Source organism: Muntiacus reevesi, chromosome 8 (genome assembly GCF_963930625.1).
Source record: "Muntiacus reevesi chromosome 8, mMunRee1.1, whole genome shotgun sequence".
In the NCBI taxonomy this organism is placed as follows: domain Eukaryota; kingdom Metazoa; phylum Chordata; class Mammalia; order Artiodactyla; family Cervidae; genus Muntiacus; species Muntiacus reevesi.
The window spans coordinates 39,302,142-40,455,574 of NC_089256.1; the positions used below are offsets into that span (position 1 = coordinate 39,302,142).

At 38.9% G+C, this 1,153,433-nt stretch overlaps 2 protein-coding genes and 1 pseudogene across 2 annotated transcripts; 2 read left to right on the top strand and 1 right to left on the bottom strand.

Annotated features, from left to right (window-relative positions):
* Positions 1–9,299: 9,299 nt before the first annotated feature.
* GAP43 (growth associated protein 43) lies at positions 9,300–106,869 on the top strand. Its single transcript, XM_065943170.1, has 3 exons — positions 9,300–9,424; positions 67,280–67,889; positions 106,247–106,869. The coding sequence occupies exons 1-3, from the start codon at positions 9,395–9,397 to the stop codon at positions 106,333–106,335; spliced, it is 729 nt and encodes a 242-aa protein (XP_065799242.1). The 5' UTR covers positions 9,300–9,394; the 3' UTR covers positions 106,336–106,869.
* Positions 106,870–177,639: 70,770 nt separating this feature from the next.
* On the bottom strand, positions 177,640–841,835 carry LSAMP (limbic system associated membrane protein). The gene is made up of 7 exons (XM_065942930.1): positions 841,216–841,835; positions 479,988–480,220; positions 402,504–402,629; positions 224,201–224,335; positions 213,204–213,324; positions 212,424–212,572; positions 177,640–177,864 (listed from the first exon to the last, which is right to left on the bottom strand). The coding sequence occupies exons 1-7, from the start codon at positions 841,368–841,370 to the stop codon at positions 177,767–177,769; spliced, it is 1,017 nt and encodes a 338-aa protein (XP_065799002.1). The 5' UTR covers positions 841,371–841,835; the 3' UTR covers positions 177,640–177,766.
* Positions 841,836–866,657: 24,822 nt separating this feature from the next.
* Positions 866,658–871,102, top strand: LOC136172943 (small ubiquitin-related modifier 2-like; annotated as a pseudogene).
* Positions 871,103–1,153,433: the final 282,331 nt, after the last annotated feature.

A 1,153,433-nucleotide genomic window follows, 5' to 3' on the forward strand; every position in this document is an offset into this window, starting at 1 on the left:
GAACTCAGGCAGCCTGGAGAATGAGAATACAAAGTTCGTACGTGTGGAGGTCCAGAACGGGATCTGGAATTGTAAGGGGAAGTGATGAGTCAGTTCTGAAAGTTCTCATTTTATGGAAGCATCAAAAAGTCCAAGTACAAAAATAAATAAATAAATAAAAAGTTCAAGTGCAACCCAAGACCAGATTGTAAGAGTAAGACTCAGAAGTTGTCTGAGCCTGCCAAAGTCTTCCAAGCAGACATGCTCCATCCGGTTCCAAGGAAAGGCAAGCAAGCCTCTGTGATGTAATGTCATCACATTAATTAAGCTGAGAGCATTTCCGTGTAGCCTCATTGCCAGAATTCATCCTGCTTTCTGCAGGCAGATGAGAGTTTGAAGCCAAGACCTGGATCATTTTTAGGACCCTCTAAATCTTTGTCCATCTTTCCAGACTTGTCGCCAATCCTTTCAGACTGTCTCCTTCCGGCATGCTCTGTAGGCCATCTGAGTATCTGAGTAGCCAATATCCCAGAACAAGGGTATCTCAGGGAGGGAACCATGTACTGGAAGCAGAGGAAGAGAAGATGAAAGGCATGTAGCCTGTAAGCTAGGACTCAGTAGCTACACAGTGACCAGGGAAGTCTGAGATTGCCTGCATGAGCAAATTGAACTCAGTGACTTACTGAGGGCTTTAATAAGCTGATGTGAAAAATTCCATAACTTACACAAACTTCTGCTACCAAAACACCATAAGAGACTGAAATTAGAGCATTTTGTCTAACTGATGAAATTGGTCATTGAAGGAATCACAGAACTTTACACACAACTCTCTTCAATCCCATTCAAGTATTGAAGCAGTTCACTTAGCAGCTTACCTCCTAACTGGAATGCACATTTCTACATTGCAAATGCCATTTCCTAATTTTTTTTAAAATGCATTCTGGTATTTCCTGCAGGGGCATAGATGGATTTTATGAGACTTAAAGCTTATATGATTTGGGGGATCTTTATTTAAGAAGACGAATACAAGTTCAACATGAAAGTGAATATTTATTTGGATAAGAAATCACAAGTTACATACTTCAAAAATCGGGATGTACCATCAGTTCAGTACTGTTCAGTTGCTCAGTTGTGTACAACTCTTTGAGACCCCATGAACTGCAGCACACGAGGCTTCCCTGTCCATCCTCAACTCCTGGAGCTTAATCTAACTCATGTCCATCGAGTCGATGATGCCTTCCAACCATCTTATCTTCTGTCTTCCTCTTCTCCTCCCACTTTCAGTCTTAACCAGCATCAGGGTCTTCTCAAATGAGTCAGTTCTCATCAAGTGGCCAAAGTATTGGAGTTTCAGCCTCAAAATCAGTCCTTCTAATGAATATTCAGGGCTGATTTCATTTAGGATAGACTGGTTTGATCTCCTTGCAGTCTAAGGGACTCTTAAGAGTCTTCTCCAACACCACAGTTCAAAATGTTCAATTCTTCAGCACTCAGTTTTCTTTATAGTCCAACTCTCACATGCATATATGACTACTAGAAAAACCATAGCCTTGACTAGATGGATGTTTGGCAAAGCAATGACTCTGCTTTTTAATATGCCATCTAGGTTGGACATAACTTTTCTTCCATAGAGTAAGTGTCTTTTAATTTCATGGCTACAGTCAGCATCTACAGTGATTTTGGAGCCACCCAAAATAAAGTCCATCACTGTTTCGACTGTTTCCCCATCTATTTGCCATGAAGTGATGGGACCAGATGCCATAATCATCTTTTTATGAATGTTGAGTTTTAAGCCAACTTTTTAACTCTCCTCTTTCATTTTCATCAAGAGGCTATTTAGTTCTTTGCTTTCTGCCATAAGGGTGGTGTCATCTGCTTATCTGAGGTTATTGATATTTCTCCCAGCAATCTTGATTCCAGCTTGTGCTTCATCTGGCTCAGCATTTCTCATATTGTACTCCTCATATAAGTTAAATAAGCAGGGTGACAATATACAGCCTTAATGAACTCCTTTTCCTATTTGGAACCAGTGTGCTGTTCCATGTCCAGTTCTAACAGTTGCTTCCTGACCTGCATACAGGTTTCTCAAGAGGCAGGTCAGGTAGTCTGGTATTCCCATCTCTTTCAGAATTTTCCACAGTTTGTGGTGATCCACACAGTCAAAGGTTTTGGCATAGTCAATCAAGCAGAAACAGATGGTTTTCTGGAACTCTCTTACTTTTTCAACGATCCAGTGGATGTTGGAAATTTGATCTCTGGTTCCTCCGCCTTTTCTAAAACCAACTGAACATCAGGAAGTTCATGGTTCTTGTATTGCTGAAGCCTGGCTTGGAGAATTTTAAGCATCACTTTACTAGCGTGTGAGATGAGTGGAACTGTGCAGTAGTTTGAACATTCTTTGGCATTGCCTTTCTTTGGAATTGGAATGAAAACTGACCTTTTCCAGTCCTGTGGCCACTGCTGAGTTTTCCAAATTTGCTGGCATATTGAGTGCAGCACTTTCACAGCATCATCTTTTAGGATTGGGAAAAGCTCAACTGGAATTCCATCACCTCCACTAGCTTTGTTCAGAGTGATGCTTCCCAAGGTCCACTTGACTTCACATTCCAGGGTGTCTAGCTCTAGGTGAGGGATCACACCATCCTGATTATCTGGGTCATGAAGATCTTTTATGTATAGCTCTTCTGTGTATTCTTGCCATCTCTTCTTAGTATCTTCTGCTTCTGTTAGGTCTATACCAGCTCTGTCCTTTATGGAGCCCATCTTTAGGCAGGAAATGTTCCCTTGGTATCTCTAATTTTCATGAAGAGACTCTAGTCTTTCCCATTCTACTGTTTTCCTCTATTTCTTTGTGCTGATCACTGAGGAAGGCTTTCTTATCCTCCTTGCTATTCTCTGGAACTCTGCATTCAAATGGGTATATCTTTCCTTTTCTCCTTTGCTTTTTGCTTCTCTTCCTTTCACAGCTATTTGTAAGGCCTCCTAGGACAACCATTTTGCCTTTTTGCATTTCTTTTCCATGGGGATGGTCTTGATCCCTGTCTCCTGTACAATGTCACAAACCCCCATCCATAGTTCATCAGGCAATCAGTCTATCAGATCTAGTCCCTTAAATCTATTTCTCACTTCCACTGTATAATCATAAGGGATTTGATTTAGGTCATACCTGAATGGTCTAGTGGTTTTCCCTACTTTCTTCAACTTAAGCCTGAATTTGGCAATAAAGAGCTCATGATCTGAGCCACAGTCAGCTCCCGGTCTTGTTTTTGCTGACTGTATAGAGCTTCTCCATCTTTGGCTGCAAAGAATATAATCAATCTGATTTCAGTATTGACCCCATCTGGTGATGTCCATGTGTAGAGTCTTCTCTTGTGTTGTTGGAAGAGGGTGTTTGCTATAACCAGTGTGTTCTCTTGGCAAAACTCTGTTAGAATTTGCCTTGCTTCATTCCGTACCCCAAGGCCAAATTTGCCTGTTACTCCAGGTGTTTCTTGAGTTCCTGCTTTTGCATTCCAGTCCCCTATAAGGAAAAGGACATCTGTTTTGGGTGTTATTTCTAAAAGGTCTTGCAGGTCTTCATAGAGCCATTCAACTTCAGCTTCTTCAGCATTACTGGTCAGGGCATAGGCTTGGATTACCGTGATATTGAATTGTTTGCCTTGGAAAAGAACAGAGATCATTCTGTCATTTTTTGAGATTGCATCCAGGAACTGCATTTTGAAATCTTTTGTTGACTATGATGTCTACTGCATGTCTTCTAAGGAATCCCTGACCACAATAGTAGATATAATGGTCATCTGTGTTAAATTCACCCATTCCAGTCCATTTTAGTTTGCTAATTCCTGGAATGCTGATGTTAACTCTTGCCATCTCCTGTTTGACCACTTCCAATTTGCCTTGATTCGTAGACCTGACATTCCAGGTTCCTATGCAATATTGCTCTTTACAGCATCAAACTTTACTTCCATGACCAGTCCCATCCACAACAGGGTGTTGTTTTTGCTTTGGCTCTGTCTCTTTATTCTTTCTGAAGTTATTTCTCCTTTGATCTCCAGCAGCATATTGGGCACCTACCGACCTGGTGAGTTCATCTTCCAGTGTCCCATCTTTTTGCGTTTTCATACTGTTCATGGGTTTCTCAAGGCATGAATACTGAAGTGGTTTTCCATTCTCTTCTCCAGTGGACCACATTTTGTCAGACTCCCCACCATGACCCGTCTGTCATGGGTGGCCCCACACAGCATGGCTCATAGTTTCATTGAGTTAGACAAGGCCGTGGTCCATGTGGTCAGAATGGTTACTTTTCTGTGATTGTGGTTTCAGTCTGTCTGCCCTCTGATGTCCTCTCTCAGCATCTATCATCTACTTGGGCTTCTCTTACCTTGTACATGGGGTATCTCTTCACAGCTGCTCCACCAAAGGGCAGCTGCTGCTCCTTACCTTGTACGTGGGGTATCTCCTCACGGCTGCTGCTCCTGACCTTGGATGGGAAAGGAAGGTTAAACAAGTTTATATGAGTGGGCTCTAATCCAATTGACTAATGTCCTTTAATAAGGAGAAGTTTGGATACAGGGGGACACCAGGAGTGCAAGTGTACAGAAGGACCTCCTCGTGAAGAGGTAGTGAGAGGGCAGTCATCTGCAAGTCCAGGAGAGAGGCCTGGAATAGACCCTTCTCTCATGGCCCACAGGGGGAAGCAACCCTGCAAGAACCTTGGTCTTCTAGCCTCTAGAAATGTGAGCAAATAAAATTCTGTTTGTTAAGCCACCTAGTTTGTGGCATTTTGTTACAGTAATCACAGCACACTACTACAACAGGTAAAAGGTTGACTAAAAGTTAAAAAAAAAAAAAGAATTACTGCAAAGGGAAGAGAAAAGATGAAGATATTCTCTGCCTGATTGGACAATGTTCTTTTCTCAAGTAGCAATCATAAAATGGTAGACTATCTGACAGAGCCATTAGTAAAGCCTAGCAACTCCTGGGTTTGTTATGAAAACCAACATCACTTCAGTATGAAATTCAAAGAGGTCTGAGAAAGGAACTGGGACCTGGCCTTCATCGCTCTTCACCTTCTTCTAGAATGATGGTATTGCCTAATCTATAGTCAGGAAGTTACCTGATAGTCTCGTGAATTAATCGCTAGTCGAAAATTGTTTTAAGAGTTTACATTTAAGGGTTTTCTGGGATTATTTACAAGTGTATACAGCTTGGTGGATCCACTGAAGAGTTGGCTGGTGGGGATCAGACAATAATAGTTATTTAACTTGTTTATATATATATATATATATATTTTTTTTTTTTTTTTCCCCAAGATCCTATCAGTGTGTGCTTTTTTCCCTATTCATTCTTTCTGCCATCCTATAACCTCCATTCAGCTTTACTAGTGGCTCAGATGGTAAAAAGTCCTCCTGCAATTCAGGAGACCTGAGTTCGATCCCGGGTCATGAAGATCCCCTGGAGAAGGGAATGGCAACCCACTCCAGTATTCTTGCCTGGAGAATTCCATGGACAGAGGAGCCTAGTGGGCTAGAGTCCATGGGGTTGTGAAGAGTCAGACACGACTGAGTGACTAACATTTGAACCTCCCTTGCTTAAAGGAAAAGTAATGCATTAGAATTTATTCCATATTATTCAGATTAAATTTAGAATCTTGATCTCCCTTCTGGGATGTAATTTTTAGAAGCTCACTGACAGAATGTACTATGTCCAGAGGGAGACATTCAAAACTGTGAGGACTGTAAATGCTGAGGCACCTGAGGATAGTTGAATATATACAGAGGACATATATATATATATACACATTGGTTGAATATATACTGAGGTTGGATATATACTGAGGACTTGCTATTGGATGCAGGTATCAATGTGCTCTTCATGGCTCTTGAGGGTAAGGGCAGGCTAATAGGTGAACCTTTCAGAATGCTGATTTCATTTCAACACAAAAGCTTCCACTACATGGTCTAAACTCCTAAGGATCAGAAGTAGTGAGGTGTAGAAGCCCATTGAGTGTTGCTGTATTTTAGTGGTTAACGGGGTCTGGAGTTGTGGCTTTACCTTTTGTTACCTGTGTGTCCTAGTCTAGGTACTTAATTTATTAGCTTAAATAGTCCCATCAACATGAAATGAATGATTGTATCTATCTCATTTTGAATATTAGGTGAAATAATGCATGTAAACTGCTGAGAAAACTGGGGTTAACAAAGGTGGTTTAACATACTAAGTCACATAGTTCATCCAGGCCTGTGCCTGATTTTGAACTCTAGACTCTGATTTAATCATGCCATGTTGTTTCCAAGTTTCCTCCCCACAAATAAAAGGGTAAAAAAGATATAAATGGGAGAGCTGAGGAGTCTATTGAAAGGGAAAGGAGTTGGCCCCTTTCCATAGCCAACTGTGGTCCTTGTTAGGCCACAGTGTTGATGCAATGATCTTATCTATGAATCTGTTTAAATACCCAATTAAGCTTTCTTTTTTCTCGCTCTCTATTGCTCTCAGTTCTCATCCCTCTGCTTCCTCCTTTTATCACCCTCCAGCCCTCAGCGGGCTAAGTAGGCAGACACTAATCCCAACAGGAATGACTCTGATGAAGCTGTTTCTTATCCATTGTTTACCTCTTCTATCACTTAAATATATAGATGGTTGTTTTTGAAAACTTGGCTTTGACTGGTCTCATTACAATATTAAAAAAAATATTAAACTTAGAACCTAATTTTTTTTTATCATTAAATATGAAAACTAAGAAGCAAACTGAGAGGAGTAAAAGACCAAGAAAGACTGGATCTGAAGCAGGTCATATTCAAGAAGTCCTCTGGGAATAATTTATAACCATTACCCTACTGGGAATCTCTCTGAGATAGTCCATTCTAAGGTGAGTGTACCTTGAATTTTGTCAAAATGTACTGAGCACCTATTAAGCCTAGTGATCTTGATAACAGGTATGATAATAAGTTGTCTGGTTGACAAGTATCAAACAGGCTCATGTCGGGGATGGACTAGAAAGAATATGAGCTATTTAATTGGGTTTCCCTGGCAGCTCAGATGGTAAAGAATCTGCCTGCAGTGCAGGAGACCTGGGTTGGATCCCTGGGTTGGGAAGATCCTGTGGAGAAGGGAGTGGCAGCCCATCCAATATTCTTGCCTCGAAAATTCCACGAACAGAGAAGCCTGGCAGGCTATAGTCAATGGAATAGCAGAGTTGGACACGACTGAGTGACTAACACTTTAGTTACTTTAATTGGGAATGCTTATCATCACTAATGAACAACAAGAAAGAGTTTGAAAAGTTCTTCAAGATATTTACTTGAAAACATCACCAAAATTTCAGAAAAGTACAGTATTTGAGGTAAAGCTACTATGTACTGAGAATGACTTTCTTGTGCTTTGCATGAATTATATTATTTGGTCCTCACAACATGTTGACAAGGTTGACATTATTATCCCCATTTTACCAATTGAAAAACTAGGTGCAGGCACTTCCCTAGTGGCCCAGTGGCTAAGACTCTGAGCTCCCAATGCAAGAAACCAGGGTTCAATCCCTGGTCAGGGAACTAGATCCCCCAAGCTGCAGCTAAAGATCCTGCATGCCACAAGGAAGATTGAAGATCCCATGTGCTGCAACTCTGACCTGGCACAGCCAGGTCAGAAAACTAGGTGCAGAGAGGTTCAGTAACATTCCCAAGATCACACAGCACTATATATATCTAAAACCTATGTCATGTATACTTTCTTTAAAGTCATATTTTCCTCCACCCAAATTATGAAAAACCATAGATGAAATTGAAGAAAGAGCCTTCATGATATACTTTCTCTTCTCATGACAGATGGATTTACTTTTATTCTTCTTGTCCAAACTGTAAAATATCATTCTGGGCTTGCCAAACAAAGAATGTCACTAACAATCTAGCTCTGTAAGGGTTATATCATTAGCCCTGCTGTCACTGACCTTTAATACACCCTGAAAGTTCAGGGTAGAGATCAGGAATGAAGCACTCTGTGCTCTGAGAAAACTGGCAGAATTGGCCTTCCGATGGATATGTTTAGGAAAAATTTTTAAAGAACATGGATTGTTGCGCCTTTCCATTCTTAGAAAAGCTCTAAAACCATTAACCAAGATAAAAGCACTAAAACAATTAATCAAGTATCTGTTCCTTGTGTCTAGCAGTAACCTTATACCAAGACAAACCAAGCATATGTCACCAAGATCACCTGTGTGCTGACCTTCCCACCTGCCTCAGCAGCTCCTCAGAATTCTCTGAGAGCCTGTCTCCCAGGCTATAGTCCTTATCAAATCCCCAGTTTTGTAAAATGGAAACTCAGTGCTCTCACATTGTGTTTTTACTTCAGTCAATAGACACTATTCATATTACACAGATATATTGTTCAAATATGCTCAGCTTTTTCAGTAAAATTAGAAGAAACTCCAATTTTCAAACAGGTGTATGTGCATTAAGAAAAAAAATTACCATGTGATTTTTTATATATGAATGCTAAATCCTAAACATTAGTTAATATTTCTGAACTTGAGTGCTTAGAATGTTTAAAGTGCAGTATATTCATGTGGGTTTTTCAAGGCTTTTGGAGCATGTATGAGATATGTTTGTGCATGTCTAAATTTATACACATGTATTTAAGTTATATGAGTACTGAGTACAGTGTTTACAGGGTATGATATTCACATGTTCATTTTGGGGGGAGAACTTAAGCCTCACAATGATTGACTGTGCATAAAACTAAATAGCATATATAACTTACTGTATAGGTCTGACTACTCTTTCAGAATAGCTGTTCTTTGCTTTCACAGTATTGGGAAGAGAAAAGAATGAGTAAAGAAATATTAGCATTCCTCAAGCTCCTCTTCTCTAAAACATATTCCGTAAAATCTCTTGAACAGGCTGGAATACCCTTCTATGCCCCCACCCCACCATCCTCTCAATGCAGTGGGAAAGTCGGTGGGTAATTGGGTCCAGATTGGAGATGTTTAAATATTCATGAGGCTGGCAGGGGACTGGGAGGGGGTGACTGTCTAGAATGTGGGTGGGGGCTGGGGGAAGTGATTAGTCATTGAAAGCTAGAGAACAATTCTGAGAAAGAGATCCAGAGACAGGGAAGAAAAAGAGAGATAGGCAGAGAGTGGGTGGGGAGATGAGAAAAGAGGAAGAGAGGCAAGAGAGGAGAGTGAGAGCCAGAGAGGGAGAGCGAGCATGTGCGGTGAGCAATAGCTGTGGACCTTACAGTTGCTTGCTAACTGCCCTGGTGTGTGGAGGGAGAGAGAGAGGGAGGGAGGGAGAGAGCGCGCGCTAGCGCGAGAGAGAGAGCGAGTGAGCTAGCGAGCAGAAAAGAGGTGGAGAGGGGGGGAGTAAGAAAGAGAGAGGAGGAAAGGAGAGAAGGCAGGAAGAAGGCGAGGGACGATACAACCATGCTGTGCTGTATGCGAAGAACCAAACAGGTAGACCTAAAGATTTTTACTTCTTGTTGTGAAATTACCAGTGTGCAATATTTCCCTGTGAAGGTAGAAAAAATATATTAACCGCTTCTGCTCTGGCCGTGGTGCTCCCGTTTCCTTAGCATATGGCAACTGATGCTTGCATCCAAGCTTTCATTCTGTTCTTTCATGGTCTGGTTTTGGAATGCTGCTACTAATTAGGAGAAGGTTAGAAAAAAAAAATACGCCTGTTTGGCTAGAAAAAAGGTGTTTTTTGTTGGGTTTCTTTTTCTTTCTTTCTTTTTTTTTTTTTTTTTTTGCCCTTAGTAAATGTTCAGCGTTTTAGGTGTCTGGTTTTGCCGGTGTGGATATGAAGAGGGGTGTGGGGGAGAAAATGTTGGCTCTACCTACAAGATGGGGAGGCAATCCTTTATATTATTCGCAAAAAAAACGGGAGGTTGAAAGAATCATATTCAGTAATGAGTATTGCTTGTTCTATCGAACAATTTTCTCACATGTGCTGAGGAAGAAGCCGTATTTCCCACATGCATGAGCTTCACATTGGCGCAGGTATTAATGGGAAAACATGTGAAGGTTGAATTAATTTAATTATTTTTCAATGAATGAATGAAACTGTAATGTGGGAGATTTTAAAAAGAGAATCCAGAGACTACCGGAGCTGGGAAAGAAATTGACCATGTAGAAGGGGAAAATTCAGTCGATTGTGCACCAGCTGGTCCGAGGAGAGGGTGGACCACGCCCCTAGGAGCTTTGAGCACCGACGGGATGGGAAAGACGAGCGGAGGATTACCTGTTGGAAATCAGGTCTCTTCTCCCCTTTTCATCTTTCCCTGGAATTGTAGTGACCAAAGACGGACTAACATTCCGAATTATAAGCATGGTGACTCATTTTCATCAGGAAAAGGGAGACATAGAAGATTAGCAAGAAGCAGAGTCCCCTCCCACTCTCTCCCACTGCTCCCACTGCTCCCACTGCTCAGGTTTTCCTTCCATTTTCAAATTGCTCACTTATTTCGTGAGAGATATTTTAGAAACTTGATTGGGGTAAGGGTGGGAAGGAATGACTAGGACGGTATTCCGCAGCAACCGACAGTGCCGCGGCATCCGCCAAACGACGCTTTCCAACATTGGTGGGAACACCTCTGAAGGATTTTGGCGAAGGTTAAGGAGGAAAATGGATGTGGGATTTGGGTGAGTGTGTGCTTGTACGTGTGTGTGCGTCTTCCTGGGAGGGGAGGCTGTCTTGGGCAAAAACGCCCTTTGCACATTGACTGCCTTAGGGGTGGGGTGCAAGATACAGGATTTAGGCATTATTTCTGTGCAGGTATTGGATGGGGGGGGGGGGGCAATTTGTAATATACCTGGCGAATCCGAAGAGAGTGGAGGGCTGGGGAAGAACCTGGTTGCCAGCTTTGCACTTTTAGCCAGCGCCCAGGACGGGGGGCGCGGTGGGGAGGGGCGAGGTAGTGAGGATGAAGGAGAAGGAAGAGGAAGGGGAAGAGAGACTGTAGAAGAATCTCAGAGCAGTGGGTGCAGAGGGTGGGGAGGCCGGGGGCAAAACTAAATAAATAAATAACTAGGTGGATAGGTATTAATAGACAGATGATAGATAAAGTAGCAGGCACCTGTGGTTTTGCGTGTGGTTTGTGTAAGGGTGTTTGGGAAAGGCGAGGAGTCTTACATGTGCCACTTCGCTAAACTGCTCTAGGATTCCAGAGACTGATGCTTCCGTTCGCTCATTTTTCAAACCTGCACGTTTCCTCTCCTTATCTTCCTTCATTCTAATACATAAATGCAGTAGATACAGGTGGCTGGGCTAAGCACCCTGTCAAGAAAATGTTCTGAAGTTGCCTTCCTGATGAGCTGCAGAAATAAAATTTAAGAAGGCAGAGCCTTAAGGAAACCAATGCTAGTCATTAAAAAAAAAAAAAGCTTTAATTTGGGGAAAGAAAAAATATGCTGGTTTACAACTTTTTGCCACCTTATGTATACACATACAAGTGTATATACACATCCCCCCTCTGACAAAGGAAACCAGGCATGATATTTTGAAAGGGAATTGAGGCTAAAGAAATTCCCTTCCCCAAAGCGGACAGTTGCCTTCACATGGGTCCTCTCACTGACAGCCCCAAGCGTTCACTAGGATGTGTGCAAAGTGATGAAGCTGAAATAGTGTGTTTAGGGAGTTGTAGAAATTCATATGTAAATGTGTACAGTATCCACATACTTCATGTAGGGCAGTCATGCATGTACTCTGTATGGTTTCCATATGCCGGCATGTGTTTTAGCATAATTCATATTCAAGAGAGAAAATTGAAAGGTATAGAAATAGTCCTCTTTTGCCCATACGTTTTATACATGTGTACTTCTGTGTGAAATGGTCCTGTCCCCTACTGACCATTGCTATGTATCATTCACATAAGTCAGTATTTAGGATGCCATTAAATCAGATGGAAGGAAATGGTGTATTCAGGGCGTGGGCTCACACTGCACTGACTGGCATTTCTATAGCCTGAGTACTTAGTCCCACACACGTTTTATGCTTGAGGGTGAAATGATCCTATATCATTTATGACAGACTCTGATTGTGTTTATCTTTCTTTAGCCATCTATTTACCATCCTAGTGCTTAAAAGGGAATAAAACAAGGGCAAAATCCTGCAAAGGTCTAAACTCTGCCACACCCATGAAATCCAGCAGAAACGTGGGAGGGGGCTGGGGGCTGCACTTCCTTCCTCTTCCACTTGAGCTGCATAAAGAAGCGGTCCTGGATTTCCGAGTTGTAATGCATTGCCTATGGCTGCGAAGAAAGCATAAATGATCTTTATTAGCCACTAATTACCACTATAGATTATTATAGCAGGAAGAAGAGAATGAGAGTGGGGTGGAGAAAAGTAGACGATAAAGGAGTGGCTAAAAGAGAAATAAAATTAAAGGATCCCTGAAATTTTATTGGCTTATGATTTTCAAATGTCTTGGGGCTAACTTTAAATAGCTTAATTACCATGCATTCTGCAGATGATGAAAAACTTGCAAGATGTGATCTGTGTCCACAAAGCAATAGAACAGCGAGGTGTTTCTTTTGTTGAAAAATAAAGACTTTAATTTGTAACTGAAGTATAAAGAATACCAATGCAAGCAAGAAGCCCTCTAGCCCCACCCCTCAACACCACCAACATCTGCATTTTTCTGCATATGACAGATAGTTCTTAGTGTGATCTGTGGTTCAGAATTCCAGCCTGGCTGGGTCTTTCCCTTGTAATGCTGGAAAGGTGTGGAAGGATGCTGCCTGGCTGCTTGGTGCAGAAGATTCCTTCTAGTGATAAACTGAATTCCTCCTAAATTTCACCGAGCCACACCCAGTGTCACCAGGGACTAAGAAGATTAATTAAATGGAGACATTCTACTTAATATAGTTGAAACTGTTCAGTTACTTTTTTTTAATGGTGATTTCTACCACACATTTCCAAATTTAAACAGAAGAAGAATCATTTAATGGGCATTTTTTTTCTACCAAATTTTTGAGACTTGCAGAGAATCTTAGAGAATTAATGGTGAATCTAGAAATACATTAATATCTGGTGAATCTATAATTCCTTCTAACCTACGCCAGGGTGCAGATACAATGATCCCTGCTCTCTCATGCTGACAGTCTATAACCCTGGTACTCTCTTTCTCAACCCATGTTGAGGCAATTGGGTTAAGAAAATGTAGGGTTAATTTTCTCTCTTGCTGAGCTGGCATAACACAGAAACCTTTCATGTTTTATGCTAAAGGGCAGCACTCCTGTTCACTGAGAAGGAGAGTGGCTCCGGGTCTCCTTTTCCTCCATCATAGTGACATTGTCAGTGTTAATCCTGGGGCTGATTAATCTACATACTTCGGTTTTACCTGGCGCCATAAGGAAAAGGACTGGGGTGTCCTTGCATCAGTGGTAGGCAGATATATCAACCAAATGTTCTCCTTGTTTATACTGGTAAAATAAGAAAAGTCTGGAACTTCCTCTAATATTAAAGGGACATTTCAAAGGGTGCACATACTTAGGTCATCTCAAGAGAAGATACAGTATTTAAATAATTACTTCCCTTTTAGCTGTCATAGAGGCATTCAGGCAACCAAGTGTGTCTGTTGTCAATCAAAGAAGTGATTGTGGGCAGGAATTCTCTTTTCTGAATTTCTGAAGTGTGGTCTGGTTGCCCCTTCACCATTGTACCGATTTTCAGAACATTCCCTTTAGTGTTGGGAAGAGCACTGTGCTGAGGGTCCCCAGTTTATACCACTTGCTGATTCTGTGGTCTTGAATGAATCATATAATCTTTGACTTCAACTTCCTCCTGTAGGATGGAGACTAAAAACCAAGAAATGAAAACAAACAACCCAAAAATCCTTCCATGCTTACTTTGAAAGTTTCTGTGAGGATCAAGCAAAATTGATATGAAAATAAAGATCTATACAAATATAAGGAACTTTTCTCTCTGAGGTTTGCAACATGAGTCTTGGCTTAGAAATTGCCAGCCTTTCAGGACTGTCAAGTGCCTGCTACACTTCCATTTCCTGCTGGAGAGTAGTTCCTTCTGTTCATCCTTGATTCCTCCTCTTCATCACTCCCCATTCACTATCCCATTTTTTAATAGAGGGCTTCTGTTCCCGTATTCCACTGGAACGTGTTCTGAAAGAGATACCATATCCAGTGACTGTCTTTTAGTTTGCATCTCATTTGCTGTCTCTTTGGTATTTTATATTGCTGTCCGTCCCTCTTCCTGAAACTGTCTCCTCATTTGGGCCTATCATAACCTTCCTCTTTCTCCTCCCTCTCAGATAGGTCCTTTTCCACTCTTTGCTGGCTTTGTTCATTCTCTCCTTCACCAAATATCAATTATCTGCTAATTATTTATCTTGATCTCTTTCTCTTATTCTACACAGTAAACTCTAGGTGGTTTTACTCACTTCCAGAGTTGTAAACACCTGTGTGATTTCCAAATCTGTAAACTAGATCTCTCTCCTGAGCTCTGATCCATAGACATCTCTGTCTGGATATGTCAGAGATGCCTCTGCTCATAATGAATAAAGTCAAACTCAGTGTCTCCCATTTTGTACCACTTAGTCTTCCTCCAAATTCCCACCCTTATTGCTGTAACACCATCTATCTATCCAGCTTCCAAACTCTAGAAAAATGGTATTGATTCTAAAAGTATTATTTTCTTTCAGTCCCCAAATCTAGTTATGAAATTCTTAGATCCTCGTTAAAAAGATTTTGAATTCATCCTCTGCTTTTTCACTGCACTACAAATAACCTAGTTCTAACTTTCATTACCTCCTATCTGGACAAAGACAATAACTTCTTACCTGGACTCCCTACCTCCTCCATCTTGCTCTCCTTCCATTCTTGCAAATAACACTGCTCTTATCTTTACCTAACACAAATCTGATCAGATTATTTCCTTCCTGACAATCTTCTAATGGCTCTGTATTAATGGTAAGCTAAATACAAGCTCTTTGGTGCTGATGGAATGATCTAGTCTTGACTATCTTTCCAGTACTGTCTTCAAATACCTCTTCTCTCAACTGATGATACCACATCAATATTTCAGGCCTTGGTGTCCTTGCTCTATGCCTAGAAAATTTCACTTCCCTCCGAGTCTAGAAAATTTCCATTCCCTCTACAAGAGTTAGGTTTTCTAAGCCATTCTTGACCTCCCTTGTATTGTTTTCTTCTACCTTCTTTGTGACCATACTATAGTTTGTATAGTCACTATTATACCCCTTGTTACACTATATAGCATTGTTTTTTTCCACATACTGGTGTCCATACTGTGAGCTGCTTAAAGGAAATAGTGAAACCTTGATCATTTTTCTATCTCCAGTGCCTACCACAATGCTTGGCAAATAATGTAATGGATTTTAACCATGGATAATCTGCTTGTTAAATGAATATAGAACTAGTTTTACAGTCTTTCTGTGAGTTGTGGTGTATATAAATGGATGGAACCTCTACTAGATTTTTTAAAGACCTATTGACACCAAATTTTGAAGTGGAGCTAAACATTATTGATTCTTGTTAATAATCAACAGACATGAATACCATTGCTTTTTAATGAAAGCAGAGAGAATGCAAAATGAGTTCATGTAGACCATGTTTCTCCCAACTATCATAACTGGTACCATCGGCCAACTGCGCTTTGATGTCTCCTCCCCACCACTCAGCACACTAGCCCCACCCTCTGAGGTTAACAGAGTCCCAGGTTATGCACACACTTATCATTATCTTGGATCTTCTTGGGCCCTTCCTTTTGGGCCCCAGTTGCTTTGTTGCTTTGCTCCACAACTATTCCAAATAGACCATGACTCAATCCCTCACTACCCTTCATTATTTCATTGATCACACAAACTTAAAAAAAAATGTGTGTACTTTGGCCTCTGCTCAGAGGCCCACATCCAAGAATTAATTTTAGTTTCATTTGGGTTTGTTTTCTTCCCATTGAACTAACCACATAATAATATTCCACAAAGAGAAATCTTGCATGAAGGTAGAGGGAGATTGAATGGTAAGTAGTCCCTCAAATGTCCCTTGAATTAATGAGAATCAGATAAATTTTATCTTTCTTAGCTTGGAATAGGGTATAGGAATTTGGATTCTGTGGCAGGCCTATGGTGGCCAGGATGAGGCACATTGTGAATACAGCTTTACCTGGAAATACTCTTTGCCAGACCATCAGTAGTGGATTTTTTTTTTACTTAATTAGCATGGCCTTGAGAACAGTAAGACCAGATGATTTATCAGTGAAGTTGAATAGTGTTTCCCAGTCTCCATACCCTCTTGCTCATGGCTCTCAATGTTTTTCTTTCAGCTTTCCTTTTTTCCCTCTCCTCCCCTCACGTTCAATTTTTTCTAATTGAGTAATGCCAGCTCACATTTAGTGGACAAGGCCAAAATATGAGAGTTTTAAGAAAAAGTATGTCTCTTCCAACTTTCCAAATAGGTGTTTTAGACAACACAGGTACATTAAGCTATGTCTGGCACATAATAGGTTATCAATAAAAAAATATTTATTGAGGGAATAAAAGTAGGGAAGGAGAGATCCTCATGATGGGCCATGAAGGGATATGTTATGATACAGAAGACCATAGCCTATGTACCTATTGATAACTGGCTGTGTGTATATGCACACTCAGTTCTTCTGATCCTCCTCTCAAGGTGTGTATGTGTGTGTGCTTAGTCATCCAGTCATCTGACTCTTTGCACTGTTTGGATGGTAGTCCATCAGGTTACTCTGTCCATGGGATTTTTCAGGCAAGAATATTGGACTGGGTTGCCGTTTTCCTCCTCCAGGGAGCTTCCTGATCCAGGGATTGAACCTGCATTTCCTGTGTCTCCTGCATTGGTAGGCAGATTATTTATCAGCTGAGCCATCAGGGAAGCCCTGCCCTCAAGGTGGTGGTGGTCAAAGTTACAATTCTGTTTCTGTCCTGCTCAGAATAGAGGGACACCCTTGCAGTGAGTTTAGATTGTACAGTGGGAACATGACCCTCTAGATTCCCTATCTTTAGTTATTTACAGATCTTATTTTCTTAGATGTTGTGTGTTTAATGTCCTGTTTCATGTCTTTGTAGTGGAATAAACCCTACCCTGGGTTCTAGGCCGACTCTGCCAATTGCTTGTCCTGTGACCTTGGGTAAGTAACATCTTCTTTCTGAGCCTCAGTTTATCCATCTGCATAAATGGGCATGTAAAAAGAATACTCCAAATCCAGACTTGCCTTTTTCTACTAAGTTGGTGTGAGGCTCAAATAAAGTCATAAAAATAAAAGTGTTTCATAAACAATGTGTTTTTCAAGTGCAAAGTATTATTAATTGAGGAATTCCACATACTGAAACCTAAAGTACTCATGGTTCTATGTAAAGGAGTACTCTTACTCTCTATAGAATATACATACATTTTGAGTTTCCACTCCTCCTCTCCTGTTCTCTAAAGAGTAAGCATACCATGCTAATGGGTGGGAGCATGTGCTTCCATGCTAAGTCACTTCAGTTGTGTCCAACTCTTTGGGACCCTATGGACCCATAGGCCCTGTAGCCCACCAGGCTCCTCTGTCCACGGGATTCTGCAGGCAAGAATACTGGAGTGAGTTGCTATGGTCTCCGTCAGGGGAATCTTCCCAACTGAGGGATCGAACCCACATGTCTTATGTCTCCTGCATTGGCAGGTCGATTCTTTACCACTGGCGCCACCTGGAAAGCCCTCGGGTGGGTGGGAACATAGCATATTTCTGCCATTTCCTTTGAAAACTTCAGTGAGAGAAGTTAAATAAGCAGATGTTCAAATTGTCATGCACCACCAAGGATCAGTTCAAAGACATTTTTCTTTTTATCCTCTATTTTTCTTTTTATCTTTTTCTGTTTTAGTCTGTTCTTCACATTTAGATTTCTTGTCTCCATTTGCTAAACTGGCTGCTTCTCCCCATCCTCATCCCCACCCCCACATCACTTCCAAACTGTGTTCTCAGCACTAAGATTACCAGGCATGCTGTGCTCACATCAATCACTGGAGGGCCCAGTCAGGCAGAAGAGTGGAGAGGAAATGTGGGGCTGATTGGGAGACTAAAAATGAGGATGGAGGCTGGTTGGGGACAGCACTGTGGAAAGGTGATCACCTGAGCACAGTCTTCATACAACCTCAGGGTACCTCAGCATCAGGAATTAACCTTGATCAGAAGTGATGCACAATCCTTGAACCTTTGCCAACTCATCTCTAATACCATAAATAATCCAAACTCTCAGGACCTCTACAAAGGATCCTTCAGTTCTCCTGTGTCCCTGGTTAATTGGGACAAGTTACCTATTTAAATAATACAAAATTTATCCAATTCAGATACAAGCAATAAACTTTTACAACCCAAAGGATCTGATTTCTTAATGTATGGCTAATATTTTAAAAATATTTTTAAGTATAACGATTGGATCAAGTTTGTCCAAGAGATTTGTTTGTCCTAGAAGTCAAAAGTTTAAGCCAAAAGTTTAGAAAAATTAATATCATGGATATTTTGAAAAATATTTTAATAAAGGGAGCTTATTTAGAGTTTAGAAAGATATATTAATTAGAAATTTTGGGAAAAGCAGGGCTTCCCTTGTGGATCAGACGGTAAAGAATCTGCCTGCAATGTGGGAGACCTGGGTTTGATCTGTGGGTCGGGAAGATCCCCTGGAGAAGGAAATGGCAGCCCACTCCAGTAATCTTGCTAGAAGAATCCCCATGAACAGAGAAGCCTGGCAAGCTACAGTCCATGGAGTTGCAAAGAGTTGGACATGACTGAGCGGCTAAGCACAGAGGGAAGCATTTTTTTTTTCTTAATTTGGAGTATATTTATATTTGGTTAATGATCACCTTTAATCTTTCACTCTACCTTCCTTTCTCTGTCCTCTCTCTGTCTCTGTGTATATGTGTGTGAGTGTGTATGTGTTTTTTTCTCTCTCTCTCCCTGTCCCACACACTCACACATATGTACTTGTATTATTTATATATCCTTTGATTGGGTATAAGTAACAGACACCAACTTTAGTGGTCTAGAAAAGGAATCTATTGAAAGGAAACTAGATATCACAGTTAAGAAAGTTTAAAAGCCAAGCTTATGGGAACCAAAGTAGATCTGGAAACCTCAATGTAAGGAATTAATAGACTTTCTTTCTGGAGCCCTGCATTTAAAAGAATTGGTTACTAATAACCCCAGCTTCTCTGCCTTTCAATTAAAAATTTTAGCTGAGAGATAGAAATATATGTCTGTACATACACATATACAAAGAGTGATAAAAGGGAGATAGAGAATATGAGAGAAAGAATGAGACTGAATAAACCTGATTGGTCCTTCTCAGTTCAGCTAGTTACCAATAGACCATTCATCTCTGACTGGAGAAAGAGCTAGATCATGTGGTTTAGACAATTTCTGGAAATTCATAACTGTGGATCTAGGGAGAGACTAAATCGGCTGAGAAAGAGTCTCCTGCATATATATATATATGTCCATAAAGGGAAGCTCAGCCAATTCGGAGTGATTTACCTCAAAAGTGGTAGATCACTATTTTTCCTTTGGCTGTTTTAATTTTGCCTATATTATATTCTTATAATTGGTAGGGTTATCATCACTGATGACTCTGAAAGGAAGCAGTAACCACACAAATAACTGATCTCAAGAGCTCTCATACCTAACAGAGAAAGGTTAGGGCACATCTCCATACCTAGAGTTGACAAGCACTAGGCCTTCTCTCTTTTCCAGAAGTTAAACTCTGGCAGGTACCCCCTGACTAAAAGGAATATCAGCTACCATATATTCTTGCTAATTTGGCATGGTGGAACTTTGATCTATGTTTCCCCTTGGGTTTGTGGGATTCATTTCTGTGAAAGGATTGGGCAATAATTAGTATAAAACATCTCCCTTGAATTTATGTCAAAGAAATGCTACTCCTTGATATTAGTCATTTCATTTTGAATGTCCTTGAATTAATTCCAGCTGTAATCATTATATTTATCTATTTTTAGCAAATTGACACTTTCTAAAATATTGAGCTGTTGCCTCCATATGAACCAGTTTTCTCTAAATGGAGAATTTTGGTAATTAACTTTCATCCATTATTTGTAATCCCAGTTCCAATTACTATTCAGAATGTTATTTTTCAATGAAAATTTGAAAGACCCGAATGTCTTCCCATTAATGACCATATATAAGGGCTAGATGAGGCAAAGAAAAAATAAACAAAATGATCTCCAAAGGTTATGCAAACTCAGGAATTGGCTGCTTTTCTAAATGACTTCAGAACCTCTTAGTCAGCACAACCAACCTAGGAACTAGCTTAAACTAGGGCTGTTAACATGCAAATCCTCTTCCCACTCCTACTTTGCATTTTGTTCAAAAACCAATTTACCAGTTTGGAGTATAAACTGAGAAATAAAAGCTCTTCTTAATCACCAAACTGGATCCTCAACAGCTATTCCAAGAGAGGCATTCCACAGTTCTACTCAAACTTCAATAGAGGTGATTGTCTCTGATATGCACCCTCCCTGCCCCCCCCCCAAAAAAAAATTAAGGCAGACTCTCTTTAAAGAGAAATTATTAGCTTCTAAATAATTAACTTGCAATTAGATTTCTAGATACATATTGCATTGAGGGCAACCCACTTTGGCTATCCAGACTCTTACAGAGCTCTAATGGGGGATGGGAAATAAGTATTGAGTATATTTACCAGGGGCTTCCCTGGTAGCTCAGTGGTATAGAATCTATTTGCAATACAGGAGATCTCAGTTCAGTCCCTGGGTCAAGTAGATCCCCTGGAGGAGGAAATGGCAATCCACTCCAATATTCTTGCCTGGGAAATCCCATGGACAGAGGAGCCTGGCAGTCTATGTTCCATGGTATCGCAAAAGAGTGAGACAAAACATAGCGACTAAACAACAACAATGTTTAGGGTGAACATTGCATTTCAAAGCTGTTTTTCTTGAAATTTTTATTTGAGAGATGTAAAGGAATAGTGATACTTTATAATTGATCTGTCGTAAACATCCTGCATTTCATCTTCAGCTAGGCATTTGGGCAATTTATCTTCCACAGCTTTATTGGATTAATATTTCTAAAAATTTCTAAGATTTTCAAAAGGAAGGAGAGAATATTATCTCATTTTAAAAGTACTGGCATTTCTTTAGACAAATCTGATGGGGGGGTTGAGTTATTCAAATTTTTTTTTCTTAAGAGTAAGCACCATTTCCAATCTTCCCTTAATGATTGCATCTCAAGGACTTATTTACTTCAATGAAAGAGAAAGTTATTCTGTTTTCTCTATCATCCTGGAAAGCTACTCTGGAGAAATCAGGTTGGTATTTAGGAGTCATTTGAATAAATCATTCATGCTAATTTAAAACCTGTGCTCCTCATGACTTTGATTGCCTTTGATTGAGAACACAGAGTGATACCTTTTGATCCCTCAGTCAGATTTGTGCTTCGTACTGATGGACAGCTAACTGGAAAGCTGTATAGAAAACAGCAACAAGATCTAGTTTGTTGCATAGTTTCTTCCATCTTGAACTTCATACATTACCCCTTTGGAGCAAAACCAGGATAGAAGAGGAAATGCAGAGGACTCTTCTTAAAAAGGGAAGAGGAGTTACAAAATAGAGTTACTGTTTGGAATTGGCCCATTGCCCTATAGTGAAAACTGTCAAGGGAACATTAAAGGCCATAGATGGCTCAGACTTCACTTCTGAACATCATATGGAAGATATAGTGAATCCAAGAATAAGAGTATTTAGGAAAGAATCCAAGAAGTTTGGACACTAGTATACTTAAGTATACTTGAGCAACAAATTCAGTTTTTATCTTCACTTAAGTGAAAAGAAACTTAATTCTTAGCTTAAAAAAAAAAAAGACTGTTATCTTTCCTATAGGCTCTATAATTCTTTGTTCTCATTCTAGTGTCACTAGAAACTGATTGAATCATATATATATAAAATGAAGCTTGTTTTACTGAATAGGTCTTATCAAAATTGTTATTTTTACCATACTTAGATATATTATAAAAATCCATTCATAAAGGACCAAAATTATTGAGAACCACAGGAAAGTCAATAAAAAAATTAAATTTGCCATAATCTAAGATTTCCAGATACTAAAAACATTATTATTTTTCTTTATCTTTTTGTTATTACCTCAGAAAGTGTCTTGTTAAGCTAATTATCTTCTCCCTAGACTAGGCCTCTGACTCCCCTACTCTTGCAATATCTTTTTGGAGAGACACCAGACATATGAGTCAGTTATCCAACTCATAATATGGAAGTAACTGATTACTCTTCCTTCCCTCATAAAAGCCGCACTATCAGTTACCAAATTCTATTTGCATTATTTTTATACATCTGTCTTTTCCTTCTTCTGCCAGCCTTTCTCAACCAGCGTTCTAGAATAGAACCAAGCCTTAACACCCCTTAATGCCCTAGAGTCCCTAATTGTACATAATGAATTAATCTCCTTCCAATACATCTAGACCCATGCTAGTTACACACCATCCTTGGCAGAATGGAGAAAACACTCAAATAATTTTTTATGTGTCTGTAGTTCAGATGAGAAACCCCAGGTAAGAAAGGCTGGATAATCACCAAAATTTCTTGCTTTTTCACCATCACCTTTGCATACTCTCTGCTGGTTAATCTTACTTTTTACTCCCCTTTTTCTCAAAATTTCAATGGTTGTTCTTTGTTTAGAGCATTAATACTAATTTATTTATTTATGTTTGTTTTTCATAGCTTCTCAGAATCTGGTGCCAATCTTCTAATCTTGCCTTACCTCCTACTGGCTCTGCCATTGACTTGGATTATGAATTTAAACAAATTTTAATGTCTCTGGGCTATCATTTTCCTCTACATAAAATAAGAATATTGAACAAAATTGTCTCTAAGGCTTTCCAGCTCATGAAATAACAAGTTCTATAGCAAAGCTCCTCCTCCACTTTGGCACTTTGTCTCAGCTGGCCAGACTGAGTATGAATGTAAATATTCGTGTCCCTATACTTTAGTTCATTATAATTTCCTCAACTTGAAATATCCCCTTTGTGCCTAGGTCAATTTTACCCACCCTTTGAGGCCTAAGTAAAGAGTTTTCTCATTTGTGAAGGCTTCTTTGATGTCCAGTGACTTCTTCCCCTCCTAGATCTTCAGTACTACCTATCACATACTACCTATCCTGTTTTTTCAGCATTCATTAAACAAAGTCCTACTTGATTATCCATTAGTATGTACCTGGTCTTCCCACACTAACCTGCAAACTCTTTGAAAATAAGGTATGGAGTTCAGAACCTGGCTCAAGATACACATTTGAGTGTTTCTGGGGGAGTGTACAAGACAAAGTGATGAATCTGTAAGCTTTCAGAAAGATAAGCAGAGCTATCTTGTATGACTTCTCTGGGACATTTAAAACCATGAAACATGCCTTCTCTCTATTTTCTTGGCTTCCATACTACTTATTTCTGCTGTGTTTTCTCTTCTCTATCCTTAGTTTCACATTCTTTTGTTTTCCCCTTGGCTCCTCCTCTATCAGCCCTTGAAATGTTGCTGTTATGCAGGTTTTGTCCTTCTCCTTGGGCTTCCCTGGTGGCTCAACAGTAAAGACTCTGCCTATAATTCAGGAAACCTGGTTCGATCCGTGGGTCAGAAAGATCCCTGGAGGAGGGCATGGCAACACACTCTAGTACTCTTGCCTAGAGAATCCCGTGGACAGAGGAGCCTGGCAGGCTGTAGTCCATAGGGTCGCACAGAGTTGTGCATGACTGAAGCAACTAAGCAGCAGCACCAGCAGCAGTCCTTCTTGCATGTTCTCATTAGACAGAAGCTCCAAGAATAATCCATGCCCACAACTCCTACATGACTAACGGGTCTCCAATTCTCCAGGCTCTCTAGCCACATCTACTTCTTGGGCTTTAGAGCTTTGTACCTAACTGTCCACTAGAAATCTTATTCTGTTGACCATTAGGAGCCCAGTCTCCACATATCCTAAAAATAAGTCTTCATCTTTTGTTCCCAAATCTCTTCCCCATTCTCATTCAGTCATCAAAATGGAAATGGAATCCTGACTCATTCCCCAAATCTCCCTTTTATGGTTAGATGCTACTATTTTTTTCTAGTTTTCACAGGTAAAAAAAAACAACAACAAAATAGCTGTTCGTTCTTCCTTTGCCATTGCCCTCTACCTCAAAACACATCTTATCTCTATTTCCTTTTTTCATTTCTACTATCACCTCTAATCCAGTTGTCATTCATGAAAACTAACACAAAGCCTCCCCTTCTAACCTGCTATCTTTCATCCTTAACCCCTTATAATCATTCTCTCCTCAGTAGAAAGAGTGGTATTTTAAAAAGAGTTTATCAGATTACATGTTTCCACAATTTAAAAATCTTTAATACTTCCTATTCCACACAGAACCAAACCCAAACTCATTACCAAGGCCTATGAAAGTCTACACGATCCAGGACCTCCTCCTCCCCTGAATTCTTCTTATAAACATACCCTTCTTGCTTACCAAGTCTACTGGCCTCCTTTTAGTTTTTAAAATCCACCAAGCACATTCCCTCTTCAAAGTCTTTGCATGTGTTACTCTCTCTACCCAGAAAGCTCTTCCTCTGACTCTTGAGAGACCTTTTGTGACAAATCCATCTGAATGGTGTCCAGGTCACTTTCTAATACATTGCCCCACTTCTATTTTCTTTAAGGATTGTGTTCAACCTGTTTTTTAAAAAATTTTCTGGCTAATTTTCTGGTCCCTGTCCATCTCCTCAAACTTCAAAATCTATTCCTCTTCATATCCCACACCAGGTCTTCCCTGGTGGCCCAGTCAGTGAAGAGTCTGCCTGCAGTGCAGGAGACCTGGGTCAGGATAATTCCCTGGAGAAGGAAATAGCAACCCACTCCAGTATTTTTGCCTGGAAAGTCCCATGGATAGAGGAGCCTGGTGGGCTACAGTCCATGGGATTACAGAGAATCAGACACGACTGAGTGACTAACACTCATATCCCACATTCCATTGCAATTGTTCAGTTTCATGGAACAACCCATGTTGCTTCATTCTTTCTTCCTCTCTAAACACTATTCCTTTTTGCTAGAATGTCTTGCTTTCCTTTTTTTCTACATGCCACATTTCTCGTGTATTTCCACAATGTGGCTAGAGTCATTACCTTCTTTGTGGAGACTCCTTGATCCTCCAAGTAGATGTGTTGCCATTGTTGTATCTAGTACCTGCCTATACTACACCATTCTACAGACTTTATTATAAGTATTCACTTATGTGTCAGTTTCTTTTGCTATACTAGAAGCTCCACATTATAAGCTCCCATTAAATAGAAATTGAGTCAATGAAACCCACGCAAAGGACCAAATATCAGTGTCTAATGAGTCAAAATTTGGTTAGTCCAAGGCAAACATTGCCCACTTCCCACCAATTAATCATGGAACGTGCCCACTCTGGCACACTTTATAATTAGGCACCTGATAGAGATCTCACACAGAGCTAAGATCGCACAGAGTTGGATTTCACCCAAGTGGTGCCAGCTGGTTGCTTCAGCAAATAACAGTCCTCATGTTGTGGAGAGATACTTCAACATGGAAAGATAGCCATACTGGATGCTATAAACTTCTTATGATTCGAGCTAAGGATGAGTAGCTGTTTTTAACCAATTAATATGCCTTCTTCCAAGCTTGCCTTATATATTCAACCTTTTCATAATATCTAAAACTGGAGACCTCTGAAACCCCTCCCAGAAGAATCCTGGTAAAATTTCACATCTTTCCCCTTTGTTAATGATATGACTCGTAGTCTGCATGCATATACTCTTTTTCCTTTTACTTTCTTTAATTCCAAGTTAGAAAAAAATGTGCCCTATGATGTTTAATTGTTGTTTTGTCTGGTGCCTGTCTATGTGCTATGGAAGCATCCATCTGTCCGATGTTGTTGTATCTATCCACAAACTGATAAACAAAAGGAAAGATTTTCCTACAGAGGAATGAAACAAATGGCCAGGTGATCACTGAGTTAACAACACCTAACATATGTCTCTTACACACAAAATTTATGATTCTGGCTGGGGAATGGAGCTGAGGAAGAATGAGAATAATCTCCAATGTACTCTGTTTCCTTAAGAAAATAGATGAGAATCAAGAAAGGAGAAGAATGATTCATGGTCATTAGGCAGCTAGGTCCCTTTGAACTAAATCTATATAACACGGAGATTAAAAATACTTTTTTTGTCTGGCTGGAAACTTAAAAGCTCTTTTAAATTTTTTTCTTCAGGAAATGATATTCTAAGTTTCAAGTTGCTAACTTGTAAAACAAACTTTGGAAACACGTCTCATTTATAGGTTGGGGTAATGCTTATTCCAAAATCAAATTTGGGGAGGACCAAAAGAATATAATTTTCCTGTTTAGGGAATGGATGAGCATAAGGAAGGCAAGCTGAAGCAGACTTCAGCTGAAAAAAAAATGAGTCACTTTTCTCAGTTGTACATTTTTTATTTCGGTAATTATGTGGGAGGTAAAGAAGATACATGAGTAGTTTGGGTTGCTGAGAAAGTAGATGGGAGAAGCAAATATTCAATGTTGGAGAAGTTGGATTGATGAGATATGATAGAACTCTGAAAAATGTACCATACATGGATGGAACCCTTGGAGCCACTTCTAGAAGAAAATTCACTTCACATTCCGCTAATTTAGCCAAACATTGTTTTGCTACCACTTTCCAGACTTTTGGGCTTCCCTTGTGACTCAGCTGGTAAAGGATCCGCCTGCAGTGTGGGAGGCCTGGGTTCGATCCCTGAGATGGGAAGATCCCGTGGAGAAGGGAAAGGCTACCCACTCCAGTATTCTGCCCTGGAGAATTCCATGGACTCTATAGCCCGCCCATGGAGTCGCAAAGAGTTGGATACGACAGAAAGACTTTCACTTCACTTCACTTCTAGACTTTTCCATAGGCTGTTTTCTCAATAGACCTTTTAAAGAGTGGAAAACCATTTTCACAGAAAGGTTCTACCTTTTCAATTGTTACATACCCAGAGATGCCACAGTGTCAGGCCAATGTAAATTTTAAGTTGCCAATAACCTTATCATACTCCAGGAATAGTCAACAAATCTGGGTTGTTTTGATTAAACAAAATTTCAGCCAAATTCTCTGAAACTAAGAAAATTTTCCTTGGATTTCAGTAGAGGTTCAACGAGTCAGGGCTAAGTTGGTTCAAAAAGATTAGAGAATGGGCTAATTAAACTAAGGGATAACAAGATCTAGTAGGCATTATACATATAAGCTGTGTCCTGTACTCAGTCATTCAGTTGTGTCCGACTCTGCAATCCCGTAGACTGCAGCCCACCAGCCTCCTCTGTCCCTGGGATTCTCCAGGCAAGAATACTAGAGTGGGTTGCCATACCCTCCTCCAGTGGATCTTCCCAACCCAGGGATCGAACCCAGGTCTCCTGCATTGCAGGTGGATTCTTTACTGACTGAACCACCAGGAAAGCCTAAGAATACTGGAGTGGGTAGGCTAACCCTTCTCCAGGGGATCTTCCCGACCCAGAAATCAAACTGGCATCTCCTAATTCTTTACCACCTGAACTACCAGGGAAGCCCCATACAAGCTATACATATAAGCTTTTATTACCTCCTAACATTAAGTGGTGTTCTCCACCTGAAATGCTTTCTATCCTCCATCTGCCAAACTATATTCTGAATTCAAAAATTCTGTTGAAAAATCACCTTTTTGATAAAATCATGCCAGACATTTCCTCATTCTCCCATCTGAATCCATGCTGTAATCACTGCAGTAACCTCCCTAGTAACTCTTCCTACCCCGTATTATCTACCTGTATGTGTATATGTTGCACATATATATGTATATGCACACACACACACACACACAGAGAAAAAGAGAAAGAGAGAGAGCATTTATATGTTTTGTACTTGCTGTCCTTTCCTATTTCCCTGGACACTGCTTAAGTTTTGTTCCTGGGTTCACCACTATTTTAGATTTCACAAAACACTCTACACGGCTTGCCACTAACTACCCTTTTATTTACTCTCCCAAGGAAAAGTTGTCATCCTCACACTGTATGCCTGATGGTAATAATTATCACTGATTAGCAGGGCTAAGGGATCTTTGTTGTTTAGTTGTTTAGTCATGTCTAACCTCTTCTGCAACTCCATGAACTATAGCCTGCCTGGCTCCTCTGTCCTTGGGGTTCTCCAGACAAGAATACTGGAGTGGGTTGCCATTTCCTTCTCCAGGGGATCTTCCCAATCCAGGGATCGAACCCAAGTCTCCTGCTTTGGCAGGTGGATTCTTTACCACTGACCCAGGGAAGCCCTGAAGAAATCTTACAGATTATCTAGTTTGCTTTTTTTTAATTTCTTTTGAGCCACAGAACTTTTTGTTCCAGATATTTCTCAAAAACTAATACATAAAATAGATAAAAGGTGCTGTTTGGCTAGAGCCGAGTTTGGTGGCCCAGACTTCTGTGTTGTCAGTCCCCTCCTGTCTTCCCTGATCCCCTCTGAGGAAGCCTAGGGAGCAGTTTGGGAAACACTGATCTACATTCAATCCTCATGGTGCAGATGTTGGGAAATTAAGATCATTCAGCTCAGAAAAGGCTGAGATGGAATTTCTTCCTGTGCCAGTGCCACTTTTTTCAGAGGGCTAAAAGAAGATTGTCCTTCAGTTTCTGGATGTATGAGGCCCTAAACATTCTAAATTTGTGCAATCAGCATTTATGTTGTTGGTAAATGGACAGGATTCTTTAACAAATGGAGACTGACAACTTTTCTTTTTCTAACTTTTGATTACTTTATTTTTCCATTAGTCTTTTTCATCAGTATTATTTTAGGAGACAATATTTTTCTCAAAAGTTATGGTGGTGGTGGTGGTGGTTAGTCGCTAAGCTGTGTCCAACTCGTGTGACCCCATGAACTGCTGCCCGCCAGGCTTCTCTGTCCAAGGGATTTCCCAGCAAGAATACTGGAGTAGGGTGCCATTTCCTTCTCCAGGGCATCTTCCCGACCCAGGAATCGAACCTATGTACTGCATTGCAGGCAGGTTCTTTACTCCTGGACCACAGGAAAGCCCTTCAAATGTTATATAGAAGCCATATATTCATTCAAGAAACATTTTTTTAGCCATCTACTGAGTCAGGAATTATGCGGAGTACTGAAAAATGCCGAAATAATTTTCGTTAAAAAAAGCACACACTCGCTACCCTTAAGCTAATGTGGTAGACTTATATCAAAGTATGTACTCTAGACTGTGCTCTGGATAATTTTATTAATCTTAGACATATTTTCCTAATGTTCAGAGCTGTTTTTCACTATAGGAACATACCAGTCTTTCTTCTCATGTAGATATTACAGTCTCCCTTGGAGGCCTGAAGAGTGAGTTTTGTGAATAAGAGAACATTCATAGGTATTAAGACTTAAATGCCACAATGCCAAAGGGTTTTAAGGATTAAATGCACTAATATACATAGAATATTTAGAACTATACCTGGCAAATAGTGAGCACTTAATGTTAGCTGTTACTTGTTATTGTTGATGTTGTTGCTGATAATGGTGTGGGGTCTCTGTTTAATGAATCATAAGTCTAAGTATCTTTTGGTAGGAATTCTTCAAGGACTAGTTTCTGAATTTTGATTAGTGTGTGTGTGTGTGTGTGTGTGTGTACATGTGTACAAACATGCCTGAGGTTTATTGAAAATACAATTGGTTAACTGGGAAATGAGATAATAACGTCACTGGTTTAAATTTTGCATACCTTGTGCTCTCAATGGTTATATATATATGTATATATATACATATATTATGGGCTTCCCTGTTGGTTCAGATAGTAAAGGATCCGCCTGCAATGCAGGAGACCCAGGTTAGGTTCCTGGGTTGAGAAGATCCCATGGAGAAGGGAATGGCTACTCACTCGAGTTTTCTTACCTGGATAATTCCACAGACAAAAGAGCCTGGAGTCCATGGGGTTGCAAGTCAGACATGATTGAGCAACTAACACACACACACACACACACACACACATGCATACATATATATGTATGTATTGGTTTGGAGTCTGGAACTCAGAATTATAATTATCTTACCTTACAGATGTGGCCAATAATATAAGAATAGAAATTTTAGCCGGCTTCACACTTAGAAGGAGGAGAGGCTTATCACTTCCAGGCAACTGGAATGTGAGCATCTCAAGACCTAGACTCAGCCACTCTGAATCTTGATGGAATGATACAAAGATGCAAAGGCAATGATAAATTATCCTCAGTGATAGTGATATCTGGGGTCTGGTATCTATGGTGCCTGCAAACTGATGTCCTAACCAGTCAGCTGTTTTGCCTTGACTGCATCCGGCTTGCTTTCCTTAGTTCCTGCCTATATTTTGAGCCTTGTTCTTTGGCCTTCCCATCAATAATGTAAGCTTTGATATTATCTAAATCCAATCTAGCATGCAAGAATCAGATTGGCACAATTCTGCTCTCAAGAAATCAGACCAAAGATATGAATATTTTTCCTTGTACTATGGCAGCAGTCTCAGAGCTTTTGCACCCCTTGTTCCTTCAGCCTGAAACGCTTTGTTCATGCCTCTTCTTGTGACTTGCTCCCTCATCTCCTCAGGACTCTGCTCAGATCTCACCTGTGTAAGTCTCAAGGAGGCTTTCTCACATCATCCTGTATAAAGAAGAACCCACCCAACACTCTCTTTCTCTCCCATTTTATTTTCTTTCATTTTTCTCTTTAACCCTTGCATCCACCCAAGATATTTATACTGTATTATTTTCTGACACCAGTGGCATGTAAACTTCGTGAGGGCTCCCTAACTCATTTAGTTACTGATATTTCCTGGCGCCTAGCTCAGTGGCTGGTACATTAAGATGATCAATAAGCATTTCTTGAATAAATAAATGAATTTAAGTTCTGCTCAGATGTAATAACAACAATAAGCTAACAATGTGCTATGGGTTTTTCAGGCGGCACTAGTGGTAAAGAAACTGCTTGCCAAAGCAGGAGACATAAGAGACTCCAGTTCAACCTCTGGTCAGGAAGAACCCCTGGAGGAGGGCATGGCAACCCATTCCAGTACTCTCGCCTGGAGAATCCCATGGACAGAGGAGCCTGGTGGGCTACAGTTTATAGGGTTGCAAAGAGTCAGACACAACTGAAGCTACTTAGCACACACACACACAGATGTGCTATAGCTAATACATTCACTCCACCTTCTGCCATGTTCTTCTTGATTCCTGCCACTTAATCCTGACCTTCAATAGCCCATATATTTCCACCTATCTGTTAGCCCAATGTATGTGATAGAGTGGATTTCCTGAGAGCAATGAAAGCAGAATTTGGTCCTGCCTACCACTACAAAATGCTTATTTATCTCTCCTTTTACCTTTTAATTATTTAAATATTTGGGAAGGATTTTCCTGCTGTGGTAAATTTATACTCATTAAATTGTCAAACATGATCGTATTATTTATTTATTTCTGCAGGCACTGTAGGGGGAAATGCTTGCTGTTGCCACTGGCACCATCTGGCTTTGATTGATGATTGTATTTCACCTGATAGTCTTTGGACAGGACTATCAGGGTGATGAATGGATGAGAGTGGGAGGAGTTCAAACACTGGTTGAGAAAGGATAACAAACCTGTAGCAATAAGTCAGACACCAGGAGGCATTCTAAACACCAAATAAGGTAGAACATCCATCGCACGTCCTGTTTGCATTCCAGGTTAATCTTCAGAAAGTCGACATGGCAAAAACACTCCAAGATAAAGATTCTAGAAAATATTTAAGTTGCTAGGCAAAAAGAAAAATCCTTTAGGTGGTTACTGAGTTTACCATGATTCCACATGATTGTGACCGAAGCTATAATTCTTCATATATCTTTTCTCAGCAACAGTAACTTAAAGTCTTCAGTTCAGTTCAGTCCAGTCGCTCAGTCGTGTCCAACTCTTTGCGACCTCATGAATCCCAGCATGCCAGGCCTCCCTATCCATCACAAACTCCCGGAGTTTACTCAAACTCATGCCCATCGAGTCGGTGATGCCATCCAGCCATCTCATCCTCTGTCGTCCCCTTCTCCTCCTGCTCCCAATCCCTCCCAGCATCAGAGTCTTTTTCAATGAGTCATCTCTTCGCATGAAGTGGCCAAAGTATTGGAGTTTCAGCTTCAGCATCAGTCCTTCCAATGAACACCCAGGATTTATCTCCTTCAGGATGGACTGGTTGGATCTCCTTGCAGTCCAAGGGACTCTCAAGAGTCTTCTTCAACACCACAGTTCAAAAGCATCCATTTTTCGGCGCTCAGCTTTCTTCACAGTCCAACTCTCACATCCATACATGACCACTGGAAAAACCATAGCCTTGACCAAATGGACCTTTGTTAGCAAAGTAATGTCTCTGCTTTTTAATATGCTATCTAGGTTGGTCATAACTTTCCTTCCAAGGAATAAGTGTCTTTTAATTTCATGGCTGCAGTCACCATCTGCAGTGATTTTGGAGCCCCCCAAAAATAAAGCCTCTCACTGTTTCCACTGTCTCCCCATCTATTTCCCATGAGGTGATGGGACCAGATGCCATGATCTTAATTTTCTGAATGTTGAGCTTTAAGCCAACTTTTTCACTCTCCTCTTTCACTTTCATGAAGAGGCTTTTTAGTTCCTCTTCACTTTCTACCATAAGGGTGGTGTCATCCGCATATCAGAGGTTATTGGTATTTCTCCCAGCAATCTTAATTCTAGTTTGTGCTTCATCCAGCCCAGCGTTTCTCATGATGTACTCTGCATATAAGTTAAATAAGCAGGGTGACAATATACAGCCTTGACGTACTCCTTTTCCTATTTGGAACCAGTCTGTTGTTCCATGTCCAGTTCTAACAGTCGCTTCCTGACCTGCATACAGGTTTCTCAAGAGGCAGGTCAGGTGGTCTGGTATTTCCATCTCCTTCAGAATTTTCCAGTTTATTGTGATCCACACAGTCGAAGACTTTGGCGTAGTCAATAAAGCAGAAATAGATGTTTTTTTGGAACTCTCTTGCTTTTTTGATGATCCAGCAGATATTGGCAATTTGATCTCTGGTTCCTCTTCCTTTTCTAAAACCAGCTTGAACATCTGGAAGTTCTCGGTTCACATATTGCTGAAGTCTGGCTTGGAGAATTTTGAGCATTACTTGAGGTTTAAATAAAAATAAACCTTTTCAAGACATTCCAACATTCTAAAAGATAATTTGATTTGTGGGAATTAAAGAATAGAATGGGTTTCGCTGGTGGCTCAGATGGTAAAGAATCTGCCTGCAATGAGGGAGACCTGGGTTTGATCCCTGGGTTGGGAAGATCCTCTAGAGAAGGAATGGAATGTACAATATCGAATGGTGGTATAATGGCCAGGCACTGGGTTCTGGGGTGATAACTTGATCTTGAACCAAAACCCAACCTGCCTGGCATTCTCAAAGCCTGATCCTCATCAGAAGTTTTATTCCAGACAGAAATGAAGTGATAGCTTTGCCAATGTGGGGCATCCTCAGCATGCCTGGATCCATCTGACTGTCTCGTTGAGGCAAGGGGCCTAAAGAAGTTATTATTCAATCATTCATCTTTCCCTGGAGAGAGACATCTTTAAGGTACATGGATTATTTTGGTTTATCAGTAGATCACCTATCACTTTCATAGTATCTTCCAGTTAGAAGTGGTTTTAGAAGTCATCTTGTCTATGAAATCATTCATTTATTAATCTTTGCTATTGTCTATTCATGTCATGTCTGACTCTTTGCAACCCCATAAACTGCAGCACGCCAGCCTTCTCTGTCCTTCACTAACTCCCTGAGTTTGTTCAAATTCATGTCTATTGAGTTGGTGATGCCATCCAACCATCTCATCTTCTGTCGTCCCCTTCTCCTCTTGCCTTCAATCTTTCCCAGCATCAAGGTCTTTTCCAATGAGTCAGTACTTCACATCACGTGGCCAAATTATTGGAGTTTCAGCTTCAGCATCAGTCCTTCCAATAAATTTCCTTTATGAATGGACTGGTTTGATCTCCTTGTTGCCTGAGGCACTCTCAAGAGTCCAGCACCACAATTCAAAAGTATCAATTCTTTGGATGCTCAGCTTTCTTTATGGTCCAACTCTCACATCTGTACTTGACTACTGGAAAAATCATAGCTTTGACTATATAGACCTTTGTCAGCAAAATGATGTCTCTGCTTTTTAACATGCTGTCTAGGTTTGTCATAGTTTTAATCCCAAGGAGTAAGCGTCTTTTAATTTCATGGCTGCAGACACTGTCTGCAGTGATTTTGGAGCCCAAGAAAATAAAATCGGGCACTGTTTCCATTTTTTCCCTTTCTATTCACCATGAAGTGATGGGACCAGATGCTATGATCTTAGTTTTTTGAATGTTGAGTTGAGTTGAGAAAAAGTTTATTTAAAACTTTTTCACTCTCCTCTTTTACTCTCATCAAGAGGCTCTTTAGTTCCTCTTCAATTTCTGCCATTAGAGTGGTATCATCTGCATTTCTGACATGCAGGTTGCTGACATTTCTCCCAGCAATCTTGAAACCAACTTGCAATTTATCATTTGTTCATTAGAAAATATTTATTAAGTGTCTACTATAAATTAAAGGATGCTGAACTGAGAAAATGAATCACATATGGTGGTCCCCTCTATAGGATACATGAATTTCTCTTCATGACATCATCATTAGCTTGGAGTTCAGCCTTCGCTGGAGTATCTCTGACAATTTGGGTGATGGTATTATTCATTTACAGCACTCCTCAAATGAGAGAAGGTAGGTTAACCTCACTTAAAAGGGTAGAAGGGCCCAACCAAAACTTTGCTTACCCTTATCATTCAAAAAGTCAGATACGGAATCTTTGAAGTCAAAGTTACATACTTGAATCTCTGAACAGTTAATTTAGTGAACTGTTTCCCCATGTCTTCTTATCTTGACCTCTGTCAAACTTCACTGTGCCTGGCCGTTTTTCATGCTCACCCACAGGTGGGAGCTGAATACCAAATTTGGATATTTGTAACCAATGAGTTTTAGAATCTTGTTGCCAGAAAAAGAATCCCCAAACCTTTTAGTGTATTTCAGAACTTTCTCTCTTCTTAATGAATGAAATTTCATCAGCTCAGTTTAGTTTTGTTTGCACAGAAAAATCAAGCTTTGGAATAAGTCTAGGGTGTTAAAATTCCTACAATTGTCCAAAGCTTTGAAATATCTCAAGCAAAAAACACTTATTGAGATTTTTTAGAATTTGGCCTTGGCAAGAATTTAGGTGTTAAGAGTTCCCCACAAAATGAAAAATAAAATGACATGCAAATATATACATATATACACAAAACCCAAACTGTGGATTGGGGTTTTTAGAGATTTCTGAGATTTGTAGTTTGGGTCTAATGTGATGGTCAATTGTAATTTGTCATAACTTTGGTTTAATAATAATTTTAAGAAATTAAACAGTAGACTTGTTCAGTTGCTAAGTCATGTCCAACTCTTTGTGCTCCAATGTCCTCCAGTATCTCCCTGAGTTTGCTCAATTCGTGTCCACTGAGTCAGTGATGCTATCTACCCATCTCATCCTCTGCTACCCCCTTCTCCTTTTGGACTAACTTAAGAGATTTTTTAACATGCTACTGAAACTAAAACATACTAGATTATGCCTTGTTGATAGCATTTTTCTTAAACCATGATTTCAGATTCTCCTAATATTCCCTCACTGTCAGGGTCCAGAAACTCAGGACCAAGGGTAATTCAGCCTTAGATAAACAGATTGTCTGGCCTAGGCCACCAATCTGTCCAGCATTTGTGACCTACAAAGATTTTTTCCTGCAAGCATCTTTGCTTATGCCAACTGTTTATATGCACAGTGGAAACTTCCAAAGCTGTCACTCCCAGGTTAGCTTTGCTTACACAACTAACTGGTACTGTGCTGGGGCATTCTTTTTTCTTGCTTTCTTTTTCTCTTTATTTCAAAGCCAAGAAAGGCTCAATTAACCCATGAGTTTGGTCAAGAAAAGAAGCTATAGGACAAGACCTGAAAATCACAGCATTTAAACTTTGCAGAGTGTCTTGATGATGGAGCAGGGGCTAAGAGATGACTACTATAAGTGGAGATACAGAAAGAGTCTAACGAAAGAGCACAGTGGAGATTACACATACACTTTAAATCATTCTGAAGAAATTGAAGAAAACAGAAATAAGCTAGAGACAAAGGAGGCGAAGCTCTGCAGCTATTCTGAATTAAGCACAAATCCTCAGAAATAATTGCAGTGCCCTAATGAGAAGATTACCATTTCTTATGAAGAAGATATAATCAGGAAAGATCTCAACCATTGAGAATTACTTGCAATTTGGTGCTATATTGTATGTCAAAAACCCTTTTCCTCATCCTCTTTTATATGCTATGGATCTCTTTCCAGGAAACTAAACAACCATCTCATGTTTCCTGAATTCTGAGTGTGGACCTAACTCTGTTACTAAAATGTACTATAGGATGCATTATAATGGACAGGGCAATATAAACCCCACCATTAAGAAGGAGAAAGAAGACTGATGTCTAAGAAACATGTACAAACTAAAGAATAACACTCATGAAAATAACAAAACAAGGTAGTCTGTTATTAAGGATATGGGTGCTGTAAGAGATCAGTGAGGGGTCACTGGATGAGGCAGAGGGACAGGAAGCTTTAAGGATGGGAAAAGTAGGAGAGTGTTTAAGATGAGAGAGAAGAGACAGTATTCCAGCTAAGTGGGATGACATAGTGCCTTGTGGAACCTTGAGGAGACCATTCTGAAGAACATGAAGAGTGTCTGATTGTAAGAGTTAGGAGGTGAAATATGAGTGTAGACTTGTCTTAGCCACACACACACATTAAAAAAACAAAACAAAACAAAAAAAACCCTGCTGTGGTAAGAAATTGTAACATGAGCAGCTTTTGACTAAGGGAGTGACGTGATGAAAGAGGTATTTATGGTACCTGGGTATGCAAGATTGCGTGGGGAGGCCGGAGACAGGAAAGCAAGTTACAAGATTATTTTTAAAGAAAATAAGAAAGAGCAGATGAAGCCTTGAACTAAGGTGTTCATAACTGGAATTGAAATGTAAAACTAATTGTGGACCTTTTGAGAAAAAGGGACCATTTTTAGTTCCTGTGGGATATGAAGACATGTCTCTATCAATACATGTGGTCTGTGACCAGTCTAACTTTTTCAGACCAAGTGACATGTGGTATAGGCAGTATCACAAGGCTAGTTGTAGAAGCCTTCTTTGTCTTATACAATTACTATGGACTCTTCTGCAGATTTATTTGTTCTTCATTTTCATTTCCCTAGTTCTTGGATTGCTAGCTCTATATACCACTTTATTTTCTGTTTCTGATCCCCTCAGGTAGACCCTATCAAATATTCTTTCTTGGTCTCTGAGATTGGGGATTCCCTGGGCACTATACTCCCAGTCCTGATGTCTTCTCTAGACTTGGACATCTTCTAAATGCAGATATTTGCCAGAACAAGGTCTTATTCTTTCTTATCTCTTATCTCTAATTTTCATTAGAAATCTTATCCAACTTTATAACTTCAAGTATCACCTCTCCATAAATATATCTCTCAGGTTGACACTTCCCATCCTAAAATGCTTCTTATATCTCCAGTTGGATTCCACCTTCTAAATGTTTGAAGCTGAGCCCATTGCCTTTCTCCAAAATCCATCTTACTCTTTGAATTCTCAATTTTCTGTTAATTCTTCCAATCTCAGTGATGATTTTTCTCATCATAATTTCTAAAGCACATATTAGCTGTACCAGTCATTTAATTTTGGATTTATGCTACTTTATTTAATTTTATTTCTTGTTACCATACATAATTATATATATTTGATGGCAAGAACTGCATTTGTTACATCTCTGTATTTTTTATTCCTACCTAGTATTCAGTAAATGATTTTAATTGTTAATGTATCTAATATGCTGCATATTGCTTTCTCATTTTGTCCATTTTTGAGTGCTGACAGATTTTGATGAAATTAGTAGATATGAAGATTTAACTGTGGTTCAGGCCAGCATTTTGAGACAAAATGGTAGCTAATAAACTTACTGATAAGAGATTTTTCTCTAACATTATTAACAGTGGGTTCTGTACAATTTTATAAGTGTTTACACTGAATAAGTCCTACTATTCAGAACCTCTAATAGAGCGAGCTATCAGTCAAAACTTTTTGAGTTGAAGGATCTAGAGTTAGGTTAGGTTATGCAGATACACAATGAGAGTTAAGGCTGAGCTAAACATCAAAAACTGGAGGCCTACACTTTATTTGAGAAAATACTGACAGCAGGGACTACTCATTTTCTCAATTTGTATTGATCAAAACACAAGACAGTTTTTTCAGCATCAAAAAAGGTTAGAAAAAGACTTAAGGAATAGTTTCTGCTCTCACTTTGTGTTTTAGGCCATTAGTTTACCTAGGGTAACCTCTGCTTTTTAAACTTTTGTGTCTCCCAGAACTGGGTTTACGGATGCTTAGAATTAATGAACTAGAAAGAACTTTATTACCTAGTTTATCTCTTGTTTAAAGATATGCTACTTGCCTCCTCTATGCCTTATCCCTGAAGCCCTGACCTTGTATTGACCCCAGAGTTTGGATGGTGGTGGTGGTGGTGGTGATTAGTTGCTAAGTCGTGTCCAACTCCTAAGACTCCATGGACTGTAGCCCACCAGGCTCCTCTGTCCATGGGATTTTCCAGGCAAGAATACTGGATTGAATTGCCATTTCCTTCTTCAGGGGATCTTCCCGACTCAGGAATAGAACAGAGGTCTCCTGCACTGCAGGCAGATTCTTTACCAACTGAGCTATGAGGGAAGCCCATAGAGTTTGGGTAATTCCATCCAAATGGAAATGCTGCTATTATAAAATACCATTTTTTGCCTAGTTTATATTTAATAAATTTTTCCATCAAAAGCTAGATTCACTTTTCACTTTTTAGACACTTTTCCATGAAAAAATAGACCGATCTCTCACTTTTTAGGTACTAAATATTTGAAATTTAAAAATTGGTCCTAAAGAAGAGTTTTCAAAAAATGTAGAACACTAGTAGAAAGGAAACATCACTTTCCATCTCTCTCCTGCCCATTCCTCCCTCTACCACAAATCCACTGTATATAAGATTTATGCATTGCTTCCACAATAATTGTACCATTCTTAAGTCCGGAAAATCAGTTCAGTTGACTCTCATTAGCTTGAAGCTATTTTATCTGATGCAAAATAGTCTGTATTCCATGTATTCAGTTGTTTTAGTTTATCAGTTAGCCACTATGTGTACAAAACAAAGTTGTTGCTGACAGCAAAATACTGTAGAAAGTCTTTCGAACATTGAGTATTACACCCTTTTTTTGGTATGACCTTTGCGTGTGTGCTCACTTAGTCGTGTCTGACTCTGTGCAACACCATGGATTGTAGCCTATTAGGCTGCTCTGTCCATGGGATTTCCCAAGCAAGAATACTGGAGTAGGTTGCCCACCTCCAGGGGATCTTACTGACCTAGGGATTGAACCCACATCTCCTGCATTGGTGGGCAGATTCTTATCCACTTATCCACCTACTGTGGATGAAGCAGCAAATTGCAAGAGTTTATCTGAAAAGTTCTTCTCCGGAGAAAGAGACTTAGGAAATATAAACTCTCCTTACTGAAGAGCCCAGCAACTCTTCCCAGGACGATCTGAGAAAAAGACAGGCAAACCCAATACTACTTCAGCACACCTCTCTCACAGTCTTTTTAAAAATAATCCCTATTTTATTTGAACACTAAGTTCCTGAGCCAAAAGAGTACTTCAGCCAAATCTTCCTTCCTGGGGGCAAAAGCAATCTCACAGTGTTATACTCTCAGAAAGGCAGATACTGCTGAATGTTAACTGGACAAAAGATGGCTTTCTTTTTCCTCCAGCAAAAATTGCTCCAATTACTTGAGAAAGAGACACAATGTGATGTTTACTCCTGTTTACAGATGTTTAACCAGTGCCCCTTCAGAGGGTCATGTGTCTACAAACAGCATCATGGTAATTATATTCATTGCTGTAAAGAACAGATGTGGAAATTGGTGGTTTCTTGGGGGAAGATAATACCAAGTCCACTTTCTAGAAACGTATCCAGTGCAACACAGCTGTAACATTCTGTGTGGTGGTCTCTTTAGTGTCTGTAACTGCATGTATTTACTTTCAAAGAATATGGGAGTTCAGCGGGTCACCCAGCAGAAAAGCCTAGGGGCACCTCAAAAAAGATGCAGATCTTTTGACATATTTGAAAATTCCTAGTGATACTGGGCACATCTCCATAGACAAAGAAGGTAAATCTTTGATTCTAAAGTTTTCCAATCAGGAAATATGTACTGAAAAGAGAGTAGAATGAAGAAACCTCTGATGTTCCACACACTTCTGAGGTCTGTGCATCCTAGCTATAGCAAGACTTTTGTGAGGCTAGACTGCTTCAGAGTGATCATCCTTTGACCTGTGAATACCGCAGTATTCTTAAACTCATCACTGCAGGGTCTGGCAGGGATCAGGGGTCTCTGGTTGTCTCCTGAAAACTAGAATTCAGTGGTTCCTTATTTTAAATGTCTATGTTATCTTGGACATAAAAAGAAGAATTAGATGGAATCTAATCTGTCATATATTGTGTGCAGAATGTCATACAGAGATCCAGTGTGTGCCTAAAGGATGAGATTTCTCCTGAGTCAAGGCTATCTGTGCCTTCACATGTACGAAAGAGATGTGCAGAAGACAATATGTATCCTATAAATTAGTAATCATGATGAAACATTAGAAGTTAATTTGCATTTACATTGCATACAATGATATGAAAGCCATTATGCTTAATTTAGGGATTTTGCTTCTGGGGCAAAAAAGTGTAATCTTCTTCTTCCAGGCTATACTTTTCTGCTTTTCATGGTTCCACATAAACTACCCAACAGCACCAAATCAGGTATTTATGATTGAAATGTAATAGAGGAGCCATCTAGTCTGCTAATCTGGATCTTTCAGGCCGAGAATGCAAGGATAATATAGAGACCTGCCAAGTGCCTTAGACCAGAGCATGCCTTTTGACACTAATGATCCAATTCAGCTATCTACTTTGTTCCAGTTTCAGCCTTCTCATTCTCTGTGGCTCTAGGGACTCAAAGGGATAAGGAGGCCTAGCCCCAGCTCTCTCACTGGTTGCCTCACTCTCTGTCTAGGTCTAGGCCTATGGAAGGACATGGTTTAATGATCTCGTGTTGGAGCATATGTGTAGATATGTTTAGCCTATCTACACATGTTAGAATTTAAGACAGGAATTCTTGATCATAAGTATGGCGTGCGTATTTGCTAAGTCACTTCAGTAGTGTCCAACTCTTTGTGATCCTGTGGATTGTAACCCACCAAGCTCCTCTGTCCTTGGGATTCTCCAGGCAAGAATACTGGAATCGGTTGCTGTGCCCTCCTTCAGGGGATCTTCCTGTCCCAGGGATCGAACCTGCGTCTCCTGCATCTCCTGTACTGCAGGTGGATTCTTTATCACTGAGCCACCCAGCAAGCCCTCATATGTGTGGGATAACTCCCTAATTGTCCCTAAAATCTGGAGGCAATATGGTAGGAATAGAAAATTCTGACTGTTGCTTGAAATAAGCATTTTCAGTAAAATCAAGGAGGCTATTTCCAAATGGGAATATGGCTTCAGTTTATCATCCTCATCGTGGTCTGAGCCCACTGGGATAGGGTCCCCAGTCCCCGGGCCCAGAACCTGTGCCGGTCCACAGGCAGTTAGGAACCCAGGCCGCACAGCAGGAAGTAAGTGGTGGCAAGTGCGAAAGCTTCATCTACTGCTCACCATTGCTCCCTGCGGCTCATATGACACCTAAACCACCCCCCAACACTGCTACCCGCAATCCATGAAAAAATTTGTCTTCCATGAAACTGGCCCTTGGTGCCAAAAAGGTTGGGGACCCCTGCCCCAGGGTACTTATTAAAATGCATTTCAGGCCTCCTGCAGTGCTCCTCAAGACCCCCTCAGCCAGCACCGGGGTAATCTGCTTTATGGAAGCAGGCTAGTGGTAAGATACATACACTAAGATTGGAAACCCTCCGTCTGGGTGAATGAGCACTTCTTCTGCTCATCTATAAGTTGACTGAGAGAAAATCATTAGTCTACTCTAAACTTCAGTTTTGTAATAATGAAAACCATATCTATCTTTCCCGTTTCCCAGAAAATGTTAATATCTTAGGAAACAGCTTCTCAGAAGAGCAAGCAATTTTTAGTTACAAATGGCTTATTTTTCAAAAATAAAGGATGATAAAAATGCTTTTGCTACAGAAATAACTTTAAATGGTGTTAATGTTTCCAGGCGTGGCTATAAAATTCAGGTTGATCCAAAATGTAGCTGAAATGCTATACATTTGCAGTGAAAACATAGGAGAAAACAATAATGCTATTGGGTTTGGGAAAGTAATAGAACCAGTTCTTCATATCTAATTCCATACACACACCCCTAAAACTTCCTTTTTCTGATCTAGAGGTGTTATACTAGCCCCATTCAACAGTAGCCAGAATGGAAATTATAGTAAAACTCTTGTTTACTAGGTAACTTTGAATCACGATGGGATTCTAAAGAGGAATAAGAAGAGGGGTGAATAAAAAGGAAATTTCTCATGTTGACTGAGCAACAGAAGAAATATCATTGCAGGGAGGTGAACTTAGGGTTGGGGGTAAACAGAGAAAAGGACATTAAAGAGGAAATGAATGGTTTGGTGAAGACCTGATTGGAAGTGTAGGAGAGGTTAGTTGCTTAGGTCTAAAGAGAGCTTGTCGGATGAATGGCTGTTCCCCAACTCCCTGGCCCTGCCCATCACTCTAGGCAGAAGAAAGGAACAAGGGGTAAGAGATTTTGTCAATTACCAATAGTTACCACCAGATGGCGAAACTGATCCCAGGCCTCTTGCTACTGGTCAGTTTATTGGGAAAAAGGGAGAAGAATCTGTATATTGCTTGGTAATTCATTCATTTATTCTACAAATATTTAATGAGTGTCCACTATGTCTGATGAACTATGCCAAGAACTGACTGATATTGAAACAGGAGGGAAGGGAGCAGGGCACAACCTTTAAAAGAGTGACAATAGCCCAAGGACACAACGTATCAGAACCAAATAGGTCCAACATGGCAGACAAGTAAACTTCCACTAGACCTTGAGCTTCAGTACACACTCACTGTAACACACAGCGAAATGACACATCCACAGGCACCTTGGAAGTTCCAAGGCTGACCATCAAAGACTGAAAGGAGATAATGGCCCCATTCCTGGGAATCTCCACCCCTTCCCCAAAATATTTAGAATAATCTTCCCACTCATTATCCTCTGAAATTACCCAGCCCATAAAAGCTAACCACACCACATTTTGTCTCTGCACTTGCCCCTATGATAGCCCACATGCTTGTCTATAGAGTGAGTTTCCCTTTAAATAAATTCACTCATAACCTATCACTTTGTGAATTCTTTCTGCAATGAGACATCAAACCTCAACTTCATTAGGTCTTAAAACCAGGTGTGTGATCTCAGTTGAAAGACCATGGGTTTTGTCCAGGTTCGAGTTCCAGCACATGGATTCAAGTCCCACACTGAGGTGCACAGCTTCAGTATGTCCAGCCTAACAAAGTCCCTGCCCTCAATGAACTTACAGTTGTGTGGTGAGCTAAACTGGCACAAGAACTTTGTTGTTGTTCAGTCACTCAGTCATGTCCAACTCTTTGTGATCCGTTGGATTCCAGCAGGCCAGACTTCCCTGTCCTTCACCATCTCCCAAAGCTTGCTCGAACTGATGTCCATTGAGTCAGTGATGCCATCCAACCATCTTGTCCTCTGTTGTTCCCTTTTCCTCCTGCCTTCAACCTTTCCCAGCATTAGGGTCTTTTCCAGTGAGTTAGCTCTTTGCATTAGGTGGCCAAAGTATTGGAGCTTCGGCTTCAGCATCAGTTCTTCCAGTGAACATTCAGGATTGATTTTCTTTAGGATTGACTGGTTTGATATCCTTGCAGTCCAGGGGACTCTCAAGAGTCTTCTCCAACACCACAGTTCAAAAGCATCAATTCTTTGGTGCTCAGAGTTCTTTATGGTCCAACTCTCACATCCATCCATAACTACTGGAATAAACCATAACTTTGACTTACATGGACCTTTGTTGGCAAAGTAATGTCTCTGTTCTTTAATATGCTATCTAGGTTTGTCATAGCTTTTCTTCCAAGGAGCAAGCATCTTTTAGTTTCATGGCACAAGAATGGCCCTAGAATATTAGCTAATATTCTTCTTGGGTAGTGAAATACAGGCTTTCTCCTCTGGTTATTTGCCCCAATGTCAGCTCAGACAAAACCAAAGATAGACAAAGCCAGTACTTCTTTTTCTCCAGGAACCTACCCATACCTGAAGACTGCCCCCTAGTTTCTCTTCCACCCCACCTGTTGGTCTTCTATGAGCCAACCTTCATTTTTTCCTCAAGTAAAAATGTACTGGCCTTTGGCCTCTTGCTTTCAAAATGTTTGTCTTCACTAAGTGAACTATATTAATCTGATTAACCTAGAGAGGTGTTACAGAATTCCTCACCTTTGATATCATTTGCATTTCAGGTAGACTTACTACTGAGTTTTCAGTGTCTATTTGTTTGCTTGTTTTGCTTCTTTTTCACGGTGCTTCCAAAGCCTAGTAACATTTCACCTTTTTCTGGGTATTGGATACCTCTGACATTTTGAGAAAAGCTATAGGGAACCAACTGCAAAATAATCATATAAACAAAGTACAAGGCATGTTACTTCACAATCAGGGACATCCTGAAGTCCAATCTTAGACCATATCAGAATTAAAAAAAAAAAAAATTATCTATCATCTCATTCAAAGAATTGACACAAACCATGGGAGCGTGTGGCACAACACTCTGAAAAGCAGCTGAAGAGGTTTAAGGAAACCTTCTAATTTTCCCTAAGCAGAGCAGGGCCTGATTTGTGTCTCTCCTGGGTTTCTGTCGAGCACAGACAGCTGACAGCTAGGTCTCTCTTCTAAGAACCACTCAGCCTTTGTCTCCCAGCCCCTCCTTCCCCCTGCATTTCGACTCCGGTTTCCGTCCCACAGTCACTCTTCCCGTCTCATTTTTTCCTCCCTTAGGCGTTTCCTCCGGCCTCTCTTTAGGGTGACCTCATCCCTTTGTTTCTCTCCATCAGCCCCTCCCTACATCCTCATCCTTGGCTGCGGGCGTGGCCGGGCCGATGGCACCCTGGGGACCTCAGGGCGTGGCTCCGACCCCCTCCTCCAACACCCCAAACCTCGGGAGAGAATTCCAGCGCCCCCGGGAGATTGGGGAGTTTTGTTTTATCTTAAGGAGAATTTGGTGATGGACAGGGAGCCTTGGCGTGCTGCGATTCGTGGGGTCGCAAAGAGTCGGACGCGACTGAGCGACTGAACTGAACTGAACTGAACGAGCATTCACAAACTCTCCCGGGGAAATAATCGCGTCTTTCAGCCGCTGAGATGACAAAAGCGTCAGCCGGCGCCCCAGGCTCTTTGGTGGCTGGGCAGCGCGAGGGGCGCTGCGCCGGCTCGGCTCCTCCTTTGCCCTTGTCAGTCTGCCGGCAGCAGCACAGCCGCCCAGCTTACCAGGGACAGAGCCCCGTCACATCTAGGTTACACAGCTTGTGAGCAAGGCAGAAGAGAGAAAGCTGGGTCAATTGCAAGTCTCACTCCTGTCCCTCCCGGTTTTCCCTAGTTTGGGGGCTGCAAGGAGCAGGTTAGAACTGCTCTGGCTCTTGGCACCTGTTTCTTTCCACATTTCCTCACTTGAGCGTTCCATTTCCCAGGATGAAACACAAGCTCCACAGACAACTGCAAATGAGTTACTTTTGGGTGGGGATGGGGATGGGGACGGGGGAAGGATGGTAAATGGAGCAGGTGGGAAGAAGTGAGACACTTTCTCTAGATGTGGCAAAATTTATACTATGAGATTGTCTCTTACTCTGGAATCATGGCACCAGCATGCATTTTTCATTCATTAAATATTTTTTAAATGACTTTAAAAGACAATTAAGGTGATATAAATGAACTTTATTCAACACTTCAGGAGAAAAAAAAAAAAAACACTTCATGAGGCCAGCAGTCTCTGGTCTCAAGGGTCCAGGCATCTGCAAAATGGGGCAGAAGTCAGGATGCTTTTATACGATAAAAAATAAGAAAGAAAGAAGTATAGAGCTGGTTACACTGTGTTTCTGGTCACATGGATCATTTACAGGGACACAAAAATTATCTTAAGTTTCAGTTTGCTGACCTAGCACCCTGGGCAGGCGTGGCTTCATCTTGACCTGGGAGGATGGATGAGCTGCAGAGGAAGGAAAATCAACTCCATTTGCAAGTGATGAGGGCCTGAAGCTGAGGGGAGTTAGAGCTTTCTCTCCCTGTGTTCTGACCTCTTTTTCATGTTTAAATAGGTTGAAGCCAACTGCGGCAGTGGATGAGTATTTTGCATATCTTGTTTATTTATTTTTAGCAGTCTTGGATTTCTTTTTCCCCAACTAGGACAGTAGATTTCATTCAGATTTTCCATACAGATGGACAAGTTGGCTTTAAAAATTGTCAAGTAAGGCGTTCCTTTAGAAGGCTTTGCTCTCTCGCACAAAGGCCTTTGGGGAAGGTGCAGCTTTTTCAGTTCAATCGCTCAGTCATGTCTGACTCTTTGCTACCCCATGGGCTGCAGCAAGCCAGGCCTCCTTGTCCATCACCAACTCCTGGAGTTCGCTCAAATTCATGTCCATTGAGTCAGTGATGCCATCCAACCACCTCCCTCTGTCGTCCCCTTCTCCTCCTGCCTTCAATCTTTCCCAGCATCCGAGCCTTTTCTAATGAGTCAGTTCTTCACATCAGGTGGCCAAATTATTGGAGTTTCAGCTTCAGCATAAGTCCTTCCAATGAATATTCAGGACTGATTTCCTTTAGGATGGACTGGTTGGATCTCCTTGCAGTCCAAGGGACTCTCAAGAGTCTTCTCCAACACCACAGTTCAAAGCATCAATTCTTTGGTGCTCAACATTTTGCTGACTGATAAAAGATGTGTTCTTGCACTCTGAGAGAGTTTGAATTAGGTGCTAAAAGGAAGATGGTGTCTGTTTTCCAAATGAGGGAGGTCATTTGCTTATCCACAGAGCATGCAAGTAAAGGCATCTTGAAATGTGTTAGAATCAAGAGTCTCGGCACATGGGGTCCTGGCCAGTGGACAAATTCTGTGCTCATTCACTTTGATGATTCTCTCTGGGGACTGGTACTTTTCAAAATTATCTGTCTCATGATATGTTCAATGTACTACGTAACTCATTTTAAAAGGTAAGTGACAGTTGATGTTAATGTGTATGGGGGAGATCCTGTCCATTTCAGAGTAAGATTAGATCACAGGAAACTTCTCTGAGGCTTTCTTTTTTAGGAAAATAGAAAAAAATGGAACACATATACATTTGCACACATGTGATGCTAAAAGCTCACTTCTCTATACACTGGTGCCAAATCAAATCTTGGAGACAGACAGATTGTGGGTAAAGAAGAAAAGAATAGCTTTATCACTTTGCCAGGCAAAGGGGGAAACAGCAGGCCCATGCCCTAAAACCATGTGTCCCCACTTGGGGAAGATAGTGACAAGTTTTATAGTAATGGTTCAAAGATGGCTTGGTCAGCTTGTGGACATTCTTCTGTTGGGTTGGTGATAAGGCAAGTAGAAGTCAATATCATCAGCCTTCAGGTTCAGCTGGTCTGGGGTCTACATGCTTGTGGGCAGCATATCATCTTTAATCATTAACTTCTCCCACCTGGAGTGGGCTTTAGTATCTGCAAAATAGCTCAAAGATCCTGTTGTGTTTATCCCTTGACTAGGTCTTCTCAGGTGGCTCAGTGGTAAAGAATCCCCCTGTCAAGCAGGAGACCTGGGTTCTATCCTTGGGTTGGGAAGATCCCCTTGAAAAGGAAATGGCAACCTACTCCTGTATTCTTGCCTGGGAAATCCCATGAACAGAGGAGCCTGGCGGGCTACAGTCCATAGGGTTGCAAAGAGTTGGACATGACTTAGCAACTGAAGGACAACAATCCCTTGATGGGGCAACAGGACGTTACCCCAGGGCTGCGCTTGACTTGTTTTCTCCCTGATTTTGCATCCCTCCCCTTCTCTAATTAACAAGTGCTTGAATCTGCCCAGTGGGACTCAGGGAAGGTCATGGAAGCTGAAGGAAGGCTGTTTCCTATAATCTGAGAAATAGGGGACACAGAAAGGCCCTGTGCCCTGGTGCTCCACAAGGCCCTGAGTGGTATCACAATTAGGACTTTGATACTTTGACTGTTTGAGTCTTGACTCTCCTAGTCAACCCCCTCAGCGTACAGACACAGAAACCGAGGCCCAGAGAAACAGAAACTTCTATGGGGTTACAGTGGAATGGGACATGTCAGATTTACACACTGGTCTCCGGTTGCAAATTCATGGCTTTAGCTAATTTATCTGCTGCTTCTTATTTCTCTGAATTCCATAACAGAGGCATCTCTGAAATTGTACTTTTCATTTGAAGAAATTTTCAAAAGGAACTGTGGCTCTTCCAGGACAGGTGTGTTTAGTCTGAGCACCATAGGCCAGTACCTTTTACAAGGTGATGTGCAAAAGATTCATGAGAATGCAGATCCTGATGAATAGATCTTGCGGGGGGTGGGGGGACGGCGGGAGGGGGAACCTAGCTCTTGGAATCGTGGACGCGGTCACTCCATGTATTGAGCGGCAGAACAGCAGCCAGCATCTTTCCTCCTTGCCTTTCCTTTCTCACTGATAGAACAGCCCTGGGGATTTCAGGAGCCCTTGTTTTTCCTGTTACCAGGTCACTGTGCTCCCTCAGCTGATCAGGATGCTTTTCACTGCTCTGTCCTCACCCAGACCTGAGACTGTTAGAAAGAGCCCCTAGAGACAGGGACTTGAGCTAGAGGGTGTGATCTTTTGTCTAGTGACTTAGCACCATCTAAGTTGCTTCCACAAAACCTCTTACACATAAGCAACGGGCTCAATTCTGATGGTTTTAAAAAAAAGTCTTTTTTTCTCTCGCACAAGTGGCCTCCCAGCTGCAGCGCATTTCTCTCCTTCTGGGTGTAAGGCATAGTTCCGGCGAGGCAGAAAAGGAAAGATGATCTCAACAGAAGTAGGTTACCTTTATTCAGGCAAGAAGGGGTGACAATCGGCCTAACGACCAGGCTGAGCGCCTAAAGGGATCAGGGAGGCTTCATACTTATAGGGAGGTTTGTGGAAGCGATAAGGGAAACGTCAATCAGGCGGGATATTTTGAGTATTCTTTTGTTGAGATGACACTTGTAGTTGGGCGGGGGTGATAAGTCTTCTGGGTGGGTGTAGGGGGTAGTAGGTTTCCGGACAGGGGGTGATAAGTCCCAGATAGATGCAACTGGCCTGGAACATCAGGATGGAACTAAAGTTATGCTTTGTTTTCTCTGAAGTTAGATGATTCAGCAAGGGACCTTTGAGACTGTTGTTCTCTTTTCTAGGCCCCAAAGACTCCTTCACTGGGAATGCAGCTGGCGTCCTGCAAGCTCACAGGCCTGACCCTAACCCTGGAGCTCAGCAGGTCTCTTTGTGCATTTCCCCAGAGATCGCTTCTACCTTGCATTTCTCGAGCTGTCGTACCCAGATTCAGGTCTGCCTGCCTCTGTGCACCCTCTGAGCTGAGCAAACAGCTGAGCAATGACAGGGCAGGACTCTTTGAAGGTAGGCAAGCTTAGGACTTTACTAGTGGTCCAGTGGTTAAGACCTCATGCTTCCAAAGCAAGGGGTACTGGATTTGATCCCTGGTAGGGGGATTAAGATCCCACATGCCTTGCAGTGTGGCAAAAATAAAAAACATATAATAATAAAGCAGTTCAGCTACAGTGGCACCCACTTGTCATGTCTCCATTCTATGAAGCTTACCTGCCTCTGACGTCCTCTGCTGTGGCTCTTTAAGTTGCTCTGTCAGTTTTTTCAGTCTTCCTTATTATCATCTATTCTCAGGAAATAGAAATTTAATCCAAACTACAACACACATTCACCAGACTTTTATTAAGGCCTTACTATGTGAAACAGGGGTAGAGTGGTAGAGAGGATGAGCTCTGGAGTCTGACTGCCTAAATAATCAAATCAGAGCACTATACTTATTAAATATGGAACCTCCCCAAGTATAGTTTTGTCATCTGTAAAAAATATCACTTATCTCATACATTATAATTATCATAATACCTGCCTCATGCATTTGTTACAAGATTTTCCATGCAAAACCTTTAGCTCAGTGCCTTAGCAAAGTGATCAATAAATGTCAGCCTCTAAAATTAGGGTCCTGAACCCAATTCCAATGTGGCAGTGGAGGGGGTGTCCCACACCAACAGCCATTCCCCAGATGCCAGCTGTGTATCCTACAATCAATTCAATTCCACCACCATCTACCCAGAGACAGCAGATTCCACTGGTAAATGCTCAGTCCTGAAAGACACTCTCCACCTCAGATACCAGTCGCAAGCCCTGGTTGTTGCCTGAGCTTCTGACTGATTGGCTACTTAATCAGAGGTTCCATCAACCCTTCGACTCAGCATCCAATTGCAAGTCCATGTTATTACCTATACCTCTTACAGACTGGCTATAAATTGAGGTTCCCATGACCCTCTCCTTGGATTTGATTAATTTTCTAGAGCAGCTTCCCAGGTGGGTGCTCTGCTGTGCTTAGTCATTCAGTTATGTTTGACTTTTTGCAACCCCATGGGCTACAGCCCACTAGGCTCCTCTGTCCATGGGAATTCTCCAGGCAAGAATACTGGAGTGGATTGCCATGCCCTCTGCCAGGGGATCTTCCCAACCCAGGGATTAAACCCAGGTCTCCCTCATTACGGGCAGATTCTTTACCATCTGAGCCACTAGGAAAGCCCAAGAATACTGGAGTGGGTAGCCTATACCTTCTCCAGGGGAACTTCCCTGTTCTGGGACTGCAGCTGGCGTGCTGCGAGCTCACAGGCCTGCCCCTGCCTGGGTTGATTCTGACCCAGGAATCGAACCCAGGTGTCCTGCATTGCAGGCAGATTCTCTACCAGCTGAGCTAGGGAAGCCCAGGTAGGTGCAGTGGTAAAGAATCCTAGCCCACTGCCAATGCAGGAGACAGAGGAGACCCAGATTCGATCCCTGAGTCAGGAAGAACCCCTAGAGAAGGGAAAGGCAACCCACTTCAGTATTCTTGCCTGGGAAATCCCATGGACAGAGGAGCTTATTGGGCTATAGTCCATGGAGCTGCAAAGAGTCAGACATAACTGAGCACACACGCACACACATGGCTTCCAGGACTCAGGAAGCTCCTTTACTCACTAGTTCACCAGTTTATTATAACAGAATATATAACTCAAGAACAGCCTGACGGGAGAGAGGCCTAAGGCAAGGCATAGGAAAGGACACAGAGCATGCCATTCTCCTTAAGTCTCCGCAGGTGGTGAACCACGCCCTGTTTTGAGTTTTTTATGGAAGCTTCATGACACAGACATAATTGATGAAATCACTGGCCATTGTTGACTGATTCAACCTCCAGACCTTCTAGCCTCTCAGCTGGTCAGAGGGTGGGACAAAAACCCCAACCGTCAAATCATGTGGCTGGGTTTGATGGCAACCAGTCTCCCCCAGACCCTCAAGCAGTCACTTCATTAATACAACAAAAGACACCTTTATTGCTCTAATCACAGGAAATTCCTAAAGGTTTTTGGAGCTCTGTGTCCAAAATGGGGATGAAGATCAATATTTTTTTTTTACCATAAATCCCAATATCTATTGAGTAGCCTTAATGGAGTAGCCTCTATTATTAAGATAATATTCCTGTCCTCAGAGAGTTTACATAGTAATGGAGAGTTTGAAGAATAAGTACATCGACTACTACAATGAAAAAATGATAGATGGATACATAGATATGCAGACAGATATTTGATGAGGGCCAAATTGTGAGTGAAGTCACAGATCTCAGGGAGGAAGGAGCGATTTTTAGTGAGAAGCCCTGTTGAGTTTAACATAAAGGTAAGCCCTGCCCCAGAAATTAGCAAACAAACCTTCAAGCTAAGAATGATTTCTACATTTTTTAATGGTTGACAGAAAATAAAGAACAATGATATTTCACGTGCATGGTAAGTCATTTCAATCTGTCCAACCCTTTGCAACTCCACAGACTGTAGGCTGATCTTCCCAACTCAGGGACTGAACCCAAGTCTTCTGTGTTTTCTGCATTCGCAGATGGGTTCTTTACCACTAGCACCACCTGGGAGGGGATATATCATGATCCCTTACAATGATGTAAAGTCCAAATTTCACTGTCCGTAAATAAAGTTTTATTGGAACACAACCATGCTCATTGATTTAGGTAGCAGCTATAGCTGCTATACGACAGAATTGTGACAAAATTGAGTGATTGTGACAAAAACCTCACGTCTCAGAGAGCCAAAAATATTTACTACCTGGCCCTTTGCAGAAAAAATTTTTGCTGGCCTCTGAACTGCCCATCTAGGAAGGTGCAAGAAAACTCTTCAGTCAAGGTGAGTATTGGACTGAATTTTGACAGGTGTTTGGAGTTTCAAAAGACACATAAGGTAGATATCTGTGGAAAGTCACATTATTAGTGAGCTCATAGAATTATGGGGGTGAGGAGCATGTTCAGTGAGCCGCACGTGGACCTACTTGGCTACAGTAAACGGTGTGCTTGTGAGAGAAGCAGGTAGGGCAGACTGGGTCCATTCCATGAATTTCTCAAATGCTAAAGCAATACATATCTTCTTGCTTGCTAAGTAATGGGAATATCTAAAGAATTGTATGTTGGGGGGCATGTAATGATGAAACCATAACTCTATTTTAGCTTAATCTCATAAAATATGTAGCACAGTGTGGAAAACAGAACAATTAAGAAAGTTTCTACAGTGTTTGCTTTTAGTGTCTGTTTTAAAACTTAAAATAAGAGAATAATGCTCAAAGGTGGAATTTCAGACATTGATAAAAAGAGAACTTTTGTCTTTGTCTTTCCTGTACACCCACTCCGCTACTTCCACCAACTATGCCATTATTACCTCAGTTCTCCACGGTAATTTAAACTTTCTGTTGTATATTTCTGGGGTGCACAGCCAGGCTGATTTGCACTCACTTACTAGAGGCTATGGAGGTACCAGGCAAGTACCAGGTTTTGCTTTTACTATGCCTTTGGTTTTTGGAGAAACTAGGGGATTATTCTAACTTAGAGCCATTGAGTTGCCCCAGACATGGGGAGAGATAGCTAATGAATTGCCCTGGGAATCTTTTATTCGTAGTCTTGGGTCCAGTCCTGAGCTGACATGGAGTATCATTGATTTCTGATGAGTAAATCAGAATTGTGGGAAGAGTGGTTGCATCATCCTACCTTCCTGGAATTCTGGAGTTCAGGACAGTCTCCAAGGCTTCCCCACATTAGGACATGTCTGTAAAACTCCCTGTTTTTTAGAGTTTCACAGTGCTAGACATGAACCTGGGGTCCTGTGTGACACTTTGGGTTACAACAGAAGGTTATGCAACATTTCATGGTTGTCTCTGCATCAAGAAGAGAAAGTAATTTTCATTACTTCAAGACCTCAGAATCAGACTTAATACCTCCTTAGTAGTAATAGAAGTGTTAGTTGCTAAGTTGTGTCTGACTCTTTGTGAGTTTATGGGCTGCAGCCTACCAGGTTCCTCTGTCCATGGAATTTTCCAGGCAAGAATACTGGAATGGGTTGCCATTCCTTTCTCCAGGGGATCTTCCTGATCCAGGAATTGAACCCTGGTCTCCTGCATTGCAGGCAGATTCTTTTCCCTCTAAGCCACCAGGAAAGCCCCACCACCTCCTTAATTTTACTCAGTTATCCAGCCTAATTGTTATGGCTCAAAGATCAGGTTATCATAAATCTTTGGAAGGTAGGTTCATCTAGTTTAATCTAGAAGTTGGAGAATTTGCTTACCTAGTTTCAAAAACAAAAGAGGGAATTTTCTCTTTGATGACTTCAAAGGGTGCGGTGTTTTCTTCTTGTAGAACCACAAAGCTAATTCTTTGTGCCATGATGAGCATTGTCACTAAACTCTTCTTCCAAGAAGTTGTGTGGCATAAATAGTATGATATTTTTTTGAGAATGTAATCAGAGCAACAAGTATGATGTCCATGGAATAGTTCTAGATTTCTCTATCTGCCTCAGTACAATTGTGAGTCAAGTAACAGGAATAGTTGGTTCAAGAAAAAGGTAATGTTTAATTCAGGAACTCTGGATTTAAATCCTCAGACTTTGGAATAAATCTTTCCCACCCTCTCAGCCCCTTTCCTCTGATAAGTATAAGAGTGACTCCAGTTTATTCATCTGCTTTTTTCATTTAATTAAATAGACCTGATTCCTGACCTAAGGCCCTCCCCTCACACTTCCCCCAAGATTGCTTCCTCTGTTCTGGTGTTTTCTCTCTCTTGCTTTCAGAATTAATAGGAAACCTGGTCTCTGAGCTGTTCTCAGCATCGTTAAGTGTGAACCTTCCCTGTCAAAATCTTCACAAGGAAAATGAGTCACAGCATCACCAGGGTGATGAGGTCACGATACCGCAGCCCCTGCTTTAAAAATGTATTTGTACTTTTCTGTTGTAAATCGATTTTACGAGAACTATGCAATTGGGGTGACAGCTCTGAAGCCTGTTCTTTTAGACTTTGGTAACTGGCTCAGCCTTGGCAGGCACTAGCCATGACCACGTCATGCTCTGGGTTCTCCCATCAAGCACTCCACTTTTCACCTCGCCTGGGAGGCTGGAGACAGTGATTGCAGCGAGTGCTGGTGTCTTCCTGGGGTCATTTTACCTCCCATGCAACTGTGCAAAGTTTTGAGTTCAAACCCTGACTCTGTTACTTACTAGATTGTGATTTTGAGCAGGTTATTTAATGTCCCTGTGCCTAAGCTCCTTCACCTATAAAATTAAATTTAATAACTATTTTTATATTTACAACATATAATAAAGTGCCTAGAAGAGTAGTTGGCACATGATACTATATAATTCTTCAATTTATTATTAGAATAAAGTACCCTCAGAGGGTATTTTATAGTACGTTTAAAGAGGCTTTTTGAGAGAAGCATTTGTTATTTTTATGAAATATGCATAACCCTAAAAAATTCCTCCATAATCGATCAGAGACAGAAAACTATAATGCACCTAATCCTTAGTCTCCAGAAAGTAGCAACTTTCACTTCACTTGTATTGTCTTCTTCCAGGCAATTATTTATTGAGTTTTTAAATACCAGACATTTTACAAATACTGTTTTCTTTCTTCCTCAAGAAAGTCTGCACAGTAAATGTTAGTATCTATATGGTGGTTGTAGAAGCTAAATTCTGAAGAAATTAAGTCATTTATTGCAGGTCATATATTTAAACCATGGCTAAACCAGGATTTGAACATGAATTGTTTGAGCCAAAAGCCATGCCAGGGAATATTTAATCAGTGAATTCAGTGCCTGGTGACCTAAAGAGAATTTGATGTCTAAAAACAAAGGGAGGGGCAAGTTAAGAAGAGTGACAAGAATAACAACATTAGCAAATTTAGATTCAGTTATGATTTATGGATTTTTCTAGAGTCTTGTATGTTTGGCCTTACACTATCCAACAGCTTGGGGATATAATTTCAGTTAAAATGGAAATAAGTCTATTTGTTTTGAAACTGTATGCCATTGAACTGACATCCCCACCCCTCCTCACCAAAAATATTCATTTGTTTTTTCCACACATGAAAGAATACAACATATCTTCTAGAATCATAAAGAAAGCATGTTGTTCTTTTTTATTTTTCTTTAGATTTCTCAGGTGCTGTTCTAAATGGGCAATCACATACCTGTGATTGATATAGACTATTTAGGCATGTGCAAATAACAGATAGCAATGTGCCTGCAAAATCATCCCACTAGTCACCTTATAGAAATAAGCATACTGTACAAAGCAGTATGCTTGCTGTGCAGGTGCAGTTTCAAGAAAAATCACCCACTTCCCCCTTTCAAACATGTTCCTGCTCCTAATCCCTCCTATACAGAAATTCTGGAACCATCTGTTATAAGACCTAAAATGTAGACCAGTTCTGTTCATTATAAAATACTTCAAGTAGTCTTAGTGCTGATATTAGCATTGCTACTGTAGCAATAGTAGCATTGCTATTATTCAATGACTCTTCTTTTTCAGAGTATTTTGTATTGAATTCTTAGATTGAATTCTGTTAGGTTCCTTAAAATGCAAGGAGATTGAAAACCTAGGTTCAAGATCTGTTCTAATATTTGTTGGGTTTTTCACCAATCTGTGTTTCAGTTGCTTCTGTTTATGAAGCGGAAAGCACCCTTGCTTAGCCTACTTCATTGTAATTCCTCAAGGAATAGTTTTATGAGGTGGAAAGTACTTCATAACCTGAAATATATAAATTCAATTTACTGTCATTTTTTTTAAAAGCAAATAGCATCTCAGGTTCGTTTCCATACTTTGTCAACTATGTTTCATAATGACGTGCACCCTAATGACACATGTTAGATGTGTACTAGGTACAATGACACTTGGAGAAGCTTCACTAATATCCAACGGGCACGCACTGGATCAAGTTGGAAGCCCCAAATCTTGATCTCCCTCTCCTTAGGACCACATGCTCCTAAGCTAACCTCCCACAAAGTTTATGGCAGCTGCATTCACAGCTTTCACCAAGGATGAGTAAACAGAGGAGCTCTCAGAACCTACAGGGCAACTGTTTTCCTGATGTGGAAGAGCTATAGGCAAATAGTGAGATAGAGATGTGAAATAGGAGCTGTATTAGATTTTTTCTGTTGTTGGATGGGGGTAGGGGTGTCAGGTAAAAGGTCTATTTTGAGAATGAACACACTTCTAGTTTAAGTGAATTTCCGTCACAAAGACGCTGGATTGTGTGGTGGTTTAGACACAGGTAAAGTTAAAGAGGATTGGTGTGTGTGAGGAGAGAGGGATTGTGATTTACCCTTGACAATATAAACAGATTGTCCCCTTTCCAAGGATAGGAAAGAACTAGATTGAGTTTTATGGCATACTTTAGATGATTTTTGTTTCTCCCTCTGAGTATAGATAGTACTATAGACTTAAGGATCTGGACTCTCTCCTCCCTGGGTGGGGATACCAGCAGTGATGGACTCAGTCTAATGGTAATATAGAAATTACATTGAGATGAGAGTGATGATGACAATGACGATGATGTGAAAATTAATTTTCCCTTTTTGAGAATGTACAATATAACAGGGACTGTGCCAAGTACTTTATATATATTAACTCATATAATGCTCACAGCAACCCAGTGAGATAACCCTGTTATTCCTCCATCTTACCTGGTGGCTCAGCTGATAAAGAATCCGCCTGCAATGCAAGACGCCTGGGTTTGATCCCTGGGTTGGGAAGAACCCCTAGAGAAAGGAATGGCTACCCATTCCAGTATTCTGGCCTGGAGAATTCCATGGACTGTACAGTCTATGAGGTCGCAAAGAGTCAGACATGACTGAGTGACTTTCACTTTCACAGGTGAGGAAGCTGAGGTTAACTTGCCCAAGATGAGGAGCTGGTAATTAAGTGGCAGAGCCAAGATTTTAACCTATGCATATCTAACTGTATAGCCTATGCTCTTACCACCAGGGAATATTGGCTTCCTACAGTCTATTTTAAAAAGCATTAAATAGGGCTTCCTTGGTAGCTCAGTGGTAAAGAATCCACCTGCCAAAGCAGAAGACACAGATTTGATTCCTGGTCTGGGAAGATCCCACATGTCATGGAGCAACTAAGCCCGTGCACCATAACTACTGAGCCTAGAACAAGCGCTAGAGCAAGCGCTCCACAGCCAGAGGAGCCACTGCAGTGAGAAGCCTGTTCACCACTCTAGTTTAGAGTGGTCCCTGCTGTCCGCAACTAGAGAAAAGCCCATGCAGCAACAAAGACCCAGAACAGCCAAAAATAAATAAATAAAATAATCTGTTAAAAGACAGTTGTTTTTTTTTAAAGCACTGAACAAAGACAAGGATTGAGAGCAAGCCCAGGCTTTAGACGTTGGATAATAGCTTTCTGTTTCCCCATTTACCTTGATTATAAAGCAGACACAGTGATGTATTCCTCACAGGATTTTGATGAGAACTGAATTTAAATACTAACTATATATGTGGTATGCTCCCTATAAATTAAGAGGAGAGAGAGCTATGGCTGCTGGGGAGTAGTTTGACAAAACCCCAAGCATTAGTTTTCCAGAGAGAAGCAATGACACCCAGTCAGTTATCTGGGTGCTGCCCATTTACATGTGTGATCACCAACACAGCATGGCACGTAGTCACTCAACAACAACCACAAATAAATATTTTGGGGGCATCAACCATGTGCCAGCCCTGTGTTACCTACCAAGGCTTTGAGGATTATACAAAACTGACAAGCCCTGCTTCCAGAGGCTTTATAGTCCAGGGGACAATTCAGTTAATAATGAGATAAAAATATATGTCAGGTGCATATAAGCACAAAGAAGGAAAAACCAGGTAAGTAAACCAACAGTGACACTATTTGGGGAAGGACATATAGCAGAGTGAATGAGGAGTGTCTCTCTCACTCATCTGTTCACTGGAAAAAATTTATCCAGTACTACTGACTTAGAATGTAGTAAATTACATTTCATAATGAAAGAAGTTTAATTAAGAAAAGAATAAATCAGTCATCACTAGTCAGTATAGTAGGAAGAATATGGCAATTTAATTGAATATTTATCTCATCGTGTTTTAATTTCCTGAACCAGAGACATTTTGCAGAATCTTACCTGATAGGAAAGCAGAGCTTTTGGTCAAGTTCACTGGGCTCTGGGGCTTCTTTGCCTTCTGGTTGGCTCTGGGAACCTTCTCCAGCAACTTGGGGTGTGGTCTGCCCTTGGGAATGCTCAACTGGGTGGAATTCACCTGCAATGGTGGTACAAGGGACTGTCTGCCAGTCAGGCTTGTCTGTCTTTTCCCAGATGTATTGGCTGCCATCTGCTCTCCTCTTTCGTCACTTGTTGGCAGAGGAAGCCTCACAGTCCCACTCGTCATCTGGTGTGTGAGTTCAGCCACTTCAGCAGCCTGATAAGGAGTCCCTCTATTGTATTCCCAGCTCATTGGCCATTGTAGGCACAGAGACTTCTCCTAGAGCAGGGTTTGGTATCTCCTCACCTTGTCCACCTCTCCTTCCTTCCAGTGTGCCACTTAAGAGGTAGTGATCACTTGTAGAGGTGGTTGTTGTTGTTGTTTAGTCGCTAAGTCATGTCTGACTCTTTTGTGACCCCATGAACTGTAATCTGCCAAGCTCCTTCTGTCCATGTGATTTCCCAGGAAAGAATACTGGAGTATGTTGCCGTTGCCATTTCCTTCTCCAGGGGATTTTTCTGACCCAGGGATTGAACCCAAATTTCTTACATTGGCAGGCAAAATCCTTACCATTGAGTCACCTGGGAAGCCAAGGTAGAGAACTGCAATCAGCAGCTTTCATCAGAGACTGCTTCTGCTGCTCAAGCATGGAGCCCTTTCCTTTCAGAGTTGACTCTCAGCTGGCATTTGCTTGAGAATCACTGACTTTGACCCTTGATTCAGTTAGCTCACTTATACCTCTTTCACCATACCCAAAGAGTACTCTTTTTCTGAAAGAGTTTAGTCAAATTATTCTGTCTAGCATGGGCCCTTAGAGATTTGTTATTCAGTTGCCAAGTCATGTCCAGCTCTTTGCAACCCCGTGGACTGAGCACACCAGGCTTCACTGTCCTTCACTATCTCCTGAAGTTTGCTCAGACTCAAGTCCATTGAAATGGAGATGCCATCCAACTATCTCATTCTCTGTCATCCATCTCTCCTCCTGCCCTCAATCTTTCTCAGCATCAGGGTCTTTTCCAATGAGCTGGCTCTTCGCATCACGTGGCCAAAGTATTGGAGCTTCAGCATCAGTCCTTCCAATGAGTATTCAAGGTTGATTTCCTTTAGGATTGACAGGTTTGATCTCTTTGCTGTCCAAGAGACTCTCAAGAGTCTCCTCTAGGACTGTAATTCAAAAGCATTAATTTTATAGACCAGCAGAAGTATATGCCTTGTCTTAACCCTGGCCTCTTCCCAGTGCCCATTTGAAGAAGGGGGCTTCCTTCCTTGAATATCTAAGGGACCAGTCATCTCTAGCCTACAACCTTAGGCCATGGGACTGGCTCATTATACAGATTAAGTCTTAACAGGGAAGGCTAGAGTCTCCAACAACCTTCTCGGAATATTTTCATCTGTTTAACTTATAAAGAGGTGAGATATATATTTGAAAAATAATTTGATTGATATGATTCCAGATAACCTGTGGGCAAGATGAATATGTTTGTCTTTTTTTCTAGATTTGTTTCCCTTTCTAAGTGTTTTTTAAATTTCTATAGTTTTGTGACTTGTCTGATTCCTGCTTTCATTTCTATAATTGGATTCTTTGTTCAACCTCACTGCAAAAAGTCAGTTATTCAGTTAGGTGTTGGGCAAACATATACTTGTCTTAGCCAGATGCTCTTGAAGTCCATCACTGGGAAATGATTAAAAATTGACCAAAAAAATTAATCCCAGATTAGTTTGCTTATCATCATCTTTCTGAAATGGCAATAATTGAGTTTCAAATTTTAAATTCATCCAACAAATATTAACTGAGCATCTACTATATGCTAGACACCATTCTAGAAACTGGAGATTCATCTGTAAGCAAAAAAAGCCTTTTGTATGCTGACTTTTGTCTGTTAGAAGGTGCCAATTATAGTATGCTCTTTGTTTCATCTCCATCTGTCTTTGTGGGACAAATAGAGTTATACATACACAAAATAAAACATAACTCTTTTGAATGGAAACTGAGTTCTTCACCAGTAGTACTTTATACTGTGTTGAATATGCCACTTCATATTCTTTAGGAAGTTGCTGGGCTGCACATGTTAAATAAATAATATATGAAAGTGAGTGAAGACCCATATCTTCATCAGTATCCATTATCTGAAAAGTTCACATTATTATTTCAGTTTCCATTGTGAGATTATTTGCTTTTTCACATAGTCAGTCAATCACTGAGCATTTCTTACCCACTTATTACCACTCTGGAACTGCAGTGCTATGCTGCATGCTTCACCTGAAAAGGAAAAGAGAATTCCCTCACTACCACTGTGCCAGGATTTGCAAAGTAGCTCTTTGTCTTTTTTTTTAAAGGGGGCAGATATACTCTTAGTGTATTTCTCTCTCTCTTTTATAAAATAATTTTATTCTGTTTACTTTTTAATGTGCTGGGACTTCATTACTGCTCTGGCTTTTCTCTAGTTAACGGCAAATGGAGGCTACTTTCTAGTTGCACTGCATGAACTTCTCACTGCAGGAGCTTCTCTTATTCCCAGCACAGGCTATAGGGTGTGCAGTAGTCACGGCATGTGGGCTCAGTATCTGTACTTCCTGGGTTCTAGAGCTCAGACTCAATAGTTGTGGTGCACAGGCTTAATTGATCCACGGCATGTGGCATCTTCCCAAATCAAACCCTCATCTCCTGCACTGGTAGGCAGATTCTTCACCACTGAGCCACCAGGGAAGCCTGCAAAGTCGATCTTGATGTCTCACGTTCCCCCAGAGAATTGCCCAGTTTTCATATGTCTGGGCCCCCAACTGTCTAGGAACTAAGAGAATTCTTCATTGCACTGAAGATCATAGTTCAAAAAAAATGATGGCCATTGTTGGCTGGAGCACAACAGTTTCATTGCACTTATTTACATCCTGTTCGCCATCCCCTCACACCCTTAGTAAGACTTTCAAACCAGATTGAATGTTAAGAGACCCTCATATCTGAGCTATCTTCTAAATGACATCTTCTTTCCTAGAACTGCCTGAAAACCTGAAGACATTTCCTCTACAAAACTTAACAAGGTTGGCCCATCCTGCTTTCGCTCTTCCATGAGGGGTGATCCTCTGGATTTCTGATCTTTGACTATATTCAGTGCAAGTACAGAAACTCCACTGGGGATTTCTTTAATACTTGGACATGTCTCCTAAAGTATATGCTATCAACTATGCTCAAAGCCAACGAAATAGAAAAACAGAGTGAAATTTTCTTATGTGAATTTTCCCTCAATAAATTATTAACAAAAATAGAGTGAGCCATAAGTAGATATTTATTAGATTTGTACAGATCATTCACACTTTACTCTGGTTCTGATCTCTCTGGCCCTTCAATTTGGCTTCTCGGAAATATCTTTCACTCAATCAAATTGAAAACATTTTGGTTTACTAAAGATATTCTTAGAAATAAGAACTGATGCACATCAATAACTTTTTAAAAGCATTTGAAATTCAATCCTGTTTCAAAGATAATGTAAAATATTATCACTGTAGTATTAAGAGCTAGCAGAAGTTGATACAGGACCACATTTTTCTGTATTTGGAAGGCTGAAGTATTCCTGTGATAACTGCAAAAAGCTAAATGAATTGAAATGTCCCAGTTGAATGGCTGATGTTATTTTAGTTCTGAAAATTAAGCATTTATAGGTTTTTGCCTAAAGCTCTTGTAACATAATAAATGCAAAGGTTTGGACATCTTAGACTGAATCCTAATTTGTCCACTCCCTCTCCCCCCAGAGAAAAAGGAAATTATTAACCATAGCTTATTATTGGGTATGAAATATCTGTTTCTTTTATCTGGTTTTCTTATTTGTGATTCTTAAATGGTGATGAAAAGTATTGCCTTTTCACCCAATGGACCTTAAAATTTGACTAGATCCCAACAAATGAGTAGGCTACCCTGGTGGCTCAGTGGTAAAGAATCCATTGGGTTTGATCCTTGGGTCAAGAAAATCCCCTGGAGAATGAAATGGCGACCCTCTCCAGGCAAGAGCCTGGGAGATCCCATGGACAGAGGAGCCTGACAGGCTATCGTCCATGGGGTCGCAAAAGAGTCAGACATGACTTAGTAACTAAACCAACAACAACAAAAACAGCAAGTTAGTGAAATGGTTCCCTTCATCTCCTTCAAACCAATATTCATCCAAGACTTTAGCCTTCATTGAGAAGTAAACATTTTCCATACCTTGGTTTCCTTTAAGATCTCACAAATTACAGTGCTCCCAAAGAACTTTTCAGTACAAATTCTCAGCTATAACAATGAAGATTTCTGAAAAAATCATGGTGACTCATCATGACCCTCTTCCTACATGTAAGGAACTGCATTGGCAGGTCCCCATTCATTAATCCATGGATAGCAACATCTCCATGTAAAAATGAGAGGATTTCATCAGAGCTCAGCACAAAGCTTATTTGTGGCCAAGCTGAGTTTAAGAAATAAATATTTTAATAAAACTTTAAACTGACTTTCTTTTTAGCCATTAAATACCAGACTCTCCTTTTATCTGAACCTCCTCCATCTGTAACTGACATATTTAGACTATTGGCCTTACTTTATGGGCTTCCCAGTGGCGGTGCTAGTGGTAAAGAACTCTCTTCCCAATGCAGGAGAGGCAAGAGACTTTTGATCCCTGGGTTGGGAAGATCCGCTGGAGGAGGGCATGGCAACTTACTCCAGTATTCTTGCATGGAAAATTCAATGGACAGAGAAGCCTAGCGGGCTACAGTCCATGGAGCTGCAAAGAGTTGGACATGGCTGAGCACATACACTCTATCATCCTTACCTTACAGACGGGTGAAAGTTCAGATGTCTCCTTGAATTCCTGGGAAATTACTGATTGCTAAATACTATGAGGTTATTTTTTAGAAGTATATTTTTAAAAGAGTCCTGTGTGGACAGACACAGTTTCTGTCTGCTCACTAGTATGTCTGTGGTGCCCAGCATAGGCACTCAGTGTTGTTAAATGAATAGATGAACCAGGATGTTGACATGACACTTTATGGACAGTCTGCTACAAGAAAGACTAAGTTATTCGAGGTCACTGATGCAATAAAATTGGACTTGGAGTTGGGTAGGAAGGGAGAGGACCTAAGTTCAAATACAAATGAGACCACTGACTGATTCACTCATGGTATCAACTAAAGCAAATTTTCAGGGCACAGCTTTCCCCATTAGAAGCTGAAAGGGTTGTGCTAAAAGTCCTGAGTGATCTCTGGTTTCCTGGGCTGACATGTTCCTTGTTGGGGGCAAGCTCTTCTATTTCCAGTTGAGCAAAGTTCTATGTGGTCTGATGCTCTGCAGCTTCCCCCACAGCCAGTCTTGGGAAACTTTCTCTCCTTGTCTCCTCTCTCAGCAAAATACACTACAAATGCTATTACCTCTAGGACTGTGAAAGGAAATTTACCAGAAAATAACCTGGGGTTTGTCATATTTATGGAATTAATTATAAGCACCAAAGAAATTTGCACACTTTGGAATTTTCTGGCTTAAGATCCAGTTTGTATTTAAAGTATTTTTATTTCTGGATGCCTCTGTACAGTCATTTAAGTCTGACCTCATCTTATGCTGGTTTTCCTTCCCCACCTTCCTCCCCATTCCCCTACTCTTCTTCCTTCCCTTGTCTTTCCATTCCCTTTCGCTTCCTTCCTTGTCTTTGTCTCTTTCCCTCTATCTGTACAATTTGTATTAGTTGTCTATTCCTACTTAATTCCTAAAATCCAACTCCCCTAAATCTCTAATGATATTAAGGGGCCCAGCAGTTCCTCCTGGAGAAGCTGCATGTCTGTTGTACTTTGGGCACTTCCTTGGGTGTATCTACCTCCTGGGTTCCCAGCTCTTATAGGGTTGTCTCACTTCTCTGCTAACCATGTTTTTTTTCCACATTCTCTCCCTTCCTGCCCACCCCTTCCTGTCTTGTGCCCCTTCCACTCCTGGACTGTTCAGGTGAGCCTGATCCCACAATCTTCACACCCACGTCTAGTTCAAACCTTTCTAAATAGTCATTTCAACACAAAGGCTGTACACAGAAGCTTAAGTCCTCATGTTTGGAAAGTTAAAGTGACAGATGATTTGATAAATTGAGACAAAGAGACAAACACAGATTGGGGATGAAGGTGAAAAGAACTTAGAGGGACTCTTCCTTCATCCTTATAGAGTAACCTTCTTTATATCATTCAGACACTCAGCTTCCTTGTAAAGTATCTTCTTTTTATCATTCAGACTTAACTTCCTTCTTTTTATATTTTCCAAAGTTTTAAGAGTTTATCCCTTTTCTTTTATGTTGTTAAAGAGTAAAGGGTGATGCAGTTTTCTTGAGTCACCAGAGGGTCTTTTATCCCCACGTGCCTACTCAAATATTTGGCTTGTTTACTTTCACGAGTACCAGTACTTGTATTAAAGAACCACTTGGCATCAAGGCCCAAGTGCAGATGTCCTATCACATAAGATGGTGCCTCATTCAGAAAATTCAAGATAGAGTAAAATAAATTAACAACATCTTGGCTGCATGCTCCATTCACAACTGTTAATTTAACAGGGTTATGCTTCCATCTCTGAGCAGAGGGCTCCTGGCAGGGACAGCTGCTCCCGTGCCCCAGATTGTGCTGTGTGTGCCCCAGTAGGAGTCCTCAAGAGCAGCAGGAGAGCGGGAAGGTGGTAGTGCATCTGAGCACCGAGCAGTGTGGCAGCATGGCACTGGGAGGAGGAAGCAGAGGAGGCCCCTGCAAAGAGCTGTCGTGCACACCTTCATTCTCTGTGTGAATCCATGTGCAGTTAATTGAAGAAAAAGAAAAACTTGCCTTGAGTTTTACTGGAAACTTATCCATCCTGCTTTTACCCTCAGAGGCAGTTTATTTTCAAAACTACCTTTGTATACTCATGAGCATGTTGATGGACCTAAGCAATACAGGCCCATATGCTTGTCTGAAGAATGTCAGGTCTGCATCATGATGAACAGGATCTGGGTCACTGGGACAGAACTGGTATGACAGGTGGAAAATATGCATCATGTTGGCCTGCTGTGATTTGCATCCTAAACTGGAGCAAAGGCCAAGGTCAGGCCAAGGTCGAGATTGGGACCAAGCAGAGGACTTGGTACATGATAAGCATTCTCTAATTAGTGGTCTTTTGCTGCATTGTTCACTGCTGTATTTCCCCATTGCCTAAGAGAGTATTCACAAAAGTTAACTTATTGTGGTGATTATTTTGCAATATATACAAATACTGAATCACTATGTTGTACACCTGAAACTATTAGAATGGTTATATGGGAACTAAAAGTAACCACACTGGGACAGCATGGTGGGCAATGACACTATAGAGAATTCTGAGTACTCACTTGTTAGGCGTTTCTTTTCATGACTATACCTTTTATTCCTCTCCTCTGATTCAATTTCCATGTGGAAAAAAGTTATTTGCAGCCTATGTTATGCTTTAACCTGATCAAGTGGTAAAAAGTTCACTTTCTAGTCTCTTGCCTTCAGTACTAAGATGACTCTATTGATGATAATATAAAACTAATTTTAAGTTTAAATTGCTTTGAGAATAAGAAATTGTGATTTAGTGAATATATGCCACTGTTTCAAAAGTGGAAGCTGTGTTTTCTACGCTTTCTTTTTAAAAAGAACTCAAGATTAATGACAATTTTCTGAATTCAAACCTTGAAGGCCTGGTATGTTCATTACTGATGCTGGACCACACACAGAAGGAAGTGGATGTTATTTTGTGACTAGCATTTTGAATTCTCAAATCCTGAACAAACCTCACAGAGCCCTGGAACTCATCTGCATTTTGCATAAGAGCCTCATGGAATTTCCTGTTTAAACCTTTAACATACTCTTTGCCCCAAACCTACTGGTTTCCTGACCAAGCTTGAAATATTGAGGAAACAAATAGACTCCCACAATACTTTTTTAAATCATAAAGTTTTTCACAGAGTCTCTCACAAAAACCTGAAAAATCAACATCTTTCAGAGTTCTTTGATGAAAACCTAGGGTGGGTGTGACTTGAATTTCCAAAGTACATCTACAAAAAGGCTGATTTAAGTTTGGCCAAGGGGAGACACTGAGTTGGGAAAAGAACGACAGATAAAATAATACCAATGATTCTGGAAGGCCTAAAGGACACTAATTTTTCTATAAAATAATGTGTTCTCTCCTAAGTTCTTTACCAGAGAAAGAAAGGAGGCATGGTTTGAATTTCCAGAGTACTGCTGATTTCTTAACTCCAAGTATGGTGCCTAGCACAAAATAAGTCATTCAATAAATATGTGTTGAATGCTGTGATTTGAAGGAAAAGAACATTGCTCCATCTCTTTTTTTCCCCCCTTTTCTCTGTAAAGGTTGAAAAAAATGATGAGGACCAAAAGATTGAACAAGATGGCATCAAACCAGAAGATAAAGCTCATAAGGCCGCAACCAAAATTCAGGCTAGCTTCCGTGGACACATAACGAGGAAAAAGCTCAAAGGAGAGAAGAAGGGTGATGCCCCAACCGCCGAGGCGGAGGCAAATGAGAAGGATGAAGCCGCCGTCGCCGAAGGCACGGAGAAGAAGGAAGGAGAAGGCTCCACTCCCGCGGAAGCGGCCCCAGGCGCCGGCCCCAAGCCCGAGGAGAAGACAGGCAAAGCCGGCGAAACTCCTTCCGAGGAGAAGAAGGGGGAGGGCGCCCCCGCTGCTTCCACAGAGCAGGCAGACCCCCAGGCTCCTGCCCCCTCGGAGGAGAAGGCCGGCTCTGCTGAGACAGAAAGTGCCACTAAAGCTTCCACTGACAACTCGCCGTCCTCCAAGGCCGAAGATGCGCCGGCCAAGGAGGAGCCTAAACAAGCCGACGTGCCTGCTGCTGTCACTGCTGCTGCCGCCACCACCCCTGCTGCAGAGGATGCTGCTGCCATGGCAACAGCCCAGCCTCCAACGGAGACTGCGGAGAGCAGCCAAGCCGAGGAGAAGATAGGTGAGCGACCTCCAGGGTCAGACGCCAAGGTGGGCGGGGATGGCAGGACGCGGGCAGGCGGCCGATCCGGAAAGCCAGGCCACCTGTGCCATCGGGGGGGGGGGGGGGGGGGGGGGAGAAGATTCTAGAAGGTTTTTTCAGGAAACCAAAGGAAGCTGCGCTGAATTCCCCAAAGTGACAAGACTGAGAGCTAACTCTGGCCACTTACGTTCCCGAGTATCTCCAAGCCTGAGGGAGAACTCAGGCAGGTCTGTGTAGCAGCCGGTACTAGACAGTCTGGCAGTTGCCTTGTTAATTGAATTGGCATAAAGAGTAAAGCTAGGTAATCCTGGTTGGGGGGGTGGGGAACAATACAACAACATTCTGTGTATAGGGTAGACTTCGTTTAATAAGTTATTACTGAGACTACACATATTTTATGGATGGGAATTAGCTAATGTGATTATCTGGCTCTAGGAAATGCCTGGTATAAATGCAGCCAACTCCCTATTGATTCAGATGATGTAGTTTGTGAATTGCCGGCAGCAAAAACATAATCTCAGACCACCTTTCCCTGTCCCACAATATGTTTCTGGGCATTCTCCCCACCATCAATTGGTGAATAGTGTGCATATGTGTATGCATGCTCAGAGAATGTTAATCGTAACATTAATCGGGGTCAAACTAATTAGGAAAATAAGTCTGTTGATCTTGCCAAAAACAAAAGAAAACTCCCAAATATAGAACATGTTGTAAAGTCAAACATAAATTATCATTTTATTATTGAAGATACTACTTTCTAATATACGCATGCATGATTGAGGGTTGACTCTGCTTATAAAAAGGTACTAGATTCTCTTTGGTTTGGAGCTCTAACTTGGAGTTTTTTCACTATTACTGCCCAAAGAGCCTGTGAAGTACTGGAATAGGGCTTTCCCAGTGCAAGATAAATTTAAGGGAACTTCACCCCTCAACATGACCTCCCCCTCACCCCAGCACATCCACAGTGGTGAAGGAGGTCAACAGTTTCCGAAGTCTTTCTCTGGCCTGGTATGACACATAAATATCTTTCAGTCCCAAATCTTAAAGATAAACTTACTTCTGTGCCTGTTGAAAAAGTTGAGTTTACTCTTTTAAGATTTAGTGATTTAATGCATGTTGTGTCTAAGAACCCAGATTTGGACTGGACCACAGTGTACCTTTGGGAAAGGACCTAGTCCACGAAGATGCTCTCGGAAGTGTCTTGCCATCTGACCAAGTAATCATTGGACATTTGCCATGATATCCACTTCTCCACATTAGATACTGCAGGATGGCGCAAGATTATTCTAGATATTTTCAGTTCTATGTCTTTTATCTTACTCCCTAAATTCTGTGAGTAAGAACCCAGAGTGTATTAACCATTATTGTTATTAGCATCCTCTAACTTCAGATAAAATGCACATCTCTTTCTACCAGTGACTCATTTTAAATCTCTATTCTAACTACATATCTGCCCCAGGGGCCACACCTTGAGGTTAAGAAGATGGGAATATTTCCCTGGAAAAGGTAAGGCATGTGATAATGATGGTTTTGGTTTTAATTTACTCAGCAAGACAAACCTTGTTAACTATTCTTCTTGAGATGTAAGTTCCAACCTTAGACATGATGACTGGAAGTCACGTTGCATATGATAGGCTATCTGTTAGGTAATTTTCATACATCTTAGAAATTGATTACGATTTAAATATAGAAAATATTTGACACTGCTCAGATCATATTTTTAAACTGGGTTTTCTGAAGTTGTAAGTAAAGACAGAAGCATATAATGTGATTAGGTAAATGCTCATGATTTGGATTAATAGAAAGGAGAATTGCTTGAATCAATGAAAAGTCTAAAGATAGTATATTTTAAGGGAAGTTCAGTTTTATTATTTTTCAAGTTAGAATAATTCCAGTGAATTAATAAAATATTTTAAATAGTTACATGGTCAATACATGTCAAATGAATGAAAACTGGACAGCATCAGTTCATAACTGGACAATTCAATTCATAATTGTTTACGCATTCATATAGTCTTCCTACAACCTTTCTTATGCCATTCATTTATTTTATTAAAAGTGTATCTGGTCAGTGAAAGCAAGTAGAGATCATGCACTGTCCTAAATTTTACAATTTCTGACTGAAATATGTCTGTTAGTCTGAGTTTCATATGTACACTGAAAGGTAATTGATAAGTATAGATGAAGTTCAATTTGAAGCTAGTCATAAATGGCAATTTATTTTACATTGTCTCTGAGCTTCGGTAGGTATTGTCCTCTTGGTTAGATCTTCAAATGCTGCCTGTAATTTCTTCCTGGACTGATGTATCTATTAGCCTTGCCTGCTATAGGTGACAAGCACAGATTACCCTGATATAGCAAGTCTCATGGAGTTGTAGAAACTAGAGGTGACAAAGAGATCCATCACATCCAGCCCAGATTCCCATGGGCCCTGCACCACATTCTCCTCTGTATCTTATTGGATTTCATTCTAATTCAGGATAAAAGAACAATATTCCTAATTGATCTCTACTGTCTAGGAATGGATGGCTACCCTGGGTTGCTTTAGGATTCTGTGACTGCCTGAAGGGGTGGAGAGAGCAATCTGAGAAGGTTGAGTGGGATTGGGGGCAGAACAAGCCACAAGAGAGAGTCAAGATAAAAATTGCTGTTAGTGAAAGGGTCAAAATTTTGGATCAGTTTGATCACTACTTTAATACAAATGGAAATTCTTTCTAAATTATAAATGTTTGGTTTATTTTACTACCTTTATATTAGTGAGTTTATAACAGATCGATCTCATTTGCGGTAGGACTTTCAGAATTTTTTAAATCCTCCAGTCATATCTTCTTGTCTCTGCTTTGCCACTCTGCCGGCACATCCTCTGTATATCTAAGGAGAAAAATTTTCTGTGCATTTCTGATGATGATTCTTTTATTGGAGGAGTGTTTATGTTATCTTTATGGCACTGTCCCCCTTCAGCCATGAGGAGAGAACCTTCAATCCTCTTTTAATGACAGTGTCTCTGGTGTCTTTTTGCTGGATAGAATCACTTGTGCTCAGTGATTCTCAGGGAAAGAATTGTCTGCTGTGTCTCTTCTTCTCCCTGATAACTTGCTGACTTTCCCTGATAGAAGACACCAACATTTCTTCTCTGACTATTCTAAGTGATGTCGTACTACTAACAGAACACATCCAGGAAGCTAGAAATTGAGATGTTGACTGAGTAACCACCACAGGGTACTTGACTGTGGGAAGTAGGATGTATTACTCTAGGTTATGCGGATGACACCACCCTTATGGCAGAAAATGAAGAGGAACTAAAAAGCCTCTTGATGAAAGTGAAAGAGGAGAGTGAAAAAGTTGGCTTAAAGCTCAACATTCAGAAAACTAAGATCATGGCATCTGGTCCCATCACTTCATGGCAAATAGATGTGGAAACAGTGGAAACAGTGTCAGACTTTATTTTAGGGGGCTCCAAAATCACTGCAGATGGTGACTGCAGTCATGAAATTTAAAGACGCTTACCCCTTGGGAGGAAAGTTATGACCAACCTAGACAGCATGTTAAAAAGCAGAGACATTACTTTGCCAACAAAGGTCTGTCTAGTCAAGGCTATGGTTTTTCCAGTGGTCATGTATGGATGTGAGAGTTGGACTGTGAAGAAAGCTGAGTGTCGAAGAATTGATACTTTTGAACTGTGGTGTTGGAGAAGACTCTTGAGAGTCCCTTGGACTGCAAGTAGATCTAACCAGACCATCCAAAAGGAGGTCAGTCCTGGGTGTTCACTGGAAGGACCAATGCTGAAGCTGAAACTTCAGTACTTTGGCCCCCTCATGCGAAGAGTTGACTTATTGGAAAAGACCCTGATGCTGGGAGGGATTGGGGACAGGAGGAGAAGGGGACGACAGAGGATGAGATGGTTGGATGGCATCACTGACTCAATGGACATGAGTTTGAGTAAACTCCAGGAGTTGGTAATAGACAGGGAGGCCTGGCATGCTGCGATTCATGGGGTCACAAAGAGTCGGACACGACTGAGCGACTGAACTCAACTGAACTGATGCTACATTTTCTGTATGTTGAATTTGGCTGCATTTTGTTGTCATGGTCTCTTTACCTTTCTAATTGGGGTCATCAATAATGATGTAGGAGAGAGAGGAGTTCTATTTATCATCCCTCAATAGAAATTCAGTGTCTTCCTACCTCTCATCTTCCTTTTTCTGCCTCCTTCTTCCTTCCTTCCCTCCCTCTTTTCCTCTCTCTTTTTGTTCTTTCCTTTTTGCTTTTCATTTATATGAACTTTCTACCATGCCAGGCTTTAGGGTCACAAAGATGAATTAGCTATGGTTGCTGATCTTAAGGAGTTCTCATTCAGTAATGGAATGGGATGAAATTGAAGCAGGAATGTTGAAAACAATCACAGTAATAATCTCAACTCAATTGAACTCTACAAAAATATGTGGAGTACCTTTATATGCCAGTGCACTGTGGGACAAAATATGGATGAGACAGCACTTCATACAGTTGGGCTACTTGCTAAAAAGATTTTTAGTAATATATGTCTCTATAACCAAATTGTTAGAAAAAGAATAGCTACAAATGTTACAGTTTCTGAAATGATAATTATGTGTTAAAAAAATGAAACGCCCAACTCATTTATAGAATTGGAGACATTTTTTACATTCCCCAGAACAAAATGTTCTAAGGCCCAAGGTATCCATCCATAATAGTCTTAGCTCCCCAAAGGATAGACCCACTTCCGCAGCACTGTGGGTTACATGTGAGATTTCCCAAGGATATTTACACTTACTTGGCAGGGTGCCTCAGAAGCAGTTTTGATTTGATATGTTGTTTCAACCACTTCCTAAATTTACACACAACTCATAAAGAGTCAAAATTTGGGTTGTGAAAGTTCATAAATGCTGTCTATAAAACATGGGCGCCCTGTCAGCTACTCAGTGAAACGCTGCTTAAATACTGTTGATTATTAAGCTTTCATGGCACACTTTTATATTGCTAGAGTAATCATTTTTATTGGCTTTTCTTGACAACAATCCAGGGGCATTTGATAATGTTTTTCTTTAGGCTTTTACATTCTGAAGATAGGAGCAAAGTAAATGGCTATATTGCTCATAGACACAGTGACAAAATAAGGGTCAAATTGATAGACCCCCTAATCCTAACCTAGCCTTGCAGTTCTTTACCTCTTTTATGTATTATCTCAATTCCTGCATCTTCTCATTATCTTAGCAGTTATGACAGTTTCTTTACTAATCAGACATGAATTAGTCTGATACTAAGCAAGTCATTGCTTCTCTCTGGGCTTCAGTTGTCTCATATTTTAGAGAAGGGGCTAGGAGAGTTGGTTTCTTAAGGTTTTTTCAAGGTTTAAACAAATAAGTGTCAGACCCTATTCCATTTAATCATCAGAACCATTCTGTAATATAAGTGTTGTCATTTCCAATTCCCCTTTTGCAGTTGTGAAAACTGAAGTTTAGACATATTGAGGCACTTAATCATCATCAACAGATGGCAAGAAGCTAAACCAAGAGCTGAATTCACTCTGACAGCCAGATTGCAGAGGTTACTTATTGAATCCTGACACCAAGGGAGGAATGAAGACGAGAGGAGTGTCTAAGAACCTTAGCTTCGTGTCCTAATCTAAAACCATCTCATCATTTGTATAATGGGATGCTCCAACCTCTTGTCTGAGAATCATTACTGATTGTATTTATAGATGGGTACCCAATAACTAACCACACTCCTTGGTCACAACTTCCTCACTGCTCCATCACCCCAGAATTGCTAGGAATATTACACTGGTTTTGAATCTTGAGTTCTTAGTTTAAAAATTCATCAAGTACTGTTTGATTAGGCCTCAGAAAGCTATAAGATCAGTTAAAAATTGACTGTTCTTAATGGGAATACTGCTTACTCTATTAAATATTCCAGGAGAGCTGAAATTTAGAAATTGAAGTTTTTGGAACTCAATCAGTTTGAAAGTAATTTTATCTATTCTGGACAGTTCCTGCCCTGAATTTGAAGTGAAGTGAAGTCACTTAGTTGTATCTGATTCTTTGCGACCCCATGGACTGTAGCCCACCACGCTCCTCAGTCCATGGGATTTTCCAGGCATGAATACTGGCGTGGTTTGCCATTTCCTTCTCCAGGGTATCTTCCCGACCCAGGGATTGAACCCAGGTCTCCTGCATTGTAGGCAGACACTTTACCGTCTGAGCCACCAGGGCTTATCAGAATTAATATCTTTTAAAATTATTGTTTATATCTTGTTCCTCCCTTTTGGCAAGTTCATTTCCAAAGGACCCTGATATTTATAACCAAAAAAGTGTAAAGAACTTAATAATTACGACTGATCAGAGAACAATCACTATATCTTCAAACAAAAATTTAAGGTAAAAGATAAGAAGAGATATATTTTAGAGTCAAGGAAATCATATTGTGATATCTTTTATTTGTTGTCCAGTCTTTCATAGTTCATATTTAATAACCACTATCACCTTATAAAAGAAGCCAATAAACAGAAAAGCATGTATGTAACTCATCCCAGTTTTAAATTGCTGAAAACTATATTTGGAACTGAAAATCAGTATTTCTTAAAACATAGAATATTTTTCAAATACTAATGCATATTCATCAAACCTTTTTATCTCCACATACACACATGCACACACACATATACATTCAATTCCAAAGGAATTACAAGGAAAAGGAGGAAGAACCAAGAACAGGAAGAGTTGCCTAGTCGGTCCGTTTGGCTAAACACAGAGAGAGAACGAGTATCCATTTTAATGGACTAGGAAGCATTGAGTGGATCATTACTCTTGTTTTATTCTCACAATTATAGCTTCATTAAATGAAGAATGAAAAGCTTTTTATAATCAGACTTCAAAGCGAGGGAAGAAGGAAACTGGTAGTGCTTCTTAAAGCTACAAGATCGGAGCCCTTGAAGGTCTCCCAAGACATATGGTTTACAGCATGCACAAAGAAGAAGGAAAGGTTTGAAAGGATGTGGAAATTTTGCCAACCCTTAGTTGTGTTTGAATTTTGTACCATAAGAAAATAACTTAATCAGGTGCTGAATCTCAGACCAATTCATATCATCAAGAGCATTTGAATCATTGCCTTCTTCAAAAACATCTCCAGCCAGTTATTAATCTCATAGCAATAAAGCTTGGGTCTTTAAGTAACTAATTTATTTTGAGGCTTGTTTAAAAGAATTGCCCATAAATTTTTTTCACAAGGATGATGAATAGCATCAGGTTTTTTAATAGATCCAGTATCTTGTAAGAAGTATATAGCATTTTTTTCACAAGGATGATGAATAGCATCAGGTTTTTAATAGATCCAGTATCTTGTAGGAAGTATATAATATTTTTTTTTTGCAAGAATGATGAATAGCATCAGGTTTTTAATAGATCCAGTATCTTGTAGGAAGTATATAGTACAAGTGCTCTGTATTTTCAGCACAAGAGACTAAACACAATCTAAAATTAAGAGAACTGGATTCTTGTTCAGATCCTATTGATTGCAAGCCAGGTTGTCTGCCCTCTGAGCCTAGGTCTAACACCTACAAAGTAAATGCTTTCAGCTAGGTCTTTGCCTTCTAACTTCAAAAGGCCAAGTGTGCAGTGGTAGACTAAAGAGGCATCTGGAAGAGTAAGTAGCAAGTGGTTTCTAACTCAACCATTCTCACTTCCCTGTAGGGCCTTGTTTTCTTAACTATTAGATAGTGGGTTTAGGGGGCAGGGCAGTTAATAGAGAAGTCTGGATAGATGGGCAAAAATTTCAAGAAGAGATAGATGTAAGAAAATTTATGGTTACCCTGGAGGCCCAGGAGACTGCAAGGAGATTTCAATGGAGTTTTCTAACCCACCTTACACTTAAGGTTGAAAATGAAGAGTTGACGGTGATGTTTTCAGATATGGTTAGACTCTTGCTTTTAAGCTCCCTGAGATGGAAAACTACAGTTCAAGTGGCTCTAATTTATTTTCAATAGTTTCACTTTCATCTGAGACTTAATTTATTATTAATATTTTAATACCCATCTTATTTTGTTAAAGTAATTAAAACAGCTTCAAGGGTGTATAAAACTTTGAATTCTTATGGAGAGCAATGGATGCATTTGACAGGCAATTGTGGTTGTTAGCTTTTTAAAGATTTTTGTCAGTAGATTGTCATTAAAACTTAAGAATTATATGAGTAAGGCTAATAAACTTTCCTCCAATCCTTCTATTCACTCTTCAGTCACAATAATTGGATCTTTGACCATCAGTGAAATTGGCTAACAGGCCCAAGTGTTTGGAATTGGGCTATTGTTCATCCCAAGAAAAGATAGTATAGATGATACACAAGTTAGATATGGTTACTCAGCAGTTGTCATGTGTATTTTGAATTTTTGAATCACAAATTATAAGATTGTGGAAGATAAAATATTTTGGTTTGATCATCTCACATCATTCTATTTGGAATGAAAACTGCAATATCTTCAGGGATAAAGGAAGTACCCTAGGAGGGCTATTTGCCTTTCCTTATGAATCAGGTTCAGTACTAATGTTCTTTTCTGTAGGCATATATGTAGTCAAGTAAGTCCTGAGGCTAGTTCTTGGTTTTTATTCTTTCTAGTATAAGTTGGTAGAATCTTTCGGATTTCAGAATAGAAATCAGAAACCATTAGCCTAAATGATCCCTTCTGTGTGTGTCTCTTAGAGTGAAGATGAACATTTTTATAGCCCTGCTAGAATATTCTCTTTGGGGTATGAAAAAGTGAAGAATATAATTTAGATATACTTTAGCACTGTCTCCATGCCTGTAGCAAATTCTTCTGCCAACTCACAAGCACATATGTACACATACAAAGACACGCACACATACACATAGATTCAGTATGTAGGAAAGGTCTCCTAAGAGTCCCATTGGAGAAAATCTAGAAGAACAATGAACTACGTATTTTTTCACTCTTCAGGCCAGCGAGAAGTGGGGAATGACTCCAGGCACATCTCTCTTATCTCTAGGAAGTGGTGTGTACAGAGTGAAGTTCTGTTCCATGCTGGTTGTGTTATTGAGATGTGTTTGTGAGTCTATATTGAGATGGGAAGAGTTAGGCATTAGTGCTAAGGCTCCCTATTATGAAATTATTGTGGGTGAAAGTTAAAGTCCTGCTTAAGCTGATTAGGCTTACCTGGTGGCTCAGATGGTAAAGCTTCTGCCTACAATGTGGGAGACCTGGGTTTGATCCCTGGGTCGGGAAGATCCCCTGCAGAAGGAAATAGCAACCGACTCCAGTACTCTTGCCTGGAAAATTCCATGGATGAAGGAGTCTGGTAGGCTACAGTCCATGGGGTTGCAACGAGTCGGACACGACTGAGCGACTTCACTTTCTTTAAGCTGATTAGGGAGAGATGGTTCCGGAAGACTTCTTGGTGTAGAGTTTCCACTGCTGGATCTTAAAGGACAAGATGTATCTAATAAAAAGGGATACTTTTATTTTTAAAAACTTGAGAAACCACCTTTCATTCAAATTGACACAAAAATACAAATAATTTTATTTAAGTCATAATTTAGCAGTCGCTTTTGAAGATTAACCCTCAGTGGAAAAAGTAGCTCCATCATCTGTATTGATTATTGTTGAATCTCTTGCACTTATGGAAAGTGTCAGTTGCTCAGTCATGCCTGACTCTTTGCAACCACATGGACTGTAGCCCACCAGGCTCCTCTGTCTTGGGAATTCTCCAGGCAAGAATACTAGAGTGGGTTGCCATTTCCTTCTCTAGGGGATCTTCCCTACTCAGGGATCAAACTCAGGTCTCCTGCATTGCAGACATATTCTTCACCATCTGAGTCACCAGGAAAGCCCATCTTGCATATATAGCAATAGGAAATAGAAGGTAACCGATAAGTATTTGATGAATGAGTTAAGAATGAATGAACAGTGTTATCACAGTAAAGTCCTAAACTGACCTAAAAGACTGGTTTCTAACCTTAACCCAATTCTAACTTTAAGTGCACATATAAATTGCCTAAAACTGTTGGACAGAGTGCTTCCAAATCATTACCATTTCTAAAATAGCTTGACGGTGCCTGTAATGATACATCATAACTTATTTGCAGATTCTAAGTGACAAAGGGAGGCAGACACTTGCTCAAACAGAAAGCTGTGCTGCTGTCCACCTATCTTTTATTTTGGAAGCTGAATACACAGACTCCCTGGAAAGTTTTGTTGTTATTCAGGGGAGTACGTCATCCTCAAGGTAGCCAGAATTCATACCACTTAGGGCTTTAGAGACCAATGTGAGCATTTTGCATTATGTTCAGGAACATATTGAAAACTAGAGGAAACCAAAGCTGCTCCCTCCTGAAAGCAGTTGATTAATTTCATTCCAGCCCCATGAGTGACCTGTGTGTGGCTCTTGCCAGTGTGTGACAGGTACACCCAGGGAAAGAATGATTTGCCAGGTCCCTTGGCTTCTTTTCCTCATCTGACATGTTTAAGTAATCTTTGCAAGGTGTTAAGAGTCTACCGGACCTGCTGTGCCCCCGCTATAGGCTAAATTGTTAAATATGTTCCCAAACCAACAGTGTTGGGACAGAGACCAGAAAATCGGCTTTCCCATTCCTGTTACTGATTCTCCTTTTCCAGAGGAGTGTAAACATAATTTGCCTACAGCTCATAAGCCGTTCAGACTGCATACCACAAAGAGGTTGGACTGGGAGGCAGAATAGATTTGCCTTTGCATGTAACTTGCAGCAACTCTCGTGTATTTGATAAAAAGAAAGGGCTTGTCTTTGTGAAACTGTCTCTTATTCATTTTAAAGGACTGAGAAAGACCAGGGTTTAGCAGTATGGTTGCAGTATTCTCAGATCCTTTCAGAAAGAAAAGCAGGTGGATTCTTTACCACTGAGCCACCTGGAAAGCCCTGGAACAATATCAATTCCCCAAAAAATGTCTTGGTATAAAAACACATAAATATCAACTAATAACTCTCACATACTTGTATACATATGTAAGTAAGGCCTTGAGAACTAAATTTAATATGTGCAGTGATTTCTGTTATGGATTGTGCACTTATTATAAAGGTTAAGAAAAATGATAAAGTTTAGAATTATAATAATAACTGCTGAAGAGATGGATGGATATATTGTTCTCAAAAGTGTGATATGAATTGAAAGACCTTTATCTTTTTAGAGATGAGTTCAGCATTTGGGTTAAATTGTGACCTTGGTTAACTTTTCTAACTTCTAATATAGAGGAATGGTTGCCTCCTTCCTTTCCTCAAATTTCTAGTGCAAATGATGCTTTTAATTCTAGGCAGAGCATTGTAAAACAATGAATTCATAGACAGTAGGAGCAGAATAGAGAGTCATTTTTGAAAAGTGAAGCTTTCAAAATTCTTAGCTGGGCATCATTTGTTCAGATAAGTTTCATATATATAGATATATATACATACATATATATGCATCAGTTCAGTTCGATTCAGTCGCTCAGTCATGTCCGACTCTTTGCAACCCCATGAACTGCAGCATGCCAGGCCTCCCTGTCCATCACCAACTCCTGGAGTCCACCTAGACCCATGTCCATTGAGTCGGTGATGCCATCCAACCATCTCATCCTCTGTCGTCCCCTTCTCCTCCCGCCTTCAATCTTTCCCAGCATCAGGGTCTTTTCAAATGAGTCAGCTCTTCGCATCAGGTGGCCCAAGTATTGGAGCTTCAGCTTCAACATCAGTCCTTCCAATGAATATTCAGGACTGATATCCTTTAGGATGGACTGGTTGGATCTCCTTGCAGTCCAAGGGACTCTCAAGAGTCTTCTCCAACACCACAGTTCAAAAGCATCAATTCTCTGGCACTCAGTTTTCTTCACAGTCCAACTCTCATATCCATACTTGACCACTGGAAAAACAATAGCCTTGACTAGACAGACCTTTGTTGGCAAAGTAATGTCTCTGCTTTTTAATATGCTATCTAGATTGGTCATAACTTTCCTTCCAACGAGTAAGCGTTTTTTAATTTCATGGCTGCAGTCACCATCTGCAGTGATTTTGGAGCCCCCAAAATAAAGTCAGCCACTGTTTCCCCTGTTTCCCCATCTATTTGCCATGAAGTGATGGGACTGGATGCCATGATCTTAGTTTTCTGAATGTTGAGCTTTAAGCCAACTTTTTCACTCTCCTCTTTCACTTTCATCAAGAGGCTCTTTAGTTCTTCTTCGCTTTCTACCATAAGGGTGGTGTCATCTGTATATCTGAGGTTATTGATATTTCTCCCGACAGTCTTGATTCCAGCTTGTGCTTCCTCCAGCCCAGCGCTTCTCATGATGTATTCTGCATATAAGTTAAATAAGCAGGGTGACACTATATAGCCTTGATGTACTCCTTTTCCTATTTGGAACCAGTCTGTTGTTCCATGTCCAGTTCTAACTGTTGCTTCCTGACCTGCATACAGGTTTCTCAAGAGGCAGGTCAGGTGGTCTGGTATTCCCATCTCTTTCAAAATTTTCCACAGTTTATTGTGATCCACACAGTGAAAGGCTTTGGCATAGTCAATAAAGCAGAAATAGACGTTTTTCTGGAACTCTCTTGCTTTTTCGATGATCCAACGGATATTGGCAATTTGATCTCTGGTTCCTCTTCCTTTTCTAAAACCAGCTTGAACATCTGGAAGAATACTAACCCCTCTCCCCCAGTTAGGGCTAATCTGGTTGAGGATGGTAGGGGGAATGGTGATGGCAGGAGAGATGCAGAGCCCCTCTTCTGCTTCTGTTCCTCCCCTCTAAATGAACCTTCTCTGGCCTCTGAAGTATAGTTTGTAAAATACAAATTTAAGGAATTTCTCTGGTATTAACTTTCTACACATGGACAGCAAAATGGTCAAGTGAGATCTGAGCCTGTCAGTCTCACTGTCATGGTCTTTGCAATGAGTATGAATAACTGCAGCTACACTAATTAGGTAGTAGATTATGTGTATTATTTAGAAGGTGAACAGAAACTCCCCCAGTGTTGTAGTCCAATTGTTTAGTCGTAGATAGGATTGGTCTGTGTAACCTCCAGGCATGATGTTAGGTACATTAAACTACATTCTATTTTAGTTCCAAATTTATTTAAAAAATAAGAAACCCAAGTTTTCTTTTCTAAAGTCTTGTTTTAAAACCCTAAACCAATGAATTTTGAATTCTTTCCCTTGGAGCCCTGAAATTCCAGGGAGTAGGACCTCAGAGTGGTATCTGGGAATTAGGTTGTTTCACAGTGGCCAGGTTGGTGGGCACTGGGTCCTCCACCATCCCACAATTGTCTGTTCTTCCATTAATTCTGGATCTTAGTAAAAGTTTGGCATTTTAATTAATAATAACTGAAAATTATTATAGTAAACTTAAAGCTAATTTCAAAAGTCCTTGAGTTTTGGCATGATTAAAAATCAACTGCACATAATTCAGAACTCATTTTTCATTCAGGCATCCACTCTATACTCAGCTTCAATTGTTTGTTTTACAAGCAAATGATCTTCCCAGATATAGGACTTGTTCAAATTCTAAATGTTTGCATTCAAATAGGAATTGTTCAAATTCTATAAAAATTTGTTTCTTATGCAAATTGTTAAAAAATGGAAGTTGGATGACTCACCCAAGGTTACTAACCAAGACTAAATAAAATTTCTACATCCGTAGCTTCCGAGTCTTTAACAAAAAGAAACAAACTAACAATGCAATAGTATTTTTTAATTCTACTCCAATTTTCAACATAATTGTTTAAACAAAGCATTTTCTCTAATGAGATACCACTTAAGGAATTCTATCCATGTAATTTTGAAATATTCACAAAAATAAGATTACTAGAAAGCCAAAGCCCAAAATCTGTCTCAAGAATTCTAAAGAATCTGTCACTTTTCTTTCTTCCATTCCTCATCCCAGTGAATAATAGCTGTCTGTGCCTCTGTCTAAAAGGATGCCAAAAAGGAAGCACCCATGTGCAACAGGGTCAGTTCTTATTTAACTCCGGAAATGAGCATCCTAAATGTCATTTGAATGCTTCAAGTCATGTGGTGAAACAGCCCAGCTGGCTAAAGAGGAGTAGATCAGTAATGGAAAGATAGGTTTAGGGTTGAATGGGCTTTGACTTCTTATAATTTCTAACATGACTTGAAGATCACTCATATAAAACTACAAACTTATATCTTATATCTCATATTTGTCCAAACAAATACCTTACATTATACCTTCCAGTGCTTACCTCTGGAATGAAATCTAAATTATAACCATGACCTGCAAGGCCCCATATGATTTGACTTCTGCATCTGCCTCTGATCATATGTCCTAGTTTGCCCTTCTTCACTCTTCTCCAACCATCCCACATTCCCTAGTGTCTCTTGAACACACTCAGTTTGTTCCTATCTTAGGGCCACTGCATTTGCTTTCTCCCTCAATCTTCCCATTGCTTCCTCTTCACCTTGAAGTCTCTGTTTGGATATCACTTGATCAAAGAATACTATCCGACCTTTTGACCAGAATAGCACCTCCTCTGCCAGCCCCATCAGTTCTACCCAATTTGTGTTCTTCCTCTCACTCTCAGTGCCTGGAATTAATGATTTATCTATTTCTCACTACACTTTCCATTCCCTGAAGGCAGGGACATGGCATTCTTCAGCATAGCATCCCCAGTGCTCAGAATGGACCGCTGCACATAGATAGCCCTCAATGGATGTCATTGATCAACTTTTTAAAAAAATATTTATTTTATTGTTTATTTATTTAAATGGCTGTGTCAAGTCAGTTGCAGCGTTGTGCATGTGCACTGTTCACACTTCTCTTTACTTGTAGCACATGGGCTCAATTGCCCTGTATTATGTGGGACCTTAGTTCCCTGACCAGGACTCAAACCCATGCCCCCTGCATTGGAAGACAGATTCTTAACCACTGGAACACAAGGGAAATCTCTTGGTTGATTATTAATAGGAATATTTCCTATGGAAAGACTTATCCTTATAAGCAGCTTTAGAGAGGGAAAAGCATCATTTTATTTTTCAAATTCAAAGACCCACCAAAAACTAAGGATTTTTTAGACAAGGGTCCAACTTTCTTGCTTACAGAGAAACTCTCATAGACTTTCTAAATCAACATCCTCTATTCCATGACCTGTCATCCAGGCATCAGCCAGTCTGCATCTGGAGGAGAGTGTTTGGCTCAGAAGGGAAATTGGTCTGAATATAAAAAGAAGTCGAGACCCCTAGGAAGAGAACCAGGTGAGGTGTGGTGGGGACTGCACATTTGAAGAGAGAGCAAGGAGGAAGTAGCAGGGAGGATGAATGAGGCAGACAATGGGAGAGGAAAGAAGGAGAAGAAAACTACTGATAGAAGAGTTCCAGAAGTGGAAATATCAGAGGCTTCAGCAAGAGTAAGAAAGGAAGTAGAGAAAGGAGAGAAGGTAGAAGTGAAAAAAGGAAAGCAGGAGGCATGGGAGAAGCATGCAGGAGGGGCAGTGATGGGCCAGCAGAGGAGAGGCTTGAGAGCTGTGGATGCCCTCCAGCCTTGCTGCTAGCACACCTTCCGCAGTGGATGGTGCCATTTACCTTCCTCTCTGGTAAAAGAATGTGTTTTCGAAGGTGCCTTCCCTCTCTAGCACTCTCTCTTCTCCACTTCACAAATCGGTCAGTCTGTTCAGTCACTCAGTCGTGTTCAATTCTTTGTGACCCCATGGACTTAAGCACACCAGGCTTCCCTGTCCATCACCAGCCTCCGGAGCCTACTCAAACTCATGTCCATTGCATCAGTGATGCCATCCAACCATCTCATCCTCTGTCGCCCCCTTCTCCTCCCGCCTTCAGTCTTTCCCAGCATCAGGGTCTTTTCCAATGAGTTGGTTCTTCGCATCAGGTATTTCACATTGGCTTTTCAGCTTCAGCATCAGTCCTCCCAATGAATATTCAAGACTGATTTCCTTTAGGATTGACAGGCCCTAAAGGCCTGTTTCACAAATAGCAGGCCCTAAAAGGACCCCCTGGCAAATGGATTTTCTGTCTCCAAGCAGATCTAAGTGGCAGATGGGGCCCAGCTCCCCAAGGAGAGAGCCATTCCCCTCCCCTCCCTCAAGGCTCACTATTGTTCAGTCCTTCAACATCATCAGTCCCCAGCCAGCATAGCCTCAGCAAGGGGAGAGGGGCCGCCCCAGCCTGCTTCTAGGCAGGAAAAGGAAAGGGGGGGTGAGCTTTACTGCCACACGAGTTTAAATGGAGATCTTTCATCCTAATACATTCTGGATTCCAAGCATTTTTTCAAAAATAGTTTTTACTTAGAACGCCTCATAGGGAAACAGTTTTGGAATTGTATCACCCTGGGTTCTCACTCCGTGGCTTTCATAATGTGTTTATGAAACACGTCCAATCTCTTTATGTCTAGTTTATGTCCAGTCTCTTTATTTACAAGATGGAGATAACAACACCACCCTCAAGCAGAGGATGTGAGGATTTAAAAATATAACTGTGTTAAAGAATCTATTACAGAATAAGTTTTCAAAGAACGTTATTTTGCTTCATCTTTTTTTCTGATAATCTGAAATAAGTAGTTCTCATACTCCCCTCTCCTCATATGGAAATTCTCTGGGCAGATCTTCAACTTGGAGATGGCAAAAACAAGGATCTTCTATCATCTTTTCATTCATAAAATTGTTGGTGGAAGGGATTCTTTCATCTAGTAAATGAAGAACCACCACCTTTTTTCTTTTCATTTTGGTGACCCAAAGTAAAATATTTCAAAGAGTATAAAATACCACAAAATGAGAATGCATTACCTGATGGATACTGTAGCAGTAGACAGAATTACCACAGCAATGGATGTAGCCGCCTCTCTTCCTTAGAGGATTGCCATTCAAGGGAAGGATCACAGGTGTTGGAATTGGACCTACTTACGTTTGAATGAGGAGGCTTCCCTGGTGTCTCAGTTGGTAAAGAATCTGCCTGTGATGCGGGAGACCTGAGTTCAATCCCTAGGTCAGGAAGATCTCCTTGAGAAGGGAATGGCTACCCACTCCAATATTCTTGCCTGGAGAATCCCATGGACAGAGGAGCCTGACAGGCTACATACAGTCCATGGAGTCACAATGAGTGGGACGCCACTGAGTGACTAACACTTTCACTTTTCAAATGTTTGAATTAAAGGCCTGACCTCTAACCAGCTTTATGTCACCAGCTCAACATCAGTTTTGGTATCTATAAGATAATACAATATCTTCGTTCTGAACTTAGTAGTTGCTAGTACTAAATCGATCACATGTAAGGACCTACTGTGGTGTTTTATTGGACACATAGTGTCTAATAGAAAGTCATCATTGCTTATGGTTAAGGGCCTACTATGGCATTTTACTGAACACATGTGCATGCTAAGTTGCTTCAATCATGTCTGACTCTGTGTGACCCTTCAGTAGCGTCAGTCCCCAGTCAGCACAGCCTCAGCAGAGGGAGAGGGGCTGCCCCAGCCTGTCCTCTGTCCATGGGATTCTCCAGGCAAGAATACTGGAGTGGGTTGCCATGCCTTTCCAACCCAGCGGTTGAACCCACCTCTCTTACATCTCCTGTGTTTGCCGGTGGGTTCTATACCACTAGTGCCACCTGAGACGCTTTGGTGTCTATAAAATAATATGATATCTTAGCTGTTGGACTTGGTAGTTGCTAGTACTACATAGATCACATGTAAAGGGCCCACTACGGTGTTTTACTGAACATATAGTAAGTGTCTAATAGAAAGTCATCATTGCTTCTGGTTCTTTTCAACTGAAGGTATTGAGAAACTTTGTTTTGTTCCTTGGCTGTACTACTGACTTTATAAAGGAAATTAATGAGCAAATAGGATGTGTATTACGGCCAACAAGAGAGACACATAATGATCTGCAGTCTCTTCTGGGAGTCAGAGACTATTCTATTTGGCCTACCTTGTAGCTCAGCAAAATTACCAAGTCCTTACATTATCAGCAATGATGGAGCTGGGAAGTCAGCCAAGGCCACCAGGTAGTGATGTTAGGATTAATTTAGGCTCCATATAATTGGTCCCTGGGAAACTGCAGTCTAGGGATTCAATAGAAGATGGTGGAGTCCCTTAAGGGAAATAATTCATACACTCTTTCTAGGTAGATGCCAACTATAAACTGTCACATCTTGGATTTCAGTCTTACAAACTTAGACCTATAGGGTAACTTGAAAATCGAAATATGAGGACTGGGTAAACTTCAGCAGGTTCCTTCAATCCCCTGAAATTATTTGCAATGTATTATACTGGATGTGAATATGCATGATATTCTGGTATCCTCCTCTTTCATCAGATATTCAGCTGGGACCATGACACAAAAAGATTAAGATCCACCATACACAGACACCCTCCAGGAGATGTTATATTGTTGTGTGTTTTAATGAAAACTGAAACATGCTCCAGAATCCAGCTTGCATGGTCTGTCCATGGTCTCACACTGAGTTCAAATTAGAATAGAGGAGATAAACCCAGAAGTCCCAAAGACTTTATTATTTATTAATATTCATAATTTCAACACCACACAAGGCACTATGTGGTGCATAAAAGTGAATATCTGTTATCATGGAAGTTATAATCTGGCTGAGAAAGAAAAGTGATCTTAAAAGGGTAAAAATTCAGGGCTAGTCAAGAACACTGTAAGTGCGTGCCAGCTTGTGGGCTGCAGTCTGTAATTGCAAAGAAAGGAATTCCAAGGTTGGGATGATGGGTAGTGTCTGAAGGAAAGAAACAAAGATCACTGTGGCATACCAGTGAAGATGCTGGCCCAACACTTCCTGTCAGTGTGCAGAAGGTAGGGTGTGCTGAACCTGCTTATTATTAGAAGCCTGAAAGTCGCTAGAGGATTTCACTCATAATATGGAAGGTGAGTAGAGGGTGGTTGAAGTTTTTACTTTATTATATTATTTTTGCTCCAAGAATGACTCTAATGCTTCTATAAGGTTTACACACAAATACAGTCTACACTTACTAATAATTTGAGCTTATTCGTTAAAGTGGCTTCAATGAACAGTCTTGAGACTGCGCTTTTAATCATTTCAGAAGGACTGAGTAACAAAAAGTAATTTCAGGACAACTTAAAAATAGAACCCAGTCACAATAGGCTGTTCCAACCATGAGGCATCGCTCTATCACTTGCCTGCAGTCCTTTCTTCCTGGAGAGCGATTTCAGTCTGATTTCCACCCAGGCTCCCAGGCTGGGAACCGAATTACGCTGGTGCCCTCTGCTGGGAGGAGATAGGAAGTTCAGCAAGAAACAATGGTATCCTGGTCTTTGTGCAGTAGGGCCTGAGTGGGTGATTCAGCCTGCAGACTGGATTCATTCAGTGCTGTTTACAGGCCCCCCATTCAGGTATGCTCTGACATCATGCCCAAATTCATTTTCAAGGATTAATTCGATTTTTATTGTAAGGAGATTGTCAGCTAATTAAAAAAAAAAAATAGTCCAAGGAAACTGTCCCCCTTTACCCTGACAATTTGAGAACTGGAGCCTCCTTTCACTGAACACAGTACCGTGACTTATGGTGGTAGGTGGCCGTCTTGCTACTCAACACTATCTCTTGGGAGGCCAGTGAGAGACTCTAAGGCCATTTTTTAACCGTGTTCAATTATTGTTTTCTTTTAGAGGCAGGGAAAGCACATTGATATTCATCGCTGATTTCTTGGCTCAGCTCATCAGAATTAATGCCATGGTGTTAAATTAGATTTAGAGTGTCTACTCTGGTGTTCCTTTGGTACACTGCTCAGCTGATTTTTTGCTAGAGGTGAAAAAAACATTCAATTGTAATTAGGAACTGGATAGGGGAGTGCTGAGAAGGAACCCAAAAGTGAGAAGAGTTTTGAATTCCCCTGTGTGCAAATTGGTGGTGAACTTCTAAAATAAAATGATGGGTGTGGGGGAGGAGAGGATAGTTTGAAATGATTGTTTCCAACATTCCACTTTATTTTATTTTTTTTAGGATCAATAGCACGGACATGGAGGTCTGCCTGTGGTTTCCATAACAACATGGCTTATTGAAAGACGGCAGGCTCCACAAATCCCCAATTATCAGCCTTGCAGGGCTTATTAATGGAGCTGAGGATCCCAGTGAGGCAGGCAGCTCATTGCTGGCACGTGCCTGGTGGCCTGGCAGGAGGGTGGAGGAGATGGGAAAGGGAGATGCGTGGTGAGACAGCAGCCATTTGTCCCCCTGTCACTTTGGGGCTGCGGCCATACAGGGGGCTGTGTGAGCGTGCCTGGAAGCCTTGAGTGGTGGTGGCTGCCGTTGCAGAAATCGAAGTGGAGATTGTTCTTTCCAGCCCCGCCCAAAAAGCCATCCATCTGGAATAAATCCATATGAATATATCACACGCCCTGTATGTTTATTGAGCTCCTATAATTAATTGAGGCTTCCTCACAAAGACAATGGTGACTCTGTATTACTAATATTAACTCAAGCCTTAATTAACTTGTGAAGCCAACCTAATGCATATTAGGTAGCTTTGAATTATTCAGGCTTTGGTCTGGTGTTCGCTTATTAAGTCCTCACCATAGAGTAACTGCAATAGCAATAGTAATACTGATGATGATAACAATATAAATAACACTTACTTGTCAGGCTCTCTACTAAATGCTCTATGTGGAGTTTCTTGTTTAAGCCTCATAAGGACCCTACAATGAGCAGTATCATTGTCCCTTTTACTGAAGTCAGAGAACTTAAAAGACATCTTAGGTCACATGGTTAGTGAGTGTGAAGACATCAGGGTCTCATTTCTGTTGCACATAATTATTTTTATTCTCCCCTTTTATTTAACTTGTGTGTCCTCAAGACAAAAAGGGAACAGTTTATAGTAACAGTTTACAGTAAATTCTGTGTTCCCTAGTGTGATTGGGGAATGGAACATTCTGGCTAATCAAATGTTTTGATTAATAATTGCTGTCATGTCATTATTGGATTTTCAATTGGAAAAGGTTTGGGATATAGTAAAACATATACAACAGTAAAAGTATAGTAATCATGGTCATAAAATGCTTCAGGATCACTATTACAAATGCCAATTTTTACTGCAATGCCAAAGCGTTAGTTGATAAAGATGTCTGTTTGACAGCATGCCAGATGAGCTGTTTTTGTAACATAGAGTTATCAATGTCTTAACACTGAATTTTATATATTTCAAAATACTTTATGTAAACTACCACTAAAGTTCTATGTGATCAGAAAAAAATATTTTGGAGTCTTTCAGAATTAAATAATATTGGCACTTGGAAAACCTCAAACTCATCAAATACTCTGGATCCGTAGACTGTTTTTATTAAATCATAATCTTACACTATGTGGAAAATGAACTATGACACTCCATTGAGGTGGTTTGATCCAAATCTGCCATAGAGCACCGTGAGAATAGATCAAGGTTGGCAGAGTTCATTATATTTGCTCAAACAATTTTTTATGCTTTTAGTCTCCAGAACCAGTAATAAAACTTGCTCACAAGTACCATGTTTTATGAAGGATTAAAAGAAGTGATGATAAGATCTGTTCATGTTAATAACTTACTGAGCACATCAACTAAACATTTCATATGTCTCATACTTTAAAACAACCCTGTGAGGTAGATACTATCCCCCCATTCTGTAGATGAAGAAATCAAGGTACAGAGAGGTTATATAATGTGTTCAAATATCACATTTGGGAAGTAGTGGATTCTCAGTTCAAACTCAGACCATCTAGCTCCTGAGTCTTCATAATCACACCTACCTCCCACCCTTCACTGAAACAACTTTTGCCAAAGTCGCAGATAACTTCCTCATTGCTAAAATCCAGTGGTCAATTCCATGACTTAGTCTTTGACTTACTGATAGGATTTCATAGTTGATCACTTTCTACTCTTTGAAATACTGGGAGAGATCACCAAAGAAGTAAATGTAATGAGAGAAGAGAAGGTTCAAGACTGAGCGATGAGAGATTCCAAAGATTAGAAACAAGAAGATGAAGAAACAAGGACAAAGGGAGCTGTTTCTCTCACCACTCAGTCTTGAACCTTCTCTTCTCTCCTTACATTTACTTCTTTGGTGATCTCTCCCAGTTCATGGCTTCAAATATCGCAAACAGATACTACCTGACAAATCCCAATTGTCCATCTGTAGCCCAAACCTTTCTCCCCACTCCAGACAACCAGTCACTCAGCTTGTGTATATAATAGATACCTTAAACCAAACATTTTCAAAAACAATACTCCTGTCTTTTCTCCCTGAACCTGCTCCTTCTCAAGTTTCCCCAACTCCAGAAATAGGAAGCCCATCTTTTCCTGAAACTCAGGCCACATATCTTGGAATTATCCCTGACTCTTTTGTCTTTTCTTGTATTAAATCTGTCAGCAAATCTTGTTGGCTCCACTTTCAAAATATATCTAGGATCTGAGCACAATTTTATTTTCTTTTGCTTCCATTTCATTTCAACAAAAGCCAAGGTCTTAAAATGGTCTCCATGCCCTGCATGATTAACATCCTGCAAAGGTCACCACTTGGAGTTCATCTTCTCTGTTCTCTCTCTCCTACTCCCTTCTAGCAACTCTAATATCTGTGCTAAAACTCCAGTGACCACATGTGCTCACAACCAGGGCATTGCACTACTGATCCCTCTGCCTGAAAACCGCCCCTGTTTAGATGGTCACTGAGTTACTGTCTATCTTCTTCAGCTTCTGTCCACATGTCACCTTCTCAAAGAGACTTCCTCTCTGATACTGTCATGCCACCTTCGTTCCATCACTCTCTATTCTCCTTCACAGCATTATGTTTTCATAGCTTTTACCACCACTTGACATGCTATATAGTTTACCTGCTTATTTATAGAATAATATAAGCTCCACAAACTGTGTTTTTTTTTTATTATTATGTTACACACTGCTGTATCCCCAGCAGCTAGAAGAGGTACAGAATGTTCAATAGATGTTTGAGAAGGTAGATACCTCCTTAGTCAAACAGAGCAGTTGAATCAGCCCTGATGATCAATGCATAGATGGCAAAACTGATCCAAGGTCACTGTCACATTCAGTTGGTTTACTCCTTATCACCACTGAAGTAACTTCTCCTCTGCCATCTGGACAGACATTCCCCCATCTTGTGCCCTTGCAAGTTCCTTGGAGACTCCTCTAATTCTTACAAGTAATAACATCCCTCCTAGTGATTGAAAGATGTTGGCAGTGGCTCTGATTGGGATATCAGTGGCACCGGAAGGTCAGAGCTGTGTCCTAGTCTCACTGCATTATAGTCACTCCCTACATGGAACACAATCATAAAGAGAGTGCTTTCATCTCCCCATGCAAGGATACATCTATGAAAGAGAGCCATTTTATTAATAGCAATTCCAAACCACTAGGAATTCTGCTCTGACAAAAAATAGATGACACAGACACATTTTTGCTTAGGGAGATCTGCCTTTCTCTCAGGTTATGTCATCAGATCAAAGCCATGGAAGCTTTAAAGTCTAATGAAGAGTCTCTGGTGGATTAAAGCATTCTACTTAACACAAACGATAGTTATAGCTAACTCAGTATTTACCTGTTAGTAGCCCTTTTTGAGTATGTTGAATTTGCCTCCATGTTGATTATAGCTCAAGATGACTGGAACATGTTTTCATACAGGAATATTTCTTCAGAGAAACCACTGCATAAAAATTTACAGATACTCTCTCTCTCTTTCTCTCATCAGTTGGAGTCCAAGTGTTAATTCTCATATCTTCTATTAGATTGCACAATTAGAAAACAGTTTTATGAACCAGGAAACAGCCATAAAATCAGAGGTCTTGTTAGACTCCAAAGATGATAGATAAGATTGCCCAAGTGAAGGCAAGATACTGTGAAACAGACAATAAAGGTAGTCCGTGTCAGTTCAGTTCAGTCGCTCAATCGTGTCCAACTCTTTGTGACCCCGTGAACTGCAGCATGCCAGGCCTCCCTGTCCATCACCAACTCCCGGAGTTTACCCAAACTCATATCCATTGTGTCCGTGATGCCATCTAACCATCTCATCCTCTGTCATCCCCTTCTCCTCCCACCTTCAATCTTTCCCAGCATCAGGGTCTTTTCCAGTGAGTCAGCTCTTCGCATCAGGTGTCCAAAATATTGGAATTTCAGCTTCAACATCAGTCCTTCCAATGAACACCTAGGACTGATTCCCTTTAGGATGGACTGGTTGGATCTCTTTGCAGTCAAAGGGACTCTCAAGAGTCTTCTCCAATACCACAGTTCAAAAGCATCAATTCTTCGGTGCTCAGCTTTCTTTATAGTCCAACTCTCACATCCATACATGACCACTGGAAAAACCATAGGCTTGACTAGACGGACCTTTGTTGACAAAGTAATGTCTCTGTTTTTTAATATGCTGTCTAGGTTGGTCATAACTTTCCTTCAAAGGAGTAAGCGTCTTTTAATTTCATGGCTGCAATCACCATCTGCAGTGATTTTGGAGCCCCCCAAAATAAGGTCTGTCACTGTTTCCACATCTATTTGTCATGAAGTGATGGGACCGGATGCCATGATCTTAGTTTTCTGAATGTTGAGTGTTAATCCACCTTTTTCACTCTCCTACTTAACTTTCATCAAGAGACTCTACTTCTTCTTCACTTTCTGTCATAAGGGTGGTCTCATCTGCATATCTGAGGTTATTGATATTTCTCCAGACAGTCTTGATTCCAGCTTGTGCTTCATCCAGCCCAGCATTTCTCATGATGTACTCTGCATATAAGTTAAATAAGGGTGACACTATTTAGCCTTGATGTACTCCTTTTCCTATTTGGAACCAGTCTGTTGTTCCATGTCCAGTTCTAACTGTTGCTTCCTCACCTACATACAGATTTCTTAAGAGGCAAGTCAGGTGGTCTGATATTCCCATCTCTTTCAGAATTTTCCACAGTTTATTGTGATCCACACAGTCAAAGGCTTTGGCATAGTCTGTGTAGCTGTAGACAAACTTTAGTGAGAAAGGGCTGCTCTCCATCACCAAAGGGCCTGGAGGTCCCAGCAAGGAGAGTGGGGATGGGGGCATGTTTGTATGTGGTGGTACTTGGTCAAGGAAGTGGAGTGGAGAGATGGGGGTAGGGAGTGGGAATGGGCACAAAATTAGGTGATGAGAAGGGTGGGAGTTGGAGGGGGCAGTGCTACCTAAAAATTCCCATCCAACAGGAATGTGTGGTATAAAGGGACCAAGGTTACAGGAAGCAACTGAAAAGCTTGAAAATCTGTGGATTGGAAACCTCTGATGATAGGCATCTCTCTATGAAGAAGAGAGCAAAATATGTTTATTATGATAGATGATTTGACCCTAAACTGGTATCTCTTCATTTCTTACTCATTCCCTCAACAATCCCACCACCAACCTCGTTTATCTAACGGTAGCCCAGACCTTTCCTAGGACGAAGGATAATGAGTGCAGCAGTAAGGGTGGACACTTCAGGTAGAAGCAGTGAGTAACCTTCCTCTCTGAGAGCTTGTGAAAGAGGCAGCCATTCTTGAGGACCAGAACTTCCAACACCCGAGGCTTCCTCGGGGAATTGTTGATCACGTCTGTTTACTGTGGAAAGCCTTGGTTTACTGAGGCACTACTTTGGCCCTGGCAGGAGGTTGATGGGAATATAATCATTCCAGCTCAGCTATTCATCTTTAGCAACCTGTGTCCTGACACCTGCCGGTATTGCAGATTTGTACCTTGTCACTGCATGTAGAGTGTGCCTGAGAAAAATGGGAACAAGGTCAATGCGCCCGTTTCACAGAGAGCTGTTTCAACTTGTTCTCCCCCCATTACTCTTAACACTCTCTGTGCCATTATTCCAAACCTTCCTCTCTCCCCACCACCAAGCTCCCAACAGAATCTCCTGAGAGTCGTTACGCCTCAGCCCATCAGCCAAAGTTGTGGGTTTCCATGGTAACCAGGCAGCTGGTGTCTAGACACTCTGAGAGATGCCTTGCAATTGAGCTGTGGATCCAGCTTCTATCCCCCAACCCCCTCCCCTCCCACCTCCTCTTTCCTCCCATTTCCTCTTATTTACAGCAGGCACTAATGCCAACACAGGATGGAATTTCCTTTTGACAGGCCATTAAAGGAAGGAGGGGAAGAGAGAGAGATGAAGAACCCAAAGTTGTTCATCATATCAGTGAAGTGAGAAAACAACCGAAGTGACAGACCCAATGTGGTTCTCTCTTTCTTCCTCAGGAAGGATTTTATTTAATTAAAATATGTTAAATTAGGAAGAAGTGCCACTAGTCCATTGGGAGCCATCAGCGTCTTTAAAAGCCAGTAAAAGCCTTTCAGGATACGGTTTCAGCTGATGACACAGCGCTGAGGTAGAACATTTTCACTATTTCTTAACAATCAATTTAATTTCTTTCTGTGCTCAGGGAACTCACACATCCATAAGGATTCCGAGAGGGAGAACTCTGGAGGGAGACACAGGCAGTTACAAGGGAGGACCTTAACAGAGACACCTCAGATCTAGAAAAGTCAAGTTTAGCCTCTCGACTGTTTCTTCCAAGAAGAAGAAAAGCAGAACCTGACAACCAGGAGCTGGCCTGGTCACCACAGGAGAGCCCTAGTCTTCTCCCATTAACATGCACAGTTTCAGAGAACACAATGGCGGAGGACTTGTGTGATGGTCCCAGACAAAGTAAGACCTGTAATCATGTCTGCACACAGATTAAGTATGGACGGTGTCTAAAGCATGCAGTGGCCAAATCTTTCCCTAGCCTGGCTGTATGGATGATGATACTGACCTCACTCTTCCTTCTAGATATTTATGGGGAGGCCAACCATCAAATGACACTTGTGATAGCATCCAATAAAGAGCAAAGCTCTGCTTCCTTGAATCCATCTCCAAATCTCTTCCCACAAGCTCAAATCAGTCCTTCCTACCCCCTTCTTACTGCCATGCTTCCTGATTCCCCTGGTGTATGCTGTCCCTAGCTGTGCTCTGTCAATAGACCAAGTTTTGTTCAACTGTGGGTGTGTTCCTGGTAATCTTTTGGTAGACTTTACCACATAAAATTTCTCTCTGCATAAATGTGGTGGTTACCTGAATATGGGGTCAGGATTGAAGTTGTTAGAATGAGTTGTTTGATGCAGAGCTGGTGAAGAGAAGGTAGAATTGAATCTTGGATTGTGTCTTGTTAGGGGATAGGAAGTAAACACTAGACCCAGAGTGGAAAGAAAAGCTAGGAAATAGCAAACATAAATCGAGAACTTTGTCTTCACTGAAGTTAAGAAAAAGGGGATATTTAAGAAGATGCCCGAAACAAAAATACACCAACAATGAAGGAGCTAGTTTTGTTCAGTCTGTTACAATAGGGACCCTCAACTCCCAACATAGTGTCTTGGAAGGATGGCTTTCCCTTAGCTTTTGTAGGAGGAGTAGGTAAGTTCTAGGTGGGCAGCTTACAACTGAATTTTTTTTGCAATCAGGGAGAGTCTAGTCAGTTAGCGGAAACAGATTTGTTTATTTCTATGTCTACCTTGTGTCAGGGGGACAAACAATTCTGATCTAAGCTAGTCATTCATGAAACAAAGAGTAGAAAGTTCAGGGGTCTGGCTTTGTCAGGTTCAGGCAAAGGAGAAATGACCTGTCTTTGGTTTTGTTATGGGTAAACAAGGGAATCACCCATGAGCCTTCTGGAGTCATGAGAGAGAGAGTAGACAGCAGATCACTTGGGGAAGAAGCCATTTCCTAGCGTGTAAAAACAGTGAGGAGACTTCAGAAAAAAAAAAATTATGAGAGTTTCTTAACTTCTGCTATTTTCTAGAACATAAATCTCAAGTAAAGGTCAACACTTTCAAAAGGAGTTGTCAGAAGAAGATCAAGAGTAGTAGTAAATGAGAAAAGTCCATCTGATTTGGATAAAATTGGAGAGGGTGAATTTGAGGAGAGCACTGTTAAAGTCAGCTCCAAAAAAACTAAGAGTTGAGACAAAGAAAAGGTGGCATAATTAAAAAAAAATTTTTTTCACTAACTTTGTTGATTGAAGAGGGGAAAAAAAACAGGTAGGTAAAATTTTTGAAGACAGAGGCTGTTATCTTTGCATTTTTGGACCATCTTCTACAAAAGAAAACATATTGAGGATATGTTTTGTTTTGGTGTTATTCTAGAGGAAAGAACTGCACGAAAACTTAGAGGGGGTAGATGTTAGTTGACTCTCAGGAATAATGTACAGTTAGAGCTGGAGTGGTCTGTTGAAGAGGAAGCTATCCATTTGCTGGGAGGATTCTTCTATTAGGTGAGTTAGCGGCAGGTCTCCAGCAAGTCTTTCTATTCTAAGATTTCTGTGTGTTGCTTTCAAATAAACAGGATTTTGAAGAAAGAAAGGGAGTTGGAGGTAGATTCTAGAAATAAGGTGTGTCTTAGAAAATAGTTTTATTAGAGAAAAAACTCGGGGTGGAGAAAAGAGAGAAAGCCTTCCTAGAATGACCTTCCCCAGGGCAGTGCTGTGTGATGAGCAGGACATGTATGAGTCCATGGTTTTATCTCACATAAGCTACAGACTGACCATGAATCTCATTCTTTAACTGATTATTGTCCCAATGTCTCCAAATAGCCAGGCATCTCTAAATAGAAGAGCTTTGAGATCTTTACCGAAAAGAGAGAAACCAGCACAAATATAAATATCACTTTTTTGATACAGTTCTGGTTATGTTCCAGTGAGTGCTATTGATTCTTAAAGCAATTTTTCATTCAAAGGCAATGCTGTAATTTGACAGGCCCCAGGAAACCAACACACACAATGCTGAATGAATTGTCCCAGTGAGAGATGGGGATTGCATCTATTTACCCACACGCAAGCATATAACACAAACACCTTTTATAGGGCTTTCTTGTTACAATAATCTTTTTAAAAACTAATTTCAAAATTGAGTTAACCTTCTCAGTCAGCTTTTGAACAATTTGTTTTCATTGGGAAGCAGAGGGAGTGACAGATGGGGAATGTTATACACTTTTATGTCTTCTTCTCTGGATCTAGTACTGATCTCTTACAGATTCCTGTATCTGTAGTCATTTCAGCTACTTCTGGACTTTCATTACCCAGTAACTCTTCAATTGGTTTCACTATCCAGTAACTCTTCAATCATTTCCCTGGTGGCTCAGATGGTAAAAAATCTGCCCACAATTCGGGAGCCCGGGGTTCAATCCCTGGGTCAGGAAGATCCCCTGGAGAAGGGAATGGCAGCTTATTCCAGTATTCTTGCCTGGAGAATCCCATTGCCAGAGGAGCCTAGTGGGCCATAGTCCATGGGGTCACAAAGAGTCGGACACAACTGAGCAACTAAAACTTTCTCTCCTTCAATCACTGAGTGATTATGAAGCCTACCATAATCAATGATAACTATTTAGCCTAAGCCACTAATTGCAGAGGTCCCCATTTTTTGTCCCCTCTCTACTTAGAATATTCACGTCACCTCTCACCATCTGTGCATAATGTTTTGAAGTTTGATAAAACAGCAGTCCTCAGCCCTGGTTGGGCAAGCCTCCAGCGCATCTAATATTACTTCTGGTAGCTCTTAAGGTAAAATTCTATTGAGTTTATCTTTTATTTCATAAAGGAGAAAAGAAATGGAGGGAGGGAAGAAGAGTGATGAGGAAAGGGAAAGGGAGGGTGGAGAGGGAAGGAGTGGGGAGGAACAGACTTACACAGTGCATTTAGGACTAATAAGGAGAGATTCAAGTTAAAATCAAACAGTGGAATTCATCATCCCCAAAGAGACATTATGGCATTACAGGAGGACTGCTGAATTTTAATTAGCTGTGAGACTGGGGTAAGTCACAGAAACTCTCTACCTTCAGTTTTTCTTGGAGTGAGGGGCTGAGATCAGATAATCTCTAAGATCTTCAGCTTTCATTCTTCTGTAATTTTACAATTTCACAATTATGAGCTCACTTCATGACAACACATACAGATTTTGTATTTTTGTCCTGAATTATGTGGTTTATCCACTTGCAGTGATAAAATTAGCAAGACAACTGCCAAGTCTTTAGTTTTCTTTGTTCTGTGTAGATACAGCCATAAGGGGAAATTAAACAACACAGATAAATAATTGTCTAGCTACTCTCAATCACTACCCAAACACATCATGGTGAGACATGGCAAAGCATGAACTGAATATGACTCATAAATATAGTGCTTCTATTATAAAATTTAAATGTTATCCAAGCAATAGATATTTATATGTAGGAAAAAAATTTAGACAGCTGTAGTCACTCTTGGAGTGACCCTTGTAGAGTAAGAATTGTTTCTAGTTTGGGCTTATGCATTTTAGCTGTGGAGTCAGATAATCAAATCATGTAATCAAATATCAGATCTTGAGATCTGGTATATCTAGATCTGCTTTTGCTTTTAAAGACAAATGTTGAAAATATTTGTAACTTTTATAATAAAGCATACTAACTCAAATATGTTAAAACATTAAAAATCATTTGTTGAATTTTTAAATTGAAACCAGTATAATCTAGAAAATAGCTCACTAACTTTCTCTAGGTCTGACAGACACAAATTACTACACTTTTGATCACAAGATAAGACTTAGGATAACTCACTGTTGAAAGCAATGAGTATAATGGAAATACCTTAGGAAATATAGTAATTTGAAATAATTGGTACAATACCTAAGCAGCCTGATTCAATCAATGTAAAAAACTTCAAGAAAGAATAGCTAAGAGTAAATTCAATGAAAAATGAGCAACAGACACAATTAACCTGTTTGACATTTTCTTATCTCTTAAGTATGGACCTAAATAATTAACATCAACTATATGAGGTTTGATTTTATAGAAAGTTATTAACTTTCTATGAAATGCAGGAAGAGGAAGTATAGATAATCTTTTGGTGAGGAGGAGGAATGCTAACTTCAATCATGTTTGGTCAAGAGTCCAAAAGAAGTATGGCATTTCTTTGCCTGGAATTCTTTGAAGAAAGTGACCACTTCTCCTCCATCTTTGATCTCTTTATTCTTCACGATATGTTGGGATTCCCTGCTTGAGAAATCTAAGAACTGAGAGAGCATGTGCATAGGCAGAAGGAATAACCCTTCAGAGCAGTCTTCCATGAGGCCCCAGGGATTTCTCCCCACAAACATGCCTTGTCCACAGATGACTGAAAGCCTTCCAGGAAATGAAAAGTTCATTCTTATAATAAAGCTGGAAAATCTCAGTTTGATCATTTTCCTTGAGACTAAGGGACAAGATGTCCTGGGTTTATTTCTCAAGACTTGGATTCAATAATTATTATTGAATCAGAGAATTTTTCTTAAAATTGGATGTACTGTCTTAAGCCTGGAGAATTGCCATCCCCACTGTAACTTGCCTACTGGACACAAGGTTTACTGTATATCTGAGGGCAGGAGGTTCCTTGGTTCTTGCTCATCCAATATAGTAAATGTATTTTTGCTACAACCTGGAGGGAATCAAATGGAGCTAAGGCCAGGGATAAGGTGGTTACCTACAGACTGCCATGTAGGTATGAAATAGAGAAGATTGTCTTCTTCTTAAGTAAAAGCAGTTGCAGAGAAGTTCCTGCCTTTTGAGACATTACTATTTAGCATCTTGGTTCTTGCATCAGAGAATCACACCTCTCAAGTTTGGCCAACAGTTAGCTTTACCCTGGTGATTAATTTTGGACCTTAGACCTTGACTTCAAAGCTGTTTTTTCAAAGAATTATTATTATTTTTACTCTACAAGCAAAAGCTTTATAATGCACAGACTTCTCTCTCCCTTTCTTGGGATACTTTAAGAAAGTTTATCTTTGGCTGTGGGCTAAGAGTAGATGAAAGTGGAAGTGAAAGTCTGTCAGTCATGTCCAGCTCTTTGTGACCCCATGGACTGTACAGTTCGTGGAATTCTTCAGGCCAGAATACTGGAGTGGGTAGCCTTTCCCTTCTCCAGAGGGTCTTCCCAACCCAGGTATCCTGGGTCTCCTGCATTACAGGTGGATTCTTCACCAGCTGAGCCACAAGGAGAGCCCAAAAATACTGGAGTGGGTAGCCTTTCCCTTCACCAGGGGATCTTCCCGACCCAGGAATTGAACCCAGGTCTCCTTCATTGCAGGCAGATTCTTTACCAACTGAGCTATGAGGGCTTCCCTTGTGGGTCAGCTGGTAAAGAATCTCCCGACTTTACTGACAAAGGAATAGCAAAGCAAGGGAAATATATCAATATATTGAATACCAATATGTGAAAGCACTTAGCACCTGGCTTGGCACATAGTAAACATTAAACCAATGTTAGTTCCCTTCCAATTATTTAATAATAACATTTACTGAGCAGTTTACTAAAACATGCCATTTCTTATTAAGTACTTCAAATAATTAACACTTTTGAGTGTTTTAACAACCACATGAAGTGGGTACCAATATTAAAACCAGCTATAGATAAGGAGAGTGAGACAATAGAGGTTGAGTAAATTACTCCAAGTCATGGTAAGTGTCAAAGATGAAATTTTAAAGGAACTTAAAATGTAAATATAGTAAAAATAAAAAGCAAAAAAAGAGCAAAATATGACCACCCAAAGTCATGATCCCCAGGCTCCAGGCTGACATCTGGTACCCAGCTCAAGAGGAAGACCATGTAAGTAACAAAAGGACACATGTGAGTTTGCTACTGAAATTTTTTATTACTTTCCTCTGGGCCTTTGAGGAGATGATATTTAATATTCAAGAAAAGTGAAAATCAGAAGGAAAGGAAGCACACGCCCCAGCCCAGTGGTGATTGGTAGAGTAATTGTGGGCATAGCCCCAGGATGATAGCAGCTTCTATTTAATAAATGTTGACAAGGCTGCGGAGAGCTGGGCAGGTCCCAAGAGATAATGTTTTACTGGGAAATCCACTCAACCTAATTTCAGTAATGTAGGGCTGTGGAGGGACCTGGACCAGTGCCAGTAAACAGGGCCATTAGAGCGAAGTGTAGGCACTGGCAGCTGGGAGCGCCGCCATCCCTCCTTAGCCCTGCAGCCGGTGCCTGGCTGAGCACACGAGCAGCGGCTGCTGCATATGCTCCCGGTATTTGCTCACCAACAGAACTTGCAGACGTGCTCTTCTCACCCTTTCCAGGAAATGAATGGAATGCACAAAGGCAAGAGCTGCTTCCGGAAACTATTTTCAGCAAGAATCAGAGAGCCAGTTAGACATACCTATTTCAAGGACCACTGTGAAAACATCCACGTGGGTCTCCTTACTCGTTTAAGGCAACCACCACCCAGTTCCAGATGGATGTAGAAATGACTTTGATTTTTATTGCTGTCTTAATGAGGTCTTGATCTTTCTTAGGACTGGTAGTTGTGGGTCAAGAATATGAAAACTGTTAGAGTTTAACATATTTCAAAATTTATGATATTGTTTAGAGATATTCACCTTTGCAAGTTCAGGAGAAGTGGCCTAAGAGAAAATATGTCTTTTTAGGCTGCTCTTGTCTAGATATTACTTTTCCCTTTACCAGCCCTTCTCCCACAAACAAAGTACATGAAAATAATTACTAGCATATGATTTCCAAGAAGGCAGATTTTTGCTTGGTATTTTAGTTGCTGTATCACCATTGCCATGCATTGCATTTGAAATGCATGGCACAGTGTGTGGTGTGTAATAAAGGCCCAGGACATTTTATTGAATAAATAAATGAATGCATGAACACATTTTTTTCTTCCCTTTTGAAGCACCTTTCAACTCTAGAACATGAAGAATACATGGCTTTACTGTCTATAATGTTAAATTTCTCTTTTTAAAGTAACACAGAAATGATAAAATTCATGAGGCTGCTAGTGAACATGGTGATTTCTGAGAGGGTCAGTGCTGGACATGGGACATTCAAAGTTGACCATTAGATACTGTCGTTACCCTTGAAGATCTTAAAGGTCCCTCTCACTGCCAACATCCTATGATTATGAATTTCATTGCCTATTAATGGTAGTAATACTAAAGTCTTAAACAAGAACAGGATATTTTCTGGTTTTCTCACTTTTCTTCTTAATAGTTGGAAGAATGTCTGGCACATCGCAGTGTTCAAAACCAGTTTATTGGACAACCAAATTAATAATTATATTTCAAATACTTTGAAGCACTTAAGAGAAATGATATGTAGATACTGAGGCTCTTTTAATAGAGAACAGACAGCAGTGACTTCCTGTCACAATAAACAGATGCATGTCCAGCTTAACCTTTTCTCCTGGACCCAGGCAAAGGATAACAAGAGAAAGTGAGGGAATGTGGAAAGATTTAACCTGATTCTACCTCCATTGAAAGTTTGGCTGCTTCTCAGAATTATCTGGATATTTGTTCTGATTTCCCCTTTTGAATTGTGTTCTCTTATTCCACAAATATACCTCTGTTCTCACCTATCCTACTTACTTTCTTGTCTTTTGAGTTCCTTAACCTCCTTCAAATCATATATAAAAGCTCCCAAGTTTTTGAGTAAGAGAGGTTTGAAGTCTTCTCTTGCTCCTACAGTCACTCTTTTATGTACTTCTAGACAGTTCAAATCAATATTCTCTTTCTTTGCAGTTTGGAGAAGGCATTAAATATGTTGTTTCTTGGAACTGGTAAGAACGGTAAAGCACTGTAGGCATACCTATAGTCTCCAAAGGTTTGGGCAGGGCTAGGGAACTAAATCCCACTCCAGTATTCTTGCCTAGAGAATCCTGTGGACAGAGGAGCCTGGTAGGCTGCTGTCTATAGGGTCGCACAGAGTCGGACACCACTGAGGCGACTTGGCATGCATGCATGCATTGGAGAAGGAAATGGCAACCTACTCCAGTATTCTTGCCTGGAGAATCCCAGGGAAAGAGGAGCCTGGTGGGCTGCCATCTATGGGGTTGCACAGAGTCGGACACGACTGAAGTGACTTAGCAGCAGCAGCAGCAGGGAACTAAATAAATTATCTGAAAGAATTGCAAATTGCTATAAAAAGATCTAACAAATGAATCTGAAAGCTTTCTTCTGGTAGAAAATTAAGTGATCCATTAGAGCATTGAAGTTCTGTGATCCATTAGGCACACTGCTGGTACATAGAGTATTATGAAGGTCAGAATTGAGTTAGTTTTCACCCAAAACTTTTGATTGGAAAATGTAATCAGTGTACTGGTTCTTCAAGAGTTGATAATGGTCACCTTGGAGGGATATAGCCTTAAAAAATCTTTATGAGTATTTGCAGATAGACTTACTAGCATAACTACATTTTAACTCACAGTCAGTTGCAAACCCCACAAAATAGATCAGACTTTAAAACTTTGATTAAAAACAAATCATAAGATAAAATGACCTATCATAGTTTCTGTTTGCCAGACCTGGAATTTATTCTTAAAACACACACAGAGATACAGACACACACACACACACACATTTATTTTCAAAAAGATAAGCATTTTCTCCTACTGAAGAGATTTAAAAGAATTTATTAGATAGGTGTTCTAAAGAAGAAATTCCAAAAACTATGTTTAGCAGCAATGGTCTTGTTTGGATATAAATGTTCAGCTTTATCAGAATATAAATATGTAGCTGACTGATTTCAAAGAAACATTTTATGAGCTCTTCTAATAGTCTCCTAAAAGTTTCCCATTTCTCTAGTCTCAGCATCTCTCAATTCTAAGAAATATTTGTTTGAAAAATTGACTCCTTGGCTAGTATCTGGGAACTTGAATTTTGAGAGGGTTCTCACCACTTCCTAACTAAGAGTGTTCACCGTGCCTAAACTCTTTGTGCCAACAATATGGTTTATGCTGGACATCTGTTTTCCTCTAGGAGTCTGTATTTGGTGTATGCTAGGTAGAGGGTGCCTACGTGACTAGCCTTCAATAAAAACCATGGGCTTGTAAGCTCAAGAGAGTTTCCCTAGGCTATGACATTTCACACATGTCATAATTCACTGCTGATGAGGAATTAAGCACATATTGTATGACTCCATGGGGGCTCATGGAAACTTGTGCCTGGGTTCCTCCAAACTTTGCCCCATACAACTTTTCCCTTTGTTTTTTTGAAAAAATTTATTAGGATATAGTTGCTTTACAATGCTTTAGTTTCTGCTTCATAACAAAGTGAATCAGCTATATGTATACATATATTCCATCTGTCTTGAATCTCCCCCTACCATCCCACCCTTCTAGGTCACCACAGAACACCGAGCTGAGCTCTCTGCGGTATACAGCAGGGGTTCCCCCTAGCTATTTATTTTACTCATGGTAATGTATATATGTCAATCCAATCTCCCAATTCATCCCACCCCCTTAACCTGCCTTGCCATGTCCACATATCCATTTTCTATGTCTGAGTATCTATTCTTGCCCTGCAAATAGGCTCATCTGTACCATTTTCCTGGGCTCCGGTTTTATGCATTAATATGTGATATTTGTTTTTCTCTTTCTGACTTACTGTATGACAGACTCTAGGTCTATCTGCATCTCTACAAATGGCCCAATTTATTCCTGTTATGGCTGAGTAACATTCCATTGTTTATATGTACCACATCTTTATCTATTCATTTGCCAGAGGATATTTAGGTTGCTTCCATGACCTGGCTATTATAAATAGTGCTGCAATGAATATTGGGGTACATGTGCTGCCTTTTTTCCTCTTCATATCCTTTCATTTAGTAAACAGTAGCCATGAGTAAGGAGAAGGTAATGGCAACCCACTCCAGTACTCTTGCCTGGAAAATCCCATGGACGGAGGAGCCTGGTAGGCTGCAGTCCATGGGGTCTCGAAGAGTCGGACATGACTGAGTGACTTCACTTTCACTTTTCACTTCCATGCACTGGAGAAGGAAACGGCAACCCACTCCAGTGTTCTTGCCTGGAGAATCCCAGGGACGGGGGAACCTGGTGGGCTGCCGTTTATGGGGTCACACAGAGTAGGACACGACTGAAGTGACTTAGCAGCAGCAGCAGCAGCAGCAGCCACGAGTAAGACTATATGCTGAATCTTGTGAGTCCTTTAGCACATCTCTGAACCTGAGCAGAGTCTAGGGGATCCCAACACATGGAGTTTAATGTAATAACAGATGTGACGTCAGGGTGAATGGATTCTCTTTCCATTAGGTGGCATATTAGTAAGCTGTCTATAATATGAAATCTGTGAGTTCTGTCAGAATACCACGCAGACAAGTTATTAGAAAATCAACTCTTCCCTAAGGAAAAAATGATCCTTTATAAAGGCACAAAGTATTTCTTATTTAGCAGAACACTCTTGCCTTATGGATAAGTATAGTCATCTGGAATATTTTTGACTGCAAAACACTAAAAACTACTACAGTGGCTTAAAGAGGTTAGTTACTTGTCTCACATGAATAAGAACAAGTCTAAGGAAAAGTGTCCCAGAAGTACTATGGTCGATCACAAGTAGATTTTCTTCTGCTTTTCTGCTTCATCATGCTTGTGTGCGTAGTGTTTCCCAGGTGGTGCAGTGGTACAGAATCGCTGCTGATTCAGGATACGTGGGCTCGATCCCTGCGTCAGGAAGATCCCCAGGAGAAGCGTTCCTGCCTAGAAAACCCCATGGGCAGAGGAGTCTGGCAGGCCAGAGTCCACCGGGTCACAAAGAGTCGGACACGACTCAGCACACACATCCTTAGTGTCTAGTTTTTGTCTTCATGGTCTCAGGCTGGCTGCTATAGCACCAGGTATTGTTTGATGTCACAGTCAGCAGGAATAGGAGGAAACAAAGGGCAAACACCTCTTCTAGAGTCCTCCCAGGGAAACCTGTCTCTAAGTGACCATCACTGTGAGACATGAACATCCCTACGTCCAAGGGGAATGTACAAAGACGAGTATTGTACTTTCCAACCTTTATAATTTTAGAAATAAGGAGTGAGAGGTTTGAAATGCATGTTGAATGATCCAAATAGTATCTGGTAAGTCTGACATTGATACAAAAGAAATACAAGGTCAAGGACTTGTCTGGTAGTCCTGTGGTTGAGACTCCGTGCTTTCAATGCAGGGAGAACAGGTTCGATCCCTGACTGGGGAACTAAGATCCCACAAGCCATGCAGCAAAAAGGAAAAGAAATATAAGGTCGTTGTGGACCCTCTATGTGTGGACACACTGATTGTATGGCTGAGAGATTACAGACGATGGTAATTTCTGTTTAGTGGACTCCTTGCCCACAATATCATGGTTTGATTCCTCAGCTCTTTCCCATGCATCACTGAGCAACTTCTTGGGGGTAACCTCTTCTGAACCTGGAAATTGCATTACTGAGATAGCAATAGTCTCTTTATATCTGAAATCTTTTATGAAACAGTACGAAAAGAAGAAATCCATCGCACTGTCATCTGAGCATATGAGACAAAATACTAACTCTCCTTCTCTCACCCTTCGGCCCTCTGTTCTCTTCCTCAGAAGCTGTAGATGAAACCAAACCTAAGGAAAGTGCCCGGCAGGATGAGGATAAAGGAGAAGAACATGAAGCGGACCAAGAACATGCCTGAACTTTAAGAAATGGCTTTCCACGTCCCCACTCTCCCCTCTCCTGAACCCTGTCTCTCCCCACCCTCTTCTTAACTCCACTCTGAAGTTTCCCTTCCTGTCCTGCTCACATCTGTGAGTCTGTCCTCTCCCACCCACTAGCCCTCTTTCTCTCTGTGTGGCAAACATTTAAAAAAAAAAAAAAAAAAGCAGGAACGATCCCAAGTCAAACAGTGTGGCTTAAACATTTTTGTTTCTTGGTGTTGTTATGGCGAGTTTTTGGTAATGATGATCCAATCATTTGGGAAATTCTTGCACTGTATCCAAGTTTTTTGATCTGGTGCGTGTGGCCCTGTGGGAGTCCACTTTCCTCTCTATTTCTCTCTGTTCCAAGTGTGTGTGCAATGTTCCATTCATCTGAGGAGTCCAAAATATCAAGTGAATTCAAAACCATTTTTCTTTTCCTCCTTTTCAATGTGATGGAATGAACAAAAAGGAAAAAAAATTCAAAAAACCCAGTTTGTTTTGAAAATAAATAAATAAAGCAAATGTGCCAATTAGCGTAACTTGCGGCTCTACGGCTCCTTTTTCAATCTGACTATTAATAAACCATGAGAGTAATCAAACTCCAATGGCTCTGTGTTTCTCTACCACCTTCTTGTGAGTTGGGTTGACACGCTGAAGTTCTTACATTTTATCTTTTTTTTCTGGCCTCCCAGTCTGATACCAACAACCCTGACAAAGAAAAGATGGATGAAGCCATAAGACTTCAGTTAAAACAAATGGCGTAGGTCCTTAATGAGCCTGTTGGGCACCATATTATTTTTGTAGGACTGCTGTAACAAAGTACCACAGACTGGGTGGCTTAAACAAGGACATTTATTTTCTAACAGTTCTGGAGGCTTGAAGTCCAAAATCAAGGTGTTGTTGGCAAGGTTGAGTCCTTCTCAGGGCTGTGAGGGAAGAATCTGTCCCATTTTATAAATGACGGCCTCCTCCCTGCATAACTCTTAGAAACCCCCAGGCTTTGGTTTAGATAATTTATTTTTAACCCAAGTATTGACCTGTCTATTTGATTACTTTTTCAATTTATTAACTTCTGTTAGACTCATCCCTACACAATGCAACTGATAGACTCTTGATTAGTCATAATCATTGTTCCTGCCAGTAGTGATAGTATACAAAGAGAAGGTACATTTAGCACATTCACCTTTTTCCAATATCCTTCCAGTTTCTGTTTTTTAATATCCTCTGCTAGGAAGTAAGCAGTTCCCTTCAGAAACAAAGCAATGTCCCTAAACCTTGAAGCATCTGATGCTGTACTTTTTCCGTCTAATTTCCCTAAGGCAATTCTGATACAAGTTCTTTTTTTTTTTTTTTATTAGTTGGAGGCTAATTACTTCACAACATTGCAGTGGGTTTTGTCATACATTGACATGAATCAGCCATAGAGTTACATGTATTCCCCATCCCGATCCCCCCTCCCACCTCCCTCTCCACCCGATTCCTCTGGGTCTTCCCAGTGCACCAGGCCCGAGCACTTGTCTCATGCATCCCACCTGGGCTGGTGATCTGTTTCACCATAGATAATATACATGCTGTTCTTTCGAAACATCCCACCCTCACCTTCTCCCACTTCTGGGTATACACACTGAGGAAACCAGATCTGATACAAGTTCTTAACATGTCATACTTCGTCCTGACCCTGATTCGTATAGACAAACAATGCCAGTGGACCCCCTTCAGCTTCCTACATTCATCTGCACATAGAATTTCCCAGCAAGGAAGAGAAAATTGTGTCAAAGCCTTAAAATTAATGAAGATCATGGAGATAAGTGATCTCAGGAGATACAGCCTACAGCTTGGTAGTTCTTCTCAGCTTTGTGTGAAGCTAGTGCCCAGTTAATGCTCTAAAGAAGGCTGATGTCATGTGAAGGATGAGTGCTTACTGGTTCAAGGGGTCTTTCCTCATCACTGACAGTAAGTGGAAGAAGCACAAGGAAAAAGGTCTGTAAGAAAAAGCACAGCGACTTCCCTGGTGGTCCAGTGGTTCAGCACTAAGCTTTCACTGCAGGGCCATGGGTTCAGCCCCTGGCTGGGGAACTAAGATCTCAGATGCCAAGAGATTAAAAAAAAAAAAAAAGCATAAAAAGGTCAAAAGGGAAGCATCAATAACTTATTAAAATAATTTAAGAGTTTTTAATTTATTCTGAGTTTGTGTGATTTCCACAGAGGACTTTGCAAGTATCTTGAATTAAACCTTGATCTGATTATGGTCTCATCAAATGTGAGAAAAGGTTTTTAAAAAGGTCTTCCGTGGGTTGGAGCCTTAGTGGCAGGATATTACTTTAGGAATTGTTTTACCCCAAAGTTTTTTTGATAGGATAAATGCTTTAATTTCTTTCCCAAATCTATACTTCAAAGCAGCATTCCTCTGACCTGGCACAATCCACCTTCTTCAAAGTATAATTCTAAACTTCGTTCACTGAATCTATAGTTATACTGAAAACAATAGCATATGACCTTTTAAGTCTATATTAACATTCACTGTTCAGCAGTATTACTAGTTGTGTTGAGTTGGAATTTTGTTTTTACTTATTTTTAATAGGTTTTAAAAATCTTGTCCCCTTCCTTAACAGAAATTTTAGAATAGGGGAAGACACATCAGAGAGGCTTGTAATGATCCTGAAAGACGTGCCAAGGATAACTGCAGCTGTTACAATAACACAAAACAATGTGGCTCAAATATGCACACAGCACACACAAAATCAGCTGATCCTGGGAAACTCAGACTGTTCAACACGCAAAGACAAATAGATTCTAAATTCTGTTCAGAATTTGGTGATCCTAAAACATCTACATCTGGATTACTGCTTAAAAAATAAAAGCTAGGTTGAGGACAAGTTAAAAAGGCCTCAGTGTTGACAAGTGAATCTTTCAGGTGGTAATAAGCTCATATTCTGGGCACCAGGCCAGATTGATAGCAAAACCATGTCATGTCTGCATGAAATAAATTCTTCTGACAGAGCTATATTATTTAAGTCTAAAATGTTCCAGCATGACGTAATACATTTGATCTCTTTGAAGATGAAGAGGTTTCTAAAATAGAACCTTTTATTCCCCTCACCCAGCTCACACTTTGCTCATCTTTCAGTCTTTTCCACCATCATCCACCCAGTGGTTTAGTTCAAAAATCTAAAAAGCAGCCTGATTCCTCTTTTTCTCATGTAACATTTAATTCATGAACAAGCCTTCTGATGTGGATTCCAGAAAAGAATGAGGATAAACCTTGCACCTGCAGTTCTGACCAAACCTACACATTTCATAGTTACCTTGAGGGGATCTAAGGGCTTTTTTGGTTTGTTTTGGTAGGGGGAAGGGGAGGTTGTTTTGTTTTCTTTTAATAGTAGTCTCTTCCCATATTCAGCTCAGAAGAGACAGGGAGGATTACTAAAATCTCTATCTCAACTCCCTAGGGAAAGGCACGCTGGAGCTCTCAAAAATACATTATTTCCAACATGAGCCAGACCCAGGAAAGCTAGTTCTGCAATTGGCATGGAATCCTGAGCAATAGGAAAATCAGATTAATGAATGATTTCCACAGAGCATTGTTAAAATCATCACAAATTCCATTAACGTTTTTTTGACCTTCCATAAGTTGTCTGTTGTCATGGAAACACAGCTTCTGCTAAGCTGCCTATAAAAATAATTTAATGATAGGTGACCCTTCTAGCTAAATGCTAGCTAATGAACATTAAAAATGTGGGCTTTTTATATTTTTTAAAAAAACTACTTTTTCCCCCTAGGGGATTAAAACTTATCCTGCCTATCATGCAGGAAAAGCCTGCATCCACGCTGACCACCTTTTTCAGTCACATATTGACTTGTATATAATTGCACTTTTATCCTTCCTTCCTAGAAGGAAATTCCCAGTCATAGGGAAAGAGGGCTAGATTATAGCTATGAGAATGATGAGTCATTAAGAGTTCTTGGGGAATCTTATTAAATTGGCAAGGACATTTTGAGTGTATATTTTCTAACAGATTGGTTACCTGATTTTTTTTTAAAACAGTATGCATCCTTGTTGGTAATTATAGCATATTTAGTGTCACAGACAGTACCTTACTAAATATATTTTTGCTGAAGTGAGATGGCTCCATACGAAGAAAATTATTGCCAGCTAACATGGCAATGAAAGCACATGGGATTGTCGTAAGAACCTTAAAATAATTTTATTGCTTAATTTCTCAAATAATATGCTTTCAATGTAGAAAAGTAAAAAATATAAATAAAAAAGAAGGCAAAAATTATCTACAGTTTACCACCCAGAATTGAGTATGTTAACATTTAGAGATACAGCTTCACATAGCCTGTCTGCCTGCTTATCTGCCTTTCTCCCTTCCCACATATTCTTCACTTATCTATTAAGCTATATTCATATGTTTGCATAGACATATATTTAAGGCTGAAATAGGCTCATGCTGTACATATTATTTTGTAAACTGTTTTCCACACCACAGATGCTTTTATTCAGACTGCTAAATAAGAGAGGACCTTAAAGTCCACAGTTCCCATCGCTGATTCCCTGTGCATTAGTGAAGCCTGAGCTAAAATGAAAAATGTGCATTTCTGTATATACTCATTAAAATATCAGTCTGTATTCTGTAGTTTGAACCAAATGGGAATGTTAATAAAATCTCTATAATAAAACACATAACTATACATATATATTATAGAAAGTCCCAAGTTACCCCTACAGTTGGCACACAATCAGCCCTCAAACCCACCTGCTAGTGGACGAGGGGCACAATACCAGGCCAGGGAGCTGAGGGCTGATGAGGAAGGGCTGGCCCCAGTGTGCAATAACACAGGGTCCTAAAACATACAAGCAGCAAAAGCAAACAGAACTTTTTATTGAAATTTTAATATCTGTTTATCATAGACATTTTAACATCAATTTTGATTTTTAAACTATTGCATTAAATGCGTATGTGTGCTCAGTTGTGTTCAACTCTTTGCAACCCTGTGGACTGTATCTAGCCCACCAGGCTCCTCTGTCCATGGAATTCTTCAGGCAATAATACTGGATTGGGTTGCCATTTCTTCTTCCAGGGGATCTTCCCGAACCAGGGATGGAAAATGTGATTCCTGTGTCTCCTGCATTGCCGAGGATTCTTTACCGCTGAGCCATTGGGGAAACCCTTGCATTGAGTATTATTTATCTTTTCACTGATTTTTGTATGCACCTCACCCTATCCCTGGCCCTGCCTCTCCCAGAGGGATTGCTAGAATGTGTTCTCTAGATGAACACTTTCTAATGACAGTTGGGCAGCTGTGATTATGTGAGTTCTCAGTGATACCCAGAGACTGCAAGGCTTGAGAGTGGGTTGGCCCCTAAGGACCTGGGAATTAAATGTCTAATATTCCCAGGAGTTTCCTTGAGAGATACAGACACGATGGAGTGGTTCCAAGCTGATCAGGGCTGGGATGAACTAAAGAATTCATAACCTACCTAAACATTCTGAAAAAAAAATCAAAAAGTAAACAAGAATAGTAACTCTGGGCTGCCAAACCAAACCACCAATGTGTGATACCTGTTGGGCTTTCACCACCCTTTCCAGCTGTATCAATCCCGGTGCCAGGGAGAGCACATTCTAAAGCTAGATTCAGTCACTTCAAAACTCATGTTCATGAAGGGCTCACTGATTGTACACAATGGGTACAAATTTATTTTTAAACCATAGATAAGAAGGTGATAGATATTTCATTTCATGCGTTGGAGTAAAAACAAGTTTATATCACTCTCTCAGAATTTTTATTTTAAAGCCTGGAGTGAAGAATTATGCTTTTTAAAATTTCCTCTTCCCGTTACATTAGGGAAAGAAAAATGCAGAGTAGAAACAAAAGCAAGAGTTTTGTGCCTTTTTCTGTTTTTCTGCCTTCATGGCCTTTCCTCCTCTTCCTTTATGTCAGCTACAATTGGCACTTGCTAAGAGCATTTGCCAGCAACTGAACAACAACAAGGATCTTTGCCATCTGCCTGTGCTGTTGCAGCTACTGACCTTCGACACTCCCTAAAGAGAATTCAAGGTGGAGAGTGGGGCACTCTGTACTTCGGGGATACAGGTGGAACAGACCTTTAGATAGCTAGACATTTTCAAGAACTGATTTCTTGATCCCAATCCTTGAATCTCCTCATATCTAGAAAAGCACTAAATCCCTTCATGGTGACATCCATTCCTCCTGACTAGCAGAAAACCTTTTGTAAAATAAGTGCCTGATTGCACTGAACTCCCCCTTCATCAAAGTCTTATATACTGACCTTCCCCCACTGCCACTTTGGAACCATTCCTCAGAGCTATCTGAGGCAGTGTCTCCCAGCCTGCAGTTCTCATTTTGCCCCAAATAAAACTGAATTCACAACTCTCATGTTGTGCATCTGTTTAGCTAATGTTTATTAAGTAGAGCGAGGACAAAGCCTGGAAACCCAGAAGTGTTCATTAAGCAAGGAGGGGCTGAGGAGCACCAGGTGAGGAAAGCAGCCCATGGGTCCCAGTTTTTACAGCACCAATGTAAAATGGTGATGTTGGGAAGCCTCCCAGCATCACTCCACCCAGGAAGGGAGGCAACTTCACCTCTGTACTGGGGTCACCAACCCTGACAGTGACTCTGCAGAGCTGCCCTTGCACACCTAGACCTAGGAATCCTGCCTTCCTCTCCCTGACATAGCCCAGCCCGTCTGCCTAAATAACTCCTGGCAGACTGCAGACTGCTTAGCTATGGGATTTTTGTCCAGTTTAGTCTTGTATTCTCGTTACACAAGTATCTGAAACTAGCAGGCAGATACTGCAAGCCACGCTTCAAGAATGCATGAATGGATGAATGAATAAATGAATGAAAGGGCTTTGATTCCCACCAGTCACTCTCTACCTCATTTCTCCTTCCTTCAGTTTTGGAAGCTTCTCTTGGGAGCTCCAAGTTGCAACTCAGGCTTCTTGTCCAAGAAGAGGGAGGAGTATTTCCCTGAGAACCTAGCACTCTCACATACCAGACCCAGTGATGAACTTGGGGTAGCAGTGGCCACATAACTCTCAGAAGTCTTGATTCAGGTACTCAGTAGCGGCTGAGAAACTCCAGCCACAGGGGCCACCTCATTGTGCATGCTTACACCATTCCTGACGTTGCCACTTCTGCCCTCTCTGTTCCCTCTGCTTGAAAGTCTCTGCCTGAGATATTCACGTGGCTCTTTCAAGTCTTCCCTGAAATAGCACCTTCTCATCAGAGCTTCCCATGAGCAGGTTGCTCAATGATTTCTATCACTCTTTCCTGTGAAAATATTTTAAGCAGAGATAAGTGTTATCTCAGTTAAAATGCTATATCCTTTATTCAGTTGCTTTATTTACTTCTTTTCAGTCACTAGACAATAAACTTCCCAAAGTTAAGAACTCACTCTGTTTTGTTTCTGTGTCTAGCTCTTAAGACACTGCTGGTTGTTTAATAGAATCTCAATAAATGGAAATGAATGCACTTATCTCAAAACTGTAATCTAGAGTAGCATTGACATATATACACTACCATGTGTAAAATACTAGCCTGAAGCTGCTGCATAGCACAGGGTGCTCTGTGGATGGAGAGTGGGATGGAAGGGAGGGAGGATCGAGAGAGGGAATATATGTATACATGTAGCTGATTCATGTTTTATAGGAAAAACTAACACAATATTGTAAAGCAATTATATTCCAATTAAAATTTTTTTTTAATTAGAAAAATTTACTTTAAGTGTTTTACCTAAATTTGGCACATACTTTTTCACCTTCTCACTTATAAAACAATAGAGTTATCCATGAACCACTGTCTCATAACTTTACTTAGCAGAGGACCTCTTTTGTTCTTGCTCACCAGCATCCTTTCCAGCCCTCTGGCAATAGACTGCCTCTTTTTTCTGTTGAATCTATGCAGTTTAGTTTAATGGAGCTGACTCTGAACCTTGTCCTTTCCTCCTCAACGTAGAAAAATACAAGAACCAGGCCTGGCCAATCAGATCATACATCTCCTGGGCACAGGGATTGGTTTAATCACAGGCATGTAACTTAAGCCAGTTCTCCCATGGGATTTTCTGCCAAAAGCTCTTTTTCTAGGTAGGATTTCTAGACAAGTGAATGCATTTCACAAATGATGACTGTTTTCTCACCACATGGAAAGAGCCTGCCCCCAAGATGGAAAGAGAGTCCTGGTAACATTGTTTTGTTGCCTAGTTCTAACAATGACTGAAGCAAGTACTATTCTTGGACTTTTCAGTTATAGGTGTTAATATCACTTTTTTTTTTTTTTTTTTTTTTTTTTTGGTTAAGTGAGTTTGAATGGTACTTCTGCCATGTACAATTTAAAAGCTTCCTGATATATCAGTCCCTCCATAGTTGCCCGAGCCCCAGTAACTTCCCACCCAGGTGTTCATGGTTTCTTGATCCCTGGACATTTTCACACTATCTGTAGCATAAGCATGGTGATTTGCTGTCCAGGGTATATAGTGAATCCTCATTCTTCCCCTCAACGTGTTCATTTGATGTTTTCAAGATTTAATGCATGTGTCCATGCTCAATCATGTCCAAATTTTTGCAACTCTATGGGCTACTCTATGTAGCCTGCCAGACTCATCTGTTCCATGGAATTTTCCTTGCATTGAAGGTGGATTATTTACCACTGAGCCATGGGGGAAAGCCCCTGAAAATACTAAGAGAGGATGTCATTACGTCTACTGAGGAGGAAAACATTATAATATATAGCTAGGGTTGATAGCGAATTTCAGGGATACCAATGACACTTTCCCAATCCCTAAGCTCTGAGCAAAAGGCATAAAGCATATTGTGTGTTTAGAAGAATGGGGTATTGGATGTGATCTACTTTTTAAACCATAGGTATCACCTTCAAAAATCGAAACTTATTCTGCATCAGAATAGCATATGGTATGAAAGTAATTATACATCTTAATGAACACAAATCCTTTCCTTTTAGCAAACTATGTTGAGCAAATATTTTTAAATATTTACTCTGGGTATGTTACTGTTATGCTACAATGAGTGGTATTTAATGATATAAAAATTAGTATAATATTTTTTGCCTAGAGTAGCAAATACTATACATACACACACACACATATATATATACTATATATATGGGCTTCCCTGGTGACTGAGTAGTAAAGAATCTACCTGCAATGCAGGAGACTTGAGTTCAATCTCTGGATCAGGAAGATCCCTGGAGAAAGGAATGACAACCCACTCCAGTATTCTTGCCTGGAGAATTCCATGTACAGAGGAGCCTGATGGGTTACAGTCCGTGGGGCCGCAAAGAGGCAGACATGACTTAGATGCTGGACAACAATAGCACACTGCATATATACACATAAGTATACACATACTGTATATATACACGTAATACACCACATATATGTATATCTGAGTATATATGCATGTGTATATGTATATAGACATGTTTAATGTGTGTATGGTATGTGTGTATATATACATTTGTTGTTGTTGTTCAGTCGCTAATTTGTGTCCAACTCTTTGTGACCCCATGGACTGTAGCACACCAGTTTCCTCTGCCATCCACTATTTCTTGGAGTTAGCTAAAATTCATACCATATATATATAATTTGATAAGGTATAGAAAGTAAGATAAGAAATTTTTGGAATTGTAAATAAAAACAAAAACACTGGAGCCTCACCGCACCAGCTGTAACAAAGTCAATTGTCACTAATAACGATCCTGGAATTTTTTCCCGAAGGAATTAAGATGTAGGAAGAACTCATTTAACCAAGGTATCACTTAAAATAGGGATGATTAGCCACCGCGCCCCTCCCCAGGCCTACTGTGAAAAGGGACTTGTATTCCTGAACAGGCCAAGTCATGTTGTTTTTTCCTCTCCTGGTTGCTAGCCTTTTCTTCTATATCGTGCTGTGTATTATTAAGTTCATATGCTCATCTGCTACTTTAAAATCATTATCAGGACCACTTTTCTTGTTTATACTTACTCAATCTCTGTTTTCTGACCACTCCACTGGAGCCTAGAAGCTACTACAGTTTCAGGACATCAATTGATTCTACAGAAATTTATCAAACCCTTGCACTTCCCTAGCCACGGGAAATAGCATAAGAAATAAGACACAACCCACACGTTAAATGATAATGGCATGAAACAAGGGAAGTGAAGGGTTATGAAGGCTGCTATAGAGGAATAAACAGTTTTGTGAGAACCAGGTAGAGGCATACCTAAACCATGCAGAGAATAATAAAGGCTTCCTGGAGGAGAAGACAAAGTCAGAAATACTTAATTGATAAAGAAGCCTGTTGGGTGAAGTAGAAGAAAGATACTTCAGTCAGAGAGACCACCCTTAGACTTAAAAGACACAAAACAATTTGATAGAATTGGACATGGCATGAGGTCCGTATGTCTGGGGACTAGATTACAAGAGGACATATGGTTTTGTGGATAGAAGAGGCTGGAAAAAAGTTCTGGAGATATTTATAAATCACTTAAAAAATGAACTAAGGAGTTTTGAGTTTATTGTAAAAAAAATTGGTATATAGGGACTCAACTACTAGAATCCATCTGAAATAGAATTCAAGGGGTTTGTGAACTTAGATGGGAAATAAAATACATCTTTATTTTTACTCATTGTTATGTGGAATATAGTGTTTCCTTCGGTCTTTTTCTCCTTGGGCTGCTGAAACAAAATACATAGACTGAATGGCTTAAAAAACAGATGCTTATTTCTCACAGATTTGGAGGCTGGGTAGTCCAAGATCAAGATGACAGCAGATTTGATTCTTTTTTTTTTCCCCAGGGAAAAAGATACTTTATTGAGAATTAGGAAGGAAGAAACATCAAAGACTTTGGATTACTTTTTAAAATTAATTTATTTTAAAAATGTTAAAGGAGGATAATTGCTTTACAATGATGTGTTGGTTTCTGCTGTACCACAGTGTGAATCAGCCATAAATATGCATAATAGTATTTCCCCCCTCGTGAGCCTCCCTCTCACACTCATCTCCCAGATTTGACTCTTGATGAAGACACTCTTTCTGGCTTACAGATTGCCACCTTCTTGCTTTATTCTCACACAGCACAGAAAGAGCTCTGGTGTCATTCTCATCTCATAATGGCACTAATTCCATCATAGGGTCTCCACCTCATCACCTTCAGAAGTCAATTCCTAGGCAGGTTGATAAGAAGTCTGGGGTCCCCAAGGATCTGGGGCTCTCGAAGTGGAGACAGTTCAGTTCAGTTCAGTCACTCAGTCGTGTCCGACTCTTTGCGACCCCATGAATTGCAGCACGCCAGGCCTCCCTGTCCATCACCAGCTCCAGGAGTTGACTCAAACTCATGCCCATCAAGTCGCTGATGCCATCCAGCCATCTCATACTCTGTCATCCCCTTATCCTCCTGCCTCCAATCCCTCCCAGCATCATTGTCTTTTCCAATGAGTCAACTCTTCGCATCAGGTGGCCAAAGTATTGGAGTTTCAGCTTCAGCATCAGTCTTTCCAATGAACACCCAGGACTGATCTCCTTTAGGATGGACTGGTTGGATCTCCTTGCAGTCCAAGGGACTCTCAAGAGTCTTCTCCAACACCACAGTTCAAAAGCATCAATTCTTCAGCGCTCAGCTTTCTTCACAGTCCAACTCTCACATCCATACAAGACCACTGAAAAAACCACAGTCTTGACTAGATGAACTTCTGTTGGCAAAATAATGTCTCTGCTTTTTAATATGCTGTCTAGGTTGGTCATAACTTTCCTTCCAACAAGTAAGCGTCTTTTAATTTCATGGCTGCAATCACCATCTGCAGTGATTTTGGAGCCCAAAAAAATGAAGTCTGACACTGTTTCCACTGTCTCCCTATCTATTTCCCATGAGGTGATGGGACCAGATGCCATGATCTTAGTTTTCTGAATGTTGAGCTTTAAGCCAATTTTTTCACTCTCCTCTTTCACTTTCATAGAAGAGGCTTTTTAGTTCCTCTTCACTCTCTGCCATAAGGGTGGTGTCATCTGCATATCAGAGGTTATTGATATTTCTCCCAGCAATCTTGATTCCAGCTTGTGCTTCTTCCAGCCCAGCATTTCTCATGATGTACTCTGCGTATAAGTTAAATAAGCAGGGTGACAATATACAGCTTTGACGTACTCCTTTTCCTATTTGGAACCAGTCTGTTGTTCCATGCCCAGTTCTAACTGTTGCTTCCTGACCTGCATACAGGTTTCTCAAGAGGCAGGTCAGGTGGTCTGGTATTCCCATCTCTTTCAGAATTTTCCACAGTTTATTGTGATCCACAGAGTCTAAGGCTTTGGCGTAGTTAATAAAGCAGAAATAGATGTTTTTCTGGAACTGCTTGAGGACAGTTTCTCCTTCCTGAAAATCTTCTGGCTAATTCTGTTATCCTAAAATGTAAATTGTTGGAGTGAGTCTTTTAAAATTTTCACAAACTTGAGACATTCTTTTGATTTATTGCAAAACTAATTTTAAAAACTATATAACTTCCTTGCTAACACTATCGAGGGGAGCCCTCTCTGCCCCCCTTCTGATGTCTATGTCAGAAGTTTTCTCTGTCCCTTTTCTTACTTTAATAAAACTCTGCTACACAAAAGCTCTTGAGTGATCAAGCCTGGTCCCTGGTCCCGAAGCTAAATCTTCTACTTCAGAGATCACGAATCTGACATTGTTCACGGTAAGCTATCAATCTCATCCAAATCTCTTTGCCTCCTAAAGGCCTCACGCTTGGATATCATAATGTTGAGAGTCAGGGCTCCAGTCCATGCATTTTGTGGGGAAGAGAAACATTAAGTCATAACAATTTCAATTATGAATGTAGCTAACAAAATACAGTGGTACTAGCAATACCAGTCACCCTATTCTCAAAAGAAATTGGGTATTTTTATTTCATATTTCAGTTGTTACAGACACCTTAAAATGTTTATGCTAATCACATCTTCAAAATTTTGGTAATGTGATCCACAGTTACATCTTGTTATTAGCAAAGAAGCACATTGATAACTATCACAAATTTCTGAAAAAATCAGTAACATATTTCACAATAATTTGTGCTATAATTGTATGCAAGTTGTTTGATTATTTTCAGACAACATTCTGGAAAGAGAATAATAAGTGCTGATATTTGGTCAGCTGCCAAATGTTCTGTGGCACAAAGAAGGTTAATAATTTTGTATTAGAGATATTTTAGAGCCTAGATTTGTGGTTTCTAAAACTGACAATACTGCAGAGTACAAAAATGGTGTGAAGATGAAGGCTCTCAGGAGGAGGCTAAAGTTACTGTTTAGATGAGACATGATGGGGAATGAACAGGAACACTGGCAATAAAGAGTGAGAAGAAGGGAGCTGTGGGAAGAAATGAGGAGGAGAAGATGGGGCAGTGGAAATAGCACACACAAAGCCCTACAGTGGGCAAGAGCTGGCTGTGTTCTAGGAGAGAAAAGCAGAGGAATCTGGCTAGAGGTGATGATTAGAGAGGAATGTGGGATGGTGTGAGACTGTCAGGGTAGAAGGGTGGGGTCATACGATCATGGTGGCCTTGATAAGGAGATTGCACCTCACCCTAAGTAGAACAGGAAGCTGCTTAGGAGGTCAGAGGCGTCAATATAGTTTTATTTATCTTATAAAAAGTAAACTCTGACTGTGAGGATTGCAGACAAAAATGAATGGGAGTGGGACACTGAGAGATGATGGTGCTGGAACAGGGGAAAATGGTGGTAGAGAAGGAAAGGAGGGGAGAAGGTAAATATGGTGTGATGGTTAATTTTATGTGTCAACTTGACTGGACTATGGTTCCCAGCTAATTGATGAAACATCATTTTAAGTTTTGCATGAGGGTGTTTTAGGATGTGATTCAGTTCAATTTAGTTCAGTTCCTCAGTTGAGTCTGAACCTTTGCAACCCCATGGACTGCAGCACACCAGGCTTCTCTGTCCATCACCAACTTCCAGAGTTTACTCAAACTCAGGTCTGTTGAGTCGGTGATGCCATCCAACTAGTTCATCCTCTGTCATCCCCTTCTCCTTCTGCCTTCAACCTTTCCCAACATCAGGGTCTTTTCAAATGAGTCAGCTCTTCATATCAGGTGTCCAAAGTATTGGAGTTTCAGCTTCAACATCAGTCCTTCCAATGAATATTAATATGAGATTAGTATTTATTTATTTATTTTCACACAATGGGATATGGAATATAACTCAGCCATTAAAAGGAACAGAATTGGTTCATTTGTGGAGATGTGGATGGACCTACAGAGTTTCATACAGAAAGAGAAAAACAAATATTGTATGTTAACTCCTATGTGTAGAATCTAGAATAATGGTATAGATGATCTTACTTGCAAAGCAGAAATAGAAACACAGGAATAGAGAACAGATACATGAACACCAAGCAGGAAGTGTGTGTGGCGGGGTGAGGAATTGGGAGGTTGGGATTGATATATATATACTGTTGATACTATCTATAAAGTCGGTACGAATTGAGAGCATGCTGTACAGCGCAGGGAACTGTACTTAACACACTGTGATGACCTGAATGTGAAGGACGTTCAAAAGGGAGGGGACACATGTAAATACGCGGCTGATTCATTGTGCTTTAGTGTCAAAACTAACACGTTACAAGGCAACTGTACTCCAATAAAAATTAATTTTAAAAAAGAGATTAAAATTTAAATTGCAGGACTTTGAGTAAAGCATATCACTTTTAAGTATGTGGTTGAACCTCACCCAATCAGTTGAAGACCTGAATAAAATAAGATTGACCCTTCCCCAAGTAAGAGAGCATTCTCCAGTAGATAGACTGAACTCAGACTGGAACATTAGCCCTTCTGGTTCTCCAGTCTGCCAACCCATTCTGCAGATTTTGGACTTGTTAGCCTCCATAATTATGTGGGCCAATCCTTATAAAAATCTCTTTTTTCTCTGTGTACATGTTCTACTGGCTCAGTTTTTCTAGGGAACACTAATACATATGGTATGGCTAGTAAATGTATAAAGGAACATCATAACATTAGGTATATACATTTCTTAAAGAGGTATCTCATTTTAGAAATATTAACTAACATATGAAAAATCTACATTTTAGGAATCAGGAAACATAATATGTTCATGCTCAACTTCAAATTGTCTACCTTCCAGGTTGTGACTATCCTAGCACTCCAGGACTGACCACCTCTCAGTTCAAAGCCATTTTCTAGGTTTACTTCAACTACTTATATTCAGTTTAAAATGAAGTTGCTTAGAAAATTTGAGTAAATATAATGCTACCTGCAAAATGGTGCCTCTCTTCACAACTTTGGCATCCTGTTGGCTAAACCTTCCTTACCATGGATAAGCCCTTACCTGAGAGCAATTTCAAGTTATATAAAGTAATAGCAAACTGAATCATGCATCACTGACAAAATTTCCAGATCATTTCTAATTGCTTGGTCTTTGTATTATAATTCATCAACAAGTAAAAGAAAGAGTAGCTGGATTTTCTGCTGATGGTAAAATTTATAATGCTGATGACTGGAAAAAAGAAAAGAATGCGTTCTGATTGGTATGACCAGTTGAATAGTTAAGGGAGGGAGAAGAACATAAATCCAGAGTCCTCAAAATCTATGTTAATACTCTACGCTTATTCTTTTTTCATCTCTCTCATATTGAGTTGGCCCATTTAGCAAATGAAAATGGAACTTTTTTAAAAGACGAAGATCTTCCCTTGTGTTTCTGTAAGGAGCTGAAAGAGGGAAATATCTGCAGGACAGTGCTGAATCACCGTTATTATAAGCCAGGCTCCCTTTAAGCTTCAGCTTATACCTTCAGAAATAAGCATTCTCCCTGCACGAAAGAGAGTTAAACTGGCAGTTGCTGAATTTGGGTGAGAAAAGTCGCTTTGTCCTACTCCTACTACATTGACCTCAGCTCTGGTGACAATGGGGAGACAGGTCTATTTCAGTGACTCGAGCAGATTGGAAGTCCATGATGACACCAGGCAACATTCCTCTCTTCCAGGAAACCATCTTCTTTGGGATTTGATCATGTAGTGAACTCCTGAGAAATAACACAGGGAAGAATTTATCACAAGTTGGGATGTAAAGGGTGAAAAAGAGAGAAAAATTGAAGGTGGCTGTTTGGTTGTGAGTCTGAGAATTTAGAAGGATGCTGGTGGCAAGGAAGACAGATGGAATTGTGTGATCGCAGGGACATTTGACATTAGATAAACAACTTGGCTGTTTGCCTCTTTAAGCCCCATTTATTACTACTTAGACTGAATTGATTTTTGCATGGCAAATATTGACTCATCTTTCAAAAGTCCCAGATAAAATGTCACCTCTGTAGAAAAGCCTTTCAGACAATCCCTAGGCATTTAGTTGCCTCTCCAGAGCCCAGAGTGCACAGTGCATGCACTGTTCATGCTGCTATATTTCCCGTGCTGTAAATTGCTTCTCACACATTTTGTCTCTGTGACCAATGAGTCAGCATAACATGGTGAAAAGAGCTCTGCTTTGGTATAGACAGACTTGGTTCCAGTCACAGCTCTGTCACCATAGCATAGAGAACTCAGAGGTAATTGGTTACATGTAACATGGGGACACTAGCAATTCTGTGGGACTGTGGTGAAGATTAAACTAGAAACATACCCCAGAGATTAGCACAAAGGTGGCACTTAATTCATGCTCTTCCTCCCTCTTTCTTTATCTTGTTACAATCATGTGCCACAGTTAAGTGCAAGATTGATGGATCACCCAACCTCAAAACCCAGAATGACCCTGACAAGTGTTTAGGATGAGTTGCATTCAAGATCACCATACATGCACAATAGGAGTTAGGATATCTCCACAGAGTACATGTTGTATCATCTGTCTTCATTTTAGAACAGTCATACCTGCCATTCCAGAATATGAAACTGTCTTGCAGGAAGGTGGAGTGGTACATGGCACTGGGGTAACAACACAATGCACTTGCAGATCATAGTGTTCCAAGTCCTTCGGAGTTAACTGCCTTTTGAACCATGCCCAGTCACAAGACAGGGACTGTGAACACCTGATTCTCAACATGTAGGATGGGAGTCTTGTTTAATTTTTACGTGACTTAATTGCCAAGTGTTTAAAGCTTAATGTACTGTGCTATATAAACATTTTGTAGATTTAACACTGGTTAGCTGTCATTTTGATGCCAGCAAAGTTTTAAAGGATAAAATGGTACCTGACCAACATCAAATAACTTTTTGACTGCAAGAAATTCAGCGTGTGGAAAAGTTCTGTATGTGAGGAGGAAAAAGGAAAATAAAAGTGGATTTGAAAGGTTTAAAAAAAGGCAGGAAATGGGTTCTTGAGATCCTTGGTTCCCAGCACAGTATAGATCCCCAGTAAATGTTTTTTGAAAGAGTAAATTGGTCCACTGTGTCTCTACGCTCTTTGAAGTCACCTTTTCTTATAGTCACTGTGCAGTCTTTATGTGTCCATCTTTTTCACATTGCGAAATACTCAAATACAGTAGACCATTATTATTTGGACCAACAGAATCTTCCTGCTACTCACCAACCCTTCATGGCCCTCTGCCTTCTGGCCACTTGCTGGGATGGACTTCTTGTTCTCCTTGTGGCTGTTTCTGAGTCATGTGACTAGTTCTAGTCATAGAATTATAAGTAGCAGTAGTTTCCTAACATAAGTAAATATGTACCCATGTGAGAACTCAAGTTCTTTCTTTCATCATTGCAATTGGTAATACTCAAGATGGTCAGTGGCTTGTGTCCTTGAGAGAATACAGAACAGAGCTCCCATCTCCCACCTACAATCTAAGAGGGATAAGTTAAGTAGTTAAGAATATACCTTAGCTGATTTAAGCTACTAAGATATGGTGGATGTTCATTATTGTAGCCTAATCTTACCTGTCCTGACTGATAGAGGCAACAATGGTTATAAATGTCCAGCACTATATTCAATAAAAGGCAATTAACAGAAGGTATGTTAAATAAATCAGATTTATAGTATTTTGCTATTTAAGAAGAGTTTCAGAAGTATTCTGTCATTAGCATTTCATAATCCCATGACATGGCCAAGAGAGGGATGTGATTGCTGTCTTATAGATGGGGCAACTAAAACTGGCAATCGATATCCCTGAGAACTTTAGCAAGTCCTACAAAATTGTTCAGAGTAAGGAGGAGAATCCATGGGTTTTGCCTTCCAGATAGTTGACCTTTGAAAAAAGTACACAGGAAATAGTAGAAATATATAATTCACATTGATAAAAATCCTAGTCTTGAGAAGCTTACAATTTCACAGGAAGCAAAATAAATCGAAATAGTTGTAAAGCAGCATTGAAAGCTTTGGCTTTGTTTAAGTTCTAAATTATAGGTTTAAGGGAATGAACTATAGAAGATCAAAACCAAGTAAGATTAATTTGAAATACAAGAGTCAGGCAGAATTCTTCATAAAAAGATGAGATTTGAGATCAGAGATATAGTATTTAATCTGAGAGAATTTGCTGTAATGAAACTACAAATTATATATTGTATTAGACAATTGGTTAATTTTTACTCATATTTCAAGACAGCTCAGATGCCAGCACTGGCTGAGAGATCTTTCCTGACTGTCCCCATCTGCTTAGAGACCCCTCTTGCTGTGGCACTTAACTTCTTCTGCTAGCACTCCCTTGCACTGTCATTGCTGCTCAGTTGCTCAGTTGTGTCCAACTCTTTGAGACACCATGGACTGCAGCACGCCAGGCTTCTCTGTCCTTCACCATCTCCCAGAACTTGCTCAAGCTCACGTTCATTGAGTTGATGATGTCATCCAAACATCTCATTCTCTATGGTCGCCTTCTCCTCCCACCTTCAATCTTTTCCAACATCAGGGTCTTTTCTAATGAGCCAGCTCTTCTCATCAGGTGCCCAAAGTATTGGAGCTTCAGTTTCAGCATCAGTCCTTCCGCTGCAATAAAATTACCCATTTAATTGTCTACCAGTGAGTTGCTGATTAGATCCTAAATTCAGTTGTCTATTAGACCCTAAGATTCTAAGGGCAGGGAACAAGTGTTTTTTGCACACCCAGCATCTAATACTGAGGTTGACAGCTCAGTTGTTATTTAGTTACTAAGTCCACCAGGCTCCTCTGTCCATAGGATTTCCCAGACAAGAATATTAGAGTGGGTTGCCATTTCCTTCTCCAGGGGATCTTCCTGACCCAGGGATCAAACCCACATCTCTTGCATTGGCAGACAGATTCTTTACCACTGAACTACCAGATTTGGTAGTCATACAATAATATTTGCAAAATGGAATGATTGTGTCTCCCCAAAGCTTTTATGTTGAAGCCTAATCCCTGATGTGATGGTATTAGGAGGTGGAACTTTTGAACAGTGCTTACATCATGAGGGCTGAGCCCTCAAGAATGGGATTCGTGTCTTTATGAAAAAGGGCCCCACAGAACTCCCTGTCTTTCCACTGAACAGGGAGAAGTCAGCAGCCTGTCATCCAGATGAGGGTCTTCCCCAGAACCTAACCAAGCTGGCATCGTGATCTTAAACTTTTAGCCTCCAGAAATGTGAGAGAGAAATTCCCATTGTTTATAAGCAGTTTATGATGTCCTCTTACAGCAGCCTGAACTGACGAGGACAGTTTGTGAGTAGAAATTGCAGTATTTTTCAATGGCCCAGAGAAAATTCTGTTAACATTGAGAATACTTTGCCGATTAACTGATCCCAAAACATCTTGGTCAGTGCCTACACCACCTCTGCCCTTGAGTAATTTACACAAAGCTTGTCAGTGGGAGAACAGAAACACTCCAGCACTGCCAGAGTTAGAAAGAGACACCCATTTGGGCTCTGAGTTGATAATGACACACACATATGGTCTGACAACTCAGAAGTGATTTTTACATTGTGTGGAGGTGGCTAAAGAGAGACCAGGGAAAGAGGCATATTTCCCCACCAGACCAGAGAGCAGAAGGTATCCCCTATTATACACCTACTGACCAAACTGGTCCTGACAGTGCAGGGGCCATTAATAAAGGTTCTCTAGCCTGTCACATGCTTGTGTGGGCTTAAAAGCCCTGTTCCCCCAGGGCCATTAGGAAAAGGACTGGATCTGCTACAACACATGCATCTGTCAGGCAGACGCTGGCTGCTTGCCACTGGAAATGCTGGCCTGGCTGCTGACTTGACGATGGGGCAGAAGCTGTGCACAGCTATGGTTTGGAAAGAAGTTGGGAGAGGAAGATAGTTCCTTAGAGCATAGGAAAAAAGTGTGGAACAGGACAACATCATAATAATTAAAAAACAAACTTTTAATAAGTGATTCATCTGTGCTCTGCAAAAGCATGTGTTTTGCCATGTATAATGCTCATCACTTCATTTTAAAGTGAGTGCTGTATCTCTCTCCCTGATCCTCAATTTCTTCATCTTGATAAGGAATAAAATGCCTTTCAAGGTAATGCCAGTCAATGTGAGAACTCAGGATTCTTGGATGAGAAAGGCTAATCTTTAACCACTTGCTCTTTGACCTCCTGTGCCTTTTTGTGGTGATGGCACAAATCTGAAAGAACTGGCCAAGAGAAACTAGAAGGAAGAAGGCTAGAGAGAGAGTGGAGATTTTGTCTTGGTAAGAAGCATTTTATTTCGTCTCTGCCTGTTTTGCTCTGAAATCATCTTAGTACCTCCGAACATTTCATTATTCAGCTCTTTCTGAATTTACAGAAGAGTATACAAGGTTAATGGAGTCCCTTGGTTTTTCCCTTTGAAATATTTACGGGTCTTTAGCAGTTTCTTTCATGTTCACCTTTTCCTCCATCAGTGAAGAGACCTTGGAGGAGACAGCTGAGAGGAGGTAGTGCAGGAGATGTATGTGTGTGACAGGGACTTGCTCCCAGTTCCAGGAGCAGAAAGAAAGTCCTCACCCCTCAAGGAGCTTGCCTGCCTCCACCAGATCTGAAAGAAAGGCAGTGAGGAATGGTACATTCTGGGAAGTGGATTCTGACTATGTCATTTCTCTACCTAGGTCTGCCCCTCTCCCCCACCCCTCCACTAGACAGGAGTCACCAGGGATCAGATAATGAGAATCTGCCTCCATGAAAGAGCTTAGTGAAGAGCCAGCAGACAAGATAAAACATGAATGGGTCTCATGCTTCTCAAAATGGCATCTTTGCATCACCACCTTGGGGCTCCTGTTCCACCCTCAGACCCCCTCACCCAGCTCCATATTCTACTCGCATCCATCTATTGCCTCTCAGTCATAGGAGTTACATAGCATCACATAGTGACACAGCAGGCCCCCTTCATGGTTTTAATCTTGGTTTACTGAAGTGAAAACAAGAAAAAAAAAATATATATATATATATATTGTTCAGTCGGTAAGTCCTGTCCAACTCTTTGCCAACCCATAGACTACAGCATGCCAAGCTTCCCTGTCCTTCAGTATCTCCCAGAGTTTGCTCAAATTCATGCCCATCGAGTTGGTGATGTTATTTAACCATCTTATCCTCTGTGGCCCTCTTTTCCCTTTGCCTTCAGTCTTTCCCAGCATAAGGGTCTTTTCCAATGAGTCAGCTCTTCGCATCAGGTGTTCAAAATATTTGCGCTTCAGCTTCAGCATCAGTTCATCTAGTGAGTACTCAGGGTTAATTTCCCTTAGAAATGACTGGTTTAATCTCCTTGCAGCCCAAAGGGCTCTCAAGAGTATTCTCCAGCACCACAGTTCAAAAGCATCAATCCTTTCTTTGGCGTTCAACATTTTATATGGTTCAGCTCTCACATCTGTACACGACTGCTCGAAAAACCACAGCTTTAACTATATGGACCTTTGTCAACAAAGTGATGTCTTTACTTTTTAATACAGTGTCTAGGCTTGTCATGGCTTTCCTTCCAAAGAGCAAGTATCTTTTGATTGCATGGTTGCAGTTACCGTCCGTGTGATTTTGGAGCCCAAGAAAATAAAATCTGCCACTCTTTGCACTTTTTCCTCTTCTATTTGCCATGAAGTGATGGGACTGGATGCTATAGTCTTCATTTTTTGAATGCAGAGTTTTAAGCCAGCTTTTAAACTCTCCTCTTTCACCCTTATCAAGAGGCTCTTCAGTTCCCCTTTGGGCCATTAGAAGTGGTATCATCTTCATATCTGAAGCTGCTGATGTTTCTCCCAGCAATCTTGATTCCATCTTGTGATTCATCTACCCCAGCATTTCACATGACATACTCTGCATATAAGTTAAATAAACAGGGTGACAATATACAACCCTGTCATACTCCTTTTCCAATTTTAAAAGTCAATTTTTACTTGTAATGTTCTAAGTGTTGCTTCTTGACCTGTACACATATTTCTCAGGATACAGGTAAGGTGGTCAGGTATTCCCATCTCTTTAAGAATTTTCTACAGTTTGTTGTGATCCACACAGTCAAAGGTTTTAGCATAGTCAATGAAGCAGAAATAGCTGTTTTTCTTGAATTCCTTTGCTTTCTCTATGATCCAACAAATTTGACAATTTGACCTGTAGTTCCTCTGCCTTTTCTAGCTTTTACCATCTGGAAGTTCTCAGCTCATGTACTGCTGAAGCCTAGCTTGAAGGATTTTGAGCATAACCTTACTAACATGTGAAATGTAATACTACTGCCTGCCTATCAAACATGAATCCTTTTCTAGAGCAAAGTCTAGCTCTTTTAATAGCTGTCCTTTTCAGAGTACTTATTATGTTTCAGGTACCATAACTATCTTCTCAAACAAATTCTCTTTGAGAGAGGAGGAATTTGAGGATGAGTGAGATCAAGCAACTTCAAAATTCTCTTGGATGAGCTAAGATTTGAACCCCACTCTAATTCCAAAACCCAAGCCTTCTTCATTTTTCTGCCTCTCTTGCTAAAAGTAGTTTAAGAGCTCAAACCCTGAATATTATTAAAACAAACAAATGTTTTTCAAGCAGAATATAGATACCTTAACTTTAAGCTTGGAGGATTCATGAATAACTCCAATTAAATAAGTTAAATATAAAGAGCATAAATTAAATAAAAACCATAATAATTTCTCATTGTAAGCTTATATAAATATCATATAATCAGATATAAGTCATGTTAAATGGAGAAATCCCTATGGGAAGGAATTATGAAACTGTATTTATATGCATAAAAGAAAAGCTACATAAGACTTAGAAATGCAATAATATGCAAGATAAGAAAACACTGTCTAGAAAAAATAGGTTATTTATTAATACTGTTTTTTAGACCTTAAAATTGTCCTCCCTTTTCCTAGGAATTCTCCATTTAACATAATCTATAATCAGGTTACATGATATATAACATCTCTGTGTATTCACTGAGCATTTATTGAGCAATGGTAACTAATATTTATTAAGTACTTATTTGGTTTCAGCACTGATCTAAGTATTTTTTATTTATTGCCCCATTTAACCCTCACAATGATATAAAGCCCACATTACTTTTATTCCCATATATAGAAAAGCACAGAAAGGCACAAAGGTTTTGAAACTTGCCCAAGGTCTGTCAGCACATGGCAGAAACAGAAATCAAACACAGGAAGTCTGTTTCCATACTACAAAAGATACATCTCCTAACATTTCCTCACACATTCACAGATGTTTCTTTTTGTAGTAAATGCATTTCTAGGCCTCAACCTCTAATCCAGTATCCTTCACTACTTCTCAGGTGTCAGGCACTGAACTAGGCCATTAGATGACAGAGGTACACACAACTCTCTCTTAAGGATCGCATAGTCTCAAAGGAAACAAAAACATGGAATCAGACTTCTCACCCATGACCTCTGACCCAAGCCCTCCAGATATCCCGCATTCTGTTGAGATTTCAGTGAAGGCAGGCCCCAGAAACCCAGAAAAAATACATCCACTCCCTAAAAAGAAGCTAATGTTGAACTGTTACAGAATTGTGTAAGAGATGCAAAATCAGTATCAAAGAGCATTAGAGTATTTTACACTATTCCCCTATAACACACCTCCTGACGTAGAAAAGTAAAAATTGACATGCGGTCTAAAACTGAACTTTGATTTTATCTGAGAAACCATTTGGCCTGCTTGTCCCAATATGCTGAAAAAGCAGTTCTGCCTGGCCATGTAAAAATATAACTTTCCCCCAACTCAGTTCTGTAGGGAGCGGGTAGGACTCCTGCTTTAACTACTGAGATAAGAGAAGCAGAAGTGAGAAATGAAACAGCAGGTTAGATGGAATTGGTGCAGGGCCAGAGGCAAAGTCCCTGTCCCTCGTTGCTACGAATTTTTTCCCCTTTACAGAAGTTAAGGTTCTTTTCAGGGGCTTTAAAGCATAAAATGATATTACATAATCATCCCAGCTGGGATAGAGATTTGATAGTCTTCCTTGCCACCTCAATTAAGTAGATCATCAGGCAATTTCTCTGCAAAGGTCAAATGAGTAGAACCCTCCAGTTTCCCCATCTCTAAGGCCTGAGATGGAGCTGAACATAAGCATCAAGCATCCTCTGCATATGCCCCACTGTGTCAGAATCTGATAAAATACAACAGGATTAGGGTCCAAAAGAGGGCCATGAGAGTGAAGCAAAACTGAATCCAGAATGCCAACTTCTTCCATAAAATATCTCCATCTCACAAAATCAGCACATTTATGCTTCAATACAGTCTCACTGACAAACTGGTAATGACCTCATTTTCTGCTCTCACTTAAGTTAAAATATTTATTGGAAATTGTACCTGTAGCCTGTCCCTATATATCATTTGCAACCATTTTATATCCTCTGGATCTCTCTGGTCCTTTGTTTTCAGTGAAATGTAGCTAATACTATATACTTCCTTAGATTATTGTGACAATAACATGAAATAGTATGTGTAAAAATGTTAACAACATAGTGACCTGGATGTGGTTGGTCTACTGCAAAAATGGTTACAGTTTTCGAGTCCCTTATGTGCCTGTGTCCTTTGTAATATGACTTTGGAGCTTCTTCCCATAAGAGGTGGAGGTTATTTCCCAATCTGGGCATCTGGACTGGCTATGTACTTGCTTTGGCTAATAGAATGTAACAGAAGAGATGAAGCATCTTGTAGGCTTTTGTTCTCTTTATTGTCCCCTGGCTTTTGCTGTAAATAAGCCTGGGTGACCCTGCTGGAGGGATGTCACAAAGACATGGAGAAGAACCAATGCTGTCTTAAACCACACAAGAGAGAGTCTACAGCCAGTCCCCAATCTTGAGGGAATCCATCCAACTTCAGGAGAGCCTTTATCCAGATGACTGCAGATGCATGACTGAACCCAGTTTAGACCAGAGGAAGCACCCATAGGCTCCAGGGCAATAATAAATGCTTGCTGGACTTCCCTGATGGTCCAGTGGTTAAGATTCCTCACTTCCACTGCAGGAGACTCAGGTTCGATTCCTGGTTGGAGAACTAAGATCCTGGATGCTGCGCAGCACAGCCAAAATAAATAAATAAATGGTTGCTGTTTTAAGCCATTAGGTTTGGGGATGATTTATTATGAAGCAGGAGATTAGCAATATCCTAAGCCTTACCTTGATCCTCTGGGTCAGAAGACACAGGAGTGAAGCCCAGGCTTCTGCAACTTCATAATATCCCAGTTTCACACCTGGGATGTTAGTCTAAAAAATGTACTTTTCTAGGATCTATCTCAGTTTTAAATCAGAAATTAGAAGTAAAGGGACATGAGATTTGCATGTTTAACAAGCTCCTCAGATGACTCTTAGTCACCAGTAAGAACAAATGCTCTAAGACAGCCCTTTTCCCTCTTGAAAAGTACATGCCACACTTTTAATAGACTTTTCTCTGTCTATCTGAAGTCATAGACCTGTAACTTCAAATTTAACATCTCTTTCAACTGAGTTATGGAGGAAAACCTTTAAAACTATGCAATAGTTTACAAACACACACCTTTACACACAAAATTTCATGAACCAGACTTTGGCAAGAGTGAGTGGCAAGGTTCAAAGGCCCTGTTGTAAAGCTTGGTTGCATTTTGGAATCACCCCAGGGAAACTTAAAAACTGAGCTGAGTCTCAGCCTCAGAAATTCTAGTTTCATTGGTATATATATGGTATGGACTGGTCACTGGAATTTTTTAAACATCATCAGATAACTCTAATGTGCAGCCAAGTTTGAGAACCACAACTCTCAATTCTGCTATGCAGCACCATTTCCAATTAAATAAGAAAAAATTCTAATAAATCAAACAAAACAGGTGTGTGTCTCATGGCCATTAACATTCCCTGTGATGGTCCAAATTACCTACTCTTCAGGAAGCCTTGTAGCTCAGTTGACATCATTTATCAGCAACCTGGAAGAAATCATGGGACGTGGAAATCTGGCCAGACCCTTCTTAAATTGCTAACACATTAAATTCTCCCATGGGGTTGGATGATTTGGCCATTGATATTCAACATATTTTTTTTTTTCTTACAAATATGCACATATTCTAAGAGTATTTCTCCCAGTACATTAAGTGTATTGTCAAGTACTGTAACTGGAGCACATATTTGGTGAGGAATCTTAGTTTGAACAAACAGCAATCCTTTCATAGCCTTGGATGGTTTTAGTCTTGGTTGACAATGGCCAACTCTACAAACATCATCATGGGTAGATGCCTTGTTTAATTAAAGTGTCAATACTATCATTAATGTAGGATACTAATGTGATGTACAGTCCCATGCCACCCCTTTCCTTATTACTTAAAATCCAGATTAATATAATTTCTTAAAATAAGTAAGGATGGGAGGAGAAAAAACATGGCACATGGGTTGATGCTTAAAATTTATGTTGATTTGTTGTCTGGTAACTAAGCACTTTTAAAGCTATGACTTTAATTACTCAATCAAGCACAGCCTGAAACAGCTCTTCTACTGGACTGGTTTTTCCTGCTGAGTCTTGATTGTGAAATAAGAATTTAAAGAAATCAGTGTTCATAATTGTCTTACCTGTGATGATTATGTCAATACAACAACCAACAAATACAAGCATTGAGCACTTAGTATATTCTAGAGATTGTATTAAGGTCTTTATAAGCATTGGCTTTTTTATTTAATTCTTAGAGTTGCCTTGTAAGGTAGGAGCTATTATTATTATCATTACCTGTGTTAAGGGAACTTTATGGAGATTATTTAAATTTTTTGTTCTTTAGCTTCTTTGTATTTTATATAAGAAGAAGCTAAAGAATAAAAAAGCTAAATAATCTCTACAAAGGTCCCTCAATGAGTAAGTAAATAAATGCAGTGAAGTCAAGACTGGATCTTTGGCTGACAGACTCAACCACTAGACTGTATTGTTACATGTGGCCTGCAATGCATTGTTGCATGTAATGTATTGTAATGACACCAGAATCAGTGTGTGAAGAGTTGGGTGTAAACTTAGAGAAATTTCCAAATCCTCTGTTTTATTTCATGGTTGAAAAATAAAATCTCAGGAAGATAAAGTGATTTGTTTCAGGTCATGGTGCAAGTTTCTGGCAGCAATAAGATTAGAATCCATGATTCCTCAGAAAATGTTCTTATACCTTCACATTAAAAAAAATCTTAAAATTTGAATTATTATGCATAAAACACAAGTTCCAGGAATGTTTTCATATGCTAACATATATGTGAAATGATTAGCTCAGTTCCTTGTACACAGTGTGTACTCAAAAATACTAATACTCCCTTTGACATTTTCACTAAGATGCTTTCTCTCTTTTTTAATTATTCAGAAGAATTTAAAAAATACATTTGACCTATATGCTACACACCCTCTTAAAATTCACTCTTCTTATCTTCTCCCGATTACTCTCCACCTCTGAAAAGATCACTTTCAGTCTTCTTTAAGTCTTATTTTCCTTCACCTGATCCTTAATGTTAATGTTTTCAGATTTTGTCTCCATTCTCATCTCTTCCCAGTCTATACATCCTCCCTAGCAACTTGTTCCTTGTCTATTGCTTCATCTACTTCCTGCGTGCCAATGATATTTTTTAAAAAAAATATACCTTTCCTGAGCTACAGTCTTACAGTTTAAACTGCCTACTGTATACCTAGATGTCATCCTCTCTGAGGTTTAGGGATATATGAGTCAATGTAGAACATTTGAGGGGATGGTGATGATTGCAGATACTGAAGTTCCACCCCAGTTGTCTGAAATGGATCACTGCTCTCCCTGCCTTTAACAGCAAAGCAGACTAATTCAAGACTTCAGAGATGCCCAGTGGCTTAGCCTGCCCCTCTTACCAGTAGAATCCAGAACACATCACTTCAAAGTTTTATTTTAGAACCTCTATTTTAGGATATGAGAGTCTTTTCTTTGTTCATTTTTTTCCCTAGGCAAACTATATATTTATCTGAATGCAGAAGTATGTATTTATACATACAGATATACATGCATATACATTTATATACATAATAAACATTCATATACACATACATATACATAAATAAACATTATCTCCTTCTCATAGCATGATTGAAAGGTAGTTGGGTGGGGTGCGAGTAGAGGCCACAACATCAACATATTTATTCATAGCATGAAAATATTCATCCAACCGCCTACTCACTTTCCAAGAATGAAATGTTTATCAAAATGTTCACAGACTGTGCCATGCTGCTATGAAATCATCCTAAAGTGCCCAGAATCATTCCAATTACCAGGTATTCATAACCTCCCACAGATCTTCCTACAGGGGTACGGCACTGAGTGAGGAGTCTGTCTGCCTGCCTTCCCAGACGCAGAGCCATCCAGAAGCCGCCTGTTTGAAGCAGCTGTCTAGAGATGGTGGAGAGCAGGCAGAAGGCTGTACTTTCCTGGTAGAGATCAGAGTAAACACCCACTGCTGCCACAGTGCTTTAGTCCACGGGGATGGAAATGTTCACTTCCAGGTGGAGTTTAGCACATAGATTTACTTTTATATTTTATGAGGGTATTAATTCTGAGTCAGACTTTCATTTTTACTCTGTGGAGGTGCATATTCCTAAATTCAATTTCCTATAGGTATAAAATATATTAACTTGGTTTTACTCTAAATATGGAAAAACATATAAAGGAGAGGGACAATTTTCACTTCTACTTCCCACTTCAATTTATCAAGCCAACCTTCCTACCCTAAAATGGAATTGTCTTAATATTAGTATTATTTAAAATTCCCCCTGAACATGGATCATTGCCTATACAACTGAAGGCTTAATTAGTACTATTATTTTATAAAATTCAGAAACATGCATGTATGAATTCTATAATTAAAGATCTCCATGAATTTGCATTTGTTATATGTATATAATTAAAACTTATCTCTTCACCAGGCTTTCAATTGCTACCTATAAAATTTTACTTTAATTTTAAAAACTTGAAATCAGTGTAGCATAGTAGAAAGAGTAAGAGGCACACAATGCTTGGAATTTTACATTTCTTTTGCATTTAGTTACTGTGTGACCTTGGTCAAGTTACTTACCATCTTTTTGGCTTTCAATTTCATATCTGTACATTGGGAATAACAGTGTCTATGTCTCAGGATTAAACACCTTCTAGAGGTTAATTCTGAGTCCCTTCCCTCCTCTAGGACACGGGAGGGAGGGTGACATGAATCTTCATCCTGTTTGGTGTGGCTAGACTATGAGGGAAAGAGATGGCTTTCATGCAGATGAAGCAGGAACTCTGTGAGTAACAGTCATTGGATTCAGCCTGGGTTCTTCAGGTCCTGGGCTTCCCCAGTAGCTCAGAGGTAAAGAATCTGTCTGCAATGCAGGAGACACAGAAGACTCGGATTCGATCCCTGAGTCAGGAAGATTCCCCTGGAGGAGGAAATGGCAACCCACTCCAGTGTTCTTGCCTGGAAAATCCCATGGACAGAGGAGTCCGGTGGCCTATAGACCATGGGGCTGCAAAGAGTTGGACACAACTGATCATGTACACATACATACATATCTCAGGTCCTAGCAGTGCTCAGAATCTCTCCTCTGCCAGTCTCTGAAGCTCTCCCAAGCACTGACCCCTCCAACACTGCAGCTGCCCCCTCCTCTCTGACCCCAGTAGATTACTCATTTTAAAGCATCATTTTGGATGAAGGTGAAGCGGCAACTTTTTACCTTCTCCAGGTATCCCCCACAGCAGGAGACAAAGATGACGCAGATAAAACCAATTTGTAAGAAACTCACCAAAGCATTGGGGTTGTTTTGTTGCAAAAGGGTGTTATTAACTGGACACATTGAAAGCAAACCCTCTCTAGACTGTAGCCAGAAGAGAGGAACAGCAGGTGTGTCCTCAGCCATGAATTTAGCTGTGAATTAATAATTGAAAAGCTGTCCTACAGAGAAGGAGGCATCCAATCCCAGCTCTGGGAGTCAACCTCTCTCAGGTTTTGTCCTTGGACAGGGCTGGAGGATGATTTTCATGGTAGTAAGACTAAAGAAGTATAAGTATATGGCTATGGCTTAGCTCACCTTCCTCCTTGACTACAGGGCACAAAAATGACCAATTCTTCAATGATTTAGAAGGCCCAGAGAAGGAAAAACCTCCAAAGGAAATTCTTCTGAAATAATGTAAAAAGATATATGTCTCTATCTACAAAATTGATTAACTGTGATTTAAAATGTCTCTGTAGCACAAGGCTTTTGTTTTGGATGAAGTGGGCTATAGAGAAGGTGACAGATGACTCATGCATGCTGACAAACTGAGCTGATGACTCGCTATCCTGAAGTAAACCAGAAAAGATCAAAAGATGAGGAAGGTAAAGTCACATTACTACACTGCAGGATGGAGGGGGCCAAGATCTCAGAGGATTCTTTTTCTCACAATCACCACTTGTACCCTCCCTGAGCCCCAAGACCAAGGAGCAGGCAGATTAGAAAAGAGCTTTCTCATCCCACTCTATGCAGCATTAATGGCATAAAATCCCATTAGTGCACTCTGGGGGTTCATTTCAAGACAGACAATGGCCTCTGAATCAGTCTGCCATGCATAATCATTTGGCAATAGGGAAGTTACACAATCAAAAATTTAGCGAAGCTCCATGAAAGGCAGCTATATGAGGTCATACCTATTCCTTCTTTTGTGCGGATGAGAGGAAACACTTTAAGGCCAGCCAAATAGTATTTACTTCCCAGCTGAATTTTTATGATCGAGTCTGGAAAGAGATTCTATATTCTTTTAGAAGATAATGTAAGAGGAAGTAGTTTGACAATTATTTTATAAGCAGATAAAAATAATTCTACCTGCCCCCCACCACCTTAGGTGCTCTTGTAACCAACCCTTTTAAAGGGAACCCTCCCACATTCCAAATTTCTGTTACACTCAAGTATGGAAGAATAGTCCTTTGTCCCTGTCTTCCCTCTGTACTTGCTTCTCAGCTGGCTAGCCCTGCTTTTCCAGTAGTTTGTCAGACTTTATCACACAAATTTCCTTCAAATGCATGTCTGATAGTAAAATATCATCATCATGTATTTCATCCTTTATTTTCAGATACATTTACTGTTCCATTTATACAGTTCCTTTCTGTTCTTCATGTGAATTCATATAATAGATTATCTCAATTCCTATAACTGGGCTGTAACAAATTCTATCAGGGTTCTCTTAAATCCTTCTTTCTCTTTCTATTCCCACTGCCATCACCCAGTTTAAAAATCTTATTATGCCAAGAGAAGGTTATTGCCATCTTTATTCTGGGTTTTGTATCTTCAGTTATTTTTTTCTTCAATTTCCCCTGCTGCTAGAGTAATCTTATAATAACAATTTCTGGTTTAACTCCCTTTTGCTTAAATAGCTTAAATGATTGGCTTAAATAAAAGAATAAAATTATTTGTCATATAAAAAAGCCCTTCAGCCCAGCATTTATAGCCCTCCATGTAAAAGGCCCAAATTACCTTTTTTTTAAAAAAAAAAAAAAAAAAAAAAAAAAAACCTTTGCTTTATCCATCTTTTCCCACCTGCCTCTGGAAAATTCCTTCTGGAAAAGTTTTTTGAAGAGTTCACTAGGTCAGATTTTCCTGAGTAACCCTGTGGCTGCACCCATCTGGCTACATATGATTGAACAAGGGGTAGACAGCTTGACCCAACTAGACCAATCAGATTCTCTCTTCAAGGAATTTGGATTTAGGATGCCACAGCTCAGCTGGTTATGTAATATTACTGGGCTTTTATTATGTAATATTACTGGGCTTAGATGGAAAAGTGGATGTGGGAGTGAGTGGCTGTCATTTTGCCACAACTATTTGGAGCCTATGGGATGATAAGAACTGAATGAGAGCACTCTGCAGAGAAAAGCACGTAAATGGAGCCAAAATCCAGAAAACAGCAAAAATAAGAGGCCCTGAAAGAGAGTTATTAAAAAGTAGATGCGTCAGTTCTTGAAGATGTATCTGCTTTTAGTTCTATACAAATATGAGGTTTGACTGGTCTTCCTGCCCTTGGGTTCCATGAAGTACTCTACTACTTAGAATAAAGCCTCATTAATTTAAGCTAGTTTGAGTGAATTTCTACTTCTTGTAACTAAACAGCCCCTGACTAATAAATATTCCCCAGGGACAACCAGATTAGCCTTCCTGCCAGGTCTGAATTACATCTTGCCATTTCTCACACCATCTGTCAGAAAGGCCCTCAATTTTCATTTTCTTACACTGTTGAGCATTTATTTCAATGCCATTTCTTTTGTCTTTCATGATCACCCTCATCTCAAAGATAGAACAACTTGCAGCAATTCTGCAATCTCAAAGTGTCAAGAGAATTTCAGGAAGCAACTTCTGATCTATTGGATCTTTGGGCAAATAGTTCAAGAGAGAGAAAAAGTAGGACAGTCTTCTGTTTTGTTTCAGAAGGAAACATCTATGTCTCACTTCTGCTTAGGGACAAACCAGTTCAATGAATTAAAAGACATTTGGGGCACTGAGTTAAAACTTCCATTTTCAGTGCCCATTTGGCCAGTGCCTTGACCTTACCCCCCTGCCTCTCTACCAAGAAACAATTTTTGTCTTATTTTAATGATGCAGTCCCATGACCTTGGGTTAATGGTGGGTGATGTAACCTCCCTAGGTGCACTAAAGGGGCCACCCTGTTCCCTTTCCTCATGTGTCGTGTAGCCCAAACTGGCCACTTCTGACTGCCATCTGACACTGAATTTGCCACTCACAGTCCCTCAAGGTCTCTCTCATTAGCATTAGTGTTCCATGGGCTCCTTTGCATTGAGTGTATAGTGCTTTGGCTCTTTTCCCCAGTGATTCACACTGAAACTCATCTTCCCCCTGTTATCATGGATTCTGTTTTGTACTATACTGCAGAATATTTTTTTCTCTTATCTTGTGTTTTAGAGGAGCCTGATGAATTATGGGCTTCAAGCGTTTGGTCCTGACTTTGCCCTGACGACTTTGCAGCTAAAATGTGCACTGGTTGTTGTGATAATTTCTCCTTCATCAGAGGTCTCCATTGATGAAGTCTCATTTGATAGCAAAGATTATTTGAATTCTAAGAGTCACTATATTTGGAACTTACTTTAAAAAAATCACTCACACATTTGTTAATTCAAGTTTTAATTTTTTCAGTCTCTTCAAGGTAAGTTTTAATTCTGTGGAAATCATATTAAAGATTTCTGATATGATTCCACCACTTGTTCTATTGGGGAGCTCTTTCCAGCCCTCATAGACCCTGACATTTGCCAGTTAGCTAATATGTCATCCCTAAACACCTCTCCTTGACTTTCTGGACTTGGGAACCTGTCTTTCTAGTCGCATGTCACCTGCTAGTCTCTGTTCTTTATCAGCGCTCCCTTTTATGCTTCTTTCTAATCATCTTGTTCCTGAAATTTCCTGTGCTGTTATAACCAAATTCTTTTCTGAAAAATAATTGTGTAATACATACATTAGTCACACCTAAGTAGACCTTTCTTCTGTAGTATTCTGGTAGCCAGATTTCTATGATATGGCCTTGCTCCCTTCACTGTAGCTGGACATTCAATCCAAGCTCAACCATTCATGCTTTTTTCTTTTGGAGGCTTGAACAGAAGTAGAAGCATCATGTTTCAATGCCTATAGGAACAATTTAATGGAGAGCAAACATTTGATAAATTAGTAGAGAGATAAGGCAACTAGTTGGATCAATGTCTTTGAGCAGACAAGAATCAATGGAATCTAGTTCACAAATGGAGAAATTAGTTTTGGATAAAAGTACGGGAATCATCTATCATAACAGGAGGGAATAGATATACATAGTTACAGATGCTGGTAGATGATAGTGTAGTTGGTTATTTTCTACTGACTGTTTCAACTTCAAGGAAAGTGGGAAATAAATCATAAGGTGAGGCAAGGAGTTGTTGGAGGTTAGAAAAGAAAAAAAATCTGAATAGTTGTGAATGGTTGTAGAGGAGGTAGGGAGAGGGAAGTGAAAGACACAGATTGATTGCTTACTAGTGGTGAGAGCTCTCTTGGGAGTCAAGATCATAAATTTGAAGTTAGTGTTGTTGTGTATTTTTCTTCAATTATGTTCAATGGCACAGGTGCAGTTTGAAGCAAAGACAGATTCCAGCATGAAATTTAACTAAGCACGTACAAGAAAGGAAAAAAAAAGAGTTAAGAAAGTGATTTAAATGACTGAAGAACTTAGATGGGTAAAGAGAAGAGTGCAGGTACCAAGGGGGTAGGAAAAAATAACAGAATGGTAGGATCCAAAATTTGGAGATTCACCTAGCATCAAAGTATTGTACAGATTGGGATACTAGAGGGTATTGAGCTAGAAATTGAGAAAGTGATGGGCTGAGAATGGAAGGCAAGAAGATACAATTCTAGAGGATCTGCAGCTACTGGGGATGAAAAATAATGTGAGAGTAAGTGACTGAGGTTGGGGAAGAACAAGATACCTGCAGAGAAAGAGTTTTAAAAAACTGAGAGGTGAAGGTACTGGAAGGACCATCTCAGTGCACATAAAAGTCATGAAGAATAAAGGTAATCATATTATTAGATGAGCCAAAAGTGCGAAGTCAAGAAAAGAAGGGAGAGCAATTCCATGGTGGTCCAGTGGTTAAGAATCCACCTTTCAATGCAGTCCCTGGTCAGGGAATTAAGATTCCACATGCCGTGGGGCAACTAAAGTGACACACTGCAGCAGATGTCCTGCATACCAAACTAAGACCTGATGTGGCAAAATAAATAAATAAATATTTTTTAAAAGAAAGAAAGAAGGGGGAAAATGGCTTAGGTCTTGGTAGATGTAAAGGGTCATATAGGCTATAATCTAATGTCATGGGATTCAAAATTGAGGGAGTTTTAGGGAGAAGGAACAGAGAATGATCTAAAAGTAGTGATGGGGAACAGCAGCTCAAAATGATTAGACAACCAGAGCTTATTGTGCTTATTAATTGCTGGAATATGTGCTGAGTTGCTCAATTGTGTCCAACTCTTTGTGAATCTCTGGACTGTTAGTCCCTCATGCTCTTTAGGCTGTGGGAGTCTCCAGGCAAGAATACTGAAGTGGGTTGCCATTTCCTCCTGCAGGGGATATTCCTGGCCCAGGGATCAAACCTGCATCTCTGGAATCTCCTGCATTGGCAGGCAGATTCTTCACCACAGAGTCACCCGGGAAGCCATGCAAAAATCACTGGGCTCAGTCTTAAGACACTAATACATTTCAACTCATTTAATCTTTAACTATTCAATGAAGTAAATACTATTATACCCTTGTTTTAAAGACCCTGATGCTGGGAAAGATTGAAGGCAAAAGGAGGAGAATGGGGCGACAGGGATGAGATCGTTGGGTGGCATCACCAACTTAATGGACATGAGTCTGAACAAGCTCCAGGAGATGGTAAAGGACAGGAAATCCTGGTGTGCTGCAGTCCCTGAGGTTCCAAAGAATCAGACACAACTTTGCAATTGAGCAACAACAATAAGGATGAGAAAATCAAGACCTAGAACTGTAACATGCCCAAGGTCACACAGGTAGATTGGCTCCAGGGGGTGTGCTCTTTTTTCTGAAAAATTTTTCAAAAACCTTTTCATTTATAAATAATTTTAGAATTACAGAGAGGAGGCAGAAATAGTACAGTGAGTTTCCATAGTCTCTTAACTCAGCTTACTCTAATGTTAAAATCTTGCATAACCAGAACACTCCTAAGAACTAGGACATGAATGTCGATACAAAACTATTAACTAAACTACAGACTTTATTAGAATTTAAGCAATGTTCACATCAATGTCCTTTTCCTGGTCCAGGATGAATCCAGGATCACATTATTGCCTTTAGTTTTGGTGTTTCTTTAGTTTTCTCTAATCTGTGACAGATCCTCATTATTCCCTTTTCTTTCATAAACTTGATGCTTTTGAAGAATCCTGGTCAGTTATCTCATAGAAAATTTCTTAATTTTTGTCTGTCTAGTGTTTTCTCACAGTTAAATTCATGTTGTGGCTTTGGGCATGAATATCACAGAAGTGATGGTGTGTCCATCTCAGTACATCATTTCAGGGGGTACAAAGATACATATATGTTATGACTGGTGATGTTGCTCTTGAGCACTTGGCTAAAGTGGTGTTTGTTAGACTTCCTTACCATAAAACTGTTGCTTCCTGACCCGCATAAAGATTTCTAAAGAGGCAGGTCTGGTGGTCTGTATTCCCATCTCTTTCAGAATTTTCCACAGTTTATTGTGATCCACACAGTCAAAGGCTTTGGCATAGTCAATAAAGCAAGATTAGATGTTTTTCTGCAACTCTCTTGGTTTTTCCATGATCCAGCAAAAGTTGACAATTTGATCTCTGGTTCCTCTGCCTTTTCTAAAACCAGCTTCAACATCTGGAAGCTCACAGTTGATGAAGCCTGGCTTGGAGAATTGTGAGCATTACTTTACTAGTGTGTGAGATGAGTGCAATTGTGCGATAGTTTGAACATTCTTTGGCATTGCCTTTCTTTGGGATTGGAAAGAAAACTGACCTTTTCCAGTCCTGTGGCCACTGCTGAGTTTTCTAAATTTGCTGGCATATTGTGTGCAGCACTTTCACAGCATCATTTTTTAGGATTTGAACTGGCTCAACTGGAATTCCATCACCTCCACTAGCTTTATTCATTGTGATGCTTTCTAAGGTCCTTTTGACTTCACAGTCCAGGATGTCTGTCGCTAGGTGAGTGATCATACTATCATGATTATCTGGGTCGTGAAGATCTCTTTTGTACAGTTCTTCTATGTATTCTTGCCACCTCTTCTTAATATTTTCTGATTCTGTTAGGTCCATACCATTTTTGTCCTTTATTGAGCCCATCTCTGCATGAAATGTTCCCTTGGTATCTCTAATTTTCTTAAAGAGATCTCTAGTCTTTCCCATTCTATTGTTTTCCTCTACTTCTTTGCACTGATCACTGAGGAAGGCTTTCTTATCTCTCTTGCTATTCTTTGGAACTCTGCATTCAAATGGGTATATCTTTCATTTTCTCCTTTGCTTTTCGCTTCTCTTCTTTCACAGCTATTTGTAGGGCCTCCTCTGACAGTCATTTTGCTTTTTTGCATTTCTTTTTCTTGGGGATGGTCTTGATCCCTGTCTCCTGTACAATGTCACGAACCTCCGTCCACAGTTCATCAGGCAGTCTATCAGATCTAGTACCTTAAATCTAATTCTCACTTCCACTGTATAATCATTAGGGATTTGATTTAGGTAATGCCTGAATGATCTAGGGATTTTCCCTACTTTCCTCAATTTAAGTCTGAATTTGACAATAAGAAGTTCATGACCTGCCTCTTGCGAAATCTGTATGCAGGCCAGGAAGCAACAGTTAGAACTGGACATGGAACAACAGACTAGTTCCAAATAGGAAAAGAAGTAAGTCAAGTCTGTATATTGTTACCCTGCTTATTTAACTTATATGCAGAGTACATCATGAGAAATGCTGGGCTGGATGAAGCACAAACTGGAATCAAGATTGCCGGGAGAAATATCAATAACCTCAGATATGCAGATGACACCACCTTTATGGCAGAAAGTGAAGAAGAGCTAAAGAGCCTCTTGATGAAAGTGAAAGAGGAGAGTGAAAAAGTTGGCTTAAAGCTCAACATTCAGAAAACTAAGATCATGGCATCTGGTCCCATCAATTTTTGGCAAATACATGGGAAAACAGTGGAAACAGTGGCTGACTTTATTTTGGGGGGGCTCCAAAATCACTGCAGATGGTGACTGCAGCCATGAAATTAAAAGACGCTTACTCCTTGGAAGAAAAGCTATGAGCAACCTAGCAGCATTTTAAAAAGCAAAGACATTGCTTTGTCAACAAAGGTCCTTCTAGTCAAGGCTATGGTTTTTCCAGTAGTCATGTATGGATGTGAGAGTTGGACTATAAAGAAAGCTGAGCACCGAAGAATCTATGCTTTTGAACTGTGGTATTGTAGAAGACTGTTGAGAGTCCCTTGGACTTCAAGGAGATCCAACCAGTGTATCCTAAAGGAAATCAGTCCTGAATATTCATTGGAAGGACTGATGATGAAGCTGAAACTCCAACATTTTGGCCACCTGATGCGAAGAGCTGACTCATTTGAAAATACCCTGATGCTGGGAAAGATTGAAGGTGAAAGGAGAAGGGGACAACAGAGAATGAGATGGTTGGATGGCATCACTGACTCAATGGGCATGAGTCTAAGTAAACTCCAGGAGTTGGTGATTGACAGGGAGACCTGGCGTGCTGCAGTGCCTGGTGTCGCAAAGAGTCGGACATGACTGAGTGACTGAACTGAACTGAAGCATTAAACTACTGTGTTTTTTTTCTTTTGTAATCGATAGATACCTTGGGAAATATACTTCAAGGCTATGTAAATATGTTTTTTCCTCTCAACAAAGAGTCTGCTCATAACTACCATTCTATATTTCCCCTAATCAAAGTAATTTTATTGGGGAATTAGGAAAGCATTAATAGAAAAGAGGGCATTTGATTTTAATCAGAAGCTAGATTTTCATAGCAGAAATAAAAGGGAAGAGTGTTCCTGGCTGAAGGGGTAGAATCAGCAATGGCTCAGATGTCTGAATGTGCATGTTGCAGACAGTGAGACTAGTGTGTAGGCTGTATGAGGTAAAGCTTAGAAATGAGACTTAAAAGATACCAGAGCATAGATCATCTATGCCTTGAATTCTCTGACAAAGAATTTGGACCACTTTCCAAGTACTTCATTTTCTTCAGTTTCCAAGAAACTGCAATTTTGGTGGTGAGGAGGGTGAGGGGAAGTCCTACTTTTTAGAGTCTGTATCTTTATCTATAAAAGGACCTCAGACAATCTCTAAGGCACCTCTCACTCATGAAGTTTTATGATTCCATGAATTGGTAACATTTGATTCTTTCCATGGGCTTCCCTGGTGGCTCAACTGGTAAAGAATCCACCTGCAATGTGAGAGACCTGAGTTTGATCCCTGGGTTGGGAAGATTCCCTGGAGGAGGACATGGCAACCCATTCCAGTATTTTGGCCTGGAGAATTCCATGTACAGAGGGGCCTGGCAGGCTATAGTCCATGGGGTCGCAAAGAGTCAGACACGATTGAGTGACTTTGGCTTTCACTTTCACTTTCTGATTCTTTCCATGCCATTGTATACATAGTGTGAAGTGAAGTGAAGTGAAGTCGCTCAGTCGTTATCCGACTCTTCGCGACCCCATGGACAGTAGCCCGCACCAGGCTCCTCCAGCATGGGATTTTCTAGGCAAGAGTACTGGAGTGGGTTGCCATTTCCTACATAGCTTAGTGGCTTTCAAAAAAAAATCTATCCCATGAGGTCACTTTCTCTTTTCCTCTTGTGAAGTCTTACTCATAATCTGAGTTGTTTCAGTTGAAGAGGATGCAGGAACTTATTAGCCAGACTCTCCCTCCCTTCCCCCGACCATTACCTCCAATCAAAAAAAAGGAAAAAAAAAGGAAAGGGTTGATCAGGGAGAACGATGAATTCAAGTTTGAACATATTTATACTGATGAGATAATAGGATTTTTTAAAATCAGATAGAAAATGTAGGGGTAACTGTGAGGATCCCCTTGCTTTACTGTACAGTCTTCCATGGGTAGGTGGCAATACAATTAGAGACCAAGAACTGTTCCTTCTCCTGGAATCACGAATTTAAAAAATTCTGAGATGGCAGTGGGGGCTTCCCTGGTGACTCAGAGGGAAAAGAGTCTGCCTGCAATGCGGGAGACTGGGTTCGATCCCTGGGTCAGGAAGATTGCCTGGAGAAAGGAAAGGCTTATCCCCTCTAGTACTCTTGCATGGAGAATTCCATGGACAGAGGAGCCTGGCAGGCTACAGTCCATGGGGTCACAAAGAGTCAGGTATGACTGCACACACACACACACACACACACACGAGAGTGGTAGATGGAAAAGAGGAGAAAAATGACAAAGGATAATTGAAAAAGCAGGGCAGGATGTCAATAAATTGGCAGGAAATGTAAAAAGCACTGGTCCTACTGTGAATTTAGAGACCCACCAGGAAGACCACCTTGATTCTTCCCTTAGGCATTGGGGAAGAAAAAGAAAGGGGTACTCAGATCAGCAGTTAACAGGGTTTCCTAAATTCATTCAATTCTATTAGAAAATGTGGCTATGTAGCCAGGCTATATTGATAAAAATAATTTTACATTGCCTCCTTTTTATCACTGAATGCTGTTATGCTTTATAAGAGAGCCCCAGACTGATCTTAAAATTCCAGATCAATGAGAGACAAACTATGATGAATCACCACTAGGTTCCTGACATTCTCCGTGAGCTTATTCTGTAATGACTCTCTGTGTACTGGGTGGTGTCTTTGATGGCTCCCTGGTGTAGACATATACAGCAATTTTGAAACCTGGCCACTTTGCTGGACTTGTTACCTTAAATCACTTGTCTTTTTAAAAAACTAGCTAATAGTCTGTGTGAGTATAACCGTTCTAATTTGTTCAAGTATATTATCACAAATAACATCACAGTTTTTGCCTTCTGGGTTATCAGTATCAGGGATATTTTGTTTTACAACTGCATTACTCCAGGAAAGATTTAAGATGGCTTCAAGGGTACATGCCATATATCAAGATAATATAAATTAGAAACAAATGAGAAAGAGAAAAGTTAAACATCAGGTCAGGGAGTAAATTGGAATCAGAAATGAAACTAATGCAAAACCAGATTTCCATTCTAAGCTTTCTAGCGTCCATTTATATAAATTCTAAGACTATAAGGGCTTAAGAAACAAGTCTGTCTCGGCGAGGAATAGACTTACTTCTTAGACTCTAAAACCATTTCTTTTGAGGATTTTTATGAAAATATGCCACATTATCAGGAACAAATTCTTCAACAACATTCTTATGTTTAAGGCAATGCATATTGTAGGGCTGCTTCTTTAAAAAAAAATCCCTCAAAAAAAGAAAATGTTCATGGTATCAAACTGAAATAGCTATTCTAGAAGTCTTGGAAAGGGGTTGGTAATACAAAATCCATCAAGTTAGCAGTTCTGCTGGCTTAATTTAATCCAGAGGCAGAGTTTTACAGTATGTGGAGATATGAATGTACTGCATACTATCAGGTTTTACCTGTTCTCTCAGCTAAGCTCATGAGGGCTACTGGGCAACTATCATGCTACAGTCAGGGACATGGTTAGTTGGAGGGAACAGAAACCCACATCATTAGCACACGAAAAGGGTATAGGTATACAGAGAGGGCTCCCACAATTTAAATGAGAAGTAAAGTACAGCTGGGTTTTATGGGAAATGTATCCGGAAACTGCAAAGAAAAAAAGGCGGCTGATTGACCTGTTTCTTTCTCTGGGTTTACCCTTTCATCTCCACCATTTTGTATCTGCTGTTTTCTTCTCACTAGAGAGGTTTTCCACCGTAGCCCAAAGCATCTGCTTTAGCTCTCAGAATTAATAATTCAGCATCCACGGATGATAAACATCATTCGCTTGAATTGCCCAAACCCAAATTCCCAGGAAAGCAACCTGACTCAGCTCTTCTTTTTGACCACCATAGGCAGCTGTCGAGCATTAGAGAAACGACCTTTGATCAAGTGTTTCTTGGTCCAAAATGTGTGTGTAGAGGCGTGGGGACACTTGGTACAGATCTTAGACACTTCCAGGACAAGAGTTGTAAGTGAGGACAGGACCATCACTCAATGTGGCGAGCCACCCGGCTAGCCACACTTCTTAAGAAAACAGTCTATTGCTTGGTCGTGCAGGATGGGATATTTTCTAGACAAGGCAAGCTGGTCCAAATCAATTCAGAGAAACCTGTTGGGGGGAAGAAAAGAGAGAGAATCATCTGCTGGATCCTTTCTATATTGTTTCTCCTTAATCAGAATTGGCCCCATAAAGTAGTAGCTCCTGCGTGCTTCCAGTTTAGGTCACTCAGGTGCTCCCATGCTCTACAGCTTCATTTTGGTCCAAAAGCAGTGGGAGGAACCACAGTCCTAACTGACACACGTTTTTATCATAAGCTCATCCTTAGCCCATTTATCCAAACTAGATGCCCTATTCATTGTCTGGTTATGTAAAAAGTGCCTAATAACCAAAGGAAATTTGTGTACTGTCTTCACACATCTTACCCTTTTTGCTCTCCTTTCCCTCTGTATTACCTGGGTTCAATCCCTGGGTTGGGAAGATCCCCCAGAGAAGGAACAGGCTACCCACTCCAGTATTCTGGCCTGGAAAATTCCATGGACTCTATAGTCCATAGGGTCACCAAAAGAAGTCAGACACAACCAAGCAACTTTCCCTTTCCCATTCCCTCTGTATTAACTGGGGTGTGCATAATAGAGGTGGGGGGGGGACAAAGGTCACAGATCACTGCTCCTTTCTCATCCCTTTTCCTTGATCAAACTCAAATCCAAGAGGAGCTACTTGCTTAACTGCACATTTTCTAGAATTTAGGATTAAGCTTTCTATCTATTAAAATATTTTAAGACAGATAGGTCTATTCAGTTAATCAGTGGTCTATGAAGTAGCATGTGTACAAGATGAATCAACAGAATGCAAAAAGAAAATATTAGACTTGCTATTTATTTTTATTTCACCCTTTAAAAAGATTTATTATTCTTGTATGTTTTAAATCACATACAAAACATTAGTATAGAAATGCAGCTACCTACTTTATAAAAATATACATATTTGAGGGTATATGCTCAAAATTATTTTTTCCAGATTGAGTACATGAACTAAAATTTGGAGCCTACTGGCATCAAATTCTCAATGAATGGACCTTACAGTATGGTTTTTATATCTAGATAAAGATGAATAGTTCCCATTTTGGGCCTGTGGCCCCATCTGGCTCTAAGGTCCTCACAAGGACTGGACCCATAGCACATTACATTATTCAACGTATTAGGCTTTCAAACCGCTCACCATTTATTTAAATGTTTATTTGTTATGAAACTGTTTATTTTGTATGAAACACAGATTGGGTTATGGTCATTTATTTATGTGTTTAATTTTGAATTAGAAAGTTTGAAACAAATAGTCCATGATTAATACAGAGTGAGGACCAGCCTCTGAGTATCAGCTTTCCTCAATTTACAGGGTTCCTTGGGATCCTTGTTAGAACAGTGAAGTTTTAAACAGGGAACCAGAAAGTTAGGCATCTGTTTTTGTGTGAGTGTGTGTGTGACCACTCCATTAGCATTAATATATGCCTTATGTCCTACAATCAAACATATAGTCCCTCCACATGTATTACAATTCCTACTATATGTAGATAGTCAATGATTGCTTAACTGAGTGGGGCTGAGATCTGAGAGGACTCAAGGATCACTATTTCAGTGGTGAACAAGGGAACAAAGACAGAAGGCTCTGGGTGTAGGAAGAATGGACAGGCCCTAACGCTTAGGTGGGCACTCTCCTTACAAAATCCTGTAAAATTAGTGTCATTGTCATTAAAAAAGTTGCTCCTTTCCTAAGAGCCTCAGGCTTCTCACTGAGATAATATTACCTTGCAAGTCAGTGGTAGTGTTAAGATTTGAACCCATAACTCTCTGCTGTGGCACCTTTCCTCTCAGTAATCTAGATCTGCTCCAGAAACCTCATGTTGACACCCAGGATCATAGTAATAAATATAGATATTAAAAACTTAATACTTAGGAGACGTTTGGAAGTGGCACAGACTGTGAAGGGTTAGAGTGAAGGATGGAATTAAAAGTACAAGTTTTAACATACTAAATATCACCCAGCATCACTGTTTGTGGCTCACCTTTTCTGAATTTTCTACTTGTGCCAGACAGGTGAGAACAGGCAATTTTTCTTCTTTTTTTTTTGTAATTCTTGATATCCTGTTTATCTTGTAAGACCATAGTGAATTCTCCTTGTCTTAATTTCTGTTGAAAGGTCTGGGCTGTGTGATTCTATCTGAGTTGATGTGTCTTCTCCTCTGGAGTTCATATGCTAAAATCATTTATAGCACTTTCCTCTTTGCTGATCTTTCTCGCACTGAATCTCTACAGCCCCCAAATCGGTGGTGCTAGTGGTAAAGAATCCAACTGCCAATGCAGGAGATGTAAGAGACACGAGTTTGATCCCTGAATTGGGAAGATCCCCTGGAGAAGGAAATGGCAACATACTTCAATATTCTTGCCTGGAAAATCCCATGGACAGAGGAGCCTAGCGGTCTATAGTCCATGAGGTCACAAAGAGTCAGAGACAGACGAGTGACTGAGCACACATACCCCCCCACACACAGCCCCCAGGTTAGGAAAGTAATCTTATGAGTACCTAGAAAGAATATTTCTGGGGCCCATAGATCTGTGATTTACTTTTGAATATTCAAAATACATTGGTTTCTCCCAAGTAGTAAATACAGTGACCTTTATGCTACAATCATAAAGATGTCTATATATATATATGGTGGCTTTATGCTATGTCTGCTTGGCTAAGATGGAACCGTACTGCCCAGAATTCTTTGTTTCCAGGCTACGGCCGGCCACAAGAGATTCTGTATGAGATCTGGAAGGCAGGAGAAGCACAGCTATCCTTCTTCCTTGAAGGGAAGCACAGGTCAGTTGTGGTTACAGCTCACACAGGTTGCTGCTGATTCACTGGCTCATGCATGTGGCTCTCATGCCTGCATAGCAGAAATCGTATGCCTTGCATGAATGATTTCTTAGTCCTTAAAAAACAACAGAGGCCACCTTTATAGTAGTCTAGTGCTTTAAATAGTGTCTTATTGCCCATTTCATTCAATAATTTTCCATTCAACAACAATCATTGAATACTTACAGTGCATCCAGATCTACGAGTTTCTATGAGGGATTCAAAAGAAATATAAGACACAGTTCCTAGTCTCAAAAAATTTATAATCCAATAGTTTTATTTTTATGCTTAATATGAATTTTTTATTTTTCATCAATTGTAAGTTTCTAGAAAACTTGAGTTTAGTACAAAGCTATTTCTTTCCTCTGAACCAATAGAAAATGTTAGCAATATAATGCTTCATAATCCCTGAGTCCTTTATTGTGTGTATATATATATATATATATATATGTATATATATATATATATATATGTCTTCTATGCAACTTCACTATAACCATCAAATCAAAAATTAACGTTGATACTTTGCTCTTATCCTATCTTCAGATCCCATTCAAGTTTCACCAATTATCCTAACAATAGTTTTTATAACAAAAAGAGGACATGAGTTGCATTTAGTGGTTACGTCTTTTCAAGTTTTCTTCAATCTGGAATAGTTCCTCAGTTTTTCCTGATTCATAATCTTGATAATTTTGAAGACTGAAGGCAAATTATTTTGTAGAATACCCCTCAGTTTGGGCTTATCTACATTTTCTCATGGTTATGCTCATCGCAGAAGTGATGCTGTGCTCCTTCACTGCATCCTATCAGGAGCCCATGATTACAGATGATGTCCACTTCAATTCCTTAATTAAAGCAGCGTCTTCTAGACTTTACTACTACACGGTTTCTCTTTTCCCTTTGTAATTAGTGAGTACTCATGGTGTGTGTGTGTGTGTGTGTGTGTGTGTGTGTGTGTGAGACAGGAGTGGGATGGGGCTTACCCTGAAAATATGTAAATATCTCATTCCTCATTAGATTTTTAACTTATTCATTAATTTATTTATGTCAGTGTGATTCACCTATTTTATTCAATGATTTGTAATCTGTTGCTCTCATACTTTAATGTTCAAATTATCCCAGATTTTTCCAGTGACAATTCATTCAAGCTTCTATTCTTTTCCTATACTTCTCTTATTCTCAGAGCTTTTTTTTTTTTTTTTTTTTGGCTATGCTAGATCTTAGTTGCTGCATGGCTTTTCTCTAGTTGTGGAGATCAGGGGTCACTGGTTATGGGCGTCTCATTGTGGTGGCTTCACTTGTTGCAGAGCATGGGCACTAGGGTCTGCAGGCTTCCGTACTTGCAGCTCCTGGGCTCTAGAGCACAGGCTCAATAGTTGTGGCACACGGGCTTAATTGCTCCAAGGCATGCGGGAGCTTCCTGGATTGGAGATCGAACCCATGTCTCTTGCACTGGCAGACAGATTCTTTAACACCGAGTCACCAGAAAACCCCTTGCGTAGCATTTAAAAAAAGCAAACAAAAAAACTTTTTGACACAGTAAAGTGCTCCAGGTTTATTTTATATTTTCTCTGCTGTCAGGCAATGTTTGACGGGAGGATTCCTACATGCTGTCTCTCATGAGTCCTTTGTCCCTCTTCAAGCGGAACAGCACGCTGCTCCCAGGGACTGAGGTCATTGTGTGAGGCAAGCATGAGTCTCCTTTAGTAAACATTCTCCTTAGGACAAAACTGCTTAGCCTCGCTCCCCTTTCTTGAGATATGGATTGTGTCCTGACCTTGTGACTAACATTACCCCTTGTTCCCTTGGTAACGGTTGCTGTACATTTGGTTTTCTGATCTCTATCATTCCCGAAAGAAGTTTCTTATACTGCAGCCTATATATACTCATAGAAAAATCATTAAAGCACCTTTGCTCCATCAGAGCTTAGGTCCCCGGGTCTTTTTTGTCTCTCTCTCTCTTTCTCTCTCTCTCTTTTTCTGGCTGACTCTCTGGAGCGTAGAGACCCGTCGTGCTCACTTTTCTGCCTGGGCTTCTAAGACCCCCTCGAGAGGGTGCCTGGTGCCTTCGTGAGCGATGCAAGTCCTGTGTCAAGGACTTTATTGGTCCTCTGCATAAACCAAGGGATATCAGCCTCTTTCTCTCTTTCATTTTCTTATCGTCGACTCCGTACCACCAGGTTCCGGTCCATTAAAGGACCTCAACACTCTGCTCCGACCCAGGATTCAGCCAAGAGACTTGGTTCCTTTTATTGAAGATTGGTATTTAGTAAGCAGGTTCCAAAAACTGAGCTCATTACTTTGGGGTGTTACTGCTTTTAAGGGACAGTGCTAGGATTATGTCTGTGTGCACACAGGTACATGGTATACATTTAAACCTACGGTTATCTACTCTAACCTATCTGGTATCATCTATCATCTCTATTTATATCTGCCTCTGTAAAAAAAAAAAAGTAAGTTCACACCAGTACCTCTGATTCCATCCTACCACAATAGAGTCCATTCTATTTTCACTATCCCCACTTTCTTCTATGACAATGAGAAACATAGCTTCCATCATCCTCAATAACTTAATTTTTTTAGTCAATTACCCTCATTGTTACTACTTTCCCACAGCCAAGGCCATACCGTGACACTAAGCTTCAGGGCATCTCATGCCCGTGCCAGCACACCTAGGAAAGCTGGGGTTCTAGCACCTTCCTGATGGGAAGGGAAAGTCAGGTCATAATCAGCACAGTTTTGCATATAAGCATTTTTGGTAAATTGCCTGAAAATATCTCAGAAGAAAACAACCTGATTGTGGACTGCTTCTATTATTTGTTGGGATTCTTTTTTCATTCTGAGTCAACATTTACTTTTAGTAGCTAGTTTTTTAAGCAATATTTTTTTTGTCCTGAGATAGGGTCTTCTAAATTGAATATGATTAGCCACCCCAAATTCTAAATATTTACTTTCAGCAGCTTCTTTAGTAAAAATTTATTATTCATTCTCTTAGCTAGCTTCTCTAAACTGAATGAAGTTTAGAAACCCCAAATTCTGGACTTGCCTGTTGATACTATGTATTTCTGGTGCATTTTCTTATTTAAAGCCAGGCCCTTAGTTAAGCTTTGAGGCAAACATTGGAACTGTCAAATAAAAACACTGAACCTCTGCCAACTTAGGTCATTTGCTCAAAATCACATAACTTGGAATTTGAAGCCAGCTTTCTGACGTCAAGTCCACTGCTCTTTCTAATATATCATACTCCCTCATGGGTTACAGCCTTGATGTAATGATGGCTTGGGGTTGAAGAGCTAGTCCTTCAGGGAGCACAGTTTTTCTCTCTTGTTGAAATGTGAGTAGGGAAAACGTCTTTGCTTTTTCTCCAGTAGGCAGGCAGGAAGTGCCTGCAAAGTGTACAGATTAGTATAGACCCTAGGGAGGACTTGACAAACTATAGCCCATAGCCAAATCCAGTCTGCTAACTGCTTTCCTTCCCCTGTCTGTTTGTGTACAGCCTGAGAGGTAAGCTAAGAATGGGTTTTGCATCTTTTAACTGTTGAAGAAACTTTAAGAGTAATATTTTATGGCAAGTAGAAATTCATATTCGAGAGCTCATAAACAAAGTTTTATTAGGACACAGATATGCTCATTCATTTATATATTATTTCATTCAATAATAGAGTAGTTGCAACAGAGATTATATGGCCACAAACTCTATAAGATATCTACTATCTGACCCACGCTGGGAAAATTTGCTGACTCCTGGACGAGAGTCACACACTCACCTGCATTTAAGACTTGGCACCACCTCTTACTAGTTGTATGACTGTGCTCATTTTATCTAATTTCCCATGTCTTATTTTCCTCACACAGAAAGTGGGAATAACAATGATGTCCACTTCAATGGGTTACTATAAGAATCAAATGTAGCATAAGAAGCCCTCTGTAAATGTTTTTTTGTTGTTTAGTCCCTCAGTCATGCCTGACTCTTTTGGGACCCTATGGACTATAGCCCACAAGGCTCCTCTGTCCATGGGGATTCTCCAGGCAAGAATACTAGAGTGGGTCGCCATTTCCAGGCGATCTTCCCAACCCAGGGATCAAACCCACATCTCCTGCTTTGGCAGGAAGATTCTTTATCACTAAGCCACCAGGGAAGAGGCCTGTAAATCTTAGTGTTACAAATATATGGAGAGCTGAAAAAAATTACATCTCCTTATTTGTCTAAGATAAATAATGGCCCAGCTCTCACATATCAAGATTGACAGGTAAACTTACCTCCATCATTTTTTAGAGGGGATCCTTTCCACCTCCACTAGGATCATACAAGAATCCTGGGGGCTCAAGAGTATTCCTGAAGAGGTCACTTGTAGGTGATCCCTGTTGTTTCTTTGATCTAGCTCACCAGGCCTGGCCCCAGGCAGGGAGCTCTGATAGTGAGTCCTCATCCATCACTAGTACAAGAGACCATGGAACCTTCCCCATAGCTCCCACACCTGGGGCCTTATGACAACACTCTTCCCTCCCGAGCTTTGACCACCTCCAGGCACTGTGCGGAAGTAGAGTTCTGATCCATTGTGACACCCTTTATGGGGCCATTTTTCCCAGGCTCCTGAATCCAACTCTGTCCTCAGATCAGCCATTCCCTTCTCTTTGTGGAGAAAGGAGCCTCCACATGGAGCCTCCTTCTCGATAGCTCAGTTCTCCACCGCTATAAGCCCTGAGTATACCAGGAATCATCTATTCAGATGCCTTACAAGGCCATGCAGATGAAAAAGCTGAGTGTAAGACAAGAGGGGGAGGCGAATGCTGTGGCAAACTTGCCTCTGCTCCTCAGTTCCGACCCATCATCACCATTTAGGGCCAGCATCTCCAGATGTTCTGTTTGTTCAAGGGAAGCTATGAATCTGGGTAGTTATGTGAAAATTCCCAAAAACTCTCTGCAGGCTGAATCTTGCCTAAAGTTAGCCAGAAACCCTAGCTTCTCTAAAAGTAAATAAATATAAGGCTGTTAACTCCTCTAGAAGTGGAAAGACCCCAGACCTAGCTGCCTTCTTGACAGGGAAAAATACCTCTCCTGCTCTCAACCTGAAACCATGGAAATATTGATAAGCTAGAATTAAATTCTCAATTAACATTATTTTGGCATATTGCTATTAGTTATTATTTTACTACCGTTTATGTAAAAACAGTTCATGCCTGGCACAGTTAGTTCTCAATAAATGTTCATTATTACTATTTTATTAATGGCATTACCCCCATTTTAGAATATTTTAGAAGGAGTGGAACGCCAGTGGGGCACCAGGAATATGTGTGTGTATGTGTGTGTCTGGGGGCTGACCTATTACAAACACAGCTACAGAGCTCCAATTCCAGCCAGAGCCAGCAGGTTGACAGGTGCCGTTACCGCCACCTGCCGTCCAGGTCGCAGAACTATCACGGTTCACAGACGAGCCCGCAGGGCTGGGATGCTCCCTGGGCTGGCCCTTTGAGGCTGCAAATCCATCTTCCCCTGCAACACACACACACACACACACACACACACACACACACACACACACACACACACACACACACACGGCAGGCAGATTGAGGCTGCAAATCCATCACACACACTCTGTAGGTTGTCTACACACACACACACACACACACACACACACACACACACACACACACACACACACACTCTGTAGGTTGTCTACACACACACACACACACACACACACACACACACACACACACACACACACACGGCAGGCAGATTGAGGCTGCAAATCCATCACACACACTCTGTAGGTTGTCTACACACACACACACACACACACACACACACACACACACACACACACACACACACACACACACACACACACAGCAGGCAGACTCCGTCCCTGCCTGCCTGGCCCCAACCCCCAAGGTGGCCAAACATAGAACTCCTCTTTTTGGATTTCTCCTGACCTGGCAACACGGGTGACCGGTCCAGCTACCAGGAGCGGGGGAGTAGGAGAAGCGCCTGCGGGCACCGGGACCCCAGGGACCCAGACTGAGAGGAGCAAAAAGGAACGTCGGGGAGACGCACGGCTGCGGTGGGACCCAGCGGACTCGCCCAGCTCCGCCTCTTTTCCTTCCCTAATCAGAGGCAGCATGACTCACTCCTTTGTTTCTGGATAAGAGGTATCTGTACTAGCCAGAGGCGGAATTCACCCCTCCCGCACTCATTAGGAATCGCTTGCTTATTCGCTGGGCCCAGCCGTGCTCGCCCGAGACGCGGGCAGAATTCTTACGCGGGCTGAATTCTTACGCGGGCTGACAGACGCAGTGATGGGTGACACCGAACCAGCGACCCTCCGAGCCCGCCTCCCAGGCAATCCCGGGCGTGCCTGGCGGTGGAACTCGCCGGTCGACGCTCACCTCTGCCCCCTGGTGGCTGATGTGAGCATCGCAGCAGCGCCCACCCCACAGCCCACCTGCAGCTCCCCGCAGCGTCACCTCTGGGTGTTTTTCAAAGGGAGCATTTTTACAGTTCATTCAGCTGCTGCAGATAGGAGATGTGGTTCTCAGATTACTTAATAGTGAATGAGAAGGTTGTGTGTGTGTGTGTGTGTGTGTGTGTGTGTGTGTGTGCAGAAGAGAGAGAAACTCTAAGCGTATTTGTGACCGGATAATGGAGAGGAGAGACAGGAGTAGGAAAAAGGAAGAAAACTAAGAAGCGAGAGAGGCAAAGTGACAGTGATGAGGGAATGGAATGACAGCAAAGGATGCGTAAAGAATATGGGGAGCAACAGTTTGATGGGAAATGGGAGGGGACTTACTCATGAAAAAGGGGTGAGGATTTGACATCTGTGAGAGGGAAAGTTTCATTTCGGTGAAGTGAACCTTGTGAACATTTCAATATACCGCTCCCTTATTTTACATTCCATTTTGTTTGGCAGCTGCTCGAAATGAGTTTCCATTTTTCTGTCTTGTTTTAATATTCTTATATCTCCCACATCACTAGATCATTAGAGACAGAAACAATTATGCCATACATTCCTGTCTGACAGAACCCAGGGTGCACACAGACTTATTAACGCCTGGCCTTGCCCAGCCGCTACCAGCCACATCTGCTTTTGTTGTCTGATTCAGATTTCATGCTCACTCTCTCTCCACTGACCTCTATGGGCTAGCTTGTCCTTTGGGAAATAGACCAGTAGCTGCTCAGAATCAAAATGTACATGACGATCAGGCTCACAAAGGCTTTTGCCACCTAGTTTTCCACCAACAAACCAAGCAAAACCCACCAGCAACATAGAACTTCAAAAATGAGTTCTTTTGAATCACATCTGTAGCTTCTGACCTAATCCTTTTCATCTTCTGTAGAAGTACAACAGAAGGAGAGAGGTTTTGCAAGGTCTCTGCTAGCTGCAGCTCATACAAGCCCTGAGAAGGTTGAAAGGGATTTTCCCTGTCCCAGTCTCTGTTACTATTTTGTCAACATTACCCAGTCTGGTTCCAGATTTGAGGGAGGAGGGTCACATTTAGAAAGCCTGGATAGGATGATAAAAACTGTTTTGGCAGGAGATAAATCAATGCATATGGGCGTGGGCAGTGATGCCCAAACTCATTCACCACAACAAATGGTCTCATGAAAATGTTTTGGTCAATACAGCTAATTTTGCTACATGAGGAGCAGTTGCCTATCTGCATGAGTGAATGGGGGTGGGATGGGCATCTCAGGAGTCACTTGGAGGGGGCTCGCTCTCAGCAGAGTGGTCATCTTGGTGTTTGACCCTTATTCTGGAACACTCTGGGATATTCTAGGAATGCAGTTTGGAGATAAAATATTTCTCATTGAGGTGAATGGATTGTGATGCAGATAAGAAATAGGAAGAGAAAAACATGTTGGGCCCTCAAAATGCAAAGCCTTTTTATAATATGGTTTCTATTATCAAGTGGGGAGACACATTATTCTTGTCAGTGTGTGAGAGTCAAAAGATGCTCCCCAGGGCCAGAGCAGGACAACACTATGGAGGAGAAGTATAGGATTTTGCCATAGGCTTTTCAGAAACATTCAACAATCTAAATTCCCATTGTTAAATATTTGTTTAATTATCTTCCTAATGTTTGAACATTTACATTTCACTTCCTCTTTTTTGACAGCTCTTTCTGCTTGAATCTGCTTAGTGCATTTTCTTTTTTTTATTTTTAAAATTAATTTATTTATATCAATTGAAGGCTAATTACTTTACAATATTGTGGTGGTTTTTGCCATACATTGATGTGAATCAGCCATGGGTGTACATGTGTCCCCCATCCCAAAACCCCTTCCCACCTCGCACCAGCTTTGAGTGCCCTGTTTCATGCATTGAGCTTGGACTGGTCACCTGTTTCACATATGGTAATATACATGTTTCAATGCTATTCTCTCAAATCATCTCTCCCAGAGTCTAAAAGTCTGTTCTTTACATCTGTCTCTTTTGTTGTCTCGCATATAGGGTCATCGTTACCATCTTTCTAAATTCCATATATATGCCTTTAATATACTATATTGGTGTTTACCTTTCTCACTTACTTCACTCTGTATAATGTACTCCAGTTTTATCCACCTCTTTCAATTCTCGTTTCCTCATTGTGTAAGCCCAGTAGCGGGATTGCTGGGTCATAAGGCAGTTCTATTTCCAGTTTTTTTTAAAGAATCTCCACACTGTTCTCCATAGTGGCTCCATTAGTTTGCGTTCCCACCAACAGTGTAAGAGAGTTCCATTTCTCCACACCCTCTCCCTCATTTATTGTTTGTAGACTTTTTGATAGCAGCCATTCTGACTGGCGTGAGATGGTACCTCACTGTGGTTTTGATTTGCATTTCTCTGATAATGAGTGTCGTTGAGCATCTTTTCATGTGTTTGTTAGCCATCTGTATGTCTTCTTTGGAGAAATGTCTGTTTAGTTCTTTGGCTCATTTTTTGATTGGGCATTTGTTTCTCTGGTATTGAGCTAAATGAGTTGCTTATATATTTTTGAGATTAATTCTTTGTAAGTTGCTTCATTTGCTATTATTTTCTCCCATTCTGAAGGATATCTTTTTACCTGGCTTATAGTTTCCTTCATTGTGCAAAAGCTTTTAAGTTGGGACTTCCTTGATGGTCTAGTGGTTAAGACTCTGTGCTTCCAGTGCATGGGGGGTGCAGGTTCAATCCCTGTTTGGAAAACTAAAATCCCATATGCCATGAGGCACAGCCAAAACAAAAGCTTTTAAGTTTAGTTAGGTCCCATTTGTTTATTTTTGCTTTTATTTCCATTACTCTGGGAGGTGGGTCATAGAGGATCTTGCTGTGATTTATGTCAGAGAGTATTTTGCTTATGTTTTCTTCTAGGAGTTTTATAGTTTCTGGTCTTACATTTAGATCTTTAATTCATTTCAAGTTTATTTTTGTGCATGGTGTTAGAAAGTGTTTTAGTTTCATTCTTTTACATATAGTTGACCAATTTTCCCAGCACCACTTGTTAAAGAGATTGTCTTTTCTCCTCTGTATATTTTTGCCTCCTTTGTCAAAGATAAGGTGTCCATAAGTGCATGGATTTATCTCTGGGCTTTCTGTTTTGTTCCATTGATTTATATTTCTATCTTTGTGCCAAACTGTCTTGATGACTGTAGCTTTGTAGTATAATCTCAAGCAGGTTGATTCCTCCAGTTCCATTCTTCTTTCACAAGATTGCTTTGGCTATTTGAGGTTTTTTGTGTTTCCATACAGCTTGTGAAATTATTTGTTCTAGTTCTGTGAAAAATACCATTGGTAGCTTGATAGTGATTGCATTGAATCTATTGATTACTTTGGATAGTATGCTCATTTTCACTATATTGATTCTTCTGATTCATGGACATGGTATATTTCTCCATCTATTTATGTCATTTTTGGTTTCTTTCATCAGTGTTTTATAGTTTTCTATATATAGGTCTTTTGTTTCTTTAGGTAGATTTATTCCTAAGTATTTTATTCTTTTCATTGCAATGGTGAATGGGATTGTTTCCTTAATTTCTCTTTCTGTTTCCTCATTGTTAGTGTATAGGAATGCAAGGGATTTCTGTGAACTAATTTTATATCCTGAAACTTTACTATATTCATTGACTAGCTCTAGTAATTTTCTGGTGGTGTCCTTAGGGTTTTCTGTGTAGAGGATTATGTCATCTGCAAACAGTGAGAGTTTTACTTCTTCTTTTCCAATCTGGATTCCTTTTATTTCTTTTTCTTCTCTGATTGCTGTGGCTAAAACTTCTAAAACTATGTTGAATAGTAGTGGTGAGAGTGGGCATGCCTGTCTTGTTCCTGAGTTTAGGGGAAATACATTTTCTTACCATCCTCCATCAGAGGTTCAGCCATGGAAACCATACTTTAGTTGGGTTTCATTGAAGCTGTGACAGGCTGAATCTATTGACAATTTACTGAGTGGTCAGTGAGTGCTTCTCAGTTCCATGCCCAGTGCTGGGCCGTGATGGGAGCTTTTCTCACAGAATTCAGATGAATCAGTGGATCTATGCTGTGGAGCTGGGGTGGGACACTCTCTTAACTATAGTCTGTAGAGAGTGGAAATGTGGTGTGTGTGTGTGTGTGTGTGTGTGTGTAGTCTCACAATATGTTTATTAACCACCCTTCCCTAGTGGCTCAGACAGTAAAGAATCTGCCTGCAATATGGAAGACCTGGGTTCGATCCCTGGGTTGGGAAGATCCTCTGGAGGAGGGCATGGCAACCCAGTGCAGTATTCTTGCCTGGAGAATACTGATGGGCAGAGCAACCTGGCAGGCTACAGTTCTTGGCATTGCAAAGAGTCAGACATGATAGCGACACAGCACACAGCAGCTCACACACACACATGCATACTAATATTTCTTCTTTTTTTAATTTTTATTGAAGCATAGTTGCTTTACAATAGCGTATTAGTTTGTGCTCTACAGAAAAATGAATCTGTTTTACTTATACCTTTATCTTCTCTTTTTTGGATTTCCTTCCTATTTTGGTCACCACAGAGCATTGAGTAGCATTCTCTGTGCTACACAGTATTCTCTCAGTTATCTATTTTATACACAGTATCAATAGTGTATATATGTCAATCCCAATCTCCTGATTCATCCTATCTCCCCATTCTCCCCTTGGTGTCCATACATTTGTTTGTTCTCTACTTCTGTGTCTCTATTTCTTCTTTGCAAATAGGTTCATTTGTACAATTTTTCTAGATTCTACACATATGGATTCTCCTGCAAATGTAGAAGACATAAGAGATGTGGATCAGATCCCTGGTTCGGGAAGATCCCCTGGAGGAGGGCATGGCAGCCCACTCCAGTATTCTTGCCTGGGGAATCTCATGGACAGAGAAGCTTGGCAGGCTATAGTTCATGGGACTACAGAGAGTTTGACATGATTAAAGTGACTTAGCACACATAGTAATTGTCACCCTAGGGTTGAAATGTAAAAACATTTAGCAAAAATCTCACATGGATGAGTAAGCCTGCTTTCTGTACTAGATTGCTGAGACTACTGAAACAAAATCCCGCAGACTGGGTGACTTAATCAACAAAAATTAATTTTCTTGTAGTTCTGGAGGCTGGAAGTCTAAGATCAAAGTGCCAGCTGGGTTGGTTTCTCCTAAGGACTTTCTGTGGCTCTCAAATGGCCACATACTTGCTTTGTCCTCATATGGGCTTTTTCCTGTGTGTTTGCATCCCTGCAGTCTCTCTTTTTTTTAAATAAGGAAACCATTCATATTGGATTCAGGCCCCACACTTATGACCCCAGTTAAATTTGATTGTCTCTTTAAAGGCCCTATCACCAAATACAGTCATATTCCAAGGTCCTGGGGGTAGTGGGGGGGTGTGTGTGTGGTGTGTGTTTAGAGCTTCAACTGTGAATTTTGAGGGGACACTATTCAGCCCATAACTCCCTCCAAGCAGATTCACATGGGCTAGTAAAGCAGGCCATTAACTGTTCTCTTCCAGGTTCCACAGGGAGAAAGGTCTAATATTAGACCAAAAGGCATAGAGACCAGGACGTGGGGTACCACTGTTCTGCCAGCTCTGTGATGTTGGCCAGGCAGTTAATTTTCTGAGGCTTGGTTTCCTTATCTATGAAACATGTACTAACTCTTATTATCCCACCTTTAATTATTATTGCATTATTACTATTTGATGCCCTGAGATAATTATGTAAAGAAATTCTGTGAAATGACATGTGCTGCTTCAATATATGGTATTTTATAGTGACTCTTCCGAATGGTAACTTTCCCTTGTGCTCAGAGATAATATTGTGGTTAAAGAGCAGTGCCTGCGGAGGTGTACAATCTGAGTTTGGATTCCAATCTATTCACTGCCTTTAGGTTATCATTTAGCTTTGAAAGATTCAGTTTCTTTCTACATACCATGAAAATAGTCATATAGAATTCATAGTGAACAGTCATATAGAATTCATAGGACAATTCAAGAAAATAATGTATATAAAATGTGTGGGCTTGAAAATGGTTTATTTATCACCACTGTCGGCAGTGTATTTCCTTAAAATCTTTCCCTTTCCCACACTATGTTCACCTCCAAATGGAATTCAGTCCTATTCTTGATTGGGGGTTCCTGAATAATCTTTATGACACCCTTCTGTGCCAATGATAGCTATTTATTCTTCAGTAAGATCTCTCTCCTTTACCTCCTTTTCCCTAACCAGCTTTCAGTGGGATGAAGTTCTGCGCCTTTGTAAAGATGGAAAAAACACTCAAGAAATTTCCTTTCAGACAACATCATCTCCAGTTCCTTAAAGCAATCTCATGTCACATCCCGCATGAGTGTTGTATGCAGTTCTTCTGCTATGCAATGCTGATTTACAGACACAATGGCATCTCACTTAGCATCTTTCAAAACATCTCTCTCAACCTGAACCTGAAGCTTGAGGAAGCAGCTGGAGATGAGGATTTAAAAAAATAAACAACAGTATTCCTCTTCACTCACAAGGGCCTTCCAGTACCTAGCAGAGCACTCAGCAAGTAGTGAGAGCCAACAAATACTTGGGTAATGAATGATTACACAAATGGTGTGTTGACAAGAGAGTACCCAAAACTCTAAACCTGTCTTTTCAGTGACAGATAATAAATGGGGAAAGTTCCAGAGGGGATGATGATGGAGGGCAGCATGAAGCTTAGAGTTAAGGAAACGTTGTGTATATATGAAAGAGGGAATGGAGCAGGAAGTATAGTTCAGAATCAAATAGTCTTTTTTTTTAATTGAATGAACGATTTTTATAATTTACAATGTTTTACAACATTTCACACACATGATTTCATGTAATCCTTTAACAACCCATTTCTTCTCCTACCCATACACTGCCCCTCCCCTTCCCTCTCTCTAAGAATCAAATAGTTTAAAAGGAAAAGGAAGAATCAGGACACAGCACATGATAAAGAGTTCTGAAGAGCTGCATCTTCTCTTCATAAACCACGTTCACAGCCCCATCTCTTACGGATCCCAGTTTAACTTGAACCCAGCTCTAGGCATTCATAGTCTGTCCTGACAGCAGGACTCTGAAAGGGTCATTAAAATGGCATATCTGCATCATGAAAGAATTGACTTATAAACCATTGTCAAATATCTGTCTTTCCAGCCAGATTTGAACTCCAGTCGATCCAAGCTTGCCTTTAGGAACAAGTGACTAACTGAGCATGGTGCCCAGTCCACTACAGCCTTTTCATGAAGAACAAAGACCACAGTGGTTGGTATCTTTGTATTTCTCCAGAGTGGTCTTCGTGTTTCTCCAGAGTGTTTTTCCACCACTCTCACTGAACCACTTGTTAATTACTAAGCAGTAAACTTGCACCTGCAGCTGCCACATTCTTCTGCACGAGCCTCCCTTTCCAGGTTGAATTTTGCACCATGTCGACAAATGGTGGTTTTCTCTCTCTGCCTCGACTGGCCATGGATGTCTTCAGCTTTCCTTCCTTCTCCCCACTACGTGTTGATCTCCAGTTAGTTCTTTTGTTGTTTATGTGATGATATTTTAGGGTGTATTCATTTCAAAAAGGATGTACTTAGCAAATGTTATATATGCAGGAGGTTTTAAGTGGGACTAAATGTAGCAATTAATGCTAATGAGTCTGCTGTTAGCATGTAATATTCTTGGTTTTATAATCATGCATTACCGGATGTTGAGCCTCAGTTTGTTCAACAGATGCCGATCTTAATGGCTACATTCTCTTCCCATGGATAAGTTAGCTTTAGTTAAATGTACCATTTAAAATAACCATTTAAAATGCTAATGAAAACAGAGACTGTATCTATCAGGAATTTTGTTTTGACCTCTGGTTTTACTACTTCTTGTTTTCAAAAGGACTTTGGGAAGAGGAGAAGCCTTTTGTCTACTTAAGATGCTTTAAACAAAAAAAGAAAAGTTCAGTTCATTGCAGTTCACATGTAGTGTCTGTAGGCAAAGTCAAGAAAAAGGGATTCACAGTGAAGGTCAGTGTCACTGCAGCTCAGGGACTGCAAGCCTGCCTTGTTAACCTGACCATACTTGGAAACTGACTCTCCTGTGGTTGGCATCTCTTGCTTCTTTTCAGTGTTCATTTAGGATGTGAGTCAAAATTGAGCAGTTTGAGCAGTTTGAGTTAAATTAATTGAGCAAAACTGAGCAGTTTGAGTTATTGGTAGTTCAACTGGTTAATATCCAAATATGGTCTTTGTGAAAGTACTCTTATTCTATCACAGATTAGGATCAAAGAGGGAAAAATACCAGGATGTTGCTACTTAGGAATGAATACCTGATCCTTCCTAAACATCGAGAGGCCTAGTTTGGGCTTTCCCATGGGGAGATGGAGTTTGTCTAATGAAGGATTAATAGATGCCCAGGGAGAGCTCTGTATCTTTCTTTCCTGCACCTAAAACATATTCTCCAGGTCTCTGAATGTGGCTGCATGGTAACCAGGATAGGGTCAAGGGATGTCTGTGTGTTGGGAGGGCCCATGTGTATTTAATGGTTATGACCCAGGCCTCCTATACCTTCTAGTTTCTTGGCTGAGCTATATACCTCTCCAGGATAAATCAGTTCAGAGCAGGGTAGCTAGTACATGCTGGGAAGAGCTATATGGGGAGGGATTAGCCAGATGCAGTAAGCATGTTTATAAGGAGCTTTTACAAGTGTGCAATCTAACTCTCTTGTTTGTAGGAAGTGACTCCATCCAGTAGGAATTCTCATTCCTTCCCCTGGTGAGTCCTCTTGGTTCTGGGAGCTTTTGTTTTCTCTTTTTCTTTCAGAATTTACTAAAATAATAATGTATCTGGGGGAGAACCGATGCTACTTGAAGGCAATGTAATCTCAGGATTGTTGGTTCAGAGCTTGGGAGCTTATATATTAAAGTAAAAACTCAGTAGAGCAAGTTAGGCTAATTATCTGGTAGCCAGAAAATAAAGGAAGGACAGAAAGGCATGTTCATAGTCTGAGGATTTGGAGTCAAAGTGTTTACAGAATAGAGGTCTATGGATGGAGACTGTGGTTGCTGCCACATTTTTTCATTGACAGTTGCCCAGGAGTTTTGAAGGCTTTTAAGATGGAGCTGCTTGGAGCTACAACTGCACCATTTCTCTTAACCAGACCAGCATCCTTTCTGATTTTGAGGTTTTTGTTCATGTCCACCTCTGGATTTGCTCCCATTAGTAGGAACATCTTCTCCTCGCATGCAGAACCTGAGGTAGAGGTTCCTTGGGAAATAGGAACCTTTGCTACCTGATCAGTGGATGTCTAGTCTGATTTGGGAGATTCAATAGGGCAGGGTGAGCAGATAGAATGATACAAAGTAAAGATAACATGGCCAGTGAAAATTTCACACTATCTTATGGAGTGAAAACTTAATGTCTTGTTTTAAAATGCATGCCAAATCAGCTAGCACCTTCTCACTGAGAATTGTTGGGTCTATGAGAGATTGTTCAGTTAGATGGTGCATTGTTTCCATGCATGTTCTCACATACAGCTCCCAGGGTTCACTATACCTCCTCAATAGTTTGAGATTGTTTGGTCAGGAAATAGCTTTGACTGATGGAAATCTACCCTAACTGTTCAGTTGCCAGTCTAGGGAGTAGAAGAGAACAACTTAGGTAGGAAGTAGAAAGAAGACCTTTTCCTCTTCACAACAAAGACCATTTCAACTTCAGTCTTGGGTCTCTAGGCAGCCAAGTTTCCGTATTTGTGTAACAATTTTTGTGTATGTGTAAGGGAGGGATCTGCCTTTTGTTCCCAAGTTTTAAATTCAGGCATCTTCCACAGCTGTGGTGAGGTTATAGTGATTGGTAAAAAAGAATTCCATATGGACTAAATTTGTTGGTTGCATTGAACATGCTTCAGTTCTATTTTGACAAATGTTTGCTAAGCCACTGGGGCCTTTTACCATGCCAGGTCTGAAAGAATCACAAGAGTGGAAAAGACATGATCCTTTCCTTAAGAGATCAGAGACTCACCTTTTCCCCAATCTCACCTACAGCTTTAAATATATTTTTAAATAGATGGGTATAAAGGGGGTAGAAAATGGGAGTGTATAAGAAGGAATTTCTTCTGGGTTACTAAGAAACTTTTGATCTGATAGCAAAGCCTTCAGCTGGTGTTAACCTTTTAACATGAAACTTCTGTGACTTAAAGGAAATAGAATAGAACTGAAAGGAAATCAGCTGGGGGACAATGCTTATTGAGACACAAGTGGTTTTTCACAAGTTCAGTAAAGGGAGGTGTATAATAAAGACTTAGCTAAACTTTGTCCCTAGTTCCTGGGAGGTAACCTCTAAATCCTTGGAATTTTTCTAAGCTATAGGTGTTTCTTTGTCAGTTCCTGTTGGGCTCTCTTGGACCACACGTGATAGTTTTTGTTGATGAGGGGATTCATGGTGGGATCCCAGATGGTTTATGCTAACAAGATGACTCAAGGTGGGGTTGGCTGTGCCAGAAAGACCCACCCACTACATGATTAGAGCACTGGGGCAGGAGAGGGGACCTGGAAGACTGAGGTCAACTGTGTAGCCAGTGAATCAATCAATCATGACTAAAAGCAATGAAAGTCCAGTAAAAACTGGGCACCTCAGCTTGGGAGAACTTCAGCTGGCAACACTGTGCATTGTCACCCATCAACGTGCTGGGACAATGGACTCATGCTTGGGGCTTTCTCAGACTTCGCCCTGCACATCTCTCCCTTTGTCTGATTCTTTTCTTTTTGTAAACATTTTTACTGTGACAAATGTTCAGACAATATATTCCTAGTGGTCATCAAATACTTTTTCTTGGCCACATGGCATTTAGGGTTTTAGTTCCCCACCAGGGATTGAACCATGCACCCTGCACTGGGAGCTCAGAGTCTTAACCACTGGACTGCCAGGGAAGTGGCTGACTCTGATTTGTATCCTTCTGTATAATAAAACTGTGATCATAACACTTTCCTGAGTTCTCTGTTATTCTAGAAATTATCAGAGGCTAATGAGAACCCCTGAAATTATATAGTCAGCCTGAGGATGCTGAATTTGTGTTTGACACCTGCTGTGAGGGCAATCTTTCTTGATAATTGTCTTGAGTTTGGCAAACTCATCGAAGAAAGGCATTATAAGGAGTTTTACATAAAATTCAGATTGGGCCAATGAGCCCATAAACTGTCTCTTTGAACTGGAGGGGAGCAGAGGTTTTGCTTCTGTGTGAGACCCTCTGCTGATTGTTGAAAGCAATCATTAGTGCTCAACTCCTTCACCCCAGCCACCCACCCCAATTTGGGATCAGTTCTTTCGTTTTTTTTTTTTTTTTTTTTACCCAATTTGGCACGTTAGGGTCAAACCTCAGACCCTCCAGATCGCTTCTGATGCACAATTAATCAGCCTCACCTGTTCGGATTGCTCATTTCTCATTTTCTGCCACCATCTCCTGTCTGTCCTGTGCAATGCTGCTGGGGCTCTATGGAGATTCTGAAGACATTTTGTGAAGGTAATAACAGCTCTCACCAAGAAGAGAGAGCAGCTTATTTCATAAGTTAAAAAAAAAAATGACTTTAGAAGATAATTTATTTCCTCCTACTGCTATCAGGTTAGATCTTATTAAAACCAAACCTTAAAGGATGACCTTTATTATGGAGATTTTAAAGGCGTATACCACCTAATGATTTTTGGTATCATATCCAAAGGTCTCACTCAAGTTTAAAACTCATAGAGTCTTAATGCTTTATCTGTAGCTTCCCAATGGTAATTTCTCCTTATTTCTTATTATCCCTTAAGGGAGGAAAAGAAAAACTTTCAGAAACTCTCTTTGCTGAGATGAAGACAATTACTGTAAATACCACATTCCCTTCTGTGACAGAAAAGACACAGATAGAGGGCCTTCAAGTGATTCTTCAGTGTCTGGTCTATCCCTTCTTCACGTGTTTTTCATTATCATTGGCTTCATTTCCTGTCTTATTCATGAAAAACTTCCAAGAAGCAGTGCAGTCAATCACAAGATCACTGACTCAGGTCAATGAAGACACATCTCCTTTTCACGTTTATTTCATTTTGTTTTAAGATCACAGAAGAACAGAGCATTCATACATGTAAAGTAACAGAAGAGAGAAACTGAATTCAAATACATTTAAAAAGAAAAGGAAAAAAGCTTTTTTAATTTTAATTTTTTTTAAACACACACTTGCGCTTTTTATTTTCCTTCACAGAGCTAGTATCCAGGGAAACCGCCCCCCCCAATAAACAAATATTAAAAAAACCCAAAAACCTTGAATAACAAAAAACCCAAACAAAAAATGGCCATGAGTTTTTGTCATCAAGGAAAAGTTTTGCTTATGTCTACAGGGATGAAAAAAGGAATATATTCATATATATATATATATTTATATGTATATAACACTGTTAATAAGGAGAATTCTAACCAACAGTAGGATTTATACACCCTTCAATAGAGCAGTGAGAAGGAAGGGGTGAACCAGTGCCGGGGGAGGAAGTTGGAGGTTTTCTCCCATGCTTCTCTCCTTCTGTAATTTCCACTTCACCCTTCTCCCACTCCCAGTAAATACTTAGGGAACAGAACTTGGTGGTAAATCACCAGGATGAACCTTTAACATTCTCTAGTGAAGAACAAAGACTAAATAAGGGAGTTTTTGTTTTTTGTAAAGGTTCCAAATAGCTTAGAATTACTGCCGCGTGCCAGAAAGCTAGTGGTCCCAAGCGTTTTCTTTGTTTGCAAGAAACAGATTTTCACTCTGTGCCTGGATTTACATAGAGAAAGCTTATGCAGAGAAGAACATAGCTGTAGGAGTTGGTCCAGGAACATCACTCAAACACACCTCTGAAATCACCCTGGAAGTGGGGAGTTGTCCATGGGCAGTTCACTTTCCCACTTAATGAGAGTTTCACACCTACTCTAAGCACATTGCAAATTATCATCTATATAAAGTGATACTAATGCTGGGAAGTTATGAATAACCCTTGCTTTTCAGTGCACTGGAGACTTACATTATTTCTGTTCTCTTAAGCAATGCATGAAAAGCTACCATTGGACAGATGCTAAATTGAGTATCCAGGATAGTGTGGTGCTATACTTTGATGGGTCAAGACAAGTGCACCTGGGCTCAGGCCATCCAGAACATGGTGCATGATGGTAATTCCTCATTAACCGCCTAAGAAACCATCCTATTTACCCTCTGCTTGGAGTATTTAACTTTCACATTTGATTTTGACCTTCACAACTCGTATTACATTCAGCTCTGTAACCTGCTAAAATGTGTTTATTCTTGTCCTGTTTTCAACTTGTTTCTTTAAAATTGTATTGACTTGTATTTTGCGAACATGAGGTTTGTTTTCTCTCCATCCATTTACTTGACTACATAGCCTATAAGTCAAATTTAGAGAAACTTATGCCATTAGATGTTTCTTCCAAAACAGTGTCTTATCTTGCTCATTTCTCCTAGAATAGACTTTTGAACCTACCTGGGATCACTTGCTTATGGCCACCTGCACAAGCAAAGAGGTTTCAAGGACAAATTTACTATCATGAGGCACTTGGCCCAGGAGAAGATTGATGTTTCCTTTCCCGTCACATGAACAACTTCCTCACTAGTTATGTGACCAATACCTAGTCTGGCTATTTTCTCCCTATGAAAGATTTTTAGAATGTAGTCCAACAGTTAGATTTTATAACATTTCAATTAAAGAAACAACTCCAGCTCTCTCAATGCCATCAGTATAATTTGAATGTGGCCCTTCTCTATGTTACTAAGAAATTTTGATCAGGAGAGAATTATAGAACCAGTTCAGGGACCTTGTATGCTAGAAAGTTTTGGATTTTGACATGGAGATGATGGAAGGATGTTCCAAGAAGTGAAGATCAAACTAAATCAAAGAGATCAAACCAGAAATGACAAATAGCTGCTTAGAATGATAAGCTGGGCATGGTGCTACATAATGATTCAATTCTTATTCAGAATCAGAGAGTTTGGAGATGGCAGAGGTTTTAGAGAAACCATTCAAATTTCTCACTTTCAGGGTGAGAAAACCGAAACTCAGAAAGTTTAACTAATTTGCCTAAGGTCGTATGACTTGCTCATAGGCCAGACCTGGGGCTAGAACTCATTTCTCTTGACTCCCAATCTGCTTTCCACCTACTTTGCTTTATAAAGTTGTCATTTGTCTTGGGTAGAGGAGTATACTTTAAGCATAATATTAATTTGACCCAAATTTCTTTCAATAACAATCTTTGCAGAAAATTCATGTGGTCCCTGAAGAGATCTCTTTGATGATTCCTTATGTACCAGCTGTTCTGATCACAGAAGACTTATATATGTCATTCTGCTAAACACATCAGACACTTCAAAAAGACTTCAAGAGAACACGCTGAGAGAGATACTCCCAATGAAAATGATTCTGTCCTCATTTGCAATAGTCAGTATAGAAATATAGGAAATAGATCCACCAGATTAAGCAAGAATAATTCTTTCCTAGAGTGATTTAGCAAGATATTTCTCAAGAATGTAACATTTTTCAATATCCTTTAATTTCTTAGGATTGAAATGATAAAGAAACTATCCCAATGTTTCTGTTGAATGGAAAATAAAGACTGAGTAATACTGTGCTCATCAAGGTGACTTATTTCCATGGAGCTATTGAAATGAGACTTTTTAGGTTGTAAGTAAGAAGTAACAACAACAAAAAAACACTTGACAGTTGATGTAACAAACACATGAGCCCTTCAAACTCTGTCCTCCCTGTCTCTTCATTTCCCTTGCTCTGGGGTCAGGTGGGACAGCTGTGGTAAGTGTTGGACAGAAGTCCTGACTTCCTAAGCCCTAAGTCAGCACTTAAGTCCTGAAGGAACAAAGAGGTGACCTCTTGGGAACAGAGTAGGATTCGAGCCTATAACAGTTCTGTGGGTCTGCTTCCTTTTGCTGAGACAACCTTATGTTTGGGCCATTAGTCATGTTTCATCCCATTCTGACCTGTGACAGGCTTTGGTTTTTATTTATTTTTATTTGATTTTTTTCCTTTCAGATTCATATGTTTAGTTGAACTTGGGCATTGCATGAAAAATGAAGTTTACATAGTTTATATTATGTACATAAACTACTGATTTACATTGATTTACACATGATTGGTGCCTAATTTATTAATCAGCACACAGAATGTAAATGCGTTGAAAGGAAATCAAGGTTTTAAAATAAGTTTTCCATAATATCCATAAACATTTACGCTGGTGTAAATGTTAAACCAACACCTAACGTTAACACCAGCTTGCTTGTCAACGGGTTAGTTATGCACTGGTTGCTGGGTGAAGATAAATTCTTTCTTGCATATCACTTGGCCACATTTAACAACATATCTGCAAACGAGAACAGTTTACTTCTCTTCCACTGTATGCACATAAATGTAAACTTCACTTTGCATTTAGTGAGACATTTACAGATATTATGTTAGTTGCTATAGAAAATTTACTCCACTAGAGCAAATGCACTAGAGAATAAATATTTTAAGCGTTTAAGAAAGAAGGAGACTTCCTAAATTGGATTTACATTTTTTAACTCAGGGTCTTAGCTAACTGTTTCAGTAGTATATTTAATATTTGTCTTCAAAATATTAATTGTAGGTCAGATAGAGCATTGCACTTCTGTATCTATAAAAATGATACTTATTAGAAATCAAGACTAAATACAGGTTGAATAGTTATGAAGTCAAAGAGCTAAAATAAGGTCATGGTTATTCCCATGGAACATGATCCATAAGCAAATTCCTTTCAAACAAATCATTACAGTGTGGAAAAATGGGGTTCCACATCTTTCAAAATGAAGTATAACTCTTTTTAAAAACCAAATTCAGTATACTTTTCTTCCTTTTAAGTTTAAATCATTATTCTAGATTTGCTTTATAATACATACAATATTGCAAATATAGCATCTGTAAAGATAAGGTTTAAAAAAAATACATACACACACATATATATATATTTCCACAAATAATTCAAGACCTGCAAAAAACAAAATGGGAAATTCTGGGATGCAAGCCAATAGACACATTCAAACCACAACCAACCTGGGGATGGAATCTGTGATTCTGGAACAGTTAAGAAGCTAATAACTCAGTAGGTAATAACTCAGAAATATTTTCATGCTGAGGAGTTTAGTTTTTGTGTGCAAAGGAGGTAAGTCCACTTTTGGAGGAGAAACAGATTTTTGTTTCTGTCCTCCAAGAACATGAAAATCACGAGTACTTTTACAAGGTCTCTATGAATAGCCCAAATTGTCTGAAGGTGTAGTAAAAAAAAAAAAAAAGGCCCAGGGCAAGGGTGATGTCTGACTTGGAAGAGAAGGCAAAGGTCAGTGGGACAATTCTTCCCAACAGAAAAAGCAAGGACCTCTCCCTAAGCCTTAGTTCTTTCAGGGCAGAGGGATGTTTTGTGTCCAAACTAGAAGGCTGTTCCTCCAACAGGGCAAAACCTTCTGATGAACAACTGCACAGAGGAAAGAATTCTGCAGTTGTAAAACCTAGGATAGTTTTCATTCTTCAGGAAGTACCCTTCATCAAGGTCATTTCTGCTTTGGTTAACTGTAATTCATGTCTGAGGATTTTATTTTATGAAGAGTGGAGTTTCAGTATGCATACAGAGGACATTAAATGTGTTAGCCATTCAGATTAATTGATGTATTTCACTCCTCTCAGTATATTGTTTCCAGCCAGTTGATTCTTTTCATTGCAGGGTTTCATGCTTTGATTACCAATGGACAAACGTCTTGAAGAGAGCTATCGCATTGTGATGAACTAAATTCCAAGAAGTCCCATGTTTAAACTTATTATCTCGATGTCAGTACTCTGGCTTCTACCTTTTACCTGACCCTTTTCCAAACTATGTTCTCTTCCATTTTTCACATTGCTTAAAAACATCCTCAAACCTATGAAATTTCTGGGGTCAATGATGGCTCTGAAATGGGAGACAGGACAAAATTCCCAGATCCTACCGGAGATATATGCAAACACCACAATATGCACAATATGCAATATATGTTTAATTATGTTTAATATACGGACCATTTTAATAAAACTCAGGGAACAAATGGTGCTGACAGGCAAAGACATTCCTTTCCTGGAAGGAAAATCTCCTTCCATAAAGCCAAGGCCTTGTCCTTAGGATAGGGTAGAGGCAGTAAGAAATCTAGGTGTGTGATGAGAAATCTGTGACATGCCATGGGGCTCTGTTTCTGAAATTGATACTAAACTGAATTAACTCCTATTACTTTTCTTTTCTTATGTATCTTTAAATTAGCATGCACTCCACTAAAGCTTCCACTTAAGGATGTGGTTGACTCTTCAATATATGGGAAATATTGATCATCAAGGATGATAAGCTTTTATTCCTGTACTAAGAAGACTAGATTGTTAGAGAAATCCCTGATTGTCAATAAATTGACGCTGCCTAGGAATAAGGCTCACCTTCCCTATGTTTAAGTAGCTACCATCTTGGATAAGAATTTTGGTCCTATGCCAGGATCTGCCACAAATACTTTTACCCACTCCCAAGTCCAATTTGTCCTTCTGTTTCATGTCTAAACTGCAAAATCATAAAAGAAGTCTGGTGATAGGCTTTTAAAACAATAGAATCCCCTAGAAGAGATTACAAGTACAACTCATCAGGAGATCATTACCTTTAAAGATAAGACCCATTGCAAAGAGCCTTCAATTAATAAAATCTATCAAGATAAATTTCAGATTTATTATTTTCCTTCCTTCTCCTCACTCTCCTTCTGTACTCCTTTCCTTTCTTCCTATTTCTCTTCCTCACTCCCTTTCTTTCTAGTCCTTCCTCCCTTCCTTCTTTCTTCCCTTCCTTCCTTTTCTGATTTGCAGTTATGAAGTTTCCTGTTTTACATCATATAGCAGCCATTTTCCAGGTTCTAAGACTTGGTGAGGTACCATATTTGGCTCTGCTGCAATACATTCCATTATGACCTCAATAACAATCCTATGTCTTCTCACTAATGAGCCATTTCCAATGCCTATTAGTCTAAGTAAAAGCAACAGCTGGTTTCCTGACAAAGATATCTACACACGGGGAGCTCTCTCTGTAAGGCTTTTCCTAAGAAAATCCTTCTGGTGTGGAGGTGATGTCAAGTTTTGTGGCACATATATAGTTTTTGCCTAAATGATTACAAGTTTCTCAGCTCCTTTGGTTGAGAACTAACTCATATTTCAGTGTTAACAATGTCTCTTGTATATGTAAACTTAAACATCATATCTCCCACTGTATCTTTTTCAGGAGACTAGAAGCCAAGAGTAGGAAAGATGGAATACAGTGCTGTCACTAGTGGCCTGGTGTAGGATAAGGATGGAGTACTATCAACAGCAGTGCTACAAACACCATCCGTGGATGAGAAGGGAGATGACGTGGGCAATCAAATCAAGTCTTAGCCTAGAACACCAGGACAGAGTTGCAAAGAGCACAAGGAATAGATGTCCCCTCTGTTATGGTCAAGGCTTTGTATTGGGGCCGTCACAGTATTTCTACCACATGAGTAGGGACCTGGGTATCTGTACTTCTCTTGCCTTGCTCACAGCTCACTGTATTTTATCTGAAATATGGAAAAATCTCTGCTCAGGGAAATCCATGGGAGCAAAATGCAGTGTTAACTGAAGATTGGAGAGGGGGCAAAACAGGGCTGCTAAGGATCTCCGCGTGGCTCAGCATCCTTTCACTAGGACTTAACCCTCGGAGACCTTCCCACTTCTGGGGATTTGCTCCATACCTGCTACTCCTGCGGCAGAGCAGAACCAAGTCTGCAAAAAGCTGGGAAACACATGAATCCTTCAGACTCACTCGTGAAACAAGAGTGAAATCAGAAACTTCTGTCCTGGGTCACCTCATCCGCATCACTGATTCTTTCTACTGTTTGCTCACCCCATCAATAGTAGGCACTTTCATTGACAGTGATAATCTGAGTGACTCTGGACTGGGTTCTGATGACTGGACTGGGAGAAAGATGAGGTTCTGCCCATAGGTGGGGTACAGCTTGGTCTGAAATACACGCTGAGGTCCAGCGACAGCCATGGATGAGGGAGCGGCTCTGCTCCTGGCCTCCTTCCCCTCCCATGGCCCCCAGCACCTCGTCACAGCCGCATCTCAAGATTACAATGAGGGACAGTATCTACAGCACAATGAGTCTATGTACACTTGGCCCATTCCCTCGGCATGCTTTAGAGAGAGGCTCACACGCCCACACACGTACATCCACGTTGAGAGAGAGAGAGAGAGAGAGAGAGAAAGCACGCGCGCACAGTGGAGAGATTTAAAATGGCACTTTCTAGCATCTGCGGCATGACGAGTGCTGGGAGGTGGGGGTTAGGGGCTGGGAGTGAAGGGAGGCGACCAAGGTGAGCATAAAGAGCAGATATCCCGCTCGGATGCGGGGGAGATGGAGCACGGAGATGGTCTTAAAAGTTGGAGGGAGGGTGGAGGCAGGAAAGCCAGATAAAGAGTCAGGGTAGGACTCCAGCATGGATTCCATTGATAGTCTGAATGGCTATGCGTCAGTTCAAATTAAAAAACAGAATAAAATGATGTTGGAAGTATAAACACCAAGGCAAGACCGTATTTTTTTCTTTCCCCGCAGATGAAAAAGGATGAAGGAAGGATAAAGTGTGTGTGTGTGTGTGTGTGTGTGTGTGTGCGCATGTGGTGGGGGGTTAATACCCATCTGGTACTTCTTCACTTGTCATTTTTTTATAAATCAAATCTCCTTACATGATGGAGTCTTTACACAGTCTACATTTGCTTAGATATACACATTTCTTGGTAGAACTTTTCCCACCTGGAATTATACTTCAATTTTTATTGATGGACTTTAAAATTGTTTTAAATGTTGTATTTTCTTCTTCATTTTCTTATTTTCCCCTTCATTTATAAACACACAAAGATGTGAAAGAAACAGTCTCCCCCCATTTCGCTCTCTCTCTCGCTCTGTATCCTGTGTAACGCATTTTTGTGTGTTTTTTTTAATTATTTTTAAACTTTTATTCTATTAACATTTGCTGAGAAGGCAGAGCAGAGATGCTGCCAGCAGCCACAGTGGTACGGCCAGACTGATGGATCCATTTATTCCTCTCACCGACCCAGGTCCTGCAGTGCAAAAGAGAGAAAAGAAAGTAATTAATACATCCCTCGGTCCACTCTATGTCACAACTGACAGCTCTTTATCTCAAAGGTAAAAGCTCTTTATCTCTTTATCTCATGGCCCCAAACTGGGCCATGTACCAGCATCTCAAAGTCAGGGAGGGCACTTATATACAGTCTAAGAAGGACTCACCATCTTTTCTAAATCCTTCTGGTTGAGCTCTAAGTATCTTAAGGGGTGTCTTTTGTGATGCTGGATCAGTCTCCTCTCCGCCCAAGTTTATCCTGCACTCTCTGCTCTGCAGAGCAGTAAGATGTCAGCACCCATTGAGATTCCAAGCATTGCTGAGGGTCCTAGAGCAGCCAGACCAGGGCTCCTCCAGCTGACTCACCACAGCATCTCCATCAATAAACCGTGGAACCAGTCTGTGACGCTCTCTTCTCAAGGGGGCGGGGGAGGGGTGGTGGTGCTAGCAGTAGCTATTTATTTGTTAATGGAGAGAGGAATTGTTTTAAACTAACGTTTTTGGCTGGGTGGCACCTTAGCTGCAAGGCAGAAAATAAGTCAACTCGTGGTGGGATTTTAAGCAGCAGCAGGGGGTCATCTGGTCCAAACCCTTCATTTGACACTTTAAAAACTAATGATGACAATAAAAACAAACAAACCTAGCCAGGCAGGTCCAAACTGGAGCAGAGCTGAGACTTGCACTTGCCCAGAATTCATCCTGAGGGGCTATCTGTGGGTTTCCCACTGCCAACCTGAGTTTTCCCAATATAGACAGAATTGGGGGGATGTGGGTGTGCAAATGGAGAAGAGAGTGGGTAAGTGATTTGTGTATTTACACAGAAAGAATTGAGGCAGTGAGTGTAGGTCTAGAGCTTGCCTCCTATGCTTTGCTTGTTGCATTTTTTCCTGTTGTATAATTCTGTTCATTTAAATTCATTACAAGAGGAAAACAATTTTTCACAACAGAGACTTTTGGATTTAAGACTGTATGATTAGACATGACATTCAAAAGGAAAAAATGGTGTCATTGTAACTATGGGTCACTTGGAAGTTTTGAGGGCACTTGAGGAAATCAGTATGTGTGAATGAGTGTGTATGTGAGTGTGGGTGTTTGTACTTGTGCAAGTGCAATGGAGGCATCCTCTGGCACATGAACATTTCCAAGATTGTCTACCAACATACCAGGTCAGATATAAAATAACTGGGAAAATGTTGAATATAAAAATATTCTCCCATCTATGTTTCACATATCAATAAAAATAATATTATAGGAAAACAGCAACCAAAGACAACCAAGAAACAACTACATAGCACTTACTACAAGTCCTGTTAAAAATGCTTCACAAATATAAGCACACAACCATGTTACAAGGCAGGTCCTCTAGTGAACCCTGCTTTCCAGGGAGATAAGGGAGCCACAGAGAGGTTTTCACCACGGAGTTTACACAGTAAGCAGAGAGCTGGGCTTTCCCCAGCGACCGACTCTGGAGTCTGTGCCTGCCACTGCTGCTCCGTGCGGTTATGTAGTGAAGCGGTGCCCTGAGTCTCCTGCCAAACATTTGGCAAATGAAGTCTGGGTTTGTTGAAAATAGTAGCCCCGAACAAACAAAGCAACAGGAAGGTATCCATTATCTTTGAAAAAATGATTTTCAATAGATCTTTTTTTTTTTAACTGAAATGTCTTATTGAGAATATTAAAAATGCTACTTAATTTATAATCTATATATAAAGTTTGAATAGCATAGTTACAGTATAAAGTGAGTGTTTGAGTGTTATTATGTGTTGAGCTATGGAAACACAGAATAAACGATTTAAATATCCATTCAATTCTTTAAGTTTTCTAAATGACTTTAAGATTATATGAATAAGACACTTTAGCTACTTTCAGGTTCATGCCTTACATGAGGAATTAAGGTTCAAGAAGATTATGCATTCTGCATAAAGCACCTGATTAGTAATGGTGACCAGGCACTAGAATCTAGGTATTAAGTCAATGTTTTTCCTAATTCACCGCCCCCCACACACACGCCATTCTTTTTGGGCTTTGGGGACCTTTAAGCTCCCGTAATGGCCCCTCCCCAGGGCCTCCAGCCTGATGGCAATGCAATTCCCTATCATTTTAATTTCTCTCTAAGCTTTAGATGTCATGAGTTCTGTGGCACATTTGTTTGGATTAGTGTGTCAGTGATGCTTCCCAAACAGAGAAAGACTACACACAAATTGAGGCCAGACGGGGTTAAGCAAGGATGATTTTTGTTTTGCTCCAGGGATCCTTTGAAAACCGGTTTTCAGACTCAATTCTGCCTATTTCCTTAATCTCATTTTTAGTGCTGGGACAGGTTGGACTATCTTTCAGACATCTTGGAGTTGAGTGGTACCTGGGGGAACCTAAAAAGTCTAGTCTTAAACCATTTTACTTGAAGGATAGTAAATATTTGAAAAAACAAAAATGCCATCACTGAAAAATATGATATATGCATATATGAACCTAGATACACATGTTCACATATAACATTCTTGCTAATGTATGTACGCATATATATGGAGATACCAAGAGAAGTATATTTGTTATATGCATACTCATAGACATATATGATATATACACGTTAAAGTTCTTTTAACACACAAAATTGACAATTAGCTATTACTCTTACATGCTATTCTATGTTATACATAGGGAATTTTAGTATGACTCTTTTAATAATCTTTAATTTTATCTCTAATATAATCATTATTACATATTTGAAATATATTTTGTGGCTCTCTGAAAGATATTTTCATCTCTATCAATTATTATTTATTAAGTGCATTAAGTACTCTCATATAGCTATTTGATGTGCTTATATGACTTGCTCTTTTAATAATTGGTTTTGAGAGTAAATAAATAGGCTTGAAAAAATACAACAGTAAACGGGTGGTAGTTGGGGAATCAACACAAATGTGTATAAAAGTACAGATACATGTATATATGACTGCATAGGAGACTACTTCAGTTAATGGCTATTTCATGGAAGAATCATCAGCAAAATCATTAATTATATTTTAGTTCATACTTATGAAATTTCTGCTTATTTGTGGAAATGCAAATGATAAATCTTATTTCCCACACCAGATGGCCACACTCAGCAAGTGCTTTTATACACTGACAGATATAATGAAAGCAAGAGTCTGCAAACATAAATTAGCCTTAAGAATAGATGGGCAAATAGAACCACAATTCAAAAATTGCTACATGTTTTTCACATAACAGAAAAAAATCATATTTTGGTATTTAGTCACATCCTATATATATATATGTATATATATGTATGTGTTTTTATCTAGTAAACATTTAATAAGAGGTAGCAACAGAGGATTAGATGGTTGTATGGCATCACCGACTCAATGGATATGAGTTTGAGCGAAGTTTGGGAGACAGGGAAGCGTAGCTTGCTATAGTCCAAAGAGTCAGACATGACTTAGTGACTGAACAACAGCAACAAGATTGTCATTATTGTCATTAACTCTGGAAGTCTGTGTTATAGGATGGCATGAAATACCTCTGGATCAAAGACACTGGTTTGTGAACTGGGTCAAGGCTTTTAATGTTTGACATGAAAAGTGCAAACTTTAGCTGCAGCGGGAGTGGGAATCTTGAGTCACCACTCCAGGTCAAGGTTTTCAACTCCAAAGATGGTTGAGATTCTGTATTACGGTGGACACTGGACAGCGCTCTGCCAGGACAATGCTTATCCAAGGGAATTGGTTATTAAGGGCAAGATTGATAGAGCATCCTGAAATTTTGAGATCTGAGTATTTGGGGGCATGTTTCTACACTACAAATCAGATGCATGATGCTAAGCCGATTGATTTGTCTTTCAGCAAAATCTCAACAAAAGGACAAGGTGATTGTTCAGCCCCTGCTTTAAAGAGTGTGTCCTTGGAGACACTTTGTGATTCAATGTGGCCAACACATTTCTGTTGTTTCTGCTGAGTACTTCAGACTCTTTTGCAGGATTTGGGATCAGATTTATTCAAAATAATAATTAATCACACCCTCAGCAATCCTTGAGAATTCCTTCTAGTCATTAAGGAATCCAGATCATTTATCATTTTATTCTTATACATAGTTCAGCCATACAAGAAAAGAAGGGCCAGGTGAATTTAAGCTCAAACTCTTCTTAGAATTAATAAGGATTGACAAAATGACTAAAATAAAAACCTAAACAATATGCAAAGCAATTGTTAAACAAAGGAGAAAAATAATCTACTAAATGTCTCCTAGATATTATCTAGATGCCCAGACTGAGGCCCCCTCAGTGGCCTGGAGCCAGATTTAAAAGGGAAAAAGACTGACTTTGGTGCCACCTCCTGACCATTTTCTGCCAGTACAGCTTCCTCTGTGAAGGAATCTGCTGGAGAGGAGAGCCTGTAATTTCCAGGCTGGAGCAAATTGTAAGAGGTGGGTATACTGATGTTTTCTTTGAGTAGTGTGTCTTGGAAATAAATTTGGGTTCCATCTCCATAATTCTTTATGCATTATCTCCCCTTTCTGTAAAGACAGTCTTGGGTAAGTCTGAAGTATTCTCACAATGAAGTTGGAATTATCACACCTTTTCCATCAAAACATCAAATATTTTGACTTGCAAAATCTTGAAACTTTAGGCCATTAGTTTCCTTTGAGTGACACTAGGAATTTTCTCGTTGATCTTTGAAATTAAAAAAAAAAATCACGTGCTCTATTTTCCCCTCCATTCCAAAGCTCTGTGGTATCATTGTGTTCTAACAACACCAGTTACTTAAGATTCAAATATAATGGACAATCGTGGCATGCAGAGAGAAGAAGGTATGAAGAGGACAGCAGTTTACACTTCTTGTCCCAAATAATCTTGATCCTATATACATATTTCTGGTCACGTCTTCCCTGCTTCATTCTGTGAGGGCTTGCTAGCACTGGTCATAAACTAGGTGCTGGCCCTTTCCCGGGTATAACCAACAAAGCTGGTCCACCATCTCTGAGGCTCATTGGCTGGTTGGGTCTAAGGACCATAAGAATAGGTTTTAACTCTTGAGAGTTATCTTGATAGCCTCAGCCCCTTTGACACTCAGACAAGAAGATATTTTCATAGGAGACACTTATCAATCCAAGTGGGTGGCCATGAAAATTTATGCAGGGTGGTGCTGCCACACAGATTTTTCTATGACTCTGGTATGTGAACAGACACTGTTAGGGATTTCTGTTGGTCTTGTAAAGATAACACATCAGAATTGGTAATTGTTTGAATCTTAGGGTCCATGTCATGAAGTGTTGACCTGACTATACTGTCTTTGTAGGGGAAAGTGTGTGAATCACATGCCACGTGGCTGACAGAGCTACATGAGGCAGTTTGACGGCACAAAAAGGCAGTTGCCAGATGTCCCTGCAGCCTGGGTATAGGGTGGTAGGGTGAAGGTATATGAAGACCTGGGAGAAGGTTCTGGCAGGAAGGAATAGGGGATGCTCAAGAGCTTCATTGTTGGAGCCCCTACTCTATCTCCTTGAGCAATATATCTGCTTCAACAGCCAACGAGGGGTGGTGAAGTAGACTCTCTGTCTCAACTGAGAGTCCTGTCACTGGGAAGTGGACATTTCCAAAAGTGCAGCTCTGCAGGAATTAACCAAGGGAACTTAAGGACAATGAGAGAGGGAATAACTTGCTCAGTTCCAGAGATTCAAAAATGAATAAGTCAAAAACAATAGAGGGGTCTTTGTTGGATCAGAGACTTTTTGTAAATGAGAAAGTTCACAGTTTGGGAAAAATAGTGGCAAATGTGTCGTGGAAATTATTATCACAAATTATCAATAGGGAATAATCGTGTGCAGATAGCTCCAATGTGTTGCTGTGGACTCTTAATTTTAACATACAGAAGGGAATCGAAATAAGAACCATACCTTTTTGCTTGACGTGCACGGTGGTGCCAATTTCTAAAAAGGAAACATTTAGCAAAACAAAAACAAGTAAAAAATTCTGAATCAATTGAGAGTAAGCACAAAGGTAGTCTGGTACTCTCCACTGAAAGGAGAATGAGAGGAAAGGTGAGAAGAACACGCTCATAGGAACATATACTGGTAGAGATTGAAAGAAACATACATAGAAAGAGACTGCCTTGTTGGAACAAATGTGCAGTTGGAGGTGGCAAAACCAATTTGCAGCTTCAGATACTTGATGTAACATGTGATGAGCGCAGACAAGTACGAGAACTCTGAGTGTGGCAGATGAAAGGACCCTTGACTGCAATGTAGCCAAGGAGAGGTTGTGTCTGCCTCCCCACCCTCAACCCCATTCTACTGTTTTGCATCTGGTCTGCTCTACTCACACCGATTACCTTTCTTCCTTTTCCTTTCTACCTTTTTATTTTCTAATACACTAAATCCCTTCCAACATTACAACCTTTACCCTCACACCTGCTTGGAATATCCCTCCCCAGGCCTCTGCCTGGCCAGTTCAGTCACTTCATTCAGATTTCTGCTGAAATGTCAGGAAGGATTTCCCCCATCATCTTCTCAAAAATGGTATCCTCTGTGACTTCCTGTTATTTTACCCTGGTTTGCTAATATTAATAGTCCTGATCCCTCCTTTTCACCATGTTACACAATTACTCACTTGCTTGTTCAGTTTCTCTCCTCCATGAAGGCAGTCACAGTGCATATCTTGTCAACCATGGTACCCTGGTGCCTAGATCAGAGCCCAGCATGTAGCAGGTATACAATAAACACTTGTTGAGTGTATTAATAACTCTCAGTGTTGGGAGAGCTTCTATAGGTAAAATGCTTGGATTCCCTTTTAAGTATCTTGATTAATTAAAGCACAGCACTCCTCGGTATTTAGAAGTAAATACGGAAAATTTCCATAGGATACTTTGAATCTCAGGACCAACTGGATGACTGATCAGATATAGAGCCCGAACCATGGGAGCTGGACATAGGTTTTCTTCCCTGTGAGGATCAGGACGCAGCCCTGCATCCCTGAGTGGCATGCTTTCACTAAGGGCATAAAGTGACCTGGACTCTGAAGTGAAAAAGAAGCTTCGGATTTGGAACCCAGTCACTTCACCGTCCTGCTTGAAACTGGCTTATGCTTTCTCATGACTTCCAGAATAAAGACCAGAATACCTAGCATGACATCCATGGCTCTGCCCTTTCACCTTTCCAGCCTCATCTCATGTGGAGATGTTTATTATCTCTGCATCCCAGCCCACAAACCTTCCTGATGCTCCATGGTACCCCGTTTTCTTTGCCGTGGGGTCTATGGCCTGATGATATCTCTACTAGGAATCCCACTCACCCATCAAAATTTAGTTACAAATTCCACACAGAAGTCTTCCTTTGTCTCCTTGGTCCCTCTCTTATAAGCTCTGTTCTCCTTCACAACAGTCATCTCAGTTTTAATTTCAAATTATATTGTTTATAATATAGATATTATAAACAATATAATTTAATATATATATATTATATATATATTTATAAAAATATATATATTTAATTTCAAAATGTATTTGTCTGGTGTTTTGAGGAATGCTTATTTCACTATTGGACTATTAGTTCCATGGAAGCAGGAACTGTGTCTGTTACTGCTTCCTTGTTGGCACAGCAAGTGAATGACGGCATTCTAAGTACACAATGGACCAGAGCAGAATGGGCCAAATCACTGAAATATGAGAAGAATAAAGATATGCCAGGCATCCTCCTAACAGAGGAGCTGAGACTCTGTTAAAACAACAGAGAATCTGAGTAGCTAAAATCATCATCCTCTGATTTAGCACAAAGGGGTAGAGCTTCAGAAGCAGGTCTGCAAAGTTTTTGAGGTTCAGTGCAACCTATGAATCCTCTCTCTCACAGATTTTCCTTTTGCTTTTATGATCTAAGGAGATCACAAGGAGAAATCTCAAACAGCCTGATGTTTTCTAGCATTCTCATGATGGCTATAAGAAGGGCACCATTGCCCTAGCATCCAAAGTCTTGAAAATGGCTACTATTCAGCATTTGCTGGGCTGTTCATAGAGCAAACTGTGTCCACAAGTGAGGACAGATGTGGGGCGGGGCAGGTGGGGTATGTGAATGTTCTTTTATGCCATGATTGCTGGTGCACTTCTGAAGACACTCAAAGCCATCAGCACCTGCCTTTCTGTCCTTGAAGAGCTAGTCCATTACTTGCAGAAGGATGGAGGTCCATTCAGAAGGTTGGAGCATGATTTCTGCTCCTCTTCTAGCAGAAGTCAGCTACTGAGGTCACTGTCACCTTAGAAGTGAAGTCAGATTCTATTAAGACTTAAATGCTGGTGTCCACCTGTTGACCACACAGATCACCTGACCGGCAATGTTTCATTTGTGTATTAAACATGCTGGCACTAGTTTTCTTTCATAATACCTGTTCTCACAACTTTTCTTTAACATCAGCATATTGCCTTCAAATATTGCCCAAAGTCTCTGTAGAGAATTGCTCATCAAAATATGAGGAAGCTGAGGCCCAGACAGGTTAATCAGTTCCCCAAGGTCACACAGACAGCAAGAGGCAGAGCTGAGACTGAAATTCAGGGCTCCACTTCTCCAGGCAGAACTCTGTCCATTATTCATAATACCCCTCTGGAATTTTTATGATAGCAAGGCTGAGTAAGTATAGCTTACATAACTCTAGGGTTATCACTAAGACATTCATATGATTCAATATTGACTGGGGAAAGTTTGGCTCTGCTCCTGTGCAAAGTACAACTTCTCCTCTTTCTTTACTCAAATTCTTTGGTTTATCATTCTTTAGAATTTATAAGGGCCTCTCAAGGTTCCAAGTGGTGCAGTGGTAAAGAATACAACTGCCAATGAAGGAGACGCAAAAGATGTAACTTTGGTCTCTTCTCCCCTGGAGAAGGAAATGACAACCCACTCCAGTATTCTTGCCTGGGAAATCCCATGGACAGAGGAGCCTGGTGGGTTACATAGCCCATGGGGTTGCAAGAGTCAGACATGACTGAACACAGCAGCTGCAGTAGATCAGGGTCACAGAGTGATGCTCTTCACCCTAAGGGGTTTAGATTCCCTGATGGGATCATCTTCATGTAAAGAACCCCTGAGGTTTCCCATGGTCCATCCCAGGTCTCATAGAATAATTTCAAGCAATTGTTCAAGAACTTGGGCAGGCAGGGAAACCAACAGTTCTGCTTAACTAGAAATTATCACTTCATTTCTTTTTGCCTCAGTTTCATCAACTGTAAAGTAAGTTTAATTAAATACTTCCTCTAAGTTTGTTCTGGGGCTTCCCTGGTGGCTCAATGATAAAGAATCTGTATTTAAGATTCAATCCCTGGGTTGGCAAGATACCCTGGAGAAGAAAATGGCAACTCACTCCAGTATTCTTGCCTGGGAAATCCCATGGACAGAGGAGCCTGTCAGGTTACAGTCCATGGAGTAGAAAAAGAGATCAACAAGATTTAGTGACTAAACAACAACAGCTTTGTTAGATCACTTAGATAGTTATCATACTCTGCTTGGAATGCTGCCAGACACATGCTAATTGCTTAATAAATAAGAGTTGTTGTTGTCAGATTTATGGTAAAAATCCCTTACAGAGGACACTGTCAGGAAAAGTTTTGTGGAAAAAGAGAAAAACAGATCTTCAAAGTCAGCCATGGCAGTACTGTTTCAAAAAAGTTTTTTTAAAAAAATCGACAGTACTACAGATGAACAAAACAAGATGCTAGCACACTGAAGTGATAGTCTGTTAGGGAGCATTTTGGTCAGGAGAAAACTAGCAATAGGTTAACCAGTAAAGGGAACAGACTTGAGCAAAAGTCTGAGTGTCCTAAATGGGAACAGACACTGCCTTAAACAGACACACAGATTAAAAATAATTTAACAAAAGAATTTAAAAACATTGCTCAAACTTTACACTCTATGAAGAAACTATTTTTAAAAATCAGATAAAAAATATACTCTTGTTTAAATTATCTTTAAAAAGCAAACTGCCAGTTAAAGTTTAGGAAGTCTTCCCTATGGCAATGAATGACGTAGTTTGTGAAATACCAACGATCTTAAGACTTGGAATTCCACTTGTATTTAGAAAAAAGAGAACGGAATTTTAATTTTGTATTACTATGTCTTATTCGTCCACTTCTGTTGGAATAGACCGTTCTCTTTTGAGGAGCAAAATTCTGAATACTTTTGAGGAGGACTCTTTGAAAAGTTGGTTGTGTGCTGCCATCTGGTGGGAATACTAAGACATCTTCCTCTGCGCTGTCTAAAGTAATTACCTTTGTCCGACAGGTGGCAGTAGTGAAAAAAGTTATTTTGTTATTTTCAAAAGGAGTCTTTCCTATTACAGACCAAAAAAAAAAAAAAAAAAGTTTTGGTCCTTAACAACTGACAATAATTCTTTCTTTTCCAACATGAAGACGCTCTCAAGTTCTTGAGTAAAATTTCCTTGCCAGGGACACCAATTCTGTAGGGATTCCTGGATATACTCATTAGAATACACTTGACACCTACCATTTTTATGCCTCTCCTGAAGACTTCTCTCCACACGTCAATTTTGCTTCAGCAAATAGACTTAACAAGTAAGCATGGTAGTGCCAGTCTAAACAATGAAATAAAAGGATAAATCTACAGCAGCAGTACAATGGACAAAACTTTAGGGGGTTCAAGTACAAAGAAAGTTCTAAAATTCTGTGAATGCATTATTGTCATATGCTTAGATTTCAGCTCCTGATGAGGATGTAGGAGGCAGCAATGGGGAAAAGAATTTAATACTAGAAAAGGTGAGTGCCTTGATAAATTTATTTATGCCAATATGTCTTTGATTTCCAACTTTTAGATTCTTTGCAACCAGCCGTGTTAGACAAATGTCCCAGGTGGTACTAATCATGAAGAACCTGCCTGCCAATTCAGGAGACAAGAGAGACACAGGTTCAGTTCCTGGGTGGGGAAGATCCCCTGGAGGAGGGCATGGCAACCCATTCCAGTACTCTTGCCTGGAGAATCTCATGGACAGAGGAGCCTGGCGGGCGATGATCCATAGGGTCACACAGAGTCGGACACGACTGAAGCGACTTAGCACACAGCACACGCAGCATCAAAAAGAGCTGAGTGGGCCTTGCTCATTGGCAGGACGTCTTCCTTGTTCACTACCGTAGCCTCCACCTCACTATTTCTTCAGTACAGAGTCTGTATTCAATAGATTGGGTGAATAAGTGTCTAAATACATAAATGAATAAATGAATGAGTAACTGAGTGAATTAATCCATCAATACCTTAAGAACTTCCCTCTCTAAAATTCTAGGTAGGTGGAAATATTATTCTTTGAAACCACCATGCCTTAACACAAAGGCAAAATGACTGTTGGGAATTCACAGTCATTTGAAGAATAATAAGGGGCTAGGAGGTTCTTGGGAGAAGGCAATGGCACCCCACTCCAGTACTCTTGCCTGGAAAATCCCATGGACAGAGGAGCCTGGTGGGCTGCAGTCCATGAGGTCACTAAGAGTCGGACACGACTGAGCGACTCCACTTTCACTTTTATGCATTGGAGAAGGAAATGGCAACCCACTCCAGTGTTCTTGCCTGGAGAATCCCAGGGACGGGGGAGCCTGGTGGGCTGCCGTCTATGGGGTCGCACAGTCAGACACGACTGAAGTGACTTAGCAGCAGCAGGAGGTTCTTTCGTTAGTCTCCAAATCCCTGGCAGGTGGAACATTTTCTGGAGAACTGAGCTTTATTATGAATATCCTCATGAAATTTAAACCCTAGAAAATAAACACCCAAGCTTTTTTTTTTTTGGTTTGTTTCAAAGTCCAGAAGATTTCTTCTTACCTTTCATCTGTCACTATGTGGTATGACTAGGCCTCTTGCCATTAAAGTGAGTGTTGTGAAGGCAAGAGATGCTTCATGGAAGCTCTAGAGTTTACAGTTTGGTAACTCCCTCACTGCTGCTGCTGCTGCTGCTAAGTCACTTCAGTCGTGTCCGACTCTGTGCGACCCCATAGACGGCAGCCCACCAGGCTCCCCCGTCCCTGGGATTCTCCAGGCAAGAACACTGGAGTGGGCTGCCATTTCCTTCTCCAATGCATGAAAGTGAAAAGTGAAAGTGAAGTCGCTCAGTCGTGTTCGACTCCCTCATTACCTGAGGAAATTTCTGTATCTATATTTATGAAGAATTACCGCATTTTGCCTTCTTTGAATTCTATCTGGGAGAGGAGGTGAGGGTACAACAAACCCATGAGGAGAAGAATTGATTTTTAGTTCTCTGACAACTTCCCTCTGATCGTCTGCTTATAAGCATTCATTCCAGTTCACGGGTAGGATATATAGAGTTTGAGGGTTTATACTGTTTGCGCAGTTGTTCTAATTCCAGGGTATTTACTTGAACATAAACGGCTCACTTTTCAACCTGCCACAGTTATTGGAACAACGCAACATTCTCTGTTGCATTATGGCACAACTCTTTTTAAGCTTTCTGATGAGCCCGGGATTTTGAAAATAACATATTAGTGGATTTAACTAACTGGACTTTTTTTGTTTGTTTGTTTCCTATATCAAAATGAATAAGAATGTATGTTCAGCAGAAAGGGAAGGTCCAAATTCAACAGGAGTTTTATCCTCCAATTGTCTGGTAAAAGTGAGAGAGGGATGGGGTTAAAATCACTAAGAAGTTTAATAAAATAAACATATAAGAATATTCCCTGTGCCACTTCTTCCTTCACTGATGCTGAGGACCTGAAGCATAACATTGCAAGTGTCCTCCATGGAAATTTACGTGTTTTTGTGCTCTTTATTTTTTTTTTGCCAAGATTTTGAAAAATAAAACCTTTCCTATTCTATTGGCTTAAAAGGGGGATATTTTTACTAATTCAATTTTCAAAGCCACACTCTGAAAGTTGTTAATTTCTTTCTCAATGGTTTCTCCGCTCCACTTGGAGGCTTTAGGGATTAGCAACTTCTACTTACAAGAATTTTATTATTTTTCCTTTTGTCAGAGAAAAAAACATGCCTGTGATTTCTATTTGGATTGTTAGAGTTTTAATTTTCTCTCTTGTACAATATCCATGTTGGGTAAACTCTAATGCCTAATATTTATAGAGTAATGTTCTCTGAGAATCTCAGTGATCATTCTGGGTCTGGTTCTGCGGGAAAAGCCAACATAGAGAAATAGGATAGGTCTAATCCTCAACCTTAAGGTTATAGCAGTTTTCTTACCTAGTTAATAGGCCAATCGCTATCCTGACTACTAGGGAAATATGTCAAACTGGCTGGGGAAACTAAATAAGTCTTAGCTCAGCATGTCATCAATATTTGAGAAGGCAAGTTGACCTCCCCCTTAGCTAGATTTGGGTCAGAAAGGACTCCTACACTTTACTTTCAAATACTCCTAGGGGCTTCTGATCATTGACCATGGCCAGGAATGAACTTCATATAGTTTGATGCTGTTTCAAAGTGAGTCAGAGACATGAATGATGTATCAAGCTTTTTGCCACCTTGGATATTCTAGTGATAATCCAGTGTTGAATGAATGAGTATATCCAAATCAAAATGAATGTTGATATAATGTCTCATTATATAATAAAATAATTGAGAATCATTCCTTATTCTCATCAATTAGTGGACCAACCCTCTACTATGTTATATACTAGAGAGAATCAGAGAAAATATTTTTAAAATAAAAGTTCATTTCATTAAAAAGAAGACAACTTTGTCTTATACCCCAATTTAGAGAGAGAAAGTAGGAGGTTCAGTAAGGGGGACTCTTACTGGAAACCCTGGAGGTGACTCAATGGAAATGTCTTATAGGGTAAGTTAGGTTTGACTCAGGACCTGGAAGAGGGAAGGGTGTGCTGGTCCCTGTGGAGCAGGCAGGGGCCTGGGGGCAGGACTCCAGGACCTGACTGTTCTGTGACCTTGAGCAAGACACAGGGCTAGGCCAGCCTCAGAGGGGCAGAACGCAGAGAACGGGTCAGGTGTTTTCACTCGAATATGTTATAACACAACAACAACTCAAAGATTCAGACAAAACATCTGTTTCTATCATATTAATGGTGTTATCTCTGAGGAGAGAGATTATATACAATCTTTATTTTCTTCTTTATAGTTTCATATATTTTCAAATTCTTCCATAATGAAAACACATAACATTTATTATCAGAATGGAAAGCTATTTATAAAAACAAATCTGGGGTAAAGAAAATAATCCCCTAAATCTGGGGAAAAGAAAATAATAATTTTCTGATTCTTTAGTTTGAGTTGACATCATTACAAGGAAACTGAATTCCCCCGCCCGCCCCCCCCCCCCCTACTTTTTAGTTGGCTAGTATTATACAGTGAAACTAAAGAGAAGCTAAGATAGGTGAGGTCTAATTTCTATAAGGAACATTGTCTTTACAGCATGAAATGACAATGTAATAAAATATGTATTATATGGGTTTATGAGGTCCTTCTGACTGCACGCTTGAAGTAATTGCCCTGTGGAGTAAGCACAGGTACCTGAATTGACTTTAAGTGCGACAGGCTCTGCTCAATGGTGATACGGACTGTTCCAGAAAGCACAGGCTCACTAAGCACTCCCAGCATAAAGAGAGGGTTTCATTAAGTCTCTTACAGCAAGCCAGCCTGCTCAAATCCTGCAGGGTTCTTATTTAGCCTGAGAGGTTTAATTTTTAATAATCAGTGAATTAAAATGTTAGAGAATGCCCAATGGGGTAAGTTTAATAAAGGAATTTCCCTGAGCCACTCCACCTAAAAATACATATAAGATAGAAAAACTCCAGAAGTAAATTTTTTTGAATCAGTAAGTTATTAGGGCTAGACACGAACTCTTTGCCTTAAAGAAGAAACAAATGCCTATGCTCCTGTGCCCATAACACACCGATTGCACCTGTGGGTAAAATCCTGGTATTTGGCCCTCATTGGAATGAAAGAACAGTCATCTAATTTCATAAAGAGCTACTTCCTAGCCCTGAATCTACTTATTGTTGGGGTAAAGTAGATTATAGTTGAAAAAACATAATTTTATGTATATTTTGAAGCCTTCTGTGCCTTCATGTATTTGACTTGCTAAAAAAGGATTTAAAAAGTACAGGTTTGTGTAGGTCTCTAGAGATTTGCCTCCTGTCTGGTTTTCTTCCTCTGTTTCCATGCTCTAAATTGTGAATTGCAGATCCGTTTCAGAATACATTTTAGATTTAAATTCTAAGGGATTCAAGACTGTCCTTAATCTGTGTAATATGTGTTTTCATTTCATATGTTTTGAAACTAAATCATTCAAATACCATGAAACAAGGTAACTCGCTGTGGAATTTGAATGCAGAAATAAGTGAATTTGTGAGGTTTCCTGGGATTTTAAGGCTCTCACAAATAAGAAGAAAAGGGATTAAAAAACAGTGGTATGCTCAGAGTTACCCTGGAGCCTGCGTCTATAGCACTGACCGCCGCAGGGCAGAGAGCTTGGTAAGGGCGGTTCTGCTTTGGGACCTTGGCAGTGACTGTACTCCTGGGAGAGCCAGGACCCCTCAGGGGTTTATGTGTAATTCCTGCTGTGTCACTGACCTGAAACATCATATACCTCCAGGTTCTAGAGCAAGCAGCTCCTGGAAAACACAGATGGCTCCAACTGACCTGACCATCCCTACAACTAACTTAAAAGCCTACCGTCAAACCTCCTTGTTGAGAGGCTGAAAGCTTTTTCTAGATGCTCTGATAGAGAATGGCTCTCAGCATCTTCCAGAAAACTCACCTCTGTAACACCTACCACATAGTATACACTATCCACACACGTCTGTAGTCAAGTTCACAGCTGCTCTTTCTTATCTTAAATGTGTAACAGGTAGTAATGCCCATCTCTTCTCTTTTAACCCCACTGGTTTATCACATTTCTTTTGTTTTTAAACAGGCTAGATGCAAATGAAGAAAAGTAAGAAACTATTAGGAAAAAAATGTGGGTTTTCCCCCCATATTTTTGAGCTGTCTCTGGATTCTAATCCTCTGCAATCCTGGGATGTTCTGCTCCTTTCTCTCTTCTCTTCTTTCTGCCTTAATTTTAAACTTGCCTTTCACTGGTCAGAGAACTGACTGGTCCAGGTTAGCTAAGGTGTCCCTGTGCTGAGTTCTCCGTAGACCACACAGGTCTCCTCAACTTAGCATAGTTTCTCATAACTGCTCATCAATAACTACTGCCCTGGCAGGTCTGTAAGGTCTATTATTGTGGAGGTCGTGTCTGGCTTCTTTTCACAGCCCTTCCCAAGTACTTAGCTCAGAGCTAGAGCTTGACACATAGAAAATACTAGGATGGTACTTTTTTTTTTTGAGAGAATGAATAGTGTAACCAAAATACTGTGTATTGTCAAATAAACTTCGTCTGGGCCAGAAACTAGTTTTCACTGTCCATCGAAAATGAAGTTTCTTTCTGGTGTTCCTAATGGTTGAAAATCAGATGAAAAGAAAACATCAACAGAAAAAAAAAAGGAACTTTACAGAGCAAAGGCAAGTGGAGAGTACATTTAATAGAAAGGGAAGGTTGATCCTTAAAGAAGACCAACCTGCAGTGGGTGAGAGCATGCCGTCTGTTTCAGCACTGTGACATGAAGTAAACAATCTTCCACAACGAACTTACCTGTGTTCAGGAACTCCAGGTACAAGAACACATCTCCCAAGTTACTCTCTAAGTTGTGATTCAACAAAGAGAAGTGAAAGCTACTGCTTTTTTTGCTTTCCTTTTTTTCCTTAGTCATTTCTGCCCTCCAAACATTCACATGTACAGTTAAGTAAGCACTTTAGAATAGCCAAGCAACTTTCCAACATAGCACATGGGTGGGGATGCTCAGTATCCTGAGGGCTAAAGAGGATGGGATGGTACACAGGATGGGTACTCAGTCAAGGCACAGTTATCCGTTTTGTTTTGTTTTTTTAAAACCACAGGATGCTACTGTTGCCCCAAGCAAGATTCTCTTAAGTAGTTAAAAAAGAAAAGTCATACTGGAACTACAAGGTTTGGAAGGTAAGTGGTTAAAATAGAATCTCCAGGGTGAGTATGGGGCAGATAAAGTAGAGTGGACTGATAGCTGTGATTTATAGCAAAGATACTCTGTTAGTGGTAATGTCTAGGTATTAAAACGTACATATGTGTTACAGAAATGTGGGAAGCGTTTTCTTTTACAACCAGCATTGTGATGAGTAAAATAGTGCAATAAACTATGGCAGTGCTCAGTTCCCCAGGGTCCAATTAGGAAGCATGATAAATGACTTGTAAGGTCTCTCCTCCTACTGATTTGCAGTGGATATAAGCTGACGATTCTCGGTGGAGTCCTAGTGAGTGGTCTGCCTACTCCCATCATATATCTGGGTACAAATGAACACCTTAAATTGGAATTCCAAACTCATTATGCCACGCTGTGTCCTGACTTGGCAGGTGTGTTTCTTCACAGCAGTGTACAAGGGGAGATGTAAGGTGGGACTCCTTAAGCTGGGGTTTTTCCCCACTATGGCAGTGCTTGTTTAATTTAATGCCTACAAATGACTTGTGATGATTAAAGACCATTGTGGGGACAGAGTGTCTGTATAAGGGAGGTTGTTGTGAAGGTTCATTTGTATCTAGCCTCTCCAGATAAATGGGATAATGGCTTTGTGGTGCTTCCCTAGGTGGTATCCAGTGTTTAGACCTGAATACTAACACCATCAAAACCTTTTCTTTCATTTTGTTTGAAGGATGTCAAAGAGAGAGTGCATACAAAATACAAGGTGAATATGGTGGAAAATGTAGAAAAAAAGAAGATCAAGAAATACAGATAACAAAAATAAGAATTTCAGGTGAAAAAGAAAGAGAGGGAGCCAAGGGGCAGACTGAAATGAGAGATTATAGTTTTGCAGGGCTATACTATGAAATTTGTCAGGAGCCAAGACTGCACTGATGATTGAATTCTTGGAAGACTATGTGTTCTTTCTTGACATTTTTTCCTTTGAAACTTTCTACTTCCTTTTTTTTTCATTTTTATTGTTGCATAGTTGCTTTGCAATGCTGTGTTTATATTGTACAATGGAATCAATTATACATATACATACATCTTTTTGACTCTTAAATAGTGCCACTTCCTTTAAGGACTCTTGATCTTTTCTCTGAACCTAGAGCAAAACTTCCAAAGAAAGGACCATCTTCTTGGCTACACTCAGCAACTCTCCTCAGAGTACATGGCTATTTAACATTCAACTGAGGGATTGAACCCAGGTCTCCTACATTGCAGGCAAATTCATTATTGTCTGAGCTACCTTTTGGCAGTGATGTACTGGAAGTTTCCAGTACATCGCTACCCCCCTGCTAAATGTCACACTTGATGCAAACACCAGGGTGAGCACCCCTGAGGGTGCTCTCCAAAGACCAAAGGGATCTGTATGAGCATTTTCTGTCCATTCAAGATCCTGGTCTTGTCACACTTTGGGGCAGCAAGCCAGTATTTTCTGCTCCAAATCTCTTTGAGCTCTTCTTAGGCAGCTTTATTCCTTTTAATTAAAAAGACAAGACTGTCAATTACTTAAACTTAATCCCCACATGTAATTGTTACTTTGAAAGATATTTTTTCTCATAAAGCTCATAGAAGAGAAATATTTCCATCTAATTAAAATTTAGTGGGAGCTTGCATTTTCAAAAAATATATATATTCATCTTTAAGTCCCTGCTGGCTATAGAAATCTAAATAGCACAGCAAAGTTTATGTATGGGGATCACCATGAAAGGCTGCCTGATACAGGCAGATCCAGACTAAGAAAACAGGAAAAAGCATTAGGAAAGAGTCCAAGGACTAAAAATTCTCCTACCTTTAAATTGATGCTATAGAATTTTTAGCCATTTCACTTGAAGCTAAATGTAAATTCTAAGAGAGGTTAAGATTTCCAAGCTTCTTTTGGACATTTAAATAAGAGTATGAATAAATTTCAGAATTATTCTGGCTAGAAAACTTTAACGGGGAGAGAATAAGAACTGCTTAGGAAACAAGGCAAAAGGAAGAAAGAAAAGGTAGAAGAGCAAAAGAAGAAGTGGATTCAACAGAGAGAAGTGCTTGTTACAACTGGGTCCAGATTGGTAGTGTGGCCCACCTGTTACAGTTGAGTCTAAATCATTGAACTGGTGGGTGAAGTATTGATTCCAGGTGAAGTATAGGCCCAACTATCCCCCTTGAGATAAACCAGGAGGAAGTTAGACTTTTGTTCCCATGAAAGGAGTCAGGGGATGGTTGTCAGATATTCATGTCAACTCTCAGTTATCTTCATGTGAATTAATCAGGGCTCATGATTCTACTGTAAATTTGTGTTGACATGGCTACCTAAGTTCTGTCAATAAAATCAAGGCCCTTATTTCCATTGGCTAGTGGGAAAGGAGCAATGCACTTAAACACTGAAGCTTTTCCTAGGACATGCTTTACACCTTTGACCAGGAAAAAATGGGCAGGTTTTTTAGATTGATCATTATAGACTAGTCTGACAGGTGCTAATGCCCAATCAGGCATCCACTGCAAGTGTGTGCCTCACAGTAGTAGCCGTGGCTCCTCTAAAGTGGAGCATTACGACAGTGGCGAAAAATAATGAAAAGTATACTTTGTTTGGCCTTAGGATACTTCTGTATTTAAATTGTTAACAGTGTGGGTATTTCAGACACCCCTAGAATCCAAAATACAGCCATCTATAACAAAGCCAAGGGTTTCCCTGGTGGCTCAGATGGTAAAGAATCCTGTAATGAAGTAGACCCAGGGTCAATCCCTGAGTCAGGTAGATCCCCTGGAGAAGAGAATGGCTGCCCACTCCAGGATTCTTGCCTGGAGAATCCCATGAACAGAGGAGCCTGGCGGGCTACAGTCCATGGAATTGCAAAGAGTTGGACACAATTGAGTGACTATGCACAAGCACATAATGAAGCCAAACCAAATTTTTATCAAATTAATATCTAGGCAACATAATACTCGATACAAGTATATCTTTAAAAATTATAAGACAAATGTGTATCTGAATAGGATTACTTTGAATTCAATAAGCATTCTTTTGAGGAACTTCAAGCTCTCTTTTACATATTATTTAAAACACCACTTTGAGTTTGTAGGCATGAAAAATATAATTTCTTTCCCATTTCACAGTTGGAAAAACTGAATTAAAGAGAACAATGCTAGTAATTATCCATGATTAATAGAGGTGTGTATGTAAATCAGCCTGAATAAGTGTGTGAAATTAGATGTCCTGATGCCAGATAGCTCTGCTCATGTTTTTTAAAGATGAAGCTTTCAAATCTCTGTGTGTTGAGTGGGTCTGGAAATGAACTTTGTAAAGGTGTATGGATATTAAGGCAACTGTATTGTTTATTATAAGCATTATAATACATAAAATAAATTAAATGAGTATTTAAAATTCATTAGACAGATATATTTAATACATATCTAATGAACACGAAGGCATATGTAATGGCTATTTATAATGTGTTAGAGTTTATATATGTGCCTGGGTGCAACAAGGAATAGACTGAAATTTGGGTGGAATTTGATGGTTAAAAGTGTGGGAGAAGGTGCATGTAAGTTTCTTAGGGGTGTGGGGATTAATTGGATTAGTACATGCAAAAGCTCTTAGAACTCTATTGTTACATGAGAAATCCACTATCTATGTTAATGATTATTATTATTACTGTTATTACTAGACAAGGTGACACTGCTATTATAATAAGGAGCTGAAAAGAAACATTCTCTCTTCAATACCTGGGAAAATATCCTACAGAAAATAAATGAAGCTGTAGGGGTGGTCCAGGCACCCTCACAGCCTGGGATCACTCCCCATTCCTGGGAGTGCCAGGTGAGGGTAGGTCCGTCTCTTCCTCTTTCTGGATATAGAATCTGGCTGTTCTGATGCCAGGCCTGCCCTTAGCAACACCGGTCTCCCTTGTGGGAGGAAGCAGGCCAGGTGGACTGCAGATTTCTACAAGCCTGGTTTGTTTGTGGGCAGGATTTTAAATTTTTTTAAACTTTAATTTGGGAGGGGGGGTTGTTTTGTTTTCAGAGCGAGCTTTAGACAGCTGTATTAATCATGCAAACCCAGCCATGTGCAATGTGTTTTATCAATGGAAAAACAGGAACGGAATGGCAAGCAGCTGTGAACAAACCCAATGCAGTGCCTGAACTTGGAAGATAATCTCAATATTTCCCAAACCCACTCGCCACATGGGGTTAGTGAATGGAAAGGCTGTTCACTTGGGATAAATAATCAGATGGGAGGCAAACAGAGGAGACAGATTCTAGGGTTAATTTTTTTTTTTTTTTTTAAGTGGCAGCGATTGCGACCAGAGAGCCTTGAGCTCATGGGAATTCTTCACTTGAGGGTGATAAACACACAACAATGGTGGTTTGTCCTTGTACTTTTCTCTTCTTTCCCTTTATTTTTAACTTCCCGAGGCTGGTTTCCTCACCTCACTCTGCACCTGCGGTCCTTCTAAAGGTGAGAGCCTTGCATGTCCGTCATGAGGGGCTGTGCACAAGCAAGTTGATGGGGAGGAGATGGGAGCACTGTTACCATGTCTCAGTATTCACAGCCCTCAGGAAATGATTTGAGACTAACAAAGTGAGAAAAGCTCCCTCAGATATTTTGAGTTGGCTCTTTCCTCATTTTACAATTCAGTGGATTTTCTGCAGTGATATAGTCAAGGATAGTTATGCAAATATATGCAATTCAGGACTCATTTCAGAATAAATAAACCTAAATTAAAATTAATGGGAAAAACACCTATCAGAAACAGATAAAAAATGGAACACTATTTATTTATTTATATGTGTCTCTTAAATTAAGGGGCAGGGAAGCACCCTGATTTTGGGGGGTTTTATTTTGTTTCTGGTATAAGAGGAAAGGAAATTTGAAAATTTCTAATTGGCTGCAGACAATACAAATTATTCTTTGGTGTAATTCCAGTATTATTATTATCACTGCAGAAAATCAAGTAATATGATGAAGGGAACCCAAGGGAAATACATTTGATTTATTGAGCCTTGTTTTTGTTTAATCACAGCTTGAAGGGGTTTAGGACTGCATTCCTGCTGTGACTCTGCTGTTCATCCCCAGTCAGCTTGATGAGCCATGTAGAGTGGGGGTAAGGAGGGGAGACCCTCCAATGAGAGATATTAACAATGAAGCAGCTGAAATTAAACATATGTTTCTGTTACTGGAAAGTAGAAGGGAAAGTTCTCTCTTTTTTATCATGGGAGGACAGAAAAGAAGCTTTGGGACTTTCTCCTACTTTCAAAACACCTTAAGGAAACTAATTGGCTCAAAATCCTTCAAGCCATTTGCATCAACCATCTGCTTCAAGACATCTTCACACTTTAGGGTGGAAAGGTAGGATTCCACATAGATGATGACAACATAGGATATTTAATGAAATGAAGGTGTCTTGTCCTAGAGCTATGACCACAGTGAAGTAGTCATCTTTTCTTAGAGACTTCAGTATTCAAGGGGCACTATAAAAAAGATTAAGGATCCTGTGTGTTAGTATTTTTTTTCCATAGGAAACTGCATTTCACGTGGGCCGCCATCTTGATTGGAAAAAGGAGGGGGAAACAGATTTGATTCTAGAAAGTAAAAGTCCTTGTAAGAAATAGGAAACTTAAGAGGGTACTTTCTATAACCACCTCTCACACGAGCTACCCCAAGTCTCCATGAACAGCTTTTCAATTTCTACCAGCAGAAGCCCTAAGTATTAGTAGTAAGAGAAACTATATTCTCTAAAACTATTGGATCTAAAGAAGCTATTATCTACGGTCTATCTACAACGTAAAATCAAACTAGGGTCATTCTCCAATCAGCAATTCTGTTTGTGGGTAAATATCAAGTTCAACAAAATCCCACAAGCTCCATCCTTGTCCAGACTGTTTTTCAATATCAAAGACTGTTCCTTTGTGAACAGTGTTTGGCTTCATTTTGTTCAATGTTATATGTATCATAAAGAGTAATCAGATTAAATATTTGGCTTTGGGGCTGCAGAACTGTTCTCATAAAGGATACCTTGAGTCTTAGTGACACTGTACAAAGCTCGTCTCGGATGGAGCATGACCTCTTTGAGAATGTTGTCCACTGGGACAAATGTGTATGTACATGTTTGTCACATCAAGATACTTGCAAGATGGCAACACGATAAAATGGTGTCAATCTCTGCAGCAACAGTAGAAGATAAATGTCTTAAAATAATTGCGGCATGTCAGGAATTCAAAATGGGATACTTCCCATGAACACTAAGTCTCATGTCATGTCTAAAAAAACAGGCACATTTTAACAGTCTTATTTTTAGTGGCTGGGAAAAAAAACGGATTTCATCAATGTTTTATGGAAGAATCTTATTCAACAAAATTCTTCTAAAAATATTTTGGACCTTACTTGAAATTTAAGAATAATTCTTTTATTAAGTTGTCTAGTTGATACCTGAAACCTTGCGATTCTCATTTCTAATATAATTAAAATAAGTTTGTCTATATGTGAATATATGCATATGCAACAAATTGCATTATTGACACTCTACATATCTACACTCATTTCTGGCCTAATTTTTAGTTTAGACAAGTGTTAATGAAACATGATCCATCTTCAAACTTAGAAAACAGCAGCTTCCAACCTTTAATTCTGAGCACATTTCCTTTAGAGTGTATATAATAATCTTGTTTAATTGGATTTATTTTCTCCACACTGAGGCCTTGCATGGCCTACTTTCCTTCTTTTTTCCCCAGGTCTTTGAGTGTTATTTGCAAATCACTTTTCTGGAATTTAATTTCAATGGTAGGTTGGTTTCATTTCAGATTTTTGTATTGTTTTAATTTTATTTGCCAATTTGCCTTTAAATAGCCTTAAGCTAGAAGGTTGGGGCTGTAACTTGAATCTAAATGTGATATAGGGAGCAAAATTTAATTTGAGTATATAGAAAGTTCTGTGAAAAAAAATACCAAATGACTATCTTGTTTTCTAAATTAGTTGTGTTTAAAAGGAAAAGTCCCCAAATTAGCCACAATTTTAAGAGAAGGAAATGTCCTCATAATATGGTTGAGTTCAACCTTTGGTGACCTAGATAAATTCATTTTAACAAGTGATACAAATGATTTCAGATTTGGATTGTATAAGGTGGTCAGTTAGAAGATTCATATTTTTATGAGCTACAGAATTTAACTAGGTGTGTTCCAAATATGTAAGTTTATAGTTACCTGCAATATGTATTAACTGAACAAAAAATCACTTTCTTATCTTAGTACTATCTCCCCAGTTACTGACCAACTTGAAGTATAGACCAATTTTCTACCTTTCAATTAATGTGAGGACAATTGACTGACTTTTCAAAAGGCTCCTATTTGTATGTGTATGTGAATTTTGTGAATGTATTTATCCCTTTTTGTGTTTTGAACATTACAGATGATGGAGAATGACCCAGCAATAGAGCTATGATGATAAAAACCATACTGACCTTGAAGGGGGTGGGGGATTGTGGGTGAAACACGCTCTAAAGGGGAAAAAATAGTAAGCATCATGGAGAATTTATATGGATAGATAAATAGATATAGATATATCTTACTCACTCACGTTTAGCTACTTGGACAATTATAAAACAGAATAATTTTCATACTTAGGGGATCATATCTCTCAAACAGCATTTGTCTGTCCTTCCTGCCAATGCTAAATGATCAGAGAGCTGTTAGTAAAATTTAAAATCCAAAGCCTTTAAAAAATTAGCTAGAGTAGAGGATAACACCCTATTGTGGTAACCTTACAAATAGAATCCTACCCTTCTCTGGAGAACCCACCAAGATTACAGACTTTTTGGAGTGTTTAAATTAGTAGTGATCAGACTGAGGGCATGTATCTTGGTCCTGGTGCTGAGCTGTTTAACTTCTGATGGATAAAGCTGTGGTAACTAAGAGCTCCTTTCCTCCCTCTAAGCCCTCCAGTTCATATCAGCTTTAGCCAAGCATCTGGAAAATTTATTTTGGTAAATACTAATTCAGATTTTCCTTAAAATTTTTCCTTCCACATTACTGAAACCAGGACAAGAGTTATGCCATGACATAAGCTTCTTGCCATGATACAATTTGATTCTTAGTCTTTTCCCTAATCCCACCCACTTATGATAACACAATCTCATCTGAAGTTTGAAGTCAAATGTGCTTGATGACACGTACTGGTGAGTAGTAAGACATGCTTTCTTTTAAACATGAGGGTCTCAGCTTATGAGTTTCTCAGAGTTCCATCCCAAAGCTACTAACCATAAACGGAACATGCTGAAACAGCTCAGACTTTAAGGTATTGTCTATCTGACTCATTAAAACCCAGGTTTAATTAAACTCTTCTCTGAGGTTCTTTCAGAGAGAGAGAATGTTGTATTAAAGATAAGATGCTTTACTTGGTACCCCCAAGCCCTATAATGTAAGTATAATCATAATGCTTTTCTACATTCCTCCTAGCAGCTTGGTTAGATAAAGACCATGGATAAATGAAAATTAACAACAGTCTAAACCATAAAAAAGAAAACATATTTACATATTCACATCTGATCTGCTTGTCATCTTGTATCATAAGCTCAGAAATTCTGACTAGATTTTTGCCTGAAATGGGCACTCAGTACATATGGACACTAAGAAAACCCAGTCTCCTTGCAGAGTGAGCTTTCCTCTAACTTTGATGAAAGTTGTGATTTAATGCCAAAGTTCTGTAAGTGCATTAAGATGGAACAGGTCAATAATAGCACAGTGAACAAGTGTGTCTTAGTTCCACAAGTGTCGAGGAGAAAAATGCTTTAAACCTCCACTGGTTACTTGGTATTAAAGTTTCCAGCTTTGAAAATAAATAGCTAAACTGCTTTCAGCGTTTATAGAGCAGTTGGAGACTACTGTTCCATATTATATTCTATACATCCTATCTTATTTTTATTATTACAATTATTATTCAGCCTGTTTAAATGATTCAGCTTAATATTTTCTCATCACACTGTTCACAGCTGGATAAATACACTCTGTTCTCATTTCGACAAGACCATTTATATTGCTAAACCATCTCATCCACCCTCCTCTTCACCTCTTCAACAGTTTCCCAGCTTGTCATTATCATCTTAGCTCCACCCTGTTATCATCATCTTAGCCCCATCATGGCCCATTAGTTATTCTCATTCTCTTAATTCTCTACTGACTTGTCTTTCCTTAGATCCTTCCCCATCCCAGCTTTTTAATCCTTATTCTTCCAACATCATTTCACTTTCATTTCATCCAAGAGTAGCTGGTTGAGAGGCTTTGCCAAGTCTTATCTAGCATCATCAAGTGCTGTATACTTAAAGGCTGAGCCCCAGAGATAGTAAAATGGCTTAGAAAGAAGCAGGGAGGCTCTCATTTAAAGGGTTCCTTCCAGGGCTGGGTTGCTTAGGTGGTACTTGAAATTTAATCAAGCATAGGTTACTGATATTTTTAATTAAAAAGAGAATTTTAAAACTTCCATACATTGATGTGGTACTGGCTCAATGTAGATTTCTTTGTATTTTTATTCTTTTATACTCAGTAGTCTCAAAATATCTTACTAATCCATGTATTTCTCTAAAATAGAAGGTAATTGATCAGTAGAATTGTCTTTCTTTAAACTGTTGAATACTCCTTTCCTAATGGTCAAAAGCTAAGCACAAGGCTGGACTCTCTGCTCAAAATCTCAAGTTACCAAAGACAAGCCAACTAGTGTAGCAAACCCTCTTCGGAGAGTTAATGGAAACAGAAGTGGGAGGTGTTGGAAGCATTGCCCCTGGGTGAGAAGAAAAAAAAACAGTGTTTAGTCAGTGAAAAGACATCATTAGTGAAAAAGGGAGGAAGAAGTTAGATGCCATTTTACCTCTGAACTAAAAAAGATGCACCTAATATTTTTCCCTACATCAGTTCAGTTCAGTTCAGTCCCTCAGTCTTGTCTGACTCTTTGCGACCCCATGGACTGCAGCATGCTAGGCTTCCTTGTCCATCACCAGCTCCTGGAGCTTGCTCAAACTCATGTCCATGGAGTCGGTGATGCTATCCAACCATCTCATCCTCTGTCGTCCCCTTCTCCTCCTGCCTTCAGTCTTGCACAGCATCAGGGTCTTTTCTAATGAGTCAGTTCTTCACATCAGGTGGTCAAAGTATGGGAGTTTCAGCTTCAGTATCAGTCCTTCTAATGAATATTCTGCACTGATTTCCTTTAGGATTGACTGGTTTGATTTCCCTTGCAGTCCAAAGGACTCTCAAGAGTCTTCTCCAACACCACAGTTCAAAAGCATCAATTCTTCATCACTCAGCTTTCTTATAGTCCAACTCTTACATCCATACATGACCACTGGAAAAACAATACCTTTGACTAGACAGACCTTTGTCAGCAAAGTAATGTCTCTCCTTTTTAATATGCTGTCTAGGTTTGTCATAGCTTTTCTTCCAAGGAGCAAGCATCTTTTAATTTCATGGCAGCAGTCACCATCTGCAATGATTTTGGAGCCCCCAAACATAAAGTCTGCCACTGTTTCCATTGTTTCTTCATCTATTTGCCATGAAGTGATGGAACTGGATGCCATGATCTTAGTTTTCTGAATGTTGAATTTTAAGCCAACTTTCAACAAGAGGGTCTTAAGTTCTTCTTTACTTTCTCTCATTAGGGTGGTGTCATCTGTGTATCTGAGGTTATTAATATTTCTCCCAGCAACCTTGATTCCAGCTTGCACTTCATCCAGCCCAGAATTTTGCATGATGTGCTCTGCATATAAATTAAATAAGCAGGGTGACAATATACAGCCTTGACATACTCCTTTCTTGATTTGGAACCAGTCTGTTTTTCCATGTCCAGTTCTAACTGTTGCTTCTTGACCTGGATACAGATTTCTCAGGAGGCAGTTCAGGTGGTCTGGTATTCCCATCTCTTTAAGAATTTTCCATAGTTTGTTGTGATCCACATAGTCAAAGGCTTTGGCATAGTCAATAAAGCAGAATTAAATGTTTTTCTGGAATTCTCTTGCTTTCTTGATGATCCAATGGATGTTGGCAATTTAATCTCTGGTTCCTCTGCCTTTTCTAAATCCAGCTTGAATATCTGGAAGTTCTTGCTTCATGTACTGTTGAAGCCTGGCTTGGAGAATTCTGAGCATTACTTTGCAAGTGTGTGAGATGAATGCAATTGTGCAGTAGTTGGAACATTCTTTGGCATTGCCTTTCTTTGGGACTGGAATGAAAACTCACCTTTTCCAGTCCTGTGGCCACTGCTGAGTTTTCCAAATTTGCTGGCATATTGAATGCAGCACTTTCACAACACCATCTTCTAGGATTTGAAAGAGCTCAACTACAATTCCATCACCTCCACTAGCTTTGTTCATAGTGATGCTTCCTAAGACTCACTTGACTTCACATTCCAGGATGCCTGGTTCTATGTGAGTGATACACACCATCGTGGTTATCTGGGTCATGAAGATCTTTTTTTATAGTTCTTTTGTGTATTCTTGCCACCTCTTCTTAATATCTTCTGCTTCTGTTAGGTCCCTACCATTCTGTCCTTTAATGTGCCCATCTTTGAATGAAATATTTCCTTGGTATCTCTGATTTCCTTAAAGAGGTCTCGAGTCTTTCCCTTTGTATTGTTTTCCTCTATTTCTTTGCATTGATCACTGAGGAAGGCTTTCTCATCTCTCTGTGCTATTATTCTTTGGAACTCTGCATTCAGATGCTTGTATCTTTCCTTTTCTCCTTTGCCTTTAGCTTCTCTTCTTTTCTCAGCTATTTGTAAGGCTTCCTCAAACAACTATTTAGTCTTTCTTTCTCTTGGAGATGGTCTTGATCACTGCCTCCTGTACAATGTCATGAACCTCCATCCATAGTTCTTCAGGCACTGTATCAGATTTAATCCCTTGAATCTATTTGTCACTTACACTGTATAATCATGAGGGATTTGATTTAGGTCATACCTGAGTGGTCTAGAGGTGTTCCTTATTTTCTTCAATTTCAGTCTGAATTGTCAACAAGGAGTTCATGATCTGAGCCACAGTCAGTTCCCAGTCTTGTTTTTGCTGACTGTGTAGAATTTCTCCATCTTTGAGTGCAAAGAATATAATCAGTCTGATTTTGGTATTAACCATCTGGTGATGTCCACGTGTAGAGTCTTCTCTTGTGTTGTTGGAAGAGGTTGTTTGCTATGACCAGTGCATTCTCTTCACAAAACTCTTTTAGCCTTTGCTCTGCTTCATTTTGTACTCCAAGGCCAAATTTGCCTGATACTCCAGGTATCTCTTGACTTCCTTCTTTTGCATTCCAGTATCATATAATGAAAAGGACGTCTTTTTTTGTGTTAGTTCTAGAAGGCCTTGTAGGTTTTCCTAGAACCATTAACTTCAGGTTCTTCAGCTTTACTGGTTGGGGCATGAATTTGGATTACTTTGATACTGAATGATTTGCCTTGAAAATGAACAGAGATCATTCTTTTATTTTTGAGATTGCATCTAAGTACTGCATTTCAGACTCTTTTGTTGAGTATGAGGGCAACTCCATTTCTTCTAATGGTCATCTGAGTTAAATTTGCCCATTCTGGTCCATTTTAGTTCACTGACTCTTGCTATCCTCTGTTTGACCACGTCCAATTTACCTTGACTCATGGACCTAACATTCCAGGTTCCTGTGCAATATTGTTCATTACAGCATCGGACTTTACTTCCATCACCAGTCACATCTACAACTGGCCATTGCTTTTGCTTTGACCCTGTCTCTTCATTCTTTCTGGAGTTATTTCTCCACTCTTCTCCAGTAGCATATTGGGCACCTACCGATCTGGGGAGTTCATCTGTCAGTGTCCTATCTTTTTGCCTTTTCATTCTGTTCATGGGGTTCTCAAGGCAAGAATACTCTAGTGGTTTGCCATTCTCAACTCTAGTGGACCACGTTTTGTCAGAGCTCTCCACCATGACCTGTCTGTCTTGGGTGGCTCTGCACAGCATGGCTTATTGTTTCATTGAGTTAGAGAAGGCTGTGGTCCATGGGATCAGTGTGATTAGTTTTCTGTGATTGTGGTTTTCATTCTGTCTGCCTTCTGTGGGATAAGGATAAGAGGCTTATGGAAGCTTCCTGATGGGAGAGACTGACTGTGGGGGAAACTGGGTCTTGTTCTGATGTGCAGGGCTATGCTTAGTAAATCTTTAATCCAATTTTCTGTTGATGGGCAGGGCTGTGTTCCCTCCCTGTTGTTGACCTGAGACCAAACTATGGTGGAGGTAATGAAGATAATGGTGACATTCTTCAAAAGGTCCTGTGCATGCATTGCCTCACTCAGTGCCCCCAGCAGTAGGCCATCACTGACCCACGCCTCCACCAGAGACTCCTGGACACTCCTGGCAAGTCTGGGTCAGTCTCTTGTGGGGTCACTGCTCCTTTCTCCTGGGTCCTGGAGTGCACAGGTTTTGTTTGTGCCCTCCAAGAGTCTGTCTCCCCATTCCTGTGAAAATTCTGGTGGCTCTGTGGTGGGGTTAATGGCAGTCTCCTCCAAGAGGGCTTATGCCACACCCAGGTCTGCTGCACCCAGAGCCCCTGACCCTGTGGCAGGCCACTGCTGGCCCCCAGGATTCACTCAAACACTCAAAGGCAGGTCTGGCTCAGTCTCTGTGAGGTCTCCTCATGTGCACAAGGTTTTGTTTGAGCCCTCTGAGCATCTACATATACACATCTAGACAATGTTTTAGTCTGGAGCCTGGACTCTGGAAGGAGGTTCAGTTCAGTTGCTCAGTCATGTCTGACTCTTTGCGACCCCATGAATCACAGCACGCCAGGCCTCCCTGTCCATCACCAATTCCCAGAGTTTAGGTTACCTGAGTTTAAATCCCATAAGTCTTATTTAATTGCACTAATTATTTGACTTCTTTGTGGACTGGAGGAATGTGAGCACCTGGTAAAGTAAATCATCTTTCCTGATGATTAAGCGAGATAACATGTTAAGTGTTTGGCACCTGCAATATGTCATATGTACTCACTTGATAAGAAGTCATTATATCATGGATAGAATCACCTCTCTTATTCTTCCTCCCTATTTATTTCTTTAAAAATAACTCCATCTAAGCACTGAAACAAGATAGTTTCCCTTTGTGGGTATCTTGCAGTCACAAGTTTGGATACATGGGATCTGTTATTTTACATATGCTGACAATAGAATATCTCTTGGCATCACCAGACCCAATCTTTACCCATATGATGCATATTCCTACATCTAACAAAAGCTAAGGAGCTGAATCCTTGTCCACCCATGTTGTAATGCTGGATTAATGTGTTCAGAAAAGTGATACAATGTAACATTTTGCCCAGGATGAAGACAAAGCTATCAAAGGCATTACTTGGCTAAATAGACTAAGGTATTATGGATCCTTTATAAACAAGAAGACTAGAATGAATGGAGGGCAAGACAAATGAGAAAGGAATGACTCCATTGGCTTAGAAAAAATTACTATGAATACAATGTATTCTTGCCCTCTCGTTCAATTATTTTGACCCCTTTGGAGGTCAGTATTTGAATAGAGTGTGAAGAAGTGTATGTCTGTGTGTGGTGGATATATCAGTGACCGCAAACTGACACTGTATACACAGTCAGCATACGTCACTGTGGTAGACATGGAAAATATGCTGATGCACCTGTAAAGGTGGATAATTGTGAACTCTTCAGGGGTTCTGGCACGAGATTTACCTGCCGCTGCCTCTGGCTGGCCGCAGCTCACCAGCTGCCTAGTCTGCTCTGGACTGGCTGGGTCAGCAGAGCACCCTGCTGCCCACATAATGCTGTCTGTCACACGGGGCTGGCTGCAGCCACCCTCCCAAGCATCTCTCTCCTCCTGACCTTGTTCTGTGAGAAAGTACTGCTAACAGCAGTGCCTTCCTTCTTCCCAATCAACCCGTAAATTACTTTGAATCCAAGTAATGGGCAATATGTTCACCCACGTACTTTCTTTTTTCCTTGTCTTCTTTTCCTTGCGTGCTCTCTTCCTCCACCCCCACCTTTCTTTCGCCTGTGCAAACTGGCTACAATAGAGTCATGTTCCCAAAATACCCAGCTATGAAGGCTTTAACAACACATCTCCAAAACCCAAATTGGGGTGGCAGGGCGGGCATGGTGGATTTGCTATTCCTCCTATAAGAAGCAGAGCTCTCCCCTTAAAATATTCACACTTGGGCCTTGGGCCAAAAAACAGGACTGTAAATTCACTAATGTTTGGCAATTTTAAGAACTTCTTTTCACCTCAAAACTCAGTGACCTTTTGCATCTGTTCTTCCGTAAGGATTACACCTCCTAACATTCCCATCAGATGGGAAATCAATTCCAGGTCGAATGCTGAGACAGGTGTCTGTGTGCAGAGCGGGTGCCTGTGTGGGCGGCCCTGTAGAGGGTCCCCCGGAAGTGGCACATTAATCACAGCCCTGTGCACTTCTCAGATGTATAATGAGGGTGACTTCTGCAAAACCATCAAGGACGATATGACCATGATACACTTGCCTGATTTCTTGATTCTTAGTTAACAAGCAGAAATTCTGTGAGATTCTTGATATTTCTTTATCTTACTGGGTGGAGTCCTTTACGTGGACTTTTGTGAACAGAACCATAGTATTTTAGAGATTGAGATGACCTTTCATTACCACCAGCAGTATCTCTATTATCTTTGACCTAGCCTGTGCTCTTTCTCTCCTCTTCAAATGATTCTTTTCACCTTCTTCCTCTCTTTCTTTCATACATGTGTAAAATAGGTTACCATGGAGCTTACACCATCTTTCTATCCTTCTTGCCCTTCCTCTTTCTCAGTCTATAGGTATCATTGTATTTATTATTTGAAATGTATCATTAGCACAGTCCTGAGTGGGAGAAGAAGATACTTTTATGCCAGCTTATAATTGCTCACTTTCTCTAACTAATCCAATTATACCACTTTCTCTTTTCCACTCCCCCTAAAAACCTCTTGTTAACTGTATGTTGTTCTACTTAATCAGCTCCCCTTAGATTTGTCAGAATCTCAAGTTTCAGAGTTGAGGCTGTTTTCCCCTCTGTTTATGGAATCCCTAATGTCAGGAATGAAACAGGTAAGTACATTTCTTAATAAATGTCTTTTCAAATGTTTTGAGATATCAATGTCTCCAGCTTAAGTCAAAAACACTGATGTTTGGTCTTTGGAGACAAGTAGACAAGGATATGAATTTTTTTTTTTTTTTTTTTTTTTTTTAGGGATATGAATTTTAAACTTCATTTTGACACAACATTTGTAGCACAGCTGTATCCCATCAAACTTACAGAATGAAGTCAATGGGAGTTATGAATGAGAAACTGAAGGTCAAATTCAGAAGAGTTTGTGGTGGTGTTTTGCTTGTTTGTTTTTTAGCAAGTGGAGTTGGATCTTGAGCAGTTTTAAAATGAGTTTAATACTATGTTTCAAGGGAACTCTTAAATTGATTTTTCTCTTAAAAATCTTTTCCTTGAAGGCTAATCTAAACTGAATAAAGCAAGATGAAGACATTTCTCCTGGACCTAGTGTTTCTAAATTTTCCAATTTAGCCTGTGAAGGGAGCAACAACAACAACAAAGCGTCTAATAGCTTGTTATTTCAAAATAATAATATTAAATTTGTTGGACTTTGTCTGGCCAAATGAACTCTCTGGTTCAGCATATGCTAACTCTTTGGTTTTACTTTTTCTGGTAAACGTTTTCCTATCCTAATTGTCCTCATTTTCCCTGATCTCATGGATCATACTTCTATTTTTCAGGAGGCATCTGATTCTATGCTCATATGCTCATATCTGCCAGGCCAACAAGTCAGGGGGCAGGTATATAACTATAACATGCTGTTCAAGGGAAAGGCTAGAAGGTGGGCTTTCCTATGAGATTACTGTTTCCAGTAACTTAAAACAAATTGTCCTTCCTTAGTCTGCCTTGAGGATCTTCTTTGGTCTTCAGAAGAAACTTTGTTTATCTCTCTCATCATCCTATTTCTCTTCCAAAAACTCTATAAGACAAATAATGTTTCTTGCTGTCACACTGAAACCTTTCTGCAACCATTTCTACTTCTTTAGATTTATATTATGTTTTAATCATTCATTCTACTCTACCTCTTGTGTTGTTAAAAGTACACTTTCTTTTTCCAGCCTCTCCCTTCTCCCAGTACCTTATCCATCCTCCCTGAATACTGCTTCTTCAATCACTCCCATGCCTGCCATTTTTAAAGAGCCATCCACTTTCCAGGATCTTACATCATCTAGGCTCCTTAAAGAGACCATCACCAGAGAGATTTTTGTTCAATGAATATTCTTACAGTTTAACCAACCAGGAAAAGAAAAACTAAAAAAATCAGACAGAGAAACAAGGCAGTTATCACAGTAAGTCAGGGACTAGAGAGGGCAGGTATTCCATTTGTAAATTTTGTCTCATGATAGGGATTGAGAACTTGTGGTTTTGTTTCAGTGGTGATACTTTGATTTTGCATAAGCTTATATTTAGTAGTAAGGGAATGATTTTCAAATTTTCCATGGGAGAAGCTTCGACTTGGTTCTCCTACGTGGGCTCCCTCTCTGGCATACTTACTGAAAAGGACGAGGCTGGCGTTGGTCATCCCCAGATTGTTGGCAGCCACGCATGTATAGTTGCCATAGTGCTCCTCAGTGACGTTGGTCACTGTCAGGGAAGACTGGCCCTCCGTGCTCTTAATCTCAAGGCCATTGGCACTATTTATCCTAAGGGTTCAAAGACAGAAGAGTAAACAGAAACAACTATGAAGATTTGGTGTAGTTATTTCTTTTTCATCTTTAATTTGAAGAAAAGGGAGTGAAAGGAAGTAGTTAGAGCCTGTTGATTCTGCTCAATTCCCCCTGGTGGCTCAGATGGTAAAGCGGCTGCCTACAAGTGTGGGAGACCCAGGTTTGATCCCTGGTTTGGGAAGATCCTCTGGAGAAGGAAATGGCAACCCACTCCAGTACTCTTGCCTGGAAAATTGCATGGATGGAAGAGCATGGTAGGCTACAGTCCATGGGGTCGCAAAGACCCCTTTCACTTTCACCAAAGTATCAGAATGAAAGTCTACTGATGGAGACAACTCAGGAATGGATGGGTTTCACTGAGCTTTGGTTTCTGCTCCAGGCTAGAAAGACATCCAGGTGGAAACTACCCACTCTGTGCACATAACCTGCGTGCTTTGAGAGTCCAAGAGCTACAGTCCCAAAGCACCAGGTAAAAAGCCTTGGAAAAGGAAGAGTCTAATCGGAAAGACCTATGTAATCACGGCTGGGGTGGGTTTTTCATCAGGGCTTCTGGTTTCCCTCGATGAGCAGGTGAGACCCAGGGGGGCGCAGCAGATTGGGAACAAACCTGGTGTCATCTCGGTACCACTCAAAGTCAGGCGCAGGCACTGCGGAGGCCTCACATTTGAGGGAAGCTTTTCGGCCGGTGGTGGCTTCATTGCTCTTAGATTCCGTGATAGTGGGAGGATCTATAGGAAGGACAGACACACAGTTTAGTTTACATGAGCTTTGGATGATGCTCCAGAATTTCCACGCCAGGAGGAATTAGAAAGAATAGTGTGACTGCAGAGGAGCAGGACAAAAACAGTCTTAAAGCTCCATTTATGTGAATGATGTGATTGGCTGAATGGGATTGATCACTAGAAAACTAAATGAAAATAAGAAATTAATGAAACTATAGACTTGGTTTATTTAAATGGGACACTGAAAAGGGTTTTATGGGAATGAAATCTAGGATTTCTTTTTCTCTTCCAATAGATCATCTGTTATTCCAATCACAGGTTATCATATTTACATTTTTTTTCTTTTTGTATATTAAAAAGAAAAAGTGGTATATTAAGTGGTGATACTAAAGGACTTGGGATTTGAAATGTGTAATCTGAGCTTTTTTCTTTTTCACCTTCATCAGCATCATTATTATTATTGTTACCTTCAGAGATGGTAGTAAGAAATCTGATGAAAATCATAGAGCACTAAAGTCATTTTAGCTCAGGCTTAGCCTGATACCATTGCAAGAATTCAGGAAAACAAAGTGATGTTAAATAATTGCTATACTGTTTTCCCTCATCTGTGTTCCCTTGTTTCCATTCTCCAGGTCAGTTTTGCTTTTATGAGTGAGAGTGCAGTTTGAAGTCTATCATGGTACATGAATATCTTCCTGGGGTTCCATCTTCTTCTCTCTCTGGCTGTTGTGCACTTTTTTTCTGCTTAGTACTGGGCCTACAAAACTGTGACAGCCTTAAAATGAGCTCAGAAATACATTCTAATTTGCCACAATTCTTTCAAGCAATGCCATGGAAAGTGGAACAAGGATTTACAGGATCACAGGACTCAGCCACAAGGGTAAACTTGAGCTCTAGGCTTGAGGATACTGTGTTTGTGTAACTTATGGACTTTTCAAGGAGAAAAAGACTTCTGTCCAAAGGTAATTTGGCAGAAAATGGCAACTTGACTGTGTGTACATGGATAAAATAGACCCAAACCACCTGTTTATATTTTACAGATGAAAAACCTTATTTAGGTAAATTAGTGAACTTTAGTGGAGAAGGCAATGGGACCCCACTCCGGTAATTCTTGCCTGGAAAATCACATGGACGGAGGAACCTGGTAGGCTGCAGTCCATGGGGTCACTAAGAGTCAGACACGACTGAGCAACTTCACTTTCATTTTTCACTTTAATGCATTGGAGAAGGAAATGGCAACCCACTCCAGTGTTCTTGCCTGGAGAATCCCAGGGATGGGGGAGCCTGGTGGGCTGCCGTCTATGGGGTCGCACAGAGTCGGACACGACTGAAGTGACTTAGCAGCAGTGAACTTTAGTATAAAAAAATCATTGAATTCATCTCTGCTCTTTAGTGCCTGGTTCAGCTCACTTTTTTCAGAGTTTTATCTTCATAATCAAAAACAATTTTCCAAGTTTTCTGCCTCTAGAAGATCTAGATTCTCTTAGTTTAAAAAGATGTACAAAAGCATCAGGTTAGTCTGCAATTTTCTCCCCCATTTCATTTTCACATGAGCTTGGATGTCTTTAAATCACTGTCAGAGAGAGGAGGAGTTAAAGCACACCTGGAGAGCATGTCCAGCCCATGGATAAACATGTGCCAGAGTGGGAGGGGTTGTGTTCTATTTTAGATTTATCTCATTTCTGTAGAGACACAGAAAGGCAACATGGAGAGTGGAAAGAACCCTGGACTAGAACCTAGGTTTCCTGGAATTTAGTCTGTTTGGTTGTGTGGACTTCCCATCACACACTGTATCTTTTTGAGTCTTGGTTTTATTATTTATAAAATGAAAAAACAACACATTAGAGATTTATAGAGTATCCCTTCAACTTGGGGGGAAAAAAAAGGCCAATTCTAACCAAAACAGCCCATTCATCACAAATGGGTAGCATGAGGACCCAAGTGTTATGTTCATGTCTTTAATCCTTAAATTGCTAATTTCAAAATTGTAACTCATTTATCTAATATTGGTTGGGGGGTCAGGATTAGCAACCAGAAATATAAACTGGAGGTCTGATTTTTACTCTTAACCAGAACTGTGGCCTGGTCAAGTGTCTGTACCACTTCAAGCTTTCTCTTTCTCATATTTTCAAATAAGAAATTAGTTTAAAATGATCACCAAGGTTCCTTTTAAAATTCTTTCATTCTATAATTGGTTATGTGGATTGTTAGAGCACATGAGTTCAGAGGTTAATGTAATGATTAGAGGTAGTGGTATGAGGGAGATATTTGTACAGAGATGGGGCATTGAGTAAAAATCAAGAGCTTGGATTTAAAGTTTGATGGACCTGAGCTCAAATTTAGTCTCTGTCCTTCACCATTAAGAGAGCTCATTACTTTGTCTAGAGTCCCATTGTTGCAATATTGTCATCCATAACATGCTGGAACCAGAGGTAGGGAGGATCATTTGGAGATTGCTGAAGGAACCCAGAGATAGCCTGCACTAGGTTTGTGATAAAGGGGATGGAAAGGAATGAACAGGACAGATTTGAGATGGAGAGATATGGGCTGCTAAGAACAGACACGATTAGATGTGAATGGTGAGGGAGGAGTATCAAAGATAACACCCAAGTGTCCAACCTGAGTATCTATGTGATGCCATCCATTGAATAATGTTAATTTCCCATCTTCACCTCCTTGCTGTATTAGGTTAGGCTCTTACACTGCTAATAACCCTATAATCTGTAGAATGTTGAGTGGAGGGATGATCTTGTTTGTGAGTCTATTGGTTTCTTTAACTTCTCAATTTGTAAAATGGGTTTTCACCAGTGTTTGTGAGTTTCTGGAACCACATGGTTAAGAGTGTGATGAACAGCCCCAACCTGGGCCAGACTCCATGTTTTCCATTGCCTCTACCCTGGAGCTCATAGTTGGAGCACCCAACATATTAATAGTCCATGGTAGAGGTCTTCCAGCCCCTCCATCATGGGACCAGTCATACAAGTCCTAGCTGTACAGTTTTATGGAAGCGTTCTTCCTCACTCTGGATGTTTCCTTCTGTGTGGTGGGTGGGAGCTTACTTAGTAAACCTCCTTGCTCTGGAACCCAGGGGGTGATTTTTCTACCAGAAAAATTAGGGAAGAACAAACTCGGTTTGTTTGCTTCATCTCTCTTCTTTCTTTCTTCTGGGACCAAACTTCTGATGGGGATCAGAGGTTCTCTGCTTCTCCAGACTGATGGCTTACATAGGCTCTCTCCTTCCTGCTTTCATGTGGGCAGGCCTGCCCTGGTCCAGGGCTGCCATGTCTGGGGAGGGAGGTGGGGCATACTAAGTTACTACGTCTAACCATGTTGATTTCTCACAATAGGGGCAATTGGGCCTCCTGTATGTCTCTTTTACTCAATTCTCAGAACCTGAATAGCTAAGTAGTAAGCTATTTATTGGGATTCCCAGGTGGGCTAGTGGTAAAGAACCTGCCTGCCAATGCTGGAGATGTGAGACACAGGTTCAGTCCCTGGGTCGGGAAAATCCCCTGGAGAAGGGAGTGATAACCCACTCCAGTATTCTTACCTGGAGAATCTCATGGACAGAGCACCCTGGCAAGCTACAGTCCATAGGATCGCATAGAATCAGACACAACTGAAGTGACGTAGCGCGCGCGTGCGCACGCGCGCGCGCACACACATACACACACACACACACACACACACACACACACACACACACACTGTTTATTAGCTACTCAGAGATGCCGGCATGGTGAGAGTGGTGGTGAACTAGGCTTGAGTACTTTTGAATGAATTGACCTTGGGACAGGATGAACTAGTCAGTTATAAAGGCCAAACACTTGTTCTTCTCCTTGAACATCTAGGAAATTTCTCACACCAAGGTGTAGTCACAGAGGATGATAAATGTATGAATAGTTCATTACTTCTAGTATTTCTCAAATGACACAATGGTGCAGGCCTGTTCCGTTCCATAGCTTATTGGAATGAACATTTCAAAATTCATTTGTAATGAACTCTGTATAGGTGAGGCTAAGAAAGTTACTACAAATCATATCATGGCATGTCTAGTATGGTTAACATAATAGATGTCCTCACTCAAAATACAGTTATAATTAAAATGTGGCTTAATAAAAATGCTGCACAGAGGTCCATTGTTATTTTTTACATGACTTTGCAATAGCTTATAATTGTCAGAGGACTCTTCTGGTTATTACTTTAAAATTTGGGTTCTGAAAATATTAATAAGGGCTTTCTTCTTATATCACCATCAACAAGACTCTTTCAATTAGAATGAACATGATAACAATGATAGTGGCCTAACAAACAGAATATCATTCATTTAATCTTCCCAGTGTTTGGAATAATAGTATAAAGGAGCAAAATTCTTAATAAAAGATTCAATTTATAGACATATACCATGTGTCAGCACTCCCCTAGGCTTTATTTATTCTTTTCATTTAAATAGTAGCCCTAGAAATAAGGATTATTAACCCTATATTATGAATGAGAAGGCAGGTCTGCAGAGGGTTAGTTAACTGTGAAAACTCACACAGCCAGCATTTGATGGAGTCCATATTTGAACTCATGTTCTGAAGCCCATGCTCTGAACTTCTCTGTATTTCCATTTGAAGGAGTTCCTTTGGAGAGAAATTAACTCCTAATATGGAAGAACACCATTTTGGAGAGCATGCTGGTAGCTTAAAAGGTAAATGTTACATATTTCAGCTATTATAAGGCACCCAATGGCACAACATACACTGGCCCTGTGGATATAAACCCACGTTAGAAATCAGGATTTGTGGGCTCAATTGCGGCCTCTGCCACTTAGGTTGTCACCTCTTGAGGGTGACACATTAACTTCTTAGAGTATCTCACCTTTGAATGTAGATAATAAGACCTTCCTACCTGTCAAGGCTATGGTTTTTCCAGTGGTCATGTATGGATGTGAGAGTTGAACTGTGAAGAAAGCTGAGTGCTGAAAAACTGATGCTCTTGAACTATGGTATTGGAGAAGACTCTTGAGAGTCCCTTGGACTGCAAGGAGATCCAACCAGTCCATCATCAAGGAGATCAGTCCTGGGTGTTCATTGAAAGGACTGATGCTGAAGCTGAAACTCCAATACTTTGGCCACCTCATGAGAAGAGTTGACTCCATTGGAAAAGATCGTGATGCTAAGAGGGATTGGGGGCAGGAGGCGAAGGGGACGACAGAGGATGAGATGGCTGGATGGCATCACTGACTCGATGGGCATGAGTTTGAGTAAACTCCGGGAATTTGTGACAGACAGGGAGGCCTGGTGTGCTGCGATTCATGAGGTCGCAAAGAGTTGGACATGACTAAGCGACTGAACTGAACTGAACCTGTCTCACAGTCTCGATGAAAAGACCAAATGAAGTCTCATATATCAGAGCACATTTATCACCTGAAGTGATTACATTTATTATTATTATTATTATTTTTACTATTTCTCACATGATGTCTAGGAAGGAGAGAGAGCTTTAGAGTTAGACCTGGGCAGAGTCCTCTCTCTATCACTCACAGGTTCTTTGGTCTTGTGGCAGACAATGCTTACATTTTCTGAGCTCTGTTTTTGTCCTCTGCATTGGATGATTTGATTATCCCCCAGGTTAATGTGTTACGGTGGGCCAGCCAGGTCGGGGGCAGAGAACATCAGCAATAAGAAAGTCATTGTTTTCAGAGAATTTAAAAACAATGAAACTAACAGAAGTTGTCTTTTTTTTTTTTTTTAAAGATCACCATGTACCAGCAATACTAAACCAAACATACCAAAAACTGTCAGTGATAAAGTAGGTCAATACTCCCTTTATTGAAACAGGCCAGGTCCCATACACTCTTTCCTTGGTTGACCACTGTTGGTGAGGTGATTACAGTGAATCATACAAAATCTCCAATAGAGTCTTGGTACTCTGGAGGTATGCAGGAAATGATGGTTATTGCTCACATTGCAAAGTTACAGTAGAAAACTGCAGTACTCTGGATTCTTACTGAATAGTTCATCTGACAATCCCATAATAGATTCACAGACATTAGGATGTGTCTTTACTGATATCATCCCCAACACAACAGTAAACTGCAGGTTGTCATGGAGAATAGAGAGGTGTAGCCATGAACTGTTAGAGAAGGTAACCAAACCAGTCTGGTTCCATATTGAGCAGTTATTTTCCTCAACTTTTATCATTAGGTGATGAAGCAAGGTATTGAAGAGTCCAGTTAAAATACAGATACATAATCTGGAGACAACGGATATCCCCAGTCACAGTTGTAGAAAATATGGTAGGTAACCTCGATTCCTTTAAAACAAGGCTATCAAATGTAAGGGTGAGCTTTAGAAATGCCAAGGTCCCATGTCTCATAGCACCTATGTTGGGTTGGTTAGCTCTGGACACCAGAGTGGAGGTAGAACTGAGTTCAAAGGGAGAAAAGAAGAAGAAAATAAAAGTAACAGAGTGACAGTGTGACTGTAGTTGGAGAGGTAGCTGTGGAAAAGCTGAAGGCAGGAATATTAGCTGCTCAGTGGGTTCAGCAGCAGACCTGACAGCTGGGGGCAGATTTTGAGAAAAAGTTCTCCAAGAATAGGAAAAGCATCCAGTATAAGAAGAGTCCAAATAAAATTCAGTCCTCTGTCAGTCCACTCCATTGTTCTTGCCTGGAGAATCCCAGGGACAGGAAAGCCTGGTGGGCTGCCATCTATGAGGTCACACAGAGTCGGACACGACTGAAGTGACTTAGCAGCAGCACTTACTGAACACTTACTATGCACTAGACATTATCCTTGGGATACTGGGCACTAAGATAAGGCAAATCCATGAGTAGCTACTTTTAACTTTCTGTGAGAACTGAAATTGAGGAATTACACTTAGAACCTATAAATGGAAGGACAGTTGTCCCTAGGGTTGGTATCTAGATGAAATTGGTAGCTAAATTCTAAGATATGAGAAAGTAGAAGTCTTGCCTATTGAATAAAATTTTACTAAGTTTATTTAGTTGAAGAGATTTCAGGCCAATAATTTAGCTTCTGTAAATTCCAGGACCTCCTACCACTTAGAAAATAGATTTTGCATGTCTAATGCAAATGGCTAGGCACAGCGCTGTAGACCAACTGTGGAGAAGGATTACCCAAGAGGAATAAAAAGGTGAGACTGTAAGATCCAGCTTGTGAACTAAACAGAGGAACTGTTTTGTCTCTCTTGTTTACTGCTCTAGCTTTCAGTGCCCTGCAACAAATATCTAAGTAAATGAATCAATGAGATGCAAGTAGGAAAAAAATTACCAGCACTGGGATTTATTTTTTTTAAGTGGTACTCTGAATCACTTTCATTATGATGATCTATTCAGCCATTAATTCTCTTAGCCATTCTGATCCCCTGACCTAATTGCAAATCTTGTGCCTTGAAAAGGAAGAGGAATCAGCTTAAATAATAGGCCATTTTCACAGGACAACAACTACTCATGCTCAGTCGTGGCCAACTCTTTGGGACCCCATGGACTATGCCCACCAGGCTCCTCTGTCCTTGAGATTCTCTAGGCAAGAATGTTGGAGTGGGTTGCCATTTCCTCCTCCAGGAGATCTTCCTGACCCAAGGATCGAATCTGCATCTCCTGCATTGGGAAGCGGATTCTTTTACCACCAAGCCACCTGGGTAAGCCTGCTTATATGAGGTGATGAAGGCAATGCTGGAAATTTGTCAGTTTGCATGAATTTTGCTAACCCAACCTCAAACTGTCATTTCATCTTGGAGACTTCATCTTCTTAATACAACTGCATTTAAGTAGGGTGAATTGTTTAAACAGGACAACAGGTGCAGTGCCTAGTTGTTTCAATATAATATAAACACAGCTTAAGGAAGTGCTGGTAATAAGGTGTTTCCAAAGGACATTGACTTAGAATATGCTTCTTGATTTGTGACCAATATCAACTTGCAAAGTCTGGAGAAATGTTAAGAGAGTAGAATTTACCTGTGAGCATGTGGGTCACCTATTCATTCAGTAAACATTTACTGAGCAATTTTTATAAAGCATGTGCTAGGTGCTGCTGTTTAGGATGAACTGGCTGACTAAGCTCATTTTAGTTTTCTGTGTAATTTCTTATGACATGTCTTTTTAGCATCTTGAGGCTCTGTACATATTCTTCTGTGGTTCACTCGTCACTTGGAAAAGCTCACATTTTCATAAAAGACTTTTCTTGAAAATTATCAGTATTTTCTTCTGTTCTAAGTTACACTTCAGGGACAGTCAAGAAGGAGCAGTGTCAGACTAATTGCACTAATAATAATAGGACCCAGGCGGCTGGCTTTGATCTAGGGAACCATCTGCAACGCCGACCGCTTTGATGTTTCACACAATGGAAGCATAAATATTTTCAATGTACTCCATGATTGGACTTTCAGAAATCTAATTAAGATGAAGGTCAATTAAGAGAAAATAAAATCTTAACTCCGAAAGTCAGAGAAGAGGTGGAAGAGGACGGCATGGCTGTGTGTACATAAAAGAAGCTAGCTAACCTAATTATAAACTTATATCAACACCAGAGAAATTGCCTTTCATGTGAAAAAAAGGTCCTAAAGCATTTTATAACATTGAGATCATTAATGTGCCTTTGAAACACACCCAGGACTGGAAAAGAATAGTAATACTGGCATTTCAAATCTCTATTATTTAAAAAATAATCACAGACAATGACAGGATAAAAACACTCAGTTTAGTTCAGTTCAGTAGCTCAGTCATGTCCGACTCTTTGTGACCCCATGAACCGCAGTGTCAGGCCTTCCTGTCCATCACCAACTTCTGGAGTTTACTAAAACTCATGTCCATTGAGTTGGTGATGCCATCTAACCATCTCATCCTCTGTCGTCCCCTTCTCCTCCTGCCTTTACTCTTTCCCAACATCAGGGTCTTTTCAAAACAGTCAGCTCTTCACATCAGGTGGCCAAAGTATTGGAGTTTCGGCTTCAACATCAGTACTGACAATGAACACCCAGGACTGATTTCCATTAGGATGGACTGATTGGATCTCCTTGCAGTCCAAGGGACTCTCAAGAGTATTCTCCAACACCACAGTTCAAAAGCATCAATTCTTCTGCACTCAGCTTTCTTTATAGTCCAACTCTCACAACCATACATGACTACTGGAAAAACCATAGCCTTGACTAGATGGACCTTTGTTGACAAAGTAATGCTTTTTAATATGCTGTCTAGGTTGGTCATAACTTTCCTTCCAAGGAGTAGGTGTCTTTTTATTTCATGGTTGCAGTCATCATCTGCAGTGATTTTGGAGCCCCAAAAAATAAAGTCAGTCACTGTTTCCACTTTGGATCTTATCAGACACAGCCCCTTGCTTCTTGGAAATGAGTGCCATAGATGCTACAGCAGTGTTGTATCTGTAGATTCATCGAAATCTGGTGTGAAGGGGATTTTGCTTTCTGTTTCAGAAGGCTGCCAGGCTGGAGCAAGGCCATGGGAAAGAGTGCAGCCCAGAAGAGACCAGGTCACCTAAGGCAAGTTTTCTTGGTTCTTTATGCCTCTGTTTCCAAATTTTTAAAATCAGACTAAGCATGAGCAAACTCCTATGAGTTTGCATGAAGATTAAAGCTCAAATATAAATTCCTTAGTACATACCAAGAGTTGAAAATGCCTGTTCCCCTTTCTCCTAAGGAAGGGCACAGGCTTTAGAATCACAGACTGGACTCTGAATCCCTTTTCTCACCCTTGCTTTCTGTGTCACTTTGGAGAGGCAATTATACCTCCTTGGACTTTAGTGTTTCAAACCCTGAAAAAGAGTCAATGGTATCTACCTGTCTAGGCACTTTAAACAGAACCAGCAGCACCTAGGTCAATTGCATGGAAGGCTTAAGATGGTGGAAAGTACCTTATCACTGTCCGAAGCGTATTTTAAAATATGGGTTAAGATGTCTACGCATGTGTGTCTGTGCGCTTTTGGGCATGTATGTATATATGTCATCTATGCATATGTGTTAGTGTGGAGTATGTACTTGTGTGTGTGTGTGTGTGTGTGTGTGTGTGTGTGTGTGTGTGTGTGTTAAACACACAGGAGAGAAGAACTGTCAGGACACACTTTTGTCCCTGTCACTAGCCACAATTATGTGATGTGGGACTTGAATGACATGGAAAGTCACTCCTCACTGAACAGGATAAACGAATTCTCTTTATTCCTGTGCTGGGTGACACACATCATATGGATCTGCCCCTGCCTCCCCCTCTTCTCTTTTGAACTACATCTAAGGATCCTTTCATCTGAGAAGTTCAAAGTATGCCCACTTACCTATGCATCTTACTGAAATCTTCTTTTCTAATCTGCCCATACTTGGGGACAAATACATAACCAATATTAACCCATCAGGTATCCCCTGTCGCCGTCAGGGACACATGGTATCTGACCACGGTGGCGTAAGTTTGTTCCCAAGGCCAATTAGCTCAATGGCAGAGGATAAAATATGATCTTGAATTATTCTCTTCTGACAAACAATCCATTAAGATGGAAATTCCAGCTAAAGCAGATACAAATGGTTGTTATTTCCAAAGTGGTATGACCTTGGTCTTCACAAAGACCAGAAGAGTGATTGCCTGAACTGCTAGTGATGTCTGATTATGTTTTCTTAATTCTATAGTCTGAGTAAAAGATAGAGTGTATTGTTAAATGCATTATGGGTTATATTTAGAATTGGTACAGTTGATTTATCAAATTCAAAGGCCAAGTCCTGCCCTTGGATATGTTCAATGTACAAATGTGCATCCCTGACCAGAGGAGCATCTGCTTGGAATGCAATGTTCTCTTGCTAACAGGATCTGTAGAGCTCACGGGAGGTGGAGGTGGGCCCTGGGCACATGGCATCTGTCGGCTCCTGCCATACTCACAGTTCACAGTGACCTTGACTTGTTTGACATCCGCCGAGGAGACCTCATTGGCAGCTTTGCACTCGTATTTGCCTGACTGCTCCCTGGTGATGCCGAGGATCTCCAGATATTCTTCTTCTCCTTCAAATTCTCTTCCTGAAAAACAGAGGTTTGCATGATTTTTTTAAGTTTAAAATATGCAGCAGATTACCTTTTTTTTTTCTTTTTATAAGCAATAAATCCACATGGCTTTTCAATAATTTGATAGTGTTCTTTGTCTGAGGTCAGGGTCTATGGATGCAGACCCCAAGACAAAAAGTATATGTGAAAATGATCAAGAAGGCAGTGTTCTCAGGAAAAACTGGTAGAGCAGTGGGAAAATGGGATCTGGGAGAGAAAGGAGCCAAGCTAGGGAGCAATGCCAATGTCAAGTCTTGTGTCACAGCGGGCAACCTGGCTCAGCCCGTCAGGGAGCTCTGGGCACAGCATGGAGCCCAGTTCCAAGTTGTCCCCACCAAGAGTCAAGAAACTGGAATATTTATACATCACATTCATCAGTCACTGGTTAAAGCCTTAGAGCAAAGTGGGAGTTGTGGGGAGGGGCATGCCAGTTGTAAAGGACTCAGAGGGACAGTCCCTGAAGGGCTGAATCATCCATTAGACCACATTGCAAATCACACTTTCCACTGAAGTTGTTATTAGGACAAGCTGCTTCCTTTTGAGAAGCTGTCACTCTTCTCTCCCAGCTTACGTGGAGTTCTATTCATGAAGGTCATGTCCGAAACCCTATGTTGTAGTTATGGCTTCCTTCTTCAGTACCAAACTACATCATCCATGAGACTTTCATGGCATGGGCCAGCCAGATCCATGAGAATGTGCTGCTGACGGTTCATTTCGTCACATGGTGGAGTGGGGAGGGCTAGGGAGCTAAATATCATTGGCCTAATTCATTGGAACCAGAGGTCTGGAGGCCCATTTTGGAAAGCTGCACAAAGCTGCATATGTTCATTTTTATAAAGAAATCTCAAGATAGGCAGGTTTATTGATTAAATGACTTTCTTTCTTCAGGTGCAGGGGCGAGACATGGAGGGGGAGAAAGAGAAAAAGGGGAGAGAGAAGGTGAAGAGGAATGGGGATTGAGCAGGGAAGAGTTTGGCCAGAAAGTCCTACAGACTAGAGCTAAATTCAACTTCCATACCCCTCAAGTTACCAAGGCCACTGCTGTTGCCTTAGAACAGAGTAGCTGGGAGGATGCTAGAGGACACAGTCCTGCCACTGTGAGGAAAACCTGCTCCTGGTCCTTCTACACTAAACGGTACCAAATAATAGTTCTGTTCAGATACTACAAGCTGCTTTCCTTTTCTGGAAATTCTCTGAAGGCCAAATCAACATAACAGCCAGCCAGCAGAGAGACAAATTCGCTGTCTGAATATGTCAGCTAACTCTGTTAACTAGCTTCCCAGTAGAAGCTAGTGCCTCTTTGATAACATCCTTTAACACAGCTGTCGGGAGTACTCTTAAGCTTCACGTCTTCTGTTAATTGTCACTATCACTAGTTTTGAGGAAACTTTGCAATCCCAGCAACAAAAAGGCAATAGTTATAATAATTTGGTTTGGAGTCCTGCACATTATCAAGTACATGCTTCTACTGAACATTTTATAGAATTAGTCTCTAAGTGCCTAACTGCATATGGGCTTCCCTGGTGGCTCAGTGGCAAAGTATCCACCTGCCAATGCAGGAGACATGAGTTCCATCCCTGGGTGGGAAGATCCTTTGGAAAAACATATAGCAACCCACTCCAATATTCTTACCTGAGAAATCCAAGGGACAGGGGAGCTTGGCGGGCTACAGTCCATGGGGTTGAAAAGAGTCACACAACTTAGTGGCTAAATGACAACATGTAGCTGCATATTACAGTATGCATATGAACAAGTTCCATTCCAAGAGCATGTTCCTAAGGCCAATTTGTCCATAAATTCAACAAAGTTAGCCTAGGTACCCAACTAACATAATCAGCTATATAATAATGTAATGTATTATGTTTATAATACTTTTCACACAAATAATACATAAAAACAAACATAAATAAAGAAAACATTTTTAATCTTATAGTACAGTATCTTGAAATGTACAGTTCTACAGTACAACAGTTGGCATACGTCTGTGTACAGGCAAGAAGAGTTACTGACTGGAAGAGGAAGAGAAGATGGGAGATAGGAGTTGAAGAGTCATCAGCAATAGGAGATGAAGGGCAAGCTGCAATTTCACTCATGCCTTCTGTGACTGGACATGCGAGGGCACATTCACATCTCTGAAAGTTTGCAACTTGAAGGTTTGCATATAAGGGACTTACTGCATTTATAAAACACTGCTTTTTTTTCTTCCTTTTGTTTTCACCTTTTTTCTTCTCCACACTCATGCATGTAGTGAGATCTGACTTCTCACGCCACAGAAATTGAATGTGGTAAGAAAGAAAACAGAAATCTTGGAAAGGGTAACAGTCTACTTTACTGGGTTAGCTGGGAAGAATTTGGGCTTGGAGGAGATAAAAAGATCTTTCCAGCTTCCTTACAACCATGAACTTAGAGTCATGCCAACTAAGTGATGCTAAGAATCTTCAAGCTAAATATAAATACCCTGAAGACAAATGGCAACATTGACAACTGAAGACCAAAATAGGACAAAGCTCATTAAAAATCTGGAGTGCAAAAGTGGGATTTACAGTAAAGACAGCATTATTGATTTTGAGAATAATGGTGGATTATAAAGAAAAAAGAATTAAAGATGAGTTCAGAATAGTTTGGGATTTCTGCCCCGCTCTGCTTCCACATCCATCAGCTTTATTTCCAGGTACAGAATTGTTAGTAGAAGAAAGAGGACTAGAGTTTTCTTATAAATGGCCAACAACACTGAATTCTTTTCCCATCCCATAAAATAACTAGAAATGCTGAGTAATGAATCCCTATCTTGCTTTTTTTTTTTTTTCCAGTAGTCATGTATGGATGTGAGAGTTGGACTATAAAGAAAGCTGAGTGCCAGATAATTGATGCTTTTGAACTGAGGTGTTGGAGAAGATTCTTGAGAGTCCCTTGGACTGCAAGGAGATCCAACCAGTTCATCCTAAAGGAAATCAGTCCTGAATGTTCATTGGAAGGACTGATGTTGAAGCTGAAACTCCAATACTTTGGCCACCTGATGTGAAGAACTGACTCATTTGAAAAGACCCTGATGCAGGGGAAGATTGAAGGTGGGAGGAGAAGGGGATGACAGAGCATGAGATGGTTGGATGGCATCACCAACTCAATGGACATGAGTTTGAGTGAACTCCGGGAGTTGGTGATGGACAGTGAGGCCTGGCGTTCTCCAGTCCATGGGGTCGCAAAGAGTCAGACACAACTGAACGACTGAACTGATCTTGCATTTTGAATTTCTGAAAGGTATAAACCAGTTCCAGGCATGAGAAAGATGATTTTTAGCAACAACCAAGGTCCTTTCCATTTGGGAAGTGGCACCTGTGAGAGTAAACATTGAGATGAATTAGAAAAAAGTAAAGTAACATTTATTGGGTTTTACATCTGAGATTCTCACATGAATACCAATGTAGGTATTCATCATCTCATTTTTTCCTGATAGTGTGTTAGTCACTCAGTCATGTCTGACTCTTTGCAACTCCATGGACGGTAGCCTGCCAAGCTTCTCTGTCTATAGAATTCTCCAAGCAAGAATACCGGAGTGGGTTGTCATTTCCTTCTCCAGGGGATCTTCCTGACTCAGGGACTGAACCTACATCTCCCACACTGCAGGCAGATTCTTTACCATTTGAGCTACCTGAGAAGCCATGATAAGCAGATAATAAATCTTCATGGGATGAATTTTCAATCTGATGTGTTTAAGAAGAATTCACCCAATCCTACCTCGGGATAAAGGGGGAGTTTTCCTTTAAATGTCCTACCCATAAGACAGAAAGGTCATTTTGTTTCTCCCATGCTAGCTCTCCTACGCTCTGAAGGCCACCTGTCTCTCCAGCAAACAATGTGCACAGTTGGTCCATCAGAGCAGGGGATTCTCAAGACGCTAACCAAATATAGTTAAGAGAAACTAGATGGTCTTCCCTCATTCAACAATCTTGATAAAAATTTAAAATATTAAACAATATCTCTGGGCCCTTCTTGTCATTCTTCCTTTATCTCTTGGATCCTTCAGTGGGACCTCTTATCCTGCCAGTTCTTGCTAGTCTGTTTTTCTTGTACCCACAGGACACTATGCCTACAACACACAATCTCTCACTTGATCTTTTCTCATTAATCCACTGTGATTTGAGAGGAAATGGGCTTTTCTTCAGTTGCTAGAAAGTCAAAGAACCAGACTTTAAATTCCCTGGAGACTGTGTCTTGCAATATCCCCATGCACAGCAGAGGGTCTAACACAGACTAGTTACTCAATAAACATTTGTTGAGTTAACTTAACTGAAAGAGGAAACAACAGCAGAAACTAGGGTCAGATTCAACACATCATCTGCTTAAGGGAACCAAGTATTGGAAGGTAATTTCCATACCTTCTGTTCTTTCTGTGACAGAAGCTGGTGTATAGATTTGCTCCCTTTTAATGATACTAACAAAGAACAATTTCACTGGGGAAGGATGGGTGTGCTGAGTACTCTGCTGTTGAAACGCTGGATGGAGCATCTCTGGCAGTGTCCTAAGGATATATCTGCTGTGGGTATTTATTATTTCAGGAGAAAGTGCACAGCAAGGCCCCAGGTGGAAATGGGCACAAGGCCGTATTTTTAATCTGACCAACTGCAGTTTCTTGTTTCAAGGCACGGACTACAACACGTTTATCTTAAGTTGCAGAATTTTAAAATGCACTCAGATCTTTTTGTTCCCCTCCCCTGGCCCCCATGTGTCTGTACCCCTCAGGGCACCTATTTTCCCATTCTTTCAGTTTCGGCAGACTAGCTGCTCTCAACCCAGGGGCCCTGTCACCATCTCCCTCTCTCAAAAGAAGACTCTGAGAGCAGAGTCTGCCACTCCACCTGTTGGTAAATTCTCTGGTGGAATATGGGCCCTTCTCATATTAGCCATAATGCGGCTAATATGGGCCTTTCTCTTGTTCCTATCATTTCTGCCCTTGTATAAATGTTTACTTGAAATGCAAATTTCAGTATTTTGGTATTTTAAACATCTCAACCTATTTCCACAAGTTTGCTCACGTTGCCGAGTGTTATATTTATTCTGGGATCTGGCGTTTAGTTTAAATCTCCCTTTGCTTGCTGTGCTTTTGTGTCTCCTGGCAATATGCAGCTACGAGACTAAATAACTTCTCATCCTCCTCAGTGAATGTGCCTTTCAAACTCTTCACATAATTAGCATATTGCCCCTTAGCCACTGTTTACTCAAGTTGCGCATATTAGTTCTTTTAATATTTCTTCATAAGTCAGAGAGAGGGGCCTCGAGCTAATAGCAGGAGGAAAATGTTCTCTTCTGTGTTTCCTGATGTAGAGGCAAATCAGTCAGGAATAACGCCAATTAAACTACACCAGGTGCTACCTTCTGAGTACAGTACCTTCAGAGGGTGGTGCTTTGGTAAAATCTGTAGAGCTCACATACAAGATGTTGATTCATTTATATTTCCAAGGTCAACCAGGCATTTGGAAGCAAGCAGCCATTTGAAATTAAACACATGGCCTTGGTGTTTCTCTATTTCCCCTTTTTCCGTCTTCCCCTCTCTCCTCTACCGCCTTCCCCTTCAATATGCATACATACAAAGGGCTATGTATTTACATATAACCATTTAAATTTTAGGAAATAGCATGCAAATTCACTAACACCCAAATATTTGCTCACTAAACACAGCAAGCCTATTGAAAATTCTCCATGGTATGACATCCAATACCCTATTTAAAATTTTAAAAAAAAGATTGCTACCCTAATAATCATTTTGATATCTTTCTTTTACCTTTATCTGAGATACAGGAAGTAAAATTTAGAAAACTTGTTAAATTTGAGTGTTTTATGACTTTAATATAACATTCCAAGGATTTGCACATGTTAGGAAATGGATGAAACATTTTTCCCCACTATTCTGAGTCATATGTATCACATCTTTGTAGATCATTCTTTTACAGAAGGGAAGATGGGTTTTAAATGGGGTTGCCATTCCCATTATTAACCTAAATTGGAATATTTTCTAAGTAAGTGACTGTAAACACAATGGCAGTAAATACAAACACGTATACATAGATTAATGAAAGTCAAAGAAGTGGCACTCGTCTTTCAGGTATATATGTATATATGTATGTATGTATGTATGTGGGTGTTTGTGTGAGTCTGTGGTCAGAAAGGGGGGCAGTGAAGAGGGTGAGCAAAACTCAGCTATGAACTTCTACCTCTAAAAAGAAAAGAAAAAAAGGATCATGAATCAGTAATGCCATTTGAAGTTTCCTGTGGTAACTTCAAATGCTGTAACAAGTTTCTGTTCTACAGTACATTTCATGTTTTCATTTTTTTTATCCTAAGGACGTACCTGTTCCTGTTTTTGCTTCTTCCTTTTTTTTTTTAATGCACATTACTTTCTGTACAGACATGCTAAAAAAAAAAAAAAAAAAAAGGAAGAGAGAAACACAAGAAATCTAGAAAAAAATGCTTGTGATGGGTTCTGTTTATATTTCCAGCCATGTCTCTAGATCCTTTGAAGTTTTTGTTTCTCTGCTTCACATTCTACCTGAGAGACCATTCAGTATTTGACAACATTTCTGTCCAAAGGTGGAAACAGCTTCTCATTCCCACTTCTCATCACCCATCAAGGGAGGGGTGAAGAGTGGTAACTGATCCATGATTGAAAGAAGACAGTGTAGGTGGCAGACACAGCTGCCAGAGCAGCAATCATAAGAGAATAAGGTGTCACAGGGAAGAACAATGTATTGAAGGGAATGAATGTGGTGGAGGGGGTGGGGGGGGGGTGGGATGGAGAGAACTGATACAAGGAGGATGATTATAAGGAATAGTTAGAAGAATAGAAATGAAAGAATAGAGAATTCTCCAGAGACAGAGGTATCTGACTATTAAGATATTGCGCCTACATAGGAGGGAAGGAGTTCATTACTCTGCTGTAGAAATGCTCCCTCTCTGAATAGTAAGACACAGCAGGGTGCATATTGTGCAAATTGGCCCCATGCCTTCTGTGGCCCCAAAGGGTGTAGTTAGTACCCAGAAATCAGAGGCAAGCACAATGCCTGGAAAAATTCACAACCGGCTTTGACTCTATGAATGAGCATAGGTCACATGAAGAAGTAAACCCTGGCATTATATTTCCTGGCATCCAGAGAGATCCAATTCATTACGGTTTGTGTTTTTGTTTTCATATACAAAAAATCAGCTAGCTGACATAGTCTGAGCTCAGCATCCAACCAGAAGCTGCCTTCCACACATCCTTTTCAGGGGCATGTCATTTTGTTATTGTGCTCACACTTAACCATTACCTCCTACTTGGTATCAGTTTACAGAAACCATTCAGCCTTTCTAAATGCTAGGCTTGGAATCAAGATCCTCTGTGTTTAGTCCTCTGATGGGGAATTGTATTGGTGACAGCTAATCTTCCACTGTAGGGACCATGTCTGGCTTTGCTCATCATTGTCCCCCTAGTGAACAGCTGGATGCAAGAATGCTCAAGAAATATTGCAGAGAGACTGTGGAAGGAGCTACCACTTAATAAACACACGTTAGATACTTTGTTATGTGATTCAGACATGATCATATTTAATTCATAGTGGTGGCTCAGAGGGTAAAGAAGCTGCCTGCAATGCAAGAAACCTAGGTTCCATCCCTGGGTTGGGACGATCCCCTGGAGAAGAGAATGGCAACACACTCCAGTATTCTTGCCTGGAGAATTCCATGAACAGAGGAGCTTGGTGGGTTACAGTCCATGGGGTTGCAAAGAGTCAGACACAACTGAGCTACTTTCACACTCACACCATTAAGATGAGGAATTCAGGTTTAGAGTGTACCTTTAAGGAAATTTCCAGAGTTTGTAATGATATTAAGGAAGAATGCAGGTTTGAACTAGGTCTGTGGACATTTGGAGACCGTTTTCCTATCTAGGCATGACTATTTTTATCAGTAAAGATTCTCATTAGCTGAATTCTTAGCTCTCGGAATCTGCTCTAGTTCTGTCTTCTGAATATAACTATGAGGTTGAGAACGGGACACTTGGGGAATTTCCAAAACAGTGGAGCTCAGTTATAGATAAAGAAAATAAAAAGACAGTCTTCAGTTTCTTCAAAGTTTCTCTACTTACTCATCAAGAGAATCAAGTAAAGCAATCAATGAGAAAAAAGCTGGTATTTAAAAGTTTATATGCACTCATTTACAGAAGTCCTTCCAAAAGCAATATAAAGCCATTGTCGCACACAAATGCCAGCAGACAGCAAAGGAGCTGCAGGGACAGTGCAGAATGCACTGATATTAGGAAAGACTTACTGGGAGAAGTGAGTTTTCAAGAAGTTGAAAAACACAAGTGGACAGAAACAGAGCCAGTGAATTGTAAAAGGGTGTGGCAATCTGGTTATCCTGCCTGAAATAGAGCTCTCCACACAGGAGAAATGAGCAGCGTGATATGACAGCAATACATAGGCAGGGGTGTGAAGGGTGGTGTGAAGACTCTGGACTCGCCATGTTCAGGATCTCTGCATCTCAATGAAGGCACAGTGGAGCCTTCTGGCTCCCATAAGGCACTGAGTAAAATGACATTAAAAAAATGATTTATTTTAAACTTTCTTTCTTCCATTTTTCCTTCCTTTCTTTCTTGAGAAAACAGGGTATGTACTCGGGGAACATCATGGAAATTTTACTTGCCTGAAGTCTTTTGTATAACAACACCACGTACTCTCAGTGCCAATTTCTTGGTGTACTGAGTATCAAAATGTATAGTAGTAAGCTGCCCTGTGAACTGCTGTGAAAGTAGAGATGTTTCTTTAAGGTTGTCATATAGCCATCATCAACCCTGACAAACTGACAGTGGCTCAATACTGGGGAGGATGCTGAGGCAGAGTCTAGACTCAGTGGGAAAGAGTGGAGATGTCTGTGAGGGCAGGAGAAGGGAATGCGTCATCCATCCTCGGAACCTCACCTGCTCTGGGGTCTCCTGTGGTCCACTTGAGTTTCCTAGGGTGTGAAGAAATATATTCTAAACACAGCATGTTTTCATAGATTGAAAGCTAGTGACTTCCTGGGCTTAAAGGCAGTTAGTACCATTCAGGAAAGTAGGAAAGGATGCATATTTTGGGGTGAAAATAATGAGCTCCATTCTTGACACAGTTGGTATCAGGTTGGACTATCCTGGGGATTACATTTCACAGGCACTCAGAAATATATAGAACTGCTCAGAAACTAGGGCTAAATGTAGTTAAACATGTAATATATATACTGGTAGTAATTCAAACTTTGGTAGAAGAGACTATAGTACATTTGTATGATGTAGCATTATGTCATAAAGCAGGGAATCACCGTCTTACATCTTTTTTTATTATTCCGGGATGAGGGGAAGAAGAGGCAAAGAGTTAAAACTGGAAAAAAAAAAAAAAAAGCAAACACACACTTAGAATCCTTCTTTGGAATAAAATAGACATAAAAATTTCTGCAGGTGTTGATTGCGTTTTAGACTATTTCCAAAGAAGGGGGCGAGGCAGAGATTAGAGCTGCGGGTCAGAGGCAGCAACAACCAAGATCCTCCCACCATTGTCATCAGAACTGTAGGGGGTCTTCCATGACCTGTCATTAGTGACTCTGCCAAGGCTGAGGATTAAATATCAAGAGAGATGAGAGCAGTGGCTGCTGCTTTTAAGAGTCACATAAATCAACTGGCATTTTGTAAGTGAATGTGTTAAACTCAGCAGGGCAACTGCACTGTGGAAGGATTACTGGGGATAATTTTGTGGCTGCCGAGAAGTCTTTGAAAGGTAATTAAAACAAAGGAGGCCTTGGCCTCATCTGGTCCTTGGTCCTGTCATCCCAGGCCCCGACGTTGCAGTGACATTACTGGGGCTCAACCCCAAAATCTCAGTCTCCCTTCTCAATCTAGCCTCACTGCTAAATGAGCCCTTCTAGCCAATTTAGGAAAGTATTCTTGCTTAGAGTCTATAAGCAAGTAATGAAGAGGAAAGTAGAGAGTAGGGATGGGGGGAGGCCAGAAAAGAAAATGGTTAAACAGACAATAGAGAACAGACTGGTGGTTGCCAAGGGGGAGGGAGAGTAGGGGAGGATAGACTGTTTGGAGTAAGCAGATATAAACTATTATATATGGAATGGATAAACAACAAGGTCCTGCTGTATAGCACAGGGAACTATATCCAATATCCTGTGCTAAATCACAGTGGAAAAGAGTGTAAAAAAGGATGTATGTCTGTATAACTTAATCACTTAGCTGAACAGCAGAAATTAACACACCATGGTAAATCAAGCATATTTCAATTAAAAAAATAAATAATTGAAAACCCAGTGACTAAGAAGAAAGTTTAAAAAAAAAAGACAAAAGTAGTTTAAAAGCAGGTAAGAAGTCTGGAAATTTGCTCCTTGCCTTTAGATCAAAGTGAATGAATGAGGAATTACCCCATCAACATTCAGTTTGTGTTGCTGCCCTCTGTGGACCAATACCCCTCAGTCTTGGGGTTTTTGAGCCTCTGTGAGGCAGACGGATTGTAGTGGAAGTGAGGGTCGTGGCGGCAGAGTTGGGGCTACACTGGAGAGGTGGAGTGGGAGAGACATGGAGACAGCTCATGCCTTCTCTGGACAGCAGTCGCCCTCCCAGGGTGGGCCCAAGCGAGGCTATGAGGCCAGTGGGCCAACACTTAATAAGAAAACAGCAGCGATTTGTCTCCACTGCTATTTATGTTTCAAGTGCATGACAGGCTGTCGGTGCAAGTGAGGGTCGCTAAATTTACTGCCTTTCAGATTACTGCCACAGTCTCTGACTTGACAAGTTACTTCATTTAAAAGGCACTGCGTGAGGATGTTTCCTCCACCTCTTTTTAAATAAAAACAAAGGGAGAGGAAAAGGCCACCACAGAGGTTTAAATGATTGAAATGAAGGAAGCCCCCAAGACTGCCTTCGCCTGATGGGAGGGCACTGCTTTCACACACTCCACTCTAATTAAAGTGGCAAGTGAGGGAAAGGGGTGGCCCCGAAGTTCTCCATTTGACTGACTTGTGGACTGGATGATATTTTTATGCAGCTGGGGTGGAGGTGTGTGTGTGTCATAAAATGAGTTTTCATACCTTAAACATTCAAGTGGGGATTCCTTTTAAACAGCTGGATATTGCTGTTTAAGCAGCTGGATGTTGTTGTTTAAACAGCTGTTGTTTAGTTGCTAAGTTGTGTGTGACTCTTTTGTGATCCCATGGACTACTGGCCTACCAGGCTTCTCTGTCCATGGTACTCTTCTTTAGGCAAGAATACTGGGGTGGGTTGTCATGCCCTTCTCCATGGGATCTTCCCAACCCAGGGATTAAACCCATGTCTCTTTCTTTGGCAGGCAGATTCTTTACCACTGAGCCACCAGGGAAGTCCAAATAATTGGATATAGGTGAAAAATAAAACTACTTATTTTTTAATTCTTCACTTTTATATCTGTTCATTTATTTTCTGAGCTCTTTATAAACAGAAGAAGATAACTACAGCCAAAAAGAAGGAATTAATCATCAATGGGGTAAACGGAATAGAGATAGGGTGACTTCCAATGCTGAATAAGAGTAACAATTCAAAATATAAAGTTTTGGTATAATAAGACCTAAATACTTAAAAATACATATGCTAGTGGATTCTGATCTGCATAGTAGAGCATGGTTTCTGAGTACAATTACAATCATTTGACAAATATCTATTTCTACCTTGTGAGGTCAATATTTAAACCAGAATTACAAGAATTTGAGGAAGTAGAAGAAATATATTATTCCTAACTCTATGGAACTCATACACTTATCAAAGATAGATACAGTTAAATACCCCTGGAAGGCCCTGATTTTATTTCTTATCAGTGGTGGTGGTTTAGTCACTAAGTCCTGTCCTACTCTTGAGACCACATGGACCCCTGCCAGGCTCCTCTGTCCATGAAATTCTCCAGGTAAGAATACTGGAGTGGGTTGCCATTTCTTTCTCCAGGGGATCTTCTTGACCCAGGAATTGAACCTTCATCAACAAAGTTAATACATAAATATTAAGACTAAAAATGTATTTAAAATACATATGACGTAAAAGGGGCTACAAGCTCAGTCGGTAAAGAATCTGCCTGCAAGGCAGGAGACCTGGGTTTGATTCCTGAGTCAGGAAGATCCCCTAGAGAAGGAAACAGCAACCCACTCCAGTATTCTTGCTGGTGTAATCCCACAGACAGAGGAGCCTGGGAGGTTACAGTTCATGGGGTTGCAAGAGTCAGACATGACTGAGTGACTAAGCACACATGACATAAAATAGTGGCTTCCAGCTGACTCTAGTGGTAAAGAATCTGCCTACCATTGCAGGAGGCACCAGAGACAAGGGTTCAATCCCTGAGTTGGAAAGATCCCCTGGAGGAGGGTATGGCAACCCACTCCAGTATTCTTGCCCAGAGAATCCCATGGACAGAGGAGCCTGGCCAGTTACAGTCCATGGAGATGCCAAGAGGCAGGCATTGCTGAGCAATCGAGCACACGTGCACACACATGACATAAAAGGGTCAAACTCCTTAAAAAGTTGAATTTTCAAAGTCAGCAGGCTAGACTGACTATTTGGGAGACAGTTTGACAATATCTACTAAAGCTGAGGACATGAAGTGATCCAACAATTCCACTACCATGTGCAGAGATGTTCACAGCAGCACTGGAAGCACCCACATTGTGAAGAGATTAAATAGATTGTGGCATATTCATATAACAGAATCCTAGACAGCAAAGAAAATGAAAAGATGACGGCTCTATATAGCATGTGGGCAATCTCCAAAACAATATTGTGTGAAATAAACAAAACAATCAATATAGTATAAATGCCCTCCTATGAAAATTACAGATAAGCAAAACCTATTGTTTTTCCCATGAATGCTGTACAGTTGTAAAATTACAAAGCAAACCAATGAAAAGTTCATCACAAAGTATTTTTCACTGTTTTTTTTTTGTGTGTATATGTGTGTGTGTGCTTAGTCATTTAGTCATGTCCAACTCTTTGTGACCCCATGGACTGTAGCTCACCAGCGCCTCTGTCCATGAAATTCTCCAGGCAAGAATACTGGAGTGGGTAGTCATTCCCTTCTCCAGGGGATCTTCCCAACCCAGGGATCAAATCCAGGTCTCTGCATTACAGGTTTATTCTTTAATGTCTGAGCCACCAGAAAGCCTTCACTGTTTTATCTAGTATCTATTATGTGCTTTTCATACAAATGCATTCACTTAAGAAAGTTTCATTCACATACTATAACTCTATCCAGTCATAAAAAGATTGTTGGTTATAAAATACTATGTATATCTGTTTTGTGTTTATATATATACATAAATGCATATATTCATATGTATACTTTTTAACACATTTGCTTATATATACACAGTATCTACACAATATTACTTGCAGTCTGACTTACGGATTATGGAATCAGGAGAGGCAGAAGCATGTGATCAGGAAATTTCTCTTCATTTTATGCTCCCTCTACTGCTTGAATTTTTGACATAGATCATGTATTACTTTTATATTAAAAGTTTCTTAAAAATGGAATTGGATTTAGTAATTTCAGTCTGGGGGAAAGACTTACCCACCCTTGTGGCTGTTATCCTCAGGGCAGGTTTTTCATAATGAAAAAGAAAATCTCTGAGATTTTTCTATTTCTAGCATAAGGCAAGAAGAATTAATGGGAAAATAAGATGCCATTATCAAATGACAGGAGGAATGGTAGCAAGGAAGTTGATACCACATAAAATCAGAGCAATTCTCTAATTAGCATGCATTAAGGAATTTTATTACTACGTGGGCATTGTCTGCTTCAGTCTACCTCCTGTATTGTGTCTATTAAAAAATTGTGACCTGCAGGCCCACCCTGCCCTGAATCAGTGAGACTCAAGCATGGCCAATTGTTAGAAGCTCTTCACCCACTATTGAGAGGGGTTTGGACTTCCGTGCTTACCCAGAATGTGGCAGGTACCTGTATGCAGTTGGACACTTTTTCTCTTCCTGTTCTCCACCCTGTTGACCAGTTTGCTTGGCTGTTCTTTGGTTCATGTTGCTGGCACTCATATTTCACTGCAGTGCCCAGCTGGGGCTAGACTACGAACTTGACCCATCATCTAGTTGTCAATAACTCCATTCTTCTGAGGCTGGAGGCTTGTAAGTCCTCTCCTTTCTATCACTGAGTAATAGCCTACTAGCCTTGATGCGGCACCACTACACAGGAATCTCTGTACCCTATTATCATCATAGCCACAGGACCTGCATATTCTGAGAACAGTCTCAACTTGATTTTCTGTAATGATATGAACCAAGAGCCTTTCAGAAAAGGGGAGGAGGTCGGAGGTGTAGGTAGAAAGAATCCATCCTTTCTTTCTAGTGTTTTTCTTTTATATTCCTTCAGCCCAAGCAAAACCCAACTTATCTTTCCCCTGCGCCCCGCCGGGGGGACTTCTAAATTCACTAGTGGCTTAGGCCCCCTAGGGCCTAACATGCAAGAATCATGAAATTACTTCCTTAAAAGTATACAATTTATAGGATCTATATAGAGAACTTTTATGGATGGAGAGAGCAGGTACTAAATAATACCTGTCATTCAAAAATATTAGGCTCAGTTTTTTTTTCCCACAGTATATAGAACAGAACTTTGTATCTCAACCAAGCATATAAATGTACTCAATCATTTGTTTATATCAGACAACTTCCCAGGTCAGTGTTGAAGCCATTTTGTCTTACTCTAGGAAGCTGATCAATCTGCTTAGAAGGTTTTTCCTTCTCATTCTTACCTTACTTCTCATTCTTACCTTATAAGGATCTCACTGCAACTATAAAAATAACTGAATATATAGAGATTCAGTTGCTAATAGACTTCAATCTGTGCTGTGTGCTGTGCTTAGTCAATCAGTCATGTCCGACTTTGTAACTCCATGGACTGTAGCCTGCCAGACGCCTCTGTCCACGGGGATTCTCCAGGCAGGAATACTGGAGTGAGTTGCCATGTCCTACTCCAGGGGATCTTCCTAACACAGGATTAAACGCAGGTCTCCCACATTGCAGGCAGATTCTTTACCGTCTGAGCCACCAGGAAAGATTTCAGTCTAGGACTTGTCAAATGCTTGTTGAAGACACTTGAGAATTGCAAAGCATATTGCTATAGACTGAATATTTGTGTTCTCCCAAAGTTTTTATGTTGAAATCCATCACCCTCACTGTGATGGTACTAGGATGTAGGGCCTTTTGGAAGATGCTGAGTCCCTGAGGGTGGAGTTCTCATGAATGGGAGTAGTGCCCTTATAAAAGAGGTCCCAAGGAGCTCTGGCCCCTTCAGTCATGTGGGGACACAGGAAGGAGACTGCTGTATATGAACCAAGAAGAGAGTTCTCACTGGATACTGAATCTGCCGGCACCTTGATCTTGGATATCTTAGCCTCCAGAACTGTGTGATGTAAGTATTTGTTGTTTAAACCATCCAATCTATGATGCTTTGGTATAGCAATCTGAACTGACTAAGATAATCTCTCTATTGAGTATGCTGTGTGTATGTGTGTTAGTTGCTCAGTAGGTCCAACTCTTTGCAAAGGTATGGACTACAGCTCAAAAGTTCCCCTGTTTATGAAGATTTCCGGGCAAGAATACTGGAGAGGGTGGCCATGCCCTCTTCCAGGGAATCTTCCCAACCCAGGGATTGAACCCAGCTCTCCCGCATTGCAGATGGATTCTTTACCATCTGAGCCACCAGGGAAGCCCATTATCCATTTATTTAAGAGTCTCTGAAGTAGATCCAAGGACTGCATATTTAGAAAGCAGGCAACTTGGACTGTAATTATTTATGCATGTCCTAGAAATGGCTTCACTGAAGTGAGACCACAGACTTTTCTGTAAGGACTATTAAAAATCACCATTTTGAGTACATTTTCTGTGCAAGTTGATAAACTGTGCAACTGAAATTGATAAACTTCAGTCAAATATGCTGTCAAATACATTACTCTATACCCTTTACAAATGGCCTCCATGCATCAGATATTTGAGGATCTCGTCACCTGAAATGAATTTTAAAACTTGCTGCTGTTTTTGAAATAAAAGGTAGCTGCATGAATCAGTGTTTCTTCCCTTTTGTTTTCACTTTAGAAAAATTACGTAAATATTGTGCCTAGGCATAGTGATCAGCTTATTTCAGGTTCCTGCCAGCATCTATTCAAGTGCCGATCACACTGTGACCCATAGATGACATGTGTAAGAACCATACTGGGAGCTTCTTATACAAGCAGATCACTGGGCTCTTCAACAGACTTACTGAGTCAGAACTGCCTGAGGTAAGACCCAGGCATCTGTATGTTTATACAGATCACTACGACTTGAGCATATCTACACTTGGTACTCATGCAGCTGATCTCAGTAGTCGGAGATTCAGAGGCACATCTCCTTTCTTCTCTCTAACTGCAGTTGACAGGTTTAACCTTCACCTGGGATTGGGGACCAACCCAGTTTTTAGGTTGGGGGAGATTGAAAGAGAAAAGTTAAATTATCAAGAGAAGAATCAATGTTCTGCGTTGAACTTGACACTCAAGTCCCATCACTGAACTAACAATTCCTCTGTTTGTTAGTACCACTTTGTAACATTCAGGCTTCTTACATACACTAGTTCATCTACCTGCACAGGCTTATTCTTTTCTCTTTATTTAAAAACGAAGCTACTTAAGTTTAGTAAAATTAAGAAACTTGCCCAACATGACACAGAAAATAAATAGCAGAACCAAGATGTCTGTGTGACCTTATTCCTGGGATTAATCTCCATCTTGCCTACCAGTACTAGATACCACAACAGCCAATGCTGACTACCTGCTGACCTGCCTGGAACGCTAAACAAAGCTTGGGTCTCAGTTCCTAATTGTTTACTGTCCTTTACTTTCCTTTCTCTCTCTTGTTCCTGTAGTTCACTGTGTTTTGCCTGACATGATTGCTAGATTTTTATACTGTAAAAATCACCAAGAACAATTCATTTACATGAAAAGTTGGAAAAAAAACACAAACTGCTTATCCTACCTCCATTATGCATGAATTTTGGAATAAAAGCACCTTTGATCAGTGGATAAGCTATCTGTGAACTTGAAGAATGACAGATGGATGGCTGCTGACCTTCTCAAGAATTAGAAGATTTTCTAAGAGTAAATTAATTTGTAAACAGATAGATTTAACTTCCTTGGATCATGTTACATAGGATTCTGAGCTATCCTACCTCATACTCTCGCAGTGTGACTGTAGAGTTTACATGGAAATTACATGTGGCCAATATGAGGTGTAAGCAGATACAGTGATACAAAGCAGAGGCTGCCTGTGTGGTGAGATTTGACAGGTTGCCAGACAGGATGAGGGTGGTGGGTATGGTTGCTAAGTCGTGTACTACTCTTGTGACCCCATAGACTGTAGCCCCCCAGGCTCCTCTGTCCATGGGATTTCCCACAAGAACACTGGAGTGGGTTGCCATTTCCTTCCCCAGGGGATCTTCCCAACCCAGGGATCAAACCCGAGTCTCCTGCACTGTAGGTGGATTCTTTACCACTGATCCACATAAACTGCCTCAAAGATATCAAACTTTAAAGCTTAATTATTTTCCCATTAAGACTTCTTTAACAATGCAAATATTACTGCATGTGGTTACACCTCTTATCAGCTAATGTCTTAATTCTCAGTGAGCACCTAAGGGATTTGTCAGCCTGCAGGCAATCAGAACAGAAAGCTATGGGAAGAGGTTCTGAGGAACTCAAGGACTGGACTGGAAGAAGAAGGCACTGTTGGAAAAGAGTGGTCACAGCTCAATACCACACTGAACACACACCTAAATGTTGGTGCTAACATTGAGACAGGAAATAATTCTCACTAATATCTAAGTTGTGGGTGTGAAATTAGTTACAGATAGGGATGAAAAGGTCATAGCTTATGACATTTATAAATAAGTCAGTCTTGGAATAGGTATAAAACACACTAAAAGTCTTTGGGTTCATTTGAGGTCATGGTAGGGGTCTTTTAAACTTGCTGATCCATGTCTTGATAAGAGCAATAATGTCCAGGTTTTCAGAAGACAATTGGGTAAACTCTGAGCAGGATGTCTTGGAATGTATTCAAATCAATAGACTCTCAAATATCTTCAGCCTTCTACTATTCTAAAATATTGTTGGTTTCCAGAATATGAAAGTTGATTATATCAATATCTCACCATAACATGTCCTGATGACCTTTTAGATTCCTAGTCTAACAACCTTGCTTTTTCAAGGCGAATAAAGTTAAGCACCTCAGATCACTACCTTTGGACAGATGGTTCCACCTGAAGGCAAACTTAGCAGTGCCTCTTGGACAACAACACTGTCCGACCTGCTGTGTTCAAGGGTGGAGGAGATCACAGGGAAGATGTGAAAGCAGGAAAGCATCGGGGGGAAACCATGAAGAAAACAAGAAGGCAGTGAAGTGGGGCACATGGAGATCATAGGAAGAAATCTAGCAAATCAGACCATGGAGAAGAAAAAGAGCCTACAGTAGATTCACAGATACCTGCAGAATCAGCCTGTTGGCAGTCAGGGCAGACAGTTTCATTTTGGTTGGTTGAATCTAAGCCTAGTCACAAAAATAGTTCCTTTGTATGACATATAATCACCATACTAAGAAGCAGCTATCTGTCCTACAATCTGAAAGTAAATGAATAGATGAGCATATGATGGCAAAAGTGGCGAAAAGCTTAAGGGTCACAAAAGTTTGGAGTGGTCATTCCTGTCAACATAGTGATAACCTTTAGGCTTCTTTAAAAGACTGGAGGCTCAAACAATTTTTTTTTTAACCAACATCCCTGGTCTTGATATAGTTCCAGGTGATCTAAGGGCAGGTTATCAAAGTACTCTCTGCACATCAGGGATAAGGATAAAGTTTTGTCCTTATGTTCAACATTTATTTAATGAAATCTACCCAAGGAACTGTTGAGTGCTGTCATGCATGAGAGCCATCAGTCACTGGCACAAGAAATGGGGGTGCTATAAATTTTCCAAATTATAATCCAGGACATAGGTTCTCAAAAATTTTCAGGTAGCAGAGCACTGGACAATCATGGTGAGAGGGTAACAAGTAGGAAGGCCAGGGGTCTCCAAACAGGAAATAGGCTGCAACTGTCATATTTTTTATCTCTCCCTTAAGTGGCAGGAGAAATCAAACTACAAGTGTCAGATTTTTTTTCCTTTTCTATACAAAATTAAAAGGAAGTTTCTCTTAAAATTCTGTGTCGCCATGACAACACCTGGTTCCATCTGAACTTAACTTTTCTCAAACCTTGAGCTAACCAATGCATTTTTCTTGTGGAAATGTTTTTCTTAAGCTAAGTTAGTGAAACAATGCATTTGCTTTGGAATTTGACTTTCTTCAAAATGGTTCCACCTAAGACTAATTTTTTCTTTTCTCAAACTTTGGGCTCAACAAACCAGTATTCATATCAACTGTTTTATGGCTGGGGGATGACACATCTCATGCCATCCTGTCTCAAAAATGCATAGGTGGGAGAGGGGCCTGGTGAAACTCCCTCAGCCTTGAGCTGTCCCTCTTATCTGATTAACAGCTTTCTAACAGACATAAAACAGCTTGCTAAAACTAGCAAGGGGGACACTCTTTCTGCCCCCTTCTGATGTCTATGTCTATTTCTTTTACACCTTAATAAAACTTTATTACACAAACTCTCTGCGTGATCAAGCCTTGCCACTGGCGCCAGATTGAATTCCTCTTCTCCAGAGGCCAAGAATCCTAGTGTCCTTCACAGCTCAGCAACAGCCTTTCAATAGTACTGTTTGTCTAACAATACACTCAAATACAAGAAGCTAAATATTTGACTGTGTGATTTTGTTCATCCTATACCTGCATTGGATTGTTTAATTCAGAAAAAAAAATGGTATAGACATTAAAAAATTTGAGAATGCTTTATGGGACAACCTTCAATCAATAAAATCCTATGTTATTCAGTAATGTTTTCCTTCTGTGTATCAGTAAAAGGATGTCAATGTTTGATTTTAGCAGCAGAACCCTAAATTTAGTTCCTTAGCATGTAGTTTGAAAACCATTGAAAAGTTTTTAAAGAACAAATCAGTGCAATCACACTCATGAGATAAATTAAAATCAAGTGATATAAAGGGATGGTAGATCAACCACCAAGCTCAAATTTTGATAGACATAAGTGGAAAGGTAAATGCAATCAGGTGATTGACATCCTTGGTTTCTTCACAAAGCTGAACTCTCTATCTCATGCTACTAAGAGAGAGAGAGAGAGTCTACAAACACAGGAAGGGTGGCTCCCCTTTGTAATGAGTCCCAGCTCCTTATAATAAAAAGTATAGTAGAGAATTTAATCTGACAGCTGTTATGTTGTGAAGATAAAAACAAAGCATAAGGAGACAATATTAAAATGTAAAAGAATATGTTACTATTTACTGCTACTGCTAAGTCACTTCAGTGGTGTCCGACTCTGTGCGACCACATACCTGGGATTCTCCAGGCAAGAACACTGGAGTGGGTTGCCATTTCCTTCTCCAATGCATAAAAGTGAAAAGTGAAAGTGAAGTCGCTCAGTCATGTCTGACTCTTCGCGACCCCATGGACTGCAGCCTACCAGGCTCCTCTGTCCATGGGATTTTCCAGGCAAGAGTACTGGAGTGGAGTGCCATTGTCTTCTCCAATGTTACTACTTTGTTACTACTTAGGAAATCATTATATTAATAAAAATTAATTAATAATAAAATTGCTTTAACTGTCAATATTCATTACTTTTGAATATTCTGCATGCATGCGAAGTTGCTAAAGTTGTGTTTGACTCACCACGCTCCTCTGTCCATGGGATACTCTAGGCAAGAATATTGGAGTGGGTTGCCTTATCCTCCTCCACGGATCTTCCTGACCCAGGGGTTGACCCTGCATCTCTTATATCTCTTGCATTGTAGGTGGCTTCTTTACCACTAGCATCACCTGAGAAGCCCTTTAAATATTCTGGTATCTTTCTTTTGAATCTAATGAACACAACATAACCTGCCTGATAACTGGTGAACCACTTTTAAAATGTAAGATTGGAGATTTAACACAGATGTCTTTCCTGATTGAAAATCTTTCATTGATGGCATGTATCTAGAAATCTATATCTATCCTATTATTTTATTGATAATCAAGAATGTTCTTGAAAAGCATATTTCCTGAAATTGAGCTTTATTTTTTTTTCCCAAGTTTGTTTTAAGTTGGAACCAATACAGGTGCAGAGATGGAGTTAGCAAACTATACCTCATGGGCCAAATGTGACCAGAATAGCCCATAAGTAGGAGTGGTTTTTGCACTTTAGAGAAATTTTTAAAAATTAAAACAAGAAAAATATCTTGTGGCACATGAAAGTATATGGAATTCAAATTATGGTGTTCATAAAGTTTTACTGAAATTCAGCCATGTCCATATATTTACTTGCTATCTATGACTACTGTCAGTGATAAGAGCAGACAGAGTTTAGTTGCAACAAAGACCGTATGACCTGCAAAATTTAAAATATTTACTGCTGGTCCTTTATGGAAAATATCTGGCAATCTCTGGGCTAAAGGAACAAATTCTAACATGTAAGCCTGGAAAATTGCATTTTTCCTTGGGCTGTTGTGTTTCCTACTTTAAAAAAATTTAGGGAATACAGTGGATAACAACAAAATAATATTTCAGAAATGTTCTATGATCTATAAGCTAAGCAACTATTTTCAAATAATTACAGTATCAACATGTATGAGTACACTTTCCTTTGTAGGTCACTTTAAAAATCCTTCTAAAGCAGAGGTTCTCAAACTAGAAAAAAATCATATGGGAAACATATTAAAAGAGGAAGTACTAGGCCCAGCTCCAGAAGTTCTAGACCAGTAGGTCTGCGGCGAGCCCCAAGAATCTGTATTTTAACACTATGGGGATGATTCAGGGGTACATTCTCACTGCAAAAGCTTCACAAAAGCCCCTTGGTTCACTGGTCCCCTTTGCCCTGGACTCAGCAAACTGGCCATGATATGAAAAAAGTGTTCAAAGCTCTGGCCGCAGGTCTGAACTGTAATATTTTAGTTTTCATCCTGAGACTTTCTACAGAAGAGAGTTCTGCACTGGCCACGGTGTGACTCCCAGGTGAAATACAGTAAAAGTTAGAATCAGATGAACAGCCTTATACTTGTTTCTTGCCAAAAAAACCAAAGGCCCCAGGCATTGCTTTTGCCTGCTGGAGAGACAGTGATCACAAACCCACAAGGCGCACAGCATTTGGGTTCTCACAGCAGAGAAAAGCCATTATATGAAATCACACACAAACGCCCAGCAACAAGATGGGAGAGAGATGCTCAAGAATTGGTCATGGAGCTTTCAAATTATGAAACGAGAAATTATATTTCCAAGAGTTGAAAAGTTTTCCCCACTGAGAATTGTATTATCCCAAGTACACAATAAACCTCTTTCTCATTTTATGCTGCCTGGGAGTTCTTAAAATTGATGGACCATAGAAGAAATGGCATGACATTCTCATAAGGACTGGCCGCCTGGAATGGCTAAATGGTTTAGACTCTGTAATGTAGAAATATTCATTCCCCTTTCCCCCTTTTAAATTGTCCTCCTTGTCCTGAGTCAAGGCTCAAGACTAAGTCTATAGAGCAGAGACAGAGAAAGAATAGCCACAGGAAATCAGAAGACAATCAGCCTTAGAAAAATGCAGCCCTGGGAAATCAACCTTACCATAGAAGATTCCAAAGTCCCTAGAAGCTCTCGGAAAAGGCAGTGAGTTAAAAGGAAAAATGTTAGTAGTATAGTGATGAAATAAAGTGTAAAGAAAGGACAACCCTGTTAAAATTATTTCAACGTACAAACAGCAACTGAAATTGCTTTGCACATTATTTTAAGGTACAAAGAAAACCAACCTGAAAGTAACGTGTGTGTGTGTGTGTGTGTGTGTGTGTGTGTGTGTGTGTGTGTGTGTGTGTGTGTGTGTGTGTGTGTATGAGACAAAGAGACAGAAAGAAAGTGTCTCCAATTGCCTACTCCTTTACATTTTCCCCTCTTTGTCCCACCTGAAGGTGCCCTGATTTTCCTGGGATACTGTTGACACTTTGTAAATTCTAGGAAGAAATAAACATTTAAGTGAATAAGCAAAGCAGGAAACAGCATTTGCTCTATACAGCTGGAAAAAGTATGATGTACACTGTCAATCCTTTTGCATCAAGACATAAAGCAGTCACCAGCTGGACTCAGAAACATACTCAGAAACATGTAGCAGAGGGCCTTGTGAGAAAGAGTTATAAGTGTGCAGCTTGGCTGATACAGTTAAGAGGATGCTAGTTCTCAAAGTATTAAAATGTTCATGACTAGTTGTTGTTTATATCTCAGCATCTCCTTTTTTATGTCCTTTTTTTGTTTCTTCTCAGATTCTATTGGTTTACACACTTTAGTTCTGAAGTCATGAAAACAAGAGAAGAAAAACTAAATATAAATGCAAAGATAAAAGGACTTACAGAAATGAGTAAGGAAGTGATCACATTCGTATTTCTTGAGTAGACTCGTATGTGTGTGTGTGTACTTGCAAATACGGAAGGAGCTGACGATTCTCATTGTTCAATAAATTTGTTGTCTTCATTCTCCCAAATCAGAGACATCTAAATCATTTATTCTTCAGTGCTTAGAACAGCTTGAAAAATCCTCTGGACAGGTGGGATTTCTCCCTCAGCCACCTTTAGGCATCACCTGGTCTCTACTTGAGCTCTTGAAGAGTTGGCAAAGGTGAGTGGAAAGGCATCATGGATTAAGAAGGGGAATAACAGAAGAGTGTAAGGTAGAAAGTAGGAAGTAGAAATATGAAAAGAGGAGAGTCAACAGTGCCAGGAGAAGGACTACAATAGAAGCTAAAAAAGAATTGAGATCCTTGAGAATTGATAAATAAAGTTTTAAATGGTGTGCAGAATGAAAATACTAAAAGGAAGAGGAAAAATCATAAGTATTTATTGAGTGAAAACTATGTGCTAAGGACATGAATTCTATTACTCAACCTTCTTGAAAACTTTAACACAAGTACTCTTATATCTATAGATGGGGAAACTGAAGCTCTGAGTTATTAAGTATCTGACCTAAAATCATAAAGATAGTGGGGAAGGAGAAGAGAACTAATACTGGTTCTTTAAACAAATATGTATTGAGAGCTTACTGTGACCCAGGCATGTGCTAAGCAATTCCACACATACCAGTTTATTAATTCAGGAAGTATAACATCCATAGATAACATTTATAGTGTGTATATATATATTATTCATACATACTATATATAACATATATAATACATAACATACGCATATATTTTGAGATGTGGTAAGACACAGAGAGACATCAGAATTTGTGTTTCAAGATTATAAAAATAAGTGACAGAATCAGGATTTGAATTCAACTCTCTAGCTCTGAAGTCCATGCTTTTTAAATAAAAAAAATTATTGGCGTATACTTGCTTTATAATGCTGTCTCAGCTTACGCCACACAGCAGCGTGAATCAGCCAGACTGTGTGTCCCTCTCCCTCGGACTGCCTTCCCGTCTAGGTCACCACAGAACACAGAGTAGAGTTTCATGTGCTACGCAGTAGGTTCTCATCAGTTATCTGTCTTATACATAATAGTGGATATATGTCAATCCCAATCTCCCAATCCATCCCATTCCTCCTTCTGTTTGTTCTCTATGTCTGAGTCTCTATTTTTGCTTTGCAAATAAGTTCATCTATACCACTTTTCTAGATTCCACATATATGCATTAATATATGATATTTGTTTTTCTCTTTCTGGCTTACTTCATGCTGTATGACAGTCTCTATGTCCATTCGCATGTCTGTAAATGGCACAGTTTCATTCTTTTTTATGGCTAGGTAATGTTCCATTGTATATATGTACCATATCATCTTCACCCATTCTTCTGCTAATGGACATTTAGGTTGCTTCCATGTCTTGGCTGGTGTAAACAGTGCTGCAGTGAACACTGTGTTGCATGTCTCTTTTTGAATTATGGCTTTCTCGGAGTATATGTCCAGGAGTGGGATTTGAAGTCTGTGTTTTTAACTAGAGCAAAAATTATATCTTAGAAACTGGACAAAGGAACTAGACTGAAAAAAGATATATAGCTTGAGAGAGAAGAAATTCAGAAATAAAGAAAAGAGAGAGACATGTATTCTAAGATAGGAGATATTTAGTGAATAGATCAAATATGGTTAGATCAGATTTTAAAACTTTCTGATATAGCAAGAGAGTCAGAAAATTTACTTTAACATTTTCATTGGATTTTTCTTGTCATTCTACCTTATTTTACCTGCTTTGTTTCATTTTGTTTTACAAAATAAGTAAGCCTGTGTAGTATAACCGAATCTTGGAACTGAATTTAGGGATCCTGAGTTTATAGCTTTGCCATTAACTTTGAGCAAGTCATTGACAGTCTCCAAAGTTCACTTTCCTCATCTGTAAAATAGGGGTTATAATACCTTTCTTGATGACCTTATAAGATGGCTATGAAGTTCAAAAAAGGTAATACATGCAAATTATCAACTGCTATACATTTATAAGTAAATGCACACAGTTAAATTTCATAGCATTCCTGTCCTAGGCTATTGGGGAACCTCCAGCTTGCTCTTCTTTTGTCCCCTCTGTGGATTATCCCAGGATTCGACCTTCCATGCAGGAATCAGTCCTTAAAACTGCGTGCCCAAAGGAGCTGGCCACTACTCATTTGCATGGGCCAGAGTCTGCATGTTCTTAGAAATACTTTACACTCTGAGCTCTGCCATCTTATAGGTTTATTCTTCCCTCTTGGAGCTATTCCAGAATTTTTTACTGCATGTTTAAATCTAATCAAGCCTTGACTATTGCCTTTGACTACTGCAAAACATACGCTTGTTTTGTTTGCAATAATGGAGTTGGAACTTTAGATTTCAGCATACAGATTAATGCAAACAAAACATGCCATCCCTCTTCCTCCAGAAAAACATTCCTCTCCTCTCTCTCTGGGCTTTTTTTCCTAAGTCATCCTTCAAGAATCTGCCCACATAACAGCTCCTTTATGAAGCCTTTCTCAGCATCTTCCCTTCTGCCCCCTCCTCCTACTCAAAATTACCCCTGTTCTCAGCCTAAGCTCTTTTTGGTCTCCCTATAATCGCCAGTAATTTTCTTCACGCAATCATGGCAGACTTGATCAGGTTGTTCTGATACAGTTTGTATATATTTCTGTCTCTCTGACTAGATGATGAAATTCCTAAGGTGAGATCTCCAGGTCTATTTATTTTATATCCCTGCCACCCCATTTGTTCATTGATATCCATTTATTTATATTGCCAGCTAAATATGCTATTGAGTGCCTGTTACAAGTCAGACCTTGTGCTAGATGTTAAAGACAGGGAGGGGAATAAAAGCAACCCATTTTCATGTTCGGGAAGCTTGCTTCTCAAATGTGTGTGTGTGTATATGTGCGTGATTATTTGATTAAGTCTAAGTTACAATCCTGTTCTGTCCTGAGAAGGCAATATCACCTAAGAAAAAGTCACTTAAATTGTTATCTCAAGACTAAGTGCTTTATTAAAAAGTAAGGCGTTCACAGAACATAGCAGATGATTAAACAAACAAACAAACAAATGGGGGACTCCTCAAATAAAACATACATTTGATGGAAATAATTGTTATTTTTAAGTCTATCTACATGTATCTATATTATCTCAGGTAACTCTTGTAACAACCATATGAGAGAATACTATTGCTTTTCTTTCATTCTATAACAACTTCATAATGGATAGGTTAGAAGTAACAGTGAAACAAATGTAACACAGACTGTCTATGTTTAGTCCAAATCACAAATTATTCTGGAGATCCTCTCCCAAATATTTTTCTCAGAAGAGATATTATCCTGTTCCTTTCTATCAGAGAAAACCAGCCAAGTAATCTTAATCTATCATTTGAATTTATTTTTTCCAATTGTATTTTTTATCTTCACTTCCCAAATAAGATGACTTCATATCCTCACTAAACTGTACTGAAATACTTAATTGAGTGAGAGATGAAGGTAGGGGCTTTAGAAGTGGCTGCAGTATTCCATTTTAACAAACTTGTTAAGTCGTAGCCATATCTCTATAAATAGACATTTATTACTAGAGAGTGCTAAATAATTTAATATTATCCCAAATATCACTATGCCTGTCACTTAGTAGATACTCAATAAATGATGACTTGATGATGATGAATCAGATGATTTGTCTTTGACAAGCCATTGCTGTTATGACTGAATATTTATTTGAGAGTTCACTGCCAGGGTTAAAGACTGTGGTTAGAGGACAAAGTAAAGCTTGCCAGGTTATGGAAACTGTGCTTGTTGTTCTGACCTCATCAGCATCAGTCCCAGGGGTCTTGGACCTAATACCAAAAATAAGTCATACGACTGCATTAAGGAAAATTATAGTTCCTCTATATAGGATCACATCCAAGGAAAAGCAAAAATATGCATATATTTTGAAGTAACCTTACAAAATGTGACCCCGGCTGAGCTGTATACAACAATGTTGTTCTGAAGTTTAGGGACACTACTGCTAATGCTGATGGTATATTTCTATAAAGGTAAAATCCTTCCCCTAACTTCCACACACACGTGGGTTGATTTTTTTCCCCCTTCTTTCATTAGAAAGAGCACTGAGGAATTCCTTTCTGTTCCAAACTATAATGAGGACTGTGTTTGGGAGATTTGTGTCTGTAGCTAATCTTTTATGCTAATCAGTCCTACGATTATCTCCACCATCACACCCCTACTGTTTCAGATCTTTTGCATGAATTATCTGTCTTAGCCTTATAGAGGATTTTAAACTTAGTAATGTCTTGAGCTCCTTATTCGCTTCTGCTCAAAGAAATAGTTCTGATAAAGAAAGCTAATTGTTTTTTGAAGCAACAAATGATATTCAGAGTTTCATAGTACTCATTCACTTTTACCTTGAGGAAAGTTGAATTTCCATCAGTTTAATTTCTGTACTGACCAGTATAATGTATTCAGACTCACCAAACAGTGTACTGCTAAGAAATGAGCATGTGTTGGAAGTGTGTTACTACAAGGGGGCCCAGAAAATGCTTTCTGCCACAGAGTATGAAGCTACTATTGATTTCTCCCTTATTCCTTTGCTCCATTGATCTGATTTCTGTTGCAATCCTGCCATAGGTCCATTCTCTGAACCAAGACCCCTTCACCACAACGCGGTGCAGTGACTTCGCCTGTGTCCCCGTCATCATGATCTCACTCTCGGGGTCTCACCCAGGACTTCCCTGTTATCCTGTACCACTTATTTCAACCACCCCCAAAAGTTTTACTTATCCCTTTTCCATTCTCTTGTTCTCTTCCTTTATGCTTTTTTCCTCTGTTGTGATCATAAACGTGTGAGGAACAACAGGCTGGGATTTCATAAAATCCCTGAGTTATGAACTGAGAAGACATGGATAGTTCCCCATTATCAGGAGAGCAGTTTTAATTAGCTTTTTCTTCTTAGAGTTCCTCCTCATTTGGTCCACCCTCTTTCCCCTCCCTAACTCACCCCTTCCTTTCTGGAAGCTTTCCACCAATAAAGCAGAAGGAGGCAGTCTGAGAAAGGTTAGGCAAACAACAATATTACTAGAATAAGTAACATATTGCTCATTAAACATTTAAAATCAACAGTTGCTCGCTCGATCTGCCAATATTTTGAGAAATGCCAGTTTTTACTGCTAGGTGCCACTTGGCTTGAGCTGCTTAATTCATGATTTGTGAACTGACATCCAGGATAACAAAACCATATTCCAGTTAGGATTTTTTGCCGTCAAGAGGAAAGCTGAAATATCACAACACAAATCTCCCTGACTGTCCCGCCTCTCCTTCCTGCCTCCCTCCCTCCCTCCCTCCTGCCTCTGCCTTCATTCCAGAAACAAATGGATGTGCTAAAACAGTGAAATGTGTTTGTGGAAGATAAATAGTTTATCTTAAATATACTGTTGTAGTGTCAAACCGAGTCTCAAATACATGTACATATTTTATTCACAGGCATAACATTTCAAAATAAGTAGCGTTTTTTTTCTTTTTCAAACATTTATACAAGAGTGGAGGCCTACAACAAATAAGAAAGGAACGACAGTGTACCTCAGATCCTATCAGTATTATGTGCCGATCTCATCAAGAACATGAGCCCAGAGTGCAGTATTTTGTTCCACAAAAGGCAGCCCTTCCCAAGTGGCGGCCCAGAGAGAAGTCTCTAGATTTTTAACACATCTCTTTTCTTCCATCCATTGTGAAGTTTTGCTGTTAACTGTGTCACTTCGTGGCTAAGGCTTTCAATCCTATGTTCGCACTCTATGTATACTTCAGCAAGGAAATCCTTCAGTCAGTTGGATGATTAGTAACTATGTCCCAGGCCTTGTACTCTCTGAGGGAAGGGAGTTGCAACAATAAATAGAATGTGTGCTCCCCTACCCTTAGGCAGATCAGATGTTACTGGAGAGATAGCTAAGCAAATGGATGATGTTGACATGCTATACACATGCTAGAGCTGAGGTGTTTTGATCTTCGACTACAACTCAGGCTTTCAAGGCAACGGGGTAGGGTGTGTGCCATCAGGCCAATGAGCTCCACCTCCCTGAACCATGCCCATTTTCCATCACAAGTGGGTGCCATTTTCCATCACAAGTATGAAGTGTGTGGCTGCCCAGGCTGAAATGTATTAAGTGTACTAAAATGCAACTCTCCATATCCACAATGTCATGGGCTTCCCTGGTGACTCAGTGGTAAAGAATCTGCCTGCAAATTTAAGAGACAAGGGTTTGATCCCTGAGTTAGGAAGATCCCCTGCAGAAGGAAATGGCAATCCATTCCAGCATTGTTGCCTGTGAAATCCCACGGGCAGAGAAGTCTGGTAGTCTATTCCATGGTGTTGCAAGAGTCAAACGTGACTTGGCAAATAAACTACAACAACAGAGCCAGCAGGGGTGGCCATGAGTAGGAGAGAGAATGTCACAGGGAAGTGGGACACTTCATGAATTTCCTCTCAGAACACTGGTGTGTCTCAGCTTGAGATTATCTAAAATGAAAGGGGAGCAAGGAAAAGATGATGGAGGGCACTCTGAACAAGCCTGATAACATAGGTCATGGGACACAACTGTGTTGTTTAAAAAAAGTGGGGGCAGGGGGCTTCTCTGTTGGCTCAGATGGTAATGAATTTGCCTGCAATGCGGGAGACCTGGGTTCAATCCCTCAGTTGGGAAGATTCCCCTGGAGAAAGGAAGGGCTACCCACTCCAGTATTCTTGCCTGGACAATTAATCAATTTTGGTTAACAAAAGAGAAGCAAAAGAATAAATTCTCCTTATTCATTCAGTTCAGTTCAGTTCAGTCGCTCAGTCATGTCTGACTCTTTGTGACCCCATGAGCTGCAGCATGCCAGGCCTCCCTGTCCATCACCAACTCCCAGAGTTTACCCAAACTCATGTCCATTGAGTCAGTGATGCCATCCAACCATCTCATCCTCTGTTGTCCCCTTCTCCTCCTGCCCTCAATCTTTTCCAGCATCAGGGTCTTTTCAAATGAGTCAGCTCTTTGCATCAGGTGGCCAAAGTATTGGAGTTCAGCTTCAACATCAGTCCTTCCAATGAACACCCCAGGACTAATCTGCTTTATGATGGACTAGTTGGATCTCCTTGCAGTCCAAGGGACTCTCAAGAGTCTTCTCCAACACCACAGTTATTAATAACTGATAAAAAAATTTACTCTATATTTTGAGAACACGTTCTTCTATGATAGAATTGTAATAATAATAATAATGATGATGGTGGCACAGGTCAACAGGTCCAGAAGTAAGAGAGAATTACTTGGGAGTGAATCTACAAGTATGACAGCTAAAAAGGATTTGGGGACTCCAGAGAGTTTTGGTGAATTACAGGGTCAAATTGAGTAGTAGAGACTGATGCTCTGTATTTGCACTATCCACAGGATGAATACATTATTCCAAAACTGTAGTTCCCATATCTTAAAATTTTGATGAAAGTTACATGACAGTGTATTTATGACAGGCCTTAAATAACCACTCTCATGCATTTGGGACTGCAAGTTCAGTCAAGTTCGCATCATTATTACTATTCCTTGGGCTTACAGAGGGCAAATTTTATGATCCAAGAAGTACTGTCCAGCCAAGCAGGTAAGTGGGTTCAGATTTATTGTGAAGATACACTATTGTACCCTTTTCTGTAGCCTATGATACAGGTCTAGAAGTGTGTGCATTTAATAAAATTAATGGAAATTGTCAATTTCAAATTACCCAAGCCATTGGATGCTCAGAGTATCATAAATGAGTAAATGAAACCCAAAGATAAAAGTCAAACTTTATACTGCTAAAAAATTTCAACTTCCACCTCCATCACTGAAGCATTTATTAGCTATTATCAGGTAGAAAATCTGACCAATATGGGTTTTATATGCCTTTTTAGAACATGTACACACTAGTTTCTATTGCTGATAATAAATAAAAGCTGATGTTATAAAGTAAGAAGAGGAGTTGTAGTCACTCATTTACTGACTCATTCAACAAACATATCATTAGTGCATGTAATATGCTCCATTAAGCATAGGACTATACAGATGGAGGGCAGTGTTCCTGCCCTGCCAGGGCTCACATTTGAGTGAGAGTTTTAAGGCTAGACAGGAAGCCCTGAGCAACTGAGAATTGGTTGATTGGCTAAACTAACATGTAAATGTGAAATAATATCGTCTTATTGAGAAAGAGGTCAACTTTTCAAAAACAAAGCCCCAATAAAACTAAGAGTCATTGCTATGAGCACTGGCTACCCCAAATACAGTCTTTCTTTTCTGATCCTTCATTAAAGAAGTCTTATGGCAACCCCTATATCACAGATCAAATGCTTAATTTGACTTTAAGATACGAGTATTAAACATAATCTTGGTAACTATGAATTTAAATTTATTTAATTTTACATTTTTTGAAACATCCTAACTAAGTGTAAACATTTAGGCCCATTAAAGAAACACATAAATAAAAATAAATTTAAAAGCTTTTACAGATCTGAACACATTGATGACCACAGATAGCAAGGGACAGACTCTACTGCTTAAGCCAATAGAGACTGGATGGCTGCCTGGACATCAGTGACTTTTCTGGTGACCATTTCTGTGTCACCAGCCTCTGGATAGGCTGACTGATCCCAGGGTGAGTAATGACTTAGGCTAGACTAACAAACTCTTCTAGAAATGCAAAACTTGTGTGGAGAGTCTTAGAATGATATGTTTCATTGATGGCATGATGCTACAGAGAAAATCCCCAAACATCTCCTGCTTTAGGGTCATTTTATTTTTGCCTTATCAAGGATATATTTTCATCCTTTCCTTCAAGTCTAGATCGGCTCCTGAAAATTCCTAATAAATTCTGTTTTGCCCTGTTAGGTCAGTTAGTTTCTGTTGCTGATCACCGAAGAACAGCAACAGAGATAAATACTCAAAACCAACTCTTTCTCTTGAGATACGCAGAGTCTCTACAAAATACAGGGCCAAACTTAAAATTCTGTTTACTTACCAAAACCTCATTAGGATAATCTAAGCTCAGAATTATGAGTAAAATGTATATTATCATTTAGCAGAAAACACAGAATATTTTTTTATGTTAGAAAATTACATTAAAAGATTATGGTCAGACTGAAGCCTAAACATTTGCTATCTGCTGTGTTATAATAGTGTACATGGCGCTTAATGTGCCATTTCCAGTGAGGTTGTATCACCCTTACACCCAAAGTTATCAATGCCATACTTGAACCTGTAACCTTTTAATAACAGTCTTACCATTTTCATTCATGTATCCCCAGGTGGTGCTAGTGGTAAAGAACCCACCTGCCAAAGCAGGAGACCTGAGTTTGATCCCTGGGTCAGGAAGATCCCCTGGAGAAGGAAATGGCAACATACTACAGTATTCTTACCTGGAGAAGCCATGGACAGAGGAGCCTGGTGGGCTACAGTCCATAGGGTTGCAAAGAGTCAGACACGACTGAAGCAACTTAGCACTCATTTTCATTCACAGATGTTGCTCCTAAAGGTGGCTGTACACCTGTGTTCAGGTAAAGACTTAACACATAACCCTCGTTCTCGGTCAGTCTAGGCCCTCCTTCTCTGTCAATCTAGGCATCCTTGAAAACTTTCCTAGAGTCAATAAGTTGTCATGTCTGTGCCTTCTTCCATTTGAGGCCCTGCATCAGGTATACTTAAAAAGAGCAATCCATACACCCAAGTGATTTGGGTGTCACTTGCCTATCCTTCATTTCCAAGTATTCTTTTCGCCCAGAATTAGAGCCTTTCTGCATGGTCTAGGACGTTGCTTTACTGTGTTCTGCTAGGATGTCTTCCACTCACCTTGATGATCTCACCTATCTAGCTGCTTATTAGTCTTGTTCTCTTTACCTTGCCAACGAGAACTATCTCAAGAGCAAACATACTTCTTTTACTGCTTCTTGACTTGTTGTGTTCTTAGACTCAGTACTTGTTTATATTCACTTGCTACTTAGATGTGGGTTCTATAATGCCACTGATTAAGCCAGGTGGGATGTGTGTAATAGGCTGAATGAGATTAATGACCACAAAGAAAAATTGGAAAAATATTAGGTTCCCGTAAAATGTGCAGTTAGAGTCAGATTGAGCCATGCTCATCTCTTCACTCACCTAATAAATATTTATTGATTACTGCAGTCTGTGCTTTGAGGAGCTAGTCCTGATTCCCTTTGCTAAGGGCGTACCCGTTTCCTAGCTGCTGTGAGGACTATGGTCAGCAGCTTATAGCTGTGGCCTTCTCTGAAGAATTTTTGGTGGATGGGAACTGATATGTCCAGAAATGCTGGGGTTCCAACTTGCCTGCTCCCAGGTGATTACTGACATACTGATTCAGGATTAAGCCTAGCCCTTCTGTCTCAAGGTAGGACAGCACTGCAGTACTATTTACAATCCAAAGCCTCCCCATGGATCAGGATAAGGTACTAGCTTCCTTGAAGCGCTATTCTTTTGGGATATTTCACCTTCTGAATCTCATTTCTCTTTTGCTTACAGGTGTTCTTCTGAGGAATCAGTTTAGTTCAGTTGCTCAGTCGTGTCCAACTCTTTGCGACCCCATGAATCGCAGCATGCCAGGCCTCCCTGTCCATCACCAACTCTCGGAGTTTACTCAAACTCATGTCCATCGAGTCGGTGATGCCATCCAGCCATCTCATCCTCTGTCGTCCCCTTCTCCTCCTGCCCCCAATCCCTCCCAGCATCACAATCTTTTCCAATGAGTCAACTCTTCACATGAGGTGGCCTAAGTATTGGAGTTTCAGCTTCAGCATCAGTCCTTCCAATGAACACCCAGGACTGATCTCCTTGATGATGGACTGGTTGGATCTCCTTGCAGTCCAAGGGACTCTCAAGAGTCTTCTCCAACACCACAGTTCAAAAGCATCAATTCTTCGGTGCTCAGCTTTCTTCACAGTCCAGCTCTCACATCCATACATAACATCTACTCCTCAGTAAATCACACAACCCTAAACCCCTGTCACAGTCTCTATGCCTAAGGAATCTGACCTAGGGCAATCACCTACTTTGTGCTAGGTACTAGGACTAAATATTTGAATAAGACATCGTCTCTTACCCCTAAGTGCTAAGTTTATTTCTGTTCTGGATTCCTCTAGGCACATTTTCTTCCAATAATTGCTGATCTAATAAATGATTTTCTTGATTACAATTTTCTGTTTTTTGGAATCCATAGCTTCTTGATACACTTTAGCTTAATCAAGACCCATGTTCCTAGAACATCATGTAATAGACTTTCTGTAAATAGAATCATATTTGAAGTGGCATGAGGAGTATGCAAATAAAAGTGTTACTGTCAATCCCTTTAGAATTGAATAATCATGAAATTATTCTACTTTGAAATTTCCTTACAGCACATTAATATAAAGAATGTACTGATTTCTTGGGTAATGTATTAATGTCAGAAGAATTTACTACTGGCTTCTCCTCTCCCACCCCATTCCCACTCCCCATTCTTACATTTGGACTCCCATTCCTGCCTTAATGGTTTTGATATTTTGGCCCCAATCTTTCCTTCCTGCTAAGTTTACCTTATGCTGATCAAATCCTGTTATTTTCCCATATTCTTTATGCCCAGCATGTGGGTGGAATGGCTATAAGCAAGAGTTTGTGCATGGTGTAGGCAGAATAAGGCAGAGAGACTGAACAAGGAGTAGAACTGAAGTTAATGCCTATTCCACTAAATTCCTAAGGATTACTCACATTTTTTCAGTTTTTAAAATGCTCTTTCATCAATTGCTAGTGGAAACAAGAAGACCACTGGCTGGGGCTTGGGAATATCTTGATTAAACAGAAGATTTTGTTATACTGCAGTCTATTGGAACAAATTTGGATAAAAGAATAGAAAAGTGACCCAAAAGGATGATAAGTAAGAAGGTCAGGAGGCAAGAGGATAAGTAGAAAGATAAAGAAAAAGAAAAAGTAGTGGGGAGAAGAGAGTCATGGTGTGACTGTATATTTATGGAAGCAGGGCTGGGAAATAATCATTACATTATGTGGGTACCCCATGCGGAGCTGATTGGCATATGACTAGACCTATAGTGGATGGCATAGGCAGTGTATGTGGATAGTATATGCATAGAAGTCAGGTCCCTAGTGTAGCTGATAGGATTTCTAAGCAAGCACTGAGTCCATTTCTTGGGATATGTAGAAATATTGGATCTGAATCAAATATGGGGCAGTAATCCTGGCTATTCTCTTATTTACTCACTATTAAAGCCCCTGTTTACATAAAGAAATGCTGCTGCTGCTGCTGCTAAGTCGCTCAGTCGTGTCCAACTTTGTGCGACCCCATAGACAGCAGCCCACCAGGCTCCCCTGTCCCTGGGATTCTCCAGGCAAGAACACTGGAGTGGGTTGCCATTTCCTTCTCTACAGAAATGCTAGGGTATTGCAAATTAGAAGAGAGAAAAAAAAAAAAAAAAAAAGAACACCAGAAAAGGAGAACAAGTCAGGGTTGGCATAAATGGTTAAAGCTAAAATGAAGTATTTTTAAAACACCATACAACAATGGAGAAAATAACATGAATGAAATCAAAGAAAAATGAGGGACATGACATTTATGATAAGTTCAAATGGCTAAGAGACTCAAATAATTTCTTAAATATTGTTTTAATAAGAAAACAAATACTGTACATGATTAGGACATAATTAAGTTTCTGCAAAAACAGGTCCTAAAAGCAGAGAATGGAGTAATTGGAAAATCTGGACCTTAACAAATCAGTGACACTAGGCATACGATACCTACAATTGACTTGATAGTTGAGTGTCACAGTGACTGAATTGGATTTTGCAAAGGTATGAAGAAAAGAGAGAGCGCTATGTATGTCCAAAAGATGTGGTAATAACGGATGAATGCGAATAATTTTCATAATGGGTAAAGAGAATGATTTTGGAGGCTGACTTCAGCAGTTTTTAAAAGGAACAGGTGTTCATAGAGAACAATCTTAAACATCAAGATGACAGGTAAGCAGTATCATCTTGAGAAGAATAAATGGTGGACATCATTTCTGATAGCTTTATGGTGATGGAATCATAAGCAAGTAAAAAAAAGTCAACACAGGACAACTCATATAGTTGAAATTCAATAAATGTGAAATAGAGAGTAAGATTTTAATTCAGCTCAAATTCAATTCTAATTTAATGCTATTAATTTGTCACTTAGAGATTCCAAGGGAACATTTAATGCAAAGATGACCACAATAAAGGACAGAAACTGTTTGGACCTAACAGAAGAAGAAGGTATTAAGAAAAGGTGGCAAGAATACACAGAACTATACAAAAAAGGTCTTAATGATCCAGATAATCATGGTCGTGTGATCACTCACCTAGAGCCAGACATCTTGGAGTGTGAAGTCAAGTGGACCTTAGGAAGAATCACTATGAACAAAACTAGTGGAGGTGATAGAACTCCAGCTGAGTGATTTCAAACCCTAAAAGATAATGCTGTTAAAATGTTGCATTCAATATGCCAGCAAATATGGAAAACTCAGCAGTGACCACAATACTAGAAAAGGTCAGTTTTCATTCCAATCCCAAAGAAGAGAAATGTCAAAGAATGTTCAGACTACTGCACAATTGCACTCATTTCACATGCTAGCAAAGTAATTCTCAAAATTCTCCAAGCTAGGCTTCAACAGTACATGAACCAAGAACTTCCAGATTTTCAAGCTGGATTTAGAAAAGGCAGAGGAACCCAAGATCAAATTGTCAACATTCATTGGATCATAGAAATAGCAAGAGAATTCCAGAAAAACATCTACTTCTGCTTCATTGACTACACTAAAACTTTGACTGTGTAGATCACAACAAACTCTGGAACGTTTTTAAAGATATGGGAATACCAGACCACCTCACTTGCCTCCTGAGAAATCTGTGTGCAGGCCAAGAAGCAACAGGTAGAACTGGACACGGAACAGACTGGTTCTAAATTAGGAAAAGAGTATGTCAAGGCTGTATATTGTCACACTGTTTATTTAACTTATATGCAGAGTACATAACGTGAAATGCCAGGCTGGATGAAGCACAAGCAGGAATCAAGATTGCTGGGAGGGAGAAATATTGATAACCTCAGATATGCAGATAACACCACCCTTATGGCAGAAAGCAAAGAGGAACTAAATAGCCTCTTGTTAAATGTGAAAGAGAAGAGTGTAAAGCTGGCTTACAACTCAACATTCAAAAAACTAAAATAATGGCAACCAGTCCCATCACTTCATGGCAAATAGATGGGGAAACAGTGAAGCAGTGAGAGACTTTATTTTCTTAAGACTCCAAAATCACTGCAGATGGTGACTGAGCCATGAAATTAAAAGACACTTGCTCCTTGGAAGAAAAGCTATGATCAATTTAGCATATTAAAAAGCAGAGACATTACTTTGCCCACAAAGGTCTGTCTAGTCAAGGCTATGATTTTTCCAGTAGTCATGTTTGGATGTGAGAGTTGGACCATAAGGAAGGCTGAACACCACAGAATTGATGCTTTTGAAATGTGGTGTTGGAGAAGACTCTTGAGAGTGCCTTGGACTGCAAGGAGATCAAATCAGTCAATCCTAAAGGAATCAATCCTGAATATTCACTAGAAGGACTGATGCTGAAACTGAGCTCCAATACTTATGCCACGTGAAGGGAAAAACTGACTCATTAGAGAAGATGTTGATCTTGGAAAATATTAAAGGTGGGAGGAGAAGGGGATGACAGAGGATACAATGGTTGGATGGCGTCACCAATTCAAAGGACATGAATTTGAGCAAGCTCTGGGAGATGGTGAAGGATAGGGAAGCCTGGTGTGCTGCAGTCCATGGGGTCACAAAGAGTTGGACATGATTGAGTGACTGAACAACAACAAGTTTGTCAATTAGTAAAGATTTATCATAAATGGCCAGAGATCTGATTCTGATGACCTCTTTAGAGGCAGTATTATGTGGTTCATTGGGGCTTTCCTGGTGACTCAGATGGTAAACAATCTGTTTGCAATGCAGAAGACCCAGGTTCAATCCCTGGGTTGGGGAAGATCCCCTGGAGAAGGGAATGGCTACTCACTCCAATACTCTTGCCTGGAGAATTTCATGGACAGAAGAACCTGACACGACTGAAAGACTACAGTTGTTGCTGTTTATAAGGTAATCATTGTATACAAGAATGACTATGGAGACATTGCAGATAACATAGATTTAAAGATATTGCAGATGTCAGAGAACATAAAATAATGCAAGGAATGTTAACTCACTTACAAATATAAACAGAAAGCATCTAAAATAAGATTGAGTTTGGAAAAAATAAATGTTTTAGCAGAGGGAAAAAACAATCTAACAGACACATATATTCAATTAGAAGATAAACCTGGAAATCAGCAACATTGAACAAAGAACAAGTATGAATGATTATAAGAAACACAAGTATATTCTGAGTACAGAAAATATAAACAAAGAGTTGCTCTTTTAGATGCTCAGCATAAGGAAGCACTCTTCAAAGGTCAGAGAAGTGCTTGTAGATACAACACAGGGAAATTGAATTTAAAAAATGTTATTTAACACTTAGGATGTGCAAAATACTAAGTAAGGTTCAAATTAATGTATACGAAACTTGCAAAACTGAATATCTTTATGACACAAATATTTAAAAAAAGAGAAAATTTACAGAAGAAAAGAGCAAAGCCTGAGATGGAGATGCTGTAAGAATGCTGCAAACTTAACTTGAATAAGAATGCAAATTTAACACCTGCAATGTGCAGTGCAATGTCTTGGTGTTCTGAAACAAACAAACAAATACAGCAGAATTTGTATTCATCTATTGCTGTTCTGCAGTCTTTTAATTTTCTTTGGGAAAGAGATTTATCCATAACATAACTTGCCATATTCAAGAACTTTAAGAGCTGTAAATATGGAATAATGAAAAGGAGTAGTGAGCAGAGATCCAAGATCCATTATGATTATGAGATTAAGTGGTTGGGTGAGATAATCTCAAATCGCTTCTCTATTTTACAATTCCACGGTTTTCAGTTCTAAATAAAAGATTAGAAGATGAGAGGGGGAATGAAGCTGTATCAACCAAGGAAGTAAAAAGAGTGAATTGAAGAAGATAGGTTTAATATCAGCTATAGGCATGAGCAGCTGGTCAAAATCAAGGCTGTACTCATAAATGATTTATGCTATAACTAGCACAAGCCAAGTTTGAAAGGTAAAACAACAGTTGAGGGGAGGGTACTGTTTGCCATATAATGCAAGATACTCCTTTATCTCAAAGGATATTGGAAGGATTGTCCAAAGAACATACCAAACAGGATATTGGAAGCAATTTAGAAAAGCAAAGTCAAAGTTAGAACCAAGAATCATGCAGGTTGATGCTGCCAGGATCTGAAGCCCTACCATGGAGAGCTCCCACTAAACCTGAGGGTCTGAAGACAAGGTTGCTTTGTCATTCCATAAAATTCCCCATCCACAAAGGGAGCGCTTGAGCTCATAAATTACCCAATGAAGAGTAACTTTGGAGTTTTCATCTGTAACAGGGCTTTGTCTGCCCAAATATGGCTTCCAAAGGAGTACTGGTTTCTCTAAGTTTTTGGCAGAGATTTATTCTCCATGTCTTTTAGTCTCTAATAGAAAATTGCTTTTTTTTTTTTGAGAGCACAGATCCTAAGTCTTCTCCTTTGACTCACTCTCTCTTGGTAAAGGCATTATTTAAAAGAGCACAAAGGAGTTACTGGTGAACATGAATATCAGGGTGAATATGCAATATCTCCCATTCCTTCCTCATTTTTATTGGATATTTTATAATATTACTATGCCCATATATTAAAATATTATTAAAATGAAAACTATAAGATAGCTTATCAATTTCTACCTTATAACACAAAATAAATGGTAAGGAAGAATCTTAAACATCAGGCAAAATATTCATAATTCAGATATGTACTATTTATGATATGTTTTGTAACATCTTGCAGGCATCATTTTAAAAGGTTAGTATAGGTAAATGAATGAAGAAAAGTTAAGGTGAAATATTACAAAAACATACTCAAAAGTCAAAAGCATATTCAATAGAATCATAGAATGTTAATTATAGAAAGGACTTCAGGGATTTAAGTCCTTATTGTACATTTGAGATAAATGAGACCAGGAAGATGAAGTTAGTAGTTGACAGTAGCTCCAATTAAAATTTAAATCTTCAGATACCTATTGCTTTGCAGTCTTTCTCTTAAACTACATGCTAATCATCACTATTATTCAAAATATAATTCACGAATTTCTTATACTGGTTCACCAGGTAAGTATACTTATTCAAAAATTTACTCTCAATTTCTATATTTATCTCATAAATATATATATTTTGTATAAGTATAATGTATATTCATAGACAGTTAACATTTTACCAGCTGGCACTGGTTGGTGGACCATACGTTGAACAGGAGTGATGTAAATGACAACATGCACCCATTTGAAATTAGAACAGCCAAAGATGATTACAGAGTGGAAAGATGCTATGTCCAAGTAAATGAAGGTCCAAAATTCAACTCTAAACTCTCCATTTTTTCCCTCTCACTTGAAATACTAGTGGAATTGTGTTCCTGTATTTACTCCAAACAAAATTGCTAATGCTGCTTTTAGTTTTGACTTTCTATGTGTCCAGTTAATCTATTCCTGGTTGTCAGAAACAAAGTGAGCAAGTGGCACTGGCTGAATGGGCTAAAACCTCATCTCCACTAGCATGCTTCACTTATGACCCAGGATGTCTTGAAGTGGGGGGTGTCGTTTGCAGGTTAACAATGTGTTATCCTTTTGTATGTATTTTGGAAATTGGAAATCACTTTTAGATAGTAAGTCAACTTTTTTGGGCTCAAATTGCTGAATATTCCATTGCTGCCTATGTAAGCAGAGTTCAGCAATAATATTCCCTTGAAAAAATATGCTCAACTTTCATCGTTTTTAAAAAACCATTCTCCCGTGACAGAGGCTATAATACATATGCCAAAAAAGCATCAGCAATAATTAACATACAAGGAATTTTATATGTTCTTGCTATTAGAACAACAAGTTTCCTTTGAACCATTTGACTTTAAAACATGGGACAAAGTAATAGCCTATGCAGACAGGAATGGCCTTCATTAGAACCCAAATCATTTTTTATCAAATTTTTTATCAGCAAATTCAATTAGTTTTTGAAGTAGCTGTTAATACTTTCTAACATTGAAACATACTCTATGGTAGAACTGACTAGGGTTTAGTGTGGTGACTCTATGCAGCTGTCTTTCTCCTTTCCATTAAATCAGTATAATTTTATTATGTCTGTATATGTATACAAGTATCAGAAAGTCTAAGAACAGCTTATTGATTTTTATCTTAGAGTATAAATAAAGATAAGTTTCATTTTAATAAATAGCATAAAGCAAGGGTCTGCATATATTAAGGCCACTTCACTGCTCTTGATAAAATGAATGAGGTGCTTTAATAAATATCAGCCATCTAATAATTTCATTAGGGGTTTCACTGGTGACTCAGTGGTAAAGAACCCACCTGCCAATGCAGGAGATGGAGGAGATGTGTGTTGTTTTTTTTTTTTTTTTTTCATTTATTAGTTGGAGGCTAATTACTTTACAATATTGTAGTGGTTTTTGCCATACATTGACATGAATCAGCCATGGATTTACAAGTGTTCCCCATCCCGATCCCCCCTCCCACCTCCCTCCCCATCCCATCCCCCTGGGTCTTCCCAGTGCACCAGCCCGAGCACTTGTCTCATGCATCCAACCTGGACAGGCGATCTGTTTCACACTTGATAATATACATGTTTCGATGCTATTCTCTCAGATCATCCCACCCTCACTTTCCCCCATGGAGTCCAAAAGTCTGTTCTATACATCTGTGTCTCTTTTACTGTTTTGCATATAGGGTTATCATTACCATCTTTCTAAATTCCATATATATGTGTTAGTATACTGTATTGGTGTTTATCTTTCTGGCTTACTTCACTCTGTATAATGGACTCCAGTTTTATCCATCTCATTAGAACTGATTCAAATGTATTCTTTTTAATGGCTGAGTAATATTCCATTGTGTATATGCACCACGGCTTTCTTATCCATTCGTCTGCTGATGGGCATCTAGGTTGCTTCCATGTCCTGGCTATTATAAACAGTGCTGCAATGAACATTGGGGTGCACGTGTCTCTTTCAGATCTGGTTTCCTTGGAGTGTATGCCCAGGAGTGGGATTGCTGGGTCATATGGCAGTTCTATTTCCAGTTTTTTAAGGAATCTCCACACTGTTCTCCATAGTGGCTGTACTAGTTTGCATTCCCACCAACAGTGTAAGAGGGTTCCCTTTTCTCCACACCCTCTCCAGCATTTATTGCTTGTAGACTTTTGGATAGCAGCCATTCTGACTGGCGTGTAATGGTACCTCATTGTGGTTTTGATTTGCATTTCTCTGATAATGAGTGATGAGCATCTTTTCATGTGTTTGTTAGCCATCTGTATGTCTTCTTTGGAGAAATGTCTGTTTAGTTCTTTGGCCCATTTTTTGATTGGATCATTTATTTTTCTGGAATTGAGCTTCAGGAGTTGCTTGTACATTTTTGAGATTAATCCTTTGTTGCTTCATTTGCTATTATTTTCTCCAGGAGATGTGTGTTTGATTCCTGGATTGGGAAGATCTGTTGGAGGAGGAAATGGCAACCCACTCCAGTATTCTTGCCTGGAGAATCATAGGGGGTCACAAAGGGTTGGACACAACTGAGCAACTGAGCACGCATGCACACAATAATTTTATTTAACTCAGATGTGCTCTTCTGGTTTTTCATTAGGTAGAAAAATTATATTAAAAAATTCATGTAGGAAGATAAATATTTCAAACATTTTTAGCCTATGTCTCCAAACCACAGTCAATTTTGAGGGGTAGGGATAGGATGTGTTGTTTTTCAAAGCCAGGGATAAAAGCTGAGGCCACTGTCACTTAATGAATCATCAATTCATAAAGTGTTCGGTATATATACATATTCACAGTATTTTCAGGGATGAAAGAGACAATGGCGAGAAATAGGTAGTAACTTAGGGTAGGTGAACTCAGAAAGATTGGTAGATTATGTATCCTGCTTTGTGAATTGCAGGTGAACTAAGAAGTGTTTCACCTGGCTATGGTTAGCTTAATCGTGCTAAAAAAAAAAGAAGAAAAAACAACACAGAGTGAAGTACTACCTGATATTTACCAGGTAGTAAGCACCATAAGATACTCTTTTTTCACTGAATCTAAAATATTGCCCTATTTAATGGGCAATAAGTAAGAGAAGCCACATCCCCCACATCTCAAGGGTCTTCACTCTAGATGGAAGAGATATACCTGAAGCCTTAAGGTCCCATAGGTCAGAATTTATCTGGCATCCTTTTTGCTAGCAGCTGCAGTCATTTGATGCTGAGGGGGGCTGTGGTGAGGTGAAAGATGCTGACTGTTCTTCATTGTCACATATTTTATCTTAGGCAAAGGGCCATGAATCCTCATGATCTATAAGGTGACTGCACCAAACCCAGAGAAAATCATGAGAGCAGGTTGGAAATTAGAATGTGACCATTAGGTAGTTCAGTGAATAAAAAAAAAATCTATACCATATTTAGGTTAAAAAGTAGCAATATGAAGAACATACAGCCAATCCTATTAAGAATTTAATGGTAAGTACCAAATGTTTATTACTTATAAAGAGTACACAGGTGTACTTCAGAGATATTGTGGGTTCAGTTCCATACCACTGCAGTAAAGCAAATACAATAAATGTTACATGATTTTTTTGTGCATATGAAGTTATTTAAGTGCATATAAAGGTTATTTTTACAATATACCATAGCCCATTAATTGTGCAATAACATTATGTCTAAAAAAGCAATGGACATACTTTAATTTAAAAAAATACTTTATTGCTAAAATTTGCTAGCCATCCTCTGAGGCTTCAGTGAGTTGTAATCTTTTGGCAATAGTAACATCAAAAATCATTGATGACAGATCACCATAACAAATATAATAAAAATGAAAATGTTTTAAATATTGTGGGAATTACCAAAATGTGACACAGAGACACGAAGTAATAAGAAAATGTTGTTGGAACCATGGTGCTGAAAGACTTGCTCAAAGTAGGGTTACCGCAAACTTTCAGTTTGTAAAAAATGCAATAAAGCAAAGCACAATAAACCAGGTATGCCTGTATTTATGCTTGTAAAGACTTCTTGCTCTGCTTAACGTCCTCTCAGCACCATTCTTCATGTAGTCTTCACGTATTTCAGCTCAGTCTCCTGGCATCCTCCCACTTGCCCTGAGAATATGTCTTGTTCTTGAAGCCTGAGCTCCAGCAAAAGCATATATAAAGTTGACCTGAACCCAAACAGCAGGAGGAAGTCAAGCCCATCTGACTTGCAGCCTGATGCATATTCATATAGCTGAGCCTCATCTAGCTCGATTGTGTGTATATGTGTTGGTAGCCTAGCTGCGTCTGACTCTTTGTGACCCCACGGACTGTAGCTGGCCAGGCTCCTCTGTCCATGGAACTCTCCAGGCAAGAATACTGGAGTGGGTTGCCATTTCCTTGTCCAGAGGAAATCAGTTGAGACATAGACCAGTTGAGACATTGTTAACCTGAAAACCTATGAATAGAAGTGTGTGTGCTTAGTCACTATGTCATGTCTGACTCTTTGCAATCCCATGGACTGTAGCCTGCCAGGCTCCTCTGTCCATTGTGATTCTCCAGGCAAGAATACTGGAGTGGGTTGCCATTTCCTCCTCCAGGGGATCTTCCCAAACCAGGGATCAAACCCAAGTCTTCCAAAAAGCAGACGGATCATTCACCATCTGAGCCACCAGGGAAGCATGAATAGGTGAGTGAATGCCTATTTTTGAAAATTCAGAGTTTGAAGACTGTTTGTTACACAACATTATTGTGCCAAGAACTAACTGACATAAGTATCAAGCCTGAATTAAGGGAAGTGATCACTGGCTAAATGGTAGACATTGTCTTAGGAAAGTACAGTGACATTCATCTCATCATTTGATTGAATTTAGATTGGGCACTGATGAATAAGAGAGAAAAAAAATCTATCCTTTCACGTGTGCATGCTAAGTTGCTTCAGACATGCTCGACTCTGTGCGGTCCTATGGACTATAACCTGCCAGTTTCCTCTGTCCATGGGATTCTCCAGGCAAGAACACTGGAGTGAGGTGTCATGCCCTCTTCCAAGGGATCTTCCCCACCCAGGGATTGAAACTGCCTCACTTGTGCCTCCGGCACTGGCAGGCAGGTTCTTTACCACTAGTGCCACCTCAAAATACATGTATGTGTGTGTGTGTGGGGGGTGCATATAGCTCTTTATACAAGCAATCCTGTTGATTTAGAAAGCAGCAGCATAAGAATCCTTATTCCATTTTTTTCTCATACACCATGAAATACCACAGCAAGACTTAAAAGAAATAAAAGCTCTTAAGTGCCAATTAATTATCTTCTCATTGACTTAGCTGTGCTAAGAGCTACTTCTCTTAGTACATTTGTATTTGTTTTCCTATTACCTCCCCAGGCCTTTTCTGAAGCTTCTAGTCCCATCTGTTCCAAAACCTAGCTTTTATTTAGACTATCGTTGTTAATTAACATCTTTCTGCTACCTCACACAACATCTGACCCTATGCCAGTATCTCAGTGTCGTTTGGTATAAATCCCTTTTGCCGTTCAGAGTTCCACATCTCCCCATTTTCTCTCTAAAATCAATAGCTCCCTTACACCTTTACAGTGAAGTGGGAAATATACTCAAATTGATCTTCATGCACTCTTCAGTCCCTGGTCCACTGTTTCACTGAAACCTTGCTCTGCTTGACAGCCAGACTTCCACGCTTACTGCCTAGTCTCTTGAAGCTCATCATCTTTCTTTTTGATGTTTTAAAAAGTTCAAGCAAAAAATGCACAGGTTAAACAGATTTCTATTTTCTTCACAGTCCCTTCTTTACCACACTTATCTCAGACTGTTGGGAAGGATAAGTTTAGAAAAGAGGAGAGTCAACTTTGTGGCACAATGGGATTGTTGAGGTTATTTGGAATGGAAGCCTTGTCTGTCCTCTTTGGCTGGAAGGAGTGAATGTGGAAAAACAAGAGATGGCCACTCCATACTAGTTTTCTAAGCAATACAGATGTCAGTTTGTCTCAGGGCTAGGTTATGTCTTCCAGAACACAGAGCAAATAAACAGGTCCTCCTCTCCACTCTGCCTCTAGTAAGAGGAATTAAAAGCTTGTTCCTGAGGATGGGCAACATTCTCTGTGTTGAAAACTAGAATGCAATTAGCTGTTATTCTACTTAGTGGAAATCATGCTTTTTTGAAATTAAATATAAAATATGAGGTTGAACAGCTGTAAAATCTAAATATCCTTAATGTTGTGTTAGAGAATTTTCACAGCTCTATGCACTGCTAGGCATGTGTGTGTGTGTATGTGTATGTGTGTGTGTGTGTGTGTGTGTGTGTGTGTGTGTGTGGTGGTGGTGGTGGTGGTGGTTTCTAAGGAATAAAACTTGGATTCTGGTGCTCAAACTGGGGTTATATTTGGATGAGGTCTAGGAACTTCAGAAGGAGTCCAACTATAAAGTCTGGGTATAGATCCAAGTGCTGGAAAAACTGAGATTTCTCATATGAACATCATTGAATTAAGTCTCAGAAAGCCTGATTTTCAGCTCTGGTTTGGCCTCCTATTAAGCGTAACTCATAAATGGATAAGGTGGCATTCACGTATCAATGAAATAATCCTGGAGAGCAAAATGAGAATGAAAACTGACAATGGGCTTATAGATTAATATTCTATAACTCTACATGATAGTCCTGTAAGAATAATTTATTATATCTGAACTCTCTATAGATGATATAATACCAGCAATTCTGTTTAGGCATCTCTACCAGGCTATTGCCTAAGATACAGTCTTAAAAAATGAATAGCATGAGAGAATCCCTGTCCATGTCTCCATTACTACTAAAAGAATGTGAAAAACACACAAATCATATTAAGAGCATCTTATATTGCATTTAAAATATAGTTACAGTGGAAAAGATAATTCTAGGAACACCCTCAGAACTGGCAAGTACATCCTCTTTCACATCTCTCTCGTTTGTTATTGTTTGCAGACATAGTATGTACTTAACACTTATTTTATGTAAACAAATGAAAAACCTCAATAAACAGTATATCCCTTCATACTTTGTGACAGTAAACTTCTATTTTAATGAGATTTGGATTCAATAAAATGATTCAGATTTCTCTTCGAGTTGGTTAAGATAAGATTCTATCTGAATTCCTAAATCTTAAAAGCATCCATAGTCCTCAGACAGACCCAATGCAGAAAATGTTAATGCACTCTCTTTCTGGGTCATTCTGCAAATAATTCCCTGAACTTGTAGACAGGGTATGGAATATCAACCCATAATCTCCATAATTATTAATGACTTTACAGGTTAATAGTAAAATAACTCTACTTGGTAATCCAACAAGAATAATTTACTTTCCTACTATATCTAAACTCTGTGAAACAATATGGCATGAGTAGTTCAGGTTAGACATCTCTTTTAGGATATATTAATAGTTTGGCATGAGGATATTTTTGACTGTTCCAATAAAGGTTAAGATGTCCCAGGTAGAGGCAGTTGAATCCAAATTATGATGGTATTTGCTTTTTAAGTCCTCTCTCTTCTTTACTGTTTATTTTTTTTTAATTTATTTTTTATTTTTTTGCCGCATCACATAGTTTGTGGGATCTTAATTCTCCAATCAGGGATTGAACCCAGACCCTCATCAGTAAAAGCATGGAGTCCTAACTATTGGATTGCCAGGGTTTCCCTCTATTGTTTCTTTTCTATATTTCCAGAGCAGATCTCCTGCTCTGGCCTGTGTAAAGCCTTTTGTAAGTTTATCTTTTCTTTTACCCACACAACAAAATGAATGAAAGTGAAATTTCAGTAAAAGAGAGTGACTAAGCCTTTATATATTCATATGTAAATGACTGATGACCCTTATAGTATTACATCCCCCCACAGAGACACTTCCCTATGAAAAGAGTTTCACACACCACAGGGGTAAGTATGCAGTGGGGAAAGCCTGAGCAGTCTGTCTTCTCATTCATTAAGTCCTTCTCAACTAGTGTGCTGGATCATACAAATGTGATAGGAACTGGTTTCAGGTATGCAGAGATATTGTTCTCCTTAGTCCTTGGAGAACTCACCGAACTCCCCCCTCATCATGAGAAGCCCAGTTGAGTAAGCTGGAAAGATATCATCATTTTCCATGCATTTCTTGATGTGAAGCGTTTGTGGGCAGCTCGGTTAGGACAAAGGCAGACATCTGGATGGGGAAGGGTATTTCCTTGTGACACAAATTATACCACAGTGAGCCCTCTGTATCCATTTCTCACCCTACCCTGACTTACTCCTAAAGACACTCCCAGTTGTATGCAGAGGGAAGGCCAGGGACCAGAGGTGGATTTACTAGATACCTATTTGTCATGGAATGGTGGCAGGAATAAGCCCAATATTCCCCCTTTTATTTATCCACACTTACTGCTATGTTGCTATAAACTTTTGTAGGCCCCTTCCATTTCTGACTCTAGGCTCAGCCAGATGACTTGCTTTGACCATTGAAATTTAGCAACCATGATGCATACTAAGGCCTGTTCTACTCATGGCTTTTGCTACTGCCATGAGAAGAAACAAGCTTAGCTGACCTGATGAAATTTGAGGGGCATGAGAAGAGCTGAGTGATCCCAAGTGATGCAGTCAAAGCCTTCTTAGAGCAGTTGACACCCTCAACATACAAGTAATCTCAGCCAAGATGAGCAGAGCCGCTTTGCCAATTACCCCACACACGTGAGCAAAATATGCTTATTGTTGAATGTCACTGAGTTGTAGCTGTTTGTTGTATGATAGTACTCAACAGATAATGGATAGGCTAATGAAGCTTAAGCTTCAGGGTCTCTTACTTGTCAAGGTCTCTTTTGAAGCCCATGGGAGAGTCCTTGGCCATTTGTTCAATTTGGCCAGATATTTTGTAAAATTTGCAGAAATATAATCTAAGTACAGCAGGTTACAACTGTTGCTTCCTTTCACCCCTCATTAAGACAGTATGGTACTGCCACAAAAACAGAAATATAGACCAATGGAATGAAAGCTCAGAGATAAACCCATGCACCTATGGGCAACATATCTATGACAAAGGAGGCAAAAACATACAATGGAAAAAAGACAGCCTCTTCAAAAAGTAGTGCTGGGAAAACTGGACAGCTACATGCAAAAGGATGAAGCCATGATACTTCTGATTAAGGCTAAGTAAGGACAAAATCCCTCCTCCCCTTGGGAAGGTGAGAGTTGAGATGAGAATCAGGAAATACAACTCCAAACTCCTCCCTCTTTAATGAATATTCCACCCATTCATTTTCACACTGCATATGACCAACTTATCAAAGAAACTCAGGGCAGCCATACACCTGAATCTGGCCCCTCTCCCCCTGAGAGTGTACTATTGCTTAATACATCCTTGATTTGCTCTCTTGATCTCTATGCCTTATTTTTTTATGTAAACTGAAGGCATTTATTAGCAATCTTCTTTTTAGGAAAGTAGTCTTTCACATTACTAGAAATACTGGGTGTGGTGGTGTAGGAAGTTGTAAAATCCCACTGTATCACTGAATCAAGCAATATTTAAATTTCTTGTCAATTTTGCATAAAACATTAAAACCAACAAAGATAACATAAAATGTTTAGTTTGCCACCAGAATGAAAACACTGGTCAACAGAGTCAACTCAAAGAATATTTGAATAGTTACTGTATGAGAAATCTTGAAATGCCCTTATTTGACAGCTCAAAGACAAGAGGATCCCAATGGAGGTTTCCTTTTCCCCAAACTGACAACATTCCAAAACATGTACATGTTACTGCCAATAACAGATGTGAAATTGAAAGGAATTTTTTAAATTATCAATACTATAATACATCTTTGAACATTCGTAGCAAAGAAGAAATTAAATTGTCTTTCTACATATTCTATAGAAAATATTGTAAAAATGTAATCTTATAAAGAAGCCATCAAAATATATATATACAACCAAATAATGGAGGGATAAAAGTATTAGATGTATATCAGCAGTTACTTAATAAAATGATGATAATCTCTTGATTTTGTTGTATTTCAGTATGTACCAATTTTTAAAGTCTTTAATTTATTGCAATATCTATTTTTACTGTAAGTAAAAATTGACTTTTATACCCAAAATGTATTCTTGTTTTTCAAGAGGATGCCTAAATTATGGAAGTTTTAAGCCTTAAGGAACCTGGAGGCCCACGTTGGGAATCACCAGGCATACTTCACAGTTGTCTCCTGCCAGGCAGGATGTCATTGCTTCACAGTCCCTTCCACCTTCTAACTCCTTCTATGCCATAGTTCAGTCAAGCCTTATTTTCTGCTTTCCTACTTTCACTTTCTGGTCTCTCTCACTCTTAATTTAGATGGCCCCATTATGCACTATAATCAGAATTAAAGTATGTATGGATACCTCTTTATTGCACCAGTCCTAGCCCAAGAATTTAGATGTCTCTCTTCTAGTGTAGAAGGGGAAAAAGTGGAAGCAGTGACAGATTACATTTTGTTGGGCGCCAAAATCACTGCAGATGGGAACTGCAGCCATGAAATTAAAAGATACTTGCTCCTTGAAAGGAGCAAGCTATGATGAAGCTAGTGAAAGTGAAAGTTGCTCAATTGTGTCCAACTCTTTGTGAGCCCATGGACTGTATATTGGCCAGAATATACATGGACTCCAGGTCAGAATATTGGAGTGGGTAGCCTTTCCCTTCTCCAGGAGATCTTCCCAACCCAGGAATTGAACCCAGGTCTCCTGCATTGCAGGCAAATTCTTTACCAGTTGAGCCACAATGGAAGCCCCATGATAAAGCTAGACAGCATGTTAAAAAGCAGAGATAACACTTTGCTGATAAAGGTCCATATAGTCAAAGGTTTTTCCAGTAGTCATGTATGGATGTAAGAGTTGGACCAAAGAAGGCTGAGATCCAGAGAATCAATGTTTTTGAATTGCAGTGCTGGAAAAGACTCTTGAGAGTCCCTTGAACCACAAGGAGATCAACCCAGTCATCCTAAAGGTAATCAACCTTGAATACTCTTTGGAAGGACTGATGCTGAAGCTCCTATACTTTGGTCACCTGATGCAAAAAGCTGACTCACTGGAAAAGAGCTGACTCATTTCCCTGATGCTGGGAAAGATGGAGGATAGGAGAAGAGGGCAACAGAGGATGAGATGGTTGGATGATATCACTGACTCAACAGACATGAATCTGAGCAAACTCTGGGAGACAGTGAAAGGCAGAGGAGCCTGGCGTGCTGCAGTCCATGAGATCACAAAGAGTTGGACGCGACTTAGTGGATGAACAACAACCTCTAGTGCAATCAGAGAAAGGTCTGTGATGCACCTGCTTCATGTAGGGCAATCATATCCAGATATCTGATTCATCCAGCTGAGCCCTAACATTTTCCTCAGCACCTACAATTCCTTGCTTCTGGCCACAGTCTATACCCTAATATTCCCTTCTGTACTTCCACTTTGTCCCTATTTACATGCTGCACCTAAAAATAAAAGGTGAGAAGCTGGGAAATAAAGTATGGGCTAACTATACATGAGTTTATCCAAGACCCTTTGGATGAAAGAATATCCTCACATTGAAATGCTATATGATATAAAGTGAGGAGAATAAGCTTATTCTGAACTTTCTATGTTTAGGCTATTATTTGGAGAGACAGAGAACACAATGCAGGAAAAAGTGAGGGCTTCGTGGCAGACCATCTTATTTTATTTTATTTTTTTGTTTGGTTTGTTTTTCATTTATTTATATTAGTTGGAAGCTAATTACTTTACAATATTGTAGTGGTTTTTGCCTTACATTGATATGAATCAGCCATGGATTTACCATCTTATTTAAAATACCATCTTCTGAGTTAGGATCACTAACTCAGCATTCAGATTTAATTCACTGTTCCTGAAAAATGAAAACCATTGATACATATTTTTTTCCCACAAGGAGTTCAGAAAAAAGGCTCAAGTCACTGAAAGAAGGATTAATTTGCCTGTAATGAATCTGACACGCAGGAAAAATTTTAAATCAATCTCAGGCTTAAAAGTAGAACAACACTGACAGTACCTCCATATTTTCTCCCTCTTCCTACTGCTAGCTTGTTACCAGTGAACACATATTATGCATATTACCCACCAATCTTTCCTCTATTTAAATTAAAAAAAGAAACACCATGTTTTTAATCTATCTATTTGCACTTGGCTGTCAAAACTCACAAAAGCACTCTGATTTCCCTTCATTATTCTCAATAGAACCAAATGCAGATGAATAAAAAAGAATGAAAAGGAGAGCAAATCAAGGGTTAACACATCTTGCTAAATGCAGGAAAATGTAAAAAAAAAAAAAAAGAAAAAAGGAGAACTGAATCTATTCATGGCCTTTAAAAATCTGTGTTAGGCTTTTTCCAATGACAATTACCAGAATCATCAGGTATAAATACAGGCTTTGATTCTTTAACTATCAGATTGTTGTTCTATGATCCTTTTTTCTATTTCACAATGGCTCTTGACATCAAAGCAGTCCAATTTCTTGACTGGACTTATAGGGTCTTAAAGGCCAGAAAGGACCATCCCCAAGAACTCTAGGGATGTATCATTTTGATGTTGCTGGTCAAAGATCTTGGACAGCCAAGAGACTAAATGCTCATCAAAGGATCACAGAGGTGAAGTTGGATGACTCCTAGTAAGTTCTGGGTCCTGGGGACGAGGTGTCTCCACAGGAACAGCACAATCTCCGCTAGTTACAGAAATCAGCTGATCATTAGACCTTCATGAGTGCAGCTTACAGACTCAGCAAAGAAAAATAAAAGGCTGCCCAGCTAAATCTCAATTTCAGATTAATAACATCAATTTTTTTTAATGGCAGTGTTTCTTTATTTTCCCCCCCCTTTTTTTTTCTTGCAAGATATTTACTTTACAATACTGGGCTGGTTTTCTGCCATACATCAACATCAATCACATCAATTTTTAATATAAAACCCCGGATCTTCCCTGGGGGTCCAGTGGTTGAGAATCCACCTGCGATAGAGGGGACACTAGTTCGATCCCTGCTCCGGGAAAATCCCACATGCTGGAGAGCAACTAAACCCACAACTACTGAAGCCTGCATGCCCTAGAGCCCATGCTCCACGACAAGGCACCGCAACTGGAGAGTAGCCCTCACTCTGCAACTAGAGAAAGCCTGTGTGCAGCAATGAAGACCCAGCACAGCCAAAAATAAATAAATACACAAATCTAAAAAAAAAAACAAACCTTTTCTGGGAGTGGATCAAGGGGCTATATATGTTATTCAGTATGCATCTATGGAATGTGGGAGGAGCAGGTAGGTGGAAATAGCATGAGAAGGGATGTGTGTGTTTAATACATAATAAGGACATATGACAAATTTGTAATTCCCTTTCAGTATATTTATTCCTGGCAGAATAAAATCTATCTGTGAGACCATATTTATCTAAGACTCTTTGGAAATGATTCCTTCTGGAGAGCCAAGTTTTTTGTTTGTTTGTTTCTTAATAGCTGGGGAGTTCCATCTTTAGGAAGTAAGACATTTTACATTTTAGCTTCTTTGGTTGGAAATCTTCCTTAAATGTGTCACACATATATTCCTGCCATTTTAAACAGGAAACACTGCTATTAAGTAAATTTCTGGGACTTTTCTGGTGGTCCAGTGGTTGAGACTTCATCCTTCAATACAGAGGGTGTAGGTTCAATATCTGGTCAGGGAGCCAAGATCCCAAATGCCTTGTGGCCAAGAAACAAATACAGAAAATGAAGCAATATTGTACCAAATTCAATAAAGACTTTAAAAGAATGGTCCACATCAGAAAAATCTTCAAAAAATTCATCTTCTTTCCTTGAAGAGTCAGGGTTATAATCATGAGCATCTATTACTACAATAGATTTTGATATCTTTAAAATTCATTGAAGGATCTGTTGAACTATTGGCTCTTTCACTAAATATCATCTCTATTCTGCTCTGAGTTTTAAATATTCATATCTGCTTTTGTTTTTCCTGTCTTCTCCTAGTCAGGCTATTAACTGTTATCCTTCCTCTTTTCTAATTTTTCAAAATTCTTTTCTCCCTTCAATTTGTTTCTCCTTATCTCCTAAGGTTTAAAAATAAGACAGCAAGGCACTAAATTTTGCGCTTAAAATTGTATGAAATTTGAAAGACCCCATGCTGCTGCTGCTGCTGCCAAGTCGCTTCAGTCGTGTCCGACTCTGTGCGACCCCATAGACGGCAGCCCACCAGGCTCCTTTGTCCCTGGGATTCTCCAGGCAAAAAGACCCCATATTAAGATCCTAATGGAGTCTCCTATGAAGAAAGCACATTAAGGGGTAAAAAGTGACCATAAGCTGTCTAAATGTTTGCAACATAGACATTCTACTCAAATTGATTGCTAGCTAGTACCAGGTAGGTATTGTTATAAAGTGGGCACTATATATCCCAGGTAGAAAAGTAAGATGTAATATGCTGCCTCTGGATATATACAGAGTGGTAGCTGAGGTAAAAATAATCATGGAGAAAAGAGGGTAGAAAAAGATGAGACCAGTAGCCTATAGGGTTGGTGAGTCTTGGTCCAACAGACAGTAGACACCAGGGCCATCAGAAACAAGAGACCATCTGGTCTGCCATGCCCTAGCTTATGTGAAACTTTAGCATTCATTTAATCACCTTGTACCATGGTTTTCTCATCTGTAAAATGATGTTGATAGTTAATACCACTCTTGGGAAGTAAGGAATACTTCCTGCTGTTGTCATTTTTCTAAACTGCTCCTAAGGGATACACTGTCTACTATTTTTCCATGTGGTTAGCCTCAGTGCAAGGACTTGCTAACGGGACAGAACCCCAGTCCTTACGGTCATGATTTACAAGTGCAGAGTTTCTATGTCTTGAAGGTGGCACTTCTGTGCTTATGCATGGGCTGATCTCTCGTATTCCCTAGAAAACAAATCTTGAGCGAGGCCTGCCATTCGGTTTTGGAACTCCATTTCTGCTTCTATTCCCACTCTTTGCCTCTGACACTGATTGGGTTAATGAAGACCTAGACTTTTAGATGTGTGTGTGTTGGGGGGAGGGTAGGGTGGCAAGTGAATAAACAAGAAGCCTTACTTATGACTCCAAGTTTAAGTTTCCTATTGGTGCCTCTTACCTGAGAGAGCTTGAACTGCATAGGGTTGGGCTATGGTGTTTGTGGGCAGAAGAGGGGGTGGTGGAGGGACATTCCTTAGGTGTTTGTCCAGCTATTCATAAAGCCAATAATTTATTCCCTTATTTGGTTGGTGTCACTGTTGCATACAATTTTCTCTACAGCAGACTTGGAGGGAAGAGGGCCGAGCAGCATGAATCTAACTCAGCCTCATCCAGAAATCTTCTCACTCCTAGGGATTATGGTGATTACGTGATATGAAAGCTTGACACACAGTAGGCCCTGTGTAAGAGGAAGGGAACAGAGTAGGGGAGGATAAAATGGTAGAAGTGGTAAATCACTACCTGGTAGGCAGTGTTCTACCTAACAGGGAGGCTGTGAGGAATAACTGATGAATGATTGTAAAGCTTTTTGGAAAGATAAAAGCTATAGAAATGCAAAATAATAATACCAGGGAAGTAGAGGTGTCAGTTGAATATAAAAGAGACAGCTTTTATTCCCATACAAATATCTTGGTCACTATCAGCAGCAGTGAAGAAGAAAACAGAAGAGTACGTGACAGTTTAATAGCGTTTTGTTAAAAATAGAACACGTTTTAAGACTGTCTGGACTTTCTTTAAAATGAAAAGAAGAGACCTGACTCACTGCCTGATGGAATAGATTCAGAAGTGCCTCTGGCAAAAATCACTGGCTTTCCCACCTCTGATTTCTTACATTAATTAAATTGGAAGGGCAAATTTGGTTTATGAGAGGAACAACGCCAGGAAGTCACGCTGGTAGGCAAAGTATCACTTCACATGGGGGCAGTTTGTGAGTGTCCAACTCTGAACAGCTCCGTCTTCCACCCTAGATTTAAATCTAACTTGAGCTTCAAATCTCTGGCCCATCATATTCCTCCTGAGGATGTCCTAGGGGTTTGAATAAATTGAAAAAACCCCCACCAGCTTAAGGATTTACATTAAGGAACCTGGGGTGAGGGGGAGCTCTTAGCTCTTTCTATGAGTGCTCTGCTATGCAAAAAGTAGTTCATCTGGCAGAATGACTTTGGGAAACACTGGATTAAAAAATACCAGCTTATTTTTAAATGTAAAAGTCCCTACCACATTTAAAATGTTATATGTATTGTGAATTTCCAAAAGATAAAGGCAGTGTATTCCTCAAATGTATCTGACCATGAAACTGCTTTCCAGAGCGTTTAATAGAATAAGGCACAAGGCACCCTTCAGGGAATTCTGTTCTGGGGCCACCTACGGAATTTTCTTTTCGGCTTATGCTTCCTAAGTATTTTCCAGAGAGAGCTGAATTTCCAGAAGAGCCAAGGAAATGGAGTTGAGGATTCCATTTCAGTCTAACAAACTATTTCGGTTGCATCTCAGACCACTTTAGTAGCAAAATATGATTCTCTAAATTTGTTCTAGAGCTTGAAGTTTGTTGCATACGTTCAGGCGCCCAGAAGAGAGTTCTCTGAGCTTAACAAGATATAATCAGATGGAGATCCATCTGGTGACCAGCCAGCGGTCCATCCTCCTTCAATGTGCCTGAAATCAGGCAGACATCACGTAGAAGAAAGCCCAAGATTTGGGCAGCACGATGCTTTCTTATCTGAAGATTGTGAGAACTCTTCGGTTATGACCACCTCACTGAATAGCCATAAAGGGAGCTCCAACAAGGCAAGAGAGGAACTAGTGTGTGTAAAGTTCTCTTTGGTCACTCTGAGTGCACTTTGAGTGTGGGTTACAAAGGCCAATGGGCTATAATTTGAAGCCATGCATCAACATGTAGACAGCCATGGGCATCTCAGATGACACCACAGTATAAATGTAGACAAATTAGTTCAGTATCTAGAACCTAAGGATACAGTTGTGCTGAAGTCACGGAAAAGAATAAAAGAAGCCTCATTTTAACGTTAAACACACACGCATGTAACTAAGGCGGCCAATCTGAAGCCAAAGCAGATGAATTCAGGGTACAAAGAAGAACATTTTTAGCTAGCTCGGCTTCCTTTCAAACAGTCTTTCTCAACAGTGAAAGCTTTCTGAGAACTGCATTTATATAGGTACAAAGCATGTGTCTACGTGACAGCAGGAGTCTTTATTTGCATCAGATTTACTTCAACACCTGTTTGTTTCAGAGGGCAGAGCCTTCCTAGGAAATCCTCCAGAAATGGGATTACATAAGGGAAGGATGCCTCACTTTGCAAAGAAGAGGCGGAGCACAGCATTCACAGTTACTATAAGTCATTGGGCCTACATTCCTTGGTGAATAATAGAAAGGTACTTAAAAAAATTATTATTAGGAGAGCTGCGATTACCCTTGTGTGCATAACTGCCTGATGGCCATTTTTAAACCACATTCTAGGAACACATAAGTATTCATCAGAAGGTGGAGAGTGAATTATCTCAATAACTCAATCATACATATCCACTAAATCTTATTTGTCAAATTGCCATGAAATCTAAATGTGATGCTATTTTATTCTGTTGATTAGAATGATCTGGTATCTGTCTCTATACATAGTCCAAACATCAACTTTGCACAGTCATCAACACACTAGATTCTTAAGCATCCTGAGAAGGGCACATGGCATCTGGCCCCGCTTACTATTGACAATAAAATTCTCTAAAAATGGCACTGCAGTCTATATTTATTCACATCTAATTTATTGCAGAGGGACAGACCTAGTTTCCAAACTGAAATATGGTCTTCCTGATGACCATTAGGAATGTCCTGCTTTCTTAAGACATGAATGGCAGAAAGACAATGAAGGATCACTATAGATTATAATCCTTTTCTTCCTCACAGTGGCTCTCTAAGTATGATAAATAATTTGGATGTGAAATTACACTTAACTATTTACCCTTGGGATGTCTATTTCATGACAAGACTTCCCTAAGCTTGACAGACTAGAGAATTTCAGTGTGGATTGTGATCTTGCAGATGCTACTTTCTAAACCCAAATTCTACAGATGAAAAAGTTGAAGCAGGACAAGAATAAGAGCTTCTTCTTAACTCAAATTGCTCTTGGATATCAGAGCTGGCATTTTCTACAAACTCTGAATCTCAAAGACAGGTATTTGAGTATCATCTACATTTATCAGTTTTCTGCATAATGATAAGTTGGAAGATAAGTTGGAAGGTAAAAGAGCAGATGTATAACCAAAGGGAGAGAAGTTGGCTGTTGGAAAACTGAAAATAAAATAAAAATGGCGAACTAGAAAAAACAATTGTATTCTCTTGTTAGGTGCTTCATGGGTCCATGGCCCTAATACAGTAGATTCTGCATCAGATGAAAACAAGTGATGTTGGCTTATGGCTATAGATCCTACAGTCAAAAATGTCTAATGTAGTATAAACTATTTTCTTGTTTATTTGTTAAAATTCTTCTTTACTGAAATTTTTACCTTTTTCTCTCCAGATTTTGACAAGGTCAAAAAAAATTTCTATATCTCCAACCCACACACATTCTCCTCATCCCTCTGTGTTCAGCTTTGCCCTGGTCATGAGTAGCAGGCTCCTCTTTAAAGCTTAGTGAGAAAACTAAAGCAGCAAGAGTACATTTATGGACTGCCATCAGCTTCTCTGAACAAATCTTTGGAGTCTCTGCCACAAGAAACATTCTGGGTCTGAGAGTCTGAATTTAAACTGTCAGTGATGGCAACTAAGAGCAACTTACATAATCACTGCCTTTTGCCAATTTAGCAGTAAAATACTAGCTGGAAGGCATATGAAGAAGGCATATGTATAATAATACATTTTTATAGGTTTCAAAGTGTATCCTTGGCTGCCTTCTCTTCTCATTCTACTTACTTAACTTAGGCTGCAATTACCCCCTTGATGTGGATACCTCCCAAAATAGTGTTTTAAGGCCAAATCTCTCTGCTGAGCTACAGATACGTTATTTTCAACTATTTTCTACATATATTAACCACAACGTCACACCAGAATTTCAAAAGTAACACGTCAAAAGTCAATTTTCCATCCTATCGTCACAAACCAGCTTATCCCCTTGCATTTCCTCTCTCCACGTGCTCAGTTGCTCAGTTGTTTCTGACTCTGCAGCCTCATGGACTATAGCCCACCAGGCTCCTCTGTCCATGGGACTCTCCAGGCAAGAATACTGGAGTGGGTTGCCATTTCCTCCTCCAGGTGATCTTCTTGACTTAGGGATCGAACCCGCATCTTTTGCATCAGCAGGCGAGTTCTTTACCACAAGTACCACCTGGGCAAGCTAATATACGGCATCTAAATCCCCTTAGTAACCTAAGTCAGAGTATTGTTAAATCATCTTAAAATTTCAACTTCCATAATATCAACATCCAATTAATGAAGTTAGCTCCAATATATCTTCTTCCTTTCTCCATCACCATGGCCTTAGTTGGACACATTATCTTAACTCATTAAGGCAACTAATTTCTAGGCATATTCAGAGTATCGTATCTAACAAGTAGAGAATACAAATTGTCCTAAATACATATGGATCATTTACATTAATTGGTCACATTCAGGAATAAAAAAGCAAGTCTCAACAAACAGGACTGGTATTTACAGATCACAATCTCTGGCCAAAATGCAATTAAAATTATAAGCTGGTGATAAAAGTTAACTAGAAAACCAAATCCTGTCCATTTAGAAATTATAGATAAACTCAGGAGCAATGGTGTAAATCATAATAGAATAAGAATGAACAATAAAATAAATACTGCAAACTATCTCTTCTGGGTTTCAGTTCTCAGAGAGTGACCTATGACATTAAGTGTTTACATTATGAAGAAAAAGATGTTGAAGATTAATGAGCTCAGCATATACTTTAAGTTACTAAAACAACAACATAATAAACTCATAGGAACTAGAAGAAAATGACAACATAGATAAGAACCTAACTTATTTTTTATTTATTTTTTTTTCCTTTTTTTTTTTTTTTTAATTTTATTTTATTAGTTGGAGGCCAATTACTTCACAACATTTCAGTGGGTTTTGTCATACATTGACACGAATCAGCCATTGAGTTACACGTATTCCCCATCCCGATCCCCCCTCCCACCTCCCTCTCCACCCGACTCCTCTGGGTCCTCCCAGTGCACCAGGCCCGAGCACTCGTCTCATGCATCCCACCTGGGCTAGTGATCTGATTCACCATAGATAATATACATGCTGTTCTTTTGAAACATCCCACCCTCACCTTCTCCCACGGAGTTCAAAAGTCTGTTCTGTACTTCTGTGTTTCTTTTTCTGTTTTGCATATAGGGTTATCGTTACCATCTTTCTAAATTCCGTATATATGTGTTAGTATGCTGTAATGTTCTTTATCTTTCTGGCTTACTTCACTCTGTATAATGGGCTCCAGTTTCGTCCATCTCATTAGAACTGATTCAAATGAATTCTTTTTAACGGCTGAGTAATATTCCATGGTGTATATGTACCACAGCTTCCTTATCCATTCATCTGCGGATGGGCATCTAGGCTGCTTCCATGTCCTGGCTATTATAAACAGTGCTGCGATGAACATTGGGGTGCACGTGTCTCTTTCAGATCTGGTTTCCTCGGTGTGTATGCCCAGAAGTGGTATTGCTGGGTCATATGGCAGTTCTATTTCCAGTTTTTTAAGAAATCTCCACACTGTTTTCCATAGTGGCTGTACTAGTTTGCATTCCCACCAACAGTGTAAGAGGGTTCCCTTTTCTCCACACCCTCTCCAGCATTTATTGCTTGTAGACTTTTGGATAGCAGCCATCCTGACTGGCGTGTAATGGTACCTCATTGTGGTTTTGATTTGCATTTCTCTAATAATGAGTGATGTTGAGCATCTTTTCATGTGTTTGTTAGCCATCTGTATGTCTTCTTTGGAGAAATGTCTGTTTAGTTCTTTGGCCCATTTTTTGATTGGGTCATTTATTTTTCTGGAATTGAGCTTCAGGAGTTGTTTGTATATTTTTGAGATTAATCCTTTGTCTGTTTCTTCATTTGCTATTATTTTCTCCCAATCTGAGGGCTGTCTTTTCACCTTACTTATAGTTTCCTTTGTAGTGCAAAAGCTTTTAAGTTTCATTAGGTCCCATTTGTTTAGTTTTGCTTTTATTTCCAATATTCTGGGAGGTGGGTCATAGAGGATCCTGCTGAGATTTATGTCAGAGAGTGTTTTGCCTATGTTCTCCTCTAGGAGTTTTATAGTTTCTGGTCTAGAACCTAACTTATTGTAAAATGGAACAATATGACAAAAACATGGAAGAAAATGAACAAAATTATGTTTGTCCTTTAAAAAATTAAAAATTATCAAGCCTCTGTCGAGAGTGGTCAAAAAAAAAAAAAACAAAGGAGAAAAGATACAAGTAAATATTAGGAGTTTAAAAAGTATCTAGAAGTGTAGATGTTAGTCAAAAATTGAATATCAGTAGCTGAAAAAGACAAGAAACTATCATGCATATTTTCAGAATTATTTATTGTGAAATTAAAAATATTATGTCAAATGCTTTAAAAATTTAGATGAAACAATTGTATATCCAAACAATATAACTTATCAAAACTGATCCAAGAAGAAATCTTAAAAGCTTACAGTTTTATACTCATTTTAGAAGTTTATTTTCTAGATTCAAATTCCCCCGTCCCTCAAACACACAAAAAACAGACTCACATAAAACTGTAGGAGACAAATTAGAACAACAGTTCAAATTTATCTTATCACCCCTGCATTTGTAAACATAGGAAAATGTTACTTCATTTTATTAGGCTAGCAAAACTGCAATTATTTCTAAATCTGTGTCCTAGTCTCCTCTCTCAATTCTCCCAGATCTACCCTTCATTCTTAGCATGATTTTCCTAAAATGCAGATCTGATCGTGCCAACTTTGGGGGGGATACTCTTTTAATCATTTCTTATTGCTACCAGGATAAACCATCAAAGTTCCTTCCTCTGGTACCCCGTCTCCTCCTTCATCTCATCTCTTGCCTGCCTTTCCAGCTTCATCATTCTTCATTCCCCATGCACCTCTATTGCACTTTCCCAAAGATACTGTGCTTTTGGACTTCTCTGCTTCTTTACTCCAACACTCTCTGACTTTACATTCTTTACTTTAAAAACTAGATTTAGTTGTTCCCTCCTTTGGACCCCAGGGCACTTTTGCATGTCTTCTTCACAGCACCTATCTCACCATATTGAACCCTGCTCTCAAAAACAGTTTGTATTTTTTCACAATAATATGAGTTTCCTTAGGGAATTTGTTTGTGGGTCTTCATGATTCAGCACATGACTGGCACTTGGCGGTTATATAGTATATTTCAGTGTATCAAGGATGAAATGATTTTCTGTATGCTTGTCTTGTAATTTAATCATCAAGTAGAATCTTATTTCTGTGGGAAATATGTACAAAGGGTACAGAGAACAACCAAAAATGCACTTTTGAAATACACTCCATTTGTAGGTTAGGATTGTCTCTGTTATGAAAAGTTTCTCCAAAGTGTGGAATATGGGGAGACAATAAGAGCATCACCTTTCTCTCCTAAGTACTTCAAAGGGCAGGAAGCTCATAGGTGCTCTAATAGGGGATACTGATGAGACTGGGAAGCATTCTTTAGTGCACAGACACATGACATCCTGAAAAAAAATCAATGTTTTACCTTCCTCCCTGCTGGGTTTCATTTCACAATACAGAGCTATTATTACAAGCTTCCAAAATATATCTGTTCAGTTTTTCATCTGTGAGCAACATTGCACTGATTTCAATTAGATTTCAAAATAGGTACTCTAGAGTCCTGTCTAGAATTTTTAATATTTGGCCTTTAATATAAATTGATCCTTTTCGAGTGAGTCAGTAACACAAAACCAGGAAAAGGCTTTGAGAGTTATTAAAGTCACAGGCTGCGCAGCTGTATGGGGCTTACTTGGGAACATGTACTATAGAAAATTCAGCTCTGCATAGAGAAGTCACATGTTTACAATACACCAAAGGTCTGGCATGAGAACCCAGCAGGAGACACCAAGATGCTCATTGCCCTCAGCTGCACTGGCACTTGCAGTTCTCGGCAAAAAAGGAGGCTTCATGTCGACTGCCCCTCAGGAGCATCTCCCATCTTAGAGTGTCAGCAAGTCAAGAGCCTATAGAATATTTGTGAGGGGATTCTGGGAGTGAGAAAATACTGGGCACTCCTGTTTTGCAAAATGCTGGGGAGGTGAGATGAGGTCAGCCAGAATTCCCAGGTCATGGGCCTCTGGCAGAACTGGAAATAGCAAAAATGACTTTTGGCACTCTGTCTGTTCATCTGACCACTGGACCATGGGAACAGGTGCTGAAACCTTATGGAGAGTAATTAGAGCTCCCATCCAGACTATAGGCTTTTGCCAATGTCAAAAGGAAAAAAGAGCTGAAGAGGTTACCAGCCCAGGGAATTTCACTCTGCCGCTCTCGCCTTCAGTATTATGCCAGAAAAGCATTCAGTGATGGAGTTCTGCCATTTATAACATGTGTCCCTTTCTCTTTGAGAGATCAGAGGTAACTAACAAAGTTACTTTTATTCACTCTGTTTCGTCTATCTGAGATCAGTATTTATTAGGAATGGTATTGAGACTACACTTGATTTCCCCTCAGTTTTCTTGAATTGTTTTTCATATAAGTCTTGAGGAAAATAATACTGCTCTGGAGAGTAAATGACTTAAATGAATCAGATGTGGTCTGGGTGTAGGTACTGCCATGAGAACCACTTTGCTATCATAGTTATTGCAACATGTAGCCATCTGCAAAGTAAACTTCAAAGAGCAAGCAGGTCACAGCTCCGTAATCCAAAGAGGGAGACAGTATGGAAGAGCATAAAGATCTTTAACTTGGGAATTCCAATTCTCTCTCCTCCTAGCTGCATATCCAGGGGCAAGTCACTTCAACCATCAAAGGCTTAATTTATTCATCTGTAAAGTAAAGCTAATAGCTTTGTTTGCTGAAGGCTTTAAATAAATTACTATGTATAAAGAGTTTGGCACAGTTTTTGGCACACAGCAGGTGCTCCTTGGATGTTAAGTCCTGTTTCTTATTTTAGACATGCTTTTCTGAGAGAGCTCAGAGATGAGATGTGGTCCAATAATCAGGTATTACATATTAAACTGAATTAGAGTTGGCTAATTATATCTTTGCTAGTTTGATTTCAAAGAATGAGCAAAATAACTTTTGGGGAACTGATTTGAATTCTTAGTCGGGTTCTACATAGAGAAACCCAAGTAAAGAGGTAAACAGTAACCCTAATAATTTGATGTTATCAAATTATGTTACCAATTATATCAAAAATGTTACCAAATCAGAATAATTGGGATATGGAAAACAAACTTCCTTTCCTTCAACAACTGCACAAGTGGGTTGGTTTCCCATCTCCGTCCTGAACTGTCAAACAGCCAACACACCCAGTGGAATTCGCTACAGTTGCCTTCAAGTCTTCTTTCCTGCTTCCAGCTTGCTCCCACTTGGATCAATTTACTGCTCAGTTTATGACCTTAGTTCTAACTCCCATTCCTTCTTCTCTAACTTATTCATCTTCTGAGTTTCTGCTCTCCTTCAAGCTCACTGTAGGCTATGTCCCCAGTCAGATCTGCCTGACTCCACATGAAAGAAAACTCACAGGGAAGAGTAAGATAACAAAAGGTAGTTCCCAAATAATTGGGTACTTGTTTGTGAGCATAATATAAACTTAACCATAAAAAAAAAAAATTGTTTTCAATGAAATGGTTTAACTTGTAATCAAAGCGAAATTACAGATTTGTATCTGAAGCATTTTGCGGAAGCAAAGGAAAGGCTGCTGCTATTGGATAAGATGCCCAACTGCTGTTGGATAAAATGGGACACCTTGGGAGGTACTCAAAGTCTTCTTATCCTGAAGATCACCACGACACTTGCTGAGCAGTTTCCACTCAGACAGCATAGTTTATCTCATGTCACTGCTGACTTCAACAGTCTGCAGATGGATCTTTCATGTTAAAAGAGTGCTAGTGACCTATACTTAATTCATGGAGAGATTTGAAGCCAGTTGGTGAAGTTCTGCTGCTTAACCAAAAGGGGACAATAAGAAAACTTTCCCTATATTTTCTTAAGAAAAAGAACCAACACTGGAAACCTCTCTCTCAACATCTGATCTAATGATTTTAGGTTACTCCACACCTTAGAAAATTGCTGTACCAAATTTAATCAATTACAGACTTATCCCTTATCTTACTGCTAATATGGATTCTCTAATGTAATCTGTCCATCTGTAAGGATCAGAATAGAACATTGCTGATGGGAAGATTTGCAGATCTCAAACATGGGAACTGATCTTGGTATTTAACTAAGTGAAGGATGAGATGAATTCCTATTTAAATCTTCCACGAGCCCAACTTTGACGCTCATAGCTTGCCCTTTTCTCATATATTCTTCATATATTCAGCCTGTGATATTTATATAGAACTTATTTCTACTATGACCAGAACACAAAAGAGAAATAGGAAAATAAAAGGATGAAACAGCATTACTGTGTGATTGCTGTTAATATACCCCTTTTAGTGCAAAAAAAAAAAATTATTTTTGAGTCCTAAATCTACATCAGAGACTTCAGTTTCCTTCCTGAAGTCCTCTCCACTTACAGCATGCCTGTCTTCACCACCAACCTACCTAGAAGATCAGTCTGACCCCAAGCACTGAATCCCTCCTGCCCTCTGTCAAGAGAGACATAAGGTGCTCTGATTCACTTCTAGGGTGCCAAACCAGATCATCCTAGATGTTTGTTTTGTCTCCCATGACCTTATACTTGAATTTAAATAGTATAACTTTTATCTATTTCTGGAAGTCTCACTTTAGATGCTAATTCTGGTGAAACCTGGATTCCAGTGTTGTTTGATATATTAATATATACACTTTCCTTATCTTAATGGCTGTGTAGATTCAGTATCTAGGACTGGGGAGTGACCTGATTTTAGGCAGTCTTGTTGCCTCATCCCTCTTAGCCTTGATTTCCCTTTTGCTATCACAGTAACAACAGGTTTCTGATGTCAACTGCATTCTGGAATTCCAAGTGTTTGGGGTCTAGATTTCTGACTCTCTACTCACTTACCAGATCTCATATTTCTACTAGTTCCTGTCTGGCTTCTCTGAGTCTGCATAATCATGAAAATGGTCCCTTTTGGCTTGTTTCTTTATACTCTTGTTTTTACACTCATGACATATGAGTGAAAATCAGTTGAAAGATCTCCAAATGAATGATTCAAGTGTCAAATGCCCAGGTGTTTATTTCTGTTCTCTTGGTATAGTCATTCACTTAGCTTACAGTAGTACTTGTTTTTATTTCAAGAGAAATATAAGATTTCAACCACTCTCATTGTCTACAAACACACTTTGGCTTGGAAACTCCTATTTCTAGGTGCTGACTCAATCTATATGTTTATATTTCCTAACTTTTTCTTTAAAATTAAGGAATATATCACTTCTTAGGATGAGCAGTATCTGTTTGATAGGTTGAAGGCCTCTCTCTGTTTGATTTTGGGGCAATGGTACCCAAGGATACAACTTGAAATGTTCTAAACACCTACAGAGACATCATCTGTACTCCATCAATTGTGGGTCAAAAGTAGCAAGAAACTAGTCAAGATAAATATACTTTCATGAGAAATTTGTTATATTAGAGAGGAGGTAATTTTGCATTCATTTAGCTCATTCTATATAAAATTTCTATTCTATAAAAAATTCTATATAAATTTACCCTTCTAAAAAGCCAACACGAATATATTTATCCTCCTCTTTATTATGTTTAGCTTAGTTATTTTTTGCTTGTAAAGACACATCTAAATTCTTGATTCTGTGTGCTCATATTAGTGTTTGTCTTAATAATAACAATACTTTTCATGTTATATACATGTTCTCTCAATCGATCTTATTATAACCCTGGGAAGAAAGTAAGAAAACATTTTTAGTATACTTAGTTTACAGATGCACAGAGAAATTAGGTAAAATATTTAAGGCCCTAGGGCTAGTAAAAAGTAAAATCCAGGTATTTCTCTAAATCTTCCTTCTTTCCATCCAGCAGTTCTCAAGACTTTTCACTTAAGAAAACTGGGAAACAGAGTCAAGCAGATTCTTGTTTCTAGAGATCTACAATATAGTTTCAAAAGTCTACTGCAAATGTAATATGTTTTTGATGTTTCATGTTTTCTAAAAATTCAGGTAAAATTTGCGTTTTCTCTGTATTATATCAGTGTGTATTTCATGTAAGCAATGCCTACTCTAGCTTCTCCACCCCTCTTTTGATTTTTTTGATGCATCTTTTTTATTTTGTCTCACTATTACCTAAGTTAAAATTAATACTAAGCAAAACTATATTTCATTGTACTTAATTCTGTGTATATAGAAGTTAAAAATAGAAACTTTTAAACATCATTTTTTAAAATTAATTAATTAATTAATTTTACTTTACAATATTGTATTGGTTTAAACATCCTTTTTAAAAGAAATTCTGAATGTAGGGTCACGATATTTACCTTAGGCTGTTTTGATTTTTGTTTTTATTTTTTTAACTGGAGTGTAATCGCTTTACAATGTCATGCTGGTTTCCGCTGTACCACGGCATGAATCAGCTAGGCGAATCTTGAACCTCCCTTTCAGCCCTCTAGGTCATCACAGAGTACTGGGCTGAGTTCCCTGTGCTATAAAGCAGCTTCCCAGGGATTTTTTTAAACTTTAAAATTTTGATTTAGCTGTAAATTCACATGTAGTTGTAAAAAATAATGCAGAAATCCCTGTGAATTCCCTGCCTAGTTTCCCCATGGTAAAAATATGGCACAATACCACAATCAGGATGTTGCCATTGACTAGTTACAGATATTAACATTCCATCAACACAAGGATCCCTCACATTCCTCTTTTATAGCCACAATACTGCCTACCTGTCTCCATCTCTTCCTTATCCCGAAAAACACTAGGATGTTCTTCATTTCTATAACATTTTTCCTTTCCAGTGTTATAAAAGTGAAGTTGTAGAGTACATAACTTCTGGTGTTAGCTTTTTCCAGTCAATGTAATTTACTGAAGAATCACATGGGTTTCTGGGAATATCCATAGTTTATTCCTTTTTATAGCTGAGTTATGTCCCATGGAATTGATATACCACAGTTTAACTTTCACTGGACATTTGGGTTGTTTCTCCTTTGGGGCTATTATAAATAAAGTTGCTATAAACATTTGTGTACAGGCTTTTGTGTGAACATAACTTTTCATTTCTCTAGGATAAATGTCTGGGAGTATGGTCACCGGAACATATGATAGTTGTATGTTTAATTTTTAAAGAAAATGCCAAACTTTCTTCCAGAGTGGCTGTACCATTTTACATTCCCATAGTAATATATGAGTAATTCAGTTTCTCCACATCCACACCATCATTTGGTGTTGCAATATTTTTTTATTTTTAGCCATTTTGAGAGATAAATAGTGGTACCTCATTGTGGCTTTAATTTGCATTGAAAGTGAAAGAGGAGAGTGAAAAAGTTGGCTTAAAGCTTAACATTCACAAAACTAAGATCATGGCATCTGGTCCCATCACCTCATGGGAAATAGATGGGGAGACAGTGGAAACAGTGTCAGACTTTATTTTTGGGGGCTCCAAAATCAAAGCAGATGGTGACTGCAGCCATGAAATTAAAAGACACTTACTCCTTGGAAGGAAAGTTATGACCAACCTAGATAGCATATTAAAAAGCAGAGACATTACTTTGCAACAAATGTCCATCTGGTCAAGGCTATTGCTTTTCCAGTGGTCATGTATGGATGTGAGAGTTGGACTGTGAAGAAAGCTGAGTGTCGAAGAATTGATGCTTTTGAACTGTGGTGTTGGAGAAGACTCTTGAGAGTCCCTTGGACTGCAAGGAGATCCAACCAGTCCATCCTAAAGGAGCTCAGTCCTGGGTGTTCATTGGAAGGACCGATGCTGAAGTTGAAACTCCAGTATTTTGGCCACCTGATGCAAAGAGTTGACTCATTGGAAAAGACCCTGATGCTGGGAGGGGTTGGGGGCAGGAGGAGAAGGGGACAACAGAGGATGAGATGGCTGGATGGCATCACGGACTCGATGGACATGAATTTGAGTAAACTCCGGGAGTTGGTGATGGACAGGGAGGCCTGGCGTGCTGGGATTCATGGGGTCGCAAAGAGTCGGACACGACTGAGCGACTGAACTGAACTGAACTGAACTGAATAGTTAATAATGTTGAAAATCTTTTCATCCTTGTTTGCCATCTATATATCCTCTTCAGTGAAATGTGTGTTCATTTGTTCTGTTCATTTTCTGAGTTGTTTTTGTCTTTTACTACTGAGTGTTGAGAGTCTCATATATTCTAGACGTTAGTCCTTTGTCAAATAAGTAGCTTACCCCACTTTCTAATTTATTTCACTTTTTTCAGCGGTTTTTTCAGGGCATAAGTTTTTAATTTTGATGAAGTCAAAATCATTTTTTTTCTTTTCATGGATTATGTGTTTGGTGTCAAGCGTAAGAAAACTCTAACACCTAGGTTGATTTTTTTTTCTCTAAAATTTTATAGTTTCATATTTTATACTCAAGCCCCTTTGTCGGTCCTTTGGTTAGAGAGAGCAAGTTTTTGTTGAGGCTTTTTGGTCTACATTTATTGGCATTTCCAGGTTGCCAGTTTCTACAACTCTAAGTCTGGGATTTATAAACAAAAGAAAACAAAACCATAGGGAAGTTACAGCCAAGTTGTTCCTTGCATCCCAAGGACCTGACCTAGTTTGTCTCTTCTCTCCAACTTTTAGACTCTTCTATGTTTGTTTTAAACGAATCGTGTAGGTTTTGTAAATTTATTTTTCTGGAGAAATAAGGATAAATAAGTTTACTCTGTCTTTCCATAAGTGGATGTTCCCCAATTTAACTTTTAAGTAGAATCTGATGGTTTAGAAAATGTGTCATGTTTATTCTGGCAGGTGAATTATATGATTTTAATATGTTCTTCAAAGTCCATAGCACAAGACTATGGGGGGGGGGGTGCAGATACTTCAATAAATTGCAGGATTTTCCTGCTGATGATTTAAAAATGAGAGAGAAAAACTGATCTTCATCAGTTAATCACCTCTAGGGGAGAGCGTATAACTGATACTATTTTTTCTTTCTGACTTTACTTTCCTCTAGACTTAAATGGCTTTCCTCTAGACTTAAATGGCAACCCACTCCAGTGTTCTTGCCTTGAGAATCCCAGGGATGGGGTAGCCTGGTGGGCTGCCGTCTATGGGGTCGCACAGGGTCGGACACAACTGAAGTGACTTAGCAGCAACAAACTTAAAGCAACTCATTTTCCAGTGTTTTTACTCCATCCCACTCAACTGGTTGTATTGACATCTCCAGTTCACCAGCTGCATGACAAATCTACATCCTTACTGACCTACAGGCTTCTGTCAGTCCACAAATGTTTATTGAATGCCCCCTGGGGCAGAGACCTGTGCTGGGTGCTCAGCAAGCTAGCAGCAGCCAGCGTCCTTTGGCCTTCAGCTTCCACAGAGCAAGGACTGTCAGACAGCTGAAGAGTGCACAGGTGTTTTAGGTTAAAAAAATCTGCCCTAGAAATGCCTTTCTTCAACAAAGCTCTTTTGAAGCTGTCTGAGTGTTATCTTCAAAAAAAGGTGGGGGATACGTAAACTCCCCTTTCCACTGATGAGGGATCTTTGACATGGAAATTGAGGAGAAAAGTGAGTGATACATCATTAATATGGGGTTCTTCCATGAAACATTAGTTTTTCCATAAGGACAGTGTCTTATTCATGCATGTCTCTTAGCATGGTCCCTGGCACAAAGTAAAGGCTAAAATCTACATCACATTGAGCCACAATCATGTGAAAGCTATGTAAAGCCACCTTGAGAAGGTAATGTCCAGGGAACTAAACTGCATAAATCACTATGGCAGTTTTGCCAGAATCCTTCTACCCTGATCACCCTCAATAGCTGATTAAATTCCTTATCCCCCACTATGCCACCCTTGATATCTGATCATGCTGGCCTGCCTTTAGCAAGGATCCAGCTAGGTCCATTGCAAGGTTAAGAAATTCCTCTTAAACTTGGATATTTCCTCCTATAGTAATTTTGACCAGCTAGCCTCCACCCTCCCAACCCCGACCCCCTGCCCTAACTTAGGCCTTGGCTATAAATTCCTACATGTTCTTGCTGTTTTGGGAGTTAAGCTTGATCTCTGGGCCCTACTGGAGTAGTCTTCATTTTTTCACAAGTCCTGAACAATGCCTTCCTTACCATTTTGACAATGTTAGAATAAGTTTTCCTTTAACAATCTCCAAATCTAGGGGAGAACTTGAGAGATAGCTTCTTTTCTCTTCCTTTCTCTAAACATATTTCTTTCTATTATACCTAAGAGTTAGATAAACTGAAGAGATAAGCATCTCTCTTCACCTATCCCTAGATCTATGCTTTTTAGCCACATACCATATAAAATCTGACCTAGTGTCAGGAAGAATGGGGCCTTAAGTGCTCTAAGGCACAGAGACACAAAACTTATCCATTCTTCCTAACCTCTCAGGATTTTTCTGCATTGATGATAAATTGGAACTAGGAAGTTTATTTTTATCCTTGAAAGGGCTGTATCCTGGGTTTAACTTGAAAGGGGTGAGGCAACAATCACCTTGAAAGGGGCAAGGTGGAGGAGAGGTGCAGAAGGTAGGGACTGTTTATTTCTTTTATTTACCAAGAAGCCAGAAAGCAGTGAGAGGCTGATGTCTTGCTGTGATATAGAGACTGTCTGAAAAGGGTTGTCATCTCCCCCTTTTCCTGCTCTTATGTAAGTGAAGCTGGAATTGGGACACCCAGGATTTGCTGCACCTTTCTACTGTCTAGTTCTTTTCAACTGTGACCAAACACCTGAGTGAAAGTCTGACATCGCTAACTTGGCTGAGACAACTCCCACGCTATTAAATATGGCTAAATCAGCTCCCTTCTATTGGGCAAAGTTTCATGACAACTCAAGTGATAAATTTAGAAGTGGAGAAATGAGATGGGGCTTTCTCAAGTGTCTGCTTGCCTACTTCTAAGTGGTTTGGCTGACTACAGAATTTTGCTGCTGGAAAAGACCTTTGAGATCAACTAGGTCAACTCCTCCCTTATTTTATGCATGAGGACATGAAGTTTAGAAAGGTGAAACAACATGACTTAGATCCTGCAGCTAATTAACGGCAGGGGTGGATCTTGAATCTAAGTTTTCTCACTCCCAGCTTTTTCTTCTCCATCACTGAATGAAAAACTTCTGCGGTCACCTTGCTACAGCCTTTAAATGTTAGTTTCAGGAAGTTAGAAGTTAGAAGTTAGAAGTTTCAGGAAGTTAGATCTGGTCATGGGATGACCTTGTGCTAGATACAATCCCTAGAATATTATGTGAACTCTGACCCAGAAGGGAGGGTAATTAACATAAAAGTCACCAGAAATACCTTGGGAAGACAGCTGTATTTCCAGTCATTCTCATTTGACAGAGAAAGAATGAGATGTGGGCTTGAGGGCTTGTTCTTACTTTACAGATGAATGAAGCACATCCTAAATGTAGAATATTAAAGCTTAAGGTCCCCACCAATCATCCAACAGTGAAGCAGATGCAAGAAAATGCAAGAGGCGTAGAGGATGCTTGACCCTGCTTATAGTTATGCCTCCCACCTGTTTTTTCTCTTCAGAACATACTGCTGGGGCCTGAACTGTAAGGGATTCAGAATGCAAAAGATATGGGGAGCTTTAAGGGGCTCAACAGTCATGAGACAAAGTAGACAGATGTTCTCAATATGGAAGCCAAAACATCTTAAATACACAATAAGCACTATTAGCTTTATATAACACGTTTGGCAAATACCACCACTTCCTCTCAAGTATAAATTCCTATCATCTAACAGACCTTTAATTGTTCAGATCAAGAGCACAAAGACCATTCAATCATTCATGACATTGATGTATAAGATGTATCAAGCTAGGGAAAATCTCTATAGTGTTTAATGGTAGTCTTTTTTACCTTCTCTTACAATAATTTTATTTTCAATGTATGTTTTTTGTCCAGCTTTATTGAGATATAACTGACATACAATATTTTGTAATACATTGTGATAGTTTGATACATACATATATTGTGAAAAAGACAAAATGATCTTGGTTTGTTTCCAAGGCAAACCATTCAACATCACAGTCATCCAAGTCTATGCCCCAATGCTGAAGAAACTGAAGTTGAACAGTTCTATGAAGACCTACAAGATCTTCTAACATCAAAAAAAGATGTCCTTTTCATCATAGGGGATTGGAATGCAAAAGTAGGAAGTCAAGAGACACCTGGAATAACAAGCAAGTTTGGTCTCAGAGTACAAAATGAAGTAGGGCAAAGGTGAACCGAGTTTTGCCAAGAGAACACACTGTTCATAGCAAACACCCTCTTGTAACAACACAAGAGACAACTCTACACATGGACATTACCAGATGGTCAATACTGAAATCAGATTGATTATATTCTTTGCAGCCAAAGATGGAGAGCTCTATACAGTCAGCAAAAACAAAATCTGGAGCTGATTGTGGCTCAGATCATCAGCTCCTTATTGCAAAATTCAGGCTTAAATTGAAGAAAGTAGGGAAAACCACTAGGCCATTCAAGTATGACCTAAATCAAATCCCTTACAATTGTATAGTGGAGGTGACCAATAGATTCAATGGATTAGATCTTGTAGATAGATCTTGCCTGAAGAACTATGGACAGAGGTTCATAATATTGTACAGGAGGTGGTGACCAAAGCCATCCCAAAGAAAAAGAAATGCAAGAAAGCAAATTGATTGTCTGAGGAGGGCTTACGAATAGCTGAGAAAAGAAAGTGGAAGGGCAAGGAGAATGGGAAAGATATAGCTAACTGAATGCAGAGTTCCAGAGAATAGCAAGAAGAGATAAGAAAGCCTTCCTGAGGGAATAATGCAAAGAAATAGAGGAAAACAATGGAATGGTTTAGACTAGAGATCTCTTCAAGAAAATCAGAGATACCAAGGGGACATTTCATGCAAAGATGGGCACAATAAAGGACAGAAATGGCAAGGACCTAACAGAAGCAGAAGATATTAAGAAGAGGTGGCAAGAATACACAGAAGAACTGTACAAAAAAGATCTTAATGACCTGGATAACCACGATGATGTGGTCACCCACCTAAAGCCAGACATCCTGGAGTGTGAGGTCAAGTGGGCCTTAGGAAGTGTTACTAAGAACAAAGCCAGTGAAGATGATGGAATTCCAGCTGTGTGATTTCAAATCCTAAAAGATGATGCTATTAAAGTGCTGTACTCAATATGTCAGCAAATATGGAAAACTCAACAGTGGCTACAAGACTGGAAAAGGTCAGTTTTCATTCCAGTCCTAAAGAAGGGTAATGCCAAAGAATGTTCAAACTACTGCACAATGGCACTCATTTCACATGCTAGCAAGGTAATGCTCAATGATTCTTCAAGCTGGGCTTCAACAGTACATAACCGAGAACTTCCAGATGTACAAGTGGGTTTAAAAAAGGCAGAGGAACCTGAGATCAAATCGGAGAAGACTCTTGAGAGTGCTTTGAACAAGATCAAACCAGTCTGTCATAAAGGAAATCAACCCTGAATATTCATTGGAAGGACTGATGCAGAAGTTCCAATATTTGGCCACTTGGTCCTAAGGGTTGACTCATTGGAAAAGACCCTGATGCTGGGAAAGACTGAGGGTGGGAGGAGAAAGGGGTGACAGAGGATGAATGAGATGGTTGAATGACATCACTGACTCAATGGATATGAGTTTGAGCACACTCTGGGGGATAGTGAAGGACAGGGAAACCTGGTGTGCTGCAGTCCATGGGGTTGCAAAGAGGCAGACATGACTTAGCAATTGAACAACAATATATTGTGAAATGATTGCCACAATAGGTTAGGTAACACATCATTCACCTCACTAGTTACCAGTTTGTTGTTATATGGAGAAAACATTTAAGATTTATACTTTTAGTGATTTTCATTCTTTTACATTAATTTCATTCATTCATTTCTTTAAAATCCAATTTTCAAGGTATTTTAGGTAATTTAAAAATGCTTCTAAAAAAAAAAAAAAAAAAAAAATGCTTCTAGGATGAGGTAATGATTGAATATAATTTGATTTATTTCCCATGACAATAATCTGATGAAATAGTTACTATTTTCATACTGTAGGTGGGAAAACTAGAGCTCTGAGATTGTAATTTACTTGTCCAAGGACAGAAGCTACATTCAGGTCTGTCTGTCATCAATTAATTATATACCTTGCATATATACCTTTATATTTCTGGAGACCTGGGGAGGATAAGTATAGCAAGCAGAGAGATAGGAAAAATAGTGGTAATATTTGCCTTATAAATGGTAGCTTCATTTTTCTATGAATGAGATCCCCAATGTGTATATTATTAAAAACTCTAAGTAAGAGACTCATAGTTCTGCAAAATATAGAATAGAGGAACAAGGGGCTTTGTTAATGATATCCTGAAACTTGCCTCAGGCTTGCAGCTGGGAAGAAGGAAATGATTGCATCCCAAGGCACACAGTAACTTACTGTGGATGGTTTCAGATATTTCTCAGGTTGAGAAACATAAGGGAAAAATAAAATATTAAGGTAAGGGTTGAACTAGGACATTAAAAAATGGTCAGTAGCTCTGAGCAATCCCTGGATACTTGCTTCCATATTTCCAACTTGCAACCAAACCTTTGGTTCCACCTCTTTAGCTGATTGTTTATTACTCACCTTTGCTCATATATTGTTGCTCCCTCCTGAAATAAAACACTTCAAACTCGGGAATCACAGCAACAGGACAAGTCTCTCAGTGATTTCTTCTTCATCACTTTTCTGGAGGTAGCTCCCATGTTGTGTTATCACCACCCTCTCTTCCTTCCTGATACTTCTAAAACATATTTCCAGTTTATTTTTTCCATCTTCAGAAACTACATAACCCATGTTTCTTTGTTGGGCACTATTAATAAAGGTCACTATATATTTTTCACATTCTCATCATTTTTTTCTAATCTTCCTCATTCTACTAAACACTCTTGAAGAACACATTTTTCAACTTCATCATAACTACTAAATATCTGAAAGCTTGCTTTGTTTAAGAATAGTATCCCCAGTAGGAAGAAGGGTTAATTTGGTATTTATTGGATATTCAAAATGGAATGAAATTTTCTTCACTTTTCCCATTTTTACAATTTGCCTGAACATTTATAAAACTATTTATTTTATTAGGTACAGTACATTAACCTTGCAAACATGCTAATGACTGAAAATCTGCTGCCTCGGCAACTTCTCTGAATAGAAAAATTATCTCTCTTTATCAGAGAGATTTTAATTATATATTATTATTTCCTAAGAGCACCTCCTGTTCCAAACTGACACAGTCTTCAAAATGCAAGGACTGCTGAGTGAAAACTGCATGAGAAACAAAGTAGAACCTGCAGCTAACACTGTGGCTGCAGGCAGAGGTTATGTTTGGCTGCACACTTCTGCCTGCTGACCTTTCCAGCTCCCTGACTGTACAGGTCGGTGGTCCCTGACTGTGAGCAGAGGACAAAGAAGCGCTTTTATCCTTTAGCGCCGTTAAGACCCCAGGTCTGCTGGTGGATTCTTATGTAGGGATATCACCAGCACAGATCTAGGATAAGATCATGCTATTCCAAGCAATGCAAAGTTTAGGATTATTCTTCCTAGCCATGGCAAAAAAAAGAAAACACCAAGTGAAATCAAATGCTCACAGATTTCTCTTGAAGCTGAGAAATGAATGCTGTTATTAGGTATGACATTATGTGTTCCTTCAGTAAAACAAATCCCAGTTTAGTCATTCAAGGGACCCTTTCTGAGGTTATGATAACCTCTTAGGATAGCCTGCTTAAACTTGAGGTGTGGGGGAAGGCTTTTTATGTTGTGTCTGGCAGAGACTTTCACCTACATTAGTCTCCTACTGGCATAGCTGTGATGAAGAGCATGGGAATAGCCCACAGTTGGAGCAATTATTTTGGCCCTGACTATGGCTTTGGCAAGGTGATGATGAACTGCCACTCTCAGTGGCTGCTTTGCTCAGAATAAATCCCCAGATGGCTTTATTTTTAGATTTGGGATGAGATTCCAAAAGATAGCATTTTGTCCCTATTTCTATGGTGCTTATGTCTCAAAGAGATGGGAGGGGAGTATTCTTAACTGCCTCAAAAGTCATTTTGAATGAGTTAAATTTGACCAGATTAGATAAGAGCTACCAATCATTTAGTGCTTTCTACATGTCAATCATTGTGTTAAACTCTTTACATGTATTATCTAATTTAGTCTCACAAACTTAACACAATCTACAGTGTCTCCCAGGATAGGTGAAAAGAGGTGAATTATCTGCCCCAGAAGAGTTGATGCTTCCTTATTTCCTTTAGGACAGGCCATTCAGTACTGTAAAATTTCTGCTATTTTTTCCCCAACTGTCCTGTTCGATGCTGGGCTGTCAATAGGACATTCTATATTTAGCTTTCTGAATCTACAAATTAAATGCCGACACATCCATTCAGAGTCGTGTTTCTATACACCTGGGTTTATTTAGCCTTGAGGGAAAAAGTTGCAGGTGACCTTCCTTTATCGTGCTTTCCAGACTCAAAATACATATAGTTAAAGTAGCTTGACCAGATCAGCTCAGAAAGACAGATACAACTGCCTCATAACAGGCCAGATTTATGTTGGCCAACATTTTGTTTTCCACTACAATTCTAGAGGGCCGTTTTCAGTTAAGTGTGCACATGAGAGGTGTGTGTTTGTGTGTGTGTGCACATGTGTGTGTACCCACTGATGTATGTGAAGTATGTCTGTGAATGAGTGTGAATGGGGTGTCTGAGATATGAATGTTGTTAACATCTCCTTTGTTGACTTCTTTCTTTTCTGCATCTGAAAATGCTACAAAACAGGTTTTATTATTTCTTCCATTCATTCACTTTCCACAGAAATCTCAGGTTGCAAGCGGTAGGTTCTGATACAGATTGAAGTTGGTGAATTCTCTGTAGTGGTCAAATATGGGATGAAGAAGTTGAATGTACTATAATAATTTATCTATGAAAAATAAAAATGTCTCTTCATATGCATATTATGCATAATGTTCTCTCTCTGAATACACATGCATATACACATACACATATTACATATACATCAGTTAAGTTTGCTTCAACCTGAAGAGTCAATAATTCTGGAAAAATGCAAATTCTTTACTGAGGTATAGGAAAGGATTTATAATACAGGTTTTAAGAATCACTTAAAGGAAAGAGAAAAGAATAGCATGGTGGTCTAAAGCATCCTGGAGACTTAACTGGCTTTAGATCCCAACTTCATCACTTGCTAGCTATGAGATCCTGTAAAAATGTTGCCTAAGCCTCAGAATTCTCATCTGCAATGGCAGAGACAGTAAAAGTTGTTTACAGGGTCATTGTAAGTCTTTTTGGAGTAGTGTTAACTATAAGCACACTGTCATATAGCAGCTCTCTAGAACATTTTCATCTTGCATGACTGAAACTACATTCACTGAAAACTAACACTCTCCTTCCTCCTTCCCCAAGCCACTGGCAAGCACTGTTCTCCAGCTGACCCTAGAACAACTAAGGTTTGAATAGCGTGGGTCTATATATAAGGACTTTCTTCAACAGTAAATACTATAGTATTACTTGGGCTTCCCCTGTGGTGCAGTGGTAAAGAATCTGCTTGCCAATACAGGAGATGCAGGAGACATCTGGGTTCAATCTCTGGGTCAGGAAGACCCCTGGGAGGAGGAAATGGCAACCCACTCCAGTATTCTCACCTGTGTAATTCTATGGACAGAAGAGTGTGGTGGGCTACAGTCCATAAGTTCACAAAGAGGCGGACATGACTGAGCATGCACATACGGTAGTACTACATGACCCACATTTGGTCGAATCTGTGGCTGCAGAACTGTGGACATGTCAGAACCACATATACAGAGAGCTGACTCTAAGTTATAAGTAGATTTTTTTTACTATATAGAGGGTCACTGTGCCTAATCCCTGCATTTTCCCAGGGTCAATTGGATACTCTGTTTCTATGGATCTACGTCAGAAATGTAAGTGAAGCAATGCAGTACTCATCCTTCTGTGACTGGTTCATTTCATGCTTTAAAATGACCTCAAGGTTCAACTATGTTGCAGGATATGACAAGATTTTCTTCTTTTTCATGGCTGAATGATGTCCCATTATATATATGTCACATTTTCTTTATGCATTCAACCATTGCTGAACATTAGATTGTTCCCATCTCTTGTCTACTAACAATATTACTTCAAAGAACATGGGAATGCAAATATCTCTTAGAGATCTTGATTGCAATTCTTTTGGATGCATGTCCAGAAATGAGATTATTGGGTCATATGTTAGTCCTAGTTTTAATTTTCTGAGGAACTGCCACACTGTTTTATCATGTTAGCTAAACCAATTACATTTCCACCAACAGTGCACAGGTTCCAATTTCTCCACATCCACTCCAACACTTGTTTTTCTAGTTTTGTTTCTAGTCGCCAGCCTAATAGGCATCAGATTATATTTCATTGTGATCTTGATAGTTAATAATGTTGATCATTTCATATATATGTTGGCTATTTGTATGTCTTTTTTGGAGACATGCCCATTTTTAATTGTTTTTTGTGGGTTTCTTTCTTTTTTTTTTCTTGTGCTATTTAGTGAGAGGCGCATGCCTTTTCCCACCTCCATCACCTCCACCCCTACAACCTGGGGCGTTTATAATCTCTTGCTCCCCCTGGCGTCTGTTTGTGGCACTGCAAATTACCTCGTTTTATAGCACCTAATGTACTGTTCTGGAGAAGGCAATGGCAACCCACTCCAGAACCCTTGCCTGGAAAATCCCATGGACCCAGGAGCCTGGTAGGCTGCAGTCCACGGGGTCGCGAAGAGTCGGACACGACTGAGCGACTTCACTTTCACTTTTCACTTTCATGCATTGGAGAAGGAAGTGGCAACCCACTCCAGTGTTCTTGCCTGGAGAATCCCAGGGACGAAAGAGCCTGGTGGGCTGCCGTCTATGGGGTCACACAGAGTCAGACGAGACTGAAGTGACTTAGCAGCAGCAGCAGCAGCAGCAATGTACTGTCCTTGTTGTCAGCATTCACAAAGCATCCAAATTCAGCTGGTTCTCATCAAGGCCCAGAGTCAAGAGAACAGATGCGTCACTTCAAAAAGCTAGAATGATGGATGCATGCTCCACCTCTCTGCTTCCCTCCCAAAGAAGAAGTCCTGAGTTGGTGCTTTTTCCCAATCATGATGAGCTGTGCCCGCCATGGGAAGTCACCCCACCTCTTTGTTCTCAGTGTCCAGCAAGCATCCAAACCATGTCTGTTCTGTGGGCACTTTAGGTGGACCCAAACAGAAACCAGTCCCTCAGGCAGCCTTCTAACAAGGTGGAACATTGGATACATACTCTACTCTTTTCATTCTGCTGAGGAAGAAGTTCCAAGGTGGAACATTCTTTCCCAGTGCAGAGCTAGATGAGATTGGGAGAAAGGCTGATGCAGATAAAATTGCTTTTCTTACCTGTTTCAAGGCCACTGCTCTTGGCTTTGTGTTCACCTGGGGTACTGAAATTTCTTAATTGGATTCTGGAATTCTCAGAAAGGTATTCTGGTTCCTATATCATTATTAAATCAGTATTTCTCTGGGGCAACAAGGGCTGGGACTTCTTATTCTGTGGTCTTGCCAATATCATTTCTCTCTCTTATTGAGACAATCTATGTAACGTGCTAAGCATAATTTTTATATGTAGTATATGTCCAATATGTTCACTTGGCTATTACTATTATCAGAATCATCTTCTTTTACTTTACTGAACATTTGAACTATTTACTGAACATTTGTACTATTTACTGAACACATCATGCTTCCATGTCTTATAACTTCTGCCTGAAATGGCTTTTCCTTCCCTTTCCACCCATTGAACTTCTACTTAGCTTTCTGCTGCTGCTGTGGCTACTGCTAAGTTACTTCAGTCGTGTCTGACTCTGTGCGATCCCATAGATGGCAGCCCACCAGATTCCCCCATCCCTGGGATTCTCCAGGCAAGAACACTGGAGTGGGTTGCCATTTCCTTCTCCAGTGCATGAAAGTGAAAAGTGAAAGTGAAGTCGCTCAGTAGTGTCGGGCTCTTAGAGACCCCATGGACTGCAGCCTACCAGTCTCCTCCATCCATGGGATTTTCCAGGCAAGAGTACTGGTGTGGGTTGCCATTGCCGTCTCTGACTGAGGTAAAGAATCAACCTGCAATGCAGGAGATACATCTTTGATCCTTGGGTCGGGAAAATCCCCTGGAGGAGGAAATGACAATTCACTCCAGTATTCTTGCCTGAAAAATCACATGGACAGAGGAGCCTGGCAGGCTTTAGTCCAAAGTGTCACAAAGAATCAGACACGACTGAGCAACTGAGTACACATTACGAACTGCCCAAGCATTGTTGCTTCTCATTTACTAGAGGAATAAACTGACTATCCAAAGTCACATAGCATTTTAGAAAGAGTGAAGATATTGCCTCATTTTGGTTCAGGTGGAAGGCAATCTTGAAAGATTATTTCATTAAATATTACCTATGCTGATGAAGCAGGACAAATTTTCTCTTGTTATTTTTTTTCCAGAATTCTTCCTGGAATCTCTTAAGAAGGAAGTCTCTTAGGAAGGTCTGAAAGTAAAAGTGAAAGTGAAGTCCCTCAGTCCTGTCTGACTCTTTGTGACCCCATGGACTGTAGCCTACCAGATTCCTCCGTCCATGAGATTTTCCAGGCAAGAATACTGGAGTGGGTTGCCATTTCCTTCTCCAGGAGACTTTCCCAGCCCAGGGATTGAACCTGGGTCTCCTGCATTGTAGGCAGACATTTTACCATCTGAGTCACCATTTAGTACCTTTAAAAAAAAAAATTAGAAATTATCCATGAATAAATGTTGGTTCAAATGGATGTTAACTAGAAACCTATTTTAATTTATTCCTTGCAACTAAAATCCTTCTAAAACATAAAGTTCTACTCCTTCTCTGTTAGTTCTGTCTTGCACTTAGGCTAGGGAATCCCCTGATGTGGGTCTTACACCTCAGCAGGCCCTTTTCTGGCCCTTCTCCTTCTCATGAGACAAAGAATCCATGTGACTAATGGGGCATGTTTTCCCACAACCAGTATCTACTCCACAACCTTCTAGACCATGTTCTAGGTATATGGGACTCTCAAATCACCTGCCACATAGCTCCTAATCTGCTCCCTGGCTATGCGTGGGCTTCCTTCCCAGTTCATTCTTTGGAGGATATGCCATGTCTCAGGTTTGCATATTTGTAAATTCAGGCAGTAGATAAGAGAACACTGTTTATGGGGAGTACCTATGGATCTTGGACTCATGGGCCAGGGTGTCTGCACATGTGTTCAGAAGGCTGCCTGTGCCATTAGACAAAGCCAAATGTAGACAGAAGAGAGGAATGGGCTCTGAGCCAGGATCCAGGATTCAGCTCTTAACACCACCATATTCTGGCACAGAATTCTGAGGTATTCAAGAACTTTAATTCAGACTTGACTTCACTGCCTTTAAAAGTAATTTTATGTTAGAGGATAGGCTTTTTTTTTTTTTTTTTTTTTTTTTAAAAAAAAGCTTGATTTGTAGTTTTATACATATATTAGGTTATGGGCATTTTCACTTTTTCTCCAGGACCCAGCATTAAGGGAGGGCTTGCCTTCCTTGGTAATTATCAATTGTCATGAAAAAGACTAGATTTGTTTTGATAATTGCAACCTGTACAATATAGGCTAGAGACATTGTCAACATTATATAGTGTATAATGTGAACTGACCCTGAAATATACCCTGAAAGTTCTTCTAAATTAAACTTTCAGTTATTTGCTCATTTATTTTAAATTTTGCTTTTTATTCTAAAAGTGGAATGCTGCTGATTGAGTGTTCCAGTTAATTGGGTCAATCAACATTTTTCTGAATAATATTATTTATGAATTGATAGAAGATGTTGATGGGCATAGTGCAGAAAAATAGGAAGAGATGCTGAATCAATGAGAGGGTCTTCATAAGGCAAACCAGATGCATTTAGTCAGGCTTTGGGGACAATGGTAGATCCGAAGGCCAAAATCATGAAAGAGAACTGGACAACATACATTATAAATGCATAAGATACAAAGAAAGTCACAGAGAAGTATCACAGTACATCCTAGAATTCATTAAAAAGAAAAACTTGTGAGGGAATGTGTTGAACGCTGTGTGAGATGTATGAAGCAATGAGGAAAACAGGTGCTTGGAGATGAGTGGGTGCTGCCTCCATGGCCACGGGCAATGCTGTGCTAATTCCGGGCACTGCACTTAAGAAGCAACACGAGCACTTGAAACATGTTTAAATGACAGTGATGATAATGACATCATCTTTTATACAGAGGGATCAAGAAAAAGTGCTGTCTTCTAAAACCTGGAGGACTGCCACATTCAAGTGCTATTGACCTTCTTCATAGTCCCAGAGGACACAAGGGCAAAGGACAGGAAGTCACAGGGAAATGGGTTTTGAGCAAGCATATATATACATATAAGCAAATACCTAGCACTGGGAGTTCACCTAACACAGTTCCATCAGGACAGAAAAAATGTGTGTTGTGTTTACAGCGGGATCACTAATGTAATGGTTCTTCAATATGGTTGAACATCTGGTGGAGTCTTTTGAAAAAATAGGCATATTTTAACTCCCATCACCAGAGATTTTGATTTAGAAGGTTTTGCAGGGGTATGCTCCTTTGAAGTCCTGAATTGTTCCATGGGGGTGCTGATGTGCATTACAAATCAAGAGCCATGGCCTTGCTGTGAAATACAAGCCCTGGTACATGCTAAAACTTGATAATTTATTGACTCCAGACCTTTGCACTTACTGTTCTGTCTGCCTAGAACATTATTCTCTAGACTTCTGAAAGTTTTGCTGCCTCACTTCACTCAGATCTAAGATAGGCCCATCTCCCATTCTCCCATCACTTCTTTTTGTTTTGTTTTGTTTCTTTTTTGTATTGCTGTTTATGAAATTCAACTGTTTATCTCTCTGTGGGTCACTTTGCCACTAGAATATAGGTTCCATGAGAACTGTGACTTTGTCTTATTCTCTGTTGTCTAGTCATGGCTTAGAATAAAGCCTAGGGAATCATAAATGTTTAACAAATGCATGTTAAATTAATGAGGAGAAACTTCATGAATGAGGGCTTGTTGATGACTGATGGTTTGATTGACAGATTGAATGGCAACCCGCCCTCCTCCCCGATGGAGAAGTTATTAAAGCAGATGCTAGACCACATTTTTTGAGGATGCTTTGGGGTCAGTCACGCATCACATGTAACTGCTACTACTGCTAAGTCACTTCAGTCGTGTCCCACTCTGTGTGACCCCATCCCTGGTTGATCTCAAAAGTTTCTTTCCAGCCACAAAGATGACATAGGGGATGGCGAAGAAGAAGAGGAGAGAACAGGCATAAAAGACTGCAGAATTAAGGAGGAACTAGAGAGCACTGGAGTGAAACAGCGTGCTGAGAAGCTGGCAATGGCAGCTGACTTGTTGAAATATTCACCACACTCTGAAATAACAGATGTTATTTGAGGGATCTGTGTGAGCATTTGTAAACTGCTGCTTTCTATGCCTTTCTCCTTCTCCCTGCTTCCCACAAACAGCAGCTTGCTGCCTGTCCATCCACTCCCAGGAGGTACTTTTTCTTCTTTCACAAAGAGAGAACTAGTGCCCCTCTACCTAACCATGGTCATATATTATCCGATTCTTGCAGAGAAGCATCTCTATGCCTCCTGCCCTTAATTCTTTGTCTTTGCCTTGTTCCTCTCCTGCCACTCACCCTTGCTCACTCTTCTTGGGCCACACTGACCTTCCTGCTCTTCCTTCAACACACCAGGCACGTCCCAATTTCATGGCTTTGCACTGGTTGTACTCTTTGCCTAGAAGGTCTTCCTCCAGAGGCCACCTGACTTCTTCCCTCCCCTACTTCAAGTCTCCACTCAAATCTCACCTTCTCAGTCAGAGAAGGCAATGGCACCCCACTCCAGTACTCTTGCCTGGAAAATCCCATGGATGGAGGAGCCTGGTGGGCTGCAGTCCAAGGGGTCCCGAAGAGTCAGACATGACTGAGCGACTTCACTTTCACTTTTCACTTTCGTGCACTGGAGAAGGAAATGGCAACCCACTCCAGTGTTCTTGCCTGGAGAATCCCAGGGACGGGGGAGCCTGGTGGGCTGCCGTCTATGGGGTCTCACAGAGTCAGACGTGACTGAAGTGACTTAGCGGCGGCAGCAGCAGCCGTGAGTCTGATTTGACAACCCTGTTTAAAACAGCAATCTTAGCTTCTCCACATATTTCTGAAACCATTGTCCTGCTCCATATTTTTCACTGTTCCATGTACTCCTTGCCTGATAATACGTTTTTAAATTTTATTTATTGTATCTAATTAACTATCTGTCTTCCCACAATGGCTCCTCCTACTAGAACATTTATGAGGAGAGCAAAGCATCTTTGTTTTGTTTGAAGATGTATTCCCCATGAGCAGAGGAGTGTCTAGCATACAATATACAAAACAATACTTAATAAACATGTGTTACATGGCAAAGTGAATGAATGATGTGTTAAAATTAAATAAAATCCAGGAAAGAGTTCACTTAACAATTCTCATCTAATGAAGCAACTTGGGAATCCCTGATTCTTTGGACATTGTAGCTTGTGTTCACATTTGTTTTCCTTCTTCAATGATTAATTTACTCAAAAAGCACTTAACACCACTGTGTATAGAAGCCCTCACTGAATGCCTTCTTGAAGGAGGCAAATCAAGAGAAGATAGTTCTAACTAGCTCTCAATGCAGTTATGAAAAGACAATGATAAGAATGTGTGCATACTTGTGTGCTCAATTGTGTCCAACTCTTCACGACCCCACTGACTGTAGCTTGCCAGGCTCCTCTGTCTATGGGATTCTCCAGGCAAAAATGCTGGAGTGGGTTTCCATGCCCTCCTCCGGGGGATCTTCCTGACCCAGGGATCAAACCCACATCTCCTGTGTCTCCTGCATTGGCAAGCAGATTCTATACCACTGCATCACCTGGGAAGCCCCTTATGATAAGAATATCTTGTGACTAAAGGCTGTGGGTTATCAAAAAGGCTTGCACCACATTTCCTTTGCTAATATGTAAATATGAGACATAAAATAACTTTATTACATTATTATATTTGTTTAATGGAAATTGGAGATTTGGGGGAAGATGGGAGCTTCTTTCACAATGTTAAGTGCATATTGTGACTCTCTGGCTTTGTTTTACAGGATTTCTTAAATTCTGTAAAGTGATAAGTCATAGGACCTTTGGGGAAAAAAGGCATTGTGGTAACAGAGGGATTGCGGGAGGTGAGGGTGGGAGGGTGAGGAGAGGTATTAAGGGGCCACTGCGGAGAGGGGGTGTACAGGAGAAGGGTGAGAGAAAGAGGAAGAATGAGTCCAGAATATTCATAAACTTGATCCCAGGACTATCAATTACACTCTGTAACCATGGATCTCAGGTCATAGGCCAGTGAAAGGAAATGGAGAGAAAATGAGAATCCTGAGGGAATGTTAATATATTTTCATCTAAGGTGTTAAGGCCAGAGATTAGAATATAGAGGCAAGGATTTACAGTGTGAGAAGACTACTGTCATGAAGGCTAGGATGTTAATGTGCCTCTGTGCCCTATTTGACTTAGGATTTATTGGGCAGATTTTTGAGATTCTGCTTGTGTTCGACAGGAAGTTGAACATGGCCTCCTTTTACCTGTAATAATATTCTACAAATATCTTGCCTGATTAATGTGGACTATGAATATAGCCAGATGAAGGGGTGTCCCTAAGCCCCACCAGGAAACCCTCTTAATAATCTAGTGCCTCTAATGAAGAGTAAAGGTAATTAATCAACTAAGGAATGGAGAATGGAAAGCATGGCAGAATAGTAAAACAAACATAACCCTGATGTCTGGAGGAGAACCATAGAACCTTCGAGAGAAAGGAAGGAGAGTCTATAAGCATCGGTGAGGGCTATAAACATGGACAAATTAGTGAGGCTACATGGGACTGCACTTGTGACATTATCACAAACTTCAGGCCTCAGTCCTCAAATAGGTGGTATTTCAACTAATGATATTCCGCACAAAAGAGTGAGTGAAAATGCAAAGAAATCCCCTTCCTTAGTTTCATGGTGGTGGCTCTGAGGAGGAAACATCTAGATATATTGAGAAGGTAGGTGAAAATATACACAAAGCATTTGTTGTTGTTTAGTCGCTCAGTCGTGTCCGACTCTGCGACCCCATGGGCTGCAGCACGCCAGGCTCCCCTGTCCTTCACCAACTACCGGAACTTGCTCATACTCATGTCCTTTGAGCTGGTGATGCCATCCAACCATCTCGTCCTCTGTCATCCCCTTCTCCTCCTGCCTTCAATCTTTCCCAGCAGCAGGGTCTTTTCCTAATAAGTTGGCTCTTTGCACCAGGTGGCCAAAGTATTGGAACTTCAGTTTTAGCATCAGTCCTTCCAAAGAATATTCATGGTTGATTTCCTTTAGGATTGACTGGTTTGATTTCCATGCAGGCCAAGGGACTCTCAAGAGTCTTCTCCAACGTTGGTTGAGAGTTAAAGAATTTGGTGCTCTGCAGAAGCTCAGCGGTTGACCAGTTACATAATCCTAGATAAGTAAATTTTATCTTTGAAATAGGTAGGTTATAAATTCCTTTCATACTAAAATACTATGAGATTCTGACTTTGTTACATAAAGAAAAATAATGTCATAAAAGCAAAAAAGAGCTCTTTCTGAGATACACAGGGCTAGGTCTATGACTCAGCAGTAAAAGCACTAAACTTCAAGAGAAATTAAAAGGACTAAGTGGTCTTCCTACCCCATCCCTACACCTCCTAGTTTCCTGAAATTCTATCCTTGGTGTTAGTCTTTTGTGATTAAGTATAATTGTATTCCTTGGTGGCACAATTGGTAAAGAAACAACCAGCAATGTAGGAGACCTGGGTTCAATCCCTGGGTTGGGAAGGTCCCTCGGAGAAGGGAGTGGATAATATGTGGCTAATTTGCTACCAGAGCAAGCAGAGACTTTCTTAGTTAGGACAGTCTCCTGGTCAGCAGATTCCTAGGGAGATCAGATGAGGAAACCCAGTCTACAAGAAGTAAAAGGAGAAATACATGAAAGAAGAAAACCTACTCCAATTAAATGGATTAGCATTTCTTATCTTTATTTCTTAACTTTCTGTCACTGAGTAGCACACAGACCAATAAAATGTCATGAATCTTTTGGTTTGAAGGGCTTTAAACACATCAAAATATTTCACTGGTAGTTTAGATCTCAACTTTTGCCATTTTCCACTATGAGAGATGAGAGGGGATTAACAGTTACCTTTGTCTTTGGAAGTTTCTCCCCCTAAACACCATGATACCATGGGGCTTTTCCTAGCTTATTTTTCAGGAGGTCAACTGGTCCTCTAGGTCTAGATATATAGGATGAGAATGTAAGCCTGAAAATCTTAAGTGCATATTCTGTTGAATTATTTGCTTTACATTTTATAAAGACAAGAAGACAAAAAATATATATCTTAAATAGAAGGGAGTCCCAGGTTCTTTAATGAACACTTCTTGCAGAAAGTGCGATAAGGTCAACATTGACCGCAGATGATGACAGATGCAGTTGGGAGTTATTCTAAATATATTACTGCCAGTATCACCCTTGGCAGCACCCCACTTCCTCCTTCCACCCTGGATTTCCCATCAGATGTGGAGAGAGCTCATCACTAACCAGGATGGGAGAACTGATGCTAACACCCACTGCAGCAGTTCAGTCAACCCCTTCATTACTCTTCCTTCTGGCCAAACTCCCAGCAGCCTCTGGTGAAAACCTTGGCCATGGCGCACGCAAATCCCAGGGCTCCTCACTAACACTTCACTTTTCATGGAGGTCATGACTAGGCCGCGCCAGACGTTCTTTGCCTGCCCCCAGCTGAGTGACCTGCTTTCACAGCAGCATGATTTCTCTAATGAGATTGTTTCACAAAGAGAAGAATGAAATCAAGTGTCAGGGGCTTGGATCAAAGTGATTCTTATGCTCTGAGGCACAGGGTCAGACTGCAGGTAGGAATGAGCTCTTGGACTAGACAGGATCCTGTTGCGAGCACCTCCCCACCACCCTCACATCTCTCCTTTCTCCTTGTCATGACTGACCTTTAAAATTTTAGAAAGGATCTCCCATGCAAATACTTGAATTGGTTTCAAGAAAAATTCCTAGAATATCTAACATACAGCTATTCTGAGCATGTAGCTCATCTGATACAAATTCCCATGTTGAGGAAATATGAGGTAGGAAATACTATTACTTCGAGTTTATTAAAGGAGGAACTGAGGCTCAAAAATGTTAAGTAACTTGCCACCAAACCAAGTGCTAGTAAGTGGGAGAGTGGAGATTTTAACCCATTTTCATTCATCTCCAAAGTTTATGAGCTCAAACCCTAAGACACAGCAAGTAATATATACCTAGCACTGACGGGGGATATGTGGGGGATTTTGAGATGAAACAAATTAGGTGTGGCTTTGAACACCTATATAAAAAGCATAGTTAAGACTATATACAATGTATAGTATATAGAAATATACAATGTATAGTTGAGACAGACATGAATTAATTGTAGAAAGACAATATAAGGAAGAATGTGAAAATTGTGGGCCTGAGTCTTCTGACCACAGTGCCACATTTCAACTTCTATGTGATTCTAATTGATGGACAGGGGAAAACTTTATAGGATAATTATAATTTTAGCTGGGCCTGAATTGATACTATTTTTAAATGTAGATATCTTTTTATTTTTACTTATTTTGGCCACACTGCAGCATGCAGGATCTTAGTTCCTCAACCAGAGATCAAACTTGTGACCCCTGCAGTGGAAGTGAGGAGTCTTAACCACTGGACCACCAGGGAGGTCCCAAATTGCTTTTTTTTTTTAATAAGAAAACTTTTTTTGTGAGATAAAGAATATGCTTGCATTGCAGGAGACCCAGGTTCGATTCCTGGGTTGGGAAGATCCCCTGGAAGAGGAAATGGCAACCCATTCCAGTATTCTTGCCTGAAAAATTCTATGGACAGAGGAGCCTGATGGGCTACAGTCCATGGCATCACAAAGAGTTGGACACGACTGAGTGACTAATACATTCAAAGAGTGTGTAGGTCATTCTAGGCAGTGAGAAAAATATGTAAAAAATCTCAGATGTGGGATAAGACTGCAGAATGAATTTCTAAATCACTGAATAGTCACTAAATCACTGAATCACTAGATAGAAAGGAGAGATGGCTTGTTGCTAAAGCTAAAGCCTAAAGAAGCATCTCCCAGATCCTGTTTTGCACAAATGGTACAATTTATATATTATGAAGATCATAGGGCAGTCAATTTGGAGGAAAAATCAAAACACATGTAACAGCTCTGTAGATAATCTCTAGATATTCTAAGTTTATTAATTCTTAGTCTTCTCTTTTTTAATTTTTTTATTTATTATTTTTTGTTTGTTTATTATTAATTCTTAGTCTTTTCTAACACGGAAGTCACTCAAAAATTGCACCTATTTCATGACTTCCTTGACTAGAGGAATATTCATCTAATTAAAAATGTTTTCTGATTACTAATGATATGCAAGTCACTGGTTAAACAAGAGAGCAGTGGCAAGAAACACATATTAAATTGAAGAAAGAGAAGAGATAGATAAGAGATAAAGAGATAAATAAAGAGACAGATTAATCTCAAATGAAGAGATAAAGCACAGGACAATAAGTCTCCATGCTGAAGAGTGGGCACACAGTGGAGACAGGAGGTGACATGGCTGTTAAAGAAAGGAAGGGAAACTGAATAAGTTCTTGAGCAGTCTTTCAACAGATAATGATTTAGAGGAAGAAGGAGAAAATCAAGCAGGAGAATCAGGGTGAGTGAAGTGAGAGCTAGTAGCCAAGGAGGGCTAGAGCACAGAAGGGCGTGATCTAAGTCTAGACAAGAATGGGGAAACTCATGGCTATGCATGGCAAGCTGAGCTTGGACTCTACTAAGACAGCAGTGGGGAACCACTGAAGGTTGTACATCATGTAGTGACAGTACCGGAGCATTAGAAACTCTGATTCTGTGGTGGTAATTTTGAATGGTTTGGAATTGGAGTTGGAAGTGGGAAAGACAGGTGGAATTCTACAGCTCTGGCTCAAGTAAGCGGTCATGATGGTGACAATGAAACTGATGGGGTGGGTTGAAAGTTGTTACAGAGAAAAGATCAATAGGACTTGTGGGTGACTAAATTTATGGAACAAAGGAGAAAGAAGAATCAAGGTAGTATCAATACTAAACGAGCAGAGGTAGAATTACTAACATTAAGAGAATCAGTTGTCATAAACAAGGATCTATTGACCATGTTGAAATCGAGGTATCCATTAGACATCTAAATAAAATGATTGGTAGGGAGGGAATTCATGTCTAGAGTTCAGAACAGCCTGCTTTTTATATAGGCTTAAGAGCAGCCCTAGAGGAAAGAGAAAACAGTAGCAGAAAATCTGCTAAGAGATTTTCTTAGCAAATTTCTTATTAAAGAGATAAGAAATATCTCTATATTCAGGTGACAAGGAGAACAGCTATCTAAGGAGTTTTGTAGAACTTTCTTTGGCAAAGTGTTACAGGACAAGAAGAGGAGTGTCAACAATGTCTTAAACTGCAGGGTCATTAATGAGGATGTGCCATTTGGGGCTGGTAACTTTCGGGGTAGGAAATAGAGTGTTTGGGACAGAAGTCAGCGAGTAGAATTAATACGGGCCAAGGAAGCAGGGACAATACACATAACCCATTCTTTCCACAATGTGGGCACTGAGAGGAAAGGGGACAGACAGAGCAGTAGGCTGAGTGACTAGCAGTTTGCTTATGGGAAGCTTTTACAATGGAAAGCACAATTCTTCCAATGTCTTTTGGATATGGCCTTGGAACTTAAAAGCTTAAATTTGTTCCCCCAAATGGTTTCCTTAAATGTATAGTTTACATCATGTTTTAAAAGTATTGTTATTGAACTGAATGAATGCCCTATATAAGATACAAGTATACTATATTTTATTTGAACCTTTAGACCATGAGAAATTAGACAGTGTGTTATTAAAAAGCAGGATTTAATGAACTAATAGTTTGAGAAGATAAAGTGTGTGTTCTGACATTAAGTCAAATAACTTCTTACCTTTTCTGCACATATTACTTAAGCCTGGCTCTGCTCCCATATGTAGAGGAACAATATAAGTAATGGCCCTGGGTGTGTCAATGATCAGCTGTGCAGCCTGGGACAAATAATTGGCTTATATGGGCCTCTGCACCACTTTCTAAAAACAATGATTTTAGATACAACCTCTTAAAAAATTCTGGCTAGGAAATGCTGTTTTCCTTGTCTTGTTACAGCTATATTTTGGGGAGGGTATTGAAAACATTATGTATATGTGATGGATTGGATTAGAAAATTGGTCAGGCTTTAAGAGAAAAAGTTTCAAAAAACTGAGCACCTAATGATTTATTTGGAAATAAGGGCAAGGCATAGGTGAGACCAAATACATAAAATTCACCAATTTGGGGGGAGGGGGGAGAGAATAACAGTTTCTGGAATGTTAAATATAATTTTGAAAAAGAAAACAGAAAGGTAATTCAATAAATAAAATATGGAAGCAAATTCTTTATGTGGTCAAACTATACTTCCAGACAAGTGTTTTCTGTTGGCTTAATGAATAAGAATCCTTGAAGTTGTCTTCCAACCCATAATAATGTGGCCAGATTCTTTGGATATATCCTATTTGGGTGATGGGAAAGAACAGAATAGGAACAAGGGAGGAAAGAAACAGAGAAAGTAAAGTTCATTTAATACAGGCAATTTTGTCACCTTGCTCAGTTTCAGATGGAAGAAAGTCTTGATTCTGAAGATGATGAATGAACTGGAGTCATGAGAGGGTCCGAGAGATGATTTCTCCGCTTTCTGAGAAAGGGATGTGGGATAAAGAGCCTCTTGAGAAAGTCAAGTGGAAAGAACCCAGACAATGGCAAATTGCAATCTCTTCATGGTTTTTGAGAGGCAGTGGACAGAGCATGTGGGCTGTACTTCACATACTGTTGGCTCCTGCAGAATGGAAGTCCATTAGCCATAGGTGGTGTTGTGGTCTGAATGTTGTGCCCCTGCCCCCATTTGGATGCTGAAATGCTAACTGCCAAGTGATGGAATTTGGAGATGGGGCCTCTGGGAGGTGATTAGGTGATGAATCAGCCTTCATTAATATAATTAGTGCCCTTATAAAAACAGTGCTAGAGAACTCCATCATCTTTTCTGCCATATGAGGCTGCAACAAAAAGATGGCTATCTAGGAAATAGATTCTAATCAGACACCAAATCTGCCAGAACCTTGATTTTTGGACTTCTCAGCCTCTAGGATTGTGAGAAATAAATTTCTGCTGTTTGTAAGCCACTCAGATTATAGTATTTTGCTGCTGCTGCTGCTAAGTTGCTTCAGTTGTGTCCAACTCTGTGCAACGCCATAGACGGCAGCCCACCAGGCTCCGCCGTCCCTGGGATCCTCCAGGCAAGAACACGGGAGTGGGTTGCCATTTCCTTCTCCAGTGCATGAAAGTGAAAAGTGAAAGTGAAGTCGCTCAGTTGTGCCCGACTCTTCACGACCCCATGGACTGCAGCCCACCAGGCTCCTCTGCCCATGGGATTTTCCAGGCAAGAGTACTAGAGTGGATTGCCATTGCCTTCTCCGACGTATTTTGCTAGAGTGGCCAAAATGGGCTCCGACAGGTGACTCTGCTATTTTCTACCAAGTCCTCTCTTCATCTCCTTCTCCACTGCCTTGGGATAGGATGTCAAAAGGCCTCTCTCACTGGGAGTGGGTTGGATAGTTGCCACTTCATTCCTTTCTGATCCTGACACATATCTCTGCACCTGCTGTATTTTATATGAGAAAAGACTACCATCTCAGAATGGCAGGATGGAGGATGTCTTTGGGATAGTAGGAAAGGAGGATTTTTCACACTGTGATGATTTCAAGAAATAGCAAAACTGTTTTAGTATCTGTAAAAGCTAGCAAGGTGTCATGACACTTATTGGCTGTAAATAGCACTCTTTCAGGACCCAAAACATAATTCGAGGTGTCCTGCCAGTCTCCTCTCTATTCTTCTCGCCACACATGCTATAATGCCTGTCCCAGGCAATTCCATCAGTTGTGACTTTGTGATCTGACCAAATCTTCACTATTTTGGTATTAAATTGGATTTGAACTTGGGTCTCAATTCAATTCAGTTCAATTAACATTTATTGAACACCCACCAGGCAAGGTCCTCAACCTTCTCTGTAAGTCACATCCAAACTCTCTAAACAAGCAAATTGAACTGGAAGTCGGTAAGAACCACACTTTTCTAAAACACTTCCAGTATCTTTAAGTATTTTGCTTCTTAAAATATCTCAGGTTTGTTTTAGAGAGCAGTATTACTCGGTAACTGAGAAGACTTAAAGACTAATTTCATGTGAATTTTCACTTGCATCAGGAGAGTGGGTTCTGCCAAAGATTCTGTAGGTCATATTTAAATGGTAAGTCAAGAAAAACAAGGCCACAGATTTGAATTTCTGACACTGGCATTTCAGAAATCAAAACAAAGTGAATCTTTCAGTTCGAGTGTTTCATGACTCTGTTAATTGAGTGCTTTTTTCTTCACTATTTATTAAACCATTTTGAAAACAGTCAGGTGTTATGGAAAAAGAATCTTGGACTGGGCATATATTGCTTGTGGGACTCTGGACAAATTACTCGATCCTCCCTGGGTTTACTTATTTCAGTAACATCTATTATCTGTCACACCATATCTAGCACATTAGACGATTAACCCTTCCTCTTATACATGGGTCCTTTATTAAATGATGTCCTTTATATATGAAAAGAGAAAATCATTAAATGCAACAACTGGTTTTGTTCTACTCAAATGTGGTTTAAATGTTTAGTTTGGTTGAGATAATGACAACATTATTATTGTAGCAATATTATTGCCAAAATAATAATATCTTCTGGCTTGAGGTCAGTGGTCAGAAAAACAAAAGCTGATGTATTTGACAGACTGCTTTTGATTTTGGTCTGGACAGAAAATTGGAGTGATGGTAGAAGGCCATTTTTTGTTTTGGTTTTTCAGGGAGTTGACGAAGACCTATCACTAGTCTCCAGAGTAAAAGAGAATAGGTGAGACCCTTAGGTGATAAGGGAAAGCAGCAAGAGGGAAATAGGGGTGAGGGGGAGATTTCTAAGCCAGAGTAAAAATCTAGTTCAAAATTAATGTATTCAACTCATTTAAAATTATTATATTAAAGCTCTACAATATTTCCGGGCACAGTTCTAGGTTCAAGTAATACATATAGAGTTGCTACATTAAAATTAGCTACCATAGGGAAATTCTGATCACAGGAAGAAATTTTGAGGAAATATGCAAACTAGATCTGAGTAACTTCAGCATTTGACAAAGCTGTAATTAATAGGTGGTGTCATTTAGTTCAGTATATAAACTATATTCAGAAATTTTAGTTAAAGCTTCTCATGCTATATCTCTTTCATATATTCATGTATTATCCTAAGGATGCCACTAAAATAATACTCATCCAGATGTTTTAGATCACAAGCATAATGTAAACTGAAAATGTGTGCCTTATCTATTTACTGGCTTTTTATCTTTTTTGTGTAAAATTTTTCTTTGAGGAGACCCTACCACTTTTTCTACCAGACTATTAACAGCAGCTGGATCATCAAAAAAGCAAGAGAGTTCCAGAAAAACATCTATTTCTGCTTGATTGACTATGCCAAAGCCTCTGACTGTGTCGATCACAATAAACTGTGGAAAATTCTGAAAGACATGGGAATACCAGACCACCTGACCTGCCTCTTGAGAAACCTGCATGCAGGTCAGGAAGCAACAGTTAGAACTGGACATGGAACAACAGATTGGTTCCAAATAGGGAAAGGAGTATGTCAAGGCTGTATATTGTCACCCTGCTTATTTAACTTACATGCAGAGTATATCATGAGAAATGCTGGGCTGGATGAGGCACAAACTGGAATCAAGATTGCTGGGAGAAATATCAGTAACCTCAGATATGCAGATGATACCACCCTTATGGCAGAAAGTGAAGAAGAACTAAAGAGCCTCTTGATGAAAGTGAAAGAGGAGAGTGAAGAAGTTGGCTTAAAGCTCAACATTCAGAAAACTAAGATCATGGCATCCAGTCCCATCACTTCATGGCAAATAGATGGGGAAACAGTGGAAACAGTGTCAGACTTTATTTTTGGGGGCTCCAAAATCACTGCAGATGGTGATTGCAGTCATGAAATTAAAAGACGCTTACTCCTTAGAAGGAAACTTATGACCAACCTAGACAGCATATTAAAAAGCAGAGACATTACTTTGTCAAAAAGGTCCATCTGGTCAAGGCTATGGTTTTTCCAGTAGTCTTGTATGGATGTGAGAGTTGGACTATAAAGAAAGCTGTGCCCAGAAGAATTGATGCTTTTGAACTGAGGTGTTGGAGAAGACTCTTGAGAGTACCTTGGACTGCAAGGATATCCAACCAGTCCATCCTAAAGATCAGTCCTGAGTGTTCACTGGAAGGACTGATGTTGAAAATGAAACTCCAATACTTTGGCCACTTGATGCAAAGAACTGACTCATTGGAAAAGACCCTGATGCTGGGAAAGATTGAAGATGGTAGGAGGAGGGGACGACAGAGGATGAGATGGTTAGATGGCATCACCAACTCAATGGACATGAGTTTGGGTAAACTCTGGGAGTTGGTGATGGACAGGGAGGCCTGGCGTGCTGCAGTCCATAGGGTTGCAAACAGTCGGACATGACTGAGCGACTGAACTGAACTGATTAACAGCAGCACCTGGGACTGACTTCTGGAATTTTAGGAACAATGAATAGAGAATATAGTGTGGTGCAATATATTTTTATGTGAATTGCGGTTTTAAAATAAAATATGGTAGCATAAAAATATAATGTTTTGCATTACATACAAATTTTAAAATATGGTGGTTGATCTCTTTATCAGATTCCACTTACCACCTTCATCTTACTTAATGCTCTGTTCATCTGTTGAAAGGGATGACCACAGCAGGCTGAATGGTATTGGCTACTACTGTATGGCTACTTATTTCTTCCACAGTTAAGACGCATGCTTAAATGACATGGTTGTGTTTATTATCAAACCTATTTCTCACAGTTGTATTAGTAACTATAATTAAGTAATTTAACTTAATATTGTATAGACCACTAAAATACATATGTTAAAGATATGCAAAAGAAAGAAGCCAGTCTGAAAAGGCTACATGCTGTCCATGAGTGATATGATACCAACTCTCTGACTTTCTGGAGAAAGGCAAAACTATGGAGACGAAAGAGCATCAGTAATTGCCAGAGGGGTTGGGGGAAGGATGGCAAGGTGGAGCACAAAGGATTTTCCAGATAGTAAAACAACTATGCTGTAATGGTGTAAAGGTGACACAAAGAGCAAACTTTAATGTAAACTAAATGGAATTTACTTAAAAAGAGAGAGAGAGTTTGGAAATATTCACTAAAGGAAAGGTGCATAAAAAGTATTGTCATGTTGGATGTGGGCAAGACAACTGTAAAAGAAGAAAAGCAACTGTAAACATACTTCATTCAGGTTATTTTACAAAGGTCTCTAGGTTTTCACTGCACTTAATATAAAACAGGAAACCGAGGAGGATCTATTATGGATGTGGTTTATGAGAGAAAAATGACACTGAACTCTAATCAGCAGATCAACACTCACAAAATAGTATGATCCTAAATCAAGAGATAAGTGAATACATTTATTTGTATACACTGAATTACTGAAATGTCTATGGGATGTATATTTTTTTATGATTTCCATGTTTGAGCTAACTTGTCCAATGACTAAACATTTAGATTTCCTATTGTATCAGATTCCTTCAGTAATGAGAATCTCCCAAAATAATTTACAAAAAGCCAAGAACTGTTATATCAGATGACATGTTGAATAAGCTATAAATGGTATTTATCCTCTTAAATCATGAATGTACCACTTTAGCTAAGAAAAATGTCAATATATGCCATATTTGGTAGAATTAGTCCTGAATAATATGAGTTATCAATTTATAAAAGGTTTTAAAAAACAAAAACTGTAGGTAGAAGAAAGATGAATAATAAAAATTTAATTGTCTAGATATATCTTATTAAAAGTAGACATGTAAATAGAGAAGGATTAATAGTGATTTTCAGTATGTGAACAACTGCAGTCACATAAGGCTACCAAAACAAATATCTGTAAAAACATCCATTCAGACTGAAATGCATTTTCTTGTTTCTGTAAATATATCCTGTCTGAGATATTAAATCCATTCACTTCAGTACCATGCCTTTAAAAAAAAAATTCTAGCACAAGGACAGCAGGCACTCAGCAAATATTAATTTATTATAAGAACATGTAAACTTGGTAGTTTTTATTCTATCTCTTTCTTTGATTTTCCAATTTGGGGTCAATTTTAAGGGAAATCAACCCTGAGTATTCATTGGAAGGACTGATGCTGAAGCTGAAACTCCAGTATTTTGGTCATCTGATGCAAACAGCTGACTCATTGGAAAAGCCTCTGATGCTGGGAAAGATTGAGGGCAGAAGAAGAGGGCATCAGAGAATGAGATGACTGGATAGCATCTCCGATGCAACGGACATGAATTTGGGCAAACTTTGGGAGATGGCGAAGAACAAGGAGGCCTGGTGTGCTGCAGTCCATGGGGTCACAAAGAGTAGGACAGAACTGTGTGACTGAAACAACAACAAATGTTTCAATGAAGCCCAGTCTTAGTTTCTCCATCTTTAAAAGATATAAAGTAAAATTGGAGAGTGTGTATATATATATATATATATATATCTATATATACACATATACATACATATATACATGTAAAACCTAAAATAGAAAAAAACAAGCAGGCATTGATCTCACTGTTAGGATTTAGCATCATGTTCCTTTTACCATATCATATTGCTTACTGAAGGATAATGCTTTATTTCTTTTATAAAAGTATCTTATTATTTTTCCATTACATTTTCCCTACTAGTTGGGCAGCAACTTGATACTTATTTTAAAAATTCTACTAAAATGAACATATTAGTACATTTTGAACTGCAAAAGAGAACCAGTAATTTGGCTAGTTGATGAAAGAAGAAATAATAGATTTCATTATACAAAGACAGAAATGGAAGGATAGGTTAAGGAAAGAAAAACAAAGTAAATAGCTTTGCAAGCAAATTTAGTGTTGCCTTTGAGTTCTATCATGTTATCCAGTTTAAGTGTATGTTTTTATTACTTTCTCCCTTATATGAAAGCTTGTGTGTGTGCTCAGTTCAGTAGTGTCCAACCCTTTGTAACCCCATGGACTGTAGCCCACCAGGCTCCTCTGTCCATGGGATTCTCCAGGCAAGAGAACTGGAGTGGGTTGCCATTTCCTTCTCCAGGGATCTTCCCAACCCAGGGATCAAAACGACATCTCCTGTGTCTCCTTCATTGGCAGATGAATTCCTTACCACTTGAGCCATCTGGTAAGCCCCTTATATGAAAGCTTGGCTTCTTTAAAAAAAATTTAATATTTCCCATCATCAAAGTCATAATTTTATTGGTTAATCCAGATGAAAAATTTCTAATGAGAAGTTGGAGCTGTAAAAACTCAGACAAGGCCAGATCATGAAGATTGAGTCACAGTTTCTCCTCTATAAGCTGATAATTATCTCACACTGTCACAGAAGTAATTACAAGTGGAGGATATATATGTATTTTAAGAGGGGGGAACAGTCAGAAAAGTGTTCCACTGTTTTCAATACAACATTTGAACTGTTGCACTCAGATCTTTCGTCTTTGCTTCATCTTATCACCATAAACATGATTGATTCCATCATCTTAATACTAGGGTACTAGAAACTCTCAATATGTTTGTTAAAATGCATTTTCCAGCCTCCCCCTCTCCCATAAGATTCTGATTCAATAGGTCTTCAGTGAAGCCTCAGAACGAGTATTTTTTAAATTGTCCAGTACATTTTCATACAAGTAATTTACAGACTGCAGTTTGGAAACTTTGGATAAATACCTATCTTGAACTTTTTGCTTTTATGTTAAAGATGAAGAGGGAATCATACTAGCATTCACGGCTTTAATAGCCTCCTTGTATATAGTTGTCAACACTAGCATTTTCACAGATTGATTTATAGTCCAGTGGAAGGAGATGAGCATAGATTCAAATGAGCGTAATGCAATGCAATAAAAAAGTACTCAGTGAAGTGCAAGGATGAACAATGTAAGTTAAGAAGAGCTCAGACAAAGAAAAAATAATTTTCAGCTGTAAGGTTCAAGAGAAGAATTCATTTGAAATGAGATTTGAAAAGTGTGCATTTATGTGAGGGAGAAAAGCAGCTCTATAAGGGCAGGTTATGAAGAGACACTTAGACGACGGTTTCCCCTGTGGGGCAGCAGGGTGTAGGTCAGGGCATCAGATCAGCGCAGTTCAGTCATGTCCAACTCTTTGCGACCCCGTGGACTGCAGCACGCCAGGCCTCCCTGTCCATTGCCAACTCCCAGAGTTTACTCAAACTCATGTCCATTTAGTCATCCAGCCATCTCATCCTCTGTCATCCCCTTCTCCTCCTGCCCTCAATCTTTCCCAGCATCAGGGCCTTTTCAAATAAGTCAGTTCTTCATAGCAGGTGGCCAAAGTATTGGAGTTTCAGCTTCAACATCAGTCCTTCCAATGAACACCCAGGACTGATCTCCTTTAGAATGGACTGGTTGGATCTCCTTGCAGTCCAAGGGACTCTCAAGAGTCTTCTCCAACACCTCAGTTCAAAAGCATCAATTGTTTGGTGCTCAGCTTTCTTTATAGTCCAACTCTCACATCCATACATGACTACTGGAAAAACCATAGCCTTGACCAGATGGACTTTTGTTGGCAAAGTAATGTCTCTGCTTTTCAATATGCTGTCTAGGTTGGTCATAGCTTTCCTTCCAAGGAGTAAGCATCTTTTAATATCATTGCTGCAATCACCATCTGCAGTGATTTGGGAGCCCAGAAAAATAAAGTCAGCCACTGTTTCCCCATCTATTTGCCACGAAGTGATCAGGCCAGATGCCATGATCTTAGTTTTCTGAATGTTGAGCTTTAAGCCAATTGTTTCACTCTCCTCTTCTACTTTCATCAAGAGACTCTTTAGTTCTTCACTTTCTGCCATAAGGGTGGTATCATCTGCATATCTGAGGTTATTGATATTTCTCCCAGCAATCTTGATTCCAGCTTGTGCTTCATCCAGCCCAGCATTTCTCATGATGTACTCTGCATATAAGTTAAATAAGCAGGGTGACAATATATAGCCTTGACATACTCCTTTCCCTATTTGGAACCAATCTGTTGTTCCATGTCCAGTTCTAACTGTTACTTCCTGACCTGCATACAGGTTTCTCAAGAGGCAGGTCAGGTGGTCTGGTATTCCCATGTCTTTCAGAATTTTCCACAGTTTATTGTGATCGACACAGTTAAAGGCTTTGGCATAGTCAATCAAGCAGAAATCGATGTTTTTCTGGAACTCTTGCTTTTTCGATGATCGAATGGATTTGGAAATTTGATCTCTGGTTCCTCTGCCTTTTCTAAAACCAGCTTGAACATCTGGAAGTTCACAGTTCACGTATTGCTGAAGCCTGGCTTGGAGAATTTTGAGCATTACTTTACTAGCTTGTGAAATAAGTGCAATTGTGCAGTGGTTTGAGCACTCTTTGGCATTGCCTCTCTTTGGGTCAGCGTATAAGGAAGAGAATTTGGGGAGGTCAGCTACAATGAGAGTTAGATTACCAGTCTATTTTCATTCTTCTCTGATTTGGCTCTGACTTCTCATTAAAAATTCTTCATCTGGGTTGGCTCCTCCTCTAAACCAGTAACACTCTTCTAGGGAATTTAGGAGCTTAAAGTCCCTCCTCTTTCACTGGACAGTTAAAATGAACCACTTAACTGAGGTGACCACCCCCTTGAGAGAACAAGTTGAATGCTGGTTTCTTACTACTCTATTGTTAGATTGACTGCATGCATGCTTGTTCAGTTACTCAGCTGTGTCTGACTCTTTGCGACCCCATGGACTGTAGCCTGCCAGGCTCCTCTGTCCATGGGCTTCTCCAGGTGAGAATACTGGACAGGGTTATTCTCCTCTCCTGGGGGCCTTCCTGACCCAGGGATTGAACCCACGTATTCTGTATTGGCAGTGGATTCTTCACCACGGTGCCACCTGGGAAGCCCATGAGACTATTACCCCCTAAAATCAGTGAGACTCTTAACACCTGACAGGCTGTCTTAACTCCCTATGATCTTACTTCCTGAAGTTCCCACTGAGGGGATTTTCCTTAAGTAATAGGCAGCTGCAAATCTTGATTTGTAGCTGTTCTCACTTAAATGCCTGGAAGATGCTACTTCACTTTCTCAGGTCTCATCTGAAATCCGAGCTATTAATAGACTGCACATAAGGACGGTTGGAGTGTTCTGCTATTCCTATGCCCTCACTGCTGCCTCTGGGGAGCCTTTGGCAGGACCTGGGGTTGTGGGTAGCTCTTAGAGGATCCTACTTTTCAAGAGTGCCTGAACTAGTCCTTAAACAAGCCTTTGGGGAAATTCCCAACTGCCTTCTAACTGCTTCTCTCTCTCCCCCTGAGGGAGAATGCATCTCCTTCTAACAGACTTATTTAGGAGCAAGTTCCCAGAGGCTCTCTTCTGGTGGCTTAAAGTCTAGAGATTCCTGAAGAGGAAAATGATACATAACCAAAAGGACAGACTTCCAGTGCTGTATTAAAAACAGTCATTAGTATCACTTTTCCGCAGTACTTAATGAGGGTGACAGCTGGTGGTAAAGATGAATTTCTGACTGTATACTCTTACTCAGGGTCTCTGGAGAAGGGAGCTATGGCTGGCTGAGGCATTTAGAGTTTGTGCTCAACTCTTAGTAAGAGTGTCCTTGCTGGTGCTGCTGAGGGGATGAAGGATTGAAGGTGAGTCATTAGTTCTCATTGAAAGTAAGAACATATCGACCATAGGCTATTAAAGACAATCTCTTTGGATGCATGCATTGTTATCAATAAAATGACAGTTTTGCCTGTTTGAAATTCAGTCTCGTGCTTCACACTGAACCCTTGGGTGATTGTCAATTTGAACTTTAAAGAGGACTTGATCAACTAAGTTTCAGTTTCTGCAGTTCCACCCTGTTATAGTTTAATTATTCCCGGTGGAAACAAACAAACAAAAAATGGTGGGTTCAAGGGCTCTGAGACCCCAGTGCACCTCGTTCTACCAATACTGAAGTAATCTTAGCTACCATTTATGGAGTGATTATGGGACCAATGCTTTATAAATTTTCTTAGTTAATAATTGTAATAGCTGTTTATGTTACTATCTTTATCCAAATCTTACAAATAAGGAAATTGAAACTCAGAGTTAAGGTACTGTTCAAGGACACATATACTACAAGCAATGGAGTCAGAATTTGAACCCAAGACTATCTGATTCCATAGCCAGACCTTTTTAGCCTCTGTAGTACAGTGTGTTCCTCGAGTGTCCTGGGCCCATCCATGTCCCCTTCCACTGTGCACTTGCTCAGATTATTTGTGTCACCTGAAGAGTTAGGTCCCCTGTCTGAATTCCCTTCCTTCCTCATATGTACCTATCAAAAGAATATATATTAATTCAATTCAATCTTCTCTATAAAGACTATCCTAATTTCCTTTTCCTCTTTCCTACACTCCCCTAACCAGACACGGGCTCCATTTTTCAGTATCTTCAGCAAATTTCTTATAACTGGCTATTTAACTGAAAAATCTCAAATTCTGGCTCACATTCAGACTTAATCAAATGTTTCTCATATGATGGATGTTCAATAAGTTATCTATAAAATGCAATTTGCTAAAAGTATTTGTAGGATTAATATGGATCAGGGTACAGACTAAGTATCTACCCTATGAGGTATGGAGGCCTTGGATTATAGACCTTTATGTTCCATGGGAGGGTTGAGGGTTGTGATGAAATTTCTGGCTCTACCAAGGTTGAGATAGAGTAAGGACATAGGGGATGAGAGTCAAGAGAATGCTTAGCAAAAGTTACACAATTTTGAAGCTCCAGAGCTGCTGAGCTATGACTCATATCACCTTCATCCTAGCACAACTTTCTTTTTGCTACATCATGATGACATAAACAGAATGACCATAGATATTTCAAGTATCTTGCCATCCATATTTCTGGTCCTAGAGTGCAACAACTTTCCCCTCAAAATGTGACTGGAAACTTTAGAAAACAGCTTAATTAATTCTTTACCGTTATAGAAACCCTTTGCTCAAATATACACCTCTCAATTATTCACAGATGGATAATCAATGACAAATTTTGCTTTTGAGTTCTTATTGACACTATCACTACTCAATTCACCTAAATCCTTTGTTAAGGCAAGTTTAGTGTACTATTCTTTGAAGTTGTTGAATACAGTAAGAGTTTGAAAATACTGTTTTAAAGTCAAACTCTTAATCAGAACATTCTCGGAAAATTCTACTTACATATTTAATACATTTTGATTGAACAAAGCCAGTTTTTCCAAACTAAACTGAGAAAATTTATCAGTAGGAGAGCAACACTAAACATTAAATAATACAAAGAGGAGTCCTTCAGTAAGAAGGTGAACAATTCCACGCAGAAGTACAGTAGAGCAAAAGAAATAAAGAGCATCCTAAAGGATGAATATGTGGTCAGTCTAACTGAATACCCATAGTTTAAAACAAAAATAGCATCCTGCAGTGTTTGAGATATATGTTGCATTAAAATATGCTACAACATATATTTTGAACACTGCAGGATGTTATTATTCTGAGTAAATGGAACTGAAGGGTTGTTTTGTTTAGGAAGTGATAAAAATATTAATTTAAAGTAAACTCTAATAAGTCAAAGATGTATATTACCATGTTTATGATAACCATTAAAAGAACGTTTTTAAAAGTGTATAGTGAACAAGGGAATACTCTTTATACTGTTGGTGGGAATATAAATTGATATAACCACTATGAAGAACAGTATGGAGATTCCTTAAAAAAAACAAAAATAGAACTACCATATGAACAAGCAATCCCATACCTGGGCATACACCCAGAGAAAACTGTAACTGAAAAAATACATACACCCCAATGTTCATTGCAGTACTATTGACACTAGCCAGGACATGGAAGCAACCTAAATATCCATCAACAGAGGAATGGATAAAGAAGATGTGGTACATATATACAATAGAATATTACTCAGCCATAAAAAGGAATGAAACTGTGTCATTTGCAAAGAAGTGGATGAAACTAGAGACTGTCATACAGGAGTGAAGAAAGTCAGAAAGAAGAAAATCAAATATCATATATTAACACATGTATGTGGAATCTAGAAAAATGGTATAGATGATCGTATTTGCCAAGCAGAAGTAGAGACACAGAAGTAGAGAAGAAAGCTATGGACACCAAGTGGGGACGAGGGGGAGTAGGATGAATTGGGAGACGGAGGGAGACATATGCACACTATTTACACTGTATATAAAATATATAACTGATAAGCTGGAAGTTCCTCTTCTTTCACCACAAAGTGAAAATGAGGCCTTCATTGAGGTGACCACCCTAATGAAAGAACAAGTTGGATGCTGTTTAGCTCATGAAATTCTACTCAGTGCTCTGTGAGAAAGTGAAATTCACTCAGTCATGTCTGACTCTTTGTGTCCCCATGGACTGTAGTCCATGGAATTCTCCAGGCCAGATACTGGAGTGCATAGCCTTTCCCTTCTCCAGAAGACCTTCTCAACCCAGGGCTCAAACCCAGGTCTCCCGCATTGCAGGCAGATTCTTTACCAACTGAGCCACAAGGGAAGCTGGCTCTGCAGGAAAAAAATCCAGAAAAGAGGGGATATATGTAGCTGATTCACTTTTCTGTACAGCAGAAACTAATAAAACATTGTAAAGCAATTATAATCCAATAAAAACTAGGAAAAAATCATGAAACGGTAACAGGAAAAGACCCAAATATGCCAAATCAAGCAACACTTTTCTAAATAAGCCATAGGTCAAAAAAATATTACAATGGAAATTAGAAAATTTTTAAACAATATAACAGTGAAAGCAAGATACAAGGATGCAGCTTAATTAGTATATGAAGTAAATTATGTCTTTAAATATATTAGAAAATTTTAAAAGCCTAGAAATAATGATATGAGAATCCATTTAGAAGCAAATGAAAGGCAAAACTGAAATAGAAAATCATAAAGAATAGAAATTAATAAAGTAGAAGGCAGATATACTATAAAGAAAATAAAGCCAAATTTTAGTTTTAGGAAAGGCTAATATGAATAAAACTGATAAACTTCATGTGAAATTATTTGCAAAAAGAAACCCACCAAAACTTCTGAATATTAGGAATGAAAAGGTATACAATAGTACAGAATATATAGAGAATTATAATATAAAAACTAAATGTAAATGACCTAGTACCTAAGAATTTGAAAACTTGGATGAAAATAATGGAACTCTTGAAAAATAATTTATCAAAACTGGAAGAAGTATCAGAAAATCTAAATAGCCCAATATCTATGGAAGAAACTTAATGCATAATTAAAACCTTCCCACAGAGTAAACTATAGGCCCTTCATTGATGATTCTTGCAAATATTTAAGCCAGGGATAAAATTCTTCCAGAGAATAAGTAGAAGGGGAAATATTTCCAAAAGCATTTTTTGAAGTCATTAAAACTTTGATAACAAAGCCTGACAAAAATATGCAAGAAAGTAAAATAAAAAGCCAATTTTAAAATAAATGTAGATGTAAAAATAAAATATTAGCACATTGGAATCATATATATTACCTTATACAAATATAATAATATTTCAAACCAGGTTAGACTTTTTTCCTCAGAAACACAAAGTTGGTTTAAGATTTGATAAAAATCAATGTAATTCACCATATTAACAGAGTAAAGAAGAAAAAAATATTCTTATGAAATGCTTTTTATGAAATATCACATATAGAGAAAATTTTCTCTATATATGCAGAAAAAGAATTTTTTCAATTTTAATACACATTCATTACAAAAACTCTGCAATTAAGATAAGAAAAAATGTTCTCACTCCAATATAGGGGGTCAACCAAACATCTATAGTAAACAATACATTTGAAGGTGAAATATTGAAACTTTTCCCTTAGAAATAAGAAATGAGACAAGGATTTCTGCTTCCCTTCTAATCATACTACATGAAGCCCACAGGTAGTGCAATAAAGCAAGAAAAATAATGAAAGTCAGGAGAATTGTAAAGGAAGTACTAAAACTGTCATTATTTGCACATGACATTATAGAGTTACTAGCATGTACACATCGGAGAAGGCAATGGCACCCCGCTCCAGTACTCTTGCCTGGAGAATCCCATGGACGGAGGAGCCTGGTAGGCTACAGTCCATGGGGTCGCAGAGAGTCAGACATGACTGAGTGACTTCACTTTCACTTTTCACTTTCATGCACTGGAGAAGGAAATGGCAGCCCACTCCAGTGTTCTTGCCCGGAGAATCCCAGGGACGGGAGCCTGGTGGGCTGCGGTCTGTGGGGTCACACAGAGCTGGACACAACTGACGTGACTTAGCAGCAGCATGTACACATAATACTGAGTAAAAGGTTCCAAACATGAAAAAGTACATATAATGGTATCCCATTTTACTTAAAAAGAGAGAACGAAAGCCTTTTTCTAAAAGTGAAAGTAGTCATGACAGTGGTTACTCTAGGGAGTGGTAATGCTGAGGAAAGGCAAGAGGGAGGTGTCAGGTTTCTGATTGTGTCTTTATTTCTTGATGTGGGATGTGGTAACACTAGTATGTTCACTTTGTGGAAAGTCATCAAAATGCATATGACTATTAATCTGTACTGCATGCACACTATAATTTAATTAAAAGTTAATAAAAATAATTTTTAAACTAATTGCCTAATAACCTATGCCTATAACAGGCTTAGATTCAAATTGACAAGTTGACAATTAAATGTGATACAAGTTTATGAATGAATTGGTGGAGAGTGGAATAAACTGAGGGAGGGGTGAACTTGGTATAAGACAACCTCAACAGGTTGGGCATTCTTGTCATGTAAGAGCTTACTTCTGTGTCTCTAAGCTGGGAGCTCCCTGATGGGAGGGCCACTGTCAGGGCTCTGTCCAATGACTATGCGTTTAGGAAAGTGTTCAGGAGAGAGCTCAGAGAGAAAGTATTTTTATGTATAGGTAGGGTCTTTGATTAAGCTCTGCAGAAAGGCAATGCTCTTCTTACTATGGAATTTGATTATGAAAGAGAAAAATCTTGGGCCTAGATAGTCAAATTTAAAAGCATTTCAATCTCCTCTGGACCAGTCTTAACAATAAAGACAGCCTATTTGAAATTATATGAATTTTTAAATACACATCCTCATAAGTAAGAAAACATATTACAAAGATAAGATTTTACTGAATGGAGATTTCATTCATTTGATTTCCAGTTCATTTTCTGCTTTCCTTCTTTTATGCTTATTCAAAACAACCTGGTGTTTTCTCAGGCTCAATAAGCTTACTTAGGGTCTGATCTCTTGCATAATAGATTTAGGCTGAGGGAAAAACAGGATATGCAAAAAGCAACAGACATAATAAATTTGAAATATAAAGAAAACTATCATAGTAAAAACAATTGCTGAATACTTACTGTAACTGTGTAAAATGCTAGATTATTTAATTTAATATTGACAAAATATTATTGTGTTAGTCGCTCAGCCATGTCTGACTCTTTGTGACCCCAGGGACGGTAGCCCATCAGATTTCTCTCTTCATGGAATTCTCCAGGTAAGAATACTGGAGTGGGTTGCCATTCTTCTCCAGGGGCTCTTCCCAAACCAGGGATCAAACCCAGGTCTCCTGCATTGAAGGTGGATTCTTTACCATCTGAGCCACCAGGGAAGCCTCAATCTTGACAAAAACACTATACAAAAGACATTGCTAACCCTATTATAGATGAGGAAAGTGAGGTTTAGAGATTGAAGTAATTTATCCAAAGTTAGAGAGATGGATGGTAATGGCAGAAAGGGGATTTGAACTTCTTTCAGTCAGACTCAGAGCCTCTTCTCAAGCACCATATCGCACCTATGTGGCAGTAGAGATAGCCACAAGGGACATTCCTTTTGTTTGGTTTTCAGAACCCTTCATTCAATTCCTGCCCTTTCCCCCCCCCCCCCATACATGCCTATTTTGTTTTATTCTTGAAAAAGGAGAGTTATCAACTTTGATTATTGGGTTGATTTTCCATGGCACATTTTAATCCTGAGTCATTTTCTACACATCCCAGTCACATATGTATGTGTGTAGTGGAATCAGACCAATGTTAATTAGCAAAACTGATCAGTGAGACAAATTTAATGAGATGAAACAATAGTGTAGCCCATGATAAACCAAATAAACTCCCTTTGAAGCAGCACTGGGGGTTTCTGCAACACTCTCTCCAGTCAGGCTTACCCTTTCCCCAACTTCTCCTTTACTGGGTAACTTAGCTCAGTGCTCTAGCTAGCAAAATTCTGGTGTCAGCAGAGCTACCATAAATGTGACCTAAAAAGGACTTAAAAATCAAAAGGGTAAGTTTGTAAGGAATGCCAATAAAGTAGGAAGACCACAAAATGTGCAAAATTCCTTACCACAATCTACAAATCCTTACAGAATCTGGCCTCTACCTATCTCTCCAAAGTCTTCTTATGGTGGGGTGACCCTCTCCCACTGTGCTTACCCACATTGTCCAGTTTTCTCTTCCCCTAGTCCATGCCTGCTGCAGAGCCTTGCTTGGGTCTCCCAGTCCCCTTGCGTGGAATGACTTTGCCCAGTTCTTCCCAGGATGGGTCTATTCTCTTGTAGGTCTAAGGTCAAATGTCTTCTTCTGTGACAGGCAGTCCCTGAGCTCTTTTGCTAAAGTAATCATTCCTGAGCCCTTAACCTCCTCTTACATCACCCTAGCAATTTTACTCCTTATGGGTCACATATAATAACCTAAAATTATCTTATTCATTTGTTTTTTAATTGTTTATTTTTGGGCTTATCCCCCAATCCCCTTTCCTTATTCCCAGGTGGCATGCTATATCCATAAGGTACTTGATGAATATTTGTTGAAGGTTTGTTTGTTCCTGCCTTCATTCATTCATTTAATTTTCTGAGTCTCCCTGTTTGGAGGGCCTGCAACTTTTCCCCATTCATCTCTGGCATCTGGACTGCCATAAGCAGCCAAGCTAGGAACACAGCTTTACTGTAAGAGAGCCCACAGTGGGCCTTTGCTGAAGGACAGGGCCTTACCTCTACTACCCTACCCTTGGACATTCATGTACTTAGCTCTGTGAGATCTAGTGGTGGGATGAAATCGACCTGCCTGCTCCTCCAGATATACAAGTATAGGGATACAGCACTGGGGAATGAGAAAAACCAAGTTCAAACTATGCAGGCACTTTTTTAAAGAAGGGGCCAAGTGTCATACACTTGGGTATGACAAGTGTAGAGAGAAAGAGGACTGGAAAAAATACAAAGATCTATACATTCTTTTAAACACAGCTACAGCACTGAGATAGAACACTCAACTGCACTAAAGCCAAGCTCTTTCAACATTGAGACTAAATATGAACTAGAACAAAAGGGCAATGTGTTTTTAACAAATCACATGATTTTAGGATGGCTGGCAAGGAAAGGGTATTCTTTTGCCAGAGCCCAGCATGCATTAGATGCTACATTTAAGATAGTCTCTGATCAAAGAGGAAGACATTGACTCAGACTTTTATAATATCTCCATAAGTATTTCCTCCTCAATGTGCCATATCCTGTTACCAAATTAGTTGTGCTGATTCCTGACCTTGTGGATCAACCTAGTCCTTGCCATTTTAGGCTAGGGCTACTCTACTTGACTTTGGTATTATCTTTCTATCTGACTGCTCTCTAATGTATCTGATATTTTATCTATAACTTGGTGGTAAATCTTGACCTAAGGCTCAATCTCTAAATCTTGAATAGGATTTCTCTGTTTTCTTGAAGCTTCTCTAGAATTATAATTGTTCTACCCATGTTCTAGTTTAATTCTAACTTCCTTACTAAACCATGTTAACATCCCCAAAAATAGAGGTGATAGCATACTGCATTCATTCCTTTAATCCATTCATTTACAAATGCTTATTAGGCATCTACTGTATGTGAAACTGTGTACTACCAGTAAACAAAGCCAGCATGGTACTTACCCTCAATAAACTTATATTTGGGGATGGGAGACAGATATTTTAAGAAGTCACTGTAATACTGCCAGTGGAAGAAGAAGGGATGCTAACCCAGCACACAGCTGTAGGTGTGTAATATCACATTCAACTTTCTGGAAGAAACGCTAAGTTGAGGCCTGAGGCATACGCTGGAATGAGCCAGGTACTTTGTAAGGATAACTGCAAAAGAAAGTCTCACTCCTTGCTGCTCTTATGGTACCCATATCCTGCTTGCTTGGCTGGTCAGGGAGCTCATGTAACTCTGGTGTAGCCTTCAACACAAATCTCCAACACAAGTCCAGCTAATCCTGAAAGGGTGAGTGGTCTCTTTCACTTAACTATTTGGACAGGTCAAGAGAGTGAGTGCCTATGCATAAATCCCCAATGCCCTCATTAGGCCAGCATAAGATCTTTTATTTTCCCCAGGAGTTTTATTAAAAAATTTAAGATACTACCAAAGAGGAAAACTGAAACTAAGTCATACATCAGGGTCAACAGGGGTGTAACTCCATTCAAATGCAGACTACTATGATGCTCCTTGCTCAGAACCTCACCTGGAAATGTAATACTTTCTGGGATAAGTCTGAGGTGGCTATATTAAGAAGAGGTGGCAAGAATACACAGAAGAACTGTACAAAAAAGATCTTCATGACCAGATAATCACGATGGTGTGATCACTCACCTAGAGCCAGACACCCTGGAATGTGAAGTCAAGTTGGCCTTAGGAAGCAACACTACAAAGCTAGTGGAGGTAATGGAATTCCAGTTGAGCTATTTCAAATCCTAAAACATGATGCTGTGAAAGTGCTGTACTCAACATGCCAACAAATTGGGAAAACTCAGCAGTGGCCACAGGACTGGAAAATGTCAGTTTTCATTCCCAAAGAAAGGCAGTGCCAAAGAATGCTCAAATTACGTGCAATTGCACTCATCTCACACGCTAGCAAAGTAATGCTCAAAATTCTCCAAGCCAGACTTCAACAATACATGAACTGTGAACTTCCAGATGTTCAAGCTGGTTTTAGAAAAGGCAGAGGTACCAGAAATCAAATTGCCAATATCCGCTGGATCATCAAAAAAGCAAGAGAGTTCCAGAAAAATATCTATTTCTGCTTGATTGACTATGCCAAAGCCTTTGACTGTGTGGATCACAATAAACTGTGGAAAATTCTGAAAGGGATGGGAACATCAGACCACCTGACCTGCCTCTTGAGAAATCTGTATGCAGGTCAGAAAGCAACAGTTAGAAGTGGACACGGAAAAACAGACTGGTTCTAAATAGAAAAAGGAGTACTTCAAGGCTGTATATTGTCACCTTGCTTATTTAACTTATATGCAGAATACATCATGAGAAATGCTGGGCTCGATGAGGCACAAGCTGGAATCAAGTTTGCTGGGAAAAATATCAATAACCACAGATATGCAGATGACACCATCCTTATGGCAGAAAGTGAAGAAGAACTAAAGAGCCTCTTGATGAAAGTGAAAGAGGAGAGTGAAACGTTGGCTTAAAGCTCAACATTCAGAAAACTAAGATCATGGTATCTGGTCCCATCACTTCATGGCAAATACATGGGGAAACAGTGGAAACAGTGTCAGACTTTAATTTTTTGGGCTCCCAAATCACTGCAGATGGTGACTGCAGTCATGAAATTAAAAGATGCTTAGTTCTTGGAAGAAAAGTTATGACTAACTTAGACAGCATATTAAAAAGCAGAGACATTACTTTGCCAACAAAGGTTGATCTAGTCAAAACTATGGTTTCTCCAGTGGTCATGTATGGATGTGAGAGTTGGACTATAAAGTAAGCTGAGTGCTGAAGAATTGATGCTTTTGAACTGTGGTGTTGAAGACTCTTGAGGGTCCCTTGCAAGGAGATCCAACCAGTCCATCCTAAAGGAGATCAGTCCTGGGTGTTCATTGGAAGGACTGATGAGGTGGAAACTCACTTTGACCACCTGCTGTGAAGAGCTGACTCATTGGAAAAGACCCTGATGCTGGGAAAGATTGAGGGCAGGAGGAGAAGGGGACGACAGTGGATGAGATGGTTGGATGGCATCACTGACTCAATGGAGATGAGTTTGAGTAAACTCCAGGAGTTGGTGATGGACAGGAAGGCCTGGCAGGCTGTGGTTCATGGGGTTGCAAAGAGTCAAACATGACAAAGTGACTGAACTGAACTGAACTGATGATAAGTTTTGGGCTTCCCAGGATGCACTAGTGATAAAGAAACTGCCTGTCAATGCAGGAGAGGTAATAGACCAGGTTCCATTCTTGGGTCGGGAAGATCCCCTGGAGGAGGGAATGGCAACTCACTCTAGTATTGTTGCCTGGAGAAACCCATGAACAGAGGAGCCTGGCAGACTACAGTCTATAGGGTCACACAGAGTCAGACACACCTGAAGCAACTTAGCATGCATACCTGCATAAATTTGAGAAAAAGCGTGTCACCTCTTCCATAATTATTCTCCAAATAGCGACATTGGAAAACTTACCATCTGGTAGAAAAAGAAGATTCAACAAACCCCTATGGTATGAGATCAAGGACTTGGGGCCTGAACCTGTGCATAGAGTTCTGCAAGAGAGATCTGAACTAGTATGAGTGAAATCCAAATATGAGTGATTCTGCCTCGTTCTGAGAAAACAACCCTGAGACAGAGAAGCTTCTACTGCAGCCCAACTAGTCACTTCCAAATGATCTGAATGCACAGAAGACAAAAGCTCTGGCTTGCCAGATTGGCACAATTAAATATCTACCCCCATGAAATTTACCACTTCTGTACCATGGGCTTAAATTGACTCTTGACATCCCGCTGGTTGCCCACCTCTATTTTCAGATAGGAAATACTTTTTGGTAGAAGATACTCATGTTCTAAAGATATGCTTTATGAAAGTTTCACTAAAGATTTGGATTTAGGTTCATGTCAGCTTGTTTCCATGACAGAAGAAATCCAAATGGCAAGAAGGGAAAGAAAGTGTTGGGGACTTATATTAAAACTTTTGCAATTCTTTAATTACTTTCCAATAAAATATATCAGTCTAGATTTAATTCTAGCTCATAAGGATTTTCAAATGTTCCTTGGATTTAAGATATTTATCCCTTCAGCCCCAATCTCCCCTCTTATACTTCAAAGAAGCCAATCTGGGCTTCCCAGGTGGTGATAGTGGTAAAGAACCTGCCTGACAATGTAGGAGACATAAGAGCTGCAGGATTGATCCCTGGGTAGGGAAGATCCCCTGGAGGAGGGCATGGCAACCCTTTCAGTATTCTTGTCTGGAGCATCCCATGGACAGAGGAACCTGGTGGGCCACAGTCCATGGGGTCACAAAGAGTTGGACTGACTGAAGCAACTTAGCACACATGCAAAGCAGTCAGTCTACTATTCTTCAGATACCAGAAGCCTCTAGAACTTGCAAGCACACTTTAATTCAGAGACTTTTGAGGGACCGACCCAGTCTAAATGTACCCCTAAAAAACATTTATAGTCAAAATTAATACCCAAGCATTTATAATTGTCCAACTTTGTTCTGAGGGCCCTGATGCTGTCTCCATTTTGTGTGTGTGTGTGTATCTTGCAGAAAGTTAACTCAAATTATCTGAATATGTTATGTGGTGTAAAGATACTCATGATAGGCATTAGAAGTTTGACATTTTTATTTGAAAAAGTCTAGTATCTAAAAAGGGTCAAAACTCCTATCAAAACATCAGAAAGCTCTACTAATGATAGTTGCAGGAGTCCATCTACATCACATTCACTCCCAAGGGCTACAAACAACTCTGCAAATGGCTTATATTAGAAACAGAGCCTGTTTAGGAAGCTATCAACTTGAGCACTTTGTTGCCACTGACCCACTGAACATTCAGCAAGACTTTGTCAATTCCATCCTGGCCCCAAACTGCATCCAAAGTATCCACAGGCCCCATGACCAATATATTTACTTTTTATTTTTAATCTCTTCTTTGGGAAGACCTAAGCTCAAACATACCTGTGACAACTGGATACAACCACCTGAACTGCAAAGGGATACTGGGAACAATAGATAATTCACCTGTTTTTTTTTTTTTTTTTTTGGCATTACATGACTTTACACTGTGAGTTCTACATTAGGACAAAGGAGCTGAGGAATTTTTTTCCATGTCAGTTTCAAAGCTTCTGTGGTATTATATCAATGACCATAATGGCTCAGTTGCTTCCATCTCAAAGCCTTGGCACCATCCTTATGGTTTTAGTCTTCAGAGCAAGAATATATCTTTTTTTTCTGGAAAACATGGTGACCCTTTTATAGTAGAGAGCGCTCAAAAATATGCTCTCCCAAACCATAAGATTTCCAGTTGTAACAATCATCACCTAATTATGGCATGTCCTTGTCTATTACCTCTGTGTTACTCACATCTCTTGTCCAGTGTTTTCTCCAATGCTCTTGGTTTCCCAAGAGCAGAGAGAGGGAGGGAACTCCTCTGGTCCCCCAAAAGGAAAAAGTAAGAAAAATTCTACAATTGCCTGTGATGCTGTGATAACCGTTGCTGAGCCTGTTACTTTTATTGAGATGAAAATAATTACTTTTTTGTTTATTCAATAAAAATTCAAACAAATTACTAATTTGTTTATTATTGTATACACACATATGTGTGGCTCACTTTATGAAGAATTTGAAGTGGTGCATAAATACATGGTTATCAGAATGGCACAATGCCTTCTTCATATCTTCTTCAGAGAATTTTACATGTAAGAGGGAAAATGACTATAAGTATTGACATGTTATCACAAATCTTCCAATTACATGTCCTATTTTCCAACTAGATTACCAATGACTAAAAGGTGGAGATAATTTTTTAAAGGATCTTCAATGGACTCAGAACTGTGTTTTCAAAAGGGGGGTATTTAAATGCTTCAAAGATGTTTGTGAAATTCTCTGCTGACATTAGTATTTCTCCTCAGTGTGCTCAGACATTGTAAGTCATGTGTGGTAAGTGAGGAGGAAGTCGAGCATAAATAGGAGGTTGATACAACTTACCTGAAGGTCAGCCAGCAAGCTGGGGTTTGGGAGAAGACAGAATTAGAACTCATACCCCTCCATTTTCCAGACTGGTGCTTAGCCCACTGAACCCTACTGCCTCTGACTCAGTGCATGAATATAGACTGTGAAACACAGATTGCCTGAACATATGGCAGAGAGGATGAGAAGGTGATATTCCATAGCAGGATTCGTTTCTGCAGAGGGGTGGCTGCAAAGGTTGTTTTTCTGCAGAGGATTCAGCAAGTGAAGCGTTAAGTGCTTTTCTTATTTCTGTCTCCAAATGAAACAACTTTTCCCCTTGAATGAGATCAATTTCTGGGCGTTCCCATTGTCAAGGGAAACTGGTAGAAGTGAGGCCAGGAGGGTTGCAGGCCTGTTCCTAGGCAGTGGGGAATAAACGGTAAATCCCATGCTGAGCAGTCAGCATTAGACCTGGAGGGGGGCCTGATAATTGTTCCCTCTCCTGTCCCAGCAAACCGTATCCTGTATTTAGGACATAGGCTCTAGAAATGTCTCTTGATCAAAATGCTTCTAATTCTCCTTAGCAATAATCTATAATATCTTAATAAAGCCTACCTATTTATTTATAACTAGATGCCACTAATAATCTAGTTTAAGGGCTTCATAAAATATATTGGACAAGTTATCATGGATTTTAGCCCCAGATTCTTTCTTGAGCAGGATACAGAACTATAAAGTTTATAGAGAGGGGAAGAAAGTCAGAGATCAGACAGGGTTCAGGCTTTCAAGGCAGAGAATCCAAAAGCATAAGGATTTAAGGCACAAATCAGGGCTGTGGTTTTCAGATTCATGGAAACTCCAAGAGGCAGTGGGGAGATTGAATGGACAGGGTTCTATACCCCTCTTCTTGATTTATACATTGTGTATCTGTGCTATCTAATAGAGCTAAGTGTCAGAATATGGTTGGAAAAATAGAGGGTTTTGTAACTCAAAGGCAGTTTTCAAAGCCTGATTTAGGAAATGGTTGGTTCTATACAATAAAACGTAGTAGTTAAAAGCATGGTGATTGGTTTAGGCAGAATATAGCTCTGCATCTAACTAACCCTTTGAACCTGGACCAGCTGCTTAGCCTCTCTGGACCTTCATTCTCTCCTCTATAATAATTTTGTCTGCCTAACTGAGATAACACATAGAAGAGGTACTTGACATTGAGACTGGCGCACAGCATTTACTGACAGGTAGCTGCTGTTACCATTTTACCATTGCTATTAATATTACTTTTGCTATTATTATAGATCTGAGAGAGAGATAAAAAAGGCCAAGTGCCAAAGAATTGATGCTTTTGAATTGTACCACTGGAGAAGACTCTTGAGAGTCCCTTGGACAACAAGGAGATCAAACCAGCCAATCCTAAAGGAAATCACCCTGAATATTCATCAGAAGGACTGATGCTGAAACTGAAGCTCCAATACTTTGGCCACCTGATGCAAAGAGCTAATTCGCTGAAAAAGACCCCGATGCTGGGCAAGACAGGGCAGGAAGAGAAGGGGGCGGCAAAGGATGAGATGGCTGGATGGCATTACTGACTCAAAGGACATAAGTTTGAGCAAACTGAGAGATAGTGGAGGACAGAGAGGCCTGGCATGCTTCAATTCATGGAGTCGCAGAGTTGGACACAACTTTGTGACTGATCAACAACCACAACAATCTCTAGAAATGTGGGAAAATAAATCTCTGTTGTTTAAACCACCTAGTCTGTGGCACTTTGTTGTGACAGCCTAGCAGACCCTGGAGATTTCATATTTTAGTTCAGTTCCAAAAGGTGGCCTTTCTTTACCAATCCAAATGCAGGCAAAACAGTCTGAGGCCTAGTGTCACCCTGGAATTCCAGTTCTACTCCTCCTTTTTCCTAAATAGAATGCTGTTGGTATATGGTTGATCTTTTAGGTATCCCCCAAATCAGCACTGAGTTTTTTTTATCCAATATATTTAAGACAACTTTTCATCTGGTACTCCCTCCCAGCCCCATCTTTTCAGAGTCTTCATAATGACCCTGCCTTCCAGCTACACCCTGCGACCTGGCATATCCAGGCCCACCTAGAAGAGGAGCTTAAAGAGTTAACAGTTAAGGTTTTAAAAAGATGATATAATGCCTGCCAAGATAATGCCTCTGGAATACCCCGGAATCAACTGTTAATAAAAGGCAAACAATTTTTTAAAAATTGTTTTTTTCCCATAAAGGAAAAAAATTATTTTTAATCCGGCTGCACCCAAAATGAAATAGCTATCAAAGAGAGCTCCCCCCCATCAGCTGTCAGTTCACAGCAACTTCAATCAGCTAATGTGTCTGAGCCTGCGGTAACATCCCTTCAGCAGCCTCCCACATGCCAAGCCTGACTGCTCTGTTCGAGCCACATTAACCCTGTCTGCCAGCAATCCCCAGGTTTCCTCTGCAGCAGCAACTTAACTAGGTGAGGGAGCTGGCATCACCAAGAGGCAAATGCTATTTTAGAGGAACTGAGAGATGCTGAAAGAAGAGCAGTAGTGGAGAAAAGCTAGATATAGGCCATTAAGCAACAGGGTTTTTCTCCTAAGATCTTCCTGTATTGTCATTTCTATGCACATGTGCTGTTTTAGAATTTTCTAACATCAGAACATGCAGTGGAAGATGAGTTAGGAAGCACCAAATCACAGCAGGCTGTGAAGAACACTGTCAGTTTCTTTCCACTCATCTCTTAGAGATGGAGAACCATCTTTTTCCAGGATGGGCTAGAGCTGCTTTCAGAACTCACAGCAAGAAACACCAAGAAAAGTATGTTTTCTTTTCACCCTTTCAGACAAATCTGGCTTGAAGCTTATTCACGGTGTGTATCACCACTGGAGGAGCTGATCAAACTCACCGCTCCCCACCCCCGCCAACAAAGCTGCCAATGAAGGGGACCTCACCTCTAGCAGTAGGGCCAGAAACAGAAGCAACTTAGTTACAAAAGAGAGAAACAGTCCCCAAACCAATCCTCCGCACTAGCAACCAGAACACCACGCCCGCATTCCACCTTCTCCCTCACTCCGTTCCTGGAGGCCAGTTTCACAGACTGCTTGAAGACCACAGCAGGGCCGGGTCTGGAGAGGCTTCTGGGAATAGAAGCTGAACTTCTATTTGAAATACCTCCGTCCTGCTGTCCTTAAATAACACTGACAACAATAATGGGCATTTATACCAACAGGGTCCTTTAGGACCTTTATTAAATCCTTCCAAATATACTCTCTTACTTCTCTCCAGCAAAGATAATATGCTTTGTGGCAGGTGCCCAGAAGATGGATGCATAGCTCTTGGCTACTGGAGCCTCCTGCTGTCTAAAATAACTCCCTTATTTGTGTCCAGGTTCTGAGAAACGCCCAGCAAAGGCACTGGCCTGCAATTTTTTTTTTTTTTTTTTGGACCCAGTAATGTGTGCCATGTTGTTTTAAAACCACAAAAACTCAGCAATCAGACTTTAATGATCCACTTGCTGGATGACACATTCGAATATATGACATTTGAAGGAGCATTGCAATCAAGTAGCCATCCAGTCTGGCCTTGACATACTGGGATAAAGAATTTAAAAGTAATAATCTCCATCATTCTGACTCTCATTGAACATCATTTCCCTCTTAAAAGGCTTAACCTTTCTTTTGACTAATTCCATTTAACTCACTCCTTTCCCCCAAAGCCATGAGTATAAAGGCAGTTTCTACAGAACATGACTAGTGTTGGAAGAGTAAAATTTTCTTCTTGTCTTGTATTATACAATTTGGGATAATTCTCTAAGGACACAGACTGGCATAGTGAAGACAGTGAAGACCTTGAGTAAGAAGATACAGGTGTGAGTTTCAGCTTGCTCAATTACCACCTTGTGAATTGGGAGGTCTGTCAGTCTCCTATCTGTTTATAAGAGAATGAAATGGTAATGTCCTTAAGAGGGTTGTGGAGGGAGTTCAATGGGGTAATAGATGTGAAAAGAATTTTTAAATGGTAAACTGTACATATTCATCAGTTGTTTATTCCTTTTTAAATTTTTCAACTTTTAGGTTATTCCTTGGAAATTTGTGCCAAAGCCGTAAGAAACGGAGAAGGGTAAGAGTGTGGTGATTTAATTAGATCCACAGGACATTGCCTTCACAATGTAGTTGAAGGCCCCAGCTCTTTGGATTTCAGCTCATTGATATGTGGTAACTTAACATGCAAATGAAAGGCCTCAGAGGGAACCCAGTCTCCACATGTGCCAATTAATCAAAGGAAACAGTATCATCCTCTAATTCCACTAATTAGAGGATCATTCATAAGCTACTAGGTTTCTGAGCTAGTGAGGTTTAATACATTTGCAATAAATTATAAGTAATACTTTAGCCAGGGACTAAACTGCTGCTGAGAAATATGATGAGAGGAGGGCTCAGGTTACCTGTACATTTAAAGATTTTTAAAATTAATTTCCTTTTTATTATTTTCCATCCTGAAATGTTCTGAAAACATTGGTTGTATGGGGCAGTAGCTCCCAATGGTTCAAAATAACATGGGTCCAGAAATAATATATTAAGTACAACTATTAACAACTGTGATTTAATTTTAACCATTTAAGCAAATGTATAATTTATCCAAATAGTTTCTTGCTTTAAGATAAATTGTGAATTTATATACTTGTTCTAATGATGGCACTATTACTAAAAATCAAGGGATTCTTTGAGAATTGCCTTCACAGACTCATTTATTCACTTAAATCTCCTCAAGAGTGGCAAATTTTCAGCTTCAATTTGAAGGCAGATAAAAGATGTTTGGACCCACTCTGACTACTAAGGTAGGTAATCAAGCAGAATAACCCTATGGTCATCACTTGAAGGACCTGTCTCATCACCTATATGCCTATGTGAGGGGATTTTGCTAGAACAAAACTCTGGCTATTAGATTTGAACTCCATTACAAGATTGAGTTTGCTTGAGGGTAGATTGGATATATCTATCTTAAATTTGTTTAAAAGGCTTCTGACTTAAAAAAAAAATATTGTAGTTAAAAGCTTTCACACAGCAAAGGAAACCATAAACAAATCAAAAACACAACCCTCAGAATAGGAGAAAATATTTGCAAATGAAGCAACTAACAAGGGATGAATCTCCAAAATATACAAACAACTCATGCAACTCATAAAACAAATAACCCAATCAAGATTAATATGCGAATAAGAGCTAAATAGGCACTCCTCCAAAGAAGACATATAGATGACCAAGAGACATATGAAAAGGTGTTCAGTATCACTAATTATTAGAGAAATGCAAATCAAAACTACAGTGAAGTTCACCTCACAATGGTCAGAATGGCCAGCATAAAAAAATCTACACATTGGATGCTGGGGAGGGTGCTGAGAAAAGGGAACCTTCTACATGGGTAGTGAGAATGTAAAATTGGCACAGCCACTAACGACACCCGTATGAAGGTTCCTTAAAAAAACAAAAATAGAACTATCACATGACCCAGCAATCCCACTCCTGGGCACACATCCTGAGAAAATCACAATTCAAAAAGATACATATACCCCAGTGTTCATAGCAGCACTGTTTACAGTAATCAGGACGTGGAAGCAACCTAAATGTCCATCAACATAGAAATGGATAAAGAAGATGTGGTACATATAAACAATGAAATATTACTCAGTCATAAAAAGAGGCTTTTGGCTTTTAACCTCACTCAGAGAATGAGTATAAGAATCGAGGACTTTGCTCATGCTGTCCCTAAACCTAGGGTGTTTTGTTACAATTCAAATCCTATCCATTCTTCACTATCAATATAAAGCTTATGCATGCATGCTAAGTCACTTCAGTCATGTTTGACTCTTTGCGACCATAGTACTGGGACCTGCCCGGCTCCTCTGTCCATGGGATTCTTCAGGCAAGAACACTGGAGTGGGTTGCCATGCCCTCCTCCTGGGGATCTTCCCAACACAGGGATCGAACCTGCATCTTTTACATCTCCTGCATTGGCAGACAGGTTCTTTACCACCTGGGAAGCCCATAAAGCTCATATGCCATCTCAATTTTAAAGGTTTTCCTGATAGTCTCTAATTGGCAGATTTGCTCTGTTCTTGAGTTTTCATTTATCTACTTGAACCTCTTTTACGGCACTTACTACTTTCTGTGTTTTATTGTGTTTGGTTTAATATAGTTCTTATCACTTCTTATAGATAGTACACTTTTGAGAAGTAGGATTTGTGTCTGATTCTTCTTTAAATCACACATAACCAGTTTAAGCTTTGCATATTGTATTTACTTAATTAATATTAGTTAAATAATGAGTTACTGAGTAGTCAGAGATTTTATTTAGTATATTGCAAGAATGCCTTCTATCACGACTTCTATTCAGCATTATGGGGAGGTCCTGACTGGTACTGTAGGACAAGAAGAAAAAGTGTAAGGACTAGAAAGAAAGAAACAAAATTGTCCACTATGCAAAGGATGATAAAATTGTTTATATAGAAATTCAATAAAAATCTGTACATTTGGGTTATTAACAGAATTTACAAAACTGGATGACTACAGAATGAAAAAGCAAAAATCAACTGCATTTCAATATACCAACAGGTTTGTTCTAAAAAGATAAATTAACAATGGCAGCAATACTGTAACACACTTAGGGATTAATCCAACATGTATGTGTTGGGCCTTTTTACATAAAATTATAAAACTTTACTAAAAGCCATTAAAGATCTGACAAATGAAAACCATACCATATTCATGAATAAGACTACCTAATATTATAAAAATGTCACTTTTTCTCAAATTGACCATTAGATTTAATGAAAGTCTGCCAAGTGTGAATTGCATTTAAAAAATTGTTGTTGAACTTCACAAATTGGTTCTAAAATTTATGTGCAAGGACAAAGAGCCTAGGATAACTAAGAAATACCTGAAGCCAAAAAATAAGATGAAGAGAGGATCCCAATTTAACAGATAGCAAGTCTACTTATAAATGGCTTCTGTGGTGGCTCAGATGGTAAAGAATCCGCCTGCAATGTGGGAGATCTGGGTTCAATCTCTGGGTTTGATTCCTGGGTTGAGAAGATCCCCTGGAGGAGAGTATGGTAACCACTCCAGTATTCTTGCCTGGAGAATCTCCATGGACAGAGGAGCCTGGCGGGCTACAGTCCATGGGGTCGCCAAGAGTCAGACAGGACTGAGCAACTGAGCATGGCACAGCTACTTATAAATACAAGGCAAATATGTATATTAGATATTTAAATACAGAGAGAAAATATAGGAATATAGAACTAGTTCTCAGAAGCAGACTTCTGTTTATAAGAAAATTTGTATATGACTAAGCTGGCATTTCAAATTAGTAGGAAAATATTAGCCTCTTCTAATTGTGCTGAAACTATTTTAGTTATCCATAGGAAAATAAATAAAAGTGAATAAAGAAATAAAAGGACTTCCCTGGTGGTCTAGTGACTAGGACACCAGGCTCCCAATGCAGATGGCATGGGTTTCATCCCTGGTCTAGGAATTAGATCCCACATGCTGCAAATAAAGATCTTAGATACCAAGTGCCACAACTAAGACCTGAAGCAGTCAAATAATTAAATACATTTTTTTTTAAATTAAAAATGGTGTAGTCCTACTCTAAAATATACAAAAAAATCAGTTCTAACCCACTGAAATGCATATATGCCAAGATAAAGCTTCAAAACTTCCAAGAGAAATTGTATCGATATAATCATAAAGTGAGGAAGGATATCTCAAACAAGATATAAAATGTTTAAATCATGATGGAAAGGACTGATGAATTCAACTCCACTAAAGAACTTCTTTTCATCAAACATTTTGAAAAAATAAAAACCTAAGGCACCATCAAAACTTTTTTTCACAACTTTTATAACTGATGAAGGGTATTATTCAGAATGAGTCCAAAAACTCATAAAATCAATGAGAATAAGATAAACAACATAAAAATGGGAATACATGAACACCCAGCTCAAAGACAAGGAAATCCCAATGACTAATAAGCATATGAAAAGATGAAATTTTAGTATTAATTAGATACAAATTTTTAATGGCCTTATATTAATACCTATCATTTTGACAAAAATTTAAAAGTCTGATAATTTTAACTGTGACAAATAGAGAAACAAAATCTCTTTTAATTTTCAGATGGGGGTATAAATTAGTACATTCAGTGGGGAAGAGCCGGCTAGTTACCACACAATATTTATCTTTCTTTTCTTTCTCAGTAATAAGAACTCTATTTTTAGCTGAATTCCTGACCAGTTGGACTAAAGACTTCATTTCCAACTTTCCTTTATAGCCAGATATGACCATGTAAATTCTGGCCAGGGAGATACAAGTAAAAGCGCCATGTGCATCTTTGGGGAAAGTGCTATCAACTTCTTGTTTCTTTCTCCTTGATAGCCAAAATGTGGATATTCTGGCTGGAGTTTCAGAAACCATTTGGACCTTAATATGACCTTGTGGATGAAAATGGTACCTGGGAGGTGATCTACACAATAGAAGGGGTGTGGGTCTTTGACAGTGTGCCTTCTCACCTTTGGACTGACTGCTCTGCAGACTTCTGGAACCTAAGATAGAAATGCATAGCTCTAAACTACTGTGATTCTGGATTTTTTTATTACTCACAGTAGCCTAAACTAATCCTAACCAATATAATCTCATTAAGAAAATTTGGGGCATTATCTCATGAAGTTGAAGATGTACAAATCCTATAGCCCAGTTCACTCTCCTAAGTATTTATCTTGAAAAACTACATCCATATGTGCATCAGGAAGCATGTCCAAAAATGTTCATAATAACACGGTTCTAAGAATAAATATCAGAGAAGGCAATGGCAACCCACTCCAGTACTTTTGCCTGGAAAATCCCATGGACGGAGGAGCCTGGTAGGCTGCAGTCCATGGGGTCGCACAGAGTCGGACACGACTAAAGCAACTTAGCAGCAGCAGCAAGACTAAATATTGGAAACAATCTGGAAGTCCATAGATAAAAGAACAGATAATTCGTTGTAATGTTTTCATTCAATAAACTACTAACATACAGCTAAGAGTAAACTAAATTTCTAAGGAAACCATCAGCATGATATAATTTATAAAACTCAACGAGACTTAATATATTCCTTAGCATTACATATGTCGATATAATTTGTAGGTAAAAGCAATAGAATAATATATTCAAATTTAGACTAGCCATTACCTCTAATATCCCGGAGAAGGGATGCCTACCCATTCCAGTATTCTGGCCTGGAGAATTCCATGGACTGTATAGTCCATGGGGTTGCAAAAAGTAGGACATAACTGAACAACTTTCACTTACCTTTAGTATGGGGGAGAGGGGCTGCAATCAGAGAGGAGCATAGAGGGAGCCTCAAAATACTGAGAAGCTTCTTCTTATAAATGTTAGGCACTAAGTACAAGGATATTAATTTTATTATATTTATTATTAGTTTAATACATGTTTTGACATTCCTTGAATTTTACTGTATAATTTTTTCCCCCGTACAAGTGGAAAAAGAGTAAGGAGGATAAAGCAGGGCTTGGATTTTGAGGTGAGTGTGTGAAATCTACCTCTGAGACCACAAAGAGATTTAAGCCTGACCATGGTGGCTCAGTGGTAAAGAATCCACCTGCCAATGCAGGAGATGCAGGTTCAATCCCTGTGTTGGGAAGATCCCCTGGAGAAGGAAATGGCAACCCACCCCAGTATTCTTGCCTGGGAAATTCCATGGACAGAGGAGCCTGATGGACTATGGTCCATGGAGTTGCAAAAGAGCTGGGTACCACTCAGCAACTAAAAACAACAATCATAAACTCTTAGGCTTAAGCCTAAGGCTTAGGCTTAAGTTGTGAGAGCAGAGCACTTCCTTCTCTGCTTCTAACTATGCAAAAGTTTATCGAGGGTATGCAGACTAAGTAGATGAAGGTGACTACCCCTCTGGCAAGGAGACTGAAAGCTCATGTCTAATTACCACCATAATTGTCCCCTCCATGGCTACCACCTTCACCACCATTTTTACACCATCATTACTTTGTATTGTCTTTTTTTTTTATCTTGGCATTTTACTAGGCTGTATATCATTACTCAATAATCCTCAACAGTCCAATGAGCCACATATTATCAACCTTTCATAAGATCTACTTGAGATTACGCTCAGAGTGATAAAAGAACAAGCCTTATCATAGCTAGTTACTGGCAGTACCTGGGTTCAAATGCAAACCTGCCGGTTTCTAAAACATGTCCTTCCATACTGCTTCTGTTACTTCAAATATGGCTATTTTTTTACTGTCATCCCTTCAGTCACAATAATGAGTACCAATAGCTCCTCTGAAGCAATATTCATAGAGATATTTTAAAGGATTAAGAGAAAGGGAAGAATATAGTGAATATACTGAATCATGACAATATTTCTGAAAGGTAGAAAGATGAGACATTGAGAGAAAAGAAGCAAGGCATTCTGAAAGACTGAGGGTGAAAGAACATAAATAGAAGAAGACAAATTAAAACCAGAGAAATAGGCAGAAAGAAGAAAAGATCAGGTGGATGAACAGAAAATAATAAGACCATCCTAAAAAATTTACTTTTTTCCTTGTCCCCAGAAGTCTCTCTCCTCACCTTGGAATAGGTGTTTCATCTTTTGAAATGAGTTGGATAAATAAGAAGCAAAGGTTGAAAAGTAATTTCAAGTCCACACAGCAAACCTTAGGATAAATTGTTTTTCCCTCATAAGCTTTTCATACAGATAGCTTTAAGGTCTCATGGATTTGGCAATAATTATAGCAGTAATAATAATAATAATACTGTCTAGCTGGTGTTTTCCCCTTAGCAGATGTCTGTACCAATAGGTTTGTCAAAAATATATCTTCAAGTTTACACACTCATTTGCATGATTTCATTTCTTAGTGTACAGAAGTAAGGGCTCTTTCATGCCCTTGGACCTCAGTGTATTTGGGATTTTCTATTTGGACATCTGTATTAATGAGGTACTTTCAGGTCAAAACAAAGAAGTTCTTGATTTAACTTATTATATTTGAATATTTTATATTCAAATATATTATATTTGAATATTTTAGCTGTGCATTTGAATGTATATATCAAAGATATATGTAGAACTTTCTTCGGAGTGTGAAGACTCAGATTGTTAGGGTGAGAGTATGACACTTTGCACTCGTAAAAATTCTTTAAAAATAGGATATCTACCTACTTATTAAAAAGGGTAATTTTGGTACTGCTGGCTAGCAGGGGGGATATGTGAAAGAACTGTTCCTCCTCTAAATTCTGTGACTGTTGTGTTGTCATGAGACCTGTGAGCTGAATGTATTGTGTGATTTTAATAGCAATCACTGTACATTACAGTTCATTTAAACATTCTTTTGATTTTAATGATGTTATAGGCATTGAGGATATGAGAGAGGAAAGACGCAGAAATAGTAATGGAAACAGTTCATTCAGATTCTTCAAGGCATACCAGGGCCAGAAAATTCAAGGATATAATCAGATAGATTTGAGGCATGAGAACCAATCCTATGATGGATAGATACTATATATGTGCAGGAGGGAAAGCTGGGTCTGGAAGTAGTGGGTCTGGAGTCAGGAAAAGGGTGCAAAGCAGGTTTTTCGTTTTTCATTTTAAACGCTCAAAATTATGCCTATACATAAAGAGAAATATTGAAGAGGAGAAATATAATTATGATGAAATATATTTGTTTTCCCCCAAGTTTCACAATAAACAGAGAGGTTAACATCCAGTTGACTTTCTAAACTAGCATAATGACGTGTTTAAACTACAATGACAGGAAAAAACTACTGTTAGAACTGAATGATAAAGCTCTTTAAAACGGCTTTATCTTATTTTCAAAAGCCCTAAAGCAGAATACTTTCTCATTTGCTTTCATATTACTAAAAGGACTCTTGCTTTTATATGAAAACTAGTTCTCATTTTTAATATACTAATTGACTTAATACTACTGAAGCATTAAACCCATTCTGGGCAGCAAGTCTTATTTTCCTAATTACTATTATTTCATTGCTACTGAGCATCAGTAATATACTAGATATTATCTTAGCTCTTCCTAAACGTTAATAAAATATAAAGATTCTCTATCCTTTTGGTGATTCTAACACTTAATTATCTTAGCTATTAACTCTTGTCAAAGTCATCATCACTCTGAATTTCCTTTACATACTACACATGAAGTTAACCAGTTAGAATACCTGTTAAACGGTAGGCTGTTTAAGAAAGACTCATGTTTTTTCACAAAGAAAGTGCTTAATAAATGCTTACTGGATAAAGGAATGGATGGATCAATTATTTGTATAGGTTTAGCAGAAATTCAGCTTTTTGAAAAAAATGGATTCCATGCTTACAATGCCCCCTATGATTTCATTCTGAATTGCACTGAACCACTATTTGAGAAGATACATTTTCTAGGTTTTTTTGTTGCTATATAACAATACAAATCTTACAAATTCTATATATCCACTAGATAAAGATGAAGAAAATAGTTTTCAAGACTACAGATCTCATTAGGTTTAGGACAACAATAGGAAAGATCCAAAGGGAGAAAATTTATTAAAGCTGGCTATAATCATAGACTTCGATTCTCATTCTATGAACAAATTACCTCAGTTCATAAAGAAGCATGTGGAAGGGACTTTCCTGGTGGCTCCGTCGTTAAGAATTTGTCTTCCAATGCAGGGGATGCAGGTTCAATCCCTGGTCTGGGAACTAAGATCCCACATGCTTGTGTACCACAACTAGAGAGACTGCATGCTGCAATTACAGACTCCATGGCCTTGGAACCTGTGCAAAACAACTAAAGGGCCCATGAGTCTCAACAAAGATCCCGCATGCTGCAACCAAGACCTGGAACAGCCATAAATAAATCTATAAATGGGTTTAGAGAATTGCTAGAAACTATGTGGACAATATACAGCATTTCCACAGAAATACAGGGCTAAAGGAAAACCAAAAGTTGTTGGGACTAAATCAAATTACTGCAAAAATAAATCATCTGACTTTAAATGGAGAAATTTGGAAAAAATAAAGGTTTAAATGCCTCATTAATAGAAATGTACACTAAACCAGTTAAATTTTACTCTATGTAAATTATACATTGATAAAACAGACTAAGAAAAAGGCCTTTTAAAAGCATAATGTCAATATTAAAAAATTTCCACCATTACTATGGCTTCAGTAAAGTCACAGAATTTATTATCAGAAGAGGGTGATTGTAAAACTTAAAAATATTTCTGTCAAGATTAAGAGTACTGACTGTGAGGCCTAACAAATAAGGAAAGTTGAGTTATGATATTTTGGGCAAATTTAAAAACCACATATAAGCAGCAGCTTCTACATTGATAAAACTGAGAAGAGTAGATATGTGAGAGGGTTATTATGAGAACTTAGCATGATAATGTATATAACACACCTAAAATATAGCCCCAAATGTTTTGAATTGTTCTGCCAGGGCAATCAACAAATGCTTCCCAGAGAAGTGTGAGTAGAAAGGATTACTGACACAGAGAGAAGAATGAACAAAGGGATTGAGACAGACAGGAAAGTCATTGTAGTTTGAAGCAGTATTGGGTATCTGAAAGGGAGACATGGAAGACACATCTAGAAATGTGGGATATTACCAGATGGTGGATGGTGTTAAATGTTATTTTAAGGAGTTTGGATTTTATTCAATGGGTAATAAAAAGCAACAAAACATTTTGGAGTAGTAGAATGATATGATTTCAACTGTACTTTATGAAGATTAATTTGGCAGCAATCTGTAAGGACAGATGAGGTGAGAATCACTGGAAGTGGGAAGTTTGTCTAGGAGATGGTAGTGGTGGTGTCTTAGTTGCTAAGCTGTTCCACTCTTGTGACCCCATGGACAGTAGCCTGCCCAGCTCCTCTGTCCATGGGATCTCCCAGGCAAGAATACTAGAGTGTAAAGTCATTTCCTTCTCCAGGGGATCTTCCTGACCCAGGGGTCAGATCTGCATCTCCTGCATTACAAGTAGTCTCATGCATAGCAAATGGAATCTTTACTGCTGAGCCACCAGGGAAGCTTCTTAATTAGGAGATAATACACATAGTGACAGTAAGGCCTTGAATTAGAATGGCAGTGGTGGTGATAGTAGTAATGCAAAAGGTATGGATTTGGGGGATGTTCTCTAGGTAGAATTGATAGGAAGAAATGGAGAATGGTAAGGAGCAAGATAGATAAACAAGTCAAAGCTGTTTTTGAGGTTTGCAACCTGGACACCTTGGAGTGTTTCTGAAACATTAAAGATATTTTACTGGAAGATTATGGGTGTGTTTGAGATACAAATATGATACATCCAAGTGGGCTTTTTGGCTTATCTATTGTAAATACAGATCTGGAACTAATGAAAGAGATTGTGATATAGTTTTGTAATTTTTCTGATTTATGAAGATGATTGAAGCAGAGGACTGAGGACAGAAACTTGGGGGGGGGGCAGGATTCTTGATATTTAGAAGACAAAAGAAGGAAGCCAATGAGACAGAGAAGATATTTTCTGAAAAACTGACTTCAATAATCTTTAAATGCAGGGGCTTGATTAACGAAAGTTCCAGAGCATGAGAGAGAGAGAGGAGGTGACAGTGTGTAGACATAGCATCAGGAAAACTCATTCAAGAATAAACACAATTTTCTTGGCTTCTGTACTTCTGTTCCATGCAGTTATCCTCCTACTTTTCTGAACACAGAGATTTCTAACCACTAAACTATTGACTTTTACTTGGTCATCATTGTAGATAACCTCTCATACTATGTTACTGACCTCTTGATAGTCCTTAACTAATAGCCTCTATGTAAAGCACATCTCTATTTCTAGTACCTGTCTCTTTCCTAAATCTTAGCCTACATTTCTAACCATTCACATAGTCATAGTCTCACATCTGTCTACCTGATACTCAAACTCAGCATGACCCAATAGCTCTCTCTTTCCAAAGCAACTTCTATTTTGGTTTTATTTCACCATTCTCTCAGTGCAATGGTTGATAGTATATGTCAGCTTGATTGTGCCAGACTTCTGATCAAACATTATTCTGGGTGTGTCTATAAGCGTGTTTCTGAATGAAATTAACATTTGAGTTGGTAGACTGAGTAAAGCAGAGGTCCTCCCTAATGTGATGGGTCTAATTAATTGAAGATATGAAAACAGAGCAAAAAGGTGGAGCAATAGGGAACTTGCCTGAGCAGGGACATCAGTCTTCTCCTTTTTGTGGACTGAAACTTAAATCATCAGCTCTTCTGGTTGTCAGATCTTCAGACTCAGATATAACTACATCACTAGGTGTGCCATGGTCTCCAGATTGCTGACTGCAGATTTGGGGATTTCACTCAGTCTCTAGTATCATGTGAGTTAATTCTTTCTATAAATCTAATTCCTTGGTTCTGTTTTTCTAGAACCCTAACTAATTGACCAAATCACAACAGTTTGAAAGCTTTCAAGAAACTTTGATTTTCTCTTCTCTTTCACGTTAGTCATTAGTAAGTTTTTCAGCTTCCGTCACCATGTTTAACACTCTTCTTCATTTCCTTTGATACCACTCCAGGGGATGATTGAAGTCTTCTTCCAATTGCATTTCTGTTTCCTTTTATTTCAATCTGTTCTATTTTTGGCTACCAGATTAGTCTAGCCAAAGAAAATGTTGATCATGCCAAATAATTTCTGTGGTTTCTCACTTTCTACTTTATCAAATGCAAATGTATTATCCATTCAATAATACTGTCCATAAAATAGTTCCAGTTTGACCGAGGGAATAAAAACTTCCTTATTTGGATTCAAAACACTTAAGTACATACGGAAAAGATTAGGGGAGATAGCAAGGAGAAAGGGGTAGAAGGAAGAAACTGGTTTAGCAGCTATAAGTAAGCCAAGCCAACTAATTTTATTGGAGGCATACTATAGATATGACAAAAAATGCAATCTCTTCAAAAGTACTGAACAGAAACAATAATCAAGAAATATCACCACCATTGTGAAGAAAAAAATTTCAGAAGATACTAGAAAAAGATGATTTCTCAGGGATGGATAATACAGTATAACTTTATCCTATTTGATCAGGATTCATGGTGAATATTTCATTCAGTACTAGGTATTATTCTATAAGATAGATACAGGAAGAAAAAAAAGAACATTCCTAGGAGAGTAAGCATAATGTTGAGTAAACAAAATGAATTTTATGTCTTAAAGTCCATGTTATATATCATCATGTTACATGAGATACTGCTTAAGGAACTGATTATATTTTACAAGAAAATGAGAAAATTTAGAGGGACCTGAGATATCTTTTAAATATATAAAGAATAAACAAGAAGAAAGGTAATTTAACTTGTATGGTATGGCCCAGACAAGCACATTTGGACCAGTGGGTGAAAAGAAGATAGATTTGTGCTCAGTGTAGAAAGAAGCTTCTTATAGTCAGTGCAGTCAAAAGGAGTACTAAAGTACTTCATCAAAAAAGCAAGAGAGTTCCAGAAAAACATCTATTTCTGATTGATTGACAATGCCAAAGCCTTTGACTGTGTGGATAACCACAAACTGTGGAAAAATTTAAAGAGATCAGAATACCAGGCTACCTGACGTGCCTCCTGAGAAATTTGTATGCAGATCAGGAAGCAACAGTTAAAACTAGACATGGAACAACAGACTGGTTCCAAATAGGGAAAGGAGTATGTCAAGGCTATATATTGTCACCCTGCTTATTTAACTTATATGCAGAGTACATAATGAGAAACGCTGGGCTGGAAGAAGCACAAGCTGGAATCAAGATTGCTGGGAGAAATATCAATAACCTCAGATATGCAGATGACACCACCTTTATGGCAGAAAATGAAGAAGAACTAAAGAGCCTCTTGATGAAAGTAAAAGAGGAGAGTTAAAAAATTGGCTTAAAGCTCAGTATTCAGAAAACTAAGATCATGGCATACGGTCCCAGCACTTCATGGCAAATAGATAGGGAAACAATAGAAACAGTGACAGAATTTAATTTTTTGGGCTCCAAAATCACTGCAGATGGTGACTGCAGTCATGAAATTAAAAGATACTTGCTACTTGGAAGAAAAATTATGATCAACCTAGATAGCATATTAAAAAGCAGAGACATTACTTTGCCAACAAAGGTCCATCTAGTCAAAGCTATGGTTTTTCTAGTAGTCATGTATGGATGTGAGAGTTGGACTATAAAGAAAGTTGAGCACTGAAGAATTAATGCTTTTGAACTGTGGTGTTGGTGAAGACTCTTGAGAGTCCCTTGGACTGCAAGGGACCAGTCCATCCTGAAGGAAATCAGTCCTGAATATTCATTGGAAGGACTGATGCTGAAGCTGAAACTCCAATACTTTGGCCACCTGATGCGAAGAACTGACTCATTTGAAAAGACCCTGATGCGGGGAAAGATGGTGGGAGGAGAAAGGGCCGGCAGAGGATGAGATGGTTGGATGGCATCACCGACTCAATGGACATGAGTTTGAGTAAACTTTGGGAGTTGGTGATGGACAGGGAGGCCTTGTCTGCTGCAGTCCATGGTGTCGCAAATAGTCAGACTCGACTGAGGGACTGAACTGAACTGAATTGAGGGTACTTCAAGAAAGAGTGAGTTTTCTGTCATTAAAAGTTTTTAATTTATTCTGAGAAGAATATTACAGGGTTAATTGAAACATCACTAAAAGAATGTGGAGCCACATGACCTCTAGGGTTTCTTCCAAACTACCTTATCTAAAATCCTATCTTTCTAATGCAGATTTAGCCCAATCCCTTTAACTTTACCATAGGTTCTTGCCAGACATGGCTACTGAGAATCTCTTATGTTTATACCTTCCCAACATAATTCCTTTACTCAGGTTTTGTCCTTTTCCTAAAATGATTCTTGGCTAACACACTCAGGAGCTTGAATGGTACCTGGATTATTCTTCTTTATTGAATGTCTACCAACTTAACTACCTTCTCCTTATCATCCTATCTACTTGTTGTTTAGTAGCTAGGTCGAGTCTGGTTCTTTTGTGACCCAATGGACTGTAGTCCACCCAGCTCCTCTATCCATGGGATTTCCCAAGCAAGAATACTGGAGCTGGTTGCAATTCCCTTCTCCAGGGGATTCTTCCAACCCAGGGATCCAACCTGTATCTTCTGCATTGCAGGCAGATTCTTTACCACTGAGCCAGCAGGGCCTCCCAGCTATTAGGTATGATGAAAGAACTGGAATGAACATAACAGAACATTGAAAAATCTTTGCCTTATTTTTTTCCCCCTTCCTCCCTTCCTTCTTCTCCCCTTCCTCCTCCCTCTCATCCCCTTCACTCTCTCTCTCTCTCTTCCATTCAAGTTTAAATATAAATAGTTGATCGGGGCAAGTTCCAGTGCTTCCAGTTGTGAAAGAAGGAAAAAGCTGAAATAGAAAGAAGATACCATTTTCATGGCCTTGAGGAGCTGAATGAATTAAATTCACTCTAGATTATTAATAAATTGGTAAATGTTATGACAGATGCAATAGCTATCATTTTTGAGTAGTCAAAGGTGAAATCCCCAAGAACATAGCTCTGGGATTTGGAAGGGATTTGAAAGGGCACAGCCTTCTGCCTTAAGTCTAGGAAGTTACAATCAATCCCTTCTTTTTTTCAATCAACCCCTTCTTTGGTGGAGGCAGCCACACTCCTATAAAAGAGAATGGTAAAGGACAACTTTGGTATTATGTGTACCTTTTAAACATTGGTTCCCAGGAAGAATATGATAGATCGAAAGGGTACTTTAACATCTACAAGCTGCTTTTATGTACAATTTGTCATCATCTGATTATCACAACAATGAGGTAAACATTTTAATCTTTATATGTAGATAAGGAAACTCAAAATCCCTGAGGCTAAATCCTCAGGATCTTCAATATTCTATTCTCGGTAGTTCAGTGGGTAAAGAATCTGCCTGCAATGCAGGAAACCCAGGTTCAATTCCTGGGTCAGGAAGATCCCCTGGAGAAGGAAATGGCAATCCACTCTAGTATTCTTGCCTGGAGAATCCCATGGACAGAGAAGCCTGGCAGACCCACAGTCCATGGGGTCACAAGAGTCAGACACGACTTAGTGACTAAATGATGACGACAACCCCCATTTATAAAAAATGATCCATCAGCAATTTGCTATGAAGTTTTGAAAAATTCTGGCGCCAAGCAGTAAGCTCAGGAATGTGGTATTATTAATAGTGTTGCTACTAAGTAAACCAACTCTACCCTTTGAAGATAACATCTAAGGTAACAAACAAACAAATCTCATCACATTTCACAGATGGGAAAAAGAAGAAAAGGAGTCAGTAAATAAAAGAGATGAGTGGTTAAAAAGAAAGAAAGAAAAAAAGAAATAGGGCTTAGCAGTGGATTGCTGATGGAGGCTTGGTTTTTAAGGAGGAAGGAACTACCATAAAACAAGCAGAATTAGTATGACACCAAGATTTGATTTTGCAACTAGGAACAAACTGGTGATGGCCAAATTTAAAGGAATGCAAAAGAGGTGACCAAGAAGATGAAGTTCACTATTTTGAGAGATCTGGTCCAAAAGACAGTATTTGTTTATTGGTAGAAAAGGCAGCAACATAAGAGGGTTAAAGTAGAATATTTAGAAAATAGAAAAAACAGCACAAAGAAAATAGGCAGAGAGAAGAGACTACGCTAGCTGGTCTTATTGGAGCTCTTTCATCTATCTTAGAACACTGTTTATCTTGTACTAGTACTTATTTTAGGAAGGATAATCTGAAGCAGAGAAAAGGGAAGATGAAAATGCTGATGCCCAAGGAATCAAGCTCATAAGGCAGAAACCAATGATATTTTGGGATTTACAAGCTTGAAAATAATGGGAAATTCTTGTCATATCCATTATGGAATGAATATGAGATATTGAGAATGAGCTAGATAAAAGTATTTGCCAGCAGTAGCAAGGATTCAGCTGATATAAGAAAGTATGGATTTGATGGTTCTATGATTTTCTTTAGCAGTACCTTTGAACTCAGAAATATAAACAGAAATTAGATAGTGACTATTGCCCTGATCAGACATTTAGAACATAGCTTTTTTGTATAACATTGAAATGAGCTTCCAGGGAAGACCAACTAATCTCCATTCTCTAAAGTCTCTAACAACCGAATAAACAATGACGTTCTTTTGAGTACTATGATCCCATGAAAAATAATTTTGATCACTATACCTCAGATATTTCTCCTCTAAATAGATTTAAAAAAAATAGAGATCATTCCTTTTAACCACAATGTATTTTACATTAGTACAAGTATTAATCTCTGCATGCAATAGGTGTTTAATAAATATTTACTAAATTAGTTCTACAGCTTTAGAGCAATTGGAGCACTTTTAAAGAAGCTTATGATTTTTCTGCTTAAAGATGCCCTTTCATCATTAGTAGATTTGTTCACTATTTTCCTTCCACATTCTACTAAGCTAAATTTGCATACTCTCTGGCTCTAAAATCAATGTATATTTCAATTTCAGTAAGATATGGTACCTGTAATTCACTGCATCTTATTTTAAGTTAAGCCTGTCATACAAAATACATAAGAAACTTTGTTGACTCCCAACATTTTATCCTAATTTGGGAGAGGTTTTGATTTAAAAACCTATTAAGATTAAATTAAATTTAAATTAAATTAAAAAAATATTATCTTAAAATTTCAGACTACAGATCCTTTGCCAATTCATTTCCCTCTTAAGAAGGGATCATTTCAGACAAACAAAACAAAACAAGAGAAAAATAAATGATCACTTTATTTAAACTGTAAATTCATTACCAGTTTCATAATGATGCTAAAAAAAAGTAGATTGTAATTTCTTTCTCCTGCTGAATTAGTGTTGAAATCTTCTCTTATAGTTTGGAAATTTTCCACATTTCTCAAAACTTCTAAATAGACAATGTTTTACAATTTCTCATTATTTTTCCTCAATTTTCTTCCTGTATTAAAAAAAATAAGCCCTATAGTGACCCCTATTTGCAATTTGCCTTTCTATTAGTGTAGGGGAAAAGTCTAAATTTTTACGTTGAGACACGGACAGTAGGAAGTAGTTCCATGTTAATTTTCACACATATTCCCTTCAATCCTGGCTTTATAAAAGCATAATGGAAAATACTGGAATACATCAAATTGGCTGACACATTTTGAAATTCTTAGATGCCTTGAATAATTATTGAGACCTTTAGGTTATTATGTGTACCAAGTCTTTTAAGGTTCATCCACCTCTATTTTCCATCTAAAGGAGACCTTGGCCCTTGTGACTTCATAAAAGACAAGCCCCAAGGTCCCAGCTGTGTTCCCTTTTTATCCCCTAATCTGAGTCATCTCACTCACCTCTAAGGCCATGTAGTTCTTGCTGTTCTCTGTTGCATGAAGTGGCCTTTATGCTTCAGAAAATTTAAAGGTCATTTTCCTTTCTTTGAAACCTCACTACATTTTATTACTTAAAGTGTCAGTTTCAGTGAAAGAAAACAGAGAGGTGAATTGTTATTTTACTGGTGATAACCAGAGCTTTGGGGAGTACCCCTGAGAGTTGTTTTCAACCCTGGGTCATAATGCCAATGTCCCAGGCTGAGTTCCCTTGCCTTTTAAACACCTTAAGCTATAACCCAACAATGGCACTGTATTCCTGGTGTGAAATGAAAGTTGTTCCATAAGAAACTGCTTCACGAAAGAAAACATTTATAAACAAGAAAAGAAGTGAGCTCACTGAATAAGCAATGAAACTTAGAAGAGGGCTAAATGATTTTGCCCTTCAAAGCTAGTTCTTAAAAAGATTTTGCGAAATTAACATCCTCTACAGCTTCATGGTAAGCTTCTAGGATAAATCATTAGATATTTACCTAAGTGGAGTCTTTTGTGGTAAATAGGAAACAGCAGGTAATACCGTACGAGGTCCCTTTTGTTTGTTTGTTTTGGACCTTTACTGTTGATAGTAAGATCTTATAAAAAATTATTTTGTTGCTTGCTGCTCAGTCACTCAGTTGTGTCTGACTCTTTGTGACCCCATGGACTATTCACTATCTCCCAGAATTTGCTCAAACTCACCTCCGTTGAGTCAATGATGCCATTCTACCATCTCATCCTTTGTTGTCTGCTTCTCCTCCTGTCCTCAATCTTTCCCACTTTCTAAAGATGCAAAGTACATTTTCCAAATCTGTTAACACTGTAGCTTTGTAAAGCTGCACTCTGATCCATATCCATTATTTTATAATCATTACATACCTAATGCTGCCTTTACTCCATTTTTTGACATTAACCGGTTACTAATCACATGAAGTGAATTCTGGTTGGATGGTCTATTTGCCATGAATTCTGATTGGCCAGTGGCTCAGATGCATGAAGGTCACTTACTGAATTGTTTTGTACTCTAGTCAATATTGTCCCATGTGCTCTTGCAGTCCTGATTTCTGACAACATTATTTAACAACAAAAAAACAAGAAACAAATCCACACATCGGAATTCCAACCAAGAGCCCTTGTTTCCTCCCAATGGGTGAAGCAGAACTTCAGCTATGATAATTACATCACTCCTTTTCTGGCACTTTCCCAGTGCCATAGTCAGTCACATAACAAAATCTTCACAGAGATATCTAAAAATGCCCAACATTCATGTGACTAGGTGTCAAATGGTAAAGGTGTCACTAATGATGGGAAAGTGTAATTTGGCGGTCCAAACTGTATTGGTTTCATTCACATTTATGCTTTTGATGAAATGTTTTTTTTTCTTTAGGAAAAAAAGGAACATTAATGCCTTCCTGTTTTGTTCTTCTTTGAAGGAGAGAGAAGCCATTGAATAAAACATCATTACCAATGTATTCTGCAGACAAAGGGATAGAGTTGAGACATTCTGAAGCTTTCATCAACTGTTATTGGAGAACTAGAGGCAGTAACACCTTTATGCAACTGGTGGATGCACATGAAGGATGAACTCTGCATACAGAAGAAAACATTTACAGAAAGAAACACAGGGATGGGAGGGGACTGCAGGAAATGCAGATGGTATGACTCCTGTTCAGAAGATACATTTGCCAAGTTCTCTAATTTCATATTTTAGGAACTGAGCTTCCAAATCATCTGGATGCCTTTTGTTAGCTCACACTGACTTTGAACATTTCTCATAAGAGAGAGACTCCTTATTTAAATGTTTAATTATTTATTTTAAATGAAAGGGGGAAAAATCCTCCAAGTGAGCCATGATTCTTCTGGTACAGAAATTAATGAAACAACTCAGAAGTGAGGCTATCAGAGGTTCTTGGTGTCTTTCCATAGTCTGGTTTCTCATTTTCAGCTTTTTCCTGTTTCAGTTTCCCCCTTTGTTGTTCACTTCTTTCTTTGCCTCTCTGAGCCTCCATCCCCCATTCCTCCAGCCTCTCCAATTACCAGCAGTGCTGATTGTATTTCTCCTCTTTCTCTTTTTATCTCCTTCACTGTCTCAGCCAGGGCTTTTCAGATACCTGAGATTTTTTATTTGTAAATGCTTCCTCCTTTTCTGTTTATCTGCTTGTCACTGTCTTTGCTTGCCTTAGCCTCCTCCCATGGGCGAATTTTTATCTTTTCTCTGTCTTAACCAATCATTGCCTATGGAGCCTTTTTTTTTCATTCTTAACTTTTTTTTTAATCCTGTCTAAGGCAAAGTATGAATGGTTTATCAGAGAGGTCATTTGAGATCCTATTTAAAAATGAAAACAAAAACTTTTAATATCAAAAACAAAACTTTTAAATATCATTTTCTTTTTGCCCTCACCAAAACCAAAATACAACAAAAAACAAAGCCCAAACTAAAAATATGGCTTTCTGAGACACAAAAAGGAACACAGAGATGGATTATTTCAGTCATTATAGGAGGATCCTAACATCTAAGGTGACATTTAGTAGTATAAATAAATTAGTGGCTAAATTGAAAATATATTCTGTTTTTAGATTTTGTGCTTTTCAGTGTTAAGATTTCTGATGACCATATACTGAGTCAACACATATTTACAGAGAGTGCTGCCTATGAGTAGTATTTTCCAAGACATGTAGTCAACATTTAGCCAGAGAATTATTTGGGGCCTGCAGGGAGAAGGAGGACAGGCAAGAGAAGTGTTCCCAGATTGGTAACAGTAGAACCACAGAGTGTTCTCTGTGTCAGCACAAAGGCAGCAGTATTAACGTGAAGGCAGTGAGAAACGACGGATGGTGTTTAAACAGAAATGGCTAATTGATGTTGGAAAACAATCATTTTATAGCCATGCAGAGAACAAAGTGGAGAAATGTCAGAGAGGAGGCAGAAAAACCAGTTTGGAGATTGTTGCAGTATCCTACACAAGACATGATAAGAATTTTTTTTAAAAAGGTAGAGAACTAAGAATAATTCAAGACACGTATTAAGTCATAAGCACAGTGACAAGTTGGGTATGAGGAGTAAGAAAATAAGAAAAGACTGGGATGACACTCAACCTTCAGTCTTGAGTAAACTGTGGTGCCGCAATTTCACTGCTAGATGCTTTTGAAAAATCTTGGACCACCATGAGGAGAAGTTGAGCTTTAAATGTCGTATAGTTTCCAAAGAGAGCATATGTCCAAAGTCCTACTGCAGATGTCAACAAGAAAATGGTGGGTGAGTGGTGGCCTTCCCAACCCCTCACAGAGGGCAGATCTAGGAGCCACTGAGAAGAAAGTAGGCAAGAACACGAGATCAAAGAGGCTCAACAACCACTAGGTTGGGGGTTACAATATAACAGCTAGTGAAATTGTCCTGGATCCATGACCCACATGCATCTCCCATTTATCCCTCTCCCAGTGAAAGTTCATTGTGATTATACCACCTCTGTTCCATCACTGTATATTAGGGGTACACATGATGGGAAAGGCGAGGGGACAGACATCTTATCTTCTTCTGTCCTCATTGGTTGAACTGAGAAGACCAATATCTGGATCTCATGGGTAAGGCTGTGAAATTTGAGATACACACGGTGACTGGGTTGTCTCCCTAAGGGAGGGGATCATGGTATTCTGTGTGAAAAAAGAAGTCTGTGACTATCTGGAGGCTCGGAGAGTTGACTGTAGCAGGGAAAATGTTTTGTGTTTACTGTGTCTTCTTTGATTTACTTCTTTCTGGGTACAAATAAAATATGTCTAGTCTTCTCTGTAGTCAGGTAGGGTCAAAAGTGTGAGTCTTGGCTGATGAATTATGATTGGAAGTGAAGTGTGCCTTTTCTGGGCCAAGGCAGTTATGAGCTAGTGACCTACCCTGTCCTCTCCCCCTCCCCCATCACAGTGATCTTGGAGGTCATGTTTACAGCCATAGGATGGCAGAGCTACACGGTGAAGATCGATACACATAGGACTGTAACATGAGGGTGTGGAATACCTTTTTAGTGTGTTAAGTCACTGAGATTTTGGGGATTGCAAAAGAATCAGGCACAACTTAATGACAAACAAACAAATAACATAGTTAGAATCAACATCCTCATACTTCAGAGACATTCATCAGATAGAATATAGTTTTACAATGTTTCATTTAAAGAAAGGTTTCTTGGGTGATTTGTGAATTCTTCTTCATGCTATCATATGATAAAACATCAGGACCTATTTTATCTACATATCGAGTTCTGCATCATACCTACAAATGATACTTCTGGTATGGGATCTTTAATGCATATATATTTTGCAATAATGAAAAAAATGCTTGAATGCAGAGCTTCTTTCTACTAAACAGTTGCATGGACTGGCTCCCCTATCATTGTATACATAAAAATCTTCAAATCCTTCAAATTCTTCCACAAAGTCAGAACTTCTATTTTCCTTCAAAGTTTCTCTGTATCTAAGGGTAATAAGAAATTGTAGGTCTGTGATGTTTCTAAAACTAATATGTATTTCCTCTCTAATCACACTCTACCTGGATGACTTTCCAATCTGATGTCTACATTGTCCCTTCTTCTCTATAAATATGAGAAGATCCATCTCATCCAAAAGCTATCTAAATACAAGAACACCAGAAAAATGTAAACCACTGCAAGGGGTAACCTCTTTATTCCTTGATCTTAGTGATAACAAAGTCACATAAAAATTGCCACTTCGAATGCTCCCAAATAGATAATTTGTCATTTTTAGCTACTATATTTCACTTAAAATGACATCATTAATTATTTTATAGCATTTCATTTGGTTCCATGTATACATGGAAACAATAAGCATACTTCAAAGAGTGGTAACAAGGCAACAAACAATGAGTGCTCTCCTAAGCTTGCTTCTGGAACAAGTTAAAACATTGGCTATCAAAGCAGAGAACAGAATGGTCCCAAGGTAAGGCTTTCTTGATAACGATTAACTGTGGATAGACTTGGCATCAACCCTTTAGAAAGAACATAATCTTGAAAATTAGAGAACTATAAATGTATATTGGTTTCCTAAGTTCCTTCATTTTTATTAGGGAAACAATACTTTCAATTATCAACATGGCTAATATTTTTTAAGCTCTGAGTTGATAATGGTTCTTGTGGTTAGCTGAGTTACAAAGAAAGTCACCCAGATGTCCTTCTTATTTTCATCAGCGCCTTCTATTTTGTTCTCTTTCCTGTTTTTACGACTGTCTAAAAATGTATTTGAAAACAATTAAAACTCTTTCACCCTGAAGACTGTGTTTATTCCCCTTCTCTCACAGTTTCCCCTTCTCGCCAATAAAATTATAGCATTTTTCTAAATAAGAGGAACACAGTGACATCATACAGATAATTTATTTCTTAAAGGGAAAATTTTACATTAAATGAGTTGTTTTGAAAGATGAGAGTACAGCTCAAGATTTGTGGCAAATAGAACTGAAGATTAAAAGAAATTCACAGGGAGAGAAAAGGAGGAGGATAAAAGGGAAAAGTGAATGCTTATGTTCTGTGTATAATATAAATAAACATAAAATAAATGCTGTCTACATCCTTGGTGGTTTTCTATTTCAAGGAAACAACAACCATCATAATTGTCATTTTCATTATACTTCATCCAATATACCTAGAAAGGACTTTTTCCTAAGAAGATACTGGTAATTTGATAAACATCACTAGTCAGTAAGTATCACTTTTAATTTGTACTAATGACAAAGCTTGAGAGTTCAGATGAAGCTTGATCCTGGACACTATATTAGTATTATACCTGGCTACTGACATCTAAAGTGAAAGTGTTAGTTGTGACCGCATGGAGTGTAGCCTGTCAGGCTCCTCTGTCCATGGGATTCTCCAGGCAAGAATACTGGAGTGGGTTGCCATTCCCTTCTCCAGGGGATCTTCCCAGCCCTGGGAACAAACCCATTCCCCTACATTGTAGGAGGATTCTTTACCACCCAAGTGACAAGTACTGTCTGACATCTAAAAGGATACCTAAATCTCGTTAAGAGTTCTTTTTCTCTTTGTCCATCTGTTAATAACTGAAAAGTATTCTATCAAAAAACTAGATCATATTAATGTAATTGGTCTCATCTGTAGTAGTAAAGAAAAAAAAATCTTTGTGTGCTGGAATTCCTGGGTGCAGCCTGATACTTTTTTATTGTCAGTGACCCAGGAATATTGTACAAGGGTTTGTACGATGTCTATTTCCAGAAGGAAACCATTGCCATTTTGGCAATATAGTTTGACACTAGAATCATTTTCTTCAATTCTTAGATGTAAAATAGACTGGATGGGACAGCTTGTTTTGTGGTCCCAATGTTTAGCAGTTAATATTAGTGATGATAAATAGACCCAATCTAGGTTGCGGACTTACAGCAAGTTAGAGCAACTCAGAAACAATCCAGAATCCTGTAACAGGCATCTGATACCTAGTAAAATGATAAAAAAGAGTATCTCAGGCATCATTCAGGGCTATAATATTAGCGGGGAGAAGTCCTTGCATAGGATGAACATTTAGGATCAGCCTTAAGATCTAGAGAGCTTTCTGAACTGAGTGTGTTGAGATGACACATAAAGAGATTTGTATGAAGATCAAGAGAATCCAGTTCCTAAGCAGCTGACTGTGGTTTTAAAAACATCCCTATATTGATTCCTCCTTGAAATGTAATCCAGTCAGAGAGATAGAAATCTCCTTACACTTGAGTCTTATTTGTCATAATTATGCATCTTTAGGGTTTCATAATGACCAATTTAATCACTCTGCTGTTTAGAGGACTATAACAGCCAATCATGATAATAGGTTTGGTATTTGGTAGGAACCATTTAACACCCAAGAGCCCTTATTCTGAGCCTCTTGATGCTACTTCAACTTGACAGGCAGCTTCTGATTAGCACGCTTTGCAAAACCTTTGGTAAAACGTTCATTTCATTTAAATAAATTCTGTGACCTAGTAGTATGCATGTTGTCTTGCAAACAAGGTCACCATGTGTGAGAAGTTTCCTCCAAAATGCTTATTTTCTTCCTGGTCATCCATTATAAGTCTGAACACACCTATTAGCCTCTACTTCCTTAAGAATTCCAAGTGTAGCTTGGTTCTAACTGGTGGCTGGTAACATACCAAGACTTCTAAACAAGCCTTGCCATTGTCATTGAGTGATATTGTGAAAGTCATGAGCTATGTCCATCTAAAACTTATCATTTTCTATCATCAAAGGCACTTTCCAATAACTTGTCACACTAACATGATGAAAAACAGCACAGGATGTTAGGGTTATTTGTTCTCCACCTTCAATGGACACAAGGATAACTCAGAGAGTATGCTTTCAATGTAGATTCTCAGAATTTATCCTCAGAGACTCTTATTTATTATGTCCAGGATGCCCCAAAAAATCCCATTTAGCAAGCATGCCAGCGATTTTCATATAACTAGCACACGATCACATCTTGAGAATTACTGTATAAGGCCCATTACTGATAGGTTGGCTACCATAGGTAAAGATATCTCAACATTTTATCTAAACGCATTGATAAAATGATTTTCCTTTATTCCCCCTAACTCTGCCCCCATCCCCTCTAAACTAAAGAATCACTTTTCTAAATTTTTTTGTAAATGAATGTTTGAGTGCATTTATTTCCTTGGGGGAAAAAAGGAGGTATGAAAATACAGAGCTCTTGCAATTACATTTAAAAGTGACTTTGGAAATATTTGCCAAGATCATAACTCACAGTATGGTGTATCATGGTAAGAGGTGGGTTCAAGTACCATCTATGGTGTTTACTAGATTTTAGTTATTTAATCCTCTAATCCTCAGAATCCTCATCTGTAAAATAGGAGTAATGATATATTTCTTTTAGAACTCCATAAAAATTAAATACAATTTTACATATGTATATTTTAATGTAAGATACATAAAAGATTTTATATAGACATAAAAGATTATATATACATATAAGGTCAGGGCTTATATCAGGGCTTGCCTGATAGCTCAGTTGGTAAAGAATCCACCTGCAATGCAGGAGACCCCGGTTCAATTCCTGGGTTGGGAAGATCACGTGGAGAAGGGACAGGCTACCCGCTCTGGTATTTTTTGGCCTTCCCTGTGGCTCAGCTGGCAAAGAATCCACCTGCAATGTGGGAGACCTGGGTTCAATCCCTGGGTTGGGAAGATCCCCTAGAAAAGGGAAAGGCTACCCACTTCAGTATTCCAGCTTGGAGAATTCCATGGACTGTACAGTCCATGGGGTCACAAAGAGTCGGACATAACTCAGCAACTTTCCCTTTCTTTCAAGATTACACAAATATATATCTTAGTGGAGTGCTTGACCCAGGGTAATCTTATGACTTCACTGTAATTATTAAAGGACTAGAAAGAAACGTTAACATTTTTTAATATCTTTATCTGGGAAAAGGAAAATGTGGCTTCCAGTCACTCTCTCTGACCTAGCCTCCTGGTCCTCCTTACAAGTATAAATAGCAAAAAACCACAGAAGGAAAAAGTCCCATTTGAAGACCGACAGGCTGAAGCTCTGGATGGAATGCCCCAGAATGCACTGCACGTGGCTAAACGTGCTGAGGTTGGCCCACGCCCAGCAGGACTGCTGCAAGCTCACATGGCAGGGATGCAGCAATGCCCTGCTCTAGGGTAAAGTGGATCATCTGGAACTGTCTCCTTTTCCCCACCCATGTTTGCTCTTGCACATGCTACTAATTTTTTTTTTCCCTCACTAATAACCCAGTTTTATTCTGAAAGGGAAAAACGAAGGTGGATGACATTAGCTGCAGGAACTAAGGTATCTTCTTTGCCGTCAGTAATAGTTTGAGAAGAAAATGTGCAGCACACATGATTTTGTTAGAACATCCTTTACAAAGCATGTCAACTGAAGAGCAACATGTTGGGTTGTTTTCCCCAGATCAGATGTCCTCGTCCCCCAGCTCTAGCTCTGAGCCAGGAGCAGCCTGGTGTGAGGCAGATGGGGACCCGATCAAAATGCCTGCCTAAGCCCTCATTTTTGATGACAGCCGTGGTTAATGAGGCCAGAAGGTGGGTGAAGGCGCCGTACCCATGACTCACAGAATTGCAACCACACCCCACCCAGGGTGAAAACTGTTTGCTGCTGTGGCTGCTGGTCTTCTTGCTTTAGAGTCTTGGAGACCGATGTTTGGACTCCTACCAGTGAGTAAGATGGTCAAAAACATCCTCCTTCCTCTCCTATCAGGATTAAAGTCAGCAGGCAAGCAGATGAAACCACTGAGTGGATTTAGTCATTTGAAGCCTTAGAGACAAATCTTTTTATGTAATGGAAATAAATAACAGAAGATATCTTTTGCAAAATATTTTCTTCATTGAAAACTTTTCAGAAATGCATTTATTTTGTGTATTGACGGCCTTCTTTCCTTTGCGGTGGATAGATGACGTGATGTCGACATGGTTCATAAAGATGATGAAAGGGTAACAATGGGATAACTTGTAGTAAAAGCAAATTTACAACAAATCAAAGCTATCTAGAGGTGGATAATTAAGTCATGCTTTGACGTGACTACTCATAAATTTATCTGCTGCCTGAATTAAAATTATGTGTCGGTTTAACACCGACCTCCTTCTTCAATCATAGGACTCTCAGAACTTGGTGGAGATCCTCTTCTCTGCCTCTCTTCCTGTCTACTGGTTGTACGGATGGTGGCAATTTCTCTAGCTCTTAGTTTCAGAATTGATATAATGTGAAGATATCTGACCTCTAAGATATGCATGGTTTAGTGTTCTATTCTGTAAGCATGGAATAATTTTACATTTCCCCTGCACACAATATAGGGGTATTATTATTTACAAGTCAGTGCTTGTAGAACATGAAGATTGCTGAGAAAAAATTATAATAAATGTCTACAAAATGAAACAAACAACATTTCCACTAATTTTTTCCAGTGGCCATTTGAATATCTGACACAAATCTGGGCTCTCAGCTCCAGTGAAATCCAACATGTCCTTTTGACAGCTTTGAAAGCATTAGGGAAAATACCACATTTGTTTTTCATTCCAACTGCTGTGTTACCTATGTCCATGAATTTCTCTGATCTGCGGGGCATCTAGGAGATATAAAGAATTTAGTATTCCATAAAAGAATCACTCTCTCAAAAATTCTGACTATATTACCATAGGTTCAGATAATCTTATTAACGTTTAATGATTATGTAAACTAAATTCACCTATTCCTCTTTTGAAATTTGCTAATAACTTATCTCTTGAAAGTTTTCTAAAGTCATGACACTTCATGCTGATTTGATTTTTTATTTTCATGACTGTTTCCCCTGTGGTCTTAAAGAAACAGATTTTATTTTTCATTGTAAATATTAATATACATTTTTTTTACTTTTGCCTTGAAAATTGTGACACTTTTGAAATGGTGGTATTTTTTAAAAATTTAATATAAAAACTGAGGCATCCCTTAAAATGTAAAATGATCATACTTCTCCCATCCCTTTCCCTATTCTTATTGGTATGAAGTATTTTTATTCCTGACAAATGTATGAATCAAAACCAGAATGTTGATTTATCTCAGCAAAGACATGCTATACTTGAAAAGAATGATGCTGGTGGGTCATGAGTGCAGACCCTTAGAAAAAAAATGCAGAGGTTGTTTTCCCGGTTTGCATTCTGTTTGAGAGTCTAATAAGTACAAGTTCAAGTCCCACAGTTTCCACATGCTGGAAGCTGGGACAAATAAACTTTTGTCATTCCCCCCACCCCCACATTTCTCTGATATGAACCCGGACTTTGGAAATGACCAGAGACAACCTAGCATTGCAGCAGTGACACTAAAAATCAGGAGAATGACTTCCTGGATGTCAGAGTGACTTCAGCTCCCAGATATCCTGTTCATGATGGTGGCATATTCAGGGGGGGAAAAAACATCAGCTTCAGGGAAAGAGGGAGGAACCAGGATGGAATTTCATGAGTCTGGGGACTTGTAAGGGTAATTCTCAAGAGGAGAGAAGGATAGTCTACAGGCAAGAAGGGACCTCTAGTCATTATGACATAAACAAACGCCACCTCCAGGATGTAGCTTTATTTGGTAACCCAACTTGGGAAGTGGGTCATATCACTTATCAGCTATAAAATTATTTAATTATAAAAGTATATGTCTCTTTCATAAGGCATACTTTCTCTTAGTATTATTTGAGTCTGTATCTGTAACTGATGTACTGTGCTATTGAATAATCAATAGAGGGAACACATTTAACTGCTGAAAGGCAGTTTCATTTCAGCACGGAGTTAGTGATCCCTACATACTGGTAGTGAAATGCTTTGAGATTTGTATGGTAAGAGGGAAAATAAGTCAATGGAGAGTCATTAAGATTGAATCCTCTTTTTGAGAGGCTTGTTTTATATACTAAACTTTAAAGTGAAGTTTGGCCAGAGTGAGCCTACTCTTTCTTTAACTTCAATTTGTGATCCTGAAGGAACTATAGTCTAGTTTAGCTATTAATTCAGTGCATTCTACACTGATTCAGATTTGGTTAATAACAGGCATTTGTGTGGAGATGCTGGGGTGATAACATACTAGTGAATGTCTTTCTCCCCCATACCTCCCTGAAACAGATGTAGCAAGTGCGATACAGGTGTAAGTGAGAATGTAGCTCTCTGGGTATGGCATAGTGCCCATTTTTCCAGACAGGTGCAAATAAAAATTTATGTAAAGCATTCCCAGAAGCCTTCCTGTGTGTCTACCGCTATTGGTCTTGCTAGTTCAAGTTTGTCAGATTTCCCCACACAGGATTCATTAAAGGAATTTCCCATTTTTTTTTTTTTAATAAGGGAAGGAGACTGCACTGCCTTAGGGTCATCCATTTTCTGTGTGATGCCACCATTATTCCTGTCAATAGCAAATAATTAAATGTATACATGATCAATAGCTTGCATCTTCTAGCACTCTGTTATATCTTCACCCCAAAGCCCAAAGGGCCTGTTTATGTTTGAGATCAGTGCTGATCCCAGACAAGGGGGCCCTTGTTTCTTCTGTTTAATTTAGCATCTTCACTCTCCTCTGTATTCAGGACCTAGTTGACTGCTAGACATGTGATACAGGCTGCTCAGGGAATATCTGCTGGTGATGGTGATAATTATTCCATACCACAGATCGTTAGAAGTTTCTCTGAAGAAGGGTCACCAAACTCCTTAATTATTGGTTTTATGTTTTTGTTGTTAGTGAATTTAAGAAACTGCATGCATTCCAGAGGGTGTTCAGAAGATAGTTAGATAGTTTCAGGAACAGATTCAGACTTTTTTTTTTAACAATCATCTATTTAAAAATCAATGTTGTACTAGGTTTACAGAAGTAAGGCGAAAGTGATAAAATAGGAAGGTATATGTTTTAGTTCACTGACTTTATATGTTAGTAACAGGGCAGAAGAGTCATTCAATGCAAAACCGAGAAAAGTAATAAATAGTACTATTGATCACCAATGACTTATCCCACGATTGGATTTTCCCATAAAATTAATGAGCATTTATTAGGAGCTATTGGGGAAACCAGTATATTTTATTTATCTGTGAAGCACAATGATTTGTCTCTGGGGATATGTGAATAATTATCAGAGAAATCTTAGCTTGAGGCATAATATAGTAACAATCAGAACTCTGAATTGAGTAAATGCCTGAGTTCCATTGATTATTATTGCCAAACAACTGATTTGGAGTGGTGTAGAATATATTAGAATTTGAGCAAAACATTTGAAATATGTGGACTAGATAATGGTGAAGTGAATTCATGTCTAACTGAAAACTTTTCCCAGAAAATCAAAGGACTGATGTCAATTTGAGGAACCAATAAAGAACATGAAAATCAAGTTTACTGATTATAATCTGTTAAACAGATTAAAATAGCTAACCCACAGAATAACTAATAGTAATGATCACACTTTGGAATTTACTACGTTAGGAATAGTTACATGGTAGAATAATATCCAAAGCGTGACACACTCTGGAGTGACATATGCAGATCAACTCCCATCACTTTTTATTTCAAGGAAAATTTTCAGGGTATTGTATTGTTTAGACTTTTGTAACAAGAATTTTGAGATCATTGCCTTATTATAATATTTCAACAATAAAATGAATCTACTATGATTGCATGTAACAGGGATAAATGCAAAGATTTTTCCCTGACATTAAAAAACAATAATGTAAATTCAAGATGGGAAATAAATGGCTCATTAGACTTGGGTGTGAAATCACTGAAAAGCTTTTTGTTTGACTGTGATCTTACAGCCACTGGTATGGCTTTGGGCGAAAAAGAAATTCCACCAAAGTCCTCATGAAATTCATGATAATTCATTTAGGTTAAATTCATATAGTCTTCCTTATCCTTTATTCATTCCTCACTTTATTACAATTTTCTCAGGAAAGGTCATTTCATCTCCCCTTAGGGTTCCTTCACTTTTCAAGAAAAATAAACCAGGTCTATTCAACCTCAAGGTAAGGATGAACTGGATTCCAGATCAGAGCCATGCTCCAGACCTGCCTCCCCATTTCCTACCCACAGAGAAAACCAAACAAAGACAGGACTCCTAGCCTCCTCCCAGCCTCACACTGGCGAGATCCCCGTGCAGGCTGTGCGTGCCTCCCCTTGAGTGCTAAGAGTTAGTTACTTGTTATCTAGCCTGGTGGAACGCACACTCCAGTGTGTATAGAAATCGCAAAGAAAGCTTGTTAAAATCTAGGTTCCTGGACCCCATACTTAAGAGACTGTTACAGTAACTTTGAAGTGAGGCTTTAGAATTCTCCATTTTAAAAAATACACAACCAAGCAGATTTAGCTGTGTGTTCATTCATTTGCTAATTAATTCAACACATATTTTTGAGCAGTAAATATGCCCTGGGCACCCTTCTAGGTTACAGCAGGATTGCTGAGGATACAGCAGTGAACATGATGGACAAAGTACATGATCATCATGGGACTCACATTCTACTGTGGGCTACAGTAAAATCTCATAAATAAGCAAATAATGAACATTCAAACAGTGACAGTGACAAAAAAAAACATAAAATAACACAGTGGAAAAATAGTAGCAGAGAATGAATGCTATTTGAGCTACGCTGATTAGAACAGCTTTTCTTACGATGCTGTATTTAAACTGAAACCTTAAGATAAAAAGAAGCATGTGTATATATATTTATTATATATACTGTATACATGTGGATATATATATATAGTACATTATATAAACCCATTATATACATATGCATGCATATGCATATGTGTGTATACATATGTATGCATGTATAAACATTTACACATGCACACACATGTGTATACACACATGTATATGCACACACATATGTATGTGTATACACGCATGCATATATACATGTATGTGTGTATACGCACATATGTATATACACACATATATACACATATATAATGAGTCTGGGGGTCAAGATGTACAGCAAGTGCAAAGGCCCTGAGGTAGGAAGAAGCTTGATGATCCTGAGTAATAGAAAGCAGGTTGGTGTGGCTAGAACAGGGTTTCTCAACAGTAGAACTACTGATATTTGAGCTAAATAATTCTCTGATATGTGGGCTCTCCTGTGTATTACAGGGTTTTAGTAGCATCTCTGACCTCTTTCCATTAGTGCTGGTCATACCCACTCAGTTGTGACAACCTACAGTGTCTCCAGCCATTGTCAACCTGAGTTGAAAACCACTTTATGGTTGAGCTGGTGGGAGAAGGATGGTAGGAAATAGGGTGATAAAGTAAAGAAAGGCTAGATCACACAGGGCTATAGTAAGCACTGAATTTAATTCCAAGAGATTCTGGAAATCACTGGAAGATTTTAACTGTGATTGTTGAAGTTATACGGTCAACTTTTATTTTTAGAAGGACACTCTGATGCTAGGTAGCAAACACAGGAAGTAAAAAGTGGAAGCTAGGACTACTGAAGCAGTATAATAGAAAGATGGTGGGATTGAAATATGTTTAGGAGAGAAGATTGTAAGAACGCAGTGGATTCAGAAAGTGTATTGGAAGGAGCCCTAACAGGTCTTTGGGTGGCTGGTAGACCACATCTGTAGAAACAATAATCTTGATCTTCGCTGCTGAAAATGGGATCCACAGACCAGTAGCATGGTCTTCACCTGGGAACTCAGATGTACTAGCCCAGACCCTACCTACCCCAGACATACTCAGTCAAAATCTGCACTTTAGTAAGCTCCCCCAGGCAATTGCTATGTATCTCAAAGTCTGAGAAAGCAGCTCCAGGCTAGCTTTTCATTATATTTATAAGAAAAGAGATGCTCTGAGAGGAAAGGTGGTCTGTCCAAGTTCACAGAGAGACTCAGGGGCAGTCAGAACTAAAACCCACTTCTTCCATCTCCTGGTCCCAGCTTCTCACTAGCAGCTTGCTCCAGGATAATGTCTCCTGTTAGAGTCCTTCCTTAGCCAGAAATTGCAATTTTTGTCCCTTAATTCTCACAGAACAAGAAAAAGTCACCCTTCAAAAAACAAAAGATTGAAATTCCTCCAGGGAGGAAGAACGAAAGACCCATGGTATCAATTTAGAGCAAAAAAGCGTTTAAAAACCAATTACCAAGCTGTGTTGCTGCTGCTCACAGGGCTGGCATCTTTTCCTTGCTCGGAGTGTTAACACTGCAAATACAAAACAAATCCTTTGAAAAATGATGCCAGGCTTGGAGTGTGGGCAACAATGATGAGGCTCTGAGATCAGACCCTGCTCAGAGAGCTGTTCAGTGACAGGAATCTTCCGGATCACAGGCAGCAGCAGGATTTAGAGACTTTGGAAAACTGAGTCTGTGTTCCCCTTGCCTTTATCATCCCCTTCTCTGGCTGCCCAGACTGGCTGCTTTCTCATCCCCCACGGAAACAGACCATTTATCAAATTCTCTTCTCCTCAAAACCTAAAGCACAAAATAGCTACTGTCCTTCTTGGCAGCTCCTGCAGAGCTAATATGCCGTACTTATCCCAATATGTGGGCCCCATCATATCATAAATTAGAGAGACTGCTTTGCAGGATGAGCTTGAGGCGAAAAAAAGGATAAGGAAAGTAATTCAAATCCTCAAGTCTGACTTTCATTTGACAAGATACTGATCTCTGTCTGTCAGCCCAGTGAGTGTGAGGGCAGTCCTGCCTCCTTCGAAGCCTGGGAGTGAAGGGGGAACCACTTCAGGAAGGAGGTTTTAAAGAGTGGATAGCAGGTTTATAAAGAGCAGATAAACCAACTGCTGAATGAGCATGGTGGTTGGCGGGCAGGGAGATGACCACCGGTTCATAAGGGAAGGAGTGCCTTTTTAGGGCTGAATGTGAAACTGCTCCTCTCTGTAGGGGTCTGGGCCCCGAAGCACACACTTCTGTCATTGCACAGCTGCCAGCTGCCATTATCGGGTTCCTGATAGAGACAGGCAGAGATCCCCAGTGTTTCTCCCCAGCAAGCGAAGTTAGGCAGTGATGCAGGGTGTGTGTGAGTGTGTGTGTGTGCTCACATGCATTCTGGGAACAGACAACAAAGAAAAAAGAAGAGAGATTAAATATTAGTGCAAGCAGGCTCAGTCGTGTCTGACTCAACTCTGCAACGCTATGGACTGCAGCCTGCCAGGCTTCTCTGTCCATGGGATTCTCTAGGCAAGAATATGGGCATGGGTGGCCATTTCCTCCTCCTGGAGATCGTCCCAATCCAGGGATCAAACTTGTGTCTCCTGCATCTCCCTGCATTGGCAGGTGGATTCTCTACCACTGAGCCACTCGGGAAGTCCTGTTAGTTCTGAACACTCAGATATTTACACAGTATAGAGAGAAAGAGACTAGGATTTGAGCAAGATTTTCCATTCTGTTATTAGGACTGTAGGTAAGTCATTTTATGCCTCTGGTTTTCTTTATCTTTCTTCACCCACCAAGAAGAGCAGAAACCTATGATTTATGGACTCCTTAGCAAGTTCCGGGCCACATACTAGAGCACATTGTAAGTGCCAGCTCAATCTTCACAGTAACCCAGGTAGGAACTATACTTCCCCCTTTTTTTTCTTTGCAGTTGAGGATACTGAGGCTTAAGGAGGTTAAATAAATGTTCTCCACAACCCTCAGGCAGGGGATGATGGACCTTGGATTTCTCCCAGGAATCCTCAGGCTTCGGGCTCCTCAGGCTATGCTTCTTCAAACAAGGATGTCCAGCTCATTCAGTGTCTGGGGGTCAGCTGAGGCTTGGGTGGAAAAGCACACTGTACTCTTGAGAGCTGCATGCATATTTGCCATGGTTATTTAAAGAATTCAGCATTAACTTCCTTACTCATTGAGTACTTGCTGAGAACCTGGTTCTATTCTACAAAGTATGGTCAGTCTTCCAACATGGAGGAGAGTGGAAAAAAAAGCTGTTGGCTCTTTTGTCAGGTCATTTACATTTTATCAAGTGTTTGGAAGAAAAATAGTGCTATCCATATAGCAGGTTCACAACACCAGAAATCAAGGATACCCCACATGCTCACCAAGTGAAACTAAAACAAAAAAAGTTCTGCCTAATCTCTGTTCTAGTGGAGGTCACTTCCAGTGAGTTCTAGTAGCAAATGGCATTTTAAAAGTAGTTCAATAGTAAAGGACTGATGCTAAAGCTGAAGCTCCAATATTCTGGCCACCTAATGTGAAGAACTGACTCACTGGAAAAGACCCTGATGCTGGGAAAGACTGAAGGCAGGAGGAGAAGGGGATGACAGAGGATGAGACGGTTGGATGGCATCACCAACTTGATGGACATGAGTTTGAGCAAACTCTGGGAACTGGTGATAGACACGGAGGCCTGATGTGCTTCAGTTCACAGGGTCATAAACAGTCGGACAAGATGGAGCGATTGAACTGAACTGAAGTGAATAGTAACCAGGATTCCTCCTTCTGTGTCTTATTCTCTTTCTCTGGGAAATTTCAAAGCAAATACCTGAAATCAGTATTTTAATTCTGAAACAGTTATGCCATATTCCCAAAGCTGTAGTTTAAAAGACATAGTCTAGGTGCTACATCATAAATGATGGTTTATCTACTGTTCATTGCATGGAAATGTTACTATTAGCAGGTTGCTTCTGTGTTTCAATGGTACAATGATAATTGATGTTCACAATGATTATCCCAAGGCAGTACAATTTCCTAAAGTGCTTTGTAGATCACAAAAAGATCTACAAAGGAAGAAAAGAAAAAAGGCAAGAAAAAAAGAGGTTTCCATTGGTATATTTTTTGCATTATAGGTTATCATAATAAAATTCTTCGAATATTAGTAACCAGTTACAAAATGTGATGATATGAATCAGAGCATCTCCATTCCCCATTATGCCAAAATAGGTAATTTTATGTAGACACATGCTTAGTATCTTTTTCTTTCCCCAAAGCTTAAGTCAATTTTATATTACTGCATGTTGGCTATGAAAAACTTTTAAGTGTTCATGCCATGCATTATTGTCATATAACTGCTGTAAAAAAAAAATTGCAAATTTAGTGCTTAAAACAATAAGTCAATTCTTGAGGTGAGAAATCCCAAATGGGTCTCATTAGGTTCAAAATCAAAGTGTCAGCAGAGTTACCTTCACTCTGGAGATTTTAGGGCAGAATCTGTTTCCTTGCCTTTTCTAGCTTCAAGAAGCTGCTGCTTCAAGGGAACCCCGTGGCCTGTGGCCCTTTCCTCTTTCTTCATGCCAGCAGTGCATCATCTCCAAATCTCTCTCTCTGACCACAACCCCTGTTTTAGTCATCACACCTGCCTCACTCTGACCTCCTGCTTCCCTCTGATGAGGACTTTTGTGATTACACTGAGTCCACACAGTTAATTCAGAATAATCTCCCATCTCGAGATTGTAACCTAATCATACCTTCAAAGTCTGTTTTGCCAAGTAAGATAACATATTCACAAGTTCTGGAAATTAGAATATAGTTATGGGGTGCATTATTCTGTATAGCACATTCGGTTTAACAATGACTCATTCATCACAATGAATTTCTCTTGGCTTTGAATATTTCCCTATCATTTCTCTTTGGCTTTGAATATTTCAAAGCAGTAGCCTCTTCCCATATACGAGGGGTAGGGTGATCTTGACATGAAAATTAGCAAAGTTCATGAAGATTAAAAGAAGCAAGTTCATACAGAATCTCTTCTAATATTTTACCAATGGGGTGAAAACCAGCAAGAAAGGGGCAATGTGGCCAACTATCCACTGAACCATGTTTGGCCTAAGAGCCCTTAGGCTACCCAAATGGGAGTTGCTTAGACTTCTACTTCTTAAACTTTTAACTTAAAGGTTAGAACAACTTGAAGTTAGGCTATAAAAGGAAGAAAGAAAATGATGGAGAATATTTTCCTGGTGCCAGACAGTAGTGAACCCAAGAGGAAAGGAGGAAGGAGAAAGGAGAAGGCAGAGGGCCATGCTGAAAGAAGCTTTGGATGCCATCTGACAGGCCTTTCGAATGTGCAGGTTTGGCTGCCCGCCCTCTGCGCCAAGTGCCCTCCATCCCTGGGTGCATTGCTGGAGAAGCAGGAAGGCGCATCCTTGGAGAAAACATTCCAGCGCACCCAGAGAACAAGGGAAAGTCATAACTAAGGTGATGAGAGAGACACCAGCCAGCGGGTAGTAGAGGTCACAGCTGTTGTGGACACAGTGTTCAGACAGAAAGGAAGTTTACACAGGTGGAGCCAGATGGGGTTTCTGTTTCTCAGCTGTAGACAAACATCCTCTCTGCTAACCTTCTGCCCTAAACTCACACTGGCCGCTTGCCTCTGAAGTATCTTGCATATTGCTTCTTTTATCTCAAGTTTGGGTATTTCATAATTCTTGCTATTTGCAAAATCATTATGGTTTAAACAGGACACGTGAAAGATCCATTATAAGCAATGCCTAAAGGAAAATGTCTATCGTTTCAAGCCCAGGTGAAGCACAGAAAAAATCTACTGCTGAAACACTGGGGGCACAGGAAAGATGACGATGCATCACTGCTGGATTGTTTTTCTTGGTTCTTCCTCCAGGCATGACCACTTGTGAATTGGTGCCTTTGCACACAAATCATGCCTTCTTCCGTTAGAAACTCTAAGAGAACAACAATAACAGCAGCTATCTTTATTAAGAGTTAAACAGGTCGGGTGTTATGGGAAGTACCTCAGGAACATTATCTCTTTTATTCCCACAATGATAATGAGAAACTCAGATGATTCCTCCCCATTTCATAACAGGTCACTGCATGGCTTAAGGAAGTCATTTTGTCATGATCATACAGTCAGCAAATCGTATCTAAAACTCAAACCCAGGTGAGCCTATTTTCTATTTTTTTCCTCTTAGCAACAATGCATATTTTCTTTATGTTTTTCGATAAAGGTCTTTGTCTTCATAGGGAAGCTCAGAGAATTATGCAATCTTTAAAGTCTCTTCTCAGGTTACTTGATAAAAAAAGCAAGGTCTAATTACATTTAATTTGAATATGGCAATACTTGAGATTCCCATATTTTGCCTTTCTTAATTCATTTAGGTAACACTTGAATTTCGTCATTCTTTTCTTTTTTCTCTGCATAGCAGACTGCAGTGGGTTGAACAGTGGCTGCCAAAAAGACATGGCCAAGTCCTAACTCCCAGAACTACTGAGTATGACCTTATTTAGGAAAAGGATCTTTGCAGTAGTACTTATTTAAGGCTCCTGAGCTGAGGTCATCCTGGATTAGGTTGGAACCTAAATCCAAGGACTGGTGCCCTAGAAGGGAAAAGCAAAGGAGACCTGAGATGCCCAGATACAGAGAAAAGGCTCTATGAGGATGCGGGCAAAGACTGGAGCGATGCTGCCACAGGCCAAGGAAGACCAGGAGCAACCAAAAGCTGGAAGAGGGCAGGAAGGAGCCCCCCTAGTCTCTCAGAGGGAAGGAGGCTCTGCTAACACCTTGAAACAATAAGATAAAGCCACTATGCTTGTGGTTACTTTTAGTGGCAGCAAATTACCTAGAAAACTTACACACAGGTATATTTTGATGATGCAGGTATCAAGGTAGCTTGGCAAATGTTATGAAGGGAAACTGTGTGATTTGTGACTACAACTGTGTCTTAGGAATGCAGCTTTGTACCTTGGTTTCTTACTGATGTAAACTGAGAAATCACAAGGTATGTGAAAGTAAAAATGTTAGTAGCTCAGTCATGTCCGACTCTTTGCGATCCCACAGACTGTAGCCTGTAAGACTCCCCTGCCCATGGGATTTTCCAGGCAAGAATACTGGAGTAGGTTGCCATACCCTTCTCCAGGGGATTTTCCCAACCCAGGGATCGAACATGCATCTCCTGCATTGAAGACAGAATCTTTACCATCTGAGCCACCAGGGAAAGTCCTATTTCTAAAACTTAAAAGATTCAATAATGTAAAATTCTATAAACAACATAAGCAAATCATGTATATATATATATATACACATATATATATACACACACACACACGTATAAGTAAATATATATGTGTATACATGTATACACATCTGTATGCAAATATATTTACACATGTATATACACTCGTGTGTAAGCAAATGTATATAATATACTATAAATATATAAAAAATCTTTGTGTCACTTGTATATTTGATTGGTTTCTTGTTAAAGATCAACTCAGAGAAAAATTCATTTAGAGATGACTAATATCTGGTTTCCCAGGTGGCTCAGTAGTAAAGAATCCTCTTGCCAATGTAGAAGACACAGGAGATGTGGGTTCAATCCATGGTTGGGAAGGAAGGTCCCCTGAAGGAGGAAATGGCAAACCACCCCAGTATTCTTGCTGGGAAAATCCCATGGACAGAGGAGTCTGGAGGGCTACAGTCCATGGGGTTGCAATGAGTTGGATATGACTGAGCACACACACACACATATTAATATCTGGTAGATTTTTCTCTGTCCCTGATCAAAGCCAGGAATGCCCCTTGACAATGGTCTCAGGTCCAATTCTTAATTCATAAGTTATCGCCTATAGAACTCTGGGCTTGAGCTGGGAATTGTTTCTGAAAAATTCATGGAATCATTCCTGAGTAACTGGTCAGTATCTCCTATAATAATTAGCAATGACAAATGTTGAATTCCTTGGATGTGACTGGCAAGGGGTAGACATCCCATTATTCATAGCAGTAATTGAAACTAGTTAGGGTATTATTAGTGTTGATGGTAGATGTAGTAATAATAGCAGCAATGGTATATGTGGTGAGAAAAGACCTAAACTAATTTTTTTGTCCGAATCTCATGGAACTCTCTCATTTAAGGTAGAAGGATCAAAGAAAGAGAACCAGCTCCAAATCTTGGTGTTTTAATGGATATTGAGAATCTGTTACATCCCAGAAAAGTACCACCTTAGGTAGCTGAGATTTTAAAAATAGACTTTCTGGATCTGATAAAATAACTCCAAGAATGTATCCATAAGAGGACATTATTTAGAATTAGGTCAGAAGCAAGATGAGGTGCTTACAGGCTGCCATGGTAGTAGCCCTTTATAAGTCTTCCAGTCACCAATTACCCACTCTTACATAGCATGATAGAATAAGCTTGTGAGTTACCTTTGTTGCCAGACACTTCCTTGGCAGAACCACACCACAGACAAGAAGCAGACCTAAGTGAGGATTCACACATATTCTTAAAGATTAGCAACACTGCACACTGATCAGCAGAGCCTCTGATCCACTCTGACAGCCAGCAGTCAAATCAGACTGCTACGAGACCTTAGAGTGCTTAAAAGTTCCTAGGGAATTATCTCCTCTAGAGACAGTCAGCAACAGAACTGCCAAGGGCAGAAGTTCAAGCTACTCCCACATACATGAAACAAATTTTCCAGATTTTGCTTTCCACCTGGCTTTGTGTATTGTAGGAATAACTGAGTGGGACATGCTTTGAACTTCTTACAGGTTCTCTGATATTATGGGGTTTCCTCTATTGATAGGAAATTTGGACTCAGAGAGCAGAGCCAGCAAGAGTGCTATTGCCATTCCCAGGTGGTCTCCCGATTATGGCTGTCTAGGATATGCAGCCCTAACCCCTATATGACAATATTTGGAGATGTGGCTTTTGGGATGCAATTATGTGCATGTTCAGTCAAGTCCAACTTTTTGCAACCCCATGGACTGTAGCCCATCAGACTCCTCTGTCCATGGGATTTCCCAGGTAAGAATACTGGAGTGGGTTGCCATTCCCTTCTCCAGGGGATCTTCCCCAACCAGGGATCAAACTACATCTCCTATGTCTCCTGCATTGGCAGGTGGATTCTTTACCACTGCATTACCTTGAGTTAAGGTCATGAGGGTGGGGCCTTCTTGTTGGGATTAGTGCCCTTATAGGAAGATACAGCAGATATTTTTCTTGCTCCCTTTCTCTCCATCATGTGTCCACCAGAAAGAGGCGTTGTGTGTACACAGCAAGATACTAGTTGTCTAGACACCAGGAAGAGAATTCTCACCAGAGTCTGAGCATGCTGCACCTTGGTAGTGGACTTCTTGCCTCCAGAACTGTGAGAAAATAAATACCTGTTATTTAAGGCCCCCAGTCTATGGTATCTTTTTTTTTTTTTTTTTTATGGCAGCCCAAGCTGAATAATATACTATGTGCATGCGTTTTAAGTTACTTCAGTTGTGTCTGATTCCTTGCAATTCTGTGGACTGTAGCCTACCAGACTCCTCTGTCCATGGGATTCTCCAGGAAAGAATACTGGTATGGGTTGCCATGGATCAAACCTGCATCTCTTATGTCTCCTGAATTGGCAGGCAGGTTCTTTATCCCTAGCACCGCCTGGGCAGCCTGAATAATACACTATAGTGATTGTTAAAAAAAAAATAAGTGGGCTTACTTACTTTTTTAAATGAGTGGGCTTATAGACGTCATTACAGAGGTAGCAAGTATAGTCATCATAATTAATTAGTTTCTGTGAAAATAAAAGATGCCTTCCTCTTCAAGGAACAAGGGAAACCACCTATCTTCTCCCACATGGCTCCAAAAGTGAGCTGCCCAAATTCAAGAGTTACCACATCTCTGTCCATACCAACTGACACTCATCTATGGGCAACCAACTCCTCAATAACACGTGTTATATTTGGGATGCCTCTTGTTCTAAGGTGAAATTTTGGAATTTAGAATTCGTTGCAATTTGTAAAGCAATTTTCTTGTGGCTTCCTTCCTTTCTTGGAGTGGTGAGGGTTTTTAAAAATACAGAAAGTCTCTTAGATTGCCCCATGAAGGCTAACTTTCTGTAACTACTTTTCCATTTGCCTTTCAAATCCCTCATTCCCTGACCTGGATCTATCTTTCCACAGGCACAATGTCTCAGTGACCAGGCCAAAAAGAAGATATTTTTTAAAAAAGACTGATGTCATTCAAAGACTGGCATTTCAGTTTTTATTACTAGAATACCTTGAAGAATTAGATCTGATTTGCATTGATATTTGCCAACTGAAATATTAAGTTCTTTTTTTTTTCTTTTCCCTTTCCCTCATCAGATTTTAACACTTTAGTCAACAACAGACAAAGTCACAGTTTAACAATCATATGACTTCACAGAGACTTCTGGGCTTTTGAATTGTTGACCAGCTTGAGAAAAAAAATATCAGATTTGATGCATAAAATGAAGGCGATTACATATAAAGGAAATGGCAAGAGGGCTTACTTAATTTTTTAAATGAGTAGGCTTATAGAAGTCATTACAGAGGCAAGGATTTTTTGTTGTTTTTGTTTTGGTTTTGTAAAGGAATCTGCTTCTCACATCTATTTCTTAAGTGACCTGGGGTAACTTCATTGACATGTCTTTTGTGGGCAATGTGACACCATTTGAGCTACCTATTGAGGTTTTTCTCTTTGATTAGAATCAATTGTAGACTCAGTGTACTGGAACATTTGAAAATGAACATGTATGCCTAAAGAAGGATGAGGGCTTCAGAAATGTGTGCACATTTAAAGTGATATATTAGCCCCAAATATCATTAGACTGTAGATGGAAAAAAATGGGAATTTCTGTGCAGTTTCTACTTCTAAACCTCTTCATCTAAAGTGACAGAACTACTAGTTATAGAAGTGTAATAGTGTATCTCTACATCAAAGTTTTAAACATATCACACACACACACAAACCAGGTCATCAGGCTATTAAATAGACTCTCAAATGTTTCCATACTCATGCTTGGAAAAAATTGCACATAATCCTACCTCAAAAAGATGTATTCTCTTTACATCCTTTGTAGTGCAGGAGTCCTATGAGTTTATGGCATATCAGAATCACCTGGCAGATTTGTTAAATTACAAATCCCTGGGACCCCCTCCTAGAGTTTCTTGGAGATCTGTCTGGGGTTTGATAATTTGCATTTCTAACAAGTCCTCAGGTGATGTTAATGCTGCTGGTTTGGTGACCAGACTCTGAGAAACACTGCTCTGGTTTTATTACTTATTTTGGTTCAATGGTGTGCTTCACAGCCTTGCAGTCAATTCTATCTACTCTCTAACCAAAATAACTACTGTAATTTGAGTCCATGTTTGGCTTTGTAGAATCTAAGATGATAGCAACAGTAAGCATCCCTTGAATAATGCTTTACCTTTAATAAATCTTTTTTGCATACAGTATCTCATTTGACACAGCACAGGTATCCTGGTAAGTGAGCAAGTATTATATCATTCATATTTTATGAATTAAAGTAGAGAGTTTAAATGACCCACTCAAAATCCCTAAGAAGTAAATGGTGAAGAACAGAGATTTGAACTCAAGCTTTTTGACTCTTAAATCCTGCATTCTTTCTACCAAGTCACTCTTTCTCTTAATCCCTTACAGTTTTTAGACAGCTTTACCCTATTCAAACCACCTTCATATTCATTATCTAATTTGATTTCTCAAAGCAACAGCACAAGGCAGACAGAGCACATATTATTGTCTAGATTTTGTAGGTAAAGACATTATAAAACATGATGAGAAAAGTGGTTACTGTCATACAGACAGTATTTCTTCATACACAGGCTAAAATTTTCTTGTAATATTTAACAGCAGCATATGATGTAAAGCTTCAGATGGTTCTCCTTTCCAAGTCATATTCAGTGGTCCAGTATTATAACCCCACCCTTAAACCCACACCAGTTTTTGGTTTGTTTTGTTTTTTTGATAGGAATATATTTGGAGGAAATGCAGGTAGAGATGAAGTTTAGGGTTATTAGTAGAAAGGGAGGAAAAGTTCTTTAAATTTTAGACTTTAAATTCTAAAGAAAACAATTTTCTCTGCATACAGACTTTTTCACCTCTTATCTTGGGTTTTTCAAAGTTTAATGTGTATACAAACCACCTGGACTTCTCGATGAAATGAAGAGTCTGATTCAGTGCATCTGGAGTGGGGCCCAGCATTCTATAAAGCTCCAAGGTGATGCCAATTCTGTTGATCACAGTCCAACCTTGATAGGCAAGGGTCCATCCTATTCTCAATGTCTTAATTATTTTTACTATTCTCTAAACTATCTATGAATCTCTAGGGTGAAACAGAAATTAAATGTAAAACACTGTAACAATATTTTGTGAATACTCTGTACATTGTGGGACTTCCCTAAGTGCTATTCTGTGCTAGGCTATTTATAACACCCTGGTATCTTCCGACCTATTCTCATCTCAAGATCCAGGATGATGCCGAAAATGTGGTCCATGGGCTAGTAGAGCCAACATTACCTGGGTGTTTGTGAGAAACAGAATTTCAGGCCTCATCTCAGACCCACTGAATTAGAATTCACCTTTTAACATGATTCTTCAGATGATTTTCCAGTAGAGTGAATTTAGAGATTCACTCCTTTAGATCTTTTTGCCCATTTGTGCATACATACTTATCATTATACTCATGTGGCTGGTCCTCCACTCACTGGGAGGATCTAATCCTCCAGAATCCCAGAATTCACCAAAGGAATTCAGCAAAAGATTTAAATGTGGAGTGAGGCACGGAATCTGCATTTTTTAAAACTTGCTTTGAGGTAATCCCAATGATTGGCCAGATGTAAAAATCTAATAGTGGAGATGAAAGTTATGCCAAACATGGCTACAGCCAGAACGGATGGTTTATAGGTAGGGAATCATACGAGATGTTAGAAAACTTTCAGCTATGCAGCAGAGGTTCCTTTTTCACACTGACTCAACCTGTGAACTGTTCTCTACTTCTAAAACCAAGGTAGGTCTGAACTTCTGCCACCCAACTCCTACTACACCACTAATGCATTGGTGTGACAGCTGAGAGCTTTGTTACCAGGTGTTAAATTTTTTTTCCCGAGATAAAAAAACTTGAAGTAGGCATTTTAGTGTGTCTTACAGAAAGACAATGTCCTATATATTTGAGATATATATGATATAGTAAAGCAAAAAATATAGTTTCTGAAGATTCTATTCTTAAAGTCTAAACTTCAAGCAGATTCTAACAGAGTCCGACATTTAGCTAGCATAAGTAATTCATTTATTCATTCAATAAATTTTTACTGATCATTTACTTTGTGCTAGGCACTATAATACTGGAGAAGGGAATGGCAAACCACTTCAGTATTCTTGCCTTGAGAACCCCATGGACAGTGTTCATGACTGGAAAAGGTCAGTTTTCATTCCAATCCCTAAGAAAGGCAATCCCAAAGAATGCGCAAACTACCACACAATTGCACTCATCTCACACGCTAGTAAAGTAATGCTCAAAATTCTCCAAGCCAGGCTTCAGCAATACGTGAACCAAGAACCGAGAACTTCCAGAAGTTCAAGCTGCTTTTAGAAAAGGCAGAGGAACCAGAGATCAAATTGCCAATATCCGCTGGATCATCAAAAAAGCAAGAGAGTTCCAGAAAAACATCTATTTCTGCTTGATTGACTACGCCAAAGCCTTTGACTGTGTGGATCACAATAAACTGTGGAAAATTCTGAAAGAGAGGGGAATACCAGACCACCTGACCTGTCTCTTGAGAAACCTATATGCAGGTCAGGAAGCAACAATTAGAACCGGACATGGAACAACAGACTGGTTCCAAATAGGAAAAGGAGTGTGTCAAGGCTGTATATTGTCACCCTGCTTATTTAACTTACATGCAGAGTACATCATGAGAAATGCTGGGCTGGAAGAAGCACAAGCTGGAATCAAGATTGCTGGGAGAAATATCAATAACCTCAGATATGCAGATAACACCACCCTATGGCAGAAAGTGAAGGGGAACTAAAGAGCCTCTTGATGAAAGTGAAAGAGGAGAGTGAAAAAGTTGGCTTAAAGCTTAAGATTCAGAAAACTTAGATCATGGCATCTGGTCCCATCACCTCATGGGAAATAGATGAGGAGACATTGGAAATAGTGTCAGACTTTATTTTTTGGGCTCCAAAATCACTGCAGATTGTGACTGCAGCCAGGAAATTAAAAGACGCTTACTCCTTGGAAGGAAAGTTATGACCAACCTGGATAGCATATTAAAAAAAGCAGAGACATTACTTTGCAAACAAAGGTCCATCTGGTCAAGGCTATGGTTTTTCCAGTGGTCATGTATGGATGTGAGAGTTGGACAGTGAAGAAAGCTGAGCACCGAAAAATTGATGCTTTTGAACTATGATGTTGGAGAAGACAAGGAGATCCAAGCAGTGCATCCTAAAGGAGATCAGTCCTGGGTGTTCATTGGAAGGACTGATGCTGAAGCTGAAACTCCAGTACTTTGGCCACCTCATGAGAAGAGTTGATTCATTGGGAAAGACCCTGATGCTGGGAGGGCTTGGGGGTAGGAGGAGAAGGGGACAGCAGAGGATGAGATGGCTGAATGGCATCACCGACTCGATGGGCATGAGTTTGAGTAAACTCTGGGAGTTTGTGATGGACAGGGAGGCCTGGCGTGCTGCGATTCATGGGGTCACAAAGAGTCGGACATGACTGAGCCACTGAACTGAACTGAAGGCACTATGATGGCACTAACAACATGCACATGTTTGCTTTCATAAGGAAAATAGTAAAAGCATAAACATTTAAGACAATTACTGAGTGTGATAACTGCTTAGGAGAAGAACAACACCTTAGTGATAAAGAGAATGTCAAAGGATTTGATACAAGAAAATAGATTTCAGAGCATTCTCTGTAGTCCAGTGGATAATAATGAGAATCCCATAGAAGCAAACCGGCACATCAAGGCAACAAAGAAGAAATGGATCTGAACAGGACCTAGAGAGTTTTCCTGAACTTTCCAAAACCTTCTTAGTAAGAGATTAACAAACTATTAGTTGGATATCCTTAGTTATACAATTTTATTGTACCATCTGCCATTTGCTTTATACTCATTCATCCTTTAATTACTTGTCAATGTGTATTTAGTTTAGACTTCACAATGTGAGTTATTTCCCAACAATACTATTTTTATAAAGCCCTTAATTGAATAACTCAATTGGTTGGTGGACTCATTGAGCACTTATATGCCAAGCAATGAACTAAGAATACACACATAAGTAGGATACAGTTTCTGTACTTTTATGGATCTTATAATCCAGAGATTGCACATAATTAAAATGAAATTTTATTACTTCTATCATGTGGCTTCCTGAAGGGAGTGTCATCTTGAATGCTTCAAAAGAAAAAGTTATACTGGCAAAATGATGATACAAGTGAGATGTGAAATCATATTTGAAGAAGGAAACCGGGATGTGTGAAGGCCCCAAAGCAAGTGAACAAGACATAGTCTTGAAATATAAGTAGTATTAATTTAATCTACCTACTACCTAAAGTAGAGTGATTAGGGATTTAAGGATAGGAAAGTAAACTGAATGAAGGATGCTGCCATGCTTAGTTTGAACTTTATCCCAAAGGCAATGGGAAAGTCTAGCAGGAAAATTAACTCAATAATTTTAAAATTTAGAAATAGCATTTTTGTAGTAGGGGTAAATACCCAGCAGCAAGAGGTCCAACTGGAAAATTGAAGAAATTGTTGGTCATTTTTTGGTGTTGTACTACCATTGCCTGAAATATCAATTTTATTAAGAAAATAATCACTGTAATTTACAACCTATAGGCTTTCTACAGCTACAGTTAATAAAGTATTAGCTGTTACGTAGCCAGACACTGGGAGAACGGACCCCTAGGAGAAGAAGCATGGATACATGAATAAAGCAGATCAGAAAATCTCTCCCTAACAAGTTGTTGTCATGGCCTTTTGAAAAATTAACACCTCAAATGAGTATGTTGAGATGTGAGGCAATATAGGATGTGAAATAATAAGACTAGCCTTGGTGAGGGACTTTCCTAGTGGTCCACTGGCTATGACTCTGTGCTCCCAATGCAGGGGGTCTGGTTTCGATCCCTGGTTGGGAAACTAGATACCACATGCTGCAGCTAAGAGTTTGCATGCCGCAACTAAAGATCCCGCATGCCACAATGAAGATCAAAGATATCACATGCCGCAACTAAGAGCGGGCACAGCCAAATAAATAAGTATAAATATTAAAAAAAAAAAAAAAGACTAGCCTTGGTGAGAGCATTTAAAAAAGTCTCCTTGGCTGCTTGCTAGAATGGATAAAGATGGCATTGAAGTAGTCTACAATCAAATCATCAGCCTCCCCCAAACTTTCACTATGGAAAGTTGATATATGGATTAATAATAATTAAAATATTGAAAATAAGGATATCAATAATAGCTAATGCTATACTAAAGACTTTGCTTACATGTTCTCTTTTAATTCTCATGATAACCTTTGGCAGAGATTTTATTTTTGAGCTACTTTAAAATTAGAAAACACAGACTCTTGGGAATAATGGCAAAAATATTTGAAGTCATGAGATGCTGAGAGATGTGGACTCTATTTCTGTTCTAGTAGGCCATGTGCAAAATCTGTGATTAAGCTATCCCCCCACCCCCTACATGCCATGCAAGCTTCTAAAATGTCCTGGAGCACTCATATCCAAGCTAGCGCCCCAAGGACAAATCTAGGACAGCTCATTTCTCTTCAGAAAGTTTTCTGGGCATCTGATGACAGATATGGGGAGGCCAAGAGTGAGGTGCTGGTGGTACAAGGGTATGTGTACAACACTCATCAGAATGGCCGCACGCCTGGGTGTGGAAATCCTCCCACGGCTTACAGACTGTCAGTGTCAGCTGTTGTGAGTGTCTTAAGGATTTTTAAGGTTTGGAGGCCAGTAATCATGTAGTTACATTTTGTAGTCTTCATTTTCTAGATTAACCATTCATTTTAATGACAAGGTTACTCAAAGAGTTTGTATTTACTTGATGAGGCTATTATGGAATTATAAGCGTGGGAAAAGAATATGTTTCTGACCTAAATTTAAGATTTTTTTTTTTTTGTTTAGTCGCTCTGTAGTGTCCAACTCTTTGTGACTCCATAGACTATAGCCTGCCAGGCTCCTCCGTTCATGGGACTTCCCAGGCAAGAACACCGGAGTGGGTTACCATTTCCTTCTCAAGGGGATCTTCCCAATTCAGGAATCGAACCTGCATCTCCTTCATTGATAGGTGGATTGTTTACCAATGAGCCACCAGGGAAGCCCAAATGTAAGATATTCACATACAAAAATAACACTGTATACCTGCTACACTGGTATACACTACATTGTATATTTAAAATCAGTATACAAGTAAGGTTCTGAAAAGAAAACATAGCAAGAGTTTTCTATATTTTCCAGCTCTCTGAAAAGGGAAACTAGGAATGTTAAAAAGTAAAAGGAAATAATGTATGCTAAAGAAAGAGATTAAATTTTAAAAGAAAATCATCATAACCTAATACTGACATCATGGTTTCACATAAAGATGCTGGCCTGTATTCTTCAATGCATTGTTTACATGTGCTCTTTTGTTACAGAGTCCAATCTTGCTCTGCTCACCACACAATGGGCCAATGAATCCAACAGATGAGGGGTTGAGGCAAAGAGACTTAAATCAGGGGCCAGTTGACCAAGAAGATGGCATGCTAACACCTCAAAATAACCATCTTATCTGAGTCTGGATGCCAGGTTCTTGTATAGATCAGAAATGGGGGAAGGTGAGGAAGCACAGTAAAAAAGCCATTAATCTTGCAAACATCTCCTAGAATGGCAAGCCTCAGGCAGGGTATGTGTTAATTTCTTCCTTCCTGCCATCTACAGGTGAACAGGGTTCTGAACAAAGGCAATTTAGCTTAATAGTCAGGCAGAGGGGCAGGATTCTCTGAGGCAGGCCATTCTGTATGATTATAATAACAAAAGCAAGTAAAAAAGAAACAGTTTCAACATGGAGTCAGAATTGTCTTCTCTGCAACACCTTCTCTGCCAAGGATACTCTTCCCACCTCTATCTTCTTGCCCTGGTTCTATTTATTTTTGAGGTCTTAGAGTAAGCTTCCTGGAGCTTTGCTGGCCTCGCAGATTTTGCTATATGGCCCTGTTTTATGGTCTTATTGAATACTACTATAATTTTCCTTTGTACTATATAAATCTAAGTGGTTATTAATGCAATTATAAGCTTCATTCTCTGTTTTCTTGTTGAACTATAAGTTCGACTTGTGCAGGGACCATGTCTGTCTTGCTTCTCATTTTTGCCTTTTACAGAGTGAGCATTCTATAAATATTTCTTGTCAAAAAAACAAAGTGTAATCAAGATCAAGATTAATTTGAATATAATTCTGTACTGAAGGAAGATATGCTTTAAAACCAATAAATATTTTTGGGCTCAAAAATCACTGCATATGGTGACTGCAGCCTTGAAATTAAAAGACGTTTGCTCCTTGGAAGAATCAAGCTATGACCAACCTAGACAGCATATTAAAAAGCAGGGACATTACTTTACCAACAAAGGTCTGTCTAGTTAAAGCTATGGTTTTTCCAGTAGTCATGTATGGATGTGAGAGTTGGACTATAAAGAAAGCTGAGCGCTGAAGAATTGATGCTTTTGAACTGTGGTATTGGAGAAGACTCTTGAGAGTCCCATGGACTGCAAGGAGATCCAACCAGTCCATCCTGAAAGAAATCAGTCCTGAATATTCATTGGAAGGACTGATGCTGAAGCTGAAACTTCACTACTATGGCCACCTGATGTAAAGAACTGAGTCATTGGAAAAGATCCTGATGTTGGGAAAGATTGAAGGCAGGAGGAGAAGGGGGTGACAGAGGATGAGACGGTTGGATGGTATCACCAACTCAATGGACATGAGTTTGAGCAAGCTTCGGGAGTTGGTGATAGACAGGGAAGCCTGGCATGCTGCAGTCCATGGGGTCGCAAAGAGTCGGACACAACTGAGAAACTGAACTGAATGACAAGTAAGACAATGAAAAGAAAACATAGCAAGACTTTTCTTTATTTTCCCACTCTTTGTAAACAGAAAATGAGAATATTAAAAATTAAAGACTGCAAAAATAAATAAAAGTAATCAATATAAGATGTTGAACCAATATTGTTTAAATTATCACTAAATGGTCAAGACCCCTTACCTGCAAAGGTAACAGGCTTGACTCTTTCATATCTATATGTTGATACTACCAAGACTGACTTAACAGAACCTTCTGGAAGGTCCGTAAAAGAAATCCCAGAGAAAGACTTTTCTGAAACTTCAGCTGTAGATTATATAATCTCTACATTCTCTCTGTAAAATGTGAAGTCATACTAATTCTAACATGCTAACTGAAAAGGGCAGATGATAGCTACTTGCAGTATATGCTTCTGGAATTCAATTTAAAGAAATGAATTTAGTTTAACATTATGTATTTCTTCCAAATCCATGAAGGCAGAGTCTAGGCTGGACATATTAATAGTTGGGTAAGTTATAAAATGAGAAGTAAGACAGATGGAGCTATAACATCAATGGAGTTTAAGAGCACTATTAGGCAAGGATTCAACTTGTAAATGAACTGAAAGAGTCTGACTAAGTGATAAAACCCAACCTCCAATGAACAAGGGGGTTTCAGACTCTTCAGAGTCCTGTTAGTTCTTAGAATGTTTTCCCCACTCCATCAACATAGAAAATGCTTCTTTTTTATGAAAGGATAGTTGATGTACAAGTATGTTTTTATAAGTTATAGGTATACAATATAGTGATTCACAATTTTTAAAGGTTATACTCTATTCATAATTATTATAAAATATTGGCTACATTCCTGTGCTGTACAATATATCCTTGTAGCTTATTTATTTTACACATAAACTCTGTACCTTTTACTCCCCTACCTCTATATTGCCCCTCCCCACTTCCACTTCCCTCTGCCCACTAGTACTTGTTAATTCTCTTTATGAGTCCATTTATTTATTTTTTTATATTCACTAATTTGTTGTATTTTTTAGATACTACATACAAATGATATCATATTTTATCTTTCTCTCTCTGACACTTCACTTAGTATGATAATCTCTAGTTCCATCCATGTTGCCACAAATGGCAAAATGTAGTTCTTTTTATGGCTGAGTAGCATTCCATTGTATATTTATACCACATCTCTTTTATCCATTCATCTCTTGGACACATAGGTTGCTTCTGTATTTTGGTAATTGTAAATACTGTTGTTTGAACATTGGGATGCATGTATCTTTTCAAATTACTGTGTGTTCTTTTGTTCTTTTATAAATAGAAAATATTCCTTACATGAGCTTTCTATATGTGGTGCTGATGTTAAATCTGACTTAGGCAAGAGAATTATAAAATGCCTGCTAAATTGCTCTCAGTCTAAGGGGCTAAGTTCTCAGTGTTCCAGGTAGAGAAAGCTACTGAGGATGTAAAAATTTTTGTAAAAATGAAATGTATAGAAAAACAGTTATCATTGTTGTTTAGTCCCTAAATAGTGTCCAACTCTTTGTGACTCCATGGACTGTGGCCCACTAGGTTCCTCTATCCATGAGGTTTCCCAGGCAAGAATATTGGAGTGTATTGCTATTTCCTTCACCAGGGGATCTTCCCGACCCAGGAATTGAATCCGCCTTTTCTACGTTGGCAGGTGAATTCTTTACCACAGAGCCATAGAGTTCATAGAAACTCTGTAACTATGAACAAACCTGACACTGCATGAGGCACAGTTGAGAAAGATACTCTGGAATGTGAGAAGAAAGATTTAGAAACAAAGTTAAATGAAGATGGGAGCAGCTTAGCTCATAGAAGTGAGATCAAACACACCATAGAAAATACATGTTACAGTGCAATTGCCCTCTGGGAGTTACAGGATTATGAAAGTCTAACTTAATTAAGGGAGAAAATAGGTCATATTTAACAACCGCATATGTGACACATCATTTTGACTATAGAACTGAAGAGGAGAGAAAAATTAAGATATCAAAAATACAGGGAAGGGGACCATAGAATTCATCAATCTCTTCTCCTCCATCTATGTCGAGTATGTTCTGATTTTGTATATATAAAAAATTCACCATTGTTCTAATCTCCCTCATTAAAAAACACTTGCATTATTCTTGAAAAAGAAATTTCAGGTGTCAAAAGAGAAACAAAATGATCCAACAATTTTTTTTTAAGGGACTGAATTAAGAGGTAATAAATATTCTTCTTCTCATAAAAATATACCTTGCACCAACTTTCCTTTCTCCCCCTTGTGTCATTAAGTGACAGGTAATCAAGTACTTGTGAACCCTGCATGAAATCCCCTCCCCTTTTCAGGGCTCAATGTCCCTGTGGGGTCGAGCTAATTACAGGTACATTTCCTCTGCAAGGCAGTCACACTCTGTTCTATTGAAGGCACAATTAATTATTGAACAAAGCTAGCTGGAGATTTTTGCTCGTATGGCCATGGGTTGCAGGTAGCTTTGCTGTCACACAGGGAGCAGAGCCTCTTCTTTGAGTGTCTTTATGAAAGGCTTTGCATTATAGGCTGAAAAGGATCAACCCCTGTTTCCAAATGCTGCAAAGGAAAAAACACACAAAACAAAACCCCCTAATTTCTTGTATAGAATAGTAAAGACAAATTCTCTCTCATGTAATCAAGAATATGATTATGATCAGATGGTTATTTAGGTCAGATGTGAAAAAGATGAAAAAGTAGACTTGGGAATTACTACCCATTATAGGGTGAATTGGAGTCTGTCCTTGAGTCTGTGCGCTTCCTTAGTGGCTCACAGGTAAAGAATAAGCCTGCAATGCAGGAGACCCGGGTTCGATCCCTGGGTCGCAGAGAGTCGCTGGAGGAGGGCATGGCAACCCACTCCAGTACTCTTGCCTGGAGAATCCCATGGACAGAGGAGCCTGGCAGGCTACAGTCCATAGTGTCACACAGAGCTGGACACAACTGAAGCGACCAAGCAGCAGCAGCTGGAGTCTGTGAATGCAGCAAGGAAGTAGTTTTGCAGGTGCCAGAGTAGGATTTGACCCAGAGGGCCTAGATAGATTATAGAAGAATAAAGTTCTTCCCCTTAAGATGTATTTAGGAACTTAATGGGAGATCTTCCCAAAGCCCCATGGAGTCATCAATGAGTGGAGATAGTCTTGAGCAAGGGTCTGTAAACTATTCTGTAAAGGGCCATATAGAAAATATTTTAGGCTTTAAGGGATAAATCATATCTGTTGCAAAAAAGTCTGCTGTCTTTTTGTTTTTAAAGCAGCCATAGACATCATATAAATGACTAAGCATGGCTGTATTTCATTAAAACTGTATTTACGGGCATGGAAATTTTAGTGTCATATATTTTTAAAAATTCTTTTGATTTTTTCTAATCATTTAAAAATTATTCTAAGCTTGCAAAAAAAAAAAAAAAAGTGAGGTGGGTTGAATTTGGCCCAAGGACTATAGTTGCCTGACACCACCCTCCCCTGACTATTGGGAATCCCTGGGTGTACACCAATTTTTCTATTAATTTTGAAGTCCCTCAGGTTCTCTGACTGTATGTAAATGCTCCCTTTATTCTGGAAGATCTAGCTTGTCCTTTGATCTTTAGATGACTTAAAATATCATGGATAATCAGATTATTCAGGGTTCAAACCATTTGTTTACTGTCATTAACAAGTTTACTAAAGTTAGCTGTGAAAATCTACACTTATAGAACAAGCTTGGGGAGGTCTTTAAACTGGTTTGATTTCATTACTTTTCTGAACTGAGGGGATAAAAAAGAATTATCTTTAGTTTCAGATTATCAATAGTATTTTTCCCTGAAAAAAAACAGAATTATTTACTAGTCAATAATGCACCAAAGGGATAAGGCATTTTTATTAATATTAATGCAGTTCATTCCTTGATTATAACTTGAATATAATCTACTTCCTCCCTTCTTCCTTTCTTTTATCTGCCATGTATTCCATAAAACTAAGAGATCATAAATACTATACAAACATTTAAATTAATTACAAAATGGAGATGATATGAAAATAACGATAAGAAAACAAGATGAAAGCAAGAGTGTGTCTATATATGGATTTGATGCCATAAATCCCACACAGTTTGTTCAAAATCCATTTCATTAAGGTGTAATTTATATATGATTTCCTCTATTCTTTTTCAGACTGGTTATAAATCTGGCTCTAAGTTTGGTAACAGTTAATGCAATGAAGGACTCCTGATTATTTGTAAAAATTCACTGGGTTCATTTAAAAAAACAAACCATTGCTTAGAAATAGGACAGTAGAAATACTGAAATAAAAGAGGAAATAATGTAATGCAATAACAATCTCTCAAAGCAACAATACAGAAAATGCAGTGCTTTCAGAGGATATCTTCTCAAGGATTAATCCTTAAATATGTACCCCAAACTTCTATACCAAATTATCACTTAGTAAAAGCAATTTTACAGGAGAAAGGTAGGTGTGTATGGGATCGAGAGTTAATATATACAGTTCCGTCCAAGGAGAATGTGCTCTGGAGGTTAAATTTAATCCAGGGGAAAGGTATGTGATAACCAGTAGCTCAAACTTCAGATAATCCTGCATTTGTAATTTTTTCCATGTGAGGTTTAAAATGAGAATGAGAGGATATAAATTTGAGATTTATCCCATAAATAAGTGTCTCATTTACTGCTTTTATATTCTCAACAAATAACAAACTGTAAGCATTAATAACAAGAATGAGTTTTGACTTAACATCATCTTAAGAAAATAGAGCTCTAATTAGAACTGGTGCCTAAATAAAAGACTATTCCATAGGTTAGTCCAAACTTCACCTGGTACATTAATTTGAGGGCTAATATGGAATGGAGACCCATATCTTCATACCACAAAACACAAAATTATTTAAAGATGCTATAACCAAACACTACCATAGTCTGGTCTTTCAGAAGTATATCAATATGGATCCCATTGTCTATCTAGCTTTGCATAACAATATTTATGGTGTTCACATCAAAATTAATATGCTGTATATTGAATCTGGAGATATTTATGTGAGAAAATGTTAAGAAACTATCAGATATAAATGAGTTAAATGTTTGGGGCTAGTTACCAAAATAAATGATATTTTATAAGAAAAATTGATCCATAATTCCTCTTTCTGGAAAGACTAGATAGCAGACCCTGCTCTGTAAATACTGTGTCATTCACAAATGCATAGTTTTTTATGTAAGAAAATTCAGTCTGTGGGGTAGGAGAAGACACATGCAGTTAATCCTAAATAATTCGGTAAAAATATTTAAATGGAATTTAAAAGCCAGTAGAACCTCAGAACCCAGTGATGGTAGTGGGAAGGAGGAGGGGAGAATGCAGATGACATTTCTCAGAAATGATCTTTTGACTTTTATTAAATTAGCATCAATAGCTGGGGATGCATAATGAGTTCATGAAGGTTAGTCCATGCCTGGTGTCCCTCCAGAGAACCAGATGCTAAGGACAGGCTATTACAAGTCACAACTTTGTATTATTCCTGAAAGATTTCTTCACAAGGTGCTATAGTATTAGGAAGCTATATGTAAAAGCAAAGCAAAACAAACAGCACACAAAGAACTATGGGAATTTAATCCATACACAATATTGTCCCAAGACATTCAGATACCGACCTGCTTTAGACATAATTATTAAGCCATTTAATGCATTTAATGCTTCTATATTGGTTGCCTTGGGGGAGTGTCCTATTAAAATGAAATATACCTTATATGTAAACCACAGAACTATATATATAGTATATATATATTATATATATGGTATAATATATACATAGTATGATTATAGACTTTATAGAGATGGACATATTAGCCAAGACCAGAGATGACCCTAATCAAGTTAGCTCTATGCCACTATTCTAACAGTGTTTTTTAAAATTTATTTACTTTTTAATTCAAGGATAATTGCTTTAGAGAATTCTGTTGGCTTCTGCCAAACATCAACATGAATCAGCCATAGCTATAGAAGGGAGGGAGGTTCTAATAGTGTTTTAATAACAATACACAGGCTTGCCTTTTGGATTCAATGGACTCACAGAAGCACGAGGATATTTTAAATAGCGTGTTGTATCTTGGGGCCTGGAGAGTTCCTTACCGGTTGGTGTAAGGTGTCTCCAGGTGATCACAGGTTCAGGACGGCCATTGGCCATGCAGACCAGGGTGACGTTGCTGCCCTCATTCACAGTGACATCCGAAGAGATGTTGGAGATCTTTGGTGGAACTGTTAAGACAAAAGCAAATGGAATAAGTAACCACATCATTAAAAGCAGGTTTGCAGTTCTGGTCCATGCAATTGGAAGTGGCAAATCTAAGCAAAGTACTTTTCTGACTTGAACCATTTGAATTTTTGTGTTTAGAAGATTACGTACTTTAGGACTTCCTTACAGACTCTGAGCAGATGTAAAGGATAGGTCTTATTATAAGGTGAGAATCTTTCCACTATGGTCAAGCCCTCTAGGAAGTACACAGAGTAACACAATGAAAATATCTTAGTTCTTTTATGATTCCAAGGGACCTGATTTGGTTATTAAAGAGCGTGCACAAGTATAAGCATTAAGAATAGATTTTTCTTATTACTAAGTACTACTTACATTTATTTTCTTATGTAGATAAAATGAATGTATTTCCTTCAAACGTCAGGAAAAGAAAAGCAGTGTTATTTAACATCAGATTACATAGTTGTGTTACTAAGATGCAGTAATACCTGGTTGTTTACAATCTAGCCACATAATGAAACCCTAGTTAATCACTACAACAGAAAGCCTTAAATATCATCTTGGTTTCTGACAGGTCTGATGATGTTACCTTAGAGCTTAAACATGGAATTAATAAGACCTGTGTCACAGACAGGTGGGTGTGCATGTGTGCTGAGTCTCTTTAGTCACGACCGATTCTTTCCAACCCTATGAACTGCAGCCTGCCAGGCTCCTCTGTCCATGGATTCTCCAGGCAAGAACACTGGAGTGGGTTGTCATGCCCTCCTCCAGGGGATCTTCCCCACCCAGCAGTCTAACCTGCATCTCTTGCATCTCCTGCACTGGCAGGCAGGTTCTTTACAATTAGCGCCACTGGGAAGCCCCAAGTTCAGTTCAGTCGCTCAATCATGTCCAACTGTTTGTGACCCCATGGACTGCAGCACACCAGGCTTCCCTGTGCATCACCAACTCCCGGAGCCCACTCAAAGTCATGTCCATCACGTCGGTGGTGATGCCATCCAGTCATCTCATTCTCTGTTGTCCCCTTCTCTTCCTGCCTTCAATCTTTCCCAGCATCAGGATCTTTTCCAATGAGTCAGTTCTTCACATCAGGTGGCCATAGTAGTGGAGTTTCAGCTTCAGCATCAGTCCTTCCAATGAATATTCAGGACTGATTTCCTTCAGGATGGACTGGTTGGATCTCCTTGCAGTCCATGGGACTCTCAAGTCTTCTCCAATTCCACAGTTCAAAAGCATCAATTCTTCAGCGCTCAACTTTCTTTATAGTCCAACTTTCACATCCATACATGACTACTGGAAAAACCATAGCTTTGACTAGACAGACCTTTGTTGGTAAAGTAATGTCCCTGCTTTTTAATATGCTGTCTAGATTGGTCATAGCTTTTCTTCCAAGTAGCAAGGGTCTTTTAATTTCATGGCTGCAGTCACCATCTGCAGTGATTTTGGACCTCCCAAAAATAAAGTCTGTCACTGTTTCCATTGTTGCCCCATCTATTTGCCATGAAGTGATGGGACTGGATGGGATGATGGGAAGCCCCAAGACCTTATGTAAATTATAAGTATTATCTCAATAACTCCTTATAATAAGTCAATAATATTATATGAGGATTTTATTTATGGGTAGGAAAATAAGTTATAGAAGAGGCTAGGTGACAAGCAGAAAACAGATGTGACTCTAAAAAGACTCCAGGGCCCACACTCTTAAGCCCTACTTGAATGAAACTTCATCTTCACAATCCAGGCTACCAGATGGCCAAAAATAATGGGAATTACTTTTTGGTGATGTGAGAAATGAGTCCCCAAGGGCTAGCTGTACTGCCGTCTGACTTCCTTCATTAGTGTTCAGGGCAGCAACATTAGATTTCATACTGGTGGGCTTAAGTGGAAAGTGAATTACTTACTCACAAATTTCATCACAGAGTTTATGCCCTGATTACAAATTGCAGAGTTTATGCTTTGACTGTGATTTTCCTTTTCCTATTTTTTTTTAACTCTTAGTTGCTCATGCTGTCCCTGAGAAACTATGTGTCAGAGGGAGTGAAGAAGACAAGAAAGGGTGAAGAAGTTCAATAAAGAACAAAATGAAACAAAAAAACTTTTATTTTTTCCCACTCTTCCTTCCCATTAGAGACCCTGTGCAGTGACAGACAAAACGGGAACATTTTCTGCTTGTAGAGACAGCTGCCTGACAACTATAGCATTCTGCAGACCTCTGTTAGCAGTTATTGATGGCACCTGGGCAACTGACCAGGGCAGTGTCAAAGGAGGAAATGGGAGGAGAATTCTCTTGACTTGTGAGCATTCTTTTCACAATGGCATCTTATATGGCCTTTGGGTAGGAACCAGTCATTCCAAACCAAACACAATGGCAGAAATAGAATGTAGTTGATTTCTGTTACTTATTAATTTCTATTGGTAGAGTTTCTGTTTCCCCTTTGGGTTAAGAGTAGTTTTCTCAGATTCATACACTGACTTATAATATAGTCTCTTAGACTTTCACAAGGAGGACTTGAAAAGTTATACCCATTTAACAGGGAAGAACATGAAGCTCAGAGTGCAATAATGGCTTATCAAAGGTGATCCCATAGAGAAATAGGCGAGACTTAGAATTCAGAGCTCCTTATGTCCAGTTCTATTGTTTAATAGTCACACGTTCTCTTTCCCAATTGAATAAGCCATGGTTCTGATCATGTCCCATGACACTACAATACTACTCATGATGGTGTTCGAGAACAAGACTTAGACATCCTAGGAATCTTTCCTCAACAAGCTAAAACCTGTAAAAGGAAGCTGTATAGTAATTACAAGAGCTCACATCACTTGATTCATTGTTAATTCTGAATTCCAAGACAGGACACAGAGTACAGAAAAAAAAAAAAATACAGATATGGTCTGATTTAAAAAGAAAAAGTGGAGGGAGAAAGACTTCATAACCCTAAAAATATTGACTATAAACATGAAAATTTACAAAACAAAAAATCTCCAATGGTCAAGATCCCAGAGAGCTTTTATCAATGATAAAATTTACTCATATTGCCTCTCTTTTATACAAGGAATATATATGTACTAAGGACTTTGATTTTACATGGCACGAAAGGGGGGGGGGTCACTTGTTCAATGTTATATAGACAGCTGGTGATAAAACTGAGAATAAAATAAAGAATAATTGACTACAGGGCTATGTTTCAGCCACCGACTACATTCCTTTTCCTAATTAAGGACAATATGTTCAGGCTCTGGCTCTCAGATACTGGAGATGTAGACAGCATTTGGGCTAAACAGTTAGAAATGTAATCATGCTGACATCGTATCCCACCCTGCGTCACTAACCAATAGTTTTTACTCCACCATTTATCTTCCTATTTTATTGGAAGTTTCTTCCCATAAGCATTTATATATGATGTAGTCTTTCTGCTCTAGAAAGAAGACTCCCCACCCCCTGCCAAATCCCATCTTACCTACTTTCAAACCTCTCTATCTCCACGTTCTTGAAGGAATTGTTCTATCTCATGTCTTCATTCCCTAACTCACATTTCATACTCCAACCTTCAGTGCAATCTGGACTCACTCATTAACTTCCAAACAAACTGCTCTCAAGAAGCTCACCAATGTCTTTGAACTATATTGATTTTAGGTCCAATGAAAAATTTTGTTATTATTCCCATTTTTCTCTGAAGTATTTGACTTTTTTGATAGTAACATCATTCTTCCTTTTCTTAGTTTTTAGGTCACCAAACTCAACCACTTTTCCTCTTATCCTTTTGGCCAGCCTTCCAAGTTTAACTTTTGGGCTTACCTTGTCCCATTCCCTAAACATCTGAAGGTCTGATCAGTGTCTGCTTTTTTTTTTTTTATATTACACACTGTGATCACTCACTACACATATGCTCTTTAGCTTCAGAAACTACAGCCATGATACTGATGACTTCCAAATCAGCATCTTCAGCCCATGTTTTTCTCATGACCTTTACTTTCAATGAACCGACTATTCTATAGCTCTATCAACTGTCTCACAGAAATACAGGATTCAGTATACTCAGAATTGGGGTCATCATCTTCCTTCCCACAGAGAACTTGTAATCTTGCGATCACTTTTTTTTTTCCAGTAATGGTGTTATTATGCAAACAGTTGTACAAATCAATAAAGAAGTTTATATTCCTTGATTGCTCTCTCTCCTTTACTGTCCCCTCATAAAGTGGACCCCCAATTCTATAGCTTATGACTTTTAAATATCTCTCAGATTCATTTATCACTCTCAATTGCATTATAACTAGTTTTTTTTTTACCTCTAAGTCTTCTCTCTTCAAGCTCACTGTCATTCATTCACCATACTGCAATCAGAAAAATTTCCCCTAAATTGCAAATATGAGTATTATATCCTTCAACCTCATTGCCCTGAAGATAAACTAAAAAACTTCTTAATATGACTTAATAGCCTCTGATTCTCTCTCTTGCCTTATTTCCTATTCCCTTTGAGTTGTACCACCCAATCAGATCAAACAACTTTTGGTTCCTGTAATATACTATCTTTGTTTACTCCCAGGCATTTAACATTCTATTTTTTTTTTCTTCTAATGGAATAGTTTTCTTTCAACTCTTGATATGGCTGTTCCATTTTCTCCTTCAGGTTTCAGCTTGTCAGCTTGTTTTCTCACTTTTTCCAGGGGATGGTCTTGTCATTCCCCCACCCTCACTCCAGCCCACTCCTGACTCCATACTGGGTGCCTATCTTGTGTTGTCACATTGTACCCTGCATTTCTCCACACAGCGCTGAAACCATAATTGCTGGATTATTTACCTATGCCTGTCATTAAACTGAAAGAGGCAGACAGCAGGGCTTTTGCTTTCTTGACCACTAAATCTTACAGAGCACAGTACTTGGAATATTAAGTACTCACAGAGTGTTTGGGAAAAAAAGAATGAAAATCTTCTCCCCAACTCTTTTCGGAGCTCAAGGAAGTCATCTCATTAAATTTTTGTCAGGAAGGAGCAAGCTCTTATTCTGAACAACTGAAACAACACAGCTTTTATCGGTATGTCTTTAGTAACCAATGCAGTTATCTATTTTGGTATCAATTGGAAAAAAAATTAACCATGGGGCAAAAAAAGGTTCATATATTTTAGGAATTACAATAAACTTGATGTCCAGTTTCCCTGATTATAGACATTTCTGAGTTTTAATTTCATTTTTCTTCTATCAGGAGTTTTATACATAACATACATGTATGTATACAAATGTATATATCTTTTTTGTTTAATTGCTTGAAAGTTCCTTTCTAGTTTCCTATAGCAATTCATGCAGTCTACATTTACACCATCACTGATAACATTATAGTGACAAATCAAAGTTTTTATTCTGATACCAGTAAAATTTTAATAAAGATTCTGAGAAGTAAAAAGTGTTTTTATTATTATTGGCATTTTACAGATGTGGACATGGGGGGGAGGGATCACATTAGCTAAGGAATTATAGAGCTAGTCCCAAAACCAAAAGGCTTACAAATCTTCTATACTTAACTCCTTCTCTCTATTACATTTGCTTTTGCAAAAGTGGTTCCAAATAGTTTTTAATCTATTTAAATTCTCAGTAAGGATGACTACTTAGGAAATACTGTTTAACATGATAACCTTATTTGCATCAGCAAACATCAGTTATTTATCAAAGTCACTGAAATATTGATTTATGCTCAATTCTTGGGTTATTACAGTACTCTGGGTAGTTTTTGTTTGTTTGCTTTGGTTTTCTTTTTCTGGAGTATTTCCTAACAATTATTATTCAAAGGATATTAGTGCTTTTCAAATTCATTTTATTTAAAAAATACTTTATTGGAGTATAGTTGCTTTACAATGTTAGTTTCTGCTGTGTAATAAAGTGAATCAGTTATACCGAGACACATGATGTATCAGACCAACAGCCGGTGAGACACCACGTGTGCTGCGCTTGGTGGCTGCCTGGACGACAGCCCACCAGGCTGCTCTGTCCATGAACCTCTCCAGGCAAGAATACTGGAGTCAGCTGTACTTCCTACTCCAGGAGATCTTATATGCCCCCTCTTTTTTAGCTCTCCTTCCTAGCTAGGTCACCAAAGAGCACTAAGTAAAGTTCCCTGCGCTATGGAGCAGGTTCTCATTACTTAGTTACCTATTTTATACACAGTAATGACTGCATGTCAATCCCAATCTCCTAATTCATCCTACTGCTTCTTCCACCCTTGGTATCCGTAAGTTTGCTCTCTACACCTGTGTCTCTATTTCTGCTTTGCAAATAAGTGGAAGCATGGAGCCCTAATCACTCTACCACCACAGGTAAGTCCCAATGTCTTAAATTTTTTGTTTCTCTTTCTCTTGTGTTTTCTTCTGTTGCTTCTGGGTATATTAGATCCTTCTATAACATCAGATCAGTTAAATGTTTATCTCTGTTTCTTTTTTTGTTTTAATGGTCTGTTTCATTAAAAAAAAATAGAACTCTTTACATCATATGTAATATACTTATGGTGTGAATTGCAACTAGATTTTCTCCCATATTTTTTAGTCAATTTCCCCAATACCGTTGGCTAAATAATATAAAATGTGTATGTCATTTTGGTTTTCAGAATTACCATACACAGTGTAACCTATTTGGCCAGAGTAATATTTTCTGGGAAACATAAATATAAACCTTACTTATCAAGCCAAGTAATTTATCAAAATATTTGAAAATATAATTCAGTAATCTTTCAGACATCACTCTATTATTAGGTGTTGCTTGTTTCAAAATTAATTGTTTATTAGAATAACACCTCCTATAATACCGAGTGAAAAACATAATTTAGATACCCATCTTTCAGGACATTAGCAAAATTCATTATTCAAAGTAATCCTCTGGGTTTCCATTGTTTAAAAAAAATGTAATGTGAATATGATGCACCCAAAAGTTATTTTAAAATCTGAATTATTAAATAGGTAATATTTTTTCATTGAAATTCACATATGGTTGATGTTAAATGCATGTTTTTCCCCTTGCATTCAATACAAAGTGAATGGAAGTTTCTAAAATAATGCTAGCATCTAGTTGCTCTGGGATATATGAAGTCCTTCAGCTGTGCAATGAATCACCATTAAGTAAGATTAGGACACAGCCAATCAGACTCTGGCACCCATGGTTTTATTGTCCTGTGTCAATTTTAATTACCATTAAAAAGTGGTAATTTTCTTATCCACTATCTCTACTAGATCTCTAGGCTTTGCTCTTTTTGGGGGGTACTCAGAGCTGCCTCTGCATTTTTGTAGCATTCTCCAGGTTCAAACTGATTCCTTTTTCTCTTTTGTATGAGACTAACATTTCTCATGTATGAACAAAAGTAGAAATGTAGGCAAAGTCAAGGATATAGTAGAGTGTTTCACCTGCCCAAATCCGTGCCTTCTTCTTCTGGTAAGACATCCTATTTTTCCTTTGGAGAACTACCTCTCATCTCACTGCCATTGGTTTGCTGGGATTTTCAGTCAGGTGACCTTTTTTTCCCTCAGCCAATGAAAATTACCTAAGTTATACATTTCAGACCCTCTCTCTCTAGAACTGACTCCCCCACTAGCTCAGCAGGTAAATATTCTGCCTACAATATAGAAGACACAGGAGATGTGGGTTCAATCCCTGAGTCAGGAAGACCCCCTGGAGAAGGAAATGGCAATCCACTCCAGTATTTCTTGCCTGAAAAATGCCAAGAACAGAGGAGACTGGCAGGCTACAACCTAAGAGGCTATAAAGAGTCTGACACAACTAAGTACACACAATTCCCTAGAACTTGGTTTTTATAAAAAAAAATAGATGAAAAAGAAGTGGAAACTGACTGACTGTGCTAATGGCTCCAGTTTTCCACTTTACCCTGTTTCTACAACCTTTGCCATGGCCAGGCCCTCCTATTGTGGGCGGTACACATTTTCATGTTCCTCGAGCATGTTATTTGTTTTGCCCAAAGATATCAGTATAGGTCATATAAGCAGAGTCTTGACAAGTGCTGGCACAACTGGACTCACTTGGTCTTCTGTGTCTGCCATCATCAAGAGAAGAACATGCTCAACTGAGTCTTTTGATCCCAGGAGAAGGGGGATGGGAAACGGCAAACAGGATTGCCAGATAAAATATGACACACTCAGTCAAACATGAGTTTCAGATAAACAACAAATTTTTAAAGCATGTTCCAAATATTTCATGGAATATATTTATACTAAAAAGCTATTCATTATCTAAAATTCTAACTTAACTGGAATTAAACTTTCACTTGATGACTCTGACAACCCCAGGAGCACAGTCACCTGTAGTGAAGCCCAGCATAGAAGTGTCCTGACTTGTACACTTGTGAGAAATAAAGAATAATTATTATTGCTTTATGCCCATGAATTTTGGACTGGTTTGTTCATCAGCAATAGTTAACTAATACATATCATGAAATCAACCACCTGAAAGAACCATTATTTTTCACGAGTGTCTGCAACTTGCATCTAGAGATCCATGATTTTGTGGTTTCCAGTGCTTTTCCTTTGGTTCTGTGAGCTATTCCATATTCTTCCAATGTATCATCCCCTTCTTACATAAAATTAGACAGTCAGTTTGTGTTTCTTAAACCAAAAAATCCTAATTGTTTCAAATTGAGAAGCAGTCATAATAAGGGAAAATTTTGAAGGGGGTTCTTTCCATCGAGGAAAGGAAAATTGTCATCTCTGCTTAGGTACTCGTTGTGCTCCCACAAAACCAACTTAGTTGCATGTCTACCATTGGATCTTATCTGCCAGCACACATTGCTTTAAAAATGCTCCTAGGTTTGCACAGCCATCTAATTTTGGCTGTGAATGTTTTACTGCCTTTATCCTCAGTCCCTAACTGACCAGCCTACAGAAGGAAAATAATCAGTTTCAGAGTAGGTGAGAAAAGTGGTCAGTTGGCTCATTTCCCTAACCTCAAATAATTAGTGTTATTACTTGCATTCAATTCAAAATGTCATTCCTAATGGTACAAATTAGAAACAAATTGGTCTCAGTTATTGTTCATTTGAAGTTGGGGCAAGGTGTGTGTACCACTGTGTATGGCAGTGAGGGGGTGTTAAAAACACAACACTGTCAGCTTCCTAATTTCTACCCTTTCTTTCATAAGGTTGGACAAACTTAAACCCTATCTTTTGCATATATAACAGACTATGGAACAGTATGGCAGGTATATATAAGAATTGGGTTCAAAAATCTACAGGTTTTTTTGAGTGGCACTTGTTTTTAATAAGCACGATCAAAGAATTCAAGAATAAGGATAAAAATACACAATATAACACATAAATGCCATCTTGTGAAATATCAATCATCCATCCAGCCTGGCATTTGCTTCTGAAAATGCCACTGAAGCACGTTTAGCTGCATGGTGTGGTAGTTTCTAGGATGGATGACAGGAATGGAAATGTAGCACGGTGAACTAGACTGAAAGCCAGGGGATTCTGACCATGCCCTGCCACCAGCTCATAAGGCAACCACACATTCTCTGATATTTGCTTTTGAATCCCCATAATTAGGAACACAGCAAGTACTTAATATATTTTGAATGCCTAAAAATGAGCAAACTAATGACCGATTATTTAAATCTGTTTGTCTTAGTTTCCTCATCTGTTAACAGGAAGCAATGTCCTAAATTGATATTAAGCCATGTTATGGGATTACTATTAGGGCTGAACATGAATGAACGGAAAGAGGTTCTAAAAAAGCAGTGTTGGCCTTATTCCTTCTAAGATAACATGATGAAAGAATTCTTACATTTCTATGGCCAATGGTATTCTAAATATAGTTTTACAGCCACCGTTATTGCCAAAAGGTATAAATATTACAATTCATAATCGATTATTAATATCAGTATTAACAATAAATTACCCCAAGGACATGCACTCAGTTCTTATCTATTAATGGACAGAGCTATATCAATATGCCATATGTCAATATTGACATACAATATGTCAACCCTTCAGTTAATGTCTGGACACTTTATAACTACAACAAAAATTGACATAAAAATGTGATAGATATGATAGTGTAGAACCATAAGTTAAATAAGTTTTCCCCAAATTTTTAGAAGCTTAACTCTTGGGCTCCAAAGAAAAAGCAAAAGCACTCCAGGTGGGGGAGGGATCAATTAGAAGGCTGGGATTAACATATGCACACTGCTACATACATACATGCATGCAAGCATGCATGTTAGTTGCTCAGTTGTGCCTGACTCTTTGCGACCCCATGGACTGCAGCCCACCAGGCTCCTCTGTCCATGAGATTTCCCAGGCAAGGATACTGGAGTGGGTTGCCCTTTCCTTCTCCAGGGGATCTTCCCAACCCAGGGATCGAACCTGGGTCTCCTGCACTGCAGGCAGATTCTTTACCGACTGAGCTACACACACATATATATGGACTTCCCTTCTTTACCGACTGAGCTACCAGGGAAGCCCATATATATATGTGTGTGTAGCTCAGTCGGTAAAGAATCTGCAAATCTGCCTGCAATGCAGGAGACCTTGGTTCGATTCCTGAGTTGGGAAGATCCCCTGGAAAAGGGAACAGCTAGCCACTCCAGTATTCTGGCTTGGAAAATTCCAAGAACTGTACAGTCTATGGGGTCGCAAAGAGTCAGACACAACTGAGTGACTTTCATTTTCACTTTCACACTGCTTTATATAAAACAGATAAGTAACAAGTATAGCATAAGGAACCCTACTCAGTATTTTGTAATAACCTATAAGGGAAAATAATCTGAAAAAGTGATGTACACCTGAAACTAACACAACACTGTAACCAGCTATATTTTAATAAGAAAAAAATAATGAATCAAAGAAAAAACATTCCAAATAAACTTTTGTCGCCCTTATATAATTTGTACTGTCTTGCAGACAACAGATGTTGTCAGGTGTTTTGTGTTTGTAATTTGAGTCTCTGAAGCCTTAGAACTTGCAGTAGAATAAAATAACTAGCAATGATAATTTCTTTCCACTAGCACTAGCTCCCACTCCTATGAGGATCCATTTATAAAGCAAAAAACATCAGCCTCCAAAGTAAGTATTTGAAAAGGAGCACTCTACAGGCACATGATTCCTTTCAGATACAAATTTCATGGGTGAATGGGAAAATATGGGTTCTTTGAGTGTCAGATGAGGCTGAAGGTAGGAGAAGCTCATTATGAGCTTCAGTTACTCAAATTTCTCTGCCAGGAATGATTATAAATGCTGCACTTATGCATGCAGCAAACAATGAACAAAGTAACTTAAAGAAAGAGGAATAATATGCTAACAATTTTGAGAAAAAGATAAAAAATATATGCATAAAACAAGGCAATACCAAGTTCCATATGACTAATAATGTGGTAAAGTCAGGGTGACTGCAGTGAGGAAGTTTGTGAAAATGACATTAAAACAATGGGCAGTCAAGAAAAATCCATCCTCTTTTAATTCCTTTTCAATCCGACAGGGGTAGTTTCTGAACTGTACATGCAACTAAAAGTTCCTGAAGCCTCACTCATTACAATCCTCTGAGATGTAGCTGGCATTTGACTGTGTGGCCAAAGTTGGGTAACACATGCTCTTCTGGGCCTTTGAGTCCTATATTACATAACATTCTTAAGTGGTCCTATGAGTTCCTGACACTGTTCTAGGCAGTCAGATTCATTCCAAAACAGTCGCTATAGACCCATCCAGACAGTAAGCACTACCAAAAGAGAGGATTAGTTTGGGTCAGCCTGCTCTAAATTACTCAGATCTAGTGGCCATAGGACAACGACTTGCTATGCACTCACTTGCATACCGCTCAGTGGTTGATGTGAGGGTGTTACATGTATGGCATAGATATCTGCATCTGGTTGAGTTCCCTGTTCTACCTGAAAAGAAAGTACATTAAATTGGAATTTTTATATATTTAGTAAAGGCTCACAATTTACCCTGGCATCTAAGTGTGTGGGCTGGTTTAAAAAGGGGACAAATTACTCGGACAGCAACATTTGCATTCATGCCCGGTTAAAGATGCCCATTATTGCTGCTTCAGCAATAGGCTTACTCCGTGGGATGTCAAATGGCTGTTTCTACACACGGGTCATTGCCTTGCTAAATAAGAGCAAATGGATCTATCCTGACTCTGCTCACTGAGGCTGCACTTACTCCAGCAAGTCAGCAGCTCCTCCAAAATATCCTATTCCCAGATCTTGTTCCAGCTGTTCGGATATTGGTTTTTGCTAATCGGGGAAAGCATCCAGGAGCTGAATTAAAGGATAGGTGGAAGGAAGGAATCTGCCCTCTTCCCTTTACCTGGGCCAAATCACTTTCTTGTTTCTGGAACTTACAGAATCATCTTCAGATGCTGTCCAACCAGAGCAGATGGTTTTGTTATTTGGCAGCAGTAGGGGTAACGAGCAGAGGGAAGCTCAAAAATATCAGGCTACCTAGGGTAGGTGGCAAATAGCAACTGGGCTGTTTCCAAGGTCTGAGAAGTGGCACCTGGAGACTTTACAAGAGAAGAAAAATGTATCTTTTCCCCCTTTGCACTCAAAAAGACATATTTTCTATGATAAAGGTTGGTGTTCAGTATAATAATAGAATAGGTGAAAATTCAGGCTATATTCCTGATATCTACTAAAAACCCACCCCTTCCTCCAGGAAAAGCCTATAAGATTTAGCCTTAAATCATGAAAGTGAAAGTGAAGTCACTCAGTTGTGTCTGATTCTTTGGATCCCATGGACTTGTAGCCTACCAGGCTTCTCCATGCATGGGATTTTCCAGGCAACAGCACTGGAGTGGGTTGCCATGACATATCCTTAAAAGCTACAAAGTACTTTATGGGCCACCTATTTCTTTTTCTGTTTTCCATTATTTTTCCTAAAAAAAATTAAACGTGAGATAAACACTGCTTGTATACCATGGATTAATTCTTTAGCTGTTAGAGAATATCATAAACAAGTCTGTATATCAAAAGCAGAGAGAATTTTAAATCAGAGAGAAAGGAGCTGTAAGAGATCAGGGAAAAGAATCAGAAATTATTAAGAGACCAATATACTGCCTATTCTGTTTAAGAATGATACAAACCAACATTTATTGAGAGCCTACATGTGTGAAGGGGTTATGTGGGGCACGGCAGTGGTGAGAGGTAAAACAATGATGATTATGACCTAGGTCAGCCAGTTTTTATTGTTTCCACAGAAGTGCTGGTATGAGCTTATCACACAAATACTAAGGCTATTTAACATTTTCAAAATGGCTTACCATTCATCTCATTTCTTCATTTTATTTTGGGAATCAGAATGCAATACACAGAGGTAACTATAGTGCTGGTAAGAATTCCTTGCACTTAATAATTCCATGCCCATATTACTAGCATAAATTCTATTTTTTTAGTTGCTTAGCCTTAAGCAACTAAGAAAAATAGCATATAGTTGTATGTAGGGAAGGAGGTAGATTCTAATAGAGACCAATTAGGGTGAATGAAAGCATGCCTAGGATACAATGAAAATAATAACAGTTGTTTCCTGCCACTGCTCAAGGGCCCAGAAGATAGACTATTTACACAAAGAATAGGTTTGACAGGAGGTTTTAAGAATTTCTTTCTTTGCATTGCCCCTGTTCAAATCTTACCATGAACCATTACAAACAGAATGTGGAACATTCGCATTATTTACTTCTAAACAAACAGAGTTACTATTGTGAATTAATACATTCATGCTCATTATAGTTTTCCAAACACTATATACAATGGTAGAAAACACAGTAATTATATCAAGTGCTAAATGTAGCTAGGAGAAATAGAATATTTTCTTCAACTATAAGTAGTTTTGAAAATTCTGGAGAGGGAAATAGGTGTGCACCATTTATGGTATGGAGAAAACATAAAAAACAAAATCTCAAGTTGATGAACATGAAGTAATTCTCCATTTTATCTTTGCTTGCCCTACACTGGAGAGGCAAATGAACACCAAGCAATGAAAGAATATACAAGCAAGTGGAAGAGTAAGGAAAAAATAATAAAATGATAAAAGATAATTAGTACTAATAATATCTTAGGTAGTATTTACCCCTCACCTCTGCTGACATCCCCCAAAGTGCCTATATGTGCTGTGCATGCATGTATTCTCACTGGTGTTCCACTCTTTGCAGCCCTGTGGACTGTAGCCCATGAGGCCCCTCTGTCCAAGGGATTTCTCAGGCAAGAATACTGGAGTGTGTTGCCATTTCCTTCTCCAGGGGATCTTTCCGACCCAGGGATCAAGCCCACATCTCCTACGGATGTTGCAGATATAGATTCTTTAACCTGAGCCACCTGGGAAGCCTTCTTAGGAAGTGTAATATTACATAATGGCTTCCCTGGTGGCTTAGTTGGTAAAGAATCTGCCCGCAATGCAGGAGACCTGGGTTCGATCCCAGGGTTGGGAAGATCCCCTGGAGAAGGGAAAGGCTACCCACTCCAGTATTTTGGTCAGGAGAATTCCATGGACTAAACAGTCCATGGGGTTGCAAAGAGTCGGACACGACTGAGCGACCTTCACTTCACTTCACTTCACTCCCCTGGTAGCTTATTCAGTAAAGAATTTGCCTGCAATGCAGGAGACCTGGGTTCAATCCCTGGGCCAGGAAGATTCCCCTGGAGAAGGAAAAGACAACCCACCCCAGTATTCTTGCCTAGAAAATCCCATGGAGAGAGGAGCCTGGGCTCCTCCTGGACAAGTGGGTTATAGTCCATGGGGTCACAAGGGTAAGACACGACTTAGCTGCTAAACCACCAATATATAAAACAGCAGTATGTCCCTTGCTTTATTTGATCCAAACCCTATCCCTGTGTGATAGCTTGACCAACTTTATTACTATCACCTCCCACACACGTATTGATTGGATAATTACTGAGCTTGAAGCTCAGTAAGGTCTCAAAGCTTTGGCCAAGGTCTCAAAACTAGAAAAGGAAAACATTAAATTTATAACCAGCTCTTCTGATTGTGTTAAGATGTTAAGATATCAGAAGACCTTGATATATCACAGACTAGATTATCTACTTCTCAAATGGGAGATGCTGCCATGTTGATTAAACAATAGTTTCCAGAGTAAACAGGAACAACTAGAGCCAGGGTAACCTGAATAGGTGAGTAGCTGTCCTGAGTACAGTGACAGAAATGCTGTTAAATGTATAGAGACTCTGGAAATTTTGTTTACTTTCGTTTGTTTTTTCTGCATTATTCAATTCAATTAAGACGATATAGTTAAGAACTGGGCTTTCTGATTTTTAAGGTATTTTTAAAATAATGCTGTTAGTATTCATATCTGTAATTTGAAAGACTTCCAACAATTTTACAGTTGATAGTAGAGCCATCCTCACATGTCTTATATACTGCCTATATCACATTTCCTCTTCCTTTGTTTGGCTGAGGGCTTCCTGGGTGGCATTAGTGGTAAAGAACCTACCTGCCAATGAAGGAGACATAAGAGACATGGATTCAATCCCTAGGTCAGGAAGATTCCCTGAAGGAGGGCATGGCAATCTACTCCAGTATTCTTGCCTGGAGAACTCTATGGACAGAGGAGTCTGGTAGGTTATGGTCCATAGGGCCACAGAGTTGGACACGACTGAAGTGACTTAGCATGCATGCAGTTTGGCCGGTGCAAATAGGATTCCTCTCCTTAAAACTCAAGAGGCAGGCATGGTGGTAGCAGTGAGAAGAAAATGGTCTGTGTCTGCTTCTACAGATGAATCCTGAATGGGGTGAATCTCATTAATCTTGACTTAAATGTGAAGTTAGACATGAAGGCACCTCGGGTCCCACCTGTTTGTTCAGAGCCTTAGGCATGTTACGGAGAAAATGTCACAGATTTCTATTCCCTTGTTTCTGTACCCTGCAGTGATGTTTTATTCAAACCTTCATGTCCTGAGGACACAAATGCTGCCTATTAAAATCTCCCCCACCTGGCTCCCAATCTCACACATAAACATGCACAACACCCTTGTTTAGGAGACCTGCTGATCAATTCTTGCAAAAAAGCAGTCTACTGGTAACATGCTGCGAGGCCAGAGCATTCAGGCAAATGCTTTCTTAGGCAGCGTGACCCTCCAGGACTGTATTTGTCTCCATCTCACAGTGCCTGTCCTGATACAACATAAAGTGTCCATTGACCTTGTCTTCCAACAAGAGATAGTTTTAACTGTGAGGGGAACTCTGGGTTCATATTGAGAAAAACTGACTGCTGGGAAAATAGGGGGTCAGTGGAGAAGGCAACATGGATGTGACTGAGGACGAGTGAGAATGAGCAGTGCTTCCATGAGGGAAGGGGAGCAGGAGGAATCTCTCTGGCTTGGCTCTGCATCAGCTCTATTTGGTGTTGCCCTGGAGTCCAGCAAGGGTAGCAGCTTGTCCACGGGGCCTGGGCCCAACCCTATGGAAATGCATTAGAGTTTCTATAGAGACTGTGTGGAAAGTAGCATTAGAGGGGAAATGTGAGCAGGCCCTTGGTCTCTGTCCATCCTAGGTCTGTGACAGCACACGAGGCAGGTGGTGGAGCAGAAGTCAGGTAAAGGTGGTCATGGTGATCATGTAATGGGATGCACTCGGGTCCAGCCGATCCTCTTGTCTGCTTACATTCAACTGACTTAAGGCAGATGTTATGGTAGCTGCTTCATTCTCTACAAGCCACATCCCTCACAAGGCAGAAGCGTGAGGTAGCAGCAAGATTCTTGTGTCCTTTGTCAGTTCCAAACAGTTCCAGATGGACTGAGAACCAGGCTTCTTGGCCACCAGAATGATTCTTGAGTCTCAGCCCACATCTTTTGCTGTTCAATCCACGGGGAAAGGGCAAGTGCTCCTTCTGCCTGTTGCTTTACCCATTCTTCCTCTGGCCTCAGCCAAAGCACTTAACCTCGTCTGGAAAGTGACTTGGTCCTGAGAGTCTTTGGCCATTGATGATCTTTGATTTCCAAGATTCACACTCACTCATACCTGTCACACCAGCAGGCGAGCACAGTGCCTAGCCTGAAGGAGCGTCTCATTAACTTTATATTAGAGGAGTGAAACAAATAACTTACCGCCTCCTCAACGCCATTTGTAAAATTATGGAAACAATTATACTCAAGACCACTTGTGATTACTTTGCTCCGTTAGCTTTTTGCTAATGCTCCCTTCCACTAATTATACAGCCTTCACATCTCTCTTGATGGTAACACAGCCCAAGAGGCTCAAGTCCAAGCTGTACATTTTCAGCTATTTGCCCTTCCTCTAATGATGAGAGACTATATGAGAGAAAATAACATTGCCTCTTTCCACGTCCTGTAAATTGATTGCATGCTCAGAATAGCTAAGGTTTAAGTGTAAAAGAAAATCTTCTTCATCATATTTAACATATCTATGTATATATAGTGTTACCAAAGACATACATAAGAATGTCAGACACCCCTGTTTTCACAAAGCTCCACAACACATTATGCTTTGCCTCATGCTGGTCCCTCTGAGGGTTTTGGGAGTCAGGTCAGGTTTCAGCTATAAGCCAGCTGGTGCCATTCATTTAAAGGAAAACAGTTCTGTAAGTGAGCAAGATTCTAATCACTAAATCTAATTACAAAAGAGAGTAAATTATTATAAATGTTTTTAGAAGTGTCTTAAAACACTGTAAAAGAGAAAAATTATCAACCAAACCGAAACCTGCTAAGCTGGTTGTTGATAGCATCGTTAGGGATTAGGACATTCACATGTGTAAATGTTCTATGTTCTGCCTATTTCTGGCACCTGAATCTAGCATTCACATATTAAAAACTTTATAACCTTTCTCTCTTCAATCAGATGCTAAACGGTTTGACTCAAAGTACACCTTAGTTTATAGATCCTAATGGGAGTCATAGCAACATTTCACTTACACAACACTGAAGGGAACCTCACATCGTTCCCTTAAAATGGTAACAATTAGTCAAGGGAAGGAAGAGGCAGTGGGAAAAAGAGAGACACCTAAGACGGATATGTGTATCTCCCAGTGCAGATCCATCCTCTTCTATTTAATGTCCTTCATTAAATATTTCAAATGCCACACATTCTCCACATCACAATGCAAACCCAAAGACAAACACATTAACATTTAATCTCTGGCTTCTAAGCAAGCCGTCTGCCCAGGCATTTATTACATCAGTTGTATTTGTACGCTGTCAGGGTGTCATGGACCTCATCCTTTAGTCCATCTGCTTCCTCACGGGATGAATGTGTGTGCTTGTCATGTGCAGAGCTCTTCAGAATGCTGTTTTCAATTCACTGTCCACTGTGTCCTTGGGAGTTGTGGGGGAGGTTATTAGTGCTCACCAGGTGTCTACATGTCTCTCTGCATTTTCCAACTGCCTGTGGTTAGTTTGGGACCATACAACTGGGGCCCAGCCAGTAAAATGTTAAAGAAAGGAAGGTAAGCCACAGCTGGGCCCTGGCCCTTTAAAAAGTCAGCGTGTCCCTCCAGCTCTTTCTTGTCTTGAAACTGGGGGCATATGTAATCCAGATGGCAGAGTTGCTATGCCAGGAGCTGCCCATCCTGGACTGGAGTTCATAAGCAAGAAAGAAGCCTCCAGAGTTCAGCAATATATGCTGTGGCAGCTAACATTAATTACTCTGATCAGGACATCACTGAGAAGAGAAAAGTATAAAACTACTATTTAGAAGTATATTGGCCTAAAGTTGGAAACTGGTTATGATGTTCTCTTGATGATGATGCCTGTTGAATGAAAATTCTCTTCTTCATTCAGTGAAGACTTTGAACATTGCTCATGACTACACAATTGATCTTCCAGTCTAAGCATCCATTTATTTTGTTATTTTATGACCAATCGTTGCCTCCTGTCTGATATTGGCTATCACCTATAAGAGGTATTGGAACCTCTCCTCTGCTCTATGGTATAGAGGCCACTGTGCAGAGTCAGAAATGGTGGTCTTTCCCCAATTTTGTGCTTTACTTTTTCTTGCCACCTTTCAGAGGTTTTCTACCTTTACACCTACTTCTGATGATAAGCCTCTGGTGTTAAGAACCTGAAGATGCCTGCTTCCAGTCCCCTCATCTGCAAGCCACAGATCATAGAAATTTGGTATTTTCAAGTTTGAATTTTATAATTTCATATAGGATGCAGAGTGTGAAAACAAGTACTATATAAAAATCTAAGCAAAGATAGTATAAAGGAATGTTATTTGAATTAACAAAATGGTACTTCCCATCATGAGTCACAACCTCCATTCCCAACTATAGAGATAATGAAACATTACCAGATATTTCTAGAAATTGTCGAGGAAATATTGTACTGAAATGTTTTTTGTACTCTAGTCATTATAACCAAGTCTCTCTTTATTTGCCATATGCTTGCTAGCAAATAACATAGCTGCCTAGAAATACGTGAGTCTTGGGTTATATTTTTGGTTTTCCCTCTGTTCTGGTAGCTTTTGAACCTATAGGGTCATTGCTCTTTTTTTTTTTTTTTCCTCCCTGCAGCTGAAGGAGGAGGACAATGCCTCAGAAATTATTTAAGGAAACTGTGTTACATAATCAGCACAAGGACTCCAGGACCTCTGTATTAGTTTCCCTTACTTAAATACAAAATCACACTTCATCAGAACAAATAAGGTTCGAACATGAGAGGAGCATGTCCTCAGCTTTCCTGTAGTGAAATGGTTCTATATTTGGCATTCCACAGGCCTCCTTATTCTACAATCACTTCTTCATAGGAAAAATGTAAAGGAATTTCACTGAGTATGTTTCTAGTACAGGAGTTATTTTTAAGGCCAGCCAGGAGAATTTCAGGATAATAGTGAGGGGGACATGCTGAAAATGTGTGACTCTGAATAGAAAATAAGATCTGACCCACATAAGTAAACAGAGTTATCTAAGACCAGCTTCATTCACCAAATAGAAGGCTGCCAGGAGACCTAGATTTTGAGCCCTGTGCCTTCTCTCACTCCCAGCAGGGCTCCTTCAGGCCACAAAACTTCATACCTCAGTGTATTCAGCTCCAGAAATAGCATATGCTAATTTTCTAGGTTCCAGGATGGATACAAGGATTAAGAAAATAATTTAGGAAAAGTATATTAGGTATATATGCTTACATACTTTAATTTTTTTCCTGGAAATCATTAAAGGAAGATAAAATTGAGTCAGGATTATATGTTAATATGACCAGTTTTCACATGAGACTGTAGAGAATGTCCCATGACTCTGTAGTCATACTTGGCCTCATACATGTTATAACATGACTTAGGGACTTAGGAATTAACATTTATAGTCTGTATATAAATCAATAATATCCTGTATAAAAAGATTTTACCCAATCTCAGTGATGTAAGCTTATCGCATAGAAAAGACAATTTTAGGAGCCAATCAGGAAGACTGCTCCTTGAGTTGGACCACCCAGCCCCATGGCTTAGGATTCCTTGTACCCATGAATGTAAGAGGTGAACAGTCTAAGGTCAAGGTGTGGGTGTGATAAATGTTCTGGCCAAAGGAATAATTCAGAAATGCTTGAAGTTGTATAAGGGTAGGGACCTCCTCTTTCAATACATATTTATAAAGTGTAATTTAGTGGCTAGACACTGAGCTCTGAAGCCAGGCAGTTTTCGATTCTGGTTCCTCAGCCATTAGATCTTGGGGAAATTGTTAAGTCTTTCTTGGACCCAGTCTTCTCATCCACAAAATGAGAAAGTTAACCTGCCTCAGGATTTTCAAGTATTCAATGAGGTAATTAATGCATGTGAAATACTTTAATCTGATGCCTTGAATATCGTAAATGCTTAGAATAAATGCTGCTGACCTTGGAACGTGTTGAAGCCACCTGATTAGGATGTTGTGGACAATGGCTTAAAATATATTTTTGGAACACATGAAATTAAATGAACGAATGAATGAATGAATCAGTGAAAGGCAGAAAACTTCTGCCTAGAAATGCACTCTTAGGCAATAATGGTGAACAGTACTTCCTCTTTACTTTGATCTATGATATCTCTGAAGAACAGGCTAAGGCATGTACATAGTATTTATTTTTCAACAATGTGATACACTGAATGCTTTCTTTCTAATATTTCTAATGTTTTTGTTCTCATATGAATCTAAGGAAGCCCAGCTATGTCTACAGTTTCCTAGCACTGCTGCTTTTAATTGAAGGTAATTCATTTGGCAGGTCTAAAATAAAATAAAGAAGTGCACAAAGGCAAAGGAGGACACCAGAATAGAAATATTGCCCAAATGCTTGTTCTTTTTCCATATCATAAGCCTAATAGGGCTTCCCTGGTGGCTCAGATGGGAAAGAATCTGCCTGCAATGTGAGACCTGGGTTCGATCCCTCGGTTGGGAAGATACCCTACAGGAGGACATGGCAACCCACTCCAGTATTCTTGCCTGGAGAATCCCCATGGACAGAGGGGCCTGGTGGACTACAGTCCACGGGATCGCAGAGTTGGACATGACTAAGCAATTAAGCACGCAAAGACTAAGATCATCTCTTACATTGGTTAAGACTTAAAGTTGATTGGGAAACCACAAATGGATAATTTCTCTTTTGTGCAATTAAAACACCAACCTTAAGGCAGTGTTAGAATATTTTGCATATTTGCTTCAGGTTTTCATGAGAGACGAAAAAAAATTATTTGATGCAGTTCCAAGGTCTTGCAATCTTTCCTGCCAGCATTTGAAATAGCCTATATTTAAATGTATAGAGAGGTGTCTTCAGAGAACCACAGGCAGAGAATTAGAAGTCTGTAACTGGAAGAATTTTTGGGGGTTGAGAAATGTAAGCTATTGTGAAAGCTCAACAATACATGTTGAAATAATTAAATCTTTGGAAATGATTGAACTAGAGGTTTTCAAATAAGCGAATCTACACTTGTCATGCACAATTCTTTTCATGGAAAGCTGGTGTGTCTCCCTCCTGTTTAGGTAATTAAAAATAGTCACCTGATAATCATTTATTATCAAACATTTTTGCACATGGAAGAGAAACGTTCAGGGGACCCTGCTTGCAAAATTTCATCCTTCAAAGGAAGTCTTTCTCCAGAAGCTATTATTCCCTATCAGAATGGGAATAAAAGCTTCACTTCATGCCTAAGTAACATGTTCACAGCACACAGCATCTCTCCCTTGGTGGCTGGGTTCCAGGGCCTGCATTTTATGTAGATGCCATGTGCCATCCTGAAGAGCTGGACAGCTTCCAGTGGCATTAGGGTTTGGAGGAAGAGCTGTTGCTCCTCAGAACTTTACTTCTCTTATGAATATTATTGTCTCAATTTATTTGAATGCAATGAGTGGGAAAGAAGGTAGGAATGAAATGCATACACAGAAGCCTCTATCTAACCATCCTGCTGATTTGGGCATCACAAGAAGAGGCACAGGAAAACCTTTGAGAGTTTGAAGCCTGCTGTGTGAGAGAGATAAAAGTAGAAACAGCAAATTGGCTGCAATATGAATGGCAGGTGCATTTGTTCACTGGAGGCAAGTTGGCAATTTTGTTTTCAATGACCAGCTTGTCTCTGAAAGATTCACCTTTCAAAGTCCTCCCTTTGCCCTCAACTTACATTGCCGGAGCTCTGCCTCATCTTGAATCCCTATGCACCAGGTAACGGTGACTCTACACTATTTCTTTTTGGAGAAGAATGTCCTGGCCCTCTTTTCCGCTTATGAGGTATTGGAATTAAAAAAGAAAGAAACGGAAAACTTGGTGAAGCTAGCACAGTGGTGCACCATAGCCATAGAGAAAGCAAACGTGTGTTGTGTGTGGATGGTTTTGTCTCATCTGGATAAACACAGACTCAGGGGTGGGCAACCCTCTCGCAAAACACTGGGCTTCTGACCTCCCTCCAACATTCCTACAGACAGCAGAGAATTCAAAGCCTTTGTTCCTACTGCCAGGATGAGGCATAAGAAATGCAGGTCAGAGGAGAAGAATTCAGAATGAAGAGGCTGATGAGAGAAATCTGTCTTCACTAAAAGGAGATGGAGGGAGGTGACAGTTGTTCAACTCCCTGCCACAGATAAGCAAGGAGAAATGACTGCTTTCTGGGTACAGCTCATCTGGACAAAAAAAAATCATACATTTCCCCTTAACATAAAGGCACACATAACCTTGAAATGTATATGACACACATGCCAACCATTACTTATTCTTGTGCTTAGCAGTCTCATTATATTGTTTGGTCCTTAACCTCTGTGTTTCCATCATTTTTAACTATCTTAGCAATTCCTCATTTGAACATTTTTGGTAGAGATGGAAAAGATCATGGTAGGCTCATCCATGAGAACTTCATATTAGGAATTCTAAAGTATATGGCATGAACAAGGTCACATGATTTTAAGGGCTAGTCAACAAAATAGCAAATTGATCTTGGGCAACAATCAAAAGAAGGGTGTACAGCAAATAAGTGATTTCTGAAATGCTCAGTTGTCTGGCAATGAACATCAATTTATCAAAAATGTTTGTCCCAGGTGTAGCTGAAAATTGATGAAACAACACTGTCTCAAAATTGTTTCTCTCCTTTATGAAATCAAAGGCCTCTGAGTTTAGGCAGGTGAATATGATTCCTATTCAAAATTCAGTTTGTTTGCAAATGAATGACTAAACTGAGTGTCCTCCATGGTGGAGCCTCTTCTGCCTGCTCCTATAGTGGAAGGAGAGGGCACAAAAAGATGTTTCACTTTTCAAGTGGCATTGATCATGCCATAAATATGTGCACAATAAAGAATGAAATAGTAGAAATTGCAGTAGAAACTAGTGCTCGATACCAACAGAAAAACTCTTGATATTCTCAGTAGATACAACTCCTGAGATATTGCTGCATTTTAATTTAGCAAGAAGGAAACGAAGTCATACATATGTTTTGAGTGCCATTAAAATAAGTTAAAATATACAAAAGTAAACCATGGCCCCCAAATGGAATACATCACTGGATATAGCAAACTGTTGTAAAACTTCTTGAACATAGGAACATTTTCTCTATGACTATACCTGGAGCATCAGTGGTGATGGTTTAGTCACTAAGTTGTGGTCTGACTCTTGAGACCCCATGGCAGGTAGCCCACCAGGCTCCTCTGTCCATGGGATTTCCCAGGCAAGAATACTGGAGTGGGTTGTCATTTCCTTCTCCAGGAGATCTTCCTGGCCCAGGGATCAAACCCAGGTGTCCTGCATTACCGACTGACCCACTGGGGAAGCCCCATTTGGAGCATTAACTTATGCTTTAAGTAAACTATATAATATGTTTTTTTCTTGCCATAGACTTCTGCACACTGCTTACACAGAACCTAGACACATACATGTGTGTGTGTGTGTACACACATACATATACACACCATTTAGTTAGATTTGTTGAAGTCGACTGTATATTAAGTTTATGGACAATGTCAGGTGTTGAGCAGGACCTTCAATGCCTGAAAACCGTGTCTGCCATTCTGAAGTATGTGTGAGTCTATCAAGTTCAGGATTACCTTTTCTTATGTTCCTGCTAAAAGTTGAGAAGGGGCGGGATAACAATACCTAAGTGCTACTGAGCCCTTACTAAGCGTTTCCACTTTCGGATTCATTGAATCCTCTTTATTGCACTAGGAGATAAGTACCATCAATATTTCCACTTTAAAGATGAGGAAACTGTTACATAGAGTTGTATAAACAGAACTTCCTGCTAGAAGCTTCAGGAGGATAATGATCCAGTATCTGTTTCTCTCAGTCTGTCCCTGATCTATTTAAAAATTCATACTCTTCCACAAATCTTTGTAGTGCAGGCCCTCTCAGAGTGGCACTGCTGACATTATGGGGTGGATAACTTTTTGTGTGAGTTGTTCTACTTATTTACAGAAGGTCAAGTGACACCTTGGCCACCAGTTACTAGGGGAGACGCTTGTAGCTCATCTAGTTCTACTCCTGCCCCTGCCCCCAACAGGTATAACAAAAATGTCTTCAGACATTAACAAATATCCGCAGGGACTAAAACTACACCTGGTTAAAAATTACTGCTCCAGAGGGTTGTGTTGGGTAGACTAAGGAAGCGCATTGATCTATCAGAGTATAGGTAAGGGTGGATGGTGTGGCCTTTCTTTCCCAAAGACAATGGTAGCTCTTATAATAGAAGGCTTGATTCTAAAATCAAATGACTCTTGTTGTCTCTGGTCCAAGAGTAAACTTACCTACAGGGTCTTGTTATTAAACAGCTCTAAAAAGTATATTAATTTCATTCTTTAGGATGCTTCTCATTTAATAAAAAGAAATAAAGGATAGTTTCACCTATTATCATTCATTTTAAAACATGCATCTCTGGAAACTACATCCTTTTTAAATAACAAATTAATCAACTCTTTAAAAACCTCTTAATGTACGTTCTTGCAAATTTCTTTGACAAGCATTGTTACCTTCTCCTGTATTGAATGTGAGAGATGAGGATTCTGGCAGGCAAATACAATTACTAACAGCTTAATGCTGATAGACCTGAAAAGGTGGCTGGTGATTCTTGACTCTGCTTAAGGGAGAACTGATGTCACTAGCTACAGAACTCAGAGCAGACATCACCTCAGCCCAAGGCAACATAATGCCACTTCCTGGCCACCGAAACAGCATCACAGTGTGTAACACAATCACACAAAACTTACCAGGAATACCACCATGTTATCTCGCTGCTCTGCAAAGCAGACTTGCCAATAGCACCTGGCCTGTGTGCAAACGGCTCTTTATGATTGGATGGCAAATGGAAAGAATCCATTCTTGATTTCTCTGATCCCTCTTTATTAACTTAAGACAGATTTTTTTGCAGGCAGATTCTTCACCATCTGAACTACCAGGGAACCCCACTTCAGATAGAAGTAGCACTATTCCTCTTTTAGTTTGGGTATCATCAAGGAAGAATGCCTTTGATACATGGATGGACACCATGTACTTGAGAGAAACGTTCAGTGCTGATTACCTGGTAGTGTGTGGTGTGCTGAGAGAAGTGATGCTCCGCTTTCAGTATGGAAAGCAACTGGAATAATAATATGTAAATTGATGTATCAAGATTTCTGAAAGCTCAGCATTATTTCCCTTGCCCAAAGATTTCACCTCGCCTTATTAACTATTCTAACAACTCTGCCTTTTTTTGTTTGTTTGTTTGTGTAATTCTTGTTTCCTCCCATTTAGCACATAGAAAAAAGCATTAGTAACACTCGTGGTTTTAAATGAACCCTATTAATATTCGTCTCTGCAAGGGACTCTGGGATAATTTTGATAAATGTGGCCATGAAGCTGATCCGACAGAGCTGAGTGTGATGTTTGTGTGTTCATGGGGAACTGCCTCGTGCACAAAATGAGGACAGGCTGAGATGGAGAATCTGGCAGGTCTCTCTTTCTGAACCACTGCTATCAACCTAAAGAAGAAATGTAATTGTACTTTTTAAAAAAGGCAAAACAAAATGAGCAATCCTTACGAAGATGAAACAAGCCCTACTACTTCCTGATTAGTTCTGATTAGGAAGTTATTTACCTATTAGAATCCTCAGTTCTCATAGCCCTGACCAGCCAGACCCAGAAATCTACAGGGGAGGGTAAGGAAAACAAATTTTGAGTATATAGGACAAAGAGACGAGCAGACAGGACTCAGGCTGTGTTTCTGTCTTTCTCCCGACCAGTGGAAGTTGCCCCTTAGACTAGATGCCTTGTATGTGGTGTCACATTTCCAGTATGGAAGAGGAAAAAAAGTCAGGCTACCATTTCTGAACAAGCTTTAGAGTGGATGCCAGAAGTTCTTAGATATAGGATCATTCTATATACATGGATTGCCTGAAGATAGCCTCATGAAAGCTGTTAGCTTTAAAGTGGAATACATAAATAAATGGCATTGAAGGATCCTGGGCAGCATGCATGCTGCATGCTAAGGTGCTTCAGTCGTGTCCGACTCTCTGTGACCTCATGGACTGTAGCCCGCCAGGATCCTCTGTCCGTGGGATTCTCCAGGCAAGAATGCTGAAGTGGGTTGCCATGCCCTTCTCCAGGGAATCTTCCCGACACAGGGATCAAACCCGTTTCTCTTACATCTCCTGCACTGGCAGCCAGGTTCTTTACCATTAGTGACACCTTAGGAACAGCATAAAGACACTTATTCATTATGCTAAAGGATCTTCTGACCTAAGTAAGATGAAACTCCACATATGGTCACATAGAATAAAAGAGAGAAAATTAAACTTCTTTCTACAGCTACCTCCAAATGTTGCCTTTTTTCTCTTACATATTCTTTTATTAATTTTTATTATGAAATTTGATTCTGTTGGGGGAACTGGTGTCCATTTCTCAACACAAAAGTACATAGATAATCACAATGAGCACCTTTGAAGAGGACACTGGAAGGAAACAGGTAGGGAGTGAGGTAATAGTGGTGGTGGTTTGGTGATCATATTTCAGCAAGAGACAGCAAACATGGGAGAACATGACAATAGGGTAAAAAATGTGTAAAACCACAGACAGCTCAGAAAGTTTATTCTTGGGGAGGGAGTAAAAAAGTACAAAATATGGGAATTCTTCACAATTTTGATATTCCTTAAATGTTTCTGAGAAGCAGAAATGTATATATTGTAAATGTATATGTATATATTGAGTATATACAATAATAGCAAGTGGTGTTCTAAAATGTCTTATTTAATTACCAGATTCTTCTTGAGATATAGATATTATCATTAAACCCACTTTACACATAATTAAACTCAGTCTCAAAGAGAATAACGAGGCTGCAAAGTAAAAGCATTACTTTCATAAAACAAAAACATAGGTTCAAGTTTAGGTCTTCAAAAGTCCCAAAGCCTACAAGCTCCATTCCTGCCTAACCTCAGAGCAGAAGCTCTTTTTCTCTACTTGCTCTTGATAGTTTGACCCTTGTACTGGGACAGGGGAAATAGAAATCCCTTTTGATAGGCTATAAGTAAGTGCGTTGCTACCCAAGCCATTCTTCATCCATATAATTGTCAATCTTTCTCTAAAGCCGCAAATGAACAACTCTATTAACATAACAATTCTTAGACTTGAAAAGACGCAATGGAGCTTTTGTGTGTGTGTGTGAAACTGACATGGCTCTTATCCTGGGCTGCGTTGCCTTTGGGCTGTTCTTAACTTGGTTCCTGGGAGCCTGCACCTGGTAGAGGCAACTCCATCTGGTGGTCCAATCAGAACCCATTAAGCGCTGAGGTAGACTGCCTGGAAGTGGAAAATATGGAGCAAGGAAACTCAGCTCGGACCACATGACTTCACCTTTGAAAAAAAAGAGATGGGAAAAAAAAATACAGCCCCCACAGTCTATGGAGCAATTGTTCCCACACAGCAACTCTGGTCTAATTGATTTGGACACCACAGCTAATTTTCCCTCAGACATCTGTTAGCACACATTAGTGGATGTCGTTAGGTAGGAAGGCACAGAGTAGATGGGGAGCAGAGCTCAAAGGCCCCAGTTTGGGGAGACTGGAGCAGACCGAGGAATGACAACAGATAGAGACTGCCAGCACCCCAGCCAGTCAGACACTTCTGCAGTAGCAACACTGAAAGGGAACAGTAATGGCTGGAAATCCATGGCAGTTGTGCATAATAAGCCTGTTCTTTTGTTGTGTTTGCCCAAATAATAAGTGTTTTCTGCACTTCCAAGGGCAAAAGAAAGGTGCTTCAGACATCAACAGAACCAAAACAAACATGAAATAAAAATAAGCATTGTCAATGCTTCCTTTCATCTTTCCCCAAGTCTCATTCATTCTTGTATTTCTGACACAGCACTGCAGCGATGATTCCAGGGTTCACTCACACACGAGTCAGGCAGGTGATAAAATGCTGGTCAGGTTAGAATTGTCCAAATCATCTCCCATGGCAAAGGGCTGAGAAATCAGTCCTGTTTTATTTATTCTTTCTTGTGTGGCTGTTCTCAGATACTTAACTGATGCCAGAGTGCAGTTTCTATCCTTTGGGACATGTTTTGCAGTTGAGCAAGTCAGAAAAATCATCTGATGCCCTCAAGGAAATCCTTCCCGAGCTGGTCTATACTGATGACTACTTTCCCAACGAATACATTTAAAAGATTATGATCCTCTTTCAGAAGCAGTAGTGTTCTGAATTGCAAATAAGCTGAAGAAAGAAAAGACTGCTGCTCAGTCCAAAACAGAAAAATCCTACACGTAGGCAAATACTTCTATCAGTAATATAGACCTAATCTTTCCTTCACAGCTCCTGGCATCCGTTAAAACATATGCCTCTAATCATTCCATTTCATTCCCCTCTGAAGATCTTCACTTACCCTAGTCTGCAAAGGAGAGTCAGATATCCTTCACAGCATGTTCAAACCTCATCACATTCTGGTGCCAACCGATTATTCCAGCTTCACATCCCCAAATTCCTGTATTCCTCTTACTCCATTTTAAATGGATGACTTGCTATTTCCTGAACACCCCAGCCAACTCTTCATCTATATGCTTCTTTCTTTTGACCACCTGGACAACCCTGACTTTTATTCAAGGCCCTGCCCCACATCTCCTCCTCAGTGAAACCTTCCTCATATTCCAGGGAAAGGGTCACTCCCTCTCATATGTCAACTAGACTTTGCTCATGTTTCCATAGATTTTGTTATACATTGTAATTTTTTGTTTGCATTCCTCTTCTTTCTTCTCCTCAACTTCTCACCCTGACATCCACACAAACATTTAGCCCCTGGTGGCAGGGCTATGATGTTAGTCATCTTTGAATTTCCAAAACCTAACACAGTGCTGGCCATATAGTAGGCTCTTAATAAATATCTTCTGAAAGGATGAATTTATGACTAAACTTTGCCACTGACTGTTTTGGCAGCAGGTAGTAGAATAACTCATGCGGGAGAAGAGCATTAATGATAGGACTTCTGAATGACAAGGTGTCTTTTACTTGGTAGAGCTGACAGATGTATCCATCTTGAAAAACTTTGTCATGTGTCTGCATGCTTTATATAAGATGGCAAAGAAAGAATCTCCAAGCATAAGGTCCTAGATTGTCACCCAGTCTAAGAGGGAAGGAGAATTTTGTGCAGTGCAGCTTAGAGGACTACATTATGGTGGATTCTATCGAAGACCCTGAAAAATGATGAAATAAAGTGGGGTGACAAATGATAATGCATAAGGTATCCACAAAAGCATATTTCTGATCTGTGACATAGCTATGGACAGTCCACCAGAAGAAACATAAAATAGTCATATGACTTACATCGTGACTAGATCAAATAAATACAAATATAACAACAGGCTTTCTTGCAAGCTGCTTTGACTCCTGTACTATCTTAGGGACAGGAGAGGGTAGGACCAAATTAAAGTACTTATTTAGTGCTCATTACATATCAGGCACTATGTCAAGTCTTTTCATGTTGCTTTAGACAAGGTGTTCTTATCCGATTTAACAGGTTAGAAACTGAGGTTTATGACTCACCCAAGTCACGGATCTCAAGCTGTAGTACCAAAATCGAACAAGTCCTCTGGTTTCAAGGTCATGACACTTCTCAGTATGTAATAACTTTCTACTTAGGTTCTGCATTAAGATATGAGACAAAATAAAATATGATGCAGAGAAGACATGGGAATTAAAGATGACTGAGGAGCTACTGAAATAGAAGAGGTGAAAGGTAGTGCAAGAATGGATGAGGTGAGGTTCACTGCTGCTGATGATGTGAAGCTGATGCTATTCAAGTTCAATTGAACACAGAACCTCCTCTTGGTTCGCTCTCAGACAATGATTAAGAGATGATAAATACAGTGCCTGCGTTATAGAGGACTGCAATGCCCTAGTGGAGCCCGAAGCCAGGGGTGTCCATCTGTCCTAGCTTTAATGGGATTGATCAGGCTTTGTTCTCTTTGCTTTCTGCCAAATAGAATCAGAAGGCATCCATGTTAGTAATTTGGGAGCAGTTTTTGGCCACGTAAGTGGTTGTTAGTAGAATTTATGGACAGTAAAGCTTGATTCAGGGCCAGCCTCTAGCAAAACCAGGGAGTAGACAGTTCATCTTCTCTACCTTCCTAAGTGTTCCACTGTTCCCACAGAGGATTAGTCAGGAAAGAAAGAATTTGAAACATTCCAGTACTTTGTAGCAAGGTGTTGGTAGTATCAGCTATTTCTTTCCTCCACCTTCTCCCAATAAAAAGGTGTTTGCCTTTTAAATTGTCTTGTAGAGTTGTTGTAATAGGGGTTACAAAAGGGTGGTCACTTCCATAAGCATCTTAGCTGATTACTCATTAAGTTGTTATTTTCTTTTCCTTTAGATGATTAGATATGAGGGGCCTCTAGCTGCCTCAGCTATTTCTAAATTTTATTTTATTGGATCAATTAGCTATTTTTTTCTGAAGCAAAAGTTCTATGGATGTATAAAAATGGATTTTTAATATCAATGATCAGCTTTCAGAAATTAGGTAAAAATATCAGTGCTTTCACTTTCCTTTTCTATTGCATGCATATTTTAACCAACATCAATCGCTGAACCAGAGCAGACTGCAAGCTCTTATTTGAGGAAAAGCCAATGGTCCTGCTTATTTACCCTACTTAGAGAATCTGTCTCTTTAAACAAAAGATAAAGTGTTTCATTCAGTCAGGGATTACTCTTTGTGCTGGATGGCTTCCATTTGAATACCGCCTCCCAACCTAGATTCCCTCTGCTCTGTACCCTGGAAAGCTGACCATATGAATTATGTCAATGGCATCCTTGCCGCTGGCTTCCAGTTGGTATTGGCTGGTGAGGAATACTGCTGAGAGATTTGAAGGACTGAGGAGTGTGAGGTCTGGGCATCTATGGCCCTGGCTCCTAAACCAGTGTCTTCGTGGGCTGCCTGCACTCTCCCACTAGTCTCAGCTCTTCTCAGAGACTCCCAGCACACAGCTGTCTCTTTTTCTGGCTTCTGTTAGCTACCCACTCCCATTTACCTTCTTCAGACCTAGAGGTGATTACAGCTTCCTAGCTCTGGGGCACTGCACTATCCCCTGTCATTTCATGATCCCCTGCCTCTTGCCCAAATATTAAAAATATTCTCTATTAAACTCCTTTGAAATTATCCAATTTGACTGTGCCATCTGTTTCCTGCAGGGACTCTGACTGATAAAGCCCAATAACTGAGATTTACCTTTATTTTGAAGCCCGAATATGGTCCTTAGGGAAAGTAGAAAAAATGCATTCTCTAAGACATGGTGGAAAATGGGCAGTCTAACCTAGAGAAGCACCAGGAAACCAGATGAATTTCCCATGCCAGAAGCTGGCCCTTATAATGTGGCTCACATTTACCCACTAATGTATGCTTCCCAGCCAAGGTTTTAATAGCAAAATAAAAGGCTTGGAGTCAGCTTTGCTTTCCCCATGCCAAGGGCACAGTTCCCAGTTACTTCTAAATGACTTTTTTTAAAAAAAAGATCCAAAATATGAGTCACTATGAAATGCTGTCCTTTTCCCAAACAGTCATAAAATTTATTTGTATCAGCGTGTGATCAATGACATCTTTTGAAAGATAAATTGCACCTCGGAAGGCCACAGAGAAGGGCACCCTGGAGTCCAGAATTCCAACCAGACTCTAGTAACAAATACAGAAATTCCAGGAAGGTGTCAAATAAATTTTTTTAAGTATACAAAGTATTTTAAATGGTGACGTGAAAAAATGTAATTCCATGACTGACTCTGGCAGAAACCTGGTTGACAGCAGAAGGGACAAATTTGGGAGCCTCACTTCCCCTCCAGAGGTATGGAATCTGTGATTGAAAACAATAAGAGCTTCGCACCTGGCGCAGCTCAGAGTTGTGGATCATCAAGGCTAGCCCAGGGGCAGCCAGGTGAATGACAGTGACCCCCCCATCCCCTTGTCAGGTTTTAGCCTCGTATACATTTGGCACAAAAACTGGGGGTTTAAAATAGCTTTCCTGCAGGTTCCATGTGACTCGTCACTGGACCCAGACAGCACAAAAGGGCTGATTAGTGAGGCAAAAAAAAAGAGGATCTTCTCCTGAGATGACTTCCAAAAGCTGCTTCTTGCAGCACAAATCTCCCTTTGAAAATGCAGAACTTGCTGGGAAAGGCAGCAGCATTCTCCCCTCTAAATGACTGAGTTTTGCTGGGAATTTTTTTTTTTAAATAAAGATCACCTTCCAGCTCCAAAAGTCTTCAGTTGAGAAGCAAATGAAAATTCAAAGGACATTATTTCCCCAAAGCCACTGCCCTAGCCTTCTTTCCGCACTGGCCTTGAACAAAAATTCCAACCCCTTCTTCCCAGAGTTGGGCACAGTGGCTTCCTGGCCAGCTCGGGGCGCCAGCTGAATCCTAGGGAGGTCGCTCCTACGCTGGGTGCCCTTGCTGAAGTGGCAAAGGCCCCATGCATGAGGGCCTGTCAGGTGAGAGGCACAGGAGGTGCTGATCACCAAATGGTGCAGGGGGTTGGGGAGGGAAGGACTCCATTTTCCTCTCCTGATGAAGTAAAATCGCTCCCTGCGGAGATACAAGTGGAACAGCTGCCCTGCTACCACCAATTGCTTCAGAATGGCTTGCACCCATTGATTCTTTAAAGGTTGAGCAAAGCACAGGGAAACAAGAAGTGCTAAGATGAGAAATGAGGTAAAGAAAACAGATGAAGGTGGGATTTCAAAGAAGAAAAAGGAGAGCGGTGGGAGAAAAGCCATGAGCTGAAGAATTGCCGCTCCAGGCTGGTCATTGATCCAAGTACCTCAGGATGGTGGCTAGAGGGTCAACAATAGATGCTTCACAAGGATACCCTGACTGATAGCTTATGGTTGTGGACAAAGTCTTCTATGCATAGAGCTGGCAATAAAGAGAAAGGAGAGAAAGAAGGTTCTCTTTTATAGGAGATTATAGGAGAGGAAGAAGGATAATCAAGGAAGGAGAAGACAAAAGAGGAGGAAGAGGAGACAGAGATGGAGATAGAGATGGGAGGAGGGAGAAAGAGAGGGAAAAGACAGAACATACGTCATAATTAAAAACTTAGACTGAGGGAGGTTCAAGAGGGAGGGGACATATGTATACCTATGGCTGATTCATGTTGATGGCAATAACCAAAACAATACTGTAATTATCCTCCAATTAAAAATTTAAAAAAATGAAAAAAAAAACTTAGAGGAAACACTGCATATGGGTTTTATTTTACTTCCCTCTTACTCCATCAAACATTTTGGTTTAGAGATTTAACAAATAAGTATTAAGTATTTATTTTAAATTAAGGAAACACTCATATAGAATGCATACTCTGTATATAAATTTATTATAAGGATTGCTTCCTCATAAGATTTTGTACAAAAAAGTCTTGAATGGTTTTATGCTTCTAAGTCCCTGGCAGGTGGACACTCTGCCTGTGAGACCAAGAAGATCAACGTTAAAGGATGTTGGAGCATCAAGACAAGACATTCTGAAAGAGTTTTAGTGTTTAAACTCCCATTAAGAGGAAATTATTCACCTGCTAGCTACCAGGTCACAAGCATTTGGGCTCCATTACCCAAGACACTGCTTGCAGAGAGGGTTCACACTTCAGCATTCTGGTAGCAAACAAGTCAGTGTGATGTTGTTTGGGTGCTCCTGGGCTCCCAGACCTATTTCACATTCCATTGCTTAGCTGGATAGGATTTGATTGTACATGCTCTTTGGCCTCGCTAACCCGGTGGAGGGAGTCAACTGATTCTGAAGCAAAACTGGTTTCCATTAAAGGCAGAGGGTAGACTGCAGAGACTGGAAATGAGATTGGTGTAAGTATGTCTTCCTGGCTTTGCTCAATGGACAGGGAAGGAAGGGAGTCACCCTGAAGCCCTGTGGCACTGTCCATCATCTGCTGCTGGCACCAAAAGTAAAAATTCTTAATTTACAACATTAAGAACCTATTTCCATATTATATTTGAGAACTATATATCCCAGTCTCAGATCTGTAGCCCTGACTGCAATAGTCAGGTGTTCTAGTCAATTAGATGATGGCTATTGAGCTTCTAGCTCAAGGCACTTTGGAGAGAAATGGGCAATTTACTCATGACTTTTTCCTGCCCTCTGGTCTTACAGTACAGAGGAGAAAACAGGCATATAGACAGCAACCGAATAATGAAATGGGTGATACCAAGGGTTAAAAGCAACAAAAGAAGAGTTTTGAGGAAGGATATACCACTTATGGATGCTGGAAAAGTCTTTTGGAAGAGACAGCAATTAATATGAAAAGGAATACTGAAGAACATCAAAAGGGTGAAGAGGAAATTCTAAGCAGAGGAACTCTTTGTGTAAAAGTTCCAGGGTGGCAGAGTTCATAAGTTTTACAGGGATAGTTTTCCAGACAAGGAGCTTGATAAGAGTGGTACACAGGGAATGCAAGTAAAAGTAATAGACAAGGTTGGAATATCAGGTTATAGGAAATGCAGGGAAAAGATGAATGTCAGGCTAAAATGTGGTAATTTATTAACAGGCATTACTACTGTGCAATCATTCAAGTGTTTCTGCATAGGAGAGTAATAGTCACTAAGTGAAAGTGAAGTCGCTCAGTCGTGTCCAACTCTTTGCTACCCCATGGACTGTAGCCTACCAGGCTCCTCCGTCCATGGGATTTTCCAGGCAAGAGTACTGGAGTAGGTTGCCATTTCCTTCTCCAGAGGACCTTCCTGATCCTGGGATCGAAGCCAGCTCTCCTGCACTGCAGGCAGACGCTTTACCATCTGAGCCACCAGGGAAAGTCAACAGACACTAGTGGGTTTTTAAATTATTTTTGGCTGTGCTGGGTGTTTACTGCAATACACAGGTTTCCCGAGTTGTGGCAAGTGGAGGCTGCTCTCTAGTTGTGGTGCATGGGCTTCTCACTGTAATGGCTTCTCTTGTGGCTCAGCTGGTAAAGAATCCACTGGCAATGCAGGAGACCCCTGTTTGATTCCTAGGTCAGGAAGATCCTCTGGAGAAGGGCAGGCTACCCACTCCAGCATTCTTGGGCTTCCCTGGTGGCTCAGCTGGTAAAGAATCTGCCCACAGTGAGGGAGACCTGGGTTCGATCCCTGGATTGGGAAGAACCCCTGGAGAAGAGAATGGCTACCGACTCCAGTATTCTGGCCTGGAGAATTCCACGGACTATATAGTCCATGGGGTCACAAAGAGTCGGACACGACTGAGTGGCTTTCACTTCACTTCACTTCACTTCTCTTGTTGCAGAGCACAGGCTCTAGGCACGCAGGCCTAATAGTTGCAGCTCACAGACTCAGGAGCATCATGGAATATGGGATCTTTCCAGACCAGCAACTGAATCCATGTCCCCTGCGCTGGCAGGTGGGTTCTTAACCATTGGACCACCAAGCTAGTCCCCACTAGTGTATTTTTAAAGGCAGTTTGAATAACAAGATGGATGGGAGGCTTTTAGAGACAACTGTTAAATCTGATTTTCTTTCAGTCCAACACGTTTAATGCTTAGCTTTTGAACATTGTGTTGACTTCCTATTGCTGCTGCAACACAAATTACCATAGACTTGGAAGCTTAAAGCAGCACAAATCTATCTTTTTATAGCTTTAGAGGTCAGAAGTCCAAAATGGGTCTTGCTGGTCTAAAATCCAGGTTTTGGCAAGGTTGCGATCCTCCTGGAGGCTCAAGGGGAGAATCCATTCCTTGTCTTTTCCAACTTCCTGCCCACACTCCTGGGATCCTGCTCCCTCCCTCCATTTTCAATATCAGCAGTGTAGCATCATCAAATCTCTCTCTTCTCTGACTCTCTTTATCCATCATCACAACTCCTTCCCTGATTCATTTATAGACCTTGGTGATTACATTGGGCTGACTTGGATAATCCAAGATAATCTCATCTCAAAGTTCTTAACTTAATCACATCTGAAAAGTCCTTTTTGCTATGTGAGATAATGTATCACAGGTTCCCAGGATAAGACTGTGAACATTTTCAGAGTGGAGGCATTACTCTGCCTCCCACAGACACACTTATCTTGCAATGTTGCTGTTCGGTCACTCAGACACGCCCCACTCTTTGTGATCACAGGGACTGCAGCACACCGAGTTTCCCTGCCCTTCACTATCTCCCAGAGTGTTCTCTGATTCATGTCCATCGAATCAGTGACGCCATCCAACCATATCATCCTCTGTCGTCCCCTTCTCTTCCCACCTTCAATCTTTCCCAGCATCAGGGTCTTTTTCAGTGAGTCAGTTCTTTGCATCAGGTGGCCAAAGTATTGGAGTTTCAGTTTCAGCATCAGTCCTTCCAATGAATATTCAGATTTGATTTCCTTTAGGACTAACTGGTTTAATCATACAGTCCAAGGGAGTAAGTGCTACAGTCTCTAGCACCACAATTCAAACACATCAATTCTTGGGCATTTGGCCTTCATACAGTCCAACTCTCATATCTGTACATGACTACTAGAAAAATCATAGTTTTGGCTATATGGACATTTGTAGGCAAAGTGATGTCTCTGCTTTTTAATATGCTGTCTAGGTTTGTCATAGCTTTCCTTCCTAGGAGCAAGTGTCTTTTAATTTTATTGCTGCAGTCACTGTCCACAGTTATTTTGGAGCTTAGGAAAATAAAATCTGTCTCTATTTGAACATTTTCCCCTTCTGTGTGCCATACTCACAGTATAAAGTATAAAAAGAGAGGGTGGAATGTGTGATGCTCCAAGCATAAACTTCCAAAGACCTGTCCTACATTTCAGCCAGTGAAACTGATCCTGTTCATAGTTTCTCATTGGCAGATCAAAGAAGTCTGGGAAGAAAGGGCTTCATTTGGAACTTTGCTGTACCACCTATATAATCAAACCACTTTGCAATAACACTTCTGACCAACACTGCACAAAGATTTAACAAGAATACAAATAAATACAACCACACAATGACTTGAAAAAGTGGAAAAATAATTTTTGCAAAAGAAAATAGATTAAGTATCTGGAAAATTAAGATCATTTCTCTGCCTTTGCCTGAAAAATTGGCAACAAAGAGCCTGATATTTATAGTCACATCTACTACCATGTAGTAATGTCCAGTTCCAAGATCACAGAACAGTAGTGACCTCTGTTTAGGGTACTCCTTTCTAGAGCCTGAAGCTTTGACAGGTTTAGTTACTGTCTTCTTATTCTGTATTCTATTTTCAATGCTCCAGAATATGAAAATATATTCTGAAATTATAAGTATGACAATATAAGGGTATAGTGCAAAGATCTGTGACCTGGGATGTAGAGAAATACCATGATTGTCCCTGATTTGCTGATGATTAGGACCAGTGAACATTAGGACTAAAGAACATTACCATGCCTCAATTTTCCTTTGTGTCACCCAAGTATTAAAAAATATTAGCTCTAGGCAAGCTATGGAGATGTTGTGGGATGAAAAGAGGTAGTGTGTGTGAAAGTTTTGTGAATAAAGTTAAAATTAATGGAGGTTACTGTCCATTCATTGACCATATGCAGTTTATCATGCATGGTGCTACACTGGGGCATACAGTGATCATAACATGTGGCTTAAAGCCAAGAGTGGACAAGCATAATCTGAAAACAAATATTGTGAACAATGCTATAAGAGAATAGACACAATTGTGTGTTTACTTACCTTATTTGACAGCTGAATGATTAGAGATGAATATGATAATTTGAGAAGTCTATTTAGAATGATGTGGACAAGTGTTCTCTAGAAGTCAAAGGGATTTCAACCTTTGGAATATAACAATATACCTCTCATTTTTAAAAAAAAATGTAAATGACTGCATTTGACAGTGTCGTCAGCTCACAGGTAGACTAAAGGAGAGAAATGGGGCTCTTTGGAACTCGCTGCAGACCACGTTTCTCATCCTGGCTCACTCTTGGACTTATTTCAGGATCAGTCATATTTATCATTCTTCAGACATGTGTGGAAGGAGTAAGGAGTGATTGGATAAAAGTGACAGTACATTCCATATGCTTCCTTTTTAAAATCACTTATATAGCAAATCTGCTTAGTCTACATGTCAAAAGAGGATTTTTCAAGCTAAGGTTGCAAATTCCAGTAGGTTTTGAAATTCTGCCTGTTTTTACTTCATCACTACTTTCAAAGTGTTTGCTGTAAGAGTACATCTAACATTATAACTAAGCAAAAGATGGAAAAGGAACCTTGTTTTATGTTTCTTTTTTTTCTGTACAGCTTTTTTGATTTGATAGAATGAGTGAAGCAGCATTTATATTAAGCCTGGGGGCTTGCCTTTTAGCAAATAACATTTCTTATTCTATGATAACAAAGAAAGATATTAGCTCTCCATCCTCATTATATTTATTTATTTTCACCTGGGATGCATACCTGCCACAAGGAAGAATATAAACTAGAGGATAGAATTTTCACCTAGTAACAGTATAATGTTTTACATATTAATACAAAGATGTTTGACTAAATGACAGTCATTAGATTGTGTCTTTCTCATATTGTGGATGGATAAAATCGGATCATCTACTTTCCTGTCCATTTTCTTCCATGATCAAATATACATGGTGAACTTGTTTGGGATAAAGTGAAATCTGGTACAGAGCTAAGGAGTTTATGGAGGAAAATGACCCATAACTAAAAATATGATTCCAACAGAAAAAATAACCTAACTCAGATATATCATAACCATACTTATTATTATTAGAAAGCAGAGAGTACAACATGCTATACAAACCTTCTTCAGAGAAGACTAGTTCTGATTAACTCTGCATGTAAAAACTATTTTTTAATAACAAAGTCATCTTAAAGTTTAGAAGGTCAACTCTATAAAACATAATTTCAGCTGCCATTGTCTCCACTCTCTGCATTTTCTATGCTCTGTTGATGTCTTCCTCATCTGCCAGAAAACTCAAGTGGTTACAGCAGACCTTACTTATCTGCTATTGGAGGAAAAGTAACCAACAAGCAAATCCTCACCAAGGCATTAGGTATCTAGATTCTCCATCCCCTGAAAAGTTTTACTCATTGATTTGCAGATTCACTAAACAGATATTTAGTATCTATTACACACTGAGCAGTAGTGTGTAAATATGGCATTTATTAAGTGAACAACAAAGAAACAACCTGATGTGCAATACAAAGGGATGCATAGTAAAACTGAGCTATGAAGGGTTTTCAGTGGAGCTTCTATAAAGTTAATATACATCACTAAAAACCAAAGCTTGACATTGGCCATAGCACCTGATGAGAACTCTTCTGAACAGATTTCCGATTAAAGTCAGGATCCATTGACAGCCTCTTTTGTGAACGCTGCAGAACCACTGATTCCTAGGAAACTTCATTTTGGACAGTCCTTCACTTACTGACTTTTACTACTTTTACTGATGAAGATGAAACGGTTAAGAAACTCAAATGTGTCAATAAGGTACTATATTATAAGTAGGAGCACATCAGCACATAAAAGGCTATTTTGACATTTTTTAGTTACATGTGCATGTGTGATTTCTCTTCCTGTAGACTGAGTTTCTACTTTTTATCTGCCTATCATCTTTTCTTTTTTTTTTTTAGTAAAATTTCTTTTATTAAAAACTTCTCTTAACAAAAATTTTAATTTTTAAAAGAACAGAAAAATTGCAATACTCCCATATACTCTTCATGGTTCTACCAATTATTAACATTTTTACAATGCTAACAAATTTGCCAATTTGTTTTATTGCTGTCTCTCAAAATACATAACTGTATCCACCTGCTAGGGCTATCATGAAACTGATGACAGTGCTGGTCATCTGACTCAAGCAAGCCAATTAGAGTACTGTTCCCGTGGAGACAGTTCTTGGTTAACGCATATGGAACTGTAACAGGACACACCAGCATCTTCGTTTTCGAGGCCTGAAACGGTTGAAGAAAGAGAAACAGAGGAGGGGAGAGGAGAGAGAGAGAAGAGAAAATTTAAGATTCTCCTTTAGGGTCAATAAGATTCCTGACTGAGAATGAGGTTAACAGGAGAAATCAGAGGCAAGAGGAACAGAAAGGAATGGAGCTCTTAAGACACCATTTGAACTTCTGGATCCCACAGTGCCTGAATTTACACACAGAGTTAGTAATAAAAATGCCTAAAATTAAACCACCCTTGTCTTCCAACAACACAAGAGAAGACTCTACACATGGATATCATCAGATAGGCAATACTGATATCAGATTGTATTCTTTGCATTTAAAGATGCAGAAGCTCTATGCAGTCAGCAAAAACAAGACCGGGAACTGACTGTGGCTCCGATCATGAATAATAATAAATTTCTTATTGGCAAATTTACGCTTAAATTGGAGAAAGTAGGGAAAAACCACTAGACCATTCAGGTATGACCTAAATCAAATCCCCTATGATTATACAGTGGAAGTGACAAATAGAATCAAGGGACTAGATCTGACAGACAGAGTGCCTGATGAACTATGGATGGAGGTTCATGACATTGTACAGGAGACAGGGATCAAAACCATCCCCAAGAAAAGGAAATGCAAAAAAGCAAAATGGCTGTCTGAGGAGGTCTTAAAAATAGCTGTGAAAAGCAGAGAAGCAAAAAGCAAAGGAGAAAAGGAAAGATATACCCATTTGAATGCAGAGTTCCAAAGAATAGCAAGGAGAGATAAGAAACCCTTCCTCAGTGATCAGGGCAAAGAAATAGAGGAAAATAATAGAATGGGAAAGACTAGAGATCTCTTCAAGATGATTAGAGATGCCAAGGGAACATTTTATGCAAAGATAGGTACAATAAAGGACAGAAATGGTATGGACGTAAAAGACGCAGAAGATATTAAGAAGAAGTGGCAAGAATACACAGAACAACTATCTAAAAAACATCTTCACGACTGAGATAATCACGATGGTGTGATCACTCAACGAGAGCCAGACATCCTGGAATATGAAGTCAAGTGGGCCTTAGGAAGCATCACTATGAACAAAGTGAGTGGAGGTGATGGAATTCCAGCGGACCTATTTCAAATCCTAAAAGATGACGCTGTGAAAGTGCTGCATTCAATATGCCAGCAAATTTGGAAAACTCAGCAGTGGCCACAGGATTGGAGAAGGTCGGTTTTCATTTCAATCCCCAAGAAAGTCAATGCCAACGAATGGTCAAACTACTGCACAATTACACTCATCTCACACACTAGTAAAGTAATGCTCAAAATTCTCCAAGCCAGGCTTCAGCAGTACATGAACCGTGAACTTCCAGATGTCCAAGCTGGTTTTAGAAAAGGCAGAGGGACCAGAGAACAAATGGCCAACATGCACTGGAACATCAAAAAAGCAAGAGAGTTCCAGAAAAACATCTATTTCTGCCTGATTGACTATGCCAAACCCTTTGACTGTGTGGATCACAATAAACTGTGGAAAATTCTGAAAGAGATGGGAATACCAGACCACCTGACCTGCCTCTTGAGAAACCTGTATGCAGGTCAGGAAGCAACAGCTAGAACTGGACATGGAACAACAGACTGGTTCCAAACTGTGAAAGGAGTATGTCAAAACTGTATATTGTCACCCTGCTCATTTAACTTAAGTTAAATATATGCAGAGTACATCATGAGAAATGCTGGGCTGGAGGAAGCACAAGCTGGAATCAAGATTGTCAGGAGAAATATCAATAACCTCAGATATGCAGATGACACCACCCTTATGGCAGAAAGTAAAGAGGAACTAAAGAGCCTCTTGATGAAAGTGAAAGAGGAGAGTGAAAAAGTTGGCTTAAAGCTCAACATCCAGAAAACTAAGATCATGGCATCTGGTCCCACAACTTCATGACAAAGATGAGGAAAGAGTGAAAACAGTGGCACACTTTATTTTGGGGGCTCCAAAATCACTGCAGATGGTGACTGCAGCCAGGAAATTAAAAGATGCTTACTCCTTGGAAGGAAAGTTATGACCAACCTAGACAGCACATTAAAAAACAGGGACATTACTTTGCCAATAAAAGTTCTTCTAGTCGAGGCTATGGTTTTTCCAGTAGTTGTGTATGGATGTAACAGTTGGAGTATAAAGAAAGCTGTGCGCAGAAGAATGGATGCTTTTGAACTGACGTGTTGGAGAAGACTCTTGAGAGTCCCTTGGAATGCAAGGATATCCAACCAGTCCATCCTAAAGGAAATCAGTCCTGAATATTCACTGGAAGGACTGATACTGAAGCTGACACTCCAATACTTTGGCCACCTGATGCAAAGAACTGACTCATTTGAAAAGTCCCTGATGCTGGGAAAGATTGAAGGTGGGAAAAGGGGCCGACAAAGGATGAGATGGTTGGATGGCATCACCGGCTCAATGGACGTGAGTTTGAGTAAACTCTGGGAGTTGGTGATGGACAGGGAGGCCTGGCGTGCTGCAGTCCATGGGGTTGCAAAGATTCGGACGTGACTGAGTGACTGAACTGAACTGATGTCTTCCAGTTACATGAGCTTTGCCTTCTTCTTTCTACTTAACCTATTTTGATATTATTTTATTTTGCTATTGATTTATTCACTCCAAAAATATTTAATTAACAACTATGGCCATGGTTTGAACAAGCAGGTACACATATATATACACATAGACACATGTAAATACATATATACAATGAATGAAATAAAATAGACTTGACTTGGCAAAATGAATTAGTTTTGAGGAAAAGGGCATATCGTGTTCATGTAATGTACCTACACTTTCCTTTGCCAGGTGTTTGAGAATGAAGAACCTTTATTCCAGTGAAGCTGTAATGGGATGACATGTTTACAGTGGGAATAACAACCTACTGGGATATAAAATAGTCAGAGTCTGCTGAATTACCTATAGTGAATATGTTTTACTTTTAAAATCAGAAAAGGAATGAAGGCAGCTCCATTTTGGAAATGAAATGAGGAAGGTCTGGGTTCTAGTTTCAATTCTTCCAAAACTGGGTCTTTGATTATAGCTTCCTTCCTTTGTAAAATGGGGTGGGGGTGGGGGTGGAGCAGTGTCTTTGAAACTAGAATCAGTGATCCTGAGGTGGTTTACGGAGCACCTTGAGGCGTGAAATGTGAGATGAGCCAACAAAGCAGGGCTCGCAGACCTTTCTGCTGTGCTTTCTAGTACAACTCTAAACATATCTCTCTTACCTACTAAGTTTGAATGTCAGCGTCAACTGAAGGGCTAGTGTGATTTAAAATCTGGGTAGGAAAAGTTTATAGCTATTGAGCTTGATGATCCCTAAGTCCCTTTTGCTTTCAACACTCTTTGAAGTTAATTTCCAATTTAAATTTTCTACCAAAAATTTAGTACCCAATTCACAAAAAATAACCATTTTCTGTAACTGCCTTTACTCCAAGCGTATTGGTTACATTAGAATACTTAGAATTTTACCTCTTAGAGTGTGGTATATAGAAGTCAAAAAAGGAAACAGTGTGAGAGCTAAAATCAGTGTTTTAGATACTGTAGTCAGATGCAGAACACTTAAGCAATAGAAAAAGCATGAACCCAATTTGTATCACTGTGGCATAAAAGATAAAGAAGCCTGATAAAACGACTAAAGATCAATGACTTCTATGTTTCTGAAAAAGATAGAAGTCTTCAGCCCCTTAGACACTAGAAATGGAGTAAACACAGATGAACAGTGTTCATAACTAGAAACACTGGCTCTATGTCTAATAGTCTGTCTCTGACACCTTGGCAAATGACTATAACATATAAAGGGCTATGACATGTTCCTCATTTAGTTAAGAATATGCACTCCATGTAATAACCTAAATGGGAAAAGAATTTGAGAAAGAATAGAAACATGTATCTGTAAAACTGAATTACATTGCTGTATACCTGAAACTGTTCCAGAAAAAAATCTATTTCTGCTTTATTGACTATACCAAAGCCTTTGACTGTGTTGATCACAATAAACTGTGGAAAATTCTGCAAGAGATGGGAATATCAGATCACCTGATCCACCTCTTGAGAAACCTATATGCAGGTCAGGAAGCAACCGCTAGAACTGGACATGGAACAGACAGGTTCCAAATAGGAAAAGGAGTACATCAATGCTGTATATTGTCACCCTGCTTATTTAATTTATGTGCAGACTACATCATGAAAAATGCTGGACTGGAAGAAGCACAAGCTGGAATCAAGATTGCCGGGAGAAATATCAATAACCTCAGATATGCAGATGACACTACCCTTATGGCAGAAAGTGAAGAGGAACTAAAAAGCCTCTTGATGAAGTCAAAGATGAGAGTGAAAAAACTGGCTTAAAGCTTAAAATTCAGAAAACTAAGATCATGGCATCTGGTCCCATCAGTTCATGGGAAATAGATGGGAAACAGTGGAAGCAGTGTCAGACTTTACTTTTTTGGGCTCCAAAATCACTGCAGATGGTGACTGCTGCCATGAAATTAAAAGACGCTTACTCCTTGGAAGGAAAGTTATGACCAATCTAGACAGCATATTAAAAAGCAGAGACATTACTTTGCCAACAAAGGTCCGTCTAGTCAAGGCTATGGTTTTTCCAGTGGTCATGTATGGATGTGAGAGTTGGACTGTGAAGAAAGCTGAGCGCTGAAAAATTGATGCTTTTGAACTATGGTGTTGGAGAAGACTCTTGAGAGTCCCTTGGACTGCAAGGAGATCCAACCAGTCCATCCTAATGGAGATCAGTCCTGGGTGTTCAATGGAAGGACTGATGCTGAAGCTCAAACTCCAGTACTTTGGTCACCTGATGGGAAGAGTTGACTCATTGGAAAAGACCCTGATGCTGGGAGAGATTGGGGGCAGGAGGAGAAGGGGATGACAGAAGATAAGATGGCTGGATGGCATCACCGATTCGATGGACATGAGTTTGAGTAAACTCCGGGAGTTGGTGATGGATATGGAGGCCTGGCGTGTTCATGGGGTCGCAAAGAGTCAGACATGACTGAGCGACTGAACTGAACTGAACAACTGAAACTAATGCAACACTGTTAATCAACTATGTCCCAATAGAAAATAAAATTAAAAAATAAAAAACAGACATGAGCTTGAACATAAAGACAACTGCAGTGGTGTCTGGAGATTAAATTTTCTATGTCCAAACGAAAGCATAGCTCATTTAGCACCCGATTAGCTGAAGTTTCAGGGGTTTAGGTTTCACCCTAAAATATTATACTTTTTTGGCAGACTTAAGGGCTGAATTATTCTTACTAGAGGATGTTTAGTGCACTACAGAGGGAAGACATCAAAAGAAGTACTTGCCTTTTGCCTTACCAACTCTTTCTAGCTGCTTATGTATTTCAAGGGACTAAAAGCATGAAAAATACAATTCAGAAAAGATATATTCCTTTACTTGTTTACCAAAGTAGAATTGCTATAGGAGAAAGTATATAGCTCCTGATCATTCTGAAAATGAAATAATTACTACCTTTGTTTTGCTTTTTTGAGCTATCTCCCTTCTTTCTCCAGCACTTCCTGCATCAAGCATCACAGTTCACATGGGGAAAGGAACAGGATAGCTCCACCAGAGCAGTCAATGGGCTGAATCTTTTTCTTTTAATGGGCAGGGTGAGTGTTTTCTAACAGCAATTTTCATTTAGATCTCAGCTGTCATAGACTAGAGTTCTTGTACAGGCAAGTAACCAAACAGATGAAATGAGGTCTTTTAATTAAGTGTCTGCATTTTCACGGGCTCACTTGGCTGCATCTCAACTTCAGATGATGAAAAATCACCTGAACCTTCTCTGATGAAAGGCCCCTTACTCTGTCAGTGGGTGCTCATGTGCATCACCAGGAAGGGTAAAAGGGAGCCCCCATTGATACACCTGAGCCTGCAACCCTCCTGTTGGAGGCATGGCTGCCTTGCCACACCCCCTGGGGTTCTTCCTGAGTTCTCCTACCCCCAGTCTTGTTTCTAGCTGAGGAGAGCCATTCTGAGATTTATATTACATAGCAATGCCTCCAGGCAGAAAATGTTGCCAACAGCTACTTGCTCTGGGGGACTGGGAAAATGCAAAGGCTTTCTTCAGGTTTCTCTCTGCCTATCTTCTCTCTTCCCTTTTCCTGTCCTCTCTGCTTCCATCACTCCCCTCCTTTCCCTTTTCTCTTTCTTGCTTAAATCTTATCAGTGATACATTTCTTTACTAGCAGAATTGTGAAAGTAGCAAAATACAAGCTACTTGTGAATTTTTCTCTTCTCCTTCCTCTTAAATCAAAGTACAAAGTTGGAAAAAAATGCACAAAAATATCAGATCTTTTTAAAAGAGGCAATTCAGCTACTCAGGGAGTTAAAATAGCTAAGAAAGTTTGAGCACTAATGAAAGGTAGTGAGAGATCAGATCTCTAAAAAGTAAGAATATTTTTTGAACAAAATTCACTCATTCAATTCATTAAATTTTAATGTTTTCAATATCCAAGGCACTAGGATAAGAGAGATACCCAAATAAAAATAAAATCCCATGATGAAAAATTTAAAAAAATAACAAATTTATGACATTTTTAAGTTTACTTTCTAGTAGACAGGAATATAGAGGAGACAGGAGACTATTCAGTCTTGAGCTGCAAGGGGAATGTAATCATCGAGAATAGAGTCAGGCTCTAGGAGAGAGCCTGCATGCTTCTTATACTTATTGTTGTAATACTGCAATGCCATGGATTATAGCCTTCCAGGCTCCTCTGTCCATGGAATTCTCCAGACAAGACTACTGGAGTGGTCTGCAATTCCCTTCTCCAGGGAATCTTCCTGACAGAGGGATCAAACTCGGGTCTCCTGCATTGCAGGCAGATTCTTTACCATCTGAGCCACTAGGAAGCCCATATAGAAGATATTAAACAGGTATTTATTGAATATATTAATATTTACTAATTTTTAGGTAGTACATATAGTGGAAAAGCTGAAAGATATTACTCATATTTTCATAACCTATTTTATTTGTTCTCTTAACAAACACTATGACTATATGAAATAAGATACCAGCCCAAAACTGATGACAGTTGTTTTTCTGAGGCGAAAACTAGGCTTGGGAATTATGGTCAAGGGAGCTTCTAATTTATCTGTGTTGTTTGAAATCTTATAATACATATTCAAGAACTACTTATGAAAGTAGAAAAAAGATAAGTAAAGATAAGGCAATGAGATGGAATCAGTTTCATTATTTTGCTGTTATTACTGTTTTCCTTGATGGCATTTGCATATGATTGGTACTCAATGAATTTAAAAAAATGAAAGATTTTTTATGGGACTTCCCTGGCAGTCCAGTGGTTAAGACTCTGCACTTCAACTGCACCAGGCACAGGTTCAGTTCTCTGCTTGGGGAACTAGGATTGTAATGCTGTGAGGTGCAGCCAAAAATAAATAAGCAAAATAGAAGTTTTTCTGTAAATAATAATGAAAGAGTAATGTGAGAACCACAAGACTTCATTGGGATTAAACTTATAAAAGAAATATTGAGATAAAAGATTTGCTAGGATAAAACAAACTATTAGTATTTTTACATAGTCTCTCCCTAAAATCCAAATGACATAAATACAGTTTCATTTATTCTCCAAAGCCCAAGATACAGGAAAAACCATGTGCTACTATTTTTCCTTCTCAGAGGACAATGAATTAGTAATAGTGATAATATTAATGGCTAACTCTTATTGAGTGCATATACTATGAGGCATTGGATATTTGGATATACATATGTATGTGCATGTATATATATCCACTGACCTACAAGACTATTTAAAACTAACACCCAAAAAAGATGTCCTTTTCATCATACGGCAATGGAATGCAAAAGTAGGAAGTCAAGAAACACCTGGATAACAGGCAAATTTGACCTTGGAGTACGGAATGAAGCAGGGCAAAGGCTAATAGAGTTTTGCCAGGAGAACGCACTGGTCATAGCAAACACCCTCTTCCAACAACACAAGAGAAGAGTCTATACATGGACATCAACAGATGGCCAACACCAAAATCAGACTGATTGCATTCTTTGCAGCCAAAGATGGAGAAAGTCTATATAGTCAGCAAAAACAAGGTCCAGAGCTGACTGTGGCTCAGATCACAAACTCACTTCAGTTCAGCTGAATTGCTCAGTTGTGTCCAACTCTTTGAGACCCAATGAACCGCAGCACGCCAGGCCTCCCTGTCCATCACCAACTCCCAGAGTCCACCCAAACCCATGTCCATTGTGTCAGTGATGCCATCCAACCATCTCATCCTCTGTCATCCACTTCTCCTCCTGCCCTCAATGTTTCCCAGCATCAGGGTCTTTTCAAATTAGTCAGTTCTTCACATCAGGTGGTTGAAGTATTGGAGTTTCAGCTTCAGCATCAGTCCTTCCACTGAACACCCAGGACTGATCTCCTTTAGGATGGACTGGTTGGATCTCCTTGCAGTCCAAGGAACTCTCAAGGGTCTTTTCCAACACCTCAGTTCAAAAGCATCCATTCTTCTGTGCACAGCTTTCTTTATACTCCAACACTCACATCCATACGTGACTACTGGAAAAACCATAGCCTTCACGAGACGGACCTTTGTTGACAAAGTAATGTCTCTGCTTTTTAATGTGCTGTCTAGGTTGGTCATAACTTTCCTTCCGAGTAGTATGGGTCTTTTAATTTCCTGGCTGCAGTCACCATCTGCAGTGATTTTGGAGCCCCCCAAAATACAGTCAACCACTGTTTCCCCATCTATTTGCCATGAAGTGATGGGACCGTATGCCATGATCTTAGTTTTCTGAATGTTGATCTTTAAGCCAACTTTTCCACTCTCCTCTTTCACTTTCATCAAGAGGCTCTTTAGTTCTTCTTCACTTTGTGCCATAAGGGTGGTGTCATCTGCATATCTGAGGTTATTGATATTGCTCCCGGTAATCTTGATTCCAGCTTGTGCTTCCTCCAGCCCAGCCTTTCTCATGATGTACTCAGCATATAAGTTAAATAAGCAGAGTGACAATATAGAACCTTGATGTACTCCTTTCCCGATTTGGAACCAGTCTGTTCCATGTCCAGTTCTAGCTGTTGCTTCCTGACCTGCACACAGGTTCCTCAAGAGGCAGGTCAGGTGGTCTGGTATTCCCATCCCTTTCAGAATTTTCCACAATTTATTGTGATCCACACAGTCAAAGGCTTTGGCATAGTCAATCAGGCAGAAATAGATGTTTTTCTGGAACTCTCTTGCTTTTTCAATAATCCAGCAAATGTTGGCAATTTGATCTCTGGTTCCTCTGCCTTTTCTGAAACCAGCTTGAATATCTGGAAGTTTACAGTTCACATACTGCTGAAGCCTGGCTTGGAGAATTTTGAGCATTACTTTACTAGTGTGCAATTGTGTGGTAGTTTGAGCATTCTCTGGCATTACCTTTCATTGGGATTGGAATTCCTTATTGCCAAATACAGGCTTAAATTGAAGAAAGTGGGGAAAACCACTAGACCATTCAGGTATGACCTAAATCAAATCCCCTATGATTATACAGTGGAAGTGGCAAATAGATTTAAGGGACTAGATCTGACATACAGAGTGCCTGATGAACTATGAATGGAGGTTAATGACACTGTACAGGAGACAGGGATCAAGACCATCCCCAAGAAAAAGAAATGCAAAAAAGCAAAATGGCTGTCTGAGGAGGCCTTACAGATAGCTGTGAAAAGAAGTGAAAGGCAAAGGAGAAAAGGAAAGATATACCCATTTGAATGCAGAGTTTCAAAGAATAGTAAGGAGAGATAAGAAAGCCTTCCTCAGTGATCAGTGCAAAGAAATAGAGGAAAATAATAGAATGGGAAAGACTAGAGATCTCTTCAAAATGATTAGAGATATAAGGGAACATTTCATGCAAAGATGGGAACAATAAAGGATAGAAATGGTATGGAACCACTAGAAGCAGAAGATATTAAGAAGAGGTGGCAAGAACACACAGAAGAACTGTACAAAAAAGGTATTCATGACCCAGATAATCACAGTGGTGTGATCACTCACTGAAAACCAGACACCCTGGAATGTGAAGTCAAGTGGGCCTTAGAAAGCATCACTATGAACAAAGCTAGTGGACATGATGGAATTCCAGCTGACCTATTTCAAATCCTAAAAGATGATGCTGTGAAAGTGTTGCACTCAATATGCCAGCAAATTTGGAAAACTCAGCAGTGGCCACAGGACTGGAGAAGGTCAGTTTTCATTCCAATCCCCAAGAAAGTCAATGCCAAAGAATGGTCAAACTACCGCACAATTGCACTCATCTCACACACTAGTAAAGTAATGTAATGCTCAAAATTCTCCAAGCCAGGCTTCAGCAGTATGTGAACTGTAAACTTCCAGATATTCAAGCTGGTTTCAGAAAAGGCAGAGGAACCAGAGATCAAATTGCCAACATTTGCTGGATTATTGAAAAAGCAAGAGAGTTCCAGAAAAACATCTATTTCTGCCTGATTGACTATGCCAAAGCCTTTGACTGTGTGGATCACAATAAATTGTGGAAAATTCTGAAAGGGATGGGAATACCAGACCACCTGACCTGCCTCTTGAGGAACCTGTGTGCAGGTCAGGAAGCAACAGCTAGAACTGGACATGGAACAGACTGGTTCCAAATCGGGAAAGGAGTACATCAAGGTTCTATATTGTCACTCTGCTTATTTAACTTATATGCTGAGTACATCATGAGAAAGGCTGGGCTGGAGGAAGCACAAGCTGGAATCAAGATTACCGGGAGCAATATCAATAACCTCAGATATGCAGATGACACCACCCTTATGGCACAAAGTGAAGAAGAACTAAAGAGCCTCTTGATGAAAGTGAAAGAGGAGAGTGGAAAAGTTGGCTTAAAGATCAACATTCAGAAAACTAAGATCATGGCATACGGTCCCATCACTTCATGGCAAATAGATGGGGAAACAGTGGTTGACTGTATTTTGGGGGGCTCCAAAATCACTGCAGATGGTGACTGCAGCCAGGAAATTAAAAGACCCATACTACTCGGAAGGAAAGTTATGACCAACCTAGACAGCACATTAAAAAGCAGAGACATTACTTTGTCAACAAAGGTCCGTCTCGTGAAGGCTATGGTTTTTCCAGTAGTCACGTATGGATGTGAGTGTTGGAGTATAAAGAAAGCTGTGCACAGAAGAATGGATGCTTTTGAACTGAGGTGTTGGAAAAGACCCTTGAGAGTTCCTTGGACTGCAAGGAGATCCAACCAGTCCATCCTAAAGGAGATCAGTCCTGGGTGTTCAGTGGAAGGACTGATGCTGAAGCTGAAACTCCAATACTTCAACCACCTGATGTGAAGAACTGACTAATTTGAAAAGACCCTGATGCTGGGAAACATTGAGGGCAGGAGGAGAAGTGGATGACAGAGGATGAGATGGTCGGATGGCATCACCGACTCAAAGGACATGATTCTGGGTGAACTCTGAGGTTGGTAATGGACAGGAAGGCCTGGCCTGCTGTGGTCCTTGGGGTCGCGAAGAGTAGGACACAAGTGAGCAACTGAACTGAACGGATTTATCTATCATTTATTTATTTAATTTGATCGTATGTTTCTTGTTTCTGAGATTTGTGTTTTCCACTAATTTAAAAACATTCTTCACCATTGTCACTTCAAATATTTCTTCAGTCTTATTCTCTTTTCCTTCTGGAATTTCAGTATTTCATGGTTACACAATGATTAGAATGCTTTGTTCTATGTATTTTTCAATTCTTTATTTTCTTGTGTTTTTATTCGGATAATTCCTATGATCTGTCTTAATGTTTACTGCTTCTGTTCTCTCTTGTGTCCAGTCTGCTGATAAGACAAGAAAATTAATTTTTTCATTGATTTATTTTCCCTTTCTGATATTTCTCTTTTGGTATTTTTGTAGGTTTCATCTAAGATTTTCATTTCTTCATGTTTGTTACTGATCCATTAAATCCTTTAACATACATATCATGGTATTGAAGTATTATTTGATATTTCTATTATTTGAGTCATCTCTGGGTTTGTTTCTATTGATTATATTCTCTCTTAATGGTGAATTCTATTTTCATGCTTCTACTGCCCATCACATGCCCAAAACTGTGCATAACAGAGTAGAGAGTGAGATAAATAATGTGTTTACACTTAGACAAAGGCCAATCACTTTTACTTTTGGACAGTTAATGTTGAGCATTGGGTACATCTAGCCTATAGCTGGTCTGAATTTGGACTTTGTTATTTTAGTTATCTACACCACATCACTGAGGGTAAACTCTCCTAATAACAGATTGACACGCTTTGATCTTAATGTAAGATCTGGAATGCAATTGTTTTTTCATTCACCTCCTCTGTTTTTGCTCATATAGGATTTGTATCCTTTCTCATTGGTATCAGGGTGATGGATCGTGGCCCTCCAGCCCTTCCCCTAATTGTAGATGGCCAATGATTTAAAGTCAGTGAGAAGCACAAAGTACAGAAGAGTTTTGGTGGATTTTTTAAAATTTTATTTACTTATTTGGCTATATTGGGTCTTAGCAGCAGAACATGGACTCTCTCTAGCTGTGGCACATGGACTTCAGTAGTTGCAGCAAGTGGCCTCTCCAGTTGTGGTACACAGGCTCCTGGTTTACGGGCTCAGTTGTTGCAGCACTTAGCTGCTCTGTGGCATGTGAGGTCTTATTTCCCTGACCAGGAATCACACCTGATCCCCTGGATTGCAAAGTGGATTCTTAACCACTGGAACAGCGGGGAATTCCAGAAGGGTTTTGTTTCTTTCTTTCTTTGGCTTCTTCCTCAGAAACAGAATGGCTATGAACTTTTGTTGCTGCTCTTTCCTTAAGGATAGACTATATGTATTCCCCATCCTGATCCCCCCTCCCACCTCCCTCTCCACCCGATCTCTTTGGGTCTTCCCAGTGCACCAGCCCCAAGCACCTGTCTCATGCATCCAAGCTGGGCTGGGGAATACATGTAAATCCATGGCTGATTCATGTCAACGTATGGCAAAAACCACTACAATATTGTAAAATAATTATCCTCCAACTAATAAAAATAAATGGAAAAAAAAAAGAATAGACTATAGTAGGCATACCTGACTTAGTGCACTTCATTTTACTGCATTTTTAAAATAAAGATTTGTGGTAACCCTGCACTGAGCAGATCTATCAGTAACATTTTTCCAACATTGTTTTCTCATTTCATTTCTCTGTATCACATTTTGGTAATCCTTGCAATATTTTAAACTTTTTCACTGTTATATTAGTATGATGGTCTGTGATCAGTTATCTTTCATGTGACTATTGCAAAAAGATTATGACTGCTGAAGGATCAGATGATGGCTCAACAGTTTTTAACAGTTTTTTTTTTAATTAAAGTATGCTCATTTTTTTAGACATAATGTTATTGCACACTTAATAGATTACAGGATAGCATAAATACAATTTCTATGCACTGGGAAAACAAAACTTTGTGTGACTTGATTTATTTTTGTATTAACTTTATTGTGAACTCTGAACTGAACCCACAATAGCTCCAAGGTATGCTTGTGTAGCTGTCTGGTGTGTGGTATAAAGCCTGAAATGGCTTTCCCCAAACAACTCAAGGACCTTAGATTGCTTTAACTAACATCTCCTCATTCCTTTATCTTCCTTAGTAACATTGTATTAAATAGTTTTGTCTTATTTTTAATTCCCAATTTAAACATTGTTTTTAATTCAAAGTCTATTTATAGTTACCAAAGTGTTCCCTAATTGCTTTGCTCATTGTTTTTTTGTATTTTACTCCTTCCTTCTAGGTTTAACTTTTATCTTAATGTAAAACATTTCCCACTCATGAGATGTATCAGTGAGGTGTATGAGTGTTACATCCTTGCAGTCTTTAACAGTGTGAAGAAAATTTTTTTTTTGTTTTGCTGTCAATCTTGAATAATGGTTTGCCTGAGTTGATTTCTAGGTAGCTGACAATTATCATCTCTCAAAACTTTAAAACAGTTATTCCATTATTTCCTGGAATCTACTGCTACTGAAGGTCTTTAATCAGCCTGACCCTTTTTCTTTGCGGGCGATCTGCTTTCACTGTGGTGTTTTCAGACTTCTTCCCTTTGTCCTCCATGTGTTTCAGTTGCATCATAATGTGTCCAAATTTCTAAATGTTTTTATTCATGGTATTTTTGCTTGAATGAGATTATTTAACATATGATTTATGTTTTAGGCTCTGGAAACATTGTCAGACTCAATTCAAGTGACTCAATTCAAGTAACATCTCTCCTTAATTTTTCTGTTCTTTCCTGAAACTGCTATTAGATGTATTCTGCAATTTATTCAATGTCCCATATCTCATAACATACCATTTTTCAGATGTTTCATATGTTACTAACCTGGGGTTTATCCTTGGTGATTTATTTTGATCTATCTTCCAATTACTTAACACTCCTTCTACTGTGTCTAACCAAGAACTTAACTCTTTCATGGCAAGAGTTTTGTTTTTGTTCTAATGTATCTATTCTTTTTTCAAGATATTCTGTTCTTGCCTAATGAATAACTTGTTTGAAAATTTAAGCATACTAATTTATAGCCCCTTTTAGATTGTTCTACAATCAGTGCTTTCTCAAGTATAATCCACCTATATATTGGACTTCCACAATATATTTAATGACATCAAGTGATATCACGAGTTTACATATTTTAAATTTTTTGAATTAATCTTAAATAGAACCAATCACCTGAAAGAAGCTCTAGATTGAAGATATCCCCTATGAGGTAGTCTCATGATGGTTTTTGCTAGAGATATATGATAATCATAGGTCTTGAATGTAGTTTCTTACATACACTTGAATGAACAATGTCAAAATGTGGTATTTTCAAGTACTTTTTTTTAATTTGAAAGTAAGAGATTGAGAATTTGTGCAGGTATTGGTATATTCCTAGTCTCAGGTATTATTAGAGCCTCTAGTTCTATTCTGTATCCTTGAACAGGAAGAATTATTCCAGATCCAGCTCTCATAGTGTTAAGTCTTTGCTGACTCCTAACTTAAGGTGTGGAACCCAGTTTTAGCAACTTCACTCTGAAGAAGATCTCACATCTTACTTAGTCCCAGCTCCCATCTTGACATTAATGTCTTGACACTTAACCAGTTCTGCTACTACAGTGAACTTCTACTTTTCTTTCCACTTCAGTATATTTTCCTTTAATTTTTGACATCTGAAAATTACTGTGTTAATGTTTGTTAGAACACTCAAACATCCTTTACTGATGAAGGGGTTAGATTAATCTGAAAAACTCCAGCTTATATATTTATGTTTAGTTTTGGGCCATTGGTGGAGAATTATCAGGTATTTATTCTATATGTCCAATTCAAGATTATACAAAATAATAATGATAATAGTAATAGTAAAATGTTGAAAAATTTTACCCTAAGCTGCTTTTTCCAATGGCCACTTGTCTCATGCATAAGGACAGAATTCAGCAGTAGTACTTAGTCAGCCATTACTGAAAAGATGACATTTCAAAAAGAAATAAAAGAAATGTCTCCTGTAGACAGGTGGACAGCAATCTGTTTGGAGCTTGTGACTGAGCCAGCACAGGATTCTGTTCACTGGGACTATATGACCAGTATGCTGATAGTGGGTCCAGCCTAGACCCATGCCAAGCCAAATAAGAAGAGAAATTATAGTAAGTATAAAGCAATTCAATTCATATAGCATTTATAATTTATTTTATATTACTATTATCATAATCAAGTCATTTATGTACTCCATTGCTCAAATAGAGATTTTTGTCCCTAACACCACACATTATACAGGTATGCAGAGAACAAGCCCAGCAAGTATACTGTCTAAGCAATATTTCCAGATGGCCATTTCCCTGCTAATTCAAATTAAATATTCCCAAGAGAACCATTCACTGTGTTTTTATACGCCTCCTCTGTGAGCAGGGAAGCAACATGTTAGAAAAGCAAGCAAACAAACAAATAAACAAAAATGACCTCTAGAATCAGACAGACCTGAGCTTGAACCACAGAACTATCACCTATTAGTTGTGTGAACTGGGTGATTTATTTAATCTTTTCTGATAATAATCACTCTGTAGGGTTTCTGTATAGATAGTGAATGTGTGTCTGGTACATACAGTAGCTTCTTCAAAATGGGAGCCCACTGCATCCTCATGACACTCAATGATAGTCTAGTGGAAACATGCTAGAAGAAACTTAGGTTCACTTTAAAGTTCTTTATTGTTTTTCTGAAAATATTTGAATATTTCTGGTAGATACACAGTCTTTAACTATTAAAAATAGTTAGCTCTGGCTTCTTTATCCATAGAATTGTAGTCTAGATACCTTCTTTCTGATACAATGTTTTCCAGAAACTGCCTTCCAAAGCACTCTATTTCAGATTATCTTTTCCATCATTGAAGATCCTGCCCCTCATTTTTACCAAATTAACATCTTTTGACCCTAAGAAACTTTCAATCTCATAGTGAGTAAAGACTAAGATTCTCATCAATTACCTTTAAAATTCTTTATATGACATCCTCACCCTAACATAGCTCCATCTAGTCACCTACCACTTCTCTGCTTCTAAGATCGCTTCCACTTATTTATGGTCTATTTTATGAAACTCCTGCTTCTTTAAATTTTTTCCTCCAAAGCCCTCCCTCCCATTTTATATCTGATCTTCCAAACAACTGTGCTGTGGAAGTTCCACCTGTTCCAGAAAGCCTATTGTACTACTTTTTAAAAAGAGAAGTCTTAGCTGAGTTCATATCTCCATTAGTAGAGCAATACTCCTCTTCTTAAGTCCTCCCCAACTTAGGGAAAAGCATTAGTAACTCCCTTTAATGTACAAATCCCACAACTCTCTCTTTAGGCTTCAATTAGACTAAATATATTCCATTAATATCTTCCTTTTTATCTGTATATGATGCCTTAATATCTGAGCTTGTACCCTCCTAGAGAGTATTTAATGTGTCAGCCTCAAATGGTAGCCCACGCAGAGAGATACTTCAAAAACATTACAAAAGTTGTTGAAGAGGGAGATGACCAAAACTGCAGCATTACTGGCTCACCTGCAAAACACAAAACTCTAAACTTCTAATTTTATCCAAACCAATTCTACCATCCCAGGCCCAGAAGCACCAAGCAGGAAGGCTGCAGAGCTCACACACACTGCTGCGAAATGCAGAACTCACGCGGGCGAGGTGCATGAATATGCAAATCATAGATGCATACAGACACGGCCTTCCAAGAGAGAACACCAGCTGCTACAGGCAGCAGAATCACTTCAAGGACTTGGCATTGGTAAACTGGCAAATACCCCCTGGTGGTTGCTACCCCATCAATCATGGGCCACTTGGCCAGGCTGCATTCTTGAACAGGTTTTCTCCCCCTTTTTAACTGAGTTTAACTCAAATAACTTTATTTTAAGGTGATGAACTAAGCCACTATAAAGTTTAATCTTAGTTGAATATAGGAAGTTAACTGTTCTCTGGACACATTCTTTCCTGTATCTTGCCATTAAAAAAAAAAAATCTATACCCCCTTATTCATCCCCCACCAAAGAAAACAAAGTTAAAACATCGAGTTAATGTTTTTGTTTCTCATTATTTAAGAACTATTAGGAAAGATTCTGCTGGGATTTGGGTAATGAGCAATGTTTAGCAGTTTGTTCAACTTTTTTTTTTTTTTTTTTCAGAGACTATTGAAGACTATCATCCCAGAAAACTCTAGACCTTGAAGTTATCACAGTGATTATGAAATGAAAGTGGACTAGGGAGGAGGATGAAAATATATAATGAATATTGACAAACATGTGGTACCCCCCAAAGTCCATGGAAACTCTAGTTTAGTGTGAAAATGAATAAGAAATTTATTTCTCAACAAACAACAAGAATGGTTTACAACCATAGAGGCATTCTGAGAGAAGTAAATATGACATCAATTTTAAATAGCAGTAGTAACCAGCAGAGAGTAGATCAATGAAAGTTGCATAGGTTTTCAGATGCTCCAGGATATTAAAGAATAACCCCATTTCCCCCTTCATAAACCACTCCATCCAGAAACATAACTTAAAAAGTGCCATAAATCATTATCTGCTTGGCCACCAATCAGCATTCAAGAAACTTCTATCTACCTGTCTTCTTCTGGCTTGGAACTATCTGAAATGTTCTCATTTCTGTTAACTTGTAAACCTGGTACAGTTTTTCTGACTGGATACTTGAGAGAAGATAATGATTTCTTTCACAGTTAATATCTTTTCATCATAGCAAATGAAGAAGAAGTTACATTTTTATAAATTACTAGAAGAGTTATATTTATATAAGTTACTAGAAGAGAAATTTATATTTTTCTTTGGAAAACTTAAAGTACTCAATAATTATTAGTTGGGTGATGTTCATTACATGTTTGTGAAGAAGTTTTACTCCTTTAAAGAGATTGATTGCATTTTCAAAGATGGAACAGGGTACAGATAATAACAAAGATTTGCTCCACCCATACAAAGGTAAGGTGATAAAGAATCACCATGAATAAAGACTAGGATTTTCATCAATTCTCAACGTGGTTTACATGATTTCATCATCCAATGCGAAGGGGGATGTTACTCCCTTGTGAACCTGGATGTTACTGTTAGAAAGTAAGACCATCGTTAATCCATTGTCCCATACTTTTGAACCTTCTATTTTCTGAAGTTCTTTGTGGTTTCAAAGAGAAACAGCATAGTCTGTGCATGCTGGGAGTATATACCTGTAAAGGAGATAAGATGTATATTCAAATAGCCATGTTATAAAGTGAAATGTGATACGTGTTCAAAGAGAAACAAAGTGCTGCTAGTGATAGAAAAGAGAGAGCTTGCTGGTAGAAGATAAGATCAAATGAGCCACGATCTGTAGAAACCACCCTACATAGAGTGTGCAGGGTGATTTTTAACACCTCATCAGGGACCTGTTATTCCCTAGCTTAAAATTGCCAACTGATTTCTATCACACTTGAAATATCCACACGTCTCCCTGCAAAAGCAAAGCCCGACCACACCTGCAAGGCTCCATGTAACTCTGCTGCCTCTTCTTATTTCCCATCCCTCTTTTCTCACCAACGTCTAGCTCACTGGCCACATACCCTCATTCTGCATGGAATCTCCTTATATTTCATGACTGCCTAATTCTACTTGAACAACTTCAGAAAAAAGTTTGATTATCCAGGGATAGAGTATGCACAGAGGGAGAAATTTTATTGGAATAATATGTTAGGAAAAATCATTCATAGGTAGACTGTTCTGTGTTGATGTTAGAAGTTGAAAGTTTTGAGACAAAGAATGCTAATATCAGAGCTCTAGTTCACAAATATCTAGAAGGGACAGTTAGGACAATTTAGAATACAGAAAAGTGAGAACAAGAAGTACAACTTTTCTGGAAAAAATATAGGAAAGAGGTAATGAGGGTCTAAATTAGAGAAGGGAAGAAAGCATGACTCACACAGGGTGCAACTGATTGAATGAAAGAGACAGATGGGGATGGGTAAGTAAGAAATAACCCTGCTTTCAGGGAGATCAATTATGCCATCATCAGAAATGAGGAAATCAGAAGAAAGAGAAGGGGTGCTTTGGAGGGAAAGATTAATCTTGATTTGACACAATAAATATGAAGATAGAAATGCTTATGAAGTATTTCTACAGCAGGATTTTCCGTCCCCTCCATCCCACTTAAAGGGCAAGCCTGGCAATGGAGACTTAGAATCAAATGATACAGATATTACATCAAAGATGAGGTCATCAATGGATAGAACCTAGAAAGGAAGAAGCAGCAAGGATAGGTCTCATGAAGAATACAGTAATATGAAGATCATACACCTAAAGGATTTCAAGCTGACATAGTCTGAGAGACAGAAGGAACCCTAGAACAGGGCATATATCAGGAAATAAGGAGAAAAGAAATTGCAAGAAAAAAAGAGTCCTTAGCTGTGTGCTTGAATAGAAGTCAAAGAGAATGATAGAAGAGGAATGGCTCTTGAAAAAGGAGGAGCAGTGGGAGGTCATAAATACAAAATAAGAAGACTAACAAAAGTTGTTTAAAGCCATTGAGCTAAAAATCAGCAAGGGATGTATGGAGAGATTTCCAAAAAGCATGAGAAATCAGCTGAAGTTAGGATGACTTTGTAAGGTACTCACTGAAATCTTATGATGTCCTATTGTCTACATACCCTTAGATGAGATTGAGAAAAGGAATATGAAAGTTTCTGGAGAGGTCAAGAAGATCATAAGATCTTATGACAAAATAATAACAAGATCAAAGAGACTAGAACTCAGGGTGGCAGTAACGAAGCCACCAAAATGTCAGACTGTGGGCTCCAGCCTGGGTAAATAGGCCTCAGTATCAGTCAGTTCAGTCGCTCAGTTGTGTCTGACTTTTGCGACCCCATGGACTGCAGCACACCAGGCCTCCCTGTCTATCACCAAATCCCGGAGCTTGCTCAAACTCATGTTCATTGAAATGGTGCTGCCATCCAACCAGCTCATCCTCTGTCATCCCCTTCTCCTACCGCCTTCAATCTTTCCCAGCATCAGGGTCTTTTTCAATGAGTCAGGTCTTCACATCTAGTGGCCAAAGTATTCAAGATTCAGCTTCAGCATCAGTCATTCTGATGAACATCCAGGACTGATTTCCTCAAGAATTGACTGGTTTGATCTCCTTCCATGCAAGGGACTCTCAAGAGTCTTCTCCAACACCACATTTCAAAAGCACCAATTCTTCTGTGCTCAGCTTTCTTTATAGTCCAACTCTCACATCCATACATGACTACTCAAAAAACCATAGCTTTGACTAGATGGACTTTTCTTGGCAAAGTAATGTCTCTGCTTTTTACTATGCTGTCTATTTTGGTCATAATTTTTCTTCCAAGGAGCAAGCGTCTTTTAATTTCATGGCTGCAGTCACCATCTGCAATGATTTTGGGGTCCCCCAAAATAAAATCTCTCACTGTTTCCATTATTTTCCCATCTATTCAGGATGGTGTGATCACTCAACTAGAGGCAGACATCCTAGAATGTGAAGTCAAGTGGGCCTTAGGAAGTATCACTACAAACAAAGTGAGTGGAGGTGATGGAATTCTAGTTGAGCTATTTCAAATCCTAAAAGATGATGCTGTGAAAGTGCTGCACTGAATATGCCAGCAAATTTGGAAAACTCTGTAGTGGCCACAGGACTGGAAAAGGTCAGTTTTCATTCCAATTCCCAAGAAAGGCAATGCCAAAGAACACTCAAACTACCACACAATTGTACTCATCTCACATGCTAGCAAAGTAATGCTCAAAATTCTCCAAGTCAAGCTTCAGCAATTTGTAAACTGTGAACTTCCAGATGCTCAAGCTGGTTTTAGAAAAGGCAGAGGAACCAGAGATCAAATTGCCAACATGCGCTGGATCATCGAAAAAGCAACAGAGTTCCAGAAAAACATCTATTTCTGCTTGACTGACTATGCCAAAGCCTTTGACTGTGTCGATCACAATAAACTGTGGAAAATTCTGGAAAAGATGGGAATACCAGACCACCTGACCTGCCCCTTGAGAAACCTGTTTGCAGGTCAGGAAGCAACAGTTAGAACTGGGCATGGAACAACAGACTGGTTCCAAATAGGAAAAGGAGTGTGTCAAGGCTGTATATTGTTATCCTGCTTATTTAACTTATATGCAGAGTACCTCATGAAAACGCTGGGCTGGAAGGAGCACAAACTGGAATCAAGACTGCTGGGAGAAATATCAATAACCTCAGATATGCAGATGATACCACCCTTATGGCACAAAGTGAAGAAGAACTAAAGAGCCTCTTGATGAAAGTGAAAAAGGAGAGTGAAAAAGTTGGCTTAAAATTCAACATTCAGAAAACTAAGATCATGGCATCTGCTCCCATCACTTCATGGCACATAGATAGGGAAACAGTGGAAATAGTGGCTGACTTTATTTTTTTGGGGTCCAAAATCACTGCAGATGGTGATTGCATCCACGAAATTAAAAGACGTTTACTCCTTGGAAGGAAAGTTATGACCAACCTAGACAGCATATTAAAAAGCAGAGACCTTACTTTGTCAACAAAGGTCCATCTAGTCAAGGCTGTGGTTTTTCCAGTAGTAATGTATGATGTGAGAGTTGGACTATAAAGAAAGCTGAGTGCAGAAGAATTGATGGTTTTGAACTGAGGTGTTGGAGAAGACTCTTGAGAGTCCCTTGGACTGCAAGGATATCCAACCAGTCCATCCTAAAGGAGATCAGTCCTGGGTGTTCATTGGAAGGACTGATGATAAAGCTGAAACTCCAATATTTTGGCCACCTGATGCGAAAAGCTGACTCATTTGAAAAGACATTTATGTTGGGAAAGATTGAAGGCAGGAGGAGAAGGGATAACAGAGGATGAGATGGTTGGATGGCATCACTGACTCAATGGACATGATTTTGGATAAACTCCGGGAGTTGGTGATGGACAGGGAGGCCTGGCATGCTGCAGTTCATGGGGTCATGCGGTTCATTGGACACGACTGAGCGACTGAATTGAACTGAACTGATTTGCCATGAAGTGAAGGGACTGGAAACCATGATCTTACTTTTCTGAATGTTGGGTTTTAAACCAAACTTTTCACTTTCCTCTTTCACTTTTATCAAGGGGCTCTTTAGTTCTTTGCTAGAAGCAAGTACACAGTTGAAGCAGCTTATAGGAAATCCAGACAGATGGGGTTTTGTTTGATTGTGGGGTTGTTTTTGTTTGTTTGTTTGTTTGTTTGTTTTGAAATCAGGATGGGGTATATAAATTTTATAATAGAGTTGTTTATGCTATGATTTTACTTGATCTGAGGAGATTGACAAAGTCCTTCTCACATAAAATCTGTTTTCCAAGAGTTTGTAATAAAATTCAACATTCAAAAAACTAAGACTATGGCATCCAGTCCCATCACTTCATGGTAAATAGATGCGAAACAATGGAAACAGTGACAGATTTTATTTTCTTGGGCTCCAAATTCTCTATAGATGGTGACTGCAGCCAAGAAAATAAAAGACTCTTGCTCCTTGAAAGAAAAGCTATGACAAAACCTAGCTAGTGTATTAAAAAGCACAGACGACACTTTGCCAACAAAGGTCCATATAGTCAAAGCTATGTTTTTTCCAGGAGTCATGTATGGATGTGAGAATTGGACCATAAAGAAGGCTGAGCACTGAAGAACTAATGCTTTAAAACTGTGATGCTGGAGAAGACTCTTGAGAGTCCCTTGGACAGCAAAGAGATCAAACCAGTCTATCCTAAAGGAAATCAACCCGAATATTCACTGGAAAGACTGAAGCTGAAACTGAAGTTCCAATATTTTGGTCACCTGATGCAAAGAGCCGACTCATTGAAAAAGACCATGATGCTGGCAAAGATTGAGGGCAGGAGAAGGAGGAGACAGAGAATGAGATGACTGGATGGCATCACCGACTCAGTGGACATGAGTTTGAGCAAACTCAGGGAGATAGTGCAGGACAGGGAAACCTGGCATGCTGCAGTCCATGGGATTGCAAAGAGTCAGACATGACCGAGTGACTGAACAACAACAACAAAGCATTATCTTTATAATATCTCTTTTAAAAAGAATATATGTCTTTGAAAGTATAAGAAATTAAGGCCTTATCATTTTAGAATAAACAATTTTATGATTGCTTCCACCATATAGAAAAGATAGAACACTTAGGTGAGAGAATAAAGAGGACTGAAGGAGAAATGATAAAAGGGAAAATAAAATGGAGGTGGAAGTTGACAAAGAAATTCTGCTCTCTGAGAAATTTTATAAAAGCCTGTCCTTTCAATAATCATGATTTTATTATTTTAATGATTCATAAACAATTTCTAGATATAATACATGTACATATAATAAAACTGGAAACTAAGCAATACAACTTTACCCATAAAATCAATATTTGAAAAATTAATATAAAATTATTTTGGTATATTTCATTGTATCTACTTTTCCAATGAATGTACAAATGCATATGGTGTAAGCTGTATATTTATTCTAGCTCATAAAATTAAGGTTGTAGATTATACTGTTTTGTAATCTGCCACTTCAATTAACCATACATTGCAAATATGTTTATTACATAATAAAATGTCTTATAAATCATGTTTTATAAAGCATGATAGTTAATGGTTGCTTAGATGCATAAATCAGAGTTCTTAATTGGAATAAAGAGAAAGCATCTCTAGTTCTCCTGTGCCTGTCATTGCAACCAGGAAGCAGAATTATGACCAAAAAGTTTTATGAGGCAAGAATGAGTGCTGTTGAATCTGAACATGAGATGACATAGCTCTCACCACTGACAGCATGGTTCTAGATGGAGGTCTTAGCAGAACATCAGAGATACAGCCACTAATAGATAAACTCACTATAAATGTCACCAACTTCCTGAATAGATTCTCTTTGGTCCCGAGTTTCTTGTGTCAGTAATTTGTACTAATAATTCTGAACCTGAGGCAAATGAAGTGGAGTTTCAAGGCTGAATATCGTGTTTAAGCCCAAGTTTTGAGGGTATCTCAATTTCATTTCAGCTTCCACTCTGGGTAGTAATGTCTACATTCCAACAATACTGAAAGAGAAACCCCTAAACACAGGGAAGAGGTTTGTATGTTAGGCATTCTAATGTCCACTATAATAGCACTTCTTTCTATGAAATGACTCAAGTTTACTTCCTCATTCCATATCCTGATAGATTTCATGTGCTTTTCAGAATTCATTGAAAAATAATTCTGTGATGAACACTTTGTACAAAAATCTGTACTTCCATTTCAGAGGATTTTCTTTTTATACATTTTCAGAAGTGGAATTATTAGGTCAAATGATACAAACATAGTTAAAAACTTTGATGGATAGAGTCCTACATTACTACATTACTCTAGGCTTACACTACTCTAGTGAAGTTTCTACTCATTCACACTCTTAGCAGGGAGCTATGAAAGTGTCAGTTTTCCTACTGACTTGCCAATTCTGGCTAGCCACATTCTATCTACATTAACCCTTTCCCAGTATTATGGGTGCAAAAATAATAACTTATTGTTGTTTCACTTTATATGTTCTTGATTATAATGGCAGTTTTACAGTTTTCAAGATGTTCTCTATTTTCAATGACCCTTTTGTAAATTGACAATTTATGTCCTTAAACAAATTTTAGTCATATTTTCTGTACTGATTTTTTCCTATTTATCTATTGAAATCCTTATATTGATGACATTAAGATTTTATCTGTTACCTATTTTGTTTTAAAATCACTTTATCCCTCATCTTAATTTTAGACATTTAGTCAAATTTATTCTTTTTTCCTTTATGCTTTTTTTTCACTTGTTTTTATGATAAGAAGGCTTTCTTAACCCTGTTTGATGGCATCATCGACTAAATGGACATGAATTTGAGCAAATTCCAGGAGATAGTGAAGGACAGGGAAGCCTGACATGCTGCAGTCCATGAGGTCCCTAAGAGTAGGACACAGCTTAGTGACTGACCAACACAATAACTCTGTTTACATACATATTTATTGATGGTTCTTTTTGGTTTTTCTTTTATTTGAAAGACATCTCTATGTTCCTCTATGCAAAGTTTCCACTAATTTACACACTCAACAGGGAGATAAGAAAGTATCAGTTTTCCTTTTTCCTTTATTTTCTACTTTTAAATCTTTAAGGGATCTGGTATTAATTTCATGAATGGTTGTTCAGTAAGTATAAGTATTTACTTTTTCTTTAATTATTCAAAATCATCTGTTGAATAATTATACTTTCTCCATGATTTTAAATAAAGCTAGATCTAGTGTATGGTATGTGTTGTAGTGTTTATGCATTTCATTTATATCCACCGACTTTGTCATTTATGAATATTTTTACAAAATATGTTAATACATAGAAGTAGGGCAGAATTCCTGTCCCAATAATACAATTTTTAAAAATGTATTGACTATTTATATCCATTTATTCTTTACAATTAATTTGACAAATTAAGTATAATTTCAATCAAAAACTCCCCTAAGTAATTTTAGGTATATAAAATTTATATTTATCTTGGGGAAAATTGTCATTTCCCATTATTTGTGTTGCCATTCAAGAATGAAGTATTTTTGTATGGCTGTCCCCTTCACTTTTCAGCTGAAACTAACATGACATTGTTAATCAGCTATTCCCCAATACAACATAAAAAGTTTTAAAAAATGAAATAAAAGAATAAGGTATTTTCTTTCCAATTAAGTAGCAATACCAATGAAACAGACAAAGACAAACAAAAGAACTTCTTTCCTGCCAAGTAAAATGATATCAGTTTCTGCTTTTAGGTTCTCCATAGTTTATTTAATTTATTCTTAAATGCTTTTATATTATTAAGACTTTGTGAGCAGGTATTTTATTGTATATTTTGTAAACACTTATAACCAAATATAAAAATTAATTTTACATGTTCCTTAAGATAATTGGACAACTTATCAAACTGCTATTAGTAATAATACTTATAGTACTATTAATCATATATAGTACTAATACTAGTACTAATATTTTTGGTCATTAGTTTATGAGGGTTTTCTAAAATTAGTAATCACTTTAGCTAGATTATAGTTAAGTTTCTTTCTTTTATTCCCCACAACTAAATCTTTTAATTTTTTTGTCCAATTGTATTAACTAAAACTTCCAGAATAATTTCTAAAAGTGATCATTGGTATTCTCATCTTATTCCTGAATTATTACTAATAATTATAATTAGTATAATTATAATTAATAATTATAAAAGGCTACCTATCTTTCTCATGTTAAAAGAGACACCCTATTTAGTTCATATGTGTGAGTATTTAATAAAATCAATAATAGAAGTTATTTGAATTATATCATAAGTATTTGCATTGGTTATTGTGATTATCTTATAAATTTTCTCCTCTGACCTTTTGATGTAATATATCTTATTCATAACTTTTTATAATGGTGTATGCTTAAAATCTTGTTTGATTATTCAGTGTTCAACACAGTATAATTTTGATTACATTTTTTATTTATTAAAATTTAATTTTAATTGTGATTTTGTAATTTTTAATTTATTCACTAATATTTAATCCTGATACCCACCTTAATAACTTAGCAAATGAGCAAAAGGACAATATTAAATCCTGATACCCACTTTAACTATTACTGTGTCTGTTTTTAGTTTTCTTTTAAAATAATTTCAAATTTGCAGAAAAATTACAGGATCAGTAAAAAGAACTCCCATATATTCACATAGCAACCCTATTTAAGTTTTGTCAATTGTCACAACAAGGTCTATTCTAGGAAAACGGTCAGTGTAAGTTAGTATATTATATCCAGTATCATATTATGCCAGACTAGATGAATCACAAGCTGGAATCAAGATTGCTGGGAGAAATATCAACAACCTCAGATATGCAGATGATACCAACTCCAATGGCAGAAAGTGAAGAGGAGCTAAAGAGCCTCTTGATGAAGGCAAAAGAAGAGAGTGAAAAAACTGGCTTAAAACTCAACATTCAAAAAATGAAGATCGTGATATCCAATCCCATCACTTCACGGCAAATAGATGGGGAAACAATGGAAACAGTGACAGATTTTCTTTTCTTGGGCTCCAAACTCACTGTAGACAGTGACTGCAGCAATGAAATTAAAAGACACTTGCTTCTTAGGAAAAAAGCTATGACAAACCTAGATAGCATATTAAAAGCCAGAGACGTCATTTTGCTGACATATAGTTAAAGCTATGATTTTTCCAGTAGTCATATACAGATGTGAGAGTTGGACCGTAAAGAAGGCTGAGCACCAAAGAATTGATGCTTTCAAATTGTGGTGCTGGTGAAGACTCTCTTGAGAGTCTCTTGCTTGAACTGCAAGGAGGTTAAACCAGTCAATCCTAAAGGAAACCCTGACTGTTCATTGGAAGGACCAGTGATGAAGCTGAAGTTCCAATACTTTGGCCTCCTGGTTCGAAAAGCTAACTCACTGGAAAAGACCCTGATGCTGGGAAAGATTGAGGGCAGGAGGAGAAGGGGGTAACAGAGGATCAGACTGTTGGATGGCATCACAGACTCAATGGACATGAGTTTGAGCAATGTCTGGTAGGTGGTGAAGGATAGGGGAGCCTGGCATGCTGCAGTTCATGGGGTCACAAAGAGTCGGACACAACTGAGGGACTGAACAGCAATCATATTATGATAAACTGAGTATTTCTTCTGTCTCTTTAGACTTTCACAACCTTGACATACGAAGATTACAGGTCAGTCTTTCTACAGAATGTCCCCCACCCCCTTAGAAACATTCCTTGGATAGACTCGGGCACAGGCTGGGGCTGCTTTCCCACTATATTCAAACTTACCTAATAGTTTTTTTCACTAAAAAGAAGGGAAAAGGTCTTATCGTTTTTTGCACACTTTGTCACTGAGGCAGACCTAGGATTTGACAAACTTTAAAGAAGACTCAATCATCTCATTGTCCAAAAATATGTTATCTATTTATAGCAAACTGAAATGATGAAAATACACACATATTGAAAAAGATATGTGCCATCTTTCTTGACTTTTAGATATATGAAATTTTTTTTTAAATGCCTTTAAGATTTTTAAGAGTACACAGGTTTTTTGCTTTTTGGGGGGAGAGGGTTCTTTTTGGTAGTGTATAGAAAACATAAATGCTACAGATGATGATAGTTTATTGTGGCATACTGTACTATTTGAAAATACTTGAAATAGTAGTTTTCCTTATCTTAATAGGTAAAATTCTGTGTGAAAACTAGCACATCTCTGAGTAACCACACAGATATCATGTAAATGCAAATAAAAATAACTGTAGCATAGACTGGATATAGCTAAACTAGCAGATGCAGATCTAATGTAGAAAAAATCCCCACTCTCAAATTCCTCCTAATCACCATCAAAACTCTGACCAAGTTATTAAAATCGTTATTGATATAATGACTCAAGAATATATACTGCATCTTTGAATAGAGCTGAACATTCAGTGGTCTGTGTTGTCAAGTAGCTCTCTTCCCTTCATGGAGTCTGGGTTTTTCCACTGAGCCAAAGGAACGGCTATCCATTCCAGTATTCTGGCCTGGAGAATTCCACGGACTGTATAGTCTATGGGGTGGCAAAGAGTCGGACACAACTGAGTGACTTTCACATCACTTCACTTCAGATCTGGGTACTAAATAACTTTTTCTCTCTTTTACTTCTCTCAGCTTTAAGAAAGACAAAATGTAGGTTAGAGCAGAAAGTATGTGGGTGTAAATAGTGGATTTATTTTAATAGCTAAAATGCATGCATGCTAAGTCGCTTCAGCTGTGTCCGACTCTTTGTGATTCTATGGACTGTAACCCACCAGGCTCCTCTGCCCATGGGATTCTCCAGGCAAGGATACTGGAGTGGGTTGTCATGCTCTCCTCCAGGAAATCTTCTCAACTCATGGATCAAAACCACTTCTCATATATCTCCTGCATTGGCAGGCAGGTTCTTTATCACTAGCACCACCTGGGAAGCCCAGAAACACCTAAAAGATGGACTGCAAATACATATACAGAGCTTGGAGATCATAATTAATTATGAGTGGGTGGACCGATTTAGACCAGACTTGAAGTTCTTCATGCAGGGAAACTATCAAATTAAAACTGTATGAGCTAATATTCCCAAATATTTTAGCCCCCAAATTTCACTTCTTCCCATTACACTGGCTCTCTGATTGCTGATGTGGATAGTGATGTCCTTAAAGTCTGATCCTGACCTATTAACAGCCAATCAAGAGGCTATTGTCTGAAAAATTAAGCTGAAGAGTAGGACAATTAGTAGACTTCAGCATGTAAAATCCAAATGAAATTCTAGTTAATCAGGAAGACTCAATAATCAACAGAATTATCCCTCAAATCAAATATAACTAAAGACGGTCTCAAATTCTTTATTTCATTAGAACATTTAAAAGACGTATCAAGCTCCAGGCTAAGTTGAATTGGAATGCAGTGGCAAACAGTTTGTGTAATATTTTGTAGGTGATGCTAAATTATTTTAAAAATAATCAGTGCAACATGATACTGATTATGGAAGGGAAAGAGAGACAAAAGGGAAGGGAGAACAAAGGAACTAATAAAAGAAAGAAAGGAGAGCAATTAAAAGAGACCAAAGGTTGGCTGCTTCGAGTTCTGGGTAATAGATATTAGTCAGAATTAGGAATGTTTGATAGAATTGTAAAATGCACCCAAGAATTTAAATCCTAGGAACAATAAGTTCTAGACGAGTATTCATGAAAACATTAAATGTTTCCCAACATCTGAATTTTCAATTATTAAATTAAGAAAGCATCTACAGACATGCAACTGCAAGCCAATATGATATGCTTGGATTAATGAAATACAGGAAATATGACATTTTAAGTGTGAGGATAAAACACACAGGGTCTTACAAGAGTTAACTTTCATACTTCTTCCATAGTTACATTGGTTTAATTCAGGTAATCACGTAAGGAGATCAAGCCAGTCTACAGGAAATCAACCCTGAATACTGGATTGATGCTGAAGCTGAAATTCCAATATTTTGGCCACCTGATACAAAGAGCTGACTCACTGGGAAAGACCCTGATGCTGGGAAAGATTGAGGGCAGGAGGAGAAGAGGGCAAGAGGATGAGATGGTTGTACAGCATCACTGACTCAATAAGCTTGAGTCTCTTACTTTACTTTTACATTTTAAAAATAAAGTTGGGAGGAGAATTTGGAGGAGAATGGATACATACATATGTCTTTTTGGGTCCCTTTGCTGTCCCCCTGAAATTATGACAACATTGTTAGTCGGCTTAATGAAATAAAATGAAAATTTTTAAAAATGTTAATGAGAATAGCATAAAAAGAAAGCAAAAGGCAACACAGAAATGACGGTTCTATTATGGGTAACAGACTCAAGAATAATGTAATAAATACATTGAAAACATGATAAATGTTATAAGGTACAATGAATGAGACATTTAATAAATAAGATCTACATTTAAAAAATAACATCGTGGTAAGATGTCCTTTGTATTCACATACACATGGAGATTCCTAATGTTGCAGCTAAAAAGCTACCGTGTTTTTGGAGCCATCTTTCCCAGAGCTCAAGAAGATGAGATTAATCTTTGTATTCAGTGAGTACACAGATGTATTTTTACTTTTAGTTTTTCTATGACAAGGCCCTAGTACCTGCTTTGCAGAGTTTTAGATACACTTTGATGCCGGGTCACCAGGAAAATGAACACGCAGACAGAACAAACCCCTCTCATTGATTGCTTAGATTTCTGCCACAGTGGTTCTTGGTTTTCCCACATGTATCTGAAGCACCCGCAGAGCATACACACTTGTAAATTTTGGCCACATTACCAAGCCTTCCAGTTCAGTTGTTCTGGGAGTGGTTCTCAGGAACCTGTATTTTGAAAAGTATAATAAACCAAATTCTTGACTTTTTTGCAGCTTATGCAAGGACCAGATAAAGAGAATATTGCCTTAACACAAGTGTCTCCATCTCTGGCACAAGAAGAAAAAAAAGTAGGAAATCAAAGGAAGGAAGGTAACCTTTGGAGAGAAATGGGCATTATTAATTGGAAGGATGCCAGAGAAATTTGTTTATATTATTCAAGTGAAAGATATTGTTTTCTCAATCTTTGAGTTTAGAATCTGTAAAGGAGGTGGTATAAGAACCAAACTACTGGCTTTAGAAATGGGTCCCACCATTTTTTACATATCTCAAAAAATGTTTATATTTGAATAGCCTGACTTCCACAGATGCAAAATTTAATTTCACTAATTGCAAGTGATCCCAAAGGTCATTATTGATTTGTGAATTTGCTGATGCAAAACTTTCACCTGTGTTCCTCATGAGGAAGATGTGTGGAGATGTCATTTAGCTAAAGATTGAGTTTAGCGAACCATGAAGCATATTTATTTCAACACAGGTTATTTTCTGTGTAGTGACTCTCATGAACTGATTCTAAAAAAACTTACTTTCTCTCTGAAAAATAATCACCAAAATAGGAGAGAAAATGTTGGAGATGCTGAAAAGTCACTCACACTGTGGAAATATATATATACTAATTAAAGGAATTTCCAGGAGAAATGGAGGGATACAGGAGAAATATGAGGGGGACAAACACTTAAACATTTATAAAGTTGAGATTTTTGAAGTCTAGAGAAGTTTGCATATCTCAGCCAGTTTTTGTTGTTGTTGTTGTTTTAGTGTTGATACATGAAATGGACAGTTTAGGGAGAGATTTTCTTTTCATAGGACTAGGCTAGGTAAGAAGCCTTAGAGATGTTATCATGAAAGTCAAGTTATGTTCCAATATACCATTCCTATCTCATGCCCAAGAATAGTTTTAGAAATATTAGGGGATATAACATTATTTGAAATTGAATGAAATTATGCAGGATTATTTCCCTAGATGTTCTTAATGTACATACTACTTTTAAAGTAGTGGCTCCTAAAGTGTGGCCCCAGTACCAGCAGCATCAGTATCACCTGGGAATGTGTGAGAAGTGCCACTAGAGCATGAGAACATGTGAGAGTGCAAATTATCAGGCCTGATCTTCAGAACGACTTAATCAGAAATTCTGAAGTGGGGTGTACCACCAATCAAAAATAGAACTTACCAAACTCTCTATATGTTGTCAATACACACTGTGTGCTGTCCTCAGACATCCTTAATAAAAGTAGCTAAAAAATTCAAGGTGATGCTGGTCTAAGAAGCCTTTTAGAATCCCAAAGAAGTAAAGTTCAAGACTAGATGCTAAAGAAAAGGACAACTGAAGAAAATACATTGAAGGAACCCAAAGAACAGCTGAAAGAGTCTACTCAAGGGTATCATGCAACAAGTGGAGGGCATTGTCGGACTCTGGGAAGCACCCAGGACAAAGAGAGCCTCATGAGAGTTACTCCAGCAGCAGCAGCAGCCTGCTTGTTGTCACAGTGGTTATCATCACCATTAGTATCACTATCACTATCACCACCACCACCATCATCATCACCTTATTTGGTGAGAACACATGATCTCCAGAAAACAAGCTAGGGGCTTACCTAGGTCACAAAATCTTTAAATTAAACCAAGCTTTAGAGTGACTAAAGATGGTGACTGCAGCCATGAAATGAAAAGATGCTGGCTCCTTGGAAGAAAAACTATGACAAACCTAGACAGCATATTCAAAAGGAGAGACATCACTTTGCCAACAAAGCTCCATCCAGTCAAAGCTATGGATTTTCCAGTAGTCACATATGGATGTTAATAGTTGGTCTATAAAGAAAACTGAGAACCAAAGAACTGATGCTTTTGAACTGTGGTGTTGGAGATGACTCTTGAGAGTCCCTTGGACAGCAAGGATATAAAAACAATCAATCCTAAAGGAAATCAGTCCTGAATATTCATTGGAAGGACTGATGCTGAAGCTGAAGCTCCAATACTTTGGCCAGCTGATGTGAAGAGCCAACTCACTGGAAAAGACCCTGATGCTGGGAAAGACTGAAGGCAGGAGGAGAAGGGCATGACAGAGGATGAGATGTTTGAATGGCATCACTGACTCAATAGACTTAAGTTTGAGCAAGTTCCAGGAGTTGGTGATGGACATAGAAGCCTGGCGTGCTGAAGTCCATGGGGTTGCAAAGATTCAGACATGATTGAGTGACTGAACTGAACTGAGGCCTTAGAGAAATCAAGTGAAAGTGAGTCATTCAGTCATGTCTGACTCTTTGCAACCCCATGGTCTATACATTCCTTGGAATTCTCCAGGCCAGAATACTGGAGTGGTAGTCTTTCCCTTCTTCAGGGGATCTTTCCAACCCAGGGATCGAATCTAGGTCTCCCACATTGCAGGTGGATTCTTTACCAGCAGAGCTATTAGGAAGCCCCAAGTAGGTTACTCCAAAATGGATTTAAGTAGCAAGAAAGAAAACTGAGATTTGAAGCCCCACTTTCTTAACTACTATTTTTCAGTGATATCTCACAGCATCTTTAAGCTAAAGGTGACCTCCCCATTGGGCAAAGAAAAAGAATACAGTATTTATTTAATAACGAGTTATGTGGGATTTGCAGAAAGCATGTATGGTGAGTAACGAAGAACTTGAAAAATTCAAAAGACCCTTATATTCTGAAGGAAGGTGCTATGGGATTGGAGGAAAGAAGGATGGCAGACATGCCTATAAGCAGAATCTTTGATGTGGTGAAAACATGTAAAATGGAGGCAAGGAGTAGGAGACAGTGTGAATAAACAGCGGTAAAAGGGTGGAACCACTGACATAATCACAAAGTTGAATGTCCTAAGGGGAATCAAATCAGCCATCTGGTGCTAGATATCAAATGCCAACATCCATATAACTGTCCAAAAAATCTCCCTTCATAACTCAGGTTCAAGGAGGAAGCAACCTTTCATCATCGCCCTTACAAGAACAGGCTTTGTTGCTCATTTTTTCTTTTCAAGCAGTATGGTTAAAAAGAAAATACTCTAATACCTTGAATCAAACAGATATGGGTTTGAAACCCAGTCCTAAGCCAAGAGGCAGCCTTGGGCAGCTCCTTCTCATTTCTGAACTTCAACTTTTTTTCATATTTGTAATAAAGCTACTAATATCTACTTCATAATAACATTATTAGAAGCAAACAAGATAATGAATAAACAGTACCTCAACTGTATAGTTCTTTTCCATCTCTTAATATAAAGTTAAACTCAAAAACTTAATAGGGAAGTATAAGCAGCATGATCTGACCTAGTTCTAACTCTAATTCTCTCAAGATTACTGTGTTAGTAGCTAAAATGTACATAGATGAATGAGGGAAAAGGAGGAAGGGCTTTGGGCACTTGGCACTAAGAACTCAAATAGGAATTTGGTAGTTCTTAAAAAGTCAGAGCAAAAAAATTCCCATTCCAGTAGAATGTACTTCAATTTGATTCCTTGTCTGCTTGGATCCAAACTACTCCCTGAATTCTCTGTGTGACCTTGAGCAAGTAACCTAAACCTAATTAACTTCTGTTTCCTCATCTAGAAACCAAGGGATGTAATCCTCAGATTGCCCAATTTTGTTCCTTGTAGGACAATATACTTTCTCTAGCTGTGGTCTCTAGTGAGTTTCCAATAACATTAAAGACTGTGAAGGTATTAAAATTGTGTAGGAATTTCACAATATAATGTGTTGCTGGTCATTAGATAAAATCTGTTCCAAGGGACCTTAAGTAAACTAATTATCTCTCCTCTCTTTGCCATTAAATGAGTAGAAATTTTCCTTTTGTTTTGAAGTGTGTGTTTCTGTGTGTGTGTGTGCGCTTGTGTGCAGGCTTGTGTTTTGAGGAAGTTGCTAAGTTAACCTTTTACATATTTACACATCTGTAGTTATGTTTACACACTTAAATGGACGGCCTGACATCCAAACCCTGGTGTCTCTCATTAAGGAACTCAAGCGTTGTCCTCTAAACTACAAGGAGAAGATTCTATGCTGTGCTGTGATGGGCACTTCGCAAGTCAGTAGACATACCTTTTATAAGCAATAAAATGAAGCTGTCAGCCATTGCAAATGGACCAAGATAGAGGTCACATGACTAAACCACCCCTGCACCAGGTACTCTCTGATGTATTTACTCCGGTTTCAATCTATTAATCAGAGGAGTTGGGAGAGCAATAATTTAAATGCTGCAATAATCAATTCCATAACACATTAATAGAAGCTACAGTCAAACTTTGCATACAACTGACTGCACTGGAATCTTGACAGGAGCCCTAGGGCCATGCCTAATTTGCATTAAATTTACATAAAATTGTAAATCAAGAATACACGAACACAGCCCTAATACTTGTTAGTGCTTAGATCCTTCCTGGTAGATGGATTGAAACTGCTGGTGGTTTGACTCTGCTTGCAATAAAACTGTACAGCTGATCAGCTTTGTTCTCATTCTGCAATTATGGGGAAGGGGACCCAAGAGAGCTATAGTTTCAGGGCTTGCGTATGCCATTTAGGGTTTTGATCCTGTAAAACCATGACTCAGATGTGCCCTTGGAAACCCCAGTCTGGAAGCAGATTATCCCTGATGATTTTGCAGATCCTTGTCACGGCACTTGCTCACAAATAACTTGCCATGAAATAGAGATAGCCAGCCAGCTGAGAGGATGCCAAGGCCTCTGGAAATTTTTATTTTTCCAAATAACATTTACTATCAGAAAAACAGATAATTAGTGATATTCTTTAAACTGAGGACAGATATAAATCACACCTTCAGCAAAAGCATCCAGTATCTAACAGTGTGATAAAGTGGACCTCACATGGTTCCAAGCATTCTGAGTGTTTTTGTGTCCCTGTGGACACAGCTGTGGTCTTTGCTGTGTGTTATCACACTCAGGGTTAAGAGAAAACATTCACCAAAGTTATTAGCTCACAGTGGCAAGACTCCTTCTTCTTTATCCTCCTCAGTTCTACTATTTAAAGTCTATCCCCATTTAAAGTTTTTCTATGTAAAAGGAAAATAGATACTAAAGTGCCATAATGAATTTGGAATTTGCCATAATGAACCCTTTATGCCAGAAAGGATTACTCGAGTATTTTGTGTGTCATGATTATTTTCTGCCGCTCACCTCTCCTTTTCCACCTTCTCCTTACCTTGTACGATCAAGTAAACTTGGGAGGTCTTCGGCTCATGCTGTGTCTGCACCGAGCAAGTGTAAGATCCCTCATCGTAGACATCCACCTTCTGGATTCGCAGGCTGTACTCCAGAGAATGGCGTTTCTCCAGCTCAACCCGGGGGTCCAGAGACCACTTGTCATGCCCAGCAAAAATGATGCCAGAACGGTTCAACCAGGCCACTTTCGAGTTCTTATCTTCTACAACGCACCTGGCAAAGTAGAACAATGACATTATAGCCTTAGCCATAACCGGATCTGCATTCATTCTTAACACAATTTGACTCAGAAAGGCCAATCAAGAGAAATGACTGTGTGCAGAATGAATCATGGTCATGCCATTTCTTAGAGTCCTGAATACTGTCATCATTTCTCCTTTAAGATCTAATCCCCATCCATTGGATGGATGTCAGTATATCACACTCAATGTGACAATAAACAATCAGGGAAAGTAATACAGGCAGTTAAATGGATATCAACTTCCCATTGGATTATATTCTTCTTGTCTAGGAAAAGGTCATTCACACAGAACTCCATTTGTTTAAGTTACTTTGAGAATTAGACAAATGATAATATGGCACATTTACTCAGTTTTGAACTGCATGTATTCTTTCATTCAGTTCAGTTCAGTTCAGTCACTCAGTCGTGTCTGACTCTTTGAGACCCCATGGACCACAGCACGCCAGGCTTCCCTGTCCATCACCAACTCCCAGAGCTTACTCAAGCTCATGTCCATCAAGTTGGTGATGCCATCCAACCATCTCATCCTCTGTCAGCCCCTTCTCCTCTTGTCTTCAATCTTTCCCAGCATCAGGGTCTTTTCCAATGAGTCAGTTCTTCGCATCAGGTGGCCAAAGTATTGGAGTTTCAGCTTCAACATCAGTCCTTCCAATGAATATTCAGGACTGAGTTCCTTTAGGATGGACTGGTTGGATCAACTTCCTGTCCAAGGGACTCTCAAGAGTCTTCTCCAACACCACAGTTCAAAAACATCAATTCTTCGGCACTCAGCTTTCTTTATAGTCCAACTCTCACATCCATACATGACTACTGGAATAACCATTGCTTTGACTAGATGGACCTTTGTTGGCTATACTAATTCTTTAGTATTTCTTAAAGGCTTACGTCAAGGTGGATTCAAATTATGCCCCACCATTGAATCAACAGGAATTAGACTGAATTTCAGAGTTTACTTCTGATCTTTCCAAGTTTGGAATGCCCACCCCTAGGAATGAGAAGTGTGTGAGCAGGTCCACGGGTAAGTAGATAGGTATTGTAAACAAAATCAAAGCTTGTATCATCTTGCCTAAGTCTGGTTCCACCTTCTGAAGGCAACAGGTTATAGGCTGGGAAGACAGCTTGCTACCAGCATTTCTAGCACAATAGAATGAATTCAATCTTTTCCAATAGCTAAAAAACTAATTATTCCAAGGAATATGAAGGAAAAAAATATCGATTTGAATAACTACTTATTTTAGAAACCTAAAAGGGTTTAATGGAGAAAATCATGCTCCTTCAATTGCAGCAAGAATCTGGAAATGGAAAAGTCAAGCCAAAAACCTTCTATATCTTTGGCAAGATTTATATCTGCCTCACAAGGAGGTGGTCTCAGATCCCGTTCACAGCTGCAGAGCCAGTTGCTCAGTACTCTGGGGCATGAGGGATGGACAGAAGAAGCCAGGATCATGACAGCAGAACAGTAAAATGCTGTGTTCCCCTGTATTTTCCAAACCAAGTCCAATCCAGATTTTCTGTCAGGTCCAAAGAGCCATGCAAGTACAGGAAGCTGATACACTATCCACAGGTGTAAATACATAAAGATACAGAGTCCAATTCATCTCTTCTAAAAGAAGAAGAAATGCGGAATCATTTAAAAACAACTCACTTATGGTACAAAAATCATTCTCATCCTATTATTTTTGGGTAAATTTCAAATTTTACTAAAAATGAGAATTTCATTTTATTACTTGAGTGCATGATATACAGGTCTTTCTTTTCCTCTTTGCTTATTTATTTTCAGAAACATAGGTAGATTAAGGGCTTCCCTGGTAGCTCAGTGGTAAAGAATGCACCTGCAGTGCAGGAGCCACAGGAGATGTGGGTTCAATCCCTGGATCAAGAAGATTCCTTTGAGGAGAGCATGACAACCCATTCCAGTATTCTTGCCTGGGAAAATCCCATGGACAGAGAAGCCTGATGGACTACAGTCCATAGGGTTGCAAAGAGTCAGAAATGAATGAAGCGACTGGGCACAGAACAAATGTGGATTAAAGTACCATTTAGTAGCTCCAATATATGTTTCTCTGCCATTCAGATATTATTGAGATCAATTATGCTTGATAATTTAAGACTCTTCTAAAGGGGAGGGCAAAGCTAACTTCATGAATGTTCCCTGCTTCTCTCCTGACTCAATTTTACTTTCCCTCTTCCATTCCTTGGTGGCACCATGTCTCTGTCCTTGGAGGTATTTGTAGCGCTTCTCAACTTAGAATCAGTTATGAATCAATTAATAGATTATTTGCTGTCTTCCTCTAGATCATTAATAAAGTTGCTGATGTAGGTCTCCTGTGTTTTTCTTTTCCACTGAGAATAATGGAAATTTCTCTTTGCCAAAGCATTTTAATTTTCTATCACATTTATCATTGCATTGCTTTCATCATCTACACAGCCCAACACAGTAGTAACTAGTATGTTATAGCATAGAGGTGTACCTTAAATGGTGTTTAGCCTGGAGGAAGGCTAGAATATGTTTATCTTGAAAAAATACATTTTATATACATATAACTATAAATAAAGAAATGATATGGACCTAACAGAAGCAGAAGATATTAATAGGTGGCAATAATACACCAATCTATACAAAAAAGATCTTAATGACCTGGATAACCATGATGGTGTGATCACTCACCTAGAGCCAGGCATCTAAGTCAAGTGGGCCTTAGGAAGCATCTCTACAAACAAAGCTAGTGGAGGTTATGGGGTTCCAGCTAAGCTATTTCAAATTCTAAAAGATGATGCTGTGAAAGTGTTGCACTCAATATGCCAGCATATTTGGAAAGCTCACCAGCGGCCACAGGACTGGGAAAGGTCAGTTTTTATTCCAATCCCAAAGAAGGTTAATGCCAAAGAATGTTCAAACTACCACACACTTGCACTCATTTCACATGCTAGCAAAGAAATGCTCAAAATCTTTCATGCTAGGCTAGGCTTCAACAGTACATGAACTGAGAACCTCCAGATGTACGAGCTGGATTTAGAAAAGACAGAGGAACCAGAGATCAAATTGTCAACATCCACTGGATCATAGAAAAAGCAAGAGAATTTCAGAAAAAACATCTACTTCTGCTTCATTGACTATACTAAATCCTTTGTGTGGATCACAATGAACTGTGGAAAATTCTTAAAGAGTTGGGAAGGCTGGACCATCTTACCTGCCTCCTGAGAAACCTATATGCAGGTCAAGAAGCCACAGTTAGAACCGGACATGGAACAACAAACTGGTTCCAAATTGGGAAAAGAATACATCAGGGCTGTATATTGTTACCCTGCTTGTTCAACTTATATGCAGAGTACATTATGCAAAATGCTGGGCTGGATGAAGCACAAGCTGGAATCAAGATTGCAGGGAGAAATATCAATAACCTCAGATATATAGATGAAACCACCCTTATGGTAGAAAGCAAAGAGGAACTAAAGAGCCTCTCAATGAAAGTGAAAGAGGAGAGCAAAAAACTGGCTTAAAACTCAACATTCAAAAAACGAAGATCATGGCATCCAGTCCCATACTTTATGACAAATATATGGGGAAACAATGGAAACAGTGACAGACTTTATTTTCTTGGGCTCCAAAATCACTGCAGATGGTGACTCCAGCCATGAAATTAAAAGACATTTGCTTCTTGGAAGAAAAGCTATGATAAACCTAGACAGCATATTCAAAAGCAGAGACATCGCTTCCAACAAAGTTCCCTTGTAGTCAAAGCTATGGTATTTCCAGTAGTCATCTATGGTTGTGAGAGCTGGACCATAAAGAAGGCTGAGCATAGAAGAATTGATGCTTTGAACTCTGGTGTTGGAGAAGACTCTTGAGAGTCCCTTGGACAGCAAGGAGATCAAACCAGTCAATCCTAAAGAAAATAAATGCTGAATATTCATTGGAAGAACTGATGCTGCAGCTGAAGTCCAATACTTTGGCCACCTAATGCGAAAATGTGACTCACTGGAAAAGACCCTGAGCTGGGAAAGATTGATGGCAGGAAGAGAAGGGGATGACAGACAATGAGATGGTTTGATGGTATCACTGACTCAATGGACATGAGTTTGAGCAAACTCTTGGAGATGGTGAAGGTCAGAAAAGTTTAGCATGTTGCAGTACATGGGGTCACAAAGAGTCAGACAGGACTGAGGGACTGAACAAGAAAAGTGACAATACATATACATTTTATCTCATTCATTAAGATACCTCCAAGCACTAATATGGTATAAAACAGACCTTGGTACATGCCTGTCATATGAACCAGCAGTGTTACATATGCATAAAAAGGATATATGGTTACCTATATTCCACTCCTCCCATCCCAAACCCTTACAGCATCCACTAATGAATTGGGCAAATTTCCTTATTAGTGAAAGGGAGAGTTTCTAAGTTGAATCTTTAGGGTCCTTTGGACACTTTAGCAATTTTTTTCTGTGGAAAAGTTAAAATTAGCACATAGATCATTACTCCAAATTATTCTCTGAGAGAGTTCAGATCTATCTTACCTAAAGAAGTAATTGACTATTTCAGCAAAATTGCCAGACCCATAAAAATGTATCCACCGAAACAGTATAAAGTTATGTGGAAAGTCTGCTGTGACAATCAGTATAATATTTTATTTGTATATTGTGTTTCATTCAAATTTATGTTTCATAATTTCTACTTTACTTCCCAATAAGTGAAAGGAACACTAGAATACATACATACACACATACACTCACACTTTTCACTAATCAGTATCATTAACCAACTCCAAGCACCAGAACAAAATATAGCATTTTTAAAAAGGAAATCGAGACTCCTCCAGATATTTAAGGGTTCTTCTTTTATGCAGCTAATGGTTCAGAGTAAGTGTGTTGACTTTATAAACTAGAAAATAATCTTTCTATAACACGGCTAAAACATTCACACTGAAAAATGAGCAAAGAAAAATCACAATTTCAGAGTTAATTTAAGAATGTTTAAATCTTGACTTAAAATGGAAACTATTTTAAACCACAAGAAGTGCATATAAGAGAAAAGATGATCAAAGTCAAAGTAATAGTCTCAACTACAGAAAAGTGTAGAAGTTTTGTTTGTTAAATGAAAATAGCCGGTCACATAGGATAGTCACAAATGCCTAGCTACTGGGAAATGAGGAAATGCCAATTAAAGAAAGAGCCAGGCCCAGTAAGCATCATGAGCATGCATCTGGAAGCTAAGTGGCTTAAATGTCTATTAGGCATGCCTGTGGAGTGAGTGTTCTCATGCCATACCATTGTAATATGGCAATAAATGATCCCCCACTCAGAATGCTGCTTCAGTACCAGTCTAGTTCTAAAACAAATACCTAGTCACTTCATCTGCTAAATCGGCTCTGGCCAAAGCAGGGAAATTATAGAAAGACACATTTTTCCAATCTGTGTTATATGTTGTTTGAATCTGATAGAATGTTTCCTTTAAAAGCTTGGGATACACAGATCATTCCAGGATTTAGAAAGAATTGCATGATAAAGAGAGTAGGTGTTGGTCCCAAGGGGAGAGGGCAGGGACTGACCTTCCACTGTGGGTGGGATTTCTGGCAGGTGGCTGAGGCCCTGAAGATATAATACAAAGTGTCACCTTTCCAGGAAATCTTGATTCATGCCCCATCCTTTTACTTGACTCCTTCTTATTACTCCACAATGTATTTGAGTTATCTGTACTTATCTTTTCTCATAAGCTTATTAATGAGAGTGACCCTCAAGAAGTCACCTATGGAACCTTCATGGGACCAACAGAATAACCAGGTAAACAGGAGGCACTCACTAAAATGTGGAATAAATACACTGAATTTAACAAACTGCTAGTAGATCAATTATCAAATATTTGTTAATTATTTAATAGGTATAGTATAGATGATAATTATTTTATCTTTTCTTAACTAATAATTAAAATTTTCAGATACATAGGGAAAATTTAAAGAGAATTACTGAGTATGCAATTAATATGAAATCAAGAGAGAAATATTGTTATCAATGAAGAAAGATCATTCCTGGGAATAAATAATCTATATCACACATCAAAAACAGTGAAAAGAAGTATAAAGCACTAGATAAACATTTAGTGAGTTGCCCACATTAACCATGAACCCACAAATTTCACGTGGTTACTTACCTTAACTATGAACCTATGATTTTTTTTTTTTAAATCAGCTTTAAAAAAATAAAAAGAAAGGCAAGCAAACACATTTCTAACTTCCCTGTTCAGCATGTCTGAATCCATAAAACTGTCACAAAAAATCAATTCACCCATAAAAATTCTCAAGCATTGGATCTCTGCAAGTACTTTACACCAAGTATATTATGCACAGTTACACAAATAGGTACACTGACAATTCTACTCATACTGCATCAAGTCTGGGGATTATACTTCCAAAACAAAGAATATAATTGGAGGCAGAAAGAAATGCTTAATTTGGTTTGTACCAATAGATGGTTTAATAACATATTTACTGACAGTACATCCTTGATGTAACTGATAAACATCTAATAGATATTAAGCCTGTTCAGCTGCTACTAGACACAGCTCATTTTTAATAAGCATTACTGGCTGCTATAAATGGACTGAGTTAGTAATTAAATTTATCCAGACTTTACTTCTGAAGAGTATAATTTGGTATTTATTCTAAAATAACAAATAAATATATTTTACTTAGTTTCTCACCAGTTATCCACCTTCATACTTTTTAATTATACAAACTGGGGAAAGTGTAGCTAGATGGGTGAGAGAGATTTGCTTCTTAAGAAAGAACAGTGGTTTTTAAGTGGGGGCAATTTGTGCTTCCAGATAATATTTGGTAATATCTGAAGACAGTTTTTTGAATATCACAATTGGAAAGAGGAGGCTGTTTCTGGTATCTGGTGGGTAGAGGGCAAGAATGCTGCTGAATCTCCTACAACGTAAAGAGTACCCCAATGGCAAAGACAAATCCCAAGTGAAATGTTGGCAGGGTTGAAATTGAAAAACTTGAGTTAGACCTTGGTCCCTTTGTTTAAAGATCTGGAAGCATTAAGTCAAACATCTACAGTGCAATGCTATTTTTTTCATAAGCATATACTCCTAAATTTATAAGCACTTAGTTGCCACCAGCAAAGCCCTTGTATTATAAGTCACATTTGTGACAGAGACACTGCAATGAAGACTAGTGATACTCTGGTTATAAGGTAATAGTTAAGGAATCGAGCTGCTTTGTTGTTGTATTTTAGAGTCTTAATTATACAAGAATGTAATCTTGTACATTGCTGATAGTATGTGAGAAAGTTATAACTTAGTTCTTTCCTAAATTAATGCCGGAGAAATCATTTGACCTTAGTGTTTGTTTGCTTGTTTGTTTTTTAAAAGGGTCAGTAATACTTAGGATAGGTAAGGGAGAATCAACACAATCAGGGAAAATTTGAGTTTTTAAGGAAATAATTAGCTTTTATTCATAGAAGAACTATGTTTTTTAAATTAACTTCTACTATTTTTCTTTTCACATCCATAATGTTTTTCTCTTTTATAGGATGTGGGATGATTCAAGATATGGATGGGAAGTCTTTAGGAATGTGTTAGTCCTTTATTTTGATGCCTTTTGCTTTATAACTTTAATCCCACAAATGATGCCTTTAATGAAGCAACAAAATTATCTCATTTCCCACTAGAAGGAAAGACACTTGGTCTGGAAATTCATGTGGGTCATTCCCAGCATTACAGCGTGGCATTAGGAAATGCTCGAAGCAGAGGCAATAAAGTATCAGAAATATCCCAAATTCTTCTGTGTCAAAAGTCATTAGTCTGGGACTTCCCTGGTGGTGCAGTGGCTAAGATTCTGTGCTACCAATGGAGGGGGCCTGGGTTTGATCCCTGGTCAGGGAATTATTAAAAATCCCACATGCAGCAACTAAGAGTTTGCATGATCCAACTAAAAATTCCACATGACCCAGCTAAAGATCCCAAATGTCGCAAATAAGACCTGGTATGGCCAATAAATAAAAATAAATATGAATATAAAAAGTCATTAGTCCGACTTTATCCTATTAGTATAATGAAGTCTAGCAACACATATGCAAACACATTTTAAAAAATACCAAATTAGTTAAAAGCCAAATTTAAATAATTTTGAATTATTAAACATTTTGGATCATCTCTGCTTTATTACCATATTCTAAGATTAAACTCTCAGTGGGTAAAGAATCCACCAGCAATGCAGGAGACACGGGTTTGATCCTTGAGTCCGGCAGATCCCCTGGAGGAGGAAATGGCAACCCATTCAAGTATTCTTGCCTGAAAAACCCCATGGACAGAATAGCCTGGCAGGCTAGAGTCCACAGGGTCACAAAGAGTTGGACATGACTGAGCAACTGACCACACACACACACAAGATTAAACTCAGAAAGAAATAAGAGAATTGTGGGGATTCATTGATGACCTTCAGGCACTCCTGCTTCCCTTGCCTGTGACAAGAAGTTTCCATATTTTAGCTGCCTTACTCTCATCTACTTCTTTCCAGTCTTGACTTCTGGCTTGACCACTGCCTGCACATTCTGTTTTTCCTGTGCATGTCTGCTCTATGAAACTTGATATTCTTTAGGTAGAAACTGATCTAGATTTATGACAGTTTATTTCCCTTGATTCATCCTGAATTTTAGTCCAATTAACAATGACATCACTGAAACATTGAATGACACCAATGAACAATGACAACATTTATATGATAGGATCATCTCCTCCGCCATGGGTCCTCTGTACACATTCATGCACAAATCCCTACATGCACATGTGTATGTGCACACACATTAGTAATGGTTGCTCAAAAGGGTGAGAATACAGAGGTAGTAAACCACAGAAATCCTATTCAGGTGAATCTATTGCTGGTCACAGTGACTCAGGAATCTGCATCCTACCGTTGGAATATCAGGGTAAAAGACATACACTGTTTAGTTCCTGAAGATAACTGATTTAAGTTCTGACCTTCAGTCTATTTCCTATTGGAAAGCAGGTGAGTCATTTAGACTTTCTGTATCTTAGTTTTTTCATAAGTAAAATGAAGTTTAAGATACTTTCCCTGACCTCTTGGAATGATGTGATGTACCTGGAAGTGTTTCATAAGATGTAAAACAATATCTATGCTTATACTTTCCCATGGTAACACATGGTAGATAAAAAGGAAATGGTCATATATAGGGATGACTATAAGGAAAATAATGATTTAGCCAAATCATTCAAAAACTTTCTCTTTTTATAGAATATCTACTAAATACATGAGATCATTATGCCTTTCTTTAAATTCTCAATTTGCATTAGTTATTTGCATGCGCTATACTAACAAAGCATCCTTTCTGCAACTGAGTTATTATCTATTAGAACGATTATCATCTATGAGAGCAAAAGAAAAAAAGAAAATCCACAGTGGCAAACAGTAAAGCCAGGCCAGTCTTCCATCCCCAGAGCAGTAAAAAGTCCTCCCTAGACATGCTTTCTGTCTCTTACCATCACTAAGGAGCATCTTGTCCAGCCATAAATGCATTCACATATGCGTATATATATGTGTCTTGCTCTATTTTCAGGTTCATATTCTTAAAGGAGCATAAATACATATTCCATGAAGGTGGTACAGGTAAGGAGAAGGGCATGTAGAGAAGGGGCAGAACCACCAAATTAAGAGTTGAGTACAGCTCCACAGTCAGTTCTAGAACAATCTGTGTTCCTCTGGTTGTCACATCAACAGTGTCTCTCTACGTTTACATGAAAAATGAAAAAGAGGAAGACAAAAATTTTGAAAATCAAATTTGAGATTGAGACCAGGAGAAAACTGATTTCTATCCCAGTCACAAGTGGAGTTTGGATCAGTCCCAGGAATATTTATATATGGTTAGAAACAGCTCCTCTTGGTTCTTTCGAAGAGTCCCAGTCCCTTTAGAAAATAAATCATCATCTTAATCACACCATAATTCAAGATTCCCCATTTTCTTGTCACTGGTAGGGTGGAAAAGCCATGGGTTCTGTAGTATAGTAGCTTTAGGCAAGCTGCTTAGTGAGAAAGAAAACAGGTTTAGGCTGAGAAGCCAGTTTCCTGCTCTGCATTTTAGTTCCATCACATTCTCCACTCTGTGATCTTGGGACATTTGCTTACCTCTCTATGCCAGGTTTTTCTCATCTGTAAAAGGAAAACTACAGTAGTATCTACTTCAATGAGTAATTGTAGTGTTTAAATAAGGTTAGTTTGAAACATATAAAGCAGTGCCTGGCCCTAAATGGGTCCACTTTTACTGAAAAGCTTCAGTGTTTTTCTTCAGCAAAACAGAAAGAATTACTATATCTCCATATTGTGATCATTAAACGGGCTAAAGTATTAAGAGTACCTAGTGAGCCGTCTTGGCACCCCACTCCAGCACTCTGGCCTGGAAAATCCCATGGACGGAGGAGCCTGGTAGGCTGCAGTCCACCGGGTCGTCAAGAGTTGGACACGACTGAGCAACTTCACTTTCACTTTTCACTTTCACACATTGGAGAAGGAAATGGCAACCCACTCCAGTGTTCTTGCCTGGAGAATCCCAGGGACGGGGGAGCCTGGTGGGCTGCCGTCTACGGAGTAGCACAGGGTCGGACGCGACTAAAGCAACATAGCAGCAGCAGTGAGCTTTGGAAGAGCCTAAAAAATCTTTGTGCCCGTCACTCTTCATAATTTGAATCTAGGAAATTTTCCTGTAGAAATCTCATTTTGGAGCTAATTCAGATAGCTCCAGGTATTGTTGTTTAATTCAATTCCTTGTTTAATAATAGGCATATCTTGGGAAACCTCCTTTTAGGGGCCTAGGTTCTCCTATGTCTGGTCCCTATGAACAATAGCTAGTCCTCAAAAGTCTGTAAGTATGAAATTGAAAGCAGGATAATGCAGCATGGTTACAGTGCAGCCATGTAAACTGAGGCTCTAATGCCACCTCTGGAACATTCTTAGAGGATTTGTGGCATACATGTGCCTAGGGAACTCGGGCCTTGAATGCCTCACCACTTGTAATCAGATAGAATGATCTCTCTTCAGGTCAGCCTGGACAGAGGACAACAAAAGGTCCATGTTGTACTTTCTGATCTGCTGTAATCTGCTGGTCAGACATCAGAGTTCCTCCTAGGTGAGGCATACTCTATGATATGTGGACCCTCAGTTGCAAGAACAAGGCTGGTTTCTAGTTAGTGCTTAAGTGGCAATTACACTCTCAGAGAAGTAGCAAGAAGCTAAACCCCTTTGTTCCCCTTTGAACTGTGGATTCTCTTCTTTCCTCCCGACTAGGCTGAGTGAGGATGAGAAGCAATTTTAAAGTTGCTTTTGTTTTGATTCTTGCTATGAGTCCCTGTTTTCTGTGAAAAATCTCTCTCATTTAGAAGGAGGAAAAAAAAACAAAAAAACCTGCCTTTAAGTTGTACCTTTGAAAGAATAAAATTAGTCTTGGAATCCTGGCTCCAATTTCTAGTTAAAATTTTCAGTCACTATGCAATTAAAAACAACTCCACAGCTATTTAAAGAAAACGTTGTTGCCTTCTGAGTCATTACAAAGTAAATATAAAAAATATGTTAAGTTCTTGAAGGGAAAAAATGGGCTTTGTACCACAAAGGGTTTACTCTTTATCTCCTTCCAGCAGTAAGGAAAAATAAAAGTGCTTAAAATAAATTATAATGCACTTAGGCTGAGCATCCTGATGTTTGAGGCATGGATGAAGCTACAAAGTCAGGAGACTATTTTCCATAAGTCTCACTTGAAAATCCAGGCCCTTCCTCCTTTATAGTCTTATCATACCCAGTATTATATAAATATTATCATTGGAGCAGAATCAAGTTAGAATATGACTCATCATTACATGCATTTAGATATAATTTGGATCAAATTTATGCCAAGATATGACAATTAATAGATACAGCATGTCTGATATAACAGTTAACATATAGTAAGTATGTAAATAAATAGGTAATGAGACTGTCAGCACTACCATCAGAAAAGATATTTGTTATCTACATTGCTTTTACTGGTAGAGGTAGACATAAGAGAAATAAAGGCAGATAAATATAAAGAACAATAGAAGTCTTGATTTTTTAAATGTACTTTGTGGATTCAAATGTGAAATAGGGGATTCTACCAGCTGCAACTTGTAGGAACACATGCCATCAAACAGATCCATCTCAGGTGAAGGCAACGTAGTGGTTCCCTCACTCAGCTGACAAGAAGCTGATAGATCACTGATGAATGCTTATAAATCACAAGGACAGCTCTCACATGCAGAATTATAATCACAGGGATTTTTCTGACTTCCATGTTTGCTTTTTCTAGCACCCACTTTCTCCCTCACCTCACCCCTATGTTTCCTGTCTCCATTTTTTTTTTTTTCTCCAGTACTTTCTTCCAAAGGACAGTAGTATTTGGAGGACTTCATCCATGTATGACAAACTAAATATTTTTGTGGTTTTTCTTCCTTCTCTAGCCTCACTTTCCCCCCTCATTTAAACCCTTCCTTGAAGACCTGTTTCTCCTTGAACAGATCAACAATCAGGACATGAATGGCACTTGAAATTAGGGTGATTAAAAAAAAAGAGCCTCAGAAGTTACTGAAAGAACAAGTATGAAGGTAAGAGCTGATGAGTTTGAGATGAAAGCACACCTGCAAGAGCTCTTGTAAGGTTCTCAGATTACTCAAACAGGAGAGTGGTACCTGCAACCTCAATCCCCAGCCTAATAGAGCACTAACCCTGGGAGGCCAACAAAGATGAGAAGTAACTGGTGCCTGGACTTGGGAGGGAGAAAAAGACCATCACTCCTGGGCTACTAAATTAACAGAAAAGCTTAACTCTGAAATTTCACAGCCAGCCTGAGTTAAAAAGAGAGCCACAGATGCTACAAGGTGAAGGTCATGTTCTGAGTTCTAGAAAGACCATTATGATTCAAAAGCTTCATCCTTTAGCCTTAGAGCATCTGTATTCCATTTCCGCCCTCTCCCCAAACCCCTCTCCCCTGCCCCAAGCCCTGTGGCACTTTGATTGTATTATAGAAAAGGCATCTTCTCTCACAGTGACTCAGAAAATATGGTTGTTAAATGAAAGGACAGGCAGAGAAAGGGAAAGAGCTTAATCTAATACAGCATTGTTTTGAAATGCTTCCTTTATTTCTTCTGGATTATTTATCACTATTTTGACATGGCACCAGGAACTCTGTTGAAATCACTATATATGCTCAGGAACCTAACCTGAATAGCAGCCAGAATTATATTGACTAATTTGGTATTAATTATAATGTTGATATTAATAGTCAATATTACTTTGATTAATAGCCACTCTCCTTCACGAACATGTCACCTTCATCTGGCTTTCTCAAGACCACTTTCAGAGTGATGTTGTTAATCCACTAATTGCCAAATCCAGCGGATTTATTTTAAGTATCTGTCCTATTTAATCGCATCATAGCTGTCAACACTATTCACTGCCTGTTTTTCATTTTCTTGACTCTTTTCCTGAATCTGCTATTTCTCACTTTGCACAATCAGCACCTCCTTCTCCACTTACTTTTCATATATTGTTATCCAGGATTGTATTTTTCTTGTTTCTTGGCTTCATGGAGTAGTTTTCACACACTTATCAGTTTTTTGGCTTTAATTAAACTTCATCAGATTGAAATTCAAAACAGCATACTCAGCTATTCCACATAGATTAACTGAAGGCACCTCAAATTCAGCATAGTTTGAATTGAAATTCATTATCTCCTATCATTCTTTGTCCTTCCAAATTCCCAACCTTAGTTACACAGAATCATAATCCATCTATGGTTATGTAGTTAGTAGCCATAGAGCTATCCTTGTTTCCTTCTTCTCCTGCAGGTTATTTTTGTAATCAAATGTTCTTTTTACATTTTTCTCCACCTGAGATCAGCCTCTACTCTCCATCCTCACTGCCCCACTATTGCCTGGGACCTTTTCAACTGTGATCAACATCACTTCCTACTGGTGTTCTAGCCTCCAGTATTGTACCTCTCACCCATGTCTACCCTATACCATCCATCACTCATACAGAACAGAACACTCATAAAGTTGATCATGTTTAAATGCACTTCATCTTTTTATTTTAAAAGTTCACATTGATTAGTGTAAGTCAGTTCAGCATATCTTTGTAGCCTGGTCTCTTGACATTACATTCCCTCTGAGCTGCTATCTTATTCTTATTCTTTATTTAAATCTTATTCTTTATTCAGATGCCAATCTAATTCCTCCTAGCTCTTGTTTCCCTTTCATCTAAAGTATGTTTTGCAACCTTATTCAATTGACAAGTTCATACTGACTTTACAGAATTCATCTCAGATGTGCCCTCCCTGGTGAAGCATTCACCAGTTTCCCTAGTTGCTTGCCTGCCTGTGCTAGTATTAGAATTCTTTGTTGTTCTGCTTCTTGTGACAAGTTTAAGTGTGAAACAAGACCAGGTCCTCTCAATCTTTGCATTTTTATTGTCATACAAAGTGCCTGACACATAAAAACTCTCAATAGTCATTCAATGGATGAATGAATATATCAAGAATCTCTCCTCTCATCTCAAATTCTTAGAGGTATCTTCTTCCTGTTACATCCCTGAACATGGAAGAATCTTACTGTTCCCAACGGTTTTAAAAGAGGAAAACAGAGGCAGGATGAGGCCCTTTTGTCTTTTCTAAGTAAACCATCTTATTTCCTTTCATTTGCTACTACCACTACTATTTTCTCTGCCTCTCTTTGCCTGAAAAATATGATAATATCTTTTCAATAATATGACTGTACTACACTACAGTAAACATATAAATACAAAATTCTTTTAAAAAAGTAAAATATAGTAGAAATTTTGCAACTCAATTTCTGAAAGTAAGCTGCATACTAAAGACATAAGATTGTTTCAGATATAAGTGTCTCTCCTTTTGTCCCATGAATCTGAATCTTGATATTACCTTGCTGGTGTCTCCTGTCCTAATGTTCATATTTAAGCATGCAAATGAGCATTATATAATCCACACACAGATGTTGCACTGAGAACTACCTACCTTCAGTAATATAACCTAATCTCTATGAGTTTATAGAGAGTCATAGCCAATTTTCTCATTGTTTATCTCTAGTGAAAGTGGTTAATTTGACCTCACAGAATATGAACATTTTTTGTATCCCCACTATACTTAACTGGAAATTAGCAATTTTTTGTTTGTTTCCTTCAAGATAATAATAGGACCAAGAAGACAACCAGGAAGGGTGATAAAGAGATACATAGATTGGAATTTCTTCACTGATCCTGCCTGGGAGGCCACTGAATTTAGACATTCTACAGGCTTCTAGTCAATAAGGAGCACCGTAGCTATTCATCTAAAACTATGTTCATTCTTTAATACTGGTAAATTTTGTCCCACATTTCTTTTCTCTGATTATTCCAAGATATATTTTCATTCTGAATGTCAATGTCTCATGTCCAAATTAGCAGTCAAGCAAAACTTCCCAAAAAACAAAATGGAAGGGTGTAAGCATTAATAAAGTTTTTTAAATGATTTAGAACTGAACTTATCTCAGTCAGATGGATAATAATATATCACTGCTTCTTATATCTTGCTCTTTCTTGTCCTCCAAGGAGAAATCTCCCAAAGTTCCTCAAAGACTACTTTCCAAAAGAACTCTACTGAAGAAAGGAACTCTATTGCTTATGAAGATATGCTCTTATATTCAAACTTCAGGAATAGCAGTGTGGATGGCTTTCTTCAGAAGTGAAATAGTCTCTATTGTCTTAAACATTATATTTATCCAGTCTTGAGATGAGACTATAGTAATCTCATAGGCATGGTACAAATCATTTATTTTTCTTCATATTTTCTGTGTCACTTCCTTTGTCCCATCATTTTGCCACACTCTTTGCATTAAGAACATGAATCAATCTAAGAAAACAGCTTATTTATATGTCCTTCCCTTTTGTTCTACTGTAATGTGAGCCCCTTAATCTTTATGAACATTCTTCTACCTGGATAAGACCTACTGCCATGTCACACGATGCTTCACATTAAAATTATATCTCTGCTAGACTATAAATTAAGGAAGTCAGAATCCCTAATTTTTGTGTTCTAAGTATATTAGTGCGGAAATGATTTGAGTTCATGAAAAGCTTGTAGGTATTTAATAAAAGGCTATCTAAAAATAAAGGTAATATCAAATACATAATTTCCTATGGATCACTCTACCTCTGTATAAAACACCTGTATCACAGATACTGTGATTGAGAATAACAACATAGGAACTTTAGAAAATCCACCATCAGAGGCCAGAATCTGAGCATATGAGGGCAAAGAATGTATTGTTCATTAAGCAGATGCTTCCTCTAAGTAAGTCTAAGCTGATTTCTTCCTCAGTCCCTGAGTTCTACACAAGGCTTCTTGGTCCCCACAGAACTCAGTGTGAGCACTGGTAGATGACTCCAATCTCATCATTTCAAACCCTTTGGCAGTTTTCACTTACAGATTTCTCCTAATCAAGATGCAACAAAACGGCAAGAGGAAAATAAAGCAAGATCAAAGATACATATTCAATGTAAAATAGCTCAGCCTGTTAGCCCGAAGCAACAAATAAGTGAAGAACATTCTCCATTGTGTAGTAAAGTGTGTTTCTGGGAGGCTAATGTTTGATGCAAATCTGCCTGAGGCAATATTAAAACAAAACGCAACAAGCCAACAAGAGCAAATCAGACTTGCGTTTTTTGTTCTTCCATAGAGCTCATCTAATCTTACATCCATCATGTAGGAAATTTCATATTATTTTACAAAGAAGATTAGAAGAGATTAACAATCTTACATAAATTATTAACTTCTTCTATTATACTAGCCTGCCCTAAATCTTTCACTTTTAAATAGCAAAGAGTGTCTCATACGGGGGTTGCACAGGACAAAGATACTGTAGAAAATAAGTTTGCAATAGTCCTTTGCAGACCATGCAAAAGTCTAGTACTGAAATCACTTATAAAATGGGAAAACACAATTAATTCTGTTGTGTTACTCTACAGTACCAAGCTTCTTCATCTTACCTCTCCAGAAGGGAGGGTGTGAGATCAGGCCAAAATCTCCCCCAAAGACCTCACAGCTAGCTATCCCATTCCTTCTCAGCAAGAGATGAAAAGCTATAAAGAATATACTTTAGGCCAGAATGACGCTTGACATAACAAACACTCTTGTACTTGCCATCCTCATAAAACATGACTTATGGCCATAGTGGGAGCTTAGCTATAGAATAGCTGTTACCTGGGTGGCCCAGATACTTTCAGAGTAGATTCCACATTAGAAAAAGGGCAGGAAAAGTGCTTGAACATCAGCAGGCACAGATCTAGAAGAGCCATTTCTTTTCTAGAGGACTTTTGAAAGTTGGACTAGGAGTAGGATGGTTAGCACTTTGACAGCATTTATAAAGCTCTTTGCTAACAAAGAGATATTCCTCAGTTTAACTGGGGAAAAATCTTTGGCCTCAGCTAGTGATACCAACATCCGCTGGATCATTGAAAAAGCAAGAGAGTTCCAGAAAAACATTTATTTCTGCTTTATTGACTATGCCAAAGCCTTTGATTGTGTAGATCACAACAAACTGTGGAAAATTCTTCAAGAGAAGGGAATACCAGACCACCTTACTTGTCTCCTGCAAAATCTGTATGCAGGCCAAGAAGCAACAGTTAGAACTGGACATGGAAAAACAGACTGGTTTGAAATAGGGAAAGGAGTACGTCAAGGTTGTATATTGTCACTCTGCTTATTTAACTTATATGAAGAAATGAGAAATGAGAAATGCTGGGCTAGATGAAGCACAAGCTGGAATCAAGATTGCAGGAGAAATATCAATAACCTCAGATATGCAGATGACATCACCCTCATGGCAGAAAGCGAAGAAGAACTAAAAAGCCTCTTGATGAAAATGAAAGAGAAGAGTGAAAGAGTTGATTTAAAACTCAACATTCAGAAAACTAAGATCATGGCATCCAGTCCCATCACTTCATGGCAAATAGATGGAGAAACAATGGAAACAGTTGCAGACTTTTATTTTGGGGGGGCTCCAAATCACTACAGATGGTGACTTCAGTCATGAAATTAAAAGATGTTTCCTCCTTGAAAGAAAAGTTATGACCAACCTAGACAGCATATTAAAAAACAGAGATATTACTTTGCCAACAAAGGTCCATCTAGTCAAATCAGTGGTTTTTCCAGTAGTCATGTATGGATGTGAGAGTTGGACTATAAAGAAAGCTGAGTGCTGAAGAATTGATGTTTTTGAACTGTGGTGTTGGAAGACTCTTGAGAGTCCCTTGGACTGCAAGGAGATCCAACCAGTCCATCCTGAAGGAAATCAGTCCTGAATATTCATTGGAAGGACTGATGCTGAAGCTGAAACTTCAATGCTTTGGCCACCTGATGCACAGAACTCACGCATTGGAAAAGACTCTGATGCTGGGATGGATTGAAGGCAGGAGGAGAAGGGGCCAACAGAGGATGAGACGGTTGGATGGCATCATCAACTCGATGGACATGAGTTTGAGTAAGCTTTGTGTGTTGGTGATGGACAGGGAAGCCTGATGTGCTGTAGTCCATGGGATCACAAAAAAGTTGGATATGGCTGAGTGATTGAACTGAGTGATACACAGTCAGGGTAAAGAACAAGTATCCCCAGCCGATCCTTTGAGACTCTGTCTCAGCCACAGTAGAAGCATGATGTGAGAGGAGTAACTGCCACAAAGACCTCCCAGCTTCTCACACAGTCTACTAACCGCCGGACACATCCCTCTCAATAGAAACAGTTCTGGAGCTGACTGTAGGACAGTTGGCTGTGAACTGCTGTACAGTCAAGCAGGCATCCTCATTGACAAATGGTAGCACAGGTAGTAACTGTCTTCCTTTGATCAATATGAAGTTTTATTCCCTCTGACTGGTACCGAACAGAAGACAATTCCTGATACTTTTGGGTTCATGAATCTTCACTAAGACAGGAGTTAATTCTTCATTTTCATCAATGCCATTAGAGCGTCCATAATTTATTTAGAATCACTTAATAAAATGCTGATTTCAAAGTGCCTCTACTTTGAAGCTGGTAACTATGATATCCTAGGTAAAACTAGATTGTCACAAAGTGATACAACTTATGATCTTAGTAGCTGGTTCTTTTTTTCCCCTTCCTTCTCCCCACAATTTAACATCATTTTTTTTTTTTTGCCAAAGGTTATGAAAATTTTGTATAGCGTGTTATTTGCAAGACTGTTTCCTTTCTGTTTCATTAATTCTGCTAATTTTTCAATTAATTTAGGTAATGACATTCACTCTGGGTTTTTTTTTTTTAAACTACTCTCCTGATAAGAGTTTTCTAATGGAAAAGGTATATTGGCTGGTTGTGTTTTCAGGGAAGTTGAGGCGGCCTCTGTAATGAATGTTGGTGCAAAATTAAGCAGACTCTAGCAATGAGTTGGCAGCTTGTAAAAGCTACTCTAGTTCTGCTAACTAGCACTGAATTTTCAGTGGCAAAGATAGTGAGAGGAATAGCAGGTTTAGATAACACAAGGCAGCTTCTCCACCAGTCTGTGAAAGATAATTACTCAGTGGGACTTATCTGGACAGAAGCCATGTGCCCATGATGAGGCCTGCTTCTTGCGGTAATAAGATTTCCCTAGCTGGATAGCAAAATAGAAAGTTGCATTCTAACATGAATTGCTGAATAGCTAACACAGAGAAGGCAGAGGTCGACAAATGCTTTTAAGAATGGAGTTCAAGATTAGGATTGTGATAGGCTGTAGAAATGTAGATCCTGGAACCATGACTGAGCAAAACCAATTACTCTTTTAGTGATAGATAATATGCAAATATAAGCATCTTAACAAAAGACTAAAGTGTATGATTGAGGGCCGGCTAGGAGAGGAGAACTGAGTTCAACCTGACTACTTAGTTTAAAATGGCTAGCACATTGCTGGGCTTCCCTGTTGGCTCAGTGGTAAAGAATCTGCCCGCAATGCAGGAGTCTCAGGAGATGCAGCTTCCATCCCTGGGTTGGGAAGACCCTCTGGAGGAGGGTATGGCAACCCGATCCAGTATTCTTGCCTGGAGAATCCCATGGACAGAGGAGCCTGGAAGGCTACAGTCCATAGAGTGAAACATGACTGAAGCAACTTTGTACACACATACCCACCACATTCTTAGAACTCAAAGGAGCAGCATGGGATGGGCAGTGAGTGTCCAGATGACTATAATAAAAGAGATAAGAGTTAGAATGGCTCACAGTCTGAGAAACAATCCCTATTTTACAATTAAGTGTTATAATCCCTACTCAATTTTTTAGTATTTTAACGGATGGATCTTTTGATCCATGGTTCATACTAGCTTCAAGTTTTTAGAAACACTGGAATCAGCCTAGGAAGTCTGTAATTAGAAAGGCTGCATCTGGTGGAAACCAAAAGGTGGTTTTGGGAACTCTTGGGATTGCTTGTAATTAGAGAAGGAAGGCAGGAGACAATCTGGTTTGAGAAGGGAATCATCAGAGGAGTTACCTATGCTTGTCTCTCTAGGGGATCTTCTTTCAACTTCCTGCACTAATCGACTCCACAATATCTACATCATCTATATCTGTATTTCTCTACTACTTCCTGCAGGCCATTTCGATAACAGAAATTTACAAACTATTGTATTTACAAATAATTGATTCAAGTGAAATGTTCTTTTCACATTTTGATCAATCAATACCGAAATGGCTGTCATGACTTTAGCTTTTGATATTTTAAATATGAGTTTCAGTGTTACATACACACCCAGATAATTTGAGACTCTGAGATAAGATTCTGAAATATTTTCCTAACAACTAATGAGCTTCCCTGGTGGCCCAAATGGTAGAGAATCTGCCTGCAATGTGGGAGACCGAAGTTCAATCCCTGGGTAAGGAAGATCCCCTGGAGAGAGGGCTGGCTACCCACTCCAGTATTCTTGCCTGGAGAATTACATGGACAGAGGAGTCTGGCAGGCTACAGTCTACAGGGTCTCAAAGAGTTGGACACCATTGAGTAACACTTTCACTTTCAATGAGTTCCAGCTTCTGGAATTCTAGTGGTCATATATCTTTTTGTGTAAATTTTGATTAATTTATCAATTTAGTGTACTTAGGCAGATAAAAGACTATATCTACAACAAAACATAAGAAAAACATGAGAGAGTGTGCTTGAGACAGAAAGGTGCACACACAAACTGTGTGATAAAGTGTGAGAAACAGAGAAAAAGTGGAGAAAGACAGAAATGCTGCGGAGCAACTACTAGAGACTCAGATAAAAGTGCTGATGTAAAAAATCAAAGGGAATTCTTCTATTAAAATTCAGAAGGACCTTTTTAAATATAAAAGATATACAGAAGAGAAATAAAAATATTGTATTCAGAAACGTTAAGTCATGCTCTCTCTCTTCATCTTCTGTCCTACACTACCCCCTCCTCTCTCAGTAAAACAGCAAACTTGAAAGATCAGTAAATGAGATTGGGTAGAAAAGTCTAGAAATTTATAAATATTTTCACTGTATACTTTATGATTATAAAATAACATGGGTTTGGCATTAAAAGTTAAATACAATAAAGTATAGACAAAAAGTCAGAATATTGACAATGTTTATATCTGGTGGTTTATAATTAAAGTCATACTCCAAGTCACACATCTGTTTAACTGGAATTACATTGAGCTCACATTTTATCTAGTTATACACTTAAATGCATATATTTTTTAACTTGCTTTACTGTATTAGACACGTAGTGCATGTTAACCACTCAGTAAAATAATTTCCCTCTTATCTACTTAGCAAGTGGCTCTTCAAGGTGTTCCCATAAAATAAAAATTCTGGGACAACTCACATCAATGACTATACATTCCACCACTTATGGGACTAGACTCATAACTCACTGTGCTTGGTAAACTTAAATTTAGTTGAGAGAGTTGCTTCCCTAAGCCAGCAATGACTCTCCCTCACTCCACTCTCAGGGTTTGTAAGTGATTCCTAGGCTGTTCCTAGCTAATGTTGGACTGTGTCCCTACGGTGTGTTTATTGCTGCGTGATGTGAGGTTCCAAAGTCAGTCTAGTATAATTGGCCCGTGTAAAAGGAAGTTCAAATCTCAGCTCTACAAAACATCAGCTATAAAAATTCAGGCAAATTGTTTCAATTCTTTGAGTCTCAGTATCCCCATTAGGTTGTTTTGGGGGCTTACTAGATCATTCCATGTAAAGACCTTAGAGTAGTACCTGGTAAATGGGGAATGATCAGTAATTGTTACATAGTATTGTTGGTGTTGTCATGGTTGTTGTTATTATCATTTCTGTTATTATTATATTTACTAACCACAAAAAATGGAATGAAGAAGGATGGTATATGAGACTGTATTTTTTTTCTGAATCAAGTGGGTCAGTAATTGCAAGATACAGGGAACAATGAGAAGAGACCTGGGAACAACCACTCTGAGGAAAACACTGATTGAGGTGTAACTTACTGAGTTGACCTTTTAAATCAGAAGAAAGAAATAAGTTAAAGATCATATTAAAAATATTGAACTTTATTTAAGCCCTGTGCTCCCAGAAAGCGAGAATGATTGGGAAACCCCCAACCCCCAGGTTTGTGTTCCAGGCAATAGATAACCACAAGGGACCTTGGTGTCCCGAGATCTTATGGATTAAGACTCATCTCCATCCTTCCTCACGACTTCCATAAGGCTCCGATTTGATGAGTCTCTGCCTCCATTAAACCCTGATTCCCTTCCCTCCCTCTGACTGCAATAACCTGAATACTGTTCTGTGCTCAGCGGCTCAGTTGTGTTCAACTCTTTGCAGCTCCATGGTTGTAACCCGCAAGGTTCCTCCATCTATGGGATTCCCCAGGCAAGAATTCTAGGGTGGGTTGCCATTTCCTCCTCCAGGGGATCTTTCCTACCCAAGGATCGAACCTGAGTCTCCTACCTTCGCAGTTGGCTTCTCTGACTCTAGTGCTACCTGGGAAGCCCTATAACCCAAATACTATTTTCTGTTTTCTATTTTCTTTTGTCTTAAACATGTGTCACAAAGTTTTCCATGCTGGGTCACCTTTTGGAAGAATAGGCTGGAAGCAGGGCCCAGAGCAATCTTGGACAGTGCATGGGATGTCAGGAAGAAGGTAGAAAGCGAAGATTTTATTCCTGCTTGTGTGTGAGTCTGTTCATTATACTATCCCTCATTTCACAAAATATATGTATTCCAGAAATGCACTTTTTCTACTGCCTTAGGGACTGCTATTAGAAAACCAGAGATCTCTGAGAATCATAAAATCCTGAGAAGTAATAGAAGCAGACACTTAAGAAAGCAGTAGTACCACTTTCTACACTCATATATTTAAGAGAAATAACTCTGCTTTTATAAAACCCTAACAGTAATACTCTCAACTTTTATAATCTTACAATACTCACCAAATAAGTCATACAATGCAAACACTGAAAGTGAACCCCTCAGGTAGATTTCAGACGCCAATGGCCTGCCTTCACTTTGGATCTTTTCTCCAGGTGGGCCATAAAGTTAGGAATTTGGCACTCTTTGTCTATTTAGTTCAGTTATTATGTCAGTGGGGTGCAGAGTCCCTATATTTTATTATGTTTTCCTTTTATTTTATGCCTCTGGGTTAACAGTTGAGAATCCCCACTTTTAGTATCTAGAATAACTTGCAAATATAGGTGCTTTTCAGTAGTATTTTATGAAGTGGAAGGAATTGTTTTGTTTATTATCCATCTCTTTATAATTGTTTGCAGGTTTTGAAGATTTTTGGAAACATTTTAAATGGAATTTTTAGTCTTGCTTCAATTTTACAAACTGATACAATAGAAATAGTATAGCTTGCATTTGGAGACTTATTTTTTCTTAAAATAAGCCAATACATTTATGTTAGTTTTAATAGAACCTGAATGGGAAACACAGCCAGAAGCAGCCAATAAATTGCTTTTGAGCCAATATTGCTGAGCACTTATTCTGTGCCAGGCGCTGCTCAAATATATGTATTACTAGCTTTAATTCTCACAGCCTTTGTAAGACAGATACTCTTGATTATCTCACTGTACATAAAAGGAAAATGGTCACAAATAGGTCAACTACATTGTTCAAGGAATCTGAGTTAATAAATGATGCTGGGAATGGTATCTAGTTCATTTTAAACTGTTTACTTTCTACATTCACTGCAGGACTATAACCATGTTGATATTCTGTTTCTGTCCTGGGCTCAGGCTCTATTTTCTCTAGTCCATATTTTTCTCATTTTCTGTTTATTTAGTCATTTTCATGGAAAACATCCTCTAGTAACTTTTTGATTAAGATATGTAACATGTATATTATTTTATACATCACAAATGTAATTAACAAATGTGACCAAATGTGTTTTTTAAAAAAATCAGCTTTGTTGAGTAGAGAGATCTAGATCAGAAATCATTTTCCTCCAGAATTTTGAAGATATTTCCCACTGAATTCTAAATCCAAGTTTTGCTATTGAGAAGTCCAAAATCACTTTGATATCTTTTCCTTTGAATATGATTGCTTTTCTGTTCTTTTTTTCTACTTGGATGTTTTGGTTCTTTTCTGTCCCAATGTTCTGAAAATTCAAAGTGAAGTGCCTTGAAACTCTTTCAACCTGGAAACTCATATACTTCAGTTCAGGAAATTTTTACTAAACTATGTCATTGATTATTTCCTCCCTTCCTTCTTATCTCTTTCCTTTCCTGTAGTTATTACTATTTGAATAGTACATCTCCTGGACTGGGCATGCAATGTAATTATTTTTTCCTTTCTATTTTCCATGTTTTTGTCTTTTGCCTATACTTCCTGTATGATTGTTTCTGCTCCTAATGTCAGTACATTTATTGAGTTTTTCACTTCTACCATCTTGTTTCAAATTTCCCAGACCCATTTGTGTATGGATGTGATACCTCCTCTTGTTTAAGAATATCAAGAATATTTAAAGGTTTTTCCTGTTCAAATTCTCTTTCCCTCAGACTGCCTTATCTATTTGTTTCTTTTGGTTTCTCTCTTTGGTATTGGGGAAGATCCCCTGGAGAAGGAAATGGCAACCCACTCCAGTATTCCTGCTTGGAGAATCCCATGGACGGAGGAGTCTGGTGGCTGCAGTCAGCGAGGCTGCAAAGAGTCGGACACGACTGAGTGACTCCGCATGCACTCTGGCATTAGAAGCATTCTTCGGATGTTTGGTAATCTCTACAGTCCACGGGACTGCTCAAGAGTCTGACATGACTTAGCAACTAACAACAAAAACAGATCTCCATATGTTATTCATCTTTCAAATAAAACAATACAGTGAGTTCTCAGAAGACTCTCTCTTGGAGCCCAGTCAGAAGTCTGATTACCAGGAGGACACCATGCTGGAGAGCCTGTGAACAGGTACACTGGCCAAAAAATGTAGCTGAGCCTGCCTTTCCAGTCATCCTGTCAAGGTGCCAGATGAGTGAGTGGAGCTCGCCTTGGCTCAGTTGTGGGCTAAATAGCATGGAACAACCTTGGTCAACACCACATGAAACAGAAGACTCATCTAGTCAACACTCTGGCTAAATTCCTAGATTTTGAGATATGATAAGGTAGTTGTTGTGTTTAGACAAGATTTGGATAATTTTTACACAGTAAAGGATAATCAAATATTAGATTCATATGGACTAATAAGGCAAGTGTTAGTCAATCAATCATGTGTGACTCTTTGTGACCCTGTGGACTGTAGACTGCCAGGCTCCTCTGTCCATGGAATTCCCCAGGGAAGAATACTGGAGTTTGCAGCCATTCCCTTCTCCAGGAGGTCTTCCTGACCCAGGAATCAAACCTGGGTCTCCCATATTGAAGGCAGATTCTTTACTGCCTGAGCCACCAGGGAAGCCCTGGTAATATCTAAAATACTGGTGTGCTAAAATGAATGAAACTTCAATAATGAATTAAAAAGTGATGATTGGGGATTCTGAGTGTGAGTGGGACTCCTTGACTGAAGAGTTAGGGCAGGATGGTCTGGTTGTACTGTTCCTCCAAAAAACAGTCTATTTTCCTCTGATAATTATTTATTTCACCATTATTTTAAAGATAAGATTTATATTTTAGCAGTTTTACATGTACAAAAAAATTACAAAGTCAGTATAGACTTGCCATAAACTCCACAGCAATATTCCTCATTATTAACATACTACATTAGTATGATATATTTGTCACAATTAATCGGACAATATTGATACATTATTATTATTAACCAAAGTCCATACATTATTCATATTTTCTTAGATTTGCCAACTATCCTTTTCATCTTCTAGATCACATGCAGGAGATCACATTAGTTGTCATATCTCTTTAGGCTCCTCTTGGCTGTGAATTTTTCCAGACTTTCTTTGGTTTAATGTCTTTGCTAGTTTTGACAAATATTAGATATTTTACAGAATGTCTCTCTACTGGAATTTTTCAGATGTTTTTCTTCTGATTATACTGGAGCTGTAAATTTTGAGGAGGAAACTATGGTGGTAGAGAGCCATTTTTGTAACTGCATATTAAGAAGGGTCCATTCTGTCAACATGACCTGTCACTGTTGACACTGACCTTGATCACCTGGCTGAAGCAGTGTATGTCAGGCTTATCCACTGTACAATTACATGTTTTCTTTTCACTTCCTATAGTCTCCTCTTTGGAAGGAAGTCATTGTGAGCCGCTCGTACTTAAGGACTGGGGAAGGCACAGAATCTACATAGATCATTTTAGAGTACTTCTGCACAGGAGATTTGCCTCTTCCCACAATTATTTATTTATTCAATCACTTATTTATGTCAGTATGGACTCACAGATATTTATTTTATGATGCCTCCTCCTTTTCTTAGATCTTTCCTTGTACTTTAGTTATAGTCCCCAGGAAAGAGTTGCACAGTATTCTGACTAGAGGGTAAAATCTTGCTGTAAATACACAGGAGTCTCAGTGGAAAATAAGGCCTAAGGTTGGGGTCTTGCTATTTAATATGCAAATGTTATGTATCTGACCCTCAGCTGTATTTGGTAACCCCTAGTACAAAGACCCTGTTTTAATTTCTCCAGAGAATGAAATCAAATTATTTTGCTTAGTTTAGTCAAGGAGACTCAGCCAGAGGCATGTAGAGAGGAAGGGATCTAGGGGTTTAACTCACTTTTCACATCATTCAAACATGTTTTCTTATTTCAGTTGCTCCTTCACCTCAACCTTAATCTTTCCCCTACTTTCAGTGGTATGTGGTGCTGCCAATTTCTGAACAGTTTGTAAAAAGACTTGGTTTGTTTGTCACATTTCCTTGTTACTGGCTTGGTCTTCAGCATTTTCATGTCTGCTAAATCAGTTTCGTCACAACAAACTGTGGAAAATTCATAAAGAGATGGGAATACCAGAGCACCTGACCTGTCTCTTGAGAAAACTGTATGCAGACCAGGAAGTAAGAATTAGAACTGGACATAGAACAACAGACTGGTTCCAAATTGGGAAAAGAGTACGTCAAGGCTGTATACTGTCACCCTGCTTATTTAACTTATATGCAGAGTACATCATGAGAAATGCTGAGCTGGATGAAGCACAAGCTGGAATCAAGATTGCCAGGAGAAATATCAATAACCTCAGATATGCAGATGACACCACCCTTATGGCAGAAAGTGAAGAACTAAAAAGCCTCTTGATGAAAGTAAAAGAGGAGAGTAAAAAAGTTAGCTTAAAGCTTAACATTCAGAAAACTAAGATCATGGCATCCAGTCCCATCACTTCATGGCAAATAGAAGGGGAAACAATGGAAACTATGGCAGACTTTATTTTAGGGGGGCTCCAAAATCACTGCAGATGGTGACTTCAGCCATGAAATTAAAAGATGCTTGCTCCTTGAAAGAAAAGTTATGACCAACCTCAGTCAGTTCAGTTCAATTCAGTTGTTCAGTCATGTCTGACTCTTTGCAACTCCACGGACTACAGCACACCAGGCTTCCCTGTTCGTCACCAACTCCTGGAAATTACTCAAACTCATGTCCGTCAAGTCGGTGATGGCATCCAACAATCTTATTCTCTGTCGTCCCTTTCTCCTCCCCGTCTAGGATGGTCATAACTTTTCTTCCAAGGAGCAAGCGCCTTAGACAGCACGTTAAAAAGTAGAGACATTACTTTGCTAAAAAAGGTCCATCTAGTCAAAGCTATAGTCTTTCCAGCAGTAATGTATGGATGTGAGAGTTGGACTATAAATAAAACTGAGCATCAAAGAATTGATATTTTTGAACTGTGGTGTTGGAAAAGACTCTTGAGAATGCCTTGGACAGCGAAGGAGATCCAATCAGTCCATCCTAAAGGAAATCAGTACTGAATATTCATTGGAAGGACTGATGCTGAAGCTGAAACTCCACTACTTTGGCCACCTGATGTGAAGAACTGACTCATCTGAAAAGACCCTGATGCTAGGCAAGATTGAAGGCAGGAGGATAAGGGGTCAACAGAGGATGAGATGGTTGGATGGCATGACCGACTCAATGGATATGAGTTTGAGTAAACTCCAGGAGTTGGTGATGGACAGGGAAGTCTGGCGTGCTGCAGTCCATGGGGTTGCAAAGAGTCAGACATGACTGAGTGACTGAACTGAACTGAACTGAAATCAGCTTCACTCATCCATCTCCTTTACCGCTTTAAAAACTGCATTTGCTGTCCTCTCCTATCTCATTCTCCCCATCTCCCTCATATGTTGATCTTTAGAGACAAAGAAAAATAGCTTTACAGCAGGTTTAGTAGAGTCTGGGGGAGAGTGAAATTGGAGGTTTGTTTAATCCACCATCTTTTTGCAGATATGCTCAGGATTACAGACTTAGCCCCAAGAGACCAGAGGTTCCACTTCACTCATCCTTGTATCCTCATCACCCCGACATGTGCTTGATAAAAAAAAAAAAAAATAGGAGGTAAATACTAATTGAGTTCCTTAAATGAAAACAGGAAACAGAGTCGGGATTCAAATACAAATCTAAGTCCAAGTTAGTTTTTATTTCTTACATTGTACTACACTTCTGCTCCATCTCAGGTATAAAGTTTGTATTTTCAACATTTAAAATGGAATTTGTCATCCATAACATCATGCAGATCAGCACTTTTCAATTTTTTTACGTGTGTACAAATATCCTGGGGATTACTAAAAGTGCAGATTCTGGATGGGCTGTCTCTCTACTGGTCCAGGAACCACTAACTTGTACAGTAGGAATGTTTGGTAATGGATATATAGCACTGTGTATACTGGCATTATAAAATGCCATTTCCCATTTCATTTCTTTGTAAAGTTACTATTTTGCACAACAATTTTGTCAAAATCTGGGCTTGGATTGAAAAAAGTTGAGTTTTCTTGGGGAAAGGAAGGACTAGGACCTCAAGTCAACCTACTAAAGTAGAAACTACTCAATAGACTTCCATCAAATATGCATAAGATTGTGAACTGTGGAGAAATGGCTGGGAATAGGAATTATTACAGACTACATACATGTATGTATTCATATATATATATTTTATACCATACCTTATACCTTCCTTATACAAAGCTGATTTTAAAAGGCTTATCTATGCATGCTAGTAATATTTATTAAGAGAGACAAGAAAATCAAGGCAAAGGGGAACGGATGATAAGAAATACAAAATTAAACTAATGTTGAGGTTAGTACACAAAATATATGCCAAGGTTTCTGCAAACTAATGACAAGGGTATCATAAATATTTCTATGGGCAGTCAGCACAAAAATGGATAGATACACATTTACATCAGTTGCTATGGCTAAGAAGACATTTTTTTTTTTTTAGTTTACTTTCACAAAGAAGAGGCCATATAATGTTCATGCAATATTGTCAAGGACACCTTGACAGTAATAATCTTATATGGCCACTCAGATAATATACACTTGTTCAGGCATTAATCTAGGTGCTGATGATGGAGAGATAAAAATAAATAATCTTTCTTAAAGAGTTCATGATTTTATGGGGATCCTAGGAAATTTTTAAGTAGGATGTGTACAATAGAAGGACAAGACTTTCTGGTAGCCCAAATGAAGAAATTAATTCAGCCAAGGTAATGACATGGGTTTGGACTGTTTTATAGAGTAAGAAATAAAATCATGCCTGAATAAAGTATATTAAATATTGCCAAAATCACTAAAAATATAAAATCTTAATCTAAGTGGATTCTTTATTGTGGTCAGTAGAAGTAAAAACAAACAGAAAAGGAAAAGAAAACAAGAAAATATGTGCAATTAGGGAGTTCTGGCAACAAATGTATAGATATCCAGCTCTGAGAGACAGAAGTCTAAGGAAACCAATATCTGTTTATTTGCAGTATAAGTAGGAATGCAAGTTTCTAGGGACCCAATGTAAGGGCAATCCCAGAGGCAAGTTCACAGGAGTTTGGCTGCAGCTTCTGGAGCAGTCTGACAAGCTAGATGAGTGGTCATTACTAGTTTTGGTTCCTAGCAATATTTGAAAATATGACTAATGTTATTTAACTCTCCTGAGAAAAACCCCAGATATACACACATGCAAAGTATTAATTTGGACTTAGGAGTTATAAGTGGAGAAAGCAACCCACTTCAGTACTATTGCCTGGAAAATCCCATGGACGGAGGAACCTGGTAGGCTGCAGTCCATGGGGTCATGAAGAGTCCAACACAACTGACGACTTCACTTTCACTTTTCACTTTCATGTATTGGAGAAAGAAATGGCAATCCACTCCAGTGTTCTTGCCTGGAGAATCCCAGGGACAGCGGAGCCTGGTGGGCTGCCATCTATGGGGTCACACAGAGTCTGACACGACTGAAGCAACTTAGCAGAAGCAGGGGTTATAAGAACATTACAGACCTTTTTAAAAAGGACTTCCTTAGATCTAAATAAAAAACAAATTCAATGTAATGGATGTATCAGGTTATCATTATAACTTGAGATTGGGAACAATTTAGGTATTCTTGGAAACTTCTTTTCAATTGTATGCTCATCAACTGACATTCTGATTATAGAATATCAACAAGTTAAGGTGGATGACAAATTTAATGAAGCCCATTATGGGACCCTAAGCTTAAGAACACTCAGGCTAAGGGCAATGTGGTGGCCGAGAGTTGCAAAGGTCACAACATCTTCGATTTTTTTAAATCCCAATCACATTTCATTTGTGTGTACCTTTCTTATAACTTGCACTACCTGGCACTTCTACAGACACAGTAATAGTGACTTACTGTAAGACCTCAAGCTAAAAACTGAAATATTGCACTCCTGCTTCACACTGAGACCTCAGTGAATAAAAGATAAAAGATAAGTACTTTATCAATGTACAAATATTGGACCCAGCAACAAGTCTGCAACTCTTTGTACCTTCCTAGGAAATGCAACCACAAACTTCATGGGTCATGAAAATCTATACATTCAGTCAGTTTGACACAATTTTGACCTCAGGTAAACTTACTTGCAGTTCTTTTTTTCTTCCTTCTTGAATGGATCACAGACTTCTCCCACAATTAGAATAGTAGCTAATATAGTATATCTCATTCTCTACCCGGGTCCCCAGAATCTAAAAATGGTGGCTCACACAGAGTGAGATGCTAAGTGATGCTAAGCACTTCTCTGTACAATATTTGACTATTATCTCAACAAAACTGCCCCCATCTGACACTATGAGGAAGGTGCTACTATGATGCTTATTTTACAGGAAGTCGCAGGTTCTGTAACTTGCCCCAGTTCATATGGCTGGTAAATGGTAGAGGTCAAAACTCAGGCAGGCTGATACTGCAGCCTGTGCCGTTCATTATTTCACTATACTCTCTCTCAGAGGCCCTACTGGGCAAAGATAAAAATCAAGGTATTAAAAGAATGGATACACAATAAAAGTGGGAATAATGGGGGGGAGCCAGTTACATAATATTACTTGAATTCAATGGGATTCTATGCTGTCATTAAAATGTAGATTATAGAGATATTTTTAGTGGGGTAAAATATTCACAATATATTGCTGAAAGAACAGAGCAAATATAACTGCACAGTAAAACCCATTTATACCTACAGACACATAGAAACAGGAACTCACAAGCACGAATAAAGGATATATATCAAAATGTTAATCATGATAATTGCCAAGTGGTGGGTAAATAGGTAGTTTTAATTTATTTTCTCAAGAACACTCTGCTCCTGATCTTTGCACAGCTGGTTCCTCTTGTTTTCCAGAGCTTAGTTCAAATGTCACCTTATCAGAGAAGTCTCTCCTGACTTGGTGGTGTGAAGCAGACAGCTATGGGTGCTCTCTTTATATTTCTATATATGAGATCATGCTATCACATTTCAATATTTATTATCTTTCATTGGTAAGTGTTATAGTTTTTTACTTTTCTATCATTTCCACTATAATTAATCTCCATGTCCCTCTTATTCACTTCTCTATAGTCCCAAGATTTAGAAAGTTGTGTGAGAGCTCTGTAAATATTTTTTGATAAATGAGTGAAAAATGATAAATGAACAAACAATATAAATCTAACAAGCTCAAAATATGTCATTTTACTAAAGTAAACCTCAACCTGAAATTTAACCAATGGAAGTTCACAGATTCCCACCCTCCATGTGTCCCTACATGGAGCATGTGTAACTGGGTAGCACAGAGCTATGGTAGCCATGCGTCACATGGAGGAGATGCTCCCTGCTCTTAGAAGATTACATCTAGTGAATCTGAAAGACTTTTAAACAAGTTGACCTTTGAACAATGTGGTTCACTTATTCACAGATATTTTTCAATAAATACATATTAAGTACTACAATGCTCAGGCAGGCTTCCCTGGTGGTTCAGATGGTAAAGAATCTGCCTGCACTGCAGAAGATCAGGGTTTGATCCCTGAGTCATGAAGATCCCCTGGAGAAGGGAATGGCTACCCACTCCAGTATTCTTGGCTAGAGAATTCCATGGACAGAGGAGCCTGACGGGCTATACTCCATAGGCTGGCAAAGAGTCAGACACAACTGAGCAACTAACACACGCACACACTACTGAATCCAGGGCTGTAGAACCTCTCCTACATAATTTTAATGTTATATGTGGATTTTCAACTGCGTGGAGAAAGGATGTCCCTAACTCTCACATTGTTCAAGGGCCAACTGTAATTGTGTAAAGATAAAAGATACATAATATAAACTACAGGGACTCACAGGAAGAACTACTTTTTCCTGAATTACTTTTCAAAGAAAAGAACTCATTTATTTTTAAATAATCACAAAATTATAAGAGCAATTCTCATGGTAAAGGCAATGATAGGAAAACAGCAAGAAATGATTAGGGTTGACCAGATCTCCTCTGCTCATTTATAAATAGGTTATGAGCAAAGGGTAAGTGAGCCACCTTTGCATTTAGATATGAGTGATTTATCTTAATAGGAGTTTTGGGAAAGTGGACAATTTCTTTAATCGTGGGGCATAGCTGAATCACTTTTTCCTCAGAGATACAGTTTTTTCTCTCCATATACTCTATACTTAACTTGTACTTCTGACAATGCCTATGGAAAGAAATAGCAAGGAAAGCCTAGGTTTTTCAACTTTGATGGCATTCTAACAATAGGCAAAGCTATTCCACATGGGAAACATTATGATGTGGAGGAAAGTTGGAAGATTAATAATAATTACTAATTTACCATTGAACTTGAAGAACAAAAGTATTCTGCTTTAATTGCTACACTCTTTCCTTTACCTCTTTCAATAAAACCATTGTGAATCGAAAGTGTTCTCTTGGATTATGTTTTGATTTTAAATGAATACATGTACCCAAGATACTAGGTCTGATACGCTAAACTCAAAAAGTTTAAAAAAAAAAATCACTCTCTGTATCAAGACTTTATTAGCACAGTAGAAACTAGTAAGGTTTGCCCAATTCACCTTTGGAATATGTTCTAAGTGCCTTCTCTTTAACACTGTGCAATAGTCCCAGAAATTCTGAAATGAATTAAAGTATATTGCAGATAATATAAGGTATAATTGGGAGAACAGGTCTATTCATTAAGAGACTACAGGATTACAACTCCGGAACAAGGGGTCATATGCCTTCCTTAGCACAAAGATATGATTTGGAGAAAAACACTACTGCAACTGCACATAGGAACTTATAAGAATACAAGCTCGGGGGAAATGCTGCCTTACAGCCTTACAATGGTCAGACCAGCAGGCAAAAAAGCAACAAACATGGAATTCTTTCATGCATCTTGTGGAAGACAAACTTCTCATCTAGAAAGAACAATGGAATCACTTAGCATAGACCACTGACATACAAAAGTGAGAAGTAACTGAGCAACTTCAATCAAGAAAGGCCCACAAAGGTTGTAAGTCTTTATCCAATGAAACTTCTGAAGTTTGAAAAGGAGACCTAACCACTCTCAAATCTCAGAGAACCAAAGATATCATTGCTGCTCATTCATGGAATTGACCTATGGACTCGGAGGCCTTCCGAGTTGCTCCAGGGTCATACTAAAGTATTAACAACTCTTATCTTAAACTAATCCTGTCTTCAGGGAATCATCCAGGGTACAGTCTTTGTCTCAAACCTTGAGCAGTTTATTTGATTAAATCATTTGGGAAAACCGAATCTAAATATATATCTTCACAAGTAAGCATTTTAAACTAATTAAAATGTAAATAACTTAGAAAACATTTTAGAGATTGATTTACCACCAACCATATTTATAAAAGCAAATTACAGTTGTGAGCAAGTTTCTGGCCAAGAGAAATCTGAAAACACAAAATGAAAATGCAAAAATATGAGGGAAAAACAGAGTCAATATTCTCCATTTAACTGCAAGACTACAAAATGGGTAGAGTTAGTTAAAGCAATGAAGTTCTTTATAACAGCTACAGATTGCTGTAGACATGAAGATGACCACAAACACACTCAAAGAGAAAAGTATACAATTGGCGTAACAATTGAAAATTTTAAAAAAATATTCATTTTGCACATGCAAACAAAGAGGGATTATTTTCCTTTGAAAACTTTCCTCCTCATCTTTATCAGCAAAGACCTGACTGACTTTTGCTAATTCTGAGGGGATAAATCAGATGACAGTCTTCGGAAGGATGCAGAGATTCTGGGTTTTGAAGGGAGAGAGTTAGAAAGAGGACTTCGTCCATGCAGCAGGTCAGGGTCACTTACTTCCTATAGACCTCTGACTTCACCTTCGCTGTTTCCATTGTGTATTATATCCCTGCCCCCTTTGTCTCTTTTTCACTTGAAAGCAGAGGATAGTTTCTCTTATTGGGAGCGAGATAGTGACAAACTCACTTCCATATATGAAGCCAGCTCTGAAATATCATCATATTGATAAAGTTCTTATACAAACAAAATGAGACTTCATCTGTTTTGTGCTTATTTTTTCCCAGCAATAATCAAGAGATGCCATCTTTTGAGATATTGCATTTTCTTCCCCGTTCTCTGCTTCTCTCTTTTACAGTTGTCAATTATTCGTTGAAGTTTTTGTCCCCTCCTACACTTTTTCCTCTCTTCAGTGTGTTCCTTTATGTTTCTTTGAAGTTCATTTTCAATTTTTGCAATTTGTCTTTCCCCATTAAGAGCTTTTTTCCCCCCCAGTGGCATCTCTCTTTCATTCCTCTCTGCTCTTTCAAAACCTTCCCCAGCTCTTTTCTTTAACTTCCTTTAACTAGACTTTCCTAAGTTCAATAGGAATTGGTTTCCCACAGATTGATTGCATTCATTTGCTGCTCTATTTCAGTTGGAAAAACAATGCAAAGGAGGATCATTTTGCACCCGAGTTCCTAGTAGTTTTGCTAGAAACTCACCTTCAGTCCAGTACTCACAATGGGCTTTATAAACTATGGCAGTCCAATAAGTAATAGAGAAAAACAAACCAACAAAAATTTGGCAAAGTATATTTGATGGTATTTCTTCTGGTAACAATGAAAACTGGGAATGATTTACAATTAGTAATCAAAGGCAAAAAGACAGCAAGGGTAGGGAATCAGCATCAATAGTTCAGGCTTATTCATTGTTTTTTTCAGAATAAATAATATTCCTTCACACAATGAGGAATACAAGCTGTGGGGAAAATGTGGATGATAGAATCTGGACTTAACCTTCATGATGCAGCATTTTACATCCATTCACAGACAGGATTCTTCTGTAGACTCCAAGAATGAAGAGAAAGTTTTTGTTTGTTTGTTTGGGACAGGAAGATTGAGAAATTGAGATAAACATGTTTCTGGACTTTGCATACAAAGATCCGAAGCTTCTAAGCTTTTACCTTCATGAAAAGAAAAATCATGAAAAAAACAGGGAAGCTCATACATGCAGCTGACACATCTGCATATCAAAATGTATCTTCTGTTTGTGCTTAGTTGCTCAGTCATGTCTGACTTTTGTGATCCCTTTGACTACAGCCCCCCAGGCTCCTCTGTCCATAGTGATTCTCCAGGCAAGAATACTGGCGTGGGTTGCCATGCCCTCCTCCAGGGGATCTTCCCGACCCAGGGATCGAACCCAGGTCTCTCACACTGCAGGCAGATTCTTTACCATCTGAGCCACCAGGGAAGCCCAAATCTTCTGTTTGGCAATATGTAAACTCAACTTGAATCTCAGATGGATCAATATGAGTCATGATCCACTCCTGCTGCCTCAATGTAACTGGTGAGATTTTGTGGGTATATGGAGGCAGAAAACCAGAGCCCAAGTCCTTTCTCAAGACCACAGTCAACGAACATGCATAAAGGATACTAATCTGTCTATCAGATTTATCTTAGATGTAAAGCAGGTCTGGTTCAAGATCTAATGAATGATAGGAAACAGTAGCATGAATTATGTTTGTCATTTACATCTGTTAAGCATCTATGTTCAGATGTACTATATGTAGCATGTTTGCAGATGTGAATACGATTTTGATCTATTCCTTAAGGGGTTAAAAATCCAGCTAGGAGATGAGGAAGCCTCTCAACAAACATTATTTGTACATGAGATGTGTCTGTATCCTAACTTTTGCTCTGGGAAATGTAAGGCATTCTGTGAAACAGAAATCTAGCTAGAATGAAAGGTGCTGGTTCAGACCTTAATTAATTATTTCTGAAAGATGTTTAATTCACTTTTGTGATTTATTTACAGGGAATAACTCAAATGATATAGTAGGCAACTCCAAGATTTACTAAGAATTGTCTACTAATAAAATGAAAAATGCATATTTTTTATTATTTAATTTCCTATATGAGTATTCAGTTAATTTGGATACCAAACACATTTGGTTTACTTGTTGAATTACATAGCAGCTGATCTGATTGTTTGATCTGATTGTTTCTGTGGATAAAGACAATCAGTGTATCTTTTCTGTGTCTTTTGTATCTATAGAATTCACCTTAGTGAAATGGTAAGAGTTCACTAATTTTCTTTTTAAGTGCAGTTAAGGCATTTTTAATGAAATGAAAGGATGCCCAACTGGTGGGGAAGGAAGCAGAAAATACTGTTCAAATGAATACTATTGAAGTACATTTGAAAATCTTAAACCATTTTTAGGAGATGTGGAAATTCACAAGTACAAAAATACTCACATTTTAAAATAAAGTTGAGAAAGAAAGTTCTTTTTAATATACCTCTTCTCAAAATGGGAATTAGTATCTCTAAAAAGGCAAAAAGTTGAGTAGGCAAATGTTTTCAGTGTTTGTGGATGTTACCTGTGCAGACATTTGCTCATGAGGTAACTAATAGTGAAATCTTCTGCTTTTCTTTTTTTAAATGATGGAGGCATACAGAAATGTAAGACATTTTTATGTTTCTCTGGTTTATTCTTTAGGAGATTTAATTTCATTTTAAGAAACATATTGTTTAGTTGCTCTGTCATGTTCTACTTTTTTTGCAATCCCATAGACGATGGCCTTCCAGGATCCTCTGTCCATGAGATTTTCCCAGACAAGAATATCAGAGTGCTATTTCCTTTTCCAGGGAATTTTCCTGACCCTGATATTGAATCCTTATCTTCTCCATTGCTACATTTCCTCTAAAACCACTATTTTTAAAGATCAGCTTCATAGATCACACTGCTTAGCATCTCTGCCAGAAATTTCAAAGCTTCACTGTCAATTAATTGTTCAACAGGTTCCTCAAAACAGCTTTATCTTCATTATCACAACTGGGCCAAACAAAGTGTTCTAAGCTTGTGGACTACTGTTATTGGCTTGTTTTAGTTTTTAACTTGAATCTCTGATATGCCTGTCTGCAGCTGTCAAATTTTAACATTCATTCATTCATTCAATAAACATTTACGGAATGTTTCAGGAAGTGTGGTAACTGAGGGATCACAAGAGTGAAGGCCGAATTGTCACCCTAACAAGATCATAGTATAGTGGAAGAGGAGTCATGTTGATTGAACAAGTATAATCAACCAGATTTCTTTTTATAGACTTTTCTTCATCATTTCTCCCAAGAAAACAATGAAGATGCTCAGAGAACTTAGTCAATTTCACACAGCTGGTAAGAAGTTTTAGTGAAATTCAAACCCCTGGAGTTTCTGACTCCAGAAGTCAGACTTTTCTCCAACTAAATTGTTTTCCTGGAAATTGGTGGAGCAGTTTCTTACTTTATGCTGTGTGAATGTACACATTCCCACCATGTTCATGGTAAGAGGTTAACTGTATTTGTTTGTGTTACTTACCTTCAAAACAAACTCTCATAATTGTGTTCTGATCTATATCAGGTGATATAATGAACAAAGTTAAGAAACACCTGCACCGCCCTCTATTCAGAATGAATATTGGAACACCAAAGAACAAAATTCCTCTTCAATATTCCAAAGAACAACATCCTCTAAATCAGCAGTCCCCAACCTTTTTGGCACCAGGGATCGGTTTCATGGAAGACAATTTTTCCATGTAGGTGGGGGCAGAGTATGGTTCAGGTGGTAATGGGAGCAATGGACAGCATGGGGAGCAGCAGAGGAAGCTTCGCTTGCTTGCCTGCTGCTCGTCTCCTGCCATGAGGCCAGGTTCCTAATAGGCTGTAGGATATGGGTTCAAAGCTGGGCATTGAGAAGCCCTGATCTAAATGACTATTGTCCCTGTATGTGAGGCCAACCCCATCATTTTAATTGCATGAGGCATTTCTCCTACTGCTTGGCATAAAAACTTAGAGAAGAGATTCAGACAGTGTATTTTCTTCAACTAAGATTAGGAAGTAGAATAAGAACACAATATAGAAAAAGAGGGAAAATTTTAATTCTCACTTTCCAGTGATACCTGCAAGAGAAGAACATTAAACAACATGTCACTAATATTTTTGCTCAGTGCCATTCATATGTCACCCGAGTTAACTAAACACCTTTCAGCAATGTGACAACATTCCTGGGTATTTGTCAAAAACAAATGTTCAGGCTACTGAAAAATATAAAAATCACAGATTGAATTTGGTGGGTTCATAGATGTGTATGGAAAGGCAAGACTGTGTAAGATTATGTGACTATATTTATATTACATCCATGATATCCCTTGAAAACCTTAACAAAATGTGAATTCATAGGACCTTGATATTTGGCAATTGGTAGTGTTGATAAAAACTTACTTTGCAATTCAGAGGAGTGTCAGATAATTGAGTAGGTACACAATATAATTAGAAATACTGAACTTTCTTTTACATACACAACAGCCTGTGGCAAAGCTCTGGGTAAATCATGAACATGAGAGTGGAACCACATTGCATTTTATGAACAGCCTCCGGCCAAAAAAGACAAATAGGAAAGGTCCTGATTAAATATTTGCTCAGAAAATACCCTCTGATAATATACCGCCAATTTCCTACCTTGGGTAAATAGCATCCCCCTCTTCCAAGGTAAGTAGGTCTCTGCTATATTAGATTTTATTGACAAAAAGGAACTATGGTCACTGAACACACAGCAGTTATGTGAAGGGTATGGCGCAGCTTGTCTCAAAACATTGTCAGTGTGACCTTTGGCGAGGACCCAGTGGAAAATCACTCTCTCTAAAAGAAACCAACACCCCTTTCTCTATAATCCTGCTAGCATGATATGGTGTTACTGAAGCAAGTGCCGCTTCCAGTGGCCGCAGCACAAATTGCCTCATTTGGCTTGGTCACTGGAAGGACGAATGCCAGGTGGAGATACGCACACAAGAGCATATGCAAGGTTTCCATGGAAATGCTACTTGTTCCGCCTGAACGGCCTTGGGGATGCATCCAGCCCTGCGGGGATATGCCATCTTTTTCTAGAGGTCAGCCCAGTGAAAAGTAAAACCTTAAGAAATGCAACATACTCTGGATTCTACGTGTTCATCTGGAGACTGATTAAAGGGACAGGATTATCAATCTCACTTTCAACATTTATTATATTCTGAACACCACTTCCTGATATTCTTGTAAGGCAGAGGCCAAACATGAAGATGACAAGCTCTTCCAAGCATACTGGGGGAACACTCCCAGTAGTTTCAAGTACCACATTTTAAGGAGACAAATGTTCTAGGCAAGTGTGCCCAAAACCATGGTTTCTGGCCCATCACACGGCTGCTCCATTTAGCTGACATTCTCTTCCTCTTCACTTCATGTATCTGCCACTGCCTTCTCCTCATTACCTGTCTCCCCTACTTACAAAACTTATTGGTCTATGGCCCAGGGAATCACTTAGAAAATAATTTGGCTGATTAAGAGTCCTGCATTAGTACATAGATGCCACCGTTATCAGTATCTGGATAGAAAGCTTAGGTTGACTAAATCTCAACAGTATAGGTATAAATATAGGTTGCAAAAATTCTTACAGAAACTGGTTTGTACTTTTAAGTAGTGCTTAGTCACTTAATGACTGATTGGAAAGAATAACAATACTTATTCAATACTAAAATATGTACTACAAATGTTTCTATTTTAAAAATAAAATTTCCCAGATGGGACAAGAGAGACTTGTATTTTTTTCTATGTATCATTGAGTATGTTAGAAATATAATCTGAATAGCTGCATCTTTTTATGATAGGGCTTCCCAGGCAGTTCAGTGGTAAAGAATCTGTCTGCCAAGCAGGAAACATGGGTTGGATCACTGGATCAGGAAGATTTCCTGGAGAAAGAAATGGCAACCCACTCCAGTATTCTTGCTGGGAAATCCCATGGACAGAGAAGCCTGGTGGGCTACAGTCCATGTGGTCACAAAAGAGTCAACAATAAGTCTTCTTAAGATAATGATGAAACTCAAAAATAATTTATTCTTATACTTACTTTTTTATTCTCATTGTCCCTTTTAAGTGTTTTGTTAATATACATTCTTTTAAAGTTAAAATACATTAAGTATAATTTTTAATATATAAAATCTAGTCACAGGTTTCTTAACATACATAATTAAAAACTACCTACTTAGAAATTCTACACATATATCTAACTTTAGGTCATGTCTGTATAGACACTCTCTTTATCTCCTCTTTTCTCATCTCTACCATCCTTCTCTTTCCTGTTTTTTTTTTTTAAGTTTTATTGGAATATAGTTCTTTACAGTGTTATGTTAGCTTCAGGGTTACAGCAAGGTTCAATTATACATATACACATATTCCTTCTTTTTCAGATTCCTTTCCCATATAAGTTATTACCGAATATTGAGTAGCATTCTCTGCACTATACAGTAGGTCCTTGTAGCTATCTGTTTTATACATAGTAGTGTGTGCATGTCTCTTTCAAGTTCTTCCACTTCTTGCCAACAATTTTTCTCTAATAAAAGTGTACTTGTTATTTAGGCACTCTAGCTTCATTCACTTAACTTAGTTGAACATGTAAAAACACACACTTTCCATCTCTTTGATTGTGTATGTTGGCTGAGACCCACTTGCTGACTGAAGGGAGGTTGCCCAGGGCCAAGCCAAGCAGTATATCAAAGATAGGGATGTGATCCAATCAGAGACAGTAAAATAGAATGAGGAACTTTGAGAATTTGTTTGACTTCCAGGAAAGGCTTGCTCTTCCCAGGGGATTTAAAGCCCAAAGAATATAAGGTCTAGAGCTGCGATAGCCATGCCGTAACCATGAGAAGAGAGTTTATCTGGAAATAAAGTCAATGGGGAAGCAAATAAGGCAAGACATAGATAAAGTGGTCAACTGATGCAGTCAGCTCTTCTACTGTTTCTCCTTTATGTGAACCAATAAATAAACTCTCCTAATACTTGAGCCAGTTTAAGCTAGGTTTTCTGTGACTCATAAACTTAATGATACACTCACACAATAAAAAATGCCAAACAGGTAAACAGAAACCACTAAGTACTATCCGAGTAGCCCCCACATTTTCAAGTCCAAGGATCCCTTTGAACAACTGCTGCTTTAATCCGTTGTAGCTCAATATTAAGGTAAATATACAGCTAGTTAATGAAAAAAATTGTCCAAAGGCCTCACAACTAATGTCCTCTGGGGACTTGGAAACAAGCATCTTTAACCTGGTAGCATATATCATTCCTCACAAGACACTTGGCAGCTGCGATAAGCATCAACCAGCGCACACGGCAGCAAGGACTGGGAGAAAGAGAATGTAAAAGGTTAGGTTACTCACTGCTCCACACCTGATGGATTATTTGTAATAAGACACAGTTCTTATTTCCTTTGTGAAATAGGGACTGTAAGGACTTGAACAGAAATGAAAAGTATAATTTTCCAGTACATTTAATGCATTATTTATCATGAACATCTTATGGCTGGACAGTCTCCAAATTTTTAAGAGGAAAAAAAATTTTCAGGTAGCTTTCTCTCTCATATTGTTTCCCTACAAATGTCCCCTTTTCTTCACCTGTTCTTTATTCCCTTAGCTCTATCCATTCTCTCCCTTATACCTCTTTCAATAGGTTAGCCTTTTTAATTTATCCTTAACTAGAATGACAACAACAACAAAATTCAGTCAATTAGTAATTAATGATATGGGGTTATTCAACAAATCAGTTCACAGTTTATTTTAGCCTTAGGACATACATCTCCCTGAACACACTTTCTTGACGTATCCTGCAAGAGAACCTCCAACCCATTCTTCAACCCATTTTCTATTCCTTCATGGCATCTCCCCCAGCTCCATGTTGCTATAAATACAGTACAGGAAAAGTTTGGTAAAAGAGAATGAGATTGTGATCATAAATGGTTCCTCAGGTCATTAAACCAAAGTTTTCTGATAGAGCCAAACTTCTCTGGGTTTGAATGAGGCCTGGACACTTTTTTAACAAGAAACCCCAGAATGGAGATTTCAAAGATTAGCCTGTGTCTTTCTGTCCAGTCAGCTGCAGGGAGTGCAGAAGAAGACTTAATGAAATCAAATTCTGATAGTCACGTAACTCATGAGAATCTGAGCAGTTTGTTTAAACTCAGTGAGTTTCAGTTTTCACATTTAAATTGAGGGTGGATGGTATCAATAATAACTACCTAATTAATTAATTCTATATTTTTTTTTAGCACGTAGCTAGGCATTATTCTAGGGGCTGATGATACACTTTCATTAAAATAGTCAAAATCCTATTTTAATGAAGTTTATATTTTACTTAATAGTATTATTGAATGAACTAAATGATATAATTTAAACAAATCCACAGCAGTGCCTAGGTGGTGTAAATTACAACACATGGTATCCAAGAGACTTCATTCCCAATTAGGTTATTATCAACTCTTTTACCTGTTATACATTCCTCCAGTCTTTGAAAGGTTTTTGAAAAACTTCAGTAGGAGGGTTAGGCTTTGGGAAGAGCCAAAATATAATTTAAATAAGCCAGAACATTTCCTTGAATAAAATACTGGGGCTATGAGCCAATATTGCTTTTAAAACAAGACAAACATTTTCTAGAATAAACTATTTTTTAAGCCATTCTTGATTTCTTTTTGCATATTTTTCTTTGCAGCAATCCTACTCCCCAAACATACTGCATATATTATTTCCCTTCCTGCCTTTCTGCTGCTACTTCCCTAGTATACATTTCCATAGTCCTAGTATAAATTACCACCAGCTCTGTCTTCTCAGCAGCCAGAATTACTCTTTAAAGGGGAAATCAGATCATCCTCACCAGCTCTAAAAATCTTCTGATGCCTTTTTGATGTGCTTACCATAAAATCAAAACTCTCCTCATTGACCTCCAAAGCCATTATATCACTTTGCCTCCAGCTCTCAAACTTCCTACTGTATCCACCCATCCATGCTCATCAGGCTTCAGACACTCCTGCCTTACTTCTCAGGCATGTTTGTGCCTTCCAGCCTTTGCATTTACATTCTGTTTGCTTAGGTAGGCATTCTTCTCTCCTACAGTTGCATCATTCACTCTTTCCTAGTTCAAACCCTGTCATTTCAGAGCCACCTGTGCTGACCCATAACTTCTTCCCATCCTCCAATCACTCTCTTCTCCTATCCCTTTCAAGTACACTTTCCAGGAATACAAGTCCCTCCTCCACATCTAGACTACAGGGTACGTAAGCAAAGATTTTACTGACTTATTCTCTGTATCTCCATTGCCTAGCTGCTGGAGGCACTAAATAAATATTTAAGTAAAGGTACAAAATCTAAGAAATTAACAATTCTCTGGGCAGGCACATCGATATTTATTTCTAAAATTTTGCCATGCTTTCAATCATCATATAAAATATTACTGATGATATGCTTATGGTGTGTAAGGATCCACAAGCATATAGAGAGCATTCAATATACATCACTGATAAGCATTTTTCATGTGGTCTTTACAGCAGCTTTGAGGGTGTGGAGTTATTATGTCCTAGCCATTTAAGGTTTAGGGGACTAAAAGTCAGAGAAAGCAAATTCTACTCAAGTAAAACCTACTTAAGAATTCACAGGTCATAAGTTGCAGAGTTAAGATTCAAATCTGTCTGACACTATAACTGGTGTTCTTAATCTTACAAACATCATCATCAACTGTATCTTCTCATATCCAGAGTGATCACCTGTCAAAACTAATAATGTTAATAGAGAGCATTTACTGAGTGTTTACCATGCAGAGGGAATTATCTTCATTAATTCTCACAACAACTGTAAGATGTAGGTCCCTTGTTTCTCAGTTGAGAAAAATTCAGCTCAAGTAAGTCAGATGGAACTTGAATCCAATCTGGTCTGACTCCTGAAACTGAGCTGTTAACTACTATGGGGCAGCATTGCCTGACCCAGGGGAAGAGAGTATTACTTGCCAAGTCACAGATGACAGGAACCACTAGTCTAGGCCTGTGCTACAAGCTGGGTGCAGCCCTACTGCATGACCAGCACATTCATCTCGGTCAAATGACAGATGCATTGTGTCTCTAACTGTGGAGACCAGGAATCACTCTGTTGGCCGACCACCAACTCTCTGTCAAGGAGGGGGAAAAACAACCAGGAGCCTGAACTTTCACTATTACATTAGTGGTGCCTCCTTCATTTATTTCGTAAGCAATAAACGCGTCCATTGTTTCAATTAGGAAGTTTCAAATGAGATTGAAGATAACACATCCCATAATTTCTCATCCTTCCTTGTTCCACAGGCTCAGGCAGAACTGATTCCAGGGTGGAATTTGCACTCTCCTGATTGATGAGGCTAATAAAGCACCTTTATTGTGATGTAAATAGCCTTAAAAATGTCCTACAGAGTCAATATTGGTGTTTGATGGCCTCACATAGGCAGGGTCCTTGTCTTAAGTAGCACTAAAGCTTGATGAGTTATGGTTTTGAAAAAGTTTGTCATTGAATTTGGATATTGATTTGTGGGGCTTCAAGGTGGCAGTATCCACATTAGTGACACAGATGGAGCAAACTATTTAAAAAATACTCATTTCTTCCACACGCCTAATACATCAATAATTTTAACACCCTGCTGGATCCTGCAGCTTTGACAAGGGAATGGAACATACATAAAACAAATCACAGAGGTATTCATTCAACCAGACCAGTGACTATTGCTCTATCCACACTTTGGTTGTGAAAGAGCACAGTACACTTCCTAGAAGGTAAGAATATGCTTTCAAACCCATCTCTCCATTACACACGCATTCACACACACACTCACTGTGATCAATGCAGGTACAATAAAAGAACAAATGTTCTCACTCTAATTGACTTCAAAGCCCTTGGGTTAAACTCTGATTGTTGAGTTCCAGGGCAAAGGCTATTTATTAATGTCTTGGCATGCTGGGGACAACATAAGCTAGAGGTTACGGCCCTTTATAAACCGCCATTTCATGTCTTTGTTTCTTTTAAACTTCTTAACAGCTTTAAAAGTTACACTAAAAACCTTTCCTTTTCTCTTTTCCTGTCCATCTCCTTATGCTTGACAGTATCATTGCTTCTTGTGCACTTGTCTAGTTTTTACAGTTTCATCAGTCCCTATCTGTGTGTGTATGTGTCTTGACTCTTGGGCATATGTATTTCTACACTTGCAGAAACAGGATCAGAAGATGATACAGGAGTAAGGTAAAGGTGTTATGCTGTCCAGGTAAGGAAGCTATAATGTCAAAGCTACTCGCTCAGTCAGTACAACACCAGACAATGGATTTTTTAGCTCATTATATCAGCTTCCTAGGGCTGTTGTGGAGATCCCCTTCCAGCACAAGCTGGAATCAGGATTGCTGGGAGAAATATCAATAACCTCAGATATGCAGATGACACCACTCTATTGGCAGAAAGTAAAGAAGTAAAGAGCCTCTTGGTGAAAGTGAAAGAAGAGAGTGAAAATGCTGGCTTAAAACTCAATATTCAGAAAACAAAGATCATGGCATCTGGTCCCATCACTTCATGGCAAATAGATAGGGAAACAATGGAAACAGTGGGACAGTTTATTTTGGGGGGCTCCAAAATCACTGCAGCCATGAAACTAAAAGACACTTGCTCCTTGGAAGGAAAGCTATGACCAACCTAGATAGCATATTAAAAAGCAGAGACATTACTTTGCCAACAAAAGTCTGTCTAGTCAAAGCTATGGTTTTTCCAGTGGACATGTACGGATGTGAGAGTTGGACTATAAAGAAAGCTGAGCACCGAAGAATTGATGCTTTTGAACTGTGGTTTTGGAGAAGACTCTTGAGAGTTCCTTGGACTGCAAGGAGATCCAACCAGTCCATCTTAAAGGAAATCAGTCCTGAATATTCATTGGAAGGACAGATGCTGAAGCTGAAACTCCAATACTTGGGTCACCTGATGCGCAGAACTGACTCATTGGAAAAGACCCTGATGCTGGGAAAGATTGAAGGCAGGAGGAGAAGGGGACAGAGGATGAAATGGTTTGATGTCATCACTGACTCAATGGACATGAGTTTGTGCAAGCTCTGGGAGCTGGTGATGGACAGGGAGGCCTGGTGTGCTGCAGTCCATTGGGTCGCAAAGAGTTGGACACAACTAAGTGACTGAACTGAGGGCTGTTGTAACAAATTACTACCAAATAGGTGACTTAAAACAAAAGGAATGAATTTTCTCACAGGTCTGAAAGTCAATAGTCCAAAATTAAAGTGTTGGCAAGGCTCCAAAGGATCTAGGGGATCCACTTCCAACTTCTGGTGACTATTGGCAATTCTGGTTTTCTTCAGTTTCATAGACACCACTCCCACTCCTGCTTTCTTCTTCACGTGGTCTTCTTCCCCACATATCTCTCTGTCTTCTCCCTCTTTGTCTTTTACAGAGGTACTCACTGTTAGATTTAGGGCTCACTCTAATAAAACATGATATCATTTTGAGATCCTTATCTCAAATATTTCAGCAAAGCCCTTTATTTCAAATAAGTTACATTTTGAGGGCCCAGGTCTTTTAGAGGGGTCACATTCAACTCACTATACCCATCTGTAGACTTTCAATTTGATTAAAATTTACTGAGGTTGTCCCTCTTTTTAAACAAATAATATATATTTTCTTTGGCAATGATACATACTCTAAGACTAACCACAAGTATAAAAAATTGGCTAATAATTCCCTGGTGGCAAGCATGGTGAGAATCCACCTGTACTGCAGGAGACCTGGGTTCAATCCCTGGTTAGGAAGATCCCCTGGAGAAGGGAATGGATACCCACTCCAGTATCCTTGCCTGGAGAATTCCATAGACAGAGGAGCCTGGCAGGCTTCAGTCTATGGGATTTCAAAGAGTCAGACACTACCAAGCAACTTTCACTTTCACAGAATCAAGACACTATCTACACTTTCTACTTTTCTCTTTATCCTTCCAATAAAGTTGCATGCAACATTTACATCTTTCGAGGAAAGACCAAACACAGTCTTCCACGCTAATATATATATATATATATATATATATATATATATATATATATCATGATTTACTTTGATTTTATAGCTATCCCAGCTAATCAATTATTTTGGGATTACTGATTGATCTTCAGAAGAGTTTGAAACAACACAGAAAAATCTTAAGTACTTATAAAATTCTACATTCTAGTGAGGAGACCATTGTGCCTTATGCTAAAGAAAATTGGTTTCATAGTAACCTAGATAATGATGTCCTTACCAATGGATAACAGAAACTCAAAAGGGTGGGGGGTTTATTTGTGTCTACAGGCACTGAATATACAGATCATCTCTTTTTCAATTAAAAATCCCATAGGAATCAACATAGAACTCATAAATATATTCATAAAGCAAGAGCTTAAGAAAACAAAGCTTGACCATGTTAATAAAAGAATAGGACATACAGAGAAGCAGTGTTTTCACATATGAAAACCTAGAGATCTTATTAAAATGCAGATTCTAGCACAGTATGTCAGTGGTAGGTCCTGAGATACTGTATTCTAACAAGTTCTCAGGTAATGACCAAGAACCATTCTTTGAATATGACCACAGTGGTAGAGAATCAAGCTTAACAAAAGGGCTGGCAAATAATTATAATGTTACACAAGCTAAAGATTATAAGGCTTTTTGTCATTCAGCAGAAATTCATTGGGCTCCTGTTCTGTACCAATCACTGTGGTAAATACAAAAATAAATGGAATATAATGCATAATCTCAAGAGTTTCTCTGCTAATTGTGAATTTTTTTCTGGCATAAAATCTTTCATCTACCTTCTGTTTCAAAAACTATTAGGGCAATAATAGAAATAAAATATTTTATAAATAGGCAAAAAATAATCCATATTTAGCAATTTTTAAAAATATTAGTACAATTGGTCTCTATTCCAAAAGGTACAGTCTGTCTGCAGTGACAGCAGCATCCTTCCTAAGGACTGTTCTCACAGAGATGACATGGCAACACAACTCTTGGTAGGATTTGGGGATCAAAAATCAGAAATGTACTGTGAGTTCTAGGTTGGAAGCAAATGCAATGATGAGCAGGGATGGCTCACATAGAGATGATAAAATATTCACAGAAGAAAGCATTTAATTTCTAGAAAAACCGATAGGCTCTTGGTTTTGAACTAATTTAATTCTACACATTGCTAAAGAGATGTGCTAGAGAATAATGGCCCTAGAAGCTGAAGCCTAAATTTATGCAATTGCCTCTTTTTTTCACTTTGACTTGAATGAAGATGGTAGATTCATGAGTAGGTAGTAGCCACGACAATTTGTTTATGATTGTTGTTGAGTCAGGTTTTTTTTTCCCCCTTTTTAATTTATTTATTTTTAGTTGAAGGATAATTGCTTTACAGTTTTGTGTTGGCATGAATCAGCCATAGGTTTACTCACGCCATACGTTTACCCCCACTTGAACCTCCCTCCTACCTCCCTTCCCATCCCACCCCTCTAGGTTGTTACAGAACCTCGGTTTGAGTTCCCTGAGTCATTCTGCAAATGCCCATTGGCTATCTATTTTATATATGGTATTGTATATTTCCATGTTACTCTCTCCATACATCCCAGCGTCTCCTTCCTCCCCGCTCAGCTGTATCCATGAGTCTGTTCTCAATGTCTGTATCTCCATTGCTGCTGAGTCAGTTTTAAATGAGAATCTACCAGAAACTATTCTGATCATGACAGCTGTCTAGATGTTTGCACTGTCAAGTAAACATATACGGTGAGCATTATACATACACGTATATGTATTAAATACATTATCAGGTGGAGGGTTTTTAAGTGCTGGGAAGTGAAGTAAAGTGAAAGCTGCTCATTCATGTCTGACTCTTTGTGACCCCCGGGACTGAAGAGTCCAAGGAATTCTCCAGGCCAGAATACTGGAGTGGGTTCCCTTCTCCAGGGGATCTTCCCAACCCAAGGGCTGAGCGCAGATCAGCTTTACCAGCTGAGTCACCATGGAAGCCCAAGTGCTAGGGAACTTGCACTGCAAGGAACCTGCTCATGTTCCCTCTACAGTGCAAGACAGCGGTGACTTCCTGATTTTCTTCAGGCCTGGAAATTCAAAGCAAGTTGCAGCATCATGACTTTTGACCCAGTTAATTCTCAGAAAAGGGCAACTATCACGCTGGCAGCATCACAAACACAGCTCATTTTGTGAACACTGTGAAAGGATGACTTCACATTTAAACTTATTTTGATCAGAAATATTGAAGACTGCAGATTACTCAGTTTTCACATGAGACATGAATTTTTTACCAACTAGTGGATTGGGGCTTCTGACACCAAACTGCCACCATGCATCAATGAGGACGACAAATGGCTATTATGACTGCTGTCACCAAATCTCATGACATAAAGACTAAGTTCTGTCTTCAAAAAAGTTTACCTGTTATCTTTTCATCCCCAAAGCAGACACAGTGGATTAAATGTTTGCGTTTGTGATCTGTTAATACATTGATCAAACAAGCTAGCTAGATGTCAAATATATGCTCCATGATTTTTTGTACAACTATACTGCTTATGATCAACCTATGGGGTTTTATTTTCCTGGCCCATACTGACCAGTTTAAAACAGCACACATAGGGCCTATTTTTAGATCTATAATCCTTCCCATGATTCCTGCTTTTGGGGGGATGGGAAAGATGCAGCCACAGACAACATGGTTGTCTGTTCTCCCCTCGGCCATGCATTCTATGACCCACTTCAGTGCAGAAAGGGGAGCATTGTTTCTGCACACTGAGTTTTCTATTGGATTACAGTAACTTGCCTGTGGTTCTTATAGAAAATATGTCCTACTTTTTGCTGGAAAATATATCCAGCAAAAGGGCATAGTGGAAAAGAGATGGTTTTATAAGTCCAAAATGTTACCAGGATTCCTTCAGGTCTCTACAAGTCACAAACGCTTATGACGGAAGACAGGAGGGAGCTGTAAAGGATCCCTGGACACTGGGTTGGACTCTCAGAAGGAGGAATGATCTTGAGTCTTAGAGTCTTCCAGTCTTACAGTGGCATGATGGGTTTGCGTATTGGGTGGGTTTGTGTAATGGGTTCCTTGTATAAGGAATGGGTTTGTGTAATTCTCACTCTGAATTATATTTGGCAAAATAAGATGTGGTGTTTAGTTTCTTAGAAGTTGATTCCCTTCTCCTACAGATGCGGACTTTGGAAAACTTGAGGAAAAGCCAAGTGCAATAACTCTAATGTACCACTAGGTGACAGTGTTTCTAAAATTAACCTATGATTCTAGAGCACCCAGGCCTGTTTTTGAAGGGACCACATTTAAACAGAAAGGTTTGCGAACAATCACATGATTGTTTTTAAACAGTAAATCAAATTAGTTACTGAAATTCTTTTCCTAATTCCAGTTATTCAAATATGATGAGCTTGCACACTCAGGTGACAGCGGTGGATGGTTAATCTCATGCTGAGTAGGCCAGAATGACTGGACCATCTTAGTAAAGTGGTTAAGCAGTTTGAAAAGCTGATTTTCAGCAATCTCCCTGAAAATGAGAATACACTAGATTGAATGAGAGAATGCATAAAGTGTAATTCATATGCATTATGTAATGGCAACAACATAGAACAACATGAGATCTTAAAGCAACTGGTAGTCTAGTCAAAAAAAAAAAATCATGCAATTGCTCTCTCTATATCTAGGAGCAAACCAGTGTCCAACCGTTAGAGCTGATGGCTCAAGTTCCACTCATTTCTATTAAAGTATCTCTAATATACATTGGCTGCCAAGGTGATTGAGATCCTATTTATAGTTTACTTGAAAGTATATATACTTTATATTAAAACTTATCTACAGTAAGTAGCAGGGCTGTGACGTACATCTAGACCCCTGATTATAAACAGAGTTCTCCCTATTACATGCCATACCACTGCTGTCTACTACATCTATTTTCAGGCAGGTTGAAGAAACATAACTATAAGAGGATGGTAGAAAGGTGAGAAAAAGTGGAGGGAGAGATGCTTCAGAGAGGTGCATATTAGTAGAGAAGGGTGAAAATATAATTACAACTGGAAAAAGAAGTAACATGCTCTCAGCCTTCTATTTCACCTCCCCCTCCTTCTCACCTCCATTTCCATTGCACTCTCCTATTCTCATTATTACCTCTACACCTTCCTTTTCTCATTATTACTTCCCTAAATCCCAAGTTAAATTACAGAACAAGGCAGAAAAAGAAATGACTCTGTGATACTGCTGAGTGACTACGGCAATACACATATCCCATGGGTCTTCATGTGGCCTGTCTAGTCTACAAGCCATAAAGAAGGACACTAATAACTGAAGGAATCACCTTATGTTTTATATTGGATTCCCCAGAAAATAGTCTTTGGAAGTGAGATTTGCCTGCAAAAGCTCTGGAGTTGGAAGGGCCTTTCAAAGTTGTACAGCTTTTGGGCAAAGGAAACTTAATACTCCTTATCAACCAGTCATTAAACATGATCTGTCTTCAGGGAGAGGCCATGACACTGAATGTCTGCCTTTGGTTGAAGGGAATGCCCAGAAAGGGAATCAGTTGAGAGTAATAAGCCACCAGTATTCACAGTAGCTTGGGATGAGTTCCTGCCCAGATAAAAGAGCAGTGTACATACAATCAGTTCTGTCCAGTTCAGTTGCTCAGTTGTGACTGATTCTTTGCAATCCGATAGACTGCAGCATGCCAGGCTTCCCTGTCCATCACCAACTCCCAGACCTTACTGAAATTCATGTCCATCGAGTCGGTGATGACATCCAACCATCTCATCCTCTGATCATCCCCTTCTCCTCCTGCCCTCAATCTTTCCCAGCATCAGGGTCTTTTCCAATGAGTCAGTTCTTCACATCAGGTGGCAAAGTATTGGAGTTTCAGTTTCAGCATCAGTCCTTCCAGTGAATATTCAGGACTGATTTTCCTTCAGGATTGACTGGTTCAGTCTCCTTCTTCTCCAACACCACAGTTCAAAAGCATCAATTCTTCGGTGCTCAGCTTTCTTTATAGTCCAACTCTCACAACCATTCATGACTACTGGAGAAGCTATAGCTTTGACTAGATGGACTTTTTTGGCAAAGTAATGTCTCTGCTTTTTGATATGCTATCTAGGTAGGTCATAGCTTTTTTTCCAAGGAGCAAGCGTCTTCTAATTTCATGGCTGCAGTCACCATCTGCAGTGACTTTGGAGCCCCCCAAAATTAAGTTTCTCACTGTACATACAATACCCATTACTAAAGCCTGGACTCCTTCCATTAGGTAAATCATTCCCTACTACAGCAGCAAGTGAACTGGTTGATTATGAGTGAATGAATTCTTTAGGAATAAAATACTCATAGCATGGGTACTAATGACTGTAGGAATTTAGTGACTTCATTTCAGACATTTGAAAGTTATTAATGTCAGACTGCCAGAGATTTATTTTACATTTGCCTACAGCAAATCACAAGTTAGCATGGGGTAAGTACAAACTGTTTTGCAAGCATATTCCAAATAATCAAGCTGGGAAAACAGATACAGTTTTTAAGTTCATAAAACTAAACTTAAAACGACATCGTGTCCAATCTCTCATGTGATGCCTTTGTCCCCTTTGCCACATCCTAAGTCACCATCCAGTCTGTTTGTGTGCACCTCAAAAGACAAGAAGGCAAACTCTCCAGCAATAAACCATTCCATTCCATGTTCTGACATATCTGACTGCAAGAATTTTAGTTCAACATAAACAGCGATTATCTGTTCATCAATAATTTTCAACCACTGGTCTTAGTTTTTTCTCTTTAGTGGGTACAATATACATATTTAATTCTTTTTTTGCATGCTACCCCTTCAGACATTTGAAGACAAATCATGGCTCTTCTAACATGAATTAAAGTCCCCTCCTAGATAGCATATTAAAAAGCAGAGACATTACTTTCCCAACAAAGGTCCGCACTATCTTATATTTGTATTTATTATATTTGCACTATCTTATATTTGTCAATATTTTGGAGTAATTTGGTCAAATTTATCTGGATATAATATAAAACTTTCATTTGAGTACATACCAGCTCAAGTTTATTATATTTTGTTGATAAAAATCTATTTGTTACATGTTATTCTTACTACATCATATTTCTGTTTATTTGAATTTGCCTGCTTTTCTCACTGTTTTGTTTTCAGCCTTTCTATGATCTAGATGTCCCATGGTTTAAAATAATTACATACATATATGTACTCACATACACAGACAGAAACACACATATTCAATTTAAATAATTGTATATAACTACAGTAGAGTTGGGAACAGAATTTTAGGAAAATGATTATTTTCTTTTGTCATTTTGAAAAGAACATTTCCATGGTATTCTGGTTTATATTGTTGCTGTTGAGAAGTTTGTTTCAACTAAACTGATGTTTCTTTTTAGGCACTGTCTTATTTTGTTTGATAGCCTTCAAGATTACATGTGGTAATTCTTTAGATTACTACAAGCTGGCTTGGTGCAAATTTACTTTTGTTTATTCTGCTTGAAACTTTAGTTTCTTTAAATTCTTTAGACTTTCTTATCCATTATCCCTTTGAATATTTTTCTCCCAATTTTATCTACTCTCTTTTTCTGAAAATCTTATTAGACCTTTGTTGGAATCCTCATTTTGTATTAATCAAGGTTCTGCAGAGAGCCAGAACCACCCTTCAGTTATTTGAAAGATAGCTTTCATATCTTCCTCAAGTCTTCTCCAAATAACTTCAGTTCTTAAAAAATAAATCACGTGTGCCAGTCGTTCTCTAAAAAATCTCAAATGCCACATATGCTATTATGAATGACTTTTTCTCATTGAACTAATAAACAAAAGAAGAGTTTCTGCTTTTACTTTTATATTCCAGTACTTTTCACCACATATCTCTATTCTAAAACATGTCCATATAATGTGATATCTGGCTTATATACTTCCATCTATTGCTAAACTGGTGATCTTAAGAGCAGGAATTGAGTCTGGCATACAATTGGTCCCTAAAAATGGTTATCTGAATTTACAAAATTTAAAAAGCTTTAATATTACCAGACCATGAAACATCTCTTTTTCAGTGAACTTGGAACTGAACTATTTCAATGGGTAAAACAGGTGAGACATAGCTTGCTGCTGTTGCTGCTGCTAAGTTGGTTCAGTTGTGTCTGACTCTGTGCGACTCCATAGACGGCAGCCCACCAGGCTCCGCCATCCCTGGGATTCTCCAGGCAAGAACACTGGAGTTAGTTGCCATTTCCTTCTCCAATGCATGAAAGTGAAAAGTGAAAGTGAAGTCGCTCAGTCATGTCCGCCTCTTAGCGATCCCATAGACTCCTCCATCCATGGGATTTTCCAGGCAAAAGTACTGGAGTGGGGTGCCATTGTCTTAGCCAGAGACATAGTTTAGCAGCTGACAAAAAGCCCAAAATGAGTCAATCATATGTTGTACCATTTTAGACAAAATGCTTTCTTGAGTGCAGAGAAGTCTTATGTTTCCTCCCATCACCAATTCTAACACAGCAACTGGAATAGTAATTATGTGTTGTATGAATGAATGGCAATCCTACTAGAAGAGATGCTGGCATGGTGGTGTATATTTCACAGGGAAACATAGTCTGGTGAGGGTATTGAATGGGAGATGCTCAGATACCTAAAGAGTTGTCAGAAGGATTAGGACTTTTCTATGTGGTTCCAGTAAACAGGATTGTATCTACTCAGTAGAAGTTAAAAGCAAATCAATTTGGGTCTAAAAGAAGACATTTATTACAGTCTTAACTATACAAAAATGGAAAGGCCTTTCTGGTGTTGAAGAGATTGAAACACAACTTATTAGAAGTGTTGAAGGAAATTCAGGAATTTAGAATAATGATACAAATCACATGAATCATTAAAAAGAAAACTAAACAACTTTTCAGGTTCTGTCAAATTATGAATTTCAGTGTTTCATGGTCAAGAGGTAAAACTGGATCACTATCCTGCCCCCATACCCGACTAATTCTACAGTAACTTGTTTGCCTTTATTTTTTTTAACAAAACTTCAACCAGGCTACTGATCTGAATTGAAATTGCAGTCAATTTGACAACCAAAGATTTTTGCACATACAAAAAGTGGTAAACTTGACATAAACTATCTTTTTTTCCTGAGATTTGTATCATTATTCTAAATTCTGGAAAACATTTAAAATTCTATATCTACTATATAGTATGTTATATAAGCTCATTCAGATTTTTGCTACATACCTAGTATCTGTTCTTTATATCCTTATATAATCCATTGACAGAAACACTGATACTTACAGTAAAACCTTAAGAAATTCCTTTTAGGTGAACTGAGCTTTATTAAAATTTGATTCCTTTTCTCTATTCTGTCACCAGTGGTATCATGGCACATATTTTCCAATGTTTTCCTAACATTCATCTATGCTACATACACTCCATTCTTCTAATTAAACCTTTTTTGTAAGATACAGGAGCACATGAGTTCAGTTAGACATAATTTTTTTTCAGTGATCCTATCTTAGCTCATAGTTATTATCACTATGTGATTATTACTTTCTTTTCTCACAATTAAGTTAGTCATTTCAGGCCCTATATCATATGGTTTGGGATATTCACTTTACTCATTTTCAAAAAACTGGGGCCCAGTTTTACTATCTCTAGTCTTCTAGTGCATTGTCTTTAATTTTTCAAAAATCCCCCAATGGGTTTTATTAAAAATTTTTATCAGCAGGCACCGGAGCATATTTATTTTCTTGGGCTTTTCTCTATTTTCTTGGGCTCCAAAATCACTGCAGATTGTGACTGCAACCATGAAATTAAAAGATGCTTGCTTCTTGGAAGAAAAGTTATGATCAACCTAGATAGAATAGCAAAAAGCAGAGACATTACTTTGCCAACAAAGGTCCATCTAGTCAAAGCTATGGTTTTTCCAGTGGTCATGTATGGATGTGAGAGTTGGACGATAAAGAAAACTGTGCACTGAAGAATTGATGCTTTTGAACTGTGGTATTAGAGAAGACTTTTGAGAGTCCCTTGGACTGCAAGGAGATCAAACCAGTCAATCCTAAAGGAAATCAGTCTTAAATATTCATTGGAAGGACTGATGCTGAAGCTCCAATACTATGGTCACCTGATGTGAAGAACTGATTCCTTAGAAAAGGCCCTGATGCTGGGAAAGATTGCAAGAGGAGAAGGGGACAACAGAAGATGAGAAGGTTAGATGGCATCACTGACTCGATGGACATGAGTTTGAGCAAGCTCCATGAGTTGGTGATGGACAGGGAAGCCTGGTGTGCTGCAGTCCATGAAGTTGCAAAGAGTCGTACACCACTGAGCAACTGAAATGAACTGGAGCATATTTCATCTTGCCAAGGGAAATTGAACTAACTGAAGGTAGTTAGACATTCTCATTATTTCTGTGTGTTTTGAGCTTCATCTTTTCCAGTGGGAAAACCTTTCTGTTACCCAATGGAAAAAATTCAAAATGGGAAAAAGTGGTTCTATTCTTCTCCTTTTGTTCTAGCCTCCCTCTCCTTTATTCTTACATTTAACTTGGTAACACAAATATGTACTTCTTTATCCTTATACATTTTCCCTACAGTTCATCTAATACTGACTTCACACTATTCTTAGAGATTTGTGGCAGTTTTTGATATTTTCCCCCCATCATATACTGATACTAGATATTTTTTCTGCAAAAGCATATCCTTCTTCAGTTGTGTTCAAATGGTGTTCAATTTTGTACCAATTTGGTAAATGGTGTTCAAATTTGTACCCTCAGAGCTAACTGAAAAAACAAAAACAATGACAACCACAACAGAAAACAAAGAACAAGTAATTGTATTTGATTGTATATTGATAGTTTATACAAATCAACCATTTATCCAATTTCCTTTTTTTTTTTTTTTTAATTTTTATTAGTTGGAGGCTAATTACTTCACAACATTGCAGTGGGTTTTGTCATACATTGACATGAATCAGCCATGGAGTTACACGTATTCCCCATCCCGATCTCCCCTCCCTCCTCCCTCTCCACCCGACTCCTCTGGGTCTTCCCAGTGCACCAGGCCCGAGCACTTGTCTCATGCATCCAACCTGGGCTGGTGATCTGTTTCACTATAGATAATATACATGCTGCTCTCTCGAAACATCCCACCCAACCTAGATGGATTTTAAATTTCCTTTTAAATGAAACGGGGACTCACCAGGCAGACCTGAAGTAATGCTTAGATAATGACACACAGGTGATTCCTGCTCTTCTCTGGATTATAACTACCAGGAAAAGCTCAAGTTAATAAAGAGAGGAACAATGAGAGAAATTTGCCTTCACTTTTCCTACATTTTGGTGCAAAAACCTTATATTTTGCTACAACATAAAGGACGTTGGTTACATTACATTTATAGTCACATCCAGTTCCAAATAAAAGAAGTTATTTGGCGGGGGGCGGGGGGGCACTCAATCTAGTGTTTAAGAAGGATATACTGAGCATCTAATAAGTCCAAGGCAGTTTCTAACCATGTGGCAAATTTATATCCATAAGTCCTAGTGAGTTAATGACACCAGAACATAATGATAAGCCATCTAACATCTTTGTTGCACATAATCTCCTTGCCTTTTAAAAAGCATCTGTCACAGTAATTTAACATGTGACTGGTAAACAGACAGGGGTCTATTCCAAACGCAGAATAAACGAGTAACTGATATCAGACAATAGTCTCCAGTATGTTCCAAAAGAAACATGAAAGAGATTTTGGAAAACAGCACCTCCTCTCTGCTATCTGCAATCACAGAAGTCAATAGAGAAAATAGCACAGGACACGAAAAGACTAGTGATAATAGGAGGCCCACTGCTATGCTGTGACGCAGCCCAGAGCAAATGACTGCCTAAGATCATCAATTCACCCCTAACGAGCTGTTGTTAGTGTTCTGTTCAACTTTCCACTAGTCAACAATTATGCTTACAGTTAGCAGTTTGAGTACATATTTACTTCTCTGGAGAGTGGGTTAGGAGCAGAATTGTGGTGAACGGGTCACAACATGGCCCTCATGCCCTCAAAATGCAGGCTCTAGGAGACCCTGCAGTAGAGTGAGATCTGTGCTGGAAGTAAGGGAAAGGAAAGAGGAAGAGAAAACGGTTTGGTGAAGAGAGCTGCAAAGCAGGGTAGGATAGCAGTGGAGGTTGTGGACTGCCTTTGCTGTCCCTAACAGGAAATTACAGCAAATCTGAAAGGCTTGGCCTGTGACTAAAGAAGCATTTGTTCCCGACCATTAAACCTGGCTTGCTCACCAGAAGGATTTTACAGTCCCTTTGACCATGTTGAAAATTTGAGGATGGAGATAATCCCTTTCACTCCTATTTTTGTTGGTCTGCAAAACTGTTTGAGAGATTGCACCTTGGGCACTTGTCAGTGAGGTCTAATGCACATTTTGCTCTCTTTCAATGGGTATTCAGCAGACTTCACATCTCTAAAAATTCGACTTAGTCCCTGCCTATTTTCTCATCTATGGGGGCTGGGCAGCTCAGCGTTATCTGAGAGGTGGCAGCTGTTGCTATTACAGACAGTACTCAATGGTTCATTTATCTGAATATGTACTGTTACTCGGCGAGATCTCAGGGAAGGAGACTTTGTTGTGATGGTGATGCACTCCTCTTTTGATGGGGCTCTTGAATAAATATCATTTTTTAAAAGAGGGGTTCTCGGAGTGACTGGAAGAATTTATAATACACATACTGACTTCAGCAGCTGAGAGCTATATGAAAATACCTCGTATATCCACAAGGCTCCATATATACATATATATATATATATATATATATATATATATATATATATAGTGTTGAAAAAGCAAATATCTTTCTAACTATAGCACTGAATATTACTCAGAATACATATGAAAAGAAATAACTACATTAACTAGTCTGGTTGCAATTAATATGTTCAATTATTAAGTGATATAAAATGCTGAACTGAAGGTGCAAAACTGATTCAAAAGTGTGTGGCTTCACTAAAGCCCTTCCGTGTGCTTTAATCAGTAAATTACACTCTTCTGACCTCATGAGTGTCTTAGTGTTAATTTCACACACTTGCTTTTCACATCAGGAGCCTGGGCTTAGTCATCACTTTCAATTAAGATAACACAAGAAATCAAGGCCTAGAATTTATTCAAGTAAACACATCCTTTTTACAATTCCCAATGTATAAATAGATCTCTAATTCATAAAATAGCTAATTATTTTCCCCTATAGTAGACTCTGTCTACTGTTTGATAGTTGAGTGCAATGCCTGTATCTGTTGACTTAAATATCCTTAGATATTTGGTTTAAAGAAATTTTAAAAACCTCAAGTTAAATAAGGAGTATTTTTCAGCAATGCCATTATGACTGCAAATGAATGCTTTAAGTGAAATAATTCAAAGACCAACTACATGGTAGTAGAAAGAAAAGTAAAACCAGTATCTATTATCAATAAAAAAAGATAGTCCAAAGAAAAGCTAGAGATGAATAACAGTTTGAAGAGGGTTGAGGGCCAAGAAAAGGAGTTTGAAGATAAGTGATGCAGTTATAGAAGTCAGAATGATTAAAGATGTGATGAAAAGAGGCATATAGCTATCTATCTCAAGGGCTGAATATGCCTGAAGAGAGGGAAAAAGCAGTTTTAATTTGACCCAAAAATGTTCAAAGCAAGTTTTAAAATATAAAGGAAAAATATGACGATGTAATGGTATAATAAAAATTAATTTGGAGAGAAGAGAATCTTGCTGAATAAGTAAAAATCTAAATTGCAAAATATAATAAGAAATGCAATTTCACTACTTTAGCATATGTAAAGTAAACTGTCTTTGATTCATAAAGTATTTCCGGGTAGTGCCCCATTGGATCTGCTTTAGGGATTGAAAGGCTATTCTACAGAATCTCAGATGAGGGAGCGAATATGCCACAGCCTGTTTTGTAGCCACAAGTAGTACTTACAGAGTTTTTGCCTGCCCACAGCTCATTTTCAGTCCTGTTATTTCAAAATCCTTTCTCACACTGAGCAAAGGCAGGTCCTGAGGATACTGAGCTGAAAGTCAAAGTCAGCTGCATCAAGAATCTTACAACTTAATGAGGAAGACAAAAGGGCAAGAGTGGAATTTATGAGCATGGCAACAGAGGGCGACGACTATATGCATGGTGTGCCACTGAGTTTGAAAGGAGGATTTCTGTTTATCTGAGCCCGAGCAGAAGTGAAGAGGACACAGAAAGAAGGGGTTTCCAGGAAATGGTACCATGTCAACTGAGTTTTTAAAATGTATAGGAGCTAACAGTGTAAGTCATGGAATGGGTATTCAAGCAAAGCCGATACATTTAAAGGCCTAGAGCCTGAAGGGAAATTCGATGTGTTCATGGAGCCTCTAGATACATGGAAAAGATTGAATAGGTATATATTCTTTTTTCAATGAGAGATTCAGAAGTGACACAAGACTCTAGCCATAATGAGACCAGTGATTATTTGGTGAACAAAGGAAGAATAATTTCCTTATATTTCTATTCCAAGTTTTCTTCTTTCCTTTCTAGTTTATCTGACCTCTGTGGACCTGAACTCGGGCCTACTCAACAACCATCACCTCTAGTCTAAGATAACTCTTGGGCTTCATTCTTCCTCATCAGGCTTGGGCAATGGTCCAATTGGAACCGGTTTATTTGGGAGCTAGTTCTTGTGGGGGTGGGTAGCCTAGTTGGAATTAGTTCATTTGTTCTATAGGGTACACACGCAAATCCCACCTTAGATGTAATTTTTTCTTTTTTCTTTTTGTGCTCTACAAAATGGGAAAGAAGTTTCTAGTTTTGTGTATAATATTATTTATTCATTTTCAGCAGATAGGATTCTTTTCTCCTTTGGCAGACACTGATTCCACCCCCCGCCCCCCAGGTCACAATGATATGGGGTATTTACCCTATCAGGGGATTGGCTCATCTGTATGCATTGATGCTGAAATCTGTTTGTGCTGTTGGAATTTCTTTGCGTCTTTTACATTTTGGTGTTATAAAGCTTATAAAAAATGGGAAATGTTTCATCTATCCTGAAAAAAAGATCTTTGGGGTGCATAACAGACATGTTAAGATCAGAGGAGCAATGGCCGCTGAATGGCTCACAATTAAACAATCTGGCAGTCAGAAGCCTTTACAAAGAAGAACACTGATAATGAACATGCCTGGGGTGCTCCCTTGGACTTGAGGCGTCCAATTCTAATGTCTCCTATAGGAGACCTGGAGAAGGAAATGACAACCCACTCCAGTATTCTTGCCTGGAGAATTTCATGGACAGAGGAGCCTGGTGGGCTATAGTCCGTGGGGTCACCAAGAGTCAGACACGACTGAGCAACTACATACACACGCACCGAGCTTAGTTCCTGGCCCAGATCAAGCTGACATAACCTCTGGGTGTAAGTTATTTGAATTTGATTATGTTTAAAACTTTTGGGGGCTTATTCTCATTCCCTAGACTTGTGATACACATTATAACACTTGCAAACATTGATTGAGAGTTTTACTATGTAGCAGGCACACTTCTAAGCACGTCCATGTATAAACTCACTTATTCCTAATAATTACTCTATTATTTGTCTGTATCGATTATCCATAGTCTGATATTTAAACTGTAACTTTTACACTAAGGAATGTACAGAAGGTCACAGCTGGTCAGTGGAGGAGCTGGTGCATTCACTCAGGCAATGTGCCTTCCAGGTCTGTCCTCTTAACCCTGTCCTCTTAACTGCACTGGCTCAACTTTGGCTACATTGTGCCTTAGCTGTAGTAAATTAAGCTTCTATACCTTGGGCTATTGACTGCTTCCCCACTTAAGAGCTTTATTGTAGCAATGGATTGATCAACGGATATTGAACAAGCAACATCTATGTGCCAGGCTCACTCTTCTAAGCATCTAGGTACAGGGAAGTGGGGAGGGGAGGAGTCATGTGGTTGATATTCTTATGTAAATGAAATTCTAATGGTGGTTGAAATTACAGATCCTGTGAGGTGGAACCTGTAGGGGGATCCAGAAATCATGAAATCTAATTTACTGATTTTGCAAAACAGAAAAGTATGATCCCAAACTAAGGTTCATTATAAATACACACACACACACACACACACAATTAAAGCTATAAACACATAATTAGAAAAGTGTGGACTAAAATCCAATCTCTATATCCCATCACACTGGTTTTGCCTCACACTGTGAAACTCCTAAACAGTATCTGTGTTAAAGAAGAGCCTCTGAGCATGGTCTCAGATCAATGCACCAAACAATGCTTTAAAAAGATTAGGAGTACATTTGCCAAAATATTATAAGTGTTTACTTTTCCATGATACTATGGATAACTTTTTAAACTGTCTTTTATAGCTTAAAAAGGACAGACACTGAAGATATATAAATAGGAAAATATTTAAACTGGAGAAAGATCCTTTTCTTAAAAAAAAAAAATTCTGATCATTTAGAATCATTTTAACCACTGTTACAAAATTCCTTGAAGTTTGAGTTCTTGCTCTGCCCAAGTTCCTCTAAAGCAGAAGCTCCTCTGTTACCTTTCAGCCACTCTAGACCACCTGAGAACTCAAGGAATTTCTCAGACTGCACCTCTAATGACAGCTAATGACTCATCCCAACTATTGGAAAATGAAAGTGACTCCATATTTAGGAGCTCAGGTCTGCGGGATTTCTTCTGAAAAATGGCTCTAAATTATGCCACATGCTTTGGAAGGCTTGTTTTTTCCTAAGAGATGATTTATCAAGCTGTGCTATCCCTTTAGTAAATTGACTAGGTGAAAGAACTCAAGGGTGAAAATAGCATTGGAGCTAGAGAGGCCACACACATTTCCTGATAATGGTTCTAATGATTAAGGAGAAAGAATAAGATTAACCTAGAATCTTCAAATTGTCCCATTTTACTAAATGAACTATAGTCCATTTAACCAACTCCAATGCAGCAGTGTGTGTGTGTGTGTGTGTGTGTGTGTGTGTCTGTATATAAATATAAAATATATTGATATATGTAATACATTTATGTCAATACATTTTATATATACATATGTGCATATACATTTATATATCAATACATTTATATATACACAAATATATATATTTGTATAGAATGATGACGGTACATAAAACCAATAGTGGGTTTAACAGAGAACAATAAGACTTTTATCAGATGGTCCACCCTAAAGGACTGATGTTGAAGCTAAAACTCCAATACTTTGGCCACCTGATGCGAAGAACTGACTCATTTGCAAAGACCCTGATGCTGGGAAAGATTGAAGGTGGGAGGAGAAGGAGACGACAGAGGATGAGATGGTTGGATGGCATCACTGACTCAATGGACATAAGTTTGGGCAAATTCCAGGAGTTGGTGATGGACAGGGAGGCCTGGCGTGCTGTAGTCCATGGGGTCGCAAAGGGTCAGACACGACTGAGCAACTGAACTGAACTGAACCGTAATGAGATGGAAAAATCATAGAGAAGTATGGGTGGGCTGTCATACTATTTAGAGAAGAATTGGTATTCGGAAAATAAGATTGTCCTTCTCTCAGTTCTTGCTTAGGGTTGAGAACCAGTTCCAGAGTCAAAGAAGCACTCCACCTAGAAACCTCTTAATTCAATCTTATGAGATTTCTTTAAGAGAAGTTTTGACACTGCCTTAAATAAAGCCTAGTCCAAATTTTAATGTTTACAGTAGTCAGCAACTATTCATTCATCACCTTGACTAACAAGATCTGGTAGATTTGCTCTACAAATAAGAGAAAGAAAAAAAAGATACATTTTACATAAAATTTTCATCAAATCATTGTTTTGAGAGCATCAAAACCAACAGATATACCAGAGTTTTAACAATCTAAGCATTCTAAATCTGTGTTTGCTTCTTCCAAAAAAATAGATGAATCTCCCAAAACAGCTCATGTGCTGGGATAACCTATAATGATAGCTGATAACATAAGCAGCTTAATAGTTTTCCTGGACTTATGTACCTCATAGTGTTGTGACGATTACTAGAGTTATTGCAAGTAAAGCACTTACTCACTGTTCTATTATACAGTTTCAGACAATAAGGCAATATACCAAGAGAGATGTGATCCAGATCTTGATGATGATGATAAGCACTGTCCTGATAACTGTCAATCAGAAATATGTTCTGGCCAACCTTAAGAAACTGCCAGGCCAAAGACTCAACTACATGGGTTACGCCATTTGGTACATTATGTACCTTGACTAATTTAGAAATGTATTTAAAAATATTCTTACTTTTACCAAGGTTTTAACATGAAAAAAATTTACACATACAGAAAAGTCAGTCTGTATAGTGAACACCCATATATCCACCACTCAGATTCTACAATTAACATTATATTACATTTGCTTAGAAAGCCATTTTAATGTCAAAGCTTGGAACACAAGCAGTATTCTCAAAAATGATGCATTCACTGACAAAATCAGTTGCTCGAGGTTTAATATGCTCTGGTAAAATCCATTCTCCATAATTAGTTAAAATCTTTCCAAACTCAAAGAGAATCTTCTCACCTACTGATTAAACTTTTCACAGCTTCCCACTGGGCTTGGGTTAATGATCTAGCAATGCCCTGCCTGATCTGGAACCTAATCTGTTCTTGAGTCTCACCTAATTGGACCTCTCCCTTTCATCTGTACAGGGCTCCTTTCAGCTCTTCAAATATGCTTTGTCCTCTCCACCTTCAAGGGCTTGACACATCTTCTTCCCCATCCCTACTTATTTTGCTCACTTAGCTTATCAATGGCCTCAAAGAGGTCACCAAAGTAGGAGGTATGCACCTTATAAGGAAAGAAAGCCAGTTCTTTGGAGACTGGAGAGAGAAAAGATGTTTTATTTCTACTTGCTTTTACCTAAATTAAAGGTATATTATGCTGTGAAAATGTTGAAATATCCATAGGCAAGAACACACAGAGGTAAATCACACATAATACATGCACATTTGGAGTATAAAAGTGTTTTCAGGTCACTGCCTCAGATCTCAGATCTCAGATCTCAATTGTTACCTCATCATAAATGCCTTCCCTTATTAATCAGCCTGACACAAAATTCCCCCTGTAGACTCGGGGCATGATACACTTCTGTGAAGTTTTGTGGTAGTAATACTTTTACATTTATCTTGCATGCTAATTGATTATGTCTGTTGTCATTCACTGGACATTTGCATGAGGGGCAGGCACTGAAGTTTAGTTTTGATGATCCTTTTTTAAAAAAATACTGCTTAATTATTAGCAAATTCTTGATAAACATTTGATTAATACAGAAGTGTGTGTGAGTATGTGTGTACACATGTATACATGAAATGTATATATATTAGAAACATATATGTATACATGTATATATGTAACATATGTATGTGCATATATATATAAATCAGCTCTTCAAAGGGAAGGCTGAAGGTTTTTTCCCTTCTCTATTTGTAACCAATAAACTCTCCATTTCTCCAGTTCCTTTTTCCACTGATTTCAGTGGACTATCTCTGTGTCATATGTTTGTTTGCTACAGACTTGTCAGGACAAAGCTCAAATATCAGCTGGGTCCATGATGCTCACAGTAATTGCAAAACTGTTTGCTGTAAAACAGATTAAGAGGCCCTACTCAGCAAGCACTGAGCCAAGTTCTTCCCTGGCCACTTCAGGAACATGTGGCAGGACTCTGTAATGTGATGGATAACATATGAAATGTGGAGGGCTGCCCATATGCTGCTGCAATTTTCCTGTACAGGATGTGCTCTTTGGACTTAATAACGGTGATTTAGGACACTGGTGAAAATTCCAGCTCTCTTTAGGTCTCATTCAGGGTTTCCAGGCAGGGGATAGCAAACCTATAATTCCTCACTGCAGGAAAGAAAATGAAAGAAGAGAAAGAGATCCCTAGGACTGACTTATATCAGAATTGATCAGATGTGTTCCTTTCTACCTGTCACAGAAAGGAACAGATAATACTACTAAAATCCTGAAAGTAGAGTAAAACAATGCAGGATGTCATATAAAACCCTTATAATTTGGGTTGGGGTTCAAGGAAGAAATGCTGGAGATATATATAAGATATACATATCCTTAATACGTATAGTGCTAGTCACTCAGTTGTGTCCAATCTCTGTGATCCTACAGACTATAGACATCCAGGCTCCTGTATCCACGAAATTCTCCAGGTAAGAACACTGGAGTGTTGCCATTCCCTTCTTCAGGAGATCTTCCTGACCTAGGGATTGAACCCAGGTCTCCTGCATTGCAGGGAGATTCTTTACTATCTGAGCCACCAGGATATAACCAGTGTTAAAGGATTAGCAAAACACATGTTTGGTGTTTGGGAGGGGTAACGAGATAAAAGAATACACATAAAAGGATGCTAAGGTTCTGGTGGGCAGGAAGTATGGTGTAATGAGAACATGGCTATGAAATATTTTAGGTTGAATCAACTTTACTTAGAGAAAAAAAAATTCAGAGTGCTACATTTTAAAAGGACAAAGGAAACAGGAAATCTTTTGGAAGAAAGAGACCAATATGATGAGATGACACAAAATTATACCTAAAATAAAATGGTTCCAAAAAGCAAGTCATGGTCAGGATGTAACCAGGGGAAAGGAAAGCTCAAGAGGAATGTGATAGGTAGCATCAGGTGGAGAAGGGTATTTTGTGAAAGGAGTATTTGGTAAAGAATTAGGCATAGCCTATATAACCTTAAAAAGTAGCATTAGAACTTGTGGCTGCTGTTTAGGCCGCTTCAGACATGCCCAACTCTGTGCGACCCTATGGACCATAGCCCACCAGCTCCTCTGTTCATGGGATTCTCTAGGCAGGAGGACTGGAGTGGGTTGCCATGCCCTCCTCCAGGAGATCTTTCCGACCCAGGGATCGAACCCGGATCTCCTGCATTGCCAGCAGATTCTCTACTACTGAGCCACCAGCGAAGCCCAGAACATGTGGAAAGATGTTTTAAAGACAAGAGTTCAACTCCATTTAAGGAAGGGTATTCTTAAAACTCTGTGATGATCAGGTAGCCAGCCTCAAGAAGGAGAGTGAATGTGGGCCACTGGAAGTGATTAATCATAGCCCAGATAATAGGTTTCCAAATCTACCAGATTACCAGGGTCATCTGGGGAACCTTCCAACCACACCCAGACCCAATACAAGTGAATCTTTTGTCTAGGCAAAGTGTAGGACTCCAAGCTATGTGAGCATTCTGTGATGGTACAGATATAATTCAAGCAGGATAGAGTAGATAATTTCTAGCAGTCCCTTGATCCCTCAGACTGTGATTCTACCTGTCTTTTTACTTTCTAGTTATATAATAATCAAATGACAGATAAAAGGAGGAGGGCATCAGAGAATATTTGAAGAATTTTATGATTCATGATGCTTTCAGTGAGAATTTTTAGTTTTTCCAGCTGTTATTATGCTTTGTCCTTTAGTCTCTGGTTATGTTTACAAATGCAGTCATTGGCAAAAAGAACAGGTAATGATTCTTCTTGCAAATCACTTTAAAAAAATTTAGAAATTATTGTCCTGAAGGGAATCACTTTATGACCCCTAAAACGTAGAGGAGAGATATAGTTCAGTGAAGAGAAAGAGAAAAAAATAACAAAATAGAAACAAGCAAGGTAAAACTATTTAAAACAAAATGTATTTGGTGACATTTTGCCGACTGATATGTGTGGATTTGTAATAGATAAGTGCACATACTCTATGAAGCATTTTCAAAATTCACTGAAGGTAGAAAACATTTGAGAAGTTGGTTAATGTGCAGATTTGAAGGCTGCACCAAAGAAATTCTGATTTAGTGGGTCTTGAATGGGTCAAAATTTTGTGTTTTTAATAAGTAGAAGAAACAACTGCACAGACCAAATCTAGAGAGAGAATATTTTACAGTGCTCTTTGACAGAACATTCTGCAATGATGGAAATATTCTACACATGTGCTTTTAATGAAGTAATCCCCAGCCACATGTGATTTCTGAGTACTTTCAAAGCATCTAGTGCAGGTGAGGAGCTGTTGGATTTTATTTCATCTTAATTATTTTAAGTCTAAATAGCCATTTGTGGCTAGTGACTGTCATATGTAGTTTAGGATAAGTCATGTCCGACTCTTGGGACCCCATGGACTGTAGCCCGCCAAGCTCTCCATCCATGGGATTTCCCAGGCAAGAATACTGGAGTGGGTTGCCACTTCCTTCTCCAGGAGATCTTCCCAACCCAGGAACTGAACCCGGTTCTCCTGCATTGCAGGCAGACTCTTGCGCTGCTGGCATATTCTTTCTCAACTGAGCTACAAGGGAAGCCCGGCTGTCATACTGGAGAATTCCATTTTAGAATATATGTTCTTTGTTCTGGGACGAGGGACATGCAGTTGTCTTTTGTATTGTACCTACCACAGTAAGGAAGCAAGAGATACTATATAGAAATAAGAATGGCATGAAATAATTTTTGCAGGATATTTCCACTCAGTCCATGAATAAATATAGCAGTATGACTTTATATTGTCAGAGTAAACATGTTTATTTGTATCCCAGTCTGTAAAGAGTGAGGAATGCCATGTTCATAAAGTGAACAAAATGAAACATCTGTGGTTAACTTCATTGATTTGTGCTTAAAAATAACTGAACACTAGGAAGGAGGTATGCTATTGGATTATATGGCAATCCCACCAATTAGCTTAACAATTTCTCTGCTGATAGCTGACAGGTCAAGCACAGAAGCCTTGACTAGGTGTTAGGAATGGCTGTACCATTACCATAGCGTATGACAGTCTGCAAATCCATAGACCTACCTTCCTAAGCAAACACTAGGAATATCGACTGTCAAGAAAGTCACAACAGAAGAAACTGAGATTCCAAGTTATCTTCTAGTGTTTAGTGCCATATAAATATTCTAAATCAAAGAGCATCAGGGTATAGTATTCACACACCAAAAAGAGATGACACAGCAGACTGTCTTTCCAAAATTAGTTGGATTCCTGTGTCAAGGTTAGCAGGGGTGTGAAACCTTATTTCTACTAGACCTGTGCTGAGAAATATTTAGCCAGAAAAGTTATAAAATGCACGCATACAAACACACACACACACAAACACACACACACATAGACTAAATAGATGGGGTTTGGCAGGCGAGGGTAGGGAATAGCGGATTGGGATGTTGGAATGAAAGTGCATAATCATGTCAAAATAACTCACCCCCCAAGCAGAAGAGAAAATAAAAGGGAAGTAGGGCAGAAAAGAAAGAACACTAATGGATCCACCTCCTTTGCCCCCAGAGACAAAGGTTCTTTCTGCACATTCACATTAGCATTTTGGCATATGAAAATGAATTCTAGTGCTGGTCTATAACAAATTACTGCTCTGCTAGCTGAAATCTTAGATAATCTCATGTGGCTGGCAATAAGTGGTTTTAAAGAATTGCTCTTAGAGAGCGTGTGATTGGTGATACACGTGTCTTGTGTATGAGTTGGTATTGGCAATATTCCATGACCTGTGCAGCTTAGTGAAGTTGCCTGGTTCTTGACAGAACCTCCCCTGGAAAACTGGCACTGGCCTGAAAACAGAGGGAGGGAGGGATTCTGAAGCCAGTGTCTCTAAATCTTTCCCCAGTGATGCCAGAATATCATGAGGGCTCACTTTTAATCAGAGTTGGGAAACTATTGCCTGTTATAATGTTTTAAAAAGCTATCCTCTTCACGGCACATCTTGGTATCCCTTTGGGGCAATCCTTTGTGGGTTCAACTTCTTTGATCAGCACTGCTTTATAGATGCAAAAGAGGAAGCTTCTATCACTAAAGGTCATTTAATAAATCAGTGTGTTTGGTTTGGGATTAAAATCCTGATTTTCTGATGCTTAATCTCAGGCATATTTTACAATTCCACATTATTCCCCGATCTTAATACCATGCTTCTAAAAAAAATTGTTAGAAGAAGTTTACAGATTTCATTAGCAAGACATAAAAAGATCCGTACCCACTGGTTGTGGGTATTATACTTTTGCACTTACAACTTCGTCTTTCTATCTAGGTGTATATATATGTATGTGTGTATGTACTTTGCATTCCCAGGCTGTAATTTTGCTGGATGCCCTGCTCTTGATAAATCTCTGTGACCTACTGTCTGGCAGCAATTCCAGGCTTTGTTCTCCCACTAATAGCATTTCCCACACAGTCTCTGTTATGGCTGCAGAGCATGTAGGTGAGCCTACTGGTCTCCCACTCCCCACCTCACCCTGACTTCTTGCTCTCTGGCCCACCAAGGAACAAGGGATGATTGGAAGTTCCTGGGTCTGTGAGGGAAAAAGGAAAAAAGCTTTGAGGAGAGGGAAAACAACAAAATGAAAAGGGGGGGGAAAAGCAAGAAGACCATGCGTGTATATTTTACAGTTTTCAAATGCTTTCACATTCGGAAATAAGATTCACACGTGCATTCCAGGGAGTCTCTGAGTTATCTAGACAGATTCACTGCTAAGGTTAAAGCTTGATAGAAAAGGTTTCCAAGTGTTACTGACTTTTGCTTTGCATTTTGAGATTGTTCCCACTAAATTCTCAGTTTGAATTGGGTCCTTTGAATCACAAATATACCAAGTATTGTGCACATGTTAGATAACAGTGATTTTTAACCCAACTACACATGGTACTTCTAAAATCCCTGCCCTGTTTACTTAGGCCACAAGCATCTGGTTCCCACAGTCAGATATTTACCATCCAACAATGCCTGATTTTGATGGACAGAGGGACAGACGGTCTACTTAAATCCTTTGAAATTCTCAGCACTGCTTCTTCACTTTCATTCCTGATTCCATCACCTAAGAATTGTGCCAAATAGTAAGGAAAATGAGTGAGGATCAGGAAGAGCTTCTGAGGTGATGATGTAGGTGTGGAGAATGTTTCACTGCAATTAATCTTGTTTCATTTGAAATCAACATGGGGTGGCTTATTCACCTCATATACATGGAGTGCCTTTATATTTCATCCTCTTCTCATTGTTTCAGATATAAGCATGCATATGATGCATCCTCAGACCTAAAGGAGGCTCTAGCTTAGTAAGAACAATACAACAAACGGTGTCTCTGCCCTGTGCCTATTGGTGTCAGGGGAACATACAGGAGCTGTTCTCACCTAGTAGTACTGAAAATTAAAGTGTTAGTCACTCAGCTGTGTCCGACTCTTTGTGACCCCATGGACTGTAACCTGCCAGGCTCCTCTGTCCATGGGATTTCCCAGGAGTGGGAATACTGGAGTGGGTAGCCAGTCCCTTCTCAAAGGGATCTTCCTGACCCAGGGACTGAACCTAGGTCTCTTGTATTGCAGGCAGATTCTTTACCATCTGTGTCACCGGGGAAGTCAATGTTGAGATATCAGCAATAGCTTCCTGTAGGAAAAACAGCTAATTCTCACTATTACAAGTAGATGGCTTTTATCCACTATTGCTTCTGTCTCCTCACTTGTAACTTTGATAAAGATCCCATGCAGTTCGAACATTACAGGGATAGTAAATGTAAACATTTGCTGAATCTACCCCTACATGCAGATCACAATGCTTTGTCCAGGCATAAAGTTAGTATGTGTGAGCAGAGGTTGAAAACAAGTTGAAATTTTGTACACTGAGCCTATAAACCAAGTCTATCTACCTCCACCCTTTGGGGGCTCAGGTGCTCGTTTCAGAAGCCTGGCCCTAGCTTATCTGCAGTCACCACTGACTTCTCTTCAGCCAGATCCTGGTTCCATACCACAGTGGTGCCCCATCATTGCAGCTTCCTTCTCTCGTGTTAAATCAATAGTTTATGACATGTACAAGGGAAAGCTATAAATTTAATTTTGTCCCCTGCAGTGTGATTCCTATCTTGTTTGCTGGCAACATAATGAATATGTTTGCCCTCCAGACCCCCCACCCAGTGGAGCAATTGGAGGATACAGAAAGAGAAAACAGGAAAGCACAATTAGGTAGATGGATTAAAACTGGATTAATCAGAGGCTCAGCTAAAGATAGGCATATGCCTTGCTTGTGTGTATGTGTGTGTATATACAGATATTTTTTTCCCAGAAATCCATTAAACAGGAGACGGTAATTAAGGAAAATGTAGGCTCTATCCGTGACTTGGAAATTTAAGGGTGGTTCAACTAGGTTGTTTTTAATTATGATGGAAACTGAAGCAGAACTGGCTGGCTCTACTGACTCCACAGGCCTCATCTGCTGCACCCCCACCCCAGTTACTCCACTTCTATGCTACAAAAATGCAAGGTTCTTTATTACCAGGGACCCTGCAATGCTGATCCCCTGAATGTCTGTCTTCCCTTGCTCTATGCTTGACTGGCTTCCTCCAACTAAATTTTCAGCAGCCTTCCCAGCCCATCCAGGCTCTCTGGATTCCTTTAGCCCTGCTGCATAATCTCAAGAGCCTTTCTCATCTGAAAACATCTTGTATAGAGATAAATCTATTTATCTCTTCATCTATCTGTTTATATCTATCTATAAAATAGGCACACATTTTCTTTTTTTAAATTTTTCTTACTATAATGTAAGTTTGGGGCCAGGGGGTGGGGCAGAGAACTTGTCTATTTTATTCCAAAGCAGTTCTAGTAACCACCATAATACCAATCACATGTCATTGTTCAGTGACATGCTGAACCAATGAATAAATGATATACTGAGGTAGAAGTTACTCAGGGGGAAAAAACCCATATTTTAAGCACCTTCTGCTATTATAACAACAAACCAATTGGTATCAACACAGATGCCCTTTAAATAGCACTTACCACATGTCAGGCACTGTTCTATGCTCTTTGCATACAAACATATTTAATCCTTACAAAAAACTTAGGAGGCAGGCACTATTATTATTCATATGTTTTAGATGAGGAAACTGAGGAATGGAGATCTTTAGTAGTTTTCCTATATTCATAGAATTCCCAAGTGGCAGCATTAGTATTTGGACTCAGGCATCCTGACTTCAGAATCCATGCTCTTAGGGACACTAAATTGTCTCTCAACTTACATCATTATCACAAGCAATTACAGGCACTCAGCATAAATAAAACAATAAAAACAGCAAAAGGCCATATGTGTATGTGTGTCTCTATGTACATATTTTTTTATAATTGCATCAGACCACTGGCTTCAAAACACATAGTCATTGCTACCAGAAAAATAAACAAAAAACCTAGCATAGACATTCAGAGTTCTGGGACTTGAAGTCACATCACTGAACCTATTAAATTTTGAATTTAAGCAATTTATGCAGCTGTATTGTTTGTGAGTAAAGACATTTTTCTTCACAGCATCATTTGGGCTGAGAGGTTGGTACAGAAATCTACTCTTCAGAGACTGTAGAGAAAAAAGTGTGGTGGGGTGTGTGTGTGTATATGTATACACAAAAATTATGGAATTTGAAAAGAGGAAAGAAAGGCCTCAGAATCTTATTAACAGCCTTTGTAGCTGGTCCAAATGTCTCTCCATTTATCCATGTACCTATCCATCCATCCATCCAACCAATGGCTGCTATGAGTCCATCACTGTGTAAGTGACGTAAGCAGGGCATGTAAGCAGTGACCAAGGCCAATACTGCTCCTGACCCCCATGGAGATACATCCTGGCAGGTCCTCTTCTTAGCACTCACCACCTCTCATCTCTATAGAGCTATTACGCAAGGCCAATTTGTATACAGCACAGAGAAAAATCTGCGTGTGAGTGTGAAGACCAAATGTAGATCAGGAAGAGAAGCACAGGGCATTAGAAGCAGCAGCACTGGGTAATGAGAGGACGGAGACTTGCAAGAAAAATAGCAAGTAGGAAAACAGGAAATGAAAGTGAGAGGACCTGGGGAAGGGGCAGAATTGAAGAACAAATGCAGCTTTGTCCCAACAGACTCAGCACAGTGATCCCACGTATGTAGGACAAGCCTAACTATTCATGTTAAAGTGTTTTAAGATTATGGAAATATAAAGCTGTTTAATTTTTTTTTTTTCTAAAGACCACAAAGGACTCCACCAGCCCATCACCACTGTGTTTGTTTTGGGAAGCTATCCTGAGAGCTCTTGTTTCTCTATAGATCCATAGGTCTGTTAGGGTACAGGAGAGAAAATCCCTGGGGAGGAGCTCTCTGTGCCATGTGGGCGGCAGACCCATGGCTACATTTCCCAAGAATCAAAGGACATTCATTTACATCTGAAACAAGAGGGAGAAAAAAGCACCATCATTTCATTGTCAGTTTTGTTCCAATCAACCCACCCCTCACCACCACTGCCAAGTAGACCTTTGACAGAAATTCATCCCAGAAAGAGGGTGGAAAATTTTAATGAGATTATTTTGATGCTCACAATCTCTAAGAATGTTCCCCAAAAGTTATGTGGTGGGAGGCATTTTTTTCTGCTTTTCCTGTGCATAACTCTGCTCCCTGAGGATGTAACTTGGCAAGTCCTGACAAGATCGACTGGAATATTCCTTGCTACACAGTATGTGCCTGTCCCTGTGGGGTGAGCTGTCAGGGCACAGAATGGCCTTGATGACCTGAACATCTCCACCACTGATGCCTCAAAGTTCACTCACTGTTAGTGATAATGCTTAGGTGAAATCAGGGAGTCATTACGGACAAGATACTTATAGATTCTGTTTCTTCACTTAATTACCAGAAATCACAGTACAATTCATTACATAGTTCTAAAGTGAAAGTGAAAGTGTTAGTCACTCAGTCGTGTCTGACTCTTTACAACCCCACGGGCTATAACCCAGTAGGCACCTGTATCCATGGAATTCTCTAGGCAAGAATACTGGCGTGGGTAGCCATTCCCTTTTTCAGGGGGTCTTCTCAGCCCAGGGATTGTACCTGGGTCTCCTGAATTGCAGGCATATTTCTAAATATGAAATCTAATTATGCTGTTTTACTGGTATTTTTTTCCTAAAATTGAGATTTCCTCAAAAGGGACAATCTGATTTGTTGATCAAATAGTTTTACTCCCTTATACATATGAGGTGGGAAAAGGCATACGAGAAAAAATAAAAATAAAAGGGCAAGAAATACTCCAACTTAAATGGCTCCTTTACCCCTAAACTATCCGGTGAACCTTGAAGACCCTTTGCTATTTTGCAATTTACATCCAGACTAGAAACCAAAATTAGAGAGAGACAGGAAATGGCAACCCACTCCAGTAATTTTGTCTGGAGAATTCTGTGGACAGAGGAATCTGGCAGGCCACAATTAATGGGGTTCACCAAGAGTCAGACACGACTTAGCAACCAATACATACACATGTAAGTAAAAATACACTTGCTTTTGTGGCTGTGCTTTGACTTAGAGGCTTTGTAAATATAGACAGAGATAGATAAACAGATATAAATACTTACATCAACATCTACAGGATTCATAGATATAGATATCTATCTACCTAGAGATAGACAGACAGATGACTTGCCTATTTTAAAATGTAAAACTTGCTTTGTGTTAAAAGCATTGGATAAAAAGTTTATTATTATGGGATAATTTTATGATTGGGGAAGATAGATGTGCAGAATGTTTAAAAACAGGAGTTCGGGAGTCCAGGACATTGACCTCCTCTTGCTTGCTGTGTGACTGTGGCAAATTGGTTCATCTCTCTGACCCTTACTCTGGAGAGGGGTATAATAAAACGTATTTGAGCTTGTAAGAACAACATAATATGCAATGCATTTACTATGTGACAAGAAGTGGGGTTAGCATTCAATGTATTAATAACTACTTGGATGCTTCTGACTATAAAAAAGAGAAAATCCTGACCTAGGATTTAAACAAGGAGGATGTTTATTATCTCACAGAACAAGAAGAGCAAGGTGAGGCAGGCTCTGGGATGGCACGTTAAGATTGTTGACTTTGTTTCTCTGGATTTCTATGTGGGTTCAGTTCTTAGGTGGAAGGAGACTCTCCAAGAAATTTCTAAACAAATTTTTTCTTACATATCATTGGCCAGAATAGGGTCACGTGCAGGATAAAATATTAAGAGTATGCAAACTAAAATATGATGGCTTGAGCTTGAATTCCAGCATGACAACTCATAACTGTTGTCCCATTGATTTTATTTCTCTGAACCTTATCTATAAAATGAGGATATCAATACTACTTTCCTCACTGGATTGTTGTGATGATTATTTGGGTTAATACAAAGAAAACACTTAGAAGAATACCTGGCACAAAGTGAATGTTTGATAAGAATTAATTACATTGAATTATAAACCAATCACTGAGAAGAGGAATGAAATTGCTATTATTGGTTTAGATAAATTTGCTAGCTGGAGAAATGGTCACTTTTCACTGAATAAAGTGGAAGAATAGAAATCATAACATTAATTAAGTTATATTAAGTAGGCAACCAAGTCTGATCACCACATTCAAAGTACCAATAATCTTACTACTTATCCTGCTTTTTAATAACATCACCATATTATTTTTCTTCCCAAATGAAAATCCACTGGCTGAACTATAGGTGAGTCCTACTTGATGATTTGATTATTATCTATTATCTTCAACATAAAACATGTATTTGTCAGCAAGTATATTTTAAAAATATATTTGTACAACTTCTTATTGCCCATGATATCACTGAACTAGGATTTCATTCTAGCCTTGAGTCGTGTTAAGTCAGCTGAGCCCAAAGGACCCAGAAACCCTGAACCTACGTTTCCTCTAGGAAACTACTCTGTGGGTCCCAGTAAGGTAAGGGGACATGAAAAGGGGACTTCTAGAGGTAGCAGTATAAAGAGTAGGTAGAGAAGCTGCTAGATGAGGGGGAAGAGATTATTTATCAGTGTCTCTTTGGAATTCACCACAGTGCCCAGTGCACTGTGTTCCTCAAAAAAGTGGCTAATGGAATGAATGAGTATGCATGAATCCTTGATGAGGGGAGCATGGATTCATTCAAAAACATTTTATTTACATGATAAAATTAATTTGGTTTGTATACAGTTCTATTAATTTTGGCAACGCATACAGTAATATAACCACCAACATGAGAAAGACATAAAACAGTTTTATCATGTGTGTTTAGTCATATAGCCATGTCCAGCTCTTTGTGACCCCATGGACCGTAACCTGCCAGACTCCTCTGTCCATGGGATTCTCCAGGCAAGAATACTGGAATGAGTTGCCATTTCCTTCTCCAAATTTTATCATACTTTCCTTATAAATTTATTTAAAAAGTATCAATCATCAAGTATTGGGTAAGTATCTAGTTATGAGTTGGTGAGTAAAGAAGAGATGACCTCTCACAATGTAGCACTGTAACTGACTGTTTATTCACAATCCTACATTAACTAGATGGCAAAAAGGTTTAAAATTTCACAATTCCAAATAGGTGAGAAGTAAAACTGGATGTTTATTAGTAATCTCAATATTTTAAGGTTTTTCTTTCAAATTTTATCGAAAAATATTAAGTTCTTTCAAGATAATTATCAATGTCTCTGACTTCTGCTATAGGTAAGAATATCTATTGGAGCCAGATGCAAATATCTGGAATTCGTTACCGGGGCTTTCCAGACAACTGATATTTTTTCTATAAGAGTTTGTAATAGAGAAGAGAAAATGTTACGAGGAATAGAGGTAACTTTAAACCTAGGTTTTAAGAGTATCTGAAAATTCCCAAGGAAGATGGTAGCAATATTAAAGAGAGGATATGGGGTAGAAATGTAAGCACCTATCATAGCAACTCTTAATTATTCTCTCAAGAAGGTCTGCTTCTGGAATCATTAGTGTTATTGATGCTATATATCATGATCCAAGCTTTGTTCAATAACCTAAAGGCTGATGATCAGTTTACTTTTATTGGCACTTCTTCCCTACCCCACATCATGAAAGAAAACAGAATAAAGTTTCCATGCCTACAGTGACTACTGGGAGATAGGGAGAAGTGACTGAAAGGTGATAAAAGAGCTCCACTTTCTCAAATAAGATACAGAATGAAATAAATTGCCAATAGTGCAATTCCAATAATTATGTATGGATGTGAGAGTTGGACCATAAAGAAGGCTGAACACTGAAGAATTGACGCTTTCAAACCATGGTGCTGAAGACTCTTGGACTGCAAGGAGATCAAACCAGTCAATCCTAAGGGAAATCAACCCTGAATATTCACTGTAAGGACTGATGCTGAAACTGAAGCTCCAATACTTTGGCCACCTGATGTGAAGAGCCAACTCATCAAAAAAGACATTGACGCTGTGAAAGACTGAGGCAGGAGGAGAAGGGGGTGACAGAAGATGAGATGGTTGGATGGCATCATAGACTCAATGGACATGAGTTTGAGCAAATTCCGGGAGATGGAGGACAGGGAAGCCTGTTGTGCTGCAGCCAAGGGGGTTGCAAAGAGTCGGACACGACTTAGCAGCTGAACAACAACAAGCATAAACTACCACCTTCTCAAAAATCTTAATATCTACATTTTTCAACATGCATAAATTTTATGTTAGCTAAAAGAGCCAGGTCAGCTGTACTAGATACTAGTTAAGCAAAGGAAGCTTCTAATTGGGAAAATCCCCGCCTGCATTTATTTTCATTGCCTCGCCCAACTTTGGAACAACAGAGCAAGACATATATACTGTGTCCTTTTCAGTGTCAATTAAATGGCTAAACACTGATCAACGTGTGGATAACAAAGATCCATTAGAAGAATGTTAATGGTGACTCTAGAACTTTTAGTCCTGTGCAAAATGTCTGCCAATATTTCAGGAGTTAAAAGATATATAAGCTATTTGCTGTTACCTTCTGTTACCATTTTCTTTACACCAGAAATAGGGCTTTTAATCTGAAAGACGGAAATCTCCCTTTCTTTCTGTCTCTGTACCTCTTGCTCTGTCTCCAATGTATATAGTATGCTTTTGATCTATCATCAAATATTTTTAAAATCTAGAAAATGGATTGTTGGATTATTAAATAAGTTTAAAGGCAAGTGTTTTAATTAAAGGTAAAGATAGAACTTATGTAACAGATGATGTAAAGGGTGGCATAACAAATGAAACAGAGGAAGTGGGAGAAACAGATTTTGTTTTGTAACCATTGGAAAAGTAATCTCTGATTTCTCTTGCCTTCTTCCTCTTCCATCTTTCCTAGTTCCAAAGATGTATTTCACATAGTTGCATTGTTCTTGGACAATCTATTTCCTACCCCTTTTGAAAAAGTATCTAGTACTTTGATTAAACAGTTTTCGGTCCTCACATTCCCATATTTTCAACTCTGACAGTTTAATTTCCAGACTCAGAACTTTGTCAAATCAGAAAATGCCGGATTTTTGCATTGTCACAGGTAAAAATCAAAATGGTCTCAGTTATTTCCAAAGGTTTTTTAGCTGCCTTTGGACATATTTAATATTATGACTCAAAAGATTGTTTCTTAAGCTTACGGCTGCAGTATGGGCTACCAATGCAATTAGTTCTTATAAACTTCCCAAGACAACAATAACAACCAACACTGTTATGACTATTGGTAATGACATCTTGCATTTATATGGAGTCTTTTATTTGATCTGATTCCTAAATATTCTACAAGCCATATTCTTAGGTATCACTTCACCCATCTTCAGTATGCAACCACCTTAGGGTAAAAACTAATAGCTGTTAACATAGCACTGACCCACAAAATAACACATTAAGACGATTATTCTCTCTTTGAATCTAAGGGGATTTTATAATAATAGTAATCATAATAGCTGTGTCTTTTTTATGCTCATTTTCTTGCCCTACTCATAGACCAGAGGCATTATTCAGTAAAGAAAACACAAGGACTTCATTATAAAACACCTAAAGAATACCCTATGAAATTACTGGTCATCAAATCCAGTCATATCTCATATTTGTCCCTCCACTTCCACAACAGGGATAATGAACAACTTACTGCAATATAGGGGGATTTTTGTGTCCAATTTTCATATAACTTTTTTAACTTTCTACTCCTCTTTTATATATAGCTAAGTCTATTTCAAATACAATATTCACTTAACCCAAATCATGCAGAGTGGTTCCCTGTTATCTATCTCATCATATACAAGCTCTATCAATTTCCTTTCAAAATTGCCCATCCACCTTTCTCTTCTCCATTATTGTCATTGAATTTGACTATGTGTATTGTCCTTTGCTTTAACCCATTCCCCATCAGCTGGTCTTATTTTTTGTATCTTGTCTTTCTGCATTGGCTAATGACTCCCATCCTCTGCCCACAAATGGCTTCTCCATCAATATAAGGACAACTAGACTCCAAGAATTCTTCCCTAATAAATAAACTCACCACTGGCACTATTCTTTAGCCTATATGGTGATACTTTCTCATAGTGTATCAGTGTTGTCCGAAGACATCTAAGATCATCATTCTCTAATTAATTTTTAGGTTTCCCCAATTGAAACTGGAGCCCATTATACAGAGTGAAGTAAGCCAGAAAGATAACATTACAGCATACTAACACATATATATGGAATTTAGAAAGATGGTAACGATAACCCTATATGCAAAACAGAAAAAGAGACACAGAAGTACAGAACAGAATTTTGAACTCTGTGGGAGAAGGTGAGGGTGGGATGTTTCGAAAGAACAGCATGTATATTATCTATGGTGAAACAGACCACCAGCCCAGGTGGGATGCATGAGTCAAGTGCTCGGGCCTGGTGCACTGGGAAGACCCAGAGGAATCGGGTGGAGAGGGAGGTGGGAGGGGGGATCGGGATGGGGAATACGTGTAACTCTATGGCTGATTCATGTCAATGTATGACAAAACCCACTGAAATGTTGTGAAGTAATTAGCCTCCAACTAATAAAAAAAATAAAAATAAATAAATAAACATAAAAAAAAGACTATGCTCTGCAAAGCCAAGGACATGCCCTCTTGTTTCTTTAACTCTACCAAAGCATCTCGACCCGTGCTGGGAAGCCAAAGAGTACTCAGTAAATACTGATTCAAAAATTATAGGATAGGTATACATCCAAGGAGTATGAAGACAGAACAGACCTGTGGATCACTCAGGCTAGCCCGAACAGAACCACACACATACACAACTTAGAATCATACCTGTTTTTGGGGTGTGGGAGACGGGAGACTGGGTCAAAGTTGGTATCATAGAAGAGCAAACAGACATCTTTGCAGATGGGTCATGAAGAAAGCATTTCTGTGCTAAGAAGCAGAGCCAAGTCTCCTGGCACTTTCAGTATAATGCAAAGAACACTGTGCTAATGGTTAATTGTATATCCAATGAAGACTCAAATTGAAAGATGTGAAAGCCTAACACCCAAAGGCAAACATTTTTCTGTTTATAAAACTGCACCCTTCTGCAGTAACACAGAATCATAAAAAATTAAGAGGTAGAAGGAGTTTGAGGTCACACAGTTTAACCCTTTACTTGATGCATAAATTTCTGATATAATATAAAACTTGGCATAAGACTAAAGAAACTTGCACTATTTCAATCATCATCCTCACCAGTAGGTTCAGAAACAAAGAAATATAATAACTGGTATATTGAGACATATTACTGAGTACCCTATATGTGCAAATAATTGCACTAGAAACAGTAGGAAATGAAACAGTTCACAAATGGATGAGAAATAATCTTTGCCCTCAAAAGAGGTAGGAAGGTATAAGCCTGCAGAAAAAAATCCACAAGACAAAAATGAAAGAAATATTAAGTATGGGACTGGTATAGAAGTTATCATCCTATGTTTTAAATTAGAAAACAATGAATCATTGACAAAGACTGTCAAATATCTAAGAACAGTTAGTATCATTTCATGATCAAGCCCCATCTCAACTCATCCACTGTCATGATCTTACCTGTCAAATTAATCAAGGATGCACCAACCAACCAAGCAAGGAAACAAATAACCAACCAGCCAAGGAAGTAACACCTCTTCCTTAGTGACAGAAATGATGAATATCAAAATGTAATATCCTCTAGATACTAAGTTACACGAGGTTGGTAACTAAGTTTACTCAGCTTCAGGCTGTTACAACAAAACAAAATACCAGAGACTGGATGGCTTATAAATGACAGAAGCTTATTTTCCACAGTTCTAGAGGATAGAAGTTCAAAATCAGTATGCCAGCATGAATCAGCTGACGGCCCTTGTCCAGACCATAGTCTTCTCCTTAAATCCTCATATTAAGGAAGGGACAAGGAATCTGTCTGAGGGTTTCTGCCATTAAAGGACAAATTCCATCCTCCCAAAGGCCCCCACTACAAATGCCATTCACCTTTGTGAATTAGGGTTTCAACCTGAGGATTTGGGAGACACAAACAATCACTCTATAGCAGGAACCATAGGTAGCTTTTATTTGTATGCTTAAACTAGTTAATTAGACCTAGCAACATATCTAATATCTGGTACATAGAAGGACTCAGTAAATACTCATAGAATCTTGAACCATATGATGAGAGGGAAGCGAGTATGAAAGAAAGTAATAACATTCTGCCTTCATAAGTGACTTCAGACAGGATGCATATTTTAAAAAGTGAGAAATGGATATCAAAAAGCTTCTAATATTTGAAGGATTGTTTAGAGTTGGACCATAAAGAAGGCTAAGCACTGAAGAACTGATGCTAGTGAAATGTGGTGCTAGAAAAGACTCTTGAGAGTCCCTTGGACAGCAAGGAGACCAAACCAGTCAATCCTAAAGGAAATTAACTCTGAATATTCATTGGAAGGATTGATGCTGAAGCTGAAACTCCAATCCTTTGGTCACCTGATTCGAAGAGCCGACTCATTGGAAAAGATTAAATCTTTCCTGATACTGGGAAAGACTGAAGGCAGAGAAGAAGCAGGTGATATAGAGAATGAGATGGTTAGATGGCATCATGCGACTCAATGGACATGAGTTTGAGCAAACTCCGGGAGATAGTGACGGGCAGGGAAACCTGGAGTGTTCTGTGGTACACGGGGTCGCAACGAGTTGGACAAGACTTAGCAACCAAACAACAACAAGGTTAGATATCAGGTCTACATATATTTCTATTTATCCCTAATATAGTTGATTTCACTTAATTTTTTTTTAATTTTTGAAATTTTGTTGCTTTGTGAATGCTGTTTTCCAAAGTAAAATCTCACTGGAAACTCAAGTTATACAAAATAATAAAAGCAAAGTTGGCAAAAGCTGAAGCTTTTCTTATTAAGAAACAGCTTTAGAAGTAGTTTACACATGCTAGAAATCATTGGGATAAGGTTTAAAAGCCACTGCCCTGAAAGATTCAAGAAGTCCATTGCAATTCTAAGGTATAATGTCTGTGTACTTACTTGTGTTGTAGCTCTGTATGTAACACTGATTATAAGAAAGAATTGTAATTCCCAAGACTGACATTTCTGAATTGTGGTATGCCTCAGAGATTTGGGATTAGGAAATGTTTGGTTCTCACATTTCGTAAGTGACAAAGGAACCTTTCCAAAATCAAAGGAGAGATATCTTACCTTCTGATTGACGTTAATAGGAATCCACATACTATAAAGAATATAAATACATAAGGCAGCCATGATATAGCCTTCGTGAGGTTCAACAATTGTAAAATAAGTTTGGAAGTTTTCACAATGTGGCCAAAGAGGGTTTGTGTATATTTTATAAGGTGAAAAGTGAAAGTGAAAGTCACTCAGCCCTCTCTCTTTGCCACCACATGGACTATACAGTCCATAGAATTATACAGTGGGTAGCCTTCCCCTTCTCCAGGGTATCTTCCCAAAACAGGGATAGAACCCAGGTCTCCCTCATTGCAGGCGGATTCTTTACCAGCTGAGCCACAAGGGAAGCCCAAGGATACTGGAGTCGGTAGCCTATCCCTTCTCCAGAGGATCCTCCCAACCCAGGAAAGAACTGGGGTCTCCTGCAGGCAGATTATTGCAGGCAGGTTATTGCAGGCAGATTCTTCACCAAATCAGCTATCAGAGCAAGATCCAATAATGTGAAATACAACATTATGAAAAAGATCAGAAGCAAGTATATATAAAAGAGGAATGTTTTAAAAAGTAATTCCTTCAGAATTACCCGGGAATTAGAAGTATAATAGATCTTATAGAAGGGTTCTATAAAAATTCATCTCTCAGAGAGAAAAAAAAGGGGAATGGTGGTAATAATTTTATCACTTTTTCTTATGGCCTAGATGATCTCATATTCAAAATAACTATAAGCAGTCACCCATTTATTCAGCAGGTAGCTACTGAGCACCTATTATGTGAAACCTGTATCCTAGCTTTTTATAGGAATGCAGAGCTTGATAAATGCTGACTTGTGGACTTTCACAATCCAGATAGAGAGACTAATGCTTCCATCACACAGCTGCTAGGATACAAGGCAAATCACACTAAATTTTATCAGAGATATTGGAGCTAAGTCAATAGAGAATTCTGAAAGTAGGAATGAGTTTAGATTTTGCATGAAAAAACAGTGAAAGCAGGGTAAGCATGTGGTGATCTCTTTCTGATAATCCTATGCATATGTGTGTGTTTATGTGGACTTGCACATACTTGCACACACACACACATACATGCAAAATGGCAGACGTTAAAGTAGGTAGATCAGTTAGGAGGTTGTTCTAAATGTGGGAAATGATAGAGAGGGTGGGAAGTACAGGATGAATTAGGGGCACATACTACAGAAAAGAATCTGCCTGCAATGTAGGAGACCCAGGTTCGATCCCTGGGTCAGGAAGATCCCCTGGAGGAGGGCATGGCAACCCACTCCAGTATTCTTGCCTGGAGAATCCCATGGACAGAGGAGCCTGGCAGACTAGAGTCCGTGGGGTCCAAAGAGTCAGACACGACTGAGCAACTAACACTTTCACTTTCACTATGAGTGCTAGAAAGGATTAGGGTAAGTGCAGGTAACGAATATTCTCCTTGCCTACAGAAGGCTACAACTGAAGAAGGAACATATTCTTATCACCTGGGAGCCCAAGATAAACCAAATCTATCTTCTGACTGTCTGTTTTAGCCTCCAAGACAGATAATAACAACAATTTTAAATAATGAATAAAAAGACATTAAGGGGGTATTTTTGGATAACACTGCAAGCTCTTTCTTAGTAAAAACCTCCTACCCGAAGCTCCTTCAAATGCAATCTGGTCTTACAGTCTTTGATTTCCATCCTCCTCCTTCTGAAGCAATCTGAACATTTGGAGTTTTGTCAAATTGAGTTTTAACGACTTCATAGTGTCATGAAAAGATGTTGCATTTCAGTAAGGGTCTCAGATCATCAAGTTTTAAAACTTTCTTAAACAATTGCCTTTTGACAGCAGTGGCCTCTTCCCATTTTCTGAAGAATGACCTCTGTGATTGTATCACAGTTTAAATTTCTCCAGGAGTAAAGAATCTGTCGCAGTGTGGGAGATCTGGGTTTAATCCCTGGGTTGGGAAGATCCCCTGGAGGACAGCCTGGCTACCCATTCCAGTATTCTTGCCTGGAGAATCCCATGGATGGAGGAGACTGGTGGGCTACAGCCCATGGGGTTGCGAAGAGTCAGACACGACTGAATGACTAAGCACACACATGGTCAAACAAGTTGAAAACAAAGACATAAACCAAGACTTCTTCCCGCCTGCTCCTGCTCTTTCAGGCGGCAACCTCAATTCCCATAAACCACAAAAACCCTTGCAGGACATCTCTTGGAAACAGAATCATCTGCAAGCACTTCCTCACACAACTCTTCAGCTCAGCAAACAAACACACTAGTGAGAGCACTGGGGTGCAAACTTCTGTACTCAGCCACTTCCCCGGGGAAATCCCTGTCTACACTTGATACCTGAGCACGGGAAGATAAATTTCAGTAGGTGGAGGTGCTTAGAGAGGAAACAATTGATCAGATGGACATGCTTGATGGTCCCCAAGGATATCAATGTCAGAAAAATGTGATAAAATTGTACCTAAACAATTGCTACTAGAAAAGCACACTTCTGACCTCACGGTCTCTTTTGAAGTTTTTTTTTTAAATAACATGCTTGCACCTGACCAAAGAAATAGTATCTGTTCTAAGTATACTTAATATATTTATAACAGCACTATTACCAAAAGTTTGGGCTCAGATTTCAAGGTATGTATTCATTTTCAGTCAATCTTTTTTTCTCATATGACAAATAGTTTTTAAGATTATAGCCATATCCTTAGTCTCCAGGACATTAAGGCTATATATAATAAACATATGGCAGGAACCATGTTTTTGCTAAGGACATATCCTTGGGTTCGAGGGACATAGTCCCTACCCTTGAGGAATTCAGAGCTCACATGAAGTAGCGGACACACATTAAACAAATAACTATTTGATTGAACACGTGATTACAAGGATGATAAGGGAAAGATGGGCAACAAACAAGATGCTATGAGAATGTATTACTAGAACTGGGAGACATGAAGATTTGGATGTTTAGATTTCTTGTCCCAGACACTGTGTATCATACTTTCTCTCAAGAGTTAGAGCATTAGACATGGTACTGAGTTCAGTATCTGTCATAGTTAAGAAAAGAGCTGCTCCAAAGGGAAGATTTCTGGAAGGGTGAAGAACATGGGTGGTGAAAGTTGGAAACACTTTTGGCTATTATAGAAAAGAATGGTCACAAAATACCTTAGAGTGTAATAAGTTAATCACCCTCAACAAGGGTTTAGGAAATGAAGGAGAAGAAGCAAATATAAGATATGACAAGATGTGATGACCAACAGTTTTATGGGCTAATCCCTTTTGTACTTAAAAATGTTATATGTTTTTGTTACTAAATTATGCTCTGGTATATGCTGGCAAAGCAACCAGCACAATAAAATGCATAACCGTTATGATTATTATTACTATAAATACCTTTAAAGATCTGAACAGAGAATAATGTGTTGATGTGGTGCTTTGTGGTATGTTAAACATCTACTATTTACTTGTTACCCCAATGTCAGTTGCATCCTAAAGATGGGTGGAGTGATTCTATCAATAATGATTTATAGAATATTAAAATGTTAAGAGATTTTTTTTCCCACACAAAAGACAGCAAATGGGTGCTGCTGAAAATTAGAACAGTCTGGCTCAGTGGTAAAGAATCTACCTGCCAAGGCAGGAGATGCAGGTTTGATATCTGGGCTAGGAAGATCGCCTGCAGGAGGAAATGACAAGTCACTCCAGTGTTCTTGCTGGGAAATCCCATAGATAGAGGAGCTTGGCAAGCTACAATCCATGGGTCGAAAGAGTCGGACCTGATAGCATGCACCTCTACCAAAAAAAGAAAGATAAACTTTATAGTGTTTTATACTTCAAATAATTAAATTCTTTGTCTAACATTTATGTAGAAGTTTCCCAGTTAGTCTACTTCATTCAGTTATAACTTAACTGTAAAAATAAGAACACTGTCCAATAATTCAAGTACCCTTATTTGAATCATTATTTTTAAACTTCTTTGATAACTCCCTTCAGCAGAGCTGTGCCAAAGCAGTAACAAAGGACAGATTTCCAACCCAAAGTGAAAGGTGCTATTCAACATGTCATTTACCTGTTGTCAGCCTCAAATACAAACAACTGATGCAAGGGACCCTGATAATGAGTTTTGAACGGACACAATTATTGTTAAAATGCTTGATTTAATGTCTACATAGAAAGCTTATCTCTGTAATGATTTACAACATCCCACATGCATCTCCTCAGTTCCCTGAGCATGCCCATCATTCACAGAATCAAAATCTGTTGCAAATAGTATTTCATAATGATAATATAAGTATAACTGATGCAAAGTAAAGGTATTACCATAGTTTTAAATACCTGGAATTTGTACTGCCCCCTTACTTCCATAAAGCACTCTCAGACAAATCATTTTTACTACTCATTACAATGTTCTGAGGCAGATAGCCACTGTCGTTCATACACCAGACTCACAAACTCATAGCTACTGTGAACCAAGACTGTAATTTCCTGTCTGTGCATCTGCTTTCTTAAAGAGAAGGAAAGAATACAGAATGGGGAAAAGACAACCTCTTCAATAAATGACACTGGGAAAACTGGACATTTACATGCAAAAGAATCAAACTGAACTGCTTTCTCACACCATATACAAAAGCAAACTCAAGATCGATTGCGGGTATAAATGAAAGATCTGAAACTATAAAATTCCTGGGGAAAAGTGTGCAGTACACACTGTGACACTGGTTTTAATAGTATTTTTTAGATATGTCTCTTCAAGCAAGGGGGAAAAAAGCAAAAATAAACAAATGGAACTATAGAAAACTAAAAAGCTTTTGCACAGCAAAGGAAACTAATAGCAAAATGAAAGGTCCTTCTAACAAATGGGAGAAGATATTTGGAAACAATATCTGATGAGGGGTTAATATCCAAAATATGCAAATAGCTCATACAGATCAATATCAGAAAACCAAACAACCCAGTTGAAAAATGGGCAGAGGGCCTGAATAGGCATTTTTTCCAAAAAAGACATACAGATGGCCAACAGACACCTAAAAATACTCAACATCCCTCATCATCAGCGAAATACCAACCAATACTATGAGATATCACCTTACACTTGTTAGAATGGCTATTATCAAAAAGACAACAAATACAAACGTGATCGAGGATGTGGAGGAAAGGACTCAACTCATGCACTGTTGGTGGGGAGGTAAACTGGTGCAATCACTACTGAAAACAGTATGGAGTTTCCTCAAAAAATTAAAAATAGAACTCCTGTGTATGAGTGCATGTGTGTGTGTGTGTGTGTGTATTCAGTCACTTCAGTAGTGACTCTTTGTGACCTTATGGACTGTAGCCCTCCAGACTCCTCTGTCCATGGGATTTTCCAGGCAAGAATACTGGAGAGGATTGCCACCCCCTCCTCCAGGGGATCTTCCTGATAGAACTCTCTAGCAATCCCACTTATAGGTATTTTTCAAACAAACAAACAAACAAATATATGTCATTTGTGACAACAGATTAATCTAGAGGGTATTATGCTAAGTGAAACAAATCAGACAAAGACTAATATTGCATCATTTCACTTGTATGTGGAATACAAGAAAAAACAAGTGAACAAACATAAAACAGAAATGGAACCACAGATGCAGAGAACAAATACGTGGTTATCAGATGGGAGGAGGATGGGAGGTAGTCAGATGGGAGGAGGGCAGTGAGTGAAATAGGTAAGGGAAATTAAGATGTACACATTTTCAATTATAAAATAAATGAGTCATTATGATGAAATGTAAAACATGGGGAATTCAATCAGTAATAATGCAATATTACATACTATAATAATGCAATAGAAGAATACTGACAGATGGTTAACAGACTTATCATGGTGGTAACTTTGTGATGAATAGAAATATCACATCACTATGTTGTACACCAGGTACTAATGGAATGTCGTAGGTCAATTATACTTCAACTTATAAACAAACCCATAGAAAAAAAAAACAACAGATCAGATTTGTGGGATCAAAGGCAGGGAGTGGCATGAGGAAGAACTGGATGAAGGTGGTCAAAAGATACAAACTTACAGTTATATGATACATCTATACTAGGAATGAAATGTACAACATACCTGGTATAATTAACAATGCTATATGTCATCTGTGAACCGTTGTTAAGAGAATAAAACCTAAGAGTTGTCATCACAGAAAAATATTTTTAAATTTTTTCTTTTATTTTGTATCTATATGAGATGATAGATGTTCACTACAAGTATTGCACTAATCATTTCATGATGTATATAAGTTAAATCATTATGCTGTACATCTTAAGGTCATACAGAGCTGTATGTTAGTTGTGTCTTAAATAAAACAGGAAAAAAATAAAACAGACTGTGTAAATCCTACCACAGACTTTTCAAATGAAAATCTCCTTGTGTGGGACACAGGATTCTGTATTTGTGTAAAGTTCCTCAGGTGTGTATGTTTTAGTCTATCCAGTTCACTTCAGTTCAGTTCAATCGATCAGTCAAGTCTGACTTTTTGCAGCCCTGTGAACTGCAGCATGCCAAGCTTCCCTGTCCATCACCAACTCCTGGAGCTGGCTCAAACGCATGTCCATGAAGTCGGTGATGCCATCCAATCACCTCATCCTCTGTCAAACCCTTTAGTCCATCCGGTGATTGCATTTAGGAACTATTGATGTGGAATAGTCATGGAGATAAGTTGAATATAAGTTACAAATTTTATAAAAATGAGTGGAACATGTGTTTCAGTTTCTGTGAGAATGACCACCCTGCTTGGTATAGGCAGGCCCTGAATGTGTTTTGTTTGAAATTTCTTTTTATTTAAAGCAGCTGGAAATCATTTTCCCATGGAAATAGTCTGGTAGATACTAGTCAACTCCAAGAACATTCAATAAAATCTCTATAGCCAATGATGCAGACAAATACCAATGCCATGAGTTATTACTTCAGTTATTCCTTGGGTTCTTTTCATAAAAGATATTTTCTGCAAGTAAACAGATATACCATCATCTAGAAATCAATCGCCTCATTTATTTGTTCATTCAATTCTATTTGAAAATTATATATCAATATATATGTAACTTCATATATGTTAGGCATTGTGCAGGGCAATAGAGATAAGATGGAAACAGTCTTTGTCCTCATGACCCCTGCAGTCTAATGGAAGAGTCGGCCATTAAAATAAGCAATTAGAATAAGTTATCTTAAGTGCTATGACAAAATGCTACAGAAATGCCTAGGGATGGCACCTGATTCTTTCAGCATAGTAGTTTCTGCATGTGTAAAGGGAGAATAGGGGAAAAATTGGAGAAGACAAGAAAACTATGTAAAGCAAATCTTGCCTAATATAATTTTTAAACAGAAGGAGGAAAAGGGCAGTAAAGAATCACCTCGGGTTTTGTTGTTATTATCTGTCTGTTAATACAGATGACTGAGTCCCCACGTTAAACACAGCTAATATGAGCTTTGGGAGGGGAGAGTTGAACCTGGTGAGGTCTATTTTTAAATATTCTAGCCATAAAATATAGAACATATTTCTTGAGTTTTTCTTGTATATCAGGCTCTGTGCTCTATATTGGTAATACAAAGAGTAAAGGCTCAGACCTTATTATCACACTGACTATTGTTGACTTACTGAGAGAGATCTATAAACAGACAAAGAACACTGGATAAGGTAGGGCCCATAGTCACTATTAATCATAAGTATAATTGTTGGTCTCTGAATGTTTACAAGTTCAATACAGCAATACAGCACCTCTTTTGATCAGTATTTCCCTTGGGTTTCGGAGTTTGCTTTCAGAACTGGACTTCAGACTGAGGTAAATGTGTGCTCTTGTTTGATTATTTTGAAATTGGGGGCTATCCACATGTGACATGTAGGGTAAGAATGCTTGAGTCCATAGGAATAAAACTAAACTCCTAAGTGGATCTCATCTTTAAGGAAACCCACTAATTTAACACAGAAAAACATACAACACAGTTGCATCCTTCCCTTCCAGCTTGGCCATGCCTATTTGACTGCACAGGGAAGTCAGTTCACTTCATCATGATCACATGTTTATTGGGCAAATGGCACAACTTGACGTGTTACAAAATATGTACAGGTAAGACACTGACCTTGGAAATACTTTAATTTGGGGTAACAGAAGAGAGTATTAAATGGAAAATAAACATATGCACAGGTGTCAGGAGAGAGTAATGTGTTAGTGAGGGCATATATGGGTTCAGGACTCGTAAAACTGAGCCTTCCCAACTTTTTGGTTGGGTGACTTTGAGCAAATTACTCTACATTCTAGAGCATAAGTTTCCTTTCCACTAAAATGGTGATAATGACAATACTGACTTTACTAGATAGAGTTCCTGACACCTTGTTAGCATTCAATTAATAAACGGTAGTTGCTGATTTTAGTATTAACAGTGCGAATATCTTTAGATTTTAGTGAATTAACATTTCTAACTAAGGCATATGGAGGGGATTATAAAAGACAAAGACTAGAAGGGAAAAGTATTCCTGATAATTGAAGAAAAATAAAGAGATATCAAAATCAGGACACATTTGAGAAAGGACAAGTTAGACACTGGGGTGGGGAAGGGAAATGGACATATAAGCAGAAAACAAGCATAGGATAGAGTACTATAATGATTGAGTCCTAATAGAAAAGTACCTTAAATACTATGTTAATATGAATAGGAGACATTCTGTAAGTCACAAGGCTTTGAGCAGGAGGAAAAACACTGGTCAGATAGTCTTGTAGGATGCCAACTCTGAAAGAAATATGAAGACTGAACTTGAGAGAGTAGATAGTGGAATCTGGGAGACCCATTAGAAGATTGTAAAAGGTTAGAAGGCTCTGAAATCTACATCTTCATCATCAACATCCATAATTACAAGTGAATTTATCGAGCACTGCATATATCAACTAATTTAAATTTGAACACAATCCTGTGGTATGGTTTACTATATTCCTAGTTTACAGGTGAGAAAACCAAATTACAATGACATTCAGCAATCTGCCCAAGATCACAGATGTAGTTAGTGGAAAGACAAGAATACATAAGCAGTTAACTCTAGAGCTTGCACTCTTTGATCTCCACATTACACTGAATCTTAGAGGAAAGAGTAGGAGAGAAGTAAAGGGTGACAGACTCAAGATGACAGAACCAATATGACCAGGTAACTGAATTGGGTATGGAAATTAGGAAAAGGGGGATGTCAAAATAACCCAGACATTTTGAGCTGGGGTAACTGGGATTTGGAGGTACCCTTAAAATATGACATTTGGCAGAACAGTTCCCTTTTTGGTGAGGAGGTTTGAAGAATGTGCTGCAGCTATCTGTAGGAGTACCCAGGTAGATGTAAATGTGTAGCATTTGGAAGCATTCTGAAATAGAGATCTATGTGTTAGAAGACAGGAAAGAAGTAAAGGATATAGGTGGAGTACATCTATGGGAAGAACAACAGACAGAAAGAAGAAATATGGACCTTAAAGAAACCAATCCAAAAATAATCTTGTAGAGCTGAGCTGAATCAAAAGACTTTTGGTTCCCAGATGTCTTTTTCTGTTAGCCTTCCATATTACCTGAAACACCACCACTGCCTTTTAGCCATGTAAAATCTATTCATCTACCATGATCTATCAAACATATATTGCAGTATTACATTTATTACATTATAGAAAAAGTTCATAGCATTTTCCCCCCTGTTTTAGTTGGTTTTCCTGTTACTAAAAAGCTAGGGAGATGACCAAAATTATTATCTAATTAATAATTTACAGAGACTGGAAATTAAATAAGGGGCTCTTATAGGACTGGAAGAAGTACATAAAATATTTTCACTTGTTAATGAGCACTATCACCTTCATAAAGTGTATATTTGAAGCCTTATAATGTTAGTCATCTGACCTCTTGATATTTGTTTTTTTCTCCTTTGGGAATTTAAGCCCTATAAAAACAAAAGTGAAATCCTGTTCCTGTAGAAAATATTCTTCAGTTGACAGAGGGGCCAGAGATTCTGAGAGGGTTTATAATCTTACAGTAAAGTTTGAACATTCACATTTTTCCACTTCTCACTAAAATCCATTTGGAACCAGCATTCTTGAATATGTAGACATCTTTTACTATGCTATTCATATATATAGCATTTATCACTTCTAGACTAAAAAGTTCTACAAATTTAAAATCTACCAAAGTGGAGAATCTTTCCATTTGTCCTAAAAATTACATTTTTCAAATTTCTAGGGGTCCCATAATGCTGTTATATCATGCTCTATTAACAAATGGTATCCTCACTAAGCACTTTATGGTTTGATCTCAAAGTAGGCTTCTGAGTCTCATTGTTCCTAGGCTGGGCTCCCATGTCTTTGGTCCTTTAAATTACTTAATCTCCACTTTCTGTGGCTCTATTCTGCCACGTGCAGTTCAGCTGAACAACAGCAGTGTTATGTTGTGTTTAGTTTTGAATTCCCATCTGATGATACCATCTAACAATAGATGATTTTACTAACATCAAGTTCAGACGGTGTCAGCAGAAAATAAGATATAATGACTTCCAGTCCCCTGTTACACTCTTGGACCCCTAGCTCCCCACACACATCCACGCAGTGTGCTCAGTCATGTCTGACACCTTCAGACTCCGTGGACTCCAAGAGCCCACCAAGCTCTTCTGTCCATGGAATTTTCCAGGCAGGAATTCTGTAATGGGTTGCCATTTTCTATTTCTGGGAATTTTCCCGACCAAGGGATAGAACCTACTTGCATCTCTGTGTCTCTTGCATTGGCAGGCAAATTCGTACCACTGAGACACCCTTTATACTTGCCTGTACTGGGTTTTACCTGTCCCCTCACTGAACTAATCACAGCTTCTCTTGAGAGCTTCTTTCAGTTTATTCCCTCTGAGGTGATATTTCACAGCTATGAAAATACTGGCACAATATAGAAGAGTTTACTAATTATTTCCTTTTTTGGGTTTTTCACAAGTAGAATGTGTATAAATTTGTATTAAGCCAATTTATGTTTGATTTCTTATTTTTAAGTAAGATTCATATCAAAGAAACACAATATTTTCCCAGTATGAATTTTAAAGTTTTTTTTTTAATATTTTCAAATATGGTAAGAAAGATCTTAGTAGTTTTGTTTTAAATTATTTCCACTTATAGGAACTGTGTTAACTTTGTCTCAACAAGGAGAATTTGTAAGTAAAAACTGATTCTTTTCATTATATATGGTACTAGTAAGACTAATGTGAAAGTGATTCTATCACCTAGCTATTCTGCATGGAACACTGGTATTGCTCAGAGATTTACTGACCCATTTTATAAATAAATGGAAACAATATTTTGATCAGTTTCTCTGATTTTCCTTTCTTCCTCTAAGCCTGCTATTCATACATTGATCTTCAAAAGATGCTTCAAATTCCCTAAAAGATTCTGTCCCTAGGAGTACAGGTATGGTTGAGTTACCCATGGACATCACCAGATAAAAAATACCAAAATCAGGTTGATTATATTCTTTGCACCCTAAGATGAAGAAGCTCTATACAGTCAGCAAAAACAAGACCAGGAACGGACTATGGCTCAGATCATGAACTCCTTATTGCCAAATTCAGACTTAAATTGAAGAAAGTAGGGTAAACCACTAGACCATTCAGGTATGATCTAAAGCAAATCCCTTACAATTATGCAGTGGAAGTGATAAATAGATTCAAGGGGTTAGATCTGATAGACAGAGTTCCTGAAGAACTATAGATGTAGGTTTGTGACATTGTATAGGAGGCAGTGTTCAAGACCATCCCCAAGAAAAAGAAATGCAAAAAGACAAAATGATTGTCTGAGGAGGCCTTAAAAATTGCTGAGAAAAGAAGAGAAGCTAAAGGCAAAGGAGAAAAGGAAAGATATACCTATATGAATTCAGAGTTCCAAAGAATAGTGAGGAGAGATAAGAAAGTCTTCCTCAGTGATCAGTGCAAAGAAATAGAGGGAAACAGTAGCATGGGAAAGACTAGAGATCTCTTCAAGAAAATTAGAGATGCCAAGGGAACATTTCATGCAATGATGGGCTCAATAAAGGACAGAAATGGTAATGGACCTAACAGAAGCAGAAGATATTAAGAAGAGGTGAAAGATAAAGATCATTACAGCATACTAACACATATATATGGAATTTAGAAAGATGGTAATGATAACCCTATATGCAAAACAGAAAAAGAGACACAGAAGTACAGAACAGAATTTTGAACTCTGTGGGAGAAGGTGAGGGTGGGATGTTTCGAAAGAACAGCATGTATATTATCTATGGTGAAACAGATCACCAGCCTAGGTGGGATGCATGAGTCAAGTGCTCAGGCCTGCTGCACTGGGAGGACCCAGAGGAGTCGGGTGGAGAGGGAGGTGGGAGGGGGGATCGGGATGGGGAATACGTGTAACTCTATGGCTGATTGATGTCAATGTATGACAAAACCCACTGAAATGTTGTGAAGTAATTAGCCTCCAACTAATAAAAAAAAATTTTTTTTTAAATAAAAAGATTGCAAGTATTTTATTCCAAAAAAAAAGAAAAAAAAAAAAAAAAAGAAGAAGAGGTGGCAAGAATACACAGAAGAACTAAACAGAAAAGATCTTCATGAACCAGATAACCCTGATGGTGTGATCACTCACCTAGAGCCAAGCATCCTGGAATGTGAAGTCAAGTGTGCCTTAGGAAGCATCACTATGAAAAATGCTAGTGGAGGTGATTGAATTCCAGTAGAGCTATTTCAAATCCTAAAAGATGTTGCTGTGAAAGTGCTGCACTCAATATGCCAGCAAATTTAGAAAACACAGCAGTTACCACAGGACAGGAAAAGGCCAGTTTTTATTCCAATCCCAAAGAAAGGCAATGCCAAAAATGCTCAAATTACTGCATAATTGTACTCATCTCACACGCTAGCAAAGTAATCCTCAAAATTCTCCAAGCCAGGCTTCAACAGTATGTGAACCGTGAACTTCCAAATGTTCAATTTGGATTTACAAAAGGCAGAGGAACCAGAGATAAAATTGCCAACATCCATTGGATCATTGAAAAAGCAAGAGAGTTCCAGAAAAACATTTACTTCTGCTTTATTGACTATGCCAATGCCTTTGACTGTGTGGGTCACAACAAACTGTGGAAAATTCTTCAAGACATGGAAATACCAGGCCACTTTACCTGCCTCCTGAGAAATCTGTATGCAGGTCAAGAAGCAACAATTAGAACTGGACATGGAAAAACAGTCTGGTTCCAAATTGGGAAAGGAGTATATCAAGGTGGTATATTGTCACCCTGCTTATTTAACTTACATGCAGAATACATCACACAAAATGTCAGGTTGGATGAAGCACAAGCTGGAATCAAGACTGCCAGGAGAAATATCAAAAACCTTAGATTCACAGATGACAGCACCCTTATGGCAGAAAGCGAAGAAGAACTAAAGAGCCTCTTGATGAAAGTGAAATAGGAGAGTGAAAAAGTTGGCTTAAAACTCAATATTCAGAAAACTAAGATCATGGCACCTGGTCTCATCACTTCATGGTGAATAGATGGGGTAACAATGGAAACAGTGACAGATTTATTTTGGGGGGCTCCAAAATCACTGCAGATGGTGACTGCAACCATGAAATTAAAAGACGCTTGCTCCTTGGAAGAAAAGCTATGACCAACCTAGACAGCATATTCAAAAGCAGAGACATTACTTTGCCCACAAAGGTCTGTCTAGTCAAAGCTGTGGTTTTTTCAGTAGTCATGTATGGATACAAGAGTTGGACTCTAAAGAAAGATGAGCACCAAAGAATTGATGCTTTTGAACTGTGGTTTTGGAGAAGACTCTTGAGAGTCCCTTGGACTGCAAGGAGATCCAACCAGTCCATCCTAAAGGAGATCAGTCCTGAGTGTTCATTGGAAGGACTGATGCTGAAGCTGAAATTCCGTTGCTCTGGTCACCTGATTCTCAAAACTGACTCATTGGACAAGTTTCTGATGCTGGGAAAGATTGAAGGCAGGAGGAGAAGGCGACGATAGAGGGTGAGATGGTTGGATGGCATCATCAACTCGATGGACATGAGTTTGAGAAAGCTTCAGGAGTTGGTGATGGACAGGGAAGCCTGGCTTGCCACAGTCCATAGGGTCGCAAAAAGTCAAACACGACTGAGCAACTGAACTTTAGATGGGCCCCTAACAGGGATAAGAGTATCTGACTGAAATATACTTTTACTATTACATTTTGAGTATCTCTCATGAAATATTCCTATGATTATTTCTTGCATGTTTGGTGCTTGCTCTGGTTGGTTGTTTATCCAATTTTTCTAGTTGCTTTTCTCTCTCCCAAAGATGGTTTTTTTTTTTTTTTCCTTCAAACACAGACACTGTGACTTAGCTGGTTATTCAGTTTTGCTTGGTCTGTTTGATCCTCTAAAGGCACTTATCATGAACTTCCAATGACGTATTTTAAATGTTTTAAGGTTTCTTGCAGTTTTTTTAACTTTGTTGATCTTCCCAAAAAACTTTTTAAAATTCCCACATTTTGTCATGGTTTCTGCTGCTGGATTTTAATGGCTGGGTGATAGATTTTTCCATTGTTTTTCTCTTCCTCTAAAAGTGTGTGTGTGTATGAATATGTATCACTCTTTTGACTTGTTTTTACACATTACACAAATCTCCAGCATTAGTTCTTATTCAAATCTAAGACTTTTTCCCCAAATATTCTTTTCCCTGCGAATTCTAAACACCTGTTGTAGAAATAGTCATCTATTCTATCTGGAAATCTTATCATTCCCTGTTTTTCCTCAATATGTACATTTAGACACTCCATATCTGGCAAACTCTTATCCTTTAGTTATTGTTACTTGTTCTTCTACAGTTTCTCTCCATCCCTACATATTTTAAAGTTAGGCTCATTGTTGGGGGAGGAAGAATATCTAGAGCATTACCTTAGAGACACATTTGTTATTTGAGTATTTCCACACGCTGGAATTCTCTTGTATTACAGTTGTCTTTGTACTACAGTGTTTTTACTCTGCTTCCATTTATACCCTCCTTCATATACAATGCTTCAGACCTTTCTGTGTAACCTTCTTATAGATTTCAAAGGCAAAAAGCACCATACTATCTTGGTTATCTTTTCTCCTCAACACTACCAGATTTTAAAGACAGCTATCTCAACCAGTGTTTAACAGATGTAAAATATAGTGCAATGCTTTAAAACATTTTAATTATCTTTTGTCATTATTTAGCAGTAAATGAATGTTTAGGCTTTTTTATTCACTGCAGTGTCATAAGTACTTTCTAGGAGGCAATTTTTTCTCTAGCCCATTCCTGCTCTGTAACCAGTGTCATTTCTTACTGTTGAAAGCGGGAGAGTTGGGGTGACGGATGGAAATGGGGAAAAGGCAGCAGAAAAATCTCTCTAGTGTCTTCTTTAAAGAAAAGTAATGACTTTCTCCCAGAAGAAAATCAAAGGCTGCATGAAATTCTGCCCCTTTAAAAAATGTAAGCTGATTTTTTTTTTTAAATGCCAGGCACTTTTATCCTTATAGCTTAAAGGCAAAGAATGAATGAAATGTAGAAAATGAAGAACATGTGACAGCATCAAAGAAGCAAAGCAAAGCTGGAGAGTGTGTGTCTGGCTATGTCAGGCCAGGGTGGGTCTTTCTAGGCAGACCATTAACACAATCTGGCTGCCAGATGAAGTCTTTATGAAAGGGCAGAAAAGATCTATAAAGACTTTTTGATGTTTTAAAGGAAGCTCTCCGTTATACCTCCTCCTCCCTTTCCCCTCTCCTCATCTTGTCCCCACCAATGCCATCCCACTTGCGAGGCAAACCACAACCATCTGTAGAAGTGTTTTATGTTTTAAAGCATTTGGATCTTGGCTTGATCTCTATTGTGAGGGATACTGGAGCATTTTTCACTTCTGCTGGGAGAAAATGGTGAAATGCTGGGTAGATCAGGTAAATGCTTCTAGGAGATAGTGAGAGGTGGTGGTTAATCAGAGTGGAATTAATCAACTCCTATTTACCTAATCAAGATAAGGATTATTTCTTGAATAGACTTAATTACATCACATTGACACCATTAGGGCATCATGACAAATCCACTCATTTTATAGAGAGGAAATTGAGCTTCAAGGGCTCACAATTAGTCCAGTGAAATTACAAGACTGCAATCCATTTCTCCACATTCTTGCTTCTTAGACTGTATAATCTCTCTTTACTCTCAGAAGACCTCAATTGCAATCTCTACTCCTGCCTTTGTCATCCTTTAGTCTGGGAAAACTACTTAGACAGCAGAATTTCCATTGGCTGGATACACAGCCATTTGTATTCAAGCCTATAGCATTGAACAGAGGTGGGTTAGCATAACAGGAAGATTTCATTTTCCATGAGAGTATTCCTAGGCTGGGAGAGGGAGGACATGGAGAAGGGCAACACTGGGTGAGGGGATGTTTGTGAGAAACAATGACAATGTTCCCTGGGACAACAAAAGCTACAACATAGCGTGAGCAGTTGTATCATGCTCTTACCCTGACTACTCTGACATTCACAGTTCCAAATGTTCTAGCCCTCTTATCTTCTATATCTACATCAACTCCTTGGCCCATTTCACACTTTCGCCATATTTCACTTGTATATAGGTAGCATCTTGATAGTTTAGCTGGACATCATAGTGAAGTACAGTGAAAAGTGTACTTAGGGGAAACCCAAGACCTCCTGAATTCAGGCCCTAATTGTCAATATCCATCTCTGTAGCTTTGAGCACATTGTGCTAAGTTGCTTCAGTCATGTTTGACTCTTTGTGACCCCATGGATTGTAGCTCTCCAGGCTCACCTATCCATGGGATTCTACAGACAAGAATACTGGAGTGGGCTGCCATGCCCTTCTCCAGGGAAACTTCCTGACCCAGGGATCGAACCCACATTTCTTATGTCTCCTGCATTGCAGGTGGTTCTTTACCACTAGCGCCACTGGAAAGCCCCCATTTCTTACTTCTCTGACCCAGAAATAAGAAATAAAATGAAGAGAATAACTTCACTGCTAACTTTATCTAAATACCAGGGGGTAAGAAAGCAGCCTTTCCTTACTTCTTTGCCTGGTCCCTATCGCTTCTTAATTAATATAATGTTTCTATTGCCTAAAAATGTTCAGCAGTACATTTTGCAAGGTATCAAAGGACTCGGCAGAACATGAAAGCTTTGTATACTTCCCATTCCTTTCCCTCTTGAGAGTAAACCTCTTCCTCCATAATTAGTACACTGTAAGTTATTGAGTCAGGAAACTTTCCTCGAATGCATTCAGAATCCTTCTTTGCCCAGGATATAGCTTCCCCTCAATACCTCCTCACATGCACCAAAGAAAGGCACATCATATATGGATTTTTTTCTTACATAGTTACAGAAGTAATACTCTTACCTCTGTACACATCTCTCTATGCAAATAATCCTAACACACAAAAACAACTGTATTTTTATAGGTGTGTGGAGTTCCTTGCTAATGTCAAACATCATACTCATGTGTTTGTAAATGCTCTCCCTGTTCTGGACACTTACTAGTGGAGTTCTTTGCCTCATTTAGTGATCCAACTATGTATAAGGAAAAGCAGATGTGAAATATCCATAGTTCCAGGCTCATGCCTTTTTCTCAAAGACTCCTCAGGAATAGTTAACTTTGAGACAATTATAGGAGGCTCAATTGAATAGAGGTCTAATATGACATCTTATAACTTATTTATGGATGCTTGGCATCTCTATGTTTTCTGGGGCTCCCATGGGAGCCATTAATCTGTTCATCAACATGGTTGCTTCTTCTTTGCTCTGAGACCCCAGGAATTTCAACTGTTTCTCATTGGCAACTGCCAAAATTCACTACATTCTGTGACTCTCTGTTCTCCCTCTAGCCTGTTTGTGGAGCAAAACACAGTCTCTGTATTGGCTCCCAAGTTCTCACTGGCCCTGACAGATGCACACAGACCCCTTTTCCTCTAAACTACAAATTTTTCTGAGACAGAAAATAAGAAAAATAGAAAGTATGGTGACGTCATTCTCTCAGTCTGCACATATTCAATGAGCTTCTCTTCTATTCCAGGCATAAGGAATTCAAAAGTAAGTGAGAGGGCTTCCCTGGTGGCTCGGAGGTAAAGAATCCACCTGCCAATGCAGGAGACATAGATTCAATCCCTGATCCAGGAAGATCCCACACGCTGTGGAGCAACTAAGCCCATGGACCACAACTATTAAGCCTGTGCTCTAAAGCCCACGAGCCATAACTACCCAGGCAGCACATGCGTTCCACAAGAAGAGAAGCCGTTGCGATGAGAAGCCCATACACCATAATGAAGAGTATTAGCCCATTCACCACAACCAGAGAGAAGCCCACACAGCGATGAAGACCCAGCACAGCCAAAAATAAGTTAAAAACTAAAGTAAGTGAAACATACTGCCTTCCTCCAAGAGGCCCCCAGTCTAATGGACAAAAATCACACATACTCGACACAGACTATGAGAGAAAGATGAAAGCAGAATGGGGAAAATATAGGAAAATGGACAGTTCCTGTTATAGTTAAAGTTAAAAAAAAATCCTAAATTGTACAAAATTTTACAGTCTCATCTCATGAATACTTATTAATCATATAATTTATTTATTAATTCAAGAATTACTTCTGAATATCTGCTACATGTCAGCTTTATTATAGGTACTGGAGTTACAATAATGAAGAAAGCCAACTAGCTTCCTAGTTTATATTCCAATGGAGAAAACTAATAAAAAACAGGTCAATGCATAGTTTCACATGATGGTAAGTGCTGTGAAGAAAGAGTGGATAAAAATTAATGTCAATGAAGACCTCTTTGAGGAGGTACCAATGCAGTGGAAGCCTGAAGGAAGAAGGTAGAGAGAACTAGGCCAGGGTATAAGGGAAGAATTTTCTTAGTACAAGGAGGAATAGTAGTAAAATTTCTGGGGTGAGAATGATGTTGACAGTTTGAGAATCATGACAAGTCTCTCAGATGGTCATGATGGTAGTATTAAACCATGGAAATTGGCAAACACTACAAATTAGGGTTTCCCCAGTAGAGGCCACATTTAGGAAATATTCTGTCTGGGCATTGCCACAGATACAGAAGAACAAACAAACAAACAAACAACCCACTTCTCAGAGAAGACCACCAGAACCAGCTCTGTTCCAGAGAAAATCTCCAACAGAGATGGAGGTCATGGGGGCTCAGCCCTGTAACCCTAATGTCTGGAAACTTTTAAAGCTATTTGTGTCCAGGCTGAAAGTTCAGAGGTATTTTGATACAGATTTTTAAATGGCCTAAATTATTGTCAAAAAAGTGATGGCATACACACTCCTTTAAATCAATGTAGAACCCCAGCGTGCCTCTCTACTTACTGTCCTGTGAGGTTACATCAGACATATCAGATGTAAATGCTAAATACAAAAGACACTGACCTATAGAAGAGAGGGGGCCCAAAGAAGCTGAATAAAGGATGAAATAATTATTTCATATTTTAAAAATATTGAGAAGGGTTCCTACAGAGAATGAGTATTAAGTAACATGAGATTAAAAACCAATTACCAGGGTGAGCGTCAGGTGCAACAGTAGAAGTATGTATACACACACACACACACACACACACACATACACAATGCATTAATAAATCCCTACTTTATAAATCTTTGTAAGTCTGCTAGAAGATCTCCCTATCCACAACCCAAATTCCTAAACTGTGCAATTATTACACAAGAGATTAAAACAATTACATGTGATACTTAATTAAACATCTATACTTTCAGTGAGTGACAGATTTACCTTCTTTCCCCCCTTTTTTATTAAAGACAGCCCAGAGATAAAACCTTCAAGTTATGAGTAATTATACCCTGCTGAGAAAAGTGATAGAGTGCTACTAAGGACTTATCAAGCCCTGAAATTGTGAAGTCGACACTTAAGACTTTTCTTATTATTATTTTCCCTAACGCCAACAGTTTCCCAGCTTGCTCCCAGAGGGAGATAAACAAACAGTATGTACCTGCATTTTAATGGGACTAAATAGAACTGGTTCATTCACTTATTTTTTTTTTACTACACTGGTTTCATATTTCCAAACCAGATGGATATGGTGAAAAGTACACTTTTCATGGATAGTGGAAAGCTACAAGATAGGAATATTTTCTGTTACTATGGATAGGGTTTTGGAATAAATGGGATCGTAACATTTTGTAAACAGAACCTGTCAGCTTAGAATACTCTCAGATGGTGCTGCGAAATGGGGAAGCCACTAGATGCCTTCTGAGACTCATGTTAAATGAGATGCTGTTCTATCTTGGGTACCTTCTATGGAGAAGAACACAAGAACTAAGAACCAAGGGTCTTCCCAGAACAGTGCTCATCATAGCATCACTACTGGGCAACATTGTTTAAGGTTGGAGCAGGAATGACTGAGTTTGTGAGGCAGCCTCAAATTTATTTTTCTAAGACGTATGATTTTATCTGGGCTCAGTGTATACCCTCAGCATGGATTCTCAAACTTTGCATAAAAATCAGCTGTAGGACTTGTTAAAATGAAATTCCTATCCTTCACACAAAGAGACTGTTTTGATGGCTTTGGGAGAAGAATCAGGAATTTGCAGTTTAGTAAGCTAACACCCTAGGAGATTCACTTCCTAGGGGAAGTGGTCCAAGATGCACACATTGCGAAACAGTCTGCAAACAGGTTTTAGGAAGTCTGTGATGTTAAGTGCAATAGTTATTGTGTGAATTTCTACAACACATTTTTTGGGGTTCCTAAATGAGTCTGCAATCCACAGAGGGTTAAGAACCTTGGCCCCCCAGATGATTTGAACACCAGGGATTCGATTCAATCTTTGGATCCCCACCAGCCTCACTGAGTCCCACGGGCTTAGCTTGAGAAAGGAAACTCACTTCTCTGTGGTCTGTTTCCTTGGTTTAGCTGCTCTGGTCTGAATTTGGCTTTCTGTGCTTTGTCCCAGCATTCCTGCATGATGTTTCTTCTGTTAGCCAATGACATGTTTCAGGGCTTATCAGGGGCATCTAAGGCCCTGTTTTCTAAACTATGGAAGATTTTAGAAAGAACGATAAATGTTAAAAATGCCCAGTCAACAGCTCTGGATCCTATTAAACCACATCCTGATTATTTAGTTTGGGAATCAGATTCATCTCTTCCAACACTGAGTTGTAGATTACAAACTTTGATGAGTGATATCCAGGTACTTAATAGCCACAGGCCTTAGCTTTTTAATCTCTAAAACAGAGTCAAAAGTATCTGTTTAAATTTCTGAGTTACCGTGAGGAAAAATGAGATAATAGACATAAACAATTTTTTTAATATTCTATTACAGCAAGGTACTGTTCGACAATGAAAATATTAGCATGGCTTCTGTGACTCAAAGAATGTTAGATCCATGAAAATGCATGACATTATACTAAATATTGATATAACAACTCATCTGCTTTAACAGAAATTTCTGATTATTCTTATCTGTCAGAGGTGGCTTGAAAATCACCTTTTTGTTGAGATGGGAACATAGGAGTAACCCTGAGTTGGAAGAAAATGGAACAAGAAAGGTATAGGAGGAAATATCAGACAACTGCTTTTTAAAAAATTTAGATTATTGTAGTTGAATTACAATGCTGTGTTAATTTCTTCAGTGATTCAGTTATGTTGCTATTGTTGTTCAGTCTCCCAGTCATGTCTGACTCTTTGTGACCCCATGGACTGCAGCACACCAGGCCTCCTTGTCCCTCACTATCTCCCAGAGTTTGCCCAAGTTCAGTTTCATTGCATCGGTGATGCCGTCCAGCCATCCCATCCTCTGATGCCCTCTTCTCCTTCTGCCCTCGATCTTTCCCAGTATCAGGGACTTTTCCAATGAGTCTTCTGTTCACATTAGATGACCAAAACACAGGAACTTCGGCCTCAGGATCAGTCCTTCCAGTGAATATTCAGGGTTGATTTACCTTAAGATTGACTGGTTTGAACTCCTTGCTGTCAAAGGGACTTTGAGGAGTCTTCTCCAGCATCACTGTTCAAAGGCATCAATTGTTTGGCATTCTGCCTTCTTTACAGTCCAGTTCTCACAACCATACGTGACCACTGGTAGAATCCCAGCTGGCCGTCTCTACTTATTGTTTTATGAGGTTGTACCAAATATAACAAATGTAAGTGCTAAATACAAGAGACACTGACCTATAGAAGAGAGGGGACCCACTGATTCAGTGGCTGAGCGTGACCATTGATTCACTTATACATATATATCTATATTGACCTTTTCATTTTCCTTTCTATTATGGTTTATCACAGGTTATTGAATACAGTCCCCTGTATTATAAGTAGGACCTTGTTTATCCATTCTATATATACTACCCCCCAAACTCCCAACCCATCTCTCCTCTGTCCTCCTTCCCTCTTGGTAACCACAAGCCTGTTCTCTATAATGAGACATCTGTTCTAAATCCTAGTATTCAAACTACTTCTTTTTAAGCATCTTTCTTTCTGCCCAGCCATCCTCACCACCTTTGTGCATTCCACTGCTCCCTAAATTCTTCCAGTTTCTCCAGTAAGACTTTCCTTCCTTTACCGTCTCTCTGCCTGAGTCTTTTACTTTCCCGGTTTTACTCTCTTATTCTTTATTTGTCAATATGCTAGGAAGATAGTGTTAAATAGAATGAATTGGAACATATAAAGGCATGTGAAAATATTATCAGTAAGTGACACCTGGAAAGATGGAAAATTAAAGAAGAAAATTAAGTGAATGAGTTAGCAAATGCAGGCAAATAGAGATTTTGTCTGCCCCCCACGTCTCCTACAACTTTGGTAATGGTTAATGCTATGACATCCTCCCCTGGTTTACAGGGAGTTTTCTTATGAAGTAATTCAGATACTGGAATAGATGATCACCAAGAACCTTTTCAGCTCAGAAAGGCTGGCTGATGAACAAAGCTGTCCAAGCTAGAGGCTAATTGCCAGTCTAATTTCTTTTACCTGTAAATGTAATAGGCTTATACAAATACCAGAGATGTATCTGCTACCATTTAATTAGATGACTGCTGTGGTGATACACCAATGACTGCACTGTGACAGAACAACCCCATGGTAGATAATTCATTTCTTGAGCAATTAGAAATGAGGTTTGAAGGTGATGTTAAAATATTTTACTTTTATAATGCTTTAGCATTTATAAAGCACTTTCATACACATGAACTCACTGAGTACTCATTAAAATCATAAGTTATATATATGAACTATTTTCACATTTTACAAAATAAGAGTGCTGAGCTTGCAGTCACTTGATTTGTTCTAGGTTGACCAGTAACTGTAAGGCATTCTTCTATCTGCCATGAAAGGTGAAGTGCAGTTTTTCCTCTATAGTTCAGATAACTGTAGGTTTGAATTCAGACAATCTCTTCCTCAAAGTTCCCATCTATGGAGTTATTTGTCACAAGAGGGATAAAGCTAGAAATCATTAATCGCCCTGGAAAAGCAGGGTATCATTTGTCTTTTAATGTGATGATCTTTTCAGATTTAAATGAAATGTTCCTCATCTGAAATACTTGATGAACCTTGTAAAAAGATTTCTTATATTTGTGAAAAGAAGGCTTACTACAAGGCGGACATTGTTCTAGATAAAGGTTATCCCGTTTTTGAAACAATATGCTTCATCTGGGGATTGGAACTAGCTCATTCTCATATTAAAAGCAGAACCTGGAGAAGACTTCAAAACCTGGCCACCAGAATGTAGGAAAATATACCTAAATCTTTTCACCCTTCAGTCCACATCATCCAACCATTATGGTGAAAGGAAGAATACAAAACCATGAGAGCAAAATGTTATAAAAATCTTGCTAAAACAACAAAATAATAACTGTAATACTCTTTAAGGATTGGATTACATGCCATACTATCACCAGCTACATAACATTCTCTTTCCTGACCCCGGTTCAGAACTACACCCACTCCTTTAGTGGTGCACAGCAAATTTCAGACAGAAAGCTGAAAGACTTTTGTAGCTGCATTGAGGTTGCAACTGGAACTGGTCCTTCCTAAAGCTTACCAACTAAAGCAAACCCCCTTCCACTAGAAAGAAGGAAGTCAGCATAAAGAAATGCTCACATGAGGAAGAAGTCGAGGGAATGAGAAGTGATGATAGGCTAACCTTTAGGAAATGGATATAAGATCTTGATGCCTAAGTCAGGGTATATCAGGCTGAAAATGGCCAGATTCACATGGCCACCACATGAGACAGAGAGAAATGCAGAGAGCAGTCCAGGAACAATTGCGAAGACACGTACAGAAAAGCTGTTCTCTTTTTCAATTCTGTGGATCTGAAGCACCACACTCTCAAGGAATCAAACTGTAGCACTGGTATGGGGTAGCCTTAAGTGACTCCCTCCTAACCATTCTTCCACCATTTGTTGCCTTATACTCAACAAATCATTGCTTAAGGTTCAGATTCGGTACAATATAAAAAGGAGCTTATAAAGAATATTAGACACAATGTTCTTGGCATTCAAGTGGATTTGGGGGAATATATACCTCTCTGCAGTTTCTTGGCTCTGTTACTCTGTTAAATTAATTAAACAAGGAGGCCATTAGACTGAGGTGGCTCTAATGCCAAGCTGTTCGAGTTTGGTTTGGTGACAAATCAAAATCTAAGGCTATAAATACCTCAAGGTTAGGAGGCTGAAACCTAAGGACAACTAACTGATCACAAGCAGCACCAGGTTTCAAGCTATAGCCAATCAATAATTTCCTTACTTTGCTTCTGTCTTTTCTCTATATGGCTTTCCCTAACTCAAATAAATTCTTAAAATTTTAAAATGCCTCAGTTATCTGTTAACAGCTCTATGAGTCATTCCTCATTCTTCCTCTTCTCCTCTGAGTTGTTGTGGAGTGACTGGTTCAGGCTGTGTTTTCCCAGGCTCCCGTGTCAGCTATTTCATTCATTCAGTGAGAAGCACTGGCAGAAAATGAGACCAGGGGCATGGGAGAGGTTGGGTGTGCCTCCACTCTTGTCTGCATTGGTCCCCATCTTTGGCTGTGACTACATCTCCTATGGAGATCAATCCCTCGGTCCTGGTAATGCCAGTTCTTCCCACTGACTTCAGCTGGTGCTCCTCTCCGGGTGCCTCTGCTCAGCTTCTTACAGTTCTGTAACTTGTGTAACAAATTTGGGGGATTTAGTTTCCTTTATCTAAATGCTTTGAAGGATTTATGTTTCCTTGGTTGTGCCTTCACTGATTCAACCATCTTTATTTTCAGATTTTCTAGTATTAAAATATATTTTAATATTTCTGATTAAATCATTCTGTCACATTAGTATTAGTTAGTTGAACACAAATATAATTAAATAGCCAATATATACAATCTAACCATCACTGTAAACAAATTTTGCTACTAGTAAGTGGTGGTGGTGTTTTAGTAGCTAAGTTGTACCTGACTTTTGTGAACCCATGGACTGTAGTCTGCCAGGCTCCTCTGTCCATGGGACTTCCCAGGCAAGAATACTGGAGTGGGTTGCCATTTCCTTCTCCAGGGGATCTTCCTGACCCAGGGATTGAGCCCACGTCCTCTGCACTATACGGAGCCTCCTGCATTGCAGGTGAATTCTTTACCACTGAGCCACTAGGACATCTATTGGCAGTGGTGTTAGGCTCCATCTTATCATACTGACTAGAATAATTTCTGGCTCTAGTAAGTCCTCGGTAAATATTTGATTATGAACTTGTCGTATGCATCTTATCCACAGAACCTAATACGGTGTCCAGCTATCAAGAAATATTTGTTGACATGAACTGAATTGACAATAATTCTACTAAACCTATTTATTTCATGCACATTTACAAATGGGCAGGTGGAAATATTTGAGTACTGTTTCAAGTGGCTCATAATTAGTAAGCATCGGTTTTATTTTTTTCCCCAATATACTACCTAAGCCATCATATTCATTTTCAGGGATTTTTATTTCAGCTATTGTTGCCAGGATAAAATTTCAATTTTCTATGATAATTTTATTGGGTTGCAAAGAGAATTTAGGAATAAAAAATAGAAGATTTTCCTTTTCTGCAATCTGATTTATGAGGTCAAAATACAAAGCCAGTGCATGCCTCGGGTAAAATTTAAAGGGGTTAAGTGTGTCTTTTTTCTCTCCCTTTTTTCATCCCTTCTTCCCACTTGTCTTCTCCTTTAGATCTCTCTCTCTCTCTCTCTCCAAGCACTCCCTCTCAGTCAAGATCTCACCTTCTTCTTGGGCTCATATACCCATTCTGGCCACATCCCTACTATCTTTGACTAACTCCTCAAAGCCTTCCATTGTCTGGGTTTTTCATTGTCATCATCTCTCATTCTGATACTCTCTTCGCCTGAGGGCAAGCTGTCAGCACCTCCTGAAAGGCCCATTCAATTAAAAAGGGACAAGGCCATCCAAAATCTGTTTCAAATAATTAGTGCTTTTAAGCAGCAGTCTCTGATAAAACTACCCCCCCCCCACACACACACAACCGGTTTCATCACCCACCCCTGAAGCTACTACCCTTGTCACTCCCTTTGTCATCCTGAAAAGACCAGGAGAGATGCAAATAGACTGCATGAATGCAGACTAGGCATAGAATTTATAACTTTGTGCTTGTCACTCCTCCTTCCAAATGTCTCACCTCCAATGTTCACATAGAGCCAGCTGCTTCAAATTGCAGACAGCATCATTTTTTTTTAACTACAGTGCCAAGCAATCATGGTTTACAATCTAGTATGAAGTATACGAACTCACCTTACTCAGCTAGATCGGCTAAGTTACAACGCTCCAGACTCAGCGTATTAAGTTAAAGATTGCTTAAAGCTCTGTGCTAACTCTTCAAAGCCTTCCCTATTTCACTTTCTAGACAGGGCAGCAGATTTTTGTAACCAAATCATTTGGATTGTTCTCTCTACTTCTCCGTACAATCTTAATTTCTCTCTGCCAATATTAAACCATCTACTTTATTTTTAATAATGAGACTCTCTGGTTCTTCAGAACACTAGGAAGCTGAGAGCTAGGGGAAATATAATTTCATTCTACAGACAGGCATCTCTTGAGCACTAGTATAAGCTTGTGTGCGTGCTAAGTTGCTTCAGTCATATCTAATTCTTTGCAACACCATGGACTGTAAACTGCCAGGCTCCTCTCCAGGCAAGAATTCCAGAGTGGGTTGCCATTCCCTTCTCCAGGGGATCTTCCTGACCCAGGGATCAAACCAGCATCTCTTACATCTCTTGCATTGGCAGGTGGGTCCTTTACTACTAGAGGCACCTGGGTAGCCCAAATACAAGACCCAGAACTTTTTCTCAAGTAGAAGTAGTCTAGTGGGCAGCCATAGGCTTGGCCAGCTTTATTATAAGATAATGCATGCTCTTGTTTTAATACATATATAGATGGATAATAGATAGAAGTATAGCTTTATTTTTTTATCTATTTACCCATCTCTAACTTCTTAGGAAGTAAGTAATTCTTCCTAGAGAATTACAGGAAAATGGCATTGAAACTAGAACATGAAAAATAAATTAAATTTCACCATCAGAAAAAGGAGGAGGTTATTATCCAAAAAGGAACACTGTGAAAAATGGCTTGGAGATACAGACAAAAATGACTTATGCAAGTGAGCAGAAGCCATCTGGTATGGGTGAAATGCAAGACAGGAATGAAAGAATGAGAAAAAATGATGCTGAAAAGGTAAGAGTGGGGATTAAAATGTTTAAAAAACTGCATAGACTTCCTTTGTAAGCATTTCCATGAGACTAAACTCAGGGAGATAGATGGGAATTTGTCACTATTCATAGTGAGATTTGATGACAATTGTGGCTGTAGGCTAAAAAGGAAAAAAAAAAAAAAGAGATATGCTATTTCTTTGGGAGATAAAGTCTCCAAATGTTAGGGACCAATGTGTTGTGCAGTTTAAAGCAGAAGAATGAGAACCTCAAAATGCCTCCACAGTTGCAAGTTTTAGTGGTTCACTGAAAGAGTATTATCAAATTGGACTGGGTACTCTGGCCAGAAGGAGGCTATATGGGCAGGGGTAATGTTCAGATGTGCTACTTAGAGAAGGAAATTTAGAGACATTTCCACCAAGATGTTCGAAATCTGGGTGGGAATTTCTATTAGCAAATCAAGGCTTACTAGAAATTACTGTTGAGATGTATGCTAGTGAGTCATCCATGCTTTTCCAGGGTTAAGGCCATAGGAAGCCTGGAACTGAGTGGGAAAAGGGCTGAGCAGGGAATCTTGGGGAATGTTTACTTTTAGAGATACAAGGTTAACTCATTCTTTAGAACTTCAAACTCAACTCAATTGCCACTTCTTTCAAGATGCCTTCCTTATGCTCAATCCCACAGGTTGTATGTCCTTTCTCTCTGCCTCCAATCACACCCCATTTGCACTACCATGACACTGAACTTGCTATATTATATTAATTCATTTGCATTTATTGTATCCCCTTAGACATAAAGCTGGGACTGTGTCTTCACAATGTTGTAGTCTCCGAATATACTACAATTCTCAGCATAGGGTAGAAATGTAATGCATGTCTACTAGAATAAATGAATAAAGAAATCACTGAATGAACAAACAGAATGAAGAACAGTGAGAAAGAGAATTAACAGAAAGATGAGTTGCAGGCAAGTCAAAGTTTCAAGAAGGCTAATAGGGTGCAATGCTGTAGAACAATCAAGGGGAGTGAGATCAGGAGAAGAACTTGATTTACCGAGGCCAGTAATATTATGAATAATTGGATTTTGGATATCCAACCATATATTCCCTTTGTTTTCTTTTTTAAGAAAATTATTTCAGGAAGCAGGGATCAGAATTCCATTTTTTGAGGGATTTATGGAAGGGAGGAAGTGGTTCCAGCAACCATTGACTCTTCTCAGAGAAATTTGGAGAATTAAGGGAAAGTGAGAGTACCTACAGATGTTGATGGTAGGTGACAGGGATTATACTTTTAGAAGGAGGAATCTTGGGAAAAGATAAAGATTTCCATGTGAGGGAAACTGATAAGTTGTGTATAAGGGACCAGAAGTGAGGGATATGGTAACATAATAATCAAGAATAATGAGAAAGATATCTTTTATTTTTACTGTTGTTCACAATCTCACTTTCTGTCTGTCTCTGTCTCTCTCTCTCATACCCACACACAGAGAGCTAAAGGCATAGTAGGTATTTTCTAACCATTTATTGCTCAATGAATGAGAGACTTAACACTTATTAAATGCCAGGTATTTATTATGAGAGTGAGTATCATTTTCTCCTGATACTCTGACATTTTGGGAAGCCTCAACCATGCTGCTGGGAGAAGGGAAATATTCAGTTATTATATACAGAGACTTCAGTAAAGGATATTATAAAAACTATCTCTGGGAAGCTGTAAGAGGGGGTTTTTTCAGCCATGTGCTCAAGCTGAGCACATCATCATCTGGGTATTGTTCCCCTAAGTACAGAAATGTGGAATGTGCTATCCCCAATTAAGAGTCTGATGCATCATATCTGGTTTCCTAATGACAGTGGATTTTTCTGAGGAAAATGATTGTGACATTCTCATCTATTGCACACTGTGGTTTATTGAAGACAAAGTCCAGGTTTCTGGTCTTGTTTCTCTGTAGCTGCAAGACAACCAGCTTGTGACCCCAAACAGAGGATGGAACCCCATTGGCTTCAAATGTTATTTGTCATGAAATCACTCAGTCCCCTTTAAAATCTGCCAGAACACTTTATTCCATGGCCTTCTGAAGCCAATTCAACAGGTTAACTCTATATCTCGTGAAAAGTGTTCATCTGTTCTAGATTTACCACCTGCTAATGCCACGGAGTGACCCTTTGTTCTACTGTGAAGCAACTGAAGAAAAGAAAGTCAGTAGCACAGCTCAGGTGAAGAATGGTGCTGCTGTGTTTTCCCTTGTCTTGTTCCTCTTTTATTTGTTGGTAAATAAGCATCCGAGCTCCTGTCTATAAAATTCAGTCCAAGCTCCCGCCACCTTGTCAAACTCTTCAAGGGAAACATTATTGCCTTAATTGCTTAAACCCAATTTGCATAATATGGAGTTCTGACAGCCACAAAACAGGGATGCAAAAAGGAGATTAACAAGTGAGGTTCATGCTCAGCCAAGCCTGTGCAGTTTGGAATCGAGAGCAGAGAAGAATTCATCGGATGGGTGGGTTGCCTGTTTCCTCTACTCCCTGGCCCTCCCTGCTGCACCTCCTTCTCTCCGTCCCACCTTTGGGTTTGTTTGTTTTTCATTTGCATGCATTGGCTCCTAGCTTGTGCCTAGACTGTTAATAGACGTTCCCAGCAGAGCCTCCTCAAGCCCTGGTAAAACTCAGGCAGCGCCAGCCAGTGCAGTTTTAAAAGCAGGCTGGCCTCTTTACAGCAAGCTCATCCAAACAATCAAAATATTAACACTTCCTGGGAAGGCAGGGACTGTCTTTTCTCATTTTTTGTGTGTTAGTGTCTTTTCAGATGACTAAATTGCTTTCTCTTCGGAAGAGTCATGGATGGTCAACTCCTCTCTGTGGTTCCCATCAGGGCGCTCCTGTGCATGCCCCCAGCCCCCAGGGCAGAAGTCTGTGCCAATCTCTTCTCGGTGCACTTCGGGGGCTTCCTGTTGTCTACAGGCTAACAGACCCTTAAAATGGCTTCCAATCTAGATCCAGTCACTCTGTATTACTTTTGAAAAAGGAAAATGTTCCACTGACTAATGCACATGCCCAGGAGATACAACAATCGAATGCTGCTTTACTGCAACTCATCTAGCCAGCTGGAACTGCTAACACACCGTGAACAGAGACTCCTTTCCCCCAGTCTCCAGAGCTTTATCAGACTGAACTGAAGACTCATTCCTGACCAATGAAAAGTAGAACTTACTTTAATCAAATGTGTAGACACCAATGGACTCATTCCAGGGTCCTAGATTTTCATTCTCAGTTAGCATCACCTTGTCTTTTTGCATGCTCAGTTGTTCAGTTGTGTCTGGCTCTTTGAGACCCCATGAACTGTAGACCACCAGGCTCCTCTATCCATGGGATTCTCCAGGCAAGAATACTGGAGTGGGTTGCCATGCCCTTCTCCAGGGGATCTTCCCAATGCAGGAATCAAACTCAGGTCTCATGCACTGCAGGCAGATTCTTTACCTTCTGAGCCAAGGAAGTCCCCTCAATTAGCATAAACACCATGAATTCTCATCTTCCATTATTTATAAACACTTTATATTTCCCTTCAGTGAACTTCTCAGTGACTGTTTTCACTGGTGTTGGCTAGCAAATCAAACTCACCTCCTTCCCTGAGGCCTTTGATTATTCCAGTCCTCAGAGGGTAAAGAATCTGCCTGCAATTCAGAAGCCCCAGGATCTATCCCCGGGTCAGGAAGATCCCCTGGAGAAGGGAATGGCAACTCACTCCAGTATTCTTGCCTTGAGAATTCCATGGACAGAGGAGTCTGGCAGGCTATAGTCCATGGGGTTGTAAAGAGTTGGACATGACTGAGTGACGAACACTTCAACATTTCAACACTAATATGTGGAATTCTGTGTTGGCCCTGGCCTCCATCTCTATATTATTGTACACATCACTTCAGCCAAGACTACCTTGGTCCCACCCATCCACGTCCTTTTCTTGACCCATTTCTACCCATACTGAATACTAGTTCCAATGACTCCTGCTCTAGGATAGACTCTTCTATGCCCAGATAAACTCCAGTGCTGCTACTTTGGCTTCCTGCCCTGTAAGTCCTCATCTCTTTGCAAGTTAAGCATCCAAGCCCCAATCACTGCATGTGAACATCACTAACATTACCTGAGAAGAAATATATAAATATGCTTTTGTGGTGAAGTATACAAACACAGTTGATTTTCGTCTTCAACCATTTTTTTATTTTATAGTTCTCGTAGTATATAAATCCTCTTATTTTATGTAGACAACCATATTTTCTTCAAATAATAAAAGCTTTATTTCTCTTTCCAATCTTCATGCCTTTTATTCTCTTTTTTGCCTTACTGTACAAATTATGAAGTTTTTAATGTGAAATTGGGTTATGAGGAATCTTCATCTCATTACTGGCTTTCAAGGCAATACTTCACCATTATATAGTTTCTTATAGTTTTAGTGATTTCCTTTATGAGGTTAAAAAGTTCCTTTTAATTCTAATTTACAAAATGAATGTATATAAATTATGAATGTATATAAAATCTATCAATTTTTTCTCAATTATTTTTATATAAATGCCTCTTTAAATTCTACTCTTTTTAGAAGCATTATACTTTTATTTGTTTTTCACCATACATATAGTTTTCCTTTTTTTTTTTTTTTTTTTATACATGTGGGATTATTTAAGGCAGTCAGCTTTAAACTGAGCTGTCTTCTGCATCCACTGTGACTTCAGTGTGTGTATATCTTCTAATGTGTTTCAGGGGAGGGGACTTTAATTTTGGAGAACTAACAAGAGTTTAGTTAGAGTCCAAAGGAAAGCAAATGGGATCAGTGAACTGGTATTTAGTTCTTAGTCTAGAGTCTCAAACTGACCAGATAGATCTGGGGATTTTACTTCTGACTACTCACTTAACAGAAAATTGTTTAGAAATAAATACTATGTATCTAGCTTTAGTGTCTCATGTTTTATGTGATGATGTTGATGGTGATCATTATCATTTGTGAACATAAATACATAGTTTATATCAGTAGTACAGAAAACTTCTAATAGTGAATGACTGAATGAAAAGTCCAAGACAGATGATCAAAAAGCAATAATCAAGATTATATTAAGCTAGACTGACTTTAAACTCTGCCAACCCCAAAACATGGGGAAGTCAAGGGCTCTTAGGGTACTTAAATACTGAGACTCCAAAAAGAGGATAATGTGGGCTGATTCATTATTCACAGATTAAATATGACAGTGGGCAGTGATGTGCCAATTTTATGTGTATGTGATTGAGTTCTTATTAGATGTTCCAGATTTGAGTCCTGGACTTACAAGAACTAGTAACTTTAGAAACAATGACAAGTAATTTGGGGTCTGAATTTATCTTGAAGGAAGAGGTCCGTATCTTTCTTTATTTAATGAGGATTCTCCCATCTATCAGCCCTTATTTTCAGACATAAACAAAATGTGCAGATAAGGGGAGAGAGACCACAGCAGACCTTGGTGTTACGTGTTAAAGTGTGTGTCAGTATTCTGATTGTGCTTCCTCACATGTAATAGAAGACAGAAGTCAAGTTACAATTGGATTCTGTGATAAAGACTATGAAAAGAATGCCAAAGAAGCAGACTTTTACCCAATCCAGTGACGCAGGATTTTATTGCTTGACACAGTTTGTTGAGCAGCCATGAGGCAATTCACAGTCTAGTACTTCTGAGAAATAATGAACCGTGTGTGCTGTGATATCAAATAAATGGAAGTTGGAATTGAAAGAATGCTTATGATCAGTCAATCGGAAAGATGCACAAAGTTCAGTTTTAGGTGCAAAATGATTCCAGAGTGATGACAAAGTTACCTTTGAGCAAATTTTAAAGATGTGAAAGATGATGGTTTTCTTTCCATTTATGGTAATACCATAATATTTCCCGATAAACATCAGAACAGAAGGAAAAGCCAATTTTAAACAACATAGAGAAGGAAGTAATTGAGAAACTAATCCATCCAGACTGACAGTTTTTTAAGCATATTCACCATGCTATTTCACTTCTACCATTTACCCTATTAAGGCAGAGATTTAATTTAGAGAATTTTGTTTAGAGACAAAATAAAACTTCAAAGAAACTACAGAAGTAAAATTAACTTCAAAGACACCCTTCTGAGTTGATTAGATACAACAAATGTTTACTTAAGCATTTAATAACCATCTAACTAATGTTTAAAGCTTATAAAAATTGTGGAAACAGGCTTTGGAGTTGCAAGTTTATGTAAGTGCTAGTTCCATGTAGCACTCTTCCCTTTACATCAGTTGGATGGGTGCAACCGCAGGCAGATATACTGGGGAGCAGCACTTTGCAGAGAACCTGACTGATTTGTTCCTTTAAGTGCCAAAAGCTGTTGCTTTCCTGTGCAAACAATGAGCTTGTGTGAAAATGTAAAGATTTTAAGTCTCATCAGTAAGTCAGGAGTACTATGAGAATTGTCAGTGTATCACTTTTCAATTTGTGCATTTTAAACCATGTACCTTGGGGTAGATGGTTTAAACCATGCCACCCTGGGGCTTCCCAGGGGGCACAGTGGTAAAGAAGCCGCTGGCCGATATAGGAGATGTGAGTTCGATCTCTGGGTAGGGAAGATCCCTTGGAGGAGGAAATGACAATCCACTCCAGTATTCTTGCTTGGAGAATACCATGGACAGAGGAGCCTGGTGGGCTACAGTCCATGGGGTTGCAAAGAGTCAGACATGGCTGAACACACACAAACATACAAACTATATTCACAGATTCTGAAGGTTCACTGTCTTTTGCCAATTTTCTTTTTAGAGGAACTATGGGACATTAATTTTAAAGCACAGAACCTTCATGCTGAAAAAAGACAATGTTAAAATTACTGATAGATCTAAGGCTGTAAATTTTAAATGTGAACTTATTACTAAACTCTTAATAGAATCAATGGCAAATTATTATTCTGAACAGCCAAATGTACTGTTATAAAAAAGGTAAAAAATAAAGCAACAAACCCTCAAGTAAATAATTCTGAGGGCTTGTTCAGTCTCTCAGTCATGTCGGATTCTTTGTGACCCCACGAACTACAGCACACCAGGCTCCCCTGTCCTTCACTGTCTCCTGGGGCTTGCTCAAACTCATGTGCATTGAGTCAGTGATGCCATCCAACCATCTCATCCTCTGCTCCCTCCTTCTCCTCTTGCCCTCAATCCTTCCCAGCATCAGGGTCTTTTCCAATTCTGAGGGGTGACCCTCATCAGATGTGGGATGTTCTCCAAGATCTATTATCCCTTTCATTTGCAATGGAATATAAGCTGGGCCCTGGCCACTCAAGGAAGTCTCCATTTCCTAGTCTTCCTTACAGTCAGTGCAACCATGAGACTAAATTCTGGTTAAGGCAATGTGAGTGAAGGTGATACATGCCACTTCCAAGTTTGCACTTTAAATTATTGAGTATGCACTGCTTTGCACCTTGCCAAGAGCCTACTGTTGCAAGAAGGTGAGAAAAGGAAATGTTTCCTGGGCTAGAGACAGAAGCCATTTTTTAAACACGCAAAACCACCCTCATCAAGATTGCCTGCTCCTGAGCTGTTATCCAAGAGAGGAATGACTTTCTTTTACATTTCTGCCACTGTCTTTTGTTTGTTTGCTTGTTGATCTTTTTTCCTATAGCCTAAACCCTAACTAATCCAGTTACCAACTAACCAGAGAGGTGAGTTTATTTAGAGGACACTGAGTTGACTTTGAGGGAGGTATAGGTATGGATTGTCCAGGAGTCAGTATGGATGTGCAATGATACAGGAGAAACCATGGTATGTAGGGACAACTGAGTGGATTAAAGCAAAAATAATTCATGATGAAAGTGATATAACAACTGAGATGTCCTTCAGTTGGTGAAGGATAATTAACTGGAGTACATCTAGAAAATGGAATATCATTTGACACTAATAGGAAATGAACCATGAAATCATGAAAAGACATGGAAAAACCTTAAATGAGTATTACTAAGTGAAAGAAGCTGATGTGAAAAGGCTATATACTATATGAATCCAACTATATAATAATCTGGAAAAATAGGAAGCCTCCAACATTACGGAGATGGGGAGAAGATCATGGATACCAGGGCTGGCGGAGGAGAATAGATAAGATTATATAGGAAAGTTAACGTATCCTTATGACAGAAAGCAAAGAAGAACTGAAGAGCCTCTTGATGAAAATGAAAGAGAAGAGTGAAAAAGTTGGCTTAAAACTCAACATTTGGAAAACTAACATCATGGCATCTGGTCCCATCACTTCATGGCAAATAGATGGGGAAACAGTGGAAATAGTAACAAACTTTATTTTCTTGGGCTCCAAAATCACTGCAGATGGTGACTGCAGCCATGAAATTAAGACACTTGCTCCTTGGAAGAAAAGTTATGACCAACCTAGACAGCATATTAAAAAAGCAGAGACATTACTTTGCCAACAAAGGTCCATGTAGTCAAAGCTATGGTTTTTCCAGTTGTCATGTATGGATGCGAGAGTTGAACTATAAAGAAAGCTGAGCACCGAAGAATTGATGCTTTTGAACTGTGGTGTTGGAGAAGACTATCGAGAGATCCTTGGACTGCAAGGAGATCCAACCAGTCCATCCTAAAGGAGATCAGTCCTGGGTGTTCATTGGAGGGACTGATGCTGAAACTGAAACTCCAATACTTTGGTCACCTGATGCAAAGAACTGACTCATTTGAAAAGACCCTGATGCTGGGAAAGATTGAAGGGAGAAGGGGATGACAGAGGATGAGACAGTTAGATAGCATCACTGACACAATGGACATGAGTTTGAGTTAATTCTGAGAGTTGGCAACTGACAGGGAAGCCTGGCATGCTGCAGTTCATGGGGTCACAAAGAGTCGGACATGACTGAGTGACTGAACTGAAGGCAGCGAAAATAGTTTGTATACTATAATGGTGGATACGTCATTACACGTTTGTCTAAACTAATAGAAAGTATACTAAGAATTAACCTTAAGGTAAACTGTGGATTTTGGGTGATTGTGTATCAAGGTAGGCTCATCAACTGTAACAAAAGTGCCACTCTAGTAGAGGATGTTGATAATGGGGGAAGCCATGCATGTGTGGGGACAGGAGGTACTTGGGAAATCTCTGTGCCTCTCAATTTTGCTGTCGACTTAAAACTGTTCTAGGAAAGTCTTGAAAAGCTCCAATGTTCATTTAGATTCAGTGATTTTTATATGTAAAATACACCTCAATAAATCTGTTTATAAAAACAAACAAAAAGTGTAAAAGAAAGAAAATGATGAATAACAAGATTCATATACTGAAGAATCACAGTCATTTAGCACTGCAGATAATCTAAGAGGTCATGGGGTCTATTTGCCTTCTCTATAACTGAATATATCCTACAAAGTGTGAAGTATGTTTCCAGGCACTCGCTTCTTCTAAGGAAAGTCACTATCTCACAAAGGTGTGCATCACTTTTTAGAGATCAAACATGAGTGATTTCTTCCTTAGATGGATCTGAAATCCAACTAACCCTAGCCTCCCGTTAGTGGTTTAAGTGTTATTCTTGCAAGTGACCAAAAAAAAAAAAGTTTAATCCTCCTACTATGTAACATTCCTTTAACTCTTAATTTGTCATGTTTTCCTTTAGTCTTTCTGTTTTCAAATGAACTCCCTCAGGGTTTTTAACTTGTCTCTTACCTCTCATGACATCCAGGCCCACTGCCATCTGGATCACTCTGTAATGAATGTTCTTCAGTTTGTTGATGTTCTTTAAATGTGCCCAGAATTGAATGTGCTACTCTAGGTATGCCCTGATGAGGACAGAGAAGAAAAGCCACATTCACTGCCCTTGTTTGGGGCACTGTACATCTTGTAATAGGGCACATGATCAAATTATTTTTTTCTTATTTTTTTTTCTGATAGGCCTGCTTTATTATCTGAAAACAATTACTCTTCCATCTCTTCTGAGATGGCATGGACGTGGGAGAATCTAGAAGCAGGGAAACAGAAAAGATTTGTGTAATAATCTAATGATGAGATGATATACAAGAGACACAAGATATTGTTTAGAGAAAAAATAGGCATAGTAATGAATTAGATGTGAATAGTAAAAAAAAAAAAAGAAAGAAAAAAAAGGAGGGAGGAGGCAACCACACTGAAATAACTACTAGTTTAAAGCAAGAGGTTTAGGAAGGAGGAGTCTGGGAAGGAGCTATTAGAAAGAAGTGAAGAAAGGGCTTCATTGATGGCTCAGTGGTAAAGAATGCACCTGTCAATGCAGGGAACGTGGGTTCAAGCCCTGACTCAGGAAGATCCCACATGTCATGGTGGAACAACTAAGCCTGTGCAACACAACTATTGAGCCTGTGCTCTGGAGCCCGGCAGCTGCAACTACTGAAGCCTGCGTGCCTTAGAGCCCATATGTAGTAGAAAGAGAAACCACTGCAGTGAGAAGCCTGGGCACCGCAACTAGAAAGTAGCCCCGCTTGCTACAACTAGAGAAAAGCTCACACAACAATGAAGACCCAGCCCAGACAAAAATAAATAAATAAAATTTAAAAACTAATTTCAAAAGGAAAGAGGTGAAGAAGATTCTTTCAGTTCTGCTGAAAAGTTCACAGCTAGCTTTGCTTTTCATGATGGAGAAAGGAGGAAAATAAGCTACTTTGGAAATAGATCTTGTTCGGATGCAAAATGGGACAGGGAGAGGAATGCTTGCTCTTATGTACAACAGTACATAGAACCATGATGGGAGAAGAACAGATGGTTTGGTGGTTAAGATAAGCACTTAAAGTGAGACTGTTCTTATCCTAAACTTATTCCAAACACCCAAGTTTCTTGAATCTGCAATATGACATTGGAAATATCACAATCAGGAAGCTTTCAGACGCGATTTCTGGCACTTCCTGAGGCAGTTGTATTCTCCAAGGACTGTTTTAATTAAGGCTCAGGAGATGAGTTCTCACTGCTGGTGGCTGTTGTGGTTTGAGCCCACACCTTCACCAAACAGATAAATTCATGCAGGTAATTGAGCCAAAACCCTTTATTATCAAGTCCCCGAGATTTATGGCTGTTTTTATCACCAAGCCTGTAAAGCTCCAGGAATTGTGCTTGGAAAAGCAAGGGCTTATCCTCCATGAAGTAAAGAAACTAAAGAAAGCATTTATGTTACAGAAGACTGACTAGTCGTACACAATAAAATACATTTAGCTTCAATGCCAGCGCTTTTAATAATGGATGACTTTGGGCAAGTTATTTGATCTTCTGAACTCAAGCTTTATGATTTGTTCATAAATGCATGCATTCTTGCAGTCATTACTTCCAAATTAATTAAGTGCCTACTATGTTCTGCACAGACACTTACATAGTCTCTGCTCCAAGGAGTTTATATTTAGTGGGAAGAAGCCCAGTGGATTTCAGTTTTCTAGCCATTTGCTTTAAAATGATACTGTGTACAAACTACTATACTAAACATTTTATACAGTATTTGCTTATTTTGCACAAAAATTTTATGAGGATATTTGGATCTCCAATTACAAATGGGGCAACTGAGAATTAAAAAGTTTAAATAATTCACCCAGTTAATGATTTAAATGAAGTATTTCTAATCCTGGTGCTTTTGTTCCCAACCTCCATACCATAGTATTCATATCTGCCCACGTGCTGCTATGGGGGATGAGAGAGGACCATGGGAAACGCTAAGGGGTTCCCATCACAGGCCATAACCCAAAGGATAGTAAAATATTTAATTCATAGGGTTTGGAAGAGGTTTTTATTTCCACAGAGGTTCAGGTGAAAGGACAGCACAATTTTAAAATGGACACAAAGCAGGTCAAGTCTTAAAATCAATCAGCATGTGAAGATGCTACTGAACAATCTGACAATGCAAGGAAGAATAGTGGATGTGGAACCTTTGGTCCTGGTGCTAAGGAGTGGGGGGCAAGTGTGGGGAGTTGGGGAGGGGAGGGAGGAGAAGAGTGGGAATCCATCCTTCCATATCGTCACCTTCCAAGGCAAGAGGGCCATGAGATGTGGAAAAAGCAGACTTATAGACTAGGTTTAAAACCAATACAGACTAATGATGCAATCCATCCCACGAGGAAATAACACGGACCACAGCCAACATATTACCTATGGAATGCAATGGATCTTAAAAGGGCTTATCTGATTAACTCTGTCTTAGAAAGTATAAAAAGAGTGGGTTTCTCCTAGTTATTTGTCACCAGAACATACTCACAGTTTCACTAACTTAAAATGCTTCTTGCCACCACTGCATCTCCCTTATCCCACTGTATTCCCCACCTGCCAACAGTTTTTACACAGATTTGATGAATTTGCTTCCCAATTTTACAGCACTGAGGTCTTCTCTGTACCCAGCAGTACTGCGTGGAGTTCACTGATAATCTCCCACGACCAGGCGCTTCTCTTTTAAATGGGCTGCCTCTCTCCCCGTTCTGCTTTCATTTTTAGTACCATGTAATCAGTCTTCAGCTTTTTAACTTGACTCTGAGTGGGCTCAAATTTTTTATTGGTAACAGCTTATGCTTCTGCCCTTGAGCCCTAGTAGAAAAAGGACTACATACATTTTAATAAAGTATCTTGCCATTCTGCCTTGTCATTTGCATACATGTCTGTGTGCATGTGTATGCACATGTATGTGCATACAAATACATATTGTGTGTAATACACACACACACACACACACACACAATTGTTCCAAAAGGAACAAAGAACCAGAGGAGGAGGTGCAATGACAAGAGATGAAAGAAATTGAGGTTGGAACAGAAGCTAAATATGGGAAAATGTATAACAGAGGATAATTTGTCAGTCACTAAAAAAGACAGTACTGTGACTTAGGGACATTTTGTGCTACCAAGCATTAGAAGAGGTGGATAGCTCGAGATGACAATTTCTTATTCCTATCATGTCTCAGAATTTGTTGTGATGTGGAGCAGCGATTATGGGTTCGCAGGCATCATAACTTTAGGAGTTTTCAGGATTTCTATCTCTCAAACCAGAAACCATCCTCACTGTGACCCTAAAGAGATGCCAAGGAATATATAAGTTTGCAGAGAACAGCTTGAAATTCTCTGTGTAACATTCTTTGAACAAGTGTGTGTGTGTGTGTGTGTGTACGCACACATGCGTGCATGTTTGTGGTCAGGCAGGCGGTGGTAAACCCAGCAACATGATCTTTTTCTATTGTTTATCTTCAAAAGACGTTTTGGTCTCAGTTTCAGAGTATGGGAATTCATTTGAAAGATACTTATTAAGCATCTATTAAGAGCAGAGCCTTAAAAGCGAGTTTCATCTCCATACTTGGAATTGGCAGCTGCTTCTCTCCCCAGCAGACAGTCCCATAAAGATGAGGCTATACAAATCCACTGCTCTGGGTTCTAGCTCCAGCTCCAACGAACGCTAAGCTCCATGATTTCTGAAATGTCACCACTCTCTGGATGTGGCTCCTCATTTATAAAATGAGGGTGATCTCTAAGACTCCTTGCAGCTTTAACATTCTATGATATTATGCCAATTTTATGACTTCAAAAAAACAATTAGATACTTTTTTTTATTTCCACAGCACTACATCCTATGGGCTGACAGTCGCCTGCCATGGATGAAATTACTTTTTAATAACTATGTATTTGGTGCTCATTTTAAATTTTTAAAGTATCCCCTTCAGGGCATAAACACATTTCTATATCTAGCTATTTAACTGTGAGGGAGGAAAAGGCTTAAACTCGTAATTTTGCATTCTAACTTTGTAGGTTGGACTTTTAGTCTGGGTGTGAAGTCTGGGCAGTAAGAGCTGCATTTGAGAGCTGGGCTCCTTGAGCAGAGCACAAAGGGGCTTGGGGACAGGAAGAGGAAGAAAGGCAATGTGCCCCACTTATAGAAACTAGGAGTGGGCTCTGAGAAGGAATTTAACATCTTCCTTACCTCGGCTGCTTTTTTTTCTCATCTTTCACATCTCACCCATTTTCTGAATAGATCTCTGTAATTTTTCCACAAAAAAATCCTCCTTTAAAAATATAAGAATTACACAAAGGGTAAAGTATTCTTTAGTATAATAGACACAATGCATGCAAACTAAAGGAACTATTAACCTAGATTCATTTTAAAGTGTTTAAAATGGTAACAAATACTGGAGAGGCTGACAGTAAAAGGTACTCACGTAATTTGGTCACATTGTAAAACGTACAAATCTTTGGATAAGGAACTGAGATTTCAAAATCAGAATAGACATTCCTGATAATACTAGCCAAGAAAGTCTCATCACCGAATATTTATTAAGCACTTGCTTTATACCAAAACTTTAAATTGGTCAAAAAAACAACAACTGAAATTTATCTATAGTATACAAAAATTAGAACCAATATAAACATCCAAGCATAGGAGATTGATCTAGTATGACTTATCAATTCATTCAAATATTATAAAGCCACTGAATCTTAAGACACATAAGCCACTTAACATTAAAACATGGTGGTGGTTTAGTCACTAAGTCATGTCTGATTCTTGCAACCCCATGGACTGTAGCCCACCAGGCTGCTCTGTCCACGGGATTTCCCAGGCAAGAGTACTGGAGTGGGTTGCCACTTCCTTCTCCAGGGGACCTTCCCAACCCAGGGATCAAACCCACTTCTGCATTGCAGGCAGATTCTTTACCAACTGAGCCATAGAACCAGGGAAGCCATATGTTTAGGCTATCATGTTAAACAGAAAAGCAAATCAGAAAATGGTTTGTACATTAGTATCTCAAACTATGTAAAATATCATTCATATGGTCAGCAATTTGAAAGAAATATGAAAAAGTGAAATGAGTTTTTATTAAAGTGATGATATCGTGAGTGATCCTTTTGAAGATGGTGTTAAATGATGATATTAGAGTACCTTTGTCCAGCAACAAAAAGGAGCTGCATTCCCTAATGACACCTTGTGTGACTGTGATAGCATTTAGCTATAGGAGAGACTTCTTAAGGTTCATGGTGATTCTAATTCCACAATGTGGCCACCTGAGGTCTGACCATTTGTGCCGCCAACTACATAGAAGATTATATAACCTTTTGGAAACTTTCACAGCTCTAATTCTTTCTCTAGGGGAATACTGAAAAGTGGCTCCTTTGCAGATTTCATAAATTTTCATTTTCCAACTTTCCCCCTCAGTCTCTTCTAATGAATTTTCTTTAAAAAAAAAAAAAAAAAAAACCCTTCTGGAAGTTTCACGCTGTAGTACTACCTGTGGGTATGATTCTCCATGTGAGGATGTCAAATTTAATTATATTTTGCTCTGTTACTTAATGACTCAACTAGGCTCACAAGTCCAAGACCATAACCTCCCTACTAGGCTGCCAAGTTAGCTATTTCAAGGAACCACTATTTGTGGTACCCAACCATAATTATTTTAAACCATGTCCAGAAAATAATAAAACTAGTAATGGTCACTTAATTATACCCGTCTTCTGTGGACACTCAAGCATTTTACAAGATTCTTTCACTCAGTCACACGTACAACATAAGTAAGAAACAGGTGAGCAATATTAAAACATATTTCTAAGGGCTTCTTTAACAAAAACGACTCATCCTCAATCACCTCCTTTTCCTATAAGAAATTTTCAGTGCACTGAGCAGATTCCAATGATATCTGACAAAAGAATATGGAATCCAGAACTAGATAAAATAAATATCTTTTTAAGGCAATCAAAGAGGATATATTTTTCTGGGTCCAAAAATGTTCTTTTCTTCTGAAAATCTTTGGAGCCTGTACACTTTCTAGTTCTTCACTGATCATTTGGTCTATAAAGTGCCAATAGACATGTAACCAGTAAACAACATATAACAAAAAATGTCGAGATCTGAGGAAAAGCCTTAGCAACTCTACGGAAGTCAAAAGGCATACAGGAAAAGGCAGACTTATATCCTTCATGAGGGCCACACACCATCAGCCCATCTGGCTTGAAGCAACACTGATCAGAGAATGATGCTCTGTGAGAGTGCTGCCAGCCCTAGAATGAACTTCTGAATGACTCCCTGTCTGTTTTGTTCACCATTGTCACTCAGCACCTGGGACAGCATATCTTGCCTATAGTAAGTGCTTAGTATCAATCCATACTTGTTAAATAAATGAATCTACACTGCTTTTGATTTACTGATCAGAAACAAATTTTCCCCACTTGTAACTGAAACTGTGCAATAAATAGATTTTGATAGTAATTTGAACAAAAAAGTGAAAGTCGCTCAGCCATGTCCAACTCTTTGCAACCCCATGGACTATACAGTCCATGGAATTCTCCAGGCCAGAACACTGGAGTGGGTAACCATTCCCTTCTCCAGAGGATCTTCCTGACCCAGGGATCAAACCAGGTCCTCTGCATTACAGGAAGATTCTTTACCAGCTGAGCTAGCAGGAAAGCCCAAAATGAGGCCTTGTCATCTGAATAGGGACTTAAACCCTACGCCCTCAGATTAAAAATCTGATGTTCCACCACATGAGCAATCCAGGCTCCCTAAGCCAGCTGTAAAGAGTATTTTGGGAAAATTTGTGATACAAGTGACACCTCTGTAGCTTCACTTGCACTGCTCTTCACATAAGTAGAACTCTTTCATCTTTCTGGCCTCAATTTAACCACTCCTTGGAGTGGTCTTACCAGATCACCCAATCTAAAGACCCATCCCTCCAGGCATAATTTCACTGTAGCATTAATCAGAATATGTATTTATATAGTGCTTTGGGGTTAATAGTTACTTCCCTCTCTTGTCTCCAAGCTGTATGTTCATTTTCTTCATCACCATATATTATCACAGTACCAGATTCATATCAGATGCTTAAATGAGTGCATATAACATATATTCAAAGTCCAGGTTTACCTTGTTTAAATTGTGTCTGAAAATACATTTTTAGACCCAAGTTTGTCTCTTAGAATAGAATTTTCCCTTCTCTTCAACTTCTCCTTTTTCCTTTTCCCTCTTCTTATCATATTAGTCACTCTGTCATGTCCTACTGTTTGCGATTCTATGGACTGTAGCCCGCCAGGCTCCTCTGCCCGTGGGATTTTCTAGGCAAGAATACTAGAGTGCATTGCCATTTCCTTCTCAGGGGATCTTTCCGACCCAGGGATCGAAACTGGGTCTCCTGCATTGCAGGCAGATCCTTTATCATCTGAACCACCAGGGAAGGCTTTTCCTCTCCTCTCTCTCCTCTTATTTCTATTATCATTTCACCACCCTCCTTCCTCTTCTGTTCTCTCTTCCCTGCCACCCTATTTATGAATTTTATGAATGACAGTTCACATATGGAAGATATGTTCCCACTTAGTATTAGGCAATGAAAAACAAAAGTGAGAGTTGACTCATATTTTAAAGGGTCATAACTTTCAATCACGTAATTTTGCCAAGCATTCCAACAGCTGTGATTTTAAGTCATCAAAATTCAGTCATGCTGGTACTGCTTCAAAATAGACTGAAGATAAAGCATTCTACTAATTCATATTAACCATATACAAAGATGTATCTAACTAAACACATGCTATATATTTGTACATAGTGAGCACAAGCTGTTTTTGTTTTGTTTTGTTTGGAAAAACTAGTCTAAGCCAGATGTAAAATGCAAAATATAGATGTCAAGGTAAGTAAACTGTGTTAGTCGTTCAGTTGTGTCCAACTCTTTGTGAGCGCACGTACTGGGTGGGGCCTGCCAGGCTTCTCTAGCCATGGAAGTCTACAGGCAAGAACACAGAAATGGACTGTCATTCACTATCCCAACAGATCTTCCTAAACCAGGAATCAAACTCGAGTCTCCTGCAAAACAGGCAGATTCTTTTCCATCTAAGTCACCAGAAAAGTCCCAAAGTAAGCCAAGTTCAGTTCAGTCACTCAGTTGTGTACAATTCTTTATAATCTGATGGACTGCAGCATGCCAGGCTTCTCTGTCCATCAACAACTTCTTGAGTTTGCTCAAACTCATGTCCACTGAATCGGTGATACCATCCAACCATCTCATTCTCTGTCATCCCCTTCTCCTCCTGCCTTCAATCATGCCCAGCATCAGGGTCTCTTCCAACGAGTCAACTCTTCACATGAGGTGGCCAAAGTATTGGAGTTTCAGCTTCAACATCAGTCCTTCCAATGAACACCCAGGACTGATCTCCTTTAGGATGGACTGGTTGGATCTCCTTGCAGTCCAAGGAACTCTCAAGAGTCTTCTCCAACACCATAGTTCAAAAGCATCAATTCTTCAGTGCTCAGCTTTCTTCACAGTCCAACTCTCACATCCATACATGACCACTGGAAAAACCATAGCCTTGACTAGACAGACCTTTGTTGACAAAGTAATGTCTCTGTTTTTTAATATGCTATCTAGGTTGGTCATAACTTTCCTTCCGAGGAGTAAGCATCTTTTAATTTCATGGCTGAAGTCATCATCTGCAGTGATTTTGGAGCCCAAAAACATAAAATCTGATACTGTTTCCACTGTTCTCCCATCTATTTCCCATGAGGTGATGGGACCAGATGCCATGATCTTAGTTTTCTGAATTTTAAGCTTTAAGTCAACTTTTTCACTCTCCTCTTTCACTTTCATCAAGAGACTCTTTAGTTCCTCTTCATTTTCTGCCATAAGGGTGGTGTCATCTGCATATCTGAGATTATTGATATTTCTCCCGGCAATCTTGATTCCAGCTTGTGCTTCATCCAGCCCAGCGTTTCTCATGATGTATTCTGCATATAAGTTAAATAAGCAGGGTGACAATATACAGCCTTGACATACACCTTTTCCTATTTGGAACCAGTCTGTTTTTCTATGTCCAGTTCTAACTGTTGCTTCCTGACCTGCATACAGATTTCTCCTGAGGCAGGTCAGGTGGTCTGGTATTCCCATCTCTTTCAGAATTTTCCACAGTTTATTGTGATCCACACAGTCAAAGGCTTTGGTGTAGTCAATAAAGCAGAAATAGATGTTTTCCTGGAATTCTCTTGCTTTTTTGATGATCAGCGGATACTGGCAATTTGATCTCTGGTTCCTCTGCCTTTTCTAAAACCAGCTTGAACATCTGAAAGTTCACCCCTGGACAGTATTATATGTGATTATTATTCACATGTTATTCACACATATTATTCACACACACATAGTATTATATGTGAGTATTATTATGTGATTATAAGTCAGTGTTGTCAAGGTTAAACAATATATTAATCATTCTTAAAGGATACACAACTGTGAAAGAGGAAACATACCCAAACGCAGAAGCTCACCTTTAGCATCAGTAGAATAGTTACAACTCAATCTCTGCAATTAAGACAGACCAAGCTTTGACTTCAGGTTTCACATTTATTGATCATGTCACTTTAGACAAAGCATTGGACTCTCTGAGCCTCACTTTTCTTATATGTAAAATAAAGGTATAACAATATCTACTAAATATGGTGATTAAATGGGCCTGAAAATTACTGTGTAATACAGTAGTAGGTACATGTAGTAAGTATTCAATTGTTACTGTTTAATTGCAAAGTCATGTATTACTCTTTCGTAATGGACTGTAGCCCATGGACTGTAGCCCACCAGGCTCCTCTGTTTAGAGAATTCTCCAGGCAAGAATACTGGAGTGGGCTGCCATTCCCTCCTCCAGGGGATGTTCCTAACCCAGGAATTGAACCTGGGTCTTCTGCACTGGCAGGCAAGTTTTCTACCACTGAGTCATCAGGGAGGTCCAAGTACTCAATTAAATGATAATTATTACTACTACTGTAATTCTCATCAGTAATGCTATGTTATTGCAGTAGTGGTGGTGATTACTTCATTCTTGTCAAATGCTAAAAGAATGTGGCAAAATAAGGGAAGCCATATCTAAGTGCTATCATGTGGAAAATATATCAAGTAAAGAAAATGTGCATGCTATAAGAAAACTAGCCTGGACTCTCAAAAGGAGATTAACTTAATCTCCCCTTTACTCAAGAAGGAAGGTGAGGGCATTAGGGTCAGGAGATAGCCTATTCAGGCTTCACTTTTGGTTCAACTGGTAAAGAATCCACCTTCAATGTGGAAGACCTGGGCTTGATCCCTGATTCATTTTCTCATCCAGTATTTCCTACAAGCTTTTCAAATAAGGACTTGAGGAAACATTTAGGTAACATCAGCTCTATCATGTTACCCTAGGAATCAGTGAATATGTCTGAATTTTAAAAGTTATAAAAATGTTTTACAAATTTAAATCCAAACAAATATTTAAATTCAAATAAAAATTTGAATAAATCCCACAATTAATTTTCTCCAATTTCATTTCATTATTTGTAAGTTAGCTTTATCATGGAAATTTCACAAACAAAAATATCAAAATTTCTTTTGAAAGTGTTTTCTTTGGGGAATTACAGTTTTAGTCTACCAAATTAAGACATTCAGAGAAAAATGAACAGAAACATTTGCATTTTTCTCATAGCCTCAAATAATAACACAAGATCAATAAAAACACAAGAAAACAAAAGGAAATCTAGAAGTTACAAAATATTCTCAAAGTAGTCATGAATAAAATCTAAACTCAGATGTTAATACCACAAATAAACTTAGAAATTCCTGTTTATCTTAGATTTTTATAGGCTAGACATAAATTTGCTATTAATATAGTTAGCACTGAGTTGTACTTCAGAATATCAATAACTTTAGGCAATTGCCAATATACAAAGCATGCATTCCAAAATTTCATTTATAATTCAGCCATTTGGAACTTGCAACAGCTTTTCCCATATAAATACTTACAATTTGTGATTAAGTTCATATGTAAGGCCACATATGCTCCTTTTACATGAAATCATTATAAAACATTTATATCTACAGAAGGAAACTAATATATACTTTCATTAGTAAAACATAAACTATAAATAATATAAATATAAACTATAAATAATTATAAATATAAATAAAATAATACAATGTTAAACTGACATAAAGTTTATTATTATATATTTATTCAAAACTGTATGCATTGGTGAAAAGAATGGCAAAACTCAAAATGGAAGAGGTGTGGTATGTTTGGTAGAATTCCTGAAGAAGGCTTAAGAGTATCTTCAAGGACTTAGCTTTTTTGGGCCAAATTCTCTTTTTTCCTGAATAATTTCAGATCTTACAGAAGGTACAGGTAGATTTGCAGAGCCATATTTAAATATTATCAGTTACTGACTAAAAAATATAAATGAAAAGAAGAGAGGGTAAGTGAATTACAAGGAGCTGTGGGGGAGGTAAATTTGAAATAAGCATGCAGAAATGTCTGGAAACAAAGAAGACTGCCTGGGAGGAAATCTGAGCTATATGCAGAGAATGCCAGAGGTACAGGATTGTGTATAATCCTTTGGCAGCAGATTAAGAAAGTGCTGGGGAAGAAATCCGGCCAACTTGTCCTATGAGCTGACTACAAAATGGCAAGGGTGCTTCTTCATGACATTTTTGTTGCCAGAGAATGTGCACAAGTTGTAAGAAGGTAAATACTTATCAGGCTTGGCTGTGCTGCTCTTATAGAGCCTTTCATGCTTATGAGTGGAACACTTTTTTTGTCTTTACCAGGTTGATATGCAAACCTTATGATCTTAGAAACACTGAACATTGATTGATCTTCTCTAGCCATGTGTTGGGTATTGGGTTTTAGCTGTTTAGCACATTGTGATACTGCTTCTTAATTAGTGGAGCAAAAACTAAATGGGTGGTGGAAATAAGGACATGTGCTCTTCCATTCATACATACAGTAGTGCAGTGCTATGCTATTGCAGCTATTTTCATATGTTTCAAAATGTGTTTGATTTCTGACTTCCCATCTGACAATAGACCCAGCGAGAAGTCCAGAGAGACCCGATGAATAACCTTTTGCCTGTAATGCAATCGTGCTGTCCCTAGTCTGTGGGCTATGTCACCTCCAATTAAACAGTGGCTCAATCAGTGTGAAGACAGCCTTCATATTGTTACTGTAGAAAGGTTTCTCCTCTGTGACTAAGCCTTTTCCAGCTGTTGAGATGTTCACCAATTGCTGCCTCAGCTCCGTGGAACCTGCTCGGCTTGTGAGCGCCGATGCATTTACTGTACTAGTAATTAATGCCGTTAGCATTGTAATTAAAAAGGAAAAAAAAAACTTTTTGCCTTTATACTCAGGGTGATAATGCTGCAAGTAAAAATTAATTAAAATGAGATGAATTGCCTTCAGTTAAACGAAACGGAAAGAGAAAAAGAGGGGTGGGGGAGGAGGGACCTTACAAAGAGTTTGCAGCCTTATTAATGAAGCAAACTGAGGAGGCTGGGCTTCACATTTTCCCCTGATTCTTCTTCCTTTGTGTTACAGTCTGGGTTAATGGAGCCCAAAGCTATCAGTTGGTGAGGCAATACAAAGAACTTCCATTTTTGCTCCATTTGGCTATGGGCCACTATGAAGACCGCAAACGTGAAAGCCCATGTTTGTCAAGCCCCCCCTTTAATTTCCCCTTATCGGTCTGTTTGAAGTAACAGGCTGTGAAATTGACTTCTATATTATTATTAATTAGATCTGATGCCTGATTTTTCTTAACACTTGATACAGTGAAGAGGTCTGGTTCTTTGTATAGGACAAAATCCTGACAAATTCAATCATCAATTAAAACAGAGCTTGAGTAGGAATGTCTGACCTCTTCTCATCCTGAAAGCAAAGACCTAGTGATCATCTTCCAGTCTCCTGATTTTTCTGAATTTAGCCTCCAAATTCTGAAGGACAAAACTCTTTTAAATCAAAGTAATATACCAGCATTCTAAATTTCATAAAGGAACAACAATCAATCAATAAACACATGCTTAATGAAATCCTGGTGTGTACCTTAGGATTATGTCAGTGCTCCAGGGGATACAGAAATAGTGAAAAAACAACCCTTGTCTTCGAAGAATTTATAAACTCACTAAAAAAAAAAAAAAAAAAGCCTAGTTGCATAAACCACTTATAAGTGGGTAATTGAAGCCTAAAGGCTTTGACACTCTGAGTGAAACAGGTTGGTATAAAAAAAAGGGACACTGTGGTCTGGAAGTCAGTAATAACTTTATGGGCGAATAAGTCAAAGAAAATAGAAAAGATAAAAGGACACAGTTAAAGAGGGAAGAATTTTCATTACAGCTCACAGCATATAATTTCTATATATCTCAAGTCATTGGTCAAGAAGGGAAAAAATACTTGCAGCAGGTAAATTTCTGCTGGAATTTCTGCTGGAATGTCCAGTAAATTTCTGGAATTTCTCTAGTGCTCCCAGAGGCTTCTTTCATACGCTTAACAATTACTGACTGGCTCCTCTGGTTCTGTTTGGTGTTCGATGGACTCTCACACATTGGACATTCTACCCTTTGAAGCCTTGATTCTCTGACATGCCTTTGTTCCATTTTCACACAGAAACATATTCCCACAGCTTACAGATGGGAATCACTACATGGTTCATCTTTCAGAGTTAGGGTCTGACTCTTGGTGCAGGAGCTAAGCTCATTTAGAAAAACAATGCATCGAATCAACAGCTCTCAGCATGGGTTTTAAAATTCGTACAAGAGATTCTAGGGAGCCTTCAGATAATCTCTTGGAAGTACTAAATATAGTTCTTTAAACTTCACAATCATTTCATGTTTGGGGCCACTTCACTAGCATCGCCAGGTAACAGCTTTCCAAGAAAACGGTAGTAAGTGTGACCATATGACTTACTTTTTCAACGTCTGTTCGTGGATGTTACAGATTGTAAAATTAGATTTTTCAGATTTAAGAACGAAGCTGATATTCTCTTTGTGAAGCCATCTGTATTTGCGCAAAGGGAATTTCTGAAAGTCCCTTCAACCAAAGACATTTAGAGAAAAATGTTCACTTGGTCCATTCACTATCTAGATGGAAAGCCTGCTGACAGTCTGTTGCGCCCTAGAGAAGCTGCCCAGATGCTTTATAAAGGCCTTGGCTTGGCTGCAGAACATCTGCAATTTCCAAATAGGGGAAATCAATCCAAGCTCCAGCTAGTTCAGTCTGAGAAAGAGGCAGTTTGAGAAGCTTTTTTTTTTTTTTTTTAATTTTTTAGCAGCAGGGTAGATTTGCTGCCTGAGGCAAGGAAGGTCCTGAGTCTCAGATGTGCACAGGTCTTAAACACCAAGAAAGTAGAGCTATTAGGGTAAATGAACCTAGCCGGGCCTTGGTGGATGTCAAATGGGCTCAGAGCAGCTGAGAACTACCCAAAACTAGGGAGAGGCCTATACCAATCAGAAGCATCCTTTTGCTACAATAGTCAGAAATTAGCAAGCAGGGGAAATGTATTTAACCCCGCTCCCTCTTTGTGATGGGCTGTGAGTATACTATCAAGCTGTGTTGCATTGACAAAACTGAAAATACACAATTAATTCTTTCTCTAGCTGCTTTTAATCATTTCTTAGAACCTTATAGAAAAAGCAACTACAGTTTAGAATACCAGAGAGCTGTAAGAAAAAAAGATGAAGCACTGCTTTAATTAAGAAATGATGGACTTGATTATACTTGTGTGTGTGTTAGTTGCTCGGTTGTGTCTGAGCCTTTGTGACCCATGGACTGTAGCCCGCCAGGCTCCTCTGTCCATGGGATTTTCCAGGCAAGAATATTGGAGTGGGTTGCCATGCCCTCCTCTAGGGGATCTTCCCAACCCAGGGATTGAACCCATGTCTCCTGTGTCTCCTGCATTGCAGGCAGATTCTTTACCATTGAGCCATCAGGGAAGCCACATAATTATACTTATGACACAAGAAAAGACAGACCTTGAAGTAATGAAGCAGCATGGGGAAAAATGGGCCATGGAAAGAAACAATGGTAAATTACTAGTTTATGGTGCATTACTGATTTCCTGTGGCCTCTATGAATTCCACACTGCAGTTCAGTAGGTAATAGTCACCTGGTTTACTTGATTCTCCCCTCCTAATTCCAGAAGGCATAGCAACATGCTCTGTGAGCAGCAGAAAATTCTCCCACTGACTGGTTTGCAGACTCTCCACTTGAAGTGCTGGACTTAACAATCTGGTTGCAGCAAAGAACTGCTGACTGGCAGCTGGCACCTGTACAACTACTGGCTTGCATACTTTAAGGTCTGGCTCTTAAAAAACAAATACAGTGAGCTCCAGGATATTGGAGTTGGCTGCACAGGACACAGACTATCTCTATACATACTCTCCCTGTGGTGGTACAGTGTTCTGTTGTATATGTTGAATGGGGGCTTTTCACAGGTCTAATCACAGATCCCATGGATTGGAAAATACAGGCTTATTCATTTTTCATTTTAACTTCTCTTGGGACATGAGAGTGAATAAAGAAGAAGGAATGAAAGGGCATACACAGAGAATAATTCATGAAATGACCAAATGCTGTCTGATAAATAAAAAGGTGGAATTTGACAAAAGACAGACATAGGGAAGAACACTATAGCCAACCTCGAAACTTCATCTTTTCTCTCCCATCGCCCCCATTCCTGTCTCTCTACCTATCTATCTATCATTATCTCTCTCCTCTCTTTCCTCTCTCTCTATCTCTCATTATCTCTCCACCTCTCCACATTTCTATCTAAAAAAGAATCTTATTCCAACAAAGGAAAATGATAACTTGTTTAAAACCTCAACCATAAAATTAGTATCAGAGCTGACTGCATTACTCCTGACACAATAGGTTATTAGAAAAGAAATACATTTTCTTCTAAATGTGTTAACTGAAAGATAACAAAGACAAGGCCTCTTCTGAAAAGTAAAATTTACCTTTTCTTCCACATTCCAATTTTTAGTTCTCTGTTCTTGTATTGAGCACATGAGTTAGGACTTCTTGATACTGAAAATGAAAACAGCTATTTTCACAGAACTTTTCTCTATCACTTTCAATTCTGAAGTGCAGTGAACCTCACAATATGGTGTTCCATGTAACATATGGGTTCTTTGGGAAATGTTTGAGATATTTTAGATAATAATACACTTTTTAGAAGTCTACAGCCCATATAAACATACTAGAGGCTATGAGAAGTTCTGTAAAAGAAAGACTAAGTCAAAATTCACCAAACTTTTTGACCATGAACATTTTTTTTTACACAATTATTTTTGCTACACAATTATTTCTGCAGAACAAATATTCTAAAAGACATGATTTGGGACATGACATTACAGTGCAAAGGCTAACACACAAATAGGCCAACATTCAAATTTTGCTTTCCTGCTAAAGTGTGTTCTTATTAACTTTGAAAATAAAAGTACATATGCATAAATACAGAGAGGGAAGAATGGAAGGAGAAAGGAAGGGAGGCAGAGAAGCACAGAGATGGAGAAAGGAAAAAAAGAGAAAACAAAGAGAAATTAATTTTGTCCTAAATTTTAAATAATTGAATCTCCAAATCTTTGTTTTTATATGTAATAGTAAGAGTAGTGTTATGTATCAGTACAGAAAATGGAAATGAATGACATTTGAATGACAATTGAGTATCTACTATGTGTCTTCACTTTTAAAAGATACATTATATATGTTATGTCATGAAGCTATCAAAATTATTGCAAAGATCATCTTGTATGATGACATCAGGGTAAATCTAAGAGACGGGTTTACTGTGTATAGAAAATAATATACTTTCTCAATTTCTGTGACTACATTCTGTTATTGGATTAAATAAAGGACTAAAAGATAAATATCTGGATAAGATAAGGCTATTCTTTTAATCCAGATGCTTCATGGGATTTAGACTAAAATAAGTCTTTCTTTCTAACTTCTAGATCTCACTTCCAAACATTACTCTTTCCCACATGTGTCAATAAATATTTTAGGATTATTTTAATTATTATTTTTCTGTGAAAAATTCTGTTGGTATTTTGTCAGGGATTGCATTGACTCAATAGATTGTGTTGAGTAGTATGGTCATTTTAACATTACTAACTCTTCCAACCCATAAGCATGGTATATTTTTTTTTTCATGTTTGTGTCATCTTTGATTTCTTTCATCAGTATCTAGAAGTTTAACCTCCTTTGTTAGATTTAGTCTTAGTTATTTTATTCTTTTCAATGACATTATAAATGGAATTGTTTTCTTAATTTCTCTTCCTGATAGTTCATTGTTCGTGTAAAGAAATACAATGGATTTCTGTATATTACTTTAATATCTTGCAACTTTACTTAATTAATTGATAAGTTCTACTAATTTTTTGATGACACCTTTATATAGTAACATGTAACTGCAAACAGTGATGACTTTACCTTTTCCCTTTCAGTCTGGATGCCTTTCATTTCTTTTTCTTATCTGATTGCTGTGGCAAGGACTTCCAATACTATGTTGAATTAAAGCTGTGAGAGTGTGCATCCTTGTCTTATTCTGATCTTAGAGGAAATGCTTTCAGCTTTTCACCACTGAGTATGATGTTACCTGTGGGCTTGTCATATGTTCTTTGTTACTATAATGAGGTATGTTCCCTCTTACACACTTTGTTGAGAGATTTTATCACAAATGGATGTTGAATTTTGTTAAAAAGTTTTTCATAGAGCAAGTCCCAACAGTTTCCAATAGACACTCTAGGATTAGTAAATGGATTTTCCGCATGAATAGTCTAGATGCCCTTCAAACCACTGTTTTTGGAAGCTATTTAATCAGTCCTTAGTTCAAGAGGAATCACTCTAAATGTACGTGCAGATTCAGTGTGTATATTCAAGGAGGTGTGTTCAGGGTCTTCCTATACTGCCATCTCGGACAGTTTTCAATTTTTTGTGTAGATTATTTCTTTGTAAAGCAAAAGAGCTATACTAGATGATTTATAAGAACATTTCCATACTCCAAAATGCTATCTCTACAATTTAAACAATATATAATAGCCCTGCCCATCAACACAAAATTAGATTAAAGTCCATCAGAACAAGACACAGTTTCCCCCAGTCAGTTTCCCTTACAGTCAATCTCTCCCATCAGGAAGCTTCCATAAGCTGCTTACCCTTATCCCTGAGATAGAATGAAAACTGCAATCACAGAAAACTAATCAAGCTGTTCACATGGACCACAGCCTTATCTAACTTAATGAAACTATGAGCCATGCCATGTAGGGTCACCCAAGATGGATAGGTCATGGTAGAGAGTTCTGACAAAATGTGGCCCACTGGAGAAGGGAATGGCAAAATACTTCAGTATTCTAGCCTTGAGAACCCCATGAACAGTATAAAAAGGCAAAAAGAGAGGACACTGAAAGATGAACTCCCCAGGTGGGTAGGTACCCAATATGCTACTGGAGAAGAGTGGAGAAATAACTCCAGAAAGAATGAAGAGATGGAGCCAAAGCAAAAACAACAACCAGTTGTGGAAGTGATTGGTGATGGAAGTAAAGTCCAATGCTGTCAAGAGCAATATTGCATAGGAACCTGAAATGTTAGGTCCATGAGTCAAGGTAAATTAGAAGTGGTCAAACAGGAAATGGCAAGAATGAACATCAACAATTTAAGAATCAGTGAACTAACATGGACCAGAATGGGCGAATTTAATTCAGATGACCATTATATCTACTACTGTGGGCAGGAATCCCTTAGAAGAAATGGAGTAGCCATTAGTCAACGAAAGAGACTGAAAAGCAGTACTTGGATGCAATCTCAAAAATGACAGAATGATCTTTGTTCATTTCCAAAGCAAACCATTTGATATCACAGTAATCCAAGTCTATGCCCCAACCAGTAATGCTAAAGAAGCTGAAATTGAATGGTTCTATGAAGACCTACAGAATTTCTAGAACTAACATCCAAAAAAGATGTCCTTTTCATGATACCTGGACAAACAGGCAAATTTGGCCTTGGAGTACAAAATGAAGCAGGTCAAAGGCTAACAGAGTTTTGCCAAGAGAACACACTGGTCATAGCAAACACCCCTTTCCAACAACAAAAGGGAAGACTCTACACAAGGACATCACCAGATGGTCAATACTGAAAACAGACTGATTATTTTCTTTGCAGCCAAAGATGGAGAAGCTCTATACAGTCAGCAAAAACAAGACTGGAGGTGACTGTGGCTCAGATCATGAAATCCTTATTGCCAAATTCAAACATAAATTGAAGAAAGTAGGGTAAACCACTAGACCATTCAGGTATGGCCTAAATCAAATCCCTTACAATTATGCAGTGGAAGTGACAAATATATTTAAGGGATTAGATCTGATAGAGTGCCTGAAGAACTATGGATGGAGATTTGTGCAATTGTACAGGAGGCAGTGATCAAGACCATCCCCAAGAAAAAGAAATGCAAAAAAGCAAAATGATTGTTTGAGGAGGCCTTACAAATAGCTGAGAAAATAAGAGAAGCTAAAGGCAAAGGAGAAAAGGAAAGCTATAGCCATCTGAATGCAGAGTTCCAAAAAGAGCAAGGAGAGATAAGAAAGCCTTCCTCATGATCAATGCAAAGAAATAGAGGAAAATGATAGAATGGGAAAGACTAGAGATCTCTTCAAGAAAATTTGAGATACCAAGGGAACATTTCCAGAAAAGATAGGCACAATAAAGGACAGAAATGGTATGGACCTAACAGAAGCAGAAGATATTAAGAGGAGGTGGCAAGAATACACAGAAGAACTGTACAAAAAAAGATCTTCATGACCCAGATAACCATGATGGTGTGATCAGGCATCTAGAGCCAGACATCCTGGAATATGAAGTCAAGTGAGCCTTAAAGGGAAGCATCAGTATGAACAAAGCTAGTAGAGGTGATGGAATTCCAGTTGAGCTATTTCAAATCCTAAAAGATGATGCTGTGAAAGTGCTGCACTCAATATGCCAGCAAATTTGGAAAACTCAGCAGTGCCCACAGGAAACGGTCAGTTTTCATTCCAATCCCAAAGAAAGGAAATGCCAAAAATTCTCAAACTATTGCACAATTGCACTCATCTCACACACTAGCAAAGTAATGCTTAAAATTCTCCAAGCCAGGCTTCAACAGTACATGAACTGTGAACTTCCAAATGTTCAGGCTGGTTTTAGAAAAGGCAGAGGAACCAGAGATCAAATTGCCAACATCCACTGGATCATCAAAAAAGCAAGAGAGTTCCAGAAAAAACATCTACTTCTGCTTTATTGATTGTGCCATAGCCTTTGACTGTATAGATCACAACAAACTGTGGAAAATTCTTCAGGAGATGGGAATACCGGATTACCTTACCTGCCTCCTGAGAAATCTGTATGCAAGTCAAGAAGCAACAACTGGAACTGGACATGGAACAACAGACTGGTTCCAAATTAGGAAAGGAGTATGTCAAGGCTCTATATTGTCACCCTGGTTATTTAACTTATATGCAGAATACATCACGTGAACTGCCAAGCTGGATAAAGCACAAGCTGGAATCAAGATTGCTGGGATAAATATCAATAACCTCAGATACACAGATGACAACATTCTTATGACAGAAAATGAAGAGGAACTAAAGAGCCTCTTAATGAAAGTGAAAGAGGAGAGTGAAAAAGCTGGCTTAAAACTCAACATTCAAAAATGAAGATCATGGCATCCAGTCCAATCATTTTATGGCAAATGGATGGGGAAACAATGAAAATAGTATAAACTATTTTCTTGGGCTCACTGCAGATGGTGATAAAGCCATGAAATTAAAAGACTCTTGCTCCTTGGAAGAAAAGCTATAACCAAACTAAACAGCATATTAAAAAGAAGAGATATTGTCTTGCCGACGAAGGTCCATCTAGTCAAAGCTGTGGTTTTTCTAGTAGTCACGTATGGATATCAGAGTTGGACTATAAAAAAGATGGGCGATGAAGAATTGATGTTTTTGAACTGTGGTATTGGAGAAGACTCTTGAGAGTTCCTTGGACTGCAAGGAGATCAAACCTAAAGGAAATCAGTCCTGAATATTTATTGGAAGAACTGATGCTGAAGCTGAAACTCCAATATTTTGGCTACCTGATGCAAAGAACTGACTCATTGAAAACAACCCTGCTGCTGGAAATATTGAAGGCAGGAGAATAAGGGGATGACAGAGGATGAGATGGTTGGATGGCATCACCAGCTCAATGGACTTGAGTTTGAACAAGCTCCAGGAGCTGGTGATGGACAGGGAAGCCTGACATGCATCAGTTCACTGAGTCACAAAGAATCAGACATGACTGAGCAATTAAACTGAACTTGTATTTTTTCTGACACAAATCTCCCATTTCAATAACCATTTCAAAATCTAACACCTAAAACTGAAGACACTAGGACTCGTTCCTGATGATGATGCTGAAAACTAGCCTAATGATTTAGCTAGATTACAAGTTCTGTGTTGTGCTTAGTCACTCCTTTGGGTCGCACTCTGCGATCCCATGGACTGTAGCCCGCCAGGCTCCTCTGTTCATGGGGAGTCTCCACACAAAAATACTGGGGTGGGTTGCCATGTCCTCCTCCAGGGAGATTACAAGGTCTAGTCCTATCTTAACATGCTACTAAAATCCACTCTTCATTCTTTACGTTCTTCAAACAGTCATGCAAAGATTGGCCTAACATCATTATTAGAAACAACATAAATTCTACAAGCAGTGTGTTCTTCTTATCTTAAAAAGAGCAACTCTTTGTTCAATATCTGTTGTTTTCTCTCTTCTTTTGCTTAGACTCTATGGTAGCAAAGCAGAGCAGGAAAAAAAGGAGAGCAAAAAGTTTTGCCATTATATATAAGGTAGTGAGGGCTTCCCTGGTGGCTCAGCAGTATAGAATCTGCCTGCAATCCAAGAGCCACAGGAGACAAAGGTTCAGTTTCTAGGTCAGGAAGATCCCCTGGAAGAGGGCATGGGAACCCACTGCCATATTCTTGCCTGGAGAATCCCATGGACAGAAGAACCTAGCAGGCTACAGTCTATAGGGTAGCAGACATGACTGAAGCAACTTGGCATGCACACATAAGGTAATGAAGCATATAGTGGAAATCTAGTACAGTTCTAGGTACATGAACTTCATACATGCCTTTGAACCCAATCAATGCAGAGGTACTGCAGTTACAGGATATCTACTTCAATTTGCTTCACTTACTTTCACCATCATTTACTAAATATTCACACTAACGTCAAGTCTTCACCAAAAAAGATACTAGAGATACTGTGAGCCCTATTTTATATATGAAAAATTGAGGTTTAAAGAAAATTCTAAGGGGTCAGAAGTCATAAACTCACTGACTGGGACTCAAGCCCAGGCCATTTAACTCTGAAACCCATGTTTTATATCTGCACAATTCAATAACACACTAAACCAAGTTCTCCTGTGTATCTTAGAAAGACGTGTGACAGAGAGAAAGTGTATCAGTGGGCTGACTTACAAAGGCCATTCCAAATAAATTTCCAGAGCAGGGTTTCTCAGCCTTAGCACTACTGACAGTTTTGGAAGAATAATAGTTTAATGTGAGGGACAGTTTCTCTAGATTCTATTCACTAGATATTCATACCTTCCTCCACCAAGATGGGACAATCAAAACTGTCTCTAGACATTGCCAACTGCTTCTCTGGGGGATTAAAATCATCCCAGGTTGAGAAACTCTATTCTAGAGAAAAGATGTCTTTACCATGACCACCTAAGTCATCAATCCCCTCAAGGGTTTCAGTGTTTATTAGAGGCCTTCTGGGGCTTGGACCTTCCTGGTTCTTTCCTACCAAGGGACTGACTCCCTCAAAGGTTCACTGAACAACATGATCATTTTGGCCTTCACTACACTAATTAAGATTTTTCGGGTCACTGCATCATTGTTTTGATCCTGCCTGACGTTTTTGAGAAATGTTTAAGATTCTAAATTAAAGGATAAATTAAGTGCAATTTTGAAAGCATTTTTTGTGATCTTTTTACTATCCCTGTATAATTACGCCTGCATAATCCCTGTGCTCTGCTTAAATACCTGCCCTGACTGCTACAGATCGTTACTCATGTTTGGGACCATAGCTAAGCAGACAGTTCTTTCTGAGTCCACGTCTGGAGTACTTACTCCATGACCCATAACTCAGGTACAAGCTATCCAGGAAGAGAAGGTCGAGAGAAGAGGGAGGAAATAACTGTGTCTAATACCTTTATAGAAAACCTATTTAAGGGACAGTCCTAGTGGCTCTTTACCATGTTGTCATGTCAGTTTTCTAATCTCTCTTCTCTGTGCCCAATATAATCAGCCCATAAGATTCCAGTCCACCTGCTCTCCTCTAAAGTTAGCTAAAAAATACTAACCCTGTATTAAGGCATGTGTTAGTATTTCCTGACTTGAGTAGAAAACGTGCTTGCTTAATATAAAATCAAAATGATGACATGGCTATCTTTTTTTTTTTTTTTTTTTGAAGTAGCAATGCTAACTCACTCTACCTGCAGTCTTAAAAACAGACTGAATGTTGTGCTTTTATTTTTCCTCTCACCTCATTCGTCAACATGGCATTCTCTAACCACAGCCCAGCTGACAAGGTTTTGACGATCACAAGGTGAGAGTGAGCTCAGCTTCGTTCTCCCTGTGTGGCGAGGCGCAGCTATGCTGTTAGAAGCTCTGAGTAGTGGACTTGTATTTGTGTCAGGTCACCTGTGATAGTCCAAGTCTAGAATAAAGGCAATCTGTTCCAGTCGCTCTTCTGTGAGGGTCACTGACCTCACCACAGGACTGTGAAATATATATATAGTCCTCTATGGGGAGAGTGAAATAGATGACTCGGGGTTCCAATCATCATGTTCTGCTGAATAAATGGTCAAATGGGAGCACACACATATGCACACGGCCATATGTCTCTGTCTTGATAAAGCTCGCTTACTGAACTAGAGAAAAGAGGAGTGGCTTCCTGGCTTACTGGGCTTGAGGAGTATCACTTTGAGTTTCAAAAATTCTAGGTGTGCAATCCAAAAGGTATTTTTTTTGTTGCTTGCAAAGGAGAAAAATCATTGGTGAAATCAAGACCTATTGAAGGCCAGGAATCCTATTCTTAAATTCCTGATTAAATTTAAGACATGGTACTACATTAAGGAATGTGTTATTTGATTCATTGAATAAACTAACATGTCACATAAATAAGAAATGATTAACTTTTTAAATGATTGAAGCAGAAAAGATAAATCTACAGAATAATCAGGAGGGACCATTGTGTGTGTGTTTATGTGTGTGATTTCCAATTAGCAGTGGAATACAGAGAATATGATAGTTCTGTAAAAGAGTCAGCACTTTAGATTGAGAATAATTTTCAAACTATAATTCTTATTTTACCCATATGTAGAATACCCTTAATAAGTTTCCTAACTAATGGTCATCTATTCTCAGTTTGAACACTTCCAGGGCTAGAGAGGTCACTGTTTTAAAGATCTATATTCTTCTGTTGGATGCATTTACTTGTTTAGTCATTTTAATATTAATCTGACATCTTTCCATCTCACTCCCTCCACATATCTCATTCTCACTAGTCCTAGTTCTGACTATGAAGAATTAGTTCTACTAATTTGGAATTAATATAATCCTTCTTCCCATCCCATTCCTTTATGAATTTGGAGAGAGTAATGTCTGTCTCTCAACTTTAGGTTAGATTTATTCATGTAGGTTACATTCCTTGCATAAACAACTTTATGATCTGCAAATTTCGACATTTGAGATTCCCTCAATTGAACATACTCTAGTTGCTATTGCGCCATTCAATTTTTTTCTCACTTTTGTGATCATGGTGTATATACAGTTAGTTACATATAAGCCACTAAGTATCATATCACAACTATTTTTTCATGTTTTTTAAGGATTTTGTTTTTAGAGCAATTTCAGGTTTACAAGAAAATCAAGAAGGAAGTACGGGCTTCCCACATACCCTCTGCCCTCACACATGTATAGCCTCCCCCATTATGGACATCAGTCACCAGAATGGTACATATTTTTAACCTATGTTGACATATCATAATCATCCCAAGCCCAGAGTTTACCTTAGAGTTCTCTCTTGGGTTGAACATTCTATGGGTTTTGACAAATATATAATAACAAATATCATTATAATATCATGCAGATTATTTTCACTGCCCTAAAAGTCCTCCGTGCTCTGATCATTCATCCTATCACCCCCTCTAACAACCACTGATTTTCCTGTTGTCTCCAGCTCTGGCTTTTCCCAAATGTCACACAGTATGCAGCCTTTTCAGCTAGCTTCTTTCCCTTAGCAACTGCATTTAAGATTCCTCTATGTCTTTTCATGGCTTGATAGCTCATTTCTTTCTAGCACCGAATAATATTCTATTGTCTGGATGTATCACATTTATTTATCCATGCAACTACCAAATGACATCTTAGTTGCTTCCAAGTTTTGGCAATTATGAATAAAGCTGCTATAAACATCCATGTGCAGGTTTCTGTGTGAATATGAATTTTTAACTCTTTTGGGTAAATACCAGGGAGCACAACTGCTGGGTCATATGGTAAGAGTATGTTTAGTTTTATGAGAAACCGCCAAACTGTCTTCTAAAACAGTTGTACTGTTTTGCATTCCTACAAGAAATGTCTGAGAATCACTGTTGTCCCACATCTTCACCAGCATTTGGTGTTGTTACTGTTCAGGATCTGGGTCACTCTAACAGATGTGTAGTGATATCTCACTATTGATTTTAGTTTGTATTTCCCTAATGACATATGATATGGAGCATCTTTCCATAGCCTGAATTTTCCATCTGTGTATCTTCTTTGGTGAAACATCTGATAAGGTCTTTGGCACAATTTTCAATTGGGTTGTTTTCTTATTGTTGAGTTTTAAGAGTTCTTTGTATATTTTAGATAGCATTGCTTTATCATATGTGTCTTTTACAAACAATTTTTCCCAGTCTGTGGCTTGTCTTCTAATTCTCTTTATATTATCTTTTGCACAGTAGAAGATTTAAATTTTAATGGATACTAGCTTATTGATTTTTTTTTCATGGATTGTATCTTTAGTGTTGTACCTAAAAACCCATCATTTACTCAAGGTCATCTAGGTTTTTTATCTTATATTTTTTCCTCCAGCAGTTTTACTATCTTATATTTTACATTTATGTCTATGATCCATTTTGAGTAAATTTTTTGTGGAGCATATAAGGTCTCTATGCTCACTTTTTTGTATGTGGATATCCCAGTTGTTCCAGTACTTGTGCTAGTGCTAAGTCAATTCAGTCATGTCCTACTCTTTGTGACCCCATGGACTGTAGCCTGGCAGGCTCCTCTGTCCACGGGATTCTCCAGGCAAGAATCCTGGAGTGGGTTGCCATGCCCTTCTCCAGGGAATTTTCCCAACCTAGGGACTGAATCCATGTCTCCTATGTCTCCTGCATTGGCAGGTGGTTTCTTTATAACTAGTGCCACCTGAAAGCCCAGTTGTTCCAGTAGCATGTATTATAAAAAGACTATCTTTGCTGAATTGTGTTGCCTTTACTACTTAGGCAGAGATCAGTTGAGTTTATTTATGTGGGTTTTTTTCTGGGTTCTCTGTTCTGTTCCACTGGTCTATTTATCCATTTTATTTCCAATACCACACTGTCTTGAGTATTGTAACTTTATAGTAAGTCTTGAAGTTGGTCAGTGTCAGTCATCCAAACCTGTTCTCCATCAATATTCTATTGGCTATCCTGGATCTCTTGCCTCTTCATACAGACTTTAGAATTAGTTAGTTTGTTGCTACCCATATAATAATTTGGTGGGATTATTTTTTTCTTATGTTTTGTAATGAAAAAATATTCTCAAATTATATAATTAATAGTTGTTACAAAGAAGTGTGCTCTGAGAACAAGTCAAGAAGCTCTACAAAAACAAATATCCTTTAAACTTCTCTTTATGAAGAGGATGCTCATGAATGAGTGCTGAAATGAACAAAAATAATGTCTCTCATGAGTGATATTCATAAACAAAGAGGAGTGCAGGTCTCCTGAAGCTTCTGAAAGACCCATAAGTTTCCATAAGGTCTTCCATTAGACTTTAATGAGAAAACCACTTCACTCAACCTAGATTTGTTGCTTTGGGGATATCAAAACAAAACCTTGCCACTTAGCTCCAGGCAGGGTGGGGCTGAGGGGTGGGGAGAACCCACAGTAAGAAGATCGAAAAAAAAAATAAAAAACTTTGTAGAGAATTCCCTGCTAGTCCAGTGGTTAGAACCCCACACTTTCATAGCTGAGGGCCTGGATGTGAGCCCTAGTCAGGAACTAAGGTCCCATATGCCTTGCAGTGTAGCTGAAAAATTGAAATTAATTAATTAATTAAAATTTAAATATAAATATGTAGTAAGTAAGAATGTTATATGGGGTTCCCAGGTAGCTCAGTGCTAAAGAATCCGCTTGCCAATGCAGGAGACACAGAAGAGGCTGGTTCAGTCCCTGGGTCAGGAAGATCCCCTAGGGGAGGAAATGGCAATCTACTCCAACATTCTTGCCAGGAAAATGCCATGAACAGAGGAGCCTGGTGGACTACAGTTTGTGGGGTCACAAAGAGTCAGATATGATTGAGCAACTGAGTGCACACACACAAATGCTGTATTATTAATTTATGTTGAGAGATATATATCTGTCAAGTAAACCAAAAATTTATATTAGACCTGGCTGGCATAATCTATCCCCTAGAGAAAACACTGTAGAATAAGGAAAATTGAAATTAGAAGTTCAGTTGATGAGCATGAGATCAGCTGCTGCTGCTAAGTCACTTCAGTCATGTCCGACTCTGTGCGACCCCATAGACGGCAGCCCACCAGGCTCCTCTGTCCCTGGGATTCTCCAGGCAAGAACACTGGAGTGGGTTGCCATTTCCTTCTCCAACGCATGCATGCATGCTAAGTCACTTTAGTCATGTCTGACTCTGTGCGACCCTATGGACAGCAACCTATCAGGTTCCTCTGTCCACTGGATTCTCTAGGCAAGAACATTGGAGTAGGTTGCCATTTCCTTATCCCATGAGATCAGAGTAAAGCCAAAATGAAAAATGATCTATATAGCTCACAGTACCAATTACAGAAGTTGCATTCTTAACACATGTCCATAGACTCTTTAGATTTTAAGGCATGTGTGAAACCCAAAATGTTGTAAGGAAAAAAAGTGTCCTTAGATGTAAATGTTTATTTTTCAGGAGTGAAAAACCAATAGTGTTTCATCAGATCCTCAAGAGAGTCCATAAAACAAACAATGTTAAGCATTAAATAATATGCCCTGCCAAGTGAACAGGAAATCTTATCATCTGTACAGAAATTTATTTTCCTAACACAACTTACAGACACACACATTTTCCCCTTTCACTCACTTTGTTCCAGGTTTTTAGCAAGCCACCCTTTTTGCTAATATGTTCCTAATGAACACAATTTCTTAATGTATACTCTTCTTTATATTAAAAACTGCCCATAAAAAAATATAAGACGGTGACACATATCACAGCTTTTGGAGTATACTTGCTTCTCAAGTTTCCTAGTCACTAATATTTAGGACTGTTTCTAAGGGGTGGCTTTATCTACAATCTATAACATGTCATCCCCTGAATATCTCCATGTTCTAAGCGCATCACAGGATATGTCCCAGCAGCCTTTAGAGCAGCAACATTTGCAAAGGCATATCTACTGATGTTGGGGATATACACTATGCAAAGAACAGTGGATTTGTATTCATCGCTTTGTATCTTTACACATCGTATTTGGTAACTTGAGAGTTGGAAATTTGACACAACTATACAACTACCATAAACGTAAGACTTTTAGACCCAACTTTTGGGGCTTCCCTAGTGGCTTAAATGGTAAAGAATCTGCCTGTAATGAGGGAGACCTGGGATTGATCCCTAGGACAGGAAGACCATGGCTACCCACTTCAGCATCCTTAGGACTTCCTCAGTGGCTCAGGTGATGAATTTGCCTGCAATGTGGGAAACCTGGGTTCACTCCCTGGGTCAGGAAGATCCCCTGGAGAAGGGAATGGCTACCCACTCTAGTATTCTTGCTTGGAGAATTCCATGAATTGAGGAGCCTGGTGGGCTGCAGTCTTTGGGGTCGCAAAGAATAAAACACGACTGAGCGACTTACACTTTCAACACTAATCACTCAGGTAGGTCTTCCCCTCCTCTCTCAAGCATTCAGACTGCACATTTCCTCCCATGTGTTACTTTGCTCAGTGGCTTCTATCTCTGTGGAATACGGGAGCCGAAAACTACCAAAGACAGAAGAGTGAAATAAAACAAACTGCCAAGGAAAAAATATCCAAAAACTCATCACAGAGAAAAGAGAAAAATTGAGGTCTCCACAGATGAGTGCTTTTAATTAGGAAGAGGGCTGAACGGCAAAGAGCTTATGCTAATAAGCAGCCTCTTTTAATCAGCTTATTAAAAAGAAACATTTTTAACAGCCAAAATAGTTTCAAAAATGGTAATTATTAGAAAAACATTAGCAGGCTGATGGTAGGGGAAGGAAAGAACTGGTCACGAACCGAAATTAAAAAGCTTTTCAGATACGCTGGGCAGGACCGGAAGTCCTGAAGAAATGGGATAGTGCCAGTGTGGGCATGTTCCCTGTCAGCGTCATCATTTTTATTTTATAAAACACTATTTTCTTTTCCAGGTCCCCTGGTTTCCCATTTTCCTTTATTTTCATTTTTTTTTTTCTCTTCCTGCCCCTTTTTCATTTCTAACATGTTTCTTCCCAATATTTTTCCTGCTTTTTTTTGTTCAAGGCTTTGGTCCCACTTTCTTTCTCCTTATAAGTGCTTTCCTTGTGCATGATCTCTGCAGTCCAAACTTGTTCAACCTACCCAACTTGAATTTTAACATGAAAACCAAACTATTAAGATTTGGCTTATAAGAAATATTTCCAGCACTTTCACTCTGTTCTGCATCTAGTTAGAAAAAAATTTGAAATAGTTACTGAATTATATTCCAATATGGATTAAAATATCAGGATATCTTCCCCTAATGTAAGTTCCTGTCCAACTCTTTGTGACTCCGTGGACTATAGCCTGCCATGCTCCTCTGTCCATGGGTTTTTCCAGGTAAGAATCCTGGAGTGGATTGCTATTCCCTTCTGAGGGGATCTTCCTCACTCAGGGCTGGAACATGCCTCTCTTGCATTGGCAGGAGGATTCTTTACCATCTGGGAAGCCCTTAAATCTATAGTACTAATATTACTGTTCAGTTCAGTCACTCAGTCGTGTCTGACTCTTTGCAACCCCATGAATCGCAGCACGCCAGGCCTCCCTGTCCATCACCAACTCCTGGAGTTTACTCAAACTCATGTCCATCGAGTCGGTGATGCCATCCAGCCATCTCATCCTCTGTCATCCCCTTCTCCTCCTGCCCCCAATCCCTACCAGCATCAGGGTCTTTTCCAATGAGTCAGTTCTTTGCATCAGGTGGCCAAAGTACTGGAGTTTCAGCTTCAGCGTCAGTCCCTCCAATGAACACCCAGGACTGATCTCCTTTAGGATGGACTGGTTGGATCTCCTTGCAGTCCAAGGGACTCTCAAGAGTCTTCTCCAACACCACAGTTCAAAAGCATCAATTTTTCGGCGCTCAGCTTTCTTCACAATCCAACTCTCACATCCATATGTGACCAATAGAAAAACCATAGCCTTGACTAGATGGACCTTTGTTGACAAAGTAATGTCTCTGCTTTTTAATATGCTATCTAGGTTGGTCATAACTTTCCTTCCAAGGAGTAAGCATCTTTTAATTTCATGGCTGCAATCACCATCTGCAGTGATTTTGGAGCCCCAAAAAATAAAGTCTGACAGTGTTTCCACTATTTCCCCATCTATTTGCCATGAAGTGATGGGACCAGACGCCATGATCTTAGTTTTCTGAATGCTGAGCTTTAAGCCAACTTTTTCACTCTCTTTCACTTTCATCAAGAGGCTTTTTAGTTCCTCTTCATTTTCTGCCATAAGGGTGGTGTCATCTGCATATCTGAGGTTATTGATATTTCTCCCACCAATCTTGATTCTAGCTTATGCTTCATCCAGTCCAGCGTTTCTCATGATGTACTCTGCATATAAGTTAAATAAGCAGGGTGACAATATACAGCCTTGACGTACTCCTTTTCCTATTTGGAATCAGTCTGTTGTTCCATGTCCAGTTCTAACTGTTGCTTCCTGACCTACATATAGGTTTCTCAAGAGGCAGGTCAGGTGGTCTGGTATGCCCATCTCTTTCAGATATTCCACAGTTTATTGTGATCTACACAGTCAAAGGCTTTGGCATAGTCAATAAAACAGAAATAGAAGTTAGGTATAACCAAAAAATATAATTCTTTGAGTCTTTAAAAGGAAAGGAAATTAATGCAGTGTCTTGATAAACAGAGGATGGAAGAGAATCAGAAGCCAAACAGGGGATTCCAAGTGATTAGCACCAGTGATTATAGAGACAGTGGAGATGGTATTTCTTGACCCAAGGGGCAAAATCCAGAACTACACAGGCCCATCCTAGGGATGTGTAGTCACAGAGGATCTCAGTAACTGCCCGAGATACTAAGTGCAGCAAAGAGAAGAGAGAGGAAAATACTTCCGCTGTTCCCTTTCTCTTACTCTCCAATTTCTCACAATGCCTCCCACTGGCTGAGCCCAGCAAGAGGTCAGCTTAACAGAGGAAGGCTTGGAACCAAAGTCTTTGCAGGCTAGAGTCCAGCTACAAAGAAGGGAGCAACGCAGTGTGAGGACTGGACCTGAGGAGCAGCCAGCCTGGGGCCAGCACACTCCAGCTGTTTAGCACAGGAAGGAAATGGAATCTTCTCTTTTTTCATGTTTCATCTTCCATATGTTAGCAAATTGTCACTGTCTGGGTTGAAATAGAATTCAAATACCTATAAGACTTCAAATATGAAATATTTGGAAATAACTTAAGTTCTCAAGATCTTAACTACTTAATGCATGTTTTAGCTTTGAAGTAGCAACCTTGAAACAGTGAGGGTTCAAGAACTAGCCTGCTTACAGACAGAAATTTCCCCTCTTTATCCGTATGTTCTGTGCTTAGTCGCTCAGTCGTGTCTGATTCTTTGCAACCCCATGGACTGTGGCCCACCAGGCTCCTCTGTCCATGGGGATTCTCCAGGCAAGAATACTGGAGTGGTTTATTCATATGGGTTGAGAAAAACAACTTTTGCTGTCTAGGCAATTTGATGTTGTTCAGTTGTCAAGCTGTGTCCAACTCTTCGTGACTCCAAGCCAGGCTTCCCTGTCTCTCATCATCTCCTGGAGTTTGCAAAATGCCCAGGCATTTTATAGTCTAATAAATCTGCTCACACCCAGAATCTAGACACTTAAACAAGGACTGGAGTTGAGGGTGCTCACTGTCACTTCACTTTTACCTGGGCACCTTTTAGAGTAACCATTAAGAGTTAAGCCCACAAAAAGTTAGTGACTTCCATCCCAGTCACCTTATAAAGCCATATGTGCTTGCTACTCAATCTTCTGTTCACTGGTGACCTAGTTTGGAGGACTGCACTTCCCCCAACTCACAGCGCCCCCTTGCTTCTGAGATCTGTAAGTAACAAACCTTGCGGGTGTTGAAGAGTATTGAAGATGCACACCTTCAATCAAAACAATCCTGTGGTTCATGTCCCCAGAATGGGACTCAGATGCTGAGGAAGCTCCTTATTGCCCCTGTGTGAGTGTCTCATTGCGACCTCATAATCTGCATATTCCTAAATCAAAACACAGATCCAGCTTCTCAGCACAACTGGCAATAATGAGCATGGGACTGCGGGCACAGTTTGTATCCCCTTACAACTCCGGAGAGCTGGGAAAGGCCTCATAACTTCCTCTCAATCTCTCTGGGAAGGAAGCAGGCCTTGCTGGTTCTGCCGGACATCACTGCCACCAGATGCCGCTGGGACCCCCACCCTAAATTGTCACTGTCATAAAAAGTCAGATCCCCTGTACTGACCAGCTAGATGGCTCTGTTTCCCATTAGTCTCTAAATGAGACCCATTCCGGCAGGGATGGCTGAAATCATGTCCCGGCACTGAGCCCAGAGAAGCTCACCAGGATGCTAGGGCTCTCAGGTCCTGGGAACCAAGAAGAGTTCCTACACATTAATGTCAATCAGGGAGGGTGGTGGCTGGCTCCAATGTGTCCCAAAGGTGTTGAGTTTTGGGAGCTGGTCCTAACCCATGACAGGGGCAACTCCATCATGGCACCCCAGGTAGGCAAACCATGCTGAAGCAGGAGCCTCCTATGTTGCTACATTCCTTGCTGCTGTTGTAAATTTCCCCCTGACCCCCAGGGATATAATGAATCTCACCCCTGGCATGGTAAGCAAGACAAATACTTGCTCAGAGCAGATACTTGCTTGTAGCACCAGCTCCTCTCGAGTTCCCAGAGGAGATCAAAAAAATATTGCTCAAATGGCTTGAGATTTACTGCACATGGTGGCACATCAACATGTCAAATCACAGGTGCTACGTTCTTGGGACTTTTAGTTTTCCCAAATACATTATCAAACACCATACTGGTAGAGGTGGACTGTAGCCCCTCAGAGTTTGGTTTGGACACCCTAGACTGGGAGCAGCAACATATGAGTTGGGGATGACCAAGAGGCTGCTTTGTATGGGCAGCTCCGGAGACCCTGGGCCCCTATTTACTCCATCTCAGGTCAGCCAGGGCTGAGCTATTAATAGAAGACTTTGCTCAAGTGTTGCAGACTCTTCAGGAAACTGCCAGCCCAATGAGTGCAGATGCTGTCCCCTCTTGGAATGCCCCCGCCCTGGCAGCAGAATCCAGGATCTCATACTATGATTTTAGAGAGGGGTGGTCACCAAGGCCCTTGCCCTAGGGACCAGGGTGTTCCCTGGAGGTCATCCCTCCTTCAGGAGACATTTCTCTTGGATGCACGTGTGTTAAGTTGCTTAGTCATGTCTAACTCTTTGTGACCCTATGGACAGTAGCCCCCCAGGTTCCTCTGTCCATGGGATTCTCCAGGCAAGAATACTGGAGTGGGTTGCATGTCCTTCTCCAGGGGATCTTCCTGACCCAGGGATTGAATCCATGTTCCTTACATCTTCTGCATTGGCAGGCAGGTTCCTTACCACTAGCGCCACACGTATACTTCTCTAAATATCCCTCTGGACCCACAAAATAGACAACATTTTACACTCTCATTGACACTAGAGCCCAAATTACAGTGCTTCCTGGGAACCTGTCCAAACCAGCCAGGAGCACCCTCTAAATTACAAGGCATAGCACGTAGAATCATAGAGGGCTTCCACTGGATGTCACTCTTGGAAAAATTTCTATTAAAAAAACTTTTAGTGGTGGTGGTCCCTTTGCCCTATACTTTCCTGTTAGAGGTGTGAATGCCTTGATGTACTACCGTGCCATCTGGAGCAAACCTTGATTCCTGGTAGGAGCTGCACATTGGGAACTCATAAGACTGCTGCACCCGATTAAGACTTCAAATACACCCCAATGTCACTTGTGACAGGGGCCTGAAGGACTGTGGCCCATAATTCAAGATTTATTATAGGAAGAAGTCATTAAACACACCATTTCTCCTTTCAATTCCCCTATTTGGCCGGTATTAAAGCCCATTCCTAATGAGTGGTGCCTTATAGTTGACTGCCCAAATGTAAATGGTCAGGTGCCCCCATTAAGGCTCCCATTCCCAATGTTGTCTGGTTAATTGAGAACATCCAAAAGGCTACAAGGGCTATTTTGCCATGATCAATCTCACTAATATGCCCTGCTCAGTACTGATCATCGAGGAGTCTCGGCTACAATTGGCCTTCACGTTCAAAGACACTCAATATACCTTTCCCTGGCTGCCTCTGAGCTATCTTAAGAGCCTGGTTATCGCCCATGATCTTTGCCAGCAAGATCTCATGCCCTTACTGTGCCCCCCTTGCACCATCTGGCACTATACTGATAACATCCTAATCAGGGGTCCTTGGAAGATGCAGTGTGTGAGACACTAATGCTGCTGGTGATGCATCTGAAATATACAAGTTGGGCTACTGTCTCATCGAAAATTCAAGGGCCAGCCACCACTGTTATATTTCTGGACATTAATTAGCCCTGGAATGGCTAAGAAGTTCCACTTGCAGTTAAATGTCAATTGTTAACTACTCAGTCTCACTATGGCAAGCCCAAGTCTTAGGTGTCTTCACATTATGGCAACACATACAGCACTTACCCATCCTTCTTAGACCATTTATGCAGTCACATGCAAATCCTCCACATCTACTGGGCTGGAGGAGGCTCAACAGAAAGCCTGATGGCTGGCACAGAGGTCCATGCATCAAATCCTCTCCCTGGTTCCCCTGGCTCCCCCTTCTGGTTGAGACACTGGCCACCATGAACTGTGATCCAGCAGGCTGTGGACTAAACACAGCTCCTCCTGGCTGCCCATGGGCTTCTGGACCAGGGGTCTGCTCTTCACAGCCACCCATCACAGCCCCATAGAACATCAGCTTCTGGCTGCTTACTGATCTTTGTTAGAAACAGAGACACTCCCAGGAGTGTAGACTCTGGAGGCATAACATTCCCATGAATATGTGAATATGGGATACCTCCCAAGAGCAGCTCAGCACAGTTAGAAACACTTCTTTGCTAAAATGGAAATGGTACCTTCAGGAACAGGCTAACCTGACATGGTAGGTCCTTCCAAATTGCAGGAGGATGTGACTTCCCTGTTTGTCAGCCCCCTCCCATGGGCCTTGAGGAACTGGTGGTGGTACCCACTTTGTGCAAGCCTCTGGAGACCTGGGGTACCCCTGGGAAGAGCTGATGGAGCAAGATAGGAAGTCTGCGTACTTCTCAGATGGCAGTGCTACCATCATCAGTGGTGGAGCCTCCTGAAGAGCAGCAGCTCGGCAGACCATCCCGCCAGTGGCACCACACGCATCAAAGACAGCAAGTCAGGGCAGACTCAGCTCCCGCGCTTGTGACTGTACAAACGGCTGGGGAGACTGCCGCTGACCACGAAAAGCCCCTTGTCCATATTTTTACTGACTCACAGGTGGTTGCTAAAAGCTAATCCTTTGGTTGAGCCAGTGGCAGCAACATGATTTTCACAATCAAGGCCATCCCATTCGGGCCTCCTTTGGTTGAGCCAGTGGCAGCAACATGATTTTCACAATCAAGGCCATCCCATTCGGGGTCCCCCAGTTTGGAGGCACATCACCCAGACACTAGTCACAATTGAGATTACTCACATTTCATCACTCACAAACACTACCATACCAGAGGCTGTCTTTAACTGCAAGGTGGATGCCCTTTCCCAAATCCAGGTCACCAGCCTTTCAGGGTTCTCAACCACTGACTCTTCACCAACAATTCTGTGGGCTTCACCCACTACCACAAAACCACATCCTCCACCATCAGTCAGTCCTCGGTTCTACCAATCTGACCTTCCTTAGTCACCGCTTTCCTATTCCTCATTACCTGGCAGAATGGTCCCATATCTCATATAGTTATGGAGAGCTGCTGCCACGGGGGCCTCCTATTGCAGGGATGTCTGGCTTATGGAAGCCCTTATAAAACACATTGCTTGAAATGCAAATTATGCTCCCAAACCGAATAGTGGAAAGTGCCCCACCACACTTTGGTTCTGCTCAGGAACCATCCTTTTAGCCCTCTGATTTCACAGGGCTGCTTCCTCTCTTGGCAGGCCCTACCCACTTTGCTATTACATGTGTGGGTACTTTTAATGGCTTGCTGGTTGCTGCAGTCACCAGGACGCTTCTGTGAAATAGGTGGTCTCTTTCCTTTCTAAGTATATCCTTTTCCCATCACTCCTGACATCACTCACTCAAATAAAGTATCTCATTTTACCCACATAACACAGCACTGGGCTCTCCAACAGAGCATCCAATGGAATTTCACCTCCCTTACCAGGCAGAGACCTCTGGCATTACTAATCCCCACTATAGTCATATAAAATCCTTGTTCCTTAAGTTATAAGGTGGCAAATGGACTTCTTTGTGCCAGAGGCACTTACTACATTAAACTCTAAGCCATATGGCCACCACTCTTCTTATACCAACTAAGCTCTGCTGGTCACAGAGCCTATGATTGCTACCATGGGGGTATCTGATGCCTTCATCTTACAGCACAATATTATTTACAATTTCCTCTTACAGATTTAAAATGTCAATCATCTCACCTTCCAATATTCAATGGTGATCCAAATAGGAACAAGTGGTTAGCTGTGAGCCCCTGGCCCATTAGAACACAGACCCACCATGCTGCTTCTGGAAGACACTTACCTGCTTGATTCCAATGTACAATGGCTTTAGTGGACGGCTCCTCATCATACCTCCCCACAGGAAGTGGAAATAACTGTACCTGGACTCACTTAGAAACAGTATGGATCTCTAAAAGGGGATAAGAGGCACTCAGGTTGACAGTCATCAGTGACATTAGGAGAGAGCAGAGCGATATAATGAACACATTTGGATCTACTCCACTTTAGAGGAGACCACCACTGAGCTAGTGACCCACAAGGGCCCCATAATAAGTGTTCAGTGGACAAGCACAAAACTACAGAATACAAATGCTCACTGCTTCAGGACTTACTCTGTGTTTTTGTACGATATCATCTGTATCATAGAGCTTCTCCTCCATCCTAGCAAGTCAACTCTAGACAGTTGCTAGAATTACACAGCAATCACCTGCAATTGCAACCCAGGATATAAGGCAGGGGCGGGGTGGGGCTGAGGGGCAGCGAGTGCTGAAAGTCAGCTCTAGAGGGGCTGTGCTCACAATGCCAGCAGTGTGGATCCTAGCCAGCTGAATCAAGCCTGTATCTTAAATGGGACCAATGGTACAAATGCTTAAAGGTCACCAGCCTTGCCCAAATGGTCAAAGACATCCTGATCTCTGGCTGTTACATTGCTCTAATTTCAACCCCAATTGACCAACAGGCTTATGCCGTTAAGGCCCACCTCTGGTAACACAACGCCAAACAGTAAATTACTGGGACCATATAATTGTATTTTCATTAAACCAAGGTGACACATGTGCCTCCACTCTTTACTATTTACGGATGGAAACCTCCTATGCTTCAGAGGGGAGCAGGGCCCAGTCATCTGTGAAGTGTGCCCCAGAGAAGTCCAAAATTTACTGACAATCTTTGATACCAGTGAATGCTCCTGACAGGTCAAAAAGATTCATTCAAAGTCTCTGTGACCCCATTAAACCTTTGGCCTCTCACTCAGTTCCTCAGTTCCCCTCCTGGATGGTTCCCCCCACGGTGACAACCCTGAGGATGACAACACCCCAGACGAAGACGCCACAGGATACAGCCGCATCCTGAAGGGTGCCTCCTCCACTCCCCACTGTAGTGGCCATGGCACCAAGGAAGACAGCAGTGATGGCGCTCAGCACCCCCCAGGACTTGCTTGTTTATCTAAATTCCCAGCTGAGGAGCCCCTTGAGAAGCATTTTGCTGAGTTAATACGTTTACTCAGCGTCCCCTTGCTTACAAGTGATATAATGATTGCTGCCCGAGTGTGAGGTGATACCATGACTGCCAAACCGCTCTCTGCTGCACCTCTGAGGTGTGCAAGGCCCAGGTGTGTATCAGATTCACAACCTTACAGCGACCGTGTGAAACACCTCACGGAGCTGCTTGCCCTCACGCCCATTAAATTAGGTGTTTAACGGATGTGACATACTATGTAGGACACACTAAGTGTCCTACCGAGTTGGTGAAATTAATTACTGAGCCACTCCTTAGCTGCAGATGCTCCCACCACTACAGGACCCCCTCCCCCGCCCAGGACAGAGATGCAGGGTCACCTGCCCCCACTACCCTGAGGGGACACTTCCCCACCACCACTATTCAGGGCTCCACAATCCTCTCATTCCAGCTCTCCAACAGTCTGAATATTTTTATACACCAGGTAGAAATAGGAGCTCATTTTGGTGGTGCCTGTAAATGGAGACATTTTACTAAGCTCAATAAAGAGTGGGCTACCCAGCCGCTTTACTGACTTAGTCCCCATGTGCCCAACAGAAAACACACCATGTATCTCCAGGGCTCACCTGGCCACCTTCTATGGTGCTCAACTACTCCCATGCTGGAAACTCTGCAATACAGTATGTGGCACCCAGCAGACACCCTCATGTTCTTGGGCCATGCAGCCCAGCCATCTTGAGAGAACTCCAACTTATATCAGTTTCTCTGATTATGCAGTTGGTGTCCACAGTGGGCCCAGTGCCCAAGGGCATCACACGTACGTGTTTCTGCATACATGCACTTCTTCCTCCCTCGACCTCCAATGCACTTGCCTCCTTGTTGGTCCCTGGGGAGTACAGTCTGTTCATACCAATGTACTTCAATCTCCTAGGGACTATCCTTATAAATCACTGAATAGGACTGCCATTGGGCTATTACATCAAAGCCAAACCTTAATGAAACAACATGATTCTTCAGCACAGTTTCAGATAACCATTTAGCTCTAGATTACTTACTGGGATGGGAAGGAGGTGTATAGACTGTAAAGGGCACCACGTGCTGCATGTATATTAATAATTCTGCACAAATTCAGACAAATTTACAAAAGATGACTCAACAGGTACAATTATTCCATAAACTCATCCAAGTTTTTAATCAAATACATACCTTAACTCTTACCCAAGGTCTTTTATTTACTTTTTTAGCTGAACCCCAACAAATGGTGAGATGGTTATGGACATTTTTTCTAACTGTTGTTTGCCCACTGATACTGCAGATTGCCATTTTTGCTTTGCTTAAATGTTTCATGTGTGGGGTGGCCAAAACCCTGCTGGGAGCTTTTAATAGTTCCACTGCCCAGACAACGTCTATGATTTTCCCTTAAGATTAATGTCTAGGCATTATGGGGTCATATGTAATTGAGAAAAGTAACTTTTGAGGAAAAAAAAAAATCTCTGCTTCTCCGAGTTGCTGCCTAGCTATGTTACAATATGGAATCTGGACATTTAGATAAGGACTTGAGTATATGATGCCCGCCATAAGTTCCTGCTTTACCTTTCCCCAGGCGCTTTTCAAAACACTCACTTAGGGACTTCTCTGGTGGTCCAGTGGCTAAAAACCCCATTCCTACTGCAGGGACCCAGGTTTGATTCCTGGTCAGGGAACTAGATCCCACATGCCAAAACGAAGACTGAAGATCCTACAATAAATAATGCAGGTGCGGACAAATACATAAATATTTTTTAAGTTTTTTTAAAAATACCCTCTCAGAATTAAAGCCTAGAAAGTTAGTGGCATCTTCCCCAACCACCTTATAAGCAATAGGTGCTTGCTACCATTTCTCCTGTTCTCTTATGACCTGAGATGGAAGGCTGCCTTCCATTACTCATTATGTACCCTCACTTCTAGGATCTGTAAGTCATAAATCTTGTGACTCTACTTCCTCGCCGTGGGTGTACAATATTGAAACTGTGTCTTCAATCAAAACCACCCTGTGTGCTTCACGTCCCCAAAGTGGGAGCTTGGATGCTCCCAACCCAGCTTGCCTGCTGCCCCCACGCAGGTGGCTCGTGCCTCCTCATGCAGCAGGTCGTAATCTGCATATTCTTAATTCAATACACCAGCTCTAGCTTAGGACACCATACAATTTGGGGAAAGTCGGGGCTAGCAAAAGATAGGGTATCTGTGCAGCTGCAACCTCCATTTATTCCACAAATCATATGCTGCTAACAAACTAAATGTGTATAGGGGTGTGGTAAGAAGATGTGGAAGAGTAGACAGAAATAAAATTTATGACAAGCATTTCTGATTCAAATGCCAAACTTAGTTTATTATAAATTATTTGCAGATTCACAATTATGAAATTTATATTTCTATACTATCAACATGGTGAGTGGAAGAAAAAGAAGAATCAGGTAGTCTAATATCAGTGGAATAGTCAATGTGCTTGGTAAATTTTTCAGTTTGTCCTCAGTGAGTTCTCTTATGCATGAACTCCTTACTTCAGTTCAGTCATGTCATGTCATGTCCGACTCTTTGCGACCCCATGAACCACAGCACGCCAGGCCTCCCTGTCCATCATGAACTCCTGGAATTTACCCAAACTCATGTCCATTGAGTCTGTGATGCTATCCAACCATCTCAACCTCTGTCGTCCCCTTCTCCTCCTGCCCTCAATCTTTCCCAGCATCAGGGTCTTTTCCAATGAGTCAGCTCTTCACATCAGGTGGCCAAAGTATTGGAGTTTCAGCTTCAGCATCAGTCCTTCCAATGAACACCCAGGACTGATCTCCTTTAGGATGGACTGGTTGGATCTCCTTGCAGTCCAAGGGACTCTCAAGAGTCTTCTCCAACACCACAGTTCAAAAGCAACAATTCTTCAGTGCTCAGCTTTCTTTATAGTTCAACTCTCACATCCATACTTGACTTCTGGAAAAACCATAGCCTTGACTAGACAGACCTTTGTTGACAAAGTAATGTCTCTGCTTTTTAATTTGTTGTCTAGGTTGGTCATAACTTTCCTTCCAAGGAGTAAGCGTCTTTTAATTTCATGGCTTAAACGTTCCTAAATTTTTGCTACTGTGCTTTAAAGTCCATATCCCAAAGACATTAAAAATAAATTCCTCTAGCTGACACCTTCCTCAATTTCCCTTCCCATTGCTTTAGCACATAGGTTTATTCATCTTTACTTATTCCCTGTCATAAGGGAAGCACTCTGTCCATTCTCTCTGGAGTCCTATGCTAGCCGGGGCCATAGGCTCTATTTCCTCAACTCTTCTGGCAATTGTTTATATACTTAGGTTCTTTCTTTGAAATTGTCTCCTTTATCTCTTTCTCAACCACAATCATCACTTGAATTTTCCTCTATAATTTGGTTATACCCAAATATATGCCCATTGATGTACTCTCTTATCATGCAGCCAGATGCATCTCCAACTACCTGCTAGACAAATCCATGTTCTCATTCGATATGTCCTCTATGCAGTTATTACCCCTTCCAAAAATTCTCTGCTTCCTTTATGCTCATCTATTTAAATTCCAAAATAGAAGTCCATACCTGCCCCTGGAATATTTTTCCTCAGAATCTTTATGAGTCTGGATCTTTCCTATGATTCTTTGCTTCCATGAGACTTTCCTAATCACACCAACTGAAAATAGCTGTCTAGTTGGTCTGACACAGCATCCCACAGCACTTGTGGTAATGATCTGCAGAGCACCACCATCACTAGATAATGTCATTCACTTGGTCTTGTTTTGTCTATCCCTTCCCCTTTAAAAAATAAGCTCCCAGGAAACAAGGATTCAGTGCTATTTATTGCTCACACATTACAAGCATTCAATAAACATTTATTAAATGAATTAATAAACAATGATGACCTGATTCCGTTAGATACACAATCAAGAACCAAATTTTGTTGATCCTACCTCAGAAATATTTTCCCATGATTCTTTTAATTCAGATTCTTAGCACATTTTCCCAGGCTATTTCAAATGGTCAGAGATTCTAGCTTCTCTTCAGAAAAAAACGTCCTCTAAATTATAGTCAAAATCATAACTATTACAAAACAAGTGATCTGATCATGATACTTGGTTTTGTACATAAAAACCTCTATTTCCTTTGTCTTAAGGGGTAAAATTTTTTGTTTTTTTTTTTTTTTAGATAGGGATATAAAGCCTTCAAAATCCAGCCCACATTTTTCTCTTAACCTTGAATTCCTGTTTTTCATCTAAATCCTATATTTAGGCCATATAAAATTTCTCACTCTTCTCTAAACATACCTGACCTTTTCATGACCCTCAGTTTTAATATATACTGTTCCTTCTGCATAACGCATTTTTCTTTGTTCATTGGAGAAATTATAAGTTTCTCTAAAACTCAACCCAATGCAGTCTCTTTTGTGACATGTTTCCCATATTTTCTTAGCAAAATTGGTTCTGTCCCCTGTGTCTTGTTTTAGCACTTCACATCACACTTCAAATTATTCAGAAGGTATGCCTCCCACTGGGCGGCCAATTCCTACAGGGCAGGGAACCTCCTTATCATCACTGTATCCCTATAGCCTAGTATCCGCCTGCAACAAAGTTTGTTGAATGAATTAATACAGGAATTTGTTGAGAAATGAGAAATGGCAGCCACTTTCATGGAAGTTACATATTTTCTCAAAGGAAATCAAAATTGAGGCACAGAAGTATTGATTCTAAGGGGAGAGAGAAAGAAGAAAGGGAAGAAAAGTGGAATGTACTTCAGAAATAAAATGCATCCTGAGTCCTGAGGTCATTTTCATTGTGTTCTCCCACTTTTTCCTCCATTGTTCACTCTTATAAATAAATTTTAAAGCACACACATAAGCCAAAAAGTATAAAGGTGGCCTGAATTATTGTTTCATTAGTTTGCATAGAAATACATAATCAAATAAAATTAGAACACCTTAGCAATCACCCAGTCCAAACTCTTTTACGTTACCAGTGAGAAAAACTGTAAGTCAAATAGGTTTGAATTGTTTAAAGTTACCCAGTTAATAAGTAATATAGCCTTAATTTGAATTTTATAAAACAAAGATTAATGATCCCTTCAACACCTCATATTTTTCTTTTAGACATTTGTTAGTTTCCAGAATTTAAAACACATTCTAATTCTACCACTGTTATTATTTCTACTTGTTTCACACACAGTTTACATGCTTAAATGCAATTTTCTGACATCACTAACCAAGAAGATTTATGGGAATAAATAGGAAGATGAATACAAAAAAAGCCCAGTCATATACAACATTCTGCTTAATAAAGAATGTCAGAAGTTCAGCCATGTTATATGTACATAACAGGAGCCCATATCACCTAAATGAATGTAATTTAAAATCTCAATGCCTTTTCCACAAAAGTACCTTGTTTTCATTGTTGTGTTTTGATGTGGATGACTATAGCAGGCAAAGCCAGTATTCACAGTCCTGATACTAGTTTGTCTGAGAAAATTATGCCAAGCATGCAGTGCCATCTGCTCCTGTAGCGATGCCATCCTTCCATTTTTCAGCACGGTGATAAACAGCCCAACTGCAGTCATTCTCTGAGCTCCATAAGCACCTCAGGGCAGGAGAGGGAAGTGGATGCGGGCCCCTATGTCAGATGCAAAATGATGCATATGAAACAGAAACAGACTTGAAGATATAGAGAACAAACTAGTAGTTACCAGTAGGGAGATGGATCAGGGGACAGATAAGACAAGGGAATGGAATTAAGAGGTACAAACTCCTATGTATAAAATAAGATACAAGGATATACTGTACAGCACAGGGAATAAAGACAATATTTTATAATAACTTTATTTATTTTTGTTTAGCTGTTTTTGGCTCTGCCACAAGGTACATGGGATCTTAGTTTCCCAACCAGGGGTCAAACCCATGCCCCTGCAGTGGAAGTGTGGAGTCTTAACCACTGGATGGCCAGGGAAGTCCTTATAATAACTTTAAATGGAGTATAATCTATGGAAGTACTGCATTAGTATCTTGAACACCTGAAACTAATATAATGTTGTAAATAAACTCTAAGTGATGCCAATGGCAGGGTGGAAAGGAAGAGGCAGGGAATGAAGACTAAAAGTGATGAGAGGGCAGTCCTAGAAATACTAAAAAAAACCCAGCACAGAAAGATTCTCTGCTACTTTGCAAGTGTCCTGGAAGTGGTGGTGGTAGGGTAGAAGGGCGGCAGTCGGGATGGGGGTGATGCTCAATTCAGAACATTTTGAAATCAACAAGCCTCATATCCACTTTTCCATTTATAATTCTTTTGTGACTCTGATCATCTTCTAACTAATAAGCAAATCATCAAGAAATGGATATGTAATTAGAAACTAAAATGGTGAAATTGATTAGAATGGGGTAGTGTTAACAATTCATGCAGGGCTCATATATCATTTTCAGTGAGGCACTGAAGTGAGGTCATAGAGCTCTGATCTCAACAAAATGATGTGAAAGATGAAAGGCAAGTCTGAGAGTGGCCATTATCTAACATTTAAATTGCTTCTGTAGTGTCCCTCCTCTGTATTGAGCTGCTTTGTTTGTCCACAATCAGTGATAAGAAACTCATTACCTCATTCCATCACCCAGGACCTTTGCTTATGTTCTAGACTTTCCAGATCTTTTTTGATATGTATCAGTCACACAGTCTCTTCGTTTGTGAATAAAGTAAATTTTTATATGGTATCAATGTCATATAAGAAACTAATAAATAAGTTGAAGAAATTTTTAAGAGACACTTTACTTATTTAAGAATGAAAATCCTATAAATATGACATAGAAGTATTTGGAGATTTCTTTGGAGAAATTGTGGGATAAAAGTATACACTTTTGGAAAGAAAGAAGTTTGAGGACTAGGATGAGATTTTGGTTGTACTCAAGAGAAAAATGTGTCTCTATAAATAGAAACCATGAGGAAATATGAAATGGAATTTTGTCCTTAAACCAACATGGGGTCCAGAAAGAAGAGTCTTTAGCAATTAATGCATATGCCTGGGCTTCCATGGTGGCTCAGATGGTAAAGAATCTGCCTGCAATGCAGGAGACCCCGTTTTGATTCCTGGGTTGGGAAAATATGTAGTCTTTGACTACTTAAAGTACAGATGAATTATGTAGCTAAACTTAAGGTGCCAAATCAACCAACAGGAATTATTATCAGGCCAACTTGACCCATCTGAGAGAATTTACTGTGATTTACTTATTTTTCCCTGAAATTTTAATGAAATAGCATATGTGCACCTTGAGACCTAAAGAACATGGTGGGTTTGAGTCCACACAGTATAGTAGAGAAATCACAGGAGAAAAACAAAAAGAATGGTGACCTCTATTCTTTAAAAGTGGCACCATCGATCACCTGAATAGTGACAGTTACCAAACTGTGCCAGGTAATATAAAGATAAAAATAGGAAGCAGACATATGAAGGTAGACATACTACCTCTAGAAAGAAGTTCATAGATCAGAAGGAGAGTTTGATGTACACACAACAAATTCACTTGGGAGGAGGGAAGAGTGCTGCCTTCTGGGGAAATTAGAAATGGCTTCAGAGAGGAAACAGGATTTGAACTTTCAGGATTTTGAAATATGAGTGTGGTTTTAATAGTTCCAAATGGAGAAAAGGGCACCTAAGTGGCTGTGATATAGGGATAAGAACTGCTTGGTCTATATCCTCCATTCTGCAAACATTAGCTTGACTTGGAAAAAGTCAGGCAAAGAAGACAGGGCTGTCTTCCATATCATGGCCTACCTATTCAATTTCCAGGCCAGTCACTTTGGACCTTTATGATCCCAAGCTCTCCTCTACCCTAGACTGCTCATACCTCATCAGAGATGCCTAAGTAAGAAGCCAAGCCAAAAGATGCCTATGTATGTACAAAAGGCAGGCATTTATTTCTTAGGCTGATAAAATCCCCATTTGAAGAATTTTTAATGGACTAAAGTTTAATAAGACTTTTGATACTAAGAGAATCAGGGGATGCGTTGACCTAAGGTATGTCCAAACTATTATCTCTGGACTTTAGGATTAATGAGTTATCAAGTTCCCTTATCTGATATTATTTTTGCTTTGGTGCCTGGATGACACAGCAAGCTTTCTGTCTACTTCTGGGAGACAATAGTGCTCAGATGTTTCTGGAAACTAATAGAAGATCCTCTAATATCTAGCCTTCTGAGCACTGCACACCCAGGAGACTCCCAGAAAATACTGCTGTTAACGAGCCCTTTTAGCTTAAGTTTGTCCATAACCAAAGGTAGGCACATGTATACTACTATACTACTCTATGGCATAAATTTCTTAGTGTTATTATAGTTTTGTCAATGATAATATCATACTCTCAATAACACCTGCCATTAAAATGATCATTTATAATTTATAAAATTATAAATAAATTTATAAATAAAATTATAAAATTTATATAATTTATAAAATATGACTAAATGCATTATCTCACTTAAGTCTTCCCTGAGCCTTAAGATTGAGAATTATTATTAACCCCATTTTACAAAATTAGGCTGAGATCCAGAGAATAACTGACTTATCCTGAATCACTCAGATATTTGGTCCTTCCCTCTGACTTCCACTCATTTTCAACTCATCCCTCTCAAGAAAATACCCAAAGAAGAACCAGATCTGGTAGAGATTAAATACAAATTAGTACCAACACTGGAGCAGCCATTTCCTACCTCCTCTTTTGGAAAGCTGTGATGGGACCAACTCAAAGTTGTGATGGAGAAAAGAAAAAAGGGAAAGCAAAGAAAGCAAGAAAAGAAAAGAAAGAAAAATAAAACACTGCTGTCAATATGCCCACTTATAAATTAGACGTGGGACAAAATATTCAAGCAGAGAATGGATGACCAGCTCGTTCTTCACTTGCGATTCCTTCAAGGGACAGAGGTTAGCTGTCCAGGTACTCACCTCTAATTTATTGCCATATGTTTGGTCCCCTCCTTGCTAAGACACTTTACCCCCTTTCAAACACATGTGGCCCCAAGCAACAGTTTCCATTTTTGTAAAACATGTCCCTGCCTCTTACATGGATCAACTGAAAAAGCAAACTATTAGGAAAAAATATTGTTAATTTAAGGTAGAAACATCTGACTTGAGGGTTAATTTGACAACAATTTCTCTGAAGAAATCCTCTTTCAAATTTTACAAACTCTAAAATCCAAAATTACCATTTCAGTTATAAAGTTTAGTTTTCATTTTTGAGGAGCGTATGGTTCATACAAAAGGTAGAGATAAGAAGGAGGTAGTAAACACATGAATATCATGAAAACTTTTCTAACCACTGTGGGCCATGGGGGGCAAAGCAGGCGCTTTACCCATAAGGTGAAACACACAGAATCCAGGTGGATTCATCAGCAAAGGAAAGGGTGTAGATACAGATACAGGTGGGTGAGGTGAGATAGTTCAAGTCTGGTGGGTCATTCCTTTCATCTCAAGACTGTAGAGGGCAGCTCTTTTAAAGAAACTGAACTAGGTAGGGCAAAATATTCAAGCAAGAATAGATGGCTGGGCCATTCCTCAGGAGGAATTCCTGTAAGAGGTAGGAGCTCAGGCTAAATGACATTAAGAACAATTCCAGGGCTAAGATACTATGAAAGACTCGAATTTGAAAATACCTTAATTCCACCTTATGGGAGCCTAGCAGTTTTTATCGAAATTCAGAGCTTATCACTTAAATCATGTTGTACTTTTAAATTTAAATGGATGGTAAACAGCATTATTTGTTAAGCCTAAATCCTCAAAGATAGAAAAATTCATTCTGCTTCTCACGCATTTGACCAATAGTGACAAATCACCAGCTGTAGGCAGCCCAAGCAGCCAATGTTTATTAAATGTCTCACTCAACCCCAAACCTCATGAATTGTTTAACATACAAGAGAGACAAAAAGCCAGTATTTTTCCCTGTGTCAGCTCTTGTTAGGAGCGTCTCCGCTCTGCTCCTCTCCGTGCTGGCTAGCAACAACATTAACATTCATTGTTCTTAAACACACGGGGGCTTTGGGGACCTCTGTATACACAGCCAATCCTGTGCCAAGTGTCTATAAATGCACACCCAATGTGCAAGCTCAGAGAAGCAAATGTGAGCACCACACTGATGATATACATTCAGGAAGGCAGGGCAGTGGGCAGATGGCTCTGTCACCACCAGAGACAATTCAGACATGCGAGAGAAAGGACCCAGTAAACTCACACCAAGAAAAATCCCTTGTGAAGTCAACAGAGACAAAATGAGACTCTTCAAGTCACCCTTTAAAAGTTAGCCACAGGGGACCTGGGTTAGGTAGCTGGTGGCCTGCAAGACTGAGACTCTCATCCAGTCTCAAGGATAGCTAAAGAATCTCACCAATTTTGCTTTTCCCCCTTGCTGCTACCCTCCATAGTTTGTGGGAAAGAATGGTGGTGCTAAAGAACCCGCCTGCAGATGCCGGAGACACAAGAGACACGGGTTTGACCCCTGGGTCAGGAAGATCCCCTGGAGAAGGAAATGGCAACCCACTCCAATATTCTTGCCTGGGAAATCCCATGGACAGAGAAGTGGCAACAGTCCATGGAGGTGTAAAGAGTCAGACACGACTGAAATGACTTAGCACTGTTCGGGTGGTAGGTCATTTATTCAGAAAATCTTCAGGGGCGCTTGTAATCATGAACCTCTGAGATGCAAAGTAGCTGGGCAATTTGAATAAATAACTTGGATTTTTCTCTGAGAATACAATATTTTAGCATTATAGATGTGAAAAGTTCAAGGAAAAGTTTATTTCAATAAATGTCTGCTTAAGAGTCATTCGATGCTACCATGTCTATAAATAGGTTTCAGCTGGCCCCACAAAAGTCACCATTAAGTTAATCTTTAGGACTTTTTTTTTTTTTTTTTTTACTGCTTTGTAACAGCCGCCAGGAAGGCCAATTATCTGACCCTCATCATTAAGAATCAGGGGACAACTCAAGTGAGTTGGAAACATAAATTGTGATCAACAAAGCAGAGTTCTCTTTGGTCTACAATATTTGACCCTATTAAAATGGACCCTGAACACTGAATAAGTCTGCCTATTTCTGGAGTTCTTTGATCAATGAGATCTTGAGCTAAAGCAGCAGTTCTAGATACGGGTACAGCACATGGCCTCGCCTTCTCTCTTCTCTTCTTTCCTGAAGGGAGAGCTAGGGGTCTTCTTGTTATTACTTCTTATTACTATTGCAAAAGGGTCTAAGGGATGGATACATTATCAAACTGAATAAATACAGAAATAAAACAATTTACCATCTGCACATACCAAACAACTATAGAACATAATTTGTAGTAACCAGAGGTCACCCACAGAGATACAGAAAGCTGGAGGTGGTAGTTTCTGTTCATGACATCCAAGACCCAGGCAAAGATTTCCTCTGGTGACTGTAAACAGCAGCTGAACTCCCTGGAGAAACACAGTTTTCTAGAACACTGTATATATGTGGTTCATATGGCATGTTTTTATTACTATTATTTGTCTCTTATCTCCCACATATCTTTGCAGAGGAAAAGTCACAAAGACCCACAGTAAGACTGCAGAGGCAAGGGGAAAAGAGAGTCCTAGATAACAGTAAATGTAATAAACTATAATAATTCTCTCTTGCTTGTTCACATAGCTGAAGCTAATCTTCAAATATAGAAATTTTTCACTTTTTGTTCTACATTGGACATCAGCAGCTGTTGTGCTTCAGTGAACTCAAAAGTTTTAGAGTAGCAAGAAAAAAATAAAAAAATAAAAAACAAAGCTAGAAATTTAAGAGTGGAGCACAATGCCAGGAAAACAGTAGAGTGACATGATTCAAGCTGCCGTATGGGTCAGGCTGATAGCTCTTCTTTCTCAAGATTGTTCTCATTCTCTAATCATTATAACATTTTATAAAGTGCTCATTTATTTTCAGGCCATCAAGTCCTTCCCAACTTTAAACACTGTATGCTTCTTCACATTACTTCCTTTCCCTACAATTCCATGATGATCTTCTGTCCGCTAAAGTCCTGGAGCACTCTGACTGTGCACTTCCTTCCTGGGGAACATTTAACATGATAACCTATAGTTTCTCTTTTAATACACTCTGATTAAATATGAAATATTCCCTAGTGACCAAGACCATGATATATCATCTCTTGGCATCTTCAATTCCTATACCATCCATCCAACACAGAGACAGAGGTTAAAAAATCATCTATTGATGATAAAAGCTTCTGTATTCATTTTGTAACCAGCAGTCTGGACATTACTTAGAGCTGGATTCAATACTTCTTATATTAATTCATGCAACAAACAGGTTTATAGAATTTCGCTCACCACTGCCTACTTGCTTATCAGAAAAGGACAATGACATAATGTGGCCAGAGCACGAATAAGAATGAAATAGACCATTAAAAACAGAGTAAAAGATTAAGAAAACGCAGTTTAACATGCCATGGTAAAAATGCCTGTTGCCTCCATCTCTTGTGGGATAACAAAACCAGTTCCTCTATTAATACCTTCTCCTGTCAGTAATGCCATAAGCATAACCCTTCTGGATTCAAATTTTAAGCAAGTGCTAGAACTTCATCAGGTATAGAAAAAAGTCAGAAGGCGGCTTTACACAAGTCTCTGACTACAATTTGTTTAGTGATTTGACTTGTTAGTTTCAATCTTTTTGAAAGAAACTATAACAGTTGGCACTATTTCCCAAGAAATTTCCCAGAATCCAAAAACTGCTCCATAATGTATTTTTTACAAAACTCTCTTGATAAAAACTCATAATTTTTCCAAAAATATTCACTTTTGCACTGGGTGTTATCCAGGCTCTCAGACCTCACCTTTCTGTTTCCCTGGGGAGAATATCTGATTGGAAATTTACCCCCATGCTTCTTCCAGTTAGAAGGGACTCTATACCAACTGCTGAACAGGACATCAGAAAAGCACCTTTCTCCTTGGCTTTGTGGTCTTAATATGTCTTTCTTTATATAATACTGTGTGAAACTGAATTTTCTTTGTTTCCATCTAATTTTAAAGAACAGTTCTATTCTAGGTTTTTATACACATGACCCTCCTCTCCTTGATCCAGCCACAATCATTGTGGTGATGTTTGTTTCCATAACATACTTATGTACTGAGATGACAATTATGGAACTAAAATGAAAAAACAGAATAACTGAGTGAACTAGATTTAAAAAGAAAATCTAAAAGCATAATTATATTTTAGCACATAAATTAAGAAAAGGAAAACTGGCCAGAGAGATGCATATGAATTCAAGAAAGAGAGAAAAGTTAGGATGCTTTAAACATGAATTTATTGACAAGATTGCTACAGGGTAAAAGTCTTCAACTGGAGCAGACACAGTGTGGGAGTATACATGCTAGAACAGTTTGGTTATGTGCCAGAAGTCTTTTTCAACAGCCACTTTGAAACATGTATATTTATAGACAAAGAGAACTATAAAAATTGCATTCGGTCTTCTGACCACTTGAGCACTTAACTTCAAATAGAGAAGTGAAGTGGAAGCCAATTTCATCTTTATTTCCCCATTTTTTAATACTTTGGTGGCACAATATTACACCTACTGTTACAATTTGCTACTCTTAGTTAAATCCCTGAAGGCCATGATCTGAGATTCCTAAAACAAGAATCTGAAGGATGTTATAAGGGGAAGACTTGAGCTTCCATGACAATTCAACAAGAAGTTCCTCTAGGAATCCAAATCAGCTTGGGCTTTAGGAGGGAAATACATGCTTTCAGAGAAAAAGAAATTTGTATTACCCACATAGCCAAGGGGTGAAACCATACTTAAACAGGAGAGCTTGAGAGGTTAATGTGTTTATTTTATTTATTTATTCAGTGACATATTGAATCATAATGGAAACAGACAGCAACAGGTTATTGATATGACCATTTTCCTTCTTTCCTGGTTTTCCTTTTTCTTGCTGGCGCTTCCCTGTTTATCCGATCTACTGCAATAAAATGCATAATTAATTTCTAAACGCTTCTGTTGAGCGGTGCAATTTGTCAAGTCAAGTTGTTAATAGAATTAAGCTTTTTATCAGTGATTAGCAAAAGAAGGTTAAAAAAAAATTAATTATGGAATTGTACGCCTCCCTGGTTCAAAGCCAGGTTTTGGATTAAATGTTCAATAAAGGTTTCTTGACACATTATAAAACATTTAGCAAAAGCTGCTTTCTTCTAGTGTGTTTAGAACCTGTCTCTGTGCAAAAACACCCAGCAAGGAAAGAGCATTTGGGTAGACCTTTGTGCACACCAAGGTGGGGAGACAGAAAACCCCCCCACAACCTAATGAATAGGAGAAAACATTTGCAAATCCCATATCCAATAGGGGTTAATATCTAAAATACATAAAGAACTTATACAACTCAACAACAATAAAACAACCCACCCAATTTTAAAATGGGCAGAGGATCTCAACAGACATTTTTCCAACAACAACAACAAACAGATGGCCAGCAGGCACCTGAAATCAAAGGTGTTCAACATTACCTATTATTAGGGAAAGCAAATTAAAATCACAAATAGATAACCACCTCACACCTGTTAGAATGGCTTTCATCAAAAAGACAAGAAACCAGTTTTGGAGAGGATGTGGAGAAAAGAGTCCATATACTGTTGACTGGAATAAAATTTTGGTGTAGTCACTATGGAAACAGTACGAAGATTCCTCAAGAAATTAAGAAGAGAACTACCATACAATCCAACAATTTCACTTCCAGGTATTTATCCAAAGAATTTGAAAATAAAGATTTGAAAAGTCATATGCACCCCTATATTCACTGTGATATTATTCAAAATAACCAAGATATGAGAACAAACTAAGTATCCATTAATGGATGAAGAAAAAATGATATACATGTATAGCAGTTCAGTTCACTCACTCAGTAGTGTCCGACTCTTTGTGACCCCAAGGGCAGCAGCATGCCAGGCTTCCCTGTCCATCACCAACTCCTGGAGTTTACTCAAACTCAAGTCCATCAAGTCAGTGATGCCATCCAACCATCTCATCCTCTGTCATGCCCTTCTCCCACCTTCAATCTTTCCCAGCATCAGGGTCTCTTCTAACGAATCAGTTCTTTGCATCAAGTGGCCAAAGTATTGGAGTTTCAGCTTCAGCATCAGACTTTCCAATGAATATTCGGGACTGATTTCCTTCAGGATGGACTGGTTGGATCTCCTTGCAGTCCAAGGGACTCTCAAGAGTCTTATCTAACACCAGAGTATTCAATAGCATCAATTCTTTGGTGCTCAGCTTTCTTTAGAGTCCAACTCTCGTATCCATACATGACTACTGGAAAAACCATAGCTTTGAATAGATGGACCTTTGTGGGCAAAAAAAGTCTCTGCTTTTCAATATGCTGTCTAGGTTGATCATAGCTTTTCTTCCAAGGAGCAAGCATCTTTTAATTTCATGGCTGCAGTCACTATCTGCAGTGATTTTGGAACCCCCCAAGATAAAGTCTCTCACTGTTTCCATTGTTTTCCCATCTATTTGCCATGAAGTGATGGGACTGGATGCCATGATCTTCGTTTTCTGAATGTTGAGTTTTAAGCCAACTTCTTCACTCTCCTCTTTCACTTTCATCAAGAAGCTCTTTAGTTCTTCACTTTCTGCCATAAGGGTGGTGTCATCTGCATATCTGAGGTTATTGATATTTCTCCTATCAATCTTGATTCCAACTTGTGCTTCATCCACATACAAATACACACACACATACACACACACAATGGAATACTACTCAGCCATAAAAAAGAATGAAATTGTGCTATTTGAAACTGCCCAGATGGACCTCAAGGATATTATGTTAAGTGAATAAGTCAGACAGAGATGGATAGACACCATCCTATTTCATTATATAGGCCATCTAAAAACAAAACAAATGAACAAACAGAACAAAACAAAAACAAACTCATACATACAGAAAATAGACTGGTGGTTACCAAAGGGAAAGGGTTTGAGGGGTGAATAGCCTGGGTGATTTGACAGCAATTAGACCTTCAATGCTAACCACTTTGCAGTCTACACAGATGCCGAATTATTGTGTTGTACTCCTAATACTTACATTATACATCAATTTTACCTCAATAAAATTAATCACCTTTACAAAATACTAAGGAAAACACTGGTTTCCCTCTAGTACTAAAGAGAACATACAAGCTATGACCTCACAGGTGTAAAACCAAAAATCTTTAATGTTCGATAGTGTGACTAGCTGGAGCAAAACTGAAGAATTGCTTGGATTGAGTAATAGAACAGTGCATTGATGACATGAATAATATAATATGCCTTCACTTGTAGTTATATATCACATACCCACCAAGGTTATTACATAAAGGGCTAAAAGTGAAGAACTGAAAGGTAACTCAGAATATGTTGTTGTCCAGTTGCTCAGCCATGTCCAACTCTTTGAGACCCCACGGACTGCAACATGCCAGACTTCCCTGTCCTTCACCATCTCCCATAGCTTGCTCAAATTCATGTCCATTGAGTTGGTGATGCCATCCAATCATCTTGTGCTCTATTGTTCCCCTCTCCTCCTGCCTTCAATCTTTCCCAGCATCAGGGTCTTTTCTAAAGAGTCTTTTCCTCTTTGTATCAGGTGGCCAAAGTATTGGAGCTACAGCTTCAGTATCAGTCCTTCCAATGAATATTCAGGGTTGATTATTTTAGGATTGACTGGTTTGATCTCCTTACAGTCCAAGGGACTCTCAAGAGTCTTCCCTAGCACCACAGTTTGAAAGCATCGATTCTTCTCTAAATCTCTAGTTTATCCCCTTCTTCTGTGCTTGTTACTATATTCTCTCTCTTGTGAACTTGTCACCTCATTTTCCTATAAAGTTGAATAATTCAATCTATTTCATTCTCCCACTTGCTCTAGTCCAAGTAGAAGGAAGGAGAAAAAGGATGAATCTGATGGGTTAGACCCTGAATCCACTGAGACACTTTTATGAGTGGTACAAGTTACTGTTCCCCAGTAGCAGGAAAGTGAAAGCGTTAAGTCGCTCAGTCATGCCCGACTCTTTGCAACCCCATGGACTGTAGCCCACCATGCTCCTCTGTTCGTGGGATTCTCCAGGCAAGAATACTGGAGTGGGTTGCCATTTCCTCCTGCAGGGGATCTTCCCAACCCAGGGATCGAACCCGGGCCTCCCGCATTGCAGGCAGATTTTTTTTATCAGTACCAGGAAACAAGCCCCACTTTACCTTGATCCGGCTGCTTCTACTCAGGAGCAGCAAGCACTTCTGGCCTGCTCTTCCACATCTGGAGCTACCATGCTCAGGCTGTTTACTTCCAAATTGCATGCTGGGGGCACTGTGGGGCAAGGCCAGGGCATGGTTTCCAAAGGAAAGTTTATGCTCTTCAAAGAAGGTGCACTTATTGTGGAGATCCCAAGCTCCAAGTTTAGAATGGAAGGTCGGTGCTTGCCCTCTAGTCTCAAAGTGAAGTCATATTCTCTAGTTCCTCTTACAATATCAGAGAGGCAAACACTGAAGTTACAGGGAACTTTTACAGACCAATAAAATGGGCACACATTTACACACAAAATATATGCAATATATACATGATATACATGTGCATATATATATATATATATATATATATATATATATATATATATATATATATATATGCCATCCCTCAGAAACCTGGGAGGAGAAGGAGTGAGTGGCAGGTACCAAATACACAATACGTAAAGCACTCTGCTTCTATTGTGGGCTGTCTTAGTTCAACGTGCTATAACAAAAATACCAGACTGGATGGGTTAAGCAACAAACATCTATTTCTCAACAATTCTGGAGTCTGGGAAGTCCAACATCAAGGTACCAGCAGATTTAGTGTCTGGCGAGAGTTCCTGGTTCATAGTTGGTCATCTTCTCGCTGTGTCCTCACGTAAGAGAAAGGGTAAGAGCCCTCTGAGGTTTCTCTCTTACAAGGGCACTAATCTCATGTATAACAATCCCATCCCCATGAACTCATCACCTCCCAAAGACCCCATCTCCTAATAATTCACACTGGGGCTTAGGATCACAATTTATGAATTAGGGAGGGGATAGTGAAACACTCAGTCTGTACCAATGTTTACACATTTCTTCTGTTTTCTCAGTCCTCTTTTTTCCTTTTATACTCCTATATTTTCTGCTTTCCAACATACTTCAGATAATTTCTTGACTACACATGCAGGACTTAATTTGTAAGAAGCATTCAGAATAGCATAGTAAGACTATTTTATATAACAAATTTGAATTCTATGAAACAATGGTGCTATTTTACTTTTCTATATAAATTATAGATTTTTTTCTAGATAATTGCTGCTAATTATAAAATAAACAATAACAAAACAACACAGAATCAGCTTAGCTATCTGGTTGAGAATTGTAATGAGCAACGTGATTTTTCTAGTTGTTTGAGCTCCATGAACTATGGAGACATTTTTAGCCTTGCTTATTGATATTATCACTGTAACCTCATTACACAGAGTTTCTGATTCAAAGCAGGTTCTTCATAAAGATCAGTTAAATCAATGAACAGTTAAGTGACTGTTTTTCTTTGTGTCTTTTTCTTATTTCAAATCTTCTACTGAAATGTTTTAAAAAGCATTTCTTTGCTTGCTTCCTCAGTAAACATGGAGACATACTTTGACTCTCCCTTAATGACTCAGAATTTTGCAGTGCCTCATTAAGTACAAGTAATATTAATTAGTACTATAAAATTAATAAGCTGACAGCTATCAGGTAAAATGGGAGAAATTAAAACAGATCCTCACTGACCCTAACCTGTCAGCCTGCTTGGTTTTTTTGACTAATTCCTTGATTGTAACTTGTTTTCCTGTACTTTATCTCATTCCCATAAAAGAATGAAGAATGTTCAATTATATGGCCTTTTGAACTGAATTTAACACAGTTGCTTTTCTACAAAATTAATGAGTAAATCTAAGGATGAATCTATCTTCTCCCAAATTGGTTTCCAACCTTCATTATCTTTCTTGCCATTTGTATGTCTCCTTTGAATTTTGTTAGCTTTAAAATATTTTTATTAGCTAAGCATTAACAGTAACTTAGTTAACTATGAAAGTTTTACCCCACTCTTTTTTTTTTAATTGAGTAAGAATCCTCTCTATTTAAAAAAGTAGTATATTTGAGCATATTAACCCTTACTAAACAGTGTCAGGGACATTTTTCCAAGCTTTTCTTTCTTATTAAAATTTAGCAGAACTTTAGAAGAAAGCAACATTGTAAAAAAAAAAAAAAAACCCTACACTATAATGAAGTGACATAAATCTCTTTTACAGAAGTGCATCATATTCTGAGTAACATGTAGGTCCATAGTTTGAATGAAGAAAGAAACAATCACCAACAGGAAAATGATAAAATATTACCACACCTTAGCTCTGCTTTTAAAAATGAACACAATCGCCTAACAGTAAAATAGTATTTTCAGCCAAGCACATGCTGCTACAATGGTCCCTTTGCATTAATATACAGTGATTGCATGTGTAACAACACAAAGGGATCCCTCAACAGAAAAAAGAAAGAGAATCACATTTATGCATAAATCTGTACTTTATTAGCAAATTGTTTATGTATAATACCCTTGAAAACTATTGTAATGACTTTTCATTAATAAATTTTTTTTTAATTTTGTTGTTCTGTCTTTAACCTAATCTTTAGATGTTCAAATTTGGCTTGACCCTACACAAGGATTGAATTTTCTTTTTATCAAAACATATCAGTTCCTTTGTGCTCTAATACTGTTCAGCATATTTAGTAATCAAGATAACAGAAATTCAAAATTCTGTAAAATTGTGCAGTTGCTAAGCATTCAGCTGATGAATTTTCACAATGTAAATTTAGCTATCCAACAACATGTCAATCTTAAAATGCCAACAATATCTTCCCAGCAATTCACATGCCTCAGTCAGTCAGTCAGTCATGTCCGAATCTTTGCAACCCCATGGAATGAAGCATGCCAAGCTTCCCTGTCCATCACCAACTCCTGGAGCTTACTCAAACTCAAGTCCATTGAATTGGTGATGCCATCCATCCAACCATCTCATGCTCTGCCATCCCCTTCTACTCCTGCCTTCAATCTTTCCCAGCATCAGGGTCTTTTCCAATAAGAAAGTTCTTCACATCCAGTGGCCAAAGTATTGGAGCTTCAGCTTCAGCATCAGTCTTTCCAATGAATATTCAGGACTGATTTCCTTTAGGATGGACTGGTTAGATCTCCTCGCAGTCCAAGGGACTCTCAAGAGTCTTCTCCAACACCAGAGTTCAAAAGCATCAATTCTTTGGCATTCAGCTTTCTTTATAGTCCAACTTTCACATCCATACATGACTACTGGAAAAACCATAGCTTTGAATAGATGGGCCTTTGTTGGCAAAGTAATGTCGCTGCTTTTTAATGTGCTGTCAAGGTTGATCATAGCTTTTCTTCCAAAGAGCAAGCGTCTTTTAATTTCATGGCTGCAGTCACCATCTGCAGTGATTTTGGAGCCCCCCAAAATAAAGTCTCTCACTGTTTCCATTATTTCCCTATCTATTTGCCATGAAGTGATGGGACTGGATGCCATGATCTTCGTTTTCTGAATGTTGAGTTTTAAGCCAACTTTTTCATTCTCCTCTTTCACTTTCATCAAGAGACTCTTTAGTTCTTCTTCACACATGCCTCAATCAATTGTATTTACTGCAAAATATTTATTTTATTCCAGATACATTGGTCTACAAAAAGCAGTTGAAAACATTCAAATAAAATACAGTCTGTATGTTCCAATACTGTTCTATGAGTAAAAGACAGTACACAATAGTTACATTTGCTCCCAAATGGTAAAGAATTTAGATTGGCTCATTTTTGCTCCTGATAGTCTTTACTATAGACTAAAATTGGAAAACATTGTTCAAGTTTTTCCTTACCTTCATTATTCCTTAAAATTATATGTGCATTTTCCTATTTTAAGGCTCATACCATTTCGATAGGTTACTTTTCTATCTTTCACAGCTAGCAGCCAATTTGCCAGTGATATGTATGGAAATAATGCTTTATTCAAAAGCACTGTATTATGTGTAGTTGTGGTGCTGGTGGGGTTGGTAGTGATGTGCAATGATGTGGTCTTGTCACCTGCAGTAATTGCTTATCTTCCAGTGACTAGGAAATTTTTCTGGTAACAAATGTCCTTAGATAAAAAAGAGTGTCTGATTCTACTTCACTCCTTGCCACTGTAACTCCTAGCCTTATCCTCCAAAATAACACTGTGCTGTACGTAGCCTTTTTCTCATTTTGCTTCATCTCACAGTATCTTTTTTCTCCTCCGTTTTCTACCTACAACTCCCTAGGTATGGATTGGTGCTTGAGAGGTTATATCTCCAAGTGTAAGTACGTGCCTCCCAAATAGGTTCACATCTCTGGTTTGCATTCAGGAATGGAAGATGTTGTCAGGTGATTGATGGAATCACCAAGGAAAAGGATGCCAAACTTTCCTTCCTTCTGAGTCTTTCAGTTAAGATCCTTCTTTACATGTGCAGCACATTTAACTTTCCCAAGGAATGACACAAACACACTTCATTTCACGTGATATTTACTGAGACCTCCTGGTTATAGGGCAGGTTCTAACCTCTAAGCATCTCCCTCCTTTCCAGTAATGCACAGATTAAGAAATAATAATCATTAAAGCACATGACCTCAGTGTATACATATTTATTTGTTTTAAAATAATATACCAAAGCTACTTTCCTTATATATTATAAGCCATACTAATATAAGAGCTTCCCAGGTGGCTCAGTGGTAAAGAACTTCCTGCCAGTGCAGGAGACATGGGTTCAATCCCTGGATCGGAAAGATCCTCTGGATCTTTTTCCAGTATTCTGGATCCACTCCAGTATTCTTGCCTGGAAAATCCCATGGACAGAGAAGCCTCAGGGGCTAGAGTTTATGGGATCTCAAAGAGTCAGACACAACTTAGCAACTAAACAACAGTATATTATAAATGCAAACTATATTAAAATAGAAATAAAAATATAGAATTTCTAACCATTTCTTTAAGACCTCAGTGTATAGTCTTGGGGCTGTCTCAGAGCACTGCATGATCTGCCAAGCCAGCAGCAGCTGCACTTGGATATTTAGAGGGAGCACAGATCACCAGGGGAGCTTCCTGGGAGGTGTAACATCTGTAATGCCACAGCAGCATAACCCCTAGGTTCCTACCTCTGCTCCCATTTTCTCTGACCTGAGCCAGATGAACATTTGTGAGGCTTACAATAGTGGAAGCTAACTGTGTGCATCTGTGCCTTGGGAGGGAGAACTTGGGCCCAAGGCCCTAAGTCCAAGGCAGAATTTCCTGCAGAAGATTCAGCCTCCCTGCAAAGAGCATCTCCTTGAGTGTTTGTTGGTGGGGGCAGAGTAGCACCAGGCTTCCCTGGTGTCTCAGGGGTAAATCGCCTGCAGTGTGGGAGCAGTAGAAGACACGGATTCAGTCCCTGGGTTGGGAAGATCCCCTGGAGGAGGGCATGGCAACCCACTCCAGTATTCTTGCCTGGAGAATCCCATGGACAGAGGAGCCTGGCGGGCTACAGTCCATAAGGCTGCAAAGAGTTGGACACGACTGAGCAAGTTAGCACACACACATGTAGAGGTGCAGATAGAGACACCACATCACCTGGGGGAGGGCACAGCTGATTATCATTCTGGGCATGTGAAACTGTTGTGTAAAATTACCTTTTCTGAAGCATATCCCAGAGCTTTCAAATTACGCTTTGTGTACTGTAATTCTATCCTGTTACCCTTAGCCACACACACCTTGGTATCATGGTATTGCAAATTATTCCTTTGCCTCCATAGTGTTTACAGCTTTCTGATATAACACTTGTAGATAGCGATCATGCATATTCCATCCTAGTTATCACACCACAACTAGAGCTATTTTATTCTTCTAATCTTTCTTCATGTGTCCTAAAGTTCTTAAATCATTTTAGTTGTTGACTTCGTCTTTCATTTCTAGTTATCAGTATCTTTCTGATCCTGAGGCACTCAAACTTAGAAAGAGGATGCTAGCTAGAGTCTCACCTTACTGTATAAATAGGGGCCCTGGGCTACAGCGTTCCTGTTCTGTGATAGAGTGTCTGTTTATTAAGTTGGTGCTCTTATACATTTTTATTATCGTAGCATCAGGGTGAATTATCAGCATGTCACATTGCTATTTAGAAAGCTGTCATCTGAGTCCCTCTTCTTCATGGCATCCTCTACTTTAGCTCAGTTTTTCTCATAGCTTTGAATTCCATTTCTTCCAGTTTTGTTTTGCTCAATATAGTGATCTATGCATGCATGCAAAGTCACATCAGTTGTGTCCAACTCTGCAACCCTATGAACTGTAGCCCATCAGGCTCCTCTGTCCAAGGGATTTTCCAGACAAGTATACTGGAGTGGGTTGTCATGCCCTCCTCCAGGGGATCTTCCTAACCCAGGGATCGAACCCACATCTCCCTTGACTCCTGCGCTGCAGGCAAATTCTATACTTCTGGGCCACTGGGAAAGCCCCCAAAGTGATCTATGGTTTGCCCAATATTCTGCTTAATAAACAACTGCCTACCTAGGAAATTAGCATAGAGTCTTGCATCCTATCATTCTGAAGACTAGGTTCTTCAGAAAATTCTTGGCCAACTGTGAGCAGGTTTGCGGAAAGCACTGATCTTGGAAATCTCCTTTCCAAAATGTGCTAACTTTGATCTGTCTCTTTGCCACTAGAATGTATTGCTATTCTCCATTTGTGTATATTTACATTCACATATTTTTCTAAATTAAAGGAAGAGAGGATTTAACAAACATTTTAATACTGTATTTGGTCAATGTATACAACTGAAGAATAATCTGAGAATGTAATAAATACTAAATCACTTCCCTAATGAGCCTAATGAATCCTCCTACCATTTTCTTATTATTTTTCTGACCTAAATAGAGGTTGAAATATGCACACTTTATTTGCTATTCTAGGTTTTTCACCCAAGTGTAAGGACCTGTGCTGAATAATAATAATAATAATAAAGATATTCCAGTGTCTCCCATTGGCTATGGAAACAGAACCAACAATTACCACCTGTTATGCCTTTCACTTGGTGATATTGAATCCACAACTTGATTTTAAACATCAAGAAGTAGCAAACATAAACTATAGATCCTACACTGTGGCATGGAAAGATTTCAGTCTTCTTGGGCTTCTAGATTTTAGAGGATAAATGATGTAAGTGCTGACAAATTTCCCTCCTGACTCCATATAGAGGTCTTAAGTAAGTCCTCCCCAAAATACATCTTTTTGTGTTAATGTTTTGGACACTTTTGACTATCAAAATGTTCATGGTCCTTTCTGAGATTCTAGGTTTTGGGGCTGAAGTCATATAACTTCCTACCCACTCTGATATCATCTGTGGGCACCAGAGAGGTGGCAGGCACTTTTTGGTACATGCAAATTACAGTTGCTCAAACTTGTCTAGACTACCATATCAGGAAAGCTACAGCGGTAAAGAGATGAATGCAGTAAAATTCTGATCAGAGATCACATAATACATCTTGTTAAGGGAGCAGGAAAAGAGTTTCAAAAGATATCTTGTGATTAAGAGGGTAGTGAGAAGAAAAAAAAGGATCTTTACTGGGGAAGCATGAAATCATCAAAATCAAAGCAAGCCACATAATTTCCAGTCTTCCACACTTGGCAACCTCTTCTGGGTCCCTCATGAGGCAGGTGCAGGGGTTCAGATGCACTCAGAGAAACTGGTATGGCGAGCACCCCATGAGAAGAAAGCACACTGACCTTGTTTTGAGGCTCCTAGAGCAAAGGTTTGGTTAGGGAGATGTTCTAGGATTGGGCTCCATTACTCCAACCATCCTCGTTGGGGAAACTTGTCTGCTGTCTAACAGCCAGAGAGAAAATAACACGAGGTAGAAGAGGCAGAAAAAGAACATTGGCATAAGGCAGCTTGTTTAAATTATGATTATGAAGACAAAAAGAATGTGCTCAGGACAGAGAAAGGAAGGTTATCATGATAAACTATGTATGCTCTCAATTGTAAGTACTGATGAACCTGCTATATAAAAGGATGGATTTTTTTTTTAGTCATATTTTTGGTAAGAAAGTATATATTGAGTTTAGTATTTTCTGCTTCACATCTATGAAATGAAGCATACTTCTAAGTAACATATATCAAAATCACAACAGTTTTTATATTGCCTCTCATTAGATCAGTGGTTATATGTTTTAAAGTACAGAGTTCCAGAAGTGTGAGCTTGTATTTATAAGACTCAATACAATTAATGACTTGATTCCCTAACATCACTAATATTTATCTACATGGAAAATATATTACTTTGCTGCATCTTTGACTTCTAAGGAATTATGGCAGCATGGTTTTGAGGCCAAGATTCTTCCTGAAAGTAAAAAGGAGTCATCTGTAGCTTCTTTAGTCAGATAGGAATGGAGCACACTCAGGTGCCTGGAAGAATGAGAAGCAAGAACAAAGTGTAGATCAGTTCCAAGAGGCCGTATCCAACGATAGTGTGTTTTCAATGGTAGTGTGACCATTTACAACAGTAGTGTGTTGCTACCACGCAGGATGGCAGTGGAACATTCAGACTGCATTTGGCTAATACCACTTGCCTATCTTTAAGGGAAAGTGCCACCTTTTAGTATTAAGCCATCTGCTAGTTCTGCAGAACGCTAGTTAGGTATAATAGCTCAGCAAATTAAAGTCAAAAATGCTCAGTATACTCTGCTGCCTCTTGGTCTCGTCCTCTGTATTTGGTAGAATCCTAAAAATTCACTCTTTTGTGATGAAGAAAAGAAAATTCTTTCTCTGTTTTTTTTTTTTTTTTTTTTTCTCTTTTTCAGATTTTAGTCTTAATCTGGACCTCCAATCTGGATTACATTTGGGGCCAAGATGGAGAGTTATCTGGAATTGACTGCCTGCCAAGCTAGGACAATTCTGAAATGTCTTCGTGATATTTCCCAAAGGGGGGAAGGGAGCAGCTTTGCAGACACTAAACCATAGCTTTAGTGCAGCCCAGTTGAATGCTGGCACAGTTCCGCTTCTGATGTCAGACTCTTTGGGAGGCTCACAGGAGCTAAGGGAGATTGTTCAGTATTTCTGCTTTGCTGTGAATAACAAGGGACAGAGAAGAGTTACAGAAAATGGAGGTGGAGATAGGTAAGCATTAAACTCATCAGCCATATTCTATTTATGTTTAGTCCACTTATTTCCCAAGTCTCTATTTTAGAGTCATCTATTTCTTTAACAGTCTCTCTAGTGACATGACAAGTGCTATCTAATGTCCACATATTACATGTGCATTATTATCTCTATATATATTTTCAGTTGAAAGAGGTTGGTTAGAGATTACACTGTCATTTTAAGCAGGTTTATAATGCTGCACACACTTTACTGAAAACCATCTTTGGCCTGAAAAAGTATCTGCTCAGGAGCACCAAAGCTGACAATTTTTTTTTTTCCCTTCCTGAGGAAGGGTCACCTACAGAAAAACTAAAGTTTATGTTGGGAAAAAAAATTAAATTGTGAATTTGGCACCTGTCTGTAGTAGTTGTGACTTCTAAGAGATTACATGATGCATTACTATTAATGTTCAATGTGGAGTTGCATTTGGTACTTTATATCATAACAGGTTTACATCTGTCCTTTTGATGATATGGTAACTTCAAATCCACATATAGAGGGTCAGAGCGCTGCCATTCTGCTTCCCCATAGAAGAAACACAACAGTTTACATTTTGCCAGAATATGGCTCTAGTTTATATGTCCTGCTGCTCTGGCCATAGTGATTTAAATAACTGTTCCAGGGTGAGGGAGTCCTTATGAGGAGAAATTTCTTCCCCCAACACTATACTTCATATCAATGTCATAACAACTATCAAGAGAACAGATACATTATCTTTCTGCAGGTGAAAGAAGAACGTATTAGAGCCAACAGCTTTAATGACTAGCTTGGTCATTCTTTGGGGCTTATATATAGGCCTGCTGAACAAATAAGGCCACACTAAGGTTCCTTTGTCAGCTTGTGATTTGGGCACTCATTTTCCCCTTGTCCTCTTCCTCTGACCTGGGCTGGCACTATAAAATACATTGTACTCTCATATCAAAATCTCATATCTTTGGTTTAAATTTTTAAACGTTTTTCCTTCAAATATCCGCATGAACAGAGACAGGGAGGCTTTTGTCAGTCGATTTTTTTTTAACGTAAGGGAAGAATGTTATTCTCTCCTCTTGAGAGTTTGCTAGCTGTTTTCTCCAGGGTCACAATTACCTAAAACTTTATACTTAGCATTTAGCACCACCTCCACCAATAGCCAACCTCTTCCCTCCCTTTTTCTCCCCCACACAAGGGGAAACTGCAGAGAAATGCTACTTAATTATCACACCACGTAACTAATTAAAAGCAGGATGCTTGTGTATGGTATGCTAATGAGCTATTAGAGATCCAGCATATTTTAGTGACAAGACATGGGTTCCTATTCTGCCCTTCACCTGGCTGTGGATTTCCAGTTGACAGTTAATGATGATGAAATGGGAATTTATTATGCAGCTTGCAAGCCGAGAACTTTGGAAGAGGGCAGAAAGGTCAGGCAACAGAATCACTCAGAGGTGAGCAGAAACCAAGAGACAAGAAAAACCCAAGGATTTCATTTATAAGGAACCATGGTATGTGTGGAGCACAAGACAGAGGGTGTACAATAAATAGGAAAGTTTCACTATTATTTTCGGTGGCGATGGAAGATGAACACATTAGAGCTGATGTGTTCTAATCAACTAATCAACTACTGATTAGTCGCTTGTTTGTGCGCCTTCAGTCCCGATTTGAGTATATTAGTTTCAAAGCTCTCCAAAGACACCCTAAAAAGACTGGCATTTCATAAAGAGGTTAGCTCAGAGGCGTGCAGAGAAGTGTACAGAGAGGAAAGAGGATCCAGGGAGAGAGAGGAATGGGAAGAATAAGTATAATTACTTTTGTCTGATTTGTGAGGAAAAGATTACAAATGGAACAAGCAGGGGTGTTAGCAGGGAGATAGCCAAACTAATGCCAACAATAGTGATAACACTGGGTGCTCCTTTCCTGGAGGCAGGTACCTGCTAAGCACTTAAAAGCACCATTTCACAGACACCCCATCCTAGTCAAAGGTAACATCAGTGTAGGGGTCTGAAGCAGAGTGTCTCTGACCACTACCTCTACATAGAGGGTCAGGACTAAGAACTTCTGCAGTACATCGAGGAGAACGGACTCCCACTGTGTACACTCAGCTGGAATGCAAGGCAGGTTCTGCATCTTTAAAATGTCCAGATTGTCTGCATCCAGAATAAAATAGATACTCAGTTAAGTGGAAAGAAACAGTAGATCTTTAACAATGTAAGTGAACTTTGAGGAGGTCCATCCCTTTTTGTTAACAAATAGTAATAAAGGTCAGAGAAGAAGAAATGGCTTTTACGAGTTGATGTTGGCACCACCACGTATTTTGGATCTATTACTTAACCTCTATTAAGAAAAATACATTTTGAAGCAACAGAATTAACATAGCAAGGAACTGTATTTTGCTGTCTCCCCAATGTTTGCACAGTGTTACTAAAGTGCTTCTGTCACTGTCTCCTTTAAGTCAGAAAGATCTGTTCCCTTTCTATTTAAGTTTTATTATCAACTCAAGGTAAAACAGCAGCCGGAATTTACAGGGAAGTCCCTTCCTTGCAAAAGAGAGAAGACACTACGTCAGGCTCATTTCCACCCCAGCCCCCCGGAACCCCAGAGTTAATTTGGCAGAGACAGTCACTAGAGCAGCAACTCCCACAGTGAAGGACGCATAAAGGTAAGGAATCTCTGTTTTCCTGTCATCACGTGCACTTTGATAATGAAAATGCAATCTGTGTTCTCTCCAATATTTATTCTTCCCATCCCCCTCCATAAGAAAATATCTGTATTACTGCCAATTAGTTCAGTTAAAAACCTCCATTCTACAGCCTCCTTTGCAATTAGAGTGGCCCTGGGAGACATAAGTAAAAGTTGATGGACACAGGCTTCAGGACGTTCTCTGAAGGAGAGATGAAACATAATGGTGGGCCCTCTGAAAATGCCCTTGAACCTTGAGGATGCAAACCATACATTAAAGATGGCAGAGCCAAATGACAGACCCAGAGCAGTTCTGATATAATTTCAGCCCTGGATATCTCTTCTGGACTATTTCACATTAAAGAAAACCAAAAGTCCTCATTTATTTAAGCTGCTTTATTTGGGTTTGCTATAATATGCAACTAAATCTAATCCTAACTCATCCTTTTTCTAGTCTCCTTTTACTATTCCTAGACTAATAAGAATGACCATTTCCAATTTTTCTTTGTGGTACATAAGACACCACCACCCCTGTTACTTTAGTTTAGAAAAAGGATTCCTTTTGGTAAGCAGAGTAGCCATGTCGGTTTTGAATGTATCTCTTGCATGGCTAATCAAAACTCCTTTCCATTGCTATAATTCAAAGGCGAGGCATAAATCCATACCCCAACCTTCCTGTAAGACATAACATTTTTTTTTCTTCTTTCTTTCTTAACTTTATCTGAGGAAATTGTGGGGGTTGGTGGAGGTGTGGAATGAAAAGACAACCAGTTTATTTATATGCTGGTATTTCCAGATGGGATTCTTGGAAGTTCATGGCATCTTCTTAACATCCTTTGGACCCTGTAATTTGTGAAAGAGAGAAAGTGAAGTCACTCAGTCGTGTCCAACTCTTTGCGACTCCATGGACTGTAGCCTACCAGGCTCCTCCATCCATGGGATGTTCCAGGCAAGAGTACTGGAGTAGGTTGCCATTTTGTGGAGGTACCACAAAGAAGCATTGCTTTTTGGAAACTTTACAAGTGTAAAATCCCTTTGTTTTTGTTCTTGTTTGATTTTAATATTGTGTGTGTGTTTCAAGATTTCTAAAGATCTTTGTTTTCACTTTTTTTTAAATTCTGTTTTATTTGTTTCTTCTGGACTTTAAAAGTTTTAGAAACTGTTGCACATTTAAAGATATATTCTTCCTCTTTTGAAGGACAAAGAACAGAGTTGGTAAGGGGGTAGGGATTCCATGAAGTAAAGAAGAAGAATTAACTTCTGGGGGTATTGCACAGTAAATAAAATGCACCCAACCAGATGGAAGAATCTATGGAACAGCAGATGTTTCCGTGGACTGGACAGTCATGCTATCTCTGTCAGTGTATCCACATGGGTCCCGTTTCCTTATCTAGGTAGGACCTAGACATGCTCTCCCATTGGGTGGTCCCAGCAGCTCGGGAAGCTGCTGTATTGAGAAGGGCTCTACCCATTCCTTTTTCATCATCACTTCTGTCCATTCTCACCCATAAACTAAGCACAAGATTCTTTCATGAATCTCTCAAGTAAGCCTAAAACGTAAAATAATAGAGGGATAAGTACAACATTTTAATAATGAATGGCTATAAATTCCAACTTTACCAAATATGAGTCGGGTAGTAATAAGCAAGATATAAAATCTCTGAAAACCCTTTTCCTCATTTATACAGTATGAATTGCAACCTCTCTTATGAAATGTTAAATGAAATATACAATGTATATATATTTATATATATTGCTCATTTATATATTTTGCTCATTTAGAAATTACATTTTAATCTCTGGCATCCTACATGCTGCTGCTGCTGCTAAGGCGCTTCAGTCGTGTCCAACTCTGTGCAACCCCATAGACGGCAGGCCACCAGGCTCCCCTGTCCCCGGGATTCTCCAGGCAAGAACACTGGAGTGGGTTGCCATTCCTTCTCCAATGCATGAAAGTGAAAAGTGAAAGTCAAGTCACTCAGTCGTGTACGACCCCTAGCGATCCCATGGACTGCAGCCTACCAGGCTCCTCCATCCATGGGATTTTCCAGGCAAGACTACTGAAATGGGCTGCCATTGCTTTCTCCGATCCTATATGTAATGCTCAATAAATTGTTCAAAAACATTTATTGGCACACAATGCCCAGGAAATATTTGCTTAAGTTTGAATAATATATAATGAACTAATGAATGAATGTCCTAATGACACTGCTTTGAGTCCTGGCTGAAATTTACATGAGTAATGCCACTCTATTTAAGCGAACAACGATCTTATTCCATTGTACAGCAACTCTAACATTAAGGTGACCATGTAATCCAAACCAGGACACGTTTGAAGATGAAGGCAGACACTATTAACAATTACTTCAAAACAACTGATATAAACTGGGACTGTCTTGGGAAAATAGGGAGATCACCTTCTTAAATCACTCATAACTCTTTGCTTTATCCCTTGGTCAGGAAGACAAGTGAATGTGTAACTGTGAAAGTATGCACAAGTTAGATTCCCTCAAAGTTTAAAGCAAAGAGAAGTCCCCAAACATTGTACAAGTATGTCTTACTCTGCACAGTGGACTGCTTACTGAACAACTCTTATTAGATTTTTAATAAATGAAAGCACATATATACTTTCCCATGAGCAGTCTCTAAAGAATCTCAGTACTGAACCATTTTTAAAGTGATAAAATTCTAAAATATGAATAATCGATCCTTACTGGTTACAAATTACTTAAAATTATTATTTGTTTTGTTTAGTTTTATATTGAGTTTTCCAAAGTATGGCATACCTTTAGACGACTCTTGTATGAAACACCATAATAATGTGTGATCCATCAATTAGTCACCCAGCACACTCAGTTGTAGTGTGACAATTACTGTGATGAAAGTTGCCCACTTAATGGGTGATAGAAATCGTAGAGAACTGTCATTTAGCAATGTGAAAAGACAATTCCCTCCATGTCCCTGGATGGCCACAGAACTAACATATTTGTGTCCCATGAAATCAAGCAGGGTTGACTGCAATTGAGGTTGTGGAATTAGATGGATTGCAAAACTTCTTTATCGCATTTGAGATCTAGATTGTGATTATCTTAACAGCTGTGTTCATCTGAATGATTTCAGTAATACCAGAGATGGCTCTGGTGCCATGACCAGCAGCCTTGGCCATTCAGTGGCCAACAAGGACTAATTAAGAAGTGAAACACTGGTTAACTTGCTCTCACTTAGGTCCAAGATAATGTATTCCTGGAAGAACCTGGGCACTATAATCGCTAGACCCTGAATAACTTTGACTTGCTAAGGGAGCTTTAACGTTCAACATATATTGGAGGTTTACAGAAAACCTTCCAGCTGTGACTTTTATTAGGGCTCTCAGTTTATCCTGTTTTAGCTGCAAACACAGAATACCACTTTATGAAGATGTTAGGTAAAACTTTAACATGCTAAACCCACGCTTTTCATACCCATCCAACACCCTCTTGAATAGTTCTATACAATAAGCAGTAATAAAACCATAACTTAAAGTCAAGAAAATTTCAAGTGCAATCCAGATTGTGTTAGTCATTGGCTCTGAGATCTAGACATAGCCTGTTTACTTATTTAAACTAATTACTTCATGTGTAAAGTTAGAGAATTTGATCCATGTATATTAAGATTCTTTTTATAACTAATAATTTAGGAGTAATTCATTGAAGTCTCAGATAGAAACCTAGGATGTAACAGGATGATATAGTGATTTTCCATGGCTCCATAGTCAAGAAAGGAATTAACTCAAGACTTAAACCAATAAAAAACAGAATTCAGCCTTTCTGATATGATATAGGTCATTTCCAGCATGTAAAGATAAGATATCCTGCTATTACTACCATAATATGCTTTTTAGTTTAAAAATTACTCTCTAATACATAACTGTACTCCTTATCGTAGAGAAGAGGAAAAAGAGTTAAAGATACTTAAAGGAGTTAAGTATCTTCCCCAACTATGCTAGAACTTGATACAGTACAGATTTGCTTATTCCCAGTTTGCTTCATATTTTAGATTTCTTCAGGTGGAAAAGAACAACAAAACTAGACTATGTTAATAAACAGCTGGCACACTTTAGGATTTTGAACAAGAATATTCTACTTTACCAACAGTAGGAAACAAATGAAATATTTTTCTTTGAATCTCCCATCTTATACCATAGAAATACTTTGTAAACAGAGAACAAAATGCAAATTGCTGAAGAGTAACAAGCCAGCTCACAGTTAGTCTAAAAGAGAAGCTGAACTTTAATTCCTGTTTTGTGGGAGAAGTAATCCAATAATGATACCCAAACCTGGGCTCCTTTCTACTACAGAGGAGAGCGAGAAACTATGAGAGGAATAAAATGTACAATGGAGTATTTTCCTATATATGCTATCTGACTTGAGTTCAGCAGTGTAGGGATGGACTGAGATTCCTTGCTGAAAGGAAAAAAAAAAGCAGTGGTGAAACGGAGATTGCATTTTAGAAAAGCAAGTAGAGTGAAAGAGGAGATAGATATAAAGATGAGAGAATTTCTTAAAGCCCTTTATCTCTCTTTGTCTTTGCATTGACCACTCAAACATATGCTTTGTGATTTATAGAATCCCAAACAAGCATACACATAAAAAAAACAAAAACCCACAGAAACCATACATGTGTTAATAACATTTATGTCTAGTGATATGTTTGTGCATGGACAGAGGCTTATCATGAATCTCATTACAACATGGGAACACAAGCCATTAATTACTTGGAGAAAGGCAAAAATGACACTAGAAAACAAAAACTAAAACCTACAACATCCAGATTTTCACTATATTCTCTCAGTGGGCAAGGTAAGTCCCATTGTTTGATACAAAAACCATCTGGTTTTGTCTTCTTGAATCCACTGAATGATTATTTCCAAGCTAACTGTATGATAATGGCCACAGGTAGTTCAGTATACATCCTCAAATCTGTTGTGTGATGGCCTACTGGCTAACGAGAAGATGTATTTTCATGAAGAATTAACCTAATTTTTGTCAGCTTTCTATTTTGAATCAAAGCCTCTGAACCATATTGATGTTTTATGTTTCCCTTGGTCATGTTTTCTTGTTTTTTGCTTTGCTTTCATTCAAAGACAATAGGAATAACTGTTTATCTCTGGTAGAGCCATTATTTTCTGCATGATTTTGGCCCCTACAGATGCAAGGCACAATCATATAATGTCATCCTCTCTTTATAGGGATCTGTTCTAAGTAGGTGATAGAAAAGTTGATTAATATGAAAAAAAGTTAAAATTTTTGGCTTGCTATTTAAATGTCTTAGCTGTAATGAACTTTTTTTGATTTTCTATTCTTTCATGGAAGAAGTACTTTGAGTATAAATAATGTCTCAAAATCAGGTAAATTATTTCTAGGGCTTTATGACATGCTAATGTGTTCCCTTGGATCTCCTGAGTCCCTCTCAGGTGTTATTAAGTGCTGTCATTCATTGTTTGAACACGACTTAGAATTGTTCCCCAAAAGGTCATCAAAGCACTTAATAATGTTAGAAAGAGGTAAGCAGGACAGAAGACCTTAATTATATGTCAAATGTGAGGTCATGTGTGACCCGCTGCACCAGCCACTCTGCTGTCCCTATCAATCCTGTCTCCCCCTCATCCTACCCCTGACTAACACAGCGATGAATGAGGACCCCGCAATTCCCCATGCCGGCATCCAAACTGACATGCTGCATAACCTCTGAGTGGTCGCAGATGGAAACCTATCCTGGTGTTAATGTAGAAAAGAGGCGGAGAGAAGTAGAACATTTCATGGAAAATGTATTCAGGACAGAGGGAGGACCAGAACTCTGGCGTATAAAAGTTATTAAATCCAAAAATTTGGCGGGGGGAGGTTGTAATTTCAGTTTCAGATAGAAATTAATTATTGCCATCTGGAGAAATATTTAGAATGTGGAATTAGGACATTTTATATTGAATTGCATATATGTTTAACACATTCCCTCTTTCTATCTCTGTGTCTACATCTGTTTTTGATTCTTTGTGTGTCTATCTGTCTGTCTGACTCTCCAATAAAGCCTGGATGGCCATTTATCTTGGATTTATAAAAGGTGTTCAACCATGGGCTAGAATAGCCTCAGATAACTAAGATTCCTTCTCATTTTAAGATTCTCCTCTGGCCTTCCCAGGAGGTGCTGTGGTAAAGAATCCACCAACAATGCGGAAATGAAAGAGATCCAGATTCGATCCCTGAGTCAGGAAGATCCTCCTGGAGAAGGAAATGGCCACCGGCTCCAGGATTCTTGTCTATAAAATTCCGTGGACAGAGGAGAATGGCGGGCTACAGTCCATGAGGTCACAAAGGGTCAGACACAACTGAGGACGTGCACACACACACACATCTGGGTCTTCTCTGTCATATTCTATCTACTTCCTTTCTATTTTCTCATTAAATTTCACCTCTTCATTGTGAATCATCTCAGAAGACTTTTCCTGTCTGGCCTGCCTCACATTTAGTATATTAGTTTCAAAATTTACATGTTCTCTTCAGACTGCCTTTGAACTTTGCTCTGAGTTTCCATTCTTAGTTCATGTATTAGAATTTGAAAGACATAGAGGTTGTATTGGAATATGATTAAAAATAAGTTATTATATTGTGTAGCATGTACCTCTGCTTCGTTTTCTCATTATTATCTTACTGATCCTTTAATCAGGATTTCAGTAATGGAAGAACAGATACTTGTCAGCACCTTTTAAGAACTGGGAATATAAAGGAAAGAAAGTTAATACAACTGATGATTTTCTATGTAGTTAGTGTTCTAAGACTGAAATCTATACCACTATTTTGTTTACTTTTAAGAAAATTTTTTATGCTTAAAAATATTGGTCTACATGAAATAAACTTCCTTGATACATGTACTAGAATTTCAGTAGTTAATTCAAAACATATGTATTGACCACTTACTAGATGCTGAAAAAATAGGTTTTTCTCATATCTCAAGCATTTAAAACCATACCTACATAAGGTTAAAGCTGATGAAGCAATGAAACAAAAGATATTTGTCACTAGAGTTCCCAGGAAGTTTTTGTTTGCTTATTAACTTTTTGTTTGTTCTTATCATTTTATAATTAAAAGATTTTTACAGGAGAGAATGACATTTATTTGCATGCTGTAGTCGTTTTTTTCTCAGCATTAACAAACTAAATGCACAAAACTCAGTTAATTCATCATGTACTGGCATTATATCCATATCTATATATATCAGTTCAGTTCAGTCAGTCGTGTCTGACTCTTCACCACCCTATGGACTGCAGAACAGCAAGCTTCTCTGTCCAGTACCAGCTCCCGGAACTTGCTCAAACTCATATTCATCGAGTTGGTGATGCCATCCAACCATCTCATCTTCTGCCATCCCCTTCTACTCCTGCCTTCAATGTTTTCAAGCATTAGGGTCTTTTCCAGTGAGTCGGCTCTATATATCAGGGGGCCAAAGAATTGGAGCTTCAGCTTCAGCATCAGTCCTTCCAATGAATATTCAGGACTGATTTCCGTTAGGATTGACTGGTTTGATCTCCTTGCAATCCAAGAGACTCTCAAGAGTCTTCTCCAACACCACAGTTCAAAAGCATCAATTCTTTGGTGCTCAGCTATCTTTATGGTCCAACTCTCACATCCATACATGACCACTGGAAAAACCACAGCCTTGACTAGACGGACCTTTGTTGGCAAAGTAATGTCTCTGCTTTTTAGTCTGCTGTCTAGGTTGGTCACAACTTTCCTTCCAAGGAGCAAGTATCTTTTAATTTCATGGCTGCAGTCACCATCTGCAGTGATTTTGGAGCCCAAGAAAATAAAGTCTCACTGTTTCCATTGTTTCCCCATTTATTTACCATGAAGTGATGGGACTGGTTGCTATGATCTTAGCTTTTTGAATGCTGAGTTTTAAGCCAGGTTCTTCACTCTCCTCTTTCACTTTTATCAAGAGGTTCTTTAGTTCCTCTTTGCTTTCTGTCATAAGGGTGGTGTCATTTGCATATCTGAGGTTATTGATATATCTCTGGCAATCTTGATTCCAGCTTTTGCTTCATCCAGCCTGGCATTTCACATAATGTACTCTTCATATAAGTTAAATAAGCAGGGTGACAATATACAGCCTTGATGTACTCCTTTCCCAATTTGGAATTAGTCTGTTTTTTCATGTCTAGTTCTAACTGTTGCTTCTTGACCTGCATACAGATTTCTCAGGTGACAGGTCAGCTGCTCTGGTATTCCCATCTCTTGAAGAATTTTCCACAGTTTGTTGTGATCCACACAGTCAACTGCTTTGGTGTAATAAAGCAGAGAGTAGATGTTTTTCTGGAACTCTCTTGCTTTTTCTATGATCCAAAGAAACATTTCTATGATCCAAACATTTCTATGATGTTGGCAATTTAGTCTCTGGTTCCTCTGCCTTTCTAAATCCAGCTTGAACATCTGGATGTTCTTGGTTCACATAATGTTGAAGCCTTGCTTGGAGAATTTTGAGCATTACTTTGCTAGTGTGTGAGATGAGTGTAACTGTGCAGTAGTTTGAGCATTCTTTGGCATCGCCTTTCTTTGGGATTGGAATGAAAACTGACCTTTTCCAGTCCTGTACCCACTGCTGAGTTTTCCGAATTTGTTGGCATATTGAGTGTAGCACTTTAACAGCATCATACCTGAGTATATTTCCATGATAAATAGGAATAGTATCAAGGATTAATAGTATCATTCAAGAAACCGTTGCTCACAACAGACTTTTCTTTTTCAATTGCTTAAAACACTTGTTGTTTGATATACATGATCATGTAGGAATTTTTGTTTCCTGTCTTCTTCTTCATAAAATAACATCTGAAAAACATTTATGTTTAACCATCTCAGTCATTTTTGTGGAAAAATCCAATGTATGTCTGTAGGTGGGGGTGAGGGGAAGCATTTACAAGCTAAATAAATGTTATTTATCTAGATAAGTATTGAACAGGACAGCAACAGAAAAAAAATCACATAGGATGTCACTGAATTTTCTATTCTTTTAGCCTCATTTTGTAGGCTTTTAGACTAATGCAGAAAAATCTTTAGGACAAAATAATAATTTTGTCCTAATTCCTAGACTTCAGAAAGAGGAATTGTGGGTAAAAGTTCAAAATTAGCTTCTTAAGAGGATGAAAACATCACTAGCAATAATAACGAGTAACTCCTCCCCATCTCCTTCTCTCTATGTACATCTCTAACTCTTACCTCCATGATTCCAATCTGGAACCTATATGTCAGTTAATTTTATCCCCATAACAGACAAAGAGGAGGAAGTCAGGACAAGCCATAGGATCACTCTTCACTTAACTGAACACACCCAAATTGGGCAAAGGCACAAAGGTGACCTGATATGAATTTTCAGTTCATGAACTATTTTTGAGCAGATGTGGAAGAAGATTAAAGGAAAAAAACCTGAAGACTATAGGTGTTAAGGGCAACAAAACTTAGAAGTGGTTGTTTTTTGATATTAGAGCTAATTGATTTGATGGATCTGAAAAACTATTCCTTGGAAGCATAAATAACAGATATCTCAGGGAAATATTTATTTATACAGTCAGACCTCTAAAGTTGCCGGTTCCACATCTGCAAGTTCAACCATAAATAAAAAATATTTGGGAAAAAAATCCAGACAGTTCCAACTGCAAAAGTTGAATTTGCCACATGTAGCAACTATTTATATGGTATTTACATAGTTTTAGGTCTTGTAAGTGATCTAGAGATGATTTAAAGTATACTGGAGGAATTGTATAGGTTATATGCAAGCACCACGCTATTATATAAAAGGGAATTTTGCATCCCTGACTTTGGTATTGCAGGGAGATCCTGGAACCAAATTCCCATGGATGCTGAGGAACAACTCTATAGTGTAGAAAATTTTATAGTGTATAAAATTTTAGTATAACTGCCCTACATGTTTTAATCTTGTGAGAAGGTGGTATAAGAGCATTAACTATATCTGGGAATATTTGGGTTGCAAAGTAAATGCATCTACCTTCTTTCTTTTGTGAGGGTTGGATATTCTTCTTAAAGTCTTCAAAAAGATACATTTGAAATGTAAAGAAATACATTACTTTAGTCATGATTACTCAACATAAGAATTTAAGGATTAATATCAAAGGTTAGTTTAGACTGGAAATAAAGATAACTCAAAAAAGAATTAAGTTTCATAGGTAATAGATATACATGATATTATTAAGAGACGAGGGCCTTTGTGGTAGATACTAAGATTTAAAGATTTAAGTCTCTGATGAAATCCCAGGAGGAACAGAATCTGAGTCCAAAACATGGAGCTGGCCTGGTGGAGCAATTCTTATTGAGAACATCCTAGAAAACCTGCTGAGAAAGGTAGCCAGGCAGCGTGTGCATTATTGAATGGGCTGACCACCAATGGCTGGTCACCAAGGAGGAAATCTGGAATGAAAAGGATACCAACGAACAGGATCTCAATGCATTCATGTTCCCCACGTTTGTTCATGGTCACAGTCATGGCAGATGCTGTCAACCCACAAATGAGTACACGTGGAGCAGAAGACGCAGAGCTTGGTGAATGGAAAGAAAAGCCAGTAGTGGCAGCAGGGCTTGCAGTTTTGATACTAGGTCTGCATCTGTGAACACTTGAATGATCATCAAGCAACATGCAACAGAACATGATCCCTGATAAGGAAGGTCAAACAATATTACATCTATCAACATAAATAAACCATTATATTCCAGAGGGAAATCTCATATGGTTAATATGTGGCTAACATTATCAGTTAGCACCGGTCCATTCAGGTAGTACACTAAACTTTCTAAGGAGGTAGCATCATTCTAGATAAAAGAATTTCCAGGGCTATTTTGTTCGGATTATTTGTTCAACATCTGTTCTAAATGCAGTAATTTATTTGTTCTTCTTGTGCCATTTTTTATACATCTGCAAAAGAATGTAACCACAACCTGCCTACCCAGGCAGACATATGTCAGAGTTGTATCAGTCACCTGGCATATGGGTTGCAAATGTCCCAGGATAGATACACCATTTGTTTAGACAGACATGATGGACTCAGCCTATTCTTATTTTCATCACATAAAAGAAAGTCATGTTTACTGCTTCATATAGGAAGTTGTCCTATCTTTTGGACACATAAATGATATTGGTACTGTGATGTACGAGATTTCACTGCAATGTTTAATAATCACTGTAACCCCATTTAATGTTATTTATCTGTATGAGATATTGTGGTGACAAAACTACACATTTAAGAGAGGGGCTGAAAGCAATAATCCTATAATAAAAGTGAAGTGTATTAAAGATGGAGAGCACTATTACCACAGGTAAAATCCTCTGAGGGCACTGAATGCTCCTCTTATTTATAATTTAGTCCCAGCAGGGTAACTCTTCTGTGTGCTGATTATCAGAGCAATTCTAGCTTTGGGGTGCAAAAAAAGTCACACGCAAACCCAGAAGCTGAAATAAGCTTTTCCCTTCGTGTGATTTAAGAGCTATTGTCACTCTGTGGAACTCTGCAAATTATTCCATTCAAAAAAAATTCAGCTCCTAGATTATATATTGTCTAGGTTTCCTCTTCCTGCTCTCTACTACTGAGGACACTTAAATGAAACTATTAGCTGATTTTTTTTTTTTTTTTTTTTGCTGCCTATTCTCCACCTGAAGTTATTATCCTCACGTCATGATATCACATTCAACTGCAAAACAACCAAACAAGAACATGAATTCAGTGGGGGGAAATAAAATGAATGGAGGGATCTATAAGGCAGAGTCAGGAAGAGGGGGGTCCCTGAGGAGACAGAGGGACATATATGTCTTTTCACCTCTAAGTTGCTGTTTCAATTGTACCTAGGTTTGAAGTTACCAAGAATTGATTTTTACTGTGATGGAATAGTGGTCATGGATAAAGTAAGAAATCCATTTTCTTACTAGTGAATAAATAATCTAGTGAATAAATAATCTACCAAAATTAGCTCCTAGAATGGCAATGTTGTCCAAGTTTACTATGAATCAAGTAACAACTCAACAGCCAAGAGCTAGCCCAGAAAATGGCTGCTTCTCAACCGATTTTTGTTGACTAGATACTGGATAAACACATCTTTATTGAATTAGAATGTACATCTGCCAAACTGAATGCTTTCTTAATCTTTCTCTTTTAACTCATGTGGTTTAAACAAGATGGGTGGCTCTTCTGACTTAAGGTTACCTTCCAGGGACAGCTGAGGAAAGCTCTCTTCTGCCACTGCCCTGGGAGGGTGTTTGTGACACTTCTTTCTACAAAACTGTCAGCAAGTCTTTGCACCTGTTTTTGGCTTTTTACTGTAGGAGGGTTTCCATTAAGATTCATTTTGCTAGTACGCGCCACTTGAATAAAATTCAGACGTGAGTCACAGGAATGTATTCACCTTTTTTTATCCTGTTAAAATTATCTTAAATGTTATGTGTCCTCAGGAAAAGAGAGGTATAGAGGAAAGCCTGAGAGAGTGGAAGAGCCTTTTTGCCTTGCCCTCAAACACACACGTGCCACTCCTTAATAAGTTACTGGTCACAAGAAGTCTGCCTTCAGGAGAAAGTAGAATCACACAAGAGCACCACCTAAAGAATGGTCTTCTCACAAAAAGCTTGATTTCAAGTTGAGTTTTTCTAAAATGATGGCCCTGATACTAGCTTTCTGGTTGCCCAGAAAGTATACTTCCATCTCCAGACCAATATCTCTTCTTTAGTTTAACTCTTGTCTCTGATGAAAATCAGGGGTAGAAGGGGACTTCGCTGGTGGTCCTATGGCTAAGAACCCACCTTGCCGTGGAGAGGACACAGGTTTGAACGCTGTTTGGGGAGCTAGGACCCCACCTGCCTTGGAGCACCTAAGCCAAGGCACCACAACTGATCAGCCAGCGAGCCACAGCTAGTCTGGGAACCGCAGCGAAAGACACCACATACGGCGGCTAAGACCTGACACAGCCAGATGAGTAAGTAAACAAACTTTTTTAATATTTATTTCAAAGGGGTAGAGAACAGGAAGCTTATTAGCGAGTGTCTGTGTCACGCGAGAGTCTCTGGGCTGAGTTTTGCTTGTGCTAATCTCAAATCGTGGAAACTAATGCAAACATTTCATATATTTTAAAGAATTATGTGCTTGCCTAAATAAAATACACTCTTGGTTATTATATTTTATTGCTTATAATTATTTAAGAAATAAAATTATGTTCAATAAAACTGCTACTTGTATATTGCTGACTGTTGAATATATATTATCTGTACTGAGTTTTGGAAATCTGTTATAGAGTATATGAAGATTTCATCTAAAATAGTAAGCATTTCTGGAGATACATTTTCCCCAAATTCTACAAGTTAATGATTATTGAACTCTGTTGTAAATGAGTTTTGCATATACTATGATAGATTGGCTGCATTTACCCTTTTTACAATATCATCTGTTATGATAAATGTCAGGAATACATTCCAAACACTTACTATTATTTATAACCAGTCCTAGTAAGGAAAACAGTAAACTGAAAATCTGAGTTTGCACCAAATATGGAGCCTGTGATACAGGAATTTAAAGGGACATCTTTATATTTAAGGAAGACATCTTTATGTATATGCTTAAAGAAGACATCTTTATATTCAAAAAACATTGGTGGCTTCAATTACTGAATGAACCTTGTAGACTTTCTGTTTTGGTGTAACTTAAGACATGACAAAATCTGACAAGAAACATCTATACCACAAAAGAAAAAACAACAAAAAGTGATAATGATGTTAAACCAATACATAACATTTCTTTTTCAAACTTCAAACATGTCAGTTCTCCACCATGACAGCTGAGTAAGGAAGGAACAGCCAATCATTTCACTGTATAGATGACAATGTAGAAGCTTTGAGAAGCGAAGCATCTCCTGGTCACATGACCAGTGAGTGGAGCTGGAGGAACCTGGACCGAGCTTCTTGAGCCCCAGTCTTCTGCTTTATTCCCTGTACTAAACTGGAAAGAGGGGCATTTTCAGGGACTGGGTGACTGGAACTTTCCATTTATACGTGCCAAATTGTTCTCCTTTCCTAAAGTAGCTTGGCTGTGGGTCAGAATTCAATAGACTAAAGAAAGAGTTCCAGCATTGGCTCCATTTTCACAGTGCTGGCCAGAAATATTTTAAAATTCTGTGCTGCCGGATGATGCTTAGGGGCTGGGGCTTCTAAACAAACTTGTACAGACTTGGAAATAAACATCTTTTGAGAATGTGGTTCCCTTACAGGAGGAGGCAACTGACAGCATTTGCTAGGTGACTGGCTCGTGTCCTGTAGCTCCTCTTTCTTGTCAAACATCTCATCTCTATCCTTTCTGATTCTCTAGCCAGGGTAAGTGATCACTCAGCACAAACATAAAGAATGGAATAAGAATGACATGCTGCTGGGGAAGTGTATTTTTTCTTCCTGATGAAATATCTATCTAATAAATAAAAGAAATCATTCCATCCTCAAGAAACTGAAAGACATCAAACACACAAATGAAAGGAAAGGAAAGAAATGAAATGGAGGGAAGGAAAATGCAGGTGGTGGAATAAATATGAAGGAAAAATCAGTAGTCACATCTGAAACAACAGAGTCCTGAGACATCTGAGATTCCCGAAATGGGGGAAGACAAGAAGTGCAGGAAGTTAGACTGAAGAGGCTTTGTGGAAGAGAATTTTAAAGAGGTTTGAGGTGGGAAAAAAGAACGATATTAAAGATGCATAGCAGTGAAGTAGAGCTTCCCTGGTGGCTCAGTGGTAAAGAATCTGTCTGTAATGTAGGAAACCCAGATTCAACCCCTGGGTCAGGAAGATCCCCTGTAGAAGGAAATGGCAACCCACTCCGGTATTCTTGCCTGGAGAATTCCATGGACAGAGAGGAGCCTGGCAGACTACAGTCCATGGGGTTGCAAGAATCAGACCAACTTAGCAATTAAACCATCACCACCAGCAGCAGTGGAGTAGAGGAGAGGCAGGGGAAGACAACTTGTAACTCCTTTGAAACTCTTATAATCTGTTTTTTAAGCTTCATATCAGTTGACATATTGCTGTTTTCAAAAAGGAGTGCATGTTAGGAAGGTTAGTGAGACAGTGCATTTCCTTTGGTTCCTGACAATTATCCATTTTTTAATTAGATGAGAAAGGGTTACAGCTATCATAACTCATAAATGTAGACAGAAGAGTTGTACTTTATCTCAATGGCCAGATTCACACATGACTGAGTGTGCATTAAACACCATCTGAAACATAGGCACAAATATGTTATCTTACAGGAATTTTTTTTCCTTACAGGACCTTTGTGAGGACTAAATTTGAATATGAAACTATTTTATAAAATATAAGATGCTACACAAATAATAAAATGCTATTACTACTATTACTATTAATACGAATGCAATTCCAAGGACTTATTTCTTCAAGTTGGGTAGATGCTCTGTTATGTCTAAAGACACTAGCAACATCTTTTGAGAGGAAGATGATTTCGTTTAGAATATGACTGCAATCTGAAACATATTTAACTGAATTTTTTATGGCTATTGGGTATTTACCTATATCAACATCATATTTTTTTAAATGTTAGCTATATACTTACACCTGAGAGGTGTCTATCTGAAATGAAAACATCCTTCTTCACATTAACAGTCTTATTAATTAACCTCTGATACTGCCAACAAGAAGGTTCACTGATGTTATGGAAAAAAATGATATTTAAATGATTATGCATATGTTGCCACTTTGTTTATTTTCAATAAGAAAATCCAGATGCTCTTTAAAAACATCTTCAATTCAGTTCAGTCACTCAGTCATGTCCAACTCTTTGCGATCCCATGAATCACAGCACGCCAGGCCTTCCTGTCCATCACAAACTCCCAGAGTTTACTCAAACTCATGCCCATCGAGTCAGTGATGCCATCCAGCCATCTCATCCTCTGTCGTCCCCTTCTCCTCCTGTTCCCAATCCCTCCCAGCATCAGGGTCTTTTCAAATGAGTCAACTCTTCATATGAGGTGGCCAAAGTATTGGAGTTTCAGCTTCAGCATCAGTCCTTCCAATGATAACCCAGGACTGATCTCCTTCAGGATGAACTGGTTGGATCTCCTTGCAGTCCAAGGGACTCTCAAGAGTCTTCTCCAACAACACAGTTTAAAAGCATCAATTTTTCGGCACTCAGCTTTCTTCACAGTCCAACTCTCACATCCAAACATGACCACTGGAAAAACCATAGCCTTGACCAGATGGACCTTTGTTGGCAAAGTAATGTCTCTGCTTTTTAATATGCTATCTAGATTGGTCATAACTTTCCTTCCAAGGAGTAAGCGTCTTTTAATTTCATGGCTGCAGTCACCAACTGCAGTGATTTTGGAGCCCAAAAAAATAAAGTCTGACACTGTTTCCACTGTCTCCCCATCTATTCCCCATGAGGTTATAGGACCAGATGCCATGATCTTAGTTTTCTGAATGTTGAGCTGTCTACTAAAAGGGAGCATAAGTTTGATAAATTTTCATGCTTAGAACATAGACCAGGCTCATGCTGAGCAGAACTTAATTGAAACAGTGACAATCTGGTTTGATGTAATGGAAGAGATGTAGAGAGAAGGGGTCAAAGGTCAGGATCAGATCCAGCTGCAGCTGGTTTCTTCCATCCCCAGCTGGTTTCTTCCATCCCCAGTTTTACAACAATGAAAACTCCAGATAATACCCAAATATATATCTTGGGGAGCTAGCCTAAAAATAGAAAATCCAAAACAGAGCTCTACAACTCTTGTTTCAGTCAACGGTAGAGATAAGCTCTTCTTAAAAGTTATTTAATTGGCATCAGTCTGTCATTGTAAGATTCTTTTTTTCTTCTCCTAATACGTTATTTCCTAAGTTGCTGTTGTTCAGTTGCTCAGTCGTGTCTGATTCTTTGTGACTCCATGGACTGCAGCATGCCAGGCTTCCCTGTCCTTGAGCTTGCTCAAAGTCATGTCCATTGAGTCAGTGATGCCATCCAACCATCTCATCCTCTTGTCGTCCCCTTCTCCTGTCTTCTATCTTTTCCACCATCAGGGTGGCATGTAGATCTGAACTCTGTGCTAGCAATTAATATTGGGCAACAGGGACAACAATGACAAACATGCTCTGGAATGTAAGTAAACCAAGGATGTTGTGATTTATTGTTCTGACAAAGAGAAGATTTCTCATTAAGTCAGGAATTAAAATTATAATTCTAGGAAGGAAATATGAGAAGCAAACATCTATGACCCACTTTACAGTTGACAGTGAGATCTAAATTGAAGCCAGTGTCTATCACAGACAAAAAAATCTCAGCAAACTCATGGAAGTCTTTGACTTAGACTCTTCACCAGTTTTGATTTCCATGCCTCTTACTCGCTCTTCCATTTCCTCTCTTCCAACAAGCTGCTCATTGCCCTCATCCTGCTTTTGGCTATCCGTGGTCCCAAAGATGTTCTATAACACTTTGCCCTTCTGTGACAGTTAGCCACTGCTGCATGCATCTCTCTGCTCTCCTCTCATAAGTGGAGTGTGATCGTACTGATGGTGTAGTAACAACAGCACTGGCAGTAGTAGTCAGAACGATTTAGATTTGATGAATACTTTAAGCTTGTACTGTCCTTAAACAATCACGGTCTTATTTAATCAATATGACAAGCCTGTAAGAGAGATATTTATGACCACATTCTGCAAATGAGTAAATTAAAATTCAGAGAAGTTATATCTTGCACTACTAGCAATAAAATCCTATAGGTATTGAGTGAAGAAATGGAAATGGTTCAAGCTTAGGTTTTCTGACTCTAATTCAAAACAAATGTTCTCATGCTGGGCTTTCAAAAACCATGTAAGTTATTATTAGAGGTAGAGAAGACAGTTATTAAAAAGCATAAAGGTCTTCTGAGTTATTAAATTATGCCACAGAGATAAACTGCCTATAAATATCAATAAAACTGTGCATACTCAGGCTATCTATTCAGGTACATTAGGTGAACTAAAATAAATATTTTCCAAGTACACACTTGGATAAAATTTAAAGTTTATATTAGAATCTATACAAGGCTTCTTAATAAATGATGAAATAAGGAGAACAACTTCCTAGGTGGATATTAATGAAGACATAGCCTGCTACATGTAATAAGAGGTGTTGAGAATATTACAATGTAAGGTTTGATGGAGAGAGATATCCAATACCAATGGGATTTCATTTAGGAAAAAAAAGAAAATACCAAAGGGATTTCATTTTACACTAGAAGATTTTAAACCTCTCATCAACATAAAAAATAAATAAATAAAAGATTTGAAAGCTACAAGGTATGAAAAGAGAAACTCTTAGGAATAAGCTGTGTTATGAGCCAGTTGTCAATTGATTGATGGCTCCCCAGTCATTTCAAGAGTGGCTTCAACAGGATTCTCGGAGAGCTTTTAGGGAATTAGGGGTTACAAGGGACTTGCATCTGACTTTTATCTGAACATTCAGAAGGGCAATAGCTAGACTGAAAGTGGAGCCAAGATAAAGTGATTATTTGGTCTTCACTTCCTAGTATTTCCAAGAATCTTGGAGTATTTCCTATACTCTAGATACATTCTTTATTCGGAAGAGAAGCAAGATGAGGCCCCATTAGGTCCTCTTCAATATGGTAACCTGTAGAGGAAAGCCGAATGAAGCAAAATTCAACTGAATTAATACAACTTGTTTACAAAGGCTTTGAAAGGATCCAGTCACCATAGGAAAAGAAGATGAATTCAGTGTGGTCCAAAGAACTGCAGGTGAGTACTTTCCAGAGATGGATGGGGTCTCCTAAGAATCCTAAAAGGTATCCATTAGAGTTAACAAACTTTTTCCAGGATTAGCGAAAGCAAAACTGTCTTATGATAGTACCAGTCAGGTAAGATGCTTCTTCTTCTCCTTATCCTTTCTACCTTCCTAAAGAACCAATCCCAATTAAAAAGGAAAGTAAAAAATACTTATTGACTTACTAAGTGGGATGGAAAGAGAAAATAAGCTGGTACCCCCTTTCCCTATTTAAAGTAGACTTTAGATGAGAGAGAAAGCTTTTAAATTATTCACTTTAAAACTGTTGGCTGTCAATAGGGCTTGATAGTTTATTTTTTAATCAAATCCATGCTTTTTACTTAAAATGCTTTGTATTATCTGAGTGACCATCAGGATCTTGGTCAGATAGTTTTTTCCCTAAAAAACACCCCAGTGAATAAATTTTGAAAAGATACTAAAATAAAAAAAAAAAAAAAAGATGATTTATAATGCAACATATGAGTCTTGCTTTTTCACAGACCACATAAAGGGTGTGATTGTTTGAGGAGTCTATCCAATAGAAAACAGTGTTTCCACTTCTACCTTCTCTAGTTTTAATTTTTCTTCTCATTATAATTGTCCCAGCTTACTCAAAACATTTTCTTTATATATAGGCTTGTGATTTTACATGTGGTCAGAAAAAGGGTTAGAAAAATGGGACAAGAATATGAAAAACATTGTTATTATTCTGTCTTCCAAAAAATAAAGATAGAAAAGGTGACTGGAAGTCTGACTAGAGCTTCAGCACTGTGAAGGTCATTTTGTTTCAAGTCTTAAATTCCTTCTCTATTGTCATGTTTCCTCTTGTAGAATAATTCACTACTGGGACTTCCACAGTAAAAGGCTGGGAATCTGCCTTTTAATGCATGGGTGAGTTTGATCCCACATGCCACGGGACAGCTAAACCCTTATGCTGCAACTAGAGAACACTCTGCGTGCTACAAGTAGAGAAAGCCCATGCACAGCCATGAATAAATAAATAGCCTGCATGCTGCTATGAAGACCCAGTACAGACCAATAAAAAAAAAAAAAAAATCACTATTTAGGTTCTTTAATTCAGAGTTCTACCCTCAAAATGGTCATTTTTGAATGTATTGATTTTACAAAGCTATCAGTATAGTTTTCAAGATTCTTCTGTTTTCTTAAACAATTATTCCCTAGGAGAGAATTTATACATTCTTTATGACTCAAAAGGACCTAGAAGGTATGCAATTTGCTAATAATGCATTTGCATGTTTCTGGTTCAACAATTTAAAAATTGAATTTTATCTTCTCCAAGGCAAATGGTTAACATATCACATTATCACAAACAATTTCTGAGAAATTCAGTCTACCTTCTTTCTTACCACCAGGTAAGATCTTTATAGCGTTCCATTCCCTTCACCCCCTTTTTTAAAGAAAGCCAAACTGCCACAGGCAGCACCTCATTTGGATGTGTCTGTAGTCTTAGAAGCTTAACCACCCTATGCTGTCCTACAAGTAGAACTTGAGAGCTTGTTTGGCAAGTTCTAGCAAGAAAGCACATATAGCTTTCCATTCCGACTGCAGCACAGGGCACTGCACATTTGATACTGAAGCAAGGATAACTACTTAGCTTATTTCCTTCATGGTTGCTACCCTGCTGTATGAAAGATAGTCTTTCCTTTTCATTAGCTCCCAAACCAAAGAATACAGTGGACAGTTTGCAAACTTCAAAATCCCCCTAAAATGATCAGCTTCATCTGAAATTTAAATACTTGCTTTCTGAAATGACCAAGTACACCCATAATTCCAAATCACCTGCTCATCAGTGCTATTTGAAGAAACATGAAGTATGCTACAATTGCTACTTTCAAAGACAGAAACTAGAAGGAACAAAGAGAGTAAAGGTCTTGATCTCAACGTTGAGACCAAAATCTTTGATCCCTGAGGCAGGCGGACATGAAGCTGGAGCAATAGAGTTGGCTCAGCCTCAAACGAACTAAGTACTTTGGGGAACTCTCTTCAATTTCCCATGCCTTAGTTGTACCGAGTTACCTTTTAGAATGTGAGTTATCTCATGTCCCTCTTCTGTACTGATCGGTAGTGTTACAGGAGGAGCTCATCACTTGCCACCAGCCCCTGCTCTCCTCTTCCTGCTCTAGATACACTGGCAACCCTGCCATTCTCAGGCAGCCCAGTCTTTTGGGTACCATTGCCGTTGCCATTTCTTTTCCCTTGAATGCTCTGCCTCCAGACTTTTGCATGGATCATTCCCTCTTTTTCTAGGACTGTGCTCTAGCGTAACTACTCCTTAGAAATGTGTGATTAAATTAAATTATCTTAAATATCTACTATCCCTCTAAAAATCCACTATGCTGCTTCGGTTTTCTTCCTAGAATTTAAATAAAAATCAGGGGTGGGGGGTTGGTATTGGGAGCTATTTATTGTCTTATCTCACTTCCCTGGTGACTCAGATGGTAAACAAACTGCCTGCAATGCAGGAGACAGTTCAATCCTTAGGTTGGGAAGATCCCCTGGAGACACAGATTGGCTGCCCACTCCAGTATTACTGCCTGGAGAATTCCATGGACAGAGGAGCCTGGCTCACTACAGTCCATGGTATCCCAAAGAGTCAGACACAACTGAGCAATTAACACACACTGTCTTACTTCACTAAAATGTAAGTGCTATGAAAGTAGTGACTGCTTCCACACCATGGCTTTCCCTGCATCTAGAATGGACCAGGTGACTAGGGGTGTAGTAGATACACTCTATGCCACCCCATGGACTGCAGCCTGCCAGGCTCCTCTGTCCATGGAATTCTCCAGGCAAGAATATTGGAGTGGATTGCCATTCCCTTCTCCAGGGGATCTTCCAGACCCAGGGATCAAACCTGGGTCTTCTGCATTGCAGGAAAATTCTTTACCATCTGAGTCACCAGTGAAGCCCCCAATGGATATCAGTCGCAGGTAAAAATAAACATCCTCTTTCTTTCTGCCATTCTCCTCCCCACACTAGCATCAGCTATAAAACACTTAAAAGAGAAACTGCATTTGTGTGAGTCTATTGATGGAAGAATGGGAGAGAGGGAGGTTATGAGCTACACTGGAGTAGTTCTCTTAAAAGAGCTGAAAGGGATAGAGCTCTTTTAAAGAGGACAGGAAAGCAGTCTTATCTCCAGGGCTTACAAAAAGGAGGGCAAAGACTGTGAGGGAGCCAGCCTAGGTCCAAGACATGCCCCAGAGGGCTGAGCCATAGAAAGTGTCCTGCGGTTCACGGCAGTCCTAGCCCATGCTTTGAAATTCCAAGAGGAGGAAAGAGCATTTGAGGCAATGTCCTCTTCATGTCCTAGGAAACAAGGGATTTTTACAATGCATATGGAATCTACTCTGCAGCACTGGCAGACATCCTGCCTTGGGAATGACTTTCTTACTTCAGCCAAAGACCTTGAAATGGAGACCTCATGTGTAAATATGTGCAAATGTTGAACTAAATTTATCCCATAAAATTTTTAGGAAACAACCTTGCCATGGATACAAGCTGTTGAATACATTATCTGCTGGGGTTAACAGGGTTTCCTTCTGCAGAAATAAATAAATTAAAAGGAAGCACTGAAGGGTTCACTACTCCAGATTTGTCTTTAATAACATTCCATTAAAAATGACGGAGAGGCACAGCTCTCACAGTAATTCAGGCTCAGAGTGCCGCTGTTCTCTTTCAGGCTCCTGTCCTCAGATGAAGCTTCTGTGGTTTTAATCACTGCTCTTCCTCGAACTCATCCCCCTTCAACTTTTTTTTCTTTCATTTTTTTGGTCTATCTTTCCATCTATCTGACCATGGCTCATTTACCTTGATTAGCAGAGGGACTGCTATCACATTTTTCAATAAGGATTGGTAATTTTTAAACTATTTAGACCAAAAGTTACATAAATCATCTCTACCATGCAAAAACAAGAATCTATGATTAAAATATGTGTTTAGCATCAGGCTAGTTTTTATCAGTACAAGAACCTAATGTTGAATATTAATGCCAGAGGCTCTTCCTAGCTCCGCATTTCCTACTTTTGTACAATGTCTGTCATCTCCAAAGTTAAAAAATAGAAGGTAAGTAGGGCCTAACAGTTCTGTAAAAAGACATTATCACCACCAGCTTGACTATTTTATTCATTTACATCCATGCCCATCTTGATATAAGATGAAATATTCCACTCTAGTCTCTCATTGCTTGCCTCCTAATAGCCACTATGGTATAACCAGAATTGGTTTAAATTTGTAATGTTTTCTTAAATGTTTACATGGAACTTGTCCTTTTTTTAACTTTTAAAACCTTTTTATTTTATATTAGAGTAGAGCTGATTAACAATGTTGTAAGTTTCAAGTGAATAGGGAAGGGACTCAGCCATATATATGCATGTATCCATTCTCCCCCAAATGCCCCTCCCATCCAGGCTGCCACATTATATTGAGTAGAGCTCCCTATCCTATACAGTAGGACCTTGCTGGTTATCCATTTTAAATGTAGCAGTGGGTACATATCAATTGCAAATTCCCTAAGTTAACTGTTTATGGGTTGGCAATGTGTGTGTGTGTGTGTGTGTGTGTGTGTGTGTGTATGCAGGTGTGCATGCAGAGTGGAGTGGTATCACACACAGAGAACCAATGATCTTTGCACATAGACATTGGTGTGACACTGTTTGCATCCTGGAGATGAAGTCAGAACTGCTGAGCACTCACCTACAGCCCTCACCATGTGACCGTGTAATAGGAAAAGAGGCACTTCTAAGCACAAAAGCTTAATTTACAATCCACAAGAATCCCTGAGTCAAAGTGTGTTAAGGGCAAACTCATCAGACTTTCACCCAGTGCTGTGTGCTTGTGCACACTGGTGAAGGGAGGCTGCCTGGAAAATATTTATTCCTTCCTGAGTGCGTTACATCTAGCTTCATTGCTTAGTGCAGCTTGACAGATTTAACGGTTTCCAAAGACAAAGAGTTGAAGATTTAAAATATTAAGGACTTTGAAAGCAAAATCCATTTTCAGTAGAAAAATAAACCCCAAAAAAATGAATATAGGAAAGGGAAGAAATTTTTAAAACATTGCTTCCTTATCAGATGAAAAAGAAACAGAAAACAATGCCATTTATCTAACTTTCCTGTTCTCATCACCAGCAAGTTGCAAAGTCACACCACCAGTCTGATTATTTCAGGCTCCAAACACTAACCTGTTATTCAGACTTTTCTGCTTGCTCTTATAGAGCTTTTAGTTTGCCCTCGACGACAAGTATTAACAGGCAGCTTCCCTAAGAACTCTGCACAAGACTTAGACTTTATGTAATTCCAAACCAACTGGCTTAGACTCAGGAAGCATGATATTTCCTCTTCATTTCTAATAACTTTGACCTTGGAAGAGAACAAACAGCGCTGCCTCCTTCAAAGAAAGGCAGGAGAAAGTTATATAGATTACTGTGACCATATAAAAAAGGACGGGGTATGTTTCTTTATTTCAAAGGAAGGAAGTGGAAGCTTATGATCCTGGTGGTTCTGGGGTTGCTGTTTATCTGAGGTGGAGGGAATGGGGGAAAGAGCAAGACAAAAATGCCTAATGAATACATGTGGGCCAGCTGACACAGTGCCCTCTTATGGACGGATGGAAACTACAATTGAGCTCATCCCTATTGTCTTGTACTTTTTCACCATCTACTTCTTCCGTTTTCCTCTCTGTATGGATTCCTCAAAGAAAAGACAGAAGAAAAGAGGCATGTTTAAATGTGGGCAACACGATAGAGTTGTTGGCAAAATGACAGAACTATCACTAGCCTGTGCTGTCCTCCCACCATGACCATTACAAGCACTGAATTAAAATATGTGTTCACTGGTGCACATGGCATTATTCTCATATTGTTTATTTCCCATTGGGGACCTGTAGAGTAAGAGTTCTTGAAATTTCTAACTCATTAAACTTTAAAAAGTCAGGTGAAAACAGCTCTCCATTTTATTTTTCTCTCTCTCACAAAGTCTGAAGTTTTGTTTTGTGTGTGTGTGTGTGTTTTTTTTTTTTTTTTTTGATGAGCCACTACAAATATTGAGAGTTTCAATTTGCCAACTTCCCCATAATATGTACCAGTTGATTTTTTTTTTTTCAATTCACCCCCATCTCTTGGGCCTTCAGCACAGTACTATTCATTTTCTTGCTGTAAAGCAGTGAGAAAGTTATTTTGCTCTCAAATCATCTGGTAGAATATTTTTCATAAAGTGACTTCAATAAAAACTGGATTCTGGTATTAACCACCCTAGTATTTAAGGCATGTCAAGACCAAGAAAAGACAAACAACAAACTGAAGTCCAATTCATTTGAGAATAAATGAAATGAAGATCAAGTTTCTATAAATGTTTAAGCCATTTCACATATAGTAAAAAGAAATCTGTGCTTTTCCAGTCTTGAATCCCATGGGTTTATTAGACTGGCTTGAAATGATTTACCTTAAAATACAGTGCATGCTTAGAGTTAAAAACTAAATGCATGAAACTCTGAGTTGTTTTTTGCTAGTTATCTGTTTTGTAAAATTCCATGAAAGAAATGATTAGTAGCACCTACACCAAATAACAGAAGGTCTAACACAAAAGAAAACACACCAATTTATGACAGACAGGATCTAATCAAGACTGATATTCCCCTTAGATATAAAAATGTTCTCAAAATATAAGGGCAGGGGTTTGCATTGTCAACTACAATGAAAATCACTGCACATTGTACCATTTTTTAAAGATATTCACAAATGGACCATAACATAAAAAAAGGTTGAAAAGTCCCACTTTTCCAAAACCTCATTAATTTGGTTAAACTGTCGTATTTGTATTTAACTTAGAACATACTTTTTTTCCCCAGGAAAATGGAATCATTTGTAGGATGGTTTGGGCTGTGTGTGTGCTAAATTGCTTCAGCTGTTTCCAACTCTTTGCGGCCCTATGGAATTGCAGCCAGCCAGGCTCCTCTGTATATGGGATTCTCCAGACAGGAATACTGGAGTGGGTTGCCATGCCCTCCTTCAGGGGATCTACATCTTCTGCACTGGTAGGCAGGCTCTTTACCACTAGTGCCACCTGGGATGCCCCAGTTTGTTACAGCTCAGGGAAATGATCAGTTAGGTCAATAGCTCCATCAGTTGAACTATTGGAAATCTTAGTCCACTATTTCCTACACAAACCTCACTAAGTTTTTAATTATCAACTTGGTGACATAAAAATTAGCTTAGTATACTTATCAGTTTGCTGCAACTGGACACTCAGGCTACTTTAAGAAAAGAGGATTTACTGTAAATATGTGTAGCCTGAAGTGAAACCCAAACAAAAAACTTGTCACACTACAAGGAGGCCGTATGAACTAGTTACTGTCCCCATTTCTCTCTCTCTCTTTGGATTTCTTCTGACTTCTCTTTTTATTATCTACTGATTCATCCTCTCATACTTCCTAAGATAAATACCTGAGGCAGCTACTTGGATTGATTAGCAAGTCATGGGTTACCCTATTGTGTAGAGTATTTTATATCAATGGATCTCATGCATTCTGAAGATGGCACCTTTGCGTTGGGTGTCAACTCCCTCTTTTAGTCAAAAAGGCCTCTGTTCAGGCAGCCTAAAGTGACTTTCATTAGAAGAAATTGAGTTAGTGATATTTTAGTTCACAAGAGACAGTATATGTGGCAATTTCCTTAAATATCATGTCCGTGTACACAGCCCCTTGCTACAAACATGTCAGGAAAATAGTAAATTTCACTGCCTAAGCTATACCACAAGTGGACATCAAAAATTGGAATCTGTATATTGAAGAGTTTCCCCCAAGATATATATAAAATAACCTAGACATAGAAATACTTCCCTGTAAGTTTTCCCTGATATAATCAACTCTATTTTCTGCTATTCAGTTCAGCTCAGTTCAGTCGCTCAGTCGTGTCCGACTCTTTGCGACCCCAAGAATCGCAGCGCGCCAGGCCTCCCTGTCCATTACTCTAAATTAATAATGAGCTTCTCTGGTGGCTCAGTGGCAAAGAATCTGCCTGCAACGTGGGAGACAGGAGACACGGGTTCCATCCCTGGGTTCGGAAGATCCTCTGGAGAAGGAAATGGCAATCCACTCCAGTGTCCTTACCTGGAGAATCCCAAGGACAGTAAGGCTGGTGGGCAACAGTTCAGAGGGTTGCAAAGAGTTGGACACAACTGAAGTGACTTAGCACGCAATAATGGTTAGGCAAGCCACTGTTCTCTTCAAAAATTTCCAGTTTCTCTCCTTATACTTAGGATTCCACTTAAACTCTGAAATTTCTCTGAAGATTCTCTCTATATTCTAACCCTGAACTATGTCTCCACATTTATGTGTCCCTTTAGTCTAAAAGGAAGCTGTTAGTCCTCACACTGGTTGCTAAGGACACCAGCCAAATTCTCACATGTAAGTCCTTCTCCCTGCTGGGCATGTTCCCCTCTGCCTCTTCACCCTAATTCAGCCTACTTACTCTTTTGCACATACATGGTCTAAATTATAAATTTGTGCCTTACTAATGAGGTCGACACATACGAGTAGGTGAATTAGAAACAGAATTAAAAAGGAAACAACGACCAGCTTAGATTTTCTGGAGGCAGAACTAGATCTTTGAGGCCTCTGCCATATGGCTTGGCCATATGGACAGACTATATTGAATCTGACCAAAAGCACTGGCCTAGTAGTCATGAGATTTGGGCTCGAATCCCAGAAATGGTACTAACAAGCTATTTAACCCTGGGCGAGACACTTAACCTCCTTGGGTTTCATTATCTTCATCTGCAAAAGAAGTGTTTTGGCCTAGACGATACCTGGAGTGTTTTCAATTCCTCATAGTCTATGACAATGCCCTGATAGATGTTTTTATTCTAATATGAGTTAGCTTCATTGGTTTGCCATAACTAACATTAGATTAGGACATTACCTAGGGTAAACTGGGAGATGGGGATGCATCCCACAGCCTCATTTCAGGTATATGATCAAGCTTGAGTGGCTTCTTTCTTCCTTCTTTCCTTTAAAGCCCAGGTATTTCTCACGCTCTGCAGAAACTTCCTGCACCCATCATGGCTTTAGACAGACTTAGGTTCTGGAAACTTTGGCAGATTCGCCAGTTGTGAAACTGACACAAACCACTTGCAAACCAGACTTCAGGAGTTGTATTCATCTACAGTTCTTTTGGGGAAAAAAATAGCCCTTGATTCACACATGAAAGCACCTGGCAGAGTTCCCATTGTTATGGAGCAATCAGCCAGACAACAGTTCTTTGGAGTTTGTTTTTTCTTTTTTTTTTTTTTTTTTCCTCTTCTTACTCTCTTGTACAGCCTACAAATTTTCCCAGCTCTAAGGGCACCACTCGGCACTCTTTTTCAAAGTAAGTTGTGTAACAGCAACTCTAGTTTAAAAAAAAAATCCTGGAAAGACTGATAATGAGTCACTTTTTGAAACAAACTCTTTATGAGAACACCATCCATATAAAATGATGTCCCTCACATACACACACACAAAAAACACACACACACACAGAGGAGAAGGTATTTTCTCTTCTGGCCTACAGAGTGGTTGAAGAAGAAAACGGCAACCCACTCCAGTACTCTTGCCTGGAAAATCTCATGGATGGAGGCGCCTGGTAGGCTGCAGTCGCTAAGAGTGGTCGCTAAGAGTGGGACACGACTGAGTGACTTCACTTTCACTTTTCACTTTCATGTATTGCAGAAGGAAATGGCAACCCACTCCAGTGTTCTTGCCTGGAGAATCCCAGGGAAGGGGGAGCCTGGTGGGCTGCCGTCTATGAGGTCGCACAGAGTCGCACATGACTGAAGCGACTTAGCAGCAGCAGCTACAGAGTAGTAAGTTAATTTAAAATTTATCTTTGATAATCTCCCTTACTTCTTTTATTTATTTCATTTCTGCAGTCTCGATGGAATGTACATTTTATAATTAAATGCAAGTAGGAAATAATATCACACTGACAAAGCTCCTAATCTCCCCAAGATATTAATAGTCAGTACATCAGGTCAATCCATCTTTAATCCTGGGTCTCACTATGAAAAAGCAGCATAGGAGAATGAAAAGTTGAGATCAACCATAACTTCTAAAACCGTGAGGACAGAGGACTATGTGTATATGATAGAAATGAATTGTGGATATGGAAAAGTACATCATGTGCTTTATGTGTTGTCTACCTCAAAGGTTAAGTGAGAAAAAATTTTCTACTATGAAAGAAGAAATCAGGTTTCTAATCTCAGCGCAGCCACTGTTTAACTGCAAGATCCTGGGCAAATGCACCCAGGTTTCCTGAGAAATCAATAAGACAAGGCCAACATTTGAGTTTATAATTTGTAGTGTGATTTACAAATGTGAGATGCTGTTCATAGATCTTTTACTTAACCTCAGTGTATCTTGATATAGCTTCCTGACTTCTGATTCATAGTATAAAATTTATAGCAAAAAATGACTGCACAAATGACCGTGTTCCCCACCTTTATTTTCCAGAGAAGATAACTGAAGCTTATAAAGTTAAATGGTTTGCTCATACAGTCTTTTCTGTTGTTCTAAGAGTGTTTGTTTACAAGATAGTGAGCCTAAGGGCAAGTGAGGGCAAAGCTCAGGATAATATAAATGTGTAATAACCTAAAGGCTATCACATTAACCTTTCTTAACTCTAGATTCTATGGGAGGGTTACCTCTTGAACCTTCTTTTGTGAACCTTAACAAAAAAGAACAAACACAATTTATTTCCCCATTTATTTTCTTTGTCATCAATACCAACCCAGAGACCTTCATTAGTAACACCCTCACTTTCTTATACCCACCATCATTTTCTTCAAAGAGTGTTCATCTTGAATCTATTTTGCTTTTTTCCTGTGAGGTCAAGACACTTCCTCTGAATGTCCCTTTTTACTGGTGTTGCCACCGAGGTGACATCTCTTTGAAACGACTCGATATTTAGTACCATCTCCAGATTGTAATCATATCAGAAAACCTTAGGAAGGATGTGGTTCATAACTATATACAGATACCCCCTCATTTCAAATTCTACTAAAGGCTATCAGTAGTCCTGAAGATCACCTCCTAAATCTGAACATTTTGCAAACCATGAGGGTTATACAAATGTTAGGTTAGGGCAAAAATAATTACAGTTTTGCATTGTTGAACTTTGCCATTTGATATTTGAATACCTTCTTAAATAAATGCAGCAGTGTTATACATCATTTTAATGCACATTTCTTGCTTTATGTTTTTTGCTAATGAATTATTACTTGCTATTTATTTTACATGCATTTTAGACTATGGAAATGATGTTAAACAAAAAGCAAATTTGAGCAATTTTCTTATCCAAGTTCAAAAATGGGTCATAAAACAACAGACACAACTTGCAACATCAACAATGCATTTGACCCAGGAACTGCTAATGAATGTACATACAGTGATGGTTCAGAAGTTTTGTGAAGGAGATGAGAAACTTGAAGATGAGGAGTGCAGTGGCTGGCCATCAGAAGTTGACAATGACTGATGATTCAGCAATCACTGAAGCTGATCCTCTTACAACTACACTAGAAGTTACCCAAGAACTCAGCATTGACCATTCTACAGTCATTTGGCATTCAAAGCAAATTGGAAAGGTGAAAAAGTTTAAGTGGTTGTCTCATGAGCTGACTATAAACCAAAAACTCGTCATTTTGAAGTGTTGTCTTCTCTTATTCTACGCAACAACCAACCATTTCTCAATAGGATTGTGACGTGATAAAGAGTGGATTTTAGACGACAACCAGTGATGACCAGCTCAGTGGACAGACTAAGGAAAAGCTCCAAAGCACTTCCCAAAGCCAAACTTGCAACAAAAAAGGGTCATGATCACTGTTTGATGGTCTACTGCCTGTCTAATCCACTACAACTTTCTGATCCTTGCAAAACTATTACACCTGAGAAGCATGCTCAGCAAATTGATGAGATGCATTGAAAACTGCAATGCCTGCAGCTGGCATTGATCAACAGAATGGTCCCAATTCCTCACAACAGTGACTGGCCACACGTCACACAACCAGTGCTTCAAAATTTGAATGAACTGGGCTATTAATTTTTGTCTCAATTGATATAGTCACCTAACCTCTTGCCTACTGACTACCACTTCCTCAAGCATCTTGACAACTTTTTGCAGGGAAAATGCTTCCAGAACCAGCAGAATGCATAAAATGCTTTCCTTGAGTGCACTGAATCCCAAAGCACAGATTTTCATGCTACAGGAATAGATACACTTATTTCTCATTGGCAAAAATGTGTTGATTGTGTTAGGTAGTTAGAATAGGGAAAAGGAGTCCAAAATGGCAGTGGCTAAAAGACAAAGAAAGGAAAATGCCTGTGAAAATGGAACAAAAGAAAATCCAAGAACCAGAGTGAGAACCTCAGGTGAAACAAACAGCCCTCCTGGCTAGCCCAATTTGCAAAGGGCAGGCCCAGCAGGGAGGACAGAAATGAATAAAAGGAGGAAGCCAAGACGGATTGAGGCCTCTCCTTTGGGGTCTCATGTCTCCAGAATGGACTATCCTTTGCTTGCTGAATAAAACTCTGAGCTGTAACCAAACTGTAACATGGGTCCACCATTTCAAATCTTTGCTGTGGCGAGACAGAACCGAGTAATGGTTACTATTTTGATTAATAAAGATATGTTTGAACCTAGTATAATGATTTAAAATTCAAGGTCCCAAACCACAATTACTTTTGCAACAACCTCATACAAAGTGAAAGTGAAATTGTTAGTCACTCATTTGGGTCTGACTCTGTGAAATCCCATGGGCTGTAGCCCACCAGGCTCTGCTGTCCATGGGATTTCCCAGGCAACAATACTGGAGTGGGTAGCCATGCCCTTCTCCGGGGGATCTTCCTGACCCAGGGACTGAATCTGAGTCTCCTGAACTACAGCCAGATACTTTACCTTCTGAGCACCAGGGAAGTCCCTAATACAAGGTAATAATGCTTCATTTTCTGCTTCTATTAAAAGACATTTTTGAGGTGGGAAAGAAATTCAATGTTCTTAATTTATAAAACAGAGGTTAAGAAGTATTATCTATGCTTCATGGAAGAAAAAAATGGAGTTTTTAATCTGACTATAAACAGTTCATACAGAAGTGACCAGTAAGAGAAATGAGGATAGTTTTATAATCATACTGAGCTGAGGAAATTAGGGAATGGTTTGAACAAGTAAAATTGTTATATATTATAACATGAAAACAATAAATAATATCTAAAACTGATAAATCATTAACATGATTATAACATTATAGTGAGGTATATGGAGCTAATCAACATAATTAAAACAAATTATTTTTTAATTTGTTTTAAAAAGTAGGATTGGGGGACGGATAAGGCAGGAGACTATTCTATACTGTTTTTAGCTACGTGCATGTATTACTTTGAAAACATATACACATATGAAAAAACAAATTTTTTCTCTGTAAATCATATATTTTATTTACAACATAAAATATATACACAATGAACTCAGAACTTCATTGGTTATTCAGTTGTCTAGTTTGGAGTTGAATAAATAAATAACTGAATTAACTGAATACATGATAGAAGGCATTATCATTATCATCATCTTGAACCTACACCTGCTACATGCACACCTGCTAACTCCACAGTATAAGAATCTAGACCATGGTAGGTACCTGAGGAACAGCCACATAACGTTGAACAATGGCTACAATCAGTTCATCCAATGTATTCTTCACATAAAGATTACCAGTTAATGTTTGTATTTCAAAAAAGAGGCTGGAAGGACAATGTTTGGGGAACAATATTTCTAGGCAATTTTGAGTTCGGATTTTACTATAGTTATTTCAAATGTTGATTGCTATGTCTTACCACAGTCTACTAAAGCTTTTGAATATTCTAGGATTCAGAAATAAGGAGCAAAACAAATAATCACTTCTATTTCAGAAAAGTAATTTTTTTGCAAAATGAATAAAAGCATGTAGAAATCAATCTGAAATATAAAGAAAACCTTCAACAGACTCATTATAACAAAGAAAGGATTTTTTTTTTTTTTTTTTGGTTACCATAGTGGCAATGATTTTTAAACACTATTCAGACAGATTCAGCATTATAGTAATCAGTGTTTCCTATTGTGGTTCAAGGTATTAAAAGTAACATACAATGTTAGAAGCTTAGACTGCCATTACATTTAAATATTAAGAAATGTTATGAATCAAAGGTTAATTTATATGTTCTCTGGATAATACCTGATGTGGGATATTATAGGCCCAGTCATTTCACCATTAACATCAAATAACATAAGTAACCTGCACTTAACTTTCAAGCCTGCAGTGATTAAATATGGGGGGCATGTAGTGAGGCAGGATGACAAAGCATATAAAAATTTTACTTTTTGCTAATAGTACTCATAAGAATTTACACTGACTTCAGGCTTAATCAGATGTAGCCATTGTACAGGTCTTCCTGAAGCCTTTACCCAAAGTTCAATTAAAATTTATTCACAAAGGAACATGAAATCAGAAACTAATAGGAATGATTTATCTCCTGGCCTTGAGGGAAGGGGCGGCGGGTAATAAGCATTCCCCTGTATGAATCACAAAAGATTGATAAAATAAAGGTGATAAAAGAGGACATGAAAATTGTATCTTATAGTTGAGCCACATAGAAAAAGTGGCCAGAACTGATATCACACAACTGTCCTCCTCTTAGGGAGTCATACATCTGGCCAACACTAACTGGATTTTTAATTCTAAATAAAAGTAATGCTGAGGAGAGCCTCCTTTCCTTGGTTTCTACTATCCAGCCGGAGGGACTGCCAGTATAGGAATACCCTGGGCTCTGACTCTCTAAGACAGAGTTATCTGAATATCAGGTGACATCCATGGATCCATACTTCTTGACAAGATGGAGCCAATCTCCATTTAAAAGTAGGCTATAGAAATTTATTTATTCTTTCTTCATCTTGAAAACCATTCAGCTATAATTCTAGATGAGTATGACTGTTCTATAGAGGTAAACTTTCTATTATGTGGTCTGTTCCAAGGTCTAGACACCAGGGACAAAGGAAGTTAGAGGGAGATAGAGGGGACAGAAAGTATTATCGCATCCTTTTAGAACACTTTCTAGAGGTTTAGTCTCCAGTTGGTTTTATCAGTAATAGATAAATCATTATTTCATTATATCAGAGGATGTACTTATCTTCTGTATTAACTGGATCAGAACTCAGAAGGGCAACAAAAGGGATACTATAATATTGACACCTCCCCAAAGCTCCAAACAGGTAGGTCCTATAACTATATTGCTATTAAAATAAATGCATTAATGAGACATTATCTGAGGAAACACACATACTTCTAAACTTTCAGCCTTAGATTAAAAGAGAGACTAGAGTGGTTTTGTGCCTTCATAATAGCATACTAGGAAACCCACATACTTGATTACACAAATTTGGATGGGATATTAAAACCTAGCTTAGAATCAGGTACCACTGAGCTTCCAAGGTATGTGTCTGTGCATGCTAGACGCACTGTGCCATTCTGACCACATAATGCAGTGAGTATGAGTATGTAAAAGTATGGTCATTGCAGACAAAGCACATGTAAACAACTAAATCAATAGATAAAGAACCTGAAATGGACACATATTATAGCTGTCATCTACACCCTTAGTTAATCACCTATTGAACTTTGAATACATAGAAGACTTTCTTCTTAGGTTTGGAACAAAACAAAGTTGCTACACTCTATGGATTATTTAAATCTTAAAAGTTTCACTTTACTGTAAAAAATATCCTGCAAAAAACTCATACTGAAAGGGATTTGATAAGAATAGCCCAGAACTACATTGTTTGACTACAACAGGTTTTGCTTTGTCCAAAGGAGGTAGTTTCATGTCCAGAGAGTTCTTTAGATGTTAGTCTTATACCAGAATAAGGATTGTTTTTTTTTTTTTTTAAGAAATCCATATATATCTACCAAAAATCCACTCCCACAGGTAATACATTAGACCAAGCTTTGTGAGGAGTTCAAAGAAACTGTAAAACGTAGTCCTCATGCCATGAGGACCCCTAAAATCTATAACTGAAAGAACTTGGAAAAATAGTCCAAGTTCCTAATTTTACTCAAACTCAAATGCCAAGAATCCAGAGAATTGAAATGAAAAGCCCCACAGCCAGCAGGGGTAGACCTGAACTGAAACCCCCATGTCCTAAATGCCATCATCTAATTCATAACTTTTGTCTCCGTAGATGTGAAAAGTAGAGCAAGAAAGATGTCAGGACTCTGAATACCATGATTTACATGCTTTCCAGATTTTCTGCAAAACCTACAAATAAAACATGGATCTCTTGTGGGTCTTAGTGAAGAGATGGAATTCTGTATCTAAACTGAAAATGGGTGAGAGATGAGAAGACACACAGAAAACATGCAAAGAAAACTGTAAGACTAAGTCCACAGGAGCTTTCGACACTCTTCTAATCAGAGCACCAAAATCTCGAGGGGACCACTGACCCTCCTCAGGATTCAGCATCATTGGCGTGGTCAAAGAAATCTGTCCTGGGTAACAAAGAATAATGAGTGTCTCTAGCTGACATCAGAAATATGAAATAATATTCCATCTGTGAGAGAAAATACTGCTTGATAGTTTTTTTAAATAAAGTCCATTTGATATATTATTGTCATCCAGTTGCTAAGTTGTGTCTGACTCACTGCAACCCCATGGACTGTAGCACACCAGGCCTCCCAGTCCTTCACTATCTCCCAGAGTTTGCTCAAACTCATGTCCATTGATTTCCTCCTGCCCTCAATCTTTCCCAGCATAGGGGTCTTTTCCAGTGAGTCGGCTCTTCTCTTCATGTGGCCAAAGTATTGGAGCTTTAGCTTCTGCGTCAGTCCTTCCAATGAATATTCAGGGTTGATTTCCCCTAGGATTGACTGGTTTGATCTCCTACTGTCCAAGGGACTCTAGCCTTTGTGTTATTCACTGGGAGCCAAAACCAATACTTTTTCTTGTACAGGTGATGATGTTGTCTATGCTTTTTTTTTTTTTTTTTAATTTACCTAAATTCTAAACGCTAAGTTTGGGTCTGATCATACAGAATGCTACATTTCAATCCCTTTAAATTATTCTTTTCAGCCTTGTCCTGGGAAATGTCATTCTGGAAATGGCTTGTCCTGGGAAATAATCATAAGATTACCGTTGGACACATTAAGCAAACTGATAAGTCAACTAAACTTATCCATAGAGTGGTTTCTACGTATATAATACGAGAGCCAGAAATTATCTTTAAGGAAAATGTTTGTATCCTTTGAGCTCATACAAGGGCAAAAAAGCATAGTATTTTAGTTTGGCTCATGTTGTCTAATTTTATCTTCATTATTCTTCTTCGGTGATACCCCTACTTCCACCTTTTCTTTTCTTCCAGAATCTACCAACCTATACTCATAATAGATTTCCAGCTTATTGGCTCTCTCTCCTTTATCTTCTTTATGTGTGGCATCTCTGGCAGCCAAAGAATCTTCCAAAGGCATTCTGTGACACAGTTCCTCAATGCACATTCCATTTCTCTTTATCACCCATCTAGGTATCTATCTATAAACCCATCTAGCCATCCATTGTGCTTTTGTTGCAGCCTCAGCTACCTAAAATATAATGCAACAATTGACTTTCTATCTCTTGGAAGCTAAAGAAACCTTCTGTCTAATTCTTCTCTTCTGGCTCCAACAGAAATCCCTGCAGAGCCGTGGACAGAAGGGAGAGACCCTCCTTCTGTTCCCCTCTCTAATTTTCTGCCCAAAATCATGCCCAGTTTTAGCAAATAAATCATGGGCTTAAAATCAGCAGCTTTATATCTGCTGGCTCCAACATGTCTGATATGTTTGACAGATATGTGTGTGTTCAGAAGTTAAAAAAAAAAAAAAAGAGATAGGAGGCTTTTCTCAGATTTCTGAAGTTTATGAGAAAGAGCACTGGAGAAGAGTGCAGAGGCACAAAGAAATCTAGGCAGTATTGTTCACTGGAAAAATGTATTTGTTTTCTTCTCAGTCTCAAAAGACGCAATCATTAATCTACAGCATTTGGGGCAGGAGGAGGAACCTAACTCATAAAATTATTTCCTTATCTATCAATTAAAGTATGTTATATATGTTTTGAGAACTAATTTCAAGGGGGCAGTTTCACTTTATTTCCTGTTCTTCATGTTGTGGGCAGAAATGATTTTCCAGTCAGGCTTAATTAAGCACTTGGAATTTCTAAATCTGCAAGAGCCTGCTTAGTGACACTGGTTTATTTCCTGGTATATTTAGAGTTCCCTCTCCTTTGCCACATTCTTGGTACAAGGAACAGAAATAGATACAACCTATCTTTGTAGAGCTTTTTCAAAGCTAAGCAGCAACTACCCTTAATCTGGTATATGTCTGCCAGTCACTTAGGGACTTTGGAAAAAAAACGTGTGGGGAGTAGAGGGAAAATGGAACCAAAACAGAAGGACAGGATAATGTAGCCTTATTCAAATGACAGGGAGCTACCTAACAGACTATAGACTGCCTCGTGTTTTGACCATCTAAGTATCTTGCCCTTTTGCATCTCTAGGGAATGACCACTCATAAGCCTTTACCTGGTGGAGTAGGCAAAGTAGAGACACAATGACTAACTTCTTCCAAAACAGGAGCTGTGGAGGGGAAAGGATTACTATCAATATGCTAAAAGGTCACTGATATATAAGCTGTGACAGGTAGAACCTCCAGGAGACAGTGTGCCATGTAATGAGAACAGTAAATACGAAGAGCAAATTCTTAGCAAATATTACAAAAACATCATGAGAAGACTGTGAAGAACCACTCAGGACTTGGGCCATTCCTTCAATATCCATTTGATTGAGAAAGTGCACAGTGATGAGAAGTTGCTATAAATTCAGATCTAATTTAAATGAACTCGAATTTTACTCACTATAATATGCAGTAGTTGCATTGGAAAACAAAGGCAATACATATATGAGTTGAATCTGTTCTTCATTCTACTTACAGATGCTTCTTAGCATGTATATATTTTGAGGCTCTGCAAAATTTTTCTGGCTCTCCAGGTATCTGCAACCACTAGACCACTGAAGCAGCTCAGAACTGGGCCCAGCCTTAGGGGCAGAGATTCAGAGATCTCTACTGTGGCTAGTAGTAGATGACTCAGGAAGTGCTATGAAGCAGCCTACAGCTCAAGAAAGAAACAAATGATCTGTGGAAAGGTCCAGTTCTGTTGGGAAGGCCTAGAGAGACTGGGCTGTTAGAATATCTCAGGAAACCAAAAGCCAGTGGGGAAGTCGATAGCTTGCTGCAGCTACAGCCACAAGTCAAGTAAGCACCGAGCCTGACAGCTCAGGAAAATGACCCACTTCTTGCCGACTCAGACAAAAAGCTTCACTTAGGCCCAGGGAAAGTGTCTTTAATAAGGCTATCCGTTAACCGCGTCGCCTGAGTCCCTTGCAGCAATTCTTCATTCCCTCCCTCTCACCTCCCACCTGAAGCCAGCCATTAATGCAGCAGGCACTGAGGAAAATGAAGCTGTTGGGCTCAGTAAATATTACTGAGCTCCACAAGGAAACGCAGCTCCATTATTTAGGCTCCTGTGTCTAAGGCACACGTTGATCACATCCATTTAGCAGAGAGGTGAAGGGAGGAAGCAGGCTGGCTGTGCAGCAGCCCTCAGTCATCCACCCGCTTGGTCAAGCAAAACCACAAGGCAGCAGCAGAATGCATTCAGCCACAGATCCCAACAGTTGGAACCCAGAGCGCACATGATACGAGGAGCCACATAATCACATGGGATGGGATCTGGGCAAGTGTTCAGGGGTCTTGTAATTTGTTCTCTTGTTCTCCCACTGATTTGATTTGTATAACGCATAGAGTTGCTTAAATGTGTAGCAATAATCTATCTGTCACATCTATGATGGAGGTATTACTTTTTACCTCATGACATAAGACTGCATGATATTCATAAAATAAAATACCAATCTAATATTTACAGGGCATCCCAGGTGGCGCTAGTGGTAAAGAACCTGCCTGCCAATGCAGGAGATCTAAGAGACATGGGTTTGATCCCTGGATTGGGAAGATCCCCTGGAGGATGGCTGGCAACCCACTTTACCATTCTTGCCGAGAATCCTATGGACAGAGAAGGCTGGTGGGCTACAGTCCATAGGGCCTCAAAGAGTCAGATATGATTGAAGCAGTTTTAGTTTAGCACAGTTTAGCGCACACACACACACACACACACACACACACACACACTAACATTCAGAAATAGGATACTCAATTTGGGGAAATGATTTAACTCTTTCAGATCATCTGTGCTGTCTCAATAAAAACAAAAGTAAATAAATAATTTTTAATACCTGGTTACTAACCTAATGTCTCCAAATATTATTTCACTTGAAAATAAGAAAAGTTCACATACTGGACATACTTTAATATTTCTCTTTAGTATCTCTTTAATATTTGAAAATGAAAGGGAAGGAAAAAAAAGAAAATTTGATATCACCATAACTAAAATTATTTTAGTTTAAATATGTCTGCTGAAGTGAAAATCTAGAACTAGAAATAGGCAATTAAAATGTCACACCTATATGCTTGAGACTTAACAGTATTTAACAAAGGTCAAATTACAGGTAGGCTGCAATTGAAAAATGTCCCTCTGATAACCAAATGTTGTTAATGACGACTGACACTGAACAAAAGAGAAAAGTTAACTCAATGTCAACAAACAAATAAAACAAAATACAATGAAACCAATGATAAAGCCTTCAACAAACAGAAGCAGACAAGGGAAGATGACAGGAGATTATGTCTATAATATTTTTTAATATTCTTTTATCTTGGAAAGAGGTAAATTGTCTGCTGATATCCAAGATATACCTATTCTCCAAAATGATTTCTTGAGAGAGCTGTCCACCATGAAGGTTGGGGAGCTATTTTCAATAACGGCCTGAGATTTCTGCATTTCATCGGTAGAGTCACTGGAGATATGACTGGGCCTCATTCTTCATACATATATTCATAGTAAAAAGTATTCCTGCCAGACTATGAAATGGAGGCTTTATAAAGTAAGGGGGATAGTTAGAATAAAAGTATAGTTATAATTTTAGAAATTATAAAGACAGCAAGTAAAATATTTCCTTGACCCAAAGCCATCATGATACAACTTGCAATTTGATTCTAATCAGTATGTCTCTCCTTCTCAATGAGGGATCCCCTGGTGATTCAGTCAGTAAAGAGTCTGCCTTCAATGCAGGGGACTTGGGTTCAATCCTTGGAATGGGACGATCCCCTAGAGGAGGAAATGGCAACCCACTTTAGTATTCTTGCCTGGAAAATTCCATGGATAGAGGAATCTGGTGGGCTGCAGTCCATGGGGTCACAAAGAGTCTGACACAACTAAGAGACTAACACTTTCACTTTCACTTTCCTCCTCAGTGAAGAGTTTCCTAAAGAAAAACGGCTGACTGCAGCTATGTGGACAAGGTGAGAATGTGTCCACTCATCCATCACCAAGAGCAGCTCTGCTGGCCAAAGACAGGCAGATTCTCCAGCTCAGATCGCTTCTTTGGAACAGACACTACCCAAGGGCTACAAATAGTAATTCTACACTCATTTACTGTAGAAGCTATGGCGGTCAGTCAAGAAGGAAGAATGTGATTTGAAATTAAGGCACTGATAATTGTGACCCAATAATGGAACAGAAAAGGTCTACTTGTTATGGTAATTGCCAGTGGCATTCTAAATAATGTGTTCAGTTTGTTTATCATGGCACATTTTCAGAAAATGTTCCTTTCCAAATAAACAAGCCTAGGCTAGCTCTAGGCAAAATTATATGTAAGTAACTTTTTCCCCTATAATTCACAATCCCTCTGTAAGTATGCTCATTTTACCCTGCTCCTTCTTCCATTACCTAGTTCTCAGCCTTCATCTTTCTAAGCCCCTTAAATAATTTTTCCCAACAGTTATTTATAACAGCAATCACTTCTATAAACTCCTCCTTACACAATCCGTTTTATGTAAAGACCATCTGCATTCTGCTAACTTTCTACAACAGAAAGGACAGCACATCAATGCTAAATATAGCACCTGACACATAAGAGGTACTCCATAACTTTTTGTGGACTGCTGAATAAATACCTCTCACTAAAAATATGAACAGTACTTGGTTTATAAGTCTGAATGGTTATCAGGTTTTACCATGTGTTTACTTTGATAAAACATAATAGCATTCAAACTTAACAGTTCTCCTTTTTATTTCTCTAAATGATTTTTCTATAATGCTTTTTATGCATGGAACACAATAGGAAGTAAATAACTAGTTGTGGGATCAGAAATATATATAAATGGATGGCTGGTTAGATGGACAGCCGATAATACTATAGGGAGAAAGCTGACCTTTCAGTAGCAGCTAGATTCCATTGTTTCATTACATATTCCATTAGGGTATATAAGATGGAAAGCACTAGTCTACAAGGTAGTCACACATGTATTTGTCAGTCTATCAAGAAAATACACAAATTTTCTAAATCAGAGAATCCAGAAATTTAAACTATTTTGACATTTGGCTCTCCATGGCCCTAAATTCTAAATCACACATATCCTGAGTTTGGGTTTAGTTTTTAACTTCATTTCTTCATGAACTCTGGAAGTCCATGGCTTCCCTGGTGGCTCAGCTGGCAAAGAATCTACCTGCAGCAAAGGAAATCTGGGTTCGAAGTTCGATCCCTGGGTTGGAAAGACCCCCTGGAGAAGGGAACAGATATCCACTCCAGTATTCAGGCCTGGAGAATTCCATGAACTGTATCACCCATGGGGTCACAAAGAGTCAGACATGACTGAGCGACTCTCACTTCACATGAACACTGAAAAATGAAACAACTAGATAGCCCTTTTCAATCTCATGCAAGTGTCTGGCTTCATTTTGAATGAGCGTAAATAGCAACTGAAGCAACTGAAGTGTCTCTGCCTTGAATCAAGCAAACTGCAGAAGCCATGCCTCTTGTAGAAGACATTTGGGAGAAATACAGATTCTGAAAAAAGTGCCATATGTCACTAAAGTTTAGAAAAATATCAGAAAGGTCTGCATCATTTTGCTTATTTCAAATCAAAAACATTGAAGAAGTGGATTTTAAAATGAGTGGCTAACCTGGAATCAAAGAATTGGATGCCCATCTAGAAATAGATACATTTTGGCATGCAGGCATAGCATAAGTAATCTCTACCGGATCTTTATTTCTCTCTGATTTGTAATTCAATGTCTATTATGTCTGAGGAAGAAACAAATAAAACCAGAAAAATGTGCTGTTTTGATTCTCCTTGAGTTTGAGGAGCACTGCATTATTCCACACTAGTAAACACTATACCAATAGATATCCAGCAGCCTCTTGGTGATTCAGGACATCTTCACGATCTGAACAGGACCCAGAGTAAGTGCTTGTGAAGTGTGCAGAGAGGTTAATCAAAAATGTTACAGTCACTAACCCTGCAAGCGAATAATCTGTATGTGCAGACTGGCACGAGCATTACCCAGAGCACAACAGATTTAACAACTGGATGCACAGAACAATCTTTTACACGGTGTGTGATATTTGGACTGCTATCTCTTATATCATTGTGAAAAGCAAGTGTGAACTGATGGAAGTGTTAAAGCAGTCAAAGGAATTTAAGGGATGGCATCACTTGAAGGTGGGTAAAAGGATCTTAAATGACAGGGCTGGAGTTATACCTCTGAAGGAAAGAGATCAGGGGGCAAAGCAGGTTATGAAGCCTGAATAATTATGCTGCTGCTGCTGCTGCTAAGTCGCTTCAGTCATGTCTGACTCTGTGCGACCCTGTAGACGGCAGCCCACCAGGCTCCCCCGTCCCTGGGGTTCTCAAGGCAAGAATACTGGAGTGGGTTGCCATTTCCTTCTCTGATGCATGAAAGTGAAAGGTGAAAGTGAAGCAGCTCAGTCATGTCTGACTCTTAGCAACCCCATGGACTGCAACCTACCAGGCTCCTCGGTCCATGGGATTTTCCAGGCAAGAGTACAGAAGTAGGTTGCCATTCATTGCCTTCTCAGGAATAATCATGAACAGGACACTAGTAATTTTTACACTACTAAACATGGCTGGGTCAATAGCACATATGTCCTCTGATTGGCTGTGCTAACAGACTGGTCTGCTTTTGTGGTAGGATGTTCTATGCAGTTCCACAAAGACACTGAGCTACTGCGACCTGCTGCGTCCTGGGGACTTGGGGACCACTAAAAGACAACCTTTGCCTCAAAGAGTCAAGAGTTAATTGGAAGGATGCAGACATGTAAAAGGTTCCATCCAGTATGTTTATAATCATAGAAAGACTGATGAGATACAGGAGTATATAGAAAAAGGGTAAGTAACTGATGTGGGGCCTGTGATTAGAAGAGAAATTCATAATCAGAACAGCCTGTCTTAGTAGGTAAAAGCCAACTGGATATCCATACCTGAAGAAGTTACAGACAAAAAATACTATAGGGACAACACTGTGAAAGAACCTGGAGTCCAAGGGAAAACAAGTGAGTCACATTTGTGGAGAGATGAATACTGGGGGGGGGTGGGGGCGGCGCGGAGAAGGCAATGGCAACCCACTCCAGTGTTCTTGCCTGGAGAATCCCAGGGACGGGGGAGGCTGGTGGGCTGCCATCTGTGGGGTCGCTTAGAGTCAGACACGACTGAAGCGACTTAGTAGCAGCAGCAGCATGGGGTATGGAGAACACAAAGGATCCTATTATAACGATCCTGCTAACTGCTGATAAGAACCTAAACTTAGGCAATGGTGTGGAAGGCACCTACAAGAGGGATACCATATTATGCTGAAGTAAAATGAACTGAAATCTATGCTGAGATGTTACTGATAGGGAAAGGTGACAATGGAAAAGAAAGACCATGTCACTTTTCTACTGCTGAATAATTTCCTCATGGATAAGGAGAAGAAAGTCACAAGTTGAATTATAGAATCCAGGATAAAGATCATGGAGAGAACTTAAAGTCACAGACTTAAGGTGTTTTTAAGATTTCGGGATAGTAGTAGGCATGTAGAGCTAATTTGATATAACAAGCTTGTCTTTTAAAGAAAGATCAGAAACAAGGCAGCCTTCTTTTGCTTAAACACATTGTTCCAATGTCCTGCCTATTTCTATGGTAGTGTCAAAATATTACAGACACGCATGACTGTATCATAGCTCCCTCATAATATATCCTGATTATAGTTCATAGTGTTTATTGTAATAGCAGAAAGATTTCATTATAGGACTAGCTCTTTTACACAAACAGGTTAATAAAAGTAAATAGGATTACGGGGTTAAAAAGAGAGATGAGAGCAAGAGGACAGCCATAAATTTTCTATGGTTCTATAATTTAGGACCATAGCATTATAGCATCTACCCTATCCCAACTCATTTCATCTTGAATAAGGAAGTCCTAGAAACCCCCAATGGAGAAGGCAATGGCACCCCACTCCAGTAGTCTTGCCTGGAAAATCCCATGGACAGAGGAGCCTGGTAGGCTGCAGTCCATGAGGTCGCCAAGAGTCTAACACGACTGTGCGACTTCACTTTCACTTTCCACTTTCATGCGCTGGAGAAGGAAATGGCAACCCACTCCAGTGTTCTTGCCTGGAGAATCCCAGGGACGGGGGAGCCTTGGTGGGTTGCCGTCTATGGGGTCGCACAGAGTCAGACACGACTGAAGTGACTTAGCAGCAGCAGCAGAAGAAACCCCCAAAGCCTGAATCAAGATGCCCTTAAATCAAGAAGGATCTGACTCAAGCACGATCTATCATCTCTCGTCTCATTTCCCTCTTATTCTTCATCTTCTTCAGGTTAAAATAATGTATGGGACAGCTCACAAGAGAAAAAAAAAAGAAAAAGATGGGGTGGAAAAGAATACAATACTGTTCAGAAAGTATAAATATCAAAGCCCAATGAAAACAAATGCTTCTTAATTTCACAAAAATAAGTATATTGTGTATATCCATCATAGTTCTACATGTATTCTCAAAGTCCCTCATAATACTCATTTGGTAATAGGACACTAAGAAAATGAAAAGTCCAACCTATTGAATGTAACAGAAGGAGGTGGCTTTCTGAAGTTAGAATAGTTTGAAGTATAACCACATTTAAAACCAACAAAAACAAAAACTTCTCTCATCTCTCAGCTTGAAAGAATCTGAACTTCTGAAGAATATTTTCCCTGTCTCTCACATGAGCTTATTTCTTCAGCATTTTTTTAATCATACATCTAATTCTTTCTTAAGTTAATATTTTGAGTTTTTATCTGTGCCCAACACATGCCTAAGCTTCTATATTAGACTATTAGCTTCCTGGTTGCTCAGAGGGTAAAGAGTCTGCCTGCAAAGCGGGAGACCTGAATTTGACCCCTGGGTTGGGAAGATCCCTTGGGAAAGAAAATGGCAACCCACTCCAGTATTCTCACCTGGAGAACCTCATGGATGGAGGAGCCTGGTGGACTACAGTCCATAGGGTCGCAAAGAGTCGGACATGACTGAGCGACTTCACCTTCACTTTCCTTTGGAGTAATAGTTATTTAATTAACAAATGTTTATTGTTAGTCTTGACAGACTGTCAAGTAGCAGAGTTTGTGCTAGACCCTGAAAAAAGTATGGTTTGTAAATGAGGTTACACTCTTTAACCTCAAAGGGGAAGGGGATGAGGAGAAGTGATTATTCTTACCCAGATGAGGACATCCCATATACCTCCTCTCCAGGCTCCATTATAACAGGAAATGGAAGGGTGAAGGGATTAGTGGAGGTGGAGTCAAATTAGAATGTTTAAAGTCAAGAAATGGAGAGTGTTCTCATATGAAAAAATCTACAAGGCAAGATCATTTGTTGAGGGGCAGGCTCAGAATTTTTTATTCACATGTATATTCTTGGCAATACTACCACAACTTTTAGCACATAACTAGCGGAGAATCCCAGGGACGGGGGAGCCTGCTGGGCTGCCGTCTATGGGGTCGCACAGAGTTGGACACGACTGGAGCGACTTAGCAGCAGCAGCAGCAGCAGTGCTCCTGAAATGGCAATTACGTAGAGGTTTTTAAATGGGAATGAAAGAATGAAGAATTGAATGATCTTGTTGCACTTCTACTTAAAGAGCCCGACTGGTCAAAAATTAATAAATCTCAGGGCTGCAAAAGTGTCTATCAAAGCAGATATTACTAGGTCTGTAACCTGGGAGTAGGGCTTCGTTGGTGGCTCAATGGTAAAGAATCCTTCTGCTAACGCAGAAGACACAAGAGACTCAGTTCAATCTCTGGGTCAGGAAGATTCCCTGGAGTAAGAAATGGCAACTTACGCCAGTATTCCTGCTTGGAAAATTCCATGGACAGAGAAGCCTGGCGGGCTACAGTCCATAGGATCGCAGAGCCGGACACAACTGAGCACAGGCAGAGAGAGAGAAAGAGAGAGAACCTGGGAGTCATCCCTGGGCTTAGTGGAAGAAATGTCCAGAAGATTTTACTGTCCAGATTTCACAGCTGCTGGGAAAAGAGATGAGTTGGAGAAGAGAACTATAAAACAAAACTTATAATAAACGATAATAGGATCATTGTTTTCTGCATGTCTCTTGTTCTATTTTCTGAAAGCAGGCACATTTTGAGTGAAAACAGGTTTTATATCCCAGCAATAAAGAGGTATAACTATAAAAATATATGTCATATCAGCAAGCATGTCTCTAAATAGAATGTTTTACCAAGTTCCCCAAGAGGCATCTGAGGCCCTTTAAATTATAGGGTATATAAGCTTCCCTACAGGGCAGCCTTTGAACTACAACTCATTGTCAGTCTAAAGCAGGGATGGGAAATGAACCTTTTGGAAATGATGAGTGTGTTCTTCGCTCAGCATTCCTAGGTTTCTCTCTTAAACTGGAAGCCATCACCAAGCAAGAAGAGATGTAAAATCAGTAAGGGTCAAGTAAAGCTTACTAATTTTAATTGCATTCATTTAGGGGGAAAAAAAATCTCACATCTTAACCTAAACCTTCACATTTCTCTCTGCCAAATTTGACTTAGGGCAAAGCAATCAAAAACTGCCAGCTTTCACTTAAATGGACAGAGCAATGTAATAAGTAATTCAGAAGAGCAGATCATTCAAAGATCACCTCTATTTGGGTTTATAATAACAATTTTCAGCTGATTTACTTTCTTAATTATATTTCTCTTAGGTTATTAAATTTGCAACCCTTCAGAATATACTAACTGGGTGGCAGAGGCCTGGAAAAAATCAGCTCTTCTGAAGGAGCCAACTCAGGTCACATAATCCACTGGGGAGAATTCCCGAAGAGAATAACCCAAAATAGAGTGTGTTGAGGGTGTGCTCCAGCCTTCTAGAGCTGCTTTCCCTCGTGGTGACGGTCTGAGGAAATCTCACGGGGCTTTCTCCTTTAGGTCGGGCCTGTGAAGAAAATCTTGATTCACAAAAATAGTCATGCAGTGTTATTCAAAACAGTAAAAAATTGGAGACAACTTAATATCCGACAGTAAAGGACTAGTTAAACAAATTATAATACATCAATAAGATGGGTTCTTGTACTATTAAAATAGCATTTATGGAGAATTTTAATGACTTGAGAAACAGCTTATGATATACCATAAAAGGGAAGAAAAATCAGGTTATAAAATCGCACAGTATCATCACCACTATGTGGTTAAGAGCCCAACTGCAGGAATCTGGCTATGAACATCTGATTCCTGATTGTAGCAGTTATTAAATATTTGACCTAGAGTAAATTACTTCACCTTTTTGAGCCTCAGTTTCTTTATAAACACAGATAATAACAGTACGTATCTCATAGTACTGTTATGAGGATGGAGAGACACTTAATGTATTTATAAAATGCCTGAAACATAGAAAGCACAATTAAGAATACTATTTTTATTTGCTTTAAAACAACATAACTGTGCTCATGCTGTTCGTTCTACTTAGAAATATTTCACTTTAAAATTTAACTGATAGCTCTCCCTTTCCATCTTAAGGTCCAGCCACATGTCACTACACAGAGTATGGAGCTTTCTCTTATGACCAACATCCTAGTTAGGATTAATCACCCCTTCCTTTTCATCTCCAGAGCATTTTGTAATAAACTCTACCCTTACTGTATGGTACAGGAAGGTAATCAATGTGTCTCTCTTTCTCCATCAGAATGTGGACTCTGCCAAGATTAGGGGCACGTCTCATTCTTCCCTGTGGAAGACAGAGGAGCAATACTAGTCTCCAGAGCCTCACCAAGTGCCTGGCATAGGGGAAGTCCTAGGTTCACCCTGGATTAACGAATGAATGCAGCCTAAGTTCCACATGTGAAGCAGGAAGGAAGGAAAGGTGAGATAGCGGTTTCTTCCCCTGTGACTTCCAAAGGCTCAGGTGCACTCTTTTGAAAAAAGAGGAATATTTTCAGTCTATATTTTATGATTCTAAAGCCTCAACATTTCTATTCTCTTTCCATTGTTGTCTTTCTTAAATTATAATGAGGAGGGCATGGCAGTCCACTCCAGTATTCTTGCCTGGAGAATCCCATGGACAGAGGAGCAATACTAGTCCTGATATCTGGAAATGGGGTGGTAAACAGAATCAAAAGTGAACTTAAGAGTCAAAAGCCTGGGTTCTATTGCTGACACTCAAATTATCTGACCTTGACTAAGTAACTCAACCTCTTTGAATGTAAAATAGGAATGATAATATATACAGCTTGCCCCTAGCTCCTTCACAGTGTTATTTCAAATATCAATCAGAGAATGCATGGAAGAATATTTGAAAAAGGTGACATACAAATATATGATATCATTATTCTTTTGCTGGTAAAGCTTTGGTCATTTAGTTAATATCAAACATTTTACATATTTACAGTAGTCTATAATTCTCTGACAAGATGAATGATAACCTTTCAGTATTTCTTTTTGCCTCATTTTACAGAGAAGTTGTTGGAAACATAAAAAGTCTTAAACTGTTAGAGTTCTATGGAATATACCTTAAATGAGGAATGTGATTCACATTAGTATTTAAATGTACACTATTCTTTGTTCTATTTATAAAGCATCAATTAGCAATTACATTAAAGTGCCCACATAATTCCTACTTTGTTGATAGCATCCTTTCCCATTACATAGACAAACTGAAACACAGCTGGGTCTGAGAGTGTCACTGGAGATAACAAGTATGATCTGGCACAAGAATCGAGAATTCCTTTCTGACTCAGAGCTGCCAACAGAATTGTCTGTGATCAAAGAAATGCTTGATAATCTGCACTATTCAGTATAGTAGCCACTAGCCATATGTGGCTTTTTAGCCCTTGAAATGTGGTTTATATGATGGAGGAGCTGAATTTTTCATTTAATTTAATTTTGATTAATTTAAAGTTAAATAGCTGTATTTGGCTAGTGGTACTTACTAAATTAAACGGCACAGTTTTAACCAGTCACTGTATTTAGCATGAGGATTTGCTCATTAGCCAAATGAACACTTAAAAAAGAATGATGATGTGTTATTTTATAATGTGAAAGAAAACTCCCTCACAGACTGTCAGCATGACCAGAGTCTTTTCCTCACTGGAAGAACATTATGATGAGAGGTTAGTTTAGGGGGCATAGAATCAGAATAAGAAGGTTTATTCTGATGATTAGATGATTCAGAATAGTTATAAAAACCAGGCCAACAGAACAAGCTGGTTTTATTGCTAGAATACGTGGTCCACCAGCCAAGACTTTCCTAGCATATTGCTTTGGCAGGTATTGCTACCCTTGCTCGGTGACTCTCCTTTCCCTCGTCAACCCCCTTTCTGATTGACAAGTCCTTCCTGCTCTTTTTCTCCAAACACAAACTTCATGTGTACTGGCAGAGAGAAAAGTCTGCCTCATCTTTTTGGCTTTGCTCCCCCATAACTCTCAGTCCAAGACACAGATCTCCCCTTTCATCAGCGAGAGAAATGCTGGGAAGGCATAGAAGGGAAAGAATATTTATTTTAACCCTTCTGATAAGGAAAGAACTCAACCTGTCTGGGAAGCTGTTCCTTCTTTTCCTTCAGACATACTGTCAAGAACACCTTAAGGTCAGACTGTAAATCATGTAAAATATCTTTATCTTTTCAAGGCAGTTTTTCGCCTATATTATAATCAAGGACAAGAGAGGTTGCAGAATTTTGGCAATATGAGTCCTTGCAGTGGCAGGTGGGAGGGAAACTTTTAGTACTGAAACTGCTCTCACATAACGAAGGCAGGTTCTGGGAGGTGCTCCTTCCCAGCCAAGATGAGGTCCTTAGCTTCCCAATTTGGTGTGTAAGAGATTCTGATATTCATTAAAATGACAGGCTGACAGAGTGAGGCACAGGCAACCTTTACCCACTTGTCAGCTGTCCAGTCCTGAAAACTCTGGACTATTTCGATCCTCTAGGCTCTGTGTATATATAGCATTTCAGACACAAGCCTCAAATCTGCCCAGCCAGACTCCTAGTTATCCCAGAGCTGACCTTTGAAGTAGTGATTCTATATTTACTGAATTATAAAGAAGCTACCCAATTTGAAAGAAAATTGTCTCAAGATAATTGAGTACTGATGAATGACAACCGAAGATCTCAATTTCAAGGATTTTCATAACTTTGAGTTTACTTAGTTTACTTACCAATGTCCCCTTTAACATAGATGGGGAATTTGGATCCAGAGAGGTGAAATGGAACAAATAGTGTCTAAGCAAAAGTGTTAACAGTTATAACTGAAAATAATGATGGTGATGATAATATTTTTTTACTTCCATAGATATGGTAACTACATTAGGAGAATAAGTAAGCTGAAAGGTGAGAAGATCAAATTAAGGTACTGAAGTACATCAGTTTAAGTGTACTTTATATTTTGTCCTACCTCCTTTCGAAGACAATAGGTTGCTTTTCTCGGCGCCTGATGACCTCAGCTAGCAATCAGAAGTTTTTTGTGAAGATTGCTCTGCGTTCAGTTATTCTTTTGATGAATTTGTAGGAGAGAAAGTGGTCTCCCCGTCCTATTTAAGTGTACTTTAAAACATAAGATTGATTCAAGCCAGTGAGGGTTAAAGCCAGTCATTTCTAGAATTAGTAGGTACTAGTGTAAATCTACTGACAGCTAATTTTCACAAATCATGTGATTTCTAATACTTAAATATCCTCAGAAATTATAATCAACTAAACAACCTCAAATAGATTTCCCTAATCTCCACTTCTTTTGGTTGGATCTTTGTAAACTCCTTATAATAAGGGGTAATGTATTGCTTTGGCTATCAGCAGTTCTCAAAGTTGCCTGGGCTCTGGAATCAATGGAGATTTTTACATTTTGCTTTTTTTTTTTTTTAAATTATAGATTCCTTGGTCCCAATCCAGAGTTCCTTGGTCGCAGTCTCCAATATGTATTTTTAATAAATTATCCCAAGTAATTCTGATGCATCATTTGAGAATCACTGTTCATTCAGTTCAACATTCAATACTACTTGCTCTGAATTAGAGTTATTTCTGAATCTCTTTTCACCCACCAAATTTAAAAATAGTGGACAAGAATTAATTTTATTCCATTTATTTATTGGTCTCGTCACTAACCCTATTCCTTGCCCAGTGATCTATACAATGGGTTAGAACCAAACACATCTCAGTTTGAATTTCAGCCCTACCACTACTAATTACATGGCCTTAAGTAAATTATAAAATGTCCATGAGCTCCTGTTGCTTGTATATCTATGTACATATCAAAGTAAAATATAAATAAGATGATGTGCCAAGAGGGTAAATGATAACAATATGAGTTTTTGATAAATGGTAACTAGAGGTTATGGGTCCCTTGTGGCTCAGTGATAAAGAACCCACCTACCAATGCAGGAGATGATCCCTGGGTCAGGGGTTCGATCCCTGGGTCAGGAAGATCCCCTGGAGAAGGAAATGCCTCTCCAGTATTCTTACCTGGGAAATCCCAGGACAGAGGAGCCTGGTGGGCTACAGTCCATGGGGTCTCAAAGAATCAGACACTACTTAATGACTAATGACAACAATAACTAGAGGTTATTGCAGTGGAGGACAGTGGTATTAGCAGTAACAGCAGTTACTAAAAGTAATATTAATAGTACTTGCTCAATAATTATTTTTTATTTAACTAAGGAAAAAATAAAACAATCTATATATCAATAATCTAGAAGAAATAAGACCCACTGACAACTAAGACCTATATAAGGAGTAAACCCAGAGCCAAGCCATTTAATTTTCATCTCTGACAGAGTGGCAAGCCATTTAGAAAGGAAAAAACAACAAATGCAACCTGTCAATCAGTAATGGTTTTGATTCACTTCCATTTGGCATTCTTGTAAGTAAGACAGTAAAAGGTGGTAAAGATCTGCGCAGCTAAAACTCTTTTATTACATCACTCTAAACCCCCCTCTACATTCTCACTTTTCTCTCTGCACCTCTCTCCAAAAAAGCAGAAATTTTAAAGAAAAAAAAAGTCATTGTGTCAGATAGTGAAAGATACATTTATATGGGGGTTGGGTACAGATGACGGAAAAGGAAGTCCTCCTTAGAAATACTGGCTCAGCATCCTTGATGGTCTGTGAACTTCTCTTTGTCCTCTCTAAAGGATTTGACAGGCTACCTAAGTATTACTCTCCTAAGATCCAGTCTAGGAACCTGACACAGTCAGGCCGCATAAAGCACTAAAATTGACAGGTGGTGGCACTTAGCCCTCCAGGACCACACTCACTTCCCTCTCTTTCCCTCTTTTCTACTCTGAGCTCTTACTTGCTCTCTCCTTCACTTCCGTGCATCTTTTCATAATCCAGTCCACTTCCCTTTCTCCATATTTTCTCCCACTTTCTATAACTTTTAACCTATACACACTCCTCACATGCATTTCTCACACAGGGCCTTGCAGCTGTCCATACTCCCCACAGGAAGCAGAGTGGCTCTCCAGACACACACACACACATACACACACACCCCCCAGAGGATTCCCCTCAGGAACCTGAGTTCATAGCAAGGATAAAGGAAGTCACAATAATACCACAATAGGAGAACAATAAGGTTACTAAACAAAAGATATTTTTTAAAAAACACCAACATGTGTCTTTGCAAGCATGTGTATGTCTTTTGATCTATAGACACATAACTGACTCAGAAAACATGCATTTCACTTACGCCATTGCTCCGCAACACAGTTTTATCTAAAATGTGACTTCCCTCTTGATTTTGCAGTGATAGCCTTCGTCAACTGTTAAGGACTTAGTAATATAAACACAGACTCTGAGTTCCTTGAAAGAAAAGTGTATTCTAGTGAGGTGTGCATGTGTGCTCAATTGCGTAGTGGTGTCTGACTCTGTGACCCCATGGACTGCAGTCCACCAGGCTCCTCTGTCCATGGGATTCTCCCAGCAAGAATACTGAAGTGGGTTGCCATTTCCTTCTCCAGGGGATCTTCCCAATCCAGGGATCAAACCTGCGTGTCCTACACTGGCAGGAGGATTCTTTACCATGGAGCCATCTGAGGACCCCATAGATAAAAACAGCTTTGTGGGTATTTTTTTCCTAACAGTCTCAGCTGGTACTCCTTAACATCCTGCTTGCTTAACCCATGGAGGCCTGGCCATAGGGACAGCCTATTACGCCATGGCTTTCTAACTTGTCCTTCAGTTCATCACTGCAGCTTCATAACACTTTGCAGGGCTCTGCTGGAGTTACATGAAACAAAGTGTGCCCTTCTGCCGACAAAACTTTGCTGTCTGTGGCGATATTTCAGCCTGCTGCCTGGATACTTAAACATACAGCTCACATTAGTGACACAGAGGAATTTGAGGCGAGCGCGTGCAGGCTGGCCACACAGGGCTCTGCACAGAGGTGGTGGCCCCTGGCCATCACGGGTCACTGAGGCGGCAGCTGCGATAACCTCACCCAGCTCTGCCCTCTCGGTCATCGTCTGGCACTGTCCGGCTTTCCCCTCCTCCAAGTGAGGAGGCACCTTCTGGCCAGTGGGGGCTGGCACAGATGGAGATGGGCCGCCGTGTGCCTTAGGAACGCCAAGACTGGTCCGCAGCCCTCTCGGGGCAAAGAAGGGCAAGCAAGCAAGCAGAGCCAGCATTTATAAAAACCGCCAAAGGAGCAGGCCTTGTGCTATGCACTTAGACACACATCATGTAACTTCATTCTCACAACAGTCCAGTAAAGACATGAGGCTCAAAGAAGTGAAGATAACTGCCCAAGGTCACCCAGCTAGTCTGAAGCAGACCTGTGACTACAGATCAGGTTCCTAGCTCCCTATCTGGTGTTCTTTCTACCAAAATGTACATAATAGCATTTGCTCATTTATTCACACATTCAGTCAGCAAATACTCATTTTTGTATGTTTAATATTTAAGACACAGGTTCTGGAGTTAGATGGAGTTCAAATCCTAGCTCTAACATCTACTCATTGCACAACTGGATGATTTCCTTACCCTCCACATACACCAGTTCCTTATTTGTAAAGCAGGATTAATAATAATATCTACCTCACAGCATTGCTATGGAGGCCAATAAATATCCATGTAAAACCCTTAGCATACTACCTGAGACATGGCAAAGATTTCAGGAAACTCTGATAGAGCTCACAGGCTCATGGGGAAGACAGGTGTGTAAACAAATAAATTACCCTACAACATGTAAAATACTAAAATAAAGTTTAAAAGAAAATGCTGTGGGATTCTAAAGGAGAATCCCGGCCTAGCACTTCTCATCATATAAAATCTGAAATGAGCCTATCCTAATAAAAGGAAAACAAAACCCACAATGGGTGTCTATGGAAACTGGCTGTGCCAGAAAATAGAGGTTTAACCAGTAAGGTCAGATAAGGTAGTTCCAGGGGCCATTTTTAACTCAGAACCCTCTGGCCTGTTTCTGGCAGCCCCCTGGGGTTGCTGTATCAAATAGTTAGCCTGACCTTTTAGTACTGCGGTTTTTAGAGCTGTCAATGTTTATAAAAAGCTGAACTCATCTTATTCAAACATGCCATATATAAGATTTAAGAATGAATCATTTTCCCTTAAAAAAGAATCTCACAATTTCCCCAAAATGGAAAGCAATATGAATTGCTAGGTTTCTTTTTTGTTTATTTCAGCTACTAAATGATGATATTTAAGCAACATAAATCAGATAAAAATATCACTGACCCTTAAACAGAATGATCCTCAAGTATTTCACTCTAATTTTCCAATTTTCTATCGAATACTCTGCTACACCAGCTAAATTGAATGACTTGCAATTTCCCTAAACAGGTCTTCATGTTTCCTGGCCTACAGACTTTGCTCATTCCATCCCTCCATCTGGATAGATCCTGGCCATATCCTAATCTCTAGCTCTCAAACTATTTACCAAGTCCCCAAGATTCACCCAGTTGCCTACTCCTTCCTAAAGTGGCTTTAAAAAGTCAAACATTTCTCCAGATGTAACAGGGGCCCAGTCTACTCTACATTATGTTTTTCTAAAGTCCCCTGATTCTGTACTAGTTCTAGACAGTCTCTTAAACCAAGACCCACAGCACATGGCATATATTTTTAAAAAGTAGGGGAAGATGATCTATTTTGTTAGGTCAGGGACAGAGTCAAATGGAAAAAATATAAATACATATTTAGTAAATACCTTAATCAATCTAGTTTCCATTACAGGTCAAGGACCACAGAGAGTTCTTCCATTGGCTACAGAAGAAATAAAAGATAGCATTTCTGCTTTTAAAGAATTTATGCTTAAAGAAAGGAGATGTATACCAAGAGAATAGTTAATTTCAAATGTAAATGTGAAATAATAGTAGCCTCTAACATTTGGCTGACGGTTTACTTTGAATCAAGAACTGTTTGTTCTAAGGGATGAAGTGACCTCGCTCCATATACCTATCTGTCTTTCTAGCTATCATTTATTTACTTGCCTATCTATCTCCACATTTTATCCTCTCCAATAACTCTAGCACGTTGGTGCAATTACTATCTCCATTTTACTGAGGAGAAAATAGAAACATGTAGCCATCACTCAATTGGTAAATGATAAAAACACTGACTCCAAAATTCATGTCTTTGATGTACTGTCTTTGGTATATGACAAATAGTTACATTTTGGAATTCTGAACACAGGTCAGAAACTGATGGCATTCTGAGGGGGAATAAATCAATATATTCAAATAAGACTCCACATGTTCAGAAAAAAAGGCATTAAAACAGAAAATACTCCTTAAACAGTTGGAGAAGATGAAGTGAAACATTAGGGATAGAGGGAGAAACTTCTACAAAGTCACAGAGATGACAGCTACCTTGGTTTGTGTGCAGAGAATGAGTGACACATAAGGACCAATAGGTGAAAAAAACACAACAAAACAAAACATGATGCAGGGCCCTAACCACAAGTTAAAGAGCTGAGATATGACAACTCAAGTAATCTGGAGCCATCATAGGTCCTAGTGAATCAGCATGATGCTAGATTGAACCCACTAGTCATTTAAAATTATATACTTGTAAACAGGATTTCACACTGTATCACACAATCCTATATTCTTTCCAAGATTCTCTCCTTATGATGCTTCATAGGTTGTTTTAAAAATCATTTATTATTCATCAGTGTACCCTACATGCCTAACAAAATCCCTGGCAAGTGGCAGGGTAATTATAAATGGTTGTTGAATGAATGTATGAAAAGAAAGTTGGGAGAAAATAGGATAGGACAGTATGAGAAGGCAAGAAAAATAAGTGTGTGCCTCAAACATGAGGAGGTAAGTGTAAGAGTTAAAGCCAAAATTAAATAAAGGAGGATGAGACCTAAGAAGAGGTCATTTAATTTGGCCGGAGGGGTATTTGGGTGGTATTCAAGAACACTGCAATGACAGAAAGAGCACAGTCAAATCTGCATGTTAAAGGAGAAAATGAAGGCAACAGGACAGTCCATAATTTTTGTTGTCAATGAGCAACTTAAAAAGAGATTTGTCGTAAGTGAGCAATTGGATCAAGCATCCATTTCTTTTAAGAAGCCAGACGTCCCTTCATTTAACCTGTTAATGCAAACGTCCTCTGTGAACTCAGTGATTAAACACTCCCTCTCACCTTTGACGGCTACAAAGATGCATCAAACCCTTGAACAACCTACATGATACTGATAGAAAGTTGTAGCTGTGACAATAGATTGTATGAACCAGAGAGTGAGAAATTAAATCATTCATCTAAAGAATTCATAGCAAGTCACAGACAGACGTAGAACCTCATCTTTATTGAGTCTCCATATGAGAAGAAAGGGATTGGGCATGACCATCTCTGAAGCTCTGCCAGTCTGACACACTCTGTCTACACCGATTCTGTCTCCTCACTGCCATCCATTACCCAAGAGGCCTCCTGCTTCTCCCCAAGCCAATGGCCAAACTGACCTTTGCAAATGATTCTTACTTGTCTAATTAGCTCCAAGTGAGACTTCCATCATCCCATGGTTATAATTTTAACTAACTTGAAATTACAAGAAAAGTTAAATAACAAAAGTAATTAAACATATTGCAGTTAATATTCAATATGCACATCTAATTATTACCAATACCCACAAGAAGGCAAAATTCATGAAAACAAAACTCAATGCAATATATTTTATTTGGATACTCTAACAAAGGGCTTCTTTAAATATTTTCTCTAGAAGTGGAACATTAGGGGATGATTAAAGATAATTAAATACTGTAAGAGTAGTGATCCACTTGACAGAGGGAATTAAAGCTGTGAATCATTTCTAATAGAAATGTGATCTCCCAACCTGTATCCTACCAAGCTGGCACCCTTTCTATGAGAGGAAAGAGTGGAGAAAAGGGGGAGTCAAAGGAGTTAAAGGCCAAGTTTAAGGCTCAACATTTACGTCCTGGCTTATAACTAGCTTAGTTACAAGCTAGTTCCTTTGCAAGACAAAATAGTGTTGTATAGGACTGTAGGGGGGGAGGATTGGGGAATAATGGAAACAGTAATTTGTAAACTGAATTCATGGATTATGCCAATGTATTTTACAGAAAAGTCACATGCAAATTAGACTAAATTTACTACACTTCTTTTCCATTATAAAAGAGTAGACAGATTAAAGATTGAGATTTCCCTATAATTTGATTTAAAAGTGTTAGTCGTGTTAGTATGTTGTCAGCCATGTTGGTTGCCAGACGTCACCCCAGACTCCCCATTCAGGAGGCCCACCACGGAGATAGATATGTGATTTCTATTTCTATTCTGATTTTAAATTGGCACCATCACCATTCATATTACATATGGCAGTGCAGCTATACAAGCTAGCAAAACACTGGAAGAGACTTGCATGCGTCTAGCTGATTCACGAAACACAAACATTAAGGAACAAAGTTTGTTTTTAATCAAATTCTTTTCCATTTAAATAAATATAAAAAGGAGAAGATTAGGTGGAGAGTGTGTACATGAGAAAGAAAAGGGATATGTGTTCAATTCCTCATCTCCCTGTGGATCGGCACCCCTCTAAAGGTCAACTCACTAGCCTCAGGTTTAATTCCCTTTCTTGCTGCTGCTGTTCAGAGGTAAATGCTTGCTTTTTATTAAAAATCAAAAGCACAGGAGCTTGTAATCCTCTAGACTCAATGTTTCTTTTTTTTTTTTTTTAATAAAAATGGAAAGTTTAGCTCAAAGCAATAGCAGCTAAAATTAGAGTGAAATCAGCAGCTGCTCCCCAGGGAAAATGAAAAACCAAACAAAGGTTTGTTTTTTCTGACTATATTGTATTTTTCCCTTCTTTAAATTTGGAAGACTTTCCAAAAATTTGCATGTGTCAGCCAAACAATATTTTATGTTTATAACCCCTCAACTGTACACCTCCCAAGTCATGTCAGTCACAAGTCTTTCAGGTAAAATGTTTTTAAAAACCTGTTATTGTGTTTTCAATGTCATGGCCCTTGGAAACAATGGCAGCAATTAATAACATTACCAAGGCATTAATCTGTACCTCCAGCTAAACTCTCCTGCATTTCTCCCTCAGTACAATCATGTCAATACACATGACAGTTGGCACAAACCAGAAGTACCAGGTTCTCTGAGGATATTGTGGCATCCAACCTGTTGTGTTGCTCAAAAATTGTGGTCAGAATGGAACATGAAACAAAGACAGACACTGAGCTTAAATATCATTTATCCTCATTCTCACCTGCCTCTCTTCACCCTGCTTCCTGTTTCATTCTTTCCACAGTTTTCTTAACACTATATGTTAACGAAACTTATCATGGCAATCATTTTCCAATAAAAACATATATCAAATCATTATGTTATACACCTAAAACTAACACAGTGTTGCTGTTGTTTAGTTGCTAAGTTGTGTCTGACTCTTTTAAGACCCCATGGACTGTAGCCTACCAGGCTCCTCTGTCCATGTGATTTCCCAGGCAAGAAAACTGGAGTGGGTTGCCATTTCCTTCTCCAGGGGATCTTGTACCCAGAGACCGAAGCTGTGTTTCCTGCACTGGTAGGTAGGCAGATTCTTTACCACTGAGCTACCAGGGAAGCCCAAAACAAATATATATGTCAATTATATCTCAATAAATAAATAATATTTGTTTCTCCTTCTCACCATTTACCACTCCAAATCCAACCCTTATTATAGTGGCAGCCCCAGTACATGCCTGGTATATCATAAGTAAACAGTGAATAGAATCCCATGCTTGGGTAAACTCGCTCTCAACATTTTTTTCCTTCATCTGCCTTCAGAGTTTTCTCTTCCTGCCTTCAGGATCATGGTGAGGGCATCTAGGATACACATTTTTCTTCCAATCTTCTTCATACAAGAGTTTCCTGACCCAAACCTGCCCCTTTCCCCTCTTAATCACTTCTCTGTAGGTATGCATTTTATTAGGAGACATTTTAAAAGGAAATCTCTCTACTTAAAGGAGCAGGCTTAATCACTGCAACTACAGGAAGAGCCATGGTTGTCCTTATTATTTTACCTTCATTTGTTGTTTTTCAGTCACCAAGTCGTGTCTGACTCTTTACGACCCCATGGACTGTATGTAGCACACCAGGCTTCCATGTCCTTCGTTATCTCCTGGAGTTTGCTCAGACTCATGCCATTGAGTTCTGATGTGATCGAACCATCTCATCCTCTGCCACGCCCCTTCTCCTTCTGCCCTCAATCGTTTCCACCATCAGGGCCTTTTCTAATGAGCTGGCTCTTCACATCGGGTGGCCAAAGTATTGGAGCTTCAGCATCAATCGTTCCAATGAATATTCAGGGTTGATTTCCTTTAGAATTGACTGGTTTGATTTCCTTGCAGTCCAAGGGACTCTCAAGAGTCTTCTCCAACATCACAGTTGCAACACAGGGAGCATCAGTTTACATACACACACACACACACACACACACACACATTCTTAAGGCCTGGAGAGGAAAGAGTAAATTACTTCTTCAAAACCAACGGATTGGGTCAAGTCTGGAGCTGGTGATGAGAGAGGGTTTGGACTGTGAATTTGGCCCCAGTTACTTTCAACATGTTTCCCTGATCTGAAGCCTCAGTCAATTTTAATACTTATTTTCTAAAATTCATTCAGTCTATGTAGGACTGGTGATGTTCAATTAATATGTGAAATGATGACACTAGAAAATAAATTGAGGAAGACACATGATGAATGCAATACCATTTTAAGGGAAGACATAGTATTTATAGGACAATAAAAGAGATCTGCAGTTACATTATCCACTGAAGCAAAGCTATGCTGTAAGGGTCATCAACCCATATGTTTTATAACATAAACTGATCAACCAAAAGGGTTAGGAGAATATTCCCCTCGGGCAATACAGTTTGGGATAATTAGACACATTTGAGGGATTTTAACACCTTTCTCAGTTGCATCCTACACTAGCCATTTTGAAAACGGATAAACTGTCAGCCACTTCTGGTATAGTAATTTTATGATTCAATATAAAAATAAATTTTATTGTGTTATTGAAGTGGCCATAACCATTCTATTGAGTTGTTATATGGAAATATGCCTGCCTCCTTTATACATATTCAACCAGAGATATCCACATATTTTTCTTTAATATATTTTTGGGCTCTGTAAGTAGGCTTATGCTTTTTTAAAAAAGAAAATATTAGTAGTAGATGGAATCTTGGTATACAAGTCACACGCAAACATCACCCCTGTATTAACACCATTTGGCTATGTTTATTTTGTGTTATACTTGGAGGCATATTGTTTACTCAGAAGATTTAAGCCTTATATATTTGAGCATGCAAAATTTTTGAAATTGACTCTCTTATTTCTTTTGACAGATGGTAAATTTAAAAGACTTATTATAGGTCAACAAACCTTTTTACCTCCAAACTCACCTAGGGGAATTTGCTAACTACTTATTGGACCATATTCCTTCTATCCGGATCTTTCAATCTTTATTTCTGTGAGTCTTCTTTTCCCCCTCCTTTTCTATCTCTGTCCCACCCTTCCTTCTTCTCTGCTTTCCCTACCATCCTTTGTCTGTTCTTCTCTTGCCCCATTCTCTGAAAACTGAATCAGGCTAGCTAAGAGTACAGCACACATATTTTCAAACCATGAACAGAACCAACTTCACTAGCTGTATGTGAACAATGGGTATTCATCTAGAGTTGAATAATGAATCAAATATTCCCCAAACGTCAAGACTGTGTCAAGGAAAACTGGTTGTTCATCACATGGGTTTTAATCTATATACTTTGTTCATATAGTAGGTTTACCACAAAGAAAAGGGTTTTACTGTAAAGATATGATGTCTAGTGAGGCAGGAAAGCTGAAAACTCTAAAACTCAGCAAGAGCAGTAATTACAATAGAACAAGATTGTAGCAAGAGCAGAAATTAGTTAGTAGGGATCTACCACAAATTTGACTTAGCTAATAGAATGGGAAAGACTAGAGATCTCTTCAAGAAAATTAGAGATACCAAGGGAACATTTCATCCAAAGATGGGCTCAGTAAAGGACAGAAATGGTAGGGACATAACAGAAGCAGAAGATATTAAAAAGAGGTGGCAAGAATACAACAGAACTATACAAAAAAGATCTCACGACCCAGATAATCAGGATGGTGTGATCACTCACCTAGAGTTAGACATCCTGGAATGTGAAGTCAAGTAGGCCTTAGGAAGCATCAATACAAACAAAGCTAGTGGAGGTGATGGAATTCAAGTTGAGCTATTTCAAATCCTGAAAGATGACCCTGTGAAAGCTGTACTCAATATGCCAGAAAATATGGAAAACTCAGCAGTGGCCACAGGACTGGAAAAGGTCAGTTTTCATTCCAATCTCAAAGAAAAGCAATGCCAAAGACTGCCCAAACAACCACACAATTGAACTCATCTCACATGCTAGTAAAGTAATGCTCAAAATTCTCCAAGTCAGGCTTCAGCAATACATGAACCATGAACTTCCAGATGTCCAAGCTGGTTTTAGAAAAAGCAGAGGAACCAGAGATCAAATTGCCAACATCTGATGGATCATCGAAAAAGCAAGAGAGTTCCAGAAAAACATCTATTTCTGCTTTATTGACTATGTCAAAGCCTTTCACTGTGTGGATCACAATAAACTGTGTAAAATTCTGAAAGAGATGGGCATACCAGACCGCCTGACCTGCCTCTTGAGAAACCTGTATGAAGGTCAGGAAGCAACAGTTAGAACTGGACATGGAACAACAGACTGGTTCCAAATAGGAAAAGGAGTACATCAAGACTATGTATTGTCACCCTACTTATTAACTTATATGCAGAGTACATCATGAGAAATGCTGGGCTGGAAGAAGCACAAGCTGGAATCAAGATTGCTGGGTGAAATATCAATAACCTTAGAGATGCAGATGACACCACCTTTATGGCACAAAGTGAAGAAGAACTAAAGAGCCTCTTGATAAAACTGAAAGAAGAGAGTGAAGAAGTTGGTTTAAAGCTCAACATTCAGAAAACTAAGATCATGGCATCTGGTCCCATCACTTCATGGCAGATAGATGGGGAAACAGTGGAAACAGTGACTGATTTTCTTTTTCTGGGCTCCAAAATCACTGCAGATGGTGACTGCAGCCATGAAATTAAAAGACACTTACTCCTTGGAAGGAAAGTTACGATCAATCTAGACAGCATATTAAAAAGCAGAAACATTGCTTTGTCAAAAAACGTCCTTCTATTCAAGGCTATGCTTTTTCCTGTGGTCATGTATGGATGTGAGAGTTGGACTGTAAAGAAAGTTGAGCGCCAAAGAATTGATGCTTTTGAACTGTGGTAGTTGGAGAAGACTCTTGAGAGTCCCTTGGACTGCAGGGAGATCCAACCCATCCATCCTAAAGGAGATCAGTCCTGGGTATTCATTGGAAGGACTGATGTTGAAGCTGAAACTCCAATACTTTGGCCACCTGATGCAAAGAGTTGACTCATTGGAAAATACCCTGATGCTGGGAGGGATTGGGGGCAGGAGGAGAAGGGGATGACGGAGGATGAGATGGTTGGATGGCATCATCGACTTGATGGACATGGGTCTGGGTGGACTCCGGGAGTTGGTGATGGATGGGGAAACATGGCATGCTGTAGTTCATGGGGTCTCAAAGAGTCGGCTACAACTGAGCAACTGAACTGAACTGAACTGAACTCTCCATAAATCTCCATCTCTGAATGCCCACCTCTCTTCCCAGTGCTAACTGGACTATGAGTTCTCTCCTCTTACCTTGGTGCACCTTTTTCTCAACTTTGCAGCTGGCTGATCACAGGTTGGGTTTTCTCACAACTTGAGCTTCTTAGGATAATAGACCTATGGATTCTATTCGTGATTCAGTTCAGTTTAGTCACTTAGTTGTGTTCAACTCTTTGCAACCCCATGGACTGCAGCACATCAGGCTTCCTTGTCCATCATCAACTCCCAGAGCTTGCTCAAACTCATGTCCATCCAACCGTCTCATCCTGTCATCCCCTTCTTCTCCTGCCTTCAATCTTTCCCAGCATCAACGTCCTTTCCAATGAGTCAGTTCTTCCCATCAGGTGGTCAAAGTATTGGGGCTTCAGCTTCAGCATCAGTCCTTCCAATGAATATCAGGACTGATTTCCTTTAGGATAGACTGGTTAGATCTCCTTACAGGTCAAGGAACTCTCAAGAGTCTTGTCTAACACCACGGTTCAAAAACATCAGTTCTTTGGTGCTCAGCTTTATTTATAGTCCAACTCTCATCCATACCTGACTATTGGAAAAACCATAGCTTTGACTAGACAGACCTTTGTTAGCAAAGTAATGATTAAGTTTCAATTTTCTTTGCTAACTAAGCCATTTTGTAGTAACACTCCCAATATGAAGTCCAGAACAAATCTCTTTAACCCAGTTTATTATTTTGCATGGGCTATACCTTAGGCCAATTTATATATTCAGATCCCAGTTGGCAGATACCCACTGCAGTCAGTGAATTGTGGCACAGCTGAAATGAGAATAGTTTGGACTCGAGGGCAAAACCTGATAACTTGGTTTCTCAGCAGAAGAAGTAGGCGAAGGGTGGGGCAATTCTCTTTAGATAGGGTTGTGTTCACCGCAGGCAGCATGATGGAAATGTTTACCTGTACTTCTATAAACCAACTATGGAGAGAAAGCAATACTTCCTACCACCTTTTCTTGAGATTACCTGATATGGATATTTCTGCATCTATGTGAGTTTTCTTCCCTCTTGATCACTTTCCTTATTTCTACTGTCATTAGGGACAGAGCTGTTTATCTCAGGTTTTCAGGTTCCTGGAAAAGCAAAGTCTTTTTCCATCTAAGGTATATTCCACTATTTCTTTAGGTTGAGACGAACTCTTCCACCAAGTATGTAGACTCACTTGTAGCCTTGGATCACAGCTCTCAGAAAGTCTTAGAATATGTTATCCTGCTTTCTGAGTACAGAGACCACTCAACCATCTCCATTAGAACATTCTCACAGCTTTTACTTCACCACTTCTTGCTTGTTGCTGCTGCTGTTTAGTCACATAGTCATGTCAGACCCTGTGTGACCCCATGAATTGTAGCCTGCCAGGCTTCCTGCCTGTTTGATTTCCCAGGCAAGAACACTGGAGTGGGTTGCCATGTCCTTCTCCAGGGATTTTTCCAACCCAGGGATCAAATTTGTATCTCCTGCATCTCCTGCTTGGCAAGCAGAATCTTTACCACTTATTGTTTATGGAGATGTAAAAACTGAAGATCCAAAACAATCTTCAACGTTTCTTCGCAGGGTCATACTGCAATTGTTCAAAGAACCATTACATGGCCTTTAGGTTGAGATATTGTTCTTGTCACAGAACACTAACACAGTTCAACTAATAATGACTTATCTACACTGAGGTCACCTGATTCTTGTAAAGGCCAGGAGAAGTGAACTGCAATTAACATAAAATGAGGCATTTCAATACTGTTTATTTGATTAATTTTTGGCATGTTTATCCTATGGGAAATTGCTATTGGAAAGTAGACATAACTGATGATAGTTCTTTCTGAAGTCTTTTTTATGAATAAAAATGACAGTTTTCTTTCTAGAGTGAAAGTTAAAATCACTCAATCATGTCTGACTCTTTGCAACCCCAGGGACTATACAGAACATGGAATTCTCCAGGCCAGAATACTGGAGTGGGTAGCGTTTCCCTTCTTAAGGGGATCTTCCCAACCCAGGGATCGAACAGGGGTCTCCTGCATTGCAGGCAGATTCTTTGCCAACTGAGCTATCAGGGAAGCCCTCTTTCTAGAGTAGAGGAAGAGTATTCTTCCTAGACGCAATAACAAATTTGAAGGTGTCATGACATCTAATGTGCTCCTGAAATTCTTCAATTTCCTGGTTCAGGAACTGTGAATAGAGAAAGATACAATTCTCATTTCTGACCTCACAGAACTTAATAGCACAGTCTGACTATATTTTTTTTTGTTTTTAAATATATCAATAGCCACTCTATAGTTATTTTGCCTAAAATATCACTAATCTCCAAATCCACCTTAAAAGATAATGAAATCTTCATTGTATAGGTGCAAAAATTGAGGTTCAGCTAACACATTAATTAGCTTAAAGCCCATAGGACTGGAAAGGTGCAGAGTCAGCATCCAAACCAGTTTGGCTTTAAAGACCATACTTTTTCAATTCATTGCACAGACTTCAAGATTAGTGAGGATCTATCATTTGCATATATGCTAAGAAATAGGGTTCTAAAGAGGTATAAATAATTGCCTCCAATCTTAACATATTTTATAATCTAATTGGAAAGCATATTCTTTCTTACACTGATATTTACCTAAGTGTCATTTGAGTGACTGAAACAAAAGTGTTGCTTTAAGTCAAATCTCATCTTCAAACCAACACTATGAATCACTACTCAGGATTAATATTCTTATATCTGAATTAGGCAAGTGAATGAAATTACTTGTGGAATGAGTAATAATGTATTTTGGCATCTTTGAAAAAAAACTACTGGTCTATAAGCTTATTAAACTCAATTTCATTTTTAACAAACAAGTATATACATTCAACAACTGCCATCATTAAACAAAATTCCATTCCTTACAGTAGCTATTCTTCATTAAGTAACCACCATGCACAGAGCACTGTATTAAACTTAAAGGCAATTCTTTGAACTCTTTTGGGGCTGAAACCAGTCTTTAAAGGGCTACAAAGTCCAGAGATGTTTTTGTTATGCTTAAGAAACATTGCAACTCTAGAAAATAGAGACACATGACCTTCATGGACCCATAAGGAAAAATTGGCAATTTCTGTTTTTGAGAGAGAAAGAGAGAGAACAAGACAGAGAGATTCTCTCTTAAAAAATTTCAGGACTTTGCCATGCTAGCAAATTACTTTTTTAATCTCTGATATGCATATTCTGAAATAACTAGGTATTCCTCATCTTCTGCTATAGGTATGTATGTTGCTGACATAGTCTGGCTTCTTCTCATCATAGGTTGCAAATGACACCACAAAGAGGCCTTTCCAGACCACCCCATATTAGCAGTCTATCCTCCTTATCTTATCTAAGCAATGAAATCTCCATAAAGCCATCTTATTTTCTTTCCACATAGGAATTTTGCCATCTGAAATAATCTTGTTTAGCACTTGTTTTTATTTTTAATGTGTCTTTCTCCACTGGTCTATAAGCTCCATGAGTGCAAGAATGGGGTCTGTGTGGTAACAACCATGTACATAGCACTCAGAACACTTGCAGGTCATTAACTAGACATTTAAGTGTTATCTATAGAATGAATGAACATACAAAAGAATGAATGAATGGACAAATTAAGTTGATGATAAACAAGGTGGCACCACAGCTCATATTCCAGGGCTTTTCCTATTTTTTAAATAATTGTCATAAATGTGTCAAAGTATAGGCTTCAACCGATAAATTCAATTTTTCTTCTAAACTTGTGACAAGGGGCTTCTAACCACACTCTCAGCTCTGAGCTGTAGCAGGCTTTTTGGCTTACTTCTGTCTAGGTGATATTCAGCCTATCCAAGACCTTTCTAAATCTTGAGTTCTGCCTTTGGAATTAAGCAGACATAGTCCACAAAGTATCAATCTTAGTTTTTAATTGAAATCAGATGCCAGAAATTTGATTATTTTATATTACATTACCAGATCAATATAGACATCCATATACTATGTACCTAATAAACCTTTCCATGAATAAACTGGTGTCATAGTCTACTCACTCTGAGCTCTTAGATACCTGACTACAAGAACTTGTTTTCCACTAGATGTCCTCCTTTGGATTTCCTTGAATTCATCTTCTTGCTACGCATCACTTTGGATGTCCATAGCCCCTGTGTGAATAGCATTTTCCGTTTCATTGAACTTATTTTCCTCTTCTGCAGCTTGTCTTCTCTAAGCTGGCCCACACCAACCAAGTTACCTCAGCATTACCGATAGCATTTGGGGTTTTACAAGCAATTACATTCTCTCTTAAACACTTCTTCTTTTTCAAAGATATAAACTGTCGATTCATTTTGATCCTTCCAAGCTTAGATTGGGCCCCTCAGCCTCTCACCCCTTCTGTTGCCCTTCTTCGTAGCATTTCCTGATAGTAAGGTATTGATCAATAGCTATGTTTGCTGATATAGTCCAAGACAGTGACTAAAAGATCTGACCTCAGATGACTGTGTTAGCACATAAACTAGTTTAATTTTTTTTTAAACAAGGAGTCATTACTTGTCTCTTGCAGCTGCCCTCTGCTCTAATCCATTCCCACCTTAGTCACACATACTTATTCCCTGTCTTAGCGGTGTTCCCAAGCTTATGAAGTGAATGACAAAGAAAGAAGGGAAAGTCATATTTCCCTTAAAGGTTAACATTTTTTATTTCAGTGAAAGCATAGATGTCCCTCAAATCTTGAAATAAATCAAAGAGTTTTTTTTTTTCCAATAGGAGGTAGACTTTCCAAAGCTGGGAAAAAAAAAAAAACTAAGATATAATAAAAAAAAAAACATCATATTTCTCTTTTCTTAACTTTACCTCTCAAATATTATCCTTTCCCTCTGTGATTTTTGCTCTCTGAATTTATAACAGTTGTATTCTCTTCACATGCATATTAGATGTAGGATTTTAGGGTTCAAGCAACACTTTGTTTCTGAGCTGAAGGTACCAAAGAACTGAATACAGAGCTAATTTGAGCCCTCAATGATCAAAGTGTTATTTGGGAACCCCCACAGCAGAGCATTTCGGTTTTGATAATAAATAAATATATATATATATATGCTTTCTCTCTACCAACCAAAGAGACATTTATACCCAAAACTCTCAAAGGAAACAGAGTGAAGAGAGCACAAGCAAATAAAAAAATACTCATGATTTTTCCCATGGATCTCTTATCCTTGCTTTCAATTGATGAACACAGGCTGAATAATTGAGGAATGGGAAATTTTACTCCAGCTATGTTTGAACATTTAGATACATCTCTGTAGAATCTTTATTTCCAGTTTAACTCTATGAGTAATGGCTGATCTCAATTTAATCAATCGAATCATCTTTGAAGACATTTCAATTCAATCATTAAGATGAATTCTAAATCTTAGCCTGGCCATAATTCAATGGAGTAGTTTTATTCTAAAGACATGATCTTTTGTACCCTTGAACAGTGAAAAAGAAAAGGAAGGCAACTTTCATCAGAATTTGATTCTTGTTCTTAATCAGAATTAATCTAAAATTAATTAAAAATTAAAAATTTTTCCTGCCTCTGTTCTGCCTCCCTTGGAAACTGCTTAGGGAGTAAAAAGAATGACATTGCTTTAACATTTAACTAAATCCCAACTCCCCTGAAGAGGTGAAAACAACCATCCTCTAACAGACCTCTGCCCTGAGTGTCCCCCAACTCCCATTATTCTTGGATCCTCCACTGCAAAACAATGCTAGAATACAATGCGGCACCAAGGATCAATCAGGCCAGGGCTCCATGAGCTCACAGGCTAGGAGAGCAGCTTAGAGAAGAGGAAGACTCATTAAACTTCACATTAGAAAACCTGGGTTTAGTCTGTATTTTGCTTCTTCCTCAGTCATGTGACTTTCAACAACTGACATCACTGTCTCAATTATTTCATCTGCAAAATGAGGAAACTGATCATGATCTCACAGGGTTGATATAAGGAAAATGTATATGAAATATTGACAACCATGATGCAGTGAAAGAATTTTAGCTGTTAACATTAGCCTTCAAGATTTTCCACGGTGTATTTGCCAACTTCCTTTTACCCTCATATACTCAAGGTTTTTCATGCCCAGGTTTTCACTGGTAAGGGTGGAGGATGGGGTAGGTCTTGCTGAAATCAAGCAGCAGAAAGCAAGAGTTCAAGGGCTAAAGTTACTCTACGGAGCCCATTTTTGGTGATGAAGGAAAAGAAAAAGGTAGAGAATGGCTGAAAAAAACTTCTAGGCCCTAGCTTCCAGTTATGTTTTCCTTAGATCTGTCCACATCTGCTACACCAGTGCTTTTCATGATTTCGTGTGTAAACAGATCACCTGGGGACCTTGTTAAAAATCCCAATTTTGATGTAGTAGGTCTGGCTATAGTATTTCCAACAAGGTCCAGCCAAAGTCAACACTGAGGGTGATGGATGATAACATTTGGAGTAACAAGGTCCTTACATGACCCTCCATGATTTGTTGTCTGCTTCTGCCACCATATGTCTTACCCATGTTCCTGCACTTTACCCCATGGTAAGACCAAACTGTTGTTGCCAGGAGCACTCCAGTGATTCCGTACTCTATACTTTGAAAGTGAAAGTGTTAGTTACTCAGTCATATCCCACTCTTTGCAACCCCATGGACTGAAGCCACCAGTCTCCTCTGTCCATGAAATGCTCCATGCAACAACACTGGAGTGGGTTGCCATTTCCTTCGCCAGGGGATCCTCCCAACCCAGGGATTGAACCCAGGCCTTCTGCATTGCAGGCAGATTCTTTACTGTCTGACCCACCAGGGACGTCCACTCTATACTTTAGCTCATCCTAATTTCTCTGTTTAGAATATATTTTTAATGTCACTTTTAGACTCTGCCAAAAGATTACTCTCTCCAGGATTTTATCCTGTAAACCACCAGTCTCAATTGCTGCCTTGTTCTATATTCTACTGTACCTTCATATTGAGGCTTAAAGTCATATGGCTTTCTCCCCACTAAATCCTGAAGTTATTAAAAATAAGAACTCCATATGAGTTTCTATAACCTAGGATTGTAGTACTCTTTGTTGTACACTAGAAAACTGTAAATACTTGCTCACTAAGGAGTGCAGAAAGAGTACACTGAATTTTAGACCCATAACTGACTAATCAAATAGTTGATGACCATGCAGAATGTCAGTCCTTAATAACAGTCCACTATGGAGAAGGAAATGGCAACCCACTCCAGTACTCTTGCCCAGAAAATCCCATGGACTAAGGATCCTGGTAGGCTACAGTCCATGGGGTCGCAAAGAGTCGGACACGACTGAGTGACTTCACTTTCAATGCTGCTGACTAGGAAATAATTTCCAGTCAGCAATGACTGTGACTGTGACAGAAGTCAAAAAAAAGAAAAAACAAGAAATTCCATGTTTAAAAAATTTAAGTGGCAGAGTGGATTAGGTTAGCATTTGTGTGATATGTCTTGAGGACATCAGTGATCTCACACCCATCTTACTTGTGCTGAGACTTGACAAAGGTCAGAATGCTCCAAGCACAGTTGTGCCACCAACCTAATCAGTTACTGAGTTCTGTTCCTTATTTACAGGGTACTGATTCCCTTATCTCCATTCCTCTTGTATTTTCCTTTCCAATGCTTTCTCTATGGTCCTCCTGATGCTCATTAGCCAAGAAGCGAAGGGTCTAGGCCTGCTTCTCTGCTCTCATCTTTCTTTCTCCAAGCTGGACAGAAGGAAGGGTGGTAAACCATCATATAAAAGAAGTGACCTCCCACAGTCACTGGGGAACAAAAGAGATGCCAGGTCAAGAATATTTCCCTGCATCACATTCTCTCTTTACATTATGAACTCCAGCTACTCTTCTCTGAGCTTAAGAGATCTTTCCTGTGAGCCAGACACTGCTAACAGAAAATCAGATTTAGAATTCTTCATTGACACAGATTAACAGACATAAGATTGAGAGGTGTAGAGGTGTATCTGTGTTCCCACCGTGACCTCTAAATAGCACATTCTATTCTCAGTGTACAAAAGAAACTCAAATTAGAGATGAACACTTTAGGTAATATATTTTGGCATTATGTGCCTAATACGCTTCTATAAACATTAATTATTAGGATTGTCATGTAAAATGAGAATCATTTGTTAACATTTAATATACTGAACATGCGGGGAATCAGAAGTAATAAATGAAGGTGGTTAGGAGGTAATGAGAAAAGCTAAAGAGTGATAGGGGCATCATCATTAGTACCTTGTCAACAAAGAAGGCCCATCTGCACACAAACACAGCAAAGCAAAATGGGGAAGGGATGGTGCTGTTATACACGGTTGATGAAAATAAACTAATTATCTTTCTTCAGAGATGGCCCATTTTTAATCTATTTTCTTTTCAAAACTAATATATATTTTTCTATATGCTTTTAGTGAAAATCGTTGTTGTTGTTTTCTAGTCACTAAGTCTTGTCCAACTCTTTTGTGACCCCATGGACTGCAGCACGCCAAGCTCTCTGTCCATGGAATTTCCCAGGCAAGAATACTGGAGTGGGTTGCCATCTCCTTCTCCAGGGGATCTTCCCGACCCATGGATCAAACCCGAGTCTCCTGTATTGGCAGGAGGATTCTTCAGCACTGCAGCCCCATAGTGAAAATTAAGAGCATATTATTCTTACTATTTACCATTGAAATAAATCTCCATAATAAAAATAAATAAATCTCTACAATATAGGATGACAGCTTGACATACATAGAAATAAAAGCAAATGAGTTTGAATTTCCAGATCTTTATAATGTAGAATTTCATTGTCATCAAGATAGTTTCATAATTATGATTATGTAAAACATTACCCAATTCAGAGTAAATTGGGATAGAGAACTTTCAGCTTACTAAAATGTATGAATTATAGGGTAGTTTTTAATCAGACTAGACTACTGCATGTAAGTAGAATTTAATATATGCTATGAACTTGTCTGTTTAATTAATAATTGGAAGCATGAATCTAACTTTAATAAGCTCCATGCTAAGTACTGAATGTATATTTTCTAATTTATTTTTCACAATAGCCCAATGAACTTGATCCTTTGTTCATTCCTATTTTAGGGTTACAGAAACTAAGGCACAGTCACCCAAGGCATATCAGCTATAAGTAAAGAAATCCATATATAATGTCTTTTAACATTCAGTCAATTTTTTATGAAAATTGTTAAACCAAAGTAATAATTAGTCACTTCTGGCTTTATGAAATACTTTGAAATTAATTTCCTTATTAAGTGTAAGAATAAAAATTGCTATCAGGAAAAACATTTTTAATAAAATGACTTTTGGATTTTGGCTTCTTTATCTAAAAAGTGTCTTAATCAAATCTAAAATTCTGTGGTCATATATATGCAAATACTTAACTATCAAAATAAGTCACAAAAGTAGTGGTATATAAATTTTCAAGATTCAATGGTAATTCTGCCAACACCAGGTGTTCAGACATTTTCCAAACATTACAGAGTATAATTTTATGATATAATGGTGAAGACTGGATTAGAACAAATGACCATTTAACTTCACTTTAAATGTTCAAAGGTATTAAATCTAAATCCTTTCCCAATACCTTCCATTTTATTTTCAGTGGTCTCTTTTGGGGGAGGATAATTAGTGTTATGCATAATAAATAAGCAATAAAAATCTACTTAACTTATTTATACTGATTCTTATATATGCATACACACACACACACACACACACACACACAAACACATATATATAAAGCCTACTTGCTTTGGATTAAAGAAAATTTGTAATGTCAATAGCCTAACACAGTGCTTGGCACATATCAGGTGCTGAATAGTTATTACTTTCCTTTTTTTTTTTTTTTTCCTAAATCACTCTTTGAAGTTCACTTCAGTTCAGTCACTCAGTTGTGTCCAACCCTTTGCAACCCCATGGACTGCAGCAAGCAAGGCCTCCCTGTCCATCACCAAATCCCAAAGTTTACTCAAACTCATGTCCATTGAGTCGGTGATGCCATCCAACCATCTCATCCCCTGTCGTCCCCTTCTCCTCATGACTTCAATCTTTCCCAACATCAGGGTCTTTTCAAATGAGTCAGTTCTTTGCATCAGGTGGCCAAAGAATCGAAGTTTCAACTTCAGGATCAGCCCTTCCACTGAATAATAAGGACTGATTTCCTTTAGGATGGACTGGTTGGATCTCCTTATAGTTTAAGGGACTCTCAAGAGTCTTCTCCAACACCACAGTTCAAAAGCATCAATTCTTTGGTGCTTAGCCTTCTTTATACTCCAACTCTCACATCCATGCATGACTACTGGAAAAACCAGAGCTTTGAATAGACGGAACTTTGTCGGCCAAGTAATGTTTCTCCTTTTTAATACACTATATAGGTTGGTCATAACTTTTCCTCCAAGGAGCAAGCATCTTTTAATTCCATGGTGACAGTCATCATCTGCAGTGATTATGGAGCCCCCCAAAATAAAGTCTGACACTGTTCAACTGTTTTTCCAACTATTTGGCAGGAAGTAATGGGACCGGATGCCATGATCCTAGTTTTCTTAATGTTGAGTTTTAAGCCAATATTTTCACTCTCCTCTTTCACTTTCATCAAGAGGCTCTTTAGTTCTTCTTCGCTTTCTGCCATAAGGGTGGTACCATCAGCCTATCTGAGGTTATTGATATTTCTCCCAGCAAGCTTGATTCAAGCTTGAGCTTCATCCAGTCTAGCATTTCTCATGATGTACTCTGCATATAAGTTAAATAAGCAGGGTGACAACATACAGCCTCCATACTCCTTTCCCGATTTGGAACTAGACTGTTGTTCCATGTCCAGTTCTAACTGTTGCTTCTTGACCTGTATACAGATTTCTCAGGAGACAGATCAGGTGGTCTGGTGTTCCAATCTCTTGAAGAATTTTCCACAGTTTGTTCTGATCCACACAGTCAAAGGCTTTGATAGTCAATAAAGCAAAAATAGATGTTTTTCTGGAACTCTCTCACTTTTTTGATGATCTAACGGATGTTGGCAATTTGATCTCTGGTTCCTCTGCCTCTTCTAAAACCAGCTTGAACATGTGGAAGTTCACGGTTCACACACTGTTGAAGCCTGACTTGGAGAATTTGGGGCATTACTTTGCTAGCGTGTGAGAGGAGTGCAAATGTGCAGTAGTTTGAGCATTCTTTGGCATTGCCTTTCTTTAGGATTGCAATGAAAACTGACCTTTCAAGTCCTATGGCTACTGCTGAGTTTTCCAAATTTGCTGGCATAATGAGTGTAACACTTTCACAGCATCATCTTTTAGGATTTGAAATAGCTCTACTGGAATTCCATCACCTCCACTAGTTTTCTTCATAGCGTTGCTTCCTAAGGCCCACTTGACTTCACAGTCCAGGATGTCTGGCTCAAACATACTTTGTGTGCACCAGGACCCAGGGACTCCACAGAGACTAAGACAGACCTGTGTTTGAGCGTCTCCTGAGGAGGTATGGGTCAGCAGTGGACTGCTGTAGAGGCAGGGTCTCTGGGTGCAGCAGACCTGGGTGTGGCATAAGCCCTCTTGGAGGAGGTTGCCATTAACCCCACCATAGAGCCACCAGAACTTACACAGGACTAGGGAGACAGACTCTTGGAATGCACAAACAGAACCTTGTGTGCACCAGGACCCCGGAGAAAAGAGCAGTGACCCCACAAGACACTAACCCAGACTTGCCCATGAGTATCCAGGAGTCTTTGGCGGAGGTGTGGGTCAGCAGTGGCCTGCTGCAGGGTTGGGGGCACTGAGTGTAGCAGTGAATGTGTGGGACCTTTTAAAAGAGGTCGCCATTATCTTCATTACTTCCACCATAGTTTGGCCTCAGGTCAAACAACAGGGAGGGAACAACACAGCCTGGTCCATCAACAGAGAATTGGATTAAAGATTTACTGAGCATGGCCCTACCTATCAGAACAAGACCCAGTTTCCCCCTCAGTCTCTCCCATCAGGAAGCTTCCATAAGCCTCTTATCTTTCTCCATCAGAGGGCAGACATACTGAAAACCACAATCACAGAAAACTAATCAATCTGATTACATGGACCACAGCCTTATCTAACTCAATGAAACTATGAGCAATTCCATGTAGGGCCACCTAAGATGGATGGGTCATGGCGGACAGTTCTGACAAAATATGGTCCACTGGAGAATGGAATGCAAACCACTTCACTATTCTTGCCTTGAGAACCCCATGAACAGTATGAAAAGTTAAAAAGCTAGGACACTGAAAGATGAACTCCCCAGGTCAGTAGGTGTCCAATATGCTACTGGAGACCAGGAGGAATAACCCCATAAAGAATGAAGAGATGGAGCCAAAGCAAAAACAACACCCAGTTGTGGATGTGGCTGGTGATGGAAGTAAGGTCTTTTGCTGTAAACAGCAATATTGCAAAGGAACCTGGAATGTTAGATCCATGAATCAAGGCAAATTAGAAGTGGTCAAACAGGAGATGGCAAGAGTGACCATCGACATTTTAGGAATCAACAAACTAAAATGAACTGGAATGGGTGAATTTAACTCATATGACCATTATATCTACTACTGTGGGCAAGAATCTCTAAGAAGAAATGAAGTAGCCATCATAATCAACAAGAGTCCAAAAAGCAGTATTTGGATGCAATCTCAAAAATGACAGAAAGATCTCTCTTCTTTTCCAAGCAATATCACAGTAATTCAAGTCTATGCCCAAACCACTAATGCTGAAGAAACTGAAGTTGAATGGTTCAATGAAGACCTACAAGACCTTCTAAAACTAACACGCCAAAAAGATGTCCTTTTCATTATAGAGGACTAGAATGCAAAAGTAGGAAGTCAAGAAATACCTGGAGTAACAGGCAAATTTAGCCTTGGGTTACAGAATGAACCAGGGCAAAAGCTAATAGAGTTTTGCTAAGAGAACACACTGGTCATAGCAAACACCCTCTTCCAACAACACAAGAGAAGACTCTACACATGGACATCACCAGATATTCAATATCGAAATCAGATTGATTATATTCTTTGCAGCCAAAGATGGAGAATCTCCACACAGTCAGCAAAAACAAGCCCAGGAGCTGACTGTGGCTCAGATCATGAACTCCTTATTGCCAAATTCAGACTTAAACTGAATAAAGTAGGGAAAACCACTACAGCATTCAGGTATGACCTAAATCAAATCCCTAACGATTATATAGTGGAAGTGACAAATAGATTTATGGGATTAGATATGATAGACAGAGTGCCTGAAGAACTATGGATGGAGGTTCATGACATTGTACAGGACACAAGGATCAAGACCATCCCCAAGCAAAAGAAATACAAAAAGGCAAAATGTTGTCTGAGGAGGCCTTACAAACAGCTATGAAAAGAAGAGAAGTGAAAGGCAAAGGAGAAAAGGAAAGATATACCCATTTGAATGCAGAGTTCCAAAGAATAGCAAAGAGAGATAAGAAAGCCTTCCTCAGTGATCAATGTAAAGCAATAGAGGAAAACAATAGAATGGGAAAGACTAGAGATCTCTTCAAGAAAATTAGAGATACCAAGGGAATATTTCCAGAAAAGATGGGCACAATAGGACAGAAATGGTATGGACCTAACAGAAGCAGAAGATATTTAGAAGAGGTGGCAAGAATACACAGAAGAACTATACAAAAAACATCTTCACGACCCAGATAATCACAATGGTGTGATCACTCACCTAGAGCCAGCGATCCTGGAATGTGAGGTCAAGTCGGCCTTACGAAGCATCACTATGAACTCTTCCAAAAAACATAGTCAAAGGAAATTAACTCAACATGATCTCTGTACAACATTAATTTATTAACCCACATCACATTGTTTTATCTATTGGGTTTTCATATTGATTAGAATGTTATACTACCTCTACCAGTTCTTCCATGGCTGAAGAAATTTAGTAGTCATTTGGACAAGCAGCTTTACTGAGTTCAAGTACAGAAAATGATATCTAACTTTTATTAAAAACCCAGAGGCATCTTTATTGTATTGTGTACTATATAGGTAATTATCCTTTAGAATGTTTGCTGACTTAATGACAAATTAATATCAAAGAAGATTCTAACTACTTCATAAAAGTCAACCAGTTAATATTAAACTTCAAAAAACCTCCTAGTGCCCTTGAGTCCCTTTGAGGGGCAAGTACAGAGATAAAAAGTGTGCTTGTTAATAAAGACCTATAGCAACATTGCTGGCTCTCCCAACATTGCCAGTGGCAGGATCTACATTAATACTTCCTCAACTTGAGTATGTTTCAGTCACTGAGCAACTTGTTACTATTAATAATTCTGATTCCAGGGTCCTACGCCCAGGTTTTCTGACCAGTAGATCTAAGGTGGGTCCTAGACATCTTCATTTTTAATAAAATTCCTAAGGGATTCCAATGCAGACTCTTCAAGAAATACTCATTTGAAGATACAGATGGCTGGACCCACTCTGAAATCACCAAAGAGAGAGGAAGAAAAAAAAAAATTACCTATTTGCTTTTTGCCCTCCACAATATTACCCCACTCCTGAAAGAATTTTTCATGGTTTTCATTGGTTTTTGCTTATTTTATCTACTTCTAAACACTCTCACCTCTATGAATGATTTGGAGAACATGATTCTAACTGATCACATCTCTTTAGCCTCTGTCAGATATAGTTATGAAGTAGTGGCTGAGATTTATAGATTAGTGGTCCAGTAGGCTTAGCAAGCTGAGTTTGACTTTTCTGCCCATGGATGAACGTAGCAGGGTTCTCTTCATAACCTCTCTAATTCAATTGCAGGCCAATCTCCTTAATCTGTCCCTTGCTTAAGATACCTACCAGGTGCCTTTCAGACTCAAAGCTACAAAAGCTCTTACTGCAAGCACTCTTTCCTCAAATCCCTTCATCCTCCCCAGCGAATCTCTTTAGTCTCTTCTCTCCCACTTCATTCATGGATATTAGATGTGTGAAATCACTGACAATCTGAAGACTGGAAACCAGGCAGATAAAACAGAAACATCCTTTCTCTTTTATTCTTCATTTGAACAGTGCTCCAAGTTCCACTGAGGGGACTGGTTGCTGATATAGCTGTGAGATATGATGGGTAAGAGGAGAAAAAGTTCACAGATTTCATCAGCCGTTCCTCCAGAGGTGTAGACTGCCACCCACTCTCTGGTTCTAAACAACACAAAGAAAAGCTGAAGGATGCTGACAAGGCTCTCAGAAGATGTTTTCATCGGAATGGAGCTGCTGCAGTGGCACCCCGAAGCGGCACTTCTGTGCACGAGTCAAGTTATAAATATGCAAATCGAATCACTGGGTGCTACCAGCCCAACCATTCACAGCAGACTGATTATCAATTGACAGCTTTAAACTGGTACACCTCTTGTCATGATCGCTTCAGCAGAGATTTTGCTTAAAGTCCTGTCTTCCATCCCTGATGAGATGGGGACAGGACTCCTTTTGTAAATCTAGAGGAGGTATTCTGTGAAGCTTTAGGGGCCTCTCCAAGGCAGGGAGAAGAGATGAGAATGACAAATAAGCAGCTGGAATAGCAGAGGCTGAGGAGTTTACTAGATTGGGACAGGCCAATCAAGAGTGGGCCTGGCTGTAGGCTTTTGAAAACACCTTCACCTATAGAAGCAGTGTAAGTAAAATTTAGTCCTTAGATTAGGCCAGCTTTCTAAGAATCATCAGAAGCTTGGTAAAACTACAGACTCCCAACTCCCCTCCCCTTCAGGATCTTTGGAGCAGAGTTCAGAATTTGATAGGCTTATCAACCAATGTTGGTGAATTGCAACCATTGTTAAGAATATACTATAACAACCAAAGCCATAAGAAACAGATTTCTTCAAGAACTCATATCAAAACTTGAATTATAAAGGTTTTAATTATGTCTGAAAATGGATAGTTTCCCAAGGGGAAGGGAGGTCTACATCCCCTCCCCTTAAACCTGGGTTATCTTAGGAACAGTTGACCAAAGGAGCACAGAGGAAGTGACACTAAATGATTTCCAAGTGTAGGTCATTAAAGATGATACAGTTTCTGCCTGATTCTCCTAAGACTTGATTTCAGAGCCTTGATCCACCCACTAGGTGAGAAGTCTCAGGCTGCTACACTTCACAGAAGTCATCACGGTAGGCATTTTGCTGACTGCCCCAGCTGAGGAGCCAGTCAACAGCAAGCATTGCTGGTTATGTATGTAAGAACAGATGCCTCCAGATAGAGTCACTCCAAGTCACTGAGTCACCCCCAGCTTTGGATCTTCCCAACTGAAGACCCAGATATCACGAAACACAAAAACACTGTCCATATTAAGCCCTACTCAAATTCCTGACTCACAGTCTTGAATAGGACATGCATCATGGCCAGAAATCATGCAAGGCATTGTGGGTGGAGCAAGGATTACAGAATCTGATAGTCCTGGCTCTGTCATCCAATTATCTTTGTCATTCAATTAAAACTTGTGTGGCTTTGGGTAATTTGCTCATGCTCTCAGAAAGTCAAATTTATAATATGTAAACTGGAAAGAAAAGTATATCTCAGGATTATGGTAAAGATTAAAGAGGCAATGTGTAGGAATGTGCCTATAACAAGGCGAGAATTTAGAAATTATTGCTATGATCTTTGCTACTGTTTTAACAAAATATCAAAGATACCTAGATATCTCAGGGGAGATCAAAGCCATTACCTTTAATTATTGAGGGAAATCAACAGAATGTATCCAAGTCACAGCAAATAAATCTTATGGTAGAAAAGAGGATTCTAGAACCTGTCATTCCCTACATACTGCTTTCACAGTTGAGATACTGTGTTGAAATGTTTTACTCCAGATCAGTGAAACCAACACTTCTCAACACGAGGACCTTTTTTTAAATGTTAACAAAAAAAAAAAAAAAAAAAAAAAAACAACCACTGGCCACTCATGACAGTAGTATTTGTCCTAGGGAAAAAACAAATCATATTTTGTTACTAACCATAACTTCTATGCTTCTTGGGGCTTCCCTTGTGGCTCAGCAGGTAAAGAAACCACGTGCAATGTGGAAGACCTAGACCAATGTAGGAGACTCAATCCCTGAGTTGGGAAGATCCCCTGGAGAAGGAAAAGGCTACCCACTCCAGTATTCTGGCCTAAAGAATTTCATGAACTGTATAGCCCATGGGGTTGCAAAGAGTCGGACACAACTGAGTGACTTTTACTTTCACTTTCTTTCATAACTTCTATATACATATTTAAAGTAGCAGTGTATATTTGTCACACAACCTACAGATTATACTCTGGAAATATTGATTGAAGGCTCTATCAGAATAATTGTCTTTACTGCTCAGTAAACATCAGAATCTAGGGACCCTTATGACAATTCAAGGTCCTTTTCCGTTCCCCCATGTCTAGACTCTCCAAAAGTGATACTACACAAGTACACCCAATTAGGAGCATGTTTTAAAGTTGTCTTTGGTTCTTTCAACTAAATTGAAGGGAAATATTTCTGATAAGCTCTGTATACATCATTAGTCCTCCTATAAGAGAAGCTGATGTGATTACTTGTGTGGCATATGGAGGAAAGGGAAGCTAAAGGATCCTTTTAGGAATCCAAATGACCTCCAAGTAACAGAGATAGTGACATTTAAATGCTTTCAACAGTGATTTTTATTTTAACAACTCCAAATCATTCATAGGTATAATGTAGTCTCCACAAAAAATATATATGAGCACACTCTCAAGAATATCCATTAAGAAAATAATCACAATTAATTCACATAATTCAAAAATGGAAAGGAGTAGAAAGAATATTCTTGTTATGTATGAAAATAGTGCCAAATAGTATTTTTCTTGTAGGGGTATTCTTAGCTCAGGTCCTAATAAATCTCTCTCTCTCTTTTTTTTTTTTTAATAAATCTCTTTTAAAATGACCTGAAAGAAGAGTTATTTTCATTATGTTAATGATCTCCTGGGTAAGGAAAAAGTAGAAATAGCTCATTACTGGAACTTGCAGGTGATAAGTTAAGATGTATGGCAGGCAATACTGAAGGTCCTAAGATGTTATATAAATGGATCCAGAGAGGGCAGGTTTATGACTCAAAAATAACAAAACGAGATTCAGCTGAGAAAAATGAAAACCAATACATCTTGAGCAAAATAATTCAATGGACAGGAGAAACCTGGAGAGAAGTAACACTGATGGAGACCTGGATCTAATAACAGAGGACAAATTAGATATCAGTTTGCAATGTGATATGGCTGCCAAAGGGGCTGATGGTATTCTGAACTGAATACAATGATCCATTATGTTGGGGAAAAGGAAAATACGGAGAAATGACTACTACCTTCCTTGATTCTGGTTAAGCTAAACTGCAGTCTCAGACCTCTTGACAGTTGAAATATGGTGAGAAACTGGACTGCGTACAGAGGATAGCACAAGATGATTAAAGAAATGGAATGATGTCCTTATGGGAAAAGATTAAAGGAATTAGTATGTACTGTCTGGATAAGTAATAACAAACAGAGCTAGAGTAGCATTAAGTCAACAGTTGAAAGGTATAATTTTCCTCAGGTGAGAGGGCTATATAAATGTAAAATAATAGCAATGGTATTAAAACACTATGAAAAAAGTGTCTAAGGGGGATGGGATAATCTTAGGATATGGTTAGTGTTTGAGATTATTTTCTTAATGGAGATTCTTAAGAGTTTGCTCATATATATTTTTTGTGGAGACTACATTTTACTTACGCATGATTTGGAGTTGTTAAAAATCACTTTTGAAAGTGTTTCAATGTCGTATCCGGGAGATGGTGAGGGACAGGGGAGCCTGTGTGCCGCAGTCTATGGGGTCTCAAAGAGTCAGACTTGGCGACACAACAACAACAGTGGCTGAGACACCTCACTGGTATCGGCAACACTGACAATAACCGTTTCAGCTGCCATGTTGCTACTGGTGATCAGCGGACAGATCCTCTTCTCAATCTCACGGTAGAGAAACTTGAGCAGTTGGGAACTGTTAACCGCGAACAATTAAATTTTGTGTACTGTGGTTTTAGTGCCTTTCTTAACACCGGTCTCCATTACCACACTCTTCAGTCAAAATTTAATTTCCTCATCCTTGCCTCCAGAACCCACATCAAGCCTTGCTTTTAATGACCCATCTCTAGGAACTTTCTCCTTCTAAGTGAAAAAACAGAGGAAAGAAAGTGGAGGATCTGAACCAATTTATACCAAGATACTAATCTGTGAGATAACAATTTTAATATATTTCTCAAATATATGCATATGGGGCAATATCAGCTTCCTCACGAAGAGGTCTGTGCCCAGTGGATGTGGACTTTGTTTTGATGGGACCATCTCTGTGTCCTTCAAATCACATTCTCTATCTAAGCTATCAAGTGGCAAACGCTCACATTTGGAAGTACCCTCAGCACCATTTCAAGCTGCTAGAATAGCTGCAGCATAGCCTTAGAGATTGAATGGGCTCAATTTAATAGATGTTTTGGGTTCTGCATTAAAACCCTAAACATCAAGAGCATGTGACATGCTTTATGACATATGAAGCTGCGTGGGGGAAATTTTCATGCAGCTACAACAAGCCAAGACATGCTCTATTGGAAGTACGGATGCAAGAGAAATATAACTTTGCTCCCTTCCAGCTCTAACATTCTATGACTCTATAATTCAGTGACTGGAGGATCATTTTCATGATTCAGGAGTCAATATTGATGAATTTCTTCCAAAGTGAAAATGTGAGAAAGAAAGTGAAGGAGAAATGAAAAGTTGTTCCATTATGTGTTAAGTATTCACAATACCAGGGAGATACAATTTGGGAACAGAGTGAGTGATGAAATATGTAGGATTAGCAAACAAAAGGGGGGCGGTGCATATCTGAAGGGAAAAAAAAGAAACTGCAGTGACCATCCATCACCGATCTCTGGAGTGGAAGGGAAGAAAATGTGAAATTCCTGCACCTACTTGTGATGTATTTGCAAAGACAGAATATCTTGCTCAGGGGAAACTTTAAAGAGTCAGACATCTGCTATAGAGCAAACACAGTGAAACATGGGTCACTAAAGAGCCCCTAAGTTACAGAGAGGACAGGTCTGTGACCCTGAAAGTAGGCAGTGCAGGCAGAGCAAAAGCCTACCCTAGATTTGCCACTGACCGACCTGAAGGGATCGATGGGGAACGTGAAAGCAATAAAATAATCAGCAGGGTCCACCTGTTATTTATATTCTAATAGTAAAAAAAATGGTTTCTTAGCTTTCAGGTAATTTCCTAATACAAGTGCTTTAATGGAAACAAGAGAATCACCTGAGACAGCCAGTTTAGCTCAACATGGTCAGTAGAACGCATCATGCCATGTAGAAAGTGACCCGTACTGCTGACCACAGACAGTCTTTATGATAGATTCAGGTCACTCAGGGTTTACTGAAGGCATGGCGCTCTGTGTTGATTATTAGTGGCTGAGCAGAGGAACTATTTTTGCCATGTCTCATAAATTTCTTCAGCTTCCAAGAGGCACAGCCCAGAACAACACAGCAGAAGCTGAAGGCAGAATGCAGGTCACTCTGAACTGCATAGACAGATAGGATGAGCCAGCCTGCTGAGTCTGTTTTTGCTTCAACCTCATCCAGGTAGGGATTATTCAGCTACCTGATATCTTCAAATGAACCTGGATAGTTATCAATTATAGCATCACTCTACAGACATTGTGAGAATGTAAGTCTATTCTTTATGAGTAAGAGGGAAGTTACAATATGTGATGATAACCTTGCCATGATTTTAAGGCAACAGTTGTGCAAAAAGTAGTATTTCAAGACTTACAAAGATATGGTCTATAGCCTGGAAAGCTCATCATGGAGCTTATCACCAAAAAAAATAAAATTAAATTAAAAAAAACAAAGAAAAATTTAGCAGGAAACTGTGATCACATTTGAGTAGTGGTATCACTCAATGCCAGAGGAGTTTTGCCATATGGATTAGCTGCAAGTATTAGGTCACAGGGCCCTGTGCACTTGCTTTTAGTCCAACTCAGCTGTGATTTCACAGATACAGACAAGAGACATACATAAAGACCTGAGTGGAGAAAAGACTGTGAAATTCTAAAAGAAAAAGCAAAAAACCCAGAATTCCCCTAGTAATTCATGGCTGTGAGACAAGGTAAGTCCAAACATAGAGTGGACTGATATCAATCAGTCATTTGGCTATCAAGCCAAAGTGGAATTGAGGGGAGACATTATATTTCAACTCAGTGAAAGTTTGCAAAGTTATTTGAGAAGTCCTTCACCAGAAATTTTATTTAACCATACCATATTTACTAAAGAAATCTCTACCTTCACCCTCTTCCGTTTTTCCTCTCTTAATCATCATATCTGAAATGCACAACATCTAGAAACCCCCTACAAATGACTCCAATTCCAATTTTCATGCAGGCTCGATGATAATATGATTGAATAATTACTATTTATCTAGACACAAAATGTGTCAGGGGCCTCAAAAATATATTTAATCCATACAACAATCCTATGAGATTAGTGTTATTCAGTTCAGTTCAGTCATTCAGTCGTGTCCGACTCTTTGCGACCCCATGAATTGCAGCACACCAGGCCTCCCTGTCCATCACAAACTCCCGGAGTTTACTCAAACTCATGCCCATCGAGTCAGTGATGCCATCCAGCCATCTCATCCTCTGTCGTCCCCTTCTCCTCCTGCCCCCAATCCCTCCCAGCTTCAGGGTCTTTTCAATAGGTCAACTCTTCACATGAGGTGGCCAAAGTGCTGAAGTTTTATTACTCTGATGTTAAAGAAAACTAGGAAGATATATATTTAAACAATCAGTTTAATACTCAAGGTTCAAAGTTAGGCCTGGCTAACTTTAAAGTTTCCAGCAGAGAAACAATGAAAAGGAGATAAAGAGGTTTCCTTAAATTCGTTTAGAGTCCACTCTCTGATTTCTATATCTGCAGGCATGCCTTAAAACTTACTTTAATTTCTTTTAGGGTAAAAGTAAATAGCTTGTGGTTCCTATGTCTGTGTGTCTGTGTGCACACACATGTGTGTATCTATTTTATTTGTTCAATAAATATCTACTGAACACATAATTCTGTGCTAGGCACTGTGCCAACTACAAAAATGGATAAAACAATTGACATGGTCTCTGCTCTCACAAATATTACCATCTATCTGTCTGTTCTGCTTGATGAGGTAAAGTTATTGAAAACCAAATAGCAGCTGAGTGCATCAAAATATGGAGGAAGTTGATTCCTAGTGACTTATAAAAGGAAATATGTAGCTATGTATGGGATCAACCATATGTGAAAAACTGACCATCTCATACAATTGTTGAAATCACCATCATCATTACTACAGCTATAAATGAATTTTACTATTGTAAAACTGGAGAAATTAGAGTTCTGCAGGACTGCAAATCCTCAGAGCAAGAGTTACCTGGAGAAACAAGAGCAACTAGACACCCATCCCAAGGTTCAGGACTCAGAGTATGTCAATCTCTTTTCTGTTAATGAACAGAGAATTAACTACCTTATTTGAATAACAATCATTGAATTAAGATGTCTCCAGAGACTTCTAGAAACAGGCAAATGGGGATGGTTGCTTAATTACATTCAGTAATGAAACTGTGCTCTAAATTTCATTGATTTCCATAATTTCAGTTTTAAAATTTTTAATTTCCCCTTATTTCCTTAGTTTTTAGACCTTCTTTTTTTTTTTTCTTTGATTGATCTGAGGAAGAAAATAATGTTTTGTTAAAACCTCATTATGCTTCTCGGCCTTTTGGCTAAGATCAAGTGTAAAACCTATACATTACCCCAGGAACACCAGCAAGTGTTCCTTAAAATTCAGCATCAGTTGCTAGTCCAGCTACTAAGCCTAGAAGAGTTGGTATAACTAGTTGATGAAAAAGCAAAACCAAACAGAGAAGCAGAAACAGAATTAGGGATATTAATACCTACTGATTGCTTCCCACTAGAGTGTTCCTTTACTATGAATGCCATACTTGGTGAATAAAAAATATGGCATGCCATATACATAATCTAAAGGAAGAATGCATTTTGAAATAAGATGAAGGAAGAAACCAAGAAGTATTCTACAAATTAAAAAGTCCGAGTGTAAATTATTAAAATTAACACACACCCTAAAAGAGTTAGACTCTGGAACCTCAGGCAAAACTTATGAAAAAGAAAACTGCCTTTTAATTGAAAATAATCATATTTCCCAGATAAGCATTTCTTGGAGATGAGTGCTACTGTGCATTGTCAGATGTTCCTATTAATGAGATTTTTAAATTTTAGGTGCCCCATGTATGCCCAATGAGTACCCCCCCACAACTAGAACAAATGATTTATTTTCTAAGGGTTAGTTGTGTCTTATCAGATCGAGTTCTAATACCTCTCTGTAGATGCCTGAGTATCTGTGACCCTTTGAAGCTAATTCCTATCTTCATTTTCATTGTTATTAATTATTATGATCAATCACAGAATCATAAGAGATGAAACAACCCATTTGGATGATTGTCTGACATCCTGTTTCAGATGGTAAAGAATCCACCTGCAATGCAGGAGACCTGGGTTTGATTCCTGGGTTGGGAAGATCCCCTGGAGAAGGGAATGGGTACCCACTCCAATATTCTTGCCTCAAGAATCCCATGGACAGAGGAACCTGGTGGGCTACAGTCCATGGGGTTGTAAAGTGTCAGACACAATTGAGCAACTAACACTTTTTGAATTTTGAACTTTCATTTTACAGAGGACAACACTGAAAACCATGTATTGCCACATGTCACACAAGTATTTCAGGCAGGCTTAGAAATTTATTCATTCAACAAAGATTCATTAAGTACCTGCCATGTGTTGGTTTTAGTTCCACACCATTCTCCTACAACAGTGCCTCCTGACGTAACCATTATCATATTGTCTCCTCTCTCCCAATATCCTTAAATCTGTATGCTCATTTAGTTACCAAAGTAAGAATAATTTATACAACAAATTCCTCTACCCATAAAATCAGTTCCTGGACTTGGTAAATAAACTGATTTATTTGTGCACAGTTTTGGAAAATATCCAAGTGATGCTTTTAATTTATGTTAAAAACAATAGCACAAGAAATCAACTTTCCATAAAGACAGAAAAAATCCAAAATATTGCTAGAAGAATATAATCTTGCTTAGAGCTATGCACTTAGCACTGAATTGCTAATCATCTTATCCATAGAAGACAGAACAAAGTAACAATAACAACAATCCTCCTTCCTCATACTCATTCGTCATGAAATGAGTTTTGATGACGGTCAGTCTTTTGCTATTGTACACAGAATTTGCCTCTTCTTCCCTAACCTCATCCTTAACTTGAAGAAGTATTTTCACAGTTGGTAGGTCAGTCAAATAATTGCTTCAAAAACAAATAATGGCCCTCTTTACACTTATAGGCAAATTGATAAAGGTCTAGTTTAACATGGTCAGGCAGTAACAATGTATGTGCAGAGAACTGACACTAACTGACACCGCTGAAGGGTTTGATCATCTATATCAGGGTAGCCTTCTCACCCTTTCCTCCTTTTACTCTCCAGCTCAGCCTCTGCCTTTTTCTCTCCCAGTGTCTATTTGTCTCTCTCTTTAAAATATTCAACCACATTTGTTTTCATGGATTCCAAGAGTTTCCATTTTAAAGATAACCAATACAATGGATTTTAAAAACGGATTGTAGGTAATGAGACAGTAGTACCAAAAGGGAAACTATACAGTCAAAACTGACACAACCATTGCTCCATGGCCCACTGGAACTAGACCCCAAGAGATTCACAGTGAATTTCAGGTGGTCTTTTATCCTATTCATAATCTTAACAGTTAGAAATAGATATACCATATTTTAAAGATAAAGGAATATAACAATGTGAAAAAATAGGAAAAAAAAACAAGAACAAATGTGAGTCAGAAAGAGGGAAAGATACAAAGAAGTAAACAAGATGGAAAACATTACTGTCCATCACTTATTCAACCCTTTTTTAAAAAATGAACTCTAAAGTATGAAATGAAAGTCTAGGATATGCCAAGTGATCATACACCACAGTCAGCTGGTATACCTGTTACAACAGCATCATAATTGGTAGCACTCCTTCCACTCTCAAAAGTTTCACAGGTCAAACAATAAATTATACCCTAAGGATAGTCACCCTAAGGATAGAAACTACTCTCAATAGTTTGGGTTTTCTACAAGTGAATAAAATTTATCTCATTTCTCATTTATAGCCCATTGTTTATTATACAAAGAGTCATATTTTCTTCATGCCTGAATACAATGAATTTGATCCCAGTCAGAATAAACTCAGTCACAGCTGTGTTCCTGGAAACCTCTGGATAGTGGACTAGGTAAATCTCTAGCCTAGCACCAACAGCCCAGGGTACTTGGCATTATGACCTCACTGTCATGTGTTCAATTTCCTTTCTTTTTAACAAGGCACCTGACATTCAAGGTTTGGTTCATGGAAAGGAAAGGATGATGGTAATTAGAAATAGCATTGTTAGGAACAGACCTTCTCTAATCCCTGTGTCCTTGGTAGTAAATTAAAGGTACGTGACTGTGAAACCAACATCAATTACCCTTCACTCTCACTGCATTGAAAGTATTAGTTATAGACATTTTCTACTAGTGAAGTAATATAACCACCAGCACTCAATTCCAATCACAGGATTAATCCTCAATAGAAGCTATTTTTGAAAACAGCTTTTCTTTTAACCTATGTGTCTGTAAAAATTTAAAAATCAATAAAATGACAAACAAAAACATTAAAAACTTCCTGATGAAGATGGGAGAAACAGACTCTTATTTAGAGATAACTCTAAAACCTGTTTGGAAATTAACTAGCAACAACTTTTACATTTAAACATGTACTGCTTTTGCAAGCTGGTCCCAAGTTAGTAATTAGCATAATGGTTAAGAGAGCAGACTCTAGATGCAGACTGCTGGGGTGTGAACCTGGACTCAGCCTCATAGCACAAGTGTGACTTTGAGCAAATTTCTTAAAGCCCCTGGGCCTCACTTCTCTCTGCTATCCCATCTATGGAGATAAAAAGTAACCTAAAGTATACAATCGCAGGGGATGAATGTAACATGCTTAGAAAAGTTCTGACTTAAGAGCAATCAATAACAGCTATTATTTCTATTATGATTTAGAAATGGTGGAAAGCAAAGAAGAACTGAAGAGCCTCTTGATGAAGGTGAAAAAGGAGAGTGAAAAAGTTGGCTTAAAACTCAACATTCAGAAAACCTAGATCATGGCATCTGGTCCTATCACTTCATGGCAAATAGATGGAGAAACAATGGAAACGGTGACAGACTTTATTTTCTTCAGCTCCAAAATCACTGCAGATGGCAACTGCCATCATGAAATTAAAAGATGCCTGCTCCTTGGAAGAAAAGCTATGGAAAACCTAGAAGGCATATTAAAAAGCAGAGACATCACTTTGCCAACAAAGTTGGTCAAAGGTATGGTTTTTCTAGTGGTCATGTATGAATATGAGAGCTGGATAATAAAGAAGGCTCAGTGTCAAAGAATTGATGCTTTCAAACTGTGGTGTTGGAAAAAACTCTTGAGACTCCCTTGGACTGCATGGAAATCAAACCAGTCAATCCTAAAGGAAATCAAACCTGAATATTCATTGGAAGAACTGATGCTGAAGCTGAAGCTCCAATACTTTGGCCACCTAAAGCAAAGAGCCAACTCATTAGAAAAGACCCTGATGCTGGGGCAGATTGAAGGCAGGAGGAGAAGAGAACGATGGAGGATGAGATAGTTGGATGGTATCACCAAATCAATGGACATGAGTTTGAGCAAGCTCCGGAAGATGGTGAAAGACAGGGAAGCCTGGCATGCTGCAGTCCATGGGGTCGCAAAGAGTTGGACACAACTGAGCGACTGAACAACAACAAAGAGATAAAGCACCAACACAAAAGGATAATATTGAAATTATAATATATTGTTTCCAATGCGGAAAAAAATGGAAACAACTGGATAACCATCAAGATGAAAATGGTTAAATATATAAGTTAAAATGTGGAATATTATATACTTTATTTTTCAAATGAGTTAGAAATACATCTGTTGTTTTTGGTTGGGTTGTTTCATATGAAAAGCAAACTGTAGACTTTTTTGCTCAGTATCCTCTCGCTTTTTAAAAAACAAAATAACCATTTCCAAAGAAATACTCTACAAGTACAATATTCATTATACCAATAATTTTTGAGCACTATCAGACTCTATTGTAGCACTGAGTTATAGCAGTAATAAAAACAGACACAAAATTTCACTCTAAGAAGCTTATATTCTAGTGGGCAGGGGCCAATAACAACAACAAAAATATAGTATCTCCTATGGTAATAAATGCTTTAGGGAGAAAATCAAGCAGTGTCGCTGCATATAGGGAGACCCTTAGAAGGCAGTGATGGTTGGGGAAACCTTAATTTTAAACAGGGTGGTTAGGACATGTCTCTTAGGAGGGAGAAAAGATACTTCAGCAAAATTCCAAATAAGAGATGAAAATGCAAAGTATACTTCTATGTTTTCTGATTAGGTGCATATGTTTGCACATTTTATATGAATATGAAGAAACATAAAAGAGTATACCAAGGTATTAAATTTAATAACTTCAGGAAAGATACAATAGGGAAGGGGTCAAGACTGAGGAAGGTTATAAGTTTTATTCTTTCTATATTTTTTGTTAGTACAACAATTACTAATAATTAAGTAAATTAGAGCAATTAAGGAAAGGCATAAATGGAGGAATGAAAAACATAAAAACTCAGATGAATAAATTTCCAGTCATAGCACATAGGAGGTGTTCAGAAAACACAGGTGGAACTGTAATATAAATGATATATTACAAATATAAATATAGATATGAGTGATCCTCATATCACTCAAGGATTCTCCAGGGTTTGGCAGATAAGACAACTGAGGCCAACAGAGGTTGAATGTTGGTTAAAGACACAAATTTTAATTGCCTTTATGTACTCTACACCAATCTATCTCCAAGGAATTCACCTAGAGAAAATCCTCAGTACTTTTTGTAAAGAACTTCCAAAGGCTGCCTTAGAGGCTATTGAGCAGGTCCCCCAAGAAGAAAGGAGGGATGTGGGAGTTTGGGGTTGGCGGAGGAGGAGATAAGAAAACTGCACTGCTGACCGCGAAGATAAGGCAGCATACCTGTTGTGTCCCACACACAATATAACTGATTTGTTTGAATTTTGCCTTTGTTTCTTCTCTATGTCCTACCTTCCAGTGGAGGTGTCCTGAAACAGGAAAAGTGATTAAAAGCTAAACATCTGAAGGGAGAAGAAACAGAATGAGGCTACTTCAGCAGCATCAGGCCCTGAATACCGGCTTGAGCACCTGACAGGGGCCTGCAGACAGGGCTGGCCTTTGCTATGTCAGGAAAGAATCCTGAAGAACTTTCCAGAGTCAGCAGCTTATTTACATATGCACCCATCCATCCTTGCTCTCACATTACATGTAATTATATCCCTTCTCAACTGAATAAAGTCAGAGCTCCTCAGGCTGGACTAAACATACTCTTTCTATTGATTGGAAGAATACTCCACTGAAAACTAAGAATGAATAGCAGTGATGATCTATTAATCATTAATAAATAAAAGTACAGCCCCATAGGCTGTCATCTGTTTATCTAGATTGCTGCTGAAAATGTAAAAGACGTTATTGCTCTCTGATACCATTCTCTTCAAACTGTCTGCTCTGGCTCACTCAGGATTTGGGTAAATACATTTCTTTAAATGTTCAAGAACAGTACTAACCAGAAGACAAAGGCATTATCTCATTTCTGATCATGCCAACTATCTCCTTATTTAAACACGATTCAATATCGGCAATCTGCGAATATTATCTTCTTTCAGTTAACAGAGTGAAAATATGGGTGGTGACTTCAGAGATAACTTTAATCCTTCAGACACTGTGACATGATCTTTCCACCAGCTCCTGTAATTTGGTTAAAAGCTTAATCAGGCTTCACTATACTGAGCATATGGTAGCTCAGATGGTAAAGCATCTACCTACAATGCGGGAGACCCAGGTTGGATCCCTGGGTCAGGAAGATCCCCTGGAGAAGGAAATGGCAACCCACTCTGGTACTCTTGCCTGGAAAATCCCATGGACTGAGGAGCCTGGTAGGCTACAGTCCATGGTGTCGCAAAGAGTCGGACACGACTGAGTGACTTCACTTTCACTCTACCCTAGATATTTAAGCAGAAAGCTCCACTTGTCTTAAAAATTCTCCCTGACTTCACTGACATTTCCACCATTAAGGTTAATTGTCAACAGAGGGGATCTGTAAAACCACTTAACAGTGTGGGGTTGGTTATCAAAGTCTCTGGAAGAGAACAAGGTTCTGACAGGTATTCAAGGAAAGAATTGGGATGGGAAAGGAGAAGATGAGACCATTTCAGAGGGTGAGACTTGCCGGTCAAGGCCAGGTACAAAAGGAGCATTTTCATGGGGAGTGAGGGACCTCAGAGGGAGACGAGAGCAAACAGAAACTGAGGAGCAGCAAGAGAAGGCAGAGGTGAAGACAGGAGTAGGAAAAGGCAAGCCAGCCTTGTTTACAGTGTAGGCTAGAGACCCTCCAAAGGAGGGTCATTAAATAAATCTCCTTTGAAGTTTTAAGCTCTAATATGGAAATATTCCGTTAGATAAAAACTGTGGTTGTCGTCCTTTACCTCGCCTCTCCAGAGATGTAGCGTGCCTCAAAGTAACATATTCAAATAGCTGAAACATTAAAAAAAATATTCAAATGACTATTTCTTTAATCTCTAAAACATGCTTTCATTTTAAGTTTTTCTTGTTATAAAATATATCAATTCATTTTCTTTAATCCACATATCTTCCATTCCTGCAAGCATCAATTGTTTTACTGCCTTATATGATACAGTTAAATTGGGCTTCCCAGGTGGCGCTAGTGGTGAAGAATCCGGCTGCCAAAGCAGGAGCCTCAGGTTCAGTCCCTGAGTCAGGTAGATCCTCTGGAAGGACACATAGCAACCCACTCCAGTATTCTTGCCTGGAAAATTCCATGGACAGAGAAGCCTGGTGGGGTACAGTTCATGGGGCACAAAGGGTCAAACACAACTGAGCACACACATATGATGCAGTGAAAGAACTTTCTTGGAGTCTCTTAGTATATGTACACAGGTTATTTGTCCCAACGTGGAATGCTTCAAACACTGTCCTAAGTTTCTTTAGCTTTCTTCCTTTGTCATTAGTTGCCTATACACAGAAATACTTGCACCTTTTTATAGGATTTGGAATAATTTTCATATCCAACTTTAAAATGGTAAGTGTAGTCCTTCTTCCGAAAATCATTCAGCTGGGCTCTGTTCCCTCAAAATCTTCACTACTTGTTCTTGTGTTCAATACACCTTCTGGAAGATAGTAATTAGTTCCAGTCTGACGTCTGGTTTATCTGAATATGAGACTTAAGTAAAAATGTAAGAATCATGAGAGAGATGTAGCTGCAGGCAAACCAAGAGGAAATGGAGGTTAATAATGCCACATGCCTGGGAATGTGACTAAGTTAGAAAAAGGGTTGGGTGACCTAACTGGGAAAATTCAGACAAAGATAAATTACATTCCTCTACTCTTCCTGAATTATTCAAAATGATCAATTAACTCAGGCTAGTTTCTGCCCATAAGAGTTAGAGTTTGTACCATATAATTATGGTACTTGATGATATTTAATTCAGCACTTTATAATAAACTGTCTTGGTATTGTTATTTAATTGCTTTACATTCACACGGTTTATGTCCTTACCAAGACTACATACACCTTGAAGGCAGCAATCAAGTCTTACCACCATGTGGGGTTTTTCCATAGCTATTTAGATAATCCAGTGCATGTAGAGAATATGCTACAACTCTGCACTGAATTGAATTGTTACATATGAATCTGTAAAATTAAGGTGAAATTAGGATAATATAAACCTCTTTCTGCTACTATCCAGCCCAGTGACAATACCAAAATTGGAATAAAGTGTCTAAGTGTGGGTATCTGGATATTATGTCATAAAAGTAAGAAAATTCATTTTCTATATCATATTTTAATATAATGGAATGGTTAAATTATGTAAATTCCATTGAAAGTTTACAGATATGTGCATATTCATATAAGCAGTGGATTCTACATAATGAGACCCACTTTAGGAAATAATAATTTGAGTCTAATAACAATGATTCAATTAAGAGAAAGTTCATAAAAATTACTGTAGAAGAGCTTAGTTCTAAGATACCTCAGATGTATATCCACTCAATGGTTTATTTTTTGTTGATAGCTAGAGTATCACTGATACGAGTGTGGCTGAAAAGAATATTATCAGGATCTGTTAGTCACTTTCCCACCCTTTTCTTTTAACATTTGAAACTAGAGCCACTAACACCCATGTATGCACTCAGTCGCCCAGTCGTGTCCAACACTTTGCAACACTATGGGCTCCTCTCCATGGGATTTTCCTGGCAAGAATATTGGAGTGGGTTGCCATTTCCTCCTCCAGGGGATCATCCTAACTCAGGGATCAAAGTCACATCTCCTGCTTCTCCTGCATTCAGGCAGATTCTTTACCACTGAGCTACCAGGGGAGCCCAATATTTACATTTAACACTGGTAAGGGAACATTTCGAGGCATCTAAGCTATTAATAACAGAATAGTGAGTCTTGCTTTGCCTTCACACCCAAATTCTGAAATTAACTGATAATCCTATCCCTTCCAGCCATACATCCCTGATCTTTTTTAGGCCATCCTTGGATCAAAACTCAAAGCAGGCATTCCTAGGATCAACTACTTGGATGCAAAGTGCAGACCTTGCTGATGCTGCCTGCCTCTCTCAGTTCAGTCGCTCAGTCATGTCCAACTCTTTGCGACCCCATGAACCGCAGCACGCCAGGCCTCCCTGTCCATCACCAACTCCCGGAGTTTACCCAAACCCATGTCCATTGAGTCAGTGATGCTATCCAACCATCTCATCCTCTGTCATCCCCTTCTCCTCCTGCTCTCCATCTTTCTCAGCATCAGGGTCTTTTCAAATGAGTCAGCTCTTCGCATCAGGTGGCCAAAGTATTGTAGTTTCAGCTTCAACATCAGTCCTTCCAATGAACACCCAGGACTGATCTCCTTTAGGATGGACTGGTCGGATCCCTTTCAGTCCAAGGGACTCTCAAGAGTCTTCTCCAACACTACAGTTTAAAAGCTTCAATTCTGCAGTGCTCAGCTTTCTTTATAGTCCAATTCTCACATCCATACATGACCACTGGAAAAACCACAGTCTTGACTAGACGGACTTTTGTTGGCAAAGTAATGTCTCTGCTTTTTAATATGCTGTCTAGGTTGGTCACAACTTTCCTTCCAAGGAGTAAGCGTCTTTTAATTTCATGGCTGCAATCACCATCTGCAGTGATTTTGGAGCCCAGAAAAATGAAGTCAGCCACTGTTTCCACTGTTTCCCCATCTATTTGCCATGAAGTGATGGGACCAGATGCCATGATCTTAGTTTTCTGAATGTTGAGCTTTAAGCCAACTTTTTCACTCTCCTCTTTCACTTTCATCAGGAGGCTGTAAAGAGCCTGCCTCTCTGCCTGTATCCTATTTACAATCATCATTTTAGAAACACCTTGACCACTAGGGCTAGGCATTCCAGGTTTGACTGTCTGCACTACAGTCTGAGCCGTGGTTCTGCTAATCATCAAATACCTTGCCTTTTTGCGTTAACCTTTGTTGAGTTGAGAGAATCATAGCTCCCCTGGCTTTTCCTTGATGGTGAAGGAGCTTAAGTATTTTTTTGTACCTATTTAGAATCACAGAATGATAAAAAGTTTCAGAGTTCAGAGGGACTGAAGAGATGCTACAAGTTTAAACCTGATAAAACCTTATTTCTTTTAGAGTATGTTTTCAGGATTTATTTATTATTTATTTCTGTTAGCCTTGGAACAAGATAATTGGCCCAGTGGTTGTAAACCTTATCTAAAAATCCATGCGGCATATACATAAACTTGGTCTTTAAAAATACCAATCGTTTTGCATACTTGACCATCGCTTTGAAGTTTATACTCTGTATATGAACATTTTGTTTTATTGTCTTGTAATGTACAGGGTGAATTATGGTTTTAAGTCTCCTAGACCAGGCTTTTGTGAATGATTTAGTTACCATTGTGCATAGTTTTCAATTATCTACTTAAGAAACCTATAGGTATCATCCATTAGTAGTATTCTGGGTAATCTTAACAGGATAGTCATTGTCTTTTCTGAACCTGAAAAGACTGATTCCATAAAGTCTCCACTTATTTCACAAAAGATTCATATTTGTCAAAGAGAATTCTGGTACTTTATTTTCAGGGAAAACGTTGAAAATAATTACTTTTTAATAAAATATAACCAATTTTCCCATTTAATTACATAGAGATTAATTAAATGAGTGAAATCTGCTTTTATCTTATTATAAAATTATAGTTTTCAACATTAGCTCAAAAAAGTAATGTTGGGGTAGTCAGACCTAGCGATCATGTTTGGTAATTTGATCATCTTGCTGTAAGGTTAAATTAAGGACCTAGCTTTTGATTAGGTCTATAATTATAAAAAAAACTGACTTTCTATGGGAAAAAAAAATTTTTTTTAAGACATTTTCATACAGTAATTCCTAATCAGCAGGAAAGCTTATTAAAAAAGGAAAATCTTAAAAGAAAATGCAAAGCAGACTGTATGAATTTGCTTGTTTTCCTTATTACAGATATTACTGTAATATCTTATTACAGATATTACTCAAATCTTAAAATTCAGAATTTATGCACACACACACACATATATACATATGGAAATAAAATATGTACTGAACCCAAGTTATTTTTACACAGTGGGTTTCATTTTACAGAATCAGTAGCTAACAGAGTCAGCTTCTTATTTGAATTAATATATAAAAGCCAATTGTGTATTATTATATAAGAAATAAACAACATCCATAGTGGAGTGCTGGGGAATTAGTCATGCTATTTCGATGTAAGTGTTGTGTACATTTACCTAGTCTTATGAATGCTCTCTCCTAAAGAAAATTTTATACACACACGACAGAGACATACAACACAAACACATCACTTTTTCTGCAGCCTTAGACTCTGTGGCTTTCCCCCAGTTTCTTACAAAATTACTCCTGCATTCCACCTGTTGTCTAGGCTGTTCCATGTTCCAGCACCTTCACTGTGTTTCACATTCAAAATGCAGGTGGAATGCAGGAGTAACAGTTTCCCAAAGAAGAGGCTAGCTGCTTTTATAAGAATAAAGAAAAATGGATCCTAGTAGGCCAAACTCCTTCATTGTATGTGGGCCTTATTCAGGGTAGATATTTGCTGCCATTTCCTGGAGCTAATGACTGAGGACATATGAATAAAGGAGAGTTGTTGGATGACAACAGTCTAGATGCCTTAGGAATAAGGCATTAATCTCAACTGCAAGTAAACACCAGAGGGAATGCCACAGAAGCATAAAATCCTCCCCATATTTGGAAGAAAAGTAAGCTTTGCTATGCCAAGTTACATCTGACATGAGAATAAAAAAAATGAAGCCCATTAGTTATGCTCAGTGCTAGAATACAATAGTAAATTTACTAGCTGGAATGCTTTTTTTAAACTTTGATATGAGTGATCTGTTAAATGAAAGACATTTTGTCTTTATGTAGACCTGTTTCTCAGCGAAGGAAATGACAACCCACTCCAGTACTCTTGCCTGGGAAATCCTGTGGATGGAGGAACCTAGTGAGCTGCAGTCCATGGGGACACGACTGAGCGACTTCACTTTCACTTTTCGACTGAGTGACTTCACTTTCACGCATTGGAGAAGGAAATGGCAACCCACTCCAGTGTTTTTTGCCTGGAGAATCCCAGGGACAGGGGAGCCTGGTGGGCTGCCGTCTATGGGGTCGCACAGAGTCAGACACGACTGAAGAGATTTAGCAGCAGCAGCAGCAGACCTGTTTCTATACAAATATGCTGACTGAATAAAAACCCTACTACAAAACAAAAATGTGAGATGTTCATGTTACTGCTGATTTCAGTATAATTTTTTAAAAGGTAGTACATACAAATAAAACGCTAAAAATTGTTAATAAAACAAACATGGATCTGAAAAATGTATTTGGTAATTATTCTTCCCTGCCAAAGAGCACTTTTGGAGTTATTAGAATGTAAAGAAATGAACAGTCTTGTTTTAAACTTTGGATTATTTTTAAATATCTGCCCATCTTCTATGATATCTTTATCATGTATGAAATCTCTTTTGCAATACTAAAGAAAACCTAGATTCCATGAAAGAAATTTTGATTTATCTGAGCCTTTCAATGGTAGTTATTATAAAATATCATATTCAAATTATATTTTAAACTTATTGAGAACGGAGACTATGAGTTTAGTTCTTTTTTAAGCTAAGGTACATTTATACTATGTATCTAATAAAATTTTAATTAGTTAATCCATCAATGTGTAATGATTATTTCCCCTTGAATTAATCAGTCCTTAAAAACATAATTTTTTTCAGTATGATATCAACACATAGGCTCAAGATGCTGAAGCCTTTCAAATGGCAAAAATGATAAAGATACAGACGTCCCATCGTCAACACAATATTATGAAATCACTCTGTATCAGACTAATCACGTCATCGTGGTAACTTAGAATGGGATCAGAGGTCAACATAGCTTCAGGTATCTATACTGTGTAAAAACTGTATAGCCTTTAGTAGCTTTTGGGTGGCACTTGAACATTAGGAAAGGAAAACACCAGGGAACAGAACTTGAAAGCAGGAACTCAATCAGAGTTGAGTTCATTATCCTTAGGATGATGTGTTCCAAGACAATATTCTGGAGAACAAACTGCAGTTTACCTTAAGGAAACTTTTTATTGCTGTTCTAGTGAAGTGGGCCAAGAGAGACTTGGATTTCCTTGAAGTCAATATCATACTTCTATCAAAAGCAACTCTTTTTATGACTCATCAATTTTTCATAAAGGTGAAGACCAGGACTGATAAGCAGTAAGAATCAGTACATGTTTCCAGCAATATAGCTTTTGGTACTGACTACTCGGATTAGTTTATCACCATATCTTTAAATGGCCATTCATACTTGTCTGCACATAGAACTGCCATTTGGGATCTTCCCACACATACTTTAACATAATTGGATAAAAAGTTTCAAGGAAACATGGAGAAAAGTCCCAAAGGATCAAAGAAGTCCAGGCATATGATCTCCAAGGAGTTCTTGGAGGAAGTGCCTGAGAAGCAATGCATCTGTTCATTTATTACTTTAGAAAACCATGTATTGAGTAGCAACTTGGCATTTAGGGCTGGAAATGTAAAAATAGTAGATCAATTCTGTGCTCTTAAGGTTTACCGTTTCTGCTTTGCTTTATTAATGGTGGCTGGGATTAGGGAATAATTCTAGGTACCAAAGTCAAAGACCTATTTATTTTGCCCTATTTTTCAAAAAAAATTTTTTGAATCTTTCTTATCAATCACATCCCACCTAGTCTTGAGTCACTTTCCAGCCGTTTGTATTGCCTAGCCCATCACAAAATAGAATGGTAAGAGAGAGGATGAATTGATTTGATTTGTCAGACTTTGGGGGAAGGGAGTTGGCATATCTTGTATTTGGAACAATTACTCCTATGCCTTATCTAAACATTTCCTATTGGCACATTAGACACTAACAACCTGTTCATTAGCAATTGATTAGATTAGTGGTAAGATAATTGGATCCTTTCATTAGAAGAATCCAAGGTAGGAACAGAGCCCAATAAGATCCTACATTTCTTGAATATGTGTATCTAAGGACTTAAGCTAGGGAAATCACAAACCCTGGCATCTTTAATATGTTAATCTATTTCCTAAGTTGGGCATGGAGTATGTGTGTGCTGAATACATCATAAAACAGAAAAAGAGAAATCAGACAGCCATCCATTAAAAGACATGAGGACTTAAATATATCTTATGTTTGTGTATCCCTCCTATGGCCCCACTTTCTACCAAGTGTACTTCTTTCTGACTTAAGTTGCTTGATGTCTGAACAGGGTATTTCTTTGCATTTTTTACATGTACTCATTTTCTTACCGTTCCTTTTATGTCAGATGAAACCCACTGCTTACGAGCAACAGTAATTATTTTCACTGTTCCTCTTATCTTTGTTTCCCCACACATTCCTTTCAGGCCTAATGCCTGTGACTATATGCCATCTAAGAATGTACTGGTCTGTAGGCACAAATGAACATTCTCTTAACCTCAGGACACGAGCGGCAGGTGAGTAAGTGGTAGCACAATTGCTTCTGGTAAATGCAGGTGGGTGGAAAATGTTAGCTGCCTGATATGTTCTTTTAAATGCTGTAATAATATTTCTGATTTAATTAATAGTGTGAGAAGAGCTCAGAGGGATGCCTGCAGCATTCAACCATGCACAAAGAAGGAGTACAACCTCTCCTGACAGGTTAAAACCATGCTAACACACAGAAAACAGGGCTGAAGGCAATCTGATACTCATGACTCCAAAAGGAGAGACTGCTAAGCATGGGCAGAAATCATAGGAATTCTTCTGTAAGCCCTCCAAAATACTTTCATTACTATACATGTAACCTACCTGTATCTCAGAAGACATGTTTTTAAACACAGAAAAAGATCAAGTAGGAAGTTGAAGCTAATCTTTGTAACTGACAGTGATTATTTAGATTCTAGATAAAGCAAGAGACCAATCAGGCTAATTTAAACTTGTTCTATAAAACATGCTCAAAGTTAGGTGAAAGTAGTTAGCCTGGTTCTGAATGTACTTTATTAGCTCCCTCCAAAAGAGGACTCATTTGGAAAATCTGACTCTAATCAAATGGGCTTCTTAGCACTCAAAGCCAAAGAAGAAACAATGCCTACAATCATGTTAGACACTTTTAATAGCATTTCCTATCTATGAGTACGACATGCTGAAGGACCCATTAGTGACTGAATGCTTCATCAAGACAAGCTGTAATAGAGGTCAGTACTTCTATTAATTGTGGGGCTATTTTTCAGAGAAGTAACAAAAGCTTCGGCCATCACACATAGAAATCAGAACGTAAGAAATGCAATTATTCCTAAACAAAAAATTTGTATTAATATTTCTATGACCTAGGTAATATGTATGTATAATTGTATGTATATATGCATACGCACAAGCATGTATGCATATTATATGTATATACATATATGTATATGTGTACATATATATGATTTAACTGAAAAAAGTCATCTAAGGTTGGCTATAAATTTATCCTATATAAAATTTCAAAAACAAGCAGCATTTTAAAAGATGAAACAAATTCATGGCCAACTAGAATTTTATCTCATCAGAAAAAAAAACCTTATATTTAATAAATCTAAGTAGCTATGAGATTTAACAAAAAAAAAATCTAGAACTAATATAAGGTAATCTGTGCTAATGGGAGTACATAGGTAGTGTTTAAGGGCAAATTCAAGAATAATATTTAAGATCCAATGTGTAAAATTTAGCCTAAAATTTTAAAGAAGAAATAATTTTATTAAGTATGTAACCCTGAAAGAAATTCACAGCTTTTCCACAGGCATAAGAAGAAAGCTAGAAAAAAGAAGGCAGATCCTATCATATGAAGGTTTTCACATGGAGGTTGTGAGGAATACAATAATAAAGACAGAATCTTTGCCTACAAAGACCTTACAACCTACAGGCTGAGGCAGATGGATGCAGCAAATAGTTTTAATAAATGTCTGGATGTGATACAAAGAGAGTAGTCCGAAGAAAAATGTCATTTACAACACTAGCTGCAGTCTGAGCCAAAGGATAGAAGCATTCATTCCCATGAGAGATTACTCTTATCTTCTGGAAAACCTCTTTCTGGAATTCAGTGGTTGTACTCCCTCTCCCCACCCTGGCAGGTCTATCAAAAAAGGGAGATCAAGAAGTAATGAAGAACTGGGATGTGGGCTTGCCCCCTGGCAGCTCTAGAATACACAATTGTTTTAGGAAGTAGCATAGGAATCTAGAGAAGATCGCTAGAAAAACGGTCACATGAGGAACATAAAGATATTCTGGAATCTGAGGGGAAACAGATTGTTATGGGTTGAACTGTTGTCATTGTTTAGTCACTAAGTCATGTCCAAGTCTTTTGTTGTGACCCCAAGGACTGTAGCCCTCCAGGCTCCTCTGTCCACGGGATTCTCCAGGCAAGAATACTGGAGTGGGTTGCCATTTCCTAGCGCCACCCAAAATTCATAGGTTGAAGTCCCAACCCCTTGTATCTCAGACTGCAGTGGTTTTTGGAAATGCTTCCATGTGTGCTAAGTTGCTTCAATCATGTCCAACTCTTTGCAACCCTGTGGACCATAGCCTGCCAGGCTCCTCTGTCCATGGGATTCTCCAGGCAAGAATACTGGAGTGGACTGACATGCCCTCCTCCTTTCATAATTAAAAAATTATTTTATACACATTTTTAAAGAAAATGAATGCATTAAGTTTAGCAAATTCATAAAACACATAAAAATGAAAATAGTAAATATAAAGACCCTTAGTTCCACCATTTAATGCAGAACACTACTAACATTTACTATTTTTTCTTGTGTGGATTTTTGCATGTGTGTGTGTGCACACAAGTCTGCTTTTGTGTTATGCTGTGAATATAAGAATATACATAAAATGTTGCACCTTTCCTTTTTACTCTTCTTTTTTTTTCAATAAAGCTCACTTTTTGTTATTTATGATAATACCACTGCTTAAGGGTAGACTTCATGTAAGAAACCTGTAAGTCATTCTATTAACTTTTAGAGTTGAAGAATATAACATCATCCTGAAATTAAGAACTGAGAAGAAACTGAGTAAAATCAACAATTTATTTTGAGAACATTCTAAATTATTACTTTATTAACTGAATCCTCTAGTATTTTGAGGATTAAAATCACAACACACTTTTCTATAAAGCCTTTTTCGGTATAAAAACACTTCAAAATGTATACATTCATGTGAACTTCTATCATTTATGACTACTTTCTTTGTAGGATAACTATTGTACATATTTTTATTATGCATAAATTTTACATTTTTATAATTTTATCTGACTGCAACAATATATTAAGTTCATTCATGTTCAGGGAGTTTTGCTGCCAGTATAGCAGGATTTACTCTTCAGAACTTTAGAATAATTAGAACAAAGTTTGCCAACAAACTTTTAAAACATAGTCTGTAAGTAGGAGAGCTGTGGTCCTTAAATGTTCTGTGTCTTATCAATTCCTTACAAAGAATACTCCAAATTCTACAATCATAACAAGGTAAAATACCCACTGTGTGGATTAATTTTAAATATTGATGATGAATATTTCATTCATAATGAAATACTCTTGAATTTCATTACATATTTCTCTAATGCAAAAATCTTGTGTATCTCATTTTAGATAAAATGTGTGATGAAGAAGAATTCTTTCTTATTACAATGACAAAATATTTTCTCTTCATAGACCACACCAGAGCTTGACCTGATGTTTCAAAACCAAAAGACAAAACAAACAGCAACAACAGCACTTCTTATATTAGGAGTCTGTAATGGGATTGGAGTTTTATCCTGGAAACTACATAAACACTTTATGAAAACCATAGTTTAATTTTTGTTGTTAATAGTACTTTGGGTTCATGCAAATAAAGAACATTTCTTTACTATGTCAATCTGTCTTTAAGCATTTATTCTTAATATGGTTCTTAATTTACCAAGAGCAATGTTTTAATTTATACATTCAGATATCTCCAGATTAGGTATTTTTACTGATGCCAAAACAAAACTTAAAGGAAATTAAAGATGGAGAAAACATTACAAAGATGTCCCTGTGAGGTCAATTAGCACCTTTTAATATTTATGTAACCCATCACTTAATGCCAAATCAATCTTCCTAAAACACTTTTTGTCAATCAGTTCCATAACCTCTCAACAGATATTTTAATATAAAACCCAACTCTCTAGCTCTGTATTTTAAGACAGTCATCAACATAATTCATCTTCTCTACTAGAATTATTTCTAAGAAAACATTCAAGCATTTCACCTTGTATCCATCCTTTCTTCACCCTACCAGTTCAAATACTATTTCCTCTATCACATACAGACTCACTGTCGATTTATTGGCCACCGTGCTTCATTTTCTTTAAAGCCATAGCCCATTCGCCTCTTTTATTTTCATGATTTTCATGACTGCTAATAAAATTTAACTTCTGAAGAAACCTTTATTCTTCATAAAGAATACATGTACCTGTAACACTTGAACACACATATACATATAATATTTATATATTAGAAAAACATCATTAGCCTCCTTTAACCAATACAGTAACAGAGAATGCAGTTGGCTTGAAAATAACTCGCTAACTGGGGGGCCAGAATTAGAACCAGCAACTCAACTTAGCATGTCTCTCTGAGTGTATTATGCTCCAGGTACCAACACTACTTGCTCTTCTACTCCAGACCCTAGAAAGCAGAACCATGACCGGGTTCCTATTCTGAGAGGTGGGGGTGGGGGTTAAACTTTGGAGGGCCTTTCTGAGAATGTTTGTTTCTGCCTGGGGCCTAAAACCAACCAGGGCTATCCCTCCCCTTCACAGTGCCCAACCAAATGTCCAAGGGCACCACGGCTCATTACTATAGAGTCAACCTGAGGTTCTATGACCAGACTCAGTTCCGGGTGAGTGGTCTGGTTAGTGAATTGCTCCTGGTGGCTAATATGGTATTTCCTACAAGAGATATATGTGATTAAACTACCATAATGGTGCTGACTCACTAATTTGGGGGACTTTTCATAGTCACATAGATAGATAGTGGCCTCTATAGAAATATTTTCTTGTTATCCACTTACCCTCAGGGTGGGTTTCTTTCCATGGGTTTAAAGAAGAATGAGAAGAGGTTACAGTAGTGCAGAGAATAATTTAATTCTGTACATTTGCAGTGGATTTTAAAATTCATAATATTTGATACTCAGAACTTAAGTAAGTAATTCAATAAATATTGAGGGTCCTCTGTTTAGGCACTTAATTTGATGCCAAGGATTCTTAGACAAACAAAATAGTTGGCATCTTTGATGTTTTGAGACTTGCAGTCTAGCGGTGTAGACAAAAATTAAACTAATTATAGAAATAAATGATCATTGCATAAAACTACAATAATGTTGACTTGAGAACTCCCCCAAACCTCTCAATCAGAAGACCACTTCACCCAGTCGGTATGGTAGGTATGGCCATAAGATAATTAAATGATTTACATTTACAGCTAATTGAATTGGACAAAGTTAAATTAACCTTGGTCAAGATCACATAATACGTAGATGGCAGAATTAAAACACATAATGCAACTTATGTTTGGCCTGTTCTTTTTCTATTAGTAATTGCATAGAGCAAGAAAAGTGAGTCCTACCAGATTTAAATGAGTTCATTCTTATTGAAAAGAGCATTTGTGTGTTTGCAGGAATTTCAAATGTTGTTATTATACAAGGTAGATTTTAAAGACATAAAAGTCACCATCGGTGAACAATTCAATTGTATTACTGACTATAAGTTCAATTTCTATAGTAATTATAAATAAAGACAATCGCTTTTAATTGATCAAGGATATAACCTTATATGTTCTCATACACAGAAATAAAACAGTCTGCTGGAACAGAAAGTGACTGGGTGGCCAAAGTTACCTCTCTGAGAAGGTGAGAAAGACAAGGAGGACCCAAACACAGAGATCCAGGGATGGCCATTTCAATAAGTGAGAACAGCTAGTCTGAGTCATGTAAAACAAAGTATATGTTATTGCAAATGACAAAAAGGCCAGATCATGTGTGGCCTTTGTAGGCTGAGGCAGGAATTTAGATTTTATCTTAAAAGCTATGGGAAGACTGTGATGAGTTCTAAGAGAAATGACATGGTGTAACAAACTCAGAAGATTGTTCAGATCAAGTGGGTATGTGGAATAGAAATAAAAGTTCATACAACTGGAAATGATACTTAAGAATCCCCTAAAGAAAGTCATAAGATATTGAAGGGGAAAAAAAAAAACTGACCACTGTGCCATAAGAATCAGCACAATCAAAATGATTTGTGATATAGAGAAGAAGCAAGGTGAGAAGAAATACTTCTGACAAGCAAAGAGAAGGGTGATACACAGATAACCTGATGCAATGTCATAACCTGGATTCATGTGTACGCAAATATAGAATTAAAAAAGAAAAACCTAATCATCCTCATAAACTCACAAGCCTTCGGTGTTTAGAATTTCTGATTCAGCAATTATACAGTCACTGACTTTCCTCTATATACTTGGAGCCTTTTTAGGGCACCAGCATACACTTTTAATAATAGCAACACTCAGCTGAGAACAAGGACTTTAGATGAGCAACTGATTCAACCTCATGAATCTTCTTATTGGTAAAATGGGGTCATCAATAGCATCAAACTCCTAGGTTGCTCCTAGGGTTGCTATGGGTAGAAAAAAGATAAGCAATATAAAGTGCTAAGCACAGTACTAGAACCACATGAAATTACAGTTAGATATTATTATTATCTATATGTCAGATTAAAGTTATAGAATCTATGATTATTAAAATCAGTGTTTCTTATACTTTGGTTGGCATATAATTGATGTATACCTCAACAACTGGTATTATCTAAGATCAATTATAGATTCACGTAATTATACCTTATATTTCCTTTACCTTTGTGCTTTTGCCTATTTAATTGTCTTTGCTAAGTTGATGAATAAAGAAAAATATCCTACTGAAAGAAAAGTACCCTACTGGTACCCTCCTGAAGCAACCAATTTAAATAGCCATGATGTATGCTATATTCTTCCATGCTCCTATTAATCTGTATACCCATTAAGGGGGTCATGTTTACAAAGTGGGGATCACACTATATAAATGACTCTGTGACTTAGCAACACATTGTGGACATTCTTCTGCATTAATAGATTCAGATCCAACTCATTCCTATCAAAGATTGCAAAATATTTCATAATATGAATATACATATCAACTTCAAGCACTCCTATTGATGGATTTTTAGATTGGTAATAGCTTTATTTTTTGTTTGTTTTTATCTCTTACAACTATTATTATAGTTGGACTTATATTCCTACAATGGATATGTTCAATGCATCAAAATCAGAATGCTAAATCAAAGGTTGCTTCCTACTTATATTCTTCATTGTACAAAGATGTAATATAGGTACAATTGATCTGAATTCTGACAAAATGGACTTAGGTTTTTAGTCTTCATTAGCACTCTTATGGAAAGGTATGCTTTCTTTATTTTAAAGGAAATATTCACTTCCATTCTGTTTCCATCACCTTTTTGGTGTCATCAGATTTAAATGCATAAAGGATATTAAAAAGTTTCTGGGTTCTTTCCTATAAAGCATTTCCTTTGATCTCTCCCTACTAAGGATTCTCTTTGGCAGATGTATAAGTTCTCTGGGTCATGAAACAGGTATTAACTACTTTACATATTTAGCACTGTGTGTTTGTACATGTACACATATGCACACGTGCATTATACATATATGAAGAACCATGTATTTTGGTTACCTCTTGACTAACTTTTCACAGTCAGTATTGTATAGGAGAACAAAGTGAATACAATTGATCATTATTGAAAATGAAGAAAATATTAGTATTATAAAGCGCACATTCCTCATCATGTCTTAAAATAAAATATTTTTCCCCAAAAGAAGCCATTGTTGAAGTTAATATGGAAAAGAAAAGGAGAGAGAAAAAATAAGATTCACTCTGCAATATTCAATTTTAGCACTACTTTTCAGAAACACGTCACTTGTATAAAGTGGAGATGCCTTGGACAATGAGCTATACCTGGAGGCCAAGAAGCTTTTGACAGAATTTGAAGATCTGCTATTTAAGATTTCACATTGCTTATTGGAGAATATATTCTTTGTTAGAAATGTGTCTTGTTTTTGGTGCCTTTCAAGTTGACTACCCCAGAGATCACCTCTTAATGCCAATTTGGTGACTCTTCGTGTCCCTCTACGAGCACCTGGATGCAGGCATCAGCGCTGCTCTTGGCCTGAGAGTCTCGGGACCACACAACGTGGGCTCTAAGGTGGGCGTGGGTAAGCTACGACCCGAGGGCCAAATCCGGCCCGTGTCTGTTTTTTTAAACCCTCCAGGAAAAAACTGTTCTTCATTTGTAAAAGGTTGCAACTAAAGAAGAAAAAAAAAAAGAAAGAATATGTGACATGTGGCTACAGAATCTAAAATACTTACTCTATCCTTTTATAGGACAAGTTTGCTGACACTTGCTCTAAGGTAATGTTTAAATGGGCTTCCCTGGTGGCTCAGAGGTTAAAGCATCTGCCCTGAATACGGGAGACCCGGGTTCAATCCCTGGGTCAGGAAGATCCCCTGGAGAAGGCAATGGCAACCCACTCCAGTATTCTTGCCTGGAGAATCTCATGGACGGAGGAACCTGGTTGGCTACAGTCCACGTGGTCGCAAGAGTCAGACACGATTGAGCAACTTCACTTTCAATGTTTAAATATTTTTTAATTTTAAAAAACATCTTCTAAGTTGCTGTTTGTTACAGCTTGTACCTCTTTGGAGAGTAAAAAGTGCACTCTTTCTCAATTTAACTTGAAGGTGAAAAAGGATATAGTGCCTTACTATGCTGAGTTACATTTGCTGAGAAAGTAAACACACCACACACACACACACACACACACACACACACACACGGACAGTCTTGAAAGAAAGAATGCTTTAAAAGGTAAACATGCATTATACAAGTTCACTTGGACTATAAATGTTAATAATCTCCTTTTGCCTGCTTCCCACGACAAAGACGGGATAGTTATTAACTGCTCCAACTATCTCACAGGGATGTTAAAACTGAGATGTGACGAGATCTGAGCTCATCACTAGATGCTATACTGATCCATGGCACTGCTATGATGATATACTGTTTAAGAGATTATTAGTGAAAAATTATTCCACAAGAATAACTATCCTAGGAGAAAGTCTGGAGGTGGCAGTGTCACCTTGCTATGTACTTGGGAGCATGTTTTCACTGAAATACTCCCAAGTATCTGAAAGCTCTATTTTCTCCTTCCTCCACTAAGTCTCTATAGCAGGTAAATTCTATTTCCTGTGCCATTGATTACTAGTAGACATCTGGCTTACTTAGATGTCCCATGGTTAAAAAATGAGTCATCACAGTGAAAAAGTAAAAAAAAAGGAAAAAAATGCCATGGACACACAGAGCAGACATACAAGGGAAATCCAGAATGCTATTATTTTAAAGCTAAACGTACATTGTCATCATTTACCTAGTTCCTTTACTGTGGCTTACCTGGTTCCTTAATTCCTAAAAACAGACACAGAGAAATGAAATGGCTTGCCCTTATGGTAGAACCAGGATTAGATCTTTGGGCTCTTGAGTCCCCATCCAGTATTTTTTGCAACAAAAGGAAAAGGAAATAGGAAGAAAAGATGAAACAAGGAGCTTGGGAAAGAAGAAGATGATAGAAAAATATAAATACATATTTTAAAGTATATAGAAAATGTCATGTAGGATCTTTATGTGAGGACAAATATTAACAGAAAGAAAGACTCAAAGTGGGTGATAAACTGGCAATGTATGTTCTTGTTCACCAATGCCAGGATCGTCCCATGAATTTGGGCCAAAATGCCATGACAATAATTAACTCCAGTACTTTGACAGAGCATTATGAAAACATTAGCAGGGCATTAGTGAGAATCACCCATTTTTCACACATTGATTACATGCCACACTTGGCTCATTAGTGTACTGGTACCTAATAGCTGCACTCTAACTAGCACTTTCCTCCTTCATCTGAGATCTAAATATGCTAAGCTCAAACCAAGTAATGTAACGGGACTATGTTAAATAAGTACAAATCCATTTCACTTGTTTAGTAAGAAACCCGTTAATCAAACCAGAGAATTATTTGGCCCATCTCTGCTAAGCAATGCACTGTAATGTACCACCTTCCTCTTTAAAGTGATGCACCATGTGTTCTGAGGCCAAAACCCAATAGTACCATCCTCCATACTCTATCGGCTTACTTCCTAGGCTGCTGCTGCTATCTCAGGTCTGAATTCAGGACGAGATTGCCTCTCACTTTATTGTCATTATTCCAAGGTATAGTCCTATATTTCATCCATCTCAGTCATCAATTGCTGTGACTCATGGAACCACTAAATCAGTTGTCCTCAGCAGCCTGTACATTAGAATCATCTGGAAAGATTTCAAAGAAATACTGACGTATGATCCACATTTCAGCCCAAATGACTCAGAATTTCTGGAAGTAGGACCTCGGCATCTGTGTTTGCTTATTTGTGTTAGGCTCACAAGATGAGTCTGATGCGCAATGGGGGTTGAGAGTGACTGCATTTTCAAATATATATTTAGATTCATTAACCTGGAGGACCAGGTGACATAGGATATACAGAGGGATAAAGTTAACAAATCAGCTGGATGATTCCCAATATTGATGACAGATGGTGCATTGTTCTCAGTACATGTGAACAATCTAAATTTCCTAAGCAGAGAAAAGGTAACTTTGAGAGGGCGTTCTGTGATTTTTCCCCCCTTTTCTTGCATAGCACCACCTGTCCACCCACACAGAAAACACATTTATTTCTGAGTCATATATTTTAGAAGGTGCAATCCTCTCACACAATTTTAAAGTGATTATCTTTGGCTAATTTGAAGAAGTCCAGCATGCCTACCCAGGGCAAAGCTCCCTACCCTCTCCCTTTCCTCCCTTCACTTTCAAAAGCTGTATGTCAAAACAACACTGACTAGAATATGTGAAATGAATTATTGAGATGCTTGGAGCTAAGCAGTCTCCAAGGCTGGCTGGAGTATAGGACAAGCAGAGGTGTGTGTAAGTCACTGAGCTGCACGCAGTCACAGGGTCACAACCTGGATCCTTTTATTTTCATGGGAAACTCAAGAAGGAGGAATAATACAAGATAAAATCACAGAGAAAGGAGCTGAGGGGGATACACTCTGCTTAGGTGGGTGTCTCTTTCTCACTCACTAAGAGTTTAAAAGGAAGAGTGAAATTAGGTAGAATTGAAATGAGCGGCACAACTTTGGCCAAGATATTTCCTATCTTATGGATTCAGTTTCCATGTCTACTGCATGAGAAAACTGATTAAAATTCTTCTGATCTTCAGCAAGCAGTAAAGTGTTATGATTCTATAAGAAAACTTCTTAGAGTCCCAAATAGTAGGGGACACATGGCTGCCTTCAGCAACATAAGGTAGATCTTTGACATTACAGGATTTTTTTTTAATAGTCCCAACAACATGAGAGCACTCTTAAAGGTACAAAAAATAAAATAAAATGTGACCTGTTGAGGGGCAAGTTGAACCTCAAGTCCAAAGAGGCTGTGCTGTAGGCAAGCTGTAAGCTGACCGAGCCTGAACATCAAAGTGTGTTTATGTGTGTGTACGCTGTGCTCAGCTGTGTCTGACTCTCTGTGCTCCATGGACTGTAGCCCACGAGGCTCCTCTGTCCATGGAATTCTCCAGGCAAGCATAGTAGACTGGGTTGCCATGCCCTCCTCCAGGGGATTTTCCTGATCCAGGGATCAGCCCTTCAGAGAGAGCCAAACTACTCAACTCTGCAAACCTAAAGATTCACCAGGATCTAAGGCTCTATCTCTCACCATAATTAAGAGACTCTTGTAAGTCTCTTTATAGAAATGCCTTTACTTAATATATTTGCCTATTTTAAGATATCTGTCCTGTCCAATTATCATGTGAGGCAGAATGGAGTAACTAAAAGATAATGAATGCCCTGGGAACTGTTTGGGGTATGTATTGGTTTTCTACTGCTGCTGTAGCAGACTATTTAACTTAAACAACACAAGTTTTCTTTCTTACAGTTCTGGAGGCTACAACTCTTGCTATCTAGGTGCCGGCAGGGCTGGCTTCTCTGAGGGCCATGAGGAAGGATCAGCTCCCGGCCTCTCTCCTTGGCTTGACCATGGCCATCTTCTCCCTGTGCTTTTATACCACCCTTCCTATGTATCCAGGTTTCCTCTTCTAAGGGTAACTCATATGGATTAGGACCTATCCTAATGACCACATTTTAACTTGATTATCTCGATAACCTATCTCCAAATGAAGTCACATTCTGAAGAACTATTTTGTTTCATTTGGGGGTGGGGAGGTGGAACACAATTTAGTCCATAGCAACAGGTGTTTTATATAGGCAAAGAAAGTCTTAGCAGGGGGTGATTTTAGTCAGTGTCTGTACAATGATCTTATTGAAATGTGAAGTAAAGAAATCAAGTAAGGAATATTTATTACTATTGATATTAATACTAGTATAAATAGAGACCAATTACTGAATACTTACCATAGGATTACCTTATATATATCATTTTATTTGACCCTCAAAAGAATTTTGTAAAATTTTTAATATGATATTTCTCATTTTACAAATAAGAAAAAAAAACCTCTGGGAGAGCCCCAGAATCACATGGTCAAAAAAGCAGCAGAGGCGGGTGTATAATTCAGATCTGCCTGAGTACCCCTAAAGCTCCAGCACACAGGAAGAGCCAATGACACAGTGGTTGGTTAGTGTGGCACAGTGGTAAGGCAGTAAAAGGATTATCACAGAGACTTTTTTCTACTAAGTCTTTATTAGCCACAGAATTAATTTCCCTGCTGTTCTGTTCTAATAAAAAAATTATCATGATTTTACGTCTCTTAGCTCCTAAGTTCTACAGCCTTGAGCAGACACTCAGGTAATCCTTGAGTGGTCTACAATCCACATTGCCACTCTTCATGCCCAGTAACCTGCCACAGGTATTCCAGTACAGTCATATGGCATGTATTCTTTTTCACTTACTCTACAATGCCATCTTCCAGCCTGGAGCTTCCAGCTAATGGGATCAGAGAAATATTAATGGGGGAAGTAATATTTACACTGAATCTTGAAAGCTGACTAGAATATTGACAGGTGGAAGCTGAACCTTTGGAGGAAGGAGGTGGACATCTAAGAAGAATAGGTATGAAAAAGGTGTCATAGCACAACAAATGTTGCAGAAGCATCAAGAAAACATGTTAGGTCACTTGACTAAGAAATTAGGACATCATTAGAAAGATGCATATACTGACTCTGTTTTTCAGAGTTTCAAGTAACCTTCTGGTCAATTCACCTGAAGGTAGAGATGGGACAATGTTGACTATTTCTTCATTTAGCTATTGATTCTCAATTACTTTTGCCACTTTATGGCTCTGGACAATTTACACCAACAACCATCTCTATCACCCAAAAGGCATAATATTTTGCAATTGGCTGGATCTAACAAAAGGACTTTTCTACTTTTATAAATCTTTTTAAAGATGAAAATAAGGGCTCTTTTACTAGATGCCAAGGGAGGGCTTAAAGAAGAGAAGGCAGATAGAATACACACACACACACACGTGTGTGTGTGTGGTGGTCCAGAAATCTAGGAAAGGTTCTAATTTTCAGCTTCACTGTCTTCTTTCTCTGTTCCCAATCTCCAATAATCAAAATAAAGAGACAGATGAATACAAAATTTTCTTTTGAAGATGATGCCAAAATGATTTGGCAAAAGACAACTGTAGATCTTTCACCAGCTCTAATATTCACCGGAACCACAGTTCTGGAAGTTCTGAGCACAAGCACATCTGAAGGTAAATCAAGGCTGTCAGCAGTCATCTTTTCAAAAAGATAAGCCTGATAGAAAACACAAAGAAGAAATAAGAAGCCAGGCCACAGAAAGAAGAGGTACTCTTGTAAATTTCCAGGAAGGGTTGCTAGGCAATAGTCAGAGGAACCAGTCAAGGGACCCAAGTTCTTATTGCAGATGTTACATTCCAGTCTTGCAGAGATGGGGAAGAGAGTTTAAACTGTCAAACAGGATGCTGAGACTTCTCTTCTGACCTCGGGCCAAGACAATCTGCTTTTTAACTGGAGGCAACTGTAATCCATTCTGTGAACAGATGGCATAGAGGAAAAAATGAAAACACAGGCTCTCTCCTATCTATTCCAAAACCAGCCAACTTCCAGCTGTGGTAGGATAGGCAAGGGATGATAAAGGTCCTATTGGGTGGGGAAGGGCTGTGTAAAGAGCATAAAAGATACTTTCTAACATAAAAGAAGGATGACAGGCAGAGAGGCCTGCTTTGGTTACAGTGATGCTGGATAAATTCACATTGTAGTCACTTTTATATCAATTATACTTCTTAACTCTTCTAGATCATCCATAACTTCTGTCTTTAAAACAGGCCTGTGTCTTGTCCAGATTCTCCATTCTTTGTCCTTCTGAATATAACAAAACATTTCTCATTATCATTTATTTTTCATTTTCTCTTCACATTGAAGAGAAATTATTGAAAGCCACAAACTGTATTGCTAAAGTTTGGCCATATGATTTACAAATGCATGACAGGGTCACAGAAAAGACTCAGCAAGAGGATACCCTTCCCTTGACATAATCGGGGAAAACACATAAGCAAGCGTGAATGTTCATGCTCCTGAAATGTGCAGTGATGGGATAAGGTCAACTGTGCACGTGATCTGAGTATAGATTTTTGTGTTGATAGTCTCCTGACTTCTCAACCTAGAAAGTGTTGATCATCAAAAGCACTACTAAGTCTATGAAAATTTAGCTTAAAGTTCTAAAAATAGAATTTCAGGCACAATATAAACTCTAATTCCTTAGGGAAGAGTGTGGCAGTTTTGACCCCAAGCAGCAAGCATTACCACAGCAGATTATTACTGCTGAATCCTGCCTCAACAAAAAGGTGGCAGTTTTAGTTAAAACATTATTCAAAATAAAACAGAACAAATATCCACTGGTGTGAATTCAACAGATAGAGAATTTTATACTAGGTAGGAACTTGGACATGATTACTTCAAAACAATCCTCCAAGTCAAAAATTCCATGTGTCTCCTAATATTCAATTTTCTTTATATACATTGAGTTCCAATCAGCAACATTTACTGATACTGTGTGTTAGTTACTCAGTCATGTCCAACTCTTTGCAACCCCATGGTCTGTGCATGGAATTCTCTAGGCAAGAATACGGGAGTGGGTTGCCATTCCCTTCTCCAGGGGATCTTCCTGATCTAGAGATCAAACCAGGGTCTTCTGTATTGCAGACAGATTTTTTTTTTTTTTTAACCATCTGAGTTACCAAGGAAGCCACTGATACTTCCACATACCAAAGGTGGATCAGGGTTCTAAGTTTTCAAAGATAAATAAAAATGTGGATAACATAACCTAAGTAAGCAGTTATACAAATTAAAAGTTACAATATAGGATATGTCCTGTGTTAGAGACTAAAGGTGCTACAGTTTTATGATGAAATAAGTATCTCTTCCTTCAGATTCAGTTAGAGAAGTCATCACAAAGAAGATAAAGCTTTAGCAGAGTTTTCAAGGATGGGACAAGAATTTGTCAGCCAGTCAAAGAGAGGAGGTGAATTAAGGGCACTTCAGAGAAGGAAAATCATGTACAAAGACAAGGAAACATGAAACAGCATGGTGCTTTTGAGATAATGAGGCAGTTCTCTAAAGTTGGAAAGGAATAGGGGAGGGAAATGGAAAAAAAAAAAAAAGGCAAAGAATGTACTAAGAAGTAAGGGCAATATCCATATTTTGTAGGCAACAGAGCTATCCTCTCCGAAGTACATTCTATCAGTGCTCTGCCTATACTGCTTCACATCCCCGTCCATTTTCATGAATATTGTTTCCAAATGAGGTGCACTTAGAACAGCCAGTACCTGAGGAATTTTGTCAGTGGGTTGTCCTCAGGCTGCTAGAGGTTTTGTTTCTGTTTTGCCTAAATATATAGAGTTCTTGAAATGCCCAGGAATTTCTGTCCCCACTCCAATAAAGCCATTAACCAACGATTCCAGGGTGCTACAATATAAATATTCAGGCCCTCTTGCTACAGTGAGGACAGCTTGGAGGTATGCCTTACCCACCATGGGATTTGGCATTACATTGCATTCTCACTTGCAATTCTTCCCCTCCAAAACCCAGTCTCCTACTCCACTACTGGTTTATCTGTGAACATTTCCTGGTAAGTCACTTTGACACAATTTCTCATTTCAGGGTCTATTTTAAGGGAGCCTAGCCTAAGGTATCCTTTTAATTTATAACTGTGAGCTATTAAAGTGAATCTGTAGAGAAGCTGTCTCATTGATAAACCATAAAGCCATGGTGGAATGGGAAATCTGTTTCTAATTAGCTTAAGGTGTGTTGCCAGGTTGGTGGCATTGAGAATAGATGAGACTATAAACTTATATATTCACCTAGAACAGCGAGCAAGTGAGGTTTTAGTTGTTTCATTTGCACTGGAGCGCTGCTTCATGAATGTGTCCTGGGTTGAAAATGATGCTATTATGGTTGGAGGACTGGTGAATCCGGTCCTCTGACTCCAGGTGCTGAGGGCTCTATGTATCTTTATGCAAATATTTCCACTTCCTTTCTACATTCCTCTCTTTATTTGGAACAGGTCATTTTAATCCCACATATATGAGGTTAGAGGACAGTCATATAAGAGGGAAGCTTATTACAGCAGCAAACATCTAGGGTTTTTGTTTATCAACAACATCTCCCTAGTCTCAACCCACTCTTTCCCTTACTGTTATTTCACTGTAAGTCAGAAAAAGACTCGAATTCCTCAAGAATGAGAGGCAACTAAATGATAATTTGTACACAACACTGATATATGTACACAACGTTATCCATGATTATAATAGCAACATGAGGAATAACAACCATAGAGTCCATTAATGCAACTAAATCCTGTGATTCCTCTGCTATTCCTGGCCTATCCCAACACCAATTTTGTCAATATACGTAGAGCTTTAGTAATGTTCTCCCCTGAAATCTGACACCTTGCCTTCTGCCCTGCTACCACCTCTACACCAAAGCCTGCCTGTTGTAATTCTGATTTATCAAAGCATGACTCAGACCAGCCCCCTCATTATGATCACTTTCTAATTACCAGGACTGGTCAATTTTAGACAGAAAACACACACACACACACACACACACACACAGTGAGATCTCTGATGCCTGATATTGAGTGACTTTTTATTCTGGTCATGACTGTCCTTCTTGCTGCTCCTCACCCCATTCCGACATCCTGAGTTTTCTGAACTAGTTTGTGTTTCTCCTCCCAAATCCATAACAAGGAGACATAATCCCTCAGCAAGATTTAATATGTAAACTCTTTCCCCCTCATTCTTCATCCTTTCCTTCATCATTAGCTCTTCTAAGCCCAGTGGCTGCCAACATACAGTTGCATTTTTATCAACTGACAATGACATATTTAGCAAAGAGATCTCAAATCCACTTATTTCCAAATGTTGCTGAGTGCTAGGTACCAGCTTCCTACCAAGCAGGCCCTCTGTCCTCTGTCCTCATTTCTATAGCTCCTTTCCTCTTTATAATCACTATATCCCTCTATTTTCTATTCTTTCTGTCATTCTGTTTTCTTTTTTTTCTTTTTACCCTCACTTCTACCCTGCTTCACATGTAGTGTCTTGTAGATTCACTTCCCTTCCTGAAAATAAAATAAGAACTTCAAAGAGGCATGAATGATCTTTCCTGTTTTAATAATTAAAGATGAATCCGCCACAAAGCTCGCTCTGCTGTTCCCAGTGTTCGCATTAGATCAGAAATGGCATTTTTTAGCCCCAAAAGAAATATATCAGAGTAGTTCCCACCCTGAAATACGTGGCACGAAGCCTAGCTTTTCCCTGGAATCAGCATGTTACCAACGGGTCTGTTTCAAGCAAGTGGAGTCAGAATATGGGAAAGAGGACTTGATAGTGTTTGATAATTCACAATTTAACAGCTAAGGACAGGCGACTTATTATTAAATGCAAATAAAATGAAGTGAAGTCCAGCTGTCTGGGTGCAGATAGAAATTACACAAAGCCCATAAGCCACTGTGGAGATCTTAACGACTAGACAGAACAGAGCTCTGGGAGCTGCCAGCAAGTACAAATCCCTTCTTTGAAGGGGCCTGCACCCTGTATTATCTTCAGAGAAAGGCTCAGATTATACAGTCTGCATGGAAAACTAAGGTGTGACTAGAAACTGCGTAAGTACAGTCACTTCATGGAAGGCAAATATGTTCTGGGTTTCAAAGTATTTTTTACCTTCTTAGTTCCTGTTGTTACCTTTTCTTCTACAAGATGGTTTTTGCTGGCCAACGGAAAATTGCCTCTTTTCTTATAGGGTGGAAAGACAGCCTGCCTAGAGCAAAAAGATGCATATTGCACCAGACTATTCAAAATCATAACATTAATACAATTGCTTCCCCATGGTCCTAAGTAATAGACTTTAGAACATGATAATTTCACATAAACTGCACTTACATAACTTTGCTAGGTCTATTTATATTTTAAAACAATAGAAATATTTCAAAGGTATAGAATTAGATATATCTTTTATTTTTTTTTATCAATTAAGTTTTAGGACTCATGGATTTTGGAGGAAGTATTAAAGCTGGATTTGCAAAGCTAAATAAATTCAATGTGGCTACCTGATTCATTTACTGAAAACAACCCATTGCATATATTATTCACTAGCTCAGAAAATCTCTAGAGATAGTTTTCACCAGGTCAAGTCCACATCACTTCTTCAGCAATTCTATATTTTGTGACCTAGTTTGGGATTTCCACACATACAACCTAGACACATGGGAAGATCTCACTATGTTTCAAAAGTTTCGTGTTGTTCCTACTTCCTAACTTCTGGGCCTGGAATACCTCTGTCCTCCATAACCACTAAAATCCAACAAATGCTGCAAAGCTACTTCAAATCCTGTCTTCCCTCTGGGGACATTTCCCTCTAGTATATCTCCCTTCTCTCTGAGGAATTATTGTACCTACTTTCACCATCACTCGTTTTACTATCACACTCTCTATACATAAGCTACATCTATTGCTTTGCATTCCTTGTTAATTACTTTAATGTATCTATCAAGATCCAACCAGTAGATTATACATTTCTAGAGAGCAAAGATGGCATTTTAGAGCTACTATGTCCTGTGTTATCTATCATCACATCCATTCTAGACATCAACCACTGGATTTCAAACTTCTTTATACATCCGTCTACTCAATATCTTCACTTGGAAGTCTAACAGGTAATCAGACGTACGATATCTGAAACAGAACTCTCCATCTTTTCCCTTTAAAATCTACCCCACACAATTGTTTTATCTCAATTTTTAGATGCTCCATCCTCTCAGTTTTCATGCAAAAATATCTTGGATTCATCCTTCTTTTATACTCCACATCTCATCTATTATGAAATCATATCACTTCTATCATCAGAACAAATCCTAAATATAATCACTTCTTCTACTTCTACCACTATCGCTTTTGCCAAGACATCAACATCTCTCTCTTATTACAATACTACTATAAAATGTGAATTGGTCTCCTTGCTTATATCCTGCATGCTGCAATCCAGTATCAACACAGAAGCCAGGAGGTCCTTTGGAAACAGAGGTCAGATCACATCATTCATCTCCCCAAATCCTTCTAATGGCCTCACATTTCAGAGTTTGCATCAAAGTCTTAACAGAGTAAGTGCAAAAGTCTTAACAGTGACCCATAAAGCCCTGTAGCACTCCATTATCTCTTTGATCTTATCTCCTCTTTATACCACTCCCTCCACTCCAGCATACTGGCCTGCTTGCTATTTCTGGAATACTCCAGGCAAGCTCATGCCTCAGGGCCTTTTCATTTGCTGTTCCTTCAGCCTGGAGTGTTTTCTCTCTTTAAACTGCACCCACATTACAAACACCTTTAGCAATAAGTATATCTTTGGATACTTCTTTCAACTTAACTGTGGTTTTCCCAGTACTTATGACTATCTAACAGAGGAAAATGTTTACTTATTTATTTCTATTATTATCTGTCTCCCTTCACTAGAAAATAAACTTCTTGTGAACAGGTATTTCTATGTGTCTTGTTCACTGCTCTAATGCCCAGTGCTAGAATAATCCCAGGCAAGAAGTGGATGCTCAAAAATTATTTTGATGAAGACATGAATGAATGAATAAACAGGTAGGAAATAAAGTCTTGCTAATTGAGTAAGTTCTTAATAAATGAGCACAGTATAAAATAAATTTGCTTTGAAAATAAAAATAAAAAATGAAATGGCTCTGAAAAAATTTCGGAGAAAGGCATTACTCAAAGAAAGTCCATTTCATTGGTCAGGGAAGGCTTCTCCAAGGGAGTAAAAGCTGGGATAGAGACTGAAGAGTTGGAGTTAAACAGAGCATGGGTTGGAAAAAGAACTGCAAAAGAGAAAATGGCATATTTGAAGATATAGAAGGTCAGTGTAGTTGAATTTCAAATGTATTAGAAAGCAAGAGGAAGGCAAAGGGGAAAGAAGGAAGGCCAAAGATAATTTAAAATGAGACTGGGGAAGTGGATAAGTAGAAACAAGATTACAAAGAATTTGTTTGCCTTTCTAATTTTATTCTAAGAATAATAGAGAACAATTGAAGTGTTATAAGAAAAACAATGATATAATTAAAGTAGAATCTACATTTAGAAAGCTCTGCCTACAGAATGTAGAATAGATTAGCAAGACAATACCAAGCACTGAGGCCAGCTGAAGTCTCTTTCAATGATAAAAGCAAAAAATAACACAGATCTGGGTTTGGGTACTGAAGACAGTGGAGGAAAACAAGGGTGGCAGATTTGAGAGATTTTTAAAAAGTGAAATTGGTGCAACACTGCAGAAAACATCATAAGAAAGAAGAAAAGTAATGAGGCAAAGTGTTTAGGATCTGATGGAGAGGAGAACTAGAAATGGGTAATCTGGCAAAATCTCAGATAAGAACTGATGACCGAACAGCAGCTTTGTGAGCATGGAGGGGAAAAAAAACCCAACTAGTTATAAGAAATATGGTGCCTGGGTCTTCCTTTCTGACTCTGAGAGTTGAAGTCACATATGCTATGGAGTCATGGAGAGAAAGAATTCCTTCTGATTCACAAGTTTGTACCACACTGAATAAAATCTACTGATCAGTAGCCCCAAGTCAATGTGAATTACCAACTCTGACATCTCATTACAGTTCATGTCCAAACTCCATCTTGGACTCATTCATGTAGAAAGAATTGGCACGATATGGCAAGAGACGGTGTATTTAGAGTGCTGGGTATATGTGTTCCTTGCTGGCCAGAAGAGAGGAAAAGAAATAGGAAAGCAAAGAAGAGATGCAAAATTAAACCATTAAAGCAGAATTTGGCTCAAATCATTTTTTCTAGGTTTCATTCCTTCTGAATTATTTAGGAAAATCTGCAGACTAAAGACTAACACTGGGCTAATACTTTCCACAAATTTCAAAAGAGCTCTTCAATTTCTTTGCTTTCCTCATATATCCCAGAAGAAACTAGCTGGTTAATTTATTTTGTTCTTACTTTGCATTGTTGGCATATAATCTTCTGATGAGAAGACTTTTCTTTCTTCCAATAGCCTTAGTTCACCACTGGGGATGTGTCAACGTTTGCCATTATCTTTAAGTATCTCAAAAGTTGGATGCTGTTTCACACCTGGCTTGTCAGCATCAATACCACTTTTAGCAACTTGTAACCTTGTTGCTTTTAGATACCACTTTTTTCTGGTGCACTTTTTTCATGTTACATTTTGGACTCCTTCTCTAGTAATTTATTTGCTTTTCTTTAGATCTCTGCAATGGTTGATCTTATTACTATAGTCACCTGTGTATCAAAGGATGAACCCACAAGTAAATAATGTCCCACCTCCTCACTTTCACCTTTAGAAAAGAATTCTATAAGTATAGGTCCTCCAAGAGAAGGCTCACCAATGACAGTGCCATAGTTCTGCTCTAACTTTATATTTTTCTTGGCCAACCCTGGCCTCTGGGACATTTCAGACATGAGCAAGGTAAGGACTTAGAGTATTGATCACCTAATATTCCTCTGTACTTTGTGTGTGCATGCTAAGTTGCTTCACTCTTATCCAACTCTTTGTGACCCCATGGACTGTAGCCTACCAGACTCCTCTGTCCATGGGATTCTCCAGGTAAGAATACTGGAGTGATTGCCATGCCATCCTCTAGGGGATCTTCCCAACCTAGAGATCGAACACACATTTCTTGTGTCTCCTGCATTGGCAGGTGCATTCTTTACCACTAGTACCACCTGAGAAGCCCTCCTCTGTACTTTGCTGCTGCTGCTGCTAAGTCACGTCAGTCATGTCTGACTCTGTGCGACCCCATAGACGGCAGCCCGCCAGGCTCCCCCGTCCCTGGGATTCTCCAGGCAAGAACACTGGAGTGGGTTGCCATTTCCTTCTCCACCTCTGTACTTTACCACATGCTAAATATCTCAAGAGCTTCTATATAAAATCCAAGAAACACTAGTTACGTGTACTGGTTGCATTGTACTCTACAGCTTTATATCACCCTAACCCCTCCCTTACTGACCTGATCACCCTTCTAATCCTTCAAGACTCACATCTAATCTTCTCTTGCAAATCATACCTAACCAGGTTCTCCTGATTCTTCTTTTGTACAGAATTAGGTTTTTCTTCCTTTAAATAGTTCAGAATAAAGCAGCTCATACTAATACTTAATTCACTACTCAAGGACAAGAGATCACATAAAGGTTATATATGTCATCTCATATATCATATATGTATACATATATATGGGCTTCCCTGGTGGTTCAGATGGTAAAGAATCTACCTGCAATGTGGGAGACCTGGGTTCGATCCCTGGATCGAGAAGATCTCCTGGAGAAGAGAATGGCAACACACTTCAGTATTCTTGCCTGGAGAATCCTCATGGATAGAGGAGCGTGGCGGGCTACAGTCAATGGGGTCCAAAATGTCAGACACGACTGAGCAACTAAGCACCACACACACACACACACACACACACACACACACACACACACAGATCTGTTCATTCTGTAGACTGTGATCCTGAGATCACAGGTTTGATATTATTTCTGTGTCCTCACTGCCTAGAACCACACTTGACATGTAGTAGGTAGTTAATATTTTTATGAAAAGAATTAAACTACTTGCCACTCCATGAAGAATCTTATTTCATGCTTCCATTGCCCACTATAGAAAACCAAAATAGCAAATTCAACCACTGTCATTTTTCAATAATACACTTCACTCTGTCATTGCGGAAAACATTTGGTGACTCATAACCTAAATATACTATGAAAACAGCTGATATTATGCTATTTTAAAGTAAGAATTATGTATTTTATTTGTGATTGTGCATGTTAGAGCTAAAAAAACCAAATTTAGGCTAATATCTCTAAATATTAGATAGACATTAGCACATCTACTCATTAAGGTACTGTCTGCATTTCTATCATGATGAATAATCATTTTCATTTAAGAAAGATCTTGACTTTTTCTTAAAACTGTTATCCCATGGAACAGCTGACAGAGGACAGGCTTGGCTAGGAAATGCAAAATATGTATACGTTACTTATACCACTCTACATTAAGAGTAACATCTCAAAACCTCAAGAAGAAAAAATTTAAATGCAAACAAAAAATGCCTAAGATATCTGTTTAGGCAAAAAAGTCATTTTAATTGCTTACACTAATAGAAATATAAATATAACCATTATCTTAAATAAGTTTTTAAATAATTATTTATGACATCAAATCAAATTAAGGACATATGTGTGTGTATACACATGTATATATATATAACAGATGCAGTTGATTTATTTATAGTATGTACTACGATTATCTTCAGTTTTAAAAGATAAATCGATTATATGATATACTAGACACTACAGAACCTTGTATAACTGTGCTTACTGTCCCTCTATTCAGCATTCCTTGTATAGACCTTGCACTCTGTTCTGATTTAGCAGACAGAACGTGTGTATCACTTGTGCATTAAGTACATCTTTATGCTTTTCATCTGCTTTTTGCCTTTAGGGACTCTTTCTTTCTCATCCACCTGTGTGGAAGATGCCAAACACATTACTCCCAGTCTCTGGCCTCAGTTGTTAGCATAGGATTCAGATATGGCTAATCACTGTATCTTTCTTCTAATCACAGTGATTTCTCCAAAGAGGGCATAAACCTAAAGTTCTTCACTGTGCTCTGAGATAGGGTGATTAAATAAGTTTTTGCCCAAACTGCAGTTATGAGAGTGAAAGACAGTGTTATTAATAGCTATGGGACAAGAGGCTTGAGACAGTTTCTTGGGCCACAAACAGAGACTAACAGTACCCTTCTTCCCAGAGATTTCCAGGATGGTGTTGGCATGGAGAGTTGTCTCTCGTTTATGGTCATAACTCTATAAGCATGGGTGTAAGTCCAGCACTGCCAGCAATTCTATGGTCCTCTGATATAGAGAAAATGTCAATAAGCAACCCAGAAGAAAAAAGCCAAAAATGAGAAAACATGCAGATAGGAGGTAGAGAGAAAGGAAATAAGAGACAGTGCACACAAGTTGGAAAATTAGATCCCACTGCATCCTGAAGCCATTCTCATGCATACCCCTGGAGACAATTATTCTTCCTCAAGCTGGAAGGGGTTGGGTTTTGTTACCTGCCAAACTCTAAATAAAAGAGGTATTGTAGGCCATAGAGCTCAAGCCCTTTATTTTATAGATAAGGAGACTAATAAGGCCCACATAGGTTAATTATACAAGAGTCTCCAAATGTGCACAAGTAGGCATATAACTCAGGTCCTTGTCTTTTTTGTCTATTTTTTTTTAATATATGTAACATTTCTTCTAGATCAGAGTTATGATTTTATTATTTTATGTTGTGCATATAGTCATTATTCCAAGAGAAGACTGTGGTTCCTTTCTTTAATCTTTCTTTTTTTGAATTAATTTTTATTGGCATATAGCTGATTTACAATGTTGTGTTAGTTTCTGCTGCACAGAAAACTGAATCAACTATACATATCCATATATCCACTCTTTTTTAGAGTCTTTTCCCATATAGGTTGCTACAAAGTGTAGCTGATTTAAAGAAAACTCCTTGACACACTTCTTACATCCCTAGTACAGTGAAAATTTAATAAATACTTCTAGAATTAATAAGTGATAAATGAATAAAACTCAGCACTTCATGGTCTACCTGAGTTTCCTTTATAATGACAAAAATGGACCAAAATAATAATTTTATACCATACACCAATGAGTAAATTTTTCATTTCAAAGTTCGAATGCCTTCAGAAACATACCTCCCTATAAGAATTAAGTATGTGCATATGTGAATGATTATGAAATTATAACAACAAGAACAACCACTCTCCAAGAGATATTGGTGCTCAATTGGGAGATGAAAGATATTTCATCTAAGGGATAGCAATGTAGAGTTTAAAGAATAAAACATGTAACAGAATGAAATCTCCATGAGTATAGATATCATTTTCATCTCAATCACTGCTGTCAGTGAGAACTACATTTGCTTGAATGGTAAAAAGAGGAGCAGCAGGTGAGTTAACATGGAAAGTTGAAAGTGAAAAAAAAAGGAAGTCTAAACTTGAAAGGAGTCAGGGTAGCCATAGGGCAGTTTGACAACGGGTGGGGGATTGTTAAAGACTTGCAAACAATGAACAGCGGATTTTCACTTCCATAAAAATCACTACAAATGCATTTAGACACCTAGATATGCACCCTAGAGTTTGTTTTTACAATTCATGTTTATAGAACCCTGATGCTAGATTAATCTGAAAAAGTCTGTGTATTTTCAAAAACTATTTTAAAAAATCCCTTGGTCCAAATATAATCAATCCACAGTTCGGAAAGCATGCATTAAACAAGTTCACATTAATACAATTTAGCTAAAATTCTGATTGAAATGATTCTATGTGCTCTCAAAAAAATCTGTCTTGAATACACATGGGTTTACTATTTTACATATTTTTTAAGATTGATGCTGTGAATGTCTCTCATGCATGACTGATTAAACACATGAAAAAAATCAAAATTTAAGTTTGGCTTAGAAACAGTTATCTGTTAAAAATAAGAGATTTAATATGAAAGTATTTTTCTTCAAAAGTTTTAATTCACAGTAGAAAAAATAAAGAAATAGATAGTAAAAGCTTACCACTTGAAATGTTCTTGTGGATTTTTAATAGCAAGAATGGGTATGGATAGTCTATCCATAGTTATATTGATAGCAAGTTTTAGATTCAGAGCACACAAAATCAAATTTAAGTGTCTAGTTCTTATAATCTAATGGTGAAAGCTGAAATTCCCTCAATTTCTTTTATGTCAGCCAATATTAACTTCTGCCTGTGCTGTTACAATTTCTAATAATGTAAAAATAAGTGAATTATTAGTGGACCCAACTGGCTTGAATAGACAGTCAATGTAAACTTCTTCACAGCGGCTCCAGACTCCTTACACTGTGCCTCATACAAAGTGTCTGCACAGAAAGCACGTGAGAAACTAACGGATGGAGGGATAATAGGTTGATGAACACAAATTGTACAGAGGAAAATATTCTGTCATTATTATTACCACGATAATGGTGATGAGTAGGAGGAGAAGGAAAAGGACGAGGAAGAAGAGGACCACTCATTATCCCTATAAGTCACAAAAGAAGTACTATAATTTAGTTGAATAAAATACACTTTTTTTCTTATCAGCTGACCGCAGAGCACATGATTCAAAGGAAGGAGACAAACATGTTTGTTGGATTAGTTAGCAAAAGCCATGTTCAGAATTTACAGGAGAAATATAGATCATACTTTCTGTAGATATTTTCTTCTTGTATGTCATATTTAAACATATGGCAATTCCAGTTTTCTCTCTCCTACTCTCTCATTCTCTAGTTAGTATCTAGAGGTTGACGTAATAATGCATCTCAGGACTTTAGATATATTCAGTTCAGTTCAGTTCAGTTCAGTCGCTCAGTCGTGTTCGATTCTTCGCGACCCCATGAATCGCAGCACGCCAGGCCTCCCTGTCCATCACAAACTCCCGGAGTTTACCAAAACCCATGTCCATTGGGTCAGTGATGCCATCCAACCATCTCATCCTCTGTCATCCCCTTTTCCTCCTACCCCCAATCCCTCCCAGCTTCAGGGTCTTTTCCAATGAGTCAACTCTTCGCATGAAGTGGCCAAAGTACTGGAGTTTCAGCTTCAGCATCAATCCTTCCAATGAACACCCAGGACTGATCTCCTTTAGGATGAACTGGTTGGACCTCTTTGCAGTCCAAGGGACTCTCAAGAGTCTTCCCCAACACCGTAGTTCAAAAGCATCAATTTTTCAGTGCTCAGCTTTCTTCACAGTCCAACTATCACATCCATACATGACCACTGGAAAAACCATAGACTTGACCAGATGGACCTTTGTTGGCAAAGTAATGTCTCTGCTTTTTAACATGCTGTCTAAGTTGGTCATAACTTTCCTTCCAAGGAGTAAGCGTCTTTTAATTTCATGACTGCAATCACCAACTGCAGTGATTTTGAAGCCCCAAAAATTAAAGTCTGACACTTTCCACTGTGTCCCCATCTACTTCCCATGAAGTGATGGGACCAGATGCCATGATCTCAGTTTTCTGAATGTTAAGCTTTAAGCCAACTTTTTCACTCTCCTCTTTCACTTTCATCAAGAGGCTTTTTAGTTCCTCTTCACTTTCTGCCATAAGGGTGGTGTCATCTGTATATCTGAGGTTATTGATATTTCTCCCGGCAATCTTGATCCCAGCTTGTGCTTCTTCCAGTCCGGCGTTTCTCATGATGTACTCTGCATATAAGTTAAATAAGCAGGGTGACAATATATAGCCTTGACATACTCCTTTTCCTGTCTGGAACCAGTCTGTTGTTCCATGTCCAGTTCTAACTGTTGCTTCCTGACCTGCATACAGGTTTCTCAAGAGGCAGGTCAGGCGGTCTGGTATTCCCATCTCTTTCATTGTACAAAACAGAAATTTGTTGAAAAGAAATGAATCAGTGGAAGACATTAATAAAAATAGCCCCAAACCATTGAACTAAGGGGCCAAGAGTTCTTATTAAAATTAGACTATCCATGAAATATGTATTTTAAAAAGCAACACATTTACTACTTAGAGGTAGGCTGCTCAAAAGACTCAAAGAGCAAGCAAAGCTGAGTAGTGCTGACCATGACTCTTCTGTGAGTAGGAGGCCAGAGCACTTTACCAGTTTTAACAACAGGGCTGTCTGGGTTGCAGTGTGGGGGTGTCTTATATCCTATTACATTACACTATCAAAATTGCAGGAATGGCAGATGCTATGTCATTACCTTCTAGACAGACAAGCTACTAAATTATTTGTATGGGGAAGATGAGCCATTTACTTATCTTCCTGATATGGGCAGAAAGATAGGTGGGGACTGTCTGGGAGACAGACAGTGGTGGGGACTCCTCTGTCTGGGTTTTGAAAATGTCACTCTTTGAGATGTTCTATCTGACACTGATAGTAACAACCGTATCAGCAATCTGAAATGTTTCCAATATGATAAATTGTTAGAGGTGGCACTGCCTCTTCTTGTTGTAAAAGAACAAGTACAGAACATATAAAACTCCATTCAAAGGTGCACTTCTTGTGATCACGGAGAGTGCTGAGTATAAAATAAGAGGAGAACATTTTTAATGAGTCTCAAATATTTAGATCTATAAGGCTCATTAGAGATGGTATAGAAGAATCCTTTTTCCCCCTCAAGTGAAGAGACTAAATCCACAGATGTGGAACCTGCAGGAGCTCACGCAGTTCATTAAAAACTGAGACGGAGCAGAATCCACCTTCTGATCTGTCAGAAAATACACAAGTGTGAATCACGGTGGAGAGTACAGGAAGAACTATATAAAGTTGGACAAACTAAAAACAAGTGAATTTGAGTTTCTTATTGTTATAAGAGCCTAAAACATTATCTGCACTCCTGGGCACCAGATAATTTATGAGGTTTCTGAGTTGTCCCTATGTTCACTTGGCTGCAAGTTAAAATGATATAATTTTCTCATGGCAGTTACATTTCTATCTTTTTATATTCTTTTTTAGTTCTGGTTAAAATCTCAAAGTGTATATCTGCAAAAGAAATGAAAGCTCAACAAACAACATGGTACCCAAAATCCTTTCCTACTTGGAACGTTTATTTGAGGTTGGGGGACCCGCTGGATGTACTTCATGAACGAGAACAGGCCACAGATATCAAAGCTGAATAAATTAACATACAGACAGATGCATGCAAACACTCCACCTTTCCATACCTTGGAAATCACATTGTAGGTTAAAGGTTAAAGGTTACAGGTTAAAGTTTATGATATAAAGTCTGGTACCAGTGAGCGACATTGAAATAGTTATTAGGTTTAAATTCTTGAAGCCACGACTTGCTTTCAGGAGAAATAATATACATATTATCATGAATCCTTCTTTGGCTCTCCCTTCTTGATTAAGCCTTACTGAACCCCATCTATTACTCTACTGGCATACAATGGTTTCCTGCCTTTTCTATGTATTGAAAGTGAAAGTGAAAGTCGCTCAGTCATATCCAACTCTTCGAGATTCCATGGACTGTAGTCCACGGAATTCTCCAGGCCAGAATACTGGAGCAGGTAGCCTTTCCCTTCTCCAGGGGATCTTCCCAACCAGTTTAAATCAAATAGCTCTACTTGAACTTCCCATTTCTCTGCATCTTCTTCTCATTCTTTGAATAGGAGTTAGGTAGAAAATGCTTACTATTACAAGAGAGAGGAAAAATGGGAAATTTAGAAAGCACTCATATTTCTTCTCTAAAGGCCTACCTCCCCCTGTTTTCCATTCTGCAGTTCCATGATAAAAAGCAAAAACTAAAATAAATGTTCAGTCAGTTTTGACAAGACGTTAGGAGACAAAAAGCTGAGAGAAATGGGGAGACTGCAAATAAAGATTAGCAAATAGGGGAGTAGAATACACAAAAGTAAAGAAAAGTAAGATACAGGCTAGAAAGAAGTAAATAAAAGGGGAAGCATAGTTAAGAGAAATTATGAAACGTAAAGAATATAAGGAAAGAAAGAGACAAATGATAGCTCTTTTTAGTAATTCTTAAAGCCACCTGCCTTTGATTCTCAAAGCATCTGCTGTGAGAACAAGAAGAAAATTTAACTTTCTGCCTTCACTAATTGAATTTTTTTAATTAAAATTTCAAGTTCTTCAAGAAGACTGATTAACACAATAGCCAAGCAGATCTGTCAGTGAAGGGAACACATAGTACATTCCCATCAGTTCATCATCCGTTCATGTATCCCTCTCTCTATTCATCTTCCCTCTGCTTGTCTACCAGTATATTATTTATGTATGTGTCTTTTCAACCATGCATCCATCAAACACCTATGTGAAGCAGATGCAGAGGTGAGGCTACTCTGAACAAGGCAGGAAGAGCTTTGTTATTAGACTCAGAAATGTGAAGGTAATTAAAATTAAAGTCAAATTCAAAAGACCTTAGTCAATAGACACTGATGACCCTTTGTTGAGTCTCAAGACTGATTATTTGATATCTTAAATAATAATTCACAATGGTAACAAGTCTTTGAATCATCCCTATGCCACTTAGTTTTGTTTAGTTTTGCTTTTGTTTTTTTTTCCAGTAAGGAGAAACCAAGTCATATCCCCTATCTTCAGTTTAGCCTGAGGATTTGCACAAAAGCAAATGGTACTGCATGGAGGCAAGCCTGGGCTTGTTCAGTGTTAGCATATTGCTGTTTATTGTTCATGTATCATTCTTCCTGACTGTGGTGCAGATTTACATGCCTGATCTTCCCTGTCATGTAGAATGATGAATTTACAGGCTGCTGCTGCAGCTGCTGCTAAGTCGCTTCAGTCATGTCCAACTCTGTGCGACCCCATAGACGGCAGCCCACCAGGCTGTGCCGCCCCTGGGATTCTCCAGGCAAGAACACTGGAGTGAGGTGCCACTGCCTTCTCCAGAATTTACAGGCTAGGGCCTGTAAATTGAGCATGACAGGGGCAATCCAGAGGCTGGTGCCTACTTAAGCCCAACTTCCCAGGTGGCCAACGAAAGTATTTGCTCTTAGTTCCAGGTCCAACTATCATTTGGCAAGGAGACCCATTCTAGTGACACTGTGCCAAGCATAAGCTTCTAGGAACTCAGGCTCTAAGTTTTATTATATTTACATAATACCAAAATATAATATACTAATACATGTACTATGGTGGATAAGAAGTTCACATTAGAGCCTGATGTGAATTTATTGGGGAATAACCACTGAGGTAACCATCACATAAACTTCTTATCACAGTATTTATTAAGGACAAAACATGGACTCTTTAAGAAGTATGTTCATGTAAACTATCTTGAAAGAGAAATACCAAATACTATTAATGTTTTCCTTCTTTATACAAATCTGTGTCATTTAGATTTGATATAATGAATATATATTGTTTATAATTAGAAATGTGATTTCTATAAAAAGTTACAATGGAAAATAGTTAAGGCTACTGTAAATAAGTAAATGGATGAATAGACCATATGTTTGTTCTACAAGTGCAGGGAAAAAAAATCTGTTTCTTCCTTAGGAGAAATTCACTAGAGAATTTGTTTGAAATGGGCAAACTCACAGTGTGTAACTTCAGAATATGAAATCTGAATAAGGAATGATTCCATTAGGCATCTTATACTGATAAGCCATGAAATTAAAAGACTCTTACTCCTTGGAAGGAAAGTTATGACCAATCTAGACAGCATATTAAAAAGCAGAGACATTACTTTGTCAACAAAGGTCTATCTTGTCAAGGCTATGGTTTTTCCAGTGGTCATGTATGGATATGAGAGTTGGACTATAAAGAAAGCTGAGCACTGAAGAATTGATGCTTTTGAACTGTGGTGTTGCAGAAGACTCTTGAGAGTCCCTTGGCCTGCAAAGAGATCCAACCAGTCCATCCTAAAGGAGATCAGTCCTGGGTGTTCATTGGAAGGACTGATGTTGAAACTGAAACTCCAATACTTTGACCACCTGATGTGAAGAGCTGACTCGTTTGAAAAGACCCTGATGCTCGAAAAGATTGAGGGCAGGAGGAGAAGGGGACGACAGAGGATAACATTGTTGGATGGCACCACCAAAACAATGGACATGGGTTTGGGTGGACTCCGGGAGTTGGTGATAGACAGGGAGGCCTGGCGTGCTGCGATTCATGGGGTCGCAAAGAGTCGGACACGACTGAGTGATGGAACTGAACTGATACTGATAAGAAGCAGTGGGCGCTGAGTTTTCCTGCCTAGGAATTTAATCACATTTGGATGACCAGTACAAACTTTACATTTATGGTCAACACATTGAGAAACATCCAATCCTGACTATGGCCATATTAAAATAGGCATATAATCCTTGCAGCTACCACGCATGAAAGATAGTATCTGCCCCATTTTACTGGCTCACACAGGTTGGAGAGATTGCACAACATGCCACAGCTAGTTAAAGTACCTAAGTGTATCTAACTTAGCCAGTGGTCTTTCTATTATAGAAGAAACATAATAACGGCAAAAAAAAAAAAAAAAGCACTACAACTGGCAGGATGAAAATGAGTTAGCTTACTGACACTCAGATATACAACAATTATGAAAGCACAAATACTTCTTTACTTTAGTTGTAAACAGAGTCTTTCTCACAGAAAATTCCTCATTAAGTGTGTGGTCCTACGCAGACAGACTATAGTCAGGAAACGTATGTTCTATTCCCAAGGCCACTGCTGAGTTATAATGCAGAAATGAAATAAGCATTTTTGCCCATCTTCTACATCAGTTTCCCCATCTGTACGCCAGAAATTGTAGTTGCTCCCTAGTTCCTTCAGAGGACTGTTGGGAGCTCTAATAAGTTATAATACCTAGAGCTTTCCAAGTTTCTTAGATGAGAGATGATTTTAAATACAAACCTTTAGGTTATCATTGACGTTACCAGACACAGTAAAAGCTTAACTACCAGCTGTTTGTTCAGTACTTTCCCTCTGGACCCCTCAAGCACACTGTAAGACAGGTGTGGACAATACATAATTTTTCAGGCCAAATTTGGCACAAAGGCACTTCACAGTGACCTCAGTCATCTTCCTCTTTACTGATGAGGAACATCTCAGAGAGCTGAAACATCTCTTATGCAGTCTTTTTTTTTTTTTTTTTTTTTTATTGATTAGGAATAGGAAGCTGCTTTGCATGGTGGGGTCTGTAGTTTTTATTTCCCTTTTAAAGATGAAAGGTAAAGTCACCTGCTCTAAGTTATATGTATGGGAAACTGTCCTGGTCACGTGGAGAAGTACAGGCCACAGGTGAAATCAACTCTCTCCATTCTACCCTTTAGCTGCTGCTGTTGTTTTAGTCGTTTCAGTCGTGTCTGACTCTGTGTTACCCTATGGATTGTAGCCTGCCAGGCTCCTCTGTCCATGGAATTCTCCAGGTAAGAGTACTGGAGTGGGTTGCCAGGCCCTCCTCCAGGCGATCTTCCCAACCCAAAGATCCAACCCAGGTCTCCTGCACTGCAGGCAGATTCTTGACCACTGAGCCACCAGGGAAGCCCCACACTTTAGAAATAGCACAAATTAAGGCTAGAAGGGTGAGCAATAAATCCACTGTTGTGCTGATACCATTGGTTAGCTCAGAGGCACTTTTCCTGCCATTGTTTAATTACTACATATTAATGTATAAATGTAGGGAGACAACCAAAGATGAGGTAGGTAGAGAAGGAGCTATGCTTATTTAGTTAATTATTAATTACCAGGAATTTTCAACAGTGGGACATTAACCACTTGTTCTTTTAAATGGTAATAAATAGCAGACATATGTCTAATTAAGGAGCTGTAAATGCTCTGGAGGAGCTGAGTGGAAGAAGAAGGACACTTATTTACAGACCTATACTGAATAATTTCCTTCTCCAATAGTGAATAAAAAAGAGAATTATTGTTGCGTTTAAAGCCAGCTCTCACTTAGTATCTGCTCAGATTCCTAACTCTCTCTGCCTTCTCTGCCAGGACATTCCCCGCTGAGACTGGTGTCAAGGTAAAGACGACTCAGGGTTCTTTAAATGGTGTCTTTCAAGAACAATCTCTCAGTGAGCCTCACATCTCAATCCTTCCTTAAGATTTCATTAGTAGGATATGATTTTCATCACATGGAGTCTGTTTCTTCTGCACATATAATTCTAAGTAATAGGATTCTTAGCATTCATCATAGATTGTTATACATCTATGTTAAAATCTATGGAAGGGCGGATTTTTTTTTTTTATCAGACCACTGATTCTTAGCCCGCATCCACAGACACTAAGTTAAACACTGAAGTGCCTGGATGAGATTATAAAAGGGAGTTTCACACAAAGACTTCCAGTGTCAAGTTAGTCCAATGGACTCTGGCAAAGGTGAAGGACACAGCTGAGCTTAAGGATTAGTGTTAGAGGAAACTCTCTGAACCTTCCTTCGTCACTTGCTGGAATTCAACTATAAAAGTAACTGCTGGTTTGTAAAAATCTATGTAGGATTACCGAATTAGTCAGTTTTTTCTTACTTTGTCACAAATTTCCTTTGCTTTCTTCAATTCCTAGTTTCTGTTTTGAAATACTCTCCCTAACTACTTTTTATACCAAAACTTTCCAAAGAAAATTTCAGGTCACAGAAAATGACACGTGGTCAGACAAGTGCATGATGGTTGCCCTTTGGTCTAACCAGGGCCTTCTGAGCCAACAGCCCTGACCACATCAGCTCTCTGCTCTTCACTCCCCACTCCCCAAGCTTGGGAATCCTGCCAGAAGAGATGGAGTTTTGGCCTGGCTTTCTTTCTCTGGTCTGACTGGTATTTCCAAGGCATGAGCAGCAAATGCTATATAATGATTATAGTAATGCTATAAATGACTCAGTTTATCACAGGGCATTCCTCCATGCAGGGACTCCCCTCCCATAGAGCTGCTATATCCCTTCAAGCCATAGGTGGTTGACCATCTGTAAGGGTATATTACTGAGACTATTATTACCACTAATCTGCTCCCCTAGAGCTCTTCCTGTGCCTGGACACAGCTGGAAGTCCTAATTGTTCATATATGATTATACTACCCCAAGTCAGAATGGAGAAGAAAACACAAAATGAACAGGGAGCCTAGGTGATCGAGTATATTAAGTTTAAAATATACACTCTCTAGGAAAAGTCACAGAGGATTTTCTTGGCTCTGCTTGCCTGGAACTCCCTTAGGACATACAGTACTAGTATTGCAGGCTCCCACATCAAGGGCATTGCAAATACTTGCTTTATGGATGGCTACATCTCTGGCAACTCGGTTGAACTCAGTTGAACTCTCCTCCTTTATAGGAAATGTTCTGAGAAACCAAGGACCTGTCTCAAACAAGTTTTTAATGGGAACATAACCTACTATCAAGCAAGAAATAAGCACTGACAGCAAGTTCCTAGTTTAGTAGCATCTTTAATAGAAATCACTAGTTATATTATAATTCAGCTTGGATCAAAAGAAGCAGTCACACCACTGAGAACCTAAGGGGTAAATAATACCCAAATGTTAAAAAAAAAAAACACAGGAATTTTATTGTCTGACATTATTTGTTGCCCAATTTTACTGAAATAACTGACATACAGCTAACTTCATTATTTAACATCATTATGAGTTGGTAACTTTCTAAACATTACAGAAAATGAGATAAACCTAAATATCAGGGGAAAATGAAAGTCTTTTATTATTCTCAACATGAAGGAACAAACCTGAATAAGTGTCTGCAGTGCAGACACTTAATAACTGTTGGTAAGGAAGCAGAAATTCACTCTTTGAAGTTAATACTAAAATCGTTTCCATGTACCAAGTAGGAAAAATTAAAGTGACTGAATATCAGGGAGTGTTGACCATCAGCAGTGACGAGAAGTGATTCTCAAAATGTGGTTCCCTTCAGCTTCACCTGGGAACCTGTATGAAAGGCAAATTACTGGGCTCTATCCAGAGTTACTTAATAAGAAACACAGGTGGTGTGGCTCAGCAATCTGAGTTTTAACACATCCTCCAGGTGATTCTAATGCGAGCTAAAATTTGAAAATCACTACAGTGGTTTCAGTGACCTTAGGACTATCCCATTGTAAGTACTGATTACTAACAAAAGAACAAATGATCTCAAATGAATAAGACTTTGGCAGCAAATGCATAATTTTGATATACATATATATATATAATAACATATTATAAATATACAGAGATGCATAAAATCACATTTCTTTATTTCATTTACAATAAATTAGCTTCTCCTAAAGAATAAACAATTTACTTGGAAAACCTGAAAACTATTTTAATGCTTTAAAAATTTTCATTTATAAACAAACACTTCCTTGTTTATTGAGCACCTACTTTACACTCGGCACTATCCTAGTCTTTACAGATATTCTATATAATCCCTAAAATATTTATACAAGATATTCAAGTGCTATCTCCACTTGCTTATATGCCTTCTTACTTGCTTGCCATGAAGGATGGAGAGGTTTAATCTGGTTGTTCATAGATTAGACATTCACTGAACCAAATAATTCTGTCACCAATAGCAAGGTCACTATACTTTCAATTGGATCAGCACAGGTGCCCAGCACTTTCTCCCCCCCTGCTTCCTGTTTCCATTCTGCAGGCAGGAAGAGATTACTCTGCACCAAGAAGTGTTGGTACACACAATCCACAGAAAGTCTCAGCCATTAATTGTGGTTCCGGATATCATAGGTAGGTAAACACAGGAAAAATCAAGAGAAAAAAATGTCCAATGAAAGAGTCAAAGGCTTCTCTGGCAAACTGGGAGCTCTGGTCAGGCTATAGAAAGGACAGAAAAGCTTTTTGGAAATAGTCACTTACTAACCTCACAGAAAAGAAAAAAAAATATGAAAATGGTTTTGGAAATTACTCCTTTTTATTTCTTTATACTGCATTCATGTCTCTAATATTTCATCAAATATAAGGAGGTGAAAAAGGCAGGAGGTAGGGAAGTGGAATGGAGTAAAAAAATGTCCAATAAAAAGAATATACATTTTTCTTTTTAAAGAGAACTTTCTTCATTTTAAACTGACTGTTGTACACTGTCAGATCATCATACCAATTTCCATTTTGGGGAATTTATATTTTTGGAAGGTGAATTTTATAGCTCATCTGGAGACTGTTATTACTGTTTGATATGACATAGTGAAAGCAGAAGTGGCAGAAGTATTCACAATAGAAAAAAAGTCAGTGGAATCTTCATCTTTCCCTAAAATATCTCCTAGTCCCTTGGTAGCAGGTGCCTCAAAATGTTCTACCCTGCAGTACAGTGGATTTCAGTACTGCATCCATCCTCTGTGGTTTACTACACAATTCCTTCAGCACTTCATAATGCTGCCTGGCCTGTGCCTTCCAAGTTAAGTGGTTCATTCATTTGTTCACTCATTCACTCACTCATTCATTCTTCATTCGTTCATCAGATATGTATTAAAAATACAGGCCTCACCTCAAAAACCTTACATCTCAACTATTTGGAACAAACAGAGCAATCATCTGACTCTGAGGCCTTCTCAACACATTGGGAATTATATTTCAGCAAAACCTAATCTAGTTCACAAGAAAGCCTGACTAGACTCTACAGCACGCTGTGAGGTGCTATTAGGAATCAGAGACAGTGAGGAATCAGACTAGAATCGAACTAGATCCTATTTCTACTGACTTGTGGAGCTTCAGTGAGGTCTGTGAGTTCTACTCTATGAAAGTGTTAGTCACTCAGTTGTGTTCGGCTCTGTGACCCCATGTGGACTGTATCCCACAAGGCTCCTCTGTCCACAGAATTCTCCAGGCAAGCATACTGGAGGGGATTGCCATTTCCTACTCCAGGGAATCTTCCCAACCCATGGATCAAACCCAGGTCTCCCGCACCACGGGCAGATTCTTTACCATCTAAGCCACCAGGAAGCCCTACTCTCTGGACTTGGCTGCAAAACTCTCCTCTGTGGTTGGCTGCAATCACCCTGCTTGCAAGGCCATTCAATTCCCGTGACGGTCCTCAGCAGAAGTGAGCAAGTGTCCACAACTGCCCATTTTTTGTCCTTCAATTTTGTCTGTTTCTGACCCATCTTTAGTCAAGTTTCCCTTCTTCCCATAGCTCTGAGATCTGCTTACCCCCAAACCTGAACAGCATTAAAAAAGCAGACCTTGCCCCCTCATCAGTTTTTCCTGGAAACTGGCTGGCCACAGAGGGGTACTTTTCTGCCAGACCACAGTGGTCATTTCCCCTGGCTTGTCCAGAGTCCCCTCAAAGATTTGGCTTCTCTCTGCTTGCCCTCTTTTACCCTATAAAAGAAAATCTTTTTCTGTTTGACTTTTGAGACACCTGCAGATTTTCAAGATCAGTGTTTTCCCTACTGTGACAGTCTTGTTTTTTAACTAAAGTCTCTCCCTATCTAAATCCAGATAGATTTTTATTTGGCTACTGTAGTTATTATCATGACTACTTTACAGATGAAGAACCTGAAGCTCTCAAAGGTGGCTAAGGTCATAAAATGGTCATCTGAGACCATAAATAATAAAGTAAGGAAATATAGAGAAATGTGTCCAAAAAATAGTTGCTGAACAAGGTAATGACAAATATTTCCTGCTTCATGATATTACTGAGTGAGAGCTATAGCTATATTGGCCCAACCTGACAAAGGTCAGAGGACAGAGTTAAATTTGCTATAATATATATGGTTAGTTCAATGGGCTTGAGACCAAGAAATAGGTTCCTTGCTGCTCTTCAGTATGCATAACTAAATGACCAAGAAGTGGGTTTATTCTCTTTGGAACTGTGGCAGGAAGAGTTCCCCAGATTGTCTTAGTTTTCTTCTTCTATCTTGGAGAGAGAGCTGACATGACCTCAAATTATGTGTATAGATGATTACTGCAGACTGGCACAATGCAGGCGTTTGAAACTTCCCACAGGTAAAGTGTAAACTGAAAGCATCATAATAAATAATAATAGTGCTTTACCCTTCATACTGAATTGTAACACTGCTGATGTCAAATTAACATAGGCCCTTGCAGAGAATGCAAATGAAAGACTTTGAAATATGTCAACAGGGCTTTGGGCAAAGGATGAGGTGAAAAGCAGCCAGAGGAGGAAGACAGGTGGTCTACTGGGAGATGGGGGTGAAAGGAACAGGGCTGGGGGAGATGCACTCGCTATATTTTGTAGATTTTAAAACAAGATGTTTATTCCAATTCAAATACTTTCCATAAACCTATGACATTCACAAAGGCTTCACTGTATACTCTTGGAATTCTAAGCATAGAAGTCATACATAAATTCAAAGAGGCAGAGTTATAATTCACAAGGGCTTTATTTCCATAGATTATAAGTTTACTTTATTCTGTAAAACTGAGGTAGTGTGGGAAATGGTCCTCAGCCATTTGCCTTCAGTCAGCATTATTGAAATAAATGATTCAACAAGCACCAATTGAGCGCTTCGATATGCCAGAAATTGTGCCAAGGCTGGACAAGATGAGGTCTCAAGCAACTCACATTCATAGTTTAATCTATTTGTCTTTCCTGCTCCTATGCATGGCAACTCCCCCCAGTATTCTTGCCTGGAGAATCCCAAGGACAGAGGAGCCTGGTGGGCTACGATCCATAGGTTCACAAAGAGTTAGACACGACTGAAGTGACTTAGCACACATGCACATCTTTCCTGCTCCTAGCCCTCTCTACAAACCCCAGCATATTTCTGACTTCATTTCCTTCTTAAGATTCATCCTGGACCAGCCTTCCAGGCATCCTGGACTTTTCCAGAGTCATGTTCCTCTATTGTTTCAGGACCCAACCCCTCTAATTGCTTGCTTTCCAAACTGCTCACAGTTCCTCCCTGGTGGATGCCTACAGGTGCTTTGTCCCAGGACTGGAAAAGGAGTGAAAAAGTTTTACTTACAGTTGTGGTGACTTGTAACTGCTAAAAAGAGGGTGCTGAGGGAACACCAGGACTGACTGGAGTAAATCCAACACTGGATCACTAGTGAGACACTACATTTGGAAAGATGTATAGAAGAAAAATATCAATAACCTCAGATATGCAGATGACACCACCCTTATGGCAGAAAGTGAAGAAGAAGTAAAGAGCCTCTAGATGAAAGTGAAAGAGGATAGTGAAAAAGTTGGCTTAAAGCTCAACATTCAGAAAACTAAGATCATGGCATCTGGTCCGATCACTTCATGGCAAATAGATGGGGAAACAGTGGAAACAGTGGCTGACTTTATTTTTCTGGGCTCCAAAATCACTGCAGATGGTGATTGCAGCCATGAAATTAAAAGATGCTTACTCTGTGGAAGGAAGGTTATGACCAACCTAGACAGCATATTAAAAAGCAGAGACATTACTTTGTCAACAAATGTCTATCTTGTCAAGGCTATGGTTTTTCCAGTGGTCATGTATGAATGTGAGAGTTGGACTATAAAGAAAGCTGAGTGCAGAAGAATTAATGCTTTTGAACTGTGGTGTTGCAGAAGACTCTTGAGAATCCCTTGGACTGCAAGGAGATCCAACCAGTCCATCCTAAAGGAGATCAGTCCTGGGTGTTCATTGGAAGGACTGATGTTGAAGCTGAAATTCCAATACTTTGGCCACCTGATGTGACGAGCTGACTCATTTGAAAATACCCTGATGTTAGGAAAGATTGAGGGCAGGAGGAGAAGGGGATGACAGGGGATGAGATGGTTAGATGGCACCACCGACTCAATGGACATGGGTTTGGGTGGACTCTGGGAGTTGGTGATGGACAAGGAGGCCTGATGTGCTGCGGTTTATGGGGTCGCAAAGAGTCAGACAAGACTGAGCGACTGAACTGATAGAAGAAAAATGGCAATCAAAAAACAGCAGAGTTGAGTAACTGAATGTAGCAAGGCAAGTGGTGGTGACTCTGCTGCAGTGGTCAAGGTGGAACACATGCTGACTTTGACCTGGTTATTTAGTGGGGCTGGACTTTAGCTAACACACTACCTCAAGTACACCATGCTCCTTCTACACATGCTGACTCCTCTTTGGAATGCTCCTTTCCCTGCCCTGGTGAACACCTTCAAGGCCTAGGACAATCTGCTTTCATACACGAAGCCCCTCATCACATCAGTTTCCTTTTGTTCTCATGGCAAACATTACTTTGTTCTAGAATTCTCACATTACTGTTGTGTGATTTAGCTACTTCCTGGGTCCCCTGCTAAGTTAATGGTGTGCCCGTGATGCACTTTTCTTGGTCTCCTTGGCATTTAGAGAGTATCTTAATAACAGATAATATGTATTGTTAAACAGAATCAAGAAGGAGATTAGAAGGAATGAAGAAGAAGCAGGCAGGAAGGAAAGATGAGTAGGGAAGGAAAAGGCAAAGGAAGGAAGGGAGAGAAGCTGAGAAGAAAAAGGAGGGAAGGAAGTAATCTCTTTTCCCCTCCTTCACATTTGGGAGCAGTCTTATAATTATATGCTTTTCTATCTTCACTCTTTAAAATCCTATTTTCTCTATTGCCTACATTTTTTTCTACTACAAAAACATGCATCCCTCAATTCTTGAAATTCAAGAGGGAAAGGTTCCCCTCTTTTCTCTTTTTTCGGTTCAACTAAAAACTCATAAGAGAGACATCTCTATGCCTTTTGTCTGAGTGCCATAAATTAAGCCTAGAATCTGGCCTTCCACTACAGTGGATTTCTAATCAGAGGGAGGCAAGCTGGGGTTTAATTTCTTTCTTCTCAGAAGGAAGAGATTCTATTGCGCTTTTAACAGCATTGCTCCTCTATGCCAGCCCCAGTCACATGGAAGCCTATTTGGGACGCAGCCAAGGGGCTACGCTGTCCACGATGGAGGATGGCTACACCAGAGAGCAAGCAAAGATTAATCAATCCAAGACAACATCTGTCAGGATATTGAGTCTGGCTCTTGTTATCAGCTGCCTGTACTTCAGGCACTGTGTAATATTCAATTTGATTCTCTCTCACCTGCAAAGAGAAGGATTCTCTCTTTGCTTAAAAACCCCTGGCACAAGATGAAGAGGAATTGATCCGTTAGAGAAAATGATGACAAGAAAATCAAATCAGAAACAGGACAAAGGGATGAGAAAAGAAAGGAAAGAGAATGTGGCCTACATCCTGTGCTGTTTTTTTGTTTGTTTTGTTTTGATTTTAATAAACTGGTTTGTTTCCTGTTGCTTTAAGGGAATGAGTCTCTTTGTTTCACTTGTCAGTCCTGATTATGATAAATAAATGATGCCAAGAGGGTAACATGACTCTTTTGTATTTCTTTTGAGGTTCCATTAGTAAAAGAGTTTTGCCCTTTGTCTCTGAGTACCAGGACCCTTCAGGTTCTGTGGATTTCCTGCTACAGAGATCACAGCAAGAACCCAAGGCACTTTTGTACAGTGGGGAAGAAAATATTAGATCCTAGAGATGTAAGTGACCAATTTTAGACTAATCACAGTGGTTCCAATAACCTCAACTCCCTTGAGATAATATTGATGCAATCTTGAAATGCTGTACCATCTCAAGAGTATCTGTTTCATAAATATGTATTTATTCTATCTCTCTCTCTCTCACTCACCGGTACCTGGATTTTCACTTGGTCATTTTCCTGTACAACCACAGAGAAGTCAATGGTTTTTTTATGCCATTTCTGTTTATTTTAAAGTACTACTCCTTCTTCCATTGCATGTAAAATTTTCCAATCTAATATTTATCACTGGTCTCACTCATGAGAGTTAGTCTTTTATCTTAGTTTACCAGTTAAAAAGCTCCACAGATATTTTAATGTCATCTCAAACTCAGCATGTCTGAAAATCAAATTTATCACCTTTCTCTCACCAAAAATACTCCCTTTTCTTAATATTCCACTATTTGCAAGCTTGAAATTTCAATGACATCTTTGACTCCTCATTAATGCCTGCCATGATAAATCAACAAGCCACAATGCTTTTGATCACTTCTTCAAGATATTTCTGATGTCTTATTATTTATGCCAGTGTCACACTCACTAATTTATCCCTTCATCATTAAACCTCTACCACACTTCCAGGTGATGCCCCTGTTGCCAGGCTTTCTCCACCTTCAAGCTATCCCATGAGCCACAACTATAGAAGTGTGTGTTACCAAATCACTTCCCTTTGCCTGAAAAAATTAAAATTAAATTCAGACTCCTAAATCTAGTATTCATGGTGATTCACAATAGATGTATTCTACAATTCCAAATATATCTACCTTCCTTCTCTTTGCAATCTTCCTATTTGCCCAGAGTCACCATTTCCTAAAATCACTTGTACCCCATTGCTCATGTTAACACTCATACTATGCTTTATCCATACCAATGCATTTTCAATTCCCTGAATTTTTCATACATCTTTAAGTGTCTCCAACTGTGCACATATTATGTCCTCACCCTGAAACATCTGTCCTTCTTCCTTCTAACCATGATGGGTTAACTTTTACTTGAATATTAAATATTCTATAATGATGTCATCTTTCTAGCAGCATTTCACCTTGTCTCCCATTTTGTAGATGACTCACAGGATTCTCCAAAAGCACTCTGTTTTCTTTCTCTCTAGCATTTTGCCTGGTAATAAATGAAAGGATGAATGATAAATAAATGAAACTATATTATTTGGAATTGTGTATTTTTCTATTCTTCCTACATCTGTACAAAGTGTTAATCTTACCATCCTCTGAATATCTTCATTTGCCACATGTCTTTGAAGCCTTTATTGACCATCCCAGATACAAGTGATCCCTCTTTTTAAATCCCCTAAACACTTATTCAACAAAGCATTTACTGCTTTTGTTTTTAAGTTATACTAACTAAATTATTTCCTATGTTTCTGAGAGGTTTAAAGAGTAGGTTAACGAGATTTTGAGTTAACATAATAATTATTTAAAATTTTTTGCTAGAAAATCAATACTCTAGGAGTCAGGTCTAGACAATAGTACTAGTAAAACAGGAGAGGAACAAACTGAGGCAGATTGGGTCAAGATTCAGAGTACAAAGGCAAGTAGAATCTTAAAGACACTTAATTGAGATAAAATAGTACTCTTTAAACAATCCAAACCAGGCAACAAAGGCAAAAGGTAGACTACGGGAAACCCAGATTTGTAAATTAACAGGGCTCAAACAAACAACATCAAGGTAAAATGAACCATTTTGGACTACAAACAGTAGGGTAAGTTGCTTATTGTCCAATATGTAGATGGACAGAACTCTCAGTGTTCATCTACTTGTAATGGCCATTTAAAAATTAGAGGAAAATATTTTGGATACACAATTGAACAACCAGTAACATATTTATCAAAGTGACTTTTATTAAGATAACTCCCATGTCAGCTTCTTTTGACTTATAATTCTAACTTTTCTTCATTTTGCTCTTTATAACAACTGAAAGTAATACTGTACCTACTTCTGTTGATATGTAGGTTAATTCATATATATAACTCTCACATGAAAAACTTTTGAGAACAAAAAAGGCCTCATATCTCTTTGTACATAATACAGTACCTAATCAATGAACGGATTCCATCTTGTACAACTCTTAGAAAACCAAGCAGTAACAGGCATGGAATACCAGATGTCAGACGTGCTATGGCAATGGCTACATGTATGTATAGCATGTTAGTCGCTCAATAGTGCCCAACTCTTTGCAACCCCATGGACTGCAGCCCACCAGGCTCCTCTGTCCATGAGATTCTCCAGGTAAGGATACTGGAGTGGGTTGCCATTTCCTTCTCCAGGGGATCTTCCCAACCCAGGGATCGAACCCGGGTCTCCTGCACTGCAGGCAGATTCTTTACCGACTGAGCTACAAGGGAAGCCCTGAGCTAGGCGCAAACTCACAGGTTTCAGCTTTATACGCCCCTATTCCCTCCTTAAATAGAGCAATTGAAAAATACATTGGCAAAGCTACAAAATCAATTGTATAGGGATAGGAAAGTCTTTTCAATTCTGTAGGGATAGGATAATCTTTTCTGAACCAAGCAGATATATTCATATTGGAAAAAAAATGAATTTAGAATCTACTTCATACTACATATAGAAATGAATGAAAAGTGAATCACAGACCTGAATATAAGAGTTAAAACTATACACATTTTGGAAAAACAAGTTAGAATAAATCCTTATAACTTTGGGCTAGGTGAAAAGTTTTTAGATCTGATACCAAAGGCACAATCCATATGAGAAAAAAAAGTTGATAAATCAGACTTATCAAATTTTTTTTAAAAATTTGTACTTCAACATAAAAAAAATGAGCCATACACTGTAAGAAAATATTTTTAAGTTCATACACCTGATAAAGGACTTGTATCCAGAATATATTAAAATTTCTTACAATTCAATTATAAGTTGGACATACCAATTAAAAAGGGGACAAAATATATGATTAACAAATTACCAAAAAATATATACAAATGTATATTAAGCACTTGAAAAGATCAACGTTAGACTTCAGGTTAGTACAAACTAAAATCACAATAAGGTACAACTATATACCCAAACAAATGGCTATATCAAAAATACAAACATCAATAAATGTTGGCAAAATGTTTTGAAACTGGAATTGTGTACACTGCTGGTATAAATGTAAAAAAATTACAGCTATATTGAAAAACTGTGTGATAATTTCCTAAAAGTTAAATATAAATTTTCCGCATAATCGAGCAATTCCAATTTTGGCATGTATGAAAGACAAGTGAAAATATATGTTAGCGCTCAGAATGGTTAATAAATGTTCACAGCAACATTGTTCTTAATAGCTGCAAAGCGTCCATCCGCTAGTGAATGATTAAATAAAATATGGTATATCCGTATAATGGATCATCATTCTGTCATAAAAAAAGAGGAAACCAGTGAAGCATGCTACAATCTGAATGATTTTCAAAAACATTATGCTAAATGAGAACAGGCAGGTGTAAAAAATTTCATATTGTATATTTCCATTTATATGAAATGTACAGGCTGCTGCTGCTGTTGCTTCAGTCGTGTCCGACTCTGTGCGACCCCATAGACGGCAGCCCACCAGGCTCCCCCTGGGATTCTCTAGGCAAGAACACTGGAGTGGGTTGCCATTTCCTTCTCCAGAGCATGAAAGTGAAAAGTGAAAGTGAAGTCGCTCAGTGTGTCTGACTTAGCGACCCCATGGACTGCAGCCCACCAGACTCCTCTGTCCATGGGATTTTCCAGGCAAGAGCACTGGGGCGGGGTGCCATCACCTTCTCTGGAAATGTACAGGGAAAGCAATTAAATAGAGACAGAAAGTAGACCAGTGATTGTCCAGAGTCTGGAGTGGGAAGGGGGGGGACTGACTAAAATGGGAATGAGGGATCATCTGGGGATGAGGGAAATGTTCTAAAACTACACTGCGGTGATGGTTGCCAAACTCTGTACATTTATGAATAGTCACTGAATTTCATAATATATGTTATACCTCATTAAAATTGGTAAATATAAATAGTGCTGATAAGCTTGTAGAAGCAGTATTTATGTCTCAGTCTCAATATTACTCCTTCAGAGGGGCCTTATCTGGAAACATTATCCAAAGTACCCCCCTTCATGATTTCTGTTATTATATCCTGTTGATTTTCAATCATAGCACTAACACAAACTATAACTCTTATTTATATATTGAAATATTTATTTATTCTTTTCCTTGATTAAAATGTAAGCTCCATGAGGGCAGGTACTTTATTTATCTCATTTACCATTTTACTCTCACAACTTAGGACAGTATCTGGCACAAAGACAAGCTTAACAGCCATTTGTCAAATACAGCAATAAATAAACAGATGGACAAATAGACAAATGACTAAGTAAATGGATGATCAACATTTTCTAAGCAAATTAGTTTTATGTAATTTTAGAAGACACAATAAATAACCTCCCATTTCCAGAAGGAAAAAAAATGCAACAGAAAGGAAGTGATATTTCCTGGTGATCAGGAAAGTAGAATCCCTTCCGCAGATCAGGCATCTGAGACTTTTATTCTCAAGGAGTTTAAGTTGCCAGAACTCCAGAACTGAGCACAGCCAACTTCCACCTCTCTTTTTTCTTTAACCATCCCATTAACAAAGTGATTTTCTCCAGAGTCTAGATCCAATTAAGAGCAAGGGCAGCACAGAGGAGAACACTGAGTGAAGCAATGTTAAAGGCTTTTCCGCACATTCCTCTGGGGGATACAGGAACCTTTATTGGTATTCCTCCCCCTCCTGCTTCATTTCACCCTCCATCCCCCACCTCTTAAAACTCCCTTGCAGAAGGCATCGGGACAAAGAAGCACCCAGCATTCAGTTCAGGAACAGAAAATAAATACACTGGGAATACTGCATGGTCCCAGGCTGAATACAGAGCAGTGATTCAGCAAATAAGCTGTAGCCTCAGTGAGAACAGAGAGCCTGCACTGAACACAGCACCAGGAAAAGAGAAAGAAGTTAGAGAGCAGGGAGGGACAGAGAGGGAGAGGACGAGGCGAAGAGAGACAGAGCAGCAGAGACAACATCTAGTGGCTTTACCGTCTTTCCTTCTTGCAACACCCCCCTCGATAACACATTTAAATGCAATCGTAAGTTAAAGAAGAATGTGAATAGGAAATGGAGTGAACACAACATTGCACAAATGAAGGAAGAATATACTGAGATTTTTAAAAAAGTCAGCTTTCTCTAAAATGTAAGATGAGAATGAACTAGGATCTAAAACAGGTGGCAAAAAAATAGATGATTTAAAAAGGGAAAATAGAGAAAAATAAGTAACATCATTTATTGGTTAGATTAGAATGAATCAGGAAGCTGTGTTCCATTCATGTTATATGACCATTGACTTAAGTTATCTGGCTTAAAGAGTCTGAGCTTTATTTGCAATGTGTGTGGTGGGGATAATATATATGTCCTCTCTTCCTTCTTCACCAGGGTCTGGTGAGTACTGATGAGAGAATGGACATGACATGTCTTTAGAAAGTTCGAGTGCTAGGTAAACAGAATGTTCTTTTGAAGTGGCTGTACATTGTTGGTGCTGAATAAACATTAAATCACACTCCAGTTTTGAGACCGAGCAAGAGAGAGCAGTTTATAGTTCATTGGGGAAAGATTTAAATTTCATTCCAGCATTTCTAAGCTAGTGACAAAACACTACTAATTTTCCACAGCCCTACTTCTCCAAGGGGCAATTATCTGTTGCAGGGCTGGGGGCGGGGAGGTGGGCAGGAATCAAGGAAAGTTCTTACTCATAAAGCAGAGTGTTTTATAATCCAGTGCGGGTCACAGGAAGATGCAGAGGATAGCAGTATATGGGTAAAAAGTGGAACTCAGATGAGTACAGGGCAGAAATTATAAGGACTATATCTAGACTTTATAAAGATTCAGTCTTACACAGGGAAACAGGGGAGATATTGTGGATTAAATATTACATTATTTACCTAATAAAATCTACAGAACCTAGTTAAGTCCAATGCCCTAATAAGAGTCTTAGAAATCTAGGCTTTCCATTCTTCTGATTGATGGAGCTCTGTATGCAGCAAATAAGGCTGGGTGCCAGGTTAATACTCTACATATTAAGAAAATTTTGGGGAGTGTGCCATTTTATTATAATTTCATTTCTCCTATATGCAGACTTCCATTTTTCTTGCCTTTCAACTAGATTAAATACTGTAAATCACAACTTTATTGATAGGAAAGGAGGTATTTGCATTAGTCTTGAAAATGCCTTGCCTAAGAGGCCAACTTCACTAATGAAAAGAAAGAGAGTGAAGTCTGCCCAGCCAAATAAATTACCTCCTGTGAGAGGGCTGGCCATCAAGATCCAGTGGTGTCTAAGTCAAAAAGTTTTTGCCAGGTCATCAACTCTAGAAATGCAATTATCACCCATAATCAGCATGAAAGCAATTTCAAAACCATTGCTAACCTTTGGTATTTTCATTGACCCTACAGGTCAATTGGAGAAGGGAAAGGCAAACCACTTCCACACTCTTGCCTTGATAACCCCATGAACAGTATAAAAAGGCAAAAAGATATTACACTGAAAGATCAAACTCCCAGGTTGGTAGGTATTGAATATGCTACCGAAGAGCAGAGAAATAGCTCCAGAAGGAAAAAAGGGGCTGAACCAAAACGGAAACAGTGCACAGTCATGGATGTGTCTGGTGGTGACACTAAAGACTGATGTTGTAAAGAATAACATTGCACAGGAACCTGGAATGTCAGGTCCAGGAATGAAGGTAAATCTGAACTGATCAAACAGAAGATAACAATAGTGAACTTTGATGTTGCAGGAATCAGTGAACTAAAATGGATGGCAATGGGTGAATTTAACTCAGATAACCATTATATCTACTACTTTGTTTAAGAATCCCTTAGAAGAAATGGAATAGCCTCATACTCAACAAAAGATTCCAAAATCTTGAATCTCTTTATCATTACTTGGATGCAATCTCAAAAACAACAGAATGATCTCAGTTCATTTCCAAGGCAACCCATTCTATATCACAGTAATCCAAGTCTATGCACCAACCACTAACACCAAAGAAGCTGAAGTTGAATGGTTCTATGAAGACCTACAAGACCTAATAGAACTAACACTGAAAATAAAGCTGTCCTTTTCATCATAGGGGACTGGAATGCAAAAGTAGGAAGTCAAGAGATACATAGAATAACAGGCAAGCTTGGCCTTGGAGTACAAAATGAAACAGAGAAAAGGCCGACAAAGTTTTGCTAATAGAACGCACTGGTCATAGCAAACACCCTCTTCCAACAACACAAGAGACGGCTCTATACATGGGCATCACCAGATGACCAACACCAAAATCAGACTGATTATACTCTTTGCAGCCAAAGATGGAGAAACTCTATGCAGTCAGCAAAAACAAGACTGGGAGCTCTCTGTCGCTCAGATCATGAACTCCTTATTGAAGAATTCAGACTTAAATTGAAGAAAGTCGGGAAAACCACTAGGCCATACAGGTATGACCTAAATCAAATTCCTTATGATTATACAGTGGAAATAACAAAGAGATTCAAGCGATTAGATCTGATAGATAGAGTGCCTGAAGAACTATGGACTGAGTTCATAACATTGTACAGGAGGTGGTGATCAAAACCATCCCAAAGAAAAAGAAATGCAAAAATGCAAAACGGCTGTCTGAGGAGGCCTTACAAATAGCTGAGAAAAGAAAAGATGCAAGAGGCAAAGGAGAAAAGGAAAGATATATCCATCTGAACTCAGAGTTCCAAAGAATAGAAAGGAGTGATAAGAAAGCCATCTTAAGTGAATAATGCAAAGAGAGAGGAAAACAACAGAATGGGAAAGACTCGAGATCTCTTCCAGAAAATTAGAGTTACTGAGAGAGCTTTTCATGCCAAGCTGGGCACAATAAAGGACAGAAATGGTATGGACCTAGCAGAAGCAGAAGATATTAAGAAGAAATGACAAGAATATATAGAAGAACTATAAAAAAGAGACAGTAATGACCCAGATAACCACGATGGTGTGGTCACTCACCTAGAGACAGACATCCTGGAATGCAAAGTCAAATGTGCCTTAGGAAGCATCATTACGAACAAAGTGAGTAGAGCTGGTGGAATTCCAGCTGAGCTATTTCAAATCCTAAAAGATGATGCTGTGAAAGTACTGCACTCAATATGCCAACAAATTTGGAAAACTCAGCAGTGGTCACAGGACTGGAAAAGGTCAGTTTTCATTCTAATCTCAAAGAAGGGCAATGCCAAAGAATGTTTTAACTACTACACAATTGCACTTATTTCACATGCTAGCAAGGTAATGCTCAAAATCCTTCAAGCTAGGCTTCAACAGTATGTAAACCCAGAACTTCCACATATAAAAGCTGGATTGAGAAAAGGCAGAGGAACCAGAGATCAAATTGTCAATATCCACTGGATCATAGATAAAGCAAGAGAATTCCAGGAAAAAGAATCTACTTCTGTTTCATTGACTACACTAAAGTTTTTGACTGTGTGGATCACAACAAGCTGTGGAAAATTCTGAAAGAGATGGGAATAGCAGAGCACCTTACCTGTCTCTGGAGAAACCTGTATGCAGGTCAAGAAGCAACAGTTAACTAGCTGTTTGACCATAGGAGACTCCTTATTTTCCCTAGAGTTTTCTATCATCTTTTTTAAAATGCAGACAATGTGATATACTTGAGTAAGTACATCAGTACGAGTACTGATGGAGAAATTACCCAGACCAAGGTACTCATATGGTCTCTAACCTTCCCTGATTCTATAATTTAGGGAGTTTGCATTCTAGTTGAGGATACAAGCTAAAATGCAGAAAACCATTAGCAAATGCTTAAGCATTGAACTGTTGGATTTGCTGAGAGGTTCCAAAATATACAGACAAATAAATAAACAAGGAAAAATAATAAATTAGGGATGGGATAATTAATAATTGCTTAAAGGAAGAAGGACTTAGGGTGAGTAGAATTTATGTAGGTGGAGGGGATAAACTAAACTATATATCCTGAAGGAAAATCAAATTTAATATAAAAAAGGAAGGGCACAGGTATCAGGAAACATTCTGATAAAAAGAGGATGAGCATTACAGACAGATACACTAAGGCCTGATGGTTAGATACCCTGAGGCCAAGGGGGACACACACTAGAAGCTGATCACAGCTTATTGAGAAAAGTAAGGAACTGATGAAAACCTGTGTTTGCAGAAGAATCCAAACAGAGGTGAAAATCTAGAATGTTAGACCACAAGCTCTAAATTATTTACTTTTCATTGCTGGTACTCAATCCAGGGCCTAGCATGAAGTAAGAACTCAATATATGAAAAGACAAAGTCAATTATGCACTGACAAAGTTGTGGAATCATGTGACAGCAGTGACAATCAAGTCCCTTTACTAAGAGACAGCTTATTAAATTTACCAAGTATAAAGAAAAATAAAAGAAAGCATAATAATAATAATAACTGTAACAGCACTGCAGCCCAATTGGGAGACCAAATCTGAAACATGAACATATCTTCTGCAACCACCCTGTATCTTCTTTATTCACCCTGAATCCTGTAGTCATCATCATCATCTTTCCTAAATTTGAAGCAATGTAACAGCTGTCAACATCTACAGTAAGGCTGTATCTTGTAGTGAAGAACAATGAGCCAGAGCAGTCCACAGTGTGGTGGGCCATGATCATAATTACTCATCCGCCTAGAAGTAAAAAGTGTGCCAAAAGTTTGAAAACAAAGATCCCCTGGGGTTTTCCTTCTAGCACACAACCTGACTGGTTTACCCTATTTAGCTTGCCCTCACTCCTTTACTGAAGTGCCTGCCTTTCTATTTTTTTCCTCTCTGCCCCCATTTCAGTTTCACCACAACACGTAAGACTCTGTTCTTTCACTAAAAATGTCCATAGTAACACATCAGTCCACAGCAATTTTTGAAAAGCCATCTGAGCCACCATTAGGAATATATTCCTTTCGTTGTTACTTAACTTCTCCTATGTACAAGTTTCTTGATTGATTAAAATAATATGGATACGTATTTTTGTGGAGCTTAAAATTTATACAGTATGAAGTCTTTCTTTAAAAAAATAAAATTATAAATTAAAAATTAAACACAAAGCTTCTGAGTAACTGGCCACTGTAAGGGAAGAATCCTAAAGCTTAATATTCACTGTAAATTTACTTTTTTTTTTACATTTATTTAATCCCCAGAGAATATCTAACACAGGGTTATGCATACTATAGTAACAACCCATGTTACACTCTTTCCCTTATCAATTTCATCTACAGTTTAAACTATTCCTAACAGAAAAATAGTTGGTTATCCTCAGTAACTCAGATCTTTTTTGAACGCTACATTCTCATATTTACGTGCCAATGGGCAACTCTGCCTGACCCTGAATAACAGTGGACCTATCCTTACCTAGTATAGAATGGTCTGCAAACTTTCTAAATAAGAGGATCCTTTTGTTATCAAATACATTTTCCTACCTCTTTTTAATTTAGGGAATGTCCACCAAAAAAAAAAAAAATTCAAAACTCCCAAATATTCAGAAAATCTTTAATGAATTTTTCACTATAATAGTCTACAACTGATCTAAAAGAATCTGTTTCTTTACATGTGAGATATAGGACGTCTATACATAATGCTTAAGGTATATATAGAAGTTTGGACATTGCAATGATTATGTAGCTTCCTAAGAGACTAGGGCTTGGGAATTGATTGCCTAAATCTCTCCTCTTAGGACTAAGATTGAATTTAACTGAGACTTTATCCACAAGGAATTAACTCTGACATATTGAGGACTTTGTTAGATAATTCTTAGGATCCCTTGTCATTATCTCTTAACGAGCTCCAGTTTTATTTTAGCATCCACAGACTTTCCATCGGGAAACTATGACATTCTTGGAAATACTTTCAGCTTTACACACAGATAACCCACTTTGAAATGGGGCTATCTGTGTTCTACTGAAATCCTGACACCTGATCCTTCCCTAGTCTGCTTGCCCCGACCTGTCCTTGTTTTTTTCCTTTCTCCCTTGAAATCTCCACTTTTGTTTGCTTGGACTTTTAGAACTCTTTCCAAACTATTACCCAAAATGCCACACTCTGTATTTAAAAGTCATCTGGTTCCACAGACAGCCGAGCATCAATGCTTCTTTCACCGTGAATACTGCTAAGATGATGATAAGGCAATTGGTTAAGTACCTGTCAGCTCAAAAGGAAAGAGACTGGTTTCATACCCTGATAATTGTTGTTTATAAATTTTAACAGCTGAACTTTTGGGTAAATTAAAGTCATTTTACAAAACAAAAAAAAAGATAAAATAAGTAAACATACCTATGAAAAATAAGAAAACAAAAATGCTGAAGTTGGAGAGAGATTGGGTTCAGCAGGAGGCAGAAGCATGGTTTATCTAGATATACTGAAGGTTGCAATTTGTTGGGTGACCTCACATTTAGTGACAGCAGAGGTTATCTGAATAGTAAGAATAGAAAATAAGACCTTCAAGTTCTGTTGCTTCATTTTTTTATGGAGAAGGCACTTGATGTGAAAAATAAGCGAAAGGAGTACAACAAGGCTATATATTGTTACCCTGCTTATTTAACTTATATGCAGAGGACACCATGCAAAATGCCAGGTTGGATGAAGCACAAGCTGGAATCAAGATTGCCGGGAGAAATATAAATAACCTCAGATATGCAGATGACACCACCCTTATGGCAGAAAGCAAAGAGGAATTGAAGAGCCTCTTGATGGAAGTGAAAGAGGAGAGTGAAAAAGTCGACCTAAAAATCAACATTCAAAAATGGCATCTGGTCCTATCACTTCATGGCAAATAGATGGGGAAACAATGGAAACCATGACATACTTAATTTTCTTGGGTTCCAAAATCACCACGATGATGACTGCAATCATGAAACTACAAGGCACTTGCTTCTGGGAGGAAAAGCTATGACAAACCTGGACAGTGCATTAAAAAGCCTACAAAGTTCCATATAGTCAAAGCTATGATTTTTCCAGTAGTCATGTATGGATGTGAGAGTTGGACTACATAGAATTGACCAAAGAATTGATGCTTTCAAACTGGGGTGTTGGAGAAGACTCTTGAGAGTCCCTTGGACTACAAGAGGATCAAATCAGTCAATCCTAAAGGAAATTAATCCTGAACATTCACTGGAAGGACTATGCTAAAGCTGAAGCTTCAATACTTTGGCCACCTGATGTGAAGAGCAAACTCATTGGAAAAGATCCTGATGCTGGGAAAGACTGAAGGCAGGAGGAGAAGGGGGCAACAGAGAGAGGATGAGACGGTTGGATGGTATCACCAACTCAATGGACATGAGTTTGAGCAAACTCCAGGAGATGATGAAGGACAGAGAAGCCTGCGTACCACAGTCCATGGGGTTGCAAAGAGTCAGAAACAACTGAATGACTGAACAACAATAACAAACAAACCACTCCTCAGTGTAAGAATAACAGATTTACCCATTAGCTAATAAAAATAAAGTCCATGGCCACTGCTGCCCCACTTCCATTCTACTGGAGAACATCCCTGCTAATACTTCAGGGTCAGCAGAGGGAAGGTTCTTACATCAAACAGTAGGGAAGTGACTGAGTCCTTTCAGGTCTCAGGCAAATTTGAGAAGTTCAAGGTCTAGGGCATCTATAAATAAGGCCTCGGTATAGGAGGAGAGTCAACAGGAAGCATAGACTTGGAGGTAGCATCATGTTTTACTCTTTGTAAACTAGGTAACAATTTCAGTCATGTTGAACAAGAGTTTGAGATAGGGTAGAGATTTGAAAGTTAACATAAAAAATCTTGCTTTCAAAATTTATTTTTTTATACTAACTCCTTGCTGGTTATCTATTTCAAATACAGCAGAGTGCACATATCAATTCCAAACTCCCAATCTATCCCTCCTCCCATCATCCTTCCTCTATGATAACCATAAGTTCATTCTCTAAGTCTGTTAGTCTGTTTCTGTTTTGTAAATAAGTTCCTTTGATTTCATAATTTTTAAATTCAGATGGCAGCAAGATGGCCATTGATTGGATTTCAGGCAAAATTATGTTAACATGAATGCTGAAGTAATAGAGGAAGTCAGAAGATGTAAGTGATGAGCTCACTATTTGACCTGATCAAACTCTATGAAGCTGCATAAATATAAAAGTATCTTTCTGAGATCAAATTTTATTTTGATATTCTTCTACATAGGAAGATAAAACACGTAAATAGATCTTCTGTTTTAATTCTACACAGCCCCTCTCTTGATATGGTTGCAAATTCTCCAGTGGGAAGAAAGTATTAATAGTAAATGTATGAATTTTAAAACTTACTAAAAAAATAATTAGAAGATCCAATTCTGAATGGAATTCTTTATAAGCAATCAAAGTTATAAAGGGATATGAGCAAGAATATACACAAAATAAACTAGAGTAGAAATTCAGAGTATCACAGAATAGTAGTGGTAGAGACATTGAGAAATCAACTTTCTACTACACAAAGGTTTTTTTTTTTTTTTCTAAATAACATTTCTCAGTAGTGGTTACCTGGACTCTACTTAAAAATGAAATGACTAACAGCTTACTTCTTCACAAGGAGATCTATTACACTTAGCAGAACAGCAAATGACATTTATAAAATAAATACACATATACCTACAGATAAGTATATACAGTTGACCCTTGAAAAACATGCATTTGAACTGTACAGGTCCACTTACACATGGATGTTTTCAATAGTTAATACAGAACCACGTGATCCAGAGGTATCTAGAATACAGAGAAGCCAAGCACACAAGAGGCAGATTTTCAAACTAGCTGATGTTCAGGGACCCTGACACTACATTGTTCAAGAGTCAGCTGTATGTAGTCATCCCTAGGTATCCACAGAGGACTGGTTTCAGGACTTCCATCCCATGGACACCAAAATCCACAGATGCTCAAAACCCTTATATTATAAAACAGAGTCGTACTTGCATATAACCTACGCATACATTCCCATAGACTTTAAATCATCTCTAGATTACTTAGAACACCAAATACTATACAAATACTTTGTCAATAGCTGTAAACACAATGTAAATGCTATGTACATAGTTGTCATCACTCTAGCAAATTCAAGTTTTGCATTTTAGAACTTTTGAGGGATTTTTAAAAAAAACTATTTTCAGCACACAGTTGGTTGAATCCATGGATGCAGAACCCACAGATATGGAGAGACAACTGGAATTGTAGATTCTTCTTGTTTTATTCTTATAAAAACCTACTGGAATAAGAAGGTAAATAATATTATTGCCATTTTCATTTTATAAATAAAAGCCTTGAGGACCATAGGGATAAGTGATTTGTCCATGTTTACAAAGCTGGTAATTGACAGACATGATACTTGGAGCTAGGCCTCCTGGTTAGAAGCTGTGCTTTTTCCACTAGGTCACTAAAAAATGTTCATCTTTTAAAAATTACTTAAATTGATTTGCTTATTTAAATGATGCTTTGTTTAAATTATAAACTACCCTAAATTCTTTGCCTCTCTTTATTCTTTTCTTTTGAAATGAGATATGACATAAACACACACAAATATACAAACAATGTTCTTTTTTATGTATATTAGTTGCTCAACCGTGTCCAACGCCGTGGACTGTAGCCTACCAGACTCCTCTGTCCATGGAATTCTCTAGGCAAGAATACTGGAGTGGTTGCCATTCCCTTCTCCAGTTCTCTTTATATAGGGCTACATTTGCCTCCCTACAGCTGGCACCAATTTTCATCTCATAAACTTGTCAACAAAGAGAATCCTTTTATTTTTGTGTCATACACATGGTAGAAATTTTGTCTCCTGCTTTCTTTTTATCTAAATATTGACCATGGCCAAGGACAGACTGAGAGAATCCTCAACCACCATCAAACAGTTTCTTTGGCTTGACTGTTCAATCAAGTGAAACAAAAATCTAGCTCATTATGGATTCGTGATCTGTTCATAAGTCTATCAGGAGAAACCTGTCAAAATACAGATACTCAGATACAGATTCCTAATTTACTGGAATTTTGTTTGTTTTAAAGAAATTTATTTACCTTATCATAGTTTGTTTCTAGGGAACCCATGTTGGCATCTAGTGATCACTGCTTCCTTTTCAAAATATCCTAGCATTTATATCTTTGTTGTTATTGCTGATTTAATATTATTTCCCCTTTTATTTATATATAATATATATTTATATTTTATTTATTTATTTATATTGTATGCCACCAATAGTATGAAAATTTTCTATTTTCTACAGGTTTTTAAATGTTAGCAATAATATTTCTACAATCACACTATTAAGTTATTTTAGTGATCTAGGGGTCATACATATGAGTCTTATAGCTGAACTTATTTATATTACTCAAATCATTTCTTCACATGCCTTGAGTCTTTAAGATTGAAAAGGGTATAAAAGCATAAATATGATCATTTGACTTGATAAATTGAAATTTAACTTAAATTCTTATTCTACTCTTTTAGTGGCCAGTTTCTCATCTTCAGGAAGAATGCTTGTTAACAGATAACTAGACATTTTGGTAACTGAGATGAAAGAAAATAGAAATTTAGTCTAGCAATGGGATCATATATAAAAAAAAATTGACTATTTTTTAAATTATTTTTCATTTAGCTAAGATAGTATTAATTTCTACTCCATAATATACATAGAAAAAAATATTATAAGATTTTACTTTCTAGGAACTCTATAATAACCAACATGTAATAGAAACAAGAAATATTAAGTATGACTTCACTTTCAAAATAATTCTAGAACTTGCATAATTATTAATTACAAATAAAATATATTAACCAAAACAAATTAAGAAAGCCAACATGTGATGCTTCTTATATACTGTATATATTCACATCCTTGATAACCTGGAAAACTTGGTTGTTTGCCATAAACTTCCCCAATCATTAGTGTACCAAATTAATTAAATTCCTATTAGAGTGTGCTATGATCTATGTTCACAATAATATTCACATTTACACTTTGTGTATGCAAATTTTGTTACATATGAAAGGTACATGTATGCTTTTTCTTTTTATATATAATTATAAATATATGTTGAAGAAATTAAAAATAAAAATGTGTTCAAACACATCTATACAGTACAGATTAAGTATATCTGTGACACAAATTGTTTAAGCATAACAGATTCTGTATAAACACATATTATTTTCTGAATATCTCTATTTTGTGCTGTTTCATTTTTATACAAGAATTAAGGCAGTAAGATATGAAAATATTTTTATTTCCTACACTATGACATTTATGGTTTCCCTAGTGGCTCAGTTGGTAAAGAATCCGCCTGCAACGTGGGAGACATGGGTTCAATACCAAGTTTGGGAAGATTCCCTGGAGAAGGAAATGGCAACCCACTCCTTGTATTCTCATGTATATGCCAACACTCCTTGTTGGCAACCCAACTCCAGTATTCTTGCAGGGAGAATCCCATGGGCAGAGGAGCCAGGCAGGCTACATGGATCGCAAAGAGTCAGACACAATTGTGAGACTAACTTTCAGTTTCATGACATGTATAATACAGGAGTTTATTATTCTTTTTAATTTGAGCATATCATCATCTCATTTATAACATCATGCATTTCATCTGATGTACTCAACCATATTCAAAAATATAATGTCACTTTACCAGACCAACATCTTTGTTAAATAGACAAGTAGGAATTATACCAGGAGGTGTAACTATGGAAGCTAATTTCCAACTTTCTACAGACAATAGTTTTGTGGGACTAAAGTCTAAAACTCTTGATTTGCAATCTAGAATTTCTCTAATCTAGTAATCTAGTCTATATCCCATAGACTTTAGGCAGTTTCTTGTCATGGTGATAATATTAGATATTAGTTCATCAGATTAGACACCAAAGATACATGGAAGAACAGAGGTCAAAAGAGAGTCAAATAAAAATCCATTCATATGCTAAGCTCATGATTCAGCAATAGAAAATGCTGATCTTAAGATATGCTCATACAGTTGCATCATGAACATACAGAAGATGACAACAATCTTTGGTTATCTCAAAATGAAGATCAGCCACAAACTGGCAGCCATATGTGATTCAAACTCCATAAAATAAACAGTCCTGATGCAGTATGTTAGAATGAGATGAAGAAGCAAAAAAAATTAGGAATAAGAAAACCAATTATTTTTCACAGTCAGTATTTTCACATGTATTTTGGTTACTTATGACTTAGTACTGAACTGCATCACTCTCATTGTTATCTTTTGTTTCTAGAAGGATAATGTGGCAAACAGTAACATGTCTAACGCACAGCTTCAGAAAAGATGTTATTAACTTTCGAAAACTTCAAGATACAGACATTCAATACAGAAACACATAATCAAAGATCACAATGGGATAAATATTAACACATTACTGTATGAGAAGCTGGGTTGCATTTTCCCTCTGACCTAATACAAACAATGCCCTTGTGCATTATGGAAGATGTACAAAAGGGAATCTGGGATTATTACAAAGCCCACTGTACATTCAAGCTGGAATTTCTCCAGGAGTGAGTAACGAACCCCACACTGCAAAACTCAGGTAGGCATCATTGTTCAGTGTGAGTAATTACTTTGAGTCAAATGAGTGTGAGTGTTCTGCCCCTTGCCTCATTTCACACCAAAGGAGAACAGATGAGGTGCACAACAATTCTGCCCCCAAATCCCCGACTTAGTCCCTGAAAGTCCATGGCCACCACTAGAGGGGGAAAGTCTCAGCGGTTTCCAGAAAGTTTATCCTCTAACAGGCAGCTGCTGCAAGGCTGAGCTCTTCAGATTGTGGATATGCCTCACTTCAAGAGCACTGAGGGTCTCTTGGCTCTGTCACAAGCTGCTACTCTATCAGAAGAAACTGCATAATTGTCTGGGCCATGTGACTTAAGTTTTGCGATTCTCCTAAAATACCCTATTTGACCTTCTCTAGAAAGCTGTCCTTGAAAATAGCTGCAACAGGAAATGTTCAAAGTATTGATATTTCTAGCAAAACCCCCTAATCCACCTCACTAATGATCAGAAAACAATCAATTTCTTATTTTACTACATCTTCAACTACACATCCACGATCACTCTAGGGCTGGATGATTCTACCCCTAACATAACTTACTTCACCCATGTCTCCTCCTAATTTGTTTCTTCTTTCATAAACCAATATCTGCTTGGCTTGATTTATAGTATGACCATCCTTCTCTGTTCAATTCAGTGAGAAAATATTTATCTGAGCACCTATGAGTTATAGGCTAAAAATACTGGAATGAAAAGGTAACGTAGATGAGACATGTGACTTTGAAGAGCTAATAGGACATTTGAAGCAAGATCCAAATGCTTTTAAGTGTAGTAAATGCTACACTGAGATATGCATATACTGAAGTGATCCCACTTCTGGGTATATATCTGAAGGCAACAGAATTCCTATCTCAAAGAGATCTCCACACTCCTGTATTCTTTGCAGTATTATTCCAAATAGCTAAGATACGGAAACAAACTAAGCATTCACTGATGTAAGAATGGATAAAGAAAGCATGAGATCTTTATATACACACAGTGGAATATTATTCTGCTGTTAAAAAAGATAAAATTTTGCCCTCTGTGACAATGCGAATAAACTTGGAGAATGTTATGCTAAATGAAACAAGCTAGACAGATAAAGATAAATTCTTCATTCTTACCTACATGCAGAATCTAAAAAAGTCAAAGTCATAGAGGCAGAAAGCAGCGTGCTTGAGGGGTGGCAGAAATGGGGAGATATTAGTCAAAGGGTACAAATTTTCAGTCATAAGATGAGTAAGTTCTGGGAATCTAAAGTACAGCAGGGTGACTATGGTTTTTGTACTGTATATAGGAAGTTTTCCAGGAAAGTCAATCTTCGGTGTTCTCTCTCTCTCTCACACACACATGCAAAGATAACCATATGAGGTGATGAATATGCCAATTAACTTGACTTTAGTCATCTTTTCACAATTGATACATATATCACATCATCCCTTTGTATACCTTAACTTTATGCAATTTTGTCAACTATATCTCAGTTAAGCTGGAGAGCAGTGTATAGAGTGGCTGTTGGTGATAATAAATACGGTACTGAGGAAAATTAGGGAAAATTACCTGAAACAGACAAAACCAGAACTAACCTGGAGCCTACAAAGAGCAGCATAGAGGCAACCCAACGAAGAAGTATGAGGGGAGGGGTGGAGAGGGGAAAGAGGTTCGAGGCAGGGAGAGCATCACGAAGAAAGGAAGGAACCAGCACTGCATGCGCACACTAGCATGCTCAAGGGCACCAACTCTAAGTGGTTCTGAATCAGGGGACACAGTGAATAGCAGGTCGGGGAGCATTCTCCAGGCCAAGGAGCTCTGACGTTATGTTGTGAATAATGAAAAGCCTTTGAAGGATCTGGGGACATTTCTAGATTAATACTGAAAGGCAATAGGCTTGGGCTAGTCAGGTGAGCTCAGATCCATGGTTCTGCCAACTATCTGGAGTCTGGAAAGTCTAAGTAGACTAAAGATGTAATCCAGTAAGGTTACCTATGGCAAGGAGAAGCAAGTAGTGTCATTCCTACTTCATTGCAGACCTTGGTCTTCATCTTTACCCCACAAAGCTGGACCAGGTTTATGATCCTGAACTTATATAGCAAAAGAATAAACAGATCGGGTTCAGCATTCTGAGATTAATCTCTGTGTCACCCCTTGTTACAACAACTTTGACCAGTTCTAGAGATTACATCCTCCTCTTCTACTCCTTGAGCAAGTTACTTATCTTGGCAATATGTCTGGAAAATATCGCTTATCACTGAGGACTCCATCCTGTTCAAGCCAGTGTTTAAGCCAAGGACTCTTGCTGCTTTTCTGAGCCTCAGTCTAGAGATTAAGTCTCTACTAGGAGCTGAGAGGCCTCCCTGTAACACTGCCTGCACCTGGCGGGGCGTGGGCTCACTGAAAGCTGCTGGCCTGCTGTTCTCCCCTTACTGAGTGCTCTGCCCCTTTTCTTAGTGTTCCATGTTGCACCTCCCTTGGCTCTGCCACTTACCAGATAAGAAAGCTTCATGAGACCTTGTCCTCATGCCACCCCAGAAACTCCCCAGGCAGCTGCACCAGGGCATAGGTGCCTGCAGTGCCTCCACCATCCCCAGAGATAGGTCTAGATCTATTTCTAGTTCCTCCCACTTTATCACCATCAGTCCCAACTACTAGCCCAAAGTAACTTTTGTGCAAATTAGAAAAAAACAAAATAAAAGATCTCCCTTCACTGAAAGAATCTGATACAAGTATCAGTGTCTTCAAAGAAAGGAAAGCCTGCCAACTGAGATCACAACCTTACTGCAGCCATCCTAGTCGAGTCTACAAGAGGGACAAATCGTAGGAGACATAAACCAAGCGAAAGGTCATAAGTGGCCGTTAGAAGGTAGTAGAGCTTAGGAACCCAGGAGAAGTACTGGGCCAAAGAACTTTCAGATAAGAAAGAAATCAGGTAAGAATTAAAATGAGAATTCTGAGTAACAGCTAGGGGTATCAGAAGCTGGAAGGAAAGGATTAAAAGCAAAAGGAAATAAAAGTTGTTGAGGACAGGAGATCTCTGCAGTTTCCACCAAATATAAGAATAGCTTTGAGAATATGATACAATGGAGGCTGCACAAAAAGAAAATCCATCTGGCTCAGATAGACAGCAAACATGGGAAAGATGCATTTCCTGAAAAGCCCCTTCTTGATCAGCACTACCTGGATAATCTTCTACAGATAAGTTCAGTTTCCATATGCAGGGCAGAGAAAGTGAAGAGAGGAAAGTAAGAAGAGAGAGAAAGGGTGGTGAGAAGAGAAAAGGGCGGGACAATAATAGAGAAGAAAGTAGGCAAGGGGAGGGGAAGGGAAGGACAGGGAGAAGAGGAAAGAGAGGGCAGAATCGGGGAAGGAAGGGAAAGAGGAAGAGATGTTTTAACAATTTTTAGAGGGGCAACAATGGCATATCATGGTATAACAAGAAAACAATTTCAGGAATAAAGAACTGTGAAGTAAAGAACTGTGGAATAAAGAACTCTGAAATGAGAAATAGGAGACATCTATTCTAGTTCTCAAATAGTCACTCAAATCTTTGGACAACCAACTAAGTTCTCCTCTTCTCAGTTATATCACTTTAAAAGGAGATGGTAAACTGCCTAATCTCCAAGGCCTTTCTTAGTCTAAACTTCTACAAATTTACCCATAGTAATTAACAAACTCTGAAGCAACGTGTTTTCTTCTGAAAGGTTAATCACTCATTAACTCGAGATTATGTTTTGATTACAGGTGACTACAGAAATGTGTTCACTCATCCTGCACTCCTGATAGCAAGCTCATCTATACTCTAAGATACACATGACTTTAAAGGGCTTCAAAAGAATTGATACAAACATCTTAAAGCAAATGGCCAACTTTCTATTTTTATAGGAATACAAATAAAAAGCTTATAGTTTTCTAATTTTATAAAAGTTATTTCCTACTGTGAATATAATGATAAAGTTTTATTAAGAGATTACATTTTATACCATTTTATGGTTTACAAAACACTTGGATACATAGTATCTCATTTGATCATAAGAATAGCTTGCATAGTAGGTCAATAAGTGTCAGTTACGCACATTTAATAGATCTATTTCAAGATGTTTAGATCTTGGTCTTCTGACTACAGTTGGCCTTCTGTATCTACGGATTCTGCATCCACAGATTCAATCAACTGAAAATTGAAAATATTTGGAAGAAAAATTCCAGAAAGTTCCAAAAAAGCAAAGCTTGAATTTGCCAGGGCACTGGCAACTATTTACATAGCATTTACATTTTATTTACAACTATTTACATAGCATTTACATAACATTAGGTATTACAAGTAATCCAGAGATGACTTAAAGTATACTGAGGCATGTGCACATGTTACATGCAAATACAATGCTGTTTTATATAAGGGACTTGAGCACCTGCAGATTTAGGTATAGAAGGGGTTCTTGGAATGAATCCTCACAGATATCTTGGGACAACTCTACTTTCTGAACATTCTAAACTTATACCCTTGATAAAAATTCTTTATCTTTGACATAAACACTTTCCTATTAGTTTCAGGTCGACTGATCACCATGTAAAGTTACGATGATTCTACAAACATCTAGCTATTATTTTGTAAATCATATTTGCAGCAAACATGACAACAGAAGTACACAGAAGTAAGCCTATTTGAATAAGACCAAAGACATTTTCCTTGACTAAATAAAGTCTCTTTTCTACCATTAAAAAAAAAATCTAAAACCGTTCTGTATCTTTGTGCTTTGGCTAATGTACTTGTGTCAGTACTTGTGTACTGAAAGAGAGTACACAAGACAACAGGACGTGAAAAATCAAGCTTTAATGCTATTTTAGGAGATATGATATAAATTGGATCCATATTAAAATAAAATCACTCTATTTTCCATGACACTGAGGGATGAGATTGTGTGGTAAAGAAATGGATCTTTGATGATCTCTTTCCTCTCTCTCAATTGACTTTGACTTTGTACATCTATGCTGTTGAAATATTTCCCAGACTGCACACATGACTATACTTTTTCCTACATATCTAAAGAGTGCTGCTCTGAACATGGTTTGTAAGAGATTTTTCAACCAGTAGAGTAGTAGTTCTCAACTTTGTACATATCAGAATCATTTTTTAAATACCTACACCCAAGCCCCACCTCAAACTAATTCAATCCGGATTTCAGAGAGTAGGGAACACGTGGCTTCATTCTTTTTAGAAAGGCTTCCAGTCGAATGTAATGTTCAGCCACAGTTATGAACTCTGTGCGGCACCATTTCTCCAACTCTAACGTGCTTATGAATCACTTGGGATCTTGTTAAATGCAGATTCTGATTTAGGAGGCCTGGGACAGGCTCTGAGGTTTTGGAACTTAGCAAGTGACTATCAGATACTGAAGATGCTCATCTACAAGAAGACACATGTAGCAGCCAGAGTGGGTGGTCCTCAAAGTGTGACCCAGTCCTGCAGCATCAGCACCATCTGAGTACTCGCTAGGAATGCAGACTTCAGCCCAGACCAGATACCTACTGAAATCAGAAACTCTGAAGATGGGGGCTAGGTAGTCTGTGCTTTTAATGAGCACTCCAGGTAATCTGGGCTTCCCTGGAGGCTCAGCTGGTAAGGAATCTGCCTGCAATGCAGGAGACCTGGGTTCAATCCTTAGATTGGGAAGATCCCCTGGAGAAGGCAACAGCAGCCCACTCCAGTATTCTGGCCTGGAGAATTCCATGGACTGAATAGTCATGGAGTTTGACTCACAATGAGTCAGACACAACTGAGCGACTTCCACTTTTTCACTTTCCATGTAATTTGGATACACCTTCAAGTTTGAGAAACATTGGTCTAAAAAAGAGTTCCCTAGGGTCTAAACAACTGGCTACATACGGTTAGAGAACAACTGACACTTTTTGCTTTATGTAGCAGTTTACTATTTACCAAACTAAACTACTTTATCTCTTGTGGGGTCTTTAAAACAACCCTATAGAGTAACTAAAACAGGTAATCTTGTCATTTTATAAATGAAACCAGCAACTGGTTTTTAAGCATCTCTTAAAAAATATTTAAGAGATGTCTCAAAGTCATGTAGCATACAAGGATAGATCCAAAATTATAGTCCAGCACTCCTGAGTCATACAAAATAACAGGAAGGATATTCACAGAAGAGCAAGACCAATGGTCATAAGGGTACCTGAAATGGTAGGCTCTGCTGGGCTCTGGTGATGACAGCAAGGGTGCCAGAACACATTCAGGAAACCTCCTATCAGGTGAGTCACAGACATTGGTACTTGGAGCTCTCAGAGGCCACACTAACACACCAGTTCTTTTTTTGCCTGAGTTTGCTATTATGTCCACATAATGCCCACTAGCTTCAAGAAACACAAATGTTTAACCCTCACCAACTGATTTAGTAGATGAGTCAGTCATCTTTGGTTGTTCACATCACAGTTCTAAGAATAATTCATTCAAAGTCAAAGTGCACAGGACAATTACTTTAACATGTGTTGCATGTATGCGTTTCATACTTACAGAAACACAAATTACCACAGTTTGTATTTGTCACATGAGATTTGCTGCTGTGTTCCTCAGGACATAAATGAACAGTAAATGACATAAATGCATAAACATCTTTAATAATGTATATGATAAGCTATATTCTTAGACAACAAATATTCACCTTCATTATTTACTAAATATATTTGATAGAGGACTTAATGAGCAAAATGATCAGTCCTTAAAGTATCAGTAATAACCTATAAATTTTGATTACCGTTAGTGAGTTAGCTACAGAAAAAGAAAACTTTCTCAAACTCGCCCTGTAGAAACATAAAGTTTGTTTTTCAAATAATGAATAATTATAAGTGGTAGAAAAATCACATATTGTGTCAGGAGTTTGTTTGATTGTTGACAGTTTCTTTGTGAATGTAGGCGTGCCAGATGCTTTATAGAAGGGAAGCCATTTTCCCCTTGAAATCTGCACAAAATTTTTACATTTTGCTGTCAAATAATCACATCTTTTTAATGTTTCTTCTTTTTCTTTTAGTGTAGAAACAAACAAGGAATTAAAGACCAAGAATTTTGAAAAACTAAACATTTAACTATTTTAAACATAGATACTTAGTTTCTTATACCTAACACTTACTAGGTACATTTACATTTAAATGGAAAAAAATCTTATCACCATAGAAGGTATTATAATATCCCGAAAGCATCAAATAGGGTCAGAATAGTGAAATAAATGCAACTTCAATACCCCCAATTTTAAACATTTAAAGTCACAACACTAATGTGTACCCTCTGCATCTCACCATACATGTACTTAGGGAATATGTCCAGATATGCATATATGTCATCTCTACAAAGTTACCTTATGGGCAGATATATTGGAATTAACTATTTTATAATTGTCTTTCCAGACATATGCTGCTAATACTGAAAATACTGTTTGTGGGACTGTTAAAAATGAAATTTTAAAGGTCAGATTGGAACATTATTTCCACTCTTCCTTTACTTTATCAAAACGTCTGCCTGGTTTCAACCTGCCAAGATTTATCAGGAAGTGAATCCCTACATGAGCCTGAGTACAAGGAGGAGGGTTGGAAGGACCAGGGCTAGAAGTTCATCCAGTAATTGATGAACTCTTCCACTTGTGGGTAGTGGTAGTGAGGTGGCTTCAGAAAAGCAACCAAGACTTCCCCCCAATGGACATGAGTCTGAGCAAACTCTGGGGGATGGTGAAAAGGACAGGGAAGCCTGGCGTGCTGCAGTCCATGGGGTCGCAAAGAATCGGACATGACTGAGAGATTTAACAACAACAACAAGGTCAGGTTGGTACATGTGCCTCATACTTTACTGCACAAACCAATGTCAATGCAGATTCTGGTCCAGGAGGATTTAGGAAGGCAACCCAGGTGCTGCTGCTTCTGCCACTGGTCTGTGACACACACTCTGATCCTTTGTCTTTGAGATGGAAGTTGGTGCTGTGGTTTCCTTTCATTCTTACAGACTCTTATAAGAGGCGCTCAGAACGATCTAGAATTCCTTCTGGGAAACAACAGGGTTAGACGGGTATACATGAAATTCTTTCTCTTTCCAACTAGTTTTGTCACCTTCATTCTATAGTCTTTCTTTTATCTTTTACAAAAGATAGAAATTAGAGAACAAGACACCAAGACTCGTATATGCTCTCCTATCAAGACACACATTTATATCAAAGACCATGGTTATACAAAAATAGGCATCAATTACCCCCCAATAAAGACTTGTTCATGGAAGTAAGGCAGTGAAGGTAGATGTTTTAGGGACAGTCAGCCAAGCTCCTGTCATTGGACCACCAGAATTACAAACCTCCCTTGTCTTCTGTTGCCATTTCAGATCATTCAGGGCCACAGACTCACTGAGAGAGGACTTTTCTCCCTTTGCCATTTCACTTTCTCTGTGCCAAACATCTACTGTGGCTTCCAATGAATCAAGTTCTCCTTCCTCTCCTCCCCTGGAAGCTCGTGCTCCCAGTAAAATGTCACAAATAGAGTGGAAGCAAGCCTTTCCCAGGCTAGACTTGTAAACAGAAAGCAAGAGCCCCATTCTTCAGCAGGAAACTGACCCACAAAGCTTACTGGACTCAGTTAAAGAGATTGAGAAGAAGGTCAGCTAAGAAAACAAAAGGAACTCTCTCCATAGTTACTTCTGATAGAGCTCCACAAACCCCAAAATAAAGCCTTGTCCAAGGCGAAGGAAATAAAAAAGAGGGCACGTTAGGTGAGGGCTGGGAAATTAATGGGCTCTCTCAGGTGAATTCTTTACATGCACTGTTTGAATACCTTCTCTCTCCCAGGGAATAACTGCTTCTATAATTATTCTCTATTCTCACAGTCTACCATTTCCACATTGCAATGTCTACTAAAGTGTAGTGCTTAAAGAAAACTCTATTTCTTTCGAGACACAGAAGTATGTACATATCATATAGAGAAATTTATGTAGTGAGACCGCCTCTCATAGACAGATTTGTATGCATACAGTGCACAAAAATGTAAGAATTCCTTTTTTCCTTCTAAATTAGCATTGACATGGTTATCTAACTCTTTGATGACTGTAGCTTAAGACATAGGTGATGCTGAATTACAAAGACATTGCAAAGTTCATGGACACATAAATAAAAACTTATACACCCAGAGTATTCACTTTTCCCATACTCATATAATGAGTGAAAACAAATCTTTCTAAAAATAGCATAAATTTACAGAGAATGCTTCACTTGTAAAGGGTTAATGATGTCAGGGAATATGAATGCTAGCAGTTAAGGTGGCATGCTTATGTGTTTGCAAAAACATTTTCTGCATTATGTCCATATCCCTTTGCAAACAGATAAATTACTCTATAAATCTTATTACTCCATGTGGACAAATCACACTTGCAGGTTTTACAGGGCTGGAGAGCTGGAAGGGAAAATATGTTTTGGATAGTAGGATCTTTGGGATTCATAATCACCTAGTGCTCAGGAAACGAAGAAAGGGATACTTACACATTAGGATTTTCTTAGTTTTTATACTCCACAGCAACACACACACACATAACCCAACATGCACAACATACACATTCCTCTCTAACAAGGAGAGCGATCCCAAAGCAGGACACCGTGACAGCCAACCAAATTTATTTCTGAGGAAAGGAAGGAAAACTTTGCTGCTGTAGGCAGCTCTGCTACAGAACTGCTCCCTGATGCCCCAGGGTTTATGCACTATCAGCTCCTTGCACACAGATTAGAGGCTTCTTTTTCTAAAAGATACTGCTTTTTATTGCCACAACAAGCAATATTAGCCAGCCAGACAGACTGACACTAGGTCATTTCATTTGGATGAAATGAGATTTTAAAGGATCTCCAAGGAGAACATTTTCTTTCATTCTTTTTTTTTTTTTTAATGTTTTTAGTATCTGGTAGAAATTCAAGAAAAGCTATAAAAAGGGACAAGGGGCATATGCAGTGGATAGAGAGGGGAAAGAGAGAGAAAAAAATGCAGGAAAACAGGGTAGGAGCTCTTTAGAAACAGAATTATGGCTAGGTTCCATCCGAGTTTCTCCAGCTCTCTGTCCCTTGTAGGGGTCAAACTCCAAGGACTTGGGATTCTTCCTTTACAAATTTCAATCCCAAATTATATTTCAGAGTTTGGCAGAACTGCATAGAGATGAGATGTTGAGGTCAATAATCAATTTGAAATATCCATTTTATGCCAGGTTAATTATTTCCTAACCTCTGTGTTTAAGACTCCTATTCTTAAATAATAGCAATTTGGCAAGTTCCTTTTTTTCTCCTCTTCATTCTTGTGTTGATGTCTATTCACATACCAGAGAAAAGGCTCAGTAGCTAACCAAAGTTCTAAAAATTGATTTACTGCCCTCCATGTCAATTAGAAGATCCTTAGGAAAAGTCTCCTAACCAAACTACTGCTGGGCAGATTGAGAGCCTGTATGTACATACCCACAAGCACATACACACAGACACCACGGAGAATGCATACTGTGTACACTCCCTAAAAGCCAGAACCAACAACTCTTCTTTCTCAATTAAGGAACCCTAACAAAAGTCTTGAGCAAACCATCTCCAATCACAAAAGCAAGAATACCGCCCTCATGTCACTAATACCATAGATGAAGTTACGCTTTCTCAGAGAAACAAGATCCCAAGAACCAAACAACATTTAATCAACCCTGCTGGTCCTAGAGAGGGACCAGCATCCCCTTGAGATTTGCTGGCAGCTATTTCGACCCGACCGTAAAAGGCGCACGAAAGCGCGCGCGCGCGCGCACACACACACACACACACACACACACACACACACACACACGCACACACACACGCACCCTCCACAAGCCTGCAGCATCAGGAGCTGGAGTTCAAGGAGAACACACACCCATACACACACTTAAGCGCCGCAGAAAAGTTGCCCGAAAGCCTTACCTGAGGATGGCCGTGTCCCCCTGCCTCACGGTGATGTTGTCGGTGCCTCGGTTAAAATCCACGCTGCGGACGGGCAGTCCTGTGGGAAGAAGGCAGAGCAATCTCAGTAGGACCAGAGGCAACTGTTTCCGATCAGGCTGAACTCTGGAGACCATGGTGGCCACGCCGAGGTGCGGGGTCGGGGCTACTCTGCAGGGTGTGTGCGCGCTGCTCGCCGGGCGGGCTTTAGCAACCGGCGGCTTTCATTCACGGCAGAGGCGGGACGCGCTCTGCCAAGCTGCGGTCCCTTCCACTTTGCCTCTCGCTTTCCCTCGCTCAGTCTCTTCTCCCTCTAAGACTTCACAAGGCCCTCATAAAACCCGAGCTGAGGTGGGAAAAAGTCAAAGCAACACAATTTTAAAGGTGCGAGTACAAATATAAAACCCTCCAGAAAAGATGGAGAGAAGGCGGCAAAGAGGAAGGTGGGCTCTGGTCTCGCGGGCTGGATGCGCCCTGGCCAGCGTCGGCGCGGAGCTTCTTCCCTCCGTAACCCACTTTCCCGGGCGGGCAGGCGCGGGAGCCGGCACCCAGCCTGCCAGCGAGTGTAAAGAAAGCCTCACAACAGCGGCAGTAGCCGCGAGGCTCCCTCCGCCCCCTCCTCCCCTTCCTGTTTCTCCTTCCAGCCCCTCCCTCCCGCCTCGCTCGGCACCTCCCCGCCCCCCGCGGCTTCACAGCCCCTCCGCCTCCCGCCGCGTGGCCCCTCGCTTTGCACAACTGCCCGCTTCAGCAGCAGCCAGCCTCAGTGAAAGCCTGAAGCGCCTCTAGGTTGTCAGGACAACAGCTCCATCTGAGGCCTGGCTGATTTCCTTAAGAAGAGGGGATGGAGCTTGGAGGTACCGTGCAAGAGAAAGGGGAGAAGGAGAGGGACTCGAGCTATACAAGACTAGGAGAAAGAGTCCAGGGAAGGAGAGGCGAAGAGTGGGGAAGGAAGGAAAAGGTCCAGGGGAAGGAGAGAGCGCCGGAAGAAGGCAAAGCTTGACAGATGGAGGGAGGGAAACAGAGAAGGGCAGGGAAGCCTGAGGGGTGGAGGGAGACCGCTGCTGAAAGATGGGATGAAGAATGCAAAACAGAAGAAACTTGACGGTGGAGCCTGAAGATTAACAGCCAAAGTGGATTTCAAAACTAAATATTCCTGGCAGCTGACTTTTCATGCTCACATCTGTTCATTCTTTCCTCTCTCCTGCACTGTCTTTCACAGGATTAAGGTTTATTTTCTCTCCTTCCTTTATCCCCTCCCCCTCTTGGAGCCCCCTTATGAAAGATGGATTGGACACAATGCTGGTATTGAGTTTCCTGGAGTGTGAATGCTTGGTTTGTCTTTTCCAAGTGCTAGCCTCAGCAGCTGATCCCTGATCCCTCACTCTCCAGGAAACCCTTCCTCAGTCCCACACGTGAGGAATGGTACTAAGGATTATTGTTTCAGGGTCACGTTGCTGTGGCCTCCCAAGTTTTTCCTGGTGCTTGCTTCTCAAAATGTCCGTAGGCAAGGAAGGAGATTTGTGCTTCAGAAAGCTTGTCACTTACAGGATATCACTAGGGCCGCATCCAGCACTCCAGTGAATGGAAGATAGCTTACCATCATTTGTCATTCCGTCTACTCCATGAGGCAATCCAAGTGATAAGGGCCAGAAGGAGCCTACAGTGTTAGTCACTCGTGATAGCCCCAAACTATTAGCATCTTCCTCAGTACCCATGCTGAGCATAAAAGATGGAAATGTACCAACCAAAACTTGTTTCCTTTTAGTTTTATTTATTCAAATAGTTAAGGCATTCACATAGTGCCAAAATCAAGTGGTACAGAATGCTGTAGAGTCAGATGAAGTTATCTTTCCCATCCCTGTCTTTAGACAATCCATTTCTCCTATTTGGAGGCAACAAAAATTTCCAGGTCCTTGTATAACTTTCCATGTACATACAAGTAAATGCACAAATGCACAAATGTACACATACATATTCATATATTATGCTTACTCCTCTTATTTACACAAATGATTAGTCAAGAATACTTGAAACAAAAGACATGTGTTTAGGAATCCTTATCAAACTCCACTAAAATACAAGTCTATGGAGGTGCTTACTGTGCTGACACCTGCCTTGTCCCCCTAGACCATTCAAAGAATTTATCTGCTATATTTTATCAACTGAAAAGTAGATTCATTCTTATGGATTATGTGAGAAAAGGAAGGAAAACCCTTTGCTTTTGTAAGAAAAGAACTTGGGAAGGACTGAAATCCAAACGGTCACAAATTCAAGATTGATGGAGTTCAATTAATTTTGTTTCTACTATACATTAAATTTACGTAAATCAAGTTTTCCTATATTAAAGATAATAAAGAGTCCCAGGTAATAAACCAATGATGTTTTACCACTAATTTGGAACTGATAAAACTTGAAACCCACTTTGCCAAGGCAAAAAAAATGGTTAAGCCAAGTACAGGTTGAACAACAAAACCCATAATCCTGTGGTTCCCAATATCAATGGGAAATGAGCTTGAAGTGCCAAATGCAGATGGAAGGATTACATAACTCTGTGCCAAGAGTGCAAGGAAAAGAGTACCAACCCCCATGCACTGCTGCCAACAAGCTGCATGATCCCTGGCAGGATGCTTCTGAGTTTTCAGAGACAAAGTGTTGGCTGACACAAGTGTTTAGATATAACACTTCTTTGAGTGGGTGGTGTTTGTCCCATGTTAGGAAGAATGACACAGAGGACTGGAGCTTCTAGAACATCTCTTTCCATTAACGGTGATAGGTAAACGATGTGACCCTGCAAGGAGAACTATCAATAGATACTGAGGGGAAGGATCAGATATATCAAGGGTATGAAAATTCTCTTGCATCAGCGGACTACACTTTGAATAAAGAAAGGAGTTTTTTCCAGGGTAGGCGAAAGTGTGGTGGGGTGGTAGCATATCACTTGCAGAAGATGCCTAGACATGAGTGTTATCTTGTTTATACCAGTAATCTCAAGTTATTTATAAGACTTGTCGAGACCTAGGACAATGAATAAAGGTTAACATATTGGGGTGCAAAATAACTCACACCAAAGTAGTTGGAAATGTGAACTCTGTAGCAGATCAATCAGATCTGGAGTTCATCTCTCTAATCATTTTGAGAAAAGGATGTATACATTGATCGGGATTATAATCAGAATTGCAATAGATCTATGCCTAAGCAACCCAAGAGAATAAAATCCTAAGTACATATTTATATGAAGAAAAATCATATAATGCAGTTATTAAATTTTTTAAATACTTTCAAGAGATAAAGTTCATTTCTTGGCAACTTTTATTGAATTAAATTGACTTACCGTGTGCACTAGAAGTAAAATACAAAAAGAGGACAATATAGTTTTTTAATAGATTTTTTTTATATGGACCATTTTTAAAGTCTTCATTGAATTTGTTACAATACTGCTTTTGTTTTGTATTTTAGTCTTTTGGCCATGAGGCATGTGGGATCTTGGAGCCCTGACCAAGGATCGAACCCACACGACTTGCACTGGAAGGTAAAGTCTTAGCCACGAGGCCTCTGGGGAAGTCGCAACATTTTAAAAATTCTCTAGTTTAGGTAATTTGATAATTTAGATATTTGATAATTCAGATTGAATTTCTGAACAATATCAAAATCATGAAGTTTATTATGTAAATTTTTTAAATATTTATCATTTATGTCCAGGTGGCACTTTAAATACAGTTTTCTAACCCAACCTTTGGCCTTAGCAGGAACATTCTATAATTAACAAATATAAGAGGAAAGAATGGTTGAGTGTCCAAGCCCACTCAGGTGGTTAATCTCATCATTTTCACAATAATAAATCTATTTATGAATATACTATAAACTTCTGTTTCAACCTTATGTTCTCTCAGAGTCCTTCCCCTTTGCAGTCCCTCATGAACACCTTCTGGTTTTCTGTCTTCTGTGATCTCTCACGGAGATCTAATACAGTCTAACAAATCTGATGGTCTATATACAGTGATCTCATTCTAATGGTCACTCCCCCACATCTACTCCAATATTAATTCCTCTGCTCGCTTTCCTTAGAAACGCCTAGTAGGAAACACATAGGTGAGTCACTGAAAATTTATGCAAGCTACTTTTCTTCAAACTACTATATACATTCTTCCAAGAGGGCTGGCAGAAATGAACATTCTTTCAGGTTATTTGTGAAGCAAGTATGGTGTTAGCCATGTGAAATAGCCATCATCATCCAAGTAAGATGATCTTAACTACTACTTTAAAATAACATCGTGCCTTTCTTACAGAAAAAGGCTTTAGAAGATTCTGGCACTCTCTAGGGACAAATGCTGCAGCAAAAACAAAAACTGGCTAATGTCTGAGAACCCTAAGAAGCATGAGAGGTTTATTCTTCTGTTCAGCTTTGTAAGGTAATAGGCTCACAAGAAATCCAGATGCAGACTGGAATGTACAACTAATTTAGCTACATTGGTTGCATTTTATGCTAAACATGTCTATAATATTATTAATACACCACTCTACATTTCTACAGTTGTAAAGTCTTAATCATAATAACGGCATGCCTGTGCTTTACTTACATATGTGGAATTAGCATTTCCATATGTACTGGAACTGCAGAATTGTTCATACTTCTCCTTAGGATTCCTGCTCTGACATCCTCAATGATTTCATCATAATTTAACCATATTCAAGTATCTTGGTTTATGCTCATAAGCATGGCACTATCTTGTGTGAATTTCCTTCAGAATGTGGCTCCTTTGAATACAATAGCTTCATTTGCATGTGTCTCTGTGCCTAATAAAATCAATCAGCTTCGAGTCAGTTAAATATTTTTTAAATCTTTACTATAGAACCCTCAGTAGTTAGAGCATTCAAGCCATGTTCTGCACAATTAAAAATCGTTCTTTAATGGTTTGCTTTTAGCTCATGCCTTTGTGGTTCATTTGTCTTCTGCTTCTTCGTGTACTCATTCTCTTTTGGTAGGTATAAGCGCTTAGATCTGTCCAAGTTTGCACAAGGTCTTTGAGATTCTTGAGCAGCTGTTTAGGTCCTTCCCCACCAACAAACTAACTTTCATAGATAAGCGATTATTTCATAGACACATACTCACTAGCCCTTGGACCTTCCTCTTTTTGAGACTGCCCGCTCTGCCACCATGCACAAGGAGGTGGCAGTTGCCAAGTAAATCTGCATCTGCTCTTTTTGATCTACCGCTCACATGGGAAGAACACTGCAACATCTGGAAAGATAGTGGTAGCAGCACCTTCAATACAGCAAGATGTTAGTAGGAGCAGGTAACCAGGCAATCATATCCTCTGTTTGTGGTTGTGGCAATGACTAGATTTCTACAACCAGAGAATAGGTCAAGGAGAAACGAGAAAGAGTGGAGGCAGGTGTGTAATCCCATATACTGACATGTCCAGTAAGTTTATGATCCATTCATTCACTCAATACACTTTTATTAACATGGTAGTGAATCGAGAGAGACCAATACTCTGTTTTCATAGAACTTTCACAGAACTTACATCCTTGATGCAGAGACAGACACTAAACAAGTAAATACATATTAATGTTATTTTGGAGAGTAAATGCTATGGATAAAAATATTTGTGATAGAAAATGACATGAAGGTGTGGTTAGGGGAACATACATCCTGAAATGTAAGGAGGCAGCCATGCCCAATCAGCTAAAAGGCCTTTCTCAATAAAAGAAATGGCATGTGCAAAGGCTCTGAGGCAAGAATGGGTACCTCATACACCAGGAACCCAAACAAGAATAATAAACTGGCCTGCACTTTGTGTGTATGTTATGGGAGATAGCTGGAAAAGCAGATGAGGTTAGAAATTGAGGACAGAGCATCCGGAAGAGATTCCAAGGTGAGAAATTTAGGTTTTTGTTCCAGTGACTTGATTGATCAGTAAAAAGATTTTAAGGAAGGGATCATCATGATTGGATTTACATTTTAGAAAGATTGCTCTGAATACCGTATGGACAAAGGACTTTAGAAGGACAATAATGGAAGCAAGGAGACAAAGAGAAGGAAACCTTAGTCATCCAGTGTCAGTTGGCTTGGGTGAGGATAGAAATCAGAATGGAGAGAAGGCTGAGTTAACCAGGATTGCTCATGATGATAAGACTCGCCCCAGTAGGCCATGTTCTATGACAAGTGATCAGCAGTTTCCACTACCAGCCTTCTCCGTTGCTGTGCTAGAGCAGTTTTGCTGTTACCTTGCAGGAAGCTGCCACTCATCCGATAAGAACTGACAGAATACCAAGCAGACTGTCATGTATACCAAATAGAGAAAAAAATAAAATAAACAAAAACTGTGTCCCAGTTGGTGCTTTTCTTCAGATGTAAACTTTGCTTCCCCTTTATTTGGTTATTAGATGTTAATTGTCAGTGTAAGAAAATATTTTGTTACAGATTAAGAAGTGCCTAACAAGATAAGCAGACACTATTAAATTGCTAAACTTTGCTAAATATTCTCTTCCATACCTAATATCTCTATTTATTTAGCAGGCAATAGCTATCCTGTTGAATCTAAATGGAATGCCTAGTTAAATATCTCGAGGCTGTAAATCATGTAAATAACACTAATATGTTTTCTCAAGAGTTTACTGACAATATTGAGCTGCAGGGCAAATCTAGTGTTAGGGCACTACATTATTCAAAGGGTCCCAGAAGTTGGCCTATTTAAAGGTATCTTTCTTTACTATCTGTAAATCACATTATCAGCCCTTTTGCTTTTAGTAGTGAAGGTAGGAGCACTGCTTCTATGAGAAGAGGATTCACAAGATGTGTCTCATCAGTCATGTTATCGTGTACCAAACAGTTCATTAAAATAATCAATATTTTTGAGGTCTACCATATGACAGGCACTGTGCTAAGCTCTGGGGGAAATAATAATGCCCAAAATTGACTCCCGGCCCTAATGCAATCTGATGAAGAGTATGCCACTGAAGGGCTTCCCTGGTGGCTCAGTGGTAAAGAATCCACTTGCCAATGCAGGTTTGATCCCTGGGTCAGGAAGATTTTCTGGAGAAGGAAATGGCAACCCACTCTAGTATGCTTGCCTGGAAAAATCCCATAGACAGAGAAGCCTGGTGAGCTACAGTCTATGGGGTTGCAAAGAATCGTACATGACTTAGCGACTAAAAAACAACAATGCCACTGAAAACCTCTCCTAGAGCAGGGCCAAACATGATCACTGTACAATAATAAAGCAGGCCTTTCTAATCCATTCTCCACTAGAAAGAAGGACCAAAGTTAGTCACCACCTATGCCCAGTCCTCTCTGATGCTGAGAAATAATGCAAAATAGTAAAATTCAGAGTTCTTATCTTCACAAACCCAGGAACTCACACCCAAGATGAAGAAGGAAAGTGAGTACACATTGAACAGAGAATAATATGGATCAGTGAGTAATTGAGAACTACGTTATAAGACAGCAGAATCTCAACACAATGGTAGTTCAGAAAAGGTGATCAAGAAGGAAGCTTCCTGGAGAAAAATTGGTATTTTAAGTAATCTTTGGCACACATGTAAGAGGAGGGTGGAGGAAGGCCACATTTATGCAGGGCCATGAGAACACACATAAAACAAAGAATGGAAGTGGGGGAAGACTTATCTAAGTAGCAAGGACAAGGAAAGAGAGAAGGTTGGAGAGAGATGCTGAATCAGGAAGAGTTCTGAATGCCTGAGTGAAGATTCACAGCTCACCTTATCATCTACTACGTAGAAGCCTACTTTCGACTGTAGAGGAGTGAGATGAGATACTGATATCTTTGGGAGGTTATTTTGGCAATGGGAAATTAGAGGTCAGAAGGAAGATGAAGTAGAGAAACTAGACAGGAGACTAACGAAGTTGTTAGTGTCATGATGAGAAAGGGATTATTGATTATATAGACTATTGCTCTCTAATAATGATGAGGGATGAACTCCTTCCCTAAGAGACTTTACATTAGTGGGAAAGGTAAGTTGTAGGAAAGTATGTGGGGGTAGAGATAGAAAAAAGTTAGAACAAAAAAAGACTGTTTTTTTTGGTAAGTTGGGGTCAGTAAGGGCCTTGACAGACATGATAATGAGCGTGGCTTTATTCTATATGCAAAGAAGAGCCATTAAAAGCTTTGAGTAAGCGAGTGACATAATCAGACCTGTGCTTTAAAAAGATGACTAACTGGCAAAGGAGTCAAAGGCAGATTGGGACAAGCCAAAGTCAGGAAGACCAGCTATAAAGTTCCTGAAATAAGACAGGCAAGAGATGATAAAAGCAGGCCGCAAGGCAACAGCAGTAGAGAGAGGGAAAAGGGTGACGATTTTCAGAGGAAGTTCACAGGGCACTGATAGGATTTGCCAACTGCTTGATTATGGAGGTTGAAAAAGGACAGGCAAAATATTCTTCTACTTTTTGTTGTTGTTGTTGGAAATCCATGCTGATACCATGGGAAAGTTGAGTTAAGAAGCTAGTTTGGGAGAAAATTTAGAAATTCTACTTTTAGACTTCTGGATTGGTTCCTAAACTGGTACTCAAATAGCCTATACCTCCAGATGGACATGCTTAGGAAGTTGTCACATGAATGACATTCTTCACAAAGAGAGCTCTCTCTGAGTTCTGTAATAAACTAAGCCCCCAAATCAAGATCCTCCTCGCATATTTTTCTTTCTTTCTTTTTCTCCTAAGTTAAATATGCAAATGTAGCACTGAGTAAGTAACATTTTCTAATAATCTGAATCTCATTTTGATTTTTGAAAACATGTACACAGAGTAGCTAACTGATTCTGTTTCAAAAAGAAATATAATCTGAACTTGTCTCCCTCTGCTGGTGGCACATTGAGGTATCATGGGTCTTTTTAAAACAGAGTAATACTAGAAAGAAAGATATCCAATAATAATTTGAAATGCACAAATCTGGGACTTTGTGGTCCACAATGCATAGTGACACACATAATTTTATGCTTTATTTTCACTGCAACCCTGTGAGATATATAGTACAAGTGTTATTACACCACTTGTCAGAAAACACTTTGAGACTACAAGCCATTAAGCTCTCATATGAAATTAGAGATATTAAAGGAAAATCAGGAAGTATATGTAATTAAAATAATTGCATAATGTTATAGCTGCAAAAGACCCAGAAGATCTTCTTGCACAGTCCCCTCATTTTGCAGCCGAAAGAAACTTATTAGAATTTACACGGTTATTTAGGATCACTGAGATTAGTATTCAGACAACACAGCTCTCAAAAAGTGCTCTATCTATTGTACCATGCTGCCTGACTAATAATGTCAGGATGTTAATCCTTTACATCATAGCTGAAACATGTACACAAGTAGATGAGATTAGAAATGCCTATTTCTCTAAGGCCAGATGCACATTGTATCCGAGCAATCCACAGCTATGTTAAACTTATAAGCAAGTAAGAAAGAAAAACAAAAGTAATGTCCATCAGTTGGATAAACAGATAATAAGGCAAAGACCAATCCTCAATTAGCTATTTCAATAGATGTCTGCTCAGTCCAGTCTGGGGCTCTAGAACCATAGGCAAGGCTTGAGATGAATTTTTAGGGATGCCAGAATATCACAGATTGTCAGCAGAAGAATGGGAGTGGAGTTCCTTATCCAATAACTTCCTGGGGCATTCTTTTCTTCTTTATATGTCCTCAATAAACAGTCTACCACAGTTCTCTGGCTATTCACCTGACAGCATGCTTTCTAAACTTATCTCCATTCTTAATGGATATTCCCATTCTCTCTTGGCAGAAAAGACAAAAGCTAATTAAGATAATTTATACCTGTGCGTAAGTGACTGGTAAATTCCAAACTCTGAAGGAATATTGTACAATAGGAGCTTCCCAAACCCAATTAATCTCTAATAGGTGAAATATGTAGAAAAGATATTTTTGAATGGGAGAGTACTTTCATAACTCTTTATTTCTTATTGGCAAGAGATAATGACCTTTGGGCCAAAACTGTGAAAGTAACTTAAGAGATCTAAAATTAAAATTAAAAACATAATCCACATGATCTTTACTCACTAAATCATAATATCTCTCCACACAGGGAAAAAAAAGCTTAGACCATTGTGCCTATTATGCATCTGGTCTCATCACTTCATGGCAAATAAATGGGGAAACAATGGAAACAGTGACAGACTTTATTTTGGGGGGCTCCAAAATCACTGCAGATGGTGACTGCACCCATGAAATTAAAAGATGCTTGCTCCTTGGAAGAGAAGTTATGACCAACCTAACAGCATATTAAAAAACAGAGACATTACTTTATCAACCATCTAGTCAAAGCTATGGTTTTTACAGTGGTATGTATGGATGTGAGAGTTGGACTATAAAGAAAGCGGAGCAGCAAAGAATTGATGCTTTTGAACTGTGGTGTTGGAGAAGACTCTTGAGAGTCCCTTGGACTGCAAGGAGTTCCAACCAGTTTATTCTAAAAGAAATCAGTCCTAACTATTCATTGGAAGGACTGATGCTGAAACTCCAAAACTTTGGCCACCTGATGGGAAGAACTGACTCATTGGAAAGGACCCTGATGCTGGAAAGATTGGAGGCAGGAGAAGGGGATGACAGAGGATGAAATGGTTGGATGACATTACTGACTTGATGAACATGCATTTGAGCAAGCTCCGGAAGTTGATGATGGACAGGGAAGCCTAGCATGCTGCAGTCCATGGGTCGCAAAGAGTCAGACACAACTGAGTGACTGAACTGAACTGAACTGATTGTGCCTATTAAAAAAATTTTTATGCAAGTAATAGATATTGGTTGAAAACAGAGAAATGATTATACAGCAAAATTTTATATAATATACATACACAAATATAAACAATATAGAGAATTCCAAATATACACAATTTCCAAGACACTTGGTAAATATTCCCAATACCCATATCCAACAATTTATCAGATAGAATTTTCACATAACATTTTTCTTCAGAAGCAAAATCAAAATGAGAGTCTTTTTTTCTTCAGTGGTGTTCTTTTCTACTGCAAGAAAGCATGACAGAGTATTGATCTTAGGATAGAGTCAGGTTGGTTAAGTGGCTAAAAGAGCATTTTGTGATGTTTGGAAGCACTGAGAATGAGCTGATACCAGTAATATTGGCTGTTTCAGGAAAAACAGATTATAGTTAGAGCTGTTGATGGAGGAACTATCTAGCTTGAATATAAGGGCCAGGTGGTTTTGGTAGGAAGGATGGTAGAGAAAATGATAAGCAGGTGTGAAGACTTGGATTGTGACAGCCCTAAGGGAACAAGGGGGAGTGTGAGCCAACATTGACAATGAGAGAAGAAAATGTATAAGGAAGTAAAGGGAATCTTGCAATTCGACTCATTATTTCATAAATAGGATTTTTATTCATCAGCTGATATGATACAGTTTACTGTATATAGCAATTGAGCAAAATTATGTTTCTTGGGGAAAAAAGTGATCACTTTTAAGGAGTAATACTACATGATAATTCACTTCTTTGTACCCCTAACGACCTGGGTTACATTATTTTTGATTTGTAATATTATTAGCAATGACTTTTTATTATTTAATTAAATTTATTGATCACATACTATGTAATTGAGCATTCTGAAAGATCTAAGGGAACCATTCAGTATGGTCTCTATAATAAGATGCTTTGTAATAAGAAATTTCAACCTTGTCGGGAAAAAATCATCAAATGGACTGCTGAATGATTCAAAAATTGTATATAATTAAGGCTGCAATTTTGAGAAAAGTGTCCTAAATACAAAGACATTCAAACATAAGGATTTCACTTTAACCTTCTATGCATCAATCAGGATGTTATGCAGTGAGGTTATAAAGAAGCCCAGGGAAAGATTCTTAAAAAGTGAACAGCTGGGAAAGAAATACAAATAGTTAAGCAATGACAATAACTGTAAACTATGCAAGCACCTCCATTTTACTGTGTCCACACAAAAGATACCATCTAATCCAGACTGGAAAGAAGGTTTTCTGAAAGAGATGGCATCTGAGTTTGTCCTAACAGAGAAGGTAAGACTTGGGGAGGGTTCCCTAGGGATATTTTGGATGTATGCAGTTAGAAATGAGTGTAGGGTAAAATTCAGGAGGGCTAACAAAAGGATAAATGACACATTAGGAGCCAATATCTGGGAGCAAAGCACTTGGGCAGGGAAGAAAGTGTCCCCAAGCAGAGAGGAACCATGCTGAGAGTAGTAGGAAACTCAGCGATTCAAAGGCTTTAAAAGAAAATAAGGGAGAAATCTAAACTTAATGCCTTTTATTTGGGAGGGAGCAAGTTCTAGAAAGTGGTATTTGGTATAGCAGTTGTATAAAATGGAGGGCCTGGAATTATTAATATCTCAGCAATTCAGGCTTAAAAGGTTATGACCTTTCATTGGAGTGGAAAAGAAGGATAAATGTGAGAGATATAAAGAAAGACTCAAAAGGAATTGTTGAGTAAGTGGATATATGAAATGGATAAGAAGAAGATATTCAAAATGAGAGCTGTGAATCCCCCTGCATTACTAGAGGGTGGGATCATCACTGATAGAGAACACAGAGTTGAAAGAGCGAAATGGTGTGTGCTGGGGACAGGAGTGGGTGAGGGGACTATTTCCTTCTGATCACCTGGTCTGCCATTTGGTTAGCGCTCCCCGCTGGCTCAGGTGACAAAGAATCTGCCTGCAATGAGGGAGACCTGGGTTCAGTCTCTGGGTTGGGGAGATTCTCTGGAGAAGGAAATGGCAACCCACTCCACTGTTCTTGCCTGGAAAATCCCATGGACAGAGGAGCCTCGCAGGCTAAGTCCACAGGGTCACAAAGAGCTGGACACAACCGAGCGACTAAGCCAGCACAGCACTGGAGGGAGTGCGCTCCTGAATGGGTTTGGCTGCATCAGTGCAGTCGGTAGGAGTTTCCCAGACGTGCATAGTTAGGAAAGGAAAAATTCCGGAAGGAAACCATACGGTCCTTTTAATATTAATGCTTATATTTACAATTACTCATAAAACCACCATTAATTGTTCCCTAATGTCTACTCTAAAAATGTGATTCACACTTTGGAACATATCTAAAATACACATAACACCTGGGCTAAAGTGGACCAAACTAAAGTTTGTCCTGTTTAATATAACTCTATTTTTTTTTTTTTTACTAGTTCTCACTAGATCTCATCTTCAAAGTCTTAGAGAGTCCAAAATATTCCAGCTTATTATATACTCACTGAATTTGATTGTTCATCATGACCCTTTGCCCTTGATTTTCTTACACCTTTCTTTATTCTAATCTATTTCTAGTTCAGATCAGACCATTAAAAAAAAAATCTGTACTTTCAAAATGCACTCTGAATATCAAATAAAGTGATAGAATAGTTTTTCTAATGATAAATAAATAATGAGCTTTATGTTGGGAATGCTAGATTTGTTTAAATATTAAAGAAGAAATTTACAAAAGATAGTTATAAATATGGAGCAGGGCTTTAATACCTTTATTCCAGTAGTGAAACACAGATTGAGGGCATAATCAGGATTTAGGTGAGAGTTGAAATGCATGTGCATGTGTGTGTGGGGAAAAAAAAAGAAGAGAAGGTTCTAAGAGCTGCCCTTTGGGTAAGGTTTGCCATGTTGGAGCAAGCAAACAAGGAAGAAGCATGGAAAGTTGTTTCTGGAAAAGAGCAGGTCCAGAACGCATCTCCTTTCATCTGTAGAGCACAAAGTGCTTTCACATTCATTTGTCTTCGCTTGACACCCTATTGCACTCCAGAGAGCTCTTTGGGAGAAAGTTATTATAAATGGCAGGTATTAAGATAATAAACATAAAAATAATAACATATATTTAAGACCTTTAAATAGGAGGAGAGTGCTGCTTGTATTCATCACTAAGTGGTTTGGATCGATATCAAAGGATAATGAGAATTCAGGGTAGATAAAGCTTAGGACATCTCTATATATGCAATGAAGTGATAAACACCCTGAAGGAGAGGGGTGGTCTCCTCTCCAAATGTTCCCTCTGCCTTATCCAGAGCTCCATTAGGCCTGACACTAATTCAACAGATGATTAGAGAGATTCATCAGCAGATGAATAGAGAGATGATTGCTACATGTATAATGGGACTTCCATGTTCCCAAGAGAAATTCTAACATCACAGGCCCTAACTTCATATTAGCAGATGATGGACCTTTATGAAAGGAATGGTTTAAATACATGTTTAATGTTTTATGGTAAACAACTGAAATGAAATCTATTCCCTAAAATGCCATTTTATAATAGTTACTCCAGTGTGCAAATATAGTTTGAGATTCTGCCGTTACTCAAGCATTTCACAAATGAAAAAATTACCTTTGGTAACTAGCACTAAATCATCATTTTCCCCAAGAAACATTTAAAATATAATTTGCAAAGCTATGGAACATTAGACATACCCCCACACACACATAAAGGCACACAAGCAAAAATATTTCCACCACAAAAGTATCAAAAACAGGATAGTCGGTGACTTATTAACCAGATACCTTTTTGTCCAATAACTCAGTATGGATGTGAGAGTTGGACTGTGAAGAAAGCTGAGCCCCCCAAAATTGATGCTTTTGAACTATGGTGTTGGAGAAGTCTCTTGAGAGTCCCTTGGACTGAAAGGAGATTCAACCAGTCCATCCTGATGGAGATCAGTCCTGGCTTTCATTGGAAGGACTGATGCTGAAGCTGAAACTCCAATACTTTGGTCTGGCCACCTCATGCGAAGAGTTGACTCGTTGGAAAAGACCCTGATGCTGGGAGGGATTGGGGGCAGGAGGAGAAGGGGACGACAGAGGATGAGATGGCTGGATGGCATCACCGACTCGATGGGCATGAGTTTGAGTAAACTCCGGGAGTTTGTGATGGACAGAGAGGCCTGGCGTGCTGCAATTCATGGGGTCACAAAGAGTCAGACACGACTGAGCGACTGAACTGACTGACTGAATGCAACTATGTAATTGGCAGAATTTAAATTTCAGGTTTTCTTCTCAGTCATGCTCAGGTGCCTCCAGATGAGGCAAATGAAGTACCAGAGAACTGAAGATTGAAACCTTGAACTCCAAGTCTTGGAGAGATGTTTACAGAGGAAGGCTAACATGTCTGGTGCTATCTCTGGAATTACATGTGGTTTCTGAGCTCAAGTTTTCATATTTGACAAATGCAAATCCTACAAATATTCAGATATGAGCATGAGATTTAGTACATCCTTACTGTATTTTTAGCCATTTCAATCTCACTGTCACCTGGAACTCGGGGCTCTCTGCAGCACTGATCCTTTATCATCTCCTCTTGCCTAGGCAAAGCCAGACAGAGTTATAATATACTATATGTCAATGTCTCAACTCTTAGCCATGCCTTTCCTTGCCTGAATTTTAAGGGGAAAAATGTATCCTTAATTTTTTGAGAAAAAATTCAAATTTATAATCCAAGATTTCTGTATTACCAAGTAGTAAACCAATTCAAAGCAAAGAGATGTTTAATTTGTTATTATTTTTCCTAATGATTAGACTCTAAAATGTTTTCCTTTATATGAAACAAAAAACAGGATAGCTTAGATCGCTTCAATAAGCTATTATTTTATGCCCTAAGTCATAATTTTAGATCAGGCAGGTTTAGCTGTAGCTCCCATTTTCATTAGATGGGGCCATAGCCAGCATGAATCCAGTCCTTTCATCTTACAAATGGAATAACTGGGATCCAGATATTTTAAAAGTCTTGTGCAAGGTCACACAATAGATCCTAGGAAATCCAGGATGAGAACACATTTCGTATTCTCACCAGAACTCTGACTGACATATGCTGAGAGTATAATAGGGAACATATATGAGTGCATAAATGTATGTTCATATGTGTGCATGCCTTTGTTTAGTCTGTTTTCTTGGGTAGAATATCCCTGCCCCCTGCCCTCACTCCCTGCCTCTGATTTTTATTTATACTGCGAATCCTTACTCCTTAATCAAAACCCAGTTCAAACACCATCTCTTTCCACCTTCCTGATTCATTTTGGGAAGAACCCACTGCTTTACCTTCCCAGAAAGCATTTGAGTCATTTGGGTAGCACAACTGTCAAACACACCGTAGTTTGCTACAAATATATCAGCCTATTCACTGGAGTAGATTATGAACTATTATCATGACATCATGAATTACTTAAGGATAGGAATCATAGCCTCTTTGCCTTGGAATGCATGGTGCCTAGAGCTAGTACTTAATGATGGTGAGTGCTTCATAGGTGGTTGTATTGATAGAAATGCCTTGACTTAATTTAGACCGATGGAGCAAAAACCTTAGTCTTCAGAGTAAGTTCTCTAACTAAGAATTGTACTGTTTCTGTAGACGTCATACTACACTTTACTCAAGTATAAGGACCTAACTTTAATAAGTACTTTTGGGATGTTGGGGGTGGACCAAGTACTGTGTTTTCAGAAGCTACACTGGTCTATGCCCACAACTTTGATAACCTAGATGAAATGGACCACATCCTTTAAAAACAGAAACAACACTGGCATGTCCATTTCCCACTATGTCTTATTTCTGAAGAAACAATAACTTTTCATAAGCTATTGAAACCTTCTTGTGTGAAGATATTTTTCAGCCATTTATAGCTATTCTGTTAAAGTCATCAGAGATAAACTGAAATTTCAGGCCTCATCGTAAGTGGGTGATGCTTCAGTAATGATCTGTTCACTAGCCTGAAGAGATGCTACTAGGGAATATCTAAATGATCATATCTATTTCTATGAGACCATAAATAGATTATTTAGAGAAGGCTACAATTTTGGAATATGTGAACAAGACCTCTGAGGACAACACGAAAAAGAGCTAGCTATCTAGTTCAGCTATGTCTCCAGAGACTGACTATGGCAGTTTATTCATGCTAAGCTCTATGTCCAGACCTCCTTGTACTGAAATATGACAGATATTGATCAGAGGAAATTAGAGGATCACTCACAGTTTGTCCTGCTTTAACAAGTAGCATCATGTCTGTCTCGTCTTTTGTCTGTTTCCACCTTTTCTCTCACCTTCCCTACACTTTCAATTCAGTGTAGTTCCTAAAATGTCCCTTCTTTGCATCCCTTTATCTTTTTGAAAACTATACCATTATTTTCCCTTTACCCTTACCTTTACCCCATACCCTCCAATGGACCTTGAAAAATGGAACTTGAAACTTAAAAAGCATCCAGTATATGTACTAAAACCCTTTTCTGTTTTTCTGTTGTTGTTGTTGTTCTTAATTTCTCATTTCAAAAGTTCCCAAGCACTCTTATTGGGATTGTTCAAATGTGAAAAGAGTAAACTAATCCTAAATATTTACTTTTGAAAAAAGGAACAAAAAAGGAGCCAGGTACTATGCTAAAGGAGCCAGGTACTATGCTAAGTGCTGGGGAATTTTTGAAAAAGACAAAGCCCCTGTCCTCAAGAATACCATATTGTAGTCAGTAAGACAGATATACACACAAATTACTTCTTTGCTTACATGTGACCTTAGACTGAATTTCAAATTTTGTTCCGTAAGTCACTGGCTAATGGAAATTCAAAGATTCCCACTCTGCATTTTGAAATATTAAATGAGACAAAGAATGGAATATTAAATAGGAATACTAAATTGGGAACATAAGGTAATCCTTCTAGACCTTTATTAAAATTGGCATAGACTCTGAAGACTTGAGACAGTAGTGAGAAGGAGGAGATTTGGAGAGGTTCTAAAACAGAGCCCCCAAAATGATTAAAGCAGTTAGAAAAATTAGCAGATGTCCATGAGTTTGGAGCCAAGCAGATATTGTTGGATCAAATCAAATCTGCCCAAAGGCCTTAGGAAAACAATTCTGTAATGTTTTTAAGCCACAAATACTACCATAACTTCATTTTATTGATAGTGCCTTAATCAGCCCCAGGTGAGCTCAATCCTCTTCTGAGCCCCCTTCTGTAAAGTCGGGCTTGCCTTGTTCCTAAGGCCATCTCAGCAGAGAAAGGATGTGATCATTGGTTTTTTTACTGCCATTCCTTCAGCCTCTAGACTCAGTGGCCCACCCATGAGTTCTGTCCATCCATTAGATCTCTCTTCTCCCTGCTTTATACTCTCAAGAGTAACTTCACAGCCAGCCAGTCTTGAAATCCAGCATATCACATGCAGAACCCAATTAATCTGCTAGTAACTAGATGCTCTGAGCCTTCTGCAAGATGGAGATTTCTCATAATATTGTGTGTTTATGTATGTATATTCTAATAGTACTATAATGTTTTAAATAGCACTGTGTAATATACATACATATATTTTATTTATATAACCAGGTGCCAGATGCTAGAGATACAAGAAAGAATTAAATATAACTTTACTCTCATAGTTCAGTAGAAAAGGAAATATCACTCAAACTAACACATTAGCACACTAGAAATCTGGATGCTGCAATAGTCATCTGCAGGAGGAAGAGTGAAGACACAAAGGTGGGACTGATTAAGTGTTCTCAAGGTTTCCGAACAGGGCAAATAATTTCAAGAAAAACCTTCTGGTTAAAGGGATGAAAGTGGAAGTGTTAGCCACACAGTCGTGTCTGACTCTGTGTGACACCATGGACTGTAGCTTGCCAAGCTCCTCTGTCCATGGAATTCTCCAGGCAAGAATACTGGAGTGGGCAGCCATTCCCTTCTCCAGGGGATCTTCCTGAACCAGGGATCGAACCTGGGTCTCCCCCACTGCAGGCAGATTCTTTACTGTCTGAGTCACCAGGGAAGCCCAAAAGGGATGCTGGAACTAAATATTTTTTAAAATTAAGAAGAGGAAGGAGAAGAAATATATTCATTGTTCTATTCAGTTGTTACCACAAGCTGTTTACTATGTCCAGAAGGAAGTTTATCTATAGAAAATCTAGAGAAATACACAGGAGTCAAACACAAAGGGTTTGTACTGACTCTTATCAGCAACCAAACATGAACAGAGTGATGATGTTAGGAAACTACATACATAATCATATTGGCCACACTTTTACACAGATCCATCATACACACTCCACATATACTATACACTTCATTTTCTTTCTAGATTGTTGTTATGCAGTTTCTAAGTCATGTCTGACTCTTTGTGACCCTTTGGATGGTAGCCTGCCAAGCTCCTCTGTCCATGGGATTTCCCAGGCAAGAATACTGGAGTGGGTTGCCATTTTCTTCTCTGGAGGATCCTCCCGACTCAGGGATCAAACTCAGGTCTCCTGCATTGCAGGTGGATTCTTTACCACTGAGCCACTGGGTAAGCCCCTTTTTAGATTACAGAGGTATGATGTCACTTATTTGTCCAAATTAAATACTCATTTTAGGGTCTGGCTCAGTTCTGGCCAAAGAACCTGAAATAATAAAAAGTAGAATCGAAATATTTCTTTCTATTTTCTCCCCAAATCTCTAAACTTAGTATCTATTCTTTTCTTCTGTTGCACCTCTTCATAACACATACATACTACACAACAGACACACACACACACACACACATACACACACACACTAAGAAAATTCAAAAGGAGACTAGAAAAGACAGAAGGACAGAAAAAAAAAAAAAAAAGGGAAGAGACAAGCCATGAGACCTTCAACTGCTTAGATAAGAAGGAGTTGAAGAATTAGATTTCCAGTTCCTCTTACTCATCATTTGTTCCTTCAGATATTAGCCATAAAATAAGCTGACTCTCCAAGATCATCAAACACACCAAGTGAGATTTCAGCTAAATGTCTAATTTACAGCCCTGAGCCAGGGCATCTGATCTGAAAACCAACAGAAGTGGGTGCTATAGAAACTTTTCAAGATTAAAAATTTATTAGAACCATAAGTCGCATGGTCTTGTTACTATATCAACAATATACAGATGACAGCTGTCAGAAGACTACCATATAAATGTGTTTTCCCACCCAAAGAAGCATTTCTCCATTTGTTGTCTCAACTCTGTGTCTCAACTCATCTATCAGTGCATTTATAGACCTCTGGGATAATTCAAACTTGGAAATTGAAATTTCAGCCTTAAATAAAAAGTGAAGTATTCAGGGTTTTCCCAAAACTTTTAATTGTTCAACAGTAGCAATCCTACTCTGAAACTCAAGAAAGAGTTGTGTGAACATTTTTGGAAAAGTACTGTTTTTGTTTTTAATTTTTATTGGAATATAGTTGATTTACAATGCTGTGTTAGTTTTAGGTATACAGCAAGGTGAATCAGTTATACGCATACATATATCCACTCTTTTCTAGATTCTTTTCCCATATAGGTCATCCCAGAGTTATAGAGTATTGAGTAGAGTTCCTTCTGTTATACAGTAGTTACTTATCGGACTGGGATTGATGATAAATTCATAGGAAAGGCAGGGGACTCCCTCAGTACCTAGCCCTCAAACCCACCCTTTACCTGCTGTTGCCAAAGGTTGAATGAACCTGGTCAGATGTCTGTCCAAGGTATCTCTTGTTAGGAGTGGGTCACTGAATTTAATATTTCCCACTAGAAACTTCCCACTAGAAAAAAACCAGCAGAAATTAAGTCCCTCACAACATGTTGCTGGGGTATGTTGAGTTGTATTGCCCCTCTAGGTTGTAAGCTTGCTCAGACTGCATTGGCTATCAAGGAATATATATAGTTCTGTCTTCTGATCCAAGTTATTTTCATGCAGTATTGTCACAGTTCCTTTTCCTACTCTATTTATATGTGTTTTTTAGAATAGTATTGATTTTGGGGACATTAATTCCCCATGAACTAATCTTTCTTTTACAGTGAATATTGCTTCTAGATGTTTGTTTTCAAGCCAGTCAGTCAACAATAAGCTTAGTTGACAATCACCTACCTTTTCCATCAGAGTAAATCTTTAACATCCAATTTAATTCCTTTCTTAATGGAATTCAAACTTCTCTAGGAGTCTCTGAATCTCAAACACAAAAATGATACCATTAGAAAGACCACAAGATGCCATCCACTTCCCCGGTTTTCAAACTAGGATTCTCCAAATTCTTGGATTTTTAAACAGGTGACCCAGGGCCACAGTGTGGAGTGGGAGTAAAGAGAATGTCAAGAAAGGTTTCAACAAAAGAAACAAGATTCTAAGCCGCTTTCATACACTGAGGTTCCACTTTCAATTTTATCTGATAAAAATCTTTCTGTTAGTGGATGAGAAGTAGAAGTTCCAGTCTGAGAGAGATTCAGTAGCTTGTTGCAGATCATTCAGCTGGTGACAGAGCTGGGATCTGAAACATGTCTCCAGAGTAGCCCTCATCTATTCATCTGTCACTCTACACCCAACTCTTCTAATTCCTCTTTCCATCCCATTGGCATCTACTTATTCTCTTTTAAAAATTATCCCATTCTCCTACCTTCATTTAGGACTTTATAGTTGTGTTTAGAGCAGTCAATTTCTCTTTATATTTTACTCAATATTGTTTTCTCCTCAATTCTGAGAGTCATAGTCTACCACCAGAAGACAAAAGGGGCTATTAATATGGCCCTTCCATCTTCCACACTAATAATATTTTATTTAGAGACTTTCAACTTTAATAGATTTACACACTAACAATATTGGTATAAACTCAAATTTCTTTATGAAGCACATAAAGAGGGTATAAAAACTCAGACCCAGAAACAAGAAACATCATGTCAACTGGTTCACAGCTACAAAGAACCACAAGCAGAGCTGAAGTCCTGTTTCCCGGTCTCCTCTCTTTCCACTTGACCATGCCAAGTAAAGAGGATTGGGTGAGGGGTGTAAATTCCCACCTGCATGGGAGATTAGTCTGCTTTTCCTTGACATTTCAAATGACTTGGTTTCTTATTAAGTCAGTCATGCATAAACTTATAAATTACTTCCTTACCTTGCCAATCTTACCACCAACCTACTGAAGCAAAGCCAAAGGGCCTTAAGTTCCTTCATAAACTTTTCTCCACAATTCATATGGATGACTGTCCTTTCGTCTGGGCATTTCTGCAGTGTTTAAATTTTGACAATGTTTTCAACACAGTTGATCTTTTGGGGACTCTCATCAGTCCTACATATTCTTTTCCATTGGATTATTACTCACATAGTCTTTCTGCTCTTGCCAGACCAGAATATTTGATTTGGGGGATGTAAGTAAAAGTGAAAGTTGCTCAGTTGAATCTGACTGTCAGCGACCCTATGGACTGTACCGTCTATGGAATTCTCCAGGCCAGAATATTGGAGTGGGTAGCCTTTCCTTTCTCCAGGGGATCTTCCCAACCCAGGGATGGATCCCAGGTTTCTCACATTGCAGACAGATTCTTTACCATCTGAGCTACCAGGGAAACCCAAGAATACTGGGGTGAGTAGCCTATCACTTCTCCAGGGGATCCTCCTGACCCAGGAACCAAACTGAGGTCTCCTGCTTTGCAGGTGGATTCTTTACTAGCTGAGTTACCAGGGAGCCCATTTTGGGGATAACCCTGTGTAACATGCCACCAAAGCCTTTGACATTACTTTTGACCCTTTGTAACGATTCTAATTCTGATCTGAATATTCAAACAGCAAGCATAGGCGACTGGAATAAAGACTAGTAGAGGCCAAATAATGGAGAAGGAAATGGCAACCCACTTCAGTACTCTTGTCTGGAGAATCCCATGGACAGAGGAGCCTGGTGGCCTACAGTCCCTGGGGTCTCAAAGAGTCGGACACAATTGAGCAACTGACGGAGGCCAAATAAAGTACATACTCTACATAGTAAGTAACCAAAAGAAAAAGCAAAAAATAAACAAATGGGGTTATATCAGACTAAAAATGCTTATGTACACCAAAGAAAATCATCAACAAAGTAAAAAGGCAATCTACCGAATCATAGAAAATATACAGAAATCATGTATCTGATAAGGGGTTGTATCCAAAATACATAAAGAACATATAAAACTCAACAGCAAAAAACAAATAATACCATTTAAACTGGACAGAAAATCTGATATTTCCAAAAAAGACATACAGATGGCCAACAGGTACATGAAAAGATTCTGTACACTAGTAATCATCAAGGAAATTCAAACTAAATCAACAATAAGATATCATTTCATACCTGTAATGGCTGTTACCAAGGAGACTAGACATAATATGTGCTGGTGAGAATGTGGAGAAAAAGGAACCCTTGTGTACTATTGATGGGATATTTAAATTGGTGAAATCACTATGGAAAACAATATGGAGGTTCCTCAAAAACTTAAAAACAGAACTACCATATAACCCAACAATTCTACTTCTGGGTATTTATCACTGAAAATGAAACCACAAATTCAAAAAGATACATGCATTCCCATGTTCACTGCAGCATTATGTACAATAGCCAAGATATGGAAACAATTTGTGTCCATCAGTGGATTAATAAATAAATAACTTGTGGTACTTAAATACAATAGAATATTATTCAGCCAGAAAAATGAAATCTTACCATTTACCACATATTAGATGAAACTCAAGGGCAATATGTTAAGTGAAATAAGTCAGGCAGAGAAGTGAAATAAGTCAGGCAAAGAAAGACAGATACCACATGGTCTCTCTTTTATGTTGGATCTCATCTCCAAGATCGAGATACAGAGAACAGACTGGTGGTTGCCAGAGGTTGGGGAGGCTCAGAAGTGGAAGAAATGGGTGAACTTTTTTTTCAGTTTAAATTAATTGAATTTTTAAGTGCTACAAAATTAAAGATGATGAACCACAAATGGTATAAAATGCCTTTTTAAAAATAAAGGTTTTTGATGCTATACTTCTTAAAAAAAAAAGAAAAGTAACAATGGCAGGAAAAGTTAAGTTCCCCAGCACTGGCATATGCATAACTCCAAGGTAAAATGTGCATATAAGCAATTAGAGATATGAAAGTGAAAGTTGCTCAGTCGTGTCCAACTCTTTGCGACCCCATGGATGACCCAGGCCAGAATACTGGAGTGGGTAGCCTTTTCCTTCTCTGGAGGATCTTCCCAATCCAGAGATTGAAAACCCAAGAATGCTGGAGTGGGTAGCCTATCCCTTCTCCAGGGATCTTCCCGACCCAGGAATCAAACTGGGGTCTCCTGCATTGGAGGCGGATTCTTCACTAACTGAGCTCTCAAGGAAGCCCAAGATATGAAAGAAATAGATATATTACATAAATCTCATGCAGCCTCTGAACCCTTACCTCTCTACACTATAATGGATGTAGAGACCAGAAAAATAGCCCTAGCTAGAGGGAGTAACATATTTCCACCACTGCCATGATTTTCATCATAATCTAAAGGGTTACCAAGAGCTTCCTCCATTTCCTCCATCCTCCAGATGAGGAAAGGCACTTAAATGGTAGCGATACTAATAAATCCTGATCTAAAGCTCATATTCTTTGCCCTACACCAGGCAGTTGAGAGGTTAAAGGTATCAATTCAAGCACCTGCTGAAGGGTGAAAAACTTCTTTATGGTATCAGTAATTCAGCTATCTATTGAAAATTAGTATCTCCTAGAATTATAGAAAAAGGCATTTCTGGGTCAGTCATGGCAAAATGATTACAATCATATTTCTCTATTGCTTGATTGGGCCACTGTTCACTAATGCCCTGTAATGATCAGCTTCTTTGAGCTGTCATCTCATACCTGATACAAACTGGTGAACTTCCCTAGACCCAGTTTGGAAAGCCAGTTAAAAACAGAAGGTGGTTTTCTTTTTCTGCTCTAAAGAGTTGTGAGTCATGGGTGGTTGCCTTCCCGCTGTATTTTTAAAAGAAAGAAAATGCCTTCAGTTTGCTGGGAGCCATTTCTTGCATCTCACTAAATATTATAAAGCATCCCACAAGTAATTTATCATCTATTGCAACAGCACACTGAAGGTATTAAGAAAACCTGTTCAGAGTGGTAGAGCCGAGCAGCCCAGGAAGCTTTGGGGAATAAAATATCTGACAGCAGGTGGCCTGGGTAGACCAGCTGTATGGCTGGACATAGGCACTGTCACATAACAAGTTAGGGCAGCTTGTTTCTGTGGCTCGAAGGCAGTTAGACACAATTCTATGCCCTTTAGACACTCTGACCCACCACGGGAAAAGCAGGCATTTCATCATGTCCTGTGCCTCCTTGTTCACGTGATTTTAGTTTGTACTTGAACAGAACAGCTTCATGTGCAGGAGTATAAACATCAGTCCCAAGAGATACTGGACTATTGACCCAGAGTCCATATGTCAGTAGCCTCCTTCCCTTTTGGGACTGGTCAGTTACCATGGTAACTGGCAGCTAAGGCTTATTAGCGCTTGTTAGTATTTAAAAGATGATTTATAAGCAAATAAATAATTGGCAGCTCATTACCAGGTGGGACTCCTGAACTCAGCTGCCTTTGACAATCATCTATGGGACTGGAGAGTTGTGCTCCTTCCTGTCCTCTATGGCTGCCTGCTATCAGCCTCAGAGAGTATCAACCTTGAAAATAAGGCAATGAAGAAACAATCCATCGGTGGCATGGGTGGACCAGACTGTGTGCCCAGTGGCGCTGCTCACCTAGCAGAGGGCACACGGACAGATGGGAGGAGGACAGGCTGCCTGCCTTCAATTTTTCCTTCAGAAAATATGCAAACTGTATCCTGCAGAAAGCCTGTGTTTCTTGGCAAATTCATTAGGAATGGAGCCAGGCTTACACATAAGTTGTTGTTTATTTTGGAAGAGCCCCTAGCCTTGCTAGCCCTCCCTGAACTAGCAGTCATAACGTGACAGTGCATAGAATAGGTGTATTGCATGACTCTCAGCTGGGTGTGATGCGGTGGAGTTGAGGGGCGGCTAGAGAGGAAGAGAAGGAGGACAGGTGAGGAAGGGGGAAAGGGAGGGAGGAGGAGAGAAGCGTTAAGAGAGAGGGATTGAAATTTGAGTGTTTTGGGGAGGTCTTAGAGGAGAATGAGGCTGGGAGATAAACGGAGTAGTTCAATACTTGCAATAGGAATAAACACAATAACCTTGCAGCTGACCACATTTTGAATAATTGGAGAGACCCAGGACAGCCTGAGAAGATCTAAGAAAACATAGCCCTGAGTGTCAGGAATTGCCTGAATGTCAGAAAAGTGTTTGTTGATCAGAGCCACGGTTTTTTCAAATTACAATTCTGATAAGTTAGACCTGACTTAGATAATTCTAAAGTTTAGGAGTTTTCCTTTTAATTTTTAAGGACTTCTTTCAATATGTAATATGTTCAATGGTTTTGGAGTCCTGAATAATTAAGAAAATATACTCATGGAAGAACATAATGTATTCATCTTTCTAAGAAACAATATATTATTATTGTTGTTGTTTTGGCTTGAAATATAAGAAAGGAGGAAATGGGAAGATAACTGGAAAATACTACAATGGTAATAAGAAATAGAGAAATCTTGAAAGAAGGAAAGACTTTAGAGAAAGAGACTAAGAAGAGGAAAAAACTGGATGCTAAAAAGATCTTCCATCTGAAACTTTCTTTCTTTCATTTATAGGGAATCTCAGGAACCTAGATTTAAGCGTAGCCAGGCATTGTTGCTTGAGGGATTACACAAGAAAAGGTGAGTATCATCTGTGCATTGCTCTACAGGGCATTCCGCCAACTCCAGGAGGAACATAGACTAGCAATGATGATATATTTCTCAAAGCCAGAGGGACTGATTAACCCTTCAATTATTTTAATTTCTATAATAGCATATTTTCTCCCCCACTCAACTAAGTACCTAATTCCACTGATGAAGCACCTAACTCACCAGCAACTAGAAAGTGTTATTCAGGTTGATTAAATACTATTTATGGAAATACCCTTTGTTTTAATAATTGGTAGTGGTACCCTCTACAAAGTGGGGGTTAATTATCTTGATCCTCTCTCCATCTTGCTGAGATTTTTTTTAACACATCACAATGCTTTCTGAACAAAAGCAAGAAGTAAATGAGAAACAGACCTTTGCTCTATTCCAAATAAAAATAGAAATAATAAGCACTTATATAATTTTAACTACATTTTAGATATCATCATAACTCATTTAATCCTCTCAAAACATTTATAAATTAGGCATTCTTTATCTTCCTCTTTTTACATTTGAGAAAACAGAGATGTTAACAAAATTGTTTAAGAATTCAACAAGGAGTAGTAAATCAGAAACAGATCTGGAACTTGAAAACATAACACACGAGATACTGTCCTCCTGTTTCCCTCCAATCCATCAACAAATGTATCAAGAAATGTTCCCATGCCCAATTATGAAGTAGAATGCTATAAGAAAGCATAACTCTCCCCATAATAAACAAACCAAAACAACTAAGGTACAAAATCTGTTTTCCTGAATCCTTCAGAAAAGTGACATTTCAAAGAATCTCTAAATAAATTCAATTCCAGGGAGGAACACTTCATAGGATAGAAAACATACAAAGTTGCTCCCTCCCTGGTTGACTAGGAGGAAAAGAAAAATTTCCCCACAGACAGGAAATAACCAGAATTTTAAACAAAGTGTTAAGGCCTGCTGGGACAGATTTGAATTCTGAGCTCCCAGTGGCAGAGTAAATCTGCATTCGCTCACCAACTCTATTGCTTAGGTGCTTACTGAGCGTTCAGGGGCAGTTTACCAAAGGCTTGAAAGCAGGAGAGGAGAACCGAGAGGGATCAATTTCAACTCAGGATTTCAGCTTCTAAGAGTTGGAGACACACAAGAGTTCTGATAGAGAGAGTGCTTTGAGGCACTCTGGGCAAAATGATGGCCCTAAGTATAGTGGGACCAAAGGAGAACGCAGAAAATTTCCCCAAAACACAAAGACCTGGGAACCAGGCTGTGAGGGCTGAGAGATCTTCGTTTTAGAAAGCTAGTAGTAGGGCAGAGAGGAATGGGGATCTATGAATCTCACTAGTGCTCAGATCCTAAGCCTCAGTTCAGTTCAGTCACTCAGTCGTGTCCGACTCTTTGCGACCCCATGAACTGCAGCACTCCAGGCCTCCCTGTCCATCACAAACTCCCAGAGTTTACTCAAACTCATGCCCATCGAGTCGGTGATGCCATCCAGCCATCTCATCCTCTGTCGTCCCCTTCTGCCCCCAATCCCTCCCAGCATCAGGGTCTTTTCCAATGAGTCAACTCTTCCCATCAGGTGGCCAAAGTATTGGAGTTTCAGCTTCAGCATCAGTCATTCCAATGAACACCCAGGACTTATCTCCTTCAGGATGGACTGGTTGGATCTCCTTGCAGTCCAAGGGACTCTCAAGAGTCTTGTCCAACACCATAGTTCAAAAGCATCAATTTTTCGGCGCTTAGCTTTCTTCACAGTCCAACTCTCACATCCATACATGACTACTGGAAAAACCATAGCCTTGACCAGATGGACCTTTGTTGGCAAAGTAATGTCTCTGCTTTTTAATATGCTATCTAGGTTGGTCAAAAGTTTCCTTCCAAGGAGTAATCATCTTTTAATTTCATGGCTGAAGTCACCATCTGCAGTGATTTTGGAGCCCAAAAAATTAAAGTCTGACACTGTTTCCAGTGTCTCCCCATCTATTTCCCATGAGGTGATGGGACCAGATGCCATGATCTTAGTTTTCTGAATGTTAAGCTTTAAGTCAACTTTTTCACTCTCCTCTTTCACTTTCATCAAGAGGCTCTTTACTTCCTCTTCACTTTCTGCCATAAGGGTGGTATCATCTGCACATCTGAGGTTATTGATATTTCTCCCGACAGTCTTGATTCCAGCTTGTGGTTCTTCCAGCCCAGTGTTTCTCATGATGTACTCTGCATATAAGTTAAATAAGCAGGGTGACAATATACAGCCTTGACATACTCCTTTTCCTATTTGGAACCAGTCTGTTGTTCCATGTCCAGTTCTAACAGTTGCTTCCTGACCTGCATACAGATTTCTCAAGAGGCAGGTCAGGTGGTCTGGTATTCCCATCTTCTTCAGAATTTTCCACAGTTTATTGTGATCCACACAGTTGAAGGCTTTGGCATAGTCAAAAAGGAGAAATAGATGTTTTTCTGGAACTCTCTTGCTTTTTCGATGATCCAGCTAAGCCTACCATAGGTAAATTCTAATTCTAGCTTCAAGACACTTCAAGCCTGTGGTCAAACTAAAATTGCAACAAAATTCAAACATCTCAACTAGAGATCAGATTTATGGTTCTTCACTCTAGATTTTTTCTAAAAATAAATATTTATATCATTTCTACTGTGTTTACATGTCTAGTACCATAAAATTTATAACATACAAAGAAGCAAGAAAGTATAAATCATGGTCATGAAGGAATATACAAAGAGGGAAGACCCCGACATGACCCAGAGAGTGGGGTTATCAGTCAGAGACTTTAAATAAAGATAAAATAAAATAAAAAATTAAAAGGCTAAAGGCTCTAGTAGAAGAAGTAGGCAACATGAGGAAAATGTGGGGGATTCTGACAGAGATATGAATACTATATTAAACAAAAGGCTACTGATGCTTTCAGAAAAAAGTCAATATCATAAACAAATAGTTCATTAAGTGAATTTAACAGCAGACTGGAGTCAGAAAAGTATCCTTGAAGAAAGATAAATAGGACACCTCGTGAGGTGACGACCTGATACCTGTTTCCTGAAACAGCAACTGAGAAGGATTCAGCACTCACCAGGGCCTGAGGAAAAGTCCAGGGAAGGAATTAAGACTGAGAACAATGATATGGTAACTTGAAGCTGGCTGGACAGGATGGTTCTTTGGTGCACTTCAAGATTAAGGGGCATACAGCACTTAGCAAACTAACGAAGCCTATTGTGAATGACACAGTTTGTCAGTGAGGCAGACTAAATTCCAGACTGTTAGGTAATCAATCGATGAAACAGATGTACCTGCTCCTGTACCAGCTGGAAATGAAACAGATGTACCAGCTGGAAATGAAAGATGAAGGTGCAATTGATGTGTCCTGGCAGCAGATAGGAGATGTCTACTGAAAGGGGAATATCCTACTTTACCCCAGACAACATGTTCACAATTAGAAAACCCAAGTTGGTCCTACCACATCCTAACTACTGCAGAATATTTTTCTCTATGCTTTCATTTTCCTCTTCCCCATTCTTTTATTGTACATAGTTACTGGTGTATATACTCAAGCATACTGCACTAAAAAACAACAACAACAACAAACTAAATGGCCAGTGTTATGCCTTGATCAACACCAAATGGAGATGGGATGGGGGGAAATACTAGTTCTGTGAAAATACCCACCTTTCTCCATTAGTGGCATGTTCATTCAGCTCTTATCATTATATCCCAGTAAGTTATTTCATACTCACTCTTCAACCAAAAAGGAATAACATAAAAATCCTTATACATTTGGCTCAGTTGGGGAATTTTAATGCTCTCCATTTATCATTGTAAAATCAAGAATAATATTATACATTTTTTATATGTAGAGTAATCTGCCTTTAAACAGAAGTAAATTAGCCTGAAATAAAAGAATCATGGTTTTCCCTTCAAGTCAAGCATCTTGTATTCCCCAACTAGGAATTGAATCCAAGCCCCTAGCAATGAGAATGCAAAGTCCTAACCACTGGAACACCAGGGTGTACCCAAGCATCTTGTTGTTTAAATACACTTCTTGCTTAAGATGCAAAAAAAAAAATGTCAATAAAAGGTATTCAAACTGAGGCAAAAACAGTGGAAAAATAGAGAAGTGCTTGAGATCTGTGGGACAACATCAAGCCTACCACAAGTGTAGAAAGAGAAGACAGAGAGTAGAGTGGGAAAAAAAAATATGTAAAGAAACATGGCAGAGAATGATTCAAAATGACTGAAAGACATTAACTTGCATATGTAAGATACTCAGTGGACCCCAGGCAGAGTGCTATAAAGCAAAATACACATAAGTCCTTCATAGTCAAATTACTGAAAATAAAATATATAAAAAAATAAAAGCAGCCAGTAACAATAGATACATTACTTGGAATGAAACAACAATATGCATGATGGCTGATTTCCAATTAAAAATAATTATATAATACATTACTGGACAAAGCAATAGTATAAATTCTTAAAAAGTCAACCCAAGAGTTTTATATATAGATCTGTCTATCTCTCCTTTACAAAAAAAGGGGGGGGGGCAAATAAAGTCATTTCAAAGAACAAAACTTGGGGAATTTGCCTCTAGCAACCCTGTACTATAGGAAATGGTAAAAGTAGTTGCTCAAACTGAAGAGAAATAATGCTAATGGAAGCTCAGATCTGTAGGAATGAATAAAGGGTCTGAAAGAGAGTAAACATCTGGAAAAGTATAAAACAATTCTCAATCTGTATCTATATCTATCTATGTGTATCTTTAAAAGAATACAGAGCATTTAAGAGAAAAATAATAACATTTAGAATGCATCCAGGGGTTTTAGCATATGTGGAACTAAAGTACAAGAAACAAAGTGGTTAAAGGGCAGGAAGAAGGCAAAAAGGAAAACAAAACTATACGGTTCAGAGGCATAGCATATTATTTGAAGGTAGGCCACAATGAATCAAGATTCATACTGTAATCTCTAAATATATATGTTCAAAGTCAGTAGCTACATGTGCATATTTAAATTTAGGTAGAAAATAATAAAAATAGGTAAAATTTAAAACTCACATTCTAAATTACACTAGCCACATTTCAATTATTAAATATTAATTAAAATATTACAAAATGAATTATATTAGAAACATAGTATTTACATATCTGTTTGATTCAGCTAAAGCTGCACTAGAAGGACATTTATAGTAGAAAACATGAATGATTTAAATGATCAAAAGCTCTACTTTAGAAGCTAAGCAAAAAAATTAAGCTCAAAGTAAACAGAAGAAATAATGAAGACAAAAGCAGAAATCAATCAAATATAAAACAACAGATGATCAAAATATCAAAAGTGAAATCATTAAAAAGATTAATAAACTTGACAAATTTCTAGCAATACTTATGAAGAAAAAAGACAGAAAATGAAAATTACCAACACTAAAAAAGGGGATTTCATTAGAGATTCTACAGAAAATAAAAGAGTAAACAATATTATGTCATTGAATTGTTAAGTTAGATGAAATTTTATCAAGTGTTTAAGTAAGGAATAATGCCAATTCTATATAAATTATCTCGGGAAATGAAGGAGGAAGTTACATTATTTAATCAATATAATTTGATACTAAAACTTGGCAAAGATAATATAAAAAAATATAGACCAATATCAATTATGATCACAGATACAAAATTCTTAAAGAAAATAGAAACAAATTGAGTATACATGCACACACATTGATAGTGATGTATCATGAATAGATGTATTTTATCTCAAGTCTGCAAAGGTTGTTCAATATTTTTTCAAAAACCAATTAATATATAATTCACTGTACTAACACAGTAAAGAACAAAAAAATATATGTAATCATGTAAACTGATGCAGAAAACTACAACTGACAAAATTGAATATACATTCTGAATAAAAAACTCAGCAAATTAAGAACAGAAGGAAACCTCCTCAACTTAATAATCTACATCAAAAATAATCCTACAGCTAATATGATCCCTAATTGTAAAATTTTATATGCTTTCCCCATATGCTCCCAAAGAAGATAAGAATATGTTCTTATTATTTCTATTTAATATTTCCCAGACTTCCCCCCTTGCAATAAAACAGGAAAAATAAATAAAAGCTTGATGATCTAAAAAAAGAAGAATTAAAACTGTTAAGTGCATAAAAATAATGTGTGGCAATCCTCTAGACTATGAAAAGGAAGTAGAGCTATTAATTAGTGAAATTTCAGGATTCAAAGTCAATAACATAAATCAAAAGTGTTTGTATCTATAGCAATGAAAAATTAGAAAAAATAATTTATAATATCATAAAATATTAAATATATAGGGGGAAATCTATTGAAAAATATACAAGATCTTGCAAGGAAACTACAAAACACTGGTGAAAAATTTAAAAGGCCCAGATCAATGGGGAGTCATTCCTATGCTCATTGACAGAAGGATTTTTTTCTAACTTAATTGATCTATAGATTTAATATAATATGTGTCAAGTTCCCAGCAGGCCATTTTGAAAATAATGGCAAGCTGATTCTAAAAGTTAAGCAAAGAAGAAGGATCTAGTGTAGCCAAAACAATCTTTTTAAGAAAGTGAGAGAACCTAACATTTTGCTTCAAGATTTAATATAAAGCTACAGTTAACAACACAGAGCAAACATGGACTTAAATATGTAATATATAGATAGATCAATGGAAAAGAACAGAGTCCAGAAATAGACCCATAGATATAAAGTCAGCTGATCTTCAGACAAAGCAGTGAGTGCATTCAATGGGGGAAAGGAAAGTCTTTTTAACAAATGATGCTGAAACAACTCAAATTTTATACTCCATAAACAAAATATTAATTAGAGATAAATCTTAGACTTAAGTTCATAAAGCACAGAAGAAAAATAAAGAGTAGTATCTTTGTAACCTTGGGAATAAGCAAAGATGCTTTCAAAAGGGCAACAAATCAGTAACTCTAAAAGAAAAATGTAGAAATAGAAATTCATCAAGGTTAAAATTTACATCTCATTAAAAGAAACATTATTAAGAGACTTAGTAAGAAAAAAACAGATTGGGAAAACATTTTCATAACATACATATTTGGCAAAGATACATATATTCTATATGTATCCAGAATATATAGAAAACTCCTATAAAACAATAATTAAAAGGCAACAAACAGTTACAAAATGGGTAATGATTTGAACAGATACTTCATAATGAAGAAATACAAACAACCAATAAGTGTATAAAAATGTGTTCAAAATGCTCCCCCACCGAATTGTAAAAGACTGTTCATAGGAACTTTTGTATTCATAACTACACAAACATCCTTCTATAGGAGAATGAATAAAATGTTATTGCCATGAAATATAATTGTTCTACATAATATAAAAGGAGAAACTACCGATAAACACAATATCAGGAATAAATTTCAAGAATACTGTGAGACGTAAAAGAAACCAGATACAGAAATATATTGACTTATTTAATTTGTATAATTTCTAGGAAAATATAAATCTAATCTATGGCAACAGACATTAGAAAGTAGTCACTTGTGTGGGTGGGTGGAATGAATGAGAGGTTGGCCATCAAATAGCATGAGGAAATTTTCTAGGATAGTGTAAATGACATGATAAAGAAAAAGAATAAGTGAGCCACAGACTAGGAAAAAGTTTTCATAATATGCATTACTGACAAAGGACTCATATATAAAACAGTGTCCATCTGGTCCATTCAGAATGGATGCCCACAGTGTAGTCTGTTCACGGTTATATTGGAGAAGGAAATGGCAACCCACCCCAGTGTTCTTGCCTGGAGAATCCCAGGGACAGAGGAGCCTGGTGGGCTGCCGTCTATGGGGTCGCACAGAGTCGGACACGACTGAAGCGACTTAGCAGCAGCAGCAGCAGCAGCACGGTTATACACATATGAAATTGCTAAGATTCATCTAACTGAATGCTTAAGTTCATATTACTGTATGTAAATTACATCTCAAAATATATATATTGACCACCTACCAAGTGCCAGATTCTGTGCAACTCACTGGAGACATAGTAATGAGCAAGATTCTTCTCTTATAAAATTAGAATATCCAATAGCTAGCCTTTTTTAGGTTATTCAAGGACTTAGAACTCAACTACATCCTTCTCTTTATTGTCAACATAAGTGACTATTTTTTTTCTCAATACATAATATAGTGAAAATGTGCTACATAAATAAATCAGGAGTTCGGAGTTTTACTTACATTTCTGTCGCTGACTAGTTTTATGATTCTGGGCTGTCTTTTTATCACTAATATCCTGATCTGAAAAGCAAGGGTTATGAGTCCAATATCCTTTTAAGTCCTAGATCTTTACTTTTATTTTTATTACATACACTAATGATGATATCATCTATTTACCATAAAGCTACAAATCTGAAGGGGAAACTGCTCATCCTCGAAGGAGACAGTCCCAATTTCTTGACCACAATATGGTAACTCTTATCACTTGCTATTCAATGGCACTCCCAGTGAGCCTGGTCTTGTGAGTTAAATCAAGGAGTCTGGAAATACTGAGATCTTAGAGAAACTGAGTTCTGATTAGTCCTGACTTTATTCAAACTCTAATTGCCTTTTTTAAAAATCAGATTTTCAATTATGTTAATTTTGAGAAAGAGGGACCAACCCAGAACTCAAATCTTCAAATAAAAGACCCGCCAATTGTAGAAAACCTTTTCAGTTTGCCAGGGCTTGAGAGTTGTTTCGTTTTGTTTTTCTAAGTGAATTAGTTAAGACTCAGAGATGGGAGGGAATCTAAAATCCATATGCCCATAAAACATTCTCTCTTGTAAACATTTAGAGAACATACAAGAATAAATTGCTCTTTTATGAGGTCTGCAGAGAAACATAATGCATAACTTGCTTTTGTTGTGATTTTTTGAATTTCACCTTTCTTTAAAATTGCTTAAACACTTTTTGATTAGGGAAAATAAACCTCAATATTGCCAAAACTTTACACAAAGACCACTTTCCACACCCAGTGCTGCTCACTTCCCTCTGGAATCTGTAACCTCTTCTTCCAGATCCACTCAATGTCTTTTCTTTCTTCCAGCGCACAGTCTTCAGCTTATTCCTATCAATCCTTTTCTGCATCATCCTATACTAACAACCCCTTAACCTTCTACATCACTCTTAACACCTCTTTCCAATCGTCTTAAGTCATTTATTTAACTTATTCCACAAAAACTGACTGAAGAACAAATAATGTATGCAAGGTGCCATCCGGGTTCAAGGATACATGGGTGAAGAAAGTCCCACTATCCTGATGCTTATAAACTAAGAGATACTAAAAAAGAATTGTAAGTGTGATTGTTCTTCTTTATTAAGCCCTCTTGCAACCTTTTAATTTGGTCTGTGAGTGTGGCTTAGATTTACTTCTCAGTGGCCCCTGAGTAAAGGTGTCAACGTACACCAAGTTTCTGTCTAAACTGCACTGTCTAAACTATCACTACAAACTTCCAATTGACATATTTCTTGCTTAAGAAATAATTTCTCAACATTCTAAAAATATATCTTCCCAAGATCTCTCTAAGTAGCAAAAAGAAAAACACTGGTGACAAAGGAAATACAAGGATAGTCACTATTTTATTCCTTCTAAGACTCTCTGCTTCGAATATTTGCCTTTTGCCTTTCACTCTGCCACTTATACATTCACTTACTGATTCATTGATTTACTTCAAAATATGTATTTAGTGCTTACTATGAGCCAGAGCTTCCCTGGTAGCTCAGACGGTAAAGTATCTGCCTATAAGGCAGGAGACCCGGGTTCGATCCCTGGGTCAGGAAGATCCCCTGGAGAAGGAAATGGCAACCCACTCCAGTATTCTTGCCTGGAAAATCCCATGGATTGAGGATCCTGGTAGGCTACAGTCCTTGGGGTCACAAAGAGTTGAACACAACTGAGCGACTTCACTTCATGAACCAGGGACTGTGCTGGATAAGTAATACTTATCTATGTCAGGGAGGAGCTCAGAATCAAAATTACTATCTCAAACTGTCTTGGTACAACAAATGTTAACTGCCTTTGCCAATCAAAGAAGTGGATTTGTCTCACTGTGTTCAAACACATGTTCTTAAAATAATGTTTAAAGGTAAAAAAGACACTTTCAGTGCTGATATAGTCTGTGAAATAGTATTTGATGTCTGAGTGTCTATGTATGTGTGTATATATATGTATACATATATAAATATGTTTACCTTACATTTTTCTTAGTATCATATTCCTACAGAAGTCTTTCAAATTACCATTGATGCAAACGTATTTTAAAACAGCCTTTAAAATACACACAAAAAATGAGGTTAGAAGATAATTTTTAGATGATAAACTGCATGAAAATTGTAAAGCATAGATTCAAAATATCTTTTAGTACATCTTCCAAAAAGCCAAAATATAAATGATGACAACATACATACACACAAACATTTATTCAATTTAGAAGAGAGTGGCAGTATTTTTGATTTCCCTAATTCATAAGACATGATTACTGTTATAAATAGTAAGGGCTATTCCTATTTCTCAGCAAGTATTTATTATGTTTGAAGTTCTTTTAGGGTAACAATTCATTCAATCAACACTACTCTAAGAGCCTCTCTACTTTATAATAAAGGTAAGAAACCTAAAGAAAATAGAGGTGAAAACCTTGGTTAAATACTGAGTATAAAATAGCATACAAGATAACAAAATCTGTTAGAAAAGACACAAAATCTGCCCAAAAGGGTCTTTAATAATAGATAACAATTATTTTAAAATAAGAAAATAATTATTTTAAAATAATGAATTGTAGTACAAAGTTCAGAGAAGGCAATGGCACCCCACTTCAGTACTCTTGCCTGGAAAATCCCACGGATGGAGGAGCCTGGTAGGCTGCAGTCCATGGGGTCGCTAAGAATCAGACATGACTGAGCGACTTCACTTTCACTTTTCACTTTCATGCATTGGAGAAGGCAATGGCAACCCACTCCAGTGTTCTTGCCTGGAGAATCCCAGGGACGGGGGAGCCTGGCGGGCTGCCGTCTATGGGGTCTCGCAGAGTCGGACACGACTGAAGCGACTTAGCAGCAGCAGCAGCATCAGTACAAAGTTATGGAATGCTGGTTAAAGGACACTAATTTTTCTCCTGATTGAAACATGCCTTTGGGAAAATTTTATCTCCTTGCCTTCATCATCTTTTTGGCATTTCATCAAGTCTGAGTTTTTCTTTGCTTTCTTCCTTTTCTTCAGCAATTGAAAAGTTTTAAATGACTACTGAAGAGCCCAAATGCACTCTGTATACCAGAAGGGTTCAAATACAGCATTTTAAGCTTTAAAAAACCCCTGTGTCTCTTGGGAGAAAGATAGCATGCTGGACTCATTTGGAAGCATAAAAGGCACTCCTTTTTTAAAAAACTTTTCTGTAATTATAAACAGTTCTCAAATGTTTTCATTATTAACTGGATGTATTAAAAGTTTTAATATTACAGCAGGCTCAGCTATTTCTCCCTAGAGCCCCCCAAGTACCTTATTCTGCCTTCCCTGAGAGTTCTGTCTTGTGTGGTCTGTGGAGATTCCTTCCGCATTTTGTCATTTTTCCATGGTGTCCTTATCTACTTATGCTACACATTCCTTTCTCCTAATCCTCTTCTTATACCCATTATTTTTCAATATTATTAACCTGGATCCTTTTGACATAAAGGCTTAAAAGCCACTGACTATTTCTGTCTGTGTTGCCAACTTTTCATGTCCCTGTCATCGTGACACCTTAAATCTCTGACAGCAAATGTCAGAATCTCCCAAACTGCACTACAGACCAGCTTCAGCTAAATTTCATAAAGTTTTGGGTATTTCTGATTAAAACAATTGGTACCTCTGGGAATAAATTACATTGGAGTCTAAATTCAAGATACTGGCTATCTCAAAATATATCTGGATTTTGCAAATTATGTTCAAAATCAGTTAGTTAATCCTTAGTATTCTGATGCACAATTTCAAGGGGCTATCTCCAGGTGAATTGAGGATAGGCTTGAGTAAACTCTCCTAAAAGTTTTAAGTATTTTCCATAGCTTTATAGTAAATAATAGAGCTGTGATATAAAGGTTAGAAAAGGTTAGAATTTAAAAAGTAGATAAAAGGTTTAGTCCTCATGCTCCACCAGTTACCTACAAACTTTTGACTTTTGATTTCTAATCTTGATATGCATACCTTGGAGGAAATGCTCTCATCATTCTTGTTTTTTATCCTCATGGCATTTAAAAGTATTCTTTCTTTTTTTTTTTTTAACACTTTAAGTGTTTATTTATTTATTTTTGGCTGTGCTGGGTCTCTGCTGCTTCACTGGCTTTTCTCTAGATGTGGTGAGCCAGGGCGACTCTCTAGTTGCAGTGCATGAGCTTCTCATTGCAGTGGCTTCTTCTGCTGTGGAGCACATGCCCTAGGGCACCCGGGCCTCAGCAGCTTCAGCACGTGGCCTCGGTAGTTGCGGCTCCCAGGCTCCAGAGCACAGGCTCAGTAGCTGTTGGCACACGAGCTGGGCAGCCTCGTGGCATGTGGGATGTTCCCAGGCCAAGGATAGAACCTGTGTTTCCTGCATTGGCAGGTGGATTCTTTACCACTGAGCCCACAAGGGAAGCCCTCTTTCTTTCTTTTTAATTACTAGTAAATATTTAATGAATTTTCTTTTGGACTAGGGATCACAGCAGATTTGTACAATTTAGCCACAAAAGCTCAAAACAATCTTCTGAAATGTTTTCTGAACCTTGGTTCAAAAATAAATTTTCTTCTCCCTAACCTTTAAAAATGGTTTGAAATGTAAAAGGACAAAGCAATTCTTAAACACAGTCACACTGACATTCGGCAAAAGCTAAAAATACCTCATTGGTTTCACAGGACAAATTTGTAGCCACTATGAAGTCCTAATGTTATTGTAAATGCCCTATGATGGGCTACACGGGCAGAGTAATGTGTTTGTAGAATTATATGGCAACTCAAAGAGACACTGATAAGCTTTATTTTACACTTTTGTTCCAGAGGCAGGAAGGAAACATTTAATCCATCTGATTTGATCTAGAAAACTGACCTAATGACATTTGCAGGGACTTAATGACATTTTCCTTGGTTCCAGCTCTACTATTCAGCCTTACTCCATCTTATATGATTAGGATTTGTCTTTGCAGACAGTCATGGGCTCCCCTGATAGCTCAGGTGGTAAAGAATCTGTCTCCAATACAGAAGACACCAGTTTGATTCCTGGGTTGGGAAGATCTGCTGCAGAAGGTATAGGCTACCCACTCCAATATTCTTGAGCTTCCCATGTGGCTCAGCTGGTAAAGAATCCACATGCAATGTAAGAGACCTGGGTTCAATCCCTGGGTTGGGAAGATCCCCTGGAGACTGGAAGGGCTACCTATTCCAGTATTATGGCCTAGAGAATTCCATGGTCTATATAGTCCATGTGGTCTCAAAAAGTCAGACTCGACTGAGTGACTTTCACTTTCACTTGTAGATGGTCATAGTGTCTAATCCACCAAGTTTATGATTAGAACACACAGAAAAGTTCCATTTTGCAAAACACTCCTTTTCAAATAATCATGACTAGAAATTCTCTGTTTCCTGCTGGGCCCTGATCTGTGAACAGCTGCTTAGATGGGGGCCATCTCAGACATGACCACTCTAGGATCTGTGCTAACTGCTCTCATTTTCCAGATTCCCACTATGATTCAGAGCTTACAAGATGTTGCATAAAGTAACAGAGGTATAAGAATGCAGGACTCAGTGGTTGCAAAGTAAATAACAGGAGGCCATAACTAGAGCACTGGATTAAAAACAGGCAGTGCTATGTGTAGGAATGTGTCCCCTCAAAATTCGTATGTTGAACTGCTCTCTCTCAGTACCTCAGATGTGACCATATTTATGAATACGGTCATTTCAGATGTGGGTTAGATGAGGTCATTGCTGGGGAGGGGCCCTAATCCAACAGGACAGGTGTCCTTACAAGAAGGGAGCATTTGAAATAGACATATACACAGGGAGAACATCATGTGATGATGAAAGCACTGATCGAGGTAAAGCTTCTAAAAGTCAAGGAATGACAAAGATTTCCAGAAAACCATTAGAAGCCAGGGGCAATGCACAGAATCTCTCTCACAGCCATAGGAACTGATCCTGCTGATCACAGACCTTGACCTCCCAGAATTGTAAAACAATATGTTTCTGTTGTTTAAGCCACTCAGTTTGTGGTACCTTGTTATAACAGCCCTAGCAAACTCAAACTTGGGAAGATGGCTTGTAGACAACTGGTTAAGTACAGAGGAGAAGGAAGGAGAGCCTGGTATAAAAGCAGAGACCCAGCCATGCTGACTGGCCTTTCTGACCTGTGGCAGGGAAAATAATGAATCCCAATTACCTAAAAGTCAAGGATCTCACAAGGTGAGTGCAAAGGCTCAGACACTGGCAAGTTGATGTCATGTGGAGAGATAGCAAGAGAAGAAGGCAAAATCAGCTGGTTCCTGTGACAGAGTGGAGGCCAGTGAGGCAGCAGAGCAGAACTGTGACTCCAAGGTCTCAAATCCATCACATAGTTATGCAGCCTGTTTTGGGGGTGGGGGATGGGGGACGGGGGTGGGGGCGGTCATTGGAAAGAATCAGTAAGGAGTTAAATACTGATCAAAGCACTATGTAAGAAGGTTTCTCTGGCAACTGAGTGCAAAATCTACATTTTGAAAAGATGAGATGCAGAAATGATTTGACCTTGAGCTTATTACTTAGTTCTAGCCTTCTTGTCTGAAAAATAAAACCAAGCATACACTCACCGAATTTTGGCAAGAATTAAGTGAGATACCCCACACACAATGCCTGCTACGGTAGCCCTTCGATAAACATCAGAAGCTGAGTCAGATGTGTACACAGCTACAATTCACATATTTCTTCAAATTAAATTTTGGACATTAACATTTCTCCTTGTTCCTTCCTGTCACTTCCTTGAAAACACTACCTGTAACTCATGCTTGATTCTATCTCAGGTAATACTCACCCAATTATCACATAAAGTGAAGAAACATACATTTAAGGTATGGGTGGATTATAAATGGTGGAGAAGAGAGAGGGTGCCTGTTGAGTTCCCACCACCACTCCCCAACCTCCACCATCTTCTCAACATAAATCTGAGTTCCAGGCTGATTCCATCACAAGAGAGTCAAAACTGCTTGTAAATTCAGACCTCATTTGCTCTAATGAGATTTCACTCTTCCTCCATTTTGGGGGAATATAGAGCACTAAATGGCACGATTCAGAAAGAAAACACCTTTTTAATATCTCTCCACATGCTGACCTATTTCAATACTGTATACTTCTCAGAGATGAGCAGCTATGCAGTCTAGAAGGAAAAGACCCGAGATGCATTCCCACCTCCTCCTGGGAATGTTTCAGCTTTTCAAGATTCTAGGTCATCCCTCTCCCTGATATTTGGAGTTCATTCCCACTGGGAAAGCAATCTGTTCATACAGCTTTTTTTTTTTTTTTTTTAAATAAATTATTATTTATCCACAATCTAATAGAAACCACTTAAAAAAAAAGCCTTACAGTTTTTCCTTTTAAATTTCACCACGTAAAACGAGTAAGATGTATTAAGGCAATTTGATTAACTGTGAGTTAAATTAATTGAGCCACCTGAGAAAGAAAGCATTTAACTGTTTACAAATAGCCAAACAGAGAAACTGATGTGATTGATGACATATGTCAGGGATGGGTACATTTATTTAAGGACTGAATGATGTACTGTAGTGATAGGGAGACTGACTAGGAATCATTCCTAGCCTCTGGTGGGCTAGTAATTTCCTGCTGCAGAGAACGATGCTCCCTGAAATGACTAGATGTGAATTTCATCATGACCTGCCTTCAAGTGTCAAGGAACCTCCTCTTCATTAAGTGTACCAGGGAAAAATAGAGGAAAATATGAATTTGAGACTTGTTAAGATCAGATGAATGTTCGTTTTGATGTGTCATCTTTTATGTGAAATAAGTGATCAAGCATAGGTAGAATTTCTGGAGACAGGAAACTCTCTTCCTAGATTAGCTTGTTTTACGGGCATTTCAGTTATAATCCTAAGCATTCTTAATGGTTCTCAATCTTGCCACACTTCTGCAGCAAATATGCAAGTTTCCTAGAATGAGAGATTATGTTCTTTAGACGGTGGCCTCGATAAAACTACTTTTCAGTTTTTCAAAGTTACCCAATTTTCAAAGTTTGGAAGAATGAAGCAGCTTCAGCATATGGCCTCCAGACTGCCCATGAAGTCCTCTTCTCCCACTTAGTTCTCTTTCCCAATTTCTTTTCTAATTGGAATGTTACATGTGGTGTGTCTTCGTAGGCAAGTATCTTTGTATACAGGTGTGTAAGTGTTGGGATTGTATACTTGGTGTGTATGAATATATACATACCTTTGTTCATGAACAGTATCACTGGCTCTTTCCAGAAAGAATTTCCTAGGAGGGTACTACTTTTTTCTAACCACCATATGACAAGATGGTTCCTGACGGCTATCTGCATTTGCCATTTAACTTTTTTTATTTTAATAACTACCTCCTCACCCCTTGATACTCCATTTCAGACCATATCAAATGGGATTAATTTAGAAACTGAGATTAGTTATGACACCACTTGCCTCATTTTAACTTCCAACAGTTAGCATTCTGGCCATTTGGTTTTCTGGAGGGTCTATAATTCTTTTAAAATAAAGGAGAGATGACCTCAGTGTAGTTTGCAAAACATGTATAAATCAGCATATACAAATGCACACAAAACTGCAAAAGCTAGTTTGCAACTGGATAGCGAGTGCTGTGATGGTCCATGTATTCCCACTGCTGTGCAGAGTGCTGCACAAATAGTAGAGGTACAGTCACTGTTCATCTGAAGACAAAGCTTCGCAGAAAGACTGGCAGAATTTTCCATTAGAACACAAAGGCTAACTTCCTCAAAGATCAAACAGTTCATGGAAGATGAGCTATGGCGGCTTGATTAAACTGGAAAACCTGAAGCTTCCCAAGATCCTACATTTCTTACCTCCACAAACAGATCATGGAGAAAGAAAACTGCTTCAAGGTGAATGAATGTTAAAACACCCCTAATGCAGCAGGGGTCTCAAGAGGTAAGGGGGTCTGGTAAAACAAATTTATGTATATAAGTGATAACAAGGGGCCTGCAAAAAAGAGTGAAGAAGAATATTTTAAAGTAGGAAAAAATGACAACAGAACCTCAATTACTGTTTCCTCAGAAGGCATGTTTAGTTCAATGGCATCTACTACACAAAGGAGCCAAGCCCGCTCCCTGTGCACCGTGGAGTACTTGACAATCCAGCTGCCCGCAAAGGACTGGATGATCCTGGAGTTTTCCAGCTTCCCATCTTCACTGGGAAACTGTTCAAGGGGCTAAACCTGTGCCTAAGAATGGACTTCATCCACAGTCTTCAAGCCCATCGACTGGCTTCTGGGCCATGTTCTATGGATGAAGTTCTGCAACTGGAGAAGGGGCAAGGCACTGGGACCCACAGAAGGCGAACCTGCAGATTCGCTTCAAGCCATCTCTTTTCCTCTCGCTGGCTGGTGGGCAAAATCCGGAAACTTGAAGGATAAGGATTTGTGCAGGTGCGGCAGAAAAGAAATGTGAACCTGCTCTCTACGTGAGCAGGAACGTGAAGACTTTCTGCACTGGCAGGTTGAGAAGGCCATCTGCGTAAGCATTCTTCTGGGCCCTCGTGCACGCAGCCCGGGTCTCCATCTGATTCTGCACCCACGGGTGCCTTCAGCAGAGCTGCGGAGGTGCTGCCCTTTGTTAACCTAGTTGTTCCAGGAGACACTGCAGGAGGGCTGCTCCGGGACCTTCTGAGCCCAGTGGTACGTGCAGGTGGAACCCTCCCGCAGGGCGCATGGTGGGGAAGGAGCGGGGTAAGTGACCCCTCAGGCGCATCGTGTCTCTCCGGCCATCCAGTCTCGACAGTGTGTGTCATTTTTGATTCAGATCTCACTGAAAAAGGCTCACTGAGGCGAGGGCTTCGGAGGGTGCGCTTCTTCACTGGAGCCCATGAGACCTGAATCGTTATGGCTGCTGTCCCGGAGGGCCAGGCGCCGCCACCCCACCTTGAGAGGTCGTGCCTGGCGCCTGCCAGGCGTTCCCATCAGCCCAGAGGCCCGGAAGTGGAGCTGCCCCTCCCAACACCCGGAAGGAAGGAGGTGGGCACGCCCCCTCCACCATGTGCACGCTCACGTCCACGTGCACTCAGTGCCCGAGGCCCCGGGCGCGGGACTGGGCCACTTCACGAGGCGTTTTTTCTGGGACCGCTCTGTCTCCTTGGGGGTGCGCATCCGACTTTACCTGCGGTGCCTTTGATTCCTGGATGCATTTAATGTAAGTCTTGATATACTTTTATAAGAGCATAGCTTATAATAAGCGATTAATGAAAGAAAAATATTTCCTAGTGGTAAAAACAGAGTATGGAAGTTTTATCTAGGGCGTAAGTCTTGCGTCCCTGGGTCTCAGGTTGAAGTCTTTCTTGGTCTGTGGCCTACTTAACAGAGAACAAAAGCTGTATTTAAAAACCAGAGGCCACATCTTTCTAAATCTAAGGTTTTCACAATCATCCGGGCTTTTAAAGATGTCTGTCTGTTCTTGGTGATTTTCCAAATCGTTTTCAGAAGATAGAGGAAGAGAAGGAAAACAAGTTTGAATATTGTTTTTTTAAAAACCTTGCAGCTTGGGAAGGTAGAAGCTATGCTTATTTTAATGTATTTGCACTGTGTTTGTTTAAATTGTGTTTGCCATATTACACATCTCAAATGATATAGGTTATTGCAAATTACAGTATTTCAGGGTCATAGTTCACTTTTAGCCTTTTTATTTATGTTTTATTGGTTTATGTGTGTGTGCTCAGTCACTCAGTTGTGTCCAACTCTTTGCGACCCCATGGACTGTAGTCCTCCATGCTCCTCTGTCCATGGAATTCTTCAGGCAAGAATACTAGAGTGAATTGCCATGCCCTTCTCCAGGGGATCTTCCTGACCCAGGGATCAAACCTGCGTCTCCAACGTGTCCTGCAGTGGCAGATGGGTTCTTTACCACTCGTGCTACCTGGAAAGCCTGCAGGTATCCATAGCTCCTCTCAGAAGCAGCCCAAGGTCACTTCCCTTCCCCTATCGAGGTCATCCCAGGTCTAGTGCAAGGCTGTGGTGTGGAGTGATGGGGCTAGATCGTTCACTAGGTTGGTTTTGGGGGGCAGGGTGTTACAACTATAGAAGTGAAACAGATGCTTTGCCATCAGAGATCTGGGTTGCTTCTGGAATCCTGATATAACTGACATCAGCACTATCACTGTTGTACCTGGACCACACCCCAGGCCCCCAGGCTATCTCTCTAAACAGATGAATCTATTCCCTTGGCTGTGTTGGCCCAGATCCTGGGACCGGGGGACAGGTTTGGGGAGTGGTGGTGAGAGTGGGGCCAGGTATTTGCCATACTTGGGTTCAGGAGCTCAGCAAGGGAGCAGCCACCAGTGCAGAACTCTGTCCACCCTGTTTGTCAGCAAGCCAGCACCCCCTCATTCTTTGTGAATGGAGCCTAGGCCTCTCCAGGTCTTCTGTCTGTTCCAGTGGTTCTTTCAGAATCCAAGGGGGCTTGTCTCCTTCATATAGGACTCCAGGGCTGGGGTGGTCTGTTTGTGGCTTGACCTGCTTGCTCCCCAGCTTTAGAGTCTTCCCGTGTGAACCTTGTCTTCATTTCAGATCGCTCCTTGGGGCAGAAGTTTTGACCCTTTGCTTTTTCTCCATCATACCTGGTTACATGTAAGTCTTTCTTGCAACTTCGGTTGTACAATGTTCTTTTTGCCAGTTTCCAGTTTTCCATGAGAATTTTTCTACACGTAGATATATTTTTGATGTGTTTGTGGAGGAAGGTAAGCTCCACACCCTCTTATTTTGCCATTGATGCAACCCTTCCAGAATTCTTTATTATGTCTCAGCTTTTCCCACTGTAGCTGTGTATTCTGAGCAAGTCCTAACCTCAGTTTATTTAGTCATAAAGTTGTACATGTGTGTTTGTGTGTATATATATCTTTCTTAAAAAGATGGGAGAGGGTCAGGAAGATAACAAAACTTTTAATTGGTGCATCCAGTCAAGCAGTTCACCAACGGGACATTAATTTTTATTTTAATAATGTGACTTAATTGAATACTTTGCTAGTGCTACATTAAATTGGGTCTGTTATTTAAAATTAAGAAAGACCATCACCCTTCTAAAACTAACACCACCCCACCCACACTCCCAAATAACATTTGGGAACAGGCAGAATTTAAATCACTATTCCTTGAGGGATTTTTTTTTTAAGCAAAAGCAGAGTAGGTGTCAATAGACTAAAAAGTTATTGTTTTAGAGTAAACAGAAATGCAATTGAAGTACAGATTTTTTTAAAAAACACTGTGGCAGTGATCTCTCACTGTCCATTGAATTCTATTGTTTTCTCCTCCAGTAATACAGTTGTAACAAGGAACCTCCCCTTATAGCTGGGTGTATCTGTATGACTATGTCTTGCCAATAGATATGAGAAAATGTTATGTGGGTCACTGTCAGACCAAGACTGTTATAAAATGTGGTGTGTCTCCTTCATGATTGCTTTTTTTATTTCCCTGCCTGGATATTTATTATGACATGGCTCTATGAGATGGTGAAACAACAAGATAGAAGGAATCTAGTCCCTTAATGAATACTTGGAGTAGTTTTTCTGCTCACCTGAATACTTATCCAGGCATGTCTATTGTGTTACTATTAAAATTTAGGTGTGTGCTATTTACAATCTAACATGCCCTGTCTATTACATGTGTCTCTTTAGTTTGGTTATATTTCTTAATAAGTGTAAGAAGCAGAAAATATTCATTGGTGGGTTGTCTGTTTCTTCTGACATTTTCAAGGAGAGCTGGCTTTTAATAGGGAGCTTGTATTAGCAGCCTAACATTCTGTTAGTGATCATTATGTCCAAGATTTTGAATATCAGAAATTTTTCATGCTCATAACCATTTTTTAAAGGCTGTGTATTTTGATTGAAGGAAAAATAAGGTGAAGACAAAAGAATATAATATAGGTTTGTAAATAGCAAATTAATTTAAAAAATGAGTGAGTGAGTAGTATGGATAGATGGAGAGACAGATAAAAGAGGGAAGTCCAGCATGTAGGTGAGGATGCAAGAGGACCAGCTCCTTTTTCAACTTAGAAGTGCACATGTTGCTGTAATAGTGCATCTTCCCATGAGGGAGCTCAGAGAATGAAGAATTTATAACCGCGCAGATGAAAAATGGCATTGGTTGAACAAGCACAATATGTCAGGCATGGTTCAACGTATTTTCACATACAGTTTGGACTTTCACATGCATGGTTTCATAGAAACCCTGCAAGGGAAAAATTATGCTATACACATTTCACAGGGAGAGACAACTGAGGCTCAGTTTTACCATCTCTGAATTATATTGCAGGTATGTAGATGAGCCAGAAACAAAGTTAAGTATTTCTAATTTTAGGGCTTGTGTTATTCATATTTTACTATTTATGGGGACTTGGTAGGTAATTAACATTGACATAATAGTGTATACATTCTTACAGGTATTATTAAAATTCAAACTGATTATTGTTATCAGTATATGAGTGAATTTTATTGTATCTTTAAAACATCAAGTCTTCTGTGTTTCATAAGAGAGCATTTTAGATTAGGCAATATTATATCAATTTTAAGAGAAGTAGAGGCAATAGAAAATAGGAAAGGAAGTAAGTCTGTACTCCAACACCTTCACCTTGCTGACTTTCCAGAACCCAGTAACTACACTGCCCGTAAGTTCTATTCTTTTCCATCTTTCATTTCTGTTCTTGACTTTCTATATCCTTCAACCTCTTCTTTTTGTTAAAATGTTTCTCTGCTTTTTGTCATTACTTTGTGGCCATGTGCAAAAGTGAAGTAAAATCAGCTATTCTAATGAATTAAACCACATTAGTTGGGTCATAACTGTGTTACTATTCAGTGATTTTCTTTTTTAGATGTGGTGTGTTAAGTCTAAGAGTTATATATGAAGACTCATAGAAACTTGTTTTGGGACTAGGATGTTGGGTATAAATAATAAGTACACTTATGGCTGCTGCTGCTGCTGCTAAGTCGCTTCAGTTGTGTCTGACTCTGTGCGACCCCAAAGACGGCAGCCCACCAGGCTCCTCTGTCCCTGGGATTCTCCAGGCAAGAATACTGGAGTGGGTTGCCATTTCCTTCTCCAATGCATGCATGCATGCTAAGTCATTTCAGTCGTGTCTGACTCTGTGTGACCCTATGGAACACTTCTTTAAGAATTTTCTACAGTTTGTTGTGATCCACACAATCAAAGGCTTTGGCATAGTCAATGAAACAGAAACAGATGTTTTTCTGGAACTCTCTTCCTTTTTCAGTGACCCAACAGATGTTGGCAATTTGATCTCTGGTTCCTCTGTCTTTTCTAAATCCAGCTTGAACATCTGGAAGTTCTCGGTTCACCTGGCTTGGAGAATTTTGAGCATTGCTAGCGTATGAGATGAGTGAAGTTGTGCAACAGTTTGAACATTCTTTGGCATTGCCTTTCTTTGGGATTGGAATGAAAACTGACCTTTTCCAGTCCTGTGGCCACTGCTGAGTTTCCCAAATATGCTGGCATACTGAATACAACACTTTCACAGCATCATCTTTTAGTATTTAAAATAGCTCCATTGGAATTCCATCACCTCCACTAGCTTTGTTCATAGTGATGCTTCCTAAGGTCTACTTGACTTCACATTCCAGGATGCCTGGCTGTAGGTGAGTGATCACACCATTGTGGTTATCTGGGTCATGAAGATCTTTTTTGTGTGTGTTTTCTGTGTGTTCTGTGTTTTCTGTGTGTTCTTGCCACCTCTTCTTAATCTCTTCTGCTTCTGTTAGGTCCATACCATTTCTGCCCTTTATTGTGCCCATCTTTGCATGAAATGTTCCCTTGGTATCTCTAATTTTCTTGAAGAGATCTCTAGTCTTTCTGCCTTACCTGCCTCCTGAGAAACCTGTATCTAGGTCAAGAAGCAAGTTAGAACTGGACATGGAACAAAAGACTGGTTCCAAATTGGGAAAGGAGTATCTCAAGGCTGTATATTTTTGTTTTGTCAGTAGTTTCATGTGTTCTGCAAAAGTTTTTAATTTTAATTAGGTTTCATTTGCTTACTTTTCTTTTGCCTTAGGGAACAGATCCCCCCAAAATGTGCTACAGTTAATGTCAAAGAGTGGTCCACGTATTTTGTTTTTCTGGGTGTGTTTATGGTTTCCAGTCTTATGTTTAGGTCTTAAGCCAGTTTGAGTTGTTTTTATCGTGGTGTTAGACCGTGTTATAGTTTCTTTACCTGCAGCTGTCCAGTTTTCTCCGCACTATTCATTGAAGAAATCATCTTCTCTCCATTGTATATTCTGACCTCTTGGTTGTCGATTAATTGCTCGTAAAGGAGTAGGTTTATTTCTAGGCTGCTTATTCCATTAGTCTGTGTGTCTGTTTCTGTGCTAGTACTATGTGTTGTTGGTTACTGTAGCCTGAAGTCAGGGAGCATGATTTCTCTGGTGCTGTTCTTTCTCAGGATTGTTTTTGCTATTTGGGGCCTTTTGTTTTCCATGTAAATTTTAAAATCATTTGTTCTTATTACTTGAAAAATACTCTTGGTATTTTGATAGGGATTGCATTGAATCTGTAGATTGCCTTGGGTAATATGGTCCTTTTAACAATATTCTTCCAATGCATGAACACAGTTTATCTTTTGACCTGTTGTGTCATCTTCAATTTTTTTTTTTTCACCATTGTTGTACAATTTTTCAAGTATGGGTCGTTTACCTTACTAGGTAGGTTTATTCCTAGGTAGTCTTTTTGATGTGATGATAAATGGGATTGTTTCCAAAGTTTCACTTTCTGATAGTTCATTATTAGTTTATAGAAAGGCAACAGATTTCTGTACTAATTTTGTATCCAGTACCAACCCCAGCAGTATTTTTGGTGGCACAATTAGGATTTTCTCTCACATCATCTGTGAATAGTGACAGTTTAATTCTTCCTTTCCAATTTGGATGCTTTTTTTTTTTTTTTCTTTTTAATGATTGCTGTGGCTAGGACTTCCAGTACTATGTTGAATAAAAGTGGTAAGGATAGGTATCCTTGTTTTGATCCTAATCATAGATGAAATGCTTTCAACTTTTCACCATTTACTGTGATGTTAGCTGTGACCTTGTCATATATGACCTTTATTATGTTGAAGCATGTTCTATGCCCATATTGTCTCTATGTCCACTTTCTGGAGAGTTTATCATAAACAGGTGTTGAATACTGTCAAAAGTTTCTCTGCATCTATTGAGATGATCATGTGTTTTTTTATTACTCAGTTTGCCAATGTAGTATATCATACTGACCAATTTGCAGATTTGGAAAAATTTTTACATTTGTGGGATAAATCTTGCTTGATTAGGGTGTATGATCCTTTAGATGTATCATCAGGTTGGTTTTGCTGGTATTTTATTGAAGATTTTTGAATCTGGGTTCATCAGTGATACTGGCCTGTGTTTTTCCTCTAATATCCTTTATTTGTTTTGGTGCAGAATAAGTTTGGGAGCATTCCTTCCTCTGCAATTTCTTGGAAGAATTTGAGAAAGATAGGTGAACTCTCCTCTAAATGTTTGGTGTAATTCATCTGTGAAGTCACGTTCTTCTAGACTTTTGTTTGTTGGCAGTTGTTAAATTACTGATTCAATTTCACTACTGGTAATTAGTCTATTCATAATTTCTATTTCTTCCTGGCTCAGTCTTGTGAGATTGTACCTTTCTAAAACTTTGTCCATTTCTTTTAGATTGTCCATGTTTTTGGCAAATAGTTCTTTGTAGTTGTCTTTTATGAGCCTTTGCATTTCTGTGGTGTCCGTTTTAACTTCTTTTCCATTTTTAAATTTTATTTATTTGGGTCTTTGCCTTTTTTCCTTAATGAGTCTGGCCAAAGGTCTGTCAGTTTTGTTTATCTGTTTAAAGAACCAGATGTTAATTTCATTGAACTTTTCTAGCTGTTTTTAGTCTTCGTTTCATTTATTTCTCTTCTGATATTTATAATTTTTTTTCTTCTACTGACTTTGGATTTTGCTTTTTCTTTTTTCTCTAGTTCCTTCAGTGTAAGGTTAGGTTGTTTATTTGATATTTTTCCTATTTCCTGAGGTAAATTTGTTTGACTATAAACTTCCCTCTTAAAACAACTTTTGCTGCATTCCATAGGTTTTGGATTGTCATGCTTCCAGTTTTCATTTCTCTCTAGGTATTTTTTAGTTTCCTCTTGATTTCTTCAGTGATCCATTGATTGATTAGTAAAATATTGTTTAGTTCTCATGTCTTTGTGGTTTTTGTAATTTCTTCTTATAATTGATTTCTAGTTTCATAGCACTGTGGTTATAAATGATGACTGATGTGATTTCAATTTTCTTAAATTTACCAAGGCTTATTTTGAAAGAATGTGTATTCTGCTTTTGGATGAACATCCTATAAATACCTCCCAAGTATATCTGGTCTAATATGTCATTTAAAACCGGTGGTTTTTTGTTCTGTTTTTAAATTTTATTGAAATATAGTTTATTTAAAATGTGTTGATGTCTGCTGTACTGTAGAGTGATTCAGTGGTGTGTGTGTGTGTGTGTAGTTCTATTTTTTCTGTTATGAATTATCACAGGATATTGAATATACTTCCTTGATCTGTATAGTTTTTGTTCAGTTGCTTAGTTGTGTCTGACTCTTTGTGACCCCATGGACAACAGCATGCCAGGCTTCCCTGTCTTTCAGTATATCCCAGAGCTTGCTCAAACTCAGGTCTATTGAATCAGTGATGCCATCTAACCATCTCATCCTGTGTCATACCCTTCTGCTTCTGCCTTCAATCTTTCCCAGAATAAGGGTCTTTTCCAGCGAGTCAGTTCTTTGCATCAGGTGGCCAAAGTATTGGGGCTTCAGCTTCAGCATCAGGTTGATTTCCTTTAGGATGGACTGGTTGGATCTCCTTGCTGTCCAAGGGACTCTCAAGAGTCTTCTCCAGCACCACAGTTTGAAAGAATCAATTCTTTAGTGCTCAGCCTTCTTTGTAATCCAGCTCTTACATCCATACATGACTAATGGAAAAACCATAACTTTGACTAGATGGACTTTTAAGGGAAAAGTGATGTCTTTGTTTTTACGATGTGTCTCGCTTTGTCATAACTTTTCTTCCAAGGAGCAAGCATCTTTTTAATTTCATGGCTGCAGTCACCATCTGCAGTGATTTTGGAGCCCTCAAAATATAAAGTCTGTCACTGTTTCCATTTTCCCCCATCTATTTGCCATGAAGTGATGGGACCAGATGCCATGATCTTAGTTTTCTGAATGTGAGTTTTAAGCCAGCTTTTTCACTCTCCTCTTTCACTTTCATCAGGAGGCTCTTTAGTTCCTCTTCACTTTCTGCCATAAGGGTGGTGTCATCTGCATATCTGAGGTTATTGATATTTCTTCCAGCAATCTTGATTCCAGCTTGAGTTTCATCCATCCAGACATTTCACATGAAGTTCTCTGCATATGAGTTAAATAAGCAAGGTGACAATATACAATCTTGACATACTCCTTTTCCAATTTGGAACCAGCCTGTTGTTCCCTGTCCAGTTTTGCTGCTTCTTGACCTGCATACACGTTTTTTTTCAGGAAGCAGGTAAGTTGGTCTGGCAGTCCAATCTCTTTCAGAATCTTCCACAGTTTGCTGTGATTCACACAGTCAAAGGCTTAAGTGTAGTCAATGAAACAGATGTTTTTCTGGAATTCCCTTGCTTTTTCTATGATCCAAAGGATGTTGGCAATTTAATGTCTGGTTCCTCTGCCTTTTCTAAATACAGCTTGTACATCTGGAAGTTCTTGGTTCATGTACTGTTGAATCCTAGCTTGAAGGATTTTGAGCATTACCTTGATAACATGTGAAATGAGGGCAATTGTGCAGTAGTTTGAACGTTCTTTGGCATTGCCCTTCTTTGAGATTGGAATGAATTGGAATGATTTTCCAGTCCTTTGGCTGCTACTGAGTTTTCCAGACTTGCTGACATATTGAATGCAGCACTTTAACAGCATTATATTTCAGGATTTGAGAGTGTGGGGCAGAGATTCCATCACCTTCATGAACTTTGTTCATATAAATACTTCCTAAGGCCCCCTTGACTTCACACTCCAGGATGTCTGGCTCTTGGTGAGTGCACACCATCATGGTTACCCAGATCATTAAGAACTTTTTCGTAAAGTTCTTCTGTGTATTCTTGCTACCTTTTCTTAACACATTCTGCTTCTTTTAGGTCCATAATATTTCTGTCCTTTATTATGCCCATCTTTGCATGAAATGTTCCCTTGGTGTGTCTGATTTTCTTGAAGAGATCTCTAGTGTTTTCCATTCTAGTGTTTTCTTCTATTTCTTTGCACTGTTCACTTAAGCCTTTCTTATCTCTCCTTGTCATTCTTTGGAACTCTGCATTCAGATGGGTACATCTTTCCTTTTCTACTTTGCTTTTTGCTTCTCTTTTTTTCTCAGGGATTGTAACGCTTCCTCAAACAACCATTTGCCTGTTTGCATTTGCTTTTCTTGGGGATGGTTTTGATCTCTGCCTCCTATACAGTGTTACCAAATGTTACTTAGCCTTTGAGGACTCCTGAAAGTAAGCCCTGCTGGCCTTCAAAGAAAAATGCTCTGGGGGCTTGTCTTCTTGGTGCAGGGTCCCCAGGCTAGGGAGCCTGATATGGGGCTCAGATCTCTCACTCCTTTGAGAGAGCCTCTGCAGTTGTAGTTATACTCCTGTTTGTGAATCGCCCTCCTGGGGATATAGAATTTGACTGTTATTCCGTTCCACTGCTCCTAGTACTTGCTTCTTTATATCTCTAGTTGTAGGAGATCTTTTCTCATGGTTTTCTGACTTTTGCATCAATGGTTTCTCTGCAAATAGTTGTGATTTTGGTTTGGCTATGAGAGAGGGTGAGCTCAGGGTCTTTCTACTCTGCCATTTTGTACAGTGATCCAGGGATAAACATTTTTGATAGTGTGCTGTGTGTCTTTAAAAAGACTTCACGTTTGCCTGTAGAAGTAGACATTGGAAGGGTCAGAGCTCCACATCCTTTTGGAGTCCACCCTGTACATTTTTGTTTGATTTGTATAAAAGGTACTGGTGTATTACGGGCACTCAGAATATGTACTGATTGAAAATACAGTATTTAGAATAAAATAGAAGATAAAAGCAATCCTGGAAGGGGTGGGACAAAGGTTAGAAATGACAAATCAAAAATAAAACTTTCATTTTAAGACTGCTCTGTAATAAAGATTCATCAGTTATTGTGGGAAAAAAAAAGACTGCTTACATGGGTAATAAAGAAAGGGAACAGTATTTAAAAACTATTAGGTTTTCTCTGGGTATATGCACAATAATGGGGTTGCTGGGTCATGTGGTAGTTTTGTTTTTAGTTTTTTAAGAAACCTCTAGGCTTCCCTCATAACTCAGTCAGTAAAGAGTCTGCCTGCAATGCAGAAGACTGGGGCTTGATTCCTGGGTCAAGAAGATCCCATTGAGAAGGAAATGGCAACCCACTCCAGTATTCTTGCCTCCAGTATCCCAGGGACAGAGGAGCCTGGCAGATTACAGTACATGGGGTCGCAAGAGTTGAACACAACTTAGCGATTAAATCACCCCCCATACTGTTATCCATGGTGGCTGTATCTGCTTACATTCCAACCAGTAGTACGTGAGGGTTACTTTTGCTTCACATCCTTTCCAGCGTTTATTGTTTATAGATTTTTAAATTTTATTTTTAATTGGAGGCTAATTGCTTTATAGTCTTGTATTGGTTTGTACGAAACATCAACATGAATCGTCCGTAGTTAACCTATGGCCCCTCCCACTTGAACACCCCTCCCACCTCCCTTACCATCCCACCCCTCTAGGTTGTTACCAAGTCCAGTATGAGTTCCATGAATCACACAGCAAATTCCCATTGGCTATCTATTTTACATATGGTAATGTATATTTCCTTGTCACTCTCTCCATACATCCCAGCCCCTCCTCCAACCCCCAGCTGTGTCCATAAGTCTGTTCTCAATGTCTGTATCTCCACTGCTGCTCTGCAAGTAGGTTCACTGGTACTATCTCTCTAGATTTCACAAAAATGCATGAGCATATGTTATTTCTTTTTCTGACTTTCTTCACTCTGTATAATAGGCTCTAGGTTCATCCACCTCATTAGGACAGACTAAAATGCATTTCTTTTTATGGCTGAGTAATGTGTGTTCTGTGCCTAGTAGCTCAGTGTTTCCAACTCTTGCAACTCCATGGACTGTAGCCTGCCAGGCTCCTCTATTCCTGGATATTCTCCAGGCAGGAATACCAGAGTGGGTTGCCATGCCCTCTTCCAGGGGATCTTCCAAACCCAGGGGTCAAACCCAGGTCTTCTGCATTGCCTGCGAATTCTTTACCATCTCAACCACTAGGGAAGCCCCTCTATTGTTTATATGTACCGGAGCTTCTTTATCCATTCTTGTTTCAGTGGACATCTAGGTTGCTTTAATATCCTAGCTATTGTGAATAAAGCTGCAATGAACACTGGCACTGAAAGATGAGCTCCCCAGGTCAGTAGGTGCCCAATATGCTACTGAAGATCAGTAGAGAAGTAACTCTAGAAAAAATGAAGGGATGGAGCCAAAGCAAAAACAACACCCAGGTGTGGATGTCACTGGTGATAGAAGGAAGGTCCAATGCTGTAAAGAGCAATATTTCATAGGAACCTGGAATGTTAGGTCCATGAATCAAAGCAAATTGGAAGTGGCCAAACAGGAGATGGCAAGAGTGAATGTCAACATTCTAGGAATCAGAGAACTAAAATGGATTGGAATGGGTGAATTTAAATCAGATGACCATTACATCTAATACTGTAGGCAGGAATCCTTTAGAAGAAATGGAGTAGCCATCACAGTCAACAAAAGAGTCCAAAATGCAGTACTTGGATGCAATCTCAAAAATGACAGAATGATCTCTGTTCGTTTCCAAGGCAAACCATTCAATATCACCGTAATCGAAGTCTATGCCCCGACCAGTAATGCTGAAGAAGCTGAAGTTGAATGGTTCTATGAAGACCTACAAGACCTTTTAGAACTAACACCCAAAAAAGATGTCCTTTTCCTTATAGGGAACTGGAATGCAAAAGTGAGAAGTCAAGAAACACCTGGAGTAACAGGCAAGTATAGCCTTGGACTACAAAATGAACCAGGGCAAAGGCTAATAGAGTTTTGCCAAGAGAACACACTGGCCATAGCAAACACCCTCTTCCAATAAAAAAAGAGAAGACTCTGCAATCAACATCACCAGATGGTCAACACCGAAATCAGATTGATTATATTCTTTGCAGCCAAAGATGGAGAAGCTCTATACAGTCAGCAAAAACAAGACCGGGAGCTGACTGTGGCTCAGATCGTGAACTCCTTATTGCCAAATTCAGACTTAAATTGAAGAAAGTATGGAAAACCAATAGACCATTCAGGTATGACCTAAATCACATCCCTTATGATTATATGGTGGAAGTGAGAAATAGATTTAAGGGACTAGATCTGATAGACAGAGTGCCTGATGAACTATGGATGGAGGTTCGTGACATTGTACAGGAGACAGGGAGCAAGACCATCACCAAGAAAAAGAATGCAAAATGGCTGTCCTAGGAGGCCTTACAAATAGCTGTGAAAAGAAGAGAAGCAAAAAGCAAAGGAGAAAAGGAAAGATATACCCATTTGAATGCAGAGTTCCAAACAATAGCAAGGAGAGATAAGAAAGCCTTCCTCAGCAATCAATGCAAAGAAATAGAGGAAAACAATAGAATGGGAAAGACTAGAGATCTCTTCAAGAAAATTAGAGATAGCAAGGGAACATTTCATGCAAGGATGGACTCAATAAAGGGCAGAAATGGTATGGACCTAACAGAAGCAGAAGATACTAAGAAGAGGTGGCAAGAATACACAGAAGAACTGTACAAAAAATATCTTCATGACCCAGATAATCACAATAGTGAACCAGACATCCTGGACTGCGAAGTCAAGTGGGCCTTAGGAAGCATCACTACGAACAAGCTAGTGGAGTCAATGGAATTCCAGTTGAGCTATTTCAAATCCTAAAAGATGTTACTGTGAAAGTGCTGCACTCAATATGCCAGCAAATTTGGAAAACTCAGCAGTGGCCACAGGACTGGAAAAGGTCAGTTTTCATTCCAATCCCAAAGAAAGGCAATCCCAAAGAATGCTCAAACTACCGCACAATTGCACTCATCTCACACGCTAGTAAAGTAATGCTCAAAATTCTCCAAGCCAGGCTTCAGCAATATGTGAACCGTGAACTTCCAGATGTTCAAGGTGGTTTTAGAAAAGGAGAGGAACCAGACATCAAATTGCCGACATCCGCTGGATCATAGAAAAAGCAGGAGAGTTCCAGAAAAACATCTACTTCTGCTTTATTGACTATGCCAAAGCCTTTGACTGTGTGGATCACAATAAACTGTGGAAAATTCTGAAGGAGATGGGAATACCAGACCACCTGACCTGCCTCTTGAGAAACCTGTATGCAGGTCAGGAAGCAACAGTTAGAACTGGACATGAAACAACAGACTGGTTCCAAATAGGAAAAGGAGTACGTCAAGGCTGTATATTGTCACCTTGCTTATTTAACTTATATGCATCATGAGAAACCCTCGGCTGGATGAAGCATAAGCTGGAATCAAGGTTGCCAGGAGAAATATCAATAACCTCAGATATGCAGATGACACCACCCTTATGGCAGAAAGTGAAGAGGAAGTAAAGAGCCTCTTGATGAAAGTGAAAGAGGAGGGTGAAAAAGTTGGCTTAAAGCTCAACATTCAGAAAACTTAAGATCATGGCATCTGGTCCCATCACTTCATGGCAAATAGATGGGGATACAGTGGAAACAGTGACTGACTTTACTTTTTTGGGCTCTGAAATCACTGCAGATGGTGACTACAGCCATGAAATTAAAAGACAGTTACTCCTTGGAAGGAAAGTTATGAGCACCGTAGACAACATATTAAAAAGCAGAGACATTACTTTGCCACTAAAGGGCCATCTAGTCGAGGTGTTTTTTCCAGTGGTCATGTATAGATGTGAGAGTTGAATTGTAAAGAAAGCTGCTACTGCTGCTGCTAAGTTGCTTCAGTCATGTCTGATATTGTGCGACCCCATACACGGCAGCCAACCAGGCTCCACCGTCCCTGGGATTCTCCAGGGAAGAACACTGAAGTGGGTTGCCAAAAGCTGAGTGCCGAGGAATTGATGCTTTTGAACTGAGGTGTTGGGGAAGACTCTTGAGAGTCCCTTGAACAGCAAGGAGATCCAACCAGTCCATCCTAAAGGAGATCAGTCCTGGGTGTTCATTGGAAGGACTGATGCTGAAGCTGAAACTCCAATACTTTGGCCACCTGATACAAAGAGCTGACTCATTTGAAAAGACCCTGATGCTGGGATAGATTAAGGGCAGGCGGAGAAGGGGATGACAGAGGATGAGATGGTTGGATGGCATCCCCGACTGTATGGACATGAGTTGGGTAGACTCTGGGAGTTGGTGATGGACAGGGATGCCTGGCGTGCTGCAGTCCATGGGGTCACAAAGAGTCAGACATGACTGAGCGACTAAATTGAACTGAACATTGGCAGGTACATGTGCTTTTTTCAGTTTTGGTTTTCTCAGGGTATATGCATAGTAGTGGGATTTCTCGATCATATGATTTTTTATTCCTAATTTTTTAAGGAATCTCCATACTATTCTCCACAGTGACTGTATCAACTTATATTCCCACCAACTGTGCAAGAGGTTTCCCTTTTCTCCACACCCTCTCCTGCATTTATTCTTTGTAAATTTTTTGTTGATAGCCATTCTGGTTGGTGTGATGTGATGTATTTCATTGTAGTTTTGATTTGCATTTTTCTAATAATGAGCAATGTTGAGCATCTTTTCATGTGTTTATGAGTCATTTGTATGCCTTCTTTGGAGAAATGATGTCTGTTTAGGCTTCTGCCCACTTTTTTGTTTTGTTTTGTTTTGTTTTTCTGATGTTGAACTGCATGAGCTATTTGTATGTTTTGGATATTAATCCCTTGACAGTTGGTTCATTTGTAAATATTTTCTCCCACTCTGAGGTTTGTCTTTTCGTCTTGTTTATGGTTTCCTTTATATTATATATTTACAATGGAATACTACTGAGCCATAGAAAGGAATAAATTGAGTCATTGGTAAAGAGTGACGTCAGAAAGAGAGAAACAAATATTGTATATTAACACATATATGTGTAATCTAGACATCGATGATCTTATTTTCAAAGCACAAGTAGAGACACAGACTACTCACACAGATTGGGACTGACATGTACACTGTTGATACTATGTATGAAACAGATAACCAGTGATAACCTGGGCTTCCCTGGTGACTCAGAGACTGCAATGAGGGACACCTGGCTTCTACCCCCGAGTTGGGAAGTTCTCCTGGAGAAGGGAATGGCAACCAACTCTAGTACTCTTGCTTGGAAAATTCCACGGATGGAGGAGCCTGGTAGGCTATAGTCCACGGGATTGCAAAGAGTTGCACACGACTGAGCAACTTCCCTTCACGAATGATAACCTATTATGTAGCACAGGGAACTCTACTCAGCGCTCTCTGGTGACCTAAATGGAAAGGAAATCCAGAAAAAAGGAATGTATGTGTAGCTTCTTCACTTTGCTGTACAGTGGAAACTAACACAACAATGTAAAGCAACTATACTACTATAAAAATTAATTAAAAAGAAAGACTGAGCTTAAAAGAAAAACTATCAGGAGTCGCAATATCTTTTTGTTATTGGTTCAATGTCATATCGTGACATTTTTCCTCCCCTCTGCAAAAATGGCTAATATTTACTTTGAAATATAAGCATATTAATGTTAGGATGGTAACTACATGATTTTCCATTGTCTCACCTTTGTCTTCTTTCCATGAAAAAATTTGACTCCCATTATTCATGTAGGACCTAGAGTCTAATTGTAAAATAATTTTATTACTGTACCTTTATATAGTTATGGGGTGCTGGACAGTCATCCCACTAGAGATAATTAAGGGCAGTCCAGCACAGAGAACCAGGGTAATATTAGGAGCTTGCAATCTGAGCAAAGAAAGTCCTAATGATTAAGTGGAAAATATCAATTATCTGTGCTTTGCAGATGAACAGGGATATAGGAGCTATTCAGATAGGACACTAAAACATGATAGAAACACAATAAGCTGATAATTGTAAATATACAGTGATTTTTCCCACTAAATTTTAAGCGCTCTGAGGGCAGGCACACCATGTTAGTTGTGTTTGTGGCCTTAATACCTGGTTCTTAGGAGTTAAATTCTTGCATTAGATAGGAACTTGGTAATGGGAGTGAGAGGTGTGTAGGAATATAGGATGATGATGTGAGACCAACTTACCCCGAAGAAAGTAAGTTGATCTGTCATGAAAAAATAGGACTTCTACAGATAGAGTAGCACGGGTCCTACCAGCAGGTTAGGTAAATCAGATAGGAAAAAGAACAATGAGCAAGGGCTTCCAAGTATAGAAAACAACAGGAGAACAGATAGTTTGGTGTTAGGGAAATAACGATCAGTGAGGTCAAAGCCTGGCAAAAAGCATGAACTTCCACCTAACCTAGAATGAAAAATATAATGCTGGGGTCTCTACCTGTAGATGAAAATATAATATAGGTTATGAGAGAGGCTGAAGACAGAAATCCTTATTGTTAAATCAAATTAACCTTGCGGTTGTTGTTCAAGTGTCTCGGTCAGCTGGATATTCCTCGACATTAAAGTCTCATATATTTGACATGAAGAAAAATAACAATTCTAAGGCAAGCAAAGTCTTTTTTTGTTAGTCATTCATACAAAGTCTTGGTTCTCATTGTTCTTTTTGTTGTTTTCATTTAAACTCAGTTTTCTAATCAACTAAAACATAGTCATATTTTAGTTAAGTGCTAGGGAAACTTTACTTTTCCACACACTATTTAGGATATGTAGAGGGATTAATTGGCCTTTAAAAGTGAGATATGGGATATGGCAAGAAAGAGACAGTTAATCCGGGCAGAGAGTGCCCAGAGAACGAAGAGAGGTGTTTGAACATGTCTAAAACTTACGGGAAACAACTAGAATGCACCTAAAAGAACACTGAGAGTCTCGGAAGGAAGACATTGCTGAGAGCAAACTCCCAGGAAACAGAAGCAATCCATGTTTTTCTGCAGTTGTTATCTGAACATTGTAGACTGACACTTTATATTATGCATTAAAATGTGCTGCAGATGAACTCATTGTATTTAAGATGATGAGGCAAAGAGGGGTAAGAATACACAGAGGGAGAGTTAAGACTGTGAAGTTCATGATTAGGAGAAAAACTTTGGCTACGATTCTGCCATCTTTATCGAAAAACTAATATGTGGCCAGAAAACAAGGCTGATTCATAGACTGAACAAAGTCTAGGGCTTCTTTAACAGACACAGATTTGTACACTTTCCATCATCACTTGTTAAAATGATAATCAAATCGCCGACATCATAATATGCAATAGATAATAGATATTAACTAAACACAGTTGGTTATAGAAAACAAGTACTTATGCATTTTTCTTGACATTATTATGAACTGAATATGTCCCCTATAGCCAAATTTGTATGTTGAAATCCTGACCTCCAGTGTGATGTTATCAGTAAGTGGGGCCTTATGCGGTCATTAGGTCATGAGCCCTCATGAATGGGACTAGTGCCTTTACAACAGGGGCCCCACGAGCTCACCTTCTTTCTGCCATATGAGGATACAATGAGAAGTCAGCTGTCTGCACCCCCAGAAAACAGCTCCCACCAGAACCTAACCATGTTGGCACCCTAAGCTAGCATATCCAACCTCCCGAAGTGTGAGAAATAAATTTCTGTTGTTTATAAATCACCTGGTTTGGTTTGATTGGTGATTTTAAGTCGTGTCTGACTCTTGTGACCCCATGGAGCCTGCCCCATGGACCTGCCAGGCTCCTCTGTCCGTGGGATTCTCTGGGCAATACTGGTGTGGGTTGCGGTATCTTGTTCTAGCAACCTGCACTAAGATACTAACTTAATAGAAAACATTTAGTAATATAGGCAAATTCATTAGAGTCCTAAATTATATATATGTATATACATGTATATATATAATGTATATACATTTATATGTATATGCAGTATGCATATATGTATATACATGTATATGTAGTATTAAATTCAACAAACATTAAAAAAATTTTAATTTAGAAAAATGAGTCTTTTGACAAAATATTATTTAGCCATATGAAAAATACCTTACATACCATCTTTGGATAAATTCTTTCCTATGTCATGGGCTCTCTTGCCACATTTTCTTTACCTCTCCTCACATTGCCAGCTCATTTAAATGAATGTAAAATGGATAAAATGTAGGTTCTTATAGTCACTTATTTGAACTGACTCCTTTTTAAAGTATCTTTTCTCTTCTCTTATAGTCTCGCCACTGTGCAGGCCTGATTTTATTACCTCCATATCACTTATCTTTCCCCTTACTCTCCTGCCAAATGCTACCAAATTAATCTATGAAATTTAATCCCTTGCTTAAAAATCTTCCATTAGCTTTCATTGACTCTGAGAAAGCAAATACCTAAACCTTCCATTCAAGGTCCTCCCTAACCTACCTTGCACTCTTCTTAGTTTTAATTCTTACCTCATCTGTACCCTTTCCCTGAATATAAAGTGATTCATTAATACGCTTTCACCTTTGCCAGTTGGTCCCATTAATGCACATTCCTGTTCCCCCAAGTTCATGTCCTCAGTTATGCCATTCCTTTTGCATGGAATGCAGATTTCTGTTCCATACATTTGTACCTGTTAAATTTCTACACTTAAAAACACAGTTCAGTGCCATCTCTATCAGGATTGCTTCTCGTCCCTACAGCTAGAGGTGATTTCTTTCTCTTTTAGGTGTTTTTAAATGTATTGATTAGAACAGCAATAGTACTACATGTATAATGTTTATCACATGTTGCTTTGTACCACAATTCTTAGCGCATTTATTTTATTTCTTCAGCTGGTTTACAACCTACTTAAGAGTAGCTATTTTCATTTCTCATGTTTAACTCCAGCATATTATACATGAGAAATACTTAATAGAGATTTATTGAATGAATGAGGAGATCTTTGTGATCTCTAATTGTGTCTAAGACATGGTATGTGACACCTTGGTAGTTAAGAATTTAATTGAAAGTTGGAAGTGAATTGACTGGAGACCTTCCAGAAAACAAAAATAGGTGTTCATTTCTCTGTTATAAAATTAAGAACTATGGAAGGGGCTTCCCTGGTGGCTCAGCAGTAAAGAATCCACCTGTAATGCAGGAGACACGGGTTAGATCCCTGGGTTGGGAAGATTCCCTGGAGAAAGATATGGCAACCTACTCCAGTATTCTTGCCTGGAAAATCCCAGGGACAGAGGAGCCTGGTGGTCTACAGTCCATGGGGTCACAAAATAGTCAGACATGACTTAGGTGTGACTAAACACAACAAATAACTGTAGGAACAGATGTCTTAAAACTGTTGCATATAAACATGTTTATACTAATTTTTATCATTTTGTTTTAGTGGTCTAACATTGGTATTTCAACTCCTTGATTAAGTTTATTCCTAAGTATTTTATTTTGTTGGACCTAAATTTGAACAGAATTTAAATTTTTCTTTCTCGTAATTTGTTGTTAGTGTAAAGAAACACTGCGGATTTCTATATATTAGTATTGTATCCTGCTACCTTGCTAAATTCATTTATTAGTTCTTACAGTTTTTGTATGGAGTCTTCAGGATTCTCTATATAGGGTATCATGCCTTCTGCAGATAGCTTTATGTCTTCTCTTCCAATTTGGAACATTTTATTTCTTTTTTCTTGTCTGATTTCTTTGGCTTGAATTTCCAATGCTATGTTGAATAGAAATGGTGATAGTGGGCATCCTTGTGTTGTTTCTGAATTTAGTAGGAATACTTTCATGTTTTTGTGGTTAAGTTTCATGTTAACTGTGCATTTTTTGTAAATGGCCTTTATTATATGCTCCCTCTATATCCACTTTGATGGGAGGTTTTTTTTTTCCTTTTGCAAATGGAAATTGAATTTTGTCAAATGCTTTTTCTGTGTCTATTGAAATAGTCATGTGGGTCTTGTCTTTTGTTAACATGGTATATGAAATTGATTTATGTATGTTGAACTATCCTGGTGACCATGGGATGAATCCAACTGGATCATGGTGTGTGATCCTTCTTATGTATTGTTGGATTTGTCTTGGTAATATTTTGTTAAGGATTTTTGCATCTACATTTGTCTAAAAATACTGACCAGACACTTTGTTTACTTATGGAGTCTCCGTTTGGTTTTGGTATCAGGGTAATAGTAGCCTTATAAAACAAATTTGGAAGTGTTCCTTCTTTGTAATATTTTGGAATAGTTTGAGAAGCATAGGTATAAGTTCTTCTTTATATGTTTGTTAGCAGTCCCCAGTGAAGCTGTCCAGTCCTGGACTTTTGTTTGCAGGGACTTTTAATTTATTTTTAATTACAGATACTGTTTCACTTCTAGTGGTCAGTCTTTTCAGATTGTTTCTTCTTGACTATGCCATGGCTAACTGTGTTTCTAGAAACTTGCTATTGTTTACATACGTTCTTCAATGTTATTTTTGTATCTATGTTATTGGTTGTTATTTCTCTTTTTTCATTTCTTTATTTAAATCTCCTCTTCTTGGTGAGCCTACATTGAGGTTTGTCATTTTAGTTTATCTTTTCAAAAAGCCAGCCCTTGGGTTCACTGATCTTTTAAACTCTAATTCCTCTTTGAGCTTTATTCTTTGTTTTTTTGGTTTTTTTTTTTTTTACTGTGGGCTTTGGTTGTTCTTTTTCTGATTCTTTCAAGTGATAGGTTAGGTTGTTTGAGGTTTTTCTTATTTCTTGAAGAAGACCTGTATCATTATGAACTCCCGTTTTAGAACTGCTTTTGCCGTATTGGGTAGATTTTGTAAAGTTGTATTTTCATTTGTCTTGAGATATTTTCTGTTTCATTATTCAATTTCATCATTGACCCATTGGGTTTTTCAGTAGCATGTTGTTTATTGTCCATGTGTTTCAACTTCTCTCAATTTTCTATATTCATATTGCTGTATTCAGAAAAGATGTTGGAAATCATTGCTATCCTCTCAATTTTGTTGAGGCTCTTTTTGTGATAGTATGTGGTCTGTCTTAGAGGACATTCCATGCATTCTTGAAGAGACTTTGTATTCTAGATTGGAGGAATGTAGTGTCTTATAGATATCAATTAAGTTCAACTGGTCTATTGTGTCATTTAAGATCTATTGGCTTATTGATTTTCTGTCTGTATGATCTGTCCATTGATGTCAGTGGGATATTAAGTCTCTTACTATTATTATATTATTGTCAGTTTCTCTGTTTATGTCTCTTAGTATATGCTTTATATATTTTGGTATGCTATACTGGGTGCATAAATGTTAATAAGTATATATCCTCTTCTTGTATTGAGAGCATTTTATAATGCCTTCATTTTTTTCTTATGACCTTTGTTTTAAAATCTGTTTTATGTGATATGAGCATTGCTACACCCTATTTTGTTGTTTCTATTTGCATAAGATAGCATTTTTCATCTCTTTATTTCAGTGTGTGTATGTCTTTCATCCTGAATTGAGTCTCTTATAGGTACCATATTGCAGGGTCTTGTTTTTTTTTTAAATCCTATCTACCACTTGTATGTCTTTTGATCAAAGCTTTTACTCCATTGGGATTTAATTATTGATAAGTATGTACTTAGTGCCACTTAATCCTTATTTTCTATTGTTTTCTTCTTTGTTCATATCTTTTATATTTCCTATATTTTTATAATTTTCTTTTGTAATCCACTTGGTTCCTTTCATTTTATTTTTTGTGAATCTATTGTATATTATTGATTTGTGGTTTCCATGGAGTTCAAGTATGTTGACCTATAACTATATCTATGTGTTTAAACTGATAGCTATCTAAATTCAGTCATGTTCTAAAAAATCTGCCTTTTTATACTCCCTCTATATTTTGTGATTTTGATGTCCTATTTTTAAATCATAATCCTTTCCTTATTTATTATAGTCCTGTAATTATAAACACTGTCACAATTTCTTTTGATTTTTTTAATCTACATATTGATTTTTTAAGTGATCTTCAATCCTTAGTGTATATGTGCCTTTCCTATTGTGATTTTCCCTCTTCTATAGATTCTTACTTCTATTTAGAGAAAAAAACTTACAATGTTTATTTTAGAATAGGTTCAGTTTTATTTTAGTTTTTCCTTGTTTGGGAAATTATTTATCTCTTCTATTCAAAGTGATAATCTTGCTGTGTAAAGTATCCTAGGTTAGAGATTTTTCTATTTTAACTCTGTGTGTATATGAATATAGCCCTTTGTTCTGCAGAGAACAATACCCCAGTGGCTATTCCCTGTACGTGACTTTCTCTCTTGCAGCCTTTAGAATCCTCTCTTTGTCTTTAAATTTTACCATCTTAATTATTATATGTTTTGGTGAGGATCTGCTTGGATTTATCTTGCTTGGAATCCACTGTACTTCCTATACTTGGGTATCTGTTTCCCTCTTTAGATCTGAAAAGTTTTCAGCTATAATTTCATCAAATATATTTTCAATTGCCTTCTCTCTCTCTCTCTCTTTTTTTTCTGGAACTACTATTATGCGTAAGTTGGAACATTTTATATTATCCCATAGCTCTCCTATTTTTCTTTTAGTTTTTTAATTTCTCTTTCTATCTGCTGATCTAATTCGTTGATTTCCAGTATTCTATTTTCGAGATCACTTATTTGTTCTGTTTCATTATTTGGCTATGCATTGCTTCTAGGTTGTTTTTTAGTTCAGCAGTTGAATCGTCTTTTTTGTAAGGGATGTTATATTTTCTACTTCCTTCTTACATTGATAATTCACTTTCATTGATCAGTTCAGTTCAGTTACCCTGTCATGTCCGACTCTTTGCAACACCATGGACTACAGCACACCAGGCCTCCCTGTCCGTCACCAACTTCCGGAGCTTGCTCAAACACATGTCCATCAAGTCAGTGATGCCATCCAACCACCTCATCCTCTGTCATCCCCTTCTCCTCCTACCTTCAATCTTTCCCAGCATCAGGGTCTTTTCCAATGAATCAGTTCTTTGCATCAGGTGACCAAAGTATTGGAGTCTCAGCTTGAGCATCAGTCCTTCCATTGAATATTCAGGGCTGATTTCCCTTAGGATTGACTGGTTGGATATCCTTGCTGTCCAAGAAATTCTCAAGAGTCTTCTCTAACACCACAGTTCAGAAGCATCAATTCTTCGGTGTTCAGCTCTCTTTATAGTCCAACTCTCACATCCATACATGACTACTGGAAAAACCATAGCTTTGACTAGTGGGACTTTTGTTGGCAAAGTAATGTCTCTGCTTTTTAATATGTTGTTTAAGTTGGTTATAGCTTTTCTTCCAAGGAGCAATCATCTTTTTATTTCATGGGTGCAGTCACCATCTGCAGTGATTTTGGAGCCCCCAAAAATAAAGTCTCTCACTGTTTCCACTATTTCCCCATCTGTTTGCCGTGAAGTGATGGGACCAGATGCTATGATCTTAGTTTTCTGAATGTTAAGCTTTAAGCCAACTTTTTCACTCTCCTGTTTCACTTTCATCAGAGGCTCTTTAGTTCTTCTTTGCTTTCTGCCATAAGGGTGGTGTCACCTGCATATCTGAGGTTATTGATATTTCTTCTGGCAACCTTGATTCCAGCTTGTGCTTTATCCAGCCCAGCATTTTGCATAATGTACTCTGCATAGAAATTAAATAACAGGGTGACAATATACAGCTTTGACGTACTCCTTTCCCAATTTGGAACAAGTCTGTCATTCCATGTACAATTCTAACTGTTGCTTCTTGATCTGCATACAGATTTCTCCAGAGGCAGGTCAGGTGGTCTGGTATTCCCATCTCTTTCAGAATTTTCCACAGTTCATGGTGATCCACACGGTCAAAGGCTTTGGCATAGTCAATAAAGCAGAAATAGATGTTTTTCTGGAACTCTCTTGCTTTTTTGATGATCCAGTGGATGTTGACAATTTGATCTCTGGTTTCTCTGTCTTTTCTATATCTAGCTTGAGCATCTGGAAGCTCACAGTTCACATACTGTTGAAGCCTCGCTTGGAGAATTTTGAGGATTACTTTGCTAGTGTGTGAGATGAGTGCAACTGTGCAGTAGTTTGAACATTCTTTGGCATTGCCTTTCTTGGGGATTGGAATGAAAACTTACCTTTTCTAGTCCTGTGGCGACTGCTGAGTTTTCCAGATTTGCTGGCATATTGAATGCAACACTTTCACAGCATCATCTTTTAGGATTTGAAATAGCTTTACTGGAATTCCATCACCTCCACTAGTATTGATCATAGCGATGCTTCCTGAAACCCATTTGACATCACATTCCAGGATGTCTGGCTCTAGGTGGGTGATCACACCATTGTGGTTATCTGGGCAATGAAGAACTTTTTTGTATAGCTCTTCCATGTATTGTTGCCGCCTATTCTTAATATGGGCTTCCCTTATAGCTCAGTTGGTAAAGAATCTGCCTGCAATGCAGGAGACCCTGGTTCAATTCCTGGGTCAGGATGATCTGCAGGAGAAGGGATAGACTACTCATTCCAGTATTCTTGGGCTTCCCTTGTGGCTCAGCTGGTAAAGAATCTGCCTGCAATGCGGGAGACCTGGGTTCAATCCTTGGGTTGGGAAGGTCCTCTAGAGGAAGGGAAAGGCTACCCACTCCAGTATTTTGGCCTGGAGAATTACATGGGCACAGTCCATGGGGTAGAAAGAGTCAGACATGACTGAGCAACTTTCACTCCTTAATGTCTTCTGTTTCTGTACCATTTCTGTCCTTTATTGTGCACACCTTTGCATGAAAAGTTCCCTTGGTATCTCTAATTTTCTTGAAGAGACTTCTAATCTTTCCCATTCTATTGTTTCTCTCTATTTCTTTGCATTGATCATTGAGGAAGGCTTTCTCATCTCTCCTTGCTATTCTTTGGAACTCTGAATTCAGATGGGTATATCTTTCCTTTTCTCCTTTGCCCTTGTCTTCTCTTCTTTTCACAGCTATTTGTAAGACCTCCTCAGACCACCATTATGCCTTTTTGCTTTTCTTTTTCTTGGTTATGTTCTTCATCACTGTTTCCTGTACAATGTTATGAACCACCATCCATAGTTCTTCAGGCACTCTGTCTATCAGATCTAAAAAAATGTCACTTCCACTGTATAATCGTAGGGGATTTGATTTAGGTCATACCTGAATGGTCTAGTGTTTTCCCTACTTCAATTTGAGTCTGAATTTGGCAATAAGGAGTTCATGATCTGAGCCACGATCAGGTCTTGTTTTTGCTGACTGTATAGAGTTCTCCATCTTTGGCTATAAAGAATATAATTAGTCTGTTTTCAGTATTGACCATCTGGTGATGTCCATATGTAGAGTCTTCTCTTGTGTTGTTGAAAGAGGGTGTTTGCTATGGCCAGTGCATTCTCTTGGCAGAAGCCTGCCTTTTCCCTGGTTCATTTTGTATTCCAAGTCCAAATTTGCCAGTTACTCCAGGTATCTCTTGACTTCCTACTTTTGCATTCGAGTCCCCTATATCAAAAAAGATATCTTTTTTGGTTGTTAGTTCTAGAAGGCCTTGTATGTCTTCATAGTGCTATTCAACTTCACCTTCTTCCACATTACTGGTGGGGGCATAGACTTGGATTACTGTGACATTGAATGGTTTGCCTTGGAAATGAACAGAGGTCATTCTGTCATTTTTGAGATTGCACCCGAGAACTAAATTTCAGACTGTTGACTATGAGGGCTACTCCATTTCTTCCAAGGGATTCTTGCTTACTGTAGTAGATATAATGGTCATCTGAGTTAAATTTGCCCATTCCAGTCTGTTTTAGTTCACTGATTCCTCAAATGTCAATGTTCATTCTTGCCATCTCCTTTTGACCACTTCCAGTTTACCTTGATTCATGGACCTAACATCCCTGGTTCCTCTAAGTATTGCTCTACAGCATCGGACTTCACTTCCATCACCATTATCATGCACAACTGGGTGTTGTTTTTGCTTTGGGTCCATCTCTTCATTCTTTCTGGAGTTATTTCTCCACTTTTCTCCAGTAGCATATTGGGCACCTACCAACCTGGGGAGTTCATCTTTTAGTGTCAGTTATCACCTTCCATTGATAATTTTTCTTAATTCTCTTAATGTTTGCATAACCCCTTCTTTGAGCACTGCTGTGCTCTGTTTCATTGTTTGTTCTTTGTCACAATTTCTCTTGCTTTTTTAGTTGGGAGTGGTTCCTCTACTTTTTCATTTTACTTAGCTTTATCTCTACAAATTTAGGAGAAAATAATTTACTGTGGTTTTGAAGGAGTGTTTTTATGTGAGATTGTCCCTGTGAATCTCGACTTTCTGTGTCCACAGCCTTTGGTAAGAAGGTTGATTTTGATACACCAGCCATATTTTTCCTCAGAGTGTCCTGGCCATTCTGGTTGATGTTGGGGGATTTACAGCCTTTTCAGAATGTGAGGCAGGTCTTCCTCTCTGCTCTGTAGTGTCACCTCTTTCCCAAGGATGGGCTTTGCTCCCCAGTTGGAGTAGGAGCTCTTCCTGTCAGGCTCAGTCAGGCTCCATCGCTCTTTAGTGCGTGCCCTGCCACAAAGGAGATGGCTGCTCGCAGAGGACCTCCGCTTTCCCTGTGTAGACGCGCGTAGCTCTACTCAGAAGCCGCCCACGGGCCCGTCCCTTCCCCTGGTATGCTTGCCCCAGATCTAGTACAGCGCTTTGGTTTAAAGTAGACTGAGGCTGGGGCTTGGAATGCTGTGACTGCTGGTGGCTGTGCTGCCACCAGAGCCTGACACTGTCTCTGTGGTGGATTTCTCCCAGGACCTATCTGTCTCAGATCTCGAACAAGCGTTGGTGTGGAGTGGGCTGAGCCAAAGTGCTCTTGCTGGGAGACAAACCCCTGCACGCTCCTGAGAGTGATGACAGTGTCCACCACCACCCTATCAAGAGTACACCTCAGGCCATCTAGTACATTGTGTATAACTGTTGTTGTTCAGTCGCCCAGTTATGTCGAACTCTCTGCAACCCCATGGACTGCAGCATGCCACGCATCCCTGTCCCTCACCATCTCCCAGAGTTTGCCCAAGTTCATATCCATTGCATCAGTGATGCCATCCAGCCATCTCATTCTCCTATGTCCTCTTCTCCTTCTGCCTTCAATCTTTCCCAGCATCACAGACTTTTCCAATGAGTTGGCTGTTTACATCAAGTGACCAAAATACTGGAGCTTCAGTTTTAGAATCAGTCCTTCCAGTGAGTATTCAGGGTTCATTTTCTTTGAGATTGACTGGTTTGATCTCCTTGCTGTCCAAGGGATTCTCAGAAGTCTTCTCCAGCACCACAGTTTGAAGGCATCAGTTCTTTGGTGTTCTGCCTTCTTTACCATCCAGTTCTCCCAACCCTATGTGACCACTGGGAAGACCATAGCCTTGACTATACGGACCTTTGGCTAAGATCAAGTGTAGTATTTGTGTGTGTGTAACTAGAACTTGTCTTTTTCCAGGGCTGGTTGGCCCAGATCCTGCATCAGTCTGTGTTGTGGGATGAGTGGGTTTAGGGAGTTCACCTCATTCGTTTAGGGAAGTGCAGGTGGGTGGCAATTTCCAATGCAAAGTGCTGTCTCTCTGCCCTGATCATTGGCAAGGCAGCATGTGTGTACTCCTAAGGAGTCAAGTCTGGGCCTCTCCAGCCCTCTCTCTGTCCCAGCAGTCCTCCCAGGGGCTCTATTCCTTTATATAGGACCCTAGGACTTGAGTGACCAGATTGTGATTCCATCTGCTTGCTCCCCAGGACAAGTGTCTGTCCATGTGTACTCTTCTTTTCAGTTCCCTCCCAGGGATGCACCAGTTCTTTGGTACTAAGCTTTCTTTATAGTCCAACTCTCACATCCATACATGACCACTGGAAAAACCAAAGCTTTGACTAGACAGACCTTTGTTGGCAAAGTAATGTCTCTGCTTTTTAATATGCTGTCTAGGTTGGTGTATAGAAATGCAATAGATTTATGTGTTTTTATTTTGTCTCCTGCAACTTTATCAAATTCATTGATGAGCACTAGTAGTTTTCTGGTAGCATCTTTAGAATTTTCTGTGTACACTATCATGTCATCTGCAAACAGTGACAGTTTTACTTCCTTTCCAATTTAGATTCTCTTTATTTCTTTTTCCTCTCTAATTGCCACGCCTAGGACTTTCAAAATTGTATTGAATAAAAGTGGTGAGAGTAGACATCTTTGTTTTATTCTAGAGCTTAGTGGAAATGCTTTCAGCCTTTCACTGTTAAGTATGTTAGCTGTAGGCCTGTCATATATGGCCTTGATTATGTTGAGATAGGTTCCCTCTATGCCCATTTTCTGGAGAGTATTTTTTATCATAAATGAGTACTGAATTTTGTCAAAAGACTTTTCTGTATCTAGTGAGATGATCATATGGTTTTTATTCTTTAATTTGTTAGTGTGGTGTTTCACATAGATTTATTTGCATATTCTGAAAAATCCTTGCATCCCTGGGATAAATCACATTTGATCACGGTGTAGGATCCTTTTAATGTAGTTTTGGATTCAATTTGCTAGTACTTTGTTGAGGATTTGTGTGTGTGTGTGTGTGTGTGTGTGTGTGTGTGTGTGGTCATCAGTGATATAAACTTGTTATTTTCTGTTTTGTGTTATCTTTGTCTGGTTTTGGTAGCAGGGTTATGGTGGCCTCATAAAATGGGTTAGGTAGTGTTCCTTTGCAATTTTTTGAAACAGTTTTAGAAGGATAGGTGTTAACTCTTCTCTAAACGTTTGGTATAATTTACCTCTGGAGCCCTCTGGTACTGGACTTTTGTTTGTTTTTAAATCACATTTTCAGTTTCACTGGTTGTGATTGGTGTGTTCATATTTTCTGTTTCTTCCCAGTTCAGTATTTGGAGATTGTACCTTCTAAAAATGTGTCCATTTCTTTTAGGTTGTCTATTTCATTGGCATATATAGTTGCTTGTAGTAGTCTCTGATGATCCTTTGTATTTTTGTGGCATATTTTTAATTTCTAATTTTATTGATTTGAGCCCTCTTCCTTTTTCTCTTGGCTAAAGATATATCAGTTTTGTTTATCTTCTCAAAGAAGTTCAGTGAAATTAAAAGCTGGGTTTTCTATCATTTTTTTCATTACTACTAATTTCTGGTCTGATCTTTATGATTTCTTCTTCTACCTTGGGTTTTGCTTTTTTCTTTCCCTAGTTCTTTAGGTGGAAGGTTAGGTTGTTTATTTGTGATTTTTGTTGTTTGCTGAGGTATGATTGTATTGCTATGAACTTCTCTCTTAGAACTACCTTTGCCATGTCCCATAGGTTTTGGATTGTTGTTCTTTCATCTTCATTTGTCTCTAGGTATTTTTTTATTTCCTCTTTGATTTCTCCAGTGATCCATTGGTTGTTTAGTAGCATATGGTTTAGCCTCCACGTCTTTATGTTTTTTACTTTTTTCTTATAGTTGGTTTCTAATCTCACAGCATTGTGGTCAGAGAAGATGCTTGATATGATTTCAGTTTTCTTACAGCTTCCCTTGTGATTCAGTTGGTAAAGAATTTGCCTACAATGTGGGAGACCAGGGTTTGATGCCTGGGTCAGGAAGATCCCCTGGAGAAAGGAAATGGCAACCCATTCCAGTATTCTTGCCTGGGAAATCCCATGGACAGAGGAACCTGGTGGGCTACAATCCATGGAGTCTCAAAGAGCTGGACACTACTGAGCAACTTAACATTTTCTTAAATTTACCAAGGCTTACTAGTGACCTAGTAAGCATGTGATCTACCCTGGAGAATGTTCCTTATCACTTGAGAATAATGTATTCTGGTGCTTTCTGATGGGTTGCTCTATACATGTCAATTAAGTTCTGGTGTAGTATGTCATTTCAGGCCTGTGTTTCCTTATTGATTTTTCTGTTTGGATGATCTGTCCATTGATGAAAGTGGAATGTTAATATCCCCCACTGTTGCTGTTTCACTGTCAATTTCTTCTTTTATGGGTGTTTGATTTGCCGTATATATTGAGGTGCTCCTAATTTGGGTGCATATATATTTACAGTTGTTCTCTTTTTTTCTTGGATTGATCCATTGATTAGCCTGTGGTTTTCTTTTTGTCTCTTATAACAGTTTTTATTTTAAAGTCTGTTCTGTCTGATATGAATATTGCTACTCCAACTTTCTTTTGATTTCCATCTTCAAGGAATACCTTTTCCATCTGCTAACTTTCAGTCCATCTGTGTCCCTAAATCTTGCAGACAGTATATATGGGTCTTGTTTTTTTATTCATTCAACAAGTCTGTGTCTTTTGGTTGGGGCATTTAATACATTTACACTTAAAATTATTGATATATATTTTCTTATTGCCACTTTGTTTAGTAATGGAGATTTATTTTTGTAAGAACTTTTTTTGTTCCCTTTTATGTTCTCTTGTGATTTGATGACTAACTTTACTATTGGGTTTGGATTCCTTTTATGTTCTGTGTGTGTATTCTAGCTTTTTGGTGTGTGGTTACCATGAGGTTTTGATATAGCTGTCTGTCTGTACACAAGATTGCTTTTTAAGTTGTTGGTCTTTTCATTTCAAATGCATTTCCAGTATCCTACATTTGTATTCTCCTCTTCCCACACTTGCTGGTTCTGCTATCATATTTGTATGTGATTTCCTACTTATATTGTATGTTTGCCTTTACTGGTGAGCTTTTCCATTTGTAATTTTCCTGTTCCTAGTTGTGGGCTTTTCTTTTCCACCTAGAAGTTCCTTTAGCATTATTTGCAAAGCTGATCTGGTGGTGCTGAATTCTCTTAGCTTTTGCTTCTCTGTAAAGCTTTTGACATCTCTGTCAAATCTGAATCTAAGTCTTGCTGGTAGAGTATTCTTGGTTGTAGGTTCTTCCCTTTCATTGCTTGAAATATATGGTGCCACTCTCTCCTGGCCTGCATAATTTATGCTAAGAAATCAGCTGATAACCATGTGGGAGTCCCCTTGTATGTTATTTGTTGCTATTCCCTTGTTGCTTTCAATATTCTTTCTTTGTCTTTAATTTTTGTCTTATTTGATTGCTGTATGTTTCACTGTGTTCCTTCTTGGATTTTTCTTGCCTGGTACACCTGTACTTCCTAGACTTGAATGACTGTTTCTTTCCCCATATTAGGAAAGTTTGTAGCTATTATCTCAGATTGTTTCTTCCTCTCTTGGAGTCTATAATGCAAATATTGATGTATTTAATTTTGTCCCGGAGATCTCTTAGACTGTCTTCATTTCTTTTCATTTTTCTTTGTTCTTTCCCACAGTAGTGATTTTCACCATTATGTCTTCCAGATCATTTATCCCTTCTTCTGCCTCATTCTATTGATTTTTTTTTAGTGTATTTTTTATTTCAGTTATTGTTCATCTCTGTTTTTCTTTAATCCTTCTAGGTCACTGTTAAACATGTCTTTTTTTTTTTTGTTATATTCATGCTAATTTTAATCATCATTGTGTAGAATCCACTAATGCTGTCTTAAAATCATTTGAATTTTTTTTTTTAATTTTATTTTTTATTATTATTATTTTTTAAAATTTTATTTTATTAGTTGGAGGCCAATTACTTCACAACATTTCAGTGGGTTTTGTCATACATTGACACGAATCAGCCATTGAGTTACACGTATTCCCCATCCCGATCCCCCCTCCCACCTCCCTCTCCACCCGACTCCTCTGGGTCCTCCCAGTGCACCAGGCCCGAGCACTCGTCTCATGCATCCCACCTGGGCTAGTGATCTGATTCACCATAGATAATATACATGCTGTTCTTTTGAAACATCCCACCCTCACCTTCTCCCACGGAGTTCAAAAGTCTGTTCTGTACTTCTGTGTTCTTGATCTATACTGCCATCTTTTTCTGAGATCTTTGGTCATCTTTATTACCATTACACTGAGGACTTCCTTGGTTGGCTCAGTGGTTAAGAATCTACCTGCAATGCAGGAGACACAGGAGACACGGGTTCAGTCCTTGGGCTGGGAAGATCCACTGGAAGATGGCATGGCAACCCACTCTATTATTCTTGCCTGGAGAATTCCATGGACAGAGGAGCCTGGTGGGCTACTCATAGGGTGGCAAAGAGTTGGACATGACTGAAGCGATGAAGCATGCACACCATTACTGAGTTGTTTTACATGTAGATTGCCAGTCACCGAATTGTTCTTTTGGGATTTTATGTTTTTCCTTCATCTGAGACACTTTCCTCTGCTCTGTTATTTTGTCTTAACTTTCTGTGATTGCATTTTCCATTCTTCAGTCTGCAGGGTTGTAGTTCTTGCTTCTGCTGTCTGCCCCTGGTGAATGAGGCTGTATAAGAGACTTGTGTAGGCTTTCTGGTGGAGTCGGGGGGACTGGTGCCTGCCCCTTGGTGGGTGGAACTGGGTCTTGTCCTCTGGTGGTCAGGGCCATGTCAGGGCATGTTTTTAACCGGCAGCTGTATGCTTAGGAAGACTTCAAACAGCCTGTCTGATAATGGGTGGGGCTGTGTCCCTTCCCTCTTGGTGTTTGGCCAGAGTTGTCCCAGCACTGGAGCTTAATGGGCGTGGCCAAGTATTTGTGAGAAAATTGTGGCCTCCAGGAGGGCTCATGCCAGTGAGTATTCCCCAGAGCTGCTCCATCCATGCCTTTGAGTATTCCCCAGAGCTGCTCCATGCCTTTGAGTATTCCCCAGAGCTGCTCCATGCCTTTGAGTATTCCCCAGAGCTGCTCCATGTCTTTGAGTATTCCCCAGAGCTGCTCCATGTCTTTGAGTATTCCCCAGAGCTGCTCCATGTCTTTGAGTATTCCCCAGAGCTGCTCCATGTCTTTGAGTATTCCCCAGAGCTGCTCCATGTCTTTGAGTATTCCCCAGAGCTGCTCCATGTCTTTGAGCATTCCCCAGAGCTGCTCCATCCATGCCTTTGAGTATTCCCCAGAGCTGCTCCATGTCTTTGAGTATTCCCCAGAGCTGCTCCATGTCTTTGAGCATTCCCCAGAGCTGCTCCATGTCTTTGAGTATTCCCCAGAGCTGCTCCATGTCTTTGAGCATTCCCCAGAGCTGCTCCATGTCTTTGAGCATTCCCCAGAGCTGCTCCATGTCTTTGAGCATTCCCCAGAGCTGTTCCATCCATGTCTTTGAGTATTCCCCAGAGCTGCTCCATGTCTTTGAGTATTCCCCAGAGCTGCTCCATGTCTTTGAGCATTCCCCAGAGCTGCTCCATGTCTTTGAGCATTCCCCAGAGCTGTTCCATCCATGTCTTTGAGTATTCCCCAGAGCTGCTCCATGTCTTTGAGCATTCCCCAGAGCTCTCAGTGTCTTTGCCCCTACAGTGAGTCACAACCACCTCCTGGCTGCCAGCCCTCCAGTGCCAGCAAGTAAATCTGGCTCAGGCTCTTCGAAGTCATTGCTGTTTTCCCTGAGTCCTGGTGTACACATGACCTTGTGTTTGGCCTCTAGGAGTGTAGTTTCCATTTACTCCAGTCTTGTGGAATTCCTGTGAACCAGCCCAACTGGCATTCAAAGCCAAATTCTCTGGGGGTTTGTCTTCTTAGTCCTGGACCCCCAGGCTGGGGAGTCTGACATGGGTCACTGAACTTTCATTTCTGTGGGGAGAAGTTCTGTGATATAATTATTTTTCAGACCTGGTGGATATGGGATTTGACTTTATCATGATTGCACCCCCTCCTACCATCTAGTTGTGGTTTCTCGTCTTTGGATGTAGGATACTTCTTTTGTAGGTTTCACCATTTTTTGGTCAATGGTTGTTTAGCAGTTATTTGTGATTTTGGTGTTTTTGTAAAGAGAGGTTAGCTCGTGTACTTCTACCCTACCATCTTCAAGACAGTAAATATTTTTTACTTTGTCGGCCATAGTGCCTTTGACCCAGTTATTCAGTTCTGTTGTGGCAGCATGATCAGCCATGGACAAATATGTAAATAAAACTATAGTTGTGTCTAACAAAAGTATTTACAAAGACAGGTGGTGGACTGTATTTGGCCCATGGGCTGTATTTTGCTTTCTCCTGTCTAAAGCAGATAATAATGGATCAGATTTTAACAGCAGTCTCATTATTTCATTTTCTGTCAATAAAAAGAACCAGGAAAATGAATCCTTTACATTTTAGCAAAGTGAATAAATAACTAATTTAGTTCAGACATTTCATTTTACATAAAGAAATGTGGTATTTGGTTTCACAGCTTATCTGTATGATAGCATACAGTGATCCATGATTATGAGATTGTGATCTCATAATCCATGATTATGACATTGTCAGCTAACTTCAAAAAATTTAGCAAGAAAAGCAATGATGAACACTATAATACTTCCTAAAAATATTTGAACTTTTTGCTGAGTTTCTTAAGTCTTAAAGTAATTAAGGATAAAATTACAAAATTCAATAAAATTGTAAACTAAAATGTGTGAATTTCTGACATAATTGGCTTTCCTATTCATCAGATATTGTACCAGGTCAGATACTGTGAGACTGCAAATAATGACAGATTGTTTTGTTAGGTAATTGTTAAAAATTTTAATTTAAAACTTTACATCTGGCATAGGGAAAAGCTCCTATCTTCAGTGGTTTTGCAGAATGAATATAGCATTATACTCCAAAGTTGGAAGTGTCCTTAAAGTAATGGAAACTAAAGACAACCTTGTCTACAGGTCTTTTTGTACAACTGCTTTCATTGAGGTTTTTCTTTTATAGAGTGGGAATGGAAGCATTAAGGCAATATGTCTCCTTGATACTTTGTGGAAGAATTTGTTCCACTGGCCCATAAAGAACCACAGACATGCTTAGTTGCTATGCTAATCCAGTTTGCTAACTCAGAAGGAAGCTTCTCATTGTTTTATAAAAAGAAAAAGAGTCATTATAAAGTCATGACTCTAAAATCAGCTAAATGTCAGGTACTCTGTTAGACACTGTAGAAAGCATTTCAGCCTTGGCTACAAGGTGACAAAAGCAGATGAAAAACTGAGGACAATTGTTTATCTATGATCAGTAAACTTTCTGTTTGGTACAAGTTAATATAAGCACTATTCAATAAAACTAAGGAAAAGCCATCACATCTTCTTATGGTTAGTCTAAGGTCTCACCCATTGATGTTAGTCACAAAATTATAGACATTACTACATCAACCTCAGCTTAAGTCACTTTTTAAAAAATACTTTCCAAAGGACTTTCAACTTATTTTCAAAATACTGTGATAGACAATGCATCCTATAATTGTTGATAAATAAGTTCAACTTATCATTCACAGCAAACTTGCTTTTTGATCTTGTTTTTTATGAGCTAAAAATATTAAATATGGAAAAAATAAGCAAAACTTGATAACTTTTAAACTGTACTTACACTTGCCCTTCATTTTTCCTTCCTTTTAATATTTCTGTATTTTATAGTCATTTATATTTGATTTATGTTTCTCTTAATAGAGGAAGAACTTTTAGATTTTAGCTAGAGTAGAGGGAAAGGATTGTGATTGATTGAAGATCAGGAAGTGTGAGTATAAGATGTAAGCTCTGCTATTAACAGGTAGTGTCACCTCAGCTGTCTGGGCCCTGGGTTTTTTATCTGTAAAATGAAACTTCTTAATGACTTATAGGGAGCCTTACACTTCAGAGTGATATGAAATGCTCTTGATATTGCAATCCCTGAGGTCTCACATGGAGTAAAGATACTGAAAAAAAGTTAAAGTGGTCTCTCTGTGTATCTCTCCATTTCTGTCTCTCTGACACACTATGTCCTATAGTAGAGTCTGAAGAAATTCAGTTATCCTACCTCTAATAGAGCTTGTGCCACAGGTAATGCCAAATTTTGGGGGTCCTAGATTTATATGCATATTACAGAATACTCACAATTGATAGATGATAGCTGAGGTCTATACATAGTTGATGGATGAATACATAGACTTTGATAGAAGTGGGGAGGGAAGAAATAGAAAACAGGGAAGGTCAGAGAGATTGTTGAACTTTGGATACTACACCTCTTCCACCTATGATGCTACATAAATAGCAACCTCTCCATGATGACTCTTTAGTTGCTCCAAACACTGCTGCTTTAAATTTAGGACTTAATGTAGGACTAGATAGTATGGATGTGAGAGTTGGACTGTGAAGAAAGCCGAGTGCCGAAGAATTGATGCTTTTGAACTGTGGTATTGGAGAAAACCCTTGAGAGTCCCTTGGACTGCAAGGAGATCCAACCAGTTCATCTTAAAGGAGATCAGTCCTGAGTGTCACCTCATGTGACGAGTTGACTCATTGGAAAAGACCCTGATGCCTGGAGGGATTGGGGGCAGGAGGAGAAGGGGACGACAGAGGATGAGATGCCTAGATGGCATCATTGACTCGATGGACATGAGTTAGGGTAAACTCCGGGAGTTGGTGATGGACAGGGAGGCCTGGTGTGCGGCGATTCAAGAGTCAGACACGACTGAGCAGCTGAACTGAACTGAGATAGTTGAAGCCAGAAAGCTAATCTGTTATTAATATTACTAAGACTGTGTGTCTAGAATAATTTCTGGCTGTGCTGTTGGAACAGGCTTCACTGGTGGCTCAGATGGTAAAGCATCTGACTGCAAGTCAGGAGTCTCAGGTTCAATCCCTGGGTCAGGAAGATACCTTGGAGAAGGAAATGGCAACTCACTCGAGTACTCTTGCCTGGGAGATCCCATGGATGGAGGAGCCTAGCGGGCTACAGTCCATGGGGTTTCAAGAGTCAGATACAACTTAGCAACTAAACCGCCACCACCATGCTATTGGTACATAGAGAAGAAGAGAAAGGTTATTCTGTTATGTAAACTAATGTCAATGTGTAGGATAAGCATAGAATCTCTTGGTACATTTTCCATTTCTTAGTTGTTGGCCCTGATGATCAATTAGAATGATGATGCACCAAGAAAACTGAATGAAAACTAAAATTGGAATGAGGTGCAGCAAACATAGTAAATATTTGTAATTTGTTTTCTGTAAGTTCTTAGGGGAATATGGGTGTGATAAAGTGAAAGTTGCTCAGTCATATCAAGTTCTTTGCGAACCCATGGACTAGTCCATGGAATTCTCCAGGCCAGAATACTGGAGTTACAGGTAGCCTTTCCCTTCTCCAGGGGATCTTCCCAACCCAGGGATCGAACCCAGGTCTCCCGCATTGCAGGCAGATTCTTTACCAGCTGAGCCACCTCAGAGCAAAAACAAACAAACAAACAAACAAACAAAAAAACACTTCTTAGAGACTCTGGCAAAAAGAATTTTCTGTAAAAGGAAAAACAACAACAACACAGAGTTAGAATAGCTCTTTTTAACTAGTGAAACCATAACTAGTAGGGGTAAGAAACAGTGGGAACCTGCCTGATTGAATCTACCTCACATTTGTGAAATCTAGTTGCAAAAGAAACAAAGTATCTGAAACTCTTGAAGACAATCCTCATTTAGACATTTCCATCTCTCTCAAGTAAGGAAATGCTTTTCCTATAATATAGATCTCTCGTTGGCTATGCTATACTTTTATTATCATAATCTAATAGAGCAGCACTGTTATCTCATCAGTGATGCACTGTGAGATATTCTACTGCATTCTGAGTATACTTCCAAAGTTTCAGTCTGTAACATTTGTATAGTTTGGGTCCTAAATTGTGTGTGTATATATATATATATATATATATACACACACATACACACATACTGTGGCAAACAAACAGGCGTAGCTAATTGTGTCTAGATTAGAAGACCAGGGTAGGGGGCAGTTAATTTTCCACAGAGATCCCAAACCTCTCCACCTAGTATGATAAAAGGTGTTTATAGTTGTTTGATCTATTTATTTAACTTGGTTCATTTTCTTGTGTTCTTTTTTTTTCTTCCTTATTATTATTCTTTATACCATGCAGTTTTCTAATGGTTGCACAGTCATCTGGAAAATATGATGAAAGGGGGAAAAAGCTCCTGCCACATCAAAGGTAAATGAGGTTAAACTACCCCAAGGAAACAAAATAATAAAATCATGTACTAGGTAAGCCCTTGAAAGATACTAATTTTTGAAGGCCATTGCCCTTCAATCCAAATTACACCTAAATCATTCTAGACTAGTAATATGATTTTGAAAGCCTTAGTAGGAAAAAAAAAACAGAGGCTTACAACCACGTCAAGTGTGTAACATTTTTAGAAAATGATAATATATTTCAGCATGGTAACAAGCCATGGTGTCAAGACAGTCTTCCTTATGTTCAGCTCAATTCTGACAGTGTTGTTTTCATGTTCTTTCTTAGTAAAGCCAGGGTATATTTAGAATTAATGCTTTGGCTATATGTGGTTTTTTCAGTGTCTCCTATCATATAGGAGCAGAGAAGTCAGAGAAGACTTGTTTCACCCTTTCAGATACATAACGGAAGGCATTCAATGTCTTAAGAAGAAGAAAAGGTATTGGAACCTTGGGTTTCTTGACTCTTTACCTTCTCAATGGGAGTCTGAAAAATCAAGGGTTGTGTTCCTCAACATAACCATGGTTCATAGGCTTTGTGAAGGGTTACCTCCTGTCAGATTTTTGGATCCTGGGCTCTCAGTATCTCATGAAGAACTGATATTTTAGTTCATAATAATTATTGGGAGTCAAATAAAGGGGGAAAAATTAGACCCTTTATATTAGGAACTTTCAAAAAACTTTATTTTAGACCAATTGACTTATTGAAAGGTCATAGTTAATTCCAATGCCATTCTTTAAGAAAAAGTTATATTACTGGATTGATTATATTTTGAGAACCAAGATACAGAGTTTATATCTTATTTCTCTAGTGTCAACTGTTTTTGTAATACTTCTAGTAGTTTCATGTTAGTTTCATCATTATATATGCTAGTAGTTATCCCACAACCTTCTTCATGTACCACTTCTCTGTTCATTCTTTTCTTAATCAGATAATGTCATCAGCTTTTAGGCTTTTGTTGTTATTATTTAGTTGCCTCAGTCGTGTCTGACTCTCTGTGACCCCATGGACTGTAGCCCACCAGGCTCCTCTGTCCATGGGATTTTCCAGACAAGGGTACTGGAGTGGATTGCCATTTCCTACTCCTTTTAGGCTTTAAATGCTACCGAGTGAATCCCAAATGTATATGTCAGCACAACACCTCTTCCCTTATCTGGACTCTTCTACCTGTCTCCTGCCATCTCTACATGAGACAAGTGTTTCAAAATCAGTGTGTCTCAGACGGAACTCATTTCAACCCCTGACACCATTCAACCTGATCCTTCCAATCTCAGTAAATAGCATTTCTGTTATCCTAGTTGCTTATGCTAAAAACCATGGGAAAATTCTTGAGTCCTGTTTCTTTTTACATCTTATGTTCAACCAATGCACAAAATGTTGTCCTTTCCCTCAAAGTATATCCCTCAAACTGGCCACTTCTTACAACTACCATAGCTACAAACCTTGTCCTAGACATTCTCTCATTTGTCTGGATTATTGTGAATTCCCTAACCCAGAGTCTGTTTTCTATTCAACAACCAGAGTTTAAAAATATGTCAAGTCTCAGCACTCTGTTTTAAAATACCCACTAGTTTCCCATTTTAGACAAAAATCCCGTGTTATTCACCTCCTACTTACCTTTCTCTGACTTCATTTCCTATTAATTTTCTTCTACTTAATCCCTTTCAATACACACTGGCCTCTTTGCTAGTCACTGCCTTCTGCCTCAAGGCAGTTTTACCCACTATTTTCTCTCTCAGGAAAACTTCCCAGGTTATCTTGAAGGGCGTGTTTCTTTACTTTCTTTCGAGCTCAACTCATGTAACTCATCAAAAATCCTTCCCTGAACATCTTATTTTAGATATGCGGTCCCTTCACTAGCTCCCTGATCACACTTTTATTTTTATTCAAAACACTTTTACACTATATGTGATTTTATTTGGAGTTCATAAACTCTTTTAAGACATATTTTTTAATTTGGTTATTACTGTGTCCACAGCACCTACAGCAACACTTGAATGAGTGAAATGTTTTCTGTGAGATTTTCTCAGGTGCATTATCTCTAAAACAGAAATGGCTATTTTCTGGGCTGTAGTTACTACAAAGCATTCTGTAAAATTATTAGCTAATTTATCAGGACAAAGCAATTCAAGCAACAAATGGATAACATTGACTAAGCTAATAATTTTACAGAATTCTAAACTTGTAATTTTGGAAGTTTGGAGAAGTTTAAAAGTTGGCAAGGGTTCTTTATTGCATGCACTGGTGAAGTAATTTGACTTGTCCATTCATTCACTATTTGACAAATGTTTCCTAAGTCTCATTCATACAAAATGACCTGCTCTGGAATAATGTGAAGTTGATTCAAAGATCAATCAGGATGGCAGAGTATGAAGACATGGAAATCCTTCCCCCGAGGGATACATAAAAAATGCACCTACATGTGCAACAATTCTCAGTGAAAAGTAACTGGAAACTGGCAGGAAAACTCCTCTACAACCAAGGCTGTAAGAAAGATCCACATGTAATTGGGTAAGGGTGGTGAAAAACAATCTGGTCAGAAAGGGAGAATACACGGGTGGGGAGTGAGTGGTGAGAGCTACAGATCGGGTGCTCTGGTCCTGGGGTCTTGTACAGGGCATTTGAGCCCCCTTGGCTGGTTAAAGGACATTTGGGAGTAACAGGAGAGCTGTGGGAAGCCTGGACTTCTCTCATGAGGAGTCTGCATATGTTGGCTTGCCCCCAAGGCGAGGCAGAGAGGCAGGATTGAAGACTGCTCCGCTGTTTCCAGGTTCACTGCATGTGCCCCAGTGTGCATGGCAGGCCAAGCTGAGTGAAAACGCTAGCCCCGCTTATTCCACAGCAGAATGTAGCAGTGGATCGAGAGCTGCCATGACCAGGGAGAAGACTTTACCTTGGGACACAGAGGTTACCCTGTCCCGAGGCGGAGCCTGGGTAGGGTAGCAGCAGCTTTGGTTGGCACTCACTCAAGCGGCACATTGGAAGCAGCCCGGATCTCTGACAGAAGCTGCTCCCCATAGCTCACACATGGTACATACTGCGAGTCCACACATCCCACAGCCCACCTCCACGACAGGGCAAGGGTAGTGGTGGCTGGAGGCAGTGATTGACAGAGGAACAAAGACTTGGACCCAAGGCTGCATCTGAGTGGAGTGAGGGGAGCAATTGCTGGCACTTGCAGAAGCAGCACACAGGAGACAGCTCAGACCTGTCTGAAGCCAACGCGAGCTGTGAGCACCTGTACCAACCTCCTACCCTTGCTTCCTTACTCCCCCACTCCTGGGAGAGGAGAAAACACACCCTTGAAGGGAACAGTGCCAGCTCAGAACTTCTACTCTAGCAACTTGGGACCAAACCCTGCCTCTGATGATAGGGTGGTGACAGCCACTGAGAAGACAGTAGGTCCTGCCTTAATCCAACTCTAACCCCATCTTTTCCCAAAGTGATAGCTGCCAGCTCACCCTGAGGAAAGTGGTGACTTGTGTTCATGTCACATCTCTCCCTCCCATCAAAGGCATTGGGCACGCACAGTCTACACCGGGGTGCTCCCACATAAAAACATCTTTTAAGATCACAATAGGTAATTATTTTACCTAAACGTATAGAGGCAGAAAAAGTTAAGCAAATGAAAAGGCAGAGGAACTGGTCTCAATTAAAAGAGCAAGAGAAAAGTCATGAAAAATAATGAAACAGGAATAAACAACTTACAAGATAAAGAATCCAGAGAATTGGTAATATGAATGTTAACTGAATTAGGAAAAAGAAGAGATGAACACAATGAGAATTTTAACAAGGAACTAAGAAAGACTCGATCAAAAATTCAGAATTCAATAGCTGAAAGAAAAAAAAAAAACACTGGAAGAAATGAATAGCGGCCTAAGTGATTCAGAAGAACTCATAGTGATCTGAATGATATAGAATAATGGAAACCACCTAATTGTCAAGAAGGAAAAAAGCCTGTTTAAATTATAATAGTTAAAGAGATTTCTGAGATAACATTAAGCCTACCAATATTTGCATTATAAGAGTCCCAGAAGAAGAGAGAAGGGGATCAAAAGTATACTGGAGGAAATTATGGCTGAAAACTTCTTAGCCTAAAGAAGAAAACAGATATCCAGGTGTAGAAGCACAGAGGGTTCCAAACAGACCCACACCAAGACACATTATAATTAAAATGGCAAAAGTTAAAAACAAGGAATCATATACAGTCTAATCCGTATTAAGATGTCAGCTTGGAAAGTGAAGCTAAAAGTCTTTCTCCTAGGTTTAGAAACAAGAATATTCACTCTTGCCACTTCTACTTAACATAATATTGGGAATCCTAGCCACCTAAGTATTTTTAGGTGACACGGTGCTATATACAGAAAACTCTCAAGTATCCACACACACACACACACACACAATATATATATATATATATATATATATATATCCACCAAAAAATATATATTTATAAATTTTATTATATATAAATATATATATATCCACCTATATATATATATATATATATATGTATAAGAATGAATAAAATGATTCAGTAAAGTTGTAGGATACAAGATTAATCTACAGAAATATGTTGCTTTTCTATGAAATAATGTACTATCAAAAAAGATATTTTTTTATAACTCCAATTTAAATCACACACCTAAAAAGAATAAAATACCTAGGAATAAACTTAACCAAGGAAAGGAAAGACCTATACTCTGAAAACTATAAAACATTTAGGAAGGAAACTGAAGATGATACAAAGAGATAGAAAGATGTCCTGTGCTCTTGGATTAGAAAAATTAATATTATTAAAATGGTCATAAATAACTCAAAGCAGTCTTCAGATTTACTGCAATACTATCAAAATGCCCATGACATTTTTCGTGAAACTAGAAAGAATAAACTGTAATTTATATGGAACCACAAAAAGACCCAATATTGACAGAACAATCTTGACAAAAAAGAGCAGAGCTGAAGTTATTATCCTCTCTGACTTTAGAGTATACTACAAAGCTATAGTTGTCAAAACAGCATGATGCACAAAAACAAACATAGTTCAGTGAAGAGAATAGAGAGCCACAAAATAAAGCCACACTTCTGTGGTCAGTTAATCTACAACAAAGGAGTCAAGCATGTACAGTGGAGAAGACTGTCTCTTCAATAAGTGCTGGAAAACTACATATTAAACTATGATATTAAAACATTTCCTCACATCATGTACAAAAATAAACTCAAAGTGGATTAAAGACCTAAATGTGATACCTGAAACCATGATACTCCTAGAAGAGAACACAGGCAGAACATTCTTTGATGTAAATTGTAGCAATATTTTTTTGGATCAGTCTTCTAAAGCAAAAGAAATAAAAGCAAAAATAAACAAATGGGACCTAATTAAACTTAAATGCTTTTGCACAGCAAAGAAAACCATCAACAAAATGAAAAGATAACTTGTGAAATGGGAGAATATTTTTGCAATATGACCAACAAGGAATTAACATCCAAAATATATAAACAGCTCATACAAATCAATATAAAAACAACAAACTCAGTCCAAAAATGGTCAGAAGATCCAAATAGAAATGTTTCCAAAAAAAAACATACAGATAGCTAATAGGCATGTGAAAAGATGTTCAACACCACTAATCATTAGAAAACTGCAAATCAGAATGAGAGATCATCTCACACCTGTGAAAATAGCTGTCATCAAAAAGTCTATAGACAAATGTTGATGAGGATATGGAGTGAAGGGAATCCTCATACTCTGTTGGTGAGAATGTAAAAGTTGTGCACCCACTATGGAAAACAGTATAGAGGTTTTCTTTAAAAAACTAGAAATAGAACTACCGTATGATCCAATAGTTCCAATCCTGGGTATTTATCTGGAAGAAAAAACTGAAAACAAAATTTGAAAAGATACACCTACCCCAGTGTTCCTAGCAGCACTATCGTACAGTAGCCAAGATGAAGAAGCAACTCAAGTGTCCATCAACAAATGGATGGATAAGGAAGATGTGGCATATATATACAATGGAATATACTCAGAGAAAGACAAATACTGTGTGCTGCTGCTGCTACTGCTAAGTCACATCAGTCATGTCCAACTCTGTGCAACCCCATAGATGGCAGCCCACCAGGCTCCTCCGTCCCTGGGATTCTCCAGGAAAGAATACTGGAGTGGGTTGCCATTTCCTTCTCCAGTGCATGAAAGTGAAAAGTGAAAGTGAAGTCGCTCAGTCGTGTCCGACTGTTCGAAACCCCATGGACTGTAGCCTGCCAGGCTCCTCCATCCATGGGATTCTCCAGGCAAGAGTACTGGAGTCAATTGCCATTGCCTTCTCCGAATACTGTATGATATCACTAACATATGGAGCTTAAAAAATAAATGCATAGAGAAAAATAGAAACAGATTCATAGACACAGAAAACAAATTAGTGGTATTCAGTGGGAAGAGGGCCAGGGAGAAGGGAATGATAGGGTATGGAATTAAGAAATACAAACTACTAAGTAAAAGATAGATAAGCAATAAGGATATATGGTATAACATGGGGAGTTATAGTCATTATTTTATAATAACTTTTAGTTGATTATAATCTGTAAAAATACTGAGTCACTATTCTGTACATCTGAAACTGTATTTCAATATATTACATAATTTATGATAGGAAAAAATTAGTTGATTTAGAATTTGCCCTCAGCTTATTCATCTAAAACAAAGTTATGATTTACAGCAACCTGCTTTCAATTCACAGTGGCTACTTATGTTCTAGACATTCCCAATGCAAATTGGCACTCTAGAAATAATGAAAACCCAATGTATTTCATTAGAAAATAATACCAAGAATAAAATTATTAAGCAATTGGAATTCAGAACTGCCTGAAAACCCAAACCTTATTATGCTCTTTGCCTAGACTTCTAGAATGACATTCCTTAAAATTGCTTAGTATTTCCATTTATCATTTTACTGATCAAAACCTGAGAGTTGTATCAAATACATAATACACAGAATATTACTGTTGGTAACCTTTTTACAAATGATCATGTTATATAATTTTATTTTAGTTGGAAGTTGACTACCATACCTTTAGAAACTCTCAAACCCAGGGATGATGTACTATTTGTTCAATTTGCTATTGTACTATAGGACATCAATGCAAAAATTACATTACTTAGCAATGATTCAACTGTGACGATGTAGGAATCTATATTTCAAAATTAGAAATCAAACTGTAATTAAGATTGCAGAAGTTAAAAAAAAAAAAAGATTGCAGAAGTAGGCCAAGTAATCTTGAATTGTAAACATAAAGACATGTATATTACTTTAGAAATGGAAATCATATCTAATAAATATTGAAGTGAACCATTTAGAGAGATGAAACCACTGAAACATACTACATGGCCATTAAAATAAGATACATATTTATTAAATGTACTAATTTATTAGGCTGTGTTGAACTAAACAAATATAATTTGATATCTTATTTTTTCAGGCTTATTTAATGACAGCTGTATCATATCTCATTCTGATATAGGCTTCATTAAATCTGAAGTCTTGGATTTGAACAGGGATATCATATGTTTCCTTCAGTTTTTAATCTCCTTGAAATATCAGTTTGATTCTTGAGAAGGCTCTGAAAGTCACAGACTGAAGTCTCCTGATTATCAATGAGGCTGTTCTGCCAGTACTGGCCAGAGAACACAACCTGTCATGAGCAATATAAACCTCTATAGGGGCAGAGATCTTTGTTATTACCAAGTACCTAGAATATTGCATGGTATTGCAAGGCACATGGTGAGGACTCAATATTTATGTCTGTATCTGAGTTACCCCTTAATTTATTCACTTGTAAAATTAAGTGATTTAGTTATATAAAAATTTCCTTAAATGGGATCCTAAGAGTCAACAGATATTAAAAGGTATTATCTATGTCTCAGATATGTTTGGGAATCAGGGGGTTAAACAAAATTAGTAGGATTTCTTTACTGAAAGATTTTTATATGCAAATATGCAAGAGAAGAAAAGCATATGTAATAGTTCTCAAACCTTTCTTTTTCCTATAAAGCTTCTACAAAAATCATAATACATAAATTACCACACTTCCTCTCATCGACTGGCTTATGAAAGTGGTCTCTGCTCATTGTTCAGTATTGCTCCATTTCAGAAGTACTAATCGTATTCTTCCTTACTTCCTCTACAGTTACCTGGATTACATAGCAAAAGAAGGCCACTTCGTTTCTGCTGTTGCTCTGTTCCTACTAACATGGACAAATTAAAGCTGAGATTTGAAACATTTCTTGAAGTAAATTTAATGCAAAACTTCATGAAAAGCAATGGGCTTAATGCTCCATGTCTTGTAAGCATTGTCTGGATGGCTAGCCCTGCTCCTTAGTTTTCTTACCCTCTAAGAAGTGTGTCCACAACTCAGAAATAATCTAACGTTGGGAAAAATAAAAGACCTAGTCTCAGTGTAGGTTTTTCTTAAGTTTCTAATGACATCTGGGAAATCTATTCATAAGATGCTAAACAAGTATCTACAGGTATCTCTTAGCTGATGTAGGTTTTTCTGAGTAACCAACTTTGATGCCTAGATGCAAGTCATTTCTGTTCCAGTATTTATCTTCTTTGGGTTCCTGGGAAATCTCTTCTGTGATAATGTAGGAAATTTCTGGAAGTGTTGGAACCCAGAATCATTCTCTCCTCAGACTTTGATTTCTGAAGAGTTCTAGATTTTTCTTTCTCTTCTCTCATTTTGTAATGAATTGTCCATCAATACACTCACCTGACTCCCTAAACATGGGGGCTTTATTGAGACTGTTGGTTCTATAGTGAGTCTGAGTAAAAAATTACAACTCTACCATTTACTCCTTGGCAACTAATTTCTTGACCTCAATTCCTTCTTTTGGAGGGGACAATGACATTTTCTTAACCTCAAAATTATTGTGAGGATTAAGCAATGAATGGCATTAGGGGGCTAAGTGGTGAGTTTAGCCCTCAAATAAGGTTTTCAGTGCGTGTTTGTTATTAATACAATCCTGTATAACAGTCCTCCTACTCCCTAACATTGTGCTGCCCTCCGTCCCCAAGGCCCTGCACTCATTTAACCTGCTTCTTTCTAAGATTCTAAATGATACTGACTTGCCTAAATTAAATAAGCAACTGTTGTTTCTCCAATAACATTTAGCTATAGTGTTTTCCATATATAAGCAAACTGACAGCTTTGGTACCTACCAAACAGAGCACATTTCAGATGTGTGAAAAGGAGGATTTCTGGGGTAGGGAGATCAGAGAGGATGGTAGGTGTTGAGAAATACCGAATTTTCCTCACTGGTGGTTTGTTCTGATTAGTCACCACTTAATTATTCAGCAGTATATTTCTAGTCTATAAACTCTTATTTTTCTATGTCTGTATGACACGTCTAATCTGCAGTAGCATAGCTGATTCTCCCCCCACCCCCCCCCACACACTTTTTCCCCTGCCATATTAGCAAGTGATAGCCAAACAATTAATCACAGCTAGACTATGGTGCTTTGAACAAGCTGTCAAAGAAGCTAAAATAACTAGACCAACTAAGACACAATCTGCTTATTTTCAGTTGTCTGAGCATGGCCTGAATCTCTCACTTCATTCAATTCTGGGTTAACTCTTACTCTCCTGGAATTTAGTTTTCCTGTTTTTACTGAATAATTAGGGGACAGTGACAGAAACAGGGATATAAAAAGTTAAGCACGGTTCCTTGCCACAGTTGTATGGCAGACGCGTAGAAGACATGACAGCTGGTTGTGTCCAAGGGCAGCGAACAAAGAGTGGACTAGCACTGTCCCTCAGACTCCTGATCAAAACTTTCTAGGTACATTATTGAAATGTCTGGCATAAGTATTCAGTATGTCAGCACACCATCCTTCCCTTTATTATTTTTTTTCTTTTCCCAGGAGAAAACAAAGGAGAGCTTGCTCATCTCCACAGGGATCATGCATGACAAATTTTACTCAAAAAGGTAAATTTACAAGGAAAATGTGTGACACCAAATGTGTGGAGAGACTTGGAAAGTAAGCAGCCAAAACTGTAACAAGTAGCTAACAAGCAGCAACTTTCTAATGAGTACAGCCAACCACAGCGACAAAAGTAGATGGGGACTGGGCTAAAAATGGAATGGTAGTCAGGTTAGCAAGGATAGGAGAATCCTGGGCTTCCCTGGAGGTTCAGTTGCAAAGAATCTGCCAGTGCAGGAGACATGGGTTCAATCCCTGTTTGGGAAGATCCCACATGCCACAGAGCAACTAAGCCTATGTGCCAAGAAAAGTGGATGGCACTAATGGTAAAGAACCTGTCTGCCCATGCAGGAGACATAAGAGATGCAGGTTCGATCCCTGGGTCAGGAAGATCCCCTGGAGGAGGGAATGGCAACCCACTCCAGTATTCTTGCCTGGAGAATCCCATGGACAGAGGGGCCTGGCAGGCTACAGTCCATGGTGTGGCACAGAGTCAGACATGACTGAAGAGACTTGGCATGCACACACACACACACACACACACACACACATACACACTCACACATATAAAACAGTAATCCTAATCTTAATTTATAGTTAATCCCAATTCAAAAGTAGGAAGCTCTTCTACTAGCAAATGGACTAAATAATGTTCCTTTCTCAGCGTCTTTTCATAGTGAGAAGCCACCATGGTCATAGGAGTCAGTGACATTGCCTTATCAGTGTCATCAAAGATATTGTTTCATACATTATCCTCTGCCCACTTCAGGAGTACCCATGAAGAAGATTTTTCAGAATAATGTTCTTCCTGCCATAATGGTTTATTTTATCCTTGTCGTGTTTGGAATCTCACTTTTATGTGTGTGCATATATATGTTCATTTTATTTTGGCTTTCCCAGGAAACTCCCTCAGAGACAAGGATTCAAGTAAAAGTAGTATATTTGGGAAGAACAAGCAATACTAGCAAAGAAGTGGTGAGGTAATACAGAAAATGGAAGGACATGAAAAACTATCAGAGTGAGCTGCTAAAATTTAATCTCACAGAGAAACTCTGGGAAAGGATAAATACACATGCCTTTGAACAGTCACTCCCAAGTGGTAGCAGGGTAGAGATATTTATATACCAGCTATGGCCAGTCTTTGGTTGAGGCTGCTCTGGGATGTTACTTTCTCCACACTTCTGTCTGCTTTCTGAAGTTCTGGGGAAGAATCCTAGGCACAGATGTAGGCAAGGTCACCTGAATGCTGGCTGCAACATACAAAAAGGGTTGACAGTAGGGGCAAAGCGCTAATAGCATCTATTACAGTGTTACTGGTTTGGTTTTGTGTTTCATTTCAGTATTGACATTCATAGAGTACCAAATGAAAAGCAGGCCCATATCTAACAACTGTACAAGACAGTATTTCAGGTATTTTTGTACAGTTCTCTTACCCCTCATTCCGCTTATTCATTGTACCCATTTTCTCTTTGTCCTATTTTTTATACATTTCTTTTTACTTTTATCCATTTATGTTTCCTTATATCACTTTTAGAAAGAGATTCAGTGTAATCCAACCAGAAAAACTCAGTGATTAATTCAACAAAGTGGTTGCCAAAATATGTATGGTATCTATGTTTACTGAAGGTATAGACTATAGTCTAAGTCTATTTAGATTCTCTCTGATGAACCAGAGGAGATGACATCATTCATTTAAATAAAATCTGTAAAAGATCTGTATTGTGTTCTCAATATCTTCTAAGAAGGAGATACTAAAAGTTGCAATGCTGTTATTTCCTTCTTGGTAATTCTAACCAGTTACTATTATAAAGTTACATAGAAATTTTAAGTATGAAGAATATATCAGATATCCACTGTCCATCCAGACTCATTACAGGGAATCTTTGATGCTGCTTTTAATTAATTCAAACAGTATGAGAACCTACTTTGTGCCAGGCATTAAGATATGCTCTGGGGGCACAAAGATTAACAGTATGTGATTTCTACCTTCAAGGAGCTTACCTACTGTCTGGTAGAATGACCAATGAAGAGACAAGGACAGTGACAGAGCCAGTGTGTAGTGAAACATCACATGACCTACACTGTTATTTCTATAGCATCAGATGCTAGTTCTGTCAGCCCAAATTTGGGAGGCAGTATTTAAAAGTAGAAATATTCACTACCTTAACTGTAGTTGAATTGAACTAGATATGATATGACTGTGTTCAAAATGACATGGTCCTGTCAGAACAGTAATTGATAACCCCCTTTAAACATCTGTCTGTCTGATACAGATATAGCAACTTGTCCCCACCCTGGTTGCACAAAACTGAATTCAGAACTACCATAGTCCTGCAGCCTTGCCAACAAATCATTCCGCCTAACAAGTCTTTGGTATGGTACTTAGATGTAGAAAGATATCTGCTACACATTCAACCAAAACTATGATTTTCATTTAGAGAGTCTAAGCTAGGGTCCAAGACTGATAATGTCAGTAACTCAACTATGGCACACCATTAGAAAGAACTCTGCTCCACCAGTTTCACTTCTGGGCATCTAGAAAAGAACCATGCCCTTCCCACAAAAGTAGGCTTTAATCTGTTTCAGAAAGTTCAAAATAGATATGGGATCAGTTTTTAGGCCTGCTTTCAGAAGTTAGCTAATTATTGGCAATATACCTTAGGCAGAACACGTACCCAAAATTTGTCACATATGTTTAAGTTCTGAGGTCCCTGGATAAAATCTAACAAAGAACTCTTAGCATTTGTATAGATGTGATGTGGAAATGTTTGCCTCCCTTTAAGATGTGAAAATGAGTATATAAATACTGGTTTTCATAACAGGCACAGGGATTGGAAGAATAAGGAGAAACTAAGCCCAGAGTGAAGTCAGCATCTTGGCACCATGAAGAGCTCCCTGTTTCCTCTCCCCTTTACAACTAATTGGACATTCACAGCCAGAAGGAGAAGAAAAAACCACCTCTGCACGTCCCACCAGGACGACCAGGAGATCCATCCATCTGTGTACCTGAAAGGGGATGGACTAGACGGGGGAGGAGGCAGCAGAGTGAGGTGAGCAGCAGTGCGGCTGCCATTGGAGGAGACGATAAGAACAGAGGAAGTGGCAGCTAGTCCAGCAGCGAACCAGCACAGCCTTTCTGGCAGTGGAAAACAGTGGCCACCCAGGGGACGGGGCAGAGGTCAGAGTGATGGTATTTGAGGATACAAACCTGTACCAAGTAATAAGCCATAGAGACCTAGTACACAGTATAATAACTATACACAGTAATGATATACTATGGTTTGTAATGTGATAAATATCACTCTTAAACAGGCAATCATATTACAGTCTATAAATATATCAAAGTAACATGTTGTACACTAACTTTACACCATGTTACATATCAAACATACTCAATTAAGAAAAAACAAGTCAAAAAAAAAAAACTAAACTCTAGATCTACCTAACAATTTGGGACTTTGGCCAAGTCAAAAATAATAAAACAAACCCTGTGAAGACTGAAAATGGTTGCTAAGATTTCTTCTGGCTCTAATAATTTATTTCTTGCTGATTTTTCAATACAAAGACAAAACTCAAGATGACGTGTGTGCATGTAGCAGAGAGCCATTTTCCTCAAGAATAGTATTAAAGAACCCATATTAGACCTAGGGTTTCCCAAGTGGTGCTAGTGGTAAAGAACCCATCTGCCAATGCAGGAGACATAGAGACATGGGTTTGATGTGTGGGTCTAGAAAATCCCCTGGAGAAGGATGTAGCAACCCACTACAGTATTCTTGTCTGGAGAATCCCATGGACAGAAAAGGCTGGCGGGATACAGTCCATAGTGTTGCAAAGAATCAGACACGACTGAAGTGGCTTAGCACACAGCACACGCACATACTAGACCTGACTTAGGTGAAGGCCAGTTAGGAAGGACCCAAGCAGTACAGCTCTCTGAAGGAGCCAATCAGGGATTGCAGTGTAACTGCAGAAAACAGCCTTTCTTAGGCCTTGTAATCAAAGAGTAGAATAAGAAAATGATGTAGCAACCTCTGTGAGGTATTTTATACAGAGTATCTCATTTCATCCTCAAAATGATGAATTTGTTATCTCTGTTTTACAAGTAATAAAATCAAGACTCAGAAAAGTCAGGTAATTTAATCAGTATCACAAACTAATGAATTCTGAAACTAAGATTAACAATGGTATTTACAATCCCACTCAACACAACTAAAAACTTTTGCCTAAACAGAACAATAGATGGGGAAACAGTGGAAACAGTGGCTGACTTTATTTTTCTGGGCTCCAAAATCACTACAGATGGTGATTGCAGTCATGAAATTAAAAGACGCTTACTCCTTGGAAGGAAAGTTATGACCAACATAGAGAGCATATTAAAAAGCAGAGACATTACTTTGCCAACAAAAGTTCGTCTGGTCAAGGCTATGGTTTTTCCAGTGGTCATGTATGGATGTGAGAGTTGCATTATAAAGAAAGCTGAGTGCTGAAGAATGATGCTTTTGAACTGTGGTGCTGGAGAAGACTCTTGAGAGTCCCTTGGACTGCAAGGAGATCCAACCAGTCCATCCTAAAGGAGATCAGTCCTGGGGTGTTCATTGGAAGGACTGATGTTGAAGTTGAAACTCCAATACTTTGGTCACCTGATGTGAAGAGCTAACTCATTGGAAAAGACCCTGATGCTGGGAAAGATTGAGGGCAGGAGGAGAAGGGGACAACAGAGGGATGAGATGGCTGGATGGCATCCCTGACTCAATGGACATGGGTTTGGGTGTACTCCGGGAGTTGGTGATGGACAGGGAGGCCTGGCGTGCTGCGGTTCATGGGGTCGCAAAGAGTCAGACACGACTGAGCGACTGAACTGAATTTAACTGAAACAGAACAAAAAAGCCCAGCTGTCTTAAGAGTTGAAAACTAGATAAAAGCAGGAAGAATGTGAAGGGGCAGCAAACCTCGGAGAGGAAACCTTATGGAGATAACTACTTGTTCTTTTTTTTTCCCCTTGTAATTCCCTTCCCTCAGAAAGCCGCCTCATTTGGAGGATACTACAGGCAACTAATTCTTTGAAAAAGACCCAGCTATCTTTCTAGTCAGAGAAAGCACAGAATGGGACCTGAGCATCTGGAGAGTAAGGAGGAAATCCTGGAAGGATTAGAACGACAAAAGTGGGTCCTCAATTTCTATATAGAAACCCATCTAAATCTTACTCTAGACCATGAACCATGCATGCTAGCTATCATGAAATAAGATAGGTTGAGAGAATTCAGTTGTGACATGACAACACCCTGTGGAAGTAAAGACAAATTTATAGTCAGTCTAACCTGATTGCTGGAAAAATAAAAACTAGAACATTCTCCAAAGGATTATAACAAGACCAAGAATTTATACAGTATCACATTCAAGCTTACTCACCATATAAGTAACCAGAAAAATTCCATCCATTCTTAAAAGACATGGCAGTCAAACAAGGTAAGAATGAACCACTCTGAAAAGAAATGATCTAACGGTGAAGAACAGAAAGAAAAAAATGTTTGTTTTTTTAAATGAACAGATATTTAAGTTGATAGATAACTATAAAAAAAGATTTTAAAAATATAACTGGAGTTCCAGTGCGGAGTACAAGAAGATTAAGCCTTCCCAGTTTGTGAATGCCATACCTTTATACATTCAGTTAGCTCCTTAACCCTAGATAGGTTAAATCTAAGAAAATTATGTCTAGGAAAATCATAATCAAACTGATGATAATCAAACCTAAATAATATCTTAAAAATATAGAAAACTGTCATGTTGTATGCAGGGGAACAGTATTTCCAAAACCCACAGATTTAATAGTTACATTTTTAGAAATAATGGGGGCCAGAAAACAATAGAACATCTTTAAGTATTTTTTAAACCTGCCAACTCAAACTACTTTAAACTTTGTACAATTGCATCTTTTTATAATTGAAGGTAAAATAAACACATTTCATGTAGAGAAATACTAAGATAATTTGATTCAAGCAGAACCTACTCTACAATAAATTCTAAAGAGAGTTTTTCAAACTAAAGGAAAATGATGTGAGGGCAACTTCAGGAACAAATGAAGATTATCATACTAAGTGAAGTAAGTCAGAGAAAGATACATGATGTCACTTATATGTGGAATCTAAAAAATAGTACAGATGAATTTACTACCGAACAAATAGTCACACACAGAAAACAAACTTATGGTTACCAAAAGAGAAACAGGGCAGAGGAGGGATAAATTAGGAGTTTGGGATTAATGGATACACACTACTATATATAAAATAGATTACCAACAAGGATTCACTGCATAGCACAGGAAACTATATTCAGTATCTTGTGATAACCTAAAATGGGAAAGAATCTGAAAAGGAATATATAACTGAATTACTTTACGCCTGAAACTAATGCAATGTTGTAAATCAACTATACTTGAATTTAAAAAAGAAACGTTAAGTATATAAAGATATAAAATATATAATTTTTAATTAGTTCTTTAAAATACAAATGACTGCTTGCAAAAACTGTAACGTTGTCTGGTGGTGTTTTCAACGTATACAGATATAATACATACTACCTCAATAGACAGTAGGAGTAGGATAGGACATTTATCCTTTATGGTTACAAAACCTCTACATTTTACATCTACTAGTGCAATATTAACTCTAAATAGACTGATATTATACTTTTGAAAGAACTGTGTGCCCTACAAGTTTTGAAGCAATGATATATACAGTTGGTCCGTGAATGATGTGGGGGTTAATCTGCGTATAACTTATGATCAGCCCTGTGTATCTGCAGCTCCTTTGTACCCACAGATTCAGCCAACTATAAACTATGTAGTACTATAGTATTTACTATTGAAACATCTCCACATGTAAGTGGACCTGGGCAGTTCAAACCTGCAGTGTTCAAAGGTCAACTCTGTGTGTGTGTGTGTGTACACATACAACCTTTCTTTGCATGATTTAAATATTTTTATAATTACATGATAATTACTAGATTTTGGCTGTGTGTGTATATACATATGTAAAATACTTATTTTAAAAGAATGAAACACCAGAAATAGTCTCTAACCACATTTGGAATTAAATTAGAAATCAGTAATAAGATACCTAGGTAATCCCAACTATCTGCAAATTAATAATCCAATGGGTTAAATAAGAAATCACAAGATGAAATGTTTTGAACTGAATGGTTTTAAAAATACAACACAACAATTTGTGAAAGGCAGCTGAAGCAGTACTTAGAGGGACATTTACAAGCTTCATTATGTATTTTAGTGGAAAAAAGAAATGATCTAAGATAAATTCCTTATAAACCAAGTAAGTCAGAAGAGTAAATTAGCCCAAGATAAGTAGAAGTAATAAAATAATGTAATGAAAAGTGAATACAGAAAGCTTCCAAAAGCCAAAAGTTGTTCTTTTCAAAGAACCATCAAAATCAACATAGCCCCAATTGGAATAAACAAGAAAAAAGAAAGAACACATCACCAGTAACACTAAAAACAGAAGTTATCACCACCTAGAGAACAGACTTATGGACACAGCGGGGGAAGGAGAGGGTGGGATACATTGAGACTAAAGTAGCACTGAAATACATACATTACCGTATGTAAAGTAGACAGCTAGTGGGAATTTGCTTATATAGCAGAGAGCTCATCCTGGTGCTCTGTGATAACCTAGAGGGGTTGGATGGGGTGGGAGGGAGGTTCAGGAAGTGGGGGACATTATGTATACCTGTGGCTGATTCACATCGATGTATGGCTGAAACCAACACATTGTAAAGCAATTATCCTCCAATTAAAAACAAATTTAAAACAAAAGTTATCCCCAAAAGTCCTATACACAAAAATGATACAACATAGTAATAATTCAGTTCAGTTCAGTTGCTCAGTCGTGTCTGACTCTTTGCGACCCCATGAATCGCAGCACGCCAGGTCTCCCTGTCCCTCACCAACTCCCGGAGGTTACTCAAACTCATGTCCATCAAGTTGGTGATGCCATCCAACCATCTCATTCACTGTCGTCCCCTTCTCCTGCCCCCAATCCCTCCCAGCATCATGCAACAAATTAACTTAAATGAAATGGACAAATGTGTTAAAAGCAGAATTTATCAAAATTAAGAGGAAAAGACATAGAAAATATGACTAGCCTTATAGCTATTAAAGAAATTCACATTATTATCAAAAACCTTTCCTAAAAATCCAGACTCAGGTATTGTTTCACTAGTGAATTCTGTTACTACAGGAAAAAATTTTCCTTTACATGTATTTTTCTAGAAAATAGAGATGGAATACCACTTGTTTTAGGAGGCCAGTATAAACCTAATGTAAACCTTGACAAAGACATAATGAAAACAAAAACAAAACCAGCCCTACAGGAATTTTTATCACCCATAAATATATCACTCATATAAATATATTTAACACTCATTTAAAATTCTTAAGGAGTATTAGCAAATTAAATCCTATATAACATACACATCACATATCTATATATACATGTGTATAGATATTTTGTTGTTGCTAAGTCTTGTCCAACTCTTTTGTGACCCCATGAACTGTAGCTTGCCAGTCTACTCTGTCCATGGGATTCTCCAGGCATGAATACTGGAGCAGGTTTCTCTTTCTTTCTCCAGGGGATCTTCCCATCCTGGGGATCAAGCCTGCATCTCCCACATTGCAGGCAGATTCTTTACCCCTGAGCCACCAGGGAAGCCTGTGTATGTATGTATGTGTATGGGAATATATGTCAACATAAGTGAAGTTTATTACAGAAATGGTAAGATATGGAAGCAAATCAATCAAAGCAGTCTGTCATATTAACAGTATAAAGAAGAAAGATTGGATAGAGGCAAGTAATACTACTATTTGCAGTTGGTATGATTACTATTTGCAATTGGTATGATTATCTTCATAGAAAATTCCAAGACATTTACAAAATAATTTCCATAACAGGTAATGAATTTAGCAGTATTATAGGAGTTCAAAGTTAATATATAAATCAGTTCCTATAAATTAAGGACAGTGAGAAAGTAATTTGCTTTTAAAATTCCATTTACAGTAGCACCCAAAAATAGACACTTAGAAAGGTGTTCAACCTTTAACTACACAGAAAGCTATGAAAGATGTATTAGAAAATTTAAAGATCCAGATAACAGATAAGCCTACCATGTTAATTGGTTAAAAGGTTCATATTTTTAAGACAGCAGATTTTCCCAAAATTTACCTTTAGAGTTGACATGATCTCTATAAAAATAGCAGAGACTTCTTTTTTTAGTTGACAGGTCAACTCTTAAAATTTAGATAGAAATGCATTGGCCCTAGAACAATTTTTAAAAAGAACTATATTGAAGGATATGGCATACCTCATTTCAAAACTAATTTTAAGGCTAATAGCAATCCACATAGTTTGATATTTGTGAAAAGATGGACGTATATACTAATGACATAGAATAGAGAGTCCAGACATGAACCTACACATTAATAATAAAATTATTTTCCACAAAGATGCCAAAGCAAGTTGACCAAGAAAGAGAATAATGTCTTTTCAGCAAATGGTGATGGGACAACTGTGTATGTGGGGGAAAAAAATTAACTCTTATTTCATACCATCTACAAAAATTAACTGGAAATCACTTAGGCATAAAACTCTAAATGTAAAATCTGAAACCATATTAAAGTGATAGGCTTTGTGACCTTGGAGTAGTTAAAAAAGTATCTTTAAGAACACAAAAAACATAAAACATGAACTAAAATTTGTTAAAAGGAACACTGAAATTACAAACTTTTTTTTTTTTTTTAATTTTATTTTATTAGTTGGAGGCCAATTACTTCACAACATTTCAGTGGGTTTTGTCATACATTGACACGAATCAGCCATTGAGTTACACGTATTCCCCATATCGATCCCCCCTCCCACCTCCCTCTCCACCCGACTCCCCCGGGTCCTCCCAGTGCACCAGGCCCGAGCACTCGTCTCATGCATCCCACCTGGGCTAGTGATCTGATTCACCATAGATAATATACATGCTGTTCTTTTGAAACATCCCACCCTCACCTTCTCCCACGGAGTTCAAAAGTCTGTTCTGTACTTCTGTGTTTCTTTTTCTGTTTTGCATATAGGGTTATCGTTACCATCTTTCTAAATTCCGTATATATGTGTTAGTATGCTGTAATGTTCTTTATCTTTCTGGCTTACTTCACTCTGTATAATGGGCTCCAGTTTCGTCCATCTCATTAGAACTGATTCAAATGAATTCTTTTTAACGGCTGAGTAATATTCCATGGTGTATATGTACCACAGCTTCCTTATCCATTCATCTGCGGATGGGCATCTAGGCTGCTTCCATGTCCTGGCTATTATAAACAGTGCTGCGATGAACATTCGGGTGTACGTGTCTCTTTCAGATCTGGTTTCCTCAGTGTGTATGCCCAGAAGTGGGATTGCTGGGTCATATGGCAATTCTATTTCCAGTTTTTTAAGAAATCTCCACACTGTTTTCCATAGTGGCTGTACTAGTTTGCATTCCCACCAACAGTGTAAGAGGGTTCCCTTTTCTCCACACCCTCTCCAGCATTTATTGCTTGTAGACTTTTGGATAGCAGCCATCCTGACTGGCGTGTAATGGTATCTCATTGTGGTTTTGATTTGCATTTCTCTAATAATGAGTGATGTTGAGCATCTTTTCGTGTGTTTGTTAGCCATCTGTATGTCTTCTTTGGAGAAATGTCTGTTTAGTTCTTTGGCCCATTTTTTGATTGGGTCATTTATTTTTCTGGAATTGAGCTTCAGGAGTTGCTTGTATATTTTTGAGATTAATCCTTTGTCTGTTTCTTCATTTGCTATTATTTTCTCCCAATCTGAGGGCTTTCTTTTCACCTTACTTATAGTTTCGTTTGTAGTGCAAAAGCTTTTAAGTTTCATTAGGTCCCATTTGTTTAGACAAACTTATTTTTTAAAAAAATTAATTAAGAGAAAGAAAATGGAAGCCCCAATTGGGAGAAAATATTTGCAGCACATGTATCAGGCAAAGAACTTGTATGTGGAATAGATAAATCTTAACAACTCATTAATAAGTTGAATGCACTAAAAATAGGTAAAAGATTTGAACATAGCCGTTAAGCACATAAAACTTCGTTCAGCATCACTAGCTGAGAACTAGTGATGAGAACATCAGAGAACTACAAATTAAACCCACAGTGAGATACCACTGCACACTTACTGACTGGCCAGGATGTGGAGCAACTGGAAGTTTCATCCACTGGTGGTGGAAAATAGAAAATGCTAAATTCATTTTGAAAAATACATTGGTAGTTTCTTGGAAAATTAGCATATACTTCCCATTTGATCTTCTCATTCTACAGATAGATATTTTACCCAAGAGAAATGAAACCATATGGCCACACAAAGCCTCATACATCAATGTTCATAGCATTGTAATAGCTTAAAACTGGAGAAAAAACTTTCCATCAACAAGTGATTATTTAAACAGATTATAGTATATCTACATGTAATACTACTCAGCAATAAAAAGTTATTGATACAACAACACAGCTAAATATCGGCATCATTTTGTCCAGTAGAAAAAGCCAGGCAGAAAGTATATATTCTGGATGAGACCATTCAAATGCAATTCTAAAAAAAATGCAAATTAATTTATAGATGGCAGCTCAGTGGTTGCTAAGGATGGGGTTGGTTGATGAATGGGCTACAAATGGGCAGGAGAAAACTTGAGGGTAATGGAAAGATTGATAATCTTGATTGCAGTGATGGTTAGTATACATGTGTCAAACCCCAACAAATTGTGAACTTTAATATGTAAAATGTATTAAAAATCATTTATACACGATGGTTATCCCTATGAATTCAGAATCAATATTATGTCTACTTTGTTTTTTTTGCTGAAGTTAAATATGTACCATTTTCTGAAGTTTCATGCTCTCAAGAAATAAATTTTATAGAAACTCACTTCAATATTGTGGCATTATTTCCATTTTTAGAAATCAAGTATATATTTTATACAATTTAAAAAATGTAAGCCAAATTTGTTTCTAAGCAGATAATTCTTTATAATTAACCTCTTAAAGAGATGGAAGTACCAGAACACCTTACCTGCCTTCAGAGAAATCTGTATGCAGGTCAAGAAGCAACAGTTAGAACTGGACATGGAACAAGAGACTGGTTCCAAATCAGGAAAGGAGTACATTAAAGCTGCATATTGTCACACTGTGTATTTAATTTATTTGCAGTGTACATCATGAGAAACGCTGGACTGGATGAAGCACAAGCTGGGATCAAGATTTCCGGGAGAAATAGCAATAACCTCAGATATGAAGATGACACCACCCTTATGGCAGAAAGCGAAGAGGAACTAAAGAGCCTCCTGATGAAAGTCAAAGAGGAGAGTGAAAAAGTTGGCTTAAAACTCAACATTCAGAAAACTAAGATCATGGCATCCGGTCCCATCACTTCATGGCAAATAGATAGGGAAACAGTGACAGACTTTATTTTTTGGGGCTCCCAAATCACTGCAGATGGTGACATCAGTCATGAAATTAAAAGACACTTGCTCCTTGGAAAAAGTTATGACCAACCTAGACAGCAGATTAAAAAGCAGAGATGTTACTTTGCCAACAAAGGTCCATCTAGTCAAGGCTATGGTTTTTCTAGTAGTCATGTATGGATGTGAGAGTTGGATTATAAAGAAAGCTGAGCGCCGAAGAATTGATGCTTTTGAACTCTGATGTTGGAGAAAACTCTTGAGAGTCCCTTGGACAGCAAGGAGATCCAAATAGTCTATCCTAAAGGAAATCCATCCTGAACATTCATTGGAAGGACTGATGCTGGAGCTGAAACTCCAATACTTTGGCCACCTGATGCGAAGAGCTGACTCATTGGAAAAGACCCTGATGTTGGGAGGGATTGAGGGCAGGAGGAGAAGGGGATGATAGAGGATGAGATGGTTGGATGGCATCACCGACTCAATGGACATGAGACTGAGTAAACTCCAGGAATTGGTGATAGACAGGGAGGCCTGGTTTTCTGCGATTCATGGGGTCATAAAGAGTCAGACACGACTGAGTGACTGAACTGAACTGAACTGAAGAAACATAGAAACAGGATAGAGAAATATGAAGACACTCAGAAAATTATTTAGAGAGAACTGGGAAATGTCAAATAATTAAATACTAGGTATTTTTGACCTGTGCTTTTGAGGTTTATGGTGTTTCTCTTAGTACATGCTGGAGACCCTAAAAGTATGACTTATGTACTTCCACTGAAACTAGTAGCTTTAAAAACTTCCCTAGGCCAGGGTTTCTGCTCTTTTCCTTTAATTTACTCTGTAGTTTTTCTTAAATATATATGTTCTTCTGATTATATAAATTTATATATAGTTTAAATGAATATGCTCTGTATTATGAATAAGGAAAGTGATATAGAAATGTATAAAATGGAAAACAAATTATAATTTTATTAATTATTTGGTATATATCTTCATTTTTTAATGTGGTTTTCTGTTTTTGTAGAACAGTGTATACACACATGTGTCCCTCACATGCACTTTATCTTTTTAAAAGTTACAATATAAAACCTATGGCTGATTCATGTTGAGGTTTGGTAGAAACCAATGCCATGCTATAAAGCAATTATCTTTCAATTAAAAATAAATTTTAAAAAAGACTATACCTCCTAGTCTTTGTTTCTTTTCACTTCACAGTATGTCTTGGATATTTATTTGCATGTGTGCTCAGTTGCTCAATCATGTCCAATCCTTGCGACTCCAGAGACTGCCAGGCTCCTCTGTCCATGGGATTAATCTAGACAAGAATACTGGAGTGGGTTGCCATGCCCTCCTTCAGGGATACTACCATAGTGTATGCATATTCAAAAATGATTTCATTAATCCTTTATTAATTGAGATTGTTTACAATTTTTTGCTATTGTGATGAATGGTGGAATGGATATCTTTAAGTGTATTTGTACTTGCATGACTATTTCTGTGTGAGTGTTATATCAGGGATTGCTGAATCAAAGGAAACAATTTACATTTTAATAAGTATATTTAACTTGTTTTTTTAAAAATTTATTCTGTCAATTTACATTTCCACCCATCTTGAAAGAAAATTTCCACATCACTGTGATTGCTTAGGTGTACACTGGATGACTAAGTAAAGCTAAGCGACTGTTCTCCTTTGTGGTTTTTCCACAAAGTTTGAAGTAAAACAGACTCTTCAGACAAGATGTTCATGATGTTCATTGCGTTGCACCCTCAAATTCTATAAAATCCACAGGTGGTTATGCTAATGTTCAAAGGATACCACACATGATGGAGATGTAAGTTGATCTCCCCTGCACAATCAGTTCTAGAACACAAAGTGACCTTTATCATCTTGCTTCTTTTTTTACCTTTAAGTTTATTTCACATACCATTATATAGAAGAACTGCCAAATTCCATATTTCATATAAAAGTACATAGATCCATTAAATTACCTTGAACTTTCATCCTCACACCTTTCGACATACAAAAAATGAAAGGACTCAAGTAGTGTTATTTCATCAGCCTCTCTGCTGGGCAAAGATGTGTTTGCTGATGGAGCGGAAACGCTTTGCCAGCCCATATTCCATTGTCTTCAGAAGCTATTCTGAATGGGAGCCGCTGCCATTATGTGAATAAGTCATGCATGATCCCTGGGTATATTATCAGTCCCTTGTGGAACATTTTTACCAATGATGAAATGTTATTGTTGTCAGTGTCAGACATTCAGTCTTTATCAGTCTCCTTCATGACAGCCCTCGTTATTCAGGCAGACTTGGGACAACTTCAAGGTGAGAACTTTCAATACAAGGTCAAGTGGACCAAATTTCTTTCCTATCCACTGCTCAACCTTTTTTCAACTGCTCAACCTTTTTTCCTATCCACTGCTCAACCCTTTCCTTTCATCATGACTCACAGATCAACCCCTCTGTCTTAAAGACTGCAGTGGGAGGAGTCAAATGGCAACCTCATTCTGGTAAGAACCTAGAACAATTTAAATAACGGAAATTTTCATTTCCTCACTGTGTCACTCCTAAAAAGTTTAATTATGTCCTTAAATGTTGACACATATCCTTATCTACAAAATTCCTTTGGAATCAATGTTATATGTTAAAAACACTCAAGGGCTTCAGAACCAGAAATAATTTTTTCAGATTTGAACTACATGAACTTTGGCCAGCTGCTTAACATCTCTGGGCCAGAACTCTCCCCTCCAAATGGGTCAAATGCAACCTTTCATGCAGAACTACTGTGAGATTTAAAAGCGATATAAAAGCATTGTAAGAATAGAGTAGAAGCAAGAAGCAAACATCATCATGGATGATTATAGGAGTCCAACAAATGTTTGCTTCTTGTTTCTACTCTATTCTTATAATGTTTTGTTGAAAATAATGTCACAACATCGTTACACTTATCTTAACCCCAAATTAATATCTTTGGGAATGGGAAAATAACATAATCTTAGTACCCGGGTATTTCTTGTATTTACCTAAAACCTGAAGCCCACATATTAGAGCTTTGACTCCAGTGTAATCGTTCCTTTGTCCCTTACTACTATTACCTTTGCGCACTAATTCTGACTCACGTCTGTTTATGGATTACTCAACAGCTGTGCTGAGGGCTGCCCGCAGGACTTAGAGGACTGTCTGGATTACACAGGTGAACATGCCAGAATGTCAGCTCTCCACACTAAGACTGGCAGAACTGGGCATGTGTTATGTGTAATAAGACAAGTGTTAGAATGATGATGACAGCCCTTCAATCTCTGAGGAGCAAGGCAGAACTGATGGGGTTCACAAAGACAGTGTGGGACTGAATGGAAACAAATCGTCCATGGCAAAAGATCCTTCATGGGAAAACACAGGGCCAGGGTATTTTCTTACACTGTGTGTATATGTATGTATCTACCATTTTGAACTCTTCATCATCAAAAATAAACACATCATAAACCTAATGGTACTTGGAACTATAGTCTCTCCAAGAAGCTTCTAATCAATGACCTGATGCCTATGCCAACAAAATTCTGTATCACAGAAAATATTTAAAGCTAACACTAGTCAAATGTAGTGAATAGAAATATATTTTAAGAGCATATGGACTGTGAGGGAAAGAATTAAGAGCATATCTAAAAGCAGTTATTGTTACTACTATTGAAGAGTGGCTTATAGAGTATAATGTTATACCTACTATGTGTGGGTAGTGCAATGAGCACTTTACATGTATTACTTCATTTAATTCTCACAGAAACACTTTGAAGTAGCTACTATGACCATTCATGAATGAACGATGAGAAAACTAAGTCTGGTGGAAATTGATTGTCCACTATTACTCAGTTGGCAGCCATGAGTTTGGAATCTACATTTATCTGATTACAAACTTTTTAAAAATTTTGCTAAATTTACACATATGATGAAATTAATGTTGCAGCGATATCTGTGTTATCTCAGAAGGCAAAGGAGATAGGTTTCTAAAACAGAAATCACTGAAATAATGAAAAGAATACTGTTACTTATAAAATTCATTCATTCCTGAGAAAACTCTTGAGTACCTACTATACAAAAGACTGTAACAGATGTCTCGGAATTAGAGTCAGAAAAAAAATCCAAGACTAACAATTACAAAGTCTTAGGAGGCATAATCAAAATATTCTTAATGTTTAGGTATTTAAGTTTTACCATGTGTCATTTACTAAGTTAAAAAAAATCTGCTAAGGTAAATATCAATGTAACTGTTACATAATAACTCCTTTATAAGTGAAACCCTCAGGTTGATCACATAGAAACAAGTCTCTGGGACTCAATAGTCTAGCAACAAAGAAACAGCCAGCATTAAGTGACTCATTTCTCCCCTGGGGGAAAAAAAACAAAGGAACTTTTCTATTTCATTCAAAGATATCTGTATAAAGAATATATTCTCAGTTCCACCATACAAAAATGAGCTGGGAATCAGGATCACTAAATGGTTAAAAGCCCAGGCTCTAAAATCAGATGCTCTGGGTTTGAATCCTGACACTACCATTAACTAGCTGTGAAACTCTCTTCAAACTTTCTGGGTTTCACTGAAGGTTGGGGAGAGGATCAAATAATTTAATACATTTAAAGTGCTTAGAAAACACGTTAAATAATGGGGACACACGTGAAAAACACACAGATGCTAGCTAGCTAGCTGTTGTTACTACTGTTATCATTACCCTTAAATTATTTTCTTGCTATGAGTTATATTATTGCTCACTATAAAATATGTCTTCTAATTTTAAAAAGAGAGAGCAAACTAAAGATGCATCCCAAATGCAATCACTAAGAAGGTAAATAACCATATGATGAAAGAAAAATCACTAACATTTATATAACATTTATATATATATATATTTTCTTAAAGCCTCTTATAATAATTGCTAGTTAACTGTAAGTTTTTAACCAACAACAATGTCCAAAACAATGAAATGATGATGAAAGGAGGCAGGTATCAGTAAAATAAAGATAGAAAACAAACCAATCATACATTTGAGTGAAAAAAATATAGTGGACCTGCCCATTGTAAGTCCTGTTTTAACTACTGTTATTATAAGTTTTGGAATATGGAGTGAACAATGAAATTTCAGGTTTACAGGTTACTCTGAGTTCATCATATATTAAGATGCAGAAGTATTTTAAAGATTATGTGCTGATTTCACATATATACAGTATTTGATAAATAACTTGTACTTGACCATGTTCAAATACCTTTAGGAGGGAAAATATTCAGAAGGGGACTATGGGCCTTTCACTAAGTGTAAGCCTAATAGGATAGTAAAACCTAGAAAGCAATGTGGGAACCTGTTCTGACATGCTCATATGGGACATGCTCAATTGTGTCCAACTCTTTGCAACCCAATGGACTGTAGCCTGCCAGGCTTCTCTGTCCATGGAATTCACCAAGCCAGAACACTGGAGTGGGTAGGCCTTCCCTTCTGCAAGGGATCTTCTGAACCCTGGGATTGAACCCAGGTCTCTCTCATTGCAGGCAGATTCTTTACCCTCTGAGCCACCAGGGAAGCCCCTGTTCTGATTAATCCTTGAAAAATCTGAACTAGTGTTTCTGTAGAATAAAAATATAAGCAACAGGAGAATGATCTTCATTAGGAAGGAAATTGGAAATAACATCCAAATCATAATCTTATATATAGCAAAATCACATTTTTTTCTCATTTAAACTGGTATACTAATTTTTTGTCATTTTTTTCTTTTCAAGAAATAAAACACACTTATGTGGTTAAACTTATCAAAGGAATGGCAGCAAGCAATGATGCACTCTGATAGCAGATCCAAACTCTAAAAATTCTTCATGCTGTTAAGATGAGGTCACTGAGGAATATGAGCCCCAAACCAACAAAAGTTATGGATGGGATCAAAGTGAGCTTACCCACAAATTTCCTTTATAATCAAACAGAGCATCCCCTTTGAGTCTTGAAACAGTTTGTCTTTTTTTTTTTTACAGAGATAATAGTAAACATTCAAACTTACATCAATATGAGATACAGGTTAGAAAAGTTTAGATAAATAATGAATGCCACACTCATGAAGTGTTTTTAAGAGTGGGGTTATTACAGGCTTAAACTAAAGAAAGTGGGGATAACCACTAGGCAAGTCAGGTAGAACTTACCAAATCCCTTATGAATATACAGTGGAGGTGATGAATAGATTCAAGGGTTTTGATCTAGTAAACAGTGTGCCTGAAGAACTATGGACCGAGGTTTGTAACACTGTACAAAACCATCCCAAGGGAAAAGAAATGCAAGAAGGCAAAGTGGTTGTCTGAGGAGGCTTTACAAATAGCTGAGGAAAGAAGAGAAGCAAAAAGCAAGGGAGAAAGGGAAAGAGGTAAACACGACTAAACACGGAGCTCCAGAGAAAAGCAAAGAGAGACAAGAAGGCCATCTTCAATGAACAATACAGGGAAAGAGAGAAGAACAGCAGAAGGGGAAAGACTAGAGATCTCTTAAAGAAAATTGGAAATATCAAAGGAACGTTTCATCCAAAGATGAGCACAATAAAGGACATAAATGGTAAAGACCTAATAGAAACAGAGGAGACCAAGAAGAGATGGCAAGAATACACAGAAGAACTATACAAAAAAGATCTTAATGACCTGGATAACCACAATGGTGTGGTTGCTCACCCAGAGTCAGACATTCTGGAGTATGAAGTCAAGTGCTCCTCAGGAAGCATTACTACAAACAAAGCTAGTTGGGGTGATGGAATTACAGCTGAGCTATTTAAAATCCTAAAAGATGATGCTATTAAATTGCTGCCTTTAGGGTGTCTGCAAATTTGGGAAATCCAGCAGTGGCCACAGGACTGGAAAAGGTCAATCCTCATCCCAATTCCCAAGAAGGGTAGTACCAAAGAATGTTCAAACTACTGCACAACTGTACTCATCTCCCATGCTAGCAAGTTTATGCTCAAATTCCTTCAAGGTAGGCTCCAGCGTTATGTGAACTGAAAACTTTCAGATGTTGAAGCTGGGTTTAGAGAAGGCAGAGGAACTGTTGATCAAACTGTCAATATTCATGGGATCAGAGAGAAAGAAAGGGAATTTCAGAAAAAAAAAAAAAAATCTACCTCTGTTTCATTGACTACACTAAAGCCTTTAACTCTGTGGATCATAACAAACTGTGGAAAACTTAAAGAGATGGGAATACCAGACCATCTTACCTGCCTCCTGAGAAACCTGTTTGTGGGTCAAGAAGCAACAGTTAGAACCTTATATGGAACAAATGATGGTTCAAAATTGAGAAAGGAATTCAACAAGGCTGTTTATTGTCACCCTGTATATTTAACTTCTATGCATAGCATATCATGTGAAATGCCAGGCTGGATGAATTACAAGCTGGAATCAAGATTGCCAGGAGAAATATCAACAACTTCAGATATGCAGACAATACCACTTTAATGGCAGAAAATGAAGAGGAACTAAAGAGCTTCTTGATGAGGGTGAAAGAGGAGAGTGAAAAAGCTGCCTTAAAGCTCAATATTAAAAAACTAAGATCATGGCATCCAGTCCCATCATTTCATGGCACTTCCACTGCATGGAAGCAGTGACAGATTTCCTCTTCTTGGGCTCTAAAATCATTGTGGATGGTGACTGCAGTCATGAAATTAGAAGACAATTGCTTCTTGGCAGGAAAGCTATGAAAACCTAGACAGTGTATTTAAAAGGAGAGACATCACTTTGCTGACAAAGGTCCATATAATCAAGGCTACTGTTCTTTCCAGTAGTCATGTGTGGAATTGAAAGCTGGACCATAAAGAAGGGTGAGTGGCAAAGAATTAATGCTTTTGGATTGTGGTGCTGGAGAAGATTCTTGAGAGTCCCTTAGAGAGCAAGGACATCAAACCAGTCAATCCCAAAGGAAATCAACCCTGAATATTTATTGGAAGGACTGATGCTGAAGCTGAAGCACCAGTACATGGCCAGCTGATGCAAACAGCCTATTCATTGGGAAAGACCCTAATACTAGGAAGCATTGAGGGCAGGAGGAGAAGGGGGCAACAGAAGATGAAATGTTTGGATGGCATCACTGATTCAATGGACATGAACTTGGGCAAACTCTGGGAGATGGTGAGGGACAGGGATGCCTGGCATGCTACACTCCATGGGGTCACAAAGAGTTGGACATGACTTGGTGACTGAACAACAATAATGACAGCAAGTATTTAGAATAAATCTGTCACACTTTGAAACAAACATAGTTAAAAAGTTATTATATTCTTCTACCTAAGTGCAACCCTCATAACTTTTTTTTAAACCACCATTAAAAATAAGCACTGAGATAACAATATTTTTATCCACTGTGGCGTTTGTTATATTGCATTCCTTGTTTTTTCATTCATGAATCAACCCATTTTAAATATTGAATTGTCCAAAAAGTTCACTCAGGAACTTCTTATGGAAAATCCCAAAACTTTTTGGCCAATCCAATACTTGCTCTATGTAAGCATGCTAACCACAAAGATGACGATGTGAAATGGACAAATATCTGTCCTCTAGAACTGCATATGTTAGTGGGAAAGAGGTAAAAATAAGTTGCAAAACGATAAGGATTAACACAGAAGTATGGTAAATATGGCATAGACATATAAAAAACATTATATTGTACTTCTCTGAGATGGGAAGTAGAGTAAATGTTCATCAAGCATGCTATATGATTGCATGAGGGTTAAGGAGTATGAAACATGGGAAGAAACCTCTAAGAGTGCCTAGCAAGAGGGATGGATGACTGGTAGGCCAAGACATGGCCAGTGTCATCATTCACTATGCGAACAGGAGCTAAACAACCCAGAGTTATTTTGTAAGATTTTAGTGGAGAAACTATTTTAAGGCTGTAATGGAATTCAGGTATAAATTACTAGACTATATTTTAATTACAGGGTAAATGGCATCCATATTCATGACCAATAAGTAGAAAGCAAGTGAATGATATAGTACAACATTTGCATACCATAAGTCCAGGCTATGACAATATCTCCCTATTTAAACCACAAATATAAACCAAGGGAACTATGAAAAGCCTAATGCCTACAGCATCTTTCCTTCTGAGTTTTCTTCTCTTTTGGTTATTATGGTGTTTTCTGCAGTGTCCATTTGTTTAAACTTTCCTCCAAGTAGATATTAGTTTCTGATTAGACTTCATGTCTTGAAAAAAAGTGTGCTTGATAAAGTTGAAAATAGAAAACAAACTTTTCTTCCAAAATATTTTCTTGACATACTTTTAATATCAGAATTTAGAAGACCACAACTTTGAAGAGGAAGGAAAAGACTAAGGAAATTAGGGAAGGCCTAAATTTTATTCTGGTTACTTTATCACTTTAAATAATATGACTTTTAATAAAAGATTTACCAAATAATGTTAAATATTAATGAAAGCATGGGGGCTTAAATATACATGTGAATAGGCTTTCTACCTGACCTGCCTCTTGAGAAACCTGTATGCAGGTCAGGAAGCAACAGTTAGAACTGGACATGGAACAACAGACTGGTTCCAAATAGGAAAAGGAGTATGTCAAGGCTGTATATTGTCACCCTGCTTATTTAACTTATATACAGAGTACATTATGAGAAATGCTGGGCTGGAAGAACCACAAGCTGGAGTCAAGATTGCCAGGAGAAATATCAATAACCTCAGATATGAAGATGACACCACCCTTATGGTAGAAAGTGAAGAGGAACTAAAAAGCCTCTTGATGAAAGTGAAAGAGGAGAGTGAAAAAGTTGGCTTAAAGCTTAACATTCAGAAAACTAAGATCATGGCATCTGGTCCCATCACCTCATGGGAAATAAATGGGGAGACAGTGGAAACAGTGTCAGACTTTATTTTTGGGGGCTCCAAAATCATTGCAGATGGTGACTGTAGCCAAGAAATTAAAAGATGCTTACTCCTTGGAAGGAAAGCTATGACCAACCTAGATAGCATATTAAAAAGCAGAGACATTACTTTGCCAACAAAGGTCCATCTGGTCAAGTCTATGGTTTTTCCAGTGGTCCTGTATGGATGTGAGAGTTGGACTGTGAAGAAAGCTGAGCATTGAAAAATTGATGCTTTTGAACTATGGTGTTGGAGAAGACTCTTGAGAGTCCCTTGGACTTCAAGGAGATCCAACCAGTCCATCCTGAAGGAGATAAGTCCTGGGTGTTCATTGGAGGGACTGATGCTGAAGCTGAAACTCCAATACTTTTGCCACCTCATGCGAAGGGCTGACTCATTGGAAAAGACCCTGATGCTGGGAGGGATTGGGGGCAGGAGGAGAAGGGGACGACAGAGGATGAGATGGCTGGATGGCATCACTGACTCTATGGGCATGAGTTTGAGTAAACTCCGGGAGTTTGTGATGGACAGGGAGGCCTGGTATGCTGTGATTCATGGGGTCGCAAAGAGTCGGACATGACTGAGCAACTGAACTGAACTGAACTGAGGGTTTCTATTCAACAGGCACACCAGTACGGTCCTAGTGGCCATTAAAATATCAAGATATTGATATTTCCATTGAGGTGGGTAAATAATCACTGCTCTGAGGTTCTCAAATGCCATACTCCTCAAAGATCACTAGAGCCCAGCCCAGGAGCTTCTGGAGGGCACTTGCAGGGAAACACGACTGCTGGTTAATCTTCCCTACAGCTAGTGGCTGATGGGAGCAACAGGACTTCTACATGTACCTAGTATCCTATCTGATGCTAATCCTCCCATCTCTGAATCAGACTCTGGAAAAGCCAAGAAAGAAAGGGAGAACAGTTAAAAAGGAATAATGTGAGCTTCTACAGGCAGTGACTTGTTTCAAACACTAATGTATTAGGCAACACTCCAACAATAGAAGCTCAAAGAGGAAGATGGGACTGACGTTAAATTAAGCTTATCTTCAACAGTTCACAGGTCATACAAGAGGTTTTCTTGAGTTTTCTGTAAGCAGATTCTTTAACCTACTGTATTTATTACCTTTCCTAACCCAGAATTGACCTCAGAGGTCTTAGTCACTCCTGGAAATCCAACACAAACATGCAACAATTAAGGTAACTTTTTCAGAACACTTCCAATTGTCCCACTTCCTCCTTTTCTCTCACAATCCTTACTTTTCCCAAATCACCCACCCATACATACACACCAATCAAGTAAACAAGGGGAAAAAGAAAAGTGTTTGTTTTAAGGGTGTGTCTCATGTACGTGAGTAGAACATTCTAGAATGTGATATACCATGGAAAGACAAAATTGCCCTTCTCTAGAAGAGGCTCTTCTCAGAAGATTGCCACTTAAGAGGTCACCTTGGATTCAGTTTTATATCTGACTGGTAGCATGTTCTCATTCTCTCCAATTAGAATCATAACATATTCAAATAGCCTGAATTGTCAATCCTATTTTCCCTAGAAAATTGTGAACTCATGTAAGGAGACAGCAGTGGAAAGGCAAAGTTATACCTTATTTCTCCTTCCCAACCTAATAGAGCAGGGGTCCTCCCCTGAACTTGTCTAAAGGCCCCTGTTTATTCCCAGTTCACCCAGGATACAACAGGAGTACAGGTAATTAAAAGATAACACTTACATAGTACTCACTATATGCCAGGCACTGCTTGACGTTGTTGTTGTTTAGTCACTAAGTCATATCCAACTCTTTCATGACCCCATGGACTGTAGCTCCCAGGATCCTCTGTTCATGGGATTTCCCAGGCAAGAATATTGGAATGGGTTGCCATTTCCTTCTCCAGGGGATCTTCTTAACTCAGGGATCGAACCCACGTCTCCTGCATTGGCAGGCAGGTTCTTTACTGCTGAGCCACCTGGGAAGCCCTGCTGCTTTAAGTCATTCATAACTATTCACTCATTAAATCTTCACACAAACTCATTATATGGCTTCCTCACACAAGTTCATTATATGGCTTCCTCACATAAATTCATTATATGGCTTCCTCACACAAACTCATTATATGGCTACAGCTGATACACACACCTGAATAACTTGCTCAGGGCCATATTCTAATCAATGGCATAACTGGGATTCAACTGCAAGTGGTCTAGTCACAGTCCTAAACCATTATGCTATAGTGAAATGGGCCAGAGAAGAGGTCTAGGTCAGATGGTAGAAATTAGATCCAGTCTGAGCCCTCTTCATTGCTGGGTTGAGCCCAGAAGTCCCCAGCTGTAAGAGTCATAAAACATGCCTTAACTTTCATGTCATTGCTGGTTTCAGTGAGCCAAAACTTCATCTTATCTCAGCATTGAGAAATTCCTTAGGAATTCAACAATCAAATTTTCTCCCCTTTTAAGCATCTGTAAATAGAGGGCTATTAATAAAGTCTTCTTCAGTGTGATATAAGAATTCACTAAGATCTTGGAGGGGGGGTTGGAATAATGCATCTATATCATGGTGGCTGACACACAGATGTTGTCTGTATGTGGTTATTTATCATCCAAAAACAAATGAGTATGGATGACGGCACAAGCCTAAGCATTTAGGAACCATAGAAAGTGATATATGGATCCTGCCCTTAAGAAATTCATAGCTTCACAAATCTGAAGAAAATCAGAGAACAAATCTTTTGAAAGCTAGAGAAATAATTGTTATTAGAATCAGAACTATATGGCAACTATCTTGGAATCAGACTTCTATCCACACCTCTATATTATCTCTCTCTTCTGTATTGTTTATAGCCAATGATTCCATTGATTCACTGTAGGTTACCATAGTGTCAAATGCTATTTTCACCCTCCTCTCATTGGTGGGTGTTCCAAATCCTTCTAAGAGTTTATACCTCTCGTTGTTAGTTCAGAGCCATTTTCAGATGGATTTCTTATCCATAGCAAGCTGTTTATTTTGTAATAATAATTCTTAATTTAAATTCATATAGAGCCTCTCATAAAATTCTATATACAAAAAGAAGATTACTATTAGTAGCAATTATAAGCATTATACTCTGACAATTTCCAATGGCTTTATATTAAATATAGCAGTGTTAATACAGTATATTATGTGTATAGTTTATTTTCTTGATATTTTATACTATAATTTTTATTATATACTTTTCTTAGATTTCTAATTTGATTTTCTCTCAAGTATATTGCACATGTATGAAGCACTAGGATGTGGAGTGAAAAAAAGCAAAATGATTGCTGATAAATAATTTCTGGTTACTAGCACACTCAAGTTTGGTGGTGGGGGCATGGGGGATGGTTATATCATTTGGGTCTTTAACACCTAAGGAATTCACTAGAGAATTATGTAGGTGCTCATCTCATTACTTCTAATGAAAATCTACTTTCTTCCTCCAGGGGTTTTCAGTGGATTTTGTAGAATAGGGGTTTCCTAGTCATTCCTATTTGTGAAAGATACTGTACTGATAGATTTCCATGATGAATTCTCTCACTTCTGAGTTTTGAGTGATTTTTAACACCTGATATGGAAACGAAGAAAGCAAGTGAGGAAGAATTTTGAAAAAAAGATTATGGAAATAGCTGGGAGTCTTCCTGCTGAGCCATCCCAGAACTAGAGTTTTGAATAATGTATGTTCCATAAATCTAAGTGTCCCACTATGCCACATTTTAGAAAAGGGAGAGAAAATAATAGCTACTGTCCACACTTATCACCAATAATAAATTGCAGGGCTCCTGTGTGTGTGGTGATTAATGCAAAATGCAACTCAAAACACATAGCTAAATAAATAGATAGTTTGACTTTCGTGGGGGTTATCTTTCTTCCTCCTCCTTTCTCTCTCTCCTCTCTAAATAGAAAATACATTTTTAAAAAATCTCTGGAACACCTATGCTATTCTCTTTGAGACAGACAAATGGGCTCTTTTTTTCCCCAGGTAAAAGTAGGTATGTGTTTGGGGGTGTGTGTAAGAGATAGAGGGAGAGTTTCTATGAGAAAGAGAAACAGAGAGACACAGAGACTGAGAACTCAGTGGCCAGGAGTCAGTCTGCAGAATTCAAGTATATTAGTGAGATAAAAAGGGAGAGTGTGCAGAGCAGCTACCTAGCAGAGGGAATCAAACATAGTCATGCAATAAGCAAATTTTTAGAGGATGAATTTACAAAGGAACACTGACTCTAGTTGATTTCAGTTAGATTTTGAAATATTTTACATAGAAAACTACCCTACATCCTTCAGAAATTAAGACTATATCAACATTTACATGAAAAGCAAATACTGATCATGCATCTAGACAAGAAAACCCTTTCAGAAGAGTTTTCAAACTCTATCATAAATCATTGTCATCAGTTTTCATGGGACCCCCTAAATACTTCCCTGATAGCTCAGTTGGTAAAGAATCCACCTGCAATGCAGGAGACCTGGGTTTGATCCCTCATTTGGGAAGATCCCCAGGAGAAGGGAACTGCTATCCATTCCAGTATTCTGGCCTGGAGAATCCCATGGACTATATATTCCTTGGGGTCACAAAAAGTCAGACAAATGAGTGACTTTCACTTTCTTTTCTGAACTGCGGTACCCTAGATGGAGCCATCTTTATTGAGGTCCTTCAGTTAATAGGCATTTTACATGTGTGAAAGTATGTTAGTTACTCAGTCATGTCCAACTCTTTGAAACCCTATGGACTGTAGCCCTTCAGGGTCCTCTGTTCATGGAATTCTCCAGGCAAGAATATTAGAGTGTGTTGCCATTCCCTTCTCTAGGGGATCTTCCTGATCCAGAGATTGAACCTGGGTCTCCTGTATTGTAGGCAGATTCTTTACCATCTGAGCCACATAGTTCATATCAGTATATTTAATCTTCTCACCAAGCTTGTGATACTTTAGTACTATTATCTTTGTTGTTGAAAGGAATAAACAGACTCAGAAAGACTAAGTAAATTTCCCAAAGGCACCCATCTGCAAGGTAGCAGAAGTGGGATTGAATTTTTTCTTTCTTTTCTTTTTGCGTTTCTGTCTTATTTCTACACACATGCATGCTTTCCAAAATCTGTCATAAGTGTTTTCAAGGTTTTTCATTTATTGCCAAATTGCCCTCCAGAAAGATTAAATCAATTTATAAGCTGTTTTATTGTTTTTTTCCATTTATTTTTATTAGTTGGAGGCTAATTACTTTACAATATTGTAGTTGTTTTTGCCATACATTGACATGAATCAGCCATGGATTTACATGTGTTCCCCATCCTAAACCCTCCTCCCACCTCCCTCCCCATCCAATCCCTCTGGGTCATCCCAGTGCACCAGCCCCGAGCACTTGTCTCATGCATCCAACCTGGACTGGCGATCTGTTTCACACTTGATAATATACATGTTTCGATGATATTCTCTCAGATCATTGATTTCCTTTTCTGATAAACCCCAAGACTTTTCACTCTGCCATTTATGGGGTTTCCAAACAAAATAAGGCCATCCAGTTAAACCTGAATTTCAGGTGAAGAACAGATTTTTTTTTAAACATAACTATGTCCTAAGTATTGCACAGGAGATATTTATACCAAAAATGTCCCTTGCTGCTGCTGCTGCTGCTAAGTCGCTTCAGTCATGTCCAACTCTGTGCGACTCCATAGACGGCAGCCCAGCAGGCTCCCCCGTCCCTGGGATTCTCTAGGCAAGAACACTGGAGTGGGTTGCCATTTCCTTCTCCAATGCATGAAAGTGAAAAGTGAAAGTGAAGTCGCTCAGTCATGTCCAACTCTTAGCGACCCCATGGATTGCAGCCTACCAGTCTCCTCCATCCAAGGGATTTTCCAGGCAAGAGTACTGGAGTGGGGTGCCATTGCCTTCTCTGAAAATGTCCCTTATTTATCCACAATTCAAATTTGGATATTTCCTATTTTTATTGCTATACCTGACAACCCTTGCCATATGTCTTCTCTGGATACATCTGTCTCTGTCTTTGAGAGAGAGCAAAGCAATGAGAGAAAGCTGTTCTTCTTGGAAGAGAGGAAGGGAGTACTGAGGCACCTATCCCACTAAGTGTTAACATCAGTTCAGTTCAGCTCAGTCACTCAGCTGTGTCCAGCTGTTTGCGACCTCATGGACTATAGCACTCCAGGCCTCCCTGTTCATCACCAACTCCCAGAGTTGACTCAAACTCATGTCCATTGAGTCAGTGATGCCATCCAACCATCTCATCCTCTGTCATCCCCTTCTCCTTCCACCTTCAATCTTTTCCAGCATCAGGGTCTTTTCCAATGAGTCAGTTCTTTGTATCAGGTGGCCAATGTATTGGAGTTTCAGCTTCAACATCAGTCCTTCCATTGAACATCCAGGACTGATTTCCTTTAGGATGAACTGGTTGGACCTCGTTGCTGTCCAAGGGACTCTCAAGAGTCTTCTCCAACACCAGAGTTCAAAAGCATCAATTTTTCAGTGCTCAGCTTTCTTTATAGTCCAACTCTCACATCCATACATGACTACTAGAAAAACTATCTTTGACTAGACAGACCATTCTTGGCAAAGTAACGTCTCTGCTTTTTAATATGCTATCTAGGTTGGTCACAACTTTTCTTCTAAGGAATAAGTATCTTTTTATTTCATGGCTGCAGTGATTTTGGAGCCCCAAAAATTAAAGTCTGTCACTCTTTTGACTGTTTCCTCATCTATTTGCCATGAAGTGATGGGACCGGATGCCATGATCTTAGTTTTCTGAATGTTGAGCTTTAAGCCAACTTTTTCACTCTCCTCTTTCACTTTCATCAACAGGCTCATTAGTTCTTCTTCACCTTTTGCCATAAGGGTGGTGTCATCTGTATATCTCAGGTTATTGATATTTCTCCCGGAAATCTTTTTTTTTCTCCCGGCAGTCTTGACTCCAGCTTCTGCTTAATCCAATCCAGTGTTTCTCATGATGTACTCTGCATATAAGTTAAATAAACAGGGTGACAATATACAGGCTTGACATACTCTTTTTCCTATTTGGAACCAGTCTGTTGTTCCATGTCCAGTTCTAACTGTTTCTTCCTGACCTGCATACAGGTTTCTCAAGAGGCAGGTCAGGTGGTCTGGTACTCCCATCTCTTGAAGAATTTTCCACAGTTTATTGTGATCCACATAGTCAAAGGCTGTGGCATAGTCAATAAAGCAGAAATAGATGTTTTACTGGAATTCTCTTGCTTTTTTGATGATCCAACAGATGTTGGCAATTTGATCTCTGGTTCCTCTGCCTTTTCTAAAACCAGCTTGAACATCTGGAAGTTAATGGTTCATGTATTGCTGAAGCCTGGCTTGGAGAATTTTGAGCATTACTTTACTAGCCTGTGAGATGAGCACAATTTTGAGGTAGTTTGAGCATTCTTTGGCATTGCTTTCTTTGGGATTGGAATGAAAACGTACATTTTCCAGTCCTGTGGCCACTGCTGAGTTTTCCAAATTTGCTGGCATATTGATTGCAGCACTTTCACAGCAACATCTTTTAGGATTTGAAATAGCTTAACTGGAATTCCATCACTTCCACTAACTTTGTTCATAGTGATGCTTCCTAAGGCCCACTTGACTTCACATTCCAGGATGTCTGGCTCTAGGTGAGTGATCACACCATTGTGATTATCTGGATCATGAAGATTTTTTTGGTACAGTTCTGTGCATTCTTGCCTCCTCTTCTTAGTATCTTCTGCTTCTGTCAGGTCCATACAATTTCAGTCCTTTATTGTGCCCATCTTTGCATGAAATGTCCCCTTGGTATCTCTAATTTTCTTGAAGAGATCTCTAATCTTTCCCATCCTATTGTTTTCCTCTATTTCTTTGCACTGATCACTGAGGAAGGCTTTCTTATCTCCCCTTGCCATTCTTTGGAACTCTGCATTCAAATGGGTATATCTTTCCTTTTCTCCTTTGCTTTTTGCTTCTCTTCTTTTCACAGCTATTTGTAAGGCCTCCTCAGACAGCCATTTTGCTTTTTTGCATTTCTTTTGCTTGGGGATGGTCTTGATCACTGTCTCCTGTACAATGTCATGAACCTCCGTCCATTGTTCATCAGGCATTCTGTCTATCAGATCTAGTCCCTTAAAATGTTACCTGCTTCTGTGTGAATGGACTTTAAAATGGAACTGGAGGGTGTGAAATGGGGAATCTCATACTCACACCCTCAGAAGAATGGAACTTAAGAGCTTAGACACTGATTTCCATTAATTCATGATTTACAAAAGACCAATAAACATCTGCCAACAATCTCTCCCCATCCTTATGTCAGTTAATGTACTACTAAGACTCTGGCTGGACTTTGGCCTCTTTTCATTCTTTGCCTGCCAATAAAGCCCACCCCTAAACCGTCAAGAATTAGCCGACAGCTTGCTACATCATGCATTTGCCCAATTGTCTCTGCTATTCCTGAATAAAAGCAATTTCTGGGTAATTTGAGTTTGCCTCAATCTACCTTCTTTAAGTTGGCAGCACCAAGGTACCTGGTGCCCTTGGGAAGATTATCAGAGTTTGTGGGATCATATCTGGCATCAAAGGCAGCAAAAATGTGGCAGTTATACAATGACTTGACAAGAGTAACTCTGCCAGTCACTGGAGGGAACTGGGTGGTCTCTAAATTTGAATATTGTCTTATCTTCTCTCTACTATACATGTAACCAGTCAAGAAAGAAATCTGTACCCAAAGATTTCTGATTCCATTCTATCTTGCCCCTTCAGTTTCCAATTAATTGAAATTTATTATTTCCATTTCCAAGTCAGTTTCCAGCATCCCATTCACAGGAAAGAAAAATGGTGGAAATGTGTGTGTGTGGCCGGGGGGGGGGGGGGGGGGGGAATCCTAGAACTGTTTCCTAGTAAATATGTTTGAGTGTAACATTTGGCTAGCAGCTGAGATGTCAGTATTATCCTTGCCCACACCCCCTGCCCTATGCACCACTGCCTCACTTGGCCTGCTACAGCCTCTAAGGTGTGGATCATTCTACCCAGTTTTTTTCCTTCCAAAATTCTACCAGTTATAACCTCTTTGTCCTTTGCCTCACTGGCCTAGCATTCAGTCTTTTTGCTGTCTGCTAGGGAACTGATAAATGTAATATAAGCTAATCTGTTAATGACCATCAAAGGGCTTATCCCTTCCAGATAACAACTGCTACCTTAAATGCTGTTCACACCAAGGCATAAGTAGGCTGGTAGTGGAGATGTTAGATGTTAGTGTTAGATGTTTAGATCAAGGAGATGTTTTCATATCACTTCTATATTACATCAAATCAATGATGCCCCAATCCTCCACCCTCACTTCATGCAATTGATCATGTCTGTTTCCCTCACTCCATCACAATTTTCCATTTATTTAAACATGGTATATTAGGAAAACCAATATTTCCCCTGATTATTCATTGAGGTGCAGTTGATTGAATGGAAGTAACTAAATCTGTTGTACAGAAGCCTTGTTAGTAGGAAAAAAAAAACATTAGCAAAAATGACTATACTAGGTAAGTAAATTGCTGGCTCTTTTTCCTCACATCCCTACCCTCATTCATACATATTATTTTGAGAGAATTGACTCAGATTCTCTCTCTCTTTAGGGTACTTTTTCTTATCCCCCAAACTTCCCTCATTTATGTGCCCATTGTATCTGCTATGTCTTTCTATTCTAGCCCTGTGGTTAAACTTAGAACTCAGGAGCTTAGCTGCCAGGTGTAAATCCTGACTCCACCATTTAATAGCTGTGTGACTTGGGACAAGTTAACTTAATCTATGTCTAAAGTTCTTAACTGAACTGGGATAATATGTTTCCCTCCTCATAGGGTTGCTCTGAATGAATGTATATATACGGGGGGCAGAAGAGATATATATAGGGCATAGAATGGGTCTGGCACACAGCAAGCCTATCATGTGTGCACACTGTTATTTATTCTATATGTGGGTTTATACATCTGTTCCAAATGTATAAGGTTTTAAAGCTCAAGAAAGTTGTCAGCACTCAATAAATGCTTGTGTAACACATATACCCACATATACAGTTTCAATGAACAAAGTGAAAATAGGCTTGGACTCTTGATTTCAGGGTTAGAATGCCAAGCAACTGACAACAGAAGTCAAAAAAAATGACTTTTTTTTTTTTTTTTTTTCTGTAAGTCTCAAGGGCGGGCTTTCCTGGTGGTGCAAATCAATGCAGGAGACTCAGGTTTGATCCCTGCTCTGGGAAGCTCTCACGTTCCCTGGAGCAACTAAGGCCCTGCACCAGAACTACCGAGCCCACGTGCGGCAGCTGCTGAAGCCCGCCCCTCACACACCCCACAGTAAGGAGCCAAGGCATGGGAAGCCGGGGCGCCCCAGCTGAACAGAAGCCTCTGCTCGCTGCAACTGGAGAGTGCCCCTGCAGCAGCCAAGACCCAGCACGGCCAAAAACAAACAAACAGAAGTCTCAGGGGCTATTGAGAACTCCAGGCTTCAAGAATGGAAACTAGTTATTTGGCTGATTGATTCGCTTATTTATCTATGCTCATGCAGCCTGGTGGGCTGCCACCTATGGGGTCGCACAGAGTCAGACACGACTGATGCGACTTAGCAGCAGCAGCAGCAGCAGCATGCAGTCCATGGGGTTGCAAAGAGATGGGCACAGCTGAGCGACTGAACAACAGCACTGCAGTGTCTGGCCCGAAATGACTGATTTTGATTGTGAATCTCTTTCCTTCCATATAGAAAATCCTTCTCTAATCAAGAATTCTCATATTGTCATTTCATTTTTCAGTTAAATTCTCATTTATTCAAAATATTTTGAACTATTCATTGCCGATTCATGTGTGTATATGGATTTTATATTACATATATATGCTACATGTATGCATGTGTGTATATATATATGATAGGCTTCCCTGGTTCATGTGTGTATATGTATTTTATATTACATATATATGTTACATGTATGCATGTGTGTGTGTATATATATATATGATAGGCTTCCCTGGTGGCTTAGTGGAAGAGAATCTGCCTGCCACTGCAAGAGACACAGGTTAATCCCTGGATCGGAAGATCCCTTGCAGAAGGAAATGGCAACCCACTCCAGTATTCCTGTCTGGAGAATCCCATGAACAGAGAAGCCTGGCGTGCTACAGTCCATGGGGTTGCAAAGTGTTGGACACAACTTAGTGACTAAACAACATATCTATTTGCATATATCTATATAAAACAATCTTTGTCTGACTCATGTTTTCTCCCCAATGTTTGCTATAAAAAAACTTCATAATATAGACTCAACTTTCTATATTCCCCAAAACTGAGTCCCCAAGATGCTTGCCTGCGGTCTAATTAAAAACTAGGTCACATCTGTTTCTCCTGTTCCCTTTGTAGCCAGCCTCTGTACCAGGGGGCACCCATGGCCTTCATGCTTTCTTTCTCTTTCCCCAGTCCCTGTGCCTGCCGGCTGCCTCAGCTACCACTGCAGTAGGCCAAGATCATTCTCTTTTTTGCCTTACTCCTTGGGGGTTTCTTTTTTTTTTTCAGAGACCCAATCCACTCTTGTGAGCTAATGTGTTTACAGCTGACACTGATTTAGTCTTCCCAGATAAGGGACGTATTAAAGTTTAGATAACATCCAATCACATTGGTAACGATAACCCTATATGCAAAACAGAAACAGAGACACAGATGTACAGAACAGACTTATGAACTCTGTGGGAGAAGGTGAGGGTGGGATGTTTCGAAAGAACAGTATGTATATTATCTATGGTGAAACAGATCACCAGCCCAGGTGGGATGCATGAGACAAGTGCTCGGGCCTGGTGCACTGGGAAGACCCAGAGGAAACGGGTGGAGAGGGAGGTGGGAGGGGGGATCGGGATGGGGAATACGTGTAACTCTATGGCTGATTCATATCAATGTATGACAAAACCCACTGAAATGTTATGAAGTAATTAGCCTCGAACTAATTAAAAAAAAACAAAAAACACCTGCAATCACATTTCCATTACAAAATGGCAACAGAATTTTACCCTGAGGTGGGAGGGAAGGAGGAGTGAGAAGGGAGATGAAAGACTTCTTAAATTCCCTCATATTTCAACAAATCAGTTTAGATTCAACAAATATGTTTGTGAACTACACCATGAGAAGAAGAGATGGCTCCCTGTTCTCCAGGGGTTGGGTGCCTAGTGGGAATCCATGGCTGACCTGGTCTACTCAGGAAGCCACTGAGCTCCAACCCAGAGTGAATGGCAGCACATGAATGCTTGCAACCCAGGAATTCAAACTCACATCTGAGCATCCTGGCTCTTTCCTGGTGGCTCAGACGGTAAAAGCTTCTGCCTACAATGTGGGAGACCCGGGTTTGATCCCTAGGTTGGGACGATCCCCTGGAGAAGGAAATGGCAACCCACTCCAGTACTCTTGCCTGGAAAATCCCATGGACAGAGGAGCATGGCAGGCTACAGTCCATGGGGTCACAAAAAGTCGGACACGACTGAGCGACTTCACTCACTCATTCACTCACTCTGAGCATCCTACTACATGTATTATTCCTATTAGGGGAGAATGGCAGAGGGCAAGGAAAGACATATTGGACAAGCTATCTACAATATAAAATATGGGGTATTTCTTTTATGAATATCAAGTGTGATCTGTATTAATATATCCTAAGTTTAACTTAATTCTCCAAGGTCAGAAAATTGAATAAAACACTGTAAGTACTTATATAAGGCCCCCAGAAAAGTCGCCTATGAATTTCTGATAAATACCTAGTCTGTTTGCCCAAGCTGATGGGGTCATTCACAGCCCATCTGGGTCTTTCCCGACCCCAGGACGCTCCATGTAGAACATAGTGATGCACATGCCCTACTGGTCACCACCACAGAGAAAGATTTTCTTCTGTTGTAAAAACTCAGCTGAATGTTATAACTCTTTTCTTTTCCAGTGAATAGGAATGAAGAATTAATTCACTGTTTGTAACTTTCAAGGGGTGGGGGCCTTCGGTGAGATAAAATGAATAATAAACTTCTCTCATTACAAAGGACCAGTAACAGTTTACTCCTGAAAAATATCAGCAGTGAGTGGGCAAATGTATAAACTTCCAAAACCTAACAAGGAGAAAAGGATAAAATGAGAAAAGATTCAATAGAAAAGGAAAACCAAGTAACTCTCAGCCTGTTGTCATATTTCTCAGGGAGCTGACTACAGATAATTATGCTGGGTCCTGAACACATTTTATACTCCTGATTTAACCTCCATCTGGGCAAACTTCAACAGCTTTACTTATCACGATTATAGAAATCTGATATTCCCCAACGCCTAGCTCGGGAAGCACCAGAAAAAAATTCCAACATTTCTTTTAATACTGAAATACTATGAGTCATTTTCAGGTAAGTGAGCAAACAACCCAAGAGTTATCAATGAGATTTTCTTCTCTTCAGCAACAGCCCATTTTTTTTTTTTTTTTTTTTCTGGTTCATGTACTATAATCAAAGATACCACTCAATAGTGTATGGTGTGTGGAGAAGGAGACAGAAGATGGAAGAAGCCTGAATGCAAGCACTGTTTTTTTTAAAATTTTGCCCAAGAGAACTATAAAGTCATTTGTCAGACCAGTGATTTTGCAGTGTCATATACTATGACTCTCAAGAAATGCACACACACACACACATTCCATCATTTCAAGGTCTTATGAGGCAAGTGAAAGAAGTCTGAAGTTTTCTCTTCCTTTTAAGATTCTTTGTTTTTCAGGTGCTAGGTCCTATCTTCCTCTGAAGGCCACCCATAGGAATGAAAGTTAAGCTTGAGACACTATTTTGAGAATGGTGACAGCTTTTTAGGGCTTGACTGAGTAGGGATATTGGGGAAAATTATTTCTTTAAAATAAGGATACATATTTATACTTATATTTCAGGTTATAGTAGTTTTCTAAGTGGGAATGGGTGGAGATTTGTTGCCACATGTACCTTGAGGTTTATAATGAGAATGTTTTTTAAAAGCTTTTTATTGTTGTTACGATTTTCTCTCTCTTCTCCCACCTTTTGTATTTTGAGTATTCTTGCTATTAACATTATCTGCACTTACTTTGTAATTGATTTTTTAAAAGTTTCTAGTTTTATTAAAAACAAACTTTCATTCATATTAGTACATCAGCATTGCTTAAAATATATTAAGGATGAAGAAAGTCATGGAAACTGAGAGGCAAGATTGAGCATAAGAGAGAGACTGAAAGAAACAAAGAGAGATAAAGAGATTTGAAATTTATAGTATGCATGTTTATTTTATTTATCTTTTTAAATTTTAAAAAATTCTACTACAAACTGCACTTGTGAGCAGGGCAGTGTTTGGCACCAACTACCATTTGTCTACATATTTACCCCTATTTTTCATTTAGAAGATGGAAATCTATACAGACACTATCAGTGTCACTAGTAACATAACATTAGTGTATAGCTCACATATTTTGGTTGAACCATTAAAAGCATTGATAGTTCTTTAACAATAGGAAGTGTAGGTGGCATTTCTAATATTTACTGGGGAAGTCACCTCTGGTGTGCTGATATTTTCACCCTAATTTGGGTAGGCAAAAGGAGGAAGACAGTCACATCACATGCAGACTACTATAGTCATCAGAAAACTTCACTAGCCTTTCTGTTAACAGCCCATTTTAGGAAACAATAGTGGGAAATCAACAAAGTAAATTAGAATCTAGAGCTCTTTAACATTACCCTTCACTAATTCCTTTAAATCAAAAAAGTTTAATGTGGAGAATTCGTCTTTTTAGAGAAAGTCTCTTGCGGTGGGAGGGAATGATTTGCAACTGATGACAGATGGTGTTTACATTTATAATTTCCTTATTTTTCATGTTTGGGAATGGAGTCAAAGGGAAGAAGGATCAAGCAACAGTTGCAGCCCCAGATATCATTTATGGCATGTTTCCTGTACATGTGGAATACATTTTCAGAACAATCATCCTGCTCACTGGTGAAATGAGGTCATTGGGGGGCAGAAACCAGAATGGTGGGGGCGAAAGTGCAGTGTTCTGCTCAGTAGTCCTGAAACTGGCCTTCTCTGGGGCTTCATTGCCTTAAGTAAATACCATGTGTAATGTGACTCTCATTGATTACTAGATGATTCCATTGAATTTAGGCTGTAAATTCTAGATTTAAAGCTGGCTAGTGGAATTGCCTATATAGGAATACATAATTTTGGGGGGGATGAAATAATTTGAATTTAGGAACCAAAGTTATGTGTTTTAAAAAAATTAGTGAGTTTTTACCTTAGAGCGCTATAATCTTCAGAGTCTTGAGCATCCAACATATCTACACATCTGGTCAGCCTCCAAGTGACTAGGTTGTTTGACACTCAAATGTAGTCCACTGGCGAGAGAAGATTATACCATGCTGACGCTATGAAAAATGGGAGATCTGATGGTTTCTCTCCAATACAACCTGAGGTGAATAGATGCGCACTCGGACCATGCTACTGCTATTCTAGGCTTCCCAGGTGGCACTAGTGGTAAAGAACCTGCTTGCCAATGCAGGAGACATAAGAGACGTGAGTTTGGCCCCTGGATTGGGAATATACCCTGGAGAAGGGCGTGGCAACACACTCTAGTATTTTTGCCTGGAGAATCCCATGGACAGAGGAGCCTGGTGGGTTACAGTCCATGGGGCTGCAAAAAGTCCAACACGACTGAAGCAACTTAGCATGCACGCACTGCTATTCTAAGAGGCTGGGACCCTAAACACTTCGTTTCTTTCCTCTGACTTGTGGTCAAGGGGTAACCCTCTGAGAACTTTTGGATTCCTTATCATTAGCATGCACTGTCCTAGACTAGAAGAGACTATAATCCTTAGTGTCAGTTAAAGCAAAGATTTCTCCATGTCCTTTCTAAAGGAACTAGGATGTCAAGAGGCAAGAGTGAACCATGCATTGTTTTTTTTAACTCCTCCATCCAGTTCAGTTCAGTTGCTCAGTCATGTCCGACTCTTTGTGACCCCATGGACTGCAGCACGCCAGGCCTCCCTGTCCATCACCAACTCCCAGAGTTTACTCAAACTCATGTCCATTGATTACCTGGGAGTAAATATCTCATTATAAACATAACAAAAAATGACTTGTTATATATTGTATTATACTTGGTATATTAAATAACTTATTATATAAACAGAAAATAAGTTGTTCTACACACTACTTTAGTTATTTATATATCATACAATACATACCATACAATTTACCCATTTAAAATTATAATTCAACAGGCTTTAGTATATGCAAGATATGTGCAACTGTCACCATAGTCAATTTCAGAACAGTTTCATCACCACAGAGAAAACCTGTAAACTTCAGCCATCACTGCCTGTCTGTAATTCCCCACTCTAGCATTAAGCAATTATTAACTAAATTTATGGTATAGTATTGACTATTGCATATTCTGAATACTCCATTTAAATGGAATGACATGTGAGTTACTTTGTGACTGGCTTTTTACACTGAGTATGTTGGCAGTCTTTACCTATGATACAACAGATAGGTAAACAGATAGATAGATAGATATCAGTACTTCATTCCTTTTTATGGCCCAGTAATTCATTGTATGGTGAAATAACATCTTGTTTATTCACTCATTCATTGATGAATAAATGGGTTGTTTTCAGCTTTTGGACACTGAACATAGAGCTGTTCTTAACATTCATATACAACTTTTTTGAGTACTTATTTTCAGTTTTTTGGGGTATAATCCTAGGAGTGGAATTATTGAGTCATACCTAAGTCCATATTTAACTTTTTGAGGAACTACCAAACTGTTTTTCACAGTGGAGGACCACTGTACATTCCCACCACAAGCTCCATTCTGAAACTAGAAAATTAGTCTTTATTCTTATTATTGGAGGTAAGTTTAAAACACTGGCTCTTCCCTTTTCCAGTCTAGGCCTTGGAATATGTACATCACAATCCAAGAGAGAAAATAGTTAACTGACAGAATTAATGATAAAGCACGAGTTATGGAATTACTCTGAGAAGTTCTGGTAGTGCAGGCTTCATGGAAGAAGAAAAAGGCTTATGTTCAATGTTTTTAAGGAAAGGGGAAGAGGTAGGAAACCCAGACCTTGAATACACCATGAGCAAAATCCAGAAGGCAGTGGGTGAGGATGGACTGTCCAGGAGACAGTCCATACAACATTCTACATAAAGAAGAATTCATGTAGAAAATTAATACAATGAAAGATTGGGAAAACAAGCCGTGGTCAGACAAATTTGGGCCTTATTTGTCACATTAAAGCTTTCTACCAAAAGAAGGCATCTCCTGAAAAGCTTTCAGTGAGGTGAGTTATCATCAAAATGTGATTTTAAAATGCCATTTAACTGTGGGGAGTAGGATAGATTGAAGACCTCATGAAAAAGAGAAAGAGATGGGGGGTCTGGGGACAATTGTAATAATTCAGGACTGTGGTAGTGAGGACCTACTTTATGGAGATAGAAATGAAAATGATGGGAGAAGCAGAGAAATGGCAGCAGTTGGTGGTTAGACACAGTGGGTAGAAAAAAAAGCCAAAATAACTCAAATTTCAATAATGTTTAATAAGAACAGTATGGTGGTTATTTTGAAATTATAGAAGAAAAGTGATCACAAGTCATTAAAATACAACATCACTGCAAAAGTATTTCATGAACCAATGGCATGAAAAAAATAGTTTTTAAAAGCATCCCTCTGCTATTTGTGTCTGAAATGCATAAGCACAAAAACCCAAAGGAGAAAAGATAGGGTGTCAACCATTCCAGATTAAATTTTGATGCAAATATATATATACTCCTTTAAATACTAAATAAATAAAATGTGCACATTTTCTCAAGACATAAGGTAAACAATGACTTCAGTGTGCTGGTATCCTCAAACAAATCACATAATATTTCTCTATAGATCTATTTAAAATTATGTCAGTGCCCTCCCAGCAGTTCTTGGCTGGTAGGTATTATTTTAAGTTTCATTTTCAAATCTTTTGGTAATTCTTCAGAAAATACTGTGATATTCCTGGAAGGTTGGAATTTTTCCAGGATAGTCAGTCAGAGAGTATCCAGGATCATTCTTCTTTACATATTGGCAGTGGGCTTTAGTCTTATGTTCAAAACCACTCCAGCTATGAAGATAATGGAAGGGTTGTAGTTAAAAAGGAGGGACAGCACCAAATTTTTGAGGGAAAAAAAGAAAAGTTTAGTCTTTGAAGATATTCACCACCACGTCCACGTCCTTAAATAGATGTTTCCTGCGTATACACCCACATTCATTTTTTGACAAACCAGGAGAAGGACAGTGGGTAGATTTTAAAGAAAGAGAAAGAGCAGATTTTTAAGACGTCAGAAAACCTCAGGGTGGGGAGAACAATTTCAGCCAGTGTCCTGGTGCAGTTAAGGATTAAGCAGGTACAATCTCAGCTTCACTGGAATATCCGACAGGGGGTAGGAGGATATACTTGCTCCCTTTAGTAGCATTCTAGGATACTATTTTATTTTCCCTTTTCATGAAGGGCAGACAAATTTAAACTGATATATAAAACATTCCTGCGGCAGAATCAGTGAGTCCTGATTCTGATATAGTAGTTGTGATCACTTGAATACCTTGAACTAATGAATTGTAATGAATTGTAATTCAGTGTTACTTAACATTATGAGTGTAGTCATAAAATAGCTAACTTTTTTCTTTTCATTTTTTTCTTTTGGTTCTGAATTCAAACTGATAAAGTAAAATCTGCACATCTCAGTGAGTAAAATTATCTGATTTTCTAATTGTACTTTGAATATTTATGGATTTAGGGAATATTTGCATTACTTTCTATCTTTTTCATTTTAAAAATACTGTAGAAACTAACACTGAATAGTGTATCCAACTGAGCATCTGCTCCAAGGCATGCGTGTCAAATTAACCTTCCAAATTAACTTCTATCTACCTTTCTTTCCCATTCTTTTCAGTTCAGTTCAGTCGCTCAGTCGTGTCCGACTCTTTGCAACTCCATGAATTGCAGCACGCCAGGCCTCCCTGTCCATCACAAACTCCTGGAGTGTACTCAAACTCATGTCCATCGAGTCGGTGATGTCATCCAGCCATCTCATCCTCTGTCGTCCCCTTCTCCTCCTGCCCTCAATCTTTCCCAGAATCAGGGTTTTTCCAATGAGTCAACTCTTCCCATGAGGTGGCCAAAGTATTGGAGTTTCAGCTTCAGCGTTAGTCCTTCCAATGAACACCCAGGACTTATCTCCTTCAGGATGGACTGGTTGGATCTCCTTGCAGTCCAAGGGACTCTCAAGAGTCTTCTCCAACACCATAGTTCAAAAGCATCAATTTTTCGGTGCTCAGCTTTCTTCACAGTCCAACTCTCACATCCATACATGACCACTGGAAAAACCATAGCCTTGACCAGACGGACCTTTGTTGGCAAAGTAACATCTCTGCTTTTTAATATGCTATCTACGTTGGCCATAATTTTCCTTCCAAGGAGTAAGCGTCTTTTAATTTCATGGCTGCAGTCACCATCTGCAATGATTTTGGAGCCCAAAAAGGTAAAGTCTGACACTATTTCCACGGTCTCCCCATCTATTTCCCATGAGGTGATGGGACCAGATGCCATGATCTTAGTTTTCTGAATGTTGAGCTTTAAGCCAACCTTTTCACTCTCCTCTTTCACTTTCATCAAGAGACTCTTTAGTTCCTCTCCACTTTGTGACATAAGGGTGGTGTCATCTTCATATCTGAGGTTATTGATATTTCTCCTGGCAATCTTGATTCCAGCTTGTGCTTCTTCCAGCTCAGCATTTCTCATGATGTACTCTGCATATAAGTTAAATAAGCAGGGTGATAATATACAGCCTTGACATACTCCTTTTTCTATTTGGAACCAGTCTGTTGTTCCATGTCCAGTTCTAACTGTTGCTTCCTGACCTGCATACAGGTTTCTCAAGAGGCAGGTCAGGTGGTCTGCTATTCCCATCTCCTTCAGAATTTTCCACAGTTTATTGTGATCCACACAGTCGAAGGCTTTGGCGTACTCAATAAAGCAGAAATAGATGTTTTTCTGGAACTCTCTTGCTTTTTCGATGATCCAGCGGATATTGGCAATTTGATCTCTGGCAGATTAAATCCAGTTTGAAGACATCCAGGGTCTTTATCTATTTGGTGCTTTCGAGATCCCCTCTCTAGATATTGGATAAAGTTGGAACTTTTGCAGAAATCCTTCATAAGCGCCTGTGGGAGGATTTAAATTTTTATTCCCAAGAAAGGGAATTTGTCTCTGGTGAGCTTTAAAGTGAGGTAGCATCAATCTTAAGAAAACTGGAATAGGAAACATAGGAGCTAGTTTTATTTCAGAATCCTGACTTAGATATAGTGACAGTTTATCGTCCCTGGTGGCTCAGACAGTAGAGAGTCTGCCTGCAACGTGGGAGACCCAGGTTTGATCTCTAGGTCAGAAAGATACCCTGTTGCAGGAAATGGCAACCCACTTGAGTATTCTTGCCCTGAAAATCCCATGGACAGAGGAGCCTGGCGGGCTATAGTCCATGGGGTCACAAAGAGTCAGACATGACTGAGCAACTAACACATACATACAAACATATAGAAAAGGATGTGTGAGAAACAGTGAATGTTTATTTTTTAAATCATTAAACTACCATGGATTCCTTCAACATGGGCACTGTACTAGATAGAAAGTATTGCTATTATATACTTTTATGCCACTGGGAAATTTTAGTTAGTTGGAAATCTGAATTGACTCTGCTCCTAAGTGGGGGAGGGAAGAATAAATGCAAATGAAGTATACTCTACTAAAACATTTGTTTTTACATTTCTTTCTTTTATGTACTTTTTTTTTTTTTTTTTGTCTTTTGCCAATTGAAAGGCCTTCTCTGTCAGTGCCTGGAGGAGCCTGGTAATGATTAATTGATTTAGCTGTCAAATCAAGGCAGTGTGTGTATAAGCAGGAGAATGGTGTGAAGGGCACAGGCCATGTTTTTATGGATAAACTATGTTTGTGGTCCCTTTGTAAAAAAGAAATAATGGGAGCTGGTGATGAAGAAGGAAAGACAAATGACTATACAAATGACTGTGTGTCCACAAAGAAGTGCATTATTAAGCAAGATTTTAAGCTTCTAAATATCTTCTAATCCTTCTAAATGTGAGCACAAATGTCCTTTACCTTTTAGATACTCCCTGTTAGCTTACAAAGTATCAGTTTACATTCTTTTTCCTTTAAATTAAGATTCATTCATTTATTTGGCTGTGCTGGGTCTCTGTTGCTGTGTGGACTTTTCCTCTAGCTACAGCGGGCGAGGGCTCCTCTGTAGTTGAGGTGTGCAGGTTTCTCACTGCATTTCTCTTGTTGGGTAGCACAGGCTCCAGCGTACAGGCTCAGAAGTTGTGGCGCATGGGCTTTGTTGCTCCATGGTATGTAGGATCTTCCTGCACCAGGGATCGAACCCATGTCTCCTGAATTGGGAGGCAGATTCTTTGCCGCTGAGCCAGCGGGGAAGCCCTATCAGTTCCAGTTCCAGAGCTGCCCATTTCAATCTTTTCCTGCTTTCGCTGTCCTTGGAGTTTTGGGAAGTTACTAAGTTTACCATATTCTTATTTTTTCTGAAAATGAAAGTAAAACCCATCACAGAGGAGTGCTCTGAAGAAACATGCAATCAATAATCTGACAAAGAAATATGTAGTCATACTAAAATGGGGACTGTGTAAGATTTTGTTCTCACATTGTGGGAGGTAGATCTTTGTAATATAATACTACTTTAGTCAGTCAGCTCTCCACAATACATCAGGATTGGAGTTGTTCAACCTTCTTGATCAAGTGAACATTTAAAATGATTGAAGATGAATTTTGCTGTTTTTGTTAGTTCAGTCCCTTGAACTTATTGATAAGATTGCTGATGAAACTATGTCAAAACATTGAATTTTCTTCCCCTAAAAATAACATGATTAAAAGTTGAAATGCAAATTCTGTGTTTATTGGTATTCTGAAGCTCTTGGACTTTTCAAAAGCATTATTCTTATTTACTTTCTAGGATCCAGGTGGGGGAAGGGAAGAATGCAAATAAATCGTAAGTCCAGTGTTTTCTAAAGTCGTCATCATAATTCAAGAGTCTTATCAACGTTAAGATGGACAGTCAAATCTTGACAGTGTTCAAATTTTTAATCATAAGTTGAGCTGCATGTGTCTGTATTTATAAAGAAGTTAGTTCGCTATGCAAGTCCACTGGTAATAGAAAGAGTGGTATTAGCTTGGTTTAAACCTTTTCTTTTAAAATATTGGTAAGCTGTGGATCTAGAACATTATCAATTACATAATGATTGGAAACTTAAAACAGAAAACATCTACTTCTTATATTTAATTTCATTAAAAAAATAGTTCATCATTATTTTATTATGCCATTAAGTCACTGTATCTGACTTATTTTTTTCTGCACTAAAGATACTACTGTTTTAAAAGTAAAAATTATATGCAAATATAAATAGGTATACAGGGAGAAAAAAATGAGGTGTATACAAATATCAAGTGTGTAAGTGCATAAATTGCAATAGCACCTCTAAATGACAGTTTTAAAATAAAGTTCTGTAGATTTAGTCCTCAAGAATTTTGCTGATTTAAATTGTTAAAATAATAGTCATATAATTACATTGCTTCCACTAACAAACCTAGATCTTACCTATGCTAATAATGATAATAGCTAACGTTTATTTAGCAGTTACTTATGCCAAACATTTAAGCTCAGGTTACTTAAGTCTCATAGCAGCATTCAGAGGTAGGTTTCATTTTCCATATAAGGAAATCAAGGCTAGGAAAGGATACATAAATTTCCTACAGCCAATGACAAGTTGCTAAACTGCAATTAGAAACCAAGTTCATCTGATCCTAAAGTGCATCCTCTACCATCCCTTGCCTCAGACACTCTTGTAACTGATCTATGACTTCTGCTTTTAAGTCTAGTTTTCTATGAGTAAACACATCTAAAGGTTTTTCTGCTTTGTGTCATTCCAACTCTTTGCATAGATAATAGAATTACAAAAGAGTTCTACACATCTCTTCCAGCAGAAGAGATAGGCTTCATTCACTGTTCTTTGCTTTATATGTTTTAATTTTCTTTCCTAATATACTGCTAGTTTTTCTTATCAATTTTGGATTTATGATCTTGGTACTCTATCTGTGATTCCCTGTTCAACAACTCTACAACATTTTTATAAATGACTTTAAAATTTGACAAAATCCAAACACACAAAAACAAAATGAGAACTTTGGACAGTTAAAGTACATTAGAAACTAGACTGGGAAGTTGAGGATAAGGGACTTATTAAAGTCAGTCCACAAAGACTAAGACAAGACTAAGATAAAAGGAGACAGGTATGTAAACAAATAAATTAGAACACAGGTATTAAATACAATGGTAGGAACACGAGTAAGTTGGGGATGATGTTTTGAGAACTGATTAATTTTATGGAGGTAGAGGTAGAGGTGCAAGAACAAAAAATTAGAAAATGACACCTGAGTTGAGTTTTGAAATATGAACAGTTTTCCTCATGGGGAAGTGAAGGCTTGAGATGGCTATGGGAGGAGGAAGGGATTCTGGGTTAAGGGTAGATATATCATGAGTGATCCAATTATCCAGAGCATAAGTTTGAATTACAGTTTCCCAAGGATAACTTTAAAAAAGTGCCTCTTTCCAAAGCCATCATCCTGAAAATGCCAACGCCCAACACATCCTTCATGTCAAGAGCTCAGAATACTGTAGTAGCAATTAAATACAAGTTACACCTCCACTCTGTAGGTGTATGTTCTCCAAAGATCTAATTATTTGACCTTAATTATTCATGTTTCTGTTATTTTATAGACGAATGTTCCTGGATCTGCTTATATTAACAGGATTAATCATTAATACCAGTCTACAGAAAAAGGAGCATGAGACACTATTAGTATTATTAGTTTCTTTAAAATTTAAGAAATTATTACTTCTTTATTAATAAGAAAAGGTCTAGAGAAGAGTGTGATTATCCTAACCATCAAAAATGAAACTAAAAAGTATCCAACTGGACTACAGTGCTTGAAGGCAAGATATATTGACAAATATATTTTAGCAATTCTTGCATACCAGGCTTTTTTCTAATAAGTGGTTTATAACACTAACTCAATCTAATCTTCACACTACCCCTGTGAGGTGGGCCTTATGGCAATTTCCATATTATACATGTGTAAACTGAGGCACAGATAAGTTTAGTAACTTGGCCAAATTACACAGCTCACAGGCATAGAGGTTAGACTCAAGTAGTTTGGCTCCAAAGTCCATGTTCCTAACCACTGACTGTATAAGGCTGCTTACTGAATACAATAGAAAAATCTTGTTTGCTTTAAGGTCATTCATCAAATTATTACTCAGCTCAACTTTTTCAGTATTGTACACAATGGAGAGAAAAGGATAGAAGTCAAAATCTCTGCCGTAAAGGAGCTTACAACTTTTCTTTAAAGATAATATTAATATACAAAGCAATCAGACAGTACAGCAAGATGAATTAGAGAAGCAGTAAGCAAAAAAGCAAAATAATGACAAAAGAAAATTAAGAATGAAATAAAATTAACTTCATTATTTAATTTTGTGATGACAGCTTTAGATGACACCAATAGAAAGGGGTTATCTATTAAGTATAGAACTTTACAAAAGTGTTAATCTGCAATTTCAGGGGCTTCATAATCTAGGGAGCTTTTTTAAATACCAATGTGAAAACAAACAGTGACACAAGGAATAGACCATTAGGAAAGTGAGAGAATTAGTTAAGAGATAAAGGGGAAAAACCTGAAAAAGAATACATACATGTACATGTAGAACTGAATCACTTTTTTTGTACACCTGAAACTGACAGAACATTGTAAATCAACTATACTCCACTGTAAAATAAAAATTAAAAAAGAAATAGTCATCTAGTGTCTTTTATGCATAAAGTCCTGTACCAGGCATAGAAAAATGCAAAATCACTTTGTAAAGATCAGTGATAAGCATTTATTTATAATTTAAGAGGAAAAAAAGGAAACAGGTATACAGAATTCCTCAAGGAAGACTACTAAGATAACAGAGGAAAAAAAGAAAGCTGGTAGTTATGTTGACACATAAAGTAAAATAATGAAAAGTAGAATATATATTAAGGTATATGACAATCTTCAGACTCTTGCAGGAAGGTGAGAGGTTTGAGCCACTCCCAAGGAAATGAAGACCATCCACTGGCAGGGTGCTGACGGGACAATCTGTCCAAGGACTCCAAAACACCATGAAGGAAATGAGTCAATAGTCTGGGGGGGATGAGGCAATAGGACTTGGCTAGAGCAGAGGCAGGTCAAAAGGAAGGATAACAAGTAACGCCATTGGGGAAGAATGGTGTGGGCAATTGGCAGAGGGTTTCAATTCTAGGCTTGGAGCAGAAAATATGACTTATCAGACATTCAGGAGCCATGTTGGTGGGTGGGGTAGAGAGGGAAAGAAAGGCTTGTCTGGAAGCTGCGTGAAAGGTAAATTGTATGTAGGAGAGGCTCTGGTTAGCAACTCAAAGTGAATGGACTGCTAGGCTAAGGGAGAGGCTGTAGGATTAGAGACAGAGTTGAATTTGAGAGAGATGGAGATGGAATTGAAGCAGGGGACTGATTACAAGTTATTAAGATAGTCCCAAATTTGCTATTTGAAATGATTTGTAAAAAACATTAAAGGACCAAAAAAAAAAAAAAAGATAGCTATCAGAAAAGGAAGCCAAAGTAAGTTAGAAGGAGGAGAAAGGGAATGAGAAAAGTGGGATAGAAAAGGAAAAGGACTGTGACTGCATGTGTGTGTGTGCGCATGCGTGTGTATGTTGTGATTCATCTAAAAGAATCATAAGTAGTGTCAGTAAATCAATTCTACAGCATTTTATTTTTTCTTTCAATTACTACAGTAGTAGGGGCTTAATCTTTATTGTACATCCACGTGTCTTCAGTGGTGGTAGGCAGATCTCTCTTTCACTGTTACAGGATGTGTGTTGTACATGTAGAACCAGCAGGGACTAAACAATAATTGGGCTTTATGGAACAAGATAACATTTTTACTGCACACATTTGCTTCCATAATACCAAGAACATGCAGATTTTTACCACAGGTATTGCAGAGAATTTTTTAAAAAAATATGCGTTGTCTGCACTTAGCATTTCTCATGAATATTTCTAATACTTATTCACAATGCATGCAGGTGTTAACTACAGCTTAATAAATGCACAGGTGGTTAGGAGAACACTGTTTGTAAATCATTACCTTTGTAGAATGCCTGTATTTTTCAAGGCCCTGCAGCATTGAGAATAAGGCAGGGACACTCTGCTCCATCCATCTCTTGACAATGCATCCAAGTAAAATAGAAAATGATGGCCTCCCAAATCTGCACATTAGTGAACACAAACTCAGCCACACAGTGACATCTTTCTCCTTAAAAATAATGATGCAGGCTGTCTCCATGACTTAAGGAAGCCAGAGCTCACACTGAAAGGTGTCAAAAAAACACTGTATTATCCCACTTTGCCTGGAGCTGCCTTGACAGCACCTTTCCTGCCATAAAAGTGGATTACAGGCAGGGTAGTAATCAGCCAAGAAGTCAGTTAAAAAAAAAAAAAAAAAAGGTTCTTTTAAGAGCAGGGTGTGAACCTGCGAACATCATAAAAAGAGTTTACCACCACACTGACTAAGGGAACAATTAGCTCCCTGCAGCCTTAAACTAAGCAGGAACAGCATGGCCCCTTGCTACAGGTTGGTGAAGGGCAGCGGGGAGTTAATTGGTCCTTTGATGAAAACAATGATGAATGCTCTGCAAAGCCTACTAAGTAACAACTATGTTGAGCTCTAAGGATCTTTGGTAAAAGCTGCCATAGGAATGTGTAGAGAAAAACCAATATGAGGAAAAAGTGAGAGACAGATGGGAAATGAAAGGGAGAGAGGCAGGAGAGGAGCTCGATGACACTCAGGCAACAGAAGGAGAAAGCAAGAGTAAAAGACAGAACAGGAGAGACAGCAAACTGTTCAAAGAGTTCAGCTCAACAAATTTAACCCAGTCTGATTCAGCAGGACTTCCCTGAGATGTCCAACAACTGTGCACAATTACAACAAAGCATGATGCCAGGTGAGCACTAAAGAGGTCCCCTAAGCACCCCACAATAGCAGGTGTTCTATTATTTCTCTAGGTTTGCCACCTACTGCCCTAATTAACTCAGTGAACTCTCGCCAACTAACACTGAGATTCTAATGAGACACAAACTCAAGACAGACCCTAGACTAAGGAGAGTCAGTGTTGCCATGTGAGTCATAGAAAGTCTTGTGAAGGGGAAAAAACCCAGACAGGGGAAAAGAAAAAAGCACGCAACTGAAAATCTTCCTCATCTCTCTCTTGAAGAGACGCCTTGAGGTAGCTTTGCCTGTCTACAGGAGACCAGCAGTTGGTCCTCCAACAGAGAGGATAACTGGTGCTACCACGTTGGTCTCCAGGACATGACATTTTTCTTTGCATCTTTGTGCCTTTATATTACAAATAATGATGATAGCCTTTTAATGAAAACTTACTACATGCCACTCAGTGTGCTAGATGCCAAAACTGTGATCTTTAATTTTTACAGTGATCCTATAAGGAAGGTATTTTTATTAGCTTCATTATTCAGAGGTTGGTGCTGGGAGTTCAGAGAAGTTCAGTACATTTCCCAGGTCCAGGTAAACTAAAGGCTGCTGCTGACATTCAAGCCCAGATGTGTGGATCCCAAAGTTAAATTTGTTTCACTCATCTGCTATGATCCCTTATTTTTCAATAATTAAAAGCTGGAATTTTGCTAAGCAACATAATCTTTGGAGCAATTATAAAAATCAATTAATTTTTTTGATTTGCCAAGCAGACAGTTCATAAGACAGTGTGGACTGGTATCACCAATGTGACCGGATTAAGATCCTGGTCAAATCTCAAAACTTTTCCTCAATCAGTTTTAACTGGTTCCATTTTCTGCAGTATATTCACTATTTAGGCACACAGACTGTTCTCACTTTCCAGGGAAATTCTGCTTCTTAATCCATAGTTTTTAGCTAGTATCTATGCCCAGATGGAGAATCCTTCTGAGCTTCTTCACCAGAGGTCCTACAGTTGACATCTTGTTTCTAAATTCTGCTTCTTCCTAGGATTTTCCATTAGTTTTACCTTTCCTGTCTAAGAAATACCCTTAGATACCAGCTCCATTCTATGACAGACATGACTGGCATCTCTAGAGAATAGTACATTCTTTAAAAAAATCGGGTTATATAGCTTCTTGCTCTTAAGGACTGTAACACTGGAATGCATAAGAATCTGACCATATCTTGTGAACTTTAAGACAACATACACATTAGTCAAAGCCGCCACTGACTCTTGTATGGATGATTCCAACAGCCTCCTACCATGTTGGTCAGCTTTCACTACTTTTCCCCTATTGTTGATTCTCCCCAGAGTGGAGAACAGCTGGAATTATTTTTTGCCATCTTAAATTAAGATCATGTCCCTCCTCTGCTCAAAACCTCCTCTGGCTTTCCTTCTCGCTCAGAGTAAAATCTAAATTCCTTATGATTGTCTCAGTCTCTACGGGGTCTGTGCCTTGCCTGCCCCCTCCATCCACACCAGCCTGCTTACTATTCCTCAAACATGAACATTTAAAGCATGTCCCTACCTCAGGAACTTTGCATCTGCTAGTCCCTCTGTTTAAATGTTCTTCCTCCAATAGTCATACATCTCTTACCCTTGAGTCCCTTGAGTCTCTGCTTAAATGTCGCTTGATCAGTAAAGCTTTTCCTGACAACCCACTATACACACTATTTCTTTGATTTAAGATGACCTTTTTTTTTTTTTTAACTTTAACATCTCTGAAAATTAGACATATGTTTACAATTAATGGCATCTTATCATTATAATTGGAAGCTTTTCTTATTGGTGGATAAATATAGGGGCATGTTTGCAATTACTCATGTCTTTGGTTTGATGAAATACAGTATTAGAGCCTCACTCACTCACTTCCACATCACCGCTTTTTATGCCTCATTTTATTTTCTATCATCTTATGGTACACTATATATTAGTCTAACTGCTCTTCTTTTCCCCTTCTTAATTAGAATGTAAGCCCCACGAGAAGAAGAACTTTGCTGCTTTGAGTCATATTGTACTCTGGATTGTAAACTCACACCCAGAACTCTGCTTAGCATGTATTAGAAACGCCATAAAGCACCTGTTGATTAAAAATTTCTCTCTGATATTTCACTTGAATATAAGCCTGCCACCCTGCTCACAACCACCATATCCTTCATATTAAGAAATAGTTAATAGACACTAGATTAAAAAAAATAGACACTAGATTCTCATAGATAGTAACAGGAGAATAGAGTCTTTCCTAAAACCATATGCATAAAAAACTGGAAGCAAACCATTAATCATCCAGTGCAAAGTCATAGGCATATTTCATAATGATAAAATCTTAAAATATTTCCACAGTCCAAAGGGGAAAAAAGTAAACATCCATCAAACATCCTAATAGAACTCTTGGCTGATAATCCTGGCCTAGACAAGGGACTCTGTCAGATCATGGAAACAGTTTTTTCCAGAACTATTGCTAGTCATTCATTCAGAAATCTGAAGAACTCCACTTTAATAACTGGTTTAATGACTGCTTACAATGTTTTCCTAAAGATTTCTGGACTTTGTTCAGAACACCAGCCACGCTGGAGTGCAGTCCCTCCCATATCTGTGTATCTACCAGGGGGACAGGAGGAGTTGCTAAAATGCTGAAGCTGCCCAAGCACATCCATTAGCAGAAGATCTAGTCTCTGCACAGATTTCCAAAAGGTGTGAAATATTTTATTCCATGTATATTTTATGGGTTTTTAATGTTTTTTTTCTTTTGTCATAAGCCCCTGTAAATAAATGATTTACCAGTGTAGCCAGTGAACCACAAGATCATTCCCTTTGTTTTTGTAACTCAGTGAAAACTTTAAAACTCTATGACTGGGGTCTCCAGGGAGCAGCTCCCAGCTTGTTCAAGCACAGGAATTTACAGCAAATTCCATGAACTCATCTCTGAACAGTAACCAAAATGTGAGGTTTCACATGTTCTTCTACAGACATGAGCATTTCGGTGCTTTGTGGACCACAGACTTGCCTGTGGAGGAAATGCAGCTGCTTTGAGTGGCAGATGTCCCTGTGAATGTACCTCCCTCACTAAGGTTAGGTTTGCTGTCTTCCACCTTAATAGCCAGACCAATTTTAAGGAAAATTGGGTTGAGAGAAATATTTTGAGACTGAAGCTTTCTGTGTCAAATACTGCACCCCGGGGCCAATTTATACAGCAGGGCGAAAGCGGGCATGGAATATGATGACTGACAAGCCCTTGGGAGGGAGCGTGCCTTTGGGTATCACAATCAACTTCATATATTTTGCCTTGGCCTCAAAGACCCTTAAATAGAAACTACCCCCAATCCAAATGACATATTCGTGGTGATTCCAGAAGACACTGGTCTCCTTTGACAATAAAACAAAAAGCTCCTCTCATTCAACTCTGGGTCCTACCTTTCTGGCATTTGCACTTGAAAGTCTTCCAACACGTTTGAAGTTAGAGACTTGAAATTTTTCTGGTTGCTTGGAGTATGTAGTTTGGTAGATCTCAACGTTCCTAGGACGGCTGAGATTTTCCTGTGCTTTCTAGCCACAGGAAAAGCTCCTGTTTACAACTCAGCACCATGTCGGAGAAATACTGTTTTGCACCTTTCCTACTGCTCACTGGCTGTTCAGAATCTGGTCAGACCAAGAGAATGGCTTCTATTGTATCTTCTGTCTCAAAGGGTGCCCAGGAGGGATACTGGAAAAGCCTACTTTTTAAAATAAACGTCTCTGTGTGCATATTAAATTTCTTTCAGGGAAAAGGGAAATTACTAGAAATCAAGTTGCAAATGAGTCAACTAGCCATCCAAAAGCATGCAGCTACCTGGAGCAGCTGGGCCAGTTTGCATTCTCCATCAATTGTGGAAAAGGTATTATATAGACCAAGACAGGACAATGTTATTTGACCCTCTTCTAGGAAAAGAGCCCTTTTAATGAATAGATGATTCACTACAGGTGACAACTCCTCTACTCTTTCATGCAAGATGCACACACAGTTTTTCAAGTTGCTGCTATGCTCACCCTTGAGCAAACTGGCCCTAACATCCCTCATGGGAAATACATATTCGTGTTTAAAACTAGTAGTAATATTTTACAGAGTGGGGTCAATAATTAACTCTAGCCGTGGACATCAAACTATAGTGGGCTTAAGAGTCTACTAAGGAAAAAAAAAAAAAAGATTCTACTAAGGATCTTGTTAGAGCAACTGAATCAGTATCGTTAAATGGAGTCTAGGAGTCCGAATTCTGGTCATACATGTTGAATGATTTGGACACAAGTAATCTCTTGGCCAGACCATGAGCAGTCCAGGCTCACAGAGGCGGCTTCTCCACGGGAAGTTTATGGAAGAAACTACTAACTTAAATGTGTCTTCCCCCTTAGGTTTACCATGTTATCTAATAGAAAGCCATTTTTTTTTTTTTTTTGAGGTATTGGAGGAGCACTATCTATTAAAATATAAATATATTAACTTGAAAAATATTTATTGCATCAAGGACTATTAATATACTGAGCATAGAAAAGTTTACTAGACTTCAACCAGGAGAATTCTGAGAGACTGAAACAGGGAAGAAGTAATGAGTTGCTGCAACAGGCCTCATGCACACCGGGGAACAGAAGGTCAACCAAGAGTAGGAAGAGCAAGATTTCTACATTTGAGGAAAAATAACGCATCAGCCACGTTTATGCATGACCTTGGAGTTTACAAAATGTTTTCATATGCACATTTAATTGTATGGACATATTTACACATATTTATTTAATTATTTAATTTATTTAACTGTATGCACATATTTACAACCCTTGTAAAGAAGTTAGTAGTATCAGAAGTACCTTGGCAAAATATGCGTAAAGTTAAATTTTTTAGGTTTAAGTTTGCTTCACTACTTTCTACCTTTGTGAGTTCAGACAGAAAATTAATCTCTCTGTGTCTCAACACCCTTCTTCTGTGTAGAGGCTGCATCAAAGCTCAATAAGATGAACACAGATTTAGTTGTCACAGTGTCTGACACATAGCAAGAGATCAAATGTTAACTCTTCTTATTTTTCATTTGAAATGGAAACTAAGACTCAGAAAATGAAGTGGGTCAAAATAGTTTGCCAAGCAGTCTCCCAAGTCCTTACTGCTATGCACATAGAGAATATATGTCTGTGTGTATATATATATATATATAATATATATATATATATCTGTGTGTGTGTATATATTATAATTAAAAGAAGAAAAAGCTGTGGCAATGTTATCTGTTGATGCCAAATCAGAATGTATAGACTCTAAAGCAATTTGTGACAAAAAATGTCACTGATCTATAGAAACTCTCTGGCTCTGTAACAACTATCCTTCCACTCAACCCCCACCAACTCTTACACCATTTCTGACACTTCCTAATGCACTGGCCACCTTTCCCAAGAGGAATAAGCTTTAATAGAAATAAATCACCTCCAGCCACTCCTGCAAGAGTAGAATGCACCAAAGTAGTGATTTCCTTAAAGCATTTGATCTAAGTGTTAAACAGCAATGGTTAATAAAGCATAACGTGAGATTTTTCCTTCTCTCACTCCCCTAAGTACTGAACTCCAAATTACCCAGTTAGCCCTTGGAGCATGTACTCTACATTATGTATGGAGGAGAAATATTGACAGTGACTGCACTTAACAAAGCCCACTTGGTGCTCTGAGGTTCAAGTCAGAGAGTATCCATGATCAGTGCACTCGTGGAGCTGTGAAAAAGCCAATGTATACAAGACTCTGGTCTCCAGATGAGCCTCACAACACGCTTATTAAGTAACAAAATCAGTGGACTAATGTGTATCAAGTAGCTAGGTGCAAAGGGAACCTGATCTGGAAAGGATTTTAACCTCTGGTCTGCAGCTTCCCTTTTCTTTCTGTCCTGTGGCTTTTTAGTTAAAAGCTTTGACAGAGAAGTAAAAGTGCTGTGAGTCATCTTTTTTTCAAGGAAGGAGAGAGTTTTATTTTTCCTTCAGCTTTGTTTCATATTCACAATTTAGGATTCCCATTAATCTCATGCTATCTGTACCTAAGTCATTACACCCAGGACTGTTGATGGTTAAATGGTTGGGGCAGAGAAGCAATGGTACAAGATTAAAGTTTAGACCTCTGAGCAAAATTCTGCCAAATACCTATTCCCCTCAAACTACAGTCCTCAGGATAAACAGGAAATTTCCTGCCTTAAACCAGGGAACATAGCAAAATTTCATTGTGGCACATATATTGTGACCATTAATCTCATGCTGGTTGAATTTTTCTTTTTCCTATAGCTGTAAGTTCAGTTCTTCATATTTCCAGCAAAAGTAATGGCAATCTCTAGCTACAGACATAGTCCTGTTCATTCCCATATTTCTCTGGTTAATGTTACCACTCTCCTGGCCTCTGAATTCAAATTACTATGAGAAGTGTTCTCCTGCCAGTCATCTAACCGCATGGTGGTGATGAGGTCAAAGACGGCTGCAGGCCTGGTTTGAATACTAGTGATGACATCACTTTGAGAGCCAGGCAGGACAGGATTAGTGGCCCCGGACACCAATTCCCACTGACAGTACAGCCAGGCCACTGCTAGATCAGCTTCTGGTTTGGCATGCTGTATGATGACATGCTGACTGTATTCTGAAAATCTTTCAAATGACAAGCTAGTTTCTGGAATTCATTGTCATTTCAAGTTTGTGTATGACAGTATATTCACAATTCCAACTGAGGCAATCCCACCTCAGATTAGCTAAAGAAAAAAAAATTATTGGCAATCAAAGTCCAAATATGAATCTAAAGTCAACTACAGCTAGATCCAGCTCCTCAGAAGACTGATAATCAATCTTTCTTTTTCTCCATCTTTCCATCTCTTTCCTTTTCTCCTTCTCACCTTCCATCCTTCAGCTTTGTTTTTTTCTCTACTAGTTTTATTCTCAGGCACATTTTCTTTCCCCACAGAGGGCAAGTTTGTTAGGTACAGCTCTCAGAAGCATCTCCCTCACAGCTTTCATAAATGGCTCAGTGAGGACTCCGAGTCATCAGGCTGGGTCCTGTCACCACTCCTGAACCGATTGCTGTGGTCAGGGTGGGGGTGTAGTGTCCTTCTCATTGGCCAATTGTGAGTCAGATACCTTCTCCTCGGCCTCTGGGTGAAGGCAGAGTTATAAGCAAATAGGACATGATGTTTTTCAAAGAAAGGAACAGGCAGAAAAATTAGATTTCACTTTACTGGCCATGGACGGACAGTGCATAATTGTCCAGCACTCTGCCTTTGTATCTCAAACAGCAACTATGCTTTGTACCTCTTTTCTCTTAAGTAGGCTAGTGTACAACCTCTATTTTCTTCAGTTATGCATTGAACGGTCTGCTTGTTTGCACGTTATGATACATGGAAACTATTAAAGACTTCTGTTTATAGACTCCCCTGGTAAAATGTCTCAACAAATGTCTAATGTTGTTCATGACTGTATGAGCTCAAAGGCTTTCCAGCTGCACAGGGAAGGCAATCCTGTGCTGTCCTCCAAGCTTCTTGTGGCTTGCAGTACTGTGGTGTGAGGACTGGCATACTAATGGGTCTACCATGGCTGTGTTCCACCTGGCCAATTATGGGGCTGGGCATCGGTAGTGCTGAATGAAAAACCATCAAGTAGGCTTGGTGAGTTTCTTGGGGACAACTAAACTTGTAGTTTTCTAGAGCTTCTAGAGCTCTCATAACTTTCTAAAGTGAATTAGCAGAGTGTGGATTAGTCCTTCCAATTTTACTACAACTGAAATTTGGAAAAAAAGAATCACATAGTAAATAATAGCCAAAATTATTCTGTCATTCCATGAGTTTCTTTTTTTTTTAACTTTTTCTTTCATATCAGAGCATAGCTGATTAACAATGTTGTGATAGTTTCAGGTAGACAGCAAAAAGACTCAGCCATAGACATACATATATCCATTTTCCTCTGAATTCCCCTCCCATCCAGGCTGCCACAGAACACTGAGCAGAGTTCCCTGTGCTATAGGACTTTGTTGGTTATCTACTTTAAATACAGCAGTGTGCACATGTACACCCCAAACTCCCTAACTAATCCTTTCCCTCCATGAGTTTCTGATTGATGATGTCCTATAGAAGATTATAAGGATGCTAACTGAGATTTCCCATAATATATATATATGGGAAATATATATATTTCCCATTCTATATATAATCATATAGAACATGATTTCAATCAAATTAATGCACTAGGTCAAGCCAGATTGCTGATGTTGTTTCTGGTGTTGATGATTAAAATGAAAAGGTAAATATATTCTAATATTACATGCCTTCAGCTTGGGGAAATTTTTGACATATTTTCCTGTTTACAAATCTAATTACTAAGAGATAATTCACTTTTCATTGAGATGAATAACCAAATACTTTAAGACAAGTAGGGCCATGCATGTCCATGCTCTGTATCAAGAACTCTCAAAATGTAATGTAATAGTCTAACTTCTTTGCAATTCCAAAGCTCAAGGTTCAGTCAGTATTACTCCTTCCATTCTACACCAATGTAGAAGACTGATAAAGAAGGGAACTAGAGAAATACAGTCTAGAACTATAGGTAACATAGTTGATTTTTCCTGTTCCAACATCTCTCAACACATTCTTTCTCCCCAGTTGTCCTCTCATTTGAATACTAGTTCCTCCTCAAAATCATCCTTTAAAGTTTGCACTAGAGCAGAATCCAGATCATGCAAGCACTGTGCACTGACCACATGGATGCTACTGCATTTACCTCTATGAATAAAGATAGAAACCATCAAGTTCATGGATAAATGCAGTGAAATATGAAGGGCATGACTCTATTACCTTCATCAAATGTGCAAAAAAAAATGCATACAAGTTACCACGTATCTTTCTCTTCAGACCAATAAGAAACACAAAAGTCATTCTTGCCATTTTTATGGATACAACTAAAATCAGCTGCCTGAATGGGAGCCACACTTGCTAATTTGCCACATTCTCAGCATTTATAATTCATCTAGATACAACTACTAATTAGCTACTGTTGGTAAACTTAGATTTGTGCACAAGTCAATGCCTTGATAATCTGGTTCCTCCTATTTTCTGACATATCAGGCGGGCGGGGGGCGGGGGGGGGCGGGAATTGTTTCTGTTCCAAGAAGCTGAATGTTCCTCAATTAAAGTAAGTATTTAGAAATGCCAGTTTAACACCAAATGCAGCCATCCTGTTTGAGAACTGGCATATTTGGGTAAATGGAAATATTTTACACATATTAGATGTTGTTGACTGAAATCTCAATGGAAAGAAAACACTGGTGCTAGACTGGAGAAAATAATTCACTTTTAAAGTATTTCATTGAGGTTTTACTTTGTGGCAGTTGATTTATCTATTACTCAACTGTCTAATTTTCTTTTACTCTTCCTTCCTTAAAAAGTCCTAATTAGATTCAGAGCATCACTGTATTTAGGTTAAAAAAAAACAAACTCTTTTCAGCATTAAGAGACAATCATAGCACCTCTTTCTGTCTCAATGAGGTGGAAGTGGATATCTGCTAGTGGTTCCTGGGAAAGTTTGTTTTTTTTTTAACTGATGAAAGTGAATATTTGTGTCTGGCTCTTCATCCCCCATACCTCCTGCCCCACCCCGCTTTTCTTTCTGCTTTCAATAGAACTCAACTCAATATCTGAGGTTGAGGCCAACATCCTACATCATAAAGGAAAGCCCAAATATTGTAGATATGTTAACACTGGCAACAATGAAATATTGAACTAAGAGCCACAGCCTCATACCTCTAGCCTTCTTGAAAAGAAAAGAAAAAGGAACTCCTGTTTTAAAAATCACCAAAAAATGGGATTTTTGTTACTTGCAATTGAATCCATGAAATTGACATATGAACTTCACTTTCTCTTTAACTGTTCAAGAGCATCACTCAAGTCTATTCACTAAGTGGAAAGGTTCAGCATTATCTAAGACAGTCACAAACACATCCTCCGAATTCCACTTAATTTAAACCCATTACAATTACAGGAACATGTGAATTATAGTTTTCAGGGAGTTTTCTGATATGCATTATACACATGTAGGTTGTTTCCTTAATATTTATAAGCTGTAATTAAACTCTATTTCCAAATAAAGGAAACTGTGGATCTAAGAGGAGAAGTAATGTTTTAAAGGACACAAGACCTAATAAATGGCTAAGTCATGACTAAAGCTCAAGGTTTCTGATTCCAGGTTTGGTGTTTCTCTGTAATACACTGCACCTAGGTCAGAGAGGGAGGACAGAGATAATGCAGTCCTGATTTCAATACCAGCAGTGGAAAATTCTATCTATTCCAAACCTGGAGGTAATACAAGTTGCATATAGGATAGACTGAAATAAGAGGTGCTGGAATCTAGATAGGAGTGCAAGTGTATGAGTGCATGTGATGGTCAGCAGGCTTCTTATGTCAGGAGCCCTGTGGTATCACTGTGAGTCCTGCTGGTTTCATGCTCTTTCCAGGACTGTGATCTCTTCCATGTGTGAATCCCACTCACTGGGGCAGTACAGAAAGCACTAATGATTTTCCATCTTGTTTATAATATGAGCTGAAAAAATATGCTCCATATTTTTCAGTTTCTTTTCTTTTGAGTCATTATTTGTTATTTGGAAGTTAACTATCTTCTTGAACTATGGGAAGCAATTGAGATAGCTACTTTATACAAATGTATAAATAAACTGAGATACAGCAAGTTATGTTAGAATTTTCTAGCACTGGTGACCAAAATCATCAAGAGATACTAGAATGCATTTATTGTGAGCAGCAGTCAGGTGCTGTAAGCTTGGTCCTCCTGTCATGTCCAGACGTTTAAAAATCATAATTCTTGATTTATAATATTTGAGCTTTATGCCAGAGACAAGTGAGGGTCTAAGGATATTTTCAGTGTGTTATGTCAACTCAGTAGCTCTTCCAAAGACAGATCACTAGAGGTCATGATATCAAAACAGGAGGGAAGAGGATAGGGCACAACCTTTAAAAAAATGACATAGACAAAAGATATGACACAAACTGTTTAGAACCAACTACATCCAAGATGGTGGAATATTCAACTTCCAGTGGACCTTGAGCCTCATCAGTTAAGTTCAGCTCAGTCGCTCAGTTGTGTCTGACTCTTTGTGACCCTATGGACTGCAGCACACCAGGCTTCCTTGTTCATCATCAAATCCCGGAGCTTGCTCAAACCCATGTCCATCAAGTCTGTGAGTTTTGCCAAGAGAATGCACTGGTCATAGCAAACACTCTCTTCCAGCAACACAAGAGAAGACTCTATACATGGACATCACCAGATGGTCCATACCGAAATCAGATTGATTATATTCTTTGCAGTCAATGATGGAGAAGCTCTATACAGTCAGCAGAAACAAGACAGGGAGTTGACTGTGGCTCAGATCATGAACTCCTTATTGTCAAATTCAGACTTAAATTGAAGAAAGTAGGGAAAACCACTAAACTATTCAAGTATGACCTAAATCAAATCCCTTATATAGTGGAAGTGACAAACAGATTCAAGGGATTAGATTTGATAGACAGAGTGTCTGAAGAACCATGGATGGAGGTTCATAACATTGTACAAGAGACAGGGATCAAGACCATCCAAAAGAAAAGAAATTCAAAAAGGTAAAATGGCTCTCTGAGGAGGTCTTAAAAATAGCTGAGAAAAGAAGAGAAGCGAAAGGAAAGGAGAAAAGGAGAGATATACCCATTTGAATACAGAGTTCCAAAGAATAGCAAGGAGAGATAAGAAAGCCTTCCATAGTGATCAATGGAAAGAAATAAAGGAAAACAGTAGAATGGGAAAGACTAGAGATCTCTTCAAGAAAATTAGAGATACCAAGGGAACATTTCATACAAAAATGGGCACAATAAAGGACAGAAATGGTATGGACCTAACAGAAGCAGAAGATGTTAAGAAGAGATGGCAAGAATATACAGAAGTACTATACAAAGAAGATCTTCATGACTCAGATAACCACGATGGTGTGATCACTCACCAAGCACCAGGCATCCAGGAATGTGAAGTCAAGTGGGTCTTAGGAAGCATCACTACAAACAAAGCTAGCAGAGGAGATGGAATTCCAGTTGAGCTCTTGAGATGATGCTGTGAAATTGCTGCACTCAATACGCCAGCAAATTTGGAAAACTCAGCAGTGGCCACAGTACTGGAATAGGTCAATTTTCATTCCAATCCCAAAGAAAGGCAATGCCAAAGAATGTTCAAAGTACTGTATATTGCACTCATCTCACACGCTCGCAAAGTAATGCTCAAAATTCTCCAAGCCAGGCTTCAACAGTACATGAACCGAGAACTTCCAGATATCCAAGCTGGATTTAGCAAAGTTCAAGGAACCAGAGATCAAATTGCAAACATACTTTGGATCATAGAAAAGGCAAGAGAGTTCCAGAAAAACATCTACTTCTCCTTTATTGATTATGCCAAATTCTTTTACTGTGTGGATCACAAGAAACTAGGGAAAATTCTTGAGCCTCATAAGCTCATTGTAATTTATTAGCATATACTAAATGACACACCCACCAGTCCACGACAGTTCTCAGACTAACCATAAAAGGCCAAAAAGTGGGCACTGATCCAGTTCCTGGAAATCCCTGCCATTTGCCTCCTCCCCTAAATAGTTGGAATAATCCTCCTGTTCACTGACCTGTGAAATTACCCAGCCCATAAAAACTAACCACTCCAACTTTCAGGGCTCTCTCACCTTTTGAAATGGTCCACATCCTGTCTGTGGAGTGTGTTTCTCTCTAAATAAATTCACTCCTTACCTATAACTTTGTCACTAAATTCTTTCACTGACATCAAGAACCTCAGATCCACCAGGAATATTATTAAGGCCATCTCTCTCTCTCTCTCTCTCTCTTTTTTAAAATTGTGGTCTTCTCATTCACAGGCCAGCTTTGTGGTCCTCAACTGCATATAATTTGGCAAATACCCTCCCACTGTAAACTGGTACTATCATGCCAGAAACAGTACCATTAGCTATTTCAATCACGAATGCTTCTCTGGAGAAAGACAACATCTACACTCTTCGCATCCTCCCTCACCTTCCTCACAGGGTCTTGCATGGTGTAGCCTCTAAGAAAAGGAGAAAGCCTAAACAAGAGGAAAGGGATATAAAAAGGTGGAAACCAAAGATCAACTTCAATTGTTTTACAGTTTTGCCTGAGGTTAACTTGGCCTGGGAGAAAACACCCAGGCAGCTCACTGAGCCATTCCAGTCCTGTGTTTTGCCTGAGGCACAGCAAGATAATGGTTCTTCCCTTTGTAAGTCAGTGACCTTTGTGTGTCTGGCACTGACCTAAAGGCATAACAAGGACGTCGGGGATGGTGTCTCTCTTGTAGAATCACATCCCTCGAATAAAAGAGAGAATGCCTTAAGGTATTAGGGTGATAAGAATGAAGACAATATAACTGAAACACACAGGAAAACATCCCTGCTGCAAACATTTCCCTATCAGTCTATTTATCACCACTTCTAGTCCACTTGGCCCTATTCCTAAACTAAGAGAGAAAGCAGTTGGTTGGAGGAGGACTGTTCGAGAGCGTTAGCCAAATCCCAGTTTGAATGCTTAACAACTGACAGTGTTTACTAAAAGTACTTCATTCACTACACAAAAGCACATTAACTAGACTTCTCTGTTGGTGATGTCACCCCTAATCTCCATGACATTTGAAGTGGGCATCAGATCCTTCTTCCATTTCATGTGAAGCATTTATGTAGTTGTGTATCTGTTAAAGAGGGGCCATGTTGTTTCCTAGAACTGGCTGCATGTCAGAGAAGTCTAAAATTGTACATACCAGATCATCTTTATCACTTAATGAACAGTGTGTGAATCTAGCTTGGAACACAATTTGGCTCGGAATCTTTAACATGATTTCTCCAACATAATGAATGATATGGCATTAATAACATTGTAACTAATACACAAAAATGGATTCCATTTATTCCACTCATTACCCATCCATGAAACGCTAACTTTTGGATTATCTTTAAAAATGCTAACTCTTAATTGGCTATACTCCAATATAAAATGAAAAGTTAAAGGAAAAAAATATGTTAACCCTAGACCGAATCCTCTTACCACTTTGTTGACCTTTAGGTCATAATTTCTGCCTTCCCTTGTCTCTTCTGAAAAACTACCAACTCTTTAGCTTTGACCACTGAAAGCTGAATAAATGTGAGCAAGATTCATTTTAAACATCCAATGGCATCATGCATGTGAAGATGTCTTATAAAATACAAGCATTATGCAAATATGAGTGATCATTACTATTACTGCTAACTTCTGTAACTACACGGAATGGTCCTCGATAACAGGCATTGTCCTGTTGTTCCGTTGCTAAGTTGTGTCTGAATCTTTGTGACCCCACAGACTGCAGCGTGCCAGCCTTCACTGTCCTTCACTAACTCCCAGAGTTCATTCAAATTCACGTCTGTTGAGTCAGTGACAATGGACTCATTGTCCTGAGAGCTTTGCATATATTATCTCACTTAATTCTCACAATAATCCTGTCAGGTGAATACTATCATTACTGTAGTTATACAGAAGAGGGAAACAGAACCTAGGGAGGCTAAGTAACTTGGCTAGCATGATACAACTACCAAATGTTGAAGAGGTAATGAAACCAAGTCCTCCTAAAACTGAGTTCCCATGATGAGCTTATGATGAAACTTGCTGTCCAAAACTTTATTCCCTTTCTCGTATACTCCCAACCCCCATTCCCCTAAGGGTTGAGGAAAATCAAAGAAAGGGAGGATGAAAACCAAACAGGACCATGTGGTGCCTTCCCAGGTCCACAAGCCATTCTGTGTCCCCATTTCTTTTTTATAGGAAAAAGCTACAGCTTTCTGGGGCTTCTGTTGAGATTCAAGCAGTTGCTGGTTAGGGAAGTGAGGGAATGAGAATCAAAGGAAAAGCAGTCAAGAAACAGTAATTCAGTGGTAAAACAGAGTCCTAGTTCTCCCTCAAGGGATGCACACGGCAATTTGACACAAGTTCTGCAAGAACTGAGACCCCTTTCCAGATGGAGGGTGGGGACCACACACATAAGCATGGAGACTCTAGACTGGCTGAAACCAGAAGGTTGATGATTGGGATTCCTGGAGCACCGCCTTGCCACCTCACCACCAACCAATCAGAATCAAGTCATGACCCCCACAACCCTCAAATGGAGCCTTTAAAAACCTTATCCCTTGGCTAGTCAGTAAGACAACCTTACTTGTTCTAAACTCTAATGTTTAGATTTGCTTGGTTTCAGAGTGCATTGACCATGCAAGCTTGGGATCAGCAACAGTAAAACCTGATGTGAAACCAAAGTGATACTGTTAAAAAACAAATATAACTAAAAATTTTGAGTAGTTGCTGTTTGGGATTGTCACTATCACTGTTTCCCTCTAAAAGTACAGTGAATAGAATTTTCTTAAATTCCTTTTACTCTGAGAAAGCTTCAGGAAAAATTTATTCTGGAACTTCCCTGGTGGTCCAGTGGCTAAGACACTCTGTTCCCAATGCAGGGGGCTGAGTTTCAGTTCCTGGTCAGAGAACTGGATCCTGTAGGCCACAACTGAAAGATCCTCTATACCACAACAAAGATCAAAGAGCCTACATGCCACAGCTAAGACCCACTGCAGCCAATTATATATTTATAAAAGGGGGGCGGGAGATCGTTTGAATAAAAAAAAAAGATAAGTTCATTATGTGCTGATTAAGAAATGGAGAGTAAATCTGTTTCCTGGTTTCTTAGTAAAACTGGAGTCTATCAGCTATTAGCACACACTTCTTAGGGTAAGGGCATGGTAGGTTGTTGGGCCCTGACCTACTCCAAGGCCATCTGGAGATGGAAATGGTGTTACAACATCTTCAGCCACAGCCACCCCTCCCCTAAATGATCTCACAACTCCCTAATCATTTGCTCTAGAACTTTTAGCTAAAGGACTTGAGCAAAAGATTGGTTTGCCCTAAGGCTAAATGACACAACTATTCTGGAGGATCAGTAACTCAGCTTGCTTCATCCCTGCATACAATTACTTCCCCTTTTCCAATGTATCTTCCTGTCACAGATGCAAAATAAGCATGAAATTGCCAATGGTGGAAGTCCTCATCTCAGCCTATCATTCCAACACGCACTGGCTCTGCAAATTTCCTGACACAGCTAATACCTCTCTCTCACTGCTGCCTTTGTACCCTGGTCTTCCCTCTGCTCTTCACATGAACCAATCTCTTCAGGACTTTTGTACCTATACTCTGCAAGGGTAGTGTGTAAACTTCTGCATCTGCATCTCATGAATTGTTATAATCCAAAGGAGCCCCCAGACCAGCACACACGGGTGTGTGTACAAATGCCTCAGAGGCTTTGGGCATCTTCCCGTTATTATCCAAAACTCAATTCAAATGGTATTTTATCTGAGAGGGCTTTGATCTAACTATTCCCCACTGTCTCATATGAACCTCTTCAGGAACTTCATTCACTGTCTCACACTTCGCCTTGGTTTTGCTGTTATCCTCAAAACATTTATTATTACCTGAAGCTACATTGTTCATTGTCTGTTCACCACTGTATTATTTGTCTTTTCCTTTGGGATTTAAACTTCTTGAGAGTAGTGTTTCCTTGACTGCTGTATCCCCTATGTCTAAAGCAATGCTTTGTAATTTAAGCACTCAATATATATTTGTCAAATGAAGTAACAAACTGGTTGACACAACTACTTCAACTTCTAGCACTGAAAGATCAGTAACTTGCCTGAATTGCTGCAGTGTGAGGTTGGCCATATGCAATGTTACATTACGTGGAAGAGAGTAAGTGGGAAATTGTATTACTAGTTTTTGCCTCTCTAGCTGTTTTTGCCAACATCCAGAGCCTGAGCTTTAGCATTCAGTTATACCAGTGTGCTGCATTAAAAGGAGATTGCCTTTGAGCACCAACAATGTCTCATAATTGCTCCTTTAATAAACCTCAATGTAAAAATTGGGGGCCACAAAATAAAAAGTGAATTCACAACATAATGTACAAGGGAAAATATACTTAAGGATGACAGTGTTAAAGCCCTGTTAAAATAACTACTCTTAACAACTTTGGAAATAAAAGTCTTGAAGTTCCTCCAATATTACAGCATTCTTGTTATATTTAGTAACTGTTAATTGAGGAAGAAACACCAGACCTTAGAGTGTGTGTGTGTGCTCAGTCATGTCTGACTCTTTGTGACCCCATGGACTGTCGCCCAACAGGCTCCTTTGTCCATGGCAAGAATACTGGAGTGGGTTGCCATTTCTTTCTTTGTTTCAAAGATTCATCCTTTAGTCTGAAGGAGGCAAGGCAGATTCAGAGAAAAATATAGGAAGATATAGAGGCTCGAACAACACTCCAAGGGTTTGAGAAAAAAAAAGTGCGTGGCAGCTGAATCAAGCTGAAGAAAAGGAGAAAGAAGAAAGTGATATCAAAGGGGGCACAGAGAAAAATCAACACTATTAATCAGTTAAGAACAAAATGAAGAATCAAAAATTTTGAGTTAATAATGCTTGAGACCTCTAGGGAATATACAGGAATAGTGAAGTTTGTTAATACTGTGTACTAATTGATATTGGTGATGACTCCCTTTCTACCCTGTGTTCCCAATGTTTCTTCAGTATCTGGAATAATAAGGAAGAGTATAATCTTCATGAAAAAAGCATGCTACTAGAAGGAAATGGATTCTGTGTGGAAGTTTCTCAAGTTCTTCTGAGCTCTATGATGATATAGCATTTGAAAACATCTAATCTTTGAAAAATCCAAAAACAAAAATGACATATTCCATAGTTTCATCATATTTCTCAAAGAATAATCACATTAAAATCATGAACAGGGGACTTAAAACATAAACACACACTCGTGCACACATGCACACACTCACGTAGCATATAAGTCATAAGTACCTATGAAAACTCTAACAGATGCTGTAGGGTATTCCATTAGTGGTAACCTGAGATGGATGCACAATAATAAAAATACTTTTGTTTTCTTTTAATTACTATTTTATGACTTTAAAAGGATTTTTCAAAACAAAACTGCTGTCAAACAGGTGAACTGTTTCTTTTCTGAAGAGAGGTTTCTTGGGCCTATGAGTAATGTACATAATAGAGCAAGGCCTTGGTTCTTTCTGTAAAAGGATGCCCTTCATCTACCTCTCAAAGTCCTCAGAGAGTAAATTAAATGATGTCCTTAAAGTTCTCTTAGCTGGCGGTATTACAAATGTGAGGCAATGTGTAATTGGGCCAGTCAAGATTGTTAATCCTCAACAGCTATAGAGGAAGTATGATTCCTATTACATGGCCGCCCCTTGGAGGCAGAGAGAGCCATCTGACTGCTTACCTTGAGTGATAAATTGGATTCAGAACTGAAAGAGAAAAGGGCCCCTCGTGGAAGGAATGACCTGGGAACCCACCCAAGCCTGTGAGGCATTTGTACACACACCCACATGTGCTGTTCTAGGGGGTCTTTTGGATTATAATAATGCAAGGAAAGCAGATGTGTAAATGCACGCTGGGACATAATACTACAACATAAGAGGGAATCAAAACATAGCATCCACAGAAGGCAGCTGGTCTAATACGAAAATAACAATTTCAAAGGTGTTTACTTAAAAAGAGATCTTTAAGGTAAAGAAAAACAAAAACCAAAAACCAAAACAAAAAACTCCCTGCCTTCCTTGCCATTGTCAAGAATTTAGGGGCTCGTTCCTTAGAAATTTAGCCTGGCTATTCTTCTTAAAAGAATTTTTAAAAATTAATTTCAAACTTAAAAATGTTTATAAAATATAGAGAATTTCGGTATACCCTTTCCTAGTTTTAATGATTTGTATTACTTTACCACCATTTTCTCTCTCATTACATTAACTAACTTAATGTTGGCATATATATTATATATGCATACTGTGGATACATATGTATCTCAAACTCACAAAATTTAACAATGCAACGCTTATCTAATCGACAGCCTATATATTCCAGTTTTATTAAATCACCCAGTTATGGCCTTTTAGCTTTTCTTTTATTTCTCTTTAGTATAAGATTCAACAGTTCATGGTTATTTATTGCATCTAGTTGGCGCATCTGCTCTTTCGTTTTATTTCCATTTAAGTAATATACGCCCAGTTGGCATACTCCATAAGTGATGTGTCCTTCTTAGGGTGTCATATCTGAAGTCACTGTGTCCATCTGCCACTCATTAGTGATGTTAATTTTGATCACCAAGTCAAAGTTTTGTCCATTTTTTTCCACTGTTCATTAACTATTTTCCCCCTTGCGACTAATAAGCATTCTGTGGGGAAACAGTTGGAAATTATGCAAATATTCTGTTTTTCAAACTTTTCCTCTAGATTTAGTACCCATTGATAATTACTGTCTAAAAGAATTTGTTCTCTCATGGTTGCAAATAATGTTTTCCCAAATTCACTATTCTCTCCACAGTGATCAGTTGGTATCAATTAGGAAGAACCATCCTTTCTTCTCCATTTATTTAATTGTTTACCTATTATTTATAATTATGCATTCATGGATTCCCATTTTATTCACTGTGTTACATTATGCTTCTTAATTTTGGATGGTGAAATTATTCCAGATGCATACAATGGGAGCTCCTTCAAGCTGGCTCCTATTTTCTTTAAAAATGCTTCCTTTTTCTCTTTTTTTTTTAAAGCACTTCTTCAACAATGTTTCAGGCTTATCTTATACCATCCCTGCCCTAGACCTGGACTTATCCATGTATGCAATTAGCCCTAGTATTTTTAGTAGGGAATGACATTCAGAAACCAACATCTAGATTTTAAGCATGCTCATTATTCCCAAAGTGTCATTGCTTCTCGTGCTTTCAATGGAAATTATGTTTCTACTGATATCTCCAATTCCAGTCTAACCCAGAAAGTTTCTTCTTCCCTCCTCTCATTCCATATTCCCTTTTATCATCAACATCACATTTACTGATTTGTTCAGTCCTGAAATGCACACAAATTACTTTTACAGTTGTTAAATCTAAGAGTTTAAGAAATAATTTGCAGTTTTCACCTCTAGATTGAGAGAAATCATGGTACTCCTCAAAAGATAAGTGTAGACACTTAAAACGTAAATTGAATGTAAATTATATCTTGGCAAGTGTATAATTATATTAAAATATTTGCATTAATTCTTTGTTTTTTTTTCCTTTAAGTGTGACTGTGCTCTTCTTGAGATTATTTCTGGTTGGAGCTAGTTATCAGTTTTCTTCTTCCTTTCCTTCCTGATTTTTCACTTTTGAATACTTAGAACATTAACAAACTTCCAAAAGCCCAAACTGTACAAAAGATTGTACTCAGAGAAGTGTTACCTTCTCTACCCTTTTAACTTGCTGTCCTGCCATTGTTGCAGAAGCGAGTCATTGAGAAACCAAGCACCACACGCGGAGAGTTGGAGAACTCCGGTTATTACGCCGGCGGGCCGGAGGAGTAACACTCTAAGCTCTACAGGGTTCTTATAGACAGACTACAGCGGGCAACACTAGCTGCTAATAGGCTGGTTTAAATCTAGGGGTTTCGCATGCACAGGAACAGCAGTCAAGATGGGGAGGGGGACCTTTACATGCACAGGCGTGATTAAGCAGGCTGGCAGGGGCTGGGCAGTTGCAAAGAGCAGGACAAGGGTGAGTGAGATAAGCTCCAGTTCCTCATATTTTAAGTCCCCACTTTCTGAGATTACGTGATCCAGACTTTGCAAGGAGCAAGTTGAGTTACAGAGGCAGAAGGAGCACGAGGTTATATAATATTTTAACTTTTCCTTTTCACCATTGCCTTGTAGATGTAAGTTATTTGGGTTAAGTGTACTGTATTTCTTTTGTAAAAGTAAGTGGATACATGCATATTTTCTTTTTATACTTTTCTCCTTAAACAAAATTTAGTATGTGATATATATACTTGTGTAGTAACCTACTTGTAAATAAGACAAAAGTCAAGAAAGAAGATAAAAGATATCCTACTATTATGTATTTTTTACAAATACCCATTAGATGCACAAAAACACAAGATGAAGAGAGTTTTTCTTGACTTCCTCTTTAATTCTGGAGTCTTTTATCCAGTTGTTCAACTCTAGTATATTTGTAGATTATTTTATTAATAATTAGATAAGTAGACTATATGTTACTTTTTAGTAACTCTTCAACTATGGTTCAAAACCTTCCCAGTTTCATTAAAGCAATGGTCTTCTCTAATTTCCCCCACCATCTATTTTTTTTCCAACCTTCAGTAACAACAAAAAATGCAATCCTGGGTTGTTCCTTTTGAGTTAAATTCTATATAGAATTTTTCTCTCTACTCTCGAGCCCTTTCTCTTTAATAACAGAGTTCTCCTGATTTATTAGGCTCCTGCCCTCACTTGGAGGAGGTCATGGTATGCCTTCAGGTCTAAAATCAATAATTACCACTATTTCCCTATACACTTTGGATTTTTCAAGATACTTTACTGTAACAGTAGCTATCAAGTACATTGCCTATTAGGTGAACGTTTTGCATAGTGAGATAAAAAAATTCTGGACAAGAAGCCAGGACATATTCCCTTGATATCCAGTTCTTTCTTTGAACTTCCTTAAACCAAACCAGCAATCTGGGCTATGCACGTGTATGTGTAGTACTTGTGCTTAGCTAAAGAGAGATCTAGCCTTTGCCAAAGCTCCTAGGAGGCAAGCTCTAAAGCCATGGAATTTCCCAAGTGGTAGATGTGTCTTTATTATTGATAGTGACCCTTCAACCACATATGATAGTTCATGCTAACAAGGGGACATGTAGGGGGTCCCTAGCTAGTTTATGCTAAGAAGGTGACTCATGATGAGGGCTAGCCACTCCAGAATGTGACTGAAGAGTTGGTGCTCAGGGAGTATAGGTGGGAGGCTGGAGACTGAGTTTAACTACATAAGCAATCATTCAATTAATCATGCCTATGTAATGAAGCCTTAATAAAAACACCAGAGCGCAAGTGAACTTTCCTCACTGCAGTACTCCATGTACTGCTATGCGCTAATGTTGGGAGTGTAACAGGTCCCTGAGGACAAGGGAAACTTCACACCTGGAAACCTCCTAGATTTTTCCCTACACATTTCTTCCTTCGGTGGTTCTAAATTATATTTGTTTACTCTAATAAAACTGCAATAGTAAGTATAACACTTTCCAGAGTTATGTGAGTCATTCTGCCAGTGATCAGACGTGAGTTTGGTTGGGAATCGTTGAATTTATAGGCAGCTGCACTGAAATGAGAGGGGCCTTTGAACTATGACTGGTTGTCTTCAGTGATGGCAGTATCATCGCTGAGGGATGATAACTATTTGCAATGTATTTTTAAAATGGAGTTAAAATAAGACTTTAAACTCCTTTACACCCCTAAAATTCCAATTCTGTGCTACTTTGCATTAAATTCCCATTTTTACAATTTCATGGTTCATTTTGAACCTGAGGGAAACAACCTATTGAAATACATACATACATACATTGGCAAATGAGGAAAATAAACAAAATACCCATATAACACAATCTTGCTAATGGAGATAGGGACAAAGAACTATAGAAAAGAGGCTTTCCTTCCAAATTATGTTTACAGTTTATGAGTGATCTAAAATGGTAAAACACATGCCTTTTAAGCATGCAATTCCCCGTGTCTGTCTATTAAGTGACATCACTGCTGTTCCTCCAAAATTATGAATGTTTAATTATTCCTGTCCTAAAAGCAAGGGTCCACTTTCTGTCTAGTTATGACCTGCCTGTGTTAAACATTGCCCAGGAACATACTCTGTTCTGCATAATTAGCTCACAGTAAAAAGTTAGCAGATAAAAACAGAGATCTGCTTTTCTCCAAGCAATTCAAAACCTGAAAATTAGATGTCAACGTTCACTCAGATCCAGCTCTGTTTGGTGCAGTGCAGTAATTACTAAATGAAAAAAAATTAATTCATTGCATTTTTTATTTACTGCCTTGTGTCTTTTTAAAAATAAGCCATCACCCAGGCAAAGAAATAAAGCAAACAATGGAAATATATACTAGATAGTGTAATAGCTATACAAGAAGACCTGGCTTGCTAATTCCAACCCCTGTCCCAGAGAAAGCCTTGCTAAAATGACTCCAGGTGGGCTCCTTCAGGTGGGTCATGTGTTCAGTATGACAACCACCTCCAGGAAAAGAGGCCGAGTAAAGGAAGCAGCAGGATGTGGGAAAACATTACTGAATGTTGTAGGAAAGTCTACATAAAATGATTTTTCCTTAACAAGGCTATAACTAAAGCAAGGTTTGTGCAAATTAATGCTAATTTCTAAGCTTTTTAGGTTAATGTCAGTTCTAGGAATGAGGAAGGAAATGACCAGCCAGCAGAGAATCAGTATATTTCTGAAGTTCATTCATTCATTTTTCCTTTCATTTATATGCAATATTTATTGAACATTTACTAAGTTCTAGGCATGGTTTAAGTTTTGTTGAATATGTTAATATCTGCAGACTATGTAACTAAATTATGGAGTGTTGAATGCATAAACACCCACAAGTGAACGGGACCAGGGGAAAAAGGAAATAAATAGTTGACCCTTGAAATTCACACTGGTATATTAAGGGTAGAGAACTTTAGTTCTATATGGAACCTCAGAGAATGGACAAGAAACTTGTCATTTCAGTACCTGAGAGGGTCTCTATCACAATAGTTTACTTTCATGAGATGTCCTAATAATGCACAGGCATACTTTAAAAAAAAAAAAGAGTATTTCTCTACAAGCAAAGTATCTTTAAGGTATCCTAGTAGAAATAATACAGAGGGAAAACACAAACAGTCTTGCTGAACAGACATGAAGGCAGAGACAAATTCTATCTTATTTACTCTTTTATGCCCAGTGCCAAAGAAAATGGTCAGAATGCATTAGAAACTCAACAATCTCTTGTGGAATGAATAAACAAATCGGAGATTTAGAAAAAGGATATGACACAGAAAATAGGGAGAAAAAAAAATCTGTATTTCTTAAAATAAAGTCATCCTGTCTTTTCCCACAGAAGCTGAAGAAGCAGCTACATCCCATGAGCCACATTTTATTCAGGAGGAATTATAGGCACTAATAAATTTAAGACACCTTATCACAGACCTTAGAAGAAAGACGTGAGCATAGTCACTTACACAAGTATCTTTATGTAGGTTGACAGGGCTGATTGAAGACTTCATTATTTTCCCAGAGCACTTCTCCAAGGGTGATGCTGTGCCTCCCAAGACTCATCAAACCCACCATTTGCCACCCACTTTGTTGATTCAAGTGAGAACAAACGGTTGAGCCAGAGGAGCCCTGGAACGTATCTGCAGCGACTTTCACCTTGGACACGTCATTTCCTACGGCCAGGCTTCGTTTTTGTTATTGTCAAAAGAGAGCGTTGATGTCAATAGTACTTAGGTTCCCTTCATGAACCTCAATTCTATGACTTTAAAGATTGAGTAGAAATTATGGATGCAAGTGGAATTTTCATCTAAATTTAAAGATTATGGCTTTGGAAGAGATTTTTGCATGTAGATATTCAAAGTGAAGATAACGCTGCAGTGTCTCAAATGAAAACATGCCAAATGATGGCTTTTAATGCCAAAAACTATGGATTTCTAGAAAGTATGCAGTACATATCACAGAGTGGGAAAGAATGCTGGGCAGAAGACATGAAATCTTAGGAGGATGAAAAAGAATGCTCATACAACATCAATTATAATAGAGAACTACAGAGCTGATGGAGAAAGGAGGGAAAAAAATGTGTCTGCATGTGTGTGTGTGTGTGTGTGTGTGTATGGGAGTACTTTTCACTGTGATTCTCCAAAAATAAAAAGTGACAAATCTATGACTTCAGGTACTATAAATCAGTGCACAACATTTGGGAAGTTAAAAGTGGCCTTGGATTTTTAATAGATTTAAATATGACTTCGGTTTTTAGGAAATAAGGACTGTGATGATGGTATGGAAATGTAAGAGAGATTTTCTGATCTCGCAATATAGTGGAAAGTATTTTGGTGAAAACAAGATGATTCATTGAAGAAATATTCCACACATATCTCTATTATGGTCTCTGTTACATTGCACTGTAGTGACTGTTCAAATGTGTTTCTTCCACTAGATTGCAAGCCTCATGAGGGTTGAAATTTTCTCCTCAGGACTTACTGTAATTGCAAGAACAGAGTAACTCAATTTACTGGAATTAATTCTAAGCCAGTGTTAACTACATATCAACTATTTGAATAAAAACACAAAGATAGGCAAAACACCGTATAATTCCACTTATCTAAGGTACTTAAAGTAGTCAAACACATAGGACAGAAAATAGAATGGAGGTGGCTAGGGGCTGGAGGCTGGAGGAAATGGAGTTGTTCAGTGTTACAGTGTTTCATTTTGCAAGATGAAAAAGTTCTGTAGATCTGCTGCACAAAAATGTGAATATATTTAACACTACTATTGATTTGTACACTTAAAATGATTAAAGCTATAAATTCTATGTCATGTGTTTTTTTTTTAACAAAGCTAAAATTGAAAAAAATAAATAAAAGCACAGACCATAATCTATAACAAAGATACTTGACCAAGATAGTAATGTATATTAAAGATACAGATAGACAGCTCGTCTTAGAAGCCAGGGAAGAAATTACTTTTCAGAAAGCCTATACAGTTTTTTACTGTAAACACTAGGGGAGCACATGTTTAAAGAATGAGTAGTAATTGGCTAACTAGACTGTCAAGTTCATCCTGGAAGCACAGCTCCAGTGTCTCGCTGCTTTGCTCAAGGACTCCTGCCATCTGACCCCATCTAAGGAGGCACGGACAATCTCCATGAATAATGCTCCTCTCATCCTCCACTACACTGGTCTCCATAGCCATGAAGGGCAATGTGTCTGTTTATAACTCCCTTGTGACAACTGGACTCCCCTGTGTGAAAGAAGCTGAAACTCAATTAAAGAGGATGTGGCACCTGTAATCTTTCATTAAGTGCTTTAGCAGCAAACACAGCTATAGACATTCCTTTCCCCCTCCCCAAGAAGCTCCTCCTGGGTTTTAATTCTGAATAAGGAGGGATTGTAGGGGATTCTTCAGAATTCAGTCCTGAAAAACAACTTCTCAGATGGAAATTTAGAGAATGTCAGTAAGCAACCTCATGCTCTTGCAGGAAGATGAGGAAGAATGGATCTGATTGCATTTCCTATCAATACTGTTAAGGAGAATGAGGGGAAGGAGAAAGGAGGTAAGTTTGACAGTAATAGTTTTCAGCAGCTCTGACAAGCCAAGAAACTTCATCCGTTCATCACACTTTCCTCTCTCTGCTGATTTTAAATGCAAGCCCCTTACTTCAAGCCTGACTGACTTTTCTCTTGATTCAGAGTAATTGGGATCCTCAGAGTCTTCCCAGAAGGAAACATGTGCTGGTTGTATCATCTCTGGGTATTAACACTAGATAGTGGTTTGGCTTATGTTCAACATCTTTGGATATCACATTGGGGACTTAGAGTGTTGGGCTGCTGAAACCCAAAAAGCCCACAATGGGGGGAAAAGTCACTGTAGCAGCTTCTCCTATCTTACCTAGATCATCACCCATTTCAATTATATCGTGTGATAGAAACCATGATACAGCCTGAAATCTTAAGTGATAAAACAATCCTGAAATATTTCCAATCTCTCCAAACCATTCTACATGTATGCATGTGTGAAAATACGAAAGCATTAAGCACATACTGCAATCACATTGATTACCACTTGTCATCATTACAGATGGGCCTGATGGAGTCTAAGATTTTAATGAGCCCGTATGGATTTGGTGTTCTACTTTTGGGCTGAGAGACAGCAGTAGCTCCTTTCAGTGGAGACTGATTCCAAGTCTGAAATTTTTAAGGTCAGTTGTTTCCCTTTGGTTTGGACTCTTATTTTAGTAAAGGGACAAAATACAAGGATCAGATCTTTAGGGGAAAGTAGAAGGAAGAAGTGGAGAAGGCAATGGCACCCCACTCCAGTACTCTTGCCTGGAAAATCCCAGGATGGAGGAGCCTGGTAGGCTGCAGTCCATGAGGTCACTAAGAGTCGGACACGGACACGACTGAGTGACTTCACTTTCACTTTTCACTTTCATGCGCTGGAGAAGGAAATGGCAACCCACTCCAGTGTTCTTGCCTGGAGAATCCCAGGGACGGGAGCCTGGTGGGCTGCTGTCTATGGGGTTGCACAGAGTCGGACATGACTGAAGCGACTTAGCAGCAGCAGCAGCAGAAGGAAGAAGAGACTGATTTTCTAGGGAATATGAGTTATTAGAGAGTTAGCATGGATAATTCAGAACTTTTTCATCAACAACTTTCAATATCTAGCTGCTTCAACTCTTCCTTCACTTTGCCTAAAAAATATTGGAAGAAGTATTACTTATAATATCCTCCAGTCTCTAGAGCACATTTTCTTTGAACTTAGCAGAGAGTTTATCTTTTTTCTTCATTTATCTGATCACATATTTTAACAGTAATATTCATTAGGATATCATTGTGTATACTTGATGGGAGAATATTTTGTAGACGTAAAAAATCATTATTTTTGTGACTGTCCGTTAACTCTTCAGCCAAGATTCCGAGAAATGCCAGCTTGGTGTGAATGCACTCTCTCATGACCCTTTCCCCCTGGTTTTTTTTTCTTTTTTTTTTTTTGGTAGGTAGTTTTGCTATTATTGTTTAGTCACTCAGTTGTTTCTGACTCTTTTGTGACCCCATGACTGTGGCCCGTCACGCTCCTCTATCCATGGGATTTCTAAGGCAAGAACACTGGAGTTGGTTGCCATTTCCTTTTCCAGGGGATCTTCCCAAATCCAGGGATCAAACTCAGGTCTCATGCATTTCAGGCGGATTTTTTTTTTAACCTACCAATTAGCCACTGGGGAAGGAAGTATTTAGTCGAATTGACTAATACTTCCTCATCTCTACAGTGCTATGGTAAGCCTGATTCTTGGAAATGCTTGAGTTGAGGAAGAACACTTGATAAGCTAAACTCTTTGGCTATAGATCATATGAGTACACAGACCCAGAACTCTCTCTCTCTTCTCAAAAAATGAGACCACGAATGAGATGATGCTAAATTTCAATTTTTTTTAGGAGGCTGAGCGAATATAACTTTGTGAACCAGTAATCTCCAAACATTTGCATCTCCCTGGTCCTGGCAGATTGGAATTTGGGAAAGAAGAGCTTTGTATTAAGGGTGCAATTGTCACAGCAATCAGTCTATCAAGAGGCTCTTCTTTTTCCCAAGGGGAATATAAAAGGATATGAAACTTCTGAGTGAATGTAGGAGCAGCTGAGACTTGAAAACAGAAAACCTGTTATCAGTCAGTTGTCCTATAATTTTTGGTCAAAGCTTGCATACCTTTGGATTCTATTTCCTTCTGACTTTCCTAATCACCATGTGTTCTGATTTTTGTCTCTCCTGTCAAGTCAATTTGTCTGTTTTTAAATGTATTCTCTCACTAAAACAAACTATTCTTGCCTTATCTTTTCTCCTCCCATTTTCCAAGCACCATTTTAATTAAAGTGGAAATGTATAGAAATATCACATCTCTTACAGAAACTATAGAGAGAGAAGATGCAAAACAAAAGCCCTCAAGACACAAGTGTACTTATTAGAGACTGTCGGAAAAAAAAATGCCTTAGAAAAGCAGTCGTAATAGTTTACTTTCTATTTCACCTTTGATTCAAAATAGGAGACAAAGTGTTCCACTTGACAGCAAAATAATATTTTCCTTTCTAACTGATGATCTGACTTTTGAAAAAGAGCTTTTAATAAAAGCTCAGCAGAAGAATTTGGGATGAGGGGTAGTGAAAAGATAAGGTTAGCAGCAATATTGATTTTATTATTTTTAACCATGAAAGGCAAGAGTGTGTGTGTGTGTGTGTATGTGTGTGTGTGTGTGTGTGTGCATGCACACACGTGCTCACAGTGTGTGGCATATGTGTATCTGATTCTGAGGCATAATGAGGCAGATAGATAGAACTGACAGCTGTAAAAAACATCTCCAAGTAAGTGTTGATTTCCTACCATCGGTATGTTTCTGATCTCTGTTTCTAAACTGATTTCAGAATTCCAGTAGGCATATTTCTCCTTGCATTACTCTGAGATCTGTATAGGCATTTTCTTCTTCCCATCATTGTTCACAGACCTCCCCCACGCCAGCTTCTAATTCAGACCCAGTCTTTCCTCTCACGTTACACACTCCAGAATTCTGAACCTTTGCATGAACATTTGCTTTTCCATTGTCTCATGCATGTTTTCTAAGGCAGGTTTGTCCAATAAAATGAGCTAGATTATAAAGTACAAGATATTGCAAGGAAATAAGATAGATCTAGATGAAATTGCTTAAATAGAAAGTGCAGTTTTCACCATTTGCCTAGATCATCACCAGAATTTTAGTTGAAAGACTTTGGGCATCTGTACTCAACAATAGCAACCCTGATGGTGAATTGTATTAAGTACAGTGAATGTACAAATAGGCCAGGAATGTGTCATGGCTTGCTCGGAAGTGCAATATTACTAATTTGCATATTTTGCAAGTTATCACTGAGATTTGATGATTTGTCCAAGTAAAAGTGCTTAAAAATATAAAACTTTAATGGGTTCATAGTCCATTGCACTTTCTGACATTGCCTGTTGACATATCCTAGCATATTTTAATGCTTTTTCACACTTGACATGGTACTATTGTACAGTAATTAAGTTCCCATACATATGTTCAGTAATGATTGTTATTTAAACTGATTAGCCATTGATTCGTTCACATCAATTCAACGACAACTCTGTTTCTCAAATTAAACAAGTCAACAAGATTATGACAGTCTTAACTTAACATCATTTAATTTGAAGCAGAAGACTAAGAATAAACCAGGACAATATGCTTGGCACTGATCACTGTAAATTCATTTTTAATACTGTTACGTTTTATACAGCATTCATACTTATGTCTTCTTACAAGGATGAAAAATAGGGATTCATGTGAAAAGTACTCAATTTACAAAACATCTCTAGGAATCCAGAAATAAATTGTAAAATAAATATGAAGGGCTTATCACACATTTGCTTCATCACAGAATATTTACCTTGGCTAAATTGATCAGATGAGTTTATGTTGTTTTACATGTACACAACTCTTAAAATTAAAAAAAAAAAAAGTGTGAGTATTCTGCCTGAAAGCATCCCCTAACTGCTTACTTTCACTTTGAACTCTTCTGAAAATGCTCTTCCACCTCAGATTTCTTTATAGCCCAGGGACAATATCCAAACTATATAATCTGGCATTTCAAGACCCAAATTTGATTTTTCCAACTTCTCTCCAACATGAGCTCTCTTTCAGAGGACTTAGTCTACTTTCTTTCAAGACAAAACTCCCCAGAATCTTCTGTACACCTCCCCTCCAGGCACTGAGTCCCTTGCCTTGATCTCCCTGTGAAATACACATTTTATTTTAAACAGCACCAAAGGAGAAGAAAAAATGAATGAGAAAATATTGACTCTATCCATGTATCTGCCCAGGTCAGAGAATCTTCTTCTCTTCATGATCAGTTGCCTTGTTTCTTTACTTTCTTTTCTGACCAATTTATAGAACGGTTTGGCAAAGCTGAAGATTCTCATACATAGAAAGTTTACTCCTGGGTATACACCTTGGGGAAACATTGGTACATGTGCATAAGATCGGTACATCACCATTTGCTCTGTTTCAAGTGGGGCAAATGGTGAGCTTGGTTGATAGATAGAAACAGAGTTTGGTATTTAGATCCTCCTCTTGATCTAGGGGAGCTATCTTGAAACTGGGAATTTGACTTCAGTTATCTTTCCAGGCTGTGACTTTGCACTGACAACAACCTCATGCCAACCTCTTTTGTTGATTATTTGTACGAGACAACAAAATTTGATCTCTCTTTTCTAATATTCCTGATTAAAAAAAAAAAGCTTTTTGGAAACATTTTCCTATTTCAGCTTCTCAGACATTCTTTGGCATTGTCCACCTCCACTCCCCAGTCCCGTGATCACTCTTTAGTCTGCTTTTTATTTATTTTTTAATAATCCTTCTCTGATTTCTATTCTCTTCTTTTCCTCTAGTGGTCATGCTTTAAGGTTCAAATCTCTACCTTTTGTTTTTCACTCTATACTCTGTCTCAGATACTTCATTTAATTATCACATTTCCTGATCATCTCTTCATAGAAGAATAAGAATGTCAGTTTGTTCATATATTCTTGACCTTTTCTAAAGCTTTGTGCCCATATTTTCAATGCCCTATTGAACATGATCAATGAGGCATGCTGCCATCCAACAAAATTTAATGTGTCTAAATAAAGAATCCACCTGCCAATGCAGGAAAGGTAAGAGACGTGGGTTTGATCCTTGGGCTGGAAAGATCTCCTGGAGAAGAAAATGACGACCCATTCCAGTATTCTGCCTGGGAAACTCCATGGATAGAGGAGCCTGGCGGGCTACAGTCCATGGGGGGGGGGGGGTGGTCACAAAGAGCCGGACACAACTTAGCGACTAAACAACAACAACAAATAGGCCTTATTCTAGTGAATCCTTCCTTCTCTGAAACTGTTAATATACTATCAGTCTTCCTCCCCTCAAGGATTAAAACCCTGAAGCTATCTTTTTAATTTCCTTCTACTTTTCTCCCCTAAACCCCTAATCATCACTAATCAAGGGGTGCTAATAATTCATCCTAAATTACTTCCCACATCTGGCAGTTTTATTACATTCATATCATTATCATAGTACATGTTCTTATTACTTTACATCTGGATTCAGATTACGACGCAGGAATTATTTAGTGAGCACCTGCTAGGTGCCAGATACTGCTAGCTGCTTTCACAACACCTAATGTTTCTCTAGATTGGCTTTCTTTTAAACTATCCTCAACCTAGTTTTTAGATTAATATTCATAAAATACTAATTTAGACATCTCTCTTTCCTGCTGGCAAAATACTTCCAGTGGCAACAGTATTTCTTTACTCCTTTTCACTACTCCACTGAAGCTACATTTTTGTTCATTTCTTTACATACTGCGACATACTGGGAAGAAAAAAAAAGTCTGTTAGACTTCCCATCCTCACATGAATACCACTTTGTAATGTGAATCTGCTCTTCCTCCAATCAAAATAGGGCATCTATTTTTCTACTTTGTCCTGTGACTAGCTTTGGCCAATGAGGCAGGTGGAAATACGACTCAAGCAGTGACTTGAGAAGTTGCCTTGCATAGTTTACTTACCCATTCTTCTTGCACTTGGAACCTTGAGAACACCATGTTGATAACCCTAAGCCAGCATGACAGAGGAGCATGCTAGTTTAGAGTGGAAAATCACCGGAGATGGAAATGAGGTCTTCCTTCTTTAGCCAGCTCCCCAGCCACCCACACTGCATAAGAGAACCTGCAGAAATCAGTAAAACCTGCCTGGACTAGAACAACTATTTGGCCACCTACAAAATCATGAACTAAATAAATATTGGTTATTTTAAACCACTAAGTTTTGGTGGGGATTGTTAGGCAGCAAAAGCTAATTAATAACTAGGTTTAGTTGCCTTTCTTTCGATGTCTTCTTTAATTTTATGCTGATTCTATGCTCCTCTTTTGTTCTGACTCTCATGGCACTCTGACTATCCTGAGAGGTCCATGAGACCCTGTGACTTTTCTCATGCAAGCTTACCAGTGCATCTTTCCTGGGAGCAACTGGTCTGTACCACTACCGATCAGGCACTTGACAACGTCCTGTCTTATTTTTAACAGTGCGTGAGACTAAGTTTGTTTTCTCAAAGTAGATAAGATTTCTGACCTATCTCCTTAGAATTTAGGTATCATTTCAGAATTTACCAGCATCCCATGACCAAAGTAAGCATTCAATAAATAATTATTGATTAAACAAAAGGCCCCTCCTCAATTAAAAACAAACTAAACATTAAACCATTTTAGTGCAAAAGCAGGTTGACAGTTTACATGACTAAAAATACCATATTCAACAAGGTTGTACATTTGAGCACAGTTATCTGACCTCTTGCTGCACTCATCTCAGAAATCCAACTTAAGCACTCCCTGCTCAGAGAGATACACAAGAGCAAAACACAGGAAAGGGTAAGACCCTGACTTGCCCTTCATAGGTTTTTCTAGCCCTCCATCATAAGTAGTACAATGAAAGTGGTTTATCTCATTTATCTTTCAGCTTTATGTCAAATGTTCATTGTAATATGCACAGGATACACAATGAAGCTGAGAGTTTTCTTTTGCAGGATCATTAAGTTAGAAATTTCTGGCTTTTATTTTCTGGAGTGCTTACGGCATTTTTACTTCAGTGCTACATTAAAGTAATTTTTGCATTTAGGATGGAATAAAGGCGAAGCTGTCTCACAGTGCCCTAACCACAGGTATGTGGGCGAACAGTCGTCTACAGATTATAGCTTGGAAACGGATTCAAAGGAAAGTTAAGAAAGGCAAAACAACTCAATTTGGAAAGTGAATCAGCCTTGGAATTGGCATGCTTCAGTGAGAATGGTGTGTTTTCTTTCCTGCTTCAGAGATGGTTCCCCAATACAAATTCTGCTTCCAAGATACAAAGGGTGTAGTATTCCAATCTGGAGAGGTTCTGAGTCTCCTTAAGCACAGAATTTCTTTAAAAAGGAATAACAAATGCAAATAAATGCTGACATATAGTTATCATCTCTAGGTATTTTGTCTCCTGAGTACCTATAACTTTCATACCTTAAAGACTTGGTCCATGAAAGTCCAGAAATGGGAAACTTTATAGCATCTGAATTAAAATACAGTAGTTATAAACTTTTGCAATTATTTCTGATGGCTGTATGTTTGGTTTTTCTCTTTTATGTCTAAAGGGCCTTATTCATAATATTCTTTAAGGAAAAGAGTATAATGATACAGTGTTCTTTGGTTTTAGATTTCAGATTAATGCTATGCTATGTATAATAAATTCACAGAATTTTCTTTTTGCTTCAAAAGCTACACTCCTCAGTGATAAGCAGTTGGAATTGCATTTCCAGTTAAGTAGGCAGGGTGTTGGCAAGGAAGAAAGAGGCAGCAGAGAAGTTGAGGTTGAAAGAAATGAAAGGCCTTAGATTCTTTCCCTGTTCTAAATCTTCAAGGCTGAAGATATCATTTTGTTCACTCCCATATTCCATTATTTCACTGATGAAAAAAAAAACAAAAACAAAAACAAAACAAAAACAACTGTGCCAGAATTGGAAACAACATCTTTCTTCATAAGTGAATAAAGAAACCATGATATGGCCATATCATGGAATATTATTCAGCAATAAAAAGAAATGAGTGATCGAGTGATAAAAAGACATGGATGGATCTTAAATGTATATTGCTATGTGAAATAAGCTTGTCTGAAGGGCTACATATTGTATGATCCCAATTATATGACATTCTGAAAAATACAAAACTATAGAGACGCTAAAAAGATCAATAGTTTCCAGGGATTCCAAGTCTGGGTGGGGGGCAGTGAATAGGTGAAGCATGGGTTTTCTTCTATATGATATAGTAATAATGGACATATGACACCATTAGTCTGTTAAAACTCATAGAATTTTTAAGCACAAAACATGAACTAACTTAATCCATACAAATTAAAAAAAATTCTATGAGGTCAAGGATCTCAGATGGAATAAAGAATGTGAAATACAAAACAAATTAATTATACCATAAATATATGAAGCCATTTATGAGGGTGGGGGAAAAGGTGATGACCCAAGTAACTTTGGAAGTTGATAAAACTGCTTTCCATGGAGGGATAGATTAACAATTCTCAAACCACTTTAGATATATAGTGAAACTGAAGTGGGAAACTTAATGCAAGGTCAATGAGAACTTTCTATACCATCTTAAAAACTGCTCCATAAATCTACAACTGTTCTAAAACTAAGTTTTTTACAAATATTGTGCATATACTTTGTTATATGCTATTCAAGATTAAAAAGAAGAAACCGGGAGTTTATAATCTAGTGAAAGCATATGGTAGAGCAGTGAGGTTTATTGAACATCTAATATATTTTTATAGATGCTATATGATTTAATCCACAATGTTATCTCCATTTTACAGATGATAAAAATGATTCTTAATTAAACTATAGACTTTTCCAAAGGATAAATAGCCAAGACTAAGACTGCAAGTCGACATGCCTCAAAGCTCATGCCTCTTGAACCACTAAGAGTTCCTTCCACTTGAGTAGATAGGATGGACAAGTTCCATGAGTGCAACCAAAAAGATAGTGCTGGTTCAAGGAGGGTGAGATCCACTGGGATTCATTGTAGAAAGAGCTTTTGAGTTGGGCATTTAGAGGCAAGTAATATAGGTGAGGAGGGCTTCCCTAGTGGCTCAGATGGTAAAGAATCTGCCTGAAATGCAGGGGACCTGGGTTTGATCCCTGGGTTGGGAAGATCCCCTGGAGAAGGGAATGTCAACCCACTCCAGTATTCTTGCCTGGGGAATCCCATGGACAGAGGGGCCTGGTGGGCTATAGTCCATGGGGTTGCAAAGAGTCGGGCATGACTGAGTGACTAATACTTTCACTTTCAAGATAGGTGAGGAGAGGGGAAATTAATTTCACAAGGAGGAAATGGATGGAGTTGAAGCCCCATAAGACAGGATCTGGAAATGAGAGCTGGTCGAGTTTAGATATAAAGTAGTGTTTACCTATGCCAATACTGGGACAAAACCAATGAAAGAAGGTTTCTTCCCCTTCATTGTCTTTCTTTCCCAAAGTCCAGAATGAGCCTCATCAAAATATTATGACATGGAGATCCCTTAATCCCTCAGTGGACACAGCCAAGTCCTTTATGAAAGACCTATTAGAACTGTTATATATAGACACACACACACAAAGCTTATACACATTAAGTTTCAACTCATTAGTAGTAAAGTGAAAGTGGCTGTTTATCAGACCTCATTATTGTCAGCCTTATACTAGGTCCTTTTAAATTCATGTAGCAGATAACTACTGTGAACTAGACAGTATTCTAGACAATGACGGCACACCAACATGGTCCTTTCTCTTTCGCAAGGTAGTATGACTATTCATTTATATGTCTACTTTTCCTGCTAGATTATGAATTCCTAATGTGCAAAAGATCATGGAGAAAGGCAGCTTCCTTCTCTGACTTTAAAATATCATTTCCTTCTATTGTTTACACTTAAATGATTAGGTTGAAAGCAATTATTTTATAGAGAAGTAAAACTTTTTTTTCCCTGAAATAAAACAAAATGTTTTAGTCTTGATCTAATTATCCCTACAGACAAATTATTCCTGGGGGTTATTTTCTTGACCTAAGAATGTAGAAAAAAGTTGGGTTTCAAGACAATTTTGCAAGAGAAGAGAGTATGTGTTAACCTTGCATTTTACCCTCTTGAAAACTATAGATTATAAGTAAAATTTTTCATTTACTGAAGAAAAGAAATTATGCCCCATCAATCAAGTGTCAGGCACTGTGTTTCATGCTGTTGCCTCACTGATAGAAACATACTTGGTCTCCCCTCAGTGAGAGTGCAGTCTGATGGAGAACAGACACAAATAATATTCACAATAAATATATCAGTATCATTAACTTTTAATAACATCTTCTATGTACCAAGCAATAGCCTAGGAAGTGAAAATCTGTTGCTAAACAAAATAAACCCAATATTTCCTTATGAGTGGTATAGTTTAGAGGGGAAGACAGAAAACAAATCATTATATCTTAACAAATATAATTATAGACTCTACACCAGGGTTTCACAGCTTCAACACTATTAACATTCTAAGAGGAAAAGTTCTTTGTGTATTATAGAATGTTTAGCAGCATCTGTGGTCTCTACTCCCACTAGATGCCGGTTGTACTCCTCTCTCCCAATGGTTCCCAAATGTCAAAATTGTCTTGAAACCCAACTTATAATGGTATCTATCCCTATTCGTCCCTCTCATTACTCTTCAGTTAATGAGATCTCTCACATACAATGCTCAACCTAAATATTCCTTCCTTAGGAAAGCTGGTCCTGGTCCCTGGGAGGGATATTGCCCTAGGTTGGGAACATGTATTGTATTGGTGGTGGTTTATTTGCTAAGTCGTGTCCAACTCTTGTGACCCTATGGACTGTAGCCCACTGGGCTCTTCTGTCTGTGGGATTTTCCAGGCAAGAATACTGGTGTGAGTAGCCATTTCCTTCTCCAAGGAATCGTCACCATCCAGAATCTAATATCAATCTCCTGCACTGCTGGCAGATTCTGACTCACCAAGTTACCAGGGAGGAAACCGTATTTATATTAGCACTGTAATACAAAATGCTGAGAAATCATGGAAGTAAGGGATTTAACCTAGCCCCTGGGACCAGGACCAGCTTTCCTAAGGAAGGGATATTTAGGTTGAGCATTGTATGTGAGAGATCTCATTAACTGAAGAGTAATGAGAGGGACAAATAGGGATAGATAGCACTGTAAGTTGGCTGCCATCAAGAGCCTTCATACGCTTTGAGCTCTAAATAAAGTGAACCTGAAGCCCTCCCCCAGCATCCCCTACCTCTGTATTTGAACTTCTCTTTCTGTATATGTTGTCTCTGATTTACACGGAATTGTCTCTGGTATGAAAATCAGCCCTTCCTTGATTGTTCTCAAACTTCCACCCACCCCCACATACATACATGTATACAAGACAGCAAAGTAGCAACTTCTTGAAGATGTAAGGAGGAGGCAAAAAAGAGGTTCAAGAAATGCAAACAACTTCACATTGAACATTTAGCACATCTGTTCTCAAATGACCTTCAGCCTCCCCTATAAAAGTGCTAGTAAACTGATTCATCACCCATAAAGTCCCTAAGCACACACTGGCTCTTTTTCCTCAGAACCCAATTTCAAATAAAAGTCAGTTTCTCAGCAGAGAAGTTTCAATGCTCTTTGTTGCTTGGGATCCTATTGACATGTAGACACTCATTATTGTTCCTTCTACTGAGGACAGCTGCCTAATGTCTTTCCCCCAAATAAGGGTCATGTGCAAAAACAAACACTGGTGCCAGCTCTGAAGATAAGGACTTCATCATGTTATGCTGTGGCAGTCATATGAAGGCCACAAAAAAGGGACACATGAAGGAAAGTATGCCCAAAACTGGTTTGTTACATTATCCAAACAGAAAAAACCTTACAGAATCTTGCAGAAGAGACAGCAGTTTGTTAGAATAAGGAGGATGGAGAGGCATTTGCAAGTCCCTGAATGGAGCAGTGCAACGTGAATGTGGGAGGAAGTAACAGGAAACGAGACTGGAAGAGGATGAAGGAAGGACTGGAAAGAGAGGAAAACAGCAACATAACGTGACCAATAACACTCTGTGTTTTGGAACTTATCATATAAGCAATGTTGGAGTCACTGTAGGATTTTTATCTAGTAGGATCAATTGAACAGGTTCTCATTTTAGAGGGTAAAAAAACTATCCCTGACAGAGTTTGCCACCTGGTTCAGGGAGGCAGTTAGGAGGACAGTGTAATGAGTATTACAAGTGGGAGATGGTGACGCTGAATCTAAGGGGAGGCGGTGGTGTTTCATGGTTAAAAATAATGAAAATAAATGCTAAAGAGATAGCATCCACGGAATGCCCAATGCCAAGAGCTGAGCTCTTCATACTTATAGACTAATCTAGGCAATGATCCTATGAGGTCATTATCAATGTTGTCTTCATTTTACAGAAATGGTTTCTAATTTGGTTGGTCATACAGCTTGCAAGAGGTAGAACAATGATTCTAGTAGAGGTCTGATTCTAACTTAGGCCACCAAATGCTGACTCTTTGCGATCCCATGGACTGTAGCCCACCAGGCTCCTTTGTCCATGGAATTCTCCAGGCAAGAATGCTGAAATGGGTAGCCATTTCCTTCTCTAGGGGATCTTCCCAACCAGCAATTGCACCAGGGACTCCTGCATTGCAGGCAGTTTCTCTACCTTCTGAGCCACCAGAGAAGCCCACTACTGCTCCTCAAGGGAACCAGATTTTCTTAATGAATAAAAACAAATTTAAAGGATTTTTTATGAATGTGGTTTCAAAAATTCTTAGGCAAGAGTGAGAAAAAAAGATATAACTGAAAGGTTATTTTTAGTGCATATTTTAAATATAAAGGTTGCTAGGGATTGGTGCATGATGACTTACACATAATGGTAAGAGAGACGGAAGCATCTGGAATGACTTCAGTTTTTGATTGACTTGAACACCATCCAACCACGAAAAAAATTGTGGAGAACAAGGATGGAATGAGGTATCAAATCTCATTTTAAACATAGAGGTCTTGGGATACTTAAGTACATTCCAGGTAAAAATGTCTAGCAGGCTGTTGAACATAGGAATCTAGATTTCCTTGAAGATTTCTGAGAAAATGTTTTAAAAACATTATTTAACAGCCAAATCACAAATAGCTTCCAAAAACAAACAAACAAACCAAAAACCAAAACAAACAAACAAAAAAATCGATTACTATCTTGTTTTGACTACTGTTCACATCTTTAAGTGTCTCCACTTGGAGACCAAATACACATATATGTTATCTCCAGATACTGCCAGTCAAAGTTATCTGAATAGTCTTCCTCATTTTAGTAAATAGCAACTGTGTCTCTCCATCTTTCTATTAGTTTTTTAAGCCAGAAAACTTATAGACTTCCTTGATGTCTCTTCTTCTCTCATAAACCAGTTTACCTTCAGAACAAGTCTAAAATTAGACCTGCTGCCACTGTTGTTCAAGCCTATTACTTGAATTATTTCAATAGTTTTTTAACAGTTAACTCTCTTTCTTTCCTGCATTTCCCATGGTATATTGTCAATACAGGAAGCAGTGATCTTAATAAAATAGAAGGCTTGTTTGGTAAACTGATGTTCAACCAAGCCAGTGAATAAGAAAAGTCTTTTTAACACTTGGATTTCTATATGAGAAAGAAACAAAAAAACAGAACAATTCTATTTCATTTTATATATAAAAATTCAATTTGAGATAAAAAATAAAGTTCAATGTAAAAGACAAATTTATAAAATTTCTGGAAGAAAACAGAATAGCTCTGTGAACCTGTGAATATGTACTAAACAGGACATATAAAGTACAGATCTAAAAAATTTTAAAAAATGATTAACTGGATTTCTCTAAATATAAAAATTTCTGGTCATCAAAGCTTTCCATTAAGAAAGTGACACAGACAAAACTACACACAGGGGAAAAGAATAACTCTATAGACATTATGTTCAGTAAGAGATATCAGACACAAAAGAGTACAAACTATATGATTCCATTTATATAAAGCTCAAGAATAGAAAAAGGAGAAAATTGACTGGAAAACGTATGAGGGGATTTCTGATGTGATATGTCTTGTTCTGGATGGTAATTATTCAAATATATACCAATACCCAATTGTCAAGGCTCCTGTTAAAAGTTGAAAATTTACAACCAGTACATTTTATTTATTATAAATTATACTTCAGTATTAAAAGAAAGGAAGAAAGGAAAAAAGCAACAAACAAACAAAAAACAAGCACAAAGCAGATCATGTCACCCTGTAAGGAAGCTAACATTTTTACGAAGACCTTAGCAGTCCGAACATGACCTTCCTGCCCTCAGCCTCACTCTCAGACCTCATCTCCTCTACAACCCTTCCCTTCATTCTGTCCTAACCACTCTGGCCTCCTTGCTGTTCCTTGAACATATCAAGCAAAGTCACCCCTCATACCCTTTATATCTGCAGTTTTCTACTGGAAAGCATTTCTCCTAAGCTTCATAATTTGCTCCACTGGTTCCTTTAGTATCTACCCAAATGTCATCTTATCATGAGACTTTTTCTGCCAACTGTTTTAAAAATAACTTCACTCACTTACACACATGCACACGAGTATGTTTGTACCTACATGCATGTACGTACATGCATCTATAGAATATCACTTCCATCAGAATCCCCTTTCCTCATAACTGCTTTCTTTCTCACTGCAGCACTTTATAACATCCGCTTACTATAAAATTTACTTATTATTATTATTATTTTACCAAGTATTTCTCCTAAGTAAAATGAGTGCTTATTACGGCAGGGACTTTGTATGTATACTTCTTCATTTCCAGTATCTAGAATAGTGCTTTACATAATAGGCTCTTGAAAAATATTTGCTGAGCAAATATTACTTCAACATAAATGATTCTTTTAAACCTTGAATAGGCTATGAAATCTGGAAAAAAAAAAAACACTGCATGGCCAAGGAACAGAATGGGTAAATGAAAATAAGTAATTACACAAAGTGAAGTGAAGTGTGAAAGGGTTAGTTACTCAGTCATGTCCAACTCTTTGCAACTCCATGGACTGTAGCCCGCCAGGCTCCTCTGTCCTTGGAATTCACCAGGTAGGACTAGTGGATAGAATTAATAATAGGGCAGCTAGAGTTTTGTAAAAGTTTGTGTGTCAGGTAGTACTCCATGTAAAAGTTTGAATAAGCTAAATTCATACACATTTACAGTTATTCTAGCTAGAGAAACACATTACTTCATCATAGCCTTGCAACTTACTGTATTCAGGGTTATTAAGAGACTTCTTAATTGTATCCTAGTGAACTACCAGGTAGTAAAGCATATGGGGCTACTGAGGGAAAGTGTGTTTTTTTTCAATCCATCCAAGCTTTATTCATGTTTGTAACACAATAAAATAATAATGCTTGTTTCAGTGAAATAAAATATTTTGGATCTGAATAGAAAGTACATTTGCCTATTTAGATCTTTATTTTTAAAATAATTAATCCTGAATATTCATTGGAAGGACTGATGCTGAAGCTGAAGCTCCAAATGCTTTGGCCACCTGATGCAAAGAGCTGACTCACTGGAAAAGACCCTGATGCTGGGAAAGATTGGAGGTAGGAGGAGAAGGGGACGACAGAGGATGAGATGGTTCGGTGGCATCATTGACTCAATGGACATGAATTTGAGCAAGCTCCTGGAGATGTGCTGCTGTCCACAGGGTTGCTAATCATTGAACAGGACTTAGCAGCTGGACAACAATGTATTATTTTAATTCTCTATATTAAACTATGACTGTTAGAGTGCAGTCAATCCATCTTTCTTTAAGAGTTTAGCAAGAAGCGAGTCCCTTTCACCTCAGCTTTACTTTACGGTGTGCAAAATAATTGGCCACAACAAAGATATGTTTTAAATTTTAAAAAGGCTCTAAGGAAGAAGATACATAAAGACAAGAAACTGGAACTTGAAAAGGAAGGTAAAGAATATTATGAAAACACTTTGTAGAAATGTTGTGAAACGCTGAGACAAAAGTAGTTCTTTCACATGCTTCTAGTTTATTCAAAAACCAAAAATAAAAAAAGTTTAGCACAGAAGTTGTAAGGATTGAATTAGAAACTCTGTAGATACAGGAGGAGGCAAGGAGTAGTCACTGAAAAACACAATTTCAAACAGTCTAAAATTAGAAGGAAGCTTACCAAAATGAAGCCTGGCTGGGTGACTTACCAAATTTTACACACCATAAGTTCTATCCAAGACTGTCCCTGATTCTAAAGTCAAAAGCATATAGGGGAAAGGTCACCAGCTTCTAAGTCAGAATTGTTACTGGAAATAATGAAGTATTATAGGATCTGAATGCATGAGATATTGCTTTCCATTACATATTTCATCATGCAATCTAGGTCACAATGTACTGATTCTCACCTCAGAGTCTGAAATTCACAGTCATATCATATGACACATGCAGATTATTAAATATCCTAAGATTTCAAAGAAAAATAATTATAATACCTTAAATACAAATACTTAAGTAAATTTTAAGTATCTTAATCCAAAGCCTTTGACTGTGTGGATCACAATAAACTGTGGAAAATTCTGAAAGAGATGGGAATACCAGACCACCTGACCTGCCTCTTGAGAAACCTGTATGCAGGTCAGGAAGCAACAGCTAGAACTGGACATGGAACAACAGACTGGTGCCAAATAGGAAAAGGAGTACGTCAAGGCTGTATATTGTCACCCTGCTTATTCAACTTCTATGCAGAGTTTATCATGAGAAATTCTGGGCTGGAGGAAGCACAAGCTGGGATAAAGATAGTCGGGAGAAATATCAGTAACCTCAGATATGCAGATGACACCACCTTTATGGCAGAAAGTGAAGAAGAACTAAAGAGCCTCTTGATGAAAGTGAAAGAGGAGGGTGAAAAAGTTGGCTTAAAGCTCAACATTCAGAAAACTAAGATCATGGCATCTGGTCTCATCACTTCATGGCAAATAGATGGGGAAAGAGTAGAAACAGTGGCTGACTTAATTTTTCTGGGCTCCAAATCACTGCAGATGGTGATTGCAGCCATGAAATTAAAAGAAGCTCGCTTCTTAGAAGGAAAGTTATGACCAACCTAGACAGCATATTAAAAAGCAGAGACATTACTTTACTAAGAAAGGTCCGTCTAGTCAAGGCTATGGTTTTTCCAGTAGTCATGTATGAATGTGAGAATTGGACTATAAAGAAAGCTGAGTGCCAAAGAATTGATGCTTTTGAACTGTGGTGTTAGAGAAGACTCTTGAGAGTCCCTTGAAGTGCAAGGAGATCCAACCAGTCCATCCTAAAGGAGATCAGTCCTGGGTGTTCATTGGAGGGACTGATGTTGAAGCTGAAACTCCAATACTTTGGACACCTGATGCAGAGAGCTGACTCATTGATAAAGACCGTGATGCTGGGAAAGATTGAGGGCAGGAGGAGAAGGGGACGACAGAGGATGAGATGGTTGAATGGCATCACCAACACAATGGACATGGGTTTGGGTGGACTCTGGGAGTTGGTGGTGGACGGGGAGACCTGGCGTGCTGAGGTTCATGGGGTCGCGAAGAGTCGGACACGACTGAGTGACTGAACTGAACTGAATCACACACACACACAAAGTGGGGGGTGGTGGGGGGAGGAGAGGGACGGAGGGAGAAAGGAAGCTGAGGGTTTAGAGATGTCACAAATATAAAAATGAGAAGGGAAACTAATATTTACTGAGTGTTTTCTATGTGCTGTCCTCATGTGTACTTGCTTTATCTCATCTGATAAATATAATGATAAAGCTAAGTCTATCCCTGGGATTCTGATCATGACACTTCCTTGCAGGTAAGACTATGTTTCCTTAAGGGGTTTTAGTATTTTTAAAACAGTGACTATACTTTAGCTACAGTCATATATGTGGTCATTAATACCGAATTATTTTTATTGTGAATTATGAGTTAAAGTTCTAGTGCATATAAGTACCTCAAAAATGCACTGATGACAGCTTCTGAAAATATATATATATCTGACTTAGGATGTGTCTTTTTTCATAAAGTGAAAAAGCAGAACAAATAAGTTATCTGGTGAATAGCTCTTCTTTTTCTTTAGTTTCAAGCCAGAATCAATGAACTGACAAGTAACACTTGGCTTAAGATTTGGGAAATAGTAAGTTTAGGAAGTGAGGAATTCTTGTAAAATCCATGCTTGAGAAGAAGTTTAATTTAGAAAAAAATGAAAGAAAAAAGAAAGTATAGCCCAATATGAAGAAAAAGGGATGAAGGCAGATTTGAAACAGGAACTTCTTAACCTTATTAACTTCTTGGCTTTGAGTATAGATGTCATTGGTCAAATGATTGAACCCTGGGGACATCAGCCAGGAAAATGCTAAAAGAGCACAAGGAGAAAAACATGTGTTTGGGAATGGGGGTGCCCTGTACCGTCTGAGTACAGGCCAGAGGGCAGTTAAGGGGAGAGGTGAAAGCGAAAGTCCCTCGGTTGTGTCCGACTCTTTGCAACCCCATGGACTATACAGTCCATGGAATTCTCCAGGCCAGAATACCAGAGTGGGTAGCTTTTCCCTTCTCCAGGGGATCTTCCCAACCAGGGATCAACCCTAGGTCTCCCACATTGCAGGCGGATTCTTTACCAGCTGAAACACCAGGAAAGCTCAAGGAAAGAGGAGTCATGAAAAGCCAGGACAGTAATAGTGTTACTGTGCTGAAAGCACTGTGTATGTCAGGACACTGAAAAAGATAAGGAAAGCCTTAAGGCAAGAGTGGAATAGGACTGCAGAACCAAACAGTGAAAGTGCCCCACATATATGAATTGTGACATCATTGCATAGGTCCACCATTTGTACTTTAAAGAGGAATTACTTTTCAGAGCTTTTCTCTTCCACAGGGACAGAGGAGCCTGGTGGGCTGCCGTCTATGGGGTCACACAGAGTCGAACACGACTGAAGCGACTTAGCATGCATGCACGCATGCTTCCATAGTTATCCTGTAATTAAGTAGTCACAATAAGTAGACTAGTCTCTGGTCTTCAGTTTTGGCCTACTTAATGCTGTTAAGATCACAAAATCTTGTGGTTTAGCCAACGCCCAGGTATATATTAGATGATCAATAAATATCTGTCATTTGGCATCTAGGTTATGGCAAAAGTTTCATAATAGAGTAAAAATTTCATTTTTAACATAGTATTAAAGGGTCCTTTATTTCAGGTGGACAGAAAATATTAAGAAAAATCACCTGAATTGAAAAAGTGCACAATTTATTCCAATTAGGGAAGTATTAAATATGAGGAGAAAACTCAAAGATCTCAGAAGTCAGTCCTGCTCTATTTGACTCCATCTTTATAAAGAGTGCTGTGTATATTCTCAGAGACAGAAAGGAAAGATTATCTGTCATGTAGGATACAAATCATGCTTACTCAGGAACGCTGTCTTAATAGTAAATCAGTAGAAATTACTGCCTAGAAGAAGATATTATTCATTTTCAACAAGCTATCATTTGCAGGTGAGAACATATTTATCTTATTAATATGTACAGTACCAGTGTAATTCACCTTACCCAAGTGTTTATGTTCAGCCCTAGATAAAATGGGCTTCTTTATAGCTCCCTGTTCCTGTTTGAATACAACTTTCATGTCTTCATCTCTCTTTAGGTCACCAAAAACCAACCATCTTCTGTTCTAAACAACTCTGAGTTTGCATTTCCACATCCAGGCCTGCCTTCAAGTCTAATATGCTGTCCATCTGTAGCTAAATACATTGCTCCCAATCTATCTTTTCACATGTCAAGCCAGTACAGTTTATGTCTGCTGTCTCCTTTGGTAGGAAGGAAATCCCAGAATATGATGACTAGATCTAGGCTAAGCACGTTAAGACCTGGTAATGGAAGCTAGTGCCACTCTAAATATTTTGATGAGGGAATAATTCCTTGTCTGAAAGGTGGAACTATAGCTATCTGTGGCAACTAGCAAGGAAACTTTCTGCTGCAGAACTTTAGGAAAGAATGTGATCTTTCTCAAAGAGGGTACCTAGAGAGCTGGTGGCGCATCTCGAAGGGATACATTTTTAAAAAGAGCAGTGAAGGTAATTGTGTTTGAAATGTGTTTGTGAACAAACAACAGAAAGTAACTTGACTAATGCATTAGTATATTTGCCAATACAAACATAGGAAGAAACCCACAATTTCTGGTTAAATGGTTAAACTGCTAATGACTACTGTATAGAATACAGTATTCTATAACCATCTGAAAGTAAACTCAGTAGTCATTAGCAGTTTAACCATTTAACCAGAAATTGTGGGTTTCTTCCTATGTTTGTATTGGCAAATATACTAATGCATTAGTCAAGTTACTTTCTGTTGTTTCTTCACAAACACACATTCCTCAAAAAAAAAAAAAAGTGTGTGTGTATATACACACACATATATATTGTTTAGCTTCTAAGTCATGTCCAACTCTTTGGCGACTCCATGGACTATAGCCCGTCAGGCTCCTCTGTCTATGGGATTTCCCAGGTAAGAATACTGAAGTGGGTTACCATTTCCTTCAGATATATATGAAGAACTTTAAGGATATAAGAGAATATATTATATTGTTATATAAGGAGAATATATATATATATATATATATATATATAGTTATATAATAAGAGAATCTATTAGAATTCCAGTTTGTCATAGGTCCCAACATTCCTGCCTTTTAATTTTCATTTATTCATTCATTCATTCAATTGACACCAAGATCTCATTATATGTCCAATGATCATCTTTGTGCTGAGTATGGAAAACTTTTTCATAGAACTATTTTAAAGGTCAAAGTTCTGGTGGTTAAGGAATGGGTGTATAGATGAGGGTGAGAGATAGTCGTATAGTCACATGGGAGAGGAACTAGCAAGTGATAGCCAAAAAAAGAATCATTCTAAGAGCACAGTCTTCCTTTGGCAAGCATGGGGAATTGGTTCCAAGACCCCCCTAGATACTAAGCAAGATTCATGGATATTTAAGTCCCCAATATAAAATGGTGGAGTATTTGCCTAAACTATGCACATCTTCCTATATGCTTTAAATCATCTCTGAATTACTTGTAATTCCTAATACAACATAAATGCCATGTGGAAGTTAGTCACTCAGTTGTATCCAACTCTTCGCAATCCCTTGGACTGTAGCCCACCAGTCTCCTCTGTTTGTGGAATTCTCCAGGCAAGAATACTGGAATGGGAAGCCATTCCCTTCTCCAGAGAATCTTCCCAATCCAGGGATCAAAACCAGGTCTCCTGCATTGCAGGCAGATTCTTTACCATCTGAGCCACCAGGGAAGCCCAAAGGCTATGTAAACAGCTATAAATAAAATGTAAGTGCTTTATAAATAATTTTGGCTTTTGGAACTTTCTGGAATTTTTCCCCAATATTTTCTAACCACAAAGGTCTCAATCAGGAATGCAGAATCCATGAACATGGAGGCCTGATTGTATAGCAAAATATATATATATTTTTTTCAAAAAGATATGCATAGGATGGAAGCAGAAAATATAGAACAAGGAAAAGGACAACATCTGTTTTCTAAGATAATATCTAGGTTAGAGTTTTATTTCAAAATCCAAGTACACATTTTGGGGAGAATGGATTTTCACATGATTTCTAAATTACCTACCAATACATTTTTAAGAGTGATCTAATGACATTTTACTCATTCTGGTCTTTCCCAAGTACCTTGCTTATGCTTTGCATCAACTGAAGCATTCAGTTCAATACAATAATATATATGCTTTAAATGTTTTATATACAAATTATATATACATTTAATGTACAAATATATTATATACATGTTTTATATATGAATATATACACAAATGCACACACACACACACACACACACACAGACACACACAGACACACACATACAGATTTGGCTTTAGGGAAGAAATTGCAAGAGAGCCTAAATGTGGTTAGTAGGATAGTCAGTGTGAAATGGAAGCCAGTCAGATGAATAAAGTGAGTTCTAGAAGAAGAAAAGATAGAGAGTGATTTTTCAAGTATAAGTTAAGTCCAAGCTGAAACAGAGGCAAGAAAACCAACAGGATTTATGTGTAATGACAAGTGACAAGCGATCACCATAATGATTTTTCTGGAATGGAGCTCTGCTCATCTCTCCTCTAAGTCTCACACCAACTGCGCTGGCTCTTGTAATGCTCTTTGAAATGGTATGTGTGTGAGTACAAGCAGCTGAATTGACAAGAAGGAATTTTTTCTTATGTTTTTAAAAACCCAAAATGACTTTTGGTTAGTCATGATTAATATTCAGAAAGAAAAATATTTATGCTTTCATTGTTATTTATGATTCAACAAATGTATCAACGTGGATAGATTTGTTTGTTTGTATGCTGGGGGGATGGGAACAGGTGCCTCCTAAATAAGACTGCAAAGCCCCTTATCTCTGACTCAGAAAAATGTGCTTCTGGAGAGAAAAAATTTATTTCATTACAGATTTTATAAATGGTTTTAAACAACAACAAAAATAAGAATTTAACTGCCAGTCTTCTGCTTGCTCCCTTTGAGGTCTCTCTCAGAATCAAGAAACAGTAAATGAATTTTTAACCCAATTATTCTAAACAAATGCATCTCTTATAACCAGAGTCTCAGCTATAGTTGCCATTTTGCTGACCTCACTCTTACTTCCTGACAGGTGATGGCAGGTCAAATATATTCGACTATGATCACATTTCCTGTCTCTCTCTACTTCCTTGATTCTTTATCATTAAGCAATCAGTTTGAGTCATTCAAGAGTTAGCTCAAATGTTTCCTGCTGTGTGAAGCCCTCTGTGACACCCCCTCCCTAGGCAGAATCAATTTCTTCCTACTCAGAATCCCCATAATATTTGCTTATATGTCTCCTCCTCCCCTGACGCCACAGTCAGCAGCTGGAGGACAGAAATGATCCATTACTCTATTTTTCTATCTCAAGAAGCCTAGAAAAGAGGAGAGGATGAAGAAGGAACTGGGGGAAGAAGAAAAGACTAAGAAGCAAATCTTAATAACAGCTAAGATATATTGAGTGCTTGTCCATGCCAAAATATATAGTATCCATATTCTGTGTATTCATTTCATTTAATCAAACAGTGGGCCAAGTACCACACATATACCATTGTTTTCAGTCCTCACAGAACCCCATAAACTAGTAGCTATTCATATCACCATTTTATGGCCAATGAAAGGAAGATTCAGAGAGGTTAAATAACCCGCCCAAGGTCAAACAACTAGCAAGTTAGAGAAGGGATATAAAGCCATATCAAACCAATTCTCAAGTCTGTGATCTAAACAGCCACAAAATGTTATTAATTTGTGGAGACTGAAGGAATCTGGCAAATGTAGTTTCATTGTTAAAAATACACACTCTTAGGAGAGATGGTAATGGTAGCAGGTAGGGTAAAATGCCTAGCCTGGAGACTGAGGAGATAAACTGCAGCGATGAGAAAAATTATAGAAGATGCTGCATAGGCAGTGACAAGATGGAGAGGTTATTGCCATGTGTGATAATAGATAATAACTCTGGGCTTATGGATTATGACTCACAGTTCATTCTGGTACAAAGCTTAGTTCCAAACCAGATGCAATTTCACTTTCTCTATACCCTAATCAGAATGGTCGTTTACTTGAGATATGGTCCTGCTTTCATGTGGGCCTGCAGGTTTGTGACAGTATCAGAATCTCCAGGGCCAGCTTGGGCCTTATCAAGTCAAAGGAAAAGCCTCAGGTGAGCATCACTGGGATGTCTCCTCGTAGCCTATTCTCTGAATCCTGCTAATACTAGGCCAGAATGAAAACCCATCCTCCACTGATAGTGCTTGTTCAAAGATCAGTAGAGGGTTATATATATTGGTTCACATTCTGAAAGGCCTGCAGCTGCTTCCCCGGAGACAGCATCAGAAATAGAGCTGTCAATCACAGAGGAACCTTCTAGAGTAGAAGATGCCAGCCCCTGAAGCACTGCTGTCTAGGGGAGAGTTAGTGAGGGTATCTGTTGGTGTGTCATACTCCAAACTAAGAGCTGCTAATTACACATGTTCTCTTCAAACTATGGTCCATACTTCCCTAGGAGGGTTATTGTGTTCTGTAACAACTACAACAAAATGACAGATTGTAACAAAATAACAACAAAAGCAGCAACAATCAGCAGTTATTAAATAGTTTCGATGGGCTAGGAACTCTTTCATGTACTTTACATCTGCTAACCCATAAAATAAAGATAAATATATAGAGATGTGAATATATAAATTCAGACATCAGCCATACATAGCTCAAACTCAGTTAATCCTCATACCTCTGTCCAAATCACCCAATTATCAGTCAGAATCCAGGAAACCTGAATGCTGGTGTCCTCAGATTCCAGGTTAGGGGATATTTATGCCAGCAAACAGAGACAAAAGCTAGTGTAGAATGTTAGCAAACCTTTAACAAATTTTCTAACATTGGACTAGGCAGGAATCTCTTCAATAGAGAAGGGCATCCATGAGTAGAATTTGAGACCATAAAATCCAAGATCATCTTTCACCCAAAAGTAAATTTTGAGTGAAAATTGTTGGTAGAGCAGATACAGTCATCACTTTATGCTGGAAGAATAATTCAGTTCAGTTCAGTTCAGTTGCTCAGTCGTGTCCAACTCTTTGCGACTCCATGAATCGCAGAACGCCAGGCCTCCCTGTCCATCACCAACTCCCGGAGTTGACTCAAACTCATGTCCATCGAGTCAGTGATGCCATCTAGCCATCTCATACTCTGTCATCCCCTTCTCCTCCTGCCCCCAATCCCTTCCAGCATCAGGGTCTTTTCCAATGAGTCAACTCTTTGCATGAGGTGGCCAAAGTATTGGAGTTTCAACTTCAGCATCAGTCCTTCCAATGAACACCCAGGACTTATCTCCTTTAGGATGGACTGGTTGGATCTCCTTGCTGTCCAATGGACTCTCAAGAGTCTTCTCCAACACCACAGTTCAAAAGCATCAATTTTTTGGTGCTCAGCTTTCTTCACAGTCCAACTCTCACATCCATACATGACCACTGGAAAAACCATAGCCTTGACCAGACGGACCTTTGTTGGCAAAGTAACATCTCTGCTTTTTAATATGCTATCTACGTTGGCCATAATTTTCCTTCCAAGGAGTAAGCGTCTTTTAATTTCATGGCTACAGTCACCATCTGCAGTGATTTTGGAGCCCAAAAAAATAAAGTCTGACACTATTTCCACGGTCTCCCCATCTATTTCCCATGAGGTGATGGGACCAGATGCCATGATCTTAGTTTCCTGAATGTTGAGCTTTAAGCCAACTTTTTCACTCTCCTTTTTCACTTTCATCGAGACGCTTTTTAGTTCCTCTTCACTTTCTGCCATAAAGGTGGTGTCATCTGCATATCTGAGGTTATTGATATTTCTCCCGGTTATCTTTATCCCAGCTTGTGCTTCTTCCAGCCCAGCATTTCTCATGATGTACTCTGCATATAAGTTAAATAAGCAGGGTGACAATATACAGCCTTGACGTACTCCTTTTCCTATTTGGAACCAGTCTGTTGTTCCATGTCCAGTTCTAACTATTGCTTCCTGACCTGCATACAGGTTTCTCAAGAGGCAGGTCAGGTGGTCTGGTATTCCCATCTCCTCCAGAATTTTCCACAGTTTATTGTGATCCACACAGTTGAAGGCTTTGGCATAGTTAGTAAAGCAGAAATAGATGTTTTTCTTGAACTCTCTTGCTTTTTCAATGATCCAGCGGATATTGGCAATGTGATCTCTGGTTCCTCTACCTTTTCTAAAACCAGCTTGAACATCTGGAAGTTCATGGTTCACATGTTGCTGAAGCCTGGCTTGGAGAATTTTGAGCATTACTTTACTAGCGTGTGAGATGAGCGCAATTGTGCAGTAGTTTGAGCATTCTTTCAGATTGCCTTTCTTAGGGATTGGAATGAAAACTGACCTTTTCCAGTCCTGTGGCCACTGCTGAGTTTTCCAAATTTACTGGCATATTGAATGCAGCACTTTCACAGCATCATCTTTCAGGATTTGAAATAGCTCAACTGGAATTCCATCACCTACACTAGCTTTGTTTGTAGTGATGCTTTCTAAGGCCCACTTGACTTCACATTCCAGGATGTCTGGCTCTAGGTGAGTGATCACACCATTGTGATTATCTGGGTCATGAAGATCTTTTTTGTACAGTTCTTCTGTGTATTCTTGCCACCTCTTTTTAATATCTTCTGCTTCTGTTAGGTCCATACCATTTCTGTCCTTTATTAAGCCCATTTTTGCGTGAAATGTTCCCTTGGTATCTCTAATTTTCTTGAAGAGATCTCTAGTCTTTCCCATTCTGTTGTTTTCCTCTATTTGTTTGCTTTGATCACTAAGGAAGGCTTTCTTATCTCTCCTTGCTATTCTTTGGAACTCTGCATTCAAATGGGAATATCTTTCCTTTTCTCCTTTGCCTTTCACTTCTCTTCTTTTCACAGCTATTTGTAAGGCCTTCTCAGACAGCCATTTTGCCTTTTTGCATTTCTTTTCCATGGAGATGGTCTTGATCCCTGCCTCCCGTACAGTGTCACGAACCTCCGTCCATAGTTCATCAGGCTCTCTGTCTATCAGATCTAGTCTCTTAAATCTATTTCTCACTTCCAGTGTATATTCATAAGGGATTTGATTTAGGTCATACTTCAATGGTATAGTGGTTATCCCAACTCTCTTCAGTTTAAGTCTGAATTTGGCAATAAGGAGTTCATGATCTGAGCCACAGTCAGCTCCAGGTCTTGTTTTTGCTGACTGCAAAGAGCTTCTCCATCTTTGCTGCAAAGAATATAATCAGTCTGATTTTGGTGTTGACCATCTGGTGATGTCCATGTGTAGAGTCTTCTCTTATGTTGTTGGAAGAGGGTGTTTGCCATGACCAGTGCGTTCTCTTGGCAAAACTCTATTAGCCTTTGCCCTGCTTCATTCCGTACTCCAAGGCCAAATTTGCCTGTTACTCCAGGTGTTTCTTGACTTCCTACTTTTGCATTCCAGTCCCCTCTAATGAAAAGGACATCTTTTTTGGGTGTTACTTCTAAAAGTCTTGTAGGTCTTCATAGAACCGTTCAACTTCGACTTCTTCAGCGTTACTGGTTGGGGCATAGGCTTGAATTACCGTGGTATTGAATGGTTTGCCTTGGAAACGAACAGAGATCATTCTGTCATTTTTGAGATTGCATTCAAGTACTGCATTTCAGACTCTTTTGTTGACTATGATGGCTACTCCATTTCTTCTAAGGGATTCCTGCCCACAGTAGTAGATATAATGGTCATCTGAGTTAAATTCACTTATTCCAGAGGAATAATTAGGGGGACTTAAAAATTAATAAAACAAATTCAAATAATGGCTGTTTGTGAACAGGAAACAATTGCCCAGTTATTTGACAAGCAAGAAGAGTATCCTGGCAGCTAAATGAAATGTTTTATTGGCCTCTCATCCATGCACCAACCAAAATCTTTTCTTGTATTTAATGTCACCCACTTCCAAAGAAGTCATCTAAAAATACTATTTGGTTCACATCCAGGTAGAGAAACATGTCCTTTGGATTTGGGTACAAAGGATCTAATGCTCTAGGATGTGGTTCGAGAAGGAAGGAGCCAACACTTGACTGATGTATCAGCAAGTTTCTTTGCAACCCCAGTGAAAATTAAACTGTGCCAACGGCAGTCTTCTAATTTTTCTACCAACAGAACATGCTTTGTATTCTTATTCTCACTCCCCAAATCTCTACTCTGATATCTCCTAAGGTCAAATTTACTTGCATCTTACTTAAAAAAAAATCCTAATAAAATTCTTGCCACTTATTACCTATTGTAAGATCGGCCTCATTTTTTGGATACCGTTTCTGATCTACATGTACCTACTTACAATGTGGCCTCTGAAATACCTCTTGCTCCATAGTTTTTGAGAGAAAAATATAATAAGGTAATGTTAAAATGAAGTTAGACTATTAGCTCATGTGTATGGATGTTACATCTTCTTGCTTCATCAAAACTCTAAATCCAGACAAGTCTTTAGAAACAAGACGGCAACGCTAGAAATATCAGTATGTTTACACGTATTTATATAAGACATATGAGATTCTCATCTCTTTATTCCTCACAGTTAGATCTTAAAATGGGAATAATTTTTGTCTTATTTTGCGTATGTATTTTTATGATATATATATATATATATATATACACACACACACACATATATAGGACATATACATGTGCATATCCATGCCTATATATGCACACGTTTATATTTATATGTGTATCTCTATTAAAAAAAAAACTTAACAAAACTGAATCAAATTGGTAGACATCTAGTAATTGCTAAAAAAGCAAAGAATAATCTCAGTATTTACAATCCCTGGTTTGAAGAAAAAATGGTTTCCATAAGAAATAAATATTTTAAAGTTTGACCTGGAAAGATGCCACCACTCTACAAGGATATTTTTAGGTATGATACATTATTTGGAAGAAAAGAGATCTTCAGTGTCTGAATTCACAATGGCAACCTGTCTTCCTACACGTATAATAATTCAAGAAGTGTAGGATATCAAATGAGTTCAAGGACTAAGGGATTGGGTTGACAGCTGTCATTTCTAGTTGTTTCAACCAAAACCCAATTTAAATTCCCAAATGCAGCTTAGCTTTTCCACATTTTAGTTTTTTAATTTGTAAATTGGAACTTAAAGTGTTTAACCTCTTTGGAGCATATTTAACAATTTCCAATTACATTAGAGCACAGTAATTTGTATTTGTAAAGAGATATGGGACTTTGGATGAAAACAATTATAAAAGTACAAAATAGTGGTATTCCGGTATATCATGAGACAACCTTAAACAAACAAACAAACAAAAAACAGGACAATGCCACAATCTATCAAGAAATCACAAGTACATTAAGCTTTCACCTTAACAGCATTTTTTTTTCCTGTGGTTTTCAAGCAGGGTTTACTTTAGCAAATATTACAAAAAAATATATCGAATATATTAAGTCAACATTTTTGTACATAGATACATGTGGGCTTTTTCTTTTTCTTCCCTGAAAGATGGGATTAGGCTGAGCAGCAATAGCTGTCGGAAGCTCAAATTCCCTGCCTCCCAGAATGGGTACTTGTAATTAAAAGCTTAGCTCACCTTATCCTTCCAGTTTCCCAGGCGAAAAGTCAAAGCCTGCATTTAATTGCATATATATGTGTGCATGTTTCTAACACAAAGCTCCAAAGAGAAGCAGTGCTTAGGAGGCAAGAAGGCTATACACAGACAGATATTTGACACAGAGTCAAAAATAAAAGAAAACAGAGGAAAGGGGATGATGTGACAGAAATGTGGTACTCTGTTCCCTTTCGGTTTGTTACCAGCCAGAATAGGCAGTGCTTGTGGTTTGGCATTTCTATTTAGATAAGCAGCAAAAAACAAACCAATCCAAGTATGCTGAATTTGCCTGATGATTTGCCATAAGCATCTGGTTGGCATATTTAATCAGAGTTTGGTCAGAACTCTGACCGATTAGAATGTAGCAGAATCATTCTGTTGAGAGAAAGCCAGCACTGAGTGTACCCAGCGGAGACTCTCTGTAGCAGCGAGTCAGGCTGGGTGGTTAACCATGAGGATGGTCATTCAGGGATCAAGATGCTGACCAACCTACCAGGATGGCAGGATGCAAAGCTCAAGAACTCTGGGCCAGGGGCCAAAGTGTTTTCTAGTTTTTGTTTTTGCTTTTTTTTTTTTTTTTTTTGAAGTTTCCAATAGCAGCTAATCAACAGGACTCATTTTAAAATATGGAACTTTTTGACTGGCTACACAGACCGTATCATGATCATCAGCAGCAAACTGAACTCAGTGATGAGCCTTGTCCTGGGCTAAAAACCAAAGCCTGAGGATTATAGAGCAGAATGGGAGGTCAGGATTATCTAGAATCACAGTGCCCAGTGAAGACAGGTCCTTTGGAAGCTACTGTTTAATAAAAACAAATGAATTATTCCAGTACAAATGGTGAAACTCAGTCCCAGAAGGGAGAAGTGACCTGTCGATGTTGACGTGTTAGACAGTGCATCATCACAGCTAAAATCCAGCCTCTTTCCAAGGATACAGCACTTGACACTGTTCTCTGCTACCTAACGCTGCGGAGCAATATGGAGATTTCCTGGGGCAGAGAGTCAAGTATGTGTGGGTGCTGAGGTCAATGGGAGGCAGCAGGCCCAGGCAGGCTTTTATGAAACTGTCACTGACAGTGCAAGAATGACAAAGCAGTCACCCTTTGTATCGAGACAACTGTGAAAAATGCTCTGGTCATTACTATTTGTGTGGCAATTGCGACTGGGGTTTTCTATGGTGTAGTTTCAGAAAAGATACTATTCAAGAGTCTGAACCACTGAGAAATAGAGTTAAAAACATTGGTTACTAGGGGTCACTGGGGGGGAATATGCCTTTGGAGACCACAGTGACAGAGCGCTCACTCTATGCCACAGTGACTAGCACAAACTGGCCTCCCAGGTTGGATATCTTAATTCCATTTTTGGCCTCTCAGACATTACACAATCCTTAGAGGTCTGGCCTGATTGACCTCTGGCCTGATTGACCTCTGGCCAAATTGCTGAAGTAAGTAACCTATTTCCCCTCTGAGGGTCTTAACCTTCATCTAAACATTCATCTTACTGAGGCTCCTGCACGCAAGTAATTCCTCTAAGGCAAATGCTGATAAGACTGAAGTATTACCATTTACCGGGGTCCATATTCCCTTCTTACCTCCCTCTCTTCCTTCCTTCCAGATGACGTGCATTTAACATGTCAGTTTTTTTAATAGGCAAGGACATGAATCTATGATTGAGGAAATTCAGGGAAAGACAGAATGAGTGAGAACAAAAAGATGAAGAGCAGTATAGTCCTCTTACCGCTCCTAAATCATAAAATGGAGCTAAAAATCCTCCTTAAGTTTAGCCCTAGACTATGGCACTAATAAGGGAAGCCATACACCAAGGCCCAGCAAATAACTGGTTTATTTCTTCAGGGGTGGAAACGAAAAAATTTTCATTGGACTTAAAGCAGAGGAACTCAGGAAACTGGCTCCAGTAATTACCAAATGGGACAGAGTCCTTCCTTCCTTCACAGCCCTACGGTTTGGAAAGAAAAGCATCCTGTTAAGATGCTCTAAACCCAAAACCTCACTCATCTCCTCTTGTGAAACTTTTATATGGCTTTATAGAAAGCAATTTCTTTTTTTTTAATACTCTCACTTTAAGTTCTGCATGAAACCCTAGTTTTCTATCTCATCTCAGAAGTTCCTGCTTCAGAAAATCATCTTTGTTATTCTGTTTTCTCTCGTTCTGTTAAGAACTAGGAGATCTTGTCTCTGAGTATTCTGTCCAGCTCTCTATAGTATATTCTCTGCTGCACAAGGACACACTATTCCTCTATTTCCAAGGAACATAAGACCACAGGTTTATTGATTTATAGTTGTTTAGCTAGTGTCTCCTAGCAACTGTTCAAGATACAGAGAGAAAGAGGTTTTCAACTCATAGAATCCCTTAGTACACAAAATAATATAGAACTTTAAGTCCTTTCTTTGAGCAAATAAAAAGGAAATAACATCAAACATTAGAAAGAGGTTGAGGGAAATAAAGAACAAGAGTAGGGCTGGAAGGTCTTCCTTACCTAAGCTCTCCTGTTGCATGGGTGTCCTCCCGGCTGTGTTATATAGAAACACGGCTACTCTGTTGTCTGTGTAGAGTCAGGGCATTGATTGATTGAGGTCAGGCAAGAAGCTATCGAGTGCTGGGGAGGGGGCCTGAATTTGGTAATAATACATGTTGGCCTGTCCTGATCTATACTTTAGAGAGTCTAGGTAAATAGAAACATAGTGTTGAGTACTGGCTATTAAGATGAAGAAAAGACCCAAGAAAGAACAAGTTTTTTGGAAGAAATAAGCAGTAACCCAAGAAAGTAAGATATGGTTTTTCAATCACATTATCTCCACCAGAGATTCTAAGATTATTATTTGTGGTTCATATACAGACTCTAGAGAATCCATGAGCTTTATTAATATACAAACTTTTTACATGAGTGTTTATGTGTAGTTTAATCAGTAAGAGAATCCATGGTTTATATTAGATTCTCAAATATCTATAATAGTACAACAATGAGACATGAACTCTCTGTTGCTTGATTACTCCAGACTTGCCTCAGTTATGGTATAGGCATTAAATGAAGGGTTATTTATCAAGGCTATGACCAGGGTATTAAAAGAGAAATCAAGTCTCATGGGCATATTTGCAATAGCAGCATTAACAGTAAGAAAATCTGTGGGGAAGGTGGTCCTTAGAGGCAAAGTAGCATTAAATAGTTCAGTTTCTCTTTCTCTGTAGTGAAGTATCTCAACAATGCTGGCCATGGAGGTGTGAGTGCTACCTTTACCCCAAATGGTGTTTTTTTGATAATAAGGACTAAGGACTTGTTCACAATGATATCCACTGAACTACATGTAAATTATATGCAAATGAAAGGCCAATTGGCACTAGCAGGCTTATTGAAACAGATATCACAGATTTTAAAATAATAGATCCAAACTATAAATACACTTATCCTGCCTTATCCTTACCTCTTATCCTACCTCCACAAAGAGATGGTAATGAAAGGCAAACTGAAGAGACACATGTTGGACCATCAAGGAAGCACATGTCTTGGAGTTCCTTGGTGTATTCAATGTATTAATACATTATAGCTGTCCTGCTTATCTTGCAGGATAGTTATAAGAGCCAAATGTTCAGTGAATGTGAAAGCATTTTACAAACACCAAAGGGTGTTTCATTATCACTGTGTATATATATATATATATCAGTGCCTGATCCATTAAGCATTCCCCTAGTGAAAAGAAAAAATGGCCCAAACATCAGGCAGTCTGAAAAATTGAATTGTAACTTTAAATAAGTGTTCTCTTAGACCCAATGATTCAATGAAAAAATATAATACAAAATTAAATATCAGAATATAACCAGATTTATATTAGTTATATTTTTAAGAAGGTTCATGAGTGTTGTTTATAAGAACATAAAACTTAAATAGTTAGTTCCCTACATACAAACCTTTAAGTTGCAAACTTTCAAAGATGCAAATTTGTGTCCCAGCCACTGTATATCAGCTGTTGTACTATACTACTGTGGTTTTTAAAGTACTGATGTTTTTTAGTTGCTAAGTTGTATCCAACACTTTTGTGACCCCATTGGCTGTGGTCTGCCAGGCTCCTCTGACCAAGGGATTTCGAAGGAAAGAATACTGGAGTGGGTTTCCATTTCCTTTTCTAGGGGCTCTTCCCTGCCCAGGGATCAAACTCATATCTCCTGCATTGCAGGCAAATTCTTTACTGCTGAGCCACTAGGGAAGCTCTCAAGATACTGTACTATAAGACTGAATTTTGTTTTTGCTTGATTTTTATGTATTATTTGTGTGAAAAGTATTAAAAACCCACTATAGTACAATACTGTAGCTGATCCTGTCAGTTGAGTACCTAGGCAACTTTACTGGACTTAGAAATGCACACTTGTATGGTAGAAACCAAACTCACTTGTATACAGGGCACTTGTAACCAAAATGCTCCTTAATAACAAAAATGTTTGAACAAATAATGATATTAACACACAATAGAAATCTATGCAGCCATTAAAAAGAATGATGTAGTTCTATGTTGATACAAAAATCTCTGGACGAGAAAGAGTACCCTCTTTAAGGTTTTTAGCTCCTCAAAGGCCCAAACAACTAGGCCCAAAATAATTCCTACTGACCATTGTCAAGATTCAACCATGAAAAAAAAAATAATAACTATGTATGGTGATGGATGTTAACTGGATTACTGTGGTGGGCATTTTGCAAGATACACAAATGTCAAATTATTACATTGTATACTTGAAACTAACAAAGTCATGTCAATTCTATATCAGTTATTAAAAAAAAAAAAAAAAAAAAAAAACATTGGACATGAAAAGGCAAAGCAGTGCAAGGATACACATCAGTTGCTTCACATTTGCCTGGCAGCCACAGTTCTTATCATCAGCATTAAAGCCAGCATCTCCCATAGTCCATCAAATTTCCAATGGCTCAGGGGTAAAGAATCTGCCTGCAATGCAGGAGACACAGGAGATGTGAGTTCAATCCCTGGGTCAGGAAGATCTCCTGGAGAAGGTAAATGGCAACCATTCTAGTATTCTTACTTCAATTAAGCATGATGAAGTCAACATTTTTCCTTCTTTATTCCCCCCACTCCCTTTCTGCCTACTTACTTTTCCTGATGCCAGGCACGTTCTCTTTATGCCTTTATATCATAGAAAAGAAAAGCTGTTTGCTGGAAAGATTGGAGAGTCATATATTAACAAATTTCTCTTAAGACTTATATTCCATTTCCTACCATATCAATGTAGAGGGTATGGAGGGAATAAAGAAGTTACATGTTTTGAGACAGCTCTTAAGGTATATTCCTTTTTATGTAAATTTCAAAATTACCTTTTTCTCCCTTATTAAAAATTATCCCTCTCTCATTTAAAATTACCTTCTTTTTCTCCCTCATTTTTTTCAGATGCTAAAACCAAAGCACAATAAAATTGAGGAATTTCTTAAAGTCACAAAATAAGACACAGCATGGCATTTTTTTATCTTAGATCTATATGCCTCCAAAGCCAAAGTAATTCAGCAATGTCTATTACTTATTGGATGACATGCCAATCACTATATTAGGTGCAGGTAATATATAGCCATGGTCTTTGCTTTCAAGAACTTCACACCCTAGAAAGATAATCTGTGAGGAAAAACCGTGACACAATAATTTGGCCAGATTCCTTACACAATCTTCTAAAATACTTTGGGAGTAGCAGTACTTGTCTTGTTATAAGATTTTTATTTTACAAACACACAAACTCAGGAAAAAAGCAAAGAAATTCTCTGAGATCACGAATCTGGCCTCTGGGTCAGGAGGCCCTAAGTTAAGCAACGCATGTAAATTCAGATTATTTGAACAACTTTACACTGCATGCAAATTGTTGTGCTAATTTGTTTTTTAAGGCGAGTGTCCATAAATCTGATATTAATATTCATCTATGTAAAAATTAAAACATGACCTAAGGAAGTAGGTTTGAAGTGCTGCCTCCTCTTCTTCTTTTTTTTAAGAAGCAAACCTTTAATCAGGGGGAATTTGGAGATTCAGGCAGTAAATATACTAACCAACAATTAGACATATAAACACAATTTTCAAGTGGGATCATGGCAGCATGGACCATGCTCACTACACTGCTATAGATTAGTTACAATAAGTCCTCATTGCAAATAGGTGGCTTGGATTTCATGGTCATTCACAGCATTATAAAAAAATGCTACTTATTTATGTGTGTCTTTCTTAAACAACAGAGTAAAATATAAGGAATGAATAATTGTGTCACATTTAGCTATATTTTATACAATGTCAATTTCTTTTATTTTTGTGGTGATGTTTTTGCATTTTTGTACCTGCTCTCCAAGTAACCTTGATGAGAAGATATGAGATTTACAAATATGGGAAAGACATTCATTCTCATCTATGTATAAGTGAACAACTAGACATGGAAAAAGAATAAGGAAATAAAAGCCTAGAGGCACTCATCATTTTCTCTTTTTCAAGGCTTATTGTACAGAGATGAAATACAAATGAAGAGGGAGACCTGGGTAGCACCCTCCCCTCCTAGATTTGTAGCTGCCCTGCACATCTGCCTGTCCTGTCATCCAGGGGTCCCCACTGTGAAAGCTCTGGACTGAATATTAATGGTACTCAAAACCCAAGTCCATTGCCTTTTCTTTTGCTTCTAAGTTGTGAATACATTAGCATCTCTGGCTGACTGAGTACCCATCAGCAAACTCAAAATATATCCAAGGCTTAAATTAAAACATAAAAAAGGTGCTTTCAAATGCTATGGTGACAATGTTGCCCATATGAATGGAATATTAGAAGTGGCACTTGGAAATATTATTCAATATTTCATTTCCCCCTTAAATGTACCGTGTCTGTCAGAATGAAAGCTGCTGACTTTTGCTTAGATTTCTTACCATTCACTAAGGGCAGCATGGAGCCTGACACAGGAATCAACATAGACCAAGAAAGCACCAGAAAGGGCAGAAGAGCTTCGCAGCTGCTTTAAGATAAACTCTTTACTTACTTCATCGCACTTCCTAAATCTAAACTGCTAGCATGATGTCTCTAACTGCTTGGTGTCAGTGCATTGTCAAAACGAAGGGTACTGCTTGGTATCTTTTTAATTTGCACAGCTTTCTAATGCTATTTGAGAGTTGGGATGCTTTTAACAGTATGCAGTCATTTTCCCATAACAAACTAGTTTTAATTTCATGCCAGGAGTATACAGAGTGTATACAGGGGAAATGTGCCTTGGGTGCTCATGGACTGTGGACTGACATCGGCAGGATAGTGGTTTAATCACCAGTCTCCAAGTAAGCAGTCTTTCAGGCTAGTGACTTTCCAGCTTCCAACCTTTAGTCTGCCCAGCTTTTACACAGGCAGAGAGGAAAGAGGGGTACATGCTGTAGGATGATTTATTGGAGTTGTAATGCTGGAACAGCACAAAAACCCCATAAATATTCTTCTTAATGTTTTACTTTAGATGACAGCCCGCGAGTGATGTATTGTCTGACAATTTTCAAGATGGCTATATAAACACATTTCTTGCTGCCGCCTAATATATGATGAAGTCTCCACAGGCTAATATATGGAACCAGGGTGTGCACAGTCCTGATAATAGAGATTTCTAGATCTAAAAAATCTATCTTGACTTTGTACTACAGGTTTCTTCTCAGCATCTAAAAAGCAAAAAAAAAAAAAAAGAAAAAAGGTGAAAGCAAGAAGAAAACAGTCAACAGTGTGACATGACATGTGTTTCCATTCTTATGAGAACCTGATTTTCTACATAAACACAACTCACAGCATTAGAATCTCTTTCTCATCTCTATGAGGCCCTATATATAGCTAATGTTTTGATAGTGCCTTTTAAACAAGATATTTCAAATTAGATAAATGATTAATGTTTCTTGGTAAAGCAGTCAAAGTCACTAAAAATATAACAAGCTTTCAGAAAGACTCCTAGTACCCATTGAAATGAGACACTGTAACACAAACCAGTATTTATTATTCTGTTTCTGAAAACTGGCCAGAGTCTGACACTCTACATAACTTTTGCCTGAACTATACTATTCCTTGCAGCAAAAGAGTGGGGAGGAGGAAGCTATCTGGAAATAAGGACATTTAGGATCGGAGGAATAATCCTAAAGTAGATGTGATAATTCCAAGGGAAGAGAATTTGAAGTCCAAATTGCTAGATTCAGAATAACACTAGGAATCCACTAGGTTTAGGTGAGATTTCCAAAAGGTCTGATTTAACAGAAGAGAAACAGAGGAGGACAAAAGAGGGGCTGACTTGATCCCTAGCAATAGGTAAAGGAACTGAGTTGTACTGGCAGGGGTTTCCCCAGGGGTTTAAGTGGGGCAACAGCCTGTGATTGAGGCTGCTGGGAATAGGAGCTAGGCCTGGAAGAAGAGATCTGCAGGTCTGTAGGCAGCTGGGCTTGGGCTCTGAGGTCATTGCAAGGGGCCCAGAAGGGCGAGCAGCTCAGGGGCATGGAATGGAAATGCAGAAGGAAGAGAGGGAAGTGTGAACAGATAAAGCAAGCAGAACTTGGCGCTGATGCAGCCCTTGGGAGAAAAGGGACACCTGCTGTAGGGCTACAGACTAAAGTTCTTATTCCTGCTGGTGGAGAATTAGTTTTGAATATACCACCAGGCCTGAATCTCAATGATTCAGGAATTAGACGAAGCCAAGCAATCTTTCGGGAGCTCTTCAGGAACCACAGCTGGGAGTAGAGTGGCAGGAACTAACAAAGAAGTCCATACATAGCGGGGATCTTTTTCTTTTTTAGGATATTTTAAATAAGTGGGAGAATCCATTTAAAGAGACACATTCATTGCTTCAAGAATACATAAAAGTTAACTATTTAGAGGAAGAGAATTTGTACAGATGCATGTTTTGGTCACTTGCAAATAGACATAGGAAGCCCTGGTGGCTCAGTGGTAAAGAATTTGTTTTCAATGAAGGAGATGTGGGTTTGATCCCTGGGTCTGCAAGATCCCCTGGAGAAGGAAATGGCAACCCACTCCAGTATTCTTGCCTGGAAAATCCCATGGACAGAAGGGCCTGGTGTGCTATAGTCCATAGGGTTGCAAAAGAATCGGTCATGATTTACTGACTCAACAATAACAACAAAATAAATATATAAGCCACATGCCCAAGAATTGTTCTACAGGGTATAGTATGCATTCAGTCTGGTCTGACTACACTTTGAAAGGAAATATGCTCCTAAAGCAAGGCCTCGATTTTGCTATCAGTATGGGAAGAAATATAGTATTATGACTACTTCCTTACTAGCAAACTAAAAACTTGGGAGGAGGGCATGGAAGCATGAATAGCATGGTCGTTAAGGTCCCTTCCAACTCCTTAACAGCCTATGATTCTATGACTCGTTCCTTCATGAAGCACACTGACGCTGTTGAGGGCTGTATCTCTAAGAAACAGTAGAATTCCATCTGCACAAGGACTATTTTGGAGAGGAGAGAAATTCTCGATGCTTGTTTGCTTCCTGAATGTGATTATCCAGTAGTGAGGAGCCTGCAATTCCCCAGGCCCTCTACCAATCCAGACCATTCACCTGTCAAGGAGATGGTAGAGTTTACTGAAAAGAAGACAAACTGCTCTAATACCAAATCAGATGAATTCTGTGTTCATCTATACTCATTGAATCTGGAAAGGAAGAAGTTGGAAAGCCTGGAATATAGCAACTGAGCCTGATTTGGTCACAATGTTTCCTAATCCCATGGAACACTGCTCAAATTAACATGGCATCATTTCTCTTCATGAAAATGAGCTCACTTTCTCAAAGGCCTTTGAAGAGAAAAAAGATGACTTTTCCAGCAGCAAAACTGACAAACACTACGTAGGCACAGCTGATTTTTATTTACTGGGTCGATTAAATATTCTTTAAGAAATTCTTGAATATTCTATGACTAGTTTGATAGATGTTCTCATTTTATATATAGTTTCAGCTTAATAACCATTGATTGAGCCAAAGAGATGAAACTAGAAGCAAGTAACAGCATCTATTCTCATGGCATTTACCATCCATCCCTTACTGTTCAATATAGTAGCCAAATGTGGCTACTGATCACTTGAAATGTGACTGGTCTGTATTGAGATTTAATTAATGTTACATACACACCAGGTTTCAAAGATTTGGTATGAAAAAATAGAAAATGAGACTTGTCATTAATTTTTAAATTTTTTATGTAGATTACACATTGAATGATAGTATTTTGGATACATCAGGATAAAAACACACTAAAATATATCTCCTCCTTTTAAACATTTCTTAATGTGGCTCATAGAAGATTTTAACTTACACATGTGGCTCACAGTAATGGTTTACATAATATTTTTAGTGGATGGAACTCATTTATAACCTGACAGAGATAGAACCAGTAAACTGAAAACCTCTGAGACAAATGTGTGTGTGTGTGTTAGTTGCTTAGTCGTGTCCGACACTTTGTGACCCCATGGACTATAGCTTACCAGACTCCTCCATCCATGGAATTTTCCAGGCAAGAGTACTGGAGTGGGTGAGACAAATGTGGCAAGTGCTAAAAAAGAGGCCACAAGTGAAATATTAGGGAAACCTGAAAAGACTATAAGCCATAAGCAATTTTGCCCAGCTCCCTGCTCTTCAAATCTATACATTACTGGGAATCCACATCTAACTTTCTCTCTTTCCTGCTGCTACAAATAATTAATTAGCCTCCTGTCTAAGGCCAGCACTTTGCAAGCTTTCCTTGCTTCTCATAGACCTACTCAACAAGAGTATTTTTAATTTTGATCTTTTCTACTGGACCTTTCTCTGTATGTCTTTCATAGCTTCAAACATTCTTTTTTTTCCAACCTATGTTTACCTTTAGCTACCTTTGTCCTCTTTTCTACTCCTTCAGAGACAGTTTCCTTATAATAGTTCTTAACTTCCAGTGTCATTTTGCCTCCCATTCACATCTCAGTTCAAAGCACTCTTGCTCTGCCACCCATGGGTCTGCTGAAGATTCTTTTGCCAGCGTTCCCCATGATTTTCTTTTGGCTAAATCCAAAAGGCACTTCTCATTCTTTATCTTACACAATTTCTTGGGAGCATTAAATTCCTGTTGATCACACCTTGTCTTATTTCTTGCCGATGTGCTATCACACTTTTTTTTTTTTTTCCTCCCACTTATCTGGCCATTTCTGCTTAGACTTCTTGACCATTCCTTAAATACTGGTATTTTTCTGGGTTATGGACCTTCCTGGTGGTGCATACTGTAAAAAATCTGCCTGCAATGCAGAAGACCCAGGTTTGATCCCTGGGTCAGGAAGTCCCCTGGAGAAAGGAATGGCTACCCACTTCAGTATCCTTGCCTGGAGAATTCCATGGACAGAGGTGCCCATGAGGTCACAAAGAGTCAGACACAACTGAGGGACTACCCCTAACACTTTCAGGGTTTGTTTTAGGTTCTCACTTTTGCATATTCATCTCGGGTGATATTGTGCTCTGTTACAGAGTTAGTGACCATCAGTTTATTGAAGATGATCAAATCTAAATTTTCAAATTATCTCTCTCCCCTTTCTTGTTCTGTAAGTCCGATGTCCTATTGGATAAACTTTCTATCATAATAGGGTAGCTCAATCATAACTATTATAAGTCCTTACTCTCCTCCTAGTATCAGCTTTCATCACTTCTTTGATTTGTTCTATGCTCAGATCATTGGGAAATTCTGTGTTTTGCTTAAATATTCTCTGCCTTTTCTCACCCTTAGGCCTTCACATATCTTTTCCATCTGTATCGAGCCTTCTCCCCTTTTCCTTATTCATCATCCTGACATGTGGTGATTTTTTATTCCAGCCTTAGCGTAGATGTCAGTTTTGCTCAGAATTCTCCCTTCATTGCTTGAGCCTTGGCTAAGTTCAATTTCTATGGCTCACCATAGAAACCTGTAGTTCCTCCATATACCTTTGCACACTGTTGTGCTTGTCTTTCACCCCTCCCTCTGCTTAGAAATCCTAAAGGCAGGAAACTCCTATTGATAAATTATTCATCATGTATTTCTAGCAACTAATGCTGTCCCTATCTAACATATGGTAACTCATCAATAAAAGTGTATTGTCTATGCAAAGAAGTATACAACTTCAGATGGACAGAATGAATGGTTTTCTGGCAGAAAGAGCTTTAGAGCTGGATCTTGATAGATGACGAAATTTTACCAGTTGAGATGAGTTGAGATGTTATTTTACATAGTAGAAATAACAAAAGTAACTGGCAAAATAGTGATAGAAATGTAGGAAACATATTATAGGCCAGTTGGGAAGCAGATCAAATATATGTGGAAGGGACAGTATAAGGGAAAATTAGAGAGAACTTTTGTTATGAAAGACTTTGAATGCCAGGCCAAACTTGTACTTCATTTTTGAGTCAATGAAGGTTAACAGGATATCATAAAATATTTTTGAGAAGGAGTGAAATGATTGGTGATGTTTACCAAAAAAAAGTAGCAGTATTTTGTAGGATGAATAAGACTAAACATTTTGATATTTTAATAATACTAAAAGTTAAAATTTCTTACTATAAAATATATGGAGTGATGTAAAGTAGAAAGAAAAGAAAAAATTGAGTGGGTGATAAGAGAAACAAGGAAAAGGCTTACCATCTGAATGAGGGGAGGCAAGTGGAAACAATTGAAATCAAGCCAAAATAGGCCTTGACTATAAGCCTTAATTATCTTCAAGCATAAATGATCACTAGGAACCTCATAATCCTGCCAGTGTATAAATATGGCCACATGTGCTTGTGAAAGCACACACCAAGGTTGGTACATAAGTAACTCCTCCAGTTGAATCAGCAGAGATAGGAGGAATTTTTTTTTTATCATTTTGCAGCATAGAGATCAGTCCAAAAGGGTAAACTAAGTACCATTTTTGTCTAGGCATTTGGACTAGACTGATGGATTCTCAGAAATTAGAAAGTGCTAGTCTTTCTCCCTTGAAGAAGGAAGGGAAAGATGAAATGGCATCATCAAGGACAAATCATTTTCCTCTATATCCTCTTGAAAATCAAGCCATTATGTGGGATGGTACATAGGAATTACTAGTTTGAATAAGAACAGTGTAGAATGGCAAATGGAACAGACTGTCAAGGGTCATTCAAAAACTTTACTTTTCTCAGTTAAAAAGTTGGGCTATCCTTTTTGAAAAAAACATGCATTATGTATGCTTCAATTCCTCTATTCTTCTCAACATATAAGAACCTATAAGAAGCCACCTCTCCATTCTGATGAGGTAAAGGGGCTTCTGGCTCTTAATAGAAAGGTAGACAAGAAGAGAGAAAGCCCAATCACATATTTAAGTACTTTGTTCTTAATTTCAAATCAGCTATTTTGATATACAGATGATAAAGACCATTCTAGGGGGACATTCTCCTGTAAGCTGGTGCCATGAGACGTGAGAAGCAGAAGACAAGGTAGGCAGGCACAGAGCCACTATTCTTGGGCTCATGCTATTTCTGCCCCACAGGTTTTGTGATCAGGGGGAGCTAACACTTTTATAACTGCATAAAATTTAAGACCCATTTAGATTTGACATTTTTTGGTGGGAGAAGAAGGTTTGGTCTTTGTCATGGGTTCTGGGCACAAAGCTTCTAAAATCCTTGGAATTTCCCAAATGATACAAGTGTCTTTTTTTATTCACGAGTCCCTGGGGTCATACGTGGGATTAAACCAATGATACTCATGGTGGCCCCCACACAGCTTCAGGGTGGGACCAGGCACCAGACGAAGACCAACCACATGATTAGAGAGTTGGGATTTTAATCCAGCCTGACCTCTGGGGGAAAGGAGGCTGGATATTGAGTTCAGTCATAAAATCAACTTAATTTCAAGTGTGTTTATTCAATAAAACCCCAATATCCAAGGAGGATGATCACCCTGATTTCATGAAAAAGGGTCACTGAAGCTCTGCATTTTGGGCCCTCCCAAACGTTTCCCAGTATGTCTCTTCATTCGACTGGCCCCAATTTGCATCCTTTATAATAAAACTCTAATATAATCACAACACTCTCCTGAGTTCTGTGTGATATTACAGTGGATTACTGAAATTGAGGGGGTCCTAAGAACCCCTGAATTTTTTGCCCTTCAATCAGAAGTGTGAGGCTGGAAAGCCCTTATGTGCAGCTGGCATCTGAAGTCAGGATAGCCCTGCTGGAGGCAACAGCCTTAAACCTGTGAAGTCTGACACTAACTCTGAGTGTTTAGTGCTGGAACTGAATTGAAGTACATCAGCTGGTGTCAGAATAAACGATATTTCCTTGTGCAAGGTCAGAGATAATTAATGCCAAAAAGAGGATGGAACCATTCTTTAACTCAACTGTTAGAACACATGCTGGAAGAGAAGTATGATTGGCATAAGACTGCTAAATTCTAACAAGTTTGGGTGAAAGGCATGAATCTGGTAGTTTTTCTGACCTTAGTGAATTATAAAGAAAGAGAGTATCATGGCAGCCTTGTAAACTTGTTGCCCTTTTAGTCCTCAAAAAGGTTACTCATTGTTAGTGTAAGCATTAGAAATACGTTAAGTAGACTATGGGTCAAGCTTGTCCCATACAGCATCTCATTTGTATCTCACAGAGAATTTGAGACTGGTAACAGGAAGCTATGCTCGACATCTGGTAAATACTTCCATTTTCTCTCTCATGTAAAACCTGCTGAATCATATTTCAAATTTGCAAGGCTTCATTCTCATTCTGCCCAGAGCCTTTGAGTGGAGGAAGGGAAAGAGAGAGGGAGATAGGGATGAACACGGTATTAGGTTCCTACTCTCATGCTACCTCCCTCTCAAAAGGTTCCTACATCAAACAGCAGTGAGTGATGAGAGACAAAAAAGCACCATCAGGTCTCTCTCTCTACTAAAGAAGTTTAGACTTTCAACATGATGAATTCTCTTTGATAAGAGAATAAAGAGAAGTGTTGTCTCTAGAGGAAGCTGCTGGGGTTCCCATGGTCTTCACAATAGGCAAAGCACCAGCCATCCACTTCTCCTGTCTCCTCCTTGTTTTTTCTCTTCCACATGGCTAAAATGAAAGACACAGATGTCCGATTCTACTCAAATATTTTCTTTTAAACTACAGAGATAGACTGCTACCTCCCTCCATTTGAAGGATTGAGCTTTTGGGAGAAAAGAAACCACAAAAGGACATTTTCATTAGAGGCTGCTGAATAATGAGGCCATGAAGTATGAACGGGACATGTGGTCCTTTTAAAGCATCATCAGAAGGATCAGTGCAGTAGTCATTCAGCCATTTGCCCAAAGGAGCAAACACCAGGTCCTCTGGTGACACCGTGCTCTTTCTTGTTTCCCTCTTTCTCTAACGCTTTGATTAAATATTTAATCTTTAAAAGTTATGTCAGGAGCTTGAGAAAAATTAATCTTGGGCCAGTCAGTATTAGATTTTTGAGTGAGAAAATGAGTTCCCCTGCCTGCTTCTGGATCCAGCAGGATCATGAGTGATTTCAGTGCTTTACAGGAAAATTGCTTGTATCCTGAGAGCTGAACTGTCCTTGGAATCCCAGTTAGTGTCACTTTAAGATTAATGGAATCCTAAAAAATGGAAATATAGAATTTAAATCATCTGGCTGCCTTTTTGCTCAGCAAGTAGAGCTATTGTTTGAAAAATTTGACCCATTCCAGTTTTCCTGTTCTTCCTTCAGTCTCTTTTTGTGCAGAGAAACACAATTCCAGATACACGCAGATAAATTCACACATGCTAGCCAGCCAAGGTCTGCTGGAAACTACATTCACACTCTCATCCTTTATCCATTACGTTTCAAAACATTTACAGCATTTGTGAAGTCACAGTTCCTTTTCTTGTTTGTACTGGAAAATCCCAATTCCTGTCTTGTATGCATATTAAAAGTTATGATTACATCATTTTATTGGGTGACAAGTTGATTGTGACTATAAATCTATCCGAATTTCCAATGATGGAAATTCAAGGCTCAGACTAAAATCCCACAGAGTGGCCAGAGTCTCTATCCATGTCAGGTTGATATCTGTGTGCTCTTTCCAGTCTGTGCAATATTGATGCATTTTATTCTGGATAGTACCCATGCTGGTGATTGGGAGTCATTAAAAGAGACATGACAACTGATTTTAGTCTTTAACTGTGCTCAGACACAAGCTCCCGCACAGAGACACTGGCCATTCCTTAGTCTTCACCCTAGTCATGGTTCTGTCTTCTCCTGTGTGGTGACGACAGCCCATCATTTAAGCATCAAACAGACCTAGTCCTTCACTGCTCCCTTCCTAGTCAGTGATTTCTGGTATGGTAGTATTGGATATATCTTATCACCATGTTTTAGTTTCTTCATGTGTAAAAAGTAGCATAATGATGCCTACTTCAAAGTTTTATCAGATGGATTAAACAGAAAGTTATATTTAAAAGCTCAGCATAAAGTGTGACCCATAACAAGGCCTAAAAACATGCTAGATTCCTACTCATGAAGAAAGGTCACAAAGCCTAAAGCATCATCTGAAAAAAGAAGGAGCCATTTAGAACATTTGAGCCAAGGTCAGGAATGTTTTCTTTCCAAGGCAGAGAACTGGTATTCCATTGTGTATGAACTTGTCTTAAATCTTCAACTCCTCATCCAAAAAGTTACAAAACTGTTCCCTGGATAGCCATTCAAAAGGGAAGGAGTGGGGAAGAAAGGAAATAAGTGTACTCCTCCCTCTTATAGGACACTGTCATTTTGGTTTAAATATCATCATTTGCATATTTTTTATCTGAACTGAGAAAGGCCACTTTCTTATACCGAATCACCAGGAAGCAGCAGGCAGTAGTCTTGGAAACTTTTATCAATATGCCAATTTTTATTTTAGCTTATAATTTAAAAAGTGAGAGTAAAGTGACATAGATGTATCATTTCAAAGATGATTTTGAACATATTAAAAATTTCCCTATCTCTGTGTGTCTCTTGTGAGACTCAGTGTGAGGAGGAAAAACATGGAAATTCAGTAGAAAATTAAAATGAGAAATAACCAGGATCCAGAGAAGGAAAAAGCAGCAATATCAACCACCCCCACTTTTCGCATTTATCAAAATTATCAGCATGGCAAAGGAACATAAAGGTAGATGAAGCAAGAAAAAAACAACAAGGAGGCAGCATAGACTGGAAAAGATAGCATCAATACTGCCATTACTTTAGTTAAAATTATCATTGTGTCAAAAGTTTGCTAAACTTTAATGTATACAGAGATAAACTGGGCATTAGAAAATTGCATAGAACTGATTTCAATCTGCTTTTTTTGGGAACAAATACTTCCAATGTGAATAATAATAACATTAATAGTAATATATTTAATTTAAAGTATAACAGAAAATATTTATTTGAAAGTTGAATTTAAAGTACGTTCTTGGAACTTTAATGGGGTGAGGTGGAAGTGTGATGCTCTTTCACCTAAAAAAACATAAGTTAGAATGAACACATCTAGCCACAATGTCCATTTTTTCTACAAATTGTACATGCATTCAGAGTGACAAGGCAGAATTTCCTCTTCACTTTACTTCCTTTTGTCCTCCCTTCATCACTCCTTGAGTAAGAGGTGTCTTTGGTAAGACAGAGTAGGAGTCAGACATATTTAAGCATAATAACACATCAAAGTCATGCTATGTGAGTTGGCCAGTATTATCAAGAGGAAGATGCCTTTGTCCATAGATGTAGTGCTCTGAGGAAAAGATCTTTCAGAAATATCACCAAAGTTGCACAATAAAAAATCAACACTCCCTTCCAGGACAATCTTAGAGGCACAAAGACCTTGGGATGTGCTTTCTTGGGTAGAGCCAGCACAGGCTGGCAGAACTGGGGAATCAAAACAAATGACCAAGGCAAACATGAAGGGGTATATAAGAAGAAAGGATGGTCCAAGAAGACCCTGTGGATGCCCTTTGTCTCAATGGAAAAATTAGAAGGAAAGGAAAGCAGGATTTTCCCAAATCTTCAGGTCTCTCTACCAACCCATATCTAACTCTATTCTTATCTGGCTCCATGTCTTAGTTGAAACTGCTCCAGCTTCATGGCTTCAGGCTTCTGGCTGCTTTCGCCTGTTCATGTGATTTAAAAACGGTAAGTTTCCTGTACTTACCATTTAAATGTTAGCGTTTCTCAAAGTTTGGTCTGGTTTCTTCTGTTTTTCTTATTCTTAGAAACTTCACAGGAGAGTTCTTTCTAATCCCATGATATCAATTGCCAGTTATATGCAGATGACTCACACACACACACACACGCACACACACACACACACACACACACACACACACACACACCCCACCAGATGTCTCCTGTGCTCTAGGCATGACTATCCACCTGGCTAATTAAGCACTTACACACACGCACTTCCAAAAATCAGTGTGTCAGAGCTAAAATCCTTCCCCCCCAAAATTTACTTCTACTTATCATGATTCCAGCAATAGCTCAAGTTATTTAGTTGTTATCCTTGCCTCTACTCACTTTGCAATTCAATCAATAACTCAATCTCATAGAATCTAGCGCATGAATCTCTTAAATCTTGCTATTTTCTTCCATTGTTACTATCACCAGTGTCATTCAAGACAACATCATAGTTCACCATGAACACTACAATACCCTCCTAATTGGTCTCCTTAGGACGGTGCTGCTGCTGCTGCTGCTAAGTCGCTTCAGTCATGTCCGACTCTGTGTGACCCCATAGATGGCAGCCCACCAGGCTCCCCCGTCCCTGGGATTCTCCAGGCAAGAACACTGGAGTGGGTTGCCATTTCCTTCTCCAGTGCATGACAGTGAAAATTGAAAGTGAAGAGTCTCCCCAAATCCACTTTCTACTTTGTAGTTAGAGCAGTATTTTAAAAACAATTTCACATGGCACTTTGTTTTCTTTCAAATGTAGTTCAATCTCCACCGCACCCACCTCCTGATACATACATTACTGCCCTGCTCACTTTTCCAGCTCTGTCTCTAGCTTCTCTTTCACTAGCAATCCATTCAAGCCATGATAAATGCATTCCACCTCTTCAAAAACTCATGTAGTCTTTTTGTTTGTTTGTTTGTTTAATGGGAATACTCTTCCCCTCTCAGTTGCTATTAGTGTAGTATTAAAAAAGGATAAAGTTTACCCAGAGGAGACACACAAATGACCAAGAGGTACATGAAAAGGTGCTCAATATCACTAATAACAAGGGGAATACAGACCAATAACACAAGATAGCACCTCGCACTTGTCAGAATGGCTATTATCAAAAAAGACAAGAGATAACATCTGTTGGTGAGGCTGTGGAGAAAAGAGAACCCTTGTGTACCTTTTCTGGAAATGCAAATTGGTGCAGTCACAATGGAAAACAGTATGGGGGTTACTCAAAAAGTTAAAACTAGAACTGCCATTTGATCCAGTAACCTCACTTCTGGGTAAATGGCCAAAGGAAATCAAAATAGGATGATCTTGGAAAAAATATCTCTAGTCCTTTGTGCACTGCAGAATTATTCACAATTGACAGGACATGGAAACAACTTACATGTCTATCAACAGATGAATAGATAAAGATTATGTGGGATATGTGTGTGTGTGTGTGTGTGTGTGTGTGTGTGTGTGTGTATCCCCCCCTGGGATTTTTTTCAGCCATGAGAAAGGACATCCTGCCATTTGCAACATGAATAGACCTTGAGGGTATAAGTGAACCTAGCCAGATGGAGGAAGATAAACAGTATGATATCATTTATATGTGAAATCTCAAAAAGCAAAACTCATAGAAGCAGAGAGTAGGATGCTGGTTACCAGGGGTGTGGGCATAGGGGAACTGGGGAGATGCTGGTCAAAACGCACAAGTCTCCAGTCTGTAAGATGAGTAAATGTTGGGGATCTAACATACAACATAGTGATTGTAGTTAATAACACTATTTGTATTATACATTTTAAAGTTATTGAAAGTAAACCCTAAATGTTGTCACCACAGAAAAGAAACAGTAGTTATGTGATGTGATACAAGTATTCGCAGGCTTCCCCAATGGCTCAGTGGTAAAGAATCCACCTGCAATGCAGGAGACATAGGAGATGCAAATTTGATCCCTGGGTCAGGAATATCCCCTGGAGAAGCAAATGGCAACCCACTCCAGTATTCTGCCTGGTAAATCCAGTCCATGGGGTCACAAAGAGTCAGACATGAATGATGTATTGGTAGGTAGTAGTTAAAGCTATGGTGTTCATCTTGTGATATATAAATGTATCAGATCAACACATTTTACACCTTAAGCTAATATAATTTTATATATCAATCATATCTCAATAAAGTTTGAAAAAAATGATGTTTAGAGATGAGCTTTAGTTCTGGCCCTTACTAAATATGCGATTCTCTCCAAATGTACTGGTCCTTTCTGAACCTCAGTTTCCTCTTGAGTTATTCAAAATGATTAGTAGCTATCTTATCAGCATCTATCTCATGGCATAACATTAATAGAGCAAGTATTTAGTATTATAATTTACAATTAATATCACTGAACTTCCATTTTTGTAACTGTCAGTGAAGGACAATGCTATGGAGTGGTTTAATCAATGTGAAGATTAAAATACATAATGTATATTAAAAATGTTCTATAGACTTCACATATTATAATTCTTGCTATTCAATATACATAACAATATTAGCTATTACTAATTTCTCTGTATTATATTAAACAAATAATATTTACTCAATAAATAGTCCTAAATAGATTTATGAATTAAAGAGAAATATGTTACTTGTCAATATCCTACAGCCAAAAACTACCAGAAACATGTGCACTAGAAAAAAATTTAGATTTATCAATTCACTCGAACAAAAGAACTATGAGGAACTACGGAGCGTTTTAGTGAGCATGTCAGTAAGGACTTGTTGTAAGAACCAGGCTTGTATTGGGTGATTTGGGAAAGATTTAAACAAACAGAGCTCACGTGGAACTAGATGCTATGGCCCAATGGTAAAGAATCTCCCTGTAATGCAAATGATCTGGGTTCAATCCCTGGGTCATGTAGATCTGCTGGAGAAGGAAACGGTAACCCACTCCAGTATTCTTGCCTGGAGAATTCTAAGGACAGAGGAGCCTGGTGGGCTATAGCCCATGGGTTGCAAAGAGTTGGACACTACTGAGCGACTAACACTTTCACTTTTCAGAACTAGATGCTGTCAGGAAGCACTGATTTGTCTAATCAAATGTCCTTTTATCACCTCATTAAAAGTATTCACAAAAACACACACATTGTGTACTGTTTTCATCTTGCTTTACACAAAGAGATGCAGTGGGGCATGGAGAAGTCGTCATTAAATAATAATTTAAGAGCTAGAAACACAAAATACCTTTTAAAATGATTCAGTCAAAATAATTATGTTGTATTGTCTGTTAAAAACAATATTGATATTCATACACTGCTCTATGTCAGTTTTATCATAATAAAATTGGAAAAAACAATATTAATAAAAATTACTTGCACAACTAACACACTATAAAAGTCAGGTTGAAAATGGCAGAATAGGGATCATTATCTATTCTCCACAGAGCCACCTGGAAGCTGTAACACAAATGAAAAGTAGAGAAGGAAACTTCACCTTCTCTGAAATTAGCAGATGGCAACAATTTCAGACAAGATAAGGCACATTCAGAATGGTATGACTGTAGATGAGAGCAACAATTTCAAACAAAACTTATGAAGAATAGTTCATAGATGCAGATTTGGGACTAAATCAAGGGAGGTTTACTGTAGCCGATCTAGCATTCTATAAATCCCAAGTCTGTAGACTCCAAAAATGCTACAGCATTTTTCAGAAGCAGTTGGCATGACCCTGAAGATCAAACAGCAATCTCTCATTAGAATATCTCACATGTGGGTGCCAAGAGCATCGTGGGTCCCTCTTTTCAGGGCTGAGGGAAGCAAAAAGCAGCTAGACAACACTCCAGTGGTTGGTATACTCCATCTCTACAAGAGACAGGTAGGATGAATTTCAGGTTGGAATGTGTACAAACAAAAGATGGGTAAGAGGCAGCTAAAAACAGCTGGGTAAATGCTATACCATGACACAGAAGGCCTGTGCATCTATCAAGCTTGATTGGGAGCATGTGTATCTCCTGCTGATGAAGGAGGCAGAACCTAAAAGAATGAAGACATGCCACACTGGCAGAGAACTTGGTAGATTCAATGAGAAAAAATGGTCTGAGACAACCTACCGGAATTAAAGATTTTATGTTCCTAAATTATTCTGCCCACCACATATTTTTAAATAAACACTTGCTTTATAAAATAATAATTATGAAAACATTATGTATTCTATCCAAGGGATATGAAGAAAGCTGTGCTTGAAAGAATATTTGCATAATTAAATTCTTACACCTTTAAAAAGAAAGAATGAAATTATATGGATTAATTATTCAACTCAAGAAATTGGAGCAACAAAATACAATTAACAGAAACAAAAGGGATGTATTAATAAAGATAAAAGTCAAATAAAATTAATAAATTAAAAACCACAACAATAATAAATCCAAGGACCACTCTTCTGAGGAAAAAATTATCATGGATATGATGCTAGTTAACTAGACAATAAGAGAAAAAAATCATAGAAATTCAAAATTACAAGGATGGAGGACCACTCAGATATATCAGACACTGAGAATTATATAAAAAGCATAATAAGAGGCTTTTTATTAAATGTATATGGATACTTGCAACACTTGGATGCAAGACAAAACTGATGCAGAATAAAAGCAGTAACAAAAAAGAAAAGAAATGATACACATACCATCAAAAGAGGAAAAAATGGCAACTTACAGAGTGAGAAAAGATATTTGTAATATATTATAACAAAGGGTTCAGAAATTGTGATGATAATATATAAGTAACTCCTAAAATAAATAAGCAAAAGACATGCAATTCGTCCAAATGATTTAACAAAACTTCACAGAAAAAGATCTCCAAAAGGCCAAAAAATGTATGAAAATGTGTTCAATTTCATTAGCCACTCCTTTTTTTTTTTCATTAGCCACTCCTAACATGCAAAGTAAAACCTCAGTATATAACAAGACCCACAATGCAGAATGACTAAAATGAGAAAGATAGAAGTTATGATGGGTTGGTAATTCCTTAAACTGGTACCCATTAATCGGTCACTCTTAATTCCCACCCCTCACTACCAGGCTCTGGTAACCACCAATTGCCACCTGTCTCTATAGATCTGCTCATTCCATGTACTCTGTATAAAAGAAATCCTACAGTATGCGATCCTTTGTGTCTGACTCCTTCTGCTTAGCATGTTTCCAAGGGTCATCCATGCTGCAGTTATGTATCAGTTATTGTTCAGTCGCTCAGTTGTGTCTGACTCTTTGCAGCCCATGGACTGTCAGGCTTCCCTGTCCTTCACCATCTCCCAGAGCTTGCTCAAACTCATGACCATTGAGTCAGTGACACCATCCAATCATCTCATCCTTTGTCATCCCCTTAATTACTTTTCAGGTTGAATAATGTTCCACTGTACGGACAAATCACATTTTGTTTATCCACGTACCAGCTGGTGGACATTTGTGTTGTTTCCACCTTTTGGCTATTATGATTATTGCTCCTCTAAACACCGTGTACAAGTTTTTGTGTAAACATCTGCATTAGTCTGCTAAGACTGCCATGTCAAAAACACCACAGAATGGGTGGTACTAAGAACAGTAATTCATTTTCTCACAATTCTGGAGGCTGAAAATCAAAGAGGTGATGGCAGAGTTGGTTATTCCAGAGGTCTCTCTCCTTGGTTTGCAGATGGCTACTGTCTCACTGTGTTCTCACATGGCCTTTTCTCTGTGCATGTAAGCCCCTATTATTGCTCTCTTCTTATAAGAACACCCATCATGTTAGAGTAAAATCATATTGTTAAAACCTAATTTAATCTTGATTACCTTCTTAATGTCCCTATGCCCAAATGTAGTCCCCACTGGGGCTTAGGGCTTTAACATGTGAATTTGGGGTGGGAGAGACACAATTCAGTTGATAATAACATCTTTAGGTTGAGATATATACTTAGGAGTAGAACTGCTGAGACATATATCAACATGTTTAATTTTTTGAGGAACCACCAAACAGTTCTCCACAGTGCTGTACCATGTTCAGTTCCCACCAGCAATATATGAAGGTTTCAATTTCTCCATATTCTCACCAACTGATACCTTATCAGCATGTATATAATAACCACATATATACATTCATACAGATTTCTCTCAAATGAAAAGTGAGTATCATGATTAAACATGGGACATTTCAATGTATTCCCATTAAAATTATTACCCAAAATAGAATGTCCAGTGTCACAAATATTTAACATCATTCTGTAATTAACACTACAAATAGACAAGGTAAAGAAATAAGGTATGCACCAACAGAAAGGTAGTAACAACACTGTGCTTATTTAGAGACAGTGTGTCCAAACTTCCCTGGTAGCTCAGACAGTAAAGTGTCTGCCTACAATGTGGGACACCCGTGTTCAATCCCTGGGTTGGGAAGATCTCCTGGAGAAGGAAATGGCAACCCACTCTAGTATTCTTGTCTGGAAAATCCTATGGATGGAGGAGCCTGGTAGGCTACAGTCCATGGGGTCCCAAAGAATTGGACATAACTGAGTGACTTCACTTTCACTTTCTTTCTTTCATGTCTAAAACCAGAGGTGGGGGGAGAAAAAGCATTAGATCAGTAAAGAAATTTGATAGTCTGAGTGAAAAGTTAGCATATAAAAATCAATACCTTTTCTATCACAATAGCCAAGACAAGAAAACAACCTAAATATCCATCATATATAGATGAATAGATAAAGAAGATGTACATGTACATGATGGAATATTACTCAGTCATAAAAAAGAATGAAATAATGCCATTTGCAGCAACATATAGACACAGAGATTATCATACTAAGTGAAATAAGTCGGAAAGAGAAAGACAAATACCATATGTCATTTATAAGTGTAATCTAAAATATGACACAAATGAATTTATTTATAAATAGATTCACAGATATAGTGAATAGACTGTATGTCAAGGAAAGGAATGTGGGGGAGGGATGGATTAGGATCTTGGAATTAGCAGATGCAAACTATTATATGTAGAATGCCTAACAAACAAGATCCTACTGTATAGCACAGGGGACTCAATATCCTGTGATAAACCGTAATGGAAAATAATATGAAAAACAATGTAAATGTAGATATTTTATATAATTATATATATAAATAACAGAATCACTTTGCTCTACAGTAGAAATTAACACAACATTATAAATCAACTATACTTGAATAACACAAATTAAAACAAAAACAATAGCTTTTCTACATACACGCAAATGGCAGTGTAAATACAAAAATAAATTATCCCACTTACATCAGTATCATGATGCAGTTGAACTAAACCGTAATGGAAAATAATATGGAAAACAAGGTAACCAACTTTAAGGTTCAATTTCCTCATCTATAAAATGGGTATAAAATATTGGTGACACTGGACATAGAGTAGATACCTACTCTATCCTACTTCACACTTACAATGAGGATGAACTGAGCGGGAACTGGCTCGGCAAGAGACAGAGGACTACACAAATAGTGTTGCCATAGCACAGGGCAGAGCTGGACTGGCTGTGTCCACTAACACTAGTTTCAGTGGCCAAACATACATACCTTTTATAAAATCTTCAGAAGTTCCCAACTCAAGAGCTAGTTTGAATTCTGATTTGTCTCATCAATTAACATGTTGTTTTCTTCCCAGGTGGCTGTGCAGCCATTCAAAAGAACTAAAAATAGGATTAACTGCTATGACAGATTTAAAATAGCTGGGAATTGTTGTAGTTCTTACAAAAGAAAGGCAATGTAATGTAGAAACAACCTTAGGGTACTGATGATTATATGTATGAAAAGAAGGTAAGAATGTCTTGGAGGAAATAAAGTGCATGGTTATGAATTTTAGGTTGTTTTATTACATAGAGTTTGTGTGTTTGCATTATCTTCTCCTGAGGCATTGTCTTATCTTCTCTAAGGTTAATACTGTAACACTGAAGGTTGATCATTGAGTCATTTGAGATAGGGATTTTATCAGGGTACTCAATTCTGACTATGGACTAGGGTCACCCAAGAAGTATCATGCTCAGGTTCCCCCTCCAGAGATTCTCATTTAAATGGTCTAGATTTTGACTGGGGTATGTCTTTTTTGTTTGTTTTTGAAAGCATCACAGGTGATTTTAATCTGCAACCAAGGGATGAGAGCCATGCAGTCATTGGACCCAAATGAAAAACCCATTCCACCCTTTCTCCATTTAACTTCCCTCCTATATCAAGAATTTTTTTTTCTTCAAGCAAACTATGAAATACTGGACTTTTATACCATCTTTCCATTAAGTGATTCAAACATCTTTTTTTTTTTTAAGTGTGAACTACCTTAGTGTGTGTGTGTGTGTGTATATATATATATATATATATATATATGTAAGTGAATAATGGTCAGGGTACATTAAGTCACTCTTTTGATAGGCTTTATCAATGTTAATAGCAGTAACAGGACCAACCCCCAGCACTGAAAAATATTGCTGTATCCAAGTTAAATTGTTTTCAGGAATTTAGAAACATAGACGATAGTTAACTTGCATTTGGATTTGGCTAAGATATGACCAACCTAGATAGCATATTAAAAAGCAGAGACATTACTTTGCCAACAAAGGTCCGTCTGGTCAAGGTTATGGTTTTTCCAGTGATCATGTAGGGATGTGAGAGTTGGACTGTGAAAAAAAAGCTGAGTGCCAAAGAACTGATGCTTTTGAACTGTGGCGTTGGAGAAGACTCTTGAGAGACCCTTGGACTACAAGGAGATCCAACCAGTCCATCCTGAAGGACATCAGTCCTTGGTGTTCATTGGAAGGACTGACACTGAAGCTGAAACTCCAATACTTTTGCCACCTCATGCAAAGAGTTGACTCATTGGAAAAGACCCTGATGCTGGGAGGGACTGGGGGCAGGAAGAGAAGGGGACGACAGAGGATGAGATGGCTGGATGGCATCACTGACCCGATGGACATGAGTTTGAGTAAACCTTGGGAGTTGGTGATGGACAGGGAGGCCTGGTGTGCTGCCATTCATGGGGTCTCAAAGAGTTGGACATGACTGAGCGACTGAATTGAACTGAACTGAAGGTGCCATGAGTTAAGGGCTTCCCACGTGGCACTAGTGGTAAAGAACGCAACTTCCAATGCAGGAGATCTAAGAGACACAAGCTTGATTCCTGGGTGAAGACCTGCAAATCACATACCTAAAGTAGATCTTTAATACTGGAAAGCCACTTGGATCTTGATTTTATGTATGATCAAAAAATCAGTGTACCCTTAGAAGAACCTAGAGAGTGTCATACTATGTCAGACAGAGAAGGATAAATATCATATGACAGTCCTTATATGTGGAATCTAAAAAGAAACAATACAAACGAACTTACAAAACAGAAAGAAACTCACAGACTTATAAAACAAACTTATGATTGCTGAGGGGAAGGGATAGGGAATTTGGGATGGTCATGTACACACTGCTACATTTAAAATGGATAATCAACAAGAACCTACTGTATAGCACATGGAACTCTGCTCAATGTCATATGGCAGCCTGGAGGGGAGGGAGGTTTGAAGAAGAAGGGATATATGTATATGTATAGCTGAGTCCCTTTGCTATTCACCTGAAACTATCACAACACTGTTAACCGGCTATATATTAAAAAAAAAAATTCAACAGAAGAAAATTAGGCACAGCTTAACCCCTGCCAACCCAGCCTCTCCTGACACTCAGGAGTTAAAATGTGAACCTCCTTACCAACAGAGGCAGCCCTGTTGAGGATCAAAGTGGTTTTCAGTTAGCAATCCATGTCAGTACTTTCTATTATTCTGGGATCCCTGAGCACAGGTATCCTGTGGTGCTATGAGAGTTTGAGGAATCCTGATCATCTAGAGCTGTCCCTCAGAATCTACTCTGGCTCTGAGTTACCTCTGGCCCTAGGGTTTCCCTCTAGTGAGTATGCTGGCTTTATGGTGAACCTAGGAATGCTGGTTCTCAAGAGGAGGACAGGATATAATCATACCACCAGGACCCAAGCCCTTACAGATCAGACAACCATGCAGTCTCACAGGCAAGCACCTTGCCCACCATCTAGTCAATGTAGCCACTTTGGCCTTAGAGCAGTTGTTACTTACAATTTTGACTCACTGAGATCCCATGGACAACAGGTCTCTGGGGAATTGTAGGTTGGGTATTGCATTCATCAGATTTCTTGGGTTGTAAACAACAAAACTTGACTTTGGAACACTTTAGGCAGTGTTCAAGCTTAGAACAGTATATATTGTTTTCACAAACATAATTTAAAAAGAGACAGGGACTTAGGCATGCCCCAGAATTTGATTTGCAGAAATTTATAAGAGATCTCATTAGGGCCCTTCCATCTAAACCACTGATCTTCAGCTGTTTATGTCTTTGGGCCAATTAGATGGTGACGGACACCTTTAAGTAGTCTTATTTTAAACTTTCTGTAACCCCAATATCCTATGGATATTATTATGTCATTTTACACTTACTAGGAATTTACCCAGATCTGACTAGCTGATGCTAGAGCTGTACTCAAAACCATATTTCCTAAGTCCAAAGTTTATGTTCTTTATCTTCTCATATTACTTTCATGACTTAGAAGAAAATTTCTGGGAAGGCACTGAAGTAAATATTGTAGTGCTATTCTCTTCACCCAGGAGAGATTGCCATGAGATACTGAGAATGCCTGAGTGGGGTATAACAGAATGAGGAAGATGCATGGCTTTCTTTAGAGGTAGTATCGGATACAAAAAAGAAAACAAACAACCAACCAACCACAGAGTCTTTGTAATCCTATAATCACAAGTTAAATTCTGGCTTTTTCTCCTATTACCTACATGACCTTGGGCAACTTTCTTGCACTTGCAATATAGGAATAGAAGTCCTACTCACAGATTCTTGAAAGAATTAAATGCAATGCTGTAAGAAAATCTCCCAGCAGAGTGAACTCAAGAGATTTTAATAGAATAGGGAAGAAAGAGAAGTAGAAAATAAGAGAAAGAAGAATGTGTGTTACTAGCTCAGTCATGTCTGACTCTTTGCGACCCCACCAACTGTAGCCCTCCAGGCTCCCCCTGTCCATAAGATTCTCCAGGCAAGAATAATGGAGTGGGTTGCCACTTCCTTCTCAAGGGGATCTTCCTGACCCAGGGATCAAACCCAGGTCTCCCACATTGCAGGCAGATTCTTTACCACCTGAGCCACGAGGGAAGAAATAGGGAAAATCAGATGGAAATAGAATAAACCCATCTAGGGAACATATATCCCTAAACCAGAGGCTGGTGTAGTGGGAAGCTGATACATAGCAGAGATAACAGCAGGGCTTTTAGGATTTGATTGTAATTCCATCTTTTGACTGGCCTTCTATGAAGCAGAAGTTGCACAACTTAGACCATTTTAAGAAGCAGATGTCTGATGGGGATTCGGCACCATGATTATTCACCAAGGAGAAGATGAGATTTTGTGCTATGCCAGAGATGGAAATATCACCTTAACAAGCATGGACAGCCCCCAATGGACTAAAAAATTCATTTGGTGGCTGTGATAATTCAAAAGAGCCAGGTGGCAAATCAGTAACAAGGGAAGACATAAATTTTAATTCATGAGGCTCATCAGTGTCCTGGTCAGAAAGGGACAAACCCACAACTCTCTGGCTCAATAATCCAATCTAATGGGAAGAAAAAGCATTTTGAAGTGACACTCATCACATTAGAGAACCCTCTTTAAAAATTACTTCATATGGGTATGTGTACATGTACATGGAATTGGTGGCTAAATCCTTGAGGGGTGTAGTATGAGTGGGAAACAGTCAATTTTTGATTTATCTATAAGCTAACACTTCTCATCCTTAAGGCAATTGTTTCTTTACTGAGAGTCTGATGATTTTATTAACTACCTTCAGTCAGTAGGGCTGACCAGGCTTTGTGTCCTGCAGGGAAAAGAAGACTTGTTTATATAATACAGGCACGACTTTAAATTGAAAACATATTTTCCTTTACTAACACACTCTAAAAATAATTACCTCTTTTTTGAGAAGACTCACAAAATGTGACAGGCATAGTTCATTAATCTGCTAAGTATTCTCCAATGTAGACATATGTTGTTTTACACATAACAGACCTTCCTATGTAAAGTATTGTGCACCCACACATGTATATTGTGTGTCTAGCACATTGTCCAAGTTAAGCAGCTGCCCAAGAGACTGAAAAAATTACTAAGTCCTGTCCAGTCTACTTTTTTTTCTTTTTAAACATGGCTTACCCCTTCTCTATTCAGTCTCTTCCTCTTCCTAGATATACAGAAAAATACAATAAGACATACTGATATAGAGGCTTCCCAGATGGTGCTACTGGTAAAGAACACACCTGCCAATACAGAGGACACAGGAGATGTGGGTTTGATCCCTGGGTAGGAAAGATTCCCCTGGAGGAGGAAATGGCAACCCACTCCAGTCTTCTTGCCTGGAGAATCCCTTGGACAGAACAGCCTGGTATAGCGTTGCAAAGAGTTGGACACAATTGAAGTGACTTAGCATGCACATATTGATATATAGTCATACATGTATATGATACATAATTATACACATGTAGACCTATCTATTTACTTATACTCTTCTTTACCTCACTGCCAGCCCCTTAGCACAATCATTGCCAACTCTGCCCTGTGCAATTATAATGATACCTAACCACCAGTCCCTATCTCACCGCCATACAAATTAGGCTTCATATATATCACCAGAACTATGTTTCTCAGCACAAAACCATCCCTGAAAATAATATTTCCCTTTGTTTCATCTCAGATTCATCTCCATACTCCTACCCCTGGCTCCATTCCACTTGACTGGCTTGATTTGTCGTTGTAGCACTTGCTAGCACCTGGCAATATTTGTGTGTTTTTGTTTTCAGTTACTTGCATATTATCATTCTCCGTTCACATTATGTGAACTCAGTGGAAGCAGGAAATTTGATGTATTTACTTCTCTATCATTAGTGCTTGAAACAGAGCCTGGCACTAGTAGGGACTCAAAACAGAACTTTTCAATAATAATGAATGAATCCCTTTATTTTCTAGGTAGAACATACACCTAATACAGAGCAAGCATCAGATGAACACAAAAGCATGAAAATTGAAATTACATCGAAGTTTTCAGATTTGTGAAGAAGTCAAGGCTAGTTTTGACTAAAGACTAAATCCCCTCTTGTCTGTATTTCCTTCCTCTCCATCCTCACATTCATCCTTATAGCTTTGCAGTTAATGATAAAGTCTGCATGAATTCTCAGGTTGAGTAGGGCATAGTAGAGCTGATTGGAACAGGTATAGGACTTGTTCTGCCTATTTAACCAGCCCATTCTGTGCACAGCATGCCTTTATTCTCCACCCCCTTAAAATTGGCATGAACCAGAAATTGATAAATTAACATTATTCTGCTTATATGTGTAATCAATTAACACTCTGCCTACTCATTCATTTCTTTCTGGGCTTCCTCCAAAAGCTCTAAATCTAACAGACACTGGGGGAACAACTGTGAGACTATTATCCAAATGATTCAAATGAGAATAAAAAGCTTCCAAAACCAGAAGCAAAATATTCACATGTCTCCCCTCCCCTTAGGCTGTTATATGCATATTTCCAGAACATAGTTCATAAGAGTATAACTATCCTTTAAATCCTTTAAAAATTCATTTTTTCTAAAGCTAAGAATCATGATTTACCTTAAATCTATGTTTGAATCAGATTTCTCCCTTAAAAAAAAAGTCAATGGAGATCTTCTAAGATCAACTATTTAAGATATTTTTCATCATTCTTAATGTTGTAGTCCCCCAGTCATAATTTTATGGTTATACAATGATTTTAGCACATTTTTAAATATAATAAAAGTGATGACAATAAATTTCCTAGGAAAAAATATTGAGATACAACTATCTCTAAAACAATTGACCACTTACTTATTCAGCAAATATTTACTGAGTGTTTACGATCTGTTAAGCACTGTTCTAGAGACTGCAGATATAGAAATGAACCAAATAGACACACATCCATGCTTCAAGGAACACTGCATTCTATCTGGGCCGGGGCAGGGAGGTGCACATAGAACAAAATAAAATTGTTAACCATGTAGGTTGTTAAATGGATTTAAGTGTTATGGAGTCAAATGAAGTAAGAAATAAGAATGGAGGGTGCTGAATTGGGTAGTAGGGCACTTTTTAAATAATCAGGAAAACCTCCTGGTTTTATTTACTTCATGGTGTCATCTAAGAAAAGATTGTTCAGAGGTAAGGGAAGAAGCCAAGTGAACATCTGGAGAGGAAACTCAGATACCACACCCTATATTTGATTTCATAGGCAGGCTTATAAAGCATATCTGTACATAATATATTACTTACAGCAGGAGTTTTGACTAAAGGGGAAAATTATCTAAAGACATTAAATTCTATCCTGGAAGTACACCTTCTTTCCTTAAATTTGTAGTTCCCCTCTTTTGTTTCTGGACAGTTCACTTTCCTAGTTTTATCTTATTACTCTCTCTCTCTCTCTTTTTTTTTAGTAACAAGGGAATTTAAATTTTTGGATAGTTCTGTCATGGGATTGGTTCTCCTACTGCATAATTGTTAGCACAAGCAAAATGCTCAAATTGCTTACAGCTCAAAAATAGATAGTAAGCTGAATATTACCTGCTCTTTCTGCCCCAAGGCCCATTCCATTCCTTCTCTTAATCTTTTTAAAGGAAATACACAGTAGAACTGGGGTAAGTTATTAGCTTTGCGCAATTTGTACAGGCTTAGATGCTCCCTTGTTGGACCCTTCCTGTATTAAACTTGCTATCAACCAAGGAATAGCAAATCATTTGAAGAGAGAAGGTCTGATATGGGTAAGTAGCATTAAAAATCCAAGAATTATGGAGTAAGAGACTGTTTGGGTTGGAAGAGACTGTATATGTATCTCTGATGCTAAAATTTAGCCTTGTAACTTAGGGAAACTAAGACACAAGAGGTAAATCTAATGCCAAAGTCACAACAGAAAGCAAAGGAAAAGTGCAGATCTTACCAAAAAAAGGGAAAAAATGTTGTGAGGTTGAATGAAATCGGACATACACAAAAAGGCACAAAAGTTCATAATGTTAATATGATAGAGTTAAAGCAGGTTTCATTTAGAAAGAATTGAAAAGCATGGGCTACTAAATGAAAGATAATAATACAATGCCGCTCAAGACTATTTTATTTATGTTATTATTGTTTGACATCATCCTACCCTATTACATGGTATGTGTGTGTGCTCAGTGGTATCCAACTTTTTGAGACCCTATGGACTGTAGCCTGCCAGGTTCTTCTGTTCATGGGCTTTCCCAGGCAGAAATACTGGAGTGGGTTGCCATTTCCTACTCCAGAGGATATTCTCAACCCAGGGATAGAACCCACGTCTTCTGCATATCCTGAGTTGGCAGGTGGGTTCTTTACCACTGAACCACCTGGGAAGCCCTATTGCATGGCATTCCTCTTCATTTATTTCTCTTCCTCCTCAAAGCACGACCTCTCCACTTTCCCCTCTCTTGGCAAACATTATTGCCATCCACCCAGCTGCTCAAGCAAGAAAGAAGAGTTAGCCTTCACTCTTCCTTTCTCTTTGCATCCCACCTCCTCACCTCCCCTTCTCTAGATCAGACAGCCATCTTCTGGATTCTGCAACCTCTCTTATTGATGTCCCTGCTTCCAGCTTGCACTATTCGCCAACATCCATCAATCTTCCATCATGTTGTCAGAGTCACCTTTCTAAAACCCAAGTCACATTATGTTTTGTTTTTCTTAACACTCCCCAATAGCTGCCTGTGCATTCCAGGTTAGAACCTAAACTACCAGTGTGTTATGCCAGGCTTTTCATGCTGATCCCTTTGTTGTTATTCAATAACTCTTGTCACTCCCATTTTACACACTAAAAACACCAACCCCGCTCAGCTTTCCCACTTCTTAGCATGGCCGCCTTCTAATCCCCATCGCTTGGCTTAGCTACCTCCTCCTTCCTTTCAAGCTCAGTTCAAGAATTATCTCTTCCAGGATATGTTTTTTTCTTCCCCTGGCTACGCAGTGACTGTCCTACAACTATTGGACATGCACTTGTTGTCCTACAAGTATTGTCCCAGAACTCTTTCTATATATTTCTCCTTAAAAGAGTGAATTGAGACATTTATTTCTGCATTTCTAGGCTGTATAGCAGTTCAGATATATAGCAGGCATTAATGTTTGGTAAATGGACAATTAAATGAGTCTCAATCTACTGGGTTCCTGAATAACAAAGAAAAATAAAATGAGGTGACTAACTTCAGAGCTAACACTTTATTATATTTAGTTGTGGATTTCACTAATAGATTCTACAATGATTTAGGTTCCTTAAATAAAGATGCTTTTGAGTTATGGTTTGAACAGCCCTAAAGCTTCATTTGTACTTAAATTTGAAGGAGCTTGTTTATTTCTGAGTTGGATTTGAATTTCATTTCATACCATGTTTCCAAATTCAAATGACCCAACCTGCCTTTCAATTAAGTGAAAGGAGCAGTGACTTATGAGAACTGTCAGTGTATTAAAAATGTTGCAATCACTTTATTTATAGAGCAACATAAAAATGTAATTCAGGTACTTAAAAAATTTTTTTTGACACAGAATAAGCAGAGAAGACGAGCCAGAGGGGATTACTTAGTGATCTAAAACTCCTCTCTACGGTATCGTGAACCTCAGCTTCAAATCCAGCCTGGGTCAAGACAACCTGTCATTCTCCTGAGACTGAAGCACTGCCTATCTTGTGGATCACTGTGTGTGTTTTTCATACTGCTGGAGGACTCCATGCACTTAAAAAAAAACCTCATGGATTTTTCTCATAAATGATAATGCTATTCCAAATAAGCTTAGCCAAATTCAGAGAACTCCTTGATATATACCTGGCAGCTCTGGATAATGCCCTCGAATTGTTACCTATTCTACAAAAATCAAATTCAGTCAACACTGCAGAACTTGAATTTGCCAGAAAGTTACCCCATGCCACTTTCCCCCCCCTCACTCAGTGCCCCTAATAAACTGAGTGTCTAATGACTATTAATTGATTTTGCATGAGTGACAATGTTTCTTAAAACCAATGAGAAATAAATCTTTGACTTCTGAAGTATACGGAGGAAGTGAGGAAGTGACCTGATTAAGACTCTCGCTTCTATACTTCTAGCTTTTTTTTCTTCTTATATAAATGACAATACAAACAGAATAGAAGGAGACATCTGCATAACTTGGGAATTTTACGGATTGATAAGGCATTACCTTGTCAGCTGAAGACACTAGCATGACAATATTTATGATGGAAGGAGGTTCTTGGTTATAAAGAAAGAGAGTTTAGTCTGATAAAGGACTTTCAAGATTCTAAACACCATCCCCTTCAGGGCAAGAGGATTAGCGCTGCTATTTCAGAACACAGTCTTACTACAGTCTGAATCCAGTTAAGTGGGGAGAGACAAGGCATTTCACTCTCAGGATACCAACACATGTACATGCACAAGTGTACAAACACACTTTAGAGAATATAGAGTGAAAGAGAGGACTGATGAGTTGGGACAGGGAGGACCCTGAGGCCTCAAGGAAAAGAAGCAGAGACATTTCAACAGTTGTCTGACTGACTCCTAGTTGTCTATCAGTCAAGGAGATGAAGGTGTAACAATAGCATCGAAGAAGCTTTCAGTCGTGCAGGAACAAAACTGTATTTAAAGTTCAGACACAACGCGTGACCTTAGAGTAGTGACAGAATCTTAAAGGCAGGCATAGATCAATGGACAGGTTGAATTTCAGGCTATGAGTCTTGGAATCAGTCTGACAGAGTTTTTCCTGAGGCTTTTCAAAGGAAAAACAAAACAAGAAACTCTTTGGAAAATCACAACCATCTCAAAGCAAAGATGTTCACATTCTTCCCTCCAGTGCTCCAACTGAGTTTTGAACAGTAGAGATCTGAGGGTGCCTTGCCATGTCAAGAAGACTGAAGTGAGCTTGAGAAACAGAACCTTTTACCCTCAAGGGCCCTTTTTAGTGGGCAGAAGCTGAGGCAAATCACCTTCATCAGGCACCATAACACATGAAATCAAGCTGAGGTTCATCTTCAGAAAAAGTTTCCCAGAAAAAGCACAAGGGAAATGTGGAGTCTAGGGAGCATAGTGGAAGGTCTTGATGGATCAGAAAAGACTGGCTATGAAGGGGCCGGCAGAAATACATGCATGCCCTCCGAGGGCATGCATATAAGCCTGTGAGCTTGCCTGTGAGCCCCAGGTGGTCTTTGTAGGTGTATTTCTGATTTCTTCAGTACCAGCCATTTCCTCCCTACAAGGCTACTTTCCATCTTCCTTTCAAATTAATGGGTCTGAAAGTATCTGTCATGGCTTGGTCCGGGGGATGGTGGTAGTCAGAATGATGGTCCCCCAATGATGTTCACATCCTTAGCCCCGGAATCTGTGAATGTGCCACTTTACATGACATCAAGGATTTTGTAGGTGTGATTAATTAAGGACCTTGAGATAGGGAGAGTATCATGAATTACATTGGTGGGATCAATATAATCATGAGGTATGGGAGAGGGTGAAAGAAGAGTCAGAGAGATGTGGCAATAGAAGTAGAAGTCAGCAGTGATGTGGGGCCACAGGCCAATGATAGCAGGCAGACTCCAGAAGCCGGAAAAGGCAAGCAAACAGATTCTCTATAGTCTCCAGAAGGGATGCAGCCCTACTGACTCATCTTAGACTTCTGACTTACAGAGATGTAAGATGATACAGTCATGCTTTTTTAAGCTACAAAGCTTGTGCTAATTTGTAACAGCAGCAATATAAGACTAATACACTGGATGAGCCTATTCGAAGATATTCTTCCATGAGAGTATCACATTTGGGCCATTCATTTTCTTAGCACATGTCTGTCATTTATGTTCTCATTTGCCTTGTGATGTGCCCTTGCTACATTCTATTCACTCTCCCAGGAGCTAGACAGACCAATATCTGGATCCTGTCATTAGGGGCTTACAATCAAATGGAAGTGGATACAGAAGGAATAAGGATAGATGAGTGCCCAAACTACATGGAACTCAAGGGTGAGGAAGGTCAATACTATTTAGGAAAATGATAGCAAGATACTTTCCTAAATGAAAATTTGAAAGGTGATTTGTTAGTTGTCAAATGGAGAAAAGATGAGAAGAAAGATCATTCCAGGCAGGGGAGCAGGATGAGTAAAACTCCAGATGCTGAAACAACTGGATGTGTTCTGGTGGGAATGTAGGGTATAAGTGTCTATGCTGATAGAAACAAAACGGAGGCCTAAGTTTAGAACATCGAGTCTGAACTCTTGTGAGTAACAGAGAATGCTAATAAGAGCACCATCAATTTTAGATCTACGTTTTAAGAAATTGCTTAGGTAGAAATTCAGAGTCAGAGAAATCAGTTAAAAAGTTAAAAGGATATTGCAATGGTCTAAGCCAAAGGTAATACAGACCAATCTAAAGTAGTAGCATAGTGACAGAAAGAAAGATGTTGAATAAAGATATATTATGGAGGAAGGATCAACTGGATGATGACAGACTGGGTTTAATGAGAAGACAGAGGGAGGAGTTTAAGATAAAACTAAGTCTGAGGATTTTGCATAGCTACTGTGCTATTTTTTAAAAGAAGACTTGCAGGAGAACCAACTTGGTACAAACAGATAATGACTTAATCTTTAAATGCAAGGCTCCATCTTATGTATTCTTTGAGATTCTATTTCATGGAATAATAAATATGCTATATAGAAAGAAGGGGCCATATCTTTTATCTTCAGTATTTCCCTTGCCTAACATAATGTTGGGCACCTGATAAATTCTTGTTGAATCGAAAAGTATATTGTGCTCAGCAAGAAAGATATGTGTTTTGATTCCAATTCCGATGTGGAGCTTTGGGTTTAAAATTACCCTGAAGGTCAATCAACATACTTCTGGGCAAAGGCATAGCTCCTAGAAATGGATTAAAGAACTATTGATGTTAGAATTTTTCTTCTGGCATGATGCATTATCTTCAATATTAAGAAAAAGAAACAATTCCCCTTGTACTCTCTTTCCTTCACTTTATACATAACTACTGATCAGGGTAGAACTTTAGTGTCTTTACTGAGAATCTAAGAAATAGAAGGTATTTTTGAGTACCTACTGTATTCAGAGAGTTCCCTTGATATAAAGAAAGAGGTATTCTTTATTCTGTTAAAAAATGATTCAAATTTCTGCAAGGCTGATCAAATCCTCTGCTGTACAATTAATGACTAAAAGTTAAAAAAAATATTGAATTAGGGCCACCACAGCTAATTCAGTCACAGTGGTAGACATGACAGAGTGAAAGAAATTTTAATTCCCCCAGAGTTGAATCTACTCAAGCAAAATGGATTTTTCTTTTGATTTGAATCAAACACTATCCCAATTCACCAGTTAATATACTTTATTTTTGCTCTGTAGTCAACTGTGTAGGAAAAAATGTCCTAAGTTTTTTCCCATTTTAATATCAAATGGGAGTTAGGACTTTAACAAACAAGCTTCTGAAACTGAATATTGAGAATAGTATGCTAGAAAGACCTCAACACCACAGCAACAAACTCAGGGACCAAAGCAGGTTTGAATATTAATTATATGGTAATATGCAGAACAAATCTGGTGTCATGGCACTTTGGGAGAACAACTGTGAGAATTTTCTAGATACTTTCATTGTGTTTTCTTCACATAAAGCGATGACAAAATGAAAGGTAAGATTGTAGGAGTTAATTATTAATCCATGGTAACTGGCAGAGAAAATGGTGGAATTTTCTGGCAAAGAATGTATCAGTAAGTATCATTTCAGGGGTTTAATCTTACAACCAGTGTCAGTAATTGCTTTACTATTCCTTGAGCATGAAGGACTCAGAGAGTAAGTGATTTATAGTTCCGACAACATAGAACAAATTTTAATATTTTGAAAAAAATTGAGACCTATTAATCCTGGAGTGTGTTACTCTTAAACCCAAGGAAATGAAGAAACATTGATCTAATTTCTGCCTTTCAGGAATGAAATTATATATTAACCACAGAGCACCCAGCAGCATACACAACCAGCATTCCCAGAGATAGTTAGCCTGACATCAGAATTGTGTTTTGCTAGCTAAATACTGATCTGCTGTATGGCATTATACAATTTATTACAAACAGGCTGCTTGATCTAGCAGTCAAGAAATCAAACCAGAATTCTCAGGAAGGACATGGTGAAATAAAGGGGCCAGACACAAAAAGGCAGAAGCCTTTCACAGTGCCTAAGAGTTACTTGGAGCTCTTTTCAAATGCATATTTTGATTCAGGAGATCTGAGGTGGGGCTGAAGATTCTACATTTCTGACAAGCTCATCAGAGATGTTGTTTACCCCTAGGAACATACTCTGAGTAAAGGGTAGCACTTTTCTCGGTTTAAAAAAGTTCAAACAATCCAAATAATACCTATACTACATATATGCTCCCTGATTTTCCCTTCATGTCCTCTTTTATGGAATTTCTTGCATATCATCTCATTTGCTTTGTTTGTTGTTTTAGCCCATTATGTTTGCTATATTACATAGTGACTTGTTTTTCAGACAAAGAATAGCATCCATTCCTTTATCACTGCTTCCCAGTTAGACTATGAAGCAAGCATTGCATTTTTGTGTTACTGTCTCTTTTGAAAGACACCTGCTTCGTAGCCTTGAGTGGGACTTCCTACTTGCCCTCAAAAAAGAGGATAAGTAAATGGCAGAATTCTGCAAAACTCAAGCTAGTGAAGGGGAAAAAAAACACAAGACTGTCACTCTCCAAGGAAGAGACTACTGTGATTATTAAAAATAATTTTTAAACTTTTGAAAAACATCCTTCATGCTTTGAGTTTCTCATGTGAACGACTGCATCGGACCAGAAGGTCTGCTGCAGGTAGGGGATTCAAATCTGTCTCTGCTACTGTCTAAATATTTCCTGAGCTGAGGAAAAAACATTTCCTGTAAATCTTATGCATGAAAGCCAGACACTCTTGCCAACTAGGAAGACAGGGGGAAAATAAGGAGTCAGATAAGGGAAAGGAAGAAAAGAGGCACTTCACCACCTGTTTCCTCCTTTAAGAAGAGAGGCACTCCTCCTATCAGAAGAAAAAGATCCAAGTCATCCAAGTCAGCTCTTTACTTGCCTTTACACCATTTCTGCCAGGGGAAAAAACAAAAAACAAACAAACAAAAAACCTAGAAATTAAAGAAAAAAAAAAGGGAAAAGGAATTAAACAAATATAACACTACACAGAAGGTGAGAGTGTAGTATAAGACAATGACATTAAGTTTACCCAGATATGCAGTGATGTTCTAAACGTTTTACTTTGTACAGAAAAATTCTTATGTACTCTTGGATAAATACTGTTGTGGGTCACATGACTAGTCATGCTAACAAAATAAAGTATGATATACTTCCCAAAGGGTGTCAGTCTCCATTCACTTTGACAAGACAGCACAGGAAGAAGGGGTTTTGCCACTGTCTGCCTCATGGTCACCATCTGTGAAATGGGAACCCTAATAGTGAAAGCATCTGTAGCTCTCATGGAGGAATTAAACCGATGTAGTTTGTGAACAACAAGTATCACTACGATCATTATTACTATCACCACCTATCCATATAATTTTAGACATATGAGGAGACAGAAAACTTGCTCACATAGGATAAATTTTTTTTTCTTAATTCAAATTAACTAGTTAAAAACATTTATTAAACACAGATGACTGATACTGAATCAGATACTCCAAGAGAAACAACAAGCATAAGACAGAATGCCCATCTTCATGCAGCCAACAACCTTGCTAGAGAGAAGAAACTAATATATATGAAGTGATTTATGAAGTCATTTTAGAGTAGCCTAGACAGTACATAATTGAATATTACATTACACATAGTCAGGCATAAGCACTAAGAAGGGAAGGGAAGGGAAAGATCAATACATGCTAAAATGGAAAGACAGTAACATTTTGTGCAAAGGGCATAATTTCAAGCAATCAGAATACCTAGTAGTTCAATGCAATGTGGGAGGCCTGGGCTTGGTTTTATCACCTGTGAAATGGGAATGACATTAATATATACCTCATAGGGCTATTTCAAGAGTTAGATGAAATGTGAAAATGAAAAAAAAAAAAAAAAATCTGACTTTGTAAAGCAAGTTTTCTTATTGATGATTAGCCTATGTTTAGGAAATGAAGAGGCTTTATACTGTTCTTGAAAGAAATATGAGCTAGAGGAGAGGGAGAATAGTTATCTAGGAAAAGAGGAAGAGGGAAAGAAAAAGCAGAGGGGGAAAAGCACTGGGCATAAGGAAGACAAAGCCTAGGAAAGAGGGCAACAAAACCACAGGCAGCTGGCTTCACTTTTAAACAAAAGTGAGTAAACAGGGTCGACTGAAACTGGACACTGCCAGGAGTGGGCAGCAGTTGGCAGCAGGTTCCTCTCTCCTGCCCACCCCTCTGTAGCTTTCCTGCTTTCAGACTGGCAGGCTCAGGCTCTTTCATCATACATTCCTGGTTCTCAGTCTTCCACAAGCTGACAAAATAAAACGAGGCAGGAGAAAAGAAAACAGGGGGAAAAAATTAGTACTTTGATACGTGGAAAAGCAGAGGAGGGGCACAGGGGAAGAAGAGATTAGAAACCATATTAAATTCTCCCCTTGCCTCAGGGATAGTGTTTCTGCACATTACCTGACTTGCTCCCCAGCCAGAGAATGTACTTTACCCCACAGTCACAAGCAAGGCAGGCTGGATAATAAGAATAATAGGAGATGGCAATTCTGCAGATGTAAAAGGTACACATTCAAAAGAAGGAAGGAGAGAAAAGACAGCAATGGAGAATAAAATAAAGGATTAGCAAGAGCTAGAGAAAGATAAAAGAAAGCATGAGAGAAAAATGGTTCATCTGTAGAACTAATACATTAGGTAAAACTCTAAAACATTGTCCCAGGTTTCAAAGACTTCAAGGGGATTTTAAAAGAGGACAAGACTACCCAGGATCTGAGTAGGTTATACAATATGCAAAGCTGACTTTCAGAGGAAGAAGAAGAAGATTTACCATGTGTTCAGCTCCCACTATGTGCCAGGCATTCTGCTGGGGCTTTTCATTCCTTAAATCCATGGATGTTTGTTGCTGTCATCTATAGGATGTGGCTTCTCAGAAAGCCTGAATTTCCTAATGTTACATTCCCATCCTCCACAGCAACCCTCACTTCCACTAAGGCTTGAAATTGCAATTGGGAATTAGTCTTTGATTTCTTCTATTGCGATACAGACATCTTAAATATAAGGCCACCATTTTCAAAATAATTTAGCCTGGGTTAGCCATTTCAGGTAACTGAAAGGAGGTAATAATAGGGATGAAGAGAAGAGGGCAGAGAAAGATGATTTTAGGAGAGAGAAACAACATTCTCGGAATTAAGGATCCAGGCTTCTGAAAGAGGGGAGTCTATACCTGCAGCCAGCTGTTTCCTGTTTCCTATTCCAGCAGCTTACATGACCAGTGTGCATGGGAGGATTTTAGAAATATTTCTATCCATAAATATGTGTGTCTATACAGAACTCTACTTTTTTGAGAATTCAGAATATTTCTAGTATTCTGAGAGAGTGAGGCAGTCAGATATCTTAAAATACAATTAATTTAAACAGACCCATTCCCTGAGAACCTGGTTTTGTTGAGCTACAAGTGTGTTACAGGTAATGAAGCCAAAACTCATCTCATTTCACAGGTGAGGAAACCAAGGCCCAGTGAGATCACATGACATGCCTAACCACGCCGTGAAGCCAGTTAGTATCAGGATTGAAATTGATGTCCGATGTTATTCACCTAGTATATTCTACATTACCCCACGATGTGTCACCACATCAAATAGGAACTCCATTTTTAAATTAAAAAAATTAAATACTAAAGTATGGGCTTCGCAGTGGTGGAGCAGTCAAGAATCAATCTACCAAGCAGGAGATGCAAAAGATTGCATCCCCGGGTAAGGAAGATGGCAACCCACTCTAGTATTCTTGCCTGGAAAATCCAAGGACAGAGGAGCCTGGTGGGTTCACTGGGTTGCAAACAGTCCGCTGGGTTGCAAAGGGTCGGACATGACTGAGCAAACACGCGTGATCACTAAAGTATATTTTGGATTGAAATGAAACAGAGCTTAGCAAACAGACCTGTCAGACAGCTGCTGAGGAGGCATGTGAGCTTCCTTAAGATGCTGTAGGGAAATGTGGGCTTCCTAGTCAAACAGGGGCAAAAGATTCATAATCTAAAATTATACTTAAATTATGTGTTTTTTGTCAATAAATATTATTCTTATTATTTGGTTGCATATTGTGATAATTAAATGAAATAATGTATATTAGGGGTTCAGCACAATGTTGATTCTCTTTTCTTCCCCCATTTATTAACAAATCATTCTTCTTGGGGAAAAAAGTGATTTTCTTGTTAGTTTCCTTGAATGCCCTCAAGATCTCTTCCCCATGGCCTAATTCTTCTTAAACTCTTTTCTCTTTTTCACAGATGATGATCAAAAGAAGATATACAATTTTTTTTTTGATTAATCACCCACTCTCATAGTCACTCCTAGTATCTAGGAAATTAAGAGGCAGGAGATGCCTACTCTGCCTTATAATGTTAAGTGAAGAAACAACGACAGGACAAAAGTCTGTGATATCTTCCCAGGAGCCATAGAAAAAATCTAAAATAGAAGTAAAGTTGGACCTACTTCTATATTATATAAAGAAGAGATTGCATATGTTGTTATGAGGAAGTGTGTAGTGGACAGGAATAAACAAAACAATGCAGCGATGAATAACAACTAGCAAGGCCTCCACATTGCAAGAGTAACAGGGACTAGTAGAGACTGGATAAATGAGGATCACAGGTCCTGCTGAGTTTAGACAAATTTTGCCATGTAGAATTGTTGGTTTACTGTATCTGAATCTTACAATGTTCATTTTAAAAGCCAGAAACTGGAATTTTTAAATGAGATATGCCCATTTTCAATATAGGTTCAACTTTAAAAATAAAAAACATATAGGCCAAATAAAATTTGTTTGTGGACTGAGTTTGGTAGGGGATTACTTGTTTGAGACCTCTCACTTAGAAACATCAGTCTCTGATGGAAATTCCCTGACTGTCCAGTGGTTAAGACTCCATACTTCCACTACAGGAGACACTGGTTCTATCCCTGGTTGGGGAATTAAGATCCTGCATGCCATGTGGCCAAAAAAAAAAAAAAAGAGAGAGAGAGAGAGAGAAAGAAACAAAGATCATTATCTCAGAATTAGTATTTTCTCCTTGAGCAACCAGAGTATATATCCGTGTGTATATGTTTGCGTGTATCTGACTTAGCAGCTCACTGCTAGACACAGAGACACACACAGGAGCTTATTGATGAGATTACCTGTGACTTCACAGGAGACACAGATGGAGTTCCCTCTACATCCTAGACTGTTCAGTCTACCATGGGTCATCTCTCTGGAAACAGATTTACATTAAAGACTTGGAGAAGTATCCTGGTAGGGGCTGGAAGATGGTTAAGATCAACTCCTGTGGGAGGAGGATAAAGTGTCCTAAATATGGGTAGAGATATGTTTGAAAGCAAAAACAAGAAAGGCCCCTCCTAAAGGCAGAAAAATCAAGGAATAAGAGTGATGCTATAAAGTGATGCCATAAACCCATCTGCCACACAGATATACCCCAAGCCAACACTAGTATCTTGAGTATGTGTCTCTTAAACAGTGAATACTCTATTTGATACACAAGTTAAAATTTTATGTTTTTAATTTTAAGATAGTTTTCTAGTGTTTCATTGGTATGGGATACATGTTCATATAACCTTTTTTAGAATACTCTTCTAGGTAGAAAGTCATTGACAAGGGCATAACTAAAGAAGATCTAGCATGCTTTCTCCTCCATCTTAGTGGAGGCCACTTGGAGGGTAAAGGGCTCTGCTCCCCGTGACCTCTCTGACACACCAACAAGTGTGCAGTAGGCCACAGCCCAGCAAAATATGACAGAAAAGAGAAAATGTCATACAGACAAGATAGTGGAGCTAAAGAAGTGGGAAAGCAGATGACACAAATGCCTCTTTGTCCCAAATACATTAAGGAAATACATGATCAGAAACATGGTGGTAACCACATCCATGGGTAGCAACCACACAATGAGATAACAGAGCCCCATCTGGGGATGGAGCAATTTTCTGTCCCTCAATTCTCAACGAAAATTTTTTTAAATTCCAAACACAATATCTCTTATGAAAGAAGATTCTCAATGTAAGTACTGCATTTCATACAATGCAAGCTATTTTCCCATTCTTTACTCTGAAACTCACTAGCAACACTGTTTGCAGAACTGAATCCTTTTTTAGACTAACATATTTTAGGAATGAACCCAGTAGTGAAGATGAAAGAAATGTAAGGAGATGTGATTACCTTCGCTACACAATGGAAAACAATAATCAGGTATTCTACTTTTCTATACTACATTTCTCTTTACTATTATCCCATGAAATAATCCCCTTGGATATTCCCAGTTACCCGGGAGTTAAAGAGAGCATGGATAATTACTCCATTTACAGGCTCAAAGGCATTGCCCAATGTCACATTGCTGGGTGAACTGAACCTAAACCTTGATTCCTATGAAACCAATTATGGAGCATTGTTAATTGTGTCAATAAATCTTGACCTTACATTCTCATCTACCAAACCTTCATTTTAAGATAAAGGTATCAAAGAGAAGATATGAATGAATAATTAAACATCACACTCTGACTAGGCCTGTATCTAAGAATTACCACTGGTGAAAATGTAAATGGGTAGTATGCAGGCCAATACAACTTTAGAAATGTGTTCAGGGTACTAAGTACTAAGATCATGTTTTATTTTCTCTGACAGCTATAATGCTAGACAATGTACATGCTCTAAAGTAACCATTTCTCCCTCCCTCCTCCTTACAGCAAAATGTAACAGATGGGCAATCTCAACTAAAAACGTCAGCACTTTATTAACCAAACTTCTGCTAAATTTCTTAATAGCAATTTGTGAATTATGATTTCTCCTTTCAGGGACTAAGGGGACGTAATTATCATTCAGGAAAACCTGCATTTAAAAAAAAAAAAACTCTCCGAATTCAAATGTTATTCTATGTTTAAGATGTTTGTATTTTTCTCATTTTAAAATAGACTATATAAGAAGTATTTCCTTTTTGACTCATAATTCAGTTCTCAGAGTATTAGACCATACCACCTGCTAGAGGGTGACATGCATCTCATTAAAGATAGCTGCCATTATTAAAGATCAAGCACAGTTCAATGAGTACAGTAAAACTTTAAACATAAGCATAAAGCAAAGCACAAAAGATAAATTAGGGCTGCAGTGAAACGCAGCTTCAATAAAGCATCTGTCTGAAATATCTATATTCAGCTTCAGTCTAATACACTAGAAAATATTAACTAAGGGCATTCCATATAACAGATATTTGTACTTTAATCTCTCATTCATGCTATAAGTAAACCTACATCTAAATCTTGAAAGACAACCTAAAAATCTTTCATGGAAACTCTATATAAATATAAATTTACAGAATTTCTTTCTTTTGTAGGATATTTAATGAATTCGGTATTATCTGCATTAGTATTGTACAAGGAATATGCTAAATGTTTTAAATTACTTGATCCAAATATCCCGTATTTGAGTGAAACATTTCTCAAGATAATATTGTTCATAGTTTAGCATTGTTTTACCAAATGTGAGAAAGGGTCTAATTTATAGCATTATGCTACTATGTTTTCTTATCTTATTAAATGATGCCATTTTCTGCCTTTTTCACCCAAATAGCATCTGCTAGCCACAAAACTAGAAACACATCTTTTAATTAAATGCTTATTTTATTTTCCCTAGGGACAACAAATTGTAGAATTACTTTCTCAAGATTTACTGTTTCCTTTCCCTTTATCTCAGGCCCCAATATACATTTGACGTGTCCTCTGAAGTAACAACGTCCCATCTGGCTGAGAAGTGATGGACACGGATCCTTAATCAGGCTGTACACTCCATTCTTAGCACCCCCATACCCGAAAGATATCAACAAATTGGATGGAATTCAGAGAACAGCAAGAAAAATGATTAAAGAGATGGAGGCATTGACTTATGAGGAAAGATGAAAGGATGAAATCTGTATAGCTTGGCAAAGCAACAACTGAGTTGGCGTATGATAACTGTCTATGAGTGTTTGAAGAATGTAAACACTGAGAGAAGAGAGGAAACTTTTCAGAATAGTCTAGGGAATAAGCCAAGCAAGAGGACAGAACTGAATAAATGAGTGGGGGGGGGGGGACACAAAGATGGGGTATTTGCTCATCATTTGCAGTTTCTGATAAGTTTACAAAGTGAAATCTAAAGAGAAGAACTGGCATCTCAGGTTTGTAGGTTACCTTCAGAGTTCACCAACACTGAGAAAAGGATAAGGGAGAGAATTGGGCTCTTCTGGTAGCTCAGACAGTAAAGAATCTGCCTTCAATGTAGGAGACTCGGGTTTGATCCCTGGGTTGGGAAGATACCCTGGAGACGGGAATGGCAACCCACTCCAGTGTTCTTGCCTGGAGAATTCCATGGACAGAGGAGCCTGGCAGGCTACAGTCCATGGAGTTGCAAAGAGTTGGACACGACTGAGGGATTGGACTGAACTGAACTGAGCTACTAACAAGGGAGAGAATTAGTATTATTTGTTTGTATGTGTACATACAATGGGTGTGCTGTTGGTTTCAGTTTACCAAGTGCTTTTGCATACATTACCTCATCAAAATACCATAATGATCTTATGCCATTATCAATTCATCTTAAGGACATGCTAAAATTTACATATGCATAAGCATTGAAGCAAATAGGAAAAACATAAGTAAAACATCTCTAATGTTGAGGTTGTAATATCTTTGCTATTACAGCACTCTTATATTCCAGAATTTCAATATAGGTGCTAAGTTGCTTCAGTAATGTCTCATTCTTTGAGACCCTAGGGACTGTAGCCCACCAGGTCCCTCTGTCCATGGGATTCTCCAGGCAAGAATACTGGAGTGTGTAGCCATGCTCTTTTCCAGGGGATCTTCCCAACCCAGGGGTCAAACCTGTGCTTCTTACATCTTCTGCATTGGCAGGCAGGTTCTTTACCAGTAGCACCACCTGGGAAGTTCAGTCTAGACTGTACTCATACACAATTCAGATAAAGAATCTAAGGTGATGATATAGACAATGGTTTGTCTTCATTCTACCTGTTTTCTTGCTGTCCTCTTCTGGAGGAGATTAGATATAAGTGCTCTCAGGGGAAATTTTTGTGGTCAGTAAGCTCTCAATGCTATAGTGACCCAGTGTGAAAATGATCTCTGCTTCTGGTGTCTGGTTACCCATTTCCCTTGGATGATGGATTTCACTGTGGCTTCACATCCTAACTCAGCTAACTGAAGACCTTAATCATTCATTAATGCAAAGTGTTGAGATGTACTTAATATGATATCCCACTCCTTGCAAGGATATTTATTGCATAAACAGAATCAAATTCTTAATGAGATGGAGCTCTAATGTGCTAAGAGATGTCATTTGTGTTTTGTTGCCAGGTTTCAGCTTCCTGAATCCTTTCAACCACCTACCACATGCTGTCTGCAATGGAGATCTCCATGGAGAATAAACCCAATGTGAACGCTACTGTTTGTACCTAGAGGTTGGTTATAAATCCACTGATGGTTTCTAACACTGACAAATTGTTCTGGAATATGTACAAGCTATGAAGACACCTTCTGTATAGAGTCTGGCCTATATTCTCCTTTTTCCTGGTCCATCCAGTAATATCCTATTAGCCTTTTCTAAGTTCTTGCTAGTGAAAGAAAAAGGGACATATTCCTTATCCATTATGAAACTCCAAAGTACCTATGCTATTAACAGCTATGGGGAAGAAGTGAAAGAATTGATTCCAAAGTACATAATACAATGAAAACCAAAGATCTTCCCCACATCAAGAGAGCCGTCTTGTAGAATTAAGAGTTTTTAGAAATTTTGTTCTTTGCCCTGGAATTTGTGGACCTTTGCACAAAATGTGTGTCCTTGATCTAGAGCATATAAAATCCTGTTTTTAGAGAATATACAGAAATGGGGAACACTGGCCTTCACTCTAAAATCCACAAGATCTGTCCCAAATATAAGGAAGAGGTTAGCAGGTAATAGTTTTGGCATGACAGTCCTTTTGAAAAGCTATCATTAAAATAGTGAAATCTACTGTAGAGCCACCTCAGCCTGTTAGACGACTGCTAGTTTTAGGGGTTTGATATAACAAGTCAGGGCTAGGGCCTTGTATTCAAAATTTCTAATAAGTTCCCAGGTGATATTGATGCTGCTGGTCCATGTACTACATTTGGAAGTGCCAGATTCCATAGGGCACTTTCATTCTGGCTGTACAACATAGCAGTGAAAAATGGCTATAAACCAGTCATATACAGCTCAGGGAAAATTTATTTTTGATTTACATTCACCATCTCACATGGCATTAATGGAACACATTCAGGTAATCAAGCAGGCACAGGTATTTGTAGTTTTATTTACATACAATAGTTGAAACATTTTCCTTTTAATTCAAATCTCAATTTTTATAAATGTGTTTCTAAATCCATGCCCTTATGAAAATACTATTTTTGAAAATGGACCTGTAGAAAAATAGCCAGAAGGGTCAATTTGTCATGTCCATCCTGGCCAAGTCCTCAAATGTAAATCACTGATGCTTTCACCAAACAGGATTAATATCAACTCACTTTATTTGTTTCTGATGAAAGAATTTCTAAAACATAAAGCAACAACATTTAGCATTTCCTCCTTTTGCCATATAGAAAGCATCACACACACACAAAAAGAAATGAAAGCAAAAAACAAAAACAAGGGGCTCTGGCCTGTCTTGAGCTCTGAGATACTTTTTGCAAGGAATTTTTAAGCTTCAGTCCAAAAAGTGGTCGTCTGTACTTTTCCCTAAAGGCTAAAATACAAACCAGGATGAGGTACCTATCAGCGGCTCTTCTGGTGGGTGGAGGAGGGGCCACCCAGACCCCGTGAATCACCAAGGAAACCTGAGTCCTAGTTTTCTGTGAAGCTGAACTTCAAAAAAACAAGCCAAGAGATACAAAGAGAAAAGTGTGACTGCTCTGACAGCAAAAACAAGCAAATATCTCTAGAGGGGATTAGTCCCTCTGCTTCAAAGTACCAAAACAAAGAGAGCTGAGCCAGCTTCACTGGGAACAACTCCTGTCCATGAAACCAGAAAGAGCTCAGCAAACAGTGGTTGTCGCGACTCAACAGCCTGAACACTTTCACTGTCAAGACGGAACTTTTCAAATTCAATTCCCTCTTATGGAATCATAGGGATGTTAGAGACTTCCCAACCCCAACTCCCACTGAAAGCCACTAGCCCATCACATCCAACCTACTGGCCTGTCTTCCAGGCTCTGTTCTAGCAGGAGTATTCCTGGCTTCACAAAACAACTTTGTTGAAAATGTATCCTTAAATCGGGACCAAAATTTAAGTTTACTTTTTGAAGAAAGTTTTGACCTTTGGAGAACAAGTCCAGTTTTACTTCCATATGGGAACTCTTCAGATAAAAGGATGATCCTCATACTCCCATGGCATAGCCATTTCCCCAGTTTAATCATCTCATCTGGTGGCATACAGATTTTTTTTTGTAACCGTACAATACACTTGTTTCCAATGACTTTTTTATAGCCAAACATAAGACTGCAGGTTTCATCTAATCAGTTCAGTGTGGATTTTTATCTCTCACATTCTCAGGCTATATTTCTATTAACTCCATGTAAGATTGCTCTACTTTTTATCATAAGTTGTGCCAATAATCAATGTCCGTTTTTACATAAAATGATATTAAGTCATATTTCCCCAAATCTACCATAGAAGTATTAATCTAAGCATGGGACTTCACATTTATTTCCATTGATTTTAGCTTGTTCACTTTAGCTCACTGTTTAAGCTGACAGTCTTCTGAATTTTTATTTTGTTCTAGTGGCTCAGATGGTAAATTGTCTGCCTGCAGTGCAGGAGACCCGGGTTTGATCCCTGGGCTGGGAAGATCCCCTGGAGAAGGAAATGGCAACCCACTCCAGTATTCTTGCCTGGAAAATTGCATGCACTGAGGAGCCTGGTAGGCTACAGTCCATGGGATCACAAAGAGTCGGACACGACTGAATGACTTCACTTTCACTTTCACTTTCATAGCCCTCACAGGTTCCAACTTTGGAAAATCTGATAAGCAAGCCCTCTATTTTGTTATCCACATCACTGCTGAAAATACCAAATAGACCCTCTATTTTGTTACCCAAATGACTTTTGAAAGAGGCCCAAAGCAGATATAAATCCAGATGGGTAGGGGCTTCAGCATATTTCATAAATCAAACAGATTTGCTTAAATGCGCCATCATCTCTTATTTTCAGTCTTCCATTTACCGGCCTTAAGCAAGGCCCTTGTGTTTGGGGGAACAAACCCGACCTGAAAGAATTCTCACTTCAACTATGGTTTCTCACTCTTCCAATTTCCTACCTAGAGATGAGATCATACCCCAAACTCAAGATAATATTCAGGTAAGACTCAGGCCTAAGTAGCATGTGCCCTAAACCCCCTCAGTCTTAGACTACACTGCACTGCTTCTCAGAACCTAGAGAATTCCACTGAACACTCAAGGAGATCAGATTAGAGAGTCGAGTGACTCACACTTTGAGAATTTAAACAATAATTTGAGATCAGCTATGGCAGTAAGAAATATTCCTTATGGATGGACTTTGAGGTATGTTCCTACTAAAAATAACATAAAATACAGTTCAGAGAGCTGATTACTTAAGGGACAATGCAGTATCACAGTAAGTCAGCAGTTTAGGTTTTTGATCTGTCCACAGAGTTAGATTTTGTTGAAGGCGAAACGCTCAGCATGGTAACTAATCAGTACACTCTCTTCAAACATCCCCTGCCTTTATTTTCGGTTGCTCGTTACTTCAATTCACACGGATTTATCCTCCCTCACAACTCAACCCACAACTTTCTCATTGCCTGACCTGAGGCATGGATAGCAATTTTCAGTGTAATCAGCCAGAGGATGTAATCAGTGCAATTAACAGATGGATTGGGAATACTACATGAAACCTAAATTAAAATCCCACTAAAATCACTGTACTGTATCTGTATATTCCCACACTAAACAAATATTTCTTGGGATACAGTTTCTGGCAGTGAGATTATAATTTTAATGTAAAACTTTTAATGAATTTAGCTCCTATCTACATCCTCACTACACTGATTTGGTATACTTTATTGAGCACCTACAATATGCCTAATTTTATTCTGGAGCAAAATTAAAGTAGGATGTGGTATCTTTCCTCAAAGAAGATTGGAGTGTTGAATAAATCAGCCTTAAAATCATGAAAATATTCTGAACACACTGAGACGGTGGTAGGCTAGAAATGCAAACAAAAAGAGTACTAGGTTGGAAGAAGTTTTTTATATTTGGCTCTGCTGTAATCTGTCTGGAATTCCATAGGTCATCACTATAATCTCTTTTAACTCCTACCCCTCTCCATTTTACTTCACACAACCTCCCAGCCCTTTGCTGAGCCCATCCATCTCCTGTTGCCTGGGTTATGCAGGTGCAGTTAAATGGTGTCAGAAAGGAGAGGGGAACAAAAACATATAGGCAGCCTGACTGGTTTCACTTCAATTATTCATTACCATAAACTTATGTGGACCCTGATCACTGCCAAAATACTATGGCTTTCTTAAATACGTATGCTTCCCCTCCCCCAAAAAATTGTTTCATATCTTTTCACTGTCCTCAAATCTCTCATTTCTTTGCCCTCCTCACTCTAAGTTGATGACCTGCCTTAAACTTTGTTAATAACACAGACTGTAAGAGGAAATTCTTTTAAATTCTCAGTAACAGATGGGAAAAACCAGATTCCATCTTTTCTCCTCCTAATTCAGCATAAAAACATTCCTTCTCTAGAAGAGGGAACACTTCTCTATCTGGATACTGAGTTCCACCTTCATATAATTTCTCAAGGCCTTTACCCCTTCATTTATTCTTTCTCAACTGCTTAATAAATCTTTCCTTCACCACAAGATTACCCTCATATTCAAACATTCTTAGGATCTCTCCTCTTTAAAGAGAAGAAAGGAAGAAGGAAAGAAAAAAGGAAAGGAAAGGGAGGATGGAAGGAAGAAAGGAAGGGTGCTCTAATCTACCACCTTCAGGGCTTCTTTGCTGTTTTTCTAATCTCCTTCATAATCTCACTTTCTAGTCCTTTAGTCACCATTTTGCTCACTCTACTCTGGTTTTGAGGGCTTCCCTGGTGGCTTAGATGCTAAAGAATATGACCACAATGTGGGAGACCCGGGTTCGATCCCTGGGTAGGAAATGGCAACCCACCCCAGTATGCTTGCCTGGAGCATTCTGTGGATAGAGGAGCCTGTGGGGCTACAGTCCATGGGGTCCCAGAGAGTCAGACACGACTGAGTGATGAATACTTTCACTTTCAGTCTGGTTTTGAACTTTATACTCGAACAAAATGGTTTTTCACTAATAACTCACATGATCCATATTCCAAGAATGTGTTCTTATTCTGTCATAGGCAGAAATCCATGCCATAGACCACACTTTCTCTTCATCAAACACTTTGCTCAACTCCCATGATACTACTTGCCTCCTGGTTTCTTTCCAGCCCATCATTCACTTCTTCTCTGGCCCCCCTGCTGGCTTCTCCTCCATCAGACTTAAAAATATGATAGTATTTCAGTATTCCTTCCAAGCCCATTTTTCTTTATCAACACCTTCCCCTCATTGATCTCATCCAGACTTATGTCTTTAAATGTCATGTCTATGCTAAATATTCCCACAATATATCTCTTCAGATTTATCCTGTGAGCTCTGAAATGTCTGTGAATATCTATCTTTAGATTTTTACAGGATTTTCTCAGTTTTAACATGTTTACATTGAGATTCCTGATTTCTTATTCATCTCTAAAAAGCTTTAGAGAGAAATGGATATGTTAAGGAAAGAGAGTAAAATCAAAAGAAAAATAATATAATTGGAGTAAGGGAGGAAAGAAAGTTGGAAGAGTTAATTGTGGTTCTTGTTAGAAAATGGGATTTTTAAAGTTTAACAGCTAATAAATGAACATTTTTAAGTGATGACAAAGTTGAACCCATTATTAATGTGAGTATAGAGAACTGAAGAAAGCTGAGTGGAAAATTAAAAGAATCAAAGAAGCCAAAGTATTTGGAAATCAGAATGTCATGCTAATCAGCCACATGGAACTGAGGTAGAAATTTCTAGGTATTCAGTGTAGGACTCTGGGACCTTGGTTTTGTTTTCAGTAAACACTCATTCCTTTAGCCTTAAGTTATACTCTTTGTCCTGGATTCCTGGGATGGATAGTTGGTCTGATAAATTATTAGCACTCAGATCCAGGCAGAGCCCTGTCTGACTCTTTGTGACTCCATGGACTGCAGCACACCAGGCTTCCATGTCCATCACCAACTCTTGGAGCTTACTCAAACTCATGTCCATCAAGTTGGTGATGCTATCTAGACATCTCATCCTCTGTCGTTGCCTTCTCCTCCTGCCCTCAATCTTTCCCAGCATCAGGTCTTTTCCAATAGGTCAGTTCTTTGCATCAGGTGGCCAAAGCATTAGAGTTTCAGTTTCAGCATCAGTCCTTCAAATGAATATTCAGGACTGATTTCCTTTAGGATTGACTGGTTGGATCTCCTTGCAGTCCAAGGGACTCTCAAGAGTCTTCTCCAATACCACAGTTCAAAAGCATCAATTCTTTGGTGCTCAGTTTCTCTCCAGTTCAGCTCTTACATCCATACATGACCACTGGAAAAACCATAGCTTTGACTGGATGGACCTTTGTTCGCAAAGTGATGTATTTGCTTTTTAATATGCTGTTTAGGTTGGTCATAGCTTTTCTTCCAAGGAGCCAGCATCTTTTAATTTCATGGCTACAGTCACCATATGCAGTGATTCTGGAGCCTAAAAAATAAAGTCTTTCACTGTTTGCACTGTTTCCCCATCTATTTGCCATGAAGTGATGGGACCGGATGCCATGATCTCTGTTTTCTCAATGTTGAGCTTTAAGCCAATTTTTTCACTCTCCTGTTTCACTTTCATCAAGAGGCTCTTTAGTTCCTCTTCACTTTCTGCCATAAGGGTGCTGTCATCTGCGTATCTGAGGTTATTGATATTTCTCCTGGCAATCTCGATTTCAGTTGTGCTTCATCTAGGGTGGCATTTCACATGATGTACTCTGCATATAAGTTGAACAAACAGGGTGACAACATACAGCCTTGACATACACCTTTCCCAATTTGGAACCAGTCTGTTGTTCCATGTCCAGTTCTAACTGTTGCTTGACCTGCATACAGATTTCTCAGGAGGCAGATAGGTGGTCTGGTATTCCCATCTCTTGAAGAATTTTCCACAGTTTATTGTGATCCACACAGTCAAAGGATTTGGCATAGTCAATAAAGCAAAAGTAGATGTTTTTCTGGAATTCTCTTGCTTTTTTGATGATCCAGCAGATATTGGCAATTTGATCTCTGGTTCCTCTGCCTTTTCTAAATCCAGTTTGAACATCTGGAAGTTCACAGTTCATGTACTGTTGAAGCCTGGCTTGGAGAATTTTGAGCATTATTTTGCTAGTGTGTGAGATGAGTGCAATTGTGTTGTAGTTTGAACATTCTTTGGCATTGCCTTTCTTTGGGATTGGAATGAAAACTGACCTTTTCCAGTCCTGTGGCCACTGCTGAGTTTTCCAAATTTGCTGGCATACTAAGTGCAGTACTTTCACAGCATCATCTTTTAGGATTTGAAATAGCTCAACTGAAATTCCATCACCTTCACTAGCTTTGTTTGTAGTGATGCTTCCTAAGGCCCACTTGACCTCGTGTTCCAGGATGTCTGTCTCTAGGTGAGTCACACTATCATGATTATCTGGATTGTGAGGATCTTTTCTGTGTAGTTCTATGTATTCTTGCCACCTCTTCTTAATATCTTCTGCTTCTGTTAGGTCCATAACATTTCTGTCCTTCATTGTGCTCATCTTCATATGAAATATTCCCATGGTATCTCTAATTTTCTTTAAAGATGTCTCTAATCTTTCCCATTCTATTGTTTTCCCCTATTTCTTTTCATTGATCACTGAGGAAGGTTTTCTTATCTCTCCTTGCTATTCTTTAAAACTCTGCATTCAAATGGGTACCTTTTCTTTTCTCCTTTGCCTTTAGCTTCTTTTCTTTTCTCAGCTATTTGTAAGAGTTCCTCAGACAATCACTTTGCATTTTTGCATTTCTTTTACTTGGGGATGGTCTTGATCCCTGCCTCCTGTACAATGTCATGAATCTCCATCCATAGTTCTTCAGGCATTTTGTCTATCAGATCTAATCCCTTGAATCTATTTCTCACTTCCACTGTATAATCATAAGGGATTTGATTTAGGTTATACCTGAATGGTCTAGTGGTTCCCCCTACTTTCTTCAATTTAAGTCTGAATTTGGCAATAAGGAATTCATGATCTGAGCCATAGTCCGCTCCAGATCTTGTTTTTGCTGACTGTATAGAGCTTCTCCATCTTTGGCTGCAAAGAATATAATCAGTCTGATTTCGGTGTTGACCATCTGGTGATGCCCATGTATAGAGCCGTCTCTTGTGTTTTTGGAAGAGGGTGTTTGCTATGACCAGTGAGTTTTCTTGGCAAAACTCTGTCCTTCAAAGCAATCCTTTGTGCTGTTTCATTCTGTACTCCAAGGCCAAATTTGCCTGTTACTCCAGGTATCTCTTGACTTCCTAATTTTGCATTCCAGTCCCCTATAATGAAAAGGACATCTTTTTTGGGTGCTATTTCTAGAAGGTCTTGTAGGCCTTCATGGAACTGTTCAACTTCAGCTTCTTCAGCATTACTGGTTCGGGCATAGACTTGGATTACTGTGATAGTGAATGGTTTGCCTTGGAAACAAACAGAGATCATTCTGTTATTTTTGAGACTGCATCCAAGTACTGCATTTTGGATTCTTTTATTGACTATGAGAGCTACTCCATTTCTTCGAAGGCATTCTTGCCCACAGTAGTAGATATGGTTATCTGAATTAAATTTGCCTATTACAGTCCATTTTAGTTTACTGATTACTAAAATGTAAATGTTCACTCTTGTTATCTCCTGTTTGACCACTTCCAATTTGCCTTGATTCATGGACCTAACATTCCAGGCTCCTATACAATATTGCTCTATACAACATCAGACTCTACTCCATCACCAGTCACATCCACAACTGAGCATTGTTTTTACTGTGGCTCTGTTTCTTTATTCTTTCTGGATTGGCGTTATTTCTTCACTCTTCTCCACTAGCATATTGGGCACCTACCAGTCTGGGGAGTTCATCTGTCAGTGTCCTATCTTTCTGCATTTTCATGCTGTTCATGGGGTTCTCAAGGCAAGAACACTGAAGTGGTTTGCATTCCCTTCTCCAGTGGACCATGTTTTGTCAGAACTCTGTACCATGACCCATCCATCTTGGGTGGCCCTACACGGCATGGCTCATAGTTTCATTGAGTTAGACAGGCTGTGGTCCATGTGATCAGTTTGATTAGTTTTCTGTGACTGTGGTTTTCATTCTGTCTGCCCTCTGATGGATAAGGATAACAGAATTATGGAAGTTTCCTGATGGGAGAGACTGACTGAAGGGGGAACTTGGAAACAAGACCCAGATCCAGGGAAGAGCAGTAATTAACTTCTGTTCCTCATGCCTGAGGAAAAAACAACTGGTAATCATTAATCTTTAGTCCATACATCTGGTCCATTGTAAAATAGCCAGGGGGCATGAAAAAGGAGGGTGACTTAATACAAGCATCAAGAGAAGCCATAAAGATGTTAAGTTATGCATCTTGACTTCTAAACTGATTGGTTAAAAATGACATATCTTAAGGACAGAAGCCAACCAAAAATGTACAGATTAATACTGGTAAAAATATAAAACTGCTGAGTCCCTGGCTTTGGGGGTACTCTCTACCCTCCTCAGTGTTGGTGCTGAGAGCATTGTACTTTCCTTCCTTTTAATAAATAATTTAATAAATAAATAATTCACTTGCTACTGTGAGTATTTGCATGTTCATGAAGTTCAGTCTTTGGCTCTGCAAACAAGAACTCTGATTCCCATTTCAGAACCTGAAATCACACAGACTGATGACAGGTTTTGGGTGGAACAATGTAAAGGAAACAAATTGGAAGGGTACATACCACGAATGTTAGAAAATAGATGGTATGAGAAACAATTGAAAAAAGAAGACTGTTTTTATTATACCAGAGAATATTAGTTGATAATAATCAATGGTGATCACAGATAATATGAATTCACTGGCAAAACATCATTCTCCACTTTTTGAAGAGCTTCCCAGAGAAGCAGTATCCTTGGGAGTGAGTCAGCATTCAACTAAGGTAAGTGGTGGAGGGAAGGTGTTGAAAATGTTTGAGAGTTAAATTATCACTGGTCAGACATTTCAGAATACATAGAGGGAAAAGCTGAGGGTGATAGAAAGATAGCTTAGGTGAGAGAAATTAGTTCATTAGAATAGGAATGAAAGTATGGGAGACAGCAAATAACTAAAGACCTGACATAAAGACTTTAATCATTGATTAAAGATGGCAAGGATATGAAACAAAGCGATTGAATTTACTTAAAGTTTACAAATGGAACTTCAAGGTTATTGTCTCCTCTGATGTAGGTACAACTTTCCAATGGCTTTGCAACTGTGATGCTCAAAATTAATCAATGAAAATCACATTGCAAATTTTTCTTGTTGGACTTTACAAAAGATTTTAAGCAAGAAACACATGGTGTAGATATATCTAGTAGATTTCATTATTAGCTCATTTTTCTTAGTGGACAAGTTGTCTCACATGATATCTGCAGAAAAGAGATTCATGAGAACTATAGGTGGAAAAGATACATAGGATGTGTTTTACTCTATCCATTATTTGTCATCTGGACTATCATTCAAGCTGGTTAACTAAATTCACATGGTTATTCTAAGATATCCTCATTCCATCTCCAATTATTTCCTTTTAAATAATCAGTATAAAAATACAAATGAGCATTTATGAGTGCAGTTGATTTGGAAAATATGAAATATACTTTCAACTGAAAAATCAAAAATTTTTAGAATTTGTTCTGGAATGTCATTTCTCTGAAGATTAAATTGAGTTAATGTTTCTAATATATCCAGTGAGTTAATTATCTCTAGGATGGGATAAAACAGACAAACATAGAACAGAGAGTTAGCTTCTGAGATTTCTTCCTGAATGTCAGTACTTAAAATTCTTTTACCATCTCACAGCCCTAAACAAAAAGATTAAATGGTCTCTAGATTTAGCTCTCTAGCATCTAAATCTACATCAACTTGATTCCACAGTTCTTTTCGCAACACTGTAAGACACCCTGCTCTCGAAGATCTTTAGAAGATTGAGCTGTCTTTGAATGGTTAGCTTCCTTTAATATGCCCCAACACCATAAATTTGTTTTGCTTGTTTTTGTACATTGTGTAATGAAATCATATGGGTTTCATGTACATTATTGAGTATTTAGTTATAATTATGCTGACAAATATAAATTTAGAAATGTAAGAATATTCTAGCCAAATTTTACAAGAGAAAATGCCAAAAAATGTCCATTTTGATTTCTTGCAATAAAATTTTTTTTCAGTTGAAAACTGGTAACAGTATGACAGGAGAACAAGCATATTATATTCATTAGGCTACAGGTTAGGCTGCTGTGACAAATAAAAAAATACAGTGATGTACAAGAGAGAAACTTCTCTTTCATATAAAAGCCTAGGTAGATGTCTTGGGTATGGTATGGTAGTTGGATTTGTTATGTTTTTCTATGATTTGGGTTTGAGGGGGCTGGGTATTTTCAGTCTGCCATTTTCAATATGTGGCTTCCATTTCATGATCCAACATACTTAGGTTACATCATTATGAATATATTTCTGCCAGAAGAAATGAGGAAGGACATATCTCTTGCTCTTAAGCAAACAGCCCCAAACTTGAACATAACCATTCCTGCTTATTTTCTGTTAACTAGAACTTAGCTACTAGATCACACCTTTCTGCATGGACAGCTTGTGAATGTATTCTTTATCTGGGCAGCTGTGTGCCCAGGGAAAACTTCTATTACTGCAAAAGAAGGGAAGAACAGATATTGAAAAACAACTAACAGCTAATTCCACATACACAAAATTTCACTCTAAAAAAAAAAGTTGGATTTATCCTATGTATCTTACAAAAACTATATTATCATACAGCTGAAACAAAGGTATAACTAGTACAGTTAGTACAATTGATGATTAGTGAGTATTTTGGGCTTCCCTCATAGCTCAGATGGTAAAGAATCTGTCTGCAGTGCAGGAGATATGGGTTTGATCCCTGGGTTGGAAAGATCCCCTGAAGAAGGAAATGGCAGCCCACTCCAGATTCTTGCCTGGAGAATCCCATGGACAGAGGAGCCTGGCGGGCTACAGTTAATGGGGTCACGAAGAGTCAGATACGACTTAGCGACTAAATCACCACCACCATACATATATTTAAAAATTCATTTGTTGTTCATCTTCAATTCACACTGGGCTCCCCTGGTGACTCAGATGGTAAAAGTGCCTGCCTGCAATGCAATGAGTATTTTATGTGTTGTTTTAATGTTTATCTCTTTCACCAGATTCTAAGTTCCAAAAGAGTAGGGGATCATGTCTATCTTGTTGACCATTTTGTAATTCCCTCGTAGCTTAGTTGGTAAAAAATCGGCCCACAATGCAGGAGACCCAGGTACGATTCTTGGGATGGGAAGATCCCCTGGAGAAGGAAATGGCAAGGCACTCCACTACTCTTGCTTGGAGAATCCCATGGACAGAGGACCCTGGCTGGCTACAATCCATGGGATTGCAAGTTTCAGGCACGACTTAGTAACTAAACCAATATTTCTATCACAAATAATTATCTGTTCAATAAATGACTATGTGAAGGACTCCACACTGAGCACTGTTGACCCCTAGTTTCTTTACTAGGATCTATGGACTCCCAAAGTTGGTGGTTATGATAAAAAGTCAAAATGATGGTTAGTATTATATCATAAGCAAGTTTTTACCCCCCATGATCTACAGTTAACCAAGAGTTCTAGGACCAAAATGTGCTCAGAGGAAAACCAGATTCAGTCTGGTCATAAGGAAGCTTGTGATTTAGTCTGTGCCTCATATGTGAAACTAGTTCCTATGTCCTATTTCAACCACACACTTGTTTCTACTAATTTCAGATTCCTTTTTAAACTGAATGTTCCCGTTTGCTTATGAATCCACTCCTGAGAATGAAAATATCTCTGTGTGCATTTACAAGCCATGTTTTATGAGGATAAGTCTCCCTCAAAGCAAAAATAAAACAAAAACGTGCACATTGTGTGTGGTTTTTTTTTTTAAGTGTCTTAAAACAGTCAAGCACTTAAGCTTAGAGTGAGTAGCATAAATGGGGTTATCTTTTATAACAAGTTTGTCATAATTTTGCAAGACATATATTGTGTCCACTACATGGGTAGGGAGAACCATATGAGAATGCTACCTAGTGTATTCACTTCCATTACTTCTAGTCCAGGAGTCTCTGGTTTAGCTTAGAAATCATCTTTGTATGTCATGCAGGCAGAGGTGGAAGCACTGATGAATGGGAGAGAGAGGATTAGAGAGACAGAGAGACAGAGACAGAGAACGCAAGGATAATTGTCTTGCTACATACCACTGACTAGAGTCAGACCAGCCCATTTATATACGGAGACATCAGATCTATTCATCAGCCATTTCAGTGCTATGTGATTTCGAGAGGTGAAACAACAGCGCTCTAAGAAGCTTCAATCAGGCGTGACTCAGTCACTGTTTTTTGTTGTTTTTGATCTAGAAATTTTTCTCTTCTGCTTCAATATCTATCTGAATGCGTTTCCTCTTCCCTAGCATCCATTTGGTCTCCTCTCTGAGAGCCCAGGTAAGATGGCGGAAGCACTGCTTCCACAGCCGCAGCTGGCTGTGGTTTCTGGACCCATAATCATGCCAATCAGTGCTTCCTCCACAAAACCTTCTCAGCAACCCCCAAAGTCAAAGGCCCAGTTGATGCCACCAGATTTTTCTTTCAACCCAAGTCTTACAATTAGGCAGCTTTGTGTTTTTTCACACTTATGCATTATGAAGGTTATTTAGGCTTTTCACAATAGTCTCCGAGAATATGCTTCCCCAATGCAAGCCTTCCTCCTACTCAGCAAAGTTGCTAAAAAATGCAGAGATATTCAATGAAGGTCACAAGCAGTGCTAGCTATTAAGGCAACAGGCAACAGTTTATCTTCCTGCAGCTTTTTACTGGAAGAAATCACAGCATAGAAACCTCCATGGAACTTCATGCCCTCCTTTGCCTGGTTCCTCATCTTGATACACAAAGAACCTAAACATTTTGCTTCTTTGGCTGTGCTTTCAGAGAAATTGTGTGATCAAATCCACCTATAACAAGACACAAACTCCACCCACCTTATGTGGTTAAAAAAAAAAAAGAAGTGGTCATTTCTGTTGCAACTGTAAAAATAGAGATTTTATTGTCGCTCCTGACATTGACAGCTATACAAAATGTGTATGGACACTTTAGACAAAAGTAAAAGCTATGATCATCTTTTTTTCTCCATACAAAGCAGTTTTCAAAAGCACCAGCAGTCAAAGTGAAAATAAAAACTCAAAATTAAACATAAACTTATGAATCTCTCATTCTTGATGGAAGAATGATGTTTTGAGATTTAACACAGAAAGTATTATTACACCCACATTTCTGCTCTGTGGGGATGAGTCACAGGAAATAAGGATTTGTGCTTCTGTTGTACTCCAATTAAGAAATCAAGGTTTTAGGTGGCAAGGTAGAAACCTAGATAAGAAAGCAAAACAAAGATTTCTAGGCATCTTTACGGAAATGTAAGCAAAAACAAGGTATTCCTAGGATGTTAGGTAATACAGAAAATCAACATTTTGCAGAATATTGGAGAGTGCAAGTATCTGTAAGAATCAATAGAAAACAACTCCACTTAAAGTGAACTTTTAGCATTTGAAGGCAGTTCTGACTAGGCTGATATATGCTATTATGGACTCAGAGATTAAATAAACTGTCTTCAAAAAATCCATCTGACAGACTTGATCCTCTCAAGAGTTTAGTGAGTAGATAGAGGTAATGTAAACAGCCTCCAAGAATGTGGAAATTGGTTAACCTGCTGTGACTGAAATTAGCAAGAAGCTACACAGACTAGAAGCGATTAATCATCTGTAGAAGTGCCAAAGAGAATTATACAATGTGAAGCTAAGCAGATTTTGAAGTACTCAAGTTTAAGTAAGATGGCTTACCAAAACAGGACTAGAAAGGTAAAATACAATCACATGATTTTAATCAACCCGAGAAAAGGAAGAAAACGGTTTGCATAGGTACATGAAGAAAGCCAAGTTGCAAGGTAGTCATGCCAGTGTATCTTTGACATCACAGAAGTCAGAAGGTTCCTTGATGAGCAAACATGGATCACTGGTCGGTGCATTTATGTCTACTGATGGAATGGAGTGAAGGATATACTGTTATATCTTGATGCTCTTCACCACCAAGAAAATCTACCTAAATTGCATAGCTTTTGATCCATGCTCTCCTACCAACTTTCTGATTAAAATAACTGGCTCCTCATGTAGATGTTCTAATAGAGGAGAAGATGCAGGAGCAAGCTGACATGAATTTTTGGTCAGCCTGAGACTTCCATTAACTTCTCTGTGATTTAGTTTTCACCTCTACAAAGTGGCATTAATGACAGTGCATGTGCATGAGAATTTAATTAATACATGTAAAGTATTTAGAGTAGCGTTAGAAACACAGTAGAATTCCAATTAAATGTAAACCTTATCATTATTGTTACAAATTATTATGCTGACAAGAAGCTGATTTAGAGAGATGGGAATTAGTCTCCAAGACTTAATCATCTTTGAGTATAGTAGCAAAGATATAGAGTGCTGGGGAGCTGAAGTAGTAACTTTTACAAGTTACTTCCACTTTGTGAAGCCTGAGCCAAACTCTTTCCTTATGTTTGTTTCTCTTCTGCATCGCTCCAAAATTGTTCATAGTTCATAGGATGCCATTTTGCTTTTTTTAAAGAAAAACAGGGGAGGGAGTGAACTTCTTCTACATCCAGATTTGGAATTCATAGTATATAAGATCCTTATCCTGAATAACTTTGCATTTCTAATGAGATGGAAATAACTTGGGGGAACCACAGATTAGAAGTCAGCAAGCTTTCACTGCCCAAGGAGAGATAGTGAATATTTTTAGCTTTGGAGGTGATATAATCTTGGGTACAACTACTAAACATTAAAATTACATCATGAAAACAGCCAGAGGAAACACATAAAGTAATGTTTCAATAAAGTTTTATTTGGCTCATAGGATATTGTTACTGATCCCTACTGTTGCTCAAGAATCTGAAGATATATTATCAACCAATTCCAATAGAGATGGGAATGACAGAACTTGATTCAGACAAGCTTTGATTATCTAGCTATTTATCTATCTACCTATGTACCTCTTTATGAATTAGAGAAATATGAATACTGACTGCATGTTCGATATTAAGGAATTAATATTAGTTTACAAATTAATATTAGTTTACAAAGTGATAATGGTACTAAGGTTATATTTTAAAACATTCCTATCTTTCAGAGAAATATACTGAAATATTTTCAGATGAAATGATCTGAAGACTTATTTCAAAATTATTGGAAGAGAGATAAGGTGGAAATATAGATGAAACAAAATTACTAAGAAACTGATAATTGTTGAAATTTGATGAATATAAATGTTCTACTTTCAAATGCTTTACATTTTCCAAAATAATACATTTATTTGAGGTATAAAAATATATAACGCAGATTCTCTCTCTCTCTCTCTCACACACACATACATGCATGCCCACAGAGCCACACAATAAGATGCAGGTTGACAGCTCAAAGAATGGAGGCAAAAAAACCAGTTTGAGATAGAGCTACATGGATGGGATATATGACATAGAATGTATTGTGGTGACTTCAAAATTATTGCCTCAAGTTATCTAAAATTATAGTTTAACAAGAGGTGCAATGTAATGCAATTCTGCTGAAAAATGAAGATTTTAGTCATGGACCTACTAGATAGGGTAACACTTTCTAACTTCGGGCAAAGGAATTAACAGAAGATAGGAAAAATAGGCATAATTTCCCCTAGAGGGCTTCAGTGTTGGAATCCAGCCCATGCAAGAAAAACCAATAATAGAAATTGGGTGTGAGACCTGTGATCCATTTCTAATTATAGTTTACAAAGCAGAATTCCAGGTTTTTTCACATGCTGTTTTCTCACCTTGGAATATTTTCCTTCATCTGCCAACTCTCCCCACCAATTTAAGCCTTGTTTAAATGCCACTTTGTATAGTTCTTTTGTGTATTCTTGCCACCTCTTTTTAATATCTTCTGCTTCTGTTAAATCCATACCATTTCTGTCCTTTATTGTGCCCGTATTTGCGTGAAATATTCCCTTGGTATCTCTAATTTTCTTGAACAGATCTCTAGTCTGTCAATAACCTCAGATACACAGATGACACCACCCTTATGGCAGAAAGCAAAGAAGAACTAAAGAGGCTTGATGAAAGGGAAAGAGGAGAGTGAAAAAGTTGGTTTAAAACAACATTCAGAAAACAAAGATCATGGCATCTGGTCCCATCACTTCATAACAGATAGATGGGGAAATGATGGAAACATTGAGAGACAATTTTTTTGGACTCCCAAATCACTGCATATGGTGACTGCAGCCTTGAAATTAAAAGATGCTGGCTCCTTGTAAGAAAAGCTATGACCAAACTAGACAGCATATTAAAAAGCAGAGACATCACTTTGTCAACAAAGGTCCGTCCAGTACAAGCTATTGTTTTCTAGTAGTCATGTATGGATGTGAGAGCTGAACTAGAAGGAAACTGAGCACCAAAGAATTGTTGCTTTTGAACTGTGATGTTGGACAAGACTCTTGAGAGTCCCTTGGACTGCAAGATCTAACTAGTCAATCCTAAGGAAACCAGACCTGAATATTCATTGGAAGGACTGATGCTGAAGCTGAAGCTCCAATACTTTGGCCATCTGATGCAAAGAACTGACTCATTGGAAAAGATCCTGATGCTGGGAAAGATTGAAGGTGGGAGGAGAAGGGGACAACAGAGGATGAGATGGCTGGATGGCATCACTGACTCGATGGACATGAGTTTGAGTAAGCTCCAGGAGTTGGTGATGGACAGGGAGGCCTGGCATGCTGCAGTCCATGGGTCACAAAGAGTTGGACACGACTGAGTGAGTGAACTTAACTGAAATGCCAGTTTGAGGCAGGATTTTACTCCTTAATGCTCTGCCTGCTTTTATTAGTCATATCTAGTTGTGTCATAATTTATCTGTTTACTAGCCTATTATTTCACCCCAATTATGATCAGAACGCATTTAAACAGAGACAGCATCTTCCTGGGGTCCTGAGTAGACTACATAGAGACTAATTCATTATACATCATCAAAAAATGTCTTGAATGACTCCATGCTTATTAATACAGTAGAAGCAGTACTAGGCACTGTCGATCCTAAAGAAACCCACAAGGTCACATCTAGTCCTCAGAAGGTTATATTAGACTCTTCTCTTTCTCCTTGCAAAATTGTATCTATCTAGGTCAGTTTATAGTTACCTCTATTGTTAATTTTTTCCAACTATCCTTTTCTTTCCCTTTGAATATCCCATTGGAGAGAGAGAAAGAAAAGGAGAGGGAGAAAGGGAAAGTGAGTGAGTGTGTGTGTGTGTGTGTGTGTGTTTGAATAGAGCCCTTTTAGATCACAGTTGAGGATATTTAGCTAGTTGAGGATATTTCTCTTGCTTTCACTTAATTCTGATCTTTAGAGGGTGGGGACTATGCTTAGCACAATCTTATGTGGTATCAATTCTCAATAAATTTGAGTGAATGAATGCATGAATAAGTTGGATCATTTTATCCATACAGCTCAAACTTCAAATTGATGTCAAGTTTCCTAGTAAACCTTTTAATCAATTTTTCAAGTCTATTTTCTAGAACCTGCCTGGCCTGAAGAAAATTCCCTTAGGAGGTTTCTCTCCATTTTTAAGACATTTTCAATCTACCTGCCTGTTGGTAGTTAATTCCTTCCTCTCCTGCTATCTCAGTAATAATAAAATAATTCCAATGTCTCTTTCCAAACTGCCCACATTCCCCAACTTTCTGCTTTTCTAATAACTACTACTTTTCAAATTCCTTATCTCTGCTTTTGACCCCTGAGCATACCTCTATGCTTGTCACCTCAGCCTTGGAAACAGCTAGTCCACCATGACCCAGTAAATATTTTATGTTCCTAAAATCAAATGTGCTTTATTATTATACTCTCCAAAAGCAGGCTTGCAAGAACAAATTCATTTGAAAGATGAATGTTTTTATTTTCCCAGTGCTGATGAAAGTGTTTTTTGTTTGTTTTTACTTTCCTTTCCAGCACCTCCATTCCCACAGTTTATCTTCCTTTTCTCTCATTTTTATGATCCAGGGTTTCTGTGAGATTTCTGTATCAAGTTTACTTATTTGGAAGTCTTTTCAAATAGTTTGCTGCTTTTCAATTTTCAATTCCTGCTTTTTAAATGCTGAAGAAGGAAATTCCTACTATCGGGAGTTCAACTTTCTAATTTTTATAGCCTAAGAATGACATTTTTTTTGTTGAATTAAAAAAAGGGGGAAGGGGGAGAGGGAAAAAAAAAAAAGGAAGCAAGCAGTTGATAGAGTCCACTGCACAGAGTCATAATGGCCAGTAAATTACCTGATACCCAGACATTAAATTACCAATGAGTTATACTGACAGTTATTTATCCCCAATCTGTTCTGTCATAGTACACAGCAGTATGTGTTGGGTCCAAACTACTGTGTAATAAAATTTAGGGCCTCCAAGACACTCCTGCATGGTTGTACAAATATGAGCTGTACAAAAGCTTTGGTGGGAAGAATGTGACTTCTGAGATTAAACAAAGCTGAGATGCAGCCACCATTAAAATCAATAATAGATCTTCTGTAGGGCTCATTTTAGACTTGAAGAGAGGCTGCTATAGTATAATGTTTAGAAGCCAGGCTGCCTGAGTTGAAAAGCCAGATCTTCCACTTAGTAGACTTGAATTCATTATTGACAAGACTGACTCTCAGTTTCCTCACCTATGAGATGGGGGTAATGATAGTATGTATCTCATGAAGTTATTGTGAAGATCAGTTGAGGTAATATTAATATAAGTAAAACACTTAGCATAAGTAAAACACTTAGTAATATTAATATAAGTAAAACACTTAGACTGCCAGAGCAAATGTTAATAATGTAATTCAATAGTATATTGACCAATTCATGTACGGAGGAGGTCAGATAGCTTATTGCCTAAGGATGCTTCCATATGAGCTGCTGAAGGCTGTCTGCTGCAATAAATAATAATTGTTCCTTGTAGGTCTTGTGATCAAATTATTCCATCCAAGGCAAGACTCTGTATAATTTACTGTAATTCAGTTGCATGACGTTCTCTCCCTAGCCAGCTATTGTTCTCAAATTATTCTCATATTGGTTTAGAATAATCCGATTTGACCCTTACTTAACTGTTGCCAGGAAGATTAAATTCTTTGGCAACCAAAAATGCAAGAGTGCAGACCAACAGTCCTGGACTAATCCCTGTCATCCATGGCCTTAGGGTAGATCTGTACCCTACCCAAGGAACACCTAGGTAGGCACTTGGCCCAGTTACTCAAATGCTCCGTGACTAGGCTGTGAAAGGTTATCGCTCAGGAGAACAGAAGCTCAAGGCACCACTGAAATCTCACTCCAAAACAAATCCTTGGCAAGATGAGTTTATTTCTGGTTTAACCCCCTGAAGTGTCTACAGGCTGAAGTTCTGAAAACTGTAGGTATTAAAAACAAAGCTTTTTAATCACTGAAACTTAAGATGGTATATTACCAAATGTCTCTAAAACAAACATAAGGCCATGGTAGTTCAAGGAAGATGTGGGAAATACAGAAGCTTTTGCAAAATGTGGGGAAAATAAAATGCTAGCAACTTTGCAGTTTGATACTTTAGGGCAAGCATTGGAAAAACATGCACACCTGTGAACTCTGAAGCATTCCATACTGCACATAATGCTTGATTAATCACCAAAGTGATTACGCTAAGTGGCACCCACAGTAATTTAAGCAGATATATAAATGGTTTGTAATTACAGGATATTGGGCTCTATAATTCACTGCTTAGCAAAGAGGTATTTGTTGTATAATTACTGTATCTTTGAAGATATTTGCTGTACAGTTATGGTGTAGTTTTTCCTGAGCTTGCAGGCTACCGGCTGTCTGGTTTTCTCATGCCTAAACTCAAGAATTCTTTAGTAAAGGGTAAAGCCACAGTTAGCTTGGCAGATGAAGCACTCTAAACTACTTGAGAAGGTTGAGAACGTGAAGAGATTATGGTAACGATATTCAAAAGGCAAATACAGTTAATGTTTGTTACCCACTGAAGGGTAGTATTGGTGTAGCTAATATGGCAGGCCAGACACTATGGGTAGTTTAATTCAAGTCATGGTCTGCATGGACTCATTCTGTGGGCTCCAGGAGTGTACATCTAAAATGACTTGGTAGCCCAAAACTATGCCCAGTGTACACTGGAAAATACATATATACCCCCCATAAATATAATGGTACAGAGTTGAACTGAAGTGAAAAGCTGACAGGGAAGGATGAAAAGTTTTTTTTTTTAATCTAACTTTTTCCTATACCCTATACATATAATGAATAGATTTATTCATACCTGTGAAACCGGCTGCTAGGTAATTGCGTCCAATTGTCTACTACCACTAATTAGAGAGCAAAAAATAAGTGCAATGTGAAAGAGAGGGAGGAAGGAGAGAGAAATAGCAAAAGGGGATTTAAACAGAAAGATAGCTTTAGAGTATTTGAGAATTTTTTTTCCTAATAATGAATAATAATAGCAGATCCACACACAAATAATCCAGTTAACAAAGAAATAACAGATAAGCAAGAGATCTACATCTGATGGTAAATGGAAATTTAGAGATTTCTGGATTTCCAAAATAATGACAGGCCTGTAGACAGAGAAAGTGTCTGTGGGTAGTAGAATGCAGGACTCTAGAGAGCAAAAGTGGCTAGGGTCCTCTTGGGGGATATTTGGCATTGTCTCAGAAAGATAAAGGTGATGGGCAGTCACTCTCTTCTAATTGTGAGTATATATGCGATCCAGACCTGTGCTCATGCTCAAAAGTCATTGGTTATTTCAAATACTTTCAGGAAATTAGGGCCAATAATAATAAGTATCTAGATATTAATAAGAGAAGACTGCAGTTAACAAGAATGAATAACATATAATGAATGATTTCAAGCAAGAAATATAAAGGTATCAGGAAAATCTTCTCTTACATCAAGAAATTAAATTTGACTGGTTAGGACAGGAGGTACAGTATCTGGGCATATTAAAGTAATGCCACTTTGGGCATTCATAATCTCAGTTCAGCTCAGTTCAGTCGCTCAGCCCTGTCTGACTCTTTGCGACCCCATGAATCGCAGCACGCCAGGCCTTCCTGTCCATCACCAACTCCTGGAGTTTACTCAAACTCATGCCCATCGAGTTGGTGATGTCATCCAGCCATCTCATCCCCTGTCGTCCCCTTCTCCTCCTGCCTCCAATCCCTCCCAGCATCAGGGTCTTTTCCAATGAGTCAACCCTTCGCATGAGGTGGCCAAAGTATTGGAATTTCAGCTTCAGCATCAGTTCTTCCAATGAACACCCAGGACTGATCTCCTTTAGGATGGACTGGTTGGATCTCCTTGCAGTCCAAGGGACTCTCAAGAGTCTTCTCCAACACCACAGTACAAAGGCATCAATTCTTCAGTGCTCAGCTTTCTTCACAGTCCAACTCTCACATCCATACATGACCACTGGAAAAACCATGGCCTTGACTAGATGGACCTTTGTTGGCAATGTAATGTCTCTGCTTTTTAATATGCTATCTAGGTTGGTCATAACTTTCCTTCCAAGGAGTAAGTGTGTTTTAATTTTATGGCTGCAGTCACCATCTGCAGTGATTTTGGAGCTCAAAAAATTAAAGTCTGACACTGTTTCCACTGTTTCCCCATCTATTTGCCATGAAGTAATGGAACTGGATGCCATGATCTTAGTTTTCTGAATGTTGAACTTTAAGCCAACTTTTTTACTCTCCTCTTTCACTTTCATCAAGAGGCACTTTAGTTCCTCTTCACTTTCTGTGATAAGGGTGGTGTCATCTGCACATCGAGGTTATTGATATTTTTCCCAGCAATCTTGATTCCAGCTTGTGCTTCTTCCAGCCCAGCATTTCTCATGATGTACTCTGCATATAATCTCAGCTAGATGCATGCAAAAAATATGTAAGTAAATAGGCAAGGTTGACTCTCTAATCAAGCTCTATGGACATTAATCACAAATGATCACAAATTTTGCTTTTGTCCCCTAGAAGAAAAGATCAAGCTATATCTGCACAATTTTTAGTAAACAAATATCTAAAAGTGAAGTTTTTGATAAAAAGGCACACAGAAACATGAAGGTGTGGGAGGCAGTATGCTTTAGAAATCTCTAGGCACATCTTCAATGATCTTTCTGTCTCAGTCCTTGTGGAGTAGGTGGCTCCCTAATATGACAGCCTGACCATGGCAAGGGATCATTGCAGACTTGGTAGAGACTCAGAATATAAACTTAAAGATATGATCCAAAGGTATCTGAACATGTATGGATGTTCAGATGGAAAGATACATATTTAGATATAGAGATAAAAACAACAAGCTAGAATGATCTTCTAAAACATCTCAATTTCAAATATCCTTTCTCACAGTTAAGTAAACCTCCCAAATTTGTGGTAATCTCCATTATTCTACCAATTCATTTACGTTTTACACTTACTGCATAAAAATATTTTCAGATGACATTTCTATTTTAAATTTAAAAGCAATACCATACATATAGTGCAACTCCATAAAAAATTTTTGAACATTTTTTAAGTTCAAAAGAGACTTGCAAATGTACATTATTAGGTTTTCCTTCTCACTTATAGTTTCAACGTTACTCTCTTTACCCATGACTATAGCAGCTATTTCCTCTTTTTGTCTTTGCTTAAACATTGCCCTGTCAGTGAAGTCCTCAATGACTGCCCTTAAAAAACTTCAGAACTTTCTGTGATTACCAACCCTGTCCTCTGTCCCCTCTTCCATGCTCTATTTATCACAGTTGAAACATTACACATTTTACCTACTTACTACTATTGGGCTCCCTCTGTAAAAATTCCAGTTCTATAAGTGGTTGGAATTCTTTTGCATTTTGCTCACTCTAAATCCTCAGTCTCTAGAAGACTCTGTGGTCTATAATTGGCTTCCACTGAGTATTTGTTGAATAAATGCATTTACTCCCATGATTTCAATTGCAATTTTTATATAGTTTTGAAATTTGTTTCCCTAGCCTAGGACTCTCCTAGGTTTAAAATCCATATATTCAACAGTGTGTTTGAATTACCCAAAGCATCTCAAAGTCATCATACCTAAGACTGAATTCAGTATCTTGCCTCTCCACATCTCTGCATCACCTCCCCTGCCTCCTATGACTCTTTTTTTAATCTCTCCTATAGTGAGTATCAACAAATCCATTCACTTACCAAGTGAAAAATTTTGAAATTATGCCATAAGTTCTTATTGCTAGGTTCTCACCTGCTCTTGTATTAGTCTCCTTCCTTTATTAACTTGTCTTAGCATCTTTGTTGAAGTGTATTAGTCACTCAGTCATGTCTGATTCTTTGCCACATTATGGACTGTAGTCCACTAGGCTCCTCTGTCCATGGAATTCTCCAGGCAAGAAAACTGGATTGGTTGCCATTTCCTTCTCCAGGGGATCTTGCCGACCCAGGGATCAGATCCTGGTCTACTGCATTTGCAGGCAGATTCTTTACTGTCTGATCCATCAGGAAAGCACTCTTGTCCAAATAAACATAGGAGACTCCTAAGTGGTCTTGCTTTTCATCTTCACCTCTAAATGATCTTTATTCCATACTGCTCCCCAAAATCCAAATCTGGTCATCCAAACTCTGAGAAGTTTATTCCATACTGCTCCCCAAAATCCAAACTCTGAGAAGTTTATTCCATACTGCTCCCCAAAATCCAAATCTGGTCATCCAAACTCTGAGAAGTCAGTGACTACAAAATACCTAGTATAATGTGCGTGCCTGCTAAGTTGCTTCAGTTGTGTCCAACTTTGTGTGACCCTATGGACTGCAGTTCCCCCAGGCTGCTCCGTCCATGGGACTCTCCAGGAAAGAATACTGGAGTGGGTTGCCATGCTCTCTCCAGGAGATCTTCCCAACCCAGGGACAGAACCCATGTCTCATGTCTCCTGCATTGGCAGGCAGGTTCTTTATCACTAGGGCCACCTGGTAGCCAACTTAGTATCATAAGGAGACCTTATTTTGATGTAGCCTTTATTCATCTCCACAGCCTAATTTTTCCAAGTACTTTGAGCTAAATCTCAATGTTGGTCTCTTCCAATTCACATGTTGCTCCATTTACCTGTGTTTTTACTCATGTTCATCCTTCAACAAAGAAAGCTGCTCTTTAATCTGCAAGCTCCATCTTGATTTCTCATATTTAGCCTCCTCTATTAGTTTTATTCTTTTGCTCAGAGAGAATTCATAACTTCTTCCTTTATACTGTGTCCTGTATATACTCTGACCACTGTTGTTGCTGTTTAGTCGGTCAGTCATGTCTGACTCTTTGTGACCCCATGGACTGCAGCACGCCATAGCATTATACATTTATTGTACCAATTTTTTTTTACATATTTCTACTCAGTATTACCAGAACATAAGCTCTTAGAGACAAGGACTATATTTTACTCATCTTTCTAACCTCAGTGTTCCTTGTAGTAGAAGCAAGTACATTAGCTAAATAAATGAATGAATAAAGAACTACGCATTTGGATAGAAGTATGAAATAGAACATGGAAGGAACCTAACAGTTTAAATTAAGTATAAAAGAGAATACAGAGTCACTGGAAGCTGATAAATAAGGAAGTGATAGAATGCAATTCCTTTTTTAGAAAATTTGAATCAATTACCAGCATTAAAGTGCTTCAGGTGGAATGAAGACAAGGTCTAGCAATTAGGAAGTCACTGAAGAAATCTAGAAATAAGACAGGGGGAGGAAAACCCAAAACCTACTCACCTGTCTGAATTAGTTGCTACAACTGTATCTCTCCATGTCATTACACCTAAATTTGTGAAGAGTACCTGTTTGCTTCTCCAACTCTCCCATCAGACTATAAGCTTCCAAGGTCAGGACTGTGCATTATTTGTCACCATGATGCAAATATTTGCCACAATATCTTACAAATAGCAGCGAACACAAACATTTTGCATGAGTAAGTGAAGTAGAAAAGTAACAACCCAGATGAGGGTTATGACAGTGAGAAGGAAAGAAAGGAAGACACAGTGCAGAATTTCAAAGGAAGATCTTCTGCTGTCTAGGCAATGCTCATTCATTACACGTTACCTCTTCATCACGTGAGGATGCCTTTTCTTCTTGCTCTTGACTGCTAAATCTCTGCTTCAGTACTGGCTAGTTTTTTTGTTTTTCTTTTTGTAAATAAGCATTCAATAAATCTTGACTGAACTATATTCTAAGTGTAGGCTTCTGACAGCCTAGACTTCCTACTAACCAATCCAAATCATATCCTTAAAATTAATACTTATTATCCACTTTCTCCACGTCCCACTAAAATGCTCCCTCAGTTCAACTATACTCCATCTGCTTGTACCTCTTTGCTACCAGCACCTACGACCACATACTCCCACCCTCACATGGTCCCAGTGCTCTTTCACTCAAGCCATGACTCAGGCCAGACTCTATCTGGTCCCTCTCTACTCAGTGTCATCTAAGAGTGTAACATCTAAAAGCGTAACTCCTTGAAAATGTGGGCCTTACATCTATGATCCTTGGATGCCCACCCAAGTGACTTTACGTAGGACTCTATTTTTCTTTGTGGTGGATTAGCTGCTGTGATCTGGTGCAAAAACAAATGCTCAGGTGTTGAATGGTGTGCGCTTTGACCACATCCTTGTCTGTGGCTGCTGTGTATTTGCTTTAATAGAGTGAAAGACATCAGATCAGGCATACATATCTATGTATACATTCTTATGTATAATGCATACACACATAGTTGTTTTAAAGAAAGTTAATTAATTTTTCTGATAATGAAACTGATAATATAGTTACTGGAAAGATTAAAACTGTACAGATAAATAAAGAGGAAAATAAATATTATCTGAAACTCTACTGCTCAGAGATAATCATTGTCAATGTATTAAAGATATTATTCCAGACATTTTTTCAAATTATATATAAACAGAAAAATATACATGATTATGTACATACCCATATTCCCAAATTAGATCATGTTATGTATTCAGACTTTGAAATTTTTATTTTTCTTATTTAACAATGTATTATGGAATGCTTCTCATGACAAATTATAAATACATATTTAACATTGTTAAATGTTTCTTATTATAGTGTTGTGTCAATAGTTAACCAGTCTTTCCTAGATAGCATGTTAAAAAGCAGAGACATCACTTTGTAGACAAAAGTCTATATAATCAAAGCTATGGTTTTTCCAATAGTCATGTATGGATGTGAGAGTTGGACCATAAAGAAAGCTGAGTGCCAAAGAATTGATGCTTTTGAACTGTGGTGCTAGAGAAGACTCTTGCAAGTCCTTTGGACAGCAAGGAGATCAAACCAGTCAATCCTAAAGGAAATCAACCCTGAATATTAATTGGAAGGACTTATGCTGAAGCTCTAATACTTTGGCCACCTGATGTGAAGAGTCGACTCTTTGGAAAAGACCCTGATTCTGGGAAAGATTAAGAGTGCGAGGAGAAACAGGTGACAGAGGATGAAATGGTTGGTTGGCATCACTGACTCGATGGACATAAATTTGAGCAAACTCTGGGAGATGGTGAAGGATAGTGAAGCCTGGCATTCTGCAATCCATGGGGCCACCAAGAGTCAGATACAACTTTGAGACTGAAGAATGATGACAACAACTTTATTACATGGTATTTAGTTCATTTCTCTCTCTCTCTCTCTCTGTTTTTCATTATAGTGAATGCTGTGATGTTTGTTTCTGCACATATACCTTCTGTACTTGTACAAATTTCATGACGTAGAACTTCTAATCCAATAATTCATAACGTTGCTCAATTCTAAGCACTGGACTATTTTAGTAACTTCCTTTCCCTCTGGTTCATTGATGGTAAGAGAATATGGTCAGGTATCGCTGTGGATCACGTTTTAGTACCAATGAACTGATATGGAATAATACCATTAAAAACCAGAATTCAGTTCAGTTCAGTCACTCAGTTGTGTCCAACTCTTTGTGACCCCATGGACTGCAGCATGTCAGGCCTCCCTGTTCATCACCAACTCCCAGAGTTTACTCCAACTCATGTCCATTGAGTCCATGGATGCCATCAAACCATCTCATCCTCTGTTATCCCCTTCTCCTCTCCCCTTCAATCTTTCCCAGCATCAGGGTCTTTTCAAATGAGTCAGTTCTTTGCATCAGGTGGCTAAAGTATTAAGTTTCAGCTTCAGCCTCAGTCCTTCCAGTCAATATTCAGGACTGATTTCCTTTAGGATGGACTGGTTGGATCTCCTTGCAGTCCAAGGGATTACATGGATTTTTATAGTGACTAATACTGTTTATTAATATTCCTTTTTTGTTTTTGTTTCAGATTTTGGTTATATAGAATGAAGACATATTAGAGAGGTTAAAAAAGTATATCCTAAAGTAATTTAAAAATAGCCAAAGTGCTAGCTGTGTTTGTCTTTCTTAATCAAGTAAAAACATTAGGACATGGGCTGTGAATATTAAAAATCACAAACTTCATAGTGATTTCTTCCAAATACCACTTTCAAACAGAAAAACTACGGACTCTGATACTGAACTTAATCAATGTTGACTGATGCTTCTTAGGGCCAGGTAGGAAGCTGCAAACTGCAGGACAATTAAGGAGCACAGAATTGAACTTTACATGTAGCATGTACCTAACTCACACACAAAGGAACTAATCACTATATCTTTCCAGACATGTCTATTGCATCATAGCTCAAGCTCAAGCCTGAAGGTAATGATATTATTTTCAATATTTTAAAAGATAATTCTAAAAAGATGAATATAATATAAAAATAAAAAGAAGAAAGAAAAGCACCACTGAATCTTGAATTCGCGGGTACCCAAATGTCAAGAATTTCACATTTCTGGTGCTCAGGGTGACTGTAATTGGGGCCCATTGAGCACATACAATCATTTAGAGTTAAGTGCATATTTGGTAATATAAATTGTTACATATGATCAAGGGGAGAAGAGTTATGGTTGTTGTGGGAAACAGAACTCTGAATTTTCTGATTTTTGTGTTGTGAAGTCTCAGATATCAGGTTGCATTAGCATCATTTTCTACATTTAATAACAGATTGTGCCATTGTCACTTTTAAGAGAGAAAAGCTTCCCCCCTTTCTCCTAATATATTTAAAGTGATGAGATTTATTTTAAATTGAATTAACCAGAAAACACAGGTTCTTTATCAGATATAAGTGACAAGCAATAAGCCTGCATTATGCCTCCAATTAAACAATTTAATTGAAATAGTTAGAGTGTTCTTTAAATTTTTAAAATATTGAATGTGTATTAACTGGGTTGACAGACATAACACCTATAAATTATCTTACTCCAAAAATATTTAAGCATATTATTTAAAAAAATCTTTCACACAAAACCCTCTCCCCTAGTGACCACCCACAGCACCAGACCCTGCAGTAAGAAGTAGGCATTGTCTGATTTCTCTGTATAAGGGAATCTACCACGGCAGTGATTGCATTTCAAATCATCACCATCGTTCTCTTTATCCTCAAGGCAGTATTTCTACATTGAGACCTAAAAAGGTTAAGTAAATCACTCATAATCAGAGAAAAAATTGAGAGAGAATACAGTCAGGTCTAAGGAATGTCCAAGTCTGTGCACTTTCTATTATACCCTGTGGCTCCTGGCCTGTCTTGACCTAGTTCATGTATCTATACCCACCTAAGGACAGATAATAATAGCACCAACAATGATCATCAACAAAATAATATGCAAATTCCTTAGTAACATCAACAATAGTGAACTGGACACAGCTTCTGTATGCAGGAAGGTAGCAACTGTGGGGGCTTTGTACACAGACTCAGGATAGTTGGACTGAGGAAAGAACTGGTCTGTTTTGTTTTGCAACAATGGATTGGCATGGATGGATATAGCTTAAATCACTGAGGGCTTACTGTGTGCCAGGCACCATTCCAATCAGTTTACAATACTAACTCATTGAATTCTCATGACAATGCTATGTGGCAGTGATTATAATAATCCCAATTTTACAGATTAGATTCTGAAGCACAGAGAGGTTAGGTAACATGCCTAAGTTAACACAGCCATTCAGTGGCAGAACCAGGATGTGAAGCAGGCTGTTTGGTTTCAAAGTTATGCTCTTAAGCACTATGAAAGAAGAAAAAGAGCGTTCTGAAGTACAGTGAGACGGCTGCACACAGACCGGCATGGGTTTCTCTCTGTTGGTGCTTGGTCAGGCTTTTACACCACCCCACAAAGAAATATTGTACCACCTCAAAATGACATGAGATCTTGAAAAAATAAAAAGAAAACCATTACAAGCTAATTTTGACCCTCATTCCTACCTATAAAGGTCAATTTTTTAAATATCAGGTGCTTTTTTAAAAAAATTAAAGCATAGTTGATTTACAATGTTATCTTAGTTTCCAGGATTCAGCAAAATGATTCACATATATATGTATATGTAAATTATACAACATATATAACATTTTCATATTCTTTTCTACTATATCATAAGATATTGAATATAGCTGCCTGTGCTATACAGTAGGACCTTGTTTATCTATTTTATATATAGTAGTAAGTATAAATTCATAATTTATCCCTCCCCTTACCCTTTTCCTATGATAATCATAAATTTATTAAAAAATAAGTAAATAAATAAATTTGTTTTCTATATCTGTGAATCTGTATCTGTTTTGTAAATAAGCTAATTTGTGTCATATTTTAGATTCTGCATGAAAGTGATATCATATGATACATGTCTTTCTCTGACTTGCTTAACTTAGTATGATAATCTCTAGGTCTATCCATGTTTGTGCAAATAGCACTATTCTGTTCTTTTTTATGGTTGGGTAATATTCCACTGTATAGATGTACCATATCTTATTTAACCATTCATCTGACAATGGACACTTAGTTTTTTTGCATGTTTTGGCTATTATAAATAGTGCCGCTATGAACGTTGGGGTGTATGTATCTTTTCTGTTAGAGTTTTCTACAGATATATATCTGGGAAGGGAATTGCTGGATCATATGGTAACTCTGTTTTCAGTTTTGTTTTTTTTTAAGGAACCTCCTACTGTTTTCCATAGAAGCTGCATTAATTTATATTTCCACCAATAGTGTAGGAAGTTTCCCATTTCTCTACACCCTCTCCAGATAAAATATCTACTTTTAAGTCTTTCTGTTTTAAGTGATTCCATGAGCTGTTCCCAAACTCCATTTAAAGAACACTTCTTAAAAAATTGAAGTATAGCTGCTGTATAACATTACATGTTACAAGTTACAACATAGTGATTTATAATTTTTAAGGTTATACTCCATTTATAGTTATTATAAAATATGGACTATATTGCTTGTACTCTACAATATATTGGTGTAGCTTACTTTATACTTCACAGTTTGTACTTTTCACACCCCTCCACCTATATTGTCTCTCCCCCTTCCCTTTTCCCAATGGCAATCAGCTGTTTTAAAACACTTATTCTCTAACAACAGCTCATCTGTTTCTCTTACATGAGCAAACCTGACTATATATTCCCCTGTTCTGCCTTCCTAGAGATTGAGACTGTCTTATTAACATCTCCTTAAACCAACCTATTACGTGTCTTCACTGGAATAGTATATTGTGCCTCAGCCTTCTCTTCTGTAGCTTTTAATGTCTCCTTTGATTTTTAGTTTCAACAATGAGACATATACCACAGAGATGTCCCTGAGTATTAGAAAAAGATAATGGTAAACTACACAACATATATCAAATCGTATTATGATCTTAGAACTAAAGAAGACTTTATTTTCCCTGTTACTTATACAAATCCATCAAATCCTGGAAAGCAGGAAGGGAGGAACAGAATTTCATTAAAAAAAAATCTTAATTTTAAAAATCCTGAAACAGCCTCAATCTCTTTTCTCTACCCTCGCCAATTTTCCAATTCATCACTTGAATTAACCTCCTAAGCACAGAACCCATCAGATAGCGCCGGGGCCCTGTCTGGTCCATCGGCAGAGCCCAGCCACTCCATGGAGGCCGCACTGAGCCAGGGGCGCAGGGCCCGGCTGTGTGAGCTTTGATAAGCTGAGCGGAGCCTCCCGCAGACACTGCAAAGCAATTAAAACAGCAAAAGGGCTTTTCTCCCTCCCTTTTCCTCTTTCTTCTCCCTCCAAAGTTGAATAAAAATGATTTGATATATTATTCTTTTCAGAGCTAACCACTCGAGGGAAAAAAGAAAAGAAAGTAAAAAGAAAAAAAAAAGGGAAAGTCACTCTTGAGAACTCATTATTAGCATGAATTCCCAGCACTCTAGCAATCAGTACAGATCCACACAAGAAGGAAGGCAGTGGAATAAAAGGACAGACGGAGTTTTATCTCAAGGCACGCAGGAAAGAGGGAAACATTCTCCTCAGGCTTGGAGCCTTGGAAGCGGTGGAGGCCCTGTTAGGCCTTGCGTCTTTGAAAGGCAAATCTCAAACCCTAAGAGTTAACTCAGATTTTGTGGAAGGAATAAGCATCTATGCTCTTCATCAAGGAAAGGGGGGTGCCCTGAAGCCTGGCTGGGTGGAACCTTCACAGTGGGTCAGAGTCACAGAGGGCAAGTCAGATAACTGAGAACCCCTTATGAGGAAAAGGAAAGAAGGCTCTTGAGAGTTTAGCAAGACCTCCAGGGAAGGCTGGAAACTATCAGACAAGAATGTCAAAAACACAAACATAAATAATAAGAAAATAAAAAATAAAAATTTAAGACATCCATCAAAGCACACATTTAGAAGGCACTCCATAGATATATTTTGCATGAATGAATAGCTTTCTTGCTAAAATTTGCATATAGAAAAGTTAGATTTGTGCAGTCTCCATTGTGTGAAGATGATGTAGAAAGCCTCAGATTCCAAAACTATTAGAGGTACCATAACAATTGCTAAAACCATCAGCCATATTTGAGGAGATGAAAAATGAAGGATGAAACTCCCCTGGCCTCTGAAAGGCAACATGGAAGACAACATTTAGACACTCATCTTAACTCAGGGAGCCCAAATCCTGATGGGTTGCTAACAATCTGAGCCATTCAGTCAGCTAGGGACTTAGATTCATAAATAAGATATAAAAGCAAATGACAATTGTCCTGTGACAACTGTGACACATTGTGACATTGTGCCATAAAAAGGAATCTTCCCCCCCAAGCATTTCTTCTCCCCTATCCTCAACTGCACTTTACCTCACTAATCCTGTCACTCCTCTGTACTTGAAGCAAATACAAAATTAAAATTATATTGCTTTCTCTGGTCCAGTGGAATTGTGACACTTTGTGAAATAGTGATAAGAACGTATTCCTCAAGTGGCCAGGTTTGAAGTGTGAGGGCAGCATGCTCTGTGGGCCAAGCATGAGAGAGAAACAGGGCATGTGAATGGCAGATGTTACTGCGGAGGCCTGATGCAAAAAGGAGTGGTGTATAATCTGGGATACTTCACCCCTACCGGAATAGGAGTTCTAGGTGGCCAAGTTAAGGAGACATCCAGTGTCTCTTTGAGATTGTTATTCTTCCTAGCTCCTCACCACATGCATTCAACCCATCATGAATACTTGCTATATCAGTAATTAAAGAAGCACCTGGCCATGTGGCATGGCTACAGACGTGGATACAATACCATAGCTTTCTTCAGGAACTTTCAGCCTAATTGACAAAGTACTTATATAAATAAGAAATTTCAATAAACCAGTAGGGTGGAAGCTCACAGGGGTGGCATCTAACCCAGACCAGAAAACAGATAGGAAGACAGAGGAGACAGAGACCTTAAAAGCTGAAGATAATGAAAGGAAGGGTATTTCCTACTAGGAGAGCAGAAGGAGTAAAAGTTCAATAGCATGCAGTAACACAACACAATTTCAGCCACAAACTGATATGATTAATGTAACATTTCAACGAGTGCAATATATAAGACTAGAGAGGTAAGTAGGGGCCAGATTACTGAGTAAAAGCTCTGCACTTGGAGACGATCTTGACTTGCACACATCACTTCCATTAGTTAGCCCAATGTCCTGTTCTTAAAGGTCCATCTGCAGCTTAAAGAGATGCTGGGAGATAGTATAGTTAAATAGTCAGTATTCCATGATCAAGGGAAAGATGGCTATTGAGAGCACAACTGGTAGCCTACAACACATCCTGACTTTAGAAAGCTATTGGTGAATCTAAGCATGGAGATTTTTTAACTATATGTGAAACCCTAATAAAGTATTGTAGCAATATAGAGAATGTACTATATCATATAATGGAATCAGAGAAACCAGCCAGCAGAATGAATAAGGCGCTGATGGAAATCTGACCAAGATGGCAAGCTTGTGGCCTAAAGGTGAGATTAAGTTCATTTAATGGAAGAAAAAATAAAAGCATCATTTTTTGTATGCTTTGTTGACTAACATTTGGTCACACATGTCTCCATCATTTCAAATTATTTTTGCCAAGTGAAACTCATTTTATCAGTGAGGGCTCCAGGCAAAGGGAACAACTTTCATAATGACCTAGGCAAAAAATGGAGAGAATGGTTCTCATCAAAGAATGAAACATTTCACTGTCTATGTAGATAGATTTTAGTGAGAAAAGACTCCAGAGTGGTAGGTAGGTTACAGATTTGACAGTTTCTCTTAGGCTACACTACTGATTCGGGACTTGATCTGGTAATGCAGAACCAACAGACACGGGTGAACAAGAAGTTGCATTCTCAACATTTTTGTTGTTGAAAGATCACCTGACCGCAGAGCAGGAATTGGCATCGGAGGTGAGGGGAGTAAAACTGGGAGCAAGGAGACTGGGCATGATGAGGATGATGACTGAAATCAGAGAGCCCACGATACAATTCTCTCCCCAGGAGGAGAAACAGGCAGAATTACAGTGGTAGGTAATTAACAGGGAAGGTAGGAAGGCAGACAGAGTTGACTGTAGAAAGCAGATATCCTATCCTGACTCAGGAGCCTGCAGAAGGAAGATTATCAGAATACTGCGTGAAGGGAGCAGTTACGAAGGGGCGAGCCAAGGGTACTGTTTTAAAGACAGACTCTGTAGGGCCATCCATCAAAAGTAGCTCAGCCGCTCAGTCTCACTGCTAACATGTGATGAAACCTGATCCATAAAACATTCCCAGGGTGTCATTGAATTGAAACATTAGAGGGTTTTACTCACCCTGAATAAGAAATCACTTTCAGGGATTGGATTTTAACAGATTATCTTTTTCTCCTGCTTGTCTAACACACACACACTTACCCCCTTTTTAAGTGTATGGTTGTTTAACTATAGGGCTTTCCTGGTGACGCAGATGGTAAAGAATCTGCCTGCAATGCCGGAAACCTGGGTTTGATCCCTGGGTTGGGAGGATCCCCTGGAGAAGGAAATGGCTACCCACTCCAGTATTTGGCCTGGAGAATTCCAAAGACAGAGGAGCCTGGCAGGCTAGACGAGATGTGAAAGGCAACAAACCTCTCTTTGTATGTGCTGCTGTTATGACAGATTCACTTAATCATTCATTTATACATTCATTTTCAGTATTCACAGAGTTCGTTTAGGGAGTTTTAGATACTGTGGTGGAAACAAAAGGAGTAGGTGCTCGAGGATCTCTTTACAAAGATCATAGAGCTTAAAATCATCAAATCCCAAGTAAAATTCCACTCTTCAAATCATGTGTGAAATTTCACAACGGTATTCAGTTAAGTAGTGGACTAGCCTCTGAATCATTCCTATCATAATAGATTTCCTACCATCAGGTGGCTTATTAAGAGTTGTTTAGTTCTTGAATAGTTTCAGAACTATAGTTTAGCTAGTTTCTAAATTTTATCTGGTAAACTAATTTTTGTCATTTAGAATTTTTAAAAATATCCAATCTCTCTTTCATATTGTAGCAATTCAAGATTTTGGAAACTTCCTCATCCTCCCCCCCCACCCCACCGCCTAATTTCTAGGTGAAAAAATCAATGGTTATTTCAACATTTCCTCATATGTCATGAATTTCAGGCATCCCCATCCCTATTTACTTCTATCAACATGCATTCTACATTTGTTAATGTATCATTTAATTATGCAAAGAGAAACATATACATAAAACTGAGTCTAATACTTAAGCTGCAGTCAGAGTAACTGGAATAGAGATATGCTTTTGTCTCTATAATTCAATAAATTTTACTTCAAGAACTTCTACCTGGGGCAGTAGGGCAAACCAGACACTGTGAGAGAGATGCCCCACCCCCTACAATACTACTACATTACAGATAAATGACAAGGTCACCTTTGTAACGTGAGCTAAAAGTCCTGGTTGAAGTATAGGAAAATAGCATCAGAATAAACCTAAAGAAATAGAAAAAAAAAAAAAAAAAAAACTTAGTAGAAAATTAATAAAATAAGAAATAATGGTAAAATAAGGGAAACAGTGGAAACAGTGTCAGACTTTATTTTTTTGGGCTCCAAAATCACTGCAGATGGTGACTGCAGCCATGAAATTAAAAGACACTTACTCCTTGGAAGGAAAGTTATGACCAACCTAGATACATATTAAAAAGCAGAGACATTACTTTGCCAACAAAGGTCTGTCTAGTTAAGGCTATGGTTTTTCCAGTAGTCATGTATGGATGTGAGAGTTGGACTGTGAAGACAGCTGAGTGCTGAAAAATTGATGCTTTTGAACTGTGGTGTTGGAGAAGACTCTTGAGAGTCCCTTGGACTGCAAGGAGATCCAACCAGTCCATCCTAAAGGAGATCAGTCCTGGGTATTCATTGGAAGGACTGACGCTGAAGCTGAAACTCCAATACTTTGGCTATCTCATGCGAAGAGTTGACTCATTGGAAAAGACCCTGATGCTGGGAGGGATTCGGGGCAGGAGGAGAAGGGGACGACAGAGGATGAGATGACTGGATGGCATCACCGACTTGATGGACATGAGTTTGAGTCAACTCCGGGAGCTGGTGATGGACAGGGAGGCCTGGCGTGCTGCGATTCATGGGGTCGCAAGGAGTCGGACACGACTGAGTGACTGAACTGAATTGAAAGACAATAAACAAAGGCAAAATACTACTAGGAAAACACTGAAAAAATAGACAAAACTTTGTCAGAAACTGCTTTAGAAAAATAGAGAAAATAGACATACAAGAAAGAATTAAAATGATAGTAACAGAAGTATGTGAAAACCTTTATGCTCATAAATTTAAGAAAGCTGAACACATCCTACACAAATACAATGTACCAAAGCTGATTCAAAAAGAATTAGAGAGTTTCAAGAGTCCTATAAGCAATCACTAAGATACAGAGTGATCAGTTAAAAATCTTTCCACAAAGAAAAGATTTAGTTTCACAGAAATTTCTATCCAACTTTCAAGAAAGAGGTCAGTAAAACATGTTAAATACTTATTTTCTAGTGAATTTACATAAATATTTTTTCTAGTAAATAGAAAAAGGACCCTTTCTAATTTCATGTGGCTGGGATAACACTGAAACCAAAAGCAAGCAAAGATTTTATTAGAAAGGAAATTATATAAGCCAATTCCAATCATAACCTTAGATGCAAAACTCCTAAATGCAATACTAATAAAATACTAATTAAAAAATACAAAGTGTGTGTAAAAGATAATATACTAGAACCTAGTTGATTTCATCTTAGGCATCAGAAAGTAATACATTATTAGAGAACCTATAAACTTAATTTAATACACTCACAGATAAAATATAACAAATATATAATTATCTCAAAAAATACAGAAGATGACAAAATTAATCATTCCAAAATAAAATTTTTTAGCAAGTGAAGAATAGAAGGGAATTAATTTTTTTTTTCAAAAGCATCTACTCCCTTTAGTCTCACTCCCCCAAAATGCCCAGGGGGCAGCTGCATCTGAAGGACAGGAGCTTTTGAAAGAGAACAAAGTTGGAGATACTGCCTTGTACTCCTTTGGGTAGAAGTTATTTTTGACTATACAGAAACAAATGCATTTATTCCATCATATGCCCAATTTCATACTGATTTCAACACCAGTTAAAATCTCTACATGTTACCCATACCTGGTGCTTTTAGCCTTTTCTCCCTCCAGGATATTTATTGTAAACTTCCCCAATTCTAGAAAGCAAAAGTCAGGAAAAGACACACCTTGAGGGTACCTTCTGACCTCCTCACTGCCACAAACCTCCCCCGAGACAAGGGAATACAGAGTCTGGCTACTTGCTTGAAAGAAGAAATGGAGCAATAAGAACAAACTAGGAGAAAGAGCAAAAAGATCTCAGAAAATTGACCACAATAATAAATGAAGTTAGATACTTTAGGCAATGAGGAACAATTAAGAAGTTTTTCTTTTGCTTTGTTTGAACAAAGTAATAATGTTGAAGTGAAATTTGGAGAAAATTCACTTAAAGGAATGGAGGAGGTAGAAACCAGAGATGAGGAGATAACTGTGTTATGATAAACAGGTAGACAGAATATAAATCAGCATTTTCCAATCTTTTCCTACAGTCTAGGCATTTTTGTCTTTAGTTGTTCACACTTTTGCAAGCTTTTGTCAGATTTTTAAAAATGATCAGTTTACGCCAATTCATTCCCTGTGATGGTTAATTTTATTTATTTTTAAAATGTTATTCATTTATTTTTGGCTGTGCTGGGTTAATGAAAACCCAAGCTTTCTCTAGCTACTGTGGTAAAACTACTCTCCAGTTGAGGCGCTCAGGCTTCTCATTGCGGTGGCTTCTCTTGTTGTGGAGCATGGACTTGTGAGCTTCAGTCATTGTGATGCATGAGCTTAGTTGCCTCATGGCATGTGGAATCTTCCCAGACCAGGGGCTGAACCCATATCCCCTGCCTTGGCAGGTAGATTCTTAACCACTGGATCACCAGGGAAGTCCTGGGATGGTTAATTTTAGATGTCAGCATGACTGGCCTTGAGGTACCTGGATTAGACATTATCTCTTGGTGTCTGTGAAGGTAATTCCAGATGAGATTAGCATTTGAATCAGTGAATGCAGGGTAGATTACCATATCCTGCTTGGGTAGGCACTATCCAACTCATTGAGTGCCTCAATAGAACAAAAGGCAGAAGTTTGTTTTTACCTTACCATTTGAGTTGGGTCATCTCATCCAATCTTCTTCTGCCTTCAGATGGGGATCTGAACCATTGATGGGCTCCTTTGGTTCCCAGGCTTTAGGACTGAACTATAGAACTGGCCTTCCTGGGTCTCTATCTTTTAGGCCACAGATCATGAGACCGCTCAGCCTCCATAATTATATGAGTTGATTTCTCATAATAAATGTAAGTAAACAGATATGTAGACAAACAAGTATTGGTTCACTTTCTCTGCAGAACCTTGATAGGACATACTTGCCAACTCTATGAAAATACGGTTAACATGATACTGATGAGGAAGGTATAGGCATTGCTTCGAATGGGAATGTGAGAGCTACAGGGTAGCAATGAGCAATGAATTGAAAAGAGCTTATATAACTTAGAATTTAGCAATACGTCTAGAGGGGCTTCCCTGGTGGCTCAGATGGTAAAGAATCCACCTGCCATGCAGGAGACCTAGGTTTGATCCCTGGGTTAGGAAGATCCCCTAGAGAAGGGAATGGCTACCCACTCCAATATTCTTGCCTGGAGAATCCCATGGACAGAGGAGACTGGTGGGCTACAGCCTATGGGATCACAAAGAGTTGGACGTGACTGAGTGACTAACACACAAAGCATCTTGAATATCAAACTTCAGCCTCTGCCTTAAGTTTTTTTCCCCATTTTTCTGTAAAGTGCTTCCAATATTAATTTTCTATATATCAGAAACCTCCTCACCTACCACAAAATACAAATAATCATTTTATCTTTTACTTTTTTTTTTTGATAAGTGGTTGATCTTATTGTGAAAAACAAAGTTGAAAAAAGAGAATAAAAGCAATGCTTTGTGTAACTGTCTGCAATTATTAATGTCTTTCAACTTTACATATAACAGCCTTGGAATGAAGTCCCATACTGAAGGTAAACAAGACAGTTTCAAAATCTCCCATCACTGTTGATGACATATCTATCCTCCAGATTCTCTCAGTTCAAAATTCTATACTTGAATTCTTTTCTTTCCTATGTGCATTATATTAAATCAGCAAACTAATCCTTCTTGGTCTTTCCCACATTTCAATGACTTGTCCATGCTTTTCATTTGCACATTTCTTAATTCACATTTAGATTCCTGCAACCAGTTCCTGGTAGGTTCTCCCTGGCTTCGCTCTCCATCCCACCCATGATGACAGACAGCCAACCGGATTACATTGCTCAATTTGTTTTTCCAAAAACTGATCTATGGACTCAGATCCAAAGCTTTCTGGTTAAACGACTCCTTTTTATCGATCCAAAATCACCACTGTCTTATTCCTCAAAAGAGTCCTTTCCTTTCACGAAACGAAATCCAATCTGCTTGGAGCTCTTCACTTGTTAACTCACACATCTGTGTCTTCTTCCTTCATAACAGCACCTTCTCTACTTTCTGCCAATATGTTTTTATCTTCCTTCAAAACCCATCTCCAGGGAGACTTTCCTGCTTCCTCTTGTGTCAGCTCTCACAATCCACACCTGTGTGTGTAAACACACAGATGCACACATATACTATTATTCACATGTTGTATTATGATTTCCCTCTAGCTGATTCACTCAGATCTCCTCAAATCTTAACAAAATATTTTGTTAATGTTTTTATTAATAGTTTCACTCGATACAGTTTGAAAGCTGAGATGGACAGTTATCATAATAGGTGGCAGACTCATGACTGAATGCCATTTCAACAGGATTAGACAATGGTGAGGTTTTCAAAAGATGAAATTATGTAAACAGATGGAAGTACTGCATTTGGGAAGTGGTGGGAAGAGCACTAGTGTGGTCATTAAACAGTGTGCAAGCTCGGCAGGTTTATTCACTACTGAACATCAACTTTTTTTACTTGGAAAACAGATTGGACCATGTGGTTCCTAGCAGTCTTCCCACAGTCCCCTGGTCTGTCTGTCTTTTTTTTTTTTTTTTTTTAATGGTAGCATAGTTGACTTACAATATTTCAGGTGTACAGCAAAGTGATTCAGTTATATATATGCAAGTATATATACACACACACATACATATGTTTTTTTCCAGACACTACTTTATATAAAATAAACAAGGATTTACTGTATAGCACAGGGAACTATATTCAGGATTTTGTAATATAATGGGAAAGAACCTAGTGCTCTTTTCAACTCTATTCTTCTGTGTTAAAGGCGGCAGATGTGTCTTCAGTGATGGTTTTTATAGGAAAATTTTTGGCTCCCTATAGAATCACCACTCTCATCCCTGGGATTGTGAATATGTTACATTACATGGCAAGGGGGACTTCAAAACTGTAATTACCATTGCAAACGAATAGGCCTTGAAGTAGGGTGATTATCCTAGATTACTGTGTTGGGTCCAAGGTAGTCACATGAACCCTTAAGAGCAGGAAATGAGGTCAGAGAGATCAGTAGCATTGTTGGCTTGAAGATGAAAAGGGCCACCTGGGGAGCACAGTAGGGAATGGGTCCTTCCACAACCAGTGAAGCTGAAAAGTCCATGAGCCCCAGATGAGAAGCACAGCACAGCAAATACCTTGATTCTAGCCTAGTAGGACTCAAAGCAGAGAATGTAGCCATGCTGTGCTGAATTTCTTACCTACAGGACTGTGAGATAGTAAATTTGCATAGTTTTAAGCTGCTAGTTTTGTTGTAGTAGCTATGGAAAAACAATGCACTCTCTAAGAGCAGGGCAATACATTTCTTGTTTTTCTAAACCATACTGTAACACAGGGTAATCTTAAAATGCCCAGAAGGTAACTGGATGTAAAAAACTGTAACTCATAAGAGAAAACAAAGCTGAAGGTACTGACCTTGAGTCATCTAGACAAATACAATTGTTGACACTACAAAAATGGATGCACTTACTAAAACATCTGAGTAAAGCTGGGGGAGTAGAGGCAGTTATGCCTGTCTTCAGAATTGGCCACATTTTAGTGATGAGAAAATAAAGGAGACAGAATTAAGGAGGCGGAAAAGAAATGATCAGATATTAGGTTGATAAAAGTTCATATATATATATGTGTACATATGTATATATACACACATGTATACACACATACACATGTGTATTTATATATAAACACACACATAAACATAAAACAAAGGTGATGAATTATTAGAAAGGAATGATGTCATACCAGATGCCCTCCATCAATTCAATAAGGAGGAAAATGAATATGTTGAAAGTGGTGCTTATTGGAACATTGACATGGAAGTTCTGCAGCAGTCTTTACAAGAAGACTTTTACAAGAAGACCTTTACAAGAAGGACGTCTATTCAGTTCAGTTTAATCATGTCTGACTCTTTGTGACCCCATGGGCTGCAGGGTGCCAGGCTTCCCTGTCCATCACCAGCTCCCACAGCTTGCTCAAACTCATGTCCATTGAGTTGGTGAGGCCATTCAACCATCTCATCCTCTGTTGTCTCCTTCTCCTCCTGCCTTCAATCTTTCCCAGCACCTAGGTCTTTTCCAATGGGTCAGTTCTTCACAGGGTGGCCAGAGTATTGGAGGTTCAGCATCAGTCCTTCCAGTGAAAATTCAGGACTGCTTTTCTTTAGGATTGACTGCTTTGATCTCCTTGCAGTCCATGGGATTCTCAAGAATCTTTTCCAATAACACAGTTCAAAAGCATCAATTCTTTGGTGCTCAGCTTTCTCTATGGTCCACCTCTCACATCCACACATGACTAATGGAACATCTATTAGAGATATTCTATTAGGACATCTATTAGAAAAAATGTAATGCTGCCTCACTAGCAGCAGGGCCAGAATGTTTTCAGCCTGGAGTATAATGGTGTTTGCATCTCCTTCCAGAGTACACTGTGATTTAGAACCAGGAGAGTACTTGTGACAGATGATTGTGTTCCTAACTTGGGCAATGATACACTTTGTACAGCAGAAGATTAATGAAGGAACATTCAACCTAGAACAGTAGGGAGAACAGATTTTGGAGAGCTCTTATTACAACAAGGAGCAGGCTGTGTGCCAGGTTGCAGTAATTGAGATCCCTACAGGAAAGGTGACAAGGCTTTGTGGTGCTAGAGAATAAAAGAAGTGACAAGCAGCCTTTCTTTCTGACTGCAGCACTTTTTCCACATAGATCATCATATTCAACCTTGTCAACTTTAAAGCAGGTACTATTTATGCTCATTTTCCAGATACAAAAATAGAAACTCAAAAATTGATATAGTTTAATCAAGATCCCAGAGCAGGTCAGAAACAGAACTTGGGTTTGCAGCCTTTGCATCTGCCGCTAAGACTGCAGGAAGCTGTGTCTGGAAAGCAGTGCAGCAGGGACCAGAATATCTGATGGCCACGCCTATGCCCTTTTGACATCACACCATCTTTCAAAACCACATTCTTAATAGCACATGGGATTCTACTCAATACTCCATAAGGGTCTATATGGGAAAAGACACTGAAAAAGAGTGGATACATGCATATGCGTAATTGACTCACTTTGGTGTACACCTGAAACTAACACATTGTAAATCAATTACACCCTAATAAAAATGAAAACAAACAAAAAATCACACTCTTAATTATATCCAAGTTCCTTCATAAGCATTCTTATAGGTATTGCTCATTTTATTCTCACAGCACACCTGTGGGGGTGAAGAGTTTTATTCCCATTGTATAAACAGGGAAACTGAGGCTGAGATAATGTGAGACCTAGCCAAATAACAGAGTTAGTGAAGAAGAGCTAGCACTCTTCCTGCTGCTGCTGCTGCTGCTGCTGCTGCTGCTGCTAAGTCACTTCAGTCGTGTCTGACTCTGTGCGACCCCGTAGACGGCAGCCCACCAGGCTCCGCTGTCCCTGGGATTTTCCAGGCAAGAACACTGGAGTGGGTTGCCATTTCCTTCTCCAATGCATGAAAGTGAAAAGTGAAAGTAAAGTCGCTCAGTCGTGTCTGACTCTTAGTGACCCCATGGACTACAGCCTACCAGGCTCCTCCATCCATGGGATTTTCCAGGCAAGAGTACTGGAGTGGGGTGCCATTGCCTTCTCCATAGCACTCTCAGAGTAGTTTTAATGCTACTACCAGGGTTTTCTCCCCACTAGATACCAGATACCTACATTCTTTGCATCTTTTTCTCTTAACTGTTTCAGGTTAAGGTACCTGAAGCTCTAGTGCCCTGTGTCCATTTCCTGCTTTGCTCAGTCGGAGGCAATGCAAGTGGCCCAGCCATCGCCTGGGAGGGGTACCTGAGTTCAGAAACTACTGTGTCCCCTTAAGAAATTGTCTTCTGTGGGGCAGGAGGTGGCATTGGGGTATGACCTTCCTCACACTATTTTAAATCATACGGAACCAATGAAGTACAATGAGGATTCTTCCAGAAGACTGGCAGCTTCTGTAAAAGAGCTGGCTCAGTTAATTTGTCTGTGAAATGGTAGAACATGAACCTGTTAGATAAGGAAAAGAAGAAATAACAGATGTCTTAGAGAAGAAAATGGAATAGGGAAATGGAGAGGGAACAACAATAGAAATTCAGAGGAAAAGATAGGACTGGGACTATGTCACAAGGAAATCAGTACTATGAAAACTGCTAGATAACAACAGCAGTAACATCTCCTTAAAATGCAGCCTAAAGAGACTGTGTTATATCTTTCTTTCTTCTACTTCCCCATTTCATTTATCAGAGAATTTGGTAGATAAATTGCAACTGGAAAGTTAAATAAGCCAAGGTTTATTTTTTCCTACTTGACCTTAGGACATCCATTTATAGGCAGATTTCCACCCAGTAGGTAATTGTGTGCATTTATTATTTATTTTAGCCCTTTTCCTGATCTACCTTACTCTCTCCTTTAAGAATCAGAGAACAGGGGAGGAGGAGACCCATAGAAGGTTAGTTGGTACCTTTAGCCACTATATGAATGAGGCCAGGAGATGCCACAGCACAGCCCGGGGAACAAAATGCCTCAATAATTTCCACCACAAGGGTGGCCATTTCCAGGCTTTGAAAAATACGGTGAATCAGAGGCAACATCTAACACTCCATTGGATTTCAGTAACTTTAATTTAGGTAATGAGCAAATAATTTTATGCATTCCTCTTTGTATCTAGGCAGTGACCGGCTTTAAAACAGGAGTAATTCTTCCCTCAAATACACTTGAAGATAATTTGTTTTCCCAGACCTCTCAGGACCCCTGCAGAAAGCAGGATTTTGTTATCTTCTGTGGTTGGAGACTCAATTGTGAGATGGAGGCTCCCTCTACTGGACATAGTGTTAGTTGCAGGCATAAATTTTAATGTGCTCTGAGAGGCTCATGCCTTGGGACTAGTGTTTGATTATGGCTAATGTACTGAGCACCAAGGATGATATCTAATTAACATGCACACACACTATTCTTCTCTGAAAGACTAGAATGCAACAATCTATTATGAATAATTTAGCATTTATTCTCTAACTTCTTTGTGCTTGTTCACTGTCGTTATCTAGGATTTTTCCTTTCTTATTTCTATAACTAGACTTCACATTTAAGAATTGGGTTTTCACGTCATACTGACCTCAGGTCAAATGAAATTTCCATTTACTTGATTGGAAGCACGGTTTTCCTATTTACTATAAATATTAACTTGTGCAAGTCAATTAACTTCTCAGAGCCTTGGTTTCTTGATTTTGGGAAATAAAGTAACAGACTTTCCTAGGCTTATAAGAATTAAAGAAAATACATGTCAATATACACCTAACTTTTGCTGACAAGGTATAAAAGTATTCTCTAAGCAGCTGATACATGTAATTTCATTTTCATTCCCTAACCTCCTCATATGGCCAGGTCAATGGATTTAACTAGAAACATATGACTTGCAGTAACTAAAACACATTGAATTTCTCTTAATTTTGAAAAATTATACTGAAATGAACATTCTGTCTTCTATCTTTTCTGATCAGGCAGTATATTAGAGGCAAAGGCTATGAAAAGGACTGAAAGAATAATACAGGGTCCTTCTCTCATCCCCCCTCACCACCCCTTTCCCAGATCACATGGAGGAGAGAAAGCTCTAGTTCCTGTCTCTGTCTTGGTTCCGCTTTGAGGCATCTCTGGTGCAGCTCATTGTAACTGCTCAATGGATGCTGATTGCACTAATCTTCAGCTCTCTGTCTTGGTCTCTACATTCCCCTTTGTGGAGTATAAAATATACTTCCCATCCAGGACAGCCTCTCATTCAGCACATACTTATTTTTCTCCTCCACATCTCTTTTCCCCACTCCCTTCTCTCAGTGCTTGGAAGATGCTGTGATGGTGCTGCTCTCTCACTTTGTACCTTTCACGTTGGGAGTTCAACAGCTCCTCTATTGTTAATCCATATATTCTATTGTTAATGTTTCTCCTTTCTGGAGCATCTTATTCCTCAACAAAGTCTGCTACCTCCTAATACAGAGAAATAAATATGTGAGATTCAGCTTCACTTGAACCTAGAGAACACAGTTCATGCTCTTAATCTGCCTTGAACAATGAGTACCAAATATGCTATATCTGTAGGAAAATAAAGAAGAAATCTCTGGATTAGTCTGTTGCTACTGGAATCCCGGAGTTTGTAAAATCTGGAGCAATCAAAAGCATGATATACAAGTCTGACACACATTCCATCCCTAGTAGCTTTAAGTTATAACATAAACTGCACTTTAGAAAAGCACAAGTAACAAGGTGCTATAAAAATAAAACAAATAAAAAAAATTCAATGAAAATTAAATAAAATGCAAACTCTGTCACACATCAGAACATCTCTTCATCCATAACAGCCTTTAACAAAACAAATAGGTTTCTGCTATGGACTGAATGCTTTTACCCTTCCAAGATTCATGTAATGTTGACTCTTGAACAACAACAAAAAATTCATGTACCATTGACTCTTGAATTGTGTGGGTTCACTTTTATGTGGATTTTTTTTTTAATAGTAAACTTACAGTAATAAACAATTTGCAGCTGGTTGACTCCATGATTGCAGAATTAAGTATACAGAGGGCTGACTATAAGTTACACGCGGATTTTCAACTGGGCCAGAGGGTCAGTGACCCTATTCCCTGCATTGTTGAAGGTTCAACTTTATTGAAATCCTAACCCCCAACGTGATGGCATTAGGAGGTGGGGTCTTCAGGAGGTGAATAGATTAGAGTGGCACTCCCACGAATGCAATCAGCGCCCATACAAAAGAGACCAGGAGAGGTTACTTTCAACATGTAAGGACATCGCAAGAAGACTGCTGTATGAACCAGGAGCTGAGTTCTCCCCAGACAATGAATTTGCCAGCACCTTGATCTTGGTTCCCAGCCTCCAGACCCATGATCAATAAGTATCTGGGGTTAAAGCCTCCTAGCCTATAATATTCTGTTATAGCAGCCTGAATGGACGAAGTTTCTTTTTCTAGAGCTTTAAACATGACAGTGTGAATTATGACTCTCCAGGAGAGGGAAAAAATATATAACAGTTATTAATTTAATAAATCCTGGAAACATTTTTATTTTACAGTTCATCTAGGAAATGGCAACCCACTCCAGCATTCTTGTCTGGAGAATTCCATGGAGAGAGGAGCATGGCAGGCTATAGTCCATGGTGTTGCAAAGAGTTGGACACATCTGAGTGATTAACACACACTCCCATAAGTTGAATTTTCTTCTTTGAAAGCATAAATGTCTCTAGAAATTACATCTTAAATGTTGTCTTGCAGACTGGACCATAAGCTCCATGAGAGCAAGGATGGTCTTAGCCTTGATCTCGGAGCATTGCTTGTGCTTACTGCAATGCCTAATACACAGCAGAAGCATTAACCCTGTGTGCTGAAGTCAGTTCTACTGAACTGAGCATTTTTCCTTAAAATATTTTTTTAAATCCAGGTACATCCAAGAGATTGTTGTTAAAAGCAAGATTCTGAAATGAATCAGTAGAAGTAGGGCTTTAAGAATATTTAAATCTATAAAAGTTACTAAGGTTTGGTTTAAAATGGTGGCAGGGGAGGCTGGGGTAGCAGGGTGGGATTCACCACTGTAATAATTTTCTGCCATTTCCTCCCTACTGTCTTTTTCTCTCCTTGCAGCTCTTTGAGTTTTTATATTTGTTTTTCTTAGTCATAGGTAATAACTAAAGGAGAACAATTGAGCCAGACATTCTCTGCCACAGTTAGAATTTCAGCACAGACATGCTTTATATATGAATCCCAGTGAAGAGGAAAACACTTTAAACCCACAGTCACTCTTAATATCCATCTAAGTCTTCACCTAGCTGTGCTTCCGTAGATTGACTATGTGTCGGTTCTGATGTATCTACCTAGTAACCTTGCTTGGCTGGAGACTATTGTATTTTCTGATATTTTATCACTGCACTGAAGTCACAAAGTGTCTTCCTCACTCTCTCCTCAGCTTAACAAGGGTGAGATGTGGGACTGGGAAAATCAGGGGGGGCCAGTCACCCCACAAGAATATCTGCCATGAGAAACTGTGAGTTAAAGATCTGGGTAGGATGAGGGACGCTGCTGACATAGCAAAACCGCGAACCCTAAGAGCCTTGCCAAGACACACGGTGAGTGCTCATGAGGCAGGAGGCGGTACCCTCCACATAGCAATGCATCTGAAAAGACCTATTCTAAGCTGGGACACCGAGAACAGAATTAAGAGGGTGGAACCTCAAATCCATTTTGATTCACATTGACATTCTACTGGTCTTTCCACTGATATGTTACTTTCCCTTCTCTGGGTTTTGGCCTCCCCAAGTTTCGTAATTTCTATAGTCTATGTGACCATTTTCTCTCCTCCTCTCCCCTCCTTGACCTTTCTCTCACTGTTTCCTTCCCTTCTCCCTCTCATATTCCCTCCACTTCCCTCACATCTAAGTCTCTTGTGTGATTATGTCTGTGTGTGCCTGTTGTGGGAGAGAGCTTTGTTCTCAGTTTTCCCAATATATTCTCCCTTCTGCACTAATCATTGTCAAAAATACCATGCCAATACCATCCTCAGGCTGACGGATCCTCAGAGTTACATCCCAGTACTTCCTTAAGAAACATTCAAATGGATAAAATAGCCATGAGTTTAAAAAATGATCAAAATAATTCAATCTCTGATAATTAGGAAGAAGAGAGGATGAACTACAAGAGACACACTGTTATTAGTTGGTCCATTAACTATGAAAAAAATCCATTAGCATCATAGCTAAATATTATGAAAAGGAAGAAGGAAAAAAAGTAGAGTTGCATGAAGGAGAAAACCATTTTCCATTTATTCTCTATTATAAGTCACTGTTATTTATTCCCAGAATAACACGGTACTTCTAGCTATCCACCTGCAGTGGAAATCTTCAATTATCCAAAGAGTTCTGAGCATCAAAACTCATGCAGTTCACGTGGTTGCTGACAGAAGCAACATTAAAGGGATTTTGCCTGTAATCTACAGCTGAGCCCCTGGATCTCAGTGGCTAGGTCACATAACATCTGAAAGTGTGAATCTGGAGCGTAGAACGGAGCTGAAAAAAACCCAATGCCTAGGCTTACACAGGGTCTCTCAAACTGGAGAGGTGGGTGAGATGGCCTGATAAGACTATATAATGAGGAAAGGAAAGAAAGAGGATTCTGAGTTCAGGTTTGAGGCATTCCAACATTTAGAAGTTGGGAGGGGACTTCCCTGGTGGCTCAGCCTGCCAAGGAGACATGAGTTTGATCCCTGATTCAAGAAGATTCCACGTGCCTCAGAGCAACTGAGTCTGTTCACCACAACTATTGAGCCTGTCCTCCAGAGCCTGAGAGCTGCAACTAGTGAGCCCATGTGCCACAATTACTGAAACCTGTCTGCCCTAGAGCCCGCACTCTGCAACATGAGAAGCAACTGCAATGAGAAACCTGTGTACTACAGCTAGAGAGTAGCCCCCACTCTCCAACTAGAGAAAAGCTTACTCAGCAATGAAGACCCAGCACAGCCATAAATAAATAAATAAAATTAAAAACAAGAAGTCTGGGAGGATAAAAAGCTACCTACAAAGGAAACTGAAACAGAAAGATGGGAATAACTGAGAACCCAGGTCATGAAAGCCAAGTGGACACAGTGTTGCAAGAAGAAAGCAACTGTGCTGAAAGCTACTTAGGTGTAAAGTAAGAGGAGGGTTGCAAAGTGTTTCTTGAATTTGGCAACATGTGGGTCACTGGTGAATTAAGCAAGAAATGCATCCATGGACAAGGAAACACATCCATGCGTAGGAACCTGGAATGTTAGGTCCATGAATCAAGGCAAATTGGAAGTGGTCAGACAGGAGCTAGCGAGAGTGAGCATCAACATTTTAGGAATCAGTGAACTAAAATGGACTTGAATGGGTGAATTTAACTCAGATGACCATTATATCTACTACTGTGGGCAAGAATCCCTTAGAAGGAATGGAGTAGTCATCATAGTCAACAAAAGAGTTTGAAATGCAGTACTTGGATACAATCTCAAAATGACAGAATGATCTCTGTTTGTTTCCAAGAAAAGCCATTAAGTAACACGGTAATCCAAGTCTATGCCCTGACCAGTAATGCTGAAGAACCTCAAGTTGAATGAAGACCTACATGAAGACCTACAAGACCTTTTAGAACTAACACCCCAAAAAGATGTCCTTTTCATTATAGGGGACTGGAATGTAAAAGTAGGAAGTCAAGAAACATCTGGAATAATAGGCAAATTTGGCCTTGGAGTACAGAATGAAGCAGGGCAAAGGCTAATAGAGTTTTGCCAAGAGAATGTACTACTCATAGCAAACACCCTTTTCCAACAACACAAGAGAAGACTCTACACATGGACATCACCAGATGGTCAACACCACAATCAGACTGATTATATTCTTGGCAGCCAAAAGTGGAGAAGCTCTATACAGTCAGCAAAAACAAGACCAGGAGCTGACTGTGGCTCAGATCATGAACTCTTTATTGCCAAATTCAGACTTAAATTGAAGAAACTAGGGAAAATCACTAGATCATTCAGGCATGACCCAGATCAAATCCCTTATGATTATACAGTGGAAGTGAGAAATAGATTTAAGGGAAGGGACTAGATCTGATAGACAGAGTGCCTGATGAACTATGGATGGAGGTTTGTGACATTGTAGAGGAGACAGGGATCAAGACCATTCCCAAGAAAAAGAAATGCAAAAAAGCAAAATGACTGCCTGAATAGGACTTAGAAATAGCTGTGAAAAGAAGAGAAACAAAAAACAAAGGATAAAAGGAAAGATATATCCATTTGATTGCAGAGTTCTAAAGAATAGCAAGGAGAGATAAGAAAGCCTTCCTCAGTGACCAGTGAAAAGAAATAGAGGAAAACAATAGGATGGGAAAGACTAGAGATCTTCAAGAAAATTAAAGATACCAAGGGAATATTTCATGCAAAAATGGGCTCAATGAAGGACAGAAATGGTATGGACCTAACAGAAGCAGAAGATATTAAGAAGAGGTGGCAAGAATACACAGAAGAACTGTACAAAAAAGATCTTCATGACCCAGATAATCACAATGGTGTGATCACTCACCTAGAGCCAGACATCCTGGAATGTGAAGCCAAGGGGGCCTTAGGAAGCATCAATATGAACAAAGCTAGTGTAGGTGATGGGATTCCAGTTGAGCTATTTCAAATCCTAAAAGATGATGCTGTGAAAGTGCTGCACTCAATATGCCAGCAAATTTGGAAAACTCAGCAGTGGCCACAGGACTGGAAAAGGTCTGTTTTCATTCCAATCCCAAAGAAAGGCAATCCCAAAGAATGCTCAGACTACCTCAAAATTGCACTCATCTCACACACTAGTAAAGTAATGCTCAAAATTCTCCAAGTCAGGCTTCAGCAATTCGTGAACTGTGAACTTCCAGATGTTCAAGCTGGTTTTAGAAATGGCAGAGGAACCAGAGATCAAATTGCCAACATCTGCTGGATCATCAAAAAGGCAAGAGTGTTCCAGAAAAATATCTATTTCGGCTTTATTGACTATGCCAAATCCTTTGACTATGTGGATCACAATAAACTGTGGAAAATTCTTCAAGAGATGGGAATACCAGACCACCTGACCTGCCTCTTGAGAAATCTGTACGCAGGTCAGGAAGCAACAGTTAGAACTGGACATGGAACAACAGACTGGTTCCAAATAGGAAACAGAGTACATCAAGGATGTATATCGTCACCCTGCTTATTTAACTTATATGCAGAGTACATCATGAGAAACACTGGGCTAGAAGAAGCATAAGCTGGAATCAAGATTGCCGGGAGAAATATCAACAACCTCAGATATGCAGATGACACCACCCTTATGGCAGAAAGTGAAGAGGAACTAAAAAGCCTCTTGATGAAAGTGAAAGAGGAGAGTGAAAAAGTTGGCTTAAAGCTCAACATTCTGAAAACTAAGATCATGGCATCTGGTCCCATCACTTCATGGAAAATTGATGGGGAAACAGTGGATGATTTTATTTTTTTGGGTCCAGAATCACTGCATATGGTGAGTGTAGCCATGAAATTAAAAGATGCTTGCTCCTTGGAAGGAGCACATTAAAAAGCAGAGACATTACTTTGCCAAAAAAGGTCCATCTGGTCAAGGCTATGGTTTTTCTAGTGGTCATATATGGATTGAGAATTGGACTATTAAGAAGGCTGAGTGCTGAAGAATTGATGCTTTTGTACTGTGGTATTGGAGAAGATTTTTGACAGTCCCATGGACAGCAAGGAGATCCAACCAGTCCATCCTAAAGGATATCAGTCCCGAGTGTTTGTTGGAAGGACTGACGTTGAAACTGAAGCCCCAATACTTTGGCCACCCGATGCAAAGAGCTGACTTATTTGAAAAGACCCTGATGCTAGGAAAGATTGAGGGCAGGAGGAGAAGGGGACAACAGAGAATGAGATGGTTGGATGGCATCACCAACTCAATGGAGATCAGTTTGAGTAAACTCTGGGAGTTGGTGATGAACAGGGAGGCCTGGCGTGCTGTGGTCCGTGGGGTCGTGAAGAGTCGGACACAACTAAACAACTGAACTGAACTGAACATCCACGGAACTGTGTTGGGTATAGGCCACGTTGGAGGGGGACAAATAATGGAAAAAGGGAGAAAATCATACACAATTCAATTTTAAAATAATAAAGAGAGAAAATTGTTGAAAATGAATGGGGAGTGACACAGTAGGAGACAGCATGGACTTTCTGTGAAAGAGAAGAAAGAGGTAAGGCTTTACCTTGAAGACAGGGCATCATAGTCTCAAGTCTCATTGTGTTTACTTGCTGTGTGTTAGAGTTTATTTAAATGATGATGGTGAGGGTATACAAGAAGAGAATAAGTGAAGATTTGGGAGATTCTAGGTGCTTACGTGTGTATCTGCCCCGATCAGTGTGTAAGCTGTGTGCTGTGCTGAGTCGCTCAGTTGTGTCTGACTCTTTGTGACCCCATGAACTGTAGCCCGCCAGGCTCCTCTGCCCTTGGGGATTCTCCAGGCAGGAATACTGAAGTGGGTTGCCATGCCCTCTTCCAGGGGATCTTCCTGACCCAGGAATCAAACCCAGGTCTCCTGCACTGCAGGCGGATTCTTTACCATCTGAGCCACCAAGGAAGTCTGAGTGTGTGTGTGCATGTGTATAATAACAGATGGAATAGTATCTCTCAGAAGGAGGAAGGAGTTAAGACTCAGAAAATTTGAAGAGCTGCACCTTTGGAATGAGGAGGGAAGCTTTCTCCATAGAAACTAGAGAGAAAGAGAAACAAGATCGTAAGTAAAGGCAGATTTGTAGATTAGGTAACGGGAAGGAGAGCTGTGCCATTTGCTAACTGATATTTTCCCTACTGAGAAGGTTGTTGGAATATCAACATATTTTCCCATAAAAGCACATGCCAGCACCTTCAATATAGGTAACAATGCCACATGAATAAGCAAAGTAAGTGTACTGGAAATTGTAGGTGGTTGAAATGTGAGTAATTTCAGAATTTTGGTTTGAGTATGTTACGAAAAGACATAGCCCTAAAAAGGGAAATACAACACTACTAAGAAATATTTAGCAGCTACACTGCAGTACAGTGTTTGGAGCTTTTCAGAGTATTTATCTTTGAGTCCAATCTATCCCAGAGCCGTTTCCCCACACTATGTCAGGGTTTCTTTTGGAGGCATTGTCAAGTGTTGTGCTAGTAATTGCCATTTAACCACACTGCCTTTGGTTTAAGCAAAAAATAACTCCCAGTGAGTATGTATGTGGGTGTATGCATTTTTTAAATCATGTGCTGATATGTCAGCAAATAAAATTTCAGTACCTGGAAAAATGCAATCATAATGTAATAATTCCTGATTATAGGGTATATTCATAGATGAACAAATGCCTATTTTTTTTTTTCAGATTTGCTCAATTTTTAAAAACTTGTAATTTGTTAAAAAAGAACAAAGTCACATTACTGCTTATATACAATAAGGAAGCAGCTATTTCATTGTTAATGTTTTTACATTTTTATGCTTGATGATACCATCTCTTTATCAGAGGACTAAGGCATTATTAAAAATATCCAGCATTTTTATACATACTATTTAATAACGCTAACATTGTAATATCTTTGAAGATTCATCTTCGAGTGTTGGTTAATGTCCAGAATTCTATTTAAAATTGAACATTAAATGACAGAAAAACTACTGGGTCTCATGTTTATAGGTTATTCTGATGAAGGTGGTGATGGTGCTGGATTTGTATAGCTAGTGATGTTTAGATCTATGGTACAAGCTCAGGGTAAACATTTTTCCCAAACACTCTCATAAAAATGCCCAGTGGACTGAAGACACTCTTCTTTCACATACTATCTACAATGTCCAAAGAAAGGAGACAGAGGCAGGAGCTGATGGCCCTCCCTATGCTCTGTAGATTTATAGATAATAAAAATATTTTCATGCTGGTGAAAAAGGACTATTGCTGGCCCAACCAATAAAGAAGAAAGGTATTTTTTCCCCTAGATCACAAAAACATCTCTTAAAAGAAAGATGCTTTGGTCTTTGATTTAATACATCATTCTCTAGGAAGGCTGCCCTATATACCATGAAAGGTGTTCTACAGCTAGTCTTTCTTTACTCCACAAATATGGGAATAAGTGATGACTGAACAGAAGGTCAGCTGATAGGAGAAATATTTCCAGAAAAGAAAAATAATAGGTCAAAAGTTAGTCAGTTCTGAAGTAAAGAGTGTCACTATCTATACCTACTGAGAAATAGATTCAGTCTAGACTCTGTCACTTTAGATGATGAAAATGAGAATAATAAATTATCTACAAAAATGCAATTAAGGCATTTTCACAACATTCATACTGGAACCATTATAATTTTAGTGTCTACCGATAAAAGAATAGGTAAACAGATTGTGGAATATTCGCGCAATGGAATATTACATACTAATGAGAAATAAGTAAAATGCTAAGTAAAGAGGAGGTCCCTGAAAACTATATGTATATTTAATATTATTTTACAAATCTTAAAAGCAAGTAAAACAAAGTAATCTATTATTTCAGCATATGTGTATATTATATATATATTAAGTATATATTCAATATATTTTTCTATATATTCAAATGCATACATGCTCATTTGTTTCAGTCATGTACAACTCTTTGCAGTCCCATGGACTGCAGCTTTGCCAGGCTGCTCTGTCCATGGGGATTCTCCAGGCAAGAATACTAGAGTGGGTTGCCACACTCTCCTCTAGAGGATCTTGCTGACCCAGGGATCAAACCTGCATCTACTGCATTGCAGGCAGATTCTTTACCACTGAGCCACCGGGGAAGCCCCATGTATTCAAATATATATGAATATATAAACATAGCTATTTTATCAAAAAGCAAACCAATAAACAAATACAAATTTATTGTATTTTTATAATTGGTAAAATGGGTAAGCTTAATTGTTATCTTTAAGGAGACAACAGAGGATTTTCAATGTTTTTTCATCTCTACCACAAAAAGTCTATCTCTGGAATTTTAAGGATTGTTGCTTAAATTCTACTGGGAGAGTCATGACAATTATAATTGCTTCTGCAGAGTTACAAATCTGCTACATTGATTTTAGTCAAAAGATACACATCTCAAAAAATTGTTTCTTTTCTATGTAAAGCCCCAATCCAATTATGTAGGAAGACTGGGTTTCCTGAGGTGTGATGTTAGACACTAGAGAAACTGCCTCAACTCAGGCTTCTAGGGCAGTAAATGTGAAATGTAGAAGTGAAATATTTGGTGGGCAGGGGCTTGTCTTACATCTTTGAGAGTATTCTATACCTATCTTTTCAGTGACGTGTACATACCCACATGCACCAAATTTGTTTTCACTTTCAAGGGCTTATATACTCCTGAAGCCCACTCAAAGACTAAGGATCTGTGAGCTTATATTGTTGTGGATTATATATTTGATGCCTGCAATTTCTTTGGGTCAACAAGATTAATAAGGATGAGATTTAGATAGCTTGTCATCACTTGCTTGAATTACTATCACAATTTCCTATCTGGTCTCTCTACTGGCAGTTCCATCAACCGCTGTCCTCTATATTGCTACAGTAAGGTTCTTGAAAGTGAAGAGTTAATCATTAAACATACACATACACCTACCACTTCCCACTGGGAAAGAAAAAAAAGGTCTTTATCACCATTAGGAAAAAAAAAAAAAAAAAAAACACAAAAAACAAAAACCCCACAACATCCTTTGCAAAGCATCCAAGACCCTTGATCTAGTTCCCATCTACATTTTGAGATTCATCTTTCAGTATGCCCATCAGAGCCTACATCCTATGCACTTTGCCATGCAATCTCATACTAAGCCTCTGCACAGTTGTTCATGTCTTAAATAATAACCCATGGCTTTATTCTCATGTACAGAATTATTATTTATTTATATTTTCTAAGATTCAGAGTGGAATTCCCCTTGTTCAGGAAGTCTCCTCCAGCCCTCCCACTGAGTGCCAGATGCTCTTCTTTTGCTCTTATAATAACCTACACAATCTCCTATTTTAACATTTAACAAACTGCCCTAGAGCAGGCAGTCTCCTTCTCTAGGTTGTGAGGTTCTTAACAACATGGACTGGGATTTTGTTAACTTTATCCACAGCAACTGCAAAGGAATGCTGGGTATAGTAGGAAAAAAAAAAAACAATGTCTATGTGGAATGGATAAGTGAAAACTGTAGCTGTCAGGAACAAAGTAGTTTAAAGGAAGAAAAACTGAAAGGGATGCCTGAAGATTTTCTAGTCTGGGATCTACTACTAAATTCACTGAAAACCCTTGATAAAGTAGTTTTCAGTTTTCTTTTCCTTTATGGAAAAATGAGGTGGTTGGAATAGCTGTTTCCAAAGGTTCCTTTCAAGTGTAAATTTCATTTTTATAAAGCTTTCTGTTTAGTTTATCCATCTACCCAAAATGTACCATATTGGTACATTTTATGATTTGAAGAGAGGTGGAGGAAGAAAAGTTTGAATCACATGCACTCAACCAGAAGACACCAGTCACAGCCTCTGGTAACACTGGAGATAAGCTTTTTCTTCAGATACATTTTTCTACTGTAAAGCAAAGATAAAAATATTTTTTCATGGCACTCTGTGTCAATTTGAAGTTAGGAGGAGATGACCAGATGACAGAAATGCAGCTAACCAGTTTACATTCCATAACTCTTTTTTAAAAGTTATTTACATTCCTAAAATGGTATTTCAAATAGAAAATAAAATAGAAAAGGCATTTTCCCAGCACAAAACTTAGAAATGAAGACAAAATCTTGTCTGATCTGCTAACCTTAGTTTCTCGTGTGCCAGACAAACATTGATTGCTCAGTAAATATTTCTTGAATGACAAGTGTCTCGTCACATTTCTATTCAAATGTATCAAGGAGACCACAGTTCAGGTAAGAAATACAGAAGAATTGTACCAATTTGATATCTAATATTGTAAAATGTATGTCTGAATATAGGCTGAATGCATATATAATATAAAGGAAGAATCTTAAGCTTATCTGGCTGTTCTTAAGTTTCAGAATGTGGGTTTAAAAACAATCAAGGAAAAAAATTCCAAGCGTTATTTTTAAAAGTACCTATTTATTTCCCTGGTGGCTCAGAAGTTAAAGCGTCTGCCTGCAATGTGGGAGACCTGGGTTCGATCCCTGTGTCAGGAAGATCCCCTGGAGAAGGAAATGGCAACCCACTCCAGTATTCTTGCCTGGAGGATCCCATGGAGGGAGGAGCCTGGTAGGCTTCAGTCCATGGGGTCGCAAAGAGTCGGACGCGACTGAGCAACTTCACTTTCACTTTCACTTACAAATGGTCACTATATTAACTTTGATTCTAACCTGTTCACTGGAGCAATTGCCCTAAAGTATTTCCATAGGCTGTGTAAGATGCTAGTATACTTTTCTTTTAGCAAGGTGTTTAATTGAAGCTCTTGATTTATACAAAGGAAAATTTTAAGTAGAGGCATTTTCTTTATAAGTGCAATTTTCTCTAAAAATAAATGTTCAAAATAGATATATGTTCCAATTACCAAAAGAAATAGCTATTTCAGATGTGCATGCATACATGCATGCTCAGTTGTGTCCGACTCTTTGCAACCCCATGAGCTGCAGCCCACCAGGCTCATCTGTCCATGGCATTTTCCAGGCAACAATACTGGAGTGGGTTTTCACTTCCTTCTCCAGAGAATCTTCCCCACCTAAAGATCAAACCCACGTCTCGCGCCTTGGAAGGCAGATTATTTACCATTGAGCCACCTGGGAATCCCCTATTTCAGATGTTCAGAGTGCTAAATGTTTAGATGCTTGATAGAACACAGGATGAATGAGTTGTAATGATGACTGAGGCTCCAAACACCACATAATCTAGGAAAATAGAAGAAATATACTCAAAGGAGAAAATATACCATATGCATAGCATGGCAAACACTATTTTTTTTTTTTTTTTGCATAGAGGGCTGCCATGGGAGGGGACTATAGGATCTCTTTCTTGGCTGGGCATTCAGAGAAGCTATCATAAAAGAGGTAGGATGTAAGTGTGGCCTTGAAAGATGGATATAGTTTGAAAATGTGAAAGGTGAGGGGAAGGCAGAGAGAACTACATGCAATAGTCTAAAATCCAGCTAACAAGAAGCATACTCAAGGGACCTGCTCATGACAAATGAGAGCAGAGTGGGAGTTTCTGTGGCAAAGGCCAGACGCAGGCTCTAGAACGCACTGAAACCACGGTAGGCATACTGACTTTCCTTCAGGGCTTGGTGAGCATCCTGTGAGAATGGACCACAGATGGAGACCCTATCTCATACCACTGTCGTATAACCTACCCACATACGGAACCTACCCGGATGGAACTACAGGGGTGGCATGTGAGTTTAAGAACAAGAAAAGGGATATAATTTAAGAAGGATCAAGGTAGTACAGAGATTTCTTTGGAAAACAGATGCAAGAAAGAAAGAGTAGTGAGAAATGAATCCATTACTGAGACAACGATGCTGTCACAGAGAGAAAAGACAAGTTGGGAGGGAGAGTAGATTTATTAGGAAGATGATAAAGCTGTTTCGTTCATTTTTAAGAGCTCATTTTCAAAGTACAAAGTCCTGACTTTCAGGTAACAGAAGGTGAAGCAAAAAAAAAAAAAAAAAAAAAAAAAAGCCCATTGGAGGTTGTGAATTTGTGTCTAGGTCAGAAGAGGGGAGTTCAGAGCAGGTATACTGGTTCTTCAGAGACCCCTGACAGTGTACTTATTATCACAGCCTCAGGACCAATCTGTCTTGCTAGGAAATCAGCTCTAGTTGGGGACCTATCCCTTCACACATCTACTACCACATTTCTCCCCTTGGTCACCAGAAATTTGCCTCAATTAGTTGGAAACGCTGTGTGCCCAAATCAATGCATTGAGATTCAGCAGCTTGAGTTAAGATATACGTGCAACATCTGAAAGTTAACAATGTGAATGGCTTTTAGAAAAACAATCAGCAATTGACAAGTGACTTTGGTGTAAATAACTGAGACTGAATGCCTGGCTGCTATTAATGACAACCCAGTTACACCCAGTTAGCTCAGAGGCGTGCGTGATGCCCATTCCAAAGTAGCTTGGTATCATAGGCAAAGAGCTGGTTTCTGCCCCTGATGTACCTCCAAGTCCCCTGGAAAGAAATGGCTCTTCTCCTCTTTGGAAGGGACCAACTTGGTGGCTTATGGTCTCTCAGCTGTTTTGTTTTGTTTTTTGTTTTTTTCCCTGGGACAATAGCTAGGCTCGATTCCTTCGAGGGAGGGCAGAGAGTTGAGACCTGCTAAGGGTATGGGGGTGGGGAGAGGAACCCACATTGGAAAATGCTCTGTCCACCCTGGGCCTCAGTTTCCCTATGCGTCCCTAAGAGGTAGCTCTAGTGGTCGTTGAGTTGACATCTATGGGTACCATCCTCACCCATCCATAACCAACAACAACTGGTGGTCTTGCGATTCCCACCACTCTTGTCTCCTGGTCACCCTCTGCCAACCGAGAGTCAGGATGTGGGATATTTTAATCTGGGGCTTGCTACAACCCTGGTGTCCACGCTGGTGGGACCCCGAGCTGCTCCTCAGAAGTCTGAGAGGGTGTTGAGGTCCTGTCCTCTCCTAACATCAGGGACAACGGGGAAACGGCAGAGAAAATGAGTGGAGAGGGCTAAGGGTTGCAGCGTGGGGAGCCGAAGAATGAGGGTTAGGGTCAGAGGACTCCCCAGCCTGAGGGTCGCTGACGCACCGCCCGAGGCCACCAGCAGGGGGCAGAGCTGCAGACCCAGGGTTTCCGTCTCCACTGTCAGCGTGCTCAGCATCCTGCCCCGGCCCGGAAAACAATGTCCTTGCTTCACATTCAGTCTATGGAGTTCAGGAGGGAACATCAGATGCTTATTTCCATCTTTAGATTTAGAAAGTACTAAATCAGTTTAATGCTGATTTCCTCCTAAAAAGCAGACAGGTGGATTAGAGAGACAGATGAAACATAGTTATGAGTCACACACTTATCCTTTCTAGAGATTTTTATCACAGGCCTGCGACATGCCTCGTCGAACTTAAACTTTTGTTGACTCCATTTAGCTGGCAGTCTGGAAAATGCCAGTGATAAGTAGTGCTCCTAGAGGAGCTCAGCATACATTCTTCTACCTTCCTTGGTAATTCCACAAATACCACGGAAGGGGTAATGATACCGACAATAACGAGTGTGCCTTGGGAAATCTCTAAACTTTAGAATTCACAAGAAAGCACAGCTTCTTGTCTCAAAATAGATTTATGTAAACTCCCTGGGTTGCTCCCCTAAACTCAGGGAATCTCAAAATGGTCAAAATTTCTCTGACCAGCTGAGGGCGCAATTGCTCTGCTTTTGCGAATATATCCCACCTAATGATGCCTTCAGGAGAAAAGAGCCGTCAAGCCACCTGCAGAGGAAACACACACAGAGCAGAGGGGACCGGGAGGAGGAGAGAGTGGGCCTGACAGACGTAAACGCTGTAACACAGAGCAGCCCCCAAACAGCTGTTAGAAGTGTGTGTGTGTGTGTGTGTGTGTGTGTGATGGGGGGGGGGAATGACACCTTCACACGTTAAACTCAAAAGCTTCTGAAGCGTAAGATTCACAGAACAAACAGGGTGACTTTTCAATTTTGTCGGTGTGTATGAGTAGGGCTAATAAAATTTTATTTCTGTAATTTTTAATAAAGGTTTCCCTGGTGGTTCAGTGGTAAAGAATCAGCTTGCCAGTGCAGGAGTTGTGGGTTCGATCCCTGGGTCGGAAAGATGCCCTGGAGAAGGAAATGGCAGTCCACTCCAGTATTCCTGCCTGGGAGATCCCATGCAGAGAGGAGCCTGGTGGGCTTCAATCCACTGGGTTGCAAAAAGAGTTGCACATGACTTAGCGACTAAACAACAACAACACATTTTTTAATAACTAATTTCCACAAATGTACATCAATTTTAAAAACAAAATAATTCTATAATGTTGACTTTTAGTTTCTCAACCTGGCAATACATTGATGGAAGCTGTACTGGTTTTGTAATTATTTTCTCACCTTAGTTTAGGTACAAAATAATGTGAAAGAAAAATCATGTTTTCTGGGAGTAGATATTTTTCTCTCACTTTGAATGCATAGCCTGACCCTTCAAAATTCATTAATATAAAGCTAAAAGAGCAACTCTCTAGATCTTACCTAACAACTTCATGATATAAGATATCTAAATTATTTATTTGCTGGACTCTTTCACCATAGGAGAGTCGAAGGTTATCTGCAGGATGTCAATATTTACCTAGAGCATACTTAATTTCTTCCACTCTCAGGCAGTCTAGACTGCAATCTGAAGCAAGTAGGCTATTGAAAATCACCCCTGCTATTGAAAACGACATGTTTCTGCAGAGTAGACACTCTTGCCTTTTGTCTCAAAATTTTTTGGAGGGCATGATATACCTGTTGAGTCATGAAGTATACATATACATGTAGCTGAGTCATAGGCTTTCTTTCAGGAAGTTTACCTATTTAATCTGCTCTGTAACTCTCCAGACAAGTCTTTTCACTAAGGCAAGCATGGATCCTAGGACCCTCTGTTTATTTAGAAAAGTAACCCTGCCCAAGAATCTCCTGTAAGTCTCAAAGTTTAGGAGAGATAAAGGTCCATAAAGAAACCAATTCATCAGCATCATAGATTTGAGACCAGAAGGGAGATTATAGATGATTCGATTTATACTCTATTGCCAGACTAATCTTGTTAAAGTATAGATCAATTCCTTTCACTTCTCTTCTCACTATACATAGCATAAACCCATTTTCCTTGGCCTAAAGGTGACAGCCCTCCTTGAACTGGCACAGCCTTCTTCATATCTGGCACAGCCTTCTTCATATCTCCCCATCTTCACATTCCTCCATTTTAGTATCCCTTCATTCCTGGTAGGTACCTTTTCCCAGAATTCAACTGGAGTGAAGAGTGGTACTTTACAGATTTAGTAAAAAGCAGTTTTCTTTCTCCAGCTTCACACGTCTATCTGCATGTTTGCTGACCCAACTACACACAGCTTCTGCAGTAAAGCTTCCCCTCATATCATCTGGAGACTTTGTACTCTTTCTTAACACGTATCACACCTACCTCTCTTATGACACTTAATTCTTTCTTCTCAAAATGTAGCTCTTTAAGGACATATATTTTCTGCCAGGCATAAACTGACAGAAAGTAGGCTCCATACCTGACGCACCTTTCTGTCCTCTCAACATTTATCACAACGCCCAGCACTCACAGGCACCCAGGGAATGTTCACTGAATGAATGAACCAATGAATGAATTCAGTTTCTACTCAACCAAAGTGACTTTCTAGAGAGATATCTGAAACCTAATAGTGTTCAAGTAATTCCATTCTGTACACAATTAACTACAAGTCAAGCGTCTAAATACAGAGGAGTTGGTGCTTATTGAAGAGAAGTTGCTTAATTTAATGGGTAATTGTTTATACATCTCTCCTGAAAGTAGAAGTTCCAAAACATGAGAAAAAGATTGAGGAATCCCTTATTACAAATTTTCAGCTTTCTAAAAAAAATATATGGAGAACTTAACGAAACACTGCTTGGTGCTCAGAAATCCTGATAGCACTTTAGGCCTCGATGATGGAAGCAGCATTAGGAGCCTCCTTGAATTGTTTCTCTCCAGGTCTTGTGCTTGATTTTAACAGTGAGACACAGAGATGGAACTCCAGGGAAGCACAACAAAGCCTCTATACCATTTAAGTCAGATGTGGATATTTCACTAATATTAACTACATATAATATATATTTATATGAAATATTTATAATGAAAACATGAGATTCAGCTATGCAGTAAGATTTGAGATTCAGAACACTGACTTAAAAAAGCACATTTTAAGTTGGCAATAAGTTTGAATTTTAAGTTTTTTTTTTCAAGTCTCCCTTTAGTACTTTAGTTATTTGCACTCACCATCTACCCTCTTATTACCCCAATGTATAGTTTATGTTTCTCTACAAACTTCAAAGTAGAGGCATATTTTGGCACCTAAATGCAAATAATCCATCCCCTTCATTCAATACTTATTTTGAACATTGTGATGCATACAACAGATGTGCAAGATAAAGCCTCAGCCCTCATTTAGATGGAAAAACAATTTTTCTAAGGAAACTAATTATATGCCAATATATAATTAAAAAAAATAACTGGCATGGGTCAACATGTATTCAGGAAAGGAAGAGTTAGTGATGACTTCAAAGTTGTTAAGAAAATTGATTGGGATTTTACCTTTGTCAAGGTGGATCTGAATAAGTGAAGACTGGGTAAAAATAGATTTATAAAGTGTGGGCAACTAAAGAAGGACAGGGTTGAAAATGGAATATTTATTGGACAGTAAAGAAATTGAACTGATACAGAGCAAGCATTTACTAAGTATTTACAATGTGACAGGCACTGTAAAACCTCTGAGTGAATGGGTCATACTAGGGTTCAGTTCAGTTCAGTTCAGTTCAGTCGCTCAGTCGTGTCTGACTCTTTGCAACTCCATGAATTGTAGCACGCCAGGCCTCCCTGTCCATCAACAACTCCCGGAGTTTACCCAAACTCACGCCCATCGAGTCGGTGATGCCATCCAGCCATCTCGTCCTCTGTCGTCCCCTTCTCCTCCTGCCCCCAATCCCTCCCAGCATCAGGATCTTTTCCAATGAGTCAACTCTTCACATCAGGTGGCCAAAGTATTGGAGTTTCAGCTTCAGCATCAGTCCTTCCAATGAACACCCAGGATTGATCTCCTTTAGGATGGACTGGTTGGATCTTCTTGCAGTCCAAGGGACTCTCAAGAGTCTTCTCCAACTCCACAGTTCAAAAGCATCAATTTTTCGGCGCTCAGCTTTCTTCACAGTCCAACTCTCTCTCACATCCATACATGACTGCTGTAAAAACCATAGCCTTGACCAGACGGACCTTTGTTGGCAAAGTAATGTCTCTGCTTTTTAATATGCTATCTAGGTTGGTCATAACTTTCCTTCCAAGGAGTAAGCATTTTTTAATTTCATGGCTGCAGTCACCATATGCAGTGATTTTGGAGCCCAAAAACTAAAATCTGACACTGTTTCGCTGTCTCCCCATCTATTTCCCATGAGGTGATGGGACCAGATGCCATGATCTTAGTTTTCAGAATGTTGAGCTTTAAGCCAACTTTTTCACTCTCCTCTTTCGCTTTCATCAAGAGGCTTATTAGTTCCTCTTCACTTTCTGCCATAAGGGTGGTGTCACCTGTGTATCTGAGGTTATTGATATTTCTCCCGGCAGTCTTGATTCCAGCTTGTGCTTCTTCCAGCCCAGCGTTTCTCATGATGTACTGTGCATATAAGTTAAATAAGCAGGGTGACAATATACAGCCTTGACATACTCCGTTTCCTATTTGGAACCAGTCTGTTGTTCCATGTCCAGTTCTAACTGTTGCTTCCTGACCTGCATACAGGTTTCTCAAGAGGCAGGTCAGGTGGTCTGGTATTCCCATCTCTTAAAGAATTTTCCACAGTTTATTGTGATCCATACTAGGGTTAGTGGCACCTAAAGTGTGGTGTC

What these genes read in the sequence shown, in the direction of transcription:
- GAP43 (XM_065943170.1), top strand. Translation starts at nt 9,395, where the DNA reads ATGCTGTGCTGTATGCGAAGAACCAAACAG. An exon ending in GTATGCGAAGAACCAAACAG is followed by an intron (nt 9,425 to 67,279) that starts GTAGACCTAAAG and finishes TTCTCTGTAAAG; the next exon opens with GTTGAAAAAAATGATGAGGA. An exon ending in CCAAGCCGAGGAGAAGATAG is followed by an intron (nt 67,890 to 106,246) that starts GTGAGCGACCTC and finishes TCTCTTCCTCAG; the next exon opens with AAGCTGTAGATGAAACCAAA.
- LSAMP (XM_065942930.1), bottom strand. Translation starts at nt 841,370, where the DNA reads ATGGTCTCCAGAGTTCAGCCTGATCGGAAACAGTTGCCTCTGGTCCTA. An exon ending in GGGGACACGGCCATCCTCAG is followed by an intron (nt 480,221 to 841,215) that starts GTAAGGCTTTCG and finishes CTACTTTGCCAG; the next exon opens with GTGCGTTGTAGAAGATAAGA. An exon ending in AGTTTACTTGATCGTACAAG is followed by an intron (nt 402,630 to 479,987) that starts GTAAGGAGAAGG and finishes TTGTCTTAACAG; the next exon opens with TTCCACCAAAGATCTCCAAC.